The 980196-nt window shown below is 43.6% G+C and overlaps 2 protein-coding genes across 3 annotated transcripts; both read right to left on the reverse strand.

Annotated features, from left to right (window-relative positions):
- Positions 1 to 46944: 46944 nt before the first annotated feature.
- LOC115470325 (transmembrane protein 150A-like) lies at positions 46945 to 308060 on the reverse strand. 2 transcript variants are annotated; one of them, XM_030203370.1, is made up of 7 exons: positions 307707 to 308060; positions 268054 to 268101; positions 186155 to 186226; positions 148987 to 149054; positions 106804 to 106931; positions 71642 to 71819; positions 46945 to 49547 (listed from the first exon to the last, which is right to left on the reverse strand). In XM_030203370.1, exons 1-7 carry the CDS (start codon positions 307778 to 307780, stop codon positions 49303 to 49305), a joined length of 813 nt encoding a protein of 270 aa, XP_030059230.1. In that variant the 5' UTR covers positions 307781 to 308060; the 3' UTR covers positions 46945 to 49302. The 2 variants fall into 2 exon arrangements, with proteins under 2 accessions (XP_030059230.1, XP_030059231.1); XM_030203371.1 differs by lacking the exon at positions 268054 to 268101.
- A 72605-nt stretch (positions 308061 to 380665) lies between these two features.
- On the reverse strand, positions 380666 to 953978 carry GBF1 (golgi brefeldin A resistant guanine nucleotide exchange factor 1). The gene is given in 44 exon segments (XM_030203372.1): positions 380666 to 385160; positions 396699 to 396833; positions 415316 to 415493; positions 428416 to 428529; positions 438622 to 438723; positions 454936 to 455066; positions 468019 to 468169; positions 469169 to 469362; positions 475930 to 476161; positions 478350 to 478510; positions 494758 to 494907; positions 494910 to 494979; positions 496425 to 496469; positions 496471 to 496532; positions 496535 to 496599; positions 506516 to 506589; positions 508783 to 508854; positions 509034 to 509157; positions 531440 to 531504; positions 532061 to 532215; positions 532218 to 532236; positions 544678 to 544771; positions 547550 to 547786; positions 554970 to 555052; positions 564074 to 564199; positions 573243 to 573366; positions 580846 to 581048; positions 592476 to 592564; positions 605876 to 606016; positions 620599 to 620785; positions 622081 to 622275; positions 627250 to 627348; positions 628100 to 628311; positions 639237 to 639414; positions 650075 to 650310; positions 655655 to 655811; positions 696296 to 696350; positions 701141 to 701201; positions 701580 to 701688; positions 704103 to 704221; positions 738155 to 738286; positions 904806 to 904872; positions 931662 to 931767; positions 953476 to 953978. Coding segments are annotated over 43 exon segments (5580 nt in total). The 5' UTR covers positions 931758 to 931767; positions 953476 to 953978; the 3' UTR covers positions 380666 to 384879.
- Between the last annotated feature and the right edge of the window lie 26218 nt (positions 953979 to 980196).

A 980196-nucleotide genomic window follows, 5' to 3' on the forward strand; every position in this document is an offset into this window, starting at 1 on the left:
AAAACTGTACCACCACACAATCCAGAGATGCTAAGGGTGGCCCATCCCAAAGAGTAAGATTTATAGCCTCAGTTAAATGAGATTGAATGCCAAAGAGTAAGATTTTTGAGGTGGGTATGTATGTTTTTTTTTTCAAGCTATGTCTAATATAGGATGATATCAGGTTGTTATTGCTCCCACCCCTCAGAGGGGTCACCAATTAGATTTGGTATTATTATTATTATTATATTTATATCTTACCTGTCATAAAGCTTCTGGTTACAATTTGATAAAATATATAAAACTATACAAAACATAATAATACCATAAAAACAAACCCTCATAAACCATTAGTAAATAATACATTCTAAAGCTTCCAGCCCAAACTACCTTATACATCATACTCCCCATTTTGGTAAATACAACCCAACTTAAAACCCATAATAAAAATTGCTGCATAATGGACAGAGATGGATTGCGAATTTTACAACAAAACTGTTTACTTTGTCTGAATATTTTGTTATTTCTGAATTAGGTATTTTAGTGATGGGGTTTCTTTAAAGTCCAAGAAGGAGAAATGATGGGGAAGAAGAAATATTGATGAGATGCAATTTGGGAATGATGTAAAGGAAAAGTTCAAGGAGCTTGGTATTGGAAATGCAGAAAGGATGGTGCAAGATTGATATGAATCAATGATATCACCTTGGATAAAATGGCACTTTTAAAAATAAGAGGGTTCCAAGGAAGAAAACATTACCTTGGTACATAATGCTGTTTTGCAAAAGAAACAAACACTGAAGACTGAGCAGTTATGGTTTCAATCTAAATGTTAGAATGTAGATATGTACTAAGGACAATAAAACCATTACGGTAGTAGCAAAAAGAAAAAATATATCCGTAGGGTAAAATTATAAGGTAATAATAGCCCAAGGGAATAATTTTTGCTGTCAAGATGCTCAAGGCTCGTGCTATGAAGTAAGGATTTTTAAACCAAGCTCCAGATGTGCAGAGCATGACATTTTTATTTTTAGTAAGGTAGAAAAGTTGCAAAGGGATATTCTTTAGAAAGGCCTAAATATGGATGAAATTAATAGTTATGGGAATGTAAAAGGAGGGAGTTGGAAAGATGATAGAATCCTGGCTAAGTGTGACTAAGAACATTTGTTTTAGGTGTCTTTATTAGATCAATGCCCTCCTGGGTTATTAAGGGAAGGGTTAGGATTAGATATACTGCCTTTCTGTGATTACTATCAAAGCAGTTTTACATATAATAAAGAAGTAATTATTTTGTACCTGGGGTAATAGAGAGTTAAGGGGTCCTTTTACTAAGGTACGCTGAAAAATGGCCTGCGCTGGTGTAGATGCGTGTATTGGATGCGTGCAGGTCTATTTTGCAGCACACCTGCAAAAAAGGCGCTTTTTTGCCGAAAATGAACGTTGTTCGTGCAGGACGTCAGACTCACAGAAACAGAGTGAAGCCTTGCGCCGGAAGAAGAGGACCTCGGCTGGCGGGGGTTAGGGTCCCCGCCAGCAAAAGGTAGGCAACGGCGGGTTGGCAGCAGGAGGGGGGGTCAAAAGGGTCATTGGCAGGGGGTCCAGGGCCAAATCTACAGGGGCCCAGGCCCCCGTGGCCCCACATAGCTACGCCACTGTTTAGGAGGTGTTAGAATTCCTTTAAGAATAATCGGCAGCGTGAGCCAATGTGGCCGTGCTTCTGATTACCGTCAGGAATTCCCTCCATACTAGTTGGTCAGGACCAGGACACTGTACCAGTGACTTCACAGTGAGAATCCTGAAAGGTAACTTTAAAACCATACAAGAACTTAAGACCTTTGAAGTCAGAATGATTGAATATTTTAACACCCAACAGAAAGGACTTAACAAGGATCTGGGGTTCCTAGCCCATTATAAACCATAAAGCTGTATATCTCTGTTCACCACCCCACCCCTCACCTATCCACACCCATCCTGTTAGAATATCAATGATATGCTTTGATGTCCCCATGCATACCTCCTACCCACCCCCATCTTCCCACCCTGTCAGACTGTCAGTAATGCTTGAATGTTTTCACTTATATACACTGAGGCTCATTTTCAAAGCACTTAGCCTCCCAAAGTTCCATAGAAACCTATGGAACTTAGCCTCCCAAAGTGCTTTGAAAATATGCCTCTGTCAGCTAGCACATTTGCTTATTTCCGATCTGACGAAGAAGGGCAACCTTCGAAAGCTAATCAAGAAATGTATTAAGTTATGTCCAATAAAAAAGGTATCATCTTATTTTCTTTTCCATGTTTTATTTTGTTTGATTTCTATTGATAACCTCCGTACTAGAAAATAGAAAATCATTTTCTACAGTGGGAAACTGTACGCGAACTTTGGAACTACTGCTGGGATCCCATGCTATCCCAGCGGTACGACCAATTTGGCATGCGCTACCTGTGCGGTAGCCTTACCATGGCTTTGTAAAAAGGCCCCTAAGCATTATTCTCTATAGGGTGCTCAACTTCGGGTGCCATTTATTTAATTCAGCCCAGAATGACTATTCCCAAAGCACAGCGAACTGTGAGGTAGAATAGTGCCTTGGAGCTGGATAGAAGCTGGTTGTTGATTTTTTTTTTTTTTTTTGGCATTGGGAAAAAGAAGTTTTGGGGACTGTTAGAATCTTTCCAGCAGGATGTCTCTGAAATGACTCAAAAGAAGAGAAGGTTGTTCTTATTGCAGAACCAAGAGTGTTACAGTTGAAGGGTGTCTCTTTTTTTGTAAAGTATTTATGTCAATGTTTGGTAAAATATTTTAAAAGTTTCCTATATTTTTTGAATCCTCACAGCATTGTTTATGAGGGTCACCTCTCCACCAAAGCATTCTGTTGATTTTGTAAGAATAATAAAATAAAAACAAGTGGGATAATATATCTAATTATTTCCCTGCCTGCCTGACAGGGTAGGAGGATCCAGCCCTTGAGGGAAATATAGGCTTATGTAAATACCCAGTCTGGGAGATGGGTTTTGTGTTTAGCTTCTAGCCACTAGCCTAGCACCCCAGCTAGTTAGGTTTTCAGAATATCCACAATGAATATTAATGAGAGAGATTTGCATGCAGTGGAGGCAGTGTATGCAAATCTCTCTCATGAATATTCATTGTGGCTATCCTGAAAACCTGACTGGCTGGGATGCCTCCAGGACCAAGTTTGGGAACCACTGCCCTAGCCATTGCACCAGACCCATGTAAGGGGACTAATCATCACTTTAACTCCAAGCTGCAGCAGCCTGTTTAATAGATGAGAACTGGTATGGGACTAACACACTGTAAACAGTGCAACAGAGTATGCTATTATGGGAGGAAAAAGCCTTGGAACCCTGTGAATGCTGGCAAGAATACAAAAAAAAACATTTTAAGTAAATTGCGGATTTGTATTTTGAATCTTTAGTCACTGTTCTTTTACACACTTTTTATATTTTTTAAATATTTGAATCACATGAGTTTGATGTTTTCATTGATTGTTTCATGGATTTATTTTTAGACAGCTTTTTTTTTGGCAAAACTTTGGTCACAGATGGTGGGGATCCACAGAACAGAAATCTTTGAAAGCTAAATTGCTTCTTTTTGTTTGTTTTCACAAGTCACACATTTGGGTTGCCTTGTGCAGAGTTTTTAATGCTTTAAAACAGTTTTTTTAATGCCAATGACTGCAACATACCCTAATTGTCTTACCACAAACTAGTGGAAGCTGGGTTCTGAGGTTTTTTCCTCCTATGACAGCATACTCTGTTGCACTGGTTACTGTATGTTAATAATGATGTTAAGAATGCTGGCAATTTAGAAGAGTTTTGGAAGAAGATTATTTTAGTCACTTCTTTCCTCTATTTCGAACTGGGACTAACTGGACTGCTTCCATGGAGTACAGGTACAGGGACCCTGTCCTCCAACACTGCCTGAGAAGAGCAAAGAGAAGAGAAAGCAAGAGGTGCTAAATAATCCAGCTGGAGAAGAACACCCAAGGTAAAGACTCTTTATCCTTCAGTCCTCCCTCTGGAAGAAATGTAGCTATGCCTGCCAAGTCTCCCACATTGAGTGGGGGACTACTGCTTTGGTGGGTCATCTCCCGCACTCCCTCCAAAGCTGGAAATTCTCCCACTCAGCACTAAGACACTGCCACCATCGTTGTTTTTCCCATTGAGCAGCAGTGGTGGGAAAACAGCAAGCTCAAGGCCACAGCCTTCAGGCATGCATTGGCACTGCTGATCCCCTGCCCCTGGTGACATCAATTTCTCGTTCTGAGACAGAGGACCAGCAGAGTCGTCAGCGCATGTCTGAAGGCTATGACCCCTCTTTTGCTATTTGTTGGTTTCCCACAGCTGCTGCTGCTCATCGGGAGAAGCAGTAGTGACAAGGCAACAGAAGATGCCATGTAAGGGAGAAGGGAAAGGGAAGGGGTGTGGGGAGACATGAGGAAAAAGAAGAGTGGGGATGCTAGATGGAAGGGGGTAGAAAGAGAGATGAGTGGAAAGATCGGGGAGAAAGAGGGATAGAAAAGGGCTGGAGAAAGAGAAGATGTTGGGGAGAAAGATGGGGAGAAAGGGAAAGACTCTGGCTGGAAGAATGTAGAGAGAAAGAGATGATGGATGGAAGGAGGGAGAGAGAAAGATGGAAGATGCTGGAAGGATGAAGACAGAAAGAGGGGAGATGCTGGATGGGAGAATGCAGGAAGGAGGACACTGGAAGGATGAGGAGAGAAAGAAGGAAGACATTGGATGGAAGGGTAGGGAACAGTGGCGTAGCCAGACTGCCAATTTTGGGTGGGCCTGAACCCAAAGTAGGTGGGCACAAAATTTTCTCTCTACCCCCCCCCCCCCCCAGCAAAATTTAGTCACACTCAGATGCATTTGTCACACAGGGTAAAGTGCTGCTTTTCAGTGCATCCGATTTCAGACAATTTATTTAATAGCCTAATCCTTTTCAGTGAGCTTTCAGAGGCCAAAACCTCCTGCCTCAGGTCAGTATAATGCTGTTACGGTATCCTCTCCTGACCTAAGGAAGGAAGTATTGATCTCTGAAACTTTATTAACACCATATTACTTTATCCTAAATTAAAAATAAAATTATTTTCTTTACCTTTGTTGTATGGCCATTTACTTTTTCTCATTGTGTTGCTCCCAGTCTCTAGATTCTGCTTTCCTTCGTTTTCGCTTAACTCTTCTGCCAGGGTTTCCTGGCCATTTGTCATTTTTCTCTCCTTTTTCTTTGCTTTCTTCAATATTTTTCTGCCTCTCTCTGTGTCCAGATTTAATTCATTCTTACTATCCATTCTTTAATTTCCTTCATCTACTTATGGCTTTTCATCTTTTTCTCACCCTTGTTCTCCCCATGCCCCTTCCTCTTATTCTCCAATCTTTCACTATTCCCCCTTTCCATGCAGCAGCTCTCCTCTTTCTCTCCCCATCCTTCCAGTGTCTCCCCTCTCTCTCCCCATCCTTCAATAGTCTCCCCTCTTTCTTTCTGCATCCTTCCATCGTGTCACCACTTTCTCCCTACCCTTCCATCCAGCATCTTCCCTCTTTCTCTCCCCATCCTTCTACCCATCTACCTTCTCTCCTGATCCTTCCATCTATTGTCTCTCTCCCTCCTTCTAACCAGTGTCTATCTCATTACCCTTTTCTGTTCAGTGTCCCTTCTCTCTCCACATCCTTCCAGTCTCTCCACTTTTTCTCTGCATCCTTTCATCCATCTCCCCTCTTTCTCTGCCATCCTTCCACCTGTTTTCCCTCTTTCTCTCCCCATCCTTCCGTTTTCCCTCTTTCTCTGCCATCCTCCCATCTGTTTTCCCTCTTTCTCTCCCCATCCTTCCGTTTTCCCTCTTTCTCTGCCATCCTCCCATCTGTTTTCCCTCTTTCTCTCCCCATCCTTCCATTTTCCCTCTTTCTCCCCATCCTGCCATCCATTTTCCCTCTCCCAATTCAGGCCCACCAGCTCCAGCTCCCATTGCCGGCCACTGCTGCTTTTCCTGATGAGCAGCAGGGCCGGCGCTACAAAAAGAAGAAGCACTCAGCTGACTGAGCTGAGCGCCAATGCAAACGATGACTCACTCGACGAGAAAAAATGTTTTTAAAAAAACGCGGCACCGCAGGCAGCCTCGAAGCATTGGCTGCTGGCTCTGCAGGCTCCTCCCGTCTCTTACGTCACTGCCCCTGCTTCGCTCTGACGTCACTGTCCTCAGAACGTTGAGGGTGAGTTTTATTATAGTAGATTCTGCTTTAAAGCAAGCAGTGAAATGGTTCAAATTTGAGGAGGCCTGTTTTTAGAGCATACTATATACAGTACATATGTCTTGGAGCGGGAGAGAGCAATAGAAGAATGGGTACCCTGCATATAGCTGCAAGAGAGGAATTAAGGCCTCTGTTTATTAAGATGTGTTATTTGTCAATTAATGTGTTAATTGGCAATTGCTTGCCAATAAAGTAGCTTAACACAGGATTTTCAATCACAACACAATGTGGTATGAAGCATGCAAAACAGATCATTATTATGCAAAATGAACAGCACAGCTTGTTCACTTGTTCAGAGCCCTTATTTTATCATCCTCACTTTAATATTTCCTTATCTCTTATTTGTCCTGTTTGTCCTAATTAGATTGTAAGCTCTGTCGAACAGGGACTGTCTCTTCATGTTCAAGTGTACAGCGCTGCGTACGTCTAGTAGCGCTATAGAAATGATAAGCAGTAGTAGTAGTAGCTTGTGGCAAATTTCACAAGCTGTTATTCACAAAGTTAACAACATTGCAAGATGTGTTGTTAACTTTCCCCTCAGGAGCAACATAAAGGTGCTGGTGCTTAGGGAACAAAAACCCTTTCCACCCCACTCCCATTTTACTATTAAGATTCCACCCCCAAGACACACCCCTGATCCCCTTTCTGATAGTGATGCCCCCTCCATCCCCTCAACTCCCATCCCTGATCTCTTTTTTTTTTTTTTTAATAATGGGAAGACCCTGGAGATTGTTCCATCTCTGAATTCCCTTTTTAAAGCTCGTGCAGTGCCCTCTGCAATCCCCTCAGTAAGCACTGCTTATCACTGGGGTCTAATTGGAAACAGAAGTGATCCTTGATCACTCTGTGTGAGGTCAGGCTGCCTTATTTTGCAACCTGACCCTTAGCAGTAGTACTGTCAGACTACTGCTAGGGAGGTGCCAGATAGGGAGCTGCAGGACAGGAGCAAACTAGACGCCAGGGATATGTTCCCGTAGCATAGGAGCTGGCTCTGAGGGTGCTGTGGGTGCTTGAGCACCCCCAATATTGAGAAAATTCCTTGTATGTGTCCAGGGAGGGGTTATATTTCCATTAGACTTAGCACCCCCAATAATTTTGAAAAGTTGGATCCTATGCTACGTATACACTCTCTAGCTACCAAAATATAGGCACACTGATATAGAATTGACCCCAATATATCATATATTTCTGACTTTGCTTACTAGGAGTGAACAAAATGATTTAAATATTCCTTCTTGTAGAGAAAGTAAAGATTCTTGACCTCCCCTCAGAAAGTGAAAGCTAAGGAATTAATATCTAATACATATTCTCAAAACTACAATAGGTGGAGTGAGATGGATAATTTTCGTCTTCATACTTAATGTAGGCAGTCCTTATAGCAGTCTTTTAGCCTTTCACAGAATTGGCTTCTGATCAGGTATTTTTCTGAATAGGATTTCTTTCTATTTTCAAGAACATTTTCACAAGCAAGAAAAGTGTCTTCTATTATTAGCTTTTCTGCATAAGCATTGGTAGTCAAGGTGAGTTTTTACATTCACAAAAAGTCAAGCCTAAAAATATTTCTAAGAATTAAAAAAGATAGTGTCTGTTTCTGTAAACTTAAATTCATACCATGAAAAGTCTCCTGCTGAAGCACACTGTGTGACTTGCCTACTGGTTTCCATCCTGACAGATATATGGATATTTTTAATTCAATTAGATCCCTTACCTTTACTGATTTTTAAGCTTTTGATCAATTAATGTATTTCAAACAATCAATGGATCTTTTGACAGCAGCACTGTATATTTTGGAGAAAATCCAATCTGCTCAGGCAGACATCAAAACAGATCTTTCCTGTTTCTTGTTACATAGACACATCAGTAAATTAATCCATTAATTATTGGGCAGTAATTTGCTAGAGAACAGTTGCCTGCCATTCAGCTGCATGTGTGAAGCACACACACACACACACACCTAGAAGTGTATACACATGTACAGTTACACCAGCCTGGTCTCTAGTGGTAGTACCTCAATATTCCCAACAGAGGTTGCAGTGACCATTTTGAACCAAGGACCTGGAAGAGCAGGGACAAGTGGGATCACTCCTGCTCCCACTAGTCATCAAGGACCCCAGAAAGGCCAGAGATGGGGCCAGGAATTGGAGGAGGTCTGCCAGGGAAATCTTGGGGTGGAAGAATTGTAGTCTGCTGGGAAAATCAGGAGGGGGTTTACTGTCTGATGGGGTGGGGGATCAGGATGATTTTGAGGAACCAGGGGACCTCGGAGCATATATAAATGCCAATATTCAGCACTTAACCAGCCAATGTTACTGCATAAATAGTATTGCATATATGTAGCAGCATGGGTGAGAGTGTGGCACAGAGCCCCAACAGGTACAGTCACTCAGAGTGGTGAAGGTAAAATAAAAACATTTAAATATATTGTCAACTATGTAAAGTCTGTTTTCCTTCATAGACTGGATAAACTAAGAATAAAGAGTCTATTTAAATTCCTGTAATAATCTTCCTGCAACCCTTACTGTGACAGAGCCACACTGTTTCAGAGTGCACTGATCTTGTCTTAATAATTAATCAAAATCAGTCCTGGCTCTGGCCTGACCTAAAGATCAGCAGTTCACAAGGTTCCAAGGTAAAACTTGGCCTGCCTTATTTAAGCTTCATATCTTACAGATATGTAGTGATGGCATTTGCTGGCAGGCTCTCTTCTCTTCCCTGAGCCTCCATGATCTATCTGTGCTCAGAGTTTTTACCTGGCTACCTGAACCACATCCACCCTGCTCTGCCTTGACTGAGTCACACCCTTTCTGCTCTGTACTGGAGAATTTATAGTGGCTCTGGGTGTTTTTAAGGGGAACTGGTAACTTGCTATACACTCCATCATAACGTATAGATTTTAGAAAAGGCACTACTTCTATGTCTGTGTATCAACATGCAGAGATTTCAAGGAGGTGTATTCTGGTTATGATGTGAGCAGCCCTTCAAAGTAAACATGTGTTCCATATGTTGGAATGGCCATAGACATATATCCAGGAAAATTTCCCAGAATATCCACTTACTTTGAGTCATGCATAGCTATCACCTAACTTCTTGTATCCTAAAATCCTGACTGGTTGGGTGTGTCTTAAAGGACCGGGTTGACAACTCCTGCTGTAAAAGAATCATATTAGGTGGAGTAGACTACAGTCTCCCCTTTTTAACAGCACCATCTGGGTGGTTGATTTCCATATTAGCAAGCAACCTCCAGTGACCAGGGCTTAATTTGTACCGGAACAGGGAGGAATGCATTCCAGCACTTTTGTGCAGCTGAAAGTTTTGTCACCACCCTGTTTTTCCTGCCACCCCATGGTCCAGCTTCTCTGTCATGTCATGAACCAGCATCTCTCCTTGCCTCTCAATCTCCCGCTCCCACCCATCCACCGGGTGTACCAAATGGTTTTCCTTGTTGGAGGCTGCCAGCAGTGAACAGTGATACAGATACACTGCTCACCCTGACTTCAGAGACTTCTTTTATATGCAACTTCCTGCTTCCACAGAGATGAGAAGCCTCAGAGAGAAGGCTCTCTGGTGGGCACGAGCAGTATGTCTGAACTGCTGCTGGCAGCCTCCAACAGCAAAAACTACTTTTAAAAGGTACATGGGGGGGTGGGGGTGGAGGCTGAGAAGCAAGGGGAGATGCTAGGTTGTTGGCAGGGGAGGAGGAACAAGGAGAAATACTACTACTAATCATTTCTATAGCGCTAATAGATGTACACAGCACTGTACACTTTTATATGCAGGTACTTTCTCTGTCCCTAGAGGGCTCACAATCTCTGTTTTTGTACCTGGGGCAATGGAGGGTTAAGTGACTTGCCCAAGGTCACAAGGAGTTGCAGTGGGAATCAAACCCAGGCCGCCAGGCTCAAAGCCTGCTGCACTAACCATTAGGCTACTCCCTTGCTCTGGTCCATGGGTAAGAGAAAGAAGAAAAATGCTGTTCCCCTGGGAGGGGGGAGAAGGAGAAATGCTGATCCATATATTGAGGTGCGGGGGGGGGGGGAGAAAATGCTGGTTTATCGACGTGGGGCGAGAAGGAGAAATGCTGATTCATGGAGGAGGAGAGACAGAGAAATGTTGGTCCCTGGGAGGGGGGGGGGGAATTCTGGATCATGGAGGGGGGAGAAAAGAAGGAGAAATAGTGGACCATTGAGGGAGGGAGGGAGAGAGAAGGAGAAATGCTGGACCATTAGGGGAAGGAGAGGGAAGGAGAAATGCTGGCCTATTGGAGGCTTTTCTGGATTCATCCTGTTGTTCTCACTTAAAAGTGGTAGCAGTACAACAGACCTTATTCGGGTTACTTTAGTTAGAAGCATTGGTTCCAGTTCCACCTCTGGAACAGAGAACAGAATGCTATTCAATTTCTTTTGTAGTCCCAAAGAAAGAAGGTACTTTCTGTCCAGTTCTTGATCTCAAAGCAGTCAACAAGTTTCTCAAGGTTCAAAATGTTTGAATGGAAACCTTAAGCTCAGTGATTGTGGCAGTGCAGTAAAAAGAGATTTATACTATAGATTCAACAGAAGCTTATCTAATCATTGCCATAAGGAAATCTCATTAACACTGCCTGAAGTTCATGATCTTGGGAGAGCATTTCTAGTTTTCTGTTCTACTTTTCATACTGGCCATGGCACTATCAGGGGCATAATCGAAAGAGAAGGGCGCCCATCTTTCGACACAAATCGGGAGATGGGCGTCCTTCTCTCAGGGTCGCCCAAATCGGCATAATCAAAAGCCGATTTTGAGCGTCCTCAACTGCTTTCCGTCACAGGGGACGACCAAAGTTCCTGGGGGCATGTCGGCAGTGTACCGAAGGTGGGACGGGGGCTTGCTTAAGAGATGGGCGTCCTCGGCCAATAATGGAAAAAAGAAGGGCGTCCCTGATGAACACTTGGCTGACTTTCCTTGGTCCCTTTTTTTTCACAACCAAGCCTCAAAAAGGTGCCCGAACTGACCAGATGACCACTGGAGGGAATCGGGGATGATCTCCCCTTACTCCCACAGTGGTCACCAACCCCCTCCCACCCCCAAAAATTAAAAAACACTTTTTCCAGCCTCTATGCCAGCCTCAAATGTTATACCCAGCTCCATCACAGCAGTATGCAGGTCCCTGGAGCAGTTTATAGTGGGTGCAGTGCACTTCAGGCAGGCGGACCCAGGCCCATCCCCCCTACCTGTTACACTTGTGGTGGTAAATGTGAGGCCTCCAAAACCCACCACAAACCCACTGTACCCACATGTAGGTGCCCCCCTTCACCCATAAGGGCTATGGTAGTGGTGTACAGTTGTGGGTAGTGGGTTTCGGGGGGCTCAGCACACACGGTAAGGGAGCTATGTACCTGGGAGCAATTTGTGAAGTCCACTGCAGTGCCCCCTAGGGTGCCTGGTTGGTGTCCTGGCATGTGAGGGGGACCAGTGCACTACGAATGCTGGCTCCTCCCATGACCAAATGAGTTGGATTTGGTCATTTTTGAGATGGGCGTCCTCGGTTTCCATTATCGCCGAAAACTGGGGACGACCATCTCTAAGGTCGGCGATCTCAACATTTAGGTCGACCATCTCTAAGGTCGACCTAAATGTTGAGATTTGGGCGTCCCCGACCGTATTATCGAAACAAAAGATGGATGCTCATCTTGTTTTGATAATACGGGTTTTCCCGCCCCTTCGCAGCGCCGTTCTTATACAAGGGCGCCCTTAGAGAGGGTCGTCCCTGTTCAAAAATGCCCCTCCACGTAGCCTGCTTTTTCAGCATTGACCTATTTTCATGCTCCTCTCTTGCACTGAGCATCTTTTTCAAGACAGTGAGTACTTACAACTTTTGAGTTTACACTTACCAATGTCAAGGCCCCTGAGGCAGGCACTATGCCGAAACACGGTGCTGTGTCGGGCATCATCAGTAAAGTTATCATTATCGTTCCGTCTTCCAGGTGTTATTTGAACTGCCTTGCTGGTCACACTACTACTTGTTGTGGACTATGTACATTTACAAAGATGATAGTATTGGTGGCAGCCACCTTATGCAAAGAAGGAACTTTGGTCCACCTTTATTTAGATGAGTGACTAATAAGAGCACAGTCATTCCAAGGAAGCAAAACAGTCACACAGTGAGTGGTGCACTTCTTATAAGCACTGGAATGGGTTGTCAGTTTCTCCAAGAGCAACCTTACCTATCTCAAACACTGGAATATTCGGGGACAAAATTTTACACTCTCCAAGGCAAAGTGTTTTTTCCCATGTTGAGAAGGGAAAAGCTACAATTTCAGATCAGAAACCTTATTCTTTGCACACCAAGAGTTTGACACTACCTTCAAAGTATTGGTATCAATGGCTGCAGCTTTAGAGTTAGTGCCATGGGCCAGCCTGACAATACTTCCTGTCTCAACTGGTATCCAGTGCAGTTTATCTGCTTCTCTTAGCAATATAATCTGGTTTTAATTATTTTACAAGAACTGTCAGCAGAAAAACAAGTCATCCTTTCCAACCCTGCAATTATTTACAAAACGTCCCTACATGGATGAGCAATATACTTATATCTGATGCGATGGTCAGGTTGCCCTGCCTGCTTCACTTCCCCAATTTTTTTGCAGTTGCCTCTACTGGTCACAACTGTCTTTACTCAGCTAGCCCTGTCAGCTCACACATGCTGTCTTAGATTTATCACCATGTCTCTTTATCGTTAACATAGCTAGAGGCATATTTTCAAAGCACTTAGACTTACAAAGTTTCATAGTAACCCATGGAACTTTGTAAGTCTAAGTGCTTTGAAAATGAGCCCCCTAGTGACACACCCGGCCTGAACTGAATCTTCCTGTCTAGTTTTTCAGGTACTTTTTTTTGTTTTTTACAAGGCCTCCCTTGTTGGTCTGGCCCACCTCTGGCAATGACACTTCCCATTGGCACCTTGACCCCTAGCGGTAGTACCATGAGATTACTGCTAGAGGTCGCTACTATCATTTTCAACCCATTAATGTGTCTTCAAGGACTAGAGGTTTGGGGTATGTTCTGGGGAAGAAGAGAGTGCGGAAAGGAGGGCAGCTTTTGTTTTCATACTCCGGTCCCTTTTTTATGCTGTCTGAAAGCATAAGGCTGGAAAATTAACACCATCTTTAAACTGGCATTAATTTTCCTGGAGTAACACAGTCCGGGATGTTAAACAAAAGCTGCATTATTTAATTTATATAAATAATGATGTGTTCTGCATGCATTTGCATGTGTTTCATCTCATTATTGTTTCCCATAGTAATCTAAACTAATGTGCATTACGCTAATAGAAAACATGTTATTGCAGTTAGGGGCATATAACACGTGTTATTGCTTTAACACACCTTAATAACTATCCCCTGTGACAGAACATGAAATAAAAAATATAGTTGTAGTTGTAAGCAAAGTCTTAGGAGTTTGTCCTTTTGCCAGATCTTCTCCACTGGAGTGGTCCCTACAGTTAAGACTTCTTCTTCCAACAAATCAAATCTGTTATTCTGATAATCTATCCCTTCTTTTGGGGGATTTTATTATCTGCTCAGCCACTAATGACTTTCTGGTTAGGCTCCAAACAAAAATTAATATTAAGTGAAGTGGCAAACACCACTTTGTCTCAGAAAGATATATTCCCTGAACAGTACTCTCATCAAAGTCCTTAAGTTCTGCCAAGACAAGTCTGTGCTTGGTGTCTTGTCTCTCCACCAAGTCTATTTCAAGGCAGTGGGTAGGTCAGGATCATTTCCCTTTCTATTGCTTATTGTAGAAATGAGCTGGGTTTTTTTGCTTTCTGCTTCTGAGCTGTTACTTTCTGGATTATGTGAGCCTGACAGTGAAAGTGGGGGGGTCTCTCTAGTATTGCAATATGAATGAAATAAATTTGTACAAGATGAAATAGGGCTTGTGGTTTTTTATTTGTTGTGACATTCCCTGTTCCTTTGTTTCTGTGTAAACTGATTAAGTGTTACTACCTGGCAGCAGGAATAAAACTTCTATCATGTGTTTCTAGAAACTTACCAGAAGTATGTAACTCAAGCTTCAAGCATAAATTATTCAGCACTGCCTTTTATCTGTGGCAACAAAAAGGCAATAAATGATCTGGGCCTGTTGGCAGAGGAGGGAAGAATGGGGTCAAGTGCAAAAAAAATATAGCTAAGGAATAAAACACTTACCAAAGAGGTTGGACTACATGAATGAAATGGAGTAGGTAAGGGGATCGAGATTATTTGACAGTGAGTCCCTTTCAGTCTGAGCCATTTATATATTTATTAGGATTTATTTACCACCTTTTTGAAGGAGTTCACGCAAGGTGGTATACGGTAAGAATAAATCAAACATAAGCAATAGACAATTACAGCAGTAAAAATATTCAATACAAAGTATGGCATAGTGCACTAGTTACAATGTCAACACAATACATAATAAAACATTTTCATTATGTGGTTAAATGCTGAATATTTCACTTAACCACATAAGTTTTAAGCAGCTGCGTATGCCCAGATAGTCAATAATGGTACCTCTGCTCAGTGTGAAGCTGCGGCTAAGAAAGCAAATAGAATGTTAGGTATTAGTAGGAAAGGAATGGAAAACAAAAATGAGGATGTTATAATGATTTTGTATCGCTCCATGGTGTGACCACACCTCAAATACTGTGTGCAATTCTGGTTTCTGCATCTCAAAAAAGATATAGTGGAATTAGAAAAGATACTGAGAAGGGCGACGAAAATTATAAAGGGGATGGGACAGCTTCCCTATGAGGAAAGGCTAAAGCGGCTAGGGCTGTTCAGCTTGGAGAAGAGACGGCTGAGAGGAGATATGAAAGAGGTCTATAAAATAATAAGTGGAGCGGAATGGTTAGACGTGAATCGCTTGTTTACTCTTTCCAAAAATGCTAGGACTAGGGGCACACAATAAAACTACAAAGTAGTAAATTTTAAAACAAATCGGAGAAAATATTTATTCACTCAATGTGTAATTAAACTCTGGAATTCGTTGTCAGAGAATGTGGGAAAAGCAGTTCACTTAGCGGGGTTTAAAAAAGGTTTGGATAGCATCGTACAAGAAAAGTCCATAAGCCACTATTAAGATGGACTTGGGGAAAATCCACTGCTTATTTCTAAGTTAAGGAGCATAAAATGTATTGTACTGTTTTGGGATCTTGCCAGGTACTTGTAAGCTGGATTGGCCACTGTTGGAAGCAGGATGCTGGGCTTGAAGGACCTTTGGTCTGTCCCAGTACAGCAACACTTATGTTCTTATGTAAGGTACAGTATTGAATATCTGGGGATAAAGCTGGCGGCATCCAGAAAATGCTGACCACTGCTGGCTGATCATCTACCGCTCACTGTCTAGATCAAAGTAAATGATAAAAATACAATCTTTTCCAACCATACAGTAAGATACAATTTAATCCTTGCATTTCCAGGATTTAATATAAAATAATGTAACCTTCTTGTGGGAATTCAGGGGGTCTTTTACTAAAGCGTAGCTCAAGTTATCTGCAGCAGGGCCCATTTTATTCCTATGGACCATGCTGCAGATAACTCGAGCTAAGCTTTAGTAAAAGACCCCCTCAGAAAGCAGTAAATTTATGATGCCATACACCCCACTGATCTCTGGCTTTCTATTTATTACTTAGTTCTAAGGATCCTCTATTCTTATCCCATCCTTTCTTGATTTCTGTTACTGTTTATATCCACCATTACCTCCACTGGGAGATACTTTCACATATCTATCACCTTTTCTGTGGGCAAATATTTTTTAATATTACTCTAGTATACCTCCTTTGAGTCTTATATCATGACAACATGTTTTAGAAGATCCTTTCTACAGAAAAAAAATGCTAAGCACTTGTGTGGTGAAAGTCTTCTAGTATGTAAAATTATCCACTGTCTTCCTAAAGCAGGGGTTCTTAACCTAAAGTGCATGGCAAGGGGGTCTATGATGAGAAAACAAGCTTTATTTTCACTAACTTCTAGCTGAAACTTAGCTTTTCATTCAACAATGAATTTAGGCAGCAAAGTAATTTATGGCATCTAGACTCCAAAAATGTTTGTTAACCTCACTAAATCTCACTATCTAAAATTATTATAATCCTAAAATAGTGAAACCAGAATACATTTGGTTGTGCAAACTGCAAAGTACCTTTTTTTCTGAAAGTGTGTAATTGATATGGTCAACACTGTTTGCATTTCAAAGGCTCTTTTTTTACCTAAATATCCATACAAGTCATTAATCCTGCGATTCTAGGAAGAGTCCATTCAATGGATTCCATTATGTTTGCTCTCAATGAAGTCTTTTCTCCTTCTCTGCCTCTTCTTGCGAAGGGGTCCTTAGGTTTCACCAGACTGTCAAAGGGATCCATGGCATGAAAGGGCTAAGAACCCTCTCCTAAAGTTTGTTCTTGTGGAAGCTATAAGCACTAAACTAGCAAGCAGGTGAGAGCATAACAGTGCTGTGTTCTCAATGTCTATATCAGAACTGAAGAGTTTAACTTTTAGCATTAGCTAGTGGAATGGCAGGGAAAAGAGTTCCTGTTGATATCATGAAGAAACTGAGCTGACTGGGACAAATCACTATTCCACAGATAATGGAACTGATTGAGTACCAGGATCTCAGGACTTGCCTGTTGATGTACCCGTTTTATCTTCTTTGTGATCATTGTTCATCCTGTTTAATATTAAATGTTTAGTTTATTAGCAGCATAATCGAAAGAGAAGGATGCCCATCTTCTGACACAAATCGGGAGATGGGCGTCCTTCTCTCAGGGTCGCCCAAATCGGCATAATCAAAAGCCAGTTTTGGGCGTCCTCAACTGCTTTCCGTCACAGGGACGACCAAAGTTAACGGGGGCATGTCAGCAGTGTACCGAAGGCGGGACAGGGGTGTGGTTAAAAGATGGCTGCCCTCCGCCGATAATGGAAAAAAGAAGGGCGTCCCTGACGAGCATTTGGCCGACTTTACTTGGTCCAATTTTTTTCATGAACAAGTCTTGAAAAGGTGCCCAAACTGACCAGATGACCACCGGAGGGAATGGGGGATGACCTCTCCTTACTCCCCCAGTGGTCACCAACCCCCTCCCACTCAAAAGAAAAAAAATTAAAAAACATTTTTCTAGCCTCTATGCCAACCTCAAATGTCATACCCAGCTCCATCACAGCAGTATGCAGGTCCCTGGAGCAGTTTTTAGTGGGTGCAGTGCACTTCGGGCAGGCGGACACAGGCCCATTCCCCCCTACCTGTTACACTTGTGGTGGTAAATGTGAGCCCTCCAAAACCCACCACAAACCCACTGTACCAACATGTAGGTGCCCCCCCTTCACCCCTTAGGGCTATGGTAGTGGTGTACAGTTGTGGGAAGTGGGTTTTGGGAGGGAGGGTTGGGGGACTCAGCACCAAAGGTAAGGGAACTATGTACCTGGGAGCAATTTGTGAAGTCCACTGCAGTGCCCCCTAGGGTGCCCGGTTGGTGTCCTGGCATGTGAGGGGGACCAGTGCACTACAAATGCTGGCTCATCCCACGACCAAAGGGCTTGCATTTGATTGTTTTTGAGATGGGCGTCCTCGGTTTCCATTATCGGTGAAAACTGAGGTTGTCCATCTCTAAGGTCGACCATCTCAACATTTAGGTCGACCATCTCTTAGGTCAACATAAATGTTGAGATTTGGGCGTTCACGACCGTATTATCGAAACAAAAGATGGACGCCCATCTTGTTTCGATAATACGGGATGCCCCGCCCCTTTGTGGGGACGTCCTCAGAGATGGGCGCCCTTAGAGATGGGTGTCCCCGTTCGAAAATGCCCCTCCACGTCTGCATCACAGAGACTGATTAAAATAACAGGTAAGTGAGGCAGTGTAGGATCTCAGTGGTTTGAATTGAAAGTATTATGGACATTGGCCTCAGGTTATGGTGAAATTTTGAGGTGCCCAGAAACCCTACAGGTAGGAACTTGCCTGGTGGGAACTCAGTTGGTGGGTAGGGGTTGTCAGAGTACAGCACGTCTGCAGTGCAATCCAGGCCTACATAGTGCTAAGTGAGACTCTAAAGTAGCCAATAGTTCAGTCCCTGAGTAACGCAGAATGTATCATATCCCCCTTTCTTGTCTCTCCTCTCCATAAATGTAGGTTCTTAAGTCATTGCAGCCTTTGGACCTTGTTTACTAAACCATGCTAGTGATTCCCAGTGCGAAAACTGTGCTTCTGGGCTGTGACACATTTGCCATGCGGGAGTCACTAGTGTGGTTTAGTAAAAGAGGCCCTTTGTGCCATTTTGGTAGCCTTTTTCATATTAAATCTACTCTGTCCATATCCTTTTGGTGAAACAGTCTCCAGAAAAGGATATAATACCCTTAAAAAGTGTCATCAGTGATTTATACAGAGACACTATCGCCTCTGTTTCGCTTCTTGTTTATCATGAACCAGGATACCAGTGCTGGGTACCAACTACTTAAAAAGTAGTTTATTGACTATAGTTACTTTAGATTGAATCTACTACAGTATCTATGTCCTTAAATAAAAATAATAAAAACCAGACAAAAGATAGTAAAATAGTACTGTCAAGTAAACAACATGATGTGATAAGGAATATATTGCACTGAATGAAGAAATAGACATAATAGGCATCTCTGAGACCTGGTGGAAGGAGGATAACCAGTGGGACACTGTCATACCGGGGTACAAATTATATCGTAGTGATAGGGTGACCAGATTGGGGGAGGAGTAGCATTGTACGTTAACGAGAGGCTTGAATCAAATAGATTGAAAATTCTGCAGGAAACAAAACACTTCTTGGAATCATTGTGGATCGAACTTCCATGTGTAAAGGGGAAAAGGACGGTGATAAGGGTGTTCTACCATCCGCCCGACCAGGATGAGCAGATGGACGCAGTCATGTTAAAGGAAATTAGTGAGGCAAATAAATTAGGCAATGCAATAATAATGGGTGATTTTAATTACCCTAAACCACAAAAAGGAATACTAGAATACTATCACCGTTAACCACAAAAATTCTATTTAGTACTAACCCAGTATTGGAGGTGTACACTTGCTGGTATTCATGAAAACGTGGAGAAAAAAAGACTTCAGAAACCATAAAAAGTGCTCATTGTGCAAAGGCAACCCTTCAATAATAGAGAACTCCTCTTCTTCAATCACTAGTCTTCACAAAAAAAACTCCACTCTTCTTATTCATGTAATACAAGCGCCTACACCTTCCACAATACTATATGGTGGAGGCTTATATAAATTTTACACAGCCGGTGAACCAATTTGTACTTAACTTGAATGCTCTTATTGCTGTCAATCCGCACTGTCGTCCACTGTCTTCCACAGCATACGATACAAAGCCCAACAGGAGAACCCTGTTTCGCCACCATCGGCCTGTTTCAAGGGCTGAATGCTACCACAGACAGCTGTATCCAAACGTTCCCAACGTTACCCCCATATAGACTGGGTTAATGTAACACGCTAGGGAGGTAAACTTCCTCGATGAAATAAAGGACAGCTTTATGGAGCAGCTGGTACACGAGGCGATGAGAGAAGGAAAAATTCTAGACTTAGTCATTTGTGGAGCATATGATTTGGTATGGGAGGTAGCAGTCCGGTGGCTGCTTGACAACAGTGATCATAACATGATCGCCTTTTAAATTTGCTTTCAAAAAGGTAAACATAGGAAGTCAAATATGTTAGCGTTTAACTTTAAAAAAGGAAGCTATGATAAAATGAGAAGAACGGTAAAAAAAAAACTTAGAGGAGCGACTGAAAGGGTAAGAAACCTACAACAGGCGTGGATGCTGTTCAAAAACACCATCCTGGAGGCCCAGGCCGAATATATTCCACGTATCAGAAAAGGAGGGCAGAAAACCAAACGACAGCTGGCATGGTTAAAAAGTGAGGTAAAGGAGGCTATTGGAACTCAAAAGGAATCCTTCAGAAAATGGAAGAAGGAACTGAATGAGGAAAATAAGAAGCGGCATAAGGAATGTCAAGTCAGATGCAAAGCGCTGATAAGAAAGGCAAAGAGAGATTTTGAAAGAAAGATAGCATTAGAGGTGAAAACTGACAGTAAAAATTTTTTTAGATAGATTAAAAGCAGGAAACCGGCAAAAGAATCGGTTGGCCCGCTGGATGACCAGGGTGTAAAAGGGGCGATCAAGGAAGACAAAGAAATAGCAGAAAAACTAAATGAGTTCTTTGCTTCGGTCTTCACCAAGGAAGATTTGGGTGTGATACCGGTGCTGGACAGGGTATTCGAAGCTGAAGAGTCGGAAAGACTTATTGACATATCTGTAAATCTGGAAGATGTAATGGAGCAGTTCTGCAAACTGAAGAGTAGGAAATCTCCTGGACCGGATGGTAGTCACCCTAGGGTACTGATAGAACTAAAGAATGAGCTGGCAGAGCTGCTGTTATTGATTTGTAATTTATCCTTATCAATAGAACTCAAACAAAATAAAACATGGAAAAGAAAATAAGATGATACCTTTTTTATTGGACATAACTTAATACATTTCTTGATTAGCTTTCGAAGGTTGCCCTTCTTCGTCAGATCGGAAATAAGCAAATGTGCTAGCTGACAGTGTATATAAGTGAAAACATTCAAGCATTACTATGACAGTCTGACAGGGTGGGAGGATGGGGGTGGGTAGGAGGTATGCATGGGGACATCAAAGCATATCATTGATATTCTAACAGGATGGGTGTGGATAGGTGAGGGGGGGTGATCAACAGAGACATACAGCTTTATGGTTTATAATGGGCTAGGAACCCCAGATCCTTGTTAAGTCCTTTCTGTTGGGTGTTAAAATATTCAATCATTCTGACTTCAAAGGTCTTACGTTCTTGTATGGTTTTAAAGTTACCTTTCAGGATTCTCACTGTGAAGTCACTGGTACAGTGTCCTGGCCCTGTAAAATGCTGACCAACAGGTGTGGGAACCCTACTGGCACCAGTATTGTTCATGTGATGTCTATGTAAATTGAATCTTGTCTTAAGCATATGGCCTGTTTCTCCAATATAGCATCCATCGTTACATTTCTTACACTGAATGATATATACCACATTGGAAGATGAGCAAGTGAAAGATCCCTTTATGTTGAATATCTTTCCTTTGTGGATGACTTTGGGGTCCTGTGAAATATTTTGGCATAGTTTGCAACTGGATAAATTACAGGGAAGTGTGCCCTTCTGTTCCTTTTCAGTCTGTGATGGAAGTTTACTTCTGATTAACTTGTGTTTTAAGTTGGGTGGCTGTCGGAAGGCCAGTACTGGTGGGGATGGGAATATCTCTTTCAGTAATTCATCCTCCTGGAGTATAGATTGTAGATCTCTTATGATTTTCCTCAGTTTTTCCAGCTCTGGATTGTATGTCACTACAAGGGGGATTCTGTCTATGGATTTTTTCTCCTTGTACTGTAGCAGATTCTCCCTGAGTGTTTTGAGGGAGGAGGCAATATTCTTGGAGACTATTTTGGGGTTGTAGCCTTTCTGTTTGAAGGATGCAGTCAGGCTTTTAAGGTGTCTGTCTCTGTCCCCTGGGTCAGAGCAGATAAGGTGGTATCTTGTGGCTTGGCTGTAAATGATGGATCTTTTTGTATGTGAAGGATGGAAGCTGGAGTTGTGGAGGTAGCTGCATCTGTCTGTGGGTTTCTTGTATATAGATGTTTGTATACAGCCATAACTGATTGAGACCGTGGTGTCCAAAAAATTGACTTTTTCTGGGGAGTAGTCAATTTTGAATCTGATTGTAGGATGGTATGTATTGAAGGCAGAATAAAATTGTTTCAGAGTTTCTTCACCCTCCGTCCAAATCATAAAAATGTCATCGATGTACCGGTAGTATTTTAGAGGTTTGGTCTGGTGTGTATTCAGAAATGTCTCTTCCAGCTCAGCCATAAAAAGGTTGGCATATTGGGGTGCTGTCCTGGTGCCCATCGCAGTGCCCATTATTTGTAGATAGATATCATTGTTAAAGCGGAAGTATTTGTGAGTTAAAATGAATTTGATTAATTTTGTAATAGTTTCTGGTGAGTACTGATGGTCCAGTGTGGATTTTTTTAGGAGTCTATTTATTTATCCTTAAAATCGAGCATGGTACCGGAAGATTGGAGGGTGGCCAATGTAATGCCGATATTTAAAAAAGGTTCCAGAGGAGACCTGGGAAATTATAGACCAGTGAGTCTGACGTCAGTGCCGGGCAAAATGGTAGAGACTATTATCAAGAACAAAATTACAGAGCACATTCAAAAGCATGGACTAATGGGACATAGTCAACATGGATTTAGTGAAGGGAAGTCTTGCCTCACTAATCTGCTGCATTTCTTTGAAGGGGTAAACAAACATGTGGACAAAGGTTAGCCGGTTGATATTGTGTATCTAGATTTTCAGAAGGTGTTTGATAAGGTCCCTCATGAAAGACTACAGAGGAAATTAGAGGGACATGGGATCAGAGGTAGTGTCTTACTGTGGATTAAAAACTGGCTGAAAGATAGGAAACAAAGAGTAGGATTAAAAGATCAATATTCGCAATGGAGAAGGGTAGTTAGCGGGGTCCCCCAGGGATCGGTGCTGGGCCCTCTGCTTTTTAACATATTCATAAATGATCTACAGATGGGGGTAACTAGTGAGGTAATCAAATTTGCCGATGACGTAAAGTTATTCAAAGTAGTCAAATCGCAGGAAGATTGTGAAAAACTACAAGAGGACCTTATGAGACTGGGAGACTGGGCGTCTAAATGGCAGATGACGTTTAATGTGAACAAGTGCAAAGTGATGCATGTGGGAAAGAGGAACCCAAACTATAACTACATCATGCAAGGTTCAGCGTTGGGAGTCACGGACCGAGAAAGGGATCTAGGTGTCATCATTGATGATACGTTGAAAACTTCTGCTCAATGTGCTGCTGCGGCTAGGAAAGCAAATAGAATGTTGGGTATCATTAGGAAAGGGATTGAAAACAAAAATAAGGATATTATTCTGCCGTTGTATCACTCCATGGTGCGACCGCAACTCGAGTATTGTGTTCAATTCTGGTCGCCGCACCTAGAAAAAAACATAGCGGAATTGGAAAAGGTGCAGAGAAGGGCGACAAGGATGATACAGGGGATGGGACGACTTCCCTATCAGGATAGGCTGAAGAGGCTGGGGCTCTTCAGCTTGGAGAAAAGGCGGCTGAGGGGAGATATGATAGAGGTCTATAAGATAATGAGTGGAATGGAACAGGTCGTTGTGGAGCGTCTGTTTACGCTATCCAAAAATACTAGGACAAGGGGGCATGTGATGAAGCTGCAGTGTGGTAAATTTAAAACGAATTGGAGGAAAAGTTTCTTCACTCAACATGTAGTTAAACTCTGGAATTCGCTGCCGGAAAAGGTGGTTAAGGCGGTTAACTTAGCGGACTTCAAAAAAGGGTTGGACAGCTTCCTGGAGGAAAAAGCCATAAAATGTTACTGAATGGATGAGGAAATAATGCAGTATTTCTAGGATGGGCGGGACAAATTGCTTGTTCTTTTGGCCGCTGTCAGTGACAGGGTGCTGGGCTCGATGGACCCTTGGTCTGTCCCAGCATGGCGATGCTTATGTACTTTACTTTTAAAAAAAGTAGTTTACCTACCTGGTTAACTGCATTTTTCTTGTAGTAATTTAACTAGTTTAAAAATGGCTGCGTCAGGGGCAATAGGTCACTGTAAATGAAAATAAAATCATTCAGTACCTAAAAACAACGTATGAAAGAACTGAAAATAAATAAATAAATAAACAAATAAGTAACTAGACTAAAAACATCAAAGGAACATTCAGAGGAATCCCAAGCTGAGAAGGCTCTGGGTACTTAGGTAATAAAACAATGTACAACTGTGAATAATATATATCTTAAAAGCATAATTTAAATAATTAAGCTTTAAGAACACCAGAGAAACTCTTAAATAACAGCACCATGTTAAAACACTGGATGTCTAGGTGCTAAAAACAATGTGCAATGGTAAAACAGACAAACAGAGAGGCTTACCCAGCTGAACTTCTAAATAAACCAGACTCGTGTGGTTGTAAAAACATAGGAAGCTTTAAATCAGAAACACCAACACCACAGATGATAAAAGTTGCGTAACAAAGCTAAGAAATAAAATAAGTTCATTAAAAGTCCATAAAAAGTTCTCAATGTACTTACAGATTCTGGGAACAGTCTTTCTCAAAAACAAAAAAACACACTGTGGTTGCAGTGAAAGCAAACTTGCTGAATCAACTATGCTTATATGCATACTGAGGTCATGCATATAAAATTAGTGTAAAAGAAAACCTTAAAAATCAGTTCAAAACTGAGTCATCTTAGCTTAAAAACTGGTCAAAATCATGTGCCTGTGATACAAATTCACTAAAAACAGCTAGTGAGATGTTCTAGGATCCATAACAACTAAAATAGTTGAAAGAAAACTCCTTAAAACCTCTTAGAAACAAAAAAATGATAAAAAGCATGGTGGAACGCGTGAAATAAATGATTCAATCATGTCAATGCATTCCAATGATGTCATCAATGCTTTCAAACCGCGGATGAAACCTCAGAGTGTTAGAGATTCCTTAAAATACATGTGGAACATATTAAAAGCTTCTAAAAAGGTACAAAAACTAAAGGAAATGGATCAGAACAACTAAATATGGATCCTACCAACCCATAAAATTAAAATGAGAGATAAAAAAACGTGATTTAAAAACGGGGTAAGCCATCTCCTACAAACATTAAAAATAGCAATCAATCTAATATGCCTTACAATACAATCAATCTAATATGCCATAGCCTTACAAAACTACCTCACCAACTCACCCAGTTATTAAAATCCACCATCTATACTATCCTGCCCAACACCTTCCTTCTCTCTTCCCTTTCTTAATCTCTGTATATTACTAATTGTATCTGATATCCTGGAATGACTATGTCATAACAAAACTCTGTAAGCCACATTGAGCCTGCAAATAGGTGGGAAAATGTGGGATACAAATGCAATAAATAAATAAATATGTGTAAAATATCTAAAAAATGAAGGAAAACAACAGAGGTACAGTCCAAAAAGTTCCAAACCATAAAAGCAATAATATTATATCAGCAGTGCCAGGTAGAGGCTGTTTATAAAGTCCATAAAATTTCACAGAAAAATGGTGAGATCAAGTTCCTGGTTCAGTCCACATGGGTTTACTGTATTGAACTTAAATATAAAACTTTGTTCAGTCTGTATTAAAAGCTTGTTCAAGTCACCCCTTACTACTACTACTATTTAGCATTTCTATAGCGCTACAAGGCATACGCAGCGCTGCACAAACGAGGGGCGTGGCAAAAAAGTGAAAGTCTTCAAATGCCTGATTCTTTTCTATTCAGTGTTTCACTAGTGACTTCGCTAATATTTTTCTTTTGATTGCACTTTTGTGTTCAAGTTTTACCAAACTGCTGATACTTGCCCCTGAGAGACCATAAGTTTAATATTGTTCATCAGAAGAGGGAAGCCCTGCTTGTGGTCCATAGCATTGACCTGTCTCATACTTTTTCTGATTATCAGTGCATTGTCATTGGTCAGATTCATGTATTGATTAGAGGGGTGATCTGGACCGTGCTTGGATCCAGAGGGAGCAGAGATGGATTTACCACCTCCATACACTTATGCCAAAAGGGTTAAATAGCCGTATAGAATGGAAGGCGTTCCTTTGATTTTTCTCTGCTCCTTCTGGGTTATAGTAGTGATGTGGTCCCTTTTAATTACTTTCCCCTGTCCTGTGTCTAAATTTTCCATTCGCAGCCGATTGGTGGTTGACTTTGGCGTCCCTTTAAATCTCGGGCGCCATGTTTTATGTGCTGGCTGTGTTGTTGAAAAATACCGGTCAGCTCCACGAAGGTAGAACTCCATGTCTAGAAGTTATATTAAAGTTCTATTGGATGATGTATTTCTGTTTTCCATAAAGTATTTTTTCTGTGAGTGTCTTTTCATTCACTTTTTTTTTAGGGCACTTTAAGCAATTGAGGGCTGAGCTCCTGATGAAGCATTTGAGAAACAGAAGCTTTCTGTTGAGCATACCCTCCGGACAATGCTATAGCCTAGATAGGTGTATTTATTACCTTATATATATGGTGGATAATAGAGTATAACACTATCTACTATTATAGAATTCTTATTTATGTTAGTGGAGGTTTTTTGACTAATGAGGAATCTGTATCATAGTCTCTAAGATCAAGTATGCATGAGATCTATGACAGTCTGTAATTCACATTATCAATATAGTGAATACAGAGTTTCTGAAGTCTTTTCCTCCTTAGATTCTACACTCAATATATTCTTTCTTGCCTGTATTTGTATACTTTTGTGTTCAGCAATCCGCTTGTTTTATGATCTTATGGTCTTTCCTATATACAGTAGTCCACATGGGAATTATGCAATGAAAATAACACCTGAGCTTTTACAGTTGGTAAAATTTCATAGCTCAAATTTCTCACCAGTTTTAGGATGAACAAATATCTTAATATTGTGTCACATACATTACAGAATGCCCATGTGGACTACTGTATATAGGAAAGATCATAAGGTGTGTTGGAGGTGGGATTTGGGCATTCCTAACACTTGGATGTTTTTCTGCCGCAATGGAACAGAGCAAAAACATCCAGGGTTAAAACCTAGACGTTTTGGGCTAGACATCCTATATAATAAAGCTCACCTCCAACGTTCTGAGGCTGCCTGGTGGCTTCCAGTGGTGGTGTCCTTCATGGAGTAGATCGTGACGTCAGGGAGAGGGGAGGAGCCACGAGTGTCCAATGTGGAGGTGGAGTAGGGAAACGTCAGGGAGAGGGGAGGAGCCGCGAGTGTCCAATGTGGAGGTGGAGGAGTAGGGAATGTCAGGGACAGGGGATGAGCCGCGAGTGTCCAATGTGGAGGGGGAGGAGTGTTTCCGAACGGAGCGCCAGCGAGGGCCAACGGTCTGCGTCCTCCTCTCCTGCAGCCGATACCATGGGACATTGTCAGGTAGGCGAGAAGCTCACGCGTGCGCTGCCGCACGTGGGAGCAGGGAGCAGGACTCGGATGCCAGCAATCGCGCTGATCGCGGAAAACCTTGCTAGCGCCTGTTTCATTGCTTTCTGAAACGGGCCTTTTTTACTAGTGTTTTAATAATGACTAAGTCACAAACAGGTGCCCAAAATGACCAAATGACCACTGGAGGGATTAAGGTATGACCCCCTTACTTCTGCAGTGGTCACTGACACTCTCCTCCCCTCAAAGATAAAAAAAGAAGCAGTACAATTATTAAAGTCCTTACTATTCAAAAAGGTTTATCCTCCAAATTCAACATAATCAGCTCAATCTCTTTGGTTTCAAATCATCCAGAAACACTTGAATCTATTTTCTTTACTATTCTACTGTTGAATATTATACCAAACTTTAATTTACTGTTTGTACTGTTTAATATGTCATTAATACTGTATTCCTGATCTAGCTTATGTAAGCCACATTGAACCTGCATCCAGTGGGAAAATGTGGGATATAAATGTTTTTAAATAAATAAATAAATACATACATACATACATACCAGGCACTATGACAGCTTGAGATGTTATGGCCAGTCCTATTACAGAAACAAGCAGGTCCCTGGGGTAGCCTGGTTTGTGCAGTGCACTGTAGAGAAGAGGACCCAGGCCCATAACCCACTCTAACTGTTACATTTGTGGTGGAAAGTTTGAACCCTCCCAAACCCACCAAAACCCTACTGTACCTACATTTAGGTGGCACGTGCAGGCATAAGGGCTATTATAGTAGTGTGTAGTGGTGGACAGTAGGTTTTTGGTGGGTTATGAAGGGCTTCCCATACGATATAAGGGGGTAACAGTGAGATGTGTACCTGGGACCTTTTATGTGAAGTCCACTGCATTGCCCCCTAGAGTGCCCCACTGCTCTGCTGGGATGTCTATGTGACCAGTCTACTAAGAATGCCAGTTCCTCCTACTACATCCCAATGGCTTGATTTTGTGCATTTTTCACTTGGACTTTTTTTTTTTCAAAAATTGTTCAAAAAGATAGGTGCACTGTGCACAAAAATGCCTAGCAAATGCCCATTAAAAAAAAAAAAAAAGACGTTTTTCAGGTTCAAAAATAGCTATGTTCGCTACTGGATTTTTGGACGTTTTCCACAAAAACGTGCAAAGTCAGATTTAGACTTTATGTCAAAAATTCCCCTCCAAATGAGCTGTTGGTTTTTTTGATTATACATTTGAGGAGGTAAAAGCTAAATGACTCAGTCTTAAGTTATGATTATCCGTCTCACGTGTTTTTATTATAGAGGTCAGTGTTCTCAGCTGCAATAGTTTCAGCAATTTAGCAGTTTTATTGTTATTATTATTTGTTACATTTGTATCCCACATTTTCCCACCTTTTTTCAGGCTCAATGTGGCTTACATATAACTGTTAACGGCATTAGCCGATTCCGGTCTGAACAAATACATAGTATGAATGAGTACAAAGTGATATTGTGGTAGAATGAGGTACATGTATGGTGGTACAATTGGAGGAAACTTAGGGAGGGAAAGGGGGAAGAAGAGTCAGGTAATGTCCGTTACGGTCTTTGGTTACATTGTGTCGCAAGTGTCCAGGTATTTTTATGTTGGGTCGGTGGAGTATGCTCTTCTAAACAGGTCTGTCTTTAGTGCTTTCCTGAAATTTAGGCGGTTGAGCGTAGTTTTTACTGCTTTTGGCAATGCGTTCTATCGTTGTGTGCTTAGGTAGGAAAAGCTGGATGCATAGGTGGATTTGTATTTGAGTCCTTTGCTGCTTGGGTAGTGGAGGTTTAGGTATGATCATGTATATTTTGTGGTGTTTCTGGATGGCAGGTCGATAAGGTCTGTCATGTATCCCGGTGCCTCGCCGTAGATAATTTTATGGACAGTTGTACAGATTTTGAAAGTGATACGTTCTTTGATTGGTAGCCAATGCAGTTTTTCTCGGAGCGGTTTGGCGCCGTGAAAACCATAAAATTATTGTGATAATTTTATGGTTTTGGTATGAAGATAATGGTGATGTTTACTTCAGATGGTGCATTAGTGATGAATGGAAGACACAACAGTGCAGCAGCAGTTTTGCATCAATCCGTTCCTCATTTCACCTCTGCTGCCTGCTTAAATCGGTTTGAATATTGACTAGTTTTATTCTTGAAAAACCAGCACAACTATGTCTATGGCATTTCTTTTAATTGAAAAGTCTTGGAATTTATTAATCTTTTTTCTCCCTTACTCCCCCAGATGAGGGGTTTTCATCTCTAAGACAATTCTGTTTTGGAAATGATTCAGAAATACTGTAGGTAGTGTTGGGCAGCGAGCTTGTCATGACAAAATCTACAGCTGCTCTTCATTTTCACTAGTCAGAAATAAAATAAATAAATAAATAAAAGATTGAAAATTAGGTTGCAAAGCAATATGCATTCTCTTCACAGGAAATCTGAATCTTCATCCAATACCCTCAAATGGACATAGATGGGTCTGCACAGAATCACACTTCCTCAGACACAGTTCACTTGCTAATTTCATTGCAATAAAGTGGACTAGACCAGACACCCACCTACTAAATGTATTATCTTAGGGCTGTAAAATTGACAAATTAGTTGTAACTGAATCCTGCTGAGGTGCTGAGAGCACAGAATTAAGAGTAACAAAGTGGCACAGGCTACGATGCTGCAGAAGAATTAAAAACATGCCTGCTAAGTGTGATAGACGAAAAGGGTTATGTCCCAGAACAGGTTTTCGATGTTGATGAGATTGACTTGTTTTACAAACAGGCTGGCAAATGGACATATATAACGAAAATGGCAGCCAAAGCCCCTGGTTTTAAGACTTTTAAAGATTGTGCCACCCTGTTATTGTGCACCAATGCCAAGGGTGATTACAAATACCAGCCTCTTATGGTGTACAGAGCAGAAAATCCTCATGCTGTTAAAGGAAAGAACCAGAACTGTACGCCAGTCCATTGGAAATAGAACCGCAAAGCTTTAAATGACGTCCAAATTATTCTGGGATTGGTTCAACAACTGTTTTGTTCAAGAAGTTGAATGGAATTTCCACCATAAGAAACTTGACTGTTACTGCTGATTTTGGATAATGCACCAGTACAGTGTCATTCAGAATCAAAAATGCACACTCCGAAGTTTAGGTGCTCTTCATTCCCCTGAACACAACGTCCATCATCCAGCCCCTCGATCAGGGAATAATAAAGGCTTTCAAGTGCCACTTCATGTGGGAGCTTTACAGCAAAGCATGTAAAGCTCTAGATGCCAATGAGGAAATCGCCATGCTGGACTACTGGAAGACAATGACAATACGCAATCTAATTGACTATATCAGGATAGCCTGGGATGGCATCACACAGGCTACTATAAAGAATTGTTGAAAAAAAACTTGATTGGACTGCATAATGAACTTTGAGGGATTTGAAGGTGTAGCAGAACACGAGTAGAAATGTGGAAAAACATCATTCACTTTGCATGACAAATCTCTGAAGGCTTTGAGGACATGACACAAGACAATGTTGAGGAAATTTTGGCAGAGACTGCAATAGAGCCCAGCAATGAAGACCTGGATGAGATGGCGTAACAAAGCCTCAGGGACAGTGATAACAAAGAAAAGATGGCTGAGACTCCAAAAATCGTGCCTCTCGTGTCTGCTAAAATAGCAGAGTGGGTGTCAACACTGAAAAAAGTGTTCAGTGACATGGAGGAATGTGATCCAATGCTGGAATGCAGTCTAAAATTTAAGCATCTCACAAGCTCTCCATTTGCCCCTTACAATGAAACAAGGACTTGAGAAGGAAAACCAAACAGAAAAGGCTGACGTAGTTTTTTCAGTCAAGGAGGCAAGAGACTCTGGCACCTGAGGTAGATCAGGTAACCATCTGGTAACCATCATGACTGCATCAGTTTATCACCAATACTGGCCCCTCCATCTTGTCTACCACCAAGGGAATCCCAAAGTGCTTGGCTACCTCATAAAAGTGGCCACTAATGGAGCACAACCACTGTCTACCTTTCCAACAAACAGAAAATCGAGATAATGCACTATACCGATGAGGTCTGCCCTCTGTGCTTCAACCAGTGAACGAAAGAATTGAATAATTCACAGTAAGCACAAGAGATCAAACAGCCCATGGGCATGCACTTGTCAAAATAGTACTCTCTTTTGAAACAGACATCCAAAAGTGGGAAGGAAGATGGGTATACAGGCAGTAACTGAAAGGCCGATTCAACATCCACCTTGCCATCAGGGCCCCTCTGCCACAACTATGAACCAGCTGCAGAACATAATCAAAGGAGGTAGACTGGTCAGTGCACAACTCTCTAAGGATGTGATCATTAACCAAGTGAACCGGCAGGTGAGAAAGGTTGTGGATAGGATGGGACCAGAACTTCCTGTTATAATAACAAGAAGTTCCAGACCCACCCGCGAGTACAGCTGAAAGTACTCGTGTTTGCAGTACTACAGTTTAATCTGATGGGATAAATGCTGTGGCGTGGAGGGAGTGATTATTCAGCTGTTTCTTCTAGCTCTTTAAGGGGAGGTAGAGGTAAGAGCAGATGTAGATGGACCGGAGAGGCAGCACAAGATGCTAGGAAAGGGGAGAAGGAAGAGGCAGGGGTATATGCTGGGAAAGAGTTGACGAGAAAAGGGGTTCTGGGAAAGGATTCAAGGCAGGTACCAGGAGAGAGAATGGATGTTGAGGAAGGAGACAGGCAGATGGGAGAGGGAGAGGCATAGACAAATACTGGGGAAGGAGGTAGATAGGTGAGTTCTGGGAATAGGGGCCAGGAGACAGAACATCAGATATTGACATGGGGTGGTGGGAGACAAGGAACTAAAGACTTAGGTAGGCATCAGTGGCATAGCTACAGGTGGGCCTGTGTGGGCTGTGGCCCACCCAATTTGTACTCAGGCCCACCCAAAATTGTGGCTCTTGCTGTAGCTGGTGGGAATCCTCAAACCCCACCAGCTAAAGATTTCCTCCTCATCAGGCAGTCAATGCTCTTCCAAACGGCAGCTGGCACTACACACCGGCCCCTCTGCACATGCTCAGTTTTCACCAGGCTGAAGCACTGAGCATATATGGACTACTGGCAGAGGCATCAGCTAAGTCAAGTGCTGCTAGCTGCTGTTTGGAAGAGCACTGGCTGCCTGAGGAGGAGGAGGAAACCTTCAGCTGGTTTGAGAATCCCCACCAGCTCAGGTATTTAATATTTTGTGTTTGAGGGTAGGGGGAGAGCAGAGCAGAGGAGGGGCTGAATTTCATGCCCATCCATTTTGGGCTCAGGCCCACCCAAAATTGGCTATCTGGCTATGCCCCTGGTAGGAATGCAGAAACTGAGTGGGAGAGCAAAAGAGCAGGGTGTGAGATTGGGATTGGATAGAATGTGGGGGCTCAGGGTTATGCTGCGAAATCCACAGGAAATATATCAGATGATGTTTTTTTAAATATTTGCTGTGACTTGGAATTGTTTTCACATCTCTAACTGGAACAAAAGATTCTTATATCAATTAAATATTTTCCATATTACCTTGTCCTGCCTTTAACTTCTTTCTGAGCTGAAAGTGGACAGAATATGTGTGAGAGGTGAATGAACAGGAATGATGGCACTGCTGTTCCCAAGTTTCAGATTTGCGTGATTTCAACCATTTCCCTTTCTATAACAAAATAGCAAAATGGATTCTGCTTATTATTGACATTGCATTTTGTTAATAGTGTTGCTGAAGTCAAAGATCATTAACATACCAGCAAGCTCTGCAAGGATTAACAGTGCTCCTAATTAAATTAAAAAAAAAAAACATCTAAGACTACGGACATGATTAAATAGCAGGTGGTAATCCCGTTAAGGATTCTGCTAATGCTCATGAACTGCGAGATAACAGCTCAGTTGGAATTGTACAAAGTAAATATTAGAAAGTCTAATTTTTCTCTCCCTTTGCTTGTCATGCTTTTTTTTTAAAGAACTTTATTCATTCTTGACAGCATAATGAAAACGAGTAATAGCATGTGAAATCATGCTTGATTTAGTTTACAACGGTTGTAAAATCTTTTCCTTTAGCGCCCTCTGCTGACCAATTTGGTTACATCAGCAAGAGAAAAAGTGAAGAAGAGCAGTGACAGTGTGAAGAAAGCTGGGGGAATAGATACCAAGCTGTCTTTGTTAAACACACAGCCCCTGAAGTAGTAAACCTGGGAAAGCTTAATTCTTTGGATTCTAAGTCTATTTCTAGCAAAGCCATTGAAAGCTTTTCTCAGAGAAGCAGCTGAAATGAATGTGAACATTCCGTAACTTGCTGGCATGTTCCTTCAGGGTCAATTGTCAGCGGAGGTGGTCAGGCCAGGGGGTTATTTTAAATGCTTACCAAGGCATATTTTAAAAAAATGTATATTTAGCAGAGCTATAACATAAGTGGTGCTGAAAATCTGTACTTTCTTTGATGGAGAGATATTCAGCCACTATAGAGCTCCTATGCAGTTTACATTGGGACTATTTTTCCTAAAGTAAATGCACAGGTTATTCTGAATATCACTATTATGTGTATAATATATGGTTCCTGCCCTCACTATGCCTTAACTCCCCCTTTCCCTGCCCCACATAGAGGGGTATAATCGAACGCGAACGCCCATCTCCATGGGTGTCTATGTCTGAAAACAGGTATGTGAAGAGGCGGGACAGATCATATTATCGAAAAAGATGGGCGTCCATCTTTCGTTTTGAAAATACGGTTTGGACGGACCAAATGCCATGGATTTGGTCCCTTCTGAGATGGCCGTTTTTTTTTTTTTTTTTTGCGATAATGGAAACTAAAAATGCCTAGCTCAGAAACGTCCCAATCCAAGCCATTTGGTCGTGGGAGGGACAAATGTACAACACTACCATAGCTCTTAGGGGTGAAGGGGGCAACTACATGTGGGTACAGTGGGTTTTAGAGGCCTCCCATTTACCACCACAAGTGTTACAGGTGAGGGGATGGGCCTGGGTCTGCCTGCCTGAAGTGCACTGCAGTACCCATTAAAAGTGCTCCAGGGACAGGACTTGTTGCTGGTGTAGAACCTTGGCACAGCAGTTGACACCTGAAGACTAATCTCGCTGAAAACGTCCTTTATTTGAATAAGCACCTTTACTCACAGTTAACTGCAGATCAGAGGTTGTGCCCCACTGGCAACGAGTCTCGCTGGTACTGAGATTAGCAGTAGGTCCGAGCTGGCAGAATGGTGTACAATGCCCTCTTTCAGCAACATTCAAGGTAAGAACTAAGTGCTGTAACGTGGCTAACACATGAAAGGGATCTAAAAGTGTCTTACACAAATGGCCACTACCTCATGGACTACCAGAAACAAAACAGGGCACACTCTGACCTAGTAAGCAGAGGGAAAAGCACCATGGGAGTAGAGCCTACCAACTACCAACATCGTGAGCATTTAACACAAGCTAGTGGAATCACAGAGCCCAATACCTACACCCACCACAATGCATTGCTGATGTGACTCATCAGTGCCCTTAACAGAAAAAGGTGTCACACTCACCCAAGACCCACATCAGAACCAGGGAAAGGCTGTCAGAGGATAGAACACATTCTGCTGTCATGGAGGTGGGTACGGCATTTGAGGCTGGCATACAGGCTGGGAAAAGAAGTTTGTAAAGTGGGCTTTTGTTGGTGGGAGGGGGTTAGTGACCACTGGGGGAGTCAGGGGAGGTCATCCCCGATTCCCTCCGGTGGTCATCTGGTCAGTTGGGGCACTTTTTTGGGACTTGGACCTGAAAAAAAGGTCCAAATAAAGCAGACCAAATTCTCGTCAAAAATGCCCTTCTTGTTTCGATTATCAGCTAAAGACGCCCATCTCTCCTCGGCCGATAACCATGCCCCAGTCCCGCCTTCGCCACGCCTCCGACACACCCCAGTGATCTTTGTTCGTCTCCGTGACGGACTGCAATTGAGATTATACCGATTTGGGCGCCCATGGGAAACGGATGGCAATCTCCCGATTTGGGTTGAAATATGGGCGTCTTTCTCTTTCGAAAATAAGCTGGATAGACACTCAATTTGCAATGCTGTATGGTAACAAAGTAAATGTAACTAGTTACTATACTTAAATAAAAGTTTTGTTACTTGTACTTGTAAAGAAGTACAGGAGAATATTTGTTACTCAAGTAATAATTTTGTCAATTTTTACTACTTTTACTCAGTTACAACTGATGCATGCAGTTAAAAGTAAAAGTGGAAGGGCGATATAAATTGGCGATTCCACAGTAAATCAAATGAAATAGCAAAACCGGGTAACAAGGTTTTGTTATTGCAAACCTTGCCACACAGTGGACCATCTCATCTTAAATTTTAATGTTCAAGGAACACAGCCTATGAGAACAGTGGAGTTGCCTGTGTTTGTTGAACTGGTTATCCCATAGAAAACTTTACATTGGGATTGACTGTCTTTTGGATTGATAGCATCTTTAGAAAGGAAATCTGTTTATCTGGCCTTAAGACTGAAGGGTTCCTACACATTTGATGTTCTTGCATCAGTTGTCGAAGATATTCAAACAGAGTTTGTCATCAGATGAAAAATTGTTTGAACAGACTACAATTCCAACTTTGTGAAAGCCTTCTTTGTGATTGGACAGTATGATAATGATAATAACAATGAAGATGAAGATGCAAGCAATAAATTAGCACTAATTCTAATGCAGATAATAAGGACAATAATGGTGATATGGAGGGGAATTTTCAATATGACATCTAAGTTCGATTTTGGACGTTTTGCACAACATGTCCAAAATCCAAATAGGAAATAAGCACATTCTCAAAAAACGTCTGTTTTGGGGTTTTAAAAAAATACTGTTTTGAACATGGTTTTGTGATTTGAACATTTTGTTTTTTGGTCTATTTTTGAAAAAAAAAAAAACCCAAATAGGTGCAAACATAGATTCATGCCATTGGGATGTAGGAGGAGCCAGCATTTTAAGTATAATGGTCTCCCAGACATCCCAGGAGAGCAATGGGACACCCTAGGAGGCACTTCTGTGCACGTCATAAAAATGCTCCCAGGTACACATCTCACCTTTGCTCCCTTATCTTGTCCCCTGAGCCCTCCAAAACCTACCCAAAATCCACTTCCCCCCTCGGTACACCACTACGATAGCCCTTATGGGTGAAGGGGGCACCTATATGTGGGTATAGGGTTTTGGTGACCTTTGGAGGGGGTCACAGTTTCCACCACAAGTGTGAAAGGTAGAGGGAGATAGGGACCTGGGTCCCCCACTGTGTACTACACTGACCACTACACTACTCCAGGGACCTGCATGCTGTTCTAATAGACCTGATTTTAACATCTGCAGCTGTCATAGAGGCTGGTAAGTCATATTTTTATTCACATTTTTTGGGGTGGGAGGGGAATCAGTGACCACTGGGGAAGGTATTGGAGAGGTCAACCCTGATTTCCCTCCATTGGTCATTTAGGGCACCTTTTGTGCCTTATTCATTCTGAAAACAGGTCTAGACCAAAATGTCCTGGACATTTTTATTTTGTTCCATTATGGCTGTAAAATGTCCAAGTGTTAGGCACGCCCTAATCCTGCCTTCGAAATGCCCCCAACACGCCCCCTTGTGATTTGAATACATTTCTGACAGACTTCATAGAAAAACATCTAAAAATAGATTTCAAAAATACTGATTTGAATGTTTTGTGAGAAAAATGTCCAAATGCTGCTTTATGCCACTTTTTAGATGTTTTTTCTCTTTTGAAAATGAGCCCCAAAGTATTCTTTGCTATATGGAAGTCATGTGTTTCAGAGATTCCCTCAATCAAAATCTGCAGACCCAGTCAGAAGACCAGTGGCATAGGTACGGGGGCCATGGTGGCCTGGCCCCCCCCCCGCACAAACTGGCTCCAGGGCCCCCAGTTTGGCTGGCGGGGGTCCCCAACCCTCGCCAGCTAAGGCATTTGTCCCGAGCTGCACTTACATTGCTGGTGCCCTGTCCTGTTTTTCAGCACCATGCACACTCGTTTTAATGAAACTGAGCATGCTCAGTTAAAACAAGCATGAACAGCGCTGAAAGCAGGACAGGGTGCCAGGCAATGTAAGAGCAGCATGGGACAAACGCTTTAGCCAAGGTACCTTCCAGCGGCAGAGGGGGGGAGCGGGAGCAGCACTAGCAAAAGTGGTACCTTCCAGCGAAAGCAGAAGCAGCGGCGGGGGCAGCGGCAGCGGTGGGGGGGGGAGCAGAGGTGGCAGTGGGAGGGCAGCAGCAGGGAGGCGGGCCAAAATGTGCCCCCCACCTTGGGCTCTGTCCCCCCCATTGAAGTCTGGCTAAGCCCCTGCAGAAGACATCAGTAATATTGCAACTTGGCTTGATTTGAAGGAATTTTTTATTAGACTGAATAATCTACTTCCTCTTACTGCAGTTGCCAAACACCTTTTTAGCTGTGCTGGATTAATAACTCACAAGTGCGCTTACATGAGTGACAGTAATTTTCAAAAATGTTATTTTACTGAAAGCAAAGTGTTGTAGAGCAATAAAGTTGCTGGGATAAAAACGTTAACACTAGTTGCATCCATTGTAACTGGGGTACTTTTACTTTTTACTTTAAAAGTATAATACTAGGCAATAACTTTTTTGCTTTCACTTAAGTAAAATTTTTAATGTGTTTACTGTACTTTTACTTAAGTATTAAAATATACATTTATTTTACTTTTACTTAAGTACTTTGAATAACACTGTCAATTTGTGACCTTGGGCAAGTCACTTTGGGATCCGCTTACTAAGGCATGCTAACAATTAGGAATATAATTAGCATGTGCTAATTAGCACATGATAAATGTGGTCTTTAAAAAGACCTTTGACTAAAGTATGTATGAGTCCTTGGTAGAACTAACCGCAGTTCAAACACTGTTTTGAACCTATGGTCGTTGACCTTTTGATAGTGTTTCATTTAAAGACTCCTGATGCAGGCTACCAGCTGAAACACGGTACTGTGTCGAGTCTTCACCAGTAAGTGGTCTAGATCGACTGAAGTTTCATCGTGCATCTCTGGATTGTCTAGTCTATGTTGTTTCCCCAGGAAATATTGGTGTTCCTCTGCTCCAACAGACCCTCACCACATCTTTACTAAACAGAAGCAGCAATACCTTCCCAATACACCATTCATTTCATTTGTATGGACTTTTGATGTTGAGTTATTCCAAACATTTTGTGTTGTGTTGGGATGGAGGGAGGGGGGAATGATGCCTGGGCTGATAACATGTGTGTTGTTTCTGGTCTGCTTTGTGTTCATCTGCAGTTAAGAGCTCAAATTTGACTCCTACCTACTAGATGGGGTGAGCTCTGGATGTACTTCAGCATAAAATTATAATATATGATTCACAAGACAATATACCAGAATGAACCAAATAAAACATAGCAACATAACAGGATACATAGATCCATTCGCCACAGTTCTAGGTCTGGAAACACAAGAGGAGAGATTTGTCGGCAGGATGGATCTGGGTTGTTGAGTGGGTGCATATCCTTGAAAAAGCACATGGAGAAACATGAATCATGTCAGTTGAACGTCTCCTGAGCTGGCACAAGGTAAGTTAATCATAAACACCTTTACGAGATTTACTGTTGAATAGATGCAATTGAAACAGTAGTACTTTCATATTAAAAGACCAGTGACAAATATGGTGCTTAAATCTCAAAGAGGTTGACCTATGTTTACCGAGTGGCACTGCTGAAGTCTTTCATGAAGTATGCAAATTAGTTTCATTTGATCATTTCCAGCTTTATTCTATGATTTTATACATATCTTTTTATTGATTTATGTATACCTATTGTTTTATTTGATCATATATTCTGTAGACTCCTAAGACAGGCATTTAGGCGCCAAAACAGCTGCTGTGTCGAGTCCTTTTGGTGTTTTCTTTATAAATATCATCTGCTGCCATCTTCTGTGTCTTCTTCATGGTCTTTGGAAGTACCATGCTTACCCTGCTTCTTGGTTTACTCTACTACAGTTGTAGAGTGTGCTGATCCTTCACCTCTTGTATATGTTTCTTCTGCCTAATTTCTGGCAACACCCCTGACCTGCTCATGCCCCTCCCATGGCTAGGTCCCCTATGGAGTTGCATGCTATGAAATTTAGGCATGCATGTTATAGAAAAAAATGTAAGCAGTTAAAGACCATCCACCTTATAATCGAAAGAGAAAAACGCCTAGATTTCGACCCAAATCGGGAGATAGACGTTTATCTCACAAAAACGAATAAATCGGTATAATGGAAAGCCAATTTTGGACGTTTTCAACTGCACTCCGTCGCGGATGCGGACAAAGTTGATGGGGGCGTGTCAGAGGTGTGGCGAAGGTGGAACTGGGGCATGGTTATCGGCTGAGGAGAGATGTACGCATTAGGGCGATAATTGAAAAAATAAAGGCGTTTTTAGCAAAATTTAGGACACTTTTGTTGGACCCTTGTTTCACACGAACAGGTCCCAAAAAAGTGCTCTAAATGACCAGATGACCATCGGAGGGAATCGGGGATGACCTCCCCTGACTCCCCCAGTGGTCACTAACCCCCTCCCACCACAAAAAAATGATGTTTCACAACTTTTTATTTTCACCATCAAATGTCATACCCACCTCCCTGGCAGCAGTATGCAGGTCCCTGGAGCAGTTGTTAGGGGGTGCAGTGGACTTCAGGCAGGTGGACCCAGGCCCATCCCCCCCTACCTGTTACAATTGTGCTGCTTAATGCTTATTAGTCGTCCAACCCCCCCAAACCCACTGTACCCACATGTAGGTGCCCCCCTTCACCCCTTAGGGCTATAGTAATGGTGTAGACTTGTGGGCAGTGGGTTTTGAGGGGGATTTGGGGGGCTCAACACACAAGGGAAGGGTGCTATGCACCTGAGAGCTCTTTTACCTTTTTTTTTGTTTTTGTAAAAGTGCCCCCTAGGGTGCCCGGTTGGTGTCCTGGCATGTGAGGGGGATCAGTGCACTACGAATCCTGGCCCCTCCCATGAACAAATGCCTTGGATTTATTTGTTTTTGAGCTGGGCGCTTTCATTTTCCATTATCGCTGAAAAACAAAAACGCCCAGCTCACAAATTGTCAAATAAAACATGGACGTCTATTTTTTGCGAAAATACGGTTTGGTCCGCCCCTTCACGGACCCGTTCTCGGAGATAAACGCCCATGGAGATAGACGTTTTCATTCAATTATGCCCCTCCATATGGCCTACCCAGCCTGCTCATCCATGCCATCTGCTCTCTCTATTACTCCCTTAGAGATCCTATGTACTTGTCCCAAGCTCTCTTGAATTCAGAAAGGTCATAATGCAGATCCATGTATAGCTCCTAATTACTGCCAATTAAGTGCTTGTTAACACCAATAACTGATTGTTATTGCCTAACTGGTTAATTAGTTTATGTGCAGATCTGTGATCCATGCCCAAAATTGCATGCCCAACTATAGACGACCAATAAGGAACCTGGTGGCATATAACTAGTTACTAATGACAAAAACTGGGCCCTATTATTTCTCAAGTATACATTGGCTTTCTTGAACTATGGTCAGTTACAATATGGGTGGAGATCAAGATGTGATTTTGTTCAGTGACTGGTAAAATGAAATATTGAGACTAGCAAGGTGAAAAATGAGTTTCTTCTTCCGAAGACTGAGAAAGTCCTTCAATCATGAAGGTGCCATAATATGTTGTGCTTGGCAATAGATGGTTTTTGTCCTACAAGAATATTTGCTACTCAGAGCACAGGCAGTGGAATGGGGAGGGCCAGTGGGGCCATGGCCCAACCAATATTTTTTCCAACACAGTATCTACAACAAGGGAGCTTGAGGTGGGGCTAGAGATTGGTTTGTGTGGCTCCTCCCACCAAAAAATGTGTTCCACTGCCCCTGACAGTAAGTTCAAAATCTATCACCTCATCATGAACTCTTTATTGAACTATCTCCTGAGAAATAAACCCTGAATACTTACAGTTCAGAAGTTATATAGAGTCACTCGTTAATCAAAACTATGTAAACGACCAGGAATGGCTCCTGGCTGACTAAATAGCATTTAAGCATTTAACTGCAGATATTTGGTGGGAGATAACTGGTTATCAAGATCAAGTATATGTACTGTATGTACTATCTCATCATAGCTTTTACTATGAGTTTATCCTGTTAGGCAGACTGGATGGACCGTACAGGTCTTTATCTACCGTCATCTACTATGTTACTATGAATATCCTGGTTAGCAGTTAGACACAGATATTCGGCACCAAACTGGCTATGTTGAGCAGTCAAAATAGGTCACTAAAAAGTAGGCCTATCTTTGACCACTAAAAAGTTAACCGGTTAGCGTTAAATATCAGCATAGCCAGTCAACTTTTTAGCAGCAAAAATAAACCCAGATATTCAATGCCGGTCACCGGATACGGTCCAGCATTGAATGTCTGGGTTTATCACCTGCAGCGGATAGCAAATGTGTTGCCCATCACCAGCTGAATATCGGGCCCAAAGTCTTTGCTCAGTGGACAAGTGCCTTTAGTGATGAGGTTTCTGTTTCTCTGACTAGCAGTGGGGCACTATCCAGCTTATTTTCGAAAGAGAAAGACGCCCATATTTCAACCCAAATCGAGAGATGGGTGCCTTTCTCTCATGGGCGCCCAAATCGGTATAATCGAAAGCCGATTTTGGGCACCTCCAACTGCAGTCTGTCACAGGAACGAACAAAGTTGACGGGGCGTGTTGGGGGCATGGTGAAGGCAGGACTGGGGTGTGTTTATCGGCTGAGGAGAGATGGGTGCGCTCAGCCAATAATGGAAAAAAGAAGGGCGGCAGAAGCAAGAATTTGGGCCGCTTTTTTTGGACCCTTTTTTTTCACGAAGTCCCCAAAAAGTGGCCAAACTGCCCAGATGACCACCGGAGGGAATCGGGGATGACCTCCCCTGACTCCCCCAGTGGTCACTAACCCCCTCCCACCAAAAAATAAGAACTTTAAAAACTTTTTTTTGCCAGCCTGTATGCCAGCCTCAAATGTCATACCCAGCTCCATCACAGCAGTATGCAGGTCCCTGGAGCAGTTGTTAGTGGGTGCAGTGGACTTCAGGCAGGTGGACTCAGACCCATCCCCCCCCCTACCTGTTACACTTGTGCTGGTAAATGGGAGCCCTCCAAACCGCCCCCAAAACCCACTGTACCCACATCTAGGTGCCCCCCTTCACCCATAAGTGCTATGGTAATGGTGTAGAGTTGTGGGGAGTGGGTTTTGGGGGGGGATTTGGGGGGCTCAGTACCCAAGGTAAGGGAGCTATGGACTTGGGAGATATTTTAATTTTTTTTGTTACTTTTTACAAGTGCCCCTAGGGTGCCCGGTTGGTGTCCTGGCATGTGAGGGGGACGAGTGCACTACGAATCCTGGCCCCTCCCATGACCAAATGCCTTGTTCATTTTTGAGCTGGGCGCCTTCAATTTCCATTATCGCTGAAAACCGATACCGCCCAGCTCAAATTCGCACAAATCCGATGCATTTGCCCGGCACCAACCGTATTATCGAAACAAAAGATGGACGCCCATCTTTTTCGAAAATACGGTCTGTCCCGCCCCTTCGCGTACACGTCCTCAGAGATAGGCGCCCATGAAGATGGGCGTTCGCGTTCGACTATGCCCCTCCATGTATAGCACCCATGGACATTTGCCATTCACAAGAAGTCTTCAATAGGATTACCAAGTAGGACGTACACCATTGCATAGATATGTGGAAGACATTTCTATAACAGGTGCCTAGATTCCTGTACAGAATTCTAACGTAATAGGTAATATATCCACTTATAATTTAGGTGCAACCGCTTACACTAGCCATAGAACTTTAGTACATGTTCATGCTTAGATTGTTAAAAAGCCACACACAAATTATAGTATTCTGAAATTTATATGTATGCCCACCTTCAAACTACACATCATCACATTTAGATGTCATTTTATGGAATAGTGCCCAATGAGAAAGTGGCATGTATGCAAATATATGACAGTATTCTGGTCATTTGCATGTGTTTATGGTGCCTACATTTTGGCATCTTCTTTAAAGAATTATCCTCTTACCGTTTAAAAGCATTTCCTTACAAAGTTAGTGCTGGGAATGACCATCAGTACAGTGAAATGGCATTGCCCCCTTTCTTTCCTCACATGAAAAGACAATTAAAAAAAAGAAAAATATGAAATCAAAGTACTAGCCCTGAATTACTTGGGAAGAACATGTTGCTTTTACTACTTTAAAGCATATTACCTCTCTCTTTATGCCATTATTGGACTCTGTTCACTGGGGGGTTAAAGAACCCCACAATGCCTTTCTTCAAGTTAAAAAAAAATTGACCAGGTTTCTTTTTTAACTGTACCCAAATGATGTTTATTCCAGTGCATTTCTATGGTGGAAGAATGTCATTGTTAAACCTTAGCTTCAAAAGTAAAGCTCTTGTGTCCCCAACAAAAATGGCTCCAGTGAAATGAATGGACACAGATAATGAGCACCGTTTGCATCACATATACTAATGGCTTTCTTAAAATTTAAAATGAATCAACGCAATTACATTAAAAAAAACTGAGGTGAGAAAGATAAATAGGCTTTTTTTAATCTATCATCTTGAAGGCTAGATAATAAACCTTTTTTTTTTGTTACATTTGTACCCTGCACTTTCCCACTCATGGCAGGCTCAACGTGGCAATGGAGGGTTAAGTGACTTGCCCAGAGTCACAAGGAGCTCTCCTGTGCCTGAAGTGGGAATTGAACTCAGTTCGTCAGTTCCCCAGGACCAAAGTCCACCACTAGGCCACTCCTTTTTCACCCTCAAAAGGCATGAGAGAGAGAGAGAACACAATAAACATGAGCTATTGTGTGCTCAGACCTATTATGATTTTTCAAATTGATTTGTCCCAAACACTTCAACTTATATGTAGTACACAGTCCGATTTAACACAATCATCATCTTTAGCTTCATAAATGATTTTTTTGTACAGGGATCATCAGAATATTTAACAGCAAGACCCATTCGGGAGCAGCAGGCCCATAGTTTATGGCGCTGCATACATCTTCATGGATCACCCAATTTATTTTAAAGCTCTTTTTTTCTTTTATCAATATTCCTCAGTCTCTCCTTATGCTTAATTTAAAATTTTGAGATGCTTATACAGTGGGGGAAATAAGTATTTGATCCCTTGCTGATTTTGTAAGTTTGCCCACTGACAAAGACATGAGCAGCCCATAATTGAAGGGTAGGTTATTGGTAACAGTGAGAGATAGCACATCACAAATTAAATCCGGAAAATCACATTGTGGAAAGTATATGAATTTATTTGCATTCTGCAGAGGGAAATAAGTATTTGATCCCCCACCAACCAGTAAGAGATCTGGCCCCTACAGACCAGGTAGATGCTCCAAATCAACTCGTTACCTGCATGACAGACAGCTGTCGGCAATGGTCACCTGTATGAAAGACACCTGTCCACAGACTCAGTGAATCAGTCAGACTCTAACCTCTACAAAATGGCCAAGAGCAAGGAGCTGTCTAAGGATGTCAGGGACAAGATCATACACCTGCACAAGGCTGGAATGGGCTACAAAACCATCAGTAAGACGCTGGGCGAGAAGGAGACAACTGTTGGTGCCATAGTAAGAAAATGGAAGAAGTACAAAATGACTGTCAATCGACAAAGATCTGGGGCTCCACGCAAAATCTCACCTCGTGGGGTATCCTTGATCATGAGGAAGGTTAGAAATCAGCCTACAACTACAAGGGGGGAACTTGTCAATGATCTCAAGGCAGCTGGGACCACTGTCACCACGAAAACCATTGGTAACACATTACGACATAACGGATTGCAATCCTGCAGTGCCCGCAAGGTCCCCCTGCTCCGGAAGGCACATGTGACGGCCCGTCTGAAGTTTGCCAGTGAACACCTGGATGATGCCGAGAGTGATTGGGAGAAGGTGCTGTGGTCAGATGAGACAAAAATTGAGCTCTTTGGCATGAACTCAACTCGCCGTGTTTGGAGGAAGAGAAATGCTGCCTATGACCCAAAGAACACCGTCCCCACTGTCAAGCATGGAGGTGGAAATGTTATGTTTTGGGGGTGTTTCTCTGCTAAGGGCACAGGACTACTTCACCGCATCAATGGGAGAATGGATGGGGCCATGTACCGTACAATTCTGAGTGACAACCTCCTTCCCTCCGCCAGGGCCTTAAAAATGGGTCGTGGCTGGGTCTTCCAGCACGACAATGACCCAAAACATACAGCCAAGGCAACAAAGGAGTGGCTCAGGAAGAAGCACATTAGGGTCATGGAGTGGCCTAGCCAGTCACCAGACCTTAATCCCATTGAAAACTTATGGAGGGAGCTGAAGCTGCGAGTTGCCAAGCGACAGCCCAGAACTCTTAATGATTTAGAGATGATCTGCAAAGAGGAGTGGACCAAAATTCCTCCTGACATGTGTGCAAACCTCATCATCAACTACAGAAGACGTCTGACCGCTGTGCTTGCCAACAAGGGTTTTGCCACCAAGTATTAGGTCTTGTTTGCCAGAGGGATTAAATACTTATTTCCCTCTGCAGAATGCAAATAAATTCATATACTTTCCACAATGTGATTTTCCGGATTTAATTTGTGATGTGCTATCTCTCACTGTTACCAATAACCTACCCTTCAATTATGGGCTGCTCATGTCTTTGTCAGTGGGCAAACTTACAAAATCAGCAAGGGATCAAATACTTATTTCCACCACTGTATATAGTACTTAGTAGTAGTAAAAGTACTTAGCTTTGGCAGCACTTTTCCATCCACGCTAAACCTCCGCCTAATGAGCCATTCGCAGTTTCACTGTACCGGCCGTGTGTACTTACACGTGCATGGCTTATATATATATATAGCTGACCTCAAATGTCAGGGTTCAATATACCATTATAAAAATAATGGCTTCATACTTGATACATGAATCAAGTAATCTTGCTTTACATTGTAAGTGCATATTTTACCAGGGTCACGTATTAAACCTTTATTTATTCATTGATATTTATCATTTTAAAGATAATCAGTATAATCAGCATTCATTTAAAAAAACAACAAAAAACAGTATAGCCCATGTCAAGAGACTGCGAGCGGAAATAAGGAAAATATTACAAGAAAACAAAATTACTCCATATTCTTCCTGGTTCACTAATATTTCATCCACCTATAAACACATACCACCCGATATTCAGTGCTATTTAATTGGCCAGGAATGGGTCCTGGCTAGTTAAATAGCACTTAACTGGCTACCCGCAAATATTCAGTGGGAGATAACCGGCTATCTCCCGCTGAATGTTCACGGTCAGCGCTTAGCAAATAATCATCTTCACATGACATAGCCAGCTATCCATTAACATTCAGCACATTGCCAGCTACGTTTGGTGGTCAAATTGGGCTGCCAAAATAGCAGGCCTATCTTTGGCTGGTTTCAACATAACCAGCCAGCGCTGAATATTGACTTGGCCAGTTAAATTGACACCGGCCAAAAATAAAATGAATATTCAATGCTGGTCACCAGAAATGGCCCAGCATTGCATATCTGGGCTCAGCACCAACTGTGTGAGTCAGCCCAGCTAACTCCCGTGGTCTGAATATCATTCCTATTATCTCACTTCCCTAACAACAATTTTTTTTATTTTTATAATGGGGTACTGAACCCTGATAGTTGAGCTCAACTTTTCTCTGATTTAAGGTTGCTATTTCACCCATGAGAGGCCAATTCAGTTCTAGTTCTGGCCTGTTACGTGCATGAAGATGCAGTCCTACCTTTTTTAGCAAAATGAGAATGACTATATCATATAATGTCAAAGCCAGTACCGCATCATCTTCTTCATCAAATAAGCACATGAAATATGAAAAGATGTGTAGAACATGAACAGTCTTTGGATTTAGCCCACACCTTTACAACAGTAATTCAAGGTGAGTTACATTCAGTTACACTAAGTCAAGGTCAAAGGTCCCATTTTCAGATGTGATGAATGATATATTCCTGAGCAACTCTAAACAATGAGAAAGCCCAAGATCACTAAAATAAACAATGGAGAACCACAGATCTCACAACACATTTTGGCCTTCCATCATTGTTTAATATAGTGGTTCTTAACGTGTGTGCTGTGATTGAAGCATTGATGTTCTGCAAAATTCTTTCTTGAGCTGGAGAAACAGGTGGAAAGAAAAGTTGGACTCTAACTCAAAGAAGCCAGCAGTTTCACTACACTCTTCTCCCAACACACCCTGGCCTGCAGACTTTCCTCCAGTTGGTACAGGTGTGGAAGAGGTTCAGTAGGAGACCAAGGAGAAATGGAGAGTTTGTGTTGGTCATATAAAGAAGAATTAGCATTATTAAATTGTTCTTTTGATGAGAGCTGTAACCTTGGAGGGAACGAGCTGTGAATATTATCTATTATCTGTAATTGCTGAACCAGAATGTACTATACAGAACCTTTAAAAACAAGGCATAAGGGAGGAAATGTGTATGTAGTCTAGCCATGAAATGTGTATGTAGTCCAGCCAAACAAGGTGGGCTGTAAATGTTGTAAGCAATGTGTGAGAAAGTGAGAAGTATATTGTTCACCAAATTTGTAATAATGTATGGAATGTTCAGTTGTGATTGATAATTGCTAATAAAAAGCCAGAGCTTGAAGAGGAAAGTCAGAAGTCAGTTGAGCAAGGCTGATAAATTTTGCAGTTATGTCATTGACTTCCCCAAGGCTTTGGCTAACTTGCAAGTACATCTGTTGTTGTGTCTTATTGCATCGCACAGACCTCAGGCTCCGAGACACAAAGGTCAAGGAGACACATATTGGGTACCCAGACCACATAGGGAGACATTGAGAAGCATTAGAGCCCTGCTGTAGCCTCCTCCTCCTCCTCCTCTGCCACCTTTCTTATGCAATAATTTCCCTGAGGGGCCCTGTAGTCTCATGAGACCCATCAGTCCTGCATAGCTCTAATGGCAGAAGAGAGGCAACAGCAACTGGTAAATGCAGCTCCTAGACAGTTACCAGTTGGAAGATTTTAGGAGGGTGGGGTGAGAGGAGGTAAATAAATGATTTAGTAGGTGGAGGGAGTAAAATAAATGCCTCACAGGGGAGAGGGAAGAGGGAAAGGAAAGGATGGTGATTAAAAGGTTACTTTTAAAAGCTATTTATATGCATAAAGCAGAAGTTAATATGTAAAAATGGCTTTTTTAATTTATAGAAGTTTTTATTAAGCATTGCAATAGAAATGGCTTTTTAAAAAAACTGCCCAGACTATATGTGGGTAAAACCTACAAGCCAAACTGATTAAAGTTGTTCCTAAGGGTTGGAGATGGGGGAAGGGGGGTTGAGGAAAGGAAGGGAAAGGATTATGCCAGAATAATGGGGGAGAGGGAAGGGAAGGGGCTTATAAGAACTGGTTGAGGAGGTGAGGTGATTATGCTTGGGGAGTGATGGGGCAGGGTGGTGACAGTGCACTACAGTGTATCCACTGTCAGTTGTGCAACGACATGAAACAATTTGGGAACTGCTGATTTAAATGCATCTTTTTAATACATTTGTTTTTCATTCTGTTTCATCTGTGTGTTGGTAATGTGCACGTTCCCTGTTTTCTATGTAGCAAGCCTTTGGGTACATCCAATACTTTGGCCCACCATCACCAACACGTCTTTCCTATGATTAATTTCCACGATAATCTCTTCCATAATATGATTGGATGGGCATAACTGAAGGAATATGACATGCTGAGTCTTCTTTCTGTGAGGCCTCTAAACCACAGGAAATCTCAGGATACGTCGCAGCAGAATCTTCAAACCTGACTTGTTTAAAGCACCATCAGTAAACAAAACAGCATTATTTAATACATAACGGTGTCAGAATTTGGCTTCTAGGTAAATTCGTGTTGGAAAAGATAGCCTGGAAAATATTCTTACTCTTTGCCAACTTTGAAGCCCTTGTTTCAAACCATGAACCAGAGCGGGTGAGAATCCACCACTTCAAGGCTCCTCTAAGTCTTCAAATCATGGCAAGGTTCTCAGAGTTGCTGTGGGCATGGGGTGTGGTGGCTGAACTGCCCTCTGTCTTGTAACTCTTAGGGGCCCTGCTCGCTTTAAGGAGCACTAGGAAAGTTTCAGTAGAGATTGCCCCAAACTCAAAGGCGAACGTCCCATAAAAGATAAGAACATTGATAACGTAGATCCACTCGCAGAGGGCTGCCACATGTTGCAGGAACATGCTGTCCTGCATGAAAGAAATTGCACCTGAGAAACCCCAGAGTCAAGGAAGTGCACAACGCAAATTACAGGCTGAATAAAGCAGATCAAAAAACACGGATGATGAAGCTCAGAACAAACAGCAAAGCAGAGATTACCAGGTTTATTGACAGAAATTCTGGGACCCCCAGTATACTATGTTCACTGAGGCCCTATACTCTCCAATTCTGCCATCTGAACTCATATAATTATTAGTGATGGACACTTGGGGGCCCTTTTACTAAGCCGCGTAGGCACCTACGCATGCCCAATGCGCGCCAAATTGGAGTTACCGCCCGGTTACCGCTTAGCCCTTGTGGTAATTCCAATTTTGGCGCGTATCTGCTACATGCATCCAAAAAATATTTTTTATTTGTTGACGTGCGGCAGCTACGCACGTCAAGTGGCATTTAACGCACATAGACCATTACCGCCCAGTTACTGTGTGAGACCTTACCGCTAGGTCAATGGCTTGCAGTAAAGGTCTCAGATCCAAAATGGACACATGGCAATTTTCATTTTGCCGCACATCCATTTTTGGCAAAAATTTTAAAAAGGCATTTTTTGTAGGTGCGCTGAAAAATAATTCCACACATGCCCGAAACACGCATTTACACTACCGCAGGCCATTTTTCAGTGCATCTTAGTAAAAGGACCCCTTGTTTTTAACAATATGGAAAATATCAATGATATATCCCATGTTGTTGCATGTCATTATCACACATAAATGAACAGAAACAAAAAATACAAAAATTTACCATTTATCGTTTGCTGATCATAGTGCAACTCTATTTACAAAGAGATTGCGCATGCATGAACCACTGCATGCTCCCTTCTTTATACATGGAGGGGCATAATTGAACAGCGCCGGCCATCTCCGTGGCCGGCTCTGCAAATGGGCGGAGCCAACTGTATTTTCCAAAAAGATGGCCGGCCAACTTTTTTTTCGATAATACGGTGGGGCCGGCCAAATCTCGACATAATTGTTGAGATCGCTGGGTTTGAGATAGCCGACATCATTTTTTGATGATAATGGAAACCAAGGCCGACTGTTACGCTCTGCTACACTCCTCCAGAGGTGCAGTCTGCTTGCGCAGGGTATGGGCATTCGAGGATGCGGCGGCCATCTTGGATGTGGGTATCTCCAGGTTAGGGCGGCCATCTTGGTGATGGGCGTCTCAGGTGGTGGCGGCCATCTTGGAACTGAGCTGCTTCAGGAAGGAAGCCCATATTTGAGCATTGAGCATCTCCTCTGATGGGATGCTTCGGCTTCTGCTGCATAGAGGTCGTGGTTCTTGTCCCGTGTTCCTGGATGGCTACCTTGTTCCAGTGTTTCCTGTGTACCAGACCTTGGATTGTTTCTTGACTTCGCGTTGTGTTGCTGCCTGCCCATACCTCGGACTGTTTCCTGATTACTCGCTGCACTGCTGACCCCTTTGTTCCTAGACTGTGTTTACTCTCGCCTGTCGGGTCGGTGGCCGTGCAACCCCGCCGGTTCCAGAAGTCCTGGTGGCTGCCCGCACCTGGGGGCTCAACTCTCAGGGAATGGTGGTCGCTTCCCAGGTGAAGCTAGGGGTTGTCTGCCTGCCTGACCGAGTGCAATGTCACTCCATCTTCGCCGTGCTCAGTCGGGGCACAAGGGCTCACATTTCCCGCCATAACATCAGCCATCTCACAACTGGCCAAAACCAAGGCATTTGGTCGTGGGAGGAGCCAGCATTTGTAGTGCACTGATCCCACTAACTGAATATAAAAAGGTCTTCCCTTACCGATCTGGAAAGGAATGGGCATGCATGAAGGAAATTGCATGCAAATGAGCTGCTTGCTATTAGCTCATTTGCACACAATTTCCTTGCCTGCAAGGGCAGTTGAGGATGTCCTTATCTGTGACAGACATCCAAAGTGTTTCTGTGAGAAGGACAGCCATGCCTTTGCTATGCCTCTGACACCCTTTTTATTTATTTATCTATTTAGATTTTGGATCACAAGTAGCAGCAGTGGGATTTGAACTGGCCACCTCTAGATTGCAAGACCAGTGGTCATCTGGTCAGTTCAGGTACCCGTTTGATGCTTGGTTGTGAAAAAAAATGGGCCAAGTAAAGTCGGCCAAATGCTCATCAGGGCCGCTCTTCTTTTTTCCATTATTGGCCGAGGACGGCTATCTCTTAACCACGTCCCTGTCCCGCCTTCGCTACCCTGCCAACACGCCCCCTTGAACTTTCGCCGTCCCCATGACGGAAAGCAGTTGAAGCCAGCCAAAATCGGCTTTCGATTATGCCGGCATTGGGAGAAGGGCGGCCATCTCCCGATTTGTGTCGGAAGATGTCCGCCCTTCTCTTTCGAAAATAAGCAGGATAGTGCACCCTCCTTCAAGACAGTGCACAGTGACACTTGTGCCCCCTGGTGCAACTACTCCATGGTGGTCTAATGGCCCACCAGCCTCTTCCTCTCCCCCTCCCCATACCTCTAGTAAACATTGGAAGCAGGAGTCCAGGAACAACTTCCAAAGGCATATGGTGCTTAGCTTGGCGCCACCATCTTGAGAAAGGCGGCCCAGAGGCAGGAAGGAGAAGGTGTTGCTCTTGCCTCCAAAGTTTAATAGAGGTACTGGGAGGGGAGGGGGGGCCGGCCACTAGACCACCAAGTAGTAGTTGCATGGGGGTGGGGAGAGGGTCCACTGGGTCACCAGGGATTTTTGGGCCCAGGGGGATCGGGGGCAGGAGGTGGTCCACTGGACCACCAGGAATTTTCTGATTTTCTGGAAGGAGAGCGGAGGATAGTTTTTAGAATTATGCGGGGGGGGGGGGGGGGGGGGCTCAAGAGGGAGTCCACTGGTCTCCAGTGAACCCTTTCTTAAGCTCACCCCCCCAGTGCAACTCAAAAACTCCTTAGTGGTGACAGCTTTGCCAGTTGCAAACAGCAACCAATAAACAAAGGGGATTTCAGGCACAGAAATTTAATGGCATCCTTGGTGCACTGGCTGTTAAATTTCCATGCATTTCATTTGCATGCCATCAGGTTTGTGCATTGGTCACTGTTGGCGAATTGCTAAGCTCACCCGCAGTCACCATATTTAATGGCGACCTTTGTGCATCGGCTCTTCAATGACTTTGTTTCCATGACAAAAAAATGGCCAAATAAAAGAAATATTCCCAGAAATAACATAGGAAACAACACAAAATGATAATTTTCTACCTACCCATCCCTAATAATTATACTACTGTTAATATAAAAATGCACCAGCCAATATTCAAAACGATTTAAATGACCAGTTAAATTGCTTGTTTGCGGCTATTCAGTCATTTTCAGCAGCACTTAACTGGTTATCTTTGTTGAAAATGACTGGCTACCACCAAAGTCAAAAGCAGCTAACTTGTGGGTATTTCATGGGTGGGGTCGGGTTAAATGCTGATATTCAGCCCCTCACCACATAAGTAAACCACTTAAATTGGGCCACATAAATAGCTGTCCTATCTTTAAGTGGTTTGGCTTATGCGGTCAAGGGATGAATATTGACTTAACCAGCTCAAAAAAAATGGATATTGAATGCCGAAGCCCAGAGAGGACCCGGCATTGAATATCAGGAAATAACGCCAGTGGAAGGCAACAAAACACTCACAGCTGCCGACTGAATATCGGGGGAAGAGGGGAGTAATTTTGCTGCCCTTTCCAAACAAAAATCTAAAGGCAAAATAATAAAACACCATTCAGTTTTCTAATTTCAATACTAAGGGGGTCTTTTACTAAGCCGCCGTAGCGCTTTTAGTTTTTAGTGTAAAAAATGTAACAAAGGATGCTATATTGGAGAAACAGGCCAGATGCTTAAGACAAGATTCAATTTACATAGACATCACATGAACAATACTGGTGCCAGTAGGGCTCCCACACCTGTTAGTCAGCATTTTACAGGACCAGGACACTGTACCAGTGACTTCACAGTGAGAATCCTGAAAGGTAACTTTAAAACCATACAAGAACGTAAGACCTTTGAAGTCAGAATGATTGAATATTTTAACACCCAACAGAAAGGACTTAACAAGGATCTGGGGTTCCTAGCCCATTATAAACCATAAAGCTGTATGTCTCTGTTGATCACCCCATCCCTCACCTATCCACACCCATCCTGTTAGAATAACAATGATATGCTTTGATGTCCCCATGCATACCTCCTACCCACCCCCATCCTCCCACCCTGTCAGACTGTCATAGTAATGCTTGAATGTTTCCACTTATATACACTGTCAGCTAGCACATTTGCTTATTTCCCATCTGACGAAGAAGGGCAACCTTCGAAAGCTAATCAAGAAATGTATTAAGTTATGTCCAATAAAAAAGGTATCATCTTATTTTCTTTTCCATGTTTTATTTTGTTTGATTTCTATTGATAGCTCACGGTAGAAATGACGCCCATAGGAATATAATGGATGTCTCATAAGAACATAAGAGTAGTCATACTGGGTCAGACCAATGGTCCATCTAGCCCAGTATCCTGTTTTCCAATCAGTGGCCAAGCCAGGTCACAAGTACCTGGCAGAAACCCAAATCGTGGCAACACACCATACTACAATTCCCAGGGCAAGCAGTTGTTTCCCCTTGTCTGCCTCAATAGCAGACTATGGACTTTTCCTCCAGGAATTTGTCCAAACCTTTTTTAAACCCAGATACGCTAAGCGCAGTTACCAAATCCTCCGGCAAAACAGTTCCAGTGCTTAATTATTCGTTGAGTGAAAAAATATGTCCTATTTGTTTTAAAAGTATTTCCGTGTAACTTCCTCGAGTGTCCCCTAGTCTTTGTACATTTGGAATGAGTAAAAAAAAATCAATTTATTTCTACTCGTTCTACAGCACTCAGGATCTTGTAGACCTCAATCATATCTCCCCTCAGCAGTCTCTTTTCCAAGCTGAAGAGCCCTAACCTCTTTAGCCTTTCTTCAAACAAGAGGAGTTCCAGCATTTTGGTCGCTCTTCTTTGAACCTTTTCTAATTCCGCTATGCCTTTTTTTAGATATGGCGACCAGAACCGAATACAATACTCAAGGTGCAGATGCATCATGGAGCGATACAAAGGCATAATAGTATTTTCAGTCTTATTCACCATCCCGCAAACTAAAAACACTACTGTGGCTTAGTACAAGACCCCCCTAAATTCCTTATTGCTACAGCTCTAAAGTGTTTTCTTTGTTAATATTTAATACTTACAATGCTCATCATAAATTAAATTCTGAAATACATTTCTGGAAATTCTTGCAACAGACATTTATTGCAATTATTATTTTTACTACTTTATAATTTCTTTACAATTTTGGGGCCCCAATACATTCTCCCCTCTGTTCAGGCCTGGAGTATGCACAGACTGGTCACTGAAATCATGAACTATAGAGCAGAATGAACCCAGACAAGAACCCAGTTACTCAGTAGCTAACATGGAATGAAGTAAGCTCAAATACATAAATGTTCCCCAAGCCTTAATATAATTTTTGAGAGGAATTTATGCTTAATTGATTTGTCTATTTTTTACATAAGTGTAGAGACCCCTTACATTATCCTGCTTATTTTCGAAAGGAGAAAAACGCCCATGTTCGGGAGATGAGCGTCCGTTTCCCGTGGGTGCCCAAATCGGTATAATCGAAAGCCAATTTTAGGCGTCTTCAACTGCACTCCGTTGCGGGAACGAATAAAGTTGATGGGGGCATGTCGGAGGTGTGGTGAAGGTGGGACTGGGGCGTGGTTATCGGCCAAGCAGAGATGGGCGCGCTTGGCCGATAATGGAAAAAAGAAAGGCGTTTTTAGCGAGAATTTAGGACACTTTTTTGGACACTTTTTTTTCACAAACAGGTCCCAAAAAAGTGCCCTAAATGACCAGATGACCCCCGGAGGGAATTGGGAATCACCTCCCCTGACTCCCCCAGTGGTCCCACCAAAAAAAACCCACTTGCAAAACCCTTATTTCCCAGCCTCTATGCCACCATCAAATTCCGTACCCACCTCCATGACAGCAGAATGTGTTCGATCCTCTCACAGCCTTTCCCTGGGTCAGATGTGGCTCTCGAGTGCACTGCAGGGTCACATCAGCATTGCATTGTGGTGGGTGTAGGGTATTGGGCTCCGTGATTTCACTAGCTTGTGATACAGTCTCACGTTGTTGGTAGTTTGTAGGCTCTTCTCCCATGGTGCTTTTCCTCCTGTCTACTGGGTCAGAGTGTGCCCTGTTTTGTTTCCGGTAGTCCATGAGGTAGTGGCCATTTTTGTAAGTCCGTTTTAGATCTCTTTCGTGTGTTAGTCACGTTACAGAACTTAGTTCTTACCTTGAATGTGGCTGAAAGAGGGCATTGTACACCATTCTGCCAGCTCTGAGCTACTGCTAATCTTAGTACCAGGGAGACTCGTTGCCAGTGGGGCACAACCTCTGATCTGCAGTTAACTGTGAGTAAACGCGGTTATTGAAATAAAGGACGTTTTCAGCGAGATTAGTCTTATGGTGTGAACTGCTGTGCCAAGGTTATACAGCAGCAACAAGTCCTGTCCCTGGAGCAGTTTTAGTGGGTAATGCAGTGCACTTCAGGCAGGCGGACCCACGCCCATCCCCCCCTACCTGTACCACTTGTGGTGGTAAATGGGAGCCCTCTAACCCCCCCTCCCAAAACCCACTGTACCCACATGTAGGTGCCCCCCTTCACTATTAAGTGCTATGGTAATGGTGTTGAGTTGTGGGGAGTGGGTTTTGGGGTGGATTTGGGGGTCTCAGCACCCAAGGTAAAGGAGCTATGCACCTGGGAGGTAATTTAATGTATTTACCTATTTTTTAAAGTGCCCCCTAGGGTGCCCGGTTGGTGTCCTGGCATGTGAGGAGGACCAGTGCACTACGAATATTGGCTCCTCCCACGACCCAAAGCCTTGGATTTGTTCGTTTTTTAGCTGGGACGCTTCGGTTTCGATTATCACTGAAAAACGAAAATGCCCAGCTCAAACAAACGCCCACATCTCAAAAACGCCCACATCCAATGCATTTGCCTGGCACAAACCGTTTTTTCAAAACTAAAGATAAACGTCCATCTTTTTCGAAAATACGATTCAGCCCACCCCTTCACGGACACGTTCTCGGAGATGGACGTTCTTACACATGGGCGTTTGCGTTCGATTATGCCCCTCCACGTCATGTATAAATGGCAGAGACCTCTACTGGTTCTACTGAAGTATTGCACTTTGATCTTTTTATACCACCCACTATTTTCCAGAATTAGGAGGGGGGTCTCTTTCCCAGTGAGGCAATATGGGAGGGGCTTCACTGGGAAAGAAAACTGAATGGTATAAACACCAAGTCCAAGGACAGTTTTCTGTCTTTGGCTGGCTAAACCATTGTACCATAAAGATGTTAGAAGTCTTTGGTTAACTCAACCATTGTAACCTACAGGAGTCACCTTTAGATTGTAAGCTCTCTTGAGCAGGGACTGTCCTTCCCCATGTTTTAACTTGTACAGCGCTGCGTAACCCTAGTAGCGCTATAGAAATGCTGAGTAGTAGTATCAGGGTCACTTTTACCAATGGGCACAAGGGGCAGCTGCCCCAGGCTCCTGCAAAAAGGGAGCCCAGTCACACAATTGCCTATTGGTAAACTTAGCCCTGTCTCTGTCTCACTCTTTCTTCCCCCACTCTCTGGAGAGTCCTGCAGCTGTCCCTCTCCCTTCCCCGTGGTCCTCTATACTTTTTTTTTTTTACAGTCATCGGCAACTCAACAGCAGCAATGATTAAGACAGGCTGCCAGCATCAGAGCTGCCCTTCTGCACATCCCCCTACTCTGATTCAGCTTCCTGTTTCCGCATAGGTGGGACATGCAAAGGGAAGACTACAATGCTGGCAGCCTGTATTAATCACTGCTGTTGCCAAGTCACTGATGATGGTAAAAAAAAAAATACGGAAGACCACAGGAAAGAAGGGAACAGAAGGAAGGGAGCGGGAAAGAAAGACAGAAAGCAGGAAGTATGAGAAACCAGAGTGGGGGACAGAGAGGGGGAGAGATGCCATACCCCAAGGGGGGTAGTAAAAACATGCTGGCTACAGGATGTGGGAATAAAGGAAGAGAGAGGGGGAAAAACTGAACATAGGGATAAGTAGGGACATAGAGAAGAGAAAGAGCAGGCAGGAACTATAAAGACATGGATGCAGAGGGGGCAATGCTGAAAAAAGTGAGATAGAGGCACACAGAAGCAATGCTGAAAAAGGGGAGGGGAGATAGGGACACAGGGGTAGGAGGCAATGCTGAAAGAGGGGAGATAGATACAGAGGGGACAATGCAGAATGGGGGGTAGATAGGGACACTAGGGAGGCAATGCTGAAAAAGGGAAAAGGAGATAGGGACACAAAGGAGCAATGCTGAAAAAGGGGGGGGGGGGGGGAGATAGGGACATTGTAAAAAATTTGACCATGTGACCCCCCACTACCGAGGGAGCTACATTGGCTGCCAATAGATGCTCGTAGTGGTATGCTGGGTTTTTAAAATAATTAATGGTTGTTGCCTTCAAACCCTTGTTCACTTAACTACTTTTCCTGTTACTCATTCTGCATCTTGCTTTGGATCATTAATAAGATTGGATAGTCCTTCTGTAATTCAGGTTTGTTATAAATGTATTCATAAAAGTTTGTTTAATTTTCAATCCAGTAGGATTTGGAATTCTATACCAATTCAGATACGGACAATTCCTAATTATATGATGTTTAGGAAAGCGTTGAAAACTTACTTATGTAGTAAACATATGGAAAATATGTAGAAAGTGTTTGATGTCATATTAGTTGTCATTCTATCTATACGTAACCTGCTTTCATTCCAAGCTGATTTAGGCAGAATATGAAAACAGGAATAGAACAGACTCTGAGAAGGCAGATGGTGAACATGGAGGAAATGAAGACATCTGTTTGCTCTATTTGTACTGGGCTCCCTCCTTCCACCCTCCTTGGGGTTGGGCACTAGCCACCAGCAGTCTGGTTTAACATATCTCTTTCCTCCTATGCTTCCTTTTCTCCATGTTCCTGCCGGTCTCTTTCCTGTCAATATTTGAAGTTCTTTTAATTTTCTTTTTTTTCTGATTTTATTATAATGTGAACTACTCAGAGGGTACATCCTAGGACAGTATATTAAGAATGAAATGAAACTTCAGACAGGGACACAGATGAAGATCCTGGTAAAGGGGTGAGATAAGGATACAGAAGGGATATGCTGGGAAAGGGGTGAGAGAAAGTCCCAGAGGGGTGATGCTTGAAAAGGGTGGGAGGCGATGGGGACTCAGAGGGATGATGCTGGAAAAGGGGTGGAATAGGAACACTGAAAGGGCAGATGCCGAACATGGGGGGAGAATATGCACAGGACCCAGAAGGGAAATGCTGCACAGGATGAATAGGGATGCAGAGGGGAAATGGATGGTAGACATGGAGAGAGAAGAAATGTTAAATGGATAGAGACCCTGCAAAGACAGAAAAAAAATGAGGAAAGCAGAAAAGAGACACTGGGACCAAAGTGAATGTAAAAAATAAAATGCTCAGACAAAAAAAGTAGTTTATTTTGAATTTATTAATTGGAATATGTCAAATTTTGGAAATGCACATCTTTGATATCTTGCATTTCTTTATGTTTGCTGTATGCAGAATCTGACTTCTTGAGGTTCCAGTTCAGTCTTTTGACTTCAACTTTCTATTACTGATCTATGTTCCCTTGTTTTATATTTGTTGAAGGTCTATCTGTGTTTTGTGTGTAGTACCAAGGTGCAATATTCTGCTAGCATGTAGTTTCTGTACAGAGATGTAGAGATCCATAACAGTACTTGTATGTATCAAACTCCCACTGGGATCTGATGCTGCTGCAATATATTTATTTATTTATTTGATACATTTGTACCCCACATTTTCCCACCTATTTGCAGGCTCAATGTGGCTTACATAGTACCGTAAAGGCATTCACCAAGTCCGGTTGAGAAACAAATACAAGGTTATATTGTGGTCGAATGAGGTAGATGGGTATCAGGCATCATGGGGGTCAAAAGGAGTGGCGATTGTATATTGTTCAGTACAATCATTGGTCTTGCTGTGTTGCCTGGTATGGGGGTTTACGTTGGATCGGTGGGGTAAGCCTTTTTGAAGAGGTTGGTTTTTAGTGATTTCCTGAAGTTTATGTGGTTATGGATTGTTTTCACAGTTTTGGGGAGTGCGTTCCATAGTTGTGCGCTTATGTAGGAGAAGTTAGATGCATAAGTTGTTTTGTACTTGAGTCCTTTGCAATTTGGGTAATGTAGGTTTAGATATGTTCTTGATGTTCTGGTTTTGTTTCTGGTTGGTAGGTCTATAAGGTCTATCATGTATCCTGGGACTACGCCGTAGATAATTTTGTGGATCAGAGTGCAGATTTTGAAGATGATCCATTCTTTGATTGGGAACCAATGCAGCTTTTCTCGGAGGAGTTTAGCACTTTCAAATCCTGAAATTTTGCCATCCCTAGATTTGGATGTCCCAGCGATTTTCGAAACCAAAGATGTCCATCTCAGAAATGACCAAATGCAAGCCATTTGGTCATGGAAGGAGTCAGCATTTGTAGTACACTGGTCCCCCTGACATGCCAGGACACCAACCGAGCACCCTAGGGGTACTGCAGTGGACTTCATAAAATGCTCCCAGGAACATAGCTCCCTTACCTTGTGTGCTGAGCACCCCAAAACCCACTGAAAACCCACTACCCATAACTGTACACCACTACCATAGCCCTTACGAGTGAAGGGGGGCACCTAGCTGTGGGTACAGTGGATTTCTGGTGGGTTTTGGAGGGCTCGCTGTTTCCTCCACAAATGTAACAGGTAAGGGGGGGAGGGGGCTGGGTCCACCTGTCTGAAGTGCACTCACCCACTAAAACTGCTCCAGGGACCTGCATACTGCTGTCATGGACCTGAGTATGACATCTGAGACTGGCATAGAGGCTGGCGCAACATATTTGTAAAGATGTTTTTGAGGGTGGGAGGGGGTTAGTGGCCTCTGGAGGAGTAACGGGAGGTCATCCCCGATTCTCTCCAGTGGTCATCTGGTCATTTTGGGCACCTTTTTGTGCCTTAGTTGTAAGAAAAAAAGGTCCGGGTGAAAACGTCCAAGTGCTCGTCAGGGACATCCTTCTTTTTTTTTTTTTTATTTATTCAGTTTAACATTTCATTTATGTCATATACATAAATTAGAATTTAAAGAAATATACAATATTGAAAAAAACAATCAGGTAAAGAAAATATACATTTGTTTGTCCACATTAATGATTCAAGAACTAGGAACTCAAATTTAAAACAAGATAACTGAGGGGGTTTCCCTCCCCAGTCTACTTTTACAACAGGAAAGACAAGAAATCAAGTCGGGGCAGCCGATATAGCATTCAATCCAGACAAACAACAGACTACTCTTTACTCACTATAAATTCTAACAATTTTCCTAGCTCAAAGAAAATATAATTAATGGATTGAAAAGAAATATAGCATTTACAAGGAAATTTAAGTATAAAGGTCCCACCTAATTGTAAGACCCTTACTTTTAATAATAAAAAATCTTTTCTTTTTCTTTGTGTCTCTCGAGAGAGATCAGGGAACACTTGAATTTTTGAACCACATCCTTCTTTTTTTTCCAAGTCCCACCTTCGCTACGCCTCGATACGCCCCCTTGAACTTTGGCAGTCCCTGTGACGGAGTGTAATTGGGGACATCCAAAATCGGCTTTCGATTATACCAATTTGGATGTTTCTGTGAGAAGGACGTCCATCTTCCGATTTATGTCGAAAGGTGGGCGTCCTTCTCTTTCGAAAATGAGCCCAATAGCGGAATTAGAAAAGGTTCAAAGAAGAGTGACTAAAATGAAAAAGGGGATGGAACTCCTCTCGTATGAGGAAAGGCTAAATAGGTTAGGGCTCTTCAGCTTCGAAAAGAGACAGCTGAGGGGAGATATGATTGAGGTCTACAAGATCCTGAGTGCTGTAGAATGAGTAGAAGTAAATCAAATTTTTACTCATTCCAAAAGTACAAAGACTAGGGGACACTCGGGGAAGTTACATGGAAATACTTTTAAAACAAATAGGAGGAAATATTTTTTCACTCAACAAATAGTTAAGCTCTGGAACTCTTTGCCAGAGGAAGTGGTAACAGTGGTTAGCGTATCTGGGTTTAAAAAAAGGTTTGGACAAATTCCTGGAGGAAAAGTCCATAGTCTGCTATTGATACAGACATGGGAAGCAACTGCTTCTCCTAGGATTTGTAGTATGGAGTGTTGCTACGATTTGGGTTTCTACCAGGTACTTGTGACCTGGTTTGGCCACTGTTTGGAAAATAGGATACTGGTCTAGATAGACCATTGGTCTGACCCAGTAAGGCTACTCTTATGACATGATTCAAAGATTCCCATGAATGGGACGCAAACATACCAGGCTACAATCTATTTAGGAAGGGCAGATGTGGTCAAAAAGGTAGAGGAGTAGCTCTGTATTTCAGAAACAATATTAAAGCGACTGAAATGCAGGGAAACTTGGGAAAAGAAGCAGCAATATGGATTGATTTGAAAAGATGGAACCTCTATCCACATGGGTGTTATCTACAGACGAAAAACAAAAAGTGAGGAGAATGGATGAGGATACCAAAAAAATATGTATTTATTCACATAAAAAATCAAAATTAAAAAATAACACGGCCGACACGGCCGTGTTTCGGCCCTAAGGCCTGCCTCAGGGGTCTTTGCAACCTCAGAAGATATACCTCAGAATATGTGCTCCAAGGGAAATATCGAAACGAAGATCTCTAAGGTCTCCTCTCTTCTGAAAAATATATGTAAAATGTGCTAAAAAGCACAACGAACTTGTAATACTCTCAGGACTACCAGGCTTGAAGGCAGACTTCCACTGGAACACAGCATAAGGAGAAAGCTGTAGACCTCTGACACAATCGGAGCAGCTTGATTAAGATCTGGTTGCAGATGTCCAAAAGTTGGGAAAGAAAGGAGAAATGCTGTTACTGGGTAATTTCAACTTGCCGGTTGTGGACTGGAAAGTTTAATATGCAGAATCGGAAAGAAGTAGGGAGATAGTGGATGCCTTTCAAAGTGCTCTGCTCAGACAAATGGCAATGGATCCCACGAGAGAAGGAGCAATGCTGGATCCGGTTCTCGCAAATGGGGAAATTACATAGAGGCATATTTTCAAAGCACTTTGGGAGGCTAAGTTCCATAGGTTTCTATGGAACTTTGGGAGGCTAAGTGCTTTGAAAATGAGCCTGTTAGTAACATAGTAGATGACGGCAGAAAAAGACCTGCACGGTCCATCTAGTCTGCCCACGATAAACTCATATGTGTATACCTTACCTTGATTTGTACCTGTCTTTTTCAGGGCACAGACCGTATAAGTCTGTCCAGCAGTATTTCCCGCCTCCCAACCACCAGTCCCGCCTCCCATCACCGGCTCTGGCACAGACCCCGTATAAGTCTGCCCTCCTCTATCCTAGCCTCTCAACCACCAACCCCTCTTCCCCCCACCACCCAATTTCAGCTAAGCTTCTGTGGATCCATTCCTTCTGCACAGGATTCCTTTATGCCTATCCCACGCATGTTTGAATTCCGTTACCGTTTTCATGTCCACCACCTCCCGCGGGAGGGCATTCCAAGCGTTCACCACCCTCTCCGTGAAGAAATACTTCCTGACATCTTTCCTGAGTCTGCCCCCCTTCAATCTCATTTCATGTCCTCTCGTTTTACTGCCTTCCCATCTCCGGAAAAGATTCGTTTGCGGATTAATACCTTTCAAACATAGGCGTAGTTTGACTGTTTCATTTTGGGGGGGGGGCAAAGAATGGGCGGAGCATATTAGCATATCATTTGCATATATACATATGCAAATGAATATGCTAATATGGAGGAAGGAATTGAAATTTACAGGCAAAATATCACAGATGCACATTTCAAAAAGCTGACACATTTCAATTAATAAATTATGAATAAAATAATTTTATCTACCTTTGATGTCTATCATTTAGTTTTTCTATTCGCTTTGGTCCCAGTGTCTTCTGTTTTATGCAGTGTCTTCTTTCCAGTAGGCTTCCCTCTGCTCCCCACCCTCCCAGTCCCATCCATCTCTTGCTCCTTCCCTCTGCTCCCCACCCCTCCCAGTCCCATCCATCTTCTGTTCCTTCCCTCTGCTCACCATCCCTCCGTCCCATCCATCTTCTGCTCCTTCCCTCTGCTGTGCCTGACCTCTCCCAATCCCATCCATCTCCTGGTCCATCCCTCTGCTCCCCACCCCTCCCAGTCCCATCCATCTCTTGCTCCTTCCCTCTGCTCCCCACCCCTCCCAGTACCATCCATCTTACTACTACTACTACTACTTAGCATCATCTTCCCTCTGCTCCCCACCCCTCCCAGTTCCATCCATCTTCCTTCTACTGCCCCCCCCCATGAGGTCCAAGATCGTGACTCCGTTTACCCCCTCTCTTCCTCCCTCCGGCGCAGGCAACAGTCTTCAGCTTTTTCAGCGTTCCTGGCAGCGGTAGCGATGTACACGCTGCCTTCGGTCTGCCCCGGAAGCCTTCTCTTCAAGTTCCTGTTCCCACCTATGCGGGAACAGGAACTTGAAGAGAAGGCTTTGGGGCAGAGCCGAAGGCAGCGTGTACATCGCTACCGCTGCCAGGAACGCTGAAAAAGACTGCTGCCTGCGCCGGAGGGAGGGAGGAAGAGAGAGGGGTAAACGGACACGCTCCTCTCTGTCCGCTTGGCTTCCCTGCCCTCTCTGTCTGCGTCCCGCCTTCCTCTGAGGAAGGCGGGACGCAGACAGAGAGGGCAGGGAAGCCAAGCGGATGGAGAGGAGCGCGTGCCTGCATGTTTTTTTTTTAACTAATGGCGCGGCGGCGCCTCGTCGTCGTTTGGGGGGGCATTGCCCCCCCTCGCCCCCCCAGTCTACGCCTATGCTTTCAAATATTTGAACGTCTGTATCATATCACCCCTGTTCCTCCTTTCCTCCAGAGTATACATGTTCAGGTCAGCAAGTCTCTCTTCATACGTCTTGGAACGCAACTCCCATACCATTCTTGTAGCTTTTCTTTGTACCGCTTCCATTTTTTTAACATCCTTCGCAAGGTACGGCCTCCAAAACTGAACACAATACTCCAGGTGGGGCCTCACCAACGTCTTATACAGGGGCATTAAGACCTCCTTTCTTCTGCTGGTCACACCTCTCTCTATACAGCCTAGCAACCTTCTCGCTACGGCCACTGCCTTGTCGCACTGTTTCATCGCCTTCAGGTCCTCAGATACTATCACCGCAAGATCCCTCTCCCCGTCCGTGTCTATCAGGCTCTCTCCACCTAACACATACGCCTCCCTTGGATTTCTACTCCCTAAGTGCATCACTTTGCATTTCTTCGCATTGAATTTTAATTGCCAAATGTTAGACCATTCTTCCAGCTTCTTCAAATCTTTTTTCATGTTTTCCACTCCCTCCGGGGTGTCCACTCTGTTGCAAATCTTGGTGTCATCCGCAAAAAGGCAAAATTTACCTTGTAACCCTTCGGCAATGTCACTCACAAATATATTGAACAGAATGGGCCCCAGCACCGATCCCTGAGGCACTCCACTACTCACCTTTCCCTCCTCCGAGCGAACTCCATTTACCACCACCCTCTGGCGTCTGCCCGTCAACCAGTTCCTAATCCAGTTCACCACTTCGGGTCCTATCTTCAGCCCTTCTAGTTTATTCAAGAGCCTCCTGTGGGGAACCGTGTCAAAAGCCTTGCTGAAATCTAAGTAGATGACGTCCATAGCACGTCCTTGATTTAATTCTCCTGTCACCCAGTCAAAGAATTCAATGAGATTCGTTTGGCACGATTTCCCTTTGATGAAACCATGTTGTCTCGGATCTTGCAACTTATTGGCTTCCAGGAAATTCACTATCCTTTCCTTCAGCATGGCTTCCATTACTTTTCCAATAACCGAAGTGAGGCTTACCAGCCTGTAGTTTCCAGCTTCTTCCCTATCACCACTTTTGTGAAGGGGGACCACCTCCTGCGTTCTCCAATCCCTCGGAACCTCTCCCGTCTCCAAGGATTTATTAAACAAATCTTTAAGAGGACCCGCCAGAACCTCTCTGAGCTCCCTCAGTATTCTGGGGTGGATCCCGTCCGGCCCCATGGCTTTGTCCACCTTTAGCTTTCCAAGTTGTTCATATTGTGTCTAATGTCACATTAGGTGCCCACCTGGGCAGTAGTGATCAAACGGTTTGGTTTGATATAATGGCTAGTCCCATGGCTTTGTCCACCTTCAGTTTTTCAAGTTGTTCATAAACACATTCGTCTCTGAACGATGTGATATTCATTCCATTCTTACATGTACCTTTACCAGCCGATTGTGGTCCTTCTCCAGGATTTTCTTCCGTGAACACAGAACAGAAGTATATGTTTAGCATTCTCACTTTTTCATCATCACTCTCCACATATCTGTCCACAGCATCTTTCAGTCTCACAATTCCATTTCTAGCCTTCCTTCTTTCGCTAATATACCTGCTTTTGCTAGATGTATCTCCCTCTTGGCTTCTTTCAGCTTTTCCTGGTATAATTTCCTGTGTTCCTCTCCTTGAGGTTTCCTGTATTTCATGAATGCCACTTAATTTTCTCAGCCATTTGTTTGGAGAGCCATTTCCAGTTTCCTTTTTTAATTGCTTTAATTTACTGTCCTCACATAAAGGTCAGTAGCCATTTTAATAGCTCCTTTCTTCCTGAACCACTGTCTTACCACTTCTTGTATGTCTTCCCATTCTCTCAGCTCTTTCTTCAGAGATTCTGGTGGGTCCTCTTAAAGATTTGTTTAATAAATCCTTGGAGATGGGAGAGGTTCCGCTGGACAGGAGAAGAGCAGATGTGGTCCCTCTTCACAAAAGTGGCAACAGAAAAGAAGTGGGAAACTATAGACCGGTAAGCCTCACTTTGGTTATTGGAAAAGTAAAGGAAGCGTTCCTGAAGGAAAGGATAGTGAATTTCCTGGAATCAAATGTTACAAGATCTGAGGCAACATGGTTTTATCAAAGGTAAATCATGCTAAATGAATTTGATTGAATTCTTTGACTGGGCGACCAGAGAATTGGATCAAGGACATGAGACAGATTTAATCTACTTGGAGTTCAGCAAAGCCTTTGACACAGTCCCTCATAGAAGGCTCTTAAATATACTTGAAAGGCTGGAGTTAGGACCCAAAGTGGTGAATTGGATTAGAAACTGGTTGACAGATGCCAGAAGGTGGTGGTCAATGGAATTCACTCGGAGAAAGGAAAAGTGAGTAGGGGAGTGCCTCAGGGATCGATGCTGGGGCTGGTTCTGTTCAATATATTTGTGAGTGACATTTTGCCAAAGAGTTAGAAGGTAAGGTTTGCCTTTTTGTGGATGAAACCATGATTTGTAACAGAGTGGACATCCTGGAGGAAGTGGAAAACATGAAAAGGGATCTGCAAAAGTTAGAAGAATGGTCTAACATTTGGCAATTAGAATTTAATGCAAAAAAGTGCAAAGTGATGCATTTGGGGAGTAGAAACCCAAGGGAGCTGTATGTCCTAGGAGGTGAGAGGCTGATATGCACAGACAGGGATAGAGACCTTGGGGTGATAGTGTCCGAGGACCTTAAAGTGAAAAAAACAGTGTGAAAAAAGTGGTGGCCGTAGCCAGGAGGATGCTAGGTTACATCGAGAGAGGAGTTACCAGCAGAAGAAAGGAGGTGTCGATGCCCCTGTACAAATCATTGGTGGGGCCCCACCTGGAGTATAGTGTTCAGTTTTGAAGGCTATATCTTGCTAAGGATATAAAAAGACTACAAGCGGTCCAGAGGAAGGCAACAAAAATAATATGGGGCCTGTGCCATAAGACATTTGAAGAAAGGCTGGAAGACTAGAATATGTATAGTGTAGAGGACAAGGGAGATATGATACAGACATTTAAATACTTGGAAGGTATTAATATAGAAACAAATCTCTTCCAGAGAAGATGAAATGGTAAAACTAGAGGACATGAGCTGAGGTTGTGGGGTGGTAGACTTAGGATTAATGTAAGGAAATTCTTTTTCATGGAGAGGGTGGTTGATGCCTGGAATGGCCCTGTCGAGGGAGGTGGTGGTAGAGACAAAAAAGTGACAAAATTCATAAAGGCGTGGGATGAACACAGAGGAACCTTATTTAGAAAATAGATGGTAGAAAACAAAAATACATTAAAAAAAAAACAACCCTTAGATGGCTGCAGGGGATGGATGTGTGACACTTAGACAGCTACTCTGGCTATGAAGAACTAAGGCTGGTGCCAGGCAGACTTTGTAGGTCTGTGTCTGTATATGGCTTTAATGAATGAGACTAAAAACATTAAGGAAAGGATAATGGATGATACAAGGAGGTAGAAGTCATGATGGATTGTTATGAAGCAGTTGAGGTAGCCATTTTGATGCTGTCACTGGTAAGAGAAGCAGGATGTCATCCGCATAGGATAATAGTAGTTGGTTAAGTCCCAGGTGTATTGAGGCAAGGAATGACATAAAGAGATTGAATAGGATAGGTGAGAGGGGAGACCCCTGCAGGACCCCACAGTTTGGAGACCAGAAGATGGAAAGTTGGTTGTTTTGCTTGATAGAAGAACTTCGATTTGAAAGGAATTCACTGAACCATTTGAACACTGTCCCCTTTATTCCTATCTGATCCAGGCATTCGAGTAGCAATGTGTGGTCAACCATATTGAACGCCGCTGATATATCGAATTGGAGAAGAATTACTTGGTTGCCTTTGCATAGATGTTGTTTGACATATGTAGTTAGAACTAGCAGCAATGTTTCTGTACTATGTGATGATCTAAAGCCAAATTGTGACCAGTGTAAAATAGAAAATTTTTCCAGACATAAAGAGAGATGTTTACTAATGTAGGTTTCTAATACTTTGGTAAAAAGGGGTATGCTTGCCACTGGATGGTAGTTTGCAGGCGATGTTACATCTAGCCCAGATTCCTTCAATAGTGGAGTGAGAACAATTTTGCCCATGTCAGGAGGAAGAGAGTCCATTTTTAACAGTTCATTAAGATTAAAGAGTAGCCAGTTTACTGCTTCCATAGGGTTGGATTTGAGTAGGTGTTCTAGGCATTGATCCAGGGAGCACTAGTCTCAGGAGCATTTTAACAGCACTGATCTTACATTCTCAACTATTGGTGGTTGAAAAGATTCCCAGTTTTGAGTCCTTGGGTTTTAGGATCTCCAGCGATTAAGGTTGAGCTACGGGCTGGACTATTTTCCTCTGTTGGTGTAGCTTTAGATAGTTCAGACCTAATTTGGAGGATCTTATTGGTGAAATGATCAGCTAGGTCTTGGGCAGTAGGAAATATTTTCTGTGAATGTTCATCCTTATTAACGGAAGCTAGTGTTTTAACTAAGTAAGGAGAAAAGTTTTTTGTTGTCAAGATCATCTTGACCTATTAGGCTGCTATAGTATTAGCCCTACAGTTATACTATATACTGTACAGTGAGGACTGTCATGCAACTTTCTCAGGATAGAGATCAAGTTTGGAAACCATGAACCTGCAACTTTTGTTACCATCAACTTCAGCCGCTTGGACCTCTGCATACCATAGATGCCTACCAGAATTCCAGAATGCCAGAATTCATATGCTACTGCAGTGAGCTCAGCACCAGCCAATCAGAGTCTGTACCTAGGGTTTGGTCATGCAAACTGATAATACTAAGAGAGGATGCAAGACAGCGCCCAGGATTTCCTACACAATCCCTGCTGTACTGCCTGGCCGCAGAAAGGACTTCACTCCATCTCTTCCAGAAACTTTGTTTTTCTATTATGCTCTTTCCACAGGTCTCTTCTCATGAGTACAGAACAGACTGTACTGTTTTTCCTTCCCTGGGACTGGACTACAGACGTTATTCAACCCAGAGATTGTAAGGTTGTATTATATTTACTATGTCTGGGGATAGCTTTGACATTCTGGTTCCAGTACATTCTACTGATAATCAAGTTTCAAGTTTTATTAGACTTGATATACTGCCTAATCAGACACCCTTCTGGGCAGATTACAATATTACTAACTATTCACACCAGAGATATGAAAGGAAAGGAAGTAGGTCAGATCGCCACCACCCAGGCCCACCAACCAACTGGCAGCTAGGCAGTAAGTCATGTATCAAAGGCATCCTTGAATAGGAACGTTTTAAGGCTAGATTTAAATCTCATGTGGGATTCTTCTAAATGAATGGATGGGAGAAGTGCATTCCAGAGCGTGGGGCCAGTTACACTGAAGATTTATGAACAAGATGAAATCAAAGCAAATATTGCAGAAGGAGGGAATGATGAGTAGTTTTGAGTGAGTAGAACATCGGGTTCTAGTTAGAGGCATGCATTATGTGGACTAGCAAGAGCAGCTTAAAGGATATTCTGTGAGTAACGGGTAACCAATGTTTGTCATGAAGAAGATGCGTAACATGGTCATACTTCTTTAATCCAGTGATCAGTTTCACTGCTGAGTTTTGTACAAACTGGAGACATCTAGTATCTTGTGCTTAGGTGCCCTGTAGTAAGGATTTATAGGATCTGTAGGATTTATAGAATAATATAGGATTTTGTAATTTTTTTCTAAGAAATATTTATAATTCTGCTGATTGCTTACCCGGTCACAATACAATATCTTAAAATTGTGCAGATTTCTAAGAATGCACACAGAGCCATTCCTGAGTAACTAGGATCGGGGTGGGAGTGCTTACCTACAGGTGAACTTATCTTCCCCACAGAAACTGTTAAGACATCCAACCAGAGTAGGATCCAAGAGGGCCCAGGGTTCAAGGACGGAGTGTCTGCACCTACATCCGTGATCTGTCTCCCAGGAAGAAAAGGTAACAAAGGAGGAGGTGGAGAGAACTGGAGCCCTCTGCTGAGGGAGAACACCTAAGTTCAAGGAGAAGGGAAGCTTTTCTGTACCCAAGAGAACTAGGCAATGAGCTATATGAACTATATTTTGACTGTTTTTGTCCTCTGCATTATTTTTTATTTAAGAATTGTTTGATCACATAAAGACTTTCAGTAAACTTATCTTGATTCAGAACAAACTCTGGAGTGAACTTTTTGAGTTTCTGGAAGTGGAAGAACATGGTCAGAGGGAGCAATCCTAGGAGCCAATGACCTCCCAGCTATCCAAGTCCCAACCTGGAAACCTGAATCCCAGAGAAAGAGAACTCATCATTACAATGTTGCCTCCCTAAAGTATGTACCCTCAGTGTCCCCCACTGGTGAGGTCCCTCAGACTGGTAGGGGTTATATAAGTGTAAAGCAATATATTCTGAATGTTGTCCTGTGCCATTTTTTTTTACATGTTCCCATGTACTATGCCATTTTTCTAATGTTTGCATGATGATCTTGGGGCAGTGCCGACAAAGAGACCAGCTGTATGACTCTGGAAATAGCAAAAAACAACAACAGAAAATACACATGTGCTGCTATTAGCTCTGCCAGTCCCGCCCCCTCAGATGTAGACTTCCTATTTCGGAGGGGCAGGACTGGCAGAAATTGTACACACAGTTTCTTTGGGAAAGTAGTAAACTATCCTGGCTCCTGCCCCACTTTAGCCTCTGCAAACATCTGAGTCACTGACCATTTATGCCAAAATGTTTCCTCTGGGAACTAGGTAATTTGACAGCTTTGAAATCTAAAGGCACCGAGAACACCCCCCTTCCCAAGCTCTTCAGTCTTGGAGTGGGGAGGCGAGGGACAGTGAAAGATCATGTAGTGGCAGATTCAGAGAGTTAACTCTGGGTCAGACCTAAGTTGGTAGTTCTTATATTATGAAAATGTGTAAGTTAGAGGAAGGATAGAAATGTGTCTTTGGGCTCAATACATACCTGAACCAAGGAATATTTGGCACCTCCAAAAATACTTCACAGTCTATCCCCTCTGTGAAAGCTCCAAGTTTATAATACTAATGGTTGCTTTGCGCTTTTGCTGCAAACTCTGTCCCTACACAGTGTAGCTGTCTTTGGGAAGACCAATGAAATACCAGGGACCCACGCAAAAACTTGATTTAATCAAAGAAAAATGACTGTAGAAAGGATACTCATGACTAATGTTACCAAAGCCAGCAAAGTGAGGAGACAGCGGATGTGCCCATTCCAGCACTGCCAGCGAGCACAGGCCATACGGTAGGTGAGCAGCGACTGCAGACACAGGAATAGCATGCTGGTGGGGAAAGCCAGGAATGTTCCAATGTAATGCAGCACTTTGGCTTGAGACACCTAAGGAAGACAGAGACATTCCGGGTTAATCCAGTGTCCATTTCCTGCTCCAGAGAGGTCCATTTTAAATTATTTTATTTACAAAGAATTTGGTATATACTGCTCTGCACAGTACACATTAGTATGGTTCACAATATATTGCAGAGTATTATGGAAGTTATCCTTACAGCATACACACACACAAAAAAAAACCCCAGACATGGATATGAAACAATAGGGAAAGGGGAGTAACAGCACAACATTAGCATACCTAAAACTTACATATAACAGTAGAATTCATAGGGAAGACAGCTCGCAGAAACAACCACAGCTGTGGTTAATGGTCAAAGGTCTTCATAAACTTTCTGAAATAACCAAGGGGCCCTTTCACTAAAAGGCATTAAGCCCTTAACATGGCTTTAGCGCATGAAAACAGGCTACTGCAAAACATATACAAGAGTTTTGTGGTATTTTGCCTGTTTTCACATGCTAAGCGCGTTAACTATTTTTAAAAAAATATTTCTTAGAGGGGGCATGTCACAGATGGAGAGACTCTCAGGCTTATTTTCAAAAGAGAAGGGCGCCCATCTTTCGACACAAATCAGGAGATGGGCGTCCTTCTCTCAGGGTCGCCCAAATCCTTCTTTCAAACATTTTGGATGCCCTGAACTGCCCCCCCCCCCCCCCCCCCCCAGGGACGGCCAAATTTCAAGGGAGTGAAGTGGCATGGAGTGGAGGAGTGGCCTAGTAGTTAGAGCACTGGTCTTGCAATCCAGAGGTGGCCATTTCAAATCCCACTGCTGCTACTTGTGATCCAAAATCCAAATGAATAAAGGGGGTGTTGGAGACATAGCAGGCATGGATGTTCTTCTCACAGAAACATCCACATTTTGGACATCCTCAATTGCCATTGCAGGGATGGAGGCATAGCGAAGGACGTCCTTCACCCATACTCTAAAAAAAAAAAAAAAAAAGACGTCCCTGACGAGCACTTGGACATTTTCACCTGGACTTGTATTTTTCTAAGGTTGTAGATGGCAATTTATTTAAGGTTGTAGACCGCTATTATACACGCAGCTTGTCTGCATGTATTAAGCCGTCTTTGGCATGCGCAGAGCAGTCACACTGCACTGGCTTCCCCTCCTTAGGACAGAAATCGTGTGCAAATGAGCAAACAGTGAGCAGCTCATTTGCATGCGATTTCCTTCATGCATGCCCGTTCCTTTCCGAATCGCTAAGGGATCGGTAAGGGAAGGGCTTTTTCCATTCAGTTAGTGCATCGGTTAGTCCACCGCAGTGCCCCCTAGGGTGCCCGGTTGGTGTCCTGGCATGTGAGGGGGACCAGTGCACTACGAATGCTGGCTCCTCCCATGACCAAATGAGTTGGATTTGGTTGTTTTTTAGATGGGCGTCCTCGGTTTCCATTATGGCTGAAAACCAGGGACGACCATCTCTAAGGTCGACCTAAATGTTGAGATTTGGGTGTCCTCGACCGTATTATTGAAACGAAAGATGGACATCCATCTTGTTTTGATAATACAGGTTTCCCTGCCCCTTCGCGGGGATGTCCTGCGAGGACGTCCTCAGTAAAACTTGGGCACCCCATTCGATTATGCCCCTCCACGTCTCTCACAAACCTCCAACAAAAGGGAAGTGAAGTACAAACCAATCACTAAAACTGTCTTACATACTCCAGAAAGTTATATATGTTTATATATGAAAAATAGGAAGACTTCTGATGGGTGCTTTTATACTTTTCAGGAGCGAAAGTAGGAAGGTTGGAAGGTTTTCATGCCTATGATGGATATATGAATGGATAGAAAAGTATAAAGGCACCCATCAGGTCTGAGGGTCTTCCTTCCTATTTTTCACATATAAACATATATAACTTTTTGGAGTATGTAAGAATGAACACAGTGTTCACAGTGAGGTATTACTGTTTTGGTGATATGTGGAGAGTAGGCATTCCTGCATTATCCAGCTAGCACATCATGCTAAGTGCACACTAAGCGGACAATAGTTAACATGGAAGCATATAATTCCTCCTTAATAGAAAGTAGTAAGGGCTCCTGCATAAAGTTTTTTGCAGGTCTTGCACACTAATGACATTAGCACATAACCTGCAAACGAAAATAAAATTTCTAAAAAGTGCTGTGTTAAATCTGGGCTTGGCAGTAGAATGCACTAAGCATTCAGCACATTTCAGTAGAAGGGTCCCCGAGTTTTTACAAATATCTTAAATTTCTTTTGTGAGTGTCCCTGCCTAATATTTGTTGGAAGTGAGTTTCAGAGAAAAGATGTGATGCAGCTAAAAGCTGTATCTTGTGAAATATGCAACCTAAGTGTAACCTATGAAGGAACAACAAGAAGGTTAGCCTGAGATGATCGTAAGCAAAGGATAAGATTATAAGGAATTAGTTTTGCATGTACAAAGAATGCGATGTACTAACTTGAAATTTTTAAATTTTATTCTGGCTGTTATTGGAGGCAGCGCTCTTTCCGAAGTAGTGGAGTGACGTGATCTGATCTCTTTGCATTTTGACTGCTGTGTTTTGTATTCATTAGAATCTTTTTCATTGGTACTGTGGTGTACCAGCCAACAAAGAATTACAGTAGTCAAGATGATTAGTTACTATAGAATGTTATCAGCATCTTTGTAGGCTTAACATCAAAGTATTGCCTTAATGATCTAATTCTTCTGAGGGCAAAAAGAGTGTTGGATCGTTCAGGAAATGTTGGGCACAAAAGGAAACTTCACTATCTTATACCACCCCTAGGGACAGAATCATTTCACTTATCTGAATGGATTTGCCATGAATTACACAATGCAACAATGATTTTGCTACTGAGAGAAAAAAACATGTGATTTATACTAAATTGAACCGATTCCAAATATGAACTCCGAATTTGCCTGACACGTCTAGATTTTAAGTTATACATGCAAAGCCTATTCACTTATAACATTAATGCTTGGGATGCATTTGTGCTAGCAGTGCAGAACTTCCTTGGGAACAGACGAGCTGAAAACTATGCTGAACTAGTAGACAACATGCTTAAAGCACATGAACAACTTGGCTGCCGAATGTCATTGAAAATGGATTTTTATTACATTCCCATCTTGACTTTTTCCCACCCAATTTGGGACACGTAAGTGACGAACATGGAGAGAGGTTCCATAAAGGCATTTCTACAATGGACAACAGATATCAAGGTCGCTGGAATCCCAACATGATGGGGGACTACTGCTGGTTTTTGCAACGGGAAAATATGACCGGTCACAAACACAAAAGTAGATGCCTGAAACACTTTTAACAGTACTGGGCCTGGCTGAAGTAAGACTTTTAAACTGGAATACGAGACTTTTTTGAAATTTTGTTATTGCATTATATTTTCATATACTGTTTACTACAAAAACTTTGATGTAAATCAGGTAATTGTTGGAGTAAAACTCGTTCTGTAAAAAATTATTCAATGCTTTCCAAGTGCTTAATTCATTTCGGCAAACTTATGCATAACAAAATTTCCTGACGTGTTACAACAATTCTGACTTCGGATTTGGAATACGCACACTGAATTTAGTATAGGACAAATGGGTTTTGCCCAATAGCACACGAAAAAAGTTTTTTTGTTGTGCTGTGTTTATCAGTTGGATGACAAATACTGGTTTCTTGATAGCCATAATTAAGTGTGGTTCCTTTGATTCATTTCTTCTAGCTTAGCAAGTAAAAGAGTATGATCTACTATGTCTAATACTACTACTACTTATCATTCCAATAGCGCTACAAGGCATACACAGCACAGTACACCATACACAAAAGACAGTCCCTGCTCAAAGTGCTTACAATCTAGATAAGATAGGTAAACAGACAGAACAATTAAGGGTAAGGGAATAAAGAGGTGAGAATAAAGGACAGGGCAAGTGAGTTAGGAGTCAAAAGCAGTGGTAAAGAGCAGTGGCGTAGGAAGGGGGGGGCGGGAAGGGCGGTCCGCCCCAGGTTCACATCGTTGGGGGGTGTTGGCTCCGCTGGTTCCCTGCTCCCTCTGCCCCGGAACAGGTTACTTCCTGTTCCGGGGCAGAGAGAGCAGGGAACCAGCGGAGCCGACGCAGCTCCCAGCAGTGTGCTCTCGGGGCGGACCGGTCCTCCCGCCCCCCTTTCCTACGCCACTGGCGCGAAGAGCTCGTAAACTCAAGTACTCCGCCAAGGATAACTCCGCCTCTTCGGGGGAAGGGGAGCGAATAGAGAAGTCACTTTGAGTTCCAGGAAAGGCGGATTGGCTGAAGTGGCTGTCCGTTTGGCCGTCGGAGGTGGGGCCTCGGGAGCTGGGAGTGCAGCACTCGGCGTCACTCTTCGGGAGTACAGCGCTCTGCCAACTGTTCCGACAGCGAGAGTGTCAATGCACCGAGGGGGGGTGTCGTGCTGCACCCCGGGAGGGGGGATGCGCAGCGGCAAACAGCCCCAGGTGGCAGCCGCCCTTGCTACGCCACTGGTAAAGAGGTGGGTTTTGAGTTTGGACTTGAAAACAGCTACAGACGGGGCTAGTCGTATAGGCTCGGGAAGTCTATTCCAAGTGTGAGGTGCAGCGAGATAAAAGGAACGGAGTCTTGAATTAGCAGTAGAGGAGAAAGGGACAGATAAGAGATTTATCTACAGAACAGAGTACCTGAGGGGGGGGGGGGCGTAGGGAGAGACAAGACTGGAGAGGTACTGGGGAGCGGCAGAGTGGATGCACTTATATGTCAATAGGAGAAAGCAGTGGCGTAGCTAGGGTAGTTGACACCCGGGGCCGGTCATTTTTTAACACCCCCCCCCCCCCCAATCCAGTACTAGGCATACCGAGAATACAAAACACTCAGGACCTATAGCGCAATTCTACCATACCATAAGCAGTCATTTCTACAAGTCACACAAGCATCTTAAACGCTACAGTGAGCACTAGAACATCAATTCACCTATTGTAAAACGAAAACAGACAGATTAGTACAGATCGTTGATCCTGCACAGTCAATGCCAACCGAAAGCCATGTCTTTTTCACAAACACAGATACACCCTAATCCACTATAAAATAAGTAATCATAAACTTTCTATTTAGACAAAAATTAAACTGAACCCCCGATGCCAGACTCTGCATACAATGCAACACCACAGAAACAGAAAATGTCCCCTAGTACTGTGCAAAATATAAAATTTGAAAAAACTAACAAATCCGATCACTTTACAAATTAACAAATAGAAATAAAACAAATATAGAAAATAAATACCATTTTATTGGACTAATACATTTAGCTTTCAGAGGCCAAAACCTCCTTCCTCAGGTCAATACAGTATAGTGCTGTTATAGTATCCTATCCTGACCTGAGGAAGGGGGTTTTGTTCTCTGAAAGTTAAGTCAAAATGTATTAAAAATTAGTCCAATAAAATGATTACCTTGTTTATATGTTCTATTTATAAACATTTATTAACACATAAACACAGATACAATACTATACCCTAAAGCAAAAAAATAAAAAAATATATTTTATTTACAGTTTGTTGTCTCCGGTTTCTGCTTTCCTCATCTTCTTGTCACTGTCTTCCTTCCATCCAGCATCTGTCTTTGCTCTTTCTCTGAAATCCAGTGTCTGCCCTCTCTAATGTCCCTTCCATCCAGTGTCTGCCTTCTCTCTCTGCCCCTTCCATTCACCATCTGCCCTCTTTCTCTCTCCCCCTTCCACCCACCATCTGCCCTTTCTCTCTGCCCCCCCTCTCCCATCCATCCAGGGTCTGCCCTCCCTCACACTCCCCCCCCTTCCATCCAGGGTCTGTCCCCTCTCTCTGCCCCCTCTTTCCACCTGCACCTAGTTCCAGTTCCAGCCCACATCTCCCACCTGCCACCCTTTTCAGCCCCACTATCCCACCAGTCCCCAGCCCTTTTCTCCCATCAGTCCTGGGCTTCAGCCCCCAGCCACTTCTCCCTGTCCCCTTTTCAGCCCCTAGTTTCAACCCCAGCCCTTTTCTCTCACCAGTCCCGAGCTTCAGCCCCAGCCACTTCTCCCTGTCTCCTTTAAAGCCCCCAGTCCCCATAGTATCAGCCCCTGCCCCTTTTCAGCCCCCAGTTCCAGACCCCTTCTCCCATGAGCACTTCCCTCCCCAGTCCCCTTATCCCCTCTGAGCACCCCCACCCCTCCCCAATCCCCATTCTCCCCTCTGAGCACCCCCACCCTCCCCAATCCCCTTCTCACCTCTGAGCATCCCTCCTCTGAACTCCCCCACCCCTCCCCAATCCCCTTCTCACCTCTGAGCATCCCTCCTCTGAACTCCCCCACCCCTCCCCAATCCCCTCTGAGCACCCCACCCCTCCCCAATCTCCCCTCTGAGCACCCCCACCCTCTCCAATACCCTTCTCCCATCTGAGCACCCCTCCTCTGAACTCCCCCACCCCCTCTCTAATCCCTATTCTCCCCTCTGAGCACCCCCACCCTCTCCAATCCCCATTCTCCCCTCTGAGCACCCCCACCCTCTCCAATCCCATTCTCCCCTCTGAGCACCCCCACCCTCTCCAATCCCCATTCTCCCCTCTGAACTCCCCCACCCCTCTCCAATCCCCATTCTCCCCTCTGAGCACCCCCACCCTCTCCAATCCCCTTCTCCCCTCTGAGCACCCCTCCTCTGAACTCCCCCACCCCCTCTCCAATCCCCATTCTCCCCTCTGAGCACCCCCACCCTCTCCAATCCCATTCTCCCCTCTGAACTCCCCCACCCCCTCTCCAATCCCCATTCTCCCCTCTGAGCACCCCCACCCTCTCCAATCCCCTTATCCCATCTGAGCACCCCCACCCTCTCCAATCCCCATTCTCCCCTCTGAGCTCCCCCCCCTGACCTAGTCCCGTCCCCCTCCATTGAAGCCACAGAGCCCTCTTCTCCTGCCACCACCTGCCTTTTTTTTTTTTAATCCGTGCAGCCACGCAGGCAGCGCTTCGCGTCTGCCCTGTGTGTGCTGCTGTGAAAGAAGTAAATAGCCAGTGCTGGCTTCGGGCCTTCCCTCGATGTCCCGCCCTCTTGTGAGGTAACTTCCTATTTCCTCGAGGGCGGAACATAGAGGGAAGCCCCGAAGCCAGCGCTGACGATTTACTTCTTCCACAGCACACGCAGGGCAGACGCGAAGCGATGCCTGCGTGGCTGCACGGATTTAAAAAAAAAAAGGCAGGTGGTGGCAGGAGAGAGACGCGACGGAGCACCCCCCACCCGCGGACACCCGGGGCGGACCGCCCCCACCGCCCCGCCCTTGCTACGCCACTGGGAGAAAGGTCTAATTGCATAGGAAGTAGATCATGTTGACTACTCTGGAATGTGACAAATCTCATCCAATATACTAAGAGATGTTGTTTTTGTACTATATCTTTCGCAAAATCCCAATTGTGGAGGGTGAAAAGTGTTAGTTTTCTCCCAGAAGTCTGTTTAGGTGTTGCAACTACTGCCACCCCAAATGTTTGGATAGAAGCAGATTAGAAATTGATTGAAAGTTAAACGGGATATTTTTAACTAAAGAGCATTTTTTGATCAATGGAAAACACTATGAACTTTTTCCAGGAAACTGGAACAACCCTAATAAGCTCCCATTTAATAAATTGAGAATTATAGAAGACCAGCAATCCTTCATCAGAATAGAAGGAATATGGTGAGCTAAAGATAATTTTTACTGGTTGTGTTTCAAAGAGATTCCCCAAGTTGGAATTTGGTCAGTAGCAAAAAAAAAGAAGGAAAAGACCTCTGATGTATTCATGGTTTGAGGTCTAAGCCAGGTTCTGGCAAAGGAAGTGGTTGAAAATCTGCTGGTACTTATGGTTTAAGCTCATTAGATTTGTATGATCTGTTATGCACAATAAATAACAATTCAGTGCATTTGACAATATGGATCTAGGAATACATTTCTAGGTCACGAACACAGGTTTTTATTTTAACATTCTACGTTCTCTCCAGGTTATCAATAGAAATCAAACAAAATAAAACATGGAAAAGAAAATAAGATGATACCTTTTTTATTGGACATAACTTAATACATTTCTTGATTAGCTTTTGAAGGTTGCCCTTCTTCGTCAGTTCGGAAATAAGCAAATGTACTAGCTGACAGTGTATATAAGTGAAAACATTCAAGCATTATTATGACAGTCTGACAGGGTGGGAGGATGGGGGTGGGTAGGAGGTATGCATGGGGACACGGCTACCACACTCCTCTACTTACGTTCTCTCCAGAAATCCAGGGCCCCACAGCTCACCATAATCCTGCGTTTCAAGATCCCAGAACATGATTAACAGTTTATTGGGCCCTAGGAAAACACCTTTGTGTGCCCATGCCTGTATCTCCCTCATTCACTCTTATTCTCAACCCTTCTCACTGCAAAACCACATTCACTCTTTCTCTGCCTCCTCCTCCTCCTGCTCCTCCTCCTCCCCTAGGACATCAATTCATAGACTTTCATCTCAGGCTGTCCATTCCCCCACTTCATCTCTCCTAAAGTCACTTGGAGTTGAAAAGTAGCCCACTCAGGGCCAATGTAATAGTATTAAGTACCCTAGCCAAACCTTCAGTCTTACGTGTCCCCTCCCTTCCACCTCAGTTAACTTTCGGGTACCTAACCCATTGGCATCCCCCTTCCAAAATTTTGATAATTAAACTCTATAATCTTGATCGCCTAACAACAATTCTACAAACACACATAATTGGACATAAGAACATGCTGCCATACTGGGAGAGACCAAAGGGCCATCAAGCCCACCATCCTGTTTCCTACAGTGGCCAATCCAGGTTACAAGTACCTGGTAAGATCCCAAAACAGTACAATATATTTTATGCTGCTTATCCTAGAAATAAGCAGTAGATTTTCCCCAAGCCAATCTTAATAATGGCTTATGGGCTTTTCCTTTAGGAAGTTATCCAAACCTTTTTTAAATCCTGCTACGCTAACTACTTTTACTACATTCTCTGGCAATGAATTCCAGACTTTAATCACACATTGGGTGAAGAAATATTTTCTCTGATTTGTATTAAATGTAGTACTTTGTAGCTTCATTGCGTGCCCCCTAATCATATTATTTTTGGAAAGAGTAAACAAGCGATTCACGTCTACCTGTTCCACTCTACTCATTATTTTAAAGATCTCTATCATATCTTCCCTCAGCCGTCTTTTCTCCAAGCTGAAGAGCCCTAGCTGCTTTAGCCTTTCCTCATAGGGAAGTCGCCCAATCCTTTTTATCATTTTCGTTGCCCTTTTCTGTACCTTTTCTAATTTCACTATATCTTTTTTGAGATGCAGTGACCAGGATTGCATATAGTATTCGAAGTGCAGTCGCACCATGGAGCGATACAAAGGCATTATAACATTCTCATTTTTGTTTTCCATTCCTTTCCTAATAATACTTAACATTCTATTTGCTTTCTTATCCGCCGCTGCATACTGAGCAGAAGGTTTCAAAGTATCATCAACAATGATACCTTGATCCCTTTCCTGGTCGGTGACTCCTAATGTGGATTCCTAAATGCTCCCCTTAGGTGCTGGGGGCCTCTTTAATTTTTTTCTTTCATGGGACAGAAATCATATCGTAGGGTTCCTGATTACAAGTCTATAACTTGAAACTCAGAATCCAAGCTTCTAAATTTTTAAGTTTTCCTATTGTCTGAGAGGTTGACTATAAGAATTTATTCAACAAACTCTTTCAGCAACCGTCCTTGTTTTGTCTGCAGCATATATCAGCACCAGAGCAGGGGTGGTGCTGGAGAGCTATTCACTGAAGCATCCAGCAGAGGGCAGCCTTCTACTACACATGCCAGCTTGACATCACTGAACCAATGCACTCCTTGGGCAACTAAATGTATATGACAAGGTGCTTCTGGCTGTATTAGTTGATGTGTCTTAGAGAAACTGGAGCTGTTTGTTTTCAGTTTTCCTTATGGATTTACTTCTCAAGGGCACATCAAAGCTGTGTTTCAGGTGGCAGGATCTGTTCACAGTTCTGCTGTCTGCCTCAACAACCCACCCAATTCCAGTTGCTTTGTGAAGAGATTAAGATATCAAAACCAGGAAATACTCATACAAAATTCATATCAGTATGTAATGCTCAAAATAACTTATAAATTGATATTTACAAGAATAAAATGTGAACAAGAATGTAAAAACATAAGACAGTCAGTCAAAGTCATTGCCAGCAGTGCTTAGCTCAATTTGGTAACCCAACAGTTATTCAGTGGAGGAGTAGCCTAATGCAGTGGACTTTGATCCTGAGGAACTGAGTTTAATTCCCACTCCAGCTCCTTGTGACTCTGGGCAAGTCACTTAACCCTCCATTGCCCCTGGTACAAAAATAAGTACCTGAATGTATGTAAACCACTTTGAATGTAGTTGCAAAAACCTCAGAAAGGCGGTATATCAAGTCCCATTTCCCTATTTGAGATTCTACATGGAATGTTGCTACTATTGGAGATTCTAGATGGAATGTTGCTACTATTGAGATTCTGTTGCTACTATTTGAGATTCTACATGGAATGTTGCTATTCCACTAGCAACATTCCATGTAGAAGCCTGCCCTTGCAGATTACCAACGTGGCCGCGCAGGCTTGTTTCTGTGAGTCTGACGTCCTGCACAACCGCTTTGAATGTAGTTGCAAAAACCTCAGAAAGGCAGTATATCAAGTCCCATTTCCCTTTTCCCATTCAATAACTGCTGGAGCACCATAGGGTAAGTGACATCTTACCACTGGTGCCATTTTAGCATCACATCATATGTCTACCATTAGTTCTGGGTCCCATAAAAAAATGTGCATTCAATTGTGCTTCTAAACTAAAAAAAAAAAAATATCCACACAGTTGTGTGAAAAATTAGTGATATAAAAAAAACCACCAGCACTTATATCTTTGTGTCACCTAACAGCTCAAACTTGGCTCCAGTCTGAGAAGGCTCCCAGGGACTGCTCATGTCACTCACGATAATGGTCACAGGTTCCTGCCTATAAAGCTCAGGGCTTCATACTTGATGAGTAAGCCCTGGTAATTATAATTTCATTATTTTGGTCATTTTGGACACCAGAGCTATACTTATACTGCCGTATACAAGTTGGATATAAAGTAAATTAAACCAGGGCAGGAAGAGCAGTTTACTTAGGTGTGTGTGGGGGGGGGGGGGGGGGGTGCTGTTCCATTACATTTGCTAAACTTCTTCAGTCTCCTGTTTGGGCCCTTTCATGTCCCCAGGATACAGAATGCAGCACCATCTAGCAGAATTGACTCTCTTCCCAGGAGCAACCTCTGAACTATGGGTGATTTTCTTGGCTATTGACGTAGGCAGCAAATATCTGGAATCTCAAAGTAGAAAATCCTACTAGTTCCCAAGCCTTTAAGTTCCAGTTTGGGAAAATTTTAAGTTCTATGAGACAGGAACTCAGGTACAAGTACTTCATTTGAGGGTCCAGAATTTAAGCAAACCTTCCATTAATGCCTTTAAAATTGTGGATTTTGCTACTGTTCTACTAAGCAATGATAAATCACTTTAAAGAGACTATAGCTTAGTGAGAGTGGAAGCCACAATAAACAAATTCACGCAAATGCTTAACACTCATAAAATTATGCACTAGCCATGACTTTAGTGGCGACTCTTTTCACATAAGTACATAAGTAATGCCATACTGGGAAAAGACCAAGGGTCCATCGAGCCCAGCATCTTGTCCACGACAGCGGCCAATCCAGGCCAAGGGCACCTGGCAAGCTTCCCAAACGTACAAACATTCTATACATGTTATTCCTGGGATTTTGGATTTTTCCAAGTCCGTTTAGTAGCAGTTTATGGACTTGTCCTTTAGGAAACCGTCCAACCCCTTTTTAAACTCTGCTAAGCTAACCGCCTTCACCACATTTTCCGGCAATGAATTCCAGAGTTTAATTACACGTTGGGTGAAGAAAAATTTCTTCGATTTGTTTTAAATTTACTACACTGTAGTTTAATCGCATGCCCCCTAGTCCTAGTATTTTTGGAAAGCGTGAACAGACGCTTCACATCCACCTGTTCCACTCCACTCATTATTTTATATACCTCTATCATGTCTCCCCTCAGCTCATGACTCACCTCTCTCTTCATCAATCAAAACACTTATTATTTTTATACCCAAATAGTTAGTCATTATAGCTTAATATTGTAAATCAACATAGCTTATATCCAATATCCAGATCCGCTGCCAGTATATCCAATATCCACTGGACAAATTTAGGTGTATTTTACAGAATACGCCTAGGTGTATTTTTGTTCCATGCAGAATTTTCAGGCGCTATATATAGAATCTAGCTCTATACCACTTATGCATATAAGTGTACCCTTACCCCCAAATTCTGTATATGGTGCCCAGATCTGCATGCCCTAATTTGTGTGCACTCCAGAGATGCACATGCAAATTAATTGAATAACAAGCTCTGAACCATCAATAACTGGGTGTATTGAGGTTAACTGGAACCCATTACAATTTGTGCACGTATTTGGCTGCGCGCTATTATATGACAAAGCTCCTAGCTTCCATAGTGTATATCTGAAAAGGGGGCATGGCCAGGGGGCATGGGTGTGTCAGGGGCATTCCAAAAAGTTGTGCATGTACTTATAGAATAAGGGGTCAGTGCGCCCAACTTCGGTGCCAGCATTTACACCAAAGTTTGGGTACAGGAATCGGTTGGTATTAAGCACGATTCTATAAAAGGTGAACACTTTTTATAGAATCATGCTTAGCGCCGATCTTTTCTGGTGCCCATTTTTAGCATAAGTTATAGAATTTCCCCCTTACCTGTAGAAAAGCTAGTATTCTGTACCAAGGACGTAGCCAGACACCCAATTTTGGGTGGGCCTGGGCCCAAGATGGGTGGGCAGAAGAACCTCGCCCCGTCCCACAGGTGATTTGGTCTCTCCTCTCGCCTGCATGCCATATGGTCTCTCAAACATCCCCCCTCTCCCGTATACCTTTTAAATAGCAGATTTTCATCAGCAGCGAGCAGCAACTAATACACACTGCTCATGTTGGCCCCACACCCTTCCCTCTGATGCAGCTTCCTGTTTCCGCCTAGGCAGAAATACATCAGAGGGAAGGCTGTGGGGCCAGTGCGAGCAGTATGTATGTCACTGCTCACTGCAGGCGAAGATCTGCTACTTACAAGGTATGCAGGAGGGACACTTGTTGGGAGTTTTCAGCTGGTGGGGCTTGGGGATCCCTGCCAGCCACATCATAGGTATGCTGCTACTGGGTGGGCCTGAACCCAAAGTGGGTGGGCCTGGGCCCACCCAAGCCCACCCTTGGCTACGCCACTGTTCTGTACATTTAACATGCTCAAGTGGAATATAAATGTGGGCACCAAGAATTCTATAAGAGTGTAAGCATCATTTTTGCACATGTATTTATAGAATACTAGCACTCATGCACATTAATACACACACATACCTAAGTGCCAACTGCGCACACACCAGTATTTTAGAAGATATGTGCACAAATGCCTTAGCACGTAAATGCAAGGGAGGGGGGCAACATCTACGGGCACAACTTAAAGGACAACATCTAAGTGCACAACTTATAGGCCAACATCTAAATACACAACTTACAGGCCAATATCTACATACACAACTTACAGGCCAACATCTACGTACACAACTTACAGGCCAGCATCAACATGCACAACTTACAGGCCAATATCTATATACACAACTTACAGGCCAACATCTTCATGCACAACTTACAGGCCAATATCTACATATACAATTTACAGGCCAAAATCTACGTGCATAACTTACAGGCCAACATCTACATGCACAAATGGCCAACATCTACGTGTACAACTTACAGGCCAACACGTTCGTGCACAACATACAGGCCAATACCTATGTGCACAACTTACAGGCCAACGTCTATGTGTATAACTTACAGGCCAGCATCAACATGCACAACTTACAGGCCAATATCTATGTACACAACTTACAGGCCAACATCTACGTGTACAACTTACAGGCCAGCATCAACACGCACAACTTACAGGCCAATATCTATGTACACAACTTACAGGCCAACATCTTCATGCACAATTTACAGGCCAACATCTACGTGCATAACTTACAGGCCAACATCTACATGCACAAATGGCCAATATCTACGTGTACAACTTACAGGCCAACATCATCATGTACAACTTACAGGCCAACTTGCTCGTGCACAACATACAGGCCAATACCTACGTGCACAACTTACAGGCCAACATCTATGTGTATAACTTACAGGCCAACATCTACATGCACAACTTACAGGCCAACATCTACATTTACAACTTACAGACCAACATCTACGTGCACAACTTACAGGCCTAGCTTATAAGGGAGCGCCCAAATGTAGGTGCATTTCTGCTGACTTAACATTACTATTCTAGAAGCATATTTAAATGCTTGGTGAAGGGGTGTAGTACCTGCGTAATGGGGGCACCTACATTTTGGCACCTGCTTACCACCTATGTTCCATGTTAGTCCACTCTTAAAGGTTATCAATAGAAATCAAACAAAATAAAACATGGAAAAGAAAATAAGATGATACCTTTTTTATTGGACATAACTTAATACATTTCTTGATTAGCTTTCGAAGGTTGCCCTTCTTCGTCAGATCAGAAATAAGCAAATGTGTTGGCAGATAGTATATATAAGAGAAACATCAAAGCATCACTTTGACAGTCTGACAGAGTGGGAGGGCGGGGGTATGCATGGGGACATCAAAGCATTTCATAGATATTCTAACAGAATGGGTGTTGGTAGGTGAGAAGAGGGTAATAAACAGAGAAATAAACAGAGAAATACAGCTTCATGGTTTATAATGGGTTAGAAAACCCAGATCCTTATTAAGTCCTGTTTGTTGGGTGTCAAAATATTCAATCATTCTTATTTCAAAGGTCTTACGTTCCTGTATTGTTTTAAAATTACCTTTCAGTATTCTTACTGTGAAATCACTGGTGCAGTGATCTGGTCTTGTAAAGTGTTGGCCCACAGGGGTGGGGGCTTGACTGGCACCGGCTATTTTCACGTGATGTCTGTGCAGATTGAATCTTGTCTTAAGCATCTGGCCTGTTTCTCCAATATAGCATCCTTCGTTACATTTTTTACACTGAATGGTATATACCACATTGGAAGATGAGCATGTAAAATAGTCCTTTATGTTGAATATTATAAACCATTATAAACCATGAAGCTGTATTTCTCTGTTTATTTCTCTGTTTATTACCCTCCTCTCACCTACCAACACCCATTCTGTTAGAGTATCAATGAAATGCTTTGATGTCCCCATGCATACCCCCGCCCTCCCACTCTGTCAGACTGTCAAAGTGATGCTTTGATGTTTCTCTTATATATACTATATGCCAACACATTTGCTTATTTCCGATCTGACGAAAAAGGGCAACCTTCAAAAGCTAATCAAGAAATGTATTAAGTTATGTCCAATAAAAAAGGTATCATCTTATTTTCTTTTCCATGTTTTATTTTGTTTGATTTCTATTGATCACCTATGTTCCTAAATAGTCCTTCCCCATCTGTGCCTCTTCATTTTTCTCCTTCCTTGTTTGCGCCTGTTTCTCTTCTTATACCCATGACTTATACACATTGTACTGCCAACTCATCAGTTTGTCTCCTGTCCATCCCTCTCCTTAGGTGAATTTTTTTTTCATAAAAGCGGTAAATAAATCCTAATAAATAAACAAATAAGAGAAAAGAGCCCACAAACTAGTGGCATGCATGCTTCCCTCAGGAAGCCCTGACCTTGAATACTGTCTGCAGTGTACAAAGGGACCTCCCATTTACAATACTGTTCAATCTCTTAGCCTTATACTGGAAATCCTGCTATTCAACCAGAATCACCAGCTTGAACTCATGACTGAAATGTCATCAAAAGCTGCACTCCCATGTTTTGAAACAGTGCCACAAATTAGATTGGATCATGTTTTGGATGTGATTTGTCCATTGTAATTCTGATGTCACAAATGACATCAGACATCTTAGGAACTGATGACATACCTGTGTATCTGTGTGTGATGTAAAAAGGGAACATTTCTACAATTTTCAGTTCAAATGTTACATTGACGCAGGATGTGTTTTAATTGTGTGCAACATTCACTTTAGAAATACAGTGTTCTATCATGGGAAATATTTCTGACTTATCCTTTTATCTTGGCATCAAGTGGCCTATTTTGATATATTGTTATACTGTAAGCTTTCCAGGAAAGTATAAAAATTTCAGTGTTAGGAATAAAAAGGGAATGAGAAACAGCTGGCCAAGTTCATTCTTTCAGCTTCCAGCAGGCACCATTTCTCAGCTCCAGAACAGCAGCACGACCAAGAAAGAAAACATGTGCGCAATGTTCAGGAAATATTGCTGCTAACTGCACACACCCAGATGCAAGTCGTGTACAATTTTGGAGGCCATATCTCCAAAAGTTTACTGACCTAGCAGAAGCAATTAGGAGAAAAGCTGTCAAAATGAAGAGAGACAAAAACATCTGAAGATTTATTCCGTAGAAGAACAAAAGGCAACACATATTAAATATCAAAACCTGGAGGGAGGGGGCCAATATTCAGCGGTGAAGTACACTGTAAATTAACCTGATATCTGTTTTTATTAACTTTTTGCACAAAACACAACAAAATTAACTAATATCACAAGTAAAGAAAAAAGTTATACGCATAACACAAACATCTTTCAAAATTATAAATTACATTGCATAATCCCACAAGCCCACCATGTAACCAGACTATCTTTATCCAGCAAACGTTACCCTATACATCTGGGGAATAATTTTATAGAAGATTTTTTTGTATGTCTAAAAGAAATTTTAGGATTACTCCGGGGTTATACACGTAAAAACATGGCAACAAGAAGTCACATGCTTCTGCCCAGTGTGTGGCGGTCGCAAGAAAAGCAAACAGAATGCTAGGAATGATTAGGAAAAGGATAGAAAGTAAGATAAAGGATATTACAATGTTTCTGTCTCACTCCATGGTGTAACCTCACCTTGAGTATTGTGTTCAATTCTGGTTGCTGTATCTCAAAAAAGATATTGATGAATTAGAAAAGGTTCAAAGAAGGGCGACAAAAATGATTACAGAGATGGAATTCCTCTCATATGAGGAAAGACAAAAGAGGTTAGGGCTCTTCAGCTTGGAAAAGAGACGGCTGAGGGGGGATATGAGTGAGGTTTACAAAATCCTGAGTGGAACAGAACAGGTAAATGTGAATTGATTGTTTACCCTTTCAAAAAGTACAAAAATTAGGGGGACACTCCATGAAGTTACATGGTAATACTTTTAAAGTGAATAGGAGAAAATATTTTTTCACTCAACGAATAGTTCAGCTCTGGAACTTATTGCTGGAGGATGTGGTAACAGCAGTTAATGTATCTGGGTTTAAAAGAGGTTTGGACAAGTTTCTGGAGAAAAAGTTCATAAACTGCTATTAAGAAAGATATGGATAAGCCACTACTTATCCTTGGGATCAGTAATCTAGAGTCTTGCTACTCTTTGGGATTCTGCCAGGTACTTATAATCTGCATTGGCCACTGTTGAAGCAGGATACTGGGTTAGATAGTCCATCAGTCTGACCCAGTACAGCTGTTCCCTTGTTCTTTTTTGTGATTTACATGTACATGTGTTCTAGGGCAGATTTTGGGTAGAGTGCAGGTGACGTCACAAACAAAATACTCAGTACAACCATGATTTCTGTAGTGTTTGCAATAATATTTTATAAAGACACGTGGTGGTGTATTTTCAAAGCACTTAGACTTACAAAGTTCCTTAGGTTACTATAGGCACCTGTGTGTCTTTATAAAATGGTTTCAAATAGGTGCCTAATTGGCTTTCACAGATAAGCAGCCTGTTTATAAATTTGATCTCTTAGTGGCCTTTAACCAGTTAAAGTACCACTGAATATACCCAGCTACCTGTTGGCTACCTAAGGGATCTGCTAACAATTTAACATTTTTTATATTCTACACATCCAATACAGTCATTGGCAGAGCACAAATGATCATATGACATAATAGTCATCTAGAGAAAGCAGAGCACAATAATATACAGAAACAAAAAAAGGCAAAGATCTGCCACAGAAATAGCAAAACAAAAGAAAAAAAGCAGATCAAAAAAGACAAAAAAATGGAACAGGAGGGTAACAGAAGAAGTGGTTTATTACAAGTTACCCGACGTGGCCACGTTTCGCCCTCAGGCTGCGTCAGAGGTACAAAAAACTATTGTAGGGGTAAAAAGCAAAGTGAACCCCTAAAAGTAGTCATACAACCACCTTACATAAGTGCTTCCCAAGCTTACTCAGCAGTCTTAGCAATGCTATGTTGACTGGCAGCATTAACTTGTAATAAACCACTTCTTCTGTTACCCTCCTGAGCACAATAACATTATAACAATAACCCATCATTAAAACCTGCATTCATAGTTTTTGGAGAATATCACAAAACTTTCTTATACTAACTGATAAGTACCCTCAAATACATCTTTACCTTTTTGCAAAATGCGAATAGGTTCTGCTTCTGTCTTCTATCAAGCAGCAGTGTGATCCATAGAGTAACTCCAGCAAAAGAGAAAGTTCATGCATGCATTTCAATCAATTTAAACTCCTAAGGTTCACAAAATTTAAACAAAGCTTAATATAATAGGGAATTTTACCAGGCAAAATCCTGAAAACCCACATGAAATTTTAAACTCCACTCACCAGTATACAGGCAACCAATAAAGAACTGACAATTTAGTGATAATCCCCCGGATTTTATATAGTGCGCTTAGATTTAGGCGCCAAAATTAGTGCAGATTCTACAACACTACGCGTGACTTAATTGTTTTAACAAGCTAATGAACACTGAGCTGTGCTTGGGATGGACCCTCTAAGTGGCCACGGGGTAACCCCAACGGGTGGCTAGGTGTTACGTGACAGGTGGGAAATTGTAAGCAGTCAAGTTAGCCTCCAGGAGTTAACGATATATGGTCAGAAGACTGCCAAGGTAGGAGAGAACATAAGTATATAAGAGTAGCCATACTGGGTCAGACCAATGATCCATCTAGCCCAGTATCCTGTTTCCAACAGTGGCTAAGCCAGGTCACAAGTACCTGGCAGAAACATAAATCATACCAGTGTCAGGGCAAGCAGTTGCTTCCCCATGTCTGTCTCAATAACAGACTATGGACTTTTCCTCCAGGAAATTGTCCAAACCTTTTTAAAACCTAGATACGCTAACCACTGTTACCACATCCTCCGGCAAAGAGTTCCAGAGCTTAACTATTCGTTGAATTAAAAAATATTTCCTCCTATTTGTTTTAAAAGTATTTCCTTGTAACTTCATGGAGTGTCCCCTAGTCTTTGTACTTTTAGAAGGAGTAAAAAATCAATTTACTTCTACACTACTGAGGATTTTGTACACCTCAATCATATCTCCCCTCATCCATCTCTTTTCCAAGCTGAAGTGCCCTAACCTCTTTAGCCTTTCCTCATATGAGAGGAGTTCCATCCTATTTATCATTTTGGTCGCTCTTCTTTGAACCTTTTCTAATTCCACTATATCTTTTTTTGAGATACGGCAACCAGAACTGAATGCAATACTCAAGGTGAGTTCGCACCATGGAGTAATACAGAGGCATTATAGTATTTTCGGTTTTATTCACCATCCCTTTCCTAATAATTCCTAGCATCCTGTTTGCTTTTTTGGATGCCGCCACACACTGGGAAGATTTCAGCATATTATCTACAATGACACCTAGATCTTTTTCTTGAGTGCTGACCCCCAAGGTGGACCCTAGCATCTGATAACTTTGATTCAGATTATTCATTCCAATGTGCATCACCTTGCATTTGTCCACATTAAATTTCATCTGCCATTTGGATGCCCAGTCTTCCAGTTTCCTAAGGTTTTCCTACAATATTTCACAGTCCACAAGTGTTTTAACAACTTTGAATAGTTTTGTGTCATCAGCAAATTTAATCATCTCACTCATCGTTATGATTTCCATATCATTTATAAATACGTTCAGTAGTACCAGTCCCAGTACTGATCCCTGTGGCACTCTACTGTTCACCCTTCTTCAATGAAAGAAATGACCATTTAACCCTACCCTCTGTTTTCTGTCCAATAACCAATTCCTAATCTGCACCAGAACATTGCCTCATATCCCATGACTCTTTAATTTTCTCAGGAGTCTCTCATGAGGAACTTTATCAAAAGCTTTCTGAAAATCTAGATACACTATATCAACTGGCTCACCTTTATCCACATGTTTATTCATGCCTTCAAAGTAATGAAGCAAACTGGTGAATCAAGACTTTCCTTGGCTGAACCCATGCTAACTCTGTCCCATTAAACCATATGGATCACTCCTGGAACCCTTTTTACAGATTGGCATCACATTGGCCACCCTTCAATCTTCAGGTACTGAGGACGATTTTAATGACAAGTTACATATTACTAACAGCAGATCAGCAATTTCATGCTCGAGTTCTTTGAGTACCCTTAGATTTACTTCATCCAGTCCAGGTGATTTACCACTCTTTAATTTGTCAATTTGGCTTGGTACATCTTCCAGGTTCACCAAGATTTCTTTCAGTTCCTCCACATCATCACTCTTGAAAACCATTTCAAGTACAGGAAGATCTCTTACATCTTCTTCCGTAAATACCGAAGCAAAGCATTCATTCAGTTTCTCCACTATGGCCTTGTCCTCCCTGAGTGCCCCTTTTGCTTCTTCATGATCTAATGGTCCCACGGATTCCCTCACAAGCTTTCTGTTTCTGATGTACCTGAAAATTTTGTTATTGTGAGTTTTAGCCTCTTTTCCCTTCATATTCTGTTTTAGCCTTCTTCATTAATGCTTTGAATCTGACTTGCCAATGCTTATGTTGCTTCTTATTTTCTTCATTTGGGTCCTTTTTACATTCTTTGAAGGACATTCTTTTGGCTGTAATGGCCTCTTTCACATCAACTTTTAACCACGCTGGCTGTCGTTTTCTCTTTCCACCTTTGCAAATACGTGGAATGCATCTGTTCTGGGCTTCCAAGATGGTATTTTTAAATAACATTCATGCCTGATTTAGTGTCCTAACCTTTACAGCCAATCCTTTTAGCTCCTTTTTAACAATTTTCCTCATTTTATTATAGTCACCCTTTCGAAAATTAAATGCAACTACAGTAGATTTCTTTTGTGGGTTCATCCCAGATAGTAGCTCAAAATTGATCATGTTATGATCAGTTTCCCAGGGGACCCGACACTGCCACCTCTTGCACTATGCCCTGCATGCCATCAAGGACCAGATCCAAAATGGCTTCCCCTCTTGTCAGTTCCTGGACCAGTTGCTCCAAGAAGCAGTCATTTATTACATCTAGAAATTTTATCTCCCTGGCACTCCCTGATGTAACATTTATCCAGTCAACACTGGGGTAATTGAAATCACCCATTAATACAGTGTTGCCCAATTTGCAAGCTTTCCTAGTTTCTATAAACCTTTCCTAATTGTGCATTGCTAAAGTGTATAGATTTGGGGTGTGCTCTGAAGGGACCTGAGACAGCATTTGTTGCCACAGGGTTAGGGTATGGCTAGAAGCCAGCCCCTATGAAGAGTACTGACTGGGACTATATTGTGAGAGAGAGAGAGAGAGAGAGAGAGAGAGAGAGAGAGTGAGAGAGAGACTCTGCTTAAAAGAACTAAATCTCTGATGTAACAGAGCTGACTATAGTCTTTTTGGTGTACATAAAGTACTTTTTACTTTTATCTTCCACCACCACATTTCTGTGAGGTTCTATAGCCATCCATAAGCCACACTGCCACGAAATGCTTCTCTGTACAAGAGGCAATCCACTTATCTCCAGGACTTGGCCTCAGCACAGTAGTGTAGGGTTTTTGCATATGGGCTAAAGAGGTTAGCTCTGCCTTGAGAGAGGGAAACTTCAAGAAGTTTAGTAAGTGCCAAAACAGGCAGGATTTTTTTTCTATTTGGAGTTTGAAGTACTGGGTGTGCTACCGGAGCAACAGACTGAATTAGTGGAGTGTGTGCTTTGGACTTCAGTGTAAGCCACAAACAGCTAGAGAAGTTGGTAAAAGTTGTAAGTGGAAGTAAAGAAAAAAAAAGCAGTTAACTTTGAAGGTTTTACTACTTACAAGTACAGACAGAGTGTATGCTGTGACTTTAGTAAAGACTACAGACAGCAGAGTGGCTGACAAGCTGGGCGCTAAATTAAAGCAGAGTGTGCACCTGGACTAGAGCACAGCAATTTGTGGAAAAGCAGTTTTTGGTGCAAATAGCACTCCTAATGAAAAGTGAAACTAAGAACTGCTGTTGTTGCTGGAGAAGTCTGCAAAAGCTGGTCCAGAATAGTGATTGCCACCAGAGCTGGAGCTGTTTGTCCTGAGGAATGGCCAGCTTCTAAAGGCACAGTAGGCTAGAGGGAGTGAGATTCCAACCTAATGAGCAAACACAAAAACTGCTGACAGAAAAGCTGCAATTGGGGCAGTTGGAAAACGCAGAGTGGAGTAGCTGGTTAAAGTCAGTGCTTCAGTGTATACTGGTGGGAGACCAGTGGAGGTGCACACAGAAATTTAAAGGAAGCAAGATTCCAAGATGGGAATCAGTGAGCAAGAACAGCAGGTAGCGTGGATAGCCCTGCAACAATGTCCGATGAATGTAGATAATTACTGGGGTGGGGTGCATTTGAACATAAAAAAAGGCAAGGCCAAGCAGAGGGCCTAGGTGCAGTCACAAACGGTGACTGATAAGAAACCACATAGCACCAGGAGGAAGCCAGCCAAAAGGAATCTCCAAGAGGAAACTAGTTAAGTGACCTGCCCAAGATCAAAAGGCTTCAGGAGGTTAAGTGCCTTGAAAAGGGCAGGAAGCCAGAAGCCAGACAAGTGGCTGTGTAGCAGAAGGAAGCAAGATTACTTACAGAAGGCATATCTGAGCATGGGAGTGAGTTCAACCCAAGCCAAGAAGCCTCAAGGAAAAAAAGGGGACCTGTCAAGAACAATAGGCAGAAGTTAAATACCCATCTCGAGGGCAGCTCAAGAGCTTGAAGGATACAACTGTGGTGGTAAAGAGGGAACTGAGGACCTGGATTGGTTATCTACCACTGTGTATAGACTATGGAAGAAGCTTTCTCTTTCTGATGTACCCGCTAGAGGTTCAGAACCCACCACAAAAGAAGTGTTGGAAGAAACCAACCACTAAATTGTAGTCCTGACAGAGGAGCCACAGCAGGCCACTCTATATGCATGTAACCTACAAGAGGAAAAGAAGTCCCTCTAACAACAACTGATAGAGGTTAAGGACCAGTTGCAAGGTCAAAGAGAAAAGTGGAATGAAGACCAGACTAGACTACAAGACCTGGCAAGAGAGAAAGGAGAGTTAATGGGAGCTCATGCCCAGCAAACTGATAAGTATATGGATAAGTTGCAGTCCATCTGCGCTGCTGTGGAAGCAGAACAGAAGGGATTAAGGGAAGCAAGCCCTGGAACAGAAGGCTGAGGAGATAAGGCAATAGAGCACCGTCCCTAGGAAGGAGCCCTGCAGAGGCAGGAATACAAGCAAGGCTAGGGAAGTTCCAGGCCTTGGAAATATCTCTGAGCTACCGAGAGGAGCAGTTGGAGAAAGAGAGAGTGGTCAAAGAGCCAAAATGCATGGCTGAAGGCCCAGTTGAAAGCTAAGACCCAGGAAGTCCTGTCTCAAGCCAGTGACAGAGAACAGAAAGTCACAGAGTTGAGAAGCTATCTGAAGCACAAGACAGAGGAAGTTAGCCAGCTGCAGGAGCAGTTAACCTATATGATGTCATTCAAAGAGATACTGCAGAAGCAGGCAAAGGGGCTATTTGCTGAACTGAAGGAGGCAAGAGAGCTCGCCCAGGTTGCAGAGAAGCAATGGAAGAATGCTTTGGCAGAACCTAGTCTGTCACACCAATAAAGTGGCAGATAAATTTCAGCTACTAGAAGCCAGGGATGGCGAGCTTGTGCAGCAGCAGAAAGAGGTTCAGGAGTTGTGAAGGACCAAGTTAGACTGCTGACAGACCAGACTAAGAATATCAAGCCAAAGCAGAGGCTGCAGAAGCTGAGGTGAAGCAGCTGCACAAGGAATTGGCAGCAACAGTGTCATGGTGGCAGCATATTGAGTAGCAGGGGCAGCTAACTGGAGTCCTGTAGAGCCAGGAGGAACTGCAAACAGGGCATATTTTTGGAGGACCTGAATACCATGTTTCAGTGATGTACACGAGTTGAACCTCCGGGAGGAGTAGGTGAGAGAGAGAGAGCAGTCCAGCTAGAATGTACCAGGCTGGCAGAAGTGAATGGGTTGTTGACCCAGCAGCTAGTACAATTGGAGAAGATATGCACAGAATATATTAGTGTGCAAGAGCCCCAAGAAGAGATGGCACTGCTGAAATGTAGAGTGCAAAAACTGCGAGGCCAGCTGGCACGGAGACAGGACCAACTGAGCCAGATGGAAGCCTCCAGGGGTAAGGCTTCGAAAGAGTTGGAGGATATGGCTGCCCAGCTCAAGAAAGCTTCTCAGTCAAAGGTTCAGCTGGAGAACCAATTTAAAGAAATCAAGAGAAGAATGAGAAGGAAGCAGCAGAAGCAAGGTGTTCAACTTCTGACCCAAACCAGGGAGTTGTCTCTCCAAGTAAAAGACTTAGATAACTGGAGGAATCACTAAGGGAATGACAGATGATTTACAGATTGCATGCTGAAAGCTTGAGAGGATGCATGTGCAACATAAGCAGGAGACTAAGAGTGGATGCCAGAGGGCGCTAATCCAAGCAATTATTGAAGTTGTGCAGTGGAGAAACAAGTGTGCGCCAAGTGTGTTGTTGGAAGCAAAAGTGCCACATTGGATAGAGTGGCCTGACCAGTATTGAGAAAGAGGGCCAGTCCAGTGCCCCTGAGTTTTGAAGAATAGTCACTGAGAATGTGGGTGGGTAGTGTCAACTACTGCAGGCATATGAGGAAGCCACTATGAAGCACCCGAAGGACATTAAAGTGAAATTCTCATAGCGGGAGGGGAGGAGGAAAGAAGGGAGTGGACACTCTTTTGGATCGGTGGGGGCTGGCGGAGGAGAGATGGAAAAAAAAGGAAGGGAAGGGGAGGTATGTTGGACACCATGGAGGAGCGAAGGAGAAATGCTTGAATAAAAACCCTTAGTTTTTATTTGACTTTACATTTTCTCCTCTTTTATAAAGTTGTCTTAGCAATCTCTCTAGATCTTTCTGCTGCCTTCGATCTTGTTGATCACTCTCTATTTACAGTGGGGGAAATAAGTATTTGATCCCTTGCTGATTTTGTAAGTTTGCCCACTGACAAAGACATGAGCAGCCCATAATTGAAGGGTAGGTTATTGGTAACAGTGAGAGATAGCACATCACAAATTAAATCCGGAAAATCACATTGTGGAAAGTATATGAATTTATTTGCATTCTGCAGAGGGAAATAAGTATTTGATCCCCCACCAACCAGTAAGAGATCTGGCCCCTACAGACCAGGTAGATGCTCCAAATCAACTCGTTACCTGCATGACAGACAGCTGTCGGCAATGGTCACCTGTATGAAAGACACCTGTCCACAGACTCAGTGAATCAGTCAGACTCTAACCTCTACAAAATGGCCAAGAGCAAGGAGCTGTCTAAGGATGTCAGGGACAAGATCATACACCTGCACAAGGCTGGAATGGGCTACAAAACCATCAGTAAGACGCTGGGCGAGAAGGAGACAACTGTTGGTGCCATAGTAAGAAAATGGAAGAAGTACAAAATGACTGTCAATCGACAAAGATCTGGGGCTCCACGCAAAATCTCACCTCGTGGGGTATCCTTGATCATGAGGAAGGTTAGAAATCAGCCTACAACTACAAGGGGGGAACTTGTCAATGATCTCAAGGCAGCTGGGACCACTGTCACCACGAAAACCATTGGTAACACATTACGACATAACGGATTGCAATCCTGCAGTGCCCGCAAGGTCCCCCTGCTCCGGAAGGCACATGTGACGGCCCGTCTGAAGTTTGCCAGTGAACACCTGGATGATGCCGAGAGTGATTGGGAGAAGGTGCTGTGGTCAGATGAGACAAAAATTGAGCTCTTTGGCATGAACTCAACTCGCCGTGTTTGGAGGAAGAGAAATGCTGCCTATGACCCAAAGAACACCGTCCCCACTGTCAAGCATGGAGGTGGAAATGTTATGTTTTGGGGGTGTTTCTCTGCTAAGGGCACAGGACTACTTCACCGCATCAATGGGAGAATGGATGGGGCCATGTACCGTACAATTCTGAGTGACAACCTCCTTCCCTCCGCCAGGGCCTTAAAAATGGGTCGTGGCTGGGTCTTCCAGCACGACAATGACCCAAAACATACAGCCAAGGCAACAAAGGAGTGGCTCAGGAAGAAGCACATTAGGGTCATGGAGTGGCCTAGCCAGTCACCAGACCTTAATCCCATTGAAAACTTATGGAGGGAGCTGAAGCTGCCAAGCGACAGCCCAGAACTCTTAATGATTTAGAGATGATCTGCAAAGAGGAGTGGACCAAAATTCCTCCTGACATGTGTGCAAACCTCATCATCAACTACAGAAGACGTCTGACCGCTGTGCTTGCCAACAAGGGTTTTGCCACCAAGTATTAGGTCTTGTTTGCCAGAGGGATTAAATACTTATTTCCCTCTGCAGAATGCAAATAAATTCATATACTTTCCACAATGTGATTTTCCGGATTTAATTTGTGATGTGCTATCTCTCACTGTTACCAATAACCTACCCTTCAATTATGGGCTGCTCATGTCTTTGTCAGTGGGCAAACTTACAAAATCAGCAAGGGATCAAATACTTATTTCCCCCACTGTATCTTCCCTAGGCATTATTGGTGAAGTTCTCTCTTGGTTCACATCTTTCCTATCCCACACCTCTTTTCAAGTTATCACTTCCTCTTCTTCTTCAGAAAAAAGGGAACTCTAGTGTGGTTTTCCCCAGGGATCGATCCTTTCCCCCTTGCCAACCTATTTTTATGCAGATGCCATTCTTCTCATCTATCCAACCAATCCTTTCTCTCCTTCTGTTGCTCCTCTCCAGGTTTGCCTCAAGACAGTCACACACTGGCTGGCTCAACATCGGCTGTGCTCAACAAAGACAAAATAGTCGCCTGTTGGGTCTCCAGCTTCATAACCCCCCCCCCCCCCATTCTCCCCTATTAATCTTTTTGGTGCTTCAATCACTCAAGTTTCAAGCTTCTGTTACTTAAGAATTATCTGGGACTCCTCCCTCTCCTTTCTGCCCCAAATTTTGCATGTCTAAAGTCACTTTTCTCATGCTCCATCAGTTACGTACCATACATCATCTTTTTGATCTCAATAATTTCCATGCTTTCATCCTTTCATTTTTTACATCCTTCCTTGGCTACTGTAACATCGTTTATGCAGGTCTACCCCGCTCCTCACTGACAAAATTGCAAACTCTTCAAAATACCACCATAAGATTACTCTGTCATGCTTGCCATAAAGACCACACTACTCCCCTACTGAAACGTCACCACTATTTACCTGTTGAATATTACCTTATTTACAAAGTCGCAGTCTTGACCTTTAAGGCCCTCAGAATAGGTCTCTCTCTGACTACCTTGCTTGCCTCACCATCCCCTAACCTGCTCTTTTAATGATCACTATCTTGTCCTTCCCAGCCCTAAGTCTGCTCACTATGAGTCAACCAGGCGTAGTATTTTCTTTTTCTTTTCTCCTCACAACTAGAACAATCTCCCTCTCTGTCTCCTTAGTGATCTCTATCTTAAGAGTTTCAAAGCTAACTTAAAGACCTAGCTTTTCAGACAGGCTTTTGGAGGGTCAGTCTGATCGGGCCATCAGCTAAAGGTCATTTTTTGTTCCCATATCCTTTGTTCTTGCCTATCTCCTCTTTCCTCTCTTTCTGTTTGAGTGTATAACTTTCCTATTTTTTTAAAGGAGTTCTTTTCCATTTCATATTTTGTTGTAGCTTGTATACTGCTCCGCCCTGCCCTAGCAGTTAGAGCAGTTTAGCAAGTTCAAATAAAGAAAAACTATAAACTAAACTTGGTTTATAATCGTATGGGTTTATATCGAGCATTTATGGTACAGATAATAGTGCTGCTGAACATATGAATAATTCAAAACATCTAGATTAGACGTTTCAAATATTACCTATATGTGCTGCCAAAAAGTAACTTTTGTTCCCAATATATGTCAATACTGCCCCTCTCCCCATTCCATTCTTATAGAGAGCCATTTTGGATGCCTTTTCAAGAAGCCACTCAGTGATAGCATAGCCATTAGCCAGCCAAGTTTAATTGTATTTTAGGCTGACTGTCTATAATATAAGCATACAGTGACACATGTGCAATGTAACCAGGTTTCTCTCCTCTCAGTCATGACCAACCACGCCTCCCAGAACACTTATGCTCTGAAGATTGAAAATATTGAGTGTAGTGAAACTAAGCAGCTATATTTAGCCACTCTGCAGGGCTATATTTAAAATATTCAGTCTGTTTGCCTACCTTCTTTGGAAAATGGTAGCTGATTTTTCTCCAGAAAGGGCATACAGGGCAGTAACCTCCTAATCTTAGAAGTACAGTATTTCATATAGCTGTCAATGCTAAGAGCACAACTGAACTACCCTCCTAACTGAAATATTGATGTTTAAAAGAGATTACTTTATAATTTATGACAAATCTCTTTTATAAGCATAAAACGTCTGCCCTACATAAACATGTTTTGCTGTAATTCTAATATAAAGGTCCCAAGAGACCAGTCGACTTCTTCCTTCCCACAGACTGAGCCAGGGTGAACTCACATAACGCACATGCAGGCATGAACACACCAGTTCCCAGAAGCTGAGGGCAACATCAGGATGTCCTGTCAGGAGACTTCCTGCTGGAGTTTTCCAAGGGTTATCAGGAAGCAAGAATAGGCTGAGTTAGTGCTGGCTTTTGCCATATGTATGAACAGACTTCTCATCCTACTTCTCTTGATGAAACTGAAAGTGAAATATATATCAAGGCACAGTCTTGCCCTTTCTATGAAGACATAGAGCCATCTGGTTACACCATCTAATGTGCTGCATGACAATTCATTAAGGATCATCCTATGATTGCTGGGGAGAAGGGAGAAAGAATTAAAGGGGACAGCTTCTACTGGGAGGAGGAGCCCCCATCCTGTGCTAGTGCTGGAGAGAAGCAATGAAGCAATAGACACTGCAAATGAGGGGAAGAGAAGCAGAAACGTAAGAAGGGGTGGGAATTGGCTGGATTATCAATGCTATGCCAGGGGGCTGGGCGCTGGTGATCCCAGAAATCAATGTAGTGGCAGAAGCTCTCTGGAGGGGTGAGACTTAAGTAGCCATGTGCTCAGAAGCTATTTTCAATGGTACAAAAGCAGAGTGAAATGTTCAACAGAAGAAACAGGGAACAGCTTTCTTCTTCAAATTTGTATTAAAAGACCCTTGTGCACTCCATTTTGTGTTTCTCTTTCTTAGGGTTACCATATTTGCCATGAGAAAAAAGAGGACACAAACTATCACCAAGCCCCTGTCACACCCCACCCTACCCCCTCAAACACCCCTGCCTTGCCCCCTCAAGAAAGCCAGATTCCCTCTCTCTCCCACCACGTATATCCCCTCCCTAATCTTTTTTCCAGCCTTCCTTCACCCACATGACTCCATTCACATCCCCTCCCCTCCCTTCTTGTAGCTTATTGTAGTGTCCTGGTGGTCTAGCAGCCTCTTCAGGGCAAGAAAGAGCCCCCTCTTTCCTGCCTGGTGTGGCTGCAGAACTGTCTTGCTCACGGCACTGCTTCAAAATGGCTGCCAAGAGCTCAAGTAGTGACTTTGTAAGACTTCTGCGGAAATCTCGTGAGTCCACCGCTTGAATTCTCTGCAGCCATTTTGAAGCAGCACTGGGAGCAAGACAGGTCTGCAGCTACACCAGGCAGGAAAGAGGGGGCTCTTTCCTGCCCCAAAGAGGCCACTAGACCACCAGGGCATAATAATAAGGTAAAGGAGGGGAGAGGATAGGACACTCTAAGGCCCACCTGCCCCTCCGCTTGCCAGCCTGCCCATTCGTCTACAAACCCGGACAAACGGGCAGGCTGGTAAAACCTGCCTGGATGCTCCGCAGTGTCCTCAAAAAGAGGACATATTCAGGTAAAATCGGATATATGGTAACCCTACTCTTTCTCCCTTTGTCTCTGTGTATGTGTGTGCATGTGCTTCTCTGTCTTTTTATTGTGTGTGCCTGTGTCCATCTTTGTGTCTGTCTCCACCTCCAATTATGTATGAGTTTATCTTGTTGGGCAGACTGGCTGGACCATACAGGTCTTTTTCTGCTGTCAACTACTATGTTACTATGCTCCTATGTATGTATGTGCCCTCTGCCTCTGCATGTCTCCCCTGGTCTCATCTGTATGTATGTCCTCCTCTCCCTCCATCTTTGTATGTATGGGTCTGTGACTCTCTTTCTCTATCTATGTGCATCTCCCTTTCTATCTATGGTCTGTCTATGTCTTTTCCCATCTCGGTATCTCTCCCCCTTTGTCCTTGCCTTTCTTATTCTATATATGTGTTTCTTTATATCCCTCTGCATGTGTGTGTGTATATATGGGGGTGTATGTGTGAGTGTGTCCCTATTGCAGGGGTGTGCAACCTTGGTCCTTGAGTGCGGCAACCCAATTGAGTTTTCAGAATTTCCCCGATGAATATGCAAGAGAATTATTTGCATACAATGGAGGCAGTGAATGCACTTAGATCTCATGCATAATCATTGTCCCATTACAAATAACTACTGCCATCTTCTTTACACTTTACACTTTGTTATGTCCAAAATAACGATAATCCTGGCTAAAGCTCAGCATATCGTGGGAGCTGAAAGAAACAATGGGTACTAGGATGAGATGGGGAAGAACAGTGAATTAATGGTAGTATAAATGGGAACAGATGGGGGATGGGATGGGACAGGGATTGAGGGAGGATTTAAAGGGGAGTTTGTGTAGGTTTTCGATATTATGGGAGCAATTCTATAAAGTGGCACCTAGAAGTATGTACCAGTTATGGACCAAAGGCACCATTTAATTGACAGGCACCTATATGCACTAGGTGCTAGTCTATAAGATGGCACCTAAGTACCATACTGCCTAACTGCAGGGGGGCATGCATGTGGGTGGGTCACGGGCATGTCTCCTAGTTATGCATGTAGTTTATTAAAAAAAACTATAAACTAAGTATGTCACATGGTGCACCAAGGTATGCCAATTTATGCCTGCCCTAACATATTGTAAGAAAGCACGCCTACACATGGGTATGCCAATGCCGACCTTACACTAGTATTCTATAATAGAATGCTGGTGTCAAGATGTCGTTATAGAATTGATGCTAAAGTGCATGGCATTGGTGCATCTAACCTGAGGTGCCAATTTATGTTATTACCCTTTCTGCCTTATTTTCAAAAGAGAAAGACGCCCATATTTCGACCCAAATCGGGAGATGGGCGTCTTTCTCCCATGGGCGTCCAAATCGGTATAATCGAAAGCCGATTTTGGGCGTCTTCAACTGCAATCTGTTGCAGAAACGGCCAAAGTTGACGGGGGCATGTCAGAGGCGTGGTGAAGGCGGGACTTGGGCGTGTTTATCGGCTGAGGAGAGATGGGCTTCCTCGGCCGATAATCGAAAAAAGAAAGGCGTTTTTAGTGCAAATTTCGGTCACTTTTTTTGGACCTTTTTTTTCATGAACAAGTCCCCAAAAAGTGCCCTAAATGACCAGATGACCACCGGAGGGAATTGGGGATGACCACCCCTGACTCCCCCAGTGGTCACTAACCCCCTCCCACCCAAAAAAAACCAACTTTAACAACTTTGTTTCCCAGCCTGTATGCCAGCCTCAAATGCGATACCCAGCTCCATCACAGCAGTATGCAAGTCCCTGGAGCAGTTGTTAGTGGGTGCAGTGGACTTCAGCCAGGTGGACCCAGGCCCATCCCCCCCCCCCCCCCCCCCCACCTGTCACACTTGTGGTGGTAAATGGGAGCGCTCCAAACCGCCCCCAAAACCCACTGTACCCGCATGTAGGTGCCCCCCTTCAGCCATAAGGGCTATGGTAATGGTGTAGAGTTGTGGGCAGTGGGTTTTGGGGGGGGATTTGGGGGGCTCAGCACCCAAAGGAAGGGAGCTATGGACTTCAGTGGTAGTTAACTGTTTATTTTAAATTGTTACAAGTGTCCCCTAGGGTGCCCGGTTGGTGTCCTGGCATGTGAGGGGGACCAGTGCACTACGAATCCTGGCCCCTCACACAAACCAATGCCTTGGATTTGGTCGTTTTTGAGCTGGGCGCCTTCGGTTTCCATTATCGCTGAAAAACAAAACCGCCCAGCTCAAATCCGCACAAATCCGATGCATTTGCCGGGCACAAACTGTATTATCGGAAAAAAGATGGATGCCCATTTTTTTCGAAAATACGGCTTGTCCCACCCCTTCACGTACCCGTTCTCGGAGATAGACGCCCAAGGAGATGGGCGCTCGCGTTCGATTATGCCCCTCCACATGGACTAGATTCCATATATGATGACTAAAAAATCAGCACCAAAACCACGCTTAGCACTACTCCATAAACCTCACCTAAAGTTAGGCACGGTTTATAGAATACCAATAGTGCCCATTCCTGTGACTAAATTTAGTTGTGGTCATTTACACCAACTAAAACCTGATGTAAAAGCACAAGACTAATTTAGTTACAGATCAGGTATATTCTATAACACTGCATGTGCATTTTAGGAATGTCCATGACCATGCCCCCTTCTGAGATCCACATGCTCCGATTTATTTATTTATTTACTAGCTGTTGAGCCTGTAAAAATGGGCTGGTATTGGGGTTTTCCTTCCCCACCCCCCCCCCCCCCCGCGAGGTCGCTGCCGCCACCCCTCCACCCGGCCTGGGCCCTCTCTTCCCTTCTGAACTTACACATCCATTTGCCGAACGCAGCAACGCACATCAGCTGAGCTGCCCCTTCCTTCTCTGCCTGTGGCCCCGCCCTCCTGTGACGTAACGTCAGTGAGGGCGGGACACAGGGAGAGAAGGAAGGGGCAGCTCAGCTGTTGTGCGTTGCTGCGTTCGGCTAATGGATGTGTAAGTTCAGAAGGGAAGAGAGGGCCCGGGCCGGGTGGAGGGGTGGCAGCGGCAGCGACTCCGAGTGGGGGGGGGAGCAGTAACAACCTCGGCGGCGGTTTCCCTCTCTGTCCCGCCCCCGCCATCATCACGTATTGACGCGGGGGCGGGACAGAGAGGGAAGTCTCTACTGCGCATTTGCGAGTGAGTCGGTCACTCGCCGTTTATATGTTTGATGGGTTACTTATATCCCACATTTTCCCACTCATGCAGGCGCAATGTGGCTTACAGAGAATTAAATAAGAGTACAAAGTTAAAAGCTTAGGCAAGCATAAAAGAAGCAAATAGGGGAGGAGAAACTAACAGCGTGAACTAGGCAGGGTAAGGGACAAAGGATGCATCAATCAACATGGTAAGTTGGGGGGTAAGTCTTAGCAAAGAGGAATGTCTTTACTTTATGAAAAAGGCTTAGCGGGTTATGCACATAAATCCTAATTAGTGCCAATAACTGCTTGTTAACATCCAATTACCAGTGCTAACCAATTAAGTCCCACATGCACATCAGCTACATGTGCTTATACTGTATGTACACGGAATTTTAGTTATAGTTTATAGAATCTGGGGGTATATGTTCTATGGAAAAAAAGACACATTGTAATGTTGGAACTCAGTATTGATTTGAGCGTTTCTAATAAACACTTAAGCATGAAATACCAAAGCAGCAGAACATGGTATTTCAGGGATGATCTCAAAGAAAGCTTCCAAGTACCCAGAGTGTGTAGGTGTAGGAACAAAACAAGAACTATGAAGAACTATATATGTTCCTATATAACAAAGCTACATGGGATTATAATACATGGCACTATCCAGCATTAATAACCTGACTTCAAAAATGCAGACTCAAGTTTATTCCATCTTCCATTGCAAAGCCTATTATTTGCTGAAGACTGCTGACAAGGGTCCTGATGTGCTAGAATAACAAGGTAGTTATTAGCATTGGCATCATGGCCAGAACAGCCAAGGACTCTTGGAATTACCCTTGCAGCTGGAGAGACGCTATGGCTGGCAATATGCTCATTGTTTATGAAACCCTGGCTTTTTGTCAAGGTAACTCCTTCAGTGTGGTGCCAGTGAGACAATCAGTTGTCCCTTGAAACCACAATATTTGGGAAAAACAAAGTTGTGTGTGTATCACCCCAAGCCCATAATTTCTGTATAAAAAGGGGATCTTATCTGAGGCAAGAGGCTGCTGTGTTGACATTTCATCCAAGGAGCAGACAGCACTGAATCTGACTGAACATCTGAGGAACACGCTGCCACTAGCTAGAAATCTGCATCAGGTTGTATGTTTACCATGTACTTTTGTATAAGTCCTGTGGGCTCAGTGTGACTCTTTTACTTAGGAGTCTAATTAGGGATTTATGTGTGCTTACTCTGAGCTGTTTCTATGATAAGACTTCTTGTGTCTTTATTCTTTCCTTCTTTGCACATTATCTTTGCTGCTGTTGTGAATAAATGCATACTCTATTTTTATAATACTTGGTTGTTGAGTTAGTTCTTTCTATTATTTAGGGTGTAGTGAGCTTGGATCTAAAGATAAGAGGGAACACACTTGTTTCTGACACATCACTCACTAAGGCTTGTATTACCAGAGACCTATTCCCATTAGAATTTATGCTAAGTGTTAGGTACCCCAATAACACCCCAAAGAGGGTTGTATCTACATGAGTTCACACAGGTTTATATTTAGACAACATACATTGTCTACTTACCCATAATATTCTATTCACCTTTCCCCAGCTGCCCCTCACTCTCGCACCTACCTGCTCTCATGTAAAATTCTTACCTGGAAATTGCCAATCATGGTGAGGCCAGCAGCACAGATCCAGCCAATTACCAAGGCCAATGTATTGAGAAGGGATGGACCACAGCACTCAATGACATGAGCGTATCTCAGTAGGCACACCAACACCACTGCAAAGAAAGGGAGTATCACAGCCCAATCAGACCACACTGCTTTCAGGAAGATCTAAACAGAGTTCAAGCCATGTTAGCATTTCAGAGCCAATAAATACCAAACATCTTTCCTGCAAAATCTTTGTTCATAATGAGCCTAGCCTTCATTAAATGTCCTTGCAATATCTTTAAAACGGGTCTTAAACCAGTTTTAAAGGGAGTTGTACAATACCTAAAGACAATTCATTCTGTGGTTTAAAACTTGCTTCTAGAGATGTCAAACTTTATTGGGTGTAAAAGGTAAATAAAGATGGTTTTGCATCTGCACATTTTAAACATAGGACGGCTGATAGTCGAAGGATCTATGCCCCTAACTTTTGAGAGTTAAGCTCTTAAACTGGCCTCTCAGAAACTTTACTAGGGCTGAATTCCTAACTGTAAGATCAAAATTTCACTAAACTCATAAATTGAGGAGCCTAGAAAATGGATGGCAATAGTGGTGGATTTAGGACGGGGAAACAAGAGCTTTCTGCTGTTTTTTTTTTTCAATGTGCTTTCGAGGGAATTCTGCAATGATGGGTGGAAGGATGAGTTCTTTTGCAAATTTTCTATAACATGATTTGTCTTTCTGATTACTATTATTATGATGACGATGATTATAATTATTATTATGCATGTGTTGCTGATTTTAGAATTGTAAGCTGCAATGATGGTCTTGTTTGCCTGAAGGGTGCTGTGGAGGGGCATTTTCGATATGACGTCTAAGTCCGACTTTGGCCGTTTTGCAAAAAAACATCCAAAATCTGAATAGGAAAGGTAATTTTCAAAAAAGAAAAATGTCTGTCTTTTTGTTTTGTGGGAGGAGCCAGCATTTTTATTATACTGGTCCCCCAGACATCCCAGGAAAGCAATAGGACACCCTAGGGGGCACTGCAGTGGACTTCATAAAATGCTGCCAGACACACATCTCACCATCGCTCCCTTATCTTGTCTACTGAGCCCCCCCAAAACCCACCACCCCCAACTGTACACCACTAACATAGCCCTTACAGGTAAAAGGAGCACCTATATGTGGGTACAGTGGGTTTCTGGTGAGTTTTGGAGGGCTCACAGTTTGTTCCACAATAACAGGTATTGGGAGGTATGGGCCTCAGTCCACCGGTCTGCAGTGCACTGCACCCACCACTAGATTACTCCAGGGACCTGCACGCTGTTCTAATGGACCTGAATATAAGATCTGAGGCTGGCAAGAAATGTTTTTAATCACATTTTGGAGGGTGGGAGGGTGTTAGTGACCACTGAGGGAGTAAAGAGAGGTCATCCCTGATTCCCTCCAGTGGTCATCTGGTCATTTAGTGCAACTTTTTGTGCCTTATTCGTTATAAAAACAGGTCTAGCTCAAAACGTCTTAGTTTTAGTTCTGGACGGTTTTGTTTTGTTAAACAATAGAGATGGGGTGAGATACTTAGATATGTCAGACAAATGTAAATTAATAAAAGGTTCTCAAAACTTATAGCAAATACACTTGTATATCTTTGGAGGAAAAGGCCTTGAGAAACCCCTTGATTTATGAAAAAATCACTTAGGAGTTGGACTTCCTCATCATTGGCCTGAAAAACCTCCGTGAGAAGTGCTATTTTATTTTAGTTTCATTTCAGACTTTTCTAAGTCTGAAATGAAACTAAAATAACAACTGGTAGCAGCAGCAGCAGCAGCGATTGATTTCCCTCAGAGTGTTGTGTACTGTGGCAGGCAAAGGCCCAGCTTGGGGTATCTGGTGTGGAGGAGCGGCCATGGTGGCAGAGTGAATTCTACCGTATTCAGCTGTGTGATATCTCCCCCATCCTCACCTTTCCTTTGGCATTTGCGCTTTGACATCTGTACGCTATTATATCTACAATTTGACCCCTGAGGCAGGCGCCTTGCTGGCGCCGAAACACGGCCCGTGTCGGGTCTTTGGCTAATAAAGTACTCCTGTTGTCCTAGTCTTGAAGGCCCAGGGTTGCTTTTTTCTTTTGGTTTCTCTGACTGCATTACCCTCTCTGTCTGTATTGTAGCAATAATAAGAAAAATATTCAGCCTGCGGCAGTCAGCAGTTTGTAATCCACTTATAGTCACAGGCTCAATTAACCCATCAGTGGCAAAAGAAATATAAAATGATCAAGGGGCCACACTGTTCATACTCGTAGCTGCCGGCTCTGCCCCAGAAAAGGAAGTGATGTTGAAGGGGGCAGGACCGACAGCGCAAGTATGATCCGTGTGGCCCCACAATCACTTAGACTTTGTTATGCCGCTGCTGCTGCAGCGAGGATGGTGGCAGAAAGGGAATGGGTCAAGTCCTAGTGTGTCTGCTGCGCAACCACGCAGCATAGAGGGAAAATTTTGGGGGTGCCATGGCACTCGTGGCTCCCCCAATTCTGACACCTATGCAAGAAGAGTAAAGTGGCGAGCAGTGACAGGGCTGCTGAGGTTTCTGCATTTGCTTGAGGTGTAAACTAGAACTGGGAACCAGCTCACCACTATTTCTAATAAGGAGGAGAAAGGAGTACAGCAGTTGTGGAAACAGGAAAACAACAGGGGATCCTAGACCTGAGAAGCAGGAGGAGACACAGAGGACACGCCTAGGATCTGTAAAGAGAAGAGATGGGCAATGGTGTTTCCGTTTGGGGGTAAACCAACCCTGAACGTATAAAGGAGTAAAAGAGATAATGAAAAGTCTCAGGGGAATGGAGAGTCCTGAAGGAAATGTATAAGACCACTTACGCAGTAGCACATGCTAGCCTTGTGGCTTAAGGAGGCATCCTGGTTTGGTAGAGGTGGCAAGACCTTATGGTCTCATGGTGCTTCAGGTGCTGTGGCAGTGAGAAGTTGAGGCGTATATGAATCTAACACATTGTTTTCATTGGCAGTAGAAGCAGAAAACTCTGGCAGGGCAAGTAACAACCCTCAGGAGTTCTTGGTTTTGATCACACACACACAGGGCCGGTCAAACCCGGTAAGCGGGGTAAGCACCACAGGGGGGCACCTGCCTTCAAGGGCGCCGCTGTGGCGCTGCGCCACCATACCGCGCCGCCCTTGGGGGTTTAAATCTTTAATTTACCTCTGTCCCAGCAGCCGCGTCATTTGAAAGCCCTGCCCATCTCTAGACTTCCCTCCCTTCGTGAGTTCGTTCCACAGAGTCCCGCCTTCTGATGTCATTTCCTCGAGGGCGGGACTCTGAGGGAACGAACTCACGAAGGGAGGGAAGGCTAGAGACGGGCAGGCTGGTCTATCTCAAGAATATTGTGAGGAAGTCAAGGATAAGCTGAGGGGTGGGGTTTCCAGATTCCCTAAGCTTGTAGTTGTGAAACAAAGGAAGGAGTGCCCTCTAGGGTGGAGATTGAAAACACAGGCAGTTAGAGAGAAGGAAGAGGAAGGGCAGGGAAAACCAAGGGTGGCCCATCCCAATGCTGGAGATTTAAGGCCAATAAGTGAGATTTCTCTCATGGGCCCTTGCCATGTCTAAAACCAGCTCTAACATATGTACATTCCAAAAACTGACATATTCTAATCAATAAATAGAAAATAAAAAAAGCTTTTTCTACCAGTGTTGTCTGGTAATTTTACTTTTCTAATCATGTTGGTCCCATCACATCTCCTTCTTCCTTCTTTCCCCACCACCCTGGCATCTCTCTCTCTTTCTCTCTCCCTCCCCCTCCCTCCTGGCATCTCTTTCTCTCTCTCTTCCTCACCCCACCCCACCATCCTGACATCTCTTCTTCTCTTGCTCACCCTCCCCAAACACTTTCTCCCTTTCCTTCCCCTGCTCCCCAGCGGCCCAACCAGCATCTCTGACTTTTCTGACTCCTGTGATCTGCCGAACTCGCTTAAGGCTGCCGCCCATAGTGCTGAATAGACGCTGCTTCTGGCCAAAGTGGAGCCCTTCTTATTTCACTCCCACCTCCAGAAACCAGAAATATTGTTAGAAGAGGCAGGAGTGGCAGAAGTAAGGCCCCATACTGGCCGGAAGCAGCATCTGTTCAGCGAATCAAAGGAGCGATCGGCAATGCCTGAGGTTATTATGGTTATGCGTGTGAGCTGAAGAAGGGGGCCAGATGAATGTAACACACATCAAATGCATGTGACTTGGCATGTCTGCGGAAATAAGTTTTTCATTATTTTCATTTGACTACATTTCTCTCCAGGATCTGGGGACATTTTGAATTTATTTGCACTAGAGAAGCATGGGTGGGCCAACATGATAAAGTAAAACACTGCAAGGGAGGTGGCTGCCCAGCCTTGGTGGGCTATTGATTAAATCCAGGGCTGTATTTTTCCATTGTTTGGACCTTGGATGTTTTGAGAAGAGTTTGAAACTGAAAATGATGGTTATAAACTGATTGAACTCAAAGCAGAGAAAGTGGGAAAGAGGGGGTAGGAAGACCCTAGCAGGGCCCATACCCCTGAAGTACAAAGACTAAAAAGGAGGCATTCTCCTCATTCTTTTTCCAGTAACTCTAGCGCAAGTACTGCAGAGGGAATAGGACTACTCAAGTCAAGGCTGTGTTTTTAGTTTGAAGTGCTAATAAGATTTAAGCCCCTAAACATTCCTGAGAAAGAGGGTATCTTTAAACCATGTTGTACATGAAATCCACAGAAGGTGGTTCCTGGTTTTTCCTAATAAAGAACATTGTCCTTTTGGAAAAGAATCTTATTTAAAATAGCTGTTCTTGGTGGACCTCTGCTAATGGAAAAACCCAGAGGAAGGAAGCAAATCCTGACCAGTGAAGCCCTGCCTGTGACAATATCCATTGAAGATATCCTGAGACCCTTACCTGTTTATGGCCTTCATGGAGTGAACTTTAGCTCCCCTGGAACAGGATATATAAACATAATCACATCACATTTATTTTTTAGCCCACCCTTTTCCCAATTTGCTGGAGGTGGGGTACAACATATACACACAAAGTTCTATTCAGCCAGGAGCACTGCAGATTATATGTTCATTGCCAGAGCAGAGCAGAGGCATAGAGAACATTGATTTTTGTTTGGGGGGGGGGGCACAGAGGTAGACTTGGGAGCAATGCATTTCCTCTCCCTGCTCACTCTTACTGCTGCCATCACTGCATTAATAATCTTACCTTTGCTGGCAGGGATGCCCAATTCCCGCCAGCTGATGAGATCCGCTGTCCGAACTTCCCCAGTGCTGCCTCAGCAGCAAAGAAGTCAGCGGCAGCCTCCTTTCCAGCTGCCAACATCGGCAATTCTTGCGCATGCTCAGTTAGTGTATAAACTGAGCATACACAAGGAGTGCCAGTATATGTAGCTGGAAAGGTGGCCACCAACTTCTGAGGAAGCACTGGCGCGTTTGGACAGCAGGTCTTATCTACTAGCGGGGATTAGGCACCTCCGCCAGCCATTCAATGAGTACTCCAGTTGTGGACGGGGCCTGAGACAAAAGTGGGGGGCCCAGGCCCCTATGGACCCCTGTAGCTATGCCTCTGTGCCAGAGCAGCATCTTAGGGCCTACAACCCTCTGAGGTGTATATGCAGTGGCATTTATGGAATCCAGTAAAGATACTGTCATAGGCGCCCGGTATAAGAGGCTTGGACAGGCTAAGCCTCCCCTGCTGTGCTCTGAGAGGTTTAAATTGTTGATTTACCTCCATCCTCACAGCAGGAGCTGCAGTGAAAGCCCTCTAGCCTTGTGTAACCAATTGTAGAAATTGGTTTATGGTTTGTTTACCTTACTGCTGGGAGAGCAGGGGGAGGGGGGGTTGGCTGGGTTGCCAGGGAGATATTTAAGGAGGATGACTTCCTGACCTGCACTGAGAACAGATAGCAGCAGAATCGGACAACCAGACAACAAAGGTAGAAAAGATCATTTTATTTTCATTATAGTGTTTGGAATATGTCCACTTTGAGAATCAGGTGCTCAACATTAACAGTTTATATTTATTTACTTATTTATGGCATTTTATCCCACATTAAACATGAATTAGGGTGTTTTGTGGCTCTACATGAGAATTGTGATGATATGATCCCTTGTTTCATATTGTTGACGGTCTGCATTTTCCGTATGGGTGGTATATTGGTGTATTAGGTTCTGCCCAGTGTAATATTTATGGTACAGTAAGGTTCTGAGTGTGTTTTTGCACAAAGTTGTGCATAGTGTTTTGCAGTTGAGCGATTGTGCTTAGAATATGCTTTGAGCAACCACTTTATTCTTTGACATATGATACATATCTAATATCTAAATTTAATAAAAGGTATTAATTGTGACTTTTATTTTTATTTATTTATTTTTTTCTGTATGTATGTTATCAGACAATTATGGATTTAAGCTCCACCCCTGGCCCCACCTCTAACCCCACCCCCTTTAGCCTCGCCAAACAGTTGGGCCACCGACCGCCTATGGATACTGTCCAATGGAGGTGACTGAATGGCAACGTGAACTCAGGTAGCATGTTTGGAGGAGTTGAGGGCAACTTGGTGGGTAGAATTCGAATTCCAAATAATCTTGGCAAGTTGTACAGAAGTTTGGAAATAAATAGGATTAAATTCAAGAAGGACAAACACAATATATAAAAGCTAAGAACTGAAACATATACACAGAGCTATTCAAAGGAAAAATAACTGGGTAACCAATTGATTCTGGGCACTTACTGAATCCCAAACTTGATAAGAGTCTCAGCAGTCTAGCACTGTTAAATAACAACAGTCACCACACTGGGAAGTTAAGGTTAAAATGTCTTTCTTTGTTTTTTAAATTTAGTTTAAGCTTTTTATTTATTTTCAAAAGCAAAGATGTTGAAACAAATACAATATAATATACTAAAATCCCAAAGACCCAGGTCTAACAAGTACAATACAAAGTCCCTTTTGACAACAGCCAAATTCTATGTATTAATCTGTTGACAAAACAAATCCAGAGGAGTCCAGACCCTTCTGAATATTGGAAAGCTCATTCTCTTAACAGCAGCAACTTCTTCATACTTCCTACTTCCTATTTCCTGAGGAGACAAACAGTATTCTACCACACATTCAGAGACAAATCCGAATTACCTTTCCACTCAGACAATATAGACTGTATTGTTGTATCCATAAACACATCAAATAACTTTGCCTTTTCATTACTTAATAAATGAGACAAAGCCACTGAACACAATACAACAACCTTGTAGCTAAGTTCAGCACGTATTCCTAACGCTTCTGATCCTGTCCCCTACTAGTGCACAAAACTGTTTTAAATTCACACAGGTGAACAGCATATGAGATAAAGTTCCCACAGCAGATCCACAGGACCAGCATTTTTTCAAAACTACCAACTCCCAATTTTGCAACTCTGAAAGGAGTCCATAAGGCTCGATGAAGCAACTGAGTAACCACTGCTGATAGCAACGGCCTGCAGACTTTAGTCCAAAAATCCTCCCACTGCGGCCTATAAAGACCCTCCCCCAAAGTCACTCAAAAGCAACACGAGTATATCCCCAACAGGATTTCATCTTCCTATATACCCTAGATGCCTTCGTAGAAGAATCTACTAGACCCATACAAAAGTTATTTAATTCAGAAATCATATCAAGCAATTGGGCAAGCATTGCAAACAATGCTTCAGTTGTATCCATTGATAGTAATGCTTAGCTTGTAAATCAGAGTGGAAGAGTAGCCTAGTGGTTAAAACCCCGGGCTTGACATCCAGTGGTGCCTGCTTCAAATCCTGCTACCGCTGCTCCTTGTGATAGTGGGCAAGTCACTTAACCCTCCATTGCCTCAGGTGCAAAATTAGATCATGATCCCTCCAGGGACAGGGAATTAACTAGTGTACCTGAATGTAATTTTCCGCGAGTTACTACCAAAGAAGGTGTGAGCAAATCCAAATAATAATAGATTATACTCCCTCTCAAGCTGTTCAAAAATCTAAAGTTTATGTCCCTGAAAAAAAACTGATGTACAAACCAGGAATCGATATGGAAGAGGGCTCAAATTCAAAATATAATTTCCCTTAGGTGCCAGAACCATCTTTATAGCATCCAAATGCCCCACCATGTCAGATATAAGGGTGATCACTTATAACCAAGATAAGTGGTTGCTGTTTATCTTTATTAGGGAGGTGCTTGGTTTTGACTGCATATATATTTAAATTATCTTCTTTATATAAAAGAACTTGTGTCCACAACGTTTTCTCATTCAGTTTATCACAGACTTTTGGACTATGATACAAAAAATATCTTCAATAAAATATGTTTAAAAATCTTGGAATTAATGCGGGAGACTCATGATGTATCGAGCGGTCATGTGAGCCGACCGGTGACTTGTTTCATTGAGATTAAATGCTCTGCTGCAGGTGCAGCCTGTACTGAAATTTCATATACTCTTCAAAACCTTTTCCCTCTTAGACACTTCTCTAAGATCAGGGCCCTGGCAATACATTGAGGGATTGGTTCTAGATTTTCCATCAACCATTCTCAGCATTAACTCCTTATTAAGGAGTCCTCTTACTAAGCTGCAGCAAAAACTGGCCTTAGCTCAGCCTTATGCGGGTCTTTCCCATGCACTAAGGCCATTTTTACTACAATCATAAACCCTTGGATTCTATATAGTGTGACTTTGTTGCGTACGCAAATCTGTTCGTATTCTGGATTTGCACGCGCAACTTAATTAGTTAACAAGCCAATCGGTGCAGATAATTGCCACTTATCAAGCAATCATTGACACTAATTGGCATTAGAATTTATGCGTAGAACTAAGTGTATTCTGCAAAGTGATGTGCGTAAATTCTACGTCACATAGTTGGAAAGAGGGCGTGGTCATGGGCATGGAATGTGCAGGTTGTGGGCGTTTCTCAAATCTATGCATGTTGTTATAGAATACACCTGGTCCACACCTAATTTAGGCATTGGGATTTAAATCAAGTTTTACTTGGCATAACTTCCCGTGATTAAATTTAGTCGCGTGGATGGGCGCTCAGCGTATTCTATAAACCGCGTGGAAATTTAGGCCTATTCTATAAAGTACATCTAAATTTAGGCGTACTTTAGAGAATATGCCTAGGCATATTTTTTTCCACATGGACTTTTCAGGCGCCATATATAGAATCTAGTCCAAAATGTCCAATTTTCTATTTGTTGTATTAATGGCTGTGCACTAATGTTGCCATTAGTGTGTGGCCATTAAACAAATAACCATGTGAGCATTTACTGCCACCAATTTTGTAGGTGGTAAGGGCTCACATAGCAATCCTGCGCTAACCAGTTAGCGTATGGTAATGTAGCTGTGGTAACTGGTTAGCACAGGAACGCCCACTCTCTGCCCCTGACATGCTCCCTCAAAAATATCTTTTTTAGCACGCAGTTAGCGGGTGCTGATTTGGCACTTACCACAGGATACCTGAGCCCATCTCGCGGTATGCCATTTTAAGCTGCATTAGGCGCGTATTAGTGTCTAACGCAGCTTATTAAAATGGCTCCTATGTTCTAAAGAACACTCCACAGAATTAGCATACTACATTCCCAAACATTTCAACTTTGTCAGGAGCTCACACAAAAGGTAAGCCACTCAGATGCTGCTTATGGGTATGTATAGATAATGCCTTTCCCCAATTAATCCTATAACTATATATTCTGGAAAACTCATCAATCAAAGCCGTAGATTAGTCAAGGACTACATATGCATATAAAGAAAAGTCATCTGCATAAGCAGACAATTTATACACCCCCCCCCCCCCCCCCCAAAAAAAAAAATAATAATAATATACCCTCACAATGCTCTCAGTCTCTGTAACAGCAGAAGCAAGAGGCTCTAAAGCCAAGTTAAAGAAGGCGGAGTACAATAAAACATTCAGTTAGTACTAGGGAAGTCCAGGTGCTGAGCCAAGGTAAAGCCAGGACTTACCCAGTTAGTGGCAATTTTTAGTCCACTATTCAGATGAGTGCCAGAAAGTTAGGACAGTAAAAATCTGTCCTAACTTTATCCAGGCACCGGTCTGAATATCGGCCAGGACCTGGATAAACTGCAGCGGCCGGCCATACCCGAATATTCAATGTCAATGCTCAGATTAGGTCAGGTATTGAATATCTGGGTTAAATTTCAGGCTGTAGTGGTCAGCATCTTTTAATTTGCTGACCGCCATAGGCTGAATAACGGGCCCATAGATATCTCGATAGCGGCTGAGTGTTAAAGTTATCTGCATCATTTAGCAGCTCCTCCCTCTTTCCTCCCTCTCTCTCAGCCCCTTCACTATATGGATAGTGTTAAGCCAGTAAAAGAGATTTTTGACTCAACAGTATCTGTATAGCATTTGAAAATATACAGATAGTGAACATAAACATTCACTGGACACCTGTGATTGTACAAGTCCATTTAAAAATTGATCCTACTGTTTTTAACTTTGTTGTGTCTGTGCACCACTGGGCACTCATAAATCTACAACTCTGTACATGTAGGTAGCCTGGAACCCAGGATAAAATGCTGTGACCCTCTAGGAGGTCTGAACAGAATTTGAAAGACCTAATAGCAGAACTGTCTGGATGGCTGCTTCTGACAATGTACGGAATTTAGATGCAGCATGTCTACTAGGAACTAGGGATGGGCAACCAGAACATTTTTGTTTTGTGTTGATTCCCGTGTCATTTCCAGGAATGTTTATTTTATTCATATTCATTTGGCCATTTTTTCATCACGGGAGCAAAGCTGGTGAGAGTTACACTATCCCCTGAATTCTATATATGGCGCATCCCGAGATACGAGCACACGTTAACTGACTAATGAGACCTTAGCAAGCAATAGTTGGCCGCTAACAATCAATTATTGATGTTAACTGGCATAAATTAGGATGTGCGCACACATCTAGCTGCTCAATATTGTATCATGCTTGGTGCCCAAATCCCATAGCACGCAACTCAACTGGGGGCGTGGCCATGGAAGGGGTGTTCCAGAAGTTGTACATATTCTTGCAGAATAATGGGTCAGTATGCCCAGCGTCGGTGTCAGCATTTACACCTGGTTTCAGCAGACATAAGCCTGGCACTCACAGTTAAGCATTAAGGGCTAGATTCTATATATGGCACCTGAAAAATTACACCTAAGCATATTCTATGAAGTATGCCTAAATTTTATAGAAGAGACTTAAATTCCCATGCAGTATATAGAATATGACGAGCGGCTTGCCACGCTACTAAATTTGATTGCCTAAATTAGGCACAGATCGGGTGTATTCTATAATAATGTGCATAGATTTTAGAAACATCCTTGCCCTGCCCATGGCCATGCCCCTTTTTCAACTATGCAATTTAGAATTTAGGCGAACCAAGTTATAGAATACGCTTAGTGAGTTGTGCATGTAAATCTCAATTAATGCCACTTAGTGCTGAAAATTGCTTAACATCCGATTAACAGCGCTGATTAGCTGGTTAACCAATTAAGTTATGTGCGTTGTTAAAGAATATGCTTCCGTTTCCGTGCGGATTTTCAGGTGCCATATATAGCATCAGGGAATAAGAGTGGGAATTGGCATTAAGTGCGATTCTATAAAGGGTGAATCACATTTAGTGCCGATCTTTTCTGGCACCCATGTTTGAGCAAACAAAACACAGTGGCAGGGCCGGTCAAACCCAGTAAGCGGGGTAAGCACCGCAGGGGGGGCGCCTGCCTTCAACAGTACTGCTGCGGCGCTGCGCCACCATACCGCACCGCCCTTGGGGCTTTAAATCTTTAATTTACCTCCGTCCCAGCAGCTGGGTCATTTGAAAGCCCTGCCCCGTCTCTAGCCTTCCCTCCCTTCGTGAGTTCGTTCCGCAGAGTCCCGCCTTCTGATGTCTTTTCCTCGAGGGCGGGACTCTGAGGGAATGAACTCACGAAGGGAGGGAAGGCTAGAGACGGGGCAGGGCTTTCAAATGATGCGGCTGCTGGGACGGAGGTAAATTAAAAAAGACTTAAACAACGCAGGGTGGCAAGAAGAAAAAGGGGAATGTTGGGGGGAGAAGAGGGCGGGCAGGTGGCCATAAATGGGAAGGGGATGGGGGCGAAGGAGAATCGCTGGACAGGGGCAGGGTGGGAGAAGAGAGAAAGGAGATGCGGGGGGGGGGGGGCGCGCCAACTCATAGTCTGCAGGGGGTGCCAGAGACCCTAGGACCAGCCCTGCACAGTGGAGACAACAGGCAAGCCAGTGGTGTACTGTCAAAATGGTCCAATGCTGTGGAGTGGAGGAGTGGCCTAGTGGTTAGAGCACCACTCTTGCAATCCAGAGGTGGCTGGTTCAAATCCCACTGCTGCTCCTTGTGATCTTGAGCAAGTCACTTAACCCTCCATTGCCTCAGGTATTGTGAACCCTCCTGGGACAGAGAAACATCCAGTGTACCTGAATGTAACTCACCTTGAGCTACTACTGAAAAAGGTGTGAGCAAAATCTAAATTAATAATAATAATGCTGATGCAGGGAATTCCACACTGAATAGCCAGTGTCAATAGACTTTCAAAAAAGATGCTGGCTATTCAGTGTAGAATTCCCAGCATTGACATCAGACCATTTTGACAGCGCTATGTTTTTAAACTGCAGCACACTTTCTTTCGGAGTTTTTGCTTTATTTTCCAAGCAAACTAATATTTTATATACTCATTGGACAGATGTTACAAGACTCCTGAAGAAGGCCTTTCAAGCCGAAACACGCCCCATGTTGAGTCGTTGAGTTGCTATTATCTTGTGAAGATATTTATTAAAGGACTTAAGCGCACCATTGGCTTGCCTTTCATCTCCACTGTGTTGTTTGCACTTTGGAACGTGGAGTTTGTTCTTTTGTTTTGTTTTTTTGACCCCATTTATAGAATCCGGCCCTATATACACCTGTACAATAGGCTTCCTCTTTGCAAATAGTGTGCAGTATTATCAGCAAATAATAAAACATGATTTTTCATGTTATTTCTGCTCGTTTTAATTTGATAACAACATGCGTTGACATGGGCTATGTTGCTGACATTTCAGATATCATTACAAAAGAATGACCATCCCTACTAGGTAGAAGAGGACTGCTGATGTCTTGCTGCAAATTGAGGGCAACTGGTGGACAGAAGGATCCTGAACTATCACACTTTAGTGACTTCCTGTGTATATATGTATTTGGGAGTCCTTTTGAATTTGCCTACTACTCCGGAGAGATCTCCTCTCAGCCTGGAATACAGGTGGATTGTGCAGTCACTCCCAGTGGGCAGTATCAAAGAGACTCAATGCAATTTGTATCATATAAAATAAATCAATACAGCATAATATAACACATACCAAATATTCTAAAAGGCACAACTTTAAGTTTATTTACAACTTACAACTACTGCAAAGTGGACACAGAACTCGATTGAAAAGATTTTACAAAAGCTGCCAAGTACGCCATGTTCTTCGAATCAGTCACTGACGAGCAGCTTCTTTTACGACTGACGAAGGGCACATGTGGTCTCCATATTGCTGAAAGGATCTAAATACTTTTTCCACTGTATACTCTGACTCCCCAGGGTCTGAACTCTGAAATTGACTGGCACGTTTTTTTGTGAATTTCATGCATGTGGTGAGTGGATAAAAGCCAGCTGTACTGGAACTCATGTAGCAGTGTTTTTTCAATGATTCACAGGAGAAATGAGGAGTTCCTTCCCGACTGAGACTTGTTGATATAGATAAAAAAGAATTTTTGTCAAAATATATTGTGATTGCTTTAAGAGGTATGTAAAACATATGTAATGCTTTTTTCCTAAATCTTCAATAAAGGTTATGTTTAATTTCTATTTTTAGTTTTTCTCAAAATCCTCCTGAGGAAGCCTGTTTATACAGGTAAAACTACTGGCCAGGTTGAGGCACGCAGCCAGGAAATATATTGTTAGATTTGTTTGAAACTCTGCTGTTCTTTGCATTCTAAATAAAATTACATTTTACAATAATTTATTATTAAAAAATATATCGCATACAGAAAGTCTTTTGTGGATTATTGTGATTGTTTTGCATGAAGAAAGAATCTTTGCAGTTAAGTTTTTGATTTGATATTTTTATGAGGATGAAAATGGATTGTGGTTTGTTTGGAGAACGATGATGAAAGTTAGGTGACCTAATTACACCAGGATTCAACTTGTTGTATATCTCTTTCTTATTTAGATTTTCTAGAAGTGAAATTATACAATATAGTATCAGATGGGACAAATAAATATAATAAGGTATAAAGTCAGTAATAAAAAATGTTTCTGTTTATTCCTCTACTGTGAATGTTATATGTTCAGTTATTTACTAACTATAGATTGATTAACCCAATATATATTCTGGGTAAAATACTCAAAGCCATTACAAAATAGGAGAGGCCTTATTAGTAACCATCAGTAAGGGATCAACAACACAAATAGGTCTTATTAGACTACCATCAACAGGGCTGCCGAGAGATGGGGGCAAGATTCCCTGGCCCGGCCTCCAAGGGGGACCCAGCGCCGGCAAGGCTTCCAGAGGTAGGCAAAAGGTTCTGCTCCCTCGGCCTGTCTCTCTCCTGCTCCTGTGTGTCAAGACCCGGGTGTTTGCATTAACACGATAACCTGGGACCCGGCATACAGGAGCAGGAGAGTGACAGACCGAGGGAGGAGGAGATGTAGGAAGGTAAGGGGGAAGAGGGGGGCGGCGGCAGCTGCAGCACAGCCCCGGGTCCGGCTGTCTCTCAGCGGCCCTGATCATCGTTTTATTCAACATATTAGAAGCAAACTTGAACAAATCTTACAAAGGATCCTGTGTATATCTGGCAGATGATCCTTTTAGCGTGAGCAATAAAAATATTAAGGGGTATCATTAAGGTTAAGAGGAAAATTATTTTGCTACCTTAAATGGAAAAGGTTTACTAGTGGAGATTATTGTGATTTTATTGGGTTGATAGCACTGTGTTAAAATTATTCAGAAACTAATTGGACTGGTGATTGCAGGTTGGTCGTGGTCTGGTAGGAGCCAGCAAGACCACAGGGACCTAAGAGCCCAGATGTGTGGGAAACAACTTTACTGGTTATGGTTCTTGTTTAGATTATTGCAAAGCCTGGTGATAAAATATGGTGGGGGTAGGGGGATACAGTGCTGGCAGTATTACATATGGCAACAGGTTTAGACAAACAAAGAAGACAAAAACTGACTTGATAACAAGTTATATCCTATAAGTTCTTACATGTCGTCAGCTACATTTGAGTTATATCCCTAGAAGTGAACAGGATAACTTCTGGATATGTCAGGTCAGCCCAGTCACTTAGTAGTGGTGTTGAATATTATCACACAGAGGACCTGGGTTCAATTCCCAGGGGAGGACACTGCTCCCAGGGTTGATCGAGGTTGGGATTACTTCAGAGGAAACGTCCATAGTTCCTGTGGGGAGAGAGCTCTAGCAGTCAAATTCAGGATCCACAATTGCAGGGTTTCTGAGGAAACCCTGATGAGTGGCCTGACTCAGGACCATTTCTATAATGACTGGCTAAATAAATTTGGAGGAGGAAATAAAATCAGGGAAAAGTTTCTGGGTGGTTTTGAATGTAGGGCCATCCCTCCTCTTCAAATGTGACATGTGTGCTTGACAAAAGTTTGGTTGGTAGGATCCTGTAATTAGATTCAAGAGAATAGTGCTTATCTCAAAGTTAAAACTAATAACTGTAAATGGGACTGGAAAGGAATTAAAAAAAATATTACTTGTAATCCCTGTCCAAAACTATAACCATCTATAAGGATGTGACCTTTAACATTCAATGTACCAATACACCAATAGTAGGAGTTGGAAGAAGACTGTGCCTTTAAGCTTTAATGCCATCCATGACCTATCACAAGTATACCGAGATCCATGGTGGTGTTCTTATCATGTTTCATGTGGTCAGGAGTGATGCTGAAGGCAGGATGGCTATGTGTGTGTGTACTGTATGCAAGAAGCAAATCTGTGATGCAATTTACCTCAAGGGGGGGAGAGAATAGACTATTTTACTCTTAGATCCAACAGCCAGCTAAATGCAAGATCTATAAGGGGGGTAAAGGGCACAAGAGAAGAAACAGATGTAAGGGGTAATAAGAGAAGCCCCTTACTAATTAAGTGTGTGTCACAGCTCAGAAATTAACTCAGCCTCTTATGGTTTCCGGGATGTAAGCTATCCCTTGTGGCATCTGAAATCATAGAGTGGGAATAGGCAAAAGGTATTCACCATTAAGAAAGTGGGAAGAGATATGAAGACTCATTGCTATGTTTTGAGCAGTGCCTCACAGCCAGGGCCAGTCTTAGGCAGGGGTGACAAAGGTGGTCGCACAGGGCCCTGCACTCCTAGGGGTCCCGCATCTCTGGCACATCTGTCCTCCTGTCTCAGAACACATCCCTGCTCCGTACCTTAATGTAGAGAGCATCAGGCAGCGGCAGTGATTTTCATATCCCGTCAGCTGCCGAGCCCAGAGCCTCCTCGTTGCTGTATCCAACCCCCTTTTGATGTCACTTCCTGCTTCCTCAAGGGCGGGATGCAGCAGCGAGGAGGCTCTGGGCTCGGCAGCTGGCGGGATATGAAAACTGCTGCCGCTCTCTACTGAAACGTGGTGGATCCACATCAAGGTATGGGGTGAGGTGGAGTTCCAAGAGCTCTAAACCTCCTTTTAAACTCTGAAAAATTATGGCTTATGGTGGCAGATGGGGGAAAGGGCCACTGAACTGGTCTGCACAGGGCCCTGCAATTGCTAAAACCAGCCTTGCTCACAGCAGTAGGAGCTAAGAACCACCTCAGAGGCAGGAAGATAATCAAAATGTAGTGTCTATGGCCAAAAAGTACTTTCCTTCCCAGCTTAAACCTGGATACACAGACCATAAAGGGTTCCCCCTACTACTTAGTGAAGTTACTATATTGACATTAAAGAGTTAGGCGCACAGTTAGGAAGTCTATAGAATGCTACCACTCTCCTTCAATGACACTCCTTCACAGTGGCTGAACCTTAAAATTCAAAGTCCTGCACAGGGGGGAAGTGACATGGGAGGGGGTAGAGCCAGAAGGGTGTGACCCATGAAGTATAAATATTCAGGGCATAGCTATGTTAAGAAGGCCCAGAGGGAAGCAGCAAACGTGCCACTGCATATGCTTCCACCATGTATGTGTGAACTGCAGCCACGACCATCAGGTAGACCAAGTTTAACTTGGGACCTTGCAGACTTGTATCTTTGACCCAGCCGGACACAGGCTGGCCTATGTTATTTGCTAAAGATTGTACTGTAACTCTGAGGACTGAGACCAGAGTCAGGCAAAGGATGCTGCCTTGCTGAGAGACAATAGTGCATGCCATGGACCTGCGGGAGCGGGCCATGGGAGGATATTCTTACACCTCAGGCTAGTTTTGTGTTTACTTTCTCCCTCATCTGTGAACCGAATAGGACCCCTTTCCTAAGACTTTTAATAAATATAATTTTTGTTCAACTTAACCCGCTGTGTGGCTCCATTTTATTTGGGCTCTGAGCCCGCCCTTGCTCACATTACCACATAAAGAAAAATAGCAAAAGCGCACGGGAGACAGAGTGGATTTAAGATAAAAGGTCCCTCTAATGGGCATTCCAGTATTTAACAAGTATGTAAAAGATAAGAGAAATAAAATGCAAAAGGTAATTTGTCCATAGTATTAAGGTAAATCGAAGGCAACATTGATCGTAACAATTGTTGTCCAGGAGTTTGCAGTTTGTCACTGTTCCCTACCCATCTCCTTTCCCTGCTTTACCTACTTTGTAACCCCTTCAGCATATTCCTCTCTGGTCCCCGCCTTTACTCTTTTTTTTATCTTTGTTTTGCTGCAAGTATCTCGGTATGACTGTTTTTATTTTCTTTCCTATCGAATTTTGTAGTTCTTTTCCACACTGCTACCTGTATGTTTTTATTGTGTGTAAATCGTCCAGTTTTGCAAGTCAGTTTGGGCGATATAAAAGTTTTAATAAACTATAAACTATTAAGGAAATACTAGAAGGTCTCCTTGAAGGAATTTCACATACTTCCAACTGTAGCATTTTCAACATTCAGTAGGTGGTAGATATACAGTAACTCCTTACTCTTTAACATTACATTTCCAAGTCTTTCCCAGATATTCTGTAGTCTTTCTCCCTTCAGTTTAGCTGATGTAGTATATTAGCTGAAATACTGAGTCTCTGGTATTTCTCTTCATGAGTAATGCTCTTATCCCAATGGTAGTAGTAATTAGTTCTCTGGAAACTTGCTTGTGAACAGGTCAAGGATAAACACGTAGGTGGGTGAATTATCCCTTGACACAGATATGAAGCTGGCACTAACCTATGTCACTGCTTGCAGCCTTCAACTCCTTCCCCAGCTGGGGTCTACAGATGACAGCAGCTTCAAGCTTTGCTCTTCCCTGACTAAGGTTTAGGATCCAGTCTCCCTATGACCAGACTTTCTGCTTTAGAGGACATTTATGGATCAGACTGACTTCTCTGAACAGTTTACTACAAGATGGGAACACTTCAGTCCTTCTCCTCAGGCTCCAGGGGACAGCTGATTAATAGACTGGCAGCCCCCCTGTATTATTGCTGCTCCTACTCCTCCCTTAGCCCCTTAAGCAGGGAATTAAGACTCTGGTGAATTTCTCGGTGGGGTATCCTACTTGCTGCTCCTCTATATCATTCTCAGTGGGAACTCCTATAGGAATAAAGGAAGGACCTCTTATCAAAGGGGTGGGCAACCTAAGGCCTGTCATTGAATTTTGTGTGTCCCCCGAGACCATGGGAAGTATACATCCTCCGGCCAGGGAAAACACGGAGGAAATGTGTTCGCCCTGGAGGCCTCCTAAAACATATCTGTTGATGGTACACCCACTTTTTTTTCTTAGCCAAGTTACTGTAACATATATAGTTCATCATTCACTTCAACCACCTTTAAGTCATTCATTCTCCAATCGTAGAGTAAGCTCAAATGCAACAACCCCTTTGAGATTCCCCCCCCCCCCCCACTCTGTAAATAGAAAGTGTCCAGTCTCTAGGTAAGTCAAGTTGAAGCAGATCGCGCAGCCTGCGACTCGATGGGAGAGCGTGCTTTGCCGCCCCCAACCTTCTGCCACTGAGAGCACACGGTCCCGGAGAGCTCTGACTTTGGCCCTGGGCCGCTTGAGCTTTGGCTGGTATATCGGAGCACCCCAGCTCCCAAAGAGCCCTCCAGGCCCCTGCTTTAGTTTGAACCCTTCTCGATTGACTACCAACACTGAATTGTATTCCAAAAGGGAAAAGCCAGCGATATTTTGTAGGTATCCAGTCATCTCCTTAAAATCCCTCCGCCGCTGGGGGATCGACCGGCTAAATCTTGAAAAGCTTGCACTTTACAATTCTTCCATACAATCTCCCCTGAGGCACAGGCTTTCCTCCAGACTTCCTCTTTCACATTAAATTCATGAAAGCATGCTATAATGTCCCGGGGCACAGAGCTCCTTTGAGGCCCAAGGCTCCTATGGGCCTTATCCAGAACCATAGGAGCAGGGTGAGTCTTATCATGCGCTTGCTCTCTTGGGTTCAGTAACAAATCACACAATTCCTGAACCACTTTGATGCAATCCTTATAGTGATCTTCCTTTGGTACACCCTTAAAGCGCAGGTTACATCTCCAGGATCTGTTTTTTAGATCTTTCAATGCAAGCTCCATCTCACCACTCAGCTGCTTCTCTCACTTAAGATCTGCTTGCAACTCTTTTACCTCATCTGTGATTGCATCCATCTGTTCCTCCGTCTCAGCCAAACGGTTGCCAATTTCTCTTACCTCTTCATGGAGTTCTGAAAGGGTGATATGATACAGACGTTCAAATATTTGAAAAGTATTAATCCACAAACGAACCTTTTCCGGCTATGCGAAGGAGGTAGAACGAGAGGACATGAAATGAGATTGAAGGGGGGCAGACTCAAGAATAATGTCAGGAAGTATTTTTTCACGGAGAGAGTAGTGAATGCTTGGAATGCCCTCCCGCGGGAGGTGGTGGAAATGAAAACGGTAACAGAATTCAAGCATGCGTGGGATAAACATAAAGGAATCCTGTTCAGAAGGAATGGATCCTAAGAAGCTTAGCCGAGATTGGGTGGCAGAGCTGGTGGCGGGAGGCGGGGATAGTGCTGGGCAGACTTACACGGTCTGTGCCCTGAAAAGGACAGGTTATTTGCTAAGATTTGTTAAGAGTAATATCAGAAGAAGAAATAAAAACACAATTGGTGAAAAGATATATTATATATGGTGCAGCACACAGATATAAGCTCATAGGCTATCTGAGGATTCATCTATCACTTTAAAATTAATATGATGGTATTGAGTTCATTGTTGTTTGATAATTTAGTCCATCTAAGTGAAACTGAGTGAGACAGTACAGGTAGAAGGAGCAGAGGCGTAGATACTGGGGTTCCGTAGGGGTCTGTGTTGGGACTGCTGCTTTCTAACATATTTGTAAATGATCTAGACATGGGAATAAATAGTAAGGTAATTAAATTTGCCAATGACACAAAGTTATTCAAAGTTGTTAAATTGCAAGAGGATTGTGAAAAATTGCAAAATGATCTTACGAGACTGGGAAACTAGGTATCTAAATGGAAGTTGATGTTTAATGTGAGCAAGTGCAAAGTGATGCATGTCGGAAAAAGGAACCCGAACTATAGCTACGTGATGCAAGGTTCCGCGTTAGGAGTCACCAACCAGGAAAAGGATCTAGGACTCATCGTTGATGATACTTTGGAACTCTTTGCTCAGTGTGCTGCGGCAGCAAAGAAAGCAAATAGAACATTAGGTATTATTAGGAAAGGAATGGAAATTAAAAATGAGGATGTTATAATGCCTTCATATCGCTCCATGGTGAGACCGCACCTTGAATACTGTGTGCAATTCTGGTCACCACGTCTCAAAAAAGATATGATGGAATTAGAAAAGGTACAGAGAAGGGCGACGAAAAGGATAAAGGGGATGAGACGACTTCCCTATGAGGAAAGGCTAAAGTGACTAGGGCTCTTCAGCTTGGAGAAAAGATGGCTGAGGGGTGATATGATAGAGGTATATAAAATAATGAGTGGAGTGGAACAGGTAGACGTGAATCACTTGCTTACTCTTTCTAAAAATACAAGGACTGGGGAGCACACAATGAAGCTACAAAGTAGTAAATTTAAAACAAATCAGAGAAAATATTTCTTCACTCAACCTGTAATTAAACTCTGGAATTCCTTGCCAGATAATGTGGTAAAAGCAGTTAGCTTAGTGGGGTTTAAAAAAGGTTTGGATAGCTTCCTAAAAGAAAAGTCCATAAGCCATTATTAAAATGGACTTGGGAAAATCCACTGCTTATTTCTAGGATAAGCAACATAAAATGTATTGTAATGTTTTCGGATCTTGCCAGGTACTTGTAACCTGGATTGGCCACTGTTGAAAACAGAATACGGGGCTTGATGGACCTGCGGCCTGTCCCCGTATGGCAACACTTATGTACTTATAAACTCAGAAAGGCCTGGCTCCTCTCTTGTACTGGCATTTTATACTTCCCTCCAAAAACTCCTATTGAATTCTATTGGCTCAAAATTTCTGAATGTACTGCCTACTATTACAATTTAATTGGCATCTACTTTCTGGAGCATGGGCTAGAATGTTCTATCTGCAATTGCAATGACATAGCATTTTGGCAGCCTGCATATGTAACCTTGCATCTGAGAAAGACACTCTTGCAGAGGTCATAGGAGTCAGGAGAGGAATTCCTAGTCTAATGTGAGCTGAATCCTAAGTGCTAACCTGGTCAAAGTGCCAAGAAAAAAAAGAGGATTTTTATCTCTTCTTCTCCCTCCATGAGAGCGCTGGACTCAGAAGACCTAAATTTAGAAGAAATCATCCAAAGTACTTGCAAGACATTCAAGACATTTCTGTTTACTCTGAAACCCATGCTGGTAATGCTCAAGTGTCACTCAAGGAATGGACTTTTATGAAGGGAAAGGAGAGATGAGATTTCATATATCGCCTTTCTGAAGGTATGATCAAAGCGGTTTACACATTATATACAGGTACTTACTTTGCACCTAGGGCAATGGAGGATTAAGCGACTTGCCCAGAGTCACAAGGAGATGCAGTGGGAATTCAAGCCATTTCTCCTGATCCTCAGGTCACTGCACTAACCATTAGACTATTCCTCCACCAAGGTAGCTAATGGAAGAGGTAAAGATAAAGAGAGGTTTATTTGGGGGGGGGGGGGGGGGGGAGGCCTACAGCCCCAGGTGGTTCTATGAGCCAGTAATGTGAAGACACTGGGATTGTCCATTCAATCATCCCAAAGAGGTTTATTAGAACCTGGAAGAAGACTGGAATATGAATGTTCTTTAGAGATTGTTTTACAGGTTCCAGAAGTTGAGGAAGACTGAAGAGAAACAAGAGGCTCTGATGTGCAGAAGAACAGAAGATCAGTCTGCTTCAACAGGCATACACCCTGGGTCCACCAGGAGTCCACAGCTTTAGAGAAAAAAGCTAGGAGGTTTCCAACATATACTAAATTCATACCCAAGAATGTGAATTGCATTCATTTTTGTTACGCTTAATGCACCGAGTAAAGAATTTGGATCCAATATTCAGTTGGTGGTGGTCAGCGATTTTTAAGGCACCGACTGATACAGGCAGAATTTGATCCAGATATTCAATGACGGGCCTAATCTGGGCACTGTACTGAATATCTGGGTATCACATGGCTGCCAGAAGATATCTAAGTGCTAGCCAATATTCAGTGCCACACCCAGAAAACTATCTGGGCAACTTAGGACAACTGTTTCTGTGGTCCCACTTGGCTGGATAGTTATCCAGTCACTAGAACTGAATAAGACCGATGTCTGGAAAACTTCCAAATCCATCCTGACTCTACCCCCAGGCACTGACTGGAGAGTGCAGCGGTCAGAACAGATATTCAGCAATACTGTCTGGTTAAGTGCCACACAATATCTGCTGTATGCTAGTCAGAGTGATTTTACCAGGCAGGAGCCTCTCCTGCCTAGTTACATTGTTTTCAGTATCAACCCCTTTGTTTTTATTCAGCCAAGAATTGATTGGACAGTGTTTTCTTTGAATTGAACAAAGGGCATGTCCATAACTTTGACAAACACTATGAAAATAAGGCCCAGAAAGAGAATTTCTTCCCCATCCTACACAGCTACTGAAGGATAAGGATAAGGAGACTTTACCCTCAGAACTATGTGATATTTTTTACTAGCGAATGGCAGTGGCCAATGAAGGGGAGGAAAATTATCTTGCAGTTGTAATATAATGGTTGCTGCATTTTTGGTCTTACAGTAGAGCCCGAGGATTGACGCTGTCGAATACCTCCATCAGTTTCTTCTTTTGTTTAAATGTTGGAATAAGTTAACAAGACTGGAACTGCCACTGCCTTTATTCTAAGGCCAATAATTCAGGAAGAGACCGTGAAACCCACAGAGGAAGGGTTGTTTTATTTTCCTGTCCAGCAAAAAAACATAAAATTAAATAAAATTAAAATAAACCATCTTCAGCCCAGTATCCAAGGATAGGAACTGCACCCCCACCCCACCCACCCACACACCAATGTTTCCTCCAAGGAGCAGCCTAGTGTGTGCAATTTGTGTGTGTGTGTGTGTGTGTGTGTGTGTGTGTGAGTGACAGGTTTTTTAAAAAACGATAATTTTTGACTGTGAGTATTAGCGATTTCTGAATATTTAATGTTAATTATCAAAAAATTAATAGAAGTGATGTAACAAATTTCTTTTTATAAAAAGTTTATTTCTACTCATAATTTCAATGAATATTCAAACAGTTTCTCTTCTGACTTTTGTATCTTCCAAAAACTTTAAACTCTATCAACATTAACAGTATTTATGAATAGGATCATTTTCTTCTTCAACAGTATTCCATTAATAAATCAGAGTACCTATGATGTATTAATGGAACCCCCCCCCCCCCAAAAAAAAATCGTTTTTTCAATATAGTACTTGAATTCTCTTTAGCTTTTCATTTTGACAGCATAGACCGTTTCATGTAGGCTCCGGCTGGAGACAGGAGATGCAGGCTTGGGCAAGTTCAGGCTAGAAACAGGCAAGCCAGGCAGACAAGGCTGCCTGAAAAAATGTCAGGCAATGCTGACAGGGTTCAAAGCAGGAAATACTGCAGTCAGAGAAGGCAGGGCCTTCTTTAAATAGGCCCCAACCAGGGCTGCTGAGTGGGGGGGGTGGGGCAAGATTCCCCTGGGCCTGGTGCCAGTGTCTGTCTCTCTCCTGCTCCTGATGGGACCGGGTCCCAACAGGAGCAGAAGAGAGACAGACTTCGGCGCAGTGTGCCCCTTAGAGGCTGGGAAGGAGCAGGCCCAGGATTCCAAATTGGGTTCGGTTTCAGGGCCTCTGGTTTGGCTGGTGGAGATCCCCAAGCCCCACCAGCAGAAGCTTTCCTCCAGTGCTGTTCTCTGCTGCATTGCCTGCCCTGCGGCTGCTACTTCCCCTCACATTGCGCATACTCGGTTTTGATGAAATTGAGCATGCGTGTTGTGAGGGGAAGCAGACCCAGGGCAGGCAATGCAGCAGAGAACAGCGCTGGAGGAAGGGTGCTGCTGGTGAGGCTTGGGGACCTCCACCAGCCAAGGTATGTGGAGTTGCAGCAGGGAGCAGGAAGGTTTGGCAAAATATGGTCCCCCACACTTTGGACTCCAAACCCCCCCCCCCCCCCCCTAGTTTTTGAAGTCTGGCTATGCGGCATCCTGGGAAGGGAGCAGCAGCGGCGGTCCTACCTGGGGGGGGGGGGGGCAGCAGCAGCAGACCTGCCCCAGGCCCAGCTCAGTCTCTCAGCAGCCATGGCCCGAACCCAGTAGTGCAGGCGTCCCTCGCAGGTCCAATGCTTCCTTAACACAAGTTCCTTTGGTGCGCATACCCAGAAGCTGGCCACAATCAATACCACAGGAGCTACAGAGATGCAGACCGCCGCCCCGAGGAACGGCGTGGGATCTGACAGGAAGGCTTGTCCATGTGTCCTCACTTTCAAGGTGCATCGGGGCAGGGGAAGACGGGGAGGTCTGAGAAATTTGTGAGTGACTGTGTAAACAAAGTGACCGATGCTCCTGGTATGTATGAGTGATCACTGCCCCAGACCACCAGTTATTAGGCAATTAGAAGAAATATAGTGGACTGCTGGCCTTCTCTCATTTCTAATCAGCTATGCAACAGGGTAGTGAATTGATGTGAGACATTTCCCATGCTGTTTGATGTCATTTTTTTGCCTGAATAATGTGCACTATTTGTGAAGAGAGTGCACTATTAGGGAATAGTGCACAGTCCTCTGAAAAAGTGTGCCCTATTTGAGAAAAGTATGCTGCGCACTAGTTACTTTTTTTTTTTTTTTTGCCTGTTGCAGGGGTAATATTGTAACAAAATGAAAATTCCCATAAACAACAGAATGAAAATGTTCCTGCAGACCTCTATTATGCAACTCTTTAACTATATAATGCAACATGGTTTGAAGCTCATCTTCCTGTAATCAGAAAGTGCTAAAACAAGCACAGCAAATCTCTCTCTCTCTCTCTCTCTCTCTCTCCAGGAAACAGAGATGGATTTGTTTGATCTGTTCCTAGCAACTGTCTAAACTGATACCCATTCACATACCAGAAGTCAAGAAAACATGCAAAGACACCCCGAGAAATCCCTGGACGACCAGAGAACCCATAAAAACATCAATACTGATGGAAACAATCCACACACTATCACAAAAATGAGAAATTCGCAATGGCAACCATGCATAGTCTTTCTGCAGAAACTGAGTTAGCTGGCAGCTTTCCTTGTCTAGATTTAGAGCTTTTAAACAATGCTTATTCAATACAAAAATATCCAGCCTTACTAGTCAGTGTGAGATTTATACACACTGAATCTGCTGGAAAAACAATCCAGATTTAGAAGAAAGAGATACCAAGAGTAGCCCATCACAAAGAGTGAGATTTATCACCCCGGGGAGTGAGATTGAAGGCCAATGTTTTGATCTCACCTGTGTAAAGCCAACGCACAAAATCCCTCCACTGCAAAACACTATGCACAAACTTGTACAAAAACACACTCAGGGGGGTCTTTTACTAAAGATTAGCTCGAGTTATCTGCAGCAGAGCCCATAGGAATAAAATGGGACCTGCTGCAGATAACTCAAGCTAACCTTTAGTAACAGACCCCACTAGAACCTTACCATACCATAACAGCACTAACTCCCTGAACTCAAAGGGCAACAACATTATCTGTGAAAAGGCAGCATAGTAAATATTACACCAAGCCCTAAAACACTAATGCAACACATAGGACTGCTACAGACGGCTGAGGGGAGACATGATAGAGGTATATAAAATAATGAGTGGAGTGGAATGGGTGGATGTGAAGCGTCTGTTCACGCTTTCCGAAAATAGCAGGACTAGGGGGCATGCGATGAAACTACAGTGTAGTGCATTTAAAACAAATAGGAGAAAAATTTTCTTCACCCAACGCTTAATTAAACTCTGGAATTCGTTGTCGGAGAATGTGGTGAAGGCGGTTAGCTTGGCAGAGTTTAAAAAGGGTTTGGATGGTTTCCTAAAGGACAAGTCCATAGACCGCTACTAAATGGACTTGGGAAAAATACACAGTTTCGGGAATAACGTGTATAGAATGTTTGTACATTTGGGAAGCTGCCAGGTGCCCTTGACCTGGATTGGCCGCTGTCGGGGACAGGATGCTGGGCTTGATGGGCCTTTGGTCTTTTCCCAGTATGGCATTATTTATGTACTTATGTAGATCTCTACACAGAAACTGCATGCTAGAAGAATACTGCACCTTGGTCACATGCGCAAAACACAGACCGATACTCAATAAATGTGAAACAAGGAACCACAGAAATAGAGATATGAAGGCAGAAAAACTGAACTGGACACCTCAAAAAGTCAGATTCTGCATGTACAGCAATACTAGAAAAATAGAAATTACATTACTTTGTTCGACCTTTATTTTCTGAGCATTTTATTTTTCCATTCACTTTGGTCCCACTTCTCTTGTCTGCCTTTTTCTTCGGTTGATATTCAAAGTAATGTTAGTGGGCAGGAGTAGGCTACAATTAAGATGATTTACTTTACTATTAACTCCAGTTATTAGTAACTAGGGGGTCCTTTTACTAAGGTGCACTAGAAAATGGCCTGTGGTAGTGTAGGCATGGGTTTCAGGCGCACGCAGATCCATTTTTCAGTGCACCTGCAAAAAATGCCTTTTTTAAATTGTTTTGCTTAAAATGGACATGAGGCAAAATAAAAATTGCTGTGCATCCATTTTGGGTCTAAGACCTTACCGCCAGCCATTGACTTAGTGGTAAGGTCTCTCGTGTTAACCGTGCAGTAATCGTTTATGTGCGTCAAAGTTGGAAGTACTACACAATTTTCGGACACGTGTAAAAAATGAAATTATCATACGGGCCATGCGGTAGTTGGGCAGTAACTCCAAACTGGCATGAGTTGGGCGTGTGTAGGTACTTACGCGGCTTAGTAAAAGGGACCCCAAGTCTCATTGCAAAAAGTGGGACCTGTATTAAAACATCTTAATGACAGCTCATGTTGATAACTATGCCCCTTAACCTGTTTGAGCTGTGCCCAGTGGCGTTCCTAGGGGGGGGCGGTGGGTGCGGTCTGCCCCGGGTGCACGCCGCTGGGGAGGTGCCGTGTGCCTATCCGCTACGTTTGTTCTGTGCTCCCTCTGCCCCGGAAGAGGTTACTTCCTGTTCCGGGGCAGAGGGAGCATGGAAACAAATGAAGCAGACAGGCGTGCGGCACCCCCCCCCCCCCCAGTGGCGTGCACCTTGGGGGGTTCCTTCACCGGGGGGTGTCCTTTCACTGGGGGGAGGGTTGCGCTGCACCCGGGGGGGGGGCACTGCACCCAGGGGGCGGGGCGCATCGGCGATCCGCCCCGGGTGTCAGCCCCCCTAGGAACGCCACTGGCTGTGCCTGTGGGTCTTTATAAAATAGGCTTACATTGCCCTCTCAAGCTAAGTGACCTATTATAAAATTACCCTCTGTCTTCCAACAGGAAAGAGTAACACCATAAAAGGGGAAAAGTGAATAAGGGATCACAAAGCTGGAGGGAGAAGGAAGAGGAAGGGTCTTGCACTACAGTGATTTAAAAAAAAAAAACCTCAACCCATGAGATCTCACATTCATAAAAGAGATTAACAATACAGAAATACGAGGAGGGAGGAAACAATGTGTATACAAAGGCTGAGTATTTTTACGGTGCTTAAATTGTTATTGTCTTGGTAAAATGCAACCTAAGAACGAATTTAGGTGCCAAAAAGCTGAAGCTGAGATTCTAAGCAGTGAAAAAGAAGCCCAGACTGGCCCATCCTGCTGAAGGAAGCATTTCTGGGAAATGCAAATACCACCAAAATAAGCTTCTCAACATGGCCCCATGGAATGTTTGAACAATCAGACCAAAAGAAAAAAGTACTATCTTGCATCCAGAGCAATAACACTTACATAGCTCTATTACAAGAAATCAACTTAACTGATAGAGAACCTGAAAATCTACAAATAATGGAGTATCAATAATATTAATCAAAAGAGAGCTACTTTTACTCCATCATCACCCCTATGCCCCAACTCCAACCACATCAAAACAACATCAAAACTGTCCCCAATGTTCCCCATAGTATATGAATGCTTAGCATCACACCTGATTGGGTGCTCTATTCAGGTGAAGATTGGTGATATGGTGTCCTCAGTAGTGACCCTACCATTAGACCAACTGAGGCAGGGGCCTCAGCAGGCACTCTCCATAGAGCGGAATCTCCGCCTTCCCTCCTTAACCCTCTTCCCCATGTTTACCTTCTTTTTTTCTTTTCCAAAAGGCGGCAGTAGCAGCAGCAGCGATTCCCATAGGCTGCCCTACTGCCAGCACCGGCCTCTTCTCTCTACTGCGGCCTGCCTCTTGACATAAATTCTTCTTTCCTCAGAGGCGAGACGCAGTAGAGCGACGAGACCAGTGCCAGCAGCAGGGCAGCCTATGGGAATCACTGCCACCTTTTGGAAGAGAAAAAAGAAGGTAAATGTGGGGAAGAGCGTTGAGGATGAAAGTGGGGAGAAGCAAGTCCGTGGCTGGGCCGGGGCAGCATCTCATCTCTGCCTCGGGTGGCAGATTGCCTTGGGTCGCACTGGGTGTTCCCCATATAATCTGTCACATTGAGGGTCCCACAAGAGTCTGCACTGCTTTTTAACATCTATGTAGCCCCTTTGGGGCATGTTTTTCAGAAGTGGCTTACCGATTTTACGCTGAAGATGTACAGATTTTTTTTCCCAGTTGTTGGGTCGGGGCAGAATTGGCTGAGAGTTTGAAGTTATATTTGGATAAAGCATGTACAAGAATGGATGAAAATAAATTGGCTTTGAACTTTGAAAAAACTGAGATTATGGTGGTATGGCAATAGGATGATTTGCATGTACCACTGCAAGTCTCCGTCACCTCCTCTCTAATTTCAGTGACTGTTCAGGTGTGGTGCTGGATGCACGACTCAATATGCAAGCAAGCTCAGGTGAATCATGTGATTCAGTCTTCAGTTTTTTTTCCCAGCGACATATGTTGTAAAGATTGAAACCTATGCTTCCTCCTTATTATTTTAGGATTGTTATTCAATGTTTGGTGTTAACAAAACTGGATTACTGCAATGCGTTATATCTGGGACTGTCAGCTGCAAGATGTAAGGCATTGCAAGTGGTGTAGAATTCAGTGGCAAGGATAGTTGCTGGCGTTTCAAAGTTTCTACATATATGACTCCAATTTTGAAACAGTTGCACTGGCTACCAGTGGTTTGTAGAGTGAAATTCAAAGTGTTGACACTCATTCATCAGGTTTTCTAGGCTTCAGCTATTTGGCATTTTCCCCAAAGGTTACAGGTTTACTGTCCAGATGCTCTTTGAGGTCAAAGAATAACAAACAATTGTATATTTCTACATTGAGCACCATTCAATATGCAGTGACCAGGTCTGCTCCCTTCTCGGTAACCGGTCCACTTTTCTGGAATTACCTGCCATGGTACTTGCATCTTTGTAGAAATTTCAAGCAGTTTAAAAAGCATTTGAAGACACATTTATTTCTTCTTGCTTTTCCTCCCGATTAAATTGAACAAGCAGTATTGATTCTGGGGATGGAGTAATATGCATTGCTATTGTTATTTATTTATTTATTTATTTGTTTGTTTGTTGTATGTCTGATCTGTTTTTAAGATTTTTTAAAAATTCTACTCTGCCTAGTTGTAGGCAGATTATACATTTCTAAAATAAAATAAATAAAGGACCCCTGCCCCCCAACTCCACCCCCAACATCAAGACTGTTCCCCAATCCATCCCAAACATCACTCCACCCCGATTCCATCCACAACATCCACACAGTGCCCAATCCTGTCCACATCATTAGGACCCACCCACTGACATCATAAGCCCGCCCCTCCAGCCCTCTACCCTCTTCATATGGAAGGATGCCCTAGTAGTAGTGCCATAAGAGTACCACTATGGTTTATAGGCACCATTTTGGTGAAGACACCAACCTGAGTGGCAATGAGGATGACCACTGCAGCCTGGGACCTACTGAACTACCAATGAGAGTCCCTGGTAACTACGGGGTGGGGGGGATAGATATAGTATCCATAGCTTAGCCCCCTTCCACTCAAGGACCAGATGAGTCTCAGATGATAAATAATTAATTTTAGATAAGGGGAACATAAACTCTTCTGGAACTTGAAGCATTTCTCACGTCTGGAGGGGCGGGCTTTTAATGTCAGGGGATGGGGCCTGATGACGTGGATGGGATGGGGTCACTACATGGATGTTCTGGATGGGATCAGGGGGCAGGGATGAAGTTAAGGATGGAGTTAGGGAGCAGGGGTGATGAGTATGGAGTCAGGGGACCGTCTTGATGCTGGGGATGGAACTGGATCTAGAGGCAGGGGTGATGTGAAAGGAATCAGGGGATGGGATGATGTTGGGGAAGGGAACGGGGGAGAGATGAGCTACCACATCAATTCTGCTTTATCTGTTAGCAGTGAGCCTGCACTATGTTGCTTGCAGTGCCTGACAGCGCGGATGCTCCTGTGCTGTATGTACTGCAATGCCTGGGTTGCATTAACTGACTTCCCTGTGCAGTACATGCAGAAAAGATTCAGGGCATGCACAGTCTTTGCTTTTACTGCACATTAATGTTTGTGTTAAACAAGTGTTAAGTGCAAAACTTACCGCAGCTTATCAAAAGGGCCCCAAAATGCAATATGGAATCTTTATGGATAGAAATGTCATGTATGACAGGGAAGACTATAGCAGTAGGGATATACTACCATCTTCCTAGCCAGGAAAGGACAAAAAGAAAGTAAAGGACAGTGAAATGCTAGCAAAAATTTGGAAAGTTACACAATTCAATTATAATGGGAGATTTCAATTACTCCAGTAGTGATTGGACAAACGGCTCACTAGGACACACTAGAAAGATAAAGTTCCTAGATACCTTGAATGACTGCTTCAGGGAGCAACTGGTCATGGAGAACCTATGAGAGGCGGAACTATTGCTCATTAAAACACAGGACCTGATGCAAGGGTAACAGTAGTGGGGCTACTGTTAATAATGATCAAAACAAAAAAGTTACATAATCACAGGAGGGAAGGCATTAAGGAAACTACTGCAATTTAAACAATGTGCTGTGATAGGATTTCTGACTGTTGAAGTAGTACCTCCAATTGTAATTCATTGTCATATGCCACGTTTGTCAACAGTTTCCCTTTGAGTAATCCTCTGATTGTCCTTTATGAGTTCGTCAACCTTTCTCATGTGAGACTCACCTGTTGCTGTCATGGGTCATCCGCTTTGTTTTTGATCACACAAATAAGCTCGTCTCAGATCACAGTCTTTAAATTTTTTGGCCCAGTGACACACAGTACTCACATCAACATAGTCATCACCATAAATAACCTGGATGCAGAAGTGAATTTCAACTGGAGGGATTCCTTCAACAGTCAGAAATTCTATCACTGCACGTTGCTTAAATCACACCAACTAGTGCTCATTGCATGCTTCCATTTCATAAGCAATAGCAAGACAGCCTCTTAACAGAGACACTTCTTGTCAACTGAGGTGAAAGAAGAGATTTAAGAGTACAAGTGAGCATGTGTAGTGTCTCAGTGCTGCCATCTGTTGATGAATTATGGAGGTAGAGGCATTACTTTTCATTTAACCCTCGTAATTACGTTTCCAAGGCTCCCTTTGATGTTACCAAAAGACATGTTTAAATGCTATACGTGGGAAATGCTTCAAGTTTCAGAAGAGTTTATGCTCCCCTTGTCTAAAATTAATTATTTACCATCTAAGACTCATCAGGCCCTTGAGTGGAAGGGGGCTAGGCTATGGATACTTTGAATCAGGGGCACGTAGCCAGACACCCAATTTTGGGTGGGCCTGAGCCCAAAGTGAGTGGGCATGAGAACACTGCCCCTTGCCCAGTATCTCTCCCTCCTCTCCCCCCCCCCCAGGTAATTAGATGTCTCTCAACTCCCCACCCCATCCCCCATACCTTTTAAACCCTCCAGTTCTTCAGCGGCAGCAACTCATACCCACTGTTCATGCCAGCCCCGAGCCTTCCCTCTGATCTGATTTTGCCTATGCGGAAACAGGAAGTTGCGCCAGAGGGAAGGCTCAAGGCCAGCGCAAACAGCGAGTATGAGTTGTTGCTCACTGCCAGTGAAGAACTGAAGGCTTTAAAACATACCAGGAGGTTTGGGGACTGGAGATGAGAGATGCCTGATCACCTGGGAGGAAAGGGTGGGACAGATGCTGGGAGTCTTCAGTTGGCAGGGCCTGAACCCAAAGAGGGTGGGTCTGTGCCCATCGGGGCCCATTGTGGCTATCCCACTGCTTTGAATATTTCTTCAGTCTGTGACTCTTACTGTTTTAATTATAGTCTTGGCTTTGCCTGCAGACCATAGCTGGTTATTGTGCATATTTTTAAAGTACAGTGATATTTCACTTTTGGGCAGTGTAGTCAGGATTATTTTCTGATGTGACTAAGACTCAGACGTGAAGGAAAAAAGTTTCTTTCACTGAGGCCTGCTGTACTTCAGTTAAGGGCACTTTTCTTCTTAAAATACCCTTGTGTAAATGTGTTGTTCAGAGCAGTTAAACCTGTTTTCTTTGAACCAGCAAAATAGTCAGCTTTTATTAATAGTAAGAAGAAAGTAATGTCTGCTCCACTTGTTGAGGCCTCTGGTTGAGAAGTGGCAGAAATAGGATTGCTAACTGATATGTATGAGTGCTAATTTTTTTGTTTCTTTTTAGTTCTAAGAACTGTATTATTACATTTTGCATTTTCCTTTGGAGCTCCTCCCATAGATTTTTGTGGCCTGGATGTTTAGAAATATATTTCACTTTTTTGGCTGTATGAGCTTTCTGTTTTATTTTCAAAAAAACATATTTCTTTGGCTACAGGGATTTCCTGTTGTATTTTTAAGAAATAGTTCCTCTAGATTTCTGTACAAGCGCATTTAGCTTGATTAGTACTTTGAAATTCAATACAAATAAAATTAAAGAAGTCATCGGATAGAAGGTAATGTCCTATCGTGGATTAGGAACTGGTTAAAAGACAGGAAAGAAAGGGTAGGACTGCCCCAGAGATTTGGACTGGTACCAGTACTTTTTATAAATGTTCTGGAAAAGGGAGAAATGAGGGAGGTGATTAATTCTGAAGCTAACATAAACTTATTCAAAGCTGTTAAATCACAAACAGATTGTGAGGAACTGCAGGAGGTCCTGGTGTGACTGGAGGACCGGTCCTTTATATGGCAAGTCAAATTTAACAGGCCTAACACAGCAAGTGAATTATACATTTGTTGGCAGGTGGCACAACTCACTTCCTGTATTCAGATATTTAAAAAAAATTATCTGGAAAAAATATGTCTGTTTAACTTGCCAAAAAGCCAGATTTTAGCTGGATAATAACAGGAGGAGCAGAGGCAGAGCCGCACTTATTTATTTAGCAGTGACATTTCAGTCACTAACTCCTGGATTCTATATAGCGCAATTTAAGTTGTGTGCGCAAATCCAGTCGTATTCTGGATTTGCACGCACAACTTAGTTAACAATAATTATTAACAATAATTGCCACATAACAAGCAACTGACACTAATTGGCGTTAATTTGAATTTAGGCGCAGAACTGTCAAAGTGTATTCTATAACATGATGCGTGTAAATTCTAAGTCACACAGTTGAAAAGGGGCGTGGCAATGGGCATGGAATGGGCGGGTCATGGGCGTTTCTCAAATCTATGCACGTTGTTATAAAATACATCCAGTTCGTGCCTAATTTAGGCGTCAGCAATTTACACCATGTTGTTTGGCAGAGTTTAAAAAGGGGTTAGACGGTTTCCTAAAGGACAAGTCCATAAACCGCTACTAAATGGACTTGGGAAAAATCCACAATTCCGGGAATAACATGTATAGAATGTTTGTACGTTTGGGAAGCTCGCTAAGAGGCATATTTTCAAAGCACTTTGGGAGGCTAAGTTCCATAGGTTTCTATGGAACTTTGGGAGGCTAAGTGCTTTGAAAATAAGCCTCCAGGTGCCCTTGGCCTGGATTGGCCGCTGTCGTGGGTAGGATGCTGGGCTCGATGGACCCTTGGTCTTTCCCAGTGTGGCATTACTTATGTACTTGGTGTAACTGCTCACGACTAAATTTAGTCATTAAATAGGTGCTCGGTGTATTCATATTACTTTGATCGCAGTAACACCATGCAGGTTGTCCCTGTCCCTTCGGGAATTACCATGATTACCAAAGTATTACTGTTTTCCTCTTTACTATGTCACACACACTAAAGGGAATGGAATGCTTCCTTTATGAAATAAAGCTAAAAAAGTTAGGGGCCCTTTCACTACGGTGTGTAGGCACCAATGTGCGTCAAATTGGAACTACTGCCCAGCTACCGCTTGCCCCGGGCAGTAATTCCATTTTTGACGCATGTCCAAAACACGTGGTAGAAATTTTCTACTGTATGGTGCTTACCCAGCAGTAATTGGCAGTGTACGTGTGCTGACAATTACCACCCGGTTAACGCATGAGAACTTACTGCTAAGTCAATGGGTGGCGGTAAGATCTCATGCCGAAAATGGATGCAGAGAAAACAAATCGGAGAAAAGTTTTCTTCACCCCATGCATAACTAAACTCTGGAATTCGTTGCCAGAGAACGTGGTGAAGGCAGTTAGCTTAGCAGAGTTTAAAAAGGGGTTAGACGGTTTCCTAAAGGACAAATCCATAAACCACTACTAAATGGACTTGGGAAAAATCCACAATTCCGGGAATAACATGTATAGAATCTTTGTACGTTTGGGAAGCTTGCCAGGTGCTCTTAGCCTGGATTGGCCGCTGTCGTGGACAGGATGCTGGGCTCGATGGACCCTTGGTCTTTTCCCAGTGTGGCATTACTTATATAGTTTTAATTTTGCCACACGTCTATTTTCAGCCACAAAAAAGCCCTTTTTTGCAGGTGCGCTGAAAAATGGACCTGAGTGCTTCCAAAACACGCACCTACACCAAAGCAGTCCATTTTTCGGCCCGTCTTAGTAAAAGGGCACCTGAGAGTTCTTTAGCCTGGAGAAGAGACAGGTGAGAGGCGATATGACAGAAGTCTATAAAACAATGAGTGGGGTGGAATGGGGAAACAAAGATGATTCATTTACCCTTTCAATTAATACTAAGGCCAAGGGACATTCCATATAACTAATAGTGTATTTAAAATGATTAGTAGAAACTATTTGTTTCACTCAAAGCACAATTCAATTTTTGAATTTGTTGTTGGAAGATGTGGCCTAAACAGATAGCATAATTGGGGTTAAAAAAGACTTAAACAAGTTTCTGGAGTCCAAAAAGCATTAGTAGCCAAGTGGACTTGGGAAAGTCACCACATTTTTCTAGGTATGAGCAGTAAGAAATGGATCTAACTCCCTGGGATCCTGCTGGGTACTTATGGCCTGGATTGGCCACTGTCAGTAACAGAATGCTGGGTTGAATAAACCTGCAGTCTGACCCAGAATGGCACTTATGGTTTTTTGTTCTTAATGGAAAAAGAGGCTCATTTTCGAAATAGAAAAACATCTAATAAGTGGCAAAAAGCAGCATTTGGACTTTTTTCTCACTAAAACATTCAAAATCGGTATTTTTGAAACCCATTTTCAAGATGTTTTTCTATACAGTTTGTTGGCAATGCATCCAAATATCAAAGGGGTGTGCTGGAGGCGTGTTAAAGTCGGGATTTGGGTGTTCCTAAGACCCGGACATTTTTCAGCTATAATGGAACAAAACAAACACGGCCAGGACAAAATCTAAGATGTTTTGAGTTAGACCCATTTTAACAACGACTAAGCCACAAAATAGTGCCCTAAATGACCACTTAAGGAATAAAGGAATGACCCCCTTATTCCCCCAGTGGTCACTGACCCCCTTCCACCCCCCCACCCCCCACCCTCAAAGATATAAAAGAAACAGTACATACCAGCCTCTAAGACAGCTTCAGATGTTATAGCCAGTCCTATTAGAGCAGCAAGAAGGTCTCTGGAGTAGCTTAGTGGTCGATGTAGTGCACTATGGAGAAGGGGATCCAGACCCATAATCCACTCTGTTACACTTGTAGTGGAAAATGTGAGCCCTCCAAAACCCACCAAAATTCTACTGTACCCACATATAGGTGACACCTGCAGCCATAAGGGCTATTGTAGTGGTGTACAGTTGGGTACAGTAGGTTTTTTGTGAGTTTTGGAGGGCTCACTCTACAATATAAGTGAGCAATGGTGGAATGTGTACCTGGGACCTTTTATGTGAAGTCCACAGGCATGCCCCCCTAGGGTGCTCCACTGCTCTGCTGAAATGTCTCTGTGGCCAGTCTACTAAGAATACTGGCCTGTTCTATACCACTCAGGATTTTGTACACTTCAATCATATCTCCCCTCATCAGTCTCTTTTCCAAGCTGAAGAGCCCTAACCGTGGCTCCCTAATCTAGAGGCTAAGGAGAGGAGAAAGCACAGGGGGGCTGTGCTTCTGGTCTACAGCAGTGCCCTGAAGCTAATGGAGAAAAAAAGATATTCAATTGCAGAGTAAAACAGGGGTTGCTAGCTTCCGTCACAGGCAATATCAGGCTCTATGGTTTTTCCTCTTCTTAGAAACCCCCAGGTGGTGTCTCTCAGGGGCCATCCATTTCTCCATTTTATATAAAATTTATGAGTTCATTGGATTTGGTTACTCTAGAATTTGGAGAAACAATTTATTCTTATAATGATAACTTTTTTTTAAATTCTTGTTAGTAATAACTTGGCAGCTTCTTTTGTTGCTATAACTAATGCATTTGAGATGATTAGAAAATGGTCACTTTACCACCATCTCAAGCACAACTCTGATAAGACAAAATTATTGTGGTTTGGTTCTAATCAGGAATCTGTTCCAATGTCAGAACCTATTAAAGATGGAATATCTCTGAAAGTGGGTAAGATATCTAGAGAATTAGGGGTATTACTTGACGCTTTCTGAGTATACCATAAGTCAAGGTTGTAGTTAGAAAGGCTTTACTTAAATTTCAGCAGTTGTGGCTTGTTCAATCTTATTTTCATCAAGATCAAATCAAATCAAATCAAAACCAAATCTTATTAACTGCTTTAATCCCCTTTTCCAGGGTTCGATGCAGTGTACAAATGAGCAATAAAATACAGAATTGTAGAATTCACATTACAAGGACAACAGAATAAAAATCCGGCTAATTCTTAGTATTTTCGGGAAACAGAAAAGTTTTCACCTTTCTCCTAAAACTAGAATAATTGTGTTCTGTCCTAATAAAAGAAGGAAAAGAGTTCCACAATGATACTCCCAATACTGAAAATATGACATTTACTATTTTCAAAAACCTAGCATTTTTATAAAAAGGTGGATGTAAAATCAAGTGCGATGAATAACAAAGATCACTTTAGAATACTTGTTCAGTTAACAATTTTATCCCAATTAGATTATTCTAACTCTCTTTAACTGGGAATTTCAACAAAATTGATGTCTACAGGGTGGAGCAAAAAAAAAAAAGTAACTCCCCTAGAACGTTTTGCCATTTTCTCAGCAACCACTTGGAATTTCAAGGGGAATTTTTCAGCTTTATTTGTTGTTAGTATCTACTTTTATGTGCTAAATGGAATTAAAAAAAACTGCTGCCAAGTTGATATGTAAGAAATCTAGGTATGATCATGTTTCTTCATTGTTCATAGAGCTTCACTGGTTGCCTGTTGAGGCTTGAATCATGTTTAAACTCTGTTGTTTAACTTTTAACATTTTGCATGGGTTTTCGCCAGAGAGCTTTTTAACATTGATTCATTTTCTGGATAATGCTAATAACTGTTGAAATGCTGATCGCCTTGTTCTAGTATTTCCTTCCCTGAAAGGAGTGAGAGTTAAATCTGTTTATGATAAATCATTTAGTTATCTTTCAGTGAAGGTAGAGGGTGGTAGACTTAGCAGTAATGTCAGAAAATTATTTTTCACCGAGAGGGTGGTCGATGCCTGGAATGCCCTCCCAAGGGAGGTGGTAGAGACAAAAACAGTGAGGAGGACTCAGGGAGGATGTCAAATAAGTCTTTAATTCTGACAAGCATTAAAGACTTATTTAACATCCTCCCTGAGTCCTCCTCAGTTTGTTGTTTGTTGCTCACGTTTGCGTGAGGGACTTCTCCTCCTCTTCGTTCTGTTTAGAGACAAAAACAGTGACAGAATTCAAAAAGGAATGGGATGAACACAGATGAACTCTATTTAGAAAATGGATGGTATTAAAAAAATTAAAAAAAAACTTAAATGGCTGCATGCATGTGGATGTGCGAGTGACACTTGGATGGCGACTCCGGCTGTGAAGAACCAAGGCCGGTGCCGGACAGACTTTGTAGGTCTGTGTTCTGTATATGGCAATCCAGTTTAGGACGTGCTGGAAAGGGGCTTTAACAGCAATTTTAGTAATGGGAACTGAGGACAGTGCTGAGCAGACTTTTACGGTATGGGTCCCGCAAATGACAAGACGGATTCGGATAGGCTGGAGTGGGCTTTGACGGCAACTCCAGTAGTTGGAACATAAAGACAGAGCTGGGCAGACTTCTAAGGTCTATGTTGCAGAAACACCAACAAAAGACCATGATCAAGTATGTAATATCACGTTCATTGTTTTACTCATGAATTGATAATGAGTGCAAGTGTTGGGCAGAATGGACCGTTCAAGTCTTTATCTGCCATCATTTACTAATTTACTACGTAACTCTTTGCCTTTAAATATTCGGCTGTCTTCCAGTTACATCAGTTTTTGAAAGATGCTGAAATTTTATTTATTTCACAAATCCTATTTTTTTGTAATTTTGTACTATAATATTGTATGCTTATAGTTTTGGTTTCGATGCTGTATTTAGTTGTTTGATTGTTACCTACCTTGAACCTGGCAGGATATAAGTACTAACCATAACATAACATAGCAGTCCACTGAGGCAAAGAAAAATAGGAGGAGGGGTAAATCATCAGGGGAGATCTTATCCTGCTCCTCAAAAGAGAAAAAAGGTGAGTGAAACTGCTGCTAGTCTAGGTGGGCGCAGATAGGCCGAGGACCACCTACCTTGGGATCAGGCCCACCCAACAGGAGCGCACTGTTGCTGCAGCTAGCGGGAATCCCCAAGTCCTGCCAGCTGAAGACATCTGCAAAAACAGCCTGAAATCCTTCCAGTACAGCTCCGTCAGTGGTAACTTTAGTGAGCTAACTCTGATGCTGGCACCCAGCACACACTGATTTTTCATGCATGTGTGAAATCTGAGTATGTGCCAGGTGCCAGAGCCTGGCGGCTTACTAAAGCTGCTGCCAACTCAGCTGCACTGGAGGAAGTTCAGGCTGTTTGCATAAGTGTCTTCGGCTGACGGGGTTTGGGGATCCCCTCCAGCTCAGGCATTTAATATTTGAGTTGGGGTGGGGGAAGACGGCTGCAAAGAGAACATTGTGCCCACTCATTTTGGCCATAGGCCCACCCAAAATTTGGGGTCTGGCTACACCACTGGCTTGGATGCTGGGGGGGGGGGGAGGGGTGGATCTGGTGACTGCTTAAGCCCTACATAAGATAGGATATAGGACCCAATTTCCTAGGTACATCCTGGCTTGCCTAATCCAGTAAATCTGGGAGCACTGGGAACCAAAGTTTATAAGCTATAGAGAGTTAAGAAAAACATATTAAAAGTACTGAGAAATCAAGGGCATAGCCTATGTCTCAAAGACTGAATATTGCAGGAGAAGATAGACAAAGAGGAGAGTGGTTGTTAACCATCCTGACAGAGAAAGAAGGCACTTACTAAGGAGCAGAGAGGTTCAAGTGTACAGCGCTGCATACGTCTAGTAGCGCTATAGAAATGATAAGTAGTAGTAGTACAGAGGCCATTCAGCAAAGGAAGAGAAGAAGAGTGGAAGAGATGCCTTTGTTATTGAATATATTTTGGCAAGTTTAAATAAATTGGGGGTTTTATTTATGCCCTACAGCAGCCTCATCTTTTTCTTTAGAAGTGTTATTACAGTGCCTGCCATACACTTTGTTCAAGGTGAACAGTCATGTAGCCAAAAATGAATTTGTTTGGAGAGGGCCAACAGTTAACTTGGAGGGGCACTAGATATCTCATTTCCTTTACCTCCCCTTTCTTGTTCCCCCCCCCCACACACACACACACCTGCCCACCCAAAAACAAAAAAAAAAATAAAATTGCCTTAGTTGGTGGCAGGGGCTTAGCCAGACCTCACAGTGGGAGGGGGCCAGAGCCCGAGTTGGGAGGGGAACATTTTAGTCTGCGGCCCCCCCCGCCCCCCCCCCTGCCTTGCCGCACCCCATAGCAGCAAATGCCTTGGCTGGCAGGGGTCCCCAACCCCCACCAACTGAAGCCTTCTCCAGCGCCGGTCTCCAGCTCTGCCGCGTTCCCTGCCCTGCTCTCTCTTCCTCCTGATGTCCTGCATGCTCCACATCAGGAGGAAGAGAGAGCAGGGCAGGGAATGCGGCGGCGCCGGAGACCGGTGCTGGACAAGGCTTCAGCTGGCAGGGGTTGGGGACCCCCGCCAGCAAAACCAGGGGCCCAGATGAAATTTGGGGGCCCAGGCCCCCGTGGCCCCACCTAGCTACGCCACTGGTTGGTGGTGATCTTTAAGCCATGCCAGCTGAAGAAATCCGGAGCTTCCCAAGTCTGGTAAAGCGCTGCAGTCAGCAGCAGGTTGACTTACTGATGTTTGCATTACAAGCATGCTCAGTTTTTATGCATGAATGGAGCATGTTCACATTGCCAGCATCAGCAGCTCGACCTGCTGACTGCTGCACTTTAGCAGGCTCAAAGCGGCTCCCGATTTCTTCAGCTGGTGGGGTTAGGGCAGTGTCTCCCAAGTCCGGTCCTGGAGTACCCCTTGCCATTCAGGTTTTCAAGATATCCACAATGAATACGCATGAACTTGATTTGCATACACTGCCTCCATTATATGCAAAGGTCATTCATGCGTATTCATTGTGGATACCCTGAAAACCTGACTGGCAAGGGGTACTCCAGGACCGGACTTGGGAAACAGTGGGTTAGGGGATCTCCGCCAACTATACAATTAGTGTACTCAGCTGTTGGGCGGGCCAGAGGCAAAAGTGGATGGGCACGAGTCACAATCTTACGGATGAATACTCAATATTCAGGAGCCCTTTGACTATAAAATGGGACAAAGAATTTGAGGAGTTTTGTGTGCTTTAGCCACAGACAAAATTGTTTGTGTATCCGCCCCTGGGGTCACTCTCAGCCCTACTTATCTGAGAGGTCTGCTACAGACTATTTTAAAAAAAACCAATAAAAATAAAGCCACAGAATAGACATATCTAAACTTCTCTACCTACCCATTTATTCTTTGCTCCGACAACAGGCTCAAGTATAAAGATCACACTAATTGGATCCAGAAATGATTGAAAGCCTTTGAGGGGGGGGGGGGGGGGGGGGGGGGGGAAGCTGATTTTTTTTAAAACCATGTACAAAGAGCAAGTAGCATCAAATAAATGAGTGACTTACCCAGAAAGGAGCCCAGGGTGCAGATCAGGCTGAAGAAGCAGCTCTCCGGAGGAAAGTTGCCACATTTACTGTAGGGGAAAAAGGTTTATATTTAACCTTTCAGCTTTCAGAGCAAAGACCCTTGTGGACGAGTTCCATGCACCCCTGTGACGCTCATTATTTGGTACATGCCTGCCGGAGCTTAGGAGACCCATCAGAAGAAGTAGGCTAGAGGGGGAGACCAAGAGTTTGCTTCTAGCACAGGAAGGTAAAAAAGGGTCGGGTGATATTCAGATGATTTATTTGGTTAACTTCAGGAGTTAACTGGATAAATTACTGGGGTGAATTTTCAGCACTGGCGGCAACTGTAATCATTTAGGGGCCCTTTTACAAGCCACGCTCAAAAGTGTCCGGCGCTGTTTGTAGCACGCGGGTTTACCATGCGCTGTGGCCACGTTTAGTGTGATGATAAAATGGCCAGATTTGTATATTCTCCTCTAATGGCGATGCTCTAATTTCCCAATTAGTACATGGCCATTACCACAGGAGCCCTTACCGCCACCTATTTACTAGGCAGTAAGGGCTCCTGCGGTAATCGGGCAGAATGTGGCAATGTACCCACGCTACCTGATTAGCACAGGGCAACGCCTACTCTCCACCCATAGACACGCCTCCCGTGCCAAAACTTTAAAACTATTTTTTAGCATGGGAGTAGCGTGCGCTGATCGGCACACTGCCATGGGATGCCTCAGCATGTCCCATGGCAGTGATTTTTGGCACACAGTAGGCACACGCTAATGCCTACTGCGGCTTAATAAAAGGGCCTCTTAGACACTAGCACAGCATTTAAACAATTATACATATTCAGCAGCAGTGAATATATGGGTAAAGTCATCAGTGCCACTGCCACTAGTAGCTTAGTTTAGGCCTCCTATTTACAAAGTCTAAACTAAAGGTGTGAAGGATACAGTGGTGGAAATAAGTATTTGATCCCTTGCTGATTTTGTAAGTTTGCCCACTGACAAAGACATGAGCAGCCCATAATTGAAGGGTAGGTTATTGGTAACAGTGAGAGATAGCACATCACAAATTAAATCCGGAAAATCACATTGTGGAAAGTATATGAATTTATTTGCATTCTGCAGAGGGAAATAAGTATTTGATCCCCCACCAACCAGTAAGAGATCTGGCCCCTACAGACCAGGTAGATGCTCCAAATCAACTCGTTACCTGCATGACAGACAGCTGTCGGCAATGGTCACCTGTATGAAAGACACCTGTCCACAGACTCAGTGAATCAGTCAGACTCTAACCTCTACAAAATGGCCAAGAGCAAGGAGCTGTCTAAGGATGTCAGGGACAAGATCATACACCTGCACAAGGCTGGAATGGGCTACAAAACCATCAGTAAGACGCTGGGCGAGAAGGAGACAACTGTTGGTGCCATAGTAAGAAAATGGAAGAAGTACAAAATGACTGTCAATCGACAAAGATCTGGGGCTCCACGCAAAATCTCACCTCGTGGGGTATCCTTAATCATGAGGAAGGTTAGAAATCAGCCTACAACTACAAGGGGGGAACTTGTCAATGATCTCAAGGCAGCTGGGACCACTGTCACCACGAAAACCATTGGTAACACATTACGACATAACGGATTGCAATCCTGCAGTGCCCGCAAGGTCCCCCTGCTCCGGAAGGCACATGTGATGGCCCGTCTGAAGTTTGCCAGTGAACACCTGGATGATGCCGAGAGTGATTGGGAGAAGGTGCTGTGGTCAGATGAGACAAAAATTGAGCTCTTTGGCATGAACTCAACTCGCCGTGTTTGGAGGAAGAGAAATGCTGCCTATGACCCAAAGAACACTGTCCCCACTGTCAAGCATGGAGGTGGAAATGTTATGTTTTGGGGGTGTTTCTCTGCTAAGGGCACAGGACTACTTCACCGCATCAATGGGAGAATGGATGGGGCCATGTACCGTACAATTCTGAGTGACAACCTCCTTCCCTCCGCCAGGGCCTTAAAAATGGGTCGTGGCTGGGTCTTCCAGCATGACAATGACCCAAAACATACAGCCAAGGCAACAAAGGAGTGGCTCAGGAAGAAGCACATTAGGGTCATGGAGTGGCCTAGCCAGTCACCAGACCTTAATCCCATTGAAAACTTATGGAGGGAGCTGAAGCTGCGAGTTGCCAAGCGACAGCCCAGAACTCTTAATGATTTAGAGATGATCTGCAAAGAGGAGTGGACCAAAATTCCTCCTGACATGTGTGCAAACCTCATCATCAACTACAGAAGACGTCTGACCGCTGTGCTTGCCAACAAGGGTTTTGCCACCAAGTATTAGGTCTTGTTTGCCAGAGGGATTAAATACTTATTTCCCTCTGCAGAATGCAAATAAATTCATACACTTTCCACAATGTGATTTTCCGGATTTAATTTGTGATGTGCTATCTCTCACTGTTACTAATAACCTACCCTTCAATTATGGGCTGCTCATGTCTTTGTCAGTGGGCAAACTTACAAAATCAGCAAGGGATCAAATACTTATTTCCACCACTGTAGTTCTAGAAACTGGTGCCTAAAGATAGGCAAAAGAACAAAAAAGCACCAAGTTCGGTAGGCACCAGTGTAACGGTATTCTGTGGTGGTGTCTGAAGACCCGTGATGTAGGTGCTGCACGCCGAAACACGGACCGTGTCGGGTCCATTCTAGAATTGTTTCACCAATGTATATGATTAAAGGTTCTATCCCCCTTTTTTTGAAGGCCCTTGGTGCTTTTTGGTTCTTTTGCTTTTTGTTTGTGCTTCACTCCCTCTCTCTGCTATGCCTAAAGATAGGCAACACTTGTGTGTGTAAGTTATAAAATAATTATGCACGTGATTGGTGCCTCTAATTGGCCATTACGCACGTGCTAGGAACTATTCTATAACGTATGCTTCAAAATCACTTAGCATGTAAGTGACAGGGGGTAAACATAGATGGGAGTATGGCCAGGCCATGGGTCTCCGAATTATGCACATAACATAGAATACTGTAAGGCGGTGGTTCCCAAACCTGGTCCTGGAGGCACCCCAGCCAGTCAGGGTTTCAGGATACCCACAATGAATACTCATGAGAGAGATCTGCATGCAATGCCTCCACTGCATGCAAATCGATCTCATGAATATTCATTGTGGACATACTGAGAACCTGATTGCCTGGGGTGCCTCCAGGAACCAGGTTTGGGAAACGCTGCTGTAAGGTATGTGCACTTCAGGACACACTTAGGGGCCAATAGTTATGGTGGCGTAACTGTTGGCACCTAACTTTAGGTGAACCAATGCCAACTAATGCTAGCATTCTATAATGGAATCTTGGTGCCAAGATGCCATTAGAGAATTGGCACTAACAGGCTTATTTTTGAAAGAGAATGACACCCATCTTTCGACACAAATCGGAAGATGGGCGTCCTTCTCCCAGGGTCGGCCATATCGGAATAATTAAAAGCCAATTTTGGGCGTCCTCAACTGCTTTCCGTCGTGGGGACGACCAAAGTTCCGGGGGCATGTCGGAGGTGTAGCAAAGGCGGCACTTGGGTGTGCCTAACACATGGGCGCCCTCGACATATAATGGAAAAAAAAGGGCATCCCAGATGAGCATTTGGATGACTTTACCTGGTTCAGTTTTTCTTACGACCAAGCCACAAAAAGGTGCCCAAACTGACCAGATGACCACCGGAGGGAATTGGGGATGACCTCCCCTTACTCCCCCAGTGGTCATTAACCCCCTCCCACCCTCAAAAAAGAACTTTAAAAATATTTTGTGCCAGTCTCTATGCCAGCCTCAAATGTCATACTCAGGTCCATCGCAGCAGTATGCAGGTCCCTGGAGCAGTTTTAGTAGATGCAGTGCACTTCAGGCAGGCGGACCCAGGCCCATCCCCCCCTACTGTTACACTTGTGGTGGTAAATGTGAACCCTCCAAAACCCACCACAAACCCACTGTACCCACATACAGGTGCCCCCCTTCACCCCTAAGGGCTATGGTAGTGGTGTACAGTTGTGGGGAGTGGGTTTTGGGGGGCTCAGCACCCAAGGTAAGGGAGCTGTGTACCTGGGAGCTTTTTCTGAAGTCCACTGCTGTGCCCCCTAGGGTGCCCGGTTGGTGTCCTGGCATGTCAGGGCTACTACGAATGCTGGCTCCTCTCACGACCAAAGGGCTTGCAATTGGTCATTTCTGAGATGGGTGTCCTAAGTTTCCATTATTGCCAAAAATCAGAAATGACCAAGTCTAAGGACGACCATCTCTAGGGACGACCTAAATGTCAAGATTTGGGCATCCCCGACCGTATTATCGAAACGAAAGATGACGTCCATCTTGTTTTGATACGCCCCTTGAATTGATTTGCACTTTTCTGACTACTGACAGGCATGACCTATGACCTACAAAGCTAAAGGCTTAAATCTTAAAACTGCCTGAAAGCTGCATTTTTTTCTGTGCTCTCTACTTAGAGCTGTAAATGCTGTAGATGCAAGGTCACACTGTATCAGCAAAGAGTGCTCTTCCCCCTCCCCTGACAGAAATGGTGCCGCTGATTCTACACTAGCAAGGACATACACAGTTTGGAAGTGAAGACGTGTTCAGTCAGCACAGTGATAAGACCCGGGTCCTAACGAACTAGCACTGCAATCTTCAGTAAAAGAACCTTAGACTTATTGTAAGATGCTGTGTTTTGTAAACATTCAGATATCATATTCTGTGTAAACAATGGGGTGAGACAGAAAGTAGATGACAATGCAAGTTGTGGACTGGATGGGAGGGGGATTGATGCTCAATCCACTGTATATAAGGCACGGTTGTGTTGTAGCTAGTTAAAGGGGTGAGATGATCAACCGAGTGACTCTTTATCACGGTGGTCTCTCTCTCCCTCTCGTAACAAATTGCTATTGCCTGATTTCTTTGCTATTTGTTACTCGGTCTAATTACTTTTTCTAATTACTTAGCCTGATTGTTTTGTTATCATCTATATTGGAATAAAGACTTATTCCTTGGAAAGAGCATGGCCTCTGTCTTTTCTGTCACCCCATATTTTGGGGGTGGCTGGTCCATTGTATCTTGGGTGGGTGTAAAGAGGTAGAAACCCTATTTGCCCCATATTTCCAAATTGTATATTTCTTATGGTAAGTAGATATATCAGAGAAATAATTCCCACATAATTACAGCCCCCACTGATACTAGGTTGTCAGAGGGGGCCATGTAAGTACAGACTCCACTATAAACACCCTTCGCCGGGACATCCTGCGAGGACGTCCTCAGAAAAACTTGGGTGCCCCTTCTGATTATGCCCCTCTATGTGTATGGCATTGGGGAACCTAAATCTTTGTGCCAGTTTCTAGAATTGCCACCATAGCTTATCTGGACAGCAGCTGACAATAACCACTACCCAGATTGTTTTGTTGCTCTGCCCTCCCTCTGTCCCTTCAGTATACAGAGAGGGCCCAACCAGGAATGGCTCCTGGCTGGTTAAATTGCACTTAGCCAGCTAACCACTAATATTCAGCTTCAGATAGCCGGTTATCTCCACTGAATATTAGCACTTAGCGGCTAGCCACTAACTGGCTATGTCTCTCAATTTAGCCAGTTAAAAGCAATTTTCTGCACTAACCAGCTAAGTATAGCCATTAAAATAGGACACATAAATAGCAGGCCTATCTTTAACTGCTAAGCACTTAACCAGTTAGCGCTGAATATCGGCGTAACTGGTTAAGTTGCTGCGGGCAAAACTGAAACAGGATATTCAATGCCAGTTACCAGATACGGTCTAGCATTGAATATCCGGGGGCAGCTAACCACACTGCCTGCTGCCAGCTGAATATTGGAGGGACAGTGTCAGGTGGTTAGGGAGACTTTCAGCCTGACACTACTCCATGTAGGGGTGCTTTTTTTATAAAGGTCTTTTGATGGTTATATGCCTTTAAATGTAGCTGGAAATATTTTTTCACTCAACAAATAGTTAAGTTCTAGAACTCTTTGCCGGAGGATGTGGTAACAGCAGTTAGCGTATCTGGGTTTAAAAAAGGTTTGGACAAATTCCTGGAGGAAAAGTCCATAGTCTGCTATCGAGACAGACATGGGAAGCAACTGCTTGCCCTGAGATTTGTAGTTTGGCTTGTTGCCACGATTTGGGTTTCTGCCAGGTACTTGTGACCTGGCTTGGCCATTGTTTGGAAAACATAATACTGGGCTAGATGGGCCATTGGTCTGGCCCAGTATGGCTACTCTTATATTCTGATAAAATTACCAGTATGCAACACATTCAAGGAGGCAAACGTTTTCCAGAACAGAAGAATTAACCAACCACTCTATGAAACTCTCTCTCACAAAATGTTTTGTTGGAAGACTTTTGTTATACTGTTCTTGTGCTTTAAAGCAGTGTTTCCCAAATCCGGTCCTGGAATATCCCTTGCCAGTCAGGTTTTCAAGATATTCACAATGAATACACATGAAAGAGATTTGCATATAATGGAGACAGTGTATGCAAATCAAGTTCATGAATATTCATTGTGGATACCCTGAAAACCTGACTGGCAAGGGGTAGTCCAGGACTGGAGTTGGGAAACAGTACTTTAAAACACCCACTGACCCCTGAAGCAGCCTTATGAGATGAAACTGTGAAGCTATTTTTGGTTTACTGTCCTGCTTATAATCGAACGAGAAAAACGCCCAAGTTCCGACCTAAATCGGGAGATGGACGTTTATCTCACAAAAACGAATAACGCGGTATAATCAAAAGCCGAATTTGGACGTTTTCAACTGCACTCCGTCGCGGATGCGGACAACGTTGATGGGGGCGTGTCGAAGGCGTGGTGAAGGCGGAACTGGGGCGTGGTTATCTGCCGATCAGAGATGGGCGCCTTTCGCCGATAATGGAAAAAAAATATGCGTTTTTAGCGAGAATTTAGGGCACTTTTCCTGGACCCTGTTTTTCCACGAATAAGGCCCCAAAAAGTGCCCTAAATGACCAGATGACCACTGGAGGGAATCGGGGATGACCTCCCCTGACTCCCCCAGTGGTCACGAACCCCCTCCCACCACAAAATATGCCGTTTCACAACTTTTTATTTTCACCCTCAAATGTCATACCCACCTCCCTGGCAGCAGTATGCAGGTCACTGGAGCAGTGGACTTCAGGCAGGTGGACCCAGGCTCATCCCCCCCCCCCACCTGTTACACTTGTGCTGGTAAATGGGAGCCCTCCAAACCGCCCCCCAAACCCACTGTAGCCACGTGTAGGTGCCCCCCTTCACCCCTTAGGGCTACAGTAATGGTGTAGACTTGTGGGCAGTGGGTTTTGAGGGGGATTTTGGGGGCTCAACACCCAAGGGAAGGGTGCTATGCACCTGGGAGCTGTTTTACCTTTTTTTTTTTTTTTTGTAAAAGTGCCCCCTAGGGTGCCCGGTTGATGTCCTGGCATGGGAGGTGGACCGGTGCAGTATGAATCCTGGCCCCTCCCACGAATAAATGTCTTGGAGTTATTCGTTTTTGAGCTGGGCGTTTTCGGTTTCCATTATCGCTGAAAAACAAAAACGCCCAGCTCAAAAAAAGATAAACGTCCATGTTTTTTCGAAAATACGATTCGGTCCGCCCCTTCACGGACCCGTTCTCGGAGATAAACGCCCATGGAGATAGGCGTTTCTGTTCAATTATGCCCCTCTTTGTCTCCTGGTGCTATCTGTTTCCAGTTTGATAGGTTAGCACCAGCCTCTTCGTTTGTTTGCTGTTTCTACAGCCTATTCTTTCTTATTCTATAAAGAATTTTTCATGCGCAAAGGGGCACACATATTTTATAAAATGTAGGCGTGCACTTTACATGCTAACATTTATAGCTGCTCCTGAGCAGGCATAAATGTCTGTAGCTAAAATTAAGCCATGATGTCATAAGTACATAAGTGTTGCCATACTGGGACAGACCGAAAGTCCATCAAGCCCAGTATCCTGTTTCCAGCAGTGGTCAATCCAGGTTGCAAGTACCTGGCAAGATCCCAAAACAGTACATTTTATGCTGCTTATTCTAGAAATAAGCAGTAAATTTTCCCCAAGTCCATCTTAATAATGGCTTATGGAATTTTCTTTCAGGAAGCTACCCAAACCTATTTTAAACCCCACTAAACTAACAGCTTTTACCACATTCTCTGGCAACGAATTCCAGAGTTTAATTACACGTTGAGTGACAAAATATTTTCTCTGATTTGTTTTAAATTTACTACTTTGTAGCTTCATTGCATACCCCTACTCCTAGTATTTTTGGAAAGAGTAAACAAGCGATTCAAGTCTACCCGTTCCACTCCACTCATTATTCTATAGACCTCTATCATATCTCCTCTCAGCCATCTTTTCACCAAGCTGAAGAGCCCTAGCCGCTTTAGCCTTTCCTGTACTCTGTTTGTTGTGTCCCATCCCACTGATTCTCAGTCAACAGGCCAGGACTCTGATCTTGGCACTCTAGGTTGAGGTTATACGGAGAACTAGAGTGCTGACCTTAGAGCACGCTTGTCCAACCTATGGGCCAGGGCCTAGAACCCAGTCTACCAAGTGTTTATTTCTGGCCTTGGGAAGCATGGCAATTCTTGTGGGGCTTACAGCAGGATTCTTGCATCCCAGTGGCAACATGTCTCTCTATAGGCTTCAACTGTGCGGTGCAGGACGTTCAGGTTGGTCTCACAGTTTCAATGCTGTGAGACTTTGCAAACACAAGATCAATCCAAAACTCCAGGACCGTGAGGCTCAAACCTGTACAGAGTGCAGTCATGGTAGGAAAGCAGGAATCCTGCTGTTACCTCTGTAGCTGAAGCAAGGTCAGGAGAAAGAGACTGTGAGAAGATTGTGCAAGGGTATATGAGACAGCGTAAGAGAGACTGGCTGAAGGCTAGGGGGGTACATGAGAGAGAGATAAAATGGGTGAGGACTGGGGGCTACATGAGAGACAGAGTGGGTGAAGGGTGGGAAGGAGAAACTTGATAGAAGGAGACTGGGTGATAGGTGAGGAGGGCACCACAGGCTATCATATTTGACCACTATATGACAAAACAATGTATGTTTGGGCCCTCCAAATGTTACAAAATATAACATGTGTCCCTTAATTGAAAAAGGTTGGACAAGCCTGCTTTAGAGCAACATTATTATAAAGACACATAGGTGCTTATGGGTCTTTACAGAACAGGCTAAAACAGGCACTTTTTTGGTCATCACACATAGGCAACCTTTTATAAACTTGCACTCTAAGAAGTCAATATTCAAAGGAGTTTGGGGTTATAAGTACATAAGTATTGCCATACTGGGACAGACCAAAGGTCCATCAAGCCCAGCATCCTGTTTCCAACAGTGGCCAATCCAGGTCACAAATACCTGGCACGATCCCCAAAAAAGTACAAAACAGTTTATGCTGCTTATCCCAGAAATATTTTCCCCAAGTCCAATTTAATAATGGTCTATGGACTTTTCCTTTAGGAAGCCGTCCAAACCCCTTGAGCTGGCCATGTCCTAATATTCAGTGGCACTTAACTGGAAGGTACTGCTGAATATCCCCAATCACCGCCAAAGCACTAACTAGCTAGGTTAGAGATGATCCGGGGAAAAAGTTCCAGAAGCTAGCCAGTTAGTAGTGATATTCAGTCCATGAACCAGTTAAATGAGCAGATAACTTGTCCATCGAGTCTCAGTATTGGATGGTACCTGGTTTACTTCCAGGCTGCTGTACTACTTCGGACAGTCAGTGCAAGAGGCTGGTCAGGCCCTGGACTGGTATTGAATATCTGGAATTAATTCATCCCATGGCCGTAAGTGGGCTGAATATCGGGTCCTATATGTTCTTTAATTTTGTTTATTGAGTGTGTCACGCTGTACACTAAGAATGAGGGAACATATATACCACTTGATATTTTAAACCATTTAACCAGACAAAGAACGGCTCCTCGCTGGTTGGAGATTCTATATATAGCGCCTAAAAAATTGGCACTGAAATCAATGCCAACTAAGCATATTCCATAATTTAGGTGCCAATTATAAAATACGCTTAGTTGATATTTCACCATGCTCAGTTTCATTAAAATGAGCGTACACAGCAACTGAAACCAGGACAGGGCGCCATACAATGTGAGACCAGAGTGGGACAAACGCTTTAGCTGGCGGGGGTTGGGGACCCCAGAGCCAATCTTGGGGGGCCCAGGCCCCCATGGCCCCCCGTAGCTACACCACTTGGTAGACTCCTGTATATAAAGCAGCTGTAATATTGTCCTCTGATCTTACGGAGGATTTGATATTCTTATTTCACCAACAGCATAAAAAGGGAGCAGAGAGAATGTGCACGCATTCTTCAAAGCTTGAACAACAGAGGCTAACCTTTCACCCACTTAAAAAATCTCAAAAGCAAATGAATTTCGAACCTTCAAAAAATGCAAAGGAGTGTGTCCCTGCCAACCCTTCCCCCTCAGAAGAAAGACATGTTTTCTGTACACGCATACACATAAACTAGCTCGCTCGTATCCAGCACTACTCACACATACAACTGAAAGTCAATTGCTGACTTCTGAAAGCAAAACATGCCACCGTCTGATTCATTTACTGCTTATGCAGTACTTTTCCACTTGGAAGAGGCCAGGGACGCTGGAAGAAAAAGAGAGAGAAAGGGCAAGGGGTGGTGGAAGAGGTGGCTGCATGGGAATCCGGCCCAGGCCCTTGCGGGTTTTTTGGGGGGGGTGTGGAGGGAGGAGAAAGCAAAGATTCAAAACATTTCCAGAAAGTGACAGGAGATAAAGATAATTCCAGGGGTTTTTTTTGTTTGTTTTTTTAACTTCTGTTCTCCTACCCATACATGCATGAACTCCTCACTGGCCCATACCCAGATAGAAGGAAAGGATGGGTTTTTTTTTATACTAGTCAAGACAAGTTTATGGCAGAGGCAAATTGTGCTGTCTGGGCAGATGCCTTTTAGTACGTAATGGCCCTTCTTTCTGCAAAAACAATCTCCTTTACTTGTGGCAAAGACATATAATTCATGGGCTTAGTGGAAGAGAGATTCATATGCAGGAGAACTGCCTTCTGGTGACATGAGATGCCCCCATTTGGGAGGGCCAAACCTCACATGCTGTTTTCCTATTTTAGGGAACAATCAACCCTCCTCCCCCTTCCCCTGATCATATCTTGAGTCATGCCAAATTTTACTGTTAATTAAATGGATCCCTTTACTATCCAACACCCTTACGACCAAAGGAATTTTGCAGTTTGCTTGCACTCAGATTTTCAAAACCATAATCACTTGTTTTTCCTTCATGTATACATAAGGACAACCATTTATCTTTTTTTTTCTGCACTAGGGCTTTCTCATGACACAAAGCTTACGTGAATATCTTATCAGGTTTATTCAGAGTATCTTTCATAATTGCAAGTGAGAGATTGATCAGCTGCATTCCAGAAAGACATTGAGACAGTAGCACAAGTTCCACACAGTCTATCCTATGGCAATAATGCAGCCCTTGCTCGACTTATTGCCCTAATCTCATTTACCCAAGATTCTCTGTGCTAGCTCCCTTATTACCACTTCCACTTTTATATACTGCCTTATACCAGGGCACCTTGCAAAATTTTAATGCTTCTGATTTTCAGTTATAACCGGAAAACCCTACTACTACTTAACATTTCTATTGCGCTACTAGACGTACGTAGCACTGTACACTGGACATGAAGAGACAATCCCTGCTCGACAGAGCTTACAATTTAATTAGGACAAAAAATGGATAAGGGGATTACTAAGGTAGGAATGATAAAACATGGGTACTGAAGAAAGGAGTTAAAAGCAACATCAAAAAGGTGGGCATTTAGCTTAGATTTGAAGACGGACAGAGATGGAGGTTGACGTACCAGCTCAGGAAGTCTATTCCAGGCATATGGTGCAGCAAGATAAAAGGAACAGAGCCTGGTGTTAGCAGCGGAGGAGAAGGTTGCAGATAAGAGAGATTTACCCAATGAATGGAGTTCCTGGAGAGGAGTGTAGGGTGAGATAAGAGTGGAGAGGTACTGAGGAGCTGGTGAGTGAATGCACTTGTAAGTCAATAAGAAGAGTTTGAACTGTATGCAGAACTGGATAGGGAGCCAATGAAGTGACTTGAGGAGAGGGCTAATATGAGCAAAGCGACACTGGTGGAATATAAGTTGTACAGCAGAATTTTGAACAGATTGAAGGGGAGAGAGATGGCTTAGTGGGAGACCCGTGAGAAGCAAGTTGCAATAGTCTAAGCGAGAGGTGCTAAGAGTGTGGATAAGGGTTCTGGCTCAGAAAGGAAAGGACAAATTTTTAGCAGTCTGTTGAATAAGTGCAGAGAAGGAGAGAGAGGAGTCGAAGATGACCCCAAGCTTACAAGCTGATGAGATAAGGAGGATAGTGTGTTATCCACAGAGATAGAGAATGGGGGAAGAGGAGAGGTTGGTTTAGAGGGAAAGATAAGAAGCTCAGCCTTGGTCATGTTTCATTTCAGATGGTGGGTGAGACATCCAGGCAGCAATGTCAGAAAGGCAATTCAAACCCTCCAATGGGGAATTTGAAGTTTCCAATTATAACCAAAAAGCCCCCAAAATTGTGCCGCTTCTACCACTCCTGATTATATCATTCAGCTGCTGCCATTGTGGCCAGATTGTGTCATCAGAGACAGACCTGTCTGTTTACCTCCAGCTGCTACAGCAAAATAACCCCCCAAGCACTTCTTTTCACGTGCTTAAGTTCAAGCCATGCGGTGCATGAACTGCTGCACTGGTCTTGTCTCAAATCTTAGATGCTTAAGAATGGGAGACTAGAACAGGAATTCCTGCATCACATAGCTCAAACCTACCAATAAAGTTTCAGTTTGAGTTAAAAAGTTTATTGTTTTTGTTCAAAAATTGCTATTGATTTTCATCAATATATATTACATAACGTATGTTAATAAATGTCCAATATATAATACGGGGGTTAGCAAAGGTACCCAACGGTGGCAGGAAGGGGGGTCGAGAGGGTTGCGGCAGGGGGGGTCCAGGGCCAAATCTATGGGGGCCCATGCCCCCGTGGCCCCATGATAGCTAGCCCCGGCTGCAACTCCTTGTGGCTCTGGGCAAGTCACTTAACCCTCCATTGCCGCTGGTACAAAATAAGTACCTGAATATACTGTATGTAAACCGCTTTGAATGTAGTTGCAAAAACCTCAGAAAGGCAGTAAATCGTCCCATTTCCCCCTTCCCTTTTGTTGTTGTTTTTTTTAATACTGAATGGTTGTATTTCCCTGACACTCAGTTCCACACCTTTATGCTCTTTGAGATCTTCTCAAAAACCGTTACTTGAAGTTCCATCTTTTCGGCAGGTTTACCTAGAAGAATGCAGGTCTTCCATATTCTGTGTTAAAGGCCCTAAATTATGGAATGCTTTGCCCATTGAATTTTGCTCTGTGCAGAATATTGCCCAGTTTAAGAGAGAATTAAAAACCCATATGTTTATTCACGAATATGGGTCATTAGATGAATGATACTGTTTTGTTTTAGAGCAGTGCTTGCCTCTGTATTATCGTTGTAGTTATGTGCAAGTTTATATTAGTTACAGTCATTTATGATTTTGTATTATTGTTATATTTTTCATTTATTGTTGTATCGTATCATTTTATTTTATATGTAATTTTGTTCCCTGCTTAGATTGTTTCAGATATACTGGGTTAGAAATACAGTTTTATTATTATTATTATTATTATTATTATTATTATTATTATTATTACCAAGAGCCCTGTGGTGAAGACAGGGGTGTAACTCTTGTTTTTCACCAGATGAATGGGTTGAGAGATGTAGCATTTAGGGGAGCAGAGAGGATTGAGAGAGGTGAATAATAAAGTTGCTGAGCTCAATATGACAGATAGATAACTGGTTGAATTCTGGAATGAAGAAAGAGTCATTGTAAAGAAAGAAACAAAGGAAAATATCCCCCAAAACAGACATTTTGCTGGCTTTCCGTGGGATCTCCCTCTGCCTCTTACCAGACCTAGGGATGCTGCATGCTGTCTCACTGGTCCTTTGATTCCTGATGTTACTTAGATTACTGCTGACCTCACCAGCAAATACTGGGACTCGAACCTCAATGTGCTCTATCAATCTTGTGTTTGCTGATGTCATCATCAGGTGGTGTGCGCTTACACTTTGCAGCCATTGCCAGCTAAATGAGACATTGAGGTGTATTTTCAAAGCACTTAGACTTACAAAGTTCCATAGTAACCTATAGAACTTTGAAAGTCTATAGGAATGCGCCCCATTCAATCTAAAAGTTTTGATAACGAGGTCATGCAAAGCAAGGAATCTACATAAAAATGTGCCTAAAATGTAATTTTGTGATGTGGAAGCATGAATATACAAAGAATTTTGGCTAACTGGCTTGAAAATAACCACCAAAACTTACAGAGGCAGATATTTGAAAGCATTTAGCTGGGTAGCAGCACTTGATATCTGGATAAATGTCACTGTGGGAGAGCGGCACTATCCAGATAGTGTTGCCAATTATCTTTATGGACTAACTTGGGTCTATCCGGATAGTGTTGCCGATTATCTTTACAGACTGCCTCGCTCTATCCGGATAGTGCTGCCAGTTATCTTCACGGACTGTCTTGGCTCTATCCGGATAGTGTTGCAGATTATCTTTACAGATTGCCTCAGCACAATCCGGACAGTGCTGCCAATTTACGGACTACCTCGCACTATCCGGAGAGTATTGCCAATTATCTTTACGGACTGCCTCAGCTCTATCCGGATAGTGCTGCCAATTATCTTTACAGACTGTCTCGGCTTTATCCGGACAGTGCTGTCGATTATCTTTACAGATTGTCTCTGCTTTATCTGGACAGTGTTGCCAATTACCTTTATAGAGTGGCTCGTACCAATTATCTTTATCGTTTATCATTTATTAATCTTGTTATACCGCTTACGTTGCACAAAAATTGAAGCGGTTTACAATAAAAATCAACACTAAAAACACAGAAAAAGGAAAGGAATGCCAATTGTGGATAGAAAATTAATATAGAAACAACTTGTGTCTCCACTCTGACTCCGTCTCTGGTCCATCTCAGTGCTGAGACAGTCTGTAAAGATCATCATCAACTCTATCCAGATAGTGTTGCTGATTATCTTTATGGACTGTCTCGCCACTATCCGGATAGTGCTACTGCTACTACTACTACTACTACTTATCATTAGTGCTGATGTTGATCTTTACAGATGTCTTGGCACTGGGATGGACCAGTGACAGAGTCAGGGTGGAGAAACAAGTTGTTTGGATACTATTAATTTTCAGTGCCACCGTCTGGATAACTTAGGACAGCAAAAAGGCTGACCTAAGTGCTATCCAGATATTAGCATAATATTGCCGCTACAAAAATGAGAAGAAGGGGGCAGACCAGTGTGGTTCCAAATCAGGTGGTTTATTGAAGAAAAACAATAAAATTACTCGACTTAGTCCTGCGTTTCGGCTCCACATGCGCCTGCTTCAAATGTATTATTTCAGCCACAGATAACAAAATGCAAATGTGAGAGCAAAAAACTCCAAAGATAAAGTATTCAAAGTGTTGACATACAAAGTGCCAAAGTACAGTGTTCTGTGTGGTTTGACACTGCTCCTGGGCCACAGTGGGGGAGGCACTGTGCTGCTAGAGAATGACATGGGGACAAAGTTTGTCCCCATCCCTGCCCTGTCCCTGTGGGTTCTGTCTCCGTCCCTGCCCCATCCCCACAGGCCTTGTCTCCATCCCCGCAGGTTCTGTCCCCGTCCTGTCCCCATGTGCTCTGTCCTCATCTGCAGAAGCCTCGAACAATTATGATGTTATATTTACATCTTTTTATTAAAGTATAAAAAGGAACAGTATGCTGTGCAACTATTACAAATAGAAAACAATAATAACAGCAAGCAGCTATAATAACCCTCCTCACCACCACCCTCTATTCTTCCAACCCCAATAATAGCTGATTTCTACTACCCCAAGGAATCCTAATCCACCCTGTTAAAATGTCCAGGGGTACAAAATACAACCTGTTCTATATCCACTAGAGGGGAGAAATATGCCCTATGAAGCACTGTTATGATTTTTTAATCTGTGGATGAATAAGAAGTCATCAACAATCTCAGGATTCAGTCTAGATCTCCTGTCTTCCACAGTCCTTCCTGCAATAGAAGATGTGTTCTTAGAAGATGTGCTGGTAGCAGGATGTACAGGATCCCCCATGTAAATTTTGCTAGTTGTGGCCAGCATGCTTGCTTGTTTTTCCAAAAACTCAAAATATTTTCTGCATCACTCAAAAATAAATAACAGTCCAGTTCATTAAAAGGCTTCAAAGTAGAAAATGACACAGGGACAAAGTTTGACCCCGTCCTCGAGGGCTCTGTCCCCATCCCCACCCCATCCCCGCAAGCTCTGTCCCCATCCCCGCGGTTACTACGGGTCCCCGTCCCCGTGTCATTCTCTATGTGCTGCTGCAGTCATTCTCCCACAGTCATGCTACAAAAGGAGGGTAAGTGAAGAGGTTGGGATAAGGATAAAGGAAGGTGGAATAATAAGGGAATGGGGGAGCAAGAGCATAGCATAGATTAGCAATGTTTTCTTGTATTCCACATACAGTGGTGGAAATAAGTATTTGATCCCTTGCTGATTTTGTAAGTTTGCCCACTGACAAAGACATGAGCAGCCCATAATTGAAGGGTAGGTTATTGGTAACAGTGAGAGATAGCACATCACAAATTAAATCCGGAAAATCACATTGTGGAAAGTATATGAATTTATTTGCATTCTGCAGAGGGAAATAAGTATTTAATCCCTCTGGCAAACAAGACCTAATACTTGGTGGCAAAACCCTTGTTGGCAAGCACAGCGGTCAGACGTCTTCTGTAGTTGATGATGAGGTTTGCACACATGTCAGGAGGAATTTTGGTCCACTCCTCTTTGCAGATCATCTCTAAATCATTAAGAGTTCTGGGCTGTCGCTTGGCAACTCGCAGCTTCAGCTCCCTCCATAAGTTTTCAATGGGATTAAGGTCTGGTGACTGGCTAGGCCACTCCATGACCCTAATGTGCTTCTTCCTGAGCCACTCCTTTGTTGCCTTGGCTGTATGTTTTGGGTCATTGTCGTGCTGGAAGACCCAGCCACGACCCATTTTTAAGGCCCTGGCGGAGGGAAGGAGGTTGTCACTCAGAATTGTACGGTACATGGCCCCATCCATTCTCCCATTGATGCGGTGAAGTAGTCCTGTGCCCTTAGCAGAGAAACACCCCCAAAACATAACATTTCCACCTCCATGCTTGACAGTGGGGACGGTGTTCTTTGGGTCATAGGCAGCATTTCTCTTCCTCCAAACACGGCGAGTTGAGTTCATGCCAAAGAGCTCAATTTTTGTCTCATCTGACCACAGCACCTTCTCCCAATCACTCTCGGCATCATCCAGGTGTTCACTGGCAAACTTCAGACGGGCCGTCACATGTGCCTTCCGGAGCAGGGGGACCTTGCGGGCACTGCAGGATTGCAATCCGTTATGTCGTAATGTGTTACCAATGGTTTTCGTGGTGACAGTGGTCCCAGCTGCCTTGAGATCATTGACAAGTTCCCCCCTTGTAGTTGTAGGCTGATTTCTAACCTTCCTCATGATCAAGGATACCCCACGAGGTGAGATTTTGCGTGGAGCCCCAGATCTTTGTCGATTGACAGTCATTTTGTACTTCATCCATTTTCTTACTATGGCACCAACAGTTGTCTCCTTCTCGCCCAGCGTCTTACTGATGGTTTTGTAGCCCATTCCAGCCTTGTGCAGGTGTATGATCTTGTCCCTGACATCCTTAGACAGCTCCTTGCTCTTGGCCATTTTGTAGAGGTTAGAGTCTGACTGATTCACTGAGTCTGTGGACAGGTGTCTTTCATACAGGTGACCACTGCCGACAGCTGTCTGTCATGCAGGTAACGAGTTGATTTGGAGCATCTACCTGGTCTGTAGGGGCCAGATCTCTTACTGGTTGGTGGGGGATCAAATACTTATTTCCCTCTGCAGAATGCAAATAAATTCATATACTTTCCACAATGTGATTTTCCGGATTTAATTTGTGATGTGCTATCTCTCACTGTTACTAATAACCTACCCTTCAATTATGGGCTGCTCATGTCTTTGTCAGTGGGCAAACTTACAAAATCAGCAAGGGATCAAATACTTATTTCCACCACTGTATACCACCAAGAAGTTCAAAGTAGATCACATTAAAGAAACCTGAAGCAGTTTTTCAGGATTTACAATAAAAATATCATTTAAGTAAAAAGCGATAACAGTGAGTCAAATTAAGGGGGTGGATCCAAGATGGCTTCTGAGGCGGACGTGCGTGCGAGCACCTCTTGAACTCCAATAGTTTCTCTGAAACATCGGACCTTTCTAGCACCCAATATGGGGAAAAGAAAGGGGAAGCCCCCTGTGCTCACCTCCTTGAGTCGGGTGGAGTCATCCACCATGCGCCGGGGAACATTGGATGTGATAGTTGTTCGCACACCGGGACTCTCCATGAATTTTTTATTTTTTTTTTGTTACACTTGTACCCCGCGCTTTCCCACTCATGGCAGGCTCAATGCGGCAGGTGATGGAGGGTTGAGTGACTTGCCCAGAGTTACAAGGAGCTGCCTGTGCCGGGAATTGAACTTAGTTCCTCAGTTCCCCAGGACCAAAGTCCACCACCCTAACCACTAGGCCACTCCTCCACTTTGATCACTCCGTTACCTACATCGGAGCATAGCTCAGAGGGAGTTTCTTTGAGTCCCCCTCCTAACACAGCACCACCGAGGCCCGTTGGCATGATGGTGAAGCCGGAGGAACAGCACCATGGGAGCTCCAAGGATGGTTTAACCCCTGGCGCTGTAGTAGGAGGCCCCGTCGTAACCTCTTCCCCAGCGGGAATAGCAGGACAGTCAGGGCAGATTTTTTCTGCTCTGTCTGTTAATTTGCCAACGCAGGAGACGCCAGCGAGAGACCTCGGGGAGCAAATTAGACCTGCTGTGGTCACCCTGGAGATGGTATGGGATGTAATTCAACGCATGAACGCTACTTTGATGAATATTTCCACTACTACGCAAGTACAACTTGCAGAGATTAAATCTAATCAGGACAATTTCAAGGCCAGGTTTGAAGTTCAGGACACTAAGATGGAAACTCTGGAAAATGAGGTACAAACTTTGAAAACTTTTTCTTCTTTAGTTTCCAAGGAAAAGACTATTCAGTTCAGGAAAATAGAACATTTAGAGAATCAGTTACGAAGGAATAATTTGAGGATACTAAATTTTCCTAAATCTCCTCTAATTGCACCCTTGGAGATGTTTAGAAAATATATGAAAGAGAATCTACATATTCCAGCGGATAATTTACCTCCAATTACAAAGATTCAATATATATCTGGTATTCGTCCAGTTGTGGGGGAAACCCCACAAATGAATTTAACAGGATTCACTTGAATTAATAACCGAGAGAACTACCATGTTGGTGACTTTTGCATTTGAACTTGACCGCAATAACGTATTTAAGTTATACTTTCACAATATTAATGAAGAATTCTTAGGAGCTAAAATTCAGATTTTTCCAGACCTATCCAGGGATACCCAGAAAAGGAGGAAGGCGTTCCTAGCTTTGAAACCTTGGTTACTTAGTATTGGGGGCTCCTTCCTACTTAGGTATCCCTGTAGATGTGTCGTAGTATTTAATTCTCAGACTTATATTTTCTTTGAACCTGAGAAACTTCAACAATTTATTATGAGTAAAGAATAGTGAATGGAAGCTAATGATCGGCTGCATACACGGAGAACCCTTCCGCCTTTGGTTTTCTTTTTCTTCTTGTTAATAATATTTCCTTGATCTTGGATCTGAAATTGTTGTGGTCTAACAATTGAATAATATTTTTTTCTTGGTTTAATGTCAATACTGTATATTATTTTCTGTATTTCTGATTTATGTATATGCATAATGTAAAAGGAAAATCATAAATAAAAAAAAAAATAAAAAAAACAGTGAGTCAAATTAAGAAAAGGAAGCCTTATTAAATAAAAATGTTTTTAGTTGTTTCCTAAAATGTTTATAGTCAGATATAGATCTAGTCTGAATGGGAAGTTCTGCCCATAATTTAGCAGCTTGATATCCATAGGATGAATTTGTCAATCATTTCGACTTCTTACCTCTGGAGTTAGGAAAACTAAAACAATGAGTGCCTCACAAGAAATAATTGGTGTTTTGGGGAAAACAGAATAGATCATACATAAAAGAGAGTACTAGGTCATGCTGAGCTCTGAATAAGATGCAATAAAACTTAAACAGCATTCTGCATTCAAAAGGGAGCCAGTGTAAGTGGATCAAATATGGTGAAACATGATTGGTGATAGTTAATGAAAAAATCAGTCTGGCTGCTATACTCTGAATAGTTCTGAACTTTTTCAAAGTAGAATTAGGGCAAGCAACAAAAATCAAATTGCAATAGTCAATCTGAGACAATAAAATACTTTGGATAAGAAGTTAGAAAGAGTGCTCTCTAAAATATTTGCATATCCGACGTACCATTCTCATTAATATAAAAGTTGTTTTAATAAGCAAATTAGTGGAAGCATTAAATGATAACATATCATCAAAAAGAATCCCAAGGATTATTTCTGAATGAAGGGGAGGAGAGAGTGTGTGAAGAGATGAGAGTGGCAGAAGAGTGAGTGAAAGGAGCAAGAGGGTGAGGGGCCCTTTTACAGAGTGGCGGTAAGCTCAACTCGGGCTTGCCGCTTGCTTTTTTGGGACTACCCCCGGCCCAACATAACCGCCGGTTGTAGTCCTGCCCCGAGAACATGCCATTTCCAGGGAAAAAAGAAACCCTCCGGAAATGGCTTGCATGGCAATAACCTCAATGGGTAGTGGTAACAGCTGCCTGTCTCTTACTGCATGGCCATGTATGTCTAGGGTCTTCCTTCTTCTCCTCCGGTTTCCTGATTTTCCCTGTCCTTCCCTCCCTCTCTGTCTCCATCCCCTATGCTTCTACCCCTCTCCCCCCCCCAACCAAAAAAAAAAGCCCCAGATTAGGACTTGTAGTTCCATCTTCCATGCATGTTGCAATGAGGAGAAGAGAGCAAGTTCAAAAAGGTTTAGGTTCAGAGACCTGGCACAAAATCACTACTGCTTTTGCCCTTCCTGCCTGAGATCCCCCATCCATATATTTCTTCTGAAATCACCTTTCTCTCCTCACTCCTCAAATCCCTTCCTTTTATTTTCCCTCTATCCCTCTCCTCCCTTACCAGCATTGATGACTAGGTCTCCTTTCCTTAAAGGAAGAACCAAATAAATGAATTAAACATGGAAATGGGAGAAAATGACTTTAAAATTGTTTTTTCTTTATTGCAATTTTAAACCACATTTCCAAGTAAAGTTGCTTATACAGAATATCAGGTACTATCAGAATACATCTTAAACATTATAATCAGTAATACCAACTAGTAACTGATTCCAGTCCTCAATTATAGAAGGGAGCAAGAAATTCACCAACACTTCTGAAAGAATTTATCCCAGAGTGGACTAATAATGGTGAATTACGCAAGAAGGCTAATGCATTCACAATAAGGTCTTCTGAACGGGTCGGTGAACCCTAATCAGGAGCCACAAATTTATTACTTAGAAACATAGTCCATTGAGAAGGATTTTTTTTTAAATGTAAGTTTGAGACTAGATTTGACTACACATTTACAAGGGAATTAAAAAAAAAACATGCCTCCTAAGGCTAAGACCCTGGGCCACATTGCTAGACACTGGCATCCATGTTTTTGTGTAGTTTTTGCAACATCAGGAATGTACAAAAAACACAAGATATTTAAAGTATAATTTTAATAGCCAATCCCTTTCGTACTCCAAACCCAGTGTTACAAGGGGAGTGGAAAGTATAGTAACACCGTCCCTGAAAGATTCCAAGAAGGCTAAGTCCAAACTATTCTGTGATATAGGGGACAAAACTTCTACCCCCCTTCACCACCTGATTTTTTCTTAGTAGACGGCAAATAAACAAACTCTGGAAACCAGAGGTTGAGTCTGTAAGGAAATTTTTAAGACTTCCAACACATACAGGCTTATTTTCGAAAGAGAAGGGCACCCATCTTTCGACACAAATCGGGAGATGGGCGTCCTTCTCCCAGGGTCGCCCAAATTGGCATAATCGAAAGCCGATTTTGGGCGTCCTCAACTGCTTTCCGTCACGGGGATGACCAAAGTTCACAGGGGCATGTTGGAAGCATAGCGAAGGTGGGACTGGGGAGTGCTTAACACATGGGCATCCTCGGCCAATAATGGAAAAAAGAAGAGCGTCCCTGATGAGCACTTGACCGACTTTACTTGGTCCATTTTTTCTTGTGACCAAGCCTCAAAAAGGTGCCCAAACTGACCAGATGACCACCGGAGGGAATCGGGGATGGCATCCCCTTACTCCCCCAGGGGTCACTAACACCCTCCTACCCTAAAAAAAGAACTTTAAAAATATTTTTTGCCAGCCTCTATGTCAGCCTCAAATGTCATACCCAGCTCCCTGACAGCAGTATGCAGGTCCCAGGAGTAGTTTTAGTGGGTACTGCAGTGCACTTCAGACAGGCGACTCAGGCCCATACCTCCCCTACCTGTTACGTTTGTGGAGGAAACAGCGAGACCTCCAAAACCCACCAGAAACCCACTGTACCTACATGTATATGCCCCCCTTCACCCCTTAGGGCTATGGTAGTGTTGTACAGTTGTGGGGAGTGGGTTTTGGGGGGCTCAAAACCCAAGGTAAGGGAGCTATGCACCTGGGAGCAATTTCTGAAGTCCACTGCAGTGCCCCCTAGGGTGCCCAGTTGGTGTTCTGGCATGTCAGGGGACCAGTGCACTACGAATGCTGACTCCTCCAACGACCAAATGGCTTGGATTTGGTCGTTTCTGAGATGGGTGTCCTCGGTTTCCATTATCGCTGAGATTTGGGCGTCCCCGACCGTATTATCGAAACGAAAGATGGATGCCCATATTGTTTCGAAAATACAGGTTTCCCTGCCCCTTTACGGGGATGTCCTGCAAGGACATCCTCAGCAAAGCTTGAGCACCCCGTTCAATTATGCCCCTCATAGTGTTTAAATATTTCCTCAGCTGATATTCCTGGTATTCTTGGAAAATTAATCAAACAGAGATTTCTTCTATGTACTATGTTCTCTAGATTGTCACATTTGAATTCCGTTAGTATTACCCTTCGATAAAGCAGCAAACTTCTCAAAGACTGATACACAGTTTCCAAGGTCTGAATGGAATTTTGTGCTACTGACAACTGGGACTCCTGTGATTCAATTTGTTGCTCCAGTTCAACAAGTCTAAGATGCCATCTGGATAGTTATGGATTGACACAAGGCTACGATAGTCTCCATATCTCTCCTATAGTAAAATTTGTTGGCCTTACCAGGGAAAATTGTTCATAAATATGATCACATAATTCCTTTATTTAAAATGCATCACTGGTTACCAGTCCAATTTCACATTTTGTTTAAAATTCTCACTTTGGCTTATAGAACCTATTATGAGTGGCTTCCACCCTACTTAAGTAATGTAGCTATTCCCTACACTCTTGGAAGGACCCTTAGGTCTTTGCAGGACTTTAGAATGGCTATGTCCCATATTTCTAAGGCTTGTTGGGAATCAACACACTCTTCTGGTTGGCTCCTGACCTCTGGAACAATCTCCCAAAGGCATTGCATGCAGAAATGAACTTAAAAGCATTAAAAAAGTTATTAAAGACCCATTTTTATATATTAGTTTTTGATATTCAGCAAGAAGGGGAGAGAAAGATATATTGAAATACATTGTAGTATGAAATGTGATATTTGGGGGTTCTGTTTTGGTTTTTGCTGCTTCTGAATTTTTTTTTTAATTATTATGGAATGTATGTCTATCCTATCATGACCATGGAGTTGTTTTCCGAAAACATTTGTACTTAAACGCCTAGATCCAAAAAGGCTGGGTGGTATATCAAATTTTAATAAACTGTAACTGTAAGTGCGATACTCAGCACTTCACTAGCTAGGATGAATCACATAAAGATAGGACTATCTTTTATGTGGTCCTAATTATGCAATTATCTTAGTTGGTTAAGGGCTGAATACTGGCATCCCCAGAATGCCCACAAAGTAGCCAGGTTCATCATCGGTGCTAACTGGGCATTTTCAGCACCACAATCCAACTGAGAGTCACTTAGGTCCCCCTTTTACCAAGCTGTGGCAAAACGGGCCCTACACTGGCTTTAGTGAGTGTTTTTCACGCGAGCCGAGGCCCCCTTTTATCGCAGCTGGTAAAAGGGAAGTCTCGCTTTCCTACAGGAAATGACCGTGTGACAAGTAGAGCACTTGCCACGTGGCCATTTCGGGGGGAACCTTTACCGCCACGCATTGAGGTGGCAGTAAGGGCTCCTGTGCTAACCCGGTGGTAACCAGGTAGTGCGCGACACTGCCCGATTATCGCCGGGTACACTCCAGTGCTACAAAATAAATGCATCTTTGTAGCGCTGGAAATGACGGCATGCTAGGGGTGGGAAGTAACGCCGGGTTACTATGGTAGCTCGGTGGTACTTCCTGTACAGCAAGCGTTAAGTCCACATTGGGCTCACCGCCACTTGGTAAAAGGAGCCTTTAATATGCCTGGTTAGCCCCGGAAAAGTGATTTAAATGGACAGGAACAATTTCTGGCCATTCAAATCGTTTTGAATATTGTCCCCTTCATATTCTAAAGTACTACCAGTCAGCTCAGGGAGCAGAGAGTTAGCATACAGAAGGTTTGTGAGTCTGAATTTTAAGCAGGTTCAGCCCCATACAGAAAAGATATATTGAGGGGTTTAATTTAGATTGCTTCTTTGACTGTTGCATATCAGGTGAGGTACCACCTCTACTCTGATGTTTCTGTGGATTGGAAGTGTAATGTTTCTTTTGTGACTGAAGACTGACTTCCTTCTGGAATTGAAATAATGGCATGAACTTCAGTTACAGTCAAAATGTCCATCGGTGAGAATAACAGTGATCTTCAAGTTATATCAGTAGAGAGTTCTGCTCCCTTAAGGATATGCAGAGACTTCTAGTGACTCTACCAGGATAATGGAGTTTTAACCTCTTCATTACCCTAACAATTCTGGAACAAGGAGCTGTTTCTCCTGCAGGTGATTGGCAATGCTAGAAGGGGACACCTCTTGGAGAGAAACTGTAGTGGTATAAATACCTAACCAAGGGAAGTTTCTTTGACTTTGGCTCCAGCTTCCCCAGCCATTGTGAGGGGCAGGGTAGGACCACCAAGAGACAAAGTCGGGCCCAGGGAAAACAACCCCTAGGCCCCCACTCTCCCCCCCCCCCCCCCCCCCCGGGCCTGCTTACTTTCTTGTCTCCTGCTCTTGTGTACCGGGCCCATGTTAACTTGCTCTGCTGCACAGGTCTTTCTTCCTACCGCATCCCCTCCCATGTTTGCGGAAACAGAAAATACTTCACACAGGAGGCGGGACAAGGTAGGAAGAAGGATCTGTGGCCGACAGGGCAGAGTTAACGCGATAACCTGGCACTGCAGCACACAAGAGCAGGAGGCCAATCTCAGCCATGCTTGCGCTGGGTGGGCCTTCCTTGGAAGTCGGGCACTGAGGAATCTTGCCCCCCCCCCCCCCCTCCAATCGGCGGCCCTGAGGCAGGGTCTTTGGCTCCTGCTTCCCTGGCCATTGCACCAGTACAATTAAGGGAAGGTAGTCTCTAGCTAACTCAGTCACTGCACCTGGAGAGAGGGAAGAGTGACAGCGCCTATTAAGTTGATGTAATAGCACAACTAATAGCAAGAACAGGGAACCATAATCATGTGCTTCTAAGGAGAAAAAGCAGTGATGATAGAGCAAGCTTGAAGGAACTGGAGTGGACCAGAGGAGAGTCCTTGAAGATCTACAAGGATAAAGAAATCCAGCACCAGAAATCCTATCAAGGAAAGAACAAACCAGATAAAGAGATTGATATTCAAAGCAAATTAGCTGGCTAGAAATGACTCCTAGCCGGTCAAATCACCTGTTAGGGGCTAACCACTCATTTTCAGTGGCACTTAACTAGGGGTGTTCCAGGGTGGAGTCAGCTCTTGGCTTCTTAAGTAACAATATTCAGCACTTAACTGGCCAAGGTAACTGTATAAATAGGACCCCAAAAAACTATGCAGTGCCCCATAGCCAGTTAAGTGCTGAATATTGCATTTAACTGGCTATAGCATAGCCGGCTCTGCAAACCCAGAAAATCAATGAGAAAGCCCAGACATGGTCCAGCATCTAATTTTCAGGCATAAAGCCAGCGGTGGTCAGCAAAACACTGAGCTCTGCTGGCTGAATACTGACCCCCCCCATTACGACCACAGGCTTGGAGAGTCCTGAAGAACCTGATATGAACTTACAGGAAGCGCTTCTCTCTGGGAAAGAAGGCCCAAGAGAGTGCAAGCAGTAAAATGATCCAGGGATCTCTAGCAATGAGAGAGTGCTCCTAAGGAAACCTACTAAAGCAGTAAGTAATGGAAACTATTTGCTTGTTGTTTTAACCTCTGCCTCTATATATTGTTATTGTTTAGAATGGTTCCTTTTTGCCTGAAAGATACAAATTTCAGCATGGTGTTGTTTGGGTGAGCATTCCCCCCCCCCCCCCCCCCCCCCCCCCAATGCTGTTAGACAGAGTGCCTCCTTCTACCTCCCTTTCCTCGTGTGGTCTAGAATTTCCCCCTCTCTCTCCTTTCCCTCCCTGTCCAGCATCACTCTTTCTCCCCGGCCACCACCCCCTTCCCTCAAACCTCTCTTGGTCCCTTGGCTCTTTCTTGCTGTCGTCACTGGGACCTCTAAAATAAAATGAAAGAGCAGCCAGCACAGAACCCCATGTTCAAGCATTTGGCAAGGCTCTGCTGATCCTACCCCTTTTGATACATAATTCCTGCTGCTTGGGAGAGACAGGGAAGGAAGGGAAAGCATAGGCAGAAGAATGGGATGGGCCACAGAGACCACGAGGCAGGGACAGAGCTTGATTTGGTTGGCCCTCCCAAGTAAAAAGATGTTCCACTGCCCCTGACAAACAATGCTGGGGGGGGGGGGGAGGAGAGGGAGGAAAAGAGAAAGAAGCAGAAAAGACAGAGGGTGTATCAGAAAGTGTTGGAGAGTGAGAGAGTGTGTGTCTGCCCAGGAAGGATGGAGGGGAGGGAAGAGAAGGGAAATGGGGGGGGGGGGGGGGGGGGAGAGAGAGGGGGGGAGTATGTGCCAGGGAGGTGGGAGGGAAGGTGAAAGACAGGAAAGATATGAGGGCAGGGTGTGCGGAGTGAGAAGGAAAGATATAAAGTTGAAGAATGCGTGATTTAATCTGCTATCTAAAAGGCCAGAAAATTTTAAACCAAGAACATTACTTAACTCTTCTGCTGAATTTTAAAAGCTATTAAGATACCTGAAGAAAAATTAATTTATTCATGATCAGCAGGCAGCGCACCAAACAAGGGTGCTGCTACCACTGCAAACCTTATGCCAGCTAGGAGTAGTAGTAGAAGTTGTTTGACAGGTCTGGGCTATCAATAGACCTGATCTGTCAAACAGCAGAAGAGGTTTGACAGATCTGGACTTTTCTCCCGGACCTCTCAACCTAAGCACGCCCCCCCCCCCCCCACACACACACACCAAAAACACAAGACCTGGAGATCCGGTGGACCTCCAGGCCCCTAACCCCAAAGCACAAAAACCCTTGTGGGGTTAACCCATATATGGAAGTTAAGACCCGCCCAGGGTATCCCAGGATGCACTGGGCAGGGCAGGACACCACCATTTTGGGAAGGCGCTCGAAGAGGAGAGAGGGAGTGCTAGTCCCTCCCTCCTCCCACTACTACAACTACGGACCACCAAGGCATTTTTGTGCGATGTGGGGTGGGGGGGAGAAGGAAGCTAGCAGTCCCACTGGACCACCAGAGATTTTGTGCTTTGGGAGTGAGGGGCCTGGAGGTCCACCGGACCCCCAGATGTTGTGTTGCACGGGGGTGGGCTTAGGATTGACAGGTCCGGGAGAAAATCTCAGACCTGTCAAACCTCTTCTGCTGTTTGACAGATCCGGTCTATTGACAGCCCAGACCTGTCAAACAACTTCTACTACTACTACTACTACTTATCATTTCTATAGCGCTACAAGGCATACGCAGCGCTGTACACCATACCTGAAAAGACAGTCCCTGCTCAAAGAGCTCACAATCTAAATAGGACAGGCACACAGACAGAACAACTAAGAGGTAAGGGAATTCAAGAGGTGGAGATAAAAGGGTACAGGGCAAGTGAATAGTGGTTAGGAGTCAAAAACAGCGTTAAAGAGGTGGGCTTTTAGCCTGGATTTGAAAACGGCCAAAGATGGGGCTAGACGTACAGGCTCGGGAAATCTATTCCAGGCGTGAGGAGGATTGTGCCTTGGGCACTTGCCCAGGAACAATCCTCCCGCAGAAGTACTCCTATGATCAGAGAAGTACCCCTGTGATCAGAGCCAATAGTGCACATAAATTTGCATGCTATTAGCTTTGACCTTAGGGGCGTTATGGCCCCGTGCTGTTCTGGAGCTATTTTTAGAGTGCTGTTTGGAACAGTGTGGGGCTTCTGATCAGCAGCCCATTTATGTCTATGGTTACTCTCTAGGCTCTAATTCATTGTATTTCTTCTCTTACAGGTTCAATCCCCATGACAGATCATATAAGCCAGTTACAAGTTGTGTGGAGGACCTTGTCTCAAGGAAGTCTATTATGCAGCTGACACCCCCCAAGGTGACAGCTATTTTGTCTCTTAGATCTCTCCTCTCTTTTATTCATCACATGCACTCTCTTCTATAAGGGGTCAGCTCTCTCTGGGGGGGGGGGCAGTTGTGTTCCTAGGTTGGCTGCCTCCTGGGACGGATCGTCGCTGTGCCCCCAGTACATCACCCCCCCCCCCAGCAAATCACCCCAATGGCGAATCATGACACCCCCCCCCCCCCCCGGAGCATTACCTCCCCCCCCCAAGGTGCATCGCTCTTACCTCCTGGAGATGTAGAGAGCACTTAAGCGGCTTTTGGCTCCACCGGTTCCCTGCTCTGGAACAGGAAGTAACATCAGAGGGAGCAGGGAACCGGCGGAGCCAACAGCTGCTCCCTGCACCCCCTTGCAGCGTGCACCTGGGGCAGACTTCCCCCACTGCCTCACACTTGGTAGTAAATCTTCAGCTTTGGGATGGGCCACCCTTGGCGTCTCTGTCAGAGCCAATGAATGAAGATTTCAGATTTTCTGACAGTGGCACAGGCTCTGGGATTGCTGTGTCAGTCATATGGTTTTCTTTGGTCATAAAATAACTATATGTCAGCATGCAGCAGGGTCAGTTCACAGGCCTCATGCAGATATTTTCCTTCTATTGCTACTGCTTGAAGGTTTTCCTCCGTTTAAGCCAGGAACAATGAAATGAGGTGAGACGAGTGCTGGAAATGGGAAGGAGCAGACCTGAGAAGAGCCAATGGGAGCAGGGAAGTAGGTAATAGAACTTGAACCTTTGGAGGCTCTCCTCCCATTGGAATCATCAAAGGAGGCACCCCCTCCCTACCCCAAGTGTCACTAGGCCAAGGACTAGCCTTATATACAGAAGAGCAGACTTAGCTTAGGGCAATTGTCCTGCAACTAGGGCATACAAAAGAGGAGAGGCTGGGGGAAGGGGAGAAATTTTACGGAAGGAAGACAGAAGAGAGGTAGGAAGACTGGACTGAGGGCATGGGGAACAGGAGACCAAAGGGAAGCAAAAAAAAAAAAAAGTAGAAACAGAAAACAACAACCAAGCACAAAAATGTAATTAAGAATAATGTATTACTTGCTCCTACAAATTTAGGCTGGTACTCAAGTTTTTAAAACGTTTTTCCAGCCCTGCCTTTGAGCTATTTGGCTGTCTCCACCATCCTTCTCCCTCTCCCTCCCCTTCCCCTCCCACCCCCCCCCCCCCCCCCCCCCCCCCCCCCCCCCCATATACAGATTAGGACTCTCAGTTTATCCAGTTTCCAATGCCTTAAGGCCTGGCAGATGCTGTTTCCATAGGAGAAACAGATAGAGGGTAACAAACAGCCTGAACACAAAGCATTATCCATCTTCATGTTCTCTGGGAATTCAGTGGCTGAACAATAAGACAGGCAAACAGAACCGTTCCTGAAGCTACCACGTTTTCAGGAATCCAAGGATCGTTTTTACATTCCTGAAGTTTCTATGTCTATACCACTTCCGAAGAGAAACCAAAAGAAACTATATTTAGAAGGTAATTTTGTAAAGTGGCATCTCATGCATCTCTGTATGGCCTACTTGACTCTATATAGTGCTAACATAGGTATGAAAGAATATATGGACATGTTGGTGCCAGTACTTAAATCAGCTCAAGGACTAGTATAAATATCAGTGCACACTCTCCACAGGTATGTGCATAAATTTAAGCGTTTTATAATCTAAGCACAAGCTTTCCCCCTGTCATGCCCACAGTGAAAGTATGTGCAATGAGGCTTATGCGTGTACTTTTATGCTAGACAGTATTTTATAAATAGCCATTCATGCATGCATATTCTTTGCACCTACAACTAGTCAAGTTCCTTATAAAATTGCCCCTTAATGTCAAGCTCCAGTTCCTTTCATTTTTCCTTTTATTACATTTATAAATCACATTTCCAGAACTCTGAAAGTGAAGTGTACCAAAAGCCTATACAAACAAGTAGATATTAAGCGTAACATGAAAAATTGAGAGGGACAATATACTTCACTAGCTCTAAACCTCTCTTCTCTGGTGGCAGAAAATATAGCCTGGGTCAGGATGATTTATTGTGCTGGGCAACATTTTCAGAGAGGAAACAAGGAAAGAGTCCTGAGGCTGTTTCCCTGTGGTCTGCAGTCCACTATGGGTTGTTTGCCCCACCCCCATCTCCTCCCTTCTTCAAGAATAGAATTGTGATTGCCAGGCTAGTCTACTTAGATATGTAGAAATAAAGGTTAACCAGCAAGTTCTAGGTGAGAGCTGTTTATTGGAGTAATTCATGGGTTCTCAACCCAGACTTTGGGACACAACAGCTACTCATACCCACTAAACTTGACTTACCCACAGCCCTAAATAAACTGGACTACCTGTCTAATATCAATTCAAGAATGGGCTAAAAACAACAAACTTTGCATGAACCCAAGTAAAACTGCGATTCTATGGGTCCCTAACACAAGTGGGGACATACCTGACATCAAAATCTCTTTTGGGAAATATGAACTCCCCCTCAAATCGCAAGTTAGAAACCTATGAATACAGCTCGATTCAACACTTACTCTGATCCCCCAAATCCAAGCAACCTTCAAGAGCAGCTTCTTTCACTTATGACATACTACGCTGCCTGTCTCCTTACATTGAGAAGGTAAGCCTTATCTCAGTTGTGCATGCTGTGATAACATCAAGACTGAATTATTGTAATGCACTCTACACGGTCTGACTACAAAGGGTTTGCACCAGCTCCAATTGATTCAGAATGCCACAGCAAGACTAATAGAAGGTTGTAAGCGATGTGACCACATCACACCATTTTTGCATAAACTTTACTGGCTACCAGTACAATACAGAGCCAAATTTAAAACTCTATTTGACCTTCAAGGCCCTTAAAGAAAATGGCCAGGAGTACTTGAAGAACAGGATCTCCCACTACACATCTTCAAGGTCACTAAGGTCTTCCCAAGGAGTTTCCCTAACCCAGGCCTAACCACACCCTATCCAAACAGCAAGCAAGATATCACATAGGAATGTTCATTCAAAACCTATATCAGTTATTTGGTAACTACAAAAAACCTTATTGAATAAAAAAGGTGCTTACCACAATAATATACATTATAGTTAAATTTCTGAAAAAGGAGGAAAAGACCTCATAAATATTCTGCGGACATTCTGTATGGCAGGTTGAGCAACAAAATCACTAATGCAACAATAATATACAATATTATAGTTAAATTTCTGAAAAAGAAGGAAAAGATCTCATAAATAGTCTGCAGACATTCTGTACAGCAGCTCAAGCAACAAAATCCCTAATGCAGCACAAATGTACCAATTCCCCTGATGAAGTCTTATGGTGAAACAGGAAGCCCATTGGGATTCACTGACAAAAGTGCTTTAAATAATTGATTCAGATAAGTGTGACTGAGTGCTGAATATTGAGTTTGTCCTATCAAGATTTTAGAAAAACTAAACAGAGAACAAAAATTAAATTGAATAAAGTTTCATTAGGTAGTGTATGGAGGTTTTTTGACCGATTGTTATGTAAGTCTGTTGAGACCACACTTCTTCAATACAGATAAAAGTCCGCAGACTATTTATGAGGTCTTGTCCTCCTTTTTCAGAAATTTAACTATAATATTGTATATTATTGTGTCAAGCACATTTTTCATTCAATAAGGTTTTTTGTAGATACCCGAAAGCAAGCCTTCTCTGGAGTAGCCCCCACGCTCTGGAATGCACTCCCTGAAAGGCTTCACTTAATACAAGACTATCTCTACATCAGGAAGCAGATGAAAGCTTGGCACTGGCTTTGCTTCCCAATTACTGGAGTTGCCATCTAAGAACCGCCAAGTTTCTTTCCATACAGGATTCCTTTGTGTTTATCCCACGCATTTTTAAATTCCGTTACCGTTTTCATCTCCATCACCTCCCAAGGGAGGGCATTCCAGGTATCTACCACCCACTCCGTTACAAAGTACTTCCTGATGTTATTCCCGTATCGGTCCCCCCTGCAACCTAAATTTATGACCTATAGTTCTACCGTTTCCGTTTCTGGAAAAGATCTGTTTGTAAATGAATACCTTTAAAATATTTGAGTGTCTATATCATATCACCTCTGTCTTTCATTTCCTCCAGGGTATACATCTTCAGGTCATCAAGTCTCTCCTCATACATCTTGTGCGCAAACCCCGTATCATTTTCGTTGCTTTTCTCTAAACCGCTTCAAGTCTTATGTCCTTAGCAAGATAGAGCCTCTGACACTGAACACAATACTCCAAGTGGGGGCCTCACCAACGACTTGTAAGCGGGGGTCAACACCTCCTTTCTTCTGTTGGTTATACCTTTCTCTATGCGCCATCTCCTACAGTTGGGGAGCGAATCTCATTAGGCTTTGTGTGCTTAGGGCTGGAGAAAAGTGATCCAGCAAATATCTACTGGGAAAAAAAAACAGGAAGTTGACCGAGGAAAGAAGTATTGTGTCTTCACAAATGTCAAGAAATAGAGCTGAAGACGAACCAAAGGAGGGCAAAGTGAAATAACCTATCATTTAAAGAAGAGAGGATCCAGTGTGCTGGTGAAGATAAAGAGGAAGATTCCAGCTAGTACTACAGTTGGACTGCTAACATGATTTTGTTTTGTGTCATTATCACCTGTGTATTGACCTTTATACCCGAAGAATGCACATCATTAAACTGTGATTTTATTCATATGTAAGCTGGACATTGGATTGATTGGAGTGTGTTCTTGGGTGCAAACAAATGAGGACTAAAAGAACGATGACCTGCAGAGGTAGGTTCTTCAGAGTTTGATCTCCCCTTGTCCAGCATGTGCCTAGGGATCAGGGGCCTGGCATTATGTACCTGCCCCACATTATGGGGGCAATTCTATAAAATAGGTGATGATAATTTTCAAAGGAATTAACCTGGCTAATAAAGGAGTAAACTGATTAAGGGGCTCATTTTCAAAACAGAAAAAAATGGCATAATAGGCAGATAAACCTAATACTCTCAGAAACATTTCTACAGCATATAATCAAACCAACACCAAAAAACTGCTCAAGTCTGCTAGTTACTGAAAAGAAAAATTTCCCAGAGGGTTTCTTTTTTTTTTTTTCTTTTTGTCGGAGTGACATGGGTGGTGTTAGGTGATGAACATTTATTGCCAGTAACTATTTGCCCCAGTCTGAACCTTTTGACCCTTACATTTCCTGACTTGCTTCCTCTGTGTCTCTCAACTCCTCAAGTACTTGCTCACACCTTCTAGCCCCCTTAGCCATACCTATCCCTTCCTCTGTAACTCGCCCCCTTCCCTCACCAAATCCTCACTGTCCCCAAACCCCCACAGTTCCCATTCTACATCCACACCTGCTTGTTTCCCGTCTCTCATTGTTCCTCTGTTAGCCCATTCCCTGTTTGTCACTGTGCTCTGTGCTGCTGCTGTTTGTGTGAGGCCTGTGTGCTGTTCCTAGGAAAGTGAGTGCTTAGTGCTGCAGCTATGTGTGAGGACTGCTTGTTGGTGATGGGAGAGTGAGTATTTTGGGCAGCTGGTGTGTGTCTCATGACTATGTGCTGGTGCTGGGTCTCATGAGGTGCAGTAAGTGGAGGTGTGCACAGTGGTGTTTCTGGGTTCAGCGGGTTGCACCTTTGGTGGTGGGACACCTGCAAGGGAATCATGGATGCGCTGCATGCTTTGCTCAGTCACACCTTGCTGAAGGTGGATGAGTGGTTGGAAGGGAAGCCCCAGAGGAGATATCCCTATCAGAGAGTCTTCAGGCCCCGCACCTGCTTCCTGGACCTCACTGACCAGGAATGCCTTAATAGGTTCCGCTTCGACAGGGCTGCCATACAGCATCTCTGTGACCAGCTAACACCCCTCCTCCAGCTCAGGACACACAGGAATAATCCTGTGCCAGTCCACCTGAAAGTCACTGCCTCCCTCACCTTTCTGGCCACTGGCACCTTCCAGTCAGTGCTAGCAGTCAATGCAGGTATCACCAGCCTGCCATCTCCAGCTGTCTTCCCCAGTTCCTCAATGCCTTCCTCACCCACACTATATTACCTTCCTCACTACCAGCCAGGCACTCCAATATGGCTCAGTTCTACACCATAGACTGCTTCCCCTCGGTCACAGACATCGTCTGCACACATATCACACTCAGACGACTCCCCCCCCCCCACTCAGGCACATGAGGAGACCTAAAGGAATAGAAAATCATTTCACTCCGTGAACATGCAGGTCATGTGTGTGATGCCCAGGGAGAGATTGTGGATGTGTGTGCCCACTACCCAGGCTCCACTCACGATACCTATATCCTCCAGCATTCAGGGATCTACTGCATGTTTGACCAAGGGGAGATCACCTGCAGTTGGTTCCTAGGTAAGCAGTACAGGGATTTCCAAACCCCACACCCTCTCCAAACCTTCAACACACTCCTTCTCTCTAGATGCCCCCACAACCCACAACTATTACCCCACTTCCATAAGGTCACCAAACCAGCCAATACACATCCATGTCTGTGATTCTGCTTTCCCCTACAGGTGACAGAGGCTATCCCCAGCAAACCTTCTCATAACTCCCATAGCCCACCCGTTAAAAGAGGGGGAGGAGGAGAACAACAAGAGGCATAAGAACTCCAAACCATCATACAACGGACTTTTGGCCAGCTCAAGAATCAATTCAGATGTCTGGACCATTTTGGAGGGAAGCATTACTACAGCCCTGAACAGGTTGCTAAACTTTTCATGGCCTGCTGCATGCTGCACAACATGGCTTTCCAAAGAAGACAGGCCCTGCCAGAGGAGGGCAGCAACCACAGCAACAGGCGTCATACCAAGAGGATGAGAAGCTCTCCCCCCCTCACACCCGCATGCAGAGCTGACCAGGGAGCATACCAGCTGGGGGGCCACGCCAGACAACGACTTATCCTCACCGGAGATATGCCGTTAGACAGAAGTAAGTTGGTAGTATAAAAATTCTAAGTGGGAATGGTTGGAGGTCTTTCTACAGCTCCAGCTCTACTTGACAGTTAGCCAGGACTCAGGGAGAAGTACTTAGCTAGCACTGTAGGACCTACCAGGAGGACCAGGAGCTCTGACTCCTGCATGGAGAAATTAGGCTCCCTTCTCAAAGACGTGCCCACTGAGGAACATTACTCCACGTGCAAAAGTATATATGCACATTTTGCATGTGGCGGGAACATCCTGCTGTTGCCGCGAATGTTATCTCAATGCATGGACCAATACTGCAGTTGCACTTTGTGCATAGTGTATTTTCAATTGGCGGAAACATTTATCTCTGAATATCTATGACCTTTTTGGTACATCCTCTTGCAAAAGCTTTTATTTTTATTTTCTTATATCGGAAAAATGTTTAATTTTTTCTTCCATTATGGACTTCAATTTTTACATGTTTTCCAATAAATGTTTATTTCTCCATTTGAACGTCATATCGAAAATGCCCCTCTAAATCTGTCAGGTTGAAGACTGTCCTCCTCTCCCCAGCAGCTATACCTAGCCACCCACTTTCACAAGCTGGTTAGATTAACTGTGGGGAAAATGGACATTCCTATGGGATGAGTGAGGGGGAGAGGGAAAGCACATGCAGGGGATTTGATTTTCCAATCCTTAGGTCTATTCCTGTAAATGCTTTGCAGACTTTGCAGAAGCAACTTGTTAAGGGAAAACTACCCACATATGTTCTCTTTGAAATTTAGCTTAAAGGTCCATGGGAATAAAGGTATCTATGGACCTTCAAACTACCCACCCTCCTGAGAATTGTTCCTTGTTCAGGGTTGGCTCGGGTGCCTGGTGTAATGTCGATGGTGGCCCCATCCCTTCAGAGAGAGGAATGGGTTGAGGGTGCCTTCCCCTCCTTGGGGAGAGTGAGTTATGTCGATGGCTTGGTTGATAAGAGGCCGTATAGCATTCCTGATTTGCATGCATGCTTAGGGCTCTTGGTGGTACCCCTTGTAGCGTACCACCCTGCTCACCCTACCCTAACATTAGCTCTGCCCTTGTGCAAGTTCTCATGCATGGAAAGTGCTAGAGACTTGGAGGATATGTTATTTCAAGTACTGTAAACATCCTCCTAAATTCCATCCCGCAAGATGCAGTTGCACCAGAACTAATTCCAATGCTGTTCTATGCCCATCCACTATGTGCAACCATAACATCAGCAATTTCCAAGGTTTGCAGTCAGACCCAGACTGTAAAGCTTCCATATAGATCTGCTAGATGTGCACAGTAGTTTAAAAATACAAGAGTCCAAACCACACACAAACACTGCTTGCTTTGATGCATTTAAGAGATATTTCAAATCTCACATCTATGAAAAGACAAATGTGCACAATTATAGCCACACAAACATTTCCTACCTGACTAGAGGCACATGATCCATGGTGCAGCAGGAGCTGGGTTCTTCCAGTTCACAGGACTGGTTGTAAGCCCTGCAGAAAGAAAGAAGTGAATGTTACTACATGACAGTCCTTATAGAGCAGTGATGGGCAACCTTTTGAGCTTGGTGTGTCAAAATTCGCCAAAAAACCGAGCATAACTCGGGTGGTGTGTCACTTCGAGAAAAAAACCATAATTTCGCGATATTTATAGTTTAAATAACAAAAATGTATAATTGTAATATAAAACTGTATTTAATAAACCAAAAACTAATTATTTAACTTACCTACTTAGTGACTTCTTTGTTCATCTGTCAGTCGGTTTCTTTTGTTGGTCTTGATATTATTTAACTTGTGTGGGGTGCCATGAACTAAGATAAGTGAGGGGGAGGGGGAATTCTTTAACTAATCTGCCTATTAGTGACTTTTTTGTTGCTGAATTTCATTGGCTAAATCTTCAATTGAAGGTTGGTATTTTGTACACTTCAAGCCCAAGCAAGCGCTACTAACTTCATCTGTCAATCTGTTTCTTTTGTTGGTTTTGATATTATTTAACGCTGAGAATAAGGTTTCACAAAAGTACGTAGAGGGAAAAATTGTGAGTAAAGCCATTGCTATATTTTTCAGGGTGCTAAAAGTGTCTGGTAATCGGATCCATGCACTCCAAATTTCCTGGTAACTCAGATATTCTCTTAATAATTGCATCTTTATTCTGCATATCGTGAAATAGAACTGGTGCACATCTTAGGAGAGTTTCTTTAATAAATTCTCCCTCACTGAGTGCTTTTCCATGCTGAGCTATGGAGTGAGCAATGCTCAAACTTGCAGATGTTAAATTTGTAGAACCTTTTACAAATTTAAGGATGGACTTAGATTGGCTCTTATAAAAGTGTAGCTGCCTGGAAATGTATTCCTTCCGTTCATCCTCACTTTTTTTCAAGAGCTGGGAATGATTAGTTTCAAAATGTCTATTTATATTCCACGTTCTGCTTACTACAGTTTCAGTACATAGAACGCAAAATGATTTGCCATTTTTTTCTATAATGCCATACATCTCGGTCCATGTCTCTTGAAAGGGTCGGCTACTGCTACTACCACTTCCTTTACTTAACCTTGGTTTTTTATTTTTTGAGTTCTCCATCAGGGGGGCAGAGACAGAAGATAGAATTATAGATAGCCTGTTAGCCCTAACTAGCCTAACTGACCACCTTATGTAAATTAAGATGGCTGCCGCTATTTCTAATGGCGGGAAACGGCACCCATAGCACATGCCCTCGCCTCTCCCAGCCTCCCCCTCACCTATCTCAGTAATGGTGGTCAATTACAAATCCACGACACCCCAGAACAGTAGATTGGATGATGGTTGCTGGTAATGGTGATCACAGGGCCCTCAGAGATGCGTCCCCCACGGCATTTCGCTGCTCTCTGCTCCGCCGGCCGGAAGTGAGGAGCCGGGGCAGAGGGAGCAGCAGGGAAGGAGCCAATAGGAGCGCACACGGCACACCCCCAGCGGGTAAACATGCACCGGGTGATTTCGCCGGGGGGGGAGGTCGCGCTGCACCGGGGGGGAGGGGGGGCGCATCAGCGATCCGCCCCGGGTGTCAGCAAGGAACTCCGCTGCTTCTCTGTATGCGGCCACATGCGGCCGCGTGTCACTGAAAATGGCTACGCGTGTCAGTACTGACACGCGTGTCATAGGTTCGCCATCAGGGTTATAGAGAGACCCCTGCATGCAGACAGAGCATATGCCAGCTGAGACTAGACTGTTGGCACCTCTAGCAGATACAAGAGGTTAAACTGTAGATTGCAAAGCATTCTTGAACAAGCCAAATGTTAGCTTTGCTTCCAAGCCAAACATACTTAAAAAAAAATAGTACCACACAGATGATGATGTCAAAGAGTTGTGAAAATGTCATTTACTGTAGGAAACTGCCTTTGAGCGTATTAGAAACATATACATTCAGAGTATTTATTCATGATTTTCTACTAACTTTCATTTGCAAGTGCCATGTTTCTCTTATTTTCACCAAGTTTGGTTTCCATGTCCTCCGAGCCTCCTCATTCAACCGTTATGAGCACATATAAGGAAACACCAGCAGCAGGACTGGATATTTCCCGCTGATAAAGCAATGTTGCTCACCTGTAACAGGTAGTTTTTGTAAACAGAGGATTGATAAGTTATAAGTGGATGGTGTCATCTGACAGCACCGAGATGCAACTGCTCTCCCAGAACTCAGAACTTAATGTAAAGATCTTAGCCTGTGCAGCCGTTTGCGCACACCGCAGTCTCTGTTGCTCGTCAGTTAGTTATAAAGGGACTGTGACCTATATCAATCCTGCTGTCTACAGCAAGCACCTGTTACAGGTAAGAAACACTGCTTTCCCACCAAAAAGGAGTCAGTATATGTTGGTGAATCCTGAGTTTAAGGCTGCTCAGCTTTACATTATTATAGACTTTAGAACAGCCCACATTAGTGGATTACGAAAGTAAGTATTGCTCTCACTCTCCCTTCATACCGTATTACCTTACCTTATTGTTTCAACCAACCTTCAGCAAAGAGTATTGATTTGAATTCAGCAATACCCTTTGCTGAAGGTTGGTTGAAACAATAACAGGTAGTAAGGCATGAAGGGAGAACAGCCTATGTGCACCTCTGTCACTTTAGTAGGACTAATTTAATGAAACGTGACCTTAAGTTGAGAAGAACTTCCTGTTTTGGAGGGGACAGAAGCCAGATGACATTAATTATGTGATGATGTTCAAGCCCCCCCCCCCCCCAAACAACTGGTCAGCCAGTTGTGTGATACCTCTTAAGCAGAAGATAGAGTTGCCATCCCGGGGGAGTGAAGCAAAGGGGAAAAATATCTCACCACAGTAGAGGCAGGGAGGAAAAATTGAGGTGGGGGGGGGGGGATGTTATGGCACCTGTGGCTCCCCCTGTTATTACACCTATGTATAATCAGAAGTATATGATGTTGGTAAGGTGCAAAGAGTACACTGACTGCTATAATGGTGATGTGTAAGCACTACTACAACACAAGCATAGCCAAGGAGGAACAGAGTCAGAGTGGAAAAATTGATCTTAGTGGATCCTAGTGGATTTGAGACAGTAATATGTTTACCTCATTCTTAACCCAGTAAGAGAAGGTCATGAACAGTCATTATGCTGTGATGTGCGGTTTGTAAGTACACTGGAGATCATTCTCCTGTGAAGCTCCGAGATACATGACAGACCTCATGACATACCAACCAGAAACACATCCAAATCATCACGAACATATATAAATCTGCACTACCCAAGCTGCAAAGGACTTAAATACAAATCAACTTACGCATCCAGTTTTTCCAATATAAGCACACAACTGAGGAACGCATTACCAAAAGCCTTGAAAACAACGTACGACCACCTAAACTTCTGGAAATCACTAACCTGTTTAAAAAGGCGTACCCCGCAGATCCAACTTAAATGCCTGATCTCTGCAACACAACAAAAGTAAAGTACGTAATGGACATAACACAACTGTTCCGCTGACTTTTCCACATGAACTTTACCTTACCACAACATCACTTTGTATTTGTTCACACCGGAGTCTGTGAACGCCTCTCCGGTACTATGTAAGCCACATTGAGCCTGCAAATAGGTGGGAAAATGTGGGATACAAATGTAACAAATAAATAAAATAAATTCTCTATAGATCGCACTAAGGTTAGGCATTGGAATAACGGGTACTACGTGTAAATTCTGTAACGGCAGTTGTGCATGCAACTGCCTTTATAGAATACTAGATTAAGTCCACATTTATTTATCTATTTATTTGCTGCACTTGTATCCCACATTTTCCCACCTATTTGCAGGCTCAATGTGGCTTACAAAATGTTACAACGACATATACACATTATAGAATAAGAATTTCAGAATAAAGATACAGTTAGGAGCATAAGAATATCATAGCAATCACATTAACGGCATAATAATTTTACAATTGTTACAAATAAGAGTGCATAAGTAAATCATGTAGGATTGGAAGTGGATTGATAGATAAACATAACATAATGATATCAGGACAAGATATAGGGTTACCATTTTGTGTCCTCTGAAAAAGAGGACACATGTCACGCCCCCTACCCCGCCCCCGCCACGCCTCATACCCCGCCCCCACCACGCCCCCTTCGGGTCCTCGTTCCGCCCCTCTATTCCCCGCCCCCCGTCACATGGTTCCCCCCCCCTCACATATTCCCCCCCTCACTTACTATCTAGCCCTGGTGGTCTAGTAGGGTCTTCTCTTCGGGGCAGGAAAGAGCCCCCTCTTTCCTGCCCGGAGCGCTGCCTGTCCTTGCCTGCTGCATCCTCCTCGGTCTGGCTGGAGATTCAAAATGGCCACCGAGAGTTGAAGTGGCCTCGCGAGAGTTCAACTCTCGGCGGCCATTTTGAATCCCCAGCCAGACCGAGGAGGATGATAGACAGGGGAGGCAGCGCTCCAGGCAGGAAAGAGGGGGCTCTTTCCTGCCTCGAAGACGTCACTAGACCACCAGGGAACATGGTAAGGAAGGGGAGGGGACGGGAGTAGGGTTACCACGGCGCCGATCGCCCGCCCACACGCACGCGCCTGCCCGCACCTGCGCCCACGTTTGTCCAGAAATCCGGACAAACGTGGGTGCAGGCAAAATCCGCCGGACGCCCCGGACATGCCCTCAAAAAGAGGACATGTCCGGGGAAATCCGGACGAATGGTAACCCTAACAAGATATAAAGTTCAGTCATGAGGATGTAATTAAGATGAACAAATAGGAGGGTTCGGTAATAGTTGTAATTGGAATAATTTGGGAGTCAGATTGTTATGGGGAATCTTTTTTGTACGTCTTTATGAATAAGTAAGTCTTTAGTCATTTTCGGAAGATTGTCAAGTTGTGTGTTATTTTTATAGCGATTGGTAATTCATTCCATAGTTGTGTGCAGATGTATGAGAAACTGGATGTATGTACAGATTTGTATTTAAGTCCTCTGCAGTTGGGATAGTGAAGGTTTAAGCAGGTGCGTGATGAACTTTTGTTATTTCTCTCTGGTAAGTCAATTAGGTCTGACATGTAGGATGGGGCATCTCCATAAATGATCTTATGAACCAAGGTACATATCTTGAATGTAATACGATCCTTCAGTGGGAGCCAATGCAGCCTTTCTCTAAGGGGTCTGGCACTTTCATATTTCGCCTTACCGAAAATCAATCTGGCTGCGGTGTTCTGGGCTGTCTGGAGTTTCTTGATGGTTTGTGTCAGGATTGCTGGAGGTCAGGATTGCTGGACATACTTATATTAATATGAAACCAGCTTGACATACTTAGATTAATGTTAGACCAGCTTCTGACCTCTGAGAACTCCCCCCTCCCTCAGGAATCAGAGGATGGCAAAATGGACCAAATGGTGTTGAGCTGCCTGCTAGCCCTGTGTTTAATTACTCCTGATTAACATACCTTTTGTTCCATCTGGGAGCAGAGCTCTCTTTGAGAACAAAGGAGGCCAGACATAGAGGCTCCCATAGCCTGGGACTTCAAACAGGAGAAACTGTGAAATTGGTCACCTTTCCTGACTTCAGAGAAGGTACACTGGAGTTTGGCTGGGAAGGAAGATAAGTTTTTTTTATCTCTTTCTGTTCTGGAGGTATAAAGGAGAGCACATGGTGCTCAGGGCACTTCTCTCTGTCCAGGGCACTTCTCTCTGTCCGGGCACTACGTCTCTCTCTCTCTCTCTGTCTTTCTCTGGGCAGCAGAGCATAGAGCTCTGCTTGTACTTCTCTCTCTTTCTTTCCCTCTGCCCACATATATACCTCTTGCAGCACAACCCCAAGGCTTCTCTCTTCCTCTGAACAAACACCCTATCCTTTCTTTCTCTCTCTAAACACACACCCAGAGACAGCCTGTAGCAGTTACCTGTACTAAGTGCTGTGAGCCTATACATATCTGCAAATATAATATACTTTATATATCCAAACTCGTGTGGACTGTGTATTCTCTGGGAACCTACTGCCTCTACGAACTGGACCCCGAGACCAACCCTAGACAACGATTGCTGACAGTTTGTACCTTGCATCCCGCATATAAGGAATTACAATAGTCCAAATGGCTCAGAACCAATGATTGCACCAATTCGCGGAATGTCTCTCTTGGGAAGAAAGGTCTTGCTCTTCTAAGCTTCCACATTGCATAGCACATTTTCTTTATAACATTTTTTACATGGCAGTCTAGATTAAGATTGCGTTCAATTGTTTCGCCTAGGAGTTTCAGGGTGTCCGCAACAGGGAGAGTGTGATTTGGTGTGTTTATGTGTCTAGCTTTAGTCACAAGCACTTATGCTAGCTCAATGGCTGGCGTAGATGCTTGCACCTAACTGTATTCTATAACCCATGCATGTAACTACCTGACATGCCCTCAACCCCCTCCCCCCAGGTCCACGCCGCCCTTGGAGTTGCACACATTGGATTTTGAGCGTGCATCTTATAGAACACTGACTAAGGACAGTTATGTGTATAACTTAACACCAAATTAGTAACTAATTAATTAATTACGTTACATGCACAACTGACCTTATTCTATAAGTTGTGCATGCAAATTTCCAAGCTAGTTGGAAATTTGGGCATGCAACTTTCTAGAATTAGGAGAACTGTGATTAGAACACTGAGTGCTAAGTAAATGAGAAATTTGTGTCATGATAGTCTGATTAAACATTTTGGAAGAAAGAACTTAGATTCCAAGGTTCCTAAGATTATTCATATACTTGGATTTTGCTCACACCTTTTTCAGTAGTAGCTCAAGATGAGTTACATTCAGGTACACTGAATATTTCTCTGTCCCAGGAAGGCTCACAATCTAAGTTTATACCTGAGGCAATGGAGAGTTAAGTGACTTGCCCAAGATCACAAGGAGCAGCAGTGGGATTTGAACCAGCTACCTCTGGATTTCAAGACTGGTGCTCTAACCACTAGGCCACTTCTCATTATGTTATGTTATGTTATGCTATGCTAACTCCCAGTAATGGTTCGAAGTGAATCCAGTCATGGTTCGTACAGTGAATCCAGACTGCCCCAATTTGACTGCCCCTATCGGACCGACCGTTCACTTGTCTATTAGATTGTAAGCTCTTTGAGCAGGGACTGTCTCTCTTTGTTAAATTGTACAGCGCTGCGTAACCCTGGTAGCGCTCTAGAAATGTTTAGTAGCAGTAGTAGAAGTGGATTACATTAAGAACAGAAATTGATAACAAAAGAAGTATTAATGATACAGTCTAAACAGATGATTTTTTAAAGCTTTACGGAACATAGGATATGAATTCAAAGGTCTTATAATATCTGCTTGTTTTACCACTATTATGTTTTTTTTGTTTTTTTCATTATCATGTTACCCAAGACCCTTCTGTAACACTAAATGTCTATTTTCTAATACATTTCCACTATTCATGATGTATTGTAAGCTACATTGAGCCTGCAAAGAGGCGGGAAAATGTGGGATACAAATGCAATAAATAAATCAATAATTGTGCAGGTAATTAATTCCAAATTGAACAGCTTGAAAACAGAAAAATTTGTCAGTATACTTTTATAAAGAATACCATAAGAGGCAAGATAATTCAAGAAACATAAGCGAGAGGTATGGGGAGATCAAATAGCATTTGGAAAAAAAATAGAGATATTAAATATTTAGAAAAAAATCCATAAAAATATTAAATATTATACCAGCCAATTAAAAAGATATATGAGCCTGGTTTGGAAGCCAATGAAGATGGACCAATGATGGAGTAAATGGTCAAATTTCTTAAGATGAAAGATCAGCTTAGCTGCAGTATTTTGAAAAATCTTAAGTTTTTGTTTAAGTTTTGAAGTAACTATAGCATAGAGACTATTACAATAGTCTAAAAAGATAATATAAAAGCTTGAACTAATACTGCAAAGTGTTCTTCAGAGAAGAACAGACGGAGATATCGGAGTTAACTTGAAGAAAACCGATTTAATGACATTATGAACTTGTGGCTCCATAGAAAGTGTGGTGTCAAGAATGACACCTAAAATCTTAGATCTTTCAATCTGCAAGGATAAACTATCTGTTAAAGTTCATTCTGCTGGAATATCATGTGTTTGATGGCTTTAGCCATAAAGTTTTGTCTTATTTCACTTAAGCTGTAAATAATGTTTTTTTTACATCTAACCTGGTGATACAAGTAGTTAAAAGTGAAATGGTATATGTCCAGAGTTCTCTTACTCATACTAATAAAAACATATCATCTGTGTAAGGAAAAAATTTAACTTGCAGCTAAATCCAATATCAAAAGCAGTCATATAGACATTAAATAGGGTCGGTGAATGTGGAGCACTCTGAGGCACCCCACATTGAGGAGCCCATCTAGTGGAAAGTTTATTATTCATTTTGACCTTATAATTTCTATTGAACAAAAATTCCTTAAACCAATTGAAAACTGGGCTTGTAAGGCCAAAAAAATCAACTTAGAGAGCAAGATGATATGATGAACAATATCAAAAGCCACTGTCTAATTGAACTGTAGTAGTATAACAGCCTTTCCTCTTGCTATGGAGGATTTGGCCTCCGATACTGAAGCAAAAGGAAGAGATTCAGTACTGTGAGATGACCAAAAGCCAAACTGTGAAGAACTAAAGCAATTGTGAAAATGTAAATAATCACATAACAGTTCTGTGAAGAACTAAAGTAATTGTGCAAATGTAAATAATCATGTGGAGGGGCATAATCGAACGGGGCGCCCAGGTTTTCCTGAGGGCGTCCTCGCAGAACGTCCCGGTGAAGGGGTGGGGAAACCCGTATTATCGAAACAAGATGGGAGTCCATCTTTTATTTCGATAATACGGTCGGGGACGCCCAAATCTCAACATTTAGGTCGACCTTAGAGATGGTCGTCCTTAGAGATGGTCGTCCCCGGTTTTCGGCGATAATGGAAACCAAGGACGCCCATCTCAGAAACGATCAAATGTAAGCCCTTTGGTCATGAGAGGAGCCAGCATTCGTAGCGCACTGGTCCCCCTCACATGCCAGGACACCAACTGGGCACCCTAGTGGGCACTGCAGTGGACTTCAGAAATTGCTCCCAGGTGCATAGCTCCCTTACCTTGGGTGCTGAGCCCCCCAAACCCACTCCCCACAACTGTACAACACTACCATAGCCCTTAGGGATGAAGGGGGGCACCTAGATGTGGGTACAGTGGGTTTCTGGTGGGTTTTGGAGGGCTCACATTTACCACCACAAGTGTAACAGGTATGGGCCTGGGTCCGCCGGCCTGAAGTGCACTGCAGTACCCACTAAAACTGCTCCAGGGACCTGCATACTGCTGTCAGGGAGCTGGGTATGACATTTGAGGCTGGCATAAAGGCTGGCAAAACATATTTTTAAAGTATTTTTTTAGGGTGAGAGGGGGTTAGTGACCACTGGTGGAGTAAGGGGAGGTCATTCCCGATTCCCTCCAGTGGTCATCTGGCCAGTTTGGGCACCTTTTTGAGGCTTGGTCGCAAGAAAAAATGGACCAAGTAAAGTCAGCCAAGTGCTGGTGAGGGACGCCCTTCTTTTTTCCATTATCGGCCGAGGACACCCATGTGTTAAGCACGCCCCAGTCCCGCCTTTGCTATGCTTCCAACATGCCCCCGGGAACTTTGGTCATCCCCGTGACAAAAAGCAGTTGAGGACGCCCAAAATCGCCTTTTGATTATGCCAATTTGGGCGACCCTGGGAGAAGGACGCCCATCTCCCAATTTGTGTCGAAAGATGGGCGCCCTTCTCTTTCAAAAATAAGCCCGATAATAGTTCAGCAACAACTGATGCCATCATTTTAGTCATCAGAGGAATGCAGTCCACAGGTCTAAAAGTAGAAGGTAGAGTAGGATCAAGACGAGAATTTTTCAAAATAGGTGTCTGAATGATACCACATAGTGGCTTTGAGAATTGTTCTATTTCTGAAAGCAGATTTAGAAACATTGTGAGCTATGTAGTGACTGGTAAAGAAGGTGAAGTCAACAAATATGAAGGACAGTTATCTAACAAGCAGTTAGTAGGAGACAATTTTTGTAGCAATAAACTGATTTTAGTAGATTCTATACAAGGAAAGGAATTCCAAAATCTACCAGTAGAAATGCCTAAAATAGAATAATCAATCTGAGTGACAGTATTAAGCATAGGTTCAAGCTTAGGAGTAACAGTAATCCTAATACAAATTACCTGAAGTTTGAAGGCTCAAGGTTAAGTTTATTTGATTGTCCACTTAGGGTCAGACCATCAAAGCAGATTACATACAATGATATTAAATGGAGAAAAGAAAAATGTTACAATCTAGCAGAAGTAACCCAACATAAAACACTACTACACTGCTATATTCCAATAGACCCCAGGATCTGAAGCAGCCCACTTCCTTAAGTAGGTCTTAATCATACAGTAAAAGCTAAGTGAAATAAATGAGTCTTCAACATAGCTTTGAATCGAGAAACAGTATCCTCTGTACATAGTGAAAGAGGGAGGATATTCCGTAGTGTAGGTCCCGTTACACTGAACATCGACGTTATATTGCCAAGAAGAATGAAAGCAGGGAATTTTATCAATTAATATGATAAAAATTCCATAAAAATATCTTGAACCTCATTCTAGTTCCCTGGTAGTCTATAAACTAGCATAATCTCAGTGGACCCAGATAAAGCCTGGTCCTGAAATTTATATGACATCATCTCTAAGCCTAGATGAGATATAGAATCAACTAAGGATACATAATTGCAAGACCGCCTCCTTTCTAATTCTGCCTATGGCAGCAAAGAGCTTTGTAGCCTGGAAGACAAATATCATCAATAGCAGTAGAATCATTTCCTGTAAATCAAGTTTCCCTAAAGAAAGTAAAGCCAACCTGTGAATCAATACATTTGTATCCCACATTTTCCCATCTATCTGTAGGCTCAATGTGACTTACATAGTACTGGAGAGGCCTTTGCGGGCTCCGGTGTGAACAAATACAGGGTGTTGTGGTAATATCAAGTTATTACAGACAGACCTTGCATTAAAGCACAAGAAATGGGCAAATAGGAGGAGTCATTCTCCACATGAATCCTAAGCATAGCAATTACATTTCTCAATAATGTCTAGTTCTATTGCTCTTTCTAGATATAGTAACAGGGCGATTACCAATTATCACCCAAATAGGTTTGAGAGCAAAACAAAAAAAGAAGGAGGACAATAAAAGACGCTGGAGATGACATCACCAGGGGGCGGGGCTTAATCACCACACCACTGGCAGTAGGAGCAGGATAGAAAATGCTGCTTGATAATTGATAGCTAATGGTGTCACTTGTGAAAGCAAAGTGAATGTAAAGGGGAGGTTGAAGTTGCTTATATAAGTGCATACCCAGCTGAACAATACAGACATAAAAATACCACCCACTGTAGCTTAGCCATGATATAACTAAATTAGAAAAAAACAGAGTTTAAAAAATAATGGCAGCAAACGCAACACTTAGAAAAACCCTCAAAATTACCAACAAAGTTGCACACTAAGGGACACTCTAAGGGTCATAACACACCCCTTAGGAATGACCATTCGGCGGCGTGCCTCAGCAAGCACACCTCAAAGAAAGTATGCTCAGATAAGAAAAGACGCTGGAGATGTGTTGCAGGGGCGTAGCCAGATGGGCAATTTTGGGTGGGCCTGAGCCTAAGGTGGATGGGCATGGAATTTGCACCCCCTGGCCCCCCTCTGGTTTGCTCCTCTCCCCACCCCTCCTTGCCCAAAAATTAAATACTTGAGCTGGCGGGGATCCCCAAACCCTGCCAGCTGAAGATTTCCTGCTCCTCCTCGAGCAGCCAGCACTCTTCCAAACGGCAGCCGGCAGCACTTGCCTCAAACTGATGCTGCTGCCGACAGGCCATGCATGCTCAGTGCTTTTACATGTGTGAAAACTGAGGATGTGCAGAAGGGCTGGTCTCAGCGTCAGCTCAAGGAAAATGCTGCTGGCTGCCCAAGAAGAGAAAATCTTCAGCTGGCAAGGTTTGGGGATCCCAACCAGCCATAGCAAGACTGTCACAATTTTGGATGGTCCTGAGTCCAAAGTGGGTGGGCCCTGGCCCACCCAGGCCCACCTGTGGCTACGCCACTGATGTGTTGACATCACCAGGGGGCAGGACTTAATCGCCCCACCACTAGCAGCAGCAGCAGGAGCAGGATGGAAAATGCTGCGTGACGATTGATAGCTAATGGTAAGTGTCACTCGTAAAAGCAAAGTCCCCAGCTGGTTCTGTCAGTCTGAAGGAAGAAAATGCTATTGATTGTATCTAGGATGGACCTTTGAGCACTGTGCAGAGACTGAAGAAGAATGATTACCTTTTTTAGGATAGTTAAGGGCTGTGACAATGACTACACTCTGAGAAGCCAATTGTTCAGGTACATGAATAGTAAATGCCATTGTGCATCAAAATGGGGAGTCTTTTGTGTGAGATCTCAAAAATAGTTTACAGGTCAACAAAAATCCAAAGGTGAGGGCATATACTGGAACTGTGTGGATGAAGGGCAAGCCTGGTGGGCTTCTAGGAATGAGAATGTAATAGAACAGTTGTATCTATATTCTTTAGATTAAAAGTGCAGACATTATCCCTTTCTTTCCTATAACATTGTTTATTTTATGTTCAATAATAAATAAAGAAACTGGGGGGAAAAAAGAGTACAGACATCATCCCATTTACTGAACAGAATAGGAAGAATGGAGGGAACAGTAGTCAATCTGACATAAGAACAGCCATACTGGGTCAAACCAATGGTCCATCTAGCCCTGTATCCTGTTTCCAAAATTGGCCAATCCAAGTCACAAGTACCTGACAGAAACCCAAATAGTAGCAACATTCCATGCTACCAATCCCAGGGCAAGCAGTAGCTTCCCCATGTCTGTCTCAATAGCAGATTATAGACTTTTCCTCCAGGAACTTGTCCAAACTTTTTTTCAACCCAGATACACTAACTGCTGTTACTATATCTTCCCTTGAGAAGGAACATTTCTGAGGTCAGTATGAAATGTAAAATTAGCTTCTGTAGTGATGTGGTTGTAACCTTGGAAAGGGAGGTGGGTTTTTCTAGACCAAGATGATTGAAGGAAAGCTGGGACTCTGATAAAGGTGTACATAGAAGGATATGGTGTAATCATTCAGTGACTATGAAAAGGGGCCATGTAACCAGCATATGCACCGTCCTACTAACCAAAAGAAACAGAGGAACCACTTCAATCCAGCTCACAATAGGCAGTGTGGGTAAGCATTGTGCTGGAAATAGAGGCTTTCAGGGGCTTGAAACATAGTGAAACAAATATATTGCTAAATACTTTGAGGAGGAAACATCGGTCTAAGGTGATAAGGGTTGACTTAAATTGGCTTAAAGGAAACCAGTCACTGGACTTTACTGGGGCTATACCTGGTAGGAAAACCTTTTACGACAATAGTTGTAAATGTAAGGAACCTTTCAAGTTCCTCACTACCCCAGTATGCTCCTTGATTTAGGATCATACCAATTTAGAGTAGAGAGGTGGTGTATACCATTCTACTACAAAATTCCCTCCTGGAATGGCTGGATTGGTTCTGCCTGCTCTTATATAAGCCAGAGATCCTAAGAAGTGTTTCGTGAAAATTCGTTTGCTTCTTGTGTGCACTATTCGTGAACAGTGTATGCTCATAATGACAATGCTTCCATGACAACAAAATTATACCACTCCCCCTCAAAGAAGTAACATTTCTAGTAACACAGGAAATGACATAACATTAAAACTTTCTAGCTGTATACCCCTATATTGTGCCATATCCGAGAAACCATCATGTGCCTCGTAAGAGGAACAGAGTGGAAGAGCTCCTTGTGACTCTGAACAAGTCACTTAACACTCCATTGCCCCAGGTACAAAATAAGTACTTGTATATAATATGCAAACCACTTTGAATGTAGTTCCAGAAAACCTCAGAAAGGCAGTATATCAAGTCCCTTTCCCTTTCCTTTAAAACAATCTTTGCCATAGCGCTTTTGCAGGTCCTGCAAGAGATAAACTGGCAGCATCTCTACAGAATGAGAGTGATGATAATGCACAGAACAGGAAGGAATGGTGTAATCCAGTGATTGCACAGAAGACTGTAACAACTGTGTAGCAGGATGTTGCAGCAACTGTACAGCAGTTGGCTGCAGTGATTGTGCGGTGGAAGCTTGCAGAGGCTCAGCAAATGTCCAGAATTCTGCACAGAAGGAAGGTAATATGCAATTATAGTGACTGGCATGCCTCCCTGGTAGGATCTGCTAGCCATGCACAATGCTGGTGCACTAAGTATGTGGAGGGCTTGGGAAAAATATTTGCTCAGAGGCCATCTGCTGAAGCTCTGTGCAACCTTGCATGAGGGAAGATTTGACTGAACTGAGAGCCTTCAGATAAGTAGAGCAAAAGGGAGTACGCTCCATATAATACTCTTCTGTGTCCAGACTTCTCAAAGCTCTGCACAGCTGGGAGGTATCTGCTTCAAGAGGCAGTTTAAGCTATATGAGCGATGGAGGTAATCCCTTCATGACTCAAGTTATCTGGCATCATGCCACTGCAGAGAAGTAGTCGTGACGGTGGTCCTAGCAATGCTGCTGATGTTCTGTTGTGTTATTTTAATGGGCTATCAACATGATCATGGAGAACATACAGTTTACAAAGTCATGAATGGGACCCCTAACTGCCAACGCAGATTGGATACAGGTCTTCAAGATGGAGGTTCCCTGCACAAAGTAGGTCCAAGTGCAGAGATAGCATTCCAAAACTGATGAAAAACATTCACAGTACCCAAAGGATTAACAGCGTTGAGAACTTCACCAGCATACCAACAAAATAAGTAAACAACAAAAGACTATGTTTTGTTGGGGGAGCTTTGCCATACATCCATTCAGTAGAGCGAAACGAACAAAATTAAGGAGCTGAGAAGACCACTGTGCCCAGGAAGGGCCACGCGTGCTCATAATTTTACACTAAATTCTGAGCTCTGGAAGAGCTGTTCCATCCTGGTGTTGTCGGATAACGTCACCTATCACCTACCTGTGTTACTGAATCCTGCATGTGAATGGAAAAATTAAACACTATTCACCTGGTCAGCTCAAATAATCCAATATGTTGAAATGTTCTCTGTGGGTATATAATATGTGGAGATTCTATTCTTAGGTGTTTATAATCTGTAAATGTAGGTGTTTATTTTCCTGCTAATTATGGATTCTTTGAGAGTACAAAAAAAATTGTTTATCAATGTTTTTGCTCCACATATACACACAGAAGAAACAAAGTCCTCACAAACGCCAAAACGCACAGGAAAACAGCAAAAGGTGACTCAAGAAAAATACACAGACAATGCTCCAAAGGGTCTAAAGGTTTATTGTCCAACAACCAAGACTCAACATAGCCGTGTTTCGGCCAATTTGGCCTGCCTCAGGAGTCTCCTAAGTTTGTCTGTATAATCCCAAAGGAATGCTGCTGTGTAATGCACTGTAAAAGGTATCCGTCAGAAGTACAAGTCTTGGCGGGATACCTTCGCTGATGAAATCACATTATATACATTTGTGCCACTTAGGCATCATCAGTGCAAAAAAAGACACAAACTCTGCTAGGGGAGCAGCGAGAGAGTACAAAGGGAGGTGGTGTTTCCCCACTGTTTATCTAATAAACACCTATGTTAATTTTTTTTTTTTTTTGCATCAGGAGTTTTTTGTTTGTGTTTATCAGTTAAAACCAAAAATCAGAAGCCTGATGATACACGTAGTTTCTGGATACATGTTGAACCTAATAAATCTGCCACCCAGAAACAGTACCAGTCTATCCCGAACTTACTTAAATTTACATTATCCAGACTGCAATGGTCTTAGATACAAATCAACTTATGCATCCAGCTTCTCTTACATAAGTACAGAACTGTGGAACGCACTGCCTAAAACCGTGAAATCAATTCATAACCATCTTAACTTCAGGAAGTCACTGAAAACCACCTTGTTTAAGAAGGCCTACCCCTCAGACCCAACTTCATTTTCTACTTCCTGTAATACAGCAAAACTACGGACCATATTGGACTTTTTATCATATCTTTGTTGCCTTATACTCATGTTATTTATAGGTTTACTACTATTTTGTGTATTTGTATTTTACCGAACCGGAGCCTGCCTCTTCAGTATTATGTAAGCCACACTGAGCCTGCAACTAAGTGGGAAAATGTGGGGTATGTGTTAAATAAATACACTACACTCAAAGAGGAAAATAACTTTTTAAATACAGAGGGGTCAATATTCAAAGGGAGTTAGCCAGAAATTCAGTGGCAGTTACTTAGATAGTGCTGCTATAACACTGTCTGGGCAGTGCCAGATCAATCTGGTGGCAGAGTATGAATATTGCCAGGAGTTACCCGGTTAGTCTTCTGTGCTGGGAGAGGCGTGTAGTTTTAGTATGTGTGCCATTAGTAACCAGAGGCACATCGAACAGGAAAATAGTGTGAATGGCTAAAGAGTGAACGAAGGGACAGAACTATACAGGTTGGACACTCATGTAACACATGGGCTGATCGCTGATCATTCGGCCCACACTTGGGCATGGCCACTGAAGGTAAAGGCATAAGAACGCACTGGACAGGAGGCGGAGGGACGAAATGGGCCCAGTGCTATCCCAGTAACCCAGCGCCGGCAAGCCCAGCAAGAAAGTAAAGCGGCAAATCGCCATGGGGCTATGGCCGTAGATAGACGGCAGGTCACACAGGGTCCCTTCGAAGATGGGACCAATGAAGTGACCTATTTAATAACGTGTTGCAGAACGTGTTAAAACCTGTTATTTGGGGTGTTCCACTCAATGTGGAAATTAAAAAGAGTAAAGTCTTCCTTCCCAAGGACCGTTTTCCGTAACCTGGTACAATCAATGGTGCTCAGTCATCTAGACTACTGCAACGCACTCTACGCCGGCTGCAAAGAGCAAATAATCAAAAAACTTCAGACAGCCCAGAACACTACAGCTAGACTCATATTTGGTAAAACAAATATGAAAGTGCTAAACCCCTACGAGAAAAGCTATACTGGCTCCCACTTAAAGAACGCATCACGTTCAAAATCTGCTCCCTAGTTCACAAAATCATTCACAGAGCTGCACCAGCCTAATGTCAGACCTGATAGACTTACCACTCAGGAATGCCAAAAGATCATCACGCACATTCCTCAACCTGCACTTCCCCAACTGCAAAGGTCTAAAATACAAGCTAATGCATGCATCAAACTTCACCCACTTGAGCACACAGTTATGGAACGCATTGCCGTGCAACTTAAAAACGACCTACGAACTAACTAACTTCCACAAACTACTGAAGACCCATCTCTTTAATAAGGTTTACCACAAAAATCAACAAACATGAACAAACACAACTCCTTCACATATATTCTGAAATGTCTTATAATATCTGCCAGCAAGGAGGAGTAGTCTGATGGTTAGAGCAGTGGGCTGGGGACCAGAATGCCCAAGTTCAAATCTCACAGCAGCTCTTTGGCAACAGCAAACCACTCCTGTATCATGCCAAGAAAACTGCAAGTGAGGGGGGTGTCATTCAATGTGTGCTCACCAAGAGTCAACTCTGACTCATAGGCACATCTGGATCTGGAATGAACCAGCAAGGTAATCAAATCCCTCCTGTGACGTTCCTTTTCAAGAAATTACTGAATTCATCAGGAAAGCATGATTGTGTTCTGGAGAAAACAGAATTTTTTTAAATTACTTTATGCAGCCTTTGATAAACATGGGTCACTTTATGCAGCCTTTGACAATTGGAAATGGGTTACACAATCTGCAATCTGCTTCTATCAATTACTCAGAACTTGAGTCACACCAGGGACTGTGATGCACTTACTTCACTGGTCATCAAGTATCACAAATATCTGCTCAGCATATCATGATCTTAATGGATTATCCACAAGAGACAACCAGTTAAATCAGGACTTTGTCTGTACATAGCTGGACAAGTACGATATACTTTGTATATCATTATGAAACTGGATGACACGAGAATTTTTTGTTGGTTTGTTTTATGACCTTTTTTTCTTCTATTGCACGCCATCTTCAATGCACTCCACCTTCCTGGACAGGATGCAGCAATTGTACAGAAGAAGTAATTCATGAACTGGATAGAGTCACTGGCATATCAGAAATGGCTCTGCCCCCTTTCCTGGGCTTAAGAAGCTTCCCAGGACTTCTGAGCCACTTTGTGCAAACTTGTTAAAAATCATATTAATAGAATATGCAATTTAACAAAATGAAAAATACTTAGGGGGTCATATTTGTTGTGTAGTAGGCCTCTCGAATATTGAGGCTGAGAGGTATCCCTGATGCCGGTGTGCAATTTATATAAGGTCTGTGGCCAAAATACACTCTAATTCTCCCAAAACCTCTCAATACACACAGATGAATAATAAGGGTGTCTTAATGGCAGGTTTCAAAAGTTGGTAATTATTAATAAATAGGCACAATAGATTCAAAGGCTAAATGAAACTGGAAGACTATTCTTGATTATAATAAACTCCTATGTTTTGGGCTCTCCAACAATATTCGAAAGTAGGGATAGAAAAACAATAAAGCAAGTAGTCCAGAAAAACAAAGTGAAATTGTTACAAAAAGACTCAAAAAGTCTCAATGGATTGCTAACTACTAGCCTCCTCTGGACAGAACTCTGCTTCGAACTTTTGCATTTTTTACACCTCCTTGCAGACAAAATAGTTGTAATAATCCTCATCATCCTGTATGATGTCTTTATCCTCCTTCATGTTAGTCATTAATTTTCCTCCTTTACTAGTTACAATGGCCTTTTATGCAGTGGTGGGGCCCAATATTTTACTCCTTTCTCGGTGACAAAATAGTTCCACTGTGATCTACTCACATTTTATTTGCCCTCTTACTCTTTTGTGGCTCTTTGTCCCCTAGTGTGCTTTTCTATTTGGACAGGAGGTTGTGGTTGGATTTCATTTCCAGCCTTGTTGATGTATCGGCACGCATCAGTTCCACTGCTTCCAGCTTTCAGGTCCTTTTCCTGATAAGGATTGTCACTGTGTTACTCTGTCACTCTTATAAAAAAAAAACCCAGAAGAATAGCCATACTGGGTCAGACCAATGGTCCATCTAGCCCAGTATCCTGTTTCTAACAGTAGCCAATTCAGGTCACAAGTACCGGGCAGAAACCCAAAAAGTAGCATTAAATTCCCACTAACACTGACTGCAGAAGAATGAGCTAACCTTTTATGCCTCCCCAGACCTAGTGTTAAAGCCCCAGCATTGTAAGGAGCCTTTTGCTCTTCTGTGCACTTCTCTGCATCTCTACTGAGTAGTTGATAGTCTCATTACCGTAGGATTAAAATGTGTTTAGCACAAGTGTCTAAGTGAGGCTTTGCACAGGGTTAGCTTGTATGCAAAATCCATTTTTACATGCACTGGACATGCACTTTTTGTTGGGGGAATATCTCTCTATATAAAAGGCACCACCAACATTCTATGAAGCCTCCAGCCGGAAGTGTGAAGGGGGAGAGATATCCGGTTTCCCCATGAGTGTCTGCCCCGCCCTCTCTGTAACACAGTCAGTGAAGGAAAACACAGCAAAGCACGAAATCAAATCGCTCTCTCTGTAACAGTGAAGGACAGAGGGGGGAGGGGAGAGAGGGCAGAGGGCAGGGACACACACACTCCCACATGCACACAGAAGAAAACCTTGCTGTCAGGTTCTCAGGCTCAGAGCCTGCGGGGCCGGGCTCTGGAGCAAACGTGAGCCCTTGGGCTGCTGACGAGGAGCGACAGCAGCAGGCAAAACCCACCAACCAACGCTGGGCAAGCACACCGACACCGGCAGGGACTGCAGGCACCGCCCAGCGAGCCGGAACACATGGACTGGAACACGGGACTGGAATTCCCCGGACTGGAGGACACAGGACTGGAACCCCGGACTGGAACACTGGACTGGAATCCCCCAAACAGGAGGACACAGGACTGGAACACTGGACTGGAGCACACCAGACTGGTCCACACAGCTTCACCTGCACTTAGCTACTAAGCCCCCCAGAAGTTGAGCTCCTGGGTTCGAGTAGCCAGCAGGACTTACTGGATACCAGATGACACAGGGACCAGGACTGGAAACAGAAGTGCTCCTAAACCTAAACTGATCTACGTGCTCCCAAGCCCTAAACCAGCAGGAGTGTTCCTAACAGTAAACTGACAAAAGGACTTCCTAAGCCCTATACTAAACAGGAGCTCCTAAGCCCTGCTCAAGAAAGGGACTTCCTAAGCCCTAAACTAACAGAGCAGGGAACTAAACACAAAGCTAACACAGGTGCTACTAAGCACCAAGCTACAAGCAGAGCTCTACACTAATAAGCGAAACACAAAACTAACAAGCTACCTAAGCACTGCTCTAGCAAGCTAGCAGAAGAGCTCCTAGCACTACAAGGGAAGACAGGGGAGGCACAAGGAAAAAGCAGGAAAGCTAACACATAAGCCAAAAGTGATTCTAAATCACCAAACACCAACAGCAAAGACTGCAATGCTCCTAATAGCACAAACACCAGAAGTATTTCTAACAGCAAACTCTGCAGTGTTCCTAACAACACCAAACCCTGAAGTACTTCTATCAGCAACAGAGCTTCCAAAGCCCTACACATAGCAATGCTTCCAAAACCAAGAGGGGAAAAGCAGGGGAACCATAAGGGAAAAGCAGGAAAGCTAAACACACAGTCACTAACCTGGACCTTAGCAAAAGCAAGCAGGGGAAACTAGACACAAAGTCAGAAGTGCACACTGCACCACCCTACCTAAAGCAAACACCCCCGTTGCAAAGGCCCTGAAGGTTAGGAAACAACACCACTTCCTTATCAAGCCCCTCCCTGATGATGTCACACTCCCTAGACCTAGGCAAAAGCACACTGACCCAGAGAGCACACTGAAACCCATAGAGGCCCAACCCACACCAATGCAACACCGTGAAGCACTTGATGCCAGTACACCCAAAGAGAGGTAGAGTTAACTCAGTCCACCCACACAGCTGTAGTAAAGTAAAACAATTAACCCCATGCTGCTGGAAGCTGCCAGCACAGAGAGACAGAGCCAGCTCAGAAAGGACAGACAAAAGAAACAGAAGCCAGCTAAGAAGCTGACCCCCAGGAAAGAGGTAAGTTTGAGAGGGGTTCTGACCCCAATCATAACACTTGCTAGCCCCCGTTTCATTTGCATCAGAAACGGGGCTTTTTTACTAGTGTATATATATATATATATATATATATATATATATATATATATATAAGAGATAATCTGTACAGGTCGCTTAAAGGCATGAATTCTGTATCACAAATTACACATGTAATTGCCTTTATAGACTTATGCTAGCACAATAGCTGATGTAAACATTCGCACCTGCGTACACAAGTGCTAGGCATGCCCCTGACCCACATCGGCTTGCAGTTGCGCACTATGAATTTTGTGCACTCCGGTCGCCATATCTCAAAAAAGATACAGCGGAATTAGAAGAGGTTTAAAGAAGAGTGAACAAAATGATAAAAAGGATGGAACTCCTCCCACAGAGGGAAGGCTAAAGAGGTTAGGGCTCTTCAGCTTGGAAAAGAGATGGCTGTGGGGAATATGATTATGGCTACAAAATCCTGAGTGGTGCAGAATGAGTAGAAGTGAATCGATTTTTTACTCTTTCAAAAAGTACAAAGACCAGGGGTCATGCAATGAAATTGCATCTAAATACTTTTAAAACAAACAGGAGGAAATATTTTTTTTCACTCAAAGAATATTTAAGCTCTGGAATTCGCTGCCGGAGGATCTGGTAACGGCGGTTAGTGTATCTGGGTTTAAAAAATATTTGGACAAGAAAAGTCCATAGTCTGTTATTGAAATAGACATGGGGGAAGCCACTGCTTACCCTGGGATTGGTAGCATGGAATGTTGCTACTAACTGGGTTTCTGCCAGGTACTTGTGCACTGGATTCGCCACTGTTGGAAGCAGGATACTGGGCTAGATGGACCATTGGTCTGACTCAGCACGGCTATTCTTAAGTTCTAATTTGCAGAAAACTGATTAAGGGCAGTTACATACATAACCAGGGGCATAGCTACGTGTGGCCACGGGGGCCCTGCCCCCCCCCCCCCCCCCCCACCAACACCTTTGACCTCCCTCCCACTGGTCTTACTATAAGAACATAAGAATAGCCATACTGGGTCAGTCCAATGGTCCATCTAGCCCAGTATCCTGTTTCCAACAGTGGCAAATCCAGTTCACAAGTACCTGGCAGAAACCCAATTAGGAGCAACATTCCATGCTACCAATTCCAGGGCAAGCAGTGGCTTCCCCATGTCTGGGCTGAAGGAGAGATTGGGGATTTGAGTGGATGGGATGAAGGGAAAAAAGAATAGGAATCATGGAGGGACCAGTGGAGGGTGTGCAGATGCTGAAGTATCTAATTACAGCTCAGGGCAAGGGACACAGGGATGAAGAGAAGGACAGCAGGCACAAAGCAAGGACAGAGGAGGAGCATATAGGGAGGGAGAGGAACACTGTGGGTATTTTGCCTCTGAGGCTTATATTTAAAGACTGGGGAATAGTCCCACAGCACTTTGTAGCAATATTTTGGCTTGCACAATTTCTTTTTTTAATTAAATTCTTCCCTTATCAGCAGTTGCAGAAAATTCAGGCCTTGGGCAACAGATGTGCTCTTTCAAAACTTTGCAAACAACTGACTTGCAGTCCTTTCTGCTCCACCTTTTGCCCAATTCTCCAAACAGCACACTGCTGAACTGCTCATTATCTGATCCCTCTGAAGGTATCACCCTAATATTGGCACAAAAGGCAATTTGAAGGAATAAATTAAAAACCTGAGGTGTGGTTTGAAGGAAAGCTGCATACCTTTTATTCAAAAACAGATCAAAATATGAACAATAAGCTTTATTAAGAATCTAATGACAGGAATTCTTAATGCAAACCAAACTAAAAATGAATTGTGTCAAGAAACAGACTCACTAATGCTCTCAGTAAGATGACTAGTGTCGCTGTTTTAATTCATAATCTCTGGAGTTACTTCACTAGAGGAAACTTTGAAAAGAGTAAGGATATTAAAAAAAACATACAAAAACCACAATGGGATCGATATTCAACTAGTAGCACTCAGTATTTTTCTTACAGTCACTGGTGTTATACCCGGAAATTCAACGCTAGACCATGTCGAGGCTATGGCACTGAATTTCCAAGTTTTCGGGAGCTAGTTAAACCATAGCTGGTAAAGTGTGATATTCAACAGTTAACCGGCTATGAGGGCATCACGTAGGGGGTATTTTACAAAGCGTCGGTATGCTCAACACTGGCTTATCGAACGCTAAATCGACCACTGGCAGTAGTTCTGCCCCAAGCGCACGCCATTTCCAGGGGAAAAAGAAAACCCCCAGATATGGCTTGCACGGCGGTAACCTGGCGGTAATCAGACATCGCCGCACACTGCCTGGTTACCACCGGGTTACTGCAGGAGCCCTTATTGCCACCTCAGTGGGTGGTGGTAAGGGTTCCCCGCCGCATGGCCACGCGGTAAGAGTTCTCTTACAAAATGGCCATGTTTGTCTGGGGGCTTTTTACCCACTGCAGTAAAAAGGGCCCTGTTGCGTGAGAAAAATGGCCCCCGCTGCTAGTGCAGGGCCCTTTTTTCCACAGCTTGGTAAAAGGACCCCTAAATGACAGGAATGACTTTTATGCTGTCCTATTTATGCGGTGACCTTGCCCCCCCCCCAAAAAAAAAATAGCCAGTTTATCTTTAGGCGTTAACCAGTCATTTTCTGCAGCGCTACCTGATTAAGTGCCATGGAAAATGACCGGTTAGCTCCAAACAAGCGATTTAACCAGCCAGGATCCATTTCTGGCCGGTTAAATCGCTTTGAATATGAACCCCAATGTGAATTGTTGGCAATAAAGTTTCTTTGGCAGTATTAGCATTTTATGTGAGCTCTTCAAATTATATGGCCCAGAGCGTCAGCTACACTGATATGCTCAATGTGGGCAGAGTCCTAAAGCACAGTGCTATAATGCCACAGAAAATAACTTAAAAAAAATACCTTTTTGAAATTCAGGCCTGGAACATAGGTAGCACAGCCTGTTCCCTCCCTGGTGGTTCCCCAAGTCCCTGCTGAGTGAGTCAGTGAACTCTGAGCAACCACACCAGCTCCCTTATGGACTCGGGGACAAGTTACAGGACAGTCAGTTATAAGAAAACACATTTTTTGTATCTGAAGGTGATAAATGCTAGAGGTTTTACAGCAAGACACCCTTCTCTCCCATAACATGGGGAGCATGCTATGGTCTCATGATTACTAGTTGTGGCTCATGCACAATGGGCAAGCAATCTTTGTCTCTCACTCCCTTCATTCATCCATCCACCGGAAAGATATATAAATTCAATCACGCCACTCACTGTAATTCCACGCATGTTATATACATTATTCAGTGTCCTTGTGGGCTACTATATGTAGGCAAAACAAACAAAAAAAAGATAAAAACACAAATAATCGAACACAGGAGCTGCATCCTCAGACAAGTATCACTGGCACCCCTTGTTGAGTACTGGATCAAGACAGAACATATCATAAGTGTCAGCTCTATGGGTGCAGTGGGTGCTTGAGGGCCCCCAATATTGAGCAAACTCCACTATTCTGATGAGGGAGCATTCACTTGAGCCCTCCAATCATTTTGAAAAGTTGGCTCCTACGGGACACATCATAGATGATCTTTGCTTTTTGGCATCGGATCCTTTAGCCCAAAATGGAGAGGTGGAAACACTGACCTCGACCTCCTCCATGCTGAACAACATCTGATTTATCAGCTTAACTCTGTTACCACAAAACAAGAGAGAAAACAAAATAATTCCACAAACTGCAAACAAAAAACTGTGGAAACCACCAGGCAAACAAGCAAATAATTAAAAGAAAAGTTGTTTATTAGAAGTTCACACATAGGATTAATTCATACATGGGACTCAACAAGGGCCATGTTTCGGCACAACTGCCTTCTTCAGGAGTCCACAGAGCACTAGAACTAAGTAGCTTAGTCAGAGATAAAACCAACAGTTCACGAGCAACTATTGGTTTTATCTCTAAGGTCCATAGTTCTAGTGCTCTGTGAATGACTGAAGAAGGCAGTTGTGCCAAAATACGGCATGTGTCGCGTCCCACATATGAATTAATCCTATATGTGAACTTTTAATAAAGGGATTTTCTTTGGATTATTTGCTCATTTGCCTGGTGGTTCCCCACTGTTTTTTGTTGTTCTTAACTCTGTTGTACCATGTGGTCTTAATCAAGAGCTGGATTTCAATCCCTTCTTATAATATGTTTCACACCTGGCAGACACACTTTACATGTAACACCTACAAGTTACTTTTTTGATGCATACACCTTTTTTCTGCTGGAAATTGTATATCTCTATTTTTCTATAGTATTTTAGTAGTTTTTGAGACACACAATCCTTTTTTCCTTTTTTTTTTTTAGAAATTGTGTATATATCTATATATAGATATCTATCTAGATAGAAAGATAGATAAATAATTTTTAAGATGCCAATCGTTCATTAATTGTGTGCATTATCATTTTTATCTTTTAATCACCAAGCCCTATTTTGCTAGTGTTGTTCACTTTCAAGTGTTTTGCGCACATGTTTAGATACCCTTATTTTGGTCTGCGCACAAGATCAGGTTTTTTTTAATGCTTTATGTCTGACTATTCCTTGATCTTCCCACTCAGAAAACTATCCTTTATGCTCTCTTAACATCACGCCTTATTTATTGCATCATAATTTATTCTGACCTTCCACAACATTTACTTTGTCACCTTCAGATTATCCAAAATACTACTGCTTGTATCCTCTGTAAAACAAGCAGATTTGACTGGATCACACCCCTGCCTACTTACACAACACAGTTGGTTACCATGTCCAGTTAAAGACTCTTATTCTTACTACTACTACTATTACTACTACTACTTGACATTTATAGAGCGCTACTAGCCATTCATTCCAATAATCACACTTATTTATGCCTGTTCATTCAACGTTACACTTCATCCAGGGTTTGCTGTTCTCTTCGCTACTACTACTAATCATTTCTATAGCACTTCTAGACATGCGCAGCGCTCTACATATTATGAGCTATATATGGCGCCTAAAAAAATCCACGTGGAACATGTTTTTGACTGTGTATGCTATGAAATTTATACGTGGTATATAGAATACGCATAGTTAATATCATAGCGCCTAAATCTATGCGCACCCATTTATACCAATGAAAACCTGGTATAAATCCTGGCACGTAGATTTACGCGAACTGGCCCATATTCTATAACTACACGTGTAAATTTTGGAATGCCCACAAAATGCTCATTCCCTGCCTATGACCACACCCCTTTTGAACTGCGTGCATTCATTTTGAACTGTGACCTTTAGAATTTAGGCGCAGTTCATTACAGAATGCACTTAGCAACTTGTGCACGGAAATTGTAATTATTGCCAATTAGTGCTCATCATTGCTTGTTAAGTGCTATTAAAAATGTTAATTGGCTTTGTTAATCCAATCCAGTTACATGCCTAGTTATAGAATGCACCTTGATTTCGGTATGGATCTCTAGGAGTACTATATGGGATCTGGGGGTATATGCAGGTACTTTCTTTGTCCCTTGAGAGCTCACAATCTAAGTTTTCTACCTGGGGAAATGGAGAGTTAAGTGACTTGCCTAAGATTGTAAGGAGCTGCAGTGGGAATTGAACCCAGGTCACCAGGATCAAAGCCCACTGCACTAACCATTAGGCTACTCCTCTTGCTTCCTGTAATGATTTTCAATTAAAACTTCCATTGCCAAAACAAGTACACTATCAGGCCACAAGAGAGAAACCTTTTTCTACACTGCACCTTCTCTCTGGAATTCTCTTCTCCCTTACCTTAGACTTTTTCACAGAGAGGGTAGTGGATATGTGGAATGCCCTCCCACGGGAGGTGGTGGAGATGAAAACGGTAATGGAATGACATGGTTGATCATGAAATCCTAATACACATACTTGAATACTTTGGCATCGGAGGAAATGTCTTGAATTGGTTCAAGGGGTTCCTAACCCTGCGCTCGTATCAAGTCACATCAAATTCAACCACGTCCAAGGCATGGACACCTGAATGTGGAGTCCCACAGGGATCACCTCTCTCTCCAACTATATTCAACCTAATGATGATCCCTTTAGCAAAACTCCTATCAAACCATAACCTCAACCCGTACATATACGCCGATGATGTGACAATATACATCCCATTCAAACAAGACATCAAAGAAATCTCCAGCGAAATCAATAAAAGTCTACACATCATGAACACATGGGCAGATGCGTTCCGCCTGAAACTGAACGCAGAAAAAACTCAATGCCTGATACTCACCTCCCAATACAACACAACAGAATTCAACGTGATAAACACACCAAACCTAAAACTTCCAATCTCAGAAACACTAAAAATCCTTGGAGTGACCATCGACCGCCACCTAACACTCGAAACTCACGCAAACAACATAACCAAGAAGATGTTCTTCAGCATGTGGAAATTGAAAAGAATTAGACCATTCTTCCCAAGATTCGTCTTCCGCAGCCTAGTGCAATCCCTCGTCCTTAGCCACTTGGATTACTGCAACTCATTATACGCTGGCTGCAAAGAGCAAATACTAAGGAAACTTCAAACAGCCCAGAACACAGCAGCCAGGCTCATCTTCGGAAAACCGAAATATGAAAGGGCAAAACCACTACGAGAGAAACTACATTGGCTTCCACTCAAGGACCGCGTTACTTTTAAAACTTGCACACTAGTCCATAAGATCATTTACGGTGAAGCCCCAGCGTACATGTCTGATTTAATAAACCTACCACCTAGAAACGCCAAAAGATCATCCCGAACTCACCTCAACCTTCATTACCCGACCTGCAGGGGCTTGAAGTACAAGACGATACACGCGTCAACCTTTTCCTACAAGAGCACGAAATCTTGGAATACGTTACCACGCAACCTAAGAATGATCAACGAACAAGCCTCCTTCCGTAAACTACTGAAGACACACCTGTTCGAACAAACTTACGGAAAGAGCCAAAACACATAGAGACCACTCATTGTCCACAATGCAATACACATCCGCATCTGTTCCATCATCCCTTTATCCAGTCATCCATACATTCGTCCACGGAACTATGTACACTATATGTCTAGGCACCTAATAACGCCTAATAATGCCCTTTTTTACCATTGTTTCCTTCTAATGTTTCTATGTTTTGTCCCATTGTTATACTACCAACGATATTCGAATGCCTCGCACAACTCTGTTCAATGTAATCCATAACTTATTTGTAACAAATGTATTTCTATTATTCAAGTCTTATTGTAAGCCACACTGAGCCCGCAAATAGGTGGGAAAATGTGGGATACAAATGCAACAAATAAATAAATAAATAAATAAATAAAATTCAAATGTGCGTGGGATAAACACAAAGGAATCCTGTTTAGAAGGAATGGATCCACCACGGAATCTTAGTGGAGATTAGGTGGCAAAGCCGGTAATTGGGAAGCAAAACCGGTGCTGGGCAGACTTCTACAGTCTATGCCCTGATCACGACTGAATAGGTATGGATGGGCTGGAGTGTAAATTTTAAGGGACTTCGACTTCAGAACTTAGTACAAGAACAGTGCTGGGCAGACTTCTACGGTCTGTGCCCTGAAAATGGCAAGGATGAATCAAACTCGGGTATTCATATAAAGTATCGCATAACATGTAAAATGAGTTTATCTTGTTGGGCAGGCTGGATGGACCATACAGGTCTTTATCTGCCGTCATTTACTATGTTACTTGAAACTTATCAAAAATTCAGATCTCTTTTAAAAACTTGCCTTTTTGAGAAAGCTTTTAACATGCAGACTGGGCCGTCTCCTCCTGGGATCCATGACATTGCAAGTCTATCTGTTTTTATGTTATATTACTATAAGTCTCTAATGCGAACATCTCTGGAACTGTTCCTTCTTTATAAGTTTACTCCCTCTGTACTCTCTACTGTACTGTCATTTACTGGCATTCTTTTCTGATTTGTTTTAATTTTATATTGTACACCGCTCTGTTGTTGTTTAAGGAAGAGCACTATCCACCTTATAACTGAAAGAGAAAAACGCCTAGATTTCGACCCAAATCGGGAGATAGACGTTTATCTCACAAAAACGAATAAATCGGTATAATGGAAAGCCGATTTTGGACATTTTCAACTGCACTCCATCGCGGAAGTGTACAAAGTTGACGGGGGCGTGTCGGAGGCGTGGTGAAGGTGGAACTGGGGCGTGGTTATCAGCCGAGGAGAGATGGGCGCCTTTCACCAATAATGGAAAAAAAGTATGCGTTTGTAGCTAGAATTTAGGGCACTTTTCCTGGACCCTGTTTTTTCACGAATAAGGCCCCAAAAAGTGCCCTAAATGACCAGATTACCCCCAGAGGGAATCGGGGATGACCTCCCCTGACTCCCCCAGTGGTCACTAACCCCCTCCCACCACAAAAAATGATGTTTCACAACTTTTTATTTTCACCCTCAAATGTCATACCCACCTCCCTGGCAGCAGTATGCAGGTCCCTGGAGCAGTTGTTAGGGGGTGCAGTGGACTCCAGGCAGGTGGACCCAGGCCCATCCCCCCCTACCTGTTACAATTGTGCTGCTTAATGCTTAGTCGTCCAACCCTCCCAAACCCACTGTACCCACATGTAGGTGCCCCCCTTCACCCCTTAGGGCTATAGTAATGGTGTAGACTTGTGGGCAGTGGGTTTTGAGGGGGATTTGGGGGGCTCAACACACAAGGGAAGGGTGCTATGCACCTGGGAGCTCTTTTACCTTTTTTTTTGTTTTTGTAAAAGTGCCCCCTAGGGTGCCCGGTTGGTGTCCTGGCATGTGAGGGGGACCAGTGCACTACGAATCCTGGCCCCTCCCACGAACAAATGCCTTGGATTTATTTGTTTTTGAGCTGGGCACTTTCATTTTCCATTATCACTGAAAAACAAAAACGCCCAGCTCACAAATTGTCGAATAAAACATGGACGTCTATTTTTTTCGAAAATACGGTTCGGTCCGCCCCTTCACGGACCCGTTCTCGGAGATAAACGCCCATGGAGATAGACGTTTTCATTCAATTATGCCCCTCCACATCAAATAAAACTAACTATAAACCATAATCACGGACCTGTTTGACCATAATATTTAAAAGTATTGTATGTATTCACTTCTTTGAAATAAAAGACAAGAAACAGACCTTGCTGAAGAAAATGTGGTCTTTAGTAAGTCATACTAATGTACCTAGGGTTCACAGTCAAGATGCCCGACATGGCCATGTTTCTCCAAGAGTACAGGCTGCGTCAGGGGCATAAAGAACCAGTTGGTGCAAACCTAATTACTCCACCAACGTAGCTCAATGTGTGAACCCTGGAAACATTAGTATGACTTAAGACTGTATTTTCTTCAGCAAGATCTGCTTCTTGTCTTTCATTCCATGGTGGATAATGTGGACTGGTTGCCTTCTTTGTTCACTCACCTTGTACTCACTTCTTTACAGACACACATTTGTTTCTGCCACATGTTCTTTTCATCAGCTGTATTTTTTTAATTAATTGCACAGTAGCAGTATTCATTTTTTTATGGTTTAATATGGTTTGGTTATAGCTAGCAACTGGCGCATTGTTTTCATATGGTTTGTGTGCATATGTGTGGTTTTTACATCACCACAGATTCCATTTTTTTTAACGTTTTAGTCATCCGTATTGGTGCCATCAAGTTTTCTTCTGTGCACAAACTTAGATGGTTTTGTGCAATATGTTGGTTCGTTAGAAGGGATGGCTGTGATTGTATTTTTTCTCTCTCATTGCATTGTTTGCACAAAAATTTAGATTTGACTACGCATAAATTATCCACTTCTTTGCCTTTAGTTGGCTTGCCTAAGGACTTGTGTCATTTCATCTTTATCTTTTATCAAATTTTGTTTTGTGCAGCCAACGCTGGCTTAAGTAGCCTAATTGTTAGTGCAGCAGATTTTGATCCTAGGAAACTGGGTCAGATTCCCACTGCAGCTCCTTGTGACTCTAGACAACTCATTTAACCCTCCATTGCCCCAGCTATAAATAAGTACCTGAATATACTATGCAAACCACTTTGAATGTAGTTGCAAAAACCACAGAACAGCGATATATCAAGTCCCATTCCCTTTCCTATGGGATTACTAGCTAACTTTTATTCCTCCTTTGTTTACACACTATGTACATTTTATCACTGCCTATAGAACAAACAATTCAGGCTTTAGTTTTATTAATATCATTTTAATGTTATGTGTGTCTTTTTTTAGATCACATAATTGCTTTTCACCTTGCTGATCCTCATACTGGTGTCCCTGAAATTGTGATACCATTTCAGCTACAGCTTTTTTTGGAAGGATATCAACCCCCTGATTCAATAAAAGTTGTCAAAAATTATGCGTGCACATTTAGGCGCATTCCTGATTTGCACATGCAATTTTAATAGAATAATGAGCCAATTCGTGCCAATAATTGTCTTTTTAACAAGCAATTATCGGCACATTAGATTTCATTGGGATTTACCCACGTAAAGTTAGGTGCAGGATCTGCACCTAAAATTTACATGTCGCCTGAAAAAGGGGTGCGCAGAAATGGGATGGTCCTAGGTGTTTCAAAACAAGGGGCAGGAAGAAACCTCTACGTCAGGAAGTGCAAGCAAGAAGTAGAGGCTGACCAAAAAAGGTGAATCCAACACTGGAGATATTGTGAAGAAATACTTTATTGTTGCCGATACAGGGTGTTTCAAGGCAGATTGGGGATGTGGTTTTGAGTTACACACATACTTGTAGAATAATGGTGCCCAATGCATAAATTTAGGCGCGGGCACTTGCACAACATTTTGTTGGTGCAAATAGCCTTAATTCTATAAACCATGCTGAGTATCAGGCATGGCTTATAGAATACTGCTTATGTGGGGGGGTTTAGGCTCCATATATAGAATCTAGCCTCAAATGTGTAAGTTGCACCCCAGTTCCCATCTACGGCGATGCCCCCCTGGAAAATTCCCACTTGAGGAGGCCAATTCCCCACCCCGCCCAGTTCCCACCCACCATAACCTCTCCTATTTTGTTTTTGGGGGGTTTTTTTACCATTGAATTTTTCCCCAATGTCAAATTTTTCCTTCAATGAAGTCCCGGTGTTGTGGACACTCTGACGCTCTGGCAGTGCATCTTGATGGCGGGCCCCGTGCATCTTCATGGTGCATGCTGGATAAGTGTCTCACTCTCTCACTCACTCACTCCCTCCCTCCCTCTTGTGCGCTTCTCCTTGCTGTCTCTCTACTGCCACAAGCAAGCTGAGCAAAGAGCTTGGTAACTGCTCTGTGACTCCCCTCCCGCTGCCGCACATTCAAGTAAATTTATTCAATTTTGAGGGGGTGGTTATTATAGAGACACCTTGCACGTATTGTGGGCAAAGTTCAGTTTCTATCTATTTATTTACTTACTTATTTAGAAGCATTTAAAATCTTTCTTTTTAGTTTACTTGAAGGCAGGGTGCAGTTAGATGGGTGTGGGGGGCACTGCCCCCCAAAGGAACTGCATGTCTGGAAAGGGAAAGGGATGTGTAAAAGGTGGTTGGGGAGATTAATTGTTCTAGTGTGTTTTGTCCTCCCACCTATAACTAAAAAAAAAAACAAAAAAAAACCTGGTGTGGTGGGAATTGTCCTAGGTGAGAATTGTCCAGGTGGGAATTGATGAGTGGGAACTGTCCAGTTGGGAACTGACCTAGACCCCATGCAATTATCTCCTTTCCACATTCACTTTATAGTGCATACACTTTCTTTCCGCTTAGCCTCTTGAGTAATACCGGGGTAGACACAGGCTTTATTTGCTATTTGCATATGTTTATATTCATTCTCATTCATATACATTTTGATGTTTTAGCATGATGCATATATTTATATAAGTAGGTTTTATTTTGGTTTTAAGTCCCGTAAGTAAAACTGGGATAGGCACAGGTTAGATTACCTAATTGCATATAATTGCATTCATGTACAGTATAGTCATTCTCACTCAGATTCATCTTTATGTTTTGACACAATGTATATATTTTATATAAGAAGGTTTCATTTAAGGTTAACGCCTTTGTATATTTAATCTAAATGAATTAAATGTTCTAAATGAATTAGCTCCTTTACGAACAAAAACCACTCACAAACCAAACAGGACCCCATGGTTCAACAAAAATGTGAAACAATTAAAATCTAGAACCAGACAACTCAAACGAGCCTGGAGAAAAAACAAAAATGATCAAAATCTAAATGCTTGGAAAGAATCACAAAGAAAATACAAAATTAAAAAAATCCAAACGGAACTACTATAGTGAACAACTAGGTTCTGATTACAAAGACATGAAAAAGTTTTACAAGCTACTGGATAAATTACTAGACACAAAACCAGTGTCCTCAACAAAACCAGGAATCCCAACAGCAAACAAACTTGCTAACTCAATGATACAATTCATCCCCCAAAGCACCCAAACACACCTAAAACATTTCTCAAACAACCTACCCAACATCAGCCCATCTATCACCTCTCTTACCTCAGCTTATGATCAACTGTATTTAAATCATGTACTGACTTTATCATAACCTTACTCTGTAAGCCACATTGAGCCTGCAAAAAGGTGGGATAATGTGGGGTACAAATGCAATAAATAAATAAATATATAAACTACTTCAAAGGCAAAATTGCCGATCTATGCAAAAATATGTCACAGGACTATATCAACCTTGATACCTTCCTTAATGAGCTAGACCCACACTCAGAAGAATACCCAGCCCACCAAACTTGGACAAATTTCGCACAGATCACACAAGAAACAATAGCACTAGCAACTAATAAGCTCTCTACAGCCTACTGTCAATTGGACACCTGCCCCCAGTTATCTAATGAACGCCCCCCCCCCCCGCTCGATTCATCACTGAACTTACCTCCCACCTCAATTTCTTGTTCCAGCATGGCATATTCCCCAAAGACAAAGGTAATATACTACTCACACCATTACCAAAAGACACCAAAAAGAAAACTAACGATATCACCAACTACCGACCTGTGGCATCCATCCCACTTACAACCAAACTGATGGAAAGCATTGTAGCTAAACAACTTACTGAATACAATGACAATTTCTTAATCCTTCATGAATCACAGTCGGGCTTCAGATCTCTCCACAGAACGGAAACCGTCCTGGTAGCTCTCTCCTAGCCAAGTTCAAAAAGGAAATAGCATTAGGTGAAAACATACTCCTCTTGCAATTCGACTTGTCAAACGCATTCGATATGGTTGACCACTATATACTATTAAGAATACTCGACAAGATAGGCATAGGAGGGAATATACTCAAATGGATCAAGGGTTTCCTAACCATGAGATCTTATCAAGTAAAAGCAAACTCAATCACCATCATGGAGTACCGACTGCGGAGTACCCCAGGGTTCATCTCTCTCACCCATATTACTTAATCTGATGATGATCCCCCTTGCTCATGCCCTATTCAAGCAAAATTTTAATCCTTTTCTGTATGCAGATGATGTCACCATTTACATAACATTCAACTCTAATCCAACAGAAATAACTGTTGCAATAAAGACTAGTTTAAGCTTAATGAATGCCTGGGCATCGGCATTCAAACTCGAACTCAACAAGGAAAAAACTCACTGCCTTATTCTCTCTTCTCACCACAAAACAAGCCCCCTTCATCCATAAAAACCCCAGAACATACTCTCCCAATATCGGACAAACTGAAGATCCTTTGAATTACTATTGACACCAACCTAACCCTGGAGAGCCAGGTCTCTGCCACCACAAAGAAAATGTTCCATGCAATGTGGAAGCTCAAACGGATCAAACAATTCTTCCCAAGGGAAACTTTCCGTAACATAATTCAAACAATGGTACTATCACATGTTGACTACTGTAACGCCATATATGCGGTATGCAAAGAACAGATCTTAAGGAAACTCCAGACCGCGCAGAACACTGCAGCTAGACTCATTTTTGGAAAGACAAGATTTGAAAATGCTAAACCCCTACGCAAAATATTGCACTGGCTACCAATCAAGGAACGAATAGCCTTCAAAATTTGCACTCTGGTCCACAAAATAATCCATGATCTGGCCCCAACCTACATGACCGAACTTATCAACTTATCAACTAGAAACATCATCGAATCATCAAGAACGTTTCTAAAACTGCATTACCCAAACTGTAAAGGACTATAATACAAATCAACATATGCATCCAGCTTTTCCTACATTTGCACCCAGCTCTGGAACGCATTACCTGGAAACATTAGAATTGTGAATATGTTTTTGTGGATGATTAATGTCGAGATTATTGTTTTTCCCAGAGTTCCAGGTATGACTCCTAAAGTTTTCCTCAGAAATATTTCTTTAATTATTACTTTGAAAGGAGTGAAGCCTGTGAAAACTGGGATTGCTTTAATCAGTGGGATTTGAATTAAAGATGAGTATATGTATCGTTAAATAATTTCTGGTTTTTAAAAGAGAGAGAATGTAATCAGATGTATTATTTCTAACTAAAACCAGGACAATAAGTATGTTCTCAATGAAATGAATTGACTATACGCCGTATTTGGTCTTGAGGAAGCTAACCAGATGATCAATGTGGAATAATGTATTAGATGAGTAATATCTGGGGATAATCAGGTTAATACCATGTTTTCTTTTTTCTGTTTACTGTTTAATTGATCTCTTTGTCTTATTTCACTCTCCCTATTTTTCTTCACTTTGTGGTCTAAGAAAGAGAAAGATTGTATATAATCCATATATCTAGTTGGGATTGTTTTCTTCTTATATTGTATTAATGTGCAATCATCTCTGTATTACCATTTGCAAGTGACCCTTGTAAAATGAACAATTATAAATAAATGATTTAAATTTAAAAAAAAAAAGAAGAATTGTGAACACCCATCTAAAATTCCAAAAAGTCCTCAAGACTCACCTCTTCCGGAAAGCCTACCCAGCAGACCCGAACTAATTCATGAACAATGCATCACATCTATCAAACTAAGAAATGAACAATACCCCTGCCACATAATCCTATTACTTCAAATTGTACAAAATTTTACCACTCCAGTTATAATTAAGTGTACTTCTACCCTTATCCTACTCTGTATTGCTCACTAGAAGCAGTAGTCCCATCCCCTGAGACTTATCAGCCTCGTTGGGATTACTTTTCTCTATATGCTACTATATATTCGTCCCAGAGTTGTATTCTCGTGTCTGGAACCTTATCAGCTTCCTTGCACCTACTGTTACTCTATTTTCCATTCTGTATATATTCCTGGAGTTGGTACTCTCCTCTCCGGAACCTATAAGCCACATTGAGACTACTGCTATGCGGGAAAATATGGAATACAAACGTAACAAAATAAATAAAATAAATCTTACCTTTCTGTGATTGTTTCTATGATATAACATTTTTTCCTTTACAATTGTCATTTGGGTGTGTAAGGTTTTTTTTTTTTTTTTAATGTTTCCCTCCTTAGTGCTTATGAACTCCTGAGGAAGGCACTTTCACCGAAACATGGCCCATGTCGAATCCTGACTACTTTATCCATTGAGACTTTTGTGCTTTTGTTTGCTACCTTATAATAAATGAGAATCAGTTTCGGAATACCCAGTTCATCTGTCTGTTTATTCCCACTGCTTTTTGGTTTTCCTATCTTGTGATTAGAGCAGCAGGCTGAGAACCATAGAAGCTAGCGTTCAAATCTTGTTCTCCAACTGATGCCCCCTGTGACCTTGGACAAGTTACTTTGCCCTCCATTATAGGTACCAATTTAGATTATAATCCATCTCAGGCAGGGGCCTATTTACTATACCTGAATTGTAATTTCCACAGAGCATGGACTTGGAATGGATAATTAAATTCAAAATGAAAAAAATTGCATTTCAGTTTAACAGAGTACTTGAATTTGCACATGTACACTTGCTTTAAAAGCATCCCGACATTCATCCAAATTACCATGCTAAATGGAAAAACTATGGAGCCCATTGAGGAAGTGCACTCATTGTGGGTTCTGCCAGTTTACTCTAATCAGTGAATCTTCCAACACTATTGATACTAACTTTAACAATCCATTGGAAAATGCCTGAAGACCAAGAGTCATCAACATCACAAACAAAGGCCTCCTTAGGGCTAACCCTGCCAATCATATCTATAAAAACTGAAATGAAATCTATTTGTTAACCTATGACTATGGTTGTCAAGTTCTATGACTATAGGAAACACAGCAGGTGAACCCTTCTGATTTGAATGGAGCAAGCCCATGAAAGGCCTCAATCAATATGGAAGCTACAAGTTTATCTAGCCTGATCCCATCCTTAATATATCATTTACTGAAAACAACAGTCAAGATTTTATCAGTTTCTGCAGAATTGCAGTCGCGTCTTTTATTGGATAACTTTTTCTTTATTTCAGTTTTATTACAAAACAAGGCAACATCATTCCAGTCTTATACTGATCAGAATAAGATAGATTTCTTCATCAAAACATTAAAAATATCATCAAATCTAAATAACAATTATTCATTAAACTCAAACATACCATTATAGGGTGATTTTCTTTTAATACTACTGTAGTAACCCCCAGATGGACTCCAACTCAAGGACATTATCTGGAGCTATATATAAGATGATGAGTCATGTGGGGCAGGGGGGAATAATTACTTCAAAAACCTCACTCATACAGATCTCTTGGTCTCTGGATACCAGTCCTTGATGCTCCCTCCCAGGGAGCACAGACAGAAATGAGTCCACTCCATACATGACTAGGTAATTGTAACTCCAAATTTAACAGTAACCCAATGGGCTCAAACTTCAGGAACATTTGAGGTAGTTATGGTTTCTTCAACAGATGTATAGAAGAATATATACAATGTTTAATTTCTTCCTCACCTGACATGACTCTCCCTTGCATTCCTCTTACTCACTCCTTTCTGGGCACTATAGGCAGCTTCCCAGAACCCTAGCAGAGTTAGCTGGTATAGGATTCCCTTCCCTAATGGATTCCAGGAGTATCTCCTGGGGATTTAGTTCCACCTGAGGTTCCAATGCCCTTTCTTCAGAATATATGTAAGGGTATCTGTAAGCACCCCTCCCAAACTTTTTCTTTTCTGTCCCCTCCTTGCAAGCTCTGGAGACCCCACTGGCTTGAGCTAGTCTAGAATTCAGGCCAGCAGACTAGAAAAAGAAACCTTTCAATGTGGCAGCTTCCACACTGTACCTGGGGTCATGCTGAGCTGGGTGTGAGAGCCAAGTCACAGCTTCCAGGTCATTATACAGAAGTAAGTAGACACTTTTTTCTTCCTTCTCTTACTGGAACACAGTGTCTCCCTATTCCAGGCCCTGCTATCTGAGTTTATTGTTTATTAATGTGATATACTGCCTCTTTCGAGCATGAATCAAGGTGGTTTACATACAATTGTGCAGGTACTTGCACTGTCCCTTATGGGCTCACAATCTAAGTGTACTTGGGGTAATGGAGGGCTAAGGGGCCCTTTTACTAAAGGGTTGTGGGTGGCAACCCAGAACTACTGCCAGCCCAACGCAGCTGCAGGCAGTAGTTCCGCCTCGAGCGTGTGCCATTTCTAGTGCTACAGAAAATAATTATATAATTTATATTGTGGCACTAACCCGGCAGTAATAGGGCAGTGCAGCACGCTGCCAGATTACCGCCAGGTTACCACAGGAGCCCTTACCACCACCTCAATTACCGATTTGGAAATACAGATGAATTCCCAAAGAGAATCACATACAAATGAGCTGCCCATTGCTTCTGCGACCCAGCTCATTTACATGTGATATGGGGGAAGCCAGTTAGGCAGCTGAGTATGCACAGAGCAGCCCATCATTAAGCGTGGCTGCTCTATGCGTGTATGAGAGCCGGCACAGCTTTGTTTTCTTTCAAAAACAAGCTAGGAGCCTGCAATCTGTTGCTGGGGGGTGGTCCCGCTGATGCCGTGACCAGGGAGGGGGGGGGAGTCTGTTCATGCCTGGAGCCAGGGGGTCCGCTCATGCCAGGAGCCGGGGGGGGGGGGGGCACTGCTGCCAGGAGCTAGCTTCCGTGGGCTCTGGGGTTCTCTTCTCTGCCGCCCCCACTTCCTTGCCAGGGGCAGGACAGGGCAGCAGCAGCACAAGAACTCCTGCGGCTCTCCCTCATCTCTGCTGAAGCTGATTTCTTTCCTCCCACTGCAGGGACTCACCAGCTCTCTACAGTCTTTCAGGTTGGATTTTTGTCACACTTTTTTGTGTTCTGGTTAAAAGCAGTTCCTCTGGAGGTTGACGTGATGCAGTGAGCGGCAGAAGACGTGCTCTACTCTAGCTGCTCAAAGCCTCGTTCAAAAAGCAACTTAACTGGCGATCCCCGCCCTTGAAAATCTCCCCAACTGCGTAAAACAGCTTTCTTAATATATGGACAAGTATATTACGAGATCTCTGATGGCTCAAACGGCGAAAAGTGGAAAGAAAAAGGAAGACAAAACAAGAGCTGTCGAATCCAACATGGCGCCGGTTTCGCCGGCACATTCTCCTTCCAGCCATAATGGTGAGACGCTCATACCGGAGCTTACGGAGGCAGTTGTGCGGGCATTAGCCCCACAATTTGATCAGTTATCGACACAAATAGCAGGCATAACGGCGGTGACCTCGGAACTCTCGCGGCGCACGGGTGAGCTGGAAGCCCGGGTGGCAGAGGTGGAGGAGGGGCACCAGGAAAGTTCGGGTGAACTAGAACGATTGTCCCGCCTGATACAAGATTATACAGAGAGAATCGAGGACTTGGAGAATAGATCTAGACGAGACAACCTCCGTTTTGTGGGCTTTGCGGAATCCCTATCAGAAGCCAATTTGAAAACTACTCTTGAAACTTGGTTGCAAGCGAGCTTTCCCAAAGCAGGAGAGGGGAGGCAAATACATCTTGAGCGGGCCCACCGCGTGGGACCTAGACCAGCAAGAGAACAGCGCCCTAGGGTGATCATAGCAAAGTTTCACGACTATTCACAAAAAGCGGCCGTTTTGCGGGCATATAAAGGATGCAGAGACTCCACTAAGTATGATGGCGCAGTCATCCGTGTTTTCCAGGATTACTCCGCGGCCTTGTCAATGCAGCGGCGGGCGTTTTCGGCAGTTTGCACGAGTCTGGTGGAGAAGAAACACAGATTTATGTTACAATACCCAGCGACTTTAAAAATCATGGATAACGGTGTCTGGAAAGCCTTTAATAAACCAGAAGTAGCCGTGGAATGGCTGAATAAGCAAGTAGCAGGGCCAGCAGACTGATTAAAACAACTTTACTGAGAGATCATCATGAAAGGCTGGAGGTGATTAAAACACCTGTTGGATTACAATTATCGACATTGACAGGTTGGCTGTTTGGAATTTTGTTGATCACTTGGTTTGTGGGTTCGTGTGGCCCAGTTGTTAAGGAAAATGGACGCAAGATGTAAAACTGGCGGCACCCAGATGCTGGAGAGCCAATCCTAAGACTGGAACGATGATAAGTGAACTAGAGTCATTTGGCTCGCAAGTGTTCTAAGCTTTATGAGAGATGTATAACCCGGTTGTTTGGGGGTTTGGAGAGGGTGGAGGGAAGTTCAGAAATTTGTTGATATTAATAAAAATGACGGAGAACGGGGCTTTGCTGGCACCTATTGACCCCTCACCGGACGCGGCTAATTTAGGTTGCGTCTGGTGACGTAGGCCCAGGTGCGACTAAATGGGGAATAGAGTAGGGAAGAGGGTAGGTCTAAGGGGGGAGGGTAGGGATGACATGGGAGAGCAGGGTAGAATTGAGATAAGATTTGCATGGTGGGGGGGGGGGAGGGGGGAAGGGAGAAGTACAAAACTAGATACTGTTTATGTTGGATTATGGAGTCCTGTCGATTGGAGCAAATGTTATCTTTACAGCAAGGACCTGGAAAAGTACAAAGCTTGGGTGAAACCTGCTGCAATGCTGAGGCGGATAGGAATGGAAAGTTACGGGGAAATGACTGTAGGCCACCTCTGTTACACAAACTAGGCTGCTGGGTGGGGGCTGGGCACCCGGGAGCTCTAAAAATATGGAAATTGTCTAATTTATGTTACCAAGTTTACTTAAAGGATGGCTAGGACACCAACCCCCCGATTGATTTCATGGAATGTATCGGGTATCTCCTCCCCAATAAAACGCACAAAGATTTTGACAGCGTTGCAGCGCCACAAAGCTGGAATAGCATGCCTTCAGGAAACTAAATTAACGGACGTTGAGCACCAAAAGCTTAGACAACGTTGGGTGGGAGAATGTTATTTTGCATCTTCGGGCAGCAAAAAAGGAGGGGTGGCAATTTTAATTCATAAAAATATGCAATGCACGTCAAAGTTAATTTGTAAAGATAGAGAGGGCAGATATATACTTTTACAGCTAAACATAATGGGACAAGAAGTTTTCCTACTTAATGTTTATGGCCCAAATGTATATGACCATTCCTTTTTCCAACACCTGGTTCGGCTAGGAATCCAATATGGTCATACCCCATGGATAGTGGCAGGAGACTTTAATCAAGTCATGGATGGGCTCCAAGACCGCTCTGGCCCGCAAACAAGCTCAATGTTTGGGAGGGGTAAAGGATTGGGGTATTTGAGTACCGCTTTAGATCTTATAGACCCATGGAGGTTAACCCACCCTACATCTAAAGACTATACGCATTTATCCAGAGCACATAGCTCATGGTCGAGAATAGACTATATATTAATATCCTCAGTTTTGTTTCCTCAAGTACCACGTGCAGAGATAGGAGTAATGGAAATCTCAGATCATGCAATGATTTGGATTGAACTGGAAGTGGGAGCAACTAGTTTACGTCATCAAGTTTGGAGGTTTCCCGGATATCTGGCAGAGGACGCGGACTTCCAGGATTACTTGAAACAAAGATGGTCTTATTTCCTTGACACGAACGGGGGCCATGCGGGGGAAGCTAGATTGTTCTGGGAGACCTCCAAAGCAGTGATTCGTGGGGATATAATCGCTTATATGTGTGCTCGTTCAAAGAGATTGGCAAAGGGAGTGAAACAATTGGAAGTAGCGTATCAAGCAGCGAAACGGGCACACATAGCACGCCCCTCGAAAGAGTCCAGGGAGGTTATGCTGGCCTCTCTGGCAGCCCTTAATACAATGATCCATGAGAGAACAAAGAAACAATTTTTTTATAGATCTTTCTCTTTCCACAAACATGGTAATAAATCTGGGAAATTGTTGGCCCGCCTTAATAAGACCTGGGGGGGAAATAGGTTTATACCAACACTTCGAGATGCAGAGGGTAGACAAATAAACAACCCAGAGGAAGTAGTCAGATTACTGGAACAATATTATGCAAACCTATACAAAGCCCCGGAGGCGCCACTCGGCCCGTCCATAACAGATTACTTGGCAGATTCTGGAATGCCACGTCTGAACCCTGAAGTGCTAGAACAATTAAATATGCCTATCAGGGCCAAGGAGCTGCAAAGAGTAGTGAAATCATTAAAACGTGGGTCAGCTCCGGGTCCGGATGGATTTGGTGCTGAGTACTATCAATTGCTTTTTCCACAAGTGGGTGGCCCGCTTCTTGATTTTTTTGAGGAGTCCATTGAATGTGGGGGATTTAGGCGAGAGTCTAATGAAGCCTTGATAACCCTAATTCCAAAAGAGGGCAAACCACCAGAAAATCCAGGTTCATATAGACCTATATCTCTTATAAATGTTGATTTAAAGATCTTAGCGAAGATCATCTCAGAACGCTTATCCCCTCTAATACCAAAATTAGTGGGAGAGGGTCAAGTGGGGTTTGTGCGGGGTAGACACCCTTGTCACAATGTCAGGAAGGCCTGTTTAGCCATTGCACAGAGTCTTACCAAGAACGAACCTTTGCTGCTAGTTAGCTTAGATGCCGAAAAGGCTTTTGACAAGGTGAGATGGGATTACCTTTTTTCTGTCCTTGATTATATTGGCATCCGAGGGTGGATATTTAATGCTATTGTGACGCTATACACTAATCCAAAAGCGTCATTATTGATTAATGGTATGAGATCGAACCCCTTTACAATAGCATGTGGCACGAGACAGGGTTGCCCCCTCTCACCACTCTTATTTTTGTTATACCTTGAACCATTGTTATGCACTATTCAAAGGGACCCAGATATACAGGGGATTAAATTACACTTGCGAGAGCTCAAAACTTTAGCTTTTGCAGATGATATATTAGTAACTATAACAAAACCCCAATCCTCTCTCCTGTACTTATTTGGAATTCTGGAGGAGTTTGGCTTCTACTCGGGCCTTGCCCTGAATAGGAGTAAGTCTATGGCTCTGCCAGTCCAGACACGGATACGTTCGACCTGGGAGGGGGCATTTCCATTAACATGGGCAGAGGATAAATTGAAATATCTCGGCATATGGCTGACAGCCGATCTGAACACCCTTTATAGCCAAAACATAGAACCCCTTAAACTGAAAACTAGACAGACTTTGCAAACATGGACGACTTTACCCCTATCCTTGATGGGGCGGATAGCCCTCTATAACATGATTCTGGTCCCAAAATGGGTTTATGTATTGCAAGTGCTTCCTTTGTTTCTTAAACATAAGGACGATCAGACGTTGACGAGGGTAATGACCAAATATTTATGGCAGGGGAAGAGACCAAGGTTACCAGTTTCTAAATTATATCTCTCTAGAGCTAAGGGGGGATTGGGACTCTTAAATCTAAAGTTATTCTCTGTGGCTAGTAATATGCGCCACCTTTCTGATTGGTTTCGCGGCACTAGTTTCTTTTCGTGTACTAGTATAGAGACCATGGTGTTCTCCCCCCGACATTTTAGTGCATGGCTACATGCTACGCCAGGGGCAGTACATACACCCCGGTATTTCACATCAGTGGTGTCTCCATTAAGACAAACCTGGCGTTGGCTGGGCCGTAAATTTGTTTTTTCTACAACTTGCACTCCACTATTGCCGATAAGAGGCAACAACCACTTCCCCCCGGGGAGCTCGGCTAAACTTTTCCTAGAATGGGAAACACGGGGGATTAGCTATATACATCACTTATACTCAGAAGAGGGTATTTTAAAAACTACTGAAGAATTAGACAGAGAATTTGGTATACTTAGAAAAGATTTTTTTGCCTCCTTCCAACTAAGACATTATTTACGATCTATTCCACCCGCACATTTGAGTCCCCAAATATGGAGCCGACTGATGTCTCTTTTAGCTTTGGATGCTCAAGGGTCTGTCCCTTTAAAATATTACCATTCGGAACTACGTGAGCAATTAGGTGAGATTGATTACGAACAATTGGCAATGCAATGGAATAAAGACCTACCAGTGAACGTTAAATCCGATCACTTGAAGGCATGCTTTCTGGACTTAACCAAAATTTCTGAAAGCGTGGCGCTGCAAGAAACGGCCTATAAATTCCTGTCTCGAATGTTTTTTTCTCCACATAGAGCATGGAGGGCGCATGTAGGTCAGGAAGATAGATGTAAGAAGTGTGGTCACTCTCCAGCGGGGCTGGGCCACATGTTCTGGGCTTGTCCCCGAATAGCCAGATTTTGGACGCAAGTGTGTTGTCATGTGTCGGAAATGTGGAGGGTTACATGGCGGAAAAAGCCTCAGCTACTATTCCATAAATTTCACTTGGTACAAAGACCACCTATAGGGTTGCGCCCGTTTCTTAAAAAAACGGTTTTACTGGGTAAGAAGGTTATCTTGCAATTATGGATAACGCCAGACTCACCAACCCTGTCTCAATGGCGAGCGAGAATGATTTTTTTGTGCTCTTTGGAACGAAGAGCGGTGGGCGATCTGGCCTCACCCAGAGGAGAGTCTTTCTGCCAAACATGGGCCCCTTTTTGGGACACATTAACAGAGGTGGCTAGAAGTAGGATTTTGAATTCTTAAAGGTTGAATGGAGGTGTTTTCCATGGCGTGGTAACAGAGGGAAATGATGTAAGAGAAAAAGTAAAAATTAATGAGGTGCTTGTCTAAAATCCTCGAAGCCCTAAAGATTAAGAATTTTAAAAGGAAATGACCTCTGGAAGCTAACCGACATGGCCTGATTTGGAAACGCTGGCAGGTTTTGTAACTCAGACATAAGTTTTGTGTGTGATAGCTCCATAAGAGGCTAAGCTAGATAGTGACTCTTTGCCTCCGTATCCATAATTGCTCTTTAGAGACGGGAGGGATGGGAGGGAGGAGGATGGGGGGAAAAAGGGAGATTCAAAGTAAAGGAAAAACTGGCGAAACTGTTGGAGGCTATTAATTGTATGTTTTGTAGTTAATATTCTTAAAATGTATTTTGACTATAGCCGTACAAATTGTACTATTTTGTATTTTAATAAACACATTTAAACATAAAAAGCAGTTCCTCTGCCCTGATATTTTGTTGTGTGAAGCTCATTCAAATTTAACAGGAGGTCTGAAGCTGTCAGGACCGACAGCTCCAGACCTCCCGTTAACTTTTCCATGGTAAAGCCAGGGATTGCTTCTGTGCATCGGGTCAGAAAATGGTTGCGCATTGCCTTGCATGCACATTTGACTAGTAATTAGCTCAGTATAATAGCTTTGCATAACTTTGCATTCCATTTTCGTTAGCTGTTACCGTGATAGGAAAAGAGTTCAAAGAACCCCTTTGTGAATGTCTCGTTTTACTCCTTGCTAGCTAAACCGGCTGGGACTGGTATAAAAACTACATTGCTGGCTTGTTAGATTTTGTGCATCTGGGCCTGAGAGAGAGAGAGATACTAAAGGCTAAAATCCACCACCAGGAACCATATCCCTTAGAAGGAAAGGGCTACAGATAGCCGCATTGAGCCTGCCATGAGTGGGAAAGCATGGGGTACAAATGTAACAAAAAAAAAATTAAAAAATTAAGAAAGACTTTGATACATCATCATAAGGAGTAATAAGTTGTATTTTTTCCATCTTTGCAGTCTTCAAAATACATGAAAGATGCTGGAGTTGGAAGTGAGTGAAATTACACCATGGAGACCTAAAAATGTTTCTTTAATAAAGTGTTAAGGTCAATGTTGCAACCAATTTACTTTGATCCTATGGACTATTTGCCTTTTACTTTTCATTCTTCTTCTGTACATATTGGTTAAATAATGGAGTGCCCATTTAAAAAGTACTTTTCATCTTAAGGCCAGCAAGCTCTCCAGTTTTCATTTTGCTTCAATTCTATATCTAAACCTCTTCTATTACTGTAAGTTCACAAACTGTAAGGGAACTCTTAATACTTCATGTGCATTGAGATTGAGAGAGAAGAGTCTTACTATACAATTTGGCCATAGACAATACAAATTGACTATGTACTCACTTCAGAGGTAACCCTCAGCCCTGACCAATGAGAGGCTGCTTACACTTACAATTTTTCCTAACCAAATGGTCTATTTGTAGGTAACCAAACCTATTTTTAACCATATTTCTTTATAATATTCTCATTCATTTTAAGCTCCCAACTGTGCCACTTTTTATTCAACTAAAAATATTCCTAGTAAGTAGGCAACTCAGTGGAGATAACAATACTCTTTTTTTTTTTTAAATCCCAACCACATGATATGTAATCCTATAACTCAAATACTAAATCCACAAATGGATTTGACCCTTTTCTGATCTCCTTCATTCCCTTAGGTAGACAGACATTTTGGCCAAGTTCTTTTTGTGGAAAACATTATTTTTCCAAATGTACCCCATACTTTGCTAGAGTCAACACAGCAATCACAAACCCCCTTACTTGGCAAGCTTAATAATGTTTAAACAGATCATGAATTGCCCAATCCACTTTTTGTCACTGAGCTACATAGAACATTTTTTCCAGTTCCTGGCAATTCAAAGCTTCTGTAAATAGTGTCTTTCAAGTTTTTCATCTCTGTTTCTGGAAATGTGATGGGTAGTGCTAGGTTGATAGTATTATAAACTTGGCAAAATGTTCAACTCTAAACTCATAAGCCCCTGTAGATCAGCTGGGAATGGAGGCACACATGAGAATACTGAAATCTGGGAAATGGTTCAGCTGGTAGGTACAATGTGGCAAAAGGTGGTGGATTTGTAGTTCCTGTATGGAAAAGGGAGAAACAAAACCTTGTACCCTAATTTTTATCTCCATTAGTTCCATTGTATGTTTCTAGCCTCTGCTCCGTAGGGTTGCCAGTTCAAACTCCATCAACCCAGATTAAGGGGATGGTATTCCTCTTATATGAGGAAAGGCTTAAGAGGTTAGGGCTCTTTAACTTGGAAAACAGATGACCGGGGGGGTGGGGGGGGGAATATGATAAAGGTGTACAAAATCCTGAGTGGAGTAGAATGGGTAAATATGAATGGATTGTTTACTCTTTCAAAAAGTACAATATTAGGGGACACTCCATGGTAAAACGTTTAAAACAAATAAGAGAAAATATTTTTTCACACAATGAATAGTTAAAGCTCTGAAACTCATTGCCGGAGGATGTGGTAACAGCAGTTAGCATATCTGGGTTTTAAAATGTTCCTGGAGGAAAAACCCATAATCTGCTGTTAAAATAGACATGTGAAATGCCACTACTTATCCCTTGGATCGGTAGCATGGAATTTTTCTACTCTTCAGGATTCTGCCACGAACTTCTGACCTGGCTTGGCTACTGTTGGAAACAGGATACTGGGCTAGATAGACTATCAGTCTGACTCAATATGGCTATTCTTATGTTCTTAAGACACTCAGGGCAATTCTATAAAGCAGCCCAAATGTGGGTGTCAAATAGCCAAATGCAGGGCACTGAGCATGAATCCTATAACAGTATCCAAGCACACAGATTCCATTATAGAGAATAGGGTAAGTCTGCATTTGTGTACCAACATAATTGGGTCAATATTCAAAGTGATTTAACAGGCAAGAAACAGCTCCTGGCTGGTTAAATCACCTTCAAGACTAATCATTAATTTTCAGCAGCAATTAACCGATTAGTGCTACTAAAAATTAGCGGTTAACACTGAATTCAAAACCAACAATTTTGGAGGCGTTCTGGGAGTGGAGTCAGCATTTGGCCAGTTAAGGGCTGATACACAGCATTTAACCAGCCAAGGTCACCACATAAATAGGACTGTATAAAAGTCAGCCCTATCTTTCTGTGGTGGCTCACAGCTGATTAAGTTCTGAATATCGCATTTAACCGGTTAAGTGTTAGCTGGTTCCACAAGCCCAGAAATTCAATGCCAAAGCCTGGACATGGTTCAACATTAAATTTCCACGTTTAATGCCAGCGGCGGTCAGCAAAACAATAAGTGTCGGGGGCTGAATATCGGGCCCTGTAAAAGGCAGACATAAATGTGAGCATGTAAATGTTGCAATTTATAAACTCCAAACAATGTATTCCACTCAAGAATTAAACAGAACTAGTACCCAAAATAGGAAAAACACTGCTTGAAGATCTAAAAAATAGAAATGAAAATCCTCAAAGAGTTCCTGGACTAGTGACCTCTAGAGCTTTATCGATTACAATGATCTGCTCTTCATCATTGGCTCTAGAGGTTGCTAAACCGGGAGATCTTTGAGGCTTTTCTTTCCTATTTTTTTAGATCTTCAAACAGTGTTTTTCCTGTTTGGGATACTAGTTCTCTTTAGTTCTTGAGTGGAACACATTGTTTGGAGTTTGTGATTTTTGTGTTACCACACCCATTTGAATTTTGTAGTTAATGTTGCCATTTATCGCATGATTTATATTGGGCCCATTCTTCACCCACGCGTATGCCCCACTTGCAGCTGCACACTTTGTGGGTTGTGCTTTAATTTTTCAGAATACTGTTTAACACCCAACCAGCACAGTTGTAGCTCAAGGCAAGTTCTATTGAGGTACAATAGAAATTTCTCACTTTGATGTAGCAGAAAGTTATCTTGCGACTAGGACCTGCCTTCCAGGTAATGTGGAGGGGCATTTTTGAAAGGGACGTCCAAGTTGCGATTTGGACGTCCTTGCAAAACGGTGAAATCCAGGGGCGGGGAAACCCGTATTTTCAAAACAAGATGGATGTCCATCTTTCGTTTCGAAAATACCATCAGGGACGTCCAAATCCTTAAATTTGGATGTCCCTAGACACGGACGTTTCTTTCAGCGATTTTCAAAACCAAACACGTCCATGTCAAAAACGTCCTAATGCAAGCCACTTGGGCGTGAGAGGAGCCAGCATTTGTAGTGCACTGGTCCCCCTGACATGCCAGGACACCAACCGGGCACCCTAGGGGGCACTGCAGTGGACTTCATAAAATGCTCCCAGGTACATAGCTCCCATACTTTGTGTGCTGAGCCCCCCAAAATCCCCCCAAAACCCACTACCCACAACTGTACACCACTACCATAGCCCTTAGGGGTGAAGGGGTGGACCTGGATGTGGGTACAGTGGGTTTGTGGTGGGTTTTGGAGGGCTCACATTTACCACCACAAGTGTAACAGGGGGGGATGGGCCTGGGTCCACCTGCCTGAAGTGCACTGCACCTACTAAAACTGCTCCTGGAACCTGCATGCCTATGACATCTGAGGCTGGCATAGAGGCTGGCACGACATATTTTTAAAGATACTTTTTGACAGTGTAAGGGGGCTGGTGACCACTGGGGGAGTAATGGGAGGTCATCCCCTATTCTCTCCGGTGGTCATCTGGTCATTTTGGGCACAATCATAAGAAAAACAGGTCCGGGTGAAAACGTCCTTAAGTGTTTTTCAGGGACGTCCTTGTTTTTTTCGATTATGGGTCAAAGACATCCAAGTGTTAGGCACGCCCAAGTCCCACCTTCGCTATGCCTCCGCCATGCCCCTTGAACTTTGAACATCCTTGCGACGGACTACAGTTGGAGACGTCCAAAATCGGGTTTCGATTATACCGATTTGGACGTCTCTGGGAGAAGGACGTCCATCTTCCGATTTATGTTGAAAGATGGACGTCCTTCTCTTTCGAAAATGAACCTGTTGGTCTTTCTTCGATTACACTTGCCGCTTGTGAAAGGAATGAGCAGAATAGATAAATGCAGTGTTACTGAGGCTCTAATGAGTAAGAGAAGACACTCAAAGAGGGTGAGAATGAGAACCTGCAAATGAGTGAGACTCAGTATTGCTGTTAACTTTGATTCAATTACTGACCATGTCTCTGCCACTTCCACTGGAAGGCTGTTCCCTGCATCTACCACTCTTTCTACTAAAAAAAAAAGTTCTTATATTACTCCTGAATCTACCTCCATTCATCCTCATCCTATGACCCCCTCAATTCCAAAGCCTTTTTTCCACTGAAAGAGGCCTGCCTCCAATCCATTTAAATATTGCAAGTATTCAAATATTTCTGTTGTATATCACAAGTCCTGCTTCTCCTTCAAGGTATATAGATAGATAGATATACATGTTTAGATCTTTCAGGCTGTACTCATATACTTTATCAGAAAGATCATTTTAGTAGGCACACTTTGGATTGACTCCCCCTGATTTACATTGAAAGTCTTTTTGTACATTATCCTAAGTCTGCCTTCCATGTGCCAAACCTGGCTGATCCTTATGTAACAAAGCTGGTAATAACTTATTCAGTCTCGCCACTAGAAGTTTTCATAAACTTTAACACCACAATAATAAAATAGTTTTATATCCTTCCCAGGTGATGGAAGTTCAGTGATTCCAGCGTCATCTCAAATCTTGTAATCTATCACCATTATACAGCCCAATCATGATATTTACTATAATTCTGTTCTTAAACACTTTACATGCCAGTGGTGCAGCTGCTTTTATTTCTACTTAAACATTTTGTAAAATCTAGATCATAATCCATCTAATCCTAGAGATTTATATACCTTGAAAGAATCCAATAACAAGTAATACTTATTGGGAAGTTATAGCTTGTTCTAACCTGTCAGTTTGGGAAATCTTACTTCCTCCAGGTATGTATTTCTTTGTTCATTTGTTGCTCCTCTTTTGAAGTATGGAAATGATTATAGAATTGGACAAGTCTCTGAGAAATGTGTACTTGCTTATAGCAATCCTCCTTTACAGTTCATAATGCACAATATATTTCCCCCATGGATTAGAATTTTTAAGCCCAATAATCTAAATGTATTCCTCTTCTCATAAAGTTCCTTTAGATGTAGCAGTGCAAATTGGATTTTCTCCATCTCCAGGATTTAGAGTGGAGGAGTAGCCTAATGGTTAGTGCAGTGGTCTTTGATCCTAGCAACCTGGGTTCAATTCCCACTGCATCTCCTTGTGATCTTGAGCAAATTACTTAACCTTCCATTGCCCCAGGTATAAAACTTAGATAATGAGCCCTCTAGGGACAGAGTAAGTACCTGCATATAATGTGTACAGCGCTGCATACATCTAGTAGCACTACAGAAATGATTAGTAGTAGTTATGGAGGGGCATAATCGAACACGAACACCCATCTCCATGGGCGTCTATGTCCGTGAAGGGGCGGTTTGAACCGTATTTTCGAAAAAGATGGGTGTCCATCCTTCGTTTCAAAAATACGGTTTTTGTACGGACCAAATGCCATGGATTTGGTCCTTTCTGAGATGTGCGTTTTTTGGGGGGTTTTTTTTGCGATAATGGAAACTAAAAACACCCAGCTCAGAAACGTCCCAATCCAAGCCATTTGGTCGTGGGAGGGACAACTGTACAACAGTACCATAGTTCTTAGGGGTGAAGGGGGAAAGTACATGTGGGTTTTAGAGGCCTCCAATTTACCACCACAAGTGTTATAAGGAGGGGGGGATGGGCCTGGTCTGCCTGCCTGAAGTGCACTGCAGTACCCACTAAAAGTGCTCCAGGGACAGGACTTGTTGCTGCTGTATAACCTTGGCACACCAGTCCACACCTGAAGACTAATCTCTCGGAAAAAGTCCTTTATTTGAATAAGTACATTTACTCACAGTTAACTGCAGATCAGAGGTTGTTCCCCACTGGCAAAGAGTCTCGCTGGTACTGAGATTAGCAGTAGGTTCGAGCTGGCAGAAGGTGTACAATGCCCACTTTCAGTAACGTGGGTAACACATGAAAGGGAGCTAAAACTGGCTTACAAAAATGGCCACTACCGCATGGACTACCGGAAACACAACAGGGCACACACTGATCCAGTAAGCAGGGGGAAAAGCACCATGGGAGTAGAGCCTACCAACTACCAACATCGTGAGCACTGAACACAAGCTAGTGGAATCACGGAGCCCACTACCCTACACACACCACAATGCATTGCTGATGTGATTCTGCAGTGCACATCATAGAAAAGGTGTCATACTCACCCGAGAGCCACTTCAGAACCAGAGAAAGACTGTTACAGGATAGAACACATTCTGCCGTCATGGAGGTGGGTACGGCATTTGAGGCTGGCATAGAGGCTGGGAAAAAAACCTTTGTAAAGTGGGGGGTTTTTTGGTGAGAGGGGGTTAGTGAACACTGGGGGAGTCAGAGGTGGTCATCCCCGATTCCCTCCGGTGGTCATCTGGTCATTTAGGGCACCTTTTTGGGACTTGTTCGTGAAAAAACAGGATCCAACAAAAGTGACCCAAATTCACGCTAAAAACGCCTTTCTTTTTTCGATTACCAGTCGAGGATGCCCATCTCTCCTCGGCCGATAACCACACCCCAGTCCCGCCTTCACCCCACCTCTGACACGCCCCCGTCAACTTTGCCCATTTCTGCGACAGATTGCAGTTGAAGATGACCAAAATCAGCTTTCGATTACACCGATTTGGGTGCCCACGGGAGAAAGACACCCATCTCCCGATTTGGGTTGAAATATGGGCGTCTTTCTCTTTCGAAAATAAGGCAGATAGTATCCCTCTGGCTTTTTGTTACATCTTTTGAAATGTTCTTATTTTTAGATGTTTTATGATCTATTTATTGATTTTATAATTTTTTTTATATAACCCCTTTTTTTCTCTTGATGGGAGCACCTCCAGGAAGAAGTTAAGGACCGAGGTCTACCTTCAAAAGCTGTAGAAATTCGGTGCTTCTGCAGCATCTGGGAAACAGGTTCTTTGCAGTGGGACCAGTAGATGTCAAAAGAGCTTGGCCTTAAGAGGTCCTTCACGAAATAGTTTCGGTCCAGTTTTTATTCTAAACCAGAGGAATATACTGGCAAAAACCTAATCGTGAATAGTAGAAAACTGGGAAAAATATAAGGAAGCCTGAAGTCTATAAAGACTACAGTTCCACAATGGAAGTAGAAAAATTATACAATCCAAAAACACATCGAAGCTCAAACATTCAGAGGGTGTACATTGACTCATAAAATAAGCATAACTGAAAGTACGTGTAGTGCAAGCCACTATGTACTTGAACAGTAGATAAGCTCAGAGGTGAAGCTTGTGTGGAGCATGGACTGAGCTGCAATTTCCATGCATATTTCATAAAATATACATAAGTACATGCTAATGTTTATGCTTACTCATCTTCCATTACATCACTTTATTACTCAGCTCAGATTAGGAACAGGGTCTCCAGAATTACTCTTCTGGGGCACCTTCAAACTTTGTCAATTTTAATCAATTCTAAGTGAAATGATATTTTTCATGACATCATAGTTCCCATGCCTAAACTTTTTAAAAATTGTTTTTAACTAATGCATAGAATACTTGGAGATGCTGAGCTAAGATCAGTAGACAAGAGACTCAGGCCGTGAGCTCTGAACATGTTGCAGTGCAGATGACAGAGCGATGGCCACTTCTCCTGCCACCAAGGTTCAGCAGTTAAGATGCTGGGAAAAGAGGTGCTCTACCAGACTGACCATTGTTCAGTTTGACTCAGAGAAGAATTGGTATTGAAACTCAGGCTCTCTTTGTGTCGCTGCTCACTTCTCTGGGCAAGTCAGTTCAGCACTGTCACCGCACAGTTTGTACAATGGTTATGCTGGCCCTGACTAGGCCAACACATTACCACCACTTAGTTGAAATAAGGAGACAGGGGTTGACGGAGATTTCTAAGAGGAGAAAGTTTTCACTAATCCTGGAAGAGAAGGATTCAGAAGACAACCCTAAGAACCGAGACAAGGAGCACTAAGATTCTACAGGGAAGAAGTGCCTGATGCCACATCTGAATCCAGTATCCAAAATCTGCAAGGAGTCTGACGGAGTTGGATCCAGGTGAGCTAGTGTTCAAGAGAGAAAGTGCCTTTAGCCTGTGCCTATAATCTGCAACCAAACAAGTAAAGAGAGAGAAGCTGAAGTACACTGGAGGCCTTACCATAGAAGAAGAACATAGTAAATATTGACAGAAAAGGACCTGCATGGTCCATCCAATCTGCCCAACAAGGTGGCCAGAGCTGAATCTGGCACTCTGCACAGGTTCCACTTCTACATAAACACTGGTACACTTAATCTCTGTCTCTCCCTGCCAACTTTAGGGCACACACCATAGAAGTCTGCCTGGCATCAGTCCTACTTCCCAACTACTGGAGTTGTCGTTCAAGCCCACTCTAGCCTTGATCCTGATTGTTTTTGCTATTTAGGGGACCCAGGCTGTAGAAGTCTGCCCAGCACTGGTCATACTTCCCAACCTCTCAAAGCTCATTCCAGTTACAAGGTCATTTAAGCTTTGCCTTAATTGGATTCCATCTTTTTTTTTTTAATATAGTGTTCTTCTGTCACCGTTTTAGTCTTCACAGAATATCTGTAAGTTTAGAAGAAAAGGTAAACTGTTCTATTAACTTATACTCTGCATCTTCACTACTAAAGACTTTCAGTAAACTTTACTGATTCACAACAAAACCCTGGACTAAACTGTGCATTTGTAGAAGTGGAAAAAAGTAGCAAAGTAAGTGTTTCCAGGGGCCAACGGTCTGCCACATTAGCTGGTGCCATCCCAGAAAACACAGACAAGGGTGGTAAACTACACAGAGCAGTGCTGTCTCCCTTGATTGTGCCCCTGGTCTTCCACAGAGTGAAGTGTGCCTGGTGAGTACTGTTCCTTCTGAGCTGAGCAGGAGTCCTCCATCTACAGTCCTACCAGTGGGTGCTCTTTCACTATCACATTTTCAAAACTGAGGGACAGGCAAGTTCTGCAGGACTCTATGGAGCCTGCCTGTCCCCAGAGATTGAAAACACAATATTGAAACACCACCCACTACTGGTAGCAATGCAGTTGGAGGACACCCACTCAGCTTACAGCAGTGGTTCCAAAATCTGGTCCTGGAGGCACAGTTTCCAGAATATCCACAATGGATATTTATGAGAGAGATCTGCATGCAGTGGAGGCTTGTGAATGCAAATCCCTGTCATGAATATTCATTGTGTTGTGGATATCTTGAAAACCTGACTGGCTGGGGTGCCTCGAGGACCAGATTTGGGAACCACTGGCTTAGAGGGAACAGTGTTGGTAAGGGACCCCAAATCAGGAGGCTACATGTATATATATATATATTAACCTTGCTGCAAAACAAAAATACAATAAAGCACAAAAATATTAATGAGCTCTTAAATGTAAATTCATGCAAAGCATTTCCTTAGTATTAAGATAATTTACCACAAATCATGTTTACACATGCAATTTGTGTTAAAGCAATTATGCCGATTGCTCCACAGGGCAGATTCCACTCTTCCTACAGTAAACTCAAAAGAGGCCACTGTGGAACTGGATGATCCTTATTCGTCCTCTAGTACCTCCTGCCTACCCTTATCAAGATCTTATTCTTGAGCACTGGGGCAGAAGGAAGCATTCCTCCATCCTGACTCACTGCCATTATGCCAGTTAGCGGCACAACCTGTATGACATCATTGGACACCATTACTCCAGTTGGCATCTTGGCACCTAGTTATTCACAACAGCTGACTTCAAGATTGGAATTAAATCCTTGAAAAATGATCAAGTGGCAGACATGCATGTTATCCAAACAAAACAAACTGAGTACTTTGAATCAAAGACTTAGAAATGGTTACTCCACCTCTACAACTTATATGCAATTACTTGAAAATTCAAAAATCTGACACCAAACCAGAGTAATGGTTCTACTCAAACCTGGAATAGATATCTTGAAAGTCAATAGTGTTCCACATATCTTCCTTCTTGTGCCATGCATATGAACTGTTTGAAACGTCATACTGAATCACATCATGCTATATATTGATAAGAGGCTGAACCCAGAATAAGCTAGATGCTGCACAAGCCAGGTACAAATCATCACATACGTATGCAAGAAACACTTGATTATAGGAGCTGGATCATACCATCAATCTTCAAGGGAAACTCATCAAATTGCTGGGGATGACTAATGATTGAGTTTGGTTAGATATAGATCTTTAGTCATCTCCAGCTATTTGACGAGTTTCATTATTTATCGATTTTTTTTTTGTTAAGAACTAGATTGAAAGTAAAGGTCTGGTTCCACCCCCATCAATGACCTTCCAAAAGAAATAATACTCACAAAAAATGTTATTCAGCATTTATTCCAATGATCCATTAATTCACTCACACACTGACCTTCTGTGACAACACAAAACAAGGATTTCCGCTGTATTGAAATGACCCAGAAAAACAACCCTAACCAACCTAACATCCTACTATAACGAAAATGAACTAGCTATCAACCTATCTAGGATCAAAGTATACCCTTTCATCTAGAACTGGATAACAAAGCAGGAACTAAATACCACAAGGAATGGCTTAAAAGTAGCACACATCTGGAATTCTGCCTCCCTCAATGTAACACTCCACAATCTCTGATGTGCAAGGTACATGTTGAGAAAGTCAGGGCAAAGGTTCAACATATGATGCAATATCATTCAGAAACTGGCCAGTACTGAAAGAAGAGCAAATACATCCACACTTAAGTCAACCATGTTGACTTTCTGTTATTCAACAGTGGAGTACACCATGTATACAAAACAGATTGACCAGTATTAAGTAATTGCTGCCAAAGCACTACTGGCTCTCATAAGTCAACCTAATGTAAATAACCTCTATATCGTGGCCATGATCACAGACATCCTTGCTTTCATATTTATGTTTCTATATTGTTGTTCATTTCAATTTTTGCAATCCTGTCTATCACAATCATAACACAGCAGATTACAATATCCCTAGAAAGGCTAAAGATATCAGAGAAAGAAAAGATAAAAGAAGCAGAATAAGCTGTGAGCTGGTCCCCCTTCCTTGCAACTATCAATAGATTTAGTCCAGTCCAGTGGTGGGATAGTAAGCAGTTTGTCTTCTTGGGATCAGAGAACACAAGCAGGTACATAGGGAATGAGGGTATCAGACAAACATGCAAGTGGGCGAGATCTAGGAATTTTGAAGAACAAACTGCGGGCTAATGAAGTAAGCTATGCTATCCATTAGTACAGCTGTTTACTCATTTTTCCATGCTAATCTTATTCTCAATGCAGGAAGAAAGATTAGCCTGGGAAAATCAACATGAAAACACTGCAATAAATGCTAACACAGTGACAGTGGACATGCAAAATGCATGCAAATCTTTGCATTAAAAAATGCTCCCAATATAAATAAACTAAACAATTTTTACTGCAATTTTTAAATGCTGAAAATGGAACATGAGAGCAGAGGATGATCTAATGTGAAGTGCAGCGCATCACCTCAGATCCCTGATAGCCTAAGTGGGTCCCTGGAACTCCTACCTCCCAAACCCACAAATGTTCATTATAGCCAAGTGGACCCCCCCCCCCCCCAGACCCCTGACCCCCTCAGCACACACCTCTATTGGGAGACAGGAGTGGTACCCACTCACTCCTGCCTCCTTGCCACCATCTTGAAAATGGTAGTGTCTGACCTGGCACGTTGCATCCTGACACCCCATGTGGGGTCAGGTACCATCATTTATCAAGATGGTGGTCAAGAGGCAGGCGTGAGTGGGCATCTGAAGTGTGTATGGGGAGCTGGGAAACCAGGGGGTGCTCACTTGACCACTGGGGTCACTTGTGGGGTCAGGTGGGGGGTGGGTGACCCATTTAGACCAATAAGGATATTTATGGGGTTGGTAGTGAAGGGTCTGGGGGCCGCATCTGGACTATCAATGTAGTTTTTTGTAGGATGGGAATACGGGATCTAGGGTGGTCAGGGGAGGAAGCAGTAAGAGAGTCAAGAGTTGGCCTGTGTTTTTAAAAATCTCCCTTCTTATCAGTGTGTAAGCAAAGTCCACTCACACGCTAACAGTTAACTTCCAGGTGACCGCACATACCTAGATATTCAGTGACAGAGCCTAGGCTTGGCCCAGTACTGAATATCCAGGGTTAATTCAGCCTGTGGCTGTAAGTGACTTAAAAACTGATGACCACCATAGGCTGAATATCCGCCCCATAATTTCCAGAACAGGTGGCTGTATCTTCCTTCCTGACAGGGTAGGAAGAGCCAGTCCTTGGAGGGAAAACAGGGCTCCTATGAATACCCAGTCCAGGGAGAGGGCCATTGTCTTTGGCTTACAGCCTCGAGCCATTGGACTAGAACCATGCTAAGTGACTAACCATCATTATTAACCTCCAAACTGCAGCAGCCTCTTTATTGGGAAGAACTGGTATACGACTAACACAGTTACTGACCTGGAGAAATCAGGAATGAGGAGCCAGACTCAAGCTGCTGGACTGCAGAAGGAAGGGAGAGACAGACAAGAGGTGCTAAGTAATTCAGCTGGAGAAGATGAGTTGCATCCAAGGTTAAAAAAAATATCACTACCCTTTCAATACCTTGAGACTATAAATACTGTAGATAAGAAGAACAGGGAAGGTTATGCAGAAATAATAAGCATCAAGTCTCATTTTAAGTATATTTACTGAAATATGCAAGGAACTGTGAAAAGATTACCCCCTGTTGGCTATCCAAATTGCAGTGACAGACTAGAAGAGTGGATGCTGTGCCAGCCAGCCTTCTAAGTATTGCTAGCCACGGCTCTGCCCTCAAATCAGTTCAATGTAAACATATTTGTGTAGCTCACTGACACTGTACCCCCCCCCCCCCAAAAAAAAAAAAAAAAAAAATTACACAAGGTATCCACTTTACTGGCACATATATGCAACCTACGAACTCAGATCACAGAAGAATTGTAGTACACACAGTGACACAGTAGATTGTAGCAGAAATAGACAAGTTGACTCATCTAGAAAACTCAGTTATTACAGAGCTTGACCGCTTGGTGGTATTCAAGTTAGGTTTTGTCCTTTCTCTCTAGTTTTTTTCTATACCACGCTTCCTTTTCCTACATATCATTTCAAAGCACAACCTGGCACATGCAGCACTGCACAGACACATAGGAGAGCGACAGTGCCTGCTCCAGAGAGCTTACAATCTAGTCCAGACAAACAGGACAAATAAAAAATTCTAGGAGAATGTAATTTAGAGCAGTGATCAAAATATAAATATATAAATTTTTAGTCTGAATTTGAATATGGCCAGAGAGGCTGCATGGCACACTGACTCGGGAAGTCTGTTGCAAACAGTGCAACAACGTTGAAAGAGCGGAGACTGGAATTAGCAAAGGAGGAGATGGGCACAAACAAGAGTGACTTGCCAGATGAATATAGTTCACACAGAAGGGTGTAAGGAGAGAAAAGAGAAATAATGAGGGGCATACAAGATCCTGAGTGCCTGTGGCTCCAGTTATAAAAAGCAGAAATTGCAATCAACAAAAGCTGTAGGGACCACAAGTAGAAGAGATTCTTTCGCCAAGGCCAGAAGAACCACAGCTGTCCTGACCAAGCCCAGAACATGAAGTGCACTGATGAACAGCAGCTGATGCTTTAGTTTTTCCAGCATTATTTGTTAGAGGAACTCTGTTTGGTTGATGAATTAAGCACAGTTCGTTTTATTGCTTTGTAATCCATTTAGCTTGTCTTGATGTCAAAAAGATGGAATGTAAATACTCAAATCAAATTAGCTTAAAATTAGATCATCACTGTGTAAGGGCTCATGCCCAGAAATGGTGGTTAATCATCTAAGCTGGTTTGACGGACACAAACTAATGATGACTTGATAACTCTTGGGTGCTCAGTGGCAGTGCTGCATGCTGCCTCCAAGTGAGGCTAAGTACAGAGCCCACACTCAGACCAGAAGAGCTCACTGCCTCTGACTGAGTGGGGGAACGAGACTGCAGCTTGACACCTGGTGTTCTGCGATGCTGACCTACTGCAAGGTTTGGTTTCCTTCAGGAGTTTTGTACTCTCAGAAGTAGATTCAAGAAAGAGCACCAAAATTAGGGGTGAAAAATATGGGCACCAAGCGCCAATTATATAACAAGAATTGTGCGTGAAACAATCCGTAAGCCAGCTTGCACTCACCTAACTTATACGTGAGCACTTACGCCAAGTCAAAGTCTGGCATAAATACTCATGCCGAAAGTTGACAGCTGTGCATGATAGTGTTCTATAAATTACATGTGCAACTGCAAGACATGCCCCTGATCCCCCCATGAGCACGCCCCTTTGTAGTTGTGCACTACAGCATTAAGGCGTTATGTTTATAGAATAATGCCTGTGCAATTACACAGGTAACTACTACAAATTAACACCTCTTAAGGGTATTATTGTACTTATAAGGCCAATTGGCATCTATTCTATATCCTGCACACCCAAATTTGTGTGCTGTTTGGAAATGTAGGCACACACAACTTTATAAAATCTGCTACTACTACTACTATTTATTTCTATAGTGCTACTATAGTGCAGTGGACTTTGATCCTGGGGAACTGGGTTCAATTCACACTACAGCTCCTTGCGACTCTGGGCAAGCCACTTAACCCTCCATTGTAAACTGCTTTGAATGTAGTTGCAAAAACCACAGAAAGGCAGTATATGAAGTCCCATTCCCTTACTAGACATATGCAGCACTGTACACATTATATGCAAGTACTTTCTCTGCCCCTAGAGGGCTCATAATCTATGTTTTTATACCTGGGGCAATGGAAGGTTAAGTGACCACAAGGAGCTGCAGGGGGAATTGAACTCAGGTTGCCAGGATCAAAGGCTGCTGCACTAACCATTAGTCTACTCTGGGGGTCACTGCTCAGGAACAGTCTCTGGAACCTTCTCATCTCCATAGCAGTGGGTCAGAGGTATGAGGAGATCCAATTTTAAAAGCAGATTTTTCAACTCTGTTACTGCAGTGTGAAAGAAGGTGACCATATACTCAGAATGTGATCAAAGAGCAGGCCAGTGATTATCTAATGATGCCTGACCATTGACATCAGCTACAGAAGGTATCCACCCTAAGCTTCACATTTTGGGTTGCCTGTCTGTGCAGCAGTTAAGTGTATAAAATGAAACGGTGAGTTGCTGGATTGGAGCTGGACACCACCCAACGTACAACGGTCAGTCAGCCTGAAAGTAATTTTTCAGTGTATGGATCAGTGAAGGGTCACTTTAAGCACATCTTACACTGTAGTTGCCATGTGATGCAGTCAGGACGGGGAAGTCAGCATTATACTCAGAATCAGACAGTAATGATCATATGAGTAATAAAGATGCACATTATGAGTGAAATTAGAACGCGTGTTCAGAATAAACATTTCTAGTACCACAGTACAGTTATCCTGGGGTCACCCACGCTACCATTCTCTCAAAACACAGGCAATAATGCTTTGTATTCATATCCTGCAATTATAAAGTACTAAAGAGGTTAGAACTGGGGCTGTGAGTAACAGGAGAAAGGCAGACAGATAACAGAAAGAGAGAGAGAGATACTGGGAAAGGCACAGAGACACACAGGGGAATTAAACAGAGACAGAGGCAGAGACTGGAAGAGATGGAAGGAGAGAGAGAGAGAAAGATATATATATTTTTATATATATATATATATATACATGTGTGTGTGTGTGCGCGCGCACCCTACTGTTGGGCATATAATTTTGGCAAGCGACTGACGGGAGAAGGGGTGTCACATCTCTCCCCCAACCATAAGCTATTTCTATCGTAGCACAACCACTTAGCCTTGCTGCCAGCCCACCACCAGGGACCCAAGTGCAATCTTTTTCCTTCATTCTTTTCTCAACCTTCATTGCTCTTGGATTACCATCTCTTCTCACTTCTCTATATTAACATCTTTCAGCTCTCCCCCTACCCTGCCATCCATTTTTTTTTCTTCTCCTACCATTTCATTCTGTTGCATTCCATGAGATGATCATGTCTGATAATCTGAAGACAATGAAACAGTGTGGTAAAATGGTGGCCAGAGGACAGGGATGCTACAGTGCATGGAGGGGGAGGTATAACCAGTTGACAAAAGGAGGTAATAATGTCTCTGTACAGGGTGTTGGAGCACCGAGACCTCACCTAGAATATTGAGGTCATATCTGCCAAAGTATGTAGTCCAGGGAAGGGCTACACCAAAAGCCATGCAAGATATAACTGAAAGAGCTAAAGATGTATAGCCTAAAAGAGAAGTACAGAACTTGTAATCATTTAAGCAGAGTTCTTCAGAACTGTTAAAATACAGCATAAGGTCATCCATTGCTTCTCCTCTGCTCCCTCCATGCAAGGACCCCTATCCTCCTTCATGGTCTTCTCAACCTCCCTTTTTCTTGGATTACCATCTTTTCTCACTTCTCTCTAACCTACTAAATGGAATGGTATTTTTTAATAAACTTTGTATTTAATTTGATAGTCTTTACAGAAAGAATTTAAAGTAACAAGTATAGCATCCAGAACTAACAGCCAACAGGGCCTCATACATCCCTTCATCTCCACCAACAAAACCCAAAAGTGGGAAGTTACATGTTACTTCACTGAGCTCATCATTCCTAAAACATCATTCCTCCATGTTCTATTATAAACATCAATATTCCACCTAAAGGTATAAGATACATTTTTCAATTAAAGCAATTTCTACCACCTGGGAGGACCAATGAGAGACAGAAGGCAATAATGTACCTAGCAGCATGAAGGAGGAGCTCAGGCAGTTCCAAGTCCACTCCCTGTAATTCAACATCCCGCCACTACCCCAACCAACAAAAGGAGGGTGGTGTCCATACCCACCGAAATCTCCCAAATTTCCCCATGTAGCTGTCTGCCATAAAAAGGACTACTACAGGGCAGGACCATCACATATTATAAAAATTGTCTTGACTACAACATCTCCCTCCACCATAAGCCAGAGGAAGCACCCAGATGTTGGGCATAAAAAAGAGGGGATCTGTAAGTACAGTGTAATAATTTGATTATAAGTTCTACCCTGTGACAGCACATGAACACCAAATAGGCAGCGGCCATATAACTTCCCAGTCAGAGTTGTCCAGAATTTTATGTATGTCTTGGTTCCATAAATCAAAATGAGGGGGGGGGGGTAGGTAATGCACGTAGGTGGAGGAACAACAAATCCCAAGAAAAGAACACACAGAGGAAGTGGAAAGTGGACCAATGACTCCAGAAACTGGGGCAACTGCATTGAATGATATACAAACTTTAACGCAGACTCTTGGTTCCATTGCACAACAACCTTCTGAAATGGTATAGAAAACATAACAGTTTCAAGTAAAACGTAATATAACATACACATTTTCGTTGTGAGAGGCTGTAGATAGCACCAGCCTTGCTATTCCAAACAATACAACACATCCTGTATCTACACAGATAAACCTTCAGATTATGCATCTAACTAGAATTCCTGTATTAGTGATCCTCAAATCCTTGAACTGTTCCCCACACATCAATTGGCCAACACTGCATAAAACACTCTGTTCCTAGTCCCCAATCTCTGGGGAAAAGAGAATAAGAAAGGCCTGGATTCTTAACCAATGGAGAGATCTGAGATAAAATCTCTCCTCAAATATTCAGTCTGTGACAAACTTATGTGCTATTCTGGGTCAAGTCCTCAGGAACTTCCAAACACCCTGAGATTTCTACAGGGATAGTAACAGCAGCAGAAGGGTGAAACCCTATACCTGTGCTTCCTCAAATTGCAGCCAGCTCATAAAATTGAGTCCCTGACACCACCATATGGCACTCATTAATTTAGATGCCCTGTAATAGAGTTCCAGATTGGCCAGTCCCATAACCCCCTCCCCTCTTTGCTCTGACACAGTGTTCTAACGCCAATCCTGGGGTTCTTACAATGCCATTTAAAGCGGACAATCTCACGTTCAAAGACTGAAATATGGTGCTAGGGATAGAGCATGGGAGATGCTGAAACGGGTACAGCAAGTGAGATAAGACATTCATCTTTATCAAATTAATTCACCTACCTCAGGAAATAAGCAGGTCCATCTATAACTGGAGATCAGTGTATATGCGATCCAATAAAGGAATATAGTTAACCCACGGGGTGCTTGGAGGAATATATGCCACTAGATTCTATGTATGAAAATCTGAACATGGCCTAAAATTGCTCTTATGGAAATGGGTAATTTGGCAGCCCTGTCCACTGATAAAGGTGCCCACATGAGCACCCCACCACTTAAGGGGCTTCCACAGGATAATGTCATAATGTGGATATGAACTTCCACTAACATATTCCTCTAAAGTGTATCGGATACTGATGAGGTCCACTTCATAAGAAATTGGAGAGGAAAATAGCCTTGAAATCCATTGGGACAGAACATATTACTCATATTTATTAATTGCTGAAATATCCAACATGGATCATACAACCTTCTCTGGTATTATCATTGATCTTAACCCCCCTTTTTTGTTTTGACATATTTACAGGGCTTTTTTAAAGAGGTGCTCAGTGGTACTGGGTACAAGTGCCTTTCTGTTGCCTGCTAAAATTGACCCCTGGTCCTTAAGTAATAGGAAAAGAGCTCAGGCTCTGCACACTCCACTCATCACCCTCAGCTACTCCCTGCAGGCCCATGGGAGAGTGTCCAGGTACATGCTGCAGCCAGTACATTAAGCTCAGCCCCTGCAAAATGAGGAACACATGGACTACAGAAGTTAAGCTGTCTAGACAAGAATGGTAGAAAAAAAAATGTGGGTTCTGGTTTACTAATTTGAAAATGCCAACTTTGGGAATTTGAATGTGCATCTTCTCTGATATTTTGCACATTACAGGAAGAAATACATCTATTTATTTAAAAGAGATTGGGAGAGAGTGTCTCTTTGGCACACAGTGTGTGAGAAGCGTCCTCCTGCATTGTTAGCTAGCAAGAGAGAAGAGGCTCCCAGTTAGGAGAACTCATGGCTCTTTCCACCAAGCTTCTGCAGAACACCTGTTGACGTCATTGGCGCCTTGAGTTTGTCTTAATAGAGCCGGCACTGTCTAGTGTTTCCTTGGGAGAGAGTGTCTCTCTGACACACAGTGTGTGAGAAGCATTCCCCTGCCTTGTCAGCTAGCAGGAAAGAAGAGGCTCCCAGTGAGGAGCACTCGTGGCCATTTCCATCAGGCATCTGCGGAACACCTGTTGACGTCATTGGGGCCTTGAGTTTCTCTTCATAGAGCCAGTGCTGGCATGGCCAAAGGGGTGTGCCAAAAGGGGCATGCCCCTTAGAAGCCCCTTGGAAGGGCCTAGAAATACGAGCAAAATTTTGCGAGTTTACTTTGGGGTTTTTTTATTTGCTTTTTCTTTAAATGGGAAAGCGCAAAGTTAAACCAAAGATTTCCATACCTAAACTGGTGGGTCCAATGGACAGGTGTATGGTTCCTGAGATGCCACCTCAACAGGTATTATTACAAACTTTACTACTACTACTATTTAGCATTTCTATAGCGCTACAAAGCGTTCACAGCGCTGCACAAACATAGAAGAAAGACAGTCCCTGCTCAAAGAGCTTACAATCTAGAAGACAAAAAATAAAGCAAACAAATCAATTAATGTGTAGAGGAAAGAGGAGAGGAGGGTAGGTGGAGGCGAGTGGATACAAGTGGTTACGAGTCAAAAGCAATGTTAAAGAGGTGGGCTTTCAATCTAGATTTAAAGATGGTCAAGGATGGGGCAAGACGTAGGGGCTCAGGAAGTCTATTCTAGGCATAGGGCGCAGCGAGACAGAAGGAGCGAAGTCTGGAGTTGGCAGTAGCGGAGATGGGAACAGAGTGCACGGGAAGGGGTGTAGGGAAGGACGAGTGTGGAGAGATACTGGGGAGCAGCAGAGTGAGTACATTTATAGGTTAGTAGAAGAAGTTTGAACAGGATGCGAAAACGGATAGGGAGCCAGTGAAGCGACTTGAGGAGAGGGGTAGTATGAGTAAAGCGACCCTGGCGGAAGACGAGACGGGCAGCACTTGGTTTCTTTTTGAACTCTCATGAACACCCCCCCCCCCCCCCCCCGTCCTCCTGTATCCTGTATGGAAGGGGCATCCCAAATTTTTACTTCTTTGCCAGTTCTAAACATGCCTACTGATAAAACTTTACTTACCTTTTCAAAGTTACTTACACCATTTCAGTCTATCGATGTGGGCCAGGATTTACAACCAATGGGAGCTAAACAGGATATTTCCTTGAAGGATTTATGGGACCTTAACTATCGGATAGAGGGTTTGTTCACAGTTGTAATGTCTCATACTGTTAGCTTTTCTCAAGAAGTTGTAGAAAAATTAACTAATGTGGATACAAATATTCAAACTTTGGATAAACGATATGTAAATGTAGAGACTCAGGTCATTACCTTGTAAGCTATTTCTTTTTCATCAGTTAAAGATTCCTTAAATTTACATTTAAAATTAGAAATGATGGAGAACGCCAGCAGGAGTCGGAATGTTCGGTTTTTGAATTTTTCTTGTATCTATCTTCTGTCTCCCGAGATTCTCCTGAGGAAATACCTCTAGGAGATTCTTGGGTTATCTATTACTGATACGGTTCAAATTGTGTATTGTTAATATTTGCCTGGTACGAGAAGAGTCTCTGACTCTCAACAGGGGACTGACCAATTGATTACAACAGAGGTGGATCTCGCAGCTTTCATAGAAGACTCCCAAGACACTGTAAAAACTAGATCCATCTTGTTGGTGTCATTCGGTCAAGAGAAAGATAAATCATTGGTCTTGAAAACTTTTTTTTCAAAAGAAAGTGGGGCCGAGGTTAATGTTTTTCCAGATGTGGCTAGAGCTAGTTAACTCAGACGAAAGGCCTTTTTTGGTTTTAAAGCTTAGGGTGTTGGCAATAGGCACTTCTTTTTTGTTCTGAAGTACCCCTGTAAACATCTTCTTTCACTCAAAGGTACTAAATATATATTCTTGGACTCATTACAACCTGCATAGTTTATTAAGGGGCATGGAAGTAGTAGTGTGGGTTAAGGCGTCATATATAGTATATGTGCTGCATATTTATTTATTTATTTGTTACATTTGTATCCCACATTTTCCCACCTATTCACAGGCTCAATGTGGCTTACATAGTACCGTACAGGCGTTCGCCAATTCCGGTATGAACAAATACAGTAATGTTGTGGTAGAATAAGGTTCGTGTGTACAGACACATTAGGGAATCGTAGAGAGAAAGAGAATTGTAGAGCGGAAGAGAATTGTAGAGAGGAAGAGTTATTATATGTCCATTATATGACCTTCATAAGGAGACTATTGCGGCTCCCTAAAGATGAAATACTTCAAGACCTGTACATATCCATTTGGTCAACTCCTAATTCAGTTAGACCAACTAAAGAAATTTAGATAATAAATATTGAGTGTAGGAAGTTTTAGGACATGGCAAGCAACAATTGTATATAATAGTTTATACTGACTTGATTGCCTTATTTTTATTTTTAAGTAACTCTCTCCTCTAAATGTGGGCTAGTTGGTTTTCTTAGGGAATATTTGTCCCTTTTTTGTAATTTCTTTTCCTTTTTTTGTAATTCCAATTCACATGCTCTTATGATGGATATGTAAGTATTAAAATTTGAAAAAAAAAAAGAGCTTATATATAAGAACAATCCCAATTCTAGCTGGATTTCAATAGCAAACACTTAGGGGTCCTTTTACTAAGCTATAGTAAAAAGTTGCCTCGGAGCACCATTGCATGGGTTTTTCCTGCATGCTAAGGTAATTTTTACTGTAGCAATAAAATGGCCAATTTTCCATTTTTTAAAAATTAATGCCCATGCATTAATTTTGCCATTAGCACGTGGCCATTAAAAAAAATATATGAGAACTTATCGCCACCTATTTTCTAGGGAGTAAGGGCTCATGCGATAATCCTGAGCTAATCAGTTAGCATGCAGGAATGTAGATGTGCTAATTAGCCCTCTCTCTCTGCCACAAGAAATGCCCCTTTCAAGAAAATGTTTTTAAATTTTTTAGTGTGCAGTTAGCATGTGCAGATTTGAAAATTACTGCAGGTTGCATGAGTGTATCCTGCAGTATGCCATTTTAAGCTGCAGTAAGCGCGTAGAACTTATCGCAGCTTGGTAAAAGGGGCCTTTATTTATTATACACTCCATGGTACGACTGAACCTCAATATTGTGTTCAATTCTGGTCGCTGCATCTCAAAAAAGTGGAATTAGAAAAGGTACAGAGAAGGGTGACGAAAATGATAAAGGGGATGGGACGACTTCCCTATGAGGAAAGGCTACAGCGGCTAGGGCTCTTCGGCTTGGAGAAAAGACATCTGAACTATGATATGATAGAGGTCTATAAAATAATGAGTGGAGTGGAACAGGTAAACATGAATCATTTGTTTATTCTTTCCAAAAATACTAGGACTAAGGGGCATGCGATGAAGCTACAAAGTAGTAAATTTAAAATGTGTAATTAAACTCTGGAATTCATTGCCAGAGAATGTGATAAAGGCAGTTAGCTTAAAGGGGTTTTAAAAAGGTTTCCCCAAAGTGTTTATCCTAGTTAGCTCTAAAAACACACAACACAGAAGACAAACAATTTAAAACATAAAATACATCATATAAAAGGCCCCGTTTACAAAGGTGCACTAGCATTTTTAGTGTGAACTAAAAGTGCACACTAACCATGTAGAAACCCATAATATTACTATGGGCGTCTACACAGAACACTCTAATTTTTAGCACGCAGGGTCATGCCAACACGGTAAGCGGGGTAAGTGCCACAGGGGGGCGCCTGCCTTCAAGGGTGCTGTCGAGTTGTATTTTTAAAAAAAAAACCTTACTGCGTTGGCGAACTGGCGGGCGGGGCGCCAGTAGTAAAAGCAACAAGCAGGCACACTCGTCTCCATCCGCTTCCCTGCCCTCTCAGCATCCCGCCCGCCTGAAAGGAAATGACATCAGAGGAAGGCGGGATGCAGAGAGAGAGCAGGGAAGCGGATGGAGACGAGCGTGCCTACTTGCTGCTTTTACAACCCCCGCTCGCTCGCCCGCCCATCAAGAAAGAGGAGAAGTTCAAAAGCTCCCTCCTCCTGTCTTATCGCTTCTTCTACTGCATGCTCTTCTTAGTTAAGGAGGGGGAGGGAAAACCCCGTCCCTCTCCCCCCTCCTCACCAAGATGCTCTCCTCAAATCGGTCGCATCTTTGCCGCTTCAGGTAGATCTCCCCCCTAGCTCAGGGCTTAGTGTAGTTTCTTGTCGGTGGTGATTGCAGATTGCCTCCTCTGCCAGGTGAGCTGTAGACTGCAGTTACACCGATCCTAACCGTGCCTGCACTTGCACATTGGGCAGCTGCCGGCTTCTGCAAGGACGGCCGGGAACTTGACAGCGGTACTCTCCTTCCTTCCTTCCCTCCGTCCTGCTGCCCTCCTCAGCTCAGGAAGAGAAGTAACTACTTCCAATCTCCTGCAGGAAGCGGCGCCAGGCATGCATGCTCTCCTCCGGCTAACTAGTCAGTCATTCATTTATTCATTCATTCTTCCGTTACTCCGTAGGAGTCTGCTCTGGGGTGGCTCAACCGGCAACCAAGTTAATAAAGAAAGCTCGCATTTTGGCCACGTTTACATATGTAAACGTGGCCAAAATGCGAGCTTTCTTTATTAACTTGGTTTTGCATGTTTAAGATTTTCAGTTCTTTGCAAACCTGAAGAAAAAGGTGAAGGTGAATCCTCTCTTCCCTGCTCGTCCTGTCCTTGGAATTCGTGCTGTTATGGTTTAGTAAGGATATGAGTGTGTTTTTGCAGAAGTTTGTGTATAGCGTTTTGCAGTGGAGAGACTGTGTGTTGGCCTTACTGAGGTGGCACCAAAACAGCGCTCAGCTCTTTGGCATCACCAGCTCTTCCACGCGCATTGGAGCCAGGCATGTTCCGGGAGGGGGGGCACCAACTGACATTCTGCAGGGGGCGCCAGAGACCCTAGGCACGGCACTGTTAGCACGCCTTTGTAAACAGGGCCCTAAGAGTCAAAAAGCTTGAGAGGTGAAGAATTCTAAAAATGTATAAACTCAACAAATCTCTGAGTTCCTGAGAAGCGAGTTCAACAGTCCAAGTCCTCTGACAGAAAATAATCTAACTCTAGCAAAGATAAATGTGCCATCAAATATGAAGGAAGTTAAAGAACTGCTAAATTTCAACTTGAGAATGCAGACTGTGCTGATAACAAGAAATCAGTGATTTCAAATATGCAGGCACCATCCCACTAAATATTTTAAATACTAACAAAATGATCTTAAACCTAATTTTATTTTCAATAGAGGTAACCAGTGTGATGTGACTTTGCTGGAGACAACTAGCAGCTAATTGTGCTGCTGAGTTTTGAACCATTTGCAAACCTCTGATTGAAGATTTATGTCATTCAATATACATCACATTATGATAATCTATACTATTCTATTTCCCCAGTGTTGTAGTGCAAGCAGAGTCCATTTTTTTCTGGTATTTGATTCAATTCTTTTCTGCACATTTCTGTTTCTAATATGTGACCAAAGTGAGGTGTTGTGTGATCATGCTCTCATGTCCCACCAAAAGGTCAGTTCTGAGGACTGCAGTTATACTTGCAACGGTGTCTTTTCTCAGATTTTGTGGCCAGCTGCGGGGGTGTGTGGCTATTGTGGGTCCATATCCCTAGTGGTCACCCCTTCATTTGAGCACAGCTTTGCATGTGAATGCCGGCACCATTTTGGCTAGAAATAAAACACTGTTTATTTATTGTCCTTCGCCACATTTAAATTATGGAAATTACCCCCAAAAAATTATTACTTAGCTTAAAACTCAGACTTATAATCAGACCATTGAAGCAAAACCACAGAATCCAACGTGGCATATTTTGCTCCTGTTTCCTCGGGGACTCTCACTCCAAACAGAGCCTTTAAACACGTGTATTTTCAAAGCACTTAGACTTACAAAGTTCCATAGTAACCTATAGAACTTTGTACATCTAAGTGCTTTGAAAATGAGCCACTAGCATCTTCTCCCTTGTGAGACCAATGATAACTAATACCAGGGAAGTTTCCAGAGGGAAAGCTCTGTGATCTTTTTCCCCTTATATTAGGACCAATATAATATAATGCTTAGTTTAAAAGTATGGAAAATTTGTATGTGAGGTTTGTTTGTGTCTGTGTGTTTTTCCACATAATTGTAGCTAGTCCTCTTAACTTTTTCATCAAGTCTGTGGTCTGCCTCCCGCTGCCAAGGGTTCATGGGTGTGTGGTAAGTGCTCAAACGGTAATATTTAGAAATGGCCGCTTGCTAATGGCAACATTAGCACATGTAAATCAAGAGCTTCAGAGGATAACAGAATTGGCAAAAACAACAATCCTGTCTACTTAAATAAATATTAGTGTGATAAAGTTCTTAGCCACATACTATACAGCAGAGCCGGTGGTGGGAGGTGGGGCTAGTGGTTGGGAGGCGGGGCTAGTGCTAGGCAGACTTCTACGGTCTGTGACTTGAAAATGGCAGATACAAATCAAGGTCAGGTATACACAAAAAGTAGCACATATGAATTTATCTTGTTGGGCAGGCTGGATGGACTGTGCAGGTCTTTCTCTGCCGTCATCTACTATGTTACTATAGTTACTATGTTGTATTTTGTACCCCTGGACATTTTAACTGGGTGGATTAGGATTCCTTAGGGTAGTAGAAGTCAGGTATTGTTGGGGTTGGAAGGGTAGAGGATGGTGGTTGTGGGAGGGTTATTATAGCTGCCCGTTGTTATTATTGTTTTCTGTTTGTAATTTATACACAACAGTTGCACAGCACATTGTTCCTTTTTATACTTTAATAAAAAGATTTAAATATAAAATCATAAGTGTTTGAGGCTTCTGCAAATGAGAACAGAGCCCACAGAGATGGGGCGGGGACGGGGAGACAGGGCCTGCGGGGATGGGACGGGGATGGAGACAGGTCCTGTGGGGACAGAGTGGGGATGGAGACAGAACCCACGGGGATGGAGCAGGGACGGGGACAAATTTTGACCCCATGTCATTCTCTAGTGTGTCTACCTGTGTTTAAAAAGTGGGTCCTGACAACAGTGAAGTGGCTCTAGCTGAGCATTGCCTGTCACTCAGCTCTTGATCCATGGTCCCACGAAAAACATTTGAGTCCCGCATCTGCTTCCACCAGCTGGTGTTCTTCACTCTGCTTCAGTGAATAGCTCTATTGTCTATGGCTCGTGCCAGTACATGCTGTGTCTTCTCTGTTGTGATAAACCCAGAGCTCACACAGGGGCAGACAACAAACATTCAAAGACCTTCAAAATTAAAGTTTAACTCACCCTGTGATTTCAGAGCTCTGGGATGCGTGAAGATGGCCTGAAATAAAGTCTCATCTTCTAGAGAGGATTTAGTCTCTTGAAGACATTAATAGGTGAAAGGTTTGGAACATATTCACCAGTTCTACGTGGCTGTACACACATTCATGTATGTCTGGCTATGTGGATACACAGAGGTGACCTCTAAATAAACAAATACTGGTCACCAACTTCACCCCTCACCTCTCCATAGCTACAATAGTTTCACAACAGGACTAAGTCCCCAACAGAACTCTTCAATCACTACTAATCTTGTTTACCTCTTGTTAAATCACTCTAAAAGCGTAGAAAAATTGGCCTGGGGTTGCCTACTGGTTAGCGTAATTGATTGTTCTTCAGGGGTGATCTTGGATCTCCAGGGCAAAATTAACCCCTTGGTTGGCTCTATGCCAGGGGTTCTCAACCCAATCCTTGGGACACACCTAGCCAGTTAGGTTTTCAGGATATCCACAATGTATATACATAAGATAAATTTATATGTGTTACCTCCATTCTATGCAACTGTATCTCATTGGGAGAGGGGATGGGATTTGATATACTGTCTTTATGTGGTTTTGTTTATTGATTCTTGATATACTGCTTTTGCTAACCAGTAGGACAAAGTGGTGTACAAAGTAAAATCAACGAAAACACAGAAAAACACAAACCATCACATGTGCAAGCACACACAAAACACAGTGAAGGTGACAAAAATAAGTCTCTGATATAAAAAAAATGTACAGATTTATTAAAACATCCTGGACTCGACACAAGCTGTGTTTCAGCCAAAGCTGGCCTGCCTCAGGAGTCTCTTATGGATGTATAAACTTGCAAGCTAGTCAACTGTCTTCCAAAGAAAATAAATGCTTTTCGCCCTCTAGTCTTAAGCAGACCTTGAATTCACAATTTAGATCTTTGGAAAAAGGTGATGCCTCAAAAGAGCACAAATTCTGAACCCAAACAAACTGTGCATCGCGTTTTTCCAAAGATCTATATTGTGACTTCAAGGTCTGCTTAAGATTAGAGAGCAAAAAGCATGTCCATATGTTCTTTGGAAGGCAGTAGACGTGGAGGGGCATAATCGAACACGAACGCCCATCTCCATGGGCATCTATCTCTGAGAACGGGTACGTGAAGGGGCGGGACAGACCGTATTTTCGAAAAAATGGGCGTCCATCTTTTTTTTCGATAATACGGTTTGTGCCGGGCAAATGCATCGGATTTGTGCGGATTTGAGCTGGGCGGTATCGCTTTTCAGCGATAATGGAAACCCAAGGCGCCCAGCTCAAAAACGAACAAATTCAAGGCATTTGGTCGTGGGAGGGGCCAGGATTTGTAGTGCACTGGTCCCCCTCACGTGCCAGGACACCAACCGGGCACCCTAGGGGCACTTGTAACAATTACAAAAAACAATTAAAATACCTCCCAAGTCCATAGCTCCCTTCCCTTGGGTGCTGAGCCTCCCAAATCCCCCCAAAACCCACTGCCCACAACTCTACACCATCACCATAGCACTTATGGCTGAAGGGGGGCACCTACATGTGGGTACAGTGGGTTTTGGGGGCGGTTTGGAGTGCTCCCATTTACCAGCACAAGTGTAACAGGTGGGGGGGGGGATGGGACTGGGTCCACCTGGCTGAAGTCCACTGCACCCACTAACAACTGCTCCAGGGACCTGCATAGTGCTGTGATGGAGCTGGATATGGCACTTGAGGCTGGCATACAGGCTGGAAAAAAAAGTTGTTAAAGTTGTTTTTTTGGGGTGGGAGGGGGTTAGTGACCAGTGGGGGAGTCAGGGGTGGTCATCCCCGATTCCCTCCGGTGGTCATCTGGTAATTTAGGGCACTTTTTTGGGACTTGTTCGTGATAAAAAAGGGTCCAAAAAAGTGACCCAAATTCGCGTTAAAAACGCCTTTCTTTTTTCGATTATCGGCCGAGGGTGCCCATCTCTCCTTGGCCAATAAACATGCCCCAGTCCCGCCTTCATCACGCCCCCGTCAACTTTGCCCGTTTCCACGACAGATTGCAGTTGAAGACACCCAAAATCGGCTTTCAATTATACCGATTTGGGCGCCCACGGGAGAAAGACGCCCATCTCCCTATTTGGGTTGAAATATGGGCGTCTTTTTCTTTCGAAAATAAGCTGGTTAGTTTTCCAGTTTTATACATCCACAAGAGACTTACAAAGTAAAATGCTATAATATATAAAAAGCCAGAAAGGAACACCAATAAAAATAGAATTGAGCTAGTCATTCAGGATATAATAATGGGAGATGGTGTTCCAGGTTAGTTGACCGATAACCAGAAAACTCTAATGTGGAGTGCCAGAGGCAAGTTCAAAGAAAAAAGTTTTCAGTGCAATTTTGAACTTTTTGAAGGAAGCCTCAGAGCGGAGGCTGGGGGGGGGGGGGGGGGGGGGGGGAGAGAAGAGAATGCCACATAGAGGGTGCCAAAAAGAAAAAGACAATCAGAACAGTTAACATTTTATATACAGGTACTTATTTTGTACCTGGGGCAATGCCAACTTTCCCAGAATCATAAGGAGCTGCAGTGGGAATTGAACCCAGTACCCCTGGTTCTCAGACTGCTGAACTAACCATTAGGCTACTCATCCACTTATATATAGTCAATGGGTCCCCTATCGCAATATAAATATATTTTATGACTTCCACAAACAGGGACTCAGATAGTTCTAACTACATAGCAAACTGAAACTGGCAGAGGAGTATGCAGTAGGTAGGAGCATTGCTCGCCGATTCCTTCTGTTGATTGGAGGACAAGGGACAGGTATTAGAGAGTACAGACAGACCTCTGTGGGCAATGATGACTCTGGTTTCCCCCCTTCCTAACTCTTTGTTCTGCCAGCAGGTGACCTACCGGGGAAAAATCTGCCTTGGGAGCTATTTAAGAGGGCCCCTCCTACACATATAAGTTATAGGCACATGGTTATGCATTAATCCTACCCTAGGGATCTCCTCTAAATAAATCCACTTGTTTCTAGAAGTCTGGTAGGGGTGAAAGTCTTTGGAGCAGAGGGAAAGAAAGCAATCTGAAGTGCTCAGAGTGATATCTCAGCCTCACCTTTCTGGAAGGACACTCTAAGAGGAAGCAGTTCAATTTACTAGCTCTGATCTCTAAGAGGAAATGCATGAGGGACTGGAGAGGAGGTGTAGCCTAATAGAGAAGTGGAATGGAAACCAAGGAAGCCTGGCTTAAAGCCTATTATGGCTCCCTGGGATCTTAGGCAGGTCACTTAATCCTCCATTGTCTCGGGTGAAAGCTTAGATTGGAAGCCATCAGGAGACAGGAAAATACCTACTGTACTTGAATGTAACTCATCTTGAGCTCCAGCTAAAAAAAAAAAGAAAGGCATAATCTAAATCCCAAATCCCTTCCCTTATGGCACCAAATACCTAGTCCTTGCAATAAGGCTTAAATTATAATGCAGATAGGGAAAAGTGAAAACATGATATTCAAGTTATGTACCCTAGACACAGGCTTTCATATAAATTTTCTTACCAAAATAGCCTCCACTAAGCCTTTTAATGTGTGCACAGCACAGCAGTCAAAGACCCTTTTTGAAATGGGAATCTTCTCTATTCAGTGCATATGAGGAAAAAAATCTTTATTGACTAAGGTCTATAGCAAGAAGTGTATGGAGGTCAGGTCAAAGACAAAGAACTGAAGATGAGGAAGAAAAGGAAGAGAAGAAAGAGTTCCAGCTGTTTTTGGAGATACAGAACAGACTGAGTGATATGGGAAATGGGCACAGAGAAAGAAAGCTAGAAGAAAAACATAACACCAAGACTAAACCCTTGGTAAGAATCTGTGAGTTGAGGGTAATTACTGAGGATATGAGAGAGAGAGAGAGAGAGAGAGAGAGAGAGAGAGAGAGAGAGAGAGAGAGAGAGAGAGAGAGAGAGAGGTGAATAAGTCTTGAATCATCTTAGGAGATGGAGTCAAACCAGGGAAATTTGGAATCAGGATATAATAAGTTTCACTCTTTGATAATGTTTGAATTTATGTTTCCAATCCGTAAATGATGTGTAGTGGATATCTAATGTCTTAGAAGAGCTGTGTGAAAAGACTTCCTTGTCCTTCTCTCACAGCTACTATCACCACTACCACATTCGTCCACTCTTATGCAAACAAGCTGGAGAAGACAGCCCAAGAATGATGAAAATGGAGTGAGGTATTTTAATTATCCCACACTTTTGAGGATTACAGACATGTGGAGGGGCATTTTCGAAACAACATCCTGCTCATAAGGTCCAAAAGAACATCCATCTCACAGCCATTTTTGAACATAAATACTTCAGGGTTTCCGAACATCCAAAATTAACAGCCATTTTACAAACTGAAACATCCAAATTATTAACACCGAAATTCCAGGGACAGCAAAAGCAACTAGCCCATAGTACTTCAAACCCTAGAACCAAAGATTACCAGTTAACGGTGTTATGGTACATTGCATAGTATTTAATATAATAGGTTTTAACATTTAGCAGTGGCATATCTCAACAGCCTCAAGGGTCAAACGCATTTAAGGCTTCCATATACTTTATTAAATCATTTCTCTCTATTTCATTCAGCAGCCCGATTATTTCACGCCATATCCAGAAAAAGACATTGTATTCACAGACTGCAAACTACAATTCATAGACGCTGTTGCGTAAAACCAAGATGGTAAACCTATCCTTTATGACACCTGGTAACCTTATATCGAAGCAATGAAACAAAGCAAATTCTGGCATCTTTTACAGTAATAATACTGTACTTTTGGAGCTCACCTAAGCAACTTCATTGGTGGAGCTGAATAAGGTCATCTTATTCCATCTCTCTGTTGACAAAAGCTGACAACATTGGGGTAAAAATATAAAGGCAGATTCTGTACACCCAGAGGCATATTTTCAAAGCACTTTGGGAGGCTAAGTTCCATAGGTTTCTATGGAACTTTGGGAGGCTAAGTGCTTTGAAAATGAGCTTGCCACTGTATTCAGTTGTGTTTATCAGTGGTTTTCAGCCAGTGTTGTGGTAAAACATAACCACATGTGCTTGCTGTCTGAGGAGTTCGGAGAACCATGTACTTGACATTCTTGTCGTCTTCTCCAGTCATCCCTTGCCCCCAGCTCTGGCTGGAATATGGATTCCTGCACAATCTCATCCTCTCCTGCTAGTTGTGATTACTGGGCAGAGACAATGACTTTTTTTTCTGTGCTATGTTCAAGCAGTTTTTGATTGTACAGTTTGTGATGTAAAACATTAATAAACAAATTTCAACACAAAAGGGGGACCTACAGAGTAGATGTGGGGGATTTAGAGGTGAAAAATAGAGGCTACGAGCCCTGGATGGAGACGGATTGAGATAGAGGGGGGTGAGAGTATGGGTGAAACAGGATTAGCCAGCTGCACCATAATAAGGGCAGCTCGTCCCCCAGTGATGGTCTCCTATGCAGTATCACACGGGGTGAACATCATCTGTCAGGTACGTCAGGACAGAAAAAAAGGTAAAGAACCACTGCTTTATATTGATTAAGATATCACATTATATATGTTAATTCAACTAATATGATCCTACTTCATATGAGATCATTTGTGACAGTCTCACACATGGCTGCTCAGTCGGGTTCAGGCAAATTGTAGGGGAATAACTTCAATAAGTTCAACAGTAATGATTTGGGAGCCCTTTTTTCTAAGGTGCGCCGAAAAATGGGCTGCGTTAGTGTAGGCGCATGTTTTGGGTGCACGCAGATCCATTTTTCAGCAAGCCTGTAAAAAAGGCCTTTTTTAAATTTTTGCAGAAAATGGACGTCTGGCAAAATAAACCATTGGCACACATCCATTTTGGGTCTGAGACCTTACCACCAGCCATTGACTTAGCGGTAAGGTCTCACATGTTAACCGCGCGGTAATCGTCTACACGCATAGAAATGACAACTACCTCCCAGTTTCTGCCGAGTGCCAAAAAACTAAAATTCTTTTCCGGCGGGCGTAGCAGACGCGCATCAAAAATGAAATTATTGCAAGGGCCAAGTGGTAGCCAGGTGGTAACTCAAAATTGACACACGTTGGGCACACGTAGGCTCCTGCACGGCTAAGTGAAAGGGCCCTTTAGTAAAATGTTATTTAAGTGTATTACCACCAGCTGAGTTTTTCCTTTATAAAAACTGCCCAGTACGAAGAATATGGTTTTCTTTTAAGCTGTGGCTGAGAAGGCACTGAGCATCAGCAGTAGCAACCAGGGCTGCTCTATACCAATGCCTCCAGCTGAACAGGAACAAGCAGAACATCGTGACTGTGTTTTGCAGACGTTCACTCATGCCAGTAGCAAGACAAGGGTTTTTATGTCGTTTATACTCTGCATATGAGTTAAAGTGCAAACAAGGTGCTGGTCTCAGAACAAGAGGTCACTGGGTTTCACAAGAATGACTGGAATGAGTCAGCAGAGAGGCCACAGGATGGGACAGTTCCTGTGACTAACTTCACACGTTAGATATTATACAAGAGGATAGCAAATCTGTTTGAGAGGATGATTTTTTTAGCTATTAAAAAGCAGGAGTGGGAGGAAGGGAAGAAGCCATTCTTTTTGAGGGAAAAAAAAAACAACATTCCTAAAGATTACTTCACACAGTCAAAGTACTGTGTCTGCCAACATCTCTTATAAACAACTGTTACATTTTAAGTAGTTAATTGTTACTGTCTACCAGAACAGTCATTGTGATTCTTGCCAAACATTGCAGGTGAAATACTGTAGCAGCCACCACATGAACTGAAGGGAGGGAAGGGGCCAGGAGAGGGATGAAAGGGGAAATCCAAGAAATAATTATGAATAGGCTGGGAATGGATTTCAGCACTTGCAGTGTGAGGTGAAAGTTGCACAAGAAACTCAACTGCAGCAAGTCGGAGAAGGTACCACCAAGTTCAACAAGAGCTGCTCACTGGATGTCCCCAGTTGTCCTTATCTCCAGGACAAATTAAATTCTTCTGATGTATATGGGATAAGTAAGGGGGGAGGGATGCATATTAAAAGACCAGATTAGGTTCATGGTAAGGGTCCTTCTGGACTCGGTGTGTAACAACCTCCTTTTTAATGGGAAACCTAATCACTTCCCAGCTTGTTTTGATAGTATTGCCAGACCTGAGATGTTTTATTTGAATGTGCCCTGGATTTTCTCTTGAGGTGTCTATGTGCTATTAAAAAGAAAAAAAAAAAGCAGCTCTGAATGCTCAACTTCTCACTGCTGTCATCCAGTAATGCTGCAGGTGTCTTTTGCACAAATTTAAGAATAGAAACACCTGGCCCTCTTTCAAGGACTTCCTCCAAAACAATGCTACTAAATCATATAAGAAACACACATACCCCACCCTCGTCACAATACCATCTGTTTAAATCACTCTACAAACATAGTAACATAGTAGATGATGGCAGAAAAAGACCTACACGGTCCATCCAGTCTGCCCAACAAGATAAACTCATATGTGCTACTTTTTGTGTATACCTTACCTTGATTTGTATCTGCCATTTTCAGGGCACAGACTGTAGAAGTCTTGCCCAGCACTAGCCCCGCCTCCCCCCACCGGCTCTGCCACCCAATATCGGCTAAGCTTCTGAGGATCCATATATAAACAGAAGGCACTACAGTAAGGATGCTGGTAGTGAGCACAGCAGGTGAGGGAAATGAGGTGAGAACAAAAGCACAGCTGGAAGGGGAAGGGGAAAGGAAGGATGTCAGGGGAAAAGAGCCAGAGAAGAGAAAGGGAATAGGGAAGAATACAAGAATTTTTTGTTGAACGTTTTATCTATTTCAGCAAATACACTGAAATGAAGGTTAGTCTTGTTATTGGACTAACTTAGTATTATCTACTGAATTTTGATGGCAAGATATGGCAGTAGTTTGCCAGGCTTTTCTTCCGTGCAGGTAATGCCACTGTTGTTGCCATTGTCACAGAAATCAATTAGCATCAAAGATCTAAGCTTTCTATGGAAACTCAAAACACCAAGACTTTTGACTTTCATACTTCAAACACATCATGCGAAGAGAAAGATCATTAAAGAATCCCGGCACATATATTTATGCGCAGAGGCCCAAATGCGTAATTTTTGAAACACCCATAAAATGACTATTTCCCCTCCTATAACTACACCCCTTTTCAAGCAGGATGTCTGTCAAGTTTGAAAATCAATACAAAAGAGAAAGACATGCAATGCGATGGATCAATATAGTAGTATGGTATTTTAGCTGTTATTTATATATGATTTTACTTTTTAAACATAAATTTTATATATGATTCAGGGCTTTTTTTGAGGGGGTACTGAGTACCGGCACCTTTTCCATTGGCTGCTAAAATTGACCCATGGTCCCCAAGGTTTAATGAAAGAGCTCAGGCTCTACACACCAATTCTGCCTTGTCATAGGTTCTGTGACTGGTTGCAGGGGGCCTGGCTATTATGGGGAGGGTCCCTCAGTGATTACCCCCACCCCTGAAGGGTGGCCTAGCATTTGAGTAATGGCACATTTTTCACTAGAAAAAGTGCACTGCATAAATTTTATTCTAATTGTTATAGAGAGAGAGAGAGAGAGAAAGAGAGAGAGAGAAATTATATAGCATCACCCTCCTCAAGTATATTTGGCACTTGATTTGTTTGTTGCATATGTCAGGATAGTGAAAATAGTATCTAAAAAATTATATCACTCTGTGATTTTGAACCAATGTGGTTTACATTTGGGAAGAAAATTTGATATACCATGCATCATTGGTAAGGGTTTTATCATGGGAGATTGTTCTATTATTCATTATTGTTATTCTGCTCTTATACCAAATTTATGGTTGTAATTTTAATATGTTTTTATATGTTCGTTATAACAGATGTATATTATATCAACCCCTGATGCAGCCTGATGGTGAAACATGTCGAGTCATTTGATGTAAGTATAAGGAAAGTCTGATGCATGAATAAAGGATTTTTAATTTAAAAACACAGAGCTTATTTGTTTTTTTCTTCTTTTTAGTGCACATTTATATATTTTTCTATACTGTTGGTGCACCAGCTACTTTTGTTTTCGGCCAGTAGAGGTTGAAAAGCAGGGCCTAAGGGCAAAACATACAGTTATTCAATGGGAGAGCTGGCCCTCATTGAATAGAACAGAAAGAAAATTGTCATGTTTAGGACAGAACTTTAGTAAACTATAAATCCATTCTCTCTCCTGTATGAATAGAGTCAGAGCTTTGAATCCTTACCAGTTTGTTACAGAGCAGATGTGGTTGTTGGAGAGAGCCATGGCATACCTGCAGACCAAAGGGGAAAAAAAAAACAATTAGCCTTTGCTTAAGAAATGAGTTTACCCCTTCTGATAGCAGACTGCCTGCTCCCCTTCCTTCCTCAGCTGAATTTGGCCACTGATCCCTGGATTCTATATAGCACACTTACAGATCCATGCTGAAATTCAAGCATATTCTGTAAGAATGCAGGTAACTTAATTGGCTTAACAAGCCAATCAATGTTAACAGCACTTAACAGGCAATAATAAGCACTAATTGGCAATAATTAGAATTACGCGCACAACTCAGTAAGCGTATTCTGTAACAGACTGCATCTAAATTTTAATGTGTGCAGGTAAAAAGGGGCATGGTTATAGGTGGGGAAATGGGCATTTCATGGGCGTTTCAAAATGTATGCGCATAAATCTAAGTGCTGAGATTTAGGCCACATTTTTATTGGTATAAATGGAGGCATGCAATTTTATGTGCTAGGATATCAATTAAGCGTATTCTATATACCACACCTAAATTTAGGTGCCACATATAGAATACGCTTAGGCAGAAATGTTTTCTGTGTGGATTTTCTAGGCCCCTTGTATAGAATCTGGTCATGAATGGATCATTTTAAATGCCACCCCTAGCCTGCCCCACACCATGCCCCATTGTAAAAGGGATAAACTGCCAGTTAAGGGGTCCTTTCACTAAGGTACGCAGAAAAGTGGCCTGCGCTGGTGTAGACGCGTGTATTAGATGCATGCAGTTTCATTTTTCAACGCACCTGCAAAAAAGGCCTTTTTTTGGTTGAAAATGGATGTGCGGCAAAATAAAAATTTGGCGCACATCCATTTTGGGCCTGAGACCTTACTGCCAACCATTGACCTAGTGGTATGGTCTCACACATTAATTGGGTGGTAATGGTCTACCCGCATAGAATACAGATTACTGCCCAGTTAGCACCACACGCCAGAAAATAAAATATATTTTCTGGTGTACCTAGTGGACACACGTTGAAAATGAAATTACCACCCAGGCCACATGGTAGCTGGGTGGTAGTTCAAAACTGATGTGCGCGGGATGCACATATGCACCTGTGCAGCTTAGTAAAAGGGCCCCTCACTGATTAAAATGGCCAAAGTTATTATCCATATTAGTGCCACAAGTCAAAAAAAATCTTATAGTAACATAGTAAATGATGGCAGATAAAGACCTGTATGGTCCATCCAGTCTGCCCAACAAGATAAACTCATTTTACATGGTATGTGATACTTTATATGTATACCCGAGTTTGATTTGTCCTTGCCTTTCTCAGGGCACAGACCATAGAAGTCTGCCCAGTACTGTTCTTGTACTAAGTTCTGAAGCTAACATCGAAGCCCCTTAAATTTACACTCCAGCCCATCTCTATCCACTCAGTCATGATCAGGACATAGACTGTAGAAGTCTGCCCAGCTCCCGTTTTGTTTCCAATTACCGGCGTCGCCACCCAATCTCCGCTAAGATTCCACGGAACCATTCCTTCTAAAAAGGATTCCTTTGTGTTTATCCCACACATGTTTGAATTCCATTACCGTTTACATCTCCACCACCTCCCGCGGGAGGGCATTCCACATATCCACCACCCTCGCCATGAAAAAATACTTGCTGACATTAGTCCTGAGTCTGCCCCTTCAACCTCAATTCAAGTCCTCTAGTCCTACCACCTTCTCGTCTCCGGAAAAGGTTTGTTTGCGGATTAATACCTTTCAAATATTTGAACGTCTGTATCATATCACCCCTGTTTCTCCTTTCCTCCAAGGTATACATGTTCAGGTCAGCAAGTCTCTCCTCGTATGGTTTGCAACGCAAATCTTACTTATGCATCGCCACCAACTGCATAAGTGCTTTTAAATATTAACTTGCTTGTATCTCCAAATTGGGACTACATATTTCTGGTACCTACTCCTCCCTTGACTTTGCAATACTACCACTTCTGTGCCAACAGGACGTCACAATGTACCTTCCTCTGCAGTAGCAGTGGCAAGAGGAACATTCTGGGTTCTGCTCCAGATGAGTGCCAGTCACACTAACGAAGGGGTGGTCTATTCGAGAAGTAGCCCAATAGCAGTAGATTTTCAAGAACTGGAGGGAAGTAATAAAACCAGACTCTAGGTCCAGCAGAGAGGAAAACTGTAGTGTGTTGGGTTTCCTGCTATGGGCCCAACAGGACCTTAGATGGCAATTCTAAAATCAATGCCAAGATTTAGGCACCCCAATGCCATACGCTTAGCACCAATTCTACAATGGCTTCTTCATGCCAGTGCCAAGATTCCATTATAGAATACTAGCTTAAGTCAGCATTGGCGCACCTAAAGTTAGATGTCAACAGCTATGCCAAGTCAATAGGAGGATGTGGTAACAGTGGTTAGCGTATCTGGGTTTTAAAAAGGTTTGGACAAGCTCCTGGAAGAAAAGTCCACAGTCTGCTATTGAGACAGACATGGGGAAGCAACTGTTATTAAGATGGACATGAGGGAAGCCAATGCTTTCCCAGGGATTGGTAGCATGGAATGTTGCTGCTAATTGGGTTTCTGCCAGGTACTTGTGACCTGGCCTGGCCACTGTTTGAAAACAGGATACTGGGCTAGATGGACCATTGGTCTGACACCTAGAACCAGTGGCGTTCCCAGGGGGGCTGGTACCCGGGGCGGATCGCCGATTCACCCCGCCGCCCGGGTGCAGTGCCCCCCCCCCCCCGATGCAGCGCGGACCCCCCCCCCCCCGGCGAAAGGACACCCCCACGAAGGAACCCTCCTGTCGGGTGCACGCCGCCGGGGGGGGGGGGGGGGTGACGCACGCGCCTGTCCTCCTATGTTCCATGCTTCTTCTCTGCTCCAGAACAGATCGAATTATTCTAAGTGCACCACTTTGCATTTGTCCACATTAAATTTCATCTGCCATTTGGATGCCCAGTCTTCAGTTTCCTAAGGTCTTCCTGCAATTTTTCACAATCTGCATGTGTTTTGACATGCGATGTGTCCTTCACATCTTCTACCCAAGTGGCTAAGGAGGAGCTGAGAGAAGGAAAAGACCAAGAGTAGGGCCTGCTCTCATACACAGAGTGTAGAAAGTCTGAAATTCAGCTGAATCCCAAACACAAGGTGCCTTAAGGACAAAAAAGGAGGGCTCATTGAGGAGATCACATCCTCTCAAGGAGAAGTAAAGAAACAGAAGCTATAACCAGCTCCACTTCCAAGTCTGGAACCCAGAAACAGTGTAAGTACATGCTGACAGCCTATGTGACAGTTGGTGGGACCCAAGGCCTAGTTGTATCCCTAGTTCAGACAACAGGAGAGAAGATGAGGAGGAGTAAATAGCATTAAGTCCTACAGAGGAGAGAGGGGACTTTTCTGAGTTTTGAAAGATGGTAGCCAGTGAGGAATGTGAGAGAAGACTGAATGACTGGATACAAAGCATATCCCATGCCCTAAAAGCTGACCACACTTAAGAGTAACGACTGGGGCTGCTAAAAGTCCTGAAAGTGAAAAGGTGCTTATAAAGCAGCAAAGAAGGTTCAAACCCAATCCACCAGGGAAGGAGTGCAGCCAAGAGATGCAGAAGAATAGAGGAGAGAGAACACCTCAATGGATGTCAAGGACTGTAAATACTTTGAACACGTTTCATATCTTTTGTTATCACTTCACTTTGTTTTATGGACTGGATGCTTTATTTTTTTTAATTTGTTGTTTTTATAACTCTGTTATTATATATTGTTGTGCACGTGGGAGAGACTTTTATTCCAGCCTCCCTCTCTTCTGTGTGTTTTGTGTGCTTGTGCAGATTATACAGCTGGATGTGAGGGGACCCTTATACTTGTTCTGTATGCTTTGGGAGAGGATTTCAGAAGGGACTTTAATTTTATAGCCACACACACTAAAAATAATGTTTGTATCTGCCCTGGGGTCACCATCAATCTCACTGTAGAGGGGATGCAACTGTACCACTATTAAACATGTTCTGTATATCACACTACAAGATGTATACACACAAACTCATTCTCCTCCTTGTGCTCTGTGCCTTTCACCTAGCAATGCACACAGACACTTTCCTCCCTCAGCCCACCCTTAAAAAAAAACCTGTGTTCTACCCTTTCCCTGGCTCTACGAATAAACTATATGTAAAGAATATCTCATCTGTAGAATGGATATGTGAGGTCTTAAAAGCTCTCACACAGAAAAAGCAGAAGTAGAAAAAAGTGTAAAAAAAAAAAAAAAGAAGTAGGGATAGACCAAATGTGTTTCCAAACAGTAGGTTTATAAAAAAAAACAGATTCTAAAAAGAGACTCAGAATCTGTTTTTTAATAAAACTACTGTTTGAAAACACATTACGCCAAGCCCCCTCCCTGCCCGTCTTCAAGTCTTTGCTTAAAGCCCACCTCTTCAATGCTGCGTTCGGCACCTAACCCTTACCGTTCAGTGAATCCAGACTGCCCCAATTTGACTGCCCCTATCGAACCGACCGTTCACTTGTCTATTAGATTGTAAGCTCTTTGAGCAGGGACTGTCTCTCTTTGTTAAATTGTACAGCGCTGCGTAACCCTAGTAGCGCTCTAGAAATGTTAAGTAGTAGTAGTAGTAGTTTATCCCTACTTTTTTCTTTTTTTTACACTTAAAAGCTCTCATGCACTTCCTATATGGATAATGCTGATTTCTATACACAGAATCTAGCTGCAATATAACATTAAAAAGGCATTTTTCATCTAATTTCATGAGCATATAGGGATGCCTTTCTGTGGGAGAGATAGTGAATTGTTTTTATCATCAGTAAAACCTCATAAATAGGAATATTTTCCACATTATCTGATTTCCTGTCTGTTAATCTCTAGTAGCTTGGTGGTAGGGAACAATGCCAGATGCTGCTTACTGATATCGCTGCTAATGTACACTAGAATAAGCATATGATTGAAAAAAAAAATAGTCTTGCGGCATTTCTGACTAATATGACTAACTCCTGTGTGTTTTGTCCTACAGCTGGATACTGTATCTTGCTTAGCATGTGTAGCTCTTCTCTAATTAAATAGCTTATCGCAAGGCTTCATTTAACCCCCGGCACAGCATTTCCTCAGGCAATGACAGAGCTGCCAAGGGGGCCCAAATTTTGAGGGAGATTTTAGGACACACCCCCAGCCATGTGCAAATTCACTTGGTCCCAGCCCTAAACCTAAACACTGCTCCTCCTGTCTTAACCCCCTAACACACCTAAATTCTGCAGCCATGGCAACAAGCCTCCTCCCCCCCCTACACACACACACAGGCAGCATGAGACAGATTAATAAAATGTCATCTCCTGCTGCCCTGGGACCAGTCTTGTGATAAGAGCTGTGAGATTTTGCAGCTCCTATTGCAAGGCTGGTTCCATGGCAGCTGGAGATGATGTCTTATTAATGCATCTCCTGCAGCCGATGCAGGGGAAGGCTGCTGAGCAGAAGTTCTTGGCTCCCCAGTGGAAGTGCAGGAGAAGACCTGCGAAAGTGGGAATCTCCTGTTGAATGTGGGAGCCTTGGCAGGTCTGCAATGAGAGAGGGAGAGAGCAACAGGTTGTTAGTTTCCTGCTTCCAGAGCCTATGAAAATCAGTCAGGCTTGGGTAGTTTTCTTCTCAGTTCTTTCCTTTTCAGTTCTGGGAGATTCTTGGAAACTTTGAAACATGGGCTGAAAATATTTAAACTGAATTCCTGGTTCATTATGATCGGGTACCAGTTGATTTCAGGTCACCAAAGACCTAGTATGCCAGCCATGGTTTTATAGTAGAAGAGCAACTTGGTGGTTAGAGCAATGGGCTAGAATCTAGGCAAGCCAGGGTTCAAATCCCACCAATGTTTCTTGTGACCTTTGGCAAGTCACTTAGGGCCCTGTTTACTAAGCCGCACTGTAGGCGCGCTAACATTTTGGTGCACACTAAAAATTAGCGTATGCTAACAATAGAGACACCCATTATATCCCTATGGGTGTCTCTAGCATTAGTGTGTGCTAAAACGTTTGCGCGCCTATAGCACAGCTTAGTAAACAGGGCCTTAAATCCTCCATTGCTCCAGTGCAAAATTAGATTGTAACTCCACATGGACATGGGAAGCATTTACTGTATTTGAATGCAGTTTGTCTTGAGCTACTACTGAAAAGATATGAGCTAAACTCAAATAAATACTTTTAATATTACAATAGTTCTGGTTTCCATAACAAAAGAGCTAGTTATCCCTAACAGAACTGAGACTAAAGCAGGTCTCAGCCAGCCTGTTCCCATGACCTTGAGTCATCCCATAATCTTACAGACTGTCCTTCTGCCCTCCAGAAAGGGTGTTATATAGCTATATGCTAGGAGGAAACCTTTTGGTTTGAGGTCTTGGATATAACTAGGCCCGTGTTAAATATGTTGGGGTCCAAGGCATAAATTTGGAAGGAAGCCACCAAATTTCACCAGCAGGTTGTCACTCCTCCAGATTTCAGTAAGCATTGGGCCCACTATATCTGTTTTCTTTTAAATCCTTTAATTTATATTTTTATTTTATATATTTATTTTACAAAGATTTACTAAACCACCAATCAAACTACAAGTCTACCTAGACAGTTTACAGTCTAAGGGGATAATATTCAGCCCATTGCAGTCAGCAGTTTTGGTATTTCAACACCGGCCGGCACTGAATATGCAGGTATTAGTCGACTGGCTCTACTTATCTGCAGTTACCTGATTAGAGGACTGAATATTGATGGTAACTGAGTAACCCCCAGTTCCACCAGTATATGATATGATATTCAGCAGTATAACTCAGATAATGGAGCTGTTCCTACCCAGATAAGTCCAGTGGAATATAAACCCTTGAATTTAGAAAACTTCAAAATCTCATTTGTTCATATCTATATTAATAATTCTCACCTCAAACATTCTGAAGCTCACTCTGTGGCAGGGAAACCCTGGAGCCCTGCACTTAGGCTGTCACCACTCACCACTCACTGTCACTCATGCACCACTCACTCTCACTGATAGACCCACCCACAGCCACGCCCCTTCCGCACATAATTTGCTACCTCAACGTTCTAATGAAGCTGCAACTTCTGGTTTGTGAGGTGCCAGAGATTGGAAATTAGCCCCATTACTGTTTGCCCCGCTCTCGCGTCAAACGTGATGATGTCGAGGGCGGAACTATGACACTTCACCAATCGTATCGCTCCGCCCTCGTCATCACATTTGACGTGAGGGCGGGGCATACATCCATCTACTATGCGAGGACAAACGGAGGGAGTAAGCCAGGCAGGCTGTAGGTCACAGGCAGCGAGGGAGCCAGCCAGCCACTCTCTACGTCGTGGGGCAGGTTGCCCACGACCACCCTGAAGCACGGAGAGTAAGTCCAGCAACAAGGGGAGGGGGATGGGAACGAAAGCGCCTTGCTAGCGCCCATTTCATTGGCCTCAGAAACGTGCCTTTCTTACTAGTTGTTTAATAACAATGAAAAACAACTACTCAGCTCCTCTTTGTTGCATTTTTTAAAATTCAAATTATGGCTCACAATAAATGTGTAGAACAAGCTGCAAGAGCTTTTCAAATTTATGTTGAAAACATATTTCTGTTTATTCATTCATTATTTATTTACATTTATAGACTACGTGACCACATCTGCTTTATTTGGTGTACATAAATTAATTTCCACATTAAAACAATTTAATACTAAACTAAAAATCACGACTAAAATCACCATTCAGTAAATCCCACCTCTATCTTACAACCCCCATCCCGACACACATAAACAGCACATTCAAAAAGAGCAGTTTTCAGGCCCTTCTTAAATCTACTCAAATCCTGGTCACTGAAAAACTCAGCAGGAAGACCAGTTCACTATAAAGAGGCCTGAAGAAAAAATTTTTCCTGGTGCCAAGCATGAACTGCATACCTGGTATCTGCAACAATCCTATTCTCTGTGAATGCAGAGATCCCTCTGGTACATAATGGCCTAATCTAGATGTTCATATAAGAAGGCATAAGACTGCAAAGACTTATCAGCAGCAGGACCTTATATTGGATAAGGATTTTTTTTTTTGGTAAATTATTTTTATTGAAAGTAGATTAGAAAAAAAGGAACAAATAAAACTGAGCTATTCTACAGACGATGTATACAGGCAGCTAATATAGGGGGGGTCGTTTACTAAAGATTAACTCGAGTTATCTGCAGCAGGGCCCATAGGAATAAGATGGACCCTGCTGCAGATAACTCAAACTAATCTTTAGTAAAAGACCCCCCCAACAAAGTCAGATGCTAGTTCAGTTTTTACTTTTATAAATATAATACCTACTCCCACCCCCAAATCTCATTATAATGCTTTACTTACAACTGAAATAATACCATGGATCAGTTGTCGCCTGGTTTGGTGGAGTTCCTTACACCAGAACCAGGACAAAGAAAAGAGCACAGGACAGTATAGTAAAGCAGTTTCCAGAATTAACTGCCAGGTGTTGTGATGATAATATGGCTTGCCTAGGCTCTGCTAGTTCCAACTTCTGAAGCTTTGCCTACAGCTTTTCTCTTTATGCTATGTTCCAGTAGAAGTCTGCTTCCAAGCCTTATAGTCTTGTGAGGTAAAGCTTTGCCTACAGCTTCCACCTTTGCTTGCTGTGCTGGGCTGTTTAGTCTTATGCCTTGGGAGCATTGGCTCAGGTTTGGCTTCTTCACCTTGCTTGCCTTGGGAGTGACAGCTCAGGCTTTGTTACTTTATTTTGTCTGCCTTGGAAGCATTTGGCTCAGGTACCTCAGTGACTGTTTGCTTGTCTTAGATGACATCCCTAGTCTTCTGTGAGTGGAGTGACCCGCTCTTGCCTCTACCTGTGGTGCAGGTCCTTTAAGATACTTTTTCTTTTTCCTTTGTTTTGCTTCTGCTCCACTCTGGTTTTGAGGGAGCTTGCCGCGGTTGTTCTGCAGCTTTACTAAGTTTACTGACAGAATGAACCCTTTTCTTAACCACCAGTGGTGCTACCTATGTCAGCTAAGCATTGTCTGTATGTCTCTGTCCAGCTAGAGTAGGCCCTTTGCCTAGTCTATTGTGTTCCATTGTATGCCATATGTTTGCATTGCTCTTAGTATTTAAATGTGCAGCTAGGCTGCTTATGTTTGATTTCCCTATACAGCTAGCCTGTTCTACTTTACCTTTACTGTATACCTTATGCAGAGAAGTAGCCTAGTGGTTAGTGGAGTGGACTTTGATCCTGGGGAACTGAGTTCAATTCCCACTGCAGCTCCTTGTGACTCTGGACAAGTCACTTAACCCTCCATTGCCCCTGGTACAAAATAAGTACCTGAATATATGTAAACCGCTTTGAATGTAGCTGCAAAAACCTCAGAAAGGCGGTATATCAAGTCCCACTTCCCTTTCTGCTAGTATTGAGATGCACAGCTAGGCTGCTTATGTTTGTTTTCCCTATACAGCTAGGCTGCTGTACTTTACCTTATTTTATGCGTTATGTTGCCTTGCTTCAGCTAGGTTAGACTATGTAGCTAGGCTGCCTGTTTTTCTTTCTGTGCTGCTTGGCTACCCTTTTAGCCTTGTGGTTTTTTTGCTACTAATAAAGCTGCCTCAGTTCATCCCCATTTGTAGTCCAGTCCCTTAGTTCTGAGGGGACTCGGTCTACACAGAGGTGGTTGGGTGATTCTCACGTGGTCACCTCTGGGCCAAGGGCTCACAAACGTCACAAGCTGGACCACATGATCTCTCTGCCCAAGTCCCTTTTTCAAGTTTTCCACTACATTTTGCATGCTTCTGAGGCATTCCCATCAGTACTGCATTACAGTAATCCACACATGGTATGATCAATGCCCTTGTCACAAATGTTAAGTTTTGATCTGAAAGATACAGCCAAAGCTGGCAAATAAATTGCAAAACTAAAAATGTCCTATGCATCAACCTCACTATATTATCCCTTACACATAAGCCTGGACCCAACCACGACAAAAATCCATACAAACCATTTCAGATTTATCACTTAGACACAACACAGGCCTACTTATCTGGAACAACTCCATTTTAGACACATTTAAATTTAACTGCATCACTCAGAAACAGTTTTGTATCATCTCCATGTTTTCCTGTATCAATGGCCCCATAGCTTCTGAGTGACTAACACTTGTACATCATCAGCACGCATAAAAATTCAAACCACCACCCATTACACATAGCTAAACAAGAGGAAGGTACAAGTTAAATAGATAGGGGGTGAGTTCCAACCCCTGAAATGCACCATGAGATAAGGCCAAGAGGTAGACAACTCACCAGCTATCTCTACCATCTTGCTTTCTGAATAAGAAGTAAACCACTGGAATACATTTCCACCTACGCCCAAATTTTCAAGGTACTTTAACAACCACCCATGATTCATGGTGTCGAGTGCTGCAGACACCTATAATAAAATAAAACCCCTCTTTGGTGGCCATAATCAAGTATACCATATATATCATCCATTAATGCAACCAACAATGTTTTGGCATTATGAAAAATGGTGAAACTCAGCCACAGAATCCAGCAAATACTGTGGTATGACCTTCTCAATAATTTTGCCCAAGGAAGATAGATTAGAGATGGGCCAGTAACTCTATACCTTACTAATATCTAATGCTGGACACTTCATAATCGAGGTCAAAAAGAAGATGAAAATAGACATTCCAGCAAAGAGACATTTATCACCTCGCAAATGCAGATTTCTACAACCTAACCACATTATCAAACTTACTATTCAAATGCTCTAGGATCAAAATCGCATGTAGTTAATTGCATGGCCATCAGGATCTTAAGCATATCCTCAGTAGTAACCAATGAAAGGATCCGTCCAACACAAACCCTCTTTAACTTTTTCTAAAACCTCACTATCATCCTTCCCTAAGAAGCATCTCCATCCATCCCAATCAGCTCATCAACCCCCTCAAACACTTTCACCAACCTGGCCAAGTTAGACTCGTAGAACTTTGCAAACTCCATATAACCAGTGCCAGATCCAGAATTACCCATTTAATGCAATATTAATGACTGAACCATGGGAAACAGCCTACTTGAGTTACTTAAATATGATCGAATTTGGCTTTCAAAGTTGATATTCTTCATCGCCCTCATCTTAGCTCTGAAGGCTCTGGGCAAATCATAGAGCAGCACTTGCCCTGACAAGCCTGGAGGTAGGAAATTCTCTAATAACCATAATTATGGTATAGATTTTTCCACAATGTTTTGTGTAGAACGTCCCAGCATAAACCTAGGGGCTGACATTCTACAGATTTGTCTGGCTAACTTCAGAAGTTAATCAGACAAACTTCAACTTCTGAATTTCCTGCCTCTCCAATCTGTTAATGTTTTTGTCCTGACAAAAGTTAAGGAGAAAAGCGATTTGATATACTGTCTTTCTGTGGTTACAGTCAAATTGGTACTTATTTTGAACCTGGGGCAATGGAAGTTTAAGTGGCTTGCCCAGAGTCACAGGGAGCTCACTGCACTTACCATTAGGCTACTCCTCCACCCCAAATTACAGAGAGCAAATGTGGAATTTGAATCTATGACCTTTTGGATTGATGCAGATGCCTGTGACATTTTATATTTTGTAGCAGGGATTGTCCTTACCTTGTGTATCTTAGATTAGTTATTTTGTCTTTTGGAATAATATTGTTGTGTGATACATTTCCATTCCTTTTGGGATTCAGGTCAATAGTCCTGGTTGCTTTTACATAAGTGCATAAGTGTTGCCATACTGGGACAGACTGAAGGTCCATCAAGCCCAGCATCCTGTTTCCAACAGTGGCCAATCACAAGTACCTGGCAAGATCCCAAAACAGTACAATACATTTTATGCTGCTTATCCCACAAATATACCTCACAAAAACTCAGTAGAACTCATACGTATGCAGTCAGCATAGCTTAGCATTATTTTTAATAGGGAAGTCTCATAGGTCGCGGGGGTTTAATTGCAGTCTCGTGTATACCCCTATTTCGTGACAATTGTAATCATCGACTTGCCCTACCACCTTCCTTGGTTTACAATTGTCGCGAAATAGGGGTATACACGAGACTCAAATTAAACCCCCGCGACCTATGAGACTTCCCTATTAAAAATAATGCTAAGCTATGCTGACTGCATACGTATGAGTTCTACTGAGTTTTTGTGAGGTATATGTACCAAGTTATAGTAGAACAAGTGCCATCGCTAGTTGACAGTATCCCAGAAATAAGTAGTGGATTTTCCCAAGTTCATTTTAATAATGGCTTATGGACATTTCTCTTAGGAAGCTATCCAAACCTTTTCTATTTCACTTCATTTTATGTTTCTATTGTATATTCTGCTATTTGGATTTTTATAGTACACTGCCTAGATGTTGACACTGGGCTCCTTTTACAAAGTGGCGCTACTGATTGCCGTGCGCAGAATGCAAAGTAGCCCAGGGGAACTGAATGGGTTTCTTCGCCATTGAGCATGCTGCTAATCAGTAGCACCACTTTGTAAAAGGAGACCACTGAAAGGCAGTACAACAAATATTACAAAATAAATGACTAAATAAATAAAAGCTCTAAATTATTTCCTTACAGTAACTCCCCCAGTGCCATGTGCCCATTCCAACTCTGATTCAGACCACACCATGCAAACTATACTTCTTTACTTCTTCAACCATCTTCACCCATCCACATTCTTACACCCACTGACCATCCTTGTTCTCCTTGACCACTTTGGTACCTTTGATCTAGTCTTTAATTTACAGCATTTAATGTTTTGCTCACCTAAAGCTTGAAGTGAATGACAAAGTCAATCACAATCACAAGTCTCGGCAGCCATTTTGAAAACCCGGCGGTGGCACTGCCGCCCGCAGCAAAAAAGAGCAAAAGGAGACAGGAGCGGCAGAGGACAGGAAAGAGTGGGATTCTTTCCTGCCCCCGCAGCCGCAGAGGCCACTACACCATCAGAGCGGCGGCCTTCAAGGATCAAGGTAGGTCTTCTTGGGAGGGTTGTAGTGTGTGGGAAGGGGGTTCTAGTATGTGGGAGGGGGATGACAGCGGTGTGGGTGGGGGTGCAGGCTTTGGCACAGTATAAGTCATGAAATTCCTAACACAGGCTCACACTCCCTGTGCAAATATACCGTGGAACTCCCACCCAGGCAGCGGCTAATCAAATGTTTCAAATGTTTAGAAAAAAAGCCTCAGAGTCGCTGCCCCGCCAGTCCACCTCAACGGACTATAAGGCAAGAGCTCGGCGTGCCATCATGTAGCTTCAAAAAAAACTCCACATATATATACTGTCTATCGTCAATACTGTTTGTAACCTGCTGTCTGCTTTGTGTGTCCACTGTAACATTTATCAATGTACTGTATCTTCTTAGTGAAACCGCTTAAAGCGACCCAAGTTGTATTCTAACTATTGAATGCAAATGTAACAGAGTTTATCAAGAAGTTGCCGCAAACTACTTAGCTCAATATTGCCACTAAAGTATCCATCATCCAACGGCACTTCTCACTTTATAATGTTAGGTGCCGTTGAATGATGAATACTTTAGCAACAATATTGAGCTAAGTAGTTTGGGGCAACTTCTCCTTGATAAACTCTGTTACATTTGCATTCAATGGTTAGAATACAACTTGGGTCGCTTTAAGAGGTTTCACTAAGAAGATACAGTATATTGATAAAAGTTACAGTGGACACACAAAGCAGATAGCAGATGGATGATTACAAACAGTATTGACGATAGACAGTATATATATGTGGAGTTGATTTTTTTTTTAAGCTACATGATGGCACGCCGAGCTCTTGCCTTATAGTCCGTTGAGGTGGACTGGCGGGGCGGCGACTCTGAGGCTTTTTTTCTAAACATTTGAAACATTTGATTAGCCGCTGCCTGGGTGGGAGTTCCACGGTATATTTACACAGGGAGTGTGAGCCTGTGTTAGGAATTTCATTATTAATTGAGCTTGAGTGCATTATTATTCATTAGAAGGACAGTATAAGTCATCACAAGTACAAAATATTGCCCATTTAGTTATGTTTAAGCAAATGAGAAATCTGCATGAAAGAAAATATTTTTTATTATTTTGACTTCTGAAAACCACTTGTCCCTGAAACATGCTCAAAACACAATAATCCATTTGTATAAAATACCAGAATAATCCATTTGTACAAAAGAGATGAGGTGAAGATGTGATATCATGTGCTCCAATGAAAGGAGAGTTTAATTTTACTTCCAATCTATATAACACCAGGCTTCCCAAGGCAGATTACAATAACAGTTAAGATGAACCCATCAGCAAACAGGATAATCCTCACTGAAATTTGGCCATATATTACTGTATTGTATGGAACAGAGTAGAAAAGGAACACAAAATACAGCCTTTATTAGCGCTGTTTCCACTAGCTGCAATAATTTTTAAGCAGAAGTGATAAGTAGTAGTAGTTTTAGTGATATTCAATTTTATTTCATGATATAAATATCTACATATGGGAAGCTTTCAAATAAATGAAAAAGCTGTCTGGTAAAAAAAACAAACAAACTTTTCTTCTTCTCCTTTTAAGGCACTGGGCTGAAAAAGGAGGGTGGGGTGAGAGAAGGGTGAGGAAGAAGAGAGAAAGGGAAAGGGAAATGGGACTTGATATACTGCCTTTCTGAGGTTTTTGCAACTGCAAATCCACAATTCCAGGAATAACATGTATAGAATGTTTGTATGTTTGGGAAGCTTGCCAGGTGCCCTTGGCCTGGATTGGCTGCTGTCATGGACAGAATGCTGGGCTCGATGGTCTTTTCCCAGTGTGGCATTACTTATGTACTTATGCACATTCAAAGTGGTTTACATATATTCAGGTACTTATTTTGTACCAGGGGCGATGGAGGGTTAAAGTGGCTTTCTGTTATAAGGAGCTGCAGTGGGAATTGAACTCAGTTCCCCAGGATCAAAGTCCACTGCACTAACCACTAGGTTACTCCTCCACTCCAGGAGATGCTGGACAGGGTGGGGGTGGGGGGGCAAAACTGATAGTTTACAGGGGACCACTAGAGACCCTAGCACCGGCCCTGTATATGATTGAGATCTATAAAATCCTGAGTGGTGTAGAACAAGTACAAGTGAATCAATATTTTACTCTTTCAAAACATACAAAGACTAGGGTACACTCAATAAAGTTACACGGAAATGCAATTAAAACAAATAAGGAGGAAACATTTTTTCACTCAATGAATAGTTAAGCTCTGGAACTCACTGCAAGAGGATGTGATAACAGCAGTTAACATATCTGGGTTTTAAAAAACGCTTGGACAACTTCCTGGAGGAAAAGTCCAGAGTCTGCTATTGAAACAGACATAGGGGAAGCCATGGCTTGTCCCAGGATTGGCAGCATGGAATGTTGCTACTATTTGGGTTTCTGTCAGGTACTTGTGACCTGGATTGGCCACTTTTGGAAGCAGGGTACTGGGTTAGATGGACCATTGGTCTGACCCAATATGGCTATTCTTATATTCTCTAATTTCTAACAAAAAAAAAAAACTCTACTCAGATGCTCAGCCAGTCAAGGAGTTCCTTAAAAGAACAGACCCCCCTCCCTCTGTCAAAAACACTGCAACTGAAAATGAAACAAGAGAGAAAGAAGTTGAGTCCTGCATCCCTTGTGAGGGTGTATCCAGGCCTGCTCTGCCCAGCCTCCCTCCTCATTACTACTCCATAACACTGTGACTGTAACTAAAGGAAGCAGGACAGCAGCAGGATAAGGACCAATGAAGCTGTCGTCATGGAGAGAGAAAAATGTCAAAAACACACCAACCCATCTCCTGATTTTTAAGCACCATGAGAAGAGGAGTGCAGAGGAACAACTACACAGCTGTTTACTACTGGTTCCTGAGGTGATGTAGAAACCTCATAAAATCTCTCTCTTTTTATTTTTGTATTTATTTCCATTTATAATGAACAAGCATATAAATGTGCACGAGGAATAGAGCCATGTACATAAGAAAAAAAACAAGAGAACATACTCTCATTTTTAAGGAAATAAACCTTAAAGTACATAGGCTCCCTATAAGTCAAAATCTATTTCTGCTCATCTGTGAATTACTCTGTGTACAGTACTTGCCACAGCTCCAGCTCTGATGCCTCGGGAATAGTTAGAAGCGCTGCCTGAAAAGATGCCTTGGGGTAGAGAGAATTCACCATTCTTCATGGGAAGAGCAAAGAGTCTCAGCCCCTTCCTATGTACACTTTCAGTGCTCTGGAGGTACAATCTGCTGATCAGAGTTTTAAAAAATAAGTATGCTCGCTTTTGAAGCTGTTAATAATGCTGAAGAAAAGATCAGTGCTTCTCGGGTAGCAGAGAGAAGCTGGCCTGGAGATCACATGTTGCAAAGAAAAATGCCCTCACACAGTCAGCACAGCACATTTCCTTTCTCTATCAACATATTTACTCTGAGGACGATGGCAGACGCAGTTCTGCAAGATCTCAAAAGAGAAAGAGAAGGGCACCCTTGGTTCCCCTCCGCCTTGAGGATTTCTTTCCCAAAGACCTTTGATCTCTTGCAAACTCTATTAAAACCCCTTTTCATTTTTGTATTGTGTTCAATAGTGTCAGCCAGTTCCAAGCAGACAGGGACATCGAGTCAAACCTGGGCTCTGAATCCCTTTTTCCCTCCATGTCTAAACATTTGGAGTCCTCCTCCTCTCTCTGTTGGCAAACACAGTACAAAATCCAGAATGCTCAGAGGAAAGACATTAAAGACCAGACCTGGCTCAGTTAAAAGGCATTTGTGTGTGATCCATCAAGTCCTCAACTGATTCAGTGTGAAATCTCATTTGTCTTCTATTTTATTCCTGGTCCTACCCAGTGCGTTGTTACTAGCAAAAAAGGTGCCAGTACGCAAATGCTAGGCCACCCTTCAGGGGTGGGGTGATCACTGAGGGACCCACCCCACAATAGCCAGGCCCTTTGCAACCAGTCACAGAATCTATGACAAGGCAGAATAGGTGTGAGCGCCTTCATTAAAACTTGGGGTCCTCGGGTAGGGTTACCATATGGCAGGGCCGGTCCTGGGGTCTCTGGCGCCCCCCTGCAGACTACAAGTTGGTGCCCCCCCTCCGGCACCATGCACCCCCACCCCCCCCCCCCCCCAGCATCTCCTTTCTCTCCTCCCACCCTGCCCCTGTCCAGCGAGTCTCCTTCGTCCCATCCCCCGCCGCCCTTGGTGCTTTAAATCTTTAATTTACCTCCTTTCCAGCAGCCACGTCATTTGAAAGCCTTGCCCCATCTCTAGCCTTCCCTCCCTTCGTGAGTTCATTCTGCAGTCCCGCCCTCGAGGAAATGATGTCAGAAGGCGGCGGGACTGCGGAACGAACTCACAAAGGGAGGGAAGGCTAGAGACGGGGCAGGGCTTTCAAATGATGCGGCTGCTGGAATGGAGGTAAATTAAAGATTTAAAGCACCAAGGGCGGCGCGGTATGGCGCCGCAGTGGTGCCCTTGAAGGCAGGTGCCCCCCTGCGGCGCTTACCCCGCTTACCGGGTTTGACCGGCCCTGCCATATGGCTCCAGAAAAAGGAGGACAGATTGAGCCAGACTGGGTTTCACTTCCATTGCTTTCAATGGAAGCAAAACCCGGACTGGATCAATGTGTCCTCCTTTTCCTGGAGCCATATGATAACCCTATCCATGGGTCAATTTTAGCAGACAATGGAAAAGGTGCCGGTACTCAGTAGCCGCAAGTCCCCCCCCCCCCCCCCCCCCCCCAAAAAGCCCTGGTCTGTACCAACTCAGCTTGGGACCTCTAGACCCAGCTCTGTTCTCCACACCATGGTAGAGCTTGAAACTGATGCTGTAGGCTGCAGAAAGAAATAACAAACCTTTTGCAACATTCTGCCAAGAAAAGGTTCAGGGTTAATGAAAGAGTATTAGGTGCCTGAGCCAGTGCTACTCAACCGAGTCATCGGGGCAAACACAGACATTCATATTTTCAGGATATCCACAATGAATATGCATGAGATAGGAGGTAGTGCATACAAATCTATCTCATGCATATTCGTTGTGGTATCCTAAAAACCCAACTGAATGGGTATGCCTGATTGGATTGTGAAGCACTAACCAAGGCAAACATACATAAGAACATAAGAGTAGCCATACTGGGTCAGACCAATGGTCCATCTAGCCCGTTTTCCAAACAGTGGCCAAGCCAGGCAACAAGTACCTGGCAGAAACTCAAATTGTGGCAATATGCCATACTACAAAATCCCAGAGCAAGCAGTTGGCTTCCCATGTCTGTCTCAATAGCAGATTATGGACCTTTCCTCCAGGAATTTGGCCAAACCTCTTTTAAGCCCAGATACGCTAACCACTGGGCAAAGAGTTCCAGACCTTAACTATTTGTTGAGTGAAAAAATATTTCCTCCTATTTGTTTTAAAAGTATTTCCATATAACTTCCTTGAGTGTCCCCTACTCTTATACTTTTGGAATGAGTAAAAAATCAATTTACTTCTACTCGTTTTACACCACTCAGGATTTTATAGACCTCAATCATATCTCCCCTCATCCGTCTCTTTTCCAAGCTGAAGAGCCCTAATCTCTTTAGCCTTTACTCATACGAGAGGAGTTCCCCTTTATCATTTTGGTTGCTCTTCTTTGAACCTTTTCTAATTCCGCTATATCTTTATTGAGATACGGGAGGTGGTGATGAAAACGGTAACGGAATTCAAACATGCGTGGGATAAACATAAAGGAATCCTGTTCAGAAGGAATAGATCCTCAGAAGCTTAGCCGAGATTGGGTGGCAGAGCCGGTGGTGGGAGGCGGGGCTAGTGCTGGGCAGGCTTCTATGGTCTGTGCCCTGAAAATGGCAGATAAAAATCAAGGTAAGGTATACTTAAAAAGTAGCACATATGAGCTTATCTTGTTGGGCAGACTGGATGGACCGTGCAGGTCTTTTTCTGTCATCTACTATGTTACTGCGACCAAAACTGAACGCAATATTGTTACTGCTGTAAATGCCTATTGCTCATATTTGATCTATTCTTACTGTATACTGTCTTGAGTGAATTCCTTCAAAAAGGCAGTAAATAAATCCTAATAAATAAATAAATGCACCATGGGGCGATACAGAGGCATTATAGTATTTTCATTCACCATCCCTTTCCTAATAATTCCTAGCATCCTGTTTGCCTTGCATCCCAACTTCAGTTTGTCCAGAATAAAGCCGCTAGATTTTTGACAGGGAAAAAAGGTCCATAACAATGTTTCTTTAATACTGAGATTTCTATATTGGATGCTGGTGGATTATAGGGAAAATTTTAAAGCAGCGTTTGGGTTTTCTGTTCTTTGTGTGCATGACTTCCAGCCTCAGGACCATTGCTGCAGTAACAAAATTAAAAGGGTAGCGAGATGGGGAAAATCCATGAAGGCTCGTTGCGCCAGAATCCCTGCACTGGTTCCAAGTGAGCTGAAAAAAAAAACACAAAGAAAGGAGGAACTACCAGGCCAAAAATAAAGCTTAAAATAAACGCAAACTTTTCTGTTCCACATACTTTGATGTGGCAAGCATCAAAAGAAATGGTATCCACATTACGGCTGCATCACAGACCCCTGTGGAATCCATCAAGGAGCACTCGGCTCCCACAACCATTTCCTGCAGGGCTAGGATGACTACCTCAAACTCTGAGAAATGAACTGTTTCGTTGGTCTCCTATGACTTTAGGCAAGACACTTGCACCAGGTACAAAATGTAAGATTGTAAGCCCCCTAGGGACAGAAAAAGGGTCCAGCAAATAATAAATGTAAACACAGAAAGATGATATACCAAATCCCATTCCTCTTTACCCTTACAAGGGAACATTTTAGAAATGCACACCATCACAGACCATTTCAACTCAGCAGGCAAACCAGCAACTGGCCTGAAATTCCTCTTTAAATGGAAACTGCTTATTAAAGGTTCAGCTAAACGCCAACAATATGTTGGGAAAACATTTATATCATATAATAATTGTATTAATATTTTCAGTGTTTGAAAAGCTATTAACCTTTAGTCATATGGGGTTAAACCCTTGATGTGCAACAAAAGCTTGATACAAGAACAAATATAGTGGCAAAAGAAAAAAATGCAATAATAGAATCGCTAATAGAAATGGTAGTATCAAGGAATTATTTGGCAAAACCTAATAGAGAGAGAAAAGATCTCCAAGTACCTAAAGATGAATGCAATCACAAACAAAGAAAATGTGGAAGAAAGATACAGACATGCTGTCCTGGTTTCGACAGAATGTGGAAATTGGAACTGAGTAAACAACAGTAGAGGAACAAAATGGAGAAACTCCTCCCTGATGGTGTCCAAAAAAACCTTTCTTCATTTCAGTAAACTTCAAGACCAGTAAAGGAAACCCGACACGACTCATGTTTCAGCCCTACTGGCCTGCATCAGGGGTCTAAAAATTTGTCATATCTTACATTCCCAGAAGAGTTCATTAAAAACAAAATCTCCACTTAGTTATCACTGAAGAAAAAGAAAAACAGTGCACTGGTTGAACGCAGCACACATCGATTTGGAATACTTTATAAGTATTAGAGCAGAATCAAATTATGTATTTTTCTGCATGAAATTGAAAAACTTTTTATTTAATAAATCTTAAATAATATTTTGTTCATTTACTAGTGTAATGGATTTGAGTTCTTTTTCTTTTTGTTTTTAATATTTCTCACTGTAATTTCCTAATTGATTATACTGGCTTCTTGAGATTGTAAACCGCCTTGGAACTCTTGCTGGGATTATGTGGTAAATTTGTCAAGTATTGAATTATACACCAGTTCTACGGCTGGCTTAAGTGCTTGAATCTAAACAGGTACACTTATAATATACCCAAGTTATACTTGTATTCTATAAAGCAGGGATTCTCAATCCAGTCTTCAGGACACACCCAGCTAGTTAGGCTTTCTGTATATCCACATTGAATATGCATAATACCAAACTCAGGGTTAAATCCTCAATAATTAGCCATAACATATCAAAATTCCAACATCACTTGGCTAATACAATATTTCTTTACCAAATTCAAAACAAAATAAACATTCCAAACCCATTCATACATATATTTAAAATTACAAACTTTATTACAAACTCATGTTCTAACAATTAGTAAAATACTCTATTTATTTATTTATTACATTTGTATCCTACATTTTCCCACCTATTTGCAGGCTCAATGTGGCTTACATAGTACCATAAAGGCGTTCGCCAATTCCGGTATGAACAAATACAGTAATGTTGAGGTAGAATAAGGTTCGTGTGTACAGACACATTAAGGAATCATAGAGAGGAAGAGTTATTATATGTCCATTACGAGCTTTGGTTTTGTTGTGTTGCAGGGTACAGGCATTTAAGTTGGGTCGGTAGGGTATGCATTTTTGAACAGGTTTGTTTTTAATGATTTTCGGAAGTTTAGGTGATCATAAGTTGTTTTCATGGCTTTTGGTAATGCGTTCCATAGTTGTGTGCTTATGTAGGAAAAGCTGGATGCATAAGTTGATTTGTATTTGAGTCCTTTGATGTTCTCATAACATCCCACATTCTCCACACTATAACGTACACAGTGCTCTAATGTCCTTCTTCAATCATAATTGTTGAAAAACAGTAATAAATTGTCCACTGGAAATCCTGAATCCGTTATTTAACGCAAAAAAACTCACTTGAAATTATGGCATACCCCTAATCTGGAGTGCTGGACTTCCAAGCAGTGAATCCACTGCAAATCCTGAAGACTATGAAGAAGAACCACTGATCATTGGAAGAAGTGTAGGATATCAAACATTAACTCCATCAAGCTATACTTTAAAAGTTCCGTGGTCCCATGTATCTTTTTTGGTCCCAACAACAGCCGGCATGGTTAAAAAGTGAGGTGAAGGAAGCTATTAGAGCTAAAAGAAAATCCTTCAGAAAATGGAAGAATGAACCGACTGAAAATAACAAGAAACAGCATAAGGAATGTCAAGTCAAATGCAAAGCGCTGATAAGGAAGGCAAAGAGGGAGTTTGAAAAACAGATTGCGTTAGAGGCAAATCACATAGTAAGAATTTTTTAAGGTATATTAAAAGCAAGAAGCCGGCAAAAGAATCGGTTGGACCGCTAGATGACCGAGGGGTAAAGGGGGCAATCAGGGAAAACAAAGCCATAGCAGAGAGATTAAATGAATTCTTTGCTTCGGTCTTCACTGAGGAAGATTTGGGAGTGATACCGGTGCCAGAAATGGTATTCGAAGCTGACGAGTCGGAGAAACTGAATGAAATCTCTATAAACCTAGAGGATTTAATGGGGCAATTTGACAAATTGAAGAGTAGCAAATCTCCTGGATCAGATGGTATTTATCCCAGAGAACTGATAGAATTGAAAAATGAACTGGCTAGTAATATGTAAATTATCTTTAAAATCAAGCATGGTACCGGAAGATTGGAGGGTAGCCCATGTAACGCCGATATTTTAAAAAGGTTCCAGCTGGGATCCGGGAAATTACAGACTGATGAGCCTGACGTCGGTGTCGGGCAAAATGGTAGAAACTTTTATAAAGAACAAAATTATAGTGCATATTCAAAAGCATGAATTAACGAGACAAAGCCAGCATGGATTTAGTAAAGGGAAATCTTGCCCCACCAATCTATCACATTTCTTTGAAGGGGTGAACAAACATGTGGATAAACCGGTTGATATTGTAACATAGTAGATGATGGCAGAAAAAGACCTGCACGGTCCATCCAGTCTGCCCAACAATATAAACTCATATGTCTTACTTTTTGTGTATACCTTACCTTGATTTGTATCTGCCATTTTCAGGGCATAGACCATAGAAGTCTGTCCAGCACTAGCCCTGCCTCCCAATCACCAGCCCCGCCTCCCACCACTGGCTCTGCCACCCAATCTCGGCTAAGCTTCTGAGGATCCATTCCTTCTGAACAGGATTCCTTTATGTTTATCCCATGCATGTTTGAATTCCGTTACCCTTTTCATCTCCACCACTTCCCGCGGGAGGGCATTCCAAGTATCCACCACTCTCTCCGTGAAAAAATACTTCCTGACATTTTTCTTGAGTCTGCCACCCTTCAATCTCATTTCATGTCCTCTAGCTCTACCACCTTCCCATCTCCGGAAAAGGTTCGTTTGCGGATTAATACCTTTCAAATATTTGAACGTCTGTATCATATCACCCTTGCTTCTCCTTTCCTCCAGGGTACACATGTTCAGGTCAGCAAGTCTCTCCTCATACACCTTGTAACGCAAATCCCATACCATTCTCGTAGCTTTTCTTTGCACCGCTTCAATTCTTTTTACATCCTTAGCAAGTTACGGCCTCCAAAACTGAACACAATACTCCAGGTGGGGCCTCACCAACAACTTATATAGGGGCATTAAAACCTCTTTTCTTCTGCTGGTCACTCCTCTCTCTATACAGTCTAGCAACCTTCTAGCTACGACCACCACCTTGTCACACTGTTTCGTCACCTTCAGATCCTCAGATACTATCACCCCAAGATCCCTCTCCCTGTCCGTACATATCAGACTCTCACCACCTAACACATACATCTCCCATGGATTTCTACTCCCTAAGTGCATCACTTTGCATTTCACCCTTAGACCATTCTTCTAGCTTCTGCAGATCCTTTTTCTTGTTTTCCACTCCCTCCCGTATCTGGATTTTCAAAAGGCGTTTGACAAAGTACCTCATGAAAGACTCCAGAGGAAATTGTGAGTCGTGGGAGGTAGTGTCCTGTTGTGGATTAAAAATTGGTTAAAGGATAGAAAACAGAGAGTAGGGTTAAATGGTCAGTATTCTCAATGGAGAAGGGTAGATAGTGGGGTTCTTCAGGGGTCTGTGCTGGGACCGCTGCATTTTAACATATTTATAAATGATTTAGAGATGGGAGTAACTAGTGAGGTTGTTAAATTTGCTGACGACAAAAAGTTATTCAAAGTTGTTAAATCGCAAGAGGATTGTGAAAAATTACAAGAGGACCTTAACAGACTGGGAGACTGGGCGTCTAAATGGCAGATGACGTTTAATGTGAGCAAGTGCAAGGTGATGCATGTGGGAAAGAAGAACCCGAACTATAGCTACGTAATGCAAGGTTCCACGTTAGGAGTCACTGACCAAGAGAGGGATCTTGGTGTCGTTGTTGATGACACGTTGAAATGTTCTGCTCAGTGTGCTGCGGCGGCTAAGAAAGCAAATAGAATGTTAGGTATTATTAGGAAAAGAAAGGAAAACAAAACTGAGGACATTATAATGCCTTTGTATCTGTCGATGTTGCGACCTAATCTCGAATATTGTGTTCAATTCTGGTTGCCGCATCTCAAAAAAGATATAGTGAAATTAGAAAAGGTACAGAGAAGAGTGATGAAAATAATAAAGGGGATGGGACGACTTCACTATGAGGAAAGGCTGAAGCGTCTAGGGCTCTTCAGCTTGGAGAAGAGACGGCTGAAGGGAGATATGATAGAGGTCTATAAAATAATGAGTGGATTGGAATGGGTAGATGTGAATTGTTTGTTTACTCTTTCCAAAAATACTAGGACTAGGGGGCATGCAATGAAGCTACAAATTAGTAAATTTAAAAGGAATCAGAGAAAATTTTCTTCACTCAACGTGTAATTAAAGTCTGGAATTCGTTGTCATAGAATGTGGCGGTTAGCTTAGCGGGGTTTTAAAAGGGTCTGGACAGCTTCCTAAAGGAAAAGTCCATAGACCATTATTAAATTGACTTGGGAAAATCCACTGCTTATTTCTGGGATAAGCATCATAAAATGTATTGAGCTTTTCTGGGATCTTGCCAGGTATTTGTGACCTGGATTGGCCACAATGCTTGAAGGTAATGTCCTTCAAGCACTGGAAATAGGATACTGGGCTTGATGGACCTTTGGTATGTCCCAGTTTTGCAATACTTATGTAGGTGCTGATTTTTCCTTTAGAGATTACTAGCAGAACTGGGTATACACAAGCTTATGCACTTAGGTATAAAGACTTACAGCAGCCAAAGAGCTGGTTGCCTATGTGCCAGTGATACACATGTAAATTATAATAGAACCCCTGTATTCTAAATAGGTGACCCAGAGTTGGGCACCGGAATTTGCACGCAGATCCGAGATCCGTGCTCCCATTAGTGCTTAACTGATAATCAATTAGGCACTTAATTGATACTGATTAAGGATTATGCGCAGATAATGTTGATAATGGACTGAGCTGGTTTTAAGGAATTTCTCACAACAGGTTCTATAGAGTTAAGTGGAATGGAAGATTGTCCAACAATTGGTTTGCAACTTGTGGGGTACTGCAGGGTTCCCCCCCCCCCCCCCCTCTCCTATCCAGTTCAATGTTCTTTTGATTTCCTTGGGAACTAAATTAGAAGAGGCAGATTTTCATGTCTATACTTTGCTGACGATATTACTATTTTGTTACCAGTGGGTCTTCACTTTAATGGGGTAACATCAAGGATATCGATTTGTATATCCCTCATCATGGAATGGATGATTCCTTTTGTCTTAAACTGAGATAAAACCAAATTCCTTTTAGTTGGGTCTAAAATGAAAGCAAATTTGGAACATTTTTTAGTAGAGTGATACGGTAGCTGTGTTAGTCCATTTTTAAAACTAATCAATAGAAATAAAATAAAACATAGAAAAGAAAATAACATGATACCTTTTTTTATTGGACTAACAATACATTTTTTTAAGGTAACCCTTCTTCAGATCAGAAGAAGGAGGGTTACCGAAAGCTAATCAAAAAATGTATTAAGTTAGTCTAATAAAAAATGTATCATCTTATTTTCTTTTCTGTTTTATTTCTATTGAGAACATTTTTTAGATATTGACAACAGTGTGTACAAATTAGAACCTTCAACTGAAGATACTAGAGATTACACTGGAATGGAGACACAAGTGAATTTGAGGCTGTTTCTGGATTATGCATACTTTATGTTTACTTTAGATGTACAATCATTGATATTGTCCAAATTGGATTAATATAATAGCATTTATTTGGCCTGTACAAAAAATCTTTTGAAACAAATATAAACCGTGCAAAACGTAGCAGCCTGCTTAATATTTGACGTTCATAAATATGAAAGAGTAACTCCAATGTTCATTGAGCTACATTGGCTCCCTTTAGAACCAAAATTTTGTATGAACTATACAGTCTGAGTTTTAGAATATTTCAGGGAACTGCATCCAGCTACATGTACAGGCTAATTTAGTTCTCCAGTTTTAAAAAGAGATATACTCATCATAATTCTAGTATTTTGATCTTTCCGAATCCTAGAGGCAGTAAGTCCAGAAAAAACTTTCCCTCTTTATTTTCCTATCAAGCAACAAAGGCTTGGAATTCACTTCCTGCTGATATAAGATCTTTGGATAGTTATATAGCTTTTAAGAAGGCTATCAAAACTAGATTATTTGAGAAATATGTCTTATGTCAGAACATGCAATTGGTTTTATGTTTAGGTACGTAACTATTACTGATAATTCTAATTCCTGGACAAATCCACTTTGAACTTTAAAGGTATAAGCGGACTATAAGAGACAAGTATGTAATGTAATCTAAGACCCACATGCTGCTGTAACTACCACGCCCAATTATTCTCACAAAGGTGCGTGCTAATGGGAGGGGTATGGGCAGATCAGGGACACACAGGGTTGCAAAATAATGGCCATCTGCGCATGGGAATTTTACTAGCTTCTATGAGGTATTAGTCTTGTACCCATAGTTAGACACAACTTATGAGCTCAGCCCCTATAAAGCATAGGGGCTCAACATGGATCCTTTTGGTGCTATGGATAGAATTCCCCTATAATGCACATCCCACCTCTGCTCCTGCCCAGAATCTATGTGTACACACACATGTGCTATGTAAGATATAAACATAATTACTGAATAGTGCATGGGCTCATATCCTGCATGTGTACATACACATGTATATGTTAGGTTTCTGAAAATGTACACATAATTAGCATATAAATGTTGGCATCTATTTTATAACTAACTCCAGACTCCGTTCCTTTTATCTTGCCGCACCATATGCCTGGAATAGACTTCCTGAGCCGGTACGTCAAGCCTCATCTCTGGCTATCTTCAAATTTAAGCTAAAAACCCACCTTTTTGATGCTGCTTTTAACTCCTAACCCCCACTCGCCCGGTCAGAACCCTCACCTTATCATCCTCACTTCAACTGTCTCTTATCCCTTATATGTCCTGTCTGTCCTAACCCTTATCCCTGACCTGTCCTGTCTATCCTAATTAGATTGTAAGCTCTGTCGAGCAGGGACTGTATCTCCATGTTCAAGTGTAAAGCACTGCGTATGTCCAGTAGCGCTATAGAAATGATAAGTAGTAGTAGAATTAGCCCTATAGCTTCTTCTGCTGTGTCATGTCCTATGTTCCTATCACATTTCACTGTTCCACTCATTGATCCTATTGCTGTGATTTTCACTAATTTTTAAGTCAGGGTCACTTTGGATCTGAATGAGCTGAAGTAGAGCTACCAAATATCTCCCCATGCAACGCCTCAACACCACTGATCAGTGTGTGTCAAATGACATCCACCCCGGCAGCTTGCCTTCAAACTTTCTGTGGTGTGTATTCTCAAGGAGATGGGAATTTCCAAATACATTCTCTTCATCTATTGAGAAATGCCTTGTCCTTCAAGCACTTCCACTTCCCCCTTTCGGCCATGAACTTTGATAGAGAGGCAGAAAGTAGCAGAAAAAAAAGTCAATATGATGATGAAGGCCAACCCAGAGGTTTCCAGGGGCCGCCATTGGTCCTCGGACCTTGCACTGAAGAAGACTATCCTGTTGGCTTCATCAGAATGATGGTAGTATAGCACATAAATATGAACTATTTCTAGGGTTGCAAGGGTGATATGGCTATGGACAACACTTACCTAGTTCTCCTGGTGTCATACTACGCATGTGTTTATTTCACAGTACTCACTGGGACAATCTTAGAAACTGGGTGTTTTTTTTAGAACTGGGTCTTATGACAGTTCTGAGCACAATTTCCTCAAGTACCTCAATGAATCTAAATTTCTCCCTGCTGCTAGCTGTTGTAAACATCAGTCCTATTTATACCACTGCAGCTGGAAATAAACACTTACATTTTTAGCTACCACACTTTTGCCTTGGATATAAATGAAGCCCTTCCTTTTCAGTCTTCATTTCACCTTCCCCCACCAGCAGCCCTTGCCAGCACAAGAGGGGAGGCTACGTGGCATTTCATATGCCCAAAATAAACCCTAACATTTATCCAAAAATGATGAGTCATGTTTTGTACCAACTTTCCCCCTACTTTTCTTGTTACTATAAAAAGCATTTATAAAAACCCATGAAAAGACACTAGTCTGGATATGAGGCCTATTGAATGAGTAAGTGTATACTGCACACCATAACAATGGTGGAGGTTCCACCCTTGTGACAGCACTAACTGATTCTTTTCAATGAGGTAGGCAAGATTTTGAACTTGTAATCCTCCCTCTCCTCCCCGAAGGTAGGCTTTGCCAAAAAGAGCAAAATCTGTTTCTTCTGCTGAGAGACCCTAATACTGTTCCCTTCCTTGCTGCTATTAACATTTATTTTATGGATTTGGATTTGGCTCACATCTTTCTCAGGCATGGTGAGTTACATTTACAGTAGGTATTTCCCTATCTCTGGAGGGCTCACAATCTAAGTTTGTATCTGAGACAGTGCTTAGGTTGCCTTCTTAGAAGTATGTGGCAAAATCAAGTTGCCCTACTCTGTTTCCCCTTCTTATCTTGCAGTACCCCACCAGCTAGTGACTGAAAACAGCTTTCTTCTCTTTTTAGGATCCCTGTAACAGAGCTGTCGAGGGACTAACTTTCTGTAGTAGTGCTGTCCGATTCACAATTCGAATCGATTTTGGAAAAAAATTGGAAGTCCCGATTCAGGATTTCCCCACCTCTCTCCCTCTCACCCCCTGTCACCCAAGCCGCTGTTGCTGCTTCCCCAGTGGCTCACCTGCAGGCAGCTCTTGGATCCCACCTGCCCGCCGCCCTCAGCTCCCCGACAACCCTCCTTTCGTTCCTGCCATCCTGGGGGGGGGGGGGGTTAAATCTTTCATTTTACCTCAAGTCGCGATGGCAGCAGTGAAATCAGCAGGCTTGTCTCTAGCCTTCCCTTCCCTCTTAGTGTCCCATCTTCCTCTGATGTAATTTCCTGTTTCTGCGAGGGCAGGACACTGAAAGGGAAAGGAAGGCTAGAGATGAGCCTTCTGGTTTCACTGCCACCGCCGACTGTGACTTGAGGTAAAATAAAAGATTTAAACCCTGCAGGGTGGCAGGAATGAAAAGGAGGATGTTGGGGGAGAAGAGGGCGGGCAGGTGGGACTGGAGTTGGAACCGGAACTCGAGTGCTGAAAAGGAGGGCAGGTGGGGGATGGGGCGAGTCACTGGACATGGATGGGAGGGCAGGATAGAGGGCAAAGGAGAATCACTGGACATGAATGGGAGGGGAGGGCAGAGGAGAATCGCTAGACATGGATGGGAGGGGAGGGGAGGGCAGGGGAGAGAAGGGAAATCGCTGGACAAGGAGGGGAGGGTAAGACCCAGGGAAAGAGGAGAAATCAATGGACATGGAGGGGAGGCCAGGGGAGAGAGGAGAATTGCTGGGCATGGATAGATGGAGGGGGAAAGGGGAGAGAGGAAAATTGCTTGATATGGATGGATGGAGGAGAGGGCAGAGGCAAGAGGAGAGCTGCTGGATATGGATGGATAGATGGATGGAGGGGAGGGCAGGGGAGAGAGGAGAGTAGCTGGGCATGGATGGATGGAAGGGAGAGCAGGGGAGAGAGGAGAGTTGCTGGACATGGATGGAAGGGAAGCAGGAGAAATTCTGGACATGGATGGAGGGAAGGAAAGACAGGAAGAAGATGCACATGGAGGGGAGGGGAGAGAGGAGAAATGCTGGACATGGATGGGAGGGGAGGATAGGGGGCAAAGGAGAATCGCTGGACATGGCTGGGAGGGAAGGGCAGGGGAGAGAGGAGAAATGCTGGACATGGATGGAGTGGAGGACAGAGAAGAGAGGAGAAATGTTGGACAGGGATGGAGGAGAGGGAAGACAGAGGAAGGAGATGCACATGGATGGAGGGGAGGGAACAGAGGAGAAATGCTGGACATTGATGGAGGAGAGGGAAGAGAGAGGAAGTGAGATGAACATGAATGTAACTCTAAAGCTGTTTCAGTTGGATAGGCAATGTCTTAAAAGGTGGAGGAGAAAAGAAATAACAATTGAGTACCACTAAAACAGCTTCACAAATTATTGTAGCTGGTAGAAACAGCAATTATAAACTCTGTAGTTTGTGCCCATTTTTCTTCACTGTTCTTCAACTGCTGCTGCCTGTTTTTTTTTTACTCTTTGTGATATAATATTTGCATATGGGCCTCACTATTTCAACCTAATTAAATCAAATCAAATTGAAAAAACAATTTTTTTTTAAAGAATCGAATTGTACCGAATCGAAATTTTTTTTAGCGGAATTCGGCAGCACTATTCTGCAGAGACCTTAGACCATGCATTCCTTGTTTTAGACATCCCTTTCCTATTATGGGCTGATATCTGAGTACAGTGCAGGGACAGCTCAAAGTCTCCCCTCAGAAAGTCAGTCAAAAAGCAGAAGCGCTGGCCCAAGTGTATCAGACGATCTAGGAGAACTTTCATATGTATACCCTACCACTCCCTGTCCCAATCCACCCCCCCTCCCGCCCCGTAGTTCAACATCTCCACTTCCTTCCTATGCCCTCTACGTTTCCAGCATTTCCCCTTCTACCCTCCCCCCCCCCCCCCAATGACTCCTGAAAAAATAAAGGAAGCTTCCAAAAAAAGATTTAAACTAGATATTTCATAAAGAAGGAAAGCCAAGGTTCCATGTCCTAAGAAAACCTAGTGTCCTATTCATTGAGGGGAAAACTAATTACTCTGTCAAACCTTCGGAGTTCAGACCAAATATTGATTTAAAAATAAGGCAAAGTACTTTAAAACTAATACAATTACCCACTGTTAACAAGTGGAAAGTATGATATATGTTAGAAATGCTATCAAATCACCGAGTCCTACTAATTAATCTAATAGCTGTACTCTGCATTAGTGCCAACCGTCTCATTTGTTTAGCTGAAATACACATATATAGAGAGTTACAATAATCCAGTTGGGGCAACAAGACAGCTTAAGCCACTGATCTAAAATCTTCTTCCGCCAAAATAGATCATATGGCTCGAAGCTGTCGAACTCTTAAAAAAAAATCTCTTGCTAAGGGTGTCAATCTGTTTTTTTAAAGGATAGAGTTGAGTCTAAGATGACAGCCAGCACCCTGGAATGATCCTCTATTTTTAATATTTCGTTTGAGGACAAAATTATTGATGTACTTGGCACTTTGGTTACATCTCCAAACCATAAAATCTTTGGGGTTTTTTTTTGAGTATTCAGTTTCAGACAATGACTTACAGCCCAGTTTTCAATCAAAGAAATGTAATACTTAATAGAGTCAATTGTTTCTTTCCAATTAGGAAGAACTACCCCCAATAGATATACTGTATATCATCTGCATAAGAAAGTAAAGTGATGTCATTACCCAATAAAAGGTTACCCAGAGAACTTAAGAATACGTTAAACAGTGATGGCGAAAGCAGTGACACCTGCGGGACTCCGCAACCAAGACTCCAGCCTGTAAATCTACCACCCCTCCTCTCTACCCAAAAACTGTTGAAAACATTCCAAGCACTTTCTCAGATATACCCAATTCATTCATTTTGACAAGTAATATTTTATTTATTTGTTACATTTGTATCCCACATTTTCCCATCTATTTGTAGGCTCAATGTGGCTTACATAGTACCGGAGAGGCATTTAGAGACTCCGGTGTAAACAAATACAAAGTAATGTTGTGGTAAGATAAAGTTCATGTGGCACAACCACATGTTCATGTGGCACGTAGATATGGAGTGATCCAAGGCGTCAAACAATGCAGATAAATCAAAACTGTAGCAAAAAAGCCTCCCCACCCTTTCTAAGAACATATCTCATTTTAGTAGTAAGAACCAAAAGCAAAGTCTTATAACATATTATGAGATTTCCTGAACCCATGCTGCATCTTATATAAAATATGTTAAAAGTCTCCAAAAATTTTTGAAATTTCTCGTATACCAAAAACTCCAAAAGTTTGGCCATCTACAGAGTGCCAGCCACTGGCTGGTAGTATTCTACCTTTGACATATCTCCAATCAGAGACTTTAATAAAGGAGTTAAAATGATTTCACATAAAGATTTTGTGTAACAGCCTTCCATCAATAACTTATTCACGAATTCTGTCAGCTATAAAAGAATTTCAGCTGGAACATCACATAGCAAATAAGAAAGGCAAGTATCCAAAACACAACCCTTCTTAGACAATCTTAGGAAGTAATTTACGAACTGACACAGTAGTCACTCTTTCAAAATTTCCCAATTTCTATTGGTTTAACACTCAAAGAATCCCTTCTGGGCCACTAATGCCCCTCTATCTCCTTCCATGCCAGCCCCAAGCGTGCTGCACGAGCCCTGTAAGTAGAAGCTAGAAGCCTGCACTTACGTATTGCAGTATCTCATCACCTCTGACAAGAAATCTGCCTTGGAGGGGGGTGTGTGTGTAGGACAAAACATCATCAGCCCAAGCCTGTGCAGCACTCTATCTTCTCTAGGCCAGTGCAGGAGGAGGTAGAGGGAGGGGGAAGGCTCTTGGGAATGCTGTCCATCAAATTCTACCACTCTAGGCAGATACCTAGTCCATCTAGTGGCAGGATCAGCTCTGGAGCCTGGAGAGTTAGTTCAAGTCCCACTGCAGCTCCCTGTAACCTTGGGCAAGTCACTTAACCCTCCATTGCCCGGGTACAAAAACTTAGATTGTCAGCCCTCTAAGGACAGAAAAAGTGCCTACATATAATGTGTATAGCACCGCGTATGTCTAGTAGCACTATAGAAATGATTAGTAGTAGTAGTTGTCCTGGAGGCATTAGCTGGAGAGGACCATTTGCAGAGCGCCGAGGAGGTTCTGTTCTCTGCATTTTTATCCTGCCATTATAGAAGCATTAAGAAAAATAAAGGTTTTTGTCTGAAATGCATCTATTTAGAGGAACCTATTTGTACATGGACACAGGGGAGAACAGTGCCAGCTTAACCAGTAAGCAAGCTAGATAGCAGCCTCAAAGGGTCAGCAAAGAACTGCTGCAGCCAAAGCGAAATGGTAGATCCTGATGGCACACAACCTCAAAGGGAGTATCTACAGGGAGTAAGGCACTGGGAGGTTTGCAAATCGTCCCTTTACCTAAGTAAATGACTGTTGGAAATTAGCCCTATGTATATACAATAAACAAATATTTAATATTTAAAAGTACGATGCCCAATTATGAATCCTTACTAGATCGTTCTAGGCAAAGAGATGTTGCGGAGATCAAGATTGTTGAGTTCAGTTGAGGGAGAGCTTGAAGGTGTCCAATACCTTTGTACTGGCCCGGGGGGGGGTGCATTCTTGGGATGAGCAGGCACTGCAGCACTTAATTTTTTTTTAATAGAATAGCCAGATTAGGGTCAAATACAGTCCTATCATCATTTGAATATCTTTTCTATTGGAAATGTATTGAACCTTTTCCGTACTTTTCATTGCTAACTTTTCCTCCACAAAGAAAGGATCTCAAAGCAGCCTGGCACATGCAGTCCACTGAGAATTTTGAAATGGTGATGTAGTTCTATCATTTCACTATAAGGCTTGTTGGGTATAATATTATGACCAAGAAAGCTGCAACTGGGCTTGTACACCGATTCCTACACTCTCGGCTATAAAGATGCCAGTCTTAGGTTTTCAAATCAACAGCACCCTACAGCAGGGATTCTCAAATAGGGCCTTCAAGGGGCACAAGCAGATCTAGCCTCTATGTAAATGAGCTTTGTGAATTAGCCTTCTTTTTAGACTAAAGTGCTTATTTTAGAAGACCCATTTGCTTTTGGACGTCCATAAACCATCACTTAGCTATCTATCATGCACAGACATCTAAGTTCCGATTTTACAAAGCTAGGATATGGACATCTAAAACTGAAGAACATCCAAATGGATTTATAAATGAACCTTATGAATACACTGTGAGAATATGGACATTACACGTCACTGCACCAACGCCCTGCCTACCTCCCTAGCAAAATTATAATTCTCATACGTTCACATAATTCAAATTGTGAATTATAATGTTTGTTCCCGTATACTAAACAGTTTACTTATCACAGGGCGGGTCTTCTATCTCTTGAGTTGTGATGCGGTTCTCACCACGGAATTGCAAATGCCTTTAATTTAGTGTCTGTGACTTGTGCACTTCTCCTTTCTTCATTTCAACTTGACTCAGTTCCCTTAGCTAAGGCGCAGTGATGTGTAATGTAGCATATCTCTATAACACAAGCCACACGGAGGAATATGCAAAACTGAGCACCAATATTATAATTAAGACACATTAGTTCTTCACAGCAATAAGAAAAATGTAACCTCAAAAAGGCCAACATACAATCCCTCCACTGTAAAATACTATACACAAACATGTGCAAAAACAAAGCTCAAGGTTCATATTTATTTGATATACTAGCAACTGGTAAGCCATCTAGGTGCTTTGCAATAGCACCATTATTACAATAAATCAAAAATCAAAACATACATTACAATATATCATAAAAGAAAAGAGAAACATAGAATAGACAGAAAAGGCTTAATTGGAAGAGTAGGGGGGGCAGAGGAAAGGAGCAGGTGATGGATGGGGCCAGAGGATATGGGCAGAGGAGAGGGGAACAGCAGAAGATGGGGTTAGGGGGTGTGGGGAGGGGAAGAAGCAGGAGATGGATGAGGCTAGGGGGGGTGTGGGGGGAGAATCAGGAGATAGATGAGGCTAGGGGGTATTAGGGGGGAGAAGCAGGAGATGAATGAGGCTAGGGGGTGTGGGGAGCAGAAGCAGGAGATGGATGAGACTGGGGGGTATGGTTACAGGGGAGGGGAGTAGAGCGGAAGATAGATGGGGCTAGGAGGAGTGGGTGGAGGGGAAAGGAAGAGGAGCAGAGCAGGGAATTATGGATCAGAGAGATGGAGTGTGAATTTAAGGGGATAGTGAATACTTGGCAGTTTTAGATATGTGGGGTATATTGATGGGAGAATGAGTGAGAATGTGAAATGAGGGATAAGAGAAGAGGGACAAGAAACGGGAATGATGTGAGGAAAGGTTGAAAAGGGATGGGGGTACTGGGGAAGGGGTACGGGAGAAGGGGATGGGTCTCTGAAGAGGATTGAGGAAGAGTGGAAATGGGATTAAAAAGATGGTGAAAGAGAGGCTATTGGGAATAGGGTGTAGGGTAACAGACAGACGAATGGCCTTGGAGGCAAGGGAAGGAAGGAGAGACAGGGAAGGAGCGGAGACTGATAGGGTGATGAGATGCGGTGGAGGGTAGATAAGGGCTAAGACGGTGAGTACAGAGGATGGGATTGGGGAACTAAAGAAGTAGGTGAAAGATGGGGGATAGGTTTAGGAGAGTGGGTAAGAGAGAGACAGAAGGGACAATGGGAGTGCTGGAGAGGGAGATGGCAAAAGCCAGTAGGTAGATAAGAAGTGAAATGGAGACTAAGGGCTAAAGGGTAAAAGAAAAGTGTGAGAAAAAAAAAACATTAAATGAAAGATGTGTAGAGAAGGAAAAGGAAGAAAAAAGGGGGTTTGACAACTTCTTCAGAAATTTTAGAACAAGGCCAGTGCTGGGCAGACTTCTACGGTCTATGTCCTAAAAATGGCAAGGATAAATCAAGATCAGGTATACATAAGATGTATCACTTCATACCATATGTAATGAGTTTATCTTATTGGGAAGACTGGATGGACCATACAGGTCTTTATTTGCCGTCATCTACTATGTTACTATTTATCTGTAGAGTACTTTAAAACATTCACACTGAAACAAGACCACATCCAGGCTGGGTACATCATTTTAGGCCACTGTTTCCCACACCTGTCCCGAGGACTCCATAGCCAGATGGGTTATCACATGTAAATATATTTCCTGCATACTCATTATATTACATATCAGAGACTAAGGTTATACAAATGTAGTTCATACATATTCATTATGGATAACCTGAAACTCAGTAGACTGTGAGGTCAAGAGAACAGGTTTGAAAACCACAGTGTTAGATCATCATGTATTGGCACTGTCCTTGCTAAAGAATGCTACAACTGAACTAGGGCCACCTGGGGCAGCTGATCCAGTTCTGAGTGTCTTCAATCTTCATTCCACTCCTGTCCATTTTTCACATGGAAAATAACACAGAATACAGCATGTAGAGAAAATGCAGGACAGAATCAGCCTTATCAAGTTAGACCTGGATCAGGAAATAAGGGTTTGATTTACTAGGCTTTTATTACACAGTAGCACAGGGTTTCTCAATCCAATCTTCAAGAAATCCCAAGCCAGCTTGTTTTCAAGATATCCACAATGGATACGCGTTAGATAGATAGATAGATAGATAGATAGATAGATAGATAGATAGATAGATAGATAGATAGATTATTTATTTATTGCACTTGTATCCCACATTTTCCCACCTATTTGCAGGCTCAATGTGGCTTACAAAGACCTGTTATGGCATCGCCATTTCAGGGTACAAAAGATACAATTGGTGTTACAAAGATATTAAGGATTACAAGTCGATATAATCAGCAGTTATATAGAAAGACAGTTAGACTAAGGGTGGAGTGTTGAAAAGTTGTAGTTAGTTATGGATTTTCGTGGTAGGCTTTGCATGCACTACCTCCATTGTATGCAAATATATCTCATGCATTGTGAATATCTTGAAAACCAGACTGGCTTGGGGTTCCCTGAGGAAGGGGTAGAGAAACCCTGAAGCATATATGTCCATTCAAAAATGAGAGGAAAAAAATTCACTTAATGTAACGTACCCACATCAAAAACATGCGCAAACCTCTGTGGGTACTTTGCAACTGCAGCAGCTATGAAAATAAAAGCAAGGGCCTACTTTTTCTTTGAAAATAGATGCAAAGTCTGAAGATCAAAAATACTCAAGGGCTGTGTCCCAACAGGGATGGTTTTTAAAAATTACTCCCCCCACCTCCCACCCCTACCAAGTGGGAGCTATTCATTTATTTACATGATCTTGATATATCAGCAATCAGGTAAGCACATCAAGGTGGTCTACAATATAAACAAAATCACAAGGATCAAATGAGAGGAAAAGGTAACATAAGGGAGGAAAGGGGAAATTCAAGGAAAAGCAAACATTTTTCAGTGTCTCCACAGAGCTTGTGCACCTGTGGGATATTTTATAGCTATGGGTTTGACAGCTCATTTACAAAGGGAACCCTGCACTGAAGTTTCCCTTTGACAGTCTTAACTTGTCTAAATGTATGGACTTCACATTGCTATTTCAGTTGGCTGAATCCACAACGAAAGGGGCACAGAGAGATTTTAAAATCACAACTGTGTGTGTGTGTGTGTGTGTGCATTCAATTCCCAGCCTCCCTCAACACCCCTTCTCCCAGTGTGTGCTGTAAAACAACATATCTACGTTTGCGCTTGGCATTGTTGTATATACAGAAAATTAATTATCCAGTGGATGTGGTTTTGATGTGCAGTCTTCATGGGGGTCGGTTTCTCCACCTTATAGACGTTGATATGATGGAGGAACAGTTGTGGTGAGGTGAAAAAGATATGTATAGTGGCACCTGTGGATTCTAGGGAATCAATATCGCACAGGTATTTATGTAAGTGTTTTCCCGGTTACATTGTGAGTTAAATTTTAATGCCAAGAAGTGTAGAGCAATGCACTTGGGGTGCAGAAAGTCAAGGCAAGGACAAATCAAACTCAGGTATACATATAAAGTATCTTGTTGGGCAGACTGGATGGACCGTACAGGTCTTTATCTGCCGTCATTTACTATGTTACACCCGCACAGAGCCTGGCCAGTGTTCAGTTTACATATACATATCAAATGCTTAAAATATTGCCATCTATGACCAAATAGTTTGAATAGTATTTCATGGTGAATTAAGATTATTATGGGACAATTTTGGGTGGGACTCTGAGATCAGGCCTTAAGAAAACAAAAACCAGTAAATGTTCCAAAAGGTCAACACATGGTTTTTAGATTGGGACTGACCAAGGGAGCAACACACAAAGGGGAGGGGGGAATTATATAAATCAGTTGGAACAGTGAAAACAACTTTTTTCACAAGCGACATATTTTGGTGTATTCCAGCATCAGACATGTGTGTGAAAACCAGGGCTTTTTTTGAAGGGATACTTGGGGGTACTGAGTACCGGCACCTTTTCCAGTGTCTCCTAAAATTGACCCATGGACCACGAGTTTTAATGAACAAGCTCAGGCTCAAGACACCAATTCTGCTTTTGTCATAGATTCTGTGACTGGTTGCAGGGGGCCTAGCTATTGTGGAGTGAGTCTCTCAGTGATCACCCCACCCCTGAAGGGTAGCCTGGCATTTGCGTACTGGCACCTTTTTTGCTAGAAAAATTGCACTGGTGAAAACATTAGAACTGTAATTGCACACATCAGAATGGGAAAACGGGCATACATACATACATACACACGCTGCACTAAAACTGAGTGATGATTTCCCTTAGGGATGTGTTCCAGTTTACTCTGACCTTCTATCATCGTTTGCTGCCAAGTATTGAAACGTAAAGCAAAAAGTTGCACGCAGACCTAATAATGCCAGCTTTCCGGAGTAAATGCATATATGTCAAGATACCATCACAACTTCTGGCGTGACATGGACTAAATGTTAGAGCACTGACCCTTTTAACAAATCGATTTGCTCTCTTAGATTAACATTTTATTTAATCCAATATTTCAACCTTTACTTTTTCATACTGGAACTACGCAAACCCAGTAAGCTCTGGTCCTTCCTTATGTGGTAGTAAATCTGAAAGAACATGAACCACAGCCATGCAGCTCATACCCTCTCCTCCACCCTGGGTACACCCTTTTCCCCAGGCCACAGCTCTTCCTGTAATCTCCACAGGACTACTGGGACTCCCCTGACACTGCAGTGTCACCGCATCAAACTTAAAAACAACAGGATTATGAATTGCAGAACTGTCAAGTGACACCGTTTATAGGAGGAGACTGACTCATTTCTGTGTTTTGATAGGTTATTTTCATTCATTTTACTATTGGTTGCTCTCTGCTTTCCATTTGAAATCAGTTACAGAACAAGTAGCAGAATGCTTCAGCAAGGAGGTGTCAAATAGCCAGGACTGGTCCAAAGTCTCCTACCAGAAAGTGCATCACTTGGCAGGTCTGATATTCCAATCCCAGACCTCAGCAGAAAAGTAAAGGAAGAATTCCGTTAAGTACACTAAAATAATAATGTTTAATACCAAGGTTGGCCTTTTTTTTTTTTTTTTTTTTTACAGATCCTGCCTGCATTAAGCTACACCAGAACTAGAAAACCACCCCTTGCACTCTGTGACAAGCGCCCCCTTCCCTCTCAACCCTTGGCAAATGGTCCAGTAGAAAACAAAAAAAGTCTCTTCTGAAGTCTGCCCCAATGAAGGAGATCTGCACTTACACTATCCACATGCCCGGGATGGAGAAAACTGGCAGAACAATAGGCAAAATGGCCCAGGCAGTCATCCTGAACATAGAGATAAATCCCAGGAGGCCGGTGCCCCCAGTCGCCTCTGCCCAGAATCGGTGCCAGGTTTGTGGATCGGAACCAGCCCCCCTGTCTTGCTCTCCAGTCTTCCAGCTGTACAAAGAACCTGCTGCTCTCTGGAAACGACTCCCAGTGTATTGGGGGAAAAAGTTTTCAGTTAGAATCAAGCAGCAAAAGTCCTCTCCCGGTATATCCCACTAAGTATACACAGCAGCTCTGTGGGTACTGTGTGAGCTCGCGCACGCCCAACACTCCCTCCAGCACTGAACAGAGAGAGCTCCGGCTACACATAGGGAGGAGGCTTTAGGCTCCTGTACCACTGCTCCCGCCTCCCCCTGCAGTCTATTGGCTGTTTAACAAACGCCTGACCAATGGACTGCAAGTGAAGGGGAGAGCAGCAGTGCAGCCTGCCTTTATAGTGTAGAGAGAGGGAGAGCAAAAGACGGATTGCGAAAGGGAGAAAAAAGGCTGGAGAAAAAGTTACAAGGGGAGGGGGTGAGGTGAGAGCAGGGCCGGTGCAAGGGTACTGGGGTGCAGTAGGGAAAAATTCATCCTTATCCCTTCCCCGATCAATTAACTTTCAAGCCCCTTATCTAGACATCTTTATCCCTCTCCCCCGGTCAATTAACTTAGAACCCCTCATTTGTCGTCGTCCCCAAGACTTTTTTAAATATATATATATATATTATACTTTATAGTTTGTTGTTGTGTCTTGTGTGTATAACAACACACACAAGTAGTGAGTGAGAACAGTTGTCAAACATCACTGTAACAGTAAATGACAGCAGATAGACCCTAGTCTGGTACATCCAGTCTGCCTAGAAAAGTGGCCAGAACTGCACCTGCACTTCTGTGCAGATTATCCCCCTTTCTTTTAAGGTTGTAACTGACACCCAATATAATATATCTCTTCTCCTCCCGCCTCTTCTTTTTTTTTTTTTCTTTTAAAATGTGAAAGTTCATTTAAGTTTTATTGCATGGAAATATTCTATACTTCTGTTCCATCTTCATGCGCTATAGGGAACCTTTGTGTTTATACCATGCCTTTTTGAACTCTGCCACAATGGTTCGGTGTTATCCATCCCTGACCCCACCACTTCCTGTAGAAGAGTATTCCAAGCATGCACCATCCTCTCCGTCAAAAAGTAGTTCCTAATGTTGCTTTTAAGTTTCTCTCCTTGCAACTTCATGTCTCTAATTCTATTGCTTCTCTTTTTGGAAACGTTGTGTTGTTCCTTACTCTTTTTTAAGAATACAAATGTTTATCACTCCTGTTTCTCCACTCCTTCAGGGTATGCATATTCAAGTTTTCAAGTTTCTTCTCATACATCTTTTGGTGCAGACTCCTCCACAGTAAATGCTTTCCTTCTAATCTTTTTATGTCCTTGGCAAGATACGGCTTCCAAAACTAAACATAGTACTCAAAATACGGTCTCACCAATCAGGGCTGCCGAGAGACTGAGCCGCCGCCACCGCCCCCACCCCTCAATCGCTACTGCTGTCGCCTCCCTCTCCTGCTCCCAGGTCACTGGCGCCGCAGTTCCCATTTTCCACCTACCTAACCTCTGCTCCCATAGGCGTAGTTTGACTGTTTCATTTGGGGGGGGGGGGGGCAAAGAATGGGCGGAGCATATTAGCATATCATTTGCATATATACATATGCAAATGAATATGCTAATGTGGAGGAAGGAATTGAATTTACAGGCAAAATATCACAGATGCACATTTCAAAAAGCTGACACATTTCAATTAATAAATTATGAATAAAATACTTTTATCTACCTTTGTTGTCTGATCATTTAGTTTTTCTATTCGCTTTGGTCCCAGTGTCTTCTGTTTTATTCAGTGTCTTCTTTCCAGTAGGCTTCCCTCTGCTCCCCACCCCTCGCAGTCCCATCCATCTCTTGCTCCTTCCCTCTGCTCCCCACCCCTCGCAGTCCCATCCATCTCTTGCTCCTTCCCTTTGCTCCCCACCCCTCGCAGTCCCATCCATCTCTTGCTCCTTCCTTCTGCTCCCCACCCCTCCCAGTCCCATCCATCTCTTGCTCCTTCCCTCTGCTCCCCACCCCTCGCAGTCCCATCCATCTCTTGCTCCTTCCCTCTGCTCCCCACCCCTCGCAGTCCCATCCATCTCTTGCTCCTTCCCTCTGCTTCCCACCCCACCCAGTCCCATCCATCTCCTGCTCCTTCCCTCTGCTTCCCACCCCTCCCAGTCCCATCCATCTCCTGCTCCTTCCCTCTGCTTCCCACCCCACCCAGTCCCATCCATCTCCTGCTCCTTCCCACCCCTCCCAGTCCCATCCATCTCCTGCTCCTTCCCTCTGCTTCCCACCTCACCCAGTCCCATCCATCTCCTGCTCCTTCCCACCCCTCCCAGTCCCATCCATCTCTTGCTCCTTCCTTCTGCTCCCCACCCCTCACAGTCCCATCCATCTCTTGCTCCTTCCTTCTGCTCCCCACCCCTCGCAGTCCCATCCATCTCTTGCTCCTTCCCTCTGCTTCCCACCCCACCCAGTCCCATCCATCTCCTGTTCCTTCCCTCTGCTTCCCACCCCACCCAGTCCCATCCATCTCCTGCTCCTTCCCTCTGCTTCCCACCCCTCCCAGTCCCATTCATCTCCTGCTCCTTCCCTCTGCTCCCCACCCCTCCCAGTCCCATCCATCTTCCCTCTGCTCCCCCCCCCGCGAGGTCCAAGATGGTGACTCCGTTTACCCCCTCTCTTCCTCCCTCCCTCCCTCCCTCCGCCGCAGGCAACAGTCTTCAGCTTTTTCAGCGTTCCTGGCAGCGGTAGCGATGTACACGCTGCCTTCAGTCTGCCCCGGAAGCCTTCTCTTCAAGTTCCTGTTCCCACCTATGCGGGAACAGGAACTTGAAGAGAAGGCTTCGGGGCAGAGCCAAAGGCAGCGTGTATATCGCTACCGCTGCCAGGAACGCTGGAAAAGACTGCTGCCTGCGGCGGAGGGAGGGAGGGAGGAAGAGAGAGGGGTAGACGGACACACTCCTCTCCGTCCGCTACTCCGCTTGGCTTCCCTGCCCTCTCTGTCTGCGTCCCGCCTTCCTCTGACGTCAGAGGAAGGCGGGACGCAGACAGAGAGAGCAGGAAAGCCAAGCGGATGGAGAGGAGCGCCTGCGTGCATGTGTTTTTTTTTTAAACTAATGGCGCGGCGGCGCCTCATTGTCGTTTGGGGGGGCATTGCCCCCCCTCGCCCCCCCCCCAGTCTACGCCTATGTCTGCTCCCTTCTGCCTGCCATCCGACCACCTTCATTTAAATTAAAAATCTCTAAAGCAGCAGCGCAGCACCTTCTCTGTGAAAGCGCCTCAAGCAGACCTTCCCTCACTGTGTCCTGCCCTCGTGGAAATAGGAAGATACATCAGAGGGGGGCAACCTTCGAACCTTATCTAGCTCAAAGCTGGCATTAGGGTTTGTGAAGCAGCCTGGCCATCACAATCCCTATGGTCCAGTGGACCCCTGACTCCCCCAACCCCCCCAAAGCCTTTCAGCCCTGGTGGTTCACTGGACCCCAGACCCCCCCCCCCCCCAACTTTCAACCCTGGTGGTCTGGTGGACCACAGATCCCCCCCCCCTGAAAAAAAGACAAAACTCTGGTGGGTCCAGTGGCAGCCCTGGCCAGGAACCCCATGCCAGCTCTGAAGACTGTGGCCTACTTTGGAAGAGGAAGGAAGGAGCCCTAAGGGAGTTTTTCTCACTTAAGCCCCACCCAGTGCATCCAAGGGTGCTGCCATTTTGATGACACACCCAGCAGGAGGAGGGACTAGGGCTCTTTCCCTCCTTCTTCAATGTAGGCCACAGTCTTCAGGACGGGGAGGGAAGGTTCCCAGACAAGGTTTTATTTTTTTTCAAGGGGTTGGGGGTCTGGGGTCCACCAGACCACCAGGGTTGAAAGTCTTTGAGGGGTGGGGGTCTGGGGTCCACCAGACCACCAGGGCTGAGTGACAGCTGGTGTCCTAGGTATGCACTGAAAAGTTGCACTTAAAACACAACTTTTGAGTGCATGCACCAGACACCATCCTGCCCGTAACTCTGAAACAACTCCCTGATGCTGAACGCTATGAGCATGCTTATTTGCATCTCATTAGCGCTGAGCATTAGAGAGTTGTGCTGTTTCGCGAATATTTCTCTGGCAGTGTTTAGTATAGAGCTGGAGATTTGAGCATCAGGGCCTGAATGTAGAAAGTTGACTATCCTTTCCTTCGGCAGCATCTCCATTATCTTTCTGCATCTGCTGAGTGATTACCTTCCAACTTGTTATGCAGTCCATTAGTTCCTTCTGTATTTTTCCTCTGTCCATGTGAAGTGTGACCATTTAGGAAAACCACTGTGTTCCATCCTGTCTTTAGCAATAAATTGATTAGGTGGAAAGCCAAGGCCAGATGTGTTCAGGCCTGTAGCACTTGCCTCCCCCCCCCCCCCCCCACCCCCCGGAGTAGCTCAGGCCAGTACTTTTGAAAAAAAAAAAAGAGATAATGAAAATCATGATTTCATAAATGAAAAATAGGCATTTCCAACAGTGTATTTAAATATTTGGGTGGCTTACATTAAAATAAACAAAGAGGGAGGGAGAAAGGACATACACGTGCATGGGAAGAGACAGGAAAGAACAGGAGGGGTTGAACTACAATAAGCAATAGGAAAGCGGGGGGGGGGGGGGGAGAGAAGCACAAGAAGATAGAAATGTGTAGTTCAGGCTGGCTGACAGTGAACCCAAGTCTACTTAGATTTCAGCAAAACCTTTGATACTATGCTTCATAGGAGGCTCATAAATTTAGCAACTTGGATATGGGTTCTGAGGCGGTAAATTGGTTAACTGATAGACTTCAGAGGGTGGTGGTAAATGGATTTGCTAAAAAAAAAAAAAAAGAAAGGTGAGTACTGAAGTTGCCTCAGGGTTTTGTTCTAGGGCTGATTCTACTCAATATATTTGTTAGCCATAGGCCCCAGGGAAGAAAGGTCTTTAGCTCAACAAACAATTTTTGTCATATGAATCTCTGGCTTTCTAGCATTATGATTAGTTTGAGAGAGGTGGAAAGGAGAAAGATGTGTTTTTATAGATATGCACAGAGATCCCAATATAGATGTAAGAGAGAACGTTGTATAAACATGGTTTATATATATATATGCTTTTTTTTATAATTAACATACACACAAAAAAATTTGTGAAGCTCGGATTTGTCTTCAAGCCTGGGTGTGTGTGGAAATAATTACCCCCAACCTGTGTTGAATTCTGTAGCTGCATCTCAGTTTTGAAGATGGAGCAGGTTAAGCAGTTGTTACATATGTTTGCAAAATCTAACTGTTGTTTAGATCCATGTCTGGCATATTTAACTGACATTTTGGATTAATGACTGCTTATCAAATGGAAATTTTCCATCGCTTTGGTGGGGGGGAGATTGCACTTATTCTAACTCCAAAGAATCCTAGTGGAGATTTGCAAGCAGTTAAACATCGTCCAACTGCCTCAATACCGCTGTTTGTAAAGATAATGGAGGGATATGTGTTCAAAATGTTGGATGCATATTTGGAATAATGGAACATCTTATACCCAGTTCAGTCGGGTTTTCGTAAAAACTATGTTACTGAAACTCTGATTGCCTCTATCATTACCCATAGTAAAATGTTACTAAGCAGTGGTCAAAATTCAATTGTAGTTTAATTTGACCTATCCGCTGCATTCGTCCTGATAGACCATGACATTCTGTTGACCAGGTTGAATGATATAGAGATAGGGAAGAAGGTTTTGAGTTGGTTTAGAGGATTTCTTACTACCCATAACTATAGAGTGCAAAATGCAGGTAGCCTATCTATGGGTTGGATCCCAGACTGTGGGGTTCCTCATGGGTCCTTCACTATTCAACGTGTTGGATTGGTGTTGGACAAGTTAACGATACCATTTTTTGTTTATGCTGATATTACCCTGTTTTTACTGATAAAGGGGGATTGGAACAACACATTGAAAGAGTTGGGAATCTGTGTATAGGTAATTGAAGATTGCATTTCTAGTTATAGACTTCAATTAGATCCAGAAAAAAAAATGTAATTCCTTTGGCTAGGCTTGTTCAATCCTGTCACATTTCCTCTGCAATTTTCTATTGGAATAAATATATTTTTGTTTGATTGTCATTCTAGGATTTTGGGTGTGGAGATTGATAGCTTATTAACATTTTCTAATCATATAAAAGTTTAAGATCACACCTGTGCCCAAATCATAATAGTCGAGCTGATCTGAATAGAGGAATAGTCTAATGGTTAGTACAGTGGGTTGAGAATCTGAGGAACTGGGTTCACTTCCCACTGTGGCTCCTTACCTCTTCATTGCCTCAGGTACAAAAACTTACATTGTCAGTCCACAAGGGACAGAGAGGTACCTATATGTAATAAAGTACAAACCACTTTGGTTATGCCACAGAATGGTGGTATATCAAATCCATGACCCTTTACCATCAAGGTAAGGTACACAGGTTTGTAGTTTACCACCTCTTCTCTGTTACCGCCTTTGTGAAGAGGAACCGCATCAACCTTTCTTCAAGGATCTATTAAACACTAGGGTTAGGTTGTTAGAAACAACATGAGAATTGTTGACGACGTAACCCGTGTTGTTTCATGTTGTTAAAACCTGAAAACAGTCAGGAGAAATCCAAAAATTTGTCCCATGTCATCTTCAGAAAATAGTGTGCACTCTTATCAAATAGTGCACACTACCAGAACTGTGGGGTCGGGACACTGCTCTATTCCCTCCCCAACCTCACTATTTTCATTATTGACAATTTAACACCTGGGAAGTCCTAACCCTGGAGGGGGGACTGCCTCCCTGTCACCACAAACCATAGCCCCTCCCCCAACACACAATTTACAATTCAATAACCTCACATTTAAACCAAGTTGGTATTACAACAGGCCTCTGCTCCAGGTGCCCAGCGTTCCCTCCAGCTGCCTTCCAGGTGCTGTGGAGGACTTGCAGCCCATCTGCATATCCTCACAACCTTCTCTGGAGTGACTCCCAGATCCACTCCAATCCACCCAGGGCCTCTGTTCCAGGTGCCCAATGCTCCCACCAGCTACTGTGGAGGGCATGCAGCCCATCTGCATATCCTCACAGCCTTCTCCAGGGTGACTCCCAGGTCCATCCCAATCCACCCAGGGCCTCTGCTGCAGGTGCCCAGTGCTCCCTCCAGCTGCCTTCCAGGTGCTATGGAGGACTTGCAGCCCATCTGCATATCCTCACAGCCTTCTCCAGGGTGACTCCCAGGGTTTCTGCCCCAATATTTTCTCTCTACAGTTTGTATTTTCTCTATGCTATTCCCAATGACTGCAATACAATTTCTCTTCTCAATACTGTCCCTTCCTAATCTCTTTCTTCATCTGAAACCAGGAACACATTGCCCACCTTCTACTTTCATCATCTCACCATCCCTTTTGTCTTCTCCCTTCTCAGCTCTCAAGCTTCAACATTTTCTTCCTTTCATTCAACCATCTCATCTTCGTCGCTGTCATCATGCCTCTCCTACTCTTTTCCATACTTCTTGCTCCTTCTCGCCGCTGGAGATATCAATCCCAATCCTGGTCCTCCACATCAGCTCTCTCCCTATTCATTCAGGTCACACCACAATGTCTCCAATCTAATTTCTGTTCCTCCTCTCCCTTTCTTCTCTACCTTTCTCATGTGCTCTGTGGAATGCTTCTGTCTCCAACAAACTTTCATACATTCATGACCTCTTTATCTCTTATACTCTCCATCTACTTGCCCTGAGACTTGGTATTGCCCTGAAGACTCTGCTTCAGCTGGCACCCTGTATCATGGCGATTACCCTTTCTCCCATACTCCTCACATAGTTGGCTGTGGAGGTGGTGTCAGGCTACAACTCTCACCTTCTTGTAGATTTCAACCTCTTCTTCCACCTCAGTCTCACTGCTTTTCTTCCTTCAAAACCCACTCCTTCTGTCTTTTCACTCTTCTACCGCTCTAGCAGTCATTTATCGACCCTCTGATAAGTCCCTTTCTTCCTTTCTCACTGAGTTTGATTCCTGGCTTTTCTTCTTTCTTGAACCTTCATCCCCTTCCCTCATTCTTGGAGATGTTAACATTCATGCTAATGATTCGTCTGACTCATGCTTCTCAGTTTCTCACTTTAACATCCTCTTTCAGTCTTCAACTGTACTCCACTACCCCTACTCACCAGAATGGCCACTGTCTTGATCTTGTCTTCTTTTCTAGCAGCTCACTATCCAGTTTCTGAACCACAGTTCTTCCCCTTTCTGACCATCTGACAACTTTCCCAGTTAAACACCCTCCCCCCCCCCCTCTAGTCCGTTCCAATCTCTACCAATACATTTAGAAATCTTCAGGCTATAGACTCTTGCACTTTCTCCACCAGTGTTTCAACCCTCTTCTCAACCACTATGTTATCCAAGTCTGTCAATGAGGCCATTTCTTCCTATAATACTATTCACTCCTCTGCTCTGGATACTCTTGCTCCTCCCATTCCCCATTCTGTAAGACATACCAAACCCCAGCCTTGGCTGACATCTAGAATCTGCTACTTACATTCCTGTGCCCAATCTGCTTAACACCTTTGGCTGAAATCCTGTGCCTATGCTGACTTCATACATTTCAAATTCTTGCTGACCTCCTTTCAGTCTGCGCTTTCACTTGCAAAACAGGACTACATCCACTTGACAAACCCTTTTGGATCAAACCCTCTATGTCTTTTTGCCACACTGAACTCTCTCCTGAAAGTACTTTTGCCTCCAAAGCCCCCCCCCCCCCTTTCACTTTCTCCCCAGACTCTGGCTGACTACTTTCATGATAAGGTTCACAAGATTAACCCTCAGTCCATTCTCTTAACTCTCCTTCAACCCCTGCTTTCTTTTCTGAAATCACTGAAGAAGGAACTGAACATTTTCTTTCCTTCTCCAAACTAACTGTTTCTCTGACCCTATTGCCACCCATTTACTCAGCATTATCTCTCCTACTGTCATCCCTTCTGTCATATCCTCAATCTTTCACTTTCCACTGCAATTGTTCCTGATGCCTTCAAACATGCCATAGTTAAACCACTCCTCAAAAAACCTACATTGGACTCTACCTGTCCTTCCAACTATTGCCCTATCTCCCTCCTCCCTTTCTTATCCAAGCTACTTGAATGTGCTGTTTGCCACCATTATCTTGACTTTCTTTCAAATCAAACTATTCTTGATAGCCAGATTGAAGTGTTTCACCCTTTTCATTCAACCTGTTCCTGGCCAGATCCAAAGGTCTCTAGTCTATTCTCATCCTCCTTGATCTATATTCTGCTTTTGATACTGTTGATCACTGCCTACTCCTTGATACGCTGTCCTCACTTGGATTTCAGGGCTCTGCTTTTTCCTGATTTTCTTCATATCTCTCCCATTGCACTTTTAGTGTATGCTGTGGCGGATCCTTCTCCACTTCTATCCCACTATCAGTTGATGTATCTCAGATCTCTGTCTCGGTACCCCTTGGTACTCTGATTTCATCCCATGGTTTTCAGTATCACCTTTATGCTGATGACTCCCAGATCTACCTCTCCACACCAGAAATTTCTGCAGGAACCCAGGACCAAGTATCAGCCTGCCTGTCTGACATTGCTGCCTGGATATTTCACCGCCATCTGAAACTAAACTTTTGACCGAGCTCTTACGTTTCGCCATAAACCCACCTCTCCTCTTACCCCATACTCTATCTCTGTGGATAACGCTCTCATCCTCCCTGTATCATCAGCTCATAACCTTTGGGTCATCTTTGACTCCTTTTTCTCTTTCTCTGCACATATCCAACAGAATGCTAAAACTTGTCATTTCTTTCTCTATAATGATCACCAAAATTGTCCCTTCCTTTCTGAGCACTCTACCAAAACCCTTATCACCTCTTGCTTAAACTACTGCAACTTGCTTCTCACAGGTCTCCCACTAAGTCATCTCTCTCCCCTTCAATCTGTTAAAAATTCTGCTACATAACATATTCCACCAGTGTCACTATGCTATTAGCCATCTCCTCAAGTCACTTCATTGGCTCCCGTTTCGTTTCCTCATTCAGTTCAAATTCCTCTTACTGACTTACAAGTGCATTCACTCTGCAGCTCCTCAGGACCTCTGCACTCGTATCGCTCCCTATACTCCTTCCCAGGAACTCCGTTCATTGGGTAAATCTTTCTTACTGTACCCTTCTCCTCCACTGCTAACTCCAGACTCCGTTCTTTTTATCTTGCTGCACCATACACCTGGAATAGACTTCCTGAGCCAGTACATCAAGCTCCTTCTCTGATTACCTTCAAATCTAAGCTAAAAGCCCACCTTTTTTAGGTTGCTTTTAACTCCTATCCCCTATTCACTTGTTTAGTACCCATATCTGTTATATCATTCCCACCTTACCCCTTATTTGTCTTGTTTGTGTGTCTTGATTAGATTGTAAGATCTGACAAGCAGGGACTGTCTCTTACGTGTTCAAGTGTACAGCACTGCATACGTCTAGTAGCACTATTGAAATGATAAGTAGTAGTAGTAGTAAAAATATTTGAACATTTAAATCAAGAACAGAGTTTATCTGAGCAACAAATAAAGTAAAATTAAGATTACTCACTGCTTGCCATGACAGATAAGCAGCTCTTACCAGCTAGGGCAAAAGAGATAGCATGGACCTCCATGCTAACTTAACCGCCGGGTCACCTGATCCATCTAGAGATTTGCTCATCCCTTCTGAGCCAATGCACCATAGCTCAGGTAATTGCAAGTTGTGACAAACGAATCCCCTCTTTGACATACAGCAGTTGCCTGCAAAAACAAAATGATAATATGAGGGTGGGAAAGCCATCTCTGAAGAGCAGGGTGAAAGGCCCTGCTACTTGATAGGGGCTTTCTTAAATATCGCTGAACCAGGCTTGCTTGATCTGCCCTGGAAGTCAATCAACCCTCCTGATTTTCACAGGTCTGGAGAATTTTTAAAGTATACTGCCAATGTGGCTTGACCCTCTGGCTTTTGTGTTCTCTCTCAAACCCTCCCACCCACCCCTACTTTCCTTTCCCTTCCCTGGACAAGGCCGCAGCCCTTAGCCCCAGCCACTGTCGAGTAAGTTGCCCCTCGCAGAAGTTAAGTTGGCTAGACACCAAGAGGAATTTTTCTTTTATAATAAAATATAAGGTAAGGGCAGAGTTGTACAACTTTGTTTGTAGTTGTATGCTAAGTTTAGGCAGTGGCAATTAGACACCAATGTCCACTGTGGAGCAGGGGCGTAGTCAGGCCATGCAGTGGGAGGGGGCCAGAGTCCGAGGTGGGGGGGGCACATTTTGGTCTGCTGCCCTGCCGCCACTGCAAATATCTTGGCTGGTGGGGGACCCCAACCTCTGCCAGCTGAAGCCTTTGTCCAGCGTCGGTCTCTGGTGCCACCGCGTTTTGTGCCCTGCTCTTTCTTCCCCTCTTGACCTGCACCCTCCTTTTTAGTGAAATTGAGCATGCTCAGTTTCACTAAAAGGAGAGTGCCAGATGTGAGAGGAAGAGAGAGCAGGGCAGGCAATGCGGCGGCACCAGAGACCGGCGCTGGACGAAGGCTTCAGCTGGCGGGGGTTGGGGACTCCCACCAGCAAAACCAGGGGCCCAAAGGAAATATGAGGGGGGGCACCCCCACATAGCTATGCCACTGCTGTGGAGTGTGTATATGTGCATATGTCTCTCTCAATACAGTGCTACTCACTTACAGGAGGAGGCACTCGGAGCCACATATGAAGGCAGCAAGCACAGTACTAGTACTCTCAGTGGGAGCATTGTCAAGGGAGATTCACACAGATCGTGTGCTTGTTCTTACCCTTATCTTGAAAATAAATGCATCACCGTGCCTTGTCAAGAGGGGGGGGAAACATACAGGCGAGAGAGGGCGAGAGGAGAGAATGAAAACTACAGCTGCATTAGGTGGCACTAGTAATATTACTAGTATTAGTCCCCCAACCAGAAGTAAGCATATATTATCAGATAGAGAAGTTGGAAGTTTAGCTTGGAAGGAGTAGAATAGCAGCAGACAAAGCCAATGTAATGTTATCTTTTCTTAGATACCCAGTCAGTGTTAGAGAAAATCTTTGAATCACATGATATGAAATAGAATCAGATGAAATAGAAAGTTCTTGTGACATCTCTTCCATGGTAGTTGAGGAGCTTATCAGCCCAATACCTGATGAGGGGAAAACTTCTACTACTGCAGATGCAAATGCTAACCATAGTACTGGTCAAACTACTATTAGTACACCAGCATCTTCTGACACACTAACCACCAGTTCCCCCGGTGACATCAAAGGATGACATAGGAGCTGCCAAGTATACAGGGATCAGGAGATCAAGGAAACTATTAGATGTTTGGAGGCACTTTCATGCCCTGGAAAGTCAATGCTTTGCAGGCGATAATCTTGATATACATGGAGGCATCTTTTCAAAGCATTTACACTTACAAAGTTACATGGGGCATTTTCAATATCATGTCTAAGTCCAATTTTGGATGTTTTGCACAAAATCTGAGTAGGAAAGGTGGTCATTTTCGAAAAAGAAAAAGGTCTATTTTTTTTTTTTTCAAAAATGCTGTTTTGAACAAGGTTTTGTGCTTTGGACATTTTGTTTTTTGTTCCATTTTTGAAAAAAAAAAGGAATAACTGCAAAACGTAGAAAATAATGCCATTGGGTTGTAGGAGAAGCCAGAATTTTTAGCAGACTGGTCCCCCAGACATCCCAGGAGAGCAATGGGGCACCCTAGAGGTACTTCTGTGCACTTTATAAAAATGCTCCCAGGTACACATCTCACCTTTGACTCCTTATCTTGTCCCCTGAGCCTTCCAAATCCCACCCAAAACCTACTGCCCCCCCTTCCATACACCACTACAATAGCGCTTACTGGTGAAGAGGGCACCTATATGGGGGTACACTAGGGTTTTGGTGACTTTGGGAGGGGTCACAGTTTCCACCACAAGTATGACAGGTAGAAGGAGATAGGGGTGAAAGAGGGTCAGTGACCACTGGGGGGGGGGGGTATTGGGGAGTCATCCCCAATTCCCTCCCAGTGGTCATCTGGTCATTTAGGGCAACTTTTTGTGCCTTGTTATAGAAACAGGTCTAGCTCAAAACATCTTAGTTTTAGTTTAGTTTTGTTCCATTATGGGTGAAAAATGTCTGTCTAAGTCTTAGGAACACCCAAACCCTGCCCTTAACATGCCCCCTTGAGATTTGGACGCAATGAACATGAACAGTATAGAAAAACGCCTGAAAAATATGTTTCAAAAATACTGGTTTGGACATTTTTGTGAGAAAAACATCCAAATGCTGCTTTATCCCACTTTTTAGACGATTTTCTCTTTCAAAAATGAGCCCCACAGTAAACTATGGAACTTTGTAAGTCTAAGTGCTTTGAAAATGAGCCCCATAGATTATTTAAATTAGTGGACTGATGATATACATTTAGAAAATAGTGGTACACCAATAGCTAAAATGTTAGCTTGCTACTTCAAGGACAAGTTGTAAAGATTGTAAGAAGGAAGAGGCTGTCCTACCCTGGTTAGGCCCCTAGGGGGCGTTGTCCCCCCAAAAATGTCCAGGGAAAAGGGCTGGGGTGAGTTGCTGAAGGGGGCCAGAAAGGGGAGGTAGAGCTGGAGGTCGCTAGGACCTGGGGCAAGTCCTGGAGGATAGCTGGAGGTCGCTAGGACCTGGGGCGAGTCCTGGAGGATAGCTGGAGGTCGCTAGGACCTGGGGCGAGTCCTGGAGGATAGCTGGAGGTCGCTAGGACCGGGGAGAGTCCTGGGGATAGAAACAGGTGCAGCAGGTTATGGGCTGGGTCCTGTTTGGCTATTAACTACTTATACTCCTCCTGAGGTGTAAAGGGAGGAAGGAGAGCTGGCAGCTGAGAAAGAAGGCTGGTAACTGAAGCAGAGGGATCCCCATGAGAAGTGCTGGCTGAGCCCTATGGCCTGGTGGTGAAAAGACTGTGTCTAGAACAGGGAAGAGGTACTGTGTGTGTCAGATGAAAGGACTGTGTCTAGAACAGTGAAGAGGAACTGTGTGTCCCAGAGGAAAAGACTGTGGGTCCGGGGACTGTGTGTCCGGGGACTGAGTTAGTGGGACTGTGGGTCCGGGGACTGTGTGTCCGGGGACTGAGTTAGTGGGACTGTGGGTCCGGGGACTGTGTGTCCGGGGACTGAGTTGGTACTGAGCCCAAATGGCTGTGTGAGAGGGCTCAGGGGGAAGAAATCTATGGATACTGAACTGTGCAAGAAGAAATGTTTCAAAGGGAAGATTGCACTGAGTAGGAAGAAATGAAATGGTTAAGCTGGAAGAACTGTTGAAGCTTGTAGCTTGTGAAAGTGTTTTAAGCTAAAAGAAGTGTGCCCCAGAGGCTGGAATAAAGTTGTGTATGAAAATAGCCTGATTGGTGAAACCTGACTATGTTTGCTTTTTGAGAAGCAGGTCACCCTGAGCAGAAAAGGGTGGTAGATTAATTTGCATAAATCTGCAGACTGAGAACCAGCTCACCCTGAGTGAAAGAGGGACCTGGGATCCTGAGGTGGGAGCTTCATCCTCACAGTAGCCTCATCATTTTTCACAAGATACAAGAGCAGTTTAATTTAACAATCGCTTGAGATCAGGAGGTTTTTGGTTAGTGAGATAACATTCTGGCAGATTGTAAGTGGAATAATTTTCAGTCTTTGACAATGGAGCAGGTCATAGGCGCCCAGTATAAGAGGCTTGGAGAGGCTAAGCCTCCCCCCTGCTGCAGCAGAATGGATCAGCTGTGGACTCTGAGGGGATTAAATTGTTGATTTACCTCCATCCTCACAGCAGGAGCTGCAGTGAAAGCCCTCTAGCAGTTGTAGAAATTGGTTTATGGTTTGTTTACCTTACTGCTGGGAAAGCAGGGGGGGTTGGCTGGAGGTGTCCTGGGTTGCTGGGGAGATATTTAACGAGGATGGCTTCCTGACCTGCACTGAGGACAGATAGCAGCAGAACGGATACTGGGTCAGCATGATCAGAAAAAGTCACCAGACAACAAAGGTAGAAAAGATCATTTTATTTTCATTATAGTGTTTGGAATATGTCCACTTTGAGAATCAGGTGCTCAACATTAAAAGTTTATATTTATTTACTTATTTATGGCATTTTATCCCACATTAATCAATTATCAAAAGGGAGGAGATATGTAAACAATATATGATCAGCTCAAAAAATACCCTTAAGTAATTCAGGAAAACGTTGCCTCAAGAAGCCCCTGGCTCTAATATACATCTCTATAGAGCTCATCGGGGCCGGATTGCTTCATCATAGGCAATGATAACCTATAAACACAGCAGTCTAAGCCCTACATAAATCTAATGCTTTTTTTTCCTTTTATCTTTTAGTTTCTTTTTTTCAATTTTAAACTTATGAAGGGCATTAATAAAGTCAGTGTATAACGGCTACTTAGCTTCAAAAGGTCCAATCCTTCTTATAGTGAATCTACATTCGTGGCGCGACCAAGACCCACATTAAACATGAATTAGGGTGTTTTGTGGCTCTACATGAGAATTGTGATATGATATGATCCCTTGTTTCATATTGTTGACGGTCTGCATTTTCCGTATGGGTGGTATATTGGTGTATTAGGTCTGCCCAGTGTAATATTTATGGTACAGTAAGGTTCTGAGTGTGTTTTTGGACAAAGTTGTGCATAGTGTTTTGCAGTTGAGCGATTGTGGTTAGTATATGCTTTGAGCAACCACTTTATTCTTTGACATATGATACATATCTAATATCTAAATTTAATAAAAGGTATTAATTGTGACTTTTATTTTTATTTATTTTTTCTGCGTGTTATCAGACAATTATGGATTTAAGCTCCACCCCTGGCCCCACCCCTAACCCCGCCCCCTTTAGCCTCCCCAAACAGTTGGGCCACCAACCGCCTGTGGAGCAGGTTAAACAGCTACTTATTAGATATGCTAAATCTAACAGTAGCTTAGACCCATGTCCAGTGTACTTAATGAATTCTACAAATGACATCTTTTTGTCAGTATTGACATTTTGGGTTAATGAGTATTAAATCATAAGTTTCCAGCGCAATGGGGGGAGATTGCCCTTACACCAATTCTGAAAAATCCAAATGAAGGTTTACAGGCAGTCAGTAATTATCATCTAATTGCCTCAATACCATTATTTGTAAAGATTATGGAAGAGCATGTGTCTAAAATGTTAGATTTATATCTGGATAAAGGCAACATTCTACAGCAAGTTCAGTTGGGCTTTCGCAAGCACTATAGCACAGAAACTGTGTTAGCTTCCATTGTTGCCCAAGTTAAAGCATTTTTGTGTTGTGGTCAGAATGCAATTCCAGTGTGACCTATCTGCTATGTCCAACCTGGTCGACCATAATATTTTACTGTCCAGGTTGAGTGACATAGGGATAGGCTAGAATGTACTACGTTGGTTCAAAGGTTTTCTTACTACTCGCACTTATAAAGTGTAGAAAGCAGGTAATCTGTCTGCGGGCTGGATTCCAGCCTGCAGGTCTGTACAGAGTTCCCCACATTGTCCCCTTCATTGTTCAATGTGCTGCTCCAACCTTTGTGTTTAGTGTTGGAAAGGTTAGAGATACCATTTTTCATCTATACAGACGATGCTATTTTACTTTTCCCGGTAATTAACAATTGGAGCAGCACATTGAAAGAACTAGCCATCCATGTACAAGTCATTGAGGACTGGATCACAAACCAAAGACTTAAAATTAAATCCAGGAAAAAAAACCAAGTTTCTTTGGTTGGGTTTGTTTGAGTCTTCTAAGTTCCCCTTGCATTTCTCTATTGGAATAAACACCTTTTCACGTGACTTGCGCTCCAGAGTTTTGGGGGTGGAGGTAGACAGTTTACTAACATTTTCTAATCATATAAAATCATGTAAAGTAGTCATTTCATACACTGAGGAAACTTAGAACAATTCAGACTACTTTAAACCTGACAGATTCAGATTATTGGTTCAAGCTCTGTCTGTCTAGATTAGGTCATTTACAATGGCTGTACAAAGACACTCATTAAGCGTCTACAGTTAATTCACAACATGTTGGCACAGCTGATTTTTTTCAGCCAGCAGATTTTCATCAGCCACTCCATTACTTGTGATGTTGCATTGGCTTCCAGTGAAAGCCATGGCTCATTTTAAACTGTGCATCATCAAGTTTAAGATCATTTATGGTGTTGCACCACTTTACCTATGTGAACCTTACAAGGTAATCTTGTAATAATAGAAAAACCCGTGATCAAATGTTGCTAAATTTTCCAACAGCTCATTTTATTAAATTTAGGAAGCTGTTTGATTCTTCTCTTCACTATCAGATTGTTTTGCTGTGGAACCCTCTGCCTTTAGAGATGCACTTGCTTAAGAATTATCAATTATTTTGTCAAGCTCTCAAAACATTTTTATTTCAGAAATATTTGGATAATTAGAGCCTTATGATTTGGTCTTACAACTGTAAGTGTGTCTATCTCAATTTTGATATTATGTACTTCCTGAGGTCATGTCTCGGTGCTCTTAATTTGTAATCCGCAATGGACTAAAATTGGTGTTTGCTGACAAGAAGCTCTGTATAACATAATATTTTGTTCTGTAGAAAACGAAATACATTTCTGTTTCTATTTCTCCTTTGTTGTGATACATGCCTAGTTTGACTTCTTGGGGTTCCCAGTTCAATTTTTATCTTTATATTTCTATTTCTAATTTGTGATTCATTGTTCTGTACTTGGTGAGTATTTTGCATGTGACCGAGGTGTGGTATTCTGTTTTGCATGTTGTTTCTGTGTAGAACTCTGTAGCAGTCTCATTTGTTCTGTTTTACCTGTACTAGGTGTATTGGTGTTCTAGGGCCCCCATGTAATATCTATAATGGTGACTGTTCATAGGTAAGGTTCATGTTGTTTGAATCATAGGAATTACTGCTACTGTTGTTCGGTAAATTTACTACATATATTTTGAGTTAGGATTTTTTTTCAGGTTTTGTATTTCACAATGTGCCTGCTAGTGGAGAGATTTATTTATTTGTTGCATTTGTATCCCACATTTTCCCACCTATTTGCAAGCTATTATTATTATGCTGCTATTACACTCCAATGACATGATGTTATGACCTGGTGAATGTGAGCCCTTGTGCCCCGACTGAGCACGGCGGAGATGGAATGGCACCGCACTCAGTCAGGCAGCCAGACAACCCCTAGCTTCACCTGGGAAGCGACCACTGTTTCCTGGGAGTTGAGCCCCCAGGTGCAGGCTGCCACCAGGACTTCTGGAACCGGCGGGGTTGCACAACCGCTGACCAGGCTGGCGGGCAAGCAGACACAGTCCAATAGCCAAGTAATCCGTAGGGCAAAGAATAGTCAAATCAGTCCAAGGTCTAGGCAGGCAGCAAACAATCGTGGTCAGGAAAACAAGCCGAGGTCTGGTACACAGGAATACAGGAACTGAGGAAAGCCGGTGAACAGAATTCCGGCGTGGACCTCTGAGACAATTGAGGCCGAAGCAATGAAGAACTGGAGGCAGGGCTTTAAATAGTGTAGGAATCAGTCTCAAGCATGTGCAGCTGATCCAAGATGGCTGCCCCCATCAACAGAGAAGCACAACGCCCAAAAATGGGCTTCCTTCCTGCAGGCGGCCAACCCCAAGATGGCCGCCATAAGCTGAGATGCCCATCCCAAGATGGCCGACCTATCCTGGAGAAATACCACCAAGATAGCCGACTATCTCTGCAGGACCGCGCCTCGCCAGCGACTCGGCCACACAGGCCTGGAACCAGGTGAGGAACGTAACACATGAGAATCATAATTTTATTTTTGTACGGTAACTTCTATGGAGAAAATGTGCTAGTTATGATCTGTGCCTGTTGTTGTTTTTTTTTTTTTGTTACATTTGTACCCCGCGCTTTCCCACTCATGGCAGGCTCAATGCGGCTTACATGGGGCAATGGAGGGTTAAATGACTTGCCCAGAGTCACAAGGAGCTGCCTGTTGGAGGGAAGACAAGGTATTTGTGGATTCAAAGCATATTTACATTTAATTCATAGGAATTGTCAGTATATCAGACATGAGGGTCATGTATGCAGTGTGTTATGTATGCGAGCACCATCCATTAGGTGTGTCCTGACTGAAAAAAAAAAAGGTTGAGAGCCACTGCTATAAATCATTTTGAAACTGATCCCAATTCATTGCCAGCTAGATCCCATATGTCTGATTCCTGCTTCTTGGAGTTAGGTTTGACCGTGAAGTTGATGCAGCACTCATGTCAAACAATGGGAGACAGGAAAAGAATTTAAACCAGATACCATCTTATGATAACACTCAGCAGCCTGTCAAAGTACAATTCTTGGGAATATCTTATGCCACTAAGGCTTGCTTTACTAACTGTCCTATACAGAATATTTATCAGATTATTAATTAGAGAAATATATTTCAGTGAATATGGATCAATAAGGGCCGCTTCATTTGACACATCTGTAGACTCTGATGCATCTTTTAGACTTCACAGCTGTTTTCTACCCTTTTCTCCACAACTATCTCTCTTCCCTCCCCTGGCCAGGGTAATCTTTTCTTAAATTCACCCCAGCCCTACCAACTCTCATGCTCACTTTATGCCTCATCTCCTATCCACTTATCCTTTCATTGATCTCATCCTTTTTTTTCCTCCCCCACCCTTCTCATGCTGACTTCCTATCTACTCAATCTCTCTCCTTCTATAGCCCTCCTACATGCCTCTGCTCATCTTCCTCCAATGCCCTCATTCTCACTTTTCCCTTCCCATTTCCTTTTCTTCCATAGCTCACATTGCTTACTTTTCCATTCCCATTTCATTTTCTTCCATAGCTCACATTACTTACTTTTCCCTTCCCATTTTCTTTTCTTCCATTGCTCACATTACTTACTGCCCGTCTCCATTCTCCATTATCCTTGTACTTGCTTTCCCTTCAGATCCTCTCCCTCATCTGCCTGTCTTGTTTCTTCTCTCCCATCCCTTCACCATCACTCTCATGCTTGCTTCTCTCCTCAGAAACCATTTCACCTTCTCCTATTGCCCCATGTTCACTTCCCCATCCCCTAGCCTACTACTACTACTACTATTTAGCATTTCTATAGCGCTACAAGGCGTACGCAGCGCTGCACAAACATAGAAGAAAGACAGTCCCTGCTCAAAGACCTTACAATCTAATAGACAAAAAATATGCTAAATGAGCTGTGATTGGCTGACAAAAACTTGGAGGGACTTAATGGAAAGGGAAGGACATCTAATCAGTGGTGCACTGGCTAGAGCACTGAGCTTGTAATCAAAAGGTTGCTGGTTCAATTCCCCCTTTTACTATCTTTTAATTTGGACGTCCCTGACTGCACTTGCTTGCTTGTTTTTTTTTTCTTCCGATTTTTCCTCTCTGCATGGGTCCCGCGCAGCACCAACTAAAGTAAAATTGCTCTGGGGACCTGCATACTACTGTCATGGAGCTAGGTATGATATTTGAGGCTGGCATAGAGGCATCTCAGGGGGACCAGTGCACTACGAATGCTGGCCCCTCCCACGACCAAATGCCTTGGATTTGGTCGTTTTTGAGCTGGGACGCTTCGGTTTCGATTATCGCTAAAAAACAAAAACGCCCAGCTCAAAAAACGCCCTAATCCAATGTATTTTCGAAAAAAAAGATGGACGTCCATTTTTTTCGAAAATACAGTTCAGCCCGCCCCTTCACGGACCCGTTCTCGGAGATGGACGTTTTTACAAATGGGCGTTCGCATTCGATTATGCCCCTCAAAACATCCTAATTCATGTTTAATGTGGGATAAAATGCCATACATAAGTAAATAAATATAAACTTTTAATGTTGAGCACCTGATTCTCAAAGTGGACATATTCCAAACACTATAATGAAAATAAAATGATCTTTTCTACCTTTGTTGTCTGGTGACTTTGTTTTTCTGATCATGCTAGCCCAGTATCCGATTCTGCTGCTATCTGTCCTCTTAACTCCGTTTCCAGGGCTTCCTTTCCATTTATTTCTTTTACTTTCCGCCTTTCTTCTTCATTTCTGGTCCTCAGCTTCTGCCTATTTTCTTCATCCATGTGCAGTTTTTCTCCTCTCTTCCTTTTCCCTCATCTCATCTCCTTCCTCACTTTTCCCTCCCCTCCATCCATGTCCAGCATTTCTTCTCTCTCCCCTGCCCTCCATCCACCCATGTCCAGCAGTGACCCTCCTCTCCCCTGCATGCACCCATACCCAGCGTGACCCTTGGTTCTCTCCCCTCCATCCACCCATGCCCAGCGACTCCCTTCTCTCCCCTGCCACCCCCTCCCGAATTGTTCCGATAATTCTCCTCCCTCCCTCCGGATCCTGACTCTTCGAATTCTTCGGGGCAGGCAGTTTTGCCTGCCCGCTGCGAGCGCTGACTCTCCCCCACTGGCGCTGCCGGCGTTCGCGCATCAAAATGGCCGCCGAGACTTACAGAAGTCTCGCGAGGCCTCTGGAAGTCTCGGTGGCCATTTTTAAAGTGCGAATGCCGGCAGCGCCAGTGGGGGGAGTCAGCGCTGGCAGCGGGGCGGGCAGGCAAGACTGCCTGCCTCGAAGAATTCAACGAAACAGGTTGGTGACCGGATCCGGAGGGAAGGGGGGAGGGAGGAGAGCCGGCTCGGTGCGAGCCTGCTCCAGCACACCACCGTCGCTTTGGCTGGGGAGGCTTAGCCTCCCCAAGCCTCCTATACCGGGCGCCTATGCTTCACCCTGCATTTCCCTCTGTGCTTTTTATGCTCACCTTGCTCCTCCCATATATTACTCTCCATCACTCTCACCTTTCACCTCTTCTGTAAAATTTATCATTTATTAAACATTTGCTACACCGCTCGTGTTGAACACAAATCAAAGCAGTTTATATATAACAACAATAAAAACTAAAAAGAAAAACTCCAAAATCACAGAGACAGGAAAGTAAAACTACACATACATACAGCAATCATTCAGGGATTCCAGAAGACAAAAGGGGAGGAAGGAATTAGGAAGGGAGCAAGAAACAACCAGGGAGAAACTTGATGAATTAAACAAGGACTGGATAGGAGGGGTTCAAGGGAAGGGAAAACGAACTGTGGTGTCATTTAGACATTCTTTCATGCTATTCCAATGTCAGTGATGGTAATGCCAAGGTGAAAAGATAGGTCTTAAGGTCTGAGCAAAACAATGAATAGAAGGATTCCACTCTAACAGAACAAGGCAAAGAGTTCCAGAGGGAAAGAGCGAGGAAAAAGAATGCAGAATTCCTAGTTCATTTTTCTCTCCCAACCCTATCCAACTGTCCTTCTATTACTCTCATGTTTACTTTTGCTAGTCTCTGATGGTTGGTGGAATGGGATCTGCTAGCATCATGGTGTTTGTGTGTGTAATGGTGGTGTTGGTGGTACATAAGCATCGCCATGCTGGGACAGACCAAGGGTCCACCAAGCCCAGCACCCTGTCACCGACAGCGACCAAAAGAACAAGCAATTTGTCCCACCCATCCTAGAAATACTGTATTCCCTCATCCATTCAATAACATTCTATGGCCTTTTCCTCCAGGAAGCTGTCCAACTCTTTTTTGAAGTCCGCTAAGTTAACCGCCTTAACCACCTTTTCCGGCAGCAAATTCCAGAGTTTAACTAAGTGTTGAGGGAAGAAAATTTTCCTCTGATTCGTTTTAAATTTACCACACTGCAGCTTCATCGCATGCCCCTTTGCCCTAGTATTTTTGGAAAGCATAAACAGACGCTCCACATCGACCCATTCCATTCCACTCATTATCTTATAGACCTCTATCATAGCTGCCTTTTCTCCACGCTGAAGAGCCCCAGCCTCTTCAGCCTATCCTGATAGGGAAGTCATCCCATCCCCTGTATCAACTTTATCGCCCTTCTCTGCACCTTTTCCAATTCCACGATGTCTTTTTTGAGGTGCGGCGACCAGAATTGAACACAATACTCGAGGTGCGATCACACCATGGAGCGATACAATGGCAGAATAATATCCTTATTTTTGTTTTCCATCCCTTTCCTAATGATACCCAACATTCTATTTGCTTTCCTAGCCGCAGCAGCACATTGAGCAGAAGTTTTCAACGTATCATCAATGACGACACCTAGATCCCTTTCTCGGTCCGTGACTCCCAACGCTGAACCTTGCATGACGTAGTTATAGTTTGGGTTCCTCTTTCCCACATGCATCACTTTGCACTTGTTCACATTAAACGTCATCTGCCATTTAGACGCCCAGTCTCCCAGTCTCATAAGGTCCAACTTTGTGTCATCGGCAAATTTGATTACCTTACTAGTTACCCCCATATCTAGGTCATTTATGAATATGTTAAAAAGCAGAGGTCCCAGCACCGATCCCTGAGGGACCCCGCTAACTACCCTTCTCCATTGCGAATATTGACCTTTTAGTCCTACTCTCTGTTTCCTATCTTTCAACCAGTTTTTAATCCACAGTAAGACACTACCTCCAATCCCATGTCCCTCTAATTTCCTCTGTAGTCTTTCATGAGGGACCTTATTAAACGCCTTCTGAAAATCTAGTTACACTATATCAATCGGCTTACCTTTGTCCACATGTTTGTTTACCCCTTCAAAGAAATGCAGCAGATTGGTGAGGCAAGACTTCCCTTCACTAAATCCATGTTGACTTTGTCCCATTAGTCCATGCTTTTGAACGTGCTCTGTAATGTTGTTCTTGATTATAGTCTCTACCATTTTGCCTGGCACCAACATCAGACTCACCAGTCTATAATTTCCCGGGTCTCCTCTGGAACCTTTTTTAAATATCGGCATTACATTGGCCACCCTCCAATCTTCCGGTACCACGCTCGATTTTAAGGATAAATTACAAATCAATAACAGTAGCTCTGCCAGCTCATTTTTTAGTTCTATCAGTACCCTAGGGTGAATACCATCCGGACCAGGAGATTTGCTACTCTTCAGTTTGCAGAACTGCTCCATTACATCTTCCAGATTTACAGATATTTCAATAAGTTCAGAATGCTGAACAACAAGATACAAAACAAATTGAGACCACTATTTTTAAAGTATGTGTAGAGAACCCCTGAAGATCTATCATGGTTAGAGAGCAGGGACATCAGGTCTAATCATTGTAAGCAACCTGTTTTATTCTACTCAGTACATTCCAAAAAGTGGGAGGGTCCTTTGTACCAGTGAGGTTAGGGTAGGAGGAAACCTCATATTTGAGGGAAAACTGAATGGCATAAATACCAAGCCCAAGGCTGGCTAAGACACTGCACCACCAGGTGCATATGTCTTTGAGGGGCAGAAACCTTGTACCATACAAGATTTGGAGTGTTTTGGGCTGTCAAGTGGTGAGAGGCCAGAAGAGACCTCTGAGACACACAGAGTAAAAAATTTACATTGATCCCAAGATGGATTCAGAGGACAGCTCCAGAATATGAGAGAAAAAGGACCAGGGTTCTATAGGGAAGAAGTGTATCACCACATCTTTGTTCAGTTTTAAGACATTACAGGGTACTCTGACAGGAGTAGGATCCAAGAGGGGCCAGCATTCAAGGGAGGAATCACCTGCAGCCTATATCTGTGATCTGCCTCCAAGGAAAAGAGCTACAGAGGTAGAGAAGGTGGAGAATACTGGAGTCCTCAGTTTAGAAGAATACCAATAAGAGATGAAGAGGAGCATTTCTATGCCCAAGGTGAACTGTATTTTATAGTATCTGTATAATCTGCCTATTAATTGCTTCAATATTGTTTTGACTACTTAAAGACTTTCAGTAAACTATCAGTTCAGAACAAATCATGGCCTGGACTGTGAAGTTTTGGCTGATGGCCTCCCAGGCCTAGCTGGTTCCACTCCAGATTGAAATCCAAAGGGTGGCTGTACTGAGTCTAAGCATTCTGCCTTTCCTAAAGAATATGCTTCTGGTTTCCCCGCAGGCCAAAGCATGCCTGATAAGGGACCCCAGGGGACTATATGTGGTCAAAGAATTATAGTAGGAACAAAATGGGTGAGCAAAATGATTAAATACTGAATACTGCAAATTATGCGACCTGGACAGATATAAGTAGAGAAGATGTGTAGGGAAGGCTCTTCTCCTATGTACAATACCTCTTTAATGCTCACCTCTTCCCTGAATCATGTAAAGCTAATCCTTGTACACAAGTACCAAGGAGTAGCCTAATGGGTAATGCAGTTGCCTGAGAACCAGGGGAATCGAGTTCAATTCCCACTGCAGCAACTTGTGATTCTGGGCAAGTGTTCTGTTTCTGTTGGTGAGCCCTTAGGTTCCCTAAGGCCCCAGAGGACAGCCGAGCACCCCGAATCTTCACCCGCGGCGACCGCCGTTCACCGAGGGTTGAGCCCTCAGCTGCAGGCGGCCAGCAGGACTGCTGGAACCGCGGGGTGATGGCTGACCTGGCTGGTAGTCAGAACGCAGTCTTTAAGGGAGGACTAGCAGGGGCGGCTAGCACTCCGAGAGGGAACAGCACTGTCTCAGAATGAGGGCGAGCGGACGGCTAGCCCCAGCACAGTCTCTGGAGGATAGCTGGCAAGGGCGGCCAGCACGTAGCACAGTCTATGGAAGAGGGCTAGCAGGACGGCTAGCAAGAGCACAAACTCTGAAGGAGAGGCTAGCAGGACGGCTAGCAAAAGCACAAACTCTGAAGGAGAGGCTAGCAGGACGGCTAGCCAAAAGTCACAGTCTCTGAAGGAGGGCTAGCAGGACAGCTAGCAGAAGGCACTGTCTCCGCAGGAGGGCTAGCAGGGCGGCTAGCAGAAATCACAATCTCCAAGGGGGTCTTCCCGGAGGTCCCCCTTCGCCACCCCGGGCGTCGCGGGGGTCGCTGAACCGCGCCCCCTCCACCTGGAGCACAGGTAGGACCGGGGAACGGGACAGCAAGTCACTTAACCCTCCATTGCCCTAGGTACAAAAATAAGTACCTGTATATTTATTTGTTACATTTGTATCCCACATTTTCCTAGTTGTAGGCTCAATGTGGTTTACATAGTACCGAAGAGGCGTTTGCAGACGCCGGTGTAAACAAATACAAAGTGATGTTATGGTAAGATAAAGTTCATGTGGCACAGCCACGTTAGGAATCGTACAGCAGAAGGGTTGTGTTATGTCCATCATGTACTTTGGTTTTGATGTGTTGCAGAGATTAGGCATTTAAGTTGGCTCAGTGGGGTATGCCTTTTGAAACAGGTAAGTTTTTAGTGTTTTCTGGAAGTTTAGGTGGTCATATGTCGTTTTCAAGGCTTTTGGGAGTGCGTTCCACAGTTGTGTGCTTATATAAGAGAAACTGGATGCGTAGGTTGATTTGTATTTAAGTCCTTTGCAGCTTGGGTAATGCAGATTTAAGTATGTTTGCATTGAGTCGGATGTGTTTCTGGTTTGTAGGTCGATCAGGTCTCTCATGTATCCCAGGGCTTCACCGTAGATAATTTTGTGAACTAGGGTGCAGATTTTGAATGCAATGCATTCTTTGATTGGGAGCCAGTGTAGTTTTTCACAGAGGGGTTTGCTTTCAAATCGCGTTTTTCCAAATATAAGTCTGGCTGCCGTGTCTTGAGCGGTCTGAAGTTTTTTTAAGGTTTGTTCTTTGCATTCCGCATAGATTCCATTGCAGTAGTCTATGTGGCTTAGTACCATTGATTGTATCAGGGTGCGGAATGTTTCCCTCGGGAAGAATTGTTTCACGCATTTGAGTTTCCACATTTAGTGGAACATTTTCTTTGTTATGGATTTTACTTGGCTCTCTAGTGTTAAGTTACGGTCCATTATAACGCTGAGAATTTTGAGGCTGTCTGAGATAGGGAGGGTGTATTCTGGGGTGTTGATACTTGTGGGGTTGTCTGTGCTGTGTTGGGATGAGAGGATGAGACAAGGTGTTTTTTTTTCTTTATTGAGTTTTAGTTGAAATGCATTTGCCTATGAGTCCATTATTTTCAGGCTGAGCTTGATTACGTTGGTGATTTCTGTCAGTTTAGTTTTGTAGGGAATGTATATTGTGACATCGTCTGCATAGATGAAAGGGTTGAGGCCTTGGTTGGCTAAGGACTTGGCTAGTGGGGTCATCATTAGGTTGAAGAGGATCGGTGATAACGGTGATCCTCGTGGTACTCCGCAGTCTGCTTTGCATGGTGATGATATGTTTGAGTTTGATTTTACTTGATATGTTCTTGTGGTTAGGAAACCCTTGATCCAGCTAAGTATATTTTTACCCATTCTGAAGTTGTCTAGTAGTCTTATTAATATATTATGGTTAACCATGTTGAATGCACTAGACATGTCGAATTGGAAGAGAAGGATGTTGTTGCCTAATGCTATTTCCTGCTTGAATTTGGCTAGAAGAGTGAGTAGTACTGTTTCAGTGCTGTGGAAGGGGCGAAATCCTGACTGACTCATGTTGTATTGAGAATTTGTTTATATAATCTGTAAGTTGTTTGGTTACCATGCTTTCCATCAGTTTGACTACCAGCGGGATAGATGCTACTGGATGGTAGTTAGTGATTTAATTTGTCTTTTTCTTGGTATCTTTTGGTATAGGGGTGACTAATATATTGCCATTGAAACTGTTTTCAAACTGCTTTGATTATGACCACAGAAAGGCAGTATAACAAATTCTATCCCCTTTCCCTTTACAGGAGGACACCACTTGTATGACGGTTTCTTGGCAGACTATTAGTGATGTGACTTGCCATTGTCATCCCCCCCCCCCCCCCCCTTTAGTTAAGACCGAGTACTCATTTACCAACCAAACGTTGATGGTTTCCTGCGTTGCCTAGAGGCTAGATAGCTGACAGATATCTGAGGTCAGGATTGAAATTGTTGTAGGTGCAGTAGGCAAGTAACCTACTAATTGCACTATGAGGCAGGATTGTATTGGACAGCACCCAATGAACTGTTAGTAAATGAGCCTTTAGATGATTTGTAACTAAAAAGAACTAAGAAGTGGTTGCCAGGAAATCATGCAGAGACAAAAAGTTTATGACCTAGCTGGCAGAGTTGGAATGCTTTTTCCTACAAGAAAGAAACTTTCATATGACAGAACAAACTTTGTGTTACAGTACAAATATTAAAAATGCAAAACCAAACAAAAGGTATTTTTTGCTGTTCTTGAGCTTCATCTAAAATCCTGCTAGAGCAAGTTTGAACACGGTGGCTAGAAAAAGCTTTTCCTAGGAATTAAAACCAAGCCCAGAATCTAAGCAGTAGTATTCAGGCTTTGGTTAACTGGAATACTTGGTATGTCAGTTCCTGGAACTACACATTCCAAACGACTGAGCTGCTGCATTTGATCTGTTTTCAAGAAATCCATATGAACCTACGCAAAAATGGGACAAAATCCTGTCTTGCAAAACAGATGTCAGATTCCATTTATTAAATCATTAACATGAGAGGTACAGAGAGATCTCTTGGCTCAGTAATGTCATCATTTCTGGTACTAAAAGCACACTGTGAGGCATATTTTCAAAGCACTTAGCCTCCCAAAGTTCCATAGAAACCTATGGAACTTAGCCTCCTAAAGTGCTTTGAAAATATGCCTCTAAACCTGCTTAGGGCCACTTTTGCCACATGTAGTGTAACCATCCATATTCATTACAAAACAGTTGAGGATGGTGATTTGTTAACAGGCTAGGGAAAATATAGGGATATCTCTCATCTATAGCCCTTATCCGGCAGCAATCTTCATTCAGGCTTTCCCTTTCCCATCCTCTTCCCCATACCTCAGTTTAGATTGTACAGGCAAAGTCAGATGAATCCTGACAGGCACCCCTTTTTCTTTACCCACAGAAATCAACCAATGCATTTCCAGAGTTTGAATCTACAGCTCTTCCCATGCAGGCAGCCAGAGAAGCAGCCTTTTCCCTAGTTCAGTGGTTAACAATCTAGTTCTCAAGGATCCCCAGCTACTCAACTTTTCAGACTATCCCCAATGAATATGCACAATCTTTGCATGTGCTGCCTCGACTGTTTGTGATTCAACACAAGGCATATTTCAGCCCCACCAAACTGTTACAGCTACTGGACTCTTCCAGATTGAAGAATGTGTCCAGTAGCTGTGCCAGTTTTTATCACATGAGTTGCCACAAAGTTTATGTGCGATCAGCTCTTGGGCAGTGTTTATTTTCTGTATGAAGTGTAGTTTACTCTAGTGCATTTCATTTTACCACATTGAGCAGAGCTTTCTACTACCAGTTTGGTTCAGACTCCTGATGAAGGCCTAGCAGCTGAAACATGACTTCTTTTGAGTCACAACTGGCCAACCAATAAATGTTCCATGCCACACCTTGATTTTGTCCTTTTTTTTGTTTGTTGCCTTGGCTATTTTTTGGTACTTTGTAAATATATCTCATACATATTTATTGCATATATACTGAAAATAAAACCAGTTTCAGGACCAGGTTGAGAAGCATGGACCCAGTGGATGTGCAGTAGAGAGACTGCAACACAGCTAATAGAGCACACATATCAGGAGACATGAACCAGTTAAAAACAATTATCAAATGGCACCCAGGAAGTACAAATGTCCAAGCATAAGGGAGTCAGGTTTCTAAAGCACTAATCCCTTTCAGTGCCATTTATGTTCTTACATTTCTATTATACTGCCATTCTATAGTTACATGCAGTGCAATTTTTCTAACAAAAAAGGTGCCGGTATTCAAATGCCAGGCCACCCTTCAGGGGTGGGGTGATCACTGAGGGGCTCACCCCACAATAGCCAGGCCCTCTGCAACCAGTCACAGAATCTATGACAAGGCAGAATTGGTGTGTTGAGCATGAGCTCTTTCATTAAAACTTGTGGTGCATGGGTCAATTTTAGCAGACACTGGAAAAGGTGCTGGTACTCAGTACCCCCTCAAAAAAAGCCCTGGTTACATGTTAGAATGGCTTAGCGTATAATTGTTAGGAGAGCAGAAACATGGGCATTACCATAGGCATGGCCAACATTTACTTTGGCAACTACTTTGGCAGCATACAAAATACTAAGTTACATGACTAATGTGAACATTCCCCCTCCTCCTGATTTCCCCCATTATGACACATATGCCACATTGTAGTTTCTGATCTTTAAGCAAAATGCAATTTGAGACAAAGAGGGGCATAATCGAAAGGGGTGCCCAAGTTTTCCTGAGGACATCCTCGCAGGACGTCCCAGGAAAGGGGCAGGGAAACTCATATTATCAAAACACGATGGGCGTCCATCTTTCGTTTCAATAATACGATCGGGGATGCCCAAATCTTGACATTTAGGTTGTCCCTACAGATGGTCGTCCTTAGACTTGGTCGTTTCTGATTTTCGGCAATAATGGAAACTAAGGACGCCCATCTCAGAAATGACCAAATGCAAGCCCTTTGGTCGTGGGAGGAGCCAGCATTCGTAGTGCACTGGTCCCCCTGATATGCCAGGACATCAACTGGGCACGCTGGGGGCACTGCAGTGGACTTCAGAAAAAGCTCCCAGGTACATAGCACCCTTACCTTGTGTGCTGAGCCCCCCAACCCCCCCCCCCAAACCCACTGCCGACAACTATACACCACTACCATAGCCCTTAGGGGTGAAGGGGGCACCTGGATGTGGGTACAGTGGGTTTGTGGTGGGTTCTGGAGTGCTCACATTTACCACCAGAAGTGTAACAGGTAGGCAGGGATGGGCCTGGGTCCACCTGCCTGAAGTGCACTGCACCCACTAAAACTGTTCCAGGGACCTGCATACTGCTGCGATGGACCCGAGTATGACATCTGAGGCTGGCACAAAAGATTTTTGAAGTTCTTTTTTGAGAGTAGGAGGAGGTTAGTAACCTCTGGGGGAGTAAGGGGAGGTCATCCCCGATTCCCTCCGGTGGCCATCTGGTCAGTTCGGGCACCTTTTTGTGCCTTGGTCGTAAGAAAAACTGGACCAGGTAAAGTCGTCCAAATGCTTGTCAGAGACGCCCTTTTTTTCCCATTATGGGTCGAGGATGCCCATGTGTTAGGCACGCCCAAGTCCTGCTTTCGCTAAACCTCCGACACGCCCCCAGGAACTTTGGTTGTCCCCACAACGGAAAGCAATTGGGGACACCCAAAATCGGCTTTCGATTATACCGATTTGGGCGACCCTGTGAGAGGGATGCCCATCTTCCGATTTGTGTCGAAAGATGGGCGTCCTTGTCCTTCGAAAATAAGCCTGAAAGGGAACCTGAGTAATTACATAACACAGTTTTTAAATTATTACTTCATTTATTTAAGGAACAAAGTTATCCAACACCCATATCAACCCATGTGAAAAAGTAATTGCATCCTTAGTTATTCAATCAATTGTCCAAATATAATTGATAATTAAATTCAGCTGATTGAACACAGCCAGGCTTGATTTTAACCACCCCGGTTGAATCTAAACCCCACTATGTATTGAACCTTACAATGACAGTGAAGTAGTCACCACAAAGTTTCTATAAGAACACTATGCCATGATCAAAGGAAATTTCAGAAGAGAAGAGAAAAAAAGTTATTGAAATGTATAAGTCTGGGGTGGCTAATAAATACATTTCTAAACTTTGGTACTCCACCAAACCACATCAGGAGGCATTACCTCCAAATGGAGAAGATTTGGGGGAAAAATGATGAATCTGCCAAAATTACTCCAAAGGCACAGCAACAACTCATCCAAGAAGTCAAAAAACTTACCAGAACCACATTCAAAGAACTACAGGCCTCTCTAGCCTCAGCTAAATTCAGTGTCCATGACTCCACAATAAGGAGAAGACTAGGCAAAAATATGATTCATAGAAGAGTGGCAAGGCAGAACCCACTGCAATTCAAGAGCAAGGGTGGACTGACCATTCGGGCATTTGGGCAGTGCCCAAGGGCCCAGAGGCTCTGCCCGGATGCCCTCCATTCTCCCCCTCCAACCCAATACCCCTCTGCCGTGGTCACCACTTCTGCTGCCAGTCCCACCTTTCTCTGACATAATTTCCTGTTCTAGGGCAGAGCCAGTCAGCCACATGTGGGAACAGTGTGGCCCCATGATCTTTTTCTCTATTTTTTGCTGCTACTGCTGAAACAGCATCAGCAGTGGTGGTGGCCGCAGCAGGGGGGGTATTGGGTAGGCGTAGGGACAGTCTGGATGGAGGGGGACAGATGTTGAATGGAGGAGGGAGGGGGGACAAACATCGGATGGAAATGAGGAGAGAAGTGGCAGATGCTAGATGTAGGGAGAAGAGGAGTGTCAGAGGCTGGTTGAGGGGTAGAGAGGGGTCAGATGTGGATGGAAGGGGAGAAAGAGGAGGAAGATAATGGATATAGGGATAAGAGGAGGGTCAGATGCTGGATGAGAGGGAGAGAGGGGACAGATGTCAGATGGAAATGGGGAACGGAGCGAGAGACACTGGATGAGGGGGATAGATGCCAGAAGGAAGGGAGAGAAAGGATGCAGATATTGGATGGAACTGGGGAGGGAGAGAGAGGCCTGAGTGGATGGAAGTGAGGAGAGAGAAGGGTCAGATGCTTGATGAAAAATGGGGGGAGAGAGAGGGGGCAGATGCTGGATGGAAAGGGGGGGAGAGAGGGGGCAGACACTGGTGAGCATTATACTGTCCTGACCTGAGGAAAGCGGTTTTGGCCTCTGAAAGCTAATTGAAAAATGTATTTAGGCTAATAAAATGGTATCATATTTTCCATTTTTTGTTTTATTTGTATTTGTTACCCCTATAGTATAGTGATTGAAATATGTCAGTTTTTGAAATTTGCATCTGCTGTTGAGACCTGTGAGATTACCACAGGAAGTCTCGCCGCCATTTTGAAAACACGGCGGTACCGGTGGGAGGAGGAATAGCGGCAGCACAGTGAGCAAGAAAGACCATGCTCAACCCCACAGAGGACACTAAACCACCAAGGCCCTTCAGGTAGGACTGAGATGGTGGGGGTGGGGGCGTTGGCTGCAGCATTAGGGGGGGATAGCAGTGCGGCGGTAGGGGAGCATTGGGCAGCGGCCGAGCAGGGGGCCCAGACCACTCTAGTACCCGGGGACCCAGATCACTCTCAGTCCGCCCCTGTTCAACAATGACATCAATGCTTGTCTCATATTTGTAAAAATACACCTGGATGGTCCCTAAGCCTTTTGTTCTATGGACAGATGAGTCAAAAATGGAACACTCTGAACAACACAGGTTCCATTTAGTCTGGCATAAAGCAAATATAGCATTCCACAGTAGGAACATCCAACAATGGTCAAACATGGTGGTGGTTAGAGTGATGGTGTGGAGATACTTTGCTGCCTCAGGATCTGGAAAACTTGCTATTATTGAAGGAACCATGAATTCTACACTGTAGCAGAAAATTGTTAGGGGGAATGTCCATTCATCCGTCTGTGAGCTGAAGATGAGGTTTTGGATTGGGCTAGTCAAAACCCTGACTTAAACCCAATAGAGATGTTGTGGCAGTGTTGGAATGTAATTGTATTTTTACATGCATTGCCTGTCACCTATTATTTCTCTGTGATTACTCTGTGACCTCTGATGTGAATTACTTAGAGAGGTCACACAGCTATGCAACTTCCTGTGGGGGTTAGACACAGCAGATGCAGCACATGGAGCACATGGAGCTCATGATCTCTCCTAACCTGAGAGGATCTATGGTGGTGTGAGCATCCATTACCATCTAAGCACATGGAAGGAGCTGATAATACAAATGTATAGTAATATGTATATATAAGCCTGTCTGATTATAATCTAACTACAAACTGTGAGTAAACAGATGTTTTGTTACTTCAACTTTAAAGTGACTCAGCAGTGAATTATTCAGGGGTGAATGAGAGAGAGATGAAGAAAGAAATTAACATTTCTAAAGCTGAAGCTGTGTGTACTAAAATCTGCTAATTATTTACTACAAATAATCCAACAAAAGGGTTATGGGCCCAGGGCTCAGGAATTGAAAAAGAAGAGAAATATTACCAGGCAGAAAAAAAGGCCACATTTTTCTCTTAAGTTTTAAAGGAAAGATTCAGTCTGTCTCTCTCTCTCCCCCCACACAGCAGACAGAAGGCTAAGAAAATGGCTGAGGGAAGAAATTCACCATTGTTCTATTCTCTCAAGGTGCCTAAATTAACTGAGTTTAATTATCAGCAGTGGGAATTAAGATTCATATGTTTCCTTCGAGCAAAAAGATTAGATATATGCTTAGATCAAGACAGAACAGCTGAAAATATGGCTGAATGGGACAATGCAAACTATTATGTGAAGTGCATGCTTTTGGAAGCTCTCTCTGAAAAACAAGCCATATTAGTGGAGGGAAAAGATACACCAAAGGACATTTTATATAAACTGAGAACTATGTATGCAACTACATATGCAAAGCAGCAACCAATTTGGTTGGCAGAATTGAATGAAACCAAATTAAGGGATAAAAGTAAATGTAATGATCACATTATGCATCTTATGTCTTCATTTCAAAAGCTAGAACTTTCTGGAATTCCCATGTGTGATGCATTGAAAAGAGCATTTCTTTTTACCTCACTATCAAAGAAGTTTGATGTTTTTAGGTCTGTAAATGAGGCCATTGAAGGGCAATCTTTTGAACAGGCAACATCAAAACTAAGGCAGGAATGCATAATAAATGATTCTGAGGAGATGTGTTCTCAAAGTCAGTCAGAGAGAAATGAAACAAATTTCTTGGCAAAGAACAGAGGAAGGCGGAGCTATGGGAAAACTCCACCCAAGGGCAAGCTGATTTGCTACTCATGTGGAAAGGAGGGACATGTATCTAAATGGTGTAAGGAAACACAAAACACTCCCTCTAGCTCACCTAAGCCAATGGAACTAAAGAATTTTCAACCAGGAAATGTATGAAGGACAAAGATAAACACAAGGGCTTTCTAATGGCAGAAAAATCTTTGACTATGGTAAATAATAATTCAAATGAAAGTACTTGGATTTTGGATTCAGGGAGCACATGCCATTTAACCAATTGTAAGGATTTCTTTCAGGAAATGTGTCCAGAGGAAGGTATTCTTAAAACTGCAAACTCAGGGACTGCTAAGATCCAAGCAAAAGGTATTGGATTCTTAAAATGCAAAGTGTCTAATGAAGTTAAAGAAATTCCTGTAAGTGATGTCTTGTATATTCCCCAAGCAGTTTGTAATATGCTTAGTGTATCTACATTAGATAAGAAGGGATTTGCGATTCATTTTGAAAACAGTAAGTGCACAATCTCTAAAAATGATGAAGTGTATGCTGAAGCTTTTATGCATAATGATGTTTATAAACTGAGCATTTCAGGTGAAGCCTCACATATGGCGCAAGTAAGGAAGAATGATGGTAAATGTAGTCTGGAAATCTGGCACCGCCGCCTGGGACATCGTGATTCTAAGGTGATCCAGGATCTTTACAGTAAGCAACTGGCCACCGGCATTCAGATAAGTGCAGATGCTGGTAAAATGGAGAAATGCATAGACTGTGTTACTCAAAAAGGTGTGAGACCCTCATTTCCTGCATACACAGGAAATAGGAGTAATAAAGTGCTGGACTTAATACACAGTGACTTATGTGGACCGTTTAATATCCCATCATTGGGAAATAACAGATTTGTGCTAATATTCTTGGATGATTTCTCTAGATATTGTGTGGCCTATTTGCTGAAAGAGAAAAGTCAAGTCACAGACATGCTGAAGAAATACGTAGCCATGGTGAGCAATAAATTTGAAAGAAAACCAAAGGTTCTTCAGACCGACAATGGTGGTGAGTTCACTTCACAAAGCATGCGCACATTTCTAGAACAAGAAGGCATTCAACATATCACAACAGTAGCTTATACACCAGAGCAAAATTCTGTTGCAGAGAGAAAATTTAGGTCAATTGTGGAAATGACCAGATGTATGCTGTCAGATAGCAATCTCCCTAAAAAACTATGGGGGGAAGCCATTCTCACAGCAGTGTACCTACAAAACAGAATGCCAACTAAAGGCGCTGAGCGCACACCACATGAGACATGGCATGGTAGGAAGCCAAACCTGTCACACATAAGAACATTTGGAAGTACAGCATATGCTCATGTACCAAAGCAAAGAAGGCATAAGCTGGATTCCACAACAGAAAGGGGCATTTTAGTTGGCTATGCTCCAGGACACAAAGGATATAGAATTTTGAATCTGAAAACTGGCATTGTTGGCATAAGACATGTTACATATTTTGATGAAAACAAAAGGGTTGATAAAGGCTGGATTATCCCAGATGAGCCTTATCATCCAGAATATGAAACTAGAACCATAATAGACATGCCAGTGTATATAAATGCCATACCAAGGCAGATGTCTGAAAGCAACTCACCTGTATCTAACGAGGAACAGGCAGAGGAAGCAGACACAGAAAGGATCATTGAAGAAGACAGTACAGTTGGAGAAGGGGAATCAATTGGAGAAGAACTCTCAGATTTAGAGGATGCGGAAAGGTCAGACCAACCTGTAGTCAGACGCTCATCCAGGGAAAACAAAGGTGTTCCACCCCCAAGACTGTCTTACTTAACAAAGTCAGCAGAAGCTCAAGAGCCCTTAACATGGGATGAGATTGAGAAAATGCCAGCAGAAGAAGCTGCTGAATGGCATAAAGCTGCACAAGAAGAAATTGATGCATTGAATAAAAATAATACTTGGATTCTTACAAAATTACCTCCTGGCAAGAAAGCTATAGGATGCAAATGGGTATTCAAGTTAAAAAGGAATGCACAAGGAAAAGTGGAAAGGTATAAAGCCAGATTAGTCGCAAAGGGATATCTTCAAAAATATGGAGAAGATTTTGATGAAGTGTTTGCACCTGTAGTGAAACACACGACAATAAGAACACTTCTGAGCATTGCAGTCTCAAAAGGCATGCAAGTCAACCACATTGATGTGAAAACAGCGTTTCTTCACGGAGATATAACTGAAGACTTGTACATGGAACAGCCAACAGGTTTCATAAATACAAAACAAAGACAGCTAGTGTGTAAATTAAACAAAGGTCTTTATGGATTAAAGCAAAGTGCAAAATGTTGGAATGATAAATTGCATGAAATATTGACAAATTTAGGATTTAAGCAAGGTGAAGCAGATAAATGCTTGTACACTAGGTGCACAAATGGACAATATGCATACATTTTAGCTTTTGTTGATGATCTGCTCATTGCAAGCAAAAGTGAGCAAGAGTACAAGGACATTGTAAAGTGTTTAAACCTCAATGTTGAGATAAAAGAACTTGGTAATGTGTCATACTATCTTGGTATAGAAATTGAGAAACAAAATGATGGTTCTTATCTTCTAAGCCAGAAGCAGAAAATAAATGAGCTTATTGAAAGTTTAGGTATGAAAGATGCCCAAGTTGTAAGCACTCCCATGATCACTGATTTTCTGAAGGATGAAACAGTAAGAGAACCTTTACCAGATAACATCCAATATAGATCAGCCATAGGTAAGCTTTTATATCTAGCTACCACATACAGGGCTGATATAGCAAATGCAGTAGGAATTTTGAGCAGAAGAGTCAGCTCACCTACCAAATCAGATTGGACTGCAGTTAAAAGGATGGTAAGGTATTTAAAGGGTACCATTGATTGTAAATTAAAGATTTCAGCCAATAGTAATCCAAAACTAATATGTTACTGTGATTCAGATTGGGCAGGGGATCATTCTGATTATAAATCCACAAGTGGATATGTGTTTATGTATGGAAATGTACAAATTTCATGGGCCAGTCATAAACAAAGTATTGTGAGTTTGTCTTCTACAGAAGCTGAATATGTGGCTGTATCGGAAGCGTGCAGAGAACTGATGTGGATTGAAAAACTTTTGCTGGATTTCGGAATAGCTGAAAAGAGACCAATCCAGATAATGGAAGATAATCAGAGCTGCATCCGACTGTCACAGAATGACAAGGTTCAGTCACGCACCAAGCACATCGCAACGAAATACCACAACGTGCGAGAGTTGGCAAAAGAAGGGGTCATCAGTCTACACTATTGTCACACCAGTGAGATGACAGCTGACATCATGACCAAACCGTTACCCAGAGAACATTTTGTGAATCTGCGTATAAAGCTTGGACTTTGTATGAATAAATAATTGCATGACAGTTATGCATGAGAAGGGGTTTGTTGGAATGTAATTGTATTTTTACATGCATTGCCTGTCACCTATTATTTCTCTGTGATTACTCTGTGACCTCTGATGTGAATTACTTAGAGAGGTCACACAGCTATGCAACTTCCTGTGGGGGTTAGACACAGCAGATGCAGCACATGGAGCACATGGAGCTCATGATCTCTCCTAACCTGAGAGGATCTATGGTGGTGTGAGCATCCATTACCATCTAAGCACATGGAAGGAGCTGATAATACAAATGTATAGTAATATGTATATATAAGCCTGTCTGATTATAATCTAACTACAAACTGTGAGTAAACAGATGTTTTGTTACTTCAACTTTAAAGTGACTCAGCAGTGAATTATTCAGGGGTGAATGAGAGAGAGATGAAGAAAGAAATTAACATTTCTAAAGCTGAAGCTGTGTGTACTAAAATCTGCTAATTATTTACTACAAATAATCCAACAGGCAGGACCTGAAATGAGCAGTTCATGCACAAAAACCTATGAATGTGTGAATTAAAGCAGTTCTGCCTATAGAAGCACCAGAAGAGGTGCCGTGAGGACTTCCAGAGCAGGACAACTTCATTGGTAAGTTATTTACTGAGAAATTGCATTAAACTTGGGGAAAGGTAGACAGAGTTAAATAGGTAATCTCAGTGTCTTTACTTTTAAGTTACTCTGGTTATTTAGCAACGACAGTTTAAGGAATAGGTTGCTTTTTGTTTGTTTGTTTAGCATTTAAAGTCTTTATTACAGTTTCATAAGCTAGCAATTAAGGGACTATTCTAGAGTTTACCATCGCATCAGGGTAAAACAGAGCTGATAGTCACAGAAAACCTCAGTTTAGAGTTTAATTCTGTCCCACCCACCCCTGGCCTGATCTCTGATTTATAGGCCCTTGAACCAATTGAAGTCTAGAAAGTTAATTAGGGCATCTCTATCAGCCAGTAATTAGTTCTTAGAAATAGTTTACTTAGGTCTATAGAAAGGAATCTACAAATAACAATACAAATTCCTACTCCATTTGCAACTTAATTAAGAAATTATCAATAATAAGATGCAGACAGAAATCCAGCAGCGAGATGAGGGCTATCCAGTCTTTTGCACTGAGTGTCATATGTTTCATTATCTCCCAGTTAGTGAGAAGTCATGTGTGTACTCGGTGCAAAGAGCACCTAGCACTCAGGAAAAGGGTCCAAAATCTGGAGCCTAGAGTAGCAAACTTAGAGGAGTCAAGGCAGACAGGAGGTATATAGAGGAAGCCTACAGGGAGATAGCACAGAAGTCCCACCTCCAGTCTTGTTCACCTCTGTTCTGCCATGGAGGAGAAAGGTCACTTGAAAGCATCATCTTTGAGAGGCAGGAAGTGATCCTGTAGCCAGAACCTGCCCCCCAGGGGATGTGATATCCTCTTACACTGAGGATGTGTCTCTAGGGGCTTCTGCCCAGTAGAGAAGGGTTAGGACAGCCGTATTAGTTGGAGATTCAATCCATGCTTACTCTAATCGATCTGCCCTCTAGAAATGCCCTGCGATCTGCACGGACCTACCTCAATCTTCATTACCCCACCTGCAGGCATATAAAATACAAGACTCTTTATGCTTCATCCTTCCCCTACATCAGTCCCCAATCCTGGAATGTTCTGCCACGACAGCTTAAGGAGCCCGTCGACCATCATCAGTTCAAGAAGACCTTAAAAACCTTCTTATTCACCAAGGCTTATCCCCCTGGCTACTCCTCTGTTTAACCTCTATCTCTTGTTGGCTCTACACCCCTGTCATTTACCCATGTCATCCCATGTACCTTCCCCTCCTGTCACATTCTGTTTCAGTGCCATCTCTGTATTGAATTGTATCCTCTTGACTTAATGTAAGCCACATTGCGCCTGCTTATGTGGGAAAATGTGGGGTAAAAATGCACCAAATAAATAAATTAAATTAATTAGGAATGTAGATAGTTGGGTGGCTGGTGGACGTGAGGATCACATGTCACCTGGATAAGATTTTAGACACTGCTGGGGAGGATCCAGCTGTCTTGGTACATGTGGGTACAAATGACATAGGAAAATGTGGGAGGGAAATTCTGGAAGCCAAATTCAGGCTCTTAAGTAGTAAGCTAAAATCCAGAACCTCTAGATTCACATTTTCGGAAGTGCTCCCCATTCCACGTGCAGGACCCAAGAGGCAGGCAATGTTCCAAAGTCTCAATGCATGGATGAGATGGTGGTGCAGGGAGGAGGGATTTAGATTTGTTAGGAACTGGGCAACATTATGGGGAAGGGGGAGCCTATTCCGCAAACATGGACTCTAACCAGGATGGAACCAGGCTGCTGGCACTAACATTTAAAAAGGAGATAGAGCAGCTTTGAAATTAGAATGGGGGGGGGGGGGGGGGGAGTCAACAGTTGCTCAGGATCACATGGTTCAGAGTGAGGTATCCTTGAAGGATACTATTGTAACAGGATACTTAGAGAATCCCAATAGAGATGTTTCAACAAAGGTGAAAGAAAACCGGGAGTGTTTAAGGGTAGAACACAGCAAAGGTTGCAAATTATCCCTGTCAACTTCTAAGGAGCTTGTAGATGCAAGGAAAAACACTTTGTATACAAAGGCTAGAAGCCTAAAAAGTAAGATAGGAGAGTTAGAGTATATAGCACTACATGAAGAGGTAGATATAACAGGTATCGCAGAGACTTGGTGGAAGGAGGACAATCAATGGGACACTGTTATCAGTGTATGAATTATATCGCAATGATAGGGAGGATCAAATTGGAGGGGAGGTTGTGTTGTATGTTACAGAGGGAAATGAGTCAAACAAAATTAAAATTCTGCATGACAGACAACAATGTGGAATCCTTATGAATAGAAATTCAATGTGTGAAGGGAAAGAATATACATGTAGGGCTATCCTACTGTCCTCAATGTCAGAACGAACAGACAATTGAAGATATGTTAACAGAAATTTTAAAAGTTAGAAAATTTGGCAACAGTATAATAATGGGTGACTTCAATTACCCAAATATTAACTGGTTAAATGCCACATCAGGGAGTGCTAGGTAGATAAAATTCTTAGACGTAATAAATGACTGCTTTTTGGACAAGAAGGGGAGCTACTTTGGATCTAGCCCTTAATAGAATGCAGGACTTATTACAAGAGGTAACAGTGTTGGGTCTGTTGGGAAACAGTGATTATAACATGATCAAATTAGACTTAATAACTGGAGTGCAATCACTAAGAGATCTACAGTAGCAGCATTTCATTTTCAAAAGAGTAGCTATTATAAAATGAGGAAAATAGCATCCTTCAAAGAATGGAAAAAGGATCCAAATGAAGAAGACAAGAAGCAACAAAAGCAGTGTCAAGCTAGATGCAAAGCTGATGCACCTTTTTCAGGTACATCAGAAGCAGAAAACATGTGAGGAAATCCAGAGGACTGTTAGATCATGAAAGAGCAAAAAGGGACACTCAGGGAGAACAACGCCATAGCAGCGAGATTGAATGAATTCTTTGCTTTAGTCTTTATGGAAGATGATGTAAGTGATCTACTTGTACCAGGCATGGACGATGCAGAGGAACTGAAAGAAATCTCGGTGAACCTGGAAGACGTACTGAGCCACACTGACAAGTTAAAGAGTGATAAATCACCTGGACTGGATGTTATACATACCAGAGTATTGAAAGAACTCAAATATGAAATTGCTGATCTGTAACCTGTTGTTAAAATTCTCTGTAGTACCTGAACATTGGAGGGTGGCCAAGGTAACACCGGATTTTTAAAAAGAGTTCCAGGGGTGATCTGGGAAATTACAGACCAGTAAGCCTGACTTTAGTGCAGGGGAAAACAGTGGAAAGTATTACAAAGAATAGTTAGTGGGATTTTAAAAAAGGTCTGGATGGCTTCCTAAAGGAAAAGTCTTAGGGAAAATCTGCTGCTTATTTCTGGGATAAGCAGCATTAAATGTATTGAGTTTTTTGGGGATCTTGCCAGGTGTTTGTGACCTGGATTGGCCACTGTTGGAAACAGGATGCTGGGCTTGATGGACCTTTGGCATGTCCCAGTGTGGCAATACTTATGTACTTAATAAAATTACAGAACACATAGACAAACATGGTTTAATGGGACAGAATCAGCATGGGTTCAGCCAAGGGAAGTCTTGGCTCACCAGTTTGCTTCATTTCTTTGAAGGTGTAAATAAACATGTGGATAAAGGTGAGCCAGTTGATGTAGTGTATCTAGATTTTCAGAAGACTTTTGACAAAGTTCTCCATGAGAGACTCCTCAAAAAATTAAAAAGTCATGGGATAGGAAACAATGTCCTGTGGATTAGGAATTTGTTATTGGACAGAAAACAGAGGGTAGCGTTAATTGGCTATTTTTCTCAATGGAGGAGGGTGAACAGAGGAGTGCCGCAGGGATCTGCATTAGGACCGATGCTATTTAACATATTTATAAATGATCTGGAAAATGGAACGACGCGTGAGGGGATTACATTTGCAGATGACACAAAACTATTCAGAGTTGTCAAAATGCATGCGAATTGTGAAAAATTGCAGGAAGATCTTAGGAAATTGGAAGTCTGGGCATCCAAATGGCAGATGAAATTTAATATAGACAAATGCAAAGTGATGCACATTGGGAAGAATAATCCAAATCATAGATACCAGATACTAGGGTCCACCTTAGAAACCAGCACTCCTTCAAGAAAAAGATCTGGGTGTCATTGTAGACAATATACTGAAATCTTCTGCCCGGTATGCATTGGTGGCCAAAAAACAAACAGGATACTAGGAATTGTTAGGGAAGGGATGCCAAATAAGACCAAGAATATTATAATATCTCTGTATTGATCCATGATGTGACTTCACCTTGAGTATTGCGTTCAATTCTGGTCACCGTATCTCAAAAAAGATATTGCGGAATTAGAAAAGGTTCAAAGAAGAGCAAGCAAAATGTTAAAGGGGAAAGACTAAAGAGTTTAGAGTTCTTCAGCTTGGAAAAGAGACGGCTGAGGGGAAATATGATTGAGGTCTACAGAATCCTGAGTGGTGTAGAACAGGTAGAAGTGAATCAATTTTTCTCTCTTTTAAAAAGTACAGAGACCAGGGGACACTGAGTGAAACTACATGGAAATACTTTTAAAACAAATAGGAGGAAATATGATTTCACTCAAAGAATAGTTAAGCTCTGGAACTCACTGCCGGGGGATGTGGTAACAGCGGGTCACGTATCTGGATTTACAAAAGGTTTGGACAAGTTCCTGCAGGAAAAGTCCATATTCTATTATTGAGATGGACATGGGAGAAGCCACTGCTTGCCATGGGATTTGTAGCATGGAATGTTGTTACCAACTGGATTTCATCGAAGTATATAAGGGGAAAAAGAGCACTTCACAGAAAAATTTCATACAAAAATACAGGAGTAATCTAATAGCGTCAACGGCACTCTAAATAATGTACATTGCTACTATAGAGTAGTATCTTTCTTTTTTTCTTTTATATTCTATGTTTACTATACTCTTCATATGAAGCAAAGAGGCAGCATAAAGCAGTGATATTGGCTACTGAATATCTTATAGCCCATAGCTATTTCAAATCCATAGCACTTCTAAACGTACTAATCATATGCCTCTAAAGCTTTTATAGCTTCCTATTTTATTATACCAATTTATTAAAAGAAAAACAGCAACCAGCGACCCCAGTACCCAGATCACAGTGCTGAAAAAGTTCCTATAGAAGACTTAGAGGCAGACGATTAGTACATTTAAAAATGCTACGGATTTGAAATAGCTGTGGGCTAGAAGAGATCCAATAGCCGATATCACTGCTTTTATGATGCCTCTTTGCTTCATATGAAGAGCATAGTAAGCTTAGAATATAAAACTAAAACTCAAATAAGAAAAAATAAAGATACTACTCTATATAATGTGCATTTGTTGACACTATTGGGTTATTCCTGTATTTTTGTATTGACTAACTGGGTTTCTGCCAGGTACTTGTGACCTGGATTGGCCACTGTAGAAAGCAGGATACTGGTCTGACCCAGTATGACTATTCTTATGTTATGTTCTCAACTGTAGAAGAAGGAAACTGAACAGTTTGCTCCACAAAAAGTTTGCAGGGAAGAATCTATGAGAGTGGCTACTCTCCAAATATCACTCAATGATACTTCTATACAGGTGATTGCTTCTGGGAAGAATTTCCCACAGTACAGGTAAAGAAATAGTAACAGGCATAGGAACATACAGAGGAGGAAGGGGGAAAACTGGAGGCAAGGGGAGTCCTTGAAATTGGGCTAAAGGAAGCCCTACACCAGTGGTCTTCATTAATTTTTACGCTGGGATCACTTTGGACTCTAATGAGCTGAAAAAGAACTGTCAAATATCTTTCCATGCAGGGTAATGACACTGCTGACCAGTGTGTGTCAATGACATTTATCACCACCAGTCCACCTTCAAAATTAATTGGGGGGGGGGGGGTTATCCTCAAGGTTGTTAGCACTTCCAAATGCATTCTCTTTGTCTATTGAGAAATGCCTTGTCCTTAATGCACGCCACTCTTTTCCCCCCAATCCACTTTTCCTTTTCTGTCCTGAGCCTGGGTAGAGAGGCAGAGTAACAGAACAAAAAAGCCAGAAAGACAATGGGGGCCATCTCAGAGCTCTCCAGGGACCACCACACAATGTAATTAGATTTCTGAAGATTTTTAGTTCTCTGTGCCCTGACATTAGGAAGGATAGCAACTTTAGGAAGAAGTTAAAGACCTTTTTGTTCCCAAAGCCTGCCATGTAATTACCCAACTCTGTACAGCTCCCAGAAGATACTGAGAAGTTGCTGCCTAAGATTTCTCTCTTTCCCCACTGTTTATTGGCCCAATCTACTCTGCTCTAAGTCAGGTAGTTTAATTGATGTAAACTGCACTGAGCCCTGAAAAGGGGATTTTAGCGGTATATAAGACCTAATTTGATTTTGATTTGATTTAGACAGATAACAGATAAATTCCCTTCTACACCGATCAATTTGGGAACCAATAACACAGAACTTACCAGAGGAAACAATACATCCCAGACCATCAATTTACCTTAGCTTTGTTCTTCCTTTTCCCAATTATCAGAAACAGAATGACTGGCCCTCCAGCCTGAAGTTGCACTAAAGGGGCACCAAAAAGATGTTCTCTTTTGGTCACATACCCCTTTGAGCACCACACTGGAATTAAGTTTGAATTTATCCAGGAACCAGCATTGTGTGACAACAGTATTGAGGCCGAGCTTCCATTTTTTAACATTTGCAACCGCTCCGTTATTTCTGTTTTCTCATTTTATCATCATCTTCCTTTTAAAAATTAAATCATATTGCAGTAGTTTTTCTTAATAGCCTTCCCTCTAGTGATTATGTCAGATTTGACAGCATTACGATCAGCATGGACTAGATCTAGAGTAGTTCTCCTTAATAGCCTTCCCTCTAGTGATTATGTCAGATTTGACAGCATTACGATCAGCATGGACTAGATCTAGAGTAGTTCTCCTTCTCATTGGTTCCAGAATCAGATGCTCCTTGCAGTACTCATTTATAGCACCTAAAAACTTTATCTCCTTAACATGTTTGATACATTTACCCAATCAGTACAGGAGTAAGAGACATTTCTCATTACTACTGTGTTACTATTTTATTTGCTTTTTAGAATGCTAGTACTTCAGTATCATCTTTGGCAAATGGCTAGTGAACCCCTATCCTCTTTATAGTCAGATATAGAATTCCATAAAGATTCCACAGTGTGATTGAAAACAGAATTATGAATAATGCCATGGAATTGTGACTGGAGTGATAACTGAAACTTGGCTCTGCTTCAGTCGCAGCCCTCTGCCATGGTGGTTATCTCTTCACCCATACTCCTCGCCCTATTGGCCGCAGTGGTGGTGTTGATCTATTACTCTTATCCTCTTCCAAATTTCAATCTCTTCTGCCACCTCAGTCTCTCTGTTTTTTTTTCCTTTGAAGTCCACTCCATCTGCCTATTCACTCCTTTGCCTCTTCGAATAGCAGTTATTTATCGTCCCCCTGATAAATCCCTTTCATCCTTTCTTTGACTTTGAAGCTTGGCTTTCCTTCTTTCATGATCCTTCCTCCCCCTCCCTCATCCTTGGCGATTTTAACATCCCTCCAACTCTTATGTCTCCCATTTCCTCACCTTAACATCCTCCTTCAATCTCCAAGTGGAGGAGTGGCCTAGTGGTTAGGGTGGTGGACTCTGGTCCTGGGGAACTGGGAAACTGAGTTCGATTCCCACTTCAGGCACGAGCAGCTCCTTGTGACTCTGGGGAAGTCACTTAACCCTCCCTTGCCCTAGGTACAAATAAGTACCTGTATATGTAAGCCGCATTGAGCCTGCCATGAGTGTGAAAGCGCGGGGTACAAATGTAACAACAACAACAAAATATTTTGTTTGAGAAGGGGGATTTAATAATGTTAGATGTTCCAAAGGCTGGACTGATTTGGGGTAGTTGGATGAAGATAACGATGCATTTAGGGACAGGAAAATGTATAGAAGTTGGGGGGGGGGGGCGCACTGTCTTGTATTGATTTTTTCATCTCCTTGGAGCAGTTTCTTTTAATGATGATTATAATAGAGCCCCAATATTCAAAGACAATAACTTGGATAGTGAACTGAATATTGCAGCTATCAGAATGATGACTCTTGCTGCTCTGCACACATACAGGGGAATAATCGAACGGGGCACCCAGGTTTTCCTGAGGGTGTCCTCGCAGGACGTCCCTGTGAAGGGGTGGGGGAAACCCATATTATCGAAACAAGATGGGCGGCCATCTTTCATTTCAATAATACCATTGGGGGACACCCAAATCGCAAAATTTAGGTTGACCTTAGAGATGGTCATCCCTAGAGATGGTCATCCCCGATTTTCGGCAATAATGCAAACTGAGGACGCCCATCTCAGAAATGACCAAATCCAAGCCATTTGGTCATGGGAGGAACCAGCATTCGTAGTGCACTGGTCCCCCTCACATGCCAGGACACCAACCTGGCACCCTAGGGGGCACTGCAGTGGACTTCAGAAAAAGCTTTCCAGGTGCATAGCTCCCTTACCTTTTGTGCTGAGCCTCCCCAAAACCCACTACCCACAACTATACACCACTACCATAGCCCTTAGGGATGAAGGGGGGGCACCTAGATGTGAGTACAGTGGGTTTGTGGTAGGTTTTGGAGGGCTCACATTTACCACCACAAGTTTAACAGGTGGGGAGGGATGGGTCTGGGTCCGCATGCCTGAAGTGCACTGCAGTACCCACTAAAACTGCTCCAGGGACCTGCATACTGCTGTCATGGACCTGAGTATGACATTTGAGGCTGGCACAAAATATTTTTAAAGTTCTTTTTTGAAGGTGGGAGGGGGTTAGTGACCACTGGGGGATTCTCACTGGTGGTCATCTGGTCAGTTCGGGCACCTTTTTGTGCCTTGGTCGTAAGAAAAACTGGACCAGGTAAAGTCATCCAAGTGCTCGTCAGGTATGCCCTTTTTTTTCCATTATGGGTCGAGGACATCCATGTGTTAGGCACGCCCAAGTCCCGCCTTCACTACGCCTCTGACATGCCCCCGTGAACTTTGGCCGTTACCGCGACGGAAAGCAGTTGGGGACGTCCAAAATCAGCTTTCAATTATACTGATTTGGACGACCCTGTGAGAAGGGTGGAAAAAATATTAAAAAATTTTTTTTTAGGGTGGGAGGGGGTTAGAGACCACTGGGGGAGTAGGGGGAGGTCATCCCTCGTTCCCTCTGGTGGTCATCTGGTCATTTAGGGCACATTTGTGTGGTTTGGTCATAAAAAAAAAGAACCACATAAGGTCGGCCAAGTGTTCGTCAGGGATGCCCTTCTTTTTTCCATTATCGTCCGAGGATGCCCATGTGTTAAGCACACCCCAGTCCTGCCGTCGCTATGCTTCCGACATGCCCCTGTGAACTTTGGTCGTCCCCGTGATGGAAAGCAGTTGAGCATGCCCAAAATCACGTTTTCGATTATGCCGATTTGGGCAACCCTGGGAGAAGGATGCCCATCTCCCGATTTGGGTCGAAAGATGGGCGCCCTTCTCTTTCGAAAATAAGCCTGATACTCAGCTATTTGAATCACATCATTAAATATGGTTTACTATACTTTTTTCAGTTTTATAACACACCATCAAAAAACCTTGAAATGTGCTACAGAATATTCAATTAGTTTTCCCTTTTGTATATTTATGTAACTAAAAAACCCCACTAAAATTCTCTCAAAAAACCATGCTTTTAATTTTCTCTTAAAATTAACAAAAGAGGACTGACAACACAACTGCAAGGGAAGCTCATTCTGCAACTTAGGTCCTCTAACCAAGAACATTCTAGAGGCCAAAGATATACATGAAGAAGATACACATGAAGGAACTACAAGAAAAAGGAGAAAAGTCTCCATAGAAAATGAAATCAAGAAGGAACAGCGGTAACAAACCAAAGGTAGGAACAAATGACCACAAAGTCCAAACTCATGCAAGTCCTAAAATGCATTATAAAACCATGAGACCCAATACGGCTGTGTTTCGGCAGATGTTGCCTGAATCAGGGGTCTGTGAACATACCATATAAATAATCAAAATTACACAAATAAAATGAATACATATGCAAACTAAACACTCCTAAGCATATAAATCATTAATTTAAAACCACACAAAACAATTGGATAATATATACAATCTGCTGTCTCATAAGACTGGTGTACATATGGCTGTCAACCTCCACATATTTAAACTGCAGAAATAAGAGAAAAAGGAAAACAAAGAGAAAATGAAAAAGCTATTAAATCTTACAGCTTTCTCAGTGAGAAAACATGAAACATACCTCAAATTATATAGCTAAAAGTTATTCATATTATATTTTATGTGACCATGCATCCACATATATATAATTTAAATTACACTGTAGTTATAGCATACACAAAAAATTCAATGAATCAGTGTGTACATAATAATAAAATATGAGTGTAAAAATCCTAATGAGACCTGCTGTCTCCCTAAAGAACAATCGCTATTCAAAAACACATCAAGATGAAATATGTATAGCAGTTTTTATCAATAATAGAATGCAGAATTTTAAACCGTCTTATAAAAAGAGAATATGCTTTTTCCAGTCAAAAAATGCTGCACCCTTCGATATGTTAATACATAATGAACTAGTGATATCTGTGGAAAATATCTTCTATTCCTACCTATTGGGAAGCCCCCCCCCACAAAATGAGAGATGTTATCTATGTTAATAGTTCTCCACATGTGTCTATCTATAAATCTAACAGCAATAGCAAATGAATAATTGCACAACTAACAATTCAAAGTTGATAATGAATCTTATTCAACAATGATATTGAAACACAAATTGTTGTTGATTTTTTTCATGGAAACTGTTGCTGTTGACAGACGTACCTTAGGGCAAATGGCTGATGTAGAACTTGCCCCTTAACGGGGCAATAAGCTAACCCCCTCTTCTCTGACCTTTATTCTAGGCCCAGGCTGGGCCTTGCAGTGGGCAGGAAGGGATGGTAGGCCCTTGCTCAGGCCAAGCTCAGAGAGAAGGTGGAGGTTAGCCCTGATTGAGCTGTTATTCTTTAAATTTTGGCTGGTGGGAATCACCCTCCAATGGGGGCGATTATTAGGGGAGAGAGGGTGGGAACAGCGGCGCTGATATAAGGCCAGTCCCTCCCCCAAGGACCAGCATCCTTCCTGCTCCATCCCACCCTTCTTGTATTTTTTCCACTTTTCTCCATATAGTTAGGAAGTTTGTTGCTTTGTCACAGCTTGGGGAGAAGGGGGTACCCAAGCTAAAGCCTGTGCAGAAGGAGATCCTTCTTGACAGGGCCTCGATGTTCATCAGGAGGCATACATTGAGCCCCAGCTCAATACAGATGTGGAGATCCATGTCTAGATAAGTTTAGCCTTGCTGCTATGGCGGGTAAGAAATTGTGTTTTACATTCTTTGGCTACGACTCCTTGCTGTGAAATGGCAGGTAATCAGGTTGTTATTTCTAAATAATGCTGCTTATTTTTCTAGTTCAGGTTCTATTTTATTGCCAATAAACAAAGCTGTGGCCTGTTTCATACCAAGCAACTTTCTCTGGTCTCAATTATTTACATATTAATATTCTATTCTTCCTTTATGTTATAATTATGTATTGAGGGACAAATGGGTCCCGTATTTTTCATAGAACAGATTCATAACACCGTCTATGCTTGTATCTGTATTAATGCATGATTTTGGCGCAAAAAAGTTCAAAAATGAATATACCCCAAAGAAAACTGATTTTGAAAAAATAATTTTGAAAAATTAAAAAATGATAATTAAACAGGTAATGCCGCTTTTTACACCTATGTTACTAATTTATTCGGCAATCTGCAGTTAGGACAACCAAATCCCTAAAGGCACTGTGCAATGCCTTATATCTTTAAACTGTAAAATGATGGTGAAAACCCCCCCCCCCCCCCCCCTTTAAAATAAACTGTATATGTCTAAAATCTTATTATAGAAGGATAAGCGGGAATCGTTTTGCATTCAAACTACAAGTGAAAGGCAGAGTGTTCTTCTGTTTTATACACCATATAGTGTTTCAGTATAAACAGAAGTTTAAAAAAATATATAGGGACTTGGTTTAACTGTCAAAAAGAAATCAAACCAACCAATAACCTGACTGATAAATTCTACAGATAACAGTGCAAAAACATAGATTTGTAAATCAAAAAAAACAAGTGCAGCTGCTGTCGCCGAGTGAGCCAAAGTGTCTTTTTTTAAAATCAAAAATAAAGCAACTCACATGCTCATATCCATTTAAAGTTTTGGCACAAACAGAAGCTGTAAAAATGAACAGTACTTAAAAAAACTTTGCATTTAAACAAATACTTTAAAAATGCTAAAATCAATTTAACAACGTATAGGAAAAGTAAATAGTGGTTGTCTCGAGTACTGTGTTCTGCCCATCAGATAAAATAAAACAAACTTTGATGCACATTAAAGGTGTTTATGGTAGACAAACAAAACATGAGTGTAAAATTGTTACAGAAAAATCTTACCACCTTAAAAAAGGGGGATACTTGGTTAGCAATGGAATCAATAGCTTGCCAAAGGTCTTTTTTTAGGGCCCGGTTTACTGTGCTCCACTACCCCTACTCACCGGAATGTCTCACTGTTTTGATCTTTTCTTCCTCTCCAACTGCTCGCTCTCCAGTTTCTGTGCCTCAGCTCTTCCCCTCTCTGACCATCTGATAACTTTCACACTTAAACACCCTTCCCGTCCAATCTCCCCCAATACATTTAGGAATCTTTAGGCTATTGACTCTTCTACTCTGTTCTCCAGTATTTCAAACCTCTTGTCAACCACTATCTTATCCAAGTCTGTCAATGAGACTGTCCCTTCCTGTAATGCTATTCTCTCATCTTCTGCTCTAGATACTCTCGCTCCTCCCATTCCCTGTTCTGTAAGGCATACCAAACCCCAGCCTTGGCTACATCTAGAATCAACTACCTACGTTCCTGTGCCCACTCTGCCAAACGCTTTTTGCTGAAATCCCATGCTGACTTCATATATTTCAAATTCTTGCTCACCTCTTCCACTTCCCAAACAGGACTACTACATCCAGTTGACAAACCCTCTTGGCTTAAACCCTTGGTGTCTCTGTCACACTGAACTCTTTCCTCAAAATGCTTCACTCCAACCACCCCTTCACTTTCCCCCCAAACTTTCATGTTAAGGTTCACAAGATAAACCTTGAATTCTCAACCAAGTCACTTCCACCTCTCCTTCCCTCAGCCCATTCTCTCAACCCTCCTTCAACCCCTGCCTCCTTTTCTTCCTTTTCTGAAATCACCGGAGGAAACTGCACATTTTCTTTCCTCCTCCAAACTACTTGTTCCTCTGATCCTATTCCCACCCATCTATTTAGCACTCTGTCGCCTACTGTCATCCTTTCTATGTATCATATCCTCAATCTTTCACTTTCCACTGCAACTGTTCCTGATGCCTTCAAACATGCCATAGTTACACCACTCCTCAAAAAACATTCATTGGACCCAACCTGTCTTTCCAACTATTGCCCCATCTCCCTCCTCCCTTTCCTACCCAAGATACTGGAACGATGTCTTGACTTTCTTTCATCTCAAGCTTTTCTTGATCCACTTCAATCTGGCTTTCGCCCTTGCTAAAGTCTCCAGTGACCTGTTCCTGGCCAGATCCAAAGGTCTCTATTCTATCCTCATCCTTCTCGATCTGCTGCTTTTGACACTGTTGATCACTGCCTACTCCTCGATACACAGTCCTCACTTGGATTTCAGGGCTCTGTTATTTTCTGGTTTTCTTCTTACCTCTCCCATCACACTTTTAGTGTATGCTCTGGTGTATCCTCCTCCACTTCTATCTCACTGTCAGTTAGTGTACCTCAGGGCTGTGTCTTGGGACCTCTTCTTTTCTCCATCTATACTTCTTCCCTTGGTGCTCTGATCTCATTCCATGGTTTTCAGTACAAACTTTATACTGATGACTCCCAGATCTACCTCTCCATACCAGAAATTTCAGCAGGAATTCAGGTCCAAGTATTAGCCTGCCTGTCTGACATTGCTGCCTGAATGTCTCACTGCCATCTGAAACTAAACACAACTAAAACTTAGCTTCTTATCTTTCCCCCTAAACTCACCTCTCCTCTTCCCCAATTCTCTATCACTGTGGATAACACTCTCATCCTCCCTGTCTCATTAGCTCATAACTTTGGGGTTATCTTTGACTCCTCTCTCTCTCTCTCTCTGCACATATCCAACAGACTGCTAAATCCTGTCATTTCTTTGTCTAAATCACCAAAATTTGTCCTTTCCTTTCTGAACACACTACCAAAACCCTTATCCACACTCTTATCACTTCTTGCTTAGACTATTGCAACTTGCTTCTCACAGGTCTCCCACTAAGCCATCTCTCTTCCCTTCAATCTGTTCAAAATTCTGCTGTATGACTTACATTCCACCAGTGCTGCTTTGCTCATAATAGCCCTCTCCTCAAGTCACTTTATTGGCACCCTGTTTCCACACACAGTTCAAATTCCTCTTACTGACTTACAAATGCATTCACTCTGCAGCTCCTCAGTACCTCTGCACTCTCATCTCTCCCTACATTCTTCCCCAGGAACTCTGTTCATTGGGTAAATCTCTCTTATCTGTACCCTTCTCCTCCTCTGCCAACTCCAGACTCTGTTCTTTTTATCTTGCTGCACCATATGCCTGGAATAGACTTCCTGAGCCAGTACATCAAGCTCCATCTCTGGCCGTCTTCAAATCTAGGCTAGAAAATGCTGCTTTTAACTCCTAACCCCTATTCACTTGTACATCCCCACCTTAGTAATTCCCTTATCCCTTATTTTTCCTGTAAACTCTTTCAAGCAGGGACTGTCTCTTCATGTTCAAATGTACAGCGCTGCGTATGTCTAGTAGCGCTACAGAAATGATAAGTAGTAGTAGTTTTTAACGCATGCTGTGTAGATGCCCATAGGAATATTATGGGCATCTACACAGTTAACGCATGCTAATACTTAGCGTGTGCTAAAAACGCTAACACGCTTCTAGCACTGCTTAGTAAAGAGGGCCCTAAATTTGAAAGGAAATGAGGACTCATAACTAAGTTTTAACTTAAAAAAAAAGTCTGCATTCCGCATTATTTGTTGACAGGTAAAACAAACAAAAAAAAGGATAAAAATATTTTGCACTTACCTATTGTACTCAAATAATAATTGGTTTAATATCTAAATCTAAACTGTGAGATGCCACAGTGTTAAGAGTGTAGATAAATCTCTGCTCTTCTCAAAGAAGGATTAAATTCTGAATTTCCACAACTCCAATTAGGTTTCAATGTTTTAATGACAAAAAAAAATCTTAGATCCACAATTTCATGACCAAATTTTATCCAATTGACTAAGGGCTAGATGCACTAACCCCACGTAAAGAGCCCTTTCCTTACCGATCCCTTAGCAAATCGGTAAGGAAAGGGCATACATGAAGGAAATTGCATACAAATGAGCTGCTTGCTGTTAGCTCATTTGCACACATATCCTTCCTTCCAGTCGGCCAGCTGAGTATGCGCAGAGCAGCCAATCGTTATGCTGGCTGCTCTGCATGCCAAAGATGTCCTTCACAAAAAAGGACGTCCCTGACGAGCACTGGACGTTTTCCTTCAGCTTTTGTGATGGGCATCCTTCTCGGACGTGTTTTTCTTACGTGCCTGAAATGACCATAGCCATGGAGGTTCTCGCTAAACGCACTGTGATTGGCTGAGAGAGACCTGGAGGGAGGGGCGTCCAAATAGTTTTGATTTGGACGTCCTCGCAGGTCCCAATCTTGGGGGGGGGGGGGGGGGACGCAAACTGAAAACAATCTTGGAGGGGACGAGGAGAATGTTGAACCTCCATGGCTGTGGTCATTTCAGGCACGTAAGAAAAACACGCCCGAGAAGGACGCCCATCACAAAAGCTGAAGGAAAATGTTCAGGTTCCGGTCAGGGACCATGGATACACTAATTGGTAGAGTGAGTGGTGCAGGGGCTCTGGGGAGGCTTTAAATGCTTTTGCCTTTTGATTTTGTAGGGAGCTCCCTACTGTGACTGCAGAAACATGCCTGGGGGGAAGGAGTCAGAGCTGTTCTGCTACAAGGAAATCAGCACATGAAAAGAAAACCAGACAGCAGTTTAGTGCTGAAACAAAGCTTAACTTTTTTTTTTGTGAAGGACGTCCAATTGTTTGGCACTTGGACGTGTCCCTGAGGAGCACTTGGATGTTTTTGCCTTTGTGATGGGCGTCCTCCACTACATGAGTCCCGCTCAGCAGCCCCAATGAGCGGTGCAGACCTCCCATTAGGTTTTCCACGGTGCATGGAGCTGGAAAATGGCTGTGCATCTGCTAATTAGCTCATTATAATAACCTGTAGATCATTTGCATTCCGTTTTCGTTAGCTGCTACCGTGACAGGAAAATGGCTCGGAGAACCCTTTTGTGCATGTCCCGGTTTACTACTTGCGCGTTAAACTGGCTAGAACCAGTTTAAAAACCACGTTGCTGGCTCATTAAGTTTAGTGCATCTAGCCCTAAAGGTGCAAAAATTAATGATAGATCTATTTATACAACTTCTGTGTTCTATAATCTTGGTTTTGATCTTTCTTTTAGTTTTCCTTACATAAAGTAGTTTGCTGGGCTATTGGATGACATAAATGACATTGTTGGTGTTACAGTCTGAAAAGTGTCTAATCCTAAATACTTGATTTGTGCTTGGGTGAGCAAAGCTGGTTACTTGTAATGCAAGATGTCAAATGGAACATTTGCCACATGGAAAGTGCCCACAAATCTGATTTCCCACTGAAATGGTCTCAGGGAGTATTGATGGTACTAATCTCTCCTTTAAGTTCCTACATCTGGAGTAAGTGGTAGAAATATTTCTATTCCTGAAGCATTCATGTGTCACTAAGATATGCCAATTCTTTCTGATAATATTGCAAATATAATTTGACAGATGGGAAAACACACATGATACCTGGATCTTTACTGTTCTCTCTACATTTTAATAATTCCTCCCTGCCTGCTGATTTAGCTCTCATTTAACCACTATGTATGCAATCATTAGTATAGCCATGATTTTTAAACCTATTGATCGTGTCTACCTGTACAGTATTTCAAAATTGTCAAAGCTGGAACAAAGTTTATGTAATCTGAAAAACTGACTGTATGAAATATGTCTTTTAAGACTTCTGTTGTGGAAACTACTGTAATACAAATATATATATTTTTATCTGTAGGTTTTCTAAAAATGGAGGTAGTAAACCATACGTATGTGGTTTACCTAATGAGTATATATAGATAGGCAATGGATGTCTGGTCAAAAGTAAGCTTAAATTAAGGTTGGGATCGCTAGTATTTAACCTCTGATTGAACTCCTGTAGTTTGCTAATCCTTCAAAAAAAAAAAAAAAGTCATGAATATATCATCTGTATAATCTTATTTCTTTCTTGTACGGATTCAGAAAAACTTCTTGAAAATTGGCAACCTATAGATTGGCAATGTCTAGGGCCATAGTGGTTCTTATGACTGTACCCCTTAATTGTTGAAAAAAATTATGCTGAAAATGGAAATAATTTTTAGTTAGTGTTATCCTTGCAAATTCTAATATGAAATGATTAGGGACTCTGTGTGGATCTGTTTTGTGACAAAAGAAGAATGTGTGCTGTGGCGGCTAAAAAAGCAAATAAAATGTTAGGTATTATTAGGAAAGGAATGGAAAACAAAAATGAGGACATTATTATGTCTTTGTATTGCTCCATGGTGCAACCGCACCTCAAATATTGTGTTCAATTCTGGTCACTGCAACTCAAAAAAGATATAGTGAAATTAGAAAAGGTGCAGAGAAGGGCGACAAAAATAATAAAGGGGATGGGACAACTTCCCTATGAGGAAAGGCTAAAGCGGCTAGGGCTCTTCAGCTTGGATAAAAGACGGCTGAGGGGAGATACGATAGAGATCTATAAAATAATGAGTGGAGTGGAAAGGGTAGACGTGAAGCATCTGTTTACTGTTTCCAAAATACTAGGACTAGGGGCATTCAATGAAGCTACAAAGTGGTAAAGGTGGTTAGCTTAGCAGGGTTTAAAAAAGGTTTGGACGGCTTCCTAAAGGAAAAGTCCATAGACCATTATTACAATGGATTGAGGGAAAATTCACTGCTTATTTGTGGGATAAGCAGCATAAAATGTTTTGTACTTTTTGGGGATCTTGCCAGGGATTTGTGACCTGGATTGGCCACTGTTGGAAACAGAATGCTGGGCTTGATGGACCTTTGGACTGTCCCAGTATGGCAATACTTACGTACTTATGATTAAGCATATAATGAGACAATAGGTAAGTGAGATATAATGGTTCTTCTTGGTGTAAAGCTGGAAACACCAAATACAGCTGCTTGAATTGAATTCAGAACTTCATAGGAAGCCAATGATAATTGGATAAGATGGGAATAATATGAGCTCTAGATCATATTCATCATTAATCAACCAGCTGTGTTTTGTTCCAACTGAAGTCTTCTAATCTGATAATTAGGGAGACCACAGAAGATACCAGTGCAATAATCCAAATTCCCAATAACATATGCATGGATAAGGACTCCCAAATCCTGAGAATCAAACAAAGAACATCTTAAAAGTGAATTCTTTACAACTAGATACACATGGTCAGTAAAATGCAGACAAATAAATTAGCCATCACAACACCAAAGTTCTTCACAGTTCATTTTCTTCTACAGGAAGACCATTAATACAAGGGGGAAACAACAACAAACAATTTTGGCAAGGACAGAAAAATATTTATGTACTTGAATGTACACCGCTTCAATAGCCTTCACTTTTGCAGGCAGCAGTGCATTTTGTCTAGCAAAAAAGGTGCCGGTACTCAAATACCAGGCCACCCTTCAGGGGTGGAGTGATCATTGAGGGACTCACCCCACAATAGCCAGGGCCTCTGCAACCATTCATAGAATCTACGACAAGGCAGAATTTGTATGTAGAACCTGAGCTCTTTCATTAAAATACTAGTAAAAAAGGCCCGTTTCTGACACAAATGAAACGGGCGCTAGCAAGGTTTTCCTCGGAGTGTGTATGTTTGGGAGAGTGTATGTGAGAGTGACTGTGTGAGAGTCAGAGTGAAAGTGTGAGTGTGTGTGTGAGAGAGAGAGAGAGTGAGTCTGGGTGTGAGAATGAGAGTGTGTGCAAGAGTGTATGTGAGACAGTGTGAGAGTGTGTGTATGTGTGCGAGAGAGAGAGTGTGTGTGAGACACAGATTCTCTGTGAGAGTGAGTGTATGAGACCAAGCGAGTGTGTGAGTGACTGTGTGGCACATAGAGAGTGAATGTGATACATTGTGAGACAGAGTGTGTGAGAATGAGAGTCAGAAAGACATTGTATATGAGAGAGAGAGTGTGAGCCTTGCCCTCCCAATCCATGCCCATCTGTCCCCTGCCCCCTCCATTCATCCTTTTCCAGCAATTTCCCTCTCTCCCTGAGCCCTGCCATCTCAATCCATGCCCATCCATGCTTCTCTGTCCCCTGCCCCCTCCATTCATCCTTTTCCAGCAATTCCCCTCTCTCCCTGAGCCCTGCCATCTCAATCCATGCCCATCCATGCTTCTCTGTCCCCTGCCCCCTCCATTCATCCTTTTCCAGCAATTTCCCTCTCTCCCTGAGCCCTGCCATCTCAATCCATGCCCATCCATGCTTCTCTGTCCCCTGCCCCCTCCATTCATCATTTTCCAGCAATTCCCCTCTCTCCCTGAGCCCTGCCATCTCAATCCATGCCCATCCATGCTTCTCTGTCCCCTGCCCCCTCCATTCATCCTTTTTACAGCAATTCCCCTCTCACCCTGAGCTCTGCCATCTCAATCCATGCCCATCCATGCTTCTCTGTCCCCTGCCCCCTCCATTCATCCTTTTCCATCAATTCCCCTCTCACCCTGAGCCCTGCCATCTCAATCCATGCCCATCCATGCTTCTCTGTCCCCTGCCCCCTCCATTCATCCTTTTCCATCAATTCCCCTCTCACCCTGAGCCCTGCCATCTCAATCCATGCCCATCCATGCTTCTCTGTCCCCTGCCCCCTCCATTCATCCTTTTCCAGCAATTCCCCTCTCTCCCTTCCATGAGCCCCCCTCGCATCCATGCTCTTCTGTCTCCCATGTCCCAGCATGTCCCGCCCCCTTCTTCCCCCCCCCCTTCGCATCCTTGCTGTCGTTTCTCCTCTGCCCTCCCGCTCCCATTGTTCAACTGCCCTCCCTCTTCTCTTCCCCCTACATCCCTTTTTTTTTTTTTTAAATTTACCTCCGTGGCGGCGGTTCCGGCAGCGCAGCGTCAGGGAAGGAGGCGGCGCTCCCGACGTCTAGCCTTCCCTTCGTTGTGTTCCGCCTTCTTCTGACGTCATCCTTGACGTCAGAAGAAGGCGGAACACAGCGAAGGGAAGGCTAGAGACGTCGGGAGCGCCGCCTCCTTCCCTGACGCTGCGTTTTTTTTTTGGTTTTTTTTTTTGCGCCGTCGACGTCATGACGTTTGACGCGAGGGCGGGGCAGAGACGGCTGGCAGCCTGGCTGGCTTCACACCACGAATCCACGAACCCTAAGAAATGTTTGAGTGATTTCAGAACGTTGTCCTCATTAGAACGTTCACGGTGCGTTTTATTATATTAGATGAGAACCATGGGTCAAGTTTAACAGACAGTGGAAAAGGTGCCGGTACTCAGTACCCCCAAGTACCCCCTCAAAAAAAGCCCTGGCAGATAGTATATAAGAAACCAACCTGCAAGCTCAAAGCCTATTGAAGTGGTGTACATTCAAATACAGTAGGTATTTTTCTGTCCCTGGAGGGCTCACAATTTAAAAACAAAATTCACAAAGACGTAGAAACCCCTTCCCTTTTGAAATTGGAGTTGGACATCCATATTTTGGCCCCTCTCTAGTCCTACTCAAAATATGTCCAGAACACACCTCCTTGCCATATGGACATACTGCAGCTTTCAGCATCTGTATCCTGGCTTTATAAATTAGGAATTTGGATGCCCATGCAATATAGATGCCTAAATGCTTGTTTTCAGACATCTAAAACAAAAAAAGAGCTTCTGAAATAAAGACATAAGGTTATCAAAAGCCATCAAAAGATCAGTGAGAATCATATCCTTTCCTTTATCAAAGCTGATATCATTCAAAAGAGAAACTAATAGTTTCCCTACAGTGTCCTTTTCTGTACCCTGATTGACATGAACTAAGTATCTGAATTGTCTCTAAAAAATCAAGAAGCTGTCAAAAGACAAATTTCTCAATTTCCCCATGGATGGTAGCTGAGAAACAGGTCTACAAAACACTAAGGCACTTTTATCTAAATTACTACTTTTTAAAATTGACTGAATCACCCCCAATTTTAAAACTCTGGGAAAAATTCCATGAAAGAAATGAAGCATTAATTATCTTGGTTAACAAAGGGGTTACCTAAACCTTTGCTTCTTTAATAAGACCTTTAGCTACAGGATCCAAAAGACAAGTTTTTGTTTTCAGTTCAAATACCATTTTGAGGACTTCTTTCTCGTCAATTACCCTGAATTGGGCAAACTTCTTACTTAAAAGACTATGGGAGTCTTTTACATAGGTGTGCTAGCATTTTTAGCACGCACTAAATGCTAGAGAGACCCATATATTCCTGTGTGTCTCTAGCATTTAGCACATGGTTATTTTCAGTGCATGCTAAAAACGCTAGTGCACCTTTGTAAAAGGAACCCCTTTGTTCTGAAATCACTCTATATGGAAATTAAAAAGAGTAAGACCTTTCTTCCCAAGGTCAGTTTTCCGCAATCTGATACAATCTATGGTGCTTAGTCATCTTGACTACTGCAATGCACTCTATGCTGGATTTAAAGAGCAAATAATCAAGAAACTTCAGTCAGCCCAGAACACTGCAGCTAGACTCATATTCGGTAAAACAAAATACGAAAGTGCTAAACCCTTACAAGAGAAACTTCACTGGCTCCCACTTAAAGAACGCATCACGTTCAAAATATGCTCCTTAGTCCATAAAATCATTCATGGAGATGCACCAGCCTACATGTCAGACCTGATAGACCTACCACCCAGGAATGCCAAAGATCATCCTGCATATTCCTTAACTTGCACTTCCCTAACTGCAAAGGTCTAAAATACAAACTAATGCACGCGTCAAACTTTACTTACTTGAGCACACAGTTATAGAACGCATTGCCACGCAAACTAAAAACAATCCACGAACTAACGGACTTCCGCAAACTACTGAAGACCCATCTCTTTAACTCAGCATACCACAAAAACCAACCAATGTGAATATACAGAACTTCACCACATATATTCTGAACTGTCTTACAATAACTGTTTGTTATACTAATACCATGTTTTATCCTTATCAAAATCCTGCTGTAACACTAAATGTCCATTTTCTGATATATGTCCATTACTCATGATGCCACATTGAGCCTGCAAAGAGGTGGGAAAATGTGGGATACAAATGCAATAAATAAATAAATACATAAATAAATTCTGGGCTGGATGTTTCCAAACCACAGTTATCAATCACAGCAGAAGGCAAAATAGTATCAGTTAACTGTAATGGAATTTACTGTCAAATTAATACAGGATAAATCTGAAATATCCTCAACCCTTGTATGAGTACATCCCAGAGAATCAGGTCTAGACTTAACATACCAGCCCATCTGTAATCTTAGATGCCTGATCTGATCAAAGAACAAATTAAATTGATCGGCTGCAATACCCATGGCCTCTCCCCCCCCCCCCCCAATTAAATTCTCTGCTGATGCATTTGTAAATGTCTTTTAAATGGTTAACATATTTCTTGATCTCTCCCCTACACTATTTAACTTATTTGCAATTTGTTTTTAGCAGCCAGAATTTGTCCTTTATAAAAATCACTATGCAAAACTAGCAATACAAGGAGGAAAAAGGACTTCAGTGGCTTAGGTCATGTCTGAAACAAAACTTGGACTAATTTCCCACCCTACTTCTTCATCATTCCTGAAAAAAACTCCTATATATTTGATTTCATAATTCTAGTTTTTTAACAGTTTTTTTCTTATTTCAATATTAAAATCCAAATATAATCAAATTCTGCCAGGTACATATCTAGAACAAATACTGCAATGCTCTACAGCATGGCTGTTTCACCCCAGCTTCATCAGGAGCATTATTATCAAGCAGCACATTCAGTACCCTACAAAACATATTTAGCAAATAATCCAAAACAGTGTGTACTTCACTGCAAGTTTAGGATTATAACATTTATAATGACATCAAAAAATATATATCTTGCTGATATTTCTTACCCTGCAGCTTAATATATTTGGTCTTGAGAGTACAAGCTTCCAAAATGGCGCCTAAACTTTAAAAAGACGCCTAGAGTTATTAGCCAGTCAGATGATACCATCTCTGATTGGTCCAAGGAAAACTAAACGCTGAGAGGTCCAAATGTGATCCATTTTCCAACCCTTAAACCTTCAACATTGTGGCCATCATAGTAAAAAAAAAAACTGCAACAATCTTATTTAAAAAAGGCTTTCCACTCAATGGTTATATTTAAAACATCTGGTTGAAGCATTTTCAATCTGTTTATCCAATATTGTTCTCTTTGAATTAATTTTTCCCTCTGTCCCCTCCTCTTATGGATTCCTGGATTTGATCAATTAAAATCCTCAAATTGATGCCCCTTTTGAATACAATGTGCTACTAGAGGGGTCTTGCGTCTTTGATGTACTATATTGAATCTATGTTCGTTCAATCTTGTGCGCAAGGGACAAATCATTTTTCCCACATATACCATCTGCAAGGGCAAATCAGAAAATACACCACAAACGTAGTGGAACAGTTCGTTTTAAATTTAATTTGATATTTGTATGAATTCCTTGGATTAACAAAGGTCAATAGATGTAACATCATCGGACAAGATTTACAATGTCCACATGCAGAATGTCCCATATCATTTATATCAATTCTGCTACAATTCCCTTGTAAAAATTCCTTTGAATTGTTCTTGAGAAAACGCTATCCGCAATGAATATTGTGCCAATACAGGATGAGTTTGAAAAAGTCTCCAATGTTATCTCATGATTTTAGCTGCTTTGGCAGAATTTTGAAATTACCTCAGAACACATGTTTGAATCTCATGTTTTGTTACCTCTATATCTTGATTTTGTAATAAGAGCTCTATATGATTGTATTTTGCCCTACGATAAGCATTTTTTAAATACCTGTTTAGGATATTCCTGTTCTAATTTGGATATTAATTTCTGCGATTGTCTTTTAAACATTTTTGTCTCTGAACAAATCCTGCGGTATCTTAGCAGTTTTGAAAAAGGAAGACTTTTTTTCAAAGCTATAGGGTGATTACTATGGAAATGCGCCTATGGGTCCTCTGGACCCACTACTGATAGCCTTTAAAAAACTGGTACTGCAAGATGTGTCAAATGAATGTGTGTATATATATATATATATATATATATATTTTTTTTAATGTCATTATAAATGTTATAATCCTAAGCTTGCAGTCAAGTACAGACTGTTTTGGATAATTTGCTAAATATATTTTTGTAGGGTACTGAATGCGCCACATGATAACGCTTCTGATGAAGCCAGGGTGAAACTGCCATGCTGTAGAGCATTGCAGCATTCGTCCCAGATAAGTACCTGGGAGAATTTGATTATATTTGGACTTTAATATTGAAATAAGAAAAAAAATGTTAAATAATTAAAGAATTATGGATCAAATATATAGGAGTTTTTTTCAGGACTGATGCAGAAGTAGGGCGGGTCATTAGTCCAAGCTTAGTTTCAGATGTGACCTAAGCCACTGAAGTCCTTTTTCCTCCTTGTATTTTTACTCCTAGCAAATTAGACATTACTGCATTGTGATATTTTCTGGGGAGCAAGTAAAGCCAGTGAAAATAGTTGTGATCCTTTATAAAAATACAATTGTTCCTTAAACAACCTATGATTTGCTCTAGTCTTGTTCTTCTTCCACTATCTTTCAATTGCCACAATTGTTGCTTCAAAAGGATGAAACCAAGTAGACCTTGATCTATACTTTTGAGGAGCTGTAAGATCAGCTACTTTACCTAATTCTTAGGTCCATAAATCCATCATTTTATCTATATACTGTATTTCCTTCCCCAGTCAATAGGAACTGACTACCAACCCCTACTCCTAAAAGTCTGCTTTTAGTATCTGACCATTGGTGAGTTGCACCAAACCAGTTGACTAGACAACAGTCTATGATTAGTCTATGAAATGGACTCACTTTTGAAAACACCTAAATAAAAATCAATAATGCCATCTAATCACCACTAAGCTTGTTTGGTTCCATGCCTTCTATACAGGATTCTTTTGTATTTATCCCATGCATTTTTGAATTCCATTACCTTTTTCATCTCTACCACCTCCCATGGGAGGGCATTCCAGGTATCTACCACCCTCTCCATGAAAAAGTACTTCCTAACATTATTCCTGAGTCAGCCCCCCAGCAGCCTCAATTCATGTCTTCCAGTTCTACCATCTTCCTGTCTCTGGAAAAGGTTTGTTGGTAGATTAATATCTTTCAAATATTTGGATGTTTGTACCATATCACCCGTGTCTCTCCTTTCCTCCCAGGTATACATGTTCAGGTCCTCAAGTCTCTCCTCATACATCTTGTGAAGCAAACCCCATACCATTTTCGTTGCTTTTCTCTGAACCACTTCAAGTCTTTTTACATCCTTAGCAAAAGGTTTATATTTGTTTATTAAAATTTGATGGATTGCTTTTTTTTTTAACATGCAAGTCAAAGTGATTTACATTAAAACTGTCTCTGTACTAAAGCAAGGTCTCTCTTGCCCTTATTTTTTTGGCCACTTTTTTGGAGAACCATATAATCTTCCTGTTTCTCTGGTTTGTATAAAGATTTGATGCCATATTTATAGAAACTTTCAGCTTGGACCATATGGTTCCACTTTTCCTATGTCTACACATGCCATCAGCTCCTTTTTCAGGTACTCTCCCATTTTACCAAAATCAGCATGTGTAAAATCCAGTACTTTTGAGTTTTGTGTGTCTACACTCTATTTTTGCTCTTATATCAAACCATATCATGTGAGGATCACTATCGCCTAGGTGGGCACCTGCCCGGATGCTGGAAACACTTTCTCCATTTGTAAGCACTAGATCCAGTGTCGACCTATCCCTTGTGGGTTCCATCACCATTTGTCGGAGCAAAGTTCTTTCACAACCATCCATGACCTCTCTGCTTTTTCCAGTTCTGCCGATGAGATGTTCCAATCTACATCAGGCAAATTGATGTCTCCTAGCAAACAGCACCTCCCCTTTCATTCTAAGCTTATGGATATCTTCTATCAGATCCTTGTCCAGCTTCTCCATTTGTGCTGGAGGTCTGTAGATAACGCCCATGTGGATACAGGTTCTCTTTCCAGGACGATCCATATAACTTCTTCCTTTCTCCAGGTTCCCTACATTTCAGCCGCTCTGATATTTTTCACATACAATGCTACTCCTTCACCTCTTCAGCCCTTCCTACCCTTCCCTAAAAAGATTATAGCCCAGTATGGTTGTATCCCATTCATGGGACTCATTGAACCATGTCTCTGTAATAGCAACAATATCCAAGTCTTTCTCAAACATCAGGGCTTGCAAATCTTGAACTTTTTACTTAGACTACAAGCATTTGTGCTCATTGGTTTCCATGCATTATTAAGTTTAAATGGTTTTCTATATACATCCAGCCCAACATAAACATCTCAGACCTACAATTGACTGTCAGTGCTCAGTCACAGTAAACAGCAGGTTACAGATTCAACCAGTTAAGTCACAGTTAAAGCTAGCTTCAGCAAAAAACAAAAACAAAAAAACCCCACCTTGTTCTCACAAACCAATGCTTTTTCAGCAACCTTTTCTCACATATAGTAGGCTCACTGAAGATTCCATGTGAAAGAACTGCAGTTCTCTTTTTCCTCAGACACCAAGAGGGGCATAATTGAAAGGGACGTCCAAGTTTTGCTGAGGACATTCTCGCAAAATGTCCCCACCCAGGGGCGGGGAAACCTGTATTATCAAAACAAGATGGACGACCATCTTTCGTTTGGATAATACAGTCGGGGACACCCAAATCTTGACATTTAGGTCGTCCTTAGAGATGGTCATCCCTAGACTTGGTCGTTTCTGATTTTTGGCAATAATGGAAACTGAGGACGCCCATCTCAGAAACTATTAAAACCAAGCCATTTGGTTGTGGGAGGAGCCAGCATTTGTAGTGCACTGGTCCCCCTGACATGCCAGTTCACCAACCGGGCACCCTAGGGGGCAGTGCAGTGGACTTCAGAAATTGCTCCCAGGTACATATCTCCCTTACCTTGTGTGCTGAGCCCCCCAAAACCCACAACTATACACCACTACCATAGCCCTTACGGGTGAAGGGGGACACCTAGATGTGGGTAGAGTTGGTTTGTGGTGGGTTTTGGAGGGCTCACATTTACCACCACAAGTGTAACAGGTGGGGGGGATGGGCCTGGGTCCGCCTGTCTGCCTGGGTCAGCCTGTCTGAAGTGCACTGCAGTACCCACTAAAACTGCTCCAGGGACTGCATACTGCTGTGATGGACCTAAGTATGACATTTGAGGCTGGCACAAAATATTTTTAAAGTTCTTTTTTGAGGGTGGGAGGGGGTTAGTGACCACTGGGGGATTAAGGGGAGGTCATCCCTGATTCTCTCTGGTGGTCATCTGGTCAGTTCGGGCACCTGTTTGTGCCTTGGTCGTAAGAAAAACTGGACCAGATAAAGTTGTCCAAGTGCTCGTCAGGTATGCCCTTTTTTTTCTTTATGGGTCGAGGATGTCCATGTGTTAGGCACACCTAAGTCCTGCCTTCACTACGCCTCCAACACGCCCCCGTGAACTTTGGCCGTCCCCGCGACGGAAAGCTTTCAATTATACCGATTTGGACGACCCTGTGAGGACGCCCATCTTCCGATGTGTTTCGAAAGATGGGCGTCCTTCTCTTTTGAAAATAAGCCTGCAAGTCACCAAATTTAAAAATTCTCATACAGAAAAAAAAAACAAATCCAGCCTGCATCTACCAATACTTACCTTTCTGTCTAGCCTAAAATCAATCAACATTAATCACTGATCTCTACAATTCTCAGACTCACATGACCCACTCAGTCTCATATCTGCTCTCTTGAGTGTCTCTCACCTTTCTATCAACTGTAACCAGCGTTGTCTCCAAGGTAACCAGGGTTGCCAGCATAGGATTCCTCAGACACATATGATTCCTCAGACACAAGCGTTTTTAAAATTAAAAACCCATAAACACCATAATGCTCCTTTTCAAACTGAAAAACCACATTAACTTCCCTTCTAAAATGGAAAGGGGATGGGATGGTTACAATCAAAGTGGTTTACATATTATGCTTCAGGTACTTATTTTGTACCTGGGGCAAAAGAGGGTTGTGACTTGCCCAGAATCACAAGATGCAGCAGTGGGAATCGAACCCAGTTCCCCTGGTTCTCAGTAGAGAGCTCAGTAGAGAGCTGCATGGGAATGGGGATTGTAGGAATCCCATGGAACCAATGGGATTCCCGTTGGGATGGAAGAAGTTGCCACAGGATTCCAGCAGGGATGGAAGAAGTTGCTGTGGGATTCCTGTGGGAGTGTAGTCAAAGTCTCTGGTGACCCCAGAATGAGGATTGGAAGCTTTGGAATATACCGATACATGCAACTGGAGCACCAGATTGAAGTTTATAAAGAGGCAGTTGGAGTGCCAGAATGAGGCTTGGAATGCCCAGAGAAGCAGCTGAAAGCACTCAGTTGAACAGTGAATACCATCCCAAAAAACCACAGGAGACTGTTGGGGTGGGAGGAAACAGAGGGCTATGAGCAAGCAAATAATAGCATTGACTCCTGCGGGTATGGATGGGGTTTGGAGGAGACTAATTGTGGGGATGGAATGGATCTTAGCGGGTATGGGTACATTCCATTGGGGATGGATGCAGGTGGGTGAAATTTGTGCTCATGCAACTCTCTAGTTCTCAGGCCCCTGCACTAACCATTAGGCTATGCCTCCACTGGTCCTGCTGACCAATAAAAATTTAAAATAATTTATAGCATACATGGCTAAGCCAATAAATTTACATTAAAAACACTTTTTTTATGTTTCCTCAGCAAAGACCCACATACTTGACTCCTGGGATATGGTCCTGGCCTTTTCCATCCTCACCTTGGGTCCTGTTGCCTCATCTCTGTGGCTGAGGCTTGGGCCCAAACTTCAGCAGTAGACTCACTGTGCAGCCTCAAAAATGAGGCTCCAGCTTCAATAACAGCCTACCCTGGAGCTCTGGGACTCGATCCCTCATGTGCAGAAATTCACACACGTCCATTTGAACGCCCAACCCATCCTTTCTTGCCATAGCAGCTGATTCAGTTGCATTTTCTTTGTGCTCTTGATGCATGCATGGGCTTCTCTACCCTAACTAGCCCTGGAGAACAGCCAGAAGCCTCGATATCCATACTACCTTGACAGCAAGCTTCAGATCCGTTGTGGCAACACTGCTCATCCCTTCCTGGCCTACAAACCCTGGGAGACAGCCCCGAGATGGGGAACATCCTCTACCAAGAGCCCCAGGTCCAGGGAAAACCTGGGCAAGGTAAATTTTAAATTTTTTACCCTTGAATTACAGTAATAATTACAAAAAATTAAAGGGGAAGGGAAATGGGACTTGATATACCGCCTTTCTGAGGTATCTTGCAACTATATTCAAAGTGGTTTACATATATACAGGTACTTATTTTGTACCTGGGGCAATGGAGGGTTAAGTGCCTTGCCCACAGTCACAAGGAGCTGCAGTGAGAATCAAACCCAGTTCCCCAGGATCAAAGTCCGCTGCACTAACCACTAGGCTACTCCTACACATGCACACTGAAACTACATTGCTGTTGAGTCAAGCATAGTGAAAGGGGAGTCCAAACTACTGAATAGATTTCACACACACCCTAATTACTCCACGCACAACTGGTTAGTTATTACCTGCAAAAGAGAATGAAAAATAAATTTCTAATTGTTAATGCCTTGATGTAGAAGAGCTAGTACCAAGAAATGTCCCCCTTCAAATCAGTACTAAATCAGACTAAGTAGTTTTAATTTACATGTCATTTTATTACACTGTTAAAAAGTACATTTTATTCTTTTGCGTTATGTACATTACCAATATTCTTTTAACTGTTCTTTACAGATTTTCATAACAGTACTGCAAATGATAAAAATTTTCCACTCTGGCTTGAATCTCATTTATTCTTATAATTAACCTGGAAAACTTAGAAATTTATGAAACAAGAAAATCATCATCAGAATACTTGAAAAATCTTATTGAGGGGAGGAAAAAAAAGGGTATGTGTCCATGAAGATATCTCTTAGAGGATTCCTGTATTTGTTTTTCAGAGTTCCATAAAAGTGAAGTTGCAAGCCCAGTCCAATGGCTCAGCAGTAGTGCTGTGCAGGTGATCCCCAATTAGCTTCTCAGGCCAGTTGGGGATGCTGAAATGGCATAGTTTGCAGCCCCTGGGCTGAGTTCTAGTCATCATGCAAAAGGGATAATCCACTAACTATACTTGTGCCAGATTGCAGAAAGAGGCACAGACCAGGTCACTAGGATGCTGGACAAGATCAGAGCTTAAAAATGTGGAAAACTTCCAGATAGCTGGGAATTAATTTCCTAGTGTAATTCCTAGTACAGACTGGTTCCAGCTTGAATTAGAATCAGCCCAAATGGCAGAAAGCTGCAGTCAAAAAAGATAGCTAAAACAGTGAAGTATTTATTTCTCTATCTGTAAAGTTTATGGAATTTTAAATTTGTTTATTGCTATTTTTAAGAAATGTTTTCCCATCATGAATTGAAAGTCTTATCACCAGCCCATTTTTAAAGCATCATGTCAATCAGTGAAGCAATTGTGAAGCAATCACAATTGCTTCACTGATGACATCCTTTGTCTCTAATTCCCACAGAGATGGTGGGTGGGTGGTTAGACAGATCATTTGTGTAACATGTTTTATGGTAATTGAGTTTTTGGAAATTCCATTGAATTTGTATATACAGTTTATATGCTTTTTTATGTAAAAAAACATTCCTGTCCTGTTTATTCAATGGAACAGAAGCTGAACTATTCTATGTCAGGCTTTGTATAAACTTAAAGAAAAAATATATTAACCACATTTTTGTGTAAAATTCATAAGGGCTGGTCTCGAAATTTATGAGGTGCTGGGGATGGGTCTCTTTATATACAAGATGTAATATATACAATGATGCAATTGCTGACCTGCTTCTTTTGACAAAACTGTTCTTTGTAGCACTCATCTCATAACTCTCACCAAGTGTGTGTGTGTGTGTGTGATGACGCTGGTAATACACATCTCTCCTGATCCCAGGGCGCATTTTAACTTAAAGTATATATTTGTAAGATAGATCATGTAGATTAAAATCCAAATACCAATTTAAAATATACTATATATATATATATATATATATATATATATATATATATATATATATATATAATTTAAAATGTTTTAAAGTCTATTGAAAATAACTGTCCATTTGACTAGTCTTGGAAGTTCTGTTTTTGTAGCAAACATTCTCTTTGAAAGGCACGCAGATGTTAGGGAAATTCCAGTAGCAAGTTTAAGATGGTCATCCTTCAGATTCTCTCTGTGACTTGGCGTAAGCCACCTTGGGACTGATGTACTAAGATTTATTTCCCATTGGTGTTTATGGGGAACAACTGAGTAAATCAGGCTCTTTATGTTCATGTATCAGTTTACCTATTTTTAATTGAGCAATTCCATTTCTATTTCTCCCTCATGGAAGCTCTTCTGAGACTTAGGCACTAGAAAATATACTGTCAAGTAAAAATATACTGTCAAGTCTATCACAGAGATGGCTACACACCTGTTTCTGAAGTATTACACCAAAAAGCATGTTAAGCATAAGTATAGAGAATTCCTAATTGCAAAGGGAAAGCCAAAAATCAATTCCATGGCACTGCACTGCACTGGAATGAAACTAGACAGACTAGGATGACTATGAGATTGTTATATCCTATTCTATATTAGACACCTGTTTTGATAAAAATGTATATAAATCAAAATTGCTCTCATTAGTGTAGGTGAAGTGCATGTTCTGTTGATTTTTTCTCTCTTTATTTATTCACTTGGAGTTTGTTCCTTCCCCATGAAGGATTTTTTCCTTTCACCACATGAACCCCCCCCTCTGTAGCATCTCTGTTAACAATATGATCGACAGCCCTACAGTCGCCAATCACAGAATGGGAGGAAAGAGGATGCAGTCAAGTATTCTACCTCGAATAACATTAGGGAGCAGATGCTGTTAGGGGCATTTTCCAAGAGTGTGCGATCAGAGTTGAAGGGAGCTTTACCTAGATTGTGGTCCATGATCAGATTACTGATGTGAAAGAAATAGGGTAAGTAACCAGGTTCTTTAATGTTAATACACAAGTTTGCGTGGCTTTTTTTGTGCTGGTACATTGTATGGCACCTTTTTCACCTGCTCCTCGTTACAGGTGTCACTATGGGGATGATCCTGTTTAACTCTCTCGTTACCTGTTTCCGAGAGTCCGGACCCCTCGCAGTAATCACACAGGACTAGGCCAGGCACCAGCACTATCTTCAGCAGTGAGAAGCCTTTGAGCTTATCTGCTCCTGGAGGCCCTGTTGGTACCACCCCTTTGACGCATACGTGTCAGAGAGGGCAGAACCAACAGGGTCTTCCCAAGCACATGGGTGCGAAGGCTACTCACTGTTGAAGTTAGCACTGGTGCTGGGTCTAGTACTGTCTGATTACTGCCGGAGGCCCAGACTCTCAGAAGCAGATAGGTTTCAGAGGCAATACTGGATGGGGGGGGGGGGGGGGGTGATGTTGAACCGAGTGGGGGTGAGGAAATAAAGTGGGTGAGGTTGGATGGGTATGTGGATGGGAGGGAAGAAAAAGAAGAAAAATGCTGGACATGGAGGGGAGGGGATGGAAAACAGGAGAAATGCCTGACACTGATGGAGAAGGGAAATGCTGGATATGGAGGGGAAGGAAGAGGAGAAATACTGTATATGGATGGAGGGGGAGGGAGGGAGGGGAAATGCTGTACATGGATGGAAGAGGGGGAGGAGAAATGCTGATGGAGTGAAGAGAGGAGAAATGCTAGACATGGAAGGAGGGAAGAGAGGAGAAATGCTGAACATGGATGGAGGGAAGAGGAGAAATGCTGGACATAGATGGAGGGAAGGGAAAATGCTGGACATGGAGCGGAGGGAAGAGAGGCGAAGTGCTGATATGGAGGGGGAGGGGAAATGCTGACATGGAGGGCAAGAGAGGAGAAATGCGGGACATGGAGGACGGCAGGGGAGGGGGAAATGCTGGACATAGGTGGAGGGAAGAGGAGAAATGCTGGTCACAGATGGAGGGAAGGTGAAATGCTGGTCATGGATGGAGGGGAAGAGAGGAAAAATGCTGGACATGGATGGAGGGGAAAATACTGGGCATGGATGGAGGGGGAAATACTGGGCATGGATGGAGGGAAGAGGAGAAATGCTGGAGTTGGATGGAGGGTGAAATACTGGGCATGGATGGAGGGAAGAGGAGAAATGCTGGATATGGATGGAGGGCAGAGATCGAGGAGGAAAGTAAAGAAATAAATGGCCATGAGGCCCTGGAAATGGAATTAAGAGAACAGATAGAGAGCAGCAGAACCAGAGACTGGGACCAACATGATTAGAAAAACAAAGTCTCCAGAGAACAAAGGTAGAAAAAAATAATTTTATTTTCATTTTAGTGTTTGGAATATGTACAATTTGAGAATTCACATCTGCTGTCTTATTTTGTACTGTACAGGAGGAAATGTATTTCTTTCTGTTTTCCTAGAATTGTGCTGCATGCAGAGTCTGGCTTCTTAGGATTTCAGGTTAATTTTTGCCTGTATTTGAAGAGGGGCTATCTCTGTTCTGCATGTGTGACTGCAAGGCCAGTGTCTGAATAGGGATCTTTTTGTTAGGTTCTGAGATTTTGATGACACATTGGGCTCCTTTTACTAAGCCACACTAGCAATTCCCATGTGGCAAATGCAGTGAAGCCCATTCAATTCCTATGGGCTTTGTTGAATTTGCCACGCAGAAATCATTAGTGTAGCTTAGTAAAAGAAGCCCATTGTGTTTCAGACTTGACAAGACTGTTCTCCTAATTTCTGGTCTGTGTACTAATTTGGTTTGAGTCATTTTGGATGTAACAGCTTACAGAAATTGTTTATAATGAAAAAAAATCACAAGTTATTTTTCGCCTTCTATACTGGTGTAATATTTTCACGGATGCCTTTTTATATGCTCCATGGGAGGTAAAAGGGGTGTGGCTACTGTAGGGGTGGGGTCATAGTGATCCCACCCATAGGTTGCCCTGTATGAGTACAGATACCTTTTTTCCTACAAAAAAAAGCACTGCAAGTTATGTAACTGGTCTGTGATGTCATATGGTGTTCCACATTATTAAAAATCCAATGTCTAGCGCTTAGGAAATACAAGAAAGTTGCCTGAGTAAGGATGCAAGAAAAGTAAATTATTTGTTTGGAGAGGACTTTATTGAGAAATTGAAATTTTTATCATTGAACTCTATTTCAAACCTTCTGCAAAATAAAAAGTATTGAATTCTAGTGTCATTGAGATGTTATAGTTTTTTGAAGCTTCAGTGGGTTAATATGAACAGGTTTCTCGGGCTCTATCTATGGAAATAAAAAAGATTAATTTTAAAAGTCTGTGCAAGAGTGACAAATTATTTTTTTTTCACTGCTGTAGTGAAGAACAGCAGTCTTAGCAAAAGTAAAATTCTTGAGTTCATCTTGATCCTTTAGGCTTCCTCAAATGGGACATGGTGCTATAAGCCTTCATTTGAAGATATATGGTGAGTTGTCCCCTATTCTACATCACTTCACAACTCACTTAGTCCTTTTATTGCAGCAATAATCCTCAGCCATGAGCAACGTACCACAGTTCATTTTGGAACCCTGAAATCATGAGCCTGTGTCTTCACACTAGGTCTTCCTGTTGTACAATTGACTAGGATGCTCTTTTCTAATGGGCTGTTAATGCTGCTTCTACAGTATCCTCAGTGTCAGCCAATCTAAGTTGCAGAACCCTGGTCTGGGAATCAAACTCCAGTGTTTTTCATGGAAGCACACAACACTACTGCCAAGTCACTGGGCCAGATAATTGTTAGTAGGCTTTGTACAAAAGAACTCTAGTTCACATGCCAATTATGGTGACTGGAAAGGCGGAGATGAAGGCAAGGGAAAGTGTGAGGCAGGACCACCAAAGTAAAACTTTGAGACAGATTGCATACCAACATGCAGTTCTATTCTGGTGCCCAGCTTCCACTTCACTGACTGGGAATGCTGCGGAGTCAGCCCCAATCCTTATAGACGGCAAACTGAGTGATTGTTCTGGACCCTGCACTTTGGGGCATCTGTGCCTTTGTAGTAGCTCCCACCTCTCATCTGTATCACCCTTTCAACATCATTTTCCATTCTTCAGGAGTTGCAGCGATGACTTCAGTAGCTAGCAAGTATAATGACAGTCTAGAGTAGGGCCGCCCCTGCTCTTCAGATTTTAGAGGGGAGGGAGGCTGCTTTTGTTGATTTGTCCCAGATCTTGCATCTCTCCCGTGTCAACCCTGCTTGCAGCGGGTAAGGAATCAGTCTCAATCACTGCATAAGAATAAGAACTACTGACCAGATTTTGTGCATGCTTAGTTTCCGGAGGGAATCATGGGCAGTGGTTCCTGGCTGAGGGCCATTACTGCAATGGCTGGGACAAATGGAAGGAGACAGAGGACTAAAATTAGGAGACCCCACCCCCACAGGTAATTACCAATAAAGACATGCAGTTCTCTAGCCTCAGGAGAGGCCAGTTTTGATGGAACTTCAGCTCCAAAGGAACAAAAAGCAACTGTCAGGCTAATTGGGATAGAGAGAGAAAGAAAGAAAGAAAGAAACTCAAGACAGCTTTCAGCCCATGTTTTTATCATAGCCCTATGGAAAGATAACTTTTATAAACACTACACTACTGGTACAAGGGCTTCCTGCATCAACTTAAATCCCTGACATAACAGGCCAAGAATTCAATTTTTTAAATGTTAGGAACTTAAAACAGCCCTCTTTTGAAAAATGATCAGGATTAACTCCATAAATTTAGGACCCTATATTTACTAGGCACATAAAATGTGGCCAGTTATAGGAACAAAGTTAAGGTTTGGGGGGAGGGGGGAAATAAGGTGCTTAGCATAGATTATGAATTCTAGGCACCTGACCCAGGTTCCTAAATCCTAGCAAATCTATTGCAGGCCTAAATTTAAAATATTTTAAGCTGAAAAACTAGGTGTCTAGTTCAGCTGATAATTCTAAATTTAAATACCTAAGAGAAGCACTTTTTACAAAGTGACTCCCATACTTGTGCAGTCTTTGGGAGGCTGCCCCTTTTCTCTCTTTGAAACAAAGAAAACTCCTCCAAGGAAGAGACCTACGAGCCACTTTGCGCTTTTTTCTTTTTTAATATGGAGAGCATGTCAGTTCCAAGACTCTAGTGTAGTGCTTTACACAGCTCCCAAGAATCTGCAGTTCTGCACAGACTTGGCCAAGGGCATTTTTTTCTATCCCTTCTACCTCTGTTAGCTGTTTAAATATTTTTTCCTTTATATCTTTTTCTAGAATCAAAAGACATCCCGATGAACTCCTTCCACAGAAGGCTGAAGTCTCTGAACATCCATGTACTGTGCTGAGACTAGGTACAAGAAGAGCACATGAGTGCATAAGGGACTCAGGAACGTTGCCAACACATGACATTGACCCACTTGGGAAAATGACTAAAGGTGTAATTTTATAAAGCATTTGCCACATGTAAAGAAAGTGTACTCATGGAAAATAGCTAACAGACAAATGAATGGGTGTATACACGCATACAAGTAGGGATGCTGACAAGAGCACATATACTTATATAAGACCCACACAGAAGTTTCCCATGGGTGGTTATTGGGCAGATTTCTGCAAATGAGTTCACACACAGTTGCACCTGCCTCAAAGCTGGTGTAACGTTATTCAAGAGCATTAAGTTCTGGAAACTTAATTTATAAGGGCACATAGATATGTATCCTATTATAACATTACCGCCATATGTTTAAACTAATTCCAATAATTTCTGTTTATCCTCTAGAAAGGGCCAGAGCACCAATATACCAAAGGCTGCATTGCACTCATAAGGACCTTGTGGCATCTCTTCCAGTACAGGATGAAAGGAGTTATAGAAAGGGCAGACAGATCTTGCTTGTCTACTCTGCCAAAGCACAGTTTAAGTACTTGGCATCACAATTCTACTATGGGCTCTAGAGTCAGGGAATTTTTCAGCATCTCCAAAAATATTACAATCTGAAAGCAAGGAGTCTGAGGGGCCACATTTAAACATTTGATCTTTGGCATGGAGTTGTGCCATGTGCAGACAGGCATGACCTCCAGTCATATAGGCATGCTCAGAAGGGTGGCATCCACAGGATTACTAGAGCCTGATATTAAATATTAAGTCAAGATGAATTTATCTTTATGACCTCTAGGGGACTGAAAAGTTATTTGTGATGTAAACGCAGTTCCCAAATTTTAGAAAGAATGAATGCTCAGGTTCTTTACAGCTTCTGAATATTTTTGCAACATATGTTGGATTATTACACAGACAATACCAGCACACCAATTCCTGTGAGAAAATGAAGAATGTCAAATATGAAATTTTCCTGTTTCTTCAAAGAAGAGAAAGCAAAGGGTAGTGCCATTTATTGTAAATGCCCCAGAAATTATAACTTAGAAAATACAACCAACTTAGGCAAAAAATGATTTCCAGTTCAACTATCTTATGTTCACTCTGCCATTTACACTATTGTACACACAACCTCCTGGACTAAAGGCTACTGTCACCAATCTCTTGAGCAACATCAGGTAAAAAAAAAGCATGGGCCCCTTCTAATTTTCATCTAATGGGGGTGCCCTTCTTTGCTCTCTGTTGTAGTGGGTATCAGCTAATTTCAGGTGAGAGAGTTGAGGGAAAGACTGTAGTCAGATTGTGAGATGTTCAGGGTCACTTGCTCCCAAGCACCAACTTTCCTCAGCCATTTCTGAGACTTTAGTGTGCTATAATTAAAAATGACAGCTACGCTCTGGCCAGCACCTTCCACCTATGCAGTTCACTAGTGATACAGTACTTCAATGCAGTTCTTCAAGTCTTCTCCCTATTTGACCTCCGAGGCTGCTGATGGGTCAGAAGGTCGAGGAGTAGACAGCAGTGGAACAGGGGAGGTGGCCTCTATGAGGGCTGGGTTGAGTATAATTGGCAGAGACATAGGTGGGACCCCAACTTGCAGTGGGGAGGCAAGAGGCTGCAGGATCAGTGGAGACTGTGTTATGGGAGGAGGTATATCTGTCACAGGGCTCATTCGAACAGATGTGCAAACAGGAGATGAGCCAGATGTTACCACGGCAGGTACTCCTTGGCTTGGAAGCATCTCATACTCTGTGGAGATGAAAAGAGGATTTAGAAAATGGAAACTCTGTTTTCTCAGTATCATAGTGTGCAGCTCAAATAGTCCATTGTTCAGTTCACTTACCGCAGTACTTAACACTGTACTCTTAAAAACCTCTACCAAAAGTTTTACAGAGCTAGCAAATGAAAAGTTAGATTTGATACATCAGTTCAATTGCATGCTCTTTAAGTGGTTCCTCACATAAATCCTATGTGCAGCCATATCTCATTTTGTCTCTTCCCTCTTCATCATATGTCATTTTAGAGGAGTAACATTACCCAGAACAAAGATTTGTGCATGTTTTCCAAAGAACTAGGATGTCTGTCCTTGATCTTAAGCTCTACTGAGGGCCTTAAGCACCTACTGTTGCTTTCGTTCTTTAGATTTCACTACAATTAAATCACGGATATTTAAGGCTGGACTTCATTGACCTTAGCTTTTCTTTTAGCTTAACTGAGGGGAGAGCATTGCAAACCAAGGAAATTATTTTCTAGCTTTTTTACATCAAGTGCTTTGATTTATTTAAAAAAAAAACGGGTTTTTTTGATATTGTAATTTTTATATTGCTAGGTTAGCCCTTCAGTTATTTTTTGTACCTTTCGTAGAAGGGGATTAGTGTATTTTTCTTCTTTTAGGAAGCTTGCTTGCTTCCTTCACTTCAAAGGGGAGGCAAGTTAATTATATACTTCTGAGATGTTAGTTTCCTCCCTTCTCACTGCAACTCCCACTCATCCCATCTTCCAAAACTTGCTGTATAGACCTATTCATCAATTAGCTCAATTGAATCAGACGGAAATGTTTGTAATTGGGTGCAAAGGAAATCAAGGAAGTAAACAAAGTTTAGTTATCTGTGTAAAAGAGAACAATTAATTATATTTCTGGGGGTTTTAGTAAAATCTTACATTTTTGCAGTAAGCCTAGAAAAGGAACACCTTAGACTTCAAACGTCAGATACATAAATACATTTCTGAAGTCTGAACAGATAAAATAAATTACGTATACCCCAACAACAGGTGAGGAGGCAAGCAGGACTTACACCAGAGAATCAGAACAGGGATGTTAGATCTCACATAAAAGGGGTAGCTGCTTCTTTTGACTTACAGGACAGCTGAGAAAAAAGTAGGTTTTTTTTCCTTTTCTTTCAAACAGGTGCAAAGTATGGTCACCCCTGTTACAGCTTCTGCCTCTGTCCAGATAGTGTGATCCAAGACGATGTACCAGTTCCACATGTGAGATGTTTGCAGGTTGAATTCTTCATGAAAGAATTGGAGGAACTGAGAGAGAAGGTGGCAAGGTTGAGAAGCATCCATGACAATGAGAAATTCATTGATGACATGCTTCTTGAGGCATCAAGGATCTCAAGGGAAGAAGTAGCTGCGCTGACAAAGACAGATGACCAAACCCTGCAGACTTGATACTCCGACTCCACCTTCCTTTCAAGTAAAGAGGTGAGAACACCTCAGGAACAGGAGGAACTGAAGCTCAAAAACTCCAGATCAGTGACCTCTAGAAAGCAATGGTTAGTATCGGTTGGCAATTCCCTTCTGTAGATTAAAGAAGCATCCCTCTGACAAACAGACATGTCGTCCCGGGAAGTGTGCTGTCTGCCTGGGGCCAATATTTGAGATGTTAAGGAGAGTTTGGCAAGACTTATCAACCCTACTATTATAATTAGATGTTGCTCATCCATGTTGGCACAAATGATACTGCTAGGTATCTCACTGAAAGTATGAAAAGTGATTTCACCTCTCTGGAAGGGCGAAGCAGATAGTTGTGAATGTGTGTTCTCATCAATTGTCTCTGTTGAGGGTAAAAGCCAAAAAAGCAAGGAAGCACGCATCCTGAAAATGAATGCATGGTAGTATGGATGGGGCCATTGAGAGTGATTCAGCTTCCTGAGCCATGGGATGATTTTCCAAGGGCTACCAAGCAGAAATGGTGTCCATCTATCAAAGAAGGAATGAAATGTCTTCCACAGCATACTCATTAACCTATTAAAGAGGGTTTTAAACTAGAATAATTGGGGATGGGTGAAGAAAGCCCTCAGGTAATTAAAAGTCCTCATTAAGTAAAACATTATTCTCATTTCTATAGAGATATTTGAAGAACAACATCTGGAAATCTGTGTATACTTATGCCCTTGGTATGAGAAATAAGGTTCTGAACCAAGAGGCTGTGATGGAAGAGGATGACTTAGATTTAGTGGTAGCCACGAGATGTGGAACATGGAGAAGCATGACTGGGATATAGTTATAGTGGGTTATAGATTATTCAGGAAGGGACATGGTCAGAAGAAAGGGAGGAGGAGTGGTATTATATGTTAAAAATATTGCAGCATTTATAGGGTAAGGAAGACGCTTAATTTGGGAGACGAGAATAGAAAACTATCTACATAGGTGTCATATAATGGTTTCCTTCACAGGCAGAAGCTATAAAAGGGGAAGCATTACTAATAGGTGATTTTAATATGCCACATGTTGACTGAAGCATCCCTGTTGTGAGGTCGTCTAGAAGTAGTTGATAATGGAACCATTGTGGGATGGGACATACTGGACCTAGTAAATATGAATGGGGAGAGTGTTTTTAATATTATAGTAGGTGATCACCTAGTATCCAGTGATTAAGACACAATGGAAAAGGTTTATTCAAAAGTAAAGATTCTCAGACTTCAAAAAAACCTAACTTTGTTAAGATGGGGGAATGCCTCAGGGAGTTCTTAGCTGGTTGAGAACATCTGGGGAAAGCAGAAGTGTGCAAAACTGAAAGGAGCTATTTTAAGGGCAACAAACCTTTTTATTAGGAATGTAAAAAAATTTAAGGTCACCTTGGTTCTCAAAAGTAGTAGCTTTCACAAGTCATAAGAAATAAATGAACGAGAAAGTCAGGAGACAATATCTGGAAAAGCTAAGAGAAGCTGGCTGTCAGGAAAGCAAGGATGCAAATGGGAAAAAAGACAGCCAATATGGTAAAATGTGTGTGTGTGTGTGGGGGGGGGGGGGGGGGGGGGGGGCTGAAACAAGATTTGCTTGTTAAAGATATGTCAGTGATTGGAGGAAATGCAAAAGTAGTATTGTGAGACTCAAAGGTGAAGGGAAAGAATATACAGAATCTGATAAAGATAACATAGAATTGCTTAACAGTATTTGTTTTGTGTTCACAGATTAACAGGTGGGAGTTAGGACCACACAAGGAGCACAAACAGGAAAGGAAGACTGTGTTCATGAAGAGCTAGCTAAACTAAAGATAGAAGTTTGTTTGGCCATTAGTGATTAAGAACTCTTAACTATGTTTCAGACTAATACCTCTTACATAAGTGTTCTAATGAAAACAATTTCTCTTAAGTAAAAAAATAAGACAAGATTAGAGCTTTGAAAAGAATCCAGATCTCCAAGCCTTAAATTTTGAATCTGCTACTGGTTCACTGAGCTTCACACTTAGGCTAGCTTTTAAACACAGGCCTCAGAAGGGCAGCTAACACGCTGAAGGACAATCTTTCTCCTTTCATATTAAAAATACAGGATGCCCCAAGAAGTGTTGTATTGAAAACAAATCCCAGAAAGTTTCTTTTTCAAATACCCCCTAATTCTATAAAAGTTGCTAAAAAATTTGTGCGCGCAAATTTGGGTGTGCACACAATTTAATTGAATGAGATAATTAGCACTAATTGGCTTAACAATTATTGGCACTAATTAGATTTAATTGGCATTACGTGTGAGTTGAAAAAGGGGGCACAGAAATGGGAGGGTTATCGGCACATTCCTAATATTTACGTGCATTATAAAATAAGGGTGGATATGCACCTAATGTAGGTGCGTACATTTCAGTTGGTGCAAATGGCTGTGCCTATTAGGCGCAATTCCCGGGCATAAGTGCTAGTCTAAAAACCGCCTAATTTTAAGTGCAGCTGATAGGGCTTTCGGAACCATATATAGAATTCACCCATAGTGTGTAATTAAGCTTTGGAATCTGGGGATTCAAGAGAGGACTGGACAAGTTAATGGAAGAAAAATAAGTAGACTTGGGAGAATTGTTGCTCAAGAAATTAACCATGGAAAACAGATCTACTATTTGGTATCTGCCAGGTACATGTGATGTGGACTGATGATTGTCAGAGACAAGATGCTGGGCTTGATAGACAATGGTCTAACTTAGCTTTTCTTATGTTCTTAAATTTTAATTTATTTAGGGCTGCATGTGAAGCGCAATCAACATGCTAATTATTAAGCGCAATTAAAAAATTGAATCGTGATTAATAATTAACTACCCTCTTTCCTCTTCCTGCCCGCATGCATGCATGCACAGTTGGTCTGGCATCTTTCCCTATCACTTACAGCTTTCAGTGTCGGCAGCCCAAAGTGATATCCAGTGCAAATCCGGCGAAAGAATCAGATGTTCAGAGATAACTCCAGCAAATGTGAGGCAGCCTATCCAGCAAGACTCAGCAACCGTCTGTGGCTGGCGGCACAGAGGCAAATGTGTCCCAGAAACCACCAGCGACCAGCAGTAACGGAGGCAAACACAGTCCGCTGGTCAGGATAAAATTGCGCGGAGTAGCAATGTCGGGGTGAGCAATGTCAATCGGAGCCTGAGAAGCAAGAACTGGGTGGCAAAGGCAATCCCGGTCCCCGCAACCGCCAGCGATCAGCTGTAACTGAGGCAAAAGCCGCTGGTCCAAGATGCAATCGTGTCGCCTAGCTATGTTGGGTAAGTAATGTCAGTTGGAACTCGTTGAAGTTTAGAGAGTAGGTAACAAACAAGGTAATCCTGGTCAGTTGATGGTGTTAAAGATAGACAATGTTGACCGAATACCAAGTTAGGCCGTTTAACAACGTCTATCGCCAAGTTAGGCCATTAACAACGTGGTTAGTTGGCAGGCACTCACGTGTCATAGGCCTGGATGACTTTCGGTATGTTCCGGCTCAGCCAGCTGAGCTAAAGCAGTAAAAGTCTCAATAATGGGTTCAGCGATTGCTCACAATGAGCCTCCAATGGACCAGGTTAAAAATTATGGTTGATTGCGGTCAGTTTAGGCTGGTTTCGATGGAGCTGATCATTCCCCAGCCATCAACCCGGCAGCCATCTTAACATGGCCAAAACTGAGCTGCTCAGCTTTCCCCCTAAACCTGCCTCTCCTCTCCCCGCTTTCTCTATTTCTGTGGATGGCACTCTCATTCTCCCTGTCTCGTCTGCTCATAACCTTGGGGTCATCTTTGAGTCCTTTCTCTCCTTCTCTGCTCACATTCAGCAGATTGCCAAAACCTGTCGTTTCTTTCTCTATAACATCAGCAAAATCCGTCCCTTCATCTCTGAGCACTCTACCAGAACCCTTATCCACACTCTTATCACCTCTCGTCTTGATTATTGTAACCTGCTTCTTACCGGCCTCCCTCTTAGCCATCTCTCTCTTCAATTGGTCCAAAACTCTGCTGCGTGACTCATTTTCCACCAAAGTCGCTATGCTCACATTAGCCCTTTCCTTAAGTCACTTCACTGGCTCCCTATCCGTTTCTGCATTCAATTCAAACTTCTCTTATTGACCTATAAGTGCATTCACTCTGCCGCTCCCCAGTACCTCTCCACTCTTGTCTCTCCCTACACCCCCCCCCCTCGGGTATTCTGTTCTGTTGATAAATCTCTCTTATCTGTTCCCTTCTCCTCTACTGCTAATTCCAGACTCCGTTCCTTTTATCTTGCTGCACCTCACGCCTGGAATAAACTTCCCAAGCCTGTACGTCTAGCCCCCTCTTTGGCCGTTTTCAAGTCCAAACTTAAAGCCCACCTCTTTCACTGCTTTTGACTCCTAACCACTGCTCACTTGCCCTGTCCTTTTATCCTCACCTCTTTATTCCCTTACCCTTAATTGTTCTGTCTGTCTGCATGTCTTATCTAGATTGTAAGCTCTTTGAGCAGGGACTGTCTTTTTGTGTATGATGTGCAGCGCTGCGTATGCCTTGTAGCGCTATAGAAATGATAAGTAGTAGTAGTATCCTCCTGGGCCGCCAGTAGCTCTCTCTCCCCTCCCAATTTAGTTTTTTTTTTTTTTTTTTTTTTAAGTCTTCACCCTGCAGCGGCAGCAGTATTGAATCTCTGCCCCGGGCTGCATCAGGCCTTTCCTCTGACCCATCGCACCCCCTTCTGATGCAGCATCCTATTTTTAGAAGGGGAGTGGGACGGGTCCGGACTGTGCAGGTGAGCATCAAAAGAATAACCGTGGGAGGGGAGGCACACATGGCTCATTTGACAGAGAGACAGAGTGAGAGAGAATGGATGAAGGCCTGGGGATCACATATATCAGAGACAGAGAATGGGTGAAGGCATGGAGGGCACATATGAGACAGAATGGGTGAAGGAATGGCGGTGCAAATATGAGAGAAAGAGAAAATGGGCGAAGGCACAGGGATGGCACATATGAGAGGGAGAGAACAGGTGAAGGCACAGAGGGCACATATGAGAGGGAGAGAATGGGTAAAGGCACAGGGAGGCACATATGAGAGGAGAGAATGGGTGGAGGCACATATGAGAGGAGAGAATGGGTGGAGGCACATATGAGAGGAGAGAATGGGTGGAGGCACATATGAGAGGAGAGAATGGGTAAAGGAATGGCGAGGGCACATAGAGAGGGGCAGAATGGGCTCAGGCCTCCTTCAAAACTGCAGTACCTGTTCAATGATGGCCATTAAACAGGTACTGCAGTTTTGGAGGAGGTCTGAGCCTGGGGCCCCCTCCAAGGGGATGACTCAGGCAGCGAAGAAATCTGCGTTAAATACGTTACAGAGTAGAGGTGTAATCTGCATTAAATACATTTCAGATTCCTAACTTTAGGAGCACTAGGGAGTGACCGATAAGGTGGAAGCTGTATTGCGTTGGAGGCAAACACACATAGTAAAATTTCTTTTTAGGTATATTAAAAGCAGGAAGCCGGCAAAAGAATCAGTTGGACCGCTAGATGACCGAGGAGTAAAAGGGGTGATCAGGGAAGACAAAGCCGGAGCGGAGAGGTTAAATGAATTCTTTGCTTCGGTCTTCACCGAGGAAGATTTGGGTGGGATACCAGTGCCAGAAATGGTATTCGAAGCTGACGAGTCGGAGAAACAATGAATTCTCTGTAAACCTGGAGGATGTAATGGGGCAGTTCTACAAACTGAAGAGCAGCAAATCTCCTGGACCGGATGGTATTCATCCCAGAGTACTGATAGAATTTAAAAATGAGCTTGCGAACCCAAAGAAAAGAAAGAGTTTTGTTGCTATATGGAATAAATATTTGCAAAATATCTCCCACAAAGCAAGAAGCGCTGTGTTCAATAAATTTGGAACATTCTAGGAAGAAGGTATAGGGGCAGTAGGAACATTTGAATAAATGGATAGGGGGAAGCTAGATAGGGAATGCAATGTTAGAGATGTTGACATTACACAGAATTAGAGCAACAACAAAGCAACCAGCAGATAATAACCTATAATTCTTGTCAGGTAAAGTCTTGTAGTGGAACTCGAAAGGAGTAGAAACCATGGAGTAGAGAGGTTCTAGGTGAGGATGGAAAGGGAAGGGGAAGGGGGGGGGGGGGGGGTAGGGGGAAAAGTGGGGTGGGGAGTAAAGGGGAGGAGAAGATTCAGGAAAAGCAAATGTCACCAACACATAACAGTGATTGAGAAGGAAATGCATATTCGAGGGTACTATCTGCGTAGTACATTAAAAACTCTATGTTCAGAATAATATGCTGACAACACATGAGATGTAAGGTAAATTAGGAATTTAATTTATTATGTTGTTTAATTCATAAAATACTTGTGAACACAGTTTGGTGACCAGGGAACGGTTGGAGGGAAGGGAGAGAGCGAGAAAATGATAAAAACATTGATGATAGAAATTAAAGTTGCATGTACATAAGAGTGAGGTGTTATTCAACTTGTAAAATGTTAAATTTAACGACTGTTTAAAGTGTTGAATCATCAATAAAAACCGTTGAAACATAAAAATGAGCTTGTGGAGCTATTGTTAGTAATATGTAATTTATCCTTAAAATCGAGCGTAATACCGGAAGATTGGAGGGTGGCTAATGTAACGCCGATTTTTAAAAAAGGTTCCAGAGGAGATTCGGGAAATTATAGACCGGCGAGTCTGATGTCGGTGCCGGGCAAAATGGTAGAGATTATTATTAAGAACAAAATTACAGAGCATATTCAAAAGCATGGACTAATGAGACAAAGTCAACATGGATTTAGTGAAGGGAAATCTTGCCTCACCAATCTACTACATTTCTTTGAAGGGGTGAACAAATATGTGGCTAAAGATGAGCCGGTTGATATTGTGGTATCTGGATTTTCAGAAGGCGTTTGACAAAGTATCTCATGAAAGACTCCAGAGGAAATTGGAAAGTCATGGGATTGGAGGTAGTGTTCTATTGTGGATTAAAAACTGGTTAAAAGATAGAAAACAGAAAGTAGGGTTAAATGGTCAGTATTCTCAATGGAGAAGGGTAGTTAGTGTGGTTCCCCAGGGGTCTGTGCTGTGACCGCTGCTTTTTAACAAATTTATAAATGATCTAGAGATGGGAGTAACTAGTGAGGTAATTAAATTTGCTGATGACACAAAGTTATTCAAAGTCGTTAAATCGCAGGAGGATTGTGAAAAATTACAAGAGGACCTTACGAGACTGGGAGACTGGGCATCTAAATGGCAGATAACGTTTAATGTGAGCAAGTGCAAAGTGATGCATGTGGGAAAGAGAACCAGAATTATAGCTACGTCATGCAAGGTTCCACGTTAGGAGTCACGGACTCAGAAAGGGATCTAGGTGTCGTCGTTGATGATACGCTGAAACCTTCTGCTCAGTGTGCTGCTGCGGTTAAGAAAGCAAACAGAATGTTAGGTATTATTAGGAAAGGAATGGAAAACAAAAATGAGGATGTTATAATGTCTTTGTATCGCTCCATGGTGCGACCACACCTTGAATATTGTGTTCAATTGTGTCGCCGCATCTCAAAAAAGATTTAGTGGAATTAGAAAAGGTGCAGAGAAGGGTGACGAAAATGATAAAGGGGATGGGACGACTTCCCTATGAGGAAAGGCTAAAGCAGCTAGGGATCTTCAGCTTGGAGAAAAGGCGGCTGAGGGGAGATATGATAGAGTGGATTTGAAGCATCTGTTTATGCTTTCCAAAAATACTAGGACTAGGGGGCATGCGATGAAGCTACAATGTAGTAAATTTAAAACAAATTGGAGAAATTTTTCTTCACTCAACGTGTAATTAAACTCTGGAATTCATTGCCAGAGAATGTGGTAAAGGCGGTTAGCTTAGCAGAGTTTAAAAAAAGGTTTGGACGGCTTCCTATAGAAAAAGTCCATAGACCATTATTAAATGGACTTGGGGAAAATCCACTATTTTTGGGATAAGCAGTATAAAATGTTTTGTACTTTTTTGGGATCTTGCCAGGTATTTGTGACCTGGATTGGCCACTGTTGGAAAAAGGATGATGGCTTGATGGACCTTTGGTCTTTCCCAGTATGGCAATACTTACGTACCTGTCCTGGGGGAATGCCAGCCAGTCAGGTTTTCAATGAATACGAATGAGAGAAATTGCCACACATGGAGGCAGTGTATGTAAATTGATCTCATGAATATTCATTATGGATATCCTGAACACCTGACTGGCTATGGTACCCCCAGGACAGGTTTTGGAATCCCTGATGTAGAGGATAATTTTATAATACGCCCCCTAGGTGAGAAGTATTTGGGCCCATTTTTAAAAAATATATGGGCATCTTTATAAAATACCAGCACTTATGCTGCAGATAATCACAAGTAAAATGAATTTGCATACATTTATATCTGCTCGGGAGCAAGTATAAATGCACATGTCTATTTTATAAAAGACCTACCTAAATGGTAACTGTCTGTGCATCGTCTGAAATCTTCCTCTGAACATGCCTATACCTGAGTCACTTAAAATTACATGCATTCTTCTTATTGCGTTCACTTGGATTTAAACAAGTGTGTCACAGCACTGCTGACAGAAAAGCTAGTGAGACTCGCTCAACTTAGGGCTAGGTTTACTAAGCGGCGCTTTACAGATTATAAATATCTTAAATAAAAAGTTGTCACCCTTTTATTTATATCATTATCAGAAAGATACAGCTCAAACAAACTTCCTCCTACTGCCCTGCCAATGTGTCTCAGTTTTTCTTTCTTTCAACTTTTGATCTCATCAGCAGAAGCTGCTGACAAAAATCAATTACATTTGCAATGGGATTTTTTTGTCAAGATCATACCTGTTTGAGTCACATCTAAACTTGTGAAAATTTCTGTATTCCATGAGACATGGGGGCCGGGGGGGGGGGGGGGGGGAATTGGATGGAATAATTCAAAGGATATCATGTGGGGGCTGGGGGGGGGGGGGAATTGGATAGAATAATTCAAAGGATCTCATGTGGGGGCTGGGGGGGGGGGGAATTGGATGGAATAATTCAAAGGATATCATGTGGGGGCGGGGGGGGGGGGGGGAATTGGATGGAATAATTCAAAGGATATCATGTGGGGGCTGGGGGGGGGGGGGGAATTGGATAGAATAATTCAAAGGATCTCATGTGTATGCCTCCCGTTCTTCCTGCTTAGGATAATCTGTATACATATGACGTGTTATATTTCTTGTATCACTGCCTACCACTGTATCACAGACCAATATACTTACGCTGCTACCCACTAAGGCTGAACAAAAACAGGGAGCAGTGCAGGTCTGTTACAAGACGTTTAATATATGTACATACTTTGAAAGCATCAGGCAACACTGTCATCCAGATTCCTCTTTAAAGACAAAGAAGAGGAATTAAATTAAAAAATAAATGTTAGAGAAACTGCTCCCAAAGCAAATATTTCCTTTCATTGCCCAAGGATTGCACAAAATAAAACAAAACCCAGACTACAAAATGCAAGAAAACTAGAACCCCAACCCCCCATCAGTCTCTAGCTGCAGAGTGTTTGGGCAAGAGTTGCAATAACTAAAAACTGATTTAGGGCACCTTTGACTATAAGAGGTACTATAGAGATTTTGGATTCTGCTCTATAGTTGCTCTCAAAAATGACAACAGAGAGGCACTGGAAAATGTTATAACAGCTAAGACTGACACATAATTCTGTTATTACTATTTCTTGATTTAGTCTGTTCTGGTTGTAAAAGCTAAAGATCCTTGTAAAAGAACTTAAGGCCTGGTTCTTTTAACAAGCATGAATGGACTGGAAGGTGGATTGCTGAGACCTTGTGGGATGTACGTTTATATTATGTAAGATTGTGAGAGTACCTGATTGGTATGGTCTGTAAACTGTTTAGTATCTTTTACTTTACCTTTTTTTTTTTTTTTACTTTGTAAACTGCTTTAATGGCTAATACCTGTTGAAAAGTGATTAAGTAAAATTTTAACATACTGTACATACAACATAGCAGCATAAGAACAAAGGACCTTCCTGGATGGGCTTATACTATGTATACAGAGAGAGAATAAGAACAGCTTCTGCTCCATCACTGTCAAATCTCACCATTGGCAAATGGCTCAGTGGGTCTGTCTGATAAGGAGGGTTGGGTGGCTGTCTTTGGTTCTGCTGGAGGAATCAGGGGAGCAGGTGCTGATGATTTCTGAGAATGAGATTCTGTTGGCACATTAAGAGCTGGTTCTGCAAAGAAAAAAAGAAAATAAAGACATGAAATTGCTTGCTTTTACTTTATTTACTCACTCCCCACCTCCCCAGCTTTAAATACCAAGGAGAAATTAGATCTTACTTGCTAATTTGCTTTCCTTTAGTCCCTCAGGACTAGCCCAGAAAGTGAATGATGGGTTGTGCATGCCTTCCAGCAGATGGAGACTGAGAACTCTGACTCAAGAGAGAGCCAATAAGAGCACTGCTAGGTAGAGTTATTCAGTATTACCCTAACGAAGCAGGAGAGGAAAAAAAAAAAAAGAGCAAGAATATGTGCAACTAGGAAACTTGAACAGCCACTGATAGTTAACGCTTTATTATATATTATTATTTTTTTTAAATAATAGATAAACCTGAATGCACAAAGCAGCTCTATGCGGAACTGAGAGAACCGAAAATCAAAGAACGAAACACCATAATAGAAGGCACATAATCCTATAGCAGAGGGAGGGATCTGGGCCGGTCCGGAGGGACTAAAGGAAAGCAAATCAGCAGCTAAGATTCAATTTCGCCTTCCTTAGTGACCCAGAAAGTGACTGATGGGATATAACAAAGCAATACATTCATGGGAGGGACTCTAATAATCCTACTGTAAGAACACTTGTGCCAAAAACTGCATCTTGACAACACTGAACAAGTCTGTAATGCTTAGAAAAGTAATGCAAGGAAGACTAAGTCGTCTCTTTACATATTTCCAAAGAAGGCACCAACAAATGCTCAGCTCAAGATGCAGCTTGCCCCCTCTGGTAGAATGTATTTTTACTCCATTTGGAATAGGTTTCTTGGAAAGAAGGTAAGTGGACGCAATCATCTCTTTAAGCCACCTAGAAATGGTGGGCTTAGACGCCACCAATCCTATGCGGGAACCTCTGATTAGTAGGAAAAAACAATCTGAATGTCTAAATTCTTCCATAGACTGCAAATATTGCTTAAGGATTATCTTCAGATCCAGCTTTCGTAAACACTGATCCTCTGAATGGGAGGAAGAACCTAGTACCGGTAAAACCACAGATTGGTTCAAATGAAACCTCAATAGGCCTTTTGGAAGAAAGGAAGGAGCAGACACATCAAATTACTTGTTCCCTAGAACACTCCAAAAAGGTGACAGACAGGAAAATGTCTGTGTTTCTGTTATATGCCTAGCCAAGGCAATGGCAACCAAAAATACTGTCTTGAGCATCAAATCTTTAAGAGAGCAAGCTGTCAAAGGCTCAAGAGAACTAAATTGAGGTCCTAAGCTGGAAACACAGACCTAGAAGGAGAGTGAATGAGACTCACTCCTCGAAGGAAATGAACAACGTCTGGACGACTAGCTAAAGACTTCCTTTTGATACGTATTGCAAAAACAAGATAATGCAGCTATCTGCACCTTAAAAAAAAAACTAACAAGCCTTTGTCAAAACCCGCCTGTAAAAAGTCCAAGATCTGTGCCACCGAAGCCCCAAACAGAGAGAAGGCTCGATCGTCACATCACGACTCGAAAATACGCTAAGTTCGAATATAATTCAGAGAATTCAACTGATGCCACAACATAAGCATAGTGTGAATCACTTTGGAGGAGTAACCTCTCTTTGTCAACCTTGCCCTTTCAAAAGCCAAGCCATAAGACAAAATTGAGCTGGGTGTGGATGAACTACTGGACCCTGCATCAGGAGGCCGGGAGACTCCGGAAACTTCAGTGGAGCATCTGCTAAAGACGTATGAGATCAGGGTACCAAGGCTTGAGGGGTCAGTCTGGCACTATCAAGATTACGAGACCCCTGTGTGCCTTGATCCTTTGAATGAGGCGCTCTAGAAGAGGCCACAGAGGAAACAGATAAAGTAGGTCTGACGGCCAGAGCTGAAGGGCATCTATGTCCTCCACTTTGTGATCCTTCCTGTGACTGAAGAACCGTGGTACCTTGGAATTGAGACCTGTCACCATCAGATCCATGACTGGGAGCCCCCAGCAATCAATAATGGTTTGAAACTCTGCTGCACTGAGAATCCACTCTCCTGGGTCTAGAGTGTGGTGACTGAGAAAGTCCACCTGGACATTCGACGCTCCCGCTACATGAGCCACTGAGAGGCAGAAGAGATTAAGTTCTGCCCAAATCCTGAGAAGCGACTGACATAAGCCACTGCCATGGCACTGTCTGAGAGAATGCACACTGGTTTGCACTTGGGAAGAGGTCGAAATGCCTCCAGTACCCACTGGATGGCTCTGGTCTCCAAGAGATTGATCGAGCAGCACGATTCCTGCTAGGACTACATGCTCTGTGCAAAGCGATCTAGACAGTGAGCTCCCCAGACCCTGAGGCTGGCACCGGTAGTGACTATTATCCACTGAGTTTGATCCAGGGGAACTCCTTTTGTGAGACTGGTGGTCTGCAGCTACCACTGAAGGCTGCCCCGTTCCAGAACTCTGATTTGTAATCATACAGTCAGGGGAATCTGTCTACGGTGACCATCTGGACAAGACTGACTGCTGCAGAGATCTCATATGTGCTCTGGCCCAAGGGGCTACCTCTATCATCGCCGCCATGGATCCCAGAACCTGAAGATAACCTCTTGCACATAGAAACGGTTTCTGTAGAAGTGTGTGTACTTGATCTTGAAGCTTGAAAATCCTGCTCTGCGGAAGATACACTCGCCACTGCAGCGCATTGAAAGACACCCCAAGATAGTAGAGTGTCTGAGATAGGATTAAGTTACCTGATGCTATGGTCTACCTTGGGGATCAGTGCTCAAGAAAAAGATCTGGATGTCGTCGTAGATAATATGCTGAAATCTTCTGCTCAGTGTGTGCCAGCGGCCAAAAAAGCAATCAGGAAAGGGATGGCGAATAAGACCGCAAATACTATAATGCCTTTGTATCGCTCCATGGTGTGTCCGCACCTTGAGTAGTGCATTCAGTTCTGATCGCAGTATCTCAAAAAAGATACAGTGGAATTAGAAAAGGTTCAAATAAGAGTGATTAAAATGATAAAGGGGATGGAACTCCTCTTGTATCAGGAAATGCTAGAGGTTAGGACTCTTCAGCTTGGAAAAGAGACGGATGAGGGAAGATATGATTGAGGTCTACAAAATCCTGAGTGGTGTAGAACGAGTAGAAGAAAATCAATTTTTCACTTGTTCCAAAAATACAAAGACTAGGGGACACTCAAGGAAGTTACATGGACATACTTTTAAAACAAATAGGAGGAAATATTTTTTCACTCAACGAATAGTTAAGCTCTGGAACTCTTTGCCGGAGGAGATGGTAACACCGGTTAGTGTATCTGTGTTTAAAAAAGGTGTGGACAAATTCCTGGAGGAAAAGTCCATAGTCTGCTATTGAGACAGCATGGGAAGCAACTGCTTGCCCTGGGATTTGTAGTATGGAGTGTTTCCACAATTTGGGTTTCTGTCAGGTATTTGTGACCTGGCTTGGCCACTGTTTGGAAAACAGGATACTGGGCTAGATGGACCATTGGTCTGACCCAGTATGGCTATTCTTACGTTCTTATGACTCTTGAGAGAGCTGACCACCCAACCGAGGGACTGAAGAAACTGGACCATCCGAGCTGTGGCCTGTAGACTCTCCTGATACGATTTCGCCCTTATCAACCAATCGTCCAAGTAAAGATGCACTAAAATGCCCTCCTTCCTGAGAGCCGCAGCAACCACTACTATGACTTTTGTGAAGGTATTTGGAGCCGTAGCAAGAACGAAAGGTAGAGCATGAAACTGATAATGCTTGTCCAAAACAGCAAAGCGAAGAAAACACTGGTGGTTTGGACGAATTGGGATCTGAAGGTAGGACTCTTAAGTCTAAAGTGGTCAAAAACTCCCCAGTCTGTTCTGCTATGACGAACGAACACAGAGTTTCCATATGAAAGCTAGTGACTTTCAGGACCTGATTGACTACCTTGAGGTCCAAAACTGGCCAGAAAGAATCTTACTTCTTCAGAATGACAAAGTAAATGGAATAACGACCTTGTCTGAGTTCTGAAGAAGGCACCAGACAGACCGCCTGAAAATCGAGAAGTCTTCCCATAGCATACCTGACTGCACCTGCCTTGAGACGAGAATGACAGGGGTCTCCAAGAAAGCATCAGGAAGATGCTGCGCAAACTCTAAGGCATACCCGTCGCAAATAACCTCGAGAACCCACTGATCGGAGGTAATCCGGACCCACCTCCAATAAAATTGTTAAGCGAGCTCCCACAGGAATTATAGGCTGGGCCCAGAAACCTTCATTGTGAGGGACAGGCTGGATACAGGAAGGAAGATCCTGCTTCTCTGCCCCCACACCAGGCACCACGAAAGGATTGAAAACGCTGAAAGAACCAAGACCGTTGAGCCGAGGCTACTCTGTTCTGACTCGATGAAAATCCAGGCCACTGCTTCGACTAGAAAGAAGATGGTGACCAGATGTCCTAGGCCGATCCTCAGGGAGATGAGGCACTTTAGTATCTCCAAGACACCTAACCAACTTATGCAACTCATCGCCAAACAGAAAAGTCCACCAAAAGGGAAACTTACTAAGTTTAGATTTAGAAGCTGCATCAGCCGACCAACCTCGCAGCCAAAGAGAACGCTGTGCAGCCACAACTAAGGCCATAGACTTGGAAGAAGCCCTCAGCAAATCGTATAAGGTATCTACCAAAAAGGCAGAACCCATCTCAATTTTAGCAACTTCTGTGTCTATAGAGGCTAAATCATCCGAAGTTCTATCTAAAACCCTCTAAGACCAGTGAAAACAGGACCTGGCCACCAACGAAGCATAAATGGCTGCCTGAACCACCAGAGCAGAAACATCTTTTTTTTTTTAGAACAGTCTCCATACTGAGATGGATCTTGAACATCCTTAAGAGCTGTACCACCATCCACTGGGACTGTATTCCACTTGGTAACAGTGGAGACCACTGCATCAACCACCGGAGGCCTGAGGAGAGACCTGTACTGATCAGGAACCAGACAGAAATGAACCATGGACCATGAAAGTCGGAATGGGGCATCTGGCACATCCCACTGTGCCTGGATAATATCCCTGTCTTGATGTATCGGAAAGGTCTTGCCATGTCTTCTAATACCCTTTACCAGAAGATCTACTTTACGGCCCTCTACGGCCGTGGATTCCTCTTCAAAATGTAAAGTAAACTAAAGAAATAGTTCCTGTAAATCTTCCTTGTGAAAAATTCTGTCCACCAAAGGGTCTTCACCAGGGAGTAGTGTCTTTGCACAAGGATCTACAGCACTGGTGTCCTCAGAAAACAGAGTGTCTTCCATAAAATCATCTTCTACAAGAGAGGGTATTTCCAGATCTGTGTCTGATATATGATCTTCCTCCAAATCCCAAGATATTCTAGGCCGTTTAAATGAGGCCCCAACTTCTCTGATAACCCAGAAGGAGTTGTGGAAAGAGGGCCTGATTTGTGCAAAAGAAAAGCCTTATACATCTGCAAAACAAATTCAGGAGGGAATCCTCCCTCAGGACCTCCTGTCTGCTCATCTACTGGCCCTGAAGCAGTTTCAGCTAAGCGTAACAGAACAGAAGCAGGCCGCTACTCAGCGACTGACCGTTGATCTAAAATGGCGGAGGTTCCTGCAGAAATGGAAGCCTGTGACCTACGGCCATCCAAATCCCACTGTGCAACAACTGTGGAGACCGATGTAGCTGCGGGCTCCGAAGGAACTGCAACGGGGTTTCTGTAGCGGTGACTTACATACACTGGCTGCTGTGAGCCCTTGGCGCTGAAATACAGGGCAACAATGGAGCTTTTCTGCCATAGCATTTTTTTTTTAAAACAGGAAAACCCCATCAGAGGAGCCGAACGCTACACACCTGGAGCTGTAAATTTAGTATTGCAGTAGCAAACAGCTGAGGCAGAGCTGCTCTACTCAGTCATGCCCTTTTTTTTTTTTTTGATGGAGATTTAAAAAATGTGGCTGTCTCTCCCAGTCCTCAAAACACTCTTCCCCCACAAAGGTTGAGGCTAGTGCATATCACCTGGGCCAGGCAGCTCCTGTTTGCACTAAAGTAAACCATGGGAGAAGGGGGGACCCAGCCACCCGAGTTTGACACCCCCGAGGCTTACAGAGAACACCCGCAGGTCTCAGCCTCTGATAAACACAAGCAACACCAGTGCACAGAAAAGAAACTTAAAGAGAAAAAAAGCATAAAACTTTCCCCTTGTTTTCTAATTAAATATTTGCTCCTTTTTTTTAACAGAGAAAAAGAGAGAAAAAAAATGAAGAGACTTAAGGCTCACCACCTTCTGGAGACTGAGAATACTGAATCTCTCTACCTATACAGGGCTCTTATTGGCTCTCTCGAGAGTCAGAGATTTCAGTCTTCACCTGTTGGAAAGCGTGCACAACCCATCAGTCACTTTCTGGGCCGGTCCGAAGGAACGCTAAGGAAGAGTATATTAATTTACAGTCCAATGGACAAAAACTCAGTGAAACAAGCAATAACACCAATATTCTAATTGTAACAAACTCCAACGAAAACAAGTTATTTCTATCCCATTTGCCGCATGATTTCTTCTTGGACTTGGAAGGCCTGAGAGAAGAACCACGCTTTTAATTGAGCCTTACATTGCAAATAATCAGTCTTCATCTTTAGTTCCAAAAGCAACAAATTCCACCACATTAGTGCCACAAATCTAAAGGATGATCATCGGTTTACTTCCATAACCAAGTGATGGCATAGTCTAATTTCTGACTGGCTATCTCAAGGATTACAATGGGATATATGGTAGTAATAAACTGATATGATAACCTGGTACTCGGAAAGCAACAATCAGGATTTTGTACTGTCCCCTCTCACTCATGCCACTTGCTCCACCCCAAATACCATACCCCATCCCCTAAAACTACCTCCTATAAACTGTCCCTCTCCATAAAACTACCCCCAACTTCTCCACCAACTTGTAAACTGCCCCCCCCCCCAAAAAAAAAAGAACACCACCCCACAAACTGCCTAGAAGGCAGCTCTAGTCTCAAGAATGGAGGATATATGGATGAAGTTTTTGTGCTGTAGACTTTCTGCATCTGGTAGGAGGCAGAAGATAAATGAACCCCCTCCACAAAATGTAATAATACATAAGTACATAAGTGTTGCCATACTGGGACAGACCGAAGGTCCATCAAGTCTAGTATCCTGTTTACAACAGTGGCCAATCCAGGTCACATACCTGGCAAAAAATCCCAAAACAGTACATTTTATGCTGCTTATCCTAGAAATAAGCAATGGATTTTCTCAGAGTCCATTTTAATAATGGTTTATGAACTTTTCTTTTAGAAAGCTATCCAAACCTTTTTTAAACCCTGCTAACTGCTTTTACTATATTCTCTAGCAACAAATTCCAGAGTTTAATTACACGTTGACTGAAGAAATATTCTCTGATTCATTTTAAATGTACTACTTTGTAGCTTCATTGCCTGCCCACTACTCCTAGTATTTTTGGAAAGAGTGAACAAGTGATTCACGTCTACCCGTTCCACTCCACTCATTATTTTATATACCCATCTCCCCTCAGTTGTTTTTTCTCCAAGCTGAAGAGCTCTAGTTGTTTCAACCTTTCCTTGTAGGGAAGTCATCCCATCCCCTTTACCATTTTTGTCACTCTTCTCTACACCTTTTCTAATTCCACTATATCTTTTTTGAGATGTGGTGATCAGAATTGCACACACTATTCAAGGTGCGGTCAAACCATGGAGTGATACAAAGGCATTATAACATCCTCATTTTTATTTTCCATTTCTTTTCTAATAATACCTAACATTCTATTTGCTTTCTTAGCTGCTGCTGCACAATGAGCAGAGGGCTTCAACATCAACGATGACACCTAGATCCCTTCTTGGTCAGTGACTCCTAATGTGGGACCTTGCATCACATAACTATAGTTTGGGTTCCTTTTTCCCCACATGCATCACTTTGCATATGCTCACATTAAACATCATCTGCCATTTGGATGTCCAGTCTCCCAAGGTCGTCTTGCAATTTTTCACAATCCTCTTGCAATTTAACAACTTTGAATAACTTTGTGTCATCAGCAAATATAATTACCTCGCTAGTTATTCCCATATCTAGATCATTTATATATATTAAAAGATAGCGGTCCCAACACATAACCCTGCGGAACCCCACTATCTACCCTTCTCCATTGATAATACTGACCATTTAACCCTACTCTCTGTTTTCTAACCTTTAACCAGTTTTTAATCCACAATAGAACACTACCTCCTATCCCATGACTTTCCAATTTCCTCTGGAGTCTTTCATGAGGTACTTTGTCAAATGCCTTTTGAAAATCCAGATACACAATATTGACCAGCTTACCTTTCTCCACATGTTTGTTCACCCTGGGAGAAGCAGCTCTAACAGATGCAGTATACATACACTGATTCACTGTAACACATTGTGATCTAAGGAAATGCATCTTTCAAATTGCCTTCATACAGAAAGCGCACACACACATATATACCAACACAATCACATATACACAGGTACACACAAATATGTACACTCCCTCTCCCCTCAATACACATTTGAATTCACAGTCAGAAGGGCTGGAAAGAATTCCATGAGCCATGCTATGCATGCTTTCCTCACTTCTCACTAGATTAAGGCAGGAGAGATTTAAGGGGCAAATATTACAATAGTAGGGGTGTGGCAAGTAAGGGCCGAGGCAGTTATTTGAGAACCTAGACTACAGCAGTGCCAACTTTTGCTGGCCAGGACTAATGTGTATCAGAAGCCCTTACTTCCAGCTTTGGGCCAGGTCTCAGTTGTACAGCAGTCTAACAGCAGAGGGTGCTAAAGGTCAGACTTAAGGATTGTTATATGTTGTTCTCAAAATGTTTTAACACCACAGATTAATTTACTACGCTCCTTTGTATGGGATGCCCTTTTTTTTCGCCTTTTCTTTAAGGAACATCTAACTTTTATTACGCTGTTTTTTCTTCTAGTCACTATGTGCCTTGCTCGACCTAGTCTGGTGATTTGGGGCCGTCAGTTGCCTTTCCCGCGCCCTTCCTTGTGTTTCCCTCAGATATGCCAGCTTACACCAATTCCTAGGGCCATTACATCCCCTTATATCTCCGCAGATCCCATACTTAAACTTTCCGCTGGGCTTCTGAACTGTCACTCGGTACGTCACAAATACTCTTTCAATCATGACCTCATCACTTTCAATAAGCTTGATCTTCTCTTCCTTATAGGTAATAAATAAAAAGAAAATAAAACATAGAAAAGAAAATAAGATGATATCTTTTTTATTGGACTTAATACATTTTTTTGATTAGCTTTCGAAAGTAACCCTTCTTCAGATCAGAAATAAGCACATGTTGATAAAAGTATATACAATCTATATTTCGCTGATCCTTCCTTTACTATGGTCGGACCACTCTCTAATCCTTTCTAGATATCAAGTTAAATCGATAATTTCCATACCTTCAACTAAACACATGCCCTATCGTGACTTACAAACTTTTAAGCTGACCTCATTACTGTTAAACTCAAATTTAAACTATGATTCTTTTACTGACCACTCCTTGATAGAACAAAGTCAGATATGGAGTAACGAGCTATCTATAGCACTTGAAACAGTTGCCCCACTGCAAGTCCGTACTGTTTCGACTCAGCTTAAAACACATGGAGGCATATTTTCAAAGCACTTAGCCTTCCAAAGTTCCATAGAAACTTATGGAACTTTGGAAGGCTAAGTGCTTTGAAAATATGTCTCATAGTTCTTGGTATAAACACGATCTCTAATGACAAACAACAACTCTGCCAGGCAGAGAGGAAATGGTGCCATCATCCTTCACCCACCAATTTATCTATTTACAAGAGTATGGCACATCTTACAAACTTGCTGTTTCAATGGTAAACATGAATTACTATTCCGACCTAATAAGGCACCAAACACTTTTATTCTCTATAAGACATTGAAATCTTTGACCACTTTCAAATCTAAAGAGGTGAATCGGATGCACATTCCCTCAACGCAGGCTTTGGCTACTCATTTTTTGACCAATGTCCATACTTGACAGGGTAGTCTTCCTTCTGCTCCCTATTTGAAACTTTCCTCTCTCTCTTTAGATGATGCAATTGTACCATGTAGCAGTCCTAGTCATTTTAATATGCCAACCAAAGCTGAATTAGGCCATTCTTATTGCCACTATGAGGACAAAAGCAGCACCTACTGATTCGATTCTGTTTGCTCTGCTTAAGTGCTCACTGTTTATCCATGCTATTATCATTCAAGGCCTGCCTTAGGGCTAATCCCAGAGTTTTGGAAACATGCCACTACTCAACCAAAGTTTAAAGATGTTTCTGGCATGACCAACGACCTCAATAATTATCAGCCGGTTGCTAACCTTCCTTTTACATTGAAGATTGTAGAAAGCGAATGCTACATACCTGTAGAAGGTATTCTCCGAGGACAGCAGGCTGATTGTTCTCACTGATGGGTGACGTCCACGGCAGCCCCTCCAATCGGAATCTTCACTAGCAAAAGCCTTTGCTAGCCCTCGCGCGCCGATGCGCACCGTCTTCCCACCCGAACCGGCTCGTGCCGGCCAGTCTCATATGTAGCAAGACAAAGACTAGGGAAGACACAACTCCAAAAGGGGAGGCGGGCGGGTTTGTGAGAACAATCAGCCTGCTGTCCTCGGAGAATACCTTCTACAGGTATGTAGCATTCGCTTTCTCAGAGGACAAGCAGGCTGCTTGTTCTCACTGATGGGGTATCCCTAGCCCCCAGGCTCACTCAAAACAACAACCATGGTCAATTGGGCCTCGCAACGGCGAGGACATAACTGAGATTGACCTAACAATTTATCCAACTAACTGAGAGTGCAGCCTGGAACAGAAAAAACATGGGCCTAGGGGGGTGGAGTTGGATCCTAAACCCCGAACAGATTCTGAAGCACTGACTGCCCGAACCGACTGTCGCGTCGGGTATCCTGCTGCAGGCAGTAATGAGATGTGAATGTGTGGACAGATGACCATGTCGCAGCTTTGCAAATCTCTTCAATAGTGGCTGACTTCAAGTGGGCTACCGACGCTGCCATGGCTCTAACATTATGAGCCGTGACATGACTCTCAAGAGCCAGCCCAGCCTGGGCGTAAGTGAAGGAAATGCAATCTGCTAGCCAATTGGATATGGTGCGTTTCCCCACAGCCACTCCCCTCCTGTTGGGATCAAAAGAAACAAACAATTGGGCGGACTGTCTGTTGGGCTGTGTCCACTCCAGATAGAAGGCCAATGCTCTCTTGCAGTCCAATGTGTGCAGCTGACGTTCAGCAGGGCAGGAATGAGGACGGGGAAAGAATGTTGGCAAGACAATTGACTGGTTCAGATGGAACTCCGACACAACCTTTGGCAAGAACTTAGGGTGAGTGCGGAGGACTACTCTGTTATGATGAAATTTTGTGTAAGGAGCCTGGGCTACCAGGGCCTGAAGCTCACTGACTCTACGAGCTGAAGTAACTGCCACCAAGAAAATGACCTTCCAGGTCAAGTACTTCAGATGGCAGGAGTTCAGTGGCTCAAAAGGAGGTTTCATCAGCTGGGTGAGAACGACAATGAGATCCCATGACACTGTAGGAGGCTTGACAGGGGGCTTTGACAAAAGCAAACCTCTCATGAAGCGAACAACTAAAGGCTGTCCTGAGATCGGCTTACCTTCCACATGGTAATGGTATGCACTGATTGCACTAAGGTGAACCCTTACATAGTTGGTCTTGAGACCAGACTCAGACAACTGCAGAAGGTATTCAAGCAGGGTCTGTGTAGGACAAGAGCGAGGATCTAGGGCCTTGCTGTCACACCAGACGGCAAACCTCCTCCATAGAAAGAAGTAACTCCTCTTAGTGGAATCTTTCCTGGAAGCAAGCAAGATGCAGGAGACACCCTCTGACAGACCCAAAGAGGCAAAGTCTACGCTCTCAACATCCAGGTCGTGAGAGCCAGAGACCGGAGGTTGGGATGCAGAAGCGCCCCTTCGTCCTGTGTGATGAGGGTCGGAAAACACTCCAATCTCCACGGTTCTTCGGAGGACAACTCCAGAAGAAGAGGGAACCAGATCTGACGCGGCCGAAAAGGAGCAATCAGAATCATGGTGCCTCGGTCTTGCTTGAGTTTCAACAAAGTCTTCCCCACCAGAGGTATGGGAGGATAAGCATACAGCAGACCCTCCCCCCAGTCCAGGAGGAAGGCATCCGATGCCAGTCTGCCGTGGGCCTGAAGCCTGGAACAGAACTGAGGGACTTTGTGGTTGGCTCGAGAGGCGAAGAGATCTACCAAGGGGGTGCCCCACACCTGGAAGATCTGTCGCACTACACGGGAATTGAGCGACCACTCGTGAGGTTGCATAATCCTGCTCAACCTGTCAGCCAGACTGTTGTTTACGCCTGCCAGATATGTGGCTTGGAGCACCATGCCGTGACGGCGAGCCCAGAGCCACATGCTGACGGCTTCCTGACACAGGGGGCGAGATCCGGTGCCCCCCTGCTTGTTGATGTAATACATGGCAACCTGGTTGTCTGTCTGAATTTGGATAATTTGGTGGGACAGCCGATCTATGAAAGCCTTCAGAGCGTTCCAGACCGCTCGTAACTCCAGGAGATTGATCTGCAGATCGCGTTCCTGGAGGGACCAGCTTCCTTGGGTGTGAAGCCCATTGACATGAGCTCCCCACCCCAGGAGAGACACATCCGTAGTCAGCACTTTTTGTGGCTGAGGAATTTGGAAAGGACGTCCCAGAGTCAGATTGGACCAAATCGTCCACCAATACAGGGATTTGAGAAAACTCGTGGACAGGTGGATCACGTCTTCTAGATCCCCAGCAGCCTGAAACCACTGGGAAGCTAGGGTCCATTGAGCAGATCTCATGTGAAGGCGGGCCATGGGAGTCATATGAACTGTGGAGGCCATGTGGCCCAGCAATCTCAACATCTGCCGAGCTGTGATCTGCTGGGACGCTCGCACCCGCGAGACGAGGGACAACAAGTTGTTGGCTCTCGCCTCTGGGAGGTAGGCACGAGCCGTCCGAGAATCCAGCAGAGCTCCTATGAATTCGAGTCTCTGCACTGGAAGAAGATGGGACTTTGGATAATTTATCACAAACTCCAGTAGCTCCAGGAGGCGAATAGTCATCTGCATGGACTGCAGAGCTCCTGCCTCGGATGTGTTCTTCACCAGCCAATCGTCGAGATATGGGAACACGTGCACTCCCAGCCTGCGAAGTGCCGCTGCTACTACAGCCAAGCACTTCGTGAACACTCTGGGCGCAGAGGCGAGCCCAAAGGGTAGCACACAGTACTGGAAGTGACGTATGCCCAGCTGAAATCGCAGATACTGTCTGTGAACTGGCAGTATCGGGATGTGCGTGTAGGCATCCTTCAAGTCCAGAGAGCATAGCCAATCGTTTTCCTGAATCATGGGGAGAAGGGTGCCCAGGGAAAGCATCCTGAACTTTTCTTTGACCAGATATTCGTTCAGGGCCCTTAGGTCTAGGATGGGACGCATCCTCCCTGTTTTCTTTTCCACAAGGAAGTACCTGGAATAGAATCCCAGCCCTTCCTGCCCGGATGGCACGGGCTCGACCGCATTGGCGCTGAGAAGGGCGGAGAGTTCCTCTGCAAGTACCTGCTTGTGTTGGAAGCTGTAAGACTGAGCTCCCGGTGGACAATTTGGAGGTTTGGAGGCCAAATTGAGGGTGTATCCTTGCCGGACTATTTGAAGAACCCACTGATCGGAGGTTCTGAGAGGCCACCTTTGGTGAAAAGCTTTCAACCTCCCTCCGACTGGCAGGTCGCCCGGCACTGACACTTGGATGTCGGCTATGCTCTGCTGGAGCCAGTCAAAAGCTCGTCCCTTGCTTTTGCTGGGGAGCCGAGGGGCCTTGCTGAGGCGCACGCTGCTGACGAGAGCGAGCGCGCTGGGGCTTAGCCTGGGCCGCAGGCTGTCGAGAAGGAGAATTGTACCTACGCTTACCAGAAGAGTAGGGAACAGTCCTCCTTCCCCCCAAAAATCGTCTACCTGTAGAGGTAGAAGCTGAAGGCTGCCGGCGGGATAAATTGTCGAAAGCGGTATCCCGCTGGTGGAGCTGCTCTACCACCTGCTCGACTTTTTCTCCAAAAATGTTATCTGCACGGCAAGGCGAGTCCGCAATCCGCTGCTGGAGTCTATTCTCTAGGTCGGAGGCATGCAGCCATGAGAGTATGCGCATCACCACACCTTGAGCAGCGGCCCTGGACGCAACATCAAAGGTGTCATACACCCCTCTGGCTAGGAATTTTCTGCATGCCTTCAGCTGCCTGACCACCTCCTGAAAAGGCTTGGCTTGCTCAGTGGGGAGCTTGTCCACCAAGCCCGCCAACTGCTGCACATTGTTCCGCATGTGTATGCTCGTGTAGAGCTGGTAAGACTGAATTTTGGCCACGAGCATAGAGGAATGGTAGGCCTTCCTCCCAAAGGAGTCTAAGGTTCTAGAGTCCTTGCCCGGGGGCGCCGAAGCATGCTCCCTAGAACTCTTAGCCTTCTTTAGGGCCAAATCCACAACTCCAGAGTCGTGAGGCAACTGAGTGCGCATCAGCTCTGGGTCCCCATGGATCCGGTACTGGGACTCGATCTTCTTGGGAATGTGGGGATTACTTAGAGGCTTGGTCCAGTTCGCCAGCAATGTCTTTTTGAGGACATGATGCATGGGTACTGTGGATGCTTCCTTAGGTGGAGAAGGATAGTCCAGGAGCTCAATCATTTCAGCCCTGGGCTCGTCCTCCACAACCACCGGGAAGGGGATGGCCGTAGACATCTCCCGGACAAAGGAAGCGAAAGACAGACTCTCGGGCGGAGAAAGCTGCCTTTCAGGAGAGGGAGTGGGATCCGAAGGAAGGCCATCAGACTCCTCGTCAGAGAAATATCTGATGTCCTCCTCCTCCTCCCACGAGGCCTCACCATCGGTATCATACACAAGTTCACGAACCTGTGTCTGAAGCCGTGCCCGGCTCGACTCCGTGGAACCACGTCCACGATGGGAGCGTCGAGAGGTAGACTCCCTCGCCCGCACCGGCGAAGCTCCCTCCGCCGACGTCGTCGGGGAGCCTTCCTGGGAGGCTACCGCAGTCGGTACCGCAAGCGGCACCGATGTTGGAGACCTCACCCCGGGCAAGGGGCCAGCCGGCGCCTCACTCGACGGTACCGGTGGTGCAAGCACCCCCGGTCCCGGAGGGGAAGGGCGCAACAGCTCTCCCAGGATCTCTGGGAGAACGGCCCGGAGACTCTCGTGCAGAGCGGCTGTGGAGAAAGACATGGAAGCCGATGCAGGTGTCGATGTCAGAGTCTGTTCCGGGCGTGGAGGCTGTTCCGGGCTGTCCAGAGTGGAGCGCATCGACACCTCTTGAACAGAGGGTGAGCGGTCCTCTCGGTGCCAATGCCTGCTGGGTGCCGACTCCCTCGGCGACCCAGAGCTCTCGGTGCCGACACGGGAAGGGGACCGGTGTCGATGCTTCTTCGACTTCTTGGGACGAAGCATGTCACCGGAGCTTCCCGGCACCGACGAGGAGGACGTAGAATCCAGCCGTCGCTTCCTCGGGGCCGAGGCCGAAGAAGGTCGGTCTCGGGGGGGCTGTACCGCAGGAGCCCTCAGGGTAGGGGGAGACCCACCCGAAGGCTCACCGCCACCAGCAGGGGAATGGACAGCCCTCACCTGCACTCCAGACGAAGCACCACCGTCCGACGACATCAGCAGACGAGGAGGTCCCGGTACCACAGACGCCGACGCAGCCTTCCGAAGTCTCAGCCCCGATGCAGAGGGTCGATGCCTCGATGCAATCGTGGCCGAGGATGAAGGTCTGGACGGTGGCGACGTCGATGCACTCGATACTCCCGGTGCCGATGCCGACGAAGAGCCCGAGAACAAAACGTTCCACTGGGCCAATCTCGCTACCTGAGTCCACTTTTGTAAAAGAGAGCACAGACTACAGGCCTGCGGGCGGTGCCCAGCCCCCAGACACTGAAGACACGATGCGTGTCTATCAGTGCGCGAGATTACCCGGGCGCACTGGGTGCACTTCTTGAAGCCGCTGGGAGACTTCAATGTCATGGGCGGAAAAATCGCACTGGCGAGATCAAAACTCGTAATGGCGAAGATGGCACCACAAAAAAGGGGAAGAAAAACTTCGAACCGAGGCCTAAAAAGGGCCTACCCCGACGACGAAAGAAAACTTCACGGGGCAAAAACTAGAAATATAGGAAGGGGAACAGACCGAAAAGGTCTCCTTCCGAATGTTTTTTTTTGTTTTTTTCTTTAGCGAAGTCCAAAAAAGACACGCGAGGTCGACTTTCGGGGCGCGAACGGCGTAAACACGACCGTACCGAGCGCGGACAAAAGAAGACTGGCCGGCACGAGCCGGGTGGGAAGACGGCCGCGCATGCGCGGTGCGCATCGGCGCGCGAGGGCTAGCAAAGGCTTTTGCTAGTGAAGATTCCGATTGGAGGGGCTGCCGTGGACGTCACCCATCAGTGAGAACAAGCAGCCTGCTTGTCCTCGGAGAAGCAGTAGTACATTCTCTGTTTCTTGAATTTATTTCTAAAACCTCAGTTCTTCATCCCAATCAAAATGCATTTAGGAAGCACCACACTACTGAAACTTTTTTGTTGGGTAGTACAACATTTCTTTATCTTGTATATGATCGTAAATCAGTTCTCCTTCTTTCACTGGATCTTTCATCTGCCTTTGATCTTGTTGATCATTCCATTCTATTATATTGTCTTTATTCTATCGATATTTCTGACACTGCTTTAGATTGGTTTACTTCTTTTCTCACAGACAGAACGTATACTGTAACCTTCAGTGACGCCACATCCAAACCTTTTAAACTTGGAGTGGGTGTTCCTCAAGGATCCCTTCTTTCACTAACACTTTTTAACATTTTTCTAACTCCTCTCCTAACTTTGGCTCAAACTCCTGGATTGACGATGAATGTTTATGCAGATGATATCCAACTACTCTACACTTTAGACACTTGTACTTCTGCTGAACTTTCTATATTGAACCACAAGGTTACTGCAATTACAGACTGGTTGTGTGACCATAATCTTGCTTTAAATCCTAGGAAATCCAAAGTTGTTCTTTTTTCCAGAACAGCGAACACACCTTTGTCATTCTTCTCTCTGAGATTCCAGTATCTCATGTGGACACTGTCCGCATTTTAGGGGGGTCCTATTAGACTATGAACTTTCTTTCCATTCTCAAATCTCGCGGGTGGTTTGTAGTTGTTTTTATAAACTTCCGTTTCATTCGTTCAATACAATTTTTGATTTTGCCTCCAGAACTCAATATTCTTGATCCATTCGTTGGTCATAATGCAACTAGATTACTGTAATTTCTTATACCAAGGACTTAAGAGTCAAAGAACTACTATGCCTCCAGATCATCCAAAATACTTTAATCTGGCTGACAGCAAAGGTCAGGAAATCACATCACCGCTTCTCAAAGATGCACACTGGCTATCTGTAACTCATCATATTACCTATAAGAATCCTGTTACTTGTTTTCAAAACTCTATCTTCTAATAAACCGTTATACCTTTCCTGGCTCCTAGTTCCTTACTGTCCAAGCAGGACGTTAAGATCCGCTTAACAGAATCAACTTGTTATTCCTAGCTATATTAATTCATGAACACATGAGAGATTCTATATTTTCAGTACAAGGACCACGGCTTCTGGAATGCCCTTCCTCGTTCATTAAGATTACAATATCCTGCCTCTGGAATGCCCGTCCTTCATTCATTAAGATTACAATCTATCAAATTTTAAAACTGATCTTAAAAATTACCTATTCGCTGATGCCTATTAATAATACTAATCTTTGCGCATGGATCGGAGCTAGCTTGATAGTTGCAGAGCTATTCTATCCCACCTACTTTACTATCGTGAATGTAGTTCTTCTCCTATTGGCCTTATTGTGTCATGTCCCTTAGTTTATGTTTCACTTTTTCTTTGTCGTCTCTTCCTTTCTTACTATATTAGATTGTAAACCATCATGAAGGCTTCCATAGGGCAGGGTAGCAAATATTTAATACATTTGGAACTATAAGATGTTAGTCCACTTAAATTGTGGGATATGCTGCAACCCACGGAAAGCATGCTATGTCCCACTGTCAATTCCCCACTATTTGTTATTTCAATACTCAGTTGCCTTATTGATGTTCATACTACTATTATCAGAGCTTTTTAATTCAAACAAATAATTTGAGAAATCAGTAGACATGTAACATGACAGGGAGTGACACTGCAGATCTTATGGTTTGAACAAAGGAGGCATTATTTCTTACCAAAATCAGACAGCCTGAGTAACTGAAAAAATACTGCACTATATGTTGTGATGGCTGCACTGAACACAACAGATAAACATGGTTACATAAAGGATTAAAAAAAAACATCTAGGAAGATGGTGGAATGAGAGGAAAACATTACCTTGGATGACAGTCTGTTTAAAAAGCTCTTCTTTTAGATGGGGCAGGAAGCAGTCTATCCTTTCCCAGGTGATCTCCCAGAGGTCAGAGTACCCAGTGTGGGAATCTGCACTGTGGAAAATTCCAGCTGTATCCATCACCAGCAGCATGTTTTTCAGGGACTCTGGTATCGCCTCAAGCTGGACACCATGCAGAGAAAGGAGACAGAAAAAAAACTAAATGAAAATGGCATATTTTACTAAAGTCAAACAGATCCAGCTATAAGATAATCTGTAAAACCACTATTTCTCACCTGTAACAGGTGATTTTGTAGACCACTCATTGATCAAGCATACAAGAGTATATGACATCACCAGGAAGGAACAGCTCTTTCAAAGCTCAGCCCATAATTTAAGGTTCTGAGCTTGTGGCCCTTCCTTAATGTAGCAGTCTCCTCAGTGCCTGAGTTAGTTCCAAAGCTCAAGAATCAAAAATACAACTCTAGGAGGATTATGTGCTTGATCATACCTGCTGTCTGCAGAAAACATCTGTTAAAGGTGAGCAAAAATGCTTTACAACTGACAAGCAGGACTAGTCAGGCACACAAATGGGTGAATCACAAGCTCAAGGCTGCTCATCTATTATAATAATTTGCACCTCCAACGTTCTGAAGCTGACTGCTAGGAAGTTGAAGCCCGGTTCGTAATGTCTGAAGCCTTCTGGTGATGTCACCGTATTGCCTGGGAAACTGCGACGCGTCTCAAGCACGTGTGCTACGAGTTCACACCACCATCTCCATCCCCTCCCAGTTCAGCAGTCTGGCCCCACCTGCCCTCCCCTTCCGAATTGCAGGACGCCCCCCTCCTTCCACTCCCCTCCGAGTTCCACGCCCCCCCGCCTCCCTCCCTCGAAGTGCAAGCAGGACCTGTCTTCCGGCAGCCCCTCGCCTTTCTGCATGCCGACTCTAATTTAAAAATTGTTACCTCGGGGTCCGGCGTCAGCATTGAAGGCGAGCGGCGCTTCACACTGCCTTCCCATCTGTCTGAGCTCTGCCTCTGATCCAGCCCTTCCAGAAACAGGAACTGAGGGCGGGACCAGAGGCAGAGCTCAGACAAATGGGAAGGCAGTCTGTAGCGCCACTCGCCTTCAATGCTGACGCCAGACCCCGAGGTAACAATCTTTTAAATTACAGCCGGCACGCAGGAAGGCGAGGGGCTGCCGGAGGACAGGTCCTGCTTGCACTTTGAGGGAGGGAGGCACGGGGGCGTTGAACTCAGAGAGGAGTGGAGGGAGGGGGCGTCTTGCAACTTGAAGGGGGGGCATCCTGCAACTTGATGGGGGGGGGGCGTCCTGCAACTTGAAGGGGAGGGGGGCCGTGGAACTCGAAGGGCAGCGGAAGGGGGCCTGGAACTTGGAGGAGATGGAGGGAGGAGGGCTGGAATCTGGACGACAGAGAGGGACAGAGGGAGGGAGTGGGCCATGGAACTCGGAGGGGAGGGGGGCTGGAACTCGGACGACAGGGAGAGAGGCAGGTAGGGAGGGGGGCATGGAACCTTGCTAGTGCCTGTTTCATTCCTCTTCAAAACGGGCCTCTTTTACTAGTTTTGTTATGAAACGTCCATGAGCTCAGTCAACAAGAAGATGTGAGCAATGCAGCGTTACAAGGACAGGCTGGCCAGTACAGCTCCATCAAATGCACCGTCTCTATTATGAAACTGTTTAAACAGTAGTATGAAATAATAGTACGACGTAAGATCATATCACTGCTCTGGCTATGTTATCCACTGAAGCAGACTTCAGGAGAACCATGTTTGCCAGCAATAGCTCCAATTTGGTGAAATTTCACCATACTGGTTAGAGGAGTACTAGTATGTTAATAAAATAATTGGATGTAGGACACTTGCCAATTTGCCAAGGTAAGTTTCTTTACCGAATACCAATTATGTGAGGATTGAAGGAGAGAAATGGCTGTGTACAGTATCTGGAGGACTCGGTTCTTTTTGAAGTAGTGAGCGCTCATCAGCACTCCAAAGTATGGAAGGCTTTCTTAGGCGGATTTTTTTTTTTTAAAGATTTACGGCAACATGTAGGGAGCACAATGTCTTTATTGATGTAAAATGTGTGACCATTTTTGGCAAGAACTTAGGATGAATACAAAGAAACACCCTGTTGTGATGAAATTAAATAAATGGTTCATAAGTAACTAAGGCCTGAAATTTACTTATTCCTCTGGATGAGGTTAACTGCTACTAGAAAGAGCACTTTTCTAGGTAACATGCTGAGTGAGGATGACTTCATTGATTTAAGTGGTGCTTTCATGTTTAAAGAGTTTTAATATATTTATTAATGGTTTAGAGATGGAAGTAACTAGTGAGGTAATTAAATTTGCTGACGACACAAAATTATTCAAAGTTGTTAAATCAAAAGAGGATTGTGAAAAATTACAAGAGGACCTTTCAAGACTGGGCATCCAAATGGCAGATGATGAGATTGTAAGCTCTTTGAGCAGGGACTGTCTTTCTTCTATGTTTGTACAGCGCTGCGTACGCCCTGTAGCGCTATAGAAATGCTAAATAGTAGTAGTAGTAATGTGAGCAAGTGCAAAGTGATGCATGTGGGAAAGAGGAACCTGAACTATAACTACGTAATGCAAGATTCCACATAAGAAGTCAATGACCAGGAGAGGGATCTAGGTGTCATTGTTGATACGTTGAAAACTTCTGCTCAGTGTTATAATGCCTTTATATCACTCCATGGTGCGACCGCATCTCGAATATTTTGTGCAATTCTGGTCACCGCATCTCAAAAAAGATATAGTGGAATTAGAAAAGGTACAGAGAAGGGTGACAAAAATGATAAAGGGGATGGGATGATTTCCCTATGAGGAAAGGCTAAAGCGGCTAGGGCTCTTCAGCTTGGAGAAGAGATGGCTGAGGGGAGATATGATAGAGGTCTATAAAATAATGAGTGGAATGGAATGGGTAGACGTGAATCGCTTGTTTAATCTTTCCCAAAATACTAGGACTAGGGGGCACGCAATGAAGATACAAAGTAGTAAGTTTAAAACAAATCAGAGAAAATATTTCTTCACTTAATGTGTAAATAAACTCTAGAATTCATTGCCAGAGAATGTAGTAAAAGCAGTTAGCTTAGCAGGGTTTCAAAAAGGTTTGGCCAGCTTTCTAAAAGAAAAGTCCATAAGCCATTATTAAAATGACTTGGGGAAAATCCACTGCTTATTTCTAAGATAAGCAGCATAAAATGTATTGTATTGTTTTGGGATCTTGCCAGGTACTTGTGGCCTGGACTGGCCACCGCTGGAAACAGGATGCTGGGCTTGATGGACCTTTGGTCTGTCCCAATATGGCAATACTTATGTACTTATTTGCTATACTGCATTTCATAAAATAAAGTAGTCTACAAAATAAAATCCAGATTAAAGAAAGGAATGCCGGTAAATCAAAAAGAAAGAAAAAAAGAAGCACTAGTGGCCACCATTCTCTGTTAGCAAGGACATCCTAAAAATTTCTATTCATAGTAATGGGAGAACTGTGACTAAAAAAAAAAAAAGTGTCTCTTCAAGCCTGCCTAAGAAGGCCCCCAAGAAAAAAAAGTCTGGCTGGCTGGTTGAGTCAAATCTGCTTCTAGCAACTGGGGGAATATACAAAACATGATCATTTTGGGAGTGGAGTGAGTGAGACAGGGAATAAGGAATAAGCAAGAAGGATGAAGAAAATGGAACATCCTTAAAGAAAGCATTGTAGACTAAAAGAAGAAACTTGAATTTAATCCAACAGGAAATAGGTAGCCAGTAGTTGTGGAACAGAAGTTATTCTTATCAGATCTTCTCATACCTTATGCTCCACAACATACATATGTTCTTTAAAATAGACACCATATGTGGCTTGATTTTCTTCACAATATTTGCTTTAGAGTACAGTAGCCGTACCCTCTCTCTGAAATGCCCTTTCCCTCTATTAAGACAGAACCAACATATCAAATGGTTAAACACAACCTAAAAGCTTATCTGTTTATTCAAGTCTTTTTTAACAAAAATGAGACTTTGTGCACTTTTCTGCATCCCACTTATACAGTGCATTCCTTGCCTCTTTGGTACTTTCCTTCCTTTTTGCTCCTAATCCCCTGTGAAATTGTACATTTTATCTTTTGGTTTTTTCTAGTGTTTTCCCTTCTATTTTCTTTTGTTTGTTTTATTTTGTCTTGACATTTTATTAAGCTTATTACCCAATTTTAACTGACATTGTCAACCGCTCAGATATTTTATAATGACTGCTGTATATAAAAATGAATATGAACTTGAACTAGACAGAACTGCAATAACCAATCCATGATGTAGTCAAAGCATGAGAAAGAAAATATAATACTGGAATATCTAGATAAGATTTTAGACAATGCAAATGACCAAAAGGAAGACTGAACCAAGCAAATACTTGGGATACAAAAGCTGACTGACAGTCAATGATGACTCCCAAATATTTAAAGACTGTGAGCAAAAACAAGAGAGCTGGAAAGAGGTGCAAAATAAAGGCGTGAAGGTCTCCCAGTAAGCCATACAGCCACTTGAGAGGGATTAAGTGCGAGGTGGCTATCATATAGCCAGCTGGATACAGCCTCTAGACAAGCATTCACAGGTAAGTATGGGTACGGCGCAATTTTCAAGTTCAGTGCAGAGCAGATGATTAGTTCTAGAAGCACTTTGTCCCTGATGAAGCTTTACAAAGAGCAATGTAAAAGGGAAAAGTAAAGCTAAGTGACTTCATATCCATTTGGTTGCTCCTGTACAAATTGTAGTCAAGGAGTGTCGTTGAAAGTGTTGAACTATAAATAGCAAATCATGGTGCAGTTTTTGAAAATATTAAAAACATAAAAATTGAAGAAACTAACAATAGATAATACAAAACTGACAACTGAAAAATTTGGAGGTTTTTTGACCAATGATAATACTGGAGTCTATGATATGCCGGCACTAAGAGATCATACTTGCTGCCAAGCCATGACTTTTGAGGTCTTTTTCCTCCATTAATTGAATTCAAGTATTTTATTTTTGTTACATTTGTACCCTGCGCTTTCCCACTCATAGCAGGTTCAATGCGGCTTACATATTATATACAGGTACTTATTTGTACCTGTGGCAATGGAGGGTTAAGTGACTTGCCCAGAGTCACAAGGAGCTGCCTGTACCTGCAGTGGGAATCAAACCCAGTTCCCCAGGACCAAAGTCCACCATGCTAACCACTAGGCCACTCCTCCACTCCACATGATTCACAGTGAGAATGAAGAGCTTTTAAGTCGTTAGTTAATCTTTCAGTTTTGGATGTTGTTGACACACGTGATTTTTGCTGAATTAGTGTCTAGGAATTCTTTGAACAGAGGTTTTCTGGATAACCACAATGAAGCGTGAGATAAATTTACATATACTGAAGACCCACTGCATGCAAATTTATCTCACAAAAATTCACACTGTATATGCGGAAATCCTGACTGGCCAGGTCTTTAGTAGAGGATTGAGAAATTGTGCTAGTTTAATTTAATTTGAAAATTTATATTCCGCCTCACTCTGGAAGCTCCAAGTGGATTATAGCAAGAATCATCTATTATAGCAGTCTGTCTTGCAAATTATGATGCTATTGTGTGCAGTCAGCTGATCTTGGTGCAGATGGGGGTCCTCTTTCTTTTCTAGACAAGCAGAAACTTCTTCTCTGCTTCATAATGTTTAGAAGCCAGTTCAGATACAAGACAACAGACTACAATGCTTACTATCAGCTTGGTTGTGGCCAGAGCCTAAATAAATCAAATATTTAGAATGGGTATTGAAGTTCTAGATCTTTCTTCAACACTGCAGGCTGAGGCAGAACCCTGACTTCAGTTGGAACATACCACAAGAGTCAATAAAAATAGTAGGGGAACAGAACACACATGCATGGAGAAATTCTTCTTACCTGTTAATTTTCTTTCCTTTAGTTCTACCAGACCAGTCCAGAACTTATGAAATTGTGCCTGTCAGCCAGCAGATTGGAGAAAGAGATTCCAGAGTTCTGGGCTCCACCTTATAAGGGCACTGTACAGCTTCAGATGTTCAGTTTTAGAATGATAAAGAAGTAGCAAACCCCTCCGAGAAAAAGTACATTGGCTCCCTATCAAAGAACATATCGCCTTCAAAATCTGCACCATGGTTCATAACATTATCTATGGCGAAGCCCCAGGATATATGACAGGGCTCATAGACCTGCCAACCAGAAACACAATCAGATCAACAAGAACATACCTAAACCTTCACTACCCAAGCTGCAAAGGACTCAAATACAAATCAACTTACGCAACCAGCTTTTCCTATATAAGCCCACAACTATGGAATGGACTACCAAAAGCAGTGAAAACAATATACGACCATCTGAATTTCAGGAAATCACTAAAAACCTACCTATTCAAAAAAGTATACATAACTGACATAACCTAAAATCCTGAACCCTGCTACACAACTATATAAAGTAACTAATGGACCTAACGCAATCTTCTCCTCTCTACGATTCCCAAGTGTGTCTGTAACACATGTTCTCTACCGGCTTGGCGTACGCCTACGTTATTATATAAGCCACATTGAGCCTGCAAATAGGTGGGAAAATGTGGGATACAAATGTAACAAATAAAATAAAATAATTTGCTTTCCTTGAAATGACATACATAATAAACTCTAAACAGCAACTCTGAAAACATGAGAAGAAACTTTATTCGTTGGAAAAACATTGAAAGTGTATATTCAAACAAGAAAGATGTGCAACAATTTCTGGATTGGTGTAAAAGAAAGAAAATTAACCAGTAAGAATAATTTCTCCTTCCTTAGCATCTTTGCCAGACAAGTCCAGAACTTGTAGGATGTAGCAAAGCAAGCTTTAAGAAAGGTGGGGAATTTACAATGCTTATCTGAGGACCTCAGACCCAAACAAAGCTTCTGCCTGTGCTGCCAAGTCAACTCTATAATGCTTTGCAAAAATGTGAAGTGAAGACTAGGTAGCTGCTTTACAAATATTCATAGGAGTTACTGCCCATGATTTTGCCCAAGAACCAGCTATCGCTCTAGTTGTGAGAGCCCAAAAACCTTGAGGGGGTTGTTTACCTTTTAGAATATATACCAATGAAATAATTTCCCTAAGCCAATGAGATACAGCAGGTTTTAGATGCTGTTTTATCTTTCTTCGGGCCCTCCAAAAGAATAAATCTATAAGATCATCTAAAACCACTGGTCCCTTCTAAATACCTAAAAAGGACCTAACATATATTGAGCAAATGTAGCACTTTAAATTCTTCACCGTAATCATCTCTGAAAAAAAGAGACCACTTTAGGAAGAAAAGGGGGAACAATCCTAATGGAAACTCCAGCTTCTGTAAACCAAAGAAAACAATCTCTGCATGAAACAGCTAGTAACATTGAGACACGCCTCATGGAGGAAACTTCTAACAAAAATGCTGTCTTAAAAGTGAGATCTTTAACTGTAGCTCTTCTACGAGATTCAAAAGCAGTGAGCCCTAGCACCTTTAAAACTAGATTTAAATTCCATTCCTGACAAGCAGCTCAAAAGGGGAACAAATGCGAGCAATCCCTGTGAGAAAACAAACTAAATCCACATAAGCTGCTAAAGATGACCTTGGAAAACAATCAAAGGCCAAAGTTGAAATAAGGCATCCAGGCCTCTTTGCCTGATGATGTATGCGACAGCTGCTACATTGTCGGACAGCACTGTTATATCTTTTCCTTTCAGTATATGTAGAAGAGACTGAAGTGAACACCATACCCAGATGAACTGCCCTGAGCTCTAGACAACTGATGGACCAAGATGCCGCAAGACGTGACCAAGTGCCCTAAGACATTTGACACTAGCAATGAGCTCCCTAACTATACCACCATCCAGTTGGGAGACTGCAGATTGAGTACTTATATAAAATTGTGAGGTTGAAACCACCACTTCATGCTGAACTTTGCTTGAGATGTCCAGGGAAAATGATATTCTAGGCTCTGCTTGGAAGTGGACCATTGACTGAGAAGAGTTCTGTAGAGGTCTCATGTGAGCTCATGCTCATGGCACTAAGTCCAAAGTTGCTGCTATGGAACCCAGAACCTGCATATAGTCCCATCCATAACTCAGTGCTGAATCTTATCACTAAGTTATTCCAGCTCTTGAGAAGATTGTACCTTGCTTTTGGGAAGACTGACCACCCGCAGAAGAGACTAAAGGAGATGAAGTACTTGAGCTGATACCTGCTTGGAGTCATTGAAGGAACTCCGATTCCCTACTGACAAAGAAATGCTGCTATGACAACAATCACTTTGGAATAGGTTCTGGATACCATCACCAATGCAAAGGGCATGGTTCAAAACTGGAAGCGTTTGCAAAGAACCTCTGATACGACAGCCTGGTGGGAATATGCAGATAAGCTTCTTTCAGATACAAAAGAGGTGAGAAATTGTCCTGATTGTACTGTCATGATCAGACTTTAAAAGTAAAGCATTTCTGCATGGAAACCTTAAAGCACAATTTACATCTTTGAGATCTAATACTAGATAAAAGGTTCCTCCCTCCTTCGGCACAATGCAATATATTGAAAACCTTGCTGCGCACATCTTGTTTAGAGGAATGTTACTATTGCTCCTAAATCGAGAAGATTTCAAGAGTGACCTGCACAGCTGCTACCTTTGCATGAGTGCAATAAAAGAAAAGAACAAACATCATGGAGAGAATGAAAAAATTCCAGTTTATCATGTTGAATAACTTTCCTCTAAAAAAGACGACACATAATGCTTACCAGCTCTGGAGAAGACTGGACCCAAAAGGCTTCATTTGATAGCTCTCAAAGTTGTTGAGAGGCAACCAGATTTCCTTTTCGGTCTTTGAAAGAAAAAATTTTGATTTTGAAATCTAAAATGATGGTAGGATCCTGATTTCCCAAGTCTATATCTTTTTGCTCTGTAAATCTAGGTCTAGAAGTACATTGTTTTGAGGAAGATTTGGGTCTCTCTTCTGGCAATCTTTGTGGCTTGGAGTCTCCCAAATCCTTCACTGTTTTTTCAAAGTCTTCTCTAAAGATTTGAAGGGAAACCTGTTAAGTCGTGTTTTAAATGCAGAATCTGCAGACCACTCCCACAGCCGCAGAAGCCTTTTGAGAGGAAGCAGAAAGCTCCATATCTCTAGACAAACCTCTAAGTCATGAGCAGCATTCTCTATATAGGCAAGGCTACTTAGTAAATTGAAGAATTTACTGGAATATCCTCTGGATCTAGAAGAAACATTCTTCTCTTGCAGAACCATATTGCTGCTTGAAGACTCAGGACTAAGACATCAGAGACTTGTTTAAGAAGGGTTTCTATCTTTTGATTTGATAGACCCTTTACAGCCCTCCTCTACCAGAATACTAGTCTTTTTTTTAGTTAACCGCATTTACTAAAGCATCCACTTTAGGTTGCTTTAACTACTCTTTCCCCTGAGATAGTAAGGAATACAATCTTACCATAGCTCTGCCTACTTTAAGACCTGCTTCAGGAGCATCTCAGTTGGAAGTGATAAGACTTTGAATAGCTTGATGAATTGGAAACGTTTCAATAGGATCTCTTGTGCCAAAGAGGATAAGAGATCCAGAAGAGGAGTATGTAGAAGTTATAGAAATACTCAGAAGCTCAAACATCTTAGAAATTACAGGTAGTAATTTCCTTGCAAAAGAGATTTATCACTGAATGATAATCTCCCACCTCAACTGGAAGGTCCCCTTCTAACTGGTCTCACCTCGATCCAGTTTTGGTTACCACACACTCCACATGGTCTGACACTGCTGAAGCACAATTGATCTCAATTCCCAATGATCTAATGCTTGTAAACATCTGCACTTTTGTGCAGATGGGTCGACGTGATTCCTAAAAACCATTGTGAAGAGTTCTGGAACCTTTAATTAAAAAAAAAAAAAAAAAAAAGCTTTTAGAAGTAACAAAACAAATTAAGGAAAAAAAAAGGAATACCTGGATCAAGAGCCTATTATGAATCAGCATAGGGTTTACAGACATTACAGCAGGTTGTGAAATCCTCTCCTGAAGCACCATCTGCCCAAAGTCTTTCAGGTTCCTCATGGACCGTCCCGGGTACCCCTTTGTCAGCTGAAGGCTGGACAGACATGGCTGCCTTTTCTGTGGATTCAACCCAGAAAACGCAAGCAGACACAAGATCCAGTGTCAAACCTCCACTTTTACTACCTTTTTTTTATTTTTTGAGAAGCCAGGAATAAATTGTTACTAAATTTAAAAAAAAAAGTGGTTCTTCATTTCCCATCAATGCAGGGAATTACATTAAAAAAAAAAAAAAAAAAAAATAGAATACTTTCAATTTCAGGACCTTACCAACGGCTTTAATTTGGAATTCTCTTCTACAGCAGTGAACATTAGAATCTGATTATATGAAGATACAAGAGAAACTGAAAACCCACTTGGTTCAAAAAATTTTTTTAGCTAATTGATTTTAATTTAATACTTGGAAATTTGTTGATGATTAAAGTACCCAAATTATGGAATTTTCCTAAAGGTTTGTTCTAGCTTCTTAGACTGTTAACCACATTGAATCAATTTTATTTGGGGAATAGCAGAATATAAGTTGCTATTTTTTTTTTAATTCAATGTTTTCAAAATTAGGGACGGAAACAGCCTTATTTTCGAAAGTGATGAGCGCCCAGATTTCGACCCAAATCGGGAAATAGGCGCCCATCTCGCACAGGCGCCCAAATCGGTATAATCGAAAGCCGATTTTGGGCATCTTCAACTGCACTGTCGCGGGAACGAACAAAGTTGACGGGGGCGAGTCGGAGGCGTGGTGAAGGCGGGACTGGGGTGTATTTATCGGCCGAGGAGAGATGGGCGTCTTCGGCCGATAATCAAAAAAACAAAGGCGTTTTTAGCATGATTTTAGGTAACTTTTTTGGACCCTTTTTTTCACGAACAAGTCCCAAAAAAGTGCCATAAATGACCAGATGACCACCGGAGAGAATCAGGGATGACCACCCCTGACTCCCCCAGTGGTCACTAACTACTTCCCACCAAAAAAACCCCCAACAACTGTATGCCAGCCTCAAATGCCATACCCAGCTCCATCACAGCAGTATGCAGGTCCCTGGAGCAGTTGTTAGTGGGTGCAGTGGACGTCAGCCAGGTGGACCCAGGCCCATCCCCCCCCCATACCTGTTACACTTGTGCTGGTTAATGGGAGCCCTCCAAACCGCCCCCAAAACCCACTGTACCCACATCTAGGTGCCCCCATTCAGCCATAAGGGCTATGGTAATGGTGTAGAGTTGTGGGCAGGGGGTTTTGGGGGGGATTTGAGGGGCTCAGCACCCAAAGGAAGGGAGCTATGGACTTGGTAGGTATTTTAGTTTTGTTTTTTACTTGTTACAAGTGTCCCCTAGGGTGCCCGGTTGGTGTCCTGGCATGTGAGGGGGACCAGTGCACTAGGAAATCCTGGCCCCTCCCATGACACAATGCCTTGGATTTGTTCGTTTTTGAGCTGGGCGCCTTCGTTTTCCATTATTGCTGAAAAACTAAACTGCCCAGCTCAAATCCGCACATATCCGATGCATTTGCCCGGCACAAACTGTATTATCGAAGAAAAAGATGGCCGCCCATTTTTTTCGAAAATACGGTCTGTCCCGTCCCTTCACGTACCCGTTTTCGGACATAGACGCCCATGGAGATGGGCGTTCGCGTTTGATTATGCCCCTCAAAATCACTTAGTTTAGTCCACATCCCGAGAGGAGAAAAAGTAAACAATAAGAAACACAATCAAAAATAAAACAAAAAGTAATAATAAAGAAGTTATGCTATGGTACTAAAATCTGATAGAGAAGGGTCCCGCAAGACATCTCACACTGAAATCTAGACCGGTGCTGTGGCCTACCTTGGAAGTTTGTCCTGGTAATAAATGTGATGAATAAATAACAGAAAATCCAGGTTTGCCTGGGAACGGCTTGATAGGAGGGATGAAACATCCTAGCCACACAACATATGGAGGAAACTTACAGGTTTTTACAGCATGGATATAGAAACTTCTCTTGCTTTCGAACACAGAGCTGTGGATAGCTGTCAGCAAAACAGAAGCTTAACAGCACTAATCTTTTCTTCCCCCCCCCCCCTTTTTTTTTTTTTTTTTAAAGAAAATTGCCTAAGGCGAGAAGCAGTGGCTGGGTAAGAGGAAAGGGAAATGTTCTCAGACACACCTGAGATGTCCCTTTGGTTCTAAGTATTTTTTTCGTAGAAAAAATAGAACCTATCCCTCCCTCTCAACTAAGTACCAGTTCTCCAACCAGCCAATGAGATTCCGTTCACAAGTCCAGATGTCATAACATTGCCCAGTGTCTTTATAAGGTACAGCGCAGAATTCTAGAATCTCTGTCTCCACATCTGCTGGATGAGGGGCACAACCCACAAGTTGTGTACTGGTCTGGCAAGGATGCCAAGGAAACAAAGCATCAACTGCATTAAGCGGGCAGAAACTAATAGCATCCCCACAACCAAACAAAAAACGTATTGTCAGTAATATAAAGCACCCCCTTCAACAGCTGTGCCTTAGGCATTTACCTCTTAGGTTTATCTATCACCATGGCTAGGCCCTACCAATTTCTGTCTCTCTTTCTCCCCCTTAAGACTTGAAAAAGTGAGATTGACAGGCTCTTCCTGCATCATGTGGCTCAAACTCATTGAGAGCTGAGTTGCAAGATGCAGGTAGCAGAGAAGCCCACTTCCTAAGTGGAAGTGACCAGGAATGTAAGAACAATAATTCTGGGGGGGACACAAAATCTTGGGCTCCAGGGCTCAAATTCTAGGTGCCATGGAGACTTAGCTCCCATGATTTATCAAGACTTTCATATATTCAACCAGATTTAAACCAGATTTCTTAAAATAAAATGTACAAGTAAACCAGAGGGTTTAAAGGCCATCTCAGGTTAGACTGAATCTCATTCTCTTTACAGGGTCTTCAATTACAGCATATTAGATAAGACTTGTACATGTTAGCTGAAAACAGTTAATCTCCTGTGTCATATCATCAGTACTTGGTATCCTCTCAAGCAATCCATACCAGTAAGTCGCTGGAACCTGCATGCATATATTTGTCCATAAAGTCAAGTATTGTGAGCCACAAAGCAGCAAACGTGGTCAGAGAAAGCAGAGGAGAAAGGTGCTGCAGGAACACCTAGAACAAGAGGAAAGACAACAACATAGTTCATAGCAGCAAACAATAACAGTTCAGTTGGCTGCCAACCATCTAATCAAGTAACCAGGGTTCTGTGAACAGTACATGGAGATACCTGGAATGAAAATGGTCCAGAAGTAGTAATGACAGAGAATCTACCACATACAGGGTTAGTAGCTCAGAAGTTTTAGTACTAGTTCATGCCAACATATTTTACCTTTAATGGGATACATTTAGATTTTTTATAATCAAAGGTTACAGTGGAAATTAACAATGGTAGAAGCTTTGTCTACCTCATTAACACCAGCTTTGTGAAATCCTGTACAGTATGGGTGGTCATGAGAATACTAAATTGGAGTCAAGCAGTTTTGGTACTCCTAACAATACAATCTTGAAACTTTTTTTTAAACCAGCAATGGCTATCTTCGGTCATAGGAGGATGACTATGTTATGTGGGAGGGGAAAGAAGGGGCAAAATGTGGATAAACCCTTTGACCAAACATTAAGAAAATAAACCATGAGGCTGGAACTCAGACAACTGTGGTGAAACACAGAGCAACAGTAATCATATTTACAGATTTTCTTTGGAGTTGGGGATGGGATCATTAATCTTATTCAGGTACCATTCAGCTAGCTGTTAAAAGTCCAGTTTCGCCTGAAGTGGAATCCCAGGCCCTGTGTTTCAAACAATGAAAGCATTTTCTAAAATGTAATGTTGCACAAAAACTCACGAATAGATAGCTTGTGGTGTGTGCATTTAGAAATTATGAGTTCTAGAAACTCCCCCCTCCTTTAATAAAAAACAAGCCATAAAAGAGGCAATAGCATTTTCTATATATGTTCTTCATTTTCTCAAATTAAACTCTGTCAGGAATGCCAGGGTTCAAACCTAGGACCCCACAATCTGGAAACTGCTAATCTGAAGGTGAGCCACAACCTCTGCATAGCCTTGACCCAACCCCTAGAGCCTTTGACTGAAGGCAGCAGAGGGAACTCCCTGCCTCAAGAGGAAGCTCACTAGACCAATATGCGAAGATACTTACCTGTGGGTCATTCCATGCCAAGTGGTCTAAACCTTCCCACCATCATATCTCCAATTTTGTTCAAATTTTATCTGTTGCGCGAGTCATGTGTTAAACTAAGTTTCCCAAAATTTGAGGTCTCTAACTGCAATAGTTGCAGATCTAGACCCCCTTTTCTGAAAGGTTGTCAGGCCATGAGCGCGCGACATTTACCAAAATGCCATGTTTGGGGTCTATTAAAATCCAAACACATTTATAAGAATGGCTAAAAAAATTCAAATCCTATACAGTTTTTGATGCTAATTCCGATGAAATACATTTTAACATTATGGATGCAAAATCCAGTCAAACAAGTTGACTCAAAATGTGCATCAAAATTGGTCGCGACTCATCGGAACATATTTGGACCAATATTCAGACCACAACAACTTCCATGCAAACAAAGATACGGACTTGAAATTTTGAACAAGCATTATGCTTGGGCTGGACATAATACTGCCAGATTTGCAACTAACCAGCATCTATAACCGCCCTGCAGGATCTCTTCAAAGTTGGCACTGTCAGCGCAAATGGTAAAATGTACCAAAGTTCAAAGCCAATTATTAAAAAAGAGTCTGCCTGAATCAGCTTGTGAACAGTATCATCTGAAAGAGAAAATTGTGCTCTACAACACTGATATGTTTTTGTTTTGCAATGCCACCATTAAGTAGCCATTTATATTTTGTGTGCATGATGTATTGCGTTGGTCCATGATGGCTGAGCCATTACTGGTTATCATATTCAAACCAGCATCCCCATCGCCAAAGGGGCCACGCCCGATAGCCATGCAGTAACAGCCACGGGTGGGTATCTTTACTGCAGGATCCCAAGCCTGATTGTGGGTTTCTTTACTGTAGGATCCCAAGCCTGCCTTCTTCAGTTACTTCACTGCAGGTTCCCAAGCCTGCCTTCTTCAGTTACTTCATCATTCTGAAAGCATCATTGATCTGCAAGAGAACGGTTTCAGGGAAACTATATTGCCGACCAGATGATGTCATTGATGGAGCTGGAATAACAGCAATGATAAGTTTGTTCTGGGTTCCAGCAAGTATCGCATCTTACCGGCCAATAAAATGAAGTAGCGGGAGTATAAAGCTTATGAAAGCATCTTTCTGATCAACTGACGTTTCACAAATGTTTCCAATCCACCATAACAGCGCAAAATAAATGATTGGACAATCAACGAATATAATACGAATGAATAAATAAATAATTATATCAATTCTTTTAAGCGACTATTAAGACTCCATTTCCTAGAAATGAAGAAAAATTAGCACATCAAGAGGCATATTTTCAAAGCACTTTGGGAGGCTAAGTTCCATAGGTTTCTATGGAACTTTGGGAGGCTAAGTGCTTTGAAAATGAGCCTGCAAGCGTACTAAATATAACCTACTTTGACCTGAGTAAATGGCTATTTAATGGTGACATTGCAAAACAAAAACATATCAGTGTTGTAGAGCACAATTTTCTCTTTCAGATGATACTGTTCACTAGCTGATTCAGCTAATAATTGGCATGGAACTTTGGTACATTTTACCATTTGCGCTGACAGTGTCAACTTTGAAGAGATTCTGCAGGGCGGTTATAGATGCTGGTTAGTTGCAAATCTGGCAGTATTATGTCCAGCCCAAGCATAATGCTTGTTCAAAATTTCAAGTCCGTATCTTTGTTTGCATGGAAGTTGTTGCGGTCTGAATATTAGTCCAAATATGTTCCGATGAATCACGACCAATTTTGATGCACACTTTGAGTCAACTTGTTTGACTGGATTTAGCATCCATAATGTTAAAATGTATTTGATCGGAATTAGCATCAAAAACTGTACAGGATTTGAATTTTTTAGCCATTCTTATAAATAAATGTGTTTGGATTCTAATAGACCCCAAAAATGGCATTTTGGTAAATGTTGCACGCTCATGGCCTGACAACCTTTCAGAAAAGGGGGTCTAGATCTGCAACTATTGCAGTTAGAGACCTCAAATTTTGGGAAACTTCGTTTAACACCTGACTCGCACAACAGATAAAATTTGAACAAAATTGGAGAACATGATGGTGGGAACTTTTTTAATTTTAGACCACTTGGTATGGAATGACCCGTGTAGCAGGTAGTCTCCGAGGACAGCAGGCCTTATATTCTCACGTCAGTAATGCAATTCACATTGCCCAGTTCGGAGCTTATATCAAGCTGAAAACAGCTTTGTGGAGCAACAAACTTGCTCCAGTGCACAGGCACAAGCATCTTCCCACCTGGCGCAAGAGCGCGAAACCACAAGTTCAATACTATAGCATATGAAAAAAGAGGAGACAACTCCTAGGGGAGGTGGGAGGGTTTGTGAGAATATAAGGCCTGCTGTCCTCAGAGAATACCCGCTACAGGTAAGTATCTTCGCTTTCTCCAAGGACAAGCATGACTATAATTATCACAAGTAGGGAATCCCTAACTACCAGGCTCACAGAAAACAACACCCATAGGTCAATTGGATCTCGCAACGGTGACAATATAACACAGATCAACCTGAAACTTTATACAAACTGTGTGAAATGCAGCCTAGAACAGAATAAAATGGGCTTAGGAGGGTGGAGTTGGATTCTAGGCCCAAACAAATTCTGCAGTACTGTCTGTCCAAACCAACTGTCACATCAGGTGTCCTGCTCAAGGCAGTAATGAGATGTGAATGTGTGGACAGAGGGCTTTGACAAAAGCAAACCTCTCATGAAGTGAACAACTAGAGGCTGTCCAGAGAAGGGCTTACCCTCTACACATTGATAAGAACTAATCGCACTGAGGCGAACCGTTACAGAGTTGGTCTTAAGGCCAGACTCGGAAAGGTGTAGAAGGTATTCAAGCAGGGTCTGTGTAGGACAGGAAATAGGATCTAGGGTCTTGCCCTCACACCAGACGGCAAACCTCCTCCAATTAAAAGAGTAACACCTCTTAATGGAATCCTTCCTGGAAGCCAGCAAGACCCAGGAGACACCCTCAGGAAGCGTCAAAGAAGCAAATTCTAGGCTTTCAACATCCAGGCCGTGAAGGCCAGTTAATGGAGGATGGGATGCAGAAGAGATCCCTTGTTCTGAATAAGGGTTGGAAAACACTCTAATCTCCACAGTTCTTTGGAGGACAACTCCAGAAGAAGAGGGAACCAGATCTGTCAGGGCCAGTAAGGCGTGATCAGAATCATGGTCCTGTGGTTTTGCTTGAGTTTCAGCAAAGTCTTCCCCACAAAGGGTATGGGAGGAAGACATCCAACACTAGTGTGTCATGGGTCTGAAGCCTGGAACAGAACTGAGGGACTTTGTGACTGATGTGAGTGGCAAAGAGATCCACTGAGGCAGTGGCGTAGCCAGACCTGAGATTTTGGGTGGGCCCAGCGCTAATATGGGTGGGCATTATACATACATACACACACACACACACACACATATATATATATATATATAAATTTATATATATATATATATATAAATTTATTGTTGGGGAATTTTTGGGTGGGGATGGGCTCCTCATTGCCCTAGGCACGGCACGTTTACCCCCCCCCCCCCCCATCCAGAAGCCCACTACCAGACCACAGCCATCATTTTGATTACAAAAAAGAATAATCAAAATGCTGGCAGGTCATGGTGGTGGGCTTCGGGGTGGGCTCTTCACTGCAGGGCAAAAGATTATGATGAAAAAAAAAAGCATTTACAATTTTATTACCTGTCCTGCTGGCTGCTGCTGGGCTGCTGGCAGCTGCTGCTTATCTTGGCAATAAAGTTATGGATTGGAGAGTGGAGACACTGCTGGAGCCTGGAACTCGATTCTGGAATGGTCTCTCCTCAAACTTCCTTCCCAAGCCAATTCCCATGTCCAGGCAGGGCCAGGCTGAGGCTCGCCTCGCACCTGCATGCGTGCACGTGCGCACGTCGTCCAGTCATTATGGAATGGATGATGGGAAACTACGCTGCGCGGCCCTGCAAGCCAAGTGCATTCCAGAAGCCGAAGGTAGGCGCCGGCCCGGCGGGCTGATGTCGGAGGCGGAGCCTGCCCTGGAGACCTGAGCGGGTGGCCGTCCGCCCGCGACGACGTGGTATGCTAGCGCTAGGCTGCCGCTGCTGCAAACTGCAGCAGTGTGCGCTTGGGTGATGGTGGGACAGGGGCGGGCCTGAGCGAGCGAAATCAGGCTGGATTGTGGCCCGTCGGAGCCTGATCAGCTGAGCCACAGCGGGTGCGTGCGGGTGCCGTCCCCGTCGTCGTGCCGTGCTGCTGCTGCTACTGCTGTTGCAATTTGGGTGGGCGGGCCTGGGCCAAAATTGGGCGGGCCTGGGCCCACCCAGGCCCACCCGTAGCTACGCCCCTGCACTGAGGGGGTGCCCCATGCTCAGATTTCTCAGGCAACGCCCATGTTGAGACCCCACTCGTGCAGCTGCATGACCCTGCTCAGTCTGTCGGCCAGGATGTTGTTTCTGTCCGCCAAATAAGTGGTGCAAAGGAGCACACCATGCTGGACAGCCCAATGCCACATCCGAACGGCCTCCTGAAACAGGAGGCATGATCTGGTGCCCCCTGCTTGTTGGTATAATACATCGCAATCTGATTGTCTGAACGAGTACAATTTGGTGAGACACCCAATCTCTGAAAGCTTTTAGTGTGTTCCAAATATCTTGAAGCTCCAGGAGACTGATCTGGAGATCTGTTCCTGGGTGGACCAAGCACCTTGAGTGTAAAGTCAATCTACCTAAGCTCTCCACCCCAGGCGAGATGCATCCATTGTCACAACAACAGGGAGTAAGCAAGCTCCGGGGACACTCAGATGTCATCCTCCAGAAGCCCTGTGGCTTGGAACCACTGAGAAGTGGGGTCCATTGGGTAGTTCTCATGTGAAGAGGTGTCATGTCACAAACTGTGAATGCTATGTGGCCCAACCAGCTCAACATCTGCTGAGCAGTGATCTGCTGAGAGGTTTGAACCTGAGAAGCCAGTGCAACTAGCCTGCACTCAGCCCCAGGAGGAAGGCCCGAACCATCTGTGAATTAAGAAGGGTTCCAATGAATTCCAATTGCTGGACAGGATGCAGATGGGACTTGAGATAGTTTAAAATAAACCCTAGTAGCTTGAACAGTCCTCCACATGGACTCCCGAGCACTGTTCTTCAATGTGCTCTTCATCAGCCAATCGTCCAGATAAGGAAACACATGGACCCCCAGTCTGTGTAGTGATGCTGCGACTACCACTAGAAATTTGGTTAAAAAAAAAAACCTGCGAGCTGAAGCGAGGCCAAAAGACAACATGTGGTAATGGAAGTGCAGTGTTCCCAACCGAAATCACAGATACTTCCTGTGAGCTGGAAGTATCAGGTTGTGTGTGTAAGCATTATTCAAGTCCAGAGAGCATAGCCAATCATTTTCCTGAATCATGGGGAGAAGGGTGCCCAGGGAAACCACCCGAACTTTCTTTGACCATGAATTTGTTCAGGGTCCTGGGACACATTCTCCCTGTCTTCTTTTGCACAAGGAAGTACCTGGAATAGAATCCCCACCCTTCCTCCCCTGGTGGAATGGGCTCGACCGCATGGGCCTTCAGAACGGCTGAAAGTGCAAGTACTTGCTCATGCTGAGAGCTGAAGTGATGAGCTTTCGGTGGGCAATTTGGTGGTCTCTGTCGCCAATTTATGGTATAACCGAGATGGACTATTTGAAGAACCCACCTTTTGTGGAAAAACTTCAGCCTCCCGGTATGCTCACTGTTACTGCAGCTATGCTCTGCTAGAGCCAGTCAAAAGCTCACCCCTTGCTTTGACTGGGGCCTTAGGTGCACACTGATGACATGAATGAGTGTGTTGGGGTTGAGTCTGTTAAGGCAGGTGTGAGGAAGCAGTGTACCTACGTCTCTGGAAGGTATGCTTCTAGAGGAGGAGGCATATGCAGAAGGCACCCGGCAGGAGAAAGGATGGATGATATCAGTATGTTTCTTGATTTGGTCAGTGGCCTCCTCCATCTTCTCTCCAAAAAGGTTGTCCTCCCGGCATGGGGCTTCTGCCAACCTCTGCTGAACTGCTGGTTCCAAGTCAGAGGCATGCGGCCATGAGAGTCTGCGCATTGTTATACTTTGGGCAGAAATCCTGGAAGCTACATCAAAAGTGTCGTAGGTGCCCCTGGCCAAAAACTTATGACATGCCTTCTGCTGCTTGGCCAACTGGTGAAGCAATTCGGCCTGCTCCGGAGGATGTGTGTCGGCCAAATCTAGCAGTTTGCGCACAGAGTCCTGCAATTGTGCGCTCGTGAAGCCCTGGTAGGTGTTAATACAGGAAAAGAGCATGGAGTCCTGAAACATCTTACACCAAAAAGAGTACAAGGTTCTAGCTTCCCTGTCAGAGGGTGTTGAAGCACAGTCTCTGGAACTCTTGGCCCTTTTGAGGGCAGATGCAACCACCAGGAAATGATGAGGCAGCTGAGGCTTATCAAACCCAGAGGTACTCAATCTGGTACATGGTGTCAATTTTTGGGGGGGGTATCAGGACAGAGAGGACTCCCAATTTCGCACGAGTACATCATGTAAGATCTCGTGAAGCAGGAGGAGACTCGTAGTCTAGGACCTTGAGCATCTTGGCACTGAACTCCTTCTCCACATCCAAAGGAGTACCCATTTCCTTAACAAAAGAAGGGAAGGAAAGGCTCTATGGAGGAGATTTTCAGACTCCTCCCCCGAGATGTATCGAGGATCATCATTTGACTCCCAAGAGCGCTCATCATCAGTATTAGCCAAAGCCTCCTCTGAGGAAGGCTGAGACCAAGCCTGCCTCGACCTAGAGGAACCATGTCCCTGAAAGGGGTATCAAGGAGTCAGCTCCCACATTGACTCCGGCGAAGCTTCCCTCACCAACGTCGAGGGAGTGCCGGCTTGGGTTGCAGTCGACGCCGGGGCCACATACAACTCCAGCATTGGAGGCCTCACCTTAGGCTGAGGGCCAAGTGGGGCTGCAACCAGAGGCATAGCAGGCGCAAACTCCCTTGATGACTATGAGAGAGCAAGGCCCGGATGTGCTTGAGGGCAGACACTGGGAAAGGCTAGGGTGTCGGTTCAGAGACAGTCTGTAGAATCACTAGGGTCAAGATAGGAAGCTGGTCCTAGCTGCATGGAGACCACCACACTGGCACCTCTTATATGAAGGGGGAGTGGTCCTCCCGGTGCCGACACATCTCAGGTACCAAATCTCTCCGTGCCCCAGAGCTCCCAGCACTGTGTGTCAAGGAGAATTGATGCCAATGCTTCTTGGTCTTCACCCAAAGCTGATCATCGAGGATCCTCCGTGCCGATGAGGACAATGAATCCTCCTACCGCCTCGGGGTCAGGTCTAATGCAGTTCAGTCCTAAGAGCTCTGCACAGCAGCTGGAAAAGAGGCAGGTAGAGACCCACTAAATACACAACTGCTCCCAGTGTTGACAGGCCTAGCAGCCATACAGACCGATGCTCCTGATGCCGTCAATGCAGATGCCAAGGCAGGGGCGTAGCCAGACAACAGATTTTGGGTGGGCACCAAGTGTTCTCTCTCCTCCCCCCCCCCCCCCCCCAAAAAAAAAATATATATATCTCAGCTGGCAGGAAAATGATTCTTTCCACCATGGCAGTCTGCAGCAGGCATGTGCTGAAAACTGAGCATGCACAGGTGCCGGAATCATGGAGAGTAGTGTTTTCGTTACCATCAGAGGGAAGTCTTCAGCTGGCAGAGCTTGAAATCCCCACCAGCTACTGCTAAATGTGTGCTACTGTTGGGTGGGCCTGAACTCTAAGTGGGTGGGCCCTGGCCCACCTGTGGCTACGTCACTGCGCCAAGGATTCGAATCAGGCTCCAAAAATCTTCTCTCGTTGAGCCTCTCTGGCCAACTGAGTCCTTTTCTTCATGCGAAGACACAGGACACAGTTGGAAGGGCCATGATCAGGCCACAACACTCAAGATACCAAGAATGGGTGTCTGTACCAGAGATGGTCCTATTGCACCGGGAACAGCACTTAAAGTCACTTGGAACTTTCATGGAGATGGAAGGAAAAACTTCTGTGGCCAAATCAAACAACTCAATGGTGCTTACAAAGGGGCAAAGCACCCAAGAAAAAAATAAAGGGCGATCCTAACCGAAGACAAGGCCTAAATGTGGCCTAGTGACACTGAAAAAGACAGTAAACTTAAAAAATAACTAAAAAATAAGGGAAGGGAAAAGGAAAAAAACCTGAACACGAGAAAAGAAGAAAAAACACAGCGTAAACACCGCCAAAAAGCACTCAAGCTGTCTCTCGAACCAGGCTGTGAGGAGCAGAGAAAAAAATAGCGTCCACTCCCCACCACGGTAGAAAAAGAACTGGCAGTCCCGTGCTTCAAAGCTGTTTTCAGCTTGATATAAGCTCCGAACTGGGCAAAGCGGCTCATGTTACCCACTTGTGAGAATTATAGGCCTGCTTGTCCTCAGAGGAAAGAGGTAAACTTAAGAGTAACATCAGATATACTTTTTCACAGCAAGGGTGGTGGATGCCTGGAATGCCTTCCCAGTGGATGTGGGAGACACAAAATCAGTGATGGAATTCAAAAGCCAAGAAGATCCCTATAGCAAAAGGATGCGATCAAAGCAAAAAGCAAAACTTAAATGACCTTCATACTTCAAACAAAGGCAAAGAGGAATGTAACTTGCATAGAGTAGCAGTACATTTCTAGCCACCTTAGCAGGTAGACTACACAGACCATAGTGGTCTTTAGCTGCTGTCGTTTACTATAACAACCGATAAAAGGCCAAACGGTCAATACAATCTGCCCATACACATCAGATAAAAAGCTCCATAATCTATTCCTCTTCCTCAGAGAACCACTGTACAGAATAAAATGTCCTCCTGAAGAAGCATTTCCTACTGAAATGTACCTTTGCATAATCCATTAATACTGTCTGTGCAACTCTACGGGAAATGTGTTAGGAGACAGCGCAATTCCCTTGAAGTCACAGCACTGGTTTAACGTTCACTCTGGCCAGTCTGAAGTGTATAAGAATAGTTAAAATCGGTCTTACTTTTGACAGCAGTGTTGAGGCCCTCATTCTGGTCTCTTCCATCCCTCCAACATCAGCTGGGCTGATATTTTCCAACAATTTGGTCAACAGTGGAAACATTACCTGATAGTTCAATGACAGAGAGGAAGTGAGACACATAAAGGGATCAAGGCCGTATTAGTGATCTTTATGAAACAGAATATTCATCATGGGAAAAATATGAATGTCCTAAATAAGTATCTTTTCCAAGACCCAAACATCATAGCTTCTAGCTGTAACATTCCTCTAAGGGCTAGATTCAGTAAATGGTGCCTAAAGATAGGTGCTGGGATACAGGGTGCTGAGCACAACTTCTACAACGGCAGTTCCATGTAGAAGGTAAAATTATGTATAATCATACCTGATAATTTTCTTTCCATTAATCATAGCTGATCAATCCATAGACTGGTGGGTTGTGTCCATCTACCAGCAGGTGGAGATAGAGAGCAAACTTTTGCCTCCCTATATGTGGTCATGTGCTGCCGGAAACTCCTCAGTATGTCGATATCAAAGCTCCATCCGCAGGACTCAGCACTTAGAGAATTACACCCACAAAGGGACACTCTGCCCAGCTCACCACCGCCGAAACAGGGGAGGGGAAGTAACCCAGCTCATCCCCACACAAGTGGGGGAGGGGAATCCGTCCAGCTCATCCCCGCCGAGCGGGGGAGGGACACCACACCCGCCGATGCGGGGGGATCTGGCTTATCCTGCAACCGCAACCGCGGGAGGAGCTGACTGACCCTAACACCGCCGAAGCGGGAGGGGTACAAAGCTGCCCTACAGCCGCACGAAGCGGGAGGGAGTGCCGGCAGAATTTAAATCTCAATCCAGCCCCGTAAAACGGAGGGGAGAGGAATGCAGCAGCTCACTGTAACACAAACTCGTCTCAACTCTTGAAGAATCCAAGTGAAGGAAGAACTTGAACACGAAGTCTTTCTGAAGTAACTGAAGACTAAACTTGAACCTGAAATGCAACCAGAATAAAAACAGTACAGATATCTGGGAGGGGCTATGGATTGATCAGCTATGATTAATGGAAAGAAAATTATCAGGTATGATTATACATAATTTTACCTTCCATATCATCAAGCTGATCAATCCATAGACTGGTGGGATGTACCGAAGCAGTACTCACCCAGGGCGGGACATAGAAATCCCTGACCTCAACACTGAAGCTCCAAACCGGGCCTCCGCCCGTGCAGCCACAGTCAAACGGTAATGCTTGGAGAATGTATGAGCCGAAGCCCAAGTTGCCGCCTTGCATATCTCTTCCAAGGAGACGGATCCGGCCTCTGCCATCGAGGCCGCCTGAGCTCTCGTGGAGTGAGCCTTCAGCTGGATAGGCGGCACCTTCCCCGCGGCCACACAAGCCGCTGCAATAGCTTCCTTGACCCATCTTGCCACTGTAGGCTTAGCAGCCTGCAGACCCTTACGAGGACCTGCAAACAGGACAAACAGATGATCCGATTTCCGGAAATCATTGGTCACTTCCAAGTATCTGATGATGACTCGTCTCACATCCAGATATTTAAGAGCAGAGTACTCCTCTGGGTAGTCCTCCCTACGAAAGGAAGGGAGACAGAGCTGCTGATTCACATGGAAGCGAGAAACAATCTTGGGCAGAAAGGAAGGCACTGTGCGAATAGTCACTCCTGCCTCAGTGAACTGCAGAAAAGGCTCTCGACAAGAGAGCGCCTGGAGCTCGGAAACTCTTCTGGCTGAAGTGATAGCCACCAAAAAGACTGCTTTCAACGTCAGGTCTTTCAGAGATGCCCTCGACAAGGGTTCAAAAGGCGGCTTCTGCAATGCTCTTAGCACCAGGTTGAGATTCCACGCAGGCACCACTGAGTGCAGAGGAGGGCGCAGGTGATTAACTCCCTTGAGAAAGCGCACCACATCTGGCTGTGAAGCCAGGGAAGCACCCTTCAGGCGGCCCCTGAAGCAAGCCAGAGCCGCTACCTGGACTTTAAGGGAACTGAGCGACAGGCCTTTCTCCAGACCTTCTTGCAGGAACGCCAACACTGAAGAAATTGGAGCAGTGAAGGGAGAAAGTGAGCCTGCTTCACACCACGCTGCAAAGATACGCCAAACCCTGGCGTAAGCAGTAGAAGTAGAGCGCTTCCTCGCTCTCAGCATAGTGGTGATGACCTTGTCTGAGAAGCCCTTCTTCCTCAGACGCTGCCGCTCAATAGCCAGGCCGTAAGCCCAAAGGGGGAGGGATCCTCCATCACCACGGGACCCTGATGTAACAGGCCCTGCTCCACTGGCAGCCGCAGAGGATCGTCGACTGAGAGCCTGATCAAGTCCGCATACCAGGGACGTCTGGGCCAATCCGGACCCACCAGGATTACCCTGCCGGGATGCTTTGCCACCCGGTCTAGCACCCTGCCCAACATGGGCCAGGGCGGGAACACATAGAGGAGCTCTTGTGTCGGCCACTGTTGGAGAAGAGCATCTACTCCCAGGGATCGAGGGTCCCGTCCTCTGCTGAAGAAGCGCGGCACTTGGCAATTGGCCGATGACGCCATCAGATCTAGGCTCGGCTGGCCCCAGCGCTTCGTGATGTCCAAGAACGCCTGAGCAGATAGCTGCCACTCTCCGGGCTCCAAGGTATGGCGACTGAGAAAGTCCGCCTTGACATTCATGACTCCGGCAATGTGGGCCGCTGAAAGCTGCTCCAGGTTCGCCTCCGCCCACTGGCAAAGATTCATAGCCTCCTTGGCTAGAGGGGCGCTCTTGGTACCTCCCTGGCGGTTGACATAGGCCACGGCCGTGGCATTGTCCGACAGGACCCGTACAGGCTTCCACACCAGTACCGGGATGAACTCCAAAAGCGCCAACTGAATGGCTCTGAGTTCCAGGAGGTTGATAGACCACTTTGCCTCTGCAGGAGACCAGAGCCCCTGCACTGTCCTTCCCAAGCAGTGGGCTCCCCAGCCCGACAAAGAGGCGTCCGTCGAGACGACAATCCACTCTGGGGTCACCAGAGGCATTCCCGCAGACAATTTGTCTGTCTGCATCCACCAGCTCAGCGCCTTGCGCACTGCTGGGTCCAAGGCAAGTCGCACAGCATAATCCTCCGACATCGGAGTCCAGCGCTGCAGCAGAGAGTGTTGAAGTGGTCTCATATGAGCCCTGGCCCAGGGCACTACTTCCATCGTGGCCGTCATAGAGCCCAACAGCTGCACATAGTCCCAAGCCCGAAGAGGAGAGGCTACCAGGAACTGGTCCACCTGAGCCTGAAGTTTGACAATCCGATTGTCTGGCAGGAACACTCTGCCCACTTGGGTGTCGAATCGAACTCCCAGGTACTCCAGGGACTGAGTCGGGCGCAGCTGGCTCTTCTCCCAGTTGATGATCCATCCCAGGGAGCTCAAAAGAGCAACTACCCGGTCCACAGCTTTGCCGCACTCTGCATAAGAGGGGGCTCGGATCAACCAGTCGTCCAGATAAGGATGGACTTGTACCCCTTCCTTTCGCAGGAAGGCCGCGATGACCACCATTACTTTGGAAAAGGTCCGCGGAGCAGTAGCCAACCCGAATGGGAGGGCTCTGAACTGGAAGTGTCGTCCCAGGACTGCAAAACGCAGAAAGCGTTGATGAGGCGGCCAGATGGGAATATGCAGGTACGCTTCCTTGATGTCCAAGGAAGCCAAGAACTCTCCTGCCTTCACTGCCGCTATAACAGAGCGGAGAGTCTCCATGCGAAAGTGCCGTACTTTCAAGGCCCGATTGACCCCTTTGCGGTCGAGGATAGGCCGGACAGAACCTCCTTTCTTTGGTACCACAAAGTAAATGGAGTAACGTCCCTTGCCAAGCTGACTTTCTGGCACAGGAACGACCGCGCCCAGGCGGATCAGATTGTCCAAGGTCTGCTGCACTGCCACAGCTTTGACCGGAGACTTGCAGGGAGAGAGTACAAACCCGTCTTTTAAGGGTCGGCAGAACTCTAGCTTGTAGCCGTCTCTGATGACTTCCAGCACCCACGCGTCTGAAGTTATGGTGGTCCACTCGCCCAGAAACGAGGACAGCCGTCCTCCAATCTGCACTGGGGAGTGGACCAAGGCCCCGTCATTGGGTACGAGACCCTGGGGGAGGACCGGAGTGAGCACCTCCGGGACGGCGGTCTCTGCGAAAGGAATGCTGCTTGGGGGAGAAATTCCTCTTGAAGGAAGAGGGGGCAGAGGAACCTGACTTGCCCGGGCGGTACCGACGGGCTTCCTGCAACCGTCCTCTGGAGGTACCGGGACGAGTACTAGCCCGAGCCCTGACCTCTGGTAACTTCTTGCCCTTAGACGTGCCGAGATCGGTCACGATTTTGTCCAGCTCGACCCCAAAGAGCAGCTTGCCTTTAAAAGGCAATCTAGCCAGGCGGGATTTAGAGGCGTGGTCAGCAGACCAATGTTTCAGCCAAAGCCACCGCCGCGCAGAGATTGTCTGAGCCATGCCTTTCGCTGAGGCCCTCAAGACATCATACAGCAAGTCTGCCAAATAGGCTAAGCCCGATTCCAGGGCCGGCCAATCAGCCCTCAAGGAATGATCCGAGGGGGAAGCCCGCTGCACCATAGTCAGGCACGCCCTGGCCACATAGGAGCCGCAAACTGAGGCCTGCAAACTTAAAGCAGCCGCCTCAAAGGACGACCTTAAGGCCGCCTCCAATCTTCCGTCTTGGGCGTCCTTTAGGGCCGTGCCACCTTCCACCGGCAATGCCGTTTTCTTAGTCACCGCAGTGATTAAAGAATCCACGGTAGGCCACAGATAGGCCTCACGTTCACTCACAGCCAAAGGATAGAGGCGGGACATAGCCCTAGCCACTTTAAGGCTCGCTTCCGGGACATCCCATTGAGCCGAAATTAAGGTGTGCATGGCATCATGCACGTGGAAGGTTCTAGGCGGGCGCTTCGTCCCCAGCATAATGGCAGAGCCAACAGGGGCTGAGGGAGAGACGTCCTCCGGAGAGGAAATCTTCAAAGTGTCCATGGCCTGTAGCAACAGGTTGGGCAAATCCTCTGGGCTAAAAAGCCGCGCTGCAGAGGAGTCATCCGCTCCATCCGAGCGGGGATCCGTCTCCTCCAAGGAATCCGCAAAGGACCGTTGGGAGACCTCAGACACGCTGCCCTCATCTACATCAGAGGAGACAAAGTCCTCCAAGGCCTGGGAATCAACCCGAGGGCGTTTACCTCTGGGAACCTCAACCTCTTTACCAGACGAGGGAGCAGGGGCAGCGTTTGCATGAGGAAAGCCTGATGCAGCAGCAAAACAAACTCGGGGGAGAAACCCCCCAGACTGTGCACTTCCGCAGCCTGGGCAACAGCCCTAGACGCACCCTCAACCGGCGCTCGCAAGAGCGGGGGAGAGACATGCTGCGCGTCCAAAATGGCGTACGGCGCGACACTCTGCGAAGGAGCCGCGCGGGAAAAACGGCGCTTAACTTTAGCCGCTTTTGTGCCGTCGCCCAAATTAAGGGCGTTCATGGCATTAATGTCTCCAACCTCAAGGGCGGCCCACGAAGAAGCCGTCCGAGCCGCGTGGCCGGCCAAGATGGCGGAGGCGAGGAGCGGGGGATGGGCGTTTATGGCGGGAAAAACCGCCACGCCGGAGGAAGGACCGGGACATTCATCGGTCACGAAACTGTCACCCAAAAAGGGCGAATCAGGCTGTAAGCCCCCCGCATCCCCCTAGAAGCGCTCAAGCGATCCGGGGAGCGACCCTTTGCGCCCTCGCCCTCCGACGCCATATGCCACGAGGAGAAGAATCGGGGAACCCCCTGCCCGCTATAAAAAGGTAAAAATTACCTGCTGTCCGCTCCGAGCTGTAACGAACTGGTGTCCCAGTGAGTAGCTGCAATGAACGTTTAAATAAACGTCGAAATAAACGCCTTTAAGGACGTTTAAAACTTTTTTTTTTTTTTTTTTAAACGGAGCCAGCGGGAGGGGGGAGAAAAGGAGGGACCTGGCACCACCAGGTTTGCACTTGCTCAAAAGAGCCCTCAACCCCAGGCACTCAACAAAACCTAAGAATTAGGCTTGGAGGCCTAGCCAGAGCTGCTGCTGTGTGTGACCACCACCTGCTGAGATAGAGAACATACTGAGGAGTTTCCGGCAGCACATGACCACATATAGGGAGGCAAAAGTTTGCTCTCTATCTCCACCTGCTGGTAGATGGACACAACCCACCAGTCTATGGATTGATCAGCTTGATGATATGGAACTGCCATTACAGAATACTAGCTTTAGTTTTCATTCTCGTGCTCAACTTTAGTTGTGAGCATTTATGCCAGCCAAAGGAATTTTGGTACATAAATGCAAGTATTCTATAAAACTGAAGCTAATTGCTGGGCATGCCCATGACCTGCCAGCCGCCCCCGCCCCCCCCCCCCCCCCCCCCCCCCCATGGCCACGCTCCCTTAGGAGATTCATGCTGTAGAAATTAGGCGTGTGTATAGAATAGGCATGCAGATCAGTTATGTGCATAACTCCTAATTAGTGCTAATTAGCACTTAAGACCAATTATTGATAGTTATTGCCAATTAAGCCAATAACTGCACACCCAACTGTGCGTCTACCTTTAGGTGCCATTTATAGAAAAGGGAGTGACTAACAGCAGCTTTAGCACATCAAGAAATTGATACGCCTGTTGGAAAATGGGACCAAACACAGTATGGTCAGTTTTCAGCAGGGCAGTCTCCACATAAAGATAAGCATTTGACTTATATGATTATCTTTATGCTGACTTCCATTTAAGTAGGCGTGCTGAATATGCGATCCTAAATTTAAACAGGTAAGTCATCTGTTTAAAATAGATAACCTAACAGGGTAGTGGCTGAATATTTGTGCTATCTGGAAAAGTTTAAGCCATATCCCCTAGGTCGCCTCTAATCCTTTCCCTTTAAATCTATATAGATTTGGTCCGACATCAAGATGTTCCGCCAATATGTGAACTGCCCCCCCCCCCACTCAAAAAAAAATGACTATGTGATTAACTCCAAAGTTGACTGCAAAAATCCTTTTGAATATTTACCTCATTGTTGTTATGGCCATTCAACAGTTTAATGAACCACCAGTCCTTCACTGGAGGAATAGTAAAACTAAATCAACTTCAAGGCCTTTCATGTCTGGCAGACCTTGCTATTTAGCTCCTGAACATATGGCTATATGCATACATGCAAGAGAGAAATCTCTGTTTACGAGACCTACAAGTAAATCTTCACAGAGCTTGCCTAGGACATGTACTGCATTTAGACACCAAAGGATAACAAAATTTTACTAACCCCCCCCCCCCAAAAAAAAAAACCCCACTAACCACTTTTTTTTTGGCTAATCTACTAAACAGACCCCATCATTGTCCTACTGTCTAGCACACAAAAATATGCACAAAATTAACCACCTATTCTAATGCATGTTCTTCTAAACCAGTCTCCTCCTCTCTGATCTCTATCCAATCTATATTTTTTCATTGTTCAAACTACATCCCAAGCACAAGTTTAGTTTTATTATCAAAATATCCACACTGATACATGCAAAGAACCCCCCCACATGAATCATCCTATAGTTACCCTTTCAAAATCTTTTTTATATTCCAGACACATCATGTTACAAACAGAATGCAAATCAGTTATTTCACATAGCAAAACAATCAAATAAATTACCTTAAAAACAAAAAGACACTAGTCACATCGAAGAAATACATTTCACAGATTTGTTTATAATCAAACTTTGTAGTGCTAAATTACTCCGTATACCACCCAAACTCTTCAAAGCACCTCTAATACGACCTTACCTAATACCTTCTAACTAATTCCTCTTCTACCTCCAGTTTATTACCGACTGTATCTAAGATTATGTAATGTCTATACCATATTAACACCCTGTAAGCCACATTGAGCCTGCAAAAAGGTGGGATAATGTGGGGTATAAATGCAATAAATAATAATAATAATAAATAAATCAAAACATTTAGGTAAGTAAAACTACTTAATTATTTCTACAACCAAAACAGCAAACCACAGGTCAGTAAACTTTTCATTACTAAAAAAACTCCTCCAAAACTTTGCGACAGAAGTGGAATCAGTTGCATGATGCTCTATTCTCACAGAGCAGTTTGGCTGGGAACCCACTCATTAACTCGCACACTTTGTTAATTTATGTCTTTGGTGCCTCACAAAGCATAACCTCAAGTATATATGAAAAACTAACAAAACACATAAAACAGATTATTGCTATTTAATACTTAAATTAAATCTATCCTGACAGTACTGGTGAGATTAACCATAGAATTAAAATCTTAACCATTCGTATAAACCCAAGTTCAAAAGTATCTAGAAGAAAAAAACAGTACATTTTCTAAAAGTTAACCTTTCACCAATGTACAGGTTTTTGTACTAGAACTAAGAAATTAATTTTTATTGCAAATCACTATGGCTGCTCTTCTCAGAAGTGAAACTAATTTTGAAATATAACATCAAGCTAAGAAAGTAACACTTAAAATAGCAATACTGGATGGTGAGAAAAGTACCAGTCTTCCAGCATCTTCTTTCTCTGAACTCATTATCTATTCTTATTTTTTTTCTAAGCATTTTATAAAAATGTATCTATTTATAGAGTTTGACATCAGTCTTCAAAGAATACTTGAGAGGGATAACAAGATACACATGGGAATACTTGAGGGATAACAACACAAAAATTACACATCGCATGGTATAAGCAAGGAAAAATATGAATAAATACAACTCTGAATAAAACAATTGTAATTTGATATACCACCTTTCAATTAAACATCAAGTCCACAATAATGGAGAGGGGGGGGGGGGGGGTTCCAAGGAAAGAAAATCCGTGAGATGAAAATTACATGTAAAAACAACAAACAAAGGGGCCCTTTTACTAAAGCTTAGCGCACACTGGCATTAGTATGTGCTAAATGCCAGGTGGCCCATAGGTATAAATAAGAACATGCAGCATTTAGCGCATGCCAATTCTGTTAGAACTCACTAAGCTTTAGTAAAATGGCCCCAAAGACTAGGCTAATTAAACCTATGTAGAGATTTAAAAAAAAAAAAAGCAAACCCCAAGCATCCACTGGAAAAGCACACCACCAGTGAAACATCTGTTCTAAGCGACTTTCTTGCAACTAGAATACTTTCAGCCACAAAGGGTCACAAAAATATAATTAGTATACTCAAACTCTGTCAAACATTTACTCAGAAGTTTCAAAAAAACATTTCTGCTCCAAGGGTTGACCTGAATGCTGTTCTTAGACTTTATTTTTGAAATGCTTAAGCATTGTTCAGTGGAAAATGTATTTGGGTATATTCTGATATGCATAAAAAAACACAGGAGAGAAGGAAGGCTTTTCTACATTGAGACAGGACACTAAGAATGTTGGGGTTATTCTTGTAAATATTTAGTTCATTTTGCTGGACTGAAATATGCATTTTTTTTTCCAGAACAGTTGAAGGCCTTCCTAGATTTAAAGGGTTAATACTCAGAGGGAGAGTTTTTTTTTTTTTTTTAATTTCAGAACGCACATGTTTGGAGGCAATTCTCTGAGTCAATAGATGTTGTGGTAAGTCATTAAATATATAATTTAGTCCATTAGTCAACACCCCACTAACAGAGTTCTGAATATTTTTAACTTAGTGATAATTTACCTTTTAACCCTATGTCTACTATGTATATACGAGATTTCTGAATTTCTATGGCATTTTATTTATTTTTATTGTTATTATAATTTATTTTAAAAACATATACATTTTATAAAATGACTAAATGAGAAACATATTTGTTTTTTAGTTAAGATTACATATGCTTACTATATGTCTCCTTTATATAATGTATGGCATATAAATATGACACAATCATACGTTCTTTGCAGTACATAAGTAATGCCACACTGGGAAAAGACCAAGGGTCCATCAAGCCCAGCATCCTGTCCACGACAGCGGCCAATCCAGGCCAAGGGCACCTGGAAAGCTTCCCAAACGTACAAACATTCTATACATGTTATTCCTGGAATTGTGGGTTTTTCCCAAGTCCATTTTATAGTGGTTTATGGACTTGTCCTTTAGGAAACAGTCTAACCCCCTTTTAAACTCTGCCAAGCTAACCGCCTTCACCACGTTCTCCGGCAACGAATTCCAGAATTTAATTACGCGCTGGGTGAAAAAAATTTTTCTTTGATTTGTTTTAAATTTGCTACACTGTAGTTTCATCGCATGCCCCCTAGTCCTAGTATTTGTCAAAAGCGTGAACAGACGCTTCACATCCACCTGTTCCACTCCACTCATTATTTTATATACCTCTATCATGTCTTCCCTCAGCCGTCTCTTTTCCAAGCTGAAAAGCCCTAGCCTCCTTAGTCTTTCTTCATAGGGAAGTCATCCCATCCCCGCTATCATTTTAGTCGCCCTTCGCTGCACCTTTTCCAAGTCTACTATATCGTTCTTGAGATGCGGCGACCAGAACTGAACACAATACTCAAGGTGCGGTCGCACCATGGAGCGATACAACAGCATTATAACATCCTGACACCTGTTTTCCATACCTTTCCTAATAATACCCAACATTCTATTCACTTTCCTAGCCGCAGCAGCACACTGAGCAGAAGGTTTCAGTGTATTATCAACGACGACACCCAGATCCATTTCTTGGTCCGTAACTCCTAACGTGGAACCTTGCATGACCTAGCTATAATTCGGGTTCTTTTTTCCCACATGCATCACCTTGCACTTGCTCACATTAAACAGCATCTGCCATTTAGACACCCAGTCTCCCAGTCTCGTAAGGTCCTTATGTAATTTTTCACAGTCCTCTCGCGAATTAATGACTTTGAATAACTTTGTGTCATCAGCAAATTTAATTACCTCGCTAGTTACTCCCATCTCTAAATCATTTATAAATATATTAAAAACCAGTGGTCCTAGCACAGACCACTGAGGAACCCCACTAACTACCCTTCTCCATTGTGAATACTGCTCATTTAACCCCACTCTGTTTCCTATCCTTCAATCAGTTTTTAAGCCACAATAGGACATTTCCTCCTATCCCATGACCCTCCAATTTCCTCTGTAGCCTTTCATGAGGTACCTTGTCAAACGCCTTTTGAAAATCCAGATACACAATATCAACTGGCTCCCCTTTGTCCACATGTTTGTTTACTCCTTCAAAGAATTGAAGTAAATTGGTCAGGCAAGATTTCCCCACACTAAAGCCGTGCTGACTTGGTCTCAGTAATCCATGTCCTTGGATGTGCTCTGTAATTTTGTTTTTAATAATGGCCTCTACCATTTTCCCCGGCATCAATGTCAGACTCACCGGTCTATAATTTACCGGATCTCCCCTGGAACCTTTTTTAAAAATCGGTGGGACTGCTGCGCGACGAACTGCCCACAGATGAAAGGGTTGGCGAGTCCTTTGATTAGCGCCGGCGAATGAGCGTCAACGCTCTTGGACCTGGAAAAAACAATTCCATCACTCCCGAATTATTCAACCACCATGTCCAAAGGAGTGGAGGAGTGAGTTAGAGGCATATGCTGAAACGGAGGATGTTTACAGCAGAACCCAAATCAGCGGAACCACTCCTAAACACCTAAGAGAAATCAACTTGGAGTTTTTGGCTCCCATGGAGGTTACATTGAATACCATTTGGAAGGCGCTTCGGGACCTAACGGTGGCAGTTAATAATTTTGTTTCCAGTATAATTTTATTAGAGAGTTACATGGACAATTTAACTGAACCCTTTGAGAGTGAAAAATTGATATAGCAAATGATTCTACACGAGCAAGAAGTGGTTATAATTTTGAAAATGACCTTCATACTTCAAACAAAGACAAGGAGACTAAAATAGATCCTACACTGCCTGAAGCAGGTGTTCCTTGAACCGAAACACGGACCGTGTTGGGTGCTTTATGCAAGTTATTTAATAAAACATCTCCAGCATAATGTCCCGAGTTGGTTTGTCTATTAGTCAGTCTCTATTCCTATTGGTCTGTTCTACTTATCGTGGAGGCTTCTCCTGTTTTTTCGTTCCTGGGCACTAGAGTTGCCAACTTTTTGAAAGAGAAAAAAACCCGTCATCTGATGCATCCATACTCTGTCCCTACCCCACCCCATGCTCCACCTCTACCTCACTCCCAATTATTTCAATAAGGGTAGCAGTGCAGGCTTCAGTGGCCAATTGAGAGGTAAGGGATGTACAAGAGACTACACTCTTCTACAGCCCCATTGAGCTATGGTCCTCCAACACACATATGGTATTGAAGCCAAATACATTTCGCATCCAGAGAACCTCCTGGCCTTCCACTAACAATGGATGCAGAGCAGAGCAACAACATTTCCCCATAAAACTCACCATAAAAACAAATTTTGGTAGTCTCAATAATAGACATATTGTAAAGTAATTAAAAAAAATCTATAAACAAAAAGTCACTCAGAATCTAGAGCAAATCTACTATTCCAGCACTAACTTCCAAAACAAGGATCCTACCTATGAAAAGGTAGTGCCCTAAATATTACAGTGCGTCCCTAAAATATCGATACATCTATCAAGAAAACTGAACAAGCCAAATTACTACATAATACTTCATAGAAACAGAATACCTAGGGGTCACACACAAATGCCAAATACAGAATAAGTGACCACAAACTCTATAAATATAAATTAAACCCCAAGAAGCCAGTCCTTGCATTTAGTACAACACTAGAGAAACAAGAAAGAAAGGAATTTCCTCTTGTGCAAAATATAAAAATAGTGCATGTCAGGGATGGTGTTTGGGGGGAGGGTGCAACTAGGGCAACTGTGCTTGGCTCTCTGGCCAGAGAGAGTTCCAAGCCTGCCAGATGCTGAAGAAGGTGCAACCTGGTAATGGGCTTTGGGGTCCTCTCCCAGATTTCTTCCCTGGGCCCCAGCCATGTCTGACATATGCCTAATCTGGCATATTCTAATCACAAAATAGAAAATAAAAATAATTTTTTTGTACCTTTTTGTTGTCTGGTCATTTTATTTTTCAAATCATATTGGTCCCAGTCTCTGGTTTCTGCTTCCCTCTGTCTTGCCTGTCCATTTGATATTTCTTTTATCTCCATATCCACCATCCATCTCCCATCTCAGTATCCATATATTTCCTTGTCCAGCATCTCCCTTTTGTTCATATCCCCGCATCCATCAAAATTCCTTCGTGCACCTATGTACTCCATGCCCAGCATCTCCCTCCTATGTTTCTATTTTCCCCCTTGTCTGGTATCTCCCCTCTGTGTCCACTGTATCTCTATTCCCATATCTTCTTCCTCCCCGTGTCCACTGTATTTCTATTCCCATATCTCCCTCCCCATCCCCATGTCTGGCACTGCCCCTCTGTGTCCATATGCCACCCCAATACAGCACCTCACCTGAGTCCCTGTCCCCTTGCTCCCACCCAGTGCCAATCACTCCCTTCTGTTTATACCTAAGTCCCCTTTTTCCCTCCCCCATACCAATGTGTCCTTCCTCCTCTCTGACACCACCCCAACCAGCTCCTCTACTTCTCTCTTCCCTCCCCCTTATGCATCTGGTTCATTCTCCCACTGTGGGTTCAGCATTTGACCTCCTCTTCCTTTATCTCCTTGGTACAAAATCCCTCCCCCTCCCATAGGTCCAGCACCTCTCTTCCTTCGTTCCAGCCCCCCTTGCAGGTCCACCACTCCCCCTTCCCTCCAGCCCTCCCCTGCATATCCAGCACCTCTCTCCCTTTGTTCCAGCCCCCTTGCATGCCCAACACCTCTCTCCCTTCCCTCCCACCCACATAACCAGCAACTTTCTCCCTTCCCTCCCCTCGCAGTTCCACATCTCTATCCCTTCCCTCACAGTTCCACATCTCTGTCCCTTTCCTCCAGCACATCTTTACATGCCCAGCGCCTCTCTCTCTTCCCTCCAACATCCTGCCCGCATGCATGTCCAGTGCCTCTTCCCTTCCCTCCAAACCCCATGTCCTGTACACCACTTTGCTTTGAGCAGTATAGCAAATTTTAATAAACTATAATAAACGGTATTGGCTTCCTATAAAGGAGCGAGCTTTATTTAAATCGCTAATTCTAGCATTGAAGACTTTTCATAATCATAAACCAGATTTGAAAGACAAAATTTCATTGCATACTCCTAATTGATTTTTATAAGAAAAATGAGATGGAGATCAAAAGCCTTTAGGATTACTGACTTATAATTATGGAATAAATTACTGAGTTGAGATTGGAACCCAATTTGTTACTATTCAGGAAGAAATTGATTTTTTTTCCCTTCAGCATTATAGTTATTTTGATTGTAATATGATAATTTTGTTGCATTATGGGGTTCATTTTCGAAACAGAAAACCATTCAAAAAATGGCACAAAGCAGCAGATGGAGTTTTTTCGCAAAAGAGTCCAAATCCCTAATTTGAAACTCATTTTAAAGACCTTTTTTTATGCAGTTCATCTAAATCAAGGGGGCATGTTGGCGGCATTTTTTTGGTGGGACTAGAGCAGGGTTACGATTTGGACATTTTTCCACAATAATGGAATATTGTAAAAGCGTCCAGGGCAAAAAAATAGGAATTTTTAGCCAGACCTGTTTCAATAATGACTAAGTGCCAAAAAAGTGCCAAAACTGACCAGAAAACTACTTTATGGATAAAGGCATGACCCCCCTTAATTCCCCAGTTGTCACTAACCCCCTTCCACTCTCCAAGAGATGAAAGTGATACATACCAGGCACTATGACAGCTGCAGATATAATGGCCACTCCTCTTAGAGTAGCAAGCAGGTCCCCGGAGTAGCTTAGTAGTCAGCATAGTGGACTGTAGAGAAGGGGACCCAGGCCCATATCCCACTCTAACTAGTACACTTGTGGTAGAAAGTGTGAGCACTCCAAAAATCACAAAATACCTACTGAACCTATTTATAGGTGACAACTGCAGGCATAAGGGCTATTGTACAGTTGGGTACAGTACATTTTTTGCTATTCTGGGAGGGCTCACCATACAATATAAGGGATTATGATGTGATGTGTACCTGGGACCTTTTATGTGAACGGTCAGTGCAGTGACCCCTAGGTTGCCCCACTGCTCTGCCGGAATGTCTATGTGGCCAGTCTAGTAAGACTGCTGGCCCCCGACATCCCCATGGCTTGTGTTTATGCGTTTTTCCCTTGGATGTTTTTTGTTTGAAAATGGCCCTTAAAGAAAGCCACACTGAGCCCAAAAATGTCTAAAATAGGGCAATTTTTGAACCAAAAAGATAGACTTTGTCTGGTTCGAGAATGACCATGGTTGGCACTGATTCTTGCAAAATATCCAAAATTGGATTTGGATGTCATATCAAAAATGCCCCTCTATGTTTCTTAGTTGATTTTTATCATGTTTCAATCTTTTAGTGTTTTAAGTATAACAGTCCTCAGATGGAGAAACAGGCAGAGACTAAAATGGAAGCAGCAAAATTTGATTGATTTTGGCATATAGTCTGTGTCAGGGGTCAGATGGGGTGGGGGTCCCTCAGATGCAAGGTGCCCAACAATAGAGGTACAGATATGACCAACAAATTGTTGCATTCAATCCTTAAGTGCTAGGTAATTTGCTGGTCATTTCTGTTGTTAGGAACCTTGCATCCGAGAGACAACCATCTGACCCCAACGCAAGCTCTATGCCAAAACACAGGCAGTGTCGAGTTCAATAAAATTTGGTTTCTCCCAGTGGCGTTCCTAGCCTGGCTGACACCCGGGGTGGATCGCCGATGCGCCCCCCCCCCTCGGCGAAACTACACCCCCCCCCCCCGGTGCAGCACAACCCCCCCCCCCTTGCGGGGGGGGGGGGGGGGTGCCGCCCGCCTCATAGCTCTGAGTCCACTCGTTCCCTCCCTACTGCTCCCTCTGCCCCGGAACAGGAAGTAACCTGTTCCGCACAGAGAGAACAGCAGGGAGGGAACGAGCGGACTTGGAGCCAACAGGCGCGCGGCACCCCCCCCCCCCCCCCCCAGCGGCATGCACCTGGGGCGGACCGCCCCCACCTTGGTACGCCACTGGTTTCTCCCATTTTGGTCTCCATCTGAAGTTCAAAACACTGTTTCCTTTGGCACACTATCTTTGTGTTCTTGACTCACTTTGGTCTGCTTGTTCTTTGTTATAAGTATAAAACATTTTGAATAATATTTTATCAGGAAAATGATATAGAAAACTCAATAAACATATAAAAACAACTACTGGTTTATATTCAGACTTGAAGAAGAGAGGAAAGTCCTGGTAGCAGAACCTGCACTTTCAGTTGTAAAACAATGGTTAGAGTTTATCATTTACCTTATTGAAACAGGATTCCCATGCAAGAGCATCCAGTGTCTGCAGGTCATGAACTAGTAATGCTCTCTGGAGGTAGGTGAGGGCTTGCATCCTGACCTGTCGCCGGGCATCACAGCACAGCCATGCAATTCCTGAATTTACAGTATGAAGATAAATTATAGAAAAGCACGTTAGAGACTATCATATAGGAGAAAACAAGGTAGGTAGAAATTCATACTATATGGAAAAAATACCCTTCAGTAGGTATTAGTAATATTGTACATGATGCAACCAACCGGCCCACCCAGTTGTCCATTAATCCTGTCCACACTATCACAGATGTATACCAGCTGCCAATTACAAAGTGCACTTGCTTCTAATTTAGAGAGTTATTGTCAGCATCTTCTATTGTACCCCACCCTTTTGGGTAACTGAGTACATATGGTCCCCTTTTTCTAGCTTACACCAAGCACACTTCCCCTTTCAAGTTTATCCGAAGTCTTGCTATACTGCTTAGGGGCGAACCATCAAAGCCATTTACAAGCAAAACTAACATTACAAGCATGCACTAAACAGGAGAGAACAACATTTCCAACTACAACGCCCCACAATAATCCAAACACCCACCAACACTATCATAGCTGTTTCCTGAACATCCAGTCCCTTATGTTCCCTTGTCTTTCCAGGTGGCTTCCCACTACTTCCAACTTGCTGCATCAATAGGTAAACATAAGACGTGCATAACTAAAGTGATTCCACTTTTGCAGGACTTCTAGCTCTAATTAATACCGTTTTTGCAGCCTGCCAGACAGCTTCAGCTGCTACTTAATTTTACTATTGTAGGGGGTTTTCCTGCTATCTTACCTTTGCTGGTTTGTGGCCTGAACCACCTTTGCTGAACCAATATGGATTTTGCAGCCTGAGGCCTCAATACAACATGAACCAGCTTTTCTACAAAGGAAAACTACTTTTTGGCACAGCTGTGCTGGTGACTTCACCCAAGGACATGTTGTCTATGTGCACTAGCCTTCTGGGAAGGAAGGTGTGAAAGAGAGTGCTTATTATGAAACAAAAAAGTAATATCTCACGGTATCGTGAGGGTTTTTACCTCCTTTTATTTTGTGGCTGTGAAGGAGAGTGCCTCACAGAGACAAAGTCTCCGGTAACATCTGTGAACCATGGAGGGGAGTATTGATAAGCTGTACTGACTGATAAGCTGTTCTCGCTGGATGCCCACAAGACCCCTCATTGTTATGACCTGGACAGATAGACAGACGAAGCGTGATTGGTTCATGATGGTCCATTTGTGAGGCTGAAGGACTTTGCTCAGTTTGTCTGCTACAGCATTCTCTTTGCAGACTAGGTAAACAGTTCTTATAGAGATGTTTCAAGAAGTTGTCCCAAGTCCATATCTGGATTGCTTGTCGACAGAGATGGTAAGAAGTTGTTATAATGCTTTTTAGCTTTCTAATTTTGCTGTTGTATAGTTGTTCAATTCTCTATTACAAAGAATTTCAATCAACAAATTAATAAAAAAACCCAAACATATCGTAGGGAGGGGTTAAAGTGGCATAAAGGAGAATAGGATTCTTTACAGACACGGGTCCAGACTATTTAAGACTATGTTTAAGATGTAATATTGCTAGCAGTTTTGTTGGGGGAGGGGGGAAGGGGGGTAGGGGTTAGGGAGGGACGAGTGGATGAAGGCCCTTGCATGGGCTGTTATGAGCGGGTTGTGCTTTTGGTTATATTCACTGTTTAAATATGTGTTTGCTGTGTATGCTAATAAATAAAAACATTTAAAGTTAAAAAAAACAAACCCCAAACAAACCTGTTCCTCCTTGTTTGTTCAGGTAATACATCGCTACCTGGTTGTCTGTGTGAACAAATATTACCTGAGTGAGGATACGGTCCTTGCAGGTTTTGAGAGCGTTCCAAACTGCTTGCAATTCCAGGAGTTTGATATGATGTCATTTCTCTCATGATGACCAAGAACCCTGTGTGTGGAGACTGTCGAGGCATGCTCCCCAACCTGTCATGGAGGCATTTGTGGTGAGGACCTTGTGATATGGAAGGAGTCAGAACAGAAGTCCCCAGGTGAGATTCTAGGACATCTTCCATCACTGTAGAGACAGTAGCGTAACTGTGGAATGATTCAAATATGAACTGATAGTAATCCCATGGCTTGGGAATACAGAGTGTCCACTGCGGAATTCAGAAGTGGAGATGAGCCAGTGGTGTTACATGGATTGTTGAAGTCATGCGACTGAGTAGGCAGAGCATCTGAAGAGCAGATACTTGGGTGGACTTGAATATCTGAGTGGTGAGATGCAGTATGTTGTGTGCCCTCTGTTGAGGAAGGAAGGCCTGTCCCTGAGTAGCACTGAGAAGAGCCCCTATCAACTCTAAGGTCTGAACCAGTTGAAGATGTGATTTTGGGTAATTTATCACACAACCGAGGTGTTCTTATGACGAACAGAAAGGAGGCGTTTGCTGAATCCTAGGAGGCTGCCTTGATTAGAAGAATACGCAGCCAAGCGGAGAACTCGAACGCCCAATGGGAAAAAACAAGTATAAGTGAGAGTGGGATGTTTGACCACGGAAATACAAATCCTGGAGGCAAGAAACTTAAAAAACTTGTTTATTGATGAAAAGACTCGACACAACTGTTGTGTTTCGGCCGTCAGGCCTGCATCAGGAGTCTTGCTCAATAATGTGTTGTTTACTGAGTCTCAGACACCAGAAGAACAGCTGATATGTGCAGTAGGTACCTACTGCACATATCAGCTGTTATTCCGGCGTGAAATTTTGTGAGTGTCAGATTTATCCTTTCTTTGAATTGAGCTATTTGGAGGAGGAGTGATTGTCTACTTTAGAGCAGATGGATCAAGGTTCCTTGCAAAGTATGGTTGATGGATGGTATGTAACACTGACAGAGTCTTTGGATAGGATAGAACCTTGTAGAACTGTAAAGTAAATAGTTTGGTTGAATTTTCCCCTTGGAAAAATTCAGCTGTTGTCAGCAATTTTCAAATGTTGCTAATAGTTAGTGAAAGATTGTGGAGAAAATCTGGAGATCTTGATGATTTTGATTCATATAAGATTTATTTGTAGGAGTATATTGCTGATTGTGAGCAAGCGAAAACGACAATTTCTGGTGCTTTAAATAAGCAACAAGAATTGTTTCGTACAGTTCATTTTTTTGACTCAGGATAAGATGATTAGTATTGTGAACAGTGCTCTGACAGCTTCTGATTTTGGTGATTATTTTTGTGGAAAAGTGCAATCTGTTTTAAACCAAATGTCTCCCTATCAGTAGTGGGGCTACAGTTGGAAACAGATGTTGAGGTACCTGCATGGGACATGTTTAGAACAATTGATGCTTCAGAGCTGCTTTGTGTGATTAAAGCTTTGGGGCCTACTAGGGCCTTCTTGGAACAGTGTTATCTTACAGGGATTAAGTGATAAGGTTGTTCAGTATTAGGCAATATAGTGAATAGGTCTTTGAGTGAGGGTTGCTTGCCTGATTGTTTGAAAAGGGCTACTGTTAAGCCATTCTTGAATAAGTAAAATTTAGATCCCGAGGTTTTGGTGAATTATAGGCCTATTTCTGTACTACCTGTATTGGCCAAAGTTGTAGAAAAGGTTGTTTTGAATCAGTTTATGAATTTTGTGGAAGCAAACCAATCGTTGGATGAGGAACAATATGGTTTTCGTAAAGGACATAGTTGCGTGTAGATTCAAGTTTGACATTGTCGGGTTCTCAGAGTTTGTGAGCCTTTGGACCACTGCCGAGGAGCGGCAGAGGCAGGCAAGACCACCCTGGATCTGGATACAGGGAAGAGCAGAACTGGAACTCTGGACTGGAGTAGTAACTGAGGCAGGCATCGAGAACAGGCAGAACAGGAACAGCTTCACCTGCGCTTGACCACTGTTCCTCAGGAGTTGAGCTCCTAAGTGCGGATGGCCGGCAGGACTTGCAGGACAAAGCAGGAACTGAAGATCCAGAGGACCCACATGAGGGGGCCTCTGGGATACATGAGGGAAGCTAGGCTAAATACTAGACTAGGACTGAAAGCTGCACGCAGCCACTAAGCCAGAAACACAAGACAGACTAAGGAGACAAGACGTACACAAGGCTTGACAGGAGCTAGGATATACATGCAAGCTAGGCAGAACGGGGTTCAGGATATACACTCAGGATATACACACTAGCTAGGCAGAGACAGGATTGAAGATATACACTCAGGAGATTCAAGCAAGCTTGGCAGAAACAGGACTCAGGAGATGCAAACAGGCTAGGCAGAACCAGGCAGAGGAAGTAACCAGGAGCTAGCAGATTCTTTGGGGCTGGCAGCAGATAATGGAGAAAACCTGGAGCTAACAGAGTCTTTGGGCAGGCGGCAGGCAGAAGAATAAACCAGGAGCTAACAGAGTCTTTGGGCAGGCAGCAGATAATAGAATAAACCAGGGATAGCAGAGTCTTGGGGCTGGCAGCAGACAATAGAATAAACCAGGAGCTAACCGAGTCTTGGGGCAGGCAGCAGACAGAGGAATAAATCAGGGATAATAGAGTCTGAAGCTTCAGCAGCTCCAAACACAGACAGAGAGAAAATGGCTGAAGCTTCAGACTCCAAACGCAGAGCAAGGCAATGGAAGGACTAGCAGTCCAGAGACACAAAACAGAAGGGCAAAAGCCCACACAGAAGGACTAGCAATCCACAGATACAAAGCAGAACGGCAGTGCCCACACAGGACTGGCAGCCCACAGACACAAATAGCAGATGGGCAAGAGCCCCAGAGAAAGGCTAAGTAGCAGCGCAACAGTGCACTCAATAACCTGACGACCTTTTGGCATAACACTATGCAAAGGCCCTGAATGCAAGCACAGCACTTCCTTATGAAGGCTCTCACTGATGATGTCACCTACTGCACGACAGGAGCAGGGAACACACTCACATCAAGGAGAGGCTTGGAACACATAGGAAGTGAACACACAGGAAGGACAAGCAGGAGCCATCTTGGAAACTGGAACAGAATAAGCGGGAGCCATCTTAGATGCTGGCTCCTCAGAGAGGCATAGTCCACACAGGTGAGGTCTAGTGAAGCAATCAGAACACAGAGACAGGGACAAAACTAACACAGAAACAGACAGAAGCCAGCACAGATGCTGACCCCCAGAAATAAGGTAAGTTTGAGGGTGGTCACGACCACAGACGTGACAGACATATTGTTTGGTATCTTTGGATATTTAATCCGCTTTTGACACTGTAAACTAGAGAGTCTTGCTGGATAGGTTTTATGCAGTAGAGGTGAGGAGTACAGTTTATGATTGGTCTGTATCTTATCTTTCTGGACGGACTATGCAGGTGAAATGGGAAGATTCTGTGTCACAGGTTTGGGCAGTGGATGTAGGAGTCTCTCAGGGATCTGCCTTATCGGCATTGCTATTTAATTTGCATTTAGTTCCACTTTGTGAGTTATTGTACGAGTTGCAGGTTGAGTACAACCTATATGCAGATGATATACAATTCTTTTCCCCTGTGGACAAAGATTTTTCTGTAGGATGAGAGAAATTGGTTTTGTTTTTGAAAAAAATAAAGACGTGGAAGCAAGCCAATTATTTTTCCCTGAATTTATTTTTTGATAACTGGATCAAATAAGGAAATGGTTTAGAATCCTGTTGTGTTTCAGGGGATGTAGATCCCAGTTAAGAACCAGATTACAAGCTTGAGTGTTGTTACTGATTCATGGTTGTCTATGGAAGCGCATATCTCAAGACTGGTACAAACGTGGTTTTTTCAGTTGGAAGTACTGAGTAAGTTAAAACCATTATTGCTGAAGTATGATTTTCAGATTGTGGTTCAGAGTTTAGTGCTTACAAAATTAAGAGTACTGTAATAGCCTTTTATTGGGTATTACAGGGGCCAGAATTCCTGCGTTACAGGTGGTTCAACATGCTGCTGTATGCATTATTTTGGTTTAGAAGATTTTGAATCTGTTACGGATGCAATGAAAGCTCTTCATTGGTTGCCAATTGTATATAGAGATCGTTTTCAATTGCAAACTTTGGTTTTTAAGACTTTACATGATTCAGTTCCTGTATATTTTAGGAAGGAGTGGCCTAGTGGTTAGGGTGGTGGACTTTGGTCCTGGTGAACTGAGGAACTGAGTTTGATTCCCACTTCAGGCACAGGCAGCTCCTTGTGACTCTGGGCAAGTCACTTAACCCTCCATTGCCCCACGTAAGCCGCATTGAGCCTGCCATGAGTGGGAAAGCGCGGGGTACAAGTGTAACAAAAAGGTATTGCAGTATTACAAACCTAAGCGAGTATTACACTCTGAAAATACACAGTGTTTGATTGTCTCATCATTGCTGTTAAATGTACATCTGTTATAGCAAAGGCTGCATTATCTTATGCTGGCCCTAGTGAGTAGAATGATTTACCACTTCGACTTTGTCTGCTGCAGAAGTTTGACATTTTTAAGAAACAGCTTAAGGCACTCTTGTTTGCACAGGTATACTTAGTGTTCTAATCCAGTATTTTTGTATCTTATGAAGACAAGAGTTATATTCCAATTATGCTTTTGTACGTGATTTTGTCATTTTATTATATTTGTTTTTCTTGTAAACCTCCTAGTTAATAGGTGGGCCATAAATATTTTAAATAAATAAATACACTTCTTAAAGATACTTGGGCACCCTCATTGACATGGAGGGAAAAATGGCCGACGCTAGGTGAAAAGGTTCTGTGTCCCAGGGGTTTTTTCTGCATTAAGTTTCAGCCAAAATGCGTCCGCCCATGAATGCATGATCTGGAGACTTTGGTTGATGTCATTGGAAATTTCCTTTAGATCTTGTTTAAATGGGATGTAAATCATTACGTCGTTCGTGTATATGTATGGGTTGAGGTTATGTTTTGATAGTAGTTTGGCTAAGGGTCTCATCATTAGGTTGAATAGAGTCGGCGAGAGGGAAGATCCCTGTGGGACTCCGCATTCAGGTATCCATGTGGCTGAAGTAATCGAGTTAGATGTCACTTGGTATGATTGTGTGATTAGGAATCCCTTGAACCAGTTGAGAACGTTACCTCCAATTCCGAAGTACTCAAGGATATGTAGTAATATTCCGTGATCAACCATGTCGAAAGCGCTTGACATGTCAAATTGTAGAAGTAGTATGTTCTTTCCCGTTGCGATCATTTGTTTGAGTTTGGTCATGAGAGTGACTAGTGCTGTTTCAGTACTGTGGTTAGACCGGAATCCTGACTAGGAGTCATGGAGTATTGAGTGTTTATTTAAATAGTTTGTGAGTTGTTTGGTCATTAACCCTTCCGTTAGTTTGGTTATTAAGGGAATGGATGCTACTGGCCTGTAGTTGGTTAGTTCACTGGCACTTTTCTTTGCGTCTTTGGGTATGGGGGTGAGTAAAATGTTTCCTTTCCCCTTCGGGAAGAGTCCATTTTGTAACATATAGTTCAAGTGTTTCGTAATGTCTGTTATGAATTGTTGAGGAGCAAATGTCATAAGGTTGTTTGGGCATATGTCTAGTTTGCAGTGAGATTTGGCAAATTTTTTGAGCGTTTGGGAGATGATATCCTCTGACAGTGTCTCGAAATTGGTCCAGGTTCTATCTGCTGGGTAAATGCCAGGGTCTGGATCTAGACAGTCAAGAATTTCATCATAGTCGATGGTACTGACAGGTATCTTACGTCGCAGTTGTATGATTTTCTCGTTGAAGTATCTCGCGAGATTATCTGCTCCCGGTGCGTCTTTGCTATTGGTTGTGACTGGTGTAGTATCTAGTAGTTTATTCACGAGTTGGAAAAGTTTATGTGTGTCCTTGTAGTTTGGTCCAATTACAGTTTTGTAATATAATCTTTTGGTTTGTCTTATGGTGTATTTGTATTTTCTTTGAAGTTGTTTAAAAGAATATTATGATCAACAGAATCAAAGACACTGGATAGATCAAATTGAAGTATCAGTATTTTGTTGTCGAAACTTAATTCTCTCCTAAAGTTAGCTAAGAGGGTAGTAAGCACAGTATCTGTACTGTAAGAGGGCCTAAAACCAGATTGTGAACTATGCAAAATCGCATGAATCTGGAGATGCTCCATAAGTTGGTCCATGACAAGTCCCTCCATTACTTTAACAAGAGGAGGAATTAAGGCTACTGGTCTATAGTTGGAAACTAAACTTAGGCTAGTTTGGGTATTTTTAGGTATAGGAGTCAAAATAATATTGCCATTGTCAGAGGAAAAGACACCTTGAGACAACATCAAAGTAAGATCTGAGTGCAAATGATGTAAGAATAAATCAGAAGCTGACTTGTGGAGATAAGTAGGGCACATAACAAGCAGACAATGTGAATTTACGTATTTACGTAACGCATGATTGACCTGATCAGTAGTGATTTGATGAAAAACGGATCGGATTCTATCTGCTTGAGAATGAGGCAGTAAAGGATCACGTAAATAGAGAAAATAGTCTATAGATGAAGGGGTATTGTTAAGTTCTAGTTCGATTTTAGCTATTTTCCGTTTAAAATAAGTAGCCAAGAGGTCGGCAGTAGGTATGGGATCAGTTGAATTGGTTATTAGTTGAGTGTCCAATAGACTACTGTGTAAAGTTTCCTTGGGTTGACTACTGTATCACCAATGAATTTGGAATAGTAGGAGGTTTTTGCTTTAGAGATCATATCTTTGTAGGTTTTCAAAAGTTTTTTTCCAAGTGTTCCATGGTTCAGTGGATTTGTCCTTAGCCCAAATTCTCTCCTGTCTACAGCATTTACATTTCATTTGTAAAGATCATCATTGAATCAAGGAGATAATCTTTTCGGACAAGATTTGACAGTCACAGGTGCAATAACATCAAAGACTACTTTACAAGGGTTTGAGGTAAGTAATATACTGAATGATTCATTGGACCAAATTTTTAAAAGGTCAATTTTACCTCTAGTTTTAAAGGAATGTAATAAATTTCGGGATTTGGAATGAAAATTAATTTCCTTCCAGTACATTTTTAAAAAAAGGCCACTGATCTGACCAAGGTATTGGGGTCCAATGAAAATCTGAGATGAAAAAAGTAGTTGGGTCTGTAAATTTTTGTTCCTATTATATCTAATTGATGACCTTTAACATGAGAGGACATTCTGTTGAAAAGCAAGAAGTGCCAAACATTAAGAAATTTTAGGAAATTTTTGGTGTATTGGTTCGTAATGTTTTCAAGATGTAAATTAACATCTCCAACAATAATGATATTGTCATTATTAATACATGCATAGGAGATGAATTCAGTAAGATCAACCTCAACTAAGTTCCAACAATTAGGAGGACGATATCACATTTTCCTTCTTACTTGGCCTGTTGGATCACTGGTCTTCTGTCCCAGCCTTAGGTCACCCCAGTTCTATTCAGATTTCCCATTTCAACGGTTGATAATTTCTGCTATTTAGGCCTTTAGTTGGAATCCTCTAAGCTTACCTTTTCTAAATAAATCTCAATGATTTTAAAATCAGGTTTTGCAACTTTATGCACTCTTCATGGTGTCCGTGATTTTCTTGATTTGCCCTCTATGTATACCGCACTGCATGACCCCTTGATTCCTCGGCTTGATTACTGTAATTCAGTTTATGCATTTTACCTCCTCCCCAATTAAAATGCATGCAAACTCTTCAGAATTGTGCCGCTAGGTTCCTTTCTAGGGCTAAGAATTTTGATCACGTTACGCCTCTTAATTACTCGTCTCCATGGTTGCCAATAGATTACTGCATTCAATTTAAAATTCTGATGCGTACGCATAAGGCTTATTATTTAGGTTTTCCTTCTTACTTGGCTTCAAAAGCAATGCTGTATACACCCACTCGTATCCTTCACTCTAATCATTTAGTACTCCCCCATCCTAAGGTTGCTCACTATAAATTGACAAGGCATAGTGCATTTTATTTCCTTTCCCCAAGGTTACGGAATGACCATTCCAGATTTGGAATGAAGAATCTTTGGTTAAATTTAATTTATTGAAGACTTATTTTTTTCAGTTGTCTTTTCCATCCTAAGTGATGAAGGGAACCTGGCAGTGGAACTGCTCTGCTTACAGGGAGCAACCTTATACTGATTTTAGCTGAATCGTCTGTTTTTGTGTGAAAGTGTACTATCCTATTTTATTATGGCTTTCCTTTTCCATTTTATAATCTATTTTAGTGTACAGTACACCGCTTAGATCCATTCATTTGGTATATACAGTCTAACAAGTCGCAATAAACATAAAAAAATGTGAGATTATGATGCCTGCTTGTTCTTGGAGAAACTGTATATCATAAAAAAAACTATAAAGGAATCCACCCGAGGGCGTTTACTTCCGGAGGCCTCAACCCCTTTATCGGACAAGGGAGAAGGGGCAGCGTTTTGCATAAGGAAGGCCTGATGCAGCAGCAAAATAAACTCGGGGGAGAAACCCCCCAGACTGTGCACTTCAGCAGCCTGGGCCACAGCCCTAGACGCACCCTCAACCGGCGCTCGCAAGAGCGGGGGAGAAACATGCTGCGCATCCAAGATGGCGTCCGGCGCGACACTCCGCGAAGGAGCCGCGCGGGAAGAACGGCGCTTAACTTTAGCCGCTTTTTTGCCATCTCCCAAATCAAGGGCGGCCATGGCATTAACGTCTTCCAGCTCAAGGGCGGCCCAAGAAGAAGCCGTCCGAGCAGAGTGGCCGGCCAAGATGGCGGAGGCGAGCAGCGGGGGATGGGCGTTTATGGCGGGAAAAACTGCCGCACTGGAGGAAGACCTGGGACACTGACCGGCCTCCGAACTGACACCCAACAAGGGCGAATCAGACTTTAAGACCCCCGCATCCCCGCTAGAAGCGCACACGCGGTCCGGGGAGCGATTCTTCGCGCCCTCGCCCTCCGACGCCATAGGCCACGTGGAGATCGATCGGGGAACCCCCTGCCCGTTATAAAAAGGTAAAAATTACCTGCTTCTCGCTCCGAGCTGTAATGACCTGGTGTCCCAGTGAGTAGCTGCAATAAACGTTTAAATAAACGTCGAAATAAACGCCTTTAAGGACGTCCAAAATTTTTTTTTTTTTTTTTTTAACGGAGCCAGCGGGAGGGGGGAGAAAGGAGGGACCTGGCGCCACCAGGTTTGCACTTGCTCAAGAAGAGCCCTCAACCCCAGGTACTCAACAAAACCTAAAAATTAGGCTTGGAGACCTAGCCAGAGCTGCTGCTGTGTGTGACCACCACCTGCTGAGATAGAGAACATACTGGAGGAGTTTCCGTCAGCACATGACCACATATAGGGAGGCAAAAGGATTGCTCTCTATCTCCACCTGCTGGTAGATGGACACAACCCACCAGTCTATGGATTGATAAGCATGATGATATGGAAGCTTGTTTTCTGTATAACTCTTGTCAAAAACATAAGAACATAAGAGTAGCCATACTGGGTCAGATCAATGGTACATCTAGCCCAGTATCCTGTTTCTAAACAGTGGCCAAGCCAGGTCACAAGTACCTGGCAGAAACCCAATTAGTAGCAACATTCAATGCTACCAATCCAAGGGCAAGCATTTGTTTTCTCATGTCTGTCTCAATAGCAAACTATGGACTTTTCCTCCAGGAACTTGTCTAAATATTTTTTACACCCAGATACGCTGTTACCACATCCTCTGGCAAAGGGTTCCAGAGTTAACTACTCGTTGCGTCAAAAAATATTTCCTCCTATTTGTTTTAAAAATATTTCCATGTAACTTCCCCGAGTGTCCCCTAGTATTTGTACTTTTGGAACGAGTAAAAAATTTACTTCTACACATTCTACACCACTCAGGATTTTGTAGACCTCAATCATATCTCTCCTCATCCGTCTCTTTTCCAAGCTGAAGAGCCCTAATGTCTTCAGTCTTTCCTCATAAGATAGGAGTTCAATCCCCTTTATCATTCCGGTCGCTCTTCTTTGAACCTTTTCTAATTCCGCTATATCTTTTTTGAGATATGGCGAACAGAACTGAATGCAATACTCAAGGTGCGGTTGAACCATGGAGCGATACAGAGGCGTTATAGTATTTTCAGTCTTATTCACCATCCTTTTCCTAATAATTCCTAGCATCCTATTTGCTTTTTTGGCCGCCGCTGCACACTGAACAGACGATTTCAGTATACTATCTACAAGGACACCTAGATCTTTTGAGTGCTGACCCCCAAGGTGGACCCTAGCATTAGAACTATGATTCATGAGAGAGATTTGCATGCACTGCCTCCACTGCATGCAATATTCATTGCGGGTATCCTGAAAACCTGACTGGCTGGGGTGCCTCCAGGACCAGATTTGGGCACCACTGCGCTAAGGACAGAGAAAGTGGGTAGGAGTTGAGAAATTGGAAAATGTTCAACAATTTTGTCCTAGGCTCATCCTCCTTCTCTAACTTAAATGGCATGGCCTCAGCCATTTCCCTGTTGATGCCTCCAGTGCAGATGCATTTCGACAAACCAAACAGCTTCTACACTTCTATTCTTCATGGCAATGAAGACCCCTAGGTATCACCTTACAGGTAGTGCAGTTAGTGATATGTTTGAGCTGGAGGCATGACAAGCAAAATTTGTGGATGTTGGTACTGGGATCTGCTGGTGATATATCCCATATGTAGGGACTTCATATCCTTGTCCTTGGAGAATAGAATATTCCTATGCCCCTTTGAAAGTTTAAAGAGCATTTTCCAAAGCCATTACTGCAAGTAAAATTGTATTTGAGCTTTGGAAATGGACTATTTTTAAAACTATGTGCGAGTAAAATCCATATATTCTATAACAAAGACCTTTACCCATATGCAGCATAAATATTCCTGGAGGAAGTAGGTAATTATTGAAACAATGTGCATATTTGTGTGTTTCAAAAACTACATCAACTGCTTGGAGAAGGAGGGGGGAGAAATACCAACAAAAAAGGGAGTCGCAATTGCCTATAGGTACTTTTCCTGACACAATTTTCATGTACTTTGACTTGAAAATTAATGCAGAGTCCACAAGAAAATACCCACATTCTTTTGCAGCAGTGCAGCCACTATGAACACTTCCCCTATAATGGTACTGAGTGATATTTATGGATTTACCTTGCAAAAGTGGACACCAGCAGTTGGACCACAGCGTTTTGGAATCTGCCTCTATTTTCTTCCCAGCAGCTTCTAGGTGACGCTGTTCCTCTGCCCAAGAGCTGTAGATAGTGGCAGCTCTTGTGTGGAGGGTGTGCATCAAGTCAAGAAGCTGCAAACACACACAGAAAATAGACCGTCATCTGCTGTTATTTCAAGTAGTCATGTCAACATTTCCTCCAAGCCTTGTTCAAAACAGGGATGTCAAAGAGATCACAAGTCAGTACTGCCCTCCTCTCCCTTCCCTTTGAAACCCCCTATAAATAAAAAGACTGAATTAGCACACATCTGAAACTTGTGAGCATTAGTGGCACTGGCTAGTTAGGTTCATTTTACAGGGAGTTTTTCTGCTCTGCTTCCGTTTACTATTAGTTTAGGATAAAACTTAAAAGTAAGGTGACAATACAATATTTGCAGTGCTGACTCAATCAACATAGATCAGGTGATGTGCACCTGAAAACAATTTTTTTACTTATTTTACTTTATCTGTATGTTAATTTTAACATGTATGTAAGATATACCTCGCTCAGAATTGTAGATGATGTAGGACATAAATCCTTTTAAATAAATAAGTTTTTCCTCCTTGGACAGGATGACAAATCAGGCACATGAGTGGATGACATCATGCACTCGTGTGGCTGATACATCCTGCTCATCTACAAAGAAAATCATTATATAAATGCATAACAACCACCTCCACCCAAACCAGACAAGCCATGACCTCCTCCTACGTATATGAATGTAGAAATTGAGTAATAATGAAGGAGGAAATGATTTTCAGACAAGAGACAGCACCTTTACACAAATGATCAAGAAATACAAAGGCAAGGTTTGCTTATTTTAGTTCTATCATAGCCCCTGAATTTTTAGTGAAAGGATCCCTTTATTCTGAATCTCAGCCAAGATATCAAGGAAACCCAGCAAACTGCATGCAAGAGTGTTTCCTCTAGTCCCAAAAACAAGAACCCTGACCAATGAGATGCAGTAATTCTACAGCCAGGATTCAAAGAAGATATAGACACAGTATCCTTAGTGCCCCAACGAAGTCAGCAAACTGGTGAGAACTGTGAGAGGAGGAGGAAAGGCCTGCTATACTTACGTCCTGACTAACCTGTAAAGACACAGTGTGGTAGCTGGCAGGAACACTCTCATCCTCATCATCATCGCTGTGGGTGCGGGACGGATACTGGCTGGAGACCCTTGAACGTCTCAACCCATTTTCTTTTTCCTTTGTTTTCTTCTTGAAACGATTTGATTTGCTGTCATACCTGTGGCTTTTGGTCCTCTTCTCTTGAGACTTGTACCCTTGAAATGTAAGGAATAGTTATATAATTCTACAACTATTGGTATCCCCTCTCGTTTTTGTCTATCTCTGCAGGAAAGGCATGCTTAGCTATTACGCTGCGAAAAGGTAATATATCAATAACTTAATTTTGTGAGTTATTTGCCTTTTGAACCTTAAATCAGGCATAAAATGAATAAAAACAGTAACAGAGTTGGTTCTTTCTGAAGGGAGAGTCCAAGGCTGTTCTGACTCTTGGTGATGCACTTAGATCTATCTTGAGGGTAGGGCTGTGGATTTTAACTTTGTAATTTTGGGTGACATGGGGATTATTTAGGGTGAGGGAATGTCCTGTGGTTTGTTTTTATTATATTTTATTATTGTATACCACTTTGGAATAGGGAAGGTAGTATAGAAAGCAATAAATGAAATGAAATGCATGCAAAGAAGCTCATTATTATAAATAATAAAATAGCATGGCTTATTAAAATTTGAAGACTGCAGTAGTCCTGAAAATGGTGAACTGTTTTTTTGTTATACTTATGGGTTATGGAGGGTTATGATTTTCATCTGGTTAGCTATGTGATTAAGGCAAATTTTATCTTTACTGATAATTTCCTTTTCTTCAGTTCTGCTAGACCAGTCCAGACTGATGGGTTATGTCCCCCTATCAGCAAAGGTCCATCAAGCCCAACATCCTGTTTCCAACAGTGGCCAATCTAGGTCACAAATACCTGGCAAGATCCCAAAAAGTACAAAACATTTTTTGCTGCTTATCCCAGAAATAAGCAGTGGAGTTTCCTCAAGTCCATTTTAATAATGGTCTATTAACTTTTCCTTTAGGAAGCTGTCCAAACCTTTTTTAAACCCCGTTAAGCTAACCGCCTTTACCACATTCTCTGGCAATGTATTCCAGAGTTTAATTACACGTTGAGTGAAGAAACATTTTCTCCGATTTGTTTTAAAGGCAGAGACCTGAAGATTGTGATGACATTATCAGTATAACAGATGGTGTAACCAGGAATATTCCGAGTATGTTAATGCCAAAAGATAATGGAACCCATTATAAACCAGGGCCTCCACTGATAAACTTCACTGGCTACCTGTTCAAAATGTTGGTCCTAACGGTTAGGTCATTACAAATTCATTACAAAATCAGAGGCCAGGGCTGGTGTGGGAGAGAGTAGAACTATACACTTCCAGGTGATCGCGGCATTTTGTAAAAAAAAAAAAAAATCTTTTGATGTTACCTACAATAACAGAGCTGAGATTAGAAAAACGAAAAAAGAAGGCTTATAGGATAGCGGGAGTATTTTGGCGGAATCAGCTTCTGAAGGAGCTTTTAAAAAATCCAAAGAAGTAGTTTTTCTAGGAAAGGTTTAAAGAAAGTATTATTTGTTCCTGTTATAATTCTATGGCAGCAAGCACTGGAGATATTCTATTATTGTTTTTCTACTGTACTTTTTATGACTGATTTGCAAACCATCTTGTTTGGATCATGCAAGGAGTGTGTTTATAGTTTGGATCTGAGAAAAATGGAGATTGAGGTAATATGAGTGGAATGTTTGATTTTGAAAGGTAAATTTTTATCTATATGTGTTTTCTATTGTCCATCAAGAGTGCTAGATGCGGATTGTCCCATGCTGATTGACTTCTTGATAACTTTGCCTGTGGATTTGGAAGGAGTCTGTGTGTCGGCGGATTTTAACATACCATTTGATCTATTGTCAATGCAGTTTTTGGAACAGGATCATGTGCTGTTTTATGTATTGGCAGCATATTCTTTTGAACAGAATGTAAATGTTCTGTGAAGAAACAGTGTGTTTTAAGCCTGTAAAATACATTGGATATTTTCCTGTCTTAAATATGTCTGAAGTGGCAATGAAAATGATAACGGCGATGGGACGACTTCACTATGAGGAAAGGCTAAAGCAGCTAGCGCTCTTCAGCTTGGATAAAAGACGGCTGAGGGGAGATATGACAGAGGTCTATAAAATAATGAGTGGAGTCCAAAGGGTTGACGTGAAGCGTCTGTTTACTCTTTCCAAAAATACTAGGACTACGGGGCATTTGATGAAGCTACAAAGTACTAAATTTAAAACAAATCGGAGAAAATGTTTCTTCACTCGACGTGTAATTAAACTCTGGAATTCATTGCCAGAGAATGTGGTAAAGGCGGTTAGCTTAATGGGGTTTAAAAAAAAGGTTTGGACAGCTTCCTAAAGGAAAAGTTAATAGACCATTATTAAAATGGACTTGAGGAAACTCCACTGCTTATTTCTGGGATAAGCAGCATAAAATGTTTTGTACTTTTTGGGATCTTGCCAGGTATTTGTGACCTAGATTGGCCACTGTTGGAAACAGGATGCTGGGCTTGATGGACCTTGAAGAAATGCAGATACTTTGTAATATGGTTGGATGCCAAGAGATTGAAATAAGGAATGCAGCAGCCATCTACTAGGAACTGAAAGGTTGAGAGACTCAGTTCAGAATCACCTAGGTCCAGGGAGCATCAGCTTAAAAATCCTCTTGGTCACTGTCTACTCCATTATGTGAGCTCCTGGGATTGCCACCATAGAGATTGGTATCTAAAAATAATTTTAAACCCTGCTAAGCTAACTGCTCTTACCAGATTCTCTGGCAACAAATTCCAGAGTTTAATTACACATTGAATGAAGAAATATTTTCTTCGATTTGCTTTAAATTTACTACTAAATAGCTTCATTGCATGCCCCTTACTCCTTTTATTTTGGAAAGAGTAAACAGGAAGAGTAAACAAGTGGTTCACGTATACCCATTCCACTTCACTCATTATTTTACAGACCTCTATCATATCTTTCCTCAGTGGTCAGGCTCACCGATCTATAATTTCCCAGATCACCTCTGGAACCTTTTTAAAAAAAATTGGCGTTGCATTTGCCACCCTCCAATCTTCCAGTACTAAGATTGATTTTTAAAGATAGATTACATATTACTAATTATAGTTCTGCATTTTTCAATTCTATCAGTACTCTGGGATAAATATCTGAAGAATCCTCATTGGGGACTCTTGGAAGTGGCTAAGGAAGAGGAGGGTCTATCCCTTGCCCTGTGGGCCCCTCAAAAAAGTAATGCCTTCTGATATTGTGATGCTGAAGCAGAGCAGGCTTTCCTATTCTGCTAGTACTCTTAGAATGGGCCTGCAAGGCCGACCCCCAAGATCCAGACAAGAGAGAGAATCTCATTTGGATCCTTATCTTTGTCAAATTGTTGCCAAACTTGTGAAAGACCAACTTAATCGAGTGGGACCTGGAGGCTATATCTACTGACCAACACTGCCACCAAAGCCTTCTACATACCACCATAACTGCCAACAAGCAAGAAAAAATATGCATGAGGTTATAATGAGCACTTGATAGGCTGCCCCTGACTCCAACCTTGCAACCTCTAGCAGGTGGTCATTTGCTGCATCCACCACAGAAGTGCCTTGCCCATGTAACTGCCATAGTCAGAAGCCTGTACGCTAAGAGCTGAAGCATTAAAATTTTGCTTGAGAAACAACTCCATCTAGTGATCATCAGCAATCTTAAGGGCTAAGCTGCCCTCCACTGGAATAGCAGTCTTTTTTTTTTTGACCAGTCAGCAGAGCGTCCATTTTATGGAGGAAAAAGTAATCTGTCAAGATCCTCCTACAGAATGTGGTACAGCCTGCCTATGAGTTTTCTGCTCTTCAGAACATCATCTGGGAAAGGGCATGATAAAATGGAAAGGACCTAGATTGTGGGGAATTCCTATCTGTAGGCTCTTCTTGGAAGGGTGCAAAAATGTGGAGACCCAAAGACCACCTACCTGCTCAACTAAGGAAATGAGCTCTTCCCTACCAAAAAGCCTCAGTACCTGGGGTATCCTCCTCCTCTTCTGGGGACAGCTCCCCTCCATCTGCAGAGGCATCCTGCAGGAGGTAACCACCATTCTTTGCATCATCTACACCTCATATGCCCTCCACGGAGGACAGAGGTGGGATTAGCCCACCATTCATGATCAGTGAGCACCCTCATCCACTTGCAAAACTTGACCACTACCCCAGATGAAGTCCTCCTTCCTCCCCGAGAACCTTGTCTCTCAGACAAGACCCATGAAGGCCCTGGAGCAAAAACTTTAAACTCCTCTAGAGCTCTTCTAAAACGATTGGGGTCTGTAACATATGAGGCCCCAGCCCCTCAGAGAAAGCCAAATCACTCCACCCCCCAATAGGGGAAGGAGAGAGCTCTGCAGTCCCCAGTCATAAAGCACTCTGAAGTAGACTACATCAAATCTGATTCTAGAGGTCCATTGACAAAATGGTGACCATCCCTGCCAAAATTAGCAGAACCTGTGCCTGACCTCCACAAGCAGTCATGTTGCATCTGGTAGGACCATGGGGGCATAAGCTGAAGAAATCTGCTCTCTCCCATAACAAATTGTGCAGCAGGAGACAGCTGCACTACTAACTTGCTGGCTCCCAAGTGCTTCACAGAATGTGTCTCCTGGCACGAAGGCTGCCTCTACTGCCTAGCAAGAACCCTGCTGAGGAGAAAATTATTAAAAGCAGCCCAGGAGCCTAGCACTGGCCTGCCCCAGTCATTCTCTGTCTGCCTGTTCAGTTAAATTAACAAGTAGTATCCAAGTACCAGCGTTGTTTTCTTTTCTCTCTCTTTCCCTTTTATTTTTTTTTAATTTAAACAAAGCTGAGAGAGAAAAAAAGGTGCACTCTGCCCAAACTTTTTTCCTTTTTTTTTTCTTGAAATAGGTGTGTGTGTGTATGTGTGTGTGTGTGTGTGTGGGGGGGGGGGGGGGTTGGTTTCCTGGGGGATAAAGCAGGGTGGGGGAGGAGAATACTATTAATTTCCACAAGATGAAGCCCCTTAGGGCTGGCCTCACAAGCCCACGGATTTGAGCTTGGGGTCCCAAAGGGAAAGACACCTTCATGCTCGAACAGAGGAAGGACTGTGGACCAGTCTCTGGGAGCAATGCTTAGGCTAAAACTCACTCTAAAGGGCTGCAGGATGTGGACTGCACCCTGGAGAGAAAGACCTGATAAAAAGAAATCCTGCTGTATTAATGAACTTGTGCCATCTGCTGGAGGCAGAGAAATACTGGGAATATTCCCGGCTGCACCACCTGTTATACTGATGTTATCAGAACTTTCAAGTCTCTGCTTCTGTCTGCAGATAGGGGGACATAACCTATCACTCTTGACTAGTCTAAGAGGATGATTAAAAAAGTTATGATTTGCTTTCTACTTTGAAGCCTTTTCTTGAAGTATAGAAAGCAAATAAATTAGTGAGTTTGCTTTCACTTGGAAACATCACCAGGCTAAGGTGTTTGACGATGATCCTAAAAGTTGCTATGTTAAATGAGTCATAAGCTCCTATAGAACTGTAACCCCCTCCCCCTACAAAGTCCAAAGAATCCCAGGTGGTCTATGGTGCCACGAAGCAATCTGTTCTGCCCCCTTCTCCGCCCACTATATGTTATATTTCTGTGGATAAGACCCATCTTGTACTCCAAAGTTCATCTCCCAAACAAAGGCTCCACATCTGATTACCCTCATGACCCTTCCTCCAAATTCGCTATTGGCCTGGGGTTCAAGGGGACTGAAAACAAACCTAGTAGCTCCCAACTAGCTACTGCAAGATACACCAGCTGACCCAAGCTCCACATTACTTTGTGTAAAAAGAGCCCGAGTAATTTAGCAAAATTTTGAATTTTGGCCCTGGCAGGTCTAAAGAGGAGTGTTCTTGCTCTTTTTCAACCTCCTATGGTTTATGCTGGTGGGAATCCAGGGCTGTAGCAACCAAAGGTGGTTCGGGGTTAATCACAAAGGCATTAATTCTTGAAGCATCAGCATATGCATATTCACCTGCTAGATGGGCATGAGGTGGCAGGAGCAATTCAATAGGAGACTTGTGGCACTGAGACGGAGGCTGTCATCACACGTTGCCATGGCTGGGAACATGTTATTTTCTCAGCTGTGGCAATACCAGTAAAATTAGTGCAGGATTTATTAAACTGCAGTACTCAAGTACTACAGTTCATTAAACCCCATGGCTTAGTAAACTGGTCACTGTGTTCACAGTGCAAGTCTCAATCTTTATTTATCCACCACTTTCTCATGGTGTATTAGTGTAAATCAGTACCCACATAGGGGGTAGCTGAGTTTGGCATTATGCATGTGCGTGTGCCCTAAAAGCATGTGTAATCTTTTGGCACATGTACTGTTACTTGTATAGTTCCAGTGGAAAGTAAATTTCACTTTTAAGCAAAACAATCTGTACACACTATCACTGTATACAGCTCCAATTACTTACACACACAGTTTTACCTGCAGCATTTTCACACCTTCTCCTTCTGCACAGTATTCATACAACTCACATCATATATTGCGCAAGTACCTGCATACTCTGTCTTCAAATTCACCACCAAAATCAAATGCTTGAACAAGTTTCTCATATATAATAGAGGTGCTCACATATACTCAAAATAACGCCCTTCATTCTTTTCCCGTGTGCATATCGTTGATACACAGACACCTCAACCAATGAGCAAAGCTTGGGGAACAAGATACTCACCTCCATTTAGGCTCGCTTCAACAAAGATGCGGATTGCTTTCACGCAAAGCTCAAAATTCTCTGGAGTGACATGGGCAGCATCTCTTACAATAAAGGATAATGATTCAACGCACTTCATGAGGGACTTGGTATCATGTGAACCTAGGTCCAGCCCTACAGTAAGGCTGTACTGATTCACTGGCCTGCTGTGGATTACTGTGGGCTTGGAGATATCAATATCCTCCCTCCCAACCTAAAAGATGAGAAATGGGGTATGAACTTAGTTTCATGAACAATGGAAGGACAATCTAAGCATTATCACACAGAAAGATCATCCAGAAACTGTACCTAGACTGGAGCATGAAACTTAAATAGTCATATAATCCAGAATATAGGGATATAACTACCTTGTTTTAATGTATTCTGAACTGTATTGCAAAAGAAATGTGTTTTGGAGACTACTCCTGTGGGAGCACTTGGCAAAATAACCACACCACATAACATAACATTTTAGATGTTATCTGGGAGCACTTATGTCTTGATAACAGGTGTTATAGGTTATAGAAAGGGTGCACTGACAGCACTGTCTGAGTGCCTGAGACTAGAATAACATATTCCAGTTGAAAAACAGATTTATTAGGAATCAAGTAAGATGCTTACAGAAGAACTAGAAGACACTGTTAAAATAGTACTAGCGTGCTGGCAGAACCACAATACACATCAATGCTAGAAAACTAGTAGCCAAATACAGTGCCACCACTTCATTCCTGCTCTGAGCATGCTAGGACTTCTCAGGGCATTGAGTATGCACAGATCCTCAAGGCCTCGCACCAGCCCAGCACTATAACCTTAAGATGAGGCATGAGGAGAGATTTGGTTGACGCCGGGTGGAGGGGAAGCAGAGGAGAGCAATGCCAGTTACTGAAGGAGGCAGGACAGATGTGGTGGTCATTGCAGGGAGGAGGGCCAGAGGAGAAAAATGCTCATCGTAGGGAGATGGAGGGGAGAAATGATGCCTCCATTAATAGCCCACCCTAGACTTCAGAAAACCCAGTGTTTCTAATAATAGATCAGGCATTTATTAGAGGGAACATGGTGTATGTGTGTGTGTGTATATATATATATATATATATGTATATATATATATATATTCTAAGTGCACCTTGATGTGTTACCTGTACTAAGGTGAACACTAGCAATAAAACTGAGAGACCAAGATTATACCCATATACTCTGGCTTACAAGGGAGGCTCATTGATGTCATGGAATGTGCAAAAGAAACCCATTTGGAGACACTATCCCAATGGAAAACTATGGTACACTGGCGAGCAGGGACTAGCACTAAAACAGCAGGGCATGCTACAACAGTTCAGAAGGAAGAGCTGTGTGGTTGCTAAGGGGGGACATTATCAAGGTGTGATAAAAGGCAAGCTTTTACTACACTTTGATTTACTATGGGAGTCATCAGCCAGTAGGATTAAGAGTCCCACACAGGTTGCCGACTACCATGGTAAATGAACAACGCAAGCATTATTCTAGTAGCCTGAAGCATAGGGCTGGCAAACCACAGCCTGATGATTCCAGCTGTGATCACCAGAGTTGTCCCCCTCCAAAGTACATCCCCTGATCAATTCCTCCATACGTACCTGTACCTTAGTTTCCTGGTGGTCTGGTGTTCCCTGGGCAAGAGTGATTCACAGTCCATCAAAACAGCACAACTACCAATAGGGGTCATGTTTCCTTATACGGAAACACAGCCCCTCGCAGTAGTCATGTGATAGGAACTTTAAAGGGTAGTGCTGGGCAGACTTATACGGTCTGTGCCAGAGTCGGTGGTGGGAAGCGGGACTGGTGGTTGGGAGGCGGGGATAGTGCTGGACAGACTTGTACGGTCTGTGCCAGAGCCGGTGGTTGGGAGGAGGGGCTGGTGGTTGGGAGGCGGGGATAGTGCTGGGCAGACTTATACGGTCTGTGCCCTGAAGAGCACAGGTACAAATCAAAGTAGGATATACACAAAAAGCAGCAAATATGAGTTATCTTGTTGGGCAGACTGGATGGACCGTGCAGGTCTTTTTCTGCCGTCATCTACTATGTTACTATATGTTACTTTGTTTTGATTGGGGGAAGGGGCAGACTCTGGGGCAAATAACACGATTTAAAGCCCTAATGCAACTTGATAAACTTCCCCCTTAAACTTTCAGTATCTATTTGTAATATATCTCCCTGTAAGCATGGCTGCTGTTCTTTCGTCCAGCAGTACTGCTCAATAGCAGCTGTTTACTGGAACTCTAGTCCTGAATTATTAGATTGTATGCCAGAGAACAGACAGACAGACAGAGAAAATACCTGTAAACTGCTTAGGTTACACCACAAAAAGGTGATATATCAAGAATCTACTAAACATAGCTGCAATGTGGTAGTGAAAAAGCTTGGTCTCTCACCACTAGCCATTCGCTGTTCATCATGTCCACATCAGTCACTGAACGGTGCATTTTGGTCTGTTTGCTGTGATCAGTGTACACCTCTGAATCTGAGGTATAGCCGCGGTCCAGGCTCACATCACTGGGATGGTAAGAGGAGATCTCACTGTCAGACTGTGCACCTGGAACCACCACCACCACCAAAAAATGTCACAGTCAGTTGAGAAGAGGCTATTCAGAGTGATAATGGAAATGCTGAACAGATATATGCAGAATATTTTATATAATTAAGAAACCTAAGATTTAAGATTTTGTCTCTTTCAGATCGTAAAGCTTCATATTATTATTTCACTTAATTTTGGGAGCCTCTTTCACACTATCATCCAGTAGCGGAAAAGTAAGAGCCATGTAATTTAAATACTCAAAAAATGAATATATAACCTTATGGACTGCAGAACCTGGAGCATTAGTCTAATATGAATATAATATTTTTAAAATCCACCAACTTCTTTAGCAAAAATAACTAAAAAGTAGAGCAATTTTAAGACTGTCCTCTGAAACAAAATTTATGTGTACATTTCACTTTGCCCCAAGTTTCAAAGAGAAAGTACATGTATACTTTCACTTTTAATTTTGCCCAGCTGCAACAAAAAATACAGCTCTCTTCAGCCCTGCCCATCTCTAGTAGCAGCACATCACCTCAGCACAGCTCCAGTAATGACAGATCTACTTGGCCCACACTTGGTTTGGCTGTGGGCCACAGCAGCAGCTCTCCTTGATTTAAGGTGAGCTGTATTAGTGGCAGTAGCCGCGTTCCATAGATCTAAGCCTGCCCACTGCGGTTCTCAATCTGGCCCGCCAATAGTAGTGGTGGCAACTTTTCCTGGCTCAGGCTTCCAATTTTGGGTGCCAAGCAATTTTCTAGCCCCATACATGAAACAGTTACTGCAACAACATTGGAGTACTGTACTTTATGAATACCATTTACACTTACCAGTAAAAATATTTCCAGAATATAATAAAGACATTATAAACTTTATCGTACCTTTACATACTGCTCTTTGGAGGTATTTTACAAAAGCAGCGGTAAGCCCAATATGGGCTTACCGCATGCTAAAACAGAACTACCACCCACCCAACGCAGCTGCAAGCAGTAGTTCCTGCTGCAGTGTGCACCATTTCCAGCGTTCTGGAATTTTTTTTCTGTAGCACGGTGCTAACCCGGCAGCAAATGGGCATTGCTGTGCGTTGCACAGTTACCGCTGGAGCCTCAATGGGTGACGGTAAGTCCTTCCCACCGTATAGCCACACGGTAAGGGTTATCTAACCATGTGGCCATTTTGTGCTGGCCATTTTACCCACTGCGGTAAAAAGGGCCCTGGCGTGCAGGAAAAAAGGCTATCACAGGGCCGTTTTTCCCGCAGCTTAGTAAAAGGACTCCTTTGTGTTATTTTCTGAAAATTCAATAAAGAAATATTTGAAAAAAAATAAACTTTATGCCAAAGATGTTATTAGGGGAGTAATTTTATAAAACATTTTCCACATATAGTTATAAAAGAGCACCTATGTGATAAGTCCAAAAAGGTACCTATATTAGATTCCCTTACAGGATACAATATAGTTTATAAATATTAGATTAAAGGCAACATAGGTGTATTTGTGTCTTTATAAAATAGATTCCTAGATCCAACCCCAACAGCATGCAAACGCCGATGAACATGTTTACACCTGCACTGAGGAAAGTGCAAATACCTGTACACACTCTATGCATCTACTTGTATATTTTATAAAATATGCATGTATATCATAACTTATATATGCCAGAACACCTACACATGGCACATGTACTTAAAGAAGCTAGGGTTAGAGAAAGTGCCTGCATATAATGTATACAGTGCTGCATACATCTAGTAGCACTATAGAAATGATTATTAGTAGTAGTTGAGTCCAAGCGGTTTACATAATTAAAAGGGGAAAGGGAGAGACAAAAGACAAACGGAGAAGAGTAGTGCCTAGTGGTTAGTGCTGTGGCCTGAGAATCTGGGGACCTAAATTTGAATCTTGCTGCGGTTTCTTGTGATTCTGTGTAGGTCGCTTGGCCCTCCATTGCCTCAGACGCAGGGGCTTATAATGTGAGCCCACTAGGGACAGAGAAAGTACCTGCATATAATATATGTAAACAGCTTTGGTTGTACCACAGAAAGGCAGTATATCAAATCCCATCCCTTTCCCTTCCCACTAGAGTGGAGGAGTAGCCTAGTGGTTAGAGCACCAGTCTTGACATCCAGTTCAAATCCCACTGCTGCTCCTTGTGATCCTGGGCACGTCACTTAACCCTCCCATTGCCTCAGGTAGAAGATTAGAATGTACAGTGGGGGAAATAAGTATTTGATCCCTTGCTGATTTTGTAAGTTTGCCCACTGACAAAGACATGAGCAGCCCATAATTGAAGGGTAGGTTATTGGTAACAGTGAGAGATAGCACATCACAAATTAAATCTGGAAAATCACATTGTGGAAAGTATATGAATTTATTTGCATTCTGCAGAGGGAAATAAGTATTTAATCCCTCTGGCAAACAAGACCTAATACTTGGTGGCAAAACCCTTGTTGGCAAGCACAGCGGTCAGACGTCTTCTGTAGTTGATGATGAGGTTTGCACACATGTCAGGAGGAATTTTGGTCCACTCCTCTTTGCAGATCATCTCTAAATCATTAAGAGTTCTGGGCTGTCGCTTGGCAACTCGCATCTTCAGCTCCCTCCATAAGTTTTCAATGGGATTAAGGTCTGGTGACTGGCTAGGCCACTCCATGACCCTAATGTGCTTCTTCCTGAGCCACTCCTTTGTTGCCTTGGCTGTATGTTTTGGGTCATTGTCGTGCTGGAAGACCCAGCCACGACCCATTTTTAAGGCCCTGGCGGAGGGAAGGAGGTTGTCACTCAAAATTGTACGGTACATGGCCCCATCCATTCTCCCATTGATGCGGTGAAGTAGTCCTGTGCCCTTAGCAGAGAAACACCCCCAAAACATAACATTTCCACCTCCATGCTTGACAGTGGGGACGGTGTTCTTTGGGTCATAGGCAGCATTTCTCTTCCTCCAAACACGGCGAGTTGAGTTCATGCCAAAGAGCTCAATTTTTGTCTCATCTGACCACAGCACCTTCTCCCAATCACTCTCGGCATCATCCAGGTGTTCACTGGCAAACTTCAGACGGGCCGTCACATGTGCCTTCCGGAGCAGGGGGACCTTGCGGGCACTGCAGGATTGCAATCCGTTATGTCGTAATGTGTTACAATGGTTTTCGTGGTGACAGTGGTCCCAGCTGCCTTGAGATCATTGACAAGTTCCCCCCTTGTAGTTGTAGGCTGATTTCTAACCTTCCTCATGATCAAGGATACCCCACGAGGTGAGATTTTGCGTGGAGCCCCAGATCTTTGTCGATTGACAGTCATTTTGTACTTCTTCCATTTTCTTACTATGGCACCAACAGTTGTCTCCTTCTCGCCCAGCGTCTTACTGATGGTTTTGTAGCCCATTCCAGCCTTGTGCAGGTGTATGATCTTGTCCCTGACATCCTTAGACAGCTCCTTGCTCTTGGCCATTTTGTAGAGGTTAGAGTATGACTGATTCACTGAGTCTGTGGACAGGTGTCTTTCATACAGGTGACCATTGCCGACAGCTGTCTGTCATGCAGGTAACGAGTTGATTTGGAGCATCTACCTGGTCTGTAGGGGCCAGATCTCTTACTGGTTGGTGGGGGATCAAATACTTATTTCCCTCTGCAGAATGCAAATAAATTCATATACTTTCCACAATGTGATTTTCCGGATTTAATTTGTGATGTGCTATCTCTCACTGTTACCAATAACCTACCCTTCAATTATGGGCTGCTCATGTCTTTGTCAGTGGGCAAACTTACAAAATCAGCAAGGGATCAAATACTTATTTCCCCCACTGTAACTCACCTTGAGCTACTACTGAAAAAGGTGTGAGCAAAACCCAAATAAATAAATACCATTGTACAATTTTAGAAAATGCCTCTTCCACATGTAAAAAACAAACAAACCCAAAACCCTTTACATGCAGAAAAGCCTTTACAAAATTACCTTATAAAACATGTTTTATATCTGGAAACTGGCTGTTATAAAAGGAAAAAGATGTCTTACTTGATAACTTTCTTTCCGTTTGTCCTATCAGACCAGTCCAGAGCAATGGGTTATGTCCTTCTACCAGTGGAGAGACAAAAACTAGTTCTTGTGCATTGTCCCTTAAGGGTCATTATTTATTTATTAGGATTTATTTACTGCTTTTTTTGAAGGAATTCACTCAAGGCAGTACACAACAAGAATAAGTCAAACATAAGCAATAGACAATTACAGTAGTAAAAATATTCAAACAACAATACAAAGTATGGCATAATATGCTATATTACAATATCAACACAATACACAATAAAACATTTTAATAGTCAGCATGGGATGCAATCAAAGATGGAACATATAGATAGATAAGATAGAGTAACAGGAATAAGAAAATAAAGGACTAGTTTCAAGAAAGTTGCTTGAACATTATCTTAGCTAGGGTAGGAGTGGATAAACATGTCCTGCTATAGTATGTGAAGCAGGTATCATTTACTTCTTCCGTTAAAGGTCTGGTTGAAGATCCAAGCTTTCACCTCCTTCCTGAAGTACAGATAGTCTTGTGTTAAGTGAAGCCCTTCAGGCAGTGCATTCCAGAGTGTGGGGGTTACTCCAGAGAAGGCTCGCTTGTGTATATCACATCATGTGATGCCCGTTGGAGAAGGTGTGGTAAGGGAAATTCCTTGGAAGGTTCTTAGTGTAGAGGGACATCCTGTTCTTCAAGTACTCTGGGACATTTCTTTAAGGTCAAACGTCTGCCATCCTCCTGTTCTTTAATATGTAGGTCACTGTCATCTCCATTGTCTTCATCAACTCTACCTGAAGTACCCTGTTCAGCCTTCCACCCCTGTGGTGGAATTTAAGACTCTGTCATGTCAGAAGTGGATCACTCTTTACGAGCAGTAAGATCTAAAACAGCCCCACACAATCCTTTTCCAACAATCTTGGTGAAATGAAATGCTACATTTTTTCTTCCCTATACAGCACAGATAGTATGCAATAGTATTACACAGGGCCTGGTTCCGCCATTAGGGAAAATAGCGACTATACGTCCAAAGCAAAAAGATCTTCATCAGAGTAGGGACCTGGTTACTAACTATAGACCAACTGCCCAACTTCCTTTTCTCTCTAAGGTGACTGAACAAGTTTACATTCTAATTAGATGGGCTTTCGCCCCCATCACAACACTGAAACTGCCTTGCTAGGCATGCTTCTCGATATCCAGATCACATTAGCCAATAATAAAACTGTTCTTTTGCTGTTACTAGATTTAATTGCTGCATTTGACATGGTGGATCACTTGACATGGTGAATCACAAATTACTTCTCTCTCGTTTGGCAGCAATAGGACTAGGGGGCATGCGAAGAAACTACAGTGTAGTAAATTTAAAACAAATCAGAGAAACATTTTCTTCACCCAACGCGTAATTAAACTCTGGAATTCATTGCCGGAGAACGTGGTGAAGGCGGTTAGCTTGGCAGAGTTTAAAAGGGGGTTAGACGGCTTCCTAAAGGACAAGTCCATAAACCGCTACTAAATGGACTTGGGAAAAATCCACAATTCCGGGAATAACATGTATAGAATGTTTGCACGTTTGGGAAGCTTGCCAGGTGCCCTTGGCCTGGATTGGCCTCTGTCGTGGACAGAATGCTGGGCTCGATGGACCCTTGGTCTTTTCCCAGTGTGGCATTACTTATGTACTTATCCAGGCATACGCTGCTGTTTCATTCTTATCTCTCTGGTCAGTCCTATCAAATTCTCTGGCAATAGGAAATATCTGACCCTTCTGAGCTCCCTTGTGGGGTAACTTCCTTGTGGAGTATCCTTCCTTGTGTCAGTATTGTTTAATCTCTTTCTGGCTCCCCTAAATTCCCTGCTACAGACTCTGGGTTTTATACCGTCCACGTATGCTGATGATGTGAAAGTTCTTGTCCCCCTAGATACGTTAAACAGTTCCTCCTTGGTGAAAGTCGGAATAAATTAATCCTTAATTTACAGAAAACACGCTTTCAAATCTTTAGTAAATTCCATCCATTATCTCCGTTGCCCACTCTAGATTCTGACAAAGTATCCCTATAGACCAGCGATACAATCACAGTTCTAGGTGTGCTGCAGCACTCTACCCTCTTCTTTAGGGACCATATTTCATAAGTTGTTAAAACCTGTTTTATGAAAAAGTCCACCACTTTTGGGATCGAGTTACCATGTACCTATTGGCGCCGGGTGGTGCGGTCCCCGTCCCTTTTGCTGCTGGACTGCTCTGGGTCAGGAGGGGGAGCCTCCGGGGACGCGAGTATGATGCTTCAGAAAGCCTACTTGCTGGAACGTAAATGTATCTTGCAGACTTGGGTTTCAGATGCATCCCCTGAGTATTGGCAATGGCGCAACCAGCTGCATCAATTGGTAACATGGGAGGCGAGGGAGACAAGAGGTTCACATAAATGTAAAATTCGCTTTTTGAAGCTTTGGGGACCCCATCTGTCTTCTCTGTCTCCCAGAGGTAGAAGTTTGGTGATTAATGTGATGTGAAGGGTTTGGCTGGCTGAGTGGCTTGCTATCTGAGCTTCAACTTCATATGGGATCATTAATTAATCATAGGTACCTGGGGGGGAGGTAGAGGGTAAGGAAGTATGAAGTTATTTCTTTCCCTGTTCCAGTGTCTCGAGGGGTCATAAGGACCCAGACCTTTTGGGACCTGGAGGGGGGCTTTCTGTTGTTTTTGCATTTGGGGATAGGTGGGGAAGAGAGGGTTAGGGGGCGTTACAGGAGGAGGGGTTTATTACTATGCATATTGTTGGATTGTAGTTATACAGCATAGGGGTGGGACACGGGTGAAGGGAGATAAGTGAGAAATATTTGCTGGCGGCCTGTTTTAATGGTTTCATGTTTCTGTACTATATCTTGCATGGTCAAATATTCTCTGCTATGAAACAATTGTATTTGTATTGGTTTGTGTCGTCAATAAAAACTGATGAAAGTAAAATTATTTCCATGTAATTTCAAAATTCCGTTGATTCTAATTGTGCTGAACTGAGACCAGGTAACACCAGGAGGTGGTCATTCAGGGAAAGGAGAAGACAGGCTGGTGACTATGGAATGGTGGGGGAAGGATATTCAGGGAGTCCTACCCTATGTGCCTTAAAAGCGAGTATAACCAGTTTAAAGACAATGCGCTGTTGAATGGGAAGCCAGTGGTATGTTGGAACAAAGGGGAAATATGATCTCAGCAGTGAGCATGGCAAAGCAAATGGATAGCTGTGTTCTGTAGGGATTGTAGTCACTTAATGGTGGTCTGGGTGCAACCAAGGTAAACAATATTACACTAGTTCAATTTTGAAGTTAGAAGCACTATAGAAGAGATGTGCAGACCAAGAAACATACCTAACTGAAAGAGTCTTTGAAGGCAACAGCCAAAGACTAAGGTACATCTATGAAGAGAATATTAGAACTACAATGAAAGTCCTGGAGGACTTCCATTGGAGCAGCTGAATATCCAGAGAAGGAAATATAGGAAGAAAGCTATTGGGGCCTGAAAAACCCCTGTGCTTCCCTATCTACATCTATGACAACCAAGGAAAATTAAGAAGCAACCTTTGCTGGGAGTAAGAAAGGGAGACTACTGAGAATAGATATTGACTGACCTGGTGTCCAAGAGTGCTCTATTCAGACATGAAAACCCAAATGTCATTGTAAGAGCAAGAAGAGGGCATAAGGGCCCTGAGACATGAGACACTCAAACAGGACAACCCATGATGGGAGCTTATTAGTCTGAGAAAAAAAACAGAATATTAGAGACTCCCTGCAGTTGTGTAACAGTGGTGGCTAATGCCATACTATCAAATTAGCTGCGCAAAACAGCTAGACTGTAAAATCACACAAAGTAGGTGGCCTGCATAGCCTGAGTCATATGAGCGACAGGCGAAACTGTACTAAATAGTTGTGCAGAGTAGATGAGGCACCTAGTCAGTCACCAAAACCAGCAAAGACACTCTACTGAAACAGCCATGAACCATAAGTAAATGCATCAAGAAATGTTATATGTGTAGCCACAATAGCTAGAGCCTGAGTTCAGTGCCAGGTAAAATAGTAAAAACTATTATAAAGAATAAAATTATAGAACACATAAACAAACATGGTTTAATGGGACACAGTCAGAGCATGGGTTCAGCCAAGGGAAGTAGTGTCTCAGCAATTTGCTTCATTTCGTTGAAGGAGTAAATAAACATGTGGATAAAGGTGAGCTGGTTGATGTAGTGTATCTGGATTTTCAGAAAGCTTTTAACAAAATTCCTCATGAGAGACTCCTGAAAAAATGAAAAAGTCATGGGATAGGAGATAATATCCTTTTGTGGATTAGGAATTGGTTATTGGACAGAAAACAGAGGGTAGGGTTAAATGGCCATTTTTCTCAGGAGGGTGAATAGTGGAGTGCGACAGGGATCTGAACTGGGACCAGTGCTATTGAACATATTTATAAATGATCTGGAAAACGGGACGACGAATGAGGTGATTAAATTTGCAGATGACATAAAATGGATTCAAAGTTGTCAAAACACAAGCGGATTGCAAACAATTGCAGGACAAATTTAAGAAACTGGAAGACTGGGAATCCAAATGGCAGATTAAATTTAATGTGGACAAATGCAAAGTGATGCACATTGGGAAGAATAATCCGAATCACTGTTATCTAATGCTAGGATCCACCTTAGCAGTCAGCACTTGAGAAAAAGATCTACAGTGGGGGAAATAAGTATTTGATCCCTTGCTGATTTTGTAAGTTTGCCCACTGACAAAGACATGAGCAGCCCATAATTGAAGGGTAGGTTATTGGTAACAGTGAGAGATAGCACATCACAAATTAAATCCGGAAAATCACATTGTGGAAAGTATATGAATTTATTTGCATTCTGCAGAGGGAAATAAGTATTTGATCCCTCTGGCAAACAAGACCTAATACTTGGTGGCAAAACCCTTGTTGGCAAGCACAGCGGTCAGACGTCTTCTGTAGTTGATGATGAGGTTTGCACACATGTCAGGAGGAATTTTGGTCCACTCCTCTTTGCAGATCATCTCTAAATCATTAAGAGTTCTGGGCTGTCGCTTGGCAACTCGCAGCTTCAGCTCCCTCCATAAGTTTTCAATGGGATTAAGGTCTGGTGACTGGCTAGGCCACTCCATGACCCTAATGTGCTTCTTCCTGAGCCACTCCTTTGTTGCCTTGGCTGTATGTTTTGGGTCATTGTCGTGCTGGAAGACCCAGCCACGACCCATTTTTAAGGCCCTGGCGGAGGGAAGGAGGTTGTCACTCAGAATTGTACGGTACATGGCCCCATCCATTCTCCCATTGATGCGGTGAAGTAGTCCTGTGCCCTTAGCAGAGAAACACCCCCAAAACATAACATTTCCACCTCCATGCTTGACAGTGGGGACGGTGTTCTTTGGGTCATAGGCAGCATTTCTCTTCCTCCAAACACGGCGAGTTGAGTTCATGCCAAAGAGCTCAATTTTTGTCTCATCTGACCACAGCACCTTCTCCCAATCACTCTCGGCATCATCCAGGTGTTCACTGGCAAACTTCAGACGGGCCGTCACATGTGCCTTCCGGAGCAGGGGGACCTTGCGGGCACTGCAGGATTGCAATCCGTTATGTCGTAATGTGTTACCAATGGTTTTCGTGGTGACAGTGGTCCCAGCTGCCTTGAGATCATTGACAAGTTCCCCCTTGTAGTTGTAGGCTGATTTCTAACCTTCCTCATGATCAAGGATACCCCACGAGGTGAGATTTTGCGTGGAGCCCCAGATCTTTGTCGATTGACAGTCATTTTGTACTTCTTCCATTTTCTTACTATGGCACCAACAGTTGTCTCCTTCTCGCCCAGCGTCTTACTGATGGTTTTGTAGCCCATTCCAGCCTTGTGCAGGTGTATGATCTTGTCCCTGACATCCTTAGACAGCTCCTTGCTCTTGGCCATTTTGTAGAGGTTAGAGTCTGACTGATTCACTGAGTCTGTGGACAGGTGTCTTTCATACAGGTGACCATTGCCGACAGCTGTCTGTCATGCAGGTAACGAGTTGATTTGGAGCATCTACCTGGTCTGTAGGGGCCAGATCTCTTACTGGTTGGTGGGGGATCAAATACTTATTTCCCTCTGCAGAATGCAAATAAATTCATATACTTTCCACAATGTGATTTTCCGGATTTAATTTGTGATGTGCTATCTCTCACTGTTACCAATAACCTACCCTTCAATTATGGGCTGCTCATGTCTTTGTCAGTGGGCAAACTTACAAAATCAGCAAGGGATCAAATACTTATTTCCCCCACTGTAGGTGTCAATGTAGACAATACACTGAAATCTTCTGCCCAGTGTGTGGCGGCAGCCAAACAAGCAAACAGGATGCAAGGAATTAAGATGGGATGCAAAATAAGACCAAGAATATTATAATGCCTCTGTATCGCTCCATGGTGCGACCTCACCTTGAGTATTGAGTTCAATTCTGGTCACCATGTCTCAAAAAAGATATAGCAGAATTAGAAAAAGTTCAAAGAAGAGCGACGAAAATGATAAAAGGGAATGGAACTTTCCTCCCATATGAGGAAAAACTAAAGAGGCTAGTGCTCTTCTGCATGGAAAAGAGATGGCTGAGGGGGGATATGATTGAGGTCTACAAAATTCTGAGTGGTGTAGAATGGGTAGAAGTGAATCGATTTTTCACTCCTTCAAAAAGTACAGAGGACACTCAATGAAATTATTACTACTTATTTCTATAGCGCTACTAGATGTACGCAGCACTGTACACTTGAACATGAAGAGACAGTCCCTGCTCAACAGAGCTTACAATCTTATTAGGAGAAACAGGACAAATAAGAGATAAGGAATATTAAAGTGAGGATGATAAAATAAGGGTTCTGAACAAGTGAATAAGGGTTAGGCGTTAAAAGCAGCATCAAAAAGGTGGGCTTTTAGCTTAGACTTGAAGACGGTCAGAGATGGAGCTTGATGTACCGGCTCAGGAAGTCTATTCCAGGCATATGGTGCAGCAAGATAAAAGCAACGGAGTCTGGAGTTAGCGGTGGAGGAGAAGGGTGCAGATAAGAGAGATTTACCCAGTGAACGGAGTTCCCGGGGAGGAGTGTAGGGAGAGATGAGAGTGGAGAGGTACTGAGGAGCTGCAGAGTGAATGCACTTATAAGTCAATAATAGGAGTTTGATCTGTATGCGGAAACGGATAGGGGAGCCAGTGAAGTGACTTGAGGAGAGGGCTAATATGAGCATAGCGACATTGGCGGAATATTAGTCGTGCAGCAGAATTTTGAACAGATTGAAGAGGAGAGAGATGGCTAAGTAGGAGACCTGTGAGAAGCAAGTTGCAATAGTCTAAGCGAGAGGTGATAAGAGTGTGGATGAGGTTTCTGGTAAATTACATGAAAATACTTTTAAAACAAATAGGAGAAAATATGTTTTCACTCAGAGAATAGTTAAGCTCTGGAATTCTCTGCCAGAGGATGTGGTAACAGCGGTTAGCATATCTGGATTTTAAAAAGGTTTGGACAAGTACCTGGAGGAAAAGTCCATAGTCTGTTATTGAGATGGACATGGGGGAAGCCACTGTTTACCCCAGGATAGGTAGCACGGAATGTTGCAACTAATTGGGTTTCTACCAGGTACTTGTGACCTGGATTGGCCACTGTCAGAAGGAGGATACTGGACTAGATAGACCATTGGTCTGACCCAGCATGGCTATTCTTATGTTCTTATAGATGTGGCCGCCAAAACTGGAGACATCCAGGCCATCACTAGAGCAGGAGTTGGAGGTCGCTGTGTAGCAGTATCCATACAGGCGTCCGCAGTAGCTGGTGCCATACAGGTGGCTGTGGTGGCTGGTGCCATACAGGTGGAAGAGTGATAGAGGTAGCTGCAGTAACTGGCAGCATACAGGTGGGGCCACTGCCTCTGAAGCCATACACTTATATGCTGCAACTAAGTCATATCTATAATAATAAATCCTAATAAATATATCTGCCAATCAATGTACCGCAGACAACTGGAACATAGGCATTTATCAGAGTGGAGCTGTGATATGCATGTGTATTGTACAGCATTTTATAAAATATACACATGTATATACACAGAGTATATGCAGTGCCTTAATAAGGGCTACGTAAGCAGTGCAGCTGCACAGGGTACAAATACGGAGGAGCACAAAATTTGTTTCTAGTTCACCGTCTTCTCTTATTGGTGGTGGTGAAATGGGCAGGCCGCTAATGGGCAAGTGAACACATTTGCATTTTGGAGTATGTATAAATTCGTGCAAAACAATTTGTGAACTATTGCGGTTACTGTATGGCCCTATTTTATTAAGGCACATGGGCATCCACTGTGCACAATGCTGGAGGTGGTATTTCCCTAATACAAACCTCAAATACTTCCTGTAACTTGGATGGATATGTATTGTGTAGAAGCATTGTTTAAGTTCAGCGAGCACAGCCAATCCCCTTTTTATAGAATGGGGATGAGGGTGCTGACAAAAACCACCCTGGACTTTTATTTGGCCAGATGTTTGTTCAGGGCCCTTTGATCTAACATGGGATGAAATTCAACCCCCCCTTCCCAATCTTTTTTGTGATCAGGAAGTACTTGGAATAAAATCCCTTCTCCCTTTCCTTGGTGGAGCAGTCTTGATCTCATTAGCCTGCTAGAGAGAAGAGAGTTCTTTTGTGACTACAGTTATCTTTCTTGCTACAGAAAATATATTTCTGAAAATATCCTCAAGATAGAGTAGACCTGGCAAAGTTTCTGCATTGGATAAGCTACAATACCATCCTTTGGGGAGAGGAAAAACAGTTGAAAGACACTATGGGTAAGGGAGCAGATGCATTCATGGAAAATTAAGACATCAGTTGGACTGGCCTAGACATATCTAGGAAAATACAAATTCATTGCCTACAAATAGGTAATGTGCTTCTTAGGACAAAACAATTATAAAATAGATTGGAGGAGTCATGGATTTGATATACCACCTTTCTGTGGATACAACCAAAGGGGTTTATATATATTATATGCAGGTACTTTCTCTGCCCCTAGTGGGCTCTCTTTTGAAGCTCAGTTTGAAAAGTAACCAAAAGGGTGACAAGTTTCGATAGCATCTTAAGAAGGCTCAAGAAACTGAGAAATATCCAAAATGCATGGGGAGTAAATGGGTTCTAAAGCCTCTTCCTCCTCATAACCCTGTCTAGTCTCTTGAGGAATATTATATACTAGTAAAAAAAAGCCCATTTCTGAAAGAAATGAAACGGGCGCTAGCAAGGTTGTCCTCTAATGGCAATTATGTTTTTAGGGAACTGTTAGGAGAGAGTATGTGTGAGAGAGAGTGAGTGAATATGTGTCAGAGAGTATGTGTGAGAGAGAAAGATTGTGTGATTGAGAGACAGAATGTGTGTGCCTGTCTGTGTGAGAGAATGTAGTGTGTGTCCCGTGTGCACCAATTATGCTCTCTCCCCTCCATTCATCCATATGCAGCAAACGTCCTCTGTGCCCTGCCCCCTCATCCATCCATGTGCAGCATCTCTCCCCTGCCCCCTCCATCCATCGTGGTGCAGCAATTCTCCTCTGTCCCTTGCCCTCCCCCCCTACACGTGCATTAACTCTGCATTCTCCCCTGGCCTCTCCTCCATCCACCCATATCCAGGGCCCCCCTCCCTCCTTCTCTCTCCCCTCTGAGTTCCAGGCCCCCTCCCTACCTCTCTCTCTGTGTGCCCTCCAAGTTCCAGGCCCCCCTCCCCTTTGAGTTCCAGGAACCCCCTCCCCTTTGAGTTACAGGACCCCCTTCCCCTTTGAGTTCCAGGACCCCCTCCCTCCCCTTCGAGTTCCAGGATTCCCTTCCTCCCTCCGAGTTCCATGCCCCCCATTCTCGTTCGAGTTCCACACTCCAGCGCCTCCCTCCCTCCCCTTCGAGTTCCAGGACGACCCCCCTCCCCTCCCCTTCGACTTGCAGGCCCCCCCTCCCTCCCAAGTCCACGCCCCCCCTCTCCTCCGACTTCCATGTCCCCGCGCCTCCCTCCCTCTCTCTCTCTGCCCTCCAAGCACGACCTGTCCTCCGGCAGCCCCTCGCCTTCCTAAGTGCTGGCTGTATTTTAAAAATTCTTACCTTGGGGTGCGGCGTCCATAGTGAAGGCGAGCGGCGCTTCACACTGCCTTCGCATGTGTCTCAGCTCTGCCTTTGGTCCCGCCCTCATTTCCTGTTTCTGGAAGGGCAGGAGCAGAGGCAGAGCTGAGACACTTGCAAAGGCAGTGTGAAGTGCTGCTCGCCTTCACTGTGGACGCCGCATCCCAAGATAAGAATTTTTAAAATACAGCCAGCACTTAGGAAGCCGAGGGGCTGCCGGAGGACAGGTCGTGCTTGGAGGGCAGAGACAGAAAGGGCGGGAGGCGCGGGGGCTGGCAACTATACAGAGTTCCCTCGAGGGCGGGGCGATTACGAACCCCAGGAACACTACACGGCTTCACTGCCAACCTGCCACGGAGTCAGCTTCAGAACGTTGGAGGTGCGAATTATTACATTAGATATTATCCACAGCTAAAGTCTCAGCCTGTAGATGTATCAGTACTTCGCTCAAAAAGCATTCTTTCAACAATTCCCAAGATGCTGGGTAGTATGTTTTAGGAAAATTCAAGAAACAAAGATTCCTCACTCTAAAGTATGAACAGTTAAAGAATCCTTAATGTTAAAAGAAACAACAGACTGTAAATTATTAAACTGAGACTCAACTTTAGATATCTAGGAAAACATCTTACAATTTGGTCAGTCAACTTTTTAACAGCTTCTTCAGAAAAACAATATAATTGTCTCAAAGTCCCCAGGAGAACAGTCCTGGATGTAATTAAGTCAGCAAACAGGGAAAACTAACAAATATGAAAACACGCTAGGGTCAATATTCAGCCAGCAGTACTCAGTGTTTTGCTGACTGCCATCGGCATTATACCCAGATAGTCAATGTCAAGCCATGTCCGGGCTTTGGTTTTGAATTTCTGGTTTTGCAGAGCTGGGCATGGGGCCCTTTTACAAAGGTGTGTTAGGTGCTATGAGCTTGCAGTGTGCGCCTAAATGAGACTACCACCAGGCTACTGCGCTCCCTGGAAGTAATTTTAGATTTGGCGCATGCTCATAACACCTGGATGATTTATTTCCTCCCACACATCGTTTCCAGCAGTAATCAAGTTGGTGCTCCTTACCGCTAGATCAATGGGTGGTGTTAAGGGCTCAGGCCGGTTTGGGACGTGCGCAGGTTTGTTTTACCACATGCCCTTTTCCTATCCAATTTTTTTTAAAAAACCTTTTTTTGCAGACGTGGTAAAAACTGGCCCGGTGTGCGCCCAATACATGCGCCTACACTACCGCAGGCCACATTTTACCATGGTTTAGTAAAAGGACCCCTGTGTGCGAAATTCAGCACTTAACCAGCTATAGGACACCACATAATGATAGGACTTTTATACTGTCCTATTTATGTGGTGTCTATGGCTGGTTATGTGCTGAATATTGGCTCTTAACTGGCCAAGTTTTCTGACTCTGGCCCCCAAAATAGTCAGTTTTGAATTTGGCGTTAAATGGACATTTTCAGCAGCACTAACCCGTTAAATGCCACTGAAAATGACTGGCTAGCCTCGAACAAGTGATTTAACCGGCCAAGAACCATTTTATGGATGGTTAAATCGCTTTGAATATCAAAACTCTATTGTAAACAAGAGTTGAAGGGCTGAAAATCTCACTATCATCACTACTATTGCTTACTTAGGATGGGATAAGGGGATGAAAACTGTAAAGTTAGAATGCATGAGTGAAGAAAGAAAATCAAAGGATAACAGGTCTCAATTTAGCTACAGAAATGGATTGCTATTCAGAGGGATCAGGCTGCAAACAGGTGGGGAAAGATGTGTTTAAAGGTAGACCAGGGAGGGGTTTGAGAAAAGCACAGTGGTTCAGAACCAGAGAACTGGAATGCAAGTTTAATCTAAATAAATTATAAGGAGCAGCCCATGGAGAGACTCCTCATTCCAGATGGCTCTTTCTAAATATAATAAAATGCAGCAAAAGGTGACACATGTGAAAGGTAATATGATGCAGAGACTAGATGTTGCAGCAGGTGCTTCCTTTTTAATCTCACTAATGGACTATGTTAGCCCTGTTTTATTGCATTGGCCTTCACTTAATATCCAAAGCACGGGGAAAACAGCTGCTTATCTTCCAGTAAGGCATCAGATTTCCTAACCTTCTCTCTCTTACCTGCATCATTATCAGACCTGCTTGTCACCTGCAGGGCAGGAGGTGGCTTTACTCCTGCCCCTATGCACTCCAGCAGAGAGAAGAGTGTGTACCAGTCATCGCTGGAGTGGATGTTGGCAGCATTGGTCTTCAGCAGCTCGTGCAAGCCAAAGCAACCTGGCGACTCACCCGGGTCAACACACTGGGCTTCATCATTAACAAGATTCGCAAAGAAAGGAGAACCTGTACAAAGAATCACAACACTAACATGCCTTTCTACAAAAAAGAAAAAAATGTTATACTTCCAATTTATAATGTAGTTTCCTTTCTATAGCCTGCAAAATACTATCCCTTTTTACAAGCAGGTATATCGGAAGATGGGACAGAAGGTTCAAAGTGACCAGCTATTTAATAATTTAACACCAATTACTACTCTCTAAAGCAAGGTTTTACAACTTCTAACAGCAGTGTACAGAGTGCATTTTTCCTGGCATGCTATTTCATGACTGGTATCCACACCAGAACTGTGAACATTTTCAAAATTGCATGGAGCTGTGCCAATCTTACCATGCATGAGGTCAGGACATCTGGCTTACTACTTTTTAAAAAATGCTTATATTGGTAGCATTTCAGAGTAACCAGAGGGACATATCAGGTTGGTGCATTGAGGCAGGCTTACAATAGAGGGATAAGATCTTTTCAAATGCAGATTCATCTTGGGTGCAGTTTGCCCTGGATACAAATTTCATTATTTCCCTTTCCCCCACTATACCAACAGATTCCATATATTGGAAAACTCTTTATAAATTATCCCCTATGTATATATATCAACATTACAAAATAGCTTTGTATAGGACAATTAGGTAGAAAACATATCTAGATTCATGTGTTTCTAAAGCCTCTAGTATATTAAAAGAGGCTTTGTGACTTCAGAACCTTTTCTATAATACATATAGCTCTGCCAAAGAAGCACATGTATTTTCAACACATATCAGAAGTCACTTCACAAAAGAAAATGTTAAATAAAAAGAAAAGCAGCATCTTTCAGGCCTCTGCATGTGAAAGTAGCTACTTATGCATTCATATGGTAGATTTTGGAAACCAGCACATAACAGACTGAGCAGCTGTCCTCCAATTTAATAAGGTGGTTTTGAATGCCAGTGAGGTAAACACAATTCCCCTCTCAAGCACTCCTCTAAACCTGAGGTTCAAATGACAATTTAACAGACAGTTATGCATGACAAAATAGGTATAAATGCCACCAAATACATTTTCCACGATATACATGTACTGCTGTTCTAAAATAAGAAATACATGTATGCCTTGAAGTTCTGTCTGGAATATACCTCCTTCAAATTTCTGTGTGCCATTTTGGCATATATGTATGGCTTTTCTAAAATCGCTACTTACATATCCATGCCTATTTACACATGTAAATCCACTTTTTATAACTGCAAACAGCAGGCAACTCTTCTAATGGTAATTTGTACCAAAATGTTTGATCATATTCCAGAAAATTGAGGATATTTTGTTAACACATAAAACAACATGTATCTTTTACTGGTGAGAAGTGAGTCAGAAGAATTTAGGAGAGGATGTTGTTAGATGTCCAAAACATCAATTCAATAGCTTGTATGCGGAAAATTAGTCATTCAAGGCACCCAATGCTTTCATCACTTGTTACACACCTGTGAACTAATCTCTTCCCGGCGGAGTAACCGGATTGCAAGCGCTCAGCAGCCCAACCACTGCCCGATCAACGAGGAAACAGAACTCCACAGCGTGGACGCACAGACGTACAGGTGGTCTCGCACAGCCTGCCAGACACATGCCACTATATCCCTTGGAAGCAGAATAGCATAGCTAATAAGATACATAGTGGGAACAGATAACACTACCAGCCTCTAATGCCCAAAATGCCCGAAAGTCTCATTCAATCACTTGGAAACCTCAGAAAGCACCATTGTGAATTGTTAGATAAATACATATATAGGTGTATCCTACACACTGGCTGTAGCACATAAGCTGCTACATACTAAAAGATTTTTTCTAGAAAAATTGATTTCATACTGATAGCTTATACAGAATTTATGTCTTCCACTACTTGAGGCAGCTGAAAAATCCTTATTCTATATTTTATCAGAGCAGTACTTTTTATCTGCAGATTTTGAATCAATTTCAACATAAAGAATGATTAGAGAAATATTCAAAAATTAGTTATATAATCAAAGCTTTTGGTTGCCTCTTTTAAGTCTTTATACCTTCTGCAGCAATAAAAGCCTAGAGTCATCTAGGAATAAGTGACTACAACCTGTGCACAATGAGATGGTGCAGTTTTTGCCCATTATGCTTACCCGAGTAGCTCAAGCTCTTCAGATGGAGGATTATTTATGGACTGGGCCATTCTAGGACATTCATTTTCTTCTTGCTGAGCAACTCCACTGCTTTTGCCTTTGCTTAAAATCATTGTACCTGAATGTAACTCACTTTGAACTACTGAGAAAGGTATGAGTTAAATCAATCCAAATCCCTTTGAAAAGTGAATCTTCTCCACAGTTCTAGATCTACAGCAGACTAAACAGCTTTTCCTCCAGGATCTGTCTCTGTTTTCCATTATTCATCGTTTTCTTGATCTTTACAAGCCTTCTTATTCCCATTGCTGCAAAGCATCCTCACAACACAATGATGTTGTGCTTTACTGTGGGAATATTAATACAGGAGTTCTCAACCCAGTTCTTGGGACACAATAAACCAGTATTGTTTTTAAGATATTCACAACGAATACCCATGAAAGAAATAGGCATGCAACACTGCATGACTATCTCATACATATTCATTGCAACTGTGGTTACCTTGAAAACTTGACTGGTTCGGTTGTATGAAGAACTGGATTAAGAAATCCTGTATTAACAGGATAATTGCTGTGCTTGTTTTACACCATTTAACAGTGAGCTAAAAAGGTTCTACTTTGATGTCATCAAACTACAAAATTTTCTACCACATGCATGCAGTGTCCCTTCTGTGTTTCTTTGCAAATATGTAAAATGTCATATGTCTTTTCTTCAAAGCAGCTTCCTCCCTGCCACCTTCTCATACAGGCCATATTTGTGGAGTAATCTTGAAAATGTTGAAAAGTCAACATTTTCTGCACTTTCACAAACACTCTGCTAGTCATTTGATCATCACCTCTCTAGTCCATCCCTCTACTGTCCCAGATTGGAGTCTACCCACCATTCTGCTTGCTTTTCCCTGGTTCTCTCCCTGCGGACATTCGGTCTGCAATGTCATATCCCCAATTCCAAGCCCTGTTTGAAGGCCCATCTGTTTTCCCAGGCTTTTCCAGAAACAACGTGATACTGGGTCTGGTTGGCTGCCAATTACTCGCAGAACTGTTGAATCTATTTTTTGTCTATTTGCTCTCTCCCCTCTTTTCTTTCCCTCTTCTTTGCTGTCTTGTATTGTAATTCCTTTCCTTTTCTTGATAGTGTGTATACTGCTTTGATTTCGGTTGAAAGCGGTATGCGAAAAAACCGTAACAACATCATTCTTTTTTAAGCAATCTTAGGCCTCACAATGACCTTCCTCAGCAGTTTCCCTAAAATATGGCTAATGATTTAAGCCTAAAGAACGCAATGTTTTGGTTGTGCCAAACTGTTTCCCACTTTACTACAATGGGACATGGACAATGGCCCCCAAGGGATATTCAAATACATTAAGAATTTCTTATAGCTTTCCTCCACATTTACCCTGAATACCCATCTCAGAGTACTTTGGTAGCTTCATGTTTCACGAGTTTAAACCTTTGCTTCATATTCACTTCATAACAACAGAACAGCCTTGATTCTTCAACCAAAATTATTTGAATTAGCTCAACTACTGTTGATTGGGACACAGGTAGGCTCTATTTAACCACAACTGAGTTGACTTTTTTTTTATTTTTTATTCTTAATTACTTTGTGAATGCTTCTATAGTTTTTTAAATACATTTTGGATTTATCTTTTTTAGACAGTAAAATATGAAAAATGCACAAGGGTATGATGACTTTAAGCATGGCACTGTCTGCATGTTGTTCAAATCTGTGTCCTGACACCCCCAGGAATGCTTTCACTGAATGCAGATAAAAATACGCATTTTGTACAGTGTGTCTACTTTTACCACCACCATAGGATGAGCAGTTTTGAAATGGCCCCACTTAATGAATAAACAGCTTTAAAAGTTTCCCTCAGTAGTTATTTAAATTTTTGAATATAGAATCCTATATACTTTACAAATCCTTCACCAGGAATTGGCACAAATGTAGCTTCCAGCTTGTCTGCAGTCACTTTAATGATGTGTAATTGTTATATTTCAGAAATTTTATTGATTTTCCAGTAACAAAGGATAGAAGAATAATCGTGATAAACATGTTTCATTTACAACTGACAAAAATATAAAACAACAAAAACATTGAACGTAGATATCAGCACTGTTCAAAGAAATGTGAAAGTAGAAAAAGAAACCAGGAGAGAAGAAAAGGGGGAAGAAGAAACACTCAGAGATATTGCTCATTAGCTGCTTACCAAAATATATCCTTCATTACATGAATTCAACATACAACCCCCTATTAAGAAAAATCAGAGTCTAGTTTGACCCTACCATTCCTTTTTACTTTTTCCTCCAAATCAGATTTTGGTTCTGCTACTATGAGTTATGAAATGGATATGGGACTTGATATACAGCCTTTCTGTGTTTTTGCAACTATATTCAAAGAGGTTTACATAGTATACAGTACTTATTTGTACCTGGGGCAAGGGGGGTTAGTGACTTGCCAGAGTCAAAAGGAGCTACAGTGGGAATTAAACTCAGTTCCCAGGAGCAAAGTCTGCTGCACTAACACTAGGCTACTCCTCCTCTTCGAATATATTTCTGCTGCTCCCAATATGTAAACTCAAATTTATAAAAGTCAGCTCTTTAAATTGCACATCATAACAAATCCTTTTCCAGATCACTGCACCAAATGACTCTTGAGAGCCACTCAGTTGTAACATTTTAGTTTAATTTATTTCATTAATTTAAATCCCTTCTATCCATTCTATGTTAACAAAATAAGGGAAACCAGGTGTTCAGAAGAAATGAAATGTGTTTGTTTTAAAAATGTCTAGAATACATTGTAAATAGAAATAAGTACCCTTTAACACTATTAGGAAAAAAAACTGTATTGTCTGTGTGGCTGTGCCATATCGCCAAAGTACAGATTACAAGAAAACAAAGAATTTCTTGCTGATATTTTTTTAACAGCTCCCTGTAATTCTCCTCTGGAGCAACCATATTAGTAGTAGTCAATAATTACTTCATAAACAGACAGCATCAGTCACATCCCATGTCATCGTGAAGTAGTTTGTGACTATTAGGGACATTGACACTCCCTGCAATTTCAGGAGAATTCAAGAGAAGCATCCTAAGAAATTATTTTAAAATTTTGCCCACTTGCTCTGCCTCAGCACTCCCATCTTTGAACATGGCAGTGCCCAGCTTCACATAGTACATCCTGGCGATGCACCAGGTGGGGTCAGTCTGTCATAGGAAAGGATTTTTCCCTTATTTGGTATTTAGGTGGAGACTACCAAAAATAAGGGGACAATGCAGTGCCAAGGCAGCAGTGAGTGGGCATCACTTCTGTTTCTTTCAGGTACGGGGGATCTGGGTGGATGGGCCATGGGGTACCACTAGTCATTATGGAGATTGAGAGATTGTTTTTTTATTTTTATTTTTTTTAGATTAAGTTCAAGCTGGGGGGGGGGTGGGGGGGGGGGGGGGGGGGGGGGGGGGGGGGGGGGGGAGGGGCTGTCCATCAAACCTATCGCTTCACAAACTCCACTGATAACTACACAAATCACATATGTCCTTTCCACACCACTAAGCCGATCTGTAATCCCACAAAATGTATTTGTAAGCCACTTTGAACCAAAACTTGTTTTTGGATAATACTGGGATACAAGAATACATAAATAAATAAATAAATACAATTATTCACCAGGGCTTTTTTACATTTGGAAGGTGCTGCTGGGAAACCAGTGATATTTTCCAGGGAGAGGGGAGGGAAGGAGGGTTGGGGGGGGGTCAGGTTTGGATCTGGGGTTGAATCTGGGGGTCTGAAGCAAGAAAACCACCTGACTTCCAGATTCTACAGGCCCTACCTAGATCCACAAACCGGATGTTCCACTAGAACTCATTTTAATTGCAATCACCTCCATAACCCATACCCTAGAATGAAAATGAAGAACGTTAACTGCTGATATAGTGTCGAATGCCAGAGTTTCTGCCCATCTCATAGAGATCATTAATGGCCTGCAACTAAGTGATACAGACATTCTGATTGGTTTTGATGCGATTTCCTCTCCTCATCGAAGTTCCAGCAGATGAAGCAGTCCAAGTCATAAACCAGAAGCTAGAAGCACGTGGATTACAGACCGAATGGTCCTAACCTCGAGGCATTCTTTTTAAAGACAACAGTCTTTCAGACTGGGAACAGTACCTATGCTCAATCAGAAGGCACAGTAATGGTCTCCCCCCTCTCCCTGGTGGTAGCCAATATATTCCATGGAGTCTCTTAAATGCACCCTACTGGACACTGCCAAGCTCAAACCAAAATGTGGATCCACTATGTAGGTGACACATTTGGCATCTGGCTCCATGAAAGGAAAAACCTCTGTGACTGTCTACACTATCTGAATAACGGCCACCCCAACATAAAATTCACCATGGAGACAGATCAAAGGATGCCTTCCTTTTCTGGATGTAATGATCAGAAAGTGGAGAGATGGAAACCTGGGTTACATTGTATACACAGTCCCACCACTACCCAGCCATAAAAAGAGGTATCCTTATGTACACTTATGAAACTTGTGAACAGAGTGCTGAGAGTTTTTGATCTGGACAATATTCAGAAAGAAAAGGACACCCTCCAGGACACATTCTTAGCTAACCAGCTACAGAAGGGCCACTTCTGAAGCTCTAAAACTTCTGGATAACCCTACCTGCAAAATCAACAATAATTGACAACCATTAGATGAAGACCTCGTGGCAGAGCAAAAACTCATAATGCTCCCCTATGTCCAAGGAGTGACGGATCATATAGGTAAACTGCTAAAGAAGAACATCATAACAGCACACAGTGCACCACAGAAACAGGTACCACACACCACAATGTGAAAGACCAGCTACTTCTGCTCCAAAACCGCTGATGTGTACAAAATCCCATGCACTTTTGGCCAATAGTACACTGGCAAAACTAGACACATGTAGAGGAAAGGCTAAAAGAGCATATGCGACACCATAAGCTTTGTAACACAGAAAAATCACCTGTAACCCCTCATGCTAATGCAACTGGTCATATGATAGATTTGAGGACACAAAATCTTGGAGAAAGATCGATGGTGGCTGAGAAGAATCAAATAAGCTAGAGAGATAAGCAAGACACAATGGAGACAAAGGGCTCATCTTCAAAGCATGGCAAACTCTCATTCAAAAGAAATTTAGTGCAAAAAGGACGGTACTGAGGACAAAGGTCTTCTTCTCCCCTCCCAAGGTTCAGAATATGACCTACAGAAATTCCTACCCCTTCCAGAGTCAGACCATTCCAATGAAGTTCCCCACTCATTTTCTGCCAAAATTCAAATTTGTGACCATCAGACTTTCCTGCCTCAGGTTCCTGCTGAAATGTCCTGCCTTCCTGAGGAAACCATCCACCTCAAACCCCAACCAATTAGGTTTGAGAACCCACTATATAAAGATAAACTGCAGACCTCATGGCTTAACATGAAGAAGCCACAGCATGTGAAACACCGGTTCCACTTACTCAGATGTGGCAAGACCTGGACAACTAAAGTCATAAGACCAATCGCAGAAACCTAAGAGATCAATAGGTACATTATATAACCTGGGGAATAACTATTAGAAACTGAAAGGCATTTGATACTGATCATGGTGCTTGTGGTCCTAAAGGATTTGTATCTCATGGAGTTCCCTTCGAAAATGTGGCTGGTACACAGAACATGGATATACTTGCATCCATGCACTTTTGCATCTGCATTGAAGCAGATGCAAAGTGCAAATACAAAAATGAAATCTCCGCAAGTGATTTCATTCCCATAAACCTCACTTTAAGTGAGGGAAAATAAGTATGGGTCATGAGGGGGAAAACAACCCAAAGGAAGTAGGGTGAAGTGTTTTTTTAAAACATTACTCACTTCCTTTTTGTATGGACATCCAGCAAAATGAGAAAAATTTCTTTTGAAATTGAGCCATTCCTGTAGTCATAATTCATATGCCAAACGAGAATATTCTGACTGTATCTAAACTAGTACTTATCAACCTTTTTGTGGCCAAGACCCCATGATCAGAGCCAAATAAAATTCTCCTTCCGGAGAGATGCAGAATAATGATGCATCTATGGATAACCCACCCAGGTCACAACCTCAAATGTAGGTTTTGTGACCTCCCTTGGGGTCCTTAACCACAGTGTAGGAAACTCTGATCTAAACATCTCCAAAAAAAATTTTGGTTAACGAAACTTTTCTTAAAAAACCCTTTGCTTAACCAAATATGAATTTCAACAAAAATGTACCTTATAGAAATGTAACATGACTAAACAGTAGACTATGTTTCATATACATACATAGTAACACTGTAAATGTTGGCAGATAAAGAAAGACCTGTATGGTCCAAATAAAGGTAATAATAGAAAAAACAAAGAAAAGAAAAGATGATATTTTATTGAACAATTTTTTTGATCAGCTTTCAAAGGCAATTCTTTCTTCAGAAAAGAAATGAACAAATGTTGGCAAATGTCTGAATATATAAGTGAAGCATAAATGTATCATTTTTCTTAGAAGAATGTTCTACTGTGCTGTTTTAATATGTATGGTACTGATACTATATATTGCTGCTACTAACATTTAGTTTGCCTAATTCCAAGTTTACTTCACTAATCCAATACTGATCCAAATATAGTTATGCTGCAAGTACAATATGCAACAAATATCCTCACCTGGCCCAGTCAAAGCCCACACCTGAAGGTGTCATAGAATGGCTCCTCCGGTGGTTCAGCAGAAAGGCTTGCGGTGGCAGAGCAATCCAATGTCATGGGAGAGTCTGTGGAACCGTTCTCAGAGTTTTGTGAACTGCTGCAAGAAATTCATTCGGACATTAAAGCGGTCCGGGAGGAGCTGTCTGCTCTAGTGGTGGATTTGAGTGGACAGATCTTGGAGTTGGGCTGCCGCATGGAAGAATCTGAAACTCAAACTGATGAGCAGCAAGAGACCTTGATGTCTCTGGAATCTGCTCTTATGTAACATCACCTCATGCATTCCTTCCTGTTTGATAAAGTGGAGGATTTAGAGAACTGTGGGTGGCAGTCCAATATACGTATTAGGGATGTGTCCGAATCTGCTGATTATCTTAACAGCGAGCTGGTGGCGCAACAAATTGTCACTATGCTTCTCCTCATCTTCATAGCAGTTGGTGCCACCGTGCACCTTTAAGATACAGCAGGCTCACAGAATAGCGTACTGACCATGGGCAAATCTGCCATGAGATATAGCCTGCTTTGTGGATTACAAAGTTAAGGAGTCTGTGTTGGCTAAGGCTAGAGGAGCTACAGATTTGCAATGGGACTTATAGCCTATAGAACCTGTCAGCAAATACTTAAAAAGGGTCTCTGAACTTAGGCTCTTTACCAAGCATTTTTGGGAGAAGGAAGTTTAGTATTGTTGGCAACATCCTTTTGCGCCGTCTTTTTATCTGGAGGGAAAACTTCAGCAAGTTCACACGTTGGAAGAGGCACGTTCAGCTCTTCCTGAAGTGGATCCACCTTCTATGGGAAACTTCCAGGGCTAAAGACCTGCTCAAATTAGTCCTCTTGTCCTCAGTGGCGAAAGCCACCTGTAGCAGGGGCCTTCTTACTAGACAGCTTTGGGGGAGCTCAACTACCTTAATTGGATGCTACCTTACTTTTATATTTTTATTTGGCAAGTGTTCTTTCGGGGGTCTACACGGCCCACCTTTGTCACACTTTTTTGGCCACATGGATGGGAGCTCTGTTGTTTTATTCTTTTCCTGCTGGCTTAATAGCTATTGATTGCTGAGATTCACATTTGCAGTTTCCGTGTGTAAGTGTTTGTGGTCCATGTACATGATACAAATTCCCGCATCGATCTGTGACTGGGGGATGCCGCTATTTTTTCTCGGGTTGTGATCTGACCATGCCCCTATAACGTTTGCGGTTAGGGGTTGGCAGGAGGAAATTGCTTGTGGTATTTGAAGATTTCCCCCCTGAATTCACTATTAGATTGACCCAGCTAATCTACAACAGATTGAAAAGATTGAAAGTGTTTTTACATTTCAACGAGACCCCTCAGAGTTCTCCTTGGGTAGTGTGGGAAAGCCTAAAGGGGGTCCATGAGCGCGGTTCAGACATCTCTCTTGCAAGCCTCATCTCCCAGAAAAACTACTAAAACAGAAGGAACACAATCTTAGGCAGATTATTCCATCACTTGGTGGAACTTTGTAAGGGGAGTCAGGCAACCCTACTCAAGCGTGCGGGCCCTGCATAAAGCCTGCCATTGAGCTTCATACGCTGGAACTCACTATTATTCAAGAACAGCTGCAGCATACACAGAAAGATTATTATGAATTTAATAACCGGGCTAGTTGAGTACCAGCCTATAAATTAAAACGTTTGACCCAGTGGAATTATGTGGTGAAGGCGGTTAGCTTAGCAGAGTTTAAAAAGGGGTTGGACGGTTTCCTAAAGGACAAGTCCATAAACCGCTACTAAACGGACTTGGAAAACTCCAAAATTCCAGGAATAACATGTATAGAATGTTTGTACGTTTGGGAAGCTTGCCAGGTGCCCTTGGCCTGGATTGGCCGCTGTCGTGGACAGGATGCTGGGCTCGATGGACCCTTGGTCTTTTCCCAGTATGGCATTACTTATGTACTTATATACTAATACGGGACCCCTTAATTTGTAAATTTAACATTTTTTACTGTGAACTGTAAATAGGAGGAAATATCTTTTCACTCAATGAATAGTTAAGCTCTGGAACTCTTTGTCGGAGATGTGGTAACAGCGGTTAGCGTACCTGGTTTAAAAAAAGGTTTGGATAAGTTCGTGTAGGAAAAACCCATTGTCTGCTGAGATAGATGGGGAGGCAGCTTGTGACCTGGCTTGGCACTGTTTGGAAACGGGATACTGGGCTGGATGGACCATTGGTCTGACCAAGTATGGCTACTCTTCTGTTCTTATGGCTTACATACATTAGAACATTGTAAAAACTGTGTCCATATGATTGCATAACATTTTTAATACTGATTAGTCACTGGATGCATACATGCCTTTGCAATGAGTGATCTTTGCATACAGAATTCCCCAAATTCATTCCATCCATCTTTATTCCAGCTCCATTCCCTGCACATACACATGCCTCATTTTCAAATTTTTTTGGTAAGAATTCCCCCTGAATAAATAACGCTACTTATTATTTAATAGGGGTCATTTCTGACCCCAGTGGGGCCCAATGGTGAAGCATGTGACAAGTGCCATCTACTGAATAATTATGAAAATATGGAATTGCTCAGAATAATTGGCACAAAGTCATGACAAAAGTCACAACAATCTACACCTTCTGGGTGAATCTCTTAGCAAAGGCAGTTAATAGATCTCAATAAACAAACAAACCTAGGTCAGTATGGGAACTCTGAGTATTATTTTACAGCACCTGTTCTCCAGTACAATGCAGCAGCATTTCCAGGCAGAAGGCAGCATCCTCTTCATCATAGGTCTCTTCATCTGGAGTCACAGAGATCAGAGCCTGAAAGAGTGAAAACTAAGCATTAAACTATGGAGTACATTTATTATTCATACTCTAACAGAAGAACATAAAATATTCCTGACATATTCAGAATAAGTCTAAGCTCACCAGAGAGACCAGGGTTCAAATCCCACTGACAGTTCTTGTGGCCTTGAGCAAACCACTTAACCCTCCACAGTGTCAGGTACAAACTTAAGGCCCTGTTTATTAAGCCATGCTAGAGGCGCGTTGGTAACCACGTAGATGCCCATAATATTCCTGTGGGTGTCTCACAGTTACCACGTGCTAAAAACGCTAGCACACATCAGTAAACAGGGCCCTTAGATTGTAAGTCCTCTGTGGATAAGGAAATATCCATTGTATGTGAATGTAACTCACCTTGAACTAGAAAAGCGTGAGCTAAGTACTAAAAAAAATAGATTTCTTTCATCGTTTTATTTGGATTTTTCTTTTCAATAGCTTTAACAAGATGAAAGAGCTCTCGTGAGAAGCAAAGAAATCAGGAAGCAATGGGGGAGGAGCAGAGGGGATGGGAGTAGATGGAGTAAGATCAATTCACCCTGATCCAGCCTTGCTCTGCTCTCTAAACCTGATCAACTAGAAGGCTACCTAGGCCTGAATGCACACTTACCAGTTGCTTCTCTACAACAGTAGCTGAAGGCCGAACTCTGCAAACCTGCTCAACTGGAGGCTAGAGCCCTGGGAGCTCACCTACCAGTACCTGCTTTACTAGGAGCACCTGAATGCCAAATTCTCTGCAGCCTGTGCCTTCATCTATGGATCCTGCTCTAGCAGGGTAAGCAGCAAAAGGCTATTGCCATGGACACTGATCAAGATCCTGCTCCACCAGGGGAGGGTGGCCTGGAGACCACTGCCCTGAGGATGTAACAATATTGCTGTACTATTTGCTAGGAGAGAGAATACTGAAAAGTAGAAAGCAGCACCAGCCTCCTACATGAGGACTGAAGTCAGCTCTGAGATTTCTTCTCTGTCTCCATCTGTTAGTAGCAGCCGTGTTTCATTTGTCTGGATTGGTCTGGCATGGATGATAAAGAAATGATCATTGAATGGCTTACATGTCATATCTGAGGATGAAGACCAAAGGCTAGCTATCCCTGCCAATAAAATCTTGGTAAATATGATGCATTAAACAAACACCTCCTTTATTTCCTCTCAAGGAGTGCAGGCTGGCAGCTGAAAGCTACAGACTAGCTCTTAGGAGATGTATGTGACATTTTAGCCTTGAAATCTGAAGGCACTTTGAATGGTACAAAAGCCCTATAATTCTATGCCATTTTAACTATGCTTCAGAGCTCCTACACAAATTTGGCACTAGCCCTCTAAGACTCCATGTCTGGATGTTCAGTCCCATTGTCTTCAGCAAGGGCAGTAAATGTTCCTGAAGGTTTTATCAGCATGTTCTTGGCATCAGTGCGGCTCCTTGTTTCGTGTGGTGAGCCTTCCGTAAGTACAATAAAGGTGCGTTTCCTTTTAAGTATGATAAGCGCAAAGCTTGACTTTCTGTGCATGACCCCTATGTACAAATACTGTAACTTGAAGAACTGTATTCTTACCTAGCTCTCATAGCAAACATTGTTTGAACTTGGGACATGACTTGAAACCACTGCTCTACTTCTCTGACAGGAGGAAAACAGTTACAGGAAAATAAGAGAAATTTTCTCCTAATACAAATAGCCAAATAATTTGAAAAAATATTGGATGAACAGAACCATAATGCACCTATGTCGTGGAAAATAAAACTAGCATACAGACTAGCAGATATTCAAAAATAAGGATGTACCAAAATCCCAAGTTCTGGGGTTTTGTATAAGTAATAGGCAGAAGAATAACTAAGATCGTCAGGTCACTGAAGTGTATCATGCTGTCTGAGATCTCTGGTGGGAATTTAAACATATGCGGTGTTAAGACTCTGAAGTCTTTCCAGAAACTGGTCACTTGGGTTAACTTACTTTCCTTCAGAAAAACATCCAAACATAAGCAAACAGACTACATTCATTTTTTAAAATGCGATATATTTAACATTTGAAAGATATTTGGCTCTTTTATTTCATTGAGAACAAGCAAATTTATGCTCAAAATGTTTGGTCAAACTTTCAAAAACATTGTCACAGAAATTTCTCTTGCAATCCAATCTACCTAGAAGCCCTAGGAAACTGGGGCTGTGATTATTACCTTCATGAGCTCCTGCAGGGACTCCAACTGCAAGAATTTACTTTCTGTAATCAGCTTCTCAGGGTCGCATAGCTGAGCAGAAAAAAATATGAGAGGTAAAAATTCTTCAGCTATAGCCATGGTTTAGCCAATCTATCCTACTGTACTCTAAATCATTAAACAATCTTTATGTTTGGTAAATTGTCTATAAAGATCTCCCCCAACCTTTCATATATTACAGCATATTATTGTCTCTCAGTCCCAAGTTTCACCTTTATACAGTCCAGGGCCATGCGTTTTGCCTCCTGGTTCTCTGTAGATGGTCCTCGCAGGCTGGACTGTTCTGTGCCACTAAGTGTAAGCCAGCTAACGAAGCTCAGCATGGTTGACTCACCACTAGAAACAAACATTCAGAAAACATTTCATGTCTCTATTCAAGGAAAGTAAAAACAATAAGAGGTATAACCAGGAACCCTATTTTTGTCTCAAATACAATAAAAAAACAAAACTAAACTAAATTTCCATCATCTGCTGGCACAATGTGAATATTTTGGCTATTACAGATTGAAGGCAAGGAGAAAGAAGGCTGCATCAGCAAACTGGGGCTCGTGAATGGGCACATCAGACCCGGGAAGAAGAGGAAGTGGCTCTATTGGCAGGTTTGGAATGGAGCGGGGGAGGAATTAAAATGGCTGAAGCAGATCATGGCTGGGGAGGTAGGTGGCAGGACACTCTAGGAAGGAAAGATGACGACAAATGAACCAGGCTTGGTATCTGCAATAGTGGGCCGATGATAAGAAGCAAAGACGGGTACTAGAGGCCAATAGCGCCATACTAGTGCCTGTGTTTGCTCCCGCCCGATGATCAGAGTTGGTGAGCTCTGAACGCTAACTGCATACAAACAAGGGTCTCCCACATTCATCCCTCATGATCAGCGGGCAGTGTGAAAAACAAAGGCGCTGCTACCGCTGCAAACCTTACGCCAGCTAGGAGCTGGCTTTAGGGTTTGCAAGAAAAGGAGGAATGAGGAAGACCCACTGAAGAGGTTTGGCAGATCCAGGATTTTTTCCCAGACCTGTCAAACCTAATCCCGCCCCCCCCCCCAAAAAAAAAAAAAAATACAAGAGGAATGAGGGAGACCCACTTAAGAGGTCTGACAGCTCCGGGATTTTCTCCCAGACCTGTCAAACCTAAGCCCGCCCCCCACCCCCAAAGCACAAAAACTCTGGTGGTCCAGTGGGACCACTAGGTTTCCCTCCCACCCCCCAAAACAAAAACCCTGGTGATCCAGTGGGACCACTGGATCCCCTCCCCCACCCTACAAAAATGCCCTGGTGGTCCAGTGGGACCACTATCTATCCGCCCCCTCCGGCAGCCTACCTCTCTGTGTTGTAGTAGTGGGAGGGCTACTACTCCTTCCCACCTCTTCAGGTGCCTTCCCAAAATGGTGGCGTCCTACCCTGTCTGTGCATCTTGGGATATGCTGGGCAGGGCTTAACAAATTATGGAAGTTAAGCCCCACCCAGCACATCCCAGGATATACCGGGCAGGATGGGACGCCACCATTTTGGGGAGGCGGGAGGGAGTGCTAGTCCCTCCCTCCTCCCACTACTACAACTACGGAGGGTAGGCTGCTTAGGGGGAGGGGGGCGGATAGATAGCGGTCTCACTAGACCATCAGGGCATTTCTGTTTGATGTGGGGGATGGGGGGAAGCTAACAGTCACTGGACCACCAGGGTTTTTGTGCTTTGGGGTGGGAGGGGGGAAGCTAGCGGTCCCACTGGACCACCAGGGTTTTTGTGCTTTGGGGTGGGGAACCTGGAGGTCCAATGGATCTCCAGATCTTGTGTTTTGGGGGGGGGGGGGGGGGAGGGGCAGGCTTAGGTTTCACAGATCTGGGCTGTCTGTCAAACAACTTCTACTACTACTACTTATTTTTATAGCGCTACCGGACGTACGCAGGCACAGTCCTCCTGCAGAAGTACCCCTATGATCAGAGCTAATAGTGCACATAAATTTGTATTCTAGTACCTTTTACCATAAGGGGCATTATAGCCCTGTGCTATTCCGGCGCTATTTTTAGAGCGCTGTTGGAACAGCAAGGGGCTTCTGATCATCAGCCCATAGCTTAGGTCCCGGAAAAAGTATTCAAATATTAGGTGAGCCATAACAAATTAAACAAACACTGCTAGAGGGAGTTCAGAGAAAAGAGGAAGCCTCCCTGGGTAAGTGTTACTAGATTTCACACATGTTGATTTTGGTAAAACAGGTGAGTACCTGAAGTAGCTAATGGCATGAGTAGGCATAGGAAATGGAAAGAGTGGTCCAAGATGAAAGCTGCTAATCAATATGGCAACAATTTTTTTTAATAAGGCACTCAGAAAATAATTAGTTTATATCATGGAAAGGAGAACAGTGCTGATGTCTTTGGAAAACAAACAAACAAACATTAAATCAGTAGAAAAAAATTATACAGCCATCATTCATCCTGGCTTTATCCTTTTTTTTTTTTCAATTCTCTTTATTGACATCAGTACAGTACATGCTCGGAGACCTTGAGGTCTAAGACATTCCAACAACGCTTTAGACAGCAATCCTTACATTTCAGATCAATAGTACAATCATATTTCACCCTTAAGCATGTTTGCACGACTTTTCCTTATTTTCCCCGCCTACATAATACTCACACACACGCAATCCCCCCATCCTCCCTCCCAACAGGACTCCCCTATCCCTCTTCTCCCCCCTCCCCCCCCCTGCATGGTACAACTTCTATTAATAAACCTCACTGTCGCACTACTTCTTCCAACTTTTGCCACAATAATGCATATTGTCTGTTGTCCATATTTGGGGACTGGTAATACAATGAACTCTCATCATTTGCCACTTCTGTGACCTTTGTCAACCAACAGTTGTATGGTACCAGTTCTTTGCTTGTCCAAAACTGCAATATAGTTTTTTTTCCTGCCAAAGTGGTCATATATAAGAATCTCCACTGTGGCTGAGAAAGCCCCTGCTCAATAAGAGCTGTTTGATCCCCCAGTAACAGTGTTTGATAGGACCATTCTACAACGACCTGTAGTACTGTGTTCAATATCTTAAAGATTTCATTCCATAAGGTCAACCTGGGGCATTCCAAAAAACTATGTAAAAATGTACCAATTCCGGACTGGCATTTAGGACACTTGTCCGACTCCCACAGTTTCATTCGCTTCCCCCTCTCCCCAGTGATATATGCTCTATGTAGCAATTAAACTGAGTTTCTTGCCAGTCCGCAGATTTAACAAATTCAGCTAGCGTCACAAACAGGAAATTGAACTGGGAGTGAGTATAATCTGTGTCTAACTCCATGTTCCATTTTGAGACAGCTCCCGCCTCTCTTGTCTGTTATAGTCATTTTCGTCAGCTTATACCAGGTAGATAATCTATTTCCCCCCAGGGGCATACGCAGTATCATCTCATCTAGGCCCCCATATGTCCAGGTACTCACATATTTCCCCCATATCTTTTGCCAGTAGTGTCGTGCTTGCATATAATGTAGCATATGGTTGTTGAGACCCTCCATCTCTCTTTCACTTGGGAGAACGGAAGGAAACTAGTGCCCTCGGAAGTCACCAAATGCCCCCATGTCTCACACCCATTCTCTGCCCATCTCTTGAAAACTGAGGGTCTCATACCTGCCGGGAAGTCCACCAACCCCACCGGTTTTTGAAAGGGCGATACAAAAGGGCTTCTCTCTTGCCTGGTTCTCCACCACTTCCATGCCACTCGGAGCGGGGTAAGAAAGCTAAACTGGCGGTTTGCAACAGTACCCAACCCCGGGGGCGAGTGTATTAAATTTATAAATGTGTATGGTTTACACCAATCTTCCCACCAATGGGTCGGGGTGAATTTAGAGTGGCCATTGATTCCTTCATAAATGATACGCATCAACGCGGCCATGTTGTACATACGTAGGTCGGGCAAATTAAGGCCACCCCTCCCTTGTTGAGTATCAGCACTTGATGTCCTATTCAAGCACACTTTTGTCTCCATATGAATGATCTTATAATTGACCTAAATAACCTTTCATCTTGTCTCCTAATCCAGACAGGCATTGCTTGCAGCGGATACAGCAACTTTGGCAACAGAACCATCTTAACCAATGCTATTCTCCCATATAGCGATAGGGGAGGTCCTTCCACCTCATACAAGTTTGCCGAATCTTATCAATTTGATCCAGTATATTTCTCCTATACATCACTATTGGATTAGTACTCAAACAGATACCCAAATAACGCATTGCCTGCGGCACTGGTGGGATAGGTAGATTCCCAAGCCTGGATCTATCTGGACTACCTGATAAGGAAGTAGCTCAGATTTATCACAGTTAACTCTTAGTCCTGATAGTTCCCCAAATGCTTTACCAAAAGCAATGCCTGTTCCAAATGTATGGATGCATCTTCTAAATATAGTAGAATATCGTCTGCAAATAAATTACACAGATCTCCTTCCCCCCCCCGCCTTAAGCCCCTTAAGGTTGTCGCTCTGTCTTATTTTTATCGCCAACGGCTCAATTGCCAGGAGGAACAATAGTGGCGACAGTGGGCACCCCTGTCTCGTTCCTCTCTGAAGTTCAAAACTTTCTGTTAATGTGTTGGCTTATTATATAAGGCCCTGACCCACTCAATAAATCTTCCACATATTCCATACTATCAAAGGCTTTTTCCATATCCAGTCCAGCTATCACCTCCGCCCCCTTGGTTCCCATAGGTATGGATTGCCGCCAAAGCCCTGATAAGATTCATTGAGGCATACCTGCCAGGGACAAAACCCGCTTGGTCTTCCTGGATTACCCTGGACAGAGATAGATTCATTCTACGAGCTAAGATAGCAGCTAATAATTTAACATCCTGATTTAGAAGGGATATTGGGCGATAGGACCCCACCTGCCCCGGGTCTTTTCCTGGTTTAGAGAGTAGTAATATGCGCTAAGTTTGGGTCAGATGCTCGCTATCCTCTCCTCCCGTTAAGCCATTGTATAGTTCGACCAATGGTCTATTTATATCATCCATTAAGATTTTATAAAATTCAGGTCCATACCCCTCCGGGCCCGGAGCTTTGGTCAGTTTTAATGCCTTAAATACCTTGGGGCTCATTTTCAAAGCACTTAGCCTCCCAAAGTTCCATAGAAACCTATGGAACTTAGCCTCCCAAAGTGCTTTGAAAATATGCCTCCTTGTCTGACCTTTTGCGCTGATATAGGGGTGCTTAATCTTTGCACCTGATCCTCGCTAAAGTGAGGCATATGCAAGCCCTCAAGAAAGCATCCCTCTTCACTGGATCTAGATCCCGTACCGCATATAAAGATTGATAGTATTGCACAAATTGTTTATGTATTTAGGCTTCTTGGTTATAACTCGGCCTGCATTATCCCGTATTGATGTAACTATCTGTCTCTTTCTATATGGTCGCACTAAATTTGCCATAAGCCGCCCGGCCTTATTTCCCCATTGAAATAATTTGAATCTTGATAGTATATGTCTCTTTCGGCTTTGCAGTGAGCAATTGGTCAATACATTTGCGAAGCCTCCCTAGGTTCTCCCTATGCTTTTTATCCATGCTGCCCTCGTGCCGTCTGCGTGCTTGTTGATACTCGACTGATAGCTTTAGCAGCTCTGCCTCTGTTTTTTTCTTTTTCCCCACAGTGTAAGCTAGGATATGCCCTCTCAGTACTACCTTTTCCACCTCCAAAATACGACTGGACTCACCTCCGGGGTATCGTTAAAACTCTGATATTCCTCCCACTTCTCCTTCAAGTAAGCTCTAAACACGACATCTCTATATAGAGATGGGGAGAACTTCCACACCCGTTCCGTTCCCCCCGCTGTATGTTCTATAGAGCATGATATAGCAGAATGGTCCGACAATGTTATCCAAAATTTGTGCTCTCCTCACCCCCGGGAATAGTGACTGCGACATCAGAAAATAATCTATTCTTGAATATGTGTTATGTGGTGGGGAAAAAAACGTGAAATCTGTGTCATGTGGGTGTAAGATTCTCCATGGATCTATCAACCCTAGTTGATGTGTCAAAAAATTAACCCCTTTGTGTTCCCAGACCTTTTAGATTTAGCTGGTTTACAGTCAATGGTTGGGTCCGCATAGGTATTAAGGTCACCCCCCCCAAAATCATCTGGTAATCTGGATACATTGCCACCTTTGCCACTATGTCTGAAAAGAATTTATGGTTATATACATTAGGTCCATATAGATTACAGAAGCAGATCTTGCGACCCCACAGTTCTCCCAAAATTATTACAAACCTTCCCTCCTTATCTTGTAGCACCTTGTGTATGGCAAGGGGTAGCTGTTTGTGTATTAATATGGCAACACCCCGTTTTCTACTAGTGTAAGATGAATACACCACCTCCCCCACCCACCCTCTCTTCAGTTTCAAATGTTCATTATTAGACAAATGTGTTTCTTGGAGAAAGGCGATATCCGCCCCCTCTCTTCTCAACCAGGACAAGATTTTAGTACGTTTGACCGGGGAGTGAACACCATCTACGTTCAACGATATAAACTTCAAGTTAACCATAACCCCTGCCGCTTACAATGGTCCGCAGATTACTCTTGCTTGTATTCCAGTAGGCCCCCCAGCTAGGCCCACCGGAAACACTGTGCTCTATTAGTGCATTACCACTCCCGCGACCCCCCCCTCCTATCCCATGCAGGCGGCCTACCCCCCCACCCCCCTCCCTCCCTTCTGCTCCCCTCCCCCCTCATTCACACAATCCCCACCTACCCGTCCCTCCTGCCCCCCTTCCCCTTAGAATCCTCCTCTACATCATCCTTCCCCTTCCCACAACCAAACAGCAAGAAGTAGATAACCCGTTCCCCCCGGCATCTCTGCCCAAACAAACACCCCTTACCCTCTTAACTGAACACCCTTAAGAGAAACAGCAAACCAATCAACATATACATATCGTCCTTAGAAGCTGCGGAGGTCAAATTTCTTAGCAGTACTTAAAAGCTCGACATCCTTCACTTCAGTTCTGGGCAAGCCGCCACTGCACATCATCGCCAACTCCATGTTTACTGCAACTTCCAACTTGCTTGATAGCGGCTTTGTGCACCCAGAGACACCAGGTAACATCCAACTTTTTACAGGAGCAGAAGGCACACAATCCTTTCCTGTCAGTTCTTAACATTTATAAGTGGCCCTTTACTCATGTTAGTAGGCCAACGGTGTCCCTGTCCATGCCTTTCCAACTAGGCTCTGATTATACTGGGAGTAAACAAGAAAAATGCAAACCAGAATTAACCTCAGGAACACGTTTCCATCATCAATTATTCTCCCTTGGCTCCTCTCTGTTCAAGCTCTCCAAAAACGCTTTGGCTTCCGCCGGCTCCTGGAACATCAAGGACTTCCCTCCGTGCCACACTCTTAGTTTTGCCGGGTATAAAAGCATAAACTTAATACCCTTGCTGTAGAGCTGGGTGCACGTTGGAGCCATTGCTCTCCGAAGTTGCGCCACCGACGAAGAGTCGTTGAACAGCATGATCTTATGTCCCTCATATTCCAACTGCAGATGTTTGGATCGGCCTTGTTTCAACAGCATTTCTTTCTCAGCTGGTATAGTGTGCAATTGCTGTTCTAGGTTTGTTGTCGCCTTCCTTCCGGGCCCCTATCCGGTGCGCTCAGTCGCATTGCCATGTGCCAGTTCCTCCTTCTAGGCCCAAATGTAATGGCAGCCAGACACTGAAGAATTTGTACAGATCCCCATCTTTCACTACCTCCGGTAGCCCTACAACCCGCAAATTATTGCGGCGGTTCCTGTTCTCTTGCTCCTCCACTTGTTCTTTAAGTGCTGCTGCTTCTTTTTGTAAAGTGGCGATCTGCAGTGCCATGCCGCTCGTTGTATCCTCTTGAGCGAGCACGCGTTGCTCCACTTCCGTAAGTCTGCGAGCCTGCGTATCAAACTTTTCATTTATTTCCTCGACAGCAGAGTGGATTTTATTTAATTGATCTTCCAGCGCCGCAGTCACTGTCGCGGAGATCTCTCGTGCCCATTCGCCCACATTTTTCTCTGGCCCTGGTGAGGAAGCTGGGGTCAGCGCCATCTTGCTGGCTCTCGACGCGGGAGCGCTCTTGTTTTTTATGGCGCCCTGGTTCCATGCGGGCATACCGTTTAAACCCGTACAACAGCTGTACTCAAACGCTTTTTTGTGTGTTCTCCAACCCCTCACGCTACCTCTTAGCCCATCGGGGTGTTGAAAAAGGTTTTAAAAGCAGGTTTTTGCGAAGAATTCGGGAGAGCTCACCCTTCCTGCTGCTGTTCAGGAAGCAGTCATCACGTGACCCCCTGGCTTTATCCTAAGGCAATCTTTAGAAACAAGAATACCACCATGAGTTGGCTACTTAACTTCCCTATCTAACAGAAACGTTTTCAGCTGATATGGTTCAAATATCGATTATCAGGAAGAGAGATCAAACATTTAGCGCGAAACTTAAGGAAAAACAGTAACAAATCTTTATATAAGGAAAGAAAACAAAATGAAAGAGAAATAGGAAGCCGAAATGGTTCTCCGAACAAGTGGCTGAAAAATAAAAGGGTAAAAGAGGCTGCATTCAAGAAATACAGAAGAACGCAACAAGAGGACAACATAAAAGATTACCAAATTAAACTCAAAGAAACAAAGAGGAGAAATATAGCTAGCAAAGCACAGGTGGAAATAAAAACAGCTAAAGATATAACGAGAGGTGACAAGATCTTTTTCAGATACATTGGGGAAAAGGAGAACGGCTAGAAATGGAATTGTAAGACTGAAAGATGTTAAGAACAGATATGTGGATAGTGATGAGGATAAAGCAAATGTATACTTCACAAAGGCAAATCTTTCAGAAGAACTGCATTCAGCAGCCAAGGTAATATTTGGGAATGGAGTGGATATTGCACCGTTTACAGAAGAAAGCATTTATAAACAACTTGAATATCTGAGGGTGGACAAAGTTATGTGACCAGAATACTGAGGGAGCTCAGAGAAATCCTGGCAACATCTCTTAAGGATTTATTTAATAGATCTTTAGAGATGGGAAAGGCTCCGCAGGATTGGAGATCAGCAGATGCGGTCCTTCTTTCACAAAAGCAGTAACAGGGAATAAGTGGAAAAACTAGAGGCCAGTAAAGCTTCACACTGGTGGTAGGAAAAACAATGGAACTGCTGCTGAAGCAAAAGATAGCTAACTTTCTAAAATCCAATGGGTTGCAGGATCCAGGGCAATATGGTTATAACAAAGGAAAATCCTTCCAAATGAATCGGATTGATTTCTTTGACTGCGTGACCAAAGAATTGGATAAAGACATGCTTGGATTTTAGCAAAGCTCCTTTGATACAGTTCTTCACAGAAGACTCATGAATAAGCTGAAAGGGCTGAACTTAGGACCCAAAGAAGTGAACTGGATTGGAAATTGGTTGACCGACAGATGACAGAGGGTGGTGATAACAGAATTTGCTTGGCGGACAGGAAAGTGAGTAGCGGAGCGCCTCAGGGACCAGTACTGGGGCTGATTCTGTTTAATATATTCGTAAGAGACATTGCTGAAGGTTTAGAAGGAAAACTTTGCCTTTTTTGCAAATGACACGAAGATCGTCAACAGAGTGGATACCGCAGAGGGAGTAGAAACTATGAGACAATATCTCCAAAAATTAGAAGAACGGTCAAAAGTCCAGCAGTTAAAATTTAATATGAAGACGTGCAGAGTGATGCACTTGGGATGCAGAAATCCAAAGGTGTATGAGATAGGAAGTGAGAGATTAATAAGCACAGATCAGGAAAGGGACCTGGGGTGATGGTGTCTGGGGATTTCAAGGAGGTAAAACAATGTGACAAGGTGGTGGCCACAACCAAAAGGATACTAGGCTGCATAGAGAGGGGTATAAGCAGCAGATGAAAGGAAGTGTTGATGCCCCACTTAAGTATTATGTTCAGTTTATGAGACCGTATCTCACCAAGGACATAAAAAACCTTTTAGCAGTTCAGATAAAAAAGCGAAGAAAATGGTATGGGTTTCAGTCACAAGATGTATAAGAAGAGATTCAATGACTCAAAGATGTATATCCCAAAGGAAAGGAGAGAGGTGTGATATTATACAGACGTTCAAATACTTGAAAGGAATTATTACACAAACAAATCTTTTTCAGAGATAGGAAGACAGTAGAACTAGAGGACATGAACTGAGGTTGTGGGGGGGGGGGGGAGGGGGGGATTTAGACTCAAGTTCATCAGAAAGTATTTTTTCTTGGAGAAGGTGGTAGATGCCTGGAATGTCCTCCCACAAGGAGTGGTGGAGATGAAAACAGTCCAAACAAAAAAAAAACAGCACCACGGGCCTTTAAAAATGGAACACAGTTCTTTAATGAATGAGCCTTGACAAAAAGACCCGACACGGGCCGTGTTTCGGTGACTTTCTGTATCAAAATGGATGTTTCTTCATCCATTTTGATACAGAAAGTGAAAGTGCCTTGGTGCTTTGTAGCTCTTATACATGAGACGTGGGGACCCCTGACGCAGGTGCTAGTCACCGAAACACGGCCCGTGTCGGGTCTTTTTGTCAAGGCTCATTCATTAAAGAACTGTGTTCCATTTTTAAAGGCCCGTGGTGCTGTTTTTTTTGTTTGGACTTTAGTTTGTACTTTGTTCCCTCTCTTTTGTTACACACAGGAGATGAAAACAGTAACAGAATTCAAAAATGCATGGGATAAACACAAAGGAATCCAGTATGGAAAGAGAACAGAACCAAAGAAATTTAGCGGTACTTAGATAGCAACTCCAGTAATTGGAAAATAAAGTCAGTGCCAGGTAGACTTCTATAGTCTGTTCCCTGATTATGACTGGACAGATCTGGATGGGCTGAAGTGGAGTTTTGATGGCAGCTCCAGTAGTTGGGTAACATCGTCACTACCAGGCAAACTTCTACAGTCTGTGCCCTGAAAATAGCAAGGACAAATTGAGATCAAGTATGCATATGTAATATTGCATCATACCATATGCTATGTGTTTATCTTGTTGGATAGACTGGATGGACTGTACAGATTTTTATCTGCTATCATCTACTATGATATTTTGCTGGGAGATGTGATGCCTTAAAGCTTGAGACAGAAGAGAATTTGTAGGATTACAGATAAAAATCTGTTTTAGTTTCATTAATAAAGCAAACACTAGTTAGTAACTTGCTTGAATAGTGTAACATTATTTTCCCTTAGTTTCAATTTAATTGTTAGAACCCAAGAGCAGTAAATCAAACAATAAAAAATAAATAGGTATTAGATACTTATTGAGGCTACATCAATTTTTCCTTAGTTTAGTCTTCTTTCCCACCCAGCCATTCCAGCCATCTCTCAAATTTTAGTCAATTATCCCAATAAAGAAGACAAGAGGGAAATTTGTCACTACCCGGTATTTTCATCAGGAAGTGATTTGCCCTAAACAACAATTTATTTGCAGTTTGGTGAGAAGCAAACAAAAATATACCAAATCTTAAAATCCTCCATATTACTTTAGTATCTGTATCACCTTTTAAATTTAAATAACTATAGAAAGCCACTGCTTATTCCTAGAAGTAGGTAGCATGGAACCTTGCTACTTTTGGGGATTCTGCCAGACACTTGTCAACTGGCTTTTGACAATGCTGGAAGCAGGTCGCTGGGCTAGATGGACCTTTGGTCTGACCCAGTATGGTAATCTTATGTTCTTAACTCACTAATACTAAGATGCAGACAGCAGTCCAGCAGCAAGAGGGATATTATCTGGTCTTTTTGCATTGAGTATCAAATGTATGATTATCTGCCATTTGTCAAGATGTCATGTGTGTGGCACTCAGTGCAAAGAGCTGCTTGCTCTCAGAGAACGAATCTGATCTATTGAAGCTGGAGGGCTTGGAAGAGATCATCTATATGCAAGACACAGTAGAGAAATCCCATCCCTAGTCTGGTAGCCTCTCTGCTGCCCTGAAGGAGGGAGGTCACCTAAAAAGGCCTGTTTCCAGGACCTGCCCTCCAGGGGATGCAATATCCTCCAGCACTGAGGATGTACCTCCAGGGACTTCTGCCAAGGAAAGAAGGGTTAAGGAAAGCCATTTTAGTTGGTGATTCAATTATTAGACATGCAGATAGACTGGATGGCTGGTAGATGTGAAGACTGTTTGCTCACTTGCCTGCCTGGTGCAAATGTGACAAACTTCATGTTTCACCTTGATAAGGATTTAGAGGGTTCTTGGAAGAAGCTGGCTGTCTTGGTACTAGTGGGTACCAACAACATAGGAAAGTGTGGGAGGAAGGTTCTGGATAGACTGCCTTCTGTGGTACTACCAAACAGTTTACATATTACACATAGGTATTGTCTCTCCCTCCCTAGTGGGCTTCACAATCTTAAGTTTTGTACCCACGCAATGGATGGTTAAGCAACTTGCCTGGGTCAAAGAAGCCACAGTGGGAATTGAACCTGGATTCTCTGGTTCTCAGCCTACTGCACTAACCATTAGGGGAAGGTGGGAAAAGTCTAGGTGAGTGTTTCAATACATCCAGTCAATATTGCCTCCCCCACCCACTCCCAGCTATGGTTGCTGGTGTTTTGTTTTGTGGGTGTCCTCCATTGGGGAAACATGCAAAGGAAGAGCTAAGCCGCTAACCATGTCCATGCAAATAATGACTGGATCAATGGATAAGCACTACTACTTCTATGCAAACTCCAAATCTTCAGACTGGGTCTCTGAACCCCACCTACCAAATGATTCTAATCCCTTCCTCCTGTAAAATGGATGTTAGAGGTTATGCTAATTTGTCTGGTGTACTTTACCTAAGTAGTACCAAAAGCAGTATCCTTTCACTGGGGCCTCAGCATCCTGGTACTGTCGCACTGCAGAATGTTGTTTTCAAGGACATTTGGGAATTGGTGTCCAGAAAATAATCATTTCCTAGAAAACTGTGAATTAATGTAATTTTGTTTTGAAGAAACAGCAGTTGCCCTCACTGAACACTCCAACTGTTTAGAGTTGTTGTGTAGTTGGGTTGTAGCCATGAAAACGTGAGTTGCCTCTATACAAAATGTGGGCACTACAGCCATTAAGGATAGCCTTAACCTATATAATGAGACTGAGGCAACAGAAAATTTGGTTAGAGGGAATAATCTGTTTTTTTTTTTAAATTTCCCCAAATTGGTTATCATCATCAGGAGGGCTGAAGATTTTTACTGCAGAACAAATTGCTTTTTAGAAATATTACATTTTGATTCAGACTTTAGTGCAGTTGGGAAACTGACAGTGGAGCAGATATCTTTGTTTCTCTACTGGGAAGGAAGATCTATCTTTTTTGGACGACTCCCAGAATAATATTTCTGATCATGCTACCTTCTTGGCAATCTTTTCTTCTAAAGCAGACAAGAAGTTGGTGTTAAATATGATTTTAATAATAAACATTTGTTATTTGGTGGACAAAAACTTTAAATGTTTCTGTCTCATGTACTACTCAGTTGAGCAGAAGAACTTTCTTTCTTTTGAAACCAAATTTTACAAAGGGGCAACTCTTTTATACGATTCCCCTCTGTTTAGTTTCTAAGAAGGAAGTTAGTATTAGGACATCATAAAACATTTACTGCTGATGAATTCTTCCTTCTACCCTTAGGGTTGTAGATTTGGGAGTTGTAAGTGTGGTGTAAAAATTTGGGATCTAGTGATATAATGAGAAGTCTTTTTGTTCCTCGTTTTCTGATAAAATTGCTCATCTGTTCTACTGTCTTTTTGATGGTGATCTATATGGTTTCAGAATCCAAAGAGGAGTGGGAACAGAACCAGGCTCTTCAATGACAGAAAGGAAACAATCAAATTTCAAAATTCAATTTATTGTAGACTCTACAAGGTACCCTGTTTCGGCACAACAAGCGCCTTCCTCAGGAGTATTAATATTTTGTCTCAGGAATTACTTAAAGCATATCGGATAGAGTCGCTTGTTCCTACAGCGCATTAGCGACATCTAGTCCTACACTCTCCATTTATCATGTAAAGGTCTTTTTAAAGACCAGAACATTATCAACAAGTGACTCTATCCGATATGCTTTAAGTAATTCCCTGAGACAAAGTATTAGATTCTTGAGGGCCTGGTGAAAAGGTACGTGAAGGAGGAAGTTAGAGCTAAAAGAACATCTTTCAAAACATGGAAAAAGTACCTGAATAAAAAAACAACCAGGAAGCAGCATAAGCACTAGCAAGTTAGATGCAAAGCATCGAGAATGGCTAAAAGAGAATTTGAAAGAAGCCTGCCGTAGAAGACGAACCTTTTCAATTACATTAGAAGCAAGGAAAAGGATATAGCAGAATTATAGACACTACAAAGAATGGGTGACCACAATAATTAGGGCATAGAACTCTTCTCTTACAAAGAAAGATTAACGAGAGTAAGGCTCATCAGCTTGAAAGAGATGGTTGGAGGGGAGGGTGGGGGGTATGATAGAGATTTACAAAATCCTGAGTGGAGTAGAATGAGTAAACGCGAATCGTCTGTTAACTCTTTCAGAAAGTTCAAAGTCTAGGGGGCATGCCATGAAGTTACTTTTAAACAAATAGGAGAAAATAATTTTTTTACTTAAAGCATAGTTAAGCTCTGGAAATCACTGCCAGAAGATGTGGTATAAAAGCAGATCAAGGGAAAGCCACTACTTATCCTGGGGGTCAGTAGCATTGAAATCTTGACAATTCTTGGGATTCTGCCAGGCACGTGTGACCTGGTTTGGCCACTGTTGGAAAGAGAATACTGGGCTAGATGGATCTTTGGTCTAACCCAATATGGCAAGTCTCATGTCAAAATGAAACACTGAAACATGACAGCAGATAATGGCCAAACAGCACACCCAGTCTGCCCATCCTCAGTAACCACTAACTCTTCCTTTCCTAAGGGATACCACATGCTTGCTCCACACTTTCTTTTTATTTATTTATGCAATTTTTAAATTTCACAAGTGTTAATCTTGTTACAAGGAACACAGAGTACATATGTGAGACAAACATGATATAGGAATATAAAAAAAGAAAAGAAATGAAGGTATTTAAATTAACTCACAGTGTCTCTTCCTTAGACCACAATACTAGAAGGGGGGGGGGGGTCTAAAACAGATTCAGGGAAGCCTAATATGAAACAATATATAGGAAAGGCTCAAAGCCCTATCAACCACCACCTTATATTTACTATACTGGTGTTATGTCTCAACTATCTTTTTCAGATTTATGAACTCTCTTAGTTGATTCAGTACAAAGCACACATACTTCATACGCTGAAATTTAACAATACATTTGCTATGGGTAGACTAATAAAAAGTTGCCCCCTGGGGTAGAAGTACTATGTGTTAGTTTAGCCACATGGGGGGAAAATATCAGACGTTCATACATGATGATGTTAACTTTCCTTCTTAAGTTTTGAATAAAAATGATTGAAACATAAAAAAAAGTTGCCCCCAATGACCTCATTTCTTCTCTCAGTTCTAGGAATTGCTTCCTTCTTGTTGTGTTATTTTTGTAACATCTGGAAAGATCCATAATTTCTGACCACAAAACTTTTGCTGAGTATTTTTGAAGTATAACTTTAGAATTGCATTAAAGTCTTGTTCAAATACAAAACATATCAAAAGAGTAGCTCTTTTTGTTACCTCAGATAATGAATCTTCCAGAATTAATGAAATATCTTTCAATTCCTCGGAGGTTTTCTAATTCCATAGCTCCAGGAATCCCTTCTTGGCTTTTCTTACAGGCAGGAAAAAAATCTTATTTATTGGAGGAATATTTTGAGGAGAAAATTTCAAATTTTCAACAAGGAATTTTTTTTAATAATTCCAAAGGTGAGATTCCTGTCGGTTTGGGGAAATTCAGAATCCTCATGTTCAATCGTCGATTATCAATTTTTAATTTGTTCACTCTTTGATGAATACTTGTATTATCTTTCATTACCACTAAACATTGTCTTTGATTTTTACAACTTCATCCTGAGAACTCTTTACTTGGTCTTTAAAGTCTTGTTTCAACTTTTCCACTGATTAGAAAGTTGGTCAATGGTGGAAACAAGGTTGTTTGTTTTCTGAATAGAGTTTATAATCAGGGCTTGCATTTTTTTCCATAGCCTGCCAAACAGTGTCGAGCGTTACACCTTGGGAGGGTCAGATAACTTTTCCCTCCTAAGCTGACTTCAACTGCCATTTTTCAATTCCAAGGAAGGGCCCCCTCCACTGACCCTCAGTCTTCCTGACCTCCGGGGGATGTAGGACAGCATTCTCCTCTTGGGGCAGGACAAGGTGGATTACCAGCCTCCGGAGGAGACAAAGAGATCTCCCATTCCAATGACGCTGGGCTCCCTGTCCCCACGTCAAGCGGAACTACTCCTCTGGTTTCCTCGGGTGGACGCCGAACTACAAAGCCATCCAGTGTTCGCTGTCCAGGGAAGATGTACGAGCCTGAGAGGGCAAGGCTCTATCAGTTCCCTTTCGCTTAGAATGTGGCATATCATAGAAAAATAAGGTAATATCTTATAACAGCAAACTCCCTGATGGTCTCGCTACACTCGGCGTGTCGGCACCATCTTGACTCCGCCCCCCACCCACACTTTCTTAAATTCTGACACAGTCCTCATCTCCACAACTCCACTAGGAGGCCATTCCATGCATCAACTACCCTTTCGGAGAAAGTATTTTCTTACATTCTTCCTAAGTCTATTCCTCCTTAACTTCATCGTATGCACCCTCTTACCAGAGTTTTCCTTCATTTAAAAAAGCTTTCCAGGAATTTGGACCGGATTGGCCACTGTTGGAAACAGGATGCAGGCTTGATGGACCTTTGGTCTTTCCCAGTATGGCAATACTTATGTACTTATGCCTCCTGTATATTGACACCACTGAGGTATTTAACATCTCTATCATATCCCCTTCTCTTTCACCTCTCTTCCAGCGTATACATAAGCCTGTCCCTATGTTTTATGACAGAAACCACTTACTAATTTTGTAGCCACCCTCTGGACCGACTCCATCCTGTTTATATCTTCCATCTGTGTGGTCTCCAGAATTGCACGCAGTATTCTAAATGGGGTCTCCTCACCAGAAACTTATATAAGGGCACTATCACCTCTTTTTTTTTTTCCTGCTTGTCATCCCTTTCCTTATGTACCAAAGCATCTTTCTGGCTTGGCAGTCGCCTTTTCTACCTGTTTAGCCACCTTAAGGACATCAGACACAATCAACCCCAAGTCCCGCGCTTCTTTCATACAAAGAAGCACTTCACCCCTATATTGTACCGTTCCCTTGTATTCTTGTACCCCAAGTGTATGACCCTGCATTCCTTAGCATAAATCTTAGTTGTCAATTATCAGACCATTCTTCAAGCTTCACTAGACCCTTCTTCATACCATTCACACCTTCGGGGGTATCCACCTTACCAAAGCGTTTGGTCCATCTGCAAAGAGACAAAACCATACTAGACAGTCCTTCTGAAACTCATGAAGATGTTAAAAACAGCTGGCCCGAGGACCGAACCCTACAGTACACCACTGATAACATCCCTTTCCTTAGAGGAAGCTACCCTCTCTGTCTCCTCCCATTTAACTAGTTTTTAACCCAGTCAGTCACTTCAGGTCCCATACCAAGGGCACTCCGTTTATTTATCAGTTGTCTGTGTGGAATCGTGTCAAAGGCTTTACTAAATCCAAGTACACTACATCTAGCGTCCCTCCCACGTCCAACTGTTTGGTCACCCAGTCAAAGAAATCAATCAGGTTCACTTGCTATAACCTGCCTCTAGTGAAGCCATGCTGCCTTGGGTCCTGCAGTCCATTCGATTTAAGAGACCTCATGATCCTCCACTTTAGAAGTGTTTCCATTAGTTTATTTTATTATTCATGACATTTATACCCCACATTAGCCCGAAACAGACCCAATGTGACTTACAAACAAACAATAAAGTGAATAAAACATAATATGTACAGAATATAACACAAATTATAATAAGTTCAAGAAGCAAATTAATACATGTGCAGTAAGTAACCAGGGATTTAGACAATCTCAAGGACAAACAAATAATTAAGTGTGGATAGGTGACAGCACAATTAGGGGGGAATGGCTTGGAACAGTTCCACCACTTAATCCTGCCAGAATTACCCAGTCACGCAGAATTCAATATTTCCACGCAGAATCCACAAAGAACAAACCCATCCGCTGCTCAGTTGACCTACCACCCACCCGCTCACCCGACTCTCCACCCACTGCTGTCTGACCTACCTGTGCATTCCCTGGTGGTGTAGTGGCCTCTTCAGGGGGGAAGGGGGAGGGGAGAGCAGGAAAGAACCCCACTTTTCTTGCCCCGCTGCTGCGGCTCTCTTATTGGTGCCGTGCTTTTTCAAAATGGCCGCCCAGACTTCAAGCGGTAATCTCATGAAACTACCACTCAAAGTCTCAGTTGCCATGGGAAAAGCAAGGCGCTAGCAAGACATCAATGGCAGCGGAGTTGAAAAGAGTGGGGTTGTTTCCTGCCCCCGAAGAGTACTCCCGCTGTAGCACCTACTCCTACCTCAAGCGAATGCGGGAGTGTCTGGAGGGAGCGGCTGTAAAACAAAAATAAAAGGGGGGGGGGCATGTTGTGGGTGGCTGGTAAAAAGAAAAAAAAGGATGCTGGGATGGGAGGGGGCTATGAAAAGGGTTGCTGTGGGTAGGAGGGAGGGGGGCTGCAAAAAATCTTGTGTACAGAACTTGCAAACTTAGTGCGCAGAATTTTGAATTTTTTTGGCGCAGAATTCTAGCAGGAGTAATCACTTCTATTCAGATTCCAGAGCAGTGGGGGTGTTGTGCAACTGGCAGCCTATAGAAAGAGAAAGAAGGGAAGGGATGAGCCTAGAGCAGAGAAAAGCCACAATGCTCACTAATCCTGTTTCTCATCTTTTGTGGCTCCTGATCTTGGCTCCACAGTTTCACTTCCTTTTTGTCTACTAAAAGCTCTGGTATTAGCCAACTATATTTATTTTTATTTTATTTCTGCATATTTATCCCACATTTTCCCACCTATAGGAAGGTTCAATATGGCTTACAAGAGTCTGGTGTAAATTGGTTACAGTTTGAATAGAACAAGGTTACAATTTATATAGAACGATAAGATAACAGTTGGTCTTGACTTTGACAGGCTTTGTATGTTTATAGTTGCCATGTCTTATTTATCTGATTTTCAGCTTTTACACTGAATCCTGCTCAGGATGCCCAATGAATCATAACAGTAGCCATACTGGGTCAGACCAATGGTCCATCTAGCCCAGTATCCTGCTTCCAACAGTGGCCAATCCAGGTCACAAGCACCTGGCAAAAACCCAAATCGTGGCAACACTCCATAATTTAAATCCCAGGGCAATTAATTTGCTTCCCAGTCTCAGTAGCAGACTATGGACCTTTCCTCCAGGAACTTGTCTAAACTTTTTAAAACCCAGATACGCTAACCGCTGTTACCACATCCTCCGGGAAAGAGTTGCAGAGCTTAACTTTTCGTTGAGTGAAAAATATTTCCTCCTATTTGTTTTAAAAGTATTTCAATGTAACTTCCTCGAGTGTCCCCTAGTCTTTGTACTTTTGAAACGAGTAAAAAAAAAAATAGATTTACTTCTATTCGTTCTACACCACTTAGAATTTTGTAAACGTCAATCATATCCCCACTCATTCGTCTCTTTTCCAAGCAGAACAGCACTAAACTCTTTAGCATTTCCTCATATGAGAGCAGTTTCATCCCCTTTTATCATTTTGGTTGCTCTTCTTTGAACCTTTTCTAATTCTGCTACATCTTTTTGAGATATGGCGACCAGAACTAAATGCAATACTCAAGGTGCGGTCGCACCATGGAGCGATACAGAGGCATTATACTATTTTCGGTCTTATTCACCATCTTTTCCTACTAATTCATAGTATCCGGTTTGCCTTTTTTGGCCATCACCGCACACTGCGCAGAAGATTTCAGCATATTATCTACAACACCTAGATCTTTTTCTTGAGTGCTGACCCCCAAGATGGACCCTAGCATCAGGTAACTATAACTCAAATTATTCTTTCCAATGTACATTACCTTGCATTTGTCCACATTAAATTCCATCTATTTGGAAGCCCAGTCTTCCAATTTCCTAAAGTCTTCCTGCAATATTTCACAGTCCGCACGTGTTTTAACAACCTTGAAAAGTTTTGTGACATCTGCAAATTTAATCAACTCACTCGTTGTTCCAATTTCCATCATTACAAATAGCACCGGCCCCAGTACAGATCCCTGCGGCACTCCACTGTTCACCCTCCTCCACTAAAATGACTATTTAACCCTACCCTCTGTTTTCTGTCCAATAACCAATTCCTAATCCACACCAGAACCTTGCCTCCTATCCCATGATTCTAACTTTCTCAGAGTCTCTCATGAGGAAATTTATCAAACGTTTTCTGAAAATCCAGATACTCTACATGAACCAGCTCACCTTTATCTGCATGCTTATTCACACCTTCAAAGAAATAAAGTAAATTGGTGAGGAAAGACTTCCCTCGGTTGAACCCATGCTGACTGTCCCATTAAACCATATTTGTCTACGTGTTCTGTAATTTTATTTTTTATGTTTCCACTATTTTACCTGGCACCGACGTCAGGCTTACCGGTCTGTAATTTCCCGAATCACCCCTACAACCCTTTAAAAAATCGGCGTCACATTAAGTCACCCTCCAACCTTCAGGTACTACAGACAATTTTAAAGAGAGGTTACATACTATTAACAGCAGATCAGCAATTCCATGTTTGAGTTCTTTGAGTACCCTTGGATGTATGCCATCTGGTCCAGGTGATTTACTACTCTTTAATTGTCAATTTGGCTCAGTACATCTTCCAGGTTCACCGTTATTTCTTTCAGTTCCTCTGTAACATCATCACCGTTGAAACCATTTCTGGTACAGGCAGATCTCTTACATCATCTTCCGTAAAGGCTGAAGCAAAGAATTCATTCAGTTTCTCCAACATGGCTTTGTCCTTTGAGTGCTCCTTTTTAATCCTTTGTGATCCAATGGTCCCATGCATTCCCTCACAGGTTTTCTGCTTCTGATATACCTGAAAAAGTTGTTACTGTGAGTTTTAGCCTCTGTGGCAAGTTTCTCTTCATATTCTCTTTTAGTCTTCTTTATTAATGCTTTGCATCTGACTTACCAGTACTTACGTAGCTTCTTATTTTTATCATTTGGGTTCTTTTTCCATTCTTTAAAGGACATCTTTTGGCTGTAATAGCCTCTTTCACCTTTTAACCATGCTGGCTGCTGTTTTCTCTTCTTTCCACCTTTGCAAATACGGTGAAATACATCTGATCTGGCCTTCCAAGATGGTATTTTTGAATAACGTCCACATCTGATTTAGTGTCCTAACTTTAGCAGCCAATCCTTTTAGCTTCTTCTTAAACATTTTCCTCATTTTATTATAGTCACCCTTTCGAAAATTAAATGCAGCTACAGTAGATTTCTTTTGCAGGTTCATCCCAGATAGTAGCTCAAACTTGATCATGTTATGATCACTGTTTCCCAAGGACCCAACACCACAACCTCCTGCACTATGCCCTGCACTCCACAAAGGACCAGATTCAAAATGGGTTTCCCTCTCATCAGTTCCTTGACCAGTTGCTCCAAGAAGCAGTCACTTATTACATGTAGAAATTTTACCTCCCTAGCACTCCCAGATGTAATATTTATCCAGTCAAGTTATAAAATGGTGCAAGTTTAGCAGAATAAATAAAACGAGAGGCTACAAGAACAGCTCTGTTTAGGCACTGGGGAAAAAAAAGGCTGATTTTTTTTTTTTTTTTAACTACATCTGGAAAATGGTTAGGGTAGAACATCTTTGAAACCAAGATGTAAGTATTTTTCCTCAGCTGACACAAGCAAAAATAGAGAACAAGTAAGCTTAACAATGACTGCTTTTTGTCAGGGCACTGAGCAGTTAGTAAAACAGAGTGAGGAATATTTTAATGTTGAACACGAGCAAAAACAAAGTGGAGCGACCAACAAATGCACTTGGATATGTGATTTCAGATATCTAACTTTCTCATTATTACAGACAGTAATGGGGTAATTAAATTGGTGCTAGTATTTACACAGGATGCATAAATGTTTAGAATTCTAGCATATGTGCACACTTGTCATCTACAGTATATGCTATTCTGTCAACATGCACATATCTGCAATAGTGCATATTTTACAGGTGGGTGTGAACACAGCCAGTCTCTGGACAGAGTGTGGATGGAGCACACATTTATGAACATAACTTTGGAACTTAGTGCACATACATATGCCAGTTCTTTGGTTAGCTTAAGTTCTTGTGCCAGCATATACATGCATATTGTATACACCCATTTATACTAGCATTTTATAAAGGAATATAGAATATGTGCCTATCAGGCACCCTCTGGGCACCTATATATAGGTGCACGGTTATAGAATTACTCCCTAAATGCACATCCCACATTCCAAAGGATTACAAGGATTTTTGTTGCTTTCCAAGATGCCCTCGATGTGCCTGCTGATCCTGAAAACTTACTGCCATTCAAATTTGCCTGATAACTAGCTGCCCTATGAGAGTACATCCAGAGCATGCAGATTTTCCATTTCATATGGCTTGTTACCGGTTAGAAGGCATTTCCTCACGTTGCAGAGATATCTTGCCATTAGGGTCCACAAAGTCTTCAACCTGCATAATAGATCACACTTTTATTTAAGTACATTACACCTCCAGTTTTAAATATCATTCATCCCTACAGAGTCTCCTATTCTATTTCATTGCTGTAATCTCTCCTGTACTAGACATCCATGGCATCACTCTGTGCTTCACTTTGCCAGCCAGCCACAGCCTTCTCAATTATCACATCTCTTATCACTGTTTCCTTTTGTGGCAGCCAGCCACTACCTGGTTGCCTTGCTCTACATTTTTATAGCAAGAAAATGTAAAAGTGTAAATCTGTGTTGAGACAGTAAAGTACAGGAAAGAGGGGTTAGGCTCATATAGGGAGAAACACAGGCTGTGCTTTACACACAATTTGTGCAAATACAGATTTATACCACACTCCAATCAATCTTAAGCCAATTAACAAAAGATTCCCTTTCCCATTATCAAATAAAATCAGATAATTGAACCCATTCTAATCCAGATGTTCCGGTAACTACATCATCTGTTATTGCTCCCTTCCCCTTTTAGCAACAGTCAATTTCCAACCCTCTCTCCTGACAATTAAGTTGTACGTCATTACCTCCACCATGGCTTTTGGCAGCAGCTCAGCTCGGAATAGCTGCAGCATGGAGTCCATGATGTTTTTCCAGCCCTCTCGCAGAATATCTCCATGTCTATGGGCTAAGTGAAATACTGTCCTGGCAGCAGTTTGAGCTTTCAGATTGCTTCCAAAACAGTAGGCAGGTTCTCAACAGACTAGGAGAAAGATGAGATGTATAGAATTACAGAACCATCAGCTCTACCCCTTTCAAATACAATGGTATCAGGCTTAAAGTAGGAGAGTAAGAGTGGGACAATTATTCTTTTTCAAACTTTTAAGTAATATATTGACAGTAACAGAATCACATATCAAGTTCATGACTGCATAATATTAAATGTATTAGTTATAATAGTGTATATGAAATTATAAATATGTTCATAGGATCAGAATAATATATAATCTGAGGGAAGAAAAAGGTAAAAAGTAAATACTGCCAACAGAAGGTTCATGAAATCAAAACTATTGAAAATACTCAAGAAGTCCATTCTGGTTGATTTGTGGGGAAAGGGGAAAAACGTGTTTTGCTTAGTATGTCTGCAATGAACTTACTGCCATTTGCCTCTGAAATACTAGGGATCCTGAAGGTGCTATGCAGAACTCAAATATAAATTATGATGGGACACACTTAGATTATAGATAGATCCTTAATATATTTTACAGCATAAGTGGACTTAGGTCCCTCAGCCATTGCAGGACAGCAATGTCATACTGAGTTAAATAAATTTTCCAATCTATATATCATTTATCAAGCTGCCTGCTTAGGTGCTAAGGTTAAAGGTTATATTCACTTGATATACCGCCTCATAGTCGAGTTAGCCAGGTGGTTTAAAAGAAGTACACTTCATTACAGATCCTACAGACCCCAGCCCCACAACTCCTGGAAATAGGTCGGGGGGGGGGACAGAATTTCAAACAGGCTTTTCCAGGAACTGAAATGGAGCACTTCTCTGAAAAATTGAGCTACTGTGATTCTGGCTGCAATTATGAGATGAGAAGCTGAGGGAGACTATTAATAATTCAGAAACCAAGAAGGTATAACTGCTCAGCAAGCGGGGAAAGCATGCAAAGCACAGCTTATGGAATTCTTTCCAACCCCACTGGCACATGTGTGCATTTCTGCATGTGTTGTCTTGTATGTGTCTTTGAGGTGGAGGGGAGCGGATGTTAATGGAGCAGTATTCAAACATTCTGTTGGACTGGAAAGATTAAACATGAAGCCAAGTGGGGTAATATATCAAACCATTTAATGGCTGTCAACGGAAATCAAAGGATGGATTTTTCCATTTAACCACAAGGTAGCACTGTCCCAAGGAAACAGGTATTACTGTACTTTTCCATCAATTGGAGGCGGTACACAAAACAATCAGTAGCACACTACTTTGTCCAGTTAGTAGGTGCCACCCTACATGGCAATCATTAAGAAAGCTACACTGCTCAGTCACTACACAATTCGGTCACTAACAGTATAATTTTTAACAATGAGCAAGGCCATTAAGAATAGGTGTTTAGTAGCGGAGGAAAGGGGAGTAGGGAGGTGCCTAGTGGACAAAGCACGCAACGCATGTCTCATGGGATTATTTCCAGTTTCTCTGTTTGTGGGTGTCTGCGACTGGGAGAGAAGAAGTGGAAAGACACAGTTTGAAAGGAATAATTCCCTAAATGCTATATGTCATTGTACTGATGTTTCTATATTGCAAAACTATAACTGCTTCTCCCATTGAAATGCACTGGAACATTTTTGGTAAGATTTTCTTTTTCAGGACCCTCTAGTGTATTTTGTATCTCAATGAGTCTTTTCATTGGCTTTTCCCCCATACCAAATTTTTGTTCTGTTAAATTTTGATCCCAGGCAAACTTATATTCTCAACCTCTCATGTGTAATTTCTCTCAACATCCACTGGGATTGCAAAAAGAAAATTGCAGAAACAGTCTGGGGAGAATATCCTAATCAAGTCAATTGTGCCCATCCAGCATATGTGTAACCAACCTGAACTATTAAATAGTGCTTAACCTTTAGAATAAAGAATTAGTTCAAGAAAAGATCCTGGATGTTAAAATCAACATTAACTATAAAATAGGTAAGACACTTCAGAGCCAACTAAACCTACATGCAACTGCAGGAACACACATATTTGGAACCACCTGAGAATTTTCAGCTAAAGGTTTTTCTGTGCAGATCTGCTTTGAGACACATTCATATGTTTTTGTGCATAAACTGCTTGCTTCAGGTCCTCCCATAGGATCTCTTTTGGGTTTAAGTTAGGAATTTGATAAGCCCAATACAAAACTTAAATTTTGTTTCTCTTCAGCCATTCAAATGTAGACTTGCTTTTGTGTTTTGGATCAGGTCATATAATCCAACTTCATTTCAGCTTCAGTCCACAGACAGATGACCAAACATTCTCCTTAAGAATTTCTGGTCCGGTGCAGAATTCATGGTTCCCTCAATAATGGCAAGTTTTCCACATCCTGTGGCAGCAAAGCTTCCTCACACCATCACATTTCCACCATCACGTTTAACTGCTGGTATGATGCTCTTACTGTAATGTGGTCTGTGTTGTCCAAAGAGTTCCACTTTTGACTCATCTATTCATAGAACATTATCCCAAAAGGCTTGTGGATCAGTGTGTTCTTGTAAATGTGAGTTATGTTACATATGTTCTTATCTACCATTAAAGTAGACATAAGGAAAGCCACTACTTATCCCTGAGGTCAGTAGCATGAAATCTTCCACTTCTTTGGGATTTTTCTAGGTGCTGTGATCTGGATTGGCCACTCTTTGAAGCAGAATAATAAGCTAGATGTACCATCAGTCTCACCTAGTGTGGCTATTCTCATGTTCTTACCCTTGAATAGCAGCGGTTTCCACCTTGTTACTCTCCCATGAACACCATTTTGCCCAGTCTCACACTCATTGTGAAGTCATGAACACTGACCTTAGCTTAGGCTAGAGAGGCCTGCAGTTCTTTGGATGTTCTGGGATGTTTTGTGACTTACCGGATGAGTTGTTGCTGTGCCCTTGAAATAATTTTGGCAGGCCAGCCACTGATGACAAGATCCAAGTCTTCTCTGTTTGGAGATGAAAGGTCTTACTGTGGTTCACTGAAATCCCAAAGTTTTAGAAATGGCTTTGTAACCCTTTCCAGACTGATATTTCACTATTTTTTTTCTCAAGTCTTCTAGAATTTCATTTGATTGTGGCATAGAATTCCTGTCAAAACTTTGTGGTGACTACATTTCTCTCAAGATAAGGTTCAATATATAGTGAGGTTGATTCAGAAAGGTTGGTGGAAATCAAGTCTGGCTCTGTTCAATCCGCTGAATCTAATTATCAATTAAATTTGGTCAAGGTTGATTGAGTAGCCAAGGGGGCAGTTACTTTTTCACATGGATGATATGGGTGTTGGCTAATTTTGTTAATTAAATAAATGAAGTCATAATTTTATGTGTTTACTCAGGTTTCCTCTAATATTACATTTTGTTTAAAGATCAAAAACCATGCAGTCTGGCATATGTCTATAATAGGGGACATTGTGTGTGTGTGTGGGGGGGGGGGGGGGGGGGGGACAAATATCCTACAGTACCTGAATGTACATTGCTTTGATAGCTTTCAGACTAGTAAGCAGTATATAGAAATACATTAAATAAATAATGACTCTGTATATTCTTTCCACCTTTCCTTGATCTTCTCAGTGTCATTCAACATGGATCCTTGAGCGAGGTTTAGCATTCCATTTAAGGAAGGAATTTTCTTTTGTAACTTTTATAGCTTTAGGAAAGCCAATTTTGTTCTTCCTCAGATTTTTGATTCTATTTGTTGTAGTACTTCTCTTGCCTTGCGGCATGTTGGAAATTCCAGCTAAGTTGTGTGACCACATCTCTCTCCTTTGGCTTCAGTTTGTTTCTGAGCATTTAATTTTGAGTTTCATCAGTCTTCTGCTGTGGCTGTTTTGCCTTTTGAACGAACATTTCCCTTTCTTTTAGTACAACTTTCTTGATGTCTTTGCATAACTCATCTGGTACTCCATTAGAATCCAATGTGGTGAACTGATTTCATAGACCACCTTTAAATTCCAAAGGTTATTTTCAAGATATTTTGTTACTTTCATGACAGGCTTGCCCTTTTTCAGCTTTAGCTTGAGTTTGTATACTAGAAGCTGGTGACTTGTACCAGACTAGCTCCAGCTTTTGTCTTTGTTGATGTTATTGAGCTTTTCCATCACTGACTTCTACATATGTACTCAATCTGATTTTTGTACAAGCCACTGTGTGAAGTCCATGTGTACAGTCATCACTTGTGTTGCAGCAAAGTACTTGAAATGAACAGATAGAATTCTGCAAGACCAGCAATCAAACATTCTCCAGCTTAATTCCTATTGCGTTTTTCCACCCACTTGGCCGCCTTCTTCTTCTCAACTTTTGTGTTCCAATCGTCCATGACTATCACAGTATATCTTGTTTGCATGTTCTGTTGATTTCATTTGTTTGTGAAACTGATCAACTTTGCCCTCTTCTGCATCTGTTATTGGTGCATATACCTGATAATAGTCATATTTATAGGTGTTCTTGTAGACAAATAGAAATTACTGTTATGTGTTCACTGACTGCATTCCATTGCTCTACAGTTCTTGCAAACTTCTTTTTAATTATAAAAGCAACACCATTTTTAGTTTGTCTTTCATTTCTGGCATAGTATACGATGTTTTCATCAGATGCAAAGTGACAGATGCCAGTCCATTTCAGTTCACTGACACCCAACAGACCAATTTATGTGCTTTCCATTTCATTTTTGATCACATCCAGCTATCCTTAGTTAATGCTTTGTATGTTCATGTCCCAATATATAAGATGCATTTGCAGTTTCTCTCATTTCATGAACATCTACATCAGAAGTCAGACGTCCTGAGGCCTTTGCTGCAGCCACTTCACAAGCACCAGTTTTACTCTGAAGTCTTCAGCTCTTCTCCAGTAGTCTACTGAGTACCTTCCAATCTAAAAGGGCTCATCATCCAGCAATATACTGTAAATTGTTTCATTGTAACTATTCATTTTTATGTGGTAAAATATGGAAGCAGATTACCAGGCCTTTCCTTCCAGTGTTGCTGCAATCATGGAAATGTGATCTTCTGCCAACAACACTGTCCTATACTGTTGCTTCCCAGTAAATACTGTGTACTAAATATTGCGTGTACATGGGTTAGAAGGCATTCAAGATTTTGGTCTCCTGCTGAACAAACAACACATAATGCATGCAAAATTCTTAGTCTACTGCTGCACAAAGGCACAAGACGAAAAGACATGTGCAAGTCATGTCTAGTTTATCCCATCCCTTAAGGTTATTCTGCCCCCAAAGCAAACAGCACTCCGTCCTCACTGTAGAAGTGAGAGTTGCGTTTCAGGAATATTCGTCACAGTGACTGCCATAATATATATTTAGAAAGATCAGGTATTCTCTAATCCAAGCTGGATCATTACCAGCTATATGAGAGTTAGCTGTGGCTCAGGTGCTCAGTTGTTTAGCTTTCAGACCCAGCAAATTTTGTGCTAACATCACAGTTGCTATGACAGAAATACAAGAACCACCACCAAGCCAAGGCCAAGCACTTATCAAAGCAAACATATTTAATAACTCTGGCCTGATCTTTATTAACCTTTTCACTGCAAAGAATGTATAACATGTCTACTAATAAAGGAAGTTTCTGGATTTTCTGCAATAACGCTTCTCACACTTACACATGTTGATATATAAATGCTAACTAGCAAGGCTGTCAAGGTTTCATATAAAATCATATTTACAGTAAATCTAGTAAACAGTAGTAGACAATTCATCATCATCTGCAATCTATGATGTGAAGATTAGTCATGTTCTCTCTGTGCTCAGATTTATTAACATGTATGTTTCTAGATCTTGACCAATTTTACTGTCATCTCCCCAGACTATTTTCTGCTGCCTTCTATCTCGATAGGCAGTTATAAAATACTGTGCCTTGTTAATAGCACAATATATATGTCTAATCTGGTAGCTTTCAATACTTTGCTGTTTTTGTTCATTGCCGCAGCTAAAACACATGGGGATGGGAGATCATTCCTTTAGATAGTTTTTGTTCATTGCCACAGCTAAAAGATACATGCAGATGGGAGATCATTCCCTTATATGTGAAGTTATAGATCTCCCTGGTATTCATGCGAAAGGTAGTATAGAAAAAAAATGGATTAAACTGTAACAGCACAACTTTCTGCTCCTTGGTATTTAAAAGTCAGTCATGTTCTTAAAAAAACATAAGAGGATCACAGGTAGTAACAACTGAATTTGTAAACCTACCTTGAACAACTAAATTGAGTTTGGTTTCCAAAAACACAAATCAGCCGGCCAGTTTTTTCCAATTAGACTAAATTAAGTATGAGTTAGTAAACGTGGACTATTTTTTATAGGCTCAAGTCAGTCTTTTCTGTTCAGATGATATATATTTTTTTATTTGCATTTCAAAATTACAAGATATGAATTTACTTTGACAGGAAACTCGGATTAATAAAAACGAATACAGTCATTAAAAAAATCAGAAGAAATAAAACAGTCTACCTACTCAGATGAAAAAGTAAATCTATGGGAAAATGGATACAAAAGAAAATTATACAAATACAGTAGGAACCACCCCTCTCTTCACTCAAATAGACCCGTCAACAACCCAAACGCTGGGGGGGTCAACCCTAACCCTAATCTTTTCCTTCAAGAAAGTCTCACCTGAGTAGATTCACAGAAAATATACCAAATATTCTGATACACTACACAGCATTATACTACACAGCATTTGCAAGGAAAATTAAGTTGGAAGGAAGACATATCTCAGTTACTACAGAACAAATAATTCCAAAATCTTTTTTCTTCTAGATTGTGTCCATTTGGACACGTCAGAAAACTACTGCACTTTCTCCCACCAAATATGAAGTATCAGTAGTCATAATATAATCTCAAAACTGAGACCCTATCCTGACGAAAAGCAAAAGATGCCAACAAAGTGGCTCTTGCTGTTCCAGGTCTTTTAGATTCTGCGGATTCCAAAATATCTAAAATGTTCAAATCCAAAGGGATATCAGACACTCTTTTTCAGTAGAAGCCACATAGAAACCTTTTTGCAAAGGTGGCAGGGCTGCTCCTGGAAAGTTCAATACAGTTTGCAAAAATCTATAAAACAAATCTCTCACTGGAGTCAGCAAAACCTTAAATTCAAACTTCTTTGCATAACTTCTCAATTCTCCTCAGTACTGGTGACTTATCTTGTATTAATAAGGTTTTAAATCCATCACAGTTTTATCCATTGAATAAAATCCTTGCAGTGCAAGAGTTAACCTTAGACTCCAAATCTTGCAATTTAGATGCAGAAGCTGTAGAAATAGAAACGAAAAAGGAGCAAACCTGGTGCAAACTCTCCACGGCCATCCACAGCGTAGCCAAGTAAACTGTCTCTGGTTTCACCAACAGCTTTGATGCCATCTTGGATTTCCTCTCAGATATTTTTATTGTTGGGCTATGCTAATAATTCACTAAATTTCAATACTCTGCATATTTTCAGATAATGAACCCCAAAAGGCAAGGACGACTGGATAATGCAGACACACTTGGTAGCCTTCTCCATGAGCTGCTTGCCCGGACACATTCTCCTTAGCTTGACACTGAATGTTTGAACCAATCACATAAGACTGACTGCTTCCCACTCCGAGTATGTCCTGTATTCCTTCAGTTCCATGAGCAGCCAGGGTGCCACAGAAAGGTTGGGAAAAACTGAGGATGTAAGGTGCAGTCTAGGTGAAGATGTGGAGCAGTAAGGTTACAAAGCCTTCCATACACTGAAGTCATGTGGATATTGTTGTGTTGTAGATTTATGTGCTTCTGAGCACTTTTTCTCTTTTGTACCTCATTTTGTGGGGATGGGGGGTGAGAAGGTGTGTCTGCACTATCCCGTTGTCCACGGAGAACATCCTTTACAGGTAAGCAACTATGTTTTCTCAGTGGAACAGGATGATACAGACACACTTGGCGAGTCCCCAGCTAAGGGTTGCTCTGAAAGTTTGAGTCCCAAATTATGTATCCCAAGAAAATGATGTGTGGGTAGAGGAAGCATCAGGAGAACAAATACTGAAGAATGGCTTGTTCAAATCTAGCGTCAGTGCAAGTAGAAGTGAATCAATTTTTCACTCTTTCAAAAAGTACAAAGACTAGGGGACACTCAATGAAAATACTTTTAAAACAAGAGGAAATATTTTTTTCACTCAACGAATAGTTAAGCTCTGGAACTTGCTACTGGACGATACAGTAACACCGGTTAGCATATCTGGTTTTAAAAATGGTTTGGATAAGTTCCTGGAGGAAAAGTCCATAGTCTGTTATTGAGATGGACATGGGGGAAGCCACTGCTTGCCCTGGGATTGGTAGAATGGAATGTTGCTACTAATTGGGTTTCTGCCAGGTACTTGTGACCGGGATTGGCCACTGTTGGAAGCAGGATACTGGGCTAGATGGACCAATGGTCTAACCCAGTATTGTTATTCTTATGTTCTTATGAGGCAAGATTCAAACAGTAATGCTGGGTGAAAAGTATGAGTGAACCATATATGGCTGCCTTGCAGATATCCAAGAAGGGAAAGCCCCTTAAATGGGCTGCAGAAGTAGCCCACACTGAATGAGCTCCAACCCTTGTTGGCAGAGATAGATTTGCCGGTTGGTAGCAGAAAGCTATACAGACTGCAATCCAGATTGACAAAGTCCGTTTGGATACTAGTAATCAGAGAGATTTCTGATGGATGGAAGGAAAGGAAAAGCCGTGAAGTTCCTCTATGTTACTGCACTATGCCCAAATAGTAAAGTAGGGCTCTTCTGCAGTTCAATGTGTGAAGAGTTGCTTTAGCTGAGGATGAATGAGGCTTTGGGGAAATAAACTAGCAAAATAATGTGCTGGTTGTGGTGAAAAGAGGAGACTACTTTCGGTAGAAATTTAGGATGAGTACATAGCATTACTTTGGTGGGGAAAAAATCTGGTATAAGGAGGATAGTGTACTAGTGATTGAAGTTCATTGACTCGTCTATCTGAGGTGATTGCTATTAGGAAAAGAGACTTCCATGTACGAAACTTTAGGGAAGGTTCAAAGGGGGGGAGGTAATAACTGAGATACAGCTAGGTTCAAATCCCGTGAAGGAGGTGGAGGTTTGATTGGTAGCTGAAGGTGGATTAGATCTTTTAGGAATCTTAACCAAAGAGTAAGAGAAGAGTGGTGTGATCTGCGACTCTGAATGGCGATTCAAAAAATTGCTGCCAGAAGGACCCTAATGGAGGATGGTTTTAATCCAGTGTTGGAGAGATTTAATGAATAAGACAAGAGAGTCTGTATAGAGATGGAAGTAGGATTGAGGTCATATTGTGCACATCAAATAATACATCTCTTCCATTTTAGGGAATATGATTGTTGGCAGCCTTAAGTACATTTTGAATTGTTAAAGGTGGGCAGTGAGCAACCCCTGTGTTTCCATGCTGTCAGAGCTAGCTTTTTGGGGTTGGGATGTAGGAGTTTGCTATCCTGCTGTGTCAGAAGATGTGGATGTACACCCAGGGAGATAGGCGTTTCCACTGACAGCTTGAGGAGCCAAGGATATCATAGCTGTCAAGGCCAATTTGGAGTTATGAGGATGATGGTCGCTGCATTCTGAATGACTTTGCAAATGACTCTGGGGATTAGTGGGAAGGGACAAAAGGCATAAAATAGACCCTTTGTCCATGAGTTTGAAAGGATCCACTTGAAGACTGAGGCTCAAAGTTAATCTGGATCAAAAATTTTGGCATTTGAAGTTGTGATCTGAAACAAATAAGTCGACCACGGGGGTTCCCCATTGATGGAAAACCTGCTGTGCTGCTGTTGAAGCAAGAGACCATTTATGTGGTGGAAGGATTCTGCTGAGTTTGTCCACTAAAGCACTGGAAGGGCCTAGAATGTAAGCAGCTTGAAGAGATGACTGTAGATCTACAAAAGTGGTCCAAATGCAATAAGCTTCCAGACATAGGTGTACGGCTCCAATCCCTCCCCTGCTTGTTCAAATCCAACATTGTGACTCAATTGGCTGTTTGCAGAAGAGTGGTATTGCCCTTGAGGACGAGTTCAAATGGAAGGATTGCTTAGAATACTGCCTATATTACCAGAAGATTGATGTGGAGAGAAGTTTCTGCTGATGTCTATTGGCCCAGAGTGCGAAAATCCCATAGATGAGCTCTCTAGCCATGAGATGAGGCATCTGTAAAACAACCTCTGTGGATGGAAGGGTGCTCCTATTGTTAAATTGGAAACTTGAAGCAACCAGTGGAGGCCTTGTTTGATTTGTGCAGTCAAAAGAAATTCTGTGGGACAAAAGGTGTTTCCTTTGGTCCCACTGCATTGGTCTCATTTTGTGTCTTGAAGTAGTAACCATTACTGCTGTCTCTGACATATGGCCTAGAAGCCTCAAAAGGTACCTGGTGATTTAAGTGGATGTATTGAGTAGTTTGTGCAAGAATCTGAATTGCATGAATGCATTTCTGTGGAAGAAAGGCCTGAGCCTGTAATGTGTCCAAATGTGTTCCTATGAACTGGATACTCTGGGATGGAGTGAGGTTGGACTTTTGATGGTTGATAATGAACCGCAGTGAAGTTAGCAGGGTCATGGTTGTGTGGAGAGCCTGAAGCAGATCATTCCTGGTATGCCCACAGATCAGTCAGACATCCAAGTAGGGAAAGACAAAAATGTCTTTCCATTTGAGAAAACATCTGTAACTCCTACCATTAGGCCACGTGAGGTGGGGGCACTGGCCTCTTCACGTAACTTCCTGTTTCCTCAGAGGCAGGACGCAGTAGCAAAGAGAGCTTATGGGAATCACTGCTGCTGCCGCATTTTGGAAAAAAAGGTAAATGAAGGGGGAAGCGGGGGGAGATGCTACACCAGGCATGGGTATGGGGTGGGGGCAGGCGGCATCTCATCCCTGCCTTGGGCAGCAGATTGCCTTGGGCCGTCCCTATGAGATAGACAGTTACTACTGCCACAGCTTTTGTAAACACTCTGGGAAAAGCAGAAAGGCCAAACATGAGAACCTCGTACTGGAAGTGAATGTGATCAAAAATGAATCTGAGGTATTTCCATAGTAGACTGCAGTTGGGGCAAAAACTTGTTACGATATCAAGACATGGTACAGCTTAGACTATTAAATGGTTCCTGATTCATGCCACATATGTTGAAACATTTCAGGAGGCTCCATCGGGATCACCAGCACTAGATAAGTCAGTCCCGCTGCTATTATATTGAACAGCACTGAATTTTATAAGTATTGATTAAATTTTGAAAAGGTGGTGGTATTTCAGCCAGTGATTATAGTGGTTTTGATGGCAGCACGCTAGTTCTCTTAAAACAAAGACAGAAAGCTTATTTTGCCAACTAATGTCTTAGTCTTATCCTCCACCTCATTGTTATTTACCGAGTGAGCTCCAATATATCCACAGTTTGTTGTCATGCATTGACTGAGGGAGAAAGGTGCCACTGTTGTGAAGATAAAGATGGGCTTCTTGGTCTCATTGATGACACTGGAGATTGTGTATGTTGCATTGAAAGGGTGACTGTACTTGGATAAGGTGGCATAAAGCAAGGCTGTGGTACCTGTTGCCAAAATACTTTCTGAAAAGTTGCAGAAGGAGCAAAGCAGCTTGTGTTGCCATAGTAGTATAAGCAGGAGAGGCAGTTTGTATTGTAGGTACAGCAGCAGCTTGTGAGGAGAATTCAGATGTCGGAGCCATTTCTGACTGAATTAAGACTGGTATAACATGTTTAGTTTTGCTCACCTTTTTGAGCTTCTTTTGTAGCAGCTGAGATAACACTGTAGCCTGAGCTGAATACAGCAAAGGCGTCAAATGTTTTGATAGACGAGGTTGAGACTACCGCCATTTGTGACTGAGCAGCTGGCTTTGCCGCTACTGGAGAAGCCACAGGAGAATCTTTATGCTGCTTGGCAGGCTTCTCCACAGAAATCTGAACTGCAGGTGATAACAGAGTTGTTCAAGACCTCTGAGGTCTTCATGCAGTAGTGCCAGGACCCTTTGGTACTGCTGACGAGAACTTTGAATCTGATACAGGAATAGTGGTATTAGCTCTTAAGCCTTCTGGTGCCTTAGAAAGGCCCTTTGGCTCGGTATACGGTTGTTCCATAATTGCTAGAGAAGAAAGTGAAGCTTTTCCCTTCCCCGAAGCAAAGTACGGAAAAGGAAAAACTGAAAGAATACAGGACATACTCAGAGAGGTATGTGATTGGTTCAAAAACATTCACTATGAAGCTAGGGAGAGTGCATCCAAGCAGGCAGCCCACGAAAGAGGCTGCACTTTCTTGCTCCACAGAGAATAACACTTTGTCCAGCCAAAATCTATAATGTTCAAGAGCCTTGTTATCCTCAAATAGAAAAGACATGCAATCTAAGGAAATAAACATCAGAAACATCAGCTTTTTTTTTAATCTTTGCATCTTCCTGCATTGGTCTTATCGAAGAAATGAACATATTCAAAATATTGAAAAATTAAATTAGAAAAAACTTACTTCACTGCTAAGAGCTGTGAACTTGCAGAGGGAAATGATGAGGTTATCAAATACATCACTTAATCCATAATGGGCAGAAATCATTGCACATTTCCTGAAAGGAGTTAAGCAATAAACATTAATGTTGAAATAGTGAAGAGCTTTTTCAAAAAACTTATTTAACAAAAAGGTTTAAAAATGTTGCAGATGACTAGATATGATAATTCAGCTTCATCTGTTTTTCCCCAACCACCCTAAATAGTCAACATGTAAGTCAATGTGTGGGTACATGAACATAAATCCACTAATGACAATCACAAAATATGCTCTTAATTAAAATATCAAAATTGAAACTATTGACGAGGAGAGATGAAGAGAGGGGAGTTATCATATGCAAATGTATCGTTAAGACCCAATGCTATACTCTCACTGTAATGGATACATTAATGTATTGTTCAATTGTTTAATAAAGACTTTATGCAAATAAAAAATATATATATCAAAATTGCACAAAAGCAAACTTCACAGACATGAGAGGGCAATTTTCAAAAGGTTTTAAGCAGATAAAGAAATGTATCCAAATGTATCCAACCTTACTGTGCATCCTGTTCTCAAACAGATGTATCAAAAGGGTGAGAGGAATTAAAGATTAAAGCAGTGGTTTCCAAACCTGGTCTTGGATGCACCCAAGCCAGCCAGCTTTTTTGTATATCCACAATGAATATTCATGATGTAGATTTGAATGCAGTGGAGGCAGTGCATGCAAATCTCTCCCATTAATATTCAGAGAGTATCCTGACAACCTGACTGGCTGGGGTGCCTCCAGGACCAGGTTTGGGCACCAGTGGATTAAAATATTTGCAGAGATCTGAGTTTCAAATCTCCAGGTATACTTTTCTCAATAGACTCAATTTGCACAAAAAGCAGATGTCAAGTCTGTGGGCACTTCTCAGGTACTTCTAATTTTCAAGGAAAAATCCAGTGGAGAGAGTTCATTTGAAAATCAGATGAGAAAATGTATTTTTTTTAAAGCTAGCATTACTGTATCATATACTGTCTCTGAAAATCCAAAAAATTATTTTCAAATGTGAAGTCTCAAATTCAGAAGAAACTGTAAAAACCCTGAAAAATATTTTAAGGAAGTCTGTGAAATACAAAACAACACAGATTTCGAGGCCTTTCTACTAAAGCTCACCGTGCACTAATGGACATTAGGGTGAATTAAGTGCCATGTGGCCCATAGGCATAAAATAGGACATGCAGCATTTAGCAGGCGCTAAGCTTTAGTAAAAGGGCCCCTTAGTGTTGTAACTCAGTGTTTCCCAAGTCCAGTCCTAAAGTGCCCCTTGCCAGTCAGGTTTTCAGGATATCCACAATGAATATGCATAAAAGAGATTTGCAAATAATGGAGACAGTGTTTGCAAATCATGTTCATGAATATTTACTGTGAATATCCTGAAAACCTGACTGGCAAGGGGTACTCCAGGACTGGACTTGGGAGACACTGTTATAACCAAATCGGATACAAAAATAAATCTAAGGAAATCTAGCCACAAACAGTCCCACTTTAATCTGTAAACTATGTGACATTCACAATAGCTTTTCAAAAACAAAACAACTTTCCACTTAAAGATAATAGCCCTTTATCAATGTAGCAATGATTGTGCTAAACTGTATTTTCAACTCTTACAATATTTCTACAGTGCCTTTCTTTCACTGGTATTCCAAAGAAGTTGCAGCCTGACTAGTGTAGCTCCAAAACCAAATGCTCCTATATATTCCTGGGACATGATTTAAATGGTGCAAGTATTTCTTTAAGTCCCTGTCTAAGAGTTAATGAAAACCCATGTGTGTTTTTGCAAGCCTCTGGAGGGTTCCTCTAATGTTCAGTGTCACCATAGGAAGATGTTGTGTAATTAACAACCTTCCCTACTTTATCAACATGGAAAATTCTAGTCTGCTCAACCTTACTCAGTGAGCGAGCCATTCCACCAGCAGACTACACTATTATTAGTAATAAAAAATTTTATATACCACACATTAGTTAATTAAAACTTTCTGAGCAGTGTACACTAGAATTAAATAAAACACAAAAACTCTATATAAAATGCTGCACTCTCCCCCTTCAATATATTCACAAACTGATCAAAAACAAAATCAATCCATCTTTTATTTGGGAAATAACCACGTCTTTACAGCTTTACTAGATGCTTTAAATTCTCCAATATTACTTATCCCCAAATCTATTTTATTCCAAATCACAGGCTCTGTCACTGAAAAAGCCCTATCTCTTAACTGAGATCCTTTAATACGTATAACTGAGAGAATGTGGAATATGGAACTCAATGGAAAATTTGCCCTAATTGCCGTTCTTTTGATAGCCAATGTAGTGTGATTCCAGTAACAGTCGAGCTGACCTCCATCTGGGGGTCTAGTATATTAATATGGCCACAGCAACTTGGGACTATGCAATTTGGGTCTATTTAGAGTCTACAGAGCAAACATTTAGAAAGCTCTAAACACAAGTACAGTAAAAATCCAAAATCCAAAATATAGATAATCTAAACAAATCAAGAGTAAAAAGAACATACACCATCTGTTCGTGCACTCACATTTAAGAACCCATACTCTAGGCTAATACTCGACATCAACTAATATTGCAGCAAATGCCTCAATCAGCGACAGCAGTGAACTAAAAACCTTTCTAGTAAGATGAACACATTGTTTGAAAAAATCCTAACAAAAACCTGTGTCAACAAATTTAAATCCACATTACATCACTACAGAGCACCATTCTGAATGGCTCTTTATCAAGACACTTTCACTTTCTTTCTTTTTGATCAAACAATTTCCCCAAACAGGATGAACAATTTATTCTCTAGATGTCCAGTACCTGAAACCAGATATGGCTTTCTGGATGATAGTCTCATCCAAACTCTTGTCGAAGACATAAGACAAAGCAGCAATGGTTGGCCCCCAGGTCATGGTGAAGAGATCATGGTCATAGCTCCCTGGTGCAACATGTAAGAAGATGCCTTCAGGAGTAGCACCACGGTGTAGCAAAACACTCCACATGTAATTCTCTCTCACCAGGCCAGTCTGCTCCTCAGGCATCACAATCTCATCATTCCTAAAGGGAACAGGAGAAACACAGAACTTATTCATTAGTAGGCATAACAACAATATTCATTTGTATTCATTCAAGGGCTGACATTTCTTAGGGTATCAAAGTACATGCATTCTATTGGAAATTGGGTTACATATGGATCTTCAGATATAGCGAATGATACATACCTGTAGCAGGTGTTCTCCGAGGACAGCAAGATGATTGTTCTCACGACTGGGTTGACGTCTATGGCAGCCCCCACCAACCGGAACAAAACTTCGCGGGCGGTCCCGCACGCAGGGCACGCCCACCGCGCATGCGCGGCCGTCTTCCCGCCCGTGCGCGACCGTTCCCGCTCAGTTGAATGACAAGCAAAGGAATGAGTAAAACGCAACTCCAAAGGGGAGGAGGGAGGGTAGGTGAGAACAATCAGCCTGCTGTCCTCGGAGAACACCTGCTACAGGTATGTATCATTCGCTTTCTCCGAGGACAAGCAGGCTGCTTGTTCTCACGACTGGGGTATCCCTAGCTCTCAGGCTCACTCAAAACAAGAACCCAGGTCAATTGAACCTCGCAACGGCGAGGGCATAACAGAAATTGACCTACGAAGAACAATTAACTGAGAGTGCAGCCCGAACAGAACAAAAACGGGTCCTGGAGGGTGCAGTTGGATTCAAACCCCAAACAGATTCTGCAGCACCGACTGCCCGAACTGACTATCGCGTCGGGTATCCTGCTGGAAGCAGTAATGAGATGTGAAAGTGTGGACAGATGACCACGTCGCAGCCTTGCAAATCTCTTCAATAGTGGCTGACTTCAAGTGGGCCACTGACGCTGCCATGGCTCTAACACTATGAGCCGTGACATGACCCTCAAGAGCCAGCCCAGCCTGGGCGTAAGTGAAGGAAATGCAATCTGCTAGCCAATTGGAGATGGTGCGTTTCCCGACAGCGACCCCTTTCCTATTGGGGTCGAAAGAAACAATTGGGGCTGTGTCCACTCCAGATAAAAGGCCAACGCTCGCTTGCAGTCCAATGTGTGCAACTGACGTTCAGCAGGGCGGGTATGTGGTCTTGGAAAGAATGTTGGCAAGACAATTGACTGGTTAAGATGGAACTCCGACACCACCTTTGGCAGGAACTTAGGGTGAGTGCGGAGTACTACTCTGTTATGATGAAATTTAGTATAAGGAGCATGAGCTACCAGGGCTTGCAGCTCACTGACTCTACGAGCTGCAGTAACTGCCACCAAGAAAATGACCTTCCAAGTCAAGTACTTCAGATGGCATAATTCAGTGGCTCAAAATGAGGTTTCATCAGCTGGGTGAGGACGACGTTGAGATCCCATGACACTGCAGGAGGCTTGACAGGGGGCCTTGACAAAAGCAAGCCTCTCATGAATCGAACGACTAAAGGCTCTCCAGAGATGGCTTTACCCTCTACACGATGATGGTAAGCACTAATCGCACTAAGATGATTCCTTACGGAGTTGGTCTTGAGGCCAGACTCTGATAAGTGCAGAAGGTATTCAAGCAGGTTCTGTGCAGGACAAGAACGAGGTTCTAGGGCCTTGCTCTCACACCAAACAACAAACCTCCTCCACTTGAAAAAGTAACTCTTTTTAGTGGAGTCCTTTCTAGAGGCAAGCAAGACGCGGGAGACACCCTCAAACAGACCCAACGAAGCAAAGTCTACACCCTCAACATCCAGGCCGTGAGAGCCAGAGACTGAAGGTTGGGGTGCAGAAGCGCTCCGTCGTTCTGCGAAATGAGAGTCGGAAAACACTCCAATCTCCACGGTTCTTCAGAGGACAACTCCAGAAGTAGAGGGAACCAGATCTGACGGGGCCAAAAAGGCGCTATCAGAATCATGGTGCCGTGGTCTTGCTTGAGCTTCAGTAAGGTCTTCCCCACCAAAGGTATGGGAGGATAAGCATACAGGAGGCCGGTCCCCCAATGGAGGAGAAAGGCATCCGATGCCAGTCTGCCGTGTGCCTGTAGTCTGGAACAGAACAGAGGCAGCTTGTGGTTGGTCTGAGAGGCTAAAAGGTCCACCGAGGGAGTGCCCCACTCTCGGAAGATCTTGCGTACCACTCTGGAATGGAGCGACCACTCTTGAGGTTGCATGACTCTGCTCAGTCTGTCGGCCAGACTGTTGTTTACGCCTGCCAGGTATGTGGCTTGGAGAAGCATGCCGAACTGGTAGGCCCAACGCCACATCCCGACGGCTTCCTGACACAGGGGGCGAGATCCGGTGCCCCCCTGCTTGCTGATGTAATACATTGCAACCTGATTGTCCGAATTTAGATGATTTGGCAGGACAGCCGATCTCTGAAGGCCTTCAGTGCGTTCCAGACTGCTCGGAGCTCCAGGAGGTTGATCTGAAGATCTTGTTCCTGGAGGGACCACAGCCCCTGGGTGTGGAGCCCATCGACATGAGCTCCCCACCACAGGCGAGATGCTTCCGTCGTCAGCACCTTCGTGGGCTGCAGAATTTGGAATGGACGTCCCAGAGTCAAATTGGTCCGAATGGTCCACCAGTGCAGCGAATTGCGGCAACTGAGGGACAGGCGGATGACATCTTCTAGATTCCCGGTAGCTTGACACCACTGGGAAGCTAGGGTCCATTGAGCAGGTCTCATGTGAAGGTGAGCCATGGGAGTCACATGAACTGTGGAGGCCATATGACCCAGAAGTCTCAACATCTGCCGAGCTGTGACTTGCTGAGACGCTCTGGTCTGGGAAGCGAGGGACAGGAGGTTGTGGGCCCTCGCTTCGGGAAGAAAGGCCTGAGCCGTCTGAGAATTCAGCAGAGCTCCTATGAATTCCAGAGATTGGGCTGGCTGGAGATGGGACTTTGGGTAATTTATCACAAACCCCAGCAGCTCCAGGAGGTGAATAGTGCACTGCATGGACCGGAGAGCCCCTGCCTCCGAGGTGTTCTTGACCAGCCAATCGTCGAGATACGGGAACACGTGCACCCCCAGCTTGCGTAGATACGCCACGACCACCATGAGGCACTTCGTGAACACCCGTGGGGCAGAGGCGAGCCCAAAGGGCAGCACAAAATACTGAAAGTGCCGTGTCCCCAGACGGAATCTGAGATACTGTCTGTGAGCTGGCAGTATCGGGATGTGAGTGTAAGCGTCCTTTAAATCCAAGGAACATAGCCAATCGTCTTTCTGAATCATTGGTAGAAGGGTGCCCAAGGAAAGCATCCTGAATTTCTCTTTGACCAGGTATTTGTTCAGGCCTCTCAGGTCTAGGATGGGGCGCATCCTCCCTGTTTTCTTTTCCACAAGGAAGTACCTGGAATAGAATCCCTGCCCTTCCTGCCTGGGTGGCACGGGCTCAACTGCATTGGCGCTGAGAAGGGCGAAGAGTTCCTCTGCAAGTACCTGCTTGTGATGGGAGCTGAAGGATTGGGCTCCCGGTGGGCAATTTGGTGGAGTGGAGGCCAAATTCAGGGTGTATCCGCACCGCACTATTTGGAGAACCCACTGGTCGAAGGTTATCAGAGGCCACCTTTGGTGAAAAACTTTCAACTTCCCCCTGACCGGCAGATCGTCCGGTACGGACACTTTGATGGCGGCTATGCTCCCATGGACCCAGTCAAAAGCCCGTCCCCGGCTTTTGCTGTGGAGGCGCAGGGGGCTGCTTGGGCGCACGCTGTTGACGGGAACGAGCGCGCTGGGACTGTACCTGTGCCTGAGGAGGCCTTCGGGCCGGCTGGGTGTACCTACGCTTGTTGTAGGCGTAGGGCGCAGCCTGCCTGGCCCGGGAAAAACGTCCACCTGCTGAGGTGGATGATGAAGGCGCCCGGTGGGAGAGCTTGTCGAGAGCGGTTTCCCGCTGGTGTAGTTGGTCCACCAACTGCTCGACCTTCTCGCCAAAGATGTTATCCCCCCGGCAAGGGACATCCGCCAGTCGTTGCTGGGTGCGGTTGTCCAGGTCAGAGGCACGCAGCCAGGAGAGCCTGCGCATCACTATACCCTGGGCCGCAGCTCGAGATGCCACATCACAGGTGTCATAGATACCCCTGGACAGGAACTTTCTGCACACCTTCAGCTGCCTGACCACCTCCTGAAAAGGCCTGGACTGCTCCGGAGGGAGCTTGTCGACCAGGTCCGCCAGTTGCTTCACATTGTTCCGCATGTGAATGCTCGTGTAGAGCTGGTTTGACTGGATGCGGGTCACGAGCATGGAAGATTGGTAGGCCTTCCTCCCAAACGAGTCCAGAGTGCGAGACTCCCGCCCTGGGGGCACCGAGGCGGTATCCCTCTAACTCCGTGCTCTCTTGAGAGAAGAGTCCACGACCGCCGAGTCATGAGGCAATTGGGGCTGCATCAACTCTGGGTCAGAGTGGATCCTGTATTGGGACTCCACTTTTTTGGGGATGGTGAGGTTAGATAATGGCTTCAGCCAGTTCCGAAGCAGTGTCTCTTTGAGGACATTGTGCAACGGCACCGTGGAAGACTCTCTAGGTGGTGATGGATAGTCGAGGACCTCGAGCATCTCAGCCCTCGGCTCATCCACAGAGACCACGGGGAAGGGAATGCAAATAGACATGTCCCTGACGAAGGAGGCAAAGGAGAGGCTCTCAGGGGGCGAGAGCTTCCTCTCCGGAGAAGAAGTGGGGTCGGAGGGAAGGCCCTCAGACTCCTCTGAGGAGAAATATCTGGGGTCCTCCTCCTCCCTCCACGAGGCCTCTTCCTCGGTGTCGGACATGAGTTCTTGCAGCTCAGACCTGAACCGGGCCCATCTCGACTGCGAGGAACCATGTCCTCGATGATGTCGTCGAGCGGTGGACTCCCGCCCCGGCGGGGATGAAGCTCCCTCCATTGACGTCGACGGGGATTCCACCTGCGTGGCGGTCGACACAAGCGGTGTCGGAGGCCTCCGCATCGGGCTAAAGCACACCGGCGCCTCCATCAACGGCGCCGGGGGCGCAAACACCCTCGGTGCCGGCAAAGCCTGGCGCATCAGCCCTTCCAGAATCCCTGGAAGGATGGCTCGGAGGCACTCGTCAAGGCCCGCTGTCGGGAAAGGCAGGGGGGCCGGTGTGGGTGTCGGTGCCGGAAGCTGCTCGGGTCCAGGAGACGGTACCGAAGCACCCATGGACTGACGCAGCGACACCTCTTCAACTGAGGGGGAACGCTCCTCTCGGCACTGCCGCTTCCTCAGAGTCAAATCATCTCTGGAGGCGACGGAGCTGTTAATCCCGTGCGCCGTGGGCGACCGATGACGGTGCTTTTTGGTTTTCTTTCGGTGCCCGTCATCGGCACTCGGCAGCAGAGATGAAGAGGAGGTAGAACCCCCCCGGCCTCGAGGGATCGGGTCTGACAGGGTTCGGTCCCGATGGCCCTGGGTAGAGGGAGTGGCCGGGGTCGATTGCCCGCGCGGCCGCTCACCCTCGCCGTCAGGCCGGCGGGCCAACGGTACCTGTACTCCTGGGGTCGGTGCCATCGCCAGTGCCGATTTCGTCGACATCGGTACCGGTACCAAAGATCCGGCCATTGACACCGATGCCGTCGAGGGGCCGGCGCAAGTTCCAAAAAGACGGCCCCGAAGAACTTGCCTCGCCACCTGTGTCCGCTTCCGCAAGCCAAGACACAAGGTGCACGTCTTGGTATTATGCTCCAGTCCAAGGCTCTGGAGGCACCAAGCGTGGGTATCGGTTTGCAAGATCTGCCGGCCGCACCGACCACACTTCTTGAATCCACTCGGGACCTTCGAGGACATCGACGAAAAAATCGTGTCGGCGAAGTCAAAGTCGTCGATGGTGGCAGTGAAAAGCACACCCGAAAAAAGAAAACGACCGCGCGGCCACAAGGTGCCCCGGCGGCTAAAAGACGACAAGGGGACAAACTTTTTCTTTTTTTTTTTTAACAGAAGGAAGAAAAATACGCGAACGCGTTCGTAAAGAGAAAAAACTCGCGGCTAGGCCGCGATCTGGTTTCCGGGGCTGACAGAGAGAGAGAGACGGTAACACATCTCTCTCCAGCGCGGAATAGAAAAAAACTGAGCGGGAACGGTCGCGCACAGGCGGGAAGACGGCTGCGCATGTGCAGTGGGCGTGCCCTGCGTGCGGGACCGCCCGCGAAGTTTTGTTCCGGTTGGTGGGGGCTGCCGTGGACGTCAACCCAGTCGTGAGAACAAGCAGCCTGCTTGTCCTCGGAGAAATTAGTGTAAGCCTTATGCACTACATAAATGTATAACAGCAAACAATATTATTTCTGCTTTCATATGCATTTTTAAACCACAGCATTTTATTACAAATTACATGAGAGTACAATGAGTTCCTGTCCCAGAGATATCTGGTGCAATGGTGATTTGTGTAAGAGCAAACACAAGATCTGAATCCAGGTCTCCTGGTCCCCAATCTATTAGTCTAACCTAGGGGTTCTCAACCCAGTCGTCGGGACACAATTAGCCAGTCAGGTTTTCAGGATATCTACAATGAATATGCATGGCATAAATCTACAAACAATGGTGGCAAAACATGCAAATTTATCTCATGCATATTAAGTTCCACTGAAAATGCCCAGTTAGCCCCGGACAGGCGATTTAAATAGCCAGGAGCCTTTTCTGACCATTTAAATTGTATTAAATATTGGGCCTTAAGTATTTAGAGAGGCACTTAAATCTAGCCAAGTCTCAATGAGCGAGAGAGAAATGACATTTTAAGAAAATAAAGAATAGCACTAACCACATTTAGGAAGGAGGAAATAACTGAAATTTTCTTGATGATTCAGGGCTTACTGCATAACAAAAGTTAATTCACAGAGAGACATATTATATTTAAGTATTATTGTGCTGATGCATTTGTTAGATTATTTTGTTACAACCACTTTTTGGTCAACTTTTGTTTGAGGAAGTTGGCATAGAACATGATATATAATCCCACTTAATATGAGATGCACAGAATTTATTAGTTAACACAGCAATATAATACGTGACAGCAGAAAAAGACCAGTTAGCCCATCCAGTCTGCCCACACTCTGACTGTTGTATATTCCTCCCTATGCTTGATCTGTAGGGTGGCACAAGAGCTCCAACATGGTCAGAAACTGTGGGAAACGTTTCATAAGATGACAGCTGTATTACTCTATAACTAGGGTACTTTAAATGATGCTCGTGTGTGAATACGATTAGCCCTGTTAGATTGGATCATTATTAGACAAAGATGAGAAATGTTAAAAACCTCACTTGACTGCATGGTAAATGTCCTCCAGCATGTCTTGGTCAAAGTCTTTACCTCCATTTACCCCCTTCAAGTTTTTCCGGAACTCCTGGATATAATGAAGAAAATTTAAGTGTAAATGTAGAGAGAAACAGATCTTTCTGGTACAGATTTTCATCTCGTAAAATATCTTTTCTAGGTTGGTCATATCTAACTAATGAACACTTACGAAAGATGCATGAATGGACAGTAGCTAGGGTTAAAGTTCTGGCAACTGGTGCTACTGCTCCCAATTTTCAAGCTAGTGCTAATTCAACCCCTTTTTGTGTGTGTTAACATTTATCAGTCAATGCATGACAACAAACTGTGGATATATTGGAGCTCACTCGGTGAATAACAATGAGGTGGAGGATAAGACTAAGACATTAGTTGGCAAAATAAGCTTTCTGTCTTTGTTTTAAGAGAACTAGCGTGCTGCCATCAAAACCACTATAATCACTGGCTGAAATACCACCACCTCTTCAAAATTTAATCAATACTTATATAATTCAGTGCTGTTCAATATAATAGCAGCGGGACTGACTTATCTAGTGCTGGTGATCCCGATGGAGCCTCCTGAAATGTTTCAACATATGTGGCATGAATCAGGAACCATTTAATAGTCTAAGCTGTACCATGTCTTGATATCGTAACAAGTTTTTGCCCCAACTGCAGTCTACTATGGCCTTATACTACATGTGTTGTAAAGACTTCAGAATAGGAACAAACTTTCACTCACAGTGCACATAACATGTATTCAAATCACACATTGATAAATATAAATGAAAAAATATGCTAGATGTTAATATTCCCTCATGAAAGTATAATGCCATTTTTAGGTAACATGATTTCATAGAGGGCTCATGTAAAGAAAATAGTCATGTCATCTACCAAATATAAACAGCATAAAATTGGAGTTAGAAGTATCCATTTTTGATATGGTATTATAATTAGGGCTTTTGATTCTAGAAGCTTATTAAATGTAAATTCTGACCTGGTGGGCAGTAGTATAGCCCTACTTGTATTCTTTTTATTTTTGTTACACTTTGTACCCTGCGCTTTCCCACTCATGGCAGGCTCAGTGTGGCTTACATGGGGCAATGGAGGGTTAAGTGACTTGCTCAGAGTCACAAGGAGCTGCCTGTGCCTGAAGTGGGAATCGAACTCAGTTCCTCAGTTTCCAAGGACCAAAGTCCACCACCCTAACCACTAGGCCACTCCTCCATAGAATGCCTATCCATACAGGTTCCACATTATCTGTTTCTTCCTGAATTTTTATTCTGTTAATCTCAATTCCCTCTAACATATAGCACCCCCCCCCCTCCAAACTGATTCACCCTATCACTGCAATACAATTTGTACCCTGGCAATATACTGTCCATTGGTTGTCTTCCTTCTACCACATTTCTGAGACGCCTATTACATCTACCTCTTCATTTAGTGCTATATACTCGTCTCCCGTCTCATTTTTTAAGCTTCTATCATCTGTATACAGACATTTCAAAGAGTGTTTTGTGTTTGTACCTACAAGCTGCTTAGCAGCTGACAAGGATAATTTGCTTTTTTTCTTTACTAAAGGTTCCTGACTTTCTTTTGTCTTTGTTACAACCTTTCCATCAGAATGCCCTAACTTCTCTGTTTTGATAGTATCCTTCAAGGATACCTCATGCTGAACCAAAGCGCTCATGAGTAATTGTCAGCTTTCCCCCAGTTTCTAGTCTAAAAGGTGCTCTATTTCCTTTTTAAATATTAGTGCCAGCAGACTGGTTCCAAACTGGTTAAGGTGGAGCCCATCTTTATGAATAGGCTCCAGAAAGTTGCCCAGTTCCTAACAAATCTAAATCCCTATTCCCTGCACTATCGTGTCATCCACACATTAAGACTCCAGAGCTCTGCCTACCTCTTGAGTTCAACCCAACGAAAAGAAGGTCCAAGTCTCCCGTAAAAACCACAAGAAACAACAAAGAGAACGGAAGATAACCAAGATAGACCAGATACAAATTGCAAAGAGTAAAAGCACCCAAAATTTTTTTTGGTTATCTTCCGTTCTCTTTGTTGTTTCTTGTACCTCTTGAGTTCTGTACATGAAAAGGAAGCACTTCTGAAAATGCTACCCTGGAGGTTCTTAATTTCAGAAGTTTCCTCCTACATTTTCCTATGTTTTGGGCACCCACATGTACCAAGACAGCCGGCTCCTCTCCAGCACTGTCTAAAATCTTACCTAGGTGACACATGAGATCCACCACCTTTGCACCAGGCAAGCAAATGACCAAGCAATCCTCACATCCATCAGCCTAATTACTGAATCTAAAGCAATCGTCAAAACCCTTCCTTCCTGGGCAGAAGACCCTGGAGACACATCATTGGTGCGAGAGAATACTGCATCCCCTGGAGAGCAGCTCCTGGCTACAGGACAACTTTCTGACTCTCCATGGTGATGGGACTTAGTCTATTATGTCCGTGTAGGCCTCCTCTATATACCTTTCTGTCTGCCTTAGCATCTCCAAGTCTGCTACTGTAGCCTCCAGGGACAGGACCCATTCCCTGAGCACTAGGAGCTCTTTGCACCAATTACACATATGACCTCTCACAAATTGGGAGATAAACATGTGACTTTCAGTGTAAAAGACTAGATAGCCCCCATCCTGCTGCTGGACTGCTGCCTGCATTTTAGTATTAACAAGTTGTTAATTAAGTTGCTAAAGTAGTGGAAATATGTAAACTGAAGCCCCATAAGATTAGGCTATTTTAATACACATTTTAAAAATTTTATTTTAGGCTTCCTTCATAGACCTAGACTGTATTGCTAGGCGCTAATTATTGGCTGATGAGGATGTTCTAATTAAACCTTCTACCATTTCATTTATTCAAAAGTCATACATAAAAGACTAGGCCAGAGGTGGGCAAGAGAGAATTAAACTCTAATCAGAGGCCTTCTTCAACTTCTAGCTGTGCTCTATACTGATGCTATGGTAAACACTAAAACAGCAATTGTAAATACTAGCCTATTTTGTAAAACAACTTTTATATGAAACTCTAACAGAGACTTTAAATGCTAAACTACCTTTCCTAAATAAGCAGATTAAAGACACTGAGATGCCAGACCCAGACCATGGGGGGGAGAGGGGAGGGGGAGGAGAGGGGAAGGACATAACATAAGAATAGCTATACTGAATCAGACTAATGGTCCATCTAGCCCAATATCCTGTTTCTAATAGCAGCCAATCCAGGTCACAAGTACCTGGAAGACCCAAATAGTAGCAACATTCCATGCTACCAATCCCAGGGCAAGCAGTGGCTTCCCTATGCCTGTCTCAATAGCAGACTATTGACTTTTCCTTCAGGAACTTGTTCAAACCTTTTTTAAACCCAGATACGCTACCTGTCGTTACTACATCCTCTGGCAAAGAGTTTCAGAGCTTAATGGATGAAAGATGTAGAAACATTCTAGACGAAATAGCACCCTTACGAAAAAGAACTTCACATAGACACAATCCAGTACCATGGTTCAACGACGAACTGAAAAAACTAAAAACACAAACAAGGAAGTTCGAACGAGCATGGATAAAAATAAAAGATGACCACACACTCAGTGCTTGGAAGCAAATACATAGAAAATATAAATACGTAATAAGACAAGCCAAAAGGTCATACTATAAAACCAAAGCAGGACCAGATCACAAAAAAACTAAACCAACTTGTACATAAACTACTGGACACTAGCTCGGCCACCACAACCAAATCAGACATCCCATTGGCAAACAACCTTGCAAAATATTTCAATGAAAAAATTGTAAAATTACAAAACAGTCTTCCCTGGAACACTGCTGACATTGAAAATTTCATCAATGGATTAGACCCAACCTTAGGAGAATATCCAGCGGACTGAACCTGGTCAAAATTCGCTCTCCTCACTGCCGAGACAATGGCCCATGTGATCAACAGAGCTGCCGACAAGCAGTGCAAACTGGACACCTGCCCCAGCTATCTTTTAAAATCCACCCCAATCACTTCATAACAGATATCACATCCCACCTAAACTTCATGCTCCAACAAGGCCTCTTCCCAAAGGAAAACGGCAACATTCTACTCACCCCCTTACCAAAAGACACTAAGAAGAAAACAAACGATCTCACTAATTTCCGCCCTGTAGCATCTATCCCACTAGCAGTCAAACTGATGAAAAGTATAGTAACCAAACAATTGACCGATCACATACACAAATTCTCAATACTGCACGAATCACAATCAGGATTCCACCCCCGCCACAGCACCAAAACAGTGCTAACCACCCTCCTGGCCAAATTCAAACAGGAAATAGCAGCAGGCAAAAGCATACTTCTCCAATTCGACATGTCCAGTGCATTCGACATGGTAAATCATTGCTTATTACTAAGACTCCTATACTACTTTGGGATCAGCGGAGCAATACTCCGTTGGATCAAGGGCTTCCTAACCACCAGAACATATCAAGTGAAAGTAAACTCCAACATACCATCACCTTGGAAGGCAGATTACGGAGTACCTCAAGGATCACCATTATCACCGATCCTGTTCAACCTAATGATGACCCAACTAGCCAAGTCCTTATCCTCTCAGGGCCTTAACCCATTCATCTAAGCAGCCGACGTCACAATATACATCCCTTTCAAACACAATCTAACAGAAATCACCTACGAAATCAATCTCGGCCTCCATATCATGAACTCAAGCGCAAACGCATTCCAACTAAAACTTAATAGAGAAAAAAAACGCACTGCCTTAGCCTCACATCCCAATACAACACGAATATACCCACAAACTTAGTCACCCCAGATTGCGCCCTCCCCATCTCAGATAGCCTGAAAATCCTAGGTGTCACAATCGACCGAAACCTTACACTCGAGGCCCAGGTTAACTCCACAATCAAGAAAATGTTCCACTCAATGTGGAAACTTAAATGTGTAAAGCCATTCTTCTCGAGGGCAACTTTCCGCAACCTGGTTCAATCAATGGTACTAAAGCCATGCTGACTATTGCAATTGACATTATGCGGGATGCAAAGAACAACTCATAAAGAAACTACAGACTGCTCAAAACACAGCAGCCAGGCTCATGTTTGGAAAAATCGCGATTCGACAGTGCCAAAACGCTACGAGAAAAACTGCACTGGCTCCCAATCAAAGAACATATTACTTTCAAAATCTGCATCCTGGTACACAAGATTATCTATGGCGAAGCACTGGGTTATACGTCTGACCTTATAGACCTACCAGAAAGAAACACAATTGGATCATCACGATCATACCTAAATCTTCACCACCCCAGCTGCAAGGGACTCAAGTATAAATCAATCCACGGATCCAGCTTCTCATATATAACCACGCAACTATGGAACGCATTACCAAAAGCCATAAATACAACACACGACCACCTCAACTTCCAGAAATCACTAAAGACTGACCTGTTCGAGAAGGCATACCTTACTGATCCAACTTAAGTGCCTGGACTCAGCAACACAACAAAACCATAACCTGTAACGAACATTATATAACTCTTCTTCTCTCGATTCTATTGTGTGTCTGTAACACATACATCTCATTCTCTACCACATCACTCTGTATTTGTTTCATCACTGGAGGCGGCATACGCCTCATGGTGCTATGTAAGCAGCATTGAGCCTGCAAATAGGTGGGAAAATGTGGGGTACAAATGCAACAAATAAATAAATAAACTATTTGTTAACGAAAAAATATTTCCGCCTATTTGTTTTAAAAGTATTTCCATGTTACTTGTTTCCCCTGGTTTTTGTACTTTTTGAAAGAGCGAAAAACTAATTCACCTCTACTCGTTCTATACCACTCAGGATTTTGTAGACCTCAATCATATTTTTTTTTTGTTACATTTGTACCCCGCGCTTTCCCACTCATGGCAGGCTCAGTGCGGCTTACATGGGGCAATGGAGGGTTAAGTGACTTGCCCAGAGTCACAAGGAGCTGCCTGTGCCTGAAGTGGGAATCAAACTCAGTTCCTCAGTTCCCCAGGACCAAAGTCCACCACCCTAACCACTAGGCCACTCCTCCACTCCTATCTCCCCTCAGCAGTCTCTTTTCCAGGTTGAAGAAACCTAACCTCTTTAGCCTTTCCTAATACGACAGCAGTTCCATCCCCTTTATCATTTTGGTTGCTCTTCTTTGAATTTTTTCTAATTCTGAAATAGAGTGACCAGAACTGAACACAATACTCAAGGTGAGGTTGCACCATGGAGCGATACAGAGGCATTATAGTATTCTTGGTCTTATTTACCATCCCTTTCCTAATAATTCCTAGCAACCTGTTTGATTTTTTGGCTGCTGCTACACACTGGGCAAAAGATTTACTTGCGTGCTGACCCCCAAGGTGGACCCTAGCATCAGGTAACTATTACTTGGAAGGGAAGGGAAGGAGAGAGATGTCAGATCATGAAGCGGAGGGGGGGGGGGGGGGGAGAGGTGAACTCAAGGAAAGAGATGCCAAACCACAGGTGGGGGAGGGGGGGGGGTGAGAGAGGAAGACAGCTCTGATGAGGGGATGGGGAAGCAAAGGGGAGAAACGCTGGACCCACAGGGAAAGAGAGAAAGTTGCTGGGATGGGGGGGGGGAGGGTAAATGGACACAGAAAAAGAGAGAGATATGACAGGTGGATGGGGAAGAGAGTAGGAAAGATGCAGGACCCAGGAAGGGAGTGAGAGAGAGAGGGTAAAGAGTCCTGGATTTGGTATGCAGCCTGTGGTACAACCAAAATAGTTTTGAGAGAGAGATGCTATACTATGAGGAGGGGGCAGGGGAGAAGGTTGGAGAGATGCTGGCCCCAGGGTGGGGATGCAGGAGAAAGGGAAGAGGGGAAAAGTTGAACAGGGGGAGCTGCAGGAGAGAACAGACAAGAACACAGAATGACAGTGGACATGGAGAAAGAATATCAAATGGGCAGGAGACCCTGGAAAGAGCAGAAGGTAGATGGGACATGGAGAGTGGGGGAGAAGGGAAATAAAGTAGAATATGAGTGGGATTGGGAGAGGGAAGAAGGGGAACAGACAAGAAGATGGATGGGACTAGGGGAGAAGGGGAACAGAGCAGAAGATGGATGGGACTGGTGTTGGGTGGGAGAAGAGGACCAGAGCAGAAGATGGATGGGACTGGTGTTGGGGGAGGGGGAGGGAGAAGAGGACCAGAGCAGAAGATGGATGGGACTGGTGTTGGGGGAGGGAGAAGAGGACAGAGCAGAAGATGGATGGGACTGGGGGGGGGGGGGGGGGGAGAACAGAAACAGAGCAGAAGATGGATGGGACTGGGGGGGGGGGAAGAACAGAAACAGAGCAGAAGATGGATGGGACTGGGGGGGGGGGGGGGGAAGAACAGAAACAGAGCAGAAGATGGATGGGACTGGGGGGAAGGGGACCAGAGCAGAAGATGGATGGGACTGTTGTGGGGGGGGGGGGGGGGGGGGGAAGGGGACCAGAGAAGATGGCTGGGACTGGGTGGGAAGGGGAACAGAGCAGAAGATGGATGGGACTGGAGGGGGGGAACAGAGCAGAAGACAGATGAGACGAGATGAAAAGAGCAGAAGATGGGTGGAATTGGGGGGGGGGAGAAGAAGAACAAAGCAGAAGATGGATGGAACTGGAGGGGACAAGGGGAACAAAGCAAAAGATGGATGGGACTAGAGGGGTAAAGAACAGAGCAGAAAATGGATGAGACTATGGATGGGAGGAGAAGGGGAACACTGAAGAAGATGACTGGGACTTGGTGATTGAATGGGACAGTGTTGGGGAGCAGAGCAAAGAACTAAGGATGAGAGAGATGGAGTGGGAATTTCAAGGGGATAGTGAGTTCTTGGCAATTGGTGGGTATGAGTGGGGGTATGTTAATGAGTTGTGAGAATGAGTGAGGGTGTGAAATAAGGGGTAAGAAAACAGGGATGAAGCATGGGGAAAGGTTGAGACAGTGTGAATGATCTGGAAGAATGGAAAGGGGATGAGAGGCATTGAAAAGGGATGGGGATACTGGGGAAGGATATGAGAGGAAGGAGATGGATCTCTCAAGGGATTAAGTGAGGGTAAACATAGGGTTAAAAAGATGGAGAGGCAATAGGATATGGGGTACTGAAGAATGGTCTAAAGGCAGGGAAGGAAGGAGAGACAGGGATGAAGCTGGGCTGGTGAAGGGATGACAGGCAGTAGATGAGTACAAAAGATGGAAAGGGGACTGAGGAGGGGAATATGAAACTTGTGAAAAAGACAGACAAAGGGGAACAGGATTGCTGGTGAGGAGATATGGGGAGATGGGAAAAGCTAGTAGGTAGATAAGAGGTGCAATGGAAGCTAGACTAGAGGGTGAGAGGGAGAATGAGGGGTTAAAATATATAGGTAGATATAGAGGCAGAAAAAACAGAGAAAAGAAACATAAAAAAGGAAGGGGGAGGGGGGTCTTCATTTCAGTTTTCATCTGCTTGTTTTTTTTTTCTGGTCCCCTATTTTGTATGAGGCATTACTCTGGAAGGTTTGAAACTACCTGCTATCACTGTCAGCTATTTTGCCTCCCCAGGACTGCATTTCTACATCTAGATCCTGTGTATTTCTAAGGTCCACAGTGGGGGTAGGAATGAAGAACTGGGTAAGAAGGAAGCGAGAAATTGCTGGGCTTTGGAGAAGGAGAAAAAGATGAAGATGGTGGTGTCAGGCCTAGGGAAGGGGGACAGGGAAAGTATGCTCTCCCCTTGCTAATACATGTGAGAAATTTCCCGGTGCTGGCTAATTTTCAGTTTGAAAAATATGTGTATATATTCACTGTTTTGATATACTGGCTTCATATTCAGATTGTTTTTGTCTGTTTGATGTTTTTGGAATAACCATAATGAATATGTATGAGATATACGCATGCAAATAAATATGCTAATATGTCACCCCCCCCCCCCCCCCAATAAAACAAACTATGCCCAATACCTCTCTACCTCCCACACTGATAGCCAGCATTTCCCCTTCCTTATCTTCAGCACTTAATAAACTTATTTTTTAATATGAAAGAATCCATAAAATCATGCAGAAATATAGCAGAACAGATCATATAGCTCTCACCTCTAAAGTCATTGGCACATTCTGTTTCCGGACGTTGTGGTTGTGTTGGTCTGTGTTTAGCATGATGACCGCATAGGCCAAGGCAAAGCAGGCATCACTGTGTGCAAAGGGAGTACCATTGGATTTCTGAAAATCAGCACAGTAAGAGACAGACATATTGATTTTATTGAACACAAACCATGCATCCCTTCCCAATCTACATAGTTAATCATACATATAGATTAAGGCTGACTGTTAATTGTGGTTAATGCTGCGATTAACACATTATTAGTCGCGATTAACAAAAATTAAGCACTGCTAATAAAATGGATCACCCCCACCCTGCACTTCCCTCCCTTGCTGGCTCCTCCATACCTTCCAAGTAGCTTAGAACGCAGCGGCAGGAGCTGGATCCAAGATGGCGCCGAGCAGACGTGCGTGAAGCAGCTCTTCACTCTCACTGGGGAGTATCCACGGACCCGAATGGGAAAGAGGAAAGGGAAGCCCAATATGCCTACCTCCACAGGCAGGGTTAATCTCCCTCCCACGCGGCAGATGACTTTGGAGGAGTCGGGCTTGCGACCGCCGGGAACCAGATTTGACGCTTCGAGAGGTCCGGGAGACACTGTTGACCACAGCGCTGAGGGAGTGTCACTGAGTCCACCCCCAATAACAGCACCCCCAAGACCCGGAGGAGAAGCGGTGACAGCGAGTGAACAAACCGCTTAGCCCAGAAGTTGGACCCGTGCGGCTGTGTGTGGAGACCCCGTTGCCACGTCGACACCAGTGGGAACAGTGTCCAAGGCAGGTTTTCTGTCTGAGGGAATTCATGGCTAATACTCCGTGAAGTCTGGAGTCTTGGTAAAACCTGTGACTTGTTAGATATACTATGGGAAGCGATTCAAGGACTGAATACCAACTTACAACAACTAGCAGGTATTTTGCGGGGTGAGGTGGTTGAATTAAAGCAGGCTCAAAGTGAAGTATCAGCTAAAATAGAAGAGCAAACGTCTAAAATGGTGGCTTTTGACAAAGATATAAAATCAGTGAATTCCTCAACGTTAATGTTGATAAAAGATAGTAACTCCCAGAAGCGCAAGATAGAATATTTAGAAAATCAGATAAGGAAAAATAATTTACGTTTCTTGAATTTTCCTAAGTCTCCTCTTATTCCAGCATTAGAGATGTTAAAAAAAATATATTACAGAGGTATTGGGTGTTCCCCTTGAGGATTTTCCACCCATTACCAAAACCCAATAAATTTCAGGTACTGGAACAGGAACAGCACCTATTCCTCCTCAATCTGAACTAAATCTAACTGACTTTCTTGAGAATTACATGGAAGTTATAACAGAAAGAACAACACTGTTGGTTACATTTGCTCTGGAGTTAGAGCGAAATAACATATTTAGACTTTACTTCCGCCACATGAACTCACTATTTCTGGGATCAAAAGTACAGATTTTTCCGGATCTCTCAAGAGACACTCAAAGAAAAAGAAAAGAGTTTCTGTTACTAAAAGCGAGAATTCTTCGAATAGGAGGGACTTTCCTTTTAAAATTTCCTTGCAAATGCAATGTTTCTCTGAATTCCACAAACTATGTTTTTTGACCCAGGGAAATTGGTAGAATTTATTTCCTCTAAAGAATAATGTTGTAACAGTTCTTGATCGTTGCACTTAGTCTCGGCTGCGTCACTCAGGTTCCCTCTGCTCTAGTTTGTAATTGTTTCAATCAATTTATTGAGTTTAAAATTTAAATTTCCTAGATCTTGGATCAGTTATTGTGGACTAAATAACTAATGTTTGTTTTTCCTATTAGGATTTAACCTCCTGTTTATTTCTTTAAATTCAAATTTATGTTATATTGCATAAATGTAAATGTGAAATTGAATTAAAAAAAAATAAAAAAAGCAGCGGCAGAACAATAACCTCTATATACTGCCTGCTTCAGAGGCTCCTTCTGACCCATCCTGCCTCTGAGGAAACAGGAAATTGTATCAGAGGGAGGCAGGACGGGTCAGAGGGAGACTCCAGCGCAGACAGCATATAGAGGTTGCTGTGCTGTTGCTGTTCCCTAAGAAACTTGGAAGGTATGGAAAGAGACAAGGGAGCAGAGAGAGCAATGTTGGACCCTCAGAATACCAACAACCTAAAAACACTAACTCCTGACACTGGGAGCAGCTCTGTTCTTCACACACAACTTCCCCCCACCCCCTCTCCAACAACCTCTACGGAGCCCCAAGATCACTGCCCATGCCTCCCCTGCAGCTCTCTCACAATCTTACACTCCCATCACTACTACTACTACTACTACTACTTATCATCACTCACATTCTGTTTGTGATCCTGCCATAAACAGATCCCCCAGCGTTGTGCCCACTGTTTTTGAATGTGAGAGAGGGATAATCATCCAGCATTGGGGGTATAAGTAGTTTGGGATGGGAGTGTGGACGGCTAGAGGCTCAGTGTGTCATTACTGCATATTTTGAGCGGCTCCTGCTGGCCAAGAGAAGAACTGCAGAGCAGAGACAGAGATTTTCCAGACTAGAGAATAAAAAAAGTCAACCACTGAGGTGGAGGAACAAGATCCGCTACAAATGTATCGGGTCAAACAAAAGAGTAGCGTGATCAACAAGACTCTTCCAATGATACCAGGGAGACGGAGAATACCGTATACACTTTATTCCATAAATGATGTTAAAAAATGATGACTTGACACAGCACCGTGTTTTGGCGAAGTGCCTGCCTCAGGAGTCTTTGTGGATATGATACAGTCCAAAAGTAGCAAAGAACATTTCACTGAATAGCAACCAAAGGAGGGTCCAAGAAAGCGAAAGGGCAGACGGACTGCAAACTCCAAGACGGAAAATCAACAAAGCAGATCATTATGAAAAAATGTAATTTATTAATAGATATTAAAAATTATGCACAGTACTGTATATTATTTTTAATATCTATTATAAATTACATTTTTTCATAACGATCTGCTTTGTTGATTTTCCAGCTAGCAACCAAAGGATGCAGTCTTTAAAACCAGTTGAGCGATCCACAAAGCAATTACAGCCGTACAAAACTTTGGCGTTTTTCTGAATTGCTATCTTTGCTTTAAAGCAGTTTACTCTGCAACCAAAGTAGTACACCACTTTGGCGCCTTTTTGAGTGATAGTCTTTTTAAAGACTGCATCTTTTTGTTGCTATTCCATGAAGTGTTCTTTGCTACTTTTGGACTCTATCATATCCACAAAGACTCCTGAGGCAGGCACTTTGCCGAAATCTGGTGCTGTGTCAAGTCGTCATTTTTTTAACATCATTTATGGAATAAAGTGTATAAGCTATTCTCCGCATCCCTAGTATCACTGGAAGTGCCTTGTTGATCACACTATTCTTTTGTTTGACCCAGACTAGAGAATGATATGGGGATGGGGACGAGAGATAACGGTAAACATTTTGAAAAGATTACCGCAGAGGCAGAAGAAAAACTGTTTACTGCTCTGCTGGAACGATCAAAAGCTTTTCCCTGCCCCCCTCCCGCATCAGCAATCAATCCAGCATCTCCTTTTGCCTCTGAACCTTGTATTTCCTTCCACAGATCCCCAGCAGTGATTCACCCGTATTGCTTGTGCTGACCTTCTGTCTGATGCAACTTCCCATTTCTGCTCAGAGCAGCTTCTGTAAATTGCTGCTGGCTGCCCGAGACCCATGAATGGAAATACAACTTTAAAAAAGGCACACCGGGGGGACGGGGGCATAGGCTAAAGATTGAGAAGTGGTGGTGGAGAGGATAGCTCAGGACTGAGCACGGAGCTTGTAAGTGTGCTTATCTGCCCAAGGTGCTATAAACTGAAATTGGACCAAATTACAAGGACACACACAAACTTTTCCAACTCGTGAATAAACTACTAAACACCACACCAGTCACGAACAACAGTACAGACACACCAGGGGCTGAAAACCTCGCGAAATACTTCAAAGAGAAAATAGTACAATTGCGACTCAAAATACCTGCCAGCCCCATCGAATATGCTACACTCCTAGACTGCCTAGACCCAAACCCTGGAGTATACCCAGCAGATAGGATTTGGAATGAATTTGAGATGCTATCGGAAGATCTTATCTCCCAAACGCTTAAAAGATTCGCCAAATCTCATTGCAAACTAGATATATGCCCAAATAACCTTATGAAATCGGCCCCCCAACACTTCATAACAGATCTAACGAAACACGTAAATTTTATGCTACAAAATAGACTCTTCCCAAAGGAGAAAGGAAATATTCTACTCACCCCCATACCCAAAGATGCAAAGAAAAATGCGAATCAATTAACCAACTATAGACCAGTTGCATCCATTCCCTTAATAACCAAAATAACAGAAGGAATGGTAACCAAACAACTCACAGAACATCTAAACAAATTCTCAATACTACACAACTCCCAGTCAGGATTTCGTTCTAATCACAGTACTGAAACAGTATTAGTTACGCTCATGACGAAATTCAAACAAACGATTGCTACCGGCAAGAACATATTACTTCTACAATTCGACATGTCAAGCGCCTTCGACATGGTTGATCACGGAATCCTACTACATATCCTTGAATACTTCGGCATCGGAGGCAATGTTCTTAATTGGTTTAAAGGATTCCTAACCACACGCTCATATCAAGTGACATCAAACTCGATTACATCAGCCGCATAGACACCTGAATGTGGAGTTCCACAGGGATCTCCCCTCTCACCGACTATATTCAACCTAATGATGACACCTCTAGCCAAACTACTATCTAACCAAAACCTCAACCCATACATTTACGCCGATGATGTAACGATCTACATCCCATTCAATCAAGACCTAAAAGAAATTTCCAATGACATCAACCAAAGCCTACACATCATGCACTCCTGGGCAGATGCCTTTCAGTTAAAACTCAACGCAGAAAAAACCAAATGCCTAGTACTTACATCTCAACACAACACGAGCAAATTCACCACCATCAACACACCAAAATTAAACCTACCCATCTCGGAGACCTTGAAAATTCTTGGTGTTACCATTGATCGGCACCTAACACTTGAGAATCACGCAAAAAACACAACCAAAAAGATGTTCCAATCAATGTGGAAATTAAAAAGAGTAAGACCATTCTTCCCAAGGACTGTCTTCCATAATTTGGTACAATCATTAGTTCTCAGTCATCTAGATTACTGCAACACACTCTACGCTGGCTGCAAAGAACAAATACTCAAAAAACTCCAAACAGCCCAGAACACAGCAGCCAGACTCATATTTGGAAAATCAAAATACGAGAGTGCAAAACCCCTACGAGAGAAGTTACACTGGCTCCCACTCAAAGAACGCATCACGTTCAAAGTATGTACCCTAGTACATAAGATCATCCATGGCGATGCCCCAGCCTATATGTCAGACTTGATAGACCAACCACCCAGGAATGCTATAAGATCTTCTCGCACATTCCTTAATCTTCATTTTTCCAATTGTAAAGGTCTAAAGTACAAATTAATGCACGCATCAACCTTTTCTTATACGAGCACACAGTTCTGGAACGCATTGCCACGTAACCTGAAAGCGGTCTATGAACTGACCAACTTCCGGAAACTACTAAAGACCCATCTCTTCGACAAAACCTATCATAAAGACCAAGTCATGTGAAACTCCTACATATACCCTGAATGTAAATTAATGCCTTCTGTTTTCACTATCATGTATTCTAATACCATGCAACCCAAATCCTCTGTAACACCAAATGTCTACTCTCTTCTCATTTCCACTATCCATGATGTATTGTAAGCCACATTGAGCCTGCAAAGAGGTGGGATAATGTGGGATACAAATGCAATAAATAAATAAATAAATAAATAATGCTTTGTTATGGCATTGGACTGTCTCTTGGACTTTGCTTCATTTATCCTCATGATCTCAGTCTAGTTATAGGAGATGAGTAATTTTTAAATGAACGCATTGTAGCTTGGGAAGTCCGTTTGTCTTCCTAGAGAGATATCCATAGGTCTCAATATGAACCCAAAATAAAGCCAAATTGTTAGCAAACACATTTACAATTCTACAATTTGTTGCCAACAAAATGAAAGCTTTTGTGAGTAGACCAATCTATCACCTTAAACACGATTATGAACCATACATAGAAGCTTTGGATATAATGGATATATAGATCTACCCAAGCACAATATTAGTGGGGGTAGGGGTGGACAGATAGTTTTGGGCGAGGGTGGAGATGGAACCACTGGAGTACAGATGCCGATAATGTTTAAAATAATAAAATCCTAACTGAAATTTAAATTAATCAGCTGTGGTAAGAGTTTGAAATGCTGCTGAAATTCAACACCCCAGAATAAGCCCCGCAAAGCGGGGGAGAAAGAGGAGTGCAAAAAGCCCATTAAGAGAGGCTGATGGTGTTTGCCTGCTATAGGCACAGCAAAGGGCAGGCCTAAGACTCCAAATCTAAACTCTGTAAGGGTGGAAGCAGTATTCAGTTTAATAAAACTTTCAGATCATATTTTATACATTTTAAACTTATTTGAGAAAATATAAGCTATCATCATTCAATGTGGTTGTTGACCCTCACTGACAGGAATAAAATAATGCAGATTCAAGGCTATGTTTATTTGATTGCCCGCTTTGGATCACAACATCAAAGCGGATTACATACAATAATATTAAATGGTAAATGGGGGGGGGGGGGGGGGGGGGGGAAGTTACAAACTATCCCCAGGCAGGAAACTTAAGTAACTGGAAGTTTGGTTCCACTGAAGAATTTCTTAATTTAGTATTTGCATAGTATGCTGCAGCAACATTAAGTGCAGTCTTATTCCAGGTCTGGAATTCTGAAAACCTTATCCCCAACTTTCAGACAGATGTGTGCAGCTTCATTTGGGAAAAACAACTCTCTGATGTAATCAGAGCTGAGAAAAAGGCCAGCACCTACTTGTTAAAAGTTTTAAGTTGGTTTTGGAGTTTTGCCAGGCATGTTTGTTTAGACCAGAACAGGTTCTTTTCTGCTATATTTTTAAACTTCTTTTGATAGTTTTTGATTATTATTTTTAATGTGCAATTTGATCAGTTTTATTAGTTTCCCATGTTACCAACTGGTGAAGAGAATTGGCCAGAAGTGATAAATAAAGTATACAGTTTAATTTGAATTGGTGCATTTTTTATCTCGGTGTTTCCTTTGTAATGTGCCATAAACTTTGATCACTGTAGGTTTTCTGGGTTTATAAATACTTGCTATTTGTTGCTTTCATTACCTTTTAGCATTGTGAAACTATTATTTATTGGACATCTATATATATAAAAGGCACCTCCAACGTTCCAATGAAGCCTCAAGCCGGAAACTTGAAGCGCCAGAGATATCCGGTTTGGCCTGCAGTCAGTGTAGCTCCGCCCTCGCGTCAAAACGCGATGACATAGAGGGTGGGGCAGGCCTGCAGTCACTGTACTTCCGTCCTCACGTCAAAACGCGATGACGTAGAAGGCGGGGCGGGGAAGGCACAATGCATGAGTTCCACTAATTCTGTGACAGCAGCGGGGAGTCCCACACATTCAGTGACAGCAGCGGGGAGAGTGCTGCGAACTTTAATCACAAACTCGCAACTAAGTGACTGAGGGACGGAAGGAGGGAGAGGGGTGTGTGGAAATTGGAAGGGAGGGACGGAGGGGGGGTCTGGAACTCGGGAGGGAGGGAGGATGGATGGGGGGGGGGGGGAATTACCTTGCTAGCGCCCGTTTCATTTTTATCCGAAACGGGCATTTCTCACTAGTAACAAATAAGTATCAGAAACTCTAGCATAAGCTTCTTTGCTGCAAATAGTCCTAGCATAGCCATATAAGATGAATAAGGATTACTGACTGTCATGTAGAGAATTGATTGAAAAAGTGATGGCTGGAATGATAAATTGACTGTATTTATATAACCAGGTCTGAAATTCCTTTATCTCCTTTTTCCTAGCCCCAATCTCAGCATGTTCTCCTCTACCTTCCCAGAGCTGACCCATTTTCCTTATCTCCTCATTTCCATTCCAGCCCAATCTCAGCAGACTCCCTCCCTTCCCCCAACTTCCCAGCGCTCTCTGCCTCTTCCTCAGTCTGATCCCTCTTATTCTCTCTTTCCCAGCTCGATCTCAGCATACTCTTCTCTAATTCCCAGCATTCTCTCTTTCCTTCTCAGCCTGACCCCTTTTTCCTATTCCTTCATTTCCAGCCGATCTTAGCACTCTCCCACATCACTTCCCAGTACTCTTTGCCTCCTCCTCAGCCTGAACCCAGCACACTCTTATCTCCTATATCTACACATACTCATATCTATCTATCTATATATATATATATACATATTTTTTTTTGTACTAAGATTGGACAGTATGGTCAGAGCTTGCGAGATAAGGTGGAAACAGGGACAAACTTTGTCCCCCGCATCATTCTCTAGCCCAGACACTTCAAGGATCAGCAAAAGCTGCTGGCAGAGTGTGAATAGAAAGTCTGCCAAGTTTTCCTCAGAAAATGCACTGTGCAAGTTCATGGACTTCCAAGGGGGGTTGTGCAGAAGCTAAAAGTGCAGTCAGTCCCTGGCTCCCTCAGTGGCCTCCTGAAGCCTGCCCTGCAATCTAAAAGGACAACCTCAGCACAGGATCTGCTCGCGATTATCAGCTCTTTGGCCAGGGGACTGAGATTAAGAAAGAGTGGGTGCTTCATCAGAGGAAAGGAGTATGTGTTTGCTCAAACATAGAGCTGATAGTGGAGGAGGGAAGGAAGAAGTGTGAGTGTATGAAAGGGTGCAGGAGGGATATCAGAGTACTGAGGGGGCAGATGAGCAGAGAGAAACTGATGTTGGATCTGGGGGGGAAGGGTGAGGGAGGAAGGGGAGCAGAGAGAATGATGTTGGATTTTGGGGGGGGGGGGGGAGGGTCTAATGGTGCGATTAATCACAATTAAAAAATTTAAATTATGCAATTAATCAAGATAAAAATGTTTGATCAAAATGCAGCCCTAATATAGATCACATATATTTTAATTAATTTTTGTAGACCACCCTGATGTGCTTTTTGCTTGAAGGGAAGTTAATTAAACTTTTTAAAATAAATACATAAAGTTCAATGATCCCTGGGAAGATGAGGCTGGATGTATTATTAGGCCATTCTTTCAAAAATAATAAGTATAGTACCCGCCAGTGTTCAGTAAATGCCTCTAGCAGCCGCTGAATAACAGGTGCTTCTCCTGGTAACCGGAATGCTTCTAGATAAAGCCGTAAAGCTTCATCAATTCTCAAGCCTTGGAACTGGAATGTCCTACAAAGAAAAAAAAATAAACCATAATAACTGAGATAAAGGAAGAATGATAAAGTGGAGGTGAAGGGAAGGGATTTTGGTATTAACTCAAGCCTTTTTTCAGTTGTAGCTTGAGGCAGGTTACATTCAGGCACCACAGGTATTTTCCTGTCCCTGGAGAGCTTACAATCTAAATCTGCACTTGAGGTAATGGAGGGTTAAGTGATTTGCCAAATATCAGAAGGAGCTTTAAGTGTGATTCAAACCTGGCTTCCCTACTTCTCAGTCTGCTGTACTAACCAAGGTAAAATTATGTATCATACCTGATAATTTTCTTTCCCTTAATCATAGCCGATCAATCCATAGACTGGTGGGTTGTGTCCATCTACCAGCAGGTGGAGATAGAGAGCAATCTTTTGCCTCCCTATATGTGGTCATGTGCTGCCGGAAATTCCCCAGTATGTCGATATCAAAGCTCCATTCGCAGGACTCAGCACTTAGAGAATTACACTCACAAAGGGACACTCTGCCCAGCTCACCACCGCTGAAGAGGGGGAGGGGAAATATTCCAGTGCACCACCGCCGGGGCGGTGGCCGGGAAACCACACACGCCGACGCGGGGGGGGGGGGGGGGGGGGGGGGGAACTGGCTTATCCTGCTACCGTAACCACGGGAGGAGCTGGCTTACTCTAACACCGCCGAAGCGGGAGGGATACAAAGCTACCCTACAGCCGCACGAAGCGGGAGGGAGCGCCAGCATAATTTAGTTATCAATCCAGCCACCGCCGAAACGGGGGGAGAGGAAGCAACACTAACACAAAATCGTCTCAACTCGAAGAGACTTCAATTGGAAGAACTTGAACATGAAGTCCTCGTGAACAGGAAATGAAGACTGAACTTGAACCTGAAATATAACCAGAACACAAACAATACAGATATCCGGGAGGGGCTATGGATTGATCGGCTATGATTAAGGGAAAGAAAATTTTCAGGTATGATACATAATTTTACCTTCCCTATCATCAAGCCGATCAATCCATAGACTGGTGGGATGTACCGAAGCAGTACTCACCCAGGGCGGGACATGGAAATCCCTGAACGCAACACTGAAGCCCCAAACTGCCACATCCAAGCGGTAATGTCGTGAGAAGGTATGAGCCGACAACCAAGTAGCCGCTCTGCAAATCTCTTCCAAGGAGACAGATCTGGACTCCGCCATCGAGGCTGCTTGTGCTCTAGTAGAGTGTGCCTTCAGCTGAATAGGCGGAATCTTCCCTGCCGCCACATAAGCTGCCGCGGTCGTCTCCTTGACCCAACGTGCCACTGTAGGCTTAGCACGAACAGGTGATCCAACTTCCGGAAATCATTGGTCACTTCCAAGTATCTGATGATGACCCGTCTAACATCCAGGTATTTGAGCACAGGGTACTCCTCTGGGTAATCCTCCCTACGAAAGGAGGGTAGGTAAAGCTGCTGATTCACATGGAATCGAGAAACAATCTTGGGCAGGAAGGAAGGCACTGGGCGAATCGATACTCCTGCCTCAGTGAATCGCAGGAACGGCTCTCTACACGAGAGAGCCTGGAGCTCGGAAACTCTTCTGGCTGATGTGATAGCCACCAGGAAGCAGCGTCAGGTCCTTCAGCGATGTCCTTGGCAAGGGCTCGAAGGGTGGCTTCTGCAAGGTCCGTAGTACCAGATTCCACGTAGGCACTATCGAGTGCAGAGAGGGGCGCAGGTGATTAACTCCTTTGAGAAAGCGTACCACATCTGGCTGTGAAGCCAGAGAAGCCCCCTTCAGGCGACTCCTGAAGCAAGCTAGAGTCGCCACCCGGACTTTCAGTGAACTGAGCGACAGGCCTTTCTCCAGCCCCTCTTGCAGGAACGCCAAAACTGAAGATATTGGAGCAGTGAAGGGCGATACAGAGCCTGCCTCGCACCACGACGCAAAGGTACGCCAAACCCTGGCGTAAGTGGTAGAAGTAGAGCGCTTCCTCGCTCTCAGCATAGTGGCAATGACCTTGTCCGAGAAGCCCTTCTTCCTCAGCCGCTTCCGCTCAAGAGCCAGGCCGTAAGACCAAAGGGGGAGGGATCCTCCATCACCACGGGACCCTGATGTAAGAGGCCCCGCTCTGCTGTCAGCAGCAGAGGGCCGCCCACCGAGAGTCTGACTAAGTCCGCATACCAGGGATGACTGGGCCAATCCGGACCCACCAGGATCACCCGGCCCGGATGCTTTGCCACCCGGCCTAGCACCCTGCCCATCATGGGCCAGGGCGGGAACACGTAAAGAAGCTCCTGTGCCGGCCACTGCTGGAGAAGAGCATCGACTCCCAGAGATCGAGGTTCCCGTCCTCTGCTGAAAAAACGCGGCACTTGGCAATTGGCCAAGGGCGCCATCAGATCCAGGCTCGGCCGGCCCCAGCGTTTCGTGATGTCCAAGAACGCCCGAGCAGACAGTTGCCACTCTCCGGGATCCAAGGTATGGCGACTGAGAAAGTCCACCTTGACATCAAAGTGGGCTGCTGATAGCTGTTCCAGATTCGCTTCCGCCCACAGGCATAGCTTCATGGCCTCCTTGGCTAGAGGGGCGCTCCTGGTACCTCCCTGGCGATTGACATAGGCCACAGCCGTGGCATTGTCCGACAGGACCCGTACAGGCCTCAGCACCAATGCCGGGAGAAACTCTAGAAGCGCCAACCGAATGGCTCGGAGTTCCAAGAGGTTGATGGACCACTTCGTCTCTGCAGGAGACCAGAGCCCCTGCGCTGTCCGTCCCAGGCAGTGGGCTCCCCAGCCCGTCAAGCAAACGTCCGTCATGACGACATCCCACTCCGGGGTCGTAAGAGGCATTCCTGTGGACAGCTTGCCTGGCCTCAGCCACCAGCTAAGCGCCTTTCGCACCGCTGGATCCAAAGGAAGGCGTACGGCGTAGTCCTCCGAGACGAGTCCACCGCCGCAGAAGAGAGTGTTGTAGTGGTCTCATATGAGCCCTGGCCCAGGGCACTACCTCCATCGTGGCCGTCATGGAGCCCAACAGCTGCACATAGTCCCAAGCCCAAAGAGTAGAGGAGGCTAGGAACTGCTTCACCTGGGTCCGAAGCTTGACGCTCCGGTTGTCCGGCAGGAACACTCTGCCCACTTGGGTGTCGAATCGAACTCCCAGATACTACAGGGACTGAGTCGGATGCAGCTGGCTTTTCTCCCAGTTGATGACCCATCCCAGGGAGCTCAGAAGAGCAATGACCCTGTCTATAGCTCTCCCGCACTCCGCATAGGAAGGGGCTCGGATCAGCCAGTCGTCCAGATAGGGATGGACTTGCACTCCCTCCTTGCGGAGGTAGGCCGTGATGACCACCATTACTTTGCAGAAGGTCTGCGGAGCCGTAGCCAACCCGAATGGGAGGGCTCTGAACTGGAAGTGTCGGCCTAGCACTGCAAAGCGCAGAAAGCGCTGATGAGGCGGCCTGATGGGAATATGTAGGTAAGCTTCCTTGATGTCCAGGGAGGCCAGGAATTCTCCCTTTTTCACCGCAGCTATTACGGAGCGGAGGGTATCCATCCGGAAGTGCCAAACTTTCAAGGCCCGATTGACTCCCTTGAGGTTGAGAACAGGCCGAGCAGAGCCTTCTTTCTTTGGCACCACAAAGTAAATGGAGTAGCGCCCCTTGCCAAGCTGATCTACTGGCACCGGGACCACCGCGCCCAGGCGGATCAGGTTGTTCAAAGTCTGCTGCACAGCAGCTGCTTTGACCTGAGACTTGCAAGGAGAGTTTACAAATCCGTCCCTTAGGGGTTGGCAGAACTCTAGCTTGTAGCCGTCTCTGATGACTTCCAGAACCCAAGCGTCTGAAGTTACCCTGGTCCACTCGCCCAGAAACGAGGACAACCTTCCTCCTATCTGCACTGGGCCATGGACCAGGTCCCCGTCATTGGGTACGCGACCCTGGGGGCGGGCCGGAGGATGAACCTCCTGGACTGCAGTCCCTACGAAAGGAATGCTGCTTGGGGGAGAAGTTCCGTTTGAAAGAAGCGGAGGCAGAGGAGGCCGACTTGCCCGGGCGATACCGATGGGCTTCCTGGAATCGGCCCTTAGAGGAACCAGGACGGGCCCTGCCGGCCCGAGTCCTGACCTCCGGCAACCTCTTGCACTTGGACGTGCCCAGCTCCGTCACGATCTTGTCCAGCTCGTCCCCAAAGAGCAGCTTGCCTTTAAAAGGCAGCTTGGCTAGGCAAGATTTAGAGGCATGGTCAGCAGACCAGTGCTTAAGCCAGAGCCACCGCCGCGCAGAGACTGTCTGAGCCATGCCCTTGGCCGAGGCTCTCAAAACATCATACAGCAAGTCTGCCAAGTAGGCCAAACCCGACTCCAGGGTCGGCCATTCAGCCCTCCAGGAAGGGTCCGAGGGGGAAGCCTGCTGCAAAACAGTCAGACACGCCCTAGCCACGTAGGAGCCGCAAACCGAGGCTTGCAAACTCAGAATGGCCGCCTCAAAGGACGACTTTAAGGCCGCCTCCATTCTCCTGTCCTGGGCGTCCTTCAGGGCAGTGCCACCTTCCACCGGCAGCGCCGTTTTCTTAGTCACGGCAGTGATTAAGGAATCTACCGTGGGCCAGACAAAGGCTTCCTGTTCCCCCTCAGGTAAGGGGTACAGACGGGACATAGCCCTGGCTACTTTCAGGCTCTCCTCAGGGGCATCCCATTGCGCTGAAATTAAGGTCTGCATGGCTTCATGAACGTGGAAGGTTCTAGGCGGGCGCATCGTTCCCAGCATAATGGCGGAGCCAGTAGAGGCTGGGAGAGAGCCTTCCTCCGGAAAGGCAATCTTCAAAATGCTCATGGCCTGCACAAGCAGGTTGGGCAAATCCTCTGAGCGAAAAAGCCGCGCTGCAGAGGGGTCGTCCGCTCCATCCGAGCAAGGATCAGTCTCTTCCATAGATTCCGCTAAGGATCTCTGGGAGAACTCAGACACGCTGCCGTCATCCACATCAGAGGAGACCGAGTCCCCCGAGGGTGGAAGATCCACCCGAGGGCGCTTAAGCATAGAGGCCTCATCACCCCAATCAGAGAGGTGGGCAGGGGCAGTGTTCTGCATAAGAAAGGCCTGATGCAGCAGCAAAATGAACTCAGGGGAGAAACCCCCCAGTCTGTGCATTTCTGCAGCCTGTGCCGCAGCCCTAGAGGCGCCCTCCATCTGCGCTCCCAGTAGCGGGGGAGAGGCGTGTTGCGCGTCCAAAATGGTGTCTGACGCAAAACTCCGAGAAGGAGCCGCGCGGGAAGAAGGGCGTTTTAATTTCGCCGACTTCTTACTGTCGCCCGATTCAAGGGCGACCAAGCTGTTAACGTCTCCCATCTCGAGGGCGGCCCAAGAAGAAGCCGACCGAGCCGCATGGCCGGTCACGACCGGGAGGGCGGCCAGCAGGGGATGGGCGCCTAAGGCAGGAAAGGCCGCCGCGCCGGAGGAAAAACCGGTGAACTCTCCCGGCTCCGAAAGGGCGCCCAAAAAGGGTGACTCTACCTTCGATCCCCCCGCTTCCCCGCTAGGCGTGCGAACGCGTTCCGGGGAGCGTCTTTTCGCGCCCTTGCCAGCTGAGGCCATAGCCACGTGGAGACCGTTCGGGGAATCCCTGCCCGCTAGTAAAAGGTAAAAATTACCTGCTTCTTGCTCCGAGCAGCGACGACTTGTTCCAATGAGCAGCTGCAAATGGATGTCCTTTTTGAACCGTTAAAAAAAAATTTTTTTTTTTTTTTTTTTGTTTAACGGAGCCAGCGGGAGGGGGGAGAAAAGGAGGGACCTGGCACCACCAGGTTTGCACTTGCTCATGAAGAGCCCTCAACCCCAGGTACTCAACAAAACCTAAACAATTAGGCTTGGAGACCTAGCCAGAGCTGCTGCTGTGTGACCACACACCTGCTGAGATAGAGAACATACTGGGGAATTTCCAGCAGCACATGACCACATATAGGGAGGCAAAAGATTGCTCTCTATCTCCACCTGCTGGTAGATGGACACAACCCACCAGTCTATGGATTGATCGGCTTGATGATAGGGAATAGGCTATTCTTCAACCAGAGATGAAATGTTAGTGCTTGTACCGTAGTCCAATCATACCTATGAATATCCATTTCAGGAAAAGTCAAAAACAATGAAAATGGTCATTGTAGATTATTTTGCCATTCACTAGAATGTTCAAGTTATTTTTTTATAGTGTTTTACAAAGCAATGGTCCAATCTAGCCTACTATCCTTCTAAGGACATAAAAGAACAGAAGAATAGCCAAAATGGGTCAGACCAATGGACCATCTAGCCCAGTATCCTGCTTCCAATAGTGGCCAATCCAGGTCAAAAGTACCTGGCAGAAACCAAAATAGTAGCAACATTCCATGCTACCTATCCCAGGGAAAGCAGTGGCTTCTCTTATGTTTCCCTCAATAGTAGAATAGGAACTTTTCCAGCAGGTGGACCCTTGTATCAAGTAATTATGATTCGGATTATTCTTCCCAATGTACATCACTTTGCATTTGTCCACATTAAATTTCATCTGTCATTTGAATGACCAGTCTTCCAATTTCCTAAGATCTTCCTGCAAATTTTCCAACTCTGAATGTATTAATAACTTTGAATAGTTTTGTGTCATCTGCAAATTTAATCACCTCGCTTGTTCCAATTTCCAGATCATTTATAAATATATGAAACATTGATATCAGTATTTCTGGAAAGTTATTTTATTGCTTGTAAATTTAAATTCTTATAAATAGAAAAAAAAAAATAATATATATATATATATTAAACGTGGATATCAGTACAGATCCCTGTGGCACTCCACTGTTCACCCTCCTCCACTGAGAAAAATGGCCATTTACCCTCCCCTCTGTTTTCTATCCAATAATCAATTCCTAAACTTCAATAGAACATTGCCTCCTAACCCATGACTTTTTTTCTCAGAAGTCTCATGAGGAATTTTGTCAAAAGCTTTCTGAAAATCTAGATACACTATATCAACCAGCTCAACTTTGTCCACATTTATTCACAGCTTCAAAGAAAAGAAGCAAATTGGTGAGGCATGAGTTTCCTTGGCTCTGTCCTATTAAACCATGTTTGCCTATGTTTTCCACAATTTCATTCTTTATAATGGTTTCCACTATTTTGCCCAGAACTGAAGTCAGGCTTTCTGGTCTGTAATTGTCTTGATCACCCCTGGAACTCTTCTGGGACAGGTACACTGAGATCATACTCCACGTGCCCTGGCTTAGCAGTGAGGTTAATTCCTCTCATGGAATATGCAAAACTAATCCATCAGTATCTAAGAACGATGAACTTACTAGTCCTCAGGCAGCAAGCTGTCCTAAATTACCTGGATAAATATCCATGGGAGGCATGAAGAAAATGAGATAACATATCTCAAAATAAACCTAAGACCCTGCCTCATCAACTGCTGTTATGTTGCACTACTGTAAAAGTCACAACAGTAAGCATTAAAAATGAAAGAAACACTTACCCCACAAAACTCTCTAGTAGATCCATGTTTTTACGGTCACTCACAAACTCGCCGATCATTTTCTTATCTAGACGGGGATTTTCACGCAGCCACTGTGCCACCTCATTGTTGTCCATGGGAGTCGTCAGCAGGTTCTTCTCCTGCAGAAACTGCACACCTTTCTTTGGCTTCTGATTGAACTGCTCTGTACCAGTAACGAGAAGCTGAAGAAACAAGAAAATATAAGCCATTAGTCATCTGAATTCAATGATACACAAAAGTACCGAACAATAAAAGAATGCACAGTCGATGCAAGGATAATAGGCATCCTAGGCAAACATTCAGCTTTGAGTCCGTCCCACCCCCCCATTTCCAATTAACTTTTATACTCTTTGCCATCCCCCAGTAATAAAGATCATTAGCACCATCCCTCCCAGAATAATATGGGTAAAAGGGCTTTTTGAAAACTATCTACTCTCCCTGCTGCTAAAAGTGCCTCCTGTTCCTTTTTTGAATTGTGGTTGTCAGGACCCACTGTTTTGCTTTGATTATAGGTGTTCTTTGGTGCTCCCTCCCCCACCCAGAAGCTGCTGCCCTAGGTGACTGCTGTCTTGCCTACTGGTTAGGCTGGAGAAAATAGGTCTTAACTGATAATTCTCTCTCCTTCCCACTATTCCAGAACCTCAGGGATAGTTGTGTCTATCAACCAGCAGTAAGAAGAAACTCAGAATAAACACAACAACCTTAAACACCTGGCAAAGATGTGTGGACCTCTCATCTCTGGATAACTTGGAGAACAAGAGATAGGCAGGAAGCACAATGCAATGTGACAGTTATTAGACTCATTATTTCACAACAAATAAACATTTCAAACCTTGGGAGGGCCTCTGGAATAGTGTGAAGGACTAATGGAAAGAAAATGATCACGTAATGATCATTTCTTCTTCCATTATGTATCTTCCCATTATTCCAGAACCTGTGGGATTTTCAAAAGAAATCCTTAGAAGTGGGTGGGATACTGATGCTGCCGCCCTGAGGACCAAAGCCCCATAATTGACTTCTATAACTGACTTCTGAGCACTCCGCAATTTCCACCCTATAGTGCTTGGCAAAAGTATGCAGCATCGACCATGTCACCACCTTCCAAATATCCACTGGAAATAGTAAGGTAGTCTCTCTGCTCAGGATGTCATAGAATGAGCTCACAAGGCCTAAGAAGTCTGCTTCACCACTAGCAAATAAGCTGACATGATAGTCTCCTTCAGCCACCTAGCAATTATGAGCTTTGAAGCCACGAGGCCAAGCATCTGTTTACCAAAATGCACAGTCTGTCCAATTCGCAAAACTCATTTACGACTTTCAGATATCTAATGAGGTCTCTACATATACCAAGAAGTTTCAAGGAACAATACCAAGACTCTTCGTCCTCTTTATGAAAGGACTGAGGCTCCACAGATTGGTTCAGATGAAATGCTGATACCACATTTGGAAGAAAAGGAAGGAATGATGTGTAGGGAGACCCCTGCACCCAAAACGTGAAGAAAGGGATCCCAACAAGAAAGAACCTGAAGTTCAGAAACCCTACATGCCAACACAACAGCCACCAAGAACCCTGTAAAATCCTTCAAAGCGGCCTTATGGAGTTGCTCAAAAGGAGGCTTCTGAAGAGCTCAAAGGACTAAATTACCGTTCGACTCTCAACATTGCATATGAAAAGGAGGCCACAACTGGCCTACTCCCCTCAAGAATTGAATAATATCCGGGTGAGCCGCAAGAGATGTCATCTGTAGTCAGCCCTTGAAACAGGCCAAAGCCACAACCTGAACTTTTAGAGAGCCCAGCGCCAATCCTTTCTGAAGACCTGCCTGGAGAAACACTAGGATGTGCATAATCTGAGCAGAACATCAGCCCTCGAACATCCTCAACCCTCACGCTTATTCCATGGATGTACAGCTATTCTTGATCCACTTCAATCTGGCTTTCGCCCCATTCATTCAACTGAAACAGCGCTTGCTAAGGTCTCCAATGATCTGTTCCTGGCCAGATCCAAAGGTCTCTACTCTATCCTCATCCTTCTCGATCTGCTGCTTTTGACACTGTTGATCACAGCCTACTCCTTGATACGCTGTCCTCACTTGGATTTCAGGGCTCTGTTCTTTCCTGGTTTTCTTCTTATCTCTCCCAGTGTACCTTTAGTGTATACTCTAGTGGATCCTCCTCTACTTCTATCCCACTGTCAGTTGGTGTACCTCAGGGATATGTCCGGGGACCTCTTCTTTTCACCATCTATACTTCTTCCCTGGGTACTCTGATCTCATTCCATGGTTTTCAGTATCACCTTTATGCTGATGACTCCCAGATCTACCTCTCCACTTCAGAAATCTCAGCCGAAATCCAGGCCAAAGTATCAGCCTGCCTGTCTGACATTGCTGCCTGGGATGTCTCACTGCCATCTGAAACTAAACATGACCAAGACTGAGCTTCTTATCTTTCCCCCCTAAACCAACCTCTCCTCTTCCCCCATTCTCTATTTCTGTGGATAACACTCTCATCCTACCTGTCTCATCAGCGCGTAACCTTGGGGTCATCTTCAACTCCTCCCTCTCCTTCTCGGCACATATTCAGCACACTGCTAAAACCTGTCGTTTCTTTCTCTATAATATCACCAAAATTCACCCTTTCCTTTCTGAGCACGCTACCAGAACCCTCATCCACACTCTTATCACCTCTCGCTTAGACTACTGCAACTTGCTTCTCACAGGTCTCCCAGTTAGCCATCTCTCTCCTCTTCAATCTGTTCAAAATTCTGCTTCACGACTAATATTCCGCCAGTGTTGTTATGCTCATATTAGCCCTCTCCTTAAGTCCGTGGAGGACTCTCTAGGTGGTGATGGATAATCGAGGACCTCGAGCATCTCAGCCCTCGGCTCATCCACAGAGACCACGGGGAAGGGAATGCATATAGACATGTCCCTGACGAAGGAGGCAAAGGAGAGGCTCTCAGGAGGCGAGAGCTTTCTCTCTGGTGAAGGCGTGGGGTCGGAGGGAAGGCCCACAGACTCCTCTGAGGAGAAATATCTGGGGTCCTCCCCCTCCCCCCACGAGGCCTCTTCCTCGGTGTCGGACATAAGCTCGTGCAGCTGAGTCCTCAACCGGGCCCGGCTCGACGTCGAGGCACCGAGGTCTCGGTGGTGTCGTCGAGCGGTGGACTCCCGCGCCGGCGGGGATGAAGCTCCCTCCATCGACGGGGACTCCACCTGCGTGGCGGTCGAGACCGGCGCCGCAAGCGGCGTCGGCGTCGAAGGCCTCGGCACCGGGCTAGAGCTCGCCGGTGCCACAGTCAACGGCGCCGAGAGCACAAGCACCCCCGGCGCCGGCACAGTCTGGTGCATCAGCCCTTCCAGGATCCCCGGAAGGATGGCTCGGAGGCACTCGTCCAGGCCCGCTGCCAGGAAAGACGGGGGGGGGCCGGTAGAGGCGTCGGTGCCGGAAGCTGCTCGGGTCCAGGAGACTGCACCGAAGTGCTGGGACCCTGACGCGGCGGTACCTCTACTACAGAGGGGGACCTCTCCTCTCGACGCTGACGGTTTCTCGGTGTCGACTCCTCTCCGGCGCCGGGGGCCGGATGCATCGATGGCGACCGATGACGGTGCTTCTTTGTTTTCTTGTGATGCCCGTCATCGGCGCTAGGTGGAATGGAGGAGGAGGAGGTCGATCCCCCTCGGCCTTGAGGGACCGGGTCCGACAGGGTTCGGTCCCGAGGGCCCTGGGTAGAGGGAGTGACCGGGGCCGATTGCCCACGCGGCCTCTCACCCCTGCCGTCACCGGAGGACCAGCGGGCCGACAGGACCTTTGCTCCTGGGATCGGTGCCGATTTCGCGGACATCGATACCGATGCCGCCGAAGTCGACGTCGAGGGGCCGGCGCAAGTTCCAAAAAGACGGTCCCGAAGAACTTGCCTCGCTACTTGAGTCCGTTTCCGGAGACCAAGACACAAAGTACACGACTTGGTATCGTGCTCCGGCCCGAGGCACTGGAGGCACCAAGCGTGTCGGTCTGCAAGATAGGCCAGCCGCACGGACCACACTTCTTAAATGCACTCGGGACCTTCGAGGACATCGACAGAAAAATCGCGTCGGCGAAATCAAAGTCGTCGATGGTGGCGGTAAAATCACACCTCGAAAAGAAATCGACCGCGCGGCCACAAGGTCGCAATGCGACGCCCCCGCTAAAAGACGAGGGAAAACAAGTACAGCGAGTTCTTTTTTTTTTTTTTAAGAAAAAACTAAAGAGAAAACGCGGCAACGAAAATAAACGAAGATTCGCGAACAACGCGATCCGATTTCCGGGGCTGACAGAGAGACGAACACGTCTCTCTCCAGGCGCGGAAAAGAAAAGACTGAGCGGGAACGGTCACGCACGGGCGGGAAGACGGCCGCGCATGCGCGGTGTGCGTGCCCTGCGTGCGGGACCGCCCGCGAAGTTTTGTTCCGGTTGGTGGGGGCTGCCGTGGACGTCACCCAGTCGTGAGAACAAGCAGCCTGCTTGTCCTCAGAGAAACTCCTGAAGATACTCTCCTACCGGAGGAAGAGAATAGTGGAGCAGCCTCACATCATTGTGAAGCTCTGGAGTCATTGGGCGCTCTAGCTAAGAGGAGGACTTCCTGTCCACAAAAAAGGAAGACTGTCAGGCCTGAAAGTGAACTGTTTTTAAACCTTTATTTATATGAACAGCAAGCTAGCCAACATCCAATATATAAACAGCAAAAAGTGAACAGAAGAAATACACAGATACAATATGTGCACAACACTAGAAATTATTATTATTATTTGTTGCATTTGTATCCCACATTTTCCCATCTCTTTGCAGGCTCAATGTGGCTTACATGGTACCGTAATCGGCATTAACCGATTCCAGTGTGAACAAATACAAGGCTTAATAAACATAAATGTCATATTAATACCTGTGCTTTAGCAGCATGTATAGTGGAATATTGAATCCACAAAGGTCATTGTTTGGAAGATTTATGATGGCAAATCATAGACCATGTTCCAATACATTGGTGTGGAGAGAATTGCAAATACCAATTTACTTATTGGGAACAGTTTTGGATTGTTCATTTACAAACAATGTTGCTCTCATTGTTTTAACTGCAGAATTGAATGGATGTCTCTTATTTTTAAAATCTGTTTTATCTGTGTGAAAAGGTCTCTGCTCTCCTTGGTTGTGTCTTATCCAGGGGAATGCACAACTGTTAAGACAGCCCGCTGTAGGAGTTTCCATTAATATCCCCAAGACCCCCCAAACATTCAACCATTCAAGCTCCATGCACACCTCACACACATCCTACCCACCTTAGCCCCCACCTCATAAACCAAGAAATACATAGTAAGAAAAATGTAGGCAGCAGACTGAAAGAAGAACTTCTGACCATACTGCAGACAACCAGGCTGGTACCGTTTGCTGTCTTGAAATCGAGAGCCCCCCTGAACAAAGATGACCACAAGCTTTCGGCTTATCCTCCAGCAACTGCAGTGGCTTAGTTTTCCCCAGTTCTTTCATCAAGTTACTGAGATCTTTTTCAAATAGACACTTGCCCTGAAAGGGCAGTTTAAATAGATGTGACTTAAATGCTGCATCCAATGCACCAACCAGAGTTGTTGACGTGGCATGACCTCCAAAGACATACTGCAAGCCATAACATGTCAAATAGCATCTACCAAGTAGGCCAACCCTGCTTCCAGCTGGGCGTTATAGCGCCTGTCTTGTGTTGCTGACTGCTAATGCCACTTCAGGCATGCTCTTGCCATGAACGAGATGCACACTGTTGCTTGAAGGTCCAGAAAAGCCACTTCAAAGGCTTGTTTCAGTGAGCCCTCTAGATTCCTATCTTGTAGGTCTTTTAGGGCAATGCCCTCCTTTCACCAGCAAGGTGGTTTCCTTAGTTACCGCCATAACCAGGTAGCCCACCCTGGGAAGCTGCGATTTACCTCTCTTCTCCGGAACTAATGTGTCACGCTGTCATTATGATCATGTGCCTATCAGCAGTTGTGATCCCTTGTGCTGTTCCGGGACCGGAGGTACCAAGCTAGACAGCATGAGTCTAGTTCCACAAGAGATGGAAAGCCCAGCGCTTCACCTGAGATGACCACCGTTCCCCAGCAGTTGAGCCCCTGGGTGCTGGTGGCCAACAATACTTAGAATAGAATCTGGGCCAAAACAGACTACTGGGAATGGTACCAGAAGCAGGAAGCAGGTCAATAAGACAATTGCCAGAGAGTACTGTCTGGAACTGGCCTTATGGAGCAGGTGAGCAGCAACAGAGAAAGGAATCAGGATAAGGCTAACGAGCGGTGGCGGTGTTGGGTCCCCAGGTTTAGGCAGGCAGCTAGCAGAGGTCAAAGTCAGGTTCAGGCTTACAGATTCAGGCAGGCAGCTAGCAGAGGTCAAAGCCAGGTTCAGGCTTACAGATTCAGGCAGGCAGCTAGCAGAGATCAAAGCCAGGTTCAGGCTTACAGATTCAGGCAGGCAGCTAGCAGAGATCAAAGTCAGGTTCAGGCTTACAGATTCAGGCAGGCGGCTAGCAGAGGTCTATGTCAGGTTCAGGCTTAAAAGTTCAAGTAGGTTGTGGTCAGTCAGATGGCAGGCAAGTCACAGAGACGCACCAGAGGGCTGCAGCAAAGAGTAGCTGACGCACTGGAATGCTGGCCACTCAGTCTCTAAATGGCCACGGCATCTGACGTCAGAGAATCCTCCTGCCGCCTGAGGGAAGTCGGGCAAGCTGCTCTCTTCTGTTTGTGCACGTTCGTGGATCCCCAGCATTCCCAACGTCGGCCAGCATATGATTCGAGCGCCCCTGCGTCCAACGCTGGATTCCCACGGTATATCTAGGCTCGATGCCAGAAACCCGCGACAATTGTGACATAATGGGTAGAGGAGAACCATCATTCTTCCCACTCTCAGCCCCATGTCCGGTGACACTCATTCTGCTGCAATCAGGTCCTAAATGTCTGGATGCATTGGGAAGGCCTCAGAAAGACCTCTAAGCCCCCTCATGATCAACAAAGATAGAACTCTGATGCCAAAGTAGAAGGCTCCTCAATGGAAAGCACCGACAGTGCCTCATAAATAAGAGCTCTTCTTTATGGAACAACCTCAGTACTTTTGAATTATCACACTCCACACGAGGGAGCTCTCCCTCTTTTAATGGCTTCTTCAACGATGATTCCTCTCAATATACCAAGGCCGCATCAGATAAGGAGGAAGAAGCAGAGACAGCCTTATCTGTCCACTCCTGGAGATCTAAATGAGATCTTTTAGGAGCTGGAGGGGTAGCGGGATGAGAAACTCTCCTTGCAACAACTCTGACTGTCCTTGCTTCAGTAAATAGGCCTAGTGTAAGAGAAATATAAACTCTGGAGAAAACAAAGATCCCGATACAGCTGAATTGTCTGCGCGTGTGGAGTACAGCCGCCATTTTACAGCCTCAGGGCCTGACAATCAGTCAGAGGCTGCTCTTCAATGACAGTCGGCCTTGACAAAGTAGAACCTATTCCCATGCTCTCCTGCATCAAACTATGCACCAGCCCTGCCAAAGAACCTGGCATATTTGGATGCTGCACCGAATCCGAAGATGTACTAATGCTGACCGTTTCCTTCATGTCCCCTGGGATTCCCAGTTTGAATGCACTGCAACATTCCACCGCCCGCTGGTGGGTCCCAAAGCGCGAACAACGCTTAACTGCTACTCCCCTCAAGCTCAGTCTCCATAAGTCTTACTATAGACGAGAAAGGCTCAGGACTGATATTCTGTCCCATGCTCTCCAACAAACCTCTTTCCTTCTTTTTTAAGGCTGTTGTGCTGGAAAAGTAGAGCTCCACAGGAAACAGGGGAGAGGTGAAGGGAAGAAATGCATTTGCAAGGAACCAGAGACAGGGATCTGAAGACCTTCAGATATGACTCTGCAGACCCAAGCCACCCACAAAGCTCAACTGGGGAACAGCTGACTAACTGGACCAGGAGCAAAGAACCAGAGGCTGAAAAGTGTGTCCATCCACCTGCTTCAGATAGAAAATACTGAGGAGCTGGACTGGATGCCAAGAGAGATAGGACTCAGCTCAGTTTTCAGTTCTTTACCTCCACCTGCTAGTTGATGGACACAACTATTCCACAGGTTCTAGAATAGTGGGAAGCTACATAATGGAATGATTAATAAATCTAACTTCTGTGCAGGTGGAAATAGTTTTCAGTTCTGGTACTATATAATGGAAATACAATTTTTCTATCCCTAGTAAGGTGGTGTCATAAATGTTTTTACACTACTAAGTTCCATATCCAGCGTGCCATGTTCTAAAGGGCATTCATTCCAGACTATATTCCCATTAGCACTCGGACATATATAAGACTAGTAAAAAAGGTCCGTTTCTGACACAAATGAAATGGGCGCTAGCAAGGTTATATTGATTAGTTGTTTTTTGTTAACCAAATATTTAATTTTAAATTATTGTAATGAGATGGAGTAATAGTGAAGTGTGTATATTGAGGAAGGAGGAGGACCTGTGTAGGACCACAGGGGCGGTCCTTTTTGACAGAGTGTTTGTGTGTGTGAGAGTGTGTGTAAGACAGAGAGACAGACTGTGTGAGTCCGAGAGTGTGTGTGTGTGAGAGTGATACAGAGGGATTGAAAGAGTGTGTCTCTGTGTGTGTGATAGAGACTGTGTGTTTGTGTGACAGAGAGATACAGAGAGTGTGTGTGTGGAACTGAGTTCCATGACCCCCTCCTTCCCTTGCTCTCCTTCCATCTGATGTGAGAGTGTGTGTGTGCAGGACCATAGGGGCGGTCATTGTGACAGAGTGTTTGTGTGAGTGAGAGTGTGTGTAAGACAGAGAGACAGACTGTGTGAATCATACAGTGAGTGTGTGTGAGAGTGAGACAGAAGGATTGAAAGAGTGTGTGTGTGTGTTTGTGTGACAGAGAGATGCAGAGAGAGTGTGTGTGTGTGGACCACAGGGGCGGTCACTGTGACAGAGTGTTTGTGTGAGTAAGACAGAGAGACAGACTGTGTGAGACCGATAGTGAGTGTGTGTGAAGAAAAGAGATTACTGACTGAGGTATTTCAGGAATGAAATGCTTGGAAAAGAATTGTCAATACTCCTTTCAAGTAATTAAATGTTTGTAAGCATATGGTAAAAGGCAAGAAAGCTTTCAAAAATGTTGTTTTGTGAACTGCAGGTTAAGTGCAAAAGCAGTGCTGAAAGTGCTTTACCATGCACAGTACTTCCCAAGGAAGCAGAACCGCAGCAAAGCAAATTGAGAAGTGGAAAACTAAAAAACCAATCAAACCCTCAGTATTTTTCATGTTAACATGGGAAATACACATTGAATGTAAAAGAAATCTGTGTTTTCTGTCCCGTCTCCCCCTCAGAAGCACAATGGTACCATGTCAGCGACTGCAGCCCTTAACCCTTTTATTGCCACATCAACGTTAACACTTCAGGAGCGAGCTTGCTTGGCTGGTTTGCTTGCTGTTGGAAGAGGGGAGGAGGAGTTGCTTCTTTAAGGATCATGTTAAGTGTTTCCCAATCTGCTACGGGGAAGCTGTGTCATTTGTAACCCTGCCTCGCGAAAACAATTCTTCAGAGCACAGAGTAGTAGTCAGCCCCAAGCGCAGGAGCACCAACAATAAGACCATCGTTGATTGGCTGCAAAATCTCTTCCTGCATGCTAGGTTGCTAGGAAAAGGAGTGGGTGATTTGTTGCTGTCAGGGTGATTCCATGCTTGCTGTCATAACTTAAAGGAGGCGGATGTTAGTTCTCGTGCGTTGCCTGTAGATGTAAAGTGAGATGCATGGGGGGGAGGGGTTTCAAGTGTACAGCGCTGCTTACGTGTAGTAGCGCTATAGAAATGATAAGTAGTAGTTGTGGTATCGGAAGGGGGGGGGGTTGTGGGTGAGCTGCAGGAATTTGAACTCTGACACTGGGATGGAAAGGAGGCGGATCTTCGTGCTCGTGCGTTGCCTGTAGATGAGAAATGAGATCCATGGGTGGAGTTGAGGAATTTGAACTGTGACTCTGGAAAGGAAAGGAGGTGGATCTTCGTGTTTGCGCGTTGCCTGTAGTTGTAAAATGAGATGCATTGGGGGGGGGGGGGGAGTTTTGTTTTGTGTTTGTATCGGAAGGGGGGAGGTGCTGAGTTGCATGAATTCCTAGGCAGGGGGAGGAGTAGGGAAACACGCTACGTGTGTTTCCCTACTCCTCCCCCTTTCCTTGGTTTTTTGTGGAGCAGCTGTGCTGGCGACGTCATCCTTGGCTTCACCCAACTCAGCCAATCAGACGTGCGACATGGTCTGTGTCATTGCTCTGCCCACGAGGTCATCACGTTTGACGTGTGGGCGGGGCAGACAGTCATGGATGAAAAATTGATCTCTGGCGCCTCACATTTAGAACGTTGGAAAAGTGAGGCTTCAGAACGTTGGTGGTGCGTTTTATATAGAGAGATATGCATGCTGCTTGGAATGTAGCATCATTCCCATCTTTGTAAATAAGATCACCAGGTCAATTAACATTATCACTTGTCTGAATGCTGTTCTTTGAAGAGCTCTTTACATTATAATTAGTATACAACAGGACAACACAGAATGGGACAATAATGTTTTGGTTTTTTTTTACAAAGTCTAGTCTGTTTTCTTCTACAAAGGAATTTCAGAAGAAAACAGTGGACAGCCAGTGTCAGAATTATGCCACAACAGAAGGATTAACATCTTTACTCTTGTAGAAAATCTCATGGGATTTATATTTAAAGACTTTTACAATAGTTTCCAAAACAGGAAATCACAAAGTAGGGCACAAATCATACAAATTCACAAAAAAAAAAAAAAAAACAACAAAAGAGAAACAGGAAATCAATAAACACCCTATTCCTCAAGAACCAATAAGTGGAGAGAGCAGAACATAATTTAAAAAACACACAAATGTATTTAAATTTAATTTCTCATATGAAAGATAGCAAACTTTGAAAAACACTATCTGAATACTGGCTAAATACTAGCTTTGATGGAAGGCAGCATTTATTGAGTGACAATGTTACAAATTCAACTTATCTCCAATTCTGTTTCTTTTAGAATCAACCCTGATACAAGACCCTTAAAAACTGAATTACTTAAACCCTGTATAGCTGTAAACCTCTGACAGAACACCTGTACTGTATAAAATTAGCTTTCCTTATATAGTATCAACAATTGCATGCTAGCCAATTCAAAGACTGCTAAAACAGAGTTTACTAATGAACTGCCAGGGCCTAACAGACAACAAGGTCTGAATGGTCTAATGACTGAGAGAAAGTAAACATTAAAGAGTGAAGTACAGAATTGTTACAGAATTTTTTCTTTCAAGAAAAGACTTAAGATGACAAACTATATTGCTTTTAATGAAGAATATCAATTGATTGCTATAAATGTGAAAAGGAATCTAAGTTGCATATTTCAACTTTTTTGACAACAGAGTCAATGAAAGTAGAAAGGAACTTAATGAAGCATTTTAGTTTAATATCAGAACACTGGCTGCTTCTACTTTTACAGTTCTAATGATGATGATCTGTAAGACAAACCTCCATGTCTCACAACCATGAGATGGGAAGGGACTCCACTTTACCTTCTTTTTACTTTTTATATCATTTAATTCCAGAACAGTTGGCAGGATGGAGTTAAAACGTGGAGGTTTCCTTTGCACTATCTTCTCAGCTAGAAAATAAAAAAGGTAAATGTAAGCAAAGTGAGGAATTATGTCTTGACAAGTGCTGAGATATAAAGTCTAAATACAGAGACTTCACATTAGTCAACAGGGAATCTTCTGCTTGACAATCCTTTAGCAGAAGTGCTGTTATTAATCAATGACTATTTTCCGTACCACCTGGAAAGTCTACATGTGTTAGATCTTGGAAGCTCAGTAGAATCAGGCCTAGCAAGTAACTGTATGAGGGACCACTGGATGCGGTGGGCTACAGGAAGCAATGGCAAATGCTTGTAGTAGTCTTGTCAAGGAAAGAAGCATCATGGGCACTGAAGTGGAACTATGATCACCTAAACAACCAACCACAGAAGGGTACAAAGAGGGCACAAAACAATAACCCATACTCTCCAATACAACTAAAGTGCATATATTTATAGCAACTGGTCTTAGGTAATTATAAATTGTAAATTTAGGTGTTTGTTTATTGATGTTTTTGAACCACAGGTACTATTGCTATACAACTTTTCTAGCAGAATCAAACAGGTACATTTGTGTCACATAGGGACGGTAAGTGAAGGCACAAAAACTGAGTTAAGATACAAGCAAAGCCATGGGAAGGGTGTGAGAGTAATAGTAGAAGTGGTGTTTTGCTGGTGTTTACCCAATATACACCTATGTTAATTCTTTTGCATCAGTGTTCATCAGTTGAAACACAAAATCAGAAGCCCTAGGTATATTGTATCAATTTTTATTTTGTACTATTCATTACTACTTTTGCCATAAAACGTCCTGAAACCATATGACCACAGTCAGCACTCAGTGTCCTAGAAAAGATTTATAGCAGCAAAAGACTAAAAATGCTTTCAATAACTCAGCAGGGGATGCAGTAAAAAGATGAAGACAACCATTCTCCATTTTTTTTAAAACTCCATGAACTCTTTTCAACTCATTTACTGTGCTCCTTATGATTCACTTCCTGGCAGGACTGAAGTAACTTACCAGGCAACACAGGTGGTTGCCTAGGGCGTTAAGTGCCATCCTTGTCATCGGCTTTTTCCTCCCCCTTCTGGCCATCAGTCCACCTCTTAAACATGATATAAGCAGAGACATCATTGGGGGCCATCAGCTTTCTACCACAGAGCCGAGGGAGTACTGTTAGACCTATGTGGAAGGAGGAAGAGGCCCCATGTCTAAAGCTAGTGTGGAATGAAATAAAGCCACAGACTGATCCCCTCTTAAAAAGCAAGTATAGAAGAACAAAGATCCTCTGCAGTACAGTCACAGGAAAACACACACAGCGTGGGTGACACGAAACATGATGCAGAAGCAAAACGTCTAATGGACTGAAACAGTTCACATCAGAGACTTTATTTACAGTAAATGGACTCGACACAAATCATGTTTCAGCCTCAAGGGCCTGCCTCAGGAATCCTGTGAGTTGTAGGAATATGTCTTACACAACTCTCTGAATGTATCGATCAAACCTTAGGAGATCTAACCATAACAGCGTTGTCACATCGGGCTGCGGCTTACAACGCTCTTATGGTTAGATCTCCTAAGGTTTGATCGACACATTCAGAGTTGTGTAAGACACATTCCTACAACTCACAGGACTCCTGAGGTAGGTCCTTGTGGCCGAAACATGATTTGTGTCAAGTCCATTTTATTGTAAATAAAGTCTCTGATGTGAACTGTTTCAGTCCATTAGATGTTCTGCATCATCTTTCGTGTCAACCCCACTGTCTGTGTTTCCTCTCTTAAAAGGAGCATTGCATGACAAAAATTGCTAGAGGCTGGTCAATTGAATGGTATGAAAAAATAAGTTTGTAATGCTGGGCTGGTGGCAGGAATATGTATGCTACTGGGGGATAGAACATGAAGGACCAGGAAAGGACTACATGCTATTGTGGGGGGTAAGAGTGCAACGGTCCTTAATTCTACTTGGGCAGTAGAAAGGAAGGTGATAAGTTATCCTAGGCTTCACGGGCAGCATAATCCAATGAATAAGTCCCAAGGACTCTCATTATGTGCCCAGATACATCCCACAGCGAACCAAAAATGCATTCAATACTGTCCGTAATTTTATAAGGTGTCTCCAAAATAAAAACAGTTCATAAAATTCAAGTTTGGCATCAAAAGTTCACAACGCAACTGCTCAGAAATTTTTTTTGTACTTATCTAGATGATACATTTTTAATTTATGATTGCACATTTTCACTATTATTTCACATTTGGTTCATTCTGAGATGTATCCGGGCATATAACGAGAGCCCTTGGGGCTTGTTCATTGCATTGTGCTGCCTGTGAAGCTGAGGGTATGGTTTACTACGGCTATATATTTTTGTTTATCTGCTATTGTTCTGTGCTATGATTGCACATTGGAAATTCTCGTTGTTGGATTATCATGTGTATTTTCTAGTCTTGGTTGTCTTGATTGAGACCTCTACAACAACAGCAGCAGCAAAATATTTATATACCGTCTATACCTGGAGCTCAAGATCAGTTTACAATAAAATGTCCAAGTGGCATAATCTCATTAAAATCAGAAATGAATTAAAACAACATAAAACATTATCAACTGTTTAAATAACTTTCAAAGAGCTAGGCCTTCAGTTTTTCCCTAAATTTTAAGCAATCAGTTTAACACCAAATAGATATCAGTGATGAATTCCACATTGATGGACTTGCATAACTAAAATGCGTTTTGGAAAGGGAAAACATTAGAACAGACGAAGGTGAAGGCAACTCAAACTTACTCATATGAACCTGTCATGTGGAAATTGACCAAGGTAGAACTTTCAATAGTTTTGACAGAAAAAGGAGATTCTCCATATAAAATTTTAAAAGCCATCAAAAACAAGAGTCTAACCAAACTCCTAGACTGTATACAGCCATTTGCAATAAAATGCTTTTTCCATCCAAAGTAGGAATCGAATTTGGAAAAGGGAATTTTTTTCTCTCTCCAACCCATAAGGAGGATTTGTCTAAATTAAGTTTATAAATTAACATCCATTTGGAAGTTTGGGCAACAGTGATAGTCAAAATGGAATGTCTCATGTAACGAGCTTGGTATCTGAAAAATAATTTGCACATCATCAGCATAAATATAATATTTAATGTCCATTGACTTCAACTCTAAACCCCAAGAACTAAAAAGAACAAAAGAGGCAATCCCTGTGGAACCACACAGCCTGGGTTCCAAGTAGCTGAAGTTGCACTTGATTTTATAACAGCATAATTGGGCTCTCTCAAGAAAACAGAAAACCAAGATAATACTGCACCAACAGTTTTCAATGAGTCCATCAATAAGGCACAGTCCACCAAGTCAAACGCAGCTGACAGGTCTAACTGCATTAGTACAGATGGAATATTTTTATCAAGAAAGATTTAAGATCAGTAACAAGGACCAATAAGCAGATTTCTGTACTATGTATGTTTTATTGTGAACCACTTAGATTTAAGCAAGTTATAAATTTCTAAAATAAATACATATAGAAACCTAACTGCATATGATCTAGTAGGTCAAACCTGTCTAAATAATCTTGCAATTGACACACAACAAAAATTTCATATACCTTAGCCAGAAAAGGGATACTAGCTATAGTTTTGTAGTTGGAACAAATTTCGGACAATTTGGATTGATCCTTCAAAATAGGGGTCAAAATGTGGAATGGAAGAGTAGCCTAATGGTGCAGCGGGCTTTGATCCTGGCGACCTGGGTTCAATTCCCACTGCAGCTCCTTGTGACCTTGGGCAAGTCACTTACCCTCCTTATCAGTTTTATTCATTAGGTATGATCTTTTGGCCAATACCAAATTATCTTTATAAATTTTAATACATTTATGCCAACTTAGCTTATCCTGTTATAAATTAGTATTTTTATTTTATTTATTTATTGCATTTGTATCCCACATTTTCCCACCTCTTTGCAGGCTCAATGTGGCTTATAATACATCATGAATGGTGGAGGTTATAAGAAATAAGCATTTAGGATTACAGAAGGATCTTGGGTAACATGATAGTGATAAAGTTTGATATTAGTATAACAAGCAAATGTTATAAGACAATTCTGGATGTATGTAGAGGAGTTCATATTTGTTGGTCTTTTTGGTATGCCTTGTTAAAAAGATGGGTCTTCAGTAGTTTGTGGAAGTTAGTTAGTTTATAGGTCGTTTTTAAGTTGCGCGGCAGCGCGTTCCAGAATTGTGTGCTCAAGTAGGAAAAGGTTGACGCATGCGTTAGTTTATATTTTAGACCTTTGCAATTGGGGAAATGAAGATTGAGGAAAGTGCGGGATGATTTTTTAGCATTCCTGGGTGGTAAGTCTATCAGGTCTGACATGTAGGCTGGGGCATCTCCGTGAATGATTTTGTGAACTAGGGTACATATTTTGAACGTGATGTGTTCTTTAAGAGGGACCCAGTGTAGCTTTTCTCGTAGGGGTTTAGCACTTTCATATTTTGTTTTACCGAATATGAGTCTAACTGCCGTGTTCTGGGCTGTCTGTAATTTCTTGATAATTTGCTCTTTACAGCCAGCATAGTGTGCGTTGCAGTAGTCTAAATGACTGAGTACCATTGATTGTACCAAGTTACGGAAGACGGCCCTTGGGAAGAAAGGTCTTACTCTTTTTTTTTTGTGTCATTTATTATTTATTCATTTAAACAATTTTACAAGAAACCATCTTGCTTAGGAAAGAGTCAGTTAACAAATAACTTTTAAACAGGAAAAAAAAAAGAAGAAAGGAAAGGACAAATAAGTCTTTACACTTTCAGCAATATATGACACTCAAGTCCATAATTGGAGATCCAAGAATTTAAATTTAGAAAGAACTATAACTCAGGAACTAATACGGTCTTACTCTTTTTAATTTCCACATTGATTGGAACATGTGACCACAATCTTTCTAATTTCCTACATCTGTTTCTCAAAGTTTTTAATTCCTGGGAAAACCAAGGTAGAGTACAATCCCTTAATTTAATCAATTTCCAAGGGGTCGAAGACTCAGATGCAGTAGCTAAGTGTGAATTCCAAATGGTTATCATATCCTGAATATTAATTTGAAAAGAAGGGGCCAAAGGTATGAATAAAAGAGATCGACCAATTTGAGTTTGAAGCTTCTCCTGATCAAATAGCCCTCTTATCCATTTACCTAATGACTGCTGTGTCTTAACAAAAATATAAAAATAAAAAAAAACATCCTCTGGTAATGAAAAGATGAATTCTATTTTATCAGACCAAATAAGAGGTGAGGGAGAAACAGGAGAAGAACCTATGCAGAAACACACAGGCAGCAAAGGTGATCCAGGGAATGAAGAACTACTACTACTACTTATCATTTCTAAAGCGCTACTAGACGTACGCAACGCTGTACACTTGAACACGAAGAGACAGTCCCTGCTCGACAGAGCTTACAATCTAATTAGGACAGACAAACAAGAGATAAGGGAATATTAAGGTGAGTATGATAAAATAAGGGTTCTGAACAAGCGAATAAGGGTTAGGAGTTAAAAGCAGCATCAAAAAGGTGAGCTTTTAGCTTAGATTTAAAGACTGCCAGAGATGGAGCTTGACGTACCGGCTCAGGAAGTCTACTCCAGACATATGGTGCAGCAGGATAAAAGGAACGGAGTCTGGAGTTAGCGGTGGAGGAGAAGGGTGCAGATAAGAGAGATTTACCCAGTGAACGGAGTTTCCGGGGAGGAATGTAGGGAGAGTTGAGAGTGGAGAGGTACGGAGGAGCTGCAGAGTGAATGCACTTATAGGTCAACAAGAGGAGTTTGAACTGTATGTGGAAACGTATAGGAAGCCAATGAAGTGACTTGAAGAGAGGGCTAATATGAGCATAACGACACTGGAGGAATATTAGTCGTGCAGTGGAATTTTGAACAGATTGAAGAGGAGAGAGATGGCTAAGTGGGAGACCTGTGAGAAGCAAGTTGCAATAGTCTAAGCGAGAGGTGATAAGAGTGTGGATGAGGGTTCTGGTAGTGTGCTCAGAAAGGAAAGGACGAATTTTGCTGATATTATAGAGAAAGAAATGACAGGTTTTACCAGTCTGATGAATATGTGCAGAGAAGGAGAGGGAGGAGTCGAAGATGACCCCAAGTTTACGAGCTGATGAGACAGGAAGGATGAGAGTGTTATCCACAGAAATAGAGAATGAGGGAGGAGGAGAGGCCTCCCGTTCACCTTCAGGCAGAGAATAGAGGCGGGACATAGCCCTAGCCACTTTGAGGCTCGCTTCTGGGACATCCCATTGAGCCGAAATCAAGGTGCGCATGGCCTCATGCACATGGAAGGTTCTAGGCGGGCACTTCGTCCCCAGCATAATGGCGGAGCCAACAGAGGCTGAGGGAGAGACGTCCTCCGGAGAGGAAATCTTCAAAATGCTCATGGCCTGCACTAACAGGTTGGGCAAATCCTCTGAGCGAAAGATCCGCGCTGCAGAGGGGTCATCCGCTCCATCCGAGCGGGAATCCGTCTCCTCCAAGGAATCCCCAAAGGACCGTTGGGAGAACTCAGATACGCTGCCCTCATCTACATCAGAGGAGACAGAGTCCTCTAGGGCCTGGACATCCACCCGAGAGCATTTGCTTCCGGAGGCCTCAACCCCTTTATCAGACAGGGGGGCAGGGGCAGCGTTTTGCATAAGAAAAGCCTGATGCAGCAGCAAAATGAACTCAGGGGAGAATCCCCCCAAACTGTGCACTTCTGCAGCCTGGGCCACGGCCCTAGCCGCACCCTCAACCGGCGCTCGCAAGAGCGGGGCAGAAACGTGCTGCGCATCCAAAATGGTGTCCGGCGCGAAACTCCGAGAAGGAGCCGCGCGGGAAGAACGGCGCTTAACTTTGGCCGCTTTCTTACCGTCGCCCGAATCAAGGGCGACCATAGTATTAACGTCTCCCAGCTCGAGGGCAGCCCAAGAAGAAGCCGTCCGAGCAGAGTGGCCGGCCAACATGGAGTGGGCGAGCAGCGGGGGATGGGCGCTTATGGCGGGAAAAACCGCCGCACCGGAGGAAGAACCGGGACACTGACCGGACTCCATACTGATGCTCAACAAAGGCGATTCAGGCTTTGAAACCCCCGCATCCCCGCTAGACGCACACACGCGGTCCGGGGAGCGAATCTTCGCACCCTCGCCCTCCAACGCCATAAGCCACGTGGAGACCGAACGGGGAACCCCCTACCCACTATAAAAAGGTAAAATTACCTGCTTTTCGCTCCGAGCTGTAACGAACTGGTGTCCCAGTGAGCAGCTGCAATAAACGTTGATATAAATGTTGATATAAATGTTGAAATAAACGCCCTTAAAGGACGTCCAATTTTTTTTTTTTTTTAAACGGAGCCAGCGGGAGGGGGGAGAAAAGGAGGGACCTGGCACCACCAGGTTTGCACTTGCTCAAGAAGAGCCCTCAACCCCAGGTACTCAACAAAACCTAAAGATTAGGCTTGGAGACCTAGCCAGAGCTGCTGCTGTGTGTGACCACCACCTGCTGAGATAGAGAACATAGTGAGGAGTTTCCGGCAGCACATGACCACATATAGGGAGGCAAAAGGATTGCTCTCTATCTCCACCTGCTGGTAGATGGACACAACCCACCAGTCTATGGATTGATCAGCATGATGATATGGAAGCAGATGGATGAATGGAAGGAAGGAAGGAAATGTTGAAGGATGAGAGCTGAGAAAAAGAAAGAGGAAAAAAGAGATGGTGAGATGATAAATACAGAGGGTTGACAATGTATTCCTACAGTGTACAGTGGTTTCAGATGGAGAAACAGATTAGGAAGGGACAGTACCAAGAAGAAAAAGTGTACAGGAGCCATAAGTAGTAACTCGGAGAAAAATAAATGTAAAGAGAAAAATGCCTCACAGCGCGCGGCACATACAGCAGAGGTCCTGAGTGGATCGGAGTGGACCTGGGAGTCACCCCGGAGAAGGCTGTAAAGGATATGCAGATGAACTGCAAGTCCTCCACAGCACCTGAAAGGCAGCCGGAGGTAGAGTTGGGCACCTCTCAGCTGAGGAAAGGCTTACCACGGGTTAGGCCAAAGCCAGCATTCCTCCACCTGAGGGTCGCCAGATGAGAGTTCACCAAAACAGATATTATTGAGAAGGTACCCAACTTGGCCAAGTTTTCACTTTGCCTTCTTCAGGGGGTCACCAGATTACTTCAAAATAATTGATGAAAGGTTCAGTAAAGAGACACATCTTCAACAGAGTGTCTCTGCATCACTTTCTTGTTGTGTCTGTTCTTCATTCCCTGGATCACCTTTGCTGTCTGTGCTGCAGATAAGAGGTGAAACTGATATAGCTCTAATCCACTGATGAAAATCAGATTTAACTGATGCAAATAATGCATCTATTACATGACCTGAATTATGTGTCACTGATGTAGTAACCCATTTTAAACCAACAGAAGATATCATACCTTTAAAATAAATTGCTTAGCATCCTTAATTCAACAAAATGAAGTCTCCTAACACAAAAATATCCTGAAAATTTGTATAATGTTGTATAATAATTTCCAACATTTTGTCTACTAAAGAATGAAAATTATCTCACAAATGATAAAGTAAACAACAACCTATTAATGGGTGTTTAGGCCGGGAGGGCATTCAACATTATTTGAGTCAAACTTAAATTGTGAGCCCTCCAGGGATGAGGAAATACCCAGTGTATCTGAATGCAACTCACTTTGAGCTACTATTTGAAAAAGGTGCGAACAAAATCTAAGTAAATAAATAGAACTGCCTAGCTTATTCCAGGAAGACAAAAGGAGAAACTAGACTCTCCTATCTCTCTCTCGGAAATTGAGTGAGCAATCCAACATTTGAAAAGTGGAAAAGCTCCTGGATTAGATGGATTTTCAGCCAAATGTTTATAAGATTTTTGCTGGGGAGATTGGACCATTGTTAGGTAAGGTGGGAAATCCTCTTCCCCCCAGTATATGCGAGGTGGGTACTTCTATTTTGTTAAAACCAGGTAAAGATTCATCAGTGTGTGGGTTGTATCAACCTATTTCGCTACTGAATATAGATGTTAAGTTGTTACATTTTGGCTGACTGCCTTGCACAAATGTTGACATATTTTGAGCAGGCTTTATACATAAACACAAAGCAGCAAATAATATCACTTGTACTTTCAATGCCATCTGGATTGCTCGGTAGACCCCTTCAAAATTAGCATTTTTAGTCAGACACAGAGAAGGCATTTGATAGGGATCGCTGGGATTTTCGCAGGATGGTATTGTGTAAGGTGGGACTGGGGAATAATTTTGTACCTGGATTAAGAAATTTTATGAGCAGCCCATAGCACATATAAAAGTCAAGAGGGTTATACCAGTCCATTTTTCACTGAGAGGGACACCAGACAAGGCCGTCCGTTGTCACCGCTGCTTTTGTGCTATCCATAAAGCCATTACCGCAAAAGATTTGATCTAATACGGATATTAATGTATTTAGAATAGATGTTCACATCACAAAATAGCACTTTTCACTGATAACATTTTACTTTATGTAGGGCATCCTAGACTGACCCTTCTGGTTATAATGCAGGAGTTTAGGAAATTTGGGGCTGTAGCTGGATTTAAAATAAATCTGGATTAAATTGAATTAATGGGGATCACCACGGAAAAGGATGAAAAAAGGAGCACCACATCAGTACTTCCCATTTAAATGGGGATAGCAGGAGTTTTCGGTATCTTGGGGTGAAGATTACCAGGAACTCCAGAGTTTATATTCCCATAATTATGAGAAACATTTTTGGCAAATACATGAAGAGGAATTGGTTCTCTTGGTGAGGGCGGATGGCGGCTATTAAAATGAATATCCTTTCCTATCTTTTGCTTTTGTTTCAAACTTTACCCTTGGAGATACAAAAATGGGCACTATTTAGTATCCAATGAGATCTTAATAGATTTATATGGGGTGGGAAGCTTCCTAGGTTGTCGAAATTCTCAATGTGGCAATGTGTGGACTTGCGGGGGATGGGGTGGCTCCTAACATGCTCTGGTATTATTGGGCCTGCCTAACTATGACCAATTATTGGATTGGGAAATTAATGCAGATAAGGCAGGGGTATTATTAGAACAAGACCACTTTCTTTCATTAGCTTTGCAATATTTATTATGGCTCTCAGCTGGTCAGAAACAGTAATTGCAGCAAATTTTCAATCCCTTTATGAAACATACTCTAGAGCTCTGGGGTAGAGTTAGATCAAAGTCTGAGATGAGATCTCGGGTATCTACCCCAGCACAAAATGATACAAGCCCAAATTTCTGGCAGGGCATGCAAGTGAGGTGTTTGCAAAATGGGAGGGTAAGGGGCTGATTCATTTCAGACAACTGCTCGATGCTGGGGGGGGGGGGGTATGCCCTTCTGAAGAATTAAAAGATAGCTAAACTCTTCCTGGAGGTGACTTATTTTCATATTTGCAGGTTAAACATTTCATTAGAATACAAGGCAGTGCAAGATGACCCGGAGGAGAGGAGTATCTTGAGAATTTGTGGGTTGCCTTGGGGAAATTAAAAGGCCTTATCTCAATTCTGTATAGATTTCTATGTGGGAAGAAGTTTAACAAATATAACTTCATGGTTCAGTGGGAGGGTGACATTGGAATGGAACTCATCCAGGAAGCATGGAAAAAAGAGTGTTTCATGAAGTAAAAAAAAATGCTTCTATATGTACATTCATGAAAGAAAATGTCTACAAGATTGATTTTACCGGGGTGTAATGCCAGTGAGTAACAAAGGCCATTTTCCCTAATAGTGCCATAGACATTTGTATGGAAGAACAGGGGACATTCTTTCATAGCCGGTCAAATGTTATTAGACATATGGAGAGGCCTGGAGACTTGAATTCCTCCTGAATCTAAAGCGTCCTTGTTGGACCTGAGCAACAAGAGAGGATCTAAATGGAAAATGAGGTTTAAACAAATTTGGCTGCAGTTAAGTGTGAGATAGACACTAAGTGGAAGCAATCCATTGGCCAACACTGGAAGATTAGATACTATGATTGAAAGTGGTACAAGATTTGGAGTAACTGACTGACAGACATCAAGGATGCTTTGATCCATCACAGGAAGAATGGGTCCATCTAAAGGGCATTATAACTGTGGGGGAGGAGGAAGGGGGATGAAATATCTTGAGCATGGGTGTTCACTGAAGAAACTAAGGTGAACACACTTATGCAGTCATTAATATTATTTACGGGGAGTATGGCGGTAGAGTGGATTATAGGTGGAGATTTGTTTGGATCGGGGATATGGGGGGGGGGGGGGTGATGTTTAGCATTGAACATATCGTGCTTTTAACGTTTGTATTTGAAGTGTTACGAGAAAAAGTTAATGAATAAAGATTTATTGAAGCAAAAAAAAGCATCTCTTTATTTTCTTTGGTTTTGTTTGTTTTATTTCTATCACCTTTAAAATGGACTAATACAGCAACCACACTACTTTATCCAAAACCAGACAAGAAGGTAAATCTTATCCCAGTTGTGCATGCCATGGTAACATCAAGACTGGATTACTGCACTGCATTATATAATGGCCTGACTAGAAAGGGCCTGCACCAGCTCCAGTTGATTCAGAATGTAGCAACAAGACTCATAGAAGGTTGCAAGCGATGTGACCACATCACACCATTTTTGCAAAAACTTCATTGGCTACCAGTACAATACAGGGCTAAATTTAAAACTCTATGTCTGATCTTTAAGGCCCTTAAAGGAAATGACCCTGAGTATCTGAAGAATAGGATGATCCTCCACAAACCGCCAAGGACACTAAGGTCCTCCCAAGGACTTTCACTAACTACACCCTCTCCAAAAGACATTACACAATGTGATACCCGCAAGCGAGCCTTCTCCGGAGTAGCCCCCACACTCTGGAATGCACTGCCTGAAAGGCTCTGCTTAACGCAAGACTATCTCTACTTCAGGAAGCAGGTGAAAGCTTGGCTCTTCAACCAGGCCTTTAATGGAAGAAGTAACTAACCTGTCAGTCTCACTCAGACACACAAGGATTGACTCGGGCTGCACATACTGCAGCGGGACATGTTTATCCACTCCTACCCTAGCTGAGATAATATTTAACCATCTCTATGACCTCTTGTGCAACTTTCTTCAAATCGTCACCTTACTTTCTAATTCTTCCTACTATCTTACCCATCTATATGTTAGAACTTGCCTTACCGTTCACTATCAATTATAACGTTCTATTGTGTTGACATTGCAAGTAGTATATCATGCCATACTTTGTATTGTTAGTTGAATATTTTTACTGCTGTAATTGCCTATTGCTCATGTTTGATCTATTCTTACTGTACACCGCCTTGAGTGAATTCCTTCAAAAAGGCGGTAAATAAATCCTAATAAATAAATAATCGATTTGCATTGCCATAATCACATTGCATTGCAAGCAGAGAAGGCAGCTCTGTGGGTGCCAGGGAGTGCTAAGCACTCCTAGTATTACATTACTTTAATTTCTTATAGTCCAGAAAATTCATTTTGGCTTGCTGCAGATTACAGCACAAGAGACTAGGAAGAGCCTAGGAAATACCATTAAAAAACAGACATTTCATAATTCAAAACATATATTCAAACAGCAGGGTTTTTTTCAGAGCCATAGTTATCTAACACTCTTAGATGAATTAGTAATGAGTTCCAGCATAATGTTGCCCGATACGGAAAGACAAAGTCTGTGTTAAATAAGCTCCTTCATCGTGTCCAGGGAGGGTAATTTACATTGTGTTTGGCATCCACAATTATTTTGAAATTGTGGCTCCTATGGTTGCAAACATGAATATTTCAAGCAGCTCTCTACAATGTGCCATGATCTGACATACATTATGCATATTTACCAAAATAAACCCTTAAAGCATAGAGATTGTGCTAAATGGTTACCACATAAGTAAGATCATCTGCAAGTGAAAAGACAGGTCTATTTTTTGTTTATATAGGATAGAAGGAGGTAAAGTTAGCAATTTATCAGGTAGATATTAAGAGCAGGACACAGGTAACATCAGTTTACAATCAAACCAAGTCTGAAAACACCCAGCTTAGCTCAGACAGCTCTCAAGGTAAACCAAGTATTCTGTTTTTTCTTTCACCATACAGATGTATACAATTGCCCCTCCTACTGAGGAACACAGTCTACGAGTCTTATTTCTAAAAAGAGTGCCTTTATTTGAAAATATGAACATTCTTGTCCATAGTGAACATAAGATATTGCAGTAATGCCTAGGTTCCAAATACAGATATATCAGGCAGGTCAAACACAAGATAGCTAAAATCAAGAATAAATGTGTACACAAGCTGTTTTACCTGTTTCAGTAACTTCTTCCAAATCCAGGCATCCCAGTTTCGTTTTGTCAGCCATAAGGTGACCACTGGTGGGTGGACAAGCCCCTGATGGTTCCAAGTTAACAACTTGTACTTTCCCCTCTGCTAAATGCTTCTCACTGTCTTCATTATGCAAGAGAAAGGAAGAGGACATCTCAGTTTCCTAAGAAAGTAATATTCATTTCTGCGATTCATTTTGTTTCAACACTGGGCAAATTAAGGGCTTAATAAGATTCTCTCTAAAACACAAACAAAAAACATGGGAGTAAATAAAAAAAAGCATTTACCTCCTTTGCTCACAGACTAACCGGTCCACGTAAACTGTTGCTTGGTAAACATTTAGCCAAAGTTACAAAACAGTGATGGAAGCAGTCTGGGACATGGTAAAATTATGTATAATCATACCTGATAATTTTCTTTCCATTAATCATAGCTGATCAATCCATAGACTGGTGGGTTGTGTCCATCTACCAGCAGGTGGAGATAGAGAGCAAACTTTTGCCTCCCTATATGTGGTCATGTGCTGCCGGAAACTCCTCAGTATGTCGATATCAAAGCTCCATCCGCAGGACTCAGCACTTAGAGAATTACATCCACAAAGGGACACTCTGCCCAGCTCACCACCGCCGAAACGGGGGAGGGGAATTAACCCAGCTCATCCCCACACAAGTGGGGGAGGGGAATCCGTCCAGCTCATCCCCGCGGAGCGGGGGAGGGACACCACACCCGCCGATGCGGGGGGATCTGGCTTATCCTGCAACCGCAACCGCGGGAGGAGCTGACTGACCCTAACACCGCCGAAGCGGGAAGGGTACAAAGCTGCCCTACAGCCGCACGAAGCGGGAGGGAGTGCCGGCAGAATTTTAAGTCTCAATCCAGCCCCGTAAAACGGAGGGGAGAGGAATGCAGCAGCTCACTGTAACACAAACTCGTCTTAACTCTTGAAGAATCCAAGTGAAAAAACTTGAACACGAAGTCTTTCTGAAGTAACTGAAGACTAAACTTGAACCTGAAATGCAACCAGAATAAAAACAGTACAGATATCTGGGAGGGGCTATGGATTGATCAGCTATGATTAATGGAAAGAAAATTATCAGGTATGATTATACATAATTTTACCTTCCATATCATCAAGCTGATCAATCCATAGACTGGTGGGATGTACCGAAGCAGTACTCACCCAGGGCGGGACACTGAAATCCCTGACCTCAACACTGAAGCTCCAAACCGGGCCTCCGCCCGTGCAGCCACAGTCAAACGGTAATGCTTGGAGAATGTATGAGCCGAAGCCCAAGTTGCCGCCTTGCATATCTCTTCCAAGGAGACGGATCCGGCCTCTGCCATCGAGGCCGCCTGAGCTCTTGTGGAGTGAGCCTTCAGCTGGATAGGCGGCACCTTCCCCGCGGCCACATAAGCCGCTGCAATGGCTTCCTTGACCCATCTTGCCACTGTAGGCTTAGCAGCCTGCAGACCCTTACGAGGACCTGCACACAGGACAAACAGATGATCTGACTTCCGGAAATCATTGGTCACTTCCAAGTATTTGATGATGACTCGTCTCACATCCAGATATTTAAGAGCAGAGTACTCCTCTGGGTAGTCCTCCCTACGAAAGGAAGGGAGACAGAGCTGCTGATTCACATGGAATCGAGAAACAATCTTGGGCAGGAAGGAAGGCACTGTGCGAATAGTCACTCCTGCCTCAGTGAACTGCAGAAAAGGCTCTCGACAAGAGAGCGCCTGGAGCTCGGAAACTCTTCTGGCTGAAGTGATAGCCACCAAAAAGACTGCTTTCAACGTCAGGTCTTTCAGAGATGCCCTCGACAAGGGTTCAAAAGGCGGCTTCTGCAATGCTCTTAGCACCAGGTTGAGATTCCACGCAGGCACCACTGAGTGCAGAGGAGGGCGCAGGTGATTAACTCCCTTGAGAAAGCGCACCACATCTGGCTGCGAAGCCAGGGAAACACCCTTCAGGCGGCCCCTGAAGCAAGCCAGAGCCGCTACCTGGACTTTAAGGGAACTGAGCGACAGGCCTTTCTCTAGACCTTCTTGCAGGAACGCCAACACTGAAGAAATTGGAGCAGTGAAGGGAGAAAGTGAGCCTGCTTCACACCACGCTGCAAAGATACGCCAAACCCTGGCGTAAGCAGTAGAAGTAGAGCGCTTCCTCGCTCTCAGCATAGTGGCGATGACCTTGTCTGAGAAGCCCTTCTTCCTCAGACGCTGCCGCTCAATAGCCAGGCCGTAAGACCAAAGGGGGAGGGATCCTCCATCACCACGGGACCCTGATGTAACAGGCCCTGCTCCACTGGCAGTCGCAGAGGATCGTTGACTGAGAGCCTGATCAAGTCCGCATACCAGGGACGTCTGGGCCAATCCGGACCCACCAGGATTACCCTGCCGGGATGCTTTGCCACCCGGTCTAGCACCCTGCCCAACATGGGCCAGGGCGGGAACACATAGAGAAGCTCTTGTGTCGGCCACTGTTGGAGAAGAGCATCTACTCCCAGGGATCGAGGGTCCCGTCCTCTACTGAAGAAGCGCGGCACTTGGCAATTGGCCGATGACGCCATCAGATCTAGGCTCGGCTGGCCCCAGCGCTTCGTGATGTCCAAGAACGCCTGAGCAGATAGCTGCCACTCTCCGGGCTCCAAGGTATGGCGACTGAGAAAGTCCGCCTTGACATTCATGACTCCGGCAATGTGGGCCGCTGAAAGCTGCTCCAGGTTCGCTTCCGCCCACTGGCATAGATTCATAGCCTCCTTGGCTAGAGGGGCGCTCTTGGTACCTCCCTGGCGGTTGACATAGGCCACAGCCGTGGCATTGTCCGACAGGACCCGTACAGGCTTCCACACCAGTACCGGGATGAACTCCAAAAGCGCCAACCGAATGGCTCTGAGTTCCAGGAGGTTGATAGACCACTTTGCCTCTGCAGGAGACCAGAGCCCCTGCGCTGTCCTTCCCAAGCAGTGGGCTCCCCAGCCCGACAAAGAGGCGTCCGTCGTGACGACAATCCACTCTGGGGTCACCAGAGGCATTCCCGCAGACAATTTGTCTGTCTGCATCCACCAGCTCAGCGCCTTGCGCACTGCTGGGTCCAAGGGAAGTCGCACAGCATAATCCTCCGACATCGGAGTCCAGCGCTGCAGCAGAGAGTGTTGAAGTGGTCTCATATGAGCCCTGGCCCAGGGCACTACTTCCATCGTGGCCGTCATAGAGCCCAACAGCTGCACATAGTCCCAAGCCCGAAGAGGAGAGGCTACTAGGAACTGGTTCACCTGAGCCTGAAGCTTGACAATCCGATTGTCTGGCAGGAACACTCTGCCCACTTGGGTGTCGAATCGAACGCCCAGATACTCCAGGGACTGAGTGGGGCGCAGCTGGCTTTTCTCCCAGTTGATGATCCATCCCAGGGAGCTCAAAAGAGCAACCACCCGGTTCACAGCTTTGCCGCACTCTGCATAAGAGGGGGCTCGGATCAACCAGTCGTCCAGATTGTTGGAATGTATTGTATTTTTACATGCATTGCCTGTCACCTATTATTTCTCTGTGATTACTCTGTGACCTCTGATGTGAATTACTTAGAGAGGTCACACAGATATGCAACTTCCTGTGGGGGCAGATGCAGCAGATGCAGCACATGGAGCACATGGAGCTCATGATCTCTCCTAACCTGAGAGGATCTATGGTGGTGTGAGCATCCATTACCATCTAAGCACATGGAAGGAGCTGATAAGACAAATGTATAGTAATATGTAAATATAAGCCTGTCTGATTATAATCTAACTACAAACTGTGAGTAAACAGATGTTTTGTTACTTCAACTTTAAAGTGACTCAGCAGTGAATTATTCAGGGGTGAATGAGAGAGAGATGAAGAAAGAAATTAACATTTCTAAAGCTGAAGCTGTGTGTACTAAAATCTGCTAATTATTTACTACAAATAATCCAACAAAAGGGTTATGGGCCCAGGGTCCAGGAATTGAAAAAGAAGAGAAATATTACCAGGCAGAAAAAAAGGCCACATTTTTCTCTTAAGTTTTAAAGGAAAGATTCAGTCTGTCTCTCTCTCCCCCCACACAGCAGACAGAAGGCTAAGAAAATGGCTGAGGGAAGAAATTCACCATTGTTCTATTCTCTCAAGGTGCCTAGATTAACTGAGTTTAATTATCAGCAGTGGGAATTAAGATTCATATGTTTCCTTCGAGCAAAAAGATTAGATATATGCTTAGACCAAGACAGAACAGCTGAAAATATGGCTGAATGGGACAATGCAAACTATTATGTGAAGTGCATGCTTTTGGAAGCTCTCTCAGAGAAACAAGCCATATTAGTGGAGGGAAAAGATACACCAAAGGACATTTTATATAAACTGAGAACTATGTATGCAACTACATATGCAAAGCAGCAACCAATTTGGTTGGCAGAGTTGAATGAAACCAAATTAAGGGATAAAAGTAAATGTAATGATCACATTATGTATCTTATGTCTTCATTTCAAAAGCTAGAACTTTCTGGAATTCCCATGTGTGATGCATTGAAAAGAGCATTTCTTTTTACCTCACTATCAAAGAAGTTTGATGTTTTTAGGTCTGTAAATGAGGCCATTGAAGGGCAATCTTTTGAACAGGCAACATCAAAACTAAGGCAGGAATGCATAATAAATGATTCTGAGGAGATGTGTTCTCAAAACAAGTCAGAGAGAAATGAAACAAATTTCTTGGCAAAGAACAGAGGAAGGCGGAGCTATGGGAAAACTCCACCCAAGGGCAAGCTGATTTGCTACTCATGTGGAAAGGAGGGACATGTATCTAAATGGTGTAAGGAAACACAAAACACTCCCTCTAGCTCACCTAAGCCAATGGAACTAAAGAATTTTCAAACCAGGAAATGTATGAAGGACAAAGATAAACACAAGGGCTTTCTAATGGCAGAAAAATCTTTGACTATGGTAAATAATAATTCAAATGAAAGTACTTGGATTTTGGATTCAGGGAGCACATGCCATTTAACCAATTGTAAGAATTTCTTTCAGGAAATGTGTCCAGAGGAAGGTATTCTTAAAACTGCAAACGCAGGGACTGCTAAGATCCAAGCAAAAGGTATTGGATTCTTAAAATGCAAAGTGTCTAATGAAGTTAAAGAAATTCCTGTAAGTGATGTCTTGTATATTCCCCAAGCAGTTTGCAATATGCTTAGTGTATCTACATTAGATAAGAAGGGATTTGTGATTCATTTTGAAAACAGTAAGTGCACAATCTCTAAAAATGATGAAGTGTATGCTGAAGCTTTTATGCATAATGATGTTTATAAGCTGAACATTTCAGGTGAAGCCTCACATATGGCGCAAGTAAGGAAGAATGATGGTAAATGTAGTCTGGAAATCTGGCACCGCCGCCTGGGACATCGTGATTCTAAGGTGATCCAGGATCTTTACAGTAAGCAACTGGCCACCGGCATTCAGATAAGTGCAGATGCTGGTAAAATGGAGAAATGCATAGACTGTGTTACTCAAAAAGGTGTGAGACCCTCATTTCCTGCATACACAGGAAATAGGAGTAATAAAGTACTGGACTTAATACACAGTGACTTATGTGGACCGTTTAATATCCCATCATTGGGAAATAACAGATTTGTGCTAATATTCTTGGATGATTTCTCTAGATATTGTGTGGCCTATTTGCTGAAAGAAAAAAGTCAAGTCACAGACATGCTGAAGAAATACGTAGCCATGGTGAGCAATAAATTTGAAAGAAAACCAAAGGTTCTTCAGACCGACAATGGTGGTGAGTTCACTTCACAAAGCATGCGCACATTTCTAGAACAAGAAGGCATTCAGCATATCACAACAGTAGCTTATACACCAGAGCAAAATTCTGTTGCAGAGAGAAAATTTAGGTCACTTGTGGAAATGACCAGATGTATGCTGTCAGATAGCAATCTCCCTAAAAGACTATGGGGGGAAGCAATTCTCACAGCAGTGTACCTACAAAACAGAATGCCAACTAAAGGCGCTGAGCGCACACCACATGAGACATGGCATGGTAGGAAGCCAAACCTGTCACACATAAGAACATTTGGAAGTACAGCATATGCTCATGTACCAAAGCAAAGAAGGCATAAGCTGGATTCCACAACAGAAAGGGGCATTTTAGTTGGCTATGCTCCAGGACACAAAGGATATAGAATTTTGAATCTGAAAACTGGCATTGTTGGCATAAGACATGTTACATATTTTGATGAAAACAAAAGGGTTGATAAAGGCTGGATTATCCCAGATGAGCCTTATCATCCAGAATATGAAACTAGAACCATAATAGACATGCCAGTGTATATAAATGCCATACCAAGGCAGATGTCTGAAAGCAACTCATCTGTATCTAACGAGGAACAGGCAGAGGAAGCAGACACAGAAAGGATCATTGAAGAAGACAGTACAGTTGGAGAAGGGGAATCAATTGGAGAAGGACTCTCAGATTTAGAGGATGCGGAAAGGTCAGACCAACCTGTTGTCAGACGCTCATCCAGGGAAAACAAAGGTGTTCCACCCCCAAGACTGTCGTACTTAACAAAGTCAGCAGAAGCTCAAGAGCCCTTAACATGGGATGAGATTGAGAAAATGCCAGCAGAAGAAGCTGCTGAATGGCATAAAGCTGCACAAGAAGAAATTGATGCATTGGATAAAAATAATACTTGGATTCTTACAAAATTACCTCCTGGCAAGAAAGCTATAGGATGCAAATGGGTATTCAAGTTAAAAAGGAATGCACAAGGAAAAGTGGAAAGGTATAAAGCAAGATTAGTCGCAAAGGGATATCTTCAAAAATATGGAGAAGATTTTGATGAAGTGTTTGCACCTGTAGTGAAACACACGACAATAAGAACACTTCTGAGCATTGCAGTCTCAAAAGGCATGCAAGTCAACCACATTGATGTGAAAACAGCGTTTCTTCATGGAGAAATAACTGAAGACTTGTACATGGAACAGCCAACAGGTTTCATAAATACAAAACAAAGACAGCTAGTGTGTAAATTAAACAAAGGTCTTTATGGATTAAAGCAAAGTGCAAAATGTTGGAATGACAAATTGCATGAAATATTGACAAGTTTAGGATTTAAGCAAGGTGAAGCAGATAAATGCTTGTACACTAGGTGCACAAATGGACAATATGCATACATTTTAGCTTTTGTTGATGATCTGCTCATTGCAAGCAAAAGTGAGCAAGAGTACAAGGACATTGTAAAGTGTTTAAACCAGAATGTTGAGATAAAAGAACTGGGTAATGTGTCATACTATCTTGGTATAGAAATTGAGAAACAAAGTGATGGTTCTTATCTTCTAAGCCAGAAGCAGAAAATAAATGAGCTTATTGAAAGTTTAGGTATGCAAGATGCCCAAGTTGTAAGCACTCCCATGATCACTGATTTTCTGAAGGATGAAACAGTAAGAGAACCTTTACCAGATAACATCCAATATAGATCAGCCATAGGTAAGCTTTTATATCTAGCTACCACATACAGGGCTGATATAGCAAATGCAGTAGGAATTTTGAGCAGAAGGGTCAGCTCACCTACCAAATCAGATTGGACTGCAGTTAAAAGGATGGTAAGGTATTTAAAGGGTACCATTGATTGTAAATTAAAGATTTCAGCCAATAGTAATCCAAAACTAATATGTTACTGTGATTCAGATTGGGCAGGGGATCATTCTGATTATAAGTCCACAAGTGGATATGTGTTTATGTATGGAAATGTACAAATTTCATGGGCCAGTCATAAACAAAGTATTGTGAGTTTGTCTTCTACAGAAGCTGAATATGTGGCCGTATCGGAAGCGTGCAGAGAACTGATGTGGATTGAAAAACTTTTGCTGGATTTTGGAATAGCTGAAAAGAGACCAATCCAGATAATGGAAGATAATCAGAGCTGCATCCGACTGTCACAGAATGACAAGGTTCAGTCACGTACCAAGCACATCGCAACGAAATACCACAACGTGCGAGAGTTGGTGAAAGAAGGGGTCATCAGTCTACACTATTGTCACACCAGTGAGATGACAGCTGACATCATGACCAAACCGTTACCCAGAGAACATTTTGTGAATCTGCGTATAAAGCTTGGACTTTGTATGAATAAATAATTGCATGACAGTTATGCATGAGAAGGGGTTTGTTGGAATGTATTGTATTTTTACATGCATTGCCTGTCACCTATTATTTCTCTGTGATTACTCTGTGACCTCTGATGTGAATTACTTAGAGAGGTCACACAGATATGCAACTTCCTGTGGGGGCAGATGCAGCAGATGCAGCACATGGAGCACATGGAGCTCATGATCTCTCCTAACCTGAGAGGATCTATGGTGGTGTGAGCATCCATTACCATCTAAGCACATGGAAGGAGCTGATAAGACAAATGTATAGTAATATGTAAATATAAGCCTGTCTGATTATAATCTAACTACAAACTGTGAGTAAACAGATGTTTTGTTACTTCAACTTTAAAGTGACTCAGCAGTGAATTATTCAGGGGTGAATGAGAGAGAGATGAAGAAAGAAATTAACATTTCTAAAGCTGAAGCTGTGTGTACTAAAATCTGCTAATTATTTACTACAAATAATCCAACACAGATAAGGATGGACTTGTACTCCTTCCTTCCTCAGGAAGGCCGCGATGACCACCATCACTTTGGAGAAGGTCCGCGGAGCAGTAGCCAACCCGAAAGGGAGGGCTCTGAACTGGAAGTGTCGGCCCAGTACTGCAAAACGCAGGAAGAGTTGATGAGGAGGCCAGATGGGAATATGCAAGTACGCTTCCTTGATGTCCAAGGATGCCAGGTACTCCCCTGCCTTCACTGCCGCTATAACAGAGCGGAGAGTCTCCATGCGAAAGTGCCGAACTTTCAAGGCCCGATTGACCCCCTTGAGGTCGAGGATAGGCCGGACAGAACCTCCTTTCTTTGGTACCACAAAGTAAATGGAGTAACGTCCCTTGCCAAGCTGATTTTCTGGCACCGGAACGACCGCCCCCAGGCGGATGAGATTGTCCAAGGTCTGCTGCACTGCCACAGCTTTGACCGGAGACTTGCAGGGAGAGAGTACAAACCCGTCTCTTAAGGGTCGGCAGAACTCTAGCTTGTAGCCGTCTCTGATGACTTCCAGCACCCAAGCGTCTGAAGTTATTGTGGTCCACTCGCCCAGAAACGAGGACAGCCGTCCTCCAATCTGCACTGGGGCGTGGACCAAGACCCCGTCATTGGGTACGAGACCCTGGGGGAGGACCGGAGGGAGCACCTCCGGGACGGCGGTCTCTGCGAAAGGAACGCTGCTTGGGGGAGAAGGTCCTCTTAAAGGAAGAGGAGGCAGAAGAGCCCGACCTGCCCGGGCGGTACCGACGGGCTTCCTGAAACCGTCCTCTGGAGGTACCGGGGCGAGCACTAGCTCGAGCCCTGACCTCTGGTAACTTCTTGCCCTTAGACGTGCCGAGATCGGTCACGATTTTGTCCAGCTCGACCCCAAAGAGCAGCTTGCCTTTAAAAGGCAATCTAGCCAGGCGGGATTTAGAGGCGTGGTCAGCAGACCAATGCTTCAGCCAAAGCCACCGCCGCGCAGAGATTGTCTGAGCCATGCCTTTAGCTGAGGCTCTCAAGACATCATACAGCAAGTCTGCCAAATAGGCCAAGCCCGATTCCAGGGCCGGCCAATCATCCCTCAAGGAAGAATCCGAGGGGGAAGCCCGCCGCACCATAGTCAGGCACGCCCTGGCCACATAGGAACCGCAAACTGAGGCCTGCAAATTTAAAGCAGTAGCCTCGTAGGACGACCTTAAGGCCGCCTCCAATCTTCTGTCTTGGGCGTCCTTTAGGGCCGTGCCACCTTCCACCGGCAACGCCGTTTTCTTAGTCACCGCAGTGATTAAAGAATCCACGGTAGGCCACAGATAGGCCTCACGTTCACTCACAGCCAAAGGATAGAGGCGGGACATAGCCCTAGCCACTTTAAGGCTCGCTTCTGGGACATCCCATTGAGCCGAAATTAAGGTGTGCATAGCATCATGCACGTGGAAGGTTCTAGGCGGGCGCTTCGTCCCCAGCATAATGGCAGAGCCAACAGGGGCTGAGGGAGAGACGTCCTCCGGAGAGGAAATCTTCAAAGTGTCCATGGCCTGTAGCAACAGGTTGGGCAAATCCTCTGGGCTAAAAAGCCGCGCTGCAGAGGGGTCATCCGCTCCAACCGAGCGGGGATCCGTCTCCTCCAAGGAATCCGCAAAGGACCGTTGGGAGACCTCAGACACGCTGCCCTCATCTACATCGGAGGAGACAAATTCCTCCAAGGCCTGGGAATCAACCCGAGGGCGTTTGCCTCTGGGAACCTCAACCTCTTTACCAGACGAGGGAGCAGGGGCAGCGTTGTGCATGAGGAAGGCCTGATGCAGCAGCAAAACAAACTCGGGGGAGAAACCCCCCAGACTGTGCACTTCCGCAGCCTGGGCAACAGCCCTAGACGCACCCTCAACCGGCGCTCGCAAGAGCGGGGGAGAGACATGCTGCGCATCCAAGATGGCGTCCGGCGCGACACTCCGCGAAGGAGCCGCGCGGGAAGAACGGCTCTTAACTTTAGCCGCTTTTGTGCCGTCGCCCAAATTAAGGGCGTTCATGGCATTAATGTCTCCAACCTCAAGGGCGGCCCAAGAAGAAGCCGTCCGAGCCGCGTGGCCGGCCAAGATGGCGGAGGCGAGGAGCGGGGGATGGGCGTTTATGGCGGGAAAAACCGCCACGCCGGAGGAAGGACCGGGACATACATCGGTCACGAAACTGTCACCCAACAAGGGCGAATCAGGCTTGAAGACCCCCGCATCCCCTCTAGAAGCGCTCCAGCGATCCGGGGAGCGACCCTTTGCGCCCTCGCCCTCCGACGCCATATGCCACGAGGAGAAGAATCGGGGAACCCCCTGCCCGCTATAAAAAGGTAAAAATTACCTGCTGTCCGCTCCGAGCTGTAACGACCTGGTGTCCCAGTGAGTAGCTGCAATAGACGCTTAAATAAACGTCGAAATAAACGCCTTAAAGGACGTTCAAAATTTTTTTTTATTTTTTTTTTTTAACGGAGCCAGCGGGAGGGGGGAGAAAAGGAGGGACCTGGCACCACCAGGTTTGCACTTGCTCAAAAGAGCCCTCAACCCCAGGCACTCAACAAAACCTAAAAATTAGGCTTGGAGGCCTAGCCAGAGCTGCTGCTGTGTGTGACCACCACCTGCTGAGATAGAGAACATACTGAGGAGTTTCCGGCAGCACATGACCACATATAGGGAGGCAAAAGTTTGCTCTCTATCTCCACCTGCTGGTAGATGGACACAACCCACCAGTCTATGGATTGATCAGCTTGATGATATGGAAGTTTCAATTTAGGTTGGTCAACATATTATTCAGTGCTAACCAGCCAAAGTTACTGGATTAATTCTGGTTGGCCAAATATCAGGCCAAAATTTAACTGAAAAACTCTGTTAACTTTTGACAGAAAACTCAGCCCAACTATATTTGAGATGAACAACCAAGCAAAGCTAACATAGTCAAACAGCCAACTGGGTATTGGCCTCGTACAGGCCAATTCTATAAAGTACACGCATAAGTTATTAGAATAATGGCATATATGTACGTTATGTGCAAACATATATGCATTTATGGCTACACATCGCTTAAAAAATTTAATTGCACAATCACATAAAGAGTTCCCCCTCATATTTCCTCCTGTACAATGCAAAATATAAACAGAAGTAAATTCACAGAACTGACATGTTTCAATTAGTAAACTGAAAATAGAATCATTTTTCTTACCTTTGTGGTCTGGTGATCTTAGTTTCCTAATCATCTTGTTCCCTGTCTCTGGTTCTACTTCTCTTTTTCTGTGCTCTGAACTCCAGAGCCTCCTGTCCATTCATACTTTTCTCTCCTCCTTTCTTCTTCACTCCCTGTCGTATATCCATCTTTCATGTACAACTTTCTTCCATTTTTCTGCCTCCTTATCAAATGTATTTAGTTTCCAGCTCTTCCATTTCCCTCCATCCATGTGCAGCATCTCCTCTCTTCCCTCTTTTTCTGTTCTCTGCCATCTATATACATTTTCCTGTTCTTCCCTTCTCCTACCCTCTGTTCATGTCCACCATCTCTTCTTTTTTTTTTCTTTCTTCCATCCCCCATTTCCAACATCTGTCCCTCTCTTCCTCTACCATTCAACATCACCCCTTTCTCTCTCTCTTCCCCCAAAATCCATCATGGCTTCTCTCTCCATCATTGATTCATCTTCCTTCCCCCTCACCATCCAGTATCACCCCTCAGCCTGTCTCTCCCCCCACCATCTAGAATTACCCGTCTTCCCTCTCACACATCATCAATATCCAGCATTGCCCCTTCTCTCAGTCCCACTCCCCAACCATTCAGCATCACTATCTTTCCTCCTTTCCCCACCACCACAAAAACAAAACCATCATCCCTCATTGCCCCATCTCTCTCTCCCCAACCTCCAACTATATAGTATTGCCTTGTCTTCCCTTATATCCTGTACTGCTCCATCTCCCCCGCCACCATATTCTGCATTGCTCTGTCTGTCCCCCCCCCCCCCCATATTCTATATCGCCACATCTCTTCCTCATCATATTATGCGTTGCTTTGTCTTCCCCATCTCTTCCCCCATCCATGGACTGCACTGCTCCATCTCTCCATATCCTGCATTGCCCCATCTCTTCCCATCTCCCCCATATTCTGCATTGCCCCTTCTTGTCTCCTTGACTTCTCCCCTCCCACTAGTGCACTCATTTTGTGTGGTCTCATGCTCCTGCGCTGGTCCGCTGATTCTGTGTTCACCACAGCTGTGGTGGTGGCAGCAAACAAAATGCAGGCATACAGATGTTCCCCTCTGCATGCTGCCCCCAGCAACAGGAAGTTACATCAAGCCCTGATGTAACTTCCTATTTTTAGGTCCCGCACAGCCAGCACGCAGAGGGGAACGTCCCTGCACCTGTCTTCTGCTTTCCACAGTTGCGGTGAAGGCAGACAGAGGCAGTGGACCAGCGCAGGAGCTTGAAACTACATAAAATGAGTGAGCCAGCAGGAAGGGGAGAAAATAGGGTGACAGATGGGCAATGCTGGATACGGGTGGGGGGAGACAGAGCAATGCTGGATGATTGCAGGTAGGGGGAGACAAAATGGTATTAATTGCATTAAAAGTTTTATCACAAGTTAAACATTTAACACATTAATTGCATTAACAACACGTTACATATGCAGCCCTAATGCATATATACCATTATTCTAATGATTTATGTGCATCGCTCTTCTGTATGTATACATATATTTTACTGGTAGGCATACACATAGGCAGAGTCTGGGTGAAGCACAGGCAGGACACCAATCAGTGGCGTAGCCACAGGTGGGCCTGGGTCCACCCACTTTGGACTCAGGCCCACCCAAAATTGTGACACTCTTGCTGTGGCTAGTGGGGATCCCTAAACCTTGCAGCTGATTTTTTTTCTCCTTGGGCAACCAGCGCTCTTCCAAATGTCACCCAGCAGCACTTGACTTGAGCTGATGCCAAGATCAGCCCTTCTGCACATGCTCAGTTTTCGCTCATGCAAAAGCACTGAGCATGCACGGTCAGCCGGCAACAGCATTAATTTGAGGCAAGTGCTACTGACTGCTGTTTGGAAGAGTGCTGGCTGCTCGAGGAGAAGAAAATCTTTAGCTGGCAGGGTTTAGGGATCCCAGCCAGCTCAAGTATTTTGGGGTTTGTGGGCAGGGAGTGGTGGAGAGAGGAGCAAACTGGAGGGGAGCTGGGGGGGGGGGGGGGGGGGGGCGAATTCCATTCCCACCCACCTTAGGCTCAGGCCCATGTAAAATTGGCCATCTGGCTACGCCCCTGGCACCAATTTACACATGTAACTTATAGAATACTTTCAGTCAAACTTTTCTTATTTTAAAAAACACAACTGAAAGGAATCCTTCAGAATCTCAGTAAACTTTGGAATGTTGACCTAACCTTGAGATACTATGCATAAACATGCAAAATATACAAGAGCACATTTTTTTTTCTCTAACTACAATTTTCATTTGATATTGAGAAGAGAGGCTAAAAGAATCCTTCCTATGCAGTCTCAGTAAAGAAGGTCAAAGACAGAAAGTGAATCATCAACTTGCCATTGAAGGCAAGTCTTCCAAAACAAGGCTAAGGTACAGACTGAAGAGTGATCTATGGTGTCCTGAACAATTCACACCATTACTCTACCCTCAAACACAGATGATTAAGATGCGGCCTAACTCTGTCACTCACTCTATACTCTTCACCATTCCATAAGAGGAGAGTGAGAAATGGCAACAGCCAGGGGAAGGGAATTATCAAAAGGGAAGTTGATGGAGAAAAGACCTTGTGAGTGCATCTACCAAGTTAGTTCCATCTCCTTCTGCTGCCCCCCTCCCCAACTCAAACTAGGTCACTAATACTGGTCTTGGTCCCATTTTTCCATTACATCCAAAAAAATTGGCCAATGCAATAGTTAAGGGTCAGATTTTGCAACATTTGATATATCATCATGCAAAACCAGGGGACTTGGAAATATTCATGCATGGAATAAACTGAAATATTGTTTTCTTTTTAGCAATAACAATTTTGGTAGAAGTGAATATAGTTAAACAATATACAGTTTTCAAGTGCTTACAAATGCTCAGTTCCTTGGTGCTATCACAAGCATCCATAGTAGTTTTCACTACAGTCTTCTCCTGCTGTACTGTGTTGTTGAGAACTTTAGCCTGGCAATGAGCTTCAGTACTGTCAATGACAGTCAGCAATGCTTCAAGAGACAGAAGATGAGTCGTATACAATTGTCCTGAAACTGGAAAGGCATTCTGCAGAAATAAAAGTACAAAAACAGAGAAAAATTTAAAGAATGGAGATAAAGCCATGTTTACTTTATCTGCATGATGCATCAACTGAACAGTAAATCAAGTTTTCCAGAGTACAAAAAATTCACCCCAAAACAAATAACTGTTCAGGATTGTCTTTTTTCCAGAGGAATGTCTTTCATATTACTTGCAAGCACCCAACCTATTCTTTGTAAGCTGTCTAGCATGTAACAAGCAGAGCCTTCCTTGCCTTGATCTCTCTCACAGCAACTTCTAGGAAGATGATATCTTTTATTGGATGAACATAAAAAGATACTATATGAATTTGAGACCACAAGTCTCTTCATGAGACAAACTCTCTTAATTCTATTTCATAACTTATAAGATTCTAGTCAGACCAAAAACTCTCATCTAACTACAATATTCCTCAAAATCATTGGTGACATGGACTCATCTCTGTGCCCCAGATAAGGCTGGTCCAAACATATCTGTAACACTAGGCAAACCTTCCGTGGTGCACTCCAGGGTGGCTCAAGACACTATCCCTCTCCCTTCTACCCTTGAAGTCCAGCAACTCCCCTTCTATTCTCCATCTCACCGAAGTCCAACAAATCCTTCACTTCCACACGCTCCCTGTTCAGAATTTCTCCTGAATCTTCCTTTTCCCTCATACGACCTGCTCTCTTGCCTCCTCCACTGCTTCTGCAGCCACTTTACCTCTGCCTGGGCTGCCCTGACATGCTAGAAAGAAGTGTGCACAAACTTCTTGCCAAAGGGAGCAGGACCTAGCAGACTTTGAGCACATGCCAGCACTCAGAGGCCCTGTAACATGAATGCCTCTTTCAAGTGCTTCAGGGTAGATCAGACAGAGTTAGGGTGGCTTCAGCAGCAGTGGAGAACAGGCCCTGTCTTGCTTCATCACCCAATTATGCTGTCCTAGGCAGATGCCTAGTTTGCTTATTTGTACAACCAGCTGTACCCCCAGATACCCTTGGATATTATTTCTATTTACACAAATGCCTTCCAACAATTCTCCCCTGTGATTTAGGTTTATTAATTTTAAACCTCACCTCTTCGAAACTCTTAAATAGACTTGCACTACTAGTGCCCAGAGTCTTCAACAAAATATACTGTTAGCATGCAGAAAAAAGATGCAGCCTATCACCATGCCTTTCTATCTCTCCCCTCTGCCCACCTTTTTGTGACCCGATTGTCTTGGTTCCTATTACGCCTGCTACTTAATCTTCTCGGTTTCCTAACTAAGTTTAGCTAATGGTAATGCAGAGGAGTTTAAGGACCTTTGAGAGAAGTTTGGTAAGATCTTCAAAGAGGTTGGAGCAGTAGTAGTCACAGTCATAATTAATGTAGAGCTCAGTGACAAAGCTGGGAATTCTCCAGAGTTGTACAACAGCCTCTAGTGCCATCTCCTTCATCTCATATGGCATCTTAGGATTTTCTACGGTAATAATGTCCATCAACTTTTTTACATACATCTGGAAAACAAACAGTTTATACGGTTACATAATAGCAATGAAATTGCAACACTGTACAGTATTTAAGGTCTTAGCTAAGCCATAAGAGAGCATGACATACCCAAATAGTTCCCAAGTTCACAGTCAATAGGAAAGCACCTTTCTGGGCAATTATGATATAAGGGTTACATTTATCAATTTGAAATGGTTCTCCCCATCAGAATCTGCCAGGTACTTCCAGGTGACTCAAACTGGCCATTAACAGTCAGGATACTGAATTCAATGAACCACTGGTCTAGCCCAGCGAGGCACTTAAGTTTTTATATAATAAATTAACTTTTACCATCATCTAAGCACTCTGAAGAAATCCAGGTGATATTCAGCCCGTGTAGACATATGGGTGTTGGCTAATATTCAGAGCTTGACCTACATACCTAACCAGGCAAAGAAAGGACTGCTTCTTATGCAGTCCTCAATGCCCAGTTAGGTTTTTGGCACTGAATATCCTTGGAGTCTGCATATCTTCCAGGTCCGCCCTGACTCTGCCCATAGATCGCTGTTGTACTAACCAGATAATGCCATGAAGCTCAGAGGGGCTATTCAGGGACACTGAATATCCCCTCCTGCCCCAATAATCAGGATTTAAGCAAGCAGGAACCTCTCATCCATTTAAACCCTACCAAAATACCTCCTGGATGAGGAGGCAGCTGCAGAAGACGTCCAGCGGGAGGGAGAATCATAGCCTCAATGTGCTTTTTGATCTGGTCAGCGACCTCTTCGACCTTCTCTCCAAAAAGATTATCCCCCCCCCACCCCACCCCCCGACAAGGGGCATCTGCCATCCTCTACAGGACCGAATGGTCCAGGTCAGAAACATGCAGCCATGAGAGTCTGCGCATTGCTATACCTTGGGCAGAGATTATGGATGCTACGTCAAAAGTGTCGTAAGTGCCCCGGCCAAGAACTTGCGACATGCCTTCTGTTTCTTGACCAACTGGCGGGCTCAGCCTGCTCCGGAGGGAGTGCATCAACCAAGTCAGACAGCTGCCTCAACGAGTTCCAAAAGTAAATGCTCGTGAAGAGCTAGTAAGATTGAATATGGGCGATGGGCATAGCGGCCTGATACATCTTTCTCCCAAAAGAGTCCAGGATTCTAGCATCTCTGCCTGGGGGAGCTGAGGTATAGTCCCTAGTACTCCTGGCTTTTTTGAGAGCGGCATCCACCCCCACGGAGTCATGGGGTAACTGAGACCTCACCAACCCAGGTTCCTCATGGATCCGATATTGGGTATCAATTTTCTTGGGGACCACAGGGACAGACAGAGAGGATGTCTAGTTCCTGGTGAGGACTGCCTTGAGTACCATGTGGATAGGAGCTGTCACTGCCTCCCTTAGGTGGAAAGGTGTAGTCCATCTTGGCCCTAGGCTCATCCTCCACTTCTACGGGGAATCTATGGGGAATGGAATGGCCTCAGCCATTTCTCGCACAATAAAGATGTAGGAGAGGCTCTCTGGTGGAGACAGTCTCCTCTCAGGTGGAGGGGAAGTCTCAGAAGGGATCCCATAGGACTCACTGGAGGATAAGTACCTGGGATCCTCCTCTGATTCCCATGAGCATTCCTCTTCATTATCGGATAGAATTTCTCTCAGGGATGTCCGAGACCAGGCATGACCCACGCCCTTGAGAACAGTGTCAAGAAGCCAGCTCCTGCCTCGACTCCTGCAAAGCTTCCTCCACCGAAATTGGAGTACCGGGCTGGGTGGCAATCGGAGGCTGCACAATAGGTTGAGAGCCAGGCGGAGCTGCAGCGGAAAGCATGGCAGGCACCCCCAATGCATATCGCTGCATCAATCCCCCCGAAAGCTCTGGGTGCAAGGCTCGGATACGCTCATCGAGAGCCGCCATCAGTAAAGACTGAGGGGCCAGTTGGGGTTCAGGTTGCCGAATCGCCTGGGGTGTGGGAGCAGGACCCGGCTGCTGGGAGCAGGACGCATCGGCACCTCTTGAATGGAGGGGGCGCGATCCTCCCGGCGTTGACGCTTTTCGGGTGCCAAGTCCCTTTGCGTCCTGGAGCTCCTGGCACCATGCAAAGGAGATCGGTGATGGTGCTTCTTGCCCTTCGCCGGATGCACATCACCCAGAGTCCTTGGTGCCTATGAGGATGACATTGAATCCTCCAGTCACCTCGGGGTCGGGTCCAACCATGGACAGTCCCGGGGGACCTGCATAGGAGAAGGCCTCGAGGCAGGTGGAGGACCCACGCGATGACTCATTGCTCCCCAGTGTCTCAGGGTCTTGAAGCAGCTATCTCTACCTCGACTCCCAATGCCGATGCCTCACTCGATGTTGACGCTAAAGAACTGGACTGAGCTCCAAAAAGGTTTTTCACGTTGAGCTTCTCGGAAAATTTGAGTCCTTTTCTTCATATGAAGAAAATGGATACAATTTGCCGGGCTATGGTCAGGCCCAAGGCACTGAATACACCAAGAATGTGTATCAGTGCCCTAGATTGTCTGGTTGCATCGGGTACAACGTTTGAAGCCACTAGGAGTCTGATGACATGGAAGGGAAAATGGCTTCAGCTAAATTAAAAGTCGTGAATGTGCATGAAAAAAATGGAAAAACACTAAAAGAGGAGACCTAGCAGGTCTAAAATCAGCCCATGGTGAAAAAGAAAGGAAACTTAAACGCATGCCAAAGCTAAGAACTATAAGGGAGTTTTTAATTTTTTTTTTTAAATAATAATAAAACAAAAAAAATGTGAAAATTCTTAAGAGCGGGGAGCAAAAATACTGCCGGGCATGAGGAGCATCAGAAACACAGCTGCTTCTCATGCAGAGAAAAAAAACAATTGAAGAGGTACGGTCGCGCTGCAGGTGGGAAGGCACTTCACACATGCGCGTTGGAGTGATGCTCACGCTCCAGAAGGCTCTCGCAAACTTTTTTGCTTGGTACCATGAAGATCCTGGTGATGTGGGATTGTCTACCCATTCGTGAGAATGTAAGCCTGCTTGTCCTCGGAGAATTCTAAAATATCTGACACCAACGAGAGCAGTGACAGAAGCTGCTGTTCCGAATGCCATTCTAAAAAAAAAAATCTGCCAGCTCTGACATGCACCAAAGAAATGGATCTCTTTCTGGAGTGCAACAAGGTGACTATAATCTAGCCGGAGTAGCTTCTCTTCTGCAATCTTGCCTTTAAAGAGCCATGCCGTAAGACAAAATAGAGATGGATTCTGCATCTGGAGTGGACTCTAGACCAACATATCTGTCACTGGGAGCCAAATCAGTTCCTCCACTGCAGATCTCCCCACCAAGACCTCCTTGGCTAACTGAGAGCCACCAGAACGACCAAGTCTCTGTGGTTCCCAATTCTCCAAAGGGCCACAGGGAAAAAACATATAGAAGACTGGCCCTATGTCAAATCTACATTAGTGCATCATTCTGGGGCTTTCTAATGGGGGAAGGGAAAGGGAAACGGGACTTGATATACTGCCTGAGGTTTTTTTTTTGGTTTTTTTGCAACTACATTCAAAGCGGTTTATATATATTCAGGTACTTATTTTGTACCAGGGGCAGTGGAGGGTTAAGTGACTTGCCCAGAGTCACAAGGAGCTGCAGTGGGAATCGAACTCAGTTCCCCAGGATCAAAGTCCACTGCACTAACCACTAGGCTACTCATCCACATAGCTGGTCTGGAGGTTGTATTTACTCACTACTGTGCCTCTGCAAAAAGTTTCTACAAGATTCTCAACTATCTTCCAGTAATGCACACAACTTTCAAGTGATTCATGAGTGTGGCTTCATTTGAGTTACTTATGCTCAGAAAACTAACCTTTCATCTATCAAAGATATATACATATTTTATTAGGATACACTGAGGGGCATAATCGAACAAAAACGTCTATCTCCATGGGCGTTTATCTCCAAGAACGGGTCTGTGAAGGGGCGGACCGAACCGTATTTTCGCAAAAAATAGATGTCCATGTTTTATTCGACAATTTGTGAGCTGGGCGTTTTTGTTTTTCAGCGATAATGGAAAATGAAAGCGCCCAGCTCAAAAACAAATAAATCCAAGGCATTTGTTCGTGGGAGGGGCCAGGATTCGTAGTGCACTGGTCCCCCTCACATGCCAGAACACCAACCGGGCACCCTAGGGGGCACTTTTACAAAAACAAAAAAAAAGGTAAAAGAGCTCCCAGGTGCATAGCACCCTTCCCTTGTGTGTTGAGCCCCCCAAATCCCCTTCAAAACCCACTGCCCACAAGTCTACACCATTATTATAGCCCTAAGGGGTGAAGGGGGGCACCTACATGTGGGTACAGTGGGTTTGGGGGGTTGGACAACTAATAAGCATTAAGCAGCACAATTGTAACAGGTAGGGGGGGATGGGCCTGGGTCCACCTGCCTGAACTCCACTGCACCCCCTAACAACTGCTCCAGGGACCTGCATACTGCTGCCAGGGAGGTGGGTATGACATTTGATGGTGAAAATAAAAAGTTGTGAAACATCATTTTTTTGTGGTGGGAGGGGGTTACTGACCACTGGGGGAGTCAGGGGAGGTCATCCCCGATTCCCTCATCTGGTCATTTAGAGCACTTTTTTGGGACCTGTTCGTGTGAAAAAAGGGTCCAACAAAAGTGTCCTAAATGTTCGCTAAAAACGCCTTTATTTTTTTGATTATCGCCCTAACGCGTACATCTCCCTCGGCCGATAACCACGCCCCAGTTCCACCTTCGCCACACCTCTGACACGCCCCCATCAACTTTGTCCGCATCCGCGATGGAGTGCAGTTGAAAACGTCCAAAATCGGCTTTCGATTATACCGATTTATTCATTTTTGTGAGATAAACGTCTATCTCCCGATTTGGGTCGAAATCTAGGCGTTTTTCTTTCGATTATAAGGTGGATTGTGCACTATAACTCAATACTAATGTAATGATTACCATATCCAAAAAGGCCAAATAAGACAAAACACACACTCAGAACTTACCTCCAGTTGAAACTTTAGGTGTTCCCTCATGCTTTCAAATAATAGGAAGCAGGCCTGGAGAGAAGCTGCATACAAATTCAACCGCTCAACACTTAAGAGCTGGAGGCAGGAAAGGTCATGAAAAAGAAAACTACAGTTGAGATAGTCCCCTAGGTAAGCCATGTTTAAAATTTATGAGATTCCATCAACAACTTGGTGCCATCTTGTCAATTCACTGATTAATTTCATTTGCTCAACTAGTAAGTCTGGTCATCCTTCTCTCAGTGTACTGGCTAATCTGTGTGCTCCTATGGTGGTATAAACTTTAATATCATGCGGTAGTATGTGTCACATGAATAAGTACATTATTTACGTTAAATGTCAGATGGTAAGTATTTAGCTGCACTTATCTAGTTAACAGCACCTTCTACCCGGATAGGTGTCACTGACTGGGATATTCCATGGCACTAACACGGATAACGATGCTGAATATTACTATGAACCAGATTCTTGGTGATAGAAATGGAGGCAGACCCAAAGTTATCTGGTTAGTGGTGATATTCAGTTCTCTACCTAGATGACTATTTGGGTAAAAGCCTTGACAGCAAGCATGGTGTTCTATCTTTAAATGGTTAGATATCTTGATACCAGGCTCAATATTGCCACTATCTGGATAGTGCAAGCACTAATTTTCCCATCCTGAAATTCTAGCCACTATGCAAATACTAATGCTGACTATCCAGATTTTGTTTAGATATGGTGGCCAGTGTTTATAAAAATGCTGATCACCATAGCTCAATATTGACCCATTCTGAGAATTCCAAACACAGTTAAAAGGATTTCATGGGACCACTGTTTAAATGGAACTTACCTGGAAGAGGTGCCGGCAGAGCTCATCTTTCACAAGTCCGAGGAGAGAGAGATAATTGGAAATTGGAGCAGACTCCAATGCCACAGTGAGCAACTGCAACCCCATGTGGATCATCACCTCTGAGTTATGTCGGTCATGAGGATTGGTGAGGGAAATGAGGAAGCGGAACAGTTCTCGAATACAAGGCAGCCCATATGGAACTAGAGCAGCCCCTGAATGAAATAAAGAAAACACATTAAAAACATTTTTAAAATTCAAAAATATCAATTTACTCTAATTCTTTATACAGTCTTTTCATCCTGATATCTAGCACCACTGAAATTCAGCACAGTGTTCTTCAAAGTGAAATAAGGCATATTATGAATTAGATGCTTTATTGGAATTCAGTTATACTCTATTTTGTGTGTCCCCACCCCCCAACCCCCACTCCCCATCAACAAATACTGGAACAAAATTTCATTTAAAAAGGTATTTAACTTCTACTTTAAAAGGATGCTCCCTAAATGAATAGCTTATGCTCTGAAGATCTGCAACTAATGCTAACATAAAAGCATGACCTCACTGCATTATGGGATCAATGCTGTATAGCTGATTAAGTTGCAAGATATAAACACATTTCTTGCAGCTAATATTAAAAATGTTGTTGAAATCCAAGATTATAAAAAGTTACTTAAACTTCCTGATGGATTCTGTTCTTGGCTAGCTTAAATTCCATAGTATGGAGTTCTCACATGGGTGGCTAATAGGCTTAACATAAAAGAAATTCATTAATTTTTCTGGACAAGGTAGCTCCAACTAGGAAAAGTAATTTCCATGTGACACACTTTAGCAATAAGGATTCCATCAGCTCAAGAATGAACAAAGTTTAGGGTCATAAAAACATAGAATCATGTAGACAGATAAAGACTATATGGCCTATCCACTCTGCCCACCTACTCTCACTCTGTTAGAGACGCTATTGTACTTGTCCCAAACTCTCTTGAATTCAGATACTGTTTTCGTGTTCACCACTTCCACTGGGAGGCCGCTGCACAAATCCACCACCCTTTCTGTAAAGAAGCAATTCCTCAGGTTACTTACCTTCATCCTATGCCCCCTCGTTCCATAGTTTTCTTTCAACTGAAAGAGACTTGCTTCCTGTGCATATATGCCGCGTAAGTATTTAAATGTCACTATCAAATCTCCTGCCTTTCTTCCAAAGTATACATATTGAGATCACGGACCATTTTAGTAGCTGCCCTCTGGACTGACTCCATCCTGTTTTATATCTTTTTGAAGATGGGGTCTCCAGAACTGTACACAATATTCTAAATGAGGTCTCACCACAGTGTTATACAGGAGCATCATCACTTCCTTTTTCCTACTGGCCATTCCTCTCCATATGTACTCAAGCATGCTTCTAGCTTTCACCATTGCCTTTTCTACCTGTTTGATCACCTTAAGATTCATCACATATGATGAAACCCAAGTCTCGCTCCTTTTTCATGCACAAAAGTTCTTCACCCCCTAAACTGTACTGTTCCCTCAGGTTTTTGCAGTCAAAATGCATCACCCTGCATTTTTTTTAGCACAAAATCTTAGCTACCATAACAAGAATAGATTTTGAATTGGTTTTGATAGAGAATTATGATATGAAGGTCTTCCATAAAATTGGAGACAAAGCTGGACCCCAGTTTATCAGGGTATGATAGGCAGATAGGGGGCTGAGGTACACTCTGACAGAGGATGTTTTAAGTCTCTACTGACAGAGGTAGTATGGCATTTGGGGTGCTTGTAATGGGATCTTAACCCTGAGCAGAATACCAGATAGAAAACTCTTCCACTTGATGGCGTGAATTTGCTCATGGGAAGTTTTCTTGCTTCCATCAGAATTTCCTGTATTGAAGGAGGCAGTCCCAAGGAAGCAACTAGGCACTGCTCAACTTTCAGCCTGTAAAGTGGGATGCCAGTGCCTTGATTCTGCATAAAGGCAGGAAACACTCAGACTGATTAAATGGCTATTGGTTCAGCCTCTAAAGAAGGGAAATCAGTTTTGCTGAGACCAGTGAGGTGCTATGAAAATCACTGTACTTGGCTTTCTTTGGATGTTTTGCAGAGTTTTAGCTATTAGGGGTATTGGCAGATATGCATAGGGAAGGGACCAAATCCATCTATGGCCAGTGCTTCCTGTGCCAGGTAATTCAGAGATGAGCATCTCGAGCAGTAGAGATAATTTGGAGTTTTTTCTACATTACAGAATCTGTGGATCCAGTGACTACTCGTGAAGTTGAAGAAGCCTGCACAGTCTTTCCACTAAGGGAGTAATTTATATCAGGACATCTAAGTTAACAGACAGGAAGGCACCTATATTTAGCCTATTTTATAAAGATCAATAGGAGTTTATGTGCCTCTCACAAAACTCCTAGCCACCCACCTGGGGTTACCCTGAGCACTTAGAAGGTCTATCCCCAGCACAGCTCAGGTCTGCCTGCACCTGCTGCCTATGCTCTACACTAGCACCCACCGACTGGGTCACAAGCACCTCAGGGCCAGTCTCCCACTCACAAATTATCCTCAGTGATTTCTAGGTTACTGGAGGCCACACTCTTAGTGATCCCACAGTTCCAGAAAGCACAGACCCAACACACAAACCGCCAGGATTCTTTATCAGTCCAGACAGACAGCGGTAATAAAACTAGTTTACTGTCTAAAAAATTGAACAATGAACAAAAAATGTGCAGTCAGCAAACAATAACAAGTAGGTAAAATATGAATCAATTATAACACTAACTAAACATTTGTTTTACTTTTTAAAAAGTACCTGAGAAGATCAGATCATATAATTCACCGAGCCTCAGCAAAGAGATCCAACTCTCTTTTCTCCCTGGCTAAGACGGGACAAAAGGTAGTACACTTCAAATAAAAATGAGCTCCTGGGTCAATCAAAGCCGAGAACAAGTTTTAAAAGTATACTGCTTCTTATTTCCTGTGTGTTAAAACTAAAGAATGACATTCATTTCACTGTAACAGTTTTAAAGCAAACGCCAAATAGGAGAAATACACTTCAAGACACAATTAATGCAGGAAAATATCCAATACATTTTACAGGCTTAAAACATACTTGTCTTCACAGTGCCCTTATAAAATACTAGCACAAATCCTACAGAAATTGAGCCTAGACTGAAAGTGCAGGGATTATGCCTGCTCAAGAGCAGGTGTAAATGTTTGCACTCAACCCTGCCCATGGTCCATCCATTAGCACATCTACTGTACAAGCATATGCCGGCTTGCACTAGATATACTTTTAGGTGTGACCTAATTGTATAAAAGGTGTTCTACATGCCAAAAAAAGGTTTATAAAATTCCTATGCAGTTTTGCCTCCAAGGAAAGTAGGTTCCTTGGATATCTGACTGAGGATCACATGATCCTACATTTGTGCTGCCTCTTGACATAGCTGAAACGATCCTGCTACTCCTTGTTGACATAAAACATTGTTATATCTTTGGGCAGAAAAGATATAACCATACAAATTGAAACAATTGAAATTTGAGATAACCAAGAAAGGTTCTTTACAAAACAAAGCATGAAGCTCCAAGATTCTCCTGGATAAACAAAAAGCCATTAAAAATATAGCCTTTAGACTGTTCAGAAAAGTATCTCTCAAAGGTTAGAACGACGCTCTGATGACAGCCCTTAGAACTAGGGTCCACAGGCCAAAGTTACGCGACCCCCGGCAAGTATGTGACATTCTCACACATATCCAGAAATGTAAATTAATGCCTTCTGTTTTATTAATATCATGTATTCCAACACCATGTAACCCAAAATCCTTCTATAATACCAATTGTCTACTCTTTTCTAAATTCCACTATCCATGATATATTGTAAGCCACATTGAGCCTGCAAAGAGGTGGGATAATGTGGGGTACAAATGCAATAAATAAAATAAATAAATAAAAATAAAGTGGAAGACATAAATTTTTGATCCTTGCTGAAAACAGAAGACTTTCAGATAGGAGGGCAATGGAAGACCCCATACCAGGCTTCAATAATGAGCTAACAGAATAACCTGAACCTTACGGATATTCAAGGCCAAATCCTTTCCAAACACTCTCTATAGAAAGAACAAATTCTGCAGGATGGAAGCCTTGACAGAATCTGGTCCTCTCCTGATACCAGGCTTTGAAAACTCTTCCCACCCTAATGTAAACCAGGAACACAGAACTTTTTTGGGCCCTCAGAAGAATGGAGAATACTCCTAAAGAGTAGCCCTTGGCCCTGAATTATATCTTTTTAAGGGCTGGATTTTGCGTCATCATGGAAATGGATCTTCCATCAGAATCAGGCTCTGATAAAGACGTGCTTTCCAGAGAAAGAACCTTAGAGGGTCTCCTCCTACAAGCCAGACCAGATCTGTGTACCAGAAACATCTGACCCAATCTGGGGCCACAAGAATAGCAAAAACTCAGATATTGGATATCCTCTGCATGATTTTCTCTGACAGTGGCCACAGAGGGAAGACACTCCCACTACAACCACTGCTGAATCACAGCATCCAAACTTTCAGATTCTCGTTATTTTCCTTGGCTGAAGAATCTCTGGGCCTTGATGTTCTCTGAAGTCACCATAAGGTTCATAGCAGAAAACTTCCACCTGTTCACTACCAGGTAGAAGTCCCACTCCACCATCAACTGTTCCACTGAATGCAAAGGCTGAGATAGTGTACCTGAACATTCTTCAGGCCCACTATGTGAGCTGTCATGTTGTCTCCAGATGCCTTTCTGCACTTTCAAATGAGCGGCTGCTGTCACATTGTTAAGAAAGAATCCTTACCAACCTAAGATCAAAGGGGTAAATACTAACAGAGCCTTCAGTATGGCATGTATTTCAAGCTGGTTCATCAACCTCCAGAGACCCTGAGTCATTTCACCATGGCAGTGGGCTTCCCAGCTCATTAAGTTCACGCCTATAGGAGACAGTAATCAAGTGCAGTGCCTTGAGGTCCACCCAACTTTCCAAATTCTCTGACTGCAGTTACATAGATGGGATCTGACTCCCAGTTGCCTTGGCAACTACTTTTAGTAACTCTGAGATGGAGGGGCCATCTGGAAAGGAGGGACCTTTCAACCAGATGCAGATGTGCTTTTACTCAGGGCACCAGATCCAGATAACTGTCATGGACCCCATAACCTAAAGATAGTCCCAGGCCCTGGAAGCATTAGGCTTCACTATCCTGGCCTGTGTTAGGAACACTTTCCCCCATAGCAGTGGTTAAGTAATCTAAGGATTGTGTGGGCACTAATTTGCTCTTGATAAAACTGATCAACAAGTCCAAATGCTGCAGAACTCCACTACCCTGGAAGTAGAGGCATAACCCTCCTGCTACCTATGCTTGAACCAGCCAGTCATCCAGGTATACTAAAAAGCGAATGCTACATACCTGTAGAAGGTATTCTCCGAGGACAGCAGGCTGATTGTTCTCACTGATGGGTGACGTCCACGGCAGCCCCTCCAATCGGAAACTTCACTAGCAAAGGCCTTTGCTAGTCCTCGCGCACCCATGCGCACCGCGCATGCGCGGCAGTCTTCCCGCCAGAACCGTCTCGTGTTCGTCAGTCCCATATGTAGCAAGACAAAGACAAGGGAAGACACAACTCCAAAGGGGAGGCGGGCGGGTTTGTGAGAACAATCAGCCTGCTGTCCTCGGAGAATACCTTCTACAGGTATGTAGCATTCGCTTTCTCCAAGGACAAGCAGGCTGCTTGTTCTCACTGATGGGGTATCCCTAGCCCCCAGGCTCACTCAAAACAACAACCATGGTCAATTGGGCCGTGCAACAGCAAGGACATAACTGAGATTGACCTAACAATTTATCCAACTAACAGAGAGTGTAGCCTGGAACAGAACAAACATTGGCCTAGGGGGGTGGAGTTGGATCCTAAACCCCGAACAGATTCTGAAGCACTGACTGCCCGAACCGACTGTTGCGTCGGGTATCCTGCTGCAGGCAGTAATGAGATGTGAATATGTGGACAGATGACCACGTCGCAGCTTTGCAAATCTCTTCAATAGTGGCTGACTTCAAGTGGGCTACCGACGCTGCCATGGCTCTAACATTATGAGCCGTGACATGACCCTCAAGAGCCAGCCTAGCCTGGGCGTAAGTGAAGGAAATGCAATCTGCTAGCCAATTGGATATGGTGCGTTTCCCCACAGCCACTCCCCTCCTGTTGGGATCAAAAGAAACAAACAATTGGGCGGAATGTCTGTTGGGCTGTGTCCGCTCCAGATAGAAGGCGAATGCTCTCTTGCAGTCCAATGTGTGCAGCTGACGTTCAGCAGGGCAGGAATGAGGACGGGGAAAGAATGTTGGCAAGACAATTGACTGGTTCAGATGGAACTCCGACACAACCTTTGGCAAGAACTTAGGGTGAGTGCGGAGGACTATTCTGTTATGATGAAATTTGGTGTAAGGGGCCTGGGCTACCAGGGCCTGAAGCTCACTGACTCTACGAGCTGAAGTAACTGCCACCAAAAAATGACCTTCCAAGTCAAGTACTTCAGATGGCAGGAGTTCAGTGGCTCAAAAGGAGGTTTCATCAGCTGGGTGAGAACGACATTGAGATCCTATGACACTGTAGGAGGTTTGACAGGGGGCTTTGACAAAAGCAAACCTCTCATGAAGCGAACAACTAAAGGCTATCCTGAGATCGGCTTACCTTCCACACGGTAATGGTATGCACTAATTGCACTAAGGTGAATCCTTACAGAGTTGGTCTTGAGACCAGACTCAGACAAGTGCAGAAGGTATTCAAGCAGGGTCTGTGTAGGACAAGAGCGAGGATCTAGGGCCTTGCTCTCACACCAGACAGTAAACCTCCTCCATAGAAAGAAGTAACTCCTCTTAGTGGAATCTTTCCTGGAAGCAAGCAAGATGCAGGAGACACCCTCTGACAGACCCAAAGAGGCAAAGTCTACGCTCTCAACATCCAGGCCGTGAGAGCCAGAGACTGGAGGTTGGGATGCAGAAGCGCTCCTTCGTCCTGTGTGATGAGGGTCGGAAAACACTCCAATCTCCACGGTTCTTCGGAGGACAACTCCAGAAGAAGAGGGAAGCAGATCTGACGCGGCCAAAAAGGAGCAATCAGAATCATGGTGCCTCGGTCTTGCTTGAGTTTCAACAAAGTCTTCCCCACCAGAGGTATGGGAGGATAAGCATACAGCAGACCCTCCCCCCAGTCCAGGAGGAAGGCATCCGATGCCAGTCTGCCGTGGGCCTGAAGCCTGGAACAGAACTGAGGGACTTTGTGGTTGGCTCGAGATGCGAAGAGATCTACCAAGGGGGTGCCCCACACCTGGAAGATCTGTCGCACTACACGGCAACTGAGCGACCACTCGTGAGGTTGCATAATCCTGCTCAACCTGTCGGCCAGACTGTTGTTTACGCCTGCCAGGTATGTGGCTTGGAGCACCATGCCGTGACGGCGAGCCCAGAGCCACATGCTGACGGCTTCCTGACACAGGGGGCGAGATCCGGTGACCCCCTGCTTGTTGAGGTAATACATGGCAACCTGGTTGTCTGTCTGAATTTGGATAATTTGGTGGGACAGCCAATCTCTGAAAGCCTTCAGAGCTTTCCAGACCGCTCGCAACTCCAGAAGATTGATCTGCAGATCGCGTTCCTGGAGGGACCAGCTTCCCTGGGTGTGAAGCCCATCGACATGAGCTCCCCACCCCAGGAGAGACGCATCCGTAGTCAGCACTTTTTGGACCAAATTGTCCACCAATACAGGGATTTGAGAAAACTCGTGGACAGGTGGATCACGTCTTCTAGATCCCCAGCAGCCTGAAACCACTGGGAAGCTAGGGTCCATTGAGCAGATCTCATGTGAAGACGGGCCATGGGAGTCACATGAACTGTGGAGGCCATGTGGCCCAGCAATCTCAACATCTGCAGAGCTGTGATCTGCTGGGACGCTCGCACCCGCGAGACGAGGGACAACAAGTTGTTGACTCTCGCCTCTGGGAGATAGGCACGAGCCGTCCGAGAATCCAGCAGAGCTCCTATGAATTCAAGTCTCTGTACTGGAAGAAGATGGGACTTTGGATAATTTATCACAAACCCCAGTAGCTCCAGGAGGCGAATAGTCATCTGCATGGACTGTAGAGCTCCTGCCTCGGATGTGTTCTTCACCAGCCAATCGTCGAGATATGGGAACACGTGTACCCCCACCCTGCGAAGTGCCGCTGCTACTACAGCTAAGCACTTCGTGAACACTCTGGGCGCAGAGGCAAGCCCAAAGGGTAGCACACAGTACTGGAAGTGACGTGTGCCCAGCTGAAATCGCAGATACTGTCTGTGAGCTGGCAGTATCGGGATGTGTCAGGCTATTAGTGTACTAGCCATAGTCTCAGCTGATGCTTGAATAATATCATACAAGACAGGCTCAATTGTAAAAAAAAAAAAAATCATGGCAATGTACTGCCAGGCCTTAACAGCTAAAAAACAATATTTCTCTCAACATGTTGAACAAGCTGCAAATTCAACCACGCAGCTATTTTAAAAATAGTAAACAGCCTATTGCAAAACCCACAACAGAACAGGCCTTTTCAGTTACAACTAACCAGAAATGATTTTGCCACATACTTTGCCAACAAAATTAAAGATCTCCATCATTACCTAAAGACAGTCCTATCAAACCTCCCACGAGCTAAAGAGAGAACACTCTCTCCCCCCCCCCCCCCCCCCCCCACCCCACCATGTACAGCCATCTGGGACTCATTTAAGCAGGTTACAGTGTTGTTGGATTTCTCAGCAGCTTTGGCACTGTGGATCATATCATGCTTACAAGGCTGGCAGAAACTGGTATCAGTGGCAAAGTGTTCACATGGTTTATTTTCTTTTTGTCAGACAGATATCAATCAGTTTTGTTCAGCAGCAGCACACCATTACCTTGGGAACTGAACTGTGGGGTGCCACAGGGATCCATACTGTATCCCATTTTAATATCTCAAGCCTCTGGCTGAGCTGCTTCGGTCGATGGACGCAAAATTCTATATCTATAACCAATATGTCCAACCACTCATACCCACTGAACCAGATCTATCCGCAGCTTTGAGCGAACCGACTGCCTGTCTAACTGCAGCTCAGGAATGTGCAAAAAAACAACCCAAGCAAAAAAAGATTCTTTGGGTATTTAACACAAGTGGACAAATACCTAACTTCAGAATACCTTTTGAGAAGTATTAACTTCCCCTAAAATCACAGGTCAGGAATCTTGGGATTCTGCTAGACTCATCACTCACTTTGATCCCGCAAATTCAAGCAACCTTAAAAAATTGTCTCCATCACCTGTGGCAGCTACGAAATCTTTCTCCATATATTGAAAAGACTAGTCTGACCACAGTGGTCCATAGCATGATAATGTCAAGATTGGACTACTGTAATGCTCTACCAAAAAGAGTTTGCACCAGCTCCAACTAATTCAGAATGCTACAGCACAACTGATAGAAGGCTGGAAGCGGCGTGACTAAACCCTTCCTGCAAAAACTACACTATCAGTATTTTGCTCGGCTAAATTTACAACTATATGTTTGATTTTCAACATCCTCAGACAAAACAGGCCAGAGTACTTCAAGAATAAGTCAGCCCTATACACATCTTTGAGACTCTAAGGTCCTCTCAAATAGTATCACTATTTGTCCCCTCATCAAAAGAAATTATATATGATACCCGCCAATGAGCCTTGTCAGGAGTAGTCCCTACACTCTGGAACTTACTCCCAGAGTAGTTAAGTCTAACTTGAGATTGCTTCTCCTTCAGAAACCAGGTGAAAGCTTGTTTTTTTCTCCCAAGCCTTTAATACATGTGATGACTGATTATAAACTCGCTCTGCACCTGGACTAGCTTGTTGTACACCCTGTAACTTAGAACATTTCCTCATACCTTGTTGAATTGTACAAAGAACTTGCCTTAATTTTACCCACCAATCTATTTATCCCAATTGACTCTGTACTACCCCACCTTGTTCCTACCTATATAACTGTACGTACTACATAGTAAGCTATATTTTATATTCAAATGTTCTAATGTGTGCTTATTAGGTGTGTCACTGGCATCATGCTGACATTGTATTATTTTAAATTTTTTCCATGCTTTCTATTATGGTATCATTTGCATTGTTGTATTGTACTGACATTTATCATATTTCTGTTATATGATTGTTCTACAGTGCTGTTAAATGTGTATATATCTGATGTGTTTTATATTACTCCTATTATTAGGTTTCAATTTGCCATTTCCAAGTTTACCTAATTTACTGTATTTATGTTTATATTTTGGTCGTTTAGTTATGCTATTAACAAAATTGTAAGTTTTTATGTTAAACTGTAAACTGCCTTGGGTGAAACTCTTCAAAAAGGTGGTTTAAAATAAATCCCAATAAGCAAATAAATATACTCCCCTCCTTTAAGTAGCACATGTATAAGGCATTACCAACTGCTGTCATTTCTGCTCCTTGCCAGTTGCATTTGGTTCTAAAAATCAAACATATAAACGGCAAGTAACCGTACTCACTCGCAAATGCGCAGTAGAGACCTTCTCTGCCCCGCCCCCATGTCAATACGTGATGACGGGGGGCGGAACACAGAGGGTCTGTACTGCGCATTGCTGAGGGAGGGACACCGCCGTCTAACGCTCCCCCCACCCGAGTCGCCGCCGCCACCCACCTTCTACCCGGTCGGGCCCTAGCTCCACTATTGAAACAGCGAGGGTTCGGGAACGCAGCACTGAGCTCTGCTGAGCTGCCGACATCGCCCTTCCTTCTTCTTCTCTGCCTCTGTCCCGCCCTCTACGACATTACGTCACACGAGGGCGGGACAGGCAGAGAAGAAGAACGAAGGCCGACGTTGGCAGCTCAGCAGAGCTCAGTGCTGCGTTCCCGGACCCTCGCTGTTTCAATAGCGGAGCGAGGGCCCGGCCGGGTGGAAGGTGGGTGGTGACGGCTCGGTGGGGGGGCGCGAACTCGGAGGGGGAGGGGCAGCGGCGAACTCGGCGGTGGGGGCGGGCCTTTCAACCCCCCCCCCCCCCCCTTCCTATAATAGCCCGTTTTTACGGGCTCAAAGTCTAGTATAATAATAATTTAAAATAAAACTCACCTTCTTTCTGTGTGGATTGAGTAAACCTCACTCCCCTTGGGTTCACATAATCCATGTCATGAACAGAGGCAGTGTCTGAATGTTCTGCCACAGAGACACTGTCTTCCAGAACCTCTGGAATGGACTCCACAGAGGCAGACTGAATTCGATCTTCCCTCAGAGCTTCATTTGTCATACACTTGAATGAAAAACAAAATATGTATATAAACTCTTTCTTTCTCTCTAGAAGTACACACAGAGACAAGGAGGACAAGCACTCTGGTTTGATCAATATAACACAAACATTGTTGGAGTGATATATTTTTAAGGGCTTCTGTTGTTAAGTGTTTACTTTCCAGTTAATTAGGGGTTCTTTAAGGATACTTTCCAGAACCTGATACAGTCTACTGTTATTACCCACGCCAACTACTGCAACAGTGTCTTTTTAGGATGCAAAATCCAAATACTGAAGAGACTCCAGACTGCCCAAAACACGGCTGCCAGACTTATTTTTGGAAAATCAAAATTCGAAAGTGCATCACCTCTTTGAGCAAAGCTTCACTGGCTCCCCATCAAAGAAAGAAAGAAATTTTAAGATCAACACAATGACCCACAAGATCATCCACGGTGAATCCCCTGGCTACATGAATGAATTGATCAACCTCCCTGCTAGAAACAGATCTATCTCTTCACGAACTTATCTTAACCTGCACCTTCCCAATTGTAGAGGAATTAAATACAAGACCTACTACGCATCCAGTTTCTCCTTTTTGGGCAGCCAGCTTTGGAATGCTATACCCAGACCAATCCGATTAATAAACGACTTCTTGCCCTTTAGAAAAATGCTGAAAGCTCATCTCTTTAAGCAAGCCTACCCAAATGCCCCAACTTAATCTCACCAACTTCCACCCCCAATTCTGTTCTGACTTAAATACCAACCTCCCATCCTTCTCTTTCCATCTCTCCTTAATTTTATCCCTCCTTACCCTTTCTCCCAAATTACACTATCCTATCCTGTCTACCCTCTTTTATCCTAGTCATATATTATCTAGCTCAACTTATCATACACTACTAAGCTCAACTTTATATTGTTTTGCTACCGTTTTATTAAAATTCTATTAACTTTGTATTTCAAATTACTATGTAAGCCGCATTGAGCCTGCATTGTGTGGGAAAGCGCGGGGTACAAATGTAATAATAATAATAATAATAATACCTCTTCCAGGGGAATCAAATATTTATATCTGTGTCACTTAGAAGTTATTAGTACAGAAAAGACACAAAAACCAAGTAGAGGACACAAGACAAGCCAGAAAAGGAGTGACCGATTATTAGGAAAAACTGTATTTTTCCAATGTTTATCTAATAAACATTTTTTTAATTGGGTTGTTTTTATCAGTTTAAATCTAAAATCAGATGACCTATATAGTTTTCACATTGGTATCAATGCACAAACAACAACGTGGATTTAGTATTTAAGATTAACAAACAACTTCATTTCAATTCATTAAACTACATACTATTTTGAGGCATATTTTTAATTTGTTCTCTGAACAGCATCTAAGGTAAAATTATGTATCATACCTGATAATTTTCTTTCCATTAATCATAGCTGATCAATCCATAGACTGGTGGGTTGTGTCCATCTACCAGCAGGTGGAGATAGAGAGCAATCCTTTTGCCTCCCTATATGTGGTCATGTGCTGCCGGAAACTCCTCAGTATGTCGATATCCAAGCTCCATCCGCAGGACTCAGCACTTAGAGAATTACATCCACAAAGGGACACTCTGCCCAGCTCACCACCGCCGAAACGGGGGAGGGAAATTAACCCAGCTCATCCCCACACAAGTGGGGGAGGGGAATCCGTCCAGCTCATCCCCGCGGAGCGGGGGAGGGACACCACACCCGCCGATGCAGGGGGATCTGGCTTATCCTGCAACCGCAACCGCGGGAGGAGCTGACTGACCCTAACACCACCGAAGCGGGAGGGGTACAAAGCTGCCCTACTGCCGCACAAAGCGGGAGGGAGCGCCGGCAGAATTTAAGTCTCAATCCAGCCCCGTAAAACGGAGGGGAGAGGAATGCAGCAGCTCACTGTAACACAAATTCGTCTCAACTCTTGAAGAATCCATTGAAAAACTTGAACACGAAGTCCTCCTGAACAGGAACTGAAGACTAAACTTGAATCTGAAATGCAACCAGAATATAAACAGTACAGATATCTGGGAGGGGCTATGGATTGATCAGCTATGATTAATGGAAAGAAAATTATCAGGTATGATACATAATTTTACCTTCCATATCATCATGCTGATCAATCCATAGACTGGTGGGATGTACCGAAGCAGTACTCACCCAGGGCGGGACATAGAAATCCCTGACCGCAACACTGAAGCTCCAAACCGGGCCTCCGCCCGAGCAGCCACAGTCAAGCGGTAATGCCTGGAGAAGGTATGGGCTAATGCCCAAGTTGCCGCCTTGCAAATCTCTTCCAAGGAGACGGACCCGGCCTCTGCCATCGAGGCCGCCTGAGCTCTAGTGGAGTGAGCCTTCAGCTGGATAGGCAGCACCTTCCCCGCGGCCACATAAGCCGCTGCAATGGCTTCCTTGACCCATCTTGCCACTGTAGGCTTAGCAGCCTGCAGACCCTTACGAGGACCTGCAAACAGGACAAACAGATGATCCAACTTCCGGAAATCATTGGTCACTGCCAAGTATCTGATGATGACTCGTCTCACATCCAGATATTTGAGAGCAGAGTATTCCTCTGGGTAGTCCTCCCTACGAAAGGAAGGGAGACAGAGCTGCTGATTCACATGGAAGCGAGAAACAGTCTTGGGCAGGAAGGAAGGCACTGTGCGAATAGACACTCCTGCCTCAGTGAACTGCAGAAAGGGCTCTCGACATGAGAGTGCCTGGAGCTCGGAAACTCTTCTGGCTGAAGTGATAGCCACCAAAAAGACTGCTTTCAACGTCAGGTCTTTCAGAGATGCCCTTGACAAGGGTTCAAAAGGCGGCTTCTGCAAGGCTCTTAGCACCAGGTTGAGATTCCACGCAGGCACCACTGAGTGCAGAGGAGGGCGCAGGTGATTAACTCCCTTGAGAAAGCGCACCACATCTGGCTGCGAAGCCAGGGAAGCACCCTTCAGGCAGCCCCTGAAGCAAGCCAGAGCCGCTACCTGGACTTTAAGGGAACTGAGCGACAGGCCCTTCTCCAGACCTTCTTGCAGGAACGCCAACACTGAAGAAATTGGAGCAGTGAAGGGAGAAAGTGAGCCTGCTTCACACCACGCTGCAAAGGTACGCCAAACCCTGGCGTAAGCAGTAGAAGTAGAGCGCTTCCTCGCTCTCAGCATAGTGGCGATGACCTTGTCTGAGAAGCTCTTCTTTCTCAGACGCTACCGCTCAATAGCCAGGCCGTAAGACCAAAGGGGGAGGGATCCTCCATCACCACGGGACCCTGATGCAACAGGCCCTGCTCCACTGGCAGCCGCAGAGGATTGTCCACTGAGAGCCTGATCAAGTCCGCATACCAGGGACGTCTGGGCCAGTCCGGACACACCAGGATTATCCGGCCCGGATGCTTTGCCACCCGGTCTAGCACCCTGCCCAACATGGGCCAGGGCGGGAACACATAGAGAAGCTCCTGTGTCGGCCACTGTTGGAGAAGAGCATCTACTCCCAGGGATCGAGGGTCCCGTCCTCTGCTGAAAAAGCGCGGCACTTGGCAATTGGCCGATGACGCCATCAGATCTAGGCTCGGCTGGCCCCAGCGCTTCGTGATGTCCAAGAACGCCTGAGCAGATAGCTGCCACTCTCCGGGATCCAAGGTATGGCGACTGAGAAAGTCCGCCTTGACATTCATGACTCCGGCAATGTGGGCCGCTGACAACTGTTCCAGGTTCGCTTCCGCCCACTGGCATAGATTCATGGCCTCCTTGGCTAGAGGGGCGCTCTTGGTACCTCCCTGGCGGTTGACATAGGCCACAGCCGTGGCATTGTCCGACAGGACCCGTACTGGCTTCAACGTCAGTACCGGGATGAACTCCAAAAGCGCCAACCGAATGGCTCTGAGTTCCAGGAGGTTGATAGACCACTTTGCCTCTTCAGGAGACCCGAGCCCCTGCGCTGTCCTTCCCAAGCAGTGGGCTCCCCAGCCCGACAAAGAGGCGTCCGTCGTGACGACAATCCACTCCGGGGTCACCAGAGGCATTCCTGCAGACAACTTGTCTGTCTGCAGCCACCAGCTCAGCGCCTTGCGCACTGCTGGGTCCAAGGGAAGGCGCACAGCATAATCCTCCGACATCGGAGTCCAGCGCTGCAGCAGAGAGTGTTGTAGTGGTCTCATATGAGCCCTGGCCCAGGGCACTACTTCCATCGTGGCCGTCATAGAGCCCAACAGCTGCATATAGACCCAAGCCCGAAGAGGAGAGGCTACTAGGAACTGGTCCACCTGAGCCTGAAGTTTGACAATCCGATTGTCTGGCAGGAACACTCTGCCCACTTGGTTGTCGACTCGAACTCCCAGATACTCCAGGGACTGAGTCGGGCGCAGCTGGCTCTTCTCCCAGTTGATGATCCACCCCAGGGAGCTCAAAAGAGCAACCACCCGGTTCACAGCTTTGCCGCACTCTGCATAAGAGGGGGCTCGGATCAACCAGTCGTCCAGATAAGGATGGACTTGTACTCCTTCCTTTCGCAGGAAGGCCGCGATGACCACCATTACTTTGGAGAAGATCCGCGGAGCAGTAACCAACCCGAAAGGGAGGGCTCTGAACTGGAAGTGTTGGCCCAGGACTGCAAAACGCAGAAAGCGTTGATGAGGAGGCCAGATGGGAATATGCAGGTACGCTTCCTTGATGTCCAAGGAAGCCAAGAACTCCCCTGCCTTCACTGCCGCTATAACAGAGCGGAGAGTCTCCATGCGAAAGTGCCGCACTTTCAAGGCCCGATTGACCCCCTTGAGGTCGAGGATAGGCCGGACAGAATCTCCTTTCTTTGGTACCACAAAGTAAATGGAGTAACGTCCCTTGCCAATCTGATTTTCTGGCACCGGAACGACCGCACCCAGGCGTATCAAGTTGTCCAAAGTCTGCTGCACTGCCACAGCTTTGACCGGAGACTTGCAGAGAGAGAGTACAAACCCGTCTCTTAAGGGTCGGCAGAACTCTAACTTGTAGCCGTCTCTGATGACTTCCAGAACCCAAGCGTCTGAAGTTACCCTGGTCCACTCGCCCAGAAATGAGGACAGGCGTCCTCCAATCTGCACTGGGCCATGGACCAGGGCCCCGTCATTGGGTACGAGACCCTGGGGGAGGACCGGAGGGCGCACCTCCGGGACGGCGGTCTCTGCGAAAGGAATGCTGCTTGGGGGAGAAGTTCCTTTTGAAGGAAGAGGGGGCAGAGGAGCCCGACTTGCCCGGGCGGTACCGACGGGCTTCCTGAAACCGTCCTCTGGAGATACCGGGGCGAGCACTGGCCCGAGCCCTGACCTCTGGTAACCTCTTGCCCTTAGACGTGCCGAGATCGGTCACGATTTTGTCCAGCTCGACCCCAAAGAGCAGCTTGCCTTTAAAAGGCAACTTTGCCAGGCGGGACTTAGAGGCGTGGTCCACAGACCAATGTTTCAGCCAAAGCCAGCGCCGCGCAGAGACTGTCTGAGCCATACCTTTAGCCGAGGCTCTCAAGACATCATACAGTAAGTCTGCCAAATAAGCCAAGCCCGATTCCAGGGCCGGCCAATCAGCCCTCAAGGAAGGATCCGAGGGGGAAGCCCGCTGCACCATCGTCAGGCACGCCCTGGCCACATAGGAGCTGCAAACTGAGGCCCGCAAACTTAAGGCAGCCGCCTCGAAGGACGACCTTAAAGCCGCTTCCAATCTTCTGTCTTGGGCGTCCTTTAGGGCCGTGCCACCTTCCACCGGCAACGCCGTTTTCTTAGTCACCGCAGTGATTAAAGAATCCACGGTAGGCCAAATAAAGGCCTCACGTTCACTTTCAGGCAAAGGATAGAGGCGGGACATAGCCCTAGCCACTTTGAGGCTCGCTTCCCGGACATCCCATTGAGCCGAAATTAAGGTGTGCATGGCATCATGCACGTGGAAGGTTCTAGGCGGGCGCTTCGTCCCCAGCATAATGGCAGAGCCAACAGGGGCTGAGGGAGAGACGTCCTCTGGAGAGGAAATCTTCAAAATGCTCATGGCCTGCAGTAACAGGTTGGGCAAATCCTCTGAGCGAAAGATCCGCGCTGCAGAGGGGTCATCCGCTCCATCCAAGCGGGAATCCGTCTCCTCCAAGGAATCCCTAAAGGACCGTTGGGAGAACTCAGATACGCTGCCCTCATCTACATCAGAGGAAACAGCGTCCTCTAAGGCCTGGGAATCTACCCGAGGGCGTTTACTTCCGGGGGCCTCAACCCCGTTATCGGACAAGGGAGAAGGGGCAGCGTTTTGCATAAGGAAGGCCTGATACAGCAGCAAAATAAACTCGGGGGAGAAACCCCACAGACTGTGTATTTCAGCAGCCTGGGCCACAGCCCTAGACGCACCCTCAACCGGCGCTCGCAAGAGCGGGGGAGCAACATGCTGCGCATCTAAGATGGCGTCCGGCGCGACACTCCGTGAAGGAGCCGCGTGGGAAGAACGGCGCTTAACTTTAGCCGCTTTTTTGCCGTCGCCCAAATCAAGGGCGGCCATGGCATGAACGTCTCCCAGCTCAAGGGCTGCCCAAGAAGAAGCCGTCCGAGCAGAGTGGCCGGCCAAGATGGCGGAGGCGAGCAGCGGGGGATGGGTGTTTATGGCGGGAAAAACCTCCGCGCCGGAGGAAGACCCGGGACACTGACCGGCCTCCAAACTGACACCCAACAAGGGCGAATCAGACTTTAAAACCCCCGCATCCCCGCTAGAAGCGCACACGCGGTCCGGGGAGCGATTCTTCGCGCCCTCGCCCTCCGACGCCATAGGCCACGTGGTGATCAATCGGGGAACCCCCTGCCCGCTATAAAAAGGTAAAAATTACCTGCTTCTCGCTCCGAGCTGTAACGACCTGGTGTCCCAGTGAGTAGCTGCAATAAACGTTTAAATAAACGTCGAAATAAGCGCCCTTAAGGACGTCCAAATTTTTTTTTTTTTTTTTTTAAACGGAGCCAGCGGGAGGGGGGAGAAAAGGAGGGACCTAGCACCACCAGGTTTGCACTTGCTCAAGAAGAGCCCTCAACCCCAGGCACTCATCAAAACCTAAAAATTAGGCTTGGAGGCCTAGCCAGAGCTGCTGCTGTGTGTGACCACCACCTGCTGAGATAGAGAACATACTGAGGAGTTTCCGGCAGCACATGACCACATATAGGGAGGCAAAAGGATTGCTCTCTATCTCCACCTGCTGGTAGATGGACACAACCCACCAGTCTATGGATTGATCAGCATGATGATATGGAAGTACAATTACACCAGTTGGCCACATAGCCTTCTGTGAGCAGACCTGGAGCAGCTTTTCTAAAACTCTAGCAGGAGTCAGCAATCCCTGACCACTGATTTCCCCTCCCTCTCAAATTGCAGGCCTCCAATTCTTCTTCCCACTCTCCCCTGACTTATCTCCACTATGGTAGACCGCCATGGCACAAATGAGCACATACCACGAATTATACCAGAGTCCATTCGCAGGTCTCACCTCCTGCATAGAAGTCTGAAGACAGCAAGGCCATAAGTGAATGCTGGCATAGCCCCGGCCTGTGCTTACAATGTGCCACTGTTATTAAGTCCATGGGAGGAACTGAGGTACATAAAGGTGGAATGGAAGTAAGACTAAGGCATTCATCCATTCCTGGAAATACATACTCCCAGCACATCAACAACTTTTATAGAGACAATGCCCACACCTATGCCTGTATTCCACTCTTTCAACAACTACTCCTGCCTTAAGCTACTCTAGTTCAAGCAGCTTGAACACGTCAATATATCCTTGCTGGCTGAGCCCTTGAAACGTCACGCGAGCTAAAATGTTAACATATGTCTAAAGTAAGGTATTAACATTTTTGGACTTAGTAACGAGTGATAAATAGTGGAGAAGATCATATCATACTAAACATATGCCTACTAAATCATAATTTGCAATCGGTATTCCTTCACTTAGATTGTGAGCCCACTACGGACAGAGAAAGTATCTGTATATAATATGTAAACCACTTTGGTTCTACCATAGAAAGGTGGTATATCAAATGCCTTACCCTGATTTACATATGAATACGTACTAGCATATTTTGATTTAGCATGCATGCCAGAGCTTGTCAGCATATACACAAAGTGCATGCTAAATTGCCTCAGTGTGCAAACTGAGTTCTAGTTGACAAGCACCCATAGCATTTATATGAAGCATTTTGGAGTTGATGTTCAGCCAGAGAGGTGACCAGCATAAGTTAAATGCCAGCACTTATCTTACTCCAGATATTCAGTGCTACTATCTGTAGATGTAACAGCGCTAATATACAGACAGTAACATAGTAAATGACGGCAGATAAAGACCTGTACGGTCCATCCAGTCTGCCCAACAAGATAAACTCATTTTACATGGCATGTGTTACTTTATATGTATACCCGAGTTTGATTTGTCCTTGCCTTTCTCAGGGCACAGACCGTAGAAGTCTGCCCAGTACTGTTCTTGTACTAAGTTCTGAAGCTAACATCGAAGCCCCTTAAGATTTACACTCCAGCCCATCCTTATCTATTCAGTCACGATCAGGGTGTAGACTGTAGAAGTCTGCCCAGCTCCCGTTTTGTTTCCCCAATTACTAGTGTCACCACCCAATCTCCGCTAAGACTCTATGGAACCATTCCTTCTAAACCGGATTCATTTGTGTTTATCCCACACATGTTTGAATTCCATTACTGTTTTCATCTCCACCACCTCCCGCGTGAGGGCATTCCACATATCCACCACCTGAGATCACTGTGCTAGAACTAGCCATTTAATTTAAACTAACTATCTAAATTATCTGTTTAGTGGCTGAATATTGTCGCTATCTAGATATTTTTGCCTGGCCTTACCTCACCCAAACCTGTCCCATAAATACATGGATATTATTGGGCCATTTAGGGATCCTTTTACTGAGATGTGCTAAAAAGTGCCCTTACCCTGCCCTTATGTGGCTCTTTCTTGCGTGCTAAAGCTATTTTTAGTGCAGTTGGAAAATGTCCAATTTTAGATTTTACAAATCAATGACCACATACTAATGTTGCCATTAGTGCATGGCTATTAAAAAAGACTAGTGCGTGAGCTCTTAGCGCTACCTATTTTGTAGGTGGTAAGGGCTCATGCGTTATTCAGCACGCCCAAATGCAGGCACACTTAATTGATTAGTGCAGAAATGTCCACTCTCTGCCCCCAGACATGACCCCTTGGCAAAAAAATAAAAAAAATTTTTTAGCATAGTTTGTGTACATGATGCAAAATCACCATGGAACGCCTTACTGTGTCCCGTGGTAAGCCCATTTCAACTGCGGTATGTGCTAGTGCATACTGCAGCTTTGTAAAAGGACCCCTAAGTGATTTAAATGGCCTGATATTTGTATATTTCCTGAAAACACATGGATAAGGAACTTAATCACTGGCCACCCAGCAGCCAGTACACAGCTAACTATCAATATCAGCAAATATGAGTTTTTATTTTATGTTTCAACGATTTTATTGAAGACAAATTAAACATACAATCAGAAATAAGAGGTACATATTACACAGAAAGCCTGTACCCTACAAACAAAGCCTTAGTACCTTAGTATACATAACATCATCTTCAAGTTTTTAATTTCCCCCCTCCCCATCCCCCCCTACTACCCTACCGTCCTTCCACCCTCCCCCACCTGTGACCTCCCCCCCCACTTCCCTTCCTCCCCCCCTCCCTTCTAGGTTACACTGTGTAAACTGCAAATCTCTAACATTAGGTGTCATTATGGCCAATCATAACTTATTAAGTACAAGACTTCTACCGCGGTGTGTGAGGGTGTTTATAAAAGGTCCCCAGATCTTTAAGAATCGATTTTTCCTTTTGTAGGAGCCTTTGGCTTCTTTCATCTCCCACATCATCAGTTGGTGTATTTGATTCCTCCAGTGCCAAAACTCAGGAGGTTCTGGTGAAGTCCAGGACTGCAAGATACATTTCCTTGCGAGCAAACAGAGTTTACGGCAGAGTAGTTTTTCGTCCGCTTTCAGGCCCCTAAATGAGCCAGGACAGTCCAGGACCAGTTGAATAGCTGTTCCTTGAATGTGGCCAGACAGCATAAGGGACAAAAATCTCTCCACTCTTCTCCAGAACTGTTGTACCATTGTGCATTCCCAAAATGCATGATAGTAGGTGTTTTCAGAACTATTACATTTCAAACAAACAGGTGTATGAATTCCTCCCGCTCTAAATAGTTGTACCTGTGTGAAACAGGCCCTGTGTATCACCCGAAAGGCACATTCTCGATAGAGCATCCCACTGACCAGTTTAGGTATTCCCTTTATATGAGCTGCAATGTCCCAATTAGCAAGGCTTGTCCCCACATCTGCTTCCCATCGTTGCCTAAGCTGGGCTAGCTCTTCCCCAGGCCTCAACGACCATATCTTCCCCTGAATGTCTGAAATACAGGGGGCTTCGTCTGAGAGCTCAATAAACAGCTCCTGAATCTTCTTGCCCAGGCCAATTTTTAGTGCTTCAGTATCTAAGGTCCTGATATAATGCTTCAACTGACAGTGAGCAAATATATCGCCCCATGCTTTATTTATGAGTTTTTATTTTAAAAAGTGGTTTAGAACACTATGAGGTGCTTATTGAACAGATTGAAATGAGAATAAATACCCTAAGAACTGTGGATTTCTTAGAACATACCTGAGAATCAGAAGAGTTCTGCTCCACAGAGGTCCCAAACTCCTGAGAAGGTGTTATTACAGGAAAACAGTTAGCTTGGTCTATGTCAGTGAGATCTTCTTTGGAAGTAGTCTGGGAAGACAATTCAAGACCACTGTCTGTAGAAGGACTGACAATAGCAGAGGTTGCTTCCGAGCTTCCAGTAGAGGTAGGAGAGGTGGCACTAGGAGTAGGAGCGTCAATAAAAGGTACTCCACCTATATATCAATTTAAAATTAACATTTTTAACAAACTGATTAAGAATGAATGAAGTACCTAACCATGCATAATCTGGAAGTAAATACAGTAACCAGAGGGTACTGGGTTTCTTTCAAAAAGATAAAACATGTCAGCTACAGTTGGGATGACGAAAAACAGAGTCCTGAAAGAGAAAAAGGATGCATCCCACATACTGTATAAAAGAAACATCTAGCAGCATACCAGCTTCTGGAGGGAGCCATAAGTCTGTGGCCTCTGTCCAAGGACTGTCTTAACAGCAGAGCTAGACAGGAAAGAGGAAGGTTTATAACAGGGAAAAATCTCAAATAGTTGTGAGAGAGTTTATATTGCTGTGGCATCAATTGAGGTTGGTTCCTGATTAAATGGAAGTTTAAAACCAGCAGGGGAAACTGCAGAGCAAAAAAAGAGTCCTAAAGTCAACTGCATAGCTATAGGACAGTGGTTGAATATCGTCACTTATCATAGGTGCAAACAACAATACAAATCACCCAATCTTGGACACAGTGAAGGAGCCTGCTCAATATTGGGGGTGTTCAGAACTCACTGGCACCCACAGAGCTGGCTCCTCTATGGCCCCTATACAAATAACACCCACTATTGCTGACATTTTAAAAAAATGCTGTCATGGCTGGGTCTGTATATTAACCTGAAAGTTGCTTACTAATAACTGATAATCTCTGTGGACAGCAGGATAATCAGTCACAAATGTAACATAGTAACGTAGTCATAGGCGGTCAGTGGCCCAACTGTTTGGGGAGGCTAAAGGGAGCGGGGTTAGGGATGGAGCCAGGGGCAGAGCTTATATCCACAATTCACAACACACAGAAAAAAAATAAGTAAAAATAAAATAATCGCAATTAATACCTTTTATTAAATTTAGATATTAGATATGTATCATATGTCAAAGAATAAAGTGGTTGCTCAAAGCATATACTAACCACAATCGCTCAACTGTATAACACTATGCACAAATTTGTGCAAAAACACACTCAGAACCTTACTGTACCATAACACTAGGCAGACCCTAATACACCAATATACCACCCATACGGAAAATGCAGACCATCAACAATATGAAACAAGGGATCATAGTATCACTATTCTCATGTAGACCCACAAAACACCCTTTTAGGGTGGATAGTGTTCACAATGAGCTCCTTTTATTAACGACTATATGTAGATCCTTCAAGAGGTAGTGTGTCATGATTTAGGACCTAAAACCCTTTCTGATGTTTTGGTGCCACCTCAGTAAGGCCAATACACAATTTCTGCACTGCAAAACACTATACACAAACTTGTGCAAAAACACACTCATAACCTTACCAAACCATAACAGCACTAATTCCAAGGACAGGACGAGCTACAACCTTATGCATGGAAAGGCAGCACTGTAATTACACCGGGCTCTAAAACACCAGTACACAACCTAGTGAAACAAAAAAAAAACAACCCAAAAAGGGCTGTAAATACTACACACTAGCAGAATACTGCACCTTGATTACACATGAAAAACACAGGACACAACAGATATAAAGGCAAAACTGGAAAATTACCTCAAGAAGTCAGACTCAGCATGCAGCAATACTAGAAAAATTGAAACTTACATGCAAAATATCACAGATGCACATTTCTAAAAGCTGACATATTCCAGTTAATAAATTCTGAATAAAATACTTTTTTCTACCTTTGTCGTCTGATCATTTAGTTTTTCTATTCGCTTTGGTCCCAGTGTCTTCTTTCCATTTGATATTTTTTCTCTCATCATGTCCACCATTCTTCTGTCCCCTTATGCGTCCTGTCTACCATCTGTAGCCCTGTCCCTATCCTTCAGTATCCCGATCCAGCTCTTAAATTCAGCAATTTTCCCTCCATCCATATCCAGCATTTCTCCCTCCACTCCATCCATGTGCAAGTACTTCCTGTCTTCCCTCCCCTCCATCCATGTCCAGCATTTCTGCTCTCTCCCTTCCACTCCATCCGTGTGCATCTCCTTCCTTTGCCTTTCCTTCCCTCCATCCTTGTCCAACATTTCTCCTCTCTTCCCTGCCCTCCACTCCATCCATGTCCAGATTTCTCCTCTCTTCCCTCCCCTCCATCCATCCATGACCAGCACCTTCGCTCTTTCTCTCCTACCCTTCCATCCAGTGTCAACCCTCTTTCTCTCTCCATCCTTCTACCCATTACCCTCTTCCAATCCTTCCGTCCATTGTCTCCCTCTATCTCCCCTTCCTTTTAAACAGTTCTCTCTCTCACCCTTTTCCATTCAGCATGTCCTCTCTCTCCCCATCCTTCCAGTGTCTTTCCTCTTTCCCTCCCTACCCTTCTGTCCAGTGTCTTCCCTCTTTCTGCCCCCTCCTTCCAGCTTTTCCCTCTTTCTCCCTCCTTTCATTCAGCATTTCTCCGTCTGACAGCTAGGGTCTCCCCCAGTTTCTCCCCAGCAGCTTCTCTCTCTCTCTCTCTTTCCCATGTCCCCTCTTTCTCTCCCCTTCTTTCCACTCATCTGTCTCTTTCTCTGTACCCCTTTGAGATAGATTGCTATATCAAAATGCCATTACCTAATATGCACAGAAAAGACAAATTCCTTTGAAATCACCAAAGGTCAGATCCCCTCTTTAGTTGTTACTGGGATTTAAATATATTCAGCACGACAGCACCCCAGTATGAAGCATTCGCAAGCGGGTTGAATAGCGAAGCACAGGAAGGAGCATCGTGTCTTGCCATCCTCCGTACTACTTTAGCTCTGTATTAACTTAAGCCAGGGCTCACAGATACAGGGAAGACCGAAAAACATAATTGTTTTTTTTTTCCTTCTCAGCACACTTGGTTAGGGCTCATTTTAGTGTGGTCACCTCTATTTGCACTTCACCTCCAGGCCTCTTTACAGTCAAGAACAAAAAGAAGCGCGGGGCAGCAGTCTTCAGGCATGCACTGTCGGCTCTGCCGGTCCTCTGCTCCCGGAACAGGAAATTGACGTCAGTGGGGGCAGAGGATGGCAGAGTCGACAGTGCATGCCTGAAGGCTGCTGCGGCTCCGCACTTCTTTTTGTTCTAATGATGGTTGTTCACAGAAGCAGCGGCAGAATCCAGCGGGACGTGTCCGGGAGTCTTGGCTTATCGACGGAGAAAGACAGAGGCAGGCAGGGAAGGTCATGGCTGGGCTGGGGAGGCTTAGCCTCCCCAAGCCTCTTATACGGGGCACCTATGAACGTAGTAAACGATGCAGATAAAGGACCAATCCAACACCAGAATATTTTAGGCAAGAAAAGCCTAGAGGACTTTTCTACTCATGCACGGTCAGCACCAAGTAGCTACAATCCAGGGCTTCATCATTCATATAATCAGAGCTTACAATAAAAACCTTTATGTATTTATTTAAATTCCAAGTGAAGATAGGAGGGTATGTGTGTCTGATTATCTTGCTGTCTATGAAGAATATGAATACCAGCTAAAAGTAAGCAACTTTTTTCCTATATGGAGAAGCAAGATGAATCAGTCATATAGGGGGTCTTTTACTAAAGATTAGCTCGAGTTATCTGCAGCAGAGCCCATAGGAATAAAATGGGCCCTGCTGCTGCTAACTTGAGCTAGTCTTTTGTGCTCCCATCTGTTCTGTCTTTGTTGAATGAGAGCTCCATCCCTGTCTCCCCTATCTTTGTTGAATGGGTGCATGTGTTCCTGTGTCTTCTGTTTTTGGGTATGTCTTATACTGATTCGCTTCATGGAGCCAGAACAGGGAGCTAGGGATTTATCTGCCCTGCCTCTCGACTACTTCACCTTTGGGTCATTAACTTCATATTATCCTTGTGCTTCCATTGCCTTTGCCTGTGTTCCTTGTTCACACTCTGCATTCTTACTCTTAAGATACCAATCTGGCCTGGTTTTCTGGTATTCCTAAAAGCCTTGCCTTGTGCTTTATGTTCCTGCATATCTCATCTAGTTATAATTTGAACATTTTGCAAAGATGAGTGCTGTCTTAACTTACCCACTGCAATAAAGGCTGGTGCTGTTTAATCCTGCCAGCATCATTAAGGCTATCACTACTAACTTTACCTTTAAACTGTACTGTATAATTCTGCACTCTTTATTGTATATCTTTAAAGGGGACCCCTTCCCAGAAGCCACCTATGTCCTGGTCTGGGTCTGCTGCTATACCTCTGCATTGTTACAGATGCCATGAAAAGGGACAATATGTCCTCCAGTATGGCAAGTGGAAACAGAGATCTTGTTTGAATAGCCAGAGATACTAACAAATTTGATGATATCAGTCTTGGAATAATTTATCCCATTGTCTGGGTCTTTTAAGTGAACAAACTTCTACAATATCTATCACTGTTGGTAGACAAAGCCAAAGGATTAGACAGATGTTGATGTTTCAAGGTCAGAGTTTGTTTTGTCAGCCTCAAGCACTTATGCTTGTACTTGATCCTCACAGAGCACCAACAGAAGTTTGAGGACAGTGGCCAGATCTGAAAGAATTCTTGCAGTGCCTCATACTCAGATCTGAAGAGGATGAGGCTAGTTTTGAAGGTGATGGATCAATTGTTAAGCTGAGATCAATACTTTTGATGTTCGGATGGATCAATTGTTAAGTTGAAATCAATACTTTTGATGTTCGGATGGATCAATTGTTAAGTTGAAATCAATACTTTTGATGTTCAGGTTTTTTATGCTGAAGTCTGCAATAATGAAGCTTTTAAGGTATATGGCCTCAATGACATCAACAGGCTCAAAAATAACTGGAAAACATCTTGCAGATTAAGCCTAAGTTCCAACAGTCCTAAACACTTTTGAACAAATTAAACACGTTAGTACATTATGCTCAAGGCATATGAAGCCAATACAAAGTGAATGAAAGCCAATAACCAACATTTTTCAATTATAAGTGGGGTACCACTTGAATCCTATGGCTTTTTGATCAGCACTGAAAATAAAAAAAAGTGAAAAAAAAACTGAAGGATGTTTTCTCAAAAGGAGAAACGTGTCCAACCTTTGTGAAAAAATACTGACCAGAGGGGGCTCATGTGGCTGCACGGTGCTTACCATGCATGAGTAGAAATGCCTTCTAGCTTTTCTAGGATAAGCTAGTCAATGTTATTTTCTTAGTACCACTGGAAGACATTATTTACATATGCAACTGATTCGCCCTGCTTCAAAATTAAATCACAAAAGGACAAATGTGAAACTACAAAATGTAGATTAAAACGGCCCCTTATTACTACTTCTAACGTAAGTTAAAAATGTTCTCTTCTGGAACTCACAGAAGTTCTAAGTGGTGTCTATGTAAAAAAAAGCTAGAACTGACAGTGCTGAAGATTGCACCTACTTGTCATGGTAGAGAGGGAGGTACCATTGTTGAATGGGTGATGTGAGGACAGATCTGTTCCAGGTAATATTTTTGTTGCATGATGCGGTGGTCTTGGTGATCTCTTTTGCTTCTTCCATTTTGATGAGTCACTCATTCCTCCTGCTCTCATTTTTAGCTGTAGAAACCATATTTATTATTAGTAAAAACAATAAAAAAGCAATTTGCAAATATCTGCAGCCAGCTAAGAACCTTCTTACCTAATCTCCCCTTCCCAATACTGATAATGAAACATGCTAGAAACTATATTGTTACAAAAGAAGGGAAAACAGTCCACAATTTGGAAATCATTTCTGTGAGGGCACTGCTTCTTCTATGGCCAGTCTAGAAGAGTATTTTACTATTTCTGCATAACAATTCACTACTGCACAAAACAAAATTATCAGTTATGCTCCAATTCCTTCTATTATGTATATCTGTCATAATATAAAGTTAGTATTTTGAAAGATCCAATGCTTCGGCAAATATAATTTTTTAATGTCTAAATAAACATGGTGTTTTTGTGCAGGTTGTTATCATTGATGACACTTATTCTAGCACACCTCAATGTCCAAAGAATAAACCCAGTATGCAAGGCAAAGCTATGAATTATAGAAGTGAAAATGTTGTCATCTTTATTGCAATTCCTTCCTATCTGCAAGACTAGTACTGATTTAAAAAATGACTGAACATATAAAAATAGTCCAAGATAGACACTGAAGAGGACAGGAAATATTTCTGTTTCAAGAAAAGATGACAACGTATTTTTTCATGTACTGAGGACGAAAAGATTCTGCTAAAATATGAAGTTGCAAATTAAGTAGACCTATATCTTCCAAGTGTGGGGACTTAAATCAAATATAATCACAATCCTCCCAAACACTTCCAATTCAAAATGTCCATATAGTAATATCCCAGTGCTTCAAGTCTAAGAAATGTTTTCTTTTTTTTCTTTCAAAAAACGAGGTTCTTCAGATTTATAACTTTCCGCCATCCGGGACTTTTGTCTCCGTACATTGGCATTACTTACATCCTCATGACATGGCCAGGTGTCGATATCCTTCTTCAGGGAAGAGGCATGCATTCCAAAGTGTAGCCCTTTAAAATATTGTGGTATGAAGGGCTACACTTTGGAATGCATGCCTCTTCCCTGAAGGATATCGAAACCTGGCCATGTCATGAGGATGTAAGTAACGCCAATGTATGGAGACAAAAGTCCCGGATGGCGGAAAGTTATAAATCTGAAGATCCCCGTTTTTGAAAGAAAAAAATAAAAAATTTCTTTGACTTGAAGCACTGGGATATTACTATATGGACATTTTGAAATGGAAGTGTTTGGGAGGATTGTGAAAATATGAAGTTGGCCATCTGGGATCTCAGGTCTACAAATACATTTGTTTACTTCAAAATAAATTTTTAAAAAAATGTTCAACTACAGGAGCTTGTTTCCTATTAAGTGTGGTATTTAGACAAATCTTAAAACATGGCTTGAATTTAACTGTCCAGATTACATTTTTCAACATAAAGAAAGGGAAATCAGGTGTTCACCAAAACAATTCTACATTATACTTATTTTAGATTACTTTAAATTGTATTAGGAGTTTCAAAACATATAATATAAATCTAGATTTATCAAACATTCTTCCAAAATAAGATTGTTTTCAATTGATAAATTTTCATTTCTTTTTGCTTTCTTTTTTCAACTTCTCTATATCCTGTGTCTGCTGACACATTGCTTGTAAATAAGCAGTTTCAACTAGCCACTGAATACATGGGGAACCATCATAGAAAACCTTCAGATTTTTCCTGGCCAGTAAGTATAAATCAGACAAAGTATGATTGGTCAACAGGTACCACTATGAAAGTAATATTCAGTTTTACCAAGTCTTAATTTAGAACAAGGAACTTCTGAGTAGTAGAATGCAACGTTAGGCAACAGTTAACTACTTTGTACTTTATTAGCATTTTTGACACACCTACAATTAGAATATGCGCTAACCGTGTAGGCGCCCATAGGGATAATACGCTAAAGTGCCTAAAACGCGGCTTAGTAAACAGGGCTCTAAGTAGTTTCACTACATTTTAAGTAGTTAACCAAAAAAAAAAAAAAACGTCATTCATGCTTTGGCTCTGGTGCAGCTATATCAGCTGTCTCTCCAGTATCTGTTACTGATGGTAATATGTACACTGAATACACTCGAGGAATTATGTGCTAAAAAATCTAAATAAACCATATTAAAAAGAATATTAGTATTCTAGAAATATATGTATATGTACTTTAACACTTGGCTCCCAGATAGACCTAGCTCCCTAGTCTTGTTGACCATGTGAACAGTGATGTAACAGAAATCTTGTGATTTAATGGCAACCAGGCTTCAGATACGCTGGCCTTTAGTTTATTGAGTTACCAAATATATTTTATCTGTATTAGCGTCTGAGAACCAGGGAAGCCAAGGTTCAAATCTCACTGCCACTCACTCCTTGAGATCTTGGACAAATTACATAACCTTCTGTGGCCCCATGTATAAGCAGATTGTAAGCCCCCCAGAGACACACAAAAAAAAACTACTGTAACTGAATGTAACTCACTTCGAGCTACAACTGAAAGAGGCACAAGCTAAATCCAAATCTAAACTCCAGTACCCAGCATACTGTGAAGTAAAATAAAACCCTACAAAATTACACAGGACCTATTAAGCAATTCTACCATACCATAACAGTACTAATTTCCAGGGGTCACTCAACAAGAGCCTTCCTAGGAAAAGACAGCACCATAAACTTTGCAGTGGGAATTAGAACATCAATACACCTATTGGAAAACCAAAGAAGTTGGTCTTTGTATAGACTGATCCTATACAGACATTCAATGCTAACACAATACCCAGCTTTTTTCACATACAGAGGTAGACCCTAAAGTGTAGAATAAGTAACCACAAACTAAAAACAAATATGTAGACAACAATTAAACTGAGCCCCCAAGAGAAACACCACAGAAACACTAGAGAAATAGAAAAGGTGACAAGTGTCCCTCTGTATTGTGCAAATAAAACAGCAGATGTAAATGTCAAAAGCTGACATATTCTAATTGCTACATTATAAATTAAGAAATAAAATGAAAACAGAAAATAAGGTGATATATTTTTACTGGACTAACATATTTTTTAACTAGTTTTTCAGAGGTCAAACCCACCTCCTCGTTTTGGCCTCCGAAAACAAGTCAAAGAAATGTAGTCCAATAAAAAGGTATCACTTTATTTTCTGTTTTTTTTCTTATATTTATATTTATTTACTTTTAAAATGGACTACCACATTACTTTATCATAAATTACAAATAAAAAAAATTTCTACCTTTGCTAAAGTCATTTAATTTTTCTAATTGTGTTGGCCCCAGTCTCTGGTTACTGCTCTCCTGTCTTCTTTTACCTCTCTCCATTTTTCTGTCTATCTATTCAGATTTCCTTCACACTTTCCAGTCTTCAATCTCTCTTTTTTTTTTAATGCATCTACCTGCAGCTTTCCATTTTTTCCCCTCACTCTGGCACTCCCAGTCTCCGTCCTCTTAGACCCCAGTTTTTTACTTACTCTTTCCTCTTGCCCCCTGCCATCCAGCATCTTCTCTTTCACTCCCTCCACTACTATTCAGCATCATCTCTCTTGACCCTCTCCCCCAGCCATCCAGCATCCCCTCTCTTTCCTCCTGCCATCCAGCATCCCCTCTCTTCTCACTCTTCCCCCTGCCATATAGCATATCCCTCTATCTTCCCCCTGCCATCCAGCATCCCTTTCCTCTTTCTCCCCCCCTTCAAGCTAGTATCCCCCTCTCTCATCTCTTTCCCACTGCCGTCCAGCATCCCCTTTCCATTTTCTCCCCCTGCGAGCAAGCATCCCCTTCTCTTGTCTCTCTCTTCCTCCCCGCCATCCAGTACCTCCTTCTCTGTCCCTCTCCCTTATCCCTGCCATCTAGCATTGCCCCTTGGTCTGTCTCTCTCTGCTCCTGCATGCAGCATTGCCGCTCTCTCTCCTCCCTCCCTCTCCCTCCAACATTCAGGATTGCCCTCCCTCTTTCTCCATCTCTCCCACATCCAGCAATGCCCTGTATCTCTCTCTATCCCCTGAAATATTGCCTCTGCCCCTCCCCTGCCTGCCCATCATTCAGCATCTCCTCTCTCTCTCCTTCCCCATTTATCACCTTCTCTGTGTATCCTCCTCTTCCCATCATCCAGAATTGCCCCTGTATCTCTCTTCCCCATCCATCACTGCCCCATTTCTCTCATAAGTATAAAAGTATGGCCATACTGGGAGAGACCAAAGGTCCATCAAGCCCAGTATCATGTTTCCAACAGTGGCTAATCCAGGTCACAAATACCTGGCAAGTTTCCAAAAAAGTACAAAACATTTTGTACTGCTTATCCCAGAAATAGTGGATTTTCCCAAAGTCCATTTAATAATGGTCCCGCCTTTACCACATTCTCTGGCAATGAAGTACAGAATTTAATTACACGTTGAGTGAAGAAAAATTTTCTCCGATTCGTTTTAAATTTATTACTTTGTAGTTTCATCGCATGCCCCCTAGTCCTAGTATTTTTGGAAAGCGTAAACAGACGCTTCACGTCTACCCGTTCAACTCCACTCATTATTTTACAGACCTCTATCATATCTCCCCTCAGCCGCCTTTTCTCCAAGCTGAAGAGCCCTAGCCACTTTAGCCTTTCCTCATAGGAAAGTCGTCTATGCCCTTTATCATTTTCGTCGCCCTTCTCTGCACCTTTTCTAATTCCACTGTATCTTTTTTGAGATGCGGCGACCAGAATTGAACACAATATTCGAGGTGTGGTCGCACCATGGAGCGATACAAAGGCATTATAACATCCTCATTTTTGTTTTCCATTCCTTTCCTAATAAGGCCTAACATTCTATTTGCTTTCTTAGCCGCAGCAGCACACTGAGCAGAAGGTTTCAAGGTATCAACGACGACACCTACATCCCTTTCTTGGTCTGTGACTCCTAATGTGCTAAAAACGCTGGTGTGCCTCTATAGTGCAGCTTAGTAAATAAGGTCCTAAATTTGGTTGATAATCTTCCTAAATTTAGGAACAAAAGATTTTTCAGAACTGATCCCTAAAGATTTAGAATCATTTTTAATAATAGTAACCTTTGGAGAATAAAGACATATGATTCTCCAAAGCATTTTTATTAACCAATTCAACTGAAACTTTTGGATTAAATCCAGCACCTTCTGAAACTTATCCTCTCAGGCAGATAAAGTGACAAAAACAGACTCAATCAGAAAGGAGTATCCACTACATTTAGGGAGGGATTTTATAATAAGACGTCTATATGAGAAGTATAAAAATGTTCCTACTTTATAAAGGCAACAGGCACTTTCTGCCTTTATAAAAGAGGCACCCAGCACCAGCCACTGTAGCATGCAAATGCTAATGCACAGACTTACATCTAGTCCAAAGTTGATGCTAACCATATGTGTATACTGTACACATGTACTTGTGTATTTTATAAAACATGTATAAATTACAACTCCATCCCTGTGCCATCCAAACTGTACTCCCAGTTTGGACGGCACGCAGTACATATATAAGTATGTACCATTTTGTTGCTGTACATACCTATATGCTCATATATTACTGAATTTCATGAAAGGCCTTTTCCACATGTAAAACAGGCTTTACATATGGAAACACCTTTACTAAATTATCCCCTATTGCCACCCCATACATATATACATCTTGCCTACTAGTTATTTCTATAGTGCTACTAGACATATGCAGAGCTGTACATATACACATATAAGAATGTCTCTGCGCCACAGTTTGGGAACCGCTGTTCTAGACAAAGCAAAGTTACTCACCTGTAGAAGATGTTCTCAGAGGACAATAGGATGAATATCCACACTGCTCCACCCACCTCCCCTTGCAGCTATATTCAGTAGCTTTAATATTAGACTGACTTAGTCCTGCACAATGGCGGCAGGTGGGAAGATGCAAGCATACACTGTATACCCCCCTTCAATAGCTTCTGGAATTTGGTCTGTCAGGTGACGTCACCCATCAGTGTGAATCTTTCATCCTGCTTGTCCTCGAAAAAAGAATACATCACTCATGTTTAATAGACATCAACAAAATAAGCTGAGCAGAAAATATTTCATTAAGTGCAAGTACCATGATCAATGGGTGCCAAAGAAGAAATGTCATCTTACCTGATAATTTTCTTTCCTTTAGTCAGCTACACTGTTCTGCACAAGTGGGTGTTACTCCTCTTTTACCAGCAGATGGAGGTAGAGAAAAACTGAGTTTTACCAGTGACCTCACCGATATTAGCTGGTGGTGCTCCCTGGCAAGATCTAGTATGCACCTGCCGAAGTAGCAGAAGGTTCCTTTACGGAACACACTCATGTACCATCAACCACTGCAGCTGCAATGATAAGCAATCATAACACCACAGAGTGGCACTTGCTACCCTGCATACTTCAGGATATAGCATACTCCACAATATAGCAATATCAATTGTAAAAAAAATGTAATTTGATTCCTTCAATCAACATTTTTTTTTAACTAGGGAAAGCACAGAGCACACCCAGAGTCCCAGGCCTAAGTCTTCTGAGGGCAGGTTGCAGAACAGTGTAGCTGGCTAAAGGAAAGAAAATTATCAGGTAAGGTATATTTTCTCCTTCCTTAGCATCTAGCTACACTGTTCTCTGCACAAGTAGCATGTACTGAAGCAAGTCTAATGGACAGGGGAAGACAAGGCCCCCTGAATGACAGCCCTTCCAAAGTCCGAATGGACCCTGATCAACATGCCCAACCTGAAGTGTTTGAGGACCACATTGCCTCTCTATAAATCTCTTCAGGAGCTGCATAGACCTCTGCCCGGGAAGTGACCTGAGCCCATGTAGAGTGGGCCTTCAGGACCTGAGGCACTGGACGATTCTTGCAAATGCAGGCAGTCTCACTAGCAGCCTTGATATATCTCAAAATGGAGGCCTTAGAGGCCACCTGGCCCTTCCTAGGACCATGAAAAAGAACAAAGAGGTGATCGGAGAAGCAAAATCATTTGTCTCCTTCAGGTACCATAGCAGCGTCTTCCAGATGTCCAGCTTGAGGAGCCTCTGGTCTGCAGGAACAGAGACCTCCTCCACAAAGCAGGGCAAGCAAACTTACTGATTCACATGGAATGGAAAAACCAACTTAGGTAGAAAGGAAGGGATTATGAGAAGAGAAACATAATCCTCTGCAAAAAAAAAAAAAATAACAACAACATGGGGTCTCTAGGCGTCTGCTGAGGACCCCATTAGAACCCCTCCTTCAGGTAAGCCCAAGGTAGGTGGGAAGGCAAGGCCCACCCCTATCCCAAGTCCTGATGGGGGCTGTAAAGAATCCTGCTGCTCAGAAACTGTAGCGGGAGAAAAAAATAACTGGCACAAAATGGCCACCATTCCCTTAGAGGTCATTGGGACCATGGGTCCTGATGCCTTGGAGCAGAGAGAAGAATGCCTCTCCTGCAGTTTCCTAAGTCAGAAAAAGCTCATCATAGGAGGGCAAACAAAGTTAGCAGATGTGATGATCTGCCAGCTCTTGCAGACATTATAGCATCTGCTTGCAGGCATGCCTGGCCACATGGCCGGCGCTGTAGGCCTGCCCTGCCTCTGAAGCTGACTTGGGCCTGAGGCTCCAGCATTTCCGCTGACACCCTCCTCCTCTCCCCCCCCCCCCCCCCCCCCCACCCGGGTCTACTCTGATTTACTTTTTTTTTTTTTTTTTTTACACAAAAACTTTAGTCCCTTCACCAGGGAAAAGCTGAGACAGAAAATTCAATTAGGACTTTTTTTTAACATGGTAGCTGCATGGGGAGTCCACAGGAAGTACACCCAAACAGGGTGAGCAAGCAAGGAGGGGTGGGTGGATAGGGATCAGCATTCCCTCGGGCTGCACCCAGTGAACACTAAGAAATACGACTAGGTGCATTGGAGCCAAGCTCCAAGCTCATCTAGGTCTGGCCTTGGGACTGGATAACCCAGGAGCAGCCCTTAGGCTCAACCAAGCTGTGCTGCCACAGTGACCAGAGCGGCGAGTTAGGGGGGAGTTAGGCCAGGGACAAGGACTGCCAGTCAGCATGACCTACTATCTACCGAGATACGGAAAATGGTAGGAGGGGATAACACCCACTTGTGCAGAACAGTGTAGACAAACGCTAAGAAAAGACTGCACATGCAACCACAACCTCAAGTTAAGTTCCTTTTCTCAACTATTTTTACCTCTTAAAAGTTTTCCCATACTTAAAACCTTTTTATGCCAAACTAGAGCTAAGAGATTGTGGAATTCACAAGTCTCCTTACCTGCACGCGTTTGTTTTTCCACAAGATATTGTAAGCCTCAAGAGAAAATGGCAGGCGCTGTGATTAGTTAACTCAAGAAATGAGAGTGGCAAAAAACTGAGCATTTAGAGTGCGGCATGGGACTGGTCATCACACCAATATGTGGAAGTTAAGAAACAATAACATGCACACTAAAAGAAGGACAGACTAGTCCCATGCTATACAATGGCATCTCCCCTGCATCCAACCCACCCCTCCAAACAAGGCCTTAGAAACCAGGCTGGGAAAGCCATGCATACACTTCTGTACTTCAAAGAGGTTTTTTTTTTCCTCTTCTCTTCACATTACACAGACACACTAGAATGATCCAGATTACAATGCTGCCCATTTCCAAAACAACTAAGAGCCTATTTATTAAATCATGTTAACATGCATTGTCAGCAGTAGCTCAAACACCTGTGCTGTAAACACTAAGGACCCTGTTTACTAAGCCACGCTACAGGCTCGTTAGTGCTTTTAGCGCGCGCTAACCATTAGCGTGCGCTGTTTAGGCACCCACAATATTTCTATGGGCACCTACACAGCACACCCTAATTTTCCGCACGCATTAAGAATGCTAGCTCACCTTAGTAAACAGAGCCCTAAGGGAGGCAACTGTGCTACTACTGCACTGCCACTAACACAGAATACAGTTAACTACATCTCTACAGGTATAGCTAACTGTTCAAGGTTATGTGACATATTAGCAGCTAACATGTGTTGACAAAATCCATGTTAATTACCCCATAATATGGATTCCACTCTTAGGTGTTTAAAGCAGCAGTTCACTCATGTACACTTAATGTGGTACATTAACTATTTTTTGAGCTCCTGGTTAAACATTTAACAAGATGTACTAAATAGGCCCTTTCAGTGATGATTCCAATACTGGAAAGAAGTAATCTCTTATCCCCTATAGCAATATCCAGCGTCCTAGGCTTTTCCACTAGGTATCCAGGCCTTGTCTTTTTCAAACACTTCTGCTAAAAAAATAAACAAAAATGTAAACATGACAACAAGTAGTTCAAGGGGCTTTTATTCCAAAAATGGAAAAGAAAAATTAAATGGCAGATACAAAAGAGGTGGACAAGACAAAGGAGAAGGATAAGCCAAAAGTAGATGCCAGAGTTAACTTTACAAAGCATTTATCCATGTGTAAAGAATGTTTTTATACATAGAAAATGGCTCTTATAAAAATGTGTGGCCAAATATTCATGCATAAGTAAACACACCAATAAGATGGCACATACTTTAATGTACCACACACAGGCATTTCTGGGGGCACAGGTTCAATGGAAAGAGGGTGAAGTTGAGATGAGGTGCATATATTCTAAAATATGTGTGAATATGCAAACACTGGTTTACCCTTTGTTGGAACAGGTGTAAATTTATGCAATACTAGGGCTAGCTCTGGGTACCAATTTTACAAAGGAACATAGGCGCCTATATTGCCTTCATAAAATAAACACCTTTTTGAAGACTCCACATAAAATTACCCATATTCTGTGGATTCTATGTTATTTTCAGGTCAAAATCACTGTACTACAGGTAACAATTAGAGGAGGACTAAAACCAATGATCAAGTCTATGGTTCTATAATTAGCTTTGAAACCACAATTCTATGTTTTGGAATAAAGACCAATCCCCTTTGAATCACGTGACTAAATCTAAAAGCATTGCAATGGTGCTATTTCAGCATCTGAGAAAAGAAAAGGATACTAGTCGCTAGAAGTTGTCATGCTCTAGATGGAAAGTAAGCTTTTAATGATGGGCAAAAATACTGTGATTTGTGATAGCAATATACTATTAATTTTCCAAACAATTCCTATTCAGGTGGGATTCTTGACCATGACCATGACCATATGTTATAAAAACTGATTAAAAAAAAAAAAAAAAAAAACTAACATTTAACAGTAATAAATCATATGGAGGCTATTTGCCTATTCATTTAATTTTTCTTAATCTATTATATAACTGAAAAAGCTCTGCCTGATTGGTAATACAAAGATTATAAATACAGAGGAATCAAGCCTTTTTCAAGGAAAATGAGACTAGAATGAAGGTGTTACAGGATGAGGATGGAAAGGAATAGACTCAGATGTAATCTAAAGAAATGTCTCTTTACATAAAATATAACAACTTTCCAATGATGGTGGAGGAAACAAGGGCAGTATTAGAATTTAAAAAAACAAGGGACAAGCATAGAGAATCTCTAAGGGAGAAGATGTAGAGACTGGGCTGTTGAATTGGATGGGCAGACTTTCTCTGCCATTATTTTCTCCGTATGTGTACAGTTAAGACTACAATCAGAAATCACAATATTTTTTTGCCCAGTCTTAGCAGGGTAACACCAGGCACAACAGGGCTGCAGATGATGCTTCAAGAGTCTAGTTATCCCTTAGGGCTTAAGTAATCAAATCTGCCTCTGATGGATAAGTTGCAGGTCTGCTGAAACCTTCCTGTCAGAGGGAAGGGTGGGGTAGAGAAAACTAATTTATGATGATTTTCTGAATTTGGATTAGTGATGAACCTGATATAAGGAGGTGGCATTGAAATCAATTAGCACACTGACAGATCTACAGATCGTAAAATGTTCCAATTTAACATGTTTTTGTTTCTTCCTCATCTCATGGACAAACTGCACCTTAGAGCTGAGGAGTCTAGGTTTTAGCTGTACTGGTTAGCACACCTTAGCAAAACAAAGCTAGAGATATATTTGTGGATAATTTTATAAGGGACTTTGGCATACAGAATAATGTTTTATGGGCTGGCCCTCAAGTTACATATAAAACAGGCACACAGACACATAGTGCACAAATTTATACTTTCATGGGGATGGAGAATAACAGGAGGGAGGAAATTGGCACTTAAGTATGACTTTATAAAATATGTCCATATATGTGCCTATTTTAACAGCACATACATACACACAGCTACACCTGTCTTGAAGGTGTAAAATGTGTGCAGCTCATTTCCCTGGGGTAATTTTATAAATGAACATAGGTAACATATGTCACATTAATAAAGCAATACAAAAAATAATCTTATTTAAAAAAAACAGCACCAAACTGTTGTAAGAATATGTGTAAAAATATGTAAGTGAAATGAATATAAATGTGCTGGTGACCATACTTATGTGCTTATTGTTATGCACTAGTTCCTGAAGCAGGTGAACAAAACCGGTAGTGCACTGAACTGGGAAGCAAACATTTTCGTCATGTGGATGATTTCCAACAGCAACAATTGGAGCTGCATTGTTTGACCGAAGCTCTTCATGTAAGTCAATGAATATATAAGTGAATGAATATGAAATCCTCAGCCAAGGACATGGGACGATAATGAGAACCCTTAAAGTGTCACATGACCGACCATTCTACCTGAAGCAACATCCTACTCTGTTCATCGCCAGATTCCAATTTTAAAAGAGAAAATTTTGAGACTTTGTGGGAAGCACATTTTGATTTTGAGTTGATTTCACATTCATCACATATAGACATAAACATCATTTTTAAATTGGAATCCAATGACTGACAGAGTGGGATGTTGATTCGGGTAGAATAGTCACCTCCCACTTTAAGGGCTCTCATTATAGCCCGTGTCCCTGATCTGATGATTTCATATTCATTCACATATATTTTTACACATTCTTCTTGTATTCCCACAACAATTTGTCTGGTACTGTTTAATTTTTTATATTGCATTTTGCACACTGGAGTTGATTTAAATGGATCTTTATAAAACAGGCAGCCTATGTCTTTCCTGCCTATGACCCCTTTATAAAATTACCTTCCACATTTCCACAAAGGCTAAAAGCATTCCTGCTTGTCTCTACAAACATACAAAGCATCCCCCACTACACTATGCATGCAGGTCTACAAAGACAAATACTAGATAGCTGCTGTCTCAGTAAATAAAATGTGATTTTTCTGGGAAGTTGTCAAAAGGAAGCATGTTTTACAGAAGGGCTGAGGTATTGGAAAATTTGCTGATGAATAAAATATACAAGTAGGTCCCTCCCCCCCTCTCCAAAGTATCTAGCAACCCAACCACACATGTTCCACACCTTACAATACAAAGCAAGAACAATCTTTCTATATCCTACATGAATAGCAAGGAATCAAATTCTGTAACCACTTTAAACATTCCTTCTCCCTCCCAAAACACACAACACTGCAAAAAGCACTTGCAACATGCAATTAATTCTTCCCAAAAGCCATGCCACATGAGATAAAGGAGAAGGAAGAGAGAGAAGAGAAAAAGACCAAGGGTGTGGAGAAAAAAGGGTTTTCAATCCCTGGTTGCAGAAAGTTAGGCTAAGGAATAGGAAGGGGGGGAATGAGACCTTCAAGTTCTTAGAGAGAAGTACCCTCTCTAACTGGTTCAGGTTTTTGGGCTGTTCCCCATTATTAACTTCCAGTTTGTTGAGAAGACATGAAGATATCTGTGAAAGACAGGCAAATGCATGGTTTAAACAATGCAAACAAAACCAAAGGAAACGACAACTAGGGTCAGTACATGATGGAAGAGAGACAAGATGACTATGTACAGTACTAACAGAGAAGACAAAAGACCCAGACAGAACAAAAATATACAGGACAAAACGAATCCTTTCATTGAAGAGAGAGAGAGACTAGGATGACATGTGAGGAGATGTCAATGTAAAAAAATAAATAAATAGAAACCCACCAACAGCAAAGACAATAAAAACAAAATAGCAGGTAGATTACTTGATAAAACATTAAAAGCAATTGCTAGGGCATCCAGAGTTCTGGCATTTAATGCTACTGTACACCTTTACTGACTTTCACTGTTGCTTCATTTGATGCTGTCATAAACAATTTCTACAACTCACATGGTTTAAACCTAAGACAACACAGACTTCAGATTAAATTTACTTTGAACTACTCAGGGTAATATTATAAAACAATGAATACGCTATTTTCACAGTACCCAAGAATTAAATTTGTCATTAAGTTCAGCTGGGGTCAGGTTAAGATCCTTTAATCTAATTTTTCAAATGTTCATTATTAAACATGAACTATCTGAAATAATCCTGAACTATGAACTATGAGCTATTGTGGCAAAACATATGCAAAACATTTTAACTGAAAACATGTAATTGTGAAATGTATTACTGTAATAAAACAATTAAAATACATGACAAAGTGGTATATATCATTGTATTGTCTTCACTTCTTACTGCAGTCAACACAATTTCACCTTAAGTAATACATACACTTTATGCAGCATAACCAGAAATAGTATTGGGGTTGATATTCCAAAGGATTTACTTGTTTAACTTTGGGTGTTAACAGAATGGATTTTCTAACAAAAATTTCAAGCCATTCTCTGGTTAACTCTGATCAGACAGCTTGGTGTCTGGCCAAAAGCTATCTAGAAGGCTGAGAGTTGTGGCTTAAAATAAACCAGCTAATTAATTGGGTAATACTGAATACTGGCACTAAACAATTCCGACTGCACTCGAATAACAGGTCTAAGTTAGCCAGATAAAATATTCCATGATTTAAAACAGACTGAAAGAAGGCCAAACAACTGCCAGTGTGGTTTAATGCTGTTGTGGAAGAGGTAGTTCAAGCCAAAGGATCATATTTCACATAATGGAAAGCGGATGCAAATGAGGAAAATAGAGATAAGCATAAGCACTAGCTTATCTCAAATGGGCTAATGATGCCGCCATAGCCCTGACACTGTGCGCTGTGACATGATCCTCAAGTGTCAAACTTGCCCAGGCATCATTTAATTTAATTTGTTTTTAATATTCTGTGAATCCAATTATTCTACAAGGCGTACAATGAAACATACATACAAGTAAAATGGAAGGACATTATAAACACAATCATATGGTAAAACCTACAACTATTTAAAATACTAAATAACTGCCAATCATGAAAACAACTTCAAAATGACTACCTGGGCATAGTAAAGGCTTGAGAAGGGAAGATTATTGGGACTTGATATACCGGCTTTCTGTGGTTTTTGCAACTACATTCAAAGCAGTTTACATAGTATATACAGGTACTTACTTTTACCTGGGGCAATGGAGGGTTAAGTGACTTGCCCACAGTCACAAGGAGCTGCAGTGGAAATCAAACCCAGTTTCCCAGGATCAAAGTCCACTGCACTAACCACTAGGCTACTCCTCCACTCCAACAAAGTCTTTCAACTGCTTTTTAAATTTTCAGTGCCTTTTGCTCTTCTTTCGGTGCCATGGGGTCTTCATGCCACTCAATGTCTTGTAGTAGTGTTGCTTCTCTGGCAGATGCCTGCCAGTAAGATTTAAGTACATTTCATTGAGAACGGAAGGAAACCACAAATGAAACAAATGATTCTGTATCTAAAAATGAACAGAACGAACAGGTGATTGATCCAAAAACAAAACAACCTGAAAATTTGTATTAAGTCCATCCCTAGAATTTTCTAATCAAATATAAAAGAGAATTTTGTAAGTGCAGATTCTTGAAGCTTTGGTCTTCCTTTTTGGACACCTACACTACGACTTTGCTTCACTCTTCTGAACGATTTGGATTTTTAGTTTTGTCGGACATGTTGGGGTTTTAGGGGGATGGGGCGGTGGAGGGAGGTTTTTATTGGGTGAGAGTGGGTATGGGAGGAAAGGAATCTTAGGAACTCTATAGCGTAGTAGTTTGTCATGGTTGATTACATACATGTTTATCTGTCTTCAATTATATTGCAACCAGATATCATTCTTTGTTTATTATGTTGGCAATTTCAATAAAGATATTCTAAACATAAAAGAGAATTTGTGGCCCTGCTACATGTGTTTTGTTAACTAACATACTCCACAAAAAGATGTTAAAATTTTAATTATAAGTGTATATCCAAATGGCCCTTTAAAAGAAAGTTTTCTATTCAATAGCTATATTCAAACCTATAGGCTCCTAAGGATACAGCTTAAATCATAAGCAAAGGAATCGTAATCTGCTAGCCAATTAATGTGCATTTATTGATCGCAGCCCCTCTCTATTTGGGTCAGAAGAAACAAAAGTTAGGAATCTAGATCCTAGAGTTCACTCATTGCATGCTAAAGTCTCTGCTACCAAAGATTAGACATTTCAACTTAGGTGCTTCAATTCTCAGGTATGAAGCAGCTCAAAAGAAACTTTCAATATCTGGGTTAATACAATGTTTAGGACCCATGACACTATGGGAATCTAAATGGTAGCGAACAACGGAAGCAAGCCCTGCATGAATCAAACTAAAGGCTATATAGAGAACAGTTTCCTTGCTACATGATGGTGAAAAGTGCCAACTGCACTAACGTGTACCCTAACACAGTTGATTTTCAAACCTGACCCAAAAAATGTAGAAGGTATTCAAGCAAGCAGTTTTTGTGTGGAATAGGAAAAGGGGTGTAGGGCCCTTCCATCACACCAGATGGCAAACCTTTTCCAATTAAATCTATATCACCTTCTAATGGAATGTCTGCTTGAAGCCAGGAAAATCAGTGACACAATCTCAACCAACTTAAAGATGCTAATGTTATTCTTTCTATAGCCAAGCTGTGATGGAGAGGGACGCAATGAGAGGGGGGAGGGCAACAGAATCCCTTTGCGCTTGCATGCTCAGTGATGGGGAATTCCCAAGTTGTACAAGTCTTCTTATGGAAAGCTCCAGAAGAAAAGAAAACCATATTTGAGGGATGATAAGAATCGTGGTTTCCCTGTCCTGTCTAAATTTCAGCAGAGTTTTTGCTATCGGGAAAACCTGAGGATATGCATACAGAAGACTCTCCCCTAATGTAGGAGGAAGGCATCTGAGGCTAGTCTGCCATATGCCCCCACCATGGAGCAAAACTCAGGCACCTTCTTTTTCTGAGAGGCAAAAATCTATCCAGAGAGTGCCTCACTCACAAATATAGTTTGGAAAGCTGTTCATAAACATTATTTTCTGAGAAAAGTGCAATATCTACAGCGTCCCTATATGCATCTTTGTCAACTGTCTGCACATTCTCTCCAGGTTTTTCTTCCATGAACACCGAAGTATTCATTGAACATTACTACTTTTCCCTCATCATTCTCTACAAATCAGTCCTCAGCACCTGTATGTCTTTAACAATTTTTACTTCCATTTGTGCTTTTATCATCCTGATTTCTTTGACTCTCAGCTTTATGCGGTATTCTTGATTGAGTTCCTCCTTTTGTCATCTTCTGTATTTTGTGAACTAACTTTTTTACCTTGATTTTGCAGCCACATTTTTGGAAAACCATGTTGATTTCATCGCTTCTGACTTTTAATTACTTTCTGTTTCCTCACATAAAGGTCAATAGCCCTTTTAATAGCCCCCTTGCTGTTTATCTCTATCTGTCTTTTCCCTTCATTTCCTCCCACCCTGCCAGCTCCTCCTTCAGATATTTCCTCATTTTACCATGTTTGAAATCATGAACCTTTGAGTTTGGTTTATATAAACTTCACCTTAGCTTTTACATCACCTGGATATTAAGACACACTTTATCCATTCAAGACTACTAAATTTAGCGTTGATCCTTTTCTGGTAGGTAACATTTGTCTCACCAAAGCCCCTTTTAAGGCATCTATCATCTTTCTACTTCTTTTCAGATTTGCAGATGGGATAATCTGATCCATATCCAGAGAATTAAAGTCACCCAGTATCATCACCTCTCCTATCATTCCCACCTTTATAAAATCATTGATCAGATCTCTGCCCAGTTCTTTCATTTGAGTTGGGGGTCAGTAGACTACACCAGTGAATATCCCATCTCTTATTTCCAAAACAGTCCAAGGGATTGCTCTTTTCCCTGTGCCTCCTATATTTCAGCCACTTTTAATTTTATTTTTGACAGAGAAAGCTACGCTTCCCCCTTTTTTCTGCCATCTCTATCCCTCCTGAATAGATTAAAATCAGGTACAGTGTTACCCATCCATGAAGTTCATTAACCTGTGTCTCTGTAATGGCCACAATGTCCAAATTCATTTCCACCATTACGGCTTCCAGATCGGCAATTTTATTACCTAGGCTTTGAGCATAGAAACATAAAGGCAGATAAAGGCCAAATGGCCCATCCAATCTGTCCATCCTCAGTAACCACTAACTCCTCCTTTTCCTAAGGGATCCCACATGCCTGTCCCAAGCTTTCTTAAATTCTGACAGGCGTCATCTTGGATACTTGGAGGTCATTCCAAGTATCCACCACCCCTTTCCGTGAAAAAGTATTTTCTTAGATTCCTCCTAAGCCTATTTTCTCTTAACTTCATCCTATGCCCCCTCATTCCTGAGTTTTCTTTCATTTAAAGAAGGCTCACCTCCTGTACATTAATGCAACTGAGGTATTTAAAAGCCTATCATATCCTCTCTCTCCTGCTTCTTTTCCAGTGTATACATGCTGAGGTTCCTAAGTCTGTCCCTATATGTTTTATGACAGATACTGCTTACCAATTTTGTAGCCACCCTCTGGACTGACTCCATCCTGCTTATATCTTTCCGTAGGTGCGGTGTCCAGAACTGCGCACAGTACTCTAAATGGGGGCCTCACCAGAGACTTATACAAGGGCACTATCACCTTTTTCTTGCTGGTAATCCCTCTCCTTATGCACCCACACATCCTTCAGGGTTTGACTGTCGCCTTTTCTACCTGTTTGGCCACCTTAATATCATCAAACACAATTACTCCCAAGTCCCGTTCTTCTTTTGTACACAGAACCACTTCACCCCCTATACTGGACCGTTCCCTTGGATTTTTGTAACCCAAGTGTTTGACCCTGCATTTCTTACCATTAAGCCTCAGTTGCCAATTAGTGGGCCATTCAAGCTTCATTAGATCCTTCCTCATGCCATCCTCACCCTACAGGGTATCCCCCTACTACAGAGTTTGCTATCATCCACAAAGAGACAAACCTTACCAGTCAATCCACAATATCACAAAAATGTAAAAAAAAAAAAAAGCCAGACCAAGGACCAACCCCTTTGGCACACCACTGATAACATCCTTTTCCTCACAGCAAGCTCCATTTATCACTACCCTCTGTCTCCTTTCATTTAATTAGTTTTTAACCCAGTCACATTAGGTCCCATACCGAGGGAACTCAGTTTATTTATCGTTGCCTGTGCAAACGTGTATCAACGACTTGTGAAAATCCAAGTACACCACATCTAGCGCCCCTCCCTCATCCGTTTGGTAACCCAGTCAAAGAAATCAATCAGATTTGTCAGACATGACCTGCCTCTAGTGAAGCCATGCTGCCTCGGGTCCTGCAGTCCATACGATTCAAGAAACATCACAATTAGAAGCATTTCCATTAGTTTACTCACCCCTAGGTCAGACTGACAGGTCTGTAAATCCCAACCTCCTCCTTACTTCCACTCTTGTGCAAAGAGACCACATCTGCCCTTCTCCAGTCCTCCAGTAATACTCCAGACTCTGAGGAAGCATTGAAGAGGTCAGACAGTGGAGCCGCCGAGTCAGACAGTGGAGTCGCCAGAACTTCTCCAAGTTCCTTGAGTACCCTCAGATGTATCCCATCAGGCCCCATTGCTTTGTCTACTTTTAGTTTAGCTAACTTCTCAAGAACAGTGTCTTCTGAGAATCGGTCCCGGGTCTACCATACAATCATCTCCATTAGAATTTGTTTTCTGCTGTCCTACCCCCAGCCTTTCATGCGTGAACACAGGACAGAAATAATTGTTAAGCAGTTCAGCTTTATCCTTATCAGTTTCTACATATTCCTCCCCTCAGCTTTGAGCCTCACAATGCTATTATGGCACTTCCTCTTGTCACTTACATATCTGAAGAATGACTTGCCCCCCTAATTTTATGGTATCACCTATCTTTTCTTCCATTTGCCTCTTCAATTTCCTGACAGCTTTTCCAGCTTCTCTTAGCTTTCCATGTATTCTTGCCTGTCCTCTTCTTTCTTAGTCTTCTTGTAACCTATGAAGACAAACCTTCTTTCCCTTACCTTTTCATCTACCGTGTTTGAGAACCAGAGCAGCCTTCTTTTCCTCTTACTTTTATGCAGTTTTCTAAGTTTGTCGCCTTTAAAATAGTTCCTTTCAGTTTTGCACACTGCTGATCTATTTCCATCAGCTGTTCCCATCCAACTAAGTCTTCCTTGAGAAATTCCCCTATCTCTGCAAAGTTATTTCTTTTGAAATCTAGGACCTTCAATCTTGACTAAGCCCTCTCCTCTTTTGTCTTAATATTGAACCACACCATTCTGTGATCACTAGAAGCCAAAAGATCTCCCACTGTAACATCAGAAACACTCTCCCTATTTGTAAGTACCAGGTCTAGAACAGCTCCATCCCTCGCTGATTCAATTACCCACTACTGAAACAATTCTTCCTCTAAAAAATCCAAGATCCCTTGCTTCTAGATGACACCACAGCAGGGACCCCCCAATAGACATCTGGCATAGTACGTCCCCTTTCCTAGCTATCTTGTGGATGTCTTCAACTAAGTCTCTGTCCATTTCTTCTGACTATGAAAGTGACCTGTACATTACACCAATGTAAATATATTTTCCTTTCCCACTTACCAGTTTAACCCACAGTGCTTCTTCCTTACCCCATATGTCCTGTAGTTCTGTCACTTTAATATTATTCTTACATATAATGCCACTCCTCCACCCTTTTTTCCTACCCTGTCCTTCCTTAATAGATATATCCCAGTCATGGTTCACATTTTCGTGACCACCACTAAATCCAAGTCAGCTTCTATTGTTGCAGCCTCTAGAGCTAAACATTTGTTTCCCATACTACGGTCATTGGTATACAAGGCTCTCCAGATGTTACTCTTTTTACCTCTTTCTACAATGGTATTTGATGTATTACCTTCCTTAGGTTTATTAGTGATTTGGAGCTTTTCTCACTCATCCCCAGCAAATTTAGCTTAAAGTCCTCTTTAGTACTTTACTCAGTCTGTTACTGAAGACAATTTGTCGCTTCCTTGGAAGATGGACACCACCACTGCTCAGTAGCTCTTGGAAAATCATCCCATGGTCTAGGAACGTGTTTATGAAATGCGTATAGCCTTCCCCAATATTTTGATTGTTAATTTTTATTGTGTAAAGTTTTAATTCTGATCTCCTCTTCCCCTTTGGTACTAAGTGTACAGAAATTGTTTCTCTTTTTAATTTTACCACCACCATGATGTTTTTGCCTGGGGTGACATCCTGAATTAGTTTTTTCCCCACCTGCCACCCCCTTCCTCTTGTTTAAATACTTGTCCATATATTTAGGATCATTTTTCCTACCATAGAAAGATGTAGCCCATTGCAATATAGCCTCCTTCAATCTACTGTCGCAGACACCTACATTTCTGAAACCTCCTTGCTCACAGCAGGCTTGAAAACGTGTTTAAGCAGGATTTGCAATTAAGTCTGTCTTCTCACATATCATGAACAGGTAGAACTTCTGAAAATGCTATAAAATTGACTATGGATTTAAGTCCATTTCTCAAAATTTTGAAGTCTCTTTGGACTGTAGAGGTGCTATTTCTAGTTTTTTTTCCTAGATGGATAATAATAACTTTCATAATCCTTACTTTCTTCTCTGATTTCATTCACAATTTGGTTTGTGTTCCTGATGTCTACGTATCATGGGAGGAATTTAACATTTTCCTGTCCCGCAAACTGTGATTTCAAGTTAATTTCTCTAATAGGTCTCCCAGCAGTGGCAGTTTTCTGTTTTGGGCTCTTTCGACATTACCTAGGGATTTTCTGGTACACTAGGCACTGCTCTTCTTTAATGAAATCATTTCAGATTATACTGTCAGAGCATCAATGTCTTCCAGGGCAGAGAAGGCATTTTCTAGGGATACACTTTGGGGGAGTGGGTGTTTCTGTGCAACAGGTTGTACCCCGCCAGGGCCCACAGTAATCTGTTTATTGGGGGAGGGGGTTATTTATTAAAATGGGATTTGATTGTCTTCATACTGAATCCTAGGGGGGTGGGGAAGCCTATATATATATCAGCTAATTCTTTCTTCAGTTCAGTCAACTCTACTTTTTTTTGAGCAAGGTGCTTGAGTCTGATGAGGCAAGCTTAACGTTCCAAATGGAATACTTCAGAATTAACACAACTTGGCTATTCCAAAGAGTAGTGATCATTTTGATTACTGGGTTTAACATAGAGCAGTTATATTGGAGAAGAAAATGCTAGAGAAATAGTCACCTAATTGAAGACAGTTAGCTATGTGTTAGCAAGAATAAATTAACAACCCAGTCCTAGAGTAGGTGAGTAAAAGGGAAGGGTGTGTGGGTTTTCTAGTGCCCAAGACCTGTAGACCTCATCTGGACTGAAAGCAATTTCTTATCTGTACTGGCTTCCAATACAGGCGCAGGTGGTTTTTAAGCTATGCACCTTGGTCTTTATTCAATCTTAGGGCATTTGCCCCAGCTATATGATAGATCTTGAGAAACTGTGATATCAATTTTCGAAACTATTTGATTCTCCACTGTCCCTGCTGCTAAAAAAGTGGTTTATAAAATAGGGCTGCACGTTAATCATGGTTAATCCCATAATTAACAGGTTATTTATTAATCACAATTAAAAATTGTAGTCATGTGCTGCCTGGCATTACTCACTCTCTCCCCTCCCTTCCCCCAGCTCTCCCTCCCCCTCCTGTTCCAAGTACCTTTTGAAACAAGTCTTCAGGCCCTGGGGCTTGAGAGCGCTGGGGGTGGGGGAAGGGAGAGATACTGAATCTTGGGGGGAGGGGGAATTGAGAGAGAACAGGGAGCAGGACTAAAACGGGAGGAAGAGATGATGGATTGTGTAGAGGGGAAGGCAGAAATAGGGAGAGATGCCAAACTGAGGGAGAGAAGGTTGGGGGGAGGGCAGTGGAGAAAGAAAAGAGGGAGAAATGCTGGGCTCAAAAGGGACAGAGGGAAGAGAGAGAAAGATAATGGACCAGGGGTGAAGGGAAGGCTGAACAGAGCAGAGGGAAGGAAGAAAAAGAGAGAAGTGTTGGTTGGCAGGTTGGGAGAGAGGGGAGGGAGGGGGGAGAGAAAGAGAGAGAAAATAGACCTGGGGTGGGGTGGTAGGGTTACTGAAGCCCCACCACCTGAAGAAATGCGCTGCCTGAATCCCCCACTTCCTCCTCGCACTGCCTCAGGAATGAGGAAGTCAGTGGCATATCTCCAGTCACCGATATGGTTCATGCATATACATAGCATGCTTGGGGACTGGCGGCTGAAGGCACCCCGCTAACTTCCTCAATTCTGAGGCAGTACAAAGAGGAAGGGGGGCCACTCTGACAGTGTATTTCTTCACCTGGTAGGGCTTAGGCATCAAACGCAGCAACGAAAAGAAGCACAAAAGGGCCTCCAGAACTGGAATAATGGAACAATCTTCAATGCGAATGACCCGACACGGGCCGTGTTTCGGCACTTAACAGCGCCTGCCTCAGGTATCACATATGTATGGATATATGAATCTCACCCATCATTATCACACATGCATAGTCCGTTCCTTCACATTCATGACTTTATGAACACATTTTGGTATAAGCATGTTTACTACAATATGTACATGTGCATCTCACCCACCATTATTACACATATATGGTCGTTCCCTTCATATCTATCATTTTATGATGATATCCTAATTAAATATAAATTTGCATATTTATATTTTTCATCTGTATTTATAATCCATATATATATGAGTTTGGATGCTAAATTTATATATGTTTCCCATATGATTTTATCATGTTTGTCAAAATTGAGTTTTGTATGTGTTATAGACCGCTGAGGCAAGCACTGTTGAGCGTTGAAACACAGCCCGTGTCAGGTCATTCACAATAAAGATTGTTCCACTGTTCCAGTTCTGGAGGCCCTTTTGTGCTTCTTTTCATCGTTATATTTTGTGTACTATTGGACCCTCTCTTTTTTGATGTGGAGCTTAGGCATACCCACCATCAAAGGTAGGATACCTAATGAATGGGGAGGAGGAGGAAATGGGTGGGCCCTCTGTCCACCCCTGTGCCTCCCCCCCATGGACTGCTGGCTATTCCCCGCCTTTAATCACGCAATTAATCATGATTAAAAACTTTCATCGAAATGCAGCCCTATTATAATACCTTTTTTATCAATGACAATTCCGTATCAGACTTCCAAATGGTGGAACATTCTCCCCAAAGACCTAAGGTCAATAACTAATTAAGTGAAGTTGCTGCAACCCACGCTGAACTTTCAATGATAGTGTGGTATACAAGTACCAGCTGCAAATGTAAAATGCCAGTGGAAAAGTATAGCAGAGATTTTCAACAGTTCAACGGCCAAAAATTTAGCAGTTCACCGACAGACTGCAGGGCAGGAAGGCATAAAGATCTGTTCTCTTTTGAAGAAAGTAAGGAAGAGAGTTAGAAATATAGCAAAGTTACTCAGCTGTTATCAGGTGTTTTCTGATGATAGCAGGACTAGTATTCTCACAAGTGGGTGACATCTCCTGACGGAGCCCTGTTGCAGATGCTACCCAGCATTCCTGTATCTTTGAGAAGTCTTTGGAAGTCACAAGGCAGGAAGACACCAAAACTGAAAAATCAATTTTTCGTCACACCATGACTGAAGAGAAGTCTTCACTGCTCTGTGGGCTTAGCAGGAAGGCACTCACATGTGCACAGTGCGGGCCTATCAAAGGCAACTTAAAGATACAGGAATGCAGGATAACATCTGCATTGGGGATCCATCAGGGGACGTCACCCACATGTGAGAAACTAAGTCTTGCATGTTCTCGGAGAAATACTATTTCCTTTTTTCTTATAGGAAATATCCAGCAAATTCAAAATAACTAAGCTGTAAAAGTAAAGATAAATAGCAGAAATATGAAAGCAAAACTACAGCCAGACAGAGAAATACAGAAGGGGAAGGGGACAGAATCAGTTGTCTGGGTTTATCAGGAAATTCCTGGTATAGAATTTCTGCCCATAGCTTGACTGTTCGGATCTGAACGAAGAATGTTGTTCTGTTTAAACTAAACTAGTACATCAGTATACTCCATAAAGCTCTGAGATCATAGCTGGCTTTATTGGCAGTGCCAACATTTCCTAAAGTAAAATTGTCTGTAATAAGAGAGCACTTTCTCATGTTTTAGTCCATCTCTATGGAATACAATCCTTTTTGAAGCTCACAGTGAGCAGATTAATGGGAAGGGCTGAAAAATGAATAAGGGAGTTTGTGGTCGGTTAACTGGTTGAACATGTGTGGGGGGGGGGGGGGGGGGAGAAAGATGAGGTTTTTTTTACTACTAATCATTTGTATAGCACTACTAGATGTACACAGTGCTGTACACATTATATGCAAGTACTTTCTCTGTCCCTTGACAGCTCACAATCTTAAGTTTTTGTACCTGGGGCAAGGGAGGGTTAAGTGACTTGCCCAGTCACAAGGAGCTGCAGTGGGAATCGAACCCAGATTGCCAGGATCAAAGCCCGTTGCAGAAACCTGGTCCTGGAGGCACACCAGCCAGCCAGTTTTCAGTATATCCACAATGAATATTCATGAGATAGATTTGAATGCAGTGGAGGCAATGAATGCAAATTTCTCTCATGAATATTCATTGTAGGTATTATGAAAACCTGACTGGCCTAAGGTGATTTGGGAACCACTGGGATTTATAAAAGTATGTTACTGGGATTCTAGGCTGAGCTATTATCTTGTGAATTAAGGCAGTTTGCTTCATTGTCTTCAGGGTTAGGGGAGGAGAGAGTTATAGTCAACCATTGTTGTTGAATGTATTGTTTATTGGTATTTGTGGGAAAGGGAATATATTATTGGATCTGGGGATATTACTGCTAGTGAGTGTAATTAAGATTTACTTTGATTTATGGTCATGTGACAAAAACGGGCAAATACAATAAATAAAATAAGAGTGTTCTATATTGAGGGAAGATGAAATTATTCCTTTGAGTTATGGTTTGGTGCTGTTCTGTCAGACCAAGACTCTGACATGGGCTTGAACCGGATATTTCTGGGAATTTACAATAGGAATCTTAATCATCATGCCAGTTAGGAACCCGAAACATATTGAAGAAGTAGAGAAAGAATGCATGAGAATCTCCCAGGGCACACTTCAAGGCATCAGGGATCTGCTAGGGTTCAGTCAAAAGGGAATGCAAGAAACTGTTTGCAGTAATACAAAGTCTAACCTGCTGGCTATTGAATCCATAATTCCAAGTTTGCCTTCTCAAGGTCTCCAGTTCTAGCTCATTACTAGCTCTTTTTCCAGCTTTGTGACCTCCAGTTTCAAATCCAATTCTGCTCCAACTTTTGCCACCAGCAAGTTCAAGATTTGTGCCTCTTTCTAATGTAAAATAAGCTGCAATTCAAAGTCTGTTTCAAATTTTTATGTTTTATTGGTCCAGATATCATTCAAACAGTGATGCCCTGGGTTTACCTTTAACCTCAAAATCAAACGGGTTTACCTTTAACCTCCAAATCAAACAAAATACTTGTGGCTGTTACTAATACAAAATCTGGGAAGAAGACTTCTGAAAGAGATCTACTCCTCATCTGTGAATGTAAAGGATTTAAGGGCAGGCCTAGAGAGGCAATCTTTTCAGAATACAATTCTTCTGTTCTATAAACCAGAATCCAAGACATCCCGGACTCAGAAAGAACTACTTGAGTTGAAGCCTGAGAGTATATATGCATTCTAGCCATGCATCAAAACCCTTTACCATTTAGAGAGACTTTAGGCCTTAGTAAAAATAATTTCCTCATTCTATACTTATGGACAGAAGTCTTTACTGAATAAGGTACTTTAACAGCTAAGCAGAAGCAAGTATGAATACTCTAGGTATGCGACACTTCTGTTTAAAGTTTTCATATGGAAACATATATGGAGGCAACTAAGCTACGGAACTAAATAAGCTTAACAATGATTAGATGGCCATACCTGTAATTGAGAAGCAAAACCTGGGCTGGGCAGACTTCTACAGTCTGTGCCCTGATCATGGCTGGACAGATTCAGCTTCAGTAGTTGGAGAACAAGGCCAGTGCTGGGCAGACTTCTACTGTCTGTGCCCTGATCATGGCTGGAGAGATTTGGATGGGCTGGAGTGGGATTTGATGACAGCTTCAGTAGCTGAATAAGGCTAGTGCCAGGCAGACTTCTACAGTCTGTGTCCTGAAAATGGCAAGGACAAATCAAGATCTAGCATGCACATGTAGTATAACATCATACCTTATGCTATGAATTTATCTTATTGGGAAGACTGGTGGAACATACAGGTTTTTATCTGCTGTCATCTAATATGTTAATATACAGTGCAAGTTTCAATGAGCAGATTGTTCAAATATTATACACTCAAGTGACCAGCTACACTGCAGCTGGTAAGTACATTTTTAAAAAATAATATAAAACTTATATCTAAAGGGTTTTATCTTAGCTCTAATAGTGCAGTTTCCATACAAAAAGTTTTTTTTTAAATGTCCTGTGCATAAACAGAATCAAAGATCTAGAACTGGTTTTACACCACCATAAGTAACAGTTTCAAGAAAGAAAATATTGTGGAACTAGGGTTGCCAACTAGATCCAGATTCGTCCGACAGAGTTGATTCAGTCCTGGCCTTACCCCATTGCATGCAGGGACTTGTGGTTCTGATTTCCCCATTAGATTCCCTAAGAAAAGCTACTGTCAACCCTGTCGGTTGAATCTGGATCTAGCTGTCAACCCTATGTAGCACACCTCCCTCCAAGATTTCCAGGATAAGAAGTATGTACTCTGAAGCAACTTCTTTCTGTATTTTGTAGTGTGGTATAAGATATATAGAGAAACTGCTGAATTTTTCCCAGTTATTTAAAATCTGAAACCTTTCCATTATAGTTAAATACAGTGCAGTGTTTGCTTGGCACTTATAACATAGTAACATAACATAGTAGATGACGGCAGAAAAAGACCCGCACGGTCCATCCAGTCTGCCCAACAAGATAAACTCATGTGTATACTTTACCTTGATTTGTACCTGTCTTATCCTATGTCAAATTGAACTAACATATGATCATGACTTCCAAGTAAGTTTAGCTGTGAAAATGACATTTTTTTCTTGGAATTTTATTGAATTACATTTAAATTTTTGGTTTTTAATTTAAATTTTATTGGATCACTGCCACACAGTAGGATCCACTTAATTTTCTTTAACAAAACAGATAAATATAAGACAGTATTAACACCCCCATTTACTCCCATAGTGCCCCCCCCCCACGAAGCAACAGCAGAGATAGCAACCCTCCAGAGTGCTCAACACCACATGTAACCAAATATTCACCCACATATCACTATGCCATTCCCCAAGGGATCATCGAAGATCCACTAGCCTTTTCAGCAGGAGTTCAATGGAGGGGGATCACATTCATTTTCCAGGCATAAGCAAGTTCCATCCAGGGGCGTATCTGCGTGGGGCCACAGGGGCCTGGGCCCCCGCAGATTTCGCCCTGGCCCCCCTCCCCGCCGTCAACCCTCCCCCGCTGCTTACTTTTGCTGGCGGGGGGCCCCAACCCCCGCCAGCCGAGGTCCGACCCGCAATCTCCATATTTCGTCTTCCTCCGTGGCCATGTGCTTCCAGGAAGTAACGCTGCAGTGCTGATTGGTTGAATCCAGTTCGGCGTCTGACGGCGGCGGGGGGGGGGGGAGGGAGGCAAAAATGTGCCCCCCTCTCTGGCTCTGGCCCCCCCTACCGCCGGATTCCAGATACGCCCCTGGTTCCATCCTCGCAGCAATGAAGTTAAGAATCATCACTCGCACCTCAACTGGGCATTCATCCAGAAGGAGGGTTAACAGACAAACCTTAAGATCTAGTAGCATACCCACTTTAGAAATACCCCGATCAGATATACCACTACACCCAAAACTGTTGGGCACTCTGACACAGCCACCACATATGGAATAAGGTACCTCTATCCTCACCAGCACCGAGCACTCATGGAGGCCATACGTACTAGACAGCCTAGAAGGCATAAGATACCATACAAAATATTGGTATCACAAAGGATGATGCAAAAACTATACAATGTATTGATCTATTTGAGGAAGTTTCCTCCTAAACCTATCTTTTCTAGAACATGAAACATAAGACCATCAAAGGCTGGTTGAGTTTCTGGTAGAGAGTTGCACAGGGACAGAAATCTTACCCATCCCCGCCCATCCCTGCTGGAATCTTACCCGTCCCCAACCATCCCCACTGGAATCTTACCCATTCCCACCCATCTCCGCAAAAGTTCACCCATCTCAAGCCGTCCCCATCCATCCCCACAAAAATTTAACGGTACATAAAAGAAATTTCCGGTCAGCTCCCTCAGTCTCTCTCTGGATTTGAGCCACAGCACTTTAGGCAAGGAAGGAATGGAGTTGAAACTTGGAACACTCTGGTGTGCACATGTAAGATTTGTCTCTGATTTACTGGCACTGCGTGCTGAGAGGTCACCACATGCACGCGCCAGTAGGTCAGGTGACATCCAATGTGTAAGATTTGTCTCTGATTTACTGGCACTGCGTGCTGAGAGGTCACCACATGCACGCGCCAGTAGGTCAGGTGACATCCAATGCTCATGCCTGTGTCACAGCTGAGGTCTGGGCATCAGCCCGGGAGCAAAGAGGATTAATTGTAACATAGTAAGTGACAGCAAATAAAGACCTGAATGGTCCCATCCAGTCTGCCCAATAGTTACACTCATTATGAAATCATGATTAAATCAATGAATGTGATATTATATACTTGATTATGGTCTTTCTTTCGTGTTTCTGGAACATAGACCATTGAAGTCTATCTGGCCCTATCCTTATGTTCCAACTGATGGAACTGCCGTTGAAGCTCACTCCAGTCTATTCATCTTCTCATTTGTGGGACATAGACTGTAAAACTCTGTCCAGCACTGTCCTTATGTTCCAGCCACTGAAGTTGCTAAGCCCTTTCCAGCCTATCCTAAACCAGATTGCCATGTATGCCCAGTATCAGCCCTAGTTCACCACAACCAGAGTCGCCATCTAAGTGTCACTTGACACATCCACACACATGCAGCCATTTAAGGTTAGGTTTTTTTTATAACTTCCATTTTCTAATTAGAGATCTTCTGTGTTTATCCCACACCTTTTTGAATTCCGTCACCATTTGTATATCTAGAACCTCCTTAATGGAAGACTTTCCACATTTGTGCTGTTAAAGCAAGGAGGAGGAGGAGGAGGAGGACATAGCACTCAAAGAACTTGGTACTCAGTAGATGAGAGGCTGGTGCAGGTGCAGCTTACAGTTCCACGGGAACCTTGCAGAACTGCTTCCATCCCCGCGGGAACCCCACAGAACTGCTTCTGTCCCCGTGGGAACCCCGCAGAACTGCGTCCGTCCACACAGAAATCCCGCGAACCCCGCTCCCATGCAGCTCTCTAGTTTCTGGAAAAGTCAAAGAAGTTTAAGCATTTTATGTTACCTGATACCTGCCTCCTTGGTTTGAATACCACCTGGTCTAGGTGAACCCAAGCAAGAGCCTTCGCACCAGAAACTTAACAAGCAATCTGACATCTACATGGAGTAAACTGATGGGCCAATATGAGGCACATACCAAGGAATCTTTGTCTCTCTTTCTTATCAACATAATCAAAGCACACATCGTTGATGATAGTAAGCCCCACCTCATTCAGAATCGTATAGAAAAGATTGGCACGAAGCCTTGAGAATATGCCCCAGAAAATCTTGTAAAAAACTTAGCTATAAAACCATCCATCCCTAGAGCCTTGCCTACTTTTACGGATTTGATCACTGCCTCAACCTCCCAAGGAGAAATCAGAGCATTTAATACTCCTCAATTCACCTCTGGGAGATGCAGTAACTATACCCCATCTAGATACTTCCCAACCTCAATGTCTGAGACATTACGCATTTGCACATAAGGCTCCTGCTAAAATTGTATGAAGGCATTACTTGTATTTCCTGATTCCCACAATGTATTCCCTTTGTTATCCTTAATTTTATAAATAGAATTTGTAGACTTGCCTCCTAACCCCCGGATTCTACATAGCGTGACTAGTGTTCCGCACCAAAATCCAAGCGGATTCTATAACAGCATGCATAACTTAATTGGCTTAACAAGCTAATCAGCGCTGATAACACTTAACAAGCAATAATGAGCACTAATTGGCAATAATTAGAATTTACGTGGACAACTCGCTAAGCATATTCTGTAACGCACTGCGTCTAACTTCTAACATGCACAGGCAAAAAGGGGTGGGGAAATAGGTGTTCTGAAATTTACACATGTATAGAATATGGCCCAGGATTTATGCCATGTTTTCATTGGCATAAATGGACGCACATAGGTTTAAGCGCTGGAATATCAACTAAATAGGCACTGTTTATAGAACACGCTAAGGAGGAAATATTTTCCAAGCAGATTTTTTAGGTTCCATATATAGACTCCCCCCTCCCCAGTGCCTCACATTTAACAACATTAACCTTAAATTCAGATATAGTCCCAAAAGCACTAAATCACAAAACAGGATTGGTGGAGAGACTAAGGGCTCTGGAAACAGTCAAATTTTATGCTGAACCTCTTCCACTCAAATCCCAGAAATGTCAGGACACTTCTTATCCTCACAGCCAATAGTTCCTGCAGCAATGCAAAATACAGTGGAGACAAAGGGCATCCTTGCCTCATCCCCCTCCCCATGGGTAACATTCGCAAAAGGCCTATATATGGAATCTGACCCCTAGAGATAATACTGTGTATGACTGCTACAGGTTTTGGTGGCTATACTGGGCCCAGGCAGCCACAAAGTGGGACTGAGTGGGCATCACTCCCATCCCACTACTCATGAGGCATCCTGGTAAGCCCAGGGACCGAGTTGGGAGGATAGGGTGGTTGGGGGCCTTGCAGCCCAACATTTTGGAGAGCCTTAGCCCATGGGGGGGGGGGGGGGAATCTTTTGAGGAACGTGTCACACTCAAGCCTACAAGTGGGGGCCTCAGCCTGGTGATGACTGTGAGGGATTGGGTGACGAGGGGGGGGGGTTACTGCTGTCAGGGGTCAGTTGATGGCAGGGGGAGGATTATGGAATGGAAGAGTGGGAAGGCATGCTCTGGGATAAGGCTGTGATGGGGTAGGGGGTGGCCTGTCTTCACAGGACTGGTGATGAGATTTTACACTGCCTCTAAAGCAGGCACTTAGTTGTGTCTTGTAGCAGGTCTAAATTCCAAAAGTCCAGGTTTCCCAATGCAGATGTAGATTCTCTATTTGAAATAGGGAATGTTCGTCTGTATTGCTGTCCCACCCAGATCATTCCATCTCTCTATCCTCCCCACACCCTCTTGCCACTTAGATCTAGCGAGCTTCCATATATCTGAATGGCCCTACTTTGAAATGGCATTTAAATGACTGGCCTTCTCCAGACATTTCAAAGATGCCACTTAGTATGGATGCTTTATAACTACCATTGAGGTGCTGAATATACATATGCATCTCTCATTTATCCAGTCTACACAGAATCCTATGTTACATGAAAATAACTGAATTTTTGCCAATGTGCAGGATGAAATCAGCCACAAATGTAGTGACTTCCATAGTTGAGAGTTGGTCTACCATATTTTAGTTATGGACTTTTGAGAAGCAACTTAAGTAGATAATTGGGGGAAGCCGACTGTTAAACAGACCTGAAAGAACCACTTTCCACAAACAATAGCAGGGAATAGCAAGGGACAAGTGGATTCAGACAGTGAATCAGAGATACCAACTATATTTCTCTTAAATGGGAGAAGATGATAACATTCAGACCTTAAGGAGAAGCCCTCAACATAGTCAACCAAGGAAAGAGTTGGATTCCCTCCTTTGGGAAACAGCAGTGGAATAGGTCCTAAAAATAGACGACAAAAGGGTCTTCTATTCCAGATACTTATTTCCAAAGAAATTGGGATGATTAAGGCCAATACTTGACCTCAAGGAACTGATCAGTACTTTTTCACAGATGTTCCTGAAGAACTCCCTACAAACAATTCTCCCCTTCCTGGAGGTGGACTGGTTTGGTTTCTGGAACTCAAAGATGCATATTCACACACTCTAATACATCCTCTCCACTGAAAATTTTCTGTTTTATAGTAAAGAGCACCTGTTATTATTTCTCCACGCTACTTTCTGGTCTATCAGCAATGCAAAGAATTTTCACAAAATACTTAACCATAGTGGCTGCACACCTAATAAATATCTGTTTCTTTCCCAACCTAAATAATTTGACTGGTGAAAGAACCCTCTCATAAAGGCGGCAACTATTAACTTCATAGAACAATCCTTTATTTGAAATCATTATGATTCTAATATTCAGTAAGTTTTTGATTAAGTGGCTACTGTTAGGGTTGTGATGAATGACTGCTTTAATCTGTATATTGTATTACATGTATGATTTTTATTTGTATTATTGTATAATTTAATACTGGTATATGCTTAGGGTTGTGATGAATGACTGCTTTAATCTGTATATTGTATTACTTGTATGATTTTTATTTGTATTATTGTATAATTTAATACTGGTTTATATTTATGATCGCCTTGAACCTCTCTTTAGGATATTAGTGGAAAAATGTCAGAATTAAATTGTGCATGAGATGTATTTATATATAATGGAAGCAGTGCATGCAAATGTGTTCCATGCATATTTTGTGTGAATATCTTAAAAGCCCAGTCTGTAGCACATTTTTTAATGTGGGCAAGTGCAATGTAATACACATTGGGAAACATAATCCAAGTACAGGTACACAATGATGAATTTCATGCCAAGTGTCGTCTAATAAAATGATCTTGGAGTCACTGTGAATACATTGAAATTTTTTGCTCAGTATGCAATGACTATCAAAAAAGCAAACAAAATTCCAAAAACGGAGAACGAAATTAGAATATCATTATGCCTATGTATTAGGTTCACACTACGACCACATCTTATGTACTGTGTACAGTTCTGACCAACTCAGCTCCAAAAGGATACAGAAGTATTAGAAAAAGTTCAAAGAAGAGTAATAAAATAATAAAAGGAAAATGGAATCTCTCTTTTGAGGAAAGGCTCAAACATTTAGGCCTCTTTAGCTTAAAAACAGGAAACTGAGAGGGGGCAGGCAGAAACTTATAAAATCACAAGCAGGATGCTCCAGTTAAAGGATAAAGCGAATGCTACATACCTGTAGAAGGTATTCTCCGAGGACAGCAGGCTGATTGTTCTCACTGATGGGTGACGTCCGCGGCAGCCCCTTCAATCGGAATCTTCACTAGCAAAAGCCTTTGCTAGCCCTCGCGCGCCGATGCGCACCGCGCATGCGCAGCCGTCTTCCCGCCCGAAACCGGCTTGGGCCGGCCAGTCTCATGTGTATCAAAACAAAGACAAGGGAAGACACAACTCCAAAGGGGAGGCGGGCGGGTTTGTGAGAACAATCAGCCTGCTGTCCTCGGAGAATACCTTCTACAGGTATGTAGCATTCGCTTTCTCAGAGGACAAGCAGGCTGCTTGTTCTCACTGATGGGGTATCCCTAGCCCCCAGGCTCACTCAAAACAACAACCATGGTCAATTGGGCCTCGCAACGGCGAGGACATAACTGAGATTGACCTAAAAAATTTACCAACTAACTGAGAGTAGAGCCTGGAACAGAACAAACAGGGCCCTCGGGGGGTGGAGTTGGATCCTAAAGCCCAAACAGGTTCTGAAGAACTGACTGCCCGAACCGACTGTCGCGTCGGGTATCCTGCTGCAGGCAGTAATGGGATGTGAATGTGTGGACAGATGACCACGTCGCAGCTTTGCAAATTTCTTCAATAGAGGCTGACTTCAAGTGGGCTACCGACGCAGCCATGGCTCTAACATTATGAGCCGTGACATGACCCTCAAGAGCCAGCCCCGCCTGGGCGTAAGTGAAGGAAATGCAATCTGCTAGCCAATTGGATATGGTGCGTTTCCCCACAGCCACTCCCCTCCTATTGGGATCAAAAGAAACAAACAATTGGGCGGACTGTCTGTTGGGCTGTGTCCGCTCCAGATAGAAGGCCAATGCTCTCTTGCAGTCCAATGTGTGCAGCTGACGTTCAGCAGGGCAGGAATGAGGACGGGGAAAGAATGTTGGCAAGACAATTGACTGGTTCAGATGGAACTCCGACACAACCTTTGGCAAGAACTTAGGATGAGTGCGGAGGACTACTCTGTTATGATGAAATTTGGTGTAAGGGGCCTGGGCTACCAGGGCCTGAAGCTCACTGACTCTACGAGCTGAAGTAACTGCCACCAAGAAAATGACCTTCCAGGTCAAGTACTTCAGATGGCAGGAATTCAGTGGCTCAAAAGGAGGTTTCATCAGCTGGGTGAGAACGACGATGAGATCCCATGACACTGTAGGAGGTTTGATAGGGGGCTTTGACAAAAGCAAACCTCTCATGAAGCGAACAACTAAAGGCTATCCTGAGATCGGCTTACCTTCCACACGGTAATGGTATGCACTGATTGCACTAAGGTGAACCCTTACAGAGTTGGTCTTGAGACCAGACTCAGACAGGTGCAGAAGGTATTCAAGCAGGGTCTGTGTAGGACAAGAGCGAGGATCTAGGGCCTTGCTGTCACACCATACGGCAAACCTCCTCCATAAAAAGAAGTAACTCCTCTTAGTGGAATCTTTCCTGGAAGCAAGCAAGATACGGGAGACACCCTCTGACAGACCCAAAGAGGCAAAGTCTACGCTCTCAACATCCAGGCCATGAGAGCCAGGGACCGGAGGTTGGGATGCAGAAGCGCCCCTTCGTCCTGCGTGATGAGGGTCGGAAAACACTCCAATCTCCACGGTTCTTCGGAGGACAACTCCAGAAGAAGAGGGAACCAGATCTGACGCGGCCAAAAAGGAGCAATCAGAATCATGGTGCCTCGGTCTTGCTTGAGTTTCAACAAAGTCTTCCTCACCAGAGGAATGGGAGGATAAGCATACAGCAGACCCTCCCCCCAATCCAGGAGGAAGGCATCCGACGCCAGTCTGCCGTGGGCCTGAAGCCTGGAACAGAACTGAGGGACTTTGTGGTTGGCTCGAGATGCGAAAAGATCCACCAAGGGGGTGCCCCACACTTGGAAGATCTGGCGCACCACTCGGGAGTTGAGCGACCACTCGTGAGGTTGCATAATCCTGCTCAACCTGTCGGCCAGACTGTTGTTTACGCCTGCCAGGTATGTGGCTTGGAGCACCATGCCGTGACGGCGAGCCCAGAGCCACATGCTGACGGCTTCCTGACACAGGGGGCGAGATCCGGTGCCCCCCTGCTTGTTGACGTAGTACATGGCAACCTGGTTGTCTGTCTGAATTTGGATAATTTGGTGGGACAGCCGATCTCTGAAAGCCTTCAGAGCGTTCCAGATCGCTCGTAACTCCAGAAGATTGATCTGTAGATCACGTTCCTGGAGGGACCAGCTTCCTTGGGTGTGAAGCCCATCCACATGAGCTCCCCATCCCAGGAGAGACGCATCCGTGGTCAGCACTTTTTGTGGCTGAGGAATTTGGAAAGGACGTCCCAGAGTCAAATTGGACCAAATCGTCCACCAATACAGGGATGCGAGAAAACTCGTGGATCACGTCCTCTAGATCCCCAGCAGCCTGAAACCACTGGGAAGCTAGGGTCCATTGAGCAGATCTCATGTGAAGGCGGGCCATGGGAGTCACATGGACTGTGGAGGCCATGTGGCCTAGCAATCTCAACATCTGCCGAGCTGTGATCTGCTGGGACGCTCGCACCCGCGAGACGAGGGACAACAAGTTGTTGGCCCTCGTCTCTGGGAGATAGGCGCGAGCCGTCCGAGAATCCAGCAGAGCTCCTATGAATTCGAGTCTCTGCACAGGGAGAAGATGGGACTTTGGATAATATATCACAAACCCCAGTAGCTCCAGGAGGCGAACAGTCATCTGCATGGACTGCAGGGCTCCTGCCTCGGATGTGTTCTTCACCAGCCAATCGTCGAGATATGGGAACACGTGCACCCCCAGCCTGCGAAGTGCCGCTGCTACTACAGCCAAGCACTTTGTGAACACCCTGGGCGCAGAGGCGAGCCCAAAGGGTAGCACACAGTACTGGAAGTGATGTGTGCCCAGCTGAAATCGCAGATACTGTCTGTGAGCTGGCAGTATCGGGATGTGTGTGTAGGCATCCTTCAAGTCCAGAGAGCATAGCCAATCGTTTTCCTGAATCATGGGAAGTAGGGTGCCCAGGGAAAGCATCCTGAACTTTTCTTTGACCAGATATATGTCCAGGGCCCTTAGGTCTAGGATGGGACGCATCCCCCCTGTTTTCTTTTCCACAAGGAAGTACCTGGAATAGAATCCCAGCCCTTCTTGCCCGGATGGCACGGGCTCGACCGCATTGGCGCTGAGAAGGGCGGAGAGTTCCTCTGCAAGTACCTGCTTGTGCTGGAAGCTGTAAGACTGAGCTCCCGGTGGACAATTTGGAGGTTTGGAGGCCAAATTGAGGGTGTATCCTTGCCGGACTATTTGGAGAACCCACTGATCGGAGGTTATGAGAGGCCACCTTTGGTGAAAAGCTTTCAACCTCCCTCCGACTGGCAGGTCGCCCGGCACTGACACTTGGATGTCGGCTATGCTCTGCTGGAGCCAGTCAAAAGCTCGCCCCTTGCTTTTGCTGGGGAGCCGAGGGGCCTTGCTGGGTCGCACGCTGCCGACGAGAGCGAGCGCACTGGGGCTTAGCCTGGGCCGCAGGCTGTCGAGAAGGAGGATTGTACCTACGCTTGCCAAAAGAGTAGGGAACAGTCTTCCTTCCCCCAAAAAATCTTCTACCTGTAGAGGTAAAGGCTGAAGGCTGCCGGCGGGAGAACTTGTCGAATGCGGTGTCCCGCTGGTGGAGCTGCTCTACCACCTGTTCGACTTTCTCTCCAAAAATGTTATCCGCACGGCAAGGCGAGTCCGCAATCCGCTGCTGGATTCTATTCTCCAGGTCGGAGGCACGCAGCCATGAGAGCCTGCGCATCACCACACCTTGAGCAGCGGCCCTGGACGCAACATCAAAGGTGTCATACACCCCTCTGGCCAGGAATTTCCTGCACGCCTTCAGCTGCCTGACCACCTCCTGAAACGGCTTGGCTTGCTCAGGGGGGAGCGCATCAACCAAGCCCGCCAACTGCCGCACATTGTTCTGCATGTGTATGCTCGTAAGCTGGTAAGACTGGATTTTGGCCACGAGCATAGAAGAATGGTAGGCCTTCCTCCCAAAGGAGTCTAAGGTTCTAGAGTCCTTGCCCGGGGGCGCCAAAGCATGCTCCCTAGAACTCTTAGCCTTCTTTAGGGCCAGATCCACAACTCCAGAATCATGAGGCAACTGGGTGCGCATCAGATCTGGGTCCCCATGGATCCGGTACTGGGACTCGATCTTCTTGGGGATGTGGGGATTAGTTAAAGGTTTGGTCCAGTTCGCAAGCAATGTCTTTTGAGGACATGATGCAAGGGAACAGTGGACGCTTCCTTAGGTGGAGAAGGATAGTCCAGGAGCTCAAACATTTCAGCCCTGGGCTCGTCCTCCACAACCACCGGGAAGGGGATGGCCGTAGACATCTCCCGGACAAAGGAAGCGAAAGACAGACTCTCAGGAGGAGAAAGCTGCCTTTCAGGAGAGGGAGTGGGATCGGAAGGGAGACCCTCAGACTCCTCGTCAGAGAAATATCTGGGGTCTTCTTCCTCTTCCCACGAGGCCTCACCCTCGGTGTCAGACACAAGTTCACGAACCTGTGTCTGCAACCGTGCCCGACTCGACTCCGTGGAGCCACGTCCACGATGGGGGCGTCGAGAGGTAGACTCCCTCGCCCGCATCGGCGAAGCTCCCTCCGCCGACGTAGTCGGGGAGCCTTCCTGGGAGGCGACGGCAGCCGGTACCGCACGCGGCACCGACGCAGGAGACCTCACCTCGGGCGATGGGCCAGCCGGTGCCACGCTCGACGGTACCGGTGGCGCAAGCACCGCCGGTACCGGAGGGGTAGGGCGCAACAGCTCTCCCAGAATCTCTGGGAGGACGGCCCGGAGGCTCTCGTTCAGAGCGGCTGCAGAGAAAGGCATGGAGGTCGATGCAGGCGTCGACGTCAGAACCTGTTCCGGGCGTGGAGGCTGTTCCGGGCTGTCCAGAGTGGAGCGCATCGACACCTCCTGAACAGAGGGTGAGCGGTCCTCTCGGCGTCGATGCCTGCTGGGTGCCGACTCCTTCGGCGACCCAGAGCTCTCGGTACCGACACGGGAAGGGGACCGGTGACGATGCTTCTTCGACTTCTTGGGACGAAGCATGTCACCGGAGCTTCCCGGTACCGACGAGGAGGACGTAGAATCCAGCCGTCGCTTCCTCGGGGCCGAGACCGAAGAGGGTCGGTCTCGGGGGGGCTGTACCGCAGGAGCCCTCAGGGTAGGGGGAGACCCACCCGAAGGCTCACCGCCACCAGCAGGGGAATGGACAGCCCTCACCTGCACTCCAGACGAAGCACCACCGTCCGACGACATCAGCAGATGAGGTCCTGGTACCACCGACGTCGATGCAGCTGTCCGATGTCTCGGCGCCGATGCAGAGGGCCGATGCCTCGATGCACTCGATGCCGAGGTTGAAGGTCTGGACGCTGAAGACGTCGATGCACTCGATACCCCCGGTGCCGATGCCGACGAAGAGCCCGAGAACAAAACGTTCCACTGGGCTAACCTCGCTACCTGAGTCCGCCTTTGCAAAAGGGAACACAGACTACAGGCCTGAGGGCGGTGCCCAGCCCCCAGACACTGAAGACACGACGCGTGCCTGTCAGTGAGCGAGATTACCCGGGCGCACTGGGTGCACTTCTTGAAGCCGCTGGAAGGCTTCGATGTCATGGGCGGAAAAATCACGCCGGCGAAATCGAAAGATGAAATGGCGAAATTTGGCACAGAAAAAAGGGAAATTTCGACCGGGGCCTAAATAAGGCCTACCCCGACGACGAAAGAAAACTTAACGGGGCGAAAAAACTCGAAGTAGAGGAAGGAAAAACCGAAGTGGCTAATCCAAAGGATTTCTCACAGAAAATGTCGAAAAACGACGCGCGAGGTCGACTTTCCGGAGCACGAACGGTAAACACAACCGTACCGAGTGCGGAGAAAAGAAGACTGGCCGGCCCAAGCTGGTTTCGGGCGGGAAGACGGCCGCGCATGCGCGGTGCGCATCGGCGCGCGAGGGCTAGCAAAGGCTTTTGCTAGTGAAGATTCTGATTGGAGGGGCTGCCGCGGACGTCACCCATCAGTGAGAACAAGCAGCCTGCTTGTCCTCGGAGAAAAGTATCTGGATTTAACTCATGCCTTTCTTAGTAGTTCAAAGACAGCTATATTCAAGTACAGTAAGTACTTTTCCTGTCCCTAGAGGGTTTACAACCAAGTTTGTACCTGAGGCAATGGAGGGCTAAGTGACTTGCCGAAGATCACAAGGAGCGGCGGTGGGATTTGAACCCTGGCTTCCCTGGTACTCAGCCCACTGCTCTAACCATTAGGCTATGCCTCCACTACTGTTTAATCTTTCAAACACTAAATCAAGAGAGGATATTCCATGAAAATAACAACCAATAAATTGAAAACAAATTGTAGAAAGTATTTTTTCATGCAGCCACAATTAAAATCTCTGGACTCTATTGCCTGAGGATACAATCAAAGTGACCAACATCAATGAGTCAAGAGAGGTTGGTAAAGCTCCTAGAGAAAAGCTCATAACAAAATTATTAGCCAGGTAAATGATGAAAATGAGTTGTAAAAAATTCTGTCTACTTAATGAAATCTGCCAGGTACTTGTAACCCAGAATGGCAATTGTTGATGACACGATGCTGAGTTCTATTAACCATGGACTGACGCAAAATGGCTTATCATATATTCTTGTAAATAATGGAAACCTGATGGAACCAGAGATTTGAACTGAGAGACTGTAGAAGTCAAATATCTGGAAGGTAGTGTTATCTCAAATTGTGATAAATACTACCGCTATGGCAAGATGTCAGCTTCCCTACAATGCAATGTTGCTTTGAAGAGCACAGACAGTAGAAAGTTTAAATGTAGGATGAGAAATGGATAAGACTAAAGGTGAGAGGTAAAGGCAAGCATTAATGGCTATTCCCTGCTAATACAACAGTCTGGCATTCATTCCGCCACAGAACTAGGAACTTCTGTTAAGAACAGTACTTACAAAGACAAGACACAGCAAGGAACAAAAACAACACTAACAATCACAACTGGTAAGAAACAGAGCTCAGAATAAAAGGTTCTCACCTTCTTCATGTTAGTCGCCATGAAGCTTTTAGCCTCTTCTTTAAACTGAGGTAACCTGCAACAAAAGATCAGATAGAAATGAATTCCAGTGGAAATGAGATCACTCACCTAAGCAAGAGTGCAAGACAAGAGCTCTGACCCAAGAAAAATAAAGTGTAGAGTTTTGCCTCTCAAAACAGAACTCATCACAAACAAAGCACCCCCCACCCCCCCATGGCAGCCTCATGATGATGAACAGTGATTCTGATGAATTTGTACACAATGAGAGCAGAGGAGAAGGATGAGACTAAGTTTGCGGCATTTGGCTGAAGGTATGTGGAGTACCAGAAACATGCTTACATAGACCCTAAAGAGACAGTGATTAAAATCTGTAAAGCTGTACTTGACTTGGAGGAACACCTGGAGCGAGATGCGGACAAGAGCTCTTGGTAAGCCAAAGAATAATACCACCCCAGACATAGCACTGCCATCAAGATCATTGCACACATGAGACCAATGTTCCCAAACCTGGCAGCCTCAGCTCTGTAGAAGAGAAGGAAGTTTTGAGACACAGGCTACAGCAAAATAAGATAAGATACAAATGGTTATTTTCGTTTGGACTGACATTCCCAGTGGTGTCAACAGAATGGTAAGAATAGACAGGCGACTTTCCAGAGGAATTAAGAAGGTAGAGGATAACAGGAATGGCCAAATTGGTTCTGCAATGAAGAACCTGCAGAGGGTTCATGTTTGAAACAAGATTTAGAGATGCATTTAACAGACAGTGTGCATTTAAGTGTGTTAGAAAGGCAGGTGTCTCGCAAGAGATTTTATATGGACGAAAGGTTTGGGGTAGACATTTGAGAGAGAAATTAATGCGAGTCAGGAGGAGGAAAGGATGGGGAGCTTCGGGAAGTACAATAAAATATAAGGGAAGCTTGGGCAAGTGGAGTCATTTTTCTGGATTACCTACAAATGGTAGGGCATAAGTGAAGTAGGACAGAGGATAACGGAAAGTGGGACGGATAAACAGGTTGGCAGGGCTGGAGAGGGAGCACCTACAGAAACAGGAAAGGTGTGAGAAAGGGTGGGAGTGAACATACACAGGATCAAAGATGAATGGGACAATTGGAGAATATAAATTGGTGAACCTGAATATTAAGGGTTTAAAATCTAGGAGAAAGATGGATTGTTCAGAGAAATTAAAAGATTGAATATAGACATTGCCTTTATTCAAGAGATCAACCTTAGAGCAGATGAATACCTATTTAATAAAAGTTTCCCATACAAATACCCAGCTGCTAATCTAATGGAACCAAAACAACAGGGGTGAGAATCCCGATAGCTCAAAGCAGAGGGTAAAGTAGAGAAAATTAAAAAAAGATCAGGGGGCATTATATAAGAAAAGAACTAGAAATAGATGCTATTAAATTGACACTGGTGGGAATTTATACCCCAAATAGGTCAATTTTTCAATGATGTGTGTGGTAAACTGACCCAAGAAAAACAAAGTGTAGAGTTTTTGCCCAAATAGAACCAAGGTCAATTCTTCAATGATGTGTGTGGTAAATTGACCCAAGAAAAATAAAGTATAGAGTTTTGCCTATGGGTGGGGAGGGGGCTTAGTGATACTGGGAGGAGCTTAATATAACTCTCAATCCTAGGAAAGACAATTCCCTAGTCCTGACTAATGAAAGACAGAAGGTGCTTTAAACAACTCATTCAAATCTTAGCAGACGGATGGCACTTTAAAACAGAAAATAAAAGAGAATATTCTTATTGTTCCACAGCTCATTGCTTCTATTCAAGAACAGACTTGCTATTAATTCGAGCTTCTCTGTTTATCTGGCGAAAATGGATATAGGTGGTGTTTGCTGATCAGACCACTCAGAAGTTTGAGGCAGTATAAAAGTTGAGGGTGGGAAAAAAACCCCATTGCACTTTTGGATACTTTATGAGAGCCTACAAGAGGATAAATGAATGTGTCAACATCTTCAATAGGAAATAAAGGATTAATTTTTTATGTAATGATAATAGGTAGATATGGCTGGGGTCTGGGAAGTGGTGGAAGACAGTAATAAAGGGATCGTTAATTGCTATAGCTGAACAAGAGAGAGAAGGGGAGGTTAAGGAGGAAGAATAAAGGCAAAGATTGTAGTGTTAGAAAAGGCTCACAAAAAATTGTTTTCTGGAGAGATCACAATAATGAAAGCAGATTTTCTTCCACCCAAGAGTTTTGACCAGTCTGGATGGCTTTTAAGGAAAAGAATGCTGCTACTCCTGATGGGGATGCTTTGCAGCAACAGAGGCAGGGAGACTTATAAAGATAAGAGGTAAGACAGATGTGGAAAGCACAGTCAGGTCCTGGAAGAAAACCTGTTCCAGTCCGCCACAGAACTGGTACTTGGGAAAAGATTCACCTTTCAGCAGGACAAGGATCAAAAGCAACAGCAACAACTATATGGGTGAGCAAGAAGAAAGTCAATGTCTATCAGTGGCTCAGTCAAAACCCAAAACTGAATCCAATAGAAAATCTGTGGCAAGACCTGACTAAACTACTATCTCCAGCCAACTTGAAAAAGCTTGAACTATTCTGCCAAGAATGGGCAAAACCTGCAGCATCCTGCTATACAAATTTGGTAGACACTTATCCTAAATGACTCATGGCTATTATTGCTGTAGAAGTAGCTTCACCAACAACATAAAATCAAAGTCTGTATTATTTAAATTCGTAAAACGTTCTGCATATTTCTTTCTTACCCTGAACATGTAGAGTACATTGTATAAATCAGTGAAGCAAATTCCTATTTTAATGAATTTTGAATTGTATTTTTTAGACAGCAGAATGTGAAAAATATACAAAGGTCTAAAGACTGGCAAAGTACTATATATAAAGCTATAATGAAGGTAATCCTTGTATGGCCACACAAAGAGTCATGGGATAGGAGGCAATGTTCTATTGTGGATTAAGAATATGTTATTGGATAGAAAACAGAGGATAGGGTTAAATGGCCATTTCTCTCGACGAAAGAGGTGAATAGTGGGGTGCTGCAGGGATCTGTACTGGGACTGGTGCTATTTAACATAATTATAAATGACCTAAAAATCAGAACGACGAGTGAGGTATTAAATTTGTGGATGGTACGAAACTATTCAAATTTGTCAAAACACATGTGGATTGTGAAGAATTGCAGGAAGACCTTAGAAAACTTGAAGACTGGGCATTCAAATGGCAGATGAAAGTTAATGTAGACAAATGCAAAGTGATTCACAATTGGGAAGACTAATCCAAATTATAGTTATCTAATGCTAGAGTCTACTTTAGGAGTCAGCACTCAAGAAAAACACCTAGGTGTCATTGTAGACAAAATGCTGAAATCTGCCCAGTGTGCGGCAGCGGCCAAAAAAGCAAACAGGATGCTAGGAATTATTAGGAGAGGGAAGCAAAATAAGACCAAAAATATAATGCCTCTGTAATCACTCCACGGTGCAACTTCACCTCAAGTATTGTGTTCAACTCTGGTCGCCATATCTCAAAAAAGATATAGCAGAATTAGAAAAGGTTCAAAGAAGAGCGAATAAAGTGATAGAGGGGATTGAACGGCTCCCGTATAAGGAAAAGCTAAAGAGGCTATGGCTCTTCTGCTTGGAAAAGAGACAGCTGAGGGGAAATATGACAGAGGTTTATACAATACTGAGTGGAATAAAAATGCTTGTTTATTCTTTCCAAAAATACAAGAACTAGGAGGCACACACAAGCTGCTAAATAGTAAATTTAGAACAAATCAGAGAAAATATTTCTTTACTCAACATGCAATTAAACTCTAGAATGTGTTGAAAGCTGTTAGCTTAGCAGGATTTAAAAAAAGGTTTGGATACATTACTAAAAGAACAATCCATAAGCCATATTAAGATGGGCTTGGGAAAATCCACTGCTTTTTTTCAAGGATAAGCAGCATACAGTTTGTTTTACTCTTTTGGTATATGAACAGGTAACTTGTGGCCTGGAATGGTCACTGTTGGAAACAGGATACTGGGCTTGATGGACCTTTGATCTGTCCCAGTATGGCAAGGCTTATGTTCTTATGAATTTTTAACATTTTTTAAAAATAAAGGTCAAAGTAATAACTTGCAACCACATGTCAATTGCAGCAGTGCAGGATTCAACTCAACACACAAAAACAAAAAAGAAAAAAGGTTGCAGAAGTCTTTTTACTAGCTGCCTGTTAGGACCAGTAATAGGCTTTATACATTTTTTTACTGTAGTGTCCAGATATTATTTAGAGCTTAGAAGAGCACCACATTTGTAATTCTTGCACTTAAAAAAAAAAAAAAACAGAAGAAGTTTGAAAACTAATTTGAAGATGACTTCAGGGGAGGGGAAGAGACTAAAGGTGACCACCAGGTAATTGTATGGGACAACACAGATAAGATAGTATGTAAAAGGTAAAAACCATGTGAAGAAAAGTGCTCTGGTTGACACTGGAAAACAAACTCTCATGGCTGTCCCTGACTGTGGTTAGTTTGACTCGGAGCCTATGTTTATGCTCCTGTGTTATTTCATTTAAAAATATTACTGCTGAAATGGACATCATCTGCTAAGCAGAATCTGCTCGATTTACTCAGATCAAATAAGCGTTGTTCCCTAGCCAACTTATTTTGGGGTTCTCTTTATCTTTAAGCAGACCTCTCTAGCATAAAAAAAACTTACATAAGCTTAGTGGGATAGCAAAGCACAGACTTGCTCCATCAACCAGAGCAGTGTCTAACAGCACAACTTGTCTTGCAGACCCTCATGAAGTGTGGAATATGCCAGTCCTCAGGGGGCTGTGTCAGCAAGGCTGAGGCAAACACAAGTGGGTTTACCTTGAGAAGAGCAGCTGCACCATGTCGGCAAGAGTATGCTCTGCAGATTTTCTCAATAACTCTGCGAAGACAAAAACAAATAACACAGGTGTCATTACGCTGTGTGATATTATCAAGAGGATTCGACAAGCGGACTTCCCTCCAAGTCTTGTTTACAAAGGATTACAGCAAGTTTATTAAAACCAGCTTCAGCTTGTTCTCTTGTCTCTTGTGCAGTGAAGGCTTGAAAGCACCATGTGGTGCTATAGCTCTGACTTGGCATTAGCTCCCAAGTTCCTGTGTGAGAGAAGATGAGCAGAAGCTGTGACTGGTATAGCATCCTATTCCTCACCATCCTTATTAGCTCACTGAGTTTGGTAAATAAGATCTCAAGATACTGTGGGTCTGAAAATTCCAAGACTGTATAAGGCACATGGAAGAACGAAAAAAAACATCTTACCACTGAGCCTCATTTCAAAGCATATCCGGAAACAGGACTGCATAATTTCACACACTGACTCATTTGTGAGGTGAGCTCCTACTGGAGTGAGCAGCAGAGTCCGTAGAACCTGAGCAAGGAGCAAAGTTCAAACTGAGGATAGCAGCAGCAGATTTTGAACATTTTTACAGGAGAAATACAGCTAAGTTATGCATAACAGTAAAAACAATTAAGATGTGAAATTACAATGCATGAACATGAAATCCATAAACAGCAAACTCAAAATCTTTTAGATTCTCTGAAAGTAGTCAAAGATCTTGTGCTTAGCATCAGTACATGTTATGCCTTAGGTTATCTGATGCACAATGCCAGTTTTGATTCAAAGCCTATCTCGTGCTGCTGCAGTCGTTAGTCAACTTGGATACTGAGAAATAAATGTGAAGTTCTAAGAGAAACCTTTATTGGACTAACAATATATCTATGACTTTGGAAAGCTGTGCTGAATGAGTGATAATACTTCCTAAATGTACTAGTAAATTATAGGTTATATTACAATGGCAGTGCAATGCTATTTGTTTTCAAAGTGTAAAATGTTGTAAAGTAAAAGGAAAGGGGGGGGGGTTATTTACAAAGGGATGGGGAAAATGAGCCACAAAAAAAGAAGAATTTACAACTACAGGACTATGTCCAATAATGGGTGAGGAAAACAATTTCCCTAATTAGATTCCATGTCTGATTCAAAGTGTTTGTGCACTTTAATTCTGAATGGTTTTCCTTATTAGATAATTTTGAACTACTACAGCACTAGGCAACATTTGAATCCAAAACTTTCTCTCCATATAAGCTATTGCATATATAGATCCCACAACCGCTCTTCACACCAAATATACACAATTGACAGGTCAACACTCACATCTTGTGGGAAAACAAAGAAAAAAAGATAAGCATACATTTTCAAAAGATGCAAGCTATATGCAAAATAAAATTTATATGAGATGAAAACCTCATCACCAAAACTGACTGGTAAACTCTTACTCAGAGTCATGTATGTGTGCATCAAGCTTGTGTGTATTATTGCTCAATTAATAATATGTTTCTGTTGAAGGCTAAGGGTAGTTGTACTGAATAAAAAACAAGCCTCCTTTACCTCATGACCCTATCTTTTCTGTGCCTTTTTCAGAAAGAGGTAGAAAACGCCCTTCCACAGTCTTGTTTTTTTTTTTTTATTTTATTTAACAGCAGGAAGGGACTTTGCCACATAGAGACAGTTTTGAATGTTTGGGGGAAAGAGGTCTCTTAATGGGGGGAGGGTTCCTTAATCTTAGAAAGAGTAACATGAGGAATGATAAGGAGCCATTGCCAAGTGGAGACATTTTTTGTATTTTTAAATTGGTGAAGAGAAAAAAAAAAAAAGATACATGGCAGCATTATATGGAGACACTTTTTCATTTTTGGAAGGAAAAAAAGAAGAGAGGTTGAGATCAACTTTTTTTTTAATATTTTAATTTCTGGAGGCATAGAGGGAGGAAGGAAGGGAGAGGAGATCACAGATACCAGAAGGGTGGTGACAGGGAAGCAGATATGTTTTCTATGGAGAGAAAAAGGCATTACTGTTTTGTTATGACTTTAAGAGGACAAACAGCCAGTTATTGCTGAAAAAAAATCAAATCATTAACCAGTTAACTGCACTAAAACTTTTAGATTCAGTTAAATATTCACCACCTGTAGATCCCTTCTTTATTTCCCTCCTCTGAGATTTCTCCTTCTACTCCCATCTCACAAATCTCATCCCTTTTTCTTATTCTCTATTCTCTATCCCCATCCTAGGGCTGATCATCAAGATCCCTTTTCCCCAACAAAAGGGCCAAATAAAGTTAACTGGACACATAAAAATAAACCAAAATACGACTTACATAAAGTTTTTAAAATCCTATTTAAACTATAAATATATGCAAATTTATGTAAACATATCAAATAATTAACCCTATTTTAAAGAGAGGTTTTTTTGAACTGCTGACTAAAGCAAAACAAAGTGAGCAGTTGTTTCTCCTTTTAGACTATGTGTAGCTAACTACAATGGTAAAAATGTAAATAGAAACTAGAAAAGAAAAATAAACCAGCAAAAAAAATTAGCCTACAAGACTGGATTAGAGAGGACACCAGCTGAAATAGGCTTTTATCCTACCAAACACTGGCCGCACACTCACACCCATACACATAACTCTCTGGGTTTTAGATTGCTGTGTCCTTGCCTCACTTCCCCCAAGTGTGTGGTCACAGTTACAAGCCTCCTCTGGGCTCAGCACATCAGGAGCTTGTTGCGCTTGAAATCAATTAATTTAAGCTTTCAATTATCTTTTACCTCAAAAAGCTTTTACTTTAGGCACATGAGCCCTATGTTTAAACATAACACTAGGTATTAAGCGCCTGCAGAGTCAAAACACTGGCTATGTCTCTGTGTAACAGGATACAAAACAGCTCCAGCAATTACTCTAATTGCCTTCTAACTCAGCACAGGGCCATGGCCCACCTCTTTCCATTTACCTGCAAGATTTTCATCAGGACCACCTCATCGCTTGCTGGATCTGTGCCAACAAAGCGGGCATGAGTAACAGCATCAGCCATGTTTTCCACACTTTCAGCTGTGCTCTCATGGCTAGGATCTGCCAAAAATAAAAGCAAAATTAAAATAAACCGATGCACATTTTTAAATTGAAGTTCAGTTCTTCCTGTGTTAACATTACAGATGGTTTAAATTTGCTTTAATTGTACAGGAACCAGCCGGTAACTGAACACAAGAGTCCCACGACAGAAATAGACACACACCAAAAAGTGGGAAATGAAAGAAGGCTGAACAAACCACAGAATCAACAAAGAAAGTTTTGTGTTGTTGTGCATCATTTTTTTTACTCATGGCAGTAATAAATTTTCTTTGTTGATCCTGTGGTTTGTTCAGCCTTCCCTCGTTTCCCACTTTTTGGTGTGTGCCTTAATTGTACTGCACATATTCATAACTCATGCCAGACAAATGGCACAGCAGTTGTAAGAATCAAAATATTGTGAAATATTTCTGCTACAGATACTCTATATGCCAAGCATGGCCATCACTATTCAGGCTCTGTACTAGCACTATGCATAGCGCTACTCATAAAAGCATAATACTCCCAAGTCCTAATCTCTGCTTTGCCATTAGCTTTCTGCATACAAGTCATTTTACTGTCCTGAACATCAATGTATCTAATTACTGCTATGAATTTTCTAAAGTACCATAGGCATTCAGAGAATCAAGTACCTAGACAGGATAAAATCGCTCCAAGATGGAGGGGATCTTTCCCTGCTCAAATAAAAATTAAATGTAAATATACAAATGGAGAGTTGCTCCAATAACCAGTAGCAGCGCTACAGGAGTTCAGAGTTTGAAGCCTAGAACCAGCTCTTCTTAATCAGAGTCAGCAAAGGCATTAAGAGCCCACAGGAGGGATTCTCAGCTATCACATAAATCTGGTCAGCAAGCTTTGCTCAGTACTATGTATGGCAAGCTCCTAAAGGAGCCAAGGTCGCTCACTTCTAGCAAAGAAGTGCTGCTGCAGTAGCTGGGTAACAAGGGAGGAGGGCTGAGAGGAAATCTCAACAAAAAAAAAAAAAAAGAAAAAAAAGCATTTAGATACAAGATATTTATAGATGTTACGTGCTCAGAACTTTTTACTTCTGGGTCATCTTTACATGCATAGTGAACAGAACCTTTTTATACAAAATGAATGTATTTGGTATATGCCTTTCACAAGGACTAAGGCAAAAATATAGCTAACACCACAAAAATCAAATAGAAAAGTAAAAGAATATTAACACAATGAGCACAGATTGTAAGCTCTTTGAGCAGGGACTGTCCCTCTATGTTTAAATTGTACAGCGCTGCGTAACCCTTGTAGCGCTTTAGAAATGTTTAGTAGTAGTAGTAGTATTCAAAAATATTTATGCAGTTAGCAGCAAAGCCAAACACATAAGTGTTATGCGTTTGTTTTATTTTTAATAATTCCTGGAGATTGAACTGGTAATTAACTTATTACATCTAACTGGTGATATTCAGTCACTAAATGAATATAAAATTCAAAAGCCAAGCAGACCACACACATAGCAGGTATATCTTGAAATGTCTAATTTGGACATTTCACCTTGTTATGGATGTGTAGCGGTGCTAAGGGACCCTTTCACTAAGGCTTTGTGTAAACTAACAGAATTAGGGCGCAATACAATGCTAAGAAGCCTATTTTATATCTATGGGCTTCTTAGCGTTTCGCGAGTGCTCAGCTTTAGTAAAATGGCTCCTAATTGCATACTGCCACCAAATATATGTATGATTTGAAATCATCTAAGTTAACTTTTCAAATTATACCTTCTTCATCCAGGTAAATATTGACCTCAATATATTGATACAAAACAAAATAAGCAAAATAAAGTACAGCTAAAAATGTAAGCACACGTTACTATTTAAAAAGCTATCAATTTCAATTAATGGTCCTAAACAGCCTAAACAGTTAAACCATTTCAGTTTATTTAAAAAAATTAAAAAAAATTGCTTAAAAAATGAAAACCACCATCTTCTGAAAATTACTTTCTGTTCCATAATATCTTTTCTTAATATTCTGAGGTGAATAAAATGCGCTAGCTCTAGTTTCTGACAACTTAGCTCTCGGTAATGGAAGAATAACAAAAGCATCCTTAGAGGACAGTAAAGCTCATGAAGAATTTTATAGAATATATCGTTCATTAGACAAGCAGGACAGCTGTCCATCAGACTACTTAAGGCTTGTAAAATATGGTTCGAAAATGTATCGCCAGATAGAAGATGTGCATCCACATTCTACACTAAGGTAACATTTATTCGTACGTACTAATTTCCTTTTCTTGATTTCTGCTAGATCAATCCAGATGAGTGGGTTACATACACAAAACAGCAGATGGCAGGCAGACTACAGATATTTAGGGGGTCTTTTACTAAAGATTAGCTCGAGATATCTGCAACAGGGTCCATTTTTATTCCTATGGGCCCTGCTGCAGATAACTCAAGCTTACCTTTAGTAAAAGACCACCTTAGCGACATCATCACCAGTATAAGTAGTGGTGTAGCCCTGGACCCTGGCAGTATACTATTGAAAAAGCAGACTTATAAAACTTGAATAACTTTGAAAACAAATCCTCAGAAAACCTAGTGGCCAAAAAAAACTTCAACAGAACCTCTGCATGGATAAAGCTGAGGTCCCAACTCAAATCACTGGAAGATACTGAAAGGAATAACCTGATACCTTAGTCTTCCCATGTAGGTCTAAAAGTGATCAAGCACAAATAAAGGAAAGAAAATTAGCAAGTGAGAACAAATTTCACCTTCTTTATCACCCTGCCTGCTAGACCAGTCCAGACAAGTAGGTCCTGGGTAGGAAGAAGACAAGGGCCTTATGAATACTGCCTTTTCCAGCTTACCAACCTTCTCCATCCAAATGTCCAAACTGTCCTGCTTGAGCAAAACAGAGACATCCTGCATTTAGACTCAAGTTCAACCGCTCTGGACATCACCCAAAGCACCACCAATGCTTTGATACAGTGGGGCCTATGACCTGACAAAATTCCTTCTTCCAGTCCTGAGAACATTAACCATTAAGCACTCTAATCCATATTGAAGACTGGAAGCTACTCTACTTCTATGCTGCCCACCAAGCACAGCAGAGCAGAACAAAACAAAAAAACAGTCCAAATAATAGGAAACTGTTACCCTTAGGTACATGAGTAAGGCCATGAGAATGACCAAAATGTAAAGGGCCTTAAAAGGACACACTCAATCAATGCAGGTGATGTTGGAAATTTAATCACTTGAATGAGAAAAATGACAAAATGATCCTAGGCAATAAGAGAGGTTTGTCTGGGGACCAAGGAGGATCGTGAAAAGGGAAAGAAGACTCTGAACCCAACAAGTTCTGTCTGGGCAGATAGCCACCTTAAAAAAAAAAAAAAAAAAACTTTCCTCAGAGATAAATCTCTGGGACAAATGGCTCTAAGAGTGGGGTCCTGAGGGACTTCCAGCCAGAGGAGAAAAATGAAACTGACTAATCCCCTGCAAACCACTAAGGAAAACACTCAAGGCCCCTCAAGTGTGCTGCCATCAAGGTAGTTGCCCCTTGCAACCTACAACAGACTAGATCCAGCACTTGCACCCTGAGAGAACCGAGGACCAGACCACCGCTGAAGTTTCCTTATCAAAAGCCTAGCATACAAGCAAATGACACTTATTGCAACTAGTTTCAAGCAGATGAACAGGAGAATGACTCACACACAATCAGGTGCATGACAACCACCAGTGCTAAAAAACCTTTGCACAAGCAACATCTCAACAGGGCCAGATCACAACCCAAAAGCAACCTGGGCCTCCCTGAACAGAGGGCTGTGAAAAGTTACTCTAAGACCGGGGGGGGGGGGGGGGGGGGGGGGGGGAGGTTCCTCTGGGGGAACACAGAAAATAGAGCTGTTTTATGGGGAAAGGAAAAAGGAGAGAAGGTAGAGTCTGATGGTGGAGAAGAGGTTTCCCAGATGGGTAAAGGAAGCACCTGGTGCAGGATAGTGACATTTGAGTAGGGAGAGGGTGGAAGGATGGATGATTGGTGGTGGTGGTGGCAGCAGCAGCAGATCAAGAACCTGGCTGGCAAGGTAGTGGAAGGAGGGAGGGTGACATACAAGGGAAAGGGATAGCATGATGAAGGGATAAGACAGAAGTTGGCTATAAACACCACAACAAACATGCAGCCCAGTCCATGCAGGCTCACACAGACCCAATTCTAGATTAAATCAACAATGAATGTGATATTATATACTTCATCATTGTCTTTCTTTTTTGTTTCTGGGACATAGACTGTGGAAATCTGCCCAGCTCTGTCCTTGTGTTCCAACTATTAAAGTTGCAGTCATATCTTATCAAAATCCATCTTGTCATCTGTGGGACACAGACCGTAAAAGACTGCCCGAAACAGTCCTCACGTTCCAAATTACTGGCGTTTACTTCGAAGCTCTCTCCAGCCCATCCTAAACTAGGTAGAGAAATCATGGATGCCTTTCAAAGTGCTCTGCTCAGAAATATGGTGATGGAACTCACAAGGGAGTGAGTGATGCTGGATCTGGTGCTCACAAATGGTGAAAGTGTACCTAATGTCCTAGTGGGTGCCCACCTGGGCAGCAGTGATCATCAAACTGTTGGTTTGATATAACAGCTAAAGGGGAGGGCAGCCACTCAAAACTCAGTCCTGGATTTCAAACATGCTGACTTTAGTAAAATGGGGAAATATGTGAAGAGCAAGCTGATGGGCTGGGAAGATATACGAGAAGTAGAAAGGCAGTGGTCCAGGATGAAAGGAGCTATAAATATGGCTTAGAGAACCATATCAGTTTCCTTTTTCTCTTGCTTTTATTTACTGTCCTTACATAAAAGGTTAGTAGCTATATTTATTGCTATATGTAGCACTCAGACCGTACAAGCCAGCCCAGTACCCGCCTTAGTTGATTCAAAGTTGTCATCTAAGCATCACTTGATATGCAAACACATATGCAACCATTTAAGTTTAAAAAATTTTTTATGCCATTCATTTTCTAATTAGAGATCCTCTGTGTCCTACCCACACCATTTTGAATTCCGCCACAGTATTTTTTCTCCACCACCTCCCCCCCTCAGGAGGGTATTCCAGGCATCAACTACCCTCTCCATGAAAAAGAATTCCCTGACATTACTCCTAAGTCTACCACCTCACAACCTCAATCCAAGACCTGTAGTTTTACCATTTTCTCTTCTCTGGAAAATATCTGTTTCTATATTAATACCTTTCAAGTATTTAAACGTCTGTATCATATCTCCCTTGTCCCTCTTCTCCTCTAAGATATACATATTCAGGTCTTCCAGTCTCATATGTCTTTTGGCGCAATCCCCATATCATTGTTGTCACCTTCCTCTGGACCGCTTCATCTTCTTACATCTTTAGCAAGATATGGCCTCCAAAACTGAACACAATAACCAGGTGGGGCCTCACCAACGACTTGTACAGGGGCATCAACACCTCTTTTCTTCTGCTATATACACCTCTCTCTATATAACCTACCACCCACTGTTTCATTGACTTCAGATCCTCAGATATTATCACCCCACGATCCCACTTTCTTGTATGTGCATATCAGCCTCTCACCGCCTAACACATACGTCTCCCTTGGATTTCTACTCCCTAAGTGCATCACTCTGCACTTCTTTGCACTGAATTTTAATTGCCAAACATTAAACCATTCTTCTAACTTTTGCAGATCTTTTTCATGTTTTCCACTCCCACCGGAGTGTCCACTCTGTTACAAATCTTGGTATCATCCACAAAAGCAGAACTTACCTTCTAACCCTTCGGCAATGTCGCTCACAAATATATTGAACAGAATCAGCCCCAGCGCTGATCCTTGAGGCACTCCAGTACTCATCTTTCCTTCCTCCGAGTGAATTCCATTTATCACCACCCTCTAGCATCTGTCCGTCAACCAGTTCTTAATCCAGTTCACCACTTTGAGTCCTAACTTCAGCCTATCAAGTTTATTCAAGAGCCTCCTATGAGGAACCATATCAAAGGCTTTACTGAAATCTAAGTAGATTACATCTAGTGCACATCCTTGATACAATTCTCTGATCACCCAGTCAAAGATTTCAGATTTATTTAATATGTTGTCTTGTATCTTGTACCCAATTGGATTCCAGGAAATTCACTATCCTTTCCTTCAGCATTACTTCCATTACTTTTCCACTAACCGAAGTGAGACTTAACAACCTGTGGTTTCCAGTTTCTTCTCTGTCACCACTTTTGTGAAAAGGGACCACATCCGCTCTTCTCTAATCCCACGGAACCTCCCCCGTCTCCAAGGATTTATTAAACAAATCTTTAAGAGGACCTGCCAGAATCTCTCTGAGTTCCATCAATATCCTGGAATGGATTCCATCCGGTCTCATGGCTTTGTTCACCTTTACATTTTCAAGTTCATCATAAACACTTTCTTCTGTAAATGGTACTATATTCACTCCATTCTCATATGTACCTTTGCCAGTCAATCGTGGTCCTTCTCCAGGATTTTCTTCCGTGAACACAGAAGTATTTGCCACATAGAGGTTCACAGCATCTTTCAGTCTCACAATTCCATTTTTAGTCTTCCTCCTTTCACTAATATATCTGAAAAAAAGTCTTGTTGCCCCTCCTTACATTTTTAGCCATTTGTTCTTCTGCTTTCACCAGATGTATCTCTCTTGGCTTCTTTGTTTCATCTGGTACTCCTCTCTGTGTTCTTCTTCTTGAGTTTTCCTGTATTTTATGAACACCAAATCTTTAGCCTTTATTTTCTCAGCCATTTGCTTAGAGAACCATATGGTTTCCTTTTTCTCTTGTTTTTATTTACTTTCCTTACATAAAAGATTAGTAGCTATATTTATAGCTCCTTTCAGCCTAGACCACTGCATTTCTACTTCTCGTATATCCTCCTAGCTCATCAGCTCTTTCTTCACGAATTCTCCCATTTTACTAAAGTCAGCATGTTTGAAATCCAGGACTGAGTTTTGAGTGGCTGCCCTCCCCTTTAGCTGTTATATCAAACCAAACAATTTGATGATCACTGCTGCCCAGGTGGGCACCCACTAGGACATTAGACACACGTTCCACATTTGTGAGCACCAGATCCAGCGTTGCTCCCTCCCTCGTGAGTTCCGACACCATATGTTTGAGCAGAGCACTTTGAAAGGAATCCACGATCTCTCTACTTCTTTCTGATTCTGCAGATGAAACTATCCAATCCACATACATCAGGTTGAAATCTCCAAGCAACAGCACCTCTCTTTTCTTTCCCAGCTTTTGGATAACTGTAACCAGATCTTTATCTAGTTCCTCCAATTGTGACTTGGTCTCCCAGACCCTCTTCTTGCTCCTCTTCCTGCAGCTGCTCAAGTGCAAGGAGGCCTCTCTTCCTCCGGTGTCATTCTTCCAAGGCCAAAAGCTCTTCCTCCTCATGGAGCTGCAGCTGCTCCAGCCCTGGTGGGCCTTCCCCCTCTTCTAATGCTATCTGCTCCAGGGCATGCAGCCCTTCCTCCTCCTCTTCCTTCTCTCTCATGAATCTAGAGCACTCCTCCTCGCTGCTGGAAGTGTCCTCCTGTCCCCTTGCTGTTGAAAAAGTGATTGCATGAATGTTAGGAAATGTTGCTAACATAGGGCTATATAGTGTCACACCAGGCAGGGATCTACAGAGGGGTGTCACATGATGGTTTGCCAGTGGATGTGCTTTTATTTTGTAGTAACAGGCATTCAGGGCTACACAGAGGCATAGTCTGGTTGTGCATACAATATGAAGGACATAATGTTGGTCTGATTGGACATAGACCACTAATGGGAAGGGGGAGTTGTAGGGATGGATAGGCAGGCATGCCTCCGTGACAAAGCAGTTCATATATTGCTATTGCTGTGAGGATACATCTGTCAAGTTCCCATCTCTCTGCAGCTGCTATGTCCGTGGTGAAACGGATTTTATATGGCTCCGCTATTTCACTCATAGGGGTCCACTGAATTCTGGAAGGTAGAAGTTTGAGGGCATAGTTTCCACTGGCAGCTACTATCAACAAGAACAAACAGTGTGACATCCATGGAGGCAGATATCTGACAGGACAGACATGTGATCACAACAAAGTACTGTTTCAGATCCCTGCCTATGTACTATCAGTGACTGGGGGAGCTAAGAGATGAGATTGTGCATGTGTGTTATTATTCATGTGACTGTGTGGGGTGACATTGCTTGCTCTCATTAATGACAGTGTGCCACATTTGTGACTGTGTGCACACCTTTCAAAAGTTCACTATCCTGGCTGCATGGTGTGTCTATGCATCTTATGTGGTGTCCTTGTACTGGCCTTCAAATCTTGCAGCCCTGACAAAGACACATGACACTTAACAAGAGGAGACCTGGCTGGTCTGGAGTCACTGCAATTTCAGGGGACATGTGGCACTTAGAGAAAGAAAATGCATCAGACACAGATAAGTACATCTGCAAAGGTAATGCCTCACCAAACAGAGGTAGGTGGTATGAGGTGCCACCTACCTTTGTCATTTCTGTGTGACATGTGAAACAATCACTTGGTTGTAATGATACAGCCACACCTGCTATAAATTTTGTGTAACTGCTAGACACTACTGGATGCAGTGCAGCAGATCAGGCTGGATCTATCAGAAGTTCTGGAATCCGGTCTTGAGCGCTTCAAGTCCTTGAGGAACCTAAGCATCTGGAGCAGAAAACAGAAATATGTGGACAGCCTCCTCCCAAGTGCAGTTCCCAGCCTCCCTATGAATATATTTGGGTGTGTTCTTCTGCAAAAACAAGCAAAGAACAGAACTGGTGTTGATGTAGTTGGCAGGATGAGAGCTGTTGTCATACTGAGGCCTGTATTCAAATCTCATTCCTGCCACTGACAACCCATGTAATATTGGTTTGTGCCAATGATACCATGCACTCCTGGGCCTAAGCATCAGCATCTACTTAGATGTGATTTTTTTTTTTCTTTCCAGGTTTGTACATAATGCAATGGAAACTCAGGCATCATGGCTGTTCTATGCCACAATGATGGTGGCAGTATATGTAAATCAAACATACTTACCTGTAGCTGGTGTTCTCCGTGGACAGCAGACCGCTTATTCTCAGATGTGGGTGATGTCATCCAACAGAGCCCCAGTGCAGAAGCCGATTTGCTAGCTCTAGAGAAATTTCTAGCAGTGTCCCACTGTGCATGCTGTGGTGCCTTCACGCCAGACACTTAAGTGCAGGTCCCTCAATCAGGTGAAAAGCATAAAGAGTACAACCAAAAACAACTCCTAAAGGGAGTTGGGAGGGTATGTCAGAATAAGCAGCCGGCTGTTGTCGGAGAACACCAGCTACAGATAAGTATCTTTGCTTTTTCCGAGGACAAGCAGGTTCCCTCATATGGGAATCCCTAGCTACCAGGCTCACCAAAAACAAGAAAGCTAGCATAATGTAGTCTCAAAATGTCAAGACTAAAGCCTCCATCAAACTGAAACTATATACATACTAGATGTAGTAGGTGCAGCCTGGAACAGCCTAGGAGGGTGAAGTTGGATTCCAGACATCAAACAAATTCTGCAGAACTGCCTGTCCAAACCAACTGTCGTATCAGGTGTGCTGATCCAAACAGCATTGGGATGTGAATGTGTGGACTGAAGACCATGTTACAGCTGCCAGGTGGTATGTAGAATAATGTGTAGCAGAGTTACTCCTTGAGGGTAAGGTCACTCACAGTGAACACTAGGATCTCTAGGGATGTGTTAAGATTTTATATCATCGTCACGATTAGGGTTGTGTGTGCATGTATTGGCACTTTGGAAGCCTTCCTTTGGTAGACTAGTGTCCACAGTTTGGATGTGTGGTGATAGCGGGCATCCTGCTAATTGAGTCTGGGTTGTTAAGGTCTGGTCCGATGTTATTCAGTCAGTACCCTGAGGATGCCAGGACAGGGATGTGGTATTTTGGCCAGAATAACCACATTAGGTTATTTATTAAATGGGTTATAAGTAATGTAGCAAAAGATACCCAAGGTAGCTGAATGTAACTCACCTTGAGCTACTACTGAAAAATGTGTGAGCAAAATGAAAAGAAATAATGTTGTGCAATCGCCATGGTTGGTGGTCTGGATTGTCGATATGTCTTGCGGGTAGCCGTTCGATTTTGGGATTGGCGCTTGTCTGTGAGAGTAGGTGGCTTCGTGTTAGAGACTGTGTGTGCTCACAGAGTTTTCCACCAGCAGTTTTTGGTGTGTAATGATTAGCACTGCTGAGTGCCTTAAAAGGCGAATTGTGGCTCTTGGATGGCACTCTCTTTTGCCTGTGGGAGGCCCGTCCCTTGCCTTCCAGGCTCCAAAGTTCAGGTTTTGCTGCTTAGGGAGTTTGCTGTCAGATGATCGTCACATAAAGGCAGCTTCAGTCGTCAACTGATCCGTTGAGGCTGGCCGCAGCACCCAAGGGATCTACTTCATCATGAGTGACTGGAATTTGCTTTCTGGTCTGAAAGATACCGAGCGCCAATGGAGTAGTCTATTACCCGAGGAATGAAGTGAAGAAAGATGAATCAGTAGTCAATTCTGGAAGAGGGGTTATGGGCTTCGGACTCTTGTGTGGTAGATTCCAGTATAAAGAGGCAGACTACCATGATTAAAAGAGCCACTCCTCCCTTTTAAATGTGGATTGATTGAGGGGGAAAGACAGAAGAAAAACAATATATATTCCAAAATTGTGAAAGAGTTATCAGCAGCAATAAATCGCAAGTACATGAAGGAGTTCATGTAGGGAAGGTAGGCAATGGTGATCCACAGCAGCGGTCATCCTACTGTACAGCTCAAGGCACTGCCATCAGTGACAAGGTCCCGGCAGTAAAATTAATATTAATTTTACAATTAATAATACAATCAATGGTACTAATTCACCTAGACTACTGCAATGGAATCTATGTGGGATGCAAAGAACAAATCATTAAGAAACTCCAAACGGCCCAAAACACAGCAGCCAGACTTATATTTGGAAAAACGAGATTCGAAAGCGCCAAACCCCTACGAGAAAAACTGCACTGGCTCCCAATCAAAGAACGAATTGCGTTCAAAATCTGCACCCTGGTTCATAAAATTATTCACGGCGAGACCCTGGTATACATGGCAGACCGCATAGACTTACCAACTAGAAACACGAAAAGTTCAGCACGCACATACCTAAATCTCCATTATCCAAGCTGCAGAGGTCTAAAATATAAATCAACCTACACATCTAGCTTCTCCTACATAATCGCGCAACTATGGAATGCACTACCAAATGTCTTCCTAACAAACTTCCGGAAATCATTAAAAACCAACCTGTTCAAGAAGGCATACCCTAATGATTCAACTTAAATGCCTGAACCCTGCTACACAATGAAACTAATACTAGAACTGGACAAAACTTAACTCTTCTTACTTGATTACCTAATGTCTTCTCACTCGTGAATTTTAACACACTACCACTCTTATCTGTCATACCGGAATTGGCGATTGCCATCACGGTACTATGTAAGCCACATTGAGCCTGCAAATAGGTAGGAAAATGTGGGATACAAATGCAATAAATAAATATATACATATATAAATATTTTTTTTAATCTTCATATGGAGTATCATAGTGCTGTTGGAATATCACAGTGCAGCTGGAGGATCAGTTTCCCATGCTTCCATCATCATGCAGTGTACAGTTTAGAAACCACCAGAGCAAAAGCTGATCAGTTCGCCAGATGCCTCAAGCGACATGGGACAAAGGCGTTCTCCTTGTCAGAGGATCGCTTGCACCGAAGAGTAAGGTGGACAGTTGGGACAGCGGAGAGATACAGTGAAAAAGTGAAGAAATCCCGCCGCAATGTCCCTAAGTGGGAGGCCTCAACTTCTGTAACTGCTCATATAGCACAGTGGAAGAGAGTTTCCTGAATAAGAGGAAGTAGGGTGCCAAGAAAATCATCCTTAACTATTCTTTCACCAGAAATTCGGTCAGGGCCCTTACATCTAGAATGGCCTGGAATCCCTCCCGTTTACTTGATCACAAGAAAGTACCTGGAATAGAATCCCTGCCCCATCTCTTGGTTCGACCGCTCAGGCCTGTAGAAGGGCAGAGATTTCCTGTACAAGTACTTGCTTGAGCTGAAAACTGATGTAAGACACTCTTGGTGGGCTGACGGACTATTTGAAGCACCCACTGGTCAGAGATTATAAGAGACTATCTATGGTGTAAAAAGTGAGCCTCCCTCTGACCAGTATTTCATCCAGAATGGACAGTCTGAGTGGCTATGCTCTGCTGGACCAAGTCAGAAACCTGTGCCCTGCTTTGACTGGGGAGACAGCTGGGATTTCTGAGTATGGGGCTTGCGAGGTCTGGGACAGGGAGGGGGCCTGATTCGCCTGAGCGGAAGGCTGGTTCTATGCTTTTGAGAGTAGTAGGACCTGTACCTCTGCCTAGTTAATCTTTTTCTTGAAGAAAATGCAGATGAAGGCTGCCAAGAGACAGTGTGGATAGTATCAGTGTGCTTTTTACTAAGGTCAGCGACCTCTTCCACGTTCTCTCCAAATAAGTACTCCCTTCACCAGGGCACATCCGCCAACCTCTCCTGAACAGCCTGTTCAAGGTCAGAGAGACACAGACATGAGAGTCTGCGCAAACCCCACACCCATTCCAGACAGTCTGGATGCAATATCAAAAGTATAGTAAGCGCCCTGGCCAAATAATGCCAACAGTCCATCTGCTTATTGGCCAACTGGCGAAGCTTGGCGGCCTGCTCCACCAAGAGACAATCTGCCAGATTAAGTGTACTATTAACAAAGACACCAAGCAAAGGCTTGTGTAGAGCTGGGAGGACTGGATGCGGGCAATGAGCATTGAGGCTTCAAAAGTTTTCCTTCCAAATGAGTCTACGATTCTGGCCTCTTGCCCTGGGGGAGCCAAGGCATGAAACCTGAGAGCCCTTAGCTTGTTTGAGAGCACATTAGACTACCAAAGAGTGGTGAGGCAACTGGGCCCTCTTGAATTAGGGAGCCTTCTGGATACAATACTGCGTATCCACCTTCTTGGGTGCTAAATGCACGAGAGGGGAGATTCCCAGTTCCTCATCAGTTTATCCTTAAGGATAGAGTGCAATGGCACACTGACCCCTTCCTTAGGAGGAGACTTATAGCCTAAGACAAACAACATCTCTGTCCTGGATTCCTCCTCTGTCTCCAACTTAAATAGGATGGCCGCAGCCATCTCCCTAACAAAACCAGTAAAGAGTGCCTCTGGAGGAGATTTTCATCTCTCAAGGAAGTGAGGAATACCACATGACTCCTCCTCCGAGAAGCAATGTGGATCCTCATCTGATACCCATACGCGGCTCCAGTCAGATTCTTCTTCCTCTTGAGAATCAGAACACTGAGCCTGCACTGGCCTCAACCTAGTGGAATGATGTCCATGTTCTGAGGAGCATCGAGGTGCAGACCTTACCTCAGACTCCAGGGAAGCTTCCTCCCCCTATGTCAGAGGGGGGTACTGCCTGCTCAGGCCTCAGTTCCAACACCCTATGAGGTGCCCAGTGTCTATGTTCTGGTCCCTGGCATCAGTGGAGCTTCAGAAAGGGCCTGGGGCTGTTCCACTGAGGGTGCAAGCATTCTCGATGACAGAGCAGGAGCTCCCTGCAGCAACCACACCAGCTGCTCTCAGAGCATGCTCCAGAACCTCTTACTGAGGAAGGGCATTGGCAAAGGCATGGGAGCCAAAGCAGAGGCAGCCTGTGAAGTCATCGGTGCCAAACTGGTAACGGGGACCTGGCCACTGGATGACTGGTGCATCGGCACCACTTCCACAGAGGCGGAGCACTCCTCTCAATGCTGATGCTTCTTGGGTATTAGAGAGTTAAATGCCCTGGTGCTCCTGGCACTGTGCATTGAGGAGGACCGATGCTTATGCTTCTTGAGATTCCCATGATGCAGACGAGGATGACACTGAATCTGAGTGTCTCCCTAATGTCAGGTCTGATGTTGACAGGTCCCAGGGTCTGCTAACAGCACCTGGTGTCGAGGCAGGTGAAGACCCACTCAATGCTGGTGCACTCCCAGTGGTTACCGGTGTCGAAGCAGCCATGGTGGTCGATGCCACCAGTGCCAAAGACAATGGTCCAGCCTTAGAAAAGCCAAAAAGCTTCTCCTGTTTAGCCAATCGCACACTCTGTGTTCTGGCATGCATATGAAAACAAAGATCACAAACATTGGCCCAAGGCACCCAATGGACCAGTTGTGTGGGTCTGCGATGTGAAAAAGCGGCAACATTGGCACACCGCTTGAAGCCACTGGGAGCCTTCTGGGACACTGATAAAAGAATTTTAGCTAAATTAAATTCCTGAATCTTGAACAATTAAAAAAGGGGAAGCACTGAAATTGACATCAGGGCTACAGCCTAAGCGCACAGCCACTCACGAAAAATAAAGGTAACAAAAAAAAACAGAAAAACTAGAGAAAAAAATACAAGGAATAAATTAAAAAAGAAGGTAAGTACCTGCAAAGGAAAGCATGCGTGATAGCAAAAAAGTTTTGAAGAGCACAGAGTGAGGAAAAGACTACGCGAACAGTCCTCTAGCTCCATGGGGAAAAAAAAAAAAAAGAGAGAGAATGAGGGAACCGAGCTCGAGCGGGAAGACACCAACGAATGCATGCTGGGCACTGCTAGAACTCTCTGTAGTGCTAGCAAATCAGCGTCCGCACCAGGGCTCAGTCAGATGACGTCACTCACATGCAGGGATAAGATGGCCTGCTTGTCCTCAGAGAATGACATAGTCAAACATTTTTTTTTTTGGGGGGGGGGGGGGGAGCGGTTTGCAGTGTTTGTTGGATTCTGGCTCTCAGCATTGCCACTTTGGGTGGCCATGGTAAATAGCTGATTGACTTTGGCCTTTCTCAGCATGTGTGTAGAAACTGTTAACGCTGCACAGAGTTTCCAAGTGAAGTGCAAGTAGCCAGACGTATTTCAGACCAAGTGGCACCATCACACTGTCTTTTGTTAGGATGGATCTGATATAGGATGACAGAGCATTCTGCAAATTGGGTGACTGTGCTAGTCCCCTAAATGACATCTCTTTAGGTAACTGGCACCTGGCAGGTGTTGGTGTGGAGCTATTGGGGGGGGGGGGGGAGGCACTGTTCAGTCTTACCTTTCCAAGGCCAACCAGATTCTTTCCCACACTCTCCTGGCTGCCATATTGTTTGGCTTTTGCCTGCCAGGCCTCATGCCGTACCACAAGGACTGACAGGAGGTTGTTCAGTACATCCTAGAGGCCTACAGTACCTTAATATTTATTCACGGTTTTAACTCCTATACCAAAATTAGCATCAAGAGGGCAGTAAATCTATTCGCTGTCTGTGTACATCTGGAAACGATAACTAAATGAACTAACAATAGAAGGTAAAGGGCATACAAAGATATTACAAAGGGGGGAAAGCATGCAGAGCATGGCTTACGGAATTTGTTCCAACCCTCCAGAATGCGTGTGCATAACTATGTGGTCTGTTTGTATCTCTGACCTGGACATGAGAAGGAAGGGACAGTCTGATCAGAGCAGCTCCCAAACATTCCTTTGGAAAGAACAATAGAGTGAAACCAACCGTCTCATGGAAATATGACCAACTCATTGGGGCCGGGGGGGGGGGGGGGAGGGAGTTGATTTTCATACTGTGTTTGTGTCTATGTGTAAGGAGAAAGGTGCTTTTAAATGAGCAATTCCCTGACTGCTATGTATTAGTGTTTCTATGCTGCAGAAACAAGAACAGCCTCCCAGAATGCACTAGGACATTTTTTTATGAACCATGTCTCAGAAAGCCCCAATCTGATCTGGCTCTTTTGCAAACTCAGTGTGTCTTTTCAACGTTTTTCCCATGCCATAATTAATCTCATTCTGTTAAATTTCTGGAGAGTAGATTTGCTCCCAGAGATATCTAGACCCTTACTAATAATTTCTTCCAACATATGTCAGTTGAAAAGAAAAAAATAGAAGGGAGGAAGAAAGAATGGACATCTTCCACCTGCACTTGAAGTCACTGTCTGAGAAAAAGTTCAAAGGAATTTTTTTTTTAGATGGCTTGAAGAAATAAAAAAAAAAAAAATTTTCTGGTTGGCTCCTTTGTGATTGGCATGTTTGACAAATTCTGTGCCAATTTAGCAGGACTGAAAAAAAATATATAACTGAAGAAATGGCAAAAAACCCTAATTAGGGTAAGTGCTGGTACAAAAGTCAGAAAAAGTCTTTGCAAGATTTAGAAGTCTTGCAAACCATACCACCAGAACACACATCTGAATTATCTTGGCAGACAATTATGAACTGAGGAGAGTCATAGTATGGGAACCAAGACGCAAGAACAGCATAGTAAAAGGTACTTGTACCCTGGATTGACTACTGTTAGAAATAAGATACTGGGCTAGATGGCAGTTCTTGTGGTAACATCCATTAAGACAATGGTTTTGGTCTACTGGCAGTCAAACGAGAGTATGAAAATGTTAGAACATAAGAACATAAGTGCTGCCATACTGGGAAATTGACCAGTCGATGTGAGCTCCTCAGTCCTTTGATTATCCAATCAGAAAAAAGCACTTCAGTTCAACTGCAGCATTAATATCTAAAAGCAATAAGGGGTCTTTTACTAAAGCTTAGCTTGCGGTATCTGCAGCAGAGCCCATAGGAATAAAATAGGCCCTGCTGCAGATAATTCAAGCTAAGCTTCAGTAAAAGACCCCCTAAGTGACTTAAGCTGATAAATCAAACTTTATTGTGCATATAAGAGCCTTAGTCCTCCACGAATAGATCAAAAGTGAGGTAATTAAATTTGCAGAAGATACAAAACTATTCAAAGTTGTTAAAACACATGAAGAATGTGAAAAATCGCAGGATGACCATAGGACTTTGGAAGACTGGGCATGTGAATGGTACATGAAATTTAATGCGGACAAATGCAAAGTGATGCACATTGGGAAGAATAATCCAAATCATAATTACCTGATGCTAGGCTCCAACTTGGGAGTCAGCACCCAAGAAAAAGATCTAGGTGTAGACAATACACTGAAATCTGCCCAGTGTGCGGCAGAAGGGCTGCTGGGGGGGGGGGGGGGGCGCGGTGTCTCTCTCTCTCTCTTTCCCGCTCCTGACGGGACCCCGGTAATCACATACCGAAAGGAGCAGGAGAGAGAAACTCCAGCATCACGCCATGTCTCACCCCCCCCCCCCCCCCCCCCCCCACCCGGTGGAGGCTGCCTTCGGGCCAGGGCCTCTAGTTGGCTGGAAGGAGTCCCCCCCCCCCCCCCAAGGTCCGCCAGCAGAAGAGGTCTTCCTCCAGTGCTGCTCTTCTTCACTCTGCCACCTTGCCTGCCAAACAGCAGCTTTTCCCCTCAGGCTGCGCACGCTCCAGACAGAAAGCGGAGGCTCATTTGCAATTCAAGGAATGCAGTACACTCTCGCCAGGATGGGCATGTGGTTTTGGGGAAAATGTTGGTAGAACGATTGACTGGTTAAGATGGAACACCGACACCACCTTAGGAAGGAACTTAGGGTGTGTGCGGAGAACTACTCTATTCTGATGAAACAATGTAATGCGAGTCAGCTACTTGGGCTTAAAGCTCACTGACCCTGCGAGCTGAAGTGACTGCCACCAGAAACATAACTTTCCAGGTCAAGTACTTCAGATGACAGGAATCAAGTGGCTCAAAAGGAGCTTTCATTGACTGGGTGAGGACAACATTGAGATCCCATGACACAGTTGGAAGTTTGATAGGAGGTCAATAACAAATCTTGCATGGAGTAAACTAGAGGCTGTACAGAGATGGGCTTACCTCCCAGACAGTGATAGCATAACTAACTGCACTGAAATGAACCCTTACAGAGTTGGTTTTCAAACCAGACTCAGGTGTGCAGGAGGTATTCAAGCAGTTTTTGTGTAGGACAAGTGAGGGGATCTAAGGCCGGCCTTACCCTCACCCTCAAACCAGACAGCAAACTTCCTCCACATAAATCAGTAATACCTCTTAGTGGTGTTTTCTAGAAGCTAGCAAGATGCGGGAGACAACCTCCGGCAAATGCAAGGTTTCAAATTCTATGCTCACAACATCCAAGCCATGAGGAACAGGGATTGGCGGTTGGGATGTAGAAGAGACCCCCTTGTTCTGTGTGATGACAGTCAGAAAACAGTCTGGTCTCCAAGGATCTTTGGAGGATAATTCCAGAAGAAAGGGGAACCAGATTTGCCTTGGCCAGTAAGGCATGATTAGGATCCTAGTTCCCTAGTCTTGCTCGTGTTTCAGCAAAGACTTCTCTATGAGAATACAGTGAATGATACATACCTATAGCAGGTGTTCTCCGAGGACAGCAGGCTGATTGTTCTCACGACTGGGGTGACGTCCGCGGCAGCCCCCACCAACCGGAAGAAGCTTCGCGGGCGGTCCGCATGCAGGGCACGCCCACCGCGCATGCGCGGCCGTCTTCCCGCCCGTGCGCGACCGTTCCCACCAGTTGAATGACAAGCAAAAATGATGAAAACGCAACTCCAAGGGGAGGAGGGAGGGTAGGTGAGAACAATCAGCCTGCTGTCCTCGGAGAACACCTGCTACAGGTATGTATCATTCACTTTCTCCGAGGACAAGCAGGCTGCTTGTTCTCACGACTGGGGTATCCCTAGCTCTCCAGGCTCACTCAAAACAAGAACCCAGGTCAATTGAACCTCGCAACGGCGAGGATACAACAGAAAATTGACCTACGAAGAACAACTAACTGAGAGTGCAGCCTGATCAGAATAAATTCGGGTCCTGGAGGGTGGAGTTGGATTTATACCCCAAACAGATTCTGCAGCACCGACTGCCCGAACCGACTGTCGCGTCGGGTATCCTGCTGGAGGCAGTAATGTGATGTGAATGTGTGGACAGATGACCACGTCGCAGCCTTGCAGATCTCTTCAATAGTGGCTGACTTCAAGTGGGCCACTGACGCTGCCATGGCTCTAACACTATGAGCCGTGACATGACCCTCAAGAGCCAGCCCAGCCTGGGCATAAGTGAAGGAAATGCAATCTGCTAGCCAATTGGAGATGGTGCGTTTCCCGACAGCGATCCCTAGCCTGTTAGGGTCGAAAGAAACAAACAATTGGGCGGACTGTCTGTGGGGCTGTGTCCGCTCCAAGTAGAAGGCCAATGCTCTCTTGCAGTCCAATGTGTGCAACTGACGTTCAGCAGGGCGGGTATGCGGCCTGGGGAAGAATGTGGCAAGACAATTGACTGGTTAAGATGGAACTCCGACACCACCTTCGGCAGGAACTTTGGGTGGGTGCGGAGCACTACTCTGTTGTGATGAAATTTGGAATATTGGAGCATGAGCTACCAGGGCTTGAAGCTCACTGACCCTACGAGCTGAAGTAACTGCCACCAAGAAAATGACCTTCCAGGTGAAGTACTTCAGATGGCAGGTATTCAGTGGCTCAAAGGAGGTTTCATCAGCTGGGTGAGGACGACGTTGAGATCCCATGACACTGCAGGAGGCTTGATAGGGGGCTTTGACAAAAGCAAGCCTCTCATGAATCGAACGACTAAAGGCTCTCCAGAGATGGCTTTACCTTCCACACAATAATGGTAAGCACTAATCGCACTAAGGTGATTCCTTACGGAGTTGGTCTTGAGGCCAGACTCTGATAAGTGCAGAAGGTATTCAAGCAGGTTCTGTGCAGGGCAAGAATGAGGTTCTAGGGCCCTGCTCTCACACCAAACGACAAACCTCCTCCACTTGAAAAAGTAACTCTTTTTAGTGGAATCCTTCCTAGAGGCAAGCAAGACACGGGAGACACCCTCAGACAGACCCAACGCAGTGAAGTCTACGCCCTCAACATCCAGGCCGTGAGAGCCAGAGACTGAAGGTTGGGGTGCAGCAACGCTCCGTCGTTCTGCGAAATGAGAGTCGGAAAACACTCCGATCTCCACGGTTCTTCTGAGGACAACTCCAGAAGAAGAGGGAACCAGATCTGACGGGGCCAAAAGGGCGCAATCAGAATCATGGTGCCGCGGTCTTGCTTGAGCTTCAGTAAGGTCTTCCCCACCAAAGGTATGGGAGGATAAGCATACAGGAGGCCGGTCCCCCAATGAAGGAGAAAGGCATCCGACGCTAGCCTGCCGTGTGCCAGAAGTCTGGAACAGAACAGAGGCAGCTTGTGGTTGGTCTGAGAGGCGAAAAAGGTCCACCGAGGGGGTGCCCCACTCTCGGAAGATCTTGCGTACCACTCTGGAATGAAGCGACCACTCGTGCGGTTGCATGACTCTGCTCAGTCTGTCGGCCAGACTGTTGTTTACACCTGCCAGGTATGTGGCTTGGAGGAGCATGCCGAACTGGAAAGCCCAACGCCACATCCCGACGGCTTCCTGACACAAGGGGCGAGATCCGGTGCCCCCCTGCTTGTTGGTGTAATACATTGCAACCTGATTTGTCTGTCCGAATTTGGATAATTTGGCAGGACAGCCGATCTCTGAAAGCCTTCAGTGCGTTCCAGATCGTTCGGAGCTCCAGGAGGTTGATCTGCAATCCTTTTCCTGGAGGGACCACAGACCCTGGGTGTGAAGCCCATCGACATGAGCTCCCCACCCCAGGCGAGATGCATCCGTCGTCAGCACTTTCGTGGGCTGAGGAATTTGGAATGGACGTCCCAGGGTCAAATTGGTCCGAATGGTCCACCAGAGCAGTGAAGTGCGGCAACTGGTGGAGAGGCGGATGACATCTTCTAGATTCCCGGTGGCTTGGAACCACTGGGAAGCTAGGGTCCATTGAGCAGATCTCATGTGAAGACGAGCCATGGGAGTCACATGGACTGTGGAGGCCATATGACCCAGAAGTCTCAACATCTGCCGAGCTGTGACCTGCTGGGACGCTCTGGTCTGCGAAGCCAGGGACAGGAGGTTGTTGGCCCTCGCTTCGGGAAGGAAGGCCCGAGCCGTCTGGGTATTCAGCAGAGCTCCTATGAATTCCAGAGACTGGGTTGGCTGGAGATGGGACTTTGGGTAATTTATCACAAACCCCAGTAGCTCCAGAAGTTGAATAGTACACTGCATAAACCGGAGGGCTCCCGCCTCCGAGGTGTTCTTGATCAGCCAATCGTCGAGATATGGGAACACGTGCACTCCCAGCTTGCGTAGATACGCCGCTACCACCACGAGGCACTTTGTAAACACTCGTGGGTCAGAGGCGAGCCCAAAGGGCAGCACACAATACTGAAAGTGCCGTGCGCCCAGGCGGAATCTGAGATACTGTCTGTGAGCTGGCAGTATCGGGATGTGAGTGTATGCGTCCTTTAAATCCAGGGAACATAGCCAATCGTTTTTCTGAATCATGGCAGAAGGGTGCCCAAGGAAAGCATCCTGAACTTTCTTGACCAGGAATTTGTTCAGGCCTCTCAGGTCTAGGATGGGACGCATCCCCCTGTTTTCTTTTCCACAAGGAAGTACCTGGAATAGAATCCCTGCCTTCCTACCCGGGTGGTACGGGCTCGACCGCATTGGCGCTGAGAAGGGCGGAGAGTTCCTCTGCAAGTACCTGCTTGTGATGGGAGCTGAAGGATTGAGCTCCCGGAGGACAATTTGGTGGCAGGGAGGCCAAATTCAGGGCGTATCCGCACCGCACTATTTGGAGACCCACTGGTCGGAGGTGATGAGAGGCCACCTTTGGTGAAAAAATTTTAGCCTCCCTCCGACCGGCAGATCGTCCGGTACAGACACTTTGAGGGCGGCTATGTTCCCGTGGATCCAGTCAAAAGCCCGTCCCCGGCTTTTGCTGTGGAGGCGCAGGGGGCTGCTTAGGCGCATGCTGACGATGAGAACGAGCGCGCTGGGGCTGTCCCTGTGCTGACGAGGCCTTTGGGCCGGCTGGGTGTACCTACGCTTGGCAAAAGAATAGGGCACAGCCTGCCGGGCCTGGGAAAAACGTCCACCTGCTGAGGTAGATGCTGAAGGCGCCCGGTGGGAGAGCTTGTCGAGGACGGTTTCCCGCTGATGCAGTTGGTCCACCAGCTGCTCGACCTTCTCACCAAAGATATTATCCCCCGGCAAGGGACGTCGGCCAGTCTCTGCTGGGTGCGGTTGTCCAGGTCAGAGGCACGCAGCCATGAGAGCCTGCGCATCACTATACCTGGGCCGCAGCACGAGATGCCACGTCACAGGTGTCATAGATACCCCTGGACAGGAACTTTCTGCACGCCTTCAGCTGCCTGACCACTCCTGAAAGGCCTGGACTGCTCCGGCGGGAGCTTATCAACCAGGTCCGCCAGTTGCTTCACATTGTTCCGCATGGGATGCTCGTGTAGAGCTGGTAAGATTGGATGCGGGTCACGAGCATGGAAGATTGGTAGGCTTCCTCCAAACGAGTCCAGAGTGCGAGACTCCCGCCCCGGGGGCGCCGAGGCGGTATCCCTCGAACTCCGTGCCCTCTTGAGAGCAGAATCCACGACCGCCGAGTCATGAGGCAATTGGGGCCGCATTAACTCTGGGTCCGAGTGAATTCTGTACTGGGACTCTGCTTTCTTGGGGATGGTGGGATTAGATAATGGTCGCATCCAGTTCCGAAGCAGTGTCTCCTTAAGGACATTGTGCAACGGCACTTGGAGGACTCTCTAGGTGGTGATGGATAGTCGAGGACCTCGAGCATCTCAGCCCTCGGCTCATCCACAGAGACCACGGGGAAGGGAATGCAAATAGACATGTCCCTGACAAGGAGGCAAAGGAGAGGCTCTCAGGATGGCGAGAGCTTCCTCTCTGGTGAAGGCGTGGGGTCAGAGGGAAGGCCCACAGACTCCTCTGAGGAGAAATATCTGGGGTCCTCCTCTTCCCCCCACGAGGCCTCTTCCTCGGTATCGGACATAAGCTCATGCAGCTGAGTCCTCAACCGGGCCCGGCTCGACGTCGAGGCACCGAGGCCTCAGTGTCGTCGAGCGGTGGACTCCCGCGCCGGCGGGGACGAAGCTCCCTCCATCGACGGGGACTCCACCTGCGTGGCGGTCGAGACCGGCGCCGCAAGCGGCGATGGTGTCGAAGGCCTCGGCACCGCGCTAGAGCTCGCCGGCACCACAGTCAACGGCGCCGAGGGCGCAAGCACCCCCAGCGCCGGCACAGCCTGGCGCATCAGCCCTTCCAGGATCCCCGGAAGGATGGCTCGGAGGCACTCGTCCAGGCCCGCTGTCGGGGAAAGACGGGGGAGCGGTAGAGGCATCGGTGCCGGAAGCTGCTCGGGTCCAGGAGACTGCACCGAAGTGCTGGGACCCTGACGCGTCGGTACCTCCACTACCAAGGGGGACCTTTCCTCTCGACGCGGACGCTTCGGCGTCGATTCCTCTCCGGCACCGAGGGCCGGGCGCACCGATGGGGACCGATGACGGTGCTTCTTCTGTTTCTTGCGGTGCCCGTCATCGGCGCCAGGTGGAACGGAGGAGGAGGAGGAGGTCGATCCCCCTCGGTCTCGAGGGGCCGGGTCGGACAGGGTTCGGTCCCGAGGGCCATGAGCAGAGGGAGTGACCGGGGCCGATTGCCCACACGGCCTCTCACCCCTACCGTCACCGGAGGACCGGCGGGCCGACGGGACCTGTACTCCTGGGGTCGATGCCATCGGTGCCGATTTCGCGGACACCGGTACCGAAGAACCGGCCGTCGATACCGATGCCGTCGAGGTCGACGTCGAGGGGCCGGCGCAAGTTCCAAAAAGATGGTCCCGAAGAACTTGCCTCGCAACCTGAGTCCGTTTCCGGAGACCAAGACACAAAGAACACGACTTGATATTGTGCTCCGGCCCGAGGCACTGGAGGCACCAAGCGTGGGTGTCGGTCTGCGAGATAGGCCGGCCGCACCGACCACACTTCTTAAATCCACTCGGGACCTTCGAGGACATCGACGGAAAAATCGCGTCGGCGAAGTTAAAGTCGTCGGTGGTGGCGGTAAATCACACCTCGAAAAATAAAGAGACCGCGCGGCCACAAGGCCGCAACGCGACGCCCCCGCTAGAAAACGAAGGAAAAATTCAGCGCGTTCTCTTTTTTTTTTTTTTTTTTTAAAGAAAGGAAAAAGGTTTGAAGCGCGTGGCAACAAAAAACAAAAAATTAGCGAATTCGCGGACAACGCGACGGTTTTCCGGGGCTGACTAAGAGAGAGCGGCGACGCACGACTCTCTCCAGCGCGGAAAAGAAAAGACTGGCGGGAACGGTCGCGCACAGGCGGGAAGACGGCCACGCATGCGCGGTGGGCGTGCCCTGCGTGCGGACCGCTCGCGAAGCTTCTTCCGGTTGGTGGGGGCTGCCGCGGACGTCACCCCAGTCGTGAGAACAAGCAGCCTGCTTGTCCTCGGAGAATGTGGGATACGCATACAGAAGACACCCCCCCCCCCTCAATATGTAGGAGAAAAGCATCTGACGCTAGTTTGATCTGAACCTGGAGCATAACAGACACAAAGGGTAGGATCCCATACCCCGCTGCTTCTTTATATAAAACACTGTGCAACCTGGTTGTCTGTTTGGATAAGATTAATTTGGTTTTGCAGCTGATCTCTGAAAGCCTTTAGAGCTTGAGGAGATTAATATTGAAATCTGTTTCCTGAGCAGACCAAGTCCCCTGGATGTGAAGCCCATCTACATGAGTTCCCCATCCCAGGTTGGATGCATCCATTAGCACCTTCTAAGGAGGTGGAATTTGGAATGGTAGTCCCACAGTCAAACTTGTCTGAATTGTTCACTAAGGAAGGGCATGAGTGGAGAAATCTGGATGACAGCCACCTGAGACCACTGGGAACCTAGGGTCCACTGCTAGGATCCACTATTATTTTGTATAGCGCTACCAGACGCACGCAGCACTGAAACCTGACACACTAGGCTTCTCTCAAGTGGAAACATGCCATGAGTGTGACATACACTATTGAGGCCATGTGGCCCATCAATCTGAATATTTCCCAAGCTTGTAACCTTTGGATTTGCGAGGCAAGCATTGATAAAGTCTCTGCTCTCGCCTGTGGAAGACTGAGCTTGTAATATATCTAGCACGGCTGTACTGGGAGAAGGTAATACTTGGAGTAGTTTATAACTAACCCCAGTAACTCCAGGCACCTCCTCCAGTGATGGGATCTTGCCTTATACTGTGAACTTCTCTGCTTACTTCTTATTGTGGAGAGTTTTTCTTACCTCTGTGACCTCCTGCTGGACGGTGCTACATCACAGTAGATATGCCACTATTACCACTAGACATTTGGTGAAAACCCTGGGAGATGATGTGACAGCAGTACACAATACTGGTAATGGTGTTTCCCTATTCAAAACCTGAGATACTTCCTTTAACTGGAAGGTTTCAAAATGTGGGTATAGGCATCCTTTAAGTCCAGAGAGCATAGTCGATTGTTTTCCTAAATCATGGGAAGAAGGGGGACCAGATAAATCATCCTCAACTTTTCTTTGACCAGGAATTTGTTCATGGGCCTTAGATCTAGGATGGTATGAAATCCCCTGCCCCCCGCCCCCCCCCCCCCCCCCCCCCACACACACACAATTTTCTTGGGCACAAGAGTACCTGGAATAGAATCCCTTCCCTTCTTCCCCTGGTGGCACAGGTTCACATTGGCCTGGAGAAGGGTGGAGATTTCCTGTACAAGTATCTGCTTGTGCTGAAAGCTAAGTGACAATGTTCTTGGTGGGCAATTTGGTGGTCTTTGATACCAATGCAGGGTGTAACTGTCACGTTTGTGATCGTTTCCGTGTCTGTGCTCACCTCGTCCTCTGGTGGCTGCAATGGACTGTCTGTTTACTGTCACCTGTTCCAGACTTCAGCCCAGTTCAGTCCAGATCTTCCGGGCTGCCAGAATTGCTTTCCTTGTTTGTACCTCACCAGCACCCGTAGGTGCCTTGTGATTGCAGCAGCTGAGCTTTAGCAGCTGATGGGCTTTATTAATCACATAGAAACTTCTGTGTTTGCCTTTGCATCGTCTAAGGTCCCTGGTATGTGGGTGTGCTCTGTGCACTTCTGCCTAGTCCAGTTTTATTCTGAGTTCTTGCCTGGTTCTTGTTTGTTTCTGTGTAGTTAGCTTTCGTTTATTGTTTAGTTCCTAGTCTTGTTTCTGGTCTGCATTTCCTTGTCTTGTGTCTGTGTTCTTTATTAGTGGCTGCTTGGCAGCTTTTAGTCCTGACTCCCTCCTGTCTGTGTTTCTGTCTTAGTGGCTGCCTGGCAGCTTGTAGTCTTGACTCTGTTATGTGTTTCCTGCTGGTACCCAGTTCCTGCCCAGTCCGGTAAGTCCTGCCAGCCGCCTGCACCCAGGGGCTCAACTCCTGGGGAAGGGTGGTCAAGTGCAGGTGAAGCCTTGCTCCAGTCCTGTGTTCCAGTCCAAGTGTTCTTGTCCAGTGTGTTTCTGCTTTGCTTATCCCTGTCTGCAGTACCTGCTTTGTGTGTGTGTTAGCCCAGTGCTGGTTGGGGTGGTTTTGCCTGCCACTGCCGCTCCTTGGCAGCGGCCCAAGGGCTCACAAACCTAGTTGCTGCTTTGAGCCCTGACAGTAACCAACACGGACAAGTTGAAGAACCCACTGATTGGGGGTTACAAGAGGTCACCTGTCATGGAAAAAAATTCAGCCTTCCCCCTACTGGTAGGCTATCCAGGACAGTTACTTTGAATGCAGCTATACTCTCTTGGAGCCCGTCAAAGGTCGTCCCTTGCTTCGGACTATGGAGCCGGCTGGGGCTTCTGAGGACAAGGTTTAAAGGGCCAAGAATGCTGGGCAATGTGGGGACCTACACCTGAGAGTAGTAGGTTCATCATTTAGGCCCACTGAAAAGCCTCCGTAGGGAAGAGGATGCAGCTGGAGAGTGCAGAGACAGAGTCTGGATGATGTTCATGTTTCTTTATGAGGTCTGTCCTCTACCTTATCTCCAAACAAGCTGTCATCCGAGCAAGGAACGTCCCCTCAACCTCTCCAAGAACTGCTTGTTCTAGGTCACAGACATTGAGCCATGAGAGCCTGCACATCCCCACACCCATAGCGGAGAGGCTGGACACGATATCAAGAGTTATATGCATTCCTGGCCAGATATTTTCTGTACTTCAGATGCTTGCTGGCCAACCGGTAGAGCTCTACAGACTGTTCCTGTGGAAGAGTATTTGCAAGATACAGTACTGCAGACTAAAAATTGCAAGTAAAGGCTCGTGTAGAGCTGGTAGGACTGGGTGCAGGCAACAACCATCGAGACCTGAAACGTTTTCCTCCCAAAATAAGTGTCCTGTCCTCTCTACCTGGGGGCACCAAGGCATGAGTTCTGGAGCTCCTAGATTGTTTGAGAGCAGATTCGACCACCAGAAATTGGTGTGGCAATTGAGCCTTCTGGAATCTGGAAACCTTTTGGATACAGTACTGTGTATTGACCTTCTTAGGTGTGACCTGTACTGAGAATGAGAGATTCCCAGTTCTTCATTGGTGCATTTCTAAGGATAGGATGCAATGGTACAGTGACTCCTTCCTTAGGAAGTGACATAGTCCAGGACAGTCAACATCTCCACCCTGGGCTCTTCCTCTGTTTCTAACTTAAATGGGATGGCAGAAGCCTTCTCCCTGATAAAACCAGTGAAAGACAAACCCTAGTTTGGGGATTTACGTCTCTCTTGAGGTGGGGAGGGATCAGAAGGTATCCCATAAGACTCCTCCTCTGAATCTGTTGAGGTCGATGTCAGCACAGACACCCTTCAAGGTGTCGGTGTTGAGGATCTCTGCACCGGCATGGAAGGGGCCTCAGGAAGAACCTGGATTTGATCCACAGTTGGTGCAAGCACCCTAGATGCCCGAGTGGTTTTGCAACTGTATCTGTGCCAGCTCCTCTCTGAGCATGGCTCAGAACCGCTCACCAAAGAAAGGCATCGGCAAAAGGTGAGGGAACTGAAAGAGAGGAAGTCTGTGGTGGTGTCATTTTGGACTGGTAGCTGGGACCTGGCTGCTAGAAGACTTGTGCACTGGCACCTCTTCCAAAGAGGAGGAGCACTACTCCCAGTGCTGGTGCTTCTCAAATATCGGCGACAGAAATACCCAGGTGCTCCTGCACTGTGCGTCAAGGAGGACCAATGCTTATGCTTCTTGGGCTTCCACCAATGTACAGCATTGCGGTTCTTTGGTGCCAAGGTCGTTGTCAAACCCATATGTGCCCTCAGTATTGGGTCAGATGCTGACCTCTCCCGGGATCTAAACTTGGCACCCAATGTCGAGAGAGGTGGAGACCTCCTCCATGCTGGTGCACTCCCAGTGGATGCTGAAGTCTCGGCAGCCAACGAGCTCAAAGCTTCTAGTGCTGATGTCGATGTATCAGCCTTCAAGGAGCCAAAAGGCTTCTCCTGTTGAACATGCCCTCTGTGTCCTCAGCTGGATTTACAAACACAGAGACTATTAGGTTCATGGTCAGGACCAAGGTACCCAATGCACCAGTTGTGCAGGTCTGTCACAGAAATCATTTTTAGAGTCTTCATGTCTGTATCAAGAAGTGAAAATTTGGAATACATTACGACTAGATATTAGGGAAATTCAGACATATACTGTACATATACTGTATTTAAAAAGGCTCTAAAGATTTGCTTATTGTTATTGAGAAGATTTGAGACATCCTATCTAGATGATTAAGATATGATGTAATTCTCATAAAATAAAGAACCTCTTATTGATGTAATCTGCTTAGAATAACAGGAATTTAGGGGAATATGAATTATATAGCATAGCAAATTAAGTCACCCAATTACACTGGGTGCACCGTTTGAAGCCACTGGGTGTCTTCTTTGACATCAAGAATAGGACTGCAGTCAAATTAGATGCCTCAATTTTGAACTGGAAAAACAGGCATTGTTCAAATTGAGGTCAGGGCTCCTGCCTAAAAAGGGCCTAGCAATAAGCAAATAATAAAGGTAACTAAGGGACAAAAAAACTAAAAGAAATTAAAAGGAAATTGAAGAAAAAAAACAGAAAAGAATAAATGATCCAAATGGACTGAAAAAAACACACGGAAAGGCACTATCAGAAAGCACTGTAAGGTGAACACTATTAGAAAACACTGTGAGAACATTGATGCGTCCTCCCTGCTACGAGGAAAACGAAGATTGAGGGACCCATGCTCAAGCATCAGGCGGGAAGGCACCAGTGCATGCATGCATGGTGGGATGCTACTAGAAAGTTCTTGATCTCGCTAGTCAGCATCCGCACAAAGTTCCGTCGGATGACATTGCCCAGAGGTGAGAATATGATGGCCTGCTTGTCCTTGGAGAATATTCTCTGTCTTCTAGGATGGTGGTAAGTAAGAGGAGATTGTAGAAGCAGAACTACAGACTACAGGGTGAGATAACATTGGTTTACTGATAATTTATTATTATATATACTGAGATAAGTAAAAGTAGGGTATGAATAACACTGTACATGAATGAGAGTGCAGGAAGAATGGAAGGCTCTTTTAGCCACAGAGAACCAGAGGACCAGTGGCTGTATTTACTAGTTTACCTATAACTTAACCTTTAACGTCACTGGGGTCAAAAATCAGCCACAAGATACCTGGTTACCAATAACCAGTTACACTCTTTAAATATCCAATTAATAGTAAGGCCAATGAAAATTTAACCAGTTAACTTTAAGACTGTGATTTAACTGGACAGTGATGAATATCAGTGCTATCTGGTGCCACCAAATGCCTCCAACTTCTCCAACATAATGTAGTGTTCCATTAAATTGTTTAGATAACAAGACAGTCAAGTCATCAGGCCAGGAAATATAAAACAGAACATTTGTCCAATTAACTGGACAGATCTTTTGAATATCAACCCCACTATTTCTATCCAATATCTATACACACACAGTGATTTTTATAACATGTGGAGGGGCATAATCGAACGCGAACACCTATCTCCATGGGCGTCTATGTCCGAAAACGGGTACGTGAAGAGACGGGATAGACCGTATTTTTGAAAAAATGGACGTTTTTGAGCTGGGCGTTTGTTTTTTTTTAGCGATAATGGAAACTAAAACGCCCAGCTCAAAAACGTCCTGATCCGAGCCATTTGGTCGTGGGAGGAGCCACGATTCGTAGTACACTCACCCCCCTGTCATGCCAGGACACCAACTGGGCACCCTAGAGGTCAGTGTGGTGGACTTCAGACAACGCTCCCACATGCATAGCTCCCTTACCACGGGTGCTGAGCACCCAACCCCAACCCCCCTCCCCCAAAACCCACTACCCACAAATGTACAACACTACCATAGCTCTTAGGGGTGAAGGGGGCACCTACATGTGGGTACGGTGGGTTTTGGAGACCTCCCATTTACCAGCACAAGTGTTACACATAGGGGGGATGGGCCTGGGTCCACCTGCCTTAAGTGCACTGCGGTACCACTAAAAGTGCTCCAGGGACCTGCATACATGCCAAACAAAAAAACAGCACCACGGGCCTTTAAAATGGAACACAGTTCTTTAATGAATGAGCCTTGACAAAAGACCCGACACGGGCCGTGTTTCGGTGACTAGCACCTGCGTCAGGGGTCTACATAGAATACAAAACATAGAAATAATATATTTTTAAAAAATTTTTTAAAATATAATGAGTAAAACCAAAGATTAATATTTAAACTCATCAAGCCTATATAAACACCTAAAGCATTTAATATTTTAACATTGCATTTAATATTTTAACATTCTCATATATTATTATATAGTAATTTGAAAATAAATGGATAATTAATCAAAACAAAAATGGTAACTCACCACAGTGATGACGTGGAAAACTTGGGGAATAACTCGAATATATTCCTCTACAATATATTATTCCTTATTTTTGGACTAAAAGTGCTCCAAGGACCTGCATACATGCAGGCCTCTAGGACTTGTTGCTGCTATATAACATTGGCACACCAGTTGACACGTCAAGACTAATCTCTCCGAAAACGTCCTTTATTGGAATAAGCACGCTTACTCAGTTAACTGCAGATCAGAGGTTGTGCCCCACTGGCAACGAGTCTCCCTGGTACTGAGATTAGCAGTAGGTCAGAGCTGGCAGAATGGTGTACAATGCCCTCTTTCAGCCACATTCAAGGTAAGAACTAAGTTCTGTAACGTGGCTAACACGTGAAAGGGATCTAAAACTGGCTTACAAAATGGCCACTACCTCATGGACTACCGGAAACAAAACAGGGCACACTCTGACCCAGTAAGCAGGGGGAAAAGCACCATGGGAGTAGAGCCTACCAACTACCAACATCATGAGCATTTGCCACAAGCTAGTGGAATCACGGAGCCCAATACCCTACACCCACCAAAATGCATTGCTGATGTGACTCTGCAGTGCGCAAAACAGAAAAGTTGTCACACTCACCCGAGAGCCACATCAGAACCAGGGAAAGGCTCTGTCACAGGATAGAACACATTCTGCTGTCATAGAGGTGGATACGGCATTTTGAAGCTGGCATAGAGGCTGGAAATAAAAGTTATTAAAGTGGGGTTTTTTTGGTGGGAGGGGGTTAGTGACCCTGGGAGTCCGGGCAGTTGGGGCACTTTTTTGGGACTTGTTCGTGAAAAAAAAGGGTCCAAAAAAGTGACCCAAAATCGCGGTAAAAACGCTTTTTTTTTTTTTTCCGATTATCAGCTAAAGATGCCCATCTCTCCTCAGCCGATAACCACGCCCCAGTTTCGCCTTCACCACGCCTGACACGCCCCCGTCCACTTTACCCGTTTCCGCGACGGATTGCAGTTGGAAACGCCCAAATCGGCTTTCGATTATACCAATTTGGGAGCCCCACGGGAGAGAAGATGCCCATCTCCTGATTTGGGTCGCAATAAAGGCGTTTTTTCTCTTTCGATTATAAGCAGGTAAGTGTTCCCCAGTTGTAAAGATTAGGAAAGTAATTCACCCCATCACTATCTATTATTAACGAGGATAACAACAAGGTCAATGTTTTTGATTTCCTCTAGATGGCAGTAAGTACAAGCACAGCAACTCATATGATCTGCCCTAGACAAACCACAATTGGTTTGACTCTACATTTAAAGCTCGAGAAAGAAATAGCTTTTTTTTTTTTTTGTTTAAATCAAATACTCAATACTGAAACATTCAAAGATGCTGTAAGGATTTTGTCCATGTTCAGCCTCCCTTGGAATTCCAACTATCAGAATTTGCACTCCTACTCTGGAAACAAATCATAGCTGCTGGTTGCTCATAACTACTACTACTTATCATATCTATAGCGCTACAAGGCATGCACAGCGCTGTACACCATACATAACCAGAACAGAGATGGGAAACATTTTGGCCCAGTGCCCACACTGGGGAGTTGGGACTAGGTTTGGGGTCAATGCAAGAAGCCTGAGGAAATGAGGCAGCAGAGGTCCAAGAGCTAATGGGTGTTCAACAGGAATGTAGTGGCCACATTTTATGCCACAATGCTGCAATACTACCTCTAGGTTTTGCTTTTGCTTTTCCATTACTACTGAACATCCAAATGTCTATCTTTGGCTCTCTATCAAACTATGTGCAGATACTGGCACATCATCAAAGTGGGCATTTTAGGCCTTGACATATTACAGATGCCTTTGTTCTCCTGGAAGAATCTAGAGTTTAATCATGTCATAAGCAGCACATGATCAATGCAAGGATAGAGACAAATGTTTCAGGTTGTTTTTTCCTAAAAGGCAAATGACTATCATAACAAATTTTTATTCTATCCTTACAAATGTACAAGCCATTTTACTGGACATATGATTAGCTGGATATGGGGACTGAATGCTTATGAAAGGTGATTGACCAGGCAGAAACAAGAGTTCATTTCCATTTTATAACACCTTCTTTTTCCAAAAAAGAGACCTAAGTGATTCAAACCATTTATTAAACAGAAATTAACAGAATATACCCCACCACCTACTTACAACAAAAAACTGACACTACTACTAACAAGTTTAAAACGTATGCTACTTTTCTGAGTGCTGCTTATTTTTTTTTAAGCCTCCCTAAATTTAATTCATTTTCAAGATTAGACAAAATCTATGCAAGAGGAGAATAATGGTTAGACAGCTCACTGAGAACTAGAGAAGCTAGAGTTCAAATCATACCAACACACCTTATGGCCTCACCTGTGGCAAATCACTTAACCCTCCACTGCCTCAGATACAAACTTAGGGTCTCTTATCAAGCCGTGCTAGTGGCTCCCGGAATGTGATAATGCAAACAAAACCCATTCACTTTCAATGTACTCCATCACCATTGCCACAACAGTTAGCATGGCTTGATAAAAGAGGCCCTCAGATTGTAAGCCCTCTGGGGGCAGAGAAATACTTACTGCACCTGAATGTAATTTGCTTTGAACAACTGAAAGGTACGAGCTAAAGCCAAATATCTAATGTAAGAACGTTCAAATACATTTTAAAAAGCTGCCATGTTTACTTTATAAAGAATGTTTAATTTGGCTATTTATTATTAGTCACTTCCCCCAGACATTCTATAATTTTAGCACTGAAATGTAGGCACAATTTGCACACTAGAATGATAGAACACACTAGCACTTATGTGCATGAATTGTACACTTGGGTATATAGATGCGAGTTGGGCACTAAGTGCCATTCTCTAACTAATGTGTGCAAGTTGCTTAGTGCATAAATTGAAGTGGCATACATGTGGGTGGAGGGCATAAGCAGGGATCCCACTTGCATGCACAACTTACAGTATACTGTATGCTACACACTAAAGTGCCGTACTTAAGCATGCACATTTATGCCTACTACTGACATAGCGCAGGCAGGTGCGCCTAAATGTAGGTGAGTAGATGCCAATTTACAATATATTCAATAATGGAATCTAGATGTCCAGATGCCGTTATAGAGTTGGCGCACAGTGTGCTTCATCAAGGCACTTAACTCTGGTGCCCAGTTATAGAATTGCCCCCTTTATTTTAAACTATCAAAGAAAATCCAAACTCCAGTAAGTGGCCATACCTATCATTGCGTAGGAGAGGAACTTATTCACGGATGTCAGTGCCAGCCCAGTGATGGGACCTGTAGTATCTTCAGAACGAACAACCTCCAAGAAAGGACGCAGGAAAACATTGGGTTCAATTTCAGACAGTTCTGTTGTGAAAAAGAGGAGGAATAAATTTATTACAAAATCACATAAGGTATTTCATTTATGAATCAGTAATAGGTTTAGTTGTTTTAAAGATTTTTCACATTGTTAGGGCCTCAAACAATTAAAGGAATCAAGGAGATGAATGAACACGTCACATCTGGTTTCCCTGATTATGAACACCAATTTACATAAAGACCTAAACTGTACATGCATGTGAGACGAGCTCAATTCTAGTGGTATTTTAGAAAAGGAACATAAGAACTGCCATTCTGGGTCAGACCAAAAGTCAATATATCCCAGTATTCACTCTATAAAAGTGCCAATCCAGGTCACAAGTACTTGCCAAAATCCCATAACGTAGCAAGGTTCCATGCTACTTTACCCCAGAGAGAAAGAAGAAGCTGGGTAATGTAACATCTGTACACGCAAGGGACATAAGATTTCTTGATGAAATCAAGGACAGCTTCATGGAACAGCTAGTTCAGGAGCCGACAAGAGAAGGAAAAATACTAGACTTAGTCCTTAGTGGTGCTCATGATCTAGTGCAGGGTGGTAACGATACGAGGGCCGCTTGATAACAGTGATCATAATATGATCGGTTTTGATATTGGCATTGAAGGAAGTGAAACTAGGAAATCAAGTACGCTAGCGTTTAACTATAGAAAAGGTGATTACGACAAATGAGAAAAATGGTGAAAAAAAGACTGAAAGGAAGCAGCTCGCAGAGTAAAAACTGCATCAGGCGTGGATGCTGTTTAAAAACACCATCCTGGAGGTTCAGGACAAATATATTCCACGTATTAGAAAAAAGGGAAAAAAGACTAAACGTCAGCCGGCGTGGCTAAACAGTAAGATAAAGGAAATCATTAGAGCCAAAAAACAATCCTTCAGAAAGTGGAGAAGAGAACCAACTGAAAGTAACAGGATAGATCATAAGGAATGCCAAGCCAAATGCAAAGCGGAGATAAGGCGGGCAAAAAAGGACTTTGAGAAGAAATTAGTGTTGGAAGCAAAAATACATAGTAAAAATTTTTTTAGATACATTAAAAGCAGGAAACCGGCCAAAGAGTCGGTTGGGCCGCTGGACGAAAATGGTGTTAAAGGGGCGATCAAGGAGGACAAAGCCGTAGCGGAGAAATTAAATGAATTCTTTGCTTCGGTCTTCACCGAGGAGGATTTGGGGGGGACACCGGTGCCGGAAAGAATATTTGAAGCGGGGGAGTCGGAGAAACTAAACAAATTCTCTGTAACCTTGGAGGATGTAAGGGTCAGTTCAGCAAGCTGAAGAGTAGTAAATCACCGGGACCTGATGGTATTCATCCCAGAGTATTAATAGAACTAAAAATGAACTTGCGGAGCTACTGTTAGAAATATGCAATCTGTCCCTAAAATCGAGTGTAGTACCGGAAGACTGGACGGTAGCCAATGTTACTCCGATTTTTAAAGAAGGGTTCCAGAGGAGATCCAGGAATTATAGACCGGTGAGTCTGACGTCGGTGCCGGGCAAGATGGTGGAGGCTATTATTAAGAATAAAATTGCAGAGCATATACAAAACATGGACTGATGAGACAAAGTCAGCACGGATTTAGTGAAGGGAAGTCTTGCCTCACCAATCTAATGCATTTTTTTGAGGGGGTAAGCAACATGTGGACAATGGGGAGCGGTTGATATTGTATATCTGGATTTTCAGAAGGCGTTTGACAAAGTGCCGCACGAAAGACTCCTGAAGAAATTGCAGAGTCATGGAATCGGAGGTAGGGTATTATATGGATTAAGAACTGGTTGAAAGATAGGAAGCAGAGAGTAGATTGCGTGGCCAGTATTCTCAGTGGAGGAGGGTAGTTAGTGGGGTCCCGCAGGGGTCTGTGCTGGGTCCGTTGCTTTTTAATGTATTTATAAATGACCTAGAGATGGGAATAACTAGTGAGGTAATTAAATTCGCCGATGACACAAAATTATTCAGGGTCGTCAAGTCGCAGGAGGAATGTGAACGATTACAGGAGGACCTTGCGAGACTGGGAATGGGCGTGCAAGTGGCAGATGAAGTTCAATGTTGACAAGTGCAAAGTGATGCATGTGGGTAAGAGGAACCCGAATTATAGCTACGTCTTGCAAGGTTCCGCGTTAGGAGTTACGGATCAAGAAAGGGATCTGGGTGTCGTCGTCGATGATACGCTGAAACCTTCTGCTCAGTGTGCTGCTGCGGCTAGGAAAGCGAATAGAATGTTGGGTGTTATTAGGAAGGGTATGGAGTCCAGGTGTGCGGATGTTATAATGCCGTTGTATCGCTCCATGGTGCGAGCGCACCTGGAGTATTGTGTTCAGTACTGGTCTCCGTATCTCAAAAAAGATATAGTAGAATTGGAAAAGGTACAGCGAAGGGCGACGAAATGATAGTGGGATGGAGACGACTTTCCTATGAAGAGAGGCTGAGAAGGCTAGGGCTTTTCAGCTTGGAGAAGAGACGGCTGCGGGGAGATATGATAGAAGTGTATAAAATAATGAGTGGAATGGATCGGGTGGATGTGAAGCGACTGTTCACGCTATCCAAAATACTAGGACTAGAGGGCATGAGTTGAAGCTACAGTGTGGTAAATTTAAAACGAATCGGAGAAAATTTTTCTTCACCCAACGTGTAATTAGACTCTGGAATTCGTTGCCGGAGAACGTGGTACGGGCGGTTAGCTTGACGGAGTTTAAAAAGGGGTTAGATAGATTCCTAAAGGACAAGTCCATAGGCCGCTATTAAATGGACTTGGAAAAATTCCGCATTTTTAGGTATAACTTGTCTGGAATGTTTTTACGTTTGGGGAGCGTGCCAGGTGCCCTTGACCTGGATTGGCCACTGTCGGTGACAGGATGCTGGGCTAGATGGACCTTTGGTCTTTCCCAGTATGGCACTACTTATGTACTTATGTACTTATGTTCTCCAGGTTCTACCTTAACAGTTAATGACTTCACACCTACTGGAATTTGTCCAAACTCTTGGAATCTCTGAATAGCTACATTAGCTGCTTTAACCAATCCTCCATTAACAATCTGTTTTAAATGTAGCACTATGTAACTCTATGGCATAGCCCCTGGTCTTTGTACTTTTTTAAGAGAGTAATCAATTTGCATTTCCCCATTTCACTAAGGCTTTTGTAGTCCTCTATCACATCTCCTCTCAACTACCTCTTCTACAAGCTGAAGAGCCTAACCTCTTTAGCTTTCCTCATACAAGAGAAGTTTCATTCCCTTAATCATATAGGTCACTCTTCTCTGTTCCTTTTCTAATTTCACCATAAAACAAAGATACCTACTTGTAGCTGGTGTTCTCCAAGGACAGCAGGCCACTTATTCTCACATGTGGGTGACGTCATACGATGGAGACCTGGTGTGGACGCTGAATCGCTAGCACTCTAAATAAAGTTCTAGCAGAGTCCCACCGTGCTAAGAGTACAGCCAAAAACAATTAGGGCAGGTGGAAGTAAACAGGAGGAAAGCGAATGCTATATACCTGTAGAAGGTATTCTCCGAGCACAGCAGACTGATTGTTCTCACTGATGGGTGACGTCCACGGCAGCCCCTCCAATCGGAACACTTTCTAGCAAAGTCCTTTGCTAGTCCTCGCGCGCCGATGCGCACCGCGCATGCGCGGCCGTCTTCCCGTCCGAACCGGCTCGTGCCGGCCAGTCTCATATGTAGCAATATGTAGCAAGACAAAGAGAAGGGAAGACACAACTCCAAAGGGAAGGCGGGCGGGTTTGTGAGAACAATCAGCCTGCTGTCCTCGGAGAATACCTCCTACAGGTATGTAGCATTCGCTTTCTCCGAGGACAAGCAGGCTGCTTGTTCTCACTGAGGGGTATCCCTAGCCCCCAGGCTCACTCAAAACAACAACCATGGTCAATTGGGCCTCGCAACGGTGAGGACATAACTGAGATTGACCTAAAAATTTACCAACTAACAGAGTGCAGCCTGGAACAAAACAAACATGGGCCTAGGGGGGTGGAGTTGGATTCTAAAACCCGAACAGATTCTGAAGCACTGACTGCCCGAACCGACTGTCGCGTCGGGTATCCTGCTGCAGGCAGTAATGAGATGTGAATGTGTGGACAGATGACCACGTCGCAGCTTTGCAAATCTCTTCAATAGTGGCTGACTTCAAGTGGGCTACCCGACGCTTCCATTGGCTCTAACATTATGAGCCGTGACATGACCCTCAAGAGCCAGCCCAGCCTGGGCGTAAGTGAAGGAAATGCAATCTGCTAGCCAATTGGATATGGTGCGTTTTCCCACAGCCACTCCCCTCCTGTTGGGATCAAAAGAAACAAAAATTGGGCGGACTGTCTGTGGGGCTGTGTCCGCTCCAGATAGAAGGCCAATGCTCTCTTGCAGTCCAATGTGTGCAGCTGACGTTCAGCAGGGCAGGAATGAGGACGGGGAAAGAATGTTGGCAAGACAATTGACTGGATCAGATGGAACTCCGACACAACCTTTGGCAAGAACTTAGGGTGAGTGCGGAGGACTACTCTGTTATGATGAAATTTGGTGTAAGGGGCCTGGGCTACCAGGGCCTGAAGCTCACTGACTCTACGAGCTGAAGTAACTGCCACCAGAAAATGACCTTCAGGTCAAGTACTTCAGATGGTAGGAATTCAGTGGCTCAAAAGGAGGTTTCATCAGCTGGGTGAGAACGACATTGAGATCCCATGACACTGTAGGAGGCTTGACAGAGGGCTTTGACAAAAGCAACCCTCTCATGAAGCGACAACTAAAGGCTGCCCTGAGATCGGCTTACCTTCCACACGGTAATGGTATGCACTGATTGCACTAAGGTGAACCCTTACAGAGTTGGTCTTGAGGCCGGACTCAGACAAGTGCAGAAGGTATTCAAGCAGGGTCTGTGTAGGACAAGAGCCGAGGATCTAGGGCCTTGCTGTCACACCAGACGGCAAACCTCCTCCACAGAAAGAAGTAACTCCTCTTAGTGGAATCTTTCCTGGAAGCAAGCAAGATGCGGGAGATACCCTCTGACAGACCCAAAGAGGCAAAGTTTACGCTCTCAACATCCAGGCCGTGAAAGCCAGGGACCGGAGGTTGGGATGCAGAAGCGCCCTTCATCCTGTGTGATGAGGGTCGGAAAACACTCCAATCTCCACGGTTCTTCGGAGGACAACTCCAGAAGAAGAGGGAACCAGATCTGACGTGGCCAAAAAGGATCAATCAGAATCATGGTGCCTCGGTCTTGCTTGAGTTTCAACAAAGTCTTCCCCACCAGAGGAATGGGAGGATAAGCATACAGCAGACCCTCCCCCCAGTCCAGGAGGAAAGGCATCCGATGCCAGTCTGCCGTGGGCCTGAAGCCTGGAACAGAACTGAGGACTTTGTGGTTGGCTCGAGATGCGAAGAGATCTACCAAGGGGGTGCCCCACACCTGGAAGATCTGTCGCACTACACGGGAATTGAGCGACCACTCGTGAGGTTGCATAATCCTGCTCAACCTGTCGGCCAGACTGTTGTTTACGCCTGCCAGATATGTGGCTTGGAGCACCATGCCGTGACGGTGAGCCCAGAGCCACATGCTGACGGCTTCCTGACACAGGGGGCGAGATCCGGTGCCCCCCTGCTTGTTGATGTAATACATGGCAACCTAGTTGTCTGTCTGAATTTGGATAATTTGGTGGGACAGCCGATCTCTGAAAGCCTTCAGAGCGTTCCAGACCGCTCGTAACTCCAGAAGATTGATCTGCAGATCGCGTTCCTGGAGGGACCTGCTTCCTTGGGTGTGAAGCCCATCGACATGAGCTCCCCACCCCAGGAGAGACGCATCCGTGGTCAGCACTTTTTGTGGCTGAGGAATTTGGAAAGGACGTCCCAGAGTCAAATTGGACCAAATCGTCCACCAATACAGGGATTTGAGAAAACTCGTGGACAGATGGATCACGTCTTCTAGATCCCCAGCAGCCTGAAACCACTGGGAAGCTAGGGTCCATTGAGCAGATCTCATGTGAAGGCGGGCCATGGGAGTCACATGAACTGTGGAGGCCATGTGGCCCAGCAATCTCAACATCTGCCGAGCTGTGATCTGCTGGGATGCTCGCACCCGCGAGACGAGGGACAACAAGTTGTTGGCTCTCGTCTCTGGGAGATAGGCGCGAGCCGTCCGAGAGTCCAGCAGAGCGCCTATGAATTCGAGTTTCTGCACTGGAGAAGATGGGACTTTGGATAATTATCACAAACCCAAGTAGCTCCAGGAAGCGAATAGTCATCTGCATGGACTGCAGGGCTCCTGCCTCGGATGTGCTCTTCACCGGCCAATCGTCGAGATATGGGAACACGTGTACCCCCAGTCTGCGAAGTGCCGCTGCTACTACAGCCAAGCACTTCATGAACACTCTGGCGCAGAGGCGAGCCCAAAGGGTAGCACACAGTACTGGAAGTGACGTGTGCCCAGCTGAAATCGCAGATACTGTCTGTGAGCTGGCAGTATCGGAATGTGCGTGTAGGCGTCCTTCAAGTCCAGACAGCATAGCCAATCGTTTTCCTGAATCATGGGGAGAAGGGTGCCCAGGGAAAGCATCCTGAACTTTTCTTTGACCAGATATTTGTTCAGGGCCCTTAGGTCTAGGACGCATCCCCCCTGTTTTCTTTTCCACAAGGAAGTAACCTGGAATAGAATCCCAGCCCTTCTTGCCAGGATGGCACGGGCTCGACCGCATTGGCGCTGAGAAGGGCGGAGAGTTCCTCTGCAAGTACCTGCTTGTGCTGGAAGCTGTAAGACTGAGCTCCCGGTGGACAATTTGGAGGTTTTGAGGTCAAATTGAGGGTGTATCCTTGCCGGACTATTTGGAGAACCACTGATCGGAGGTTTATGAGAGGCCACCTTTGGTGAAAAGCTTTTCAACCTCCCTCCGACTGGCAGGTCGCCCGGCACTGACACTTGGATGTCGGCTATGCTCTGCTGGAGCCAGTCAAAAGCTCGTCCCTTGCTTTTGCTGGGGAGCCGAGGGGCCTTGCTGAGGCGCACGCTGCTGACGAGAGCGAGCGCGCTGGGGCTTAGCCTGGGCCGCAGGCTGTCGAGAAGGACGATTGTACCTACGCTTACCAGAAGAGTAGGGAACAGTCTTCCTTCCCCGAAAAATCTTCTACCTGTAGAGGTAGAGCTGAAGGCTGCCGGCGGGAGAACTTGTCGAATGCGGTGTCCCGCTGGTGGAGCTGCTCTACCACCTGCTCGACTTTTTCTCCAAAAATATTATCCGCACGGCAAGGCGAGTCTGCAATCCGCTGCTGGATTCTATTCTCCAGGTCGGAGGCACGCAGCCATGACAGTCTGCGCATCACCACACCTTGAGCAGCGGCCCTGGACGCAACATCAAAGGTGTCATACACCCCTCTGGCCAGGAATTTTCTGCACGCCTTCAGCTGCCTGACCACCTCCTGAAATGGCTTGGCTTGCTCAGGGGGGAGCTTGTCCACCAAGCCCGCCAACTGCCGCACATTGTTCCGCATGTGTATGCTCGTGTAGAGCTGGTAGGACTGAATCTTGGCCACGAGCATAGAAGAATGGTAGGCCTTCCTCCCAAAGGAGTCTAAGGTTCTAGAGTCCTTGCCCGGGGGGCGCCGAAGCATGCTCCCTAGAACTCTTGGCCTTCTTTAGGGCCAAATCCACACTCCAGAGTCGTGAGACAACTGAGTGCGCATCAGCTCTGGGTCCCCATGGATCCGGTACTGGGACTCGATCTTCTTGGGAATGTGGGGATTACTTAGAGGCTTGGTCCAGTTCGCCAGCAATGTCTTTTGAGGACATGATGCATGGGTACTGTGGACGCTTCCTTAGGTGGAGAAGGATAGTCCAGGAGCTCAAACATTTCAGCCCTGGGCTCGTCCTCCACAACCACCGGGAAGGGGATGGCCGTAGACATCTCCCGGACAAAGGAAGCGAAAGACAGACTCTCAGGAGGAGAAAGCTGTCTTTCAGGAGAGGGAGTGGGATCGGAAGGGAGACCCTCAGACTCCTCGTCAGAGAAATATCTGATGTCTTCTTCCTCTTCCACGAGGCCTCACCATCGGTGTCAGACACAAGTTCACGGACCTGTGTCTGCAACCGTGCCCGGCTCGAGTCCTTGGAACCACGGCCACGGTGGGAGCGTCGAGAGGTAGACTCCCTCGCCCGCACCGGCGAAGGTCCCTCCGCCGACATAGTCGGGGAGCCTTCCTGGGAGGCTACCGCACTCGGTACCGCAAGCGGCACCGATGTCGGAGACCTCACCCCGGACAATGGGCCAGCCGGCGCCTCGCTCGACGGTACCGGTGGCGCAAGCACCCCCGGTACCGGAGGGTAGGGCGCAACAGCTCTCCCAGGATCTCTGGGAGAACGGCCCAGAGGCTCTCGTGCAGAGCGGCTGTGGAAAAAGACATGGAAGCCGATGCAGGAGTCGATGTCAGAACCTGTTCCAGGCGTGGAGGCTGTTCCGGGCTGTCCAAAGGGGAGCGCATCGACACCTCTTGAACAGAGGGCGAGCGGTCCTCTCGGTGCCGATGCTTACTGGGTGACGACTCCCTTGGCGACCCAGAGCTCTCGGTGCCGACACGGGAAGGGGACCGGTGACGATGCTTCTTCGATTTTTTGGAACGAAGCACGTCACCGGAGCTTCCCGGGACCGACGAGGAGGACGTAGAATCCAGCCGTCTCTTCCTCGGGGCCGAGGCCGAAGAGGGTCGGTCTCGGGGGGGGGGGGGGGGGCTGTACCACAGGAGCCCTCAGGGTAGGGGGAGACCCACCCGAAGGCTCACCGCCACCAGCAGGGGAATGGACAGCCCTCACCTGCACTCCAGACGAAGCACCACCGTCCGACGACATCAGCAGACGAGGAGGTCTCGATACCACCGACGCCGACGCAGCCCTCCGATGTCGCCCCGATGCAGAGGGCCGATGCCTCGATGCAATCGGGGGCGAGGATGAAGGTCCGGGCGCCGACGACGTCGAAGCAGTCGATACTCCCGGTGCCGATGCCGACGAAGAGCCCGAGAACAGAACGTTCCACTGGGCTAATCTCGCTACCTGAGTCCGCTTTTGCAAAAGAGAACACAGACTACAGGCCTGAGGGCGGTGCCCAGCCCCCAGACACTGAAGACACGACGCGTGCCTGTCAGTGAGCGAGATTACCCGGGCGCACTGGGTGCACTTCTTGAAGCCGTTGGAAAACTTCGATGTCATGGGCGGAAAAATCGCGCCGGCGAGATCAAAACTCGAAATGGCGAAAATGGCACCACAAAAATAGGGGGAAGAAAAACTTCAACCGAGGCCTAAATAGGGCCTACCCCAATGACGAAAGAAAACTTACCGGGGCAAAAAAACTAGAAGTACGGGAAGAGAGAAAACCATAAAGGTCTCCTTCGACACCTTTTTTTTTTTTTTTAAGAACGAAGTCGATAAACGACGCGCGAGGTCAACTTTGGGGCGTGAACGGCGAAACACGACCGTACCCAGCGCGGACAAAAGAAGACTGGCCGGCACGAGCCGGTTCTGGCGGGAAGACGGCCCGCGCATGCGCGTGTGCGCATCGGCGCGCGAGGACTAGCAAAGGACTTTGCTAGAAAGTGTTCCGATTGGAGGGGCTGCCTTGACGTCACCCATCAGTGAGAACAAGCAGCCTGCTTGTCCTCGGAGAAATATTTTTTCACTCAAAGAATAGTTAAGTTCTGGAACTTGTTGCTAAAGGATGTGGTAACAACAGTTAGTGTACCTGGGTTTAAAAAAGGTTTGGACAAGTCCTGGAGGAAAAATCTAAAGTTTGTTATTGAGATGGACATGGGGGAAGCAACTGCTTGCCCTGGGATTGGTAGCATAGAATGGTGCTACTAACTGGGTATCTTCCAGGTACTTATGACCTGGATTGGCCACAGGTGGAAGCAAGATACTGGGCTAGACGGACCATTGGTCTGACCCAGTATGGCTACTCTTATATTCTTACGTATGTGAGAATAAGTGGCCTCAGGCAATCCTAGAGAATCGAGTTCTACGCTCTCAACATCCAAGCTATGAGGGCCAGAGACTGGAGGTTAAAATGCAGAAGAGACCCCTCGTTTTGAGTGATGAGGGTCAGAAAACAGTCCAATCTCACGGATCTTATGAAGACAACTCCAGAAGAAGAGGGAACCATATAGTTTACAGCCAATGAGAAGCGATCAGTATCATAGTACCTCAGTCTTGCCTGAGTTTCAGCAAAGCCTTCTATATCAGAGGAATAGGAGGATATGCATACAGAATGAAGTCCTCTTCCCCAATGAAGGAGAAAGACATCTGAAGCTAGTTTACCGTGTGATCTGAGCCTGGAGCAGAACTGAGGGACCATGTTGTTCAGATGACTGGTGAAAAGATCCGAGGGGGTGCCCTACCAGCAGAAGATCTTCTGAGCTTTCACCCAAGGGCTCTGACCCATAAAACAAGAGCTCTTAGCTCATTGACAGCGGACTTGATTACCAAACAGTAGTGAAGCAACTGAGCCCTCTTGAATCCAGAAGCCTTCTGGAAACAATACTGCGCATCCACCTTCTTTGGTGATAAATGTACTGAGAAGGGAGATTCCCAGTTCCTCATCAGTACATCCTTAAGGATAGAGTGCAATGGCACAGTGACCCTTTCCTTAGGAGGAGACTTATTGCCCAAGATAGATAACATCTTTGCCCTGGGCTCCTCCTCCATCTCCAACTTTAATGGGATAGCCGCAGCCATCTCCCTGACAAAACCAGTAAAAGAGCACCTCTGGAGGAGATTTTCATCTCTTTTGAGGTGAGGGATCAGAAGGGATACCATATGACTCCTCCTCTGAGAAATAATGTGGATTTTCATCTGATAACCATGAGCAGTTCCAATCATAGAAGAAAAAATAGGAGAAATAAATTAGATAATTATGAGCAAAGGAAGGCACTTGCAATAGCAAATAAATGTTTTGAAAAGTGCAACATGAGAAGACTACGCAAACGTGTCCTCTCTGCTCCACGGGGAGAAAAAAAAAGAGAGACTGAGGGACTTGCACTCAAGCATCAGCTGAGAAGGCACCACTGCATGCGTAGTAGGATGTTGCTAGAACTTTTAGCGTCCACACCAGGGCTCCAACTGATGACGCTACTCACCATGTGAGAATAACGCGGCCTGCTTGTCCTCGGAGAATATATTGAACACAATACTCAAAAGTACAGCCACACCATCAAATTATACAGAGGCATTATGATATTCTTTGCTTTGTTCTCTATTCCTTTAATTCCTGTTTGCTTTTTAGGCCACTACTGCATAGTGTGCGGCAGGTTTTAACTTACTGTCCATGACATCTAGATCATTTTCCTGAGTGGTGACTCCTACTATATATCTATAATTTGAGTTATTCATCCTTGTGTGCATCACTTTACAGTTGTCCACATTAAATTTCACCCACTTTTGGATGCTCGGTCTTCCAGTCTCCCAAGGTCCTCCCTGCAATTTCTCACAGTGAACAAGTGATTTAACAAATTTGAATAACTATGTCATTTGCAAACGTGATAACCTCATCGTTCTCATTTCCAGATCAGTTATAAATATATTAAAAGCACTAGTTCCAATACAGATCCTTGTGGCACTCCACTATTCCTCTTCCTCTATTGACAATCAAAAATTAGCATTCTACTTGCAAAAAATTAAGACCATTTTTAGGGGGGGGGGGGGGGGGAAACAAGAATCTATATACCAAAGGAAGTTGGTCTTAGCAAGGAAAAAACTATATAAACTCATATTATATATATATATATATATATATATATATATATATATATATATATATATATATATATATATATATATATATATAATATGAGTAGTCTCAGCTGAAAATTACTATAAGTCCAGTATAAATAAGGCTTTGATAAATCCACCAGCACCGGCCCCCCCTTGCCCTCCAAAAAGAAAAGAAGCTGTGAAGAATCATAAAAAATATATTTAGCATTACCCAGCAGAACAATACATTTACAGGGATATCGTAATTAAAACTTTGCTCCCAGAGAGACGATTTGGGAGCGATAAGACAAAAATCTAGCTCTTCTGGTCTGAGTCCATTTGCACACATCTGGGAAGATTGAAATCCTCCTTCCCACCTATGAAATCACGTCTACCAGCACAGAAGAATAATTGAAGTAGGGCTTCTTTGTCTTGCATAAAAACGAAGGAGACAATCAATGTATATCTCTCAACAGGTTCTTCAACTGAACTCTCCAGTACAGCAGATAGGTCAAGACTATCTAATGAAACATCTTCCAATTCATGTGCCTCTACTTGGCACTTTACAGGAACAAAGTAGATCATCTTATGGCTAAGCAGATTCAGAATACTTCAGGCAATCTTTATGAAACTGATAAAACAAATCCTTAGGACGACTTCTTAGAATTTTAGGAAAATTCAAAATCCTCACATTTAATTGACAAATGTAATTGTCAAAATTTCCAAGAGTCCTCTGATACATTACTACTACTACTACTACTATTTAGCATTTCTATAGCGCTACAAGGCATACGCAGCGCTGTACAAACATAGAAGAAAGACAGTCCCTGCTCAAAGAGCTTACAATCTAATAGACAAAAATAAATAAAGTAAGCAAATCAAATCAATTAATGTGAACGGGAAGGAAGAGAGGAGGGTAGGTGGAGGCGAGTGGTTACAAGTGGTTACGAGTCAAAAGCAATGTTAAAGAGGTGGGTTTTCAGTCTAGATTTAAAGGTGGCCAAGGATGGGGCAAGACGTAGGGGCTCAGGAAGTTTATTCCAGGCGTAGGGTGCAGCGAGATAGAAGGCGCGAAGTCTGGAGTTGGCAGTAGTGGAGAAGGGAACAGATAAGAAGGATTTATCCATGGAGCGGAGTGCACGGGAAGGGGTGTAGGGAAGGACAAGTGTGGAGAGATACTGGGGAGCAGCAGAGTGAATACATTTATAGGTTAGTAGAAGAAGTTTGAACAGGATGCGAAAACGGATAGGGAGCCAGTGAAGGGTCTTGAGGAGAGGGGTAGTATGAGTAAAGCGACCCTGGCGGAAGATGAGACGGGCAGCAGAGTTTTGAACCGACTGGAGAGGGGAGAGGTGACTAAGTGGGAGGCCAGCAAGAAGCAGATTGCAGTAGTCTAAACGAGAGGTGACAAGGGTGTGGATGAGGGTTTTGGTAGAGTGCTCGGAAAGAAAGGGGCGGATTTTACGGATGTTGTAAAGAAAGAAACGACAGGTCTTGGCGGTCTGCTGGATATGAGCAGAGAAGGAGAGAGAAGAGTCAAAGATGACCCCAAGGTTTCGAGCTGAGGAGACAGGGAGAATGAGAGAGCCATCAACAGAAATAGAAAACGGGGGGAGCGGGGAGGTGGGTTTGGGGGGGAAAATGAGAAGCTCGGTTTTGGTCATATTTAATTTCAGGTGGCGTTGAGACATCCAGGCAGCAATGTCAGACAAGCACGCTGAAACTTTGGTTTGGATGCAAGGTGAGATATCAGGGGTAGAAAGGTAGATTTGGGAGTCATCAGCATAGAGGTGGTAGGAAAAGCCATGGGATGAGATTAATGAACCAAGGGAAGAAGTGTAGATAGAAAAGAGGAGGGGACCAAGAACAGAACCCTGAGGTACACCGACAGGCAGAGGGATAGAAGTAGAAGAGGATCCACCAGAGTGAACACTAAAGGTGCGGAGGGAGAGGTAGGAAGAGAACCAGGAAAGGACAGAGCCCTGGAATCCAAGTGAGGACAGGGTATCGAGAAGTATGCTGTGATCGACAGTGTCAAAAGCAGCGGAAAGATCAAGAAGAATGAGGATGGAATATTGACCTCTGGATTTAGCCAGTAATAGGTCATTGGAGACTTTAGTAAGCGCAGTTTCAGTTGAGTGGAGAGGGCGAAAACCAGATTGTAATGGGTCAAGAATAGCATGTGAGGAGAGAAAATCAAGGCAGCGGCGGTGAACAGCACGCTCAAGTAATTCTATCCTACTGAGATGTCGACAAACTGCTTCAGTTGTTTCACTTGTGAGGACATAACTTCAACCTTAGCGTTAGCTTGACCTAGACAGCACTCCAACTTCAATACACACTCCGTGTTATGTTGCACCGTTGGACTTAAACCAGCATATACCTTATATATAGAATCTAGTGCAATCCATATCGTTTCCAAAGTCATCTGCGCAGGTCTTACCAGCAGGGGGACACAGTACCTCACTCCCCTGACTGTGTAGCTCCTTTGCCACCTGAGATGAGACAATCTCCGAAGGCAGAGAGTCAAATGCCACTGCTGTTCCCGCCATAAGCTCCAGAGGCTGGGCCCCGCCTACAGTGGTGGACGGCAGCATTTCGGTTGCGTCTCTCCACTGCACCACAGACCCTCTGCTGCTGAGCGTAGGCGGAGCTGGACCAGCTGGGCTAAGCGATACGTCACTCCCAAAATCAGGCCTCTTCTTTGCATACCAGCCAACCGGTTCACTCATAGCAGCTGAAAGAAAGCTGGCAATCTCCAGCCTGCAAAATGCACCGACAGACTGTGAGCTAGCAGGAATCCGCAGTTGCTTAGCCCTCCTCTTACGCATTGAAGAAAACAGAATCAAGACTAAAGACATGGGGAAATATCCAGAGTTGTCAGGAGAGAGTTTAATGGCGTGACCTAAGGGGCATGTTCAGTCTACTTTAAAGGTAATCCACCATTCCAGCACTGTTAGTGTTTCCTTGTCCCACTGTCTTATCACAAGCAAGAAAGCCAGAACTTTCAAACTAGAATTTCTATATAGATGTGTACAATATTTTGTACCTGTTTTTACATTTGTTATATTTCATTTTTTTAATTATATCTGCTTTTTTTATTTTTTATTTTTTACTCGGATAACTTAAACAGCAACTTTGAGAAACCTGCAATGGCTGCTCTTCTTTATTTTATTTTAAATTTTAGTAAACTGTTTTCAGTTTAGGGTATTAGCTCTGTATAGTGGTTACAACTGGGAAAACTCTCGAAATTACAAATCCAAGTTTAGTACAGCTAATACTGTAACTCAAATCTAATTAGGAGATCTATAGTAACAGCACATATCCCTTTCTAAACGGAAAGATGCAAACAAGGTCAAACCCAAGGTATCCAATGCCCTAGGTCAGGCATGTCAAACTCATGGCTAATGATGGGCCGCTACAGCAGCCTCACATTTATTGATGGGTTGCACTAAAATACTTGTCCTCCCTATTCTCCCCAATACAATTACTTAGGAGCCAAATTTACACTAATGTAATTAACCAGATGTTAAATTTAGAATGTGTATTAGATACTATGATGCGGGGCCGCACAGAACTTTCCTGCAGGCTACAGGTTTGACATACCTGTCCTAGATGAACTTTCACCCACAAGCATCCTTCCCCAAGGCAGCTGAAGGCCCTCTCCTCTCCCTCCGATAGTCTAGCATGCATCCTTCTCTCTTCTACTCTCCTACCAAAGCGACATGCATCTCATCTCCCCTTTCTTACCCCCATGATATCCATTCCCTTCAAGGCCACTAACCGCTTTTGAGATCCCAGACACATTTTTGAGGATGGGCCCCCCTGCTGTGCTGGTTCTATGACTTCCTGACCTGCATGTTGCATCTCACTAGACTACAGCCTACCATGTGGCTACTGCCACTACAGTAAGAACACTGGGGCCATAGCCACAAGAAGGAGAAGCCTGTGCTCCTTTTGGGACTCAAGACAGAAGTGGAGACATGGGGCGCATACAAAATTTGGGTCTATATCTCACACTAGTGGAGTTTTTAAAAAGGAAGACAGTTGAATTGGCAACCTTGCACTCCACATTTATTTTCTCTAAAACTAATTATCTAGTTTTTGAAAACATTCTAGACTCAGTTACAACAATACTGAGCATTTTTATTTACTTGCTCAACAATCATATATCTAACATATAAATGTAGCTATTTAGTTCTAAGGAACAAAAACAAGATCCATTAATTCCATCAACTTTCTATAAGATTTCATTGGTTTAAAAAATACAGCATTTACAGATTTCAGATTAAGACACACAAAAAACTTAGTTTAGTTTTGGTTAAAAAAAACTAGCTAGCAGAGATGGCTGTCTAATTTCAGCTGCCTATTTTTCATGCATATGGAATACACAAAGGTTACAGCTGTTGCAATATCTAAAGCACACATAGAATGAATGGGTTGATACAGATATGCTTCATGTTTTGCCATCACAAGTGCAGCTGTTATTTTAGGACAATGGAAGAATCCATTCAAGAATGCTTTTGAGATCTCCAAAAGAGTCACAGCCAAATAATTGATTTCCATTTTATCGTCTTATATAAATGGTGGTCTTGGTTTTTAACTATTATTTTTCTTGGAAATTTATCAGTGTTTATAGAACAAAAACAGGCGGAAAAACAATGGAAAAAAATAATTCATCACTTTGTGGAGTAAATATATCAAAATTTATTTTGGTGGACAGAAACCAAAAACAAATATTAAGTACCTTACCATCCTAGTACAGGGGCCTCAAACCATTCATGAAAAGGGCCCTATAACTTTCCAAATTATTGACAGGACTATAGATATAGTGTGTATGAGTGAGACATTGCACACTACACTCTTAAATGGAGCCACACATGACCGTGATCAAAAGGAAGGTGTATGCCAAGTTGTGAATGATACAACAAATACATTTTTGAGTCCTCAATTTAGATTAAAGGGTGCAGAACTTATCAGCAAAGGTGGTAGACCCATAGTTCCCAGTAGGATAGGGCCATCCTGATTCTAAAAGCCTTAGACTAGCTCACAGTATTACAAGACTAGTAAAAAAAAGGCCTGTTTTAGTAGGCAATGAAATGGGCGCAAGCAAGGTAATCCCCCACCCTCCCTCGCTGTCTCGCTCTGTCCCCTCCGAGACCCACGCCTCCCTCCCTCTTCCTTCCACCAAAAACCCTCCCCCGCCGCCGTCACATACGACTGCCTTTTGGAGATCAAGGGCATCAAAGATAGCCCAAAATGGGCAAAAATGCTTTTTATACCAACTTTGAACGCTTATAATTTTTCAACCACTTGAAGGAAAGTGCTGCAAATTGGAATGCCTCATTACAGTCGTGCATTTAGTACACCTACCAAAAATCAACCTGAAAGGCCAACTAGTTTAGAAACTACAGCAGCCTCAACATCGCTGTAAATTGATTTTTGCCGGTTTTTTAGCAAAGTTTGAGCCTAAACCATTCAAAAAGTAAGAGGACTAGGAACATGGGGTTTTGCCAGTTCATTAAGCCCTAAAAGTAGTGCCGGGTCTCCAAATATCCCCCCCTTGTACTACTAAAACTTCCAGTTTTACAGCTTCTGGAAGTTGGCCCAAAATGTCATTTTTGCTCAGGCGACATTTTGCAACCCTTTACTTGAGGTCCCCTAGAACTTCCAATTTTTAGTCTTTTGAACTAAAATTTTGCACAGCTTAGTTTTTTATCATAAAGAAACTATGTACCAAATTTCATCAAAATCTGAGATGGTGAGGTGGGGACGACCTTTAAAATTGGTCCACTTGACACAGAATGACTCATTACTGATCCCCCGCCATACATCCAAAGATTAAAGCTCTAACTCTGGAAGAGGCAGGAGAGAGGATAGAGATGCTTAAATACTTCCGTGGCATTACTGTACATGAGGTGAGCCTTTTTTAAGTGAAGGAAAATTCTGCTATGAGAGAGCATAGGATGAAGTAAAGAAGTTACAGGACAGGAGTAATCTAAGAAAATACTTTTTCACAGAAAAGGTAGTGGACGCATGAAATAGCCTCCAGGTGGAGGTGGTGGAAACAAGGACTGTGTCTGAATTTAAGAAAGCATGGGACAGGAACATGGGATCTCTTAGGAGATAGTGGTTACTGAGGATGGGCAGACTGAATGGGCCTTATCTGCCATCATGTTTCTATCCAGTTTGAATGAAAAAGTATGCTATTTACAAAGTCGACACAAGACACAATAAACATCTTAATAGACAGAATAGGATATAAGCAGATCTGGAATATAGACAGCGTAACGGGAGTTAAAAATTAAAGGGACTAACTTAAAGAAAGCTGTACAAGAATTCAGAGATGTGAATATGATGTTTGCTAGGGTAGGAGTGGCTAAGCAAGCCCAGCTACAGAATGTGCTGCCAGTGTTAGTCAATATGAAAGGTCTGTTGAGAAACTGAAAGACTGGACATTCAAATGGCAGATGAAATTTAATGTGGACAAGTGACAAAGTGATGTAAATATAAGTTGTGCAAATACCATCAACACCACCTGTATCCCTATCCCTGAACTGATTAAGGAATGGATTGTTGAAGACAGTCTAGGTCTAGTTTTCATCAAGGAAACATGGCTGAAATCCAAGGAAGATCCAATCACAAATAATTTATGTCCCCTTAGTTATAAATTAGTCTACCTCCCTAGAATCAAGAAAAGGGGTGGGGGGGGGGCATTGCTCTCCTTTACAAATCATTTTTCTTAATTGAACCAATCTCTGATTTCTCATCTCCCACTCTTGAAATATTGGCCTGTAAGATCAAAGATGAATCCTTACACCAGTGTTTCCCAACTCCAGTCCTGGAGTACCCCTTGCCAGACAGATTTTCAGAGTATCCACGATGAATATGCATGAACTTGATTTGCATGCACTGGCTCCATTATATGCAAATTTTTAATACATATTCATTGTGGATATCCTGAAAACCTGACTAGCAAAGGGTACTGCAGGACCGGACTTGGGAAACATTGCCTTACACAATCACATAACTGCAATTTTATTTTATTGGACCCCTGAAAAGTTTACTGATGCTCAATTATTTACTGAATTAGTATCTAATATATGCTCAAATGCTCAAAACACTATTCTACTAGGTGATATGAACTTATACTTTGATAATCCAAATGATCCTCATACTAAGGAATTTAACATTCTAAACTCTTGAAGTTTTATTAGTCCTCCAGCTTATTCTTCCCATCAGAAAGGACAACTTTTAGATTTATTTACATTCCGGTTCCCCTCTCAGAATTCACATGTCATAGATAATTATGATTGAAATCTACTACAATGTCAGACCAAAAGCTAACACTCACACTTAATTGGAGTGAAATGTCTCCAAAATCTAAGACTCTTCAATCTACCATGACCAGCCCTGAGTTTAATTTGAGATTTTTTTTTTCCTTCACTTAGTTTAATCTCATTGTTTTGACTGGATAAAAGCAACTTTCTGTCTCCCTGCTCTCTACAAGCAAGTAACCTCTCTCTTTCCTAGGATGAGCTGGATCTAGAACAAAAGAAGCCTCTAGTGAATCTGCATGAATTGGATCATCAAACAGCACCAGGATTCAAGAACTGAATAATGATGAAACTATAACTGCAATTTCCAAATAAAGGAAACAGTCAACTCAGACAGAGAGTGACGCTACAACCTGTCTGGAGGAACCTAGGAACAAAATTAGCAGAAACCTGTCCTTATCACGCAGACCAACTAGATAGACCACACGGATCGACAGAGCAGTCTGGCATCGGCAGACCGCAGCAGGCTGATGCAGATCGGCAGTGCAATCAAACATCGACACACCACAGCACACTCCAGCTCACCACACTCCGCGCTGACCAACAGAGGAGTCAGAACAGCAGCACGCCCAGAGGCTGCAGGACCTCTGGATGCAGATGAATCACAAAAGGTGAGCTGTTATTCGGGGTCGGATCCGTGCCCTGCGAGAGCCCAGTTCTGGATGGCCCAACACCCATACTGCAGGCACCCTATTCGGAGCTGCATGACCCATCATTAAAGAACGGCAGCCCAGAACCAAGACCTCTCACCTGGGGGAGATGCGGCAAGTATGTGCCCTCTACGCTGCTCTGTGATTAGCCACAATGTCCTCTACTCTCTGAGCAAGAACTTCCACTGCTCATTTTATATCTTTTAAACATGACTGTTACTGAAGGACATTATTCATTGCTGGCAGGCATTGTTTTTATGCAATAGCTACCTTGCTTCTATCTGATCATTCTCACTGATGCAGGCAAAGCCCCAGCCAAGGTAAAGGAAAAAAAAACAGCCCCATGCAACACACAACGCAAGCACCTCATAGCCCAAACACACACATATTCACACGCAAATACCCTCAAGCCAGAGGTAACCCCCAAAATGACCAACCTAATGTGGAGAATGGGGATATCAGCAACAATTCCATCCGAAAGGAACAAAATACCAGTATGCACCACAGAAAGACAATGTCCACTCCAACAACTAGAAGAGCCCAATTGCCACCTGAACAACAACGCAGTGGCCAACAAACACCAGCAAACATGAAACCAAACATGAACAACATCAACAAAACCACAACAGCAACACTGGCAGACCACACAGACAATTACAAACTGTTAAAAACAACAACATTAAACACGACACGTATGTCCCAATACAAATAGGTTACATAAATGCGAGATTGGAAGTAAATAAGCCAGGAATCATCAGTGAGTCTACAACTAGGCCATGTGGATGGAGAAAATGCACTAAAATGGCACATACATAGCTGGTTGTCTCCCGAAGAAGCTTAAAGTGAACGGAGGCACTCTGTTGGGATAACCACTGAGAAATCCTTCTGAGTTAAGATAAGTGCCTGGATATCTTCTCCTGCATAATATTTAATGTCCTTTCAGCTAACATATAGAAACAAATCGTTATATATAGCATATAAAGAAATTTTTTAAAAATTTACAATTGGAGGTTTTTAAGACCAGTGAAGAAGTTCTCGCAGCAGTTCCGTGAAAAGATTCACAAGAAAGAGCTGAACGCCAGAAGTCGTTTCCTCCTCAATCACATGACTTATATTAGCAGTATAAGATACGCTTACAACATTATACATTTAGAATAGTTTTAAAATGTATAGGAGAAATTTTTTTCATTCAATGAATAGTTAAGCTCTGGAACCCGTTGCTGGAAGATGTAGTAAAAGCAGTTAGCATATCTGGGTTTTAAAAAGTCTTGGACAAACTCCTAGAGGAGAAATCCATAAACTGTTATTAAGGTAGACATGAGGAAAGCTGCTACTTATCTCTGGGGTTGGTAGTATGGAATCTTGATACTCTTTGGAATTCTGCCAGGTACTTGTGGCCTGCATTGCTGGAAGCAGGATTCTAGGCTAGATGAAACAATCTGATCTAGTATGGCAAATTATGTTCTTAGACTCTTAAGGTGCCTCCGCAGATTATTAGGATTTGTTCTTCTCAGATGAGTTAAGGCTTGAACTGAAATCTTACTTACAGAGGCTTGTGTTTTACCATTGATTATGGTATATCTCGGGTGGTGAAGATACTTCAGGAGTTTTGGCTAGTTTATTCACGTTTTGTAGATTTTCCTGCTATGGTGTTTGAGTGTGGCAAAAATACTGGTGAGTTTGTTTCCAGCAAGTGCCCAAGGATGCAGATAAGTGAGGGAAATATCAAAAAACAATAACCAAGAAACCCACTTTTTGTATGGATTTTATTTATTGCATTTGTATCCCACCTTATCCCACCTCTTTGCAGGCTCACTTTAAGAAAAGAAACTAGACTAAATTAAGGGGTCCTTTTACTAAACCACGGTAAAAAGTGGCCTGCGGCAGTGTGGGCGCATGTTTTGGGTACGCACCAGGCCACTTTTTACTGCATCTGCAAAAAAGGGGCTTTTTTTATAATGGGACAGGAAAAGGGCATGCGGTAAAACTGAAACCAGCGTGCACCTAAAAACTGGCCTGAGCCCTTAAGGCCACCCATTGATCTAGTGGTAAGGGCTCACGTGCTACATGCGTAGTGACCGGTCGGCATGCCCCAACTGCCGATTACTGATGGAAAGGCCACGTGTGGGAGGAAATAAATAAATCATCCAGGCATTATGGGTGCGCACCAAATCAAACTACCACCAGGAGGATGCAGTAGACTGGCGGTAGTGTCATTTTGGCGCGCGCTGCATGCGCTTAGATCCTAACGTGCCTTTGTAAAAGGGCCCTAAATTAACTGAAAATTTCAGTGTATGCTGCCAAGTTCAGAGGATGGATCAATTCAACCACTTTACTAATAAGCAAAAGTTTGATGTGTGTCAACTATAAGCACTATTTTCTCTCCAAATGGAAATGGCACATCAAATGGTGAACAATTAACTTGTATCACACTATAGAAATGCCTTGAATCAGTATTCTTATTCCACTGATATTTTATCCGTGACTTTCTTAATGCTAGGGACCAGGCAGGCAATTTAAAAACCCAAGAGATATTAAAACAGCTTCCAACTGGTTCAGTAGATCGCTGCAGCTTTTTGAAACACAAATTCTGAACAGGTTTCAGACTGAAATGTTATCAGGCATTCTAAGCAACGTTGTGTGATATCTAAGAAGCTGAAAGAAACTAAAGTTTGATTTTTAATTAATGTTCAGGATCTCAGCCTCTTTGGTTACTCATACCGAAAAGAAGCATAATATGGAAGTTAGGAAGAGACAAATGAACGGCATCCTTAGGAGAATAGCACCCATCATCAAGGAGAGTCTTTAATGGCTTTCCTGACAATTTCCAGTTTTTATTTCTTTTTTTATGTTTAATTACAGTACCCTCTTTTAGATTAGCTCACAGAATTTAGACTACAAAAATAATATTGTAGTTTGAACCACCAGAAGAAAACAAAAAACCATGTGAGACACTTAAGGGGCTCATTTTCAAAGCACATAGCCTTCCAAAGTTCCATAGGTTTCTATGGAACTTTGGAAGGCTAAGTGCTTTGAAAATATGCCTTAAGCCAAAATTAGCAATTGATAGTACATACCAGGGAAGTGTCATGTTCCTAGAAAAAATGTTATACCTCCAAACGAGAAAGAGAGAAGCATGCCTAGAAAGAAGACTGGTTTCATTTGATTATTGCCCCAGAATAGTTGAACAAGCTTCACAATGAGATAAAAACACAATACTGTTTTAAATATCCAGGCTTTTCACTTTTTTCCCATTCTTCAGAGATGATAACAGGTGGAAAACCAGCTAATGTCTGAGACACGAAATGTTTTATATGATACTGGGTGGGAGGTATTTTTAAGGGCAGTTAGTGATGGAGAATATTGAAGGGAAATTAATTACTGCTTACTGTTTTCAAGGTTGTAAAATATTTTTGCAATCCAGAATCTACCAGATTAGATGTTTTGTATTAGAACAAATTGTTCTGTGGTATTTTTACTGTATAGTTTAGTTTAAACATGCTGCATAAACATTTCATAGAGTATGTGGAGTGATGCACTCTATAAATAAATATAAATAGTTGGGAGAACTTGCATAATAGTTTATTTAGGCCATGCACTAGTTATTTTAGAACACCAATTTTCAGTGGATCAATCACATTAATAAGCTTACAAGAAACTCAACCACTGGACTTAGGAAAAGATCTTTAACATGAAGCGGCTATTAAAACCTCATACAACATTTCAGGATTTCTTGTTCAATATCACTCTGTAGCATGAATTTCACAGATTTTATTTTTTGAGATGTACTAAGTGGTGAACTATAATATGAAAACTGTCAGTCTTTTCTAGGGCATCTTTGAGAAGACTACTACTACTTCAGGCTCTCTAACCTCAAAGCACAACAGCCAGTGAGAAAAAATGCTGCATTTATAAAGGCCATCAGTAAGTGGACAGCAAGCAATCAAAATGACCTCAGAGTGAGGGTGCAGCACAAACTTTAATTCACCTAGACAAACAGGGTTTATTTGCTCAGGTCTTTTATCAATCCACACTCACTTAGGTTTCCTCCTTCAATCTCCTTCATTCTTCCCTTTGGGCACAGAAGAGCTTGCCCTCTCAATGAATTGTAGAAACACATTCAACACAGCCAATACTCAGTTAGGTTTAGCCTCTGACCCTCAGTATTTTTGTTTCCATGACCTTTGGGATGCACACATCATTAAACTTTGACTGACAGCTCGCTCCCATCACACTTTGATAAAATGGAATATTTATAAAAAAATATGCCACCATTTTTATGTTCTCTTTAAAGTACAAGCAGTTTAAAACAGTCACTTTAATGGACCCAAATTTTGTGAAACTCAGGAGTGCACATCCTATAGAGGGAATTTTACAAACTTTTATGTACATAAAACACCAGTTTGCACATCAAGGACTACATTTTATATATCATGCCTAAAAAAAAAAAAAAAAGCACTGACATGAAATTTGCCTGAGCGTATTCTATAAAGCATGCCTTAATTTAGGCATACTTCATAGAATAAACCTAAAATTACGCATTGTATATAGCATATACTGAGTGCTGTTCCACGTGACTAAATTTAGTCATGGGCAGTTACCCCAAGTAAAAGTTGTCAATCTCAATGCCTAAATTATGCATGGAGAGGGTGTATGCTACATCAACACACATAGATTTTAGAAACGACCATGACTCGTCCATTCCACGCCCATGGCCACACCCACTTTGACAATGTGACTTAGAATTTATGCACACCACATTACAGAATACGCTTAGATAATTTGGTGCATAAATTCTAAGTGCTAATTGGTTGTCAACATCCAATTATCAACACTGATTAATTTGTTAACTAATTAACTTATGTGCAAGGTTATGGAATACGCTTTGATTTCTGAATGGAAATCTTGGCACGATATATAGAATCCCGGGACAAAGGCCCCATAAAATTAGGTCATGTCTATTGTGTATGCAGTACAAGCCAACGTGTGTACTTGGTAGTACCTGATTATATTTCCACACCCTAAATATTCTTTATATATCTAGTGGATACTTGTTGAGATAGGCATGCTCACAGGTACTGTTGGAGTAGAATGTGGGCAGAGTCATAATTTAAATATATATTTTATAAAATATACATGTACTTTACACACTAACATTCAGGCCTGCTCCTGAGTAGGCCTAAATGTGGGCACCCATAATTTAGGCACTATATCTGCTGGATTTGTGTTAGTTTCTTGTCACAATTCAGCAAGAAAAAAATACAAAAATCAGATATAAAAATGTTGAATTTGTGTTCCATCATCCAACAAATAGGATGTATCACAACTGAAAAAATATAACTGGAACCTTCCTTATATTAACACATCTAATAAATCATTTAGAGCTCCTTTTACAAAGTGACGCTACTGATTAGCAGCTCTCTAAATGCAAAGAATCCCATTCAATTTCCATGGTCTTCTTAGCATCCAACACAGGCTAATCGTAGTACCACTTTGTAAAAAGGAGCCCTTTATAAACGTATTATTAGAAGGTTCTATTTACATTTTTTTTTCAAAATTCTACAAATCACATCAGTATATATCTGTTTCCTAAATAAAAATCAACAAGTCAAAGAAGATTTTTAAAAGACATTAAAATTACTATTGTTCCATCTCAATAACTGCCTTTTCTTTACTAGATCTGTACCCATCCCACCTAAGTAAACAAAATATGTAAATTAACTGCAAAAATTTCACACCAACCTCTGTGAAGAGGACCTTTAATTTGGGCAACTAAAAAAAAAATCTGTTATTTCAAATAGTACTGGAGAGAATTAGGTGCTCTTTTTCAAAGAACGTAGACTTACTAACTTTGCAAGTCTATGTGCTTTGAAAATGAGCTTCCATGGCCCATATTTATTAAAATGTGAATTTTGCAGTTATTGTGCATTATTTGCAAAACGTAATGTGCGGTAACTGTAGAACCTCTGCATCACCAGCTGAGGGTGTTTCCAGCAGTTTTCCATTCAGTTAACACACACAAAATGTCATTCTGTAGTTAGAGCACACTACCAGATTTAAAAGCTATCAGAGTCTAGTAAAAAGACCCTTTAAGAAAAAGAATAACTTCCACATAACCTCAGAAGGAGAAATAACTTTAACAAAAAGCTATTCTCTGAAATTTAGGGGCCCTTTTACAAAGCAGAGGTAGGGCTACCACGTAGCAAAACAGCACTACAACCGGATGCACTCAGGCATTGTGATAGAGTTCCAAGTTTGCCGCGCGACGTTTCCTATGCTAGAAAATAATTTTTATTTTCTAGTGTAGGGGGCAGGAGTAGACAATCCTGGCAGTAATCGGGCAACGCAGACACATTGCTGCACGTTGCCCGACTACCGCACAAGTATCGTGTGAGCCCTTATTGCCTAACCAAGAGGTAGGGTAAAGGCTCAGGCAGTAATGACCATGCACTAATTTGTAAATTAGCGTGTGGTAATAAATAGCATAAATAAAAGTTCTACCATTTTAGAGCTGCGCTAAAAAGTGGCCCAAGCACATGGGAAATCCATATGTTAAACATACTGCCTGCCACTTTTAAGTTCAGCTTAGTAAAAGGACCACTTAGTGTTTGGTGCAACCAAGTAAACAATTCTTCATTCCCATGCAGAAATTTTATCATGAGTTCCTCATACGCTCAGTGGAAATCAGAAGAGAGCACAATGCACAAAATTTTCAAGAAAGTCTAGAATTTTAAAAGGAAAACTGTTGTCTGTAAAGTTATTTCTTCCTTCTAATCTTACATAGTACTACTGTAGATTTTGTTTCTATTACACACCTGTGGGCTGCATTTCAGCTTCCAGTATCTGACCCTTTAGTTAGCAAGGTACAAGAGCTCTTTTAAATCAAGATCAATTCTTAATGCAAAATGAAGGAAAAGAACTGCAAGTAAGACATACATGGCACTATCATTATAAGTACAACCTTAGGAGTCAGCATTCAAGAAAAAGATCTAGGTGTAGGTATAGATAATATGCTGAAATCTTCTGCCCAGTCAGCAGCCAAAAAAAAAACCAAACAGGAATTATTAGGAAAGGGATGTACAATTAAGACCAAGAATAATATAATGGCTCTATCGTTCCATGGTGCGACCTCACCTTCAGTACTGCATTCAATTCTGGTCACCGTATCTCTAACAAGATGTAGCAGAATTAGAAAAGGTTCGAAGAAGAGTGACTAAAATGATAAAGGGAATAGAACTCCTCCCATATGAGGAAAAGCTAAAGAGGTTAGAGCTGTTCAGACTGGAAAAGAAAAGACTGAAGGAGGATATGATTGAGATCTATAAAATCCTGAGGGGTAGAAGTGAATGATTTTTCACTCTTTCAAAAAGTACAAAGACCAGGGGACACTCAAAGAAATTACATGGAAATACTTTTAAAACAAATTGAAGGAAATATTTTTTCACTCAAAGAATAGTTAAGCTCGGGAACTCACTGCTGGAGGATGTGGTAACAGAGGTTAGCGCACCTGGGTTTAAAAAAGGTTTGGCCAAGTTCCTGAAGGAAAAGTCCACAATCCATTATTGAGATGGACATGGGGAAGAAACTGCTTGCCCCTTGATTGGTAGGATGGAATAGAGCTACTAAATGGGTTTCTGCCAGGTACTTGGGCCTCTGTTGAAAGCAGGATACTGGGCTAGATGTACCACTGGTCTGACCCAGTATGTTCTAATGTGGGGATTATTTCTCTATAGACCACCTATATGAAATATCAAAGGTGGCATCTAGTTTAAGCAACACAGCTGCCTATGTGCTTTATAAAAAAAAATAAACTTGTACAAAGACCTTGATTATCATTCATTCTCTTGCACAAATATACACCTGGTCAGAAGGTGTAATATGTGCATGGTGTCTATGTATCAATACATGTATGTTGTACATAACATAAGAGTAGCCATACTGGGTCAGACCAATGGTCCATCTAGCCCAGTATCCTGTTTTCCAAACAGTGGCCAAGCCAGGTCACAAGTACCTGGCAGAAACCCAAATCGTGGCAACACTCCATGTTACCGATCCCAGAGCAAGCAGTTGCTTCCCATGTCTGTCTCAATAGCAGACTATGGACTTTTCCTCTAGAACTTGTCCAAACCTTTTTTAAACCCAGATACACTAACCGCTATTACCACATCCTCTGGCAAACAGTTCCAGAGCTTAACTATTCGTTGAGTGAAAAACCTATTTTCTCCTATTTGTTTTAAAAGTATTTCGTGTAACTTCCTCGAGTGTCCCCTAATCTTTGTACTTTTGGAACAAGTAAAAAAAAATTGAATTACTTCTACTCATTCTACACCACTCAGGAATTTGTAGACCTCAATCAAATCTTCCCTCTTCTGTCTCTTTTCCAAGCTGAAGAGCCCTAACCTCTTTAGCCTTTCCTCATACCAGAGGAGTTCCATCCCCTTTATCATTTTGGTCCTTCTTTAAACCTTTTCTAATTCCACTATATCTTTTTTGAGATACGGTGACCAGAACTGAATGGAGTACTCAAGGTGAGGTTGTACCATATTGCGATACAGAGGCATTACAGTATTTTCAGTCTTATTCACCATCCCTTTCCTAATATTCCTACCATTGTTTGCTTTTTGGCCGCTGCCACACATCGAGCAGAAGATTTCAGCGCACTGTCTACAACGACACCTAGATCTTTTTCTTGTGTGCTGACCCTCCAAGGTGGACCCTAGCATCAGGTTAACTATGATTCAGATTATTCTTCCCAAACTGCATCACCTTGCATTTGTCCACATTAAATTCCATCTGCCATTTGGATGCCCAGTCTTCCAATTTCCTAAGGTCATCCTGCAATATTTCACAGTCCGCACGTGTTTTTAACAACCTTGAATAGTTTTGTGGTGTCTGCAAAATTAATCTTACTCGTCGTTCCGATTTCCATACCATTTATAAATATGTTAATAGCACTGGTCCCTGTACTGATCCCTGCAGCACTCCGATGTTCACCCTCCTCCATTGAGAGGTTTCACTAGAGGCAGGTCTTGTCAGACAAATCTGATTATTTCTTTAAGTGCATTGCCGGCTAAATTGTATTGAGGGAGAGCGCTGGATGTGGTGTATTTAGATTGTAGCAAAGCCTTTGACATGGTTCCACAACTAATAAATAAACCGAGTGTCCTTGGTAAACTGACTGATCTGGTTAGATACTGGTTGAGTGGAAGGTGACACAGTAGTGGTAAATGAAGCCCACTATGAGAAAAAGGAGGTTACCAGTTGTGTGCTGCAAGGTTCGGTTCTTGGGCAGGTTCTTTTCAACATTTTTGTAAATAATATTTCTGAAGGGCTGTCTGGTAAGGTTTGCCTCTTTGCAGATGATACCAAAAATCTACAATAGGGTACACACCATTGATGGTGTGGATAACATGAGGAAGGACCTAAATATGTTTACTGTTCACACTTGCTATATTGAAGAATGGTCCAGAATTTGTTTGCTAAGATGTAATGCTAAAAAATGCAGGGTCATGCATTTGGGCTACAAAAACCTGAGGATACAGTACAGTTTAGGGGGCAGAGAACTTTTGTGCAAGAAAGAAGAGTGGGACTTGGGTGTGGCTAAACAAGTAGGACAGCTAACGGCAAATGCTAGAAGGATGCTTGGGTGCATAGGGAATGGAATGGCCAGTAGGAAAAAGGAGGCAATGGTGTCCCTTTATAACATAGTAACATAGTAGATGACAGAAGATAAAGACCTGTACAGTCCCATCCAGGCTGCCCAAAGAGATAAACTCATTTCATAAGGTATGAGGTGATACAACACATGTATACCTGATTTGTCCATGCCATAAGACTCTGGTAAGACCACATTTAGAATATTGTGTACAATTCTGGAGACTGCACCTTCAAAAACATATAAACAGGATGGAATCGGTCCAGAGGGCAGCTATTAAAATGGTTAGTGATCTTCGTCAAAAAGCATATGGGAAAAGACTTAAAGATCTCAGAATGTATATTTTGGAAGAAAGGCAGGAGAGGAGAGATATGATAGAAATGTTTAAATACCTCTGTGACATAAATGCACAGGAGGCGAGTCTCTTTCAATTGAAAGGAAGCTCTGGAATGAAGGGGCATAGGATGAAGAGGACAGCCCCAGAAGTAACCTGAGGAAATATTTCACAGAAAGGGTGATGAATTCGTGGGAACAGCCTCCGGTGGAGGTAAAGGAGATGAAAACTTTATCTGAATTCAAGAAAGCTTGGGACAAATATATAGGATGGTAGATGGCATGGATGGACACACTGGACAGGCCATATGGTCTTCACCTGTCTTCATTTTTCTATGTTTCTATATAAATATACATTACACATTCTGGACTAAAAGTAGGTACACATCATAAACTCATCACCTGAAAATGGCAAATGCTCAAAACAGACATCAGAATGTGTATGTGCCAGTATGGTATATTGCTATTAAATTATTTCCAGTACAAGTGTACTGTCTAACTATGCCTTTAAATTAACTACACTGTTAGGTTTTTCACTTAGAAGGGACAGGAAAGTGCCCTTATTTCCTTCCCACATTATGCAGGAAAAATAAGGATCTTTCATTTCACTAGCATTTGTTGTTTAACCTCACCTAAAACTTATCTTTCGCCTTATCTAACACCAACAGCACCTGCAGTATCAAAACCAAATGAAAAAAAATCTATATATGATTTCATTATGTATAAAGAAAAAGTTATGTCTTACCTGATAACTTTCTTTCCTTTAGTCCTATCAGACCAGTAGACCAATGGGTTATCCTCGTCTACCAGTGGATGGCGACAGAGAATGAAAATAGTTCTCAAATGATTCGCCCCTTAAGGGTATTGTGTTGCATAGAATGTTCAGTGTTTCAAATTGCCAAGCATAGTGCTCAAAATTTGCCTGGTGTCTCTCAATCCGGTCAGAACCTTACCAGTCATCACAGCATATACTCTACTAACATGCAGAGATTTACTGAGTCAGGAGATATGTGACATACAGTAGGTTAGATTAAAAGTAGAAGTCGGTGATATCTGAAAAATATAGCTTGTAACTAAAAGAAAATGAATCAGCCAGGGAGAGATTCTGGACTAGTCTGATAGGACTCAAGGAAAGAAAGTTATGTCATACTTTCCTTCCATACAGGTGGCAGAGTGGTAGAGGCCACTGCATCTGAAGCCACACCTACAGATACTGCATGTAATATGATAGCAATGGCAATTATATGGATGCTGCATCTGATACCCTACTTCTGGTAGTGCAGCTAAGGTCATGCAGTCAGCTGATGACTGAGAAGCCACACTGTATCTATGTCCCACAGACAGCTAGTATATCAGATTCCCCATAGGCAGCTTTGCAACTGTGCCATATTCACAGCTTCCATAACTGAGCCATCTGCTAGAACTGTACTATATAGGCAGCCAGTGTACATTCAGGCTATTAGACCACCAATATACAGCTGACTAAAAACACTATGGTGTGAAAGTAAGAAGAAATTCAGCAATTTCAGTCGCACAACGCAACTGATTGTGCAAGAGTATAAGACAGATGGTTGTTGCATCTATGAAGTACTGGTACTGTGTGACCGAGCTGGTTGTTACAGGGTAAGAAAATAGGCAGCTGCTTAAGCTGAGTAGTACCGGCAGTTGCTGCAACTATGGAAAACATGTGACTGTTGCAACTACACAACAGAGGTGGTGGTAGCAAGAGCCACAAAAGTACATGTTGCAAGAGACCTAGACTGGCAGCCACATAGTATAGCAATATAGGTAACACAGACAGTAACACAGTAAGTGACGGCAGATAAAGACCTAAACTATCCATCCAGTCAGCCCAAAGGTCACATTCATTCTCAATTCTTGATTAAATCAACAATGAACGTGATATTATATAATTGATCATGGTCTTTCTTTGTTGTTTGTGGTTGCTGCTTCCAGAAGAAACCCAAAGGCATGCTGCAATTGTGCAATATAGGTGGGTGCTGGTAAAGCGACGAAACCCAAAGGGATGTTGCAATTGTGCAATATACAGTAGGTGGCTGCTACCAGGAAGAAACCCAAAGGGGTACTGCAATTGTGCAATACAGGTGGTTGCTGCTACTGAACAAACAAGTGGCCTGTGCAATTATGCAACCAGGATGGTTGCTGAAAATGTGCCAGGTAGGTGGCCAGCGCCTCTGTACAACCCAGGTGGTTGCTGCAAACGCACAACCTAGGAGGCTGCCGTCCTGTGCAATATAATTAGGTGAAGAAAGCTTGCAACCCAGGTGGACAACAGTGTCACCAAGTAACCCAGGAGATCAACAGTGGCCACACAGGGTCTGTGGAAGATAATTAAATTGCTGACAACACAAAGTTATTCAAAGTTGTTAAATCACAAGAGGAATGTGAAAAATTACAAGAGGACCTTACGAGACTGGGAGACTGGGCATCCAAATGGAAGATGACATTTATTCATTATATTACAGTTGTAACCATTCTATGCTACTTGTAAACCTGATGTACTATGTAAGCCGCATTGAACCTGCTAATGAGTGGGAAAGTGCGGGGTATGTAGTAAAATCAGTTAAATTAGCAGGATTTTTTAAAAGGTTTGATAGCTTCCTAAAAGAAAAGTCTATAACGCCAATAAAATAGACTTCGGGAAAATCTACTACTTATTTCTAGGATAAGCAGCATAAAATGTATTGTACTGTTTTGGGATCTTGCCAGGTACTTGTAACTTGGATTGGCCACTATTGGAAACAGGATGCTGGGCTTGACGGACCTTCGGTCTGTCACGGTAATGGCAATACTTACATACTTATGTGCATCACAGCTGAACGGAAGAAGTGTGCAACTGGGCAACTGAGCCAGCTCTGAATCATCACTGACTACCAAACTTCTTTGGCTGTATTATTTCCATAACCCAAAAATAGTGCTATCATGCTGAACCTGGTTAAGCCAAATGAGTTGCTCATGTTGAAGCAGATTGTGCTCATCTAATTTGGAAGAACATAGCCAACAGCTGAACTGTACAACTTTGACCAGACAGGAAATATAAAATAAAAAAAAACAAATTTAAAAAAGAGCAGACTTGGACAGATCTATGAATAGTTAAACAATTCAGTTCAGAAGATTTTGTTTTGTGTGTGTGTGGGTTTTTTTTTTTTTAGTAGGAATTTCTCTAGGACAGAAAATAAAGGAAAAAAGGAATCCTTTTTCTCTTGTTGAGATTATTTTCTCTGTTAAAACTATAGATAACCCTCATAATTAACAAAATTCAGAATATATATTCTTGTGGGAAATACAGTTGAGGTCCTAGACTAGTCTAATCCCCAGCATAGACATACAGATAGGAGATCTTATGCTGTGAGGAATAAGACTACATAAAGCACAAGATATAGCTGATATGAGAACTGACATATAAATAACAGCAAGCAGTATGTTCCAGCATATTTACAAATACAGCTTTCAAGATGAACAATTATCTGATCTCAGGATCCACACCTGAGAAAGAATAATAGGGAGAGGCACTTATTTCCAATGTAAGAAGAGAAGGGTTCCGTTAATAAATGTCCAATTTGCCTACTGCGGGGGAAATGCACTAAACTTACTGGCCAACAATCAGCTTTTCTGACTGGTTACAGTCAGTTTAGCGAGAATGTTATTCAGCGGGAGATGCATAGAGGAGCTTTGCAGGCTATCATTTGTAGCAGCTGGTTACCATTCAAATGTGCATTCCAAGCAATGCACAGCCCTTTACCTAGCAATGCACAGAAAAGCCCACCTACCTTTACCAGAATATTTAATGGGAGGTCATAGAATGACAGTTGCTCCTGGATTTCGCTACTGCAAATGTCTGTTTTTCTTGAAGCCTGTGGTTCCTGGATATTGTAGAGCTTTGTTCCTACATTCTCCTTGGTAGTTCTGAGGGCCCATCATGTGCTGAGTGAAGGGGAATGTGTGATTGCCCAGAACAAGGCAAAAAAAAAAAAAAAAAAAAAAAAAGGCTGCAGCACATTCTAGAGCACTCCAGCCAGCGGATCAGAGCTGTTTGAAACCCCCGGGAGGTGAGGAGCTATCAAGGGTGGCTTCCTGGCGGAGCACTGTTTTTAGTGAAATGGAATGGTACCCTCGGGCCTGATGCGCTGCATCGGCCAGCCAGAGCAATACCATCTCTCCCTCTCACTAACTGGGCAGAGCAACAGCTCTATGATCCGATTCAGCTCCCTGACCACCAGCTCGCAGATCCTGGCCCAGAAGAGATGTGGGGTAAGTTGCCTTTTCCCAGATAGCCCATGCAGCTTGTTTTCATGTGATCCCTTCTTCTTCATAGATCATAGGAAGCGCGGAATTGCATCAATCGCAGCCTGTCTAGGTGACTAGTGCTAACAGCTGTAGAAATGAAGCCTCATCCCTGAACATCTCCCCTGCTTTAAACCCATATACTGCATGCATCCTTGACTGGCAGACATTTCCACGGCTTTCAAACATGCATAAAATGGAGGTGAGTTGTCTTTTCTCCATACGATCAGGGCATGCACAGAACAGCTTACAGATCTGACTGTTCTAGGGCAAGTCCTGGCACTCTCCCTACTGAGCTGCGTGGTAAAGTCCATGCAGCTCATTTGCATGCAATTTGTTTTGAGCATCACTCGCTATTTCCACCTCAGTAAGTTTTACCAATGCAGAAAAGCGAGTGGATGTTACCAGGGACTTTTGTGCATCAGCCCCTGAGAGTCAAACAGCTAGGATAGGCAACATATGACAGAAAATTTAAAGCAGCACCTATAAACAAAAAGCTAATCCTCCACATAGAGTAACGGATAGATATTAATTACTTAAAGACACCGGAAAAACAAGGCTTTGTGTCAGTAACTTATACAGCTGAGCAGGAAAGAGTCCTTGCTGCGAGGAATGAACAAGTCAGATACCTGTGTGTGTTTAAAAAGGAACAGAAACAGATACCAGTGCACTGAAATAGCTGAAATAAATTAAAACATGCTCACCAAATGCAGGCTGAGTTCCAAAGGAGATAGCGATGGTCCAAGGTGGGGTGGTGGAGGGGGAGGAGGGGGGTGGCAGGGATCTCAGAGACCTCAGAGTATACACCTCAGCTCCACAGAACAGCTGTCTTGTTTTTAAAACAAGAGCTTATGCCAACTCAACTGAAACTCAGATATTAACTGGGTCAGGAGAATAAGCCCAGAAGGCCACCCCCAACTTGACTGAAACACAACTAAGAAGCTAGTTTAGGAGAAGCCAAACAGGCACCCCAAATCAACTGAGACTCAGCATAAAACTGGCTCAGAAGCACGAAACACCAAAAGGTGTTTGAAACTAGTTAGAAACCAGGTCAGGAGCAGGGCTGTTAGCCCATTATCCATCTTGGAGACAGAGAAATACTAAGCATTCTAAACAGAAAGATACCCTTAAGGAGTGAATCACTTCAGAACTATTTTCATTCTCTGTCTCCATCCGCTGGTAGATGGACACAACTCATTGGTCTGGACCGTCTGATAGATGCTACAGAAGTGGCAGGATGTACAATTCTTATTTTTTTGGTATCATTATAATGTCCTTACAAGAGAAATTCCTTAAACCTAGATATCTTAAAAGTTAAATATGTAGGATGGCCTGACTTTGGTGTGTGATATCAATGTTAGTACAACTCCATTTATTTCCAACTGGAAGCTGTGTCTTAAGAAACACACTTATCCATAATCAGCACATTTGCTTCTCAAATCATAGGTTAAAATGTGTTAATACAATGTGTTTCATTATAATCCCTGTAATACTGGTTGCTCTATGAAACTGTAATTAAAATCAATTGAGGTGACTATATTTACACAAGTTACAAAAAATGTTAACAGGTTACATACATATTAAGCCTGATCAGAAACATCTTATTTAACTGGTATGATCATTAAGCTGTATTTTTTAAGCTTACCAAACTACATTTAGTATATTCTAATTACCATATTTTTGTACATATAGCTGAGCTTATACTCAATTTACATTTTCACTAGAGGGGTAGTGGCTAATATACATTCCTGTTTACATAAATATGCAATGGACTACGCCAGTAGTTCCCAAACCTGGTCCTGGAGGCACCCCAGCCAGTCAGGTTTTAAGGATATCCACAATGAATATGAACATGAGAGATTTGCATGTAGTGGAGGTAGTACTAGCATGCAAATCTCTCTCATGAATATTTATTGTGGATATCTTGAAACCTGACTGGCTGGGGTGCCTACAGGACCAGGTTTGGGAACCACTGGACTACACAATGAGGCTCATTTTGAAAGCACTTAGACTTACAAAGTTCCATAGGTTACTATATAACTTTGTAAGTCTAAGTGCTTTCAAAATACACCTCAATTGAAGTTTATCAAATTTTATGTGCAGTGTTGTGCTATTAGACCAAAGTTTGGGGGGGGGGGGGGGGGGGGGGGGGGGGGGGGGAGAGAGGAACGTGCCTGGTACACATGCACCAAGGTTTTGCAGTAACTGCCGCTCTTTTGAATATGCTCAGACAAAACAGAAATGTCCCTCACACAGTGGTACCTGTTCTTCTGGTGCCTACATGTGTGTGCTTCATTTTCAGTTTTATTCAGACACATGCATGTTTGTTGTGTCACTATCTGCATTTAAAAACTCACAACTGCAGCCATCTGTACTGGGCAGTTAACACCCATGACCGAGCATTCGGTGACAATAATGTGTGCACATACATGAGCGATGGCTAATACATAGGTGCAGCTTAGGCAGAAGCACATTTACACAAAGGCAGAAAACCCATGGCTTATACTAGGGTGTGGTTTATATGAAAAAAAAATGGTATATCAAAGAAAAGAGCAGTTTTTGTTTTATGCTCTGCAATATACCAACAGACTATCAGACATGATTTATGAAATCTGTTTTAGGGCTACCCTGATGGCTCTATGACTTGCTCTGTACAGTGCCATGTGGGAGAGCTAGGTCTGATTTCCTCAGCATTTGCTTTGTGGGCTGGCAGGATCCTTGGTGGAAAAGCCCAAAGCAGGAGGAAGAAATAAATTTGCTGGCTTCTTCCTTCCCCACAAATTTAAAAAAAAAAGATCCTCTTTGGACAGGGAATTTACTGACAAGTAAGAAATCCCATATAAACAGAAACAAAGCCCAACCGACAAACATAGTCCGCTCAGAAGGGATGATCACTATTTTAACAGAAAACACTGCTCTCAGATGACAAACTTAAAAAAAAAAAAAAAGGTCTTTCTTGACTTCTTTTACTTTCCAACAGTTGCTGTCAGAATAATTTGCCATAGTAACCCCTGCTTTTGCTAATGTTTTGGTCAGGCTCTCACACTAAAATGAATGCATTGCAACTCTTTTGTTACTATCTACAGTAACTAGCTTAAAACAAAAAATCCTAAAATGGCTAGGCAGAAAAAAAGGTTATGACCCCATGGGATCAATTTTTCTAAGTTTTCTTTTCTGTATATCCTCAGATGTTTATCACATTAATGTTGGTGAAGCAAACAAGTTGCTCATTCCCCCTCCCTGGCATAATTTGTTTAAGCATGAGGTCAGATGTTAGAAATGTGAAAAGGGCTGTGGCGGAGCCATTACAAAAGTTGAGGATGCAGTCTGAAAGCTCTGTAAGTACTAACAGAGCACCTGTTTCCCCGAACAATTTTGTTTTTTATGCTGCATACTTTACACAGAAGCCGTATTATTCCAGCAAAGCTGCATTCCAACCAGAAGCACACAGTTAATGTTTTTTGCAGCACAGCGTCACCAAATGATGGATGACCATTTTAGAATGGTGTATTTTATGCTCAGCTTATAGAAAACATTTTAATCACACTGAACAACACAACAAAAAAGAACAAAAGATCAACAACATAATGTACTAAATGGATCATCTACTAATGGTTATCATGCATTATCTGCTGCAGGACCTACTGCATAAGAGGGCCCTGTAGCAATAATGCACAATAACAGTGTTAACATATGTTAAGCATTAGTAAATCTCTTCCGATGTGTAGGTCTCATGAGTGGGAATTGCTTAGTTTAACCTCCTCTTTGACCAAGACAAAAGAAGACATGAGCCCTCCAGGGCAGAAAAATACCTACTGTACAAGAATGTAACCCCATGGGTAGCTTTCAAACTTGCTGGCAGTACTTACGAAATCAATAAAAATAAGAAAATGACACCAGCACACAGCTTCATGAAATACCTGCACAGGATGGATCATCTTGCAGAAATAAATAACTAAACTCAAAGTAAGCTTTTGCTCTAAAGATCCTACTATAGCACTTGATCTCAGATTATATTTTGGACCAAAAAGGACCCTGTTGTTCATGGAAGAATAATGCTTTTCCATCGTATCATCAATGACTGTTATGGCAAAAATGATTATTTCCTTGGCTATAATGCTCCACAACTTAGATAACAGAGTTTAATTCTTCTCCAAAGGCAAAGCATAGGAATATAAATTCAATATCTCCAGTTCTGTAGCTCTATGGTCCACCAATTGCACTATGATATAACTATGATATAAATTTATTTTCTAAATACTGTAATGGTATAAAAACACTCAAGGCAAATTTCTATTTTCCAACCCACAGAACAAAATCAGAGAGAACTTCCAAATCAGTAAGTCAAGAGGCTCACTAGCTGGGTCTTCACTGGGTAGAACATCCCAAGAAAAGGAGGGACAAGAATGGGAATGGATCTTTATCATCTTTAACCATGGCAAACTAAACCACGAAATGCACATTTTAAAGCCAAAAAGCTTCTCTAACCCCAGTATTTACATCAAGTCATCAGGGTTTGCAAGGCAAATCTTTACTCAAACTTATGGCAGCAGAAATTATTTCTACATTCCTATGCCTGTATGCAAAAGAACTGCGAACAATTATATGGAACCTTGTAAGATTCTTCATTATTCAGGCCTGAAGCAATAATTTTAACCAATATGTTATAGCCAAGTTTGCCCCTCTCATTTTTGATGTTTCCATGACCATATAGGAATAAGATTTCCAATACCGCATCCACTTTTACAAACTTAGCATAAGATCACTGTGATGGAAATTAATAAATCCTGGGCTCATTACTTTACAGCTTTACAGTTACCTGAACTGGACTTGGACTTCATCTACACAGAATCTAATTTAAACAGAAGCAGTTACATTCTTTTCAGCTTCTGCTCAAGTCTCTATGTGCCCAAACAGCAAAAATCTGCCTCCTTGTATGCCCTCCATACCACTCTCCAATTTTAGAAAATATACAAATCTAACCCTCCAATGACCCAACTTCACTCCAAATTTAGGGGCCCTTTTACAAATCATCAGTAAGCTCAACGTGGTCTTACCACACGCTATCCCAGAACTTCCGCCGACCCAACACGGCTGAAAGCAGTAGTACCAGCTTGAGCATGCACCATTTCAGATGCTCTAGGAAAAAATTTTTTTATAGCACAGCACTAACCCAGCGTTAATTGGGCACCGCCACATGCTTACAATTAGACCTCTTATCTGAAAGTCTTCACTGAGCAACTGAAGACAATTAAACCAGTTAAAACAGTTCACGTTTCTTTGGAGGACATACCATGCCTCACATAAGAAAAAAAAAGGTTTTCACAGGACTGTGATCGGGAGGAGCTGGCTAAACTAAAGGTAGACAAAGCCGTGGGTGATGGATGGCATACATCCGAGGGTACCGAAGGAAGTTCTTGAAGCTCTACTGGGTGACCTTTTAATGATTCTCTAGAGCCAGGAGTGGTCCCAGGGAACTGGAGAAGAGCAGATGTGGTCCCTCACCACAAAAGTAGAAGCAAGGAAGAGGCTGGGAACTACAGGCCAGTAAGTCTGAATTCTGTGGTGAGTAAATTAATGGAAACACTTTTAAAACAGAGAATAATAAAGTTTTGGAATCCAATGGATTACAATACCCGAAGCAGCATGGATTCACTAGAGGTAGGTCTTGTCAGACAAATCTGATTAATTTCTTCAACTGGGTGACCAGAGAGTTGGACAGAGGGAGAGCACTAGATGTGGTGTATTTAGGTTTTAGCAAAGCCTTTGACACTGTTCCATACACACAACTAATAAACAAGCTAAGTGCTCTCGTTATGGGCCTTAAAGGAACTGACTGGGTTAGGGAACTGGTTGAATGGAAAGGTGGCAGAGGACAGTGGTAAACAGAGCACATTCTGAGTAAAAGGGTGTTAACAGAGGTGTGCCACAAGGTTTGGTTCTTGGGCTGGTTCTTTTTAAACATTTTTGTAAGCAATATTGCTGAAGGGCTGTCTGGTAGGAGGTTTGCCTCTTTGCAGATGACACCAAAATCTGCAATAAGTAGACACCCCTGAAGGTATGGATAACCCGAGGAAGGACTTAGTGAAGCTAGAGGAATGGTCTGGAATTTGGCAGCTAAGATTTAATGCTAACAATATGCAGGTCATGCATTGAGCTGCAAAAACTCGAAGGAATGGTACAGTTTATGGGGTGAAGAACTTTTACGAATGAAAGAGGAGCGGGACTTGGGTGTGATCATATGTGATGATGTAATGATCTTAAGGCAGACTGGATGGACCGTACAGGTCTTTATCTCACATCATGTTAGGTGTCCAAACAGGTAGAAAAGGCATTGGTGAAAGCTAGAAGGATGCTTGGGTGCATAGGGAGAGGAATGGCCAGAAGGAAAAAAGGAAGCAATGATGCCCCTGTATAAGACTCTGATGAGAGCTCATTTAGTATATACAATTCTGGAGACTGCACCTTCAAAAATATATAAACAGAACTAAGTCGGTCCAGAGGGTGGCTACTAAAATGGTCAGTGGTCAATATTAAAGTGTCTTAAAGATCTCAATATGTATATTTTGGAAGAAAGGCAGGAGAGGAGAATATGAGACATTTAAAATACCTACATGGCGTAAATGCACAGGAGGAAAATCTCTCTCAACTGAAAGTAAGCTCTAGATCGAGGGGGTACAGGATGAAGGTGAAAACAGATAGACTCAGAAGCAACCTGAGGAAATACTTCTTCACGGAAAGGGTGGTGAATTCGTGGAGCGGCATCCCAGTGGAGACTAAACCGTATCTGAATTCAAGACAGCATGGGGCAAGTGAATAGGATTTCTAAGAGAGTGACAGGAAGAGTAGATGGCATGATGGGCAAACTGGATAGGCCATATGGTCTTTATCTGCCTACATTTTTCTCTGTTTCTATGATTTTCTATGTGCTTCTTGCCCTTTAACTATTGCAGGTACTTTCACAGTACAGAAGATCAGGGCTTCTCAACCCAGTCCTTGAGACACACCTAGCTAGTCAGGTTTTCAGGATACCCACAATAAATATGCATGAGAGAGATTTTCATAAAATGGAGGTAATGTATGCAAATTTATCTCATGCTTATTACTGTAAGTATCCTGAAAATCTGACTGGCAAAGTGTGTCATGAGGAATGGGCTAAGAACCCCTGCTCCACAGAGCAACAGACACACAAATAGGTGGTGGTATGGATACAATTGTAGGTCAGTCCCAGGGTGATTTTTACAACTTTGGGAACTTTTACTAATAAAATGAATCTTCACTGTCAGAGATTTAAGAATTACTATAGCACAGATTACCCATCAACATGTAGCACAAAGATCTAGCAACCACAAGGGTCCTGGAAGAAGCTGGGATTTTTGTAGCAAACAATGCCTTCTAATGACTTCACATAAGAAGTTATCCCAAAGATGATGTTGTTCATGAGTAGGATTACCTGGTTTTACCCAGACATGTCCTCTTTTTGAGGACATTGTGGGGCATCTGGGCGGGATTGGCCAGACTTCCCATTTGTCCGGGTTTGCAGACAGACGGGCAGGCTGGCGGGCCTCAGTGTCCTGTCCTCCCCCTCTTGTCATGCCCTGGTGGTCTAGTAGCCTCTTGCGAGGTCACCAGGAGCAAAATGTCTGCAGCAGTGCCGGGCAGGAAAGAGGGGGCTCTTTCCTACTCCAATGAGGCCACTAGACCACCAGGGCACGACAATAAGGTGCAGAGGGGAGGGGGGATGTGAATGAAGTCATGGTGGGTGAAGGGAGGCTGGAAAAAAGATTGTGGAGGAGACATACATGGGGGGAGAGAGGGGAATCTGGTTTCTTGAGGAGGGAGTCAAGGTGACATTACGATGCAGCAGTGTGTGTGGTAGGGCAGGGGTGTGATGGGGTGGGGCAGGGGTGTGATGGGGTGTGGCTAGGCTAAATTATATTGTGTCCTCTTCTTTTTTTAGTCACAGCAAATATGGTGACCCTATTCATGAGCTTCACAAAACATCTTTTAACACATACAATAAAATGAATCATAAACCAGTGAGTTATTCAAAGTCGTTAAATCGCGGAGGATTGTGAAAAATTACAAGAGGACCTTAAGAGACTGGGAGACTGGGCGTCTAAATGGCAGATGACGTTAATGTGAGCAAGTGCAAAGTGATGCATGTGGGAAAGAGAACCCGAATTATAGCTACGTCATGCAAGGGTTCCACGTTAGGAGTCACGGACCAAGAAAGGGATCTAGGTGTCGTCGTTGCTCAGTGTGCTGCTGCGGCTAAGAAAGCAAATAGAATGTTAGGTATTATTAGTAAAAGGAATGGAAAACAAAAATGAGGATGTTATGATGCCTTTGTATCGCTCCATGGTGCGACCGCACCTCGAATATTGTGTTCAATTCTGGTTGCAGCATCTCAAAAAAAGATATAGTGGAATTAGAAAAGGTGCAGAGAAGGGTGACAAAAATAATAAAGGGGATGGGACAACTTCCCTATGAGGAAAGGCTAAGCAGCTAGGGCTCTTCAGCTTGGAGAAAAGGCAGCTGAGGGAGATAAGATAGAGGTCTATAAAATAATGAGTGGAGTTGAACAGGTAGATGTGAAGCGTCTGTTCACAGCTTTCCAAAATACCAGGACTAGGGGGCATACGATGACGCTACAATGTAGTAAATTTAAAACGAATCAGAGAAACTTTTTCTTCACTCAACGTGTAATTAAACTCCGGAATTCGTTGCCAGAGAATGTGGTGAAGGCGGTTAGCTTAGCAGAGTTAAAAAAAAAAAAGGTTTGGACGGCTTCCTAAAGGAAAAGTCCATAGACCGTTATTAAATGGACTTGGGGAAAATCCACTATTTCTGGGATAAGCAGTACAAAATGTTTTGTACTTTTTTTGGAAACTTGCCAGGTATTTGTGACCTGGATTGGCCACTGTTGGAAACTGGATGCTGGGCTCGATGGACCTTTGGTCTTTCCCAGTATGGCAATACTTATGTACTTATGTACTGTGTAAAACTGTCCCTATTAGTGCTCTTGTATTAAATCAGAATAACTAAATAATGTAAGCAAAAACTAATAATAAAAGTTGGAGACTGTAACCTAGACTGCAACCTAGAGGCCAACTGAAACAGGTTTTTTGTTTTGTTTCGTTTTGGCCGTAACCGAAACTGTCGCTGAAGCTATTCATTCATTTTTGGTCATAAATGAAAATGTGCCCGACACCAGGTGCATGGTTTTGGTCAGAAAACAAACAAAAGAAAAAGCCCCGAGTCTGGTTGTGTGAACAATTTTTAAAATCTTTTTTGAAATATTTCTCCTGTACACTACAAAATAGAAAAACAGGAATGATGTACATTTCCCAAAGCAGAGTCATCCTTAAAAGAGGGATCTAAATGCAAGCCTTAGCTATATGCAGAGGATGGTTTATCTTGGCCTGCAGATAAACCTGCATAATAGGGGCTTATCACCTTGCTATGCAACCCATTTTTCGACATGATGATTTGGACAATTCTCAACCCACGGAATCAAACCTAATAAATAAATACATTTTAAAAAGCCTTTGCTGAGTGGCAGGAAGGAAGGCATGAGCTGTATGTGTGTGAGGAGGGAGGGTTTCAGGCTGCTTAGAAGACTATGTAAAACTGACAATCACAGAAGCATGGTGATTTAATTTCTCATTCTCTCTAGTCCAGATGTGTATTAATTTCTTTAGTCACAAAAGTGCTTTCTCTCACTTCCCTTCCCCCTCAAAAGAATGTCTCTGCATTTTGTAACTCCAGTTGTAGTGCAAAGGAAAGTCTACCAGGACAAAGCCCCCTCAAACTGTGATTTGAACTTAAGCCTGGGTAGTTGTTACCCTAGCCTAGCAGACATCACCAAACTCTGTAATTAAAGTGCACGTGCTAAATGACTAACAAGAACTACCACAGCATCTGTGTTCTCTACACAGAACATAACAACACTTTTCAATTAAATTAAATATCTGGTATATTGTGTCTCATGCCCTCTTTTCTAGATTCACACAACCTATCAGCTCCTAGCCCCCTTATCTCAGACCCTGTCTTCTCCCAACTCAACCTCCAGCAGCAGCACCTGCCATCCACCACCCTTCTCTGATCCCCACTAACTGCCTGATAACTCTCTCTCCCTTCTGCAGCCTGCCTCCTTGTATCTCTGGCCTCTCCTGCCACCCCCCCCCCCCCTCCGGTCCATTCCCCCCCTACGTGACCACCTCTGCTTTCTCCTCCCCCCCCCCCCCCCGTCAGCCATTGTCTCCATCAAACCTCTCCTAACATACGCACCCCTCCCCCCGTGGTCCATCTTTCTCCTCAACTCCATCCATATTTATATTTATAACATATTTATAAATGATATGAAAATCACAACGACGAGTGAGGTGATCAAATTTGCAGATGATACAAAACTATTCAAGGTTGTTAAAACATGTGCGGACTTTGAAATATTGAAAGACCTTAGGAAACTGGAAGACTGGGCATTCAAATGGTAGATGAAGTTTAATGTGGACAAATGCAAGGTGATGAACATTGAAAAGAATAATCAGAATCATAGTTACCTGATGCTAGGTTCACCTAGGGGGGGCAGCGCTCAAAAGATCTGGGTGTTGTTGTAGATAATACGCTGAAATCTTATGCTCAGTGTGCGGCGGCAGCCAAAAAAGCAAACAGGATGCTAGGAATTATAAGGAAAGGGATGGTGAATAAGACCGAAAATACTAGAATGTCTTTGTATCGCTCTGTGGTGTGTCCGCACCTTGAGTATGGCGTTCAGATATAGCGGAATTAGAAAAGGTTCAAACAAGAGTGACCAAAATGATAAAGGGGATGAAACTCCCCTCATATGAGAACAGGCTAAAGAGGTTAGGAGCTCTTCAGCTTGGAAAAGAGACAGATGAGGGGAAGATATGATTGAGGTCTACAAAATCCTGAGTGGTGTAGAACGAGTGGAAGTAAACTAATTTTTTACTTGTTCCAAAAGTACAAAGACTAGGGGACACTCAAGGAAGTTACACGAAATACTTTTAAAACAAATAGGAGAAAATAGTTTTTTCACTCAACGAATAGTTAAGCTCTGGAACTCTTTGCTAGAGGGATGTGATAATAGCGGTTAGTGTATCTGGGTTTAAAAAAAGGGTTGGACAAATTCCTGGAGGAAATGTCCACAGTCTGCTATTGAGACAGACATGGGAAGCAACTGCTTGCCCTGGGATTTGTAGTATGGAGTGTTGCCACAATTTGGGTTTCTGCCAGGTACTTGTGACCTGGCTTGGACACTGTTTGGAAAACAGAATACTGGGCTAGATGGATCATTGGTCTGACCCAGTATGGCTACTCTTATGTTCTTGATCTGTTCTCTCTTCTCCGCCCCCCTTCCATCGGCCATCAGACCACATAGTAACATAGTAGATGACGGCAGAAAAAGACTTGCACGGTCCATCCAGTCTGCCCAACAAGATAACTCATATGTGCTACTTTTTGTGTATACACTACTTTGATTTGTACCTGTGCTCTTCAGGGCACAGACAGTATAAGTCTGCCCAGCACTATCCCCGCCTCCCAACCACCGGCTCTGGCACAGACCGTACAAGTCTGCCCAGCACTATCTCCCGCCTCCCTACCACCAGCCCTGCCTCTCGATCTTGACTAAGCTCCTGAGGATCCATTCCTTCTGCACAGGATTCCTTATGCTTATCCCACGCATGTTTGAATTCCGTTACCGTTTTTCATTTCCACCACCTCCCGCGGGAGGGCATTCCAAGCATCCACTACTCTCTCTGTTGAAAAAAATACTTCCTGACATTTTCTTGAGTCTGCCCCCCTTCAATCTCATTTCATGTCCTCTCGTTCTACCATCTTCCCATCTCCGGAAAAGATTCGTTTGCGGATTAATACCTTTCAAATATTTGAACGTCTGTATCATATCACCCCTGTTTCTCCTTTCCTCCAAGTATACATGTTTAGTTCAGCAAGTCTCTCCTCATACGTCTTGTACGCAAATCCCATACCATTCTCGTAGCTTTTCTTTGCACCGCTTCAATTCTTTTTACATCCTTAACAAGATACGGCCTCCAAAACTGAACACAATACTCCACTGGGGGCCTCACCAACGACTTATACAGGGGCATCAACACCCCCTTTCTTCTGCTGGTCACACCTCTCTCTATACAGCCTAATAACCTTCTAGCTACGGCCACTGCCTTGTCACACTGTTTCGTCGCCTTCAATCCTCAGATACTATCACCCCAAGATCCCTCTCTCCCGCCCGTACCTATCAGACTCTCCTCGCCTAACACATACGTCTCACGTGGATTTCTATTCCCTAAGTGGCATCACTTTGCATTTCTTCGCATTGAATTTTAATTGCCAAACCTTAGACCATTCTTCTAGCGTCCTCAAATCCTTTTTCCATGTTTTCCACTCCCTCCCGGGTGTCCACTCTGTTACAGATCTTAGTATCATCCGCAAATAGGCAAACTTTACCTTCTAACCCTTCAGCAATGTCACTCACAAATATATTGAACAGAATCGGCCCCAGCACCGATCCCTGAGGCACTCCACTACTCACCTTTCCCTCCTCCGAGCGAATTCCATTCACCACCACCCTCTGGCGTCTGTCCGTCAACCAGTTCCTAATCCAGTTCACCACTTCAGGTCCTCCCCTCCCGTCCTCCAGTCACCCCCCTCAAACCTAAGTCAGCAGTAAGCAGCACAGCAGCCTGCCCCAGAGCCTTGTGGTCAGGTCATACCTCTGCCGGGCTCTGCTGATCCTAGTCCCACCTCCTCTGACACACACTTCCTGCCACAGAGGGAGTAGGACTAGGGCTTGCAGAGTCTTGCAGAGTGCATGAGGGTGAGGCTCACGGGGTGGGCTGGTGATGTGCTAGCATTTCCCCATTGAATTGAGGGAAAGGGGGGGACTGGGAATGGGGGCCAATAAGAGAATTGAAAATGTGATCTGACCAAGGAGGTTTAATGACCAACAGGAAGAGGCGCAGAGGAAAGAAAATAAATTTAGAGGAGATAGATGATACTGATGCACCAGGCCATGGACTTAGTCTTCCTTAGCATTGGGGGGGGGGGAAGGAGGAGTTTAGCAAGCAAGTCTCAAATCACAACCATGCAAGGCAAGCCTTCCTGATGCAGCTGCTTCCTAATTTTAATGATTTTGATGTTATCCACTGCCAGTTAAGAGCAGTGCTCATTGGGGGGGGTGGGGGACAATGCCCCCCCAAACTACACCCATGCTCTCCAGGAGCTCCTCTGCGTGCTCCTTCTCTCTGCCTCTCACTTCTGCATTGAAAACAGTGCTGCTTCTCACCCAGCTTAAAGCCTCTCTCTCTATAACAGGCAGTTCCGCCTCAGAATTATTTATCATGGCTTCTGAACTCCCTCAAGCATAATAAAATATATGTTGGTTCAGGGAAATCTTTGAACCTCCAATAAACCCAAGTATCCTAAGACATTCATAACAAATAGGAAGGTGGAGAATGGAAGAAAGTCTTATGTTTTAGTAACCAATTATCTTTTCCTATTTACTAGCTGTGATATGTCTACTCAAGAGAAACAGTCATCCATAAGTGTTTGAGAATGATAGTTTGGGGGGAATACATTGAATGGGAAGCCCTTCTCGTGGTTAATGGAAAGTGTTTCCCTCGGTTTGAAAACAGCATACTGACTTGCAGGGAGTTTTCTTTTTCCACCCACAAGCAGAGAGGCTGGGAAAGGGTTAACATACAGCTGGCAGTAAGCTGGTCTGGAAAATTGGAACACATGCTCCAGCTCTGACTTAATTTCACAACCAGATATGTTGAGTACCAACCATCACAACTGTGTAAGAGAGAAAGACAGCCTCTTGCTGATTTGCTTCACCTGCTGTGTTCCTTCAGACATTTACTGTCATGCTCAAGGGATTGCAAGAATCCCTTCACCATCATTACACATTTTCAAACCATGCCAAGGTGCCAGCAAGTCACAGACCACTGTACAGGCAAAATTATGTTTCTCCAAATTCTTCTTATCCACTAGCAGATACACATCATGCCTCTTCATAACCCCTGACTGGAAGCCAAAAAAAAGCTAATTCTTCTAACCTTGAAGTAAATATACTACAAATGTATATTAACTCAGAACATAAAGAACTGAGTAAGATAAAGCTCAATTAGATTTGCAGCTTATTTATTTGTTGGTTTATAAACTTTATATACTCTTCTTGGAAACCAAATATCATTCAAGATGGTGAATACAATAAAACTGCAAAATACAATAAAATTAAATACATATAACACTCATAAATTCATCATCTAGGAAACAAGATTTCAATGCCTTTCCAAAAACAAGGACACATGACAATTTCCTATTACATTCCTCAACAGCTCATTGTTAAAATGCTTTCATTCCCCATCTTTTCCTACAAAAAAACAGATTTGGAAATACCAAAAGGTTTTGATACATAGAACGCAGAGACTGATTGGGAATGTACTGTTGAATAAGACAGCAAATTAATTGGGGAGTTTGAAAGCTAGCTTTTTTTCTCCACTATTGTTTCTCTGAAATAAACTACGTACTTTAAAATGTATGGTATTTGGCTAGAATGTGGTGGGGATATAGGAGAAAATAGGAAAGTTACTGGAGGTTGCATGGTGCAACCGAGTACATACTGGCTATTGTTAGATATCTAAAAAGAGCTAAGGAGAAGATTTTTTCTGAACCCAACTAGGTTTTTTTCCGCTACTGGATCTCTCTCTGGCTGGCAAGGGCTCTTATTGGCTCGCTAGAGTCACAGTTTTTTTCTTCGGCCTCCACCTGCTGGAAGGCGTGCACAACCCATCAGTCACATTCTGGGCCGGTCCGGAGGGACGCTAAGGAACTAGGTTTTTTCCGCTGTGGAAATTAGAGCAAACCAGGAAGTCATACAGGTACTGGCAAGATTCAGTGCTGACGCCCATATAGCTAATGACAGGTCCTCCAGCTCCACCCCCCAATCCCCCTGTTGAGCCCCTCATTCCAGGCCAATCCTTGTTCCAAACTAAACCCAAATCCCCCTTCCAAACCAACCCTCCCACCTAGGCCTATCCTTGTTCCAAACCAAACCACGCCCCCCTCAACCGCCCAACATCTCCAGGGCTTACCCAGAGGCAATCCTGGTAATCTTGTGGGACGGTGCTGGATCAGTTCTCTTCTGCTCCTGCCTCATTGGCTCCAGGTTCAAAATCTAATCCCTAGTGGTCTCAAGGTACTGCTGCTAGGTGTCAGCCTTCCATATAAGGGCAATCTGCCCAAGAGACTACCACTAGGGATCAGTGCTGTCATTTGAAACCAGAGCCAATGGGGAAGGAGTGGAAGGGGAGTGCTCCAGCTCCCCCTCACTAGATTATCAGGGATCACCTCCAGGAAGATCTCAGGGGAGGGGGGGTTGTTTTGAAACAAGGAATGATCTGGAAGGGAAATTGGCATCAGAATGGGGGGCGGATAGCATATCCCCTTATGAGGGTCTCAGCTGATGTTCATCCAGGACCTGCATAGGTGTTGGCAGCCAGCACACTTCTACACATACCTGGATATTCAATGCTAGTGCCTAGACATAGCTCAGCACTGAATATCCAGGTCTAATTTAGCTATTGACAGCGCTTTAAAACCTCTGGTCACCATCAGCGGAAATATCAGGGTGTACTGGTAGCGCTATAGAAATGATTTGTAGTAGTAGTAATAAAGTTTTATTTTTATGTTTTATTTTTGTTTTTAGTATACAACATGCCACAAGCAGAGAAGTAAAACCGATTCATTTGTTATCTCATAGCATGAAAGCTGGGTCTGCAAAAATCAGGTTCTGCACCTTCAAGAATGTAGCTCGAAAAGAAAGTATTCAAATCTAAAATGCCCTCTAAGATCTTGTACTGTTGAGAGTAAGAGACAAGCTATACACTATAGTGTGGATGAATATCACTGCATGCCTGGGAAGCTTTGCACTCTGGTGCTGGCAACAAAGAATTTGATTTCCACTGCTGCTGCAGCTCCTCAGTTCCCATTTCAATTAGCTAGTAGTTCCTACAGTAGACCATATGTAGCATGCAAATCAGCTCCAAAATACATGCAAATCTGAATTATGTACATAGGTCTACTTAATGGATATACTAAATATTTTTAAATATTATCCAGTTCCCAAATAATATGGCAGTCTCTCCAACAAGTCAGTATAGATTAACCTATTCTTTGTGTGGGATCCTGACATTAAAAACATTCGATAAACTGAAAATTCACACACACATTTTTTTTAAATAGGTCCTCCTCCACCCTTGCTCCTAGTCATGTCATTGCAGTAGTAGCCCTGAATGCGCCAGGGCTCCTTATGTAACCCTGTTATCGACCACCAAGTGGTGCCTTATTAATACCATGGCATCCCATCCCCAGATAACTCAGGGAGTAGAACTGAATCTAACCTAGCACCTCCATATGGAACTGCACAGCACTTGTTGCTTAGCCATCAGCTGAATTTAGAGACACTATTGTTTGCTTGCCTGTGGATCTAGTTAGTTGCAAGTAATAACAAAATATGCAGAGAAAACAAATTAAAAACGCAACATGAATTTTTTTTTCTTATTATGATGAGAAAGCACTGCGTACGACTGGTAGCGCTATAGAAGTGATTTACAGTAGTAGTATGTTAGGCCAACCCCATGGCTGATGACCAGATTGATGAACTACTGTGCAAGAGAGTTGGTTTGGGTCTCTTGAAAGTGATAGGGATTGGGCATGTAGCAGACATCATGAACAAAGGGCTGTGAAGGAAGACTTATTACAAAATTAGGGAAAATCCTAATAGAGACATATTCAAGGAATAAATGTTATTTTCATTTCAACCTTGCAAAGAAAGATCTTAATCACCTCATGAGATCACTTTAGGGAAGCAAAGAAGAAACGAGAAAACAATGTTTATCCTGAGAGTTCAGGATCTTCCAACTACTCATGAGATTCAAATGTGCTCAACGCTAATTATCTCTCACTCTCGTATCTCTCCAATGCTCAAACTCATTAGTCAAACCTTTCTCTAATTTTTCATTTGGCAACTATCCAGCTCTCACTGCCAAAGCACTGCATTTTGGCAAACAGTGTGCATTTTTGCTTAGCATCTACACTACAATGCATATTTCAAATGTTTTTTGACCTGTGCATTTTTCCTGCACTTTTGGTTTCCACCTCAATCAGAACTAGCCTCTGCTACAGTTACAAAAGCCATTAGCTGTCACTCAAAACTATCATGTTCTCATTTTTAAAAAACATTTCTTTATTAGATTTTTTAACAGTTCCATTCACATCACAACGAATGCCAGAAATAAAAAAAAAAAAACACATACAATTTATTCCCCAAAAATAGAGGCCAAGATTAAAGAAACAAACAGAAAGTAATCCTACGCTGAAATACGAGAGGCCAAAACTCAACGACTGCAGCATATCTAAACTAAACCAGAAATCAATATGGCAATGGCTCTTCCCTTACAACAAGAAAATCTAGCAATTGTTTTAGTTTAAAGAACAAATGCCCCACCCCGAATTTCACAAAACATCTAGAAGGAAATTTCAAATCGTGCATTGCTTCCAAGGCTGGAACCCTTGGTTTTACATCCAAAAGTCCTTCCATCTTTTCTACATTTCACAAGAAAGAAAAAAAATCTGGAAATATCTGAATTCTTGCTCTTATAAATTGCTCAATCATCTTCCTAAAATACAATTTAAGGACAATATTCCTGTTAGGTTCAAGGGCAAAACAGCTCACCAAGGTAGTTCTTTCAGTTACTAATTCCAAACAGTTCTCCAAGAAGCATGATTCATCACATCAATTGAAGAATGCGACTTCACTATGGTAAAAACTACCAGTCCTAGGGAGAGAAAGATATAGTAGAAGTCCAAAAATCTGGACTGCTCAGGGATTGGATCAGTCCGGGTTTTTGGACTTTCCGGATTTTCAGGCATTACTTGTTACCCAGCAACCAGTCCCACTCCCAGGCCCCCCAAGCCCCTCCCCCTGTGGCTACGCCTCCCCCCTTCCTTCCTTCCTTTCACTCTCCCCTCACACAGTCCAGTATCTCTCCTCCCCACTCCCAGGCCTGCCTCCTTGCTCTTTGTTATAGGTACCGTTCCTGAAGTCTTTAGTGCTGCAGCACAGGTGGCAGCTTTACTCACTGGCTGCCTTGGGCATGCAGCGGGCCTTTCCCCTCTGACCTGTCCCGCCCTTCTGATGCAACTTTCCAGGGCTGGGATTGGGGGGGAAAGACACCGCCATGCAGGAGGGAAGGGGAAGGCATAGCCGCGGTGGGGCCTGGGAGAATGATGGAAGCAAGTGTAGGCCAAGAGACAGAGGGAAAAAAGCCGACCACGGGGGATGGGAGTCTGAATTCTCAGGCAGTCAGAAGGCAATTTTAAAAGGTCTGGATTCTCAGGTGGTCCAGTTTCCCAGCGTCCGGATTTCCAGACTTCTACTATATTGTACTCTAATTGGAGGCATATTGTTTGCAGAAAAACAACAACACAATGTCCTCTATAGCTAACTAGGATTTACTCCCACAAACTTAACTCAACCCAGAGAAAACACAAGCACTATTAATCTCCCATACTGGCTTACCAACACTAGCTACCCTGATTACCTACCATCATCGGTACACCTTGTAACCATCATACCTACTGTTAAGATTTGGAAGTACTCTGACTCAAACCTCAGATTTAAATCTTACATTGTTTGCTGCTATTTCTTCAAATTAAAGATGATCCAATCTGTACATAAACTATTTAAAATTTTCAGTGCAGATTTTTTATTCTCTCTAGTTATTTCAACTTAAGACTATTCCAACAATCTATTACAAAGAGTCAAAGCCTCAGAACTAAGATGTTTACAACTAATTCAAAATTAGCAGTAAACACTTCTAACAATTTCAAGAAATTTGATTGTATGACCCCCCCCCCCCCCCCCCCCCCCACTCAAACGTGAAGAGCACTGGCTCCCTATAACCCACCGGATCTCTTTCATGACCCTAACCATTACACACAAGGGACACTTTTCAGGCTCCCCACCCCCCAACCTCTATACTTATCTCCTACATGCCATACAGAGCCTTCAGTTCCTCCTAACCGAATACAATATTATTATTAAGTTCACAAAATTTGCCATGATTTTGTCAGGACTAAAATCTTTAGCGTAATAGGCCACTCCTTATGGAATGCCTTTCATCATACCTATGCCTTAGACGGTCCTTAAAGAAATTTTAATCTGGCCTAAAAACATTTTTGATCAAAGATGCTTTTCCTGACAAATTCCTTTCACAACCCTTAACCTGGGAATCAATCTTAAATGTGTAGTACAGACTGCCTGCCCTAAAGTGCCTCTAGCTTTTCCTTCCTATCAAAATGTAGTTTCATTTCCTTTTTTTTTTTAACCACTCTGAAAGCTTTTCTTATAGGCAGTATATCAAACCATACAACTTAAAATATTTCTGTACCATGGTGCTCAGGGGTACTAAAGGAAATGTAGGGAAGTTATTCTTCCTATATTTCCAAATATTCCTATTTCTATACTTCTTACCTCTATAAATCTTTCAGTCCAGACTCCAGTTGATCCATTCTAGGAGACTGCTGCTGTTAACTCTAGCCTGTCTCTCAACAGCCCCCACTAATATTTTTATAGCCCTCTTTTACTACTCCAACAAAATGGAAGAATCCATACCTTTGATGGCCTTTCAAAGGAAAGGACAGTAGCTGCCAGAGGAAACTAATTTTGAATAGATTTGAAACAGAATCAAAATCCCCCAACATCTTTTAGTCCCAATTCCCAGTCTGAAATTTTAGCCAAAACTATTAAACAGGAATCCGGTTTAAGAGGAACTGGTGAGGCAAAAAAAAAAAAGGGCATAAGTGATATGAACTGTTGCAGGGAGATTGTCAGCCCCTGACAAAGAATGTTCACTACTAGGGGCCTCACTGGCTTTCAATCTGTCTCCTGGTGGCACTTGAAAGCTTTTTTGGAGTTTATCTCCTTACCTTCTAGTGCATCTTCACCTGGAGAGAAGCAGTGAGGGCTATTATAAAATTTCCATTTTTAATGCTCAGAAATTTGTGGCCCTGGGATGACATAGTCCACAATGGAACCAGTTGAGGACACCCAGGCACCTCTCACAGAACATATGCAAAATGGTCATCAACACCCATGCCCTGGCATTGGCCTATTTTGAGGCACAATGTCATGTCCACCATAGCAAGAACAAAGTCTTAGGTAAGAAGTGGTGCAGAGGGTGGAGATCATGTGTGAGATTTTTTTTTTCTTTTAAAAGAGGGTTAAGTAGGAGAAATCAGAGGAAGCAGAAGAAAGCAAACACTGCAAAAAAAGGAAACTGCTAAAGATAATGAAGAGAGCAAGGTCCATGGCCATGCAAAGTTCAGATGAAGAAAGACCAGATGTGTACATGGGAACTCCTGCTCATGGTCAGAAAGACCTTTTGGTCTATCTGAGCTCTGACAAGGCAGACTTCATTTCAATGCTAGACGATGGAAAAAGAAAAGTCTCAAGAACAGAAGAACAGAAATAAATGCAACTATTTTTATTATAATACTGCACATAGAAAAGCCATGTTTAAGTCAGAGGCAATCTAAATGACAAGGTGTAAATTCTGTGTCTCATTCATCCTCTACTATTTCTCAAATATTTAACTAGATGGATATGACACATTTAGAGTTTTGTTTAGGGTTTAATGCCTTACTATTCAGATTAAAGAAGGTTGAGATAAACCAGTTAATCACCTGTAGCAGATGATCTAGGGACAGCAGGACATTTACTCTCACATATGGGTGCCATCATCTACAGAGCCCAGTGCGGATGCTGCCCAGCATACTGAAGATTCCAGAAGCCTTTGACAGGCATAGAGCATAAAAAATTCAATTCCTAGGGGAGGTGAGAAGGTATGTGAAAATATATGTCCTGCTGTCCTCACAGAACACCTACTACAAGTGAGTAACTTCACTTTCTCTGAGGACAAGCAGGACATAGTTCTCACATGTGGGAATCCCTAGCTACCAGGCTCACCGAAAACAAACAATGGTCAACAAGGACTTGCAATGACAAGGCCAACCAGAACCAACAACACTAGTAACAAACAGTCCTGCTGTGAAGGTGCAACCTAGAATAGAAAAGAATGGGCCTAGGAGGGTGTAGGATTCTAGGCTCCAAACAAATTCTGTCTGATCAAACCAGCTGTCACATTCGGTATTCTGCTCAAGGCAGTAGTGAGATGTAAATGTGTGTACTGAAGACCATGATGCAGCTCTACAGTCTTCAATGGAGGCCAACTGCAAATGGGCTACCAACGCAGCCATGGCTCTGACACTGAGCCATGACATGACCCTCCAGAGTCAGCCACCTGGGCATAAGTAAAAAAAGATGCAGTCTGCTGGCAAACTGGATAAAGTGCATTTACTATAGCTGCCCTAATCCTGTTTGGGTCAAAAAGGACAAAAGGCTGTGTGGACTGTCCTATGGGCTTTAGTCTACTCCAGATAAAGGCTAAGACTCACTTGCAGTCCAAGGTATGCACTGCGCTTTCGCCAGGATGGGCATGAGGTTTTAGGAAAAATGCTCGAGTAAAGTGGTGTGGTAGCTGTGATAATCCACTTTTAAAGGTAATAAACAGAATAAATCAAAACATAGAAAAAGAACAAGATACCACCTTTTTTATTCGACTAACTTAATACGCTTTTTGATTAGCTTTTGAAGATAACCCTTCTTCAGATCGGAAATAAGCAATGTTGACAAATATTAGAATATGTAAGTGAAACAGAAAAGCATTACAATGACAGTCTCTCACAGGAAGAGGGTGGGGTAGGTTAGGTGAGAAACAGGGCAGCTGGGTGGGTGAGGCGATCAGAGATGAATCGCTGATAAGAGTGACAAATTGTTATGGTTTATAGTGGGATAGAAAGCCCAGATCTTTATTAAGTCCTGTCTGATGGGTGTCAAAATATTAGTATCCATTGCTGTGATAATACCACTTAACAGCACCCTTCTCAAATTCCCTGTTGAGTCTTTCAGCAATTAAGCTGGCATCGAACCTGACGCAGTCGCTGTGTTTCACAAATGCGTCATCAGGGGTTCAACTAAACACAAAAATAAAACAGCATAGAAGAAACCAGAACACTCACTATTTCCCATCCCTTTTGTACACACAAATATATCATATCATTACCTTATTGATGATTCTAACTGCATTTTTGGCTACAAAAACAGAGCAGACCTCAGATACCAGGAGCAATGGCACTCTACTGGATGTGAGTGTAAGCATCCTTTATGTCCAGACAGCATGTCCAATCATCATTCATCTGAATCCGAGAGAAGTCATCCTAAACTTTTCTTTGAGCAGATATTTGTTCATGGCCCTTAGGTGCAGGATGGGATAACCCCCCACCCGCAATCTTTTTGGGCACAAGAAAGTAATTGGAATAGAATTTCTTCCTTATTCTCCTGGTGGAATAGATTCGACTGCTTGGGCTTTTAGAAAGGAGAAGAACTCCTCTGCTTCCTGGAGCTGGGAGTTGAGCTGATTTTTGTCACTCTTGGTGGGCAATTTGAAGGAGGTTGATGCCAACTAAGCGTGTATTTGCAGAATCCAACAGTCTGAGGTTACAAAGTGTCATATATCTTGGAAAAAATTCAGCCTCCCTCCAATCGATCCCCTTTATGTTGGCTATGCTCTGCTGCAGTCTGTCAAAAACTCATCCCCTTCTTAGGCTGGAGAGCTGATTGGGACTTTTGGAGCTACTGCTGCAGAAGATGAGAGCGCGGAAGTTGGGCCTGTTGCTGAGGACAAAATGAAGGAGTGAAACTACACCTTCGAGAGTTTGTAGACATTCTGTCTGCTTCCACCCAAAATCCTCCAAGAAGTGGAGGCCACAGGAGGAGTGGGTTAAGAGAGGGACTTGATGGCATCGGTTTCTCTTTTATATGAGGTCTGCCAACTCTTCCACCTTCTTCCCAAAAAGACTATCTCCTTAGCAAAGGTCACCTGCCAACCTCTCCTGAACTACTGGTTCCAGGTCCAAGACATGCAGCCATTACAGTCTGCACATACTGATACCCATGGCAGAAAGTCTGGATGCCATATTAAAAATGAAGTGACCCGAGCAATGTCCTTTCAACACTCCTTCTGCTTCGTGGCTATCTGGCAAACTGCAGCCTGTTCCAATGGAAGAGTGTCCACAAACTCAAGCACGCTGCCTAACAAGTTCTTCAAGTAAATGCTCATATATAGCTGGTAAGACTGGATATGGGAAATGATCATCAAGCCATGAAAAACCTTCCTCCAAAAAGATTCCAGAATGTGAGAATCCCTGCTTGGGGGGAGCAGAGGCACGGGTCTTCTAACTTCTAGCTCTTTTGAGAGCGGATCTGACCACCATGGAATGCCGCTTCTCGAAATCAAGGAGCCTTCTGGACTTTATACATACAGACAGCCTCCTTTGAAATAAACTGCACAGAAAGAGGGGGTCTCCCAATCCTTCATCTGTGCATTCTTAAGGATGCTGTGAACGGGCACCATCACAGCTTCCTTGGTAGGGAATGCATAGACGAAGGACGTCCAGAATCTCAGCCCTGGGTTCATCCTTGACCCATAACCAACATGGAATGGATTCTGTCATTTCCCTCAAAAGCTGAGAGTTTTTCAAGGGAAGAATGTGGTGGAGAGGTGTCCGAAGGCAGGCCAAGGGATCTCTCCTCCCAGAGGTCCTCTGGCTCTTCTTCAGACCCACAGGTGGGTTCTGAGGCTGACTCAGCAAAACACTCCTCATGGGATGGCTGGGTCTGTGCCTGCCTCAGCCTACTGGATGTACAGCCAGCCTCTGGGCAAAAGCGCCTTAGTATGGGTCCTTTCCTGGACTCCGGGATCACTTTCTCCACTGAAAGACTGGAAAGAAGCGCCACACTGGTTGGCGCCGGCTCTGATGCTTTGTGAGGCATTGGAGTTGACAAACAGCTGACAAGCAGACCATGGGTCTCTAGAATGGGCTGGAGCAGCACCAAAGTCGGTTGGTAATAAACACAGCAACCAGTAAGAAAAGGGTCCAACTCTTGAGTAGTTTTCACAGTAGAAGTTATGGGGGAACAAGTCTTTGGGGGGGGGGGGGGCAAATTGTGGGGTATGTGGGCATTATAATGGAGGCAATTCTGGAGTTGTGGCAGTTTATGGGGGTATGTCAGTTGCGGGAAGGGTAGCTTTGGGTGTAGGGTAGTTTATGTGTGGTTATTTTGGGGGTGGGGCAGTTGGGGTATTGTTTTTTTTGAAATGGGACATTTTGCAGGAGGTAGGTCTAGGCAATGGAGGCAGTAAGCAGGATAGTGTGGAGGCGCTATGTTGAGTGGTGTGCCAGTTGCATGGGGTAGTTTTAAGTATAGGACAACTTATAGTGTGGAGCAGATGTGGGGTGGTTTGGATTTTTTTTTTAAGAGATGGGGTCGTTATGAAGGGGATAGGTTTTCTGGGGTGAAGCACTTTGGATTTGGCAGAGTAGGGAATTCCACCTTTAAACTGTTTTATCCTGCTCTCTAACTGCTACATTGCACTCTATTTGCATTTCTATGCTAAAGATGCAGAGTTCCTTGGGTCATTTTTGGGCAGGCTTATGTCTCTGGAACCCCCAAAGTCTGATCTGGCACATTTCAAACTTGACTTTTTACCAGTTTTTTTTCCCTCATGCCAGTTTCATCCCATTGTGTTATTTACAGAAAAGTTATTTTGCCCACAGATGGACAGAGATACGGAAAAACTTCTTAACAACTTATGAATAATTCTTTCCAACTTCCACTGGGTGGAAAGCACAACAATAGCTGATCATTTCCAAAATCTTCTCTCTAAAAGTAGGCCCAGAAACAGTATCAAAAAGCATTATGTATTATCTTTTAACACTACTTTATTTTGAGTATTTCCCATCTATACTTTTAATTCCTTCCATTTGTGTGTCAAACTTCTAGCATTCACAAAAATGCACACGTATTTGATGTCTGTTCAACCAAGCTGCACCAAGTATAAATCCTTCATGTGTATTAAATAAATCACACCAGTTAGATGGAAAGGATTAGTTTGAGTCGCTTCATGAGCTGCAGCATTACGGGAATTATAACTTGGCCATTTCAGTCAGATATGATAGGCCAGTCTCAGTTTAACAGAAAGAGCAGCAGGCAATGTGAGAAATCCCAAACAAGAGTTAAAAGATTAATACCAGTAACAGCTTCTATGTTCCACCCATAAGTCATCTATGGAAGCAAAAGAGAAGTGTGAACCCTGGCACAGACTCACTCACATACATGATATCACTAGCAGGGATTTTTCTCTCAGACAGCTGCACTCTGGACAAGGATTCTACTCCACTCTTCCCCTTCCCTCTTGTTTTGTAACCAATATCAACCCAGACGACTCTGGAATTTTGAAAGGCTAGTTTGGCATTCCCTGTTTTCTTTCACATGGGAGTACACACCTCATAAATCACTCTTTCATTTATTACCTTTATTCTTTCCACCCAACATAATGTTGGGAAGAAATTCTACATGCAAGATTTACTTATCCATTCCTACTCAGATTATTTTTTATGCACCCTCTGACTTCACGCGCAATTTGCCTTAAGGTAGTCACCCTTTTTTCTATCTAACTCCTGTTACTCTGTCTATATATTCCAAAACGTTTACACCCTATATTATTAAGATATTCTAATGTCCATTGACATTGTCAGTAGTATACAATTCCATACTGTATATTTGAATATTTTCTTCTGTTGTAATTGTCTATTACCTATGTCAAAGATTATTCTTGCTATATGGGTGAATGTCTTCATAAATAGATCCTAATAAAAAGATAAAAATAAAATAGGCTCCAAGATTCAGCCCCCAATGGTGCACAAAAGTTGACAAATTTACACATGATCTGAAAAACATGTAAATTTTTCTGTGTGTATCCAAAATGTGTACCTGTATATTTTAGACAGTATTCAAAAATTCTTCTATGGTAAACTGAAATTTATAAAAGAGATCATTTATTTATTGGGATTTATTACCGGGGATTATTAAAAAATTATTATTAGGAGAAAAAGCCTCATAATTTATGCAAGCACTATAAATCTTCTGGTGCTCACTCATTCATTAATCAGCAGAAAGGAAGCCTCCTTTTAATCTATATTTCTTCTTATTCTGTTTAATTTTAATTATTCTCAAATTATGAGCTTCATAAAGGAACTTAGCTGCTAACATCTCCCATAGGTCCATCCGATAGCCAGCATTTCACTGTTCAATCTCTGTTGCCTCAGGGATTTCAAACAGGTCCATCCACAAGCAGAATGAAAACAAATCAACTCATACTGCAGATCAAGTTCTATAATAGAAAATATTGAAAACTTACTTATCAGGATTTTAGTAGTTGTTGATTGGCTTGCTCATGATTGGTAGACAGCTGCTGTTATCCAAATGCTAAAGTCGATTCAGCAACGGACTTTCAGTACTCTGTGGTCTTCCTTGTTCAAAACGTAGCTCTTTATGATTAGGTAGCGAGTTTTCTATTAGAGGACCAATCACTTGCCCAGATCTACATCGGTGCAGACACAGACAAGCAGAACGGGCAAGTGCCAGAAACAGATTCCCAATCTGATGAATATCATACAAGAAAAACCTCACACAGAAAAAAAAAAAAAGATCATCCAAAAATGTTACAAAAAATCAATTACTATCACAGAAGAAATCTATTACTTCCATAGAAAGGAAATGTTTATCAGAAAAAATTAAATAAAACCAGTCAATGGCAAGATTCAAACCTATCAGTTGAACTGAATTTAAAGGTATAAATCCAATACTGTTCTTTTTGTTGGAGCTGTCTACAGTGATCACCTCCTCATGGTCCAATATAAAACATCACAAATCTAAATAGTCATGAATAAACAACATACTATGTTTCACAAGGGATGCCTCTTGCATCTCAGAGTGGCATTTCGATGTTCGCCCATATGAGTTTTAAACTTCCTAGATGTTTGGCCTACACATATTTTAAGGCACAGGATATGATGTAGCAAATGACAAATTCAATTTGAAGGTCATTTATATCAGATTTCAGGACTAGCCATGGGGGCTACGATTGCTCCTTCAGTGGCAAATTTATTTACAACTTCTTTTGAGAACAAGCGGATTTTGTCTTCCAGATACAAATCCAATATCAAATTATGGTCATGATTTATAGATCCCATATACAAACTGCCTCCCACACATTGTGAACTTTACCATAGACCTCAGTGGTGTCACTTACTGAACTTATACTTTTCCATCATGATTTATAGATGACATTCTTTTTTTTTATAGGAGCTAAACATGTTTAGATTGCTTTTGAATCGTGTCAAATGAACATCATCAAAAGATTAAATTCATTATGACTCGCAGTGAATTACTTGTAAGAGAGGACATGGATTTGAAGACAAACTATATACAGAAAGAAGACTGATCGGAATACACTTTTGCATTTTTCTATCATCCTGAAGCTTTAAAATGCTGTCTCCCTGTATCACAATTTCTCAGATATAGAAAATTTGTTCAACTCACAAAGATTTTAAGGTACAATCGAAAGAACCGAGTGTACAGTTGCAAACATGTGGTTAACCTAAATCTGTTATTAGCCAATAATATAAATGTGCATTCTACAATAATAGGGATCTTCTAGGTCAAGGAAGCACCCAAGTCTAAGCAAGAAGAATCATGACGTTGTCTATTACAATATGGAAGGGGAGCTAATCAGTTGGCAAGATATTTAAAAAGCATTGGCGTATAGTATCCACATTTCCTGTTTTTAATAGAAAAAATGTGCTCAGATAGGATACTGGTAGGGGTGAAAATATAAAAGAAACAACTTAGCACCTCAATTCTTCACACATTGAATGGATATGAATCCCCAAAGAGGTCACTTTCCTTGCAATAATCGCCTCAGTTTGTGATATTACATCTATTTGTTCTTCTGTGAATCCACCTGACAAATCATCAATTTATTTTTAAATACGTTACATATGATACTGAATGTGTCATCTACTGCATCATATGCCTATACTGGAAAATATACATAGCCAGACATCTAGGAAATTTAAACTGGTATGGCTGAACATCAAAGTGCCATTCAGAGTGTAGAAGAGAGACACCCCTTGTAGAACATAGTATGATGTTTAATCATGTCTATGTAGATTTGCGATGTTTTATACTGGACCATATGCCATACAATCCGTAGACAACTCCAACAAAAAGAACAGCATTGGATTTATATCTTAAATTCAGTTTAACTGATAGGTTTGAATCTTGCTATTTATCGGTTTATTTTTTCTAATAAACTTTCCTTTCTGTGGAAGTATGAAATTTCTTCTGTGATAGTAATTGATTTTCTGTAACATTTTTTTAGATGAGATTTTTTTTTTCAAAATGACTTTTTTGTGTATTCATCTGAATAGAAATCTGTATCAGGCACTAGCCCATTCAACTTGTCTGTGTCTGCACCGATATAGATCCGGGCTAGCGACTGGTCCTCCTTTGATAGATAACTATTGCTACCCAATCATGAAAAGCTACTTTTTGAATAAGGAAGACCACACAGTACTGAAAACTTCATTGCTGAATTGACTTTACCATTTGGATAACAGCAGCTGTCTACCAATCATGAACAAGCCAATCTTCCAATAGGCAGGGAGATTTATAAAATGCCGAGATACCATATTTGTAGTGGCTTAAGAACAAGCTGAACTACTAAAGTCCTGACAAATAAGTTTTCAATATTTTCTAGTTGATTTGCTTTCATTCTGCTTGTATATAGTCCTGTTTGAAATCCCTAACGCAGCAGAAATTGAACCATTAAACACTGGCCATCACTGGATGGACCTATGAGAGAGGTTACCAGCTAATTTTTTTTATTAAGTTCATAATTAGAGAATAAAATGAAACAGAAAGAGAAGAAAGCAATAAAAAGCTTTTTTTATGCCAATGATTGAATGAGCACCATTTGTAGTGCTTACATAAGTTCTGAGCTTTTTCCTCCTAACTTCTCTTAATTTCTTTTGTAAATTTCAGCTTACCATAGAAGAATTTTTGAGTGCTACATAGTTTACTAATGGAGGTTGACTATTGATTTAGTTGAATGTTGGTCCTCCAATCCTCCTGGCTGTTGGCTGTATTTTATACAGTACGCATGTGCATCACCAACTATGCCCCCAGGAAAGCTATATGGTTCAGCCTGCATAAAAGTGGACGCACACCTTCCATGGAAAAATCTTATAAAATTACCCTCATACACCATACTGTATTTTTGCAGCTATTCTTTTTTTTTTTTTTGGTTCTGGATTTGTCCTAAGCCACCTTAGGTATCCTTGTAGAACAGAAAAGCAGAGGTTGGGGAGGGGGATGGTTATCAAGCTGCATATGGCGTAAGACACATATTGCCCCTTACGCCTATTACAGAGCACTAACCAAGTTATATTACCACAGCGCACAGTATTTTAAGTTGATAAGAGTTGCACAGTAAGAAGATGCAGAGATGCAAATGAATGCAGCACTCTCCATTACTATGCAATTCTATAATGCAGCTTGCTAGAGTTATTTTACCATCCCGGGAGCATCATGCCACAAAGCTGCTGCTCAGTACTCCTGGGTCGTATCTTAAAGGGGCTGGGCAAGAAAAGCTGAGCTGACCAACCCAGGTCCCCCCTCATGAAGGCCTCCAATCAACCTGGAGATCCTCCCATAAGCCCAGTTCCCCTATCCCACTAGGACCTTGCCCTTATATGGAACCTGACCACCTAACAGCAATACCGTAACACTACTACTGGGGGTTCACCAGAGCCACTTTGAACCTGGGCCCTGCAGGAGCACACTGGGAATCACTCCTGCCCCAAGCCCAACCCCACTAGAAGACCAGAGATATGGGCAAGGTATGCCTAAGAGGCCTAAAGGGGGCTGGGGGTCTTCCAGTTGAGACCTTATGCTCTGGGTGGAGTGTGACTAGGGGGGAGCAGCTCAATTTTACTATGCACTACTCCTTTAAGATGTGGCCGATGCTCCCGGGATAGTAATCTAATGCTGCTTGCGAAGTTGATTGAAATAATGTTATTCATACGCCACAGGATGGACCTGATTGTGCTGAATAGATATGGATGGGCTAGAGTGTAAATTTTAATGAGATGCAACATTAGCTTCAGAACTTTTAGTACAGGAGCAGTGCTGGGCAGACTTTTACGGTCAGTGGCCTGAGAAGGCAGGGGACAAATCAAACTCTGGTATACATATAAAGTATCACATACCATGTAAAATGAGTTTATATTGTTGGGCAGACTGGATGGACTATTCAGGTCTTTACCTGCCGTCATTTACTATGTATGTTACTAAGCTACCACCTTGTTAGTTACTCCTATGGTGCACTGAGGTATAGTAAAAGCCCTTTTACTGTACTTTGACACATACCCCCCCCCCCCCTAAGTCTGAAGAACCAAACCAGGTGGTGGGAGGGAGCGGGGGGGGAGAAATAAGGACATTCCCAGTAACTGTGATGGAAATCTTAAGGTGCCAGATCCCAGGCCTAATTCTATTTGAGTCTGACGCAGAAAGGAGCAGGAAGAAAATGTCAGGTGTAAAAACATTTTTTTAAAAATCCATAAAAGTCTACTTATTAAAAACAGTCATCTTAAAGGTAGACAGATACCTGTGATGGATCATTTCATCTTCAAATGAATTAAACTTTAGAATAGACGTTTTCTTATGCACTCGCAAGTCATGTAGCCTTATTATTTCTCAAAAGGACAGATAATTGCACAGTTCCAGATTCTGCAGAGATGCCAAGGAGTGAGATCATTCCAAAGAGTGAGATCGAAGGCCAAAGAGTTGAGATTTTTCAGATCATACATCCAGGGTATAAATCTAGAATGATTTAAGTATAGCACTGCTTTGCAAATTAATCAAGGCAGCATTAAATAGTATTGACTTTTCTTTGAAGCTCTGAAAGAACACAAAGTAGGGAGCATTTGGGTAAAATTTTTAAGCTGAAATTTGTCTTCCACCCAGTAGTTAAAAGCATGTACATTGGTTTCAGAGCACATTACTTGCAGTAAAGGGACAGGGCAAGAGGAGGCAACAGAGAGGAAGGTGTGCTCAGATTTCTTCTTATTGACTGGACTACTTGGTTTACTTCTCTAAGGCTTGCCTCTCATGAAAGCAGTGATCAAGATCACTGTATTGTTACTGAAGCTCTGATGAGTGAGAATAGGGCTAAAAGAGTGTGAGAGTGAGAAAGCTTTCAAATGAGTGACACACTCCTAATGAAAGACTTGGCATTCCTGGATTCTGACATACAGGAAACGGTTCAGTGGCCTTTTCAAATATGTTCTTGTGATCTCAGGCCCCAATGCTCTGAAGCAAATGTGGGTGCTAGAGGCCCTTAGTGCCAGCTAGCACCCACATTTGCAGGCACAAGTGCTCGGAAGGCTCCAGTGTAGGGACAACAAGTACAGAAGAGATTAGCACAAGTAGCATGCTAATCTCATTTAAATTATGTAATTTTTTATTCAGAACAATGCTCAAAGAAGAGCGCCCTCAACAAGGGTACCCTTACCACTGGGAACATGCCAACTTGGAACTGGTGTTAGGTAACCCAGAAAGCAATGAAGCAGCCTGGTAAACCAGTCCAGCGTTGAGGACAGCAAGCGCAACAGAGATTAGCACAAGTAGAATGCTAATCTCAATCAAATTATGTAATTTTGTTTTTCAGAGCAATTCTCAAAAAGAGCGTCCTGAACTAGGGCACTCTTACCACCGGGAACTTCACGCCATCTCGGAACTGGTGTTAGGTAACTCAGTAAGCAATGAAGCAGCCCTGCAAGCCAGTGAAGGCCAAGAAGACGAACTGGATTGCCTGAAAGAAATGTCTGCATATTTGACATCAATAAAAAGAGATCCATCAATGAAAACAACATTTAATAATATGCTCCCCCTTCTATATGTGGAGGACAGAGCCCATGTTATGGGTAGCAGTCAGGGCAACTGATCTGAATGTTCCGAATCTTTCTGCCACAGCTAGAGAAGAAAACAAATAGCTTTCCTGATGCTGTCAGCACTTCTTCCTCCTCCTCAGTGGTGCATGCGCCAAGCACCAACCGCCCAATTTACTTCCTCATGCTCGAAGCTAATAGTGTGCATATAATTTGCATACTATTAGCTTCAACTACTACTACTTATTTCTATAGCGCTACTAGACGTACGCAACACTGTACACTCCTGAGGAAGTAATTCCTTGGCACTGTTGCAGTATTTTCCAGTGCCATTTCATACAGCACCAGAGTTTAGAGCATTTGGGGCATCAGCCAGTCAGTTTTTCAGGATACGTTTGGAAAAACTGGTCTGGAAACCAGTCTCTCCTTCCCCTTATCTGAAGGTTACAATTTTACAAAATTTACCATGTGAAATAATTCTTGTACCTAGTGGAATTGAATTTCAACAACACAAATCATTTTCATTATAAACACATTCATTACTGAATAGGTACCTTGTTCTTTATATGTAATTCAACTCCCTGAAGAAAAAAAAAGATTGCTTTCCTGAACAGCAATATTCTATTCTGTGATAGCAGAAAATTAAATTTTTGCCTATACTATTTACTACTTTTATGTCATCAAAACCATATTCAAAGTTTGGGTGAAATTTAGAATTGCAAATTAAGACTTGAAGATATGAAGTCAGCACTGACTGTTTCTGTTATGCAGTCATGTACAACCACTAACAAAGATTTTAACACAGGAACAGATAAACCTTGTTTCTGCCTAGGACTGCTGGAAAGCATGTATAATTCAGGCATAAAGAAAAAGTCGTGTGGACAAGGGCACAAAGTGCTCTTTGGATGAAAACATTTGACATGCTGTATCCACAGTCCATTCTATACACACAAGATCAAACCAAGCCGATTCGGCTGCCTCACACCCATGGAATGCTGAAGTCTACATATTTGCCATTCATTTCAAAACTGTTTTTTCAAGTTCAATCAGCTAGAAACTTTGCTTTGTTTTAATATTTTACTGAACTTCCTAGAACTATTATCAAACTGTCAGTGATGTATATTTAGCAATGCCAACATGACCTTTTTGCCACTGCACTATTGCTCGTCACCTCCAATAAACAGAACAAAACTTAACCCCAGAGAAAATGACAATTGGCAGGGTGGTAATTGCCGAAAACATCCCCACCCACCACGAAGGAAATTCAGGTGGAATGAAAAACAGAGCAGGACAGATAAGAAGTCATCCCATTCAAACTCTGTATAACTAAGAGAAATAAGGTGTTACAGAAACTTAGGCACTACCAACTATTAATAATAAAACTCAATAATTACATTGCATAGTTTTAGAGGGAGGGGAAGTTAAAACTATTACAACCCCATACTTCAACTCCATCTGAAGTCCCCCCAAAACATTATTTTATCGATTGGGGAACAACTGACTTTTGAGACCTCAGGTAGCATGCTGGGAATTACATTGGATTCTCTGCTAACAGTGAAGATCTATTTCAAGCAATGTCAATTAAGAGCTATCAGATGATTATTTTTCCTGATAATTTTTTAGATTTTTGCTTAAGTGATAATTTTATTACATTTGGACTATTGTAGTGTTTTATATTCAGGAATTCATAGTAAATTATTGAACAGACTGCAACTAATGTGTAATATAGCTGCAAAATTGATTTATGGTGTCAAAGTATGATCGAGTTACACTATTGTTGATAGACTTGCTCTGGCTACCAGTTGCTGCACATAAAGTTGAATGCATGGTTTTTAACATTATCTATGGTTTTATGTCCAAGCTCTCACATTCAATTATTATCTATACTTTCCTTCAGATCTTCATCTCGATTCTGTTTCACATTACGCTTAGGTTTTCCTTCAGTTAAGCATGTGTTACTTAAAAGATTTCATGAAAGTTCATTCAGTTACCAATCTAGTAGTTTATGGAACACTATTCCAGTATTCATACGGACAATGTCTAATTATTTGTTGTTCTACAAATCGTTGAAGACTTATTTGTTTAACAAACATTTTGAGTGATTTAGATGTCTTAATTATTAGATTGGATTTTTTTTCTTTTGGGGGGGGGGGCTTAATTTTTTGACCCACTTTGATTCTTATGCAGAAATAAGAGGGACACAAATGCAAGAATGGTATGGTAAGATCTTCTCTGTGTGTCCTGACTAAAAACTTACTCCTGGGGGAATTCTGCACTAAAGTTTTGAAAATTCTGCACATATTTTAAATTCTACACTGTTTGAAGTGTTTCTACACAGAATTTCTCCTATCATAAGGCCTGAAATTCCTTCCTGCCTGTTCCCTCCTCAGGCTCCAGCCTCCTCAGTTCCACCTCTCACTCCAACTACGTTTCTCTCTCCCTCTAGCTCCCAGCAAGACCCATTAATTCTGTCTACAAGCCTTCTCCTGCATGCAATACACTTATCACTCATTCTCCCCCCCCCCCCCCCCCCCCCCCCCCCCCCACCCAGGTGTATACCTCTTATTCTTCCTCCCCCCAGGCATACCCCCCCCTCATTCTCTCTCTCTCTCACGCTCCCCCTGGCCCTTCTTCAAGCTTGATTCCCCCCACAACAGTGGCACACACTCAGCTTATTCTGTTCCCACCCTCATGGCACAATCTCAGCTTTCTCTGTGCCCCCCTCCAAATCCCAATAGCACACTCACTTACTCATCTTGATCTGTCCCTCAGCTCATGACACACTCATCTTGATCTGTCCCTCAGCCCATGACACACTCATCTTGCTTTACCCTTCTCCGCATGGTTCTGCCCACCTCCCACCCTCATCTTAGCACACTCACCTTGCCATTCCTCCCTGCCAAACCACCCTCAACGCATACTCAGCATGCTCTGCCTGCCCTGCCCTCTCCATGACACACGTAGCTTGCTCTGCCTTCAATCCCCACCCACTCCATAGCAACTCAGCCAGCATCAGGAAGAAGTGAACGGCTGTACTTTGCATCACTTCCTCCTCTTCTGCTATGTATATGAACCATGTGCGATCTCTGCAGGAGAGGGGGAATAACAGCTGATGCCAGCAGCTTCACAGAATTATGTGAGAGGGTGGGGAGGAATTTTGCACTGTGCAGTTGTGCAGAATTTCTCCAGGAGTAAGTTTTTAAACTATAAGCTACACAACAGTATGAAACTGTTTACATTAATCTGTACAGGCTACATATATCTAATAGCACTACAGAAAACAGTCATCTGTTCCTCTGGTGTCTTTATAATTCCATGGCCACACGTATCTGCCACTTCTGTAGAATTTGCTGGTCCACTGCAAAAACACTATGGAAGACAATAGGGCAGGGCCCTTATGCTGGACTCTCCTTGTGGAATTCTTTACCAAAGGATATAGCTAATATCAGTAGTTTTCGTAAAGCCTTAAAAACATGGCCTTTTGAGGATGCTTTTGGAAGTTCTTAAATATTATGGTTATTGTTAAATGTAATGGTAATAAAGCATGTTTACATAAACCATTTTAAATTGTAATAATTGTTATGCTGTTGTTAAACTGCTTTAAAACTATTTTCTGTTAAGCAGTATATCAAGAAATAAATCAAATCAAACCAGGTTTGGAAGGCAAGGACCAGATGTTCTGCAATGGGGTGCATTATAGAACCATCCTTTCAAAAGGACCCTCCTCCCACTTTTCCCCTAGATGATAGCCACTCAAAGAGCCAAAATAGATGTACGTGCGCACACACACACAAAACACAGTCACACACATGGACAGGGTTGGAAACAATTCCATGAGGTATGCATTGCATCTTTCTGTACCGCAAAACTACCCCCCCCCCCCCCCCAAAAAAAAAAAAAATCACATCCTTATCCTTGCGGCACTGATTCTTAGTGATTCAGGTGGTTTATTTCCTTTAATGTAAAGTTGGTCTGACCCACATAGCTTTCATAACAGATGCTATGTAAGTTGACATTGTACAGTGCAATTTATTACCAGTTGCTATGCATATACTACCTACTATTAGTGAAATACAGCAATATTTTTTGTCTTGGGACAGTTGGTACTCTGATTCAACTATAAATCCATCTTTTGAAATCAACAGTGACATCTAATAGCTAGATATAAAATTATATTTTATTAATTTTTTTCCAAGCCAATGGAATGTTTGGATACCACTCCATTCAGCTGCCCCTTCCTTCTAGGTCAGAGACATACACAGAGGTAATACAGATACAAAAGCACACATATTCAAGCAACACATATACAAACACATGTATTTGCTCACAAAAGGACAATGTGGATGACATCATCCAACAGAGCCCGGTGCAGACGTGCCTAGCACATATTGCTTTAAGAAAGCTCTAGCAGCATCCCACTTTGCATGCACAGGTGCCTTCCCACCTGATGTACGTGCGCAGGTCCCTCAGTCAAATAACACAGCTGAAGAAGACAACTCCAAGGGGAGGTGGGAGGTATGTGAGAATACTTGGTCTGATGTCCTCGGAGAAAGCGAAGATACTTACCTGTAGCAGGTATTCTCCAAGAACAGCAGACATCATATTCCCACAAGTGGGTGACGCCGATCCGTCATTTTGCCAAAGTAAAAAGTAGAGCTTTGTGGAGTGTGAGCCGCGCCTCACTGCGCATCAAGTGCCTTCCTGCCCGTCGCATGAATACAGTCTCCTCAGTTTAATACTAAAGCAAAAAAATAAAACAACACAACCAAGGAGACAACTCCAAGGGGAGGTGGGCGGAATTGTAAGAATATGAAGCCTCCTGTCCTTGGAGAATACTCACAAGTGGGGAATCCCTAGCATCCAGGCTCACCTAAAAAAAAAAAAAAACATTGGTTAACTGGGCCAAGCAACAGTGAGGGCATAACACATATTAACCTGAAACTATATGTAAACTGAGTGAGATTGCAGCCTGGAACTGAATAAAACAGGCCTTGGAGGGTGGAGTTGGATTCCAGACCCCAAACAGATTCTGCAACACAGAATGCCCAAACCGACTGTCGTGTCGGATATCCTGCTAATGGCAGTAGTGTGATGTGAATGTGTGGACTAGACCATGTCGCAGCCTTGCACATTTCTTCAATGGAGGCTGACCTCAAGTGGGCTACCGACGAAGCATGGCTCTGACATTATGAGCCATGACATGAGCCTCCATGGCAAGCCCAACCTTGAAGTAAAAAAATGCAATCTGCCAGCCAAACTGAAATGGTGAATTTTCCGATGGCAAGCCCCTTCCTGTTGGGATCAAATGAAACAAGAAGCTGGGTGGACTGTCTGTGGGGCTTTATCCACCATGTAGTAGGCCAATGCTCTCTTGCAATCCAAGGTGTGCATGCTGCTTTCGCCACAATGGGCATGAGGTCTGGGAAAGAATATTGGCAAGACAATCGACTGGTTCAGATGGAACTCTGACACCAAACAGCAATCCTCCTCCACTTAGAATGGATGCATCTGTTGTCAATACCTTCTGAAGAAATGGAATTTGGAATAGTAGTCCCATGGACAAATTCAGATGAATTGTCTACCAGAGTATGGCGTGAACTAACTCTGGAGGGATGCAGATGACAACCACCAGATTCCCTGTAACCTGCGACCACTAGAAAGATAAAGTCCACTGGGCCCCTCTCAAATGGAGGCGAGTCATGGGAGTGACGTACTGTGGAGGCCATGTGGCCTAGTAATCTCAACCTCTGTTGGGCTGTGACCTGCTTGCAAGGCAAGCACAACCAAGGTATCCTCCTTCCCTTATGGCAAAAAAGCCCAACAATCATTTAGGTAGGGAAATACAAACTCCTGGTCTGCGTAGCAATGCTTCAACTACTTCTAGGCACTTCGTAAAGGACCCTGAGAGTAGACGTGAGGCCAAAAGGCAGAACAAGATACTGGTAGTGGTATCTCTCTACTCAAAACTTGAGATACTTCCTGTGACTGGAAAGCCTCGAAATGTGGGTATAGGCATCCTTTAAATTCAAAGAGCATAGCCAATCTTTTTCCTGAATCATGGGAAGAAGGGTGCCCAGAGAATAATTCTGAACTTTCTTGACTAGGAATTTGTTCAGGGCCCTTAAACCTAGGATAGGACAAAATCCCCCTATCTTCTTGGGCACAAGGAAGTATCTGGAAAAGAATCCCTTCCCCCATTGGCACAGGTTCGACTGCACTGGCCTGCAGGACAGAGATTTCCTCTACAAGTACCTTCTTGCACTGAGAACTAATGGATGATGCTCTCAGTAGGCAATTTAGTGTTTTTTGACACTAATGTAGTGCGTAACCAAGACAGACTATTTGAAGAACCCACCAATCAGTCTGCAAGGGGTCACACCTTTGACGGGAAAACATTCAGCCTCCCCCCTACCGGTAGGTCATCTGGGATGGTAACTTGGACTGCAGCTATGAACTCCTGGAGCCAGTCTAAAACTTGCCCCTTGCTTTGAATGGGGAGCCAGCTGGGACTTCTGGGTCTGTGACTGACAAGGTCAGGACCGCTGGGTAGAGTGAAAAGGCGGAGGAAACCTACACCTTTGAGAGTAGTAGTACTACTACTACCTATCATTTCTATAGCGCTACTAGATGTGCGCAGCACTGTACACTTGAACATGAAGAGATAGTCCCTGCTCGACAGAGCATATAATCTAATTAGGACACACAAACAGGATAATTAAGAGATATGGGAATTACTACGGTGGGGATGATAAAATAAGGGTACTGAACAATGAGTAAGGGTTAGGAGTGAAGAGCAGCATCAAAAAGGTGGGTTTTTAGCTTAGATTTGAAGACAGCCAGAGATGGAGCTTGACGTACCAGCTCATGGTCTATTCCAGGCATATGGTGCAGCAAGAAAAAAGGAATGGAGTCTGGAGTTAGCAGTGGAGGAGAAGGGTGCAGATAAGAGAGATTTACCCAGTGAATGGAGTTCCCAGGGAGGAGTGTAGGGAGAGATGAGAGTGGAGAGGTACTGAGGAGCTGTAGAGTGAATGCACTTGTAAGTCAATAAGAGGAGTCTGAACTGTATGTGGAAACGGATAGGGAGCCAGTGAAGTGACTTGAGGAGAGGGCTAATATGAGCCTAGCAACACTGGAGGAATATAAGTTGTGCGGCAGAATTTTGAACAGATTGAAGAGGAGAGAGATGGCTAAGTGGAAAAGGAAGAAAAGGAGGCAGGGGTTGGAGGGTTGAGAGAATGGACTACGGGAAGGAGAGATTGAGGTGACCTGGTTGAGACCTGTGAGAAGCAAGTTGCAATAGTCTAAGCGAGAGGTGATAAGAGTGTGGAAAGGGTTCTGGTAGTGTGCTCAGAAAGGAAAGGAAGAATTTTGATGATATTATAGAGAAAGAAATGACAGGTTTTAGAAGTCTGCTGAATATGTGCAGAGAAGGAGAGAGAGAAGTCAAAGATGACCCCAAGGTTACGAGCTGATAAGGCAGGGAAGATGAGAGTGTTATCCACAGAAATAGAGAATGGGGGAAGAGGAGAGGTTGGTTTAGGGGGAAATATAAGAAGCTCAGACTCGGTCAGGTTTATTTCAGATGGCGGTGAGACATCCAGGCAGCAATGTCAGACAAGCAGGCTGATATTTTGGCCTGGATTCCTGCTGAGATTTCTGATGTGGAGAAGTAGATCTGGACGTCATTAGCATAAAGATGATATTGAAAACCATGGGATAAGATCAGAGTACCAAGGGAAGAAGTATAGCTGGAGAAAAGAAGCGGTCCTAGGACAGATCCCTGTGGTACACCAACTGACAGTGGGATAGAAGTAGAGGAGGATCCACCAGAGTATACACTAAAAGTACAATGGGAAAGACAAGAAGAAAACCAGGAAAGAACAGAGCACTGAAATCCAAGTGAGGACAGCGTATTAGGGAGTAGACTGTGATCAACAGTGTCAAAAGCAGCAGATAGATCGAGAAGGATGAGGATAGAGTTGAGACCTTTGGATCTGGCCAGGAACAGATCATTGGAGACTTTAGCAATCGCTGTTTTCAGTTGAATGAAGGGGGTAAAAGCCAGATTTAAGTGGATCAAGAATAGCTTGAGATGAAAGAAAGTCAAGGCAAGGGCAGTGAACAGCACGTTCAAGTATCTTGAATAGGAAAGGGAGGAGGGAGAAGGGGCGATAGTTGGAAGGACAGGTAGGGTCCAATGAAGGTTTTTAAGGAGTGGTGTGACTACGACATGTTTGAAGGCATCAGGAACAGTCACAGTGGAAAGTGAAAGATTGAGGATATGACAGATAAAAGGGATGACAGTAGGAGAGATAGTGTTAAGTAGATGGGTGGGAATAGGATCAGAGGAACAGGTCGTTAGTTTTGAGGAGGAAAGAAGATGTGTAGTTTCCTCTTCAGTGATTTCAGAAAAGGAGGCAGGGGTTGGAGGGTTGAGAGAATGGACTACGGGAAGGAGAGATTGAGGTGACCTGGTTGAGAATTCAAGTTTAATCTTGTGCACCTTATCATGAAAGTACTCAGCCAGAGTCTGGGAAGAAAGTGAAGGGGGAGTTGGAGGTGAAGGCACTTTAAGGAGAGAGTTCAGAGTAGTAGGGTTGCCTAGGCCCACTTGAGAACTTCCTTGCTAAGGAGGATACAGCTAGAGGCTGCCAACAGAAGGATGGGTTGGTGTAAGTATGCTTTTTAATGGAGGTCATAACCTTCTCCACCTTGTCCCCAAAAAGGTTGTCACCTCGGCAAGGTACATCTACCAATCTCCCTTGAACCACTGGTTCCAGGCCAGACACACACGTATCCCAAAAACCATGGCAGAAGAGACTGGACACAATATCAAAAGTGTCATAAGTGCCTCCTGGCCAGATATGTTCTGCATTCCAGCTGCTTTTTGGTCAACTGGTGAAGCACAGCAGCCTGCTCCTGAGGTAGAGGGTCCACTAGACTAAGCATACTGTGTGTCAGAAATTTCAAGTAAATTCTCAAATAGAGCTGGTAGGTAGGTCAGGATGTGGGCAATGATCAGTGAGACCTGATAAAGCTTCTTCCTAAATGAGTCCAGGGTCCGGGCCTCTCTATCTGGGGGACACATATGCTTATCTAATAGCTACAGCAGAAGGGCCACTTCTCAAACCCTAAAACCTCTGGACAACCCAACCTGCAAAATCAGAAACCATTAGATGACGATCCCGCAATAGAACAAAAACTCACAGAACTTCCCCTATGTCTAAGGAGTGACAGATCACAGAGGAAAACTACTCAAAAAGAATATCATCAAAACAGCACACAGTACACCACCAAGGCTGGCATCCACACTCACACACATAGAAGACTGGCTACCTCTGCTCCAAACTTCTGTACAAAGTCCCATGCAGCCACAGCCAATCATACATTAGCAAAACCAGATGCACCATAAAGGCTACACGAGCACAAGAAACACCACAAACACTGCAACATGGAAACAAAATCAGCAGTAGGACACAAAAATCGGAGAAAGATCGTTGGTGGCGAGAAGAATCAAAGAGGCAACACAGATAGTAATACACCCTAATAACTTCAATGGAGACAAAGGGCTCATCCTAAACAAAGCATGGTAAATGCTCATTCAACAGAAATTTAGTGCAGAGAGGACTAGTGCCAAGGACAAACGTCTTCTTCCCCTCTTTCCCCCTCCCCCTCCCCCAAGAGGCAAACCATCCCAATGAATTTCCGGCCTCATTCTCACCAGAATTTAAAATTGTGACCAATGAACCTTCCTGCCAAAATTCAAATTTGTGACTAATGAATTTCACCACTTAAATTTCCCATCTTGAGGAAACTACCCACCTCAAAACCTAGCCAATCAAGTTTGAGAACCCACTACATACAATGACAAACTGCAGACCTCACAGCATACCCTGAAGAAAGCTACAGCATGATGGCTGAAGCATCAGTTCCACTTACTCAGATGCGGCAAGACCTGGAGAACTACAACAATTATGACGCCAACTGCGGAAGCCTAAGAGCACATGTAAGATTATTCCATAAATAAATTTATTTATGGTAAAATTAGTCCTTACCTGATAATTTTCTTTCCATTAGTCCCAACAGATCAATCCAGAGACTTGTGGGTTATGTCCCTCTACCAGCAGGTGGAGATAGAGAGAACTTCAGAGGTTTACTATATGTGGTCATGTGCAGCCACCTTACCTTCAGTATTGTCGATACCAAAACAGTGAAAGAAGGAAGAGGAAATCTAAAAGTAAGTCCTCTCCTGCCTGCATAAAGCCCATGTAAGCTCCTCAACCGCTCCTGCAGAAGGGTAACAACAGAAGGTTTTGTTTATGTTTTGATTTTTTGTTTTGTGTTTTTTGTAGCCAAAAATCAAATGAAGGAATTTGATGAAACTGAAGCAACTAGAAGAAAACATTCAACAAAGGGCGGGCCTCTGGATTGATCTCTTGGGACTAATGGAAAGAAAATTAATCAGGTAAGGACTAATTTTGCCTTCCATAGTGTCCCACAGATCAATCCAGAGACTTATGGAATGTACCAAAGCAGTCCTCAAGTGGGACAAGGTACTACCACCTCAGCAGACTAAAATGATGCTCCACAGGCCGCGGTTACATGTGCTGCCACGTCAAGTCTGCAGCCTAGCAAGGGAAGGACAGCAGATCAAATGGATGATCTGCAAAAGTCATCCATGGCAGGACAGAAGACCAAGTGGCCGAACTGCAAAGGGCAGCACGGAAGCCTGACTGGAAGAAAGTCAACTGCGATCTGGAAGAAAGCACTACCACCCGCAACGAGAGAGACTGTCCCATATAGAGGCCAGCTGAAGAAACTGCCTCTCTCAGCTAACGGCCACCGTGGCTCTCAAAACCAGACCCCATTTCTTGTGACCAGCCAGAGGACAGTATGAGGCTATGCTGGGAGGCATTTCTGCTCAGCAGGTCAGGAATCTGATGATCCCACCGAAGTGTGGGTGTTTCATAAGGAGTCGCCACCTTTCTATATACCTAAGGCTCTCCAGGTTCTAAATATGTCTGCTTTTGATCCTGCCACCACTGCATCTTGTGATAAAGTCACCTCCAGGATAGTTGGGTTAAGGCAGTTTCAGTCTGAAATACAAGTCCCAGAAGGCATTGCAGGCAAGGAGCCAGAGGGGGAGATGAAGAACCCGGACTGGACTCCTAGCTGCAATCAGGGAAGACATGGGTATAAGCTGGCAGGTTGTGTAGAGTGGCTGCCACTAGGCGGAAAGAGAGTTAGGAAACCCTGGGTGCAGGAGCTCATCATTGGTCTCATTAGCCTAATGCTTAACTCAGCTGGTTTGGGTGTGAGGAAGCTAATGGAAGGAGAATGATTGGTGGTGGTTGCTGAAGCCAGGGATTGATTAGGCAGGTGGGAAGGAGTCCCAGCAGTTGAGTTCAGTTCAGGAGAGCAGTTGAGTTCAGTTCAGGAGAGAGGAGCTGAAGGAGAGAAGCAGTTACAGGCTGAAAACCCTTGGGCAGGAAGGTCCCTAAAGTACTGAAGCAGGCTGAGATTCCTTGGGTGAGAGGAAGTCCCAAAAGTATTGAATTCACTGTGAAGCTGATGCAGGGGAAAACCCTTGGGTAGAAGGAGTCCCTAAAATATTGAACTCTCCTGAAGGTAAAGAGGATAGAGGGTAAAAACTGCTGCTTGGTGACTGAACTGTGATGATGAACTGAAAGAACTGTTTGTCTTGGGAATTGAATTACTGTTTATTGTGCACTGGATAAAGAGCCCAGACTGGAGCCTGTAAGCATGTATTGAATCCTGGTATGTGCTATGCTGCTATTGGAACTGTGTACTAGAAACCTGCATGGAATAAAAGTTCTTAAGATTGAAGTTACTGGTGGACATCTGTTTCTTCACTGTACCGGGAGCCTGTGGCTGGAGGAGATTGTTCTATCCTTAGCTGCACAAGAGAGGTACCTGGTTACAATCTGCTAACTTTAAAATGGCAAGCACTAGAAGACCGCTTCAGTCTTTAGAAGTGCATGAGGCTATGTCAGAAGTCACTTCTGCTCAGTGGGGTACCCCAGATATTACCCCACTATGCAGAGGTGTAGCTAGGTGGGGTGCAAGTGGAGCGGCTGCTACCCTAAATGGATTTTGAATAAAATGGTACCTTTGCAGATCAGCCCTTCAGCTTCACAGTGACGCCTACTTTACAGAAGTTCTGCTCCCCCTGACATCAAAACTGCTACGCCCAAATCTGCCAATCTAAAAATGGTGAGCCAGCATGGCTTTGGAAACTGCATAAAGTCCCAAGCAAAGCATGAAGCAAAGATTTGACCAACGGAACTCGCTGGTCCCTTCTAAATAGTATAGGAGTACATGGTGAACGTCCAAGAAGCGGGAAGAGACAAAGGTGGAACAGGATGGATGGCAGAAACCACTGTATGCAGAAAAGACAGGACTGTGTGCCCAGTCACCCCTTCAGTAGAAATCTGGAGAATCTCAAATGGGGGCGGGGCCTTTTGAGGAGTAGCTGCCATTCATGTCAGTGCCATCCAAGGTCGTCACCCACTTGTATAGTTGATTCAGCCTGCTTGTTAACAGAGAACTTAAGAATACACAAACAAGAAAAAGGTTACTAACCTCCATCCCCTTCCTGACAAAGCAGTTGCATCACAAACACACACTAGAACCAGAGTATATATAAGCATCTCTCATAACCTATACTAAAAAAAAAAATCTATAACCATTCTCATCATGCATAATTATAGCCATCTTTTTCCACTAAGAGAACATCAAGAAACTATTGTCAATGCTACCAGCCACAATATTTACAACAATAATTTCTAATATTTTCCAGAAAAAATAAGTCTCTGCTTAGTGCTTCACTGAGCTACAGTGAAGAGAAAGTCAAGGGGCATGAGGTCATACCATGACAGCTGCAGCTCAGTGGCTGTTCAGAATTTTTCCCACTGGTAAATTATATCAACAAGACAGACTGCATGCTTTCCCCTTATTCTTCAAATTCAGTGACACCTAACAAGCTTTACTCTACAGAGATTTCTGGTAAACCTCAATTCTTAATATTATTACATTAATGTTAAGCTGCATTTAATAAGTTATAGTGGAATAATATTTAACCTGTTTAATATTAAAACTAAAAAACTGTCAAGACTACAGAACTTGAAGTATTCTGTCATATCTCTGTGCTGCTGAATGGCTTAGTAAAACAGTGTCATTTGTTGGTTCAACAAACCTATGTCAATTCAAACCTATGTCAATTTTAGAAAGAATTTCCATGATACCTCCCTCCTTTCAAGGTCTCTTCTGCTGCTTTATCTACTACGCTTCACGCAAACTCTCCCTTAAATCACAAATCAGGAAACTTGGGGAACAGTTGGCCTTGCTTATGCCGATCCCCAGGTCCAAACAATCTTCTTCAGCTATGCCTATCTCGCCATGCATCAAGACAAGACTTAACACAGTGGTTAATGCCATATCATCCTCAAAACTGTACTACTATAACTACAAAGAACTTGCACCAGCTTCAACTGCTATGCTTTTGTTCTTATGATTAAGGATTCTACAGCATAACTGATAGAAGGTTGTAACTGATGTGATCACATCACACCATTTCTGCAAAACCTCCACTGAATATCAGTACAAAACAAGACTACACTCACTCTGATCATCAAGGTCCTTGAAATGGGCCAGAGTACTTGAATTAACTCTCTCTAAGCACCTTAAGGTCACCAAGGTCCTCCCAAGGAGTATCCCTAACCATGCCCTCTCCAAAGGAAATCACAATGTGATGCCTGCTAACATGCCTTCTCCAAATCTGGGGGAAAGAGAGAGAAATGCAGAAAGATTAATGCTGTCTGAGACAGGGTGGGGGCAGAGACTGATAGAGACAGGGTAGGGGAGAGAGGAGGTTAGTGAGAATGGAATTGGAGAAAGGCAGGAGACCAATTTCCTGGGGCACATCAAACTTTCTGGACCTGATAAGGCAGTGTTTCTCAACCCAGTACTTGGGGCACTCCCAACCAGTCAGGTTTTCAGTAGATATTCACGATTAATTTGCACGAGATAGATATGCATCTATGTTATTTATATTCATTGTGAAAAAGAGGACCTTACGAGACTGGGAGATTAAGCATCCAAATGGTAGATGACTTTTAACGTGAGCAAGTGCAAAGTGATGCATGTGGGAAAGAGGAACCCAAATCATGGTTAAGTAATGCAAGGTTTCACATTAGGAGTCACAGCCCAGGAAAAGGATCTAGGCGTCATAGTTGATGACATGTTGAAACCCCTCTGCTCAAATGTACAGTGGCGGCTAAGAAAGGAAATAGATTGTTAGGAATTATTAAGAAAGGAATGGAAAACAAAACTGAAAATGTTATAATGCCTTTGTATCACTCTATGGTATGACCACACCTCAAATATTGTGTGCAATTCTGGTCACCACATTTCATATGAGATATAGTGGAATTAGAAAAGGTACAGAGAAAGGGAACAAAAATAATAAAGGGGATGGAATGACTTCCCTATGAGGAAGAGCTAAAGCAGCTAGGGCTCTTCAGCTTGGAGAAGAGAAGGCTGAGGGGTGATATGATAGAGGTCTATAAAATACTGAGTGGAGTGGAACAGGTAAATGTGAATCGCTTGTTTACTCTTTCCAAAAATAAGAGGACTAGGGGGGCACACAAAGAAACTACTAAGTAGTACATTTAAAACAAATCGGAGAAAATATTTCTTCACTCAACGAGTAATTAAACTCTGGAATTCGTTGCCAGAGAATGTGGTAAAAAGCAGTTAGCTTAGCAGGCTTTAAAAAAGGTTTGGATAATTTCCCAAAAGAAAAGTCCATAAGACATTATTATGATGGACTTGGAAAACTCCACTGCATATTCTAGGATAAGCAGCATAAAATCTGTTTTACTGTTCTGAGATCTTGCCAGGTACTTGTAATCTGGATTGACCACTGTTGAAAACAGGATACTGGGCTTGATGGGCCTTTGGTCTGTCCCAGTATGGCAATGCTTAAGTTCTTATTGAGAAACACTGGCTAAGAGGGTACTCCACATAGCCAAAAAGGATGAGACTCGCTGCTCTAGACAGAGTCGAACAAATAATACAACTGTGATAATAGGAGGAGTAAATATGTATCTATCTATCTATATCTATATCTATATCTATATCTATATATATATAAAAAGAAAACATATACAAAAGCACAAATGCTCCAGCATGTCACAAGTACTGAATGGAAATTATTCCTAGACTTGGAATCTTTTTTTTACTTTTGTATCATTTTTGGCTTCATGTCATCTATATTTAGTAGCTATTTCCATTTGTCTGCTGAAAGCAAATACTTGGCCTGTCTTCTTTTGTCATTACAGGCACCGTTCACTTAAAAAATGTGACTAGCCCAATCAAAATGTCAACAGTTTACCTGCTGCCCTATCCCCAGGACATATGACATGTCACAAACCTCAATGACAGACAAGGTGCAGAAATAATAATCGCTATGCTTTAATACCCAGATTTGATTCGGGTTCAGTCATATACCAGTTTGTCTCCTCATCCAGAGGCTTCAACTGCCAAGGTTAACAAAAAGGAGCACGGCTGTTTAGTCTTCACAACTGCCGGCAGCATGAAAGCACACCACAACAAACTGCAGGATAGCAACAGTTGTAGGGCATCCAAACAAATGTAGGACAGAACATAGTATAAGAACCAGACGTAACAGTAAACCATCCCAGTGACAGGAATGAAAGGGAAAAATGTCCATCCATTAAATTTTCAAAAATGTATGGATGATGATGACAAATAAGTTTTATGCTCTCACTGGAGACAACTTTTAACATATGCATGTAATTTTAACTGCATAATGACCGGATACTCATGTACAACCTAAGGAATACTTTAAGCATACTTTGAGTTTGGCAATCAGGTTGGTTCATATGGGATGAAAGGAATATACATTCATTAGGTCAGCTGTAATAAGCTGCATTAATCTGAGCACAGCAATTTTCTTCTGGTTTTACCCTGATTTTTCTACATGCAATGATTACTTAATGTAGCAAGGATCATAGCATACAACAAAAATAATCGGCACTAAATCAGAGGTAGATTGAAGTGGAAGAGTAGCTTGGTAGTTAGTGCAGTGGCCTGAGAACCTGCTGAACTGGGTTCAATTCCCACTGCAGCTCCCTGTGACTCTGGGCAAGTCACTTAACCCTCCATTGCCCCAGGTACAAGTATCTGCATATAAAAAAAAAGTATACAGCACTGCATACATCTAGCAGCGCTATAGAAATGATTAGTAGTAGTAGATTACTGCATTAATTTCATTGTAAATGCATATTAATGAACTCCATATAGAAGAATTTCTGCCTTTCTTTGCCTTTATTTTACTTTCCACAGTGAAAATTTACATTACTTCTGGAAGTAAAGTAAAACATCCAGTGATACAGAAAAACTGTTCCCACTGACATCAATAGAATTCAAGGAAATATGTCTTGCCTAATAATTTTCTCTCTTTTAATCGCAGCAGATGAGTCCAGAAATTGTGTTATGGCCATCTACCAGCAGGTGGAGATAGAAGATAAACTGAGCTATAAGTGTTATTTCTCTTAACAAAGTAGGAGCAATAAATAAGCCAAAAGTAATTTCTTCTCCAAAGGAAAGAGGAATAAACACTACGGTAACAGGATCTTGAAGCAACACCCTTAAACAGAGAAAATAACTGTGAAACTTACCAGGGGCAGGTTTTGAGACTCATCTGCTGTGATTATAGGAAAGAAAATTATCAAGTAAGAATTTTTCCTTCCTTATCAATAGCAGATGTCCAGAAATTGAGGAGTGTAGAAAAGCAGTCCTTAAATGGGGCGGGGAAACAGAAGCACCTGCTCCAAAGAATGTTTCTGATATCCAACTGAAAACGTTTGGAAAAGTGTGTGTAAAGAGGACCATGAAGCTGATCTACAAATCTCTTTGAGAGAAAGAGTATGAGATTCTGCCCAAAACGTAGAGCATGCTCTGGTAGAGTGAGCTCTCAATAAACTAGGAGGATACTTACCAAAAGGGATATACACTGAAAAAATGGATTCCTTAATCCAATGAACTGTTGCCTTAGAAACCACAATTCCTTTACTTGACATGCTAAGAGGACAAAAAGATGATCCAGCCAGTGAACTCATTAGTGGCTTGAAGATACTGAAGGAGACTCTGACGTACATCAAGAAAACACAATGAGTAAAAATCCTTACCATATTCTTCTTTACTGAAGAATGGAAAAAATAAAGGTTGGTTTATGCAAAAGCAGAGATGATTTTCGGCATGAAAGATGGAACAGTTCGGATTCCGACTCCAGTCTCTGAGAGGTGAAGGTATGAATTGCTACAGGACAAGGCCTAAAATTCAGAAACTCCTTCTAGCAGGCTCAGCATGGGGTACGATACCTATTCCATGAGGTGTCTGATGATGGTTTAATGAGGCCCTTTCATGATCTACAAGAATACAATTTGGAGGAAAACGCGTTATTCTCATATTGGCAACTGTGACATTATGTATGTGATGTCTTTGCCAGGGGCTTCTCTCTCACTGTCCGGGAGAAATTATTGGAAGCGTACTGGTTAGGTGCTCAGCAAAGGGTACCTTTAAAATGCTATCATAAGGATTTGCAGGATAAACTCCCTGAGTTACATTATTCTCCTTACACTCAGTGTTGGAATGAGGACTTGGGGACAAACCACTTTTATGACCATTTTAAACGCTGTTTATTGCAATGTGGTCAGTTGACTAGGAATGTGTTACATGGTGAACTCCAATACAAGTTTCTTCCGTGCTTATATATCTCGCTGTGCCGTGCTTTTTTGGCTACTCTCCTGGCGAAGAAGTTTGTCTTAAATGCGCTCTGCATTCAGTGACCCTGGGTCCTGCTGTATGAGGTTTTTGTCAGAGAGTAGCAATGCATGTTTCACATTTGTTGCAGTGGGTTTGGCAACCTTCCCCTCTTATGCTTTTTGATCAGCTACCTTGCTCAGGTCCTGCTCCAAAGGATTATGTGGGTTTTGTTAAATGAACAATACTGATGGGCAAGAAATGTATATTGAACAATGGCTGTTAGCCGACACACAACTCTTCAACAATGGAGATCTTTGATACTGCAAGCATCTTTGGAGCGATGGGAATCTTCTGATTTGGACTCTGTGGCGGGTAAGAGGTTTTGTCAATTGTGGGAACCTCTTTAGATTTTCTCTCACAACTTTAGTCCGCAACCACTTGCTTAATGTCTGATAAGCTTAGGTTGATTCTTATGACACAGAGTGTTTAGGGAGGGGAGGGCTTTTCATATACTGTTTTGTGATCTGATGTTTTTCAAGTACTTGTAAGTTGCTGGAAGTTTGAGACTGACTTAAGATGTCTGTTGTTGAAATTAACACAATTTTTTTTAAATTCCTTCTAGCAGAAGTAATATCTACAAGAAAAAAAGACAGACTTCAACGTAAGGTCTTTCAAGGTAGCTTTCTTAAGTGGTTCAAGAGAAACTTTTGAAGAGACGTGGGCATGAGATTAAGATTCCATTCAGGACAAGGAAGGTGAAGAGGAGGTTTAAGACTGTTGGCACCTTTTAAAAAGTGCCCTACATCCAGATGGACCGCTATAGAGAAATTTAATTTAAAAGATCCTCGATATCAAGCCTATGCCACTATTTGAACTAAAAGAAAGTTACAGGCTGGACCCTTTTTAAAACTATCTTGTAAAAGCCAATATTTGGTAGCTCTTTCTAAACACCAAGCTTCACACTCTCCAAACATATGCATATGCTGAAGTAGAATGTTTTCTTGTCTGAAACCAAGTAGTAATTACGTCCAAAGAATAACCTCTCTTTCTTAACTTCAACCTCTCAAGAGCCAAGACATAAGAACAAACGGGGATGAATCCTCCATCTATAAGGGCCCCTAAGAGAAGGGAAGCCAAAATGAAATGCATGCCAAGGTGTTCTGGGCCAGTCTGGAGCTATCAGAATCATCTGCCCAGATGAAGAAGGATTCTGTGGAGCACTCTTCCTATCATGAGGCCAGGGAGGAAAGATGTAGAGTAATTCTGTCTCAGGCCACAGCTGGAGTAGTGCAGCTATCCCTTCGGAATCAAACTCTCTACTTCTGCTGAAGAAACAGGGTACTTTTGTGTTGTGGCAAGAGGCCACTGGATCCAGAGCTAGAGTTTCCCATGTCTTTGTGATCAGCTGAAAGACAACTCCCATTACTCTGGATCTAGGGAGTTTCTGCTATGATAATCTGTTTGAAAAATAATTCAAAGCCCCTGTAATGTTAACTGCAGAAATCAAGGGCACATGCTTTTCTACCCACTGAATCAATATACAAGCCTCTACTGGGAGTTGTGCGCTCTGAGTGCAGCCTTGCCAGTTTATGTAAACTACAGCCGTGACACTGTCTGACAAAATCCACACTGGGTTTCCTCCAAGTATGGATTGGAAGACCAGTACAGCTTTGTGGACACCTCTGAATTCTAGAGTATGGATTGAGCAGATTGCACTGTGATTGAGACCGTGAGCTCCTCAACTCACCAGGCTTGCATCTGTAACTACCATTATCCATGCCCACAATGGGGAATTCCCTTGAGAAGATTGTTCGACTGAATACATCAGAACATGCTAATGTTCACATGCAGGGTCCCAAAAGATGACGACTGCAATCCTGAGACATGGGGGACCAGTGAGACAAGAATGACTGCTGAAACGGGCATATATGAGCTCTGGCCCTTGGAACCACATCAACAGCTGCTGCCATGGAGCCCAGAACTTAGACATAATCCCAATGGAGAAGGGTAGATAGTGGGGTTCCCCAGGAATCTGTGCTGGGATCGTTGCTTTTTAAAATATTTATAAATAACCTAGAGATAGAAGTAACTAGTGAGGTAATTAAATTTGCTGATGACACAAAGTTATTCAAAGTTGTTAAATCACGAGAGTATTGTGAAAAATTACAAGAGAACCTTACATGAGACTGGGAGACTGGGCACCCAAATGGCAGATAACGTTTAATTTGAGCAAGTGAAAAGTGATACATTTGGGAAAGAGGAACCCAAATTATAGCCACATAATGCAAGGTTCCACATTAGGAGTCACCAACCAGGCAAGGGATTCTAGGCATCATCATTGATATGTTGAAACCTTCTGCTCAGTGTGCAGTGGCGGCTAAGAAAGCGAATAGAACATTAGGCATTATTAGGAAAGGAATGGAAAACAAAATGAGGATGTTATAATGCCATTATCACTCCATGATGCGACCACACCTCAAATACTGTGTGCAGTTCTGGTCACCGCATCTCAAAAAAGATATAGTGGAATTAGAAAAGGTACAGAGTAGAGTGATGAAAATGATAAAGGGGATTGGGACAACTTCCTTATGAAGAAAGGCTAAAGCGGCTTGGGCTCTTAAGCTTGGAGAAAAGACGCTGAAGGGAGATATGATAGAGGTCTACAAAATGATGAGCGGATTGGAACAGGTAGACGTGAATCGCTTGTTCACTCTTTCTAAAAATACTAGAACTAGTGGGCATGCCATGAAACTACAAAGTACTACATTTAAAACGAATCGGAGAAAATATTTCTTCACTCAACGTGTAATTAAACTCTGGAATTCGTTGCCAGAGCATGTAGTAAAAGCAGTTAGCTTAGCGGGATTTAAAAAAAGGATGGCTAGCTTCCTAAAAGAAAAGTCCATAAGCCATTATTACTGTAACGGTATCTACGCAGGATGCAAAGAACAATAAAACTCCAGACCACCCAAAATACAGGAGCCAGGCTGATATTCAGCAAAACACGCTTCGAAAATGACAAACCCCTTCAAGAAAAACTGCACTGGCTCCCAATCAAAGAACGGATAATCTTCAAAATCTGCACTCAAGTCCACAAAATCATATATGGCACAGTCCCAGGATACATGACAGACCTCATAGATCTACCAACAACAAACAGAGTCGGGTCTGCAAGATCATAGCTAAACCTACACTACCAAAATTGCAAAGGACTGAAATACAAAACAACCTACGCATCCGGCTTCTCCTACATAAGCGCACAACTATAGAATGGCCTCCCAAAAGCTGTGAAAACAATCCATGACCACCTGAACTTCAGGAAATCAATAAAAACCAACCTCTTCAAAAAGACCTACCCTAACGACCCTACGTAAACCTCCTCACCCAAAGCACAACATGACTAATGATCACACTGGACAACACACAACCTTCATCCCTTCGGACCCCCACATATACCTCATTCGATCACTATACAACTTTGTATTTGTTATCAACTGATTGGGCAAACGCCTAACGGTACTATGTAAGCCACATTGAGCCTGCAAATAGGTGGGAAAATGTGGGATACAAATGCAACAAATAAATAAATAAAATGGACTTGTGGAAAAATCTATGCTTATTTCTAGTATAAGTAGCATAAAATGTATTTCTGTTCATAGTTTAGAGCCGACCCCTAAGGTAGGCGCTGTTTTATGCCGAAACACGGCCCATGTCAGGTCATTAATAAAGCACACTTGTACCTTTTCTTGAGAGCCCACTATGCTTTTATTCCTGGATTGCTTTGCTGAGTACTTTGACCCTCTCCGTTGTATGCTGTTGTACTATTTTATGATCTTGCCAGGTACTTCTAACTTGGAATGGCCAATGCTGGAAACAAGATGCTGGGCTTGATGGACCTTTGGTCTATCCCAGTATGGCAATACTTATGTACTTATGACCTAACGTAAGTTTCCATACTATCAAGCAGAAAACTTCAGCTTTAAAATATGAACTTATACATCTCAGTGATCTATTACCAAGATGCTACCTTAAGCATCATTCCACTTCTTTATTTACCATAACAGTGATCTAGAAAGAAAACTGTTAATCTTAACTGCTTTAAAATTTACCAAAAGACAGAAACCCAACAGTATCTTACACTATAAGCTCTTTGAGCAGGGACTGTCTCTCTATGTCAAATGTACAGCGCTGCATGCGTCTGGTAGCGCTATATAAATGCTAGTAGTAGTAGTAGACAAGGACTAATATGGCAACCACATTACTTTATCCAAGCTGGCCACTCTAAACAGTGATGTTTAATAATGCATATTAAGTTATCAAATCTGACTGAAATTTATTTATTTTTTATTTATTTGTTACATTTGTATCCCACATTTTCCCACCTATTTGTAGGCTCAATGTGGCTTACATAATTCAGGAGAGGTGGTTACAGACTCCGTGGTGAGCAGATGCACAGTGTATAGTATAATTAAATAGATCTGGTGTGGTCCATCCCAAGTAGGTTGCAAGGGGTGGGATCTTACTGCGAGGGATTGAGTATTGTTCGTTTCCTAGGTTAGGTGTTCTATTTCATTGTTCAGTGTTTATGTTGGTTCTGTGGGGTATGCCTTTCTGAAAAGGTGAGTCTCTAGGTTTTTTCAAGAGTTTAGGTAATTGTTCGTGGTTTTCAAGTCTTTCAGTAATGCATTCCAGAGCTGTGTGCATATGTAGGAGAAACTGGATGAATATGTAGATTTATATTTGAGTCCCTTGCATCTTGGAAGTGAAGGTTTAGGTATGTTCTTCCTGATTCAGTTGTGTTTCTAATTGGTAAATCAATCAGATCAATCATGTAGCTCGGAGCTAGGCCATGGATTAATTTTATGCACCAGAATACAAATCTTGAAGGATATATGTTCTTCGATAGGTAGCCAGTGTAGTTTTTCACAAAGGGGTTTCACGCTTTCAAATCGTGTTTTTCTGTAGATGAGCCTGGCTGCTGTGTTCTGAGCGGTCTGAAGTTTCCTTAAGATTTGTTCTTTGCATCCTGCGTATATTCCGTTGCAGTAATCGACATGGGTTAATACCAATGTTTGAATCGTGTTACGAAAAGTTTCCCTCGAGAAGAATTGTTTTACGCGTTTGAGTTTCCACATTGTGTGGAACATTTTCTTTGTATTGGCTGTGGCTTGGTTCTCTATGGTAATACCGAGGATTCTCAGATTGTCTGAGATTGGGAAAGTGTACTCCAGTGGCATTACCAGCATAAGCAGAGGTGTTCCCTGGAACAATCCAGCATTTTTCTCTACCTTCAGCAGTTGGTAGGTTGTGCTGATGGTGCTCATGTCCCTGACCTAGCTCCCTACCCTGCTGGCTGCAGCTGCTCAGCATGGTTAAGCCTAACGGCTGCTCTCGGGTCAGAGTCAGGACCATACCTGCTTGAGCTTGGATCCGCAGCCCCCAATCACACTTCTTAGTACCACTGTGTGAGACTTTGGCTTAGTCCTACGGAGCCTTTTCGACTTCAAGGAATAAGTCTTGCAGCAACATTTGAGTTTTCAGATAGGTTCACTAAAGCAAAGGCAGCTCAGGATCACAGAAAAATGAATAGTCCAGGCTTCAGATCCACCAACTTTGCTAAGTAGGAGAGCACCTTAGGGGGGCACTGGCAGATGAGATACCCCCATAAGAAAAACAGGCCTTTATGTCATGGAAGTACGCAAGAGCAAGAGAATCAAAGAACAATATGGTTTTCACAAGAGATGGCTGAAAAGGTATGTGTAGAAGTAAAACAGTAGGCCAGATATAAAATGGGGGAAGATGAGGAAAAAGTAGACTTACTTAAAGGTTGGAGAAAAGTCACAAATAAATGTCAGGAATACAAACTAAAGGAACTGAATCCCAGTCTACCCAAAGTTTGCAATGAACTACCAAACTTTAAATGGACATGGCAATGGTGTTAGATCAGGAATGTCCACATTGTGGCCTGCAGGTACTCTTAAACTAACGCCTGCAGCCAGACCCAATGCTCCTCTCTCTTGCTCTGGCCCACAGTGGATCACATGTTCAGTGCTGCCCTAGCATCAAAGGTGGACAATTGGGCTCTCCACTAGTACTACTAATCATTTCTACAGCACTACCAGACATATGCAGTGTACACACATTTAAGAGATAGACCCTGCTTGACAAAGCTTACAGTCTGTTCCAAGCAAATTGCATAAATAAGGGATTAGGGCGTTTCATTTATTATGAGAATGATTAAAAAAAAACAGGGGTACTTAACAGGAGATAAGAGTTAAAAGTAGCCTTAAAAATGTGGCCTTTTCTTCTGGATTTCAATAGGTCCAGAGACAGAGCATGATGTACTAATTCAGGAAGCCTGTTCCAAGCATAAGGTGCAGCAAGTTGGAAGGACTGGAATCTGGAGATGGCAGTGGGGAAGGAAGGTACAGAAAAAAGTGACTTATCTGATGAACGGAAATCCTGGGGAGGGGTGTAGGGAGAGATACAGAGAAGCTGCAGAATGAATACAATTGTAAGTCAGTAAGAGGTGTTTGAATATCACCACCGGATCAGCAAAGGTAAAGAGTCGCCTCCCAAGTGGCTAATAGAGGAGCTGAGTGTCACATTGGGAAAGCCAAAGACATGTTGCCACGCTGTGAGTAGGAAGAAATGACAGCCAGCAGCTACTCACTGGGCAAGTAGGAGGGAAGAGGCTGGGTCTGGCTCAAGAGGGCTGGGGACAGGAAGGGTGGATGCTGGGATCTGGCTAGGAGAATAATGGGGTAACAAAAGGGAGGACCAACAACTCCTCCCACCAAAGCTGTTCGGATTTCTGACTGGATCTTCAGATACACTCCCCCACTCCACCAGCCTTTGTTAAGGCTACCAACATGGCCCTCAGGCCAAAATATTTGCCTACCCCTGGATTAGATGCTGTATATCCTTGAATACTGAGGGATTTTAGATTTATTTTATGTTTTTATTTCATTTAGGTGCTCATTTTCAAAGCATACAAGTGTCGCAAAAGTGAGCACTTTTGGAAAGCCTGGGAACTGAAGGGGGAGACTATGGTGAATACACCCAAATAGGGTGAACAGGCAAGAGGGGTGGGGGGATAGGGACCCGTGCCACTCGAACAAGGCCCCGCAGGACTAAGCCAAAGTCTCACACAGTGGCACTAAGAAGTGTGATTGAGGGCTGCGGACCCAAGTTCCAAGCTCAACCAGGTATGGTCCTGAGACTGTGACTTGAGAGTGGTCATTAGGCTCGACCATGCTGAGCAGCTGCGGCCAGCAGGGTAGGGAGCTAGGTCAGGGACAACAACACCGTCAGAACAACCTACCAACTGCTGAAGGTAGAGAAAAATGCTGGATTGTTCCAGGGAGCAAAATTCAGTGCTCTATCTCTACCTGCTGGTAAAAGGGATAACACCCATTGGGTCATAACAGTGGAGCCAAAGCTAAGAAACTTGTTTTTCAAACAAAAGATGGGGAGTGAAATCATCTCCCAATAGAGTTCAAAAGCAGTCTCAGAATTCAATAAAGTAAGAGACAAACAAGGATATGTGGGGAAATTAAAGTAAAAACAACTATCAGGTAGAGTCTTAAATACAGCAGGATGCGGGGGACATGGGCCAACAGGAAAAGCCTTGCAGTCATTACCTGCCATCACATTAACCATTATTATGTACTTCATTTTTGTTTGTATTTTGAAAAAGAAAAACCTAAAACTATTGATATTTCTATAGAATTGGTCTTACGTGCTCATTTATTTGCATTTAAAAAATAATGGAATATTTTCCTCCTTTTAATACTACAGTGATATTTAATAACTGAATCAACTCTGGCCTTCTTAAATTCTCTCAGCATAACACAATAAAAGGTAGGAAAAAACAACCGTGAAGGTATAACCATTGTGGAGTACTTGACCCCACATTGCACCTGCAGCATAATTAATCACCAATTAGATGAGACAGCTGGTCTTAAAAAAAAACCAAAACTTTTTTTTTCCAGAAGAGAAGAGAGCCTAAGAGGGGAAATAATCTCTGCTCCTTCACACCGCAACAGGGAGTAAGTTGAGAAAGGAAGGGGCTGAGGAAAAGATCCACTAATCTAAATGTGAAGAACTGTTGTTTTGATATTATTTGTTATAGTTTAAATGCCTGTATGGTCAGTTTTAAAGAAAATCTAATCAAAATACAAAACATAAATCTGCTACAAGACATTGACAGACTAACTGAAGGAAAACACTGTTAATACTGCCTCATTCAAACCTAAATGTGGTCTAGCGCCTTCCCTCCTATCCCACATACTGCTTTTTTTTATTTTTATTATTTTGATTTATGAAAACCACTAGTCCCTGAAACATGCTCAAAACAGAATAATCCATTTGTACAAAAGAGATGATGTGAAAATGTCCATGCGCCCCAATGAAAGGCGAGTTTAAGTTTAATTCAATTTAATTTCAGTATATTCCTTCCCCAGGCAGATTACAAATTAACATGAACCCATTAGTAAACAGGACATCCTCACTAAAACTTGGCCATGTATTACTGTATTGTATAGAAAAATGAGCACAAAATACAGACTTTATTGGTGCTGTTTCTACCAGCTACAGTGATATTTTAAGCTGTTTTAGTGATATTATTATTATTAACATTCAGGTTTATTTGATGATATTTATACCTACGTATGGGAAGCTTTCAAATAAATTAAAAGGCTTTAAATAAGTAAAAAAAAATAAATAACCCTTTTGTCCTCCACCTTTTAAGGCAGTGTCTATCAACTGGAACAGCTTTTGACTTTTTACAGATGGACCACATATAAACATTCCATTATTTCTAATAATCTTTGGCTATTGTTTTCAATAGCATTTGCTATTGTTTTGGGTTAAGGAAAATGTTGGCATACTCCGCCTACTGGCTTCAACCCATATAATGGGTTAGACAGGCTCACCCCATCTCCTGTTCTCAATCTAAGCTCCTTGGTTACACAGTAGCACAGTAAAAGACAGCAGATAAAGACCCACACAGTCCACCCAGTCTGCCCAACAAAGTGGCCAGAGCTGCATCCGCCACTCTGTGTTGGCCACAGCCACCCATGCTTAAACACTGGTTGGGAAATCTCCACCATGCCAACCACATATAAGAAGCCAAATACCAACCTCAAGTATTGCTGACAGTAATCAACTTACCAGTCAAGATGTCTTTCTCTCCTCCTTGAACTGCACAGCACCCTCACTTGCAGCATGTGACAAAGTGATCTACTACTACTACTTACAACACTGGAGTTGTCGGATTTTCACCTGCCTTGTCATTTGTGGGACACAGACCATAGAAATCTGTCCAGCATCGGCCTCTGTTCCCCCAAAGTTGGATTTGGCAAATCTTCGGTCTTTTGCAATTTGTGAGACACAGACTGTAGAAGTCTGTACAGCTTTGGCCTTAGTTCCCACTACTCTTGCCCAACGTAACACCTCAAAAACCATGATGTGTTTCCATCCTCATTCTATTTAGGCATCCCCTGTGTCTATCCCACACATTTTTGAATTCACCCACCGTTTCTGACTACCACCTTTCCTGGGAGGATGTTCCAGGCATCCACTACCGTCTCTGTGACCGCACCTTGAGTAATGTGTTCAATTCTGGTCGCCGCATCTCAAGAAAGATATAGTAGAACTGGAAAAGGTGCAGCGAAGGGCGAAAAAAATGATAGCGGGGATGGTACGACTTCCCTATGAAGAAAGACTAAGGAGGCTAGGGCTTTTCAGCCTGGAGAAGAGACGGCTGAGGGGAGACATGATAGAGGTATATAAAATAATGAGTGGAGTGGAACAAGTGGATGTGAAGCGTCTGTTCACGCTTTCCAAAAATACTAGGACTAGGGGGCATGCGATGAAACTACAGTGTAGTAAATTTAAAACAAATCGGAGAAAAGTTTTCTTCACCCAACGTATAATTAAACTCTGGAATTCGTTGCCGGAGAACGTGGTGAAGGCGGTTAGCTTGGCAGAGTTTTAAAAGGGGGTTAGACAGTTTCCTAAAGGACAAGTCCATAGACCGCTACTAAATGGACTTGAGAAAAATCCACAATTTCAGGAATAACTTGTATAAAATGTTTGTACGTTTGGGAGCTTGCCAGGTGCCCTTGACCTGGATTGGCCGCTGTCGGGGACAGGATGCTGGGCTCAATGGACCTTTGGTCTTTTCCCAGTATGGCATTACTTATGTACTCCTAAGTCTACCTCCCTGCAACCTCCATTCATGACCCCCCCCCTCCCCCCCCCCGGTTCTACAGCCCCTACATCTCCAGAAGTTTGCTTGTATATTAATACCTTTCAAGTACTTAAATGGCTGTATCATATCACCTCTCTCTCTCCTTTTCTCTAGTGTACACATATTCAACTACTCCAGTGTCTTCTCATGTGTCTTTTGACACAAACCCTATACCATTTTTGTCACCTTCCTCTGATCTGCCCCAATTCTTTTTATGTCCTTGAAGAGATAAGTCCTCCTAAACTGGACACAATACTCAAAGTGGGGCCTCACCAACAACTTGTACTGGGGCATCAACCCCTCCTGCTGGTTATGCCTCTCTCTATGCAACCAAGTATTCTTCAGGCCATACCCACAACCTTGTCACATTGAGTATTTCAAGGTAGGAAAACAGACACTATCACCACAAGTCCTACTGTGTGTGTCAGTCTCTCATTCCCTAGCACACACTGCTCTTTTGAAATTCTACAGCCCAAGTGCATCACTTTGCACTTCTTTGCATAGAAGTTTAACTACCAAACATTCAACTATTCTTCTAATTTTTAGAAATCTCATCTCATGTTGTCCATTCCCTCTGGAGAGTCTACTCTGTTGCAAATCTTGGTGTCACACACAAAAAGGCAAGCTTTTCCTTCTAACCATTCAGGGATGTCGCTCACAGATATGTTGAACAGAATTGGCCCCAGTACAGATTCTTTCAGGTACTCCACTACTTACTTTTCTATCCTCTGAGTAAACTCCATTTATCACCACCTTCTGCCTTCTGTCAAACAGTTCCCAATTCAGTTCACTACTTTATGTCCTAACTTTAGTCCTGAGTTTATTTATGAGCTTCCTATAAGGGTCTGTGTCAAAGGCCTTGATGAAATCCAACCAGACTACATCTAGCGCATGTCCACTATCCAATTCTCTGGTTACACAGTCAAAGAAATTGACCAGAGTCGTTTGTCACAATTTTCCTTTGGTAAAATCATGTTGCCTCGGATCTTGTGACCCATTTGATTCCAAGAAGCTATGTATCTTGACTAAATTGTAAATTAAAACATGTAACCCTACTAGTATTAAAAATACAGCATGCTCAAGAATGCTCATTACTTCTCAGCTACTGAGATGAAAAACCCAGCAAACAATCCATTTGTACTTACTTCCAGGGAATATATAGATTATCTTGCCTTTGTCTCGCTTACTCTGAAGAATTTGTAATTATTAAAATCTGCCCTTTTTAAAGCACAAAACTGAAACATATCAATTTCGCTGAGCTTTTGTGGAAAACAGGTACCACATTACATACATCATCTATTTACAGAATGAATGTAGTTGAATTTTATAGTGGCTGCTAGCCAACTGCAACCAATTTCTCAGGAAATTAAGGGAAAAACCTTTTACATTCATTAGCCAGCTCTCCATAAAGGAGTACAACTTCTTTTATTTATTTAAAATATTTCTTATCTGCCAGTAAATCAGGGACTCATTTGCTCAGCGTATCAAACGCATCCAAATGAACATCACACACAAAAATAAAACCTGAACCTAATACATCAGTAATAAACATAAAACAATTATAAAACATGGGGGAGCTGAGCAGAATAATAATACTGCTACCACCTTAAAATAATGCAATCTTAGTCCTAAAAAGCTAGACTTAAATCCACCATAAACACAATGCATGTATAACAAGGCATTGATATGCTTAAACGGCTTTACTTCAGTATCGCAGTGATCAGTGCTCATGCTTTCAATCATCATATCCCATTTAGGACTTTAAGTGGGTTTCCTGGATAAGTATCAACTTTTAAATGCATCTACAATTTAAGGTGGAGTTATGTAGTCTTTTAGTGCTGGTACTATTTTTTCTATTCCTTCTTTGGATTTGTAACAGAAAAGGCAGCAGCACATGTGATAGCTAGTCTGGCAACTTCTATCAATATTCCCCTTGGTTAGTTTGGTTTATATTAACTAGACTGATCTGCTGTACTACTCAAAAAGGCTGAAGATCAAGTTTGCACCCCTGTCCTGTTTAAACAAGGCTCATTTCATTCCTGCTGGTACTGCTTGAGCCTGTGCAGAAAGTATAGAGTGATGGCTGCAACTGTCTCCAGTGACATTCCTTCAATCCATTTACCACCACTATTTGAAACATTTTAACAGATTAACTGACATGTCACTGCCTCTTGCTCCCTACTAACCTGATAAACCTAGTATTGATGATTACACTAGTATAGAGACTAATATACAAAAGTTCATTCTGTGCATGTATAAGAGTTTCTCTCAGCACTTCAGGGACCTGGCACTGATTAATGACACTAGTCTGGGACCCTCCAGGAATTCAGCATATTGTTGAAAGCTGCTGAAGTGGAACAACAGTTGTGATAGTCTCATCTTCACACTGAGCATGAACCAAACCTGTCAGTTTCTGCTTAAAGGGCCACTTATTGACCAGATTTATGATCCTCAACCAAGAGTTCAGTGGCAGCAAACGAGAGTAGCTTCTATTAATCATTAAAGACCAATTTTGCATACATCATCAAGGCAGAGATTGGGGCATCCACAGCTTTTTGAAAAATGCAAATAAGGACACCAAGAAATCAAGTAACAGCCATTTTAAAAAGGAACTTGTTAAAAAAACAAAAAGAGCCATCATGTGGAGCTTTCCACATCTATGAACCAATCTCACAATATGCACATATGATGGATTTCACAAAACCATATGTATAAGAGAGCAGCCAAGTGCAATAACACTTTATTCTGTATTTTTGAAGTGATGTTAGTCACTATAGACAGAAGTATAATTATATTAGGGCCTGGACTGGAGTGTCATAAGTGTCATAGAGACACAATGCCTAATGGGGTGGTCCAGAGAGACTGCGAGCAGGAACCAGAGAGCAACCAGGTAATATAGCAGGAACCAGGAACATAAGGTAGGAACCTTGGGGTCATCTTTGACTCTTCTCTCTCCTTCTCTGCTCATATCCAGCAGATTGCCAAGACCTGTTGTTTCTTTCTTTACAACATCCGTAAAATCCGCTCCTTTCTTTCCGAGCACTCTACCAAAACCCTCATCCACACCCTTGTCACCTCTCGTTTAGACTACTGCAATCTGCTTCTTGCTGGCCTCCCACTTAGTCACCTCTCCCCTCTCCAGTCGGTTCAAAACTCTGCTGCCCGTCTCGTCTTCCGCCAGGGTCGCTTTACTCATACTACCCCTCTCCTCAAGTCGCTTCACTGGCTCCCTATCCGTTTTTGCATCCTGTTCAAACTTCTTCTACTAACCTATACATGTACTCACTCTGCTGCTCCCCAGTATCTCTCCACACTCGTCCTTCCCTACACCCCTTCCCGTGCACTCCGCTCCATGGATAAATCCTTCTTATCTGTTCCCTTCTCCACTACTGCCAACTCCAGACTTCGCGCTTTCTGTCTCGCTGCACCCTACGCCTGGAATAAACTTCCTGAGCCCCTACGTTTTGCCCCATCCTTGGCCACCTTTAATTCTAGACTGAAAGCCCACCTCTTTAACATTGCTTTTGACTCGTAACCACTTGTAACCACTTGCCTCCACCTACCCTCCTCTCTTCCTTCCCGTACACATTAATTGATTTGATTACATTATTTTTGGTCTATTAGATTGTAAGCTCTTTGAGTAGGGACTGTCTTTCTTCTATGTTTGTGCAGCGCTGCGTACGCTTGTAGCGCTATAGAAATGCTAAATAGTAGTAGTAGTAGATGACTTAATAGACCAGCAAGGGTGTTATTTAAGCTGTCTTCCTTATATATAGTGAATACATCCCTTGCTGGACCAATGGGTTTCATGTGAGCAAGAAACTTCCTTCTACCACCCTATCAAAGCTATGCTGAAACTGTGGCTCAACCACAGGTCAGCTGTGTCTGGATCAAGAGGTCCCAGGTTTGAACCCCAGCACTCCTGACATATTGCTTCCTCAATCACTACTGGAAACTCTAGGTTTAAACAATTCTCAGAGCAGGTGTTAATGCTAATAGCATTTTTTTATTTTTTTTAATACACTTGCATTCCCATTGTAAAATGGGAATGCACATTTTTTGGACTACCCAATCCATGTCTATCTATCTACTTATCATTTCTATAGCGCTACAAGGCATACACAGCACTGTACACCACACACAGAAGACAGTCCCTGCTCAAAGAGCTTACAATCTAGATAAGATGGAAAACAGACAGAACAATTAAGGGTAAGGGAATAAAGAGGTGAGGATAAAGGACAGGGTAAGTGAGTTAGGAGTCAAAAGCAGTGGTAAAGAGGTGGGTTTTCAGTTTGGACTTGAAAATGGCTAAAGATAGGGCTAGACATACAGGCTTGGGAAGACTATTCCAGGCATGAGGTGCAGTGAGATAAAAGGAACAGAGTCCTGAATTAGCAGTAGAGGAGAAAGGGATGGATAACTACTACTACTACTTAACATTTCTAGAGCGCTACAAGGGTTACGCAGCGCTGTACAAATTAACAAATAAGGACAGTCCCTGCTCAGAAGAGCTTACAATCTAAAGGACGAAATGTCAAGTTGGGGTAGTTTAGATTTTCTGAGAAAAGGTGTAGTGATTAGGTGCCGAAGGCGACAATGAAGAGGTGGGCTTTGAGCAATGATTTGAAGATGGGTAGGGAGGGGGCCCGGCGTATGGGCTCAGGGAGTTTGTTCCAAGCATGGGGCGAAGCGAGGCAGAAAGGGCGAAGCCTAGAGTTGGCGGTGGTGGAGAAGGGTACTGAAAGGAGGGATTTGTCAAGAGAGCGGAGGTTACAGGTGGGGACATAAGGGGAGATGAGAGTAGAGAGATCATTTGTAGGTGAGTAGGAGAAGCTTGAACTGTATGCGGTATCTGATCGGAAGCCAGTGAAGTGACTTGAGGAGAGGGGTGGTATGAGTATATCGGTTGAGGCGGAAGATAAGACGTGCGGCCGAGTTCTGGATGGACTGAAGGGGGGATAGATGGCTAAGAGGGAGGCCGGTGAGGAGTAGGTTGCAGTAGTCAAGGCGAGAGGTAATAAGAGAGTGGATGAGAGTTCGAGTGGTGTGCTCGGAGAGGAGGGGGCGAATTTTGCTAATGTTATAGAGGAAGAAGCGACAGGTCTTGGCTATCTGCTGGATATGCGCAGAGAAGGAGAGGGAGGAGTCGAAGATGACACCAAGGTTGCGGGCAGATGAGACAGGGACGATGAGGGTGTTATCAATTGAGATAGAGAGTGAAGGGAGAGGAGAAGTGGGTTTGGGTGGGAACACAATAAGTTCCGTCTTGGCCATGTTTAGTTTCAGGTGACGGTTGGACATCCAGGCAGCAATGTCGGATAGGCAGGCCAGTACTTTGGCCTGGGTTTCCGCAGTGATTTCTGGTGTGGAGAGGTAAAGCTGGGTGTCATCAGCATAAAGATGATAGTGGAAACCATGAGAAGAGATTAGGGAGCCTAAGGAAGAGGTGTAGATTGAAAAAAGAAGGGGCCCAAGGACAGAACCCTGGGGAACTCCAACAGAGAGCGGGATAGGGGAGGAGGATGAGCCATGAGAGTGCACTCTGAAGGTACGATGGGAGAGATAAGAGGAGAACCAGGAGAGGACAGAGCCCTGGAACCCAAAGGAGGACAGTGTGTCGAGAAGTAGGTTGTGATTGACAGTGTCAAAAGCGGCGGATAGGTCGAGGAGGATGAGGATTGAATAGTGACCTTTAGATTTGGCGAGGAACAGGTCATTGCAGACTTTAGATAGTGCTGTTTCTGTCGAGTGTAGGGGGCGAAAACCGGATTGAAGCGGATCGAGGATGGCATGAGAGGAGAGGAAATCAATGCAGCGGCTGTGAATGGCGCGTTCAAGTAACTTGGAGAGGAAGGGTAGTAGGGAAATGGGGCGGTAGTTGGAGGGACAGGTAGGGTCAAGTGATGGTTTTTTGAGGAGTGGTGTAACCACGGCATGCTTGAAGGTGTCTGGGACAGTTGCAGTGGAGAGAGAGAGATTGAGGATATGACAGATGGTGGGGGTGATAGTAGGAGTGACGGTGTTAAGTAAGTTGGTGGGGATGGGGTCTGAGGAACAGGTGGTGGATTTCGAGGAAGAGAGGAGATGGGCGGTTTCCTCTTCGGTGATAGCAGGAAAAGAGGAGAAGGAGGCCTGGGTAGGTTGGTTGAGAGAGTGGGTTATAGGAGGAGGAGAAGGTTTAGTGGTGAATTCAAGGTTGATCTTCTGGACCTTGTCACGGTAGTAGTCGGCCAGAGATTGCGGAGAGAGTGAGAGGGGAGTGGGAGCGGAGGGCACTTTGAGGAGGGAGTTGAGGGTGACAAAGAGACGACGAGGGTTAGAGCTGAGGGAATTAGTCAATTGGGTGTAATAGTCCTGTTTAGCGAGGAATAGGGAGGATTGGAAGGAGGATAGCATGAATTTGAAATGAATGAAGTCATTATGGGCGCGAGATTTCCTCCAGTGGCGTTCAGCCGAACGGGCGCAGGAGCGAAGGTATCGGCTGCAAGGGGTCAGCCAGGGCTGGGGATTGGTACGCCTTGTGGGACGGGAGATGGGCGGCGCAAGGGTGTCAAGAGCAGAGGAGAGAGTGGCATTGTAAATGGAGACAGCTTTGTCAACAGATTTGGAGGACAAGATGGAAGGGAGGAGGTCAGAGATACAAGAGGATAAGGTGGGGGGGTCAACAGCCTGGAGATTTCTGGACGTAGTAGTTAGTGTGGGGCGAGATTGAGGGGGAGGGTGCTGAAGTGTGAATGTGATTAGGTGATGGTCAGAGAGAGGAAGAGTTGAAACGCAGAAATTGGAGGGAGAGCAGGTGGAAGAGAGGACGAGATCAAGACAGTGGCCAGATTTATGAGTGGGGGTGGTGGGGCTCAGTTGGAGGTTGAAGGAGGAGGTAAGAGTGAGGAACTGAGAAACATATGAGTCGGATGGGTTATCAGTGTGAATATTGAAGTCACCAAGAATGAGGGATGGGGATGAGGGCTCGAGAAAAACAGTGAGCCAGGAATCGAAGTCGGTAAGGAAGGAGTGGAGGGATTTATCGGGGGGGCGGTAAATGACTGCAACTCTGAGTGGCAGTGGGTGGAATAGACGGATGGAGTGAACTTCAAAGGATGAGAAGCAGTGAGACTGAGGTAGGGGGAGAGGTTGAAAACTGCAGGAGGGCGAAAGTAGTAGCCCGACGCCGCCACCGCGGCCAGTTGGGCGGGGCGAATGGGAGAAAAGATATCCACCGTGGCATAGGGCTGCGATTGAGGCAGAATTGTCGGGGGTGAGCCAGGTTTCAGTTAGGGCAAGCAGTTGAAGGGAATTGGAGATGAAGAGATCGTGTGTGGATAAGAGAGATTTATCTACAGAACGGAGTACTCGAGGGGGAACGTAGTGGGAGACAAGAGTGGAGAGGTACTGGGGAGCGGCAGAGTGAATGCACTTGTAGGTCAATAGGAGAAGTTTGAATTGAATACAGAAACGGATAGGGAGCCAGTGAAGAGATAAGGAGAGGCCTAATGTGGGCATAGCGACTTTGGCGGAAAATGAGTCGCGCAGCAGAGTTTTGGATTGATTGAAGAGGAGAGAGATGGCTAAGAGGGAGGGCGGTGAGTAGTAGGTTACAATAATCAAGATGAGAGGTGATAAAAGTGTGGATAAGGGTTTTGGTAGAGTGCTCAGAGATGAAGGGATGGATTTTGCTGATGTTATAGAGAAAGAAACAACAGGTTTTGGCAATCTGCTGAATGTGAGCAGAGAAGGAGAGAGAGGAGTCAAAGATGACCCCAAGGTTACGAGTTGATGAGACAGGGAGAATGAGAGTGCCATCCACCGAAATAGAGAAAGGGGGGAGAGGCCTCTCTTCAAATCTCCATGTCCTGCAGCTTCTACATGTGTGCAGTGCTGACTTGTTGTGTCCTACCCCCTCCTACATGCTGTCAGAGGGTGTGCTGGGATGCTGAAAGACCCACCATACATTATACAGCCACATACAAAGGAGTACATGTTGGAAAGAATTCTCATTTGCAAGGAGATCGGAGAGATACTACCACTCCAATATTAACATTCACAAAAGGTTAGCAGATGCTTCCAGAGCTCTGAAATGGATTATTGAGGATATAGCAAAATAGTGTTTTCGATTTTTTTCCCATAAAAATTTCAAGAAATCTTGTTCATAACCAAATAAAAGCAATGCTTGAATTTTCAACTATGTGAATTTAAATGGACACACTGTACAGAACCCATGCTCTTTTATCTACTGCTGTAGTATATTGGACTTATTTTTTTGTAAACGCCATGTTGGCCATTTGACTTTTTATACATGGACTTACAGATGATAATATTATTTCAAAGTACAGTTCCATGACTCAAAGAAGATATGATCAATGACAAAAAAACAACCACATGCCTATTTTAGTTTTGAAACAAACTCTGAAATCAGTTTATACCATTGTCATGTTAAAATGAGATACAATACAACATTTTGTTTCACTGAAAGTTGATTACTGTAATGCAGTATATATGTTGCCATTGATGATGCTCAAGCAGTTGAAACTCCTATAAAATATGTCAAGTGAGGATAATAGGAAGATTACACAATAGAAATCCTGCACCTGAGGCTCATTAAAACTAAAGTGAAGTCACATTAAGAGTAATTTTACAACAGGGTGCCCTAGGTTAACTAGGCATGAAGGCACCTATTTTATACACACACATAAGCTCCTATATATCTTTATAAAATACAAGCTTAAGCCCAGCTGAAATCACACTTAGACTGAAGGTACAGACATTATGGGCCCTGTTTACTAAGGTGTGCTAGCATTTTTAACGTGTCTATCATTAGCGCGTGAACTAACCGTGTAGGCGCCTATAGGGATATTATAGGCGCATACATGGTTAACGTACATTAAAGATGCTAACGCGCCTATAAAGGGCCCTATACTTGCTAAAATTCCATTTATTATTTGATATACCGCTAATCATAACGAAATGTCTAAGGGGTCCTTTTACTAAGCTGTGCTAAAACATGGCTGCTGCTGCTGTCAGCATGTGGGTTTCTACACGCTGCAGCCACTTTTAGCATGGCAGTAAAATGATCACGGATAGCCATTACCACTGGGAGCCCTTACTGCCTATTTAGGAGGCGGTAATGGCTCCCACTGTAAATGGATAGCGCATGGTAATGTGACCACGCTACCAAATTAGCACAGGCATGCCTACTCTCCACCCCCGACATGCCTCCTGTGCTGGAAAATAAATATTTTCTAGCACAGGATTAACACACACTAAGTAGAACACTACCGTGGGATGTGTCCTGCAGTAGTGCTCTTTAAGCACTCAGTATGCCTACTGCGCCTTAATAAAAGGGCCCCTAAGTGATTTACAAAAATCAATAAAACTAAAGGGAATGAGGAGGCCAGAATGTAACACTCAGACAGATAAAACCAGAAACATTTGTGAAAAACGAGAAGGATGACTCACAATAGTGATCACAATAGGGCTAAGGGGGATGGAAAAACAGAATGGAGTAAAGCTGCATTCACCATTAACTAGAGAGAGCTGGGGGGGGAGGGGGGGGAACCTTGGAATAGTTAAGAGTGTGTCTGAAGTTTTGAAAAGAGGTTTCAAGTCCAATATAGAGAGTAAGGTCATTCCAGAATGCAAGGACCACAACACAAATATGTGGTTCTGATGTTATCTGGCCAGATGTGTCTAAAAATGGCTACTGGGACCTCCAGCAGCAGTCTGGTGAGATTGCTGTAGGAGGAAGCGGAAGCCATTTTGATCGCTGAGCCAGCATGGGATCACTCCTGCTCCAACTAGACTACTAGAACACCAGGGCTGTGGGAGAGGGTCACTTTTGGTCAGGGTGGTAAAGTTTCTGTTTTCAGCTCAAAATGCACTGGCATTTTCAGCTGAATCCAAAACTTAGCCAAATCCGACTTTCAGGCTAGTTTCAGTGCCTAAGCCAAAACCAAAACTCGGTCAGCCTTTAGAGCAATATTCACTATTGCACATCAATGTATGGTCTCAAAGCTGAAAGTAGTGGGCTATAAGGCTTTTTATTAAGTTAAACAGAGCATCTAATATGGAATGCAGTTAACCACACCTCTGGAAGCACAGCTAACCGTGCCAACTTATCTAGCATGTTAGTAGTTAACATGTTAACCCCTGCATTAAATGCAAGGTGCAATCCATACTCCTACTAGTAATTTTTGTTTTAGAACACACTTAAGTACTGCATTAAACTAAGAGTTAATGCACTTTTAAAGCTGCCACAAACACTTAATAGTTTAGTAGATAGGTCCCTTCACTGACTGCCCATTGTATTTTGCATTCAGGAAGCTGAATCAGAAGGCAGGACTCAGCAGAGGAGGGAAGGCCCTGGACCAGGCTTATGGGAAACCTCCTTGCGTCGCAACGAGGAGGAAGGTAAGGTAGGGAAGAACAAAGGAAGGAAGGAGGGAGGAGACGCCAGACCCATGGTAATCACAGTTTTTATTTTTTACCAAGGGAGCAAAAGGTTTTTTACTGTTCCCCCGGGGCGGTAAAAAGTTTTACTCCCGCACCCGTGATAAACCTTTGTAAGCAAAACATTTTACCATGGTTTACCATAAATTACTGCGGGTTCCTGTTCTTGTGTCATTCTCTAATGCATGCTAAGACAAGATAAGGAAACTTGATTAGTTATGTAAGTTAGAGGATAGATTAAGATTATCTGGGGGCCCCATATCACATCAATTTTCTCTCTCCCTAGGCAACAATCACTACTGTGTGATCAATTCTTTCCATTAGCCTAAGGACATCCCTAAAATCAGGTGTCTTAAAATGCAAAATAAAAATAACTAATGGATCAGTAGACAGTTCCATTTTAAGTAGAGTTGTGTCAAATAGCATTTTTTGCTATTTTGCTGAATACAAATACTGTACCAAATATGAAATGACAATAGCACATTACCATGAAACAATTTAATTTCTCATTTTTTAAATATTAAAAATGGTAATTATTACTTACATGCTTAGGGAATCTTTTATTTTATTATGCTTTTTAATAACTCCACTATTATTCTTTACTTATTTTTGAATCACTAGATATTAAGACCTAGATGGCCACTGTTGGAAGCAGGACACTAGACTTCATGGACCTTCAGTCTGTCTCAGTACATCAATTCTTGTGTCCTTATATATGTTATAACTAAGGAGAATTGTTCTTGGGAGACCTATTATATTTTCATGGGAAAGGCAAGTTCTCCTTTAGAAAAAGTGGTCCCAACTGTGCTGAACAGCTTTTCACTTGGCAAACTTATAGAAGGAATGGCCAGAGAGGCTTTAGAAATATCCAAAGAACCAGAGCACTGTAGGATGGAGTTAAAATATAGATAGAAGATCAACTCAACACTAACACTCTTTATAAACAAATTTTTTATGTAGATAAATTTTTTTGAGAGAATGCAGAGTTCTCAAAGTATAAACTCACCCAAGCGAGGCTACACCAAAGTGATTTATGTCTCTAAGGGCAGACAAGCTTCTCGATCATAGAACTTCTCCGTAATTCATATATTTTTTTGTGTGAGCAACACCACATACTCATGCTCATATCACCAACCAGTGAATAACCTAATATAAAAATCTAAAAATTATCCAAAAGTGTCTGAGTTGATCAATCCTATCTACAACTCCATTCAACCTCATGCATATGTATCAAAAAATTGAGTCTAAAATAGGTCTTCAATACTTAAAATAGCAAAAGGGCACTTAGCATGTTGTGGCAAGTAGCTTCCCTCCTGGATGTTTAACCCTTTGTCCTTTATCCTATGTCCTTTCCAAAATGTTTTTCTTCTCTATAAGAACAATTTCAACGTTTTTCTTATAGTAACATAGAGGCGCTCCTCCGTCCTCAATGAATCATAGAGAGGCTTTAGAGCATACATTCAAATTTCAATAAGTTTGTTGCTTTAGTTTCCACCACAGAACTGAATCTTTAGTTCTTTGTAAACATAGCTCTACAAAGAATTTGTCAACTTCAGCTTCCGGGTTTCTTTCTTTACAGAGCACTTGAGAACGAGCGGTGACCCGGCTACGGAGAGTAAGCCCAGCCTAAGTATACGTGTAAGAGATATAGACAGCCAACCAAGTAGAGATTTTACGCTTGGTGATGGGAATTCCCAAACTGTTGGGGTAAAAGGATACAAAAAGCTAGGAGGATTTCTGATGAGGTTTTGTTTGTTCTAGATAATATGCATGAGCACACTTGCAGTGCCGTTTCTCCAGGATGACACTGTAGTTTAGGGAAGACGACAGGTAGTAAAATGGACTGTGAGTTTGAACTCCAAAACCACCTTAGGGAGAAATTTGGGGTTGGTTCGGAGTACAACCATGTCGTGGTAGAACCTGGTGTAAGGTGGGTCTGCCAAACGGGCTTGAAAATCACCAGCTCATCTGGCAGAAGCAAGAGCTATTAAGAACATTATATGTGAGGAATTTCATATAACCAGAATGAAGTGGTTCAAACAGAAGTTTCATATGAGCAGCAAGGATGACAGAGATCCTCCACCACCGGAGGTGGTTTGATAGGAGGTTTAGTGTGAAATAAATGCTTCATGAATCTAACTAATCAAGGGATGAACTGCAACTGGCTTACTATCAATTTGGTGGTTATGTGGCATGCCCTGCTGCGGGAGGTGGTGGAGATGAAAACAGGAATGGAATTCAAACATGCGCGGGATAAACACAAAGGCATCCTGTTTAGAAGGAATGGATCCACGGAATCTTAGCAGAGATTAGGTGGTGACGCCATTAATTGGGAAGCAAAACCGGTGCTGGGCAGACTTCTATGTTCAACATCCTGATCATGACTGAATAGACATGGATGGGCTGGAGTGTAAATTTTAAGGGGTTTCAACATTAGCTTCAGAACTTAGTACAAGAACAGTGCTAGGCAGAGACTTCTATGGTCTGTGCCCCAAGAATGCCAAGGAAAAATCAAGCCCTATCTCTGAGATGCTGGGCAAACTCTGGAGAACTGGGCAGAGCTTCTTTGCTCAGTCTGAAAGGCCCATTTATGTTGATACCTTGGCCTTTGAAAGGACGGTTCCTAACCTGGTCTATATCTCTTAATGTCCTTAAGGCAGACGAGTGACTCTCCCGATCTAAACTTTGACTGAGGTTTGTCTTCAGGCAAGCACTGTGTCTTAGAGTCACTCAAGTCCTTGACCAGCTTCTCCAAAAGTGGACGTTTTCCCTGAAGGGAAGCTTGGTAAGACATTGCTTAGAAGTCACATCTGCTGTCCGACAGCCCATAGCAACCTCCTGGCCATAAGACAAATTTTTGAGAAAATTGTATTTATGTTTCCATGGGAGAATTAACAGCACACGATGTCAGCGGACTTATCTGTGGAAAAGGCACATAATTAGCCAAAACTGTCATCACTCCTGTGGTCGAAATCAGCAGTTGAGGAGCCTGAGGTTCCTGCGCAAGGAAAGGCTCCTAACAGTGCTATCAGCGAGTCTGAGAAGCTTGATGGCCCAAGAGCCAGAAAACAGAGCAGAGTCCCGAAGCTAGTTGGCACACTGCACATTGAGAGCAGCATTTCATTCTCTTAGCCACCATAAGAAGCAATAAAAAATTGCACAGTAGAGGGACCTAACAAAGATAAGCAGTTTGAAGCTGTATTCACCCTCCGAGAAACTCTTGGCTCCGTCAGACAAATTCTCAGGTGTTGCACTGAAACCCACCAATTCTCCCCCCTTCTGCAGCAAAAGCTGCAGGACAGAATTTTCTTTTCACATAATAAAGTCCTCTTTGTTGTTCGATTTGTTGTTTTATGGGAAGGAGGAGAAGCAATGGGATGGGGAAGGGGGAGGGACCTGGCACCACCAGGTATAACCTACATAGGCAGCACCACTCCCCCAAGCTCAACTAAACCAGGAGACCTAGAACAGGAGCTAAATTACAGAAGAGGTCATAGATTGCCGGGAGACCGTACACCATCTACTGGAGATAGAGGAATACTGGCTGGCATATCTGACTGTCCTATATATCAGCTTCTTACTCTCTATCTCCACCTGATGGTAGGTTAATATAACCCATAATTTATGGACTCATCTGTTGCTGATGTAATGGATATTGCATTATTTTGATCAATACAGTGTGCAGAATTTTTCATAGTTTAAAAATTATGCGCACAAATTTAAATTTATGCAGAATTTCCCCAGATGTAAAGGCTGTAGGACTGGAGTTTGTGTGGTGTCCTACGCTATGCCTAGGGAAGCAGAACCCGTGTAGGAATGAGATGTAAGTGAGGAAGGAATAACAGGACACAGAAAGGACCCAGTCAAAAATTAGTTAATTACCAGATTTTCTTTCCTTTAGTCCCAATAGATTAGTCAAGACAAATGAGTTGTGACCATTCGCCAGCAGGTGGAGGTAACACAGCAACCCAGTTAGTATTTGATAAAGAACGGGACAAAAAGTGACTCAAAGGGGGGAAAAAAACTCCAACCTCTATACAGAAGAAGAAACATGAAATGCAAATCCAAACTAGTGCCTTAGAAATAACAGAACTAGAAATATTTGAAACACAAAACTACTTAGAACACTGAAAATCAAGAATATCACAGAAAGGCGGGCTCTTGACTGACCCTTTGGGAATAAAGAAAAGAAAGTGATCAGGTAATTAACTAATTTTTTCCTTCCATTACGTCCCAAGGATCAATCAGACAAATGGGATGTACAAAAGCAATTTAGGTAAGGGACTGCGATAGCCCCGCAGACAGAACTGCGGCCTCGAAAGAAGCATCCACACACATGCAGCCACATCCAGGTAATAATTATTAACAAATGAATGAGACAACCACGTCGCCAACCAACAGATCTCTCTGCTAATGAAATCGTCTGAGACTCGGTTAACAAAGTCGCCAAAGACTTGGTAGAATGAGCCTTAACCTGTATGGGAACAACTTTACCCAGCAGAATGAAAGCAGAAGAAATAGTCTCCCAAAGCCATTGGGCCATTGTTGCTTTGGAAGCCGGAAGACCTTTGTGGGGCCCCAAGAAGAGAACAAAAAGATAATCAGAATGCCTGAAATCATTAGTAGAAGATAGACAGTGCATAAGGACATCCAACAGCACCCTCTCCCAGAGTCAGAAAAGCGGAGAAAGGGATCCCTACAAGAGAGAGCTTGAAGTTCTGAAAACTCTCCGTGCCAACGAAATGGCAACCAGAAACACTGCTTCCAAAGTAAGATCTTTGAGAGTAGCCAAAATGATGAAGCTCAAAGGGGGCCGACTGAAGGGTTCACCGCCGCTGCCTTGATTTTCTCTCCTCACATGCTATTCTTGACCCACTACAATCTGGTTTTCGCCCTCTCCACTCAACCGAAACTGCGCTTACTAAAGTCTCCAATGACCTATTACTGGCTAAATCCAGAGGTCAATATTCCATCCTCATTCTTCTTGATCTTTCCGCTGCTTTTGACACTGTCGATCACAGCATACTTCTCGATACCCTGTCCTCACTTGGATTCCAGGGCTCTGTCCTTTCCTGGTTCTCTTCCTACCTCTCCCTCCGCACCTTTAGTGTTCACTCTGGTGGATCCTCTTCTACTTCTATCCCTCTGCCTGTCGGCGTACCTCAGGGTTCTGTTCTTGGTCCCCTCCTCTTTTCTATCTACACTTCTTCCCTTGGTTCATTAATCTCATCCCATGGCTTTTCCTACCATCTCTATGCTGATGACTCCCAAATCTACCTTTCTACCCCTGATATCTCACCTTGCATCCAAACCAAAGTTTCAGCGTGCTTGTCTGACATTGCTGCCTGGATGTCTCAACGCCACCTGAAATTAAATATGACCAAAACCGAACTTCTCATTTTCCCCCCCAAACCCACCTCCCCGCTCCCCCCGTTTTCTATTTCTGTTGATGGCTCTCTCATTCTCCCTGTCTCCTCAGCTCGAAACCTTGGGGTCATCTTTGACTCTTCTCTGCTCATATCCAGCAGACCGCCAAGACCTGTCGTTTCTTTCTTTACAACATCCGTAAAATCCGCCCCTTTCTTTCCGAGCACTCTACCAAAACCCTCATCCACACCCTTGTCACCTCTCGTTTAGACTACTGTAATCTGCTTCTTGCTGGCCTCCCACTTAGTCACCTCTCCCCTCTCCAGTCGGTTCAAAACTCTGCTGCCCGTCTCATCTTCCGCCAGGGTCGCTTTACTCATACTACCCCTCTTCCTCAAGACCCTTCACTGGCTCCCTATCCGTTTTCGCATCCTGCTCAAACTTCTTCTACTAACCTATAAATGTATTCACTCTGCTGCTCCCCAGTATCTCTCCACACTCGTCCTTCCCTACACCCCTTCCCGTGCACTCCGCACCATGGATAAATCCTTCTTATCTGTTCCCTTCTCCACTACTGCCAACTCCAGACTTCGCGCCTTCTGTCTCGCTGCACCCTATGCCTGGAATAAACTTCCTGAGCCCCTACGTCTTGCCCCATCCTTGGCCACCTTTAAATCTAGACTGAAAGCCCACCTCTTTAACATTGCTTTTGACTCATAACCACTTGTAACCACTCGCCTCCACCTACCCTCCTCTCTTCCTTCCCGTTCACATTAATTGATTTGATTTGTTTACTTTATTTATTTTTTGTCTATTAGATTGTAAGCTCTTTGAGCAGGGACTGTCTTTCTTCTATGTTTGTGCAGCGCTGCGTATGCCTTGTAGCGCTATAGAAATGCTAAATAGTAGTAGTAGTAGTAGTGGTCTTAAGAACCACCTGAAGACTCCACCGAAGATAGATATGAGTGACTCCTTTAAGAAAAAGCACTATATCCAAGTGAGCAGCAAGAGAGACATTCTGTTTTTGACCTCTATAGCACGCTAATGCTGCCACCTGAACTTTCAGCGAATTGACAGCCAAGCCTTTCTTGAAGCCCTCCTGAAGGAAGGCCAAAATTTAAGATAAAGAAGTACAAAATAGAGAAACACCACTCTGCGTCAACAAGCTCTCAACAGTTGTCCAAGCCCTAGCATAAGATGAAGAAGTGGACTCCTTCCTTGCCTGTAGCAATGTAGAAATAATCCCCTCCTCGTAACCTTTCTTCCTTAGGCATGCCCTTTTAATAGCCAGACCGTAAGACCATAGCAGGAGGGATCCTCCATGAGCACTGGACCTTGAAGTAACAATCTTGGCTAAGGAGGAAGAATCAACAGAGGAGCAATTTTAAGATGGATGATATCCACATACCACAGACATCTGCGCCAGTCCGGAGCCACCAAGATGACAATCCATGTGGTGTAATGCCCTTCCTACTAAGGGTCACAGAGGAAACATGTAAAAGGCGGCCACTGGATGGCAAAGGCTATACCAGGGCATCCATGAGACAGAAGAAACTGGGGACCTGCGCATTGAACCTGGACACCATGAGATCTAGAACTGTAAGGCCCCACCGCATCAAAATCAGGTGAAAGGGGCATTTGACAGTTGCCATTCCCCTGGGTCCAGAAACACACTGCTGAGGAAATCTACTTGCAAGTTCAGTGACCCCGCAATGTGGGATGCCAAAACAAGCAAAATGTTCCCTTATACACATTGAAAAAGAAGTCAAGCTTCTTGGGCCAAGGAAACACTCTTTGCTCCCCACTGTCTGTTGATATAAGACACATTCACAACACTGAGCGACAGCACGCAAACCAGCCTCCCCTGAAGGAGAGGCACAAAGACAAGAGCCCTCCTGACAACCCAAAGTTCCAACCTGCTGATGGAGTACGAAGCCTCTATCGCCAACCAGCAGCCCTGGGCAGAGTGTTAGAGATAATGGGCTCCCCTTCCAACCAGGCTGGCATCGGTGGCAAGTACAAACCAAATGGGAGTCTGTAAGGGCAATCCCACCTGAGCGTGTGAAGGACTGAGCCACCATCATAGACTGTCTTGCTCAAGGCATTCATGGAACCAGCTCAAGGCATTCATGGAACCAACTCAATTTTCTGATACTGGATACCACTGGCTCAACAAGGAAGACTGCAGAGGCTGCATATGGAACTTGGCACATGGGAGAACATCCGAAGTTGATGCTATACACCCAAACCTGAGAATAATCCACATCCAAAGGCATGGAAGGGAAAGAATGTGAATAATCTGCTGCCTAAGCTTGAGCCAATGATGCTGAGGGGGGGAACTTTCCCTGCCTTGGTATCGGTCACTCCCAGAAATTCCAGGGTTTGAGTGGGAGTCAGGTGACTTTTGCTGTGATTTACCACCCACCCTAGAGCAGAAAGAGAGAGAACCATCTGTGTACTTTGAAGGCTCTCCTGATATGAAGGAGCTCGAATCAGCCAGTCATCCAGGTAAGATGGACGTGGATCCCTTGTTTGCAAAGAAAGGATGCCACCACTACTAGGACTTTGGAAAATGTGCAGGGGGCCGTAGCTAGGCCTTGAACTGAAAATGATTTCCCAGGATCACAAAATGGAGGAACAGCCTGAGCAGAGGCCAAATGGGAATGTGAAAATAAGCCTCCTTGAGGTCCAGAGAAGTGAGAAATTCGCCCAGCTGGACCGAAGCCAAGATTGACTAAAGAGTCTCCATGTGGAAGTATTGCACCCCGAGAGACTCGTTTACCACCCTGAGGTCCAGAACTGGACAAAAGGAGTCTTCCTTCTTTTGCATGACAAAATAGATGGAGTAACAACCTGCGCCTCTCTCTGCCGGAGTTAAAACTGCTCGACTTTTGGCACAACTGCCGCAAGGGGACAGGAGAAAGATCTTCAAGTGGATTGGAAAATTCTAGTTTGTAGCCATGAAGAATAATGTCTAGGATCAATTGATCTGTAGCGATGGTGGTCCACTCCTTGTAAAAGTGGGATAGACGCCCTACTATAACCACATTCAAAGAGTGAATCACGACCCTGCTGTTGTGACGGCTGCGAAAAGACAAAGGGTCTAGAGGCAGCAGAGAAGGACTTCTTACCTCCTCAAAAGGAAGGCTGATTCTGAGAAAAATGAGGTTTTTGAGATGCAATACTAGACTTCACTGGCCTATACTTTCTAATTTCCAAAACGCGAGACCTAGAGGTCCGGAACAGAGACTTAGGCTTGTCCTCAGGTAGCCTCTGGACCTTAGAATCCCCCAGGTCTTTAACAATCTTCTCCAGATCAGCACCAAAGACCAGTGGCCTTGGCGGTCTCCGCATGCCTTTGGCTATGGCTGTGACATTGGGCCATGGATGTGGCCTCCAAATCTCGTGTGGCAGAGTTACCAAAGGCATGCGGAGACCGCCAAGGCCACTGATTTGGCAGACACTCAAAGAATATCACAGCATCTGACAAATAGGACAAACCTGCCTTCAGGGAAGGAAGAAAGTCTGGGGGCGAATCTAAAGTTGACAATGACCATATCCATGATAAAGAAGCACTGGCTACAGCAGAAAAATAGCTGCCTGAGAATTTAAAGCAGCAATTTGAAAGGCCAGCTTCAAGGAAGATTCAAGGTTGCAGTCACTGATATCCTTTAATGTTGTGCCGCATTCTAAAGGGATAGTCGTACATTTAGCAACTGCTGTGATAAGGGCATCCACCTTAGGCAGAGCAAACTGTTCCAAGTCAGATGGCAGAAGAGGATACATGGCCTTTGCCACCTTAAGGTTAGAATCAGGGGTATCCCATTGCGCTGAAATGAGCTCCTGCATAACGTCATGAATATGAAAAGGTACAAGTGGCCTCTTAGTGGCCTGACATAATAAAGGGAGCAGGTCCAGTGGACTGATAAGTAGAAGAAATGTTCAAAGCCTCCATAGAGTTAGTGATCAAAAACAACCAAGCCACAAAAGGGTCATCTTCTTCCTCTGCCCCTGAAATGTCAAAGTCAGGAAAATTAACAGAAACAGCAATCAGAATTTACTGAAACACCTCCTCTGACTCCCTAGGAAAAACCTCTTCCACATCCTAAGAGAAAGCTTCCTTTTCTTAGGAACTTGCTCCCCAGATAACATCTGAGTGGGAGAAACAGAGAGAGCTTGAACCAACTTTAGCAAGAACACCTAATGTAACAAGAGAACAAACTCTGGGGGAAACGGTAACACAGAGACTTCTACCCCCACAGAATTAGTTTCCTGAGACGCAGCCGCAGGCGACAAGCAAGGAGACAAAATGGCTGCCGAAGAATTGCAAAGCGGAGGAACCGCTGCTGCTGAGCCCGCCAAAAGCACTGTCAGAGCGGTATCCATTTGACCCCGGAGCAATGCAGCACTGGTACCAACCTCCAGTAAAAGCGGTAGGTCGGTGAAAGCCAAGAAAAGCATGCAGGATTCAGCAGGACAAAGTTTTCCTCCATAGCACACAAAAGATTTAATGGGCTCTGGCATTGCATGTAAAAGCATCCCAGTAAAGTGTACTTAAAGAAAACGTGCAGTCACGTAACCTCCAAGGCACAGCCACAGAACATATCTATAGTTCAAAATAATTGGTCAAGTCAACATATCGTAGGCCACAGTGCATGAGATTCAAGGTAGAATCAGACAGGCCCTGCAACTCTTGAGCAAGGATGCCCAATTTGGCCATGGGAAGGAAGACCTCTGCAACCACAGAGTGGCACTGGATGAAATTTTTCTCTAGTCCTCAAAGTCAGCATGGGTTTGTTTGTTGTTGTTGTTTTTTTACCAGAGGCAGGAGAAAAAGAAGGGAAGACACAAAGAGAGGCAAAAAAATGACAATAGGGGAGCAGGAAGGGACCTAAACTATTAGGTTTACATCTGGAAACAGAAAAGCCTCAACCTCAACCACCACTGAACCCGAAAGCAGGCCTGGAGGCCACAGAGAAAGTCACCACACTGCACAGGAGCTGCTATCCTGCCTGCTGGAAATAGAGAATACTAGCTGAATTGCTGTGCACAGGACTTTACAAGGCACAATTCATTAGTGTTCTCTATCTCCACCTGCTGGCAGATGGTCACAACCCATTTGTCTGGACTGATCTTTGGGATGTAATGGAAGAGTAGAATAAGAGAAGCGGGGGAAGAGTGAAGGCAAAAATTAGAAGAGAGCATACGATAGACAACACAAATCCAACCTCACAATCCTTCCACTTCTTCAGGGTAAAAATGTGAGAAAAAATGGGAGAAAAAGAGGGAAATAGTATTATCTTCCCTACCTCTACTTCCCTCATTTCACAGCATTTGAAATCATTGAAAGACAGACATGATTTTCCCTTCCCCCGGCTCTGCAAACTTTTATTAAAAGGGATTCAGCTCCCATCTAGTGTTCTCCATCTACTGAAATGTCCTGTGGCCCTTCACAAGAAAAATTCAGGGATCCCTTCTCTACCTCATCTCATGTATGCCAAAGATTTAAGACCTTACTCTTCTGACTTCCTTTTTGAAAGGCAGTATATCAAATAAAGTTGAAACTGAGCATTATAGTTTGATAGCTGACAATTTTATTCACTGCTACTTAAGAAACATTGTTCTAATTGTATTAGTTTTATGAACATACTATACTTTACAACCAAGTTGACCTTGAAAAGCTTATGAATAAGGATATTCTTCTTCAAAACTATATTCCCAAACATTTCTTGGATTTTTACCTATATACACAAATATATAATTTCTTACTTTCTCCTTCATACAATGTGGTTAAATTATACCAATTCTAAAAAAAAGGTCTACTGCCTACCTGCACAGCCTTAATATTCATAATTCAATCACCTAAAAAAAAAAAAAAAAGCACTCACCCCATCCTTAGGTCATAGAGGTTTGGCCTTCATAAAAGAGATTTGTGAATTTAAACAAAAGGAGAATTTTAAAATCCAGGAATTTAAAGAAAAGGGAGGAAACTATGTTTTCCCTTAATCCACCAAACCCCCCTCAATTCTATAGCCATCTTCCAATTCTCCTCCTTTACTGATATTAAATTTCCCTAATGCAGGACTTGAAAACCACAAGCTAGAATCTTCTGATCCTTTTAACAAACCCAGCAACTTTTAACAGCAACTGAATTACATTCATTAATAAAAGCTGTGTGTACATGCTGAGCAACTATGATCACAAGTTTCAAACTTGTACTAATTCAACTCTTTTTTTATACTTTACCACATTTCTAATATGCATGTGTGCATTTATAAAAAAAATATCAATGACATACTGTATAGAGATTGTATTCACTGCCAAGTGCTACTTAATAGAAGGCAAGAGAGTGAAGAATATAATCCCAGAAGTGCAGGAAATTATTTTTCAAACAAAAGACAACACTTCCTTTCCCAGAACAATATATCTCTCACTCTGACATCCCACCCCTGCTATATTTATCAAACCAAATCGGCAGATGATATAGTTCCAGCTGCACTTCAGACACATGTCCCTGTCAATCACAGCAGAGACACAGGAAGGAATCTGAACAAAGACTGGCTCCTAGAAAATACTACATTGTAATCCAGGCTTCCTTAGCTCTCTGCAATTGGAGTAAAATGAGACAAAATGTGCGTTCTCTTAATTCTTTATTTTGGAAGATGTTGAAATACTTCAATCATACAGCTGTCTTTTTTCAAGTGCTCACCCAGTAGCCATAGAGAACATCTGAACTCCTGGATGAGAGACCTATAATTTAAAATAATTGGGCAAGTTGACAAAGTGTAAGCCACAGTACATGAGATTCAAGAGAGAATCAGACAGGCCCTGCAGGTCTTGAGTAAGGATGTAGATGGCCCAATTTGGCCATGGGAAGGAAGACCCTGCAACCAGAGTGGCACTGAATAAAATTTCTCTCTAGTCCTCAAGGTCAGCATGGGTACTAGGAGGGCAGAATTAAACCTTGAGTGGGCTCTCAGTAAACATACACACTGTATCCCCTCCAACTAAGAAATACATTTTTAAAACTCACACAAACAGGGCCCTTTGAGATTCTGACTGCAGAGAAAAGCCAGCAAAGGAGAAAGAAGCAGGTAAGAAGCGCTGTTTATCAAATTCTCCTGCAGGCTGGAGGCAATGCATGAGGGAGGAAGTGTAGAAAGTTTGTTTATAGCTAAAATGGAATTTAAGTAAATAAAACAGATCACAGAATAAAACATACACAGTTAAGCATAACAAATAAAACAAGGCACACTTATTCTCAAAACATCACATCATAGATTATGGTGCTCATTTTCAAAGCACATAGAATTATAAAATTACAGAGTAAACTATAGGCATATTTTCAAAGCACTTAGCCTTCCAAAGTTCCATAGAAACCTATGGAACTTTGGAAGGCTAAGTGCTTTGAAAATATGCTTCGTAACTTTGTAAGTCTATGTGCTTTGAAAATGAGCCTCAATATCTCTTTTCATAAAGAAAGCTCTCCAGGACGTGATGGCTGTGGCCTTCCCCTCCCCTCTTTTATTCCTTCTGGCAGCAGCTGACTTATCAATTGAAAACTGGCATATTTGAGAAGGCTCCTCAAACACTTGGACCCTAAGCACATGCTTAGCTTACCTATGTCTTGATCCAACCCTATGTGCTAGAGTTTTTTTGTAACCCTCCTTGAGTGTTATTCAGCAAGGCATGCATCCAAATGTCAAAATAGTTCCCAGGAATGGTATCTGGGTCAATTAAAAGGTGAATATGGGAGGGATGACAACTGGTCTGGTTTATTTATTAGGATTTATTTACCGCCTTTTTGAAGGAATTCAACTCACGGCGGTGTACAGTAAGAATAGATCAAACATGAGCAGGAGGCAATTAGAGCAGTAAAAATATTTGAGCAACAATATAAAGTATGGCATGGTATAGTACTTGCAATGACAACACAATATGTACTAGAACATTATAATTGGTAGTGAAGGGTAAAGCAAAGTTGTAACATATAGATGAGTAAGAAAGTAGGAAGAATTAAAAAGTAAGGTAATTGATTTGAAGAAAGTTGCACATGAGGTCAGAGAGATGGTTAAATATTATCTCAGCTAGGGTAGGAGTGGATAAACATGTCCCGCTGCAGTATGTGCAGCCTTGGTTGCTCAGTATCAAATGCTGTGCACCACCTTGGGAGGATATGGGGCACTCCTTATGCCAGCCAAGGCAGAGGATGCTGTAGAGACAGCATTCATAGTTCCTGGAGCTGAGGAGGGAAGGTGGGAAAGTCTTAACCACCAATCAACAGTGACCCTTAGATCAGTTTTAACTAGGTTCCAAAACAAGCCACAATTCCTGGCCTCTGGTCAAGGACTGTCACTGCATTTGAGTTGCAAAGGGGAAATAAAAATAAGGGGAAAATTAATTCAGCTGGTTACAAATATGTGCTCATGTCATAGCCCAACTAGCAGCCTCATAGAGCAAGAAAAAAGTATGTATTACCTGATAATTTTCTTTCCTTTAATCACAGCAGATGAGTCCAGAAAAGTGTGGGTATGACCAGCAGGTGGAAATAGAGAACAACCGAATTTTGTCATACAGATGGTAAGCAGCTAGGTCAGTTAAAGCACAGGCAATAAGCTAGAACAAGGTTTTCTTCCTCACAGAAAGAGGAATGAATTAAATAATAACTGGAACTTGAAGCAACAATACTAAGAGAGAGAAACCAACTGAGAAATTAACTAAGAAACTCTGCGAGGGCGGGTTTCTGGACTCTTCTGCTGTGATTAAAGTAAAACAAAATCAGGTAAGACAGTTTTTCCTTCTTTGTCATCAGCAGCAGATGAGTCCAGAAAATTGTGAAAGGTAGCAAAGTCGGCTGGGAAACATACACCTGTGAAGAGAACTAATATGCCAAAGGATGCCTCTGATTGACCCATGATATACAATTTATGATTGGAAAATGTGTGTAACAAGGACCAAGTAGCTGATCTACAAATTTCTTCAAGAAATAGAGCAAGAGATTCTGTCCACAATGTAGACAGTGCTTTGACAGACTGAGACTCAAGGAACTAGGAGGTTGTTTAACAGAAAGCGTATATGCAGAAGAAATGGATTCCTTAATCCATTGAGCGACTGTGGCCTTAAAAGGCTGCATTTTCCTTATTTGGGCCCACAAAGAGGACAAAAAGATGATCTGACTGGCAAAATTTGTTAGTGACCTCCAGATATTGAAGGAGAGCTCAACGTACATTGAGAAAACGCAATGATTGAAAGTCCTTATCGCATTCTTCTCTTCTGAAAGATGGAAGAAACAACAGATGGTCAATATGGAAAGAAGAGATGACTTGGCATGAAGGATGGAATACAGATAGTAACATCAGCCTCTGAGAAGCAAAGGAATGGATCTCTACAGGACAAGGCTTGAAGCTTAGAAATTCTTCTAGAAGAAGTAATAACCACATTTAAAAAAAAATGACTTTAATGTAAGGTCCTTCAAAAGTAGCCTTCCTGGAAGATTCAAAAGGAGACAATTGCAGAGATCTCTGCACAAAATTAAGATTCCATTCAGGACACAGATGACAAAGTGGAGTTTTAAGATGATTGATCCCTTTCAGAAAACGAACTACATCCAGATGAGCAGCCAGAGAGGAATTTAGAAGAAGTCCTCGATAACAAGCCAATGCTGCTATTTGAGCCCTCCTGTAAAAAGATCAAAATTTGAGGCAAAGAAGAATGAAAAGTAGAAATGGCTCTTTCCAAGCCTAAGCTTTGAATACCCTCCAAACATGTGCATACGTTGAAGAAATAGAATGCTTTCTGGCCTTAAGCAGAGTACCAATTACATCTTCAGAATAACCCTTTATTCTTAACTTCAAGCTCTCAAGAGCCAAGCCATAAGAACAAACAGGGACAGATCCTCCATACGTAAGGGTTCCTGAGAGGGCAGGTCATGGAACAGGGTAAGCTGAAATGGCTCGTCTATAAGCAGTTGCATCAAGGTCATCTGGGTCAGTCTGAATTATATATCCTGGATGAAGCAGAATCCTGTGGAGCACTCTTCCTATCATTGGCCAAGGAGGAAAGATGTAGAGTAATTCCGTCTCCAGCCATGGTTGGAGTAACATCTATCCTTCCAAACTGAACTCTTCTTCTGCTAAAGAACTGATGCACTTTAGCATTGCAGCAAGGGGCCATAAGACCTACAGCTGGTGTCCCCCACTTCTTTGTGATCATTTGAAAGATCTTGCTTGACAACTGCCATTTCCGGATGTTCCTGCATAGAAAATCTGCTAGAACAGAAATCATGGGTACATGCTTTTCCACCCAACGAACTAATAGGCGAGCCTCCACAGAAAGCTAAGCACTTCGAGTGCCACCATATTTATGTAAGCTAATGCCGTGACATTGTCCAACAGAATCCTCACCAGGTGTCCCCTGAGAATGGGTTAGAAGGCTATTAGAGCTTTCCTGACAATTCCAAGTTCTAAACAACTTATTAGCCAGAGTACTTCTGTTTTGTTCCAAAGGCCCTGAGCATTGTGATGGAGACAATGGGGCTCATTTTCAAAGCACTTAGCCTTACAAAGTTCCATAGTAACCTATGGAACTTTGTAAGGCTAAGTGCTTTGAAAATACACCTCAATGAGTCCCTATCCCACCAGGCTTGCATCTGTAACCACCAACATCCACTGTGAGGTCACCAATGGCATTTTCTTGAGACGACTGCTCAATTGAAGCCACCATGACATGCTGATCTTTGCCCAAGGGGTCCAAAATAGATGATGTAATCCTGAGACATGGGGGACGAGTGAGACTGCTGAAAAGGTCACTTATGACCCTGGCCTAGGAGACCACATCAAGAGTTGCCACATGAACCCCAGAACATAGATAATCTCACGTGCGAAGATTGGGCAGTAGCAAGAGACAGATATGGGCCAGAATTTCGTCTCTCCTGTGGTCCAGCAGAAAGATTCTACCAGCAGTGTGTTAAGTCGAACACCAGAATATTCCAGATTTTTAGATGGTTCCAACTAGCTCTTGAAAAAATTGATAACCCAGCCTAGTGACTAATAGATTTATAACTTGAAAAGTGACACGAATACTTTCTTGACAGTAAATCGCAAGAGGATTGTGAAAAATGCAAGAGGACCCTACGAGACTGGGCATACAAATAGCAGATGTTGTTTAATATGAGCAAGTGAAAAGTGATGCAAGGTTCAATATTAAGAGACACTGACTAGGAAGAGAATCCAGGCGTCATCGTTGATGATATGAAACCCTCTGCTCAGTGTGCAGCAGTGGCTACGAAAGCAAACAGAAAATTAGGAATTATTAGGAAAGGAATAGAAAAACAAGAATGAGAATGTTATAATGCCTTTGTATTACTCCATGGTGCGACTGCATCTCAAATACTGTGTGCAATTTTGGTTACATCTCAAAAAAGATATAGCGGGATTAGAAAAGATACAGAGAAATGTGATGAAAATGATAAAGGGGATGGGACGACTTCCCTGTGAGGAAAGGCTAAAATGGCTAAAGGTCTTCAGATTGGAGAAGAGACCACTGAGGGGAGATATGATAGATGTATATAAAATACTGAGTGGAGTGGAACGGGTAACATGAATCGGTTTACTCTTTCCAAAAATACTAGGACTAGGGGGCACACAATGAAGCTACTAAATAGCAAATGTAAACAAATTGGAGAACATTTTTCTTCACTCACCGTGTAATTAAACTCCGGAATTTCTTGCCAAAGAATGTGGTAAAAGCAGTTAACTTAGCAGGTTTTAAAAAAAGGTTTGGATAATTTCCTAAAAGAAAAGTCCATAAGCCCTTATTAAGATGGACTTGGGAAAATCCACTGCTTATTTCTAGGATAAGCAGCATAAAATCTGTTTTACTCTTCTGGGATCTCGACAGGTACTTGTGATCTAGATTGGCCACTGTTGGAAACAGGGTACTGGGCTTGATGAACTTTGGTTTGTCTCAGTATGGCAACGCTTACGTTCTAATGAGAAGCAGAGCCCTCCGGTTCCTCCATATTTAAGACTTCCAACGCCTGAGAAATAAAGGAAGACAACTCCTCCTTATGGAAAATCCTCACAGCCGAAGAATCTTCTGTCTGGTCAGTAAGGATACAGTCCTCTACCTCCTCCTGCCCTGTAAGAGCCACCAAGGAGAAGGATGCAGGCAACTGCACTAAGGACCCCTCCTCAGAGCCCAAAGAAACTCTATGCTTTTTAAGGGAGGAGAAATCATCTGGGGATAAGCCCAATATCCCCTGGCTACCCCCAGACTCACTGCCGATCGTCGTTTCCCGCATCGAGGAGAAATACTCCTACTCCAACCTCAGGCAGGACTCAGACAGGCAGGAACAGAGCCCTGCTCTCACAAAAAGACAACTCATCTCTGTTTTGTTTTGTTTTTTTTTTAATGAGACAATCATATAGGGAAGAAAAACAGCAAAAAGCCTGTTAAGAGGGAATTTGGGGTGAAGCAGGGACCCAGAACCTAGGCATGCTCCCAAAGGTGACACCTTCAGTCCGCCACCCCCGGCGGAAACTCAAGTTCAGTAGGTTATTAAAAGAAATCTGTGTATCATTTTATGAATGTATAAATGGTTAAGGAATCTGGAGAGTATGAGTAAGATAGAGGGGGAAGAAAATTTTTGAAGAAACAAGAACCTTATTGTGATCTCTTATTGTATAGGTCTCTGTGACTACAGCCAGAATGGTTCCTATATCTTTATCAACTAATCACAGCAACTAAATATAACCATTTACTATGCAACATTATGATGTCTGGTTTACGCTTTATTCAGTACTGATATTCTTTGACTTTGATGTACCTGATTGTAAATCATAAACTAATTTACTAAATATAAGATTGCTGTCATTCTCTCAATAGATTTTAATTCACAATAATCTGTGCAACATAAAAACAGACCAAGACATGGCCCACCCAGTCTTCACATTCCTAATGCAATACTGCAGGGCCTACCTAGTCTCATGCTTTACTTTCACTTCCTCACATTCAATAAAACTTTGTACTTAGGTGCCCTGTAAGATTCTTCACATCCTTGTGCATTTTTCACTTAGTTATCTAAAAAATACAATACTAAAGGAGTTAATTTCAATGATCTACACAACATTCTACATTTCCAATGTGAAAGAACAATTATTAGAAAATAGAACATTGAAAAAGTAATTAGTAATAGCAGTATTCTGTACATTTAGTTGCACAGTTGGCACATAAATGTGACTTGTTATACAATTACCCATATGTTTTCATCTAAAACAGCATTAAATTACTGCTCATCAAAATACTTGTCCAGATTCTTGATTACTCAGTTATAAAAAATGAATAATGAAAATTATGAATCATCCATGAAGTCACAAAAACCTTAACCTAACATATGAAGAATGCTGTGCACAACCACCTTATTTAGTCGCCCGCAGAGGGAAAACCACCTATTTTGCCACTGCATTTTATTCAGTGATTTTTTGTGCAAGAAACCTTGAACTTTTATAGTTGGTGCCTTGTGCAGGTAAGCAGTTCTGGATGATACTTTTTGTTCTGCAAAAGTGGCAACTTGTTTATGCGGCCTTATGTTAAATGCATTTTTTGGCTGCAATGTTGTGGCATTTTCCAGTTACATCATTACTTATTTCTCAGTTAGATGTGATTATCTGTTGTATTACTTTAATTATCTGTTAACAGATTTACGTTAATACTCATGCTTTGAAAATTGGTGTCTAAACTCCTCTCCCTATATGAATTTTTCTTTGATACAGCAAGGCAACTTGTGTGCCAGTACTGCCCCTTTTAAGAGTCCTGATATCAGATTACTTTCATTTTTCGGTGTTTCAGAGTGCTGGAATCATTTGGCACTTTATTTTTATATTATATAGATATATTTAAAAAAATTAAATAATAATAATCTTACCATGAGAAGTTGTATAACACAAGTAATATTTTTTTCTTTCCTTTTCATATAGAGGCCTAATTTGTAGGTAAAGTCAATGGACTAGGCCAGTTTGGTGTTTTAGGCACTATCTGATAGAAGGTGCTTATGTAGTACCATTTTTTTAGATATGAATATAAATTATCTTTGCAGATTTTAATATAAACTACATTTATTTTTACTTACAGTTTTTATTTATAGTTCTACATATTCATTTATAGGACTAAGGGCCCCTTTCATAAAACAGAAGTACCCATACCACCACTTTGCCGAGCGTCATTTCAGCACTACCGCTGGGCTACTGCAGGAGCCCAGAAGTGCCTGCCCCCAGCACACACCATTTCCAGCACTTAAAAAATATATTTATTTAGTGCTGGGGGCTTACCAGGCAATAACTGGGCAGCTCTGTGCACTACTCAGTAACCGCTGGGTTAGCGCTTGAGCTCCTACCACCTCCAAAATAAGGTGGCGGGTGGTTCACTTATTGCACGGCCATTTGGTTTTTGTTTTTTTTTATAAAGCCTTTTACCCGTTGCTGTAAAAAGGGGGCTTCAACGCGCGGCAAATCCATGCACTGACACCACCGCAGGGCCTCTTTTACCACAGCTTCGTAAAAGAGGCCCTAAGGAAAAACCTACCATTAGTGCATGTCTTGATAAATCATTTTGTATTCTGTGAAACTACTAAACACTTTCTATTGAATTCTGTTCTCAGAGTCACAATTTATTCACATTTTTATACATTTTTATGTTTCCATGCAGACACCGATTATAAGTTCAGATGTTATATTTATTTCAGTGTTTTTTTATGAGAGTGATCTTAATATTTTATGTGGTTGTTAATTACATTCATTTTGGTTCTAAATATTGTATATTTTGGGCCCTGTTTACTAAGCTGCACCATAGGCACACTAACTTTTTAGCGTAAGCTAAAGGCACCCATTATATTCCTATAGGTGTATCTAGCATTAGCAGTGTGGCATAGTAAACAGGGCCTTTTATGTCTTTTTATGCAGTGTTATGTATACATTTTTGTTTTTATGAGCATATTATATTCATTCATTTTTTAGGTACAGGTACATGATATAAATAGTATGTTTATTATTTATATATATATTTTTTTAATTATCACAGTTATACAGCCATAAAAATATGTCATGGATTGTTCTGGGTTTTTTTTTAGGTTCAATAGCCTTTGGGGCCCTTTTACTAAGCTGCACCAAAAAGTGGCCTGTGCTATTTTTAGCACGTGGGGAAACCCAAGCACTGAGGTCACTTGTAGTGTGGCAGTAAAATGGCCGCAATTTCTATTTTCCTCTTAACAGCCAAGAACTAGTTTCCAAATCAGTGCGTGGCCATTAGCGCGTTGAATCCTTATCACCACCTATTTACTAGGCGGTAAGGGCTCCCACAATAAACCACACGCTACCCAACTAATGCAGGGTATACCTACACTCCACCTTCAAACATGCCCCCCCCCCCCCCCCCCCCCCCCCGTGCTAAAAAATATTTTATATTTTTTAGTGTGGGTTGGGCGCATGCCGATCCCAGAATTACTGCAGGACACCTGAGTGCATCCCGCTGTAGTGCCTTTTTAGCATGCAGTAAGCACGCATTAATGCTTACCACTGCTTTGTAAAAGGGCCCCTTTATTGGATTGGTTCCTGTTTGATATTTTCCAGGATCCTTAAGTTTGTTCTTCCTCTCTCGCTGCAGTTCATATGAGGATTCATGAATCAACCATTAGGAAAATCTGAATGGGAATGATGTTAAATGGACAGTACAAAGAAACCAGTATGACCAAGAAGACTTCTGGAATAAAGTTCTCGGGATATATCAAAAATTGAACTTTAATTACAATAAGAAACATTCTGTTTGGGAAAAACCAAAGCACTGCCTTCCAAAGTAAGTAGTGCATCCCAGCTGTCAAGCATGATGATACAGATGCCAGCGTGTGGGACTGGCTACTTTACTGCATCAGGATTTGAACAGCATGCCATCATGGACACAACCATGAATTCTGCTTTATAATCACAAAACTCTAGAAGAGAATGTCCAAAAATCTGTCCATGAGCTGAAGTGGAGCAGAAAGCAAGTCATGCAACAAGACAATGACTCTAAGGGGGGTCTTTTACTAAGCCATGGTAGCGTTTTTAGCTTGTGGTAGAAATCAGCTGACAGTAAACGCCAAGATGCCCATTATATTCCTACAGGCTTCTCAGTGTTTACCACAAGCTGACTTCTACCACGAGCTACAAACGCTACCGCGGCTTAGTAAAATACCCCCTAAGCATTTAAATAAATTTAATATACAATAGCTGAAAAAAAAAAAAAGGATTTTGTTTTGGACCAGCCACGCCACATCCAACCTAAACCCTATTAAAATAATATGGAACTGAAGCAAGTAGTTTATAGAACACAGCCCTCAAATGTCACAAGCTGAAACAATTCTGTATGAAGAATAGACCAAAATTCCTCACGGGATTTGTGAGAGACTAAATCAACAGTTACAGGAAATGATCAGTTGAAGATTTTGCTTTCAAGGAGGTGCCAGTTACTCACTGATTGAAGGGTTCACATACATATCTTTGTATGAAAAAAGTATCATTGATTATTTATTCAACAACAATTTTCAAAATATATCCTTTTTATCTGTGTTATATTCAATGATGTTTCTCTCTCTTAAGGTTTAGATTAGAATCTTATTTTCAGTATACATTTAATATAGACTATCCTGGGGCAGCGGTCAAAATTTCTCAGCAGTGTACATATTCATAGATGTCAGCTCTGTGGGTGCTTGAACATCTCCATTGTGGATCAAATGGCACTATTTTGCCGGGGCTGGTGGGTGGGAGGCGGGGATAGTGCTGGGCAGACTTATACTGTCTGTGCCAGAGCCGGTGGTGGGAGGCGGGGCTGGTGGTTGGGAGGCGGGGATAGTACTGGGCGGACTTATACGGTCTGTGCCCTGAAAAGACAGGTACAAATCAAGGTAAGGTATACACAAAAACTAGCAAATATGAGTTTATCTTGTTGGGGAGACCGGATGGACCGTGCAGGTCTTTTTCTGCCGCCATCTACTATGTTACTATGTATATTTTGTCCAAGGTTTAATGGCCCTAATCATTCTGAAAAACTAGCTCCTTAAGTACATGCTGCTTTCATTTATTTTAGAACTCTCTTATCAGTATGGATCTTGTTTCTTTGTGATATTCACAATATATAATCAAATACATGCACAGAAAAGCCAAACCTCACAAAAGGAAGGAAAAAAAAAACCCACAACAGTAAATTTACATAACAAATGCAATATAGTTGCTTAGCTAGGGTCACATGAAGGAATCCAATACTTTCCAGGAGGGGATAAAAGAAAAATTTCTAGTCAGGCACTCATTCAATGGAGCCCACCTCAAACAACCCTTTAGTAGCTAAAAAAAAAAAAAAAATGGTAAAATGAAAGGGTTCCCAAAAAAAACATACTTTACAGAATGATAAATTCTCAATACAAGGACATTTGTGATAATATGATGTTCCCAACTGAAAGGCACCTGGGTAGAGGAACAAAAACCTGTCTCCACGTCTGGGTCTTCCTGGGACATATCAGAAAAAAACAATTTTATTTTCCACAAATTGCTGCTCTCTTCCTAAAATAAAGTTTAGGCAATCGATCGATCTCTTTCAAAACTAGTAGCCAAAGTCACTAATAATGTTGCATGAAACCAGTCAACAGACCCGGATATCACTTGAAGAATCCAATGAATCCGATTTCTCCAACTGACTTTTTTTGCCAGGCAAATGACAGACACAAAGTACTTAAGATGAAGACAGATAGGTCAGTCCAAGATGGCCGCCGATTAGGACGGACGCGTTTTTTTCGTCTCTCCTTTTCCTGAAAAAAAATATCGTTGTTATGCCTAAGAGGAGGGGAAGGGCTGCGGCGACTGCCTCCCAGCAGCCGAGAAATGTACCTTCTCTTGGTTCTATCGAACCATTTTTGCAGAGAGCCGCAGGCATGGTTGTTCCGTCAATGGGTGGCCCGCTTGTTCGCACACTAGCTGGAGAAAGTGAAGCGAACACAGGGCTGGAAGTTTCGTTGAGCCCAGACGGCAGAGAACCGCCTCCTCAGCCAATTGGAAGCAGTTCCCCGATGAGTGCGCACTCAGACGCGAAGACCGGAGGGTCAGGTAGCGGAGAGGAACGGGAGGCTATTCTATCCTCGATGGAAGGTTTGGGAAGTTTGTTAACTCCCACCTTAACTGCTCCCATACAGAGAAGAACCACTGAGGAGACCGTAGGAACAAATGGGAATGTAAGTCCGATACACACTGAGACAGAAGATATATTTCCTTTCAAAAAACCTACTGAAGTAACTTTAGACAATCTTTGGCATCTAATTGTGGAACTTGGTAGGGCTTTATGCCCTCAGACAAAAAAATGTCAGAAGAAATTGTTTTATTGGATGGGAAATTGAAGGAAGTAGAAATTAAACTTAATACTGTGGCCTCACAAACTGAAAATTTTGAGAAAGAATTACAATATATACAATCTGTGCAAACAACAATTGTTAAAGATTTGGTAAACCAAAGGAGGAAATCGGAGTTTCTTGAAAACAATCTTAAAATAATAATTTACGTTTTATAAATTTTCCTGCTCAGCCTCTGATTTCCCCACGGGAAATGTTAAGAAATTACTTCAGAGAGGTCTTGGAAATTGGTGAAGATCAACTCCCTCCTATTTCCCAGGTTTTTTATATCCCGGGTAAAAAAGATGAACAACTTCCAAGTAATCAGGCAATAGATGTATCTGCATTGTTAGAAAGATCAGATAATGAAATAATTACAGCTTCAACTTTACTTGCTACTGTGGCGTTGACCTCTGACAAATCATGGATATTAAAGAAATTTTTCCTAAAGAAAGAAAAAACCTTTAGAGGGTTACAAACACGGATTTTCCCGGATTTGTCGAGAGATACGCAGAAGCGCAGGCAAAAGTTTTTGCAGTTGAAACAAGAGACTCTCCAATTAGGAGCAACGTTTTATTTAAAATATCCTTGCAAATGTTTGGTTAATTATCAGAATGTCAAATATGTGTATTTTGACCCTTCCCATTTAAGTTCCTTTTTAACATCTAAGAAAGCTCTGTAAATGAATATATACCTTGTCTGGAATGCTGATGTCTTAGTTTTGGTAACAATTTACTTGAAATGTTTAATTTCTTTTCCTTATATCTCCAGTATTTTGAATACTTGGACTCCCTATTTGTGGACTTTAAAGCATCTAAAAAGGAGATGTTTTCTCTTTTTTTTTTTTTCTGAAGAAAATTGTGTTATTTTCCTTTGTAAATTAGTACTCTTTGGATGCTTTTTTCCTTCTCAAGTGGTATTGGCTTGTGATTATTGAAATACTAATAAATATAAATTTAAAAAAAAAAAAAAAAAAAGATGAAGACAGATGTTTCTCTTAATTTTAGCTCCTGCCATTTTCAGTTGTAGCTCAAGGCGATGTATATTCAGGTACAGTAGGCAAATCTTTTATCCTCAGAGGGATACAATCTAAGGGGGTCCTTTTACAAAGGTGTGCTAGCGATTTTAACGCATGCTAAAAATAAGCATGCGCTAAACGTTAGACGCCCATATATATCTATGGGCGTCTAACATTTAGCGCACGTTAATCATTAGTGCTCACTAAAAATATTAGCACACCTTTGTAAAAGACCCTCTAAGTTTGTACCTGAGGTAATGAATGATTGACTTGTCCAAGATCACAAGGGCCCACAATGTGATCTGAATCAGGCTTATTATATGACATTTTGTATTTTTTTTAATTTACTGGAAACAGTTTAGTTGTAGGTAGTATATAAAGTTGGAAAATAAATAAATAAATGCATAATACTGTCTAGATGGGTGCAAAGACCACAAATAACGTTTATCTGCAGACTGTGTTAATTTTTCAGTGAAGGGGTACATTTCTTTCAACTCTGAAAATTACCTAAGGAAATGTACTGAACCTAATAACACCTGTCCAAACTCCAGCCAAGAAATGGCTCCCCCAACTATGGTGAAAATACATGCCTACTGGACCTACATAGGTATTTTTAACCCGTATATGGAGAGGACAGCTTTATATATATATATATATATATATACACACACACACACACTGTTTTACTGATGGAAATAGCTTTAAAAATTACTATATATTGTAAACAAGGCTCCTACTGGCTAAGTCCGTGAAGCCTCCTCACCACCAGCACCGAGCTCTCTGTATTCCTCTTTATGCGTTTCTTCTTCTTTCTTGGGCCTGTTTTTGGGATTGGCAACCCAACCCCCTTTTCTTCAACAGCTCCTCGGCTGTTTTAAACCCAGTCCAATTACAGCCAGGGTTCTCCCAGCACAGCTCAATAAAGTCAGGCTGTTTCTAACACAATCCAATTACAGCCAGGCATCTCTCAGCACAGTTCCATGGAGCTAGGCTGTTTCAAACACAGTCCAAGTACAGCCAGGCTTCTCTCAGCCCAGCTCAATAAAGTCAGGCTGTTTCTAACACAGTCCAATTACAGCCAGGGTTCTCTCAGCACAGCTCAATAAAGTCAGGCTGTTTCTAATACAGTCCCATTACAGCCAGGGTTCTCTCAGCACAGCTCAATAAAGTCAGGCTGTTTCTAATACAGTCCAAGTACAGCCAGGCTTCTCTCAGCCCCGTTCAATAAAGTCAGGCTGTTTCTAACACAGTCCAATTACAGCCAGGCTTCTCTCAGCACAGTTCAATGGAGCTAGGCTGTTTCAAACACAGTCCAAGTACAGCCAGGCTTCTCTCAGCACAGTTCAATGGAGCTAGGCTGTTTCAAACACAGTCCAAGTACAGCCAGGTTTCTCTCAGTACAGCTCAATAAAGTCAGGCTGTTTCTAACACAGTCCAATTACAGCCAGGCTTCTCTCAGCACAGTTCAATGGAGCTAGGCTGTTTCAAACACAGTCCAAGTACAGCCAGGCTTCTCTCAGCACAGCTCAATAAAGTCAGGCTGTTTCTAACACAGTCCAATTACAGCCAGGCTTCTCTCATCACAGTTCAATGGAGCTAGGCTGTTTCAAACACAGTCCAAGTACAGCCAGGCTTCTCTCAGCACAGTTCAATAGAGCTAGGCTTTGCGTGGGCTCAAAGCCTTGGGTCCCACCCTCTAGGTCAGTCTCTATTCTCCTGACCTCCTCCCGCTTTGACCCAGGCCTCTCCCCTATACCTCCAGTGCTGGCTGAGCCATAGCCAAGAGCTCCATGGGTTCGTCTAAGACCAGCTCAGCCTCCTCTTGCTCCATCCTCTCCGGTTCATTCTCTCCTCCTTCTCCTTCAGTAGCCCAGTCCATTTTCTCCTCCCCCCACCCCTTTTCCAGCTGATTACACTTTTCTTCATTAACTCTGCTAGGCTGCTTTTCCTTCTCCTGCCACCGGTTCCACCACCTCCTCCACCAGGTGGGAGAATCAGCCTTTCCTTTTCCCTGGCGGCCCTCTTCTGGAGCTCCTTGGTTCTGCACCCTACTTCTCCTCCCCCGGAGCTCTCCTGTGGCCTTCTGGGAGTTGTAGTTTCCCATCTTTATGTCCCTTTTGGGCAAAACCTGAGCATCCCTAGGGTCTTCCCTCCTACCCTCCGGCTCTCTTTTCTCCGGTGGGTAGCTGGGGTCCCTCTTCCTTTCGGCATATTCCTTACATATCTTCCTTTCGGCATATTCCTTACAATATATATATATATACACATACACACACATATACATATATATACACACACATACTATCCTATATAATAAAATGCACCTCCAACATTCTGAAGCTGACTGCATGGCTGAGGCATTCCTGCTCTCTGTATCCATCTCCTGAATTGACATCACGTACTTATGGGTTCGTCACAAGCAGAAGTGACCAACCACAAGAGGTTTCTCGGCTTCAGAATGTTGGAGGTGCATTCTATTAAATAGGATTGGTCAGTTCCTTGAAGCACAGCCAGAGCTCAGCATCCTGCACAGTAACGCTCAGACACCAGAGAGAGAGGGGGGGCCTGACACCAGAGAGAGGGAGGGAGGGGGGGCCTGACACCAGACAGGGGGGGAGGTATCTCTGTCACACACACACTCTCTCACACACACAATCTCTCACAATGTCTTTCTCTCTCTCTCTCACACACTGTCTCTCACACACACTATGTCTCACACTGAATCACATTCACTCTCTATGTGTCACACAGTCACTCACACACTCTCTTAGTCTCATACACTCAGTCTCACAGACAGTCTGTGTCTCACACACACACTCTCTCTCTCGCACACACTGTATCTGTGTGAAACACACTCTCTCTCACACTGTTTCTCACATACACACTTGCACACACTCTTATTCTCGCACACACTCTCTCTCACACACACACTCGCATATTCACTCTCTCTCTCTCACACACAGTCACTCTCACATACACTCTCTCAAACATACACACTCCGAGGAAAACCTTGCTAGCGTCCGTTTCATTTGTGTCAGAAACGGGCCTTTTTTACTAGTATTTACTATATTTTATATAAAAATTAACTATATTTTGTGGGACTTTTGAAGCTTTTTCGACACTACATTTAGATTAGAGGTGCCTCACAGATGTGAACTATTTTCTCTGTGATTGAAGTTAAGTACTTCATCATTTTTTTATAGTTCTGACGATTCTGAATGGTGTTCCCTCGATATAGTTACTTTTTGTTATGATTATTATTCTTCCGAGAATATACATAAGATATTGAATCAGTTCAACTGTTATTACTTATGCATATTGATAAGTGATTTGTTACTATCACAACCCTCTGTTTTTTACTGCAGATTAATGTAATTATATTACTCTGCAGGTTTTTCGGAGGTGGTGGTTGGTCTGTGATGAAAGCCATTAATAGGTGTGTCCACTGAGTTGGTACCCTGGGCTTATGAAGCCTTTATTTATAATTACCTAAGAAGTAACTTCTGACATATGCACGAGTAATACTTAGAATTATTTAGAGCAAATCCTTAGAGCAAGTTTTTTTTTTTTTTTTTTTTTTAATTACTGGCATTTTATTGAAAGAGTAAAAAATATAACCCCTGTGGTTGAGGTTACAGAGTAAGTTTCAGATCAAGAATATGATTTTATGTAGTGCATTTTCAGTCTCAAGAGCAGGAGCCAAGAGAGCTAAAGGCAAACTCTCTGATTCATCAGTCTGGGGATGTAAGAGCTGCATACATGATAGAGTTAACTATCCACTAGTTCAGCATAGAACAAAGGTACTCCAGCAACACACTGCCTAACATTTACACTGCCTCTCTGCTCATTACACAGGTTTTGGTTAAATAATGAGCAAATTGTATTACAGACTCCAACGAGAATTCCAAAATTATAAATCAACTGTAAAAGCCCAAAGGACCAAAAAAGGAGGGAGGAGGATAATATTGACTAATCTAAAGGGCGCAGCTTGACTGTGGATATTTCTGCTACACCTGATCAAACACACACCATGTGAGATGTCACAAGGGGACAGCAGAAGGAGAAAGTGGGCCCGACAACCTGAAATTTGCATCCGAACAGATTAAAATGGATCCTTATGAGACCTAGAAAATATAGAATATATATTACTATAAATGCAAAACTGTACTAAAAATGAATTCAAATGTCAAAGATTGCTTAACTTGAATAAATTTCAGTGTAAAATGTGAAATCTACACACTTCCATGAATTAATGAGAACAGTATAACAGAAGGACTAGGAAAAGAAAAACAGAAAATAAATCATGGAAAAATAAACCAGATTAATGAATGTGCATATGTACTTGAAAGGGAGAAGAAACTTACAGCAAAGTTTCCTGTCCCACAGTGCCATCATTTTTCCATGGACTTAAATAATTTGATGTGTGAAAAAAAAGGTTGATTTTTGAACAAGGATAGAGCTAGATACCATTTAATTTCATCCTGCAGAATATGCTAGCTTATAATAATTGGAAAACACATAAGCACTGTTACAAAACCACAATTTCACGATTTCTATCATGTCCTATAGAGATCTGTTTACTAGAGAAGGGCGACTAAAATGATAGCAGGGATGGGACGACTTCCCTATGAAGAAAGATTAAGGAGGCTAGGGCTATTCAGCTTGGAGAAAAGACAGCTGAGGGGAGACATGATAGAGGTATATAAAATAATGAGTGGAGTGGAACAGGTGGATGTGAAGTGTCTGTTCACGCTTTCCAAAAATACTAGGACTAGGGGCATGCGATGAAACTACAGTGTAGTAAATTTAAAACAAATCGGAGAAAGTTTTTCTTCACCCAACGTATAATTAAACTCTGGAATTCGTTGCCGGAGAAAGTGGTGAAGGCGGTTAGCTTAGCAGAGTTTAAAAAGGGATTGGACGGTTTCCTAAAGGACAAGTCCATAAACCGCTACTAAATGGACTTGGGAAAAATCCACAATTCCGGGAATAACGTATAGAATGTTTGTATGTTTGGGAAGCTTACCAGATGCCCTTGGCCTGGATTGGCCGCTGTCGTGGACAGGATGCTGAGCTCGATGGACCCTTGGTCTTTTCCCAGTATGGCATTACTTATGTACTTATGTACTTATTTAAAAAGAACCATTCTTCAGGCCTAATTTGTATTAGGCTATTGCCATTTATGCTGCATAAACTACCCTAAGCAGACTGAATATTTACCTTAAATCAAGTCTGTTTTTTTTTATTCCAGAAACATGGCATGCTATTCACAATGGCAGACTATGCATATTCAATGTCATAAGGTTAAAACACACAGGTCCTGATTTACTTAAAAAAAAAAAAAAGTCTTCTCCCACTTGTGCCTATAGGAAAATAAATACTTAGTATATAAGCTATTTACATGGTCATGTGTATTAAGCAAGCATATTTCCCAATGATAAATGTGAAAAAAAACCGTTAGTACATTTGGTCCAAATACACATGGAAGCAGTTTTTAGAAAGAAAGAACAAATCAGAATTGAGAAGTCCAGGTCTGGACGTCTCAAGTTTCATTAATATTTTAGAACAGGGAAATGGACATTTATGTACTGGTTATGTGCAGTAGGACCATCTATTTTAGAATTATAAATGTCTAAAATATGAATGGGGGCAGGGACATGCACTCGTTTCACATGACGGAGAAAAAAACTCAAAATTTCAGGTTTTTTGTATGTTGTTAATAGCAAACACTTTCCGAAAGAGGGTGCACAGTGCAAACTGTGTGCAATCAGGAAAGAGTGCACCCTCTTTGCAAATAATGCACAGTCCTTGTAAAAAGTGAACACTTTTTCCAAAAACATTGCTGCCCTTTCTAAAAGAGTGCGCACACGCAACAATATTGCTTCCCTAATGAAAACGTAAGGGGGGAAAACTCCCACACAAAAAGAAAAATTTCACAAATGGGAAATACCACCAAACAAACATTTTCAGACTGTACACTCCTAAACAGGGGTGATGCAGCAACATAAATGCTTTTCTACTGGCATATAAATGTGTATGGTCTGAAATACCAACATGCACATTTATGTGGCAGAACATAAGCGTTTATGTCGCAGAATTATGTTAGCTATTTTAGAAACATAAATTTTTTCCTAAGCTGTCAAAGTCCGATATCACTTGCAGGTTTCCATTTGGAGGGGACATCAACCACTTTGGAATTAAGGAGGGGGTGACTTCTCTTAATATCTCCAATAGAGCATTGCTTGCTACAAAGCACTTTTCTGAAAGCTGGACATCCCAGGTAACATCTGGGAATCCTGGCATCCATCTTTTTGGACACAGAGGTGCATTCCCCTTCTAAAAGGGGGGGTCACACATTTCAGACCCACCCAAGACCCACCAAAAACAAACTCAGCCTATGTCACCTATCATATGCTTTTTTTCAGTTTTAGACGGGTATATTTATGTTTAACTTGTATTTATTTTCTGTGTGTTCTTTGTATGATTGATTTCTTCTCTATTCAGCATTCCTTTCCTTTTCCTTATTTTAGTATGTTTACTGCTTTGGCCTGCCTGTCAGTAAAGGCAGTACAAAGTATAAACAAAATATATCCTGGCTTTGTAAAATTGAAGATTTAGTTGGTTATGTGATATAAACTTTATATACTTTGTCTCTCCACCCCTTCCCAGCAAAAACACCCTACATTTTTATTGGAATTTAATACCCAAGAGCTATAACCAACTGATGGACAAAACCACCATAAAATGACTAAGAAAAAAAAGAAAAAGACAGATGGAACTGTCTCATGTTCACAACCCTCTCCTATCAATTCCCACTCAGACTTAGTGGCTGGAGGATCTACATTGCAGGATAGCATGTGTGTGTGTTGAAATATGGGAGATAGAGGGAGCAGTCAACAGGAATATGAGTGAAAGAGAAATGTATGTGTAGGTATATCAGTGAATGGGTGGCAGAGCATCAATATATATTATGCATGTGTAGAGGGGTATGTCTGACAGAAGGGGGAGTCCCATTCCTTAAACTAATCACTCCCTTATATTCCATCTAACATTATTCACAACCATCTCATTTCCCCTACCCCTCTTACGTATGTTTCTATTCTTTCTTTTCCTCTCATTTCATCCTCCATAGCTCCCATCTCATTTGCCTGTATCTCCACCAATTTGTCAGCAGGCAGGGCCTAAGGGAGGGCACAATGCCAGCTATATCACTCACCCCAGATCATACTTCTTTTCATGCTAGCAGGCCTATACTTCCCATTAATTAATTATTTAGATTTAGCTCACTGGGTGTTCTCTGTCCCTGAGGCAATGGACGGTTAAGTGACTTGCCCAAGATCACAAGAAGCAGCAGTAGGATTTGAACCAGCCACCTCTGGATGTCAAGGCTGGTGCTCTAACCACTAGGCTACTCCTCCACTCTATGTGCATCTCTCACAATTGTACACCAGCTCTACCCAAACCTCACCCCTGGGAAAACCTACCAGTGGTGACATCAACCTCAATAAAAAAATTAAAAAAAAAAAAAAAAAAGTGCACAACAAACTGCAGGAATATTAAGCAGTGCTATCCTTTTAGATGACAACTTAAACCCTAATCACCTTTCTGGGCAGATGAGAGGAACCACTTTGCCCTTTATGGGGTAATTTTATTATATAAGTGTGACTAAAAAGAAATTCCCAAAAATGCACTTATTTGACGCCTATTTTATAAAAATAATACAGGTGTCTATGTGCCTTTGTAAAACTGGTTCCCAAAATTATCACCAATAGCACACAAATGCTCTCGCACAAGTTTACCACTGCCCATGCACACTCTGCCTGAATGTATGTATTTCAAAATTGTATGTATCTCTGACAAATGTACACAAGCTCCAAACCCCAACCCTGGGAACACCTACAGGTGGATCGCAAGGAGTACACATGCTCTTGTCAATAAGCACATCTGTATGCTCGCATTCTCTCATAAATGTATAAATAGCCTGTCTACCCTGCTTCCTTCCAGCATCTGTCACTTGCTTTCCCTTTCCGTCCATCCCCACCCCCACAACCAAAATACAAACAAAAAAATACCATAGTTGGTGGGGATCCCCTAGTCCAACCAGCTGAAGAAATCCAGAACCCAAGTCAGCTGAGACGTGAAGAAGCACAGCAATCAGCAGCAGGATTTCAGCTACTGTCAACAGCATCGCTAGCATATTGGAGTACTGGTGGGCTAGCACTGATCGACCAGCATCAGGAAGTATTCCTGTGATAACTGAACATACTTACAGTGCTGGCATCAGTGGCTCAAAATGCTGCCACTAATTACCACATTTCTTTACTTCTCAGCTGACTTCTGCTCCATATTTCCTCAGCTGGTAGGGCTTGGAGATATGGTGCGCGCCTGGCTGCGAGGTAAAAGTGGAGCAGCCCAATCCCACCCATGGTTATACCCTTCTCTAGGATAGGACTAGGTTAAAAGTATGGTGCACGGAGTTCTGGATTTAATTTATAGAAGAACTTTATCAAAAACGAGAGCAAAACAACAAGCAGACAACAGCATCAAAAGATTGTTACTACTGGATTTGCAATGCTCTAAGCCCAATATACTTTGTTGGTCAAGCGAAGATACTTACCATAGCAGGTATTCTCTGGGGCAGCCTTCACATTCTCACGTGGGTAGACAATCCCGCGGCACCCGGGTCGGTATAATACCAAAGTAAAGAATGAGAGCTTTCCGGAGCAGAGAAGTGCTCCAATGCGCATGTGCGAGTGCCTTCCCGCTGAAGCGCAACTGCACCTCTCAGTTTAATATAAAAGCAAAAAATTAAATAAAAAGTGAAGAAAAAATAACTCCAAGGGAAGGTGGGTGGGATTGTGAGAATGTAAAGCCTGCTGTCCTCGGAGAATACCTGCTACAGGTAAATATCTTCACTTTCTCTGAGGACAAGCAGGCTGACATTCTCACAAGTGGGGAATCCCTAGCATTCAAGCTCACCCAAAACAACAAACAGTGGTCAACACTAGTACTACTACTACTACTACTACTACTATTTAGCATCTTTATAGCGCTACAAGGCGTACGCAGCGCTGCACAAACAAAGAAGAAAGACAGTCCCTGCTCAAAGAGCTTACAATCTAATAGACAAAAAATAAAGTAAGCAAATCAAATCAATTAATGTGTACAGGAAGGAGGAGAGGAGAGTAGGTGGAGGCGAGTGGTTACGAGTCAAAAGCAATGTTAAAGAGGTGGGCTTTCAATCTAGATTTAAAGATGGTCAAGGATGGGGCAAGACGTAGGGGCTCAGGAAGTCTATTCAAGGCATAGGTCGCAGCAAGACAGAAGGAGCGAAGTCTGGAGTTAGCAGTAGCGGACAAGGGAACAGATAAGGATTTATCCAGGGAACGGAGTGCACGGGAAGGGGTGTAGGGAAGGACGAGTGTGGAGAGATACTGGGGAGCAGCAGAGTGAGTACATTTATAGGTTAGTAGAAGACGTTTGAACAGGATGCGAAAACAGATAGGGAGCCAGTGAAGCGACTTGAGGAGAGGGGTAGTACGAGTAAAGCGACCCCTGAAATAATATACAACTAGATGAAGGTGCAGCCTGGAACAGAACAAAACGGGCCTAGGAGGGTGGAGTTGAATTCTAGACTCCAAATAGATTCTGCAACACTGACTACCCAAACTGAATGTCACGTTAGGTATCCTGCTCAAGGCAGTAGCGAGATGTTAATGTGTGGACTGAAGACCACATCACAGCTTTGCAAACCTCTTCAATGGAGGTTGACCTCAAGTGGGCTACCGACCCAGCCATGGCTCTAACATTATGAGCTATGACATGACCCTCCAAAGTCCGCCCAGCTCAAGCATAAGCGGAGGAAATTCAATCTGCTAGCCAACTGGAAATCGTGCATTTACCAATGGTGACTCCCCTCCAGTTGGGATCAAAAGAAACAACTGGGTGGACTGTCTGAAGGGCTTCATCCGCTTCATGTAAAAGGCCAACGCTGTTGCAGTCCAAGGTGTGCAAGCTGCTTTTGCCAGGATGGGCATGAGGACGGGGAAAAAATGTTGGCAAGACAATCAACTGAATTTGATCTATTGAAGAAGTAAGCCCCTTAAAATGGTAGACGTGATATCCTCCACAGGGAGGGGGGAAGGCTGCGGAGAAGGCAATCTCAGTGGCCACCATGGGGACATCAAGTGACCACAGCCCCCCATTTAAGGAGTGCAACTTGGGGAGCAAGAGTTAAGTTCAGAACAGCCATCAGCGGTTCCCCAGAGCAGCAGGAGGGCATGTATAGTGCTACTCCCCTGAAGGTATTGGAAGAACCAGATCTTCTTTAAGACAAAGAACACAGATTATTAAACATAACCCTAGATAACATCTAGAAATGTCTGTCTGGCATGGAGAATTTTTTTCCCTCCATGGATGTGTTAACTTTAAAATGTCCATGCAAAAGTACAGTTCTGGGAGCAAAATATGAGGACTCATAAGCAAAAGAATAAATAAATTGAAGTTGGTTCACAATGGTCTCATCCAAGATAAGATCACGGTATAACAGAAGCTGAAAAATATTGAGAATGACGTGGTCTCATCTCCGATGATAAATAGACAGGCTGAAAATATCAGAAGATGAACCGTCTCCACTTAGGAAGGCTCTTTAACTATCAACTGGTATAAAGGAAAGACATGCAGGACTGGATAGGAGTGGGAGAAAACTTTCTACAAATAGCTTGCATTGGTCAGCTTTGAAGAATATGTCTAAAGGGGATATGGATGGGCCACTTTTTGATAACTTTGGTTTTCCTAGAGGATAAAAAGACTCACTCCTAACACTGCACTTTAGGAAACAAAAGATTCACATTTTATTCATCTCTTGGGGGAGACAGAATAGAACGAAAAATTTCTGTAAGTGCACCCAGATGTTTTGGCCTTAGGGGACAGTCTTTTTGGTTCGATTTCCTTATAAATGTATTAATTATCAAGGTGTGAAACATGCCTATTTTGAACCCTTCAAGTTGTGATTCTTTTTGGATAATAAAGCAGGCATACAGAGAGCTCTGGGTGTTAAAAGGAGTGGGTGAGATATGAAGGGTAGAAACGTAATAGGGTCCTACTGTCCTCTCTCTGTTAATTTCTTTTTTCCATAAGATTCCCCACTCCTTTTTGGTTTTATATTTTAACCCGCCTAGAATAGTATGATAAAGCAGGCTAAACGTTTTAAAAACTATCAGAAGAGGCACTGATCTGCTCATAGGAAGACTAACAATCAGGAGAAAGCAGACCACCTGGTGTGTAGATACAATTCTTTATTTGAAAGTAGTACCCAACGTGGCCACATTTCGCCAATAAGGCTGTGTGAGGGATTTAACATACACTGTTAACCAGACATACATAATGAAATTAAAATCAACAATAAAATCAACCATAAAACCTTAACATGCAAAATTCCATGCATTAAAATAAATAACCATATCTGAAACAAGCTCATACATACGTGAATACACTGAAATCATATCCATACAATTTCTTACAACATGCATAAATGTGTCATTAAGCAGAATGAAAGTGCCATTCATATGAATTGACTAACACATTAATGTATCTTGGATAAAGATTTGCTAATTAAGGGGGAAGTACCTATTACCCCCCCCCCCCCCCCCTTTATTAGGTACATATCCTTTTTTGGTTTATTATGATTTGTGATCACTAGGTTGTTGTTTTTTTTAAGATATTTGCACATACCATCTTTTCATTTGCAACTCACTAAAAGACACAATGTGTTAGTCAATTCATATGAATGTCACTTTTGTTTCTGTCTGATGACACTTTTTATGAATGCTGTAAGAAATGTTATTCTACACGGTTGTGATTTTAATGTATTCATGTATGTATGACCTTGTTTCACAGATATGGTTATTATATTGCTTTCTTTTTCCTTAAAAAAAAATATATATATATATATAATTCATTTTTAAAAATGCAATATGTTTCCTTCTCTGTGTTAACTTCGTTTCTTAACTTATTTTATTTAAATGTTTTTAAAATAAAAAAGGTCAAACAAAAATAAAAATAAAACTTGAACAAATAAGTGATCAAACACTGCACAACTGATGCTAGGTAGTAATGTAGTAAGTGACGGCAAATAAAAGAGCAGGAAAATTTATTTTTTTTGATTATGAAAATCAAGGTCAGATACCACAAGTTCACAGTGCATTATGTTATTAGCAAAAGATTAGGATGTGTATTAAAGGATTTAACTACATGGTCACAGTTGACAGATCTTTAATTAAACTTTGCAGAAAATAAGGACTTCCTGGAGACCAAGCAGCGGGGATTCTGACCTACTCTATAGAAGACATCGCATAAATTCCAAAGTCAGTTTTTATTTTTCACACCTACCAGGGCTGGAAGTGTTTTGTAGGCATTATCCACACCACACAAGAGAGAAGACCCTGATACACTGAACTTTAGTACTGTTACTAATAGCTGAATTAAGGAAACAGATGACAATCCTAACAAAGTGTACTCAACATTTTTAATAGTTTGTGCGTCATGTTTCATATGTTTTAAACAGTGTATGCTGATTTGTAATCTGCCTAGAATTAAAAAGATATTTTCAAAAATTTCTATTCTGCACTAAATATCCAAGCAACATTAGACCACCTCCTCATAATTACAGATTTATTATTTGCAATCTGTTAAAAATCAACCTATTATTAGTAAGTATGCATTAAACTTTGCAGAAAGATACTGTGCTTACATTTCTATTATGTAGATTGTGTCAGCATTTGTTCACTTAAGGAATCATTGAAACATATCATTTTGACCAAGAGTTTTACTGCACACAACTATATATATTACATCACTTGCAATGTCAAAAGGGCATTATATTCACAAGTTTATTATAGGGAGGCGAGGAGAATACGATGTTTCTCTCATCCACCAAGAACTGTTGTATAATCACTTCTTAACCAATCTGAAAAAAATGCTTTTATACTAAAACTGCTCTCTCAAAAAGTATTAGAAAAACAATAAAATTACAGCATCAATAATTTATATTGCGCAGTTTGGCACATTATATCAAAAGAATAAGACAGTTTCTTTAAGCTAATTTTTTTTTTATTTTAACATGAGTTACTTTGGCCAAAGATCCAATTATATCATGCTCCTCCCATGACATTTTGATGTGTAAAAGACAACACTTTTTGCATTTCCTCATGGATCCCTACAGCTCACTTTACAGAACTCAGACATCACCAAGCCAGGCATCTTCATATAATGCCTCCTGACCTCAGGACCAGGACAGGAGAAGGCAACCAGGGGCAACTGCCCTGGGTATCAGGGTGGTAACCCTGTGCATGGGAGGGCAGGAGTACTCTGCAGTTGTGACCCAAAGCCAAGGCACTCAATCCTATAATCATACATGCTCCACAGAGTAGAACTGAAGCACTGTCAGCCTGCTGAATCCTGGTCCAGCTTGCTCCCTTCTCCTCCTCAATCCAAGTTCTGCTGCCATGTGTTACTGGCTTAAGAAAGGAATGGAGAGGCTACAAGAGGAGCTGCTGCTTTGCTGCCTGCTCTGCTATGCCATGGTGGCGCCGTGGCTCACCTGCTAAGGAGCAGAGGAAGGGGGAAATGGAGCCAGAGACTGCTGACAGCTCACCTCACTGTCCTCCAGTCCACAAGGTGAGTTCTGGCTTCAGCCATCTCTCACTGACACCAGCAGGCTAATTATCTGAGGAAGAAGTGGAGATGTAGGATGCAGGAATGGTAAGGTGTGGGGACAAAACTTTGGACAATGGGGAGAAGAGATACTAAAAGACGGGGTGGGGGGAGGGGGAAGAAATGCTGCAACCGGGCCAAGGCTGCTTTTACCAGTGGGCAAAAAGACACCTGATTTAGGCCCTGCATAAGAGGGAGCCCATAAATAAAAGCTACCTTGAATCAGAACATCAAATCGAGCCAACATACAAAATTCTTGCCTGATCTGTTGAGGTGTGCTATGCAAAACCTGTTCTGTTCTTTCTTCACAACTAGCAATAGAAGAAGCATTGAAATGCATGTCATTCCCTGCTGCTGCAATGATTGTGAGATTTTGTGGCTCACTCTTCAAGGCTGGTCCTGAGGCAGCAGGTAACAGTGTATATTTCAATGTGTATCCTGCTGCCAGTTTGGGGGAAGGGGGTGGAGAATTGTAATTGAGGCCACTGAGGGAGGCTAGAACTGAGTTTGGGGTAGAAACTTCAAGGAGGAAAGGAAGTTATTTTTTTCTCTCTTACATTATACTAGTTAATATTTATATTAGAGGTTCAGTGAATTGTGTGAAATGCGTGATAAACCATGCTACCCACAAAGTACACTGAAATAAAAAAATATGGGGGGGGGGAGGGTACGGTGGGGTTATGTAATTCTGTCATCCCTGGTCCTGGTTCTGCTTGACCCCAACCCTACTCTATCAAAATTTCCTTTTATCCCCAATCACCAGAAAGAAAGCAAATCACTTGTCTCCTACTGACCTCCACTTTGAATGTCAGTGTTCAAAACTTTGTGTACAGGATATGCAATGCTCAAAAAACAAGAAGAACAGCATTAGAAGCAGAGTAATAGACAGGTTGCTGTGCTTGTCAGCATAAGAGGGAACAATGGAGGAAGCCAAACTAGATCAAGAAGTCTATCAGGGGTGATAGTGATCATATCAGGCAGGCTACAGTACTGCTTTAAATCCCTGCAGCAGCTCCCTCCTCCTTGAACCTCCTCTATGACAAAATCTTGCAACACAGATGCAGAGCAGGCGGAACTGGATCAGAACTAAAAATAAACAAGTCAAGATCAGCAACAGACAAGCACTCAAGAAACTAAGACATCCAGGAACTCAGACTTATCCAAGGACAAACAAGAGTAAGAGTTCCCAGGTTTAATAAAACATACAGCAGACCAACCAATCAAAGAAAGCGCATTCTCAAGAGGCCTAGTCAAGCCAAGGTAAGTCATCAGAGGCTCAATCACAGCAAGCTGCCTCACCAAGGTGTAACTAAGGGCATCATAATAGGCAGGAAGAAGCCAAAGCTCACTTCCTATGCATGAAGCACATCTTGGGAGGTAAGTGACAACACAACTGTATCAGTGACGTAGCCAGACCTAACATTTTGGGTGGACCCAGAGCGAATATGGGTGGGCACTGTGTATATAGGTATGAGTAGTGTTTCTTGCTACAAAATAATGCATTAGAATGCACTTGATGATGGATTTCTAAGTAGTATGCCCAGCATCAAAATATGGAAAAACGAATATTTTAAAATATAGTTTACACTATCCCACATCTTAAATTTGACCAGGCATAAGTCTACTATAATGGCAAACATCTCAACACACATGACAGGATCCTACAGTATAATTTCAGAAATGATATCCTTCAAACTTTGCTTCCCTACCCCTCCATCCAACCCTGTAGCCCAGCATCAGCCCTTCTCATCTCTACCCTACCCCCCCACACCCATAGCCCAGCATCAGCCCTTCCCTTCCCCATCATCCATCCCATAGCTATGCATCAGCCCCCCTAACCCCCCCCCCCCCCCCCCATGGTCTGGCATCTCCCCCCACTCCCCCGCCAGTATCTGATCTATTGCTCACAAAACATTTTCAGTGTGTTATATAAATGCTGTCTAAGTCACGTGATGGGCTGAGGGAAGAGGTCGCAGCCTTTTTCACTCTCGGGCTCTCCCTCCCTCAAACCCTCCATAGACTGGATTGACTCGCTAAGAAACAAGGGAGCGTTAATAGGAAAAGATTTAAGACACATGGACTCTTACATTATCCGCGAAACCAGAGCGATGACCGGGAAAACAGCGAAAAAAGAACCCGAGAAGCAGCGAGGGTCCGGCGAAAACAAGATGGCGCCGAGCCCAGCAGCAGATTCAGTGCCGCGATTCCACCATGCACAGCTCGAACAACTCACAGAAGCGGTAAAGACCGCTCTAGAGCCGCAGCTGAAGCAAATCGCCGAACGGCTAGCAAGTGTGGAGACACAGCTCGGTGAAACAATAAAAAGAACGGGCGAGCTCGAAGCACGTGTGTCGGAGACAGAGGACAACGCAGTAGTTGCGGCGGCGTCAATACAAGAGATGCAAAAAGAATTGAAATCACACGCAGCGAAGCTGGATGATCTCGAGAATAGGTCTCGAAGATCCAACTTGAGACTTATCGGTGTACCGGAGTCGATACCAGATCGCTCCCTGACGGAACAATTAGAGCGTTGGCTAAAATCAGAATTTGCCCTTTCTGACAGCTTGGGACCGCTCTGCCTGGAAAGGGCGCACAGATTGGGGAAAAGACTTAACAACGGAACCCGTCCAAGAGCCGTGATTGTCAAGGTACATAACTTTGTGCACAAAGAAGAGATTCTACGGGGAGCGCGTCTAAAATGGGACTCCTTAAATTTGGATGGAGCTAGCATTAAAGTATTCCAGGACTATTCCCAAGCACTACAGGAACGCAGGAAAGCTTTTACTCCAATCTTACAGAGAGAAATCAGCGGTTTTTGCTACTATACCCCGCGCAACTAAAAATCAACATGGACGGCACTTGGAGAACTTTTAATTCTCCAGCAGAAGCTCAAGAAGTGCTTCAAAGTCAGGATTACAAAAGCTCAGAGCAGGGGTGAAGTGGCAATTTGAAGAACATAACATAACACTTCAAGAGCTGGAGTGCCCGGTTTGCTAGAGTTGAGTCCCAGTTGGACGGCAGAACGTTGGTTGAATAACTAAATGTTGAATTGTAAGTGATGCATGAAACAATGCACAGTGCTATACTTTTCCCTACAGAGAGAGATGGCCATGTTTCAATTACAGTTTGCTGTGTTTGACAGAGTGTGGGGGGGGATGGGGGAGGGAGGAGGCCCTACCATTGTTGACTCTGCACACCCGATCTAAGATAAGAGAGGGGAGTGCAAGGTTGGAGATAAGTGAGAGAGGGGGGAAAGGGGGGGAGGGGGGTTGGAGGGGGGGAGGGGGGGTGGGAGGGATGGGGTAGAGAGAGGGAGAGCAGAGAGCAAAGATTTCTGGGACATACTTAGGGAGCAACATAACATTCGTCACAAAGAGGGGGGAAGGTCAATAGAACATGACGCAGGAGCTAATTGGTTAGATAGGAAGGGACACGGGTGGAGCTGGGCCCCGGAGTTCCGCACATCTAGGAAATTCCACCGCTACATGACAACTGGACACAGTAATGACTAAGAATAACTCGGTCCGGTTCCTCACATGGAACGTGGGGGGCATTTCATCTCCAATTAAAAGAACAAAAATTTTAGCAGCCCTTAAAAAACACAGAGCGGATGTGGCCTGCTTGCAGGAAACCCGCCTCACCACAGAAGAGCACCAGAAATTGAAGCGGGCATGGGTAGGAGAAGTTCACTCGGCCCCAGCTGAGGGAAGAAGTAAAGGGGTGGCCATTTTGATTCGTAAGGGACTAGTAGCCAAATCAGAAGTCATAGAGAGAGAGATCCTCAAGGGAGATTCCTGATGGTCCATTTGTGGATTCAACACCAAGAATATATGATAGTAGCATTGTATGGGCCGAACTTATTTGATAAATCATTTTATGAACAGGTGGCCCAACGCTGTCTCTCCCGTAGAGCTATCCCTCTAATAATAATGGGAGATTTCAATCTTGTAGCAGACCCAACATTAGATTGCTCAGCACCCAGACGGGCTAACAGGGGAGGAATAAGATCGAGAGCGCTACCACAGTTCATGCAATCACTAAATTTGGTGGACGCGTGGCGGACCCTGCACCCAGACTCACGAGACTACACCCACTTGTCACGGGCGCATGGCAGCTGGTCAAGGATAGATTATATCCTTGTAGACCAGAGCATGTTTCACATGGTAGTAGACGCAGTGATAGGACCAGAAGAGGTTTCCGACCACGCGATGACATGGATAGACTTGATGGACCCAGAAACATCTAGGGGCGGGTTGGCGTTTCCCAGCGTATTTGGCCGCAGACAAGGAATTCACACGATATATACAAGAAAGTTGGGAGGAATATGAAAAGTTTAATGCAGCCCACAAAAATCAGCCATCCCTGTTTTGGCAAGCAGCTAAAGCAGTACTAAGAGGGGCAATTATAGCTTTCACAGCTAAAAGGGAGCGGCGAATCACTGGGGCAATTACCAACCTAGAAAAAAGATTCCAAAAAGCAAAACGAAGGTACATTAGCAACCCTAATTCATACTTTAAAGAACAAATGCAGTCAGCACGAATAGCATTGAACACTCTTCTACATGACCGAACCTCAAGGGCACTAGTATGTAGGAAATATCGGTTACAACGCTTTGGGAACAGGGCGGGAGGCATGTTGGCACGCATAATTAAAACCTGGGGAGGAAACAGAGCAATCGTAGCAGTTAAGGACAAGGAGGGCCATATCCAAAACCAAAAAGACAAGGTAGCGAAGGTATTCCAAGACTTTTACCAAGATCTATATTCGGCGCCATTACCTCACTTCACAAGCTCCATTGATCAGTATTTAGAACATGCAGGTCTGGCCAAGTTAGGCGAGACAGAGCTAGGCGAACTTAATACACCAATAACCGGGAAGGAACTACAAGACATAATTAAGGCTCTCCCCACCCACTCAGCCCCGGGGCCCGACGGGTTTTCCAGTGAATTTTACCAAATGCTAAGTCAGTCAATAATAAGACCGTTGCTCTCATACTATGAGGAGGTGGTAGAACTTGGAGAATTTCCAAATTATGCTAATGAAGCGTTAATTACGTTACTTTTGAAACCAGGAAGAAAGGACACACAGGCAGACTCTTATAGGCCCATATCATTAATCAATGTAGACACAAAAATAATGGCCAAACTTCTAGCTAATAGAATACAGAGAGTGATACCGATATTAATAGAACCAGAACAAGTGGGCTTCGTACGAAACAGACACGCTGCAGTAAATGTGAGGCGTCTACTTTTGGCAATGGGACAATGTAGTTGTGCGGAAACAGAAGCAATTTTGGTGAGCCTGGACGCCGAGAAGGCATTCGATAGAGTGGGATGGGAGTACATGTTCGCAGTGTTACAACATATGGGTGTTAAGGGATGGGCATACCAGGTGATCCAATCTCTATACTCAAACCCCACAGCTGCAGTGTTAATTAATGGCTCAAGAAAGGGTATGATACATACCTGTAGCAGTTGTTCTCCGAGGACAGCAGGCTGATTGTTCTCACGACTGGGTTGACGTCCGCGGCAGCCCCCACCAACCGGAAGAAGCTTCGCGGGACGGTCGGCACGCAGGCCACGCCCACCGCGCATGCGCGGCCGCCTTCCCGCCCGTGCGCGACCGCTCCCGCCAGTTGAATGACAAGCAATAAAATATGAAACACACAACTCCAAAGGGGAGGAGGGAGGGTAGGTGAGAACAATCAGCCTGCTGTCCTCGGAGAACAACTGCTACAGGTATGTATCATACCCTTTCTCCGAGAACAAGCAGGCTGCTTGTTCTCACGACTGGGGTATCCCTAGCTCTCAGGCTCACTCAAAACAATAACCCAGGTCAATGGAACCTCGCAACGGCGAGGGTACAACAGAAATTGACCTACGAAGAACAACTAACTGAGAGTGCAGCCTGACCAGAATAAATTCGGGTCCTGGAGGGTGGAGTTGGATTTACACCCCAAACAGATTCTGCAGCACCGACTGCCCGAACCGACTGTCGCGTCGGGTATCCTGCTGGAGGCAGTAGTGAGATGTGAATGTGTGGACAGATGACCACGTCGCAGCCTTGCAGATCTCTTCAATAGTGGCTGACTTCAAGTGGGCCACCGACGCTGCCACGGCTCTGACACTATGAGCCGTGACATGACCCTCAAGAGTCAGCCCAGCCTGGGCGTAAGTGAAGGAAATGCAATCTGCTAGCCAATTGGAGATGGTGTGTTTCCCGACAGCGACCCCTAGCCTGTTAGGGTCGAAAGAAATAAACAATTGGGCGGACTGTCTGTTGGGCTGTGTCCGCTCCAAGTAGAAGGCCAATGCTCTCTTGCAGTCCAATGTGTGCAACTGACGTTCAGCAGGGCGGGTATGCGGCCTGGGGAAGAATGTTGGCAAGACAATTGACTGGTTAAGATGGAACTCCGACACCACCTTCGGCAGGAACTTTGGGTGAGTGCGGAGCACTACTCTGTTGTGATGAAATTTAGTATATGGAGCATGAGCTACTAGGGCTTGAAGCTCACTGACCCTACGAGCTGAAGTAACTGCCACCAAGAAAATGACCTTCCAGGTCAAGTACTTCAGATGGCAGGTATTCAGTGGCTCAAAAGGAGGTTTCATCAGCTGGGTGAGGACGACGTTGAGATCCCATGACACAGTAGGAGGCTTGATAGGGGGCTTTGACAAAAGCAAGCCTCTCATGAATCGAACGACTAAAGGCTCTCCAGAGATGGCTTTACCTTCCACACGATAATGGTAAGCACTAATCGCACTAAGGTGATTCCTTACTGAGTTGGTCTTGAGGCCAGACTCTGATAAGTGCAGAAGGTATTCAAGCAGGTTCTGTGCAGGGCAAGAACGAGGTTCTAGGGCCTTGCTCTCACACCAAACGACAAACCTCCTCCACTTGAAAAAGTAACTCTTTTTAGTGGAATCCTTCCTAGAGGCAAGCAAGACCCGGGAGACACCCTCAGACAGACCCAACGCAGCGAAGTCTACGCCCTCAACATCCAGGCCGTGAGAGCCAGGGATTGAAGGTTGGGGTGCAGCAACGCTCCGTCGTTCTGCGAAATGAGAGTCGGAAAGCACTCCAATCTCCACGGTTCTTCGGAGGACAACTCCAGAAGAAGAGGGAACCAGATCTGACGGGGCCAAAAGGGCGCTATCAGAATCATGGTGCCGCGGTCTTGCTTGAGCTTCAGTAAGGTCTTCCCCACCAAAGGTATGGGAGGATAAGCATACAGGAGGCCGGTCCCCCAATGAAGGAGAAAGGCATCTGACGCTAGCCTGCCGTGCGTCTGAAGTCTGGAACAGAACAGAGGCAGCTTGTGGTTGGTCTGAGAGGCGAAAAGATCCACCGAGGGGGTGCCCCACTCTCGGAAGATCTTGCGTACCACTCTGGAATGGAGCGACCACTCGTGCGGTTGCATGACTCTGCTCAGTCTGTCGGCCAGACTGTTGTTTACGCCTGCCAGGTACGTGGCTTGGAGAAGCATGCCGAACCGACACGCCCAACGCCACATACCGACGGCTTCCTGACACAGGGGGCGAGATCCGGTGCCCCCCTGCTTGTTGACGTAATACATTGCAACCTGATTGTCTGTCCGAATTTGAATAATTTGGCAGGACAGCCGATCTCTGAAAGCCTTCAGTGCGTTCCAGATCGCTCGGAGCTCCAGGAGGTTGATCTGCAGATCCTTTTCCTGGAGGGACCACAGACCCTGGGTGTGAAGCCCATCGACATGGGCTCCCCACCCCAGGCGAGATGCATCCGTCGTCAGCACTTTCGTGGGCTGCGGAATTTGGAATGGACGTCCCAGGGTCAAATTGGTCCGGATGGTCCACCAGAGCAGTGAAGTGCGGCCACTGGTGGAGAGGCGGATGACATCTTCTAGATTCCCGGTGGCTTGGAACCACTGGGAAGCTAGGGTCCATTGAGCAGATCTCATGTGAAGACGAGCCATGGGAGTCACATGAACTGTGGAGGCCATATGACCCAGAAGTCTCAACATCTGCCGAGCTGTGATCTGCTGAGACGCTCTGGTCTGCGAAGCCAGGGCCAAGAGATTGGTGGCCCTCGCTTCGGGAAGGTAGGCCTGAGCCGTCTGGGAATTCAGCAGCGCTCCTATGAATTCCAGAGACTGAGTTGGCTGGAGATGGGACTTTGGGTAATTTATCACAAACCCCAGCAGCTCCAGAAGTTGAATAGTGCACTGCATGGACCGGAGGGCTCCTGCCTCCGAGGTGTTCTTGACCAGCCAATCGTCGAGATATGGGAACACGTGCACTCCCAGCTTGCGTAGGTAGGCCGCTACCACCACGAGGCACTTTGTAAACACTCGTGGGGCAGAGGCGAGCCCAAAGGGCAGCACACAATACTGAAAGTGCTGTGCGCCCAGTCGGAATCTGAGATACTGTCTGTGAGCTGGCAGTATCGGGATGTGAGTGTATGCGTCCTTTAAATCCAGGGAACATAGCCAATCGTTTTTCTGAATCATTGGCAGAAGGGTGCCCAAGGAAAGCATCCTGAACTTTTCTTTGACCAGGAATTTGTTCAGGCCTCTCAGGTCTAGGATGGGACGCATCCCCCCTGTTTTCTTTTCCACAAGGAAGTACCTGGAATAGAATCCCTGCCCTTCCTGCCCGGGTGGTACGGGCTCGACCGCATTGGCGCTGAGAAGGGCGGAGAGTTCCTCTGCAAGTACCTGCTTGTGATGGGAGCTGAAAGACTGAGCTCCCGGAGGACAATTTGGAGGCAGGGAGGCCAAATTCAGGGCGTATCCGTACCGCACTATTTGGAGAACCCACTGGTCGGAGGTTATGAGAGGCCACCTTTGGTGAAAGAATTTTAACCTCCCTCCGACCGGCAGGTCGTCCGGTACGGACACTTGTAGGGCGGCTATGTTCCCATGGATCCAGTCAAAAGCCCGTCCCCGGCTTTTGCTGTGGAGGCGCAGGGGGCTGCTTAGGCGCACGCTGTTGACGAGAACGAGCGCGCTGGGGCTGTCCCTGTGCCTGACGAGGCCTTCGGGCCGGCTGGTTGTACCTACGCTTCGCAAAAGAGTAGGGTGCAGCCTGCCGAGCCCGGGAAAAACGCCCGCCCGCGGGGGCGGGTGCTGAAGGCGCCCGGTGGGAGAGCTTGTCGAGAGCGGTTTCCCGCTGATGCAGTTGGTCAACCATCTGCTCGACCTTCTCGCCAAAAATATTATCCCCCCGGCAAGGGACGTCAGCCAGTCTCTGCTGGGTGCGGTTGTCCAGGTCAGAGGCACGCAGCCATGAGAGCCTGCGCATCACTATACCTTGGGCCGCAGCACGAGATGCCACGTCACAGGTGTCAAAAATCCCCCTGGACAGGAACTTTCTGCACGCCTTCAGCTGCCTGACCACCTCCTGATAAGGCCTGGACTGCTCCGGCGGGAGCTTATCGACCAGGTCCGCCAGCTGTTGCACATTGGTCCGCATGTGGGTGCTCATATAGAGCAGGTAAGATTGGATGCGGGTCACGAGCATGGAGGATTGGTAGGCCTTCCTCCCAAATGAGTCCAGAGTGCGAGACTCCCGCCCCGGGGGCGCCGAGGCGGTATCCCTCGAACTCCGTGCTCTCTTGAGAGCAGAATCCACGACCGCTGAGTCATGGGGCAACTGGGGCCGCATGAGCTCTGGGTCAGAGTGGATCCTGTACTGGGACTCTGCTTTCTTGGGAATGGTGGGGTTAGTTAGTGGTCGCACCCAGTTCCGAAGCAGCGTCTCCTTCAGGACATTGTGCAGCGGTACCGTGGAGGACTCTCTAGGTGGTGATGGATAGTCGAGGACCTCGAGCATCTCGGCCCTCGGCTCCTCCACAGAGACCACGGGGAAGGGAATGCTTATAGACATATCCCGCACAAAAGAGGCAAAGGAGAGACTCTCAGGAGGTGAGAGCTTCCTCTCCGGTGAAGGCGTGGGGTCCGAGGGAAGGCCCGTAGACTCCTCTGAGGAGAAATATCTAGGGTCCTCCTCTTCCCCCCACGAGTCCTCATCCTCGGTATCGGACATTAGCTCATGTAGCTGAGTCCTGTACCGGGCCCGGCTCGACGTCGAGGCACCGAGGTCTCGGTGTCGTCGAGCGGTGGACTCCCGCGCCGGCGGGGACGGAGCTCCCTCCATCGACGTCGACGGGGACTCCACCTGCGTGGCGGTCGAGACCGGCACCGCAAGCGGCGGCGGTGTCGACAGCCCCGGCGCCGGGCTAGAGCTCGCCGGCGCCACAGTCATCGGCGCCGAGGGCGCAAGCACCCCCGGCGCCGGCACAGCCTGGCGCATCAGCCCTTCCAGGATCCCCGGAAGGATGGCTCTGAGGCACTCGTCCAGGCCCGCTGCCGGGAAAGGCGGTGGGGCCGGTAAGGGTGTCGGTGCCAGAAGCTGCTGGGGGCCAGGAGACGGCACCGAGGTGCCGGAACCCCGACGCGTCGGTACCTCCACCACCGACGGAGATCTCTCCTCTCTGCGATGACGCTTCGGCGTCGACTCCTCTTCAGGGTGCACCGAGGGCTCCCGGTGACGGCGCTTCTTATCTTTTTTTCCGGTGCACGTCACCGGCGCCGGAGGGCATGGAGGAGGAGGAGGTCGATCCCCCTCGGTCTCGAGGTACCGGGTCCGACAGGGTTCGGTCCCGTGGCTCACGAGCTGAGGGAGTGACCGGGGCCGATTGCCCACGCGGCCTCTCAACCCCACTCTCACCGGCGGACCGGCGGGCCGACGGGACCTGTTCTCCTGGGGTCGCTGCCATCGGTGCCGATGTCTCGGGCATCGATACCGGTACCGAAGAACCGGCCTTCGATACCGATGCCGTCGAGGTCGACGTCGAGGGGCCGGCGCAAGTTCCAAAAAGACGGTCCCGTAGAACTTGCCTCGCAACCTGAGTCCGTTTCCGGAGACCGAGACACAAAGCGCACGACTTGAGATTGTGCTCCGGCCCGAGGCACTGGAGGCACCAAGCGTGGGTGTCGGTCTGCGAGATCGGCCGGCCGCAGCGACCACACTTTTTAAATCCACTCGGGACCTTCGAGGACATCGACGGAAAAATCGCGTCGGCGAAGTCAAAGTCGGCAATGGTGGCTAAAATCACACAACGAAAAAATCAATCGACCGAGCGGCCACTAGGCCGCAACGTGGCGTCCCCGCTAGAAAGCGAGGGAAAAAGGGAACGCGTGCTCCACACGCGCGAAAAATTTCTTTTTTTTTTTTTTTTTTTTTTTTTTTTTTCTTTAAACAAAACAAACAAGATGAGAGGGAACCGAACGGTCCAAGCAACGATCCGCGTAAACGCGGTCGAAAATCCGGCGGCTGAACAGAGAGAGAGGCAATTGCACAACTCTCTCAGTCGCGGGAAAAAAGTAACTGGCGGGAGCGGTCGCGCACAGGCGGGAAGGCGGCCGCGCATGCGCGGTGGGCGTGGCCTGCGTGCCGACCGTCCCGCGAAGCTTCTTCCGGTTGGTGGGGGCTGCCGCGGACGTCAACCCAGTCGTGAGAACAAGCAGCCTGCTTGTCCTCGGAGAACAACTCAATTCCCCATAGCGAGGGGTACGAGGCAGGGCTGTCCTCTGTCCCCGGCCCTGTTTCTTATTTCGATAGAGCCACTGTTGAAGAGTCTAAAAAGAGAAAGGGAGATAGCTGGAGTAGAGGTGGGGGGAGAGACGGTGAAAGCTTTAGCGTTTGCAGACGACCTACTGATAATGACCACTAGACCGGCAACATCGCTCCGGGTACTGATAGACAGGGTCTCCCATTTTGGCAAGATCTCGGGATTTAAAGTCAACTTAGAGAAATCTAGTGTCATGCATATTCAATCCAGCCCCGATGACGTGGAAAGGTTTAAATTCCCATTACGCAGAGCAGTAGGAGCCATCAAATACCTGGGGGTGCAGATCCCGAGCGACTTGTCCCAGCTCTATAGCTTGAACATCCAAAAACTGATGTCTGAAACGGCAACCAGGCTGGGCCACTGGCAGGGACTACCTCTCTCTCTCATGGGGCGTATAGCGCTTTACAATATGATGATAGTTCCACGCTGGTTGTATGTATTCCAGGTTTTGCCATTGTATCTCTCTAGTAAAGATGAAAAACAGCTGAATGCAATGTTAAGGAAATACTTATGGCGGGGAAAAGGCCACGACTACCATTGGAAGTGATGGAGATACCAAAGGAATATGGGGGAATGGGGCTGCTGAGTATGCGGCACATGACGGTAGCGTGTGCAATGAGACATATTAATGACTGGTTCCGCGGCACTACAGATTTCTCAGCAACTCAAATAGAGAAAAGCTTACTAAAACCCCTTCATTTCAGCAGTGCCCTGCATGGCTTGGATAGGAGAACTTCCTCAGTTCTGAAGTCCACCAACATTTTACAAACTGCGCAAAAAACCTGGAAATGGATTTGCAGAATGCATCATTTCTCCTATAAAACTACTCCATTCCTGCCACTGAGGGGAAACCCGGACTTCCCTCCTGGAGATTTATACGCTGTGTTCAAGCGCTGGGAAGGACAAGGAATAATTTACCTTCAACAAATACTTACAGAGGAAGGGAGACTAAAATCATTCGCAGATCTTCAAAGGTTAAAACTGTTAACTCCGAGAGACTATTTTCACTACTGGCAGCTGCAACACTATGAGGCATATTTTCAAAGCACTTTGGGAGGCTAAGTTCCATAGGTTTCTATGGAACTTTGGGAGGCTAAGTGCTTTGAAAATAAGCCTCTATGTGTCTAGCCTGGAATGGGAGGACCTAACAGAAGATGTTCAGGTGGAAGTGGCGGAGGCGTTTTCACTCAACGCCCAACAGAAGGTACCTTTGAAGTACCATCACAGACATATTAAAGATCATAAATTGGAGCTGGATTATGCAAAATATGCTGGGGAATGGGAGAAAGACTTGAATGCAGCAGTAACGACTGACGTGTTCAAAAGGCACGTCCTGATCATCTATCGAACGTCTCTGCTGTCAGCGCATTGGGAGATGCAATATCGTTTTGCCCTCAGATTGCATGTTCCCCCACGGCGAGCGTTTCATATGGGAGCTTCCCCAGATGGAGCATGCCCCAAATGTGGGAGGGAGGGAGCGACTTTGGGACATATGTTCTGGCGATGTGCACAGGTGGAGGAATTCTGGAAGAGCATTTAACAGGTCTCTAAACTGTGGGCCATAGATTGGCGTTATTCTCCATTGCTGTTTGTTATTTGGTGAACCTGAACTGAGACCCCCGGTCCCAGGGGGATGCATTGCCTTTATAAAACGAACTACAATCATAGCAAAGGCAACTATTCTTATAGATTGGCTTTCTCCTGATGGCCCTTCAGTGCAGAAGTGGAGAATGCAAATGGTGGCTTTGATGCGCTTGGAAAGACAGATGTGTCAGGGCAAGTCTGAACTGGTCTTTCAGCAATTTTTAAAGAAATGGAATCCATTTATACAGACATTACCCCATGCTTCTAGGAGTCATCTGTTGAACTTCTAATGCAAGTAACTTTCAGGCCGACTGTCTGAGTGTGTCCTAGAACTTGAAGGAAAGGGGAGGGTAGGGAGGGATGGGTGGGTAATTAGGGCGAGTAGGGGAAATTGGTTAGTCAGGGGTTAAAAGGTTATAAAATGGTCCTAAGTGGAATGTATAATGAAAATATGTAAACCCAGTGGTATATGACTGTTTATTATTGTACGTTCTGAAAGAACATATGCTGTTTCTGTTAATGTCATTAAAAAAACGATTTAAATATAAATGCTGTCTAATCAATGGACATTTGCAATTTCTTGTTTACACTGTCACCGTGCTCCTTTTAGCAATTAATGCTCACTTATTGAGAAATTTACAAACAGAGAGGCAGATGCATCAACCAAACGTAAAGGAATGAAAAACGTTAAAGGACTTACCGATTTGTAAAAAACGAAGAATGCACCAAGAAACCCCATCAGAAAAGTCTGTTTCGGTATTCAAAAGTCGGATGCATTAAAGTGTCGTTAATCTGGTCAAATCTCCGCCTGCGGTACAGGGAACGCATGCTCACAATCGCCAAGAACAACAGCTGATCGGGTAAAAAGTGTGGCGAATTGTGCCGAGCATGCGCTCAGCACAAACCTCCCGCACTTGTTTGACAGGTCTGGGCTGTCAAAAGCCCAAACCTGTCAAACACCCTGTCAAACTAGAAATACCCTGCCCCGAGGCCCAAGCAACAGGGGCTGGAGGTCCGGTGGTGGGCAACAACAAAATTTACTTTGTAACCTCTGTAAAGTGAATAAAACACTGTGCCCACAAAACCAGTGTTATACATAGAAATAAAAAAATTGTTAGGTATACAAGTCGGAAGAGGAAATACTGGCCGGCAATAAAACCCCCCCCCACCCCCCGAGCGAAGGAAGTCTCCAGGCCCCCCCCCCCCCCCAAAGCCCTGAAATTGGTCCCTGGTGGTCTAGTGGCCACCAACAAAACACCCACCCACCCAGCGAGCGGAGGGGGACTGGAGGTCTGCCGGACCTCTAGACCACCCCAACTCCCCCCCCATGTTGTTCCAGCAAGTACAGCCCCCCAACAAAACACCCACCCACCGAGCGAACGGAGGGGGGCTGGAGGTCCGCCGGACCTCTAGACCACCCCAACTCCCCCCCCCAATGATGTTCCAGCAAGTGCAGCCCCCTACCTTAGTTGGAGGAGGGACGCAGCCTGCCTCCCTCCTCTTCTTTGGCTTGACGACATCAAAATAGAGGTGCCCAGCCCCGCCCAGTGCATCCTGGGATGTGCTGGGCGGGGCTACAGACCATATAAGGGAGCGATTCCCTTACATGGTCTGTAGCCCCACCCAGCACATCCCAGGATGCACTGGGCGGGGCTGGGCGCCGCCATTTTGATATCATCAAGCCAAAGAAGAGGGAGACAGGCTGCGTCCCTCCTCCAACTAAGGTAGGGGGGCTGCACTTGCTGGAACAACATGGGGGGGGGGGAGTTGGGGTGGTCTAGAGGTCCGGCGGACCTCCAGCCCCCCTCCGCTCGCTCGGTGGGTGGGTGTTTTGTTGGGGGGCTGTACTTACTGGAACATGGGGGGGGGGGGTTGGGATGGTCTACAGGTCCGCCGGACCTCCAGTCCCCCTCCGCTCGCTGGGTGGGTGGGTGTTTTGTTGGCGGCCACTAGACCACCAGGGACCAATTTCAGGGGTTTGGGGGGGACTGGAGACTTCCTTCGCTCGGTGGGTGGGAGGGGGTTTTGTTGCCAGCCAGTATTTCCCCTTCTGACTTGTATACCTAACAATTTTTTTTATTTCTATGTATAACCCTGGTTTTGTGGGTGCAGTGTTTTATTCACTTTACAGAGGTTACAAAGTAAATTTACAAGTCCACACAGCCACTACGAGAGGTACAGACCTCTCGTTGTTTTTCCGGCGTTTTTCCTTTGTCAAGGCATTCGGAAATGGTTGGTGCATCTCGGTTCAATGGGGTTTGTACACGAATTGCTCATCTGCATTCAGTTTTTGTTAGCTGCTAGCTTCGTCGGTAAAAGCCCTTTGATGCATGCAACGGATCAAAATTTCCTCGTTGGAGGGTCGTTAAAGTTTAGTGCATCTGCCTCCAAGTTAGGTAAAATATCAATATATTCAGCCTCTACCAGAGAAAACAGGGCCACAAGCTACAGATACAACTGGAGTAAGGCAGTAAGCTCACAACGAGCACAAGCTCTCGATATTAACGTCTGTCTCTTAAGTCTTCCTCCACTCGAACCTGGCTGCTCCTCGTCCTCCCCCCATTCATCGGGCACCACCTGCTCATGATCTTCCGTCTCCCTCTCACCTCTGTGCCGTGGCTCCAACATGTCCGTGACCCAGAAACCCAGCTCTGCAGAGACTGTAGCTGCCTCCGCTCCTCCAGCACCGGTGACACAAGAAGCGATTGCGGGCCGGTGGCTCCCCAAGCTCCTACAGCAGCACCGCCACAGAACTGAGGCCATTCTTTCTCTCCCTCCAGCCCCGTGCTACCCGGTATAATCCTCTCTTCCAATCCCTCAAGTCACCGGCAGCTTCATTGAGAAAGCAGTACAAATGCTGCTTTAGACCTGTCCCTGCCTGGAAGCCCTTCTCTCTCCTACAACTTTCCGCCTACACGGGAACAGGAAGTTGAAGGAGAAAGAAAGGCTTCTCGGGGCAAGTCTAAAGCAGTGTGTGTACTGCTTTCTCGCTAACGCTATCGGCAGATCGGGGGATTGGAAGGCTCGGGAGGGAGGCGATACCTGGTGCCGCGATGCTGGAAGGAGAGAAGAGCTGCTCTTTCTTGTCGGCTGCGGGGCTAAAGGCTGGCTGTGCACTGATTGGAGGAGCAGGGAAAACTGGGTGGGCCTAAGCTGAGATTGGGCGGGCCTGGGCCCACCCAGGCCCACCCGTAGCTACGCCCCTGAACTGTATTGGGAGTTTTATTCTTTTATCACTGCCCAATACTTCAACATATATGTTTTAGATATTTATGGACCAAGTAAACCTTGTTTATATGATGTCCTCTTCACCTCTATGCCATCTTCAGACATTGCAAGCACAATAGTATCTAACTCTCAAACACTACTCATCTTTTTATAGTTGAACTATCAACAAACTTGGGGATTGGTTTCAATTGAGAAAGGAAAATTAGGTTCTTACCTTGGTAATTTTCTTTCCTTTAGTCACAGCAGATGAATCCATTACGAATGGGTTGTGTCCACCTACCAGAAGGGGGAGATAGAGAACACTAAAAACCATGGTGCCTCTAGGACGGCTAGCTCATCTGCCTCTCAGTATTTTGAAGCTTCCAAAGCACTGTTAAACCGCAAAGTACCGTAACATGAACTTTCCTCACAGCGAACCAACGCCCCAGAACAGGAGCAATAACACAAAAAAGGGACGAACTCAACCTCCTGTAGTAGAACAGAAATCCTGAAGACTGTTTTCCAACTTCTCCCAATGAGGGAGCATGTCTGCAGGAAAAACTGAACACAAAACAGAGTCAATCAGGGAGGGATCATGGATTCATCTGCTGTGACTAAAGGAAAGAAAATTACCAAGGTAAGAGAACCTAATTTTCCCTTCCTTGTCATCAGCAGCAGATGAATCCATTACAAATGGGATGTATCAAAGCAATCCCTAGATAGGGCGGGAACAAGCCACAACACGCCCAAGCATTTGTGCTCCAAAAAGCGCGTCCCACCTGGCAGGCACATCCAGCCTGTAATGACGGCAAAAGAGAGCTTAGAAGCCCAAGTAGCTGCACTACATATCTCTTGAAGAGAAAGTGCTCCCGTCTCAGCCCAAGAGGAGGAAATCGCTCTTGTGGAATGTGCCTTAAAGGCGTCAGGCGGAGGCCGGCCAGATAGCAGATATGCAGAAAAAATGGCTTCCTTAAGCCAACGGGCTATAGTGGCTTTAGATGCTGGAGACCCTCTGTAAGGACCTGACAACAATACAAAAAGGTGATCAGAGGTCCTGAAAGCATTTGACATCTGCAGATACTGCAACAGAGCCCTACGCACATCCAGAAGGTGCAACTGCCCAAAAGATTCCGGAAACTCCTCCCTAGTAAAGGAGGGAAGATAAATAGGCTGGTTTAGGTGAAACGCTGAAACCACCTCAGGCAGGAAGGAAGGCATAGTACGTACCATAACTCCGAACTCTGAGAATTGCAGAAATGTGTCTCAACAAAACAGCGCCTGGAGCTCAGACTCCCGTCTCGCCGATGTAATGGCCACCAAAAAGACTGTCTTTAGAGTCGCATCCTTCTCCGAAGCTTGCCTCAGCAGCTCGAAGGGCGAACACTGAAGAGCCTTTAATACTAGCCCCAGGTTCCAAGCCGGACAAGGGGCCTGCAAGGGAGGCCGGAGCCGAAGCACCCCTCTAAGAAACCATGCAATGTCCGGATGTGCAGCCAGGGAGAGGCCAGCGACCTTCCCCCGAAAACATGCCAAGACTGCCACTTTAACACACAGGGAATTATAGGCCAAGCCTTTTTGTATACCATCCTGCAAAAAGTCAAGTATCGGCGAGACAGAAGCCCGCATGGGTGTGATCACTTTAGAAACACACCAAGCCTCAAACTGGCACCATATCCAAGCATAGGCAACGGAAGTGGAACGCTTGCGGGCCTGCAAGAGAGTGGAGATGACCTTGTTAGAATAGCCTTTGTCTCTCAATTGCGCCCTCTCAATAGCCATGCCGTAAGACCAAAGCGGCAGGGCCCCTCCGAAGGGACACCACCTTGTAAGTGGTGGAGGGGCTTCCGTGTTTCAATGACTCAGAGGGCTATGCTGAAGGGTTACCCATATCAGACAGGCCTCTGAGGAGAAACCAGACAAAGAGTGTCCCAAATTAGGGAGAGGGGAAAGATGGTGACCTGAAGCTCGTACACTCAACGGCCCAGCTGTCCTCTGAAGTTCAGTTTTTGTTCACTTGAAATTTCCTCTCTGCATTGCAGTTGCCTTAACAGAGGAAGGGGACAATGGGGGGTCAGCCGCCGATGACCAGCGTTTTGTCCCCTGTGCAGCAAGTGTGGGACCGCTGTATGACGAGCTGCCCATAGATGACTGGGTTGATGAGTCCTTTGATTAGCACCGACGAAGGAGCGTCGATGCTCTTGGACCTGGAAACAACTTCATCGCTCAAAAATCATTTAACCACCATGCCCAAAGGGGTGGAGGAGTGAGTCAGGAGTGTATGCTGAAACGGAAGTCGTTTACAGCTGAACCCGTGTCGGCGGTGCTACTCCTAAACCCTTAAGAGTTATCAGCTTGGAGTTTTTGGCTCCCGTGGAGGTTGCATTGAATGTCATCTGGAGGGTGCTCCAGGACCTGACGGTGGTAGAGAATGACTTTGCTTCAGATATAGTCTTGTTAATGAGCCACATGGATAATCTAATCGAATCATTTGAGAATATACAGCAAATGAAGTTCTACTGAAGTAGAAACGGTTAAGATTTGAAAATGATAATAAGACCAGAAAAAATTTGAACAAAATGAATATTGTTGTAGATGATTAATATCGAGATTGTTGTTTTCCCAGAGTTCCAGGTATGACTCCTAATGTTTTTTTTTTCCTCTGAAATGATTCCTCTTAATATATTAATTCAAAAGGAGTGAAGCCTGTGAAACTGGGATTACTTTAATCAGCGGGAATTGGATTGGAGATTCAAGGGTTTGTATTGTTAAACAATTTCTGGTTTTAAAAGGGAAAAAAAATGAAATCAGGTGTATTACTTTCACTAATATTGGACAATAAGTATGTTTCCAATGAAATTGATGGACTATGCACCGTTATGGTCTTGAAGAAACCAACCAGATGATCAATGTGGAAAAATGATTTAGATAAATAATAACTGGGGATAATCGGGTTAATACCACGTTTTCTTTGTTTGCTGTTGCTTAAATTGATCTCCTTGTCTTGTTTCACTCTCCCTATTTATTTTGTGGTCTAAGAAAGAGAAAGATTGTACAAAATCCATTTATCTTGTTGAGATTGTTTTCTTCAAATATTGTTTTAATGTACAATCATCTCTGTTTTACTGTTTTGCAAGTGATCCTTGTAAAATGAAAAAATTATAAATAAATGATTTAAAAAAAAAAAAAGACCAAAGCGGCAGGGATCCTCCATGGTCACCGGACACTTCGTCTGCCAGTTCCCACTCCACAGGGTCGATTTGATACCTGCTTAGAAAGTCAGCTTGCACGTTGCTCTGACCTGCTATGTGAGCTGCTGACAGAAACTGCAGATGTAGCTCGGCCCAGTGGCATATCTGAGCGGCCTCTGCGGCCAGTGTTTGACACTGAGTGCCGCCTTGTCGATTTATGTAGGCCACTGCTGTTGTGTTGTCCGACAGTACTCTTGTTAGCCAGTCCCTCCAGAGTCATGTGAAAGGCCAGAAGAGCCTGGAATATCGCTCTCAGTTCCAAGCGATTGATGGACCACCCCGTTTCCTAGGGTGTGCACAGACCCTGGGCATAGCTTCCCTGGCAATGTGCTCCCCAACCCTTCAGGCTGGCATCCATTACCACCAGGCACCAATCGGGAAGCGCTAGCGGCATTCCTCGCCGCAGCATACTGTCTGAGAGCCACCACTCCATACTGAGTCGGGCCGCAGGGAGCCATGTGAGTCTGCGTTGATAATCCTGGGACATAGGAGACCATCGTTGAAGCAGGGCACTCTGCAGAGGTCTCATGTGTGCTCTCGCCCATGGCACCACTTCCAAGGTGGCCATCATCAACCCCAACAGCTGGACAAAGTCCCAAGCTCGCAGGCGAGGCATCCTCAGGAGCAGACGGACCTGATTCAGAAGCTTGCACCGCCTTTGGTCGGGTAGAAAGACAAACCCCGAGGCCGAGTCGAACCGGACCCCCAAATATTCTAGAGATTGAGAGGGAGTCAGGTGACTTTTGGGTATATTGACGACCCAGCCCAAAGATTGCAGTACTGAGACCACTCTGGCTGTTACATTACGACTCTCTTCTGCAGAGTCTGCTCTGATGAGCCAGTCGTCGAGGTACGGGTGAACCCGGATACCCTCTCGCCTGAGAAAAGCAGCTACTACCACCATTACCTTGGAAAAGGTTCGGGGAGCTGTGGCGAGGCCAAAAGGCAAGGCCCGAAACTGGAAATGATTTCCCAACACCGCAAACCGGAGGAACCGTTGGTGCGGGGGCCATATAGGAATGTGCAAGTAAGCTTCTTTTAGGTCTAGAAACGTGAGGAATTCTCTGGCTGTACCGCCGCAATGACGGAGCGCAGGGTTTCCATGTGAAAATGCCGCACTCTTAGTGACTCGTTGACTTTCTTTAAGACGAGAATGGGCCGAAAAGACCCGCCTTTTCGCAGCACCACAAAGTAAATGGAGTAACAACCGCAGCTGTGTTCGGCGGGAGGCACAGGGATCACCGCTCCAAGGTGCAACAAGACTTGTAAGGTCTCCTCTACCGCCGCCCATTTGACGGCAGTAACGCATCGGGACTCCACAAACACGTCTCTCACCGGGGCACCGAATTCCAATCGGTAACCTTCTCTGATCAGGTCCAGGACCCACTGATCTGAGGTAATCTTGGTCCACTCCTCGAGAAAGAGGGAAAGGCGCCCTCCTACAGCTGTAAAGGAGGAGTGGACCGGCGTCCCATCATTGTGGAGGACTGCCCTGAACTCCTGGCCTTGAGCCTGCCGCTGCGGAGCATTTGTCCGAGCAAAAGAAGTTCCTCTGCTGAAAGTGGGCATGTTAAGTAAACCCAGCAGAGCACCCCAGGCGATACCTTCTAGCTTCACGGAAGCGAGGTCTGGAGGAGGAGGGAACCACTTGACCCTTGGAAGAAGGCCGCGGCCTATCCTCAGGTAACCGCTGGGGTTTAGCATCCCCCAGGTCTTTAACAATCTTCTCCAACTCCTCTCCAAATAACAGAAGGCCCCGAAAGGGCAACTTCACCAGCCTTTGCTTAGAGGCCATGTCAGCCACCCAATGCCGTAGCCATAGAAGGCAGCGGGCGGACACCGCCACAGACATCTGTTTAGCCGAAGTTCTGACCAGATCATAGAGAGCGTCAGCTAAAAATGACAAGGCCAACTCCATGTGCGGTGCAACCTCAGCGAGGGACTCCGAACCATCCATGGGCTGTTCCACTGCCTGTTGTAACCAAGAGAGGCAGGCCGAGCAGCATAAGAACTGCAAACAGACGCCCTTAAGGCTAGGCCCGAAATCTCAAAGGACCGTTTTAGCGTTGATTCCAGCCGCCGGTCCTGAATGTCCTTCAGGGCGACCCCGGTCCTGAATGTCCTTCAGGGCGACCCCTCCCTCTACTGGGAGGGTGGTCTTTTTTGTCACCGCCGTGACTAAGGAATCCACTTTAGGCATCCCAAAACGGGCCAAGTGCTCCTCACTCAGAGGGTAAAGATGCCCCATCGCCCTGGGGTCAGCCCATTGAGCAGAAATAAGCTCTTGGATGAAGTCATGCAAAGGAAAGGCACGAGCAGGCTTCTTAGTACTCGCCATCCTCGGATTGCCAGAGGAGGCCTCGCCTTGAACAGGGTCATCAATAGAGAGGGCCTGTAAGGCATCAGAGATAAGTGCTGGCAGCTCATCGAGGTGGAAAATCCAAACCGCAGTGGGATCATCCAGATCCAGTGGCAAACCGGCTCCTTCCTCTGGCTCTTCAAACCACGAAGGCCTGCCAGATCCCTCAGTCCCCACAGCCCAACCACAGGAGGGAAAAGGGGGAGCGCCACTCTCCGATGGGGAATTTACCCGTCTATGCTTAGCGTGCATCCAACGCTCAGGGGCATCCACGTCTGGCATCAGCCCCGGGCCATCATCAGTCGGAGGGGAACCAGGTAGCAACGCAGTGTCAGACACCTGTGGCAGAGCTCTTTTCAGCATGAAGACTTTAAGTAAAATAAGCACAAACTCAGGGGAGAAAAAAACTCATCCTGACCTCCCGTCTCCGAATTAGGAGCCACCGGGAACGGAGCTCCTCTGGTAGCCTCGGCCCGAGGCGCCCCTCTGCTCTCAGACTCCTCCGCAACCGCGGGGGTCAAGCCATGCGGCGCTTCCAAGATGGCGCCCGCTGCCAGCTCCATCGAGCGGGAAGAATCATCGCTCGCCATGCTCATACTGGCTCTACCGTCTAAACAGCACGTTTTACAGAGCCCCGCTGCTGATCTGAGCTTGCCACAATGAGAAAAGAGCTTAACTCCCTCAGCAGCCATCGCCGAAAAACGGCGGAATAAAATTCAAAATGCCGGCTTCGCGCCAAAATCACCCTGATCGGAACGCCATCCGCGGGCCCTCCCCGGAGGAGTTGAGTACCGCTCATACCTCAAAGGACCGAGTCTATGAGCTCCGGTCACGCTGCACAGTCAGGAAAAGCCTCAGAAATAGCAGCGCTGAAAAGCGCTTTTTTTTTTTTTTTTAAACGCTGTGAGGAAAGTTGGAGGCAAACAGCTACACAGGCACTCCGGAGGCAGAAGAGGATGGGAAAGGCAGGGAAAGGGCGAACCTATATGTCTGCATCCACACAGGGGGAAGGGTAAGGCAGGGAAAGGGCGAACCTATGTGCCTTTAAAGTGGGCTCCACTTAGCCACAACACCCCTGCTACAACTGGCAAAAGCACAGGAGCCACCCCAGGCAGAATCTTCAAGGAGCTGAACAAGCTGTGTCCAACCCTGCTGGGAGATAGAGGAATACTGAGAGGAAGATGGAGCTAGCCATCCTAGAGGCACTATGGTTTTCAGTGTTCTCTATCTCCCCCTGCTGGTAGGTGGACACAACCCATTCGTAATGGATTCATCTGCTGCTGATGACAAGGAAATATAATTTTAAATGTACATCTTTGAACGCATGGTTCTAAAAGACATTCATTCTAGCATCTATTTTTACCAAAAATATATTTTATTTGTTCAGGTACACTCCTCATTGCACCAGGGGGGTTTCTCTAGCCCTCTGTTTTAAGAAAATGTGTTTATGTATATTCACTTACCACTTATATTATTTAGTACTTCTTTCAGGTGGCTGAAGCTGTGCAGTAAAGGGTCCTGTTCTTCATCCTATAGATTACAGATAAAAATTAAAATGAAGTACACAAGTACATCCATCTGAGCTACATTAATTCAAACAAACAGAACCTGAATGAAAGCAAACCGTATATAAAAGGCTCAAATGCAGAAGGGTGTGGAGTTGTGGATGCCATATTTGCTCAACCTGATTGGCATCCTTTTCTCTAACAGAATTTCCTTTCTGTGGAAGCAGACCTCATTCTTCCAATCAAATTTAACACCACAAAATGAACTCAAGGCAGACTCCTGTCATTTAATCCTAAACTAATTTAAATGTATATAGTGACAAGACTCATACAATGTATACAGGTATAGGTAACCTAGGACTGGTGAAGGTACTGCTCAAACTAGAGTCTTTCAGAAAAAAACTAAATCCAACAAGAGGAATTTTACATAAGTAAAATATTGAACAAGTCTGGAGCAAGCTAAATGACTGGATATCCAAGAGAAAATCTTCCACTTACAACCGTGATTCCTTACTACCCACATGCAAACTGAAATCTCCCAAGACTATAAATTTAGAGATTGATAAAGCACCAAGACATTTTATCAACAACAACAATGGATCACTGTCTTTTTCCCCAGGGGCCTATATATTAAACATATTCCCGCTCAATGAAGCCAGCTATTTCCAATATCTATCAGCCGGTAATAACCTGTAAATACTGTGAATACATTGACTACATGTGTCAGCTTACGCATCTGATTGCGCAACCATGACATAATACAACTTTCAGAATGCGAACATTTAAAACAAATAAACAATTAAAAACATATATATGCCCCCTCTGCCCTTCCCTCTAACTTATTTTCTTTTTACCCTTCTAGCCCCCACCCCACCCCCCTCCCTGCTCCTGGAGACACCTTTGCTGCAGAGTACAGCACCTCAAACAACTTCCATAAAGACCCATATGCTTGTCCTCTCCCTCCAGTAGACTTACTACGTTCTATTTCCCACCTAGCCATCTGCAGCATTCTAGCCAACCACTGGTTGAGAGCCGGCGGTTCTGGAATGTGATGTGATGTTTAATGTTAAATGTCCTTTCTTTTAATAATAAAGATATTTAAAAAAAAAAAAAAAAAAACATACTCCCCGAAATGTCAAAAGACACAATGAGTAGAAGGCACAGATCAAGATGGCAGCGCTAACGGCTGTGTGAGTCCTGAGCTCCACAGTTCCAGCGATTGTAACGCCAACAGAAGTTCTTTTTCCGATCTTAAGGATGGGAAAGAGAAAGGGGAAAACACTGGCCACTGCCTCCATGGTGCCGACGTCGACTCCAGTCTCGCGGCAAACAACGCTGGAAAGCTACGGAGTCGGGACCCTGGGCGAAAAGATGCCTACCCTCAACGAACTCAACCCCTTCGGGAGCCGAGCGCAGTGCTGAGGGAGTGATGCTGAGTCCTCCCGATTTCACCCCTCCTCCACAACCCGGAAGTGTGTCGACGCCGGTAGGACCACAGCAGCAGGAGAATGTGGCCTTGCTGTTTGGGGAAGGAGGATCTATCGGCACGCAGATCCTAACAAGAGAAACAACGAGTCAGGGACAGACGCTGGTCGCTGTCCCTAGGATTCAGGCTCTACCTTCCGGGAAAACTGGAGAGATGGTAAGACCGATGAGGGTGACAATGGAGACATTGTGGGAAGCAATCCAAGGGGTGAACAAGACATTGACCCAGATGAATGTTTCTATCACTGGCGAAATTATGGACTTAAAACAGACTTGTCAAACTTTAATTACGGATGTTCAAGAACATAAGGGGAAAATAGAAGAGGTTGAGAACGAAGTCAAACAATTGAAGAATTTAACAACAAAATTGATTAAAGATAATGAAATTCAAGAGAGAAAGATAGAGTACTTGGAGAATACTAGGAGGAGGAATAACCTGCGGTTCTTGAATTTTCCCAAGTCACCTCTGATTTCACCTATGGACATACTTAAAAAATACTTTAGTGAAATATTGGGGATTCCTATGGAGGGATATCCCCCTATAACGACATATCTAGGTCAATTATTTACTGGTTTGTGTCAAATTTTGCAGGACATCGGCAACAGGCAAGGTTACATTATTTTATTGAAATAAAGCATTTTAGCCTGCTTCTACCACAAAAAAGTCTGAGCCAGGTTATAAATAGAATAAAATACAGTAAATAAAATTAGATCCATTTCCACACATTTTCTATTTGAGACACCTAATTGCCATATGAAACCTACCTATTACCGAGTATCTTATTTGCAGCAGCATATCAAAAATAACACACAGCGAGCTAAAATTTGTAAAACACAGCCACACCTAAAGCATCTGAATAAATATCAGCGTGGAATCATTATAGATAGAAACTCCATGTGTGAAGGGAAGGAGTATTCTTGTAGGGCTATACTACCAACTCCTGGGACAGAATGGACAGATGAAAAAATATTTAAAGAGATTAGGAAAGCTGGCAAATTGGACAACGCTATAATAATGGGCGATTTCAATTGCCCTGATATTGACTGGATACATGTTACATCAAGGAGTGCCAGGGAGTTAAAATTTCTAGATGTAATAAATGACTGCTTCTTGGAGCAGCTCGTCCAGGAACCAACAAGAGGGTGAGCTATTTTGGATCTGGTCCTTGGTGGCGTGCAGGGCATAGTGCGAGAGGTGGTGGGGTTAGGTCCCCGGGAACCAGTGATCACAACATCATCAAGTTTGAGCTACTATCTGGGATGAACCTTAAAAGGAAATCTACTGTAGCTGCATTTAATGTTCAAAAAGGCGACTATAATAAAACAAGGAAAATGATTTTAAAAAAAAACTAAAGTAAAAAGATCGGCTGCAAAGGTTAGGACAATAAATCAGGCATGGACGTTATTCAAAAATACCATCTTGGAAGCCCAGTGCAGATGCATTCCACATATTTGCAAAGATGGAAAGAGAAAACATCAGCCAGCATGGTTAAAAGGTAAAGTAAAAAGAGGCCATTACAGCCAAAAGATTGTCCTGAATGGAAAAAAAAAAAGAAAAAGACTAAAATGAAGAAAATAAGAAGCAAAATAAGCACTGGCAAGTCAGATGCAAAGCATTAATAAAAAAGCCTAAGAGAGAATGTGAAGAGAAACTTGCCGCAGAGGCTAAAACTCACAGTAACAACTTTTTCAGGTATATCAGAAGCACAAAGCCTGCGAAGGAATCCAAGGGACCATTAGATCATGAAGGAGCAAAAGGGACACTCAGGGAGGACAAGGCCATAGTGGAGAAGCTGAATGAATTCTTTGCTTCTGTCTTTACGGAAGAAGATGTAAGAGATCTGACTGTACCGGAAATATTTTTCAAGGGTGATGTGAAGGAACAGAAAGAAATCTCGGTAAACCTGGAAGATGTACTGAGCCAAACTGAAAAATTAAAGAGTAGTAAATCACCTGGACTGGATGGCATACATCCAAGGGTACACAAAGAACTCAAGCATGAAATTGCTGATCTGCTGTTAGTAATACGTAATCTGTCATTAAAATAATCCGTAGTACCTGAAGATTCGAGGGTGGCCAATGGGACGCCGATTTTTAAAAAGAGTTCTAGGAGTGATCCGGGACATTATAGACTGACGTTTGTGCCGGGCAAAATAGTGGAAACTATTATAAAAATAAACAGATAAATTACAGAACACGTAGACAAACATGGTTTATTGGGACAGAGTCAACTATAGGCTCAGTCAAGGGAAGTCTTGCCTCACCAATTTGCTTCACTTCTTGAAGGTGTGAATAAGGTGAGCTGGTTGATGTTAGTGTATTTAGATTTTCAGAAAGCTTTTGATAAAGTTCCTTATGAGAAACTCCTGAGAAAATTAAAGAGTCATGGGATAGGAGGCAAGGTTCTAGTGTGGATTAGGAATTGGTTATTGGACAGAAAACAGAGGGTAGGGTTAAATGGTCATTTCTCTCAATGGAGGCAGGTGAACAGTGGACTGCCACAGGGATCTGTACTGAATCGGTGCTATTGAGCCTGCCATGAGTGGGAAAGCACGGGGTACAAATGTAACAAAAAAAAACAAAAAAAAAATTTAACATTTTATTAATGAATGGAAATCGGGATGACAAGTGAGGAGATTAAATTTGCAGATGATACAAAACTATACAAGGTTGTTAAAACACGCGTGGACTGTGAAATATTGCAGGAAGACCTTAGGAAACTGGAAGACTGGGCATCCAAATGACAGATGAAATTTAATGTAGACAAATGCAAGGTGATGCACATTGGAAAGAATAACCCGAATCATAGTTACCTGATGCTTGGGTCCACCTTGGGGGTCAGCACTCAAGAAAAAGATCTGGGTGTCATTGTAGATAATATGCTGAAATCTTCTGCTCAGTGGGCGGCGGTGGCCAAAATAGCAAACAGGATGCTAGGAATTATTAGGAAAGGGATGGCGAAGACGACCGAAAATACTATAATGCCTTTGTATCGATCCATGGTGCGTCCACACTTTGAGTATTGAGTTCAGTTCTGGTCGCCGTATCTCAAAAATGATATAGTGCAATTAGAAAAGGTTCAAAGAAGAGTGACCAAAATGATAAAGGGGATGGAACTCCTCTCGTATCAGGAAAGGCTAAAGACGTCAGATTGGAAAAGAGACAGATGAGGGGAGATATGATTGAGGTCTACAAAATCCTGAGTGATGTAGGACGAGTAGAAGTAAATCAACTTCTTTTACTTATTCCAAAAGTACAAAGACTAGTGGACACTCGAGGAAGTTACATGGAAATACTTTTAAAACAAATAGGAGGAAATATTTTTTCACTCAATGAATAGTTAAGCTCTGGAACTCTTTGCCAGAGGATGTGGAACAGCAGTTAGTGTATCTGGGTTTAAAAAAGGTTTGGACAAATTCCTGGAGGAAAAGTCCATAGTCTGCTATTGAGACAAACGTGGGAAGCAACTGCTTGCCCTGGGATTTGTAGTATGGAGTGTTGCCACGATTTGGGTTTCTGACAGGAACTTGTGACCTGGCTTGGCCACTGTTTGGAAAACAGGATACTGGGCTAGATGGACCATTGGTCTGACCCAGTATGGCTACTCTTATGTTCTAGTTGTTCAGAGGACTATGGGTCCTTTTACTAAGGTGCGCTAATAGATTTGTTGTGTATTAAATAAATAATGCACCCATAGGAATATACTACTACTACTATAAATCATTTGTATAGCGCTACCAGTCGTACAATATAATGGGCTTATCATTTTGCACACACTAATCATTAGGGAGCACCAAATCCATTAGTGTACCTTAGTAAAAGGACCCCTGTGTTGGTTTCTGATGTGATTGGCGGTTGCTAATTTTGGCTCTTTCGGAAAGATTATGTATCAGAGGAATAATTGTACTTTATTTGGGGGGGGGGGGGTTGGTTTGTTTGATTTTAGGGGGGGTTTGTTTGTTTGTCTGTTTTTTTACATATTTCATATTATACAATCACAGCACATGAATGCAACTGAAGAAAAAGAAATTTCTCATAAAAAGAAAAATATACAGGAAATGCATAATCCCATACGTCCACAATTCCACAACAGGAGCAAAAATATAGAAAATATCACTAAAAGGAAATAATAGTGAAAAAATGTCAAAGTCAAAGGAAATGCCAAAGCCAGCTATAACAATGCTCACAATTCAGCTACAGGAAAGTCAAGCCTGTACTTTCAACTCTTCCTTAGAAACCACAAATTCTAATAGTTGACTGGGATCACTAAAGACATAAGAATTACTCAAAGGAAATACAAGTGCATGGAAAGTAATGTAGCAAACTCATCCCTGGAATTCTTGGCAACGCCTCTGGGTATTCCTCAACAGATCAAGAAAAATCTTAATCTCAATCTTGGAACCCAGGAATTCGTGATCCATATAATGAAAATATAAATTTTAGGATCACATCTCTGTCTGGCTCTAAAGCAAAATCACTAGATTTATATCTTGGTGACCAATTCCACCCTTAATAAATGGTAAAACCAGGTACTGAGCTCTCACTAAAGGTGGCAAATGTCTCTGCTGGTAGCTTAAGCACTTCTTTAAAGTATTTTCTGACTATCTCAGCAGGAATAACCAAAAATGACCTTGAAAAGTTCAAGAATCTTAAGTTGTTTTTCCTCAACTGATTCTCCATAAACTATTTGCCTTGAGATAAATTTCTTGTCCTTTATAAAAGCTCCACAGATGCCCTGCACTCAACCTTAGATTCCAAAGTTGCCACTCTAGCAGACTGTTGATCCAAAGCCTGGGCCTCGACAGTAAACATTCCAGAAACTAAATTCTAAACAGCAAAAATTTGTTTAGCCACATTATTTAAGGAAGAGTTCAAAAGTATTCATGGTTTTCCACAGCATATCCAAAGTGACTACAGTCAGCCTAATCAGCATGCTCAACAGGTTGAGGAGCTCCTTCCCCTTTTGCAGCAAACAGTACTCACTGTTGATGGCTACTCACATTGTTGCAGCAGGAGCTGTTCCCAGATTTCCTCGGGGGAGGAAATAGAAACTGGAAGACCCTCCAAACTCATAACGGGAGAGAGTAAGAACTGTACCAAACTGCTCTTCTACCTGGTGACTAATCAGCTCATTTTCGAAAGTGATCGCTGGCCATCTTCCGACATCAATCGGTAGATGGCCGGCGATCTGCTGAACCCGGCCAAATCGGTATAATCGAAAGCCGATTTTGGCCGGGTTCAACTGCTTTCCGTCGCGGAGCCGGCAAAACATCAAGGGGGCGGGACGGGGGCGTGCTCACAAGATGGCCAGCTTCGCCTGATAATGGGGGAAAAAAAGCCAGGTTTGATGAGCATTTTGCCGGCTTTACTTGGTCCCTTTTTTTTTTTTTACGACCAAGCTTCAAAAAGGAGCCCCAAATGACCACCAGAAGGAATTGGGGATCACCTCTCCTTACTCCCCCAGTGGTCACCAACCTCCTCCCACCCAAAAAAAAAATTTTTGCCAGCCTCTATGCCAGCCTCAAATGTCATACCCAGCTCCCTGATAGCAGTATACAAGTCCCTGGAGCAGTTTTTAGTGGGTGCAGTGCACTTTAGACAGGTGGACACAGGCCCATTCCCCCCTACCCGTTACACTTGTGGTGGTAAATGGGAGCCCTCCAAAACCCACTGTACCCACATGTAGGTGCCCCCCTTCACCCCTTAGGGCTATGGTAATGGTGTAGAGTTGTGGGGAGTGAGTTTTGGGGGGCTAAACAACCAGGGAAAGGGAGTTATGCACCTGGGAGCTATTTTTTATTTTTTTATTTTTAGAAGTGCCCCCTATGGTGCCCGGTTGGTGTCCTGGCATGTGAGGGGGGCCAGTGCACTACAAATGCTGGCTCCTCCCACGACCAAATGCCTTGGATTTGGCCGGGTTTGAGATTACCGGCATTATTTTCCATTATGACCGAAAACCAATGCCGGCCATCTCAAACTACTACTACTACTACTACTATTTAGCATTTCTATAGCGCTACAAGGCATACGCAGCGCTGCACAAACATAGAAGAAAGACAGTCCCTGGCGAACTCTGACATTTGGCCGGGCCCAACTGTATTAGCGAAGAAAAAGATGGCCGGCCATCTTTTTCGAAAATACGGTTGTCTACCGGCCCTGAAGATGGCCGGCCAGCTATTTGGCCAGCGACGTTCGATTATGCCCCCCCCCACGGCACTTTCAGGCTGTGGAGCCAACCCCACAGCAGGGCTCAAAGAAACCCCGTTTGCATTGCTGCCAGGCAAAAACACCTCCGTAAATGCTGAAACGACCTCTTCAATTGACTGCACAAGAGTTATGAAAGCCTCCAACGTAGACTGCTGTAAAGACGAATAGTCCTGGCATAGGAGGCGGCTGCTAAGTCTTTCCTCTCTTCTTCCCGATTCCTGGAGAAAAGCAGAGTCTATTCAGGTAGATCAATCGCAGAATGCACAAGAGCCCCTGCACAAGCGTTTGCTCAAAACACAATCTTGGCCCTATTCAGATACTTGTATTGTATCTGAGTGCTGTCCCCACAGTTTGTGTTTCCAAATGGGTTAGGGAGGATGAATTAAAGATAATTGTGTAGAAATTCCACTTTTTATGGGCTAGTCAGAAACAAAATGTTTTATCATTTGTGCCATCATTTCATACTGTATCATTGACCAAAAATAGTTGTGAGAAATCTGGGAGTATTGCTTCATGAAGTAGTAGCTTCCTTGGAGGATCAAACCACTAGTGTTGTCAAAGCTTTTTTTGCAAATTTACATCCACTTAAACAGCTGCGATCTTTGTTAGACCATCAGGATTTAGAAACTCTGGTCCATGTATTTATTACTTCAAAAGCTTGACTATTAAAACTAGGAGACTGCAGTTGATCCAGAATATGGCGGCATAACAAAGCATCTGACCATATCTCACTGATCTTAATGGAGTTTCACTAGTTACCCAGTAAAGCCTGCATTCAGTTTAAGATTCTTTGTCTAGTTCTCAGCGCACCATAGTATTTTAAGGAACGTGTGTGTTTATCAGTCCTTTGAGGTCATGGAGGTTTTCACAGAAGTTTACGTCAGGTGCCTAATAGTGTTAGTATGCAGTGTACCTAGATGCGCACATTTGTGATCTGTGGTCTTAAATTATGGAACTCCTTAACAGTTAAGATTCATTTCGGGGGACACTGGCATTCAGGAAAAAGGCGAGAAAGCGAATGATACATACCTGTAGCAGGTGCTCGAGGACAGCAGGCTGATTGTTCTCACGACTGGGTTGACGTCCACGGCAGCCCCTCGAACCGGAGTAGAAATCTCGCGGGAGGTCCCGCACGCAGGGCAAACCCACCGCGCATGCGCGGCCGTCTTCCCGCCCATGTGCGACCGTTCCCGCTCAGTTGAATAACAAGCAAAGAATTGAGGAAAAAACGTAACTCCAAAGGGGAGAAGGGAGGGTAGGTGAGAACAATCAGCCTGCTGTCCTCGGAGAACACCTGCTACAGGTATGTATCATTCGCTTTCTCCGAGGTCAAGCAGGCTGCTTGTTCTCACAACTGGGGTATCCCTAGCTCTCAGGCTCACTCAAAAAAAGAAACCAGGTCAATTGAACCTCGCAACGGCGAGGACATAACAGAAATTGACCTACAAAGAACAACTAACTGAGAGTGCAGCCTGAACAGAATAAAATCGGGTCCTGGAGGGTGGAGTTGGATTCAAACCCCAAACAGATTCTGCAGCACCGACTGCCCGAATCGACTGTCGCGTCGGGTATCCTGCTGGAGGCAGTAATGTGATGTGAATGTGTGGACCGATGACCACGTCGCAGCTTTGCAAATCTCTTCAATAGTGGCTGACTTCAAGTGGGCCACCGACACTGCCATGGCTCTAACACTATGAGCCGTGACATGACCCTCCAGAGCCAGCCCAACCTAGGCGTAAGTGAAGGAAATGCAATCTGCTAGCCAATTAGAGATGGTGCATTTCCCGACAGCGACCCCCTTCCTATTGGGGTCGAAAGAAACAAACAATTGGGCGGACTGTCTGTGGGGCTGTGTCCGCTCCAGATAGAAGGCCAACGCTCGCTTGCAGTCCAATGTGTGCAACTGACGTTCAGCAGGGCGGGTATGCGGTCTGGGAAAGAACGTTGGCAAGACAATTGACTGGTTAAGATGGAACTCCGACACAACCTTTGGCAGGAACTTAGGGTGAGTGCGGAGGACTACTCTGTTATGATGAAATTTAGTATACGGAGCATGGGCTACCAGGGCTTGAAGTTCACTGACTCTACGAGCTGAAGTAACTGCCACCAAGAAAATGACCTTTCAGGTCAAGTACTTCAGATGGCATGAATGCAGTGGCTCAAAAGGAGGTTTCATCAGCTGGGTGAGAACGACGCTGAGATCCCATGACACTGCAGGAGGCTTGACAGGGGGCTTTGACAACAGCAAGCCTCTCATAAATCGAACGACTAAAGGCTCTCCAGAGATGGCTTTACCCTCTGCACGATAATGGTAAGCACTAATTGCACTAAGGTGATTCCTAACTGAGTTGGTCTTGAGACCCGACTCTGATAAGTGTAGAAGGTATTCAAGCAGGTTCTGCGCAGGACAAGAACGAGGTTCTAGGGCCTTGCTCTCACACCAAACGACAAACCTCCTCCACTTGAAAAAGTAACTCTTTTTAGTGGAATCCTTTCTAGAGGCAAGCAAGACACGGGGGACTCCCTCAGACAGATCCAATGAAGCAAAATCTACGCCCTCAACATCCAGGCCGTGAGAGCCAGAGACTGAAGGTTGGGGTGCAGAAGCGCTCCGTCGTTCTGCGAAATGAGAGTCAGAAAACACTCCAATCTCCACGGTTCTTCGGAGGACAACTCCGGAAGAACAGGCAACCAGATCTGACGGGGCCAAAAGGGCGCGATCAGAATCATGGTGCCGCGGTGTTGCTTAAGCTTCAGTAAGGTCTTCCCCACCAAAGGTATGGGAGAATAAGCGTACAGGAGGCCCGTCCCCCAATGGAGGAGAAAGGCATCAGACGCCAGTCTGCCGTGCGCCCGAAGCCTGGAACAGAACTGAGGCAGCTTGTGATTGGTCTGGGAGGCGAAAAGGTCCACCGAGGGAGTGCCCCACTCTCAGAAGATCTTGCGTACCACTCTGGAATGGAGCGACCACTCGTGCGGTTGCATGAATCTGCTCAGCCTGTCAGCCAGACTGTTGTTTACGCCTGCCAGGTATGTGGCTTGGAGAAGCATGCCATACTGGCGTGCCCAACGCCACATCCTGACGGCTTCCTGACACAGCGGGCGAGATCCAGTGTCCCCCTGCTTGTTGATGTAATACATTGCAACCTGTCTGTCCGAATTTGGATAATTTGGTAGGACAGCCGATCCCTGAAAGCCTTCAGTGCGTTCCAGACCGCTCGGAGCTCCAGGAGGTTGATCTGAAGATCTTGTTCCTGGGGGGACCCATCGACATGAGCTCCCCACCCCAGGTGAGATGCATCCGTCGTCACCACTTTTGTGGGCTGAGGAATTTGGAATGGGCGTCCCAGGGTCAAATTGGTCCGAATTGCCCACCAGCGCAGCGAATTGCGGCAACTGATGGACAGGCAGATGACATCTTCTAGATTCCCGGTGGCTTGGCACCACTGGGAAGCTAGGGTCCATTAAGCAGATCTCATGTGAAGACGAGCCATGGGAGTCACATGGACTTTAGAGGCCATATGGCCCAGGAGTCTCAACATCTGCCGAGCTGTGATCTGCTGAGACGCTCTGGTCTGGGAAGCGAGGGACAGGAGACTCTGAGCTCTCGCCTCGGGAAGATAGGCCTGAGCCGTCTGTGAATTCAGCAGAGCTCCTATGAATTCCAGAGATTGGACTGGCTGGAGATGGGACTTCGGGTAATTTATCACAAACCCCAGCAGCTCCAGAAGTTGAATAGTGCACTGCATGGACCGAAGAGCTCCTGCCTCTGAGGTGCTCTTCCCCAGCCAATCGTCGAGATACGGGAACACGTGCACCCCCAGCTTGCGTAGGTACGCCGCAACCACCACGAGACACTTTGTGAACACCCGTGGTGCAGAGGCGAGCCCAAAGGGCAGCACACAATACTGAAAGTGACGTGTCCCCAGACGGAATCGGAGATACTGTCTGTGAGCTGGCAGTATCGGGGATGTGAGTATAAGCATCCTTTAAATCCAGGGAACATAGCCAATCGTCTTTCTGAATCATGGGTAGAAGGGTGTCCAAGGAAAGCATCCTGAACTTTTCCCGCACCAGATACTTGTTCAGGCCTGAGGGTCTAGGATAGGGCGCATCCCCCCTGTTTTCTTTTCCACAAGGAAGTACCTGGAATAGAATTCCTGCCCTTCCTGCCCGGGTGGCACGGGCTCGACTGCATTGGTGCTGAGAAGGGCGGAGAGTTCCTCTGCAAGTACCTGCTTGTGACGGGAGCTGAAGGATTGAACTCCTGGTGGGCAATTTGGTGGGGTGGAGACCAAATTCAGGGTGTATCCGTACCGCACTATTTGGAGAACCCACTGGTCGGAGGTTATGAGAGGCCACCTTTGGTGAAAAACTTTCAACCTCCCCCCGACCGGCAGGCTGTCCAGCACGGCTACTTTGATGGCGGCTATGTTCCCATAGATCCAGTCAAAAGCTCGTCCCCTGCTTTTGCTGTGGAGGCGCAGGGGGCTGCTTAGGCGCACGCTGTTGACGGGAACGAGCGCGCTGGGACTGTCCCTGTGCCTGAGGAGGCCTGAGGCCGGCTGGGTGTACCTACGCTTGCTGTAGGCGTAGAGTGCAGCCTGCCGGGCCCGGGAAAACGTCCACCTGCGGAGGTGGATGCTAAAGGTGCCCGGTGGGAGAGCTTGATGAGAGCGGTTTCCCGCTGGTGTAGTTGGTCCACCAACTTCTCGACCTTCTCGCCAAAAATGTTATCCCCCCCGGCAAGGGACATCCGCCAGCCGCTGCTGGGTGCGGTTGTCCAGGTCAGAGGCACGCAGCCAGGAGAGTCTGCGCATCACTATACCTTGGGCCACAGCTCTGGATGCCACATCACAGATGTCATTGATACCCCTGGACAGGAATTTTCTGCACGCCTTCAGCTGCCTGACCACCTCCTGAAAGGTGATTGTATTCTGGTCACGAGCATGGAAGACTGGTAGGCCTTCCTCCCAAACGAGTCCAGAGTGCGAGACTCCCGCCCAGGGGGCGCTGAAGCGGTATCCCTCGAACGCTGTGCTCTCTTGAGAGCAGAGTCCACGACCGCTGAGTCATGAGGCAGCTGAGGCCGCATCAACTCCGGGTCTGAGTGGATTCTGTATTGGGACTCCGCTTTCTTGGGGATGGTGGGATTAGATAATGGCTTCAACCATTTCCGAAGCAGTGTCTCTTTGAGGACATTGTGCAACGGTACCGTGGAAGACTCTCTAGGTGGTGATGGATAGTCGAGGACTTCGAGGATCTCCGCCCTCGGCTCATCCACAGTTACCACTGGGAAGGGAATGCTGATAAACATGTCCCGAACAAAATAGGCGAAGGAGAGGCTCTCAGGGGGCGAGAGCTTCCTCACCGGTGAAGGTGTGGGGTCGGAAGGAAGACCCACAGACTCCTCGAAGGAGAAATATCTGGGGTCCTCCTCCTCCCCCCACGAGGCCTCCTCCTCGGTGTCGGACATGAGCTCTCTCAGCTCAGACCGCAACTGGGCCCGTATCGACTGCGAGGAACCACGTCCTCGATGAGGGTGTCGAGAGGTGGACTCCCGCGCCGGCAGGGATGAAGCTCCCTCCATCGACCGCGTCGAAGACCTCATCACCGGACCAGAGCCCACCGGCGCCTCCATCAACGGCACCAAGGGCGCAAGCACCCCCGGTGCCGGCAAGGCCTGGCGCATCAGCCCTTCCAGGGTCCCCGGAAGGATGGCTCGGAGGCACTCATCTAGGCCCGCTGTCGGGAGAGGAAGGGGGTCCGGTGCGGGCATCGGTGCTGGAAGCTGCCCGGGTCCAGGAGACGGTACCCCGACAACCTGCGCATTGACACCTCTTTGACAGAGGGGGAGCATTCTCCTGGTGCTGCTGCTTCCTGGGGGTCGAGTCTTCTCTCGACGTCCCGGAGCCGCCAGTCCCATGCGCCGTGGGCGACCGATGATGGTGCTTCTTGGCAGCTTTCTTCCGATGTCCATCATCAGCGCTCCGCGGCATAGAGGAGGAGGTGGAGTCTCCACGGGCTCTAGGTATCAGATCTGACAGGGTTCGATCCCGATGGCCCTGAGCAGCGGGAGTGGCCAGGGCGGACTGCCCATGCGGCCGCTCACCGCTGCCGTCGCTAGCAGGTCTTCGGGCCAAGGGAACCTGTGCTCCTGGGGTCAATGCCATAGTCGGCACCGAACACGTCGACATCGGTACCTGTACCGAAGACCCGGCCGTCGACACCGATGCCATCGAGGTCGACGTTTAAGGGCCAGCGCAAGTTCCAAAAAGACGGTCCCGAAGAACTTGCCTCGCCACCTGTGTCCGCAAGCCAAGACACAAGGTGCACGCCTTGGAATTATGCTCCGGGCCGAGGCACTGGAGGCACCAAGCGTGAGGATCGGTCTGCGAGATCTGCCGGCCGCACCGACCACACTTTTTGAATCCGCTCGGGACCTTCGAGGACATCGACGGAAAAATCGCGTCGGCGAAATCAAAATCGGCAATGGTGGCGGTGAAAAGCACACCAGAAAAAGAAAGAAACGGCCGCAACGAGGCGACCCCGCGACTAAACTCGTCGAGGGGAATGAAAAACAAACTTTTTTTTTTTTACAAAAAGCGCAACAAGAAAATAAAAGCGCAGACTAGGCCGCAAACTGGTTTTCCGGGGCTGACACGGGGAGGGACGAAGACGCGTCTCTCTCCAGCGCGGAAAGCAAAAAACTGAGCGGGAACGGTCGCGCACGGGCGGGAAGACGGCCGTGCATGCGCGGTGGGCGTGCCCTGCGTGCGGGACCTCCCGCGAGATTTTTACTCCGGTTTGAGGGGCTGCCGTGGACGTCAACCCAGTCGTGAGAACAAGCAGCCTGCTTGTCCTCAGAGAACCTGGTTTTTCAAATAGGTTTTTAGTTGAAAGGTGATTTGGGTAGTTGATTAAGTTGGAATTAAAATTGAGAGAGTTAAGTGGGTGGGAGTGGTTATGGTGGAGGTTTTCTATGATGTTTTATTGCTAATTTTTGGTTGCCAGCACAATGAATAAAAGTCAAAAGCAGCACAGTGGGCTTCAAGAAGGAATGTAGGACACAAACTTTATTGGAGACCCGACATGGGCTTTGTTTTGGCGTTACACCTGAATCAGGGATCATGCAATATCAATTATCTAATGCAGAATGCTTCCTCAATTCATTCCACACAGATGAACAAATCCAAGACAGCAATTATGAAAAGCATCACATCCAAAAAGTTTCTGCACTTCTTTTTGACTTCCTTTATTGATATACGTAAAACGCTTCAAACTTTTTTGTAGGAGACTATGGGACAAGCACAGAGGCTCTCTCAATTTGTTGTGGGTAAAAGGTGATTATGTACAGAATTCAACACTGTGCATTAAGATACCAATCCTTCCATTCTTTGTTTAGTGCTGTAAGCCCAGTCTGAGCCGAGGCAATGGGAATAGGTGAATATAAACATGAAGGAAGAAAAGCATATATATTTAAACACAAATAAAGTGAATGATACATACCTGTAGCAGGTGTTCTCCGAGGACAGCAGGCTGATTGTTCTCACGACTGGGTGACGTCCGCGGCAGCCCCCACCAACCGGAAAAAAGCTTCGCGGGACGGTCGGCACGCAGGGCACGCCCACCGCGCATGCGCGGCCGTCTTCCCGCCCGTGCGCGACCGCTCCCGCCAGTTGAATGACTAGCAAAAGATGAAACACACAACTCCAAAGGGGAGGAGGGAGGGTAGGTGAGAACAATCAGCCTGCTGTCCTCGGAGAAAGGGTATGATACATACCTGTAGCAGTTGTTCTCCGAGGACAGCAGGCTGATTGTTCTCACGACTGGGTTGACGTCCGCGGCAGCCCCCACCAACCGGAAAAAGCTTCGCGGGACGGTCGGCACGCAGGGCACGCCCACCGCGCATGCGCGGCCGTCTTCCCGCCCGTGCGCGACCGCTCCCGCCAGTTGAATGACAAGCAATAAAGTATGAAACACAACTCCAAAGGGGAGGAGGGAGGGAAGGTGAGAACAATCAGCCTGCTGTCCTCGGAGAACAACTGCTACAGGTATGTATCATACCCTTTCTCCGAGGACAAGCAGGCTGCTTGTTCTCACGACTGGGGTATCCCTAGCTCTCAGGCTCACTCAAAACAATAACCCAGGTCAATTGAACCTCGCAACGGCGAGGGTACAACAGAAATTGACCTACGAAGAACAACTAACTGAGAGTGCAGCCTGACCAGAATAAATTCGGGTCCTGGAGGGTGGAGTTGGATTTACACCCCAAACAGATTCTGCAGCACCGACTGCCCGAACCGACTGTCGCGTCGGGTATCCTGCTGGAGGCAGTAATGAGATGTGAATGTGTGGACAGATGACCACGTCGCAGCCTTGCAGATCTCTTCAATAGTGGCTGACTTCAAGTGGGCCACCGACGCTGCCATGGCTCTGACACTATGAGCCGTGACATGACCCTCAAGAGTCAGCCCAGCCTGGGCGTAAGTGAAGGAAATGCAATCTGCTAGCCAATTAGAGATGGTGCGTTTCCCGACAGCGACCCCTAGCCTGTTAGGGTCGAAAGAAATAAACAATTGGGCGGACTGTCTGTGGGGCTGTGTCCGCTCCAAGTAGAAGGCCAATGCTCTCTTGCAGTCCAATGTGTGCAACTGACGTTCAGCAGGGCGGGTATGCGGCCTGGGGAAGAATGTTGGCAAGACAATTGACTGGTTAAGATGGAACTCCGACACCACCTTCGGCAGGAACTTTGGGTGAGTGCGGAGCACTACTCTGTTGTGATGAAATTTGGTATATGGAGCATGAGCTACTAGGGCTTGAAGCTCACTGACCCTACGAGCAGAAGTAACTGCCACCAGGAAAATGACCTTCCAGGTCAAGTACTTCAGATGGCAGGTATTCAGTGGCTCAAAAGGAGGTTTCATCAGCTGGGTGAGGACGACGTTGAGATCCCATGACACAGTAGGAGGCTTGATAGGGGGCTTTGACAAAAGCAAGCCTCTCATGAATCGAACGACTAAAGGCTCTCCAGAGATGGCTTTACCTTCCACACGATAATGGTAAGCACTAATCGCACTAAGGTGATTCCTTACTGAGTTGGTCTTGAGGCCAGACTCTGATAAGTGCAGAAGGTATTCAAGCAGGTTCTGTGCAGGGCAAGAACGAGGTTCTAGGGCCATGCTCTCACACCACACGACAAACCTCCTCCACTTGAAAAAGTAACTCTTTTTAGTGGAATCCTTCCTAGAGGCAAGCAAGACCCGGGAGACACCCTCAGACAGACCCAACGCAGTGAAGTCTACGCCCTCAACATCCAGGCCGTGAGAGCCAGAGACTGAAGGTTGGGGTGCAGCAACGCTCCGTCGTTCTGCGAAATGAGAGTCGGAAAACACTCCAATCTCCACGGTTCTTCGGAGGACAACTCCAGAAGAAGAGGGAACCAGATCTGACGGGGCCAAAAGGGCGCAATCAGAATCATGGTGCCGCGGTCTTGCTTGAGCTTCAGTAAGGTCTTCCCCACCAAAGGTATGGGAGGATAAGCATACAGGAGGCCGGTCCCCCAATGGAGGAGAAAGGCATCCGACGCTAGCCTGCCGTGTGCCTGAAGTCTGGAACAGAACAGAGGCAGCTTGTGGTTGGTCTGAGAGGCGAAAAGGTCCACCGAGGGGGTGCCCCACGCTCGGAAGATCTTGCGTACCACTCTGGCATGGAGCGACCACTCGTGCGGTTGCATGACTCTGCTCAGTCTGTCGGCCAGACTGTTGTTTACGCCTGCCAGGTATGTGGCTTGGAGGAGCATGCCGAACCGACACGCCCAACGCCACATCCCGACGGCCTCCTGGCACAGGGGGCGAGATCCGGTGCCCCCCTGCTTGTTGACGTAATACATTGCAACCTGATTGTCTGTCCGAATTTGGATAATTTGACAGGACAGCCGATCTCTGAAAGCCTTCAGTGCGTTCCAGATCGCTCGGAGCTCCAGGAGGTTGATCTGCAGATCCTTTTCCTGGAGGGACCACAGACCCTGAGTGTGGAGCCCATCGACATGGGCTCCCCACCCCAGGCGAGATGCATCCGTCGTCAGCACTTTCGTGGGCTGCGGAACTTGGAATGGACGTCCCAGGGTCAAATTGGTCCGGATGGTCCACCAGAGCAGTGAAGTGCGACAACTGGTGGAGAGGCGGATGACATCTTCTAGATTCCCGGTGGCTTGGAACCACTGGGAAGCTAGGGTCCATTGAGCAGATCTCATGTGAAGACGAGCCATGGGAGTCACATGAACTGTGGAGGCCATATGACCCAGAAGTCTCAACATCTGCCGAGCTGTGATCTGCTGAGACGCTCTGGTCTGCGAAGCCAGGGCCAAGAGATTGGTGGCCCTCGCTTCGGGAAGGTAGGCCTGAGCCGTCTGGGAATTCAGCAGCGCTCCTATGAATTCCAGAGACTGAGTTGGCTGGAGATGGGACTTTGGGTAATTTATCACAAACCCCAGCAGCTCCAGAAGTTGAATAGTGCACTGCATGGACCGGAGGGCTCCTGCCTCCGAGGTGTTCTTGACCAGCCAATCGTCGAGATATGGGAACACGTGCACTCCCAGCTTGCGTAGGTAGGCCGCTACCACCACGAGGCACTTTGTAAACACTCGTGGGGCAGAGGCGAGCCCAAAGGGCAGCACACAATACTGAAAGTGCCGTGCGCCCAGGCGGAATCTGAGATACTGTCTGTGAGCTGGCAGTATCGGGATGTGAGTGTATGCGTCCTTTAAATCCAGGGAACATAGCCAATCGTTTTTCTGAATCATTGGCAGAAGGGTGCCCAAGGAAAGCATCCTGAACTTTTCTTTGACCAGGAATTTGTTCAGGCCTCTCAGGTCTAGGATGGGACGCATCCCCCCTGTTTTCTTTTCCACAAGGAAGTACCTGGAATAGAATCCCTGCCCTTCCTGCCCGGGTGGTACGGGCTCGACCGCATTGGCGCTGAGAAGGGCGGAGAGTTCCTCTGCAAGTACCTGCTTGTGATGGGAGCTGAAAGACTGAGCTCCTGGAGGACAATTTGGAGGCAGGGAGGCCAAATTCAGGGCGTATCCGCACCGCACTATTTGGAGAACCCACTGGTCGGAGGTTATGAGAGGCCACCTTTGGTGAAAAAATTTTAACCTCCCTCCGACCGGCAGATCGTCCGGTACGGACACTTGTAGGGCGGCTATGTTCCCGTGGATCCAGTCAAAAGCCCGTCCCCGGCTTTTGCTGTGGAGGCGCAGGGGGCTGCTTAGGCGCACGCTGTTGACGAGAACGAGCGCGCTGGGGCTGTCCCTGTGCCTGACGAGGCCTTCGGGCCGGCTGGTTGTACCTACGCTTTGCAAAAGAATAGGGTGCAGCCTGCCGTGCCCGGGAAAAACGCCCACCCGTGGGGGCGGGTGCTGAAGGCGCCCGGTGGGAGAGCTTGTCGAGAGCGGTTTCCCGCTGATGCAGTTGGTCCACCATCTGCTCGACCTTCTCACCGAAAATGTTATCCCCCCGGCAAGGGACGTCGGCCAGTCTCTGCTGGGTGCGGTTGTCCAGGTCAGAGGCACGCAGCCATGAGAGCCTGCGCATCACTATACCTTGGGCCGCAGCACGAGATGCCACGTCACAGGTGTCAAAAATCCCCCTGGACAGGAACTTTCTGCACGCCTTCAGCTGCCTGACCACCTCCTGATAAGGCCTGGACTGCTCCGGCGGGAGCTTATCGACCAGGTCCGCCAGCTGTTGCACATTGGTCCGCATGTGGATGCTCATATAGAGCAGGTACGATTGGATGCGGGTCACGAGCATGGAGGACTGGTAGGCCTTCCTCCCAAATGAGTCCAGAGTGCGAGACTCCCGCCCCGGGGGCGCCGAGGCGGTATCCCTCGAACTCCGTGCCCTCTTGAGAGCAGAATCCACGACCGCTGAGTCATGGGGCAACTGGGGCCGCATGAGCTCTGGGTCAGAGTGGATCCTGTACTGGGACTCTGCTTTCTTGGGAATGGTGGGATTAGTTAATGGTCGCACCCAGTTCCGGAGCAGCGTCTCCTTCAGGACATTGTGCAGCGGTACCGTGGAGGACTCTCTAGGTGGTGATGGATAGTCGAGGACCTCGAGCATCTCGGCCCTCGGCTCTTCCACAGAGACCACGGGAAAGGGAATGCTTATAGACATATCCCGCACAAAGGAGGCAAAGGAGAGACTCTCAGGAGGTGAGAGCTTCCTCTCCGGTGACGGCGTGGGGTCCGAGGGAAGGCCCGTAGACTCCTCTGAGGAGAAATATCTCGGGTCCTCCTCTTCCCCCCACGAGTCCTCATCCTCGGTATCGGACATTAGCTCATGTAGCTGAGTCCGGTACCGGGCCCGGCTCGACGTCGAGGCACCGAGGCCTCGGTGTCGTCGAGCGGTGGACTCCCGCGCCGGCGGGGACGGAGCTCCCTCCATCGACGTCGACGGGGACTCCACCTGCGTGGCTGTCGAGACCGGCACCGCAAGCGGCGGCGGTGTCGACTGCCCCGGCGCCGGGCTAGAGCTCGCCGGCGCCACAGTCATCGGCGCCGAGGGCGCAAGCACCCCCGGCGCCGGCACAGCCTGGCGCATCAGCCCTTCCAGGAGCCCCGGAAGGATGGCTCTGAGGCACTCGTCCAGGCCCGCTGCCGAGAAAGGCGGTGGGGCCGGCAAGGGTGTCGGTGCCAGAAGCTGCTGGGGGCCAGGAGACGGCACCGAGGTGCCGGAACCCCGACGCGTCGGTACCTCCACCACCGACGGAGATCTCTCCTCTCTGTGATGACGCTTCGGCGTCGACACCTCCTCAGGCACCGAGGGCTCCCGGTGACGGCGCTTCTTGTCCTTCTTCCGGTGCACGTCACCGGTGCCGGAGGGCATGGAGGAGGAGGAGGTCGATCCCCCTCGGTCTCGAGGTACCGGGTCCGACAGGGTTCGGTCCCGTGGCTCACGAGTTGAGGGAGTGACCGGGGCCGACTGCCCACGCGGTCTCTCTACCCCACTCTCGCCGGCGGACCGGCGGGCCGACGGGACCTGTTCTCCTGGGGTCGCTGCCATCGGTGCCGATGTCTCGGGCATCGATACCGGTACCGAAGAACCGGCCTTCGATACCGATGCCGTCGAGGTCGACGTCGAGGGGCCGGCGCAAGTTCCAAAAAGACGGTCCCGCAGAACTTGCCTCGCAACCTGAGTCCGTTTCCGGAGACCGAGACACAAAGCACACGACTTGAGATTGTGCTCCGGCCCGAGGCACTGGAGGCACCAAGCGTGGGTGTCGGTCTGCGAGATCGGCCGGCCGCAGCGACCACACTTTTTAAATCCACTCGGGACCTTCGAGGACATCGACGGAAAAATCGCGTCGGCGAAGTCAAAGTCGGCAATGGTGGCTAAAATCACACCACGAAAATTGAAACCGACCGAGCGGCCACTAGGCCGCAACGAGGCGTCCCCGCTAGAAAGCGAGGGAAAAAGGAGGAGCGCGTGCTCCACACGCGCAAAATTCTTTTTTTTTTTTTTTTTTTGGATAACAAACGAAACTGAAAGAAGAAGAGGCCAAAAGGGCCAAGAGCGACGACCCGCGTAAACGCGGTCGAAAATTCCGGCGGCTGAAACGAGAGAGTTGCAAAAACACGACTCTCTCAGTCGCGGGAAAAAAGTAACTGGCGGGAGCGGTCGCGCACGGGCGGGAAGACGGCCGCGCATGCGCGGTGGGCGTGCCCTGCGTGCCGACCGTCCCGCGAAGCTTTTTCCGGTTGGTGGGGGCTGCCGCGGACGTCAACCCAGTCGTGAGAACAAGCAGGCTGCTTGTCCTCGGAGAACACCTGCTACAGGTATGTATCATTCACTTTCTCCGAGGACAAGCAGGCTGCTTGTTCTCACGACTGGGGTATCCCTAGCTCTCAGGCTCACTCAAAACAAGAACCCAGGTCAATTGAACCTCGCAACGGCGAGGGTATAACAGAAAATTGACCTACGAAGAACAACTAACTGAGAGTGCAGCCTGACCAGAATAAATTCGGGTCCTGGAGGGTGGAGTTGGATTTACACCCCAAACAGATTCTGCAGCACCGACTGCCCGAACCGACTGTCGCGTCGGGTATCCTGCTGGAGGCAGTAATGTGATGTGAATGTGTGGACAGATGACCACGTCGCAGCCTTGCAAATCTCTTCAATAGTGGCTGACTTCAAGTGGGCCACCGACACTGCCATGGTTCTAACACTATGAGCCGTGACATGACCCTCAAGAGCCAGCCCAGCCTGGGCGTAAGTGAAGGAAATGCAATCTGCTAGCCAATTGGAGATGGTGCGTTTCCCGACAGCGACCCCTAGCCTGTTAGGGTCGAAAGAAACAAACAATTGGGCGGACTGTCTGTGGGGCTGTGTCCGCTCCAAGTAGAAGGCCAATGCTCTCTTGCAGTCCAATGTGTGCAACTGACGTTCAGCAGGGCGGGTATGCGGCCTGGGGAAGAATGTTGGCAAGACAATTGACTGGTTAAGATGGAACTCCGACACCACCTTCGGCAGGAACTTTGGGTGGGTGCGGAGCACTACTCTGTTGTGATGAAATTTGGTATACGGAGCATGAGCTACCAGGGCTTGAAGCTCACTGACCCTACGAGCTGAAGTAACTGCCACCAAGAAAATGACCTTCCAGGTCAAGTACTTCAGATGGCAGGAATTCAGTGGCTCAAAAGGAGGTTTCATCAGCTGGGTGAGGACGACGTTGAGATCCCATGACACTGTAGGAAGCTTGATAGGGGGCTTTGACAAAAGCAAGCCTCGCATGAATCGAACGACTAAAGGCTCTCCAGAGATGGCTTTACCTTCCACACGATAATGGTAAGCACTAATCGCACTAAGGTGATTCCTTACTGAGTTGGTCTTGAGGCCAGACTCTGATAAGTGCAGAAGGTATTCAAGCAGGTTCTGTGCAGGGCAAGAACAAGGTTCTAGGGCCTTGCTCTCACACCAAGCGACAAACCTCCTCCACTTGAAAAAGTAACTCTTTTTAGTGGAATCCTTCCTAGAGGCAAGCAAGACCCGGGAGACACCCTCAGACAGACCCAACGCAGCGAAGTCTACGCCCTCAACATCCAGGCCGTGAGAGCCAGGGATTGAAGGTTGGGGTGCAGCAACGCTCCGTCGTTCTGCGAAATGAGAGTCGGAAAACACTCCAATCTCCACGGTTCTTCTGAGGACAACTCCAGAAGAAGAGGGAACCAGATCTGACGGGGCCAAAAGGGCGCTATCAGAATCATGGTGCCGCGGTCTTGCTTGAGCTTCAGTAAGGTCTTCCCCACCAAAGGTATGGGAGGATAAGCATACAGGAGGCCGGTCCCCCAATGAAGGAGAAAGGCGTCCGACGCTAGCCTGCCGTGTGCCTGAAGTCTGGAACAGAACAGAGGCAGCTTGTGGTTGGTCTGAGAGGCGAAAAGGTCCACCGAGGGGGTGCCCCACGCTCGGAAGATCTTGCGTACCACTCTGGCATGGAGAGACCACTCGTGCGGTTGCAAGACTCTGCTCAGTCTGTCGGCCAGACTGTTGTTTACGCCTGCCAGGTACGTGGCTTGGAGGAGCATGCCGAACTGACACGCCCAACGCCACATCCCAACGGCCTCCTGACACAGGGGGCGAGATCCGGTGCCCCCCTGCTTGTTGACGTAATACATTGCAACCTGATTGTCTGTCCGAATTTGGATAATTTGGCAGGACAGCCGATCTCTGAAAGCCTTCAGTGCGTTCCAGATCGCTCGGAGCTCCAGGAGGTTGATCTGCAGATCCTTTTCCTGGAGGGACCACAGACCCTGGGTGCGAAGCCCATCGACATGGGCTCCCCACCCCAGGCGAGATGCATCCGTCGTCAGCACTTTCGTGGACTGCGGAATTTGGAATGGACGTCCCAGGGTCAAATTGGTCCGGATGGTCCACCAGAGCAGTGAAGTGCGGCAACTGGTGGAGAGGCGGATGACATCTTCTAGATTCCCGGTGGCTTGAAACCACTGGGAAGCTAGGGTCCATTGAGCAGATCTCATGTGAAGACGAGCCATGGGAGTCACATGAACTGTGGAGGCCATATGACCCAGAAGTCTCAACATCTGCCGAGCTGTGATCTGCTGAGACGCTCTGGTCAGCGAAGCCAGGGCCAAGAGATTGGTAGCCCTCGCTTCGGGAAGGTAGGCCTGAGCCGTCTGGGTATTCAGCAGCGCTCCTATGAATTCCAGAGACTGAGTAGGCTGGAGATGGGACTTTGGGTAATTGATCACAAACCCCAGCAGCTCCAGAAGTTGAATAGTGCACTGCATGGACCGGAGGGCTCCTGCCTCCGAGGTGCTCTTGACCAGCCAATCGTCGAGATATGGGAACACGTGCACTCCCAGCTTGCGTAGATACGCCGCCACCACCACGAGGCACTTTGTAAACACTCGTGGGGCAGAGGCGAGCCCAAAGGGCAGCATACAATACTGAAAGTGCCGTGCGCCCAGGCGGAATCTGAGATACTGTCTGTGAGCTGGCAGTATCGGGATGTGAGTGTATGCGTCCTTTAAATCCAGGGAACATAGCCAATCTTTTTTCTGAATCATTGGCAGAAGGGTGCCCAAGGAAAGCATCCTGAACTTTTCTTTGACCAGGAATTTGTTCAGGCCTCTCAGGTCTAGGATGGGACGCATCCCCCCTGTTTTCTTTTCCACAAGGAAGTACCTGGAATAGAATCCCTGCCCTTCCTGCCCGGGTGGTACGGGCTCGACCGCATTGGCGCTGAGAAGGGCGGAGAGTTCCTCTGCAAGTACCTGCTTGTGATGGGAGCTGAAGGATTGAGCTCCCGGAGGACAATTTGGAGGCAGGGAGGTCAAATTCAGGGCGTATCCGCACCGCACTATTTGGAGAACCCACTGGTCGGAGGTTATGAGAGGCCACCTTTGGTGAAAAACTTTTAACCTCCCTCCGACCGGCAGATCGTCCGGTACGGACACTTGTAGGGCGGCTATGTTCCCATGGATCCAGTCAAAAGCCCGTCCCCGGCTTTTGCTGTGGAGGCGCAGGGGGCTGCTTAGGCGCACGCTGTTGACGAGAACGAGCGCGCTGGGGCTGTCCCTGTGCCTGACGAGGCCTTCGGGCCAGCTGGTTGTACCTACGCTTCGCAAAAGAATAGGGTGCAGCCTGCCGGGCCCGGGAAAAACGTCCACCTGTGGAGGTGGATGCTGAAGGCGCCCGGTGGGAGAGCTTGTCGAGAGCGGTTTCCCGCTGATGCAGTTGGTCCACCATCTGCTCGACCTTCTCACCAAAAATGTTATCCCCCCGGCAAGGGACGTCGGCCAGTCTCTGCTGGGTGCGGTTGTCCAGGTCAGAGGCGCGCAGCCATGAGAGCCTGCGCATCACTATACCTTGGGCCGCAGCACGAGATGCCACGTCACAGGTGTCATAAATACCCCTGGACAGGAACTTTCTGCACGCCTTCAGCTGCCTGACCACCTCCTGATAAGGCCTGGACTGCTCCGGCGGGAGCTTCTCGACCAGGTCCGCCAGTTGTTGCACATAGGTCCGCATGTGAATGCTCATATAGAGCAGGTATGATTGGATGCGGGTCACGAGCATGGAGGATTGGTAGGCCTTCCTCCCAAACGAGTCCAGAGTGCGAGACTCCCGCCCCGGGGGCGCCGAGGCGGTATCCCTCGAACTCCGTGCCCTCTTGAGAGCAGAATCCACGACCGCTGAGTCATGGGGCAATTGGGGCCGCATGAGCTCTGGGTCAGAGTGGATCCTGTACTGGGACTCTGCTTTCTTGGGAATGGTGGGGTTAGTTAATGGTCGCACCCAGTTCCGAAGCAGCGTCTCCTTTCGAAGGACCGGCCGTCGATACCGATGCCGTCGAGGTCGACGTCGAGGGGCCGGCGCAAGTTCCAAAAAGACGGTCCCGCAGAACTTGCCTCGCAACCTGAGTCCGTTTCCGGAGACCTACACACAAAGAACACGACTTGAGATTGTGCTCCGGCCCGAGGCACTGGAGGCACCAAGCGTGGGTGTCGGTCTGCGAGATCGGCCGGCCGCAGCGACCACACTTCTTAAATCCACTCGGGACCTTCGCGGACATCGACGGAAAAATCGCGTCGGCGAAGTCAAAGTCGTCAATGGTGGCTGGAATCACACCACGGAAAAAGAAACGACCGAGCGACCACTAGGCCGCAACGTGGCGTCCCCGCTAGAAGCGAGGGAAAAAGGGGAGCGCGTGCTCCACACGCGCAGGTTTTTGTTTTTTTTTTTTTTTGAACAAAAAGGGGAACCGTACGGTAACCAGAAGCAAAGCGACGATCCGCGTAAACGCGATCGAGAAAATCCGGCGGCTGAAAACAGAGAGAGTGGCAAAAGCACAACTCTCTCCAGTCGCGGAAAAAAAGGAACTGGCGGGAGCGGTCGCGCACGGGCGGGAAGACGGCCGCGCATGCGCGGTGGGCGTGCCCTGCGTGCCGACCGTCCCGCGAAGCTTTTTTCCGGTTGGTGGGGGCTGCCGCGGACGTCACCCAGTCGTGAGAACAAGCAGCCTGCTTGTCCTCGGAGAATAACAATAATTAGTGGCAATACAAGGAATAGGAAATAAGGTCGCTCTGTTCCTCCTGAGCCTTTAGGGAGAAACCGTACTAGACCATAACCCTCAAAAATTAACAAATCACTTAATTCATACAGCTAGACCAATACTGCTTTACAGCAAAACATCTATGTAGAGAGCTAGTCTGAGCTTACAGCCGACAAAGCATGTATAGAGAAACAAGGAAATGCCCTAAAGGGAAAATCAGGGAAATATGATTGGACGCTACACACCCTGGGTAAGGATGCTTTTGGGAAATTCTCAACATACAACTGAACTGTCCATACAATGCATTGTATGGACATAAATTTACTATAATAGTTGCATTGGTACAGAAAAATGACGTGTACAGTATGAAGAGTTTAAAAAATGAATATCAAGCACTAATAATGAATAGCCACCTTTCCAGAAGCAACTGTATAAAACAACTATACAGTATAATGAAATTTTATTGCACTAAAGACAGCATATAAAGAAAAAAAATCAATACTCCATGCTAGCTAACCCACACAATTTAAGTCTACTTACCAAAGGGGTATGAGTACTCCATCTGGCATTACGTTTTATGGCACTCACAACTGTTTTGATTTCTCCTTGAATAATGTAAATACTCTTATCCACCATCCTGGCAGTCCTGGAAACAAACATCAAAACAGGGTTAGTGCCTAGCTGGAATAAATCAAATTCTTATTCTGGCCCCTCCTTCAGGCCAGTGTTTCCAGTCCTGTTTAAAATATTAAAATAAGTATAGCATTTAAGGTCTGTGCAGCCTATGTAATAAATATGCAGGTTGTGTAGACCGATTCGAAGCAGCATAATTTAGAATACCTGAACATCACTTATGTCTCACTGTTTTGTACAAGTATTTTCTAAAAAAATAAAATTTTGTGTGTGTGTATATATACATAAAAAACCAAAAAACAAGGGAGTAAGAGCGCCAGAAAAGTTTAATGGGACCCATTAAACTTTTCTGGCGCTCTTACTCCCTTGTTTTTTGGTTTATCTTCTGCCATTTTTTGTTTTGTTCTGATTTCACAGGAGATTTGGACCTCTCTTTTGTGTGTTATATATATATATATATATATATATATATATATACACACACACACATATATATATATATATATATACATACACACACCTTCCTTTACCAAAAAAAGACACAAAGGAAAAATCTTTTGAGAAGGGTTCAATTTCAGAACCAATGTTGCTGAGCCGAGCTAATATCTGTACAAGCCAGAGACGTGCCCTTGCAGGTTTCCTCTCTGTCTAAATAAATAGTATCTTTCAATATTTAAAAAGACCCATTGATGAAAGGCCCTTAGCAGCTGTTTGCAGAGCTTTCACAATACAATGGGTAACAATAGTCAGCCTGGAGGGAACTCTACCCTTTGACACATTTGACTGTGTAAAAGTAAATCAAAAATTAAAACATGCAATTATTGTGATATTTCTGAAAGATATCCGAACTTAAGCAAGGTATCAACTGGAAGGAAGGACTCAAAATTCTTGTTGTATAGTATGAAGCAAAACTGGTTACTGTACTTAAAGGCTTCAGTACTTTTAAATAATTTAATAATGCACATAGACTTAGAATCGTCCATAGCACGCATGTGTTGCCTGTCAACTTCCTTTTCAAATTTCCATTTTATGTTTCAACATTTTTATTGACCAACCAATACAGAAATAAAATTTGCACACATGAATCTACAAAGGCAATTGTCGTCTGTGATCATTATCATAATCCAACATTATTTCTCCCCCCCCCCTTTTCACCCTTCTCCCCCCCACCCCTATTCCCCTCTTCTTTCCAGTGATACCATCCGATTGTTTACCCCTTCACCCCTTCCCTCCCCGATCTCCCTCCTGGCTTGTATTCTGATAGCTCGGAGAGATCCCTTCCCCCTTCCCCCCCCCCCCCCCCCCCCCCCGCTGTCTTTTAACTACGAAATTTATGTGTAATCAGGATTATCTTTAACCTTCAAGTTAGGGTGACGCATTATGCCAATTAAGTAGTAAACTACGCCCTCTAGGGCTTAATGTCTCCAGATAAGGGCCCCATATCTGTTTAAAATGTGAAAATATCTTCGGGGAGCCCCTAGCCTCCCGTGCTTCCCATGTTGCTAAAAGGTGTACCTGATTTCTCCAGTGCCAGTAAGCCGGCGACTCCGGAGCCGTCCAATACTGCAGAACAGTCTTCCGCGCCACCAAGCTAAGCTTACGGCACAAGGTGCGTGCCCCCGCTGAGTGTGTCCTGAAGGCCCTTTTCGTGTCCAATACAAAGTGATCCCAAGTTCCCGTTACTGATGATCCTAGTATCCGGGACAAGAATCTCTCAACCTGTGTCCAGAAAGTCCTTACCCCTGGACATGCCCAAAATGCATGGAACAATGTATGTGGGGTTTGACTGCATTTAATGCAACTCGCTCCTTGCGGGGAGCCTATATGTGACAACTGTTGCCCTGACATATATGCCCGCATGATTGTCCGATAGCCACACTCGCGTAGCCTTTCATCTGACGTAAGGGTTGCTATTCCCTTCAGCATGGTTCCCCCTTCCCAAACCACCAGGGGTCTCCCTGCCTCTTGTTCCCATCTACCTTTTATAACCTCATAATTCTTTGCTGGAGGTCCCCGACGGATCAATGCTTTATGAAGAACCGACACCGACAGGCCTGTTGCTTCTGTTTCTTGAAAAAAATCCCTCACTCTGCTCCAAACCCTGTCTCAGCATAGGTTGATCTAAAGCAGATACATAGTGTTTAATTTGGACATACGCGAACTTATTCCCCCAAGAAACTCCTACTCGTCTCTGCCATTCTTCATAACCTATTAGTTCTCCATCTCTCCCCAGGAGGTGTTCCAGCTTCTTAATACCCTCTCTTTCCCATTTTATAAATACTGGATTATCTGTACCTGACTGGAAGGTCAGATTCCCCCTTATTGCCAGTTGGTCAGACACCGTATAGCTCCCCCCCAACTTTCTTGCCAACCCTTTCCATACCTCCCTCATTGATGTATCACAAAGCCACTAAATTGTCACGGAAGTTGTTTCTGGGTCATAAGCAACAAAGAGAGGAAATCATAGGGGGCAAAATACTCCCTTTCCATATCAGTCGGAGTATATATGTTAGTCTTACAAACCCAGTCCCCCAGATGACGTAGCAAACAAGTTTGGTTATACACATATAGGTCGGGGATTCCCGGGCCCCCCTGATTCCAATTCCCTAGCAGGTAGGAAAACCATATCTTTGGCTTTTTTGCTCCCAACAGAAACTGCTGAAAATTCCATATAGCCTCTTCAAATCTTTCTGGGTCAGACGAAGCGGCAATGTCCGCAGCACATAGAGCCACTTGGGAAATATCATCATCTGCACTAAATTTATCCGTCCTCTCAATGATAATGGAAGATTTCCCCATTTTTCCAAATGATTCTTGGTTTCTCTTATCAAATCCTTAAGATTATATAACTGCTCCAATTCCAATGTCAATCTGATGCCCAGATATGTAAATGAACCGTCTTGCCCAAACTAGCGGAAATGTTCCCCCCCATATCTGTCTCACCTCCTCTGAGGAGGCCAACGCCTCTGACTTAGCTAAATTTATGCGTAAGCCCGCAAAGTCGCCATATTCCCGTATGATTTCCATTAAGGCTATCAATGATTCCCTCGGATCAGTCAACAACACCAGCAAATCATCTGCGAACGCTGCAATCACTATCTCCCACCCGCACGCCTCTCACTGAAACATTATCTGCCACGTCTCTAATAAAAGGATCCAGGGTTAAGACGAATAGCAAGGGCGATAGTTGGCATCCCTGCCTTGTTCCTGGAAAACATTCTGATTCTAAACCATTTACCAGAACTGTGGCTTGAGGTGCATGGTATAAGGCTTTAACTACCGACAAAAAGCGCCCCCCAAACCCATATGCCCTTAGAGTGGTAAACATAAAGTCCCAGCGTACCCTCTCAAATGCTTTTTTCAGCATCGAAACTGATAAGCATTGACGGGATCTTTTTATTTTTTTTTTTCACTTTAAATGTTTTTATTAAGTAAGCTGGTAAAACATACATATCTTAGTATATATAAACAACAACTGCTGTTCAGGATTTAACACAGAGTCATCCCACCTGTTCCACACTATTGCAGCAACAATAACACAATAACTGACCATACAAGCAAACTCAAATCCTCGTGTCCACTACAAACTGGAAAGGGCAATCCTCCTCCCCTCCCTTCCCTTTACATATGATGCTCTTATCCAGACTTTTGCAGCTCCTTATATCCCTTCCCTCCCCTCCCTTCCCTCCCATCCCTCCCTCCCCGTCTCCCTTCCCCCCCCCCCGCCCACCCCCCACCTCCCATTATGATTGTGCATTGACGGGATCTTACTCCTCTTTCGGGTCTCTAGTGCCATCAGTATTCTCCTTAAGTTTTTTGCTACTGTCCTCCCCTCCACAAACCCCACCTGCGCCTCATGTAACAATCTAGGTAACATTCCTGCTACCCGATTAGCCATTATCTTGGCCAATATTTTTGCTTCCACATTTAGTAGAGAAATGGGGCGGTAGGACTCTGGCTTAGATGGATCCTTGCCCTGCTTTGGTAGGACTATAATTTGTGCCGAGGATAACGTATGCGGCAATTTCTCCACTTCCACCACTCTATTTAGATACCTGGTCAGCGTTGGTATGATTTCCTCTCCTAGTGTCTTATAAAATTCCATTCTAAGCCCATCCGGTCCCGGGGCTTTACCAAGTGGACCCCTTGCTATCACCAATGCCACCTCTTCTTCCTGTATTGGCCTAATCAGCTTTTCCAGGTCAATCTGCCTCAAAGTTGGCAGGTTAAGATTTTCTAAATAAAGATGTCCCGGCAGCCCTTGTTCCTGCGGTTTATCATATAGCCGGCTATAGAACTTTTGAAAGACCCTACATATATCCTCATCTTTCCGCACTGCATTCCCCTGACTATCCTTCAACTGGAGCACCCTTCCTCCTCCCCCTCTGGGCTTTGCCAATCGAGCCAGCAAGCGGCCCATCTTGTTACCATGTAAATATAATTGGTATTTATAGTAGACTTGGGATTTAGCTGCCCTCTGGTGCAAATGCTCGTTTAATGCCACTTGCAATTCCATTAAACGCGTTCTATGAGCCGTACTATGTGTCTGACCAAACTGTTTACGGGCTTTGCAAATTTGCGCGCTCAGTCTCAAAATTCCTCTATTACGAGCCACCCTTACAAAATGTGAATAACTGATGACTTCTCCCCTAAGTACCGCCTTCGCAGCGTCCCAATACAGAATTGGGTCACTTACATGCCCCCCATTTAAATTTGCATAATCCCGCCAACAACCCACAATTTTCTCTTTAAAGCGTATGTCTCTATATAGCTCCATCGGGAACCTCCAACAGCCTCTGCCCCCCACCTGAGAGTTCGCGGACCATTCCATGAGTACCCAAGCATGATCCGATATTGTATAGGTCCCTATCTCTGCTTTAAGAACCTTGCTAAACAATCCTGTAGACACCAGCACATAATCAATCCTCGCTTGTGTGGAATGGGCTCTTGATAAGTGTGTATAATCTCTCTCCATAGGATGGAGAACCCGCCATACGTCAACCAGGTCTAGCAAGTTCCCCATGCGGCGCAATCCCCTGTCAGATGCCCCCATATCTCTACGCATCCCCTGTGAACTATCTAGTTGTGGATCCCAAACCGTATTAAAGTCACCCCCCACCACCAAATGGGCCCCTGTGCAATTGAGTAATTGATTAATCACACTAGTATAAAACTTTTTGTCATATTGATTGGGTGCATAGATATTACACAGTATAATTTTTTGGCCCTGCAGTTCCAATTCAATTAAAACAAACCTACCTCCCGGGTCTATGAATATTGGATGAATGGCGGCTGCCACCCCTCTACGGACTAACACCGCCACCCCTCCTTTCTTTCCTATAGCCGCTGCCGCTATGCAATCTCCTACCCACTTTATATCTCTGCAGTTGTTATAATATTTTGGATCTTTTTATCGGGGAACTAATGCCCCCGACATTCCAAGATACCAGCTTTACCATGAGCTCAACCCATTCAAGATAACAACAGTCTTATTTCCGTAAACTCCACCTCCAGAGAGGCCTCCCAGCCAGCACCTCTCTGGTTTTAATCCTGCATTTACATTTCTTTGTCTTTCAAATAGGATCTGGTCACCCTTATCTGTTATAATCATTGACAGCCTGTCACACATACCGTTCCTTTTACCTTCCCCTCCCCCTGTTCCCCCTTCCCCTCCCCCCCTTCCCAACCCTGCCTCACCTTGACCTCTGTTCCCAGTATGGAAACTGTCACGTCTGGATGCCCCCTCATCCTCCCCCTCCTATATCCAGCTTAACATAGCGTCATCAACCTCTTCTCTTTTGAGCTTAACAGAACTTCCAACTTTTATTAACAGAACCCACTCAAACTATACCCTATAAACTTTAAATTTTCTGCACAATTCCCACCCCTCCCCCTGAGTAGTGGGGGTTAGAGAGAGGTAAATTATGTCCATGTCCCAACCTCCATCTCTCCAACCCCTAAGGCCCATGCAAAGTCCCCGTGATTACTTGTCTCCAATATTCTCCGGTTGCTGCCTTTTGCTGCCAAACCTCCACTCCGATAGAGATTCCGGGCTTCAATCGCCCTCTCCAAGTGTCTCCTCTCAGCCCGAGCCGGTTGCCTGTTCTTCCTCCAACTGTGAGACAAACCTCTGCGCCTCCGCCACTGCTTCAAAAGAGTGGTCTGTTCCCTTATGAGTGATCTTTAAGGTAGCAGGATATATTAAAGCAAATCTGATTTTCCACTCAAAGAGTTTTGTGCATATTGGTGAGAAAGCCCGTCTGCGCCCCGCCACTCCAACTGAATAGTCCTGGAAGCACAGGATCCGCTTTGTTGTCATATGACAGTTGCTTGTCCACACGGGAGTGTTTCAATATGAATTGCTTGTGGGCAAAGTTGAGAATCCGCATGATAACCACTCGGGGTTTGTACATATGAGTCTTGCGGGGTCCTATTCTATGGGCTCTTTCCACCCTTACTGGGCCCATCTCCGCCGGAAATGCAACAGCTTTTGCAAGCCAGCGTTCAACCTCCACTGTTAAGTCCTGGTCTCTCACGCTTTCAGGGAACCCCACCAGTCTCAGGTTATTCCGTCTGGACCTATTCTCTAGGTCCTCCAGTTTTTGTTCCACCGACTCCATTTTCTTTTGCATCGTCTTTTGTGTCTCTTCCACCTCCGTCATTCTGTCTTCCACCTCGCTCGTCCTCGTTTGGAAGGCCACACACTCGCGTGTCAGATCTTCCATCCGCGTTTGCAGCTGTTCCAGCTTGGTGCTTATAGGTGTTAATCGCCTCTCCAGCATCTCTTCCAGAACCGTCGACATTTCTGTGGTGATCTCTGCCACCCAGGCCGATGAGACTGATCCCGCGGGGTCCGGGGACGCCGCCATCTTGGATTCCGCCGCTTTGCCTGAGTTTTTCCTTCTGCATCGATTTTGTCGCCATCGGAGTCGTTTTCTTTTGTTGAGGCTATTACCCCTGCGTGCTGCCTTTGCTCTAGTCTCGTTACACGCGTTTTTCGGGGCCGAAATTCAGTGCGATTCTCGGAGGTTTAGGATAAGGGCCGGAGCGTCGCTCACTTGCGATCACCCTTCCTCATAGCGTCACGTGACCCAAATTTCCATTTTATTAGGCATGTGGTAGTAGTTTTCCCATTTGATCCCAACATTAGCCATCTTTCCTAATCACATTCCCAGTGCATTCTCTAGTATCAACTCCCAAACATCTGTATCTTCAGATGGTGAAGATCAGTTTAATGTGGTTTGCACTAAATTGGAAATTAGAAGTGACTGCAGGCGAGTTGACTTTTTGTTAATTAGGTTTCTGCCATGAAACCTGTTGCTGGGTCATTGAGCATCCTGCAGTCATAAGAGATGTTTATAGCCTACTTGGTGCCCATCATTACAAGGTTTCATGAAACTCTCACTTACAAGACAGCAACAACTTCTTCTAAGCTTCTGGTGACTGGCCTCATAAATGTAATTGAGCAATACTTCTCCAACCTGATGACTACAGCAACTGCAGAAACAATTCTCTTATCAGTACCTGCAGACATAGTCGGAAGACATCAATAAGTACTGCAGCCTTGCCCGATTTGAAGAACTTTTTAATTAGACTGAACATTCCACTTCCTGCCAGTGCAGCTGTGAATGCCTTTTTAGCTGTGCTGGTTTAATAAGTGACCATCATGATCAGAAATTATGTTTATTAAAAGTGAACAAATAGCTTGACATTTTTTTTAGTTCAAGTATTTTGAGAAAACTGAAATGTTTACAAAACCAAAATATAAAAATAACATACGAACAAAACTGTCACTTAATGCAAGGAAGAACGGATATTACATAGTTGAATCTATAGTATTTCTCAGTAGACGTAATTATGTGCTGGATAAATAGGTTTCTAATGGGACCAGATTTGCTTAATTTTCCAGTGTAAATTTGACTGGTTTTTTTTCAGAAACTTAGGTCCCAATGCTCAAAGGTCACCGTTAAATATGGCAACCGCTGTTGAACTTACAGATTCATATACAGTGACCAAATTGCATGCAAATGAGATGTACAGAAATTCTGTGAGGGAAAGCACCTGTACAGAACAGGACCCCAAGTTGTCATGTTTCCAGACAAAGAAACCATATTGCTGGCATTAAAAAACAAAATCTATAATTTTTTTTTTTTTATTTGAAGCAATTTATTTTTGTTTTTCATCTGCAGCCACCGGCTGTCGACTCCCGATGGTTTCTTGGCAGATACAAGAGATTTTTTGTTTTCTCCTTTAACTAGTTTGTAAGGTCGCTGGCTGAGCAGGAAAGAGATGGTCAGAAATAGGGCTGATGGTAATCTCCCCCATGCCCCTGTGGGGGAGATCTCTCTGTTATAGCTGCGGACATGCATGGGATCCTTACAATGAAGAAGGGGTACCAGGAACAAGGGGCATCTGAATTCCACAGTAAATGTGCCAGAGCCAGAGAGATTGTAACAAAAATGTGGAACGCATCTTCTTCTTGTTCCTCCTTTTGTTTTTTTGATACTTGTGGAGAAATAAAAGGTCAGCAAACAAGAGTTTATTATACTATAGCAGAGCTACATAATTTCTAGGTTTTATTCTGGCAATATAGCAACCACTTCCTGTCTCATATTTTCTGTCAATTGCACAGTCAACTGTATTATCTATGATTAATTATGTAGTTTTCTTAACAAAGTAAAATGTTAATAATCTTTTGACTTCCGAATTCAAATTGGTTAGTAAATCAATTTTATTAGTTAATACAAGTCTGTAGCTCTTGACTTCAAGGAAGCCTTCCCAAGCTCTCCCCATTCTGCTCCCCGAAATCTGGCACTCACCTCTCTCTCTCTCACACACCAAGGGCCCAGCTGTAACTCTTCCCGTGCACGCGTGTTTGTTCCAGCTCCCTGAGTCCCGGCTAGCACTGCAGCTCTGCTCCCCACTGCCCTGCTGAACCCAGAGTGCTACTGATAGAAAGCACTTCCAGGTCTGTGGGCATTACAGCTCCACCCCCTCCTGCCTGCCAGCACACTGCAACAAAGCCCAGGAGCCTAGAATCAACAGAGCTTAAAATGCCCCATAAGGTCATTAATACATTTTTCTCTTGTTGCTGACTTCCCTTCTTAAATTTGCTTCACTCTGGATTTAGACAATGCCACTGACTGCTAATCTCTCGTCTTAGTGAAGGAACTTCAGCTGGCACTGCTGCAAAGAGCAACTTCTCACCCTTCAATTTTATACTACACCACACGCTTTGGGAAAGCCTAAAAGAAGAGTTGAAAAATTGATTCCAAACAGGGGGGCGTGACCAAGATGGCGCCGACACGCTGAGAAGAGTGAGGCTGTTTAGGACGATTTGCAGTAGATTCCTGAATTGATTTCTTTTGCCGCTATGCCTCATACTAAAAGAAAAGGGATTGTAAGGACCTTACCATTGCCAGCCCTTATGTCTCCCCGAAGCAGCAAACCCTCGACAGCTTCGCACTCCAGAGCCCATGGACTACTACCAGGGGAAGTTCTGCTGTATGTGCCGAAGGAGGAACCTCGACACCCCTAGACCATGAAACAACATTATCTCCCCCAGAAGCCAAGAAACCACCATGTCCCACTGGGTCGTGGGTGGAGCTGACGGGTCCCAAGAACGCAGAAGGCGCTGGAATTGGGCCCTGTGGTAACGGCTCCTCATCAGAACGACCAGCTGTGGTAGTTGAGACCTTGGATAAGAAGGGTGTATTGAACCCTCCCGTGGTGGTTACTCTTGATGCCCTCTGGCAGGCAATTGAAAGACTAAACTCTTCTGTTACTAAATCTACTCAGGAAACAACACCACTAGTTTCAATGGTGGAGCAGCTCTCCAAATTGATGGATAAATTAAAGCAGGACTTCAATGACCAGGTACAAAAATATCAAACTGATATTAAGTTATTAAGGATAAATGTTTCTGCTGTTATGAAAGACAATTTGCTTACACGTCAAAAAATAGAACAAATTGAAAATTATAACAGACGTCTAAATATGAGGATATTACATTTCCCAAGACCTGTTGGAATTCTTCCTTTAGAACTATTCAAAAAAAACCTAATTGAAAACTTGAAAATGTCAGCTCAAAATATTCTTCCTATAAATACGTTTTTTCTTCTTCCAGAGAAGAGACAAGCAGGTTCTCAAGAAGAAACGGAACAAGTTCAGGAAGAAGACAAATTAGATGATTTAAGAAATATTTCCTTGATTTTAGAGGATTCATTAACAGAAGTAACAAAAAGAGCCACATTACCAGTATCATTCGTATTTGAACAGGACTTTAATGCCATTTTGAAGTTGTACTTCAAGAATGTTAACCAAAAATGTTGTGGTCAAAAACTATGGATATTTCCAGACGTACTAGATCTACTCAAGATAAAACAGAAAAGGTTCTTAGATATGAGAGAAGAAACAAAATCTTTGGGAGCTACTTTTTTCTTGCTTACCCTTGCAAATGTATAGTGAGATATTTGGGAATTAAATGTTTTTTTTTTGTACCGGATCAGCTCAAGGCTTTCATAGACCTGAAGAGGGTATCAGGGGAATTAACAACTGGTAAATAGGCTATATAGAATGTATTTTTTTAGGGTATATTTATCCCTCCCAATATGGTGGGCAGGCTGAGCCTTTCTTGTTTATTGTACACTACTTTGATTTCCTTGAATGAATTGGTCACTCCCCAAGTCTGTGGTCTAAGGAAGGGTTAAATACAAACAAAATGATATCGAAGTTTATTTTTTTCCTTAGTATGTGAGGACATATTGAAATTGTATTGTTTCCCTGTGTTGCATGTAACAAGTTATTACTTGTGTAATATAATTAAAGTATATAAAAATAAAATTTGAAAAAAATTGATTCCAAAATATCCAAGAAAATAGACTGCTCTAGTAGCAAAGCTAGCTAAAGATGAAGAGGACATATCTGTTGAAGATGAAACCAATCACTCTGTTGCAGCAAGTCCTCAGGTTCCTCCCATATTCTGCACTGGTACTGGGTCTGGTTGTTCATCAGCAAAGCCTCAACCAGATACCATGCTGGGCCAGATAATTGACAAACATAATAATGGAATTCAAGTAAAGTTCTTAAAAAGCAAAGAGACACTGCGAGGAGAACACGAAGACGCATCCTCCCTGCTCCGCAGAAACACGAAAACTGAGGGACCCACACTCGCCCAGGAAAGCTGGTCAGCATCCGCACCAGGCTGCATCAGATGACATCACCCAGATGTGAGAATACGATGGCCTGCTTACCCTCGGAGAAAGACAATGACTGGGTGTGTGTGGAAAATGCTGTTTTCTAGGAGCCAGATCCAAAACCCAAAGATTGGTATTTTCTGAAAATTTAAGTAGCTTTCATGTGGTGTAGATATCAACAGTAATTTGCACAATTGTATCATATAAATTTACCATTACATAATACTGGCTTATGAATTTATCATATCTTCATAAGTACAGTAGTTTGGAATATGTAATTCTGTTACCACGACAAAAACTTTTCTGTTGTATGGATCTGATAAATTAAATGAGAAACTATACCCTCAAGTTTTGTTTAGCCTTAAACAGTTTTGACATCAAAAGCATAAGTAGCAAAATCGGAGAATTTTTTTTTTATTTTCCTGAAGCCCCCTCCCCCCCCCCCCCCAAAGTATATTGTCTACTACATGCAATTCCGTTACTACTTGTAATTATTTTAATTAGTTATATGCAAGTAAAAGTTTATAATTAACTATTTTACTTATAGTTCTTAATACTAGTATTTATAGTGCATTGTTTGATCTAGATAGATATGCACCATTGAAAAATTTCCTCTTTGATAATCTTGTGCTTGCTGTGTGTGAAGTGTAATTCAGTTACTGTTCCATTTACTGAAAGATGCTCTTCTGGCCTTCTTTGGACCATAATAGGTGAACTCTAGTAACCTTACAGAGTTACTCCAAATAGCTCTTAAGGATTTTCAAGATTGCTCCATGGAGATTATTAAAGAATAGTTTTGATATTTCTGCTCTAGTGGCTCAGGCAGCTATTTGTGGTTCATTGGTGTCCAGGGCTTGTTTTCACTGGTCTGAGAAAGTGTTAGATCGGACTGCAGATGATTTAGCCTCTATAGACATGGAAGTTGATAAAACTGAGATAGGTTCTGTCTTCTTGGCCGATACCTTATATGATTTACTGAGGGCTTCTTCTAAATCTATGGCCTTAGGTGTGGCTGTACAACAATCTTTTTAGCTTCAAGGCTCATCAGCTGGTGCAGCTTCTAAATCTAAGCTTAGTAAGTTTCCCTCCATCCATGGGTACTGTATTTCTTTTGGTAACAGCGAAGACAACCGCGTCAACCACCGGAGGACAGATTTGTACTGATAGGGAACCAGATAGAGATGAATCATGGACCGTGAGCGTCAGAAAAGAGAATCCGGCACATCCCACTGTGCCTGAATGATATCTCCAATGTCTTGATGCATAGAAAATGGTCTTGCCTGGCTTTCTAATACCCTTTACCAGAAGACCCACCTTACGGCCCTCCACAGCCGTGGATTCTTCCTCAAATGCAGGGTAGAAGCAACTAAAGAGATGAGCTCCTGTAAATCTTCCTTACAAAAGTTCTTACCACTGAAGGGTCTTCCCCAGGGAGTAGCATCTCCGTGCCCAGGTCCACCATACTGGTGTCCTCAGAAAACTGTGGATCTCCCACATGATCATCCTCATCAAGAGACGGCAACTCCAGATTTGCATCTGAAATATGGTCCTCCTCCCAGAACCCAGTAGAGAACTGATTCTCTGACAACCCAGAAGACGACGCTGAAACTGGGCCCGACTTCTGCAACAGAAAAGCCTTATACATCTGCAGAACAAATTCAGAGGGAATTCCCCTTCAGGAACTCCTGTCTGCTCAGCCCGATACTGAAGAAGTTTCAGCCAAGCGTAGCAGATGACACACAGACCGTTCCCAAGAGAAAGGCTGTTGCTCTAAAAGGGCAGAGTTTCCAGACAAAACGGGCACCTGCGACTTCCAGACACCCAAATCCTGCTGAGCAGCAACCGACAGTGGCCAATCCAGGCTTCAAGAACCCGGCAACCCCCCCCCCCCCAAAAAAAAAAAAAAAATGAATTCTTAATAATGTTCAATGGACTTTTCCCTCAGGAATCTGTCCAAACCCCCTTTAAATTCCGTAAGGCCAGCTGATGTCACTACATTTTCCGGCAACGAGTTCCAGAGTCTAACTACACACTGAGTAAAGAAAAACTTTCTCCTATTTGTTTCAAATCTACCATATTTTAGCTTCATCTTGTATCCCCTGGTTTTGTTGTTGTTTGAAAGTGTAAACACACTTCATCAGTAGAATCTTTGAAAGGGATGTAAATGTAATAATTGTATTTATATGGATGACTTAACCAAACCATTGGCCTGTAATTTGTTGCATCATTTATTTTTACCAGGGGATTTTTAGGAATAGGGGTTAACATTATGGACCCTTTGCCTATGGGGAAATGACCCAAGGACAGCAAAAGAGATATGCGATTTTAGGGATTCTATATACAGGCCAGGAGGTGCTGCTTTTAATAGAAAACTAAGGAAGGAATCCAGTACACAGTTAGAAGATGAATATTTCAATAGTAAATATTTCAACACAGAGAATGAAGAGGGAGAGGATGACAACCAATATCTATCAGTTCTGATACCAGTGAGGTTGTGTCACTTCGGTCATTTATATCATAGCGTCTCCTTTAAACATTATAACGTTCTAATTTTTATGATTTTCTGCTCAAAATATGTAGCTAATTGGGTAGTAGATGGAGCAGATTCGTTGGAGATAGTAATAGCATGGGAATGAACCTTTGACCCTGGCAACCACTCATTTTAGGTTTTTATTTTTCTAATTTCCTCCTTTTATTATAATGTCCCTTTTTAAAATAAAGAGCTACGGCAGTTATTTTTAGTGTCTTCTTTTCAGTGATGAAAAATTTGGTCGCACTGTGAACACTATTGCCTAGCAGCCTCACCACCAAAACCTTCTGCACCAGATCCAGCATACCAGTTATGACTAGATCAACTGTATTCTCCCCCTCTGGTTGCTTCCTAGAGCAAATGCTCCATAAAATCACTAAATTTATGGCATCTAGAATTTTTACTTCCCTAACCATATCTGAGAGTGTAATTTATCCATTCAGTGTTGGGGTAATTTAAAAGTTAGTAAAAGGAGGACCATCTTTAAAGATAGGCATGGAGGTGGGGGAGGAGGGAGGGTGGTGTGATGTTGAATCACGGATGAAGGGGAAAGATGTTGGACTGCGCTGAGGACAGGAGTTGGGAGTGTACGGGAGCAGAAGAGATGTTTGGACGAAACAAAAAAATTAATAATCACACTGCAATATCTAACTGCAATTAAACACAACCCTACTTTTAAGTAGCATGTAATCTTGCTATGCTTTGGAATTCTGCCAGGTACTTGAGACCTGGGCTGGCCACTGTTGGAAACAGGATACTGTGATAGGTTAACCCAGTGGGCAACTCTCATGTTCTTACAGCCTAATCAAGAAATTGAATATGGAATTTTTGCAGATGGCCGCTTGAACCGTCAGAGAGGAGACATCAAAACTGTTCTTCAGGAGCATCCAACCTCCGGTCCTGAATATCCCTGAGGGCAGTACCACTGTCCACCGGGACCGTATTGCGCTTGGTAACCGCAAACACTACCACGTGGACCACTGGGACCTTCAGAAGGGCCCTATCTGACTCTGGCACTGGGTAAAGGCGGGTCATCGATTGGGCTGGACGAAAGGAGCATCCCACTGAGTTTGAATGATATCCCAAATGTCCTGATGCATGGGAAATGTTCTTGGCGAAGACCTGGTACCTTTGACCAAGAGGTCCACCTTTCGGACTTCTGAAGCCAGGGTCTGATCCTCTTCAAAATGGGGCGTGGATGAGATTAAGGAGATAAGCTCCTGAAGGTCCTCCTTATGAAAAATCCAGACCATCGAAGGATCTTCTCCCGGAGGCAAGGGAGCCGCCGTGTGATCGGAAGGTAGCTGGTCTTCCCAAAACTCTTCCTCTAATCCTTCCTCCTCTCCCAGTTTCATCAGAGGTGGGCCCAAATTACCAACGATCAGTGGGTTTTTGAGGTTATTCGCGACTGGTATGCCTTAGAGTTCGCGTGACCTCTTACCGATGTCTTTTTGGAGTCTCCCTGCTGATCTTGGATCAAGTCGAGGGCCGTGCGGGATACGCTTCTACAACTGGTGGATCTTCAGGCTATTTGTCCCGTGCCATCGTCAGAACTCGGGCAGGGCCGTTATTCAATTTACTTCGTGGTCCCGAAGAAAGAGGGATCCTTTCGACCCATTTTGGATCTCAAAGCAGTCAACCGAGCTCTCAAAATTTCCAGTTTTCCAATGGAGACCCTTCGGTCCTTAATTGTAGCCGTCAGAAAAGGGGAATTTCTCATGGCTCTGGATCTGATGGAGGCTTATCTTCCTATACCGATCCATCCCATGCACCAGAGATTTCTTCACTTTGCAGTTTTGGGCCACCACTTTCAGTTCTGTGCGCTTCCCTTTGGTCTGGCTACTGCTCCCCGTACGTTCACCAAGGTAATGGTAATAGTGGCGGCTGCCCTCAGGAAAGAGGGCATCTTAGTACATCCTTACCTGGACGACTGGCTAATCCGGGCCAAGTCTTATCAGGAGAGTGTACAGGTCATGGCTCGGGTGGTCCAGTTCCTACAGTCTCTCAGTTGGGTAGTCAACTTTGCGAAGAGACGGTTGGTTCCTTTTCAGTCTCTGGAGTACTTGGGAGTCTCTTTTGACACAGTTCGCGGTCTGATTCTCCTGCCCCCATCCAGGATCCTCAAGTTAAGGTCACAGATTCAAAACTTGCTGCAGAAGTCAGTTCCTATGGCTTGGGATTATCTACAGGTGTTGGGCTCCATGACAGCGAGTTCCTTGGGCCAGAGCGCACATGAGGACACTTCAGTCTGTCCTTCTGTCCAGGTGGTCTCCTCAATCGGATTCTCTGTGGACGAGGTTACCTCTACGAGCTCAGGCATGCAGCAGCCTCTCCTGGTGGATGCATATAAGCAATATGACCAAGGGAAAGCCCCTGGAGGCACCCCGGTGGGTAGTGGTCACGACGGATGCCAGCCTCAAAGGTTGGAGAGCTCATTGCATGGGAAGTTTTGTTCAAGGCCTTAGGGCTTTCCAAGAGACCTCCCTGTCGATCAATCTGCTGGAAACCAGAGCGATTCGCCTAGCATTGGAGGCATTCTGTTATCTTCTGAAAGGCTCTGCCATATGCATCCTTTCGGACAATGCGACGGCGGTGGCACATGTCAAACGACAGGGGGGTACCAGGAGTCGCCTCTTGTTGAAGAGAGGCTACTGCTCACAAGTCATTTCCACCATGCTCCGGTCGCGTCGACAGTCAACGTCCCTCAATTATTAGAACCTGGAGAGTTTTTGAGGCGTGGTGTTTGGAGAGGCGTCTGACTCCTCTTCAGGCTTCTGTCGCCGAGATGCTAGATTTTTTGCAGTAGGGTTTAAAGAAAGGTCTAGCTCTTTCTTCTCTGAAGGTGCAGGTTGCAGCTTTATCCTGTTTTCGGGGGAAGTACAGGGTAAGTCCTTGGCTAGTCATCCGGATGTGTCCCGTTTTTTTGAGGAGAGTCAGTCTCATTCGTCCTCCTATCAGAGACATCTTACCAGCCTGGGACCTGAACTTAGTGCTGTCCACTCTTACTAACCCACTCTCTGAACCTTTGTCTTCATATTCCCTTAAGGATCTGACTCTCAAAGTGTTTTTTCTTGTGGCAATTGCCTCGGCTAGGCGGGTGTCTGAGTTGCAGGCCCTCTCCTGTCGGTCTCCTTTCTTACAGTTTTCTAAGGAGCGAGTGGTTTTGCGTCCGGTTCCATCTTTTCTTCCTAAGGTGCTCTCACATTTTCATCTCTCCCAAACGGTAGTTTTGCCAGTTTTGGGTTCCTCCTCCAGGTCGGAGGATCAGAAGAAGTTGCGGAAATTGGATGGTAGGAGAGCACTCAAACGGTACCTCAGGGTCACAGACGATTTTAGGCGGTCAGACCGGCTTTTTATTCTCATTGGGGGTCCTCGCAAAGGCCTGGCGGCTTCTAAGCCAACTATTCAAAGGTGGCTTAAGGACATATCATCATCCGCTTACCTTATGGCAGGGAAACTGGTTCCGGAGAAGCTCAAGGCCCACTCGACAAGGAGTCAGGCTGCTTCTTGGGCAGAGAAGTCTTTGGTGCCGCCCGTAGACATCTGTAAAGCCGCAACTTGGGCTTCCTTGCATTCCTTTTCTAAGCACTACAGGCTTGATGTCCAGTGTCATCAGGAAGCGGTCTTTGGGGCTAGGGTTCTCACAGCGGGTTTGCTGGGGTCCTTCCCTTAAGGGTACTGCTTTGTTACATCTCATCAGTTCAATCCTGGGCTGGACCGGAGGGAAGCTAAGGAAGAAGAAATTAGACCTTACCTGCTAATTTGCTTTCCTTTAGTCCCTCCGGACCAGCCCAGGTCCCTCCCGTCATTACAGCTCGGTGGTTTACAGTTTTCTCAATAAGAAGTTCCTTTTGATCTCGTTCGGGTTCATTGAGTTTGTTTACAGAAGTCAAAGACGGAGCTGCTCAGCGTGTTCTTCTTTAAAAAAAAAAAAAAAAGGTTTAAATGCTCAATCAGGAGTTGTATTGTATTGTTCTCTATGTGTAAGTCGTTTATAGACTTGCTGTGCAGACATCTTCCCAGAAAGGATTATGTTTGCCCTATCAAAGCACTCAGGTTTCTTGGGCCTGTTCTTGCATGTTTTCAGTGCTTGGTGGCTGCTCAGAGTCCCAGTGGCACAGAAATGTATTCTTTTTCTGCTTTGTTACTCTTATACTGAATCTAGGCCACATGGCCAGGGCTCTTATTGGCTCTCTGAGTCAGATTTTCTCAGTCTCCACCTGCTGGAAGGAGTTCACAACCTATCAGTCCAATCCTGGGCCAGTCCAGAGGGACTAAAGGAAAGCAAATTAGAAGGTAAGGTCTAATTTCTCCATTTAAGTTGTTGGTCTAAAGAAATAAAATCAATTTAATATTCGGCACTTAACTATTTATCAAGACTGTCTGTTTTAATAACCATACCCTTTTCTAACCTAATACATGTCTCATTGCCCAAGACCTCGCTGATCATTTCGCCACTAAGATCCTCCAAATTAGGTCTGAACTATCTAAGGCTACTCCAACAGAGGAAAATAGCCAAACCCGTAGTTCAGTCTTAATTGCCGGAGATCCAACCCAAAGGACTCAAAATTGACCAAAACTGGGAATCTTTTCAACCACTACCCAGATGAGGATTAAGATCAATATTGTTGAAATGCTCCTGAGCCAACTGCTCCCTGGATCAATGCCCAAAACACCTACTCAAATACATCCCTATAGAAGGGAGGGAACTAGTTACTTGATCTCAACGAGCTGTTAAAAACTGGCTCTCTTCCTCCTGATATGGACAAAATTGTTCTCACTCCACTACTGAAGGGATCTAGGCTAGACATAACATCGCCTGCAAACTACCGTCCAGTGGCAAGCATACCCCTTTTTACTAAAGCATTAGAAACCTACATTAGTAAACAAATCTCTTTTTATCTGGAAAAATGTTCTATTTTATACTGGTCACAATTTTGCTTCAGATCATCACATAGAACAGAAACATTACTGCTAGTTCTAACTACATATGTTAAACAACACCTATGCAAAGGCAACCAAGTAATTCTTCTCCAATTCGATATAATCGATGGCATTGATGCAGTTAACCACACATTGCTACTTGAACGCCGCGATCAGAAAGGATTAACAGGGACTGTGTGCTACTGGTCTACTAACTGCGGGGCGGGGTCCCGCAGGGATTTCCTCTCTTGTCGATCCTGTTCAATCTCTTTATGTCATCCTTTGCCTCGATACACCTGGGACAATGAACTACTATTATCCTACTCGGATGACATCCTGCTTCTCTTACCAGTAGCGAATAGTATGGCTCCTGTTAGCACCTGGTCCCTGACCAATAAACAATGTGCAAAAAAACAAGGTCCTGTGGTTCCGAAAGGTCCCATCATCAATATCTTTGTCCTGTAGTCAAAGCTTTACAGTCAAATCTGAAACCAGAGAATTAGGGATCTTGCTTGATTCTTTACTCACCTTCTCTTCCCATATTAATCAGCTATGGAAGAAAACACTAATCAAAATGAAACAGCTACGTCTAGTCAGACCATTCTTTGAACAAAAAGCCTTTGCACTACTAGTCCAAATGTTAGTCTTACCTCATTTGGATTACTGTAGCATTCTTTTTCTTGGTATTAAGTGTCAACATCAGAAAAAAATGCAAATCATACAGAATACAGCTGCAAGACTAATATACAGATTGAATAGATATACTAGTGTTTCAACTCATCTAAACAAACTGCACTGACTTCCCATAGCAGAAAGACTAAGGTTTAAAGCTGCTTGTTTAGTTTTTCAAATCTTACAGGATTTCACCTCTGAACTGCTAAGACCACTTCGCTATATCTGGTACAGTCTAACAGACTGAAACAACAACTAATACTAGTATCACCATTTCAAAAGACAATTCAATATCAGAAGATTTTCAGCTCTCTATTCCCCATACTTAGTCAAAATATGGAACTCTCTACCTATTCCAATCAGAACAGAAAACAGCTACTTCAGCTTCAGGAAGAGGCTAAATACCTTTCTCTTCCCAAAGCCTGCTTCATAATAATCCATCATGACTTCTACTTCCTAGTATCATCCATTATCCTTTCCTTTAATGTTTTTAGTCTTATGCATTACACTGATGGTCTCTAATGTTTTTCATGCCTCACACTACCTGCTTTTGTCTCATCACCTGGAAAGGGGATATTAGCGGTATACAAGAAATGAACTGAACTGAATTAAAATTGAATACTTTAAACAAGTATTCCCCTCGTCCGCTGCCACCACAATCCGAATTATCCATCATTCAGTCTACACAAAGACAACTATCCAACAAAATATTGGCCATCTCCATACCACATATCAACCAATGAAACACCTCAGGGTTGTAGCCCCAGAACCAATCTGTCCAAGACATTTTTCCACAACACCAGAATGAAACAAAAACATAGAACATGATAGCAAAAAGACCATTCAGTGTATGTGTAGGTTACAACTGCTCAGCTCTGTAATTGCATCCTCTCTGGGTGGCAATACCTCCAAATGGGTTTGTTTTGTATATACCATAACAGTAATGAATTTAATAAGCCAGATTGTGAGGGGTATGATCTCAGTCTCTCAACTTTACTGCTGATGCTCACAGTACTACTCCATTGTGCCAAAGCCAGCTGCCTCTTGGAGTTCATAAGACAGTGATTTCCTAACTGGATTCCACAGAACCCTAGGGTTTCTCAATCTCTCTTCAGGGGGTTCTTCAATAAATTGTTGAATCTGTTTGTATGAACATATATGTGTTTACATAAATTGAGTGTTCCTTCAGTGTATAAAAAAAGGTTTATCCATAGTACAATGTTTGGGAATCACTGTCATAAAATAACAAGCATAGGCAACCTATGCCGGTACACTTGAAATTTCCTTTCAATCAAACCTGTGGTATCCAAAACAATGGAAAACATTTGTGTATTTCTGCCATATTTTCTTGGTCTCAGACTGCATTTCTTGATAACTCAAAATATTTCTGTGTACAAGATTTACAAAGTAATACGATTTACAAAATAATTGCTTAGGACTGACACCTCTACCATCAGTATGTAAGAGAATCTGTGCTTGCCCCATGCTTTTTTTTTTTTTTTTAATTCAGATACTGTCCTTATTTTCACCAACTCCCTAGAAAATAATAAAATGAGGGGTGATATGGGAAGAAGAGCACTTCACTATCTGCCCACCGGCTAGTAAGCTGTGCAGTATGCTACTGGGGGCTGTTACTTGCACCCACCAACCTTTCTGTAAAAAATATATAAACACATATTTCCTTACATGTATTTAAAATATTTATATTCCTGAGCCTACCACTTTTTACTTCATCTTATGACCCCTCATTCGAGCACTTTTCTCTTTACAGACATCTCTTGTGCAGCCTATCTGAAGCTGTTTCAATGTTTACCATATCTCCACCATCCTGCATTTCCTCCAGAGTATTTTTTTTAACTGTTACTATACCACTTATAATGAAGGCTGCTGACCATTTACAGTCTGTATGGACACCATCTGGTTTTTACCTTTTTTCAAAAGGAACTGCACACACTACTCCAAGTAAAGTCTTACCAAAAACTTTTACCATCTCCTCCTGTTTTCTGCTTGCTACCCCTGTCCATTTATACCTAAGCATTATCTTTTCTATTTGTTTATACACTTAAACCCTTCAGATATTATCACCCATAGATCCTGCTCGTTCGTACACGCTTCATCCCATGTACTGCACCAAAAACCTGAATTCAAGAACCTGCATTTTTTTAGGATTAAGTCTTAACAGCCAAAATCTAGACTGTCAAGCTTCACTTGACCCCCATTATAGTATTACCCATGCCTTCCATGACGTTACAGATCTTGGTATCATCTGCAAAAGAAAACCTTCCTCATATTGCTTACAAAAAGAACAAGATAAGGATAGATCTTTGAACCCATGATACTATCATGAGCCTCCTATTTCAGAAAACGCAGAATTGGTTTCATTGGCAAGTTATCATTATACCTGAGATTAGAAATCTCCGCCAGCTTCCTTTCCAGGGGTGCCCGTGAGAAGGAAAGTAAAGTCTGCGGTGATATTTATTCAAGAAAAGGATTAACATCCACGGAAGACTGCTAAAGTTGGGAGCAATCTTCAGAGTATCCCTCCCCACGCTTGTGAAATCTTCCCTTTAGGGTGAGGAAAGTTTAACTCTGTGGACAGAGCAGCAGCCACCTCTCTGTCATTCTTAACAGCACCAGCCCTGGCCGAGAGGGTAAGGTGAGCGCTGACCTGTCACTGGTTCCGAGCCCCGGATCCAAAATGGCGGCCCGGTCAGCAGGTCCCGGCAAGCAAGCCCAAAACCTTTCAAACGCAGAAAAGCTCACATCTCCAGCCCAAAAGGCAACCCCCAAAAAAGCTTTCTGTCAGTCCTGCGAAACTAGTGAGCGTCCCTCTATCCACGACAAGGTAGCTACAAGGAAAACTCACGCAGAAAACGTCCACGGAGGCCCGCAGAAAAACCGGCTGATACACTCCCCATAAACTTCACAGACGTGACGTGGTAACGTAGCCTAACTTGCTTACAAGGAGAAAGGGGGTGCAGCTCGAAAGGACCAATTAGAAGCTCGATCAATCGTAACTGACAAACACTTTAGCCAGTAAAAGCAAGCGTTCTGGGTCGGAGGGAATTGCGAGGAGGACCGACGTTAAGGCGGACTGGAATTGAGAAGGAGGAGGCCACGGTTGTAGGAAACGTACCATGAGTCCGGGGATTCGGACCAACCTCCCTGACTCAGGCAAACCAATGAATGGAAAGGCACAGTGTTATTGGCAACAGACGAGCGGTCAAAAAGGAAGTTTAACGCAGGCAAGGAAGGAGGTTTGATGTGTGTACTGTAACGTGGATGACTGATATTAAGGTTGTACTCTTGAGGAGAAGTTGGAATCTGTTGTAGAAAATATGAGAAGTGTTGTGTAATGACGCCTTACCAGAGTTCTTCATTCTAAGTTATTCGTCAATATTGCTATATTATCGGCAAGGGAACCCATATTTTCCCTTACTAGTTAGTACCTTTGGGGGAAAGATTTTGTTGGTTTTAAATTGCAAATACAAACAAGTTGTGAAGTAAAGCACATAACTCAGAAAAAGTTGAGACATTACAATAGCACTATTAGTGAAAAGATAAATATAATAAAAGGGATATATGAGTTAGAGAGGTAAGCATCTAATGATGTCCATTTAGCAAATTTGCTACTCTTCTGTGGAGTTTGAGAATCTAAAATGTTTTCTTATTTTTTATACAATAGCCAGCTCCGCGTTCCACGACATATGCTAAGACAGTTGTGAGAAATCTTTCCAGTGGGTCACTATCATTTATATAGTAGCCAAAGTAGGATCCAATGTCTTCAAATCCCTATAGAAACTAAAAAGACTGAGACCATACTTTCTGAGTTCAGTCTTCAGATCCTTAATCCAATCATTGGTACTGTCAAAAGTTGACTACTGTAATGCAATCTATGCTGGACTATTAGGTGACACATCAGTGTCGGAGTGATTACAAAACTCTCATTATTATTATTATAGCGGGAGGGAAGAGAGTATGGTGTTGTAAGTCTCCAGTACAATAACATCAATTGTTAATTGCCATTTGTGATGGCTTCCAATAAATGCATGCATCATATTCAAATTATGTGTATTTGCTTATCAATCATATATGGCCTATCTAGAGATTTCCTTGTTCTCCACTTTCCCAGTTGCAGTAAACTCCAATATAAAAGTATTCATAATGCTGGATTCTCTTATCGATGCACTAAAGATGGAACTCTGTTCCCAAGCGATTATATCAAATAACTGACTTCATATTTCGCAAATTGCTAAAAACTCACGGTAAGTTCATCTCTCATTGACAAAAATAACTGATTCATTGTATAATCTTCACAATGTACTATTCTTGCTGACTCTACAGCATTCTACTTTGTTAATTACAAGTTTCTGACAGTATATCTAATGTAACTTGAATATGTTGTCAATTCTTCTACTTGATTGTGAGCCACATTGAACCCAAGCTTGTTTGGGATAATGTGGAATACAAATGTCATAAATAAATAATTTTGAGAGCCACAGAGATCATGAAATTGAATAGGTATTTATCCTCCTCTGATTGGGAGGTAAAAAGGGCAATGGCTTTCCAGATGATGAGTTTGAAGGACAGATGATCTGTGTGATGAAGTATTTCCTTTATTTTGGACCATATGTCATTCCAAAAGAGCTATAAAATGTATTTAAATAGCAAATGGGAAAGAATTACTATAGATTTGCAACATGACCAACATTTATCAGAAGCCATTTGACCACTGACTCTTGAGTTACGAGGTGTCCGGAGAGATCTATGTAGAATAAAGTAGAGTGTTTGAGTGATGGATGCAGACATTGAGATTCTTGGGCCAGCACACCAGGAAGACATCCAATTATCATCTGGTAAGTCATTTAAGTCTTTCTCCCAAACATGTTGTATACTAATACTGTGATTTTTCTTTCCTAATTGTCATGATTTATAAACTAACTAGTAAAAAAGGCCCGTTTCTGTTTTAAAGGAAACGGGCGCTAGCAAGGTTTTATTTGATTTTTTTTTTGTAACCAAGCAGTTGTTATAAAAGTGTTAGAGTCCGAAGGAATATCTGTGGGTTTTTTTGTGTTTTTTCTTTCCCTAAATTTGTAATTCTGCCAACATTGCCCATTCTCCCCCACCTCATCTACCCACCAATTACTCACTTACCCTATACTTGTCCTACTTCCCTCATCCCGGCATTTCTACATTCTTTTTTTTTTTATTAGTCTGATAATACTCAACTTATTTTTCTCCACCAAGACTTTGTAATCCCAATTACTATGTAAGACGCTTTGAGTGGGAAAGCGCGGGGTACCAAATGTAATAAGTAAATAAACATATTTGTCTTTGTGTTTGTGCATTAACTCATGTGTTGTGGTGCTGTTTTTTTTTTTTTTTTTTTTTTTTTTGCATCTTCACAGAGAGTGCAAGACTGGTTTTGTGTGAGAAAGAGAGAGCGTGTGTGTGTCTGACACAGAGATAGTATGTCACAGAGTATGTGTGTGTGTCTCTCTCCATATCCTCCTCCTTGCAGCAGCACAGGAGTGGCACTGTCTCAGAGTGTATGTGTGTGTGTGACAGACACACAGAATGTGTGTTTGTGTGTGTGTTTTTGAGAGTGTGTGTGACAGTGACACACAGAGTATGTGTGTGTGTCTCTCTCCATATCCTCCTCCTTGCAGCATGCCCTTGCATTAGCACAGGGGTAAGCACTGTCTCAGAGTGTATGCCTGTGTGAGAGTGTGCGTGTGACAGACACACAGAGTGTGTGTGTTTGTGTGTGCGTTTTTTCGAGAGTGTGTGTGACCGTGGCACACAGAGTATGTGTGTGTGTCTCTCTCCATATCCTCCTCCTTGCAGCATGCCCTTGCAGGAGCACAGGGGTAGGCACTGTCTCAGAGTGAATGTGTGTGTGACAGACACATAGAGTGTGTGTTTTGTGTGTGTGTGTGTGTGTGTGTGTGTGTTTTCGATAGTGTGTGACAGTGACACACAGAGATGGAAAGACTGTATGTGTGTGTGTGTGTGTGTGTGTGTGTGTGTGTCTGTATGAGAGAGAGAGCAAGTGTCTGTCTGTGTGTGTTGTGTTTGGTGCAGTTTTTCCTTCCCCCTCCCCCTTCCCCTCCTCTCCTTCATTTCGTGCTTACCCAGAGTAGTTTCGTTTTCATTTCTCTGCTGCCTGTCAGTTGCCTCTGTCATCCCAGTAGGAGTTCCCTGTTCTAGTAATGTTGTTTCTGCAGGGAGTTCTGTGAGGGTGGGCGGCACTTTCGTGATGGTGATTTGGGAGGCTGGCAGTGTTATCTGTTGAGCTGTCAGTTTCCAGAGTGTGGCAGGCTCGCAATGTTCGTTGTTTTGTTAGGGCGGGCGGCACTTTCGCTGAGTTGCTTCTGTAGACCGGCACTGTTATCAGCTGAGCTGTCAGTTTCCAGAGTGCAGCAGGCTCACAATGTTCTTTTTTTTATGAGGGTGGGCGGCACTTTCGTGAAGGTGCTTCAGGATGCTGGCAGTGTTGTTGGGACGACCGCTGGCTCGCAGGCTGGGTGTTTTTGTCAGGGCGGGCAGCACGTGCTGGACGTTGCTTCTGTAGACCGGCAGTGTTATCAGCTGAGCTGTCAGTTTCCAGAGTGCGATTCGACATTGTGTACTTGCGGTTACCTAGCACGGGATGTTCGGGCGGGTCTTTTTTTTTTGTTGTTTGCGCTTGGCACTTGTTTGTTTTAGTAGCTGCTGACGTCACGTTTTCTACACAGCCTATTTGTCCACCTTAGAATGCGGCATGGTACCAGGCACAGAACGTTGATGGGATAGTTCCTTATGTGTCTCTGTGTTCTGCCCTCGACGTCATGACGTTTGACGCGAGGGCGGGGCCCGGAGCGATTCCCCCCCCCCCCCGCCTCCCTGCCTCCCTCCCTGCCAACCCCTTCGTTGTTCTGATATTGCTCCGCCCTCGAGGGCGGGGCCCAGAGCGATTTTGGTGGCTTCACCACCACGAACCTTCGAACCTTTTTGAAGGAAGTCAGGGCTTGGCTTCACTGACGTCAGTGTCCTCAGAATGTTGAGGGTGAGTTTTATTATAGTAGATGAGGGAGACCAATTATTTTTTAACAAAGGTGGTCATCAAGCTTTCATCAATGAAACTGATATATTTCTTAAGAACACTGGGGCCCTTTTACAAAGTGGTGGTAAGGCCAACACGGACTTACTATGTGCCAACATGGAGCTACCACCAGCCCAACGTGGGCACCAGTGGTAGTTCCAGCCCTAGCACTCACCATTTCCCGTGCTAAGAAAAATAGGTCACTATTTTCTAGCATGGCAGTTACCCAGCGGTAATTGGACAGCACAACACGCTACCCAGTTACAGCTAGGTTAGCGCAGGAGCCCTTCCTGCCACCTAAGTGAGTGGCAGTAAGTTCTCCCTGTCGCATGGTCACACTGTAAGAGCAATCTTACTGTATGGCCATGGGTATTTTCAGCCTTTTTTACCTGCTGCTATAAAAAGGGCCGAGTGCATGGCTAAAACGGACCCCACCACTAGCACAGAGTCTTTTTTTATCTCAGCTTAGTAAAAGGACCCCACTGTTAACAGAGTGTTGTAACTGAACCCAAGAAAAGAATAGTCAGGTAAATGAAATTCTTGTAGAGTAGCAAATGATTTTGTGACCACATCTGTCATTAATTGATTAAAAAACCATATTTCATGGGAGTGCCAGGCAGGCGAATTAAGCAGAAAAAGTGGGTTATTCCATATAACAGAATTATACAGTTTGTTAGCTTGATGTGATATAATCTTAAGTAGAAAGTGAAAAGCACAAATAGTTTAATTACTATGTAAGAGTTACAAAAATGTGGCCAAGACATATGTGCAATTGCCTGTAGAGGAAAGGGAGATAGGGATTATTCCAGGCCTAGCCAGTTGGGAGAGATACTGTTTGGAGAGTCCCACAACCATGAACATCCCTGGTTTAGTAGGTAAGCAGTTTGATAATTGATAAAATCTGGGAACTTAACTCCACCAAAACGTTTAGGACATTTCATGATTTTAGCAGAGATCCAAGGGGGTTTATGTTCCTATAAGAAATAAAATAATATTTTGTCAACCCATTTAAAGAACTATGGGCCCTGTTTACTAAGCTGTGTTATAGGCACGTTAAACATTTTTAACGTGCGTTAACCATGTACTCACATTAACTGTGTACACGCCTACAATATCCCTATAGGTGCCTACATGGTTTACACGTGCACTAATTGTAGGCGTCTTAAAAACGCTAATGCACCTTACTAAATAGGGCCCTTAGATGGGAAGGAGACAGGAAGCATACTTAGTACATAATTAACTTTGGGGGATAGCGTCATTTTAATTGTTTCTAGTCTGCCCCACCAATTAAAAAATAAGGGAGACCATCGGGAGATGGACCATTTTAAAGAGGAGATTAAGGGCCCTGTTTACTAAGATGTGGTAGCGTTTTTAGCGCGTGCTAACCGTGTAGATGCCCATATGAATATCAGTGCGGCATATTAAACAGGGCCCTAAGGCCTCTATGTTTTTATCTAATGTTTCTTCAATTGTACGGCAAAGTAAAATACCCAAGTATTTAATATGGTATTGTTGAATTTTGAAAGGGTATAGAGAAAGTGCTTGGGGTAGAATATTCTCATGGAGTAGAAGACATTCTGTTTTGTCCCAATTTTATTTTATAGCCAGATATTTATGAAGAGTCATTAATAACAGAGAATATATGTGGAATAGAAGGAATGGTTACCGTATATACAGTAAAAGATCATCAGCATATAGAGAGAGTCTGACCTCAACATTTTTAAACTTGAATCCTGCTATTGAGGAGTGAGTTTGAAGGACTAAGGCTAAAGGTTCACTGTCGGTATGGAATAGGGGGAGGGATAAAGGATAGCCTTGTCTAGTGCCTCTAGATATTGGAGAAAGGTGATGATAGTTTATCATTAACAAAAATCATAGCAAAAGGGTTCAAGTAAAAAATATGAATCATGTTTACAAATTAGGTCCAAAACCAAACCTCTTCAGAGTTTCAAATAAATAAAGTCATTCAACTCTTCAAAAACTTTCTCCACGAGGCAATGAACTGATCCAGAAATTTCTTCTTAAGAGATAACAAATTGCAAAACAGTCTAGCATTATCAGTGGAGGAATGTTTTGGCATAAAGCCATTTTGATTGGGGTGAATGTTATCGGAAAGCACATTGACCAATCTGTTAGTATTTCAGCGTATATTTTACTATCAAGGTTGATTTGTGGGATGGGTCTGTAGTTGGTTACGAGGGAGGGGTTCCTGCCTGGTTTGGGTAGTACAATGATTTGTGCTAGTGGAAAGGTACCTTTGACTTTTTGGGAATTAACCAGGTGAGAGAAAAATGGATTTAATTCTTGAGAAAAACATTTATAATATTTTGTGCTAAAGACATCTACATAAAAGCCATTCTACCTTTAAATAAAGAGAGCTTTATTTAAAGGTAAAATGGCCTTTTGTATCTCTGCTGTGGAAATAGGCTAGTCTAGTTGTTGAACTTGTGAGGTGGAAATTGAAAGGTGGTTTTGTGAGTTTAGAAAATTGTTGATATCAGGGATAGTGGCTGTAGAATCAGTGGAATAGAGAACCTTATAAAACTAGAAGTTTATTAATATATCATCATGGCTGATAATAGGTTTGGTAAGTGTAGGGTGTTTGAGAGAGGCTACTGTTGCTTTCAACGTTTTACCATTTAGTTGGTTGGCTAGAAGTCGACTGGATTTATTTTATTGTTAGTAGTATCTAGCACCCAAACTGGCAAACATTTGAATTGTTAATTTGCTATGAATAGAATTATATTCATTTCATAGTTTACAAGATCTAAAAGGTAAGTATATTGTAACATCTTAGATGTGGGAGCAGGGCTTTTGGATTTTCTATCTAGGCTATGTTGAGAACTAGATTAAAATCCCCCCCCCCCCCCTAGAATTTTTGGAGTTGTGGAGATTGAATCAAGGTATTCGCTAGTTCTGTGAAAAATAAAGGAGAATCAGAGTTGGGGTGTAAACATTACAGAGAATGAGAGGGATAGTGTTTGAACATGAATGCAAACCCATCTACCATCAGTGTCAGAGCTTTGGGAAATTATTTGAAATGGAAGTAAGGACTTATAAAAATGGCTGCACCATTTTTTTATTAATTGCTGGGAAATAGGCTGCCAAACAGTAAGTTTTATGTTTCAAAGGATGTAGAGAACTTGCATTCCAGTAAGTTTCCTGTAGATAAAGTATATTGGGGAGAGTTTTGTGATGTAACTCCAAATTTTTTGCCTATTAAAAGGATTATTTAGTCCTTAATGTTGAGGGCAATAATAATTAGAGGATGAGTTACCGTTATACCAGAGAAATATTACTGAAGGATCAGGCATTATGTGCTTGTATTAAAGAGACACTGAGCATAGATGTAAGAAAGATTCATAAGAAGTTTTTAAATACCCATGTATACTTTGGAACTGCGAACAGTAGAACAACTTTTCAAAGTGTGAAGAAACTATGTGAGTGCCATCACAGGCTGAAACAAGATAGAGCACAAAACATTGATAATACAATAAGGGAAATAACAGATCACTATACAATAAGGGAAATAACAGATCACTAGCATATGTAAAATACAGTCATCATATCATATAATGATGGTTAACAATAAAGATTAAAGAAGAAGGGAAAACAGAGCTTGACAAAATTGTATAGCAATGCAGGTAACATAACTTGAGCGGCTGAACAAAAAAAGTAGCTGACTAAAGTTGGAGAGGAGTTGAGGTGCCGCAATTGTGTTAAAGGGAAGCTGAATAACTCTGTTCAAAGGCTGAAAGAATTAAGTGATTAAATAGCAGATGTTGGAAATGCAGCAAAACAGTTATTAGAGGGAGGTATACTCATCCCAAAGAGTAGTGTCGTCATTGGGGGTATCCATCGTGTTGATTCCTTGTTGTTCCAGGAATTCATATAGTAAGGTCAGGATCCTCAAAGGATTTCATTGAGTTGTTGATTATTACCTTCATAGTAGCTGGGGAAAACAGGCCGAATTTGACCCCAGGGTTTTTTTTAGAGCAGATCGCATGGCGAGGAATCTTTTGCAATGCTGTACAGTGCATTTATGAAGGTCAGCCACGATGAGAATTGTATTCCGTTCAAATTTGAGAGGAGCTTTTGCTAACTGAATAATCTGAATAGTATGCTGATAGTGAAGGGTTCATGCCACAATCGAACGAGGGTATTTTGAGTTTATCAGAATGAACGAGGGAGCACAATGAGCCCTTTCAAGCTCTAATGGTATGCTAAAGTCGGTATGTAGAAGTTGTGGAATCCATTTTTCTAGGAAGGAGATAGTTTCAGAACGATCCGCACATTCTGGGAGCCCCAAAATATTTAAGTTGCTTCTGCATGAACAATTTCTGAGATCTGGTGACACATGGGATGGCCAGCAGTTATGACTCATGAGCACAGAGGCTGCTGTCATTGGCCTCGGACTTACTGATAAGTGAGGATATTTGGTGTTTCATTTGTAAAAGCTTTTCTTTAAATTCTAGAAAAGAGTGGTTGTTAGTTTTCAGAATGTCCTTAGTTTGAAGGATTGCTTTCATTAGAGCTGTTAGAGATGTCTCCTCCACTTTTGCCATTATCTGATTTACTGGTGATGGCAGCTCAGTGTTTGCTTGTTTAACACCTTGGTGTTGTTGAGCTGCTTTTTCAGCATTTTGATTCTTGCCTGAAACCATGTTAAACAACAGCCACTTAGGAAACTGCAGAGAGTAAAGGGCATGAGGGAGCCAAAAATTATGTTTCCTAGCTCCTGGAACTAGAGCCTGTAGATAAGTGACAGTTCCAGTCTGTTTGTGCCTCATGGAACGAGTTGCACAAAGAGCTAGTAGGGAGGGACCTAACCTGGATCCCATGTCCAAAGTGAATCCGAGTCTCAGGAGAAAGAGTACTCTGCAGAGGAGGCTATGAAAGAACTCTACTTCCAGTCCTGAAAAGCTGAAATTTTTATGATTCAGTCTGAAAAGAAGAATTTAGAAACAATTACTCAACAAGTACTGACCCAGGAGGCAAGAAGATATCCACAAAGAGAGATGGATGAACAAACCTTGAGGCATTCAAGTAGCAAAAAAAGGTTCTTTAGGTTCAGGGATCCAGGAAAGGGGGCCCATTTACCTAAAGGAGGAAAGAGGGTTTGAGGCAGAAGTGCTTGGAGTGGGCGGAGTTGGGGGTAGAACCCTTCCACAACTCTTCATTTATAGTTTTAATTTATAGTCTGTTATTCTAATTAGGATAACAAGGGAGAAGGTCTCTTACGGAGTTTCAACTACATCTTGTTACTTTCTGAGAAGCAAACACTAAATAAACACACAATATACTATTATGGGCATAATCGAAAGAGAAGGGTGCCCATCTTTCGACACATCGGGAGATGGGCGTCCTTCTTCCAAAGTTGCCCAAATCAGCATAACTGAAAGCCAGTTTTGGGCATCCTGAACTGCTTTCCGTCGCAGGGATGACCAAAGTTCCCGGGGGCGTGTTGGCAGCGTACTGAAGGCGGGACAGGGGCGTGCTTAGGAGATGGGCGTCCTCGGCCGATAATGGAAAAAAGAAGGGCGTCCCTGACGAGCATTTGGCCGACTTGACTTGGTCCATTATTTTTCACGACCAAGCCTCGAAAAGGTCAGATGACCACCGGAGGGAATCGGGGATGACCTCCCCTTACTCCCCCAGTGGTCACCAACCCCCTCCCACCCAAATAAAAAAATTAAAAACATTTTTCCCAGCCTCTATGCCAGCCTCAAATGTCAAATGGACGAGGCAGGCAAGGCTTGGTTGGAGACGAGACGGGAACTGGAGAAAGACAAGGCAAGGCTGGACAAGGCAAGCAGGGCTAGAACTGGATCCAGATGAGGCAAGGCAGGGCTGAAGCTTTGAGACGAGGCAGGGCAGACAGGACAGGAGCAGCAGATACACAAGGCAAGGCTAGAACTGTAGAAAAGGCACAGCCTCTGAAGACCTGTTGTGAAGACACTGAGGGGAGGCAAGAACACCCCTCATATAGTCCAAAAACCAGAAATGGAGCTTCCCTGGAATCCCAGAACTCCTGCGTGCTGCCCCAATAAGGGCAGGTCTTCAGCGCATGCGCCCTAGGAGGCCAGCACCCAGAAGCACCACGAGACCCCATGACCCCACCAAGATGCCAGTGGCGGCTGGGCCAGCAGTCTGCCAGACCCAACAGCCCACCATGGGGAGCACGGCGGGACACACCAGGGAAAAAAGTATGTCGGTGTGGCTGGCACAGCAGAGCCATTTGAAGCCAGATGAGTGAAGAATTAGAGATTCTAAAAGACCATTTACTGGCTGCCTTAACTAACAAAAGAAAAGCCTGTATATTTAGAAATCAGGAAATTTAAGGCCAAATGGGTAAGAAGGCACAAGTTTTGTAATGATATTCTAGGAGGTTTTCCTTTCCATATATACCACAGCAGGCTTGCCGATCTGCTCCTCTATGAGTATTGCTGTTGCTAGATCTGCTGCTCTGTGACTATAGCTGCTGTTGGAGCAGTGGCGTACCAGTTGGGGGCGGTCCGCCCCGGGTGCACGCCGCTGGGGGGGGGTGCCGCGCGCCGGTCAGCTTCCTTCGTTTCCATGCTCCCTCTGCCCCGGAACAGGAAGTAACCTGTTCTGGGGCAGAGGGAGCATGGAAACGAAGGAAGCTGACCGGTGTGCGGCACCCCCCCCAGCAGCGTGCACCTGGGGGGGTGTCCTTTCGCCGGGGTGAGGGGATGTCCTTTTGCCGGGGGGGGGGGTTGCGCTGCACCGGGGGGGCGGGGCGCATCGGCGATCCGCCCCGGGTGTCAGCCCCCCTAGGAACGCCACTGTGTTGGACAATTGTATTGATCTGTAAAGGGGTCACCCAGCTCCTTCATCCAAGTGTGAGAGTCGGAGTCTCACTGCCGCAGAATTTGTGCAGATTGTGCTGCTCTATTGGGACATTTAATCCAGCTCATCTAAGCGCACCTAGCACAGTCCAAGTATTCAACCACTATGTTTTCCTCAACCCTCCTCTTTGTTATCTACACATCAATCCTAATCCACACCGCGCTCACCACACCTGAACCAGAGTTTAACATCATTCCTCTTGTCACAGACAGCAGAAGAATATTACCTCGCCACCCGGCTCACAATGACTTTCGCTTGGAACAAGCGCGCAATCATAATTTGGCTGATCCCTTTCCTGCGAGAGCTAGATTCCTTAAAAGTATCCTGCGTGACATTCAGCAAGCTGTTCAGTTCCTTCAATTTCACATGGGTTACATAAATGCCAGGTCCGTAGTGAACAAGCCTGAACTCATATCGGATTGGATCTTATCTGAGGATATTGATCTTTTCATTACCGAAACCTGGATCCAGGTGCCTAAGGACCCAATTGTCTTAGACCTTTGCCCTCCGGGATACAAGTTGGTACACTGGGATAGAACAGTTAAAAGAGGCGGAGGTATAGCGTTAATATATCGTTCCTACCTCACCGTAGAAACTTGTGCAGATCACATATCCCCTTACCTTGAATTTGCTGCAGTTAAAATCCATCATTCTACTCTTCGCGACCATTTAGCTTGTGTCCTGTTTTACAGACCACCCAATAACTGGAAGTATTGCCAGACAGAGCTTATGGATTTCATTTCAAGTTCCTGCATTGCACATTCGAATATCTTAATTCTGGGTGACCTTAATCTCCATTTGGATAAGCTACAATTGTTAGATGCAAGCCATTTCCTGGATTTTCTCCGTTTTTGGGACCTAAAATACCCCAGCATTTGTCCATCACACTCAAAAGGTCACTCGCTAGATCTCATCTCATATAATTTCCTCATGGATGAGGACTTCCAGTTAGATGGCATCAGGTGGATTGCGACGCCTTAGTCCGACCATCTCAAACTACAATTCACCTTGCACTGGTTAAAATCGGGCATTTCTCAGCCAAGCCCTCCCACTGCCTATTATTCAAGAGGTATAGTCAATCCTCAGTTATTTTGGCAGTCATTATACAGTGATAACTGGTCAGCGCAATCAGCTTCTATCCATTATCTAACTGCCTGGGAGGAAAGATGCAGGTGTGTCCTAGATGACATAGCGCCCTTGCAATGTAAAACCTCATACAATCACAAGTCCACACCTTGGTATACTAAGGAGTTAAAAACACTAAAGACACAAACTAGAAAACTTGAAAGAGCATGGCGTAAATTGAGGTCCAATTGTACACTAAACATGTGGAAATCAAGTCGACAGAAATACAAATACGCTATCAAACAATCAAACCGTTCTTTACGGAAAAACTAGCGTCAGTCGGCAAGGATGCTAAAAAGCTTCAATGACTCTTGAATTCCTTCCTTGATACAAGCAGAACTGTGTCCGCACAATCAGATTGTCCATCTGCTGCTAAACTTGCCACATATTTCAATGAGAAAATTCAATTGTTAATAAAACCACTCTTTAGCAGTACTGCTGTCGTCGAGGATTTTCTCAAAACACTGGACTCACCTCCAGGCCAATGCCCAGCAGAGACCGTAGCTGGACCACCTTCAGTATTTTGGCAGCTGATACTGTAGCAGGAGCACTATCCAAGTTCTCTAAGAAACATTGTGGCCTTGATATATGCCCTAGTCATCTGTTGAAATCTGCTCCTGAATGCTTCATCATAGATTTCACCTCCTACTTAAACTTCATGCTCAACAAGTGTCTTTTTCCTTATGAGCATGGAAGCATTCTTCTCACACCAGTTCCCAAGAACCCAAAAATAAAAGTTGATGTCCTTTCAAATTATCGACCAGTGACATCTATCCCATTACTTGTTAAAACAATGGAAAGTTTGGTCAATACCCAGCTAAATGATTATATGAAGAATTTCAACATACTACATTGCTCACAATCAGGGTTCCGTCCGCAGTTTAGTACCGAAACAGTATTGGTTACCCTTCTGTCTAATTTTAAAAGAGAAATATCCACTGGAAACAAGATCTTACTACTCCAATGTGACATGTCCAGCGCGTTTGACATGGTGGATCATGAGCTTTTACTCTACCTGCTGGACACATTCAGTATAAGCGGGAACGTGCTAAACTGGATCAAGGGTTTCCTATCCTCCCGTACCTACCAAGTCAAAGCTCGTTCCAACCTTTCTGCACCTTGGAAAGCCACTTGTGGAGTACCTCAAGGCTCACCCTTTTCAATGTTATGCTGATTCCACTAGCTAAAGCATTATCTAAGCTTGGCCTTAACCCATTCATTTATGCGGACGACGTGACCATCTATATCTCATTCAAGTCAACTCTAGCCGAAATCTCCGAACAAATAGACGCCAGTTTTTCCATCATGGATTCCTGAGCAAAGGCGTTTCTGTTCAAGCTTAATCAAGACAAAACACAATGTCTAATCCTTTCGTCCCAGTACAATAAAATAAACCAAGGTACACTCATCATTAAGGACTACAAGCTTTCGATCTCAAATAGCCTGAGAATCCTTCGAGTAGTGTTGGATAACCACTTACAACTGGACCATCAAGTGCAAATCATCATAAAAAGAATGTTCTATGCAATGTGGAGGCTGAAGTGTGTCAGACATTTCATAACTAGAGAGCTTTTCCGTACCCTTGTTCATTGGCTGGTCCTATCCCATATAGACTACTGTAGCCAGATCTTGCTGGTTGTCGGGACTATGTTCAAAACATGGCTGCTAGGCTAATACTGGGAAAATCGCGCTTTGTCCCTGCTCAACCTCTATGAACTTCACTGGCTCCCAGTAAAGGACCGTATCACATTTAAGATCTGCTTAGTAACACACAAGATCATATATGGGGAAGCCCCTGAATACTTGCTTCATTTAATCGATCTCCCATCTAGGAATGCCCTAGCATCTGCAAGGACCTACCTAAATTTACATTACCCCACCTGCAGGAATGTTAAATACAAGACCCTTTATGGTTCGTCCTTCCCCTACATCAGTCCAAAATCCTGGAATGTCCTACCAAAACAGCTCAAAGAGCTTGTCGACCATCAACTGTTCAAGAAGTCCTTAAACACATTCTTATTCAACAAGGCTTATTCCACTGGCTAATCCAATGTTTAACTTGTGCCATCCCATGTTCCTTCCCCTCCTGTCACACTCCGAATCTGTGCCTTCTCTGTATTGTATCCTCTTGAATTTGTGTAAGCCACATTGTGCCTGCTTATGTGGGAAAAAGTGGGGTAAAAATGCACCATGAATAAATAAATAAAATATATACTGCCTCTTGTACCAAACCAGCAATTCCGACATAGCCCTTTCAAAGTTGCCACACCAGGAGTCCCTAGCGCAGTTTAATAAAAGAGGCCCTTAGTGAGGATTTTATGAATTTTCACAAAGCAAGTTTTAGGAAAGTGGAAAGGTAGCATACTTAACCTCTCGCCTAATTTAATATTTTATCATCATTCTCATGGATTCAATTCTGCCCCACCAGCTTAAATGCAAAGGGGACAATTTTAAACAAGAATCTTGGTTGGAAGGCCTTGTCTGTATTAACATGAAGGATTTGTTCCCATATACAGAATACTTTACCTAGATATTTAATTTTGTTGGGGCATCATTTTATAGGTACAGGTACAGAGGAAATTTTAGAACTATTACATAAGACATTCAATGGCATTATTTCAGTTTTTGAACAGTTCACCAGAATGGATCCAAAAGATTCTAAAATCTTGAATAAACAAGGTGTTGATGTTTCAGGATTAGTGATATGCAGTAAGGCATCATCTGCATAAACAGAGAGTTTGATGGAAGTATTACCTATAGGTATACCTTGGATCTTCTTATTCCCCTTTAGTGCTATAAGTAATGGTTCCGATTCTAAAATAAATAATAAAGGGGATAAAGGACAACCCAGTTTAGTACCTCTAAATAAAGTAAATGAATTTGTCAAAGTAGAATTTATATATAATCTAGCGGTGGGGGAGGAATATAAAACAGAATTCATTTCAATAAAATTGTTACCAAAATTAAACTATTTCAAAACCTGAAAAAAGCCATTCAACATAATCACAAGCATTTTCTGAATCTAAAGAAACAACACAAGCAAGTGGATGAGAGAGCTTTTGTAATCTGTAGAACATGGCTAAAGACTCTAATACTGTCCATAGCTAAATGAACCTGAATAAAGCCACTTTGTTCAGGAGCATCAAGAGATCCAATTACAGGATTTAAACAAACAGTTAACATTTTTGCTTAAATTTTACGATTGTAGAAGTAATGAAATCAGTCTGTAGTTCCCAGCGAGCCTAGGATCTCTACCTGGTTTTGCAAGTAATACTATAACAGCTTCAGACATGGAAGTAGGACAGCATTTATCCTTAATTATTTGATTATATAATTGGAGACCAGGGAGGTAATATTGTAGGAAAACGTTTTATAAAAGTCACCTCTGCCAGGCTTAAGCTAATAAGCTACCATGGGACCTGGCTCTCTTCAGCACCACTAGTGCTTCCTGCACCAGGCCCCCTCTCCTGTGATATATTCTTCCAGGACTGCGGCTTCAGAGAGCCGGGTCCTATGTGTCTCCCATGGTAGTTTATTAGCACGGGCCCGTCGGAGGCACACGGAAGGAAGGGAGCGAGCGAGCGAGACTGTGCTGGAGGGCCACAGTGGATGGAAGGGGGGGGGGGGAGAGAGAGAGAGAAAAATTAGGCAAGACTGGATTGGTGGGGAGCAAGGGAGGGTGACAGAGATGGGGTGATACTGGGACAAAAGAGGGGAGAGACAGAGGCTATTGCCTGGGGAGAGAGAGAAATTGAACAAGACTGGATAGGTAAGGAGGGAGAGGGAAACAGACTGGATGGGAGGGGAGAGAGAGAGTGACACAGAGAATGGAGTGATACTGGCTGAAGAGGGGGGAGAGAGACACGCTATGAGCTGGGGAGAGTGAGAAAAATTGGGCAAGACTTGACAGATGGGATATAGGAGTCAACTTTTCAAAATTATTGGGGATGCTAAACCCAATAGAATTTACCCCTCCCTGGACAGAAAGGGTTTGCTCAATATTGGGAGTACTGAAGCACCCATGGAGCTGGAACAGATCAGTGTTGGAGTTGGTTATAGTGGAAGAGATGAAGAAGACAGAAGAAGAGAAAAAAAAAGTATACATGGAAAGGAGACCCTTGGAAAGTGTGTTAAAAGAAAAATTAAATGGCCAGACAGCAAAGGTAGAAAAAATAATTTTATGATTAATTTAGGATGAAGTAATGCAGTAGGTCTGTTAGTCCACTTTAAAAGTTAATAAATATAAAGAAAAGGAAAAAAAATAAGGTGACACTTTTATAATGGACTATATACATTTTTTGACTAACTTTCGGAGACCAAAACTTACGGTTGAGACAGTATACTGGTACCTTAAGGAAGCAGGTTTTCACCTTCAAAAACTAGTCAAAAATGTAATAAGTTAGTCTAATTAAAATGTACCACTTATTTTCTGTTTTTGTTTTATTTGTTAATTTTTAATTTAGCAGTTGAAATGTGTAAGTTTTTGAAATTTACATCCGCTTTCTTTGGGCCACGTTTACTAAGGCACGCTTGTGTTTTTAGCGCGCACTAATGCTTGAGACACCTGTATATTCCTATGGGTATCTCTAGCGTTAGCGCATGCTAATTTTTAGCACATGCTAAAAATGCTAGCACGCCTATAGCACAGCATAGTAAACGGAGCCCTTTATATTTTGCACAGTACAAAGGGATGTGTCATTGTTTATGTTTCTTTGGTTTTGCACTGTATGCAGAGTATGGCTTCTTGGGGGTTCAGTTAAATATCTATGTATTCTTTAGTTTGTGATTACTTATTATATACTTCATGATGGTCTCTGTTCACATGTGAAAAAGACCTGGTATTCTGTTACCATCAAGTGTCTATGTAAGAATGATCTGTACTAATCCAGCTTGTTTTGTTTTCCGATACGTGTTTTAATGTTCATCTGCCCACTGCAATGTTCAGGGTGTTGTTTTTTTTCTAAGAAGGACCTTGTGTGACTTCCTGGAAGTTAGCTTGTAAACATACTAGATTCAGGCAGGCAGAACTCCAGAGTCTCAATGCGTGGATGAGATGATGGTACAGGGAGGAGGGTTTTAGATTTGATAGGAACTGGGCAATATTCTGGGGAACGGGGAGCCTATTCCGAAAGGATGGGCTCCACCTTAACCAGGGTGGGACCAGGCTGCTGGCATGGGCATTTAAAAAGAAGATTGAGCAGCGTTTAAACTAGAGACTGGGGGAAGGCTGACAGTCGCTCAAAAGCGCATGGTTCGGGATAAGGTATCTTTCAAAGATATCACCAAAACAGGGAAGATAGGGTATCCTGATAATGAGGTTGCAAAAGAGACTGTAGTAGATCAGGTGTCCTTAAATAAAAATCAGACAAAAGATTGCAAATTAATACTGTCAAGTACTGAGCATGATGTAAATAGGGACAACAAATATAGTTTGAAATGTCTATATGCAAATGCCAGAAGCCTAAGAAATAAGATGGGAGAGTTAGAATATATTGCACTAAATGAAAAATTAGATATATTAGGCATCTCTGAAACCTGGTGGAAGGAGAATAACCAGTGGGACACTGTCATACCGGGGTATAAATTATATTGTAGTAATAGGGTGGATCAAATTGCTGGAGGGGTAGCATTGTATGTTAAGGAGAGCCTTGAATGAAATAGATTGAAAATTCTGCAGGAAACAAAACAAATCTTGGAATCTCTATGGATTGAAGCTCCATGTGTAAAGAGGAAAAGGATAGTGATAGGAGTGTACTACCATCTGCCTAGCCAGGATGAATAGACAGATGTAGAAATGTTAAAGGAAATTAGGGACGCAAACAAACTGAGCAACACGATAATAATGGGTGATTTCAATTACCTCAATATTGGCTGGGTAAATGTAACATTGGGGCATGCTAGGGAGGTAAAATTCCTTGACGAAATCAAGGACTACTTTATGGAGCAGCTGGTACAGGAGCCAACGAGAGGAGGAAAAATTCTAGACCTAGTCCTTAGTGGAGCGCATGTTCTGGTGCAGGAGGTAATGGTGCTGGGGCCGCTTGATAACAGTGATCATAATATGATCAAATTTGATCTTAGCTTTGAAGTAAGTATACACAGGAAATCCAATACATTAGTCTCTATGATAAAATGAGAAGTACGGTGAAAAATAAAACTTAGAGGAGCAGCTTCAAGGGTCAAAAATGTACATTAGGCATGAATGCTGTTCAAAAACACCATCCCGGAAGCCCAGGCCAAATATATTCCTCGTATTAAAAAAGGAGGACGGAAGACCAAACAACCTCCGGTATGGTTAAAAAGTGAGGTGAAGGAAGCTATTAGACCTAAAAGAAAATCCTTCAGAAAACAGAAGAAGGAACCGACTGAAAATAATAAGAAACAGCATAAGGAATGTCAAATCAAATGCAAAGCACTGATAAGGAAGGCAAAGAGGGACTTTGAAAATAAGATTGCGTTGGAGGCAAAAACACAAAGTACAAAATATTTTAGGTATATTAATAGCAGGAAGCCACCAAAAGAATCAGTTGGACCGCTAGATGACTGAGGGGTAAAGGGGGCAATCAGGGAAGACAAAGCCGTAGTGGAGCGATTAAATTAGTTCTCTGCTTTGGTCTTCACCGAGGAAGATTTGGGAGAGATACCGGTGCCAGAAATGGTATTCAAAGCTGACGAGTCGGAGAAACTGAATTAAATCTCTATAAACCTGGAGGATGTAATGGGGCAGTTGTACAAATTGAAGAGTAGCAACTCTCCTGCACCAGATGGTATCCATCCCAGAGTACTGATAGAACTGAAAAAATGAACTTGTGGAACTATTGTTAGTAATGTGTAATTTATCCTTAAAGTCGAGCATGGTACCGGAAGATTGGAGGGTGACCAATGTAACACCGATTTTTTTAAACAAGGTTCCAGAGGAGATCCAGGAAATTAAAGACCGATGAGTCTGATGTCGGTGCCGGGCAAAATGGTAGAGGCTATTAAAAAGAACAAAATTACAGAGCATATTCAAAAGCATGGATTAATGAGACAAAGCCAACATGGATTTCGTGAAGGGAAATCTTGCCTCACCAATCTATTACATTTCTTTGAAGGGGTGAACAAACGTGGATAAAGGTGAGCCGGTTGATATTGTGTATCTGGATTTTCAGAAGGCGTTTGACAAAGTACATCATGAAAGACTCCAGAGTCATGGGATAGGAGAGTCATGGGATAGGAGGTAGTGTCCTATTGTGGATTAAAAACTGGTTAAACGATAAAAAACAGAGAGTAGGGTTAAATGGCCAGTATTCTCAATGGAGAAGGGTAGATACTGGGGTTCCCCAGGAGTCTGTGCTGGGACCGCTGCTTTTTAACATATCTGTAAATGACCTAGAGATGGGAGTAACTAGTGAGGTAATTAAATTTTCTGATGTGACAAAGTTATTCAAAGTCGTTAAATCGCGGGAGGATTGTGAAAAATTACAAGAGGAACTTACGCGACTGGGAGAATGGGCGTCTAAATGGCAGATGACATTTAATGTGAACAAGTACAAAGTGATGCATGTGGGAAAGAGGAAACTGAATTATAGCTATGTCAATGCAGGGTTCCACGTTAGGAGTCACCGACCAAGAATAGAATGTTAGGTATTATTAGGAAAGGAATGGGAAAAAAATGAGGACGTTATAATGCTTTGTATTGCTCCGTGGTGCGACCGCACCTCGAATAATGTGTTCAATTCTGGTCGCCACACCTCAAAAAAGATATAGTGGAATTAGAAAAGGTGCAGAGAAGGGCGATGAAAGTGATAAAGGGAATGGGACGACTTCCCTATGAGGAAAGGCTAAAGCGGCTTGGAAAAAAAGACGGCTGAGGGGAGATATGATAGAGGTCTATAAAATAATGAGTGGAGTGGAATGGGTAGATGTGAAACATCTGTTTACGCTTTCCAAAAATATTAGGACTAGGGGGTATGCAGTAAAGCTACAAAGTAGTAAATTTTAAAATGAATCGGAGAAAATGTTTATTCACTCAACTTGTAATTAAACTCTGGAATTCATTGCCAGAGAATGTGGTAAAGGCGGTTAGCTTGGCAGAGTTTTAAAATGGTTTGGATAGCTTCCTAAAGGAAAAGTCCATAGTCCATTATTAAATTGGACTTGGGGAAAATCCACTATTTCTGGGATAAGCAGCATAAAATGTTTTGTACTTTTTTGGGATCTTGCCAGGTATTTGTGACCTGGATTGGCCACTGTTGGAAACAGGATGCTGGGATTGATGGACCTTTGGTCTGTCCCAGTATGACAATACTTATGTATTTCTGTATTCCAACTTGTTAAGAATACTTTTTACTTTATAATTACAAAAAGTAGTTTTAAGAGCTGAACTTTTTTTTACTTGATTTATTTTATAAGACTTTCTACTTTTACTTCACTACTTTTTAAGCTAGCACTTTTACTTTTTACTTTAAACAGTAACAAATCCGTATCTGCCAGCCATCCCCTAACCATCTAAGTTAAGGTCAGGCCACAGGCAGAGTAGCAACATAGCCAGTTAGCAGCAATATTCAGTCTGCTAACCGGCTAATTAAACATATAAATTTAGGATAACAAAACAGCTGTCCTAACTTTATGCACCGAGTTAACTGAGCACCAGTCTAATATCAGCTGGTACCCAGTTACTCATTGCCAAGAGCCACACATGCCCCAGAATTGAATATCTGGGGTTAGATAAGCCCTCGGCTGGAAGCAGCTTTTAAGCCACTCAACACTTTGGGATGAATATCAGCCCCTTATTTCTTACTACAAATGTTCATCAAATTATGGTTTTGAAGAAAGACACTCGAGAAGAAGGTCATTCAACAGGATGCTATCTACTTATTAAAATGAGGCAACAAAATGGTATTCTATTCTAATGAACACATATAAAAGTTTCTAATGCGAAAAATATGGATTTCAGGGGTGGTTTATGAGGGCGATAGCAGTTCTATATGAAGCGCCACAGGCTAAGCTGTGGGTGAATGGGATGCACTCTGAAGTATTTAACGTTCAGCGGGGTACTCGGCAGGGTTGCCCGCTTTCACCCTTACTTTTTGTATTATATATGGATCCTATGATCCGCGATATTTACTCTTGTAGGACAATTAGTGGGGTGAAGTTTGGAGACCGAGAATTCAAAGTGGCAGCCTTTGCTGATGACCTGCTGGTGATCCTTACCAACCCCCGGGAGTCACTGGGAGACTTGTTGGAAATATTTTCAGAATTTGGGGCATACTCAGGATTTAAAATTAATTATGACAAATCAGAAGCATTGGCCATAACGGCAGAGACCCGTAGATCATGGGTGGGACAATTTCCACTGCGATGGGTGGAGAACTCCTTTCGTTATCTGGGTATATTACTGACTACAAGGACAGTGGATTTACATAGAACTAACATACAGTGGTTGTTAGAGAAAACAAAACAGCAGTTGGAAGCTTGGAAGGCGTTAACACTGTCACTGTCAGGTCGACTGTGCATGGTACGCATGGTTATTCTCCCTAGATGGCTATATGCCATGCAAACATTGCCAATAAGACTATTACAGAAAGATATACGACTGTTTTATCGCTTGGTGACGAGGTTTTGTTGGGCATATAAAAAGGCAAAGATCCGGTTGCCCTTACTTTTGGGGGGGTGGAAGCAAGGTGGTATGGGATTGCCTAATATTAAATTATATAACATAGCATGTAACCTGAGACAAGTACGTGATTGGATTTGTTTCTCTAAATACCATACACCCCTGGGCATAGAAAGGGAATTGTTTAAACCTTACCAACTGGTCTCGTTATTGCATGGGGATGGTGCATCATTGGCACAAATGGGAGGTAAATCTGTTCTTCTGGGACCGGTACGGGATGCATGGAGATTCTTGGGGAAACATCTGGGAGGGGATCCACAGGTGTCGGAACTCTTAACGATTAGAGGGAATCCTATGTTTGGACCCGGACAGGAAAATCCAGTATTTGTGCGGTGGGAAGCACAAGGCTTCAAGAACTTGGGAACAGTGGTAAGCCACACAGGAGAGCTTAGACTTTTAGACCATCTGATCCCTCAAGAGTCCATTCGGTGGGGTGACACCTTTGCACACTGTCAGTTGAAACACTATGTTCACTCTCTCAATAAGGCGGCACTTCAGTTTCGCTTGGGAGAGAGAATTTTAAACCTATTTGCCGAAGTCTCTAATGAGGCCCCCTCCATTTCCAATCTACAAAAGAAACTTTGGGCATTAGTGCCTGAAAAGGAGCTGGTTCAGCTTAAGAGACGTTGGGAGGTAGATGTAGGCCAAGATCTAACATCTTGGGATATTGCAGCGCATCTTAAGAATATTACACAATTAATTACTGGTGCAGGATATAGAGAGTGCGCATACAGAGTTATACACAGAGCATACTTCTCACAAGTTCAGCTATTCCAAGCAGGTGGAATAAAGACTCCCACTTGCTTGAAGTGCAACTTAGCTGATAACTCTTTATATCACGGGTTTTGGGGATGTCCGCTTATAAGATGCTTTTGGAAGAGGGTGGTGGCATTTCTTTCTCTCATGCTGCCGAAAGGTGTACAGGGAACGCCTGCCCAGGTGGTGCTTGATTGTCCAGACACATTTAGAGGGCTTAGAGCGGGAGAAGCCTTGCTGTGTCGCAAGCTTTGCTTGATAGCAAGAAAGTGCATTTTGCAAAAATGGGCCTCACAGGACAAGCCAGAATACTGGCATTGGCGAAACCAAGTACATCAGGTAATTACTTGGGAAGCACAAGAGGCTAGAGGTTCTTATAAACGTAAGCTCCGATTCCTTGGGATCTGGAACCCCTACTTGGCCAAGATAACACAACGGGGAAGAAGTCTAATCCTTAATAAATTATGATTAATATTATACTTAAGACTGGTGCACGGTGGGGAAAACATTGTATGGGTATATAGGGAGGGAGGAGGGGGTAGGGGAAGGGAGGGGGGTATATGAGTTCAAATATAATACAAGTAACTTATGTCGTCAGGGTGATATACCAGCAGAATATACTGTGTATATGTGGTTTTGGTGTTAGTGGTTTTGTACTTTGCTGTTAATAGGTATATACTCTGTATCACCGGATGGCTTTTTGTTTCTTGGCTTAGTCAAGTCATCAATAACAATCGTTGAAATATAGAAAGTTAAACATAGAACACAGTTAGGGAGGGGGGGAAGGGGATAAAAGGTATAAATATTTGATGGCTGTACATAATGCAGTATTTTTGAAGTGATGCTCCATTGAGTTCTGTTGAATTGCACTGAAGCCGCTATGTTACGGTGGATTTGTACTTTTCGATTTGTCATCAATAAAAACCATTGAAACATAAAAAGTTTCTAATGCTGTCTCTTTTGGTTTCTTTTCTGGAGAAGAATGAGAATTCCAAAAGCACTGTATTTGCTTCTAGCTCTGTCTCAGGATGCATTTCAAGGAGTGTATGCAGGCTTATATTACTTGGCAAAGTCCTAAAAATACTTAAGTCTATGTGAGTCTGTCACCTCATATAACCTTAACAGTGGCATATGATCTGGTGGTGAAGCAAACCAAATGGAACTCCTAGCTAGGTCACAAAGATAAGCCTTCACAGCCTTTGTGTAGCACTTCTGGACTATACTTAACATGCAAATATCCACACACTTATTTTGAATCTTATTTAAGATATCAACTGAGTGGATTCAATAAATAGCTCTATCCCAAAAGCCACTGTTGTTTGATATATGAAATGACATAATATTATCATCATGTCAGAGCCTCATATAAACACGCAGAAGGGTGTTTTTAAAAGGATGTTTAAGTCTGAAAGAGGATGTCCATTGATGGACCTTTAAAAAAAAAATCATCACCCGATAACAGAAATAGAGCAATGTACACTTTCATGTGTTCCAAAATCATCACAGAGGCATCCATAATTTGAATGTTCCCAACACAGACATGGAAGTCACAAGATAGTTGTTCACACTGTTGTAAAATAACCTAGTGAGAATGGTCAGATGCAGAAGTGGATGTCTGCTGGATGGCCGGCATGGCCTGTGATGAGATGGGTTGTCCAGTTCAGTCCTCTTCATAGAGCAAAGAATGTCAACTAAGAGGAAGCCAAACTTTAGTGAGAAAGAGAGCTACCCCCTAGTGGCAGCCCACAAATGCAGACATTGAAACCGTAAGTCCCACATGTCATGACCAACTGTGCATCATCACCTCCGTGCCAAAGTGCAGATATCAACAATGAAGTGCTCCAAGTCATCCACAATCACCATGCCCACCTAAGGCCAGCCAGGATCTCTGGCCATTCAGTGGCTGTACACTCCCTAGCAAGTAACCAAACTGACTGACCTCAGCTGTCACAGCCCGTCAGAGGAGCATAGCAAAACGTCATATGGGAACCTAGTGTGGGAAGCTAAAAAAGGCCATCACATGAACCCTGACCTTTAAAACATGTATTTTGCAGATGCTTTGGGGTGTGCCAGGACCTGGAGGTGCTAAGGCGGTGCGAGAACAGGCCTGTCATCAGATGCATCAGGGAGCACCTGGCAGTAACAACAACATAGCTGCTCAATAACAGCCATCTCCTGGAGCAATGAATATGTATGCAGTAACCTCCAATGCAGTGTGGCCACAAGCCCCGCACACACAAAAATGTGTTGCAGCCAACACAAAACTATTGATAAGACATGGTGGAGGGGATGGGTTGCATCCTAACATCCTTCTGTGGTCAAAATCAAAGTGCACAGCATGTCACATACAGGTATAACACAGTGCTGCAGCAGCTATGGCAGGGAAAAGAGACAAGAATCATAAGAAGCTGCACTAGAACTCAAATCCAGTTTTCCTCTGTTCAGAGCCCATAGTTCTAACCCTTAGGCCTCACCTCACACATACCATACAAGGTTGTGTTCGAGGAGAATATCATAGAAGGCCTTCAGAGCACTAGGTGCCATCCAAAGTCCTGAGCCCACACAGAATGTACATGCCATCAAGGGTGAACTAACCATTGGGACAATACTGCAGTGCCCAAGGGCCCATTCCAATAGGGGGTCCACTGTCCTTTAGCCTCTATCTAGTTTAGTATCTTTTGATAGGTGATGAAAGGCCCATGCCCTCATTGCCTAGGAACCCAGATCCCTGTCCATCCACCCCTGCATGCCATTGTAAGGTCCAAAGGGGTGTATGTTATCCAGTGAAATATCCAGTCAGGACACTCCTTGCATCCCTTGCATTATCCACAGCATGGACCAATAAACCTCCAAATAGATAGCTTGCAACCCCCTCCCCACACACACACACACACACACACACACTATAACAAAGTCACAGGTTGGGAGGAATACCTCTCTAAAAAGTCCAATTGCTAGCCCAAACATTATGCATATGAATCATGGGGTGGCGCACTGGCATCAGTGAGGGGACCAAACGAATTGGCATGAGGATACCACAGCAGAATCCTCCCAAACATATGTTCCCCACCTTCAATCCAGTACTGTGACTATATTAGGGAGTTGCCTGCAGGGGTGGCTAGAAGACATGGAGGCCAAACAAGGTCTGTTACCCCTTCTAGTCTGCTGTAGGCCTCATATACATGAGTCCCCACCATTCTAGCATCCCTGGCAGCACCTGTAACTGTGTCATCATCATCGGTACAGCACATGTGCACCTCACATCAAAGCCAATGCTGGTCCACCCCAGCGCCTTCAGTAGCCCGAAGCCTGATCCCATGTTCTTCTTGTATGCAGGCTAACCTCACATGGGACAAACATGCACCACATGTGTGGCTCCAGTGTCCCTTACCATGGCATATCATTGTTCAATGCAAAGAATCGTTGCTATTTAATGATCTAAGAACCATTAAATAGAAAACTAGGAAAACAGATCTTCAGAAGTAAACTTCCACATAAGCCTTGGGCTTTGAACAACTTGGAAGTAGGTGTATCACCTTAATTCTTCATCAATCTGAATTCTTTTTACTAATGTTTTACTCTTTTTGTTTTGTTATATTATGATAATCACAAACAAATGTCTGAATACT

Source organism: Microcaecilia unicolor, chromosome 5 (genome assembly GCF_901765095.1).
Source record: "Microcaecilia unicolor chromosome 5, aMicUni1.1, whole genome shotgun sequence".
NCBI lineage: Eukaryota > Metazoa > Chordata > Amphibia > Gymnophiona > Siphonopidae > Microcaecilia > Microcaecilia unicolor.

What these genes read in the sequence shown, in the direction of transcription:
- LOC115470325 (XM_030203370.1), bottom strand. Translation starts at nt 307,780, where the DNA reads ATGTTCAGGATGACTGCCTGGGCCATTTTGCCTATTGTTCTGCCAGTT. An exon ending in ATCCCGGGCATGTGGATAGT is followed by an intron (nt 268,102 to 307,706) that starts GTAAGTGCAGAT and finishes TTTGGTCTGCAG; the next exon opens with GTATGCCATGGCTCTCTCCA. An exon ending in GATCATGTGCCTCTAGTCAG is followed by an intron (nt 149,055 to 186,154) that starts GTAGGAAATGTT and finishes TTTCCCCTACAG; the next exon opens with TAAATGTGGCAACTTTCCTC.